General features: G+C 38.1%; 19 protein-coding genes and 4 long non-coding RNA genes across 45 annotated transcripts in view; 12 read left to right on the top strand and 11 right to left on the bottom strand.

The window, feature by feature from the left end:
* Positions 1–1905: 1905 nt before the first annotated feature.
* On the bottom strand, positions 1906–8446 carry LOC125782641 (uncharacterized). Of its 3 annotated transcripts, none has more exons than XR_007425359.1 (5): positions 8102–8446; positions 7451–7484; positions 6883–6947; positions 4288–4611; positions 1906–2087 (listed from the first exon to the last, which is right to left on the bottom strand). It is a non-coding gene; the product is annotated as an uncharacterized LOC125782641 (long non-coding RNA). The 3 variants fall into 3 exon arrangements; XR_007425358.1 differs by having other exon boundaries at positions 4288–4614; XR_007425360.1 differs by having other exon boundaries at positions 1911–2087; positions 4288–4484.
* A 43265-nt stretch (positions 8447–51711) lies between these two features.
* Positions 51712–245143, bottom strand: gbe1b (glucan (1,4-alpha-), branching enzyme 1b). Its single transcript, XM_007236705.4, has 16 exons — positions 244834–245143; positions 218805–218974; positions 213967–214082; positions 201495–201620; positions 200110–200245; positions 187052–187142; positions 182175–182384; positions 160138–160253; positions 158453–158580; positions 155546–155644; positions 137318–137428; positions 134799–134970; positions 113588–113772; positions 103949–104079; positions 77894–78011; positions 51712–55673 (listed from the first exon to the last, which is right to left on the bottom strand). The coding sequence occupies exons 1-16, from the start codon at positions 244929–244931 to the stop codon at positions 55611–55613; spliced, it is 2070 nt and encodes a 689-aa protein (XP_007236767.3). The 5' UTR covers positions 244932–245143; the 3' UTR covers positions 51712–55610.
* Positions 245144–313096: 67953 nt separating this feature from the next.
* cadm2b (cell adhesion molecule 2b) lies at positions 313097–634718 on the top strand. 6 transcript variants are annotated; one of them, XM_007234491.4, is made up of 12 exons: positions 313097–313511; positions 521983–522015; positions 550997–551146; positions 587361–587513; positions 587853–587990; positions 605077–605238; positions 607860–607950; positions 610700–610878; positions 618966–618989; positions 631688–631810; positions 631932–632037; positions 632605–634718. In XM_007234491.4, the coding sequence occupies exons 1-12, from the start codon at positions 313448–313450 to the stop codon at positions 632708–632710; spliced, it is 1329 nt and encodes a 442-aa protein (XP_007234553.1). In that variant the 5' UTR covers positions 313097–313447; the 3' UTR covers positions 632711–634718. The 6 variants fall into 6 exon arrangements, with proteins under 6 accessions (XP_007234553.1, XP_007234557.1, XP_007234555.1 ...); XM_007234495.4 differs by lacking the exon at positions 631932–632037; XM_007234493.4 differs by having other exon boundaries at positions 631932–632736.
* On the top strand, positions 337920–338383 carry LOC125782644 (uncharacterized). The gene is made up of 2 exons (XR_007425365.1): positions 337920–337994; positions 338076–338383. It is a non-coding gene; the product is annotated as an uncharacterized LOC125782644 (long non-coding RNA).
* Positions 408070–660002, bottom strand: bach1a (BTB and CNC homology 1, basic leucine zipper transcription factor 1 a). 3 transcript variants are annotated; one of them, XR_007425357.1, is made up of 6 exons: positions 659480–660001; positions 655201–655455; positions 649832–651190; positions 648159–648365; positions 645043–647871; positions 408070–408100 (listed from the first exon to the last, which is right to left on the bottom strand). XR_007425357.1 is itself a non-coding variant. In XM_007234502.3 (5 exons), the coding sequence occupies exons 2-5, from the start codon at positions 655438–655440 to the stop codon at positions 647503–647505; spliced, it is 2175 nt and encodes a 724-aa protein (XP_007234564.3). In that variant the 5' UTR covers positions 655441–655455; positions 659492–660002; the 3' UTR covers positions 642923–647502. The 3 variants fall into 3 exon arrangements, 2 of the variants coding, with proteins under 2 accessions (XP_007234564.3, XP_007234563.3); XM_007234502.3 differs by lacking the exon at positions 408070–408100 and having other exon boundaries at positions 642923–647871; positions 659492–660002; XM_007234501.3 differs by lacking the exon at positions 408070–408100 and having other exon boundaries at positions 642923–647871.
* Positions 572977–574150, top strand: LOC111196949 (uncharacterized). The gene is made up of 2 exons (XR_007425362.1): positions 572977–573361; positions 573551–574150. It is a non-coding gene; the product is annotated as an uncharacterized LOC111196949 (long non-coding RNA).
* LOC103047626 (TRPM8 channel-associated factor homolog) lies at positions 656836–676800 on the top strand. Of its 5 annotated transcripts, XM_049467319.1 has the most exons (9): positions 656836–656976; positions 660990–661161; positions 663456–664126; positions 664532–665526; positions 666535–666629; positions 666783–666996; positions 668068–668307; positions 668689–669026; positions 676228–676800. In XM_049467319.1, the coding sequence occupies exons 3-9, from the start codon at positions 663510–663512 to the stop codon at positions 676471–676473; spliced, it is 2745 nt and encodes a 914-aa protein (XP_049323276.1). In that variant the 5' UTR covers positions 656836–656976; positions 660990–661161; positions 663456–663509; the 3' UTR covers positions 676474–676800. The 5 variants fall into 5 exon arrangements, with proteins under 5 accessions (XP_049323276.1, XP_007234561.1, XP_049323277.1 ...); XM_007234499.4 differs by lacking the exon at positions 660990–661161; XM_049467320.1 differs by lacking the exon at positions 660990–661161 and having other exon boundaries at positions 663483–664126.
* A 1336-nt stretch (positions 676801–678136) lies between these two features.
* Positions 678137–705733, top strand: mipepa (mitochondrial intermediate peptidase a). The gene is made up of 19 exons (XM_007234504.3): positions 678137–678670; positions 679594–679767; positions 679917–680005; positions 680085–680171; positions 680267–680330; positions 680480–680662; positions 681541–681697; positions 681809–681857; positions 683043–683103; positions 683223–683275; positions 687226–687379; positions 687528–687605; positions 687732–687936; positions 689059–689168; positions 689261–689335; positions 689455–689571; positions 695451–695572; positions 695970–696043; positions 704624–705733. Exons 1-19 carry the CDS (start codon positions 678518–678520, stop codon positions 704722–704724), a joined length of 2106 nt encoding a protein of 701 aa, XP_007234566.3. The 5' UTR covers positions 678137–678517; the 3' UTR covers positions 704725–705733.
* tnfrsf19 (tumor necrosis factor receptor superfamily, member 19) lies at positions 705647–743460 on the bottom strand. 3 transcript variants are annotated; one of them, XM_015601632.3, is made up of 10 exons: positions 742621–743460; positions 741025–741118; positions 740059–740169; positions 726466–726644; positions 724160–724245; positions 712802–712963; positions 712421–712546; positions 711600–711705; positions 710043–710374; positions 705647–707686 (listed from the first exon to the last, which is right to left on the bottom strand). In XM_015601632.3, exons 2-10 carry the CDS (start codon positions 741094–741096, stop codon positions 707682–707684), a joined length of 1179 nt encoding a protein of 392 aa, XP_015457118.2. In that variant the 5' UTR covers positions 741097–741118; positions 742621–743460; the 3' UTR covers positions 705647–707681. The 3 variants fall into 3 exon arrangements, with proteins under 3 accessions (XP_015457118.2, XP_049322826.1, XP_007234565.2); XM_049466869.1 differs by having other exon boundaries at positions 710043–710377; positions 712424–712546; positions 742621–743458; XM_007234503.4 differs by having other exon boundaries at positions 710043–710377; positions 742621–743458.
* A 2124-nt stretch (positions 743461–745584) lies between these two features.
* On the top strand, positions 745585–786842 carry sacs (sacsin molecular chaperone). 3 transcript variants are annotated; one of them, XM_007234505.4, is made up of 11 exons: positions 745585–745772; positions 747219–747601; positions 750923–751073; positions 758310–758400; positions 758550–758635; positions 762005–762116; positions 762404–762550; positions 763692–765174; positions 765256–765347; positions 767196–767222; positions 768619–786842. In XM_007234505.4, the coding sequence occupies exons 2-11, from the start codon at positions 747579–747581 to the stop codon at positions 780177–780179; spliced, it is 13773 nt and encodes a 4590-aa protein (XP_007234567.3). In that variant the 5' UTR covers positions 745585–745772; positions 747219–747578; the 3' UTR covers positions 780180–786842. The 3 variants fall into 3 exon arrangements, with proteins under 3 accessions (XP_007234567.3, XP_007234568.3, XP_049322819.1); XM_007234506.4 differs by lacking the exon at positions 767196–767222; XM_049466862.1 differs by lacking the exon at positions 745585–745772 and having other exon boundaries at positions 747085–747601.
* Positions 786843–787697: 855 nt separating this feature from the next.
* Positions 787698–808962, bottom strand: sgcg (sarcoglycan, gamma). Its single transcript, XM_007234507.4, has 8 exons — positions 808580–808962; positions 803344–803538; positions 802199–802300; positions 798180–798267; positions 797323–797442; positions 792918–792990; positions 790447–790570; positions 787698–789460 (listed from the first exon to the last, which is right to left on the bottom strand). Exons 2-8 carry the CDS (start codon positions 803536–803538, stop codon positions 789284–789286), a joined length of 879 nt encoding a protein of 292 aa, XP_007234569.2. The 5' UTR covers positions 808580–808962; the 3' UTR covers positions 787698–789283.
* Positions 808963–816694: 7732 nt separating this feature from the next.
* Positions 816695–820969, top strand: trappc4 (trafficking protein particle complex subunit 4). Its single transcript, XM_007234508.4, has 5 exons — positions 816695–816918; positions 818278–818452; positions 818930–819033; positions 819323–819449; positions 820451–820969. The coding sequence occupies exons 1-5, from the start codon at positions 816744–816746 to the stop codon at positions 820527–820529; spliced, it is 660 nt and encodes a 219-aa protein (XP_007234570.1). The 5' UTR covers positions 816695–816743; the 3' UTR covers positions 820530–820969.
* Positions 820970–828709: 7740 nt separating this feature from the next.
* On the top strand, positions 828710–879141 carry LOC125782680 (deleted in malignant brain tumors 1 protein-like). Its single transcript, XM_049467437.1, has 22 exons — positions 828710–828770; positions 854547–854583; positions 856577–856885; positions 857012–857314; positions 860014–860313; positions 861689–862003; positions 862105–862419; positions 862756–863079; positions 863262–863582; positions 865560–865619; positions 865864–866172; positions 866532–866585; positions 866678–866842; positions 866972–867061; positions 867768–867830; positions 868391–868453; positions 870365–870673; positions 871093–871395; positions 871492–871782; positions 872654–872956; positions 874124–874364; positions 879129–879141. The coding sequence occupies exons 1-22, from the start codon at positions 828756–828758 to the stop codon at positions 879139–879141; spliced, it is 4503 nt and encodes a 1500-aa protein (XP_049323394.1). The 5' UTR covers positions 828710–828755.
* Positions 879142–887532: 8391 nt separating this feature from the next.
* Positions 887533–893390, top strand: LOC111195080 (uncharacterized). The gene is made up of 7 exons (XM_049466866.1): positions 887533–888670; positions 888969–889149; positions 889283–889466; positions 890416–890513; positions 891475–891570; positions 891671–891741; positions 891978–893390. Exon 7 carries the CDS (start codon positions 892451–892453, stop codon positions 893375–893377), a length of 927 nt encoding a protein of 308 aa, XP_049322823.1. The 5' UTR covers positions 887533–888670; positions 888969–889149; positions 889283–889466; positions 890416–890513; positions 891475–891570; positions 891671–891741; positions 891978–892450; the 3' UTR covers positions 893378–893390.
* Positions 893391–902402: 9012 nt separating this feature from the next.
* Positions 902403–926593, bottom strand: LOC125782579 (deleted in malignant brain tumors 1 protein-like). Of its 4 annotated transcripts, XM_049466980.1 has the most exons (26): positions 925333–926511; positions 924964–925141; positions 924299–924605; positions 923563–923865; positions 923176–923466; positions 922002–922304; positions 920520–920834; positions 920108–920431; positions 919587–919922; positions 917679–917987; positions 917501–917566; positions 917035–917194; positions 916813–916905; positions 912045–912144; positions 911721–911783; positions 908687–908786; positions 908363–908425; positions 908221–908244; positions 908039–908099; positions 907870–907951; positions 905799–905979; positions 905482–905665; positions 904435–904532; positions 903378–903473; positions 903207–903277; positions 902403–902970 (listed from the first exon to the last, which is right to left on the bottom strand). In XM_049466980.1, exons 3-13 carry the CDS (start codon positions 924585–924587, stop codon positions 916896–916898), a joined length of 2706 nt encoding a protein of 901 aa, XP_049322937.1. In that variant the 5' UTR covers positions 924588–924605; positions 924964–925141; positions 925333–926511; the 3' UTR covers positions 902403–902970; positions 903207–903277; positions 903378–903473; positions 904435–904532; positions 905482–905665; positions 905799–905979; positions 907870–907951; positions 908039–908099; positions 908221–908244; positions 908363–908425; positions 908687–908786; positions 911721–911783; positions 912045–912144; positions 916813–916895. The 4 variants fall into 4 exon arrangements, with proteins under 4 accessions (XP_049322937.1, XP_049322939.1, XP_049322936.1 ...); XM_049466982.1 differs by lacking the exons at positions 924964–925141; positions 925333–926511 and adding an exon at positions 926543–926593; XM_049466979.1 differs by lacking the exon at positions 924964–925141.
* Positions 926594–926831: 238 nt separating this feature from the next.
* Positions 926832–939872, bottom strand: LOC125782578 (scavenger receptor cysteine-rich type 1 protein M130-like). Its single transcript, XM_049466978.1, has 14 exons — positions 939613–939872; positions 938144–938452; positions 937713–938015; positions 934711–935010; positions 932997–933311; positions 932581–932895; positions 931922–932245; positions 931419–931739; positions 929365–929436; positions 928824–929132; positions 928411–928464; positions 928153–928317; positions 927934–928023; positions 926832–927227 (listed from the first exon to the last, which is right to left on the bottom strand). Exons 2-14 carry the CDS (start codon positions 938352–938354, stop codon positions 927061–927063), a joined length of 2946 nt encoding a protein of 981 aa, XP_049322935.1. The 5' UTR covers positions 938355–938452; positions 939613–939872; the 3' UTR covers positions 926832–927060.
* Positions 939873–980718: 40846 nt separating this feature from the next.
* Positions 980719–988577, bottom strand: slc37a4a (solute carrier family 37 member 4a). Its single transcript, XM_007260906.4, has 9 exons — positions 988418–988577; positions 986381–986687; positions 985525–985757; positions 984092–984335; positions 983072–983230; positions 982734–982819; positions 981945–982058; positions 981374–981512; positions 980719–981256 (listed from the first exon to the last, which is right to left on the bottom strand). Exons 2-9 carry the CDS (start codon positions 986526–986528, stop codon positions 981090–981092), a joined length of 1290 nt encoding a protein of 429 aa, XP_007260968.2. The 5' UTR covers positions 986529–986687; positions 988418–988577; the 3' UTR covers positions 980719–981089.
* Positions 988578–990307: 1730 nt separating this feature from the next.
* On the top strand, positions 990308–998976 carry calm3a (calmodulin 3a (phosphorylase kinase, delta)). Its single transcript, XM_022664476.2, has 7 exons — positions 990308–990478; positions 994962–994992; positions 995567–995710; positions 995823–995929; positions 997014–997149; positions 997498–997529; positions 998195–998976. Exons 1-6 carry the CDS (start codon positions 990476–990478, stop codon positions 997524–997526), a joined length of 450 nt encoding a protein of 149 aa, XP_022520197.1. The 5' UTR covers positions 990308–990475; the 3' UTR covers positions 997527–997529; positions 998195–998976.
* A 12983-nt stretch (positions 998977–1011959) lies between these two features.
* On the bottom strand, positions 1011960–1073563 carry ptgir (prostaglandin I2 receptor). The gene is made up of 3 exons (XM_007260904.3): positions 1073060–1073563; positions 1066560–1067503; positions 1011960–1017265 (listed from the first exon to the last, which is right to left on the bottom strand). Exons 2-3 carry the CDS (start codon positions 1067394–1067396, stop codon positions 1016987–1016989), a joined length of 1116 nt encoding a protein of 371 aa, XP_007260966.3. The 5' UTR covers positions 1067397–1067503; positions 1073060–1073563; the 3' UTR covers positions 1011960–1016986.
* Positions 1073564–1089847: 16284 nt separating this feature from the next.
* Positions 1089848–1100738, bottom strand: si:dkey-202g17.3 (4F2 cell-surface antigen heavy chain). Its single transcript, XM_015608741.3, has 10 exons — positions 1100650–1100738; positions 1097544–1097931; positions 1095471–1095635; positions 1094338–1094438; positions 1094139–1094216; positions 1093959–1094014; positions 1093263–1093458; positions 1092435–1092542; positions 1092256–1092312; positions 1089848–1091137 (listed from the first exon to the last, which is right to left on the bottom strand). Exons 2-10 carry the CDS (start codon positions 1097920–1097922, stop codon positions 1090778–1090780), a joined length of 1500 nt encoding a protein of 499 aa, XP_015464227.3. The 5' UTR covers positions 1097923–1097931; positions 1100650–1100738; the 3' UTR covers positions 1089848–1090777.
* A 944-nt stretch (positions 1100739–1101682) lies between these two features.
* ppm1na (protein phosphatase, Mg2+/Mn2+ dependent, 1Na (putative)) lies at positions 1101683–1114184 on the bottom strand. Its single transcript, XM_049467364.1, has 6 exons — positions 1111489–1114184; positions 1108402–1108973; positions 1105224–1105341; positions 1104152–1104266; positions 1103991–1104054; positions 1101683–1102817 (listed from the first exon to the last, which is right to left on the bottom strand). Exons 1-6 carry the CDS (start codon positions 1111904–1111906, stop codon positions 1102788–1102790), a joined length of 1317 nt encoding a protein of 438 aa, XP_049323321.1. The 5' UTR covers positions 1111907–1114184; the 3' UTR covers positions 1101683–1102787.
* Positions 1114185–1123510: 9326 nt separating this feature from the next.
* LOC111193737 (uncharacterized) lies at positions 1123511–1126660 on the top strand. Its single transcript, XR_007425380.1, has 4 exons — positions 1123511–1123805; positions 1124782–1124872; positions 1125651–1125784; positions 1125909–1126660. It is a non-coding gene; the product is annotated as an uncharacterized LOC111193737 (long non-coding RNA).
* A 7268-nt stretch (positions 1126661–1133928) lies between these two features.
* Positions 1133929–1153433, top strand: part of rtn2a (reticulon 2a) — a 25226-nt gene continuing 5721 nt past the window's right edge. Inside the window, exons 1-5 of one of the 3 annotated variants that reach the window (XM_007260901.4) lie at positions 1133929–1134116; positions 1137243–1137296; positions 1138527–1139024; positions 1142138–1142323; positions 1152744–1152951. In XM_007260901.4, the coding sequence (XP_007260963.2) occupies positions 1134086–1134116; positions 1137243–1137296; positions 1138527–1139024; positions 1142138–1142323; positions 1152744–1152951 (977 nt within the window). In that variant the 5' untranslated portion in view covers positions 1133929–1134085. Of the gene's footprint in view, positions 1134117–1137242; positions 1137297–1138526; positions 1139025–1142137; positions 1142324–1145089; positions 1145190–1145298; positions 1145406–1152743; positions 1152952–1153433 lie in introns of those variants that run through there. The other 2 variants (XM_022686557.2, XM_022686605.2) reach the window with 2 other exon arrangements.

The following is a 1153433-nucleotide window of genomic DNA, read 5'->3' on the forward strand; positions in this document are numbered from 1 at the left end:
CATTCTATATACACCTTGTAATTTGCTTAATTTGAATAAAACAATTCTAAATAACACAACACTGAAAAAATAAATGTTCTAGTTTTTCTGGACGTTTTGAGCAAAATTAACAGTTCTGATCTACATTATAAATTTAGCAAGACTATAATTACATAGGTAGATAGGTGACACTGACTACCACTCTTCCAGCTACTGATTGCCCACATCTGTTTATCTGTGTATTTATACCCCTCATTTCCCTGCTGAGTATTGCAACAAGTTTTTGTTTTTCATGCTATGCAGTTGCTTTGTTGTTACTGATGGTTTAGTTTTGACTATTGACCCTTTTTTTGTTAATTTACCTTGTCTTAGCCTTTCCTCTGATTTGGATTTACCATGGTCATTTCTCAATCTGCGTTCTTGTCTGTACTTCTATTCTTGTGGACTCTGGGAAACGTCATCAGCTGCAGCCCAAGTACTGTTCCATTCAGAAGTTCGCAGTTAGCCAAGTACACAACAAAGACCAGGGTGTGTTCTTGCTCCACCCTCATTATAGAGGATGCATGGAAGGTGATTTGTGTGGACTTCCTACAGCCCGATAACCCACAATGCACCCTGCAGTAGGAGGAGAAAGTACCTACCTGTAAGTTATACAATTTGAAAATAGTACTGTTATGATGAAATAAAATTAAGTTATTTTTTGGCAAGAATGTCCCAGATAGCAAAAAGCATTCTGGCCGGATCCGGGCCGAGTCTATCACAAGTTCCGCGCCGGATCCGTAAAACGGTTCTGGGCCGGGGTCCAGATGCACAACGGGCCAAAACCGTCACGGATCCGTTTTACGGAGTCAAAAAGATACTGGGCCAGCACCAGTCCAGACCAAGCGTTTCAGGTGTTCCTTTAGACCCAATATGGGCCGGATCCGCGCCGGATCCGCTTACCGTTACACTCGCTGGAACAGGTCCGTTACAGATCTGGACCAGCCCCGGATTAGTTCCGTATTAGCTACGGCCAAGCCACGGCCTCCACGGCCTTTTCACGTTCCCCAGCCTACTTATTAATGATTATAATGACATATTTCAAAATAAAAGTAGTAAAGAAAGAGCACTAAGCTATTTGACTTCTTTTTTACATTGATAAATTAAAAGAGTTTAATACAGTACATTAAATGACAAATGCAATATTTAAATAATATAATAAAAAAACATTAGTTGTAAATGCAATCCTTAATTAGGTTAGCTAAATGAAATACAATAATTATAAATGCAATACTTAATTAAGCTAATTAAATAAAATACCATAACTTATATATGCAATACTTAATTAAGCTAATTAATGAAAGTACCATCAGTTATAAATGCAATACTTAATTAAGCTAATTAAATAAAATACCATCACTTATAAATGCAATACTTAATTAAGCTAATTATATAAAATATCATCACTTATAAATGCAATATTAATTAAGCTAATTATATAAAATATCATCACTTATAAATGCAATATTAATTAAGCTAATTCAATAAAATACCATCACTTATAAATGCAATACTTAAGCTAATTAAATAAAATACCATCACTTATAAATGCAATACTAAATTAAGCTAATTATATAAAATATCATCACTTATAAATGCAATATTAATTAAGCTAATTCAATAAAATACCATCACTTATAAATGCAATACTTAAGCTAATTAAATAAAATACCATCACTTATAAATGCAATACTTAATTAAGCTAATTATACAAAATATCATCACTTATAAATGCAATATTAATTAAGCTAATTCAATAAAATACCATCACTTATAAATGCAATACTTAAGCTAATTAAAATAAAATACCATCACTTATAAATGCAATACTTAAGCTAATTAAATAAAATACCATCAGTTATAAATGAAATACTTAATTAAGCTACTTAAATAAAATTTGATTTCAATTAAACAATTTATAAATCAACAGGCATTAATACAATTATTTTAATAATAAAACCATTTTTAATTCACATAATATAAACATGCAGACACAGACGTTTTTTGCAGCCAGCTGTGCCTCCACTGATGAGAGCATTCTTGGACACTTAACACCACTACAGTGCAGCCTATAAAAAAGACAAAATAAGAAAATATTTTATTTCAGAAACAGCAGAAAAGAAGTGGCTAGAAATGAATATAGCGTACTAAAATGACAAGTGTTTTTCATTTGACCAAATTTCTAAAAGATATATAAATGTCACAGCTGTATTTAATAGGGGCCAGCTAATTTTCATTTATACCATTTCACATAATAAATAATTACCATTTTACTGGAATTATGCACCCAAAATTAAAAGAAAGATAAATAAAAAGTGCACTTATAGCTTTGGGGTGCATTTCCCAAAAGCTTTGTAAGGCTAAGAACTTTGTTAACTCGTACTTAAAATTATATTGTATTTTATTTACAATAGAATATAAGTCAGCGGTTTTTGATAAATGCATTTGTTGTTGCAGTTGTAATTGTGTTTTTGCTAATAAAGCGGCCAGGTGATAAATGTTCAGGTTAACCCTCAAGCCCCCTTCAAATTTTGCACCCTCTGGACACGTTTGTGGTAAAAATGTACAAGCACCTAAAAAATGCTCTTAAATCATTATACATCAATATATATATTTTTTTTACATAAATAAACTTTTTTTTTTCATAAAATCACTTAATCAACTTCCGTTCTACCCAAAACTACCAAACATTAAATAATTTTCAGGATTTTAACCCTTTAAATGACAGTTTAAATATTTTAACTATTGTTGTATTTTGGCAAAAAAAAAAAAAAAAACACAAAAATTATTTTCCACAAAACAAACAGCAGACAAATGAGGCATTGGTGACTATTAGAGTCTTGGACATGTAAAAGATTAGCAACAAAATTGATTTGATTGCATTATTATTTTTTTACGTAGTGCCAGATTTAAATTTTGCACCCTCTGGACACCTTTGTTGCCAAAAATGTACATGCACAAAATCAGCAATAAAATACTCATATACATTTTTTTTGCTATTTTTTCATAAATCACTTAATCAAATCCAGCCCTGATCAAAATGATCAAATATTTAATACATTCCAGGATTTTAACCCTTTAATTGACAGTTTAATTACATTCATGATTAATTATTCATTAAAAACCCCCACAAAAGTTGTACTATTTCTCATATAATAAATATTAGATGTATGGGGCATTGGTAGAATTTTTTTATGTAGTGTCAAATACTCCCTCTGAACACCTTCGTGGCCAAAAATGCCCCATTGACTTCCATTGAAAACACATTTTTTTATCTCACTGTAATTACTGTATAAAATTATCATTTAACAGTTATTTAAATGGTTAAAATCCTGATTTATGAAAAAAAAAGCAAAACAATATTGATGTATAATGATTTAAGAGCAGTTTGTAGGTGTGTGAACATTTTTGCCATGAACATGTCCAGAGAGTGCAAAATGCGTCCAGAGAGTATGAATGACGTGAGAGTAAAAGACATTAGATTTCAAAAATTTAATGAAAAAGCAGGTTTTCTGCAAAAATGCATTCCCCTGGCTGCAACATAGCCAAAACGATCACCAAATGAAAAAAAAGTTGAGTCAGTACATCAGTAGGTGGGCCCATTACATTCTCATTGAAGGCTAATGCATCCAAAATTGATTTAAATGCTATTCTCAGTGGGCCCTGTTTCTTTTCAAAATAGATATTAGTCACCAAGAATGATAACTCTGTCAGAGTTGAGAGCTACTGCAGCTAAAAAATATACTGAATTTCTTAGTGAATTTTGCATATGGTCCTGGAGGACGGTACATAGTTATCAGCAGGAATGAATGTTGGGTTTTGGTGGCAGTAGATGGGCCTGTGACTATAAGGTTAAACAGTTCAAATGACTTAGCTTCAAACTCTGTATTTTGATTTATTCCTATAACTGACGACTACACCACCACCCTGACCAGTCCTGCATGGGTAGATGAAATAGCTAGAACCTGGGGGGAGTGGACTCATTTAGAGCTAAATATCCATCAGTTTTAACCCATGTCTCATAGAGAGTGCATTGTCAATGATAATTTAACCTACAGTAACTGATTTAGGTGCCAGCGATCTTATATTTAACAGCCCCGATTTAATGTGGTTGTTGCTGTAACTCAGAAGGACAGACGAGTTTGTATTAATTCTAATGGAGTTGTTAAAACAGATTTTCCAGCTATTTTGATAACGTGTTTTATTTACACTATTATGAAGAATTGACATACAAATAGTACAAGCAGAAATACCAGCAAACAAACCTACTTGGCTGGTGTGACTGGGTAGAGACAGTCAGTCTCAGCGTAGCACCGCCTCGATGTTCACAGAGAGAAGCCTGTCTCTGTGGAACGGGGCCGGTCGCTCCCGAAAGCTCATCCCCACGTGGAGGGCGATGGTGCCGGGGTTCCTGCTTTGGCAATGCGCCCCAGGGAGCCGCTTGCCGACTACCAGCATGCAAGCATCTGGAAGACATGAAATTGTGCCATTACTCTTAGATACTTTTAAATGAGAGTACCGCCCTTGGTAGTTTCCTCTGTGCTGGGGGAGGCGAGGGCTGAGGACCTCGAACCATTTCGCGGATACCAAATCCTGCTGAGAAAGTTGTAAATTAAATAAATTATTTTTAAAAAATCATAAATTGTGATTTCCGGATTTTTATTATGTCTCTCACGGTGGACATGCACCAAAGATGAAAATTTCAGACCCCTCAATGATTTATAAGTGAGAGAACTTGCAAAGTCGCAGGGTGTTCATTTTCCTCACTGTATATATGTGTGCCTCTAGGTCAGGGGTCCTCAAACTACGGCCCGCGGGCCGCATACGGCCCCCTGCGCTCATTTGACCGGCCCCTTTAGCTCCAACAGCAGTACCTGCTCCCTGGCCCCTCACGCAAGCAGCATTAGCTATACGGGGGGAAAAAACAGTAAAAAAAAAATGACAATTGGCCATCGAGTGTCTCCGTAGACAGATGAAAAAAAACAGAAGGCTATTTCCCACGGTAATCAGACAACATACTACCACTCGCTCTGTGCTGTTCGCATGAGCTCTGAGACTCACATCTGACGGAATGTCGAGGAAAAGAAAATCGACTCTGAGTGCAGGGTATTTAATCAACAGTGGACCTCTGACTACCTTTTTGTGCAATGTAAAGAAAAGGCTGTTTGTCTCATATGCCAGGAGTCAGTCGCCGTGTTTAAGGAATACAACCTGCGCCGCCATTATGAATCGCGCCATAAAGACAAGTTCGGCTGTCTGACGGGGCAGGTGAGGACAGACAAAATAGCAAAACTGAAACATGTGTTGGAGACTCAGCAAAATTCTTTTATAAAGAATTGGAAAGCCGTTCACCGACGGAGAGTTTGTAAAACAGTGCCTGGTGGCGGTTGTCAAGGAGATGTGCCCAGAAAAGGCGGACCTGTTCAGCGCGGTGAGTCTATCCGCACCCACAGTTACACGGAGAGTAGAAGAAATGGGCGACAATTTGCACCTTCAACTGCAAACTCAGACAAAAAGACTTTGCTCCTTTTCACTGGCTCTTGACAAAAGCAACGTATGCGTGACACGGCGCAACTGTTGATTTTCATCCGCGGAACTAATGATAAGTTCGAAGTCACAGAGGAGCTTGCTGGACTACAAAGCATCAAGGGAACGACAACAGGAGAGGACATCTACAGGAAAGTTCACCAAACGGTGGCGGATTTAGATCTGGACTGGGCTAAATTAGTGAGTGTTACCACGGATGGTGCGCTTTGAAGTAAAACTGGGTCTCCTCCTTAAACATGTGAAGGAGAAAAATTTCTGCCATTTTCCCACTACACAGAGTAACAAACATGGAACCTGACATTGACAGTCTTGTCAGCCAGAAGCAGGCTCACAGTTCACATTAACTTATGGAAAAGCACTGTATGAGGTAGGATAATGGAAATTATTACTTAATAAATCATTAAAATGTCTGCATTGTGAATTACACATATAGCATATATTATGCAACCAGTATCACATGATAAATAGTTTTTAATGTTTATTGTTAGTCCGGCCCCCCAGAAGACTGAAGAACAGTGAGCTGGCCCTTTAGTTTAAAAGTTTGAGGACCCCTGCTCTAGGTCAACTCAGTTCCACAGAGTTCCACCATGTACCACCTAACTGCCCACTGATTTTATGCTACAGGTGGTTTCCTGCAGACAACTGGTGATGGTCACGGTCTTAGCAAGTGTGCAGACTCCAAGTCTGTGCATTCTGTAACCCAGTTGTTACTGCACCATACACACACTTATATGGAATTCCCAAGGAAATACAGGATTTACAGGAATTGCAAAGGGAAGGAGTCAACAAAGACGCTCTTTGAACTTTTTGCAAAGCTCTATGGGAAACACTTGAAGAACTGGCTCGTTCTTTTCTCACGTCATGCGTTAGTTTGTTTGTTATTCGCTAAGATTGATCACTTTCAGGAAAAACACCCCTGTCCTATTTAGTGTGTCATGGTGACCATGTGTAATTACAGTGAGTCTGGAGAAATCCTGCAGTAGTTCTCTCCAGCTTAAAAAAAAGCAAAACATTTAAAACTGTTATTTTTAGTTTTCTAGTCAGGAATAGACAACTGATTAGGAATTATTTTAGTTCAAAAGGTGGCAATCATTTAAGATAAAGCAAAGGGATGAAAAGTAATGAAGTATTAGTACTTGGTTACTTTACTCAAGGGTATAGAGTTAGCACGGACACCAATATCCAGTGATTTTTTAAATGGTCCCCGCCAACAATTTGATTTGATAATTTGAACCTCGATCTGATAACGCCTGATGTAATTGTTATTATACGTAACAACACAAATGTTTTAAAAGGAAAGAAATGTATATTTCTTACCTTAACTACTCTATGTATAATGTCACTGCTCAGTGCATCAAGTACTGTTAGGATCCAGGCTGATCCTGCGAGGGGGAGATGCAGCAAGCGCAGACAGAAAACAAAACACAAACTTAAAAGCTATTCTGAACTTCAAAATAACTGTTTCACTCCATTGAGGTGTAATACACTGAATAATATTCCTCTCATGTCTGATCTGACCTCCACGGTGTTGAAACGAGGCTGAGAAAGTTCTGATAGCAGGGCACGCAAATACTTACATAGCCTTGTTTTAACACAGTGGAGCCCAGATCAGACATGAGAGGACTTTTATTCTGTATATTACAGCTCAATGGAGTGGAACACTAATTTTTATGGTTGTAAATTTACTTCTTTAAAAATGTATATAAATTAATCAAGAAAATCTTACAGTGTCCCTTAAAGTTTTTAGTGCAGTGGCACAACAAACAATTAAAATAAGAAAGTGGATAAATGCTACATTAAGAGCTTTTAGTCAAAAGCTTTAAGTCAAAATTAAGACTTTAAGTCAAAATTAATTACAGAACTGCTGGAAAATAGAATTAATTACCTTGTTAGGTGATTTGATGGGTAAATGATTACACCTAAAAAACAAACAAAACAAAATTACATTCAGTATTGTAAGTTAAGCATTTTCTTTTTTTAAATAAAGGCTGAACTTTAACTTACCATACATCAGATTTGCATCAGACTTTATGTATCCAGATTGAGTTATCCAAAAACTTATTTGCAAATAATGAACAAACTAAACTAAATGAGGCAATAAGTTTTGTAAACCTAACTATTAATCACTGTTGCAGCAACCTATACAAGGTGGAGCAGGAAAACGTCTGACGAGCTTTATTATAATTAAGCCCAAACACAACTATTTAAGGTTCTAAGAATAACTAAAGTTGTTTATTTTAATAAAAAAAGGTGTGTTACTCGAGCAAAATGAGTTAACAGCGTTTATTACAGCTAGTTAGCCTGGTTAGCTTAGCTAGTTATACTAGCTAATACTAGCATAACTAACTGGTATCGTTAACTGAAGCTTTTTGTCAATTTTGCCTACAAATTGACAACAATTAACATTAAATACACAAAAAAACAATTGATATTATCCAACATACACGTGATAAATCAACTTTAGCATATACAAGATTAAAAATGAGCAATAAATGTAATTAAATGACGCTGATAGCTAGTTAGCTAGTTAACTCACCTGAAGCGCAGATTCAGCAGATGTCAGTTGGTCCTCGCGCTGAGTTTGAATTTCTCCCGCTCCTGTGCCGCTCCGCCGATGCGGCCCGGATCCGCAAAACGACACTGAACTGACACTGAACTCACATCTGGTATCTGACTCCGTGCCGAAGTCATATGGAAGGCGTGAAATGAGACGGACTGTTATGCGGATTTACCGTCAGTAAAACGGATCTGAACGTGAGTCACAATCATAACCCGAACCCGGAGTGAAGCCGGACCAGATCCACTAAACAGACCTGACTGTAGCGCGGATCTGCCGGAGGTAAAACGGATCCGGATCGGAGTAGTCTGCTATCAGGGTAGTGCTTTAGACTTTAGATATATGGTTTATTTATTAAAAAGGCCACTGTGAAAATGTGCTCCTACATATTCACAACAAGCTTCCTGTGCCCTACATGTAATCAAGTACGCAGCTGTTTCAATTACAGAATAAAAATCTCGCGTCCTACAGAGTATGCACTTGCAACCTGAACTTATCAAATCCGTTCTTACCAAGTACAGGAGCCCAAACCTGTGTATTCCCTATTAAGAAACGGCACATGGGTGTCCCTGTACTGTATGACTTTCCTTTTGGTATGTGGTTTGTTTATGCTGCCATTTTGTTATCGACCCTGCCTGTCCCTCACTATCCTTTTTTGCCTGAAGCTTTTAATAAATGCTGTCTTTGGTATCTGTAAGTGTTTATCTTGTGTCTGGCCTGTGTGACCTTACTCCACTGATTTTTCTTATGTTATAGATTACTTTCCTAATTTGTTTATTAGAACAGTTTTCACTTCTGAAGTCTCAACCATTGATTATAAAGCAAGGAGACAAGGAGATGTGTGTAAAATTGCAAGTGATTTTATCAACATTAATAAACCTTTGCGAATAGCTTTAGCTACAACTTTTATATTTTATAGACAAATATTGAGGTTTATAAAATCTTCATAAGAGAGTAACTGTCCAGACCATAGACTGTATGTAAGTATGGACAGGACGTCCCCATTCATTCTCATTACTGCGTTTTTGAAGCCAAAATATGGCCGAAACGGAAGCTGCCATCTTGCGTGCGCTTGCATTTGGAGCCAGAACTGGCGCGGCAGAGGTGGGAGACGGGGCCCTGTAACTGCCCAAACTCTGCCCTCGCCCTCAATTACTTTTTGTGTTTTACTGTCATTTTCACCAAACAAGTTACTTAACTTAGCTAACCTGAGTTGGCTTACCTAGTTAACTAGTTAGCTAACGTTATGTGCCTAACGCTTTTTCCAAACAAACTGAACAAAGAAATCAGGTGATGCTCAAGCTTTGTGTTTCAGCTTCCTTCCCATCTACAAAAAATCGCCATTTTTGTCACGAAACGTTTTAAAAACCTTCTCAAAGGTGCAGATTTTTGAAAACTCAAATCTGTGATGGGGATTATAACACATGAACAATCCACAGAGGTTTTAATTAATTACATCCAAATGTACAAATAAAATGCATTCGTTACATTGCCAATTTTAATTAGTTTGAAGTTTGTTAGATTGGTTTTTTTTAGCAACAGAAAATATCAATACCGTTTCAACCATCTGAGTAAGCAGTCCGTCTTAAAAACTAATCACTACACCGTTGGGCTAAGGCTCATTGGACAACAGGCTTTAAAACGTCATGTTGACTCCCACCCAGATGCACTGCTTCAATAGTGCAGGCACAGGCATTTTGTACAAAAAAATAACTTATGTTCTGCAATGCATGCCTTCTTCTTATGATGATTGGTAGAGACAATCGAAGGAGGGGCCGGACCTTGTAAGCAACTGTAAATGAATGAACTGGACTTTTAATTTGCACACACCAAGAAACAGCGCTCACTCTAAAATCCCAACAGCTTTATAGAAAAACAAACATCTTAATTATTTTCAGTGTTTGAGTATCTATATTATATGTATACGTTCCATATTTATATTATTTATAATAATCTTCTGATTAGTGGACCTGGACACGCGCATTCCGTGCATTAAAATGCGCGCCGTGTGTAAAAGTGCTTTCCGTGCATAATAATGCGGGTCGTGCGTAAATGGGCATTCCATGCGTGAAAATGCGCGCCGTGCGCAAAAGTGCCTCCTGTGCGTAAAAATGCGCGACGTGCGTAAATGCGCGTTCAGTGCGTGAAAATGCGCGCCGTGCGTAAAAGTGCTTTTCGTGCGTAAAAATCGTGCGATGCGTAAATGCGCATTCCGTGCGTAAATGCGCATTCCGTGCGTAAATGCACATTCCGTGCATAAAAGTGCTTTCGGTGCGTAAATGCGCGCCGTGCGTAAAAGTGCTTTCCATGAGTAAAAACGCGCGCCGTACGTAAATGCGCACTCCGTGTTTGAGTGTAAAACATGGAACAGCGGCTGAAAGCATCAGCAGATCATCTCACACAAAACGCCCCAAAATACAGAGCACGTTTAACCCTCCTGTCGTGTTCACCTCCTGCCCCTTACTTTAGTGTTCCCGGTCAAATTTTACCGGTCAGTTTTAACTGCTCTTAAATTAGCACAGAAATCATTTTTCACCACCACATTTTTTATAATTTTTTTTTAGCTGTGAACAATGTCTCAAAGCAGTGTTTAACCTGAATTTATAGAATTATACATAAGATAACTGCAGTGAAAGTACAAATAGGCACTGAAATTTATTACAAACTGAACATTAAATAATAAATTGAAAACCAAAGACAAAACTCAACATGAAAGTGTGTGTGTGTGTGTGTGTGCGCGCGCATGTGAATTCATGCACATGAGTGGCATGTGACACTCAGGTCAGAGTGGGCCTTGCAAACATAGGCATCACATTTGCAGCACCTCAGGCTTGTTTTGCTGTGGGCACAGAGAGCTTACATGGGTTTTCCCATGTGTACCTGCATATTCCAGGCATATTCCAGATCTTTATTCCATATTTCCCTGTTTTTCCATTTTTGTAGCCTTTTTGTTTGAGAGATATACTCCTGCTAAAATCAACAGACCTATGTAGGCTTGGAGGTCTACCAGGTCGATTTCTCTCCAGGTGTCCCCAAACACACGCTTCCCCTCCAGGTTTGTCATCTCCAGTATAATTCCCTTAATAAACTCTGGTAAAAAGGGTTGGAAGCTGGACTTGATGTCATCCACATGAGATACCAACACATTCCGTGTTGACCCTGGAGTTAGGGACATAACAGACACTTGTCTAGGCTGGGTGAAAATATGATGCATTGTATCATCAGAAAGTTGGTTCACGTGGGAGGATCAGGACATAAGCACAGGAAAGAGAAGTGTACCCGCAAAAGACATTGTTCAATCTGAAGTGTGTGTGAGCGTGTTTGTGATTGTGTCCGTGAGTGAGTGAGTGTGTGCGTGAGTGAGTGTGTGAGTGAGTGAGTGAGTAAGTGAGTTGGGGTGGTGTGTATGGGGATGTTTTGTGTCTGATGAATGAATATATTCTGGATACTCATTCATTTCCTATGGCGGTCACTTTTGACCGGGAACACCACAGGTGTAACAAGGTTGAATAAAACACTCAAAATTCAATGAAAGAGGTAATCATCACTTGTATGTGTTCAAGTGCATAGTGTGGAGGATAGCATAAAGCTTTGAGGTAATCAGATGTAAAACACAATATTTACAAGTGTTTTAATTTGTAAATCGGTCAGATTTGACCCGAACACGACAGGAGGGTTAATATATGTTCAATACAGAACACGTGGTTTATTTTCTGATTAAATCCGTTTTCAGATATCTGGATCATCTGTTTTAATGATAAATAACAAATATGTTTTTGCTTTAAATTTTTCGTTGTGACCCTTCGTGTTTTACAAATGCTTGATTGTTTTTCTACTGAACATGTACTCAACAGAGAACAACATCAAGTGTTACAGTATTGCAGATATAAGTTTTAAAGCTTTTAAACTCCAGATATAAACATTTTAAACATTTTTGCCTGTAATTCCAGCATCAGCTTACTAACCAGTCAGTACACAGTAGCAGTAATACTATTATTTTGTCGTTTTCTGTACAAAAATAAAATGTAAAGGTATTTTTTGCTTTATATCGAAATCATTTATTATACATTTTAAAATTAAAGAAATATCCTAGACAATTAGTTATTTAGTGTTTTTAATTGGAGGGTTTAGCCGTTTAGAGCCATTCACCTCATTAGTTAAGGACTCGCGGGCTCCCTCTAGCGGATAACAGTCATTTTCTGATAAAAAAAAGTATTTTTTGTCCTTTAGTGCGCATGACAGCGCTATACACAGCAGCGAGAGTTCGATACACAAATTCCTCTAAAAATGAAGCAGCTTGGTGAATACAACAGAGAAGGACCACCGTTTTGTTAGTCTGCCCTGGTGTGTGCGTGTGTGTGTGTGTGTGTGTGTGTGTGTGTTTGTGTGTGTGTAATTCTTGATACAAATCGGCGTTTGAGTCTGAGTGAAAAACGTGCCGATTTTGATATTAAACTTGGTGATCCGTTAGCGCCCCCTGCTGGGTTGCTTTGCTCATTGTAGTGCTTACATACTGATATTGTAGAGAGAGATAATCAGCAACCTTGACCACCATGACCTGCAATACCAGACTTTTAACCACCTTACTACCATTTACCAAAATCATAAATTTTTAATTTGTAATTGAGAAAGGATTTATACTGTAATAGGAAACTTAGAAAAGTAGTGAGAGTTTTTCAGTCTAACCTGCTGAAGTTAGTAGCCTCTCTTAGTCCAGCTGTAAAACATTTTCAGACTTTAATATCCCTTAACGATGTTCTTTTCTGGGTGAAGTTAACACAATTATTAACATAATATAAACAATAATCCACACCTGAGGATTCGTTATAGTTTTTGAGATCTGAGCAGTGTTTGCGGCCGCTTGCGTACAGCGAGCGATTTTCTGCATGGAATGCGCGTAATCAGAAGATTGTTATAAATAATATAAATCTGTAACGTATACATATAATATAGATAAACAATAATATATAATCTTCTACTACACATATAGCATATATGTAAAACACATGAGAAGTTAGTTTTAATTAAATAGATTTTAATCTACAATTAAAGATGCATTCATCACGACACAGTACACTAAATCTGAACACACTCCTACAGATCACATAGGTGTCTCCTACACTACTGAGGCACGCGCTCTGTACATTATAACTGAAAGTGCATAACAGAAGGTCATATAACGTTTCTTTTGTTTATGTGCAGCACAGATCCATGTATACATTCTTAAAAAAACATTCTTTTATCCTTTTTACCATTTTTAAATATTTGACATTGAATCGGACAGTAGTTCTTTACATTGTGGCAGTTTCAGTTTCTCACACTAAAATCCTACGATACAGAAAAACAAACATGTTAATTCTTCTCAGGTTTTGAACATCTATATTATATATATCTATAAATGCGCATTCCGTGCGTAAATGCGCATTCCGTGCGTAAAAACGCGCGCCGCGCGTAAATGCGCATTCTGTGCGTAAAAGTACTTTCTGTGCGTAAATGCGCATTCCGTGCGTAAATGCGCATTCCGTGCGTAAATGCGCATTCCGTGCGTAAAAGTACTTTCTGTGCGTAAATGCGCATTCCGTGCGTAAATGCGCATTCCGTGCGTAAAAACGGGCGCCGTGCGTAAATGCGCATTCCGTGCGTAAAAACGCGCGCCGCGCGTAAATGCGCATTCTGTGCGTAAAAGTGCATATCGTGCGTAAATGCGCATTCCGTGCGTAAAAACGCGCGCCGTGCGTAAATGCGCATTTCGTGCGTAAAAGTGCATTCCGTGCGTAAAAGTGCTTTCCGTGCTTAAATGTGCATTCTGTGCGTAAAAATGAGCATTCCATGCTTAAAAATGCGCGCCGTGCACTCACTGCTCACTGCTCATTGCTCACTGTGCGCAAACGACCGCAGCCACTTCTTAAATATTATAAAATTATGACTAATCATCAGGTATAATTTAATAGTTATATATACTGTGCATTTTTACCCCTATTCTGACTCAAAGCAAAATCCATTAAAAAAAAAGCAAAATCTAGTTAACTTCACCCAGAAAAGAACAGCGTTAAGGGATATTTAAGGCTGGAAATTCTGAAAAGCTGGACTGAGGGAGGCTTCTAACTCCAGCAGGTTAGAGAGAAACTCGCACTACCGCGCCTCGTTCAGCGACCACAGCAATTAAGGTGCTTACACACTGCACGCGGTAGGTGCGGCGCGGTACGCTGACCCCCATAGGATTCAATAGTGTCTAGAGCGGTAGAGCGGTGCGTCGCTGCCGCGGAGCAGAGAGGAAAGCGGCGCGTTTCCCCGCCCATAACCACGCCTCCACCGCGCTACCGCTTACCGCGGGCAAAGTTCAACATGGTTCAACTTTGACCTCGCGGCAAGCGGTACCTCGGCAGAAAACGCATGACGTGAACTCACGCGACTAGAGAGAAACTGTAGTCCAAACAACAATAAACGTGCGCGAGAGACTAATAATAGCGATTAGTGAATCCCCTCAGCTGTACATCACTTCCCTACACTCATATAGAGATAACAGGAGGAAGAGAAGAATCAGAGCTTTGTTCTGAGGCTGAGAAACAGATACAGATCCACAGAGGCTGTAGAGACTCAAAACTACAAAACACCGCTCGGAGAGGTGATGGGTTTTAGAAAACTCCGCCTATTATCAGCAGGAGACGCTTGGCGTCAGCAGCAGCCCAACGCAACAACAACTGGCCAGCGTCCAGCTGAGCGGCGGCACAGCGGAATACAGCGCGGTGTACCGCGTTCAGTGTGTAAGAACCTTTACAGAACAGAGAAACCAGTGAGAAGCGCTGCTCTGTTTGAGTGTTGGAGTAAAACATGGCAGAGCGGCTGAGGGAAGCAGCAGCTCATCTCACACAAAACGCCATAAGAATACAGAACAGAACGCGGTCCGAATCTGCTCAATACAGAACACGTAGTTTAGTTTCCAATTACGGGATAAATCTGTTTTCAGATATCTCCTCCATGGAGAAGGCTTTAAAAAGTAAAAAAAAAATCTGCTTTGTGTGAAAGTGAGGCTGATCTTTGTAAATGTGTGAAAGGGGCCCTGAGTGCATTGAGGTGCATGTCCTCTAAAAACGGACCATTTAAATATATATATATATATATATATATATATATATATATATATATATATATATATATATATATATATATATATATATATATATATATATATCTTTTTTACGATAAATATCAAATATGTTGCTGCATATCATTTTTCGGTGTGTCGAACCTCCTGTTCCCATTTCAGATGGTGTTCATGTGACACCATGTAAATACAGCCAAAGAATCTATAGAGAGGAGAATAGCCACTTGAGAATGTGTTCAAGGTTTGTTGAACCACTAGGGGGCGATCCCAAGTGAGTCCAAAATTAACGGGTTCATGTGGAGCAATTAAGCAAAATCTGTTTATAAATGCTTGATCGATTTTATACTGAAAATGTACTCATTTCCTTAAGACATAACAACGTTAAATGTTACAGTAGCGCAGATATAACTTTTAAAGCTTTTAAACTCCAGTTATAAACCTTTTAAATAGTCTTTGACTGTAATTCCAGCATCAGCTCACTAACCAGTCAGTACACAGTAGCAGTAATGCTTTCTGTTGCCCAAAAATAGTTTAGTTTGCTGTACAAAAACTGAAAATGTATTATTATAGAATTATACAGTATACATATTATACAAAGTTAAATAAATACCCTAGATAATTAGTTTGTTATTGTTTTTAGTATGAGGTTTTAACCGTTTAGAGCCATTCATCCTATATTAGAACGCGCGGCTCCCTCTAGCGGTTCAGAGTCATTTTCTGATAAAAAAACAAACAAACAAATAAAGTCCTTTAAAAATGAGCAGCTTGGTGTATCCAACAAAGAAGGGCCACTGTTTTGTTAGTGTTCTGTCCTGCCCTTAATCCAGCCTAGACAGTGTAAAAGTAAAGACAGGAGGCTCCGCTCTCAGATAAGTGTCTTTTACTTCGTCGCCATCTTTTTACTTTCCCCTCCCACGTCCTACATCACACACACGTACACAACATCCCCCTTTTGCTTGAACATAAACTCCCACATAAGATGAGTAACCACCCATAACATTTTTTTTTAACAACAGAAACATATCCCCACAGTGCAGCAATCATAACACCATACTTACAAAATAAAGATTCACATAACATTTACTCCAACAGTTTCTTTTGCTGTCACTTATTATGTTTCCTTTTAAACTCAATGTATTAAACCAGGCCCGTAGCCAGCATTGTTATGGGGGGGATCTTTTTCCCCCAAAAGTGGACTTCATTTGGCTCTCTACTCCAATGCGCCCTAAATACACGAGCACACTTCAAACCTTTTAATTTAGACATATTTTATTCATTATAAGTTTGTTGTGAATCTGTTGTTGCTGTCCTTATTTGTTCATCTGTTGCTCCCCACTGTTAACATAAATTTTATATAAATGTAAGTGTTACTCAAACTTCCTACATCTGTGATGTGACTTCATTGTCTGTCTCTGTTGCTCACCTCAGTTGTCTGTTGCTTTGTTCCATTGTCTCTGTTGCTGCCCTCCATTGTTTGTCTCTGATGTTGCTGTCCTTTATTGTCTATCTCTCTACTATTGACATAAATAGATAAGAATTACTTCACTATCGGTATTGTCATTAAACCTTAAACATGAATTAATAATAATATAAAATGAAGTGTTCTGTCTTATTCAAATCTTCCTACAACTGTGCTGGGTCTTCGTTGCCCCCTCCCTTCAGCTCGCTGAACTCGGCGCCTGATTGGCTGACAGAGCTCATTTGCATACCGTCTGGCATACCGTCTGGTCATTAGATATGCGTGGATTCGTGGAGCGACCAATAATCCGCTTTTAATAACGCGTTAAAGATGATATTGTTTTTTTCTGCCTCAAATTATTTAAAGCACTGTTTGGATATATGTGAGACTTACTGGTGACTGGATTGCGTTTTGTTGAAGGTAAGAGTGTGGGGGAAGCGCTGGAGGGGGTTGGGTGTGTGTCTCGAGTGTCCTGAGGTAACTTAACGTCAAACACAAAGCCAAACACAAGCAGATTTAAACTCTAAACACAGTTCCGTAATCCGGAGAGGCAGACGGTTCGAATGGTGTATAACATGTCCGCATTCGATCAAATATGGACGTACGAAAAACGCAAATATGAAAATAATATTTCATAACTAGGCATATTTCGCCCTAAATGTTTATTTTCTGAAAGGAGATACTACGGTGGCCGAGAAAGCCCAACGCAGTGCAAACTGAAAAGCGCTGCAAAAGCACAAAACCTCTACGGTGGCCGAGAAAGCCCAACGCAGTGCAAATTGAAAAGCGCTGCAAAAGCACAAAACACATCCATCAAAATTACAACACAGGCGCAGCAAATAGAAAAACGCGCTGCAAATAGAAAAACGCGCTGCAAATAGAACCACAACACAACGGAAGTGAGTCACAACACAACGGAATTTTCCCGGGGGACCTTAAAAGATACTGTACCAGCTAAGCTGCGTCTTCAGTAACGTCTCGGACTTCACTATGTGTACAAAGGACAATAAGTGGCAAACAAGGCGTTTTGTGAAGCAGAACTTTTAATAATATGCACACAACCGTGGCAATCACAGGTAATAAACATAACTTACTTTTCAGAAGCTTGTTTGCCACTTATTGTCCTTTGTATACAGCTGGTACAGCATCTTTTAAGGTCCCCCGGGAAAATTCCGTTGTGTTGTGACTCACTTCCGTTGTGTTGTGGTTCTATTTGCAGCGCGTTTTTCTTTTTGCAGCGCGTTTTTCTATTTGCTGCACCTGTGTTGTAATTTTGATGGATGTGTTTTGTGCTTTTGCAGCCCTTTATAATTTGCACTGCGCTGGGCTTTCTCGGCCACCGTAGTACGGTGGCCGAGAAAGCCCAGCGCAGTGCAAATTGAAAAGCGCTGCAAAAGCACAAAACACATCCATCAAAATTACAACACAGGCGCAGCAAATAGAAAAACGCGCTGCAAAAAGAAAAACGCGCTGCAAAAAGAAAAACGCGCTGCAAATAGAACCACAACACAACGGAAGTGAGTCACAACACAACGGAATTTTCCCGGGGGACCTTAAAAGATGCTGTACCAGCTGTATACAAAGGACAATAAGTGGCAAACAAGCTTCTGAAAAGTAAGTTATGTTTATTAAAAGTTCTGCTTCACAAAACGCCTTGTTTGCCACTTATTGTCCTTTGTACACATAGTGAAGTCCGAGACATTACTGAAGACGCAGCTTAGCTGGTACAGTATCTTTTAAGGTCCCCCGGGAAAATTCCGTTGTGTTGTGACTCACTTCCGTTGTGTTGTGGTTCTATTTGCAGCGCGTTTTTCTATTTGCAGCGCGTTTTTGTAGTTGCAGCGCGTTTTTCTATTTGGTGCGCCTGTGTTGTAATTTTGATGGATGTGTTTTGTGCTTTTGCAGCGCTTTTCAATTTGCACTGCGTTGGGCTTTCTCGGCCACCGTAGTTTGTGAGTATCTGCGCTCACACTCTGTAAGACTCCTGCTCACATAACATATCGGGACCATGTTTCCTCTTTGCTCTTGCACCAGCACAGCTCCTATGCCGACTGGACTGGCATCTGCAATCACTTTAGTTGGGGCTTCTTTGTCAAAGTATGCAAGTGTTCCTGCCTCCACAAGCTTTTGTTTCAAATTGTGAAAGGCCTGTTTTTGTTCCGGACCAAATACAAACTTGGTGTCTTTCCTTGTCAGTCTCCTCAGTGGTTCTGCGTTTTCAGGTTCGCGGGTTTCTAGCACTCCTCTGACCCTTTCCCTCGTTGGTCCAATGCCCTTCTTTGACAATAGCATTCCTATAAAAATCAATTTGTCCATATTGAACTGACACTTTTCTCCATTCAATGTCAGACCACAGCTCTGTAATCGCCTGAGAACCGCATGCAACCTCTGGTCATGTGTTTTGTTAGGCCCATGCGCTATAATATCATCTGAGATATTTTGCACTCCTTCAATGCCCACTAGTGCAGCTACAATTTCGTGTTGGTACTGTTCACTTGCCGAAGATACCCCAAAAATCAATCTTTTGTATCTATAGGTGCCACTGTGCACTGCGAAAGTTGTGATCTCTCTTGATTCTGGAGTTAACTCCAGTTGATGGTATCCCCACTTAAGATCTAGCTTGCTGAATACCACTGAGCCATTCATGTCTTGTAACAGCTCATCCACTGTAGGTATTGGGTACCTCCCTCTGATGATGGCGGTGTTTGCCTGTCTCATATCTAGACACAATCTAATGTCCTTATGTGGTTTTGGCACCACTACAACAGGGTTTACCCATGGTGTTGGGCCATCTACTGGTTCAATGATGTCCAAATTGAGAAGCTCTTTGATCTTTTTTTCAACTGCTTCTCTGAGGTGAAATGGAATCCGTCTCATGGTTTGTGCCACTGGTTTGTAGGCTGATCTGTTTTGTGTTTAGCTTACCCACTCCTTTGAACAATGATGGGTATTGCTCTTGCGCTTGAGCTCTTACTTCTGACACTGTGGCAATGTCTAATCCCACTTTTAACACGCCTAGCTTTGTGGCAGTATCTCTCCCCAGCAGAGGTTCACCTTCTCCTTGTATCACAGCAAATTCAGCCTGTGTACTGTGTTTTTTTATTTCCACTTCACATGTGAAAACTCCTTTAACTGAAAGTTCTTTTGATGCATAGGTGTACAGCTTCCTTTCAGTCTTTTCTGAGAAGCATTCTATCTTCTTAGATTTTAACATTTCCCACGTAGCTTCATCCACTATGTTTATTGAGGCACCCGAGTCAATCAGCATTTTCAAGCCGACTCCCCCCACAGAAACGTGTATTTTATTGTCTTCTGTGCCTCCCACAGCAAATGCATATTCTTTAGTTTCCGCTGATTTCACATATTTGACTGCTTCTTTTGTCTTTCTTGATTTTCACATCTTTGCAAAGTGATTTTTTCCATTGCATTTTCTGCAATCTTTTCCTTTTGCTGGACATGCAGGATCTTTTGCGAAATGATCTCTCCGACCACATCTGAAGCACACCTTCTCTTTTTCTGTGTTTGGTTTCTTCCATTGCCTTTGTTGTGGTTTAGGCATCTGCATTACTCTGTTTACAGTTTCTTTCTCCTTGTCGTCTTGTAATGGACGCATGGCGGATAACTGTAACTCAACTCTTTCACATTGTGTTGCTATTTCAAGAGTACGTGAAAGTGTTAATGCCACGCCTTCTTCCAGCAGCTTCCTCTTCACATATTCAGAGCTGCATTTACTCAGCACTGCATCTCTAATTTGGTTGTCTTTATCAGCTGCAAAGTCGCAGTCTTTTGCGGCTTGTCTAAGTCGAGTAGCAAACTGCTGTATTGTCTCACCTTTATTTTGCGACAGGTGGTAGAATGCTTGCCTCGCGAACGCAGTGTTCACTTTGGGTACGAAGTATGAATTCAGCGCCTCCACGGCTTTGTCGTAGTCCGTGGGGTCTCCGGTGTCTTCCAAAGTTGAAAAGATATCTTGTACATCCGTACCCGCATGGTGTAGCAGTAGAGCTCTCCTCCTTTGTTTTGTCGCGTTTGCCGCATTTTCCTCTAGTATCAGCCCTTCCAACGTGGCTGGGTCTTTATAGCACTCAAACTTGGGCACTGCAGCTTCCATCTCACCGCAACTATCTACTTTCCGAGCTAGACCACGTCCTTGAAATTTAATTCCTCGTCGCCATTGTTCTGTCCTGCCCTTAATCCAGCCTAGACAGTGTAAAAGTAAAGACAGGAGGCTCCACTCTCAGATAAGTGTCTTTTACTTCGTCGCCATATTTTTACTTTCCCATCCCACATCCTACATCACACACACGTACAAAACAGTTAGTCTGCCCTGGTGTGTGTGTTTTTTGTTTATTAATTTTTCTTGATACAAATCAGCAACTAAATTTCTATGAAAATGTGGAGTGCACAAAAAGTAAAATGTGCTTCTGGTGGATTTTGACATTAAACTTGGTGATTCGTTAGCGCCCCCTGCTGGACTGGTTTGCTCATGCTAGTGCTTACAAACTGATATGTAGACACAGATAATCAGAAACTCTGGTAGTCACTGTAAAATGCATTCCAAAAAAAATGCATTTTTATTGCTCAGTTTATTACAAAATAGTTTAAAATGACACGTGGAGATGCCAACAGGGACACGTGGACATGCCCAAAATGACACTACGAGATTACCAAAATGATGTATGGAGATGCCCAAAATGACACTTGGAGATGCCTAAAATGACAGTTACAGATGCCCAAAATGACACTTGGAGATGCCCATGAGGACACTTGGAGATGCCCAATAGGACACTTGTAGAAGCCCAAAATGGCTCGTGGAGGTGCCGAAAGGGAAAATTGGAGATGCCCAAAGGGATACTTGGACATGCCCAAAATGACACTTGGAGATGCCCAAAATGACACTTGAAGATGTCCAAAGGGACACTTGGAGATGCCCAAAGGGACACTTGGAGATGCCCAAAAGGACACTTGGAGATGCCCAAAAGGACACTTGGAGATGCACAAAAGGACACTTGGAGATGACCAAAATGACACTTGAAGATGCCCAAAAGAACACTTGGAGATGCCCAAAAGGACACTTGGAGATGCCCATAAGGACACTTGGAGATGCCCAAACTGACACTTGGAGATGCCCAGAAGGACACTTAGAGAAGCCAAAAATGAAACTTGGAGATGCACAAAATGAAACTTGGAGATGCACAAAATGAAACTTGGAGATGCCGAAAAGGACACTTGGAGATGCCCAAAAGGACACTTGGACGTGCCCAAAATGACACTTGGAGATGCCCAAAATGACACTTGGAGATGCTCAAAATGACGCTTGGTGACGTCCAAAATGAAACTTGGAGATGCCCAAAAGGAAACTTGGAAATGCTCAAATTGACTCTTGGAGATGCCAAAAAGGATACTTGGAAATGCAGAAAGGACATTTGGAGATGACCAAAATGACACTTGAAGATGCCCAAAATGACTTGTGGACATGCCCATAAGGACACTTGGAAATACCAAAAAAGGACACTTGGAGATGCCCAAAAGGACACGTGGAGATGCCCAAAATGACAATTGGAGATGTCCAAAAAGACACTTGGAGATGCCCAAAAGGACACATGGAGATGCCCAAAAGGACACTTGGAGATACCCAAAGGTACACTTGGAGATACCCAAAGGGACACTTGGAGATGTCCAAAGGGACACTTGAAGATGCCTAAAGGGACACTTGGAGATGCCCATAAGGACACTTGGAGATGCCCAAAAGGACACTTTAGATGCCCAAAAGGACACTTGGAGATGCCCAAAAGGACACGTGGAGATGCCCAAAAGGACCCTTGGAGATACCCAAAATGACACTTGGAGATGCCCAAAAAGACACTTGAAGATGCCCAAAATGACACTTGGAGATGCCCAAAAGGACACCTGGAGATGCCCAAAATGTCACATAGAGATGCCCAAAAGGACACTTGGAGATGCCCAAAAGGACACGTGGAGATGCCCAAAAGGACACGTGGAGATGCCCAAAATGACACTTGGAGATGTCCAAAAAGACACTTGGAGATGCCCAAAAGGACACTTGGAGATACCCAAAGGGACACTTGGAGATGTCCAAAGGGACACTTGAAGATGCCTAAAGGGACACTTGGAGATGCCCATAAGGACACTTGGAGATGCCCAAAAGGACACTTGAGATGCCCAAAAGGACACCTGAAGATGCCCAAAAGGACACTTGGAGATGCCCAAAAGGACACGTGGAGATGCCCAAAAGGACCCTTGGAGATACCCAAAATGACACTTGGAGATGCCCAAAAAGACACTTGAAGATGCCCAAAATGACACTTGGAGATGCCCATAAGGACACTTGGAGATGCCCAAAAGGACACTTGAGATGTCCAAAAGGACACTTGGAGATGCCCAAAAGGACACATGGAGATGCCCTAAAGGACCCTTGGAGATGCCCAAAATGACACTTGGAGATGCCCAAAAAGACACTTGAAGATGCCCAAAACGACACTTGGAGATGCCCAAAAGGACACCTGGAGATGCCCAAAAGGACACTTGGAGATACCCAAAGGGACACCTGGAGAGTCCCAAAAGGACCCTTGGAGATGCCCAAAATGACACTTGGAGATGTCCAAAGGGACACTTGAAGATGCCCAAAGGGACACTTGGAGATGCCCTTAAGGACACTTGGAGATGCCCAAAAAGACACTTAGAGATGCCCAAAAGGACACTTGAGATGCCCAAAAGGACACTTGAAGATGGCCAAAAGGACACTTGAAGATGCCCAAAGGGACACTTGGAGATGCCCATAAGGACACTTGGAGATGCCCAAAATGACACTTGTAGATTCCCAAAAGGACACTTGGAGATGCCCAAAAGGACACTTGTAGATTCCCAAAAGGACACTTGGAGATGCCCATAAGGACACTTGGAGATGCCCAAAAGGACCCTTGGAGATGCCCAAAATGACACTTGGAGATGCCCAAAAGGACACCTGGAGATTCCCAACGGGACACCTGGAGATTCCCAAAAGGACACTTGGAGATGTCCAAAGGGACACTTGAAGAGGCCCAAAGGGACACTTGGAGATGCCCATAAGGACACTTGAGATGCCCAAAAGGACCCTTGGAGATGCCCAAAATGACACTTGGAGATGCCCAAAAGGACACCTGGAGATTCCCAACGGGACACCTGGAGATTCCCAAAAGGACACTTGGAGATGTCCAAAGGGACACTTGAAGAGGCCCAAAGGGACACTTGGAGATGCCCATAAGGACACTTGAGATGCCCAAAAGGACACTTGGAGATGCCCATAAGGACACTTGAGATGCCCAAAAGGACACTTGGAGATGCCCATAAGGACACTTGGAGATGCCCATTAGGATAATGCCCTGTTTTAGAGGGTGTTCATGTGACACCACGTAAATGCAGCCAAGAAATCTATAAAGAGGGGAATAGCCACTTAAGAATGTGTTCCAGGTCTGTTAGACCACTAGGAAGCGTTCAAAATTATCTGGTTCATACGGATAGGCAAAATCATTGTTTATAAATGCTTGATCGTTTTTATACTGAAAAAGTACTAATTTCCTCAACCCAGAATAGCATCAAATGTTACAGTGGCGCAGATATAACATTAACAGCTTTTAAACTTATACTTCGGTTATAAACCTTTTAAACATTCTTTGACTGTAATTACAATATCAGCTCACTAAGCAGTCAGCATTAACACATTATGATAAAGTTTCTGTTGTCCAAAAATCGTTTTCTGTACAAAAATGAAAATCTAAAGGTATTTTTTTGTTAACTTTATATCGAAATACATCATTATTCTGTCCATAATTAACGAAAAACCCTGGACCAGTAGTTAGTTAGTGTTTTTAAATTGAGGTGTTAGCTGTTTAGCGTCATTCAGCCCATGTATTGAGAATTTGCAGGCTCCTTCTTGCAGTTCAATCATTTTCTTGTAGGACACTAGGACGTTGGAGGGTTAAGGGCTAATGGGCAAACTGTGTTGAGCAGGTGCTGCTGGGAGCTGTTTCAGTAAATTCAAGTCATACTGTGGGGAAAAGACAGGTATTTTGGCTGTTGTAGTGGATGTGCATTAGTTTATATCTACAGCTCTTGTTTTACCACGCCAAAAGGGCAGACATCTCATATGAGGTTATAAAATATTTTTTTTATCTTATTTTTCGTATTAATTATCCAAGTTGCACAAGAAGGCTGGAGTGCTCTTGATTCCTTTCCTCCCTGTGTGCAACGAGGATGTGTGCTGACATCAAGGGACTTGAATATGTTTTCGTTTCTTTACTGTTTTCTGTGTAGTTTTCTTTATTGGTTTCTTTATTTTCCTAATTATAGTTCTCTTTTTTTGCTACTGTTTTTTTGTTTTCCTGGTTATGTTTTTTTTGTTTCTATTGTTTGATTTATAAAAAACTGAAGTTTCTCGTTTTATTTGTCTTGTTTTGTTGATTTAGATTTATATATGTTCTTTTGTGTGTTTCTGAAAGCCTTATGGGTTTATTGTTTTCTGTGGAAGTAACTACTAATATTTAATTAGCTGTTTCTTGTTTTTTTTTTTGTCCAAGTAGTTTGGGCTGCTCTTCATTCTTTTTTCTGTGGTGTCACACAATCACTTTATGATCACTGAAGACGGATTTGTCCTGTAATTGGAAACTAAACCATGTATTCTATATTGAACAGATACAGATACTTCGCGCTCTGTTCTGTATTTTTGGGACGTTTTGTGTGAGATGCTGATGCTCTTATCCGCTCTGCCATGTTTTACTCCATCTCTCAAGCAGAGCAGCGCTATGGTTTTTCTGTTCTGTATTTGCTGTGATCGCTAAACGAGGCGCGGCTGGAGCGAGATATTAGAAAAGTAGTGAGTTTCTTAGTTTAACCTGCTGGAGTTAGTAGCCTTCCTAAGTCCAGCTGTTCAGAATATGCAGCCTTTAATTCCCCTTAACGCTGTTGTTTTCTGGGTGAAGTAAACAAGAATTAGCACTATTGAATTTAAATAAATAATCCACACAGAGGCTGATCTGTTTAAATGTGTGAACGGGGCCCTAAGTGTATTAAAGTGCATGTCCTTTAAAAACGGACCATTTAAAAATATATATTTCTATTATTTTCATTAAATAACAAATATGTTGCTGGATTACATCCTTCGGTGTGTCAAACGTCCTTTTCCCACTTCAGAAGGTGTTCATGTGACATGTAAATGCAGCCAAAGAATCTATAGAGAGGAGAATAGCCACCAATGTGTTCAAGTTGTTGGACCACTAGGGGGCGATCCCGAGTGAGTCCAAAATTAACGGGTTCATATGGAGCAATTAGACAAAATCTGTTTATACTCCTTTACTCAAGACAGAACAACATCAAATGTTACAGTAGCGCAGATATAACTTTTAAAGCTTTTAAACTCCAGTTATAAACCTTTTAAATATTCTTTGACTGTAATTCCAGCATTAGCTCACTAACCAGTCAGTACACAGTAGCAGTAATGCTTTCTGTTGCCCAAAAATAGTTTGCTGTACAAAAACTGTAAATGTGTTTTTTTTTTTGCCTTTTTATCGAAATACATTATTATAGAATTATACCGTATACAAATTATACAAAGTTAAATAAATACATTGGATAATTAGTTTGTTATTGGTTTTAGTAGGATGTTTTAGCCATTTAGCGCCATTCATCATATATATTTAGGACCTGCGGCTCCCTCTAGCTGTTTTCTGAAAGTCATTTTCTGAAAAAAAAAAAAAAAAAAAAAAAAACGACACAGTGCAGTCAAATAAATTCCTATAAAAATAAGGCAGCTTGGTATGTGCAACAGAGTAGGACCACCGTTTTGTTAGTCTGCCCTGGTGTGTGTGTGTGTGTGGTTTTTACATTTTTCTTGATACAAATCAGCTATTAAATTTATATGAAAATGTGTGGTGAGCACACAGTGAAATGTGCCTCTGCAGGATTTTGACATTAAACTTGGTGATTCATTAGCGCCCCCTGCTGGACTGGTTTGCTTATGCTAGTGTTTACATACTGATGTGTAGACAAACAATCAGAAACTCTGAAAATCATTGTAAAATGCATTCCAAAACATTCTGGAGCATTTTGTTTGCTCAGTTTATTGCAAAATAGTTGAAAAATTACTTTTGGAGATTCCCAAAATAACTCGTGGACATATCCATGAAGACACTTGGAGATGCCCAAAGGGACACTTGGAGATGCCCAAAGGGACATTTTCAGATGCCCAAAATGACACTTGGAGATGCCAAAAAGTAGACTTAGAGATGTCCAAAGGGACACTTGGAGATGCCCAAAGGGCAACATGGAGATGTCCAAAGGGACACTTGGAGATGCCCAAAAGGACACTTGGAGATTCCCAAAGGGACACTTGTAGATGCTCCAAATGGACACTTGGAGATGCCCAAAATGATACTTAGACATGCACAAAATGACACTTGGAGATGCCAAAAAGTAGACTTAGAGATGTCCAAAGGGACACTTGGAGATGCCCAAAGGGACATTTGGAGATGTCCAAAGGGACACTTGGAGATGCCCAAAGGGACACTTGGAGATGCCCAAAATGAGACTTAGAGATGTCCAAAGGGACATTTTCAGATGCCCAAAAGGACACTTGGAGATGCCCAAAGGGACACTTGGAGATTCCCAAAGGGACACTTGTAGATGCTCCAAAAGGACACTTGGAGATGCCCAAATGATACTTAGACATGCCCAAAATGACACTTGGAGATGCCAAAAAGTAGACTTAGAGATGTGCAAAGGGACACTTGGAGATGCCCAAAATGACACTTGGAGATGTCCAAAGGGACACTTGGAGATGCCCAAAGGGACACTTGGAGATGACCAAAATGACACTTGGAGATGTCCTAAATGACATTGGACATGCCCAAAATGACTTGTGGACATGAGCATAATGACACTTGGAGATGCCAAAAATGAGACTTAGAGATTTCCAAAGGGACACTTGGAGATGCCCAAAATGACACTTGGAGATGCCCAAAGGGACACTTGGAGATGCCCAAAAGGACACTTGGAGATGCCCAAAATGATACTGAGACATGCCCAAAATGACACTTGGAGATGCCCAAAAGGACACTTGGAGATGCCCAAAATGACACTTGGAGATGCCAAAAAGGAAACTTAGAGATGTCCAAAGGGACATTTTCAGATGCCCAAAGGGACACTTGTAGATGCTCCAAAAGGACACTTGGAGATGCCCAAAATGATACTTAGACATGCCCAAAATGACACTTGGAGTTGCCAAAAAGTAGACTTAGAGATGTCCAAAGGGACACTTGGAGATGCCCAAAATGACAATTGGAGATGCCCAAAGGGACACTTGGAGATGCCCAAAGGGACACTTGGAGATGTCCTAAATGACATTGGACATGCCCAAAATGACTCATGGGCATGACCATAATGACACTTGGAGATGCCATAAAGGAGACTTAGAGATTTCCAAAGGGGCACTTGGAGATGCCCAAAATGACACTTGGAGATGCCAAAAAAGGAGACTTAGAGATGTCCAAAGGGACACTTGGAGATGCACTTGAACTTGCCCAAAATGACTCGTGGACATGACCATAATGACACTTGGAGATGCCAAAAAGGAGACTTAGAGATGTCCAAAGGGACACTGGTTGATTTTGTATTAATTCACCTGTGCCAGTTTGGGCAACTTTTACTGTATGGTTGATTTTATATAAATTTTTATTTATTTAAAATAATGCTTTAAATTAAATTACTGGCCCACACTACAACAACGGTTTTACCACCACTTGAAAGAGAGTGTCCTTGGCTATCATTGCTGCCAGTTTGGGCAACTTTCACTGTATATGTAAAATTATAAAATTTATAACAGGAATCTACGCTGTAAAAGTAATAGAGCCCAAAATGATACACGTGTAGAGTACTACTGATTTTTCTCTGTACCTGGATATTTTGTTTGAATTGATTATATTATTACATTCATACATTTAAATGTAATATGGTCAAACCATTGTTCATCTTCTGTACTACACACCAGTCCAACCATGCATGACAAAAAAACCTTTGGATGAAATTTATGGTGGAAGTAAGTCTGCTAAAAAATCCAGCTCTTTACCTGACAATAAATATTTTACATTGAGTAAAAAGTTATAGTTTATAATTATAGTTATTGTTTTTTTCACTAAACAATTGTTTATAATTTATTATATTATTATTTATTTTGTTGCGGCTATATCAATCGAACGATAAAAAAACATGGAATTTAGGTTGAAAAGGTGACATATGCTATTATTTGCTGTCTGTCCTTCAAGAGAAAAGTGCAGTTTCATTTCCTCCTTTGCCTCAATGATGATATCATAAAAGCCCATTTTTAATTTTATAGGGGGTAAATTGAATGGTGTGACAGCACAGCCGGCCCAATGCATACTCAAATTATGCGGATGCTTAGGGGCCCTAACGCCACCAGGGGGCACACCAAGAGCACGAAGACACCATGATAAAAAAAATACATGTTTTAAAATAACGTTGAATAATACAAATTTTTCTATTAATAATTAATTATATTTTTCAGTTCAAGAATCAAACTGTCAAAATGTACACTGACCACTTTCAACCACCTTATTAACGTCCACACAAAGCATCATTTTACGTTATTGAAAACAGATTTATCCTGTAATTGGAAACTAAACAATGTTATTGAACAGATGCTGAACGCGCTCTCTTCGGTATTTTTAGGGTGTTTTGTGCGAGATGAGGTGCTGCTGCTCTCAGCAGCTCTGCCGTTTTACTCCAACACTGAAATAGAGCAGCTTCTCACTGATCCTTCTGTTCTGTAATTACTGTGGTCGCTGAACGAGGCGCGTCTGGTGCGAGATATTAGAAAAGTAGTGAGAGTTATTTAGTCTAACCGCAAAAACGGACAGGGTTTACATATCCCCTCCTTCCCCAAGCAGTTCAGGCCTCTGAATCTGTCAGGGAATTCTCTCTTCAGTTAAAATAAAAGCCCCAAGTGCTTCAAATGTCTGCTGTGTTGTTAGATGTGCTAGGTTCTTGTATTTCTGGCTAAACTGGGCATTGCAAAATTCAGTCCCTGATTAAAACATAAAAAAATGTTATAAAATGTACTTATTTTTTTTATCAACCGTTTAAACAACATATTATGCCGTAATTATTAAATAAATATCTCGTAATTATGAGAAGTTTTATGTGTGCCTGCCACCACACTACAGCGTTTCTCCGACTTAATGTCGCAGTTAATTGAATTAATAAAATTCTACTTTACACTTGGCTTAATTCACAAGGAAATCTTAGAGTGACAGCATTTTTGATGTGTATGAACCCTAAGGATATGGAGCTATTGGTGTTTTTTTTTTCTTAAAGCATCTATTCTGATGTGGGAACATTAATAGGCATTTTTATGCACTGAAGTGATTTGGAGGTAAATAAATGAGTGTGTACAGATGTAGAGGTGGTCTAGAAGTACATGCATTTTATTCTGACAGGAAAAGTGCGCTTAGTTTTTCGGTATTAACGCTAAAAGGGCGTTGCGCAAATTTCACTCAAACAGTAAAAGGAAGGGTGTGCGTCACTCTCTGTGGTCGTACTGTCCTGATTATGTAAGTATCTGCTGGCTACCATCCTCCGTTCAGAAGTTATTAGAGCCGAAAAGTCGAATATCTAAAATGAAACTAACTTTACCGTGGTCTCTGACACTGTAGTGAGCACTGCGCGCACGTCAGCTCCTCCGCTTGTCCGTGCATAGCCTTATTACTGTTTTATGTGGTTTGTACTGAGGATATATGTTTAATATCTGACGGTATGTGTGTGTGTGTGTGTGTTGGCTCTGCAGCATCAGACAAATGAAACATGATTACTAAATAGAGCAGCAATGAAAGGTTGATAAAAATAAGTCAATTTTATTACATTTTTTTTATGTTTTAAACAAGAACAGAATTTTGCAACGCCCAGTTCAGCCAGAAATACAGGAACCTAGCATATCTAACAACACAGCAGACATTTGAAGCACTTGGGGCTTTTATTTTAACTGGAGAGAGAAATTCCCTAACAGAGTCAGTGGACTGAACTGCTTGAGGAAGGAGGGGATATGTAAATTCTGTCCGTTTTTGCATATGGAACGCCTGGAGGCGTTATGAAAACCCGTGGTGGCGCCTCGCGTTTATTTCAAGGCGTAAAAGTAAGACCTGAAGGCGTTTTGGACTGCGTTTTTGAAGCATTACGCACGCTTTACGCGCCGTCAAACCCAGGCGAATTCTGACCCATAGGGCTTGCCATATGCCGTGCGTAAAAGCGCGCCGTGCGTAAAGGTGCTTGCCGTGCGTAAAAGTGCTTGCCGTGCGTAAAAGCGCGCGCCGTGCATAAAAGTGCTTGCCGTGCGTAAATGCGCATTCCGTGCGTAAAAACGCGCCTTGCTGAAATGAGCATTCTGTGAGTAAAAACGCGCGCCGTGCGTAAAGGTGCTTGCCGTGGGTAAAAGTGCTTGCCCTGCGTAAAAGCGCGCGCCGTGCGTAAAAGTCCTTGCCGTGTGTAAAAGTGTTTGCCGTGCGTAAAAGCCCGCGCCGTGCGTAAATGCGCATTCCGTGCGTAAAAACGCGCGCCGTGCGTAAATGTGCTTGCCGTGCGTAAATGCGCAATCCGTGCGTAAAAACACGCGCCGTGCGTAAATGCGCATTCCGTGCGTAAAAACGCGCCGTGCGTAAAAGTGATTTCTAACGCCCGAAGGCACTGCTTAAATACTAAAAACGATAACTAATCCTTAGGTGTGGATTATTTATTTATATTATATTTGAATACTGTTCATTTACCTCTACTCCGACTCAAAGCAAAAGCCTTTTTTTAAACTGCTAAATCTAGTTAACTTCACCCAGAAAAGAACAGTTAAGGGATAGTAAAGTCTGGAAATTCTGAACAGCTGAACTGAGGGAGGCTACTAACTCCAGCAGGTTAGACTGAGAAACTCTCACTACTTTTCTAATTTCTCTCTCCAGCCGCACCTCGTTCTGCGACCACAGCAATCACAGAACAGAGAAACAGTAAGAAGCGCTGCTCTGTTTGTTTGTTAGAGCGGCTGAGAGCAGCAGCAGCTCATCTCACACAAAACGCCCCAGAAATACAAAATAGAGCGCGTTCAGAGTCTGTTCAATACAGAACACGTGGTTTAGTTTTCAATTATGTGATAAATCTGTTTTCAGATATCTTCTCCTTGAAAACCGTTTTAGAAAAGTTCCATTTCAGTGACAAAAATGCTTCTTTTGTATAAAATGGAGGCTGATCTGTGTAAATGTATGAACGGGGCCTTAGGTACACTGAAGTGCATGTCCTTTAAAAACTGATGATTTAAAAAATATATATTTTTACTTTTTAATAATATATAATGTTGCTGCATTAAATTTTTCGGTGGGTCCAACTTCCTGTTCCCATTTCAGATGGTGTTCATGTGACACCATGTAAATGCAGCCAAGAAATCTATAGAGAGGAGAACAGCCACTTGAGAATGTGTTCAAGGTTTGTTGGACCACTAGGGGGCACTCCCGAGTGAGTCCAAAATTAACGGGTTCATGTGGAGCAATTAAGCAAAATCTGTTTATAAAAGTTTGATCGTTTTTATACTGAAAATGTACTAATTTCCTCAACCCAAAATAACATCAAGTGTTACAGTAGGGCAGATATAACTTTTACAGCTTTTAAACTCCAGTTATAAACCTTTTAAGTATTCTTAGACAGTAATTCCAGCATCAGCTCACTAACCAGTCAGTTAACAGTAGCAGTAATGCTTTCTGTTGCCCAAAAATAGTTTGCTGTACAAAAATGAAAATGTAAATATTTTTTGTTGCATTTTTATTGAAATACATTATACAAGTATACATTATTCACATGAAACAAAATTAAATAAATACCAAGTAGTTTGTTAGTATTTTTAATACAAGATTTTTGCCATTTAGTGCCATAAATCCCATATATTGAAGACTTGTGGCTCCCTCTAGGTGTTCTCAGTCATTTTCTGACACAAAAAAACGACACACAGTACATTCGCACAGTACAACAGTCTTTTTATGGTTATTTGCCTAGTATAATATACACAAACATCAGTTTAACCCCAAGTTCTCCAGTCTTAATCCCTTACTTGCCACACTGCATCAATCCTAAACTTGTCTCTTAAACAGATAATATATTAATATAACCACAATTATATAAGCACATTCATTTGTTCAAAGAAAAGGAAAAAGGTAAACAGTGTATAAATAAATTCACAAATGTTAATCACAGTATAAAAAATATACAGTGAGTCCAAGAAGTATTTGATCCCTTGCTGATTTTCTTTGTTTGCCCACTAATAAAGACACTATCCTTCTGCACTTTTAATGGTAGATATATTCTAACATGGAGAGACAGAATATCAAGACAAAAATCCAGAATATAATTTTAAAGAATATATTTTAATTAATTTGTATTTCAATGAGGAAAATAAGTATTTGATCCCTCTTGCCAAACACACTCAATACTTAGTGGCAAAGCCTTTGTTTGCAAGCACAGCGGTGAGACGTTTGTTGTAGTTAACCACAAGTTTAGCACACACACCAGGGGGAATTTTGGCCCACTCTTCTTTGCAGATCCTCTCTAAATCATGAAGGTTGGTGGGCTGTCGCTTGGCAACTCTGACCTTCAGCTCCCTCCATAGATTTTCGATCGGATTGAGGTCTGGCGACTGGCTGGGCCACTCAATGACCTTAATGTGATTTTTCTTGAGCCAATCCTTTGTTGCCTTTGCTGTATGTTTCGGGTCGTTATCATGTTGGAAGACCCAACCACGGCCCATTTTCAGATCCCTGGCAGAGGGGAGGAGGTTGTCCCTCAGGATTGTGCGGTACATGGCTCCATCCATCTTCCCAGTGATGCGGTGAAGTAGCCCTGTACCCTTGGCAGAGAAACACCCCCAAAACATTATGCTTCCACCTCCATGCTTGACGGTGGGCACAGTGTTCTTGGGGTCATAGGCAGCATTTTTCTTCCTCCACACATGGCGGGTGGAGTTGAGGCCAAAAAGTTCAATTTTGGTCTCGTCTGACCACAAAACCTTCTCCCAATAACTTGGTTCATCTTTCAAATGATCATTGGCATACTTGAGGCGCGCCTCCACATGTGCTCTCTTCAGCAGGGGTACCTTTCGGGCACTGCAGGATGTGAATCCATTGTTGCGCAAAGTGTTGCCAATTGTTTCCTTGCAAACTGTGGTCCCAGCTGCCTTCAGGTCATTTGCTAACTCCTGCCGAGTGGTTGCAGGACGATTTCTGACCGTTCTCAGCATCATTGCCACCCCACGAGGCGAAATCTTCTTTGGAGCACCGGGCCGAGGTCTGTTGATTGTCATGTTATACTCTTTAAACTTTCTGATAATTGCACCAATAGTTGTTACTTTCACATCCAACACCTTACTAATCTTTTTGTAGCCCATTCCAGCTTTGTGAAGGTCAACAATTCTGACTCTGAGGTCCTGTGACAGCTCTTTGGTTTTACCCATGTTGGAGACTTGAAATCTGTGTGATCTGTCTGATTCTGTGGACAGGTGTTTTTCACACAAGTGATTAGTGAGAACAGGTGGCTTCAGGTCAGGTAACAAGTTGATTGGGAGTGTCTAACTGGTCTGTAAAAGCCAGAACTGCTAATGAATACTAAGGGATCAAATACTTATTTCACTCCATGAAATACAAATCAATTAATATATATTCCTTAGATTTATTTTCTGGATTTTCTTTTTAATATTCTGTCTCTCCATGTAAGAATACATCTACCATTAAAAGTATAGAATGATCATGTCTTTATTAGTGGGCCAACGAAGAAAATCAGCAAGGGATCAAATACTTCTTGGACTCACTGTATATCTATATAGGTCAAAACAGGGTACAGGGTACAGACAGTACTTTCTAATAAATTCATCTAAAAGTGAGGCACCTTGGTGATTAGAAGGGAGTGTGTGTGTGGGTGAGTGTGGGCAGCAGCATTTTGTTGTGTGTGTTTTTTTTATTTTATTTTTCTTGATATAAATCTTGATACAAAACTTTTACATCTATTTGAGAATTAGTGGTGAGCAGTGATGTCAGCAACGTGTTACTTAGTAACGCGTTACTCGAATCTGACCCCTTTTTTCAGTAACGAGTAATCTAACGCTACTATTTCCAATCCAGTAATCAGATTAAAGTTACTTATTTAAGTCACTGTGCGTTACTCTCTCTCTCTCTCTCTCCACCTCATCTCCTCCACACACACACACACCGCTCCCTTACCCATTCCCCCTCCGCTCTTCCCCAATCACACGCGTCTCGCTTTCTCCCCTGTCTCTCTCTCTTGCGCTCGGCGTGTCTTTAGTTTCCGCCCGTTTTCGTTTTTCGCCAGTTCTCGGGCTCCTTTATAAAGGCGTTTTTTTGCGGCCGCGTCCCAATTCACTAGCCAGGGCAGCGGTCTGCCACAAATTTGATTGGCAGAGGAGAGCATTTAAAGATTTCACACCACACGTGATTAGAAGTTCACTGTGGCCAGAGCGCACATACCGTAAAGACAAGAAAAGTTCCGGTGCTTTAAATGAACACTGTCAGAATTAAATCCTTCTCAGTAGTTGGGTCCGGTATGGGTCCGTATTGGACAACGTCTGGGTCCGGACCCGGACCGCAGTCTGCAAATATGTGATCCCTGGCCTCGACCATATACACGGTTCTGTTTTATAAAACCACTCCTTGCTGCCCTGCAGAGAACAACAAGTTCAATGTTCAGTTTTAGTGTTAAATATGTCAGGTCAAGAAAGACTTTCTTTATTTTATATATTTTTTATAAAAACAAGTATTTATGTTTAGTAAAATCAAGAAAGACCATATTTTATTTTTTATTAAAAAAATATTTATGTTAAGTTAATTTTTTTTTTTTTTATTAAAAAAACTTATTTTTTTAGGAAATAGTTAAACTTAATAGAGATAAATTGTTGCTGTTAAAAATGCATTTTCCAATAAAGGGAGTATTGGCAAAACTGGTTATAATTTTTATGTTAAGGCGGCGGGAGGTGGTGTCTGCAGCTGCTGAAAGTAACTAATAAAGTAACTTGTAAAGTAACTTAGTTACTTTTAAAATCAAGTAATCCATAAAGTAACTAAGTTACATTTTTAAGGAGTAATCAGTAATCAGTAATCGGATTACTTTTTCAAAGTAACTATACCATCACTGGTGGTGAGCACACAGTGAAATGTGCTTCTGATGGATTTTGATATTAAACTTGGTGAGGCGTTAGCTCCCCCTGCTGGGTTGATTTGCTCATGCTAGTGCTTACAAACTGATATTGTAGAGAGATATAATCAAAAACCTTGACCACCATGACCTGCAATACCAGACTCTCAACCACCTTATTACTGTTCACACAAAATCATTATTTTTGGTCACTGAAAAAGGATTTATCCCCTAATTGGACAAAGACACTTGGAAATACCCAGAAGGAAACTTTGAGATGCCCAAAAGGACATTTGGAGATGCCCAAAGAGACACTTGGAAATACCCAAAAACACACATGGAGATGCCCGGAGGGAAACTTGGAGATGCCCGAAAGGACACTTGGAGATGCCCGAAAGGACACGTGGAGATGCCCGAAAGGACCCTTGAAGATGCCCGAAAGGACACTTGGAGATGCCCGAAATGACACTTGGAGATGCCAGAAAGGACACTTGGAGATGCCCGAAATGACACTTGGAGATGCCCGAAAGGACCCTTGGAGATGCCTGAAAGGACACTTGGAGATGCCCGAAAGGACCCTTGGAGATGCCCGAAAGGACACATGGAGATGCCCAAGATGACACTTGGAGATGCCCGAAAGGACCCTTGGAGATGCCCAAAAGGACCCTTGGAGATGCCCGAAGGGACAGTTGGAAATGCCCAAAATGACACTTGGAGATGCCCGAAAGGACCCTTGGAGATGCCCGAAATGACACTTGGAGATGCCCGAAAGGACACTTGGAGATGCCCGAAAGGACACTTGGAGATGCCCAAAATGACACTTGGAGATGCCCGAAAGGACCCTTGGAGATGCCCAAAAGGACAGTTGGAAATGCCCAAAATGACACTTGGAGATGCCCGAAAGGACCCTTGGAGATGCCCGAAATGACACTTGGAGATGCCCGAAAGGACACTTGGAGATGCCCCAAAGGACACTTGGAGATGCCCAAAATGACACTTGGAGATGCCCGAAAGGACACTTGGAGATGCCCAAAATGACACTTGGAGATGCCCGAAAGGACCCTTGGAGATGCCCGAAAGGACACATGGAGATGCCCGACAGGACACTTGGAGATGCCCGAAAAGACACCTGGAGATGCCCAAAAGGACCCTTGGAGATGCCCGAAGGGACAGTTGGAAATGCCCAAAATGACACTTGGAGATGCCCGAAAGGACCCTTGGAGATGCCCGAAATGACACTTAGAGAGGACACTTGGAGATGCCCGAAAGGACACTTAGAGATGCCCGAAAGGACACTTGGAGATGCCCAAAATGACACTTGGAGATGCCCGAAAGGACACTTGGAGATGCCCAAAATGACACTTGGAGATGCCCGAAAGGACCCTTGGAGATGCCCGAAAGGACACATGGAGATGCCCAAGATGACACTTGGAGATGCCCGAAAGGACACTTGGAGATGCCCGACAGGACACTTGGAGATGCCCGAAAAGACACCTGGAGATGCCCAAAAGGACCCTTGGAGATGCCCGAAGGGACAGTTGGAAATGCCCAAAATGACACTTGGAGATGCCCGAAAGGACCCTTGGAGATGCCCAAAGGGACAGATGGAGACGCCCGAAAGGACACTTGGAGATGCCCGAAAGGACACTTGGAGATGCCCAAAGGGACACTTTCGGATGCCAAAAAAGGACACTTGGAGATTTCCAAAAGGACTTGTGGAGTTGCCCAAAGGGACACTTGGAGATGCCCAAAAGGACACTTAGACATACCCAAAATGACTTGTGGAGATGCCCATAAGGACACTTGGACATGCCCAAAGTGACACTTGGAGATGCCCAAAATAACACTTGGAGATGCCCAAAAAGACACATGGAGATATCCAAAGGGACACTTGGAGATGCCCAAAAGGACACCTGGAGATGCCCAAAAGGACACTTGGAGATGCCCAAAATGACACTTGGAGATGCCCAAAAGGACATTCGGAGATGCCCAAAAGGACATTTGGAGATGCCCAAAAGGACACTTGGAGATGCCCAAAAAGACACTTGGAGATGTCCGAAATAACACTTGGAGATGACCAAAAGGACCCTTGGAGATGCCCAAAAGGACCCTTGGAGATGCCCGAAGGGACAGTTGGAAATGCCCAAAATGACACTTGGAGATACCCAAACGGACAGTTGCAGATGCCCAAAGGGACACTTGGAGATGCCCAAAAGGACACTTGGACATGCCCAGAATGACACTTGGAGATGCCCCAAAGGACACACGGAGATGCCCAAAATGACACTTGGAGATGCCTGAAAGGACACTTGGAGATGCCCGAAAGGACACTTGGAAATGCCCGAAAGGACCCTTGGAGATGCCCAAAGGACCATTGGAGATGCCCGAAATAACACTTGGAGATGCCCAAAGGTACATTTGGAGATGCCCAAAGGGACGTTTGGAGATGCCCAAAATGACACTTGGAGATGCCCGAAAGGACCCTTGGAGATGCCCGAAATAACACTTGGAGATACCCAAGGGGACAGTTGGAAATACCCAAAAACACACCTGGAGATGCCCAGAAGGAAATTTTGAGATGCCCAAAGGGACATTTAGAGATGCCCAAAGGGACACTTGGAATGCCCGACAGGACCCTTGGAGATGCCCGAAATAACACTTAGAGATGCCCGAAAGGACACTTGGAGATGCCCAAAATGACACTTGGAGATGTCCGAAAGGACACTTGGAGATGCCCAAAAGGACCCTTGGAGATTCCCAAAATGACACTTGGAGATGCCCGAAAGGACACTTGGAGATGCCCAAAATGACACTTGGAGATGCCTGAAAGGACACTTAGAGATGCCCGAAAGGACCCTTGGAGATGCCCGAAAGGACCCTTGGAGATACCCAAAGGGCCCTTGGAGATGCCCAAAATGACACTTGGAGATGCCCGAAAGGACACTTGGAGATGCCGAAAGGACCATTGGAGATGCCCAAAATGACACTTGGAGATGCCCGAAAGGACACTTGGAGATGCTCGAAAGGACACTTGGACACGCCAAAAGGAGACTTGGAGATGCCCGAAAGGACACTTGGAGATGCCCGAAAGGACACTTGGAGATGCCCAAAGGGACACTTGGAGATGCCCCAAAGGACACTTGGAGATGCCCAAAATGACACTTGGAGATGCCCGAAAGGACCCTTGGAGATGCCCGAAAGGACCCCTGGAGATGCCCGAAAGGACACTTGGAGATGCCCGAAAGGACCCTTGGAGATGCCCAAAATGACACTTGGAGATGCCCGAAAGAACACTTGGAGATGCCCGAAAGGACACTTGGAGATGCCCGAAAGGACACCTGGAGATGCCCGAAAAGACCCTTGGAGATGCCCGAAAGGACCCCTGGAGATGCCCGAAAGGACCCTTGGAGATGCCCGAAAGGACCCTTGGAGATGCCCAAAGGGACATTTGGAGATGCCCAAAGGGACACTTGGAGATGCCCGAAAGGACACATGGAGATGCCCAAAATGACACTTGGAGATGCCCGAAAGGACCCTTGGAGATGCCCGAAAGGACCCTTGGAGATGCCCGAAAGGACACTTGGAGATGCCCGAAAGGACCCTTGGAGATGCTCGAAAGGACCCCTGGAGATGCCCGAAAGGACACTTGGAGATGCCCGAAAGGACCCTTGGAGATGCCCAAAATGACACTTGGAGATGCCCGAAAGGACCCTTGGAGATGCCCGAAAGAACACTTGGAGATGCCCGAAAGGACACTTGGAGATGCCCGAAAGGACACTTGGAGATGCCCGAAAAGACCCTTGGAGATGCCCGAAAGGACCCCTGGAGATGCCCGAAAGGACACTTGGAGATGCCCGAAAGGACCCTTGGAGATGCCCAAAATGACACTTGGAGATGCCTGAAAGGACCCTTGGAGATGCCCGAAAGAACACTTGGAGATGCCCGAAAGGACACTTGGAGATGCCCGAAAGGACACCTGGAGATGCCCGAAAGGACACTTGGAGATGCCCGAAAGGACCCTTGGAGATGCCCGAAATAACACTTGGAGATACCCAAGGGGACACTTGGAAATAACCAAAAACACACCTGGAGATGCCCAGAAGGAAACTGCCCAAAGGGACATTTGGGGATGCCCGAAAGGACACTTGGAGATGCCCAAAATGACACTTGGAGATGCCGAAAGGACCCTTGGAGATGCCTGAAAGGACACTTGGAGATGCCCGAAAGGACACTTGGAGATGCCCGAAAGGACCTTTGGAGATGCCCAAAAGGACACTTGGAGATGCCCGAAAGGACACTTGGAGATGCCCGAAAGGACACTTGCAGATGTCCGAAAGAACACTTGGAGATGCCCGAAAGGACACTTGGAGATGCCCAAAATGACACTTGGAGATGCCCGAAAGGACCCTTGGAGATGCCCCAAAGGACACTTGGAGATGCCCGAAAGGACACCTGGAGATGCCCGAAAGGACACTTGAAGATGCCCAAAAAGACACTTGGAGATGCCCAAAATGACACTTGGAGATGCCCCAAAGGACACTCGGAGATGCCCAAAATGACACTTGGAGATGCCTGAAAGGACCCTTGGAGATGCCCGAAAGGACCCTTGGAGATGCCCGAAAGGACCCTTGGAGATGCCCGAAAGGACCCTTGGAGATGCCCGAAATATCACTTGGAGATGCCCAAAGGTACGTTTGGAGATGCCCAAAGGGACGTTTGGAGATGCCCAAAATGACACTTGGAGATGCCCGAAATAACACTTGGAGATACCCAAGGGGACACTTGGAAATACCAAAAACACACCTGGAGATGCCCAGAAGGAAACTTTGAGATGCCCAAAGGGACACTTGGAGATGCCCGAAAGGACCCTTGGAGATGCCCGAAATAACACTTAGAGATGCCCAAAAGGACACTTGGAGATGCCCAAAGGACCCTTGGAGATTCCCAAAATGACACTTGGAGATGCCCGAAAGGACACTTGGAGATGCCCGAAAGGACACTTAGAGATGCCCGAAAGGACACTTGGAGATGCCCGAAAGGACACTTGGAGATGCCCGAAAGGACACTTGGAGATGCCGAAAGGACCATTGGAGATGCCCAAAATGACACTTGGAGATGCCCGAAAGGACACTTGGAGATGCTCGAAAGGACACTTGGACACGCCAAAAGGAGACTTGGAGATGCCCGAAAGGACACTTGGAGATGCCCGAAAGGACACTTGGAGATGCCCGAAAGGACACTTGGAGATGCCCCAAAGGACACTTGGAGATGCCCAAAATGACACTTGTAGATGCCCGAAAGGACCCCTGGAGATGCCCGAAAGGACACTTGCAGATGCCCGAAAGGACACTTGGACACGCCAAAAGGAGACTTGGAGATGCCCGAAAGGACACTTGGACACGCCAAAAGGAGATTTGGAGATGCCCGAAAGGACACCTGGACACGCCAAAAGGGATACTTGAAAATAAAAATAGTAGGGTTGCAAAGATCATGTTATTTTCAGTGTTAGTTAAAAGTAGAAGAATGTACAGTATATGTAATTTGTTCTGTGATTGTGATTTGTTGGAGAAGTCACAGGATGTGAGTGTTATTTAAGTGGGGTGCAGTTGAAACGTCCAGTCTCATGACTGCTTTAAAATTCTGCTTTATTTTTTCCTGCTCAGTTTGTAGAAATCTGGTATATGCTGCGTATTATATGGATATCTCTGTATCCTTTCTTCTTTGCAATTATACTTCACGTAGCCTATATCCTGTTGTTATGCATCAGTCTGCATACAGAATCAGAGCTCGACAGGACTCTGATTAGAGGGACCACAAACAGTCTAATGACAACCCTGAAGTAGCTGCAGGCCTTTCCGTCAAAAAACTGCCAATTTGTGTGGGGAGCCATAATGCCACTTGCTGTCCAACTCTGAGCCTGATAAGACGAAAGCTCCAAAAAAAAAACAAGACAAAACCCCACACATTTCTAGGGTTTCTATATAAGGCAGTGTGAACGGACAAATGAATTGGATATTGGAATGCCTGCTCGTTTTAAAAAGTATTAGTATTTTTTTCTGCTTTTGTTTTACGGACTATATGGCGCAACTTATTATAAGGCACAGTTTTTGCACTTACATTTTCTGATCTATTTTCATACATACACACTAAGAAAAGTAAGTACAGATTTGTACTTAAAAGAGTACAAAGCTTGTCGCTGGGGCTGTACCTTATATTGAGGTACAAAAACGTACCTTTCAGTGAAAGTCCTTTTTTGTACCCATGGTTTTTGTGCCAGTGAATATTATAAAGATTACAAACATTATCATCAACTGAATATGGCTCAAAAACTTGATGATCTAAAATTGTCTGGCTTTCAAATAAAAAATGTACAATTAAAGTATATATTGTTTATTAGTACAGTGATACAGAGTACTGAATGTACCTTTTGTCTGATTAAATGGTACAAATTTGTATTTATAGCTGTTAGGAATGACTTTGTACTTCAGAGGGAACAAATCTGACCCTGTAAAGAACAATATTGTACTTTTGAGGGTACAATTATGAAGAGTGTACCTTTGAGTACATATCGTACCTCTGTTTTTTAGAGTGTAAGGTAGAAATATAGATACTAGGGTTCAAAATACTTCGGTGAAAGTTGAAGTATCAACTCAAGCTTTTCACTCAAGTAAAAGTGTAAAAGTACTGTAGATGCCATTAAATGCCATCAAGAATAAAACTTTACCCCATCCCACAGGTGCCTATAGAGCACTACCCCCTCCCCAAAACACATTTTTTTTTCTAAAAGCCATAATGTCTATAATGTTATATTAAAATGTTAATGTTGATAAATTTGGAATGCCGTAGTCTCCCTGTTTCAGTTGCATATACAGCTCTGGAAAAAAAAAAATAGACCACTTCAGTTTCTCAGATTTTGCTATTTATAGGTATATGTTTGCGTAAAATGAACAATGTTGTTTTATTCTATAAACTACAGACAACATTTCTCCCAAATTCCAAATAAAATATTGTCATTTAGAGCATTTATTTGCAGAAAATGACAAATGGCTGAAATAACAAAAAATATTTTTTAGACCTCAAATAATGCAAAGAAAACAAGTTGATATTCATAAAGTTTTAAGAGTTCAGAAATCAATATTTGGTGGAATAACCCTGGTTTTTAATCACAGTTTTCATGCATCTTGGCATTTTCTCCTCCACCAGTCTTACACACTGCTTTTGGATAACTTTATGCCACTCCTGGTGCAAAAATTCAAGCGGTTCAGTTTGGTTTCATGGCTTGTGATCATTCGTCTTCCTCTTGATTATATTCCAGAGATTTTCAATTTGGCAAAATCAAAGAAACTCATCATTTTTAAGTGGTCTCTAATTTTTTCCAGAGCTGTTTGCCCACTAAAAATTGCGACATTTCGCTTAGTTTCTTTTGAGTCTCTGCACTAAATCATCTTCATACTAGACTAGGGCGTGACATATGCAGGTGTGATGGATTATGTATAAACCAATAGGGTGCTGGAATGGTATGTGTTTATACTTCTCATCCAACCAAAATCAGAATAACTCTATCTAGAGGGAGAGACTTATCTGAATAGGGTTTTTTTTGAACGATGAGAAGCCGGAATGAAAACAAGCTGAAATGAAATAGGGTAACAAAGCTATTTTTAAAATGTAAGGAGTAGAAAGTTCAGATAATTGTGTGAAAATGTAAACAGTAGAAGTAAAAATTAGTCTGAAAATAATGACTCCAGTAAAGTATCTACCTAAGAAGGAAAAATAATTGTACTTCAATACTTGACACCTCTGCCTATAGGGCGCCATATAGGTGCTTTCACAATAGGTCAAACTGTATATGATTTAATTTTATCATACGTGGTGCATCATAGGTTTTTGCACACTAGTGGGGCCGCATGTTGTATATTAGGTGCCCTTTTTATTTATTAGCCTCTGCCCTTTAAACAGCCTACCTTACTCTGCCACTGCTGAATGCATTCATTAGAAAGGGCGTCCACAAACATTTGGACAAAAAGTGTTCTGTTGATAAATCAAAACACAGTGTAATTGGATTTCAGTGCTGTGTAGATAACTGCAAGCTCTGCATTGCATTAATAAGAGAAGAGAATCTGTACACAGGCCAACAGAGGGCAGCATGGTATCACAGACAGCGTCTGACTGACTGCTTTATGCAGCGTGAACTTCACTCTACCCTTCATGAAAATGAGGACAAATGCAGCCAGTGTGTGTCCTAGAAAGACCTTAGAAAGAGAGAGAGCGAGCTCAGACAGCGCAACACTTGGTTAACACTACAACACCTGGGGCACTGTGTGTCCTCAGCACATTTGCCTGTTTTATAACTCAAGCATATTGCAAAATAATGTTAATATTCCTTAATGGGTGGAGCATAATCTGCAGCAGCTTGTTTTAACACTGATGAAAGACACAGCTCCAAGGTGAACGACTTCAGATGACGTCAAGGCCTCTCGTTTCATCATGAACTAACCAGAAAAGTCAGTTTCTTTCTTTGATTTTTACATTTTACAGGCAAAAGTCACGGGATAGCTTTATGGAAACTGATCACAACGTATTACCTCAGGGGACGACTTTGAAACTTCTACTTTTGTATACAGTGTATTACAAAAATGAGTACACTCCTCAGATTTCTGCAGATATTTAAGTATATTTTAGTATATTTTATTCATGGGAAAACACTGACAATATGACACTTTGACACAATAAAAATTTAGTCTGTGTGCAGCTTATATAACAGTGTAAATTTATACTTCCCTCCAAATAACTTAATGTATAGGCATTAATGTCCAAACCACCGGCAACAAAAATGAGTACACCCCTAAGAGACTACACCCCTAAATGTTCAAATTGAGCACTGCTTGTCATTTTCCCTTCAAAAGGTCATGTAGTTTTGTAGTACAGCTCTCACACTCTCTCATACTGTTCACGGAAAGTTCCAACATGGCACCTCATGCCAAAGAACTCTCTGAGGATCTTAAAAAGACTAAATGAAGATGGCCAGGGCTACAAGAAGATTGTCAACACCCTGAAAATTAGCTGCAGTACAGTGGCCAAGATCATCCAGTGTTTTAAAAGAGCCGGGTCCACTCAGAACAGACCTCGCATTGGTCGTCCAAAGAAGCTGAGTGCACGTGATCAGCATCACATCCGAATGCTGTCTTTGAAAGATAGGCAGGGGGGTGCTGTCAGCATTGCTGCAGAGATTGAAGAGGTGGGGGTCAGCCTGTCAGTGCTCAGACCGTACGCTGCACACTACATAAAATTGGTCTGCATGACTGTTACCCCAGAAGGTAGCCTCTTCTGAAGTCTGTACACAAGAAAGCCCGCAAATAATTTGCTGAAAGCATGTCAACAAAGGACATGGATTACTGGAACACTGTAAGTTGTGAGTTGTAAGGTGTTTTCTTGTGAGTGAGGCTGAAAACTGGGCAATGTGCTCATAGCAAGGTGACGTGAATTGTTGTATTTACATATGTACTAGGAATACATCTGAAAGAACATGGAGGAGTTTTGTTCTATAGTATGCAGATGCAACATAAATCAGGATCTCATTTGACTAATTCTTTTTTTTTTACATCATTAGGGAATTATCACTCACGGTGGACGGCGTGACAGCAGGGTGGTAATGATCGCCACTGGTTGCATCTGGCAAGACTTGTCCGTGCAGACAAGACAAGCGACTGACAGAAATCACATCCACGTTCAATGCAGGTAGTTGCAGCAATCTTTAGCTTCCATGTGAAATCATGGGACAAAAAACATGGACTAGTTCCTGTCCCATGACTTTTGGCATGTGAGTGTAGATGTTAAATAAAAAAAAATAATAATAATAATAAAAAGTTGTTTAATTGAAAAAATTTCAATTACGTTTTTTGTACTTTTGCAAACACACTTCACAGTTCTTAAGAGTCAAAATAAAATATAATAAAACATTGAAATGGATTTTGTTTCAAAAATAATGTTTTCACATGAAGGAAAAAAGGAAAACAATAAAAAGCAAGAAAGAGTTAAAGAAAAAAGGGGTTAATAAAGGTGGCAAATTGCTAAAACAGTAAAAGAAACATCAAAAGAGACCTTTTATTTGCTTGTTCTTCTATGTTACATTCATAAAAGTTTAAAATTTAAATGTCCAAATGTTTGTAGACACCCCTTCTAATGCATTGATTCAGCTACTTTAAGTTGCACCAGTAGCTACAGCTGACACAGAGCTTCAAATGCACACATATGGCTTGTCTAGTCCCTGTAGAGAAGAAATGCCAATAGATTAGTGATTTCTGGAGTAGATAAACATAATGCATGCTTAATGCACTCAGCACTGAGCTGTGGAGCGGTGGAACTGTGCTCTCTGGAATGATGGTTCTGTTCCATCCAGTACTTTTGAGAAAGTTGTGGAGCTCAAGTCAAGTCAAGTCAAGAGGCTTTTATTGTCATTACATCTGAGTACAGGTACACAGTGTGATGAAATTACGTTCCTCCGGAACCATGGTGCAACATAGAACCACAAGCAATAGACAACATAAAGTGCAGGAGTGACGACAGTGCAACATTAAACATAAAATTATAACACTAAATAACAATAAATACAATAAATACAAAAGACGAGACAATTTAAAGACAGGACAGTGCAGTACCGATACGGTATAATAAAGTGTATAGTGGGGATAAGGTGCAGAGATGTGTGACATACTGTAACATATATAATCACAGCAGTTACTGAGGTAGAGTTTGTAGTTTTTAAGAGTGCAGCAAATAAAGTCATGTCAGCCTCTGTGTGCTGACTGGGTGTGTGTGTGGGTGAAGTTCAGTTCTTTGTGAGTGTAAAGGGGGGGGTGTACAGTTTAGTTTTGTGCGAGTGTGTTGGGTGAGTGGTGGGTGGGGTGGGAGTTCAGTTCTGTCTCTGTGCGTTGAGAAGTCTGACTGCCTGGTGGATGAAGCTGTTGCAGAGTCTAGTAGTGGAGGCTCGGATGCTCCTGTATCTTCTGCCGGACGGCATCAGAGCGAAGAGTCCGTGTGAGGGATGGGTGGGGTCGTCCACAATGCTGATGGCTTTGCGGATGCAGCGTGTGGTGTAGATCTCGGTGATGGAGGGAAGAGAGACTCCGATGATTTTCTCAGCTGTCCGCACTATCCGCTGTAGGGTCTTGCGGTCTGAGGTGTTGCAATTCCCAAACCTGACGGTAATGCAGGTGCTCAGGATGCTTTCTACAGTGCCTCTGTAGAACATGGTGAGGATGGGGTGTGGGAGATGTGCTTTCCTCAGTCTCCGCAGGAAGTAGAGGCGCTGCTGGGCTTTCTTGGTTATGGAGCTGCTGTTGAGGGACCAGGTGAGGTTCTCTGCAATGTGAACACCGAGGAACTTGGTGTTATCCACAATTTCCACAGCAGAGCCGTTGATGTTCAGCGGGTAGTGGACACCTGGAGCTCTCCTGAAGTCAACAACCATCTCCTTGGTTTTATCCACGTTAAGAGATAGGTTGTTGGTTCTGCACCAGTCCGTCAGCCACTGCACCTCCTCTCTGTATGCTGACTCGTCGTTCTTGCTGATGAGGCCAACTACAGTTGTGTCATCAGCGAACTTGATGATGTGGTTTGAGCTGTACTTTGCAGTACAGTCATGAGTCAGCAGAGTGAACAGCAGTGGGCTGAGCACACAGCCCTGGGGGGCGCCGGTGCTCAGTATGGTGGTGCTGGAGGTGTTGTTTCCAATCCTGACTGATTGTGGTCTCTCAGTCAGGAAGTCTAAAACCCAGTTGCAGAGGGAGGAGTTCAGGCCCAGCAAGCTCAGTTTTCCGATCAGATGCTGAGGGATGATGGTGTCGAATGCTGAACTGAAGTCGATGAACAGCATTCGAACATAGCAGTCTTTGTTGTCCAGGTGGGTGAGAGCCAGGTGGAGCTCAGTAGAGATGGCATCGTCTGTTGATCTGTTTGGACGATACGCAAACTACAAGCAGGGGAGGGTGACTTGTAGTTGGTGATGGTCTGGATGCCCTGCCACATGCGCCGAGTGTCAGTAGTGTCCTGGAAGTGGGCGTGGATTTTCTTTGCGTAGGTGCGCTTTGCCTCTCTGATCCCCCGGGAGAGCTTGGCTCTAGCTGTTCGGAGGCCAGCCCTGTCCCCTGACTTAAAGGCCTTGTCTCGGGATCTCAGCAGCACACACACCTCTGCAGTCATCCACGGCTTCTGGTTGGGGCGGGATGTGATGGTTTTGGAGACAGTAACATCCTCAATGCACTTGCTGATGTAGCCAGTCACTGAGTCTGTGTACTCCTCCAGGTTGATGGAGTCATCAGAAGTAGCAGCTTCTCTAAACATGTCCCAGTCAGTGTGCTCAAAACAGTCCTGAAGAGCAGAGATGGCTCCTGGAGGCCAGGTTGTAACTTGCTTCTTCTCTGATTTGGCACGTCTGATGAGCTGTCTGTATGCTGGGATGAGCATGACAGAAATATGATCAGAGTAGCCGTAGTGGGGGCGGGGCTCTGCTCTGTACGAACCGGGAATGTTAGTATACACACAATCGAGCAGGTTAGCTCCACGGGTTGGAAAATCCACATGTTGGTGAAAGCTGCAGCAGAGCCTTCAGATTACTGTGATTGAAATCACCAGCAACAATAAACAGTCCGTCGGGGTGTGAGTTCTGGAGTTTGGAGATAACAGTGTACAGTTCTTGCAGAGCGTTAGCATTAGCACCGTTAGCATTAGCACTGGGTGCTACATACACTGCTATTATGTACACGCTGCTAAGCTCTCTGGGCAGGTAGAATGGCCTGGCTCTGACTACAGCAAACTCCACCAGCGGCGAGCAGTAGCTGGAGATCAGCGCAGCGTTGTTACACCATGCTGTGTTGATGTAAACACACACCCCACCTCCACGTACTTTGCCGGAGAGGCCGGCATCGCGGTCCGCGCGGTAGCTTAGCATGCCGCTCACCTCAATCGCGGAGTCCGGGATGGAGTCCGTTAACCACGTCTCCGTGAAAACGAACACACAGCAGCACACAGAGCTGGAGATAAGGTGGGGTGGTGATCATACAACATCCAGACCTCACAGATGCTCCGGTAATTAAATTAGTATAGTAATGCTCCAAAATCCCTCTGTGGACAGCAGAGACAGTTACTCCAACAAAAGCAGGCCAAACTCTTTACTAATACCTTTGATTTTGGATGTTGTCCTAATACATTTGTCCATATATATCTTTGGAACAAAAATGAAAAAATGAGAGACCACTTAAAATGTTGTTGAGTTTCTTTGATTTTACCAAATTGAAAACCTCTGGAATATAATCAAGAGGAAGATGGATGATCACAACCAGCAAACCAAGCTAAACTGCTTGAATTTTTGCACCAGGAGTAAAGGCATAAAGTTATCCAAAAGCAGTGTGTAAGACTGGTGGACTGGTGATTAAAAACATGGTTATTCCACCAAATATTGGTTTCTGAATTAATCTTTTTTGTGTTTTTTTCAGCCATTTCTCATTTTCTGCACATACATACTTTAAATGACATTTTGTATTTAGACTTTGGGAGAAATGTTGTCTGTAGTTTATGGAATAAAACAACAACAATGTTCATTTTACTCAAACATATACCTATAACTCTAAGAAACTGATTCAGAAACTGAAGTGGTCTCTTAATTTTTTTCCAGAGCTGTATAAAAGACATTTTAAGATTTAAGTTACAGTGACTCAAATATGCTCTATCAAATAGATAAGCAGAAGATAAAGGTTAAATAACCAGTGCTGCTCTGTTTTTTTTTTTTTTTTTTTCATTGCTCCTGTATTAATTCAGTTCAAGCTCTCAGCAGCTCTCATGCAGCCGGTCTGTTTAAACTGTTTTAACTGCTCTACCATATGGTTGGTTTGATCACTTTTTTTTTTTCTAACATGAACAAAATACAGAAACAGATAGATGCAAGACATTCATATTCCACCACCATCCTTTTAATGGTTCGCCATAAGTGCTCCGAATCCCCAGCCTCCCTTTATGTAACACCAAAAGCCTTTCTCTTTTTTTGTCTGCTTTTTTTTTGTTAAATATCTCCCTTTTCAGCTCTTCAAAAGCTTGAGAGGACCACTCTGCATAAATATCCGCCTCATGAACAAGCACTATTGTGAGTCTGAAGGAGGTACGTCTTCGCTTAATCGCACCTTTCATCCCCACCAATGGCATTTTCATTAGTGTTCTCAAATTGAATGTGTTAATAGAAACAGAGGAGTCCACACGAGAGCCGCTGCTACTTTGTTACGGCTGCTCCCTTTTTCTCTAATCAAGTCCGCTCCTTGTCATCAATCACCTCTGTGACTGTGAAGAAGCAGGTATGGAAATCAAGACTGAATGGGGCCAGTTATGTCCTCCATCTCCTCCACAAGGGCACTGATGTGTGGGACAGTAGCACAGGCTTCCTCCTCCTCCTCCTCCTGCTCTCGTTTAGTGCCTTCTTTTATTTGTTTTATGTGTGGTGACGACACATTCTGTATTAAAACAGAGTGAAGCAGTCAGCAATTCAGATGGGTAAAGGAATACTTCTGGAAATATATTAAAAATGATGAGTTTCTTTGATTTTATCAAAACATCTGGAATATAATCAAGAGGAAGATGGATGATCAAAAGCCATCAAACCAAGCTGAACTGCTTGAATATTTTTGCACCAGGAGTGACATAAAATTATTCAAAAGTAGTGTGTAAGACTGGTGGAGGAGAAAATGCCAAGATGCATGGAGACTGTGATTAAAAACCAGGGTTATTCCACCAAATATTGATTTTTGAAACTTTTTTTTTTTTACATTATTTGAGGTCTGAAAGCTCTGCATCTTTTTTGTCATTTCAGCCATTTCTCATTTTCTGCAAATAAATGAAGTATTTGTATTTGGAATTTGAGAGAAATGTTGTCTGTAGTTTATAGAATAAAAAACAATATTAATTTTACTTAAACATATAACTATAAATAGCAAAATCAGAAAAAAACTGATTCAGAAACTCAAAGTGGTCTCTTAAATTTTTTCCCAAAGCTGTATTATCTTATACCTTTATATTAAAAAGGGTGTTGAATCCAGCTCAACCTGATTGTGCCGTATCTACCAAACGGCAGACGTATGGTAGGCTGATATTATCCACTAAAGGTCACTGTGTCTTCTCTCACATGGATTTTTGTTTTGGAGAATTTTTTTTTTCGAAGGGAAGCATATCATGTTTTTTTTCCCCCATTTTTTAGTTTCAGAGGTTTTGAATGGATGGGTGAATTAAGTAACTTCATACACCACAAACTTTGATATAATTTTGTGTTTGTAGTTTTCGTTCTCACTGACCACAATGAGTTATCTCAAACATTTGATAGGACGTGTATATTGTATATCAAAAAAACAAAGAACTTGCATATTAAAATGCATTATTGGCCTGAAAAGAGATTAAAAAAAATCCATTTTTTATTAATTTGTTCTCTAATAAAGTTGTTAATAAAAATTTAAGCCAGTAAAAAACATGGTAATTTTTGTCGGCCTTCTGAGGGCCTGCAGACCACTGGTCTTCATTGTGTAAAATAATCAGGTAGCAGGGCTATCGATGTTTGCACTGGGGTTTGTTTCAATGATTTTCTGCACCAATTCACAGCCATAATCCAATATACCTAATGATTGAAAAGGACACCTTTTTAAAAGCTAAGCTACTGTTTCCACTCTACGTCCTACAAGATCTCGGCGTAATACGAAACACAAATAAACGAGGCTGACAATGACGTTCGGCATGCATAACAATGAGTGACAGGACACAGATCGGTTTGTAGTTTACGCATAATGTTATTTTCCACACAAAACCAGCACTTAATCAGAGTGAGATCTGCTGACACAGTGTATGCGCAGCCACAATCCCTCATCCCTCCAGAGGAAACGTTTGCCATTTCCACTCCGAAGCCTCTATTAAGTTACAATTATTTTTATTTACTTTTAATTAAACCACTTTAATCTTTCACAAACAAAAAGAAAAGTGCACCAAAATAGCTGTGACACATTTCCATCCACATCAGATTGAAAAACAGACTGGGTAAGAATGAGAATAGAAAAAAAAAAAAAAAGAATAACAACAAAGTTATCTCTCTATTAGCTTCTCTAGACGGAGAAACACGAAGAGGCTAATTATTGCTATCTAAGCATCTATTATTTTGTCTTCCTGTGGGCAAATTAGGCTTGTTCAAACCACAAAGCAGAAAGCAAGAGGTGCATCTCTTCATTACGGGGGGCACGAGAAAGTCTGACTGTTTGTTGAAAAGAGCGGGTTTGGGATAATAACTCTAATGTATTTATACACAGACTTCTTCCGCTTTCTCTACAGAGGATTCAAAAGCAGGTCAACGTTATCTTCAAGCAGCTACTCGACATTAATGAGAAAACTCGATTGTTGATGAGGGAAAGCTCCGGCTAGCCCATAAGAGACTAATATTATTATAATGGGACAGTGCGCTGCCCATTTATCACTTATCGTACCGCACAGGTTCATTAAAAGTGAGGAACAAATAGAGCTGCATTAGAAAGAAGGAAGACTTTGCTATACTTTGTGGACACAGCACTTCATTCGGAGAGCTTACTCTAGATGGTTAACGATCTCGTTAACTAGCACTTAATTGGATTAAAAACACTCTTTTTCTAAGGGTTTGAGTGTGTTGTGGTGTTAGGCTTACACTACTTAAAAACATTTGAATGCAAATTGAATGCAACTTAAATTTTTAGGCAAATTACTAAATGACTAAATAACTGAATACTGGCATAGAAGTCATAGAAGGCATCATCTACAGTGGACAGGACAGTACAGTGGTAATGATAGTAACTGGCGGCATCTGAACTAAAATGAACTGATTATTTTGATAAGATTCAAAATAAGTAAAATGATTTGTAAGTAAACTTCATTTCACTACATGTTATATATATTAGAATAAACTTACGCACATCATTTTAGTAGTTAGGAGCACTATTACCATAAGATATTAGAGTTATCATAGAGGTACCGTACACAGCTCTGAAAAAAAATAAAATAATAAGAGACCACTTCAGTTTCTGAATCAGTTCCTCTGATTTTGCTATTTATTGTTGTTTTATTCTATAAACTATGGACAACATTTCTCCAAAATTCCAAATCAAAATGTTGTCATTAAGAGCATTTATTTGCAGAAAATGACAAAGAGCTGAAATAACAAAAAAAAAAAAAAGATGCAGAGCTTTTAGACCTCAAATAGTGCAAAGAAAGTAGTTTTAAGAGTTTAGAGAATTAGATTTGGTGGAATTACCCTGTTTTTATTTCACTAGGGTTTTCATGCATCTTGGCATGTTCTCCTCCACCAGTCTTACACACTGCTTTTGGATAACTTTATGCCACACCTGGTGCAAAAATTCAAGCAGTTCAGCTTGGTTTGCTGGCTTGTGATCATCTATCTTCCTCCTGATTAAATTCCACAGGTTTAATTTGGTAAAATCAAAGAAACTCATCATTTTAAAGTGGTCACTTTTTTCCAGAGCTGTATAAAAATGTGTGCTACAATACGCTTTTAAGGATGCATCATCTTCCATCAAGCTTAGAGTTTGTAAGATTTTGGCTTATTGCTAATGCAAATGCTGAGAATGCAGAAAGAGCCTGACTACACACAGTATCGTATCTTATACACAGTGAAATAGACGTGTTTTTACTAGCGCATCTCAACAAAATTTGAATATCATTGGAAAGATGCTGTATTTCAGTAATTCAGTTCAAAATGTGAAACTCATATTATATAGATGTATTACACACAGGGTGATTTATTTATTTTATTCTTGATTATGATTATGGCTTACAGCCAATAAAAACACAAAAATCAGTGTCTCAGAAATTTTTAATATTATATAAGACCAATTGGTACTTTTGGCAGTGTGGGCAGTTTGCCAAGACCTGCTGGAAAATGAAATCTGCATCTCCATAAAAGTTGTCATCAGAGGGAAGCATGAAGTGCTGTAAGATTTTCCAGGAAAACAGAAACACTGCACAGATTTTGGACTTGATAAAACACTTTTTCATAGTGTGAAGTTTCCACAATAAGTGATGTAATATATGTATATAATATTAGAATTTTGAACTGAGTTAAGTACGAGTTTCAAATTTTGAACTGAGTTACCAAAATAAAGTAACTTCTCAATAATATTCTTATTTTTTGAGATCCACTAGTATGTAGAATGTGGCACTACTAGTATTGAGACATTATCCAGACGAAGCTGCCCTTTCACACTTTTAAAGAGATTTTTTTTCATATCAGACCTACATGAAAATGTTCCACAATGTTTAGGTGCAGCTCTACTCCCACATAGGCTCACTCTAACATTACCTAGACTTTGCTTTAGAGGTCTGGCAGGATAGAATCCAGGTAATGTCTGGTATAACTGATACAAACACAGCTCCTCTGTGTTACTGTGCATGTGTGAAAAGGGTTTATAATACATAATACCCTGAATTGCCTATATTAAAGGTGCATTCATTAATATGCTAAAATGTCCTCTCGCCGTGTAAGATCATGCCTGTTCTCGTCCTATCCCTAATCTATACCCATGAAGACTTTCACGATTATAGAGTGTGTTAACAAGTCTGTTAAGGTGTTAACAAGTCTCCATAGGTTACACTACAAAATAAAGTGGAACACAGTCATCACAGTGCATGTGGTCGGAGATGATTTTTCACACTTACTGAACACACAGATTGACATGCTGGTGAACTAAACAGCTTCAATGTCCTCTAGCGTCACAACGTCACACATTTTTAGTAAATTCATATTCGTATACAGTGAGAATATACAGTATTTAGTAACTAAGCTAATTAGTCATCACACAGTGGACTTGTTTTTTTTTTAAAGGTATGATACTATTTACCTGAAAATATCACACAAACATTCCTAGCTTAATTCTGTTCACTAAGAGGCAAATATCATCACCCTCTCATATTATCACCATCATCATCCCTCCCTTCGTTAAATGTGCTTATGATTTGTTAAAAAAAAAAAAAACAATTGCATTGAATTGACTTGAATTGAAAACAGTCAGCAAATAAATACAAAATATTATAAACAAGATTTCGAGAAAGAATTTCAACGTCACAAGAAAGTGCTTGTGTTTCACAAATTAAATAGAACACAAATCAAATTTCCCATTTTTCCTGTAAATTCCCAGTGTAAATTATTACAACAAATATCAATAAACATTATTATCCTGGTCACTTAAAATATATACCATGGCAATTGAACAGCAATAGGTTTCTATCATGACATATTTAGGTGTGGCTTCTCATTTTAAACAGTTATCACTGAGTAATGTAATCTGCACAGACCTGGTGGTCTTTATTAGGTGAAGAAACACTTGGGATTTGGCACGGAATAAGATTTATAACAAACTACTGGATTCATTACAACTATCTGTGAACACCCAGGGAAGGGAAGTTAGGAATGCTATCCATTACACTGGACACAGCACACCGCAATGTCCTCCCATGTTCAAAATAAACCCAGATAACATTAGGAAATCTCGAACAGCTCATCTCTGGGTGAGGCGGAGGAATGGAGGGAGAGTGTGGAGGTGTCTGGCAGACATGTCTTCGGGAGAGGCCAGCGGAGAGAGAGAGAGGCAGATGTGCGCTGAGTATCAATCTCTCAGTGAATCAATGATGGTGTTTCAGTAGCAGTAATCGATTTCCTCGTTGGCCAGAACAACAGCTGTTCTGCAGGGAATGTAAACCTGAGAGAGGGGGGAAGAGAGAGAGAGAGAGAGAGAGAGAGAGGGAGGGAGAGAGAGGAAAACAGAGTAAGAGCCAAACACTCACTTCTGAGAATAGAAACTACTCTGACAAAATGTTGCAATTTAAAACATGTCGACATTGACGAAAGATGAGAAGATCACAAAGTACGCATAAAAACGGTTAAACCCACCGTTGTACACTTTGTTTACTGACAAAAGATGAACTGAAAAACAAGGAAAAAACACTGGATTCGTGCAGAAAATGACTTAACACTAGTGAAATCTCTACATGTAGCAATAAAGCTTTACCTGACTTTAGCTTTGCTAAAGCTGGCTTGTCACAATAATTATTTTATTGGTTTATTGTATAAATATGTAATATATATTGTACAAAAATTGTGTAATTGGAGCACACAAACTGTCTCTTACATTGTGTCAAAATTACCTGATTTAAATTCTTAATCATTTTTTTTTTTTACATTGACTTCCGTTAAAAGTTAAGCACACAGGTCAATTGTGGATCGCACAGCTGGATTTAGGGCATGTTGGTGTGTCTTTGGTATAGTGAGTAACTCAAAACGCGCAAACGTCATGTTTAATCATAATTTAATCAATTAATCATAAATATGTTTTGGATGTAACATGAAATAAACCAATCAGTTAACCAGTTGTCATTCCTTTTAAGAGCCAGCTGCACTAAGACTTTGGCGTTTTGATATTTTAACAACGCGATGCTTTTACGCGTCTCAACAGATTATACTGACCTGTAAAGTTGTGCCAGCACGTAATTTACGAGAACAACAATGTTATTTTATTCTTTACTCTGTTTATTGTTGATGCAAAAGCTGGATTTGCATCCGTGTGTGTGTGTGTGTGTGTGTAATGAGCGGGGATGTACGCACACCGAAGGTGCGCAGTGTACATGGTGCTCCTGCATGGCTAAGATAGGATTAGGCGGCTGACTGTTGACTGTTGTCAGGGTTTAAATCAGTCAGTAGCTCACCTATATTTCCCGCCATCAAGATAGAAACATTGATAAAAACATACCTGAACATTTACCTGAAAACACCTCACCACACCCATTGGCATAGAGATACAGTATTCCTAAACTCTGACACTATTTTAACAGCGCAGGCACAAGGCGTGAAAATAGACTTCTGACAGGATGCAAGATAGCATCGAGCATCCTGATACCGCTTTTGCAGGGTGTACAATAAGGCCCGTAATATCTCGATCCTGTAAAGTTGCTGTTTCTGAGATATGTTTTTTTAGTGGACAGTGACAATATAGACTTAATATTGCCCATAATGGTTATCTTAACAAAGAAAGCCAATTAACTTAAATGAGTAGGTATATTGGCTAATTTAAAATAGTGGTCTCATTTTATTTGTTTTAGTTTTTAGGATATTTAAAAATGCTACACTAAATACACTAAATATTAGCAACAAACCTACATTCAAATTATACTGTCATTAATATCCAGTCATACATAAAAAAAACATCAGGAAACATTGTATTTTAATAAATTTACATTGCAAGTTAAATTCCCATCAACATTTACTGACCAAATGAACTAAATCTATAATAAGTAATAAGTATTTAAGCTAAGGTGCTTTGGTACTATTACTGTCTGCTCTAAAGGAAAGAGGTCTAAAACAAGTTTGTCATTCTCTGTGTTGATGGAGGGTCTGCATATGAGTAACTGCTAGTCAGAGACAGTAGGTAAGCTTGTAAATTTATTTCAGAGACTGTAATTACTTGGTAAGTTAAAATACTGCTTAAATATAAATAAGTTAGCTTATCTCTAAATGTGTCTATTTATATCCTGATAGGTGAAGCATGTTGGACCATTGCCATTAAATACATTTAAAAATCTCTAATATAATTTCATATATCTTATTTTGCCAGTAATTTACTCAATTTCATGTCACTTATATGACTCACTGAGGCATAAAAGACATATTAATGATTGATTTAAAAATACATTGTGAATTCAAAGGTAAAAAAAGTAAACTTTGTTTTTTTTTATTAGATAATTAATCTCAGATTTCTAGATCTAATATTTCTGCGAGTATCTACATTAATTTAATCAGAAACAACTTTCAATTTCATGCACACTGTAGCCTGTCTACTGCTACATTGTCTATAAAGGAAAGAAAATATCATCAGACCTCTGCTGATATACCAGATATTATTTACACAGTGGATCGATCTCGGCCTTGTCATGACACTGACATAGTAGTGGTGTGTTTTCTGCGCTGGTAAGAGGGTATCAGGTGGAGCAGCATTGTTTACACTGGTTTAACACTTTATAAGACCTTGACGGTGCACAGTTTGAGACTGTAACTTTGTATTTTTTTATGAACAGTTCTTGTTAGCCATTTGCTAATTCTGCGGTCAGTTCCGTTCCGACAGCAGGATCATTCATAGCTGAATATTTTTATCCGATAGAATATTCTTAATTTAGATGTGACCCTGCTTATCACCCCACCTTATCCCCAACGAATGCCACATTTATTGTAATTCTCTACAGGGATTAACAAGATGTGTGTGTTTCAGCAAACATACTGGAAACTTATTTCAGACATACAGCCTTACAATTAAAGGTGCTTTTAGTGATCCCTTTTAGCCCTCCTGTTATGTTCCAGCACAATTTGACCCATTTTAAAGTTTGGAAATCTAGAAAAAATAGACACGTGCCCAGCCATGTGTCCTGCGATGTGACTTTTGCGCATGCGCACTATGCTATGACGATGCTTAAATGATATATCGGGCAGCCCTAGTGGATTTGTACAATGGTTCTGGATTTACTGTTCATCAGTATTGCCACTTAAAATGCAAAGCAATCTTTACACAAAACACTCCTTCTCTTGGATTGTTAAAAAAAAAACAGTTAAATCCTCTTTCATTTTTAAAAGTGTAGTAAATAGAAAAATGTTCAATTTAGTTTATACATCAAGTAAACTATTGGCAGCTTCTCAGTTTCTTTAACAAACACATCAACCTCATTGCTAAAAAAACCCCACAAATATTCATTTTTAAAAGTCTAGTGAATAAATGTCACTCTTTTGGTTCCAACATCAATCATTAAAAGAATTCTGGATTTGGTTAAGAGAACTGCCTGCTGCTCATCAGTCTTACCACTTGACCTGCTAGCAATCCATATAAAAACACATCTTCTAATGTATAGCTCAAAAACCATTTTAAAGAACCGTTAACTTTTTAAAAGTGTACCGAGTACACTTTTCATTGCACTCCTTTTGGTTCTTACATCAAACGTTACAATGGTTCTGCATTTGATTTAGAAAACCATCAGCTGTTCATCAGTATTACCACTTAAAATACTAAGAAATCTTTACAACAAACACTCGGTCAAAGAACCAATTAAAACATCTTTCATTTTTAAAGTGTAGTGAATAGTAAAATATTCCATTTGGTTTATACATCGAGTGACCTATCTGCTGCTTCTCAGTCTCTTTAACAAACAAATCTACCTTACTGCTTAAAAAAAAATTATAATTTAAAGCATGTTAATTTTTTTAAAAGTGTAGTGAATAAACATTTTTTTTTAGCTCTAACATCAATCATTAAAGGGGTTCTAGATTTGGTTGCGAGAACTGCCTGCTGCTCATCAGTCTTACCACTTGACCCGCTAGCAATGTGGGCTTTGTGTGTGTGTTAAAGCAATGTAGCTACTTCCTTGTTCTTTCTTTCTTTCGTTCTGTCAGTGTCGGTTCCTCTCTTTGATAGAGCATGAAACAGACTGAGTGAAACCCCTCATAGCTACTGTTAAGAGTGTAATATCAGCCTGTCTTTCTCCTTCAGGTGGTCTTGCATGCCGTGTTATTTTTCTCTTAGGTCTGCTGTTTCCAGCTGTGTCACTGTAATGATCTGGATAGGAGCAGTCCGACATGTAATACTGCTTTTATTGCTTGAACAAGCTGCACAGTTTCAATTGTTCTGACAGACTGCAAATGTTTTCAATCACTTTTAATTGCATTAAACCAGCTTCCTTTTGACTTTAATACAGGGGGGATACCATGTTGTAGGTTAGGCTGCTTTTGGAGGTTTACAAAGGAAGGTTTACCACCATTTTTGGAGGTAAACTTTCCTCTTTCTACACTGACTGGCCAAAAAAAAAAAAAAGTCACACACTCCAATATTTCGTTGGATGGTCTTTATCTTAGACTTAGAACAGCCTAGTATATTAAGCAGTATAAAATTATTGCCAAAGCACTGTTTTACTGGCACACACTTCTTTGCTTTAACACACCACTAAACAGCAGGTTTAGAATAGTGTGAAGGCTAATGCTAGGTCTAATATATATTTATACTGTATATACGCTTGCCATAGAAGCCCAATAACAACAAATATCTACAATATATAACAAAAAGGAGCTGGCTTTTAATACTAAAGGTAAACATGCACTCACCAAGCACTCTATTAGGATCACTATACCATGCTACACTATAACTGGACAGAGCCTCCCTTTTGTTTCAAAACAGCCTCAATTCCTGGTGGCATGGATTCCACAAGATGTTAGAAACAATTCCTTTGAGATTCTAGTCCATGTTGACAAGATTGGGTCAGACAATTCCTACAGGAATCAGGTCCAATTTCATGCCGCAAATCTCCTGTTCCACATCCCAAAGGTGTTCTATTGGATTTAGATCCGGTTATTGTGAAAGCCTCTGAAGAACAATGAACTCCCTGTCATGTTCACGAAACCCGTATGAGATGTTTTTTCTTTTTTTTTTTTAGGGGAAAGCCATTTCAAGATTGGTAAAAGATGGGTAAGCTATGGCCGTCACTGGATTACTTGAGCATTATAATGATTTAAAAACTGTTATTGTTATGTATAAATGCTACATAATGTTGCTTTAACTGCCAGTAAGGTATATGATACATTCAAATGTTTGTGGACATATCTTCTGAATGAATGGATTCAGTTACTTTAAGTTACACCCACTGACAGCTTGTCTATTTCCTGTAGAAAAATGATTGCCAATAGAATACGAACTTACTGGCATCATGTCTAAGACCAGGCGTGGGTTATAGGGGTATAAAGCCCCCAGTATCAAAAAGGGTAAGGACTAGCACACGCCTCCTCAGATACATGTGAAGTCAGACTCCGCCTCTTTTCAACCTGCTGCAGATGCAGCATTACTGAGTAGCATCACAGCGCACTCAGAGGAAAGAGGTGGTTCTGATATATCAGCTCACAGACGCCTTGTGCTGATCGAAATCACCCTAGGAGTGATGAAGGGGAAAAAGCGCCATCTACCCACCCAGAGAGAGCAAGGCCAGTTGTGCTCTCTCAGGGCTCCGGAAACTGATGGCAAGCTGCATGACTGGGATTTGAACCAGCGACCTCCTGATCATAGTGGCAGTGCTTAGCCTGCTGGACCACCCTGCGCCCCTTCATTCCATACTTTTGGGGAGTTGGGGGGATGTGGTAGGATGGTGATGCTCTAAAATTTTATAGAACATTTTCCCTGGACAGTATAGATAGACACTCCAATCAAATTTAAGATAAGCTCTTATTTAGCACTCTTGATATCAAAAGAAACAATGAATGTGTAGGTGTGCCAATACTTTGTCCATATGATGCATGCATATTGATCAACTGCAGTATTATTGCAGTTATTTTGCAATGAAGATTAGACTGAAACAAGAATAATAAATGCTTAAAATGTAAGAATCACAAAAGAATAAAGAAAACACATGAATTTATGAAAAAATTGTGTCTTTTACACTACATTCTGCTGTCCCATGACCCAATGTCAAACAGGTCATGAAGTGTTATTCTCATGTAAAAGTAGTGAGGTGTTATCTTGTGAGACAAGACTTAACATTGGCCAGTTTGCCCAGTTTGCAAGGTGATGCGAATTATCAGATTTGAAGCAAGGCCTGATACTGGATCAATATGGAAGGAATACATCATAGATGCCATTGCCACTTACAATAGACAGTGCAGTGGGTGGTAATGATTGTGACTCCTAGCACTTGGCTAGAACTCTCCAAGAAAAAGAACAAGAGACTCTATAGCAGTGATCACATCCACATGCATATCCTGCAGCAGGCCATTACAGTGTTCTTCAGCATCCATGGGGCAAAAGGCAAAATTCATGGGACACGATACTAGTTCCTGTTGCAAGACATTTAGCTCGTCAGTGTATTGATGAGGCATGTGCAAAATTATTCTCAGCGCATTTCGGAACTCCGCATTGTTTATAACATTTATAACAACTAACGCGGGAACTTCAGTCCCCACAGCAGCTCTGCAGAAGGCATGCCTCTGCTGGATGAGTCACTCGGGACTGACAACCTGTAATTCTGCTTTAATGCTATTTCAAGAAGGCCTCGTGCATCTCGCAGAGCAGAACTGAATCAGTTAGCATGCTAAACAATGAAGCCAGTGGAGTGGAGTTAACCCTCTGGAGGACGAGCTCCAGCCTTGTGTACGAGCTCCACCTGACTCCGCCCACCCGTGAGCTTTTTCCCTCCTTCAGAGACTTCCTCTGACGCACGCGAGTTAACAGGGAGAAAACACCGGCAAACTGCAGCGTTGACTCCACGGGGGCGAGAGAGGCACGTTTCAACCTCTTTCTCTGTTTCTATTTCTCTCTTTCTTTCTTTCATTCGTTCTTTCCCTCAGTGAAAGCCAGAGAGTTCCCCCACACTCCTCTGAATGTGTTCACTCAGCACACAAACACACACACACATACATATACACACACATACACACAAATACACCCGGGACACAACAACCAGCGCTGCAACACTGACAACACACAGCAGTGACTAATTAAAGCTATTCAGTAGGGAGAGAAACAGAGAGAGAGAGAGTGGGGGGAGCGAGGGTGTGACAGAGCCAAAGAAACACAGGGTGAAAAAGAGGATAGGATAGGATAGAGGGGAATACAGTAAAAAAGGGTGATATAGAGGAGAGATGGACCAGAAAGTGTTAAGAGAAATATGGTAATAGAGAAAAGGGGGAGAACAAATGGAAAGCAAAAGGAGTTGAAAGAGAGGAAAACAGAGAGAGATAAGGAGATATATACACATGTAATATCAGATCTGTGCAGTGATGTCAGTAACGCGTTACTTGGATATCTGACAGTTTTATTCAGTAACGAGTAATTACTAATTCCAATTCAGTAACCAATTTTTTTTTCTTTCTAATTTTTATCCCATTTTTACCAATTGACACGAACAACCCACTAATTAGGACTCCCCCTATCACTAGTGATGCTCCAACACCAGGAGGGTGAAGACTAGCACATGCCTCCTCCGACACGTAAAATCCGCCACAGCCTCATTTGAACTGCTGCTGATGCAGCACAGCGCACTTGGAGGAAAGCGCAGCGACTCGGGTCCAATACATCAGCTCACAGACGCCTTGTGCTGATCAACATCTACCCACCCAAAGAGAGAGCAAGGCCAATTGTGCTCTTTTAGGGTTCCGGTAGGTGATGGCAAGGGACATGAACAGGATTCGAACCGGTCCGAACCGAATCTCCTGATCCTTAGTAAAAAGATTTTGTAGCATCTGGCTGGACGTTTGAAAGGATGGATGAGAAAGACGTTTACAGTCATTGCTTTACTGCTGGAACTGCTGGCCGTAATTACGCCAAAACTACAACTACAACAGGCTAGCGAGCAACAGAACAGTCCCATAGTTGGAGAAAAGCTTCTAGTAAAGTGAGTTTTGGCAAAAAGTAACTTAAAAGTAACTTAGTTACATTTAAAATCAAGTAATCCATAAAGTATCTAAGGTACTTTTTAAGGGGGAATCAGTAATCAATAATCAGATTACTTTTTGAAAGTAACTATCACTATCACTGCATCTGTGCATCACTATTTAAAAGGGAAAACGAATGAAAGAAAGGCAAGGCGAGGAGAAGAAGTTAACAGATGAGGAGGATTGTGCAGAAAGAGATAAAATAGAAAAAAAATAAATGAAAGAGAGAAAGAGAGAGAGAGAGAGAGAGAGAGAGAGAGAGAGATAAAGAGAGAGATACCCGTTCACACCTGCTCAGTTTATCTGTATTGACCATCATGATTATATTCGGATAAGACCAAGCCACATAAAGACCACTTTCAAAAAAGGTCAAAACAAAGAAAAAGTGCAAGAAAGCTAGAGAAAAGAAAAAAAGAGTGGACAGTAAAATGAAAGCAGAAGTAACTAGGTAGGAAGTAAGAGAGAAAGCAGGAAGAGAGAGATTTGGACAGTAGCAGAAGAAATGGGAAGAATGCAAAGGTTAATAAGAGGTGGCTTAGAAAAGACAGACTACTACAAAATAAAAAAAACAAACAGAGTTTAAGGAAAGGTAGGAAAAGATTGAGAGACAGGATGAGAGACAGCACAAGCGCGAGAGCGAATGAGACAAGAAAGAAATAAAGAAACAAGCATTACTAATAAAGAGATAATGAGAAAGAGCACAAGTGAGAGAGAGAAAGAAAGAGTGAGAGACACAAGTGAAAGTAAGATAGAGAGACAAAAAGCAAGAGAGAAAAAGAGAAAGCATAAATTCAAGTGCAAGAGTGAGAGAAAGAGAACAGGCATGAACATATGCGAAAGTGAGTGAGAGTGAAAAAAAAAGGAGAAAGAAAGAGCAAGACAGAGCAAGAGTGTGAGAGCGATTGCAAGAGAGAGAGAGAGAGAGGTAGAGAAAGCGTGAGAGAGAGAGAAAGGAGAGACAGCATGTGCAGGAGAGCGAAAATGAATCGCTGCACCTGGTGAGACAAAAGCTGCCACTGTGCAGGAGCTGCTGTGTGTCAACAGCGTTTATTTTCCAGGGTGGAACAAAACAACAGTGACAAACAGCAAATTAATCAGCAAACAAAAAACAACACAGATCCCTAATGCTATTACTACTGCAGCGTACCGTTCCGCTCCGCACACACGCTGATCAACACATCAAATATTATAAAACACACACTTCACCGTCCGACCGGAATGCGATCGAAACAAGGCCTGAATATGTTCACACACTGTTTACCTTTTTAATGTCAACTGTATCCTACATTCGTTTCAACAGTTTGTGCTCCTCTACTGATGTGCATGCACAACAATCAATGCTTCACTTGAAGTTTAGGTTTCATCTTTGACAGAATCATGGAGCTATCAAAGCAGATTTAGTGGCTGACAGCTGGGCTGATTAGTGAGAATGCATTTGATGTGGCTGAAAAAAGGGCATGTTTTTTTTTCTACTTTGGTTTGCATTCTTGGTTTCGTTAAACCAGTGGTCCCAAACACATCTTATCTGGGGAGTCGTTGGAGGTAGCGTCTAGGATCTCTCGGCTCACCGCGTGTGGGCGTATTCGTGATGTTTTTGAATTCAAATAAAGCAACAGATATAGTCAATCATAAGGTTAAGATTTTTTATTAACTGTAATCTATAGTTCTATAAATCCATACTTTGCCGCTTTCAGCTTCTCTTCTGTGGTTGAAAGGCAGCTTTTCTGTGTGTGTGAGGCTGGTATGTGTGTGAATCAACAGCCTGCTGTTCCCTGATTGGCTGGATGCAGGATTAATTTGAATAAAACTGAGCTCCGCTGAACTTTTTCGCCAGAGGGCAGCGCTGCGTTCAACGCAAACCAGCATGCACCGTGGTATGCAGTGGCTCTCCATTGAAATGAATAGGATGCGATGTGCTAGTGGATGGGAAGAGGGTGCGTCTTTCTTGTGGGCGGGCCGCACTAACACTAAAATTTGATTTCAAGTAGCGGGCCACAAAATATCGTTCTGCGCGCTGCAATTGGCCCAGGGGCAACAAGTTTGAGACCCCTGCTTTAAACAAGTAACTAGGTTGAAAGTAAGAGAGAAAGCAGGAAAAGTGGGAAAAGGAGAATGCAAAGGTTAATAAGAGCAGGCTTTAAAAAGACTGACTAGCACAAAATAAAAACACAAAAAAATGGAAGAGGTAGAGAAAGATTAAGAGACAAGAAGAGAGAGAGAGCAAGAGCGTGAGATTGAGTGAGATTGACAAAGAAAGAAAGAAAAAGAAAGAAAGAAAGGGCGAGAGACAGGGATAGAGAGAGATAGAACAAGTGTGAGAGAAAGACACACCAGAAAAGCAGGAGCACAAGAACTTATGCTTCACATAAAGTTTCAGTTTCACCTTTGACAGGATCATAGGTGCCATCAAAGTTTTAATGCATTTCAGTGAGAATGCATTTGATGTGACTGAAGAAAAAAAAAAAAAACAGTATAATATTTCTCCTTTGGTTTCGTTTCATTTTTGGTTTCTTTAAACACATTTAAACATTTTTAAGCACTAATTTAACATTACCCAAAATATTTAGGCCTATCCGACCACTGAAAACCTTCCTCACTACTGTTGTCCATTTCCCCTTCTATTCATGCCCATTTCCCTTCTCTCAAATCTCTTTTTTCCTCTCCTTGACATACTAGTCAAATGAACTCTGGTCTGGTTCAAATCAAGAGGAGGCAACTACTTTTGTCTTTTGTTTCACATCGAGGCACTTTGTTGTTCACACTACAATTATAATGTGATCGTATGAGGCTCGGATCACCTCAGAATGTGGTTTAAGAGATCGGATTACGATGCGTCCTTATAATCGATGGCGATTATTATTGGATCCCCCTAGGATGCACGTTAATGCCAGGTCTGAACAGAGTCTTAGAGATTCAGAAAGTATACACAGTCCTGGAGTCTGTGAAGAACTTTTCCATTAACGATTTTACCTCATTTCACTCACCTGCTTTGATGTAGGGAGCTGAAGAGATCGATGCGAAAGCCCATGTTCTACCCATCATCACCGTCCTCATCACCGCTCATACAGGGGTGGGCAGCAAGTCAATAAGCAGGTACCTACTGCAGCTAACTCTGCACCAACTCTCCCTACACCACAACTTCTACAGAGACTGTGCGTACTGTTGATAAAGTTCAAACCAGCGCTCGTACAACTCGTGTGGTTTTCCCTTCCCTTCCCTTCCCTTCTTCAATCCGCAGGAAAGTTCAAGTCGCATGTCAATATCTTCAAAATCGACTCAAAGTTGTAAAAGAATGGGGAAGTAGTCCCGGTTCCCACTCAGTAGGTCATGTCAAGCACAAGGTCTCTTTTGTAAGACATACCGAGCCTGGTAGGAGCTTGTATGAAGAGGCGGGGATCACGTGTCGGATGCTTGAAGGCCTCGCTGGGCTCTGGGGTTTGTTTTGCCGTGTAAATATTCAACACAAAAACCCCCAGCTGTGATGTGTGCCGCGCCAAGGATAGTCGAGCATCAGAAAGCCTCTTTACTGTCTCATTCTCAGCACATTAGAGGGGTTTGAAAAGTCTTTGAAAGCCGCAGAACTAGCACCGCGTTGCATAAACAAATCAAAAGAGGGGAAGAGTGGAGGTGGGGTAGAAAGGGGGAGGGGCGCCAGGGTGGAATTTTGGTTCTTATCTCGCGGCATCTCTCGAACTCTTTGATATCTCACATTCAAGGTTTGCGAGCTGCGGCAGAAGCTTCTGGAGGAGAATCAGCAAAGCTTTGGGGTGTGGAGAAACAGAGCGAGCTCAGAGAGTCAAACTCAAACTCAAACAAAGACTGAATTCAAACTCTTCCCTCTTCCTCTGCTTTCTCTTTTTCCCCCCCAAGTTGCTCTGGTTTAAAGGAAGAGCAGGAATACTAGACTCGGGCTTTATGCATAAGAATATACAGTATATACTATTGGGACATTAACTCATTCATAGTTTCTTATGAATTCAAGGGTGTTATAAAAAAAATAGCCAGTTTTTTCAGCCTTTTTTTTCTCAACTAACCAACCCACTCACACTAGGGCTCCCTGTATCAACTGCAATGCTCCTGGCAGGTGCATGCCTCCTCTAATACATGTGAAAGCAGTCACCACCTCTCTTTGATCTACTGCCAACAATGTACGATCATAAGACAGTCACCACAATTGGAGGAAAGCACTAGATCCCCAGCATTGATACAGTACATCAGTTAAAAAATGCCTGTGCCAGTCAGCACCACAATTAGAGGAAAGCACCAGATCCCCAGCTCTAATACATCAGTTAACAGATGCCTGTGCCAGTCAGCACCACAATCAGAGGAAAGCACCAGATCCCCAGCATTGATACATCAGCCAACAGATGCCTGTGCCAGTCAGCACCCCAACTGAAGGAAAGTACTAGATCCCCAGTTCTGATGCAGTACATCAGTTAACAGATGCCTGTGACAGTCAGCACCACAACTGGAGGAAAGCACCAGATCCCCAGCTATGATACATCAGCCAACAGATGCCTGTGCTAGTCAGAACCACAATTGAAGGAAAGCACCTGATCCCCAGCTCTGATACATTACATCAGTTAACAGATGCATGTGCTACCCAGCACCAAAATGGGGGTGATGAGGAACAAAGCTTGAATATTGCTTTTACTTGTGGCTTGGGTTTATGTAATTTTCTAGCAATATTTGGATACTTTCAAACATATAATTTTGGAGTTTTGAAGTTCTGCAAGTGGTTGTTTTTTTAGCTCTGTTTTGCTTTTGAACTATGATGCCTAGGGAAATACTGCGTTAGAGATTCTTATGATCATTTAATAAAAAAAAAAAAAAGAAAAAGAAAAAAAAAACATAGTTAGTGGCCTTTCATTAACTGCATCACTACAGCAGTACATTTCACGAAACACCAGAAAAATAAACATAAAAAAAAAAGCATAGCAGTTCATGGTCACCGTGACCCGTTTTCCTCAGCACATCATCGCCTGAACAATTAGCAGACGGGGAAAACGGCCAGCACATGCAGTTTTATTAACATGATCAATGGCCGGCTCATGACAAATTACTTTCCCAATTACTGGTAAACAAAGTACTGTGTGTGAGTGTGGGCTTTAAGTGAGATTAAGGACCTATGCAGGGTAAAGGTTGGGAGTAAACTAGAGTCAGAAGAGTGGGCTTTAAACAAAACTCAGTTATTGTAAATCCTGAGTGCGCAATTATCCGAAAACTAGACACATAACTTATAGCCCTATGAGCCATAACTAATAAACAGGAACGAGAACGCCTGCAAAACACTGAGGCGGCCATTAGTGAGATAGAGGGAGAGCGCGCGAGAGGATATGAGAGAGAGAATCCGAGTGATTGTGGAACACACACTTCTCCTGCGGGCCTCGCCGCTTCATTAGGCCATGATTAAAGAGATGGCTGTGAGATGTTTATAGGTACAGACCGTAGGAGAACACAAGGAGTCATCTGCGCTCGGGTTCAAAGCACATCAGATCACAGCTGTGCGTGAGGAGGTGCTTCATCATGTGATAAATATTGAGATACTATACATGCATATGTGTAACTCGTAATTTCGTCATTAGGCACAATTTGCAAGCAGCCATTCGGGATGTTCTCGTTTGTAGTGAAAGGAGAACCGGCCAGTCTTTGTTAGTTGATTCCTCGCAGATGATTCATTTGCATCTTTTAATTAACACTTCACCAACCCAACCAACCGGCTTATGCAATTTAGCCTGTTTGTGCTACAATGCAGTCAGGGGTGGACAATATGGGAATACTATTATATTGCACCACGATATTGGTCACAATTAACAGTACTTTCTACAGAATTAAACATTATTAAATGGTTAATGGTTAATCTCTCAACTTTTAATTAATTGCCACTAGTTGAAGTTGAAGAAAATAATTAACTAAACATTCCTAATTTTATTTTGTACTTTAGAGCAAGCTGTACTGTACTCCATCCAGTACAGAACTAATGACACTCTACAATAAAACAAGCTGTTTTTCAGTGTTCTTCAACTACTGGAAATATCTACTATATGCTCTGAAAAGTGCAATGTGTATCACAATAACAATTTATCATGATACTATAAAGCGGATATACAGCTCTGTAAGCAGGCCACTTCAGTTTTTTTTTTTTAATCAGTTTCTCTGATTTTGCTATTTATAGATATATGTTTGAGTAAAATTAACATTGTTTTTTATTCTATACACTACGGACAACATTTCTCCCAAATTTATTTGCAGAAAATGAGAAATGTCAGAAATAACAAAAAAGATGTAGAGCTTTCAGACCTCAAATAATGCAAAGTTCATATTCATAGAGATCAGAAATCAGTATTTGGTGGAATAACCCTGGTTTTTAATCACAGTTTTCATGCATCTTGGCATGTTCTCCTTCACCAGTCTCACACACTGCTTTTGGGTAACTTTATGCTTTACAGTCCTGGTGCAACAATTCAAGCGGTTTTCAATTTGGTAAATTCAAAGAAACTCATAATTTTAAGTGGTCTCTTATTTATATTTACACACACACATATATATATAATAAATAATAAATAAAAAATATATACATTGTGTTTTTTTTACTAAAATATACGATTAAAACACAAAACAGAAAAGCAGAAAAATCAGAAGAAAAAAATTTAAATACATAAAGTGCTATGGCATAGCAGAGAGTGCTATTCCCCTCTCCCAAAAACGTAGTACATATTTCTATACTACATAAGAAAAACTCTAATCTAAATCTAATAATATTAAACATAGCAAATGATTAAAATTGAAAATCAAAAAAAGTGAAAAAAAAAAAAAAAAGAAAAAAAAAAGAATATGTAAAGTGCTATTAAAAAAGGTAGAGCTCCATTTTTCTGACCACTAAATATAGTACATATTTTGTGCAGTACACGTTTGTGCAAATGTAGAACAAACAGTACAACTCTGGGAAACAGAGGGTGCTATATTTGTCTGAGAGGATTTTTGCCTGCGTCTCCCGCCTCGCTCTGAATCCCTCATTCAGCCGGATTCCGTCAGTTTAAGAGTGCGATGCATCAGCCTGCACTACGCCTCCAGACAGTAAATGAGAGTTTATTGTCACTCACTGAGAAGAGGGTGGGGAGCTGATGGAACCATTAAAAGAGAGAAGAAGAAGAAGAAAAAAAAAATGGAGAGAGAAAAAGTCGTCGCCGGCTCGTGTCGACTTTGAAGATGTGGCCCTTAAATAAATCATGGTGAAAAATTGTGTGGGTATAAAAGGGACCCCTTTTTGTCAGTACCTGCCAACAGACACAGTGATTAATTCCCGTCGTACTGAGGCATGCGAGCAAGCAACACGTTGAGAGGAGATGCAGAAATCTGTCTGACAGGAATCTGGAAGCTCCTCGCCCTGATCCGCCCGGCTGTGTCCCGGCGCTGGCTCCTGCCGGCCCCTCGTGGGATTTATATTAGCCAGACTTGTTAAACTACACTTTGCATTTAGCTGAAAACGGGGCGGGAGCGAGATTGTGGTGTTTGAATTAATAAAAAGTCGGGAAGAAAGAAAAAAGAGAATGCATAATTTGGTGGGGGGGCTAACTGATGAAAGCTGTCTTAATACAGTTGAGAATTGCAGCCGAGATAAAAGAAGGCCTGCAGCCTGAGTGGAATAAGTCTTGGCCTAATGCACTTTACGTGAACGCGAGAACACGGTCACGCACTTATTTTTTGCATTTATTCTCACCGAAGTTCAGCACTAGGAAGGAAACATCTGATTTCTCCGGCTTTAAATAACCTGACAATTAAGGCGCTTTAATCTTAGCAGCATCATTAAAAAAAAGTCAGCATAATAAATTCACAGTTACGAACCACAGCAATTTTTTTTCTTTACTTCTAAATCAAAGATCACACCAACGTAAAAATCTAACAGTGTATTATGCTTATCGTATTCTCTGTAAACTCGCAAATAATTATGGCTCTGTTTCTTTTTCTTAATTATATTCCAGAAGTTTTCCTTTTGGTAAAATCAAAGAAACTCATCATTTTTAAGTGGTCTCTTTTTTTTTTCAGAGCTGTATTATTTATCCATAAATGCAGTACATACTCAGATAACACAACAGAAAATATAAAACCAAACGTGAGAGAATATAGTAAACAGAAATAAAATAAAAATGTACATTGTATTTTATTTCTGTTTTCCATATTGTCTCAGTTTTTGTTAAAACTGAAATACACAATTATATAACTAAAATATACAAAACAGATAACTAGAAAAAAAAAACTGGAAAAGAAACAGAAAATAGATAAAGAGAAGGAAAATTTAGAAATATAGAAAGTGCTATGGCATAGCAGAGTGCTATTTCCCCCCTTCACTAAAAGTACATTTTTCCATAGTAAATAAGATCAACAGTTGAGAATTGTTTCGGGAATTCTTTTATTAGTGTTGCAACAGAACAAAAATAAAAACTACAGATTGTAAAATGCTACAGTCCATTAGCGTCAAGGGCATCTGAAGGTGTGTTATATTCAGCCCACACTGTAGATCAATATGTATTGACCCTCCCAGGCTAAGATGGCACTATCAGTTTCAAGTATAAATGCGTTTACTATGATTATTCTGAAACTGAGTACAGAGAGGTATTTCTGTACAGTAACACTCTACACTATTTAGCAACTGTTTACAAGTCATTCACAGCTCTCTGGCAATGTCTAAATTACAAAGTCTTTACATAAAAAGGACTAATACATAGATTTTCTGTAACAATCTCTCATCATCAAAAAAGATACCAAAAAAGGATATGCCTTCAGATATTATGCAAACGTGCTATGTTCCTTATCCTACGATCCCAACCCCTGCCAATTTCTCAAGTTTTATTTCCAAGCCCAGGTTGCTGGGTTTGAAACACAATAGCAGGCAAACACAGGGTGATAAAGCCTCAGAATACCTCTAAAAATCTTCATGACCAGAGGCGCAGTAAAATGTGACTGAATGAATATTGGCAATGTGTTTAACAGATGGAGATAGCTTAGAGCCCAGTAGGACTACAAGATGGAAGCAGAGCTGGCTAATTGCTAATTTTCTCCTTAGAAAAATGCATTAAACATCTGGCCCATGAGGATGTTTGAACTATAATGAACGCTAATGGAAAAAAAATAAACAAATAAAATAAAATGCTTCTCTGGCGAGCTTTGGTTTACTTTCCTCCCCTGTCTCTCTGTCACGTTCGATGTGACATTAGTTTCCAGCTGTTCTCGTTTTCCTGCCCGTTCTTGGGCTACCTATCTCCTTATAAGGGCGTTTTTCCCCGGCCGTGTCCCAATTCACTACCCAGGGCAGCCATAATGTATTGGACCGCGACCCTGACGACAAGGGTTCGATCCCGCATGAGGAACGGTGTGATTATTTATATATTTTTTCCTTTTTTTGGGGTTTACCTGCTTTTAGATCAACTGTTCTACAATTGGGTTCCTCTGGGCTGGAGAGCTACTAGTATGTAGACTTCATTTTTCAAAACAGATTTTTTTTTTTTTTTTGGCCCGCAATGTAATGGCTTGGAAAAAACGACCCCTGCTTTACATTACACTGAAACATTTAATGTAAGACAACTTAATTTTTTTATTCCAAGCCATTTTGGGGCATTTCTATTGGCCTATTGTTCAAATTTTGTATATACTAATTTGCTAATTTAGTTTTTAACACTTATAGTTGGTTTGCTCTGGTCTGAATCAATTAAGGAATTCACTGTTTTGAAATTAAGGGTGGAAAAGAACTCAGGTCTGATTTAGATATAAAAACAACCCTTAAACCGTTTTATTAATGCAAGGACGAAACGTAGAAACCTCTTAGCTGCCCAGATCAATCTCCCGACCAGAACTCCATTAAGCATTAGCAAACACTACTGAAGGCAACACTGAGGGCAGAAAGCACGACCTGAAACAGGCACAAACTGATAATGGCTGCATTAGAGACCTAGCAGAGCATCACTGGGGAACATTAGTACTGTCTAGTCATGTCTGTGGTTGCTGATTTCAGGCAGGGATCGACTAGAAAGCACTGAAAGTTCACACTTAATTCAGGATCACATTAAAAAGTCTGATTGCTTATGGCCCTATGATGTGAAGGAGTAATAAACAGAACTGTGTGGCGGTACAGATGAGAAAGAAAGGTCCTTTAACTAAAAGAACCTGACTGTGGAGAAGTTTAAAGCACATAAATCTGGCCACTTCATTAACTGCCTTCTTGTTTCTACATGTATTGTCCATTTTACCAGCTCCACTGAGAATATAGAAGCACTCTTTAGTTCCATAAGTACAGAGACATGTGTTATTATCCTCCTTTTTCCCTGTTTTTCATTGGTTAGGACCCCATACAAAACAATGCATCAGAAACAGCAGTACTGCTGGAGTTTTTAAACACTGTGTACACTCACTGCCCACACTACTAGACGTGCACAATATAAGCTAATATGTATTAAAAAAGTAGGTAGTTCTTGTCGAAACCTAAGATCTTCTTCACAGCCTCTTTTGTTCTTTATATAGTTTCTTTATAAAGTGTAATAGCATGAAATTGACTCTGTTCATAAATAATGCAAGTAGTCAAGAGGCCCAAGAGCAGCTCAAATATCAATTTCTTCCAATGATACAACATCAAGCCACGGTCATGTGAGCTTTACATGCCTAAAGGATGTTCTGCTTGTTTACTGAATGAGTACCCAATACCAAATAATAATGCCCATAGCTTTTTGATGTTTTCTCACCCCTGTATATTTTTCTGTATTTACTTGATATAGGCTCAGTATTGAGGGTTGTTTAAAATATGGTAGTATGAATGAGACTCACTATCAAAAAACAGCTGTACATCGCCTTGAGGGAATCTCATATTGCAAGATCATGTCAGAACCGACATCAGAAGAAGAACACCACACAGACGCCCTGTCAATCACAGCATCAACACATCCAACATTTCTCATTCCGTATGTCAGCACTCGCTTCACACCAAGAATTCCTCTGGCTATTAAACCAACTGAACTCAAACTAACAAAAATATGTCAATAATGCCCATCTCCTTACGTTCCTCTCCTGCACAGCCATTTACTCGAGCTGGGAGCTGGGAACTGGGAACTCGTCATACTGCTTACGTATGAAATAACGCCATAAACGGCTCGGTCCTCTTAAAAGTCAGCAAAGTAAAAGAGCTTGTTCACTTTTTTTTATAGCTCTATCTAAAGCTTCTGCAGGCCCCAAGGTTAAAAGAGGGGAAGAGAGGAGAGGAGGAGAAAAGAAAAAAAGAAAAAAGAGAAAGAAGAAGGCCTTGAGAACGAGTAGAGACACAGGGGCCGTGCGTCAAAAGCCACAGACTGGAAATGAGGGGTTTAAATTTCACGCTATGCACTTAATTTCAATCAGGCCCCTGGAAATAAAATACACAATGTAAAAAAGCCTTCAACCTCTTCAAGAGGGAAAGGAGGGAGGGAGAGAGAGAAAGAGAGAGAGACAGAGAGAGGAAGAGAGAGAGAGAGAGAGACAGAGACTGTGTGTCTGCTTTATCTGATAGAGGAATATGAATCAGATTAGCTGAGCTATGACTTTCCCCAGACAGTGTTAGACTTGATTCCCATATATTACCACTGTGATAAGGGCTTTATTACAGACGGGGCCTTAAAATAAGATTCTTAAGGGGGTCGCTTTTGCATAAAATTTTATTTCCTGCCTTTATCACAGTCGCCGCAGTTGCTGTTGTTAAACTTTTGGTGACTGGTGCGGTTTTAAGTGCATAATGCCGAGCCAATTTGCACATAAAACAAGTTAGCAAACTTAATCAGTGTTCTGCACTAAAGCACACAACTCCATATTCATGTCACCTCAGAAGCCTCTGTGTCCTCAAATAGGTGAACAATTAATATAATTGCTTGGGCATGCCTGGTCCAAGAAATTATGCACAATCCGAGGCCTTAACTCTAAGCTAGCATGCTAAGTAGCTAGCAAGGGACTTGGCAAACAATGAGTTATGTTTAAATAATCTAAGAATGCAATTATATTATATATATAATTATATAATATAATATAATATTATATAATATATATATAATTATATATACTCATTGGAAACTTGTACGGCCATGTGAGAATTGTGGCTAAAACAGTGTGAAGTTCACTGGAAATCAGTGGTAGTTGTTCTAATTTGGATTGGGATACACGGTTATCAACCTCTTCTACATTAACATGCCACATATCAGGAACTTGTGTCGTGTCCCATGACTTTTGCCATGTCTCATGGCATGGAAGTTACCAGTAAATAACATTGCACTGACCTGAGGAATATGCGTGTAGGGGCTTTTTGCATTAAATGTGAATGTGAATTCGGCCAGAGTCGTTTGTTTGTTTGAATGGACAATTCTAGCCAGACACCACCAGTCATGATCATTTCCACCCACTGCACTGCGCACTGTGGCTGGTAATGCCTTCTACGGCATATTTCTGTTATACACATGATACTGTGGATCGTGTAATATTAATGCCTGCGTATCATATTTTTTGCACTATAAGGTGCACTATCAATGAATGTCTATTTTCTGGTCTATTTTCATACATAAGGCACACTGGATTATTAAGCGCATTTAAAAGGACACTATAAGGAACTTCTAATTCAGCAGGTCTCGCCGCTGGGTGGTGGTGGTGGGGGGTAGCTAACTACGTTAAGTAAAGCTAAGCTATGTAAACAAAACTGTAAACTAAAAAAAGACTTTTCTTTTTGGATGTTAATCTACAAAAAAAAAGATTTCTCTCCTGAAAACTGTTTATTTGGGTGAGTAAACTGCTTTCGTTTATTTACAGTAAGCTTAGATTCACAAATTTCTCCAGCACTAAGGCTGGAGCCTTAGCATTAGCGGCTAACTGCTAGTGGATAGCAACTAAAGCCGCCTGACAGCGCTACACTGAGGAACATATTAGCTAGCGGTTCATCACAGGTAGCTTGTTTTAACACGCAAGCTGCAGTCTGATATACTCACCTTTGAACGGGAAAAAAGAGCTAGCGCAGTTAGCGGCTAATGCTAATGCTACTTCAGCAGTGCTAGCCGGGGTTAGCAGCAGGCTACAGGCCGATAATCCTCACCTTTGAACGGGGAAATAGTGGTTACCGGCTAATGCTTATGCTACTTTAGCCCCGGTGCTGGAGAACTAAACTAAAACTCCTGTATAAAGCTGTACTTCAGCAGAGTGGCTTTTAATGTTGACTCCTGGGTTTATTTATGTGATGTTACAAAAATATATGCCTATAACACACACCATACTCTTTCCTCTGCCACAGTTACTGTACCCACTTGTGCTTAGGTTGCCAGCTATTTAGCATCAGGATCAAAAATGCAGTCCGGGTATCTTTTGGCAGCCACAGCATATTTATAAAGCAACAATAAAAATGTCATTTTCACCAGGGAATGTATCAAAATGAACACAATTCGGTGGGAAAATGCAAACCCATGACAACTATAATTTAGTCTGTCATGTACACAGCACACAGGGGACGGATTGCTTCTGATTGGTCTTCTCCATAGGGGTGGGTAATTGGGGCCAGAGTCTAGCAAAGATTGGTGAATTCCCTGCTGTAACAGATGCACTAAACTGGGCAATTAACTGTTGAGGTGAATCAGATGTATTTGAGCAGGAAATGCAAAAATCAGAACGCACAGGACCAGAATTGCATGACTTATAAAATCCACTTTTTCTTGTTATTTGTGGTATATGCATGCTGCATATGAAACTGTTCAACCTCCAACCTCAATCTCAACCTCCATTGTCTGCAGTAGCTACTAAAAGAAAATATAAAAAAAAAACAAGTCAATCAGGAAAAGCACTGTGTCTACGTCAACCCATCTCGTCAGATAGGAGCTAACAGCGCTAAGAACAGCATGGCAGTTTGTTACTGTGTTATTTGTGCAAATATCACATCTGTGTTATAAGCTTTGCCCAGTAATTCAGAGCTAAGGAACAAATGGTTAGAGTTTGTCTATGGAACACCACCAGCAAAGTACAATTGAGATAGGTAGGTGTATGTTTAAAACAGTTCTGTTTACACTAGTTAAATGTAAAAATCCACTCTTGGGTTTTGTTCCAACTGCCTGGGCGGCTCAGTCAACAAAACACTGGGGTGGATTTTTACTCTCTGGACCTGGACAACCTCCCTCTGTGTGTAACTCTAGGTTTACATAGGATCTCCGGTGGATGTGGCATTTTACAGAGACTCTAAGACCAGGTCAGTGGCTGGACTGCACTTAGTGGGGCATTCCACATGTTGTAAAATAACGTATGACATTGCAAAGACTGTTATTAGTGTAAAAATGTCTTTATTTTAAAACGTCTCTAACTGTTGTCCTCCTTCTGGTGTTTCTGGTGTTCCTTTTGCCATTTAGAGGAAATATGTTTGCATGCATAAATATTTATGAGTGAGAGCTGAAATCCCATCGACTTTATTAGGTAAGGAAGTGAATGTTTTGTGTTTACCTGCATGGAGTTGGCCCGTCCGTTAAATGGGATGGACTCGGTGAAGAACTCTGTGTTGTGGTCCAGTCTGCCGTGGCCTCCGTACTGGACTTCATCAGAGTCTAACTTGATTTTATATCTGTGGCAGAGCTGGGTTAAGGAATTCAAGAGGGAGAGAATCCAGGAAATAAGACATTACAATAAATATGCTGTATTTTACAGTATGATGAGCAGCTATTTTATTACACGCCAAGTAAACCCATGTATACTGTTTATAAAAATGTATGTAGAAAACTATTTCAAATGGATTTCTATTAAGTTTTTCCCTAAACCAATCAAATCCATCCATCCATCCATCCATCCATAGAACACTGTGGCAAAACCCTGGTCAAAATCATTCCTAAAAGGGAATAAATGAGACATATAAAATAAAATATATGACAACTTAAAACATACAAGTATACACATGGATTGGTTGAAATGAATCGATTTCTTTAAAAAAAAACCCCAAACCAACAAAAAAAAAAAACAACTATTGAGGAATGTTCAATATTTACACTAATTGAGAAGTCATCACCCTGCTGTTTTGAATGCAGCGCCGTATAGCACATCAGCAGCTGTGATTATACAGTGCTCCTCGGAGGCAATGATACACACACTGCACATAAACATGCAAACCAAAAACCAATGAGACACCACAGAGCCAATTTCAGGCAGAATTATTTATCCATTTCAATATATTAATAATGTATTCCATCAAAAAACTGTTTCAAACAACACCAAACACACGCGCACAATCTGTCTGTGCTACACTGACTAAATTAAATATTAAAAAAGTAATTGCCTAGACTCATGACCGGAATAAAAAAATCTTTAGCATGGAAAAAAAAAAAATAAGACTATAAAAGAACAAAGTGGGAATGCTTTAGAGAGAACTGCAAATCTGTTTCACAGAGAAACTGATGTTCTTGCAAACTTTCTCCGGCATTGTGCTCAGAACTGAAAGAATCCAGATATACGTCAAAGCTGGCAACACCAGACAGGCTGTCTTAGCTTCAAAGCTGTGTGGAGATAATGCTGAATAAAGCTGACACACTAGATATTGAATTATGAATCATACGCTTAATTATTGTGGGGAAAAAAAATAGTTGATGTGTTTGAAAATATGATGCAGCAGTTTTGGTCTAATCTATTTTTTTACTTTATTTTTAATACCATGATACCTGCTCATAATTGAAGAGTGTATTCTGAATACGGGCAAAATCATGTCTGATTTAAAAAGCCCATGTGTTTTTGATTTTAAACTGCTTGCAGGTTTTTGTGGGGGTTAATGTAACCAAAACTGTTGCAGTTTATTTTGACAAGACCATTTGCCAATCTTTCTAGTTAGACTAGGCTTTAGCTGGCAACTTTTCTTGATCAAAAATTCTGTTTATTTTAAAGGGTTTCGCCATAATAAGTGAATCTGCTTTGGAAACTTCTGTGAGTTTACAGTTTATAGCAACTAAGCTAACCAGAATGCTAATCACTAAGTTAGTCCTTTAGTCTCAAATCCCTCACTGCCACAACCACTGCAGCTACACACATACAGTTTAAACAGTATTTAGAGTATTTCTTTTCTATACTAAAACTAAAACATGCTGCACTATACTGTACAAACCATAGACTGTGTATAGCTGGACTGAGCATCGTCTCTCAAAAGTGAAGCCACCACAGGTCGGGCGCCCCCTGCTGTTCGGTTGCAGAAAGCTGTGTAACCCCACCCATCCCCATAGGTTTCAATGGAAAAACAGACAACTTTCAATCAAGTTTTTTTTTTTCAATCAAGTTTTTTTCTGATATACTGTAATTCTACCTCCATTATTTAAATGCAACAGCTAGTGTAACCTCTGCTTATATTGTCATTTTTTTAATTTCCACAGAAATTTAAAACGTTTTTAAAACGTTATTCAGCTCTATTAAAAAAGGTGTGGTTATTGTAAAAGACCTGGTTAAGGGCGGGACCAATAACTGAACGTCAGCTCCGCTCCTCTCTGCTTTGCAGCCTGTGACCTCGAGGCAGCCCTCAGGGGCGGGGTTATTTAAATGAGTAGGCTGTCTCTCCTCTGGTCTCTACTGCGCACGCTCGGGTATCAGGATCACAAACATGGAAGATTTTAGCTTCATTTTCACTGAATGAATGGGAACGGCGACACAGTGTCCATCTTTTTTTACAGTCTCTGGTACAAACTATCTATATGCTGCTATATATAGTTGTGCCCACTTTTGAATGTTACTGATTTTGGTAACTAAGTTAGTTATATCAATATGATGGACACCCCACATATTACACATATGTTACCTACAGTCCCAATCAAAACATCAGTGGTTTTCTCTGCATTTTCTCTGCATTTTCTCTGCATTTTCTCAGTCAGTTTTATGAGGTAGAGTCACCTGGAATGGTTTTCAGTTAACAGCTTTGCTGCTTTTGTCAAGAGCTAATAACCTGAATTTCTTGCCTCTTAATGTGTTTCAGAGCATCCGTTTTGTTGGTATACAATAAATAGCCCTATTTGAGTGATATTCTAATCCATATTATGGCAAGAACAACTCAACTAAAGAGTTGAGAAATAAAAGCCAGTCTATTTTAAAAATCTCAAGAACTTTTAAAGCATCCTCAAGTGTCATAAAGTCATAAAGACCATCAAAAATGTTATGATGAAACTGGCTCTCATCAGGTCTGCCCCAGAAAAGGAAGACCAAGAGTTAGCTCTGTTGCACAGGATAAGTTAATCAGAGTTACCAGCCTCAGAAACCACAAGTTAACAGCTCTCCACCTAAATGATTTACAGAGTATTTAGGTCTGTTTAACGCTTTTAAGTTACTACACGATTCCTTATGTGTTCCGTCATAGTGTTCAGTATAGATGACTTTAGAATTAATTTACAATGTAGAAAAAAATAAAAACAGTCAATGAGAAGGTTTGACTGGTACTGTGTCTTAGGATTTTAATTCAAAACATGGAATGGAAATTATCAGACAATATCAGTGTGTTTTTTACTGTTCACACTACCACACAGAAAACAGCTCTGGAAATAAATTAAGAGACCACTTCAGTTTCTTTGATTTTGCTATTTATAGACAACATTTCTCCCAAATTCCAAATAAAAATATTGTCATTTAGAGCATTTATTTGCAGAAAATGAGAAATGGCTGAAATAACAAAAATGATGCAGAGCTTTCAGACCTCAAATAATGCAAAGAAAACAAGTTTATATTCATCTTCAAGTTTTTAGAGTTTAGAAATCAGTATTTGGTGGAAGAACTCTGGTTTTTAATGCATCTTGGCATGTTCTCCTCCACCAGTCTTACACACTGCTTTTGGATAACTTTATGCCACTCCTGGTACAAAACTTCAAGAAGTTCAGTTTGGTTTGATGGCTTGTGATCATCCATCTTCCTCTTGATTACTTTCCAGAGGTTTCCAATTTGATAAACCTTTTATTTTTGCTCATGTGTGAACACAGCCTTTAACCAAGACTTCAAAAACACTCAGTAGTCCAGCTTAGTTTCTATATATGGATCGTGCATTTGAAACACACACAAATACTTACTTTATATATAAAAAAAAAAACTTGTTCTGAGCCATATGGTGAGAAATCAATGCTGTTTACATGACTAGATCAGCTACATTTGTGTTCATAACTCTACTCCTGAGACTCGCAGCGGGAAAAAGGATAAGTGCTGAGCTCTGGTGAGTCTCCAGCTCTTTCCCGTCTTTTTTCCTCCCCCTGTTTACCTCCGTCTCTCAGAGGTTTAAACAGTTGTGCATTGTAACAAACATGCAGGCAGGCGTCTAATTGGCTGCTTGAATAATCACCTCCTTTCCCCATGGGCGAGCGCAGGGGTCTTGGTGTGATCCTCAAAAAGCCTCTCTCCCACTCTGCCCCGGAGCTGGAGAGCGCTCGCCTTTTACTGCCTGCTTGTCGGCTTTGATAGCGATGATTAAAAGCGAAGTGTTGCTCTGTGTATTGTTTCAGCAAAGGAGGACAACAGAAGAAGAAAACACGCCCTTCCTTTCTCTCTCGCTCTTTTTCCCTTCACTCCCATCAAGCTCCTGTTTGCACGGAATTGTCTTACTGACAGAGCAAGCATCGCTTGTTTGGATATTTTGGGATATATTGTCAGAGAGAGAGAGAGAGAGAAAGAGAAAGAGAGAGAAAGAGAGATAGAGAGAGAGAGAGAGAGAGAGAGAGAGAGAGAGACTGACTGCTTTTATGGAATATATAATTTGGTATTCATTTGATTTGCTAAGCCAAATATTGCTATAAATACCAATATAGCAAACTCCAGTACTTTCACTATTTCTGCAAGCTGGTACCTCTCATACAGTACCCAGCACTGCAATACACTACACTTAAAGTAAAAGTCAGTAATATATACAAGGGAGTGGGTTGCCAGATTCTAAATAAAAATATTCTCATTTAGAGCATTATTTGCAGAAAATGAGAAATGGCTGAAATAAAAAAAAATGCTGAGCTTTCAGACCGCAAATAATGCAAAGAAAACAAGTTCATAATTATAAAGTTTTAAGAGATTAGAAATCAATATTTGGTGGAATAATCCTGGTTTTTAATCACAGTTTTAATGCACCTTGGCATGTTTTCCTCCACCAGTCTTACACACTGCTTTTGGATAACTTTATGCCACTCCTGGTGCAAAAATTCAAGCAGTTCAGCTTGGTTTGATGGCTTATGATCATCCATCTTCCTCTTGATTATATTCCAAAGGTTTTCAATTTGGTAAAATCAAAGAAACGTATTATTTTTAAGTGATCTCTTTTTTTCCCAAAGCTGTTTACATTTGCAATGTCCAAAATGCGCTCTACTGCACTAGTGGTGGACATTAAGGTTCACTGACCTATGGTATACTGAATATCTGAAATGGAACCTGTGCGTCCATAAGGGGTGCACGCATACCCAGCAATCGCAGAGATGTAAAATTCATCAGACCAGACGACCTTCCTCCATTGTTTTAAGGTTCAATCCAGACACTTGTGTGTGCCAACTCTAGGCAATTCTGACAGTAGAGAGAAGTTAGAGTGCTTTTTTTCAACCTTTTCAACACTTGTGTTGGTAGTTCAGCAGTTATTCAGCTGTGCTGAGCTGTCTGATCCTCGGTGGAGCTGTAGTCAAGTTAGCTGAGCAAACACTAGCTTAGCGAGTGAGCTGCAGATCTAAAACCACGGGAAAGAAACTTTAAATTCAGCGTTCTCTCTCTCTGACAGCAGTTGCTTGAGGCATCCGAGTAATTTTCTTGTAAACATTTATAAGTGAGCTTCAGTCAGACTTGAATTTGTTCTGTAGGGAATAAAATGTTCTCCTGTTAATTTAGCTAATGCTAAACTGCTAAGCTTCTCTCTTCTCTCTCCTGATTTGCAGCAGTAACTGCCAGACTGATGCTTTAACAATTTAACATTTTAACATTTTAAATGATTAATTCTAAAGTTTTCATGTTTACTGAACAGACCCCTAGTCATGCAGGCAACTGCTCTGAATCATGGTCATGTTATTGTGTTTAAATCGCATTACAGAGCCGATTTTAATTACCGTATTTTTCACACTATAAGGCGCACTTCCATCCTTGCATTTTCCCAAAAATTGTCAGTGTGCTTTTTAATCAGGTGTGACTTATATATAAATTTACCAGGTCAGGTTGTAAGGAGCAGTAAAGCCAGGGGTTTCAGTTTAGCTCTCAAACACTGAGGCTGGAGTAGCATTATCATTAGCCGCTAACCGCTATTTCCCTGTTCTGAGGTGAGTATTATCATCCTGTAGCCTGCTGCTAACCCAGGCTAGCACTGCTAGAGCAGCATTGGACTGTAGTCTGTGTGTTTAGCGTGTTAAAATAAGCTATGTGGGACAAACCGCTAGCTAATATTGCCCTGGCTTACCAGAACACTCAGGGTTCCTCAGTGTAGGTCTGTCAGAGGGCATTAGCCGCTAACCGCTAGCGAATAGCCGTTAATGTTAATGCTTCAGCCTTAGTGTTGAATCTAAGCTTACTGTAAATAAACGGAAGTGCTTTGCTCACCCAAATGAACAGTTTTCAGGAGAGAATCTGTAGATTTACATCCAGCACTAGTTCGACTTTAAAAGAAAGTCTTTTTTTATTACAGTTTTGTTTACTTAGCCTAGCTTTACTTAACTTAGTTAGCTACCTCTCCCCCACAACCACCCAGCACCTGCTGAATTTGAAGTTCCTTATACTGTCTCATAAAATGAGCCTTATAATCCACTGCGCATTATAGTGCGAAAAATGCAGTATTGTGTTGTGCTGAGCCAACAATTTGTGCTGCTCCACCTACTTTTTAAGACATATCTGTTATATATTAACTGCGTTGAGCAGATTAACACCGTTTTCACATTGTGTGAAAATATTATCTTAAAAAGGGCCACCAAAATGAACATTAAAAACTTACATTATTACATTTTCTCATAATAAAAGTTGCTTCTTCTCCTGAAAAGTAATTTTTTTTTTTTAAATCCAGGATTTTATTCACTACATTATGTTAATGTATTATGAATTTAGATTATGCAATCAACATGCACACTTTAAGGGGTTTACTTATTCAGTATCTGCACAGGGCTCGGCCCATGTTTGCTAAATCCTTCAAATTTGGCTTACGTGGTTATTCACATTAGGATATTCGCCTTAATAACAAATTATTCAGAGCCTCCAAACTCTTATCTTCTTGTTTTCCTCACTGGCTGTTGGTCGTGGCATTCAGAGCTCCCCATAAATTTTTCACACTTCCTTGGGCGTTTTAGAGAATTCAGTGCTGAAGTTGGTTCTTGCGGCTCTAAAAATCCCTTATTATGCATCCTCATCCTTAAATCCCTCACAGCCGCACCCCCAAGGTCCCCCGGACCACAGTAGGATCACGGTGCTGCCGGGACTTGAACTTGAAATCATTTCTGTGGAGTGTTCCGCTGCACAGCTAAGCAGTGCTTTAGAGTGCCCTGAAAGGATGAATCCTATTTTGAACTTTTTGTGCCATGGGCTTATGTGTGTTAATGTACACAGCATAATATCACTCAATTTCTCTGAATAAGTAATTCTACAGGAATCAGAGATCAATTCTTGATCCATATGGGCAAAATATTGAGATACCTGCTCATTCTTTCATCGTTTCTTTTGAAATGAAGGATAATAAAAAAAAAAACAGTTTATTTAACTTTTGTTGGAGTGTTGATGTGAGGATTTGATTCTGACTGCACTCAGCAACAGAACTGATAGTGGGGACCTGATGCTAAGTGGTGGATGGTGTGGTGCAGTGGATAACACCACTACTTGGTAATGCACTACCACATCATGTGGAAGACTGGGGTTCAATTCCTGATCTGGGTGACTATGCTGTGCTACACCAATAAGAGTCCTTTGGAAAGACTCCTAACTCTAATAATAACTGTAATATAAATAACCCTGTTAATAACTTTGAATGATAGTATCAGCTAAATGCTATAAATGAAAAATAATTGAATAGTAAATTAATGATCACCACTCATCTCATTCACCCCAACTCCCAAACTTATCCCAAAAGTACTGGGTGGAGCACCATCATTCCAAAGAACACCGTTCTGCTACTCTACATCTCAATTCTGTTGTGTTTTTATACCACTCTAGGCGGCACCTAGCATTAGGGATGTTTATCTGCAACAGAGTTCTATTACAACAACCAGACAAGGTGTGTGTATGTGCACAAGTGTATCAGCAATAGGTGTAACTTAATGTAGCTGAATGTGTTAATAAGAATGGATGTCCATAAACATTCAAACTTATAGGCCCCTCTACCCCTTGTTTTTAAAGGGGGAACTAAAGGGGAAGTGGCTGAAATGTTCCTACTAAAAAATGGGACAAACTTTCAAGAACCCAATATGACCCAAAAAATAACACTGCTTTATTACCAGTCAAGTCCTAAATATCAATTATTATCAAATATCAATCAATTATGCAGCATATTTTTTCAGTGCTAAGCAGCTGAAGTTAGCTATTTGCTAGCTTCTTGTTCAAACGTTTCCTTTCCACCTTAAATGCAGCAGCCTCGGTAAGTGCTGCTGCACCAATTAAGCCACTGAGACATACTACTAGTGATTTCTTATGCTTGTTATGATGAAAATGGCCATACATCTTTTAAACTACACAATAAACAGACTCAAAGGCGCTGACATTATGATCAAGAGATCACCGGTTCGAATCCTGTATATGCAGCTTGCTATCGGCTACCGGAGTCCTAAGAGAGCACAATTGGCCTTCCTCTCTCTGGGTGGGTAGATGGTGCTCTCCCCCAAATCACTCCAAAGGGTGATGTCGCTCAGCACAGGGCGTCTGTGAGCTGAAGTATTGAAACCGAGTCCCTGCGCTTTTCTCTGAGCATGTTGTGGTGCTACACAGCAATGCTGCATCAGCAGCAGTTCTAAAAGAGGGGGTGGCTGACTTCACATGTGTCAGAGAAGGCATGTGCTAGTCTTCACCCTCCTGGTGTTAGGGCATTATTAGTGATAGGGGAGTCCTAGTAAGTGGGTTGGGTAATTGGAAGAAAATGGGATAAAAAAAAAACAAAAAACAAACAAAAAAAAAACACTACACATTAAACTATGCTTACATAGTGGCAAAACAGATGGGTAGGGCTAATTTTTAAGTGTAAATATGCAAAAAGAAGTGTGGTGGCCACTTCTGGGGGGCTTTAGGATCAGGACAAGGGTTGATCTGGAGCCTACTCTAGAATTAAGTAACAAAAAAAGACTGGTTGCAAAGCAGGAATACCCAACTAAACAGGGTGTAAATCCATTGCAGAAGGAAAAACTTGCGCCAGTATAGCCAAGTGATAATCGCCCTCACTTAGATTACAATCACTGCTCATCTTCTGTGGAAACCTACACTCAAACACACTCTAAACCAGGGGTCTCCAACCTGCTGTGGGATTGTTACTTACCAGCAGACCCAACATAGCCCCAACCACTAATCAATCTCACCTGATCCAACCAATTACTGTAATTACTGGGAGTGCTTGATCAGTTGAATCAGGTGTGTTAGATTTGGAATGGAGCTGTAACTGCAACCTGCAGGAAAGTAGCTCTCCAGAAACAAAGTTGGAGATCCCTGCTTTAAAGACTACAGTTGTGCAGGTGAACATTCATAATATATACCGTATTTTTCGCATTATAAGGTGCACCATCAATAAATGTCTATTTTCTAGTTTATTTTTAGACAAAGGGTGAACCGGATTATAAGGCACATACTTTTTTAAAGTCAAACAAGCACTGAATGTTAATATAAACAGATTTGTCTCTTGAAAACTGTTTATTTGTGTGAGTAAAGCGCTTCTAATTATTAATAGTAATCTTAAATTTCTAGATTTGCACTAAGCCTAGCCAGACAGAGCTACACCGAGAAACACTGAATGTTACAGTGATTTTCCAGGGCAATATTAGCTGGCGCTGTAAGCAGGCAATGCTAATGCTGCTACAGCAGTGCCAGCTGGGGTTAGGAGGCTATAGGCTACAGGCCAATAATACTCACCTCTGAACGGCAAAAGAGCTAGCGCTTAGTGCGGTTAGCAGCTAATGTTAATAATGCTTCAGTCTCGAGTCTTGGTGCTGGAGAACTAAATTATAGAACTAAACTATAACGCTGTACTTCAGACGTGGCTTTACTTCTCCTAACAACCTGACTGGTAAAATTCATACATAAGGCGCAGTGAATTTTAAGGCACACTGATGATTTTTTGGGAAGTTAAAGGATTTTAAGTGCACCCTTTAGTGCGAAAAATATGGTACATAACGCATCTGTGAGAAAGGAGAAAAATCGATATTGAGGAATGTTAGACTTTCAAATAGTTAAACACTGCTAAAACATTTCTACTGGCGCTTACAGCTAAAAATAATCTACTGTATTTTGTGTGTGTGTGTGTGTGTGTGGTGAGGGGGGTGTGTGCTCTGAAGAGTGACATTTGCTTCTCTCCTCGGGCACTGATTCAATATGCTCAAGTGGCCAAAAAGTGCTGCCGACAAGCACCAACTATAGCCAATGTTGTAGGACATACCACTCAAACTACGGGAGATGTCAGCCAATGACGAACCGACTGTGTCCAAACAGCCGACAGCCCGACTAGGTCTGTCTGTTTTTTTTCCCCTTTACCCCATAAAGTTATTCAGCCAAGAAAAGTGTGCTGCTTTAGCTTACACCCAACAGATTCGTGTTACACGTGCCTAAATCACCTCAACTGTCTTTAACTGTGTTTTGCTTATGTATTTTTTGATACTGCCATGTCATTTATAAAAGCAGACAAATGTACATTTAAAAAACAGACTTGGTGCAACTGTGCGACAGTTTGTTAGCGATAACGATTTTATAGAGTGCATTTTAGGGCCTCTTTTTAGAGATAACAGTATATGAAAGTGTAAGAAGATTACTGAACAGCTCACTAACAGTTTGAGGAAAGTGCATTTATAGGCCTGCAGTTTGTATTGCAAATCTAACAAAGTGAACCATAGTTACCAACGTGTCTTGACTGATTGACAGCAATTAATGATACTGCCAAAGTATTTTTCTAGGTAATTTTTTTTTTGTAGGCAATAAGGAACACATTTATTTAGTATTAAGAGGCAGTATTTAACGTTTAAACATTAAGCATATACAGCTCTGGAAAAAATAACAGACCACTTAATGATGAGTTTCTTTGATTTTTACCAAATTGAAAACCTCTGAAAAATAATTAAGAGGAAGATGGATGATCACAAACCATCAAACCAAACTGAACTGCTTGAATGTTTGCACCAGGTGTAAAGGCATAAAGTTGTCCAAAAGCAGTGTGTAAGACTGGTGGAGGAGAACATGCCAAGATACATGATACAAGATATTCCACCAAATATTGATTATTTCTGAACTCTTAAATCTTTATGAATATGAACTTCTTTTCTTTGCTTTATTTGAGGTCTGAAAGCTCCGCATCTCTTTTTTGTTATTTCAGTCATTTTTCTTTTTCTGCAAATAAATGCTCTAAATGACCATAGTTTTATTTGGAATTTGGGAGAAGTTTGGCTCTCTCAAATTTTACTGGATAAAAAAGCCAGTACTTTGCAATGAGATGGATGTGCATTTAGCTTTATTTTATTAGTCAACAGATCCTCTGGAGGAAGTTCATCTTATTTGAGAAATCACAGTTCCCAGTTTATGACCCAAAGGTGGGGTTACAATGTCAGGTTGAAGTCTGAGAGTGTGAGGTTTTGGAAATCTTGTTCTTTGGTGATACAGAAACTCAAACTCTCCTAAAAGTAGCTGGTCTGACTGACATGCTGCAAAAGGCCTGTGAGACTCATGCTGGGAGATAAGCGGCCAAAATTTCTGACATGTCAAAAATCCATCCGGATGTTCGACTGCTCACTCCAAGCTCGTTTGGGCAGCTAGTAGAGCCTCGCTTCCCCTCTCACACTGTGTGTCAAATGACAGTTGATCAAGCTGAAATTGAAATAAAAACTGGCCAAAGGACGGTATTACAGTGTATGACTGGCTTAACTAGTTTGGGGGTGATGTGCTGCTCTCCAGCATCAACACAATCATATTGTCATATTTGATGTGTACCTCCCCAGACATAAAACTATGTGGCGCATGAAACAGACAGCAGCAGCTCAGCTGTGATTGGTCTGTTGTGCCGCCTGTTCCTGCTTATATATGTCCCTACAGACACACCAATACACAACGACATATGGCAAGTGGTATAATTATCCCTTGAGAATATAGGCAGACTTGTTTGTTTTAGTAACTGGTTAAAAGAGGCCTAAGAAGTGGTGAGTCCACTTGTGATAACACACCATTAAGAAAGTGTTGGTGGCTGACCAAGTTTTTTTTATGGTCTATGGTCAATTAAAAATAATTAAAATGTTAAACTGGAAATTGTACTATTGCTGAAAATTACAATATGTTGTCTGATTTAGTTTGGAAGTGGAAAGGACTGTTTTGAATGTATTTTGTCCTATAAAGGTCCTCAGCTAAAATGGAATTTAAATTGTACAGTTTAAAATACTTTCTTAACAAAAAGTAATAAATACGATTCATTTAGATTAATTAAGATGAATTAATCAGAGCCTGTTTTAAGCCATTGATAGCACAACATACATTTAGCCTATACAAATTATGAAATGTGCTAAAGAAAAGTGTCAAAATAATGAAAACCTGTAGAAAACATATTTGATCTGGAATTACTGGAACTTCCATTATTGTTTTAACTTGCTAGATATTATTTCAAAGGAGGACACAACAGTGCTTAAGGTTTACACTCGTCAATTCAGCGAATCAGACTCTCATTATTAAGCTATGCCAATATTTATACATTTTGACATTCTAGGAGAACTTTATGAGCAATTACATAAAAAAGTATTTACCCCTTACAGATTTATTTTGTTTTTCCATTTTTGTGATGCTGACATTTTACAGATTATGAAAAAAAAACTTTAATATCAGACAAATATAACCTGAGTAAATATAAAAAGCACTTTTTAAATGGTGATTTCATTTATCAAGGAAAAAAAAAAAGATTGACCGAAATGATTTTAAAAGGGCATGGCCAACTCATCCAGAAGGTCACAAGGGACCCAGAACAAAGGGCTACAATCCTCATTTGCTTCAGTTAAGATCAGTGTCAATTAATTAATCATAAGAAAGAGACTGGTTGAAAATGGTATCCATGGGAGAGTTCCAAGGCAAAAATAAATAAATAAATAAATAAAAAATTACCAAAAAACATCCTGTTGATCCCCAGGACTTTAAGTAAATATTACTTGGACTGACGTGACAAAAGTGAAACTATTTGGAAGGTGTGTTTGCCGTTACTGCTGGCGTAACACTAACACATAATTCAGATAAAGAACATCATACTGAACGTAAAACATGGTGGTGGTAGTGTGATGGTCTGGGGCTGGTTTGCTGCTTCAGCACTAGGACAACTTTCTGATTGAGATGCTGTGGATTTAACTTAAACAGGGCTAGATTGGTTTAGATTTTTTTTTCCTTCAATAAATAAAACTATAATTTAACAAGTGATTTTTATATTTACTCAGGTTATCTTTGTATTATATTAAAGTTTGTTTGATATTTAGAAAAATATCAGTATGACACAAAAGCAAAAACGAAAGAAATCTGTAGGGTGCAAATACTCTTTCACACCACTGTATATTCACAGCGGTTATCTTTAAATATGAGAAGAAACAATGATTCTGGATTTTACTTTACACAACAACATACAGATTAATATACTATAATTATTCCACATTTACATGCCGAGTTCAAGAGCATGCTGACCGCAAGACGCGGATACGGTTTTTGCCTCGTCAAGAAATGCCAGACTGGCAACGTTAGCTTCCTCAGACTGATAAAAGCATTAGTGACTGCTGTTAAAGAACATCTGATGCTGCAGCTACAGGGGAGAGAGCCAGATGTGAAGAGGGAAAACGCTGGCTTGCAGAACATCAGCTTTGCTCTCTGTGGATTTACACAGACATGCCAGCTGAGACCCGAAAAACAACTACAATGCTGAGAGTGAGCAAGAGAGGGAGCGTGAGTGCGCGAGAGAGGCGCACGACCCTCGAGATGTACACAAGTCTATGAAATGGAAGCATCCTGCACTAATCAATATCTCGCGTTCCCATTAGCTCAGCTGCATCAGCGTGTCTTCCAGGACTAAAACACCTGCGACGGTGCGCATGCCAGTGTGCGTTCAGGAATTCAAAAGTTTCATTCAGTTATCACTGATGAACGCATCTGTGCTACAGCAGGGGCTCTCCAGCCCAGAACTGGCAGTTCAAGGCTTTTAGCAATTATGTTTTTGTTAGCCCTTACAGATGCACGGCTCTGCAGCCAGACGAGCTGGACATGCCAGACACAGCCACCTGTGAAGCACTGTAGCACTGTAATCAATGAAGCCGTACGGACGGAATAAGGGAAACTTTGGAATTTATATAATTGGGGGAAATTATGTGAAAATGATGAGGAGGTGGCTGGCTATACATACCAGTACACATACATAAAGCTCTGGAAAAAAATAGACCACTTAAAAATGATGAGTTTCTTTGATTTTACCAAATTAAAAACCTCTGGCATACAAGCAAGAGGAAGATGAATGATCACAAGCCATCAAACCAAACTGAACTGCTCGAATGTTTGCACCAGGAGTGTAAAGCATGAAGTTATCCAAAAGCAGTGTGTAAGAGTGTTGGAGGAGAACATGCCAAGATGCATGGAAACTGTGATAAAAAACAGGGTTATTTAACAAAATATTGTATACTGAACTTGTTTTCTTTGCATTATTTGAGGTCTCAAAGCTCCACATCTTTTTTTTTTTTTTTTGAGCCATTTCTCATTTTCTGCAAATAAATGCTCTAAATTACTATTTTTATTTGGAATTTGGGAGAAATGTTGTCTGTAGTTTATAAAATAAAACAATAATGTTCATTTTACTCAAACATATACCTATAAATAGCAAAATCAGAGAAACTGATTCAAAAACTTAATTTCTGTTTTTAATTTCTTAATTTTTTTCAGAGCTGTATATACATGCAATCATATTCCTCATACAAAAAAATAGTTGCTAGAATAGTTGTACCCAGAAGGAACATTTCAAGGGAAATTAAATGTTACTTGGAACAATACATGATAAAAATGTAGACCGATATGGACAAACTTGGTAGCCAGCATTGTGATGGGGGGATCTTTTTCCCCCAAAAGTGGACTTCATTTGGCTCTCTACTCCAATGCGCCCTAAATACACGAGCACACTTCAAACCTTTTAATTTAGACATATTTTATTCATTATAAGTTTGTTGTGAATCTGTTGTTGCTGTCCTTATTTGTTCGTCTGTTGCTCCCCACTGTTAACATAAATTTGATATAAATGTAAGTGTTACTCAAACTTCCTACATCTGTGATGTGACTTCATTGTCTGTCTCTGTTGCTCACCTCAGTTGTCTGTTGCTTTGTTCCATTGTCTCTGTTGCTGCCCTCCATTGTCTGTCTCTGATGTTGCTGTCCTTTATTGTCTATCTCTCTACTATTGACATAAATAGATAAGAATTACTTCATTAGGAACACTATCGGTATGGTCATTAAAACTTAAACATGAATTAATAATAATATAAATTGAAGTGTTCTGTCTTATTAAAATCTTCCTATAACTGTGCTGGGACTTCGTTGCCCCCCCCTTCAGCTCACTGAACTCGGCGCCTGATTGGCTGACAGAGCTCATTTGCATACCGTCTGGTCTGTGAGCGTCTGCTGATTCATTAGATATGCGTGGATTCGTGGAGCGACCAATAATCCGCTTTTAATAACGCGTTAAAGTTGATATTATTTTTTTCTGCCTCAAATTATTTCAAGCACTGTTTGGATATATGTGAGAATTACTGGTGACTGGATTGATGGATTTTCTTAAGTTTGGAGGCGTTTTGAAGGTAAGAGTGTGGGGGAAGCGCTGGAGGGGGTTGGGTGTGTGTCTCGAGTGTCCTGAGGTAAACACAAAGCGAAACACAAGCAGATTTAAACTCTAAACACAGTTCCGTAATCCGGAGAGGCAGACGGTTCGAATGGTGTATAACATCCGCATTCGATCAAATATGGACGTACGAAAAACGTAAATATGAAAATAATATTTCATAACTTTCATAAACCAGGCATATTTCGCCCTAAATGTTTATTTTCTGAAAGGAGATACGCCTAAATAGGCTAGATAACTGAAAAGCTTTAAAATGGCATATTGGGTGTCTACATTGAACCTATAAGTATTCATAAACACAGCCAGATATTAAATATGATAGGGCGTGTTAAGAGGTTAACCCCCTTTTTACACCTCTATACTGTATTTTATATATGGCCTTAGGAGCAACAGGCATGTTGAGAGTAAAATACACCCTAGCTTGATCGTCAAAAAAAATCAACTAAAATCCAGACTTTGGAGTTATCGCAATAATAACAGTAATAATCCGGTGTTACATGTACAATATACTATTGGGCTAAGCCGAGCTCGGCACTTTTAACGCAGGGGAGTTGTAAAGAAATAGAAGCCCTGCACTCAGCAACTTACCGATTTTGAGTCACCAATATTTTGGGACAATGTTACCGCCGTTTTCTTCCATTTTCGCTCTTTGTCTTCTTTTTTACCCATTTTCTCAAGTAACTTTCCCCTGATTCTTATTCTTTCCACAAGCTAAGAACAGAAATGGGGAATTGCCGCCACCTACTGGATTGGTGTAAAACAGTCTGAACAAAATGTGTAAAGAGAAACATTAACAATTTTTCTTACTCGTCACTACTCTGGGGGCAGGCGGGGGGGGGGGATTGGGGTGGCTGAGGGGGGGTTGTGGGGGATGGGGGGGGGGATCGAACGAACCCTTCGATCCCCCCTGGCTACGGGCCTGTATTTATTGAGCTACACCTAGTATAGTGCAGAAGTAGTGTATAATGCATGAATCGTAGAGGCTCTTAACAGTATCCTGTAATTATCTGTCCCATGCAGCTCAAATATTAACACAGTTACAGTAGATTCTGCGGTGGAGGGGTGGAGTGTTGCTATTAAGTCCAATGGAATCTCACACATTTTCAATCAGGGCGACTCGAGCTCTTGAGATGGCAGCAGTATGAGGATTCACATTGTCCTGTTGAGATTGCAAACTGGATTCTGCATTCATAAAAGGTAGGGCCACTATTTGTAGAAACTTTTTAACGTAACGCTGGGCTACAAAGTGCCTGTAATGAAAAAAAAAAAAACTAACAAAAAAAAAAAACAAAACAAAAGGGGATCTGGTATCATATAAAGTTTCGTGACGTATGATGTGACAGCAAACTGCTGTTCCAGGTGCTTAACATGGTGCCTCCACACAAGGATTCGGTGGTCGTCTCCACCAAGACAAAAAGCGGGACTTGTCACGGAAGATGATCATCACTCTATGGCACTTTATGGCATGACTACCTACCAAGATTCATTTCAATATTTCTGATAGAAAAATATTTACAGGTATTCAAATTTTGAAATCTGAATTTTAGTGCTATGTTTGCACAAGCAATGTAGTTTTATGACTTTGTGATATTGTGTTGAGTAGTTCGATTTTGTTCAATATAGGGATATTACTTATATAGGGAGTAAAGAGACCTTTAAGAATCAAACAGGAAAATACATTTCCATCTTAAAAAGGTTTAAGTTTCCAGTGACCAAAAATGTATTTTTCGTGCGAATGGAAGGCCAAAATACAGGCAAAATTATCAGTTTCCTCTGGGTGCATTACAAGTAATGGAAGATTAGATGAAAAGGTAACGAAAGGTCTTGAGTTGTAGCCATGCTGTATTCCACAGATGGTAGTTTTTTTGTTGCTGAAATGGAAGAAGAGTGGAAAGAGATGTCAATTGCTGGGAAGTACTAGCGCAGTGCACCAGCGTCTGAAAATCCACTGGAATCGCCTTCATCTTTGGCTCTGCTCAGTTATGTTTATTCTTGATACCATAAGCCAGCAGCAATGCTATCAACAAAATAGCCTCTTTAAAAAAGGGTGATCATATTCTGACAAGCACAATAGCGTTCAAATATGCTACCCTATATCTGTATGTTATTGGTACTCGGCTTGTACAGGGGTTGGACAATGAAACTGAAAGACCTGGTTTTAGACCACAATAATTTATTGTCCTGACGGACAGTTCTGGTGGAAACAGGAGAGTTGAGGTGCACATTGAATTCTGCCATGATTTGGGCAGCAGTGGATTTATGTTTTTAAATACAATCTGAACAGCACCCGAACATCCCTTTCAGACAGCTTCCTCTTGCGTCCACAGTTAATCCTGTTGCATGTGATTTGTCCTTCTTGGTGGTATGCTGACATTACCCTGGATACCGTGGCTCTTGATGCATCACAAAGACTTGCTGTCTTGGTCACAGATGTGCCAGCAAGACGTGCACCAACAATTTGTCCTCTTTTGAACTCTGGTATGTCACCCTTAATGTTGTGTGCATTGCAATATTTTGAGCAGAACTGTGCTCTTACCCTGCTAATTGAACCTTCACACTCTGCTCTTACTGGTGCAATGTGCAATTAATGAAGATTGTCCAACAGGCTGCTCCAATTTAGCCATGAAACCTCCCACACTAAAATGATAGGTGTTTCAGTATCATTGTCCAACCCCTGTATATGGCTACAAAAAGTGGAGATTTCATCGCTCTACCTTGGGTTGAGGTAATGGAACTGGAATAACATTTAATAATATTGCATATAATCTCAATAGAGCTCAACATCTGTAACTACTGGAATAAAACATTCATATAACACAACCCAATACTGAGTAATGAACTGACTGGATGCAGTGACTCCTATATCTTTTCCCATGCATCTCAACATTCACAATGGCGGATGTTCGTCAAATTGATTACATTGTTATTCATAAAAAAGACAGTGGAACAACTGTTTGCTGTTGTGAGACGTACGTGTTGCTGATTTTTCGCCCGAGGGTCTTGGCTGTTATATATTCAGGGAGGAGCTGCTGATATGGCTGAATTATTCGGAGTGGCGTGCAGGTAAATGTACCTGACAGATAATAAGAGAGGGATGACCCGACACCGCCACAGCAGCCTGCTGCCATGCCGTCCTATCAAAAACACATCAGTCTTGACAGCGAGCGCTTTCATGCCGATACCCAACTGGGAATTACAAGTCTCCAATCAGCTGGACGTACTGAAGCGCCTAAAGAACGCAGCCATTGAGAGAGGAACGAGAAAGAATGAAAGAGAAATACAAAAAATACAAAAAAAAGCGAAGAAGGTCTGAGGGCCAGTCAAAGGCTGGTGTCAACAGAATTTTAATGGCTGGCCTTTAGAGTGGAGCACTTAAACTCAGGGGAAAACACTTTTCTTCTCAAACTTATATTTTTTTCTAAAAGAAGGGAGGAAGTCTGAAGCAAGGAAAGGCAAGGAGTGGGGTTGTGTAAGGTTATACAGTCAGCTAGCTGTGTCTAATTTCCCCAAACCTTCTATTGTTCAGTTGTTACAACTGGAACAAAAAAAATTGACTACACAAAAGTCAAGATTTAAACAAACAAATACTGAATAAACAACAAGGAAAGACAAAGGAATTTAAAAAATAAAACAATACGATGCCAGTCATGAGAGTCTTTAACTGGTCTGTTATCATGGATCCCGCCATCTTGCTACAATCATTACCACCCACTGCCCTGTCTACTGTGGGTGGTAAGATTGTGGAATGTTAAAAGCCCGGACAACTTCAGAAATGCAATATCACTGCAATATCAACTATCCTGATAACTCACACCTCTTTGCCACGAGCATGGCAGCCAGTACTCAGCCTCACTCACGTGATAACACCTCATAACTTAAACAGGTGTACGATTTCCCAAGCTATTCCCTGCGGTAGCCTTTCAGAATCGATTCACATACTGATTTCAGGCATAAATTCAGACAATTCTCAACCTTTTTTTAAAAAATAATTTTATTTCTTAATTTTAATCCCATTTTCTCCCAATTTACACAGCCAATTACCCAACCCACTCATTAGTGATGCCGCAAAACCAGGAGGGTGAAGACTAGCACGTGCCTCCTCCGAAACATGTGATATTAGACTCCGCCTCTTTTTGAGCTGCTGTTAATGTAGCATTGCTGAGTAGCATCACAGCGCGCAAATCGGTTCCGATCCATCAGCTCAAAGACGCCTTGTGCTGATCTACCCACCCAGAGAGAGCAAGGCCAGTTGTGCTCTCCAGGGGCTCCAGTAGCCGATGGCAAGCTGCTTAAACAGGATTCGAACGGCAATCTCCTGATCATGGTGGCAGTGCTAAGCATGACTTCTCTCAACTTTAACATCTTGCCAAACATTCAGTATATTGCCATAGCTTTATTGATCAACTGGTTTAAGCAGTCAAGGTCACTGATGGGAAAAGTCTGAACTTTAACAAAAAAAAATAAATAAAAGTGAAGCTCTAGAAGCTCCTACAAAAAGGGCAATTGGAGTCACTTCAATCAATTCAGGTATAGATTTGACCTGCTCTGCATTCTAAAAAAAAACAACAAAAACATGTTTTTTGGTTGCCGGCCTCAAGAACCAAGTTTAAATAGCTGGAAACCTTTAGAACAGAATTTCTAAAGACTGGTGCCTTCATCAGTGCAGTGAAGCAGCTCACAAGCACCTCCAGCTCTGTTCCTTTCCTAGAAGCTCTATAAAAAAAAACATAACTGCAAGAACACACCATACGATCCAGAAACAAGAAACAACTAACAAGAAACAACAAATCCTAGGATGAGAGCTGCAGGCATCTCTTGCACTTGATACAGACACAGACTATATTAGTCTAGTGTTAAAGAAAATGCAGATAAATGCAGGGAATTATGGGATTATGGGAGAAGTTATCTCAGAAGTTGGATGCACCACAATAAAAAAAATTGGCATAATACTCTCTGGGGAAAAAAAAAAAAAAAAAAAAAAAAAAGAATTACTATTCACTGTACCATTAGGAATTTATAACAGCCATAGCTATTACTAGTGCTGGGCGATACGGGAAAAATCATATATCACGATATGGAAGTTTTTATATCACGATAACAATATATATCATGATATACAACATTTGAGTATGTTTTCAGTTATTCTTCAAAAAATATGACAAAATAATATCATTGCTTACTTACTTATTATATTTATTTATAAATAAACTAACAAACACGAAAACGTATGTAAAAGGGTATTCAAGCTGTAGTTTCATTTCGTTTTAGTTTTTATTAGTTTTAGTTAAGGAGAACATTCCTTTTCAGTTTTCGTTATTTCGTTCGTTTTCGTTAACAATATTACTTGGTTACTTAGCTATATGGTGATTAGCATGCTATAGCTTTATATAAAATAAAAATAGTATTAAAAAACAGATGACTACATCACAGACTATTTCCTGGACCCGGCCTGAGGAAAGTGATGGGAAATCTCGGGTCGGGTCCGGACAGAGAAATAAAAGTCCAAGTGTCCTGCTATTTAAAAGAATGGAAAATTAATAACAATAATAATATAGTTCTGCATACTAGAGTTTAGATTGTCTGCCTGAACCCGAGCCTGACTGACTCGATGCCCGAATTTGGGGCGAGAATTCTCACCGCTTTCCTGACGCGCATCGGGTTCGGCTAAAGAAAATGGTCTGTGACGTGATGTAGAACTATGTTCAATCTAACAAATCACACTGTGATTGTTGTGCTGATCTAAAAGTTACAGCTCATCCACGCATTTAAAACTCCGCAGGTGGATTAATGTCAGCATATAAATCGCGTGCGTTTTCCTACAGGAGAAACCATTTAAACGTGCGGATGGGCTCTCCGCACCCGATTAAAAAATTACACAGTGTCTGTCTGGCTTACAGTAGTTAGATACAGCTATTAAATGAACAAATCAACATTCATTGAAAAGACCAGTAAGAAGTTCTGTATGCTAAATGACAAAGAAGGCTACAAGCTAGAAGCCAACAAGCTAATAACAACATTTAATAAAAACAGAAAAATAGATATGTAATAGGAAAATAACCAACTAAACTAAGCTCAAAATACTAAAAGAAATATAAAACGAATTCTAAAAGAGCAAAATGAAATAGTGAACCCACAGATGTGCATGAATAATTGATGAAATTACTGTAGAAATTATAGGGATCCCCACAATATTTATCGTCATATCGCACAGCACTAGCTACTACAAAATATGAAAAAGCATATTACTAGTATTAGAAAAGACAAAACCTTGCATACATGACCAGCTCCTCATTTTAACTTTGAAACTTAGTGGAGGGAGTATCATATTTATTCTGCATTTTGTGTAATTATAGTCTGAGGCCCTTACAGTCACTGAGAGATAAATGATAGATGGATGAGCTTTATCAGAAAATCATATAGCACAGAATACATGAGGATTCAAAACACATGGAAATAAAGTAAGTTTCTCTGGAAATATTAGAAGATATAGATATTTTTAAGAATAGTCGGAAGGTGATTACAGTTCTTTTACAATGTTGGACCCTTTAAATATGTTTTGTTCCCAATCAAGTCTTTCCCCAATTTGTGTTTTCCCCTTTTCAGCCTTTAAACCTGAAATTTAAACCTCAAATTCATGATTGCATCCATGTTCTCTGCACTGGGGATCCCTTGTAAAAAAAAGTTGTATATTTAAATATAATAATGATGTACTTGAATTTAATGCGTAATAATTAAAATATACTTTTCTCTTTATACTTACATTTTTACCTACTTAATCAGTATTTCAGTATACTTTGTAAAAGTATACTTTATTTGGCTGTGCTAATTTTGTACTGGTGATTTACGTAATAATATTAATATACTTAGTATTATTCTAAAAAACTATGTTTTTTATTTTAAAACTAAAATATTACTAAAAATGTGCCATAAGCCAATATTTCTGCAATAAAAATGTACTTTATTAATAAACATTACTTTTATGTTGCTCAAACAAATTTAAATTGTGATGATGAACCTATTATTTATTAAAACAATAATTTAAAACTTTACTTTAGTTGTGTATAAGTAAAATTACTTTAACAGCTAATGCTTGGAATGAGTTATCTTGCTTTTTTTCCCCAGTTTATGTAAACTCCTAAAAAAGTATGTAATGTTAAATGTGTACATTAATCATGAGTTTAATATGGTTTTAATGTTCAGTTGAACAGCTCACACAAATATACTTAAATTATATTAAATTTATATAATTTCAATTACAAACTTAAGTAAAAATTAGTGGTTTCCAAAATAATATAACTTAAGTACAGACCTATTTCAGCATAATTTAAGTATAGCAGGGATATCTAATTCATAATTTGTCCCAAAAATGCTATGGCATAATCTAAAATAGGTAATTCAAGGAAAACATCCCCCCAAAAAAACATGAACTAAATGTTTTACAGAAGGATGAAGTTCACAATATATCCAAGGCAAGCTCTGCTAGTCCCTACATATCAAGGTTTAGAATCCACACAGAACATTGACTGCTTAAAACAGTAGAATAGTAAAATCTGTTTGTTTTAATTGTGAAGTGTGAGCTATATGGCAAATATAATATCATCATATCTTTTCCAGTAACGAAGACCAAGTTTTATGAGACACTTGTGGAGATGTTGTAAATTGAACTGGTTCAACCAGAAACATACTACATTTTTTTTACACTCTACACTCCACTAAATCTAAATAACCATGCCCAATTGTGCTTTAAAGTACTTAATGTATGAATAATAGGCTCAAAATACATATACAATATAGTAAAACACTGACATATTGCACACAGCCACATCTGTATTATGACACACATGCAAAGCAAATGCCATAATAGGAGCCATTACACATGTAAAAAATCCAGATACTTCCAAAGCATTCCCATATTTATACAGATAAATATCCAGACTCAACAATTCACGATTCACAATACGTGAACTGAATCCGGCCTTACTCACCAGAGCTGGCAGCGCTGGGCCCACCCTTACCCAAAGCTCACAAAATCAGCAGGCACTCCAGAAAGTTCACTTCCAAAACTAGCATCCAGTTCATGGATCTGGGCTGTGAAGTCTGTGAGCCACTCTAGCTGTGGGTAAATGGCCAATATCAGCAGATGCAATCTATCTAGCACCCTCTTCCTTTTTATGGCAGCGACGACGGCCCTTTCCACCTACACATGCACTTTTGAAATCAATCCAAAGACACAAGACTGCATGACTTTGCTGGGAGCCTGGCGCTCTCTAATAGAAGTTTGTGAGTATGTGTGCGCGCGAGTGTGTGTGTGCGCGTGTGTGTGTGTGGGGAAGGCTGAGGTTTAATGAAAAAGCACTCTGGACTCGCTGGGCCGGCCTTGTTTACCTCCTCCGAGTCAGAGTGGCACTTTCATCTGTCTTCTGCTCTAATTGGATCCTCTGCTCCTGCTCGCCTTCACAGAGCAGTGTCACCATGCTCACGGCAGCACGTTTTTACCTTACACACACACACACACACACACACACACACATGCGCGCGCGCATGCATGAATACAAACTCCCCGCAAAGCCCCTTGAATTTCCCAGTGTGTGCGTTTTCTCCTCGCTCTCATAATCACAGCTATTGAACGTGGCCTCTGTGCTCTTCACATTTCCTCCATGTCATTTCAAGCACACATCTCCTTTAAGCCCGAACAGCCAGGGACGCCAGCAAGAGCCGCCGCCACTCAGGGTAAATGCAAATCTGCAGCGCTTCCAGGCAGAATACAGAAAAAGGCACATCAAACTCTTCCCCAGTCCAGAGTTCAAGCTCTTCATAGATGAACCCACAATTGTGGGATTTTTTCCTCAAGGCGTCAACGTTAAACAAATGGCACAGGTCCCCACCAGCAGCACCTGTCGTTTAGGAGTTACGTAAAGACAACTAGTTTACTGTTTAACATCAGTTAAGCTTCCTGCGCTTGTTTTTTATTATCTCGTAAGATCTGTGGGTAAGCTAAGCTAGTCTTAGCTAATCGCTCATTGGCTGCAATAACATCTGCAGTGACTGAATTCACATAGAAATATTCACAAGCTTCACACCTTTGCTATTTAAACGACACAAACGCAAGGTGTGAAAATAGACTGGGTAGGCAGGGAGCAAGATAGCAATGAGTATCGCAACATGCCTTGTATAGGGTGTAAGATAGGGCCTAAAATATTAAAGATATCGTATGGGGGCGCTGAGTGGTTCAGCGGTCTAAAGCGCTGCCACTATGAGCAGGAGGTCGCAGGTTCGATCCTGCAGCTTTGCCATCAAGCTCAGAGGGAGCAAAATTGGCCCTGCTCCCTCCAGGTGGGTAGATGGCGCTCTCTCCCCACATCACTACTACGGTGATGTCTGCAGCACAGAGCGTCTGTGAGCTGAAGTACCGGCACTCGATTTCCTTCGAGCGCACTGGCTGCTCGGCAAAAGAAGCAGTGGCTGGCTTCACATGTATCGGAGGAAGCATGTGCTAGTCTTCACCCTCCTGGTGTGTTGGGGCATTACTAGTGATGGGGGGAGTCCTAACGATGTGGGTTGGGTAATTGGCCGTGTTAATTGGGGAGAAAATAGGAATAATTAGAAAAAAAAAAAAAAAAAAAGATACGGTATTTTTCGCACTATAAGGTGCACCGTATTATAAGGCACACCATCACTAAACGTATATTTTCTGGTCTATTTTCATACATGAGGCACACTGGATTATAAAACGCATTTTGCGACACTAGTAAGGAACAGGGGTGTCGCCATGTTTTCCTTCTAATTTAGCAGGTATAATTTAACAGAGTGCAAGTTTGCACTCTAAAGCTAAGCTAAGTTAAGTAAACAAAACTGTAATTCTTAACAAAAAACTAAAAATTCTTTTAAAGTCAAGCAAGTGCTGGATGTTAATCTACACATATTTCTCTCCTAGAAAAACTGTTTATTTTGGTAAGTAAAGTGCTTAAATTTCCATTTTTTCACTAAGGCTGAGTGTTCCGGTAAGCCAGGGCGATATATCAGCTAGGGGTTCAAACAACGTAGCTTGTTTTAACACGGTAGACATGCAAGCAAGAGTCCCATATACTCACCTTTGAACGGCGAAAGTGCTAGCGCCTAGCGCGGTAAGCGGCTAATGCTAATACAGCTCCAGCAGTGCTAGCTGGGGTTAGCAGCAGGCTACTCAAATGAGCAGAGCAGTCCCTCGCTGTTGGTATGAAAAGCTACTTAGCATTAACAGAGACAACAAATTTCAACATGTTTGGCTGTATTTTAAGGATGCGCTATATGTTGTGGATTATATCTTATTTAATGCTCATATTCCAAAGGTGAAACTAACCTAACCAGAAACCAGCTACAGCAAACCCTGCCATTGGCACCGTACTTCAGAGTTAAGGGGGAAAGGAAAGCAACAAACAAATCAATCAGTGCGTGACTATCAAATCCATCTTCCTGGGAGGCAAAGCATAGATACAGACACAGCACTGTGGTTACCCAGTAAGCGAGCAGCCTGTGAATAAATGCAACACAGGTTATAATTGGGGTAAGGATACTTTCCTGCTGCCTCCACTGCCACTCTGTAGCTGCTGTAGCTGTTCACGGGATGGAAGTTGAAGATGAAAATGACGTTTCCTCTCTCAAAAATGATCACTTTGTCACCCTCGTGTTTCGCAGTGACATAGGCCTGAGACGAGAGAAGAAAAAGAGGACATAAATCAGAACAAAAAACAGCACGCACAGAACACATATGCTTGCATACTGTTGAAAACTGAGGAACAGCGGAAATGTTCTCTGGAGTGATGAATCATGCTTCACCATCTGTCAGTCTGATAGACAAATCTGGGATTGATGGATGCCAGGAGACTGCTAGCTACTGGACTGCATAGTGCTATCTATAAAGTTAGTTAGAGAAAAGATATTAAAGATTTTTGTTTTTAAAAAGTGGGCTGTTTTGTAGGGTTTTGCCTTCACCTCATCCTCCAAATTCAGTACTCAAATAAATTTCAGCTAACTAAGTTAACTAAAGCTAAGCTAAGTAAACAAAACTGTAATAAAAAAAAGACTTTCTTTTAAAGTTAAACGAGTGCTGGATGTTAATCCACACAGATTTCTCTCCTGAAAACATTATTTACAGCAAGCTTAAATTCTCAAATTTCTCCAGCAATAAGGCTGGAGCATTAGCACCGATAATGCTAGTAACCCTGAGTGTTACGGTAACCCAGGGCAATATCAGCTAGTGGTTCTTCCCACATAGCTTGTTTTAACCTGTAAACGTGCAGACTACAGACTGATAATACTCACTTCCGGACAGTGAAAGAGCTAGCGCGGTTAGCTGGTAATGTTAATGCTGCTCCAGCAGCATTGTCACACTGACAATTTTGGGCAAAATTAAAGGACTTTAAGTGCGCCTTGTAGACAGAGCAGCAAAAATGGTTCTTCGTTATCATCTTCTATCATTTGATTATACATTACTTTAATAATCATTTTCCAGCATTCATAAAAAAAAAAAAAAACTAAAAATCATTCAATGTAACAGTGCCATCTGCAGTTGTGGAGTGTATGCGAGCGTTCTGCTAATTCATGAGCTCACAAAGGTTCTTTTTTGCAAATGGCTTGCCAGAAAAAAATATAACGGTCAAAAGACCCATTATAAGAGATTACCACTGCCCTCCAGTACAGTGTCCCACTTAGTCATTGCCCAGAGGTGCAGCAGTGAGCACTCTGACTGGGACGGCTGTAACAGTGGTTCACAGTAAACAGTAGCATTAGCATTGAACATTCTCGTCCACTTACTCATCTTTCTCTTTATTTATGCACATCCATGAAATACTTCTCCCACTTCTGAAATAATAACATATACAGCATTTAGAAGATGCTCTTGTCGAGAGTGACATAAAAAGCACTATTTTCACACCCTGTGTTGCCAGGTATGAAACACTATAGCTGACAAACACAGCACATTGCAGCCTCAGCATCTTTCTTATAAGCCTTATGACCAGAAATGGATTGAAGTGTGAATAAATGCATTTGATAGATGGAGGCAGCTTGGTGCCCAGAAGGACTACAAGACATATACTGAACTAGCTTATTTTCGCATAACCAGGTAAACACTGAGTTTTAGCTAAACTTAGTTTAGCTAATATTATCAAGATAATCTATCACCATCACCAGTAGTAGAGATAGGCATTTTATTATTTTAAGTAACAAGTATTTGAGATAGGTAAAGTGATCCAGACTAGTGCTAGCTAACCTGCATGATTGTAGTACTGTAGGACTGTAGTAGGCAATTTATACAATTGCTATTAGAATATTAGTACATAATATTCCTTTATAAATGTTTTTTACACAACACGTTTTACTTGTTATAGATTAAAGTCTGCTCTTTTGAAATGGTGTGTTTAAATGTTCTAGGTATTTTGGAGTAGAGTAATATAATATGCCGAACATGTATATTCCATGTCAGGAAAGTAAGTGAGGATAGAGTGAGAATAAAATGAGCTTCTGGTCTCAGTGGGATTCAAATAGATAAACAAGTAAATAAAATATAAACACTCGGCTTTGATTTCAGTACAGCCGGCTTAAAATAATCTGGGTCTGATTTTGGAAGTGGGGCCTTTGAGCTTGAAAGATTTAATCTTTGGAGGATTATTCAGTAAATACCACCTTTGATCTGAACACCAGTTTATTCCCCTTATTCAAATCTTAATTTTCAGCTCCCAGTGAACCTGGTGACACAGTGGAAAATGTGTTTACAAAGTACCTTAATGTGCAAAAAAGGAAGAAATTAGGTGGAACCAGGTTTCATATTTGCTAATGTGACTTTGTGCGCTGCTCGTGTGGATCGCAGTATGAGAACTGCACCCAGGAAAATGAATGTGTTTCCAAACTATCCGTATAATTCAGTCTGTGGGCCATTTATTTATTGTCTATGCTGGCATGACATTCTGTGTGTAGTCCGAGTTACTGTCCAGTGACCCTGTTTACACCTCGGCGGGAGAGTGTGTGTGTGATGCTACGGTGGTGTTAACATCCACACAGTGGCCCTTTCAAACCCGCTGTGCCTCATCTTCAAAGCGCCCGGCACACACACCTCGGCCTTTTCAAAATGAGGGTCCCCTGCATGTCATCCCCTCCTCTACATTCAGCCAGACGACCATTCCAAAGCTACTGCCCCCCCCCCCCCCCCCCACAGTGTCGCTTCAGACGACAAAATAAAGGATGGTGCTCTCTGAGGAATTTCTCTGAATATCTAGCCAAGTCCAAACATCCAGGGAGGTGGAGAAGGGAGTGAATTAAGAATCTTGTCAAAACACCCACCCACACACACAGGCTCCAACTACCTGGAAAAGTGTTCCCCATAGACTACATAGCATTGTTTTTGGCTTACTTTAAAAAGTTTTTACTTTTATTTAATATATTTACACTTATAAAGCTTTACAAAAAAATACTGTATTTTCCACACTATGAGGCGTACTTAAAATTGTTTCATTTTCCCTAAAATCGTCAGTGCTCCTTATAATCCAGTGCGCTTTATATATGAATTTTACCAGTCAGGTTGTAAAAGGAGAAGTAAATCCAGCGTTATACATGAGTTTCACTTTAGTTCTTCGGCAGTATTAACTTTAGCCACTAACCACGCTAAACGCTAACAATTTGGCCATTTAGAAATAAGTATTATCAGCCTGTAGCCTGCTTCTAACCCCGGCTAGCACTGCTGGAGCAACATTAACATTAGCCGCTAACCACGCTAAGAGATAGCGCTTTCCCTGTTCAGAAGTGAGTATTATTGGCCTGTAGCCTGCTACTAACCCTGGCTAGTCCTGCTGAAGCAGCGTTAGCATTAGCCGCTAACCACAGCCATAGCTTATTCGCCGTTCAGACGTGAGTATATCGGACTGTAGTCTGCATGTTTACCGTGTTAAAACAAACAACGTTGGACGAACCGCCAGCTAATATCACCCTGGCTTACCGGAACACTCAGGGTTCCTCAGTGCAGTGCTGTCGGGGGCATTAGCAGCTAATCGCTAGCAGCTAATGCTAATGCTAATTTTCTCAGGTAGTTGTGGAAAAATGTGGAAATCTAAGGTTACAGTAAAGCACTTTAGAAGTACCGAGATAAACAGTTTTCAGGAGAAAAATCTGTGTAAATTAACATTCAGCGCTCGTTTGACTTGTAGGAGTCGTCTTGATTATTTTTTTTTGTTTGTTTTGTTAACTTAACTTAGCTTAGCTTTACAAGTCTCGCCACCCAGCATTCGAATATCAGGAATACCACAGCAACTGTTTAACCCACTAGGACTCTATGTTATGGACACTGCATTAAAACCATACTTCTCTTTAGTTATCACTTAAACTACAGTACCTCCTAGTGTAAAAACAATCCCGCTTTGAAACAAGTTTAAGACAAAATACTAAAAAATTCCATTAACTGCAGAATTAAATACTGTGGAAAGCTTTCGGATAACCACATCATAATAAAGTCAGCATTTACTGAATTGGAGATACAACTGTTTGCAAATCAATTTTGTGGGATGTGGTTAGGTGTTTGCTAATGACATTAGAGATGCCTGTGCAAACCTCTCTGTTTATCTAATATCTCTATTTTGCTTGCGATACTAAATCTGAGTAATCTAAATAAATGAGATGGTGTGGTACTGCTAAATGTTTAATTGTACACTGAGATCTTTCAAACAACGTAACCTATTCAGATCAGGACTGATGACAAATCTGCTATAGATAACTTACTGCAGAGAAACCGCAATAACATTAGGAAATTCAGATATTCACTAATGCATTTAAACCCACATTCTATTACTTTCAATATCACTTGAATAAAGTCTCTTTCAATAAGTCTCTGTATAAGACCCTCCTCCTATAATCCCCGACCCCCTGCTTTCACCTCCACCTCTCATATGGCGTATGATTATATTTGAGATAGGGGCTCTTCTTATGTTACCCAGAGTGCTCTGGCTGGGAGGACGCAGGCAGAGGACCTTTATAGTCCTTGTGGTGGTCTTGGCTGCTTTATTGCACATCGCTGCAATGAGCCTTTCCTCCTCTTTACCTGTTATTATTCATGTCACGCTTTGTTGTAACTTTGTTGTTTGCCCGTAAGGACACTGAAATATTGTAAGAATTCATTATTCATTCGTTACAGATTTTGGCACTGAGTCTGCCTATTCAGCTTTATCTACAAACCTATTAAAATAGACAAAAGAGTATAAGCAGATTGCTTTGATGTCAGTGTAGCGGGCTTCAAATAATTGGTTCAAGGCTTAAAATTAGAGTTACAGATTATTATTAATACATTTTCTTTTTTATAAAGCTGCTTCATTTGCACTGAATAATATAAACTCACTGAAAAATATATATATAAAAAAACACACCACTGATTGCTGCCAAACATTGCATGCAGTTACATTATGTCTCAGGCAGATATGTATATATTTACAGGTGTGGCCTGTATATATTAGCCTCCATATTGCAACATCTTCTAGAGCTGCCTGGTTAGCAGTTGTATTGCCAGTTGAACATATATGAGACCAGCTTTGATGCCCGCTTCTGAAACCTACTGTACGAGTGTTTAGGATTTAAAGGCCTAGCTGTAGCATCTGTGGGCAAATCTACTGGTTAAAAATGCCCTTTTAATAACAATAAGCTGATTATAAATCAATAAAAAAATAGGTATATTATCAACAAATGTTGTGATACATCTTTAATCAACAACAATTCTTCTGTTTTTCTCAACAGCATTGTATACAGTAATCGCAAATCACAAATACCTAAAAAAAGGTATGAATTTTACCAATCAGGTCAGTAAGGAGCAGTAAAGCCACTCTGCTATAGTACAGCGTTATACAGGAGTTTCAGTTTAGTTCTCCAGCAGTATTAGCATTAGGTGCTAACCGCACTAAGCGCTAGGTCTTTGGCCGTTCAGAGGTGAGTATTATCGGCCTGTAGCCTGCTGCTAACCCTGGCTAGCACTGCTGGAGCATCATTCGCATTACCCGCTAAGTGCTAACTCCTCCGCTGTTCAGCTGTGACTATATCGGATTGTAGCCTGCGTATATTGTCCTGGTATAAAAGAACACTTGGTGTTCCTCAGTGTAGCGCTGTCGGGCGGTATTAGCCACTAACCATTAGCGGTTAGCCGTTAATGCTAATGCTCCAGCTTTTTGGAAATCAAGAAATCTAACCTTACTGTAAAGAAACAGAAGTGCTTTACTCACTTACAAACAGTTTTCAGGAAAGAAATCTGTGTCGATTAACAACCAGCACTCGTTTGACTTGTCTGACTCGTCTGAAATGTTTTTTTTAAGAATTAAAATTTAGTTTACTTAATTTAGCTTAGCTTTACACCCATTTTCATTACTCGTGTTGCAAAAAAATGTGCCTTATAATCCGGTGCTCCTTTTAGTGTACAAAAGTCGATACTAGCATGTTGAAAGACCCCCAGGGTATTTTTATGTAGTTTTATGTAGGAGTCATGCAGCTTTATAATCACCACTCTAAACTAACATTTTAGCCTATTATTGCATTATTGTGCATTATTACTAGCCTCCACAATCCCCTGACCTAAACCTAACTGCGATGGTGATTTGAGGTGATTTGGAATGAGCTGGAGCTTCACAGCATGAAATAGAAGCAGTAACTATTGTTCAGTACCTCCAGGAACTCATTTAAGACGCTAAGGAGATACCAATAGTGAACAGATCAGTTATCAAAGCTAAATGTAGCTACTCAGAAGAATCTACAAAAAGTACAAAAATGCTGCATATGTACTCCTATCATATGTGACATAATTGTTACACCCAGTGTATAATTTACATAGATTCAAAAGTATTGAAACAATATATATGGGGGTACTTATTTGATCCATCTTGGTAACTGCTGGCATTCTAAAGGCATCACTAACAAACATGTATATCCTGCAGCGGAACATAGAAGAGCTTTCTCGGAAGCTAATAAAATAATCCATAGTCTGCAATGTAAAGTTGTTACAAAAAAAGGTATATGAAACTTCTATGATCTATGATTTTGGAAGAAATGTGTTTGACTGGCTATATTTAACTTCAGTTTTTTATTTATTTATTGACACCACTTAGCAAAACTCTACACTGGAACCGAGACCATGAAGAAGCAGCCATGAATTCCTGCTGATGCACTCAGCAACAGTTACCATCTGCACTCCTGTGAGGTCTCAAGGTCAGCCTGCTCCCCAGATGAAGGTGACGCGGAGTGTAATCTGCACCCGGGATCATACAGGGAAGCAGGAGAGTGTTAGTGAATCAATTACACAGCCCAGCTCTTAATCTGAGCAATTCAGCGCCGCGCCGGCCGTTATGATCCCATTTACTGCAGACTGGGAGAGTGAGCTGTGAGCGGGGAGGCTAAGATGCTCTCTCTCCATCCCTGATACCTTCTCCATGGCTCCGCACCGCTCCAATATGAGTCACCGGGGTGGGAGACGGAACGAGACCTGAATTACTGTACGCAGCGACGCCCAGGGCTTAATGCGCCTCTCTGTATTCTGCGGTGGGTTACGTCGCGAAAGCAACCCGGGTTTCGGCTGCTTAGGGGCCGTTATCGTGCGGCGGAGGAACACGGCAGCAAAATAAATAAAAACAAACGATTGAAATGGTGCCTGCTTTGTCGGGAAGGTATGAAAATGATTCGTTCCAGTGAAACGAATGGAATACTATTATTTGCAGCGATGTCTATGACTGAGCGGCTGGGCTGAAAGGCACAAAAGACAGAGAGAACGAGGCAGAGAGAGAGCTTTATGAAGAGTGCGCGAGAAAGTATTAGTATAATCTTGTCATACACTGCAGTTCAAATGCTTTCAAACACTTTTCACAAGTTCAGAATTCTTGTTTTCAATAAAATCAAATTTCAAAACCAATTGTGCTGCAGAGGTTCTGCTGCAGAGTTCCCCCCCTTTGCCTTGGCGCAGGTTTACACAAGAAATCTCCTAAGGAGCTTCATGAAGCGTCAGCTGGGGAGTTTTTTCTGCTGGCTGCTGTCTTTTTGTTTTGTTTATAGATCAAAAATATATAAAGAAAAAACATTTTGTTTAAGGAGAAAAAAAAAAAAAAACATACACACTAGGAGTGGGCGAAATGGCACTAAAATAATATCATGATATTTCATTGTATTTTCGTGATAACGATATCCATGGCGATATAACAAAAAAACTGAATACAAAAATATATATATTTCAAGAATACACTAACGCAGCAAAATCAAAATGACATTTGTAACAGAAGTCAATGATCCAGAATGTCATGATACTAATAATGCACTCCAAATATCTTCATATATATCCAGGATTAAAGTAAAATAAATGATACTGGACAGATATAATCTGTCTCTAGTAGATGGGAAAGGAGAACAGTGTGAATTTTTGTTTTGCTAAAAACAGCAAAAATTAGTACCTTGATGTGATAATTAGGGGTGGGGGATATTTCAGGGTGTAATATCGTTCACAAATGAATTTCAAAAATGTTAGTGATACTATTGCACATGATACACACATCAAATTCTATTATTTATTCTTCTATTATTTATACCAGTCTAAGAAACTTACGGCTAGAAGAGATGAACGGAATTGTATCAACCAAAAAGCTGAAGCTCAAATTATTAGGGGTGTGACGAGACACTAGTATCACGAGACGAGACGAGACACGATATTGGGTTCACGAGAACAAGGCGAGATGAGATTTAAAAATAAAATTTTAAAGAAATCGTCAAAAATTAAAAATGGCTTGAAAACTAGAGTTTTATTTGACAAAATCATATAACGCAAACTTAACAGACTGGTTTCTCTCACACATTGATTCTATAAGAAATAGAAATAAGAATAAAAAATAAAAATAAAACTTTTCTAGGTCTTATATAGTGCAAACAATAAGTGCAAACCATAACCAGTCATATTAAGCCTATGGTTTGTGTTTTTTTTCCTCCTAAATCTCTTGTAATTTAACTATGCAGAACCATAACCCGTCATATTAAGCCTTTGCTTGAAATGCAAACAGAGACAGAATTTTTTTAATACAGTACAGAGCTAAGGGATTAGTACAACTGCCTATGAAACAGTCATGTGTAGGATTTACTTACAGTATTTATATATGGTTTGTGTCTTGTTGGTCACTCTGTTACCGTTTATTGTTTCCACTGGAGACAAAATGCAGCCAGACATACAACTTAAAAGTAGCAGAAGCATCTTCTATACAAATGCCCGAATTTTCCTCTTCTGTTGAGAGCTGCTCTCACCGCTCAGCCATCATACTCTATCGCTATCGCTACTGGGTTGCCAGATCCCTCTTAAAAAGTACTCACTTGACTGTTTTTTTGCCCCGTTTTTGCCCCGTTGTTTTAATCTTTTAATGCCACGAGATCTTGTCACACCCCTACAAATTATCATTATTTTATTCATCTTCTACTTAAATATTATAAATTTTCTATCAGATTTTTGCCACATGTTGGACTCCTCATTGTTCTATCTGATTATGTGATTTTAGATATACTATTTCAGAACAGGTAATTTACAGTAGTATTAATGCACACTTGTTTATTTGTCATTTTATTTTTATAACTTATTATTCAATTTACTCCCATTAATTTTTGGCCATGGCAAAGCCCTATAAATCTATTTGTACTTTATTTGAACTGTATGTTCTCCTTTAGGGCAGGTCCCCCACTTCTAATCAACAGCCATTCTAACCCACACTCTGTTTGTCACTGTTTGTTTTTTTGTTTTATTTTTTCCATCTCTGTTTTCTCCCATTCACTCCCATTCATTTTCGTACATGCCCAAGCCATAGAGTTTCTTTGTTTCTACAGCCGTCAAACTTACAGTGCTGCAAACAGGGTAATTAACTAATTGAAGTTTTAATCCACAGCCATACTTTTTTAATCCTTCGTGCCTGCCATTCAGCTGCACAATCATTTACAAAATGCTACTAAATAATAAAATAAATAAATAAAATATAAAACTTTTAAATAGTCATGCATTTCAAACTCTTTAAAGCTTAAAAGCCCAAAGCAAAGGCATAAGATAAAACATAAAGGTGTAAAGAAGCTGAGATAAGAGTGTAAAAGAGCTTCAGAGGTATAGCAGAGTGAAAGAGACATAAAGAAAGAAAGAGAGAGAGAGAGAATGCAGAAAGCCGGAGGTGATCGCTCTCTCTCACCGGGGGTGCAGCCAGCCAGCCATATTTGTCCTCGGTGCGGTTCATGTCCCGGTCGAAGAGGTAGAGCTGGCGGTAGCGCAGGTGATCTGTGTCCAACAGGTTGAACTGCCGGCGGGCGTAGTGGTAGCTCTCGTTATTCCCCACGCGGGGGAAGTCTAGCCACTCGGGGTGGCCAAATTCGTTACCTGCAAAAGACCCAGAGGGGAGACGGTGCTCAGGTCACAAGTGCACATCGTGTAGGTGGTGTGTCTGCTCTGAAAAAAGTACAGCTCTGAACTCTAGAAACTTCTCCTCACCAGGGCTTTAGTCTTTATTTATAAGGTGCTTCTGCTTTAAAACCAATCTGACCTATAGATAGAAGTTAGTTCCAATGCTACAGCTTTCCATAAAATACTTTAATTAATTAAATATTGACTTAAACACCAAACAATATAAAAGACCACAATACATTACTGCTACAGAAAGACTAATGTATATGTGCTCCTATCATATGTGCATAAAAGTTACAGACAGTGTTTCCTTTAATGTGTTTCAATGGTACCACAGCATTAGTGCAACTGTTTTTTTTCTGCAGTGTTTAGCTTGTTTCATTTTGTAGTGTAAAATGTTTAAACAATATACAAATAAAACAATGGGTGTCCTGATCTGATGTAGTGAATCATAAATTACTTCATTTAATAACCTCTGGTATTCTTCAATTCAGACACTATAAAAAAGATGGACGCCATGCCGCTGTTCCCATTCATTCAATAGAAATGAAGCCAAAATCTTCTGCCATGTTGGCGATCCGGAAACCCGAGTCTGCGCAGTAGAGACCGGAGGAGGGAGAAAGACTGTGGAGAGACAGCCTACTCATTTAAATAACCCCGCCCCCGAGGGCTGCCTCCACAGTGCTATATACAGTCTATAGTCCCACCTATACAGACATTAGTCCCACTCCGGCTAGGTGTAACCCAGCCCTTTTACAATAACCACACCTTTTTGAATAGAGCTGAATAACATTAAAAAAAAAAACGAATTCTGTTGGGATATAAAAAATTGACAATATAAGCCGAGGTTATCCCGCTATACACAGTCTATGCTTAAGTTATATGCAATTATATCATTACATTCAAATTAAAAATGTCCATTTACCATATTTTTCGCACTATAAGGCGCACCGTATTATAAGGTGCACTATCAATGAATATCTATTTTCTGGTCTATCTATCTATTTATAAATAAAGTGCACTGGATTGTAAGGCACATTAAGCAACAGTAGTAAGGGCGTCTATGTTGAAGGGAGCAAGGATGTCACCATGTTTCCCTTCTAATGGGGAAGCTGGGGTAAGTGCCTAAGAAAAAAACAAGTCCAACAAGTGCTGGATGTTAATCTACACAGATTTCTCTTCTAAAAAAGTTTATTTGGGTGAGTACAGCTCTTCTGTTTATTTACAGTAAGCTTAGAATTCCAGTATTTTGAGCAATGTGAGCTCTAGCCGTGTTTAGCAGCATAGCCAGCCCCGGTTAGCAGCGCTACCCTGTAGGGCTGGGCGATATGCGATATTTCATGGTATTTTCGCAATACTCTTGGCGATGACAAAACACAGAACTTTTTTTTCTTTTTCAAGAATACTCTACTGCAACAAAATGAAAATGAAATTTTAGTATTGCATATGATATGATATGGCGCACCCCTAACTGAGATATTAAAACATACAAGAATTTTATCAGATTTGTAACAGAAATCAATGATCCAGAATGTCATGATCCTAATAATGCACTACAAATATCTCCATATATCAAGGATTAAAATAAAATTAATGACATTGGACGGATATAATCTGCCTCTAGTATTTATATAATAGGAAATGAGAACAGTGTGAATTTTCTTTTTTTGCTAAAAACAGCAAAAAAGTAGTACCCTGATGTGATAATTTGGGGTGGGTGATATGGCACGATATTTCATGGAATTATATTATTCACAATATTCAAAAATATTGACAATATTATTGCGTACGCTACAACCCCGGTTAGTAACATAGTCAGCTACGGTTATCAGTGCTAGTTGGCCCCAGTTAGCAGCGCTAGTCAGCCCTGGTTAGAAATGACTCACACTATGTAAAATTCTAATACACACAAATTGACATTGACACACATCTGCAATTACATAACCTGTATGACTGTAACAAATCTGTACCAATCTGTGCTAATGTGTTACTACACAGTTATTAGAGACTCTTATTATGAAATGGGACTTTACTCTTTCAGCATAAGAGGCATACATTCAGGCGTATCCAAACGTTTGACTAGCACTGTACAACAGCAGTGACTCACTCCCACGGCAGTGTTGCCCTTTTCTCAGCATCAAACTTCAAAGCGCTGATTCAACATGCATCTAAAGTAGAGGGAAGCGTGTGTATCCTCAGAATCTATTCCCACGGCTTTGTGTGATTTGCTTCCATACAAACAAATGAATGCAAAATTAATTCAATGATCTATATTCCAAACATTTTTGACAGGAAAGAGCGAAGCACCAACAGCAGTCCCACAATAAAACCAGAGAAAAGAGAATGAAAAGATTGAATAATAAATTATGAAAGGCGACCTTGTCTGGAAGTTAAGAAAGAGGAATTGAACAGCTTAGCTTCTGACCCACCTTCTGTCTCCTAACTCTGCTTAGTTCTGCTGCGACAACACAAACTGCAACTTCTCTCCTGATTACTGGACTTTTTACTGAGAGGATTCAGGCTTGAGAAGTTTCCTGGCCAATTCTGATGCACCACACTGCTGGATAGCAGCATGGCCAGCTGTTAGATGTTCATCGCTATCTTGGCAGTGAATTGTTAACACAGGGGCATCCCCAATGAGTGTACACTCTGGACATGCAGCATGCACAAACGCATAGCACGTGTCTGTTGGCAGCTATGCAAACTTTTAAATCAACAGTAAAGTTAAACCTTAATATTAACAGTAAAATCAGTTTCCTCTGCTGAGAAGCATTGAACATGTCCAGATAGCTGTGCCCCTAAAATAGCAATGCAAATAGCATGCAAATAGTCAGAGCGCACCTGACTCTAAAACAGAATGAAAAGGGAAACACTGATTGGTTTATTTTACGTTACGCACAGACTTATGATTAATAAAGAGATTTAGTACATGACTTTTTGAACATTTTGAACTGCGCAAGGCATACTTTACCTGTCGTTTCGATAGCAAAGACACGCTGACACTCCCTAAATGAAGCTGTACAGTGCACGATAGACGGCGCGCATATAGATCTACAGATGCACCCATCTATAAGCTGTATACAAGTTCAGCCTCATAAATCGTGGATGATGGATGGGCTGAAATCAAAAACTGTAGGAGCAGATGGAATAATAAAAATAAAGATAAAGAAGATAAAAAAACAACAACAAGAGTGTCATTGCCTACTGCAATCAAACTAATTATACACATTATCCATTACTGGTAAAAAGCAACACTCATACCCATATTTAACTGACTGACTGTCTTAGTGTTTAAAATCCCGTCACATTTATCCCGGCTCTCTAAAACACACAGATCAGGCTTCGTTTTTTAATCCACAGCACCAGCACAATCCCAAGGCAATCCTTCATGAGCCTGACAGAGGTTCCAGAAGTTTCTAGGACATGATGACCTCACCCAGTGAGCTCAGCTTTGGAGGAGATAGAAGAGGGGATAGCAGAGGAGATCACAGGGGAGGAACGGGGGATACATTTGCACGCAGAACGTGAACGGAGGAACAAAAAGAGAAAGAGACGGAGAGAGGAGACAGCCTTGTCAAGCGGAGTGATGAGATAATGAATCCGTCATCAGCTGACAAGACAACATCATAAAACAACAGTTGGGTAATTGAATTCTGAGGGGGCGAAGAGCCGCTTTGACGAGTGAGAGAATGGAGGCAAAAACAATGGCGATGAAGCGCGTTGTTTGTTGAGAGGTAGAGAGAGAGAAAGAGTGAGAGAGTTTGAGAGTGTGAGTAAGAGAGAGAGAGAGTGAGAGAGAGAGAAATATAAAAGCGAGTGACCGGACGAAGTGGAACGGACAGGGAGTGACAGAGCTTTCTAATGAAATACATTAGCTAGCTGTTAAAGAAGCATCAAACAATAAGTGAACTGCGTGCTACGCATACACTGTAACGCATGCTTATGAATTAGCAAGTGGAGAACTGTCAAAAACAGGGAGAGGGGGAAAAAGGGGAGAGGAGTGGGAGAGAGAGAGAAAGAGAGAGAGAGGGATATGGGAAGAGAAAGATAGAGAGAGTGGGTGTAGAATAAGAGTCATGCACAGAAAAAAATGCAGGAGGGAAAGTGAGAAGGAGAAAGAGAGAGGGCAAGATCAAGAAGAATAATGGGTGAGAGAGAGAAAAAGCATGAAAGAGTGAGAGAGATGGAGACCAAAAAGAGGAAGAGAGAGAAACAAGAAAGAACTAAAAACAAGGGTGAGAGAGTGTAGAATGAAAGACATGAGAATATGGAGAATGGTTCAAAACATGAGAATATATGAGGGCGAAAAAGAAAGAAAGAGGGAGAGAGAGGGAGAGAAAGAGTGATAAGGGGAGAGAAAGGTAGAGAGAGCATACAAAAGAGTAAGAGCTATGAAGACAAACGAGAGAGAGAGAGAGAAAGAGAGCTAAACCGTAAGATACGGGACAAGCAAGGACTAAAAACAAAGGGTGAGAGAGAGTGAAAGAGTAAGAGAGAGGAAAAACAGAGTGAGACAGATAGAGAGGGAGAGAGAGAGTAGAATGAGAGACAGGGACAAAGAGGCTAAAAACATGAGAATATAAGAGGGGGAAGAGAAAGACAGAGAGAGAGAGAGAGAGAGAGAGAGAGAAATGGGGAACAGACAAAAAGGGAGAAGAGAGAGAGTAAGAGACATAAAAAGAGATACAGACAGAAATAAAGATGGGGAAAAGGAAATGAATGGGCGAGAATAAGGGAATGAGAGAAAGTGCATGAGAGTGAGAGAGCGAAAGTGCAAGAGAGGTGCTAAAACAATGTATAAGAGAGAGCATTACAAAAAGATAGAGAAAAACGAAGAAAATTGAGAAAAGTGCGTGAAATGGAGAGACAGACAGTGATGAAGAAAAGGAGGGAGAGAGAAAGAGAGAAAGAGAGAGAGATCAAGAGAGAATAAAACCGCAAGAGTGTGAAAGAGAGATCAAGGGAAAGAAAAAATTAGAGGAATAGTATAAGAGAATGAGAGAGATGGGGTGAGAGAAAGTGCATGATCTTCAGAGAGGAAAGAGAAAGAAAGTGAGAGAAACAAGAGCATGAGAGTGTAAAAAGAGAAAGACAAGAGGGTATTTGAGCATGAGAGCAAGAGTGAGAAAGAGGAGTGAGAGAGAGAGAGAAACAAGAGGGCGAGAGAGGGAAAGGAAAAGGAGTGAGGCAAGAGGGTGTGTGAGCATGAAAAAGGAGAAAAAGAGGAGAAAAAGAGAGATGAGGGGGAGAGCATAAGAGGGGAGGAGAAAGAGAATCACATGAGAGAGAGCATGAGTGTATGAGAGAAGGAGAGAGAAAGAGGCAGAAGAGAAACCAGAGAGAAAAGAAAAAGGGGAGGGACAGAATGTATGAGAAAGAGAAAGGTAAAGGTAAGAGCATAATAGTGACAGGAAAAAAGATGTAAGTGAGCAAGAGAAAAACAAAGTGATGAGAGTCCATGAGAAATCCTGAGAACTAGAAAATAGAGAAAAATAGCAGAGCGATACAGAAAGAGCATGATGAAAGATAGAAAGAGAAAGGGTATAAAAGAAAGCTTGATAAAAAAGAATGCACTGTAGTGCTAGAGAACTAGTGAGAGAGGACGGGAGTGAAAAAGAGGCAAGGGACACACAAGAGCATGTGAGCATGAAAGTGAAAAAGAAAGAAGGAGAAAGAGGGAGACGAGAAAGAGAGAAAAAGAGATTCTGAGAGCATAAGGGTGACAGAGAAAGCAAAAAATAGGAGAAAGAGACACTGAATGCAAGAGAAACAAGACTGTGAGAGCATGAGAGTGAAAGAGCAAGAAGGAGAAAGAGGGAGGCGAGAAAGAGAAAAACAAGAGGTTCTGAGAGCATAAAAGTGAAAGCAAAAATAGGAGAAAGAGTCACTAAGTGCAAGAGAAACAACAGTGTGAGAGCATGAGTGTGAAAAAGAAAAAAGGAGAAAAAGGGAGGCGAGAAAGAGAGAAAAACAAGAGGTTCTGAGAGCATAAAAGTGAAAGAGAAAGCTAAACACAGGAGTAAGACAGCGAGTACAAGAGAAACAAGAGGGTGAGAGCGTGAGATTGAAAAAGAAAGAGGGAGAAAAAGCGAGGCGAGAAAGAGAGAAAAACAAGAGGTTCCGAGAGTATAAGAGTGAAAGAGAAAGCAAAACATAGGAGAAAGAGACACTGAATGCAAGAGACACAAAAGTGTGAGAGAATGAGAATGAAAAAAAAGAAAGAAGGAAAAAAGGAAGGCAAGAAAGAGAGATAAACAATGTTTTGTGAGCATAAAAGTGAAAGAGAAAGTGAAAAAAAGGAGAAAGAGACAGTAAGTGCAAGAGAAACAATAGCGTGAGAGCATGAGAGTGAAAGAGCAAGAAGGAGAAAAAGGGAGGCGAGAAAGAGAGAAAAACAAGAGGTTCTGAGAGCATGAGAGTAAAGAAGAAAGAAGGAGGTGAGAAAGAGAGAGCATAAGCGTGAAAGAGAAAGCGAAAAAGAAATAGGAGAACTAGACAGTGAGTGCAAGAGAAACAAGAATTTGAGAGGGTAAGAGGGTGAGAGCGAGAGTGAAGAAGAGAGAAGGGGTGGTGGAAAGAGACAAAAAAACAAGAGCGCGAGAGAGCTAAAAAGAGAAGAAGAGAAAAGAGAAAGAGAGAGACACAGCTGAAAGCAAGAGAGAGAGGGTCTGTGAAAGAAGACCGAAGGAAAGGTAGGAAAGCGTGAGAGAGCAGAGAGAGAGCGCGCGAGAGAGAGAAAGAGTTCCACTAGAAGACAGACGTTTGTTAATCCCTGGATACAGCCTCGATTTGAAATCCTGAAAATATGGAAATGGGGAGATAACCAGGGAATTTGAACAATAACAATCGCAGCAGGTAGTGTATTCCCACTAAGCCTTTGAGGAACACACACATCTCACCATGACGGCAGTGTGCAAACTTCCCAGAGCAGAAAGTAAACCTCGTTTGGTTTGGAGGATGAACTTCTCTCTCACTCTCTCTCTCTTTCTCTCTGTGTTCCCTCCATCTGACTGCAGAGAGTATTCAGGGGTGACCTTTTCCTTGTAGTTTTGTTCAAAGAGTGCGCCGCTCTTGTGCGTGCGAGAGGGTGATATACAACACTAGCGTTCTGTTCAAACAGACTGCAGTTTTCTGAGGTGTAACTTCTGACATACATTCAAATAATCTAATTCTCTTTGTCTCGCGCTACGATCGCGGAGGCGTCTCGAAGAGCTCTCTTCTTCTTTTTCTGCTGACTCCTTTATTCCTTCAGTCTGTACTGCTAGACGATGCCGGTGCTCAATACTGTTTCCAGTCTCCAGAAAGCTCATATTTATAAATAAGGCATGAAGGTTCAGACAGAACTGAAAGCCATTTAAAGGATTTTGGTCAGCGGTGCTTCAAAGCACAGAAAACCTTCACCTGCACAGAGCCCTGACCTCAATGCGGTATTCTGTAGCATAGCCCCTCACAAAGCCTGCCAAGATTTTTCCTGACCGATCCCACCGAGAAAGCTCAAAGAGTGCCGGGAAGCTCCTGTAATGTCATCTCCACACTGAGGCAGAAAGCGTAGTTAGAGGCCAGTGTTTGCTTAGTCAAGGTGAACGGGCTGAAAGTCAAAGTGGGTCGAAAAAAAAAAAAGTCGAACTCGCAGCTGAGAAAGCCTCCCGGCACGCAGCCTCGCTATCCGGAATCAATTTTAACAGAGAGAAGGTGGAGAAACGGATGCTAGAGGTGCGGCGTGAATTTACGAGCGCTTCCTTCGTGCAGATCTTACACACAAGCTGTAAATTGCCACAGCTTAAACTGCCACTTTCTTCTCTCTCATTAAAAAAGACTTCATTTTGTGAGTCGGCGTGCTCTGTGACTAATCGGTGGGTGAACTTGGAAGGGTCCAAGAGTTTTTGAAGAAGAAGAATAAACAAAACATAAACTAAACGCTCTTTTAACCTCTATGTTTATTATATTTATGTATTTTTCAGGAAGACTAGCTCTTTTTTGTCTACTGTATATAGAACCACGTATTCCTAATCTATTCAACCTCACATTTATATTACTTTATGTATCTTATAATAATGCAGAACCTACGATAAACCACTTGCTATCGCTTAAGGACGCTGTGTGGAGTCCCACATGGCTCTATTTTAGGGCCTATGAAATTTAACATTCTGAAGGCAATGTACATATCGTCACTGTCCTATGAAAAACACTTATCTCCATTTTTGCCGATGTTTAGTTTACTACATAATTTGAGCAGACAAACTGTCCCTTACACTGTGCCAAAATTTCTTAACGAACGGACCAATAGAAACTCCTCAAAATGACCTGAAGTAAACTCTTTTTACATTGACTTTCTCTCCTGTAAAGTTTCTGTTTTGGAGAGAAGTGTTTTTTTAATTGGACAGCAACAATATGAGAATGAAGAATTGAGGCCGTAGTACAGGGTTTATATATTTATCGGACCAGACAAAAAAGGTTATTTTAGGGTTCCTCAGAAAGACAGTGTTTTCTACTGCAAAAAAACCCCAAAAACAAATACACTTAACCTTTTGAAACCTATGTTCAGAAGCAGCAGGGAACTACTTGATAACAGTTAAACATGTTTTATTTTGTGGCATCCCACAGGGCTCTATTTTAGGGTCTCTGAAATTACGATGGTAACGTAGATATAAAGGTGAAGAACTGAGGCCTAAGTATAGAGTTAACAGATTATGATGGTAATTTAGTTACAAGGGTGAAGAACTGAGGCCCAAGCACAGAACTCATGGATTTTAGGACCGCAAGGCTCTATTTCAGGGTCTCTGAAATTGTTAATTATGATGGTAATGTAGATATAAGGGTAAATAACTGAGGCCTAAGCATAGAGATCATAGATTATGATGGTAACGTAGATATAAGGGTGAAGAACTGAGGCCCAAGCACAACACTCATGGATTTTAGGACCACAAGGCTCTATTTCAGGGTCTCTGAAATTGTTAATTATAACTGTAATGTATATATAAGGGTGAAGAACTGAGGTCTAAGGAAAGAGTTAATAGATTACTATTTTCTATTTACTATTATTTTCTACATACAGGGTTCACGGAAGCATAAGACCAAACAAAACAAAAAAAAGTTATTTAAGGGTTCCTCAGAAAGCCAGTGTTTTCTACTGTATATAGAACTAAGCACACTTTACCTTTTGAACTCTATGTTTCTAAGTCTGTAACATATCCTGAGGCAGAAACTACGGTGAATTGCTTGGTAACAGCCAGTCATGTATTGTGGCATCCCCCAAGGCTCTATTTTAGGCTCCATGAAGTAGCTAATGATGATGGTAATGCATTTATAAGGAGGAAGAACTAAGCAAGCATGCATGGATTATGGATTTAAGGGACCCAAAATAAACAAATAAATAAGTAAAATTTCATTTTTAAATTAAATATATATTTTAATTAAAAATAAGTTTTAATTTTAAGATTTTATGCATCTTAACTTCTTTGCAACTAATACATTATGGATGTTGTTTGAGGGCAAGGAATTGAATTATGAGACCACAAGCAAGCCTTTAGGCTTTACAGGGCTCAGACACACTCACTCAACACTTCATACAGCCTATATGTGGAAAATAAGCGGCAAAAAATAGCTCTTTTGATTTGGACATTTACATATAGCTGCATATTCATCGCATAGCGGGTTTAGCTCCACCCAGTCATTGAAAGTGAGTTTCACTCCTGACTGCTTTTTGAATGAGGCACAATACAGGGCTGCCTATCAAACGAGAGGTAATTTACATGCATCAGCATTAGCATTCCTGTGGGGCAATGGCGTTATGGACTATCTATGCAATGTCGTGTTCTGAAAACGCATGAAATATTTCTCAGTACACAAATTCAATTAAAATTCTATTTCTGTCGTATATTAGCAGGTACACCTAGTTTCCAACTGAAACCATGTTTCCAGAATAATCAACATCATGCTTGTGACTGAAATGACTTCCTACCCCCTCATTAGTATTGCGCTATACAGACAGAGACTCTTCAGTTTAGTAAGTAGTAGTAGAAACAACTTGAATTTGGTCACTTCTTATCATAAATATGCGTGTGTGGCTTGTGAACTTGCGTTTAAAGCTCTATACACACTACTCACTCTCTTTGCTTATGTTGAATAAAATTATTATTGTGCTGTTATTGTGAAATAATCATTTTTTACAAACATAACCCTCCTATAACCGAACTTCATGAGATACTATGGAAAATTCACAGCATAACTATCACTCACTTAAGTGTATGAACTTATCGCTGCTGTCCACTGGAAAACATGTCTCTATCTTCAAAACAGCAACTTTACGGAAGAGGGATAAACTTTCAATGGAAGTCTGTGTGTAACTTGGTCCAAACCAAGAACAGACACTCGCAGATACCAATCAAACAATTTAGGGAAGGGGAAAGCAAGACAATAGTCAAAAAACACAAAAATTGGTCTATAACAAAGGAAAAAAAAACAATAAAAGGAAATGCATCCTAAACGAGCTAAAAAACTACGAGGAGCTAATAAAACAAAGGGGTATTTATAGTAACAAAGACCAGGTGTGGGCAATCAGAAGCTGGGAGAGCTTGAACGTCATGGTTAGAGACAGGCAGGGTTAGTATCAGAAAGGCAGCAATTGTAAACAACATACCAGAGTGAAAAAGGCAAACACTAGGGCTAGGCACAAAAAGTAGTCTAAATTAAAAAAATAAAAAAATAAAATAAAAATAGGTCGGAAATAAAAAACAAATGATACAGAGGCAGAGCAAGAGGATAGTAAAAAAAAACAAACAAACACGAAAACAGGTCGGTAACACAGGAAAAGAAAATGTAATGGAAAGGCATAATAGAAGAGTTAGAAAACTAGATTCAATATTCGATGAGGACGAATAAAACAGAGGGGTATTTATACTAACACTATCCAGCTTCATTAGCTTCCTCCCTCTGATTTTTAGACCTTGTTTTAAGAAATCTAAGAAATCAGACTATGCTTTTTAAAAGCCTACTAGAATAATCGGATAATAACATTCATCTGATTATGAATTGCATGTGAACGCACTCACTGTCTGTTGTTTAGTAATGAGCATTGAGGACAGAGCACAGTTTGAATCTATTTTATGATTCCGACACACAGAAATATGGCCAACATACTCAATAACTTAATAACAAAAAATAAAAATTCATGTTGGGTACAACCCATTTTTTACCACTGTGTTTAACTGCGCAAAATACGAAAACTCCTGGTGGAACATTTTACAAACAGTGGAACTGCAGAACATCGAAGTTTGTCAGTAATCTGACCAATACTTTTACAGTAACCAGAGTAATTGGATAATGGAAAAACTCTTTTATTCAGGTTTTTGCTTTGCAACCAGCAAATAACCTTACAAAAACAAGGTCACATAAACCTAATGTAAAGGCTCTTTTTTTAAACAAATCAATTAGCAATAAAAAACAAACTTCAAAGAGACGATGAGCCAACTCTCTTATCGGATTCCTTTATCTGATTTTTAAGCCAAACTCTAATCTAATCAGATTTATAAGAGTTAATACTGTTTAAACAACGACTTCAGTAATCATATAACAACTGCAGTAACCTGATTATGAGCATGTATCTAAATGCACTCACTGACTACATAAATCACACAAACGCAATAAGTGGTCTTTAGAGGAGAAATAGAAGAAAAAAAAGAAGATATAGGACTTCCTGGAGTTTGAAGGCGTTCACATAACAGAGGCGTAATTGACAATGCGGCCTATTTCTTGGCTCAAGTTCTTCTCATTACCAAACATCACTGTTGACATTCTGAAGGCAAATCCCAGTAATGAAGTCCATCCCTGCCAATCACTTACAAATGAGGTAAAAACATCTTTAGAAGCTTCTGAAAAGTTACCAAAACTCCTACAAAACAAGTTTTAAAACAGCCTGCAGCTAAGATCATGCCAATTTCCAACCTGGCGCAACAGTTTAAATCAAACGCACGAGAAAAAAGTTATGTAATTAATTCTGTAATCACAAACCAGTCACTGTAGGCACACAGTATTTGGCTGTCCTTGGTGCCACATTGGCAACAAAGTACATGTAGGTAATTAGCACCAGCAAATGCTAGCCTAAAACTTCAAGATAAATGTTAGAAGGGCATCTATTCAGAATGTGAATCTGAACACAGCTTTACGTGTCTATAGTTGGAAAAGGATCTAATAGATATGCGTGGCCTTAGATGAGGAATCCAAACCATTAAAGCTATTTACCCAAGCAAATTTACCCAAGCTTCACAGTGAACAAGAGAGGGATCTATGATAAAGAAAATACATGCCAATGCATGCACTTTTATCATGCTTCATATTACACTGAGCCAACTGTCTTTTGTTGAAAAGAGAAAGCTTTATGAATGGGGGAAAAAAAAAAAAAAAGAGTCTGGCGCCACTAAATGATTGATAATTTCTCAATATTTCTTGTTGGAGGGGGAAGAAATCCTTAACAGCAATTTACATTTCAATTATAGCATTTCCACTGGTGTTGTTTCTGATATGCAAATAGCACTAGGTAATCTATAAGACTGGTCCAAAATCTTTATATTTAAAACCAGTACCTACAACAAATATTTAATGCTATAGTTGACTGGTACACGTACACTATATACAGTCAGTGGCAAAGAATGTATTAAAAGTCATAACTATAACAAATAAATGCCTAGCGTAACATTTAAGCTAACAAATGCACTAGGTTTCTAATGATGATGGGACCCATTTTTCGAGAATTTGTAAAGGGTCTAGGCCTCTCGCTTATCCCAGAGTAACTTAATAGCTTTAATAAAAAAAAAAAAAAAAAAAACTGTCATAAGAATGTGATGATTTTTTTCCTCTTTAATCTATTTTTTTATTTGTTTGTTTATTTATTTATCTTTTAATTTTCCTCTATTACTGTTTTTTCTCTTCCTTTTTTTCTCTTCTCGTTTATTGTTGTCTTGTTAAATAAAATCTTATGCATCTCTGTATAGAATATTATACTATCAGTTTCTGAATCAGTTTCTCAGATTTTGCTATTTAGTATATTTTATATATAAAATAAACACTGTTGTTTTATTCTATAAACTACAGATAACATTTCTCCCAAATTCCAAATAAAAATATTGTCATTTAGAGCATTTATTTGCAGAACATGAGAAACGGCTGTGAAATGGCTTACAGACATCAAATAATGCAAAGAAAACAAGTTCATATTCATGAAGATTTAAAAGATCAGAAATCAATATTTGGTGGAATAACCCTGGTTTTTAATCACAGTTTTCATGCATCTTGGCATGTTCCTCTCCACCAGTCTTACACACTGCTTTTGAATAACTTTATGCCACTGCTGGTGCAAACATTTAAACAGTTCAGCTTGAGTTGATGGCTTGATGAATCTATGAGCACATTGAGATGCAACATCTTCCTGCACACTCACTGTTGTTGTATAGGTTACTGGTAAATAAATGTGCGTTCAGTTCCACTGACACTGGCTCAGCGACAGGAGAGCTGATCTGAAAGGTCTGGCTCCTTTCAGAAAGCCGGATGTATACTTGCCCTGTCCGCCTACTGCTCCAGCGCTAGAGCTGGTGAATCACTCGCTTGCCGGCTGGCTTTTTCCACGTGTGAGGGAGTGTGTTCTAATATCTCACGCTGTCGTTACAGTGCTCGACTGTCTGCAAGCAAACCTGGCCACCACCTCAGATGTGTGGCTTTTAGCTCATGAGGCTCCTCTATTTGCCGGAGAGTAAACAGATGGGTTTCGCAGAGCAGGGGAGCGGCTCAAATTGATTCGCTTGCACAAACAATTTGTTCTTGCTCTGCACTGGTTAAATGACTCCACAGCCATTGATCCATTGACATGACATGTCGGCCTGTATTTACTTCTGTTCACTCTTTTCACCCTGCCTTTTTTTATTGCACGTGTACAAAATGCGCAGAGTGAAAAGCAATAAATATAGTCTCTTGTGGAGCACAGCAGATTTGGAATCCTACTTTTCTTTTCTTTTCTTCGTCAGAAAAACAGCAATCAATGGGCCAAAACAGAGATTCTTTTGGCTTGGTTTCATTCGTGGTAATTACTGCTGAAGACACAATGATCTCTAGATTGAACCTGTGAGGATGAAGGGATAATTATGCTGCTCAGTGCTACTCATGGGATGGTTCAGAAGGCAGGAATACTCCAACTCTTTAATTGTAGGTGTCATAACTGAATCAGGCAGTCACGTACCATGGCAATACATTGGCTGTGCTTCTCTGTGAAAAGAACAGGAAAACTGACTTACACTGATGTCGCTAGTTTATAACACAACATATAAGAGCTAAGAGTTAATCATGTATGGACTGTCAATACTGGCCTGATTGTGGGTTACCAGGTAGATGGGACGGACATTCTAATTCTGAAGTTGTGTTAGCGTTTAACATTCCTCGATCCACACTCTTATCTACAGAGTTATCCACAGTGTGCACCCAGAGAATAAGGAGGCATTACCACCCATACTAGACAGTGCTGTGGGAGGTTAAGTACTTTTAGCATTCAAAGTACATAGCAAACGAAACAACAAGTCCCGTTCTGTGTTTTTTGTAATGTCATTGTATATCAGTATTGACTGTTTAAAAAACTTTAAAAAAAATTGCTGCATTTTATTCATTTTAATGTATTTGCAAGCATTATACGTAGTAATAGATGCTATGTTTCCCTGATATGCCAATCCAGGTGAATTTTACTTTTTTAATTTGATACTGAATGTCCTTTAAAAAAAAAAAGGCTCATGTACACAATATGGACAAAAGTATTGGGACACCTATTATTCATTGCTTCTTGCTCATTTAAAAGTACTATAAAAAAGTGTATTTGGTTTTTGTCCTAAAAGTATTGGATGGAGCATCATCACATTCCATATACTGTATTTTTTTTTTTACACCATAAGGCGCACTAAAAATCCTTTAATTTTCCCAAAAACCATCAGTGCCTTATAATCCGATGCGCCTTTTGTATGAATTTTACCAGTCAGGTTGTAAGGAGCAGTAAAGCCAGCAAAGCTGAAGTACAGCGTTATACAGGAGTTTCAGTTTAGTTCTCCAGCACCGAGGCTGAAGCAGTATTAGCATTAGCCGCTAACTGCGATAAGCACTAACTCTTTTACTATTCAGAAGTGAGTATTATCAGGCTATAACCTGCTGCTAACTCTGGCTAGCACTGCTGGAGCAGCATAAGCATTAGCTGCTAACCACGCTAAAAGCTAGCTCTTTCGCCGTTCAGAGGCGAGCATATTGGACTGTAGTTTGCATGTTTACCGTGTTAAAACAAGCTACATAGGATGAACCGCTAGCTAATATGCCCTGGCTTACTTGAACACTCAGGGTTCTTCAGTGTTGCTCTGCTGGGTGGAATTTACCCTCACTAGCACTAATGCTGCTGCACCCAGCCTTAATGGAAGACTGGAAATCTAAGCTTACTGTAAATAAACAGAAGCGCTTTACTCATCCAAATAAACAGTTTTTAAAAGAGAAATCTGTGTAGAGTAACATCCAATGCTTGTTTTACCTTAAAATATATATATTATTTTTTTAGTTTACTTAGCTTAGCTTTACTTAACCTAGTTCCTTACTAGTGTCATAATGTGTCTTATAATCCAGCGCGCCTTACAGCGCAGAAAATACAGGTACCGTCAGTAGGTCCATGTTTACCTGCTCCAGAGTCCACAGAGCTCTATTATATAAGTAATATACTGTATCTCTTCAAGGACTAGACAAAATGGTATGTGCAATTACACATCACTGTCACCAACAGGTGCAAATTAAAGTAGATGAACTTATTAGAAATGTGGTTCACAAATATTCCCCATACTTGTGCACCTCTTTGTATGACCAGTTTTATAATGTATAAAACACAGTATAAAATACAGAGTGCTGCAGTTAGAGAACAGGTTAAACAACACAGAAAAACTTTATTATAAAGGTCACAAGTCCATAGAACACTCACTAAGGACACACTGCATAACGTTAATTAGAAGGCTTGTGTTCCATCCCCTCACAAATTCCAAATAGCGTTCACCGCTGACTCGTCTCAGCACTGAGCTGCTGGCTGACTTTGGGCTCATGAGGGATTTGGAGAGGCAGATGGTAACAAGCCCAGACATGAAGAAGAACAAACAGAGGCTCGCTAAAGAACACAAAACTCCAGAAAAAAAGAGAGAAAAGAAAGTATTAATACGAAGAAAGGGAAAGTTCCAGTCATTTGGTTAGCGAGAAGGGAGTCTGCACGCTCTGTGTCTGTTTGTCTGTTTGGAAATGTGAATGCTCACTGGTGTGATCAAGCCGACCGGCATTGCTGAACACATGCTGTGGCCGGCGCCCCCACGGTGCGATTTCCTCAACACATCAGTCACATTTCCAAACTTCGGTAAGTGCAAACACCCTCAACTTTTGGATCTTTTTTGTATGGATCAGAGATGGAAAGTAACTACATTTACTCACATTACTGTAATTGAGTAGATTTTATGAGTAATTTGTAATTTTTAAAGTAGTTTTTGAAATAGGTAATTTTACTTTCACTCAAGTACATTTTGACACAAGTAATTTACTTGGCTACATTGGAAAACCCCCCGTTACTGAGTAAAAAATAAATAAAAAATTCTGGGAAAAAAAAAAAAAAAAAAATTGTATGAATAAAAAAAAAAAATTAAGTTTTGTTCTCCATGGCAGCGCAGCTGAACTTCTCCATGCTGTGTTTATTATGGTTAGCGGTAGAGACGCTGTGTGAATCAGCTGTGCAGGCGAGTTATGCTACCCATCGATGTGTGCTTCTTTACTGCACTGCACATGCACTGACCAAATATATATATTTTTTTAATGATTTCATGTTTTTAATGATAATTCCTTAAGTTTTTATTAGGAACATCGGCTTAAATGTAAAAAAACAAAAAACAAAAAAAAACATGTAAATAGCAGTTAAAGCATAGCAATGGCAAGTAAAAAAAATAATAATGAACTGTAAAACTATACAATTATAGTTTATAGTCACCTAAATGACCAAACTTTTGAACAGTAAAGAAAAAAAAAGGATCATAGAAACCTATGCCACTTGTTCTTGAAAATGTTTTATGGGGTGGTCTGAACAAATACTGCCTTAAAGGTCCAAATTATTTAATTGAATAATTATTTAATTTATGATTTGTTGTACTTTTTTACATCAAATAAATAAAAGTAACTATGTAAATTTTACTCAAAGTACATTTTAAATTGAGTACTTTTTTACTTTTACTCGAGTAGATTTTTAGATGGGTACTTTTACTTTTATGTATGTAAGTTTTTAAGTAAATGTAGTTTACTTACTAATTACAATTTTTCAGTACTTTTTCCATCATTCCACCTCTGGTATGGATGATATCTGGCTCCTAAGTGTTTCTCAGCTTCTTGCTACAGAGATGAGACTACAGTGGGATCAGGTGAGCTAATGAGAAGGGTCAACAAGGAGGCACAGAAGAGTCCCTGTACAGGATCTCAAACTGGCCGTTCACCTGATCAGTAGGTGGGGCTAGAACGCCATACAAAGCTGAGCGGAGTTCATCCTGTCCCTGAGCAGAAGAAATGAGAGGCACTCAGTTATATTGACCATGTCATGATAGTAAACTCAGTGGTCAATGTAACGCTAAACAAAGTCCAGCTGGAGTCCAGCAGTGATAGCTGATGCTCTCAACACTTGTAATGTATACTGAATATAAAATGCAACACGCAGCTTTAATGGTACATTTTACTCCAGGGAAAAAGAATGGGAAACACACTTCTTGATTGCTTTACGTGCTCTGCAAATAAGGTGCTATTTTTTCTCAAAGGCATGACTGGAAAACTGATAGAGGGACACAGGAGCAGCCAGGTTCTACGAGACTGTCATAAACAGATTGTATTAATAAAACTACTAATGCTAACTTAACATGCTACCTTTAACAGAGATCTGCTGACACAGATGTGAAAATGCAACAAACACACACAGCTAGTCCCTAGGGGTGGGACAAGACACTGCTCTCACAAGAACAAGGTATATACAGTTCTAGAAAAAAAACTCTAAAATATAATCAAGAGAAAGATGGATGATCTAAAGCCATCAAACCAGGCTGAACTGCTTGAATTGTTGCACCAGGAGTGGCATAAAGTTATCCAAAAGCAGCGTGTAAGACTGGTGGAGGAGAACGTGCCAAGATGCATGAATACTCTAAAAACCAAGGTTATTCCACCAAATATTGATTTCTGAACTCTTAAAACTTTATGAATATGAACTTGTTTTCTTTACATTATTTGAGGTCTGAAAGCTCTGCATCTTTTTTGTTATTTCAGCCATTTCTCATTTTCTGCAAATAAATGCTGTAAATGACAATATTTGTATTTGGAATTTGGGAGAAATGTAATGGCATTTCTTCCAAATTTTAAACTCCTAGTCTCTAGCCACCTTCGGACAGCCTGCCACTGTTTTAGCTCATTTTAGTTTTTTTTTTTTTTATGATCTTTGGTATGTTTTAGGTTTCCTTATTTTTATTTTTTTATTTTTTTAGTTAATTTTTTAGTTTTTAATGTTAGTTTGTTTTAGCTGTTTTATTTCACATTTCTTATTTTCTCACATTTCTTTCTTTTCTTTAAGTTTTTTTATGTATTGCTTATTTATATTTTACTCTTTTATGTGTTTAGTTTTCATTTATTCATCTGTAGTTGAATTTTTATTAGTTCTATTGCCGTTTTATACCTATGATTTTATGATTCCTACTCTTAAATGAATATTTTTCCCTTTTTGTTTTATATCTTAATATTTTTAAAATTATTATCCTTCTTATACATTATTAAAATGTTTTTATTTTATTTTATATTACTTATTTTACTCTTTCTACATTTGTTTTGTTGTTGTTGCTGTCAATCCCTTCCCTATGTAATTGCTCGGCTGCACTGTAAATGAGGGCCACCCTCAATGTACTCCGAGTTTAAATAAAGGTTGATTGAATACTTATGTCCTACTTGTTCTAAGAAACTGCATTTTTTTACAGTCAGCATTGTTGGGTAATTGATTACAATACATGTGGAGTTTGTTTGTTTATATGATGCTGGAATTATTATAGAACATACTGCAACGTTTGCAATAATAATATTAATAAGAAGAATAAATGTAATGAATGGAATAACTTAGACATGCATTAATATCACGGCCCTGACATAGTCAAATCCAGAATGACCTGAATTTACATTACAAATATTAATATTTGGCCATATTACGAATCTCAAGGCAACATCAGGGGCATTATATCCATCTCCTCATTTATTCATTAGCAAATCCATGCAAATGTATGCATTTATTCATCATTCATTTATCATCAAATCCGCGCATGTAAATGAAACTCTGGGTGGAAGTTTCCTCTTTGAAGCAGATCTAAGACCAGCATTACGCACCTCCACCATCTTCATTGCATCATATATGAAAAAATGATGGCGAAGGGAAGATGGCGAAAAAGAAACGGAATTAAACGTTCTGGTAACACTTTACATTAAGTGTTGACTAAGTAACATGAATTAATGCATTAGTTTCCATGAATAATACCTTACAATGCTTAGGTAAAGTTTATTTAATGTTGCTTTTACATTACAAGTGAATCATTTGTTAAGATGAACAATAAACCATATACATTACAATCATATACTTTACTAATGTTAGGTAAACAAGGTAAGAAACAACAACTGCGTTAGTTATTAGTTCCTCTTGTCATTTGCTTGTGTACTGCACTTATGCATACAGTAATCCTTAAATATGTATTTTATTTAAGTAAATATTAGTCTGGATTGTGTTTATGCTTCAGTTCATCATATATATGTGTGAGTTTTTGTTGGAATTTAACTTACATGTATAAATTGTAAATACAAACCATGCTTAACCAATAATGCCTTTTTAAAGCATTATTACATCGATTAAACATTACTGAGCACTTATACACACAGCTCTGTTCAGTAAAATAAATATACCTGATAAAGTAAAGTGAAAATAAAATAATTGTAATCCATGTAGAGATGTACTGTATTTCCAATAGAAGTAAAAATAAGTAAAATATATAATTTTATATTAGTTAACGGACATCAGTAAATAAAACAAGTAACTGGCTACCACTGCATAAGTTTTATCCCATTCAAATATATTTATAGCTAATTTTTAATGAATAATTATTCATTAAATGACTGTATGCAGAGCTGCAGCATATAAGCAAATGACAAGAAGTGCAGTTGTTACTTGTTTACTGAACATTAGTGAACATTATTAATGAAGTGTATGATTTATTGTTTATCTTAACAAATGCTTTACTGCAAACGTTAGTTCGTGAGAATAACATTAATTAATGCTTAAATTATAAGTTCCGTGTTTAAACGTGTTTTAAACAACCAGACTCAGAAACAGCTTCATTCCACAAGCTGTAAGGTTCTTAAACTCCACCTAAACAACACACTGCACTGACACTTTACAAGGACAAAATACTGTTTACAAACACTGTCACCTTAAACCACACTGAGAAACTTTATCTTCTACTGCTCTTTATTCCATTATCTTGCACTCTGGACTTCATGTTGCTGCTACCTGCCTACTCTCGCTATTTATTTTTATTTTTTTTGTGTAATTATGTTTATCTATTTTGTTCTATTCGATTTTTGTGTTATTTTATTTTGCTATCTATTTTATCTATATTATCGATTTTAACAACAGCTCTTGGGTGCAAACTGGATCGTGAGATGAAAATTTCGTTCCACCTCATGTACCACATGTGATGCGAATGACAATAAAATCTCCTTGAATCCTTTAATTAACATTACCTAAGCATTTTTAATGTACTACCTCATGTCTTCCTCATGCTAACTAATGCATTAATTCACGTTAGTTAGTCAACACTTAATGTAAAGTGCTACCAACGTTCTTTCTATCTTTTTTTTTTTTTTTTTTTTAAATGGTCTCATGGTGCCTGCGGAGAGACCGGACTCACCCATGAAGTTGAGGTAGCCCTCCCCTCCCAGGCCGTGCGTGAGCAGCCGGATCATCTTGTGCAGCTGGATGCCCCGATCAATGATGGGGTTCATGGGCATTAGGGTGCTCATGCTGGTGTACATCTCCTTATCCATCAGCCAGAAGGCCAGGGTCTTGTCTCCCACCAGAGCCTGTCAGAAAGTCGCAGGATTATGAGAATTGAACACATACGGTACATTAGCTGTGTGAGTAATGATTATTGAACCGGCTTATGGATGTCAGCCGTCACTGAAGGTGGGCCGGTACTCTGAGGGGCTGCTGGGCTATGCTGTGTGTTGAACATGTTGTCAGACTAACCTGCAGCGTCGCGGAGTTAAGATAAGATAAGCTAAGATCGTGACATGGATTAGGATTAGATTGTGTACAAACACTGAAGGACATGACAGGATGCCACGATGAGGATCTCAGAGCAAGTCACATTCATTGCTTTCATCGCATTCATTCATTCTCAAGAGCTACTAAGCACACAATCACTTGAAATTTATTTTTTTTATTTATTTATTTGTTTTTGTTTTTTGCAACAGCTGTGGATACACAAGAAGTAACCGCAGCGTTTAGGCATTTAAAAAGGGACAACTTTAATACAGTATCTTACAGTGGGGGGGGAAAAAAAAAAAAAAAAAAAAAAAGAGTTCAGGCCACAAGCTAATGCACTAAAAACAAAGAATGCAAAGTGGATTAGCACTAATTAGAATTGTGTGCTAATGTTGATTGGTGCAATTGGAGCTAATTGGTGGCTATAACCTTCTATCCATTGTTACTCATGCCCGTTTTAACTATTCCCCGCTCAGTGTGCGAGTGGTGCAGAGCGAGAATGCTGCAGGGAGCGCAGCGGCATGTTTTTGCCCGAAGCAAAAGAAGCAGTTTTTCAGAAAGTCGGCACGTCAGTGTTCTGCATCACTCCAAGATTGCTCAGATAGCGCCTGACCTGAGGGCCTGTTTATAATACCTCTGGAATGAGTTGCCACTCACTGAGGTTAGCCCCCTCTCACTTTTTGACTTTGAAATCTTGCCTGAAACCTCATTTTTATTTATCGGCTTTTAATTGCAGTTGAATTTTAATTGATAGTTGATAGTTTGATTGTTTATTTAGTTTTAATTGATACCTTACTTATTTATTACTGTACAGCACTTTAGTCAACATTTGTTGTTTAAAATGTGCTTTAGAAATAAAATAAAACTGACATTGACATGGGCATCTCTTGGTCATATCTATTGAGAAACTCCTACATTACACTACGTCTGTATATGTAGATCAATATACATTACCCATATCAGTGTACATTTTTAATCATTTATTGTTCCTGGTATACTTTATCTTACTTCCGAGTAGCATTGTAATCCAACACTTCCTTCTGGGTGCAGCCAAAACAAGCAGAGTGTGTTTAATGCCGATCCAGAATGACAGCGTTGTAAATAGGGTTTTAAAACGGCATCTGAGCATTTTTCAGACCTCCCACCTCTCCAGATTTTAGTTTTTTACAGCCCACTATAAGGGTGTAGACTACAGGTTGAAAACCACAGGCTTAAGGTACAGTTTTTGGGTTGGGTATATGCTTGTCAAATTCATGCATTTTCCCTAAAAACAGAGTGTATTCTCCATGTGACTGCTTGGATTTTTGCACCAGGAGTGGCATAACGTTATCCAAAAGCAGTGTGTAAGACTGGTGGAGGAGAACATGCCAAGATGCATGGAAACTATGACTAATAAGCCTAATAAGCAGGGTTATTCCACCAAATATTGATTTTTGAACTCTTAAAACTTGAACTTGTTTTTTTTTGCATTATTTGAGGTCTGAAAGTTCTGCATCTTGTTTGTTATTTCAGCCATTTCTCATTTTTTGCAAATAAATGCTCTAAATTACAATATTTCTATTTGGAATGTGGGAAAAATGTTGTCTGTAGTTTATAGAATAAATCAACAATGTTAATTTTACTCTTACACTTTAAATCAGAGAAACCGATTCAGAAATGGAAATGGTATCTTAATTTTTTACAGAGTTGTATATACCCACACTACTTAGGGTTAGGATGTCATTGAGTTTAAACTCCCATAATGAGCCTTAATCAATCAGTTGAGCCATTTTCTGTCTTATATTAATTAAAAGAATGAGATTTTATAAAATATTAAGATATCAAAGGTTCACCAACTAGAACACTGCCCACTGTGACATGAGAAAACCAGTAATTTTCCCATGCTGACGCTTCTATGAACTCTCTTGAGCAACCTGTCTCGCTGTTTAGCTCAGGACCCCACAGCCCCCCGGCGATGAGGATGATGAAGAAACAGAAAGAGTTGTTTTAGCTGCTGGGGCTGGAACGTGTACAAACAAGGTGGATGTGTTCATTTCTAATTTCCCCCCTCTCCCCACGAGTCCCTCAACCTGCAGTGACACCAATTTCCATCCTAAATGATGCATTGATTACACATGCTCCTCTCTGGCCTGTGAGCAGAGCGGGGAGTGGAGGTGGAGGTACCTGGTCGTGGCTCTCTGCATACGCAATACAGCTCTCCCCATAGCGCCTGTTCGTCAGAGTGTGCACAATATTCCCCATGTTCCAGTCCTCATCCTTAAACTCCTTCAGGATCTGAGGAGAAAACAACACACACACACACACACACACACACACAGGAATTAAAACACAATGCTGAAAAGAAAGAAAGAAAAAAAGAAACCAAAAATAGAAAAGAAAAAGAAAAAAGTAAAATTAAGAAAGAAAAAGAAAAGGCAAAAAAGAAAAGTAAAGGGGGATGAAGAAAATAGAGAAATAAAAATGGTAAAGTATGATAGAGAAAAAATGACGAAAATTATAAAAAGAGAAAGAAAGAAAGAAAGAACACAAAGAACAGAAAGGCAAAAAGAAATAAATAGATAAAAATGTCAGGTTGAATAATAGAGAAAGACTAAAAACATTTAAAGGACAAAAATTAAGAAGCAAAAGAAAAAAAGGAAAGAAAGAAAGAATGAAAGAAAGAACAAAATTGAGAAATATTACAGAAAGAAAGAAAGAAAGAAAAACAGACAGGAAAAGAAAAAGAAACAGGAAATAGAAAGAAAGACAACAAAAATAAATTAAGAAAGAAAAAGATTAAGGCAAGAAAGAGAAGTAAATGAGAATGAAAGAAATAGAGAAATAACAAATGTACGGTAGGATAGAAGAAAGTGACAAAAATACAAATCAAAGGGAAAGAAAGAAAAAAAGAAAGAAAGAAAAAGAAAGAAAGGCAAGAAAAAAAAAAGAAAACTGTCAGGTAGGATAAAAGAAAACGACTAAAAACATAAGGCTAAAAATTAAGAAGCAAAGGACATAAAGAAAAGAAAGAAAGAAAGAAATATTACATAAAGAAAGACAGGCAAGAAAAATAGAAAGAAACAGAAAAGTAAATGAACGAAAGACAAAATGAAAGAATGAAAGAAATAGAGAAATAAAAAATGTAAAGTATGATAGAAGGAAATGATAAATAATATGAAAAGTGAATGATAAAAAGTAGGAGAAAAATAAGAACAATGAGAAATATAACAGCATAACTATCTGGAGTGTGTCTGGTGTCTGCAGTTCTGCATTTCTTCATTAAATTCGTTTTTTTACTGTAATTCTTTCTGTCATTATTCCAGTCTGATGTGTTGTCAGGTTTAAACAGTCTGAATCTCTGAATCAGTCTGGTTTCAGTGGAGCTGGTATTCATCTCTCACTGTCTGCCTGTAGAACAGCCCTGCTGCAGCTCAGCTCAGTGAAAACGCAGATGAAGGTCAGGGTTTCAGTGAAGAACAGATGAAGAAAGCAATGAAATCTTTTCTGTAAACGATGAATTAAAACATTCCTCTGCTTTACTACAGAGCTGTGGACTGTCTGAACAGAAACACCAAGCTTCTCACTAACTGCTGTCCACAGCAGGGATACAGAAGCCTGCTAGATTCCATCAAAATGACCTGGACCTGATTCAGAGCTGTACTGGAACATGTCTTTCCCTTTTAGATGGGTTTCATTTCAAAAGCATGACATTTACCATGAACAAACAACACAACCACTGAGGTGTGACTGAGAATACCACACGCAGATACTGGACGGCAGCGCAGTCAGTCATTTTCCAAGCGCACCTGGTGCCTCCGTTCCATAGTGTAAATTCCTCAGATCTGAACTGCCGCTGCTGAACTCGAGGAAGCGGGATTTGCATTTAGTAAAAAACAAGATTCAGAGGAGCTGTAAAAAAAAAAAAAAAAAAAGTCCTGCAAGATTTAAAGATGCACCTTTATAACAGTATGTGCAGCTTTCACTACAGCATCACAGGTTTCCAAATGTAACAGACTCTACCATATAAATAGTGTCAATAGCAACCACACTATATAAACTAAAGTATTGGGAAATAAGCTCATTTTTCTTTCAAAATCAGGGGTAGTAAAAATAAATTGTTCCTGCTTTTGTTGGGGAAACTGCCTCTATTGTCCAGGGAATGCTTTCTACTAGATTTAGGAACACTGTGGTCAGGGTCTAATTTTTAGCGACAATCAGTGCATTACTGTCCACCAGTGGTGTGCAGTGAGGCCCTTCTAACCCTTCAGAGAAGGGGTGACAATAAATGCATGTAAATAATTACATAATTTTTAATCAGGAAATATATATATATATATAATAGCTATTGTAAGTGTAAGAATTCATTTTATAAACTAACTAAAATAAAAAACAGCAACTAATTCAAAGCATTAGTCTGTATTTTTTAGTTGCTACAGGACTCTTATCTGACTGACAGCGGTTTTAACCAATCAAAGCTTTTTAAAATGGCTTCTGCCCCCGTGTGTCGGCATGACCCTTCTCCTGATTTTGAGAAGGGTGTAGTAATGAATCTATTAGCAAAGTCGAAGTACAGTCTAACCAATCAGATTCATGATTTTCTCAGCACTGTGCTTAGTCATAAATGGAGCTCATGCTGAATGAATTCAATAGTTAGAGAACTATAATGGAATTGTGACTGCAGATCAGACAGATATTGTGTCATATCATATTAAAAAGTATTTTTAAAGGCTGCCCTTCAATGTGAAAGTAATTCACAATAATAGGCCACCTGACTTGTGAGTTTTTCTGTGTACTTAATGTTTTGGCTGACCTGGCGTACTGTAGACATACAAATGAGTGATCTTTGTTGAACGGTTGTACTTGTAGGCAAATTAAGCATTTATTGTTGGGTCTATTATATTCTTTTTTAGTTTGTAGCTGTATTTGTGGGCTGTTGATGTGTATTAGGCAAGACAGAGAATATGTAGTTATTGTAATATTTATCTATGTGTCGGTCGGCCGGCCGGCGGGAGGGTGGTGGGTGGTTGCAGAGGGGGTACCAACTATATTCACTGCACGCCACTGCTGTCCACAAACATTAGTATTTAATGTGTATCCTGCACTTGAGTACTATCATTAGCTACATTACTTGCCTTTTCAGACCTACTTAAAAACAAACACTGTGTGAAAGCTTTATGTCCCCAAGACTAGAGACATAATTGTAGCTTCCCATCTGCTTGCTGGGTCTCCTCGTTACCTTAATGCTGCCAGCACTGGAAGAGTGAATGTTAGCATGTGTTCCTCTGAGATACACACCGAGTGTCACCTCTGCCAGTAACACACACTGGCAAAGAACCCTTGAAATGTGAACCCTTTAAAACAGTGGTGTCCAAACTTTTTTTGTTGGGGGCCAGAAGGAGAAATATATGTGCAGTCACGGGCTACAGACCCTGTAATAAAACAAATAATGAAATATACCACTTATAACAACACATTTACTTGACTTACTACCTTTATCCATCTTTGACAGTGTTGTGTAAACTAACTTCATTACAGCAACTGATTCCTGACAAATTTTACATACACACTTCCCTCTGAACGAAATGCTCTGCCTTTGCCGTCTATTTTTCATTTCTTTGGAGTTGTCATGGAGTTGTTAAAGTGGCAGTCTGTATTATTTTGTTTCTAAACTGAAAGCAGGAGCATTTCTGACTGGAAAAGGGATAAAATATAGTGTTTAATGGTACCAGTGTGCTGGAACGACCAACCCTGATAAGCCTAACATATTGATTCCAAAAACTGGGGTGTCTGGTCGCTTTTTGCTGGAGTTCTTCTGGCCTCGTCACGCGTCTTTACATACTTACATCAAATGTACAGCCTGTAAAAGAGGATCCAGCTGTTTTACTCTGTGGCATGTTTTCTGCACTACAACTGAGCACTCTCGCCACTTTTACACTCTTTGGCCCATTTTCCGCACTACAACTGCGCACTTTTGCCACTTTTAGACTCTTTGGCCCGTTTTCCGAGCTACAACTGAGCACTCTCACCACTACAATTGCGCACTCTTGTCGCTTTTAGACTCTTTGGCCCGTTTTCCGCGCTACAACTGAGCACTCTCACCACTACAATTGCGCACTCTTGTCGCTTTAAGACTCTTTGGCCCATTTTCCACGCTACAACTAAGCATTCTCGCCGTTTTTAGACTCTTTGGCGTGTTTTCCGTGCTACAACTAAGCACTCGCCGCTTTTAGACTTTTTGGCCCATTTTCCATGCTACAACTAAGCATTCTCGCCGTTTTTAGACTCTTTGGCCCGTTTTCCGAGCTACAACTGAGCACTCTCACCACTACAATTGCGCACTCTTGTCGCTTTTAGACTCTTTGGCCCATTTTCCACGCTACAACTAAGCATTCTCGCCGTTTTTAGACTCTTTGGCGTGTTTTCCGTGCTACAACTAAGCACTCGCCGCTTTTAGACTTTTTGGCCCATTTTCCATGCTACAACTAAGCATTCTCGCCGTTTTTAGACTCTTTGGCCCGTTTTCCGAGCTACAACTGAGCACTCTCACCACTACAATTGCGCACTCTTGTCGCTTTTAGACTCTTTGGCCCGTTTTCCGCGCTACAACTGAGCACTCTCACCACTACAATTGCGCACTCTTGTCGCTTTAAGACTCTTTGGCCCATTTTCCACGCTACAACTAAGCATTCTCGCCGTTTTTAGACTCTTTGGCGCGTTTTCCGTGCTACAACTAAGCACTCGCCGCTTTTAGACTTTTTGGCCCATTTTCCATGCTACAACTAAGCATTCTCGCCGTTTTTAGACTCTTTGGCCCGTTTTCCGAGCTACAACTGAGCACTCTCACCACTACAATTGCGCACTCTTGTCGCTTTTAGACTCTTTGGCCCGTTTTACGCACGACAACTGCGCACTCTCGTCGCTTTAAGACTCTTTGGCCCATTTTCCACGCTACAACTAAGCATTCTCGCCGTTTTTAGACTCTTTGGAGCGTTTTTCGTGCTACAACTAAGCACTCGCCGCTTTTAGACTTTTTGGCCCATTTTCCACGCTACAACTAAGCATTCTCGCCGTTTTTAGACTCTTTGGCGCGTTTTCCATGCTACAACTAAGCATTCTCGCCGTTTTTAGACTCTTTGGCCCGTTTTCCGTGCTACAACTGAGCACTCTCACCGTTTTAACAGTCTTTGGCCCATTTTCCGCACTACAACTACGCACTCTTGACGATTTTAGTCTCTTTGGGCCATTTTCTGACACCTAGCATTCAAACTTTGAATCTCACATTAAAAAGCCTGCTTAATAGTGGGCCAACTTTCATTTTATTTCTAAAATACCTCGCAGGTTTAAGGACTTAAAAATAAAAAATAGATTTCTAATACAACGTGTGATCTGATCAATAGCTACTGTATGCTTCACAACTTACATACAGGTGTGAGCATTTTTGAGCTGTCCCCTGAGATTCTTCAAGCTCCTAATATCACACAAAGTAATCTTTGTCACTTCGAAGGTCTGACTTACTTACACCCCTCAGCCCCTCGAATCTTCAGCCCTGGGCCCTGGCTCAATCACCCAGTCTAAAAGAGGGGGGGAATTGGGGGGGACCTAGTGGTGCATTGACTGACAGCAGCCCAACAGCCCATCAGACTGAAGGAACCTGTGTGTTCACTGTGACTAGGAAGGACAGGTGAGTGACACTCAGGGAAACCTTTTTATTACCCCACAGCAGCATGATCGATGGGAGAGAGATGGAGAAACAGAGAGCAAAAGAACTGCAAATAGACACAACAAAGAGCCCGGCTAAGGTCATCGCTCTGCACCTTCAAGCGTGTACGAGATGGTCCCTCAGGGTCCATTCAGAGGGACACAGAGAGCTCCATGCGTGCTGAGTGGCCGTTTTACCAACATGAACTGTTTAATAAGACGGTCATGAGGACACTGGATGTATTTATAGGAAAAGGTCTTGTATAAGGAGAGGAGAGCATGCACTTTTTCTACATGTAACAGCAGTTTATGAGGGCTTCAAAGGAATCTGTCCGTCATTAACTATTCGCCCTTGAACTTGACCTTATCTGAACGTAATGGATTAGAGCTTTGAATGAATGGGAGCTTCAAATCACCTATTTTAGACAGTAAGTTCCACAGTGTTCACACTGCAGAGAACCTCACCTGGTCCCTCAACACCAGATTCATAGGCAAAAGAGCCCAGCAGCACCTCTATTTCCTGTCCTGTGGAGACTGAAAAAAGCACATACAGCTTTGGAAAAAAAGGAAAAAAGAAACCACTGCAAAATGATCTTGTTTCTCTGTTTTTGCTATTGATAGGTATATGTTTGAGTTAAATGAACATTGTTTTTTTATTCTATTAACTACTGACAACATGTCTCCAAAATCCCCCTAAAAATGTAGAATTTATTTGCAGAAACAGAGAAACAGTCAAATAAAGACTTCAGATAATGCAAAGAAAACAAGTTTATATTAATTTAGAAACAACAATACTAATGTTTTAACTCGGGAAGAGTTCAGAAATCAATATTTGGTGGAAAAACCCTGGTTTTTAATCACAATTTTCATGCATCTTGGCATGTTCTCCACCACCAGTCTTACACACTGCTTTTGGATAACTTTATGCTGCCACTCCTGGTGCAAAAATTCAAGCAGTTTAGCTTGGTTTGATGGCTTGTGACTCTCCATTTTCCATACATTGAGTGCTCTAGCTGTGTGGCATTGTTCACTATCCTGCTGGAAAAAAAACTGTTCTCTGAGTTGGAGAACATTGCCAAAGCAAAAAGAAGCAAGTGTTTGGGTTGAAATTAATCTGACGATAGAATAAAATGGCTGTCATACATGTAGAGATGCTGATTTTTAGAAAACTTTGCAGTGGTCGCTTATTTTTTTTTCAGAGCTGTACACTACCTCCTATCCTAGAGCTGAACAAACCCACAGGTCTTTCTGTCTACATTTCCATTGTGAGAAGACAACTCAACACTGTGGTTCCTAAAGAATGCCTAAGTCATGAAGAAGCTCTGAGAAAAGTATATATAGAAAAACTAGGTATAGATGATTTCGAAGTCTAGTTTAGCAAAGGGAAATGACACCCCCACTTAGTCCTTCAGTCCTACATATATATTTATCTGGCCCTCTTCTGGATCTGCAGGTACCTGTGCACACAGGTGTACACACACACACACACACACACAGTTCCATCCACAGCTCTCTCAGCTCTTAGTAAAAACACACAGCATGAACTGCACATCCCCTCCCTCCTCTTTCAACCATTAACTACAGGATGAACCTTTATCCCACTCCAACTGTGCTAGCCTAGGGCTGTGCTAAAATAAAAAAAATACAGAGAGTTTCAGATTTCTGCTTCTGCACAGGGCCACTGAGGTGCCAATATAGTTTCCGTTAGAGAAGCAGGGCTACGAGTTGAGAGAGCAGACTCTGAGTGAGAGGCCGCTTTCTGGTCCTTTACTGCTGTGCGTTGTATCACTGCTCTTTACATCAGGAGTCGGCAATAGGCCTTTTTTTTTGGGGGGGGGGGGGGGGGGGGGGTTTACCTGCTTTTAAAATTCAACTGTTCTGCCATTGGGTTCAAGAACCCTCTGGGCTGGAGAGCTACTAGTCTGTAGCAATCCATCCTATTACACTTTATTTTCCAAAACATATATATTTTTTTGGTGACCCACCACATAATGGCTTGGAAAATATCTGGCCCGTGGCCAAACTTAATTGCCGCCCCCTGCTCTACGTTTATTTTTGTCTGATCTATTTTTGTCTGATTTTGGTCTGATGGTATTGATGGACAATTAACACGTTTAGGTTCTCAACAATAGCAAAGCAACAATTAATTGTTGATGTTTACGGTAACTTACAGAATTTTCTTTTATAATTATGCGAATCCCTATTTCTAACATTTTTGAGGTGTGTGTCCAAAGGTTCCCAATTCACTTTATACTCTAATTATACACTACTTAGGGGTTCCATCATTTTGTAGTGGTTTTGGCAAATGTTCAGTGCAATGTTTAGTCCTAGACGCAGAAGTATAAATTGTCTTAACAATCCCACAATGCACTGTAATGTACAGTTCCCTTTAAAAGTTTGGACATACTTTCTCCTTCAATGTTTTTATGTTTCTAATTTTTTCCAACATTGTAAATTGTAATACAGAAGTCATCCAGACTATGAAGGAACACATAAAAAAATCATGTAGCAACTTAAAAGTGTTAAACAAACCAACATACTTTGGTTCTTATCTGAGGTGATGTTAACTTGTTAACTAAGGTTGGTAACTCTAACTAACTCTTGGTCTTCCTTTCCTGGGCTGATCCTAATGAAAGCCAGTTTCATCATAATGTTTTTGAAGTTCTTTGACACTGCACTTGAGGATACTTTCATTAAATTAATTCTTGAACTTTTTCAGATTGACTGACCTTCATTTCTTGAAATAATTTCTTTCTTTATTAAGTTGAGTAGTTCTTGACATAATATGGATTAGAACATTATTCAAATAGAGTTATTCACTATATACTAACTCTACCTCTTCATAATTTTACAACTGATGCTTTCAAACACATTAAGAGGCAATAAATTTAAGTCTTGACTTAACTCTTGACAAGTTCAGCACAGCTGTTAACTGAAAGCCTGAATTTCAGGTGACTCTACCTCATAAAGCTGACTGAGAAAATACAGCCAAGATGTGCAAAGCTGTTATCTAAGCAAGTGGTGCTACTTTGAAGAATCTAAAATATAAAACATATTCACTTTTTGTTTGCTAAATAATTTCATGTTTGTTTTTTTTTAAACAATGAAAAATCACTGAATGTAAGGTATGTCTAAAGTTTTGACAGGTACTGTATATGGTAAAAACAATGTACTCAATTGGACATGGACTACCAATAACGCACTGAATCGTTTGGTTGGAGAAGCTTCTGTTTAGATTGCTTTGTGACAGCAGACTGTGTCGTTCACTAACTTGCTGAATTCTGTTCCCTATTCTCAAATTCTGCTTGAATTGAAAGAACAGTAATGCATTTCTGGCAGCTTGTATGCAAAGATTGACTTACATAAGATTACATAAACGTAAATTTTAAGAGGTCAGAGACGACTGCCTTTAAAACATAGAAATCACAAATTAGTTACAAAAAGGGAAAAAAAAAAATCACTCAACTTTGAAACGTCTTGTGTGAAGACCGTGCGTCCCTTCCATCACCATTTTCACAACGCTATTCAGAAAAAAGTGATCCTCTCTCAGTCCTTTCATACATATTAACTGCAAAAACCAACATAATTAGGCCATAATCGATTGGATGGTCTTCAGACCACAATCACAAGGCAATTTGTATATTTAGACGGGTGACAGAACAAAGCGACGCCCTTTCGCGGCTTCTTGTCCTTGGCGGTACACCTCACTCCAGTCCTCGCTCTAATTGTTTCCATTACATTTCAATCTGCTGGAGCTGCGGGAAAGGGCGCTCGGTAAATTAGAGGGCCTTTGTTACATTATCCATTAGAAGCGACAGCATTTTGGAGTCGTAATCAGATACAATCAGGCCAAACTTGTGCGGCATGCCTTATCTGCTTCTTCTATTAGGACTTCTTCATTTCTCGCTGGTGGAGAGATGAACAAGCATTGCCTTGACAGGGACAGAAGTCTGATTAATCAAGCAGGTTAGAGGACAGTGGAGGCTGAGGCGGCGTGCATGTGTCTTTTTGTGTGTGTGTGTGTGTGTGTGTTTGAGTGTGTGTGTGTCAAGGTTATTATCGTAACCGAAAACGAACAAAATGACGAAAACTGAAAGTGAAAAAACTTTTTCGTTAACTGAAACTAATTAAAAGATAAATAAGAATCATAACTAACTGGAACTGTACTGAGAGTTTATGAAACTAACTAAAACAAACTGAAATTACAGATAGAATACCCTTCATTTTCGTGTTTGTTAATTCAGTTTTACAGCAGGCGGAAACTCGCGGCACTTCGCGGTCCGTGACGTAACTTCTTGTTTACAGTGCTCGTACTAGCAGCAACATAATGACAAATAACACTGAGAAAGCTGCAGAAAATTCTGTATGGGATTAAAATGTGAGCATGAGTGAGATAAAAGCATGTGTCCTGTAGTGAACCAGGTGATAGAGTATGTGGAATAAACTCCCTACAGCTATAAGTCAATTTGAGAAGCAGCATAAGAGCGCTAACTGTGAGAACAAGCCTGACTCTCTCTCTCTCTCTCTCTCACTCACACACACACACACACACACTAAAAGTAGTGTATTTCAGAGAGCTGTGTTCACTTTCTGATGTTATATATGTGAAATACAGTATAGTTAGTTTTAAGCTAATATGGTTAAAAAAAAGCTGTATCTGTATCTAGTGCTGGGTGTCCATTTCCTACTTTATTACTGAGTTGACAACTTTGGTGAAAATGAGTCAAGTCTGAGTTTATTGCTTTTCTGAGTTCGTTTATGTGTTTCTCAGATTGAGCCCTCTGATGTGACGTGTGTTTAATGTTCATCTGCGTTTTATTTAGCTATTTTAAGCAGCAGTATTACATATTTGTTTCACTTTAGGCTGCTAGCTTGTGGACTGTTACTGTTGCTTTTGTGGACAGTTGGTTGTTTCACAGTAACTGAATTATTATTTTTTTTTAATGGTTTAATTCTTTTGTTAAGTTTCATTCCATAACACATTTTTTGAATCCTGCACCTCACAAATAACGTATGGAAAATAATTTCTAGAATACTAGAAAACGGACTAAAACTAAGCATTTATAATAAAAAAGTAAGTAAAACTAGCAAACCCACTCTAAAAACAAATTCAAACTAACTGAATTGGAGGATAAAAAATGAAAATGAAATTAAAGTTTTAAACTATTATAGCCTTGGTGTGTGTGTGTGTGTTAGGGATGTCTCCATCTAGTTCAGTGGATTGGAATCATGACTTTCTCAGTGATATTTTAATAGATAAACTTTTTTTTTTAAATAGCTAAGTTATTTTAAGCCTGATCAAGTTTCGATCCTCTGTTTTTACCACTGTGTTTCAGCATAGTGCTATTAGTGCTATTTTTCACATAATTTACATGTCAAAACTGCACACATCCGTCTTTAGTGTTCTACAGTTCTAAACAGAATAACAATAATAACTGTAATAACACAATCAGAGAGAGTGTGTGTGTGCGTGTGTGTGTGTAACAGAAACTCTAGAATTGACTTTACTTGCTCACTTCAGCCCAGTCTAGAGAGAGAGAGAGAGAGAGCGAGAGAGAGTTTATGATGTGTGAGTTTACTGGGCTTCTACAACAGAACAGGGCAGAAAACCTTCTCAAGCTGTGTCAAAACATATCATACACATACTACCTCACAAGAGAATAGCCAGTCACACACACACACACACACACACACACAAGCTGTGGGTATCTGAGTGCACCAGCCCTCAAAGTCTCTCAGTCTCTTTGGTACCGCAACACGGAATGAAATCGATAGCAGTGTCGGATGAAAAGGCCTAAATAAATATTGCATGCTGGGCAACATTGTACGAAAAAGCAAATGTAGAAAAAAGGGGAAAAATGGGGGCTAGCAGCCCAAAAGCTATTCCCCAGAGTGATCCGGAGTCAGTCAAGTGGATGCGTCTGTGCATTGAGAGAGCAGCGAGGAGCCGGGCTAGCGGAGCACAGCCGAGGAAGAGGTCATCCGGGATCAAAGTGAGCCGTGTTGCTCCGTGGAAGTCCAGAGGAAAAAAAAAAAAAGAGCCTTGTACTTCTGCTAGCCTTGGTTAGTAATGCATGCCTTTCCTCCACTGAGACCCCGTGCTCAGCACTTAGAGAAACAGCCGGAGCCTCGGTCACACGATCTGCAACAAATACTGCATTCAGGACACCAGCATACAAGCTCTCCAATCAGAGAGAAACTCTTTTATAATATCCATAAAGATGGAAGCAGAAAAAATATTCAGCATTCAGTGTAATTAGTTCTATAACTGAGCATAAGCTATAATAGGCATCCAAAATAAGTCTTACAATAAAATAATTTTGCATGCTGGGCAATGGTTGGACATTTGGAAGTGATCTGAAGAAACTGTAAGACTCTAAGAACCTGAGATAGCTTCAGCTTTAAGCTAGAAGGCTGTAGCTCCTTCCGTTCTGATGTACAGAGAGAGGATTGAGAAACAAGGAAGAGATCAGGTGTTTGTGGTGGGGGTGTTCAAATACAGGTGAAATCTAATGAAATTTAAAGAAGGAGAAGAAGAAAGTCCTCTTTACGTTACTTAACTAAATTAAAAGCCGAAAAATGCTGTTTGAGAAGAAATAATAGTGCAGAACATGAGAACAGGACCAAGAACAGTCAAAAAGATGATAAAATAACACCTGCAACAAAAGCAATAACTGCAACAGTGGCAACAGTAAGTGCAACAATAACTGCACAGATATCATTAATAACAACAACAGCAGCCAGTATACAGAATATCCACAACAACAACTGCACAAAAATTACAGCAAAAATAACCACAACAACAACCTCAAAACCACTGCAAAAATAACTGCAAATATTTTAGCCACAACAATGGCAACATTAACTGGAACAACAACCACAACAAAAACAGTAACTGTGGCAACACTTACAGCAAGTGCAATGATAATTGCACAAATATCAATAATAATTGCAGCCAAGCCAATAGCTAGAATTACTGCAACAACAACATCTGCAACAATAAATGCAATAACTGCAACAATAACTGCAACAAGAGCAACAGTAAGTGCAACGAAAACTGCACACATATCAATAATGACCGCAATAACAACCGCAACAACTGCATCAACGGCAATGTCAGCAACAATATCCACAACAACAACTGCAACAACAGTATCAATGGTAGCAAATTAGAGCCACAACAACTACAACTACAATAAACCCGATAACAACAATAACTGCAACAATTACATCAACAAATAATACAAATATAACCACGACAACAACAACAACAACTGCCACAACAATCACAACAGTGGCAACAAAAAAAAATCACAACAGCATCAGCAACAACCACAACAACAATACTTGCAGCAACAATAACCCGGAAAAACAACAATAACCTTAACAATAATGAAATTGCAACAAAGGCAGCAATAACAGCAATGGCAACAATTATTTCAAATATGGCAGCAATTGTGCAAACAATGGCACAAAAAATAACATAAGCAGCAAGGCAAATAACTGATTATAAAGCTGAGTTTCCTTGAGTCAAATTGTTTGCATTTCTGTAATGAGTCAGACAATCAAACCTCAGGACTTGATAGCAGTAATGAGAACTCAACTTATGTATAGAATCATGATATATTCTCTCAGCCGTGCTTAATAATAACCACCTTCAAAACAAGACAGCTGTAGAAACTTTGTAAGCTGTGCAGAAAATGCAGAAAATAAGATGAAAACTTTCGAAAAGTTAGAGTAGTTAACTGATGGAGATGTGAATGAGATATGCAGGAATTGGTTAAACCTCAGCTAAACGGTCATTAAAATGAAAAACCACAATCTATGCAAAGCTGGCACTCTGCTATAGTGCTGCTTTAGTGGGGCCAGCAAACAGTAAGCTTAGAAATCCACGTACAATACGATAACAAGGACACTGCAAATCTACTGATCTAAATGACAGGGCAAAAGTCTGTCTGCGTGGCCTTGATGTACAGTAGCACAATGGAAGCCCACCATTTCCTGCCAAGAGCACAAAACTCTTTTAAGGTTTTCATTTTGAAGGCAGAGACTTTTTCTAATTACCCGTCTCCACAAAGGCTCCTTTCAATGTAGAAGAAAAGAAATGCCAAAAACGTGACATGGCAGTTAATTGAGTGGTTTCGGAGTTATTTAAGTAACCATGATCGAATTCTCTGCAGAAAAGGCAGAAGGGGGGCGTCCGAGTAATTTCTTATCAGTGTCAGACACCAACACTCAGATAAATGGTAATTCCGTACTTTACTAAATCCAAGGAATCGTCACAGACACTGACAGATATAAATGATATTGCAGGAATAGTAAAAAAAAAAAAAAAAAAAAAAAAAAAAAAAAAAAAATTGAGAATTAAATAATAAGGTATCTGTTTAACTGTTTTAAAACAGACATGCTCAGATCAAGCTTAAAATATATATATTTATATATACATAATCAGAAAAGGAAACAGACAAAAACAACAATAAAATAATACGACAGCAAATCTACAAATGCAAATGTATGTCAGTGGTCAGGCAGGCTGTCCTGAATATGCATGAAAAAACTAAAACGCCTAAAACGAAATCAATTCGCTGAAGACAAAGTAATTAAACCAAGATTAAAGAAACGCATGACATACATTTAATGAGTCCCATCAAAAAGTAAATAAAAGAATGACTAAATAAATGAAACAAACTGAGCCTGCTATTCAAACCCATCCGAAAAATAAAACAGATGTCTAGATTTCCCCAGAGAGAAAAACAAAAAAACAAAAAGCAAAAAAACAGAGCCACAGTTTGCTTCAGAATCGTAACCAGGACAAACATTTGATAAATGAGACACTTAGCATGACAAGACTTGAACAACCCAGAGCTGACTGTGCTATCCTGAGGGACCTCGCAGAAACGCGGGTACGGTGAGAGCCACCTGCAATGCTGTCAATTACTCCGCCATGAAATGTAGTTTGATCGGAGGTTTTCTGAAATGTTTACTAGGTGTGTATCCCTACACGGCATGGCACACTTACTGTAACAATATGCTGAAAAACACACAAAGTGAAACGAGCACTGGATGTTAATCTACACAGATTTCTCTCCTGAAAACTATTTAAAGCGTTTTTTTTTTTAAGCGTTTCTGTTTATTTACAGTAAGCTTAGATTTCCAGTATTTTGTCTAAGGGTGAGCGCTAGCCGCAGCTAGCAAGCGAATAGCCAGCCACAGTTAGCAGCGCTAGCCAGCTGTTAGCACTAGTAAATGCTGACCTACAGCAGTAGACTGAGGAACCCTGAATGTTCCAGTAACCATGGGCGATATTAGCTAGCAGTTCTCCCACTTAGCTTGCTTTAACGCGATAAATACGCAGTTAAACTACAGTCTAATATACTCACCTCTGAACAGTAAAAGAGTTAGCGCTGCAGTTTGCAACTAATGCTAATGCTGCTTCAGCCTCAGTGCTGGAGAACTAAACTGAAACTCCTGTATAACGCTGCACTTCAGCAGAGTGGCTTTACTGCTCCTTACAACCTGACCGGTAGAATTCATACATAAATAGCGCACTGAAAATTTAACCTTTTTTCCTTGTGTGATCCTTTTTTATTAAAATATATTTAAAATATTTGCAATATAGCATTAGTTGCACATGTTTCACATGTGGTTTTGTAGCACTTAACTCATTTTCTTTGTTAGTTTTACATTGAGATTTTTCTGAAGTTTTTTGAATCAGCCATTTTTGCACATTATCTTTTGAATTCCTGCTACTAGTTGTACTTAACAGTTCTAAAAAGTGCAATTTTTTTAAGCAAATCTGTGCAACAAAGTGATGGGACAATGACCATGCATGGAGTTTCATAAGGGGGCCTGTCTATACAGTATGTGTTAAAAGTTTAGACACACCTTAAATTGTTTTTTTTTTTTTTTTTTTATTAATACAAAATGGATGCACTGTAGATTAATATTAAAGTCTTTTAAACTATGAAGAGAAACATATGGAATTACTTAGTAAACAAAAAAGCATCAATTAAACCAAAATATGCTTTGTATTTTAGATTCCTCACCTCTTGCTTAGATGAATTGTCTGGATTTTTCAGTCAGCTTTATGAGATAATCGTTTGGCATGGCTTTCAGTTAACAGCTGTGCTTAACTTGTCTAAAGATAATTACTTAATTACTTAATTTCTTGCCTCGTCGTGTGTTTGAGAGCATCAGTTGTGTTGTGAAGATTAAATAACTATTCAACTTTGTAAAGAAAAATCCAAAAAATTATTAAACTTTGAAAGTATCCTCAGATACAGTCGAAAAGACCATCAAAAATGTTGATTAATGATGAAACTGGCTCTCATCAGGGCCACCCCAGAAAAGGAAGGCCAAGAGTAAACTCTGTCGCACAGGATAAGTTCATCGGCTTTACCAGCCTCAAGACAATCAGCACTCCAGAATATTTTGGTTTGCTTAATACACTTTTAAGTTTCTATGTAATTCAATATGCGTTCCTTCATAGTCAAGATGACTTCAGTATACATTTACAATGTAGAGAAAAAAAAAAAAAAAAAAAAAAAACACAGACTGGTACTGTATGTGTGACACAATTTAAGCTGCGTGGACAATTGCGGCAGGTACACATCAAGTAATAACCAGGCATTATGAAGCTGCCCTTGATTAACCTCACCCTCAAAAAAACCTCAGAACTATGTCAAAAACCCATTTAGTGGACACAACACAAAAAAATACCTGAAATAAATCTCCACATTAATGTACACAAACTTTAGATTCATTTTTCTTTGATGTTAGATGCATTTTTTGTCTTTGACAGAGACAAAACAGCTATACTGTCTAATCCAGCAGAAACCTTTGCTTAAAGGTGTCCTACAAAAGAAAACTGTATATATATATATCATGTCATAGTGGCATAATGAGAGTCTGGTATATGGAAGTGACTTACCGTGAACCCCAAACACTGTTGCAGTGTAGTTTATTAAATAAACTCAGCACACTATATATAGTAAAATATATGGAAGGAATCAACATGGCAGCTTGTCACACAACCTCGGGTTGCTAACCCTATCCTTACTGACCCTGCTAAAGTGCTGACTGGACACTGAGGGGACCCAGAGCTGACAACAACAGTATTATATGATAAGACTCAGGAAAGATTACAAAAAAATTATTAAATTCTTGTTACAGGTCTAAAAAAAAACCAACACAAAACTAGAAACAGTTTTTTCATTTACCAGAATATAAGGCACATCAATTTTCTAGTCTATTTTTTAATAAATAAGGCGCACCGGATTATAAGGTACACTATATGACACTAGTAAGGAACAGGGATGTTGCCACGCTTTCCTAATTTTCTAATTCAGCTCAAAGTTACTCTACACAGATTTCTTTCCTAAAAACTGTTTATTTGGGTGAGTAAACCGCTTCTATTTATTTACAGTAAGCTTCGATTTACAGATTTCCACTAAGGCTAGGTGCAGCAGCATTAGCATAAATGACCAACCGCTAGTGCTAGCCGGGGTTAGCACTATAAATGTAAATGCTGCAGTAAGACAGGGTAATATTAGCTAGCGGTTTGTCCCACGTAGCTTGTTTTAACACAGTAAACACGCAGGCTACAGTCCAATATACTTGCCTCTGAATGGCGAAAGAGCCAGTGCTTAGCACGGTTAGCGGCTATTGCTAATGCTGCTCCAGCAGTGCTAGCAGGGGTAGGCAGCAGTCTACAGGCCGATAATACTCGCCTCTCAACGGATTATAAGGCGCACTGGCGATTTTAGACTAAATTAAAGTATTTTAAGTGCGCATTACAGTGCGAGAAATAGTCTCCAGTTGATGTGTGTTGACTTGTATTTGCCGCAGTTCGTTCGGTTGTGTACAAAGGCCCTATATTTGATGTTTTTTGGTCAGCGCATTGCACTGTTTTCCTACAGACTCATCCTCACCTCAGATAGAGAGAAATTAAGAGAACAGAGTAGCTCAACTACAAGCTAAAATACTTTGAATCCTGGATCATGCAGTTTGCCATCAGCAGCCAGAGTCTGAGAGAGCACAACTGGGCTTCCTTTTTTTTCTGGGTGAGACGATAGTACTTTCTCCCTAGTCATTTCTAAGCTGATGTCAGTCAGCACAGCCGTCTGTTGGCTGATGTATCAGAGCTGGGTCGCTGCGCTTTCCTCCGAGTGCGCTGGACACCCAGTAATGCTACATCATTGGCAGTTCAAAAAGAGCTGGGGGCATGGGCTAATCTTCACCTTCCTAGTGTTTGGTGTATTTCTAGAGAATGGGTATTCATAATAAGTGGGCTGTGTTACTGACCCTCCAAAATTGGGGAGAAAACAGGATAAAATGAGAAATAAATCCATGTTAAAACACATGCAAGTAAACATAAAAGGCGATATCAAAAGGCTTTATAAATAATTCAGGTCTTGCTTATTTATTTATGATTTAGTCAATAATGTATTATTATAGTGACAGGCCTAATATACACCTTGCTGAGCACTGACTGATCTCCTTGAAACTTAATATAGCCAATAAATGCACTCAATTGCTCTTTTAAATTCTTGAAATAATATGGCATATTACTCTTAAAACTGCTATGTTTTTCATAACTACTTTAATTTATTCTGAAAATAGTATACAGTGAGAAAAAGAAGTGTAGGTGTAAAAGAAGCACAGCATGGAGAGCAAATCATGAGTGCTCTAGTATAGAAAAAAGAAGTGGCTCACCTGGATCCACTTGTCAGGAATAGCCATGGCCAGTCTGTAGTCGAAGCCGCAGCCTCCCTCCTTTATGGGTCGACACAGCGTGGGCATACCAGACACATCCTAAAAAACAAACAAAAATGTATATGAGACCACATTGAGCTGCGGCTATTCACTAATGGAGAAACCATGGAACACTGGTAATCCTTCCCAGGAGTGACCGGCCTACTAAAATTACTCCAAAAGGGCACAAACAACTCATCCAGGAGGTCACTAAAGAACCCACAACAACATTTAAAGAACTGTAGGTCTCATTTGCCTCAGTTATAGTCAGTGTTAATGATTTAATATTAACTGGTGGAAAATGGTCTCCATGGAAGAGTTCCTAGTTAAAAAACACTGCTGACCTAAAATAATGTAACGGCCAAAAAAAAAAAAACATTCTTATGATCCCCAGGAACTTGGGTAAATATTATTTGGACTAATGTGACAAAAGTCATCACAGATGTGACTTTAAAAGACTTGTTGCCAAACACTTTTTTTCCCCCCACACAGGGCTAGATTGGTTTGAATAGTTTTTTTTTTTTAATCCGTTAAATTAATAAAATTATCATTTAAAAAGTGCTCTTTATATTTACTCAGGTTATCTCTGTCTGATATTCAAGTTTGTTTGATAGTCTGAATAATATTAGTACGGCAAAAAAAAGCGAAAACTCAAGAAATCTGTGTGTGGGGGGGGGGCAAGGGGGGGGAATACTTCTTTATGCCACTGTATTTATATATATATATATATATAAATAAAACATTAAATTCCATCAGAACGAGTCTTTTCAGCTCCTTGATGTGCTTTGTGAATAAGGCCAAGGGGGACTTTGATAATTTTTGCAATTATGCTGAAAAATAGTTTTAATTTGACTTATCTTACCTTTATTTAACAACTATTTAATTTGCTGACTCATTCTGATTCATCTCTCTGACATTTTCCCCAAAGTACCAAAGCTCGTGTTTATCTACTTTTACGATTAGTTATTAGTTGCATTTTTCACTGAAGCAGGAAGCAGGAACAGGAGCTGAGGAAGCACCTTTCTCCAGTTTTAAAAGACTCCATTCCAATTCGGGGAAGTTCATAAAAACAAGTGGCAGATTTTATCTAGAGGAGGCACTGTCCACTAATTACAAAAACACAGAGAACATCGAGTCAAATGAGTAAGTGCTTTCATTAATCATGGCTGTAGACAGTAAGACAGTGGCAGTGAGTGCTAATTTAATGTGCTGTGCTCCTTTGACTCCGGAGGTTAATTTCTTCTTTGTGGAGGTAGAAGAAAGTAGCTCTGTTGACACGACAAGGGTTAGTGAACCGAGAACACAAGTATTGTTGGAACTTGGAATGATAGTAGAATTTCTTTTTTCTTTTCATGTGGAGTAATGAGGAGAACAAAACACCACTGCAGAACATCAATGCACTTTCTGCTACTATTATGAGTAATGTGTAAAGGTTTACTACAGTTGGACTAATAATAATAATACCAAAAACATTTTACTCAAACAGAACATAGGAGTGGGACCCTTCAGTTGTATAGATGACTAGTTAACATTTTCCCTCAAAAGGTCTTTTCAGAGATCTCCATAGACCAGAGAGGATTTCTGCCACTTGGACGACAAAGAATTTAAATGACGATTTTCCAAAGGGCCAAAATTTGATACAACCGAGTAGAACAAGCCCTGGTTTGTGTAGAATTTGAAAGCCTTTTCTAGACCTTTCAGATATGGCCTCAATTACAGAACGGTAAGGCAGGCTACTGTCACCATAAACAATAGAAGATAAAAAGGACTGATGTGGCTACTGTAGATTAAATGTAGATTAACTTTTATTTATAAACGAAAATAGAAAATAAAAGAAGGCTGTGTGACACATGCTTGTGAAGGTAAGTCGAATATTGGAAGCGAGGCATAATTAGGCACAACAAATGGAAAGGCAACATTTAATCATGGTTATGTACAGGGAGACATAACTCATATAAGTGACGATGACGACAGGAAGTAGCAAAACTTTTTTTATAATTTTATTTCTATTTTTATCCCGTTTTCTCCCCAATTTACACAGACAAATACCCAACCCACTTATTAGGACTTCCCCATCACTAGTGATACCCCAACACCAGGAGAGTAAGGATCAGCACATGCCTCCTCCGATACATGTGAAGTCAGCCACCACCTCTTTTCAAACTGCTGCTGACGTAGCATTACCGAGTAGCATCACAGCGCACTCTGAGGAAAGCACAGCATATCTGTTCCAATACACCAGCTCACAGACGCCTTGTGCCGATCAACATCACCCATTGGAGTGATGTGGGGAGAGAGCGCCATCTACCCACCCAGAGAGAGCAAAGACAATTATGCTCTCTCAGGGCTCCGGTAGCTGATGGCAAGCTACATGAACAGGATTCAAACCGGCAGTGAAACCAAAAATTAACGTACCAAATGTACACATTGTTTACAAGCTCTGGAAAAACTCAGAGACAGACACTGGACTATATTTCAGATTGCGTGTCCGTGACCGAAAACAGTAAATGCATTACAGAAATGACTGTGAAAGAAACGTTGAAGGAGAGATTATTATTGTTTTCCACAATTAATCACATATCCTCACCGAAGAACGATAATGCTGCAGTTTTTACAAAGGGAAAGATTCCTTTCTAGACAAATATATGCTTTATGCTGATGATTTGAGGCACTCTTGGGTTAAGCTGTACAAACAACAAGGTGCTTAAGTAGTGGAATTTCAAACTGAGAGAAAAATGATTTTCATAAAAACACGTTCATGTCCTTAACTGTTCTAGTTCAGCTCTAGTCCAGACTTTGTTTCAGATTTTCATTTGTAAAAACGCCTTAACTCTTTTGGCAATAACATAATAATAAAAAAGCACCCACCTCTGCTATAGTAATGCAGTCCTCATACAGAGAGTGGAGAATATGGTTGGCTAGCATGAGGTAGACCAGAGAGTCCTCATCAACCTGAAGACCAAAATACTCTGAGTAGTCACCTGAAAATCCTGCACCTGAACAAAAAAACATTAAACGATAAGGTTCAGAACACTGTATTTAGTATCCAACTGTATTTAGAGGTAATTATATAGAATTATATATCTTAAAACATATTCACAGAGCTCTGAGGTCATTATTTCTCTTTTCGCCTTTTTCTAGAAGCTCCCTCTAAGATTTTCTTAAACTCTGCATCTACATGTTTTGCAATTTTGCTGCAAGGTCCTTTAACTACAAATCTATGGGTGGTTAAAAAAAGAAAAGGGGAAAAAAAAGTCTAAACAGCCTATGCTGAACAAGCTCTCTAATTAATTTCTTGCTTGAAAGCACTTCATGTGGAGAGCTTTTTCCCTCTCCTGTATTGCCTCTTGTATGAACTTTATATAAAAATCTGTGTGCGACTGGCCCAGATTCATTAACGTGCCTTTTGTGTCTGCAGTATAGTTGCTTAAATTTATTATAAAACACTGTGTACAAACATATTTATTAAGATTAAATATGAACACATTATTACAAATATAGGGGAATGTTAGTCTCTATATGTTAACCACTATATTATTGTAACAGGTTAAAGAACACATTGTTTTGTTTTAAATGTTTGTTGAATAATTCAGACATTTCAATTACTCATTTAGTCATTTTCATTGAAATATTAAACCATTAAACTGTGTCAGGGAATTTGCTGTCCACTCAGTCATCTAAGGATAACTCCGCCCCTTTAAGAAAGTAGATCATCAGTGACATCACAATTTATTTTCAAGGAACTTAATATTCATCATGAATTCTTTAAAAGTTTGCAGGTGAAATATGTTTTCATTGAATGCTATTTTTTTTTTTTACCAAAATACATGCAAGTGAAAATAAAAGGTGATTAAGCTGGAAAATATATTTTTTGTGTATTCTGAAGTTTTAGGAATATGATGGTCAAATAAATTAATAATCTTAAGCTAAAAGAGACCAAAAAGCTCAGTATTCTGTTAAAGATCCATATACAGTATATATATATATATATATATATATATATATATATATATATATATATACACATATATACAGCTCTGGAACATATAAGAGACCACTTAAAAATGATGAGTTTTTTTGAGTTTACCAAATTAAAAAAGTCTGGAATATAATCAAAAGCAAGATAGATGATCACAAGCCATCAAACCAAGCTGAACTGCTTGAATTTGTGCTCCAGGAGTGGCATAAAGTAATCAAAAAGCAGTGTGCAAGACTGGTGGAGGAGAGCATGCCAAGATACATGAAAACTGTGATTAAATTCCACGGTTATTCCACCAAATATTGATTTCTGAACTTGTTTTTTTTTTTTGCATTATTTGAGGTCTGAAAGCTCTGCATCTTTTTGTTATTTCAGCCATTTCTCATTTTCTGCAAATAAAAAATGATCTAAATAATATTTCTATTTGTTATTGGGAAGAAATAGAATATAGAATAAAAGAATAAAAAAACGTTTATTTTACTCAAACATATACCTATAAATAGCAAAAAAGCATTCCTACTTTAAACATTCAAGTTTTTGTCTGGTTTAATTGAATGTTGCTTCGTAGACATACCCATTCCGTGATGATGGTAGAGCATAGACGTAACCCCATCGAACCTGAAGCCGTCGAACCGGTACTCCTCCATCCACCAACGCAGGTTTGACAACAGAAAACGCAGCACTTCCCAGCTATTTGGAGGAAACACACACACACAAATACATACACATGTACAGGATTACAGTCTGGGAAAAGCGTACTTTCAAAACTCTTCAAAAAATGTTGACATCTCTTGAAACATCAGCTAGTGCACACAAGGTCACGGGATTGCATGAGCAACGGCTGAAATAGCTCTCAAAATGCTTGGCCGTGTAAGGTCAAACAAAATTTCCCACTTGAGACCTGCCGAAAAGGCTAGGTTACCGCAGTCATAGAGAGCCTACTTTTTTTGGGTGGTGACAACTGAGACCCTGTGGTTCCAGATTTCCTGGCACCAAGGCAGTGGAATCAATAGGGCTGACATCATCAAATTCGGCATGTGTATATTATATATCAGTGAGCGTGATCACAGAGTGTACCAGAACGGGAAGTTCAAATGACGGAGATGAATTTAAACAAAGAAAAACCAAAGATACTTGTTATTATGTTATGATACACTGCTTGTTATAAAATCGATATGTATCATATTTTATCCTCAAACAACGATCAGGATGTGTCATCTGATTTTAAGGAAACATGCCAGCTTTAAGCCAAGTTTAAGCACTAGCATCTTTTGAAAGTACCGGTAGTGCTTCAACCAGTAAGTTTTTCTCTTATTTCTGCACCCGGTTTGCCAGGTATGGAACACAATTGTAGGCAACCCAGCATGGAAGAGATGGAATAAAATGCTACGAAACACTGGCAGTGCATAGATTATAGAAGGACATAGCTAAGACGCCAGAAGGACTACAAGACGAGTGTCAAGCTGGCTGATTGTCTCCTAAGCAGGATATTCACTGAGCTTCAGCTAAGGTTTGCTAAAGTCAACTAAGTCATTTATCACAGCCACCAGTTGGAATGGGCATTTTAAGTCATTTCAGCATTTGAGTGCTTTGTATTCATAGTGAGTATTTGAAATGTGGTCCAGACTAGTGCTGGCTAATGTTGTCATATTTTACAACAGGTTATCAGTCATAACAGGGAAGCAGGCGCTGTTTATGGCTGTCTACTACCTAGACAAAAATACATTTTAGAAAATGTACATTTGGCTCAACATTGACTCAATTTAGCTACAAATGTAATTATACCTTCCCCATTTAAAAGTTCCTAAACTCATCTTGCACTTGTTTCTTATATTTTCAGAGTAATCAGTCTAGCAACCCCTGTGAGCTGTATGTCTAGGAAAGATGTTTTTTGCAGTATGAAATTGAAGTAGCTATTTTACACACTTGCTGCCTTGCATTACATTGCAGTGCATAATGTCCCTTTAAGAGACTCTCTTTAATTTATTTCTCTACTGAGAACTGCTACACTGACTTTTGAATGATAAACTGTATTTCTCCCACTATAAGGTGCATTTAAAATCCTTAAATTTTCCCAAAAATTTACAGTGTGCATTATAATCTGGTGAGCCTTATGTATGAATTTTACCAGTCAGGTTGTACGGAGAAGTAAAGCCACTCCGCTGAAGTTCAGCACTATAAAGGAGTTTCAGTGATGTTTCTTCAGCACTGAAGCTGGAGCAGTATTAGCATTAGCCGCTAACCACTCGCTGATATCACCCTGGTTTACCGGAACACTTAGGGTTCCTCAGTGTAGCGATGTGGGCGGCATTTACTAGTGCTAAGTGCTGCTGCTAACTGCTGTTAAAAAAAATATTGGAAATCTAAGCTTACTGTAAATGAATGAAAGCGCTTTACTCACCCAAATGACCAGTTTTTAGGAGAGAAATCTGAGTAGATTTACATCCAGTGCTTGTTTGACTTTTTTGCTTTTTTTTAAGAATCAAAGTTTTGTTTACTCATTTGAGCTTAGCTTAGCTTAGCTTTACAGGTCTCGCCACCCAGTGTCGAGACCTGCTGAATTAGAAGGAAAACATGGCAACACCCCTGTTCCTTACTAGTGTTGCGTTATGCGCCATATAATCTAGTTCGGCTTATGTTGCGAAAAATGCTGTAAATGTTGTTTTTCTTCTGTGGTAGTTAAAACACACTAACTGTAACATCCATGATCTAGTTACAAACTCCCAACAGTGATAGAATTCAAAAAGATCTACACTGGTCACTGCAACTGCCACAGTCCAAACAGTACACATACAGAAACGAATACTAATTTCAGCGAGCTAGATCAGACTTTTATCAAGCACCTCACTCAGCTCCCCAGGACACGAGGCTATGAGCATAAATTAAGCTCTGAGGTAGAAAAAAATATATAAATATATACAGCAGGGGAAAAAAGAAAACCCTCATCCCTAAAGTAGCTCCATATCCTGGGGTGTTTGGATGGTATCTGAAGGCACTTGTGACTAGCCACTTGGAGTTGAGAATCCTCCACACCTTCGCTCTTCTCCAAGAGTAATGGCCATGTTGCCATAGAAACTTGGTTAAAATGCAAGTGCTGGGGTCCTCCAGTGTTCTGTGTAATGCACACAAAACAAGGTAAAGTATCTCAATCATATGAGGGTGGCAAATTAACAGGCCCTTTATGCTACAGCAAGCCTAATGTATTGCACTTGTAAACGGTGACTGTTTTGTCTCAAAGCGCTCTTGTGGGCCGTTTGTTTTGCAGCAGTCTGACAGTTATGGCCTCGGTTGTGCATGAGGGACTGGATTTACCACCAAAAACACCTCTAATCCTGCTTCAGCAAAAAGTTTATACAAAGGAAATGTGAGTGCATGAGTGCTTGGATGAATTCTCCAAGACCCTTCCAATCCCCCTTTCCATTATACTCAAAAGAAACTAAAAGAAAAAAAAAAAAAAAAAAAAAAAACACGACCACAAGTTGGTATGGGGATTTGAAGCCATTTCCACATACATTTAAACACTTTCACATATATACAGGGGTCTAGATGCAGTTATGGAGTTATAAAGGCAGCTATTTGAGATATATTTGAGGTAAAATTATCCAGATCCAGACTATGAAGGAACACATAAGGAATCATGTACTATCCAGTACATGATATACTCTGTGAAGCATTTAGGAGCTCTTTTCTGTGGTGCTGTTAACTTTCGAGGTTGGTAACTTTGATTAACTTATCCTGTGCAACAGAGATAACTCTTGCACTTCCTTTACTGGGGCAGTCCTGATGAGAGCCAGATTTATCAAAATATTTTTGATGGTCTTTGCATCTGCACTTGAGGATCCAAGTTTAAAGAACTTGAGAAAGTTCTTTAAATTTGTTGTATTGACTGACCTTCATTTCTAAGGTATTTTTTCTTGACTTAGTTGAGAAGGTCTTGCCACAATATGGATTAGAACATTACTCTAATAGTAACTGTAGGTTATTCACTGTATACCAACTCTACCTCTTCACAACTTTACAACTGATACCCTCAATTCAAGAAATTGACCATTAAACTACTCCAGGTGACAAACGTATAAAGCTGACTGAGACAATCTAAAGCTGGAGGTGCTATAATAATGATAATTCCATATGTTTCTTTAAAGTTTGGATGAGTTTAAAAATGAATTTAAGGAGTCCAAACCTTTGAGTGGTACTATATATATATATGATATAAACCTAAACTCCGAGTCTACATTGACCCAATTTAGCTACAAACGTTATTAAACCTTACCATGGCAAAAGTTCTTGATCTCATCCTATAGGTTTACTAACCCTTTGAGCTTAATGTGCTTGGATGAATTCTCTATAAACCGGGGGGAGATACTGTAACTCTCTCTAGTGTATTAAAATCAAACTGCTAGACATTTTACATGCTTCCTATAAGTTATTACATTCCCTATACTCCATCTACACTTAGAACTACTGACTGTATCAATGATATACACGCATTATGGATACCATACTATGGCCACTCACAGATTATCCTAAGATCATATTTTAACAAATCATAACGTCATAGCATTCATATTGCAGTATACAGCAGCGTCAAGAAGGCCAGCGGCAAGAAAATGAGAAAATATGGAAATACGGAAGCGTCTTTGCAGTGATCTGACACTTACACCTCGGAATTCGAGGCGATTCAGCATAACTCATGAACCCCCGTCCCACGTGCCGGGCCTGCAGAACCGTTGGCAGATGTCTGATAACATTAATACAAAATGTGGTGCCACAACCTTCATTTCCAGTCATGTGATGCATCAAGCCAACATATTCAGCTTCCTGCTGAGATAAGCAACTACATTCATGTATGCTAAATCGAATATATGGATACAAGTCTCCACTGGGAAGGCACAAATCCCCTCCCCTCCCTCACGTTGCTCTCAGAACTGTTGTGCTTTTGACAATTGGTTCTGCTCTGGGAGTAGAACGGGGCCGGGACAGATTGCGGTTTTCTCCGCTATGGTGAAACCGCTGATGTAGATATCCCCGGTGCACCTTCCGTAAATGAAGGTGTGAACAGGGAGTTAGCGTTCCCTGGGCGCGAGGCCTGAAATGCCCCGATAAGCGTGAGGCTCAAGCGGTCACCGGCCTGCGTGTGATGAATAGATTAGCCTCCGCCTGACACCGCACGCGCGCGACGCCACAAAGAGCCGGCACCCGCTGAGCCCTACTGGGAATGAGTTAATGGCCACCCCGAGCAGCAGTGCCGCCGCAAAACCATACCGGTGCATTTCAGCCTAAAGCACTGCTATTAATCAATACAGTCAATTACTGCCCAGAGCAAGCGGCTCGCTTATGGACCAAGACACCCAGCCGCTGGTGAAGCTTTAAATGGAGAACTCGGCCCGACGTAGGGGAAACGGGGAGTTGAGGTGATGGTTTGTGAAATTATGTGAAGTAACTGACACTGATTGAGAGATAACATAATGAATGGGTCGAGGTTCCACTGTGAAGATGAACAACTTCAGGGAAATATGGAAAGATGATAAAATCCTTTTTTTTGTCATTTGAAAAATGTTTCTGTTGACTCCATTGTAGCCTTTTCTCAAGAGTGTGGATCCTTGTGGAGTTTTAAACATACAACTGTAAGGGTTTGTATAGGGGGGCCACATTTCAACTTTTCAAAATCACTCTCATGATTACACAATGGTACAAATTAGGTTTTTACTGGTTTATATATCTCTTAATGGGTTAGTACCTACATACATCTCAGACTGTCTGACAGAATATGTACCAAATCGTGTGTTAAGATCATCAGGAGCTGCTCTATTGAACATTCCAAAATAAATACAAAAAGACTGGTGATTTTTTTTTTTTACTTTTTAATAATTAATTTTCGTCAGGCATCTAGTGTTACTAGCTTTAAAAGGCAGCTAAAAACCTTCCTGTTTAGCTTAGCTTTCTACTAGTTCTGTTCTGCTTATACTTATGTCATTGCGACGTACTTCATGACATACACTTGTACCCCATTCTTTTTTTATGGGGGAAAAAATCTAATAAAAAAAAAAAACTGTTGCTATACAAAAACATCCGTTCATCCGATCAAAATGCTGTAAACAAAAAAAATAGCACTCAATCAGACCAAACTGCCTGAAAGAGTGTCAGTCTCTCAAAAACAGAACTGCAGAATAAGAATAATAAAAAACAATAAAAAACAATAACTATATAACAATAAATAGATTAATAAATAAACTAGATATAGAGATATATTCCAAATAAAAATGTTAAACATGGTACTATTATTGTAGCAATGACACACACAACCCACATTTGACTCCCTGAGAACTTAAAAAAAAAAAGTATTAAATGAATAAAATGTAATAAAGGAATAAATCTCAAGTCAGAGTTTCTTAAGGGAGCCAAAAATTATTTTCTGCGTTTCGGTATTTAATTTAATCCTGTCTCTCACCGCATATGCCTACGGAACAGGAGACCAGACAAGATTAACTGGAAAATAAAGAAGTATAAATCACGGCTGTGTTCCCCTCACACCCCCCCACAGGTACCAGAACCTGTTCTGCAGTGAAAACATCCCCAAACCAAAACCCCTAACAGGTGAAGTGTAACACAGGCTGCTCCCTAATTAACAGAGGCCCAGCAGGAGCTCATTTGCATCCCCCGTCCCTGAAGTGGCGACTCCAGCCCCGGCTAACCCGGCTGAGCCCGAGTGAGAAATGATTGAAATCCCTGAATCCTCGCCATTACAGTCAACCTGCAGATAAGTACAAATAAATTTACCACCTTGACAGGTCATTTCACAAGAGGCGTAACGGCGAAACGACGGCGCCTGACAGGCTGAGGGATGGCGGGCCGCCGGGCCTTGTGGGGAAACGATGACTGAGGCACCTCATTTCACGCGTCTCTCTCTCTCTCACGACGCCCTCCTGTAGCACGGGCAAAAAGCGCTTCCTCGCTCATTCAATAAGAGACAGGCGTGGCGGATTAATGTTTATTGGTTAAGAGATGAATCACGCTCCGATGAAACGATGTGACATGTGCCATCCCGGTGTCATCTCCGTGTCATAAAGGGCTTCCTGGATGCAGCGTTAAAACTGGCAGAATTAGGATGCTTCCATTGACACCCAGCTGTGTCTCCTGCTGATTTCAGACATTCGTCTCAATAGAAAGTTTATTAAGTCACACTGAGAGGCATTGGGGGAATAGGCAACGCGTGTTAAGATAATGAATGTTCGCGGAAAAAAGAGGCATTTCGTCAAATAGAAAGAGCTGCTTGGGTGCACACACACATGCTACACGGAAATTACCAACACTTGGCATTGGGGATCATTCACTGGCTCAACATAATCCAATATTACTCGCTAGGCATATCAAGCATGTCCCTCGTGGCCATTAAAACACCACCTTCTCCTCTTTTCCTTTGAAGAAATCCAAATGAAATGTAATGCGCAATCCTCCAAAAAAACAAAAAAAACCCTCTGTTTAAATGATAATGAAATAAGTGTGTAAATAAATAAACACGTAAATAAAACCTCCAGCCCAGGCCCAGGTCCTGATCCTATTTGAAGTGGAGGGAAATTTAAATGATGATTGATGAAAAATAAATGCAAATGAACCGCCAATAGAGCCGAGATGAGTGGAGGGGAAAAGTCCTCTGAAGTCACACATCTGAAGTGCTCCGCGCTTGGCAGAGAGCGCAGGATGCTGCCGTGGCCAAGAGGACCCGCGCCTGCCCTTCAGCAGCCGGGAGGAGCCTGCCGGACTCATTTACTCGCCTTCACAAGGTGTCCTTGCGCCGCTTTGAAAAACCCTATTAAGAGGAAGGCCCAGGAAGGCACGTAGCGACCGAGCGGACGCCCTGGGCTAGTTAGCTCGCCGCTACAAGGATGGAATGCTCAAGCGCTAATCCAGAGCCATTTCCATACAAATGTCAGAGAAGGGGACGGCTATTGAAGGGCTCTCGCCGGTAGTCACTGGTCTGTGTTCAAATGTGAATGACTTTTAAATGCACATCATTACTGTCATACAATGATGCATGGTGCACTGTCCAGCACTTCTAGGATGAGTAGAGGAGTTGTAGAGGGGATGAGGTGAGGTGGGGTGGGGTGAGGTGGGGACCTCGCTAATGCTCTTGTTGCTGAATGCTAAATCAAAACCTCACAGCAATGTTCCAAACTCTAGCAAAAATCTTTCTCTGGACTGTAGAGACAGTTACTCCAACAAAAGCAGGACAAACTTGTTACCCTTGATTTCAGAACCAACAAAGATTGAGCAATGTCCGGATACTTTAGTCCAGACCATTTATAAAATATTTACTATTATGATAGTTTATAATAATTTACTTAATATTTATTTATATTAAGACTTGCATTATATTTAAATTTATATTTATAAATTGTATGCATTATATTTAAATTATCCTGCAATAAATGGAAATAACCAATTGTTTCTCTCAATAACACTTGATTTCTGAAAAAGAAAGAATGAGCGGCGTCCCAATACTTTTGTCCATATAATTTACAAAAATTGTAAGTGTGTCAACTAAGCCTTACATTATATATTCAAATTCTCCTCCAACAAATGGAAAATATAAATTTTTGCTCTACTTATTATTGTTCTAACTTGTGTGTTTGGTTGCATAAAAAAGAACATAAGCAATTATTTGGACTAATATATATACAGACTTAAAAAAATATATATATATATATAAAATCCACAATTGTTTTTTTGCCATGCATTACACATTGTCAAAAAACACCCAAAGTATCTTCCAAACTATTAATGGGGGGAAATGGATTAGGGATTAGGCCTGTCACAATAATTGCAATACCGATTTATCGTACAATAAATGAACATGACCTCAATAATTTTTGATAATCGTGATTTCGTCTATTGTGTTTATTTGTTTGTTCAAACATATAACAGTGAACAGTATTTTAGCCAGTTTAAAATAGGTAAAGAAACAAGTATATAATTCCCAAACTAATTATAATAAATGATTATTTCAAGTTTTGCTGTCTTTAAAAAGTGTATAATTACTTTTTTATGATATTCTGTTTTCACTATGTCAGTGGCATTTGATAGTCTTAAAATTACAAAAATATCGTGTATCGCAATAATTTCTGGTACAATATATCATCCACAAAAAATTCTTATCGTGACAGGCCTACCTTGGATGTAGTAAAATGAAATAAAAAATATAACAAATACACACTTATGTCTAATATTGCTTTTAGCCAATGCTTCCAACAGGCTTTCAATGCTTACTATAGGGGCATAGCTTTGTCCATGCAAAGAATAATTAATAAAGAACTTTGAAAATGCACAGGTAGTTTAGTAAAAAAAACAAAAACAAAAAAAAAACCGATAAAATCGTGACCTAAATTATTCTTACTTCATTTCAAGATGGCAGCAACCGGAGAACCATCTTAAGGTACTGTGAGTATAAACAGTCTATTTTGATAAAATATCTGTGCACTTTCAAAGTCATCTCCAACAAAAGCTATCATCTGAGGTGTATAAGGTTTTTTTATGACAGTGACAATGATGCAAAACCTGAAAAAAGACTGAGGGGAAAAAAAAAAAAGAAAAGCTAAGGACATGTCTTTACGCCGATCTCCAAAAATCACAGCTTTACAATAGCAAGGACAAAAAAAAAATCTTCTGAAATCCATTTCCAAAATGCATCAAAGCTACATTGCAGAGTCATAGATAAAACGGTTAAAAGAACCATCAAATCCAAATCAGTACAATAGAATAAGGGTTTTGCCTGCACTCAGCACACCTACAGTGTTTGTGTATTTGCTATTCAGCAGAGACTTGCCTACTCCAAGGGCTTTGTTTGTTTATGTGGAATTTGTGGAGGCAACATGGAGCTTTCAAAGGGCTGAATGAGTTTTCGGTCTGTGGGGACGCTGCATCTTTTCACACACATCTAACTCTCATCCATTAGAATATAAATATGGTGTAGATGCAGCTAAATAAAAAAATGTTACTGAGCTCAGCAAGAGCTTTCATACACTGTAGACCTCGGTGAATAAGAGCAAATCATTCCTATATTAATAATAATAATAAATCTACAGTCCAAATATTGAACTCACTTTATTATGAGGTTAAGCACATACTGGATGATTTTTATTTTAGACTTATTTTCTCTCAATTACAACACCAAATTTTGCGAGGTGTATGGACAAGATACAGATGGCACCAAACAGCCTTTAGAGGACTCTGCAAACACAATAAAACATGTAACTCCTAGATTGTAAGCTGTGCATTTAAGATTCCGTTGCCCCTTTTCTCTTTGCTTTTAACATTATATAACACCTACTGTATGTTAGCAACCTACTTTTAAAAACTCATCTTACGTTTTTATAAAGCTGATGTCTGTAAATTTTTGGGATTTGAGCGATTGCAGGCCCTCTCTGGTGAGAATGTGTAACTGCAACGAGCATGCAGAAGAATCATTTTAAACTGGGCGGGTGTGATGCGGTCTCCTCTCAGAGCGGAAGAATCCGATTCCAGGTTATGTTCATTTAGAGAGAGAGAGAGAGAGCGTGCTCAGTCAGAAACTTCACTTCAACTACACAGTTAGTTTTTTTTTTTTTTTTTTTTATTACTATGAGTGAATGAGCTTCTGATCTCTTAAGTTTCCCCTTTTGAAGTCTCCATTGCTTCACCAGCCGCTCATGTTCAGTAAAACTGAACCGGATCCTCTTTTAGAGGCTGTACGTGTGACGTAAGTATGTAAAGGCGCGTGACGAGGCCAGAAGAACTTCTGGCGAAAAGCGAGCCAACACCCAGTTTTTGGAATTAATATATTAGGCTTAGCAGGGATGGTCGTTTCAGCACACTGGTACCATTAAACATATTTTTTCCCCTTCTGCCTTTAGTTCAGAAACAAAATAATACGGACTGCCACTTTAACCAATTAACCAATTTGTAAAACTGGCATCAAACTACAAGCAAATGTATAATAAATTATAGGAGTATCTTTTTTGCTGGCCTTGGGCTTCCAGACAACAACTATTTATGAACTGAACGCAACGACAAACTGTGTGAGCACCTCTTCAAATTCTGTGAAGGTCAATACAGGCAAGTACAACAACACTGTTATCATAATCCCCCTCAAGGGAGCCCCTCTCACTAGTTGCTGACCACTAGTTGGTATCTACCAAATGAGGGTTAGGAATAACCTACAATCATAAAACCAGACTGGAATATTTATGTCTAGTAGTATCAGGCACGCTAGCTTTTCACTGTCTTTGAAGCATCAGGTGCATCTGTCTAATTCTCAATAACTTGCCTACTTAAGTTAAAATGCTTAAAAAATTATGATAAGCATTTGGGACCCCAAAATGCCCCAAAAAAGAAGTGGGTGGTAATGATTGTGACTGGTGGCGTTTGTCTAGAATTGTCCATGTGAACAGACAAGCAATTACTGCAAAAAACAGTTTCACTATCCTTCTGCACTTTTAATGGTAGATATATTCTAACATGGAGAGACAGAATATCAAGACAAAAATCCAGAATATAATTTTAAAGAATATATTTTAATTAATTTGTATTTCAATGAGGAAAATAAGTATTTGATCCCTCTTGCCAAACACACTCAATACTTAGTGGCAAAGCCTTTGTTTGCAAGCACAGCGGTGAGACGTTTGTTGTAGTTAACCACAAGTTTAGCACACACACCAGGGGGAATTTTGGCCCACTCTTCTTTGCAGATCCTCTCTAAATCATGAAGGTTGGTGGGCTGTCGCTTGGCAACTCTGACCTTCAGCTCCCTCCATAGATTTTCGATCGGATTGAGGTCTGGCGACTGGCTGGGCCACTCCATGACCTTAATGTGATTTTTCTTGAGCCAATCCTTTGTTGCCTTTGCTGTATGTTTAGGGTCGTTATCATGTTGGAAGACCCAACCACGGCCCATTTTCAGATCCCTGGCAGAGGGGAGGAGGTTGTCCCTCAGGATTGTGCCGTACATGGCTCCATCCATCTTCCCAGTGATGCGGTGAAGTAGCCCTGTACCCTTGGCAGAGAAACACTCCCAAAACATTATGCTTCCACCTCCATGCTTGACGGTGGGCACAGTGTTCTTGGGGTCATAGGCAGCATTTTTCTTCCTCCACACATGGCGGGTGGAGTTGAGGCCAAAAAGTTCAATTTTGGTCTCGTCTGACCACAAAACCTTCTCCCAATAACTTGGTTCATCTTTCAAATGATCATTGGCATACTTGAGGCGCGCCTCCACATGTGCTCTCTTCAGCAGGGGTACCTTTCGGGCACTGCAGGATGTGAATCCATTGTTGCGCAAAGTGTTGCCAATTGTTTCCTTGCAAACTGTGGTCCCAGCTGCCTTCAGGTCATTTGCTAACTCCTGCCGAGTGGTTGCAGGACGATTTCTGACCGTTCTCAGCATCATTGCCACCCCACGAGGCGAAATCTTCTTTGGAGCACCGGGCCGAGGTCTGTTGATTGTCATGTTATACTCTTTAAACTTTCTGATAATTGCACCAATAGTTGTTACTTTCACATCCAACACCTTACTAATCTTTTTGTAGCCCATTCCAGCTTTGTGAAGGTCAACAATTCTGACTCTGAGGTCCTGTGACAGCTCTTTGGTTTTACCCATGTTGGAGACTCGAAATCTGTGTGATCTGTCTGATTCTGTGGACAGGTGTTTTTCACACAAGTGATTAGTGAGAACAGGTGGCTTCAGGTCAGGTAACAAGTTTGGGAGTGTCTAACTGGTCTGTAAAAGCCAGAACTGCTAATGAATACTAAGGGATCAAATACTTATTTCACTCCATGAAATACAAATCAATTAATATATATTCCTTAGATTTATTTTCTGGATTTTCTTTTTAATATTCTGTCTCTCCATGTAAGAATACATCTACCATTAAAAGTATAGAATGATCATGTCTTTATTAGTGGGCCAACGAAGAAAATCAGCAAGGGATCAAATACTTCTTGGACTCACTGTATATATATATGTCTGTGTATATATGTTTCAGGATCTCATAATGCTGCGTGAGAACAGAGGTGTGCTATTCATCAAACGTAAGTACTTTTTATCATGAGTTACTGCACCAAAAGTTAATTTTACACCGGAGTTCTCCTATAAGTCAATATGCTGAAAAAATGTGCACCAGTAACCAATATTGGTAATGGGTGTGACTGGTGGTGTTTGTTTAGAATTGTCTATCTAAACAGACAAGCAATTCTTTAGCTTGACATTTTTTCCTGTCCCGTGACTTTTGCCATGCCAGTGTAGCTACAGAAAAACGACAGCCCTATTCATTTCAGGTTCGTATCTGGGATGCTGGTTGGTACACAATAAAATATATATTTTTTAAGCTTTGTACGTCTATCTGCTATTTTGGATGGTGCTGCACATCGTTATGTTATCGTTATACTGTGTGACACGACTCACCCCAGATTCCACTAGCAAATAATTACTGCAGAAGCAGCTGAACAGCCTTCCCCAGACATCATCTTCCCCCCAGTCATTACTCTGTTTGCACCTTTCATCAAATCAAGCTGCTGCAATGGCCTGCTTTAAGCCTCTTTCTTTGAAATACAGAGCAGGTAATTTCCTCAGAGCTTCTCTGTTGATGTTGATGCTGGAAGAGTCTGTTGGCTGTGGCGTGAATCCACCACGCTCAGCAGAAGGTAAATTGCAGCATGATAATTGCGGTGAGTCATACTGATGCTTTGACCCCCTCCCCCCTCCCCTCTCACCATACACAAGTCTAGTCTCTGGTGACAGCATTTACACAGCATCAGGCATTTACGAAGAAGCATTGCAGACTTAAAAAAAGAAAAGAAAAGAAAAACGAGGCAGACAAAAGCTTCTGCCAAGTTTCTGCCAATCCCCCCCTTCCACCCCTTCACACCCCCATCTTTCTTTCTCTCTCCTCCGCTAATGGCAGCCAGCGCCAGCTCCTTCTGATCATCAATATCAAAGTGGCCTGATTAAGCGACGCTGCACCAAAGCCGTAGACTCCTCCGAAAGCTTCCGGCCTCCCTTTCTCAATTAATCGCCTCGGAAAGCAAGCGTAGCAGGAAGCAGCGCAACCCCGAGACGAGACACGTCCAAACAAACAACAGCCTGAAAAAAATAAGATAAAAATAATGAATAAACAAACAAACAAACATAGAAAAAGTGAACTGACAAAAAAACAACAATAACGCCAATAGCACCAGGGCAAATCTTTGGATTTTCTATTCTTTTCTTATATTTCTGTCTTTCTTTTTTTAAACACAAATGACTCTTCAGATGTCTGGCATTCGTGGCATATGTCTGAAGCCCGCCTAATGAGTCCCTCTGAAAACAGGCCAGACTCCATAAGTAATGAAACTCAAGCTAGCCTCTCTCAAACCAGTCCTTCCACCAACCCCCACACTGCCCGAACACTAAACACTGGATAATGTTTTGCCGGCTGCAGCTTGACACACTTGTTAAAGCCGGGTTCAAAAAGGCAGCCAATTCGCACCGTAGCGTCCTGTTGATGCCAAAGCCTCAGATATGGAGAAAAATGAGAGAGACACTTAATTATCGTGAGCCACAACACTGCCAATCAGGGGGGGTTTGGTCCAGGTGCAAGAGGCCGTTAAGGGTCAGAACATTCTGCAGATGGACAGGCTCACCACTACCTATATAGAGCTCTTATCAATACAGACAAAAATAATAATGTGAGAACCTATTCTCCAATGGTTTTCTGTGGAGTGGCATGTGTTGTTATTATGACCCTGAATTATTACGAAGGGTCAAAGCCCTCCAAGCTTAAAGAACGCTTGAACCGCAGACATGCAGACTTAAACAAAAAACAAAATCCCTGACCCACGAGGGCATTCTGAAAGTGAGGGTGAAGTCACTTCACCACTTAAGTCTCTAATATTAGGCTCTTGCACTCCACACCAAGCCCGTTCCTGTGATTATTATTTCTAGGTCTTGTCCCCATTGAGTCACAGAGTAATGAATCAGAATAATGAAATAATTATTATATATTTCACAGCACTACAACTCATCTTACAGGGTCCAGCAGGGCCACGTCCTTGGTGTGTCAATGACGCGGCGCGAGAGCTGAAAGTAACAGAAAGAGACCTGCGGAACTGGATCTCATTATTTCACACTTGCCTCTTGATCAAAACTCTGATCAGTGCATCTGCTCAGAGCTTGCTCCAGAAGCTGTTATTAGCCAGTCAGGAACATCTAAGCCAGTCAAAACTGTATCAGAATTTCAACCATTGAACTGTAACTATTATATTTATATTAATATATTATATTTATATGCATAATAAATGCATTACAGCATTAAGGCAAGTCCAGCACACTAATGTCCACTATATGGACAAAAGTATTGAGAATCATCTCATAAATCCCCTGGGAACCTAAATCTGAGTTCTCTTTCTAATTCTGTTATTTTGCTTCTCCAGGGCATCCAACATAAATGTACAAAGTATGTCTTATACATATAAATTCAAAGGCTGCTGTATTTATGCCGCATTGCTCTTCTCGCAGTGCAGAGGTGGGTCAGATTAATGTCAGCATGTCCCTGGCCAATCACAAGGCCAACGTGACTCCACCCTCTTTTTTTGAGTCTAAGCCACCTGACAGGCTACAGTAAAAGCTAAAGCTAAACTCTACAAGCTAAAGCTAAACCCTAATTGCTAAAGCGAAACATGCAAGGCTAAAGCTAATCCCTGAGAGGCGAAGCTAAAGCTAAACGTGAAGAGATAAGGCAAAATCTGGAGAGCTAAAGCTATACCTGGAGGGCTAGTTTGAGCTAAAGCATAACCTAAGCTAAATTTTAACTAAGAGATTAAAGTAAATCCAGGGAGCTAAAGCTAAACCCAATGAGCTAATGCTAAACCCAATGAGCTAATGCTAAACCCAATGAGCTAAAGTTAAACCTGAAGATGAACCTGGAGAGCTAAATCTAAACCCTGAGCGTAAAGCTAAACCTAAACTAAAGATGGAGAGTTCATACTAAATATAGAGATTTAAACTAAACATGGAGAGTTAAAGCTAAAGCTAAACCCTGAGCAATAAAGCAAAACCAAAAAGCTAAAGCTAAACCCTTTGGTGATATTTGAAGAGGATTGTATCATATTTAATCTGTGTTTCTCTATTTACATTTTGTTGGATGCTTCAATTAACACTCAATTTTAGTAATATACAAAATTAATCAATACATTAAAATGTGTTCCCAGGGGTTTAATTATTGCATTATCTACATAACAGACCACTGTGTACCAGTATGTGTTAAAACTGATATGAAACCAGAAAAGTGTATTTTCTGAAGGAAATGCTTTAGCTTTAAATCCAGCTCTTCAGGAAACATGCAGGGAGATAAACAGATTTGTTTATATACCACTGCTTTAGTACTCTAATATGTGTAATATATCAATTCACCATGTGTAGCACAATCTGTTTACAATTACTACGTGAAATATCACCACGTATTTACTATTTATTTGCCATTTATTTACCCTTCACTCACATGCAATATCACTGCTGACTGCTTACCTACATACTGGGGAGCCATGATTCCTCTAATCTGTGTTTATTAAATTCATATTTTCTAGTGTTTTTCAGGCATTTCTTTGAGCATTTTGATCGTTTGTATTTTTCCTGGCACTTGTTCTGTCCTCTGCACTGCTATATCACTACACATTTATCTGTTTTTTTTCTAACTAAACTCAGCACTAAAAGAACTGTTAGGTATTTTCTGTATTTTGGGTAATGCAATTGCTTTTGTGTAACTACTCAAAATGATCCCCTAAAAAAGAAGGAAAGAAAGTCTACTCAGCAGCCATTGGTTATAAGTCTAATTATACAATTTCTCTCACACACACACATGCACACGCGTGCGCACGCACACACTTAATACAACACTAGGAAGAAGCGCTCAGATTTTCAAAACACATCTTAATTAAGCGCAAGATCCGAGATGACAGCAAAACACCCTCACACCTCTGCCCAATTTGTAAAATTGTGGATTTGAATACAAAAGCAGCTGATCACATCTGTCCTCTGAGATGGAACTAGAAATGAGTGTGACAACAGCAACAATAAACAACTAAATTGCTGTTTGGAGGGTGTGGAAGTAAATCGGAAAACACGTCCATTATTAATAATAAAAGAATAAATAAACTGCAGCGTTAAAAAAATACAACATAATTATCCATTATTCACAAGATCTGGACTAGTAACTAAAGACTGTGCCAGTTCACCACAGTACACCCAATTTACAGAATTAAGCTATTTTTAGGCTATTTTTCTTTTGACTATATATATATATATATATATATATATATATATATATATATATATATATAGAGAGAGAGAGAGAGAGAGAGAGAGAGAGAGAGATAATATCTTTAGTACTAGTCCAGATCTTGTATATATACACACACACTTAATACAACACTAGGAATATATATATATATATATAGTAAGGCACATTAGAAAACACTAGTAAGAATGCATACTTGAATGGAATAAGGTTGTCGCCATGTTTCCCTTCTAATTCAGCAGGTCTTACTGCTGGGGCCACCCAAGTAAACAAAACTGTATTCCTTAATCTAAAAAATAAATAAATAAATAAATATTTTAAAGTCAAACGAGCACTGGATGTTAAACTACACAGATTTCTCTCCTAAAAACTGTTTATTTGGGTGAGTAAAGCGCTTCTATTTATTTACAGTAATTCCAGTATTTTGTCCAAGGGTGAGAACTAGCCGCAGTTACCAAGCTCTTAGCCAGCTCCGGTTAGCAGTGCTAGTCAGCTGTGATTAGCAGCGGTTAGCTGCTAATACCACAGCACCCAGCCTCAACTTATAACGCTGTACTACAGCAGAGTGGCTTTACTGCTCCTTACAACCTGACTGGTAAAATTCATACATAAGGCGCACTTATGATTTTTGGGAAAATTTATAAAGTAATTTATATGCCAAAAAATCCAAAAGATAAGGTATATTTCTTCCTTCATAAAATCACTTATTTCCCCAAAAGATTGCAAAAGTTAAAAGTGATTAATATAACGTTACATGGTTATCAATTGGAAGGGATTAAAATTAATTTGGGTCCAACTTTATAATAAGTAGAGATGGACCGATCAGTGTTTTTGGGGAAGATTCCAATCGCCGATCGTCTTTCACCTCAATCGGTCGATCACCGATACAATAATATATTGTATATATATTGACATCTATTGATATAATAATATAATATTTTAATAAGAACAACAGTAATCCATCGCTCCAGCTAGAGTTTAGATTGGGCAAAAAATCCAGCCTGACTTTGCCCTCCCTCATCAACTGTAATTAAGAGCGCAGACCTGATTTAAAATCCATATTTTTAGTAAGTAACGTTACATCAATTAAACAGAGCTTTAAACTAAATTAACAAATAGTTAATTGCTACTTTAGAAAGAACGAATAATAAACATCACTGTGAAGGCGCTAATCACAGTTTCACCGCAGCGAGGAACGAGGACGTGAACCACTAATCTAACCAGCCTTTACTGATTTCTGCCCCCAATAACCCTTTCAATAACCTCAAATACACTTTAATAGTCTTCAGTAGCCTTCAACAGTCTTACCTGGGGGCCGTGGTGTGTCCACTAAACTCCGTAGTTATAAATATCATGAGGTTAGCAGCGCGCTAACTGACCTGTTTATGACGGAACCCAGCCCCATGTCTCACTGCTTGGGCTGAAATATGAAGTGTAGAGAGCTGTATTATCCGGTTAGTGGGGTTAAAATTTGTAAAACTGTAAAAACGCTGCAGACTGGCTGAGACTGTAGCCCACATGTGTCAAACACAAGGCCCGCGGGCCAAATGTGGCCCGCCACGTCTTTTTATGTGGCCCGCGAGAGCTTGTAAAATCTTAGTGTCTATAATAAATAGGTCAGAAGCGTTCTTTGACCAAAAAATACATTTCCCACAATGCTTGTCGATTGTATTACCCGCAAAGTTACGGCTTACTGCCACTACACGGCAGTGTAGTCATTGATGTGGAAACCCTGCCGGAGGGAAGGTGTAACTTCGCGGGTGGAATTGGAATGTTTATCCCATAATATCCAGAAAAAGAAAAGTTGATGCAGACGGACGGCTGTGCTTCAAGGCGAAAGACCGGTATGCATTTTGTGTTACTGACCAAAATAAACGCTTTTTAGAAGAGATATAAATTATGTGTAAATATTTATAAGACAATAGCTGATAAAATCTGTTTTAATGAGGTTAATAAACATCACTGTGACATCGCTAGTCGCAGTTTCACCTCAGCAAAGGACGAGGAGGTGAATCACTTATCTAACCAGCCTTTACTGATTTCTGCCCCCAATAACCCTTTCAATAACCTCCAATAGCCTTTAATAGTCTCCAGTAGCCTTCAACAGTCTAACCTTGCAGCCGTGGTGTGTTCTAAACTCCGTAGTTATAAACATCCTGAGGTTAGCAGCGCGCTAACTGACCTGTTTATAATGTAATCCGAGCAGTGACTCCGGGATGGCTGCTCTAAACTGCTGCTGTTAGCTGCTTGGGCTGAAAGATGAACTGTAGAGAGCTGTATTATCCGGTTAGTGGGGTTATTTTATTTCATACACAGAAGAACTTAAAATTTTAAAAACGCTCCAGACTGGCTCAGCTGAGTCCTGTAGCCCGTGGCCGGGCTGTAGCTCTGACTCAGTAAAGACTGCGGGCTTGTGCTGCTGCAGCTCCCACTAGTGGTTGGATGAGGAAATGCTAAATCTGTCACAGCTCACAATTTTTGATTTTATATTTATTAAGCCTCTTTTCAGTATCAAACGTTTTGATCAAAGTTAATATAACTTGTATTTTATGTCATTTCTATTCACTTGTATAGTTTGGTTCTTGATTGATGGAGTTTTTGGATTTCATGACAGGATTTATGTTAATAGAGCAACAAGCAAACATTTTTTCCATGCAACTGTAATATTTGATTGAATAAATAATATATTGAGAGTTATTTAACATTAAGGAGTAATTACATTCATTTACATATATTACATTTGGTTACATTTTCTTATATTTATAAGTTACATCTGGCCCTCGGAGGACAGCCAATATGCCAATGTGGCCCTCGGCCAAAATGAGTTTGACACCCCTGCTGTAGCCCGTGGCTGGGCTGTAGCACTGAGTGAGTGAGTGAGTGAGGAGAGCGGGACTTGTTCTGCTGCTGCAGCTCAGACTAGTGGTTGGATGAGGAACTGCAGCTTCTTGTAAGCGAGCAGTTTCACCTTCCATCCACACACAGCTCTGCTTTACTGTTTAACCCTAAACTCCTGAATCAGACCGGCTAAAATCAGAGGAATATCGGCCGATCGCCGATACCGTATTTTGGCTGAAAATCGGCCGATACCGATACACTGCCGATCGATCGTCCCATCTCTAATAATAAGTGTCTCAAATAACTCTGTAGTTAAACATGAGCAATCCATGTATTAACAATAAGGTTACAAATTTACAACAGTTGTACAGATTTTATTTTACAGAGGTTATTTTATTACATGCATCAGCATCAATTTTGACTTGTGTTTACTAGGGCACAGTGTGTGTAAATTTAAAAAATATCATAGTGTAGAATAAGTTGTGTATGCATGTTGAATACTAAAAATCATAATTCAGATTTAATTATGGGAAAATTGACAAAATATTCTTCTTTGTCTTACTGACCTTTAGACACGTATAATTACATAACCTGTACTACATAAACTGTAATTTGCCTGTAGCAGTATTTCACCAGTAGCTGAACCGTTATTATATTGATTGTCAATGTGTAATTACAGTTTTTAGAGACACTTATTATAAAGTTGGACCAAAATAATTCAAAATAACAGCATTTGAAATTCTTTATTAAATCAGAGAATTACTCAAGCTTAATTAGCTCACTTTATGCAGGATAATTATCCAAGAAAAAGTTAATGTAATCTTATAATAACCCTATAGTAAGGATATTAAAATGCGCTGCCTATTATTCTGATGATTTTTAATTTTTGCAGTGTATGCACAGAAAACCTTTGAGGATTTGTCCACTTGAAAAGCCATGAACACCAACGGGACCACTCTCACCAACAGCTCCACTGCCAATGCCTGGCTTTAAAGCCACTTCCCACTGCGCCATTGTTCACAAAACAAAAGACTCTCAGAAAATAAAAAACCCTTTGTTATGATTATTCATAAACAAATCTTTAAAAATGCTTAAAGCAATTTACATGAATATTCCTCCACTTTGGCTAAGCACAAATAAATGCTTGATCATGAGCAAACAAAAGTGCTGATGATGGGAACTAATTATGCAGGCATAATTCTACGCCATGTTATTAATTACAGAGACATGACCTGGGAGCACAGTTCTTACACACACAGAGAGGAAAGGGCTTCAGGAGTTTTAGAAGAAGAAGTGCAACTTAAATGCTGCATGAGTAATTTGCTTAACATTATAGAAAAAAAATAAAGTGGAAAGCAATGGCTTCTTGTAATACCAGCTTTTATTATATGAAAAAAAACTGTTAAGTTACCAAAATAACCTTTAGATACATATTCAGTATCCATCATCAGTCATAATCTGTAAAAAAGGTTACAGGTACTGATATGGGCCCAAACTCCCACAACTCTATCTATGAAAAAAAATGGAAAAAATGGCCACATTAGCATTAAAATGAATGTTTCCTATTCATCCAGTACAGTATAAAATCAAATGTCAGACAAGACTGTATAAGGTAGTTTAAATGTTTGTGAGAAAATTAAATTTGTTTATTTAATTGAATCAGAAAACCCTATCTCAGGCAGATATGTAAAGGATTACATATAAGTGTTGCCTGATTAGATACTAGGTCTTAGATACTATGCCAGAAGAGGGCATAAAGAAAGGGGTTGGCAATGTTTTCCTTCTTATTCAGCAGATGAGACCCGTAAAGCTAAGCTAAGCTAAGTAAACCAAACTGTAATTCATAAAAAAATTAATTAATTAATAATAAAAAAATAAATAAATAATAATAATAATAATAATAATAATAATAATAATAATATATATAAAGTGCTTCTGTTTATGTACAGTAAGCTTAAATTTCCGGTAAACCAGGGCGATATTAGCAGAGGTTCGTCGTACGTAGCTTGTTTTAACATGGTAAACGAATACTCACCTCTGAACGGCAAAAAAGCTAATGCTTAGTGAAGATAGCAGGTAATGCTAATGCTGCTCCATCAGTGCTAGCTGGGGATAGAAGCAGGGTACAGGTCGAAAATACTCACCTGGAGAACTAAACTGAAACTCCTGTACAATGCTGTACTTTAGCCGATTGGCTTTACAACCTGACTGGTAAAATTCATACATAAGGCGCACTAGATTATAAGGCGCACTGACAATTTTTGGAAAAATTAAAGAATGTTTAAGTGCCCCTTATAGTGCAAAAAATACGGTAATGTTGAAATACCTTACAAAAAGGTAGTACATCATTACATTCATACATGACATTTTATTTGTTTCCAACAAATCATACTTGGTGCATTATTACTGTATATTATTATATTTCAAACTTTCAAAGAGTCATGTACAGTACATAGCACCAAGTTCCCACCTGGAGTAGTTGAAGAGTCGGCTGTCCCAGAGCGCGTGCTCTCCTCGTGGGCCGCTGTGGAAGAAGCAGGAGTCAGAGCCATCAAACTTGTTCAGGCCGTCCTCAGTATTTTTAGATGCGTGGCTGTGAACCACGTCTAACAGCACTACGATCCCCATAGAGTGAGCCACGTCAATCAGCTCCTTCAGCTCATCTGGAGTGCCGAAACGACTGGAGGAAAAAGAAGAAGACAAGACTAAGCATAAGATGTTCTGATAACAAAAAAGCTGTACAATAAATAGAACATAATAATATGTGGTCTAGGAACACTGTAATAAGAATATCAACATTACTTCCATTTCCAAAAACAATCTAAACAGGTCTGGAATTTTTGTAAAATAATATGTTGCAGATACAATTCTAATGCTTTACAATAATTATCCTAATTTTAACATAATTAGCTGTAAGGCATCAAATGTTTAGCAGTGCACAGAATAATAAACAGTTAGGTGATTCCAAATTAATTGAGAAGGATGAACAGCACTGAGAGGAAATAAATGTTTTAAATTAAAGAAAAAGCAGTCATATTTTACACATCCTAAACCTGTCCAAAAATACTAGTTTCCTGCATAAGCTCTACTGACACATAATGTAATAAAACTGTGCCAATATGTGAAATAATACACTTTATAAAGTGTGTATTTACTTTTAATCAAGCACAGGATTCATGCACTTGTTTACGCTTGTTCATACCTTTGCTTGCTGCAGTAAAAAAACAAGCTTAATTGTATAAGCTTATTTGCATAAAAGTGACAGAGCCCTTAAATGGCTCATTCTGAAAGGGACTGAAATTAGCAAGAACAGAGCTGGTGAGACCTCTTTATAGCCCTATCTGGAAGGGATTAGTTTCTCAGGGGGACGTCTGTGAAAAATGTTTCACACTTCTACTTCTAGTGATAAAACTCTTGCATCCGGACTGCAATTGAAAAAACAGGAGGACCAGTGAGTTTTTTGGCTTTCTTGGTCATGACATCGCGTTTAGTAGCTCCTCCATTTCCACTCGCTGTTGTGTTTTTATGTGGATCTCTGTGGAAACACGCACCCGAAGTGTAATTACTGTGCGTGTCAGTGGACAAATAGCTATTTTTTTTAAACCCGAGGGGACAAAACTGGATCCGGACGAGACTAAAATTACCAGATGACCACAGAGTTTAGCAAAAAAAAAAAAAAAACTTTAGGTAATTTAGCCTGTAATTTTCTCAGAGGACGTCTGAGGAAAAAAAAAAAACAACACATACATGGTCGTTCCGGATGGGAATTAAATCACAGAGGATCCCCTTTAAAAGAGAAAATTACCCCAGGACCCCATAAGAAACTAATCCCGTCCTGATAGGGCTTAAGTCAGAGTGATTAATGTATTTATAAAGAACTTCATGAACATTGTCTTTTGTATAGCCCATATACCTATTCTAACTTGTGTACAAACAAGTATAATGTGCCCCAGTGGCATGCAGTGAATATAGTGGGTACCCCCTTCTGCAACCACCCAGCAGAGCGGCGGAGAAGGGGTTAGACAGCCATGACCCCGCCCCCGGAGTGAAAATCATGAATCTGATTGGTTAGATTGTCCTATGACTTTGCTAACAGACTCATTACTACACCCTTCAAAAAATCAGGAGAAGGGGCACGCAGTCACAAGAGGGCGGAAGCCATTTTAAAAAGCTTTGATTGGTTAATACCGCTGTCAGTTAGAGTCCTATAGCAATTGAGAAACACAGACTGATGCTTTGAATTAGTTGCTGTTTTTTATATTAGTTAATTTATAAAATAAGTCCATACACTTACAATAACTATATTATATATTTCCTGATAAAATAATATGTAATTATTTACATGCACTTATTGTCACCCCTTCTCTGAAGGGTTAGAAGGGCCTTACTGCACACCACTGATATGCCCCCTTTAACACAGTTGAGACAGAAACCTTTTGTGTCCGCTATGAGAAGATATAATGGATGGGTGTGTATATGTATTTATGTATATGTTATGTAGGTGTTTAGTAACCGGCGCACGTCTGTATGACGCATGCGTGTGCTTTTAGTTTTTCATTTCACACGGTAATCACTTCGCATTTCAGAAAGCCCATTTAAAAACAGCAGCTGTACAAATCAAATCAATGGTAAGGCTGTTTACAATGACATCCTATGGAGGTCGCGTTTTATATTCGAGGCCGTACCCGGCGGGCCAACGCTCCTCGTGGAACAAAGGTCAGGAGGGAGTATATTTTCATCAACAACAACAGCAATCTTTATGTATCCCACTCGTGTAATTGTTCCACGAAGGCTTAACCGTCCTTTGGGCCATCATCACCACATCGCCCCTCTCCTCGCCACCTCTACCCCACCCCTTTCCCTCCCATCCCTGCCAGCAAAGCACGGTGCGCAGTGACAACATTGCCCTCGCACACCGGCATCCAGCCGCCGCACTTTTAAATGGCCACGAGAGATCAATCATGGGTGAAATTACTCTGTATATATTACACTCCGGCTCTGGGCTCTCTCCAGCAGGCGGCTAGCTAAGACGAGCGGAGGAATCAAGAGCATAAATGAAGCATCCCTGCCCGGCCTTTCCTTTATCTAGGAGTTGCGCCGCTCCTCGGGATTAACTCTGAATGTGTTTACAGGCAGATTATCGGGTCCCGTCAGAGGCCCCTCACTTCCATTTAGAGCCACGGCTGTAGAAAGCGTCCCTTTGAGTTAAAGCTAGCACTAATACTGGATTCATACACATTACTGTGCATTTCCTTTATACAGAAATCGATAACCAAGTCTTACAGGTGAATATGGAAATGCTATGTGAATGTTATTGCTGTGTTGCTGTATTGACCTTTGCAATATCAGACAAACGCAGAACACGTACATTTTATTTTTTATTGCTGGTGTTAAAAAAATAATAATAAAAAAATGTACACAGCTCAAATCAACTTACTCTTAAACTGTACCATATTTTCCTCACTATAATGCACACTTAAAATCATTCAATTTTCCCAAAAATTAAAAATAAGTACACCTTTTAATCTGGTGCACCCTATGTACAGCGTTATACAGGATTTTTTTTGTTTAGTTCTCCAGCGCCAAGACTGAAGCAGTATAAGCGTTAGCCGCAAACCAGGCTAAGTGCATTACGCATTACCTGCTAACTGCGCTAGACACTAGCTCTTTCAATATTCAAAGGTAAGTATTATCGACCTTTAGCCTGCTGCTAAGCCCTAGCTCTTTTGCTATTCAGAGGAAAGTACTATATATATATATATCACACTGTAGCCTGTGTGTTTACCATGTTAAAACAAGCTACCTCAGTCTAGAACTGTCAGGTGGCATAACTCTGGCAGTTAGCTGCTAATGCTAATGCTGCTGCACCCAGCCTTAGTAAAAATCTGGAAATCTAAGCTTACTGTAATTAAACAGAAGCGGTATTTACTCACACAAATAAACAGTTTTCAGTAGAGAGATTAGTGTAGAGTAACATCTAGCGCTTGTTTAATATATATATATTTTTACGATTTTTTTTTATTTTTTTTTTTACTTAGCTTAGCTTTTACTTTACCTAGCTTAGCTTTACTTAACCACCCACCACCCAGCGGTGAGACCGGCTGAATTAGAAGAAAAGCATGGCAACACCCCTGTTCCTTACTAGAGTCGCACAATGTGATTTATAATCCGGTGCACCTTATGTATGAAAATAGATCAGAAAATAGACATTTATTGACAGTGCGCTTTATGATCCAGTGCGCCTTAAAGTGCAAAAAATACGATACAGGACAGAAGTCAATGATCCAGAATGTCCTGATACTAATAATGCACTCTACATATCTCCATAAATCCAGGACTGAATATAATGAATGATACTGGACAGATATAATCTGTCTCTAGTAGATATATAATGAGAAATAAGAATAGTGTGAATTTTCTTTTGCTGAAAACTGCAAAAAAAAAAATATATAGTACCCTGATGTGATAATTAGGGGTGGGTGATATGATATGATATGATATGGCACACCCCTAGTGTGAAATTGCACGCCTCCACACATCGATTTATTACATTATATTAAATTATATCATTGGTCTTCTTCATCAAGACAAAATCGAGACTTGTTATTGAAGATGACACACTACATGACAGTCTGGCAGGACTTCCCATGCAGTTTTATTGCTCAGTCAGTTTGTTTCTTCTGAGAGTAATATTAGTGTATTTAAAAAAAAAATTAAATAAAATGTGTAAAATTAAGGTGGTAAACGCCTTTAAAACACAGGAATAATTATTCTAATTATATATAAAATGCGTGGGATGTCTGATGTTTCTGGTTCTGTCTGTCACTGCATTGTATAATAACAAGCTGCTAATTAGCTGGTAAAAAGGGAAGGCAAAATGAGCTAAAGCATTAGCCTATACATTTTTGGTCTGTAGTTGTTGTTTTTTTTTGCCATGCATTTGATTGTAAGACGTATTGTTGTGTTTCTGTTCCTTTATTTATTTATTTACTTACTTATTTTTCTCTCTTTTTCTTTTTTATGTGTGTATACATTATGTGAACCTGAAATAAATAAAACATATAAATACATAATTGCCTTTTTGATGACTTAGCTATTGTGCTCCTGATACAAACAAAACAATTACATATTAACTCTCTAAATCTAGCTACTTTTAGCCTCCAAATTAGATTTAGGACACAGGTGCATTTATGCCATATTCAGCAAGGCCTTTTTTTTACTTTGATAAATTATTTTGGGGGTAATTTTCATAAAATAACTGGACTGCTGCAGTCTGGTGATGTACATAAATAAAAGTGCTATTAAGAAACTGTGGTACAACAAAATGAGAACAATTACAGTACTCACCTGGATGCTGCGAAGAAACTTGTAACTTGGTAGCCAAAGCTTGCGTAATAGGCATGCTCCATAATAGCCATCAGCTGAATACAGTTGTAGCCTGTGTAAAAATGAATAAATGAATTAATAAATTAGCAAATTAATTAAATAAGTGTTTAAATGTGTAGAATGCACACACTCTTCTTATTAAGCACATCTAACGTGTATCTACAGTCCTTCCTAACCATTTTATCTAAAGCCTCCAATATAACTCCATTACTCCAATGACAAGAAAGCCCAGATTTCCTGTGGCTATTTCTGAATAATAAAACATGCTTTAAAATTTTACCAACAGAACTATCATATCTAAATCAGAACTATAAAGTTTACAGCCCTAGGCTAATTTTGGTCAAGCTCACTCTTATTCCTTTTTGTAGCTGATTTTGCTCTCTCCACCCCCTGTCAGTTTCTGCTTTTGCTTTGTCAATGCTTTCCACTGCATGATCACATATACAGAGGGGCTCAGAACTCACGAGAAACCACGAGAGAAATCGCTTCTGTTCCACAGTCTTTTATAATTTAAAACAAATGTACTTTGATTATACATTGAAAGTAAAATCTTTTAGTTTCAGACTTTCACAGAATTTGGCACTAAGCATGCTCTCAAGTTGGCCTTTGGCGAGTAAATCAAATCTACTCTCTCTGAGTTTCAATGAAGGAAAAAAAAAAATAATTAAGATAAATAAATCAAAAATACATTTGACCTCCCCTTTTAAATTGAAGTATTTGCCTTTATGTTGAGCATATATTTGCAGCCGCGCAAATAACATCAAACCATTATGCATGCCATCATATTTGTTTGAATCTGTTGTTGTTCTTTTCCTTTTATTAAAACTACATTATAAATACATCATAATAATGCAATGATTGGCTGGCTGCAGTATGATGTGTAGTCTGATGTGTAGTAACTACAATTTTCTCCTCTAAAACCGTGTTTCCATCTTCAGTGTCTAATTCTAACAGTTAATTTTCCTTGTGCTAATAATGGCACATTTTTTTACTTCCCTACAGAAACAAGTTTTTAGATCAATATTTGAAATAATTATTATTTTATTTTATTTTTAGTTTAAAGAAAGTTATTGTTTTGGATCACAAAATATAGTTGATGGATTACAAAAAAAAACCTTCATGTTTTTCTTCCCTGCAATTAACCAGATCAGACATCTGATCAGAATCAGAATCAGAATTTTATTTGTCAAGTATATTACACATACAATGAGCTTGTCTTGAAGAGACAGACGTGTAACAGAGAAAAAACATAGAACACAGACAGTATTAGACCAAAGGAGATGGGAAACAATCTGCTTAATAAACAGAGAAGCTGAGATCTATGAACAATGTTTGCAATCTATAAGATCATTACCACTTACAGATGTTTAAATACCAAAAGGCAGAAGCTAGTAAAAATCACATTATTCACATATCTTTAAGTATCATGGTATTGCTAGGTATGTTCTTTTTTGTATATAGAATCTGGTGTATATATATGTAGAAGTGTAAAAGCAATTGAATTCTATATACACTTTTCAGTTTAAATAGTATATTGCTGGTATGAACACTTACCAGTGTAAATCGCATCTACAAGCACTATTTGCACAAATAATTCCAAGTTTTAGAAGATTTCAAGTAAAAGATTTGATGGCAGACAACTAAACCAAAAAAAAAAAAAAAAATAAAAAAAAATATATATATATATATATATATATATATATATATATATATATATATATATATATATATATATATATATATATATTTTTTTTTTTTTTTACTTATATAAAGTTAATAAACTTAATTAACAATATTTTTTAAAATGCTTATCTTACTTGATTATATAAGTGGTAGCCTCCAGTTACTGCATTCTGATAAGGGAAATTTTGGCACCAGGAAATCTAAACTAAATGAGTTTCTATTGGTGGTTAGTCACATAATTTATTAGGCGGGATTTTCGCAAACAGACAAGTTGTTGAGAAAGTAGTGCAAACAGACAATTTGAGCACTAGTTTAGCAATCCTTTGGCGAGCTGTCAACCATGCGGCTTGATTTAGTGGGCGTGTCAGTGTGTGTCTTTGCTATCATAACAATGGGAAAAGTATGCTTTGCATGGCTGGAAAAATATTAAAATAGGCTTGTACTAATTCTCTTAATTAACCACGGGTTTGTTTGGGTGTAAGGTGCAATAAACATATTAGTGCGTCACTTGCCATTCCCTTTAAGATCCAGGTGCACTCTGACTTTGGCTAATGGCTATTTCAGGGGAGCAGCTACTTGGACATGTCCAACACTTCTCAGTAGAGGAAACTGCTGTTTTGCTTTTAGTTGTTTGATGTAGAAGTTTGCATAGCTGTGTATAACCACCAGGGGTGTATGCGAGTTGGGCACACACCTATGTTGATAATTCACTTGCTAGATAGCAATGAACGTTCTTTACTGCTGACATCTGCATAGGTTGATTTCAGCCAGTGGCGCACCTGTTTTCCATTGCCAAGATAGCAATACGCCCATTAATGTAAATATATTCACAAGCACTGTTGCTATTTAAACGACTAAGACTGTTGGCGAGGTGTAAGATTGTGAGACACCTAGCAAATAGAACCCTCTGATACGAACATTAATCTGAATTTTACTTACTCCTAGTACTGGTGTAAGAAACTAAAACATGTTGAAGCCCTAAAACAATGGTCAACACAAATGATTCACAACACAAGTTGAGCTAGTTCATTTCTGTACACCTATAATATGAACAGACAAGCAAGACCAGTAGTAGAATCAATTAGACAAGGGGGGAAATTAAATTACTAAAGGGGGGCTCAATTATCTTCACCCAGTGAATGGCTCATATATCACAGTAACATTCTAACCTGCTTCATTAGCATGACCTTCTACTCTGCTCTACAGCTGCCTCTTACCGAGCCTAGCGAACATCAACAAAAGCTCCACACGGCTTCCTCAGCTAGGAGTCCATGTAATTCCCTTGTATGCAGTCTGAAGGGTATTTGAAGGGTATTGAGTGGGCCAAGCACCCATGTGCTCACATGCACTGTGGTTTGTTTTTATCGATGCTGTGGAAGAGTGGGGATGATGAACTGTGCAGCAACAGATAACTGTTTACCAATGTGGTTTGTGGACGTGTTGTTCTGAAACCAGTTTTGTTGTATACAGTATTTTTAGAAGTAATTTTTTACTTACCGCATTTTTTGCAATAAAAGGCGCACCAGGTTATTAGGCACACTATCAATGAATCTATATTTTCTGTGTTCTCAATGTTCATACATAAAGCGCACCGGATTATAAGGCACATTATGCGACACCAGGAAGAAACAGGGGTGTCACCTTTTTTTTCGTTCTAATGCAGCAGGTCTTGCTGCTGTTTGTGGTGGTGGGGTAACTAAAGTAAAGCTAAGGTAAGTAAACAAAACTGTAATTCTAAAAAAACAAACAAAAAAAAAACAAATTTTCTTTTGAAGTCAAACGAGCGCTGGATGTTAATCTACACAGATTTTTCTCTGATTATTTACAGTATTTAAAGCTTAGATTTCCAGATTTTCATAAAGGCTTGGTGCAGCAGCATTACTCATAAGGGCCCACATTTATTAGGACTCTATACCCTGTAACTAGTGATGGCCCACCACCAGGAGGGTAAAGACTAGCACATGCCTCCTCTGATACTAATGCTGATGCAGCACTGCCGTGTAGCATCACAGCTTGCTCGAAGTAAAGTGCAGCGACTCGGTTCCGATACATCAGCTCACAGACGCAAGGCTGTTTGTGCTATCTCTGGTCTCCGTCAGCTGATGGCAAGCTGCATGAACAGGATTCGAACTAGCAATCTCTCTAGCAATCATAGTAGCAGCACTTAGCCACTAGGAGCCCCTAATTTCCAGTACATTGCTTAATAATCTTGCTGATACATCATCAGGCTAAAAAAAAAAAATAGAACTACAGGAAAACTGTAAGATATTGAGAGTTAGTTATTAGATTTAATCCATATTTCAACTTAATAAATAAAAAGCAATCTACTGTACCTTCTAAAACTCAGAACCGACAGTGTTTACATCACTAAATAATCATCTCTGACATGTTAAAAAAGAGTGAGTTACAGGAAGAAATTGGAAAAATGTACATGTTAAATTTTCTTTGTTTTATTTAGATTATTACTGTGCTAAAATTGACAGCACAAACAAAACAAAAAAAAGCCTTTGACAGTGATATGTTTAATATTTGCTTGAAAACAGACGCGCCACTCTTCCGACACCACATCTGTGCCCTCGATCCCTGCGAGTGGCTCTGGCAACTCGTTACTCCTCTTTCTTTCACAACAAACATCCAGTAACCCCATCATCCTCTCGCAACCCCGACAAGCCGCCGTCCCTGTTCGAACCGCTCCACGCCTGACAGGTGAGCTTCCAGAGCTTCAGGAGAAAAGAGGGCAGCTCTTTCGCTGCTGCCATGAGGCCCCGCATCCTGCAGACAGGCTGCGGCCGCTGGGACGCAGGCGCGCACGTGATGACTCGCCGGGTCAGAAACACTCGCGCTCCGCGGCCGAATGTTGACAGGCCTTAGCGAAGAGGAGTTTGAGAGGAAGAAGCACTCTGAGGGAGCTCGCTCGGCTCGCTATTGTTTTTTTGGAGAGGAGAGTGGATTATTTATTTATTTACAGAGATTCTTCACCGCTTCTCACAAAGTTAGAAGTTTTTTTTTCTTTCTTTCTGTTTCGTGATGAGGTGTGACAGCTCTACGGGCTCTGAAGAAGCTTCGCTCGGCTCACGGTTGTACATAAGCTCTCTCTCTCTCCCTCCCTGCCTCCTTCTCCACTTCTCGAGCTCTCTTTCTCTCTCGCGCTTTCTCCCTCTCTCACACACACGCAAGTCTATGTACAGCACTTCTGGAAGTCACCATCATCTTTTTTACAGTTTTTCTCAGGAAATACTGAGAAGCAGTCAGAGAGCGGGTAACTCTGCAAAGACTGCCGGTACAGTAAGTGCCAGTCTGGGACTAAAGAAGCTTTGAATGGATCTTTCAAAGTGATGCCACAGAAGATCCACTTTAGGTTCCGTAAATAATCTACAATTTGAAAGAGATCTGAACCTTAAATTTAGTAATGAACCCTTTAAATTGAGTGAAGGTTCATAATTTATATTATAACGACAGACAGACAGACAGATAGATAGACAGACAGATACTTTATTGATCCCCAAGGGAAAATTCTAGAGTTCTAAATGAAACCTCCCTGGCATGACTTAAAGGAGAATTCCGGTGTAAAATGGACTTTGGCTGTATTAAAATGTGATAAAAAGTACTTACCTTTGTTGAATATTCCACCTCCGTTCTCTCGCAGATCCAGTAATTTGTGAACTTTGCCCAAACGGGTTTTTAGAATAGAAGATATGGGGTATGCTTTGCGCCTGCAGATAAGTTGCTTTTCCACCGTAATTCAGAATTAAAGTAGCTCCACACCTCATTGGTGGAATCCAGAGAGCCCTGGCATTTAAAATGAGGCATTCAGAACTTTAAAACTGCACAAGAAGTTTGTTAAAAGCCACTGTTCACATCCCATAGCGTAGGTAAATCTCTGGGCGCCGCCATCTTAAATTTAATTCACAATAAGTCAACCGCCGAGCACGAATAATAATAATAAACTTTTTGAGCAATGTTTATGTGATTTGTTGTTGGTTCTTTGCATTCTAAAATCAACAGTAAGCAGATATTTTCAGCAACAGCTGTAATTTATGCATTTAATTTTACCTTTTTATAAACTTCTTGTGCATTTTTTAAAGTTCTAAATGCCTTGTTTAACATGTCAGGGCTCTCTAGATTCTACCAATGAAGTGTGGAGCTACTTTGAGCCTGGATAACAATGTAAAAAATTATTTATCTGCAGGTGTTAGGCATGCCCCGTATCATCCATTCTAAAAGCCAGTTTGGGTAAAGTGCACAAAATACTGGATCTCAGAAAGCTGAGGTGGGCTACTCAACAAAGTTTATTACTCTTTATCATGTTTTACAACACTAAAAGCCAATTTCACACTGGAGTTCTCCTTTAATGAACCACTTTCTTGCAACGAGTGTACCACTCATACAGTAACCACTATGCAATACCCAAGCAGCCACCTAAAACCCCACAGCAACCGCACCGAATAGCATCCGGCCAACAATAATGAAAACAATTGTCTAGCAGTTACTTAGGATACAAGAGCAACCTACTGTTTATTGAAACCACAAATAAACCATATAACAACCCCCTATTGATTGCCAGGACTTGGTGATCAGATATGATTTGGATTTTATAATCAGAAGTAATCAGAGAATGATCTTAATATCTTAATATAAGTGTAAACAGAATTTTCTCTGATTGGATTCAGTCTGTCAAAAATAGTTAATAAGCGTAATTAATCCTGTGACTTTCTGTGTTCTCTCTATCTCCCTCATATTTTCTCGCTAAGTGTATGTGTGTGTGTCTGTGTGTGTGTGTAGGTGATACACACAAACCGTCTATTTAGAATAACCAAAAGACACAAATCAGTCAAATTCATGTTGTATTTTACTTTCCCTACAAAGCCTCAGCACAGTTTTGCACAGATATTTCCAGTTCCAGCCGAAATCATGCTTTTAATCCTCTTAAAAGGCCATTTCTAAGCCCAATTAAAGGGTCGAATATTGCTTTTTGTTGTTTTTTGTCAAATTCATGTCGTATTTTACTTTCCCTACAGAGCCGTTATTAACGTGGAGATCAGCCAGTGATTTAAATATAAATGAGATTTCTCATAACGGTCAACACTGGCGTCTGTTTACAGATGAAGTTTTGCTCTTTCCCTAAAAAAGCCAATAAGTTTGCTGGTTGTGCCGAGAGTAGAGGAGGAACAGCATGCTATTGGAGAAAGCTCCACTTAATGTGGCGTCTACGCAAGCGCAGTAGCCTTATCAAGCCTGTTCATGAGTTATTAGATTTGATCAGTGATTTAACTTAAACCGTTTTTGGAAAAGAAAGTATCCAGTTTCCAGTCTCTCCCCATTCATAGAGATTAGAGCCTGGTCATAAGTGGCTGGAGATGACTGACAAAGACAAAGTATAGAGCTCTGTAAAAAAAATTAAGAAACTACAGTTTCTGAATCAGTTTCTCTGATTTTGCTATTTATAGGTATATGTTTGAGTAAAATAAACATTGCTGTTTTATTCTATAAACTATAGACAACATTTCTCCCAAATTCCAAAAAAAAAATTGTAATTTAAAGCATGCAGAGCTTTCCAGACCTTAAATAATGCAAAGAAAACAAGTTCATAATTATAAAGTTTTAAGAGTTCAAAAATTAATACTTGATGGAATAACCCTGTTTCTTAAATCACAGTCTTGATTCTCCTCCACCAGTCTTACATACTGCTTTTGGATAACTTTATGACACTCCTGGTGCAAAATTCAAGCAGTTTAGCTTGGTTTGATGATTGTGATGATTGTGATAATCCATCTTTCTCTTGATTATATTCCAGACGTTTTTAATTTGGTAAAATCAAAAGAAACTCATCATTTTAAGTGGTCTCTTATTTTTTTCCAGAGCTGAATATATTTAGATAAAAGTCTATAAGGACTTAAGATGGGTAGAGTGTTATGAAAGTTGGAAGTTCGATGAAACAGTTTTCTTACACTACAGTCTCGAAGGCCCACTTTTTTTTTTTACTCTGAGGCTGAGGTTTAACTAAACATTTTCTAAAGTCAGAAATCTCTCACCAGAGACACAGTGCAAACAATTAAGATTTAGAAAGGCCTAAAATTCAAATAATTGTGTCCCTTCTGAAAACATTTCAAAAGATGAATCAGACTTAAACAGACGTGTCTGCTGATACTTCTGTTAATTGTTGTGTTTATTCTCAAAGCGGCAAAGCAGCATTTTTTCCACTTTTCCACTTTTGCCAGAGCTATATTAACTAGGGGTGTAAAAATGCTCAGATATGTCGTGATTTAGGGCCTTTTAATGTCTTAATTGTTTGTGCTGTGTCTCTAGCGAGAGATTTCTGACTTTAGAAAGCGTTTGTTTAAACCTCAGCCTGTGTGAAAGAGTGCCTATGAGACTCTGCAGTGTTTGGAACTGTCAAATCAAAGTGAGTGTTCCATCACACTGTGTCTTAAACAAGAAGCTACTGTCTGAAGAAACAAAAATAGAAACATATCACTGCAGGATGACCAGGTAATGTAATAAGGGCTAAACAGTGTATTTGTGCTGCTTTGTGTATTCAGCTTGATGAAGAAACTTTAGACTGACTTTAGAGCATGGAACAGCAACTAGTATCTTGTCCCATGACTTTTGCCATATCCCACTGAAGCTAAAGAACGCTAATCTCACCTGCAGGATATGCATGTGGGGTTTCTGCATTGTCTGTTGGCATGGACAGTTCTGGCCAGATGCTGCAAGTCCCAATTATTACCACCCACTGTGCTGTCCACTGTGGGTAGTAATGTCTTCACTGATATATTCCCAGTGCATGTGACACTGTGAATGGAGGAAAGTTTCGACGCAACTTTCGGAAATGAGAATGTTTCACTGGCTGATTTTTTTTTTTTAGTCTATGATCGAGAAAACACTGGTTCGAATCCCGGTCATGCAGCTTGCCACCAGCTGCCAGAGCCCTAAAAGAGCACAATTGGCTTTGCTCTCTCTGGGTGGGAAGACGGTGCTCTCTCCTCACATCACTACAAAAGATGATGTCAATCAGCATAAGGTGTCTGTGAGCTGATGTATCAGAACCAAGTCGCTGCGCTTTCCTCCGAGCGTGCTGTGTGATGCTACTCCGCAATGCTGCATCAGCAGCAGTTAAAAAAAAGGGGTGGAGCCTGACTTCACATGTGTCGGAGATGGCATGTGCTAGTGTTGTGGCATCACCTGACTAGCAGCTGAATGAGCTGGACAATTGGCCTAGCTAAATTGGGAGAAAATGAAAAAAGTAAATAAATAAAACACAGAACATAAACGTACCACTTTGTAACGTTGCCATTTCTTCTCACAACAGTTAATACATTATGTCCCAAGTAAAGCAAAATGTTTCAGATGTTGTTTTGCCTATTCTTCTAACAAACGCGTCTTAAGTTGTGCAACACTATAGCGTTGTCATGGTCACAATTTTCGTGTCAAAATTCCCCACACACTCTCCACTGGTGACAAGTGAAAACTGCAAACTGCTTTGATTTTTGACATAAGAAGTAGATACACAGTGTTGTAATGTTCTGAGTGAACAGCGCTGTCTCTGTGTCTGAGTGAGTGACAGGCTGCTGCTGCGGCGTGAGAAGCACGAGGGGGAGGGAGCGAGCATAAACAAGAGATTATCATATGGCCTTCACATGGCTGGGCACAAGACTGTAAATTCAGCGGCAGACAGCCTGTCGAATCACAGTCCACCTCAGTTTTGCGCAGATATTTACAGTTATAGCTGAATTCACGCTTTAAATCGCAGAAAAACGCTGTTATTTGCCTTTTAAAAGGCCATTTAAATGCCCGATTATCGTTGTTTTGCTGTTTTCCTCGGGTGTTGATTGCTCGGCTGGATCTAAAGTGCTGACTTAGCTCTCGATTGGTCTGGATCTCTGACGTGAGACAGCGCGTGGTTGGGCAGCATGTGCTTTTAAATTGTCTTGTTAAAAAATAAAATATATTATGTGACTTGCAAAAATAATGCCTCCTCCATGTAATTCCATCAGCTATTGTTGATTAACAGTTGTTGATGCAGAGTTGTCTGAGGGATCAGAGATCATGAGTTAGGCTTTGACTCGCACTGAAATTCCTCCTGATCTTTTAATGATTTAATTATTATGCACTACAGAGGGGTAAATCTCCTCCAATTTTTCTTTAAGGAACTTTTACTACTATTTTTCCTTCACTTGTTTCTTCAACAACTAGAGATCCTATGTCCAGCTTTGCTTCTTCTTTGCTTCTCTGACTTTTGTGGTTTTGTATACTGCTTTGTACCAAATCATGTTTTTTGGGGTCACCTGACTGAAATCACATCAATGTGATAAATGTATTTACATTCTGAAAACTTTGAGGGCTTTGAAATCTCCTACAGGACACTTGGAGAAACTGCCTGTTTTCTCTCTATTTTACTGAATAATTTCAGATCAGTAACAGGAATCAATCCAAATTCTGCAGGTTTGAAAATAGACATAAAAACTAGACAAACATAGTGAATCAAAACATTTGGAGGCCATGAACTAGTTGATTTGTATTCAGGAAAATACTGATTTTTTTTTATTTCTATTAGAATTGCAATTAGAATTTGTAGTAAGGTTTATTATCAAACATGAAACTTTCTAATGTAATGCTTGAATAGAAATCTTCAAAATTTAGGTGTATAATATTAGGCAGAAAATTGACAGAAAATGTTAAGGGGTTTTAACCAGACTAAACAAATATCTTGGGTTAATTGTCAAATACTCCCCCAACTTTTTCCTGATCTGGGGGTTGTATAAAAAAGTATGAAGATAAAAAGGTTTTTTTTTTTTTTTTTTTTTTTTTTGGATTCCTCACACGTATACTCTTAACATTAAGAAAGGGAAAATACTGCAAATTAAAAACACAGGAAAGGCAGTTTTGAAGAAAAACAAACCAAAAAATCCATCAGCATAACAGACTGAGAATCCAAAAATTGCACTTTATCTGCCAAACCACCCCAGCACGCCATCAGACCTTTCTCCCGCAGACGACATGTGCTTGTAAGCAGTCATACCACTCTCGCTCAGCCTTTCTCACTCTCACGCACACAAGCAATTCTACATGCAAGCTCTAACACACAGAAAAGACACTAATGACCACTTTACATGCCAGCGGCAGGCTGGAAACAGGGGGTTGACCTGCAGGAGGGCCTGCAGAAGTGTCTGAGTGCAGAGAGCTGAGAGAGCGCACTGTGAGCAGCTCCTCCACACTTCTAATGCAGGTGACAGCGGCTCATCCTCCGCACGTCAGGTTTGCCAGGTTAAGCACCACTGCCATTCAGGGCCGGGCTGATGGAGAAACACTGGCAGATGGAAAACAACCTTCCCGGCATTGTGTCGGGTGGGGAAGGAGAGAGATTTCTTTCTAAACTAACAAGGAATGTAAAAGTGAAAGAAAAAAAAAAAGAAACTTCAGAGTTCTCCGAGTTGACAGTTTGGGCCTCATCTTTTGAGGGGGTGTAGAGAGCACCAAGCTCACTGCATGTATAAAAATGCAACACAGTTTCCCTATTAAAAAAAAAAAAAATGTAACGGAAGTAAAGGAAATGCTATTTCAAGAAAGTCACTCTATTCCTTTAATGCTTAAAAGTAAAAAAAAAAAAAAAAAGTAGTTTTATCCAATTAAATAGATTTTTATCCTGATCAACAATGACTAGAGATGGAAAGATCTAGAAGCTATGTATGATATGGATACATACATACTGTACGATCCATATTTTGCTAGTTGTAAGATGCTGCAGTTCCTAATTCAACCACTAGATGGCAATTCTCACCACTGCAGAACCTCATCAAAGCCAGTGTAGAATTAAATCCCTCTTACATTTGTAGAATGTGTAAAACTAATGGATTCATCGGTGGGGGAGGAATAAAAAGTTTTAACACCATAAACTGGATACCCCTACTGAGAGTACATTACGCAGCTCAGTACAGTAAGTATCATTACACAGCAGAACAAGCAACCAACCTTAAACTAACTTAGATACAGGAGATAAATAAAGTTGAGTAAAGCTAAGCTAAGTAAATAAAACAGTCATTCTTAAAAATAAATAATAATAAAAACACAGCTCTACAGCGCTACACTGAGGAACCCTAAGTGTTCAGGTAACTCAGGGTACTTTTAACTTGCGGTTAGTCCCACATAGCATGTTTTGATACAGTAAAAGCACAAGCAGCTATGTATTGGTACTGGATGATTTTTAACCCAAATATGCAATTGGCAGATGACACATACTGTATGATCCATATTTTGCTAGTTGTTGCAGTGCTGCATGATGCTGCAGTTCCTAAATCAACCGCTAGATGGTAATTCTGACCTCTGCAGAATCTTTTTAAAAGCCAGTGTAGAAATAAATCCCTGTTCTCTCTGACTCTTACATGTGTAGAATGTGTAAAAGTAAATGTTTTTTTTGGTAGAGGAGGAATGGAGACTTTTAACACCACAAACTGGATACCCCTCTTAAGAGCAAATTACTCAGCTCAGTGCATTGTGTATATGAACACAGCAGACCTAGTAACTAACCTTAAACAGTCTAACTTAGATACAGGAGGTAACTAAGTTAAGTAAAGCTAAGCTAATAATACAAAACAGTAATTCTTAAAAAAAAAAAAAAAAAAAAAAACATTTTCCTCAAACACAGCGCTACAGTGCTACACTGAGAAACCCTGAGTTTTCCAGTAACCCAGGGCACTCCCACATAGCATTTTTTAACACAGTAAACGCACAAGCAGCTATGTATCGGTACTTGCCGATTTTTAACCCAAATATGCAATTGCCAGATGACATGTGCAAAAGTTCACAAGCTGCTTCAGTTTCTAACTCAGCCGCTAGATGGCAATTCTGACCTCTGCAGAACCTTATTAAAGCCAGTGTAGTATAAAACCCTCTTCTCCTCAACTCTTACAGTTGTAGAATGTGTAAAACTAATGTGTCTATTGGTGGAAAAGGAATACATATTTTTAACGGAACAAACTGAATACCCCTATTGAGAGCACATTACTCAGCTCAGTAGAGTGAATATCAGAACACAGCAGAACTAGTAACCAGCCTTGAAATGTCTATTCCTATTAATTACATATTAAACTGCACAGTCACAGTGACACTCAATTAATTTTCAGTTTTTAATAGCTTAAGAGTTCGTTTCAGTTTCACCTCAATATATCAAAGACATGGAAAAGAGTTAAAATTCAGAAATTAATTCACTCACCTAGTATAAAACAAATATGTTATTACTAATTACATATTAGAGAGGAAGGAATTTAAGTCTGTATATATATATATAGGGAAACCATATGGCCTCATTAATATTCAGTGTTAACTGAGAAATGTCTCACCGAGGTCTTTTATTCGAGGCAGTACATTGTGTGTGAAGTTGCTGTAAGATGCCACTTTGCCCTCTGGTGATGCGATGCCAACGTGAGACTCGTAGATCCGTAGGCTGCGGGGCTTCCGTGGGCGAGGATGCTTGTGCTGAAACAGGAAAAGGAAGAGACTCCCTGTGTAGCTCATTCATCTTTTTTAAAAAACTGTATCATAGAGTTTCATACTGGAGCAGGGAGCCAATTCATACAGTAGCCCCTGAGGACTCAGATTCACATGGAGTTTAAATAACAAACAGAATTAATAATAACAATAAATACATTTTAAATGTGATTATTTACTAAATGTTATTTTTTTTGTTTATTTAATTCACATTTTCTAACACAATAATAAACCATGACACAAATCTAACCAGGTTAAAGTTACATTAGACTATATCACATATACACAACTTTGGAAAAAAAAACTGAGACCACTAAAAATGATGAGTTTCATTGATTTTACCAAATTAAAAACCTCTGGAATATAATCAAGAGGAAGATGGATGATCGCAAGCCATCAAACCAGACTAAACTGCTTGAATTTTTGCACAGGAGTGGCATAAAGTTATCCAAAAACAGTATGCAAGACTGGTGGATGAGAACATGCCAAGATGCATGAAAACTGTGGTTAAAAATCAGGGTTATTCCACCAAATATTGATTTCTGAACTCCTAAAACTGAATATACATGAACTTGTTTTCTTTGTATTATTTGAGGTCTGAGAGCTCTGCATCTTTTTTGTTATTTCAGCCATTTCTCAATTTTTTTGCAAATAAATGCTACTTTTATTTGGAATTTGGGAGAAATATTGTCAGTAGTTTATAGAAGAAAACAAGAATGTACATTTTGCTTAATATTTTACTCAAACATATACCTATAAATAGCAAAATCAGAGAAACTGATTTAGAAACTGAAGTGATCTCTGTATATATATATATATATATATATATATATATATATATATATATATATATATAAATATTATGTATGTATTAACATATTAATATATCAGAAATTAAAATGAGATATTGTATTGTATTGTAAATATTGTATTGCCAGCCTATATAAAGATTTTCATTAAGATTGATGTCACATGTAACACACTACCTTATGAACAGGTAGCATACTTTAAACTTTCTGCTATTTAAGCATAGCTTGAACAAATGGATGTCAAAGACAATTAACTGCCTCCCTATAAAAGCTGATCATAAGTGACTTTTTTCATAAATCATTTATAAGCACAGGTGGAAAAGCTTTTGATTATATGGTATTTTTGGGATAAGGACTTATTTATTTTGGCCAAACCATCACTTTGCGAGCTGCAACACACTGAGCACAAGCAACACCCAGTCACTTACCACATACGGCTGAGGAGGGTCCCAGAGCACCCAATCATACACAACAGCCGTGCTGACCTTGTTCACATACGTTGCCCAAGGTGAAATCCGGTATAACCGCTCACCTTCTTTGGTGTGAACCACCACCTGGTGAGGGAGATAAACGATGCAATGTTACAACAAGGACAGTCAGGACGTACACGTGAAGCAGGTATGGGTGAAGGGCATTCAGGACAAACACTGAGCCAGAGAGAGAGAGAGAGAGAGAGAGAGAGAGAGAGAGAGAAATTGGGAACAGTGGAGGGAGAGAGCTCTTGCACACAGAGGAGGCAATTTTATACAACGGGGGTCTTTTGCCCTTCTGCCTGAGCCATATTCTATACAGGCATGCACACACCATCCAATTCTAATATTTAAGAACCAGAAACAGTTAATATATTAAAAATACCAAAAACAGCAAATAAAGAAAAAAACAAATCAGTCAAAACAAATAAAGATAACAGGAAAATTCAGGATATAGTAGATTACTTAATTAAACAAAAAAATAGACGAGTGGAATCACAAGATAAAGGAAATCATAAAGTTTCAAAGAGTTCTGTAGGCATAGCTTTATCAAACCCACAGTAATAAGACTAGTATGTACTGTATATCTTATAGTACTAGTGTGTAGTTTGCAATATGGTCACAACTAAAAGAGATTTTCAGTAAATTATATTTACTGAAAATATAATATACAATATTATATATATAATAGTATATTTTTAAAGTCAATATTTGGTCTTTGATTACGGTATGTTTTGCACGATAAGGCACACTTAAAACCCTTTAATCCTTATGTGTGAATTTTACCAGTCAGGTTATAAAAAGTAGTAAAGCTACTCTGCTGAAATATAGCGTTATAAAAGAGTTTCAGTTTAGTTCTCCAGAAGCTTTAGCTTTAGCTGCTAACTGCGCAACTGCGTTCAGTGGTGAGTATTGTCAGGGTTCCTCAGTGTAGTGCTGTTTATTGGCATTAGCCGCTAAATGCTAGCAGTTTGAGGCTAATGTTAATGCTCCAGCTTTAGTGTAAATCTAAGCTTATAGTAAATAAACAGAAGTGCTTTACTCACCCAAATAGACAGTTTTTAGTAGAGAAATCTGTGTAGATTTACATTCATTGCTCGTTTGACTCGTCTAAAATGTTTTTTTTTTTGTTTTTTTTTAAGAATTTTAACAATTCTGTGTACTTAACTTAACTTAGCTTAGCTTTACCTGTCTCGCCGCCCAGTGGCCAAACCTGCTAATTTAGAAGGAAAACATGGCGACACTCCTGTTCCTTATACTAGTTACTAGTGTGGCATTAAATGCTTTTATAATCCAGTGGACTTTATGTATGAAAATAGACCAAAAAAAGAGACATTTACTGAAAGTGTGCCTTATAATCAGGTGCGCCTTATAGTGCCAAAACTACATTACTTGCTGAAAGGGTTCTTTCCATTGGTTAAACAACTTACGTATATTGTGAGTATTTTATTAATGATACAGTGGAAAGAAAATGTAGAAATTGTAAAATACTGATTTTATTTATTTTATTTTTTTATAATGCTGGAACCCAAAAATGCTTAACAGAGAATTTAAGCAGGTTTTCTGTACAACTTTTACATTCTCACTATAGAGACTCATAAACCCACATATATTATGGATTCTGCATAAAACCAATTAATACCAATTAATACCCATTAATTGCAAATTATTAATGAATTGATAGTGGTTTAAGTGACCACCATTGCCAATTTTAAGTTGTTTTTAGCCTTGTTCGATTACAATATCTACTATGTCATTTAGAAACGGAAGCACAAAAAAAGCACAGGTTGCTTTTTGGTAAGTTTTAAAAGGTAGGGGGGTTAAATATTTGGATCATATAATTCACCCCTCAACACTCTACCAAGGAAAGAATGATCTATTATCACTCTGTGTCCTTCAGAAAATCAGCTTCTGCAGCCTGGAGCATCACAAACAATTATGTCTGGAACTAGAAATCCACCAACAGAGATTCAGTGGAATATAGATGTTGCACAGCACAGCCAGTATGTACCGCTTATGTATATAAATATATTTCACAGTTCTGTCTGCACATATTGACTGTATACTAACACCAGTTCTCATTCTGTGAGTCCTGGCAGGCCAGGCAGGTCTGTGTAAAGCAGTGAAGAGAGAGGAAGGAAATTTGCTTATGTGTGGGTGTGTATATAATCGGATCCTCTGAAGCGCTGACATTTCAAGGTGAGTAGAGATTATGAATTATATTTAAGGAAGATATTTTTCCCTGACCCTGCTTTATGATCAAAATCACCCACAAAAAAAAAGCACATCACTGCATTCACTCAACTCTCAGTATTTTCTTCCTAGCGGAAGCGAGATCTGACCCACACCTTAAAGAGGATGTTAGCTAATGCGCAGCAGACAGATCTCTGGTTTTAAAATGATTTGATCTTCAAGGCTGCAATGGAAGTTATTTATAGGCACGCTAACATTCAGAATGATGTTGTGCACTTAAACACAAAATGGAACAAGGAAGCCTGACTTTAAATAAACAAAAATAAATAAATAATGGTATACCCACTTACACACATTAGGGCCAATACGCTTTGGTGTTTGAGGGGTGTTGTGGTGGGGGGATGTTTGTATTGTAAGATTGGAGCATGAAGAACCTTTTGAAAGGTTTAGGTCTTTAATAAAATCTTGCGTTTGATGTAAAGGTTCTTTACTACTGTAAATGTTCTTCAAATTCCCATTCCCATGCAGTTTACCAAAAGCTGCCAGAGCCCCGAGAGAGCAAATTTGGCCTTGCTCTTTCTGGATGAGTAGATGGCCCTCTCTCTCCACATCACTCATAAGGTGAGCTGATGGATCGAAGCAGAGCCGCTGCGCTTTCCTCCGAGCGCGCCGTAGCGCGTTTGCTACTCGGCAAAGTTATGGAAAGAGGCGGTGATTAACTTCACATATGAGTGAGTGGGTGGGATTATTGGCATAGCTAAATTAAGAAAAAAAAAGCAGAATAAAAACAACATCTCATGTCATTTATACAACCAAAAGTGACATTAAGGGAATACCCATAACCACCATTATGTTAAATACTTTATTCACTTGGGGAGCAGTGAGGGTTAATAGCTTTAACATGCCTGTGCACTAACCACTGAGCCACCACTACTCACTACAGCTTGAAAGACTTGAAATTTACATTTAAGATCAAATGGTTGCAAAATAAGAAAGATAACAGTTAAAAAAATAAGCTAAGTTTTCCCAAAGCAATGAGATCTTTGTATAACAGTAGTCAGTAGATTTCAATAATTTTGTTTAATTTTTAGCTTGGTGTGTGCGTTCCCTGAGGACCTCTACCTCACTCTGCTTCGCTTTGCCTCGCTCTGCCTCCAGTTTCGATATGGCACAGCCTCAAGAGCTCCCTCTGTTGCTGCTTGTCGGTAATGCAATGAGTTTTCTGTTATGGCAGCTCTGTCTATGTGTTTATCATAAAAACGTAAATCTACTAATGAGACCAAAGTTGGGAGGGAGGGAGGGATAAGAAGACTTGTTATAGTGCTGAAGCAGGTTAAATTTCAGTGCTGGTTGTTTGTAACCTCTGGGAGTCAAGCAGTGCAATTCATCAGATATCAAAGCATATCCTGGACCCCCTGCTGTATCTCTGCACCATGTCTTCCAGCAACGTGGGTACCACAGACATGTTCACATACACAGTGAACTCTCTCTAGGAGACAAAAACAACTCTGGCCCGGTTCAAGTTTACAGAAATACAAGAGCATCTAGAGATGGTCAAGTTTCAGGTATGCCTTAACTTTAACTTCTCTTCAAAATACAAAGTTTATTCATCCCGTATCAAAAGAATAACCCTTTGCACCCCTGAATTTGGAATTCAGTTACCTCGAAGTGCACCCATCGCTGACTCAAGCGTTCTGCTGCACACAACACGGCTTGAATAATCCTCACAGAAAAGCGCTGCCAATACGAAATGGGACGCTCTGGAGCAGTTCAACATGAGCCCCTAGCACTGGGCTGTGGAAAAGTAAAACTGCAGGATGTGTGAATAGAGCAGGTAAGTACCTTTGGGATGAGATGAAGTGGTGTCTGTGATCCAGAACTAGTGATCCAATGTTAGTACCCCACTTCACTAATGCTCTAATGCTCTTTTGGCTGAATACAATCTTCAACAGCTAATGTGAAGCCCTCCCAAAAGAGTAAAGGCTAGTACTGCAGTAAAAGTAAGACAATCTCACAAAGAATAGCATTGATTTCAGGTTCAACTTGGGTTTATCAAGTACCTACAAACTTTATTAGACTTTTTCTAAGTAACGTGAAGGCCATATTTGACAGAATAGACAAATGTCACATGTAGTTAGTTAATTGATCAGCACCAGTTCCCTACCTCTCCACAAAGTCACAATACTAAAACCTAGAGACTCAGCAAGGTTAGAGCTGCAATGCTAACAGACACAGCAGCTCGGCTCAGCAGTGGGAGACCGGGTAAGCCATGATGCTAATAACAGGGTTTGTACTGCAATGGCAAAAAAGACAGAGCAGCCAGGCTCAGGGGTATTGAAACATTTTAGCCACAATGCTAACAGCAGGGCTTAGTAGGAATCAAATTGAGATGCTAACAAAAAGAGAAGACGGGCTTGGCAGAGTTTGAAGCAGGTTTTCCAGCTAGGATAGTTCATGTTCGCTGAGGTAAATTAGCCTTAGCATTTGTTTTGTACACTAAAAGACTACCTTCACTAAAAGTCTGCCTTTGTGTAAATACCTAGTGTAGCTTTCAGTGGTTCAATGTATATGGCTGTAATTTATTGTAGTACTGTCAAATACAAAATGCTAACAGCTGGGCTAATCAGGAATCAAATGGAGATGCTAACAGAAACAAAACACACACTTGGCAGGATTTGGAGAGTGGGTTTAACAAGACTTACTTGTGTGGTTTACTCAGTTTACTCAACGTCTTTAAAAACTGTCTGTTTTCCAGCTAAATGACAAGAGCTGTACAGAGTTAGGTTAGTACATGTTTCTGAGGTAAATTAGCATGTGTTTGCTCTCTAAAAGACTAAGTTTGTCTGCCTTTGAGTAAATGTCTAGTATGGCTTTCAGTGGTTAACTGGATTTGGCTTTATTTAATCTCCTAAGACCCAAACTCTTGCATGGTATGCATTTTTTATTTATCTTTGCCATTTCTGCCAAATGGCACCTAATTAGTGATTTTTTTTTTTACATTATGTAGTTTCTAATAATATGTCCACATATGAGGACTTTAGATTCAAATTTCAATAGAACACAATAAAGTCGCTATTAGTAATGATGTGCAAAACATTAAATTTTGTGCTTGAACACAGCAGCATTTTTTGGATGAGTACAAAACAAAAGTAGAAACCGTAGAAACAATTGTGCCCCTTTGAGCAATATGGCTTATTTGAAGTGCTGATTCAACACAAAGACGTAACAAAGTAAAATACATAAACATTTACTGTATTTACTGTTCATTTATTATTATTTCTGAAAAAAAAGAAAACAAAAAGAAACTGTAACATGTTAAACACTTCTGGTACCACTAGTAGGCCTGTCACAATAATATTTTTTGTGGACAATATATAATCCCAGAAATTATTGCGATGAACGATTTTATCATAATTTTAAAACCATTTAAATTCCAATGACAAAATGATAATAGTACAGCATAACAAATCAGTTATACTCTTTTAAATGTAACATTTTAAATAATAATAGTTTAAAAAAATAAAAAAAATCTTCTTCACCTACTGCAGTCCACACTGTTTGTATGGAGTCACATTTATTGAAGCAGTAGTCATTTAGCATGACTGGCTAAAATACTGGTCACTGTTATGTATGTCAACAAACATTCGAATAAACACTATAGAGGAGATCACGATTATCAAATATTATTGAGGTCATGTCCATTTATTGTGCGATAATTCGCTAATGTAATTATTGTGACAGGCCTAACCACTAGGTGACAGAATAATGGCCTCATAAAAGGACACCAGGCCCTTGTAGAGCAATATTTAGTGTTCAGGTTTAGAGGTTTAGACAACCCAAAATGTGATGTCCACACATGTGGACGCCAGGTCCTAGGATGTTAATGTAGTATTGTCAAAATAAAATTCCTCTGCAGAATTTAAATTTTCAATTTCATGAAATTTCTTTTAAAATTTTTACGCAGTGGGGCATTATATTCTGTGAGATTACTGGCTGGTCGCAAAGCAAAAATCCAATTACTGACTTTTCCTATTACCCGATTACCCAAGTTTATCCAAACGTGTTTGTCGGATTACTGACAAACTCTGATTCTGGTTCTTGCAGTAATCAGATTATCAGAATCAGAATGCAGCAACAGAGCACTGGTCCCCGATCATCGTTTATGATTACAGGCACATGTTCACCTTCCAATCAGCCTCTCCAAACAGAAGTAAAAGGAGCGAGCGGGAGCTGGTTTGTGTGCCGTCTGCTGTTGTAATCTAACTTACTTACAGTCCCCCCCTCTTCCGCGCCTGCAGTCATGCACTGTCACGGCACAGTCAGCATGGGAGCACGGATCGATGGCGGAGCATTTCTCACAGCACGAACACACCCGAAGGCGCTCCGTCTTTCTCCCTCTCTGAGGATGGATCATTTGATGGTGCCTTCTCTCAACTACCATAGAGAGGTAATGACTAGCCCATTGTCCCCTGCAGGTGACCCATGGAGCAGTGTCCCACTGGGACACAGTCATTAGCACCATCTCTCTGGAGGTCACGCAACCCCATCGCACTGCAGGCCCCGCACCATTTATACAATTACTGCCAAACCACTGGATGAATGAAGGGAGCCACTGCCAGACAGACTGGCAGAGGGAGCGAGAGTGACAGGGGAAGGTGGAGACTGCTGAAAAGGAAATAATAATGACAAATGCAGGTTTAAATGAATGGACACATATTAGAGAACACACCCAAACACATAGAGAGTACAGTTTAAGTTAGGGAGGCAACGATTAGTCAATATTAGGGCTGCACAATATTGGAACATTTTTACATTGTAAATCTTCTTTCTTCGAATATATTTATCACGATATTCAACAATGCAGGGCCCATGACGTCACCAGTCCTGCCCCCACCCGTGTACTGTCTCGCACCCGGACCAATCACTCCGCGGCAAGCACTCAAAACCCGAGGAAAACATCAAAACAACAGTAACCAGTTCTTTAACCAGGCATTTAAATGGCATTTTAAAAGGTAAATAAGAATTTTTGCGTGAATTCAGCTGTAACTGGAAGTATCTGTGCAAAACTGTGCTGGACTGAGGTGCACGGCTTTCAACACACGCGTTTACGAGCACATGCCCAACCATGTGGATGGAGGTCATGCGGTTACCTCCTGTTTACTTCTGCCCCCTCCCCACCCTCGCTTTAATCGATACATCGTGCAGCCTAGTGTACAGTTCAAGTTAGGGAGGCAACGATTAGTCGATATAATCAACAATGTTGGTTTATTAAATTTGTCGACTACAAATTTCAACGTCAACTAATCTTTAATTTGTAACAGTCCTGCATTACACAAAGTGCTGGGGACATAAGCACAATGGGAGATGGGTAAATGGCTCACTCACACAGTTTAACTCCAAAAGTGCCCAAACAAAACAGATTACATATTTACTTATTAAATATTAGTACTTTCCACAATTAAACAATATCCCAACATTTAAAGCCTTTTAAATGTCATTTTCAGCTGTTTTTCTATCATTTTTAGAGATAATTAATTGCAGCTTTAGTTCAAGTACAGATAAAGTGATTATCAGTTCCAGGCAGTTGGTAGGTGTTGCAACATGGTTGCAATGGTATCTCAGGTGATTTCTATGTTTCCATGTTAAATGGTTGGTAATGTGTTACGAATTGGTTGATATGACAAAAAGAGGATTTCTGTGATGTTGCTATAAAAGGATACTAGGGTATCCTAGGTGGCTTCTATGGTGTTGCAGAGTTGTTAAATGGTTGCTTTAGCATTTTACAGGTTTGCTATGTGGTTGATTCATGGACGCTACTGTAGGTGGTTGCTAGGAACTTGCTATGCCTTTTCAGGTGAATGATAATGTGTTGCAATGTGGTTGTTATGGTTGTGGTGGATATTTGCTGTTGTTTAGAGGATGCTATGGTATCGCAGGTGGATGGTATAACATTTTACGTATTTGGTTTGTTTTGGAGCTGATTAGTGATAGTTAAGTTGTCGCTATGAAATGTCATCAGGTGGTTGCTATGGTGTCCCAGGTGGTCTCTCAGATGCTGTTAGGTGTTTGCTATGTTAAGAGGATGCTTGATGGCAGTTAGGGTAGGGATGCTATATGAGTGATTTTTTTTATTTTTTATGAAACCAAACAAAATGAAACATTTGTCTGAAAGCTAAATACAGAGTACCAAACACATTTTATTACTGGGTTTGATTAATTTATCATCAACTTTATTTTACTTACTCAAAAACACCAAAAGCAAAATATTTGGTCCATCCTGAGCTATTAATGATCATTCATTTTACAACAAAAATGGACAATATGTGTTGCTTAATACAAATCATGTCATTTAGAAACTGTTCGCAAAAATAATTTGGAGTTGGAACAGTATCAGTATCTTAATAACTCTAAATGCAATCAATCAGACAAAATAAAAATATGGAAGAATAATAGAAATTAGTTACCTAAAATTATTTGCAATGTTTATATTAATATACAGTCTAAATAAGAATCCAAATAAGATCTTCAAGCTTGTATATTAAGTATGTCCCAAGAAAACCCTTTTTTATTAAATGCACAGAAAATCTGAATTAGGAAAAGTCTTTTATTATGTAAATGAGCAGTAGAAAACTGCTTCCTGGATCCACAGGCCTGCAAAGGACAGGCTGCAGGAATATCAGCATGCAGCATTGTTCTCCGGGAGGATAATCCAGTTTGCAGCGGCGGTCCGAGTTGGGCCGAGGGGCTAACCAAGGCAGGAGCAGATGCCAGGGTCTGCATCTGCTTCTTATCACCCACTGCCCGACCCAGGCTGACAATAGCAGCCCGGCAGCCAGAAGAGCAGCTTACGCCTGCTGAGCTCCATCTAGCAAAAGAGCCGCCCTCGTGTCATCCATCACACTTCAGCCACCATTACCGCTGTGGTCCGCTTATGGTAGGTGGAGGTATTTAAAGGGACACTTCATCCAAAGCCAAGAACTGACAAATGCCAGTAGGAGCTGGAAGAGGGTGTTAGCTGGTTTCCGTTATTTCATGATCTGTAATTCCTTATTAACAGCATAAGTAATAATTATAACTAACTATAATTAAGTATAATTACTAAATAGATATTTAGCTATGCTTTAATCTTTGCACTTCGCTGTGGACGTCATTAATCTGGAATTGTTGACTTCTCGCTTTCATGGTGGCCAAGAAAGCATGTTAAAGGCCTGGGAAAATGGTATTGATACTCAGATACTCTGAATCTCTGGACCAAGCTCTGTTTACTTTATATTATTATTATCATCATCACCATTATGATCATTATTATTATTATTATTATTATTATTATTATTATTATCGCATCTATTTTCCTTCCAATTGTTCTACAACTTTTATTCTTTGCAGGCGTGAAGGTCACTTTTTCTCATTTTGCTCACTGTGTTGATCTGGCCATTTGAAGGTGGGGTGGGGGGCCATGGGGGGGAAATGTGAGGTAAAATATATGACTGTCTTCTCTTTCTATTCTTTCTATACCTTCCTTCGCCATTTTCTATCCCCCCCCCCCTTTTATGTCCCTGCAATGTACCCTTATAACTCATCCTACCTAAAATGACAAAAAAAAAAAACACTTTGCTCTTACAGGGTTTAGAGCTAACCCTTTACATACCCAAGAAAATATGTAAAATAATAAGCTTAAAGTCCTTGTCTTCCTTGTGTTATACTGAATAGTCACGTTAGAATATAATAAGCCTGCAATTTGAAGGCGTTAAATAAAACAATCCAAAGATAGCACTGTCAAGAAATCATCGGTTCTCCCCCACTGTCTCGATTTCCCACCTACTGTCTACATCTCCCCCATCATGTGACAGTCACCAACCCGGCGAAGTTGTCCGACACTGTTGGACAGCTGAGTGCACTTCTCAGAGATAACACTTCTCAACTCAAATGTTATCCAAGTATAGGACCTAACAGACTCCCATGACTGGACAGCATTGCTGGGGAAAGCTGGGTTACACCATTGTTACCACCAGCCCAATACACCAAAAATAACGTGTTCAGTAACACCTCACTTTTATAGCCGTTTTAATATGATCTGTTGCTATGTCTGTATACTCAGTGTACCTGTTGGTTCACTTGATTTAATTATATTTCAGACAACACTGGTGGAGCCATGATTGGACTTATCTTGATCTACAGTCATCGTCAAAGAAAGAAGAAAGAAAGTAATGTCAGCATACCACCAAGAAGGACGAACCACATCCAACAGGATTAACTGTGGACGAATTAGGAAGCTGTCTGAAAGGGATGTTCGGGTGCTAACCCGGATTGTATCCAAAAAAACATAAAACTACGGCTGCTCAAATCACGGCAGAATTCAATGTGCGCCTCAGCTCTCCAGTTTTCACCAGAATTGTCCGTCGGGACCATAAATTATTGTGGTCTAAAACCAGGTGTTTCAGTTTAATTGTCCAACCCCTGTACTTATTATATATAATATCACTAAACAGATGAAAATTAACTGAACAGGAAAAGTTTTCTTTTTTTGCATTTCTATCAATGCAAAAACAAAGTTAGAACACCCTCACATTTACTACTACTTAAAACACCTGCAATTAGAATCAGGTGCAGCACATCAGCTGCAGATGATTAGAACATGATTAGAGAGGACTCTGGAGTAGCCAGTCTTATTTAATCCTCAGACATTAGTTGGGTTTACTCTTGATTGTTGTAATGAGTGGTGTACCACAAACTCAGAAAGAAGATTTAATAGGAATCAGTTGTCTCAAAACAATTAGAAAGCAGCCATTCCACTGTCTACAAAAATAGTTTTGTGTAAAACAACTCTCAACATGGTTATATCAGGTGTTTCTAGAAAGTGCAGCCCAAGAGCAGACCACACAATGCGCAAAAAAGTCTGTACACTGTGTGAAAGTACAGAAGTACAGCATCTACCATCAGAGAGAAAAGAACTGCACAAGATTGAATTTCAGGGAAGGTGTGCAAGGAGTAACGCTTGCTGTCAAAAACAAAAGAAAAATAAAACCAACCTCAAGATTCATCTGTCCAAATCACAGCCCTCTTTGACAAGATGTTCTTTGGCAAACTTTAGTCTTGTACAGGTTTTCTTTCTTTCTTTTTTCAGTTTTTTTTTATAGTGGGCAGAAAAAGACAGCGGCATCTTGTGAGCGGCAATTTGTCAAACTATATTATATAACAATATAACTATTGTTACAATAATAATAATAATAATAATGTTTTATTCACATTATATACACTGTATACAGTACATATATATGGAAATCCGAAAATCAAACTTGTCACTAATAATATACTTGGCAGTTGGCTCTGAGGACAGACTGGCCTTTTAATGAGCTTAAAGGTCTCCTTTAAGGCCCACAGGCAGAGATAATGCCAGGCAGCGACACCGTCTCGTCAGAGAGGAGCTAACAGTGCTTGGAACAACATGGATGTTCGTTCCTTTGTTATTTGTGCAAATAACACATCAGTGTTATATGCTTTGCCCAGTAATTCAGAACTAAGGAACAAATGGTTAGAATTTGTCTATTGAACACCACCAGCGAAGTACAATATGAGATAAGGAGGCGTGTATATGTCTTAAAAAGTTCTGTTTATACTAGTTACTTAGCTTGCTAGCTATCTTGTGTTAGTCCAAAACCCTGAGGTTTTGTTCCAACAGCTTGGACGGCTCTGCTGCAGCTCAGCCAACAAAACCCAGGGGATTTTTACTTTCTGGACCTGGACTACCCACCTCCGTGTGTTTACATAGGATCTCCGGTGGATTTGGCGTTTTACTGAGACTCTAAATGTATAAAGTAACATATGACATGAAAAAGACTGTTATTAAAAAGTGTGAAAATGTCTTTTTTTTTTTTTACGTTTCTAACCGCTGCCCGTATCGCTGTGCCAATCAGAGGCGATGTGTTTGCATGTATGAATACTCATGAGCAAGAGCAGAAATCCTATCATTGCACCCCGAACACTCCTCCACTGGACTAAAGCAGCATTATACCGGATCACTGGAGCACTTTTTATTTTACAAAAACAGCTCCCATAGCATTCACTTATATTAGAGACTAAAACTAAACATTTTAAAATGAATAAAAAAAGATGGAATAAGACCTTTAAATCAAAGCTGTCTCTGTAATAAAATAGTGTTCAGGTGATGGGCAATATCATACCTAACTTTCCTCTCAGACTGATGTAACTGGTGAAAATACACAAGGTGCCTACTCACCTTCAGTTTGGAATTGTGAGGAACAGCTGGTGTGTTGTCTTCTTTTGGTGGGATGTGCAGCTCCCATTTCCCAAATTCTTTCTTTTGGTATGGATGAGCGAATTTATCCCAGCCATCTATCAAAAGCAAAAAAATAAATAAATAAATAAATAAATATATATATATATATATATATATATATATATATATATATATATATATATATATATATATATATATATATATATATATAATATTAATATCTTAATATTGATATATATTAATATAAAATTTACACCAATAGTTTTCCATTAGGTAATGCAGTACAACAAAGTAAATTCAAGTGTGTTAATTCCAGAAAAATAACTATTAATATTAATTAACTAATATTTTTAATACAAATTATGAATTCTGAGATACACAGTTTACTTTACAATAAATTTCATCTTCAGTTTAGAGAACATTTTAAATACTTAACTCATGTTAATTAGCTATAGACATAACTGCCCTCAGCATAGGCAATACTTCAACACTTTGCTGATCACTGTCAAAAGCATTTACATGGTCTTTGCAAAAAAATCATCTACACGCTAATTTATGCTCAGCATCAAATAGGGATATAAATGAAGTATATATTAGCTGAAGTTGCACTGGTAGTCAGTAATCCATTATGTCATGATATCAACATGCACTCTCTGTGCAACAATGCAGAAAAAGAAATGATAGTGTGGAATGTTTTTTTGACTGAAAACTAACAAAATTAAACAGAAAAGTGGAAAGATTTGAAGGTATTTATTAATTTTGTCACTTTTTTCATTACTGCATACATTAAACAGCCCAAATGATTTTTGACTTGCTTCTCAAAGATAACATCATTGTTTGGTATAAATTATATGGCCCCTTCACCTAATTTTGGTAGCGGAATATTCTGTACATCCCTAATGCTGGGTAAATTCGTCTTTGGAAAATAAGGAAAAAAAGGAATATTCAATTTGTATTGGAGCAGTAAAACGTATTAATTGACATGCAATGTCACTATTGCGAATGCACCCATTGCGATTACTACAGTGAAACAATATATTGTACAGCCCTAGCTGAGTTCAGAAATCAATATTTGGTAGGATATCCCTGGTTTTTATCACTGTTTTAATGCAGCTTAGCATGTTCTCCTCACCAGTCTTACACACTGCTTTTGGATAACTTTATGCCACTGCTGGTGCAAAAATTCAAGCAGTTCAGCTTGGTCTGATAGCTTGTGATCATCCATCTTCCTCCTGATTATATTCCAGAGGTTTTCAATTTGGTAAAATCAAATAATTTTTAAGTGGTCTCTTATTGTGGTTCATCCATACTATATATTATATATATGTTTAGTACTGTGCTGCTGAAACTTTTGCTGATGAAATCTGCAACCCAGACATCACCCGACACAAGCTACATTCCCTGATCCTCCAGGCCTGTAAGCCAGCTATCTCTCAGCTCCAGCTTGCTCTAGGCCTTCAGTCTTGTCTGGGTGAGCTCTGTGGAGCTCCAGCCGTGAGACAGATTTGGCCAGTCTAGAAGGTTTCACTTTCACTGGCCCTGAAAAACTCCCAGGTGTTTTAGTAATATTTTTCAGGTCACTGTCCTGCAGCAAGGTGAAGCCCGTTCACTGTTGCTGAGGTTTTGAGGCATTTGGAGCAGTTACAGGGTTTCTGTGTACTTCAGAATTCATCCTGTTGCTACTGCTGCTGCTGCTGACGGACACATAATCAATACTAAAGTGAACTACTAGTGAGTCTACTGGCAGCCATGCATACCCACGCCACCATGCTTCAGAGAAGAAAGAGTGAAGTGAAAGTTTTTCTGCTACACCACCTCATTTAAAAAATGTCTATAGGACAGATGCCTATATTAAAAACTCCAGTTTCTAAGCAGCCTAAGAATCTGTATTTTTATTTATAGTAAAAAATGTAACATAAAATGATAATACCACCCATTAGGGGAAGAGGGAACGAAGGGTAGAAATTTCATAAAATTTTTTACTGCTCGATATATTTTCATGCATTTACTAAACTACTATTTAAAATGTATTTATTTAACACTGAACATTTTAACATTAAAGTAAACATACCAACAAAGCAAAAAACAGTTTAATTAAAAATATATGGATCATTGTTCAGTATTAATTATATGTTTTTTGTACACTTCAGTTGCTGATTTTTGGTGTAGTTTTTTTCCTTTCCTTTTTTCCTTAAGTTCCTATTTATATTACAGGTTAGATCGGGCCCAAAAAATCCGACCCGACCCAGCCCGAGCCCGTGCACGTTTTGCCCGAGCCCAACCCGACCCGAACCATAAACTTTCATTATGAGCCCGAGCCCGACCCGCCCCATAAACTAGCTGTTTTCGGGCTGTTTCAATGAGCGAAATATGAGAATTATGTTAATTAACACTGTAACATAGAAGCATAGAACTATTATTTAATTAAAATGATTTTTAAGAACAGCTACACACAGTGCTGCAAGTCAAACGCGAAGGAGTTCACGTGCGAGAGAAAGAGAGAGAGAGAGAGACACAGAGTGAGACAGAAAGAGAGAAAGAGACACAGAGATAGAGAGACCGGGAGAGAGAGAGATTTGCGTGTTCTGGTGTGAGCTACTCACAGGTAAAGGTTCTCTTTTATCTCCTCATATTCTAGTCCGATAAATAATTCTGCAGCTCCCTCATTGTTTTCTGTCGTATTTTGAGGCTAGCGCGAGCACTTTCAACTAACACCGCGGACCGCGAGGTGCCGCCGCGCTTGTGCCGAATCCGCTACTGAATCCGACTCCCTGCTAAATCCGACTCCCGCTTCGCGGACAGAATCGGCACAACACCCCCCGCTGTACAACTGCGGGAGTGAAAACAGCGCTTATGAAAAAATTAGTTTAGTTTCACTTTCAGTTTTCGCTATTTGGTTCTTTTTCGTGAACAATAATAACTGGTTACTTAGCAACATTGTGATTATCACACCAGAGCTTTATTTAAGAATAAAAATATAATTAAAAAACGCCTATCTCAAACTATTTTCTGGAGCCCGACCCGACCCAGCCCGAGGAATGTGGTAGTAAATCTCGCCCCGGATTTTGGGTCAGGTCGGGTTCGGGCAGAGAATCTAAGCTCTCATTTATATATGTTGTGGCGAACTAGCCTAAAGGACGGCACACTGGAGACTCTTGCATCTTTTTCTCCGTAGTTTTATTCCTCTCAATCCACATAAAAATAAACCCATACAGCAACAGCCTCGAACGTACGAGAGAACCACTCTCTAGAATTCTCCCTCTCTTCTCCTGATAAACCCTCCCACTCTCTTTATACCCCAGTTCAGAACCCGCCCCTCGCCTGTTCACTCTGAATCACGGTTGGCTGGCACCTGTTCTCTACGTGGCGCCCCCCCCTTAACCCCTAAGATCCCAGTGGCAACGCCACATGTTTAACTCTTATGATGTCAGATGAATGCACAGCAGCATTAGCTGTCATTTTTGCATATACATTCTTTCATATACAAGTCTTTACAAAACTTAAATGCGGAGGATCCATTAATTTTATTAAGGAAAATATATAAAACAGATGCAGAGTCAGGTTAAGGGGCAAAAAACACCAGGACAGCTCATAAGACATTTTTTCTAGCATTATAACTTCCATTGTATAGTTTTGGGCTTGGGAGTGATTAGATATGTGCTTTTATATGTAAGAATGGAATGTATTTTATAATATAGATTTTTCTTTTAAATGTTGCATGTCAAGTTCTTAATATACATAAAAAGTTTTAATAAATATAAGGTTTGTTTCCCAGACAGGAATCAAGTGAAAGAACTTGAAGAAACACAACTGGAATGAACTCTCGCTGTTAGTTTTCTTATTCATAATCTAATTATACAGCACACAAAGTTATCCCAGCAATAACTGAGCGGCTGAATGTACAATATATGTGTAAGAAGAAGTCATACATTTTTAACTTAATGGAGATGTCAAAACTCACAAGTGTAGCTGACATTCTACACTTTTAAACTTTGTACTCATTATTTTGCTTTATGTACAATATACTGTGCAGAAGCTCACAACTAAACGAGCTAAACTTAATCCAATCGAGTTTTTTTTATAAACTGTGATGCTTCAGACAGGAAAGCATTAATCAAACACAAGGCCAAATAATATTTGAGCAATTCAGGCCGGATTTGAACACAGGAAACAGTGAAGAAATATTCTTTATTCTCGCCTTTTCTTTTCTCAGAGACAGAGATCCCTTTATTGAATAAAAAAGAGAAAAGAAGAAGGTTCTCTGTGAAGGCAGACTCTAATTTTATTATATACGCCAGCCAAGACACTCTTGATATCTTTAGTTTTTTTTTTTTCCTCCAGAGGCAGATCTACATAACGTTGTTTTTATCTAGTATTACAAAAAGACTCTAAACTAAAAAGCAATCAACTAAAAAAAATCCATAAAATGCAGATGAAGGTTTATGGCTTTCACTTTCATTACATTCATTCCTGTACTTTATGAATTCTTTACTATATACACTGCACCACTAAAACAGTAATGACCCAAATAAAACAGCACCCAGTCGTTTTTTTACCGTGGCTCTCTCTCTCTGTTAGTGTTGTGCAATTTCAATAATATTATTTTTAGTGCTCTGAAAAGGAGTGCATGGATATACCTTGGGCTATGTTTCAATGAAGGGCGCAGGATATAAAAACAAGGAAATGAGCAGAACTTACAGGACGGAAACTAATTGACGCAATCTCATCAACCGAACAGCAGGACACATTTCAACACAAAGCTGAGAACAGAAAGAAAGAAAAAAAAAAAAAAACAGATAAATAAGACTTGTACATACTGAATTCTCCAGTGAGGAACAGCGCCTCAGCAGCTGGGGCCCACTCTTTAAAGACGAGGCTGTTGTCTGGCTGGCGGTGAGCACCAAAGCTCCAGTAGCTGCGTGTGAACTGATCAAAGCCTCCCTCGGCCTCCTCCAGGAGTGAGAGCTGCTTCTGGAACAAGCCATATCTTCCAAAGAAAGACAAGAGGAGAGATACACATCATGAACCAGAGGTGAGGAGGACAAAACCTCACTATCCTCACCTTCAGAGCCTGAAGTAAAGCTCTGTAAATGCTCTTAAACATTAATATATGACTGATGTCTCTTTAAGAAGAAAAGCACATTATCCATTTGGTGAAAGTTGGATTATGTAATTCAAGGATGCTGAGGGTCATGTATAGTTCAGGAAATCAAAGAAAGACCTTCACAGATATTAAAGGAAAACTACAGTATCTCTGTACATAATCTCTGAAGTATTATTATTTTAACGGATGTCCCAATTCACAATCCAGTGACTCAGGATCTGTAGGCTGATCCAGGCATATTCGGATTAAAATAGCAATCCACTGTGCAATTAACAGACATTAGAGAATATAAGTTCCCCCACGTTATTGCTAAGATGGACGTGCTCTTTTTTGCAGTAAAGTATTAACAGGAGTGTTGAATGCCCTGGGTTTCCATAAACATATTTTAACGAGCCCCAAAAATTATGTTTGTAGCAAAATTAGCAATTTTCTGTCCCTTTTACTTAATTAATTTCTCACTCAGCGCTTCACATATAAGCGTTTACAGATTAGCTTTCAAGTGGTTTTGACTTAGTTTAATCTTAATTTTTTTGACTAAAATGTATAATAGTTTTAGTCACATTTTTGTCTTTTGGTTATTAGTTTTAGTCTAGTTTTAATGTCTTAAATTTTGTCATTTTATTCTCGCCTTGTTTTCGTCATGAAAAATAGGTTGTGAACCAAGATTTTTCGTCATAGTGTTAATTTTGTCAACGAAAACTGTTACAGACCCATCCCAAATTATTCACTACACCCTGCACTGCCCCTCAAAGTCTACTCTCTGATAACAACAACAACATGCAGTGCTACAGCGGTGATATACCTACATGGCACATGACACACAGTTTTTGGGACACACAGTTTTTGGGACACACAGTTTTTGGGACACACAGTTTTTGGGGGACACAGTTTTTGGGGGACACAGTTTTTGGGGGACACAGTTTTTGGGGGACACAGTTTTTGGGGGACACAGTTTTTGGGGGACACAGTTTTTGGGGGACAGTTTTTGGGGGACAGTTTTTGGGGGACACAGTTTTTGGGACATAGGTAAAGGTAAAAGTAAACTATAAACTGGATACTACAAAACTGAAATAAATAGCATTGACACAAATATGCACTGCTGACACATACTGTTTTCCTGTTAAAAAAGCTCCTAGTTGTTTTTATCCTTTTCATTAAGGCAGCAACAATGAAGAATGTCAATCTATTTGAAAACTAAATTTTATAGGAAATGCTTGAAAAAAAATCTTAAAGACAAATCCTATAATTACCATATTTTACGGCTATAAGGCGCAACAAATTATAAGGCACATTTTAAGCGACAATAGTAAGGAACAAGGGTGTCGCCAAGTTTCCTTTCTAATTCAACAAAATTGTAACTCTGTAAAAAAAATAAAAAAATAAAAAATAAGCACTGGATGTTAATCTACACAGATTTCTCTCCTGAAAAATGTTTATTTAGGTGAGTAAATCTCTTCCGATTACTTACAGTAAGATTAGATTTCCAGAATTGTAGTGCGGTTAGCAGCAGTGCTGGTTGTGGTTAGCAGCATTTGGCGCTGGAAACAGTGCTACACTGAGGAACGCTAAATGTTCCAGTAAACCGTGGCTCTATCAGCTAGCAGTTCGTACCATGTAGCTTGTTTTTACACAGTAAACACGCAGACTAAAGATCGATATACCCAGGTCTGAATGGCATAGAAGCTAGCGCTGCGGTTAGCGGCTAATGCTAATACTGCTCCCGCCTCGGTACTGGAGAAACTTAACTGAAACTTCTTTATAATGCTGTACTTCTGCAGAGCTGCTTTACAGCTCCTTACAACCTGACTGGTAAAATTCATACATAAGGTGCACAAGATTATAAGGCACACTGTTACATTTTTTTTTTTTCCCAAAAATTAAGTGCGCCTTATAGTCGAAAAATAGGGTAACTGGTGTGCACCCCGGGTCTTTACATACGCTCCGGGTATTAAATCAGCAGCACGTCTTATCTAAACTAGGGCTTATACAAACACAAATATAAGATTGGTTTTGCAGAATTAAGAGACTTGATTCAGATTGGGTGCAAAAATAACAAAACAAACTAACTAACTATCAAATAAATAAATAAATAATCGGGACATCCCTATTAATAAAAGCTATGCTATGTATTGAGCACCTCAGGCTCTAGTTTTCAACAACACAGTACAGAAGAATCTAAACAACAGGCCTTGCTTAATTTGATATACAACAAAGCAAAAACACTGGGATTGAAAAAACATCAAAACCCCAAAAGCTTTTTTAAAAATCCTCAGAATACCATGTTGATTCTCAGTCAAACAGACACTTCTGACTTTTCTACTCGTATCCAAACAAGCAATTCCGCCCTTACTCTAACACCAGCCACTGCTTTAGAAACACAATCACTCTCAATACACCAAGCCTGAGCTAATGCTCAGTGCTTCTGAAATTAAGAAACAAACAAGCAAATCTATCCATCACTTTCCACCCCCATTACTGCTGGTATAAATTACAGAGCCTTGCTGTGCCAGGGATCAAACAGCTTACTTACTAAGAGCATCAGTCAAAACAGTCAAAGTCTTTACACACCAGGACGTCTTTTATTAATATTACATTAGATAATCTATGATAAAACACTTAATGTCATTTGTTTAACATTCTGAGTCATTGCGTTGACACGGTATAGGGTAAACATGCCTATTAGGCATACCACATTTGAGCTCTAATTACTGAAAGAAAAAAGGAGGACCTTGCTTGATGTCTTAAATAAATAATGTGTTTGCTGCTAAATATTCCCAGCAATTATAAGGCAATCACCAAAAATTATCTGTATCTTCAAGCTAGAAAATAAATCGTAACTTTCAGCGCAAGTCAGTGTGAAAAGATGTTGGTAACACTTAAAAATAAGGGTCACAAATATCAGTATTTGCCACAGTAATAAACATTGTTAATTGTTAAGTAATGTCTCAACCTCTTATGGTCACAGTGCAGTTTGGTACTTTGCTATATTGTGATCATCACACTATAGCTTTTTTTTTTAATTAAAAAGAAGCATTAAAACACATAGGCCTATGTCACGGACCTTTCTCTTGAGTGGACTTGATAGGGCCTGAGGAAAGTGGTGGGAAATCTCTCCCAATCCTAGCCCAATTCAAGTTTGGCTCTGGCAGAGAATCTAAACGCTACATCCATTACATGCATTAAATAAAAAAAGCACTTTTCACTGAAAGCCAAAAACACTCACACATCCCTTTAACTGTCCATACCCAATGAACTCGCAATCATGCAAAAGTTCGCTATGGGAACAACTTACGACCGACAGACCCTGCTAGACCTGCAAAATTAACAAAAATCTGTACTTACAGACGGTCTACGAGCGGAGCTACGCGCGCTAGGCCTGCTAAGATCCGCGGCGTTTCCTGAGCCTGCTAGCCGGAAGCGGTCTCTCCGCAAGCGTTGCGCGAGGAGCCGAAAGCGCGGTAAGAGAGCCGGAGTCCGCACTAAGCTAATGGCTAACTCCAGCCGGCCAGCGGTTCCATCTCTCCTTCTCTCTAACGTTTGCTCCCTGCCGAACAAGATTGACTATCTCCGGCTCCAGCGGACATCCCAGCGCGAGTTCAGAGACTGCTGTGTGTTCGTTTTCACGGAGACGTGGTTAACGGACTCCATCCCGGACTCCGCGATTGAGGTGAGCGGCATGCTAAGCTACCGCGCGGACCGCGACGCCGGCCTCTCGGGCAAAGTACGTGGAGGTGGGGTGTGTGTTTACATCAACACAGCATGGTGTAACAACGCTGCGCTGATCTCCAGCTACTGCTCGCCGCTGGTGGAGTTTGCTGTAGTCAGAGCCAGGCCATTCTACCTGCCCAGAGAGCTTAGCAGCGTCTACATAATAGCAGTGTATGTAGCACCCAGTGCTAATGCTAATGCTAACGGTGCTAATGCTAACGCTCTGCAAGAACTGTACACTGTTATCTCCAAACTCCAGAACTCACACCCCGACGGACTGTTTATTGTTGCTGGTGATTTCAATCACAGTAATCTGAAGGCTATGCTGCCCAGCTTTCACCAACATGTGGATTTTCCAACCCGTGGAGCTAACCTGCTCGATTGTGTGTATACTAACATTCCCGGTTTGTACAGAGCAGAGCCCCGCCCCCACTACGGCTACTCTGATCATATTTCTGTCATGCTCATCCCAGCATACAGACAGCTCATCAGACGTGCCAAATCAGAGAAGAAGCAAGTTACAACCTGGCCTCCAGGAGCCATCTCTGCTCTTCAGGACTGTTTTGAGCACACTGACTGGGACATGTTCAGAGAAGCTGCTACTTCTGATGACTCCATCAACCTGGAGGAGTACACAGACTCAGTGACTGGCTACATCAGCAAGTGCATTGAGGATGTTACTGTCTCCAAAACCATCACATCCCGCCCCAACCAGAAGCCGTGGATGACTGCAGAGGTGCGTGTGCTGCTGAGATCCCGAGACAAGGCCTTTAAGTCAGGGGACAGGGCTGGCCTCCGAACAGCTAGAGCCAAGCTCTCCCGGGGATCAGAGAGGCAAAGCGCACCTACGCAAAGAAAATCCACGCCCACTTCCAGGACACTACTGACACTGCAATCGTGCCGACGTGCTTCAAGACGACCACCATCGTCCCTGTGCCGAAGAAGTCTCAAGTGTCCTGCCTTAATGACTACCGTCCCATTGCACTTACTCCCATCATCATGAAGTGCTTTGAGAAGCTGGTCATTTGGCACATCAAAAACCAGCTCCTGTCCTCACTGGACCCTCTGCAGTTTGCGTATCGTCCAAACAGATCAACAGACGATGCCATCTCTACTGCGCTCCACCTGGCTCTCACCCACCTGGACAACAAAGACTGCTATGTTCGAATGCTGTTCATCGACTTCAGTTCAGCATTCAACACCATCATCCCTCAGCATCTGATAGGAAAACTGAGCTTGCTGGGCCTGAACTCCTCCCTCTGCAACTGGGTTTTAGACTTCCTGACTGAGAGACCACAATCAGTCAGGATTGGAAACAACACCTCCAGCACCACCATACTGAGCACCGCCGCCCCCCAGGGCTGTGTGCTCAGCCCACTGCTGTTCACTCTGCTGACTCATGACTGTACTGCAAAGTACAGCTCAAACCACATCATCAAGTTCGCTGATGACACAACTGTAGTTGGCCTCATCAGCAAGAACGACGAGTCAGCATACAGAGAGGAGGCGCAGTGGCTGACGGACTGGTGCAGAACCAACAACCTATCTCTTAACGTGGATAAAACCAAGGAGATGGTTGTTGACTTCAGGAGAGCTCCAGGTGTCCACCACCCGCTGAACATCAACGGCTCTGCTGTGGAAATTGTGGATAACACCAAGTTCCTCGGTGTTCACATTGCAGAGAACCTCACCTGGTCCCTCAACACCAGCTCCATAACCAAGAAAGCCCAGCAGCGCCTCTACTTCCTGCGGAGACTGAGGAAAGCACATCTCCCACCCCCCATCCTCACCATGTTCTACAGAGGCACTGTAGAAAGCATCCTGAGCACCTGCATTACCTTCTGGTTTGGGAATTGCAACACCTCAGACCGCAAGACCCTACAGCGGATAGTGCGGACAGCTGAGAAAATCATCGGAGTCTCTCTTCCCTCCATCACTGAGATCTACACCACACGCTGCATCCGCAAAGCCACCAGCATTGTGGACGACCCCACCCATCCCTCACACGGACTCTTCGCTCTGATGCCGTCCGGCAGAAGATACAGGAGCATCCAAGCCTCCACTACTAGACTCTGCAACAGCTTCATCCACCAGGCAGTCAGACTTCTCAACGCACAGAGACAGAACTGAACCCCCACCCCACCCACCACTCACCCAACACACTCGCACAAAACTAAACTGTACACCCCCCCCCCTTACACAAAACTAAACTGTACACCCCCCCCTTTACACTCACAAAGAACTGAACTTCACCCACACACACACCCAGTCAGCACACAGAGGCTGACATGACTTTATTTGCTGCACTCTTAAAAACTATAAACTCTACCTCAGTAACTGCTGTGATTATATATGTTCTATATGTTACAGTATGTTACACATCTCTGCACCTTATCTCCACTATACACTTTATTATACCGTATCGGTACTGCACTGTCCTGTCTTTAAATTGTCTCGTCTTTTGTATTTATTGTATTTAGTGTTATAATTTTATGTTTAATGTTGCACTGTCGTCACTCCTGCACTTTATGTTGTCTATTGCTTGTTGTTCTATGTTGCACCATGGTTCCGGAGGAACGTAATTTCATCACACTGTGTACCTGTACTCAGATGTAATGACAATAAAAGCCTCTTGACTCTTGACTCTTATAGTGCGCTTAAAATTCTAGAATTTATTCAAAAATCGTCAGTGTTTCCTATTGTATAAATGTATGCATTTTACCAGCCAGGTTTTAAGCAGCAGTAAAGCCACTCTGCTGAAATGCAGCGTTATACAGGAGCTTCAGTTTAGCTCTCTAGCAGTATTAGCATAAGCCACCAACTGTGCTACGTGCTAGCTCTTTGTCCATCCAGAGGCTGTAGTCTGTTGCTAACCTCAGATTAGCCGCTAATGCTAATGCACCAGCTTTAGTGGAAATCTGGAAGTCTAAGCTTACTGTGAATAAACTGAGGCACTTTACTCACATATAAACAGTTTTCAGGAGAGAAATCTGTGTGGATTAACACTCAGTGCTCATTTGACTTGTTTGAAATGTTTTTTATTTATTTATTAAAAAAAAACACAGTTTTACTTACTTAACTTAGCTTAGCCACTCAGTGGCTAGACCTGCTGAATAAGAAGGAAAACATAGCGACACCCGTGTCTTTCTGCGAAAAATACGGTATTTTAATTCTGACATCACTCTGGAATAGCTGTAATCAATGTATTTTCTGTAAAAATATCTCTCTATAGATTTTGGTAGGATGAACAGCTACGTTTACCCTACATGACCCTTTTAAAGGAAACAGTCAAACTATACTTGCAGCACTTTTTAAACAGACATTTATTTTAGATTTATTTTTTTATTAATGCACTAAGCAGTTTATGATGATGATTTTTTCCTCCATCTAAAGTCTCACACATTTCTCTAAAACTCAATCTGGCCTGACCCTTAGACACAAACCAGCACATGATGCCCAAAGTCATGGTCATTACGAGTAATTCACAGGCAGTGGATCGGGCGAAGGATTTGCTTAGTGGCACCCCATAAAATAGTGTTATTCTCGGCATGTCCACCGGCTTGTGTCCCAGATGATTAGAGTCTGGAGAAGACATCCAAAACTGAATCTCAATCAGCCCGTCAAGGTGACTTCATAGGAAGCTGATTTCCAGCACAGTCATTACCGTAACTCGAACGGCTGCAGAATCAAAACTTGGGCCAACCCGCTTATTAGTAATAATGAGCGCACAACTGAAGCAGGCAGTAGTCGTCCTTGATATCCTAAGATACAATATACAGATCACAAGTTTTTTTGAGTGTGTTTTTCTTCCCACTTCAGGAATAAACATCAATTACAAGTAAAAAAAAAAAAAAAATGTGATTTAATGGTCGGTTTAAAAGTTTCTCTTTATGATTAAACTTGGGGAAAATGCTGCAGGTTGAACACTGAAAACAGGTAGCTTCATGTATAGCTTCACTATAGTTCTGCAGGGCTGTTCAATTGAATAGAGTCTCTAGTACCCTGTTGGGTCACCTCTAGAAGAGATGCAATATGAGATGCAGTTGGGCATGGATGCATCCTGCGGCACATTTGCACATAGATGTTGCAGCCAGGCCTGTAGAACCTGTAAAGCGGGCATCCCAGCAGGTCCATGCTGAATTACCAATAAAACTGCAAAACCGACAGGTCAAGAAAAGGTAGTAGCCTGGCAGAGACATTCTGGCATTGTTGGGATACCTTTGATTTAATTTGTGGACAAGCATTATCCTACTGAAAAATGCATGAAGCTGCAGGATGTACTGCACATAAACGCTGCGCTGTTGGTATCCCTTGTATCACTACTTGGAGCGACTGACTGCTGTATGTGAAGGCTCCCCTACGGTGGCCCAGAAAGGCAAATCACAACAACATGTACAAGGCAAACAAAAAGATGACAGCGCAACTACATTAACAAAACGCAGCAAAAAAAAAAAAAAGATGACCACGCAACTACATAAAAAATGCAGCATTAAGAGAAAGCAAATACATTTGCCACACCGGAAATGCTCCTGGACACTAGAGGGCGCTTTAGATTGTACCAAACGCCAGAAGTTTGTTCACGGGCGTAATTCTAGCCTAACGTAGTATTTTCTACTGAAAAACCTCCACAGCCCACCCCAAAACGCTTACCATTGGCAAGAATTATGCCCATGAACAAACTTCTGTACACTACAAGACATGACTGAATGCAGGACATTTTGCAGAACATTATGTTGTCAATGAGTGTATAAGTGTTTTTTACAAGTACACATTTTTCTGCAACTATATATTTAACTCCAAGTGTATTTAAAGATCACTGAGTACGTCTTCCAAACCGAGGCACTGCACAATACTCAAGGTTGGTAATATAATATAATATAATATAATAAAAAGGGTTATTACTCACAAATTCAGAGATAAAGTATACATACAGTACTCCTAGACATCAGCAAAAAGGGATTGAATTTTCTCTCATACACAAGGTCATGTGTATTTGTATGTGCTTAAATAATGCATTCGAATCATTGCTCCACTACAAAGCCGCAAGAAGAACAGTAGCTTTGATAAGAACAATATACCATTCTGGGATTACAGTCATATGACAAAGTTTGGGCACCTCTATTTATCTTAATCATTTTTAGGTCTAAATATTTGGGTTTTTGCAACAGCCATTTCAGTTTGATATATTTAATAACTGATGGACACAGTAATATTTCAGGATTGAAATGAGGTTTATTGTACTAACAGAAAATGTGCAATATGCATTAAACCAAAATTTGACCGGTGCAAATGTATGGGCACCCTTATCATTTTACTGATTTGAATACTCCTAACTACTTTTTACTGACTTACTGAAGCACAAAATTGGTTTGGTAACCTCATTGAGTTTTGAACTTCATAGCCAGGTGTATCCAATCATGAGAAAAGGTATTTAAGGTGGCCAATTGCAAGTTGTTCTCCTATTTGAATCTCTTCTGAAGAGTGGCATCATGGGCTCATCAAAACAACTCTCAAATGATCTAAAAACAAAGATTGTTCAACATAGTTGTTCAGGGGATTGATGCAAAAAGTTGTCTCAGAGATTTAACCTGTCAGTTTCCACTGTGAGGAACACAGTAAAGAAATGGAAGACCACAGGGACAGTTCTTGTTAAGCCCAGAAGTGGCAGGCCAAGAAAAATATCAGAAAGGCAGAGAAGAAGAATGGTGAGAACAGTCAAGGACAATATGGTCATGGGCTCAATCTTTTTTATTATTATATTTTACATTGCAAATACTGAAGACATCAAAACTATGAAGGAACACATATGCAATTATGAAGTAAACAAAAAAAAATAAACAAGCCAAAATATCTTTTATATAATATTTTATAGATTCTAGATTAGTAGCACCTTTTGCTTTAATACCAACTTTGCCCACTCTTGGCATTATTCTCTCACTCGACTTCAACCTACAACCTAAAATGGTTCTCCAGCTGTCTTAAAGGAGTTCTAGAGGTGCTGGGCTTTTGTTAACTGCTTTTCCTTCACTCTGAATTTTGGGTTTTTTATGCCAGGTCTTTGTGAAGGCACTTATTTTGTCGACTATCTAATTGCAGGTGTTCCTTTATAGCTTTAAAGTCTTTAATATTCATCTACAAGTAATTGTACTAAATACATTGCCTTTCTTTTTGTGCAGTACAGAGTTAGAAAAGAGGCAGTTAAGCGGAACTGTGGAAGCAAGGGAAAGATCTGGACAATGAAAAAAAAAAACAAATACAAGAACTTACACAAAGATAAATTGTGGTGAAATGTAGGCGTGTACTAAATATTTGGGAACTAATTGGTTCATTCTGATTCAGATTAAACAGCATACAGTCTGTTTATGACTTATAACAGGCCTATGAAATATTAGAAACAGAGGATTTATCCTTTTGCTCTTTTTCAGACAAAAATCATACATTTCATATCATACATCAGACATCTACATTTATCCACATGATGTACAAGCCAAAGCCAATTAATTGATAACATTCCCAACACTATTATTATCTACATTATCAACGCAATAAAAAAATCCAAACAGAAGAGTGGGAAAAATGTCCTTCTTACAAAAAAAAAAAAAAGTGTGCAATCTGCGATATCTGCCAAAGGCTATTCAGGCTTTGGCACATGCCACATTTTTGAGCAAGGCAGGTTTGAAAGGGTATCTGCATCAGCAGATGATTGCTCAGAAATGACTTCTGGTCAAGTTCTGCTCCTGAAATGTACACATATGTTCACTCAATTCACCCAACAGGCTTAAGCTAAAAATACAGCAATGGAACGACCCTCAAGATAGTGTCAGGGATTCCCTCAGGGGGAAAAGGTGCAGGCGAGTTGAGGAATATGTTAAAACAGTACAGTACTGGAGGGACCGGCATCCAACTTCCCTAACCTTCTGGTGAAACTTGGCAACCTTCAGGTATTTCATCAAATCCATCTTTAATAGTGTTCACAGCAAGTGACCCAGCACCTGTGGTTCATACAATCTCTCCACTGCTTTAATGCAGACGGGTCTGACAAGCTCTACTCCAATATTACAAATATATATTTTTTCTTTTTTTTTTTTGCCTGGCTAAATCAGGAGTGTTCACTAAAATATTTATCTGATATCTGTAGACAGAGCTTTCTCAGATTTTTTTTTCTCTCAAAAATGCTAATATATATCGATAATTCCATTTCCCTCTTAGGGTGTTTAAATTCAGACCAAACTGAAAAAAGTCTGAAGATTCAAATCAACCAGTTTGTTGCAGCAAACCATGGAGTCCAAACTAGGGGTGGGCAATATTATATCGTATACAATATATTGTGACAGAAATATCAGGATATTAAAAATCCATATCGTGATAATAGGGCTGTTCTGTCTTAAAAGTAGTCTATTATTTACTGTGAAGCTTTAGGTGTATTTATTGTACAAATGTTTTAGCTTGCACTTTATATGCATGCACTAAATATTCTGCTATATTTTTTGCTGCATTATATTATTTTATGCTATATTATTTATTTTGCCACATTATGATTGTTCTGTTATACTATTATACTATATTCCTGAAATATATGAATTATTTTAGTTTTCCTATATCGTCAAGTATATCGTTATCGCAAAAATACCGATACTGAAATATCGTGATATTATTTTAGAGCCATATCGCCCACCCCTAGTCCAAACCAAAGAAATAAAAATTTGTCCAAAAAACAAAAAAACAAAAAAAACAATAGAAGAAGAAAAAGAACAATTTTTTTTCCCAAAATCAGACTCCTCTACTACTGTCATAGATGTGCAAATGCACACACACACTCTTGCTTTCTTTTGGGATGAGTTGGGAAGTTTAGGGGTGAAATAGAGCAGTGATCATCCAACATTTTGACCTCACTAATGCACATTACTCAAATCAAAACCTTATAGCATAACTCCAATATCTAGTAAAACCCCCAATTGAACAATAGAGACAGTTACACCAAAAAAAGTAGAAGGAGAAAATTTATGTAGCTCTGAACAGGAATTCATGGTGTGATATTGCAGAAGCTTATTAAAATGATTCCACAGCGAATGCATACCATAATCAAAGCTAAAGGCAGCCCAACCAAATATTAATGTGTGTGACATTTTTATAGCCAGGCAGTGTATCTATCTGAGTCTAACTGTGTCTGCATCTATCTGTGTTTAAAACACAGACTCTAGGACCAGCAGTCTAAAGCGCTGCCACTATGGTCGGGACATTGCTGGTTGGAACCCTGTTCATATAGGTTGCCATTGGCTACCGGAGCCCTGAGAGAGCACAATTGGCCTTGCTTTCTCTGGGTGGGTAGATAGCACTTCTTTCCCCACATTTCTCTTAGAGTGATGTTGATCAGCACAAGGCGTCTGTGAGCTGATGTATCTGAACCAAGTTGCTGCGCTTTCCTCCGAGCGCGCTGTGATGCTACGCGGCAATGCTGCATCAGCAGCAGTTTGAAAAGAGGCGGTGTCTGACTTCACATGTATCGGAGGAGGCATGTGCTATTCTTCACCCTCCTGCTGTTGGGGCATCACTTGTGAAAGGGGCAGTCCTAATGAGGTAATGGGGGAGAAAATGGGATTAAAATTTGAAATAAAATTATATATATAAAAAAAAAAACACATACTCTTAAAAACTCCACTTTTGGCGTTATTTTACTGACTCACTAAACTGCACTGGATTATGCTGGAAACTCGATTTCAACATCATCAACCTTCTGAGAACACACACAAGTTAATAAACGAGAAACCTTCAGCAGTGAGTCTAAAAACAACACTCAAAGAATGAACAAAAATTCAGGCTGATGAAAATTTAAGCCCTTGGCCGGTTGCCAGCAGTTTGTAAGTATTCGGCTTCACCCCTCTATTATCCGCACAGGTGCTCAGTGCAGGCCTGAGTGAAGAAAACAGCTGGAGGAGATGTACGAGTTCACAGCGGAGAACACAGCCGGGCTGACACAGCCTGCATTCTATTACGGCTGGCATTTTACTACTGTCAGGACCTTGGCATTACTGAGGATTTCCCCTTTTGTACTTCGACACGGTGCCACACTGTAACTCAGTAAGGCCAACTCAGCTTATATGCAAAGGACATGTTGCCATAAATAAAGGAATAAACAGGAAAGCGGGTCAGATATTCACGAAAGAGTCGGGCCAGCCTGTTCTGCATTGTCTAAAAGCGGTCTCCTCTCACAGCTGTGAGGAATATACTGTGGAATATATTTTAGATGGCATTTGTTCAAGCTGCAGACAAAAAGAGCATTAGTTCTACTGCACTCCTCCTAATCCAATATGTACAGAGAACAGATCGCAATCATCACCATAATCAATAAATGCTGTATACTCCAGCTTTGCCTTGGCCTCTGTAACCAAGAGAGGAGACTCTGGAACATTAATGAAATTCACCCCAGCGATGGGGTTGCCAGGTCTCTTTTGAATTAGTCATCAGTAGTCCTGGCACCGTGCTACTCCAGTTAGGCTCAGCATGATTCTCAACAAGCTTGTGGAGTCGGACACTTACATTCATGAGAAATCCTGCTGGTGCTCTGGGGCATCTCGTACCAAGTTTGATCAACCGCTAACTGACACTCGCTGTGGTGCCTGCCTATGTAAAATTATTTATGCTTGGGGTCTTTCATGGGCCAGGCAGGTGCGGGAGGCACGCCTGTGGTTTGCGGGAGCTCATGCTGTGTCAGAGTCAGAAACTACCATGTGCAACCATCCTCTGAAAGGGCCAACAACTCACTCAGGCACTGCTAAACTCAGATTAACCAGTCTGTCTTACACACTCAGCATAAAACACAAAGCTACTACCATCAAAACAGGGCATGCGGTGCATATGTGGTTGCAAGGCTAGGTCAGGCCTGGAGGAACAGGGGAGAGGGAAATATGGATAACCATAACAACATCATGATATGATACTTATAAGGTGGGGAATATAAATCAAATAAAGAGTGCTGAGCAAGGTAGGGCTGAACAAAAAGCTTAAAAAAATAGCAGTGCAAAAATAAAATCGATATATGGAGGATACCTAACAAAAAGATATATATCTAGACAGATACCTCACCACATAGATAGCATGTGCAACAGATATCTAACCTGGACACATACAAACCTAGATAGCTCATTAGATAGATGGATAGATGCATAGATAGATAGCTTGACAGCTTGCCAAATATATAGCTTGATAGATCAGCAGATAAATAGATAGCTTGCCAAATAGATACGGTATCTAGATAGACTGCCAAATAACTACATAGGCATCTCAGAATATAGATAGATAGATAGCTAGCTGCTAAATATCTACCTGTATAACTCGACAGACAGGTGGATCACCAGACAGATTGCCAGGTAGCCCCTCAGACAGAAGGACAGCTTGTCAGATACAGTAGAAACATTGCCAGATAGAGAGAGAGAGCTGGTTAGTAGGGGTGTCACGATCTCGATATTTTATCGAAATCGAATCGAAATGAGGTCACGATCTCGAGTATCGAAGTCAAAAAGAGGATCGACGATCCCTCCCGCGCGCGCTACGCAAATAGCGCAGCGCGCTACGCAAATGGCGCGGCACCAACACAGCGCATCCTATTCATTTAAATAGAGATAGCCACTGCATGAGCGCAGTCGGCGGGAGTGTGATCACTGTTTTTATCTGTCCAACGGGGGAGGGGGGGCGGTGGTTGGGCGCGCAGGTTTTGTATCTGTATCTAACGGAGGGGTGGGTGCGCGCAGGTGAGAGCGTGTGAACTCGCTGAAATGCGTGTGTCAGTGTGACTTGAGAACACTGACTATAGATCACAGTGAGGTGGATTAAAAATATTAAACTTATAATTGACTACACCTGTTGCTTTCCATTGAATTAAAAAAACATCTTTCTCTCAGATAAAGTAAACACAAGCGTGTTTCTGACTAAAATAAAAGCTTTTCAGGAGAGATATAAGTTATGTGTAAATATTTATAAGACAATACCTGACAAAATCTGTTTTAATGACGTTAATAAACATCACTTATCTAACCAGCCTGTACTGATTTCTGCCCCCCAATAATGCTTTCAATAACCTCTAATAGCCTTTAATAGTCTTCAGTAGCCTTTAAAAGACTTACCTGGCGGCCGTGGTGTGTCCACTAAACTCCGTAGTTATAAACATCCTGAGGTTAGCAGCGCGCTAACTGACCTGTTTATAATGTAATCCGAGCAGTGACTCCGTGTCGGCTGTTCTAACGTGCTGCTGTTAGCTGCTTGGGCTGAAAGATGAACTGTAGTGAGCTGTATTATCCGGTTAGTGGGGTTAAAACCTTTATTTGTTTACAGAAACAGTAAAAACGGACTGGCTGAGCTCTGTAGCCCGTGGCTGGGCTTGTGCTGCTGCTGCAGCTCCAACTAGTGGTTGGATGAAGAACTGCAGCTTCATGTAATGAGCAGTTTCACCAGCCATCCACACACAGCTCTGATAAACTGCTTGTTTTAATAGTGCACACTGTTGCTACCAAAAAAAGTCACTAGATGGCATTACCATATATATCTTAATAATAATAATAATAATAATATTTATAATATTTATAATAATAATAATAATAATAATAATAAATATATTATTTAAATTTTATGAGGCATAAATAATAACAAGAAAAAAAAACAAGAAAATCGAGAATCGAATCGAATCGTGACCCTCAAATCGAAAATGAAATCGAATCGAGGATTTAGAGAATCGTGACACCCCTACTGGTTAGCCTTTCAGATAAAGGTAGCTTGCCTGATGGCTAGACAGCTTGCCAGATCAAGATAGATAGCTAGTCAGATAGATATACAGATACAGACCAAAAGGTGGATAAATACCGTATTTTTCACACTATAAGGTGCACTTAAAATCCTTTAATTTTCCCAAAAATCGTCTGTGCGTCTTATAATCAGGTGCAACTTATGTATGAATTTTACCAGTCAGGTTGTAATGAGCAGTAAAGCCACTTTTCTAAAGTACAGCGGTATAGTTCAGTTTTTTAGTTAAGTTCTCCAGCGCCAAGACTTAAGACTGTGGCAGTATTAGCATTGGCTGCTAATTACTCTAAGCGCTAGCTCTTTTGCCATTCAGATGAGAGTATTACTGGCCTGTTGCCTGCTCCTAACTCTGGCTAGCACTGCTGGAGCAGCATTATCATTACCCGCTTACAGCTAGTTAGCTCTTCGTCTTTCAGAGGTGAGTATATCGGACTGTAGCCTTCCTAAAAAAAAAAGCTATGTCGGACTAGCCTTAGTGGAAATCTAAGCTTACTGTAGATAAACTGAAATGCTTTACTCACACAAATGAACAGTTTTTTTCTAGAAAAATATCTGTGTATATTAAAATCCAGCACAGCCTTGTGTTTACTGATCGTGTGCCTTACAATCTGGTGTACCTTATAGAGCGAAAAATTATGGTAATTTGCCAGATTGATAGCTCACCAGTTTGATAAATAGCCAGTGTAATAGATAGCTAGCTTTGTAGCTCAACAGCTTGATAGATTGATAAATGGATAGATACATAGATAGACGTGTTGTTTGTACTATAATATTTGTCCCAAAATTTGTAGCCACTCATGATATTTGCTTTTTTTCTAAAGACGGATGCAAGGCTGCTTGTAATGTTACAGGGTTATAGGTAGTCTATGATTGGCCAAACAATTATTTTGGCACAGGTGTGTTGCTTACTTTCTTTGTAGCTCAAATTAGGTCTCATTAAAACATTTTGTATTGCCAACATTGAGTATTTTGAAACGTGAGCCATTTTATTCATCAGATTTTGATTGGATGGAAAGAAGCTGGCCAGCTGCTAGTCTGCAGTCAACCAGCGAGGAGTGCTTGCCTCCTTCTACACCACACTGGCACCTGCACTGGACGAGGGGGATGAAATGCTGATGGAAGGAGATGAAGGTCTTAATTTCCTATTTATTTAGGCCTGTGCATACAGCCATAAACTGAGGTAACGTCTGACCTTTTGACTCTGTGATTGGTAGTGGTGGTTGGAGTGGGAGGGAAAGCATGCTGCGATATTACTGGTTGCTAATAAAATTCCCTTGCCCCATTTAGAGGTTGGTAAATGTCATTGTACCTTGACCAAATCCAAAACGGTGAAGGAAACAAACAAAATATATATATATATTCTGAATGCTATTACCTAATGGATTGTGTGTGATATGACCAAGCATATAATCTAATAAGGTGGATGAATAAAAAGAGGCTAATAAGAATTAGCCCAAAAACAAAGCATGAAAGGTCAATTTGGTGGTAAATAAATTAAAATCGACCATAGAAAAAATGGATCTTGTTGTTGCAGTGGCAGCTTCAAAACAATAGTTAGGTCAAGTACTAAAGTTAAAGGATCTAGCCAACCTTAGCTGAAGCTGAGGAGAAAATTAGCCTTCATCTTGTAGTCCTTCTGGGTTCCTAAGTTATCTCAATCTGTCAAATGCATTCTCAATATTTACTCTCATTTTTCTTCATCTCTGGTCATGGAACTTGGCTAAAGGCTTAAGCACACTGTAGTCGCCTGCTGTTTCTCTCCATACCTGGCAACCCAGGATGTGGAAACAGGACTGGTGAATGGATGGTGGATGAGAACAGAGGCTAACAGAGGCCTTACTATCTGATGACACATCCTTTTTATGAGGTAGGTCATTTAACACAACCATTAGTAAGGATCAGAATTTTAGATAATTTTAACATTCAATTGTTGCATTTAGACTAGTGGTTCATTTGCAGCCGGGTTATCAATGCAGTGAGTATTTGGGAAAGTGAGAAAGTGATGCAGACTAGTGCTGTCTGTGGTGAGCAATCACTCCCCAGGGTTTTGAAATTGAACTGGGGTAGCTATTGTACATAATTGCCATCATTTAGTACACATTGTTTCTTTCATTTTAGATGCATAGTAGATGCTTAAAGCAAGGTACTGGAAAAAGCTTCATCATTCCAGAGTAGACAGATCTACTGTTTTACAGCAGAACATTGCTGGGGGTTAAATCCTGGCACTGGACAGGATAACCTTAGGCTCATGTAATGCTGCTCCAGAACATCCCATTTTACTGCCAATGCTTTTATACAGGCATTATACCAGCGTGAATGTGCAAACAAATTCCAAAACAAGTTCACTAATTAGATATGGCTGGATAATTCTGAACAGTAAGTGCACTATACTATGGGTACTTGCAGTCTATAACTGGTTTAAACCTATATAATGATATCTTTAACGTGTTCTAACAAAGGCCTTACTTAAACTACAGGATTTTTAAATGTTAAACAAGTATGAAACTCCACACATAGACATTTTTACAGATTTTTCAGCCTTTAATTGTTGATAATTACCAACCCCAACTAATATACTGTTCACTTAAAAATCATTTGTTTAAATACCATATATACACCCTGTATAGCAGGGGTCTGCAAAATGTGCCCAGCAAGCATTAAACAGCTGGCCCGTGAGGTTGTTTGAGCTATAATGAACGATAATGAAAAAATAAAAATAAAATAAAATGCTTCTCTGTTTAGCTTTTGTTTACATATCTCCCCTGTCTCTCTGTCGCGCTCGGCGTGTCTTTAATTTCCACCCATTCTTGTTTTTCGCCCGTTCTTGTGCTCCCTATCTCCTTATAAGGGCGTTTTTTCCGGCCGTGTCCCAATTCCATAATTGGGGCAGCGGTAGTATATTGGACCGCGACCCTGACGACACTGGTTCGGTCCCACATGAGGAGCGGTGTGTTTACTGATTTATTTTTTCCTTTCTTCTTGGTTTTACCTGCTTTGAATTCAAATGTTCTGCAATGGGTTCAACGACCCTCTGGGCTGGAAAGCTACTAGTCTGTAGAACTCCATCCCATTACACTTCATTTTCCAAAACAGATTTTTTTTGTGGCCCGCCACGTAATGGCTTGGAAAATGTCAGGCCCGCGGCCAAACTTAATTGCCAACCCCTGCTGTATAGCTTGATCAGCTCAGCTTTCAGTGGCTGACCGTTATTCAGTCATGAGGTCAAAGTCACATTTCCCACCAGATAATTGTTGGCCACTCCACACTACAGGATACTCAGTCGTAAATGTTAAACAATTCTCATCGTACGATTGGCAATCTTGGCACTCCAGCTGCGATGGGAGAAGATCGGAGGACACTACAAGACACTACAAGATCTAAACACTACAAGATCATCTGGGAATATCATCGCTCACAATCACCCTGAAATTAAGAGACTTTTACAACTCAAAATCAGCCCCAATTATCCTGTACTGTGCGCCAGGCATTTTGTTAGCTTCTTAGTCAGTCTCATTCAATTTATATGCTTCTAAAAATCAGACATGCAACTCATTAAACTTGGACACAACTTGGAAACCTAAAACCTGGAAATCTATGAATATTTGATTTCGGTTTTAACTTTGTATTCCCTCTTGAAGTCAAGCCAAGAAAAAAAAAACTCCAGCTGAGTCTGCTTCCTCTCTTAACTAATGTTAATACATATACTGGAGCATGGTGGACTGGAGTTCACTCATTACACTCAATTACATGTCCTGCAAGCACACACACACCATCCTATTAACTATTCCACTAAGGGAAAAGTTCAAAATTAAATATTCATGGGTAAAAAAAAAAAGCTAGGGCAAAAATACTCTGGCCTGTTTTGGTTCACTTGGCGGTTTGCCAGCCAAGTAAGTCCATTCTGGCTAATCAGGGCATGGAGTCAAATTTTAGACTTTGCTCACAAGCATAAGTTCACCTGGGCCTCTTGTACCTGTGAGCTCACTTCCAGGCATCATTTGCTTTAGGTCCATAAAGGTCAATCATTTAACCTGGAAAGGCCTCATGCGAACTGACTGATAAATAAAACCATGCAACATACCAGAAAATACTAGAAATTCTACAATTATAGATATTTAAGGGTTGTCTACACTCTCACGGTGCTTTTACTACCTTGTTTAGTCCAAGCCAAAATAGCAGGTGTTAAATTTACATAGACTTTGCCCACTCGTAAAAGCCCTGCTTTGCCAATTTCATTGTTGGTGAGAGGCGACACAATTAGACATAATAGAAGAATATGGTATTGTTGATACAAGTATAAGAGTTAACTTTACCTAGCACTCAGCACTATATCTTTACAGGCTTCATTTCTGAAAACATTTTGTCCTTTCAGAAAATTAACTGTGGGGGGAGGCAGGTCGCATTCTCTGCTGCAGTGCTGTTAGCCAATCAGAGGAGATATGTCTGCATGAATATTTATAAGCTAGAGCCCAAATCCTGTCCTTCTTCAGAGACCACTAATGCAGTGACCTACAGCAGGGTTATACAGAAACACCGGGGCACTTGAGATCTTTAAGTGCACAGTCAAAGACACACCCTTCTTTAATAGGCTTCTAAAAGTTGTAATTTATCTACATTAGCATGCCAAAAGGCATTGTATAGCAGTGTAAACATTTTTAATTCAGTGTTACCTCAGGGGCACACTTAATGCAGGAGGTCAAACAGACACATCCCACAAGTCAGTGCTGTCAAGTTCCTTACAGACATAACAAAAGTTGTAGGACATACTAGTTCACATGTTGGTGTATATACATAGATCCATTACCCTTATTAAAGAACCCTCAAAAAAATTTTGATTTAAGAGTACAACACAATCTCACAATGGCATAATCTTTAAAAAAAATCAAATCTCATCTTGTGCCCCAGGAGAGCCGTCCTGAGCAAACACCTGACACTCATTCCATATTCATTAATACAGAAAGACCTGACCTTTAAAACAGCTCCCCAGAGAAAGGGAAAATGAGTAACCTTTCATATTTTTAGGTCCTTCAGAGACCACCTCTCAAGACTTTGATGGTAATTAAAATTATAAAACAGTTTGGTTTTATGCTTACAGGTCTCAGTGGTGGTGACAGCAACGGTCATGGCTTCTAAAACTCTGTGAAAACTCACGCTGTGATCAAAAGGAGTGAATTTCTGTTGGTTACTGTTTGGGTCTATTCAAGGACCACACCAGAGTAGCTATGGGATTACACAAATGCTGATGCCAGTTTAGTTGAAGCAGCAAATATGAGGGATGGATATTAAGGCCCTGCTCATCATTATCATCATCATTATTGCCATTAATGATGAGGGGCATGACCATGATTTCCCATGCGATTTCAACACAGGAATTACAGCATCTAAATAAGATGTGCGTGCAGAGGGTGACTGGCATTACCTTAAAAAATCCCTACGCATTAATATGAAGCTGTTATAAAATATTAAACATGAAACTGTTTGATTACTTAGCATCCAGAAGCCCTGCACATGGAATCCATAATGCCACATCAGATCAGGCGGTAGCAAAGTGCGTGTATCCAGCAGAATTCTGTGCTTAAACATGGAATCTTGCTACATTTGCATTGTATTGTAATTAAATAAAGTATGTGAGTGCTGATTCTATGAATCTGAATAATGCACTTCTGCAAAAGTAGGCAAATGCATGTAGAAAGATTGCAACAATCACAATAAATGCCTTTTGTTTCCTGTGTCTTTACAAAATGGACAAAACAGTGCTACTCTGAGATATGACTTGGTAGTAATATACAATCAGGAGTGTGATGATACGTTGATTAAATAATAATACATGGAATTAACTTAGAATACTGAATTAACTAATATACCAAAAAAATGCTACCTATAAAACATTTGGGTGAACTTTGTGGAACATATTCTAAGAATATTCAGCAATTTTTTAAAAGAGTTACAGAAAGATTAGCCTGTAATCTTTCAGAAGAATGTCCCAGGAAGGACACAAATGAAACATAATCACACTAAAATTACATAATGCAGAAAACATAATAGTAAATAAATGAGGCATAAATAGTTTTTCTAGTTAGAAAACTGGTGTATTTATTATTTATTTATTTATTATTTATTTATTTAAACACATAATAAAACAGTAAATGGAATAAATTTGAATAATCAAATTACGATAGCGATATTCAAAAAGGGAATAATCGATATTGTACATCTTTACAAACAATATGTCTCAGAAGTAGACATTTGCGTCTGCCAGAAACCTGTAAAAAATGATGATCTTCATGTTTTACACTTTCCCTAAACTGAAATACAAGGAGGTTGTTTGAAAATCTGCAAATAAAGTTTCTATTATTTGCAAAAATAAATAAATAAATAAATAAATACACTTTTTAAAAATAAATGTAAAGGAAACAATGGCTTGTGCATCACTTGTGATGTTGGTGCTGTTTGTTTACACATATAAAACTGAAGTTGTTATGTTAGAACTAAATTTATTGATGTATTGATTAATTTATTAATTCCCAATAATAAGAGCAAAAAAAGAGCAAAACGTTACTGGTTTTTAATAAATAATAGGGCTTTTATAAATCTTAGTCCCGATTTCTTGATACTGAGAACTAAGTAAAGCTTGCAAAAACGTTTTTCACAGAATCCAGGACTAATACTGCCAGCAAGTTAACTTCCACAAGCTTCTCCAGAAAAATCTAAGCCAGAAACAAGAATATTCACCTCAGAGATGTGAACTAATGCTAGCTAGTTACAACAGCTCTAATCTTTCACTAGCACCCGAGGGAGTTCACTGAAGCTAATGCTAGCACAGCATGTCAAACAAAGCTAAAGTAAGAGTCTGAAATTCAACAAAACCACATCTGAACCAAACCAGGTAAACAAAAACTAACCACAGGACAGTATAAACATCTCAATAAGCATCTCGGTGCAAAACCAAAAACAGATTCCACACCACACTGTCCTACATTAGCTGAATAGGTAATTAGCTAATGCTAAAAATTGCCTGTAGAAGCAGGAAAGCCTTGAATCAGAACAAAAAGCCAGACACAGATATATGTGTAAATACTGACATACCAGGTAGTACAATGATAATACTCCAGCATGAACAACATCAATACCTCTGTTTTCTGAATTTGGCAGCCCACAAAACCTGACTGATTTTTTTTTTTTTTAAACAGGCACTAAAACAACCAAATGTATGTAAAGAAGTACTGAAAAGGTTAGTGTTAGCTAGTTAGCTTTTCATTATATCTTCCCTTTAAAAGACTGCTTTTTTAAATCATGGTTTTGCAACATTCATATTTTGTCATGTTAATAATAATACTGACATTCAGAGAAACATGTAGCATTGGGGAGGAAAATGTCTGCCTGTTGTTTATGAAAATACAAAAAAAAATGCTAATGCTAATGCTAGCATTTAAAAAATTACAAAAGCTAAATGAGAGCCAAAATAATTTTAGCTTGCAGAACTGTTAGCCTGCATTTAGCATGAATACTGCATTTTCATTGCTTTATGTTGAAAAGAAATTGAACTTTGCTGTCAAACAGCTAAAAACTAAGCTAGCTGGTCAACCAGAAATGACCAAATGGTAGTTGGCTAGCTTGTTAAAAAGTTAACTATTGCTATCTCTTGTCCAGCATTGGGTATGGTTTCTCTGAATGACCAGATGGATTTTTTTTTTTTTTTTTTTTTGGTCCATTCATCAATATATTTAGACCAAATGGGTATAGTTCAAGTTCAAATTATGTAACTTGCTTACTAAACTAAAAATGGACAAATAAAATTACATATATTTGTTTTCACTAAACAGTGACATTATGCTGCTTCAAATCTTCCTCAGAATCTCCTAGTTAAGTTACAATTTTGAAGCTTGTAAGTAGGAGATGGTTTTCAAGTGGTTTTGTTGGTAAACAACAAGTCCCTTTACGTCTGTTACTTGTTTTGTTGCCAGCCAAGGTCAAATATATAAAGTTACTGCAAACAAAACAAACTGACAAAGAGAAACATATTAGCAATATGCAGCATTAGGAGCAATAGGACATTTGTATGTATCATTCATATGGATACAAGTAAACCGTTAAAAAGTGTTTTTAAAACATGCACCCAACAATGTTTTTGGTGGCAATTATCTGCACTTCTCTGGTAAATGCGATATTTCAGACACAACTTTAAGGCAGTCCAGTCCAGTGAAACATGCTGAGTTGGTCTGGAAATGAAGTAACCCTAGCTTGCATCACAAGAGTCAAACTTGGAAGAGGTGCACTTTGTAAAGAGAGAGGACTTGGGCTTAATCCCAAATGGCTCCCTACACCTAGTGCACTGTAGTGGAAGTCATGAGTTTTTAAAATATGTCTTATATGTCTTTTACAACTGAATAGTGCATCATGTGTCTAATTTGTCTAATATGAATATGTGAACACATGGCTAAAATAATAATGGCTCTTTGTTAGACATATAACGTTAATAGAGTTTGTGTTTTGTGTACATAAGCAGTTAACGTTACTGAGCTAGCAACATCACCTCAAGCTATAGTTAGTTAGCTACGTAGCTTAGTGCACTAGGTAGAGTGTAGGGAAGCATTTGCTCTCACTCAGGAAGTTTATTTCATTTTGCAGTAAAGTCATATTTAATATATTTAAGCTGTTAGGACTCTCTATATTTTTGTCTTTTGCCTTGTCAAAATAGCTAGCTTAGCTAATGAACTCCCTTAGCTGGGTAATTTAGTGCACTAGGTAGGGAGTAGAGAAGCATTTGGGATGCAGCCTTTTTTTAACGTTTTTTACGAAAGTTTACGTCCCCTTACCGTTAGAGTCGTATCTAACGTTTAAAACGGTTAGGACTACAGTTTCACCTTTATACTCTTTAAATTGCTAGCTAAGGAGCTGGCAGCATTGGAAGCTAGCTAGTTAGCTCGGAAGTGCACTAGGTAGGGAGTAGAATAGCATTTTGGGATTCAGCCTTGCTCTCAGCACTGAGAAAGTTTACTTCCCCTTATCGTTAGTCATATTTAACGTTTTATATTGTTAGGACTACATCTTTAAACTCTTTACATTGCTAGCTAGCAATTATAGCTATAGCTAGTTAGCCAGCTAACAAATTCAGCTAGTTAGCTAACCTAGGTAAAAGACTGAAGCTGCAGGTAGCTCGGATAGCTAAGCTAGGTTACTGATAACGGCTGTGGGGGGCGTTCATTAGTTTCCCTGCTTGTGGACCCCATTAGTTGATTATATATATATATATATCAGTTTATTATATATATTTATTATATTATATTTATTATATTAATATATATTTATTATATATATTAGTTGATTATATATAACATATATATATATATATATATATATGTTCGTCCTTTCAGCGAACTCAAGGGCAGACCACCTCTCTTCAGCACATATCTGTATGGTGTATTAGATAATTAGTGTAAACATCAGCCAGCTTTTCAGCTTTAGCTAGCTAAGTGTTTAGAAGACATTTAGCAAGGTTAGCTAGGTTAGTTTGCTTGGACATGCTTTTAATTTTCTGTGGACACCTGACAGCACCACCAGCTGCCATATACTAAAGCATGAGAAGTTAGCTAGCAAATATTCAGCCAGTTCCGTTTTTGTTTGTATTTGGGCTGTATTTTGCATTAACAGCTAAAACTTTTGCTTTTTCTGTAAGTGACAGCTCTCACAGAGGGGAGACCAGGGTCGCAGGCTTGCAGGCAGAACGCCAGTGTTCTGTCTATTTGTGCTACCTTGTCATAACGTGCTACCACATTGTATATTCCTAATTAATGCTGTTTAAATTAAATTTCAGGTAGGATGTTCAGATAAACGGAAAACATTATATTAGATAAGGTTCCCGGCAGAAGTAAGACGTGATAGGTTGTGTCGTTAGTTAGCTTTAAAGCATAAATCACAGCATCGGGCTGAATAGAAGGTAGTATTTTTATATAGTTTTTTAATCGCCATATACACTTTGTATTGTAACTTTAAAACAAATTGTAACAGCTCAGATTGTATAATGCAGCCAGTAAAAAAAAAGTAATTATGATAAAAACATAGGAAAACGTTAATACAAAGTTGGTTGACGCATGCGCAGAGTCAGTATGAAGCACATATCGTCGGGTAACACAACTCGACAGAACACCTACGATACTGAGCCTTGTTTCTCAGCTTGTTATAGGGGTATTAAGACCTGGCGACCAAGGCAAGTAAACAAAAGGCGTAAAAGCGCACTGTACCTCCTCTTAAAGTCCTTTTCAAAAGGCTGGAGGTAAGGATCCAGTTGTAGAAGCGAGCTGAGCTCAGGAATGGAAACATTATCCTCAGCTTCTGCCATGTTCGCTCCAGACCGGAGTAATCGAGCGCAGTTCGCGGAGTGAGCAGCAGCAGACAGGCGGGCGCGCTTGAACGCTGCTCTAAATCAGATCCACTAAAGTTGGCAGCGGCTCTTTAAAGCGGGAGGTGGTTAAAGATCATCACGGGTCAGTCGGTTCTCCCTCAGCTCGAATGGCAAAGGGCAGTTTTGGACATGAACGCCTAGCTGAAGCACCTTCTGCTTGCAGCCCTGAAATCAAACTGTTCCTTTAAGATGACCCGAGAACCTTTACACAGAAGGAAGCAGTGAGAATCTGCCCTTGGAAACATGTAGGGGACTCACACAGGGGTCATCACGGGGGCTTTATAAACAGCTTTAGAAAAAATGAAGTGACCACTTCAGTTTCTAACTCAGTTTCTCAGATTTTGTGATTTATAGGTATTTATTTGAGTAAAATGAACATTGTTGTTTTATTTTATAATTCCAAATAAAAATAGTCATTTAGAGCATTTATGCAGAGCTTTTAGACCTCAAATAATGCAAAGAAATCAAGTTCATATTAATAAAGTTTTAAGATTTCAAAAATCAATATTTGGAATAACCCTGGTTTTTAATCACAGTTTTCATGAATCTTGGCATGTTCTCCTCCACCTTCTCCACCAGTCTTACACACTGCTTTTGGATAACTTTATGCCACTCTTGGTGCAGAAATACAAGCAGTTCAGCTTAGTCTGATGGCTTGTGATCATCCATCTTCCCCTTGTTTATATTCCAGAGGTTTTCAATTTGGTAAAATCAAAGAAACTTATCATTTTTAAGTGGTCTTTTTCTTTTCTTCTAGTGCTGTATATAAAGACCTTAAAGAAAAAAAACACACCAATTCTTAGTTTTAGAGTTAATTTTCCAGATTGAACACAAAATTAATGAAGTGTTTTTTTATTATGTAAAAAATCTGCTTTTAACTACTATTTACTAAGTAAAGAAAAACATGCTTTGAGAAGTGAAGGTCAGTCAGTTTAAAAAAAAAATCTAAAACTTTAAATGTATCCTCAAGTGCAGTCATACAATTTCTGTATTGGGTCAAACTCACAATTACAAAGTACTTAGCGATACAAACATTTTGGGAAACGCATCCCTGAAAACGCTTCTCCTCATCCTCTCTGTGTTTGCTTCCTTGGATACAGCTCCTGTTTCTAGCTTTCTCTATCTCTCCAAAATGATATAAAGAGCTGAACATGGGTCTGGGATTTAAATGCCATTAATATTTAAATATGAGATGTGATATTTAGTCAGAAAATAGATAGTCTGATGTGTCTTGTGATGCTATAAATCAAAATTTTAATCAACATTTTCAATTACGTCAACTGATCATTGCAGCCCTACTTAAGATAGTTGATAAGTGAGAACTAGAAGTGTCCACACAGTCATGAGTGCACAATAGGTACTGCAGGGGGCTCAGGACACAGCCCTGGGGGACTCTAGTGCTGACGGTGAATGAGACATATTTTCCTACCCTCCCTGCTTGTGGTATATCTGTCCGGAAGTTGGAGATGCACTGGCACATAAATAAAGCCCAAATCTTGTTTTGAGAGGATCATAGTTTTGAATACTAAGTTGTAGTCAACAAAACAGCATGTTAACATACAGTAATTACCCCATCTAGTGTGGCATAATTAAGTTTTTGATATGAAATGAGTGTGCCCTTCAGAGTGGTTTGGTAGTGTGAAATTGCTAAATTCACATCATTGGTGTGAAATTGTTTAAAAGGATCAATAAACCTTCATGTTAGGGTTTTTATGTAATGTCAATTATGTTAACAACAGGTACAAATTTCCATAACTGATTTATTCACAGTAATGGGTGCCCTTTATGAAGGCAAAACTCTTGTACAAAATTGTGATTCTCATCAAATATTTGTATGTGAAAATTTGGTGATTAAGATTTTAATAAGCCAAGCTTAATGTGTTAAAAAATAAAATGTAGTGAACATGGTGGTCAAAAAATATTCATAAATATTTCAAAATATATACACATTTTAATATATACTTTTTTGTAAAGATGTTAATTTTTTTTTTACTTTAATATACTTAAATATGCATTCATTATTATTATTTGTTTTTTATTATTATTATTATTATTATTATTATTATTATTATTATTATTATTATTATTATTATTATTATTATTATATGGTTTGTTCATTTGTATTATTATTTTTTTAAGGTATTTGTATGCACTGTTATTTGTTACATACTTAAAGTAAATAATAGTGTCTTCATTTATTAATTTAATTTAATTTAATTTATTTTTTTTCCCCTCAATGTTCCTAATTGATAATGTTAATCACATGTCTTAAGGCATTTAATAGCAAACATTAACTCCCTACACATACCACTGTACTTTGAAAGTATTATTAATAAATATTCAGATTTTAGAGTTATTGTACTCTTCAGATGTATAGTTTCTACCACCAGCACTCAGAAAAAAAGACTCATTTTTAAAATTCTTTGTTTTTTTGCAGACACCACAAAAGAGTCAGAAACACAGAGCTAACATCACATCACAGTGCCAGTGTTTCAGGCTAGATTTGTTACAGGATCAGATGGAATTCATTTGTTCTGTTTTCTCTGATATCTGATGCAGCATTTTCTGCTGATATCAGCTCCATACACACACCCACTGATAATGATATGCCATTTCTACTGTGTTCACATCTCAGCAATTGAATTATGCAGAAATTTTGGGTCTGTAAAAGGAAAAAGGGCAGGAAAACAAACACAACACAATGTACTGTCAAAAGTACAAGGACACAATTTTTTTTTCTTATCTACAAACATTTACATGCTCTGTGTTGTGCCTTGTTAAATCAAGTGCCTTGTAAGTTCATCTATAGTCCTTTAATGTCTAAAAAACATGCTTTTGCTGTTTCTGCTCTAGTGATTGTGCCCCTACGAGGTTGAAAATCAGTTCTGCTGTAAAACAGACTGAAATAATGATGGAACACTGAGAATTCCCCCCTTAGTTATTAGGATGGGCTGAGTATAGACATCTCTTTAATAATCATTGAGAGGGACATGTCCTCTTCATTTGCTTTACATAGGAAGAGTTCATTTCCAAAAACAGATACAAACAGATAAAAGAATAGCATTTATCTACCTTTTTACAATTTGCCTTTTCATATGTAAGAAAAATGAAGGGGACATATCCCTCTCACTGATAATTCCATCCCACCCCCAGCCATTAGGAGACCAATCAAATTACGTACCAGTGTTTTCGTCTAAGGGTAGACTATTGGTTGAAATAGGTGTCAATCACTTTTGTGACCCTGGAGAAAGACTATGACCTGTTTGATTGGATTGGATTGATCCAGCGCTCACGTTATTGGTTCAAAAGACGATCACTCAAGAAAAATAGTGGTTTGTGGACCAATAAAAACCACAGAATCTAGAAGAGGACATCCTTAGCTTTGTATTCACGTACAACTTTACGTGAAAATATTACATTGTGTGGTCGCAAGGAGCCTGAGAATATTACGTTGCGGTTGCGCTGAAACTAAACGCATGTGTGTGAGGAGAAGTGAGCGGGCGAATAAAGGACTTTATGGATATTTTATCTGCGGTTCAGTGCTGTATTGTGGATGCTGTGATAGTAAGTGAATTTTCTATAATGTAATATGATGTTATTTTACATACTAATAATATTTTATAAGGCTATTTTGTTGGGGAGGTGTGTTCCCCATGTAAATAATGTGAAAAAACAGGCTTTTTTCAGTTGGAGATTTCTGGCGACTGGTTTCATGTAGATGGTTGTAAATTTGCATGCAGGTATTTAAAGTAGTACTTAAGAATATGATTCAGTTAGTTGGTCGGTGTGTTTAGAATATTTGACGCTTTTAAGCATTCTACTTTACATAGTCAAAACGGGCCCGCCGACGGGCCCGCTAGGGGGCGCTTCTGCAGTGAAAACATTCTGTCCAGGAGGTTGTGAATCATAGAATATTCTGATGTTGTGATTTATGTGAATGTGATTGCGTTTTGTCAGTGTTGGATTGGAAGACCATAAATAGGAAAGTACCACAATGTAATCCATTTATTTTAGCAGAGTAACAGTAATCTGATTACCACTTACTGAAGCAGTAACTGTAACCGATTACAGTTACTCGTAATTTGTAATCTGATTACGTAACGCCGTTACATGAAATCTGTTACTTCCCAACACTGCGCGTGACACACACCAGCACAACACACACTAACACCTCATAACGTTACACCACCACCGTGTCAGTGTTACTCACTGCAGTGCTGAGAATAATGACCCACCACCCAAATAAAACCTGATCTGTCCTGATGGTCCTGACCATTGAAGAACAGGGTGAAAGGAGTATAATAAAGTATGCTGAAAAAAAAAAGGACTAGAGTCTGTAATTATAAAACTACAAAGTGCTTCAAAATTGTCAGTGAAGCTGAAATGATTGTTATTGTGTGTAGAAACACAAACAAAGGTGTATGAACTACATCAATCAAAAGTAAAAACTATCAGGATTCATTTGGACAAGGCCTGCATGATCAGGGAGGTCACTTATGCTCTCTGGAACATCCTAACTTCCCATGTTTTAAAGAGTGTGGGTGTGTGATAAGCTGAGAATATTAAGGAATGGAAGTTTTAAGATGTGCCGGATCATATCTTCATACTATTCTGATGTAATCATAAATCACACGAGCTCCCAGCTGGAATTCAGGCAGTGTTTACATGCACAGATTAGCATATTGCTCTTTGAACCTTTGGCAGTGGTCTTAACCAAACTGAGAGACATTGATCAGGTCAGAGTTTGTGAAAAGCCGCTGAACTGTTATGTAAACGGTCTGACAGATGAAGGTAGCTCTGAAGTTCTGAATAAATAACTTAATTCTGCTAAACTGCCTCTGCTCTTGGCCTACTTTTCCCCATTGCTGCACTTTATGTTCCTAATCTTTCCATTTGGTTCTGTTGTGAAGTATTTGTACAGATGAAGGCAGCATAGCGAATTACAAAATTGTATCAGTTACACAAGAATTAATACTTTAACGTGCTCTTCGGGGGCCGTCGGAAGACCCGTGTTGATCTGCTTTATCTAACATCTGCAGCCGTGTTATCATATCTAAACATTTTTCAAAGCATGAGCATACAAATCCTCCCTCAGCTCCCAGTTCTGATCAGTTTGCAGCACCGCTCGGAAACAGGTCAGTTAGATAGTGAGGGAAACTATATAGTAGAAATCATTTCAAATAGTGAAGAAATAGTTGTGTAGTGCTTAAAGGCAAGGTATCATCTGAATAGCAATAACTAGGTACACTATATGTCCAAATAGTGATTGTGGACACCCCTTATAATGAATGTGTTTGGGTACTTTAAGTTGGACCCATTGCAAAGTTCTAAAATGATGTGCACAGCTTGTGTAGTCCTTATAGAAAAGTGCTGCCCAAAAAATAGAACACTATGCCTCTTCTATGCATCCCCCAGCCTTGAGCTGTAAAATTGTGTTCTCTGGAATAATGGTGCTCTATACAAAGACACGTTTTCACTGCATGGTTACTACACTGTTCAGGTTTTATTGCTGTTTGACAGAGGTGGGAACAAGTAAGTCCCCAAGCCAATATGAGCAAATCATAATTCAAGCCACAAAAGTCTTAACTTTAAGTATTAATCAAGTAATCAAATGAGTCAACGTAATATTTAGCTGAAAAAATGGGTTTTCATCTAATTTTTCAATTCGTAAGTTTTTCATTTCAGCCTTTTGCAAACACAATTTCAAGAAAAATAAAAAGTTGACTCTTCTCTCTCATTTTCAGATTTGTCCATTTTTGTATCTTGTAACACAAATCTGATGGTATAATCAATATAAACTTGCAAAATGAAAAAATAAAAATTATAAAGAGAAGATTATTTTTTTCATTTTTCCTGAAGTTATGATTGTGGGGGGCAGAGATAAAAAAACAAAAATTGGAAAAAATGGATGAAAACTTATTTCTTATACACTGCTCTACATTAAAAAAAAGAAATATTCAGTTTTTCATCCAATTTTCCGTTTTTGCCTCAAACGTTCAGAAAATGAAATTAATAAATCTTACACTAACCCATATGTAACATAATTTCAGTATTAAACACCAGTAAAGTAGTTGATGAGCAGTAAATTAAACTGACATTAATCATGAATCTTTGTAAAGTTTGTATTTATTAAAACTAAAATAAGTTGCATATGAATTTTTAAATTAAATTACATTTACATTTTAAATATTACATTAAATTTATAAAATGCACCCTGTGACTAAAAACATACATAAAATGCAAGAATTCCAGTTCCAAGCTGATCAACAAAGTAAACTTAATGACTTAAAACTTAATAACTTAAACTAATTATATAAATGTCTCCATGAAACTCCATGTTTGCTTCAACTTAATGTATAAATAATCCATTATCACATTTTCACTTTGGTGCTTTATTGTGAGGTGTGCTTCATTCAGATTTTTAATTAATTCATTCATATTTTAAGTAATGAGATACTTGCTCTTATCCTGCTTTTTTGGATTATCTGTCTCTACAATCCAGTGAATACATTCTACTAGATTCTGAAGGACTATTGCGGGCAGAGAATTTGAAGGTATTTGGCCCACAGGACGCTGCCCTCACTGGACACTACCCACAGGATGCTGTTGCTGGAATATTCTCAGTCCAGCAGTGACACTGAGATCTTTAAAAATAACTCCAGCAGCACTGCTGTGTTTGATCCACTCGTACCAGCACAACACACACTAAAACACCACCACCATGCCAGTGTCACTTCAGATCTGAGTATGGCCCACCCATGACCACTGAGTAACAGGGTGAATGAGGGATAATAATGAATGCAGAGAAATAGAAAGATTTCAATCTGTATTGGTTACATAATTATTTAACCATTCATTCTTTATTGAAAATGAATTATGTCAAAAATAGATTTGTTATCAAATTTGTAACTCAAGTCATGTGGCTCCAGTCCACGAGTCCACACTTTTTTTAGCTGATGACAAGAGTGAAAGAGTGACAAGAGTTGCTCAGAGTGAAAACTTGGAACCATGAGCGAGCTAGTACTAAAAAAAGAACCCAGTTCCAGGTATTTTTTCAAATTAGCCTAATGGAAAAGTGTAGTTGAAGTGAGTAATGTGGGTATCGTGCAGTGGAGACGAGCATGTTATTGTCCTTAAAAGCCATCAAATTCTCTACCCACAGCAGTCCTACAAAATCCAGTAGAATGTATTTCCTAAACAGTAGAGATAGATAATCCAAAAAAAGGTCTATATAGTGTATATTGTGCAATGGATTACCAAACAATTATGTCTTATGCGGTTTAAGTATTTTAAATAAAATACATTGCCAGCCTGTAAATGTATAATATAGGTCATTGTGTGGTGTAAAAGGATTAATGTACTTTTTAGAGGTTGTAAATGCTCTCTTAATCAGAATAAAAAAAAAACTCTTTGAATTCGCTTCCTAGTGGAGCGGTCACCTTGACTGGGAAGGGCTCAATAGAATGAACTGCAAATTCAGTCTACAGTCACTGAAATAGCGGCATAATAAAAATGTATTACTCACATAGCTTACGATGTCTCGCTGGTAATGTGATCAAAAGCCAATCTGATTATTGCCAGCTGGGGTCATCTAGACCCATAAAGGTGCAAAAGCATTTAAATATTGTCATTGGAATATTCATGAATATGTAAAGTGAAGGTCAGGGAGCTGCATGGAAAGGTAAATATTTCTACAGTCATTTGCTTTCACAGGTATGATACTGTATGTATGATTCATGAATGAGAAGGTGTTGGATATTTCTGGAATGGTACGGGGTTAGGAAAAGGTCACGGCAAAAACAATTGTATTTTTATGTCTGCCAGACTTGAGCCTGGCTGAGATCCCGTTGTTGCTGTATGCTGGTCTTGAGACTGAAATCTTTACGGATCGTGAATACAGACCTGTCTGAGTCAAAAGAGAGAATGGATCAATACAGATGTGTAAATTAATACTTACAAATCAGTTCAGATCATTTGCTATGGAAATATTGGTCTTATACAGGACTGAACAAAGGTTGTAGGCATTATTTAAAAATATTAATATTGGCAACAAATAAAGCTCTGGAAAAAAACGAAAACCTCTGCAATATAATCAAGAGAAAGGTAGATAATTAAAAGCCATCAAACCAAGCTGAACTGTTTGAATTTTTGCACCAGGAGTGGCATAAGGTTTCCAAAAGCAGTGTGTAGGACTGGTGGAGGAGAACATGCCACAATGCAAGTTATTCCAACAAATATTGATTTCTGAACTCTAAAAACTTTCTATATATATTAACTTTGTTTTATTTGTATTATTTGAGGTCTGAAAGCTCTGCATCTTTTTTGGTATTTTAGCCATTTCTCATATTCTGCAAATGAACACACTAAATGACAATATTTTTATTCGGAATTTGGAAGAAATGTTGTCTGTAGTTTATAAAAAAAAACAACAAACCTATAAAAAGCAAAATCAGAAAAACTTATTCAGAAACTAAAGTAGTCAGAGCTGTATGTAGATTGGCATTTGCTTTGTTATCAGCAGATAAATACATTTTTTTTTTACTACTGTTGATGTCTGGTTTAGCAATCTTGCATTCTGAACTCAGGGCTGGAGATTCTCTCCCAAGTTAAGTAGGAAATTCTAAGTAGGAAATTGAACTTGTGCAGGGGTGATACAGTTAAAATTCCATACTTAGAACTCTTGGAAGAATTCTGACATTAATTAGCCACACGAGGTGTTAAATAATAACTGTCAGGCGGAGCGCATGGTTGCAGGATGTAATTAAACAAATACAGTGATATACAGAATTTTAAATCACTACTTATCATGTTAATGTTATTTGTACTAATTATGATATTAATGTTCTACTAAGCAAGTAAACATTTTCTGCCCACAGTGCAGTTTTCCGCAGCATCTTGTCAAAACTTGTGGAGAGTGTGTTCAGCGCAGTGCTTGCTCAGCCTTGTGCTGAGATGCTTCAAGGAAACACAGGCCTGGTAAGCAGTTTTTAAAACTTCTGCACAGTTCTGTATATATTATAGTATTATATATACCAATCAGCCAAAACATTAACACCACTATTTATTCTACACTCACTGTCCATTTTATCAGCTCCACTGAGCCCTTTATCGTTCGATTGTTGTAATTACAGACTGTAGTTCTGCATCTGTTTCTATGCATACTGTATTGTATTCCATTTGCTTGGATGAGACACAGCAGTGCTGCTGGAGTTTTTAAACATCTCAGTTTTACTACTTTTACTGAGAATAGTCCACCAACCAGAAATATGCAGCCAGCAGTGTTCTTTGGGCAGCGTTTTGTGTTTAATGCTGTAGTGTTGCTAAGTGGTTGGGTTGGCATGGTATCCAAGGTGATTGCTATGATGTTTCTAGGTGGTCTTGTAAAATGGTTATCCTTTCTGTTTGTTATGGTGCCCCTAAAGTGGTTACTAGATAAGTGCTGTAATGTTGCAAGGTGACTGATGTGGTATAAATGGTTTCTATGGAGTTGTTTAGTTCTTGCTAGAAACTTAAATTAGCTTAAACTTAACTTAGAAAGCTAAGTGCTTGGGCATAGAGTGGTCCAGCAGTCTAATGCGCTGCCACTATGAACGGAAGGTCACAGGTTCGAATCCCGTTCATGTTGCTTTGCCTTCAGCTGGCAGCGCCCAGAGGGAGCAAGGCCAATTGGGTAGATGGTCTCTCCACATCACGATCAAAGGTGGTGCCTGGTGGCACGAGGCGTCTGTGAGCGGATGGGACAATTGGATAGCCAAATTGGGAGAAAAAATCTGAAAAAAAAGCTAAGTGCTTTCTAGGACATTTATATGATGATGATGATGATGATGATGATGATGATTATTGCAATGGTGTCTTAGGTAGTTGCTCAGGGATTGACAAGTGGTTGCTGTGGTACTAGTCTAATTTCATCATAGTGACATTTGAAAGGGTGCACAAATGTTTGGACCCCATCCATTCCAAACAGTTAAAAAAAATTATTATATTTAAAATTTTTATCCCATTTTCTCCCCAATTTACAAGGCCAATTTACCCAACCCACTCATTAGGACCCCCCCCCCCCCCCCTCCATCACTAATGATGCCCCAACAACAGGAGGGTGAAGACTAGAACATGCCTCCTCCGATACATGCACATGTGAATTCAGCCACCACCACTTTTCAAACATTGCTGAGTAGCATCACAGTGTAGCTGGTGTCTATACATCAGCTCACAGACACCTTGTGCTGATCGACTTCACCCTTAGGAGTGATGTGGGAAGAGAGCTCCTTTTTCCCACCTAGAGAGATCAAGGCGAATTGTGCTCCCTCAGGACTCCAGCAGCTGATGGCAAGCTGCATGACCCGGATTTAAACCAACAATCTCCCGATCATAGTGACAGCGCCTTTGTCAACTCAGAGCCCCATATGTCAATATTTTGAAACTGTGTTATGAGATGCCTGATAAAAATCCAGTACAATGTTCAACCATTTGCAATTCTCCAAACACATTTATAGATAATGCTGTTAGAAAGCAGATCTTTACAGTATCCCTTTCCAAAAAGTTGTTATTAATTTGGCCTTTGCAAGTTTCATAATTCGACTGCTACATTTTCAGAACTCTTTTTTCCAAAATGACCCCGAACGCTGTGTGTCGTTGGGAGAATGTCAATAATGAATGTGTTTATGCTTTACGTTCTGTGGTTTGTTTAATTAAGCTTAATCAGAGGAACTTTGCACAACTCTGCCTGACACTAATTGCTGTTGATTGAGGAAGCACCAAAAGCCATGGGCAGAAATGAATTGATAATATGGGGCTTCTTTGGTTCTCAGGGGGGGGCCCTTTGCTTTCGGTGCATTAAAGAGTTGAAGTCGGTGAAAAGATCTAAATTTGCAGTTGATGATGAGGAGACTGGTGGGAACGACTGTGTAAACAAAGTCTTATTGCTTTGGGCCAGAGGGAAGCATAGTGAGGGGACTACATGATCAAAATTATAGGCAGTGAGAGAGGCTGCGAAACCGAAACCTACATGTAGCACCGTAAGCCATTAATCAGATTTATAGATTAGATTAGATGAGCTATGGATGTAATATGTACAACATAGTCAACATAACATTTACCTGAATTCCTTGACAATATATAAATGCGCTAAAAAATGATTAATTTTGTGATTTAGACAGATGAGGTAGTATTATTATGTTATGTGTCAAAGCTCTTTCTGTTGGGTCATAAAAAAACATATATCTTTTCTATTGGCCCCTGGCACCATACAGTATATATGCATATTGGGCTTGTCCTTCACCCTTACTTACAATCAGTGTGTTTTCTTCTCTTGGGTGTGCATTTGTACACTGCCTGGCCAAAAAAAAAAAAAGAATAAAAAAAAAATAGTGGAATGGATTTAACTAAGCAAATGATCTGAAGTTCCGAGTTCCTGCAGTTGGTCACGTTTAGGTTCAGCAACAGTATGTGCTGAAAGAATGAGGTCAGCTGACTACCTGAATATACTGAATATAGACCAGGTTATTCCATCAATTAATTTTTTCTTCCCTGATGGCACAGAGCATATTCCAAGATAACAATGCCAGGATTCATGGGGCTGGAATTGGGGAAGAGTGATTCAGGGAGCATGAGATCATCATTTTCACACACGGATTGAGAGTTCACCACAGAGTCCAGACCTTAACCTCACTGAGAATCTTTGGGATGTGCTGGAGAAGGCTTTGTGCAGAGGTCAGACTCTTCCATAATCAATGCTGCTGCAAGATCTTGGTGAAAAATTAATGCAACACTGGATTGAAATAACTCTTGTGACATTTCAGAAGCTTATTGAAACAATGCCACAGTAAATGCATGCTGCAATCAAAGCTAAAAACGGTCCAGCAAAATATTAGAGCGTGTGAACTTTTTTTTGTTAGCCACTTTTCTTTTGGCCTGGCAGTGTATTTTATATATTGGGTAGCTGCAGAATTTTGTGTGGTAATATGAAAATAAAATAGTTTGACCTGTCTGTGACTATAAGTCTAAATTAACTAAAGTTCAGAACACCAATGTTTCAGTTTTGTTGACTTAAAGTTGTAAAAAATATTTTTTTTATAAACCCACTATACTTGAAATATGCAATTGAGTAAATTAACTCTTGGAACCCATTTGATGCAAATTTCGTCCAAAATCGTGCATTGTTATACAGCTTAATTACTCAGGAATGCTGCAACGCAGCAATATGATTCATACATTGTGACAAATGAGAACCCTATTGTTTCTAAAAATAGCATTGACCTAGCGCTGAACTAAGGTGTTTTGAGAAATCTAGAGGTGGGTATAACAAGAAAAATAAATCTGGCTGGTGCTGCTCATGAATTCTGTCACAGTAATAAGCCATGTAAGGAACTATCATCAAAATCCTTATACTTTTAACTAATATACACTCTAATCTAACTATTACTGAAAAGAATCCTCTTGATCTTGAAGTCTGTACATTCAAAAATATGTAAAAAAAAAATAATAATAATAATAGGCAGGCATTGGGTAAAATGTTGATCAAAACATGAGCAATTCCATGAAGCTGGCATTTACATCTCAATGCAGCTCAATGTATTCTGGTATAAAGAAAAATAATAGCATGTGGCTATCTTCTAACATAACTGTGTTATAACTAGTGCTGTCGACGTTAAACGCGCACTGTTAACACACACTGTTAATTTGGGATCAGTAACGCATTACTATTTTTTAAGTTAATTAAGGCACCAAGATTGACCCCTACTTCCACCGTAATCTGCCCCGCCCACGCCCAACACACTGATTTGTTTTCTGCCTGAACAGCACGCTCTTACGATGTCCAGCAGTAACGCTACGGTTCAGACTTCCAGCTCCGACCCGGTTAGAGAGCTTTGTTTGGTTTCTGCTCTCTATTTTTCCCTTTCTCTGTCTCTCTCTCTCCCTCCCTCTCTCTCTTGTTTCTGTGCCAAATAGTGAGCTAGATAGATAGCTTTGCTTATTATAAACAAACTAATAAACTAACAAACAAACGTGATAAACAAACGCTATACTGAAAACCAACCGAAACAAACACGGGTAGGAACACAAAACGCAAAACAAAAACAAACAAAACTAGGATAACTAAACTATGAAATCTAGACAAGGAAAACAAAGAAGACTCAAGAAGACTTAACTAGAAAACAAGAAAACAGGAACCTAACAACAAGCAGCATGAGACACGTAACAAACCTGACAAGACCACGGACAGCAAACAAGGAAGACTTAAAATAAAGGGGCTTTTATACAGGTGGAGGGACCAGGAAAATGGAAACACCTGAGGATCTGTTAAGAGGGGGCGGGGTTACAAATAAATGATGACAGGGTGGGGCTAGGGCAGAGACAGGACAAAAACACAACGGTAGCACATGGCTGGGAACGCATGACAGGAAAACAGAGGGCAGGAGCACATGGGACCAAATGAGAGAAAAACATAAGACAGACATGGGCTAAGGTGTGACACTCACTCTCTCTCTGTGTCTCTCTCGGTCTCTCCCTCCCGCTTTCTCTCTCTGTCTCTCTCGCTCATTTCTTCGCCAAATAGAGAGCTTTAGGGCAGGAGGTAGGACACTCGGACTCGCTCTGGCGGTATTCCACTTTCTTATTCATTAATTCATACATGAACTATACACTCTGTGAATTTAGCCTGAGAGTCTGTTAAAGGGACAGTGTATACATTACTGAATACTGACCGTTACATATTTCCCCCAGGCCATTTATATGGTCTTAAATTAAACTTAAATTAAGTTCGAATTCAGAAATCCTCACAACCAAGCTGAGACATTTACAATCCAATTTATCATGCATTCTTTATTCCAGCACCCTACATTGATTTTACCTCCCCTCAAACATACAAGTATGTACTATTATTTTAATGGACACCACTAATATACATATTGCATTTTACATTTCTTACATTCATTCTTTTATTTACATTTAAATGTCCACTATAAAAAATGGCGTCTAAAGAAAAACAAATGCGATTTAATGCAGTTAATCACAGAATTTTGTTGTGATTAATCAAATTAAATGTTTTAATCAATTGACAACACTTTTTTATAACAAGTGAAAAGGGAACTGACAAAAACAGAGAAAAAAACACTCCAAAAATAGGCTGGGGTTAAAAGGGTTGATTAATCGTGTGAACAAAACCTAGTTGAAAAAACTCAACGTTATTTCTTTAAACTTTACTGAGTCAAATGAATAACTTGACTTAAGTTGAGTCAACCTTTTTTTTTTAGTGTAACTAATATTTAGAAGAGTAAATACTTTTAAAAACGAATCTGAAGACACTCTTGACAAGAAGCTAACTTTGTTGTGATTTGCATTTTCATGAATAACAGGACCTTCCCTGTTCAAAGGCTGCCTTCTGTTGAAAACACTTTGGCTCTTAGCCCAGAGCTGACAGAACCTCATCAACTTACAATGACCAGAGTTCACAGGACTACATCATGGCTGGACAGCGCAGAGGGCCCTCTGTGGGTTAGTGTGGGAACTGGCTTCATAAAATTAGATTTCCACTGGTCTAAACAGACCTGACATGCTCTCTGGAGATTCTCTAAAGAACAGTGAAGCATTTGGTGGAATCACATCAGCATTACATTTAATGATTCAGGAATATCTTGAATATCATATAACACCTGCCATATGTCAGATCAATGCCTGTTCCAGGTTTTATTGACTAGTTTCTGAAAGTAAACTTAGGTTGGATGACCTAATGAGAAACAGCTGTCTATATTGGGAGGGTACATTCATTTAAAATGGTATATTTTTTGTATACATGCCAATGAAATGTCACACTGTTAGGACAGATCAGGCGTAGTTGTTGTCCTGTAACCTAACACCGGCTTCCAGTTACAGCAAGAATCCACAACCAACTTTATATAGCAAAACAAACTGTGTGGCTTATTATTTTTTGTTTGGGGGTTTTAAATTTGTGCCTCTATTTGTCCCAATATGCCATTATATTCTGTTGATTCAGCCCGAGACAGCAACTAGGACTTAGTTTCTGATTCTATGTAATGTTAATACAGACAATATAGCAAGCATGCAATTCCTCAAGAATCCCTAAATCCCTAAAATCCCTAAAAGTGACTTCATCTAGTTTGTGAGCCCATTTATATCTGCTCACTTTATGCAACTAGTATCTGGATTGGATCCTTATAAGATTTTAGCCACATGCATTTACACTTCATAGTCTCTCTGGGATGGATTATGCAAATTTGCTTGTTGCATAGCAATGTACTGGGGTGGGGGGGGGGTGTTCTTTTTATAAAAGTTTCGGAGAGAGGAATTTACACTGCTATAACATGGCTCAAATGTGTCTCAGACCACTTCCTGAATTGATCTGAGTGATCTGATTTCTTCTGTTTTAAATGCTTCTTTGGTGTGGAGTGTTTATACTTGCATTTTAATGTTGCAGATATAATCCTGATACTCATGGCCAGGTGTAAATGGGATCTCTGATGGAGAAAAAAGTAAATAATAAAAATCATCCTCCATTTATTTAATTTCAGTGAAAAATGCCATAATTTTAAATGTTTCAGCATTGTTTTCCTTAATTATGGTTTTTGTTCTATTTAAGAGATGTTCTTCCAAAAACATTTAATAATTCTGAGGTCTGGACTCTGGGGTGGGCAGTCCATTGTTCTGAGAATACCAATTGTTTGTTTCCTTTTCTTCTTTCAATATAAGTTTGAGCAACAGTTTGAGAAGTCTCCTAGAATAAACACCTGTGCGTTTTTCAGGTCTGAAGAGAGCGTGTATGTTGATTTTTATTATCATTTCTCTGAGATAAGAATGTGATTTAGCTCGTTAAGCAGTTTTTGCGGTGCTCATTGCTTTCCTACACCCTGCCAACAGTCCATTTTCACTCCTTATGCCTGCATCATTTAAATAGCATCAGGGCTTCAAAATACAGCTCTGAAAAAAATTAGACCACTTAAAAATTATGATTGTCTTTGATTTTACCAAATTAAAAACTTCTGGAATATAATCTAGATTAAGATGGATGATCACAAGCCATCAAAAAAGCTGAACTGCTTATCTTTTTAGCACCAGGAGGGGCATAAAGTTATCCAAAAGCAGTGTATAAGACTGGTGGAGGAGAACATGCCAAGATGTATGAAAACTGTGATTAAAAAACAGGGTCATTACACCAAATATTGATTTCTGAACTCTTAAAACTTTATGAATATGAATTTGTTTTCTTTGCATTATTTGAGGTCTGAAAGCTCTACATCTCTTTTGTTATTTCAGCCATTTCTCATTTTCTGCAAATAAATGCTCTAAATGACAATTTTTTTTTTGGAATTTGGAAAAAAAATTGGTTCGTAGTTTATAGAATAAAAAAACAATGTTAATGTTTCTCAAACGTATACCTATGAATAGCAAAATCAGAACTGATTCAGAAACTCTTAATTGTTTCCAGAGCTCCGATATATGCTGATTGGTGCTGTGGTCTGAAAAAGCCCTATCCAGACAGGATAAGTTTCTCAGGGGGACGTCTGTGAAAAATATTTCACACTTCTACTCAGTGATAAAACTCTTGCATTCGGACTGGAATTGAAAAAAACAGGAGGACAGGAGTTTTTTGGCTTTCTTGGTCACATGACATTGTGTTCAGTAGCTCCTCCATTTCCACTCGCTGTTGTGTTTATGTGGATTTCCGTGGAAACATGCGCCCAAATGTAATTACGGTGCTTTGCAGTGAACAAATAGCTGTTTTATTAAACACAAGGAGATGGAACTCAGAGATGTGGATCCGGATGGGACTAAAATTACCGGAGGACCATGGAGTTCAGCGAAAAACAGTAAGTGATTCAGCCTGTAAGGAGGACCTTCTCCTTCTGAGAAAAACACATACATGGTCGTTCTGGATGGGATTAAAATCACATAGGACCCCCCCATTAAAGAGAAAATTACCCCAGGACCCTGTGAAAAACTAATCCTGTTCTTTACACATAACTTTGCCTATTTGTAAGAACTTGAAATAAAAAAAAAGTTATCAACATTTACGTTCAAACTGTCTTTTGAGTCATCTTCAGTTCCAGAGGTGAACTCCTTAGAGGCGTCCTGTGTTCTTTTCTTGAACTGCTGGACATTTGTTGTCACTCTAGCAGTGCATTGTGTTTGATGATGACTGGGAATCCCGTATGATGATTTATGTGGCCATTTTCTGGCCAACTAACTCCTGATGCTCTGTGGACACAGGTCAGCTGCTGAGAAGGCCACGGGACTTACCCAGCATGCCCTTTTAGCCATGAGGCTCTGAAGCGTGATGTTTTGACAAGTGGAGAAAAGGATGAACTGGCTGATGCTTGCTGATGTCAGGCTTAAGGTGGTCATTTCTACTTAATGTGGCCTGCCAGCTCCATTTGGGGGATGAGATGAGGATGGATTGTCACTTGCAAAGTGTACATAACTGAGAAATTCAATAATTAACAGGTGTGTCCCAATACTTTTTTTCAATATAGTGTATTTAATTATTTTTGTTCACTTATCAAATGCATCAAATTAATGTGTTTATAAGGGACATATCTGCATATTTGCAGCTATTGTTCTATAATGACAGTTCCCACTGTTCTCACAACAATTTTTCAAATAAAAACATTGGCCAATGTTAGAATCTTAGTGAAAACTATGTTAGGTAAGTTTTAAGAAGTTTTGTATGGTCAGGAGGGTACTGGCTCAAATTTAACATTGATGATTTTAGCATCATTGAGTGTGTTTACATGCACTGCAGTTTACATTACTGCAGTTATCTGATTATTCAAGTAGTTATGTAATTGGCATATCTGATTTTTTTTAGACCAGATTAAGATCTGAAAAAAAAAATCAGGATAAGAAATCTGTTGAAGAGAGTTGGATTTTAAGTCTGTAATCACATTTCTCAGTGCATGTTTGTTCTTAACCAGAGTATTCTCGGATTTCTTTATCTGTGTATGTGTGAAAACAGACTGTAGTACCGAAAATAAGCGAGCAGTGTTTGGACAGAGCACTGATGTCTGTTTGTATGGTGAATTGATGTTTTAATAGCAGCTAAGTGATGCCACCTTGATTAGGAGATTGCTGGTTCGAATCCTGTTCATTTAGCTTGCCATCAGCTTCCGGAACCCTGAGGGAGCACAGTTGGCCTTGCTCTCTCTTGGTGGGTAGATGGTGCTCTCTCTCCCCACATCACTCCACATCACTCCCCACATCACTCCAAAGCACAAGGCGTCTGTGAGCTGATGTATCAGAACGAAGTCGCTATGCTTTCCTCCGAGTGCGCTGTGATGCTACTCAGCAATGCTGCATCAGCAGGAGTTTGAAAAAAGGCGATGGCTGACTTCACATGTTTGGAGGAGGCATGTGCTAGTCTTCACCCTCCTAGTGTTGGAGCATCACTAGTGATAGGGGGCTACCATTGGCTACCAGAACCCTGAGGGAGCATAATTGGCCTTGCTCTCTCTGGGTGGGTAGATGGCGCATTCCCCCCCAACACTCCAAGGGGTGATGTCGATCAGCCCGAGGTGTCTTTACTCTACACTCTTTTGTAAAGTACCAATTTATGATTACATATGTTGCTTATCTTTTTATTTCTTTTGGAACATGCTCTCAATAAGAGGCCTTAAAATACCACCCAAAGCACTGTCCACTGGGGGTGATAATACCCTTTAAGACTTATTACTGGTAAACACGTGACATTGTGGATTGAGGAGTGTTATATCCCTGCACAATATTGGAAAAAAAATGACTGAAAATTCACGTCACCTTGCCATGAACATTGCTGGCCAGTGTTTAGCCTCACTCACAAGATAATACCTCACAACTTAAGCAGGGGTAGGTGTTACCTGGGGCATGTGATCAATTTGCATGCTGCTATCCCCTGACTTTTAGCTTGTGTAGCCCTTTTTGTATTCAAAATATTTCCAGCCCTACTCCGAGTTGTCCAGTGGGCTAAGCGCTGCCACTATAATCAGGAGATTGCTGGTTTGAATCCCATTCATGTAGCTTGCCATCGGCTACCGGAACCTTGAGGAAGCACAATTGGCCTTGCTCTCTCTGGGTGGGTAGATGGCGCTCCTTCCCCACATCACTCCATAGGGTGATGTTGATCAGCACAAGGCGTCTGTGAGCTGATGTATCGCAACCGAGTTCCTCTGAATGCACTGTGATGCTGCTCATCAATGCTACTTCAGTAGTAGTTCCAAAAGAGGCAGTGGCTAATTTCACATGTGTCGGAGGAGACATGTGCTAGTCTTCACCCTCTTGGTGTTGGGGCATCACTAGTGATGGGGGGAGTCCTTGTAAATTGGGGAGAAAATGTGATAAAAAAAAAAAAGATATTTCCAGCCCTAGAGGAAAAACTGAGGAAAGCCAGTACTCAAACCAGGCAAGTCATCATTCTCTGATTGACACCAGACAAGGGCAAAAAGAGCAAGAATTGAGGCAGGCAGTGAGAAAAGTAAAGACAGCTTGGTCGTTTTAGTTGCCTGAGGAACCATTGCCCATGCACAGCCCTGCACACGTGTACCCGTATCTAACTTAGTGTAGTTTCTGACTGATTATAGACAGCTTGTTACGGACTGGCTGTGCGAACATGTTGATTTGCAAAGATGTGGGATAGAGTGTTCTTTACAGCAACAGCTTTTCAAACAGACGTTGCTGCTGATGGGATTGACTGCTCTAAGCTCCTCGGCTTTGACGAAAAAGAGCTTCCTGTTTGTTTATCAGAATAATAAAGCCGTCAGTTCAGCCTCCACACAGACACAGGGAGCCAGACTTATCACTGAACAGGATGAATCACACTGAAGCGCTTCAGCATGGGAGCAGCTGCTTTAAAAGGCCGTTATGATTTTTATCACACGTACCAAAACATGCCATATTCAAAGATAATTATGATTTTATCATACACGCCCTGTAAACATGTAATAATTCGGCTTTGCTCCAATATATCTCCAAAAGAGCAACTGTTTTGAGGAGGGGTAGGGGGAGAAAATCACATTAAGCAGCTTTAGAAAAGCTTTAATATGTCCAGAGGGCTTAAAGGTGGGGGGCTAACTTTTTTTCTAATAACAATTTATACTAATACCTCTACTTAAGATTATTAGCTTTATTCTACTACTGCTACTGCTAATAATAATATAATAATATATATATATACAAGTAGTGATCAAGCTAATCATGAAAACAATCACTCAGTTCTTGATTTGTCAAACTACTACTTTTCCATTGTCATAAAATGTAGTAATATGCAGTAACAATAGTGGATCCCTTTTAGATGGTATAAGAAACTGTATGACTAGTATGATTACTACTAATACTGCTACTACTTTTTGCTATTTTTTCTAGTACTATTACTACCCACTCTATTATCACTACCTCTGATACTACTAATACTAAAACTACTGCTACTACTTTTACTGCGTTTCAAGTACCACTACTACTTAATCTACTATCACTACTTCTGATACTACTACTACTGGCACTACTTCTGATACTACTACTACTGGCACTTTTTCTGATACTACTACTACTACTAATTTAAATACTAAAACTACTGGTACTACTACTACTGCTACTTTTTAGTACTACTCCTACTTCTACCTCTACTATCACTACTTCTGATACTACTACTACTAATACTACTAGTACAGATAATACTACTACTGCTACTACTTTTACTGCATTTCTAGTACCACTACTACTTTCTTTATTACTAATTCCTTACTACTACTACTAATACTACTAGTACTGTTAGTATTACTAATACTGCTACTACTTTTACTGCTTTTATTTTGTTACTACTACTACTAATACTTCTACTAATGTTTTTGTTGCTTTTTTTATTACTTTTTACTTTTACTTCTCTACCGTCGCTACTTCTGATACTACTAATACTACTACTACTACTACTACTGCTACTGCTACTGATACTACTGGTACTACTACTAAAACTACTATTACTTTTACTGCTTTTTCTACTACTACTACTTTCTCTACTGTCACTAATTCTGATACTACTACTGATTCTACTGGTACTACTACTACTACTGCTACTACTTTTACTGCTTTTTCTACTACTACTCCTACTACTTTCCCTACTGTCACTTCTTCTGATTCTACTGTTACTATTATTAAACCTGCTACTACTTTTACTGCTTTTTCTACTACTACTACGTCCTCTACTATCACTACTATATAATTTTATTAGTAATACAAAAATACAACAACAAAAAAAGCCATGACACTACACATTGAGCAACAGGCTGTATGGAATAAAATATAGCAGGGTTAACTTAATGTAAGGCCTCCCATCTCTGAGCTAGTTTCGTGAACAGAAATGGCTGTTTGCTGTTCCACTTCACAGCATCAAAACAACGGGGGCGGCGTGCGTTTCCGCAAAACTCATATCACACATTAACCTCCGATACGCAGTCAAGCATGTCCTTAAATTTCTATCATCAGATTCTAGACCCCGAACACATTCATGGTTTCATGGTGATGGAGCTTACAGCGGCATTTCAAGCTGAGTGCGTATGCCCAAATCTATTGTTCAAGTATTCTAAGTATGTATGGTTCATTTACCAGGCATGAGCACACACACGCGCGCACACGCATGCACACATACGCACACACAGACACTGTGCTCCTCTATAGCATTGCCTGAGCTGAGTGCTCTCTCAGCTCATCCTCAGTCTGCTCACATTCAGAGCTCTGCCTGTGAATCCCATCACATCCACATAATCAAAGGCATTTTTCTGTAGGCCCGGGATGTGCACCCAGCACAGACAAGGTGAAAGCACTGAGGCATGTTTTCTGTTGTGAACAGAATATTCATTATACGAATGATTGTGAGATGGTTTTTGGCTATGTAGGAATACCTCTGGGGATGTTTTGTGATTACCTAGGCCTGCTCGCTTTGCGTGGAGGTCTGGAGCAGGTTGCTGAGGGAAGGGGTCTCTCTTCCGGAATAGTTGAATAGAACACCAGACTCTACAGTTGATTCTGTCACTGTATTTGATGAATGAGAGCATAGGAAACAAGCACATACTGCAGGTCCTTTTTATTTGCAAGTCATTGTGTAACTGCTACTCCAGTTTTCAATTTGAAGCACTCAGATTGGAAGTTATGTTAGGTTTCCTGCTCCATCTACTGTATTAACTGGCTGGCTATTGGCTTTCCATAGCCAACAAATACTGGGTGTGGATGGATGTCCTGCTGAGATCTGCTTAGTGTGAATCAGCATTTTGAAGCTAAAGCTGATGCTGGTAAAAAAAAAAAAATCATACCAAATGATTCCAAATGCCAATGATTTGGGAATCATTTTTACAATGTGCTGTGCAATGTACAGTGAACACATTGCAGAATACATTAGGAACAATTGGGTACAAGCTTTCATTTTCCCTTTGGGAGATTCCGAAGACTATGTTGGCGTAGCTTCTGTTCTTGTAATGAACTTCCAATAATTGGTTCCTCCCAAAGGCAGATGTCTGGGGAGGTCTCCAGTGGCAGAACAAATTTCGTCTCAACTTTTAGTGCCACTTGTCTCATTAAAATAAGCTCATAACAGCAACAGCTTGATTCATCAGGTCCTTCAAAGGCATTTACAAAGCCAGGATAATAGAAAACATAAACGTCCGACATGTATCGCCGCAGATTGAATTCACTCACAGTGCTAAAAGTGCAATCAGAGGTGGATGTGTCACCAGATAACCCGCCACTGTTGGGGATGGAATTAGATGTCAGGGATCGACGTCTGTGAAATACGGCCGCCTACCCATAATTCCCCTGGAAGCGGGGACGGCGCTTTCTGCCGATGTGAGGAGGTTAACGTTGAGCAATAAAGGGAGCTGAGGAGAATGGGAATGAGGCTAATGAGAGGTGATAAGATTCATTCTAGACCTCAATTTCAAGGATGGAGGAGCCAGTTGTCTTGGAGAGGACAGCTGAGAGTGCCATGAGAGGAGGAGTAGGGGTCCTAATGGAAGACATTAGCTGCTGAGAAAGAGTGCGATATCCCTGGAGGTGAAGTGCAATTTCCAATGGATTCTGCTGACATGGTAGGCTCATACCAAGCTTAGGTGACTGAACCCATTTGGTGGAGTTGTTAGTAGAGATTCCTGTACTTACCGCCATTTGTACACTCTACACCCCAGACCTACTCTTGGAGAGCCGGGGAACTGCACACTTTTTTCCCCTAGAACACTCTGTTCAGGCTTGAATGGCTACCAGACCATTAGCTGATGGGTTGAATGTTCTGAAACTGGGGAAAAACACTGAACCATGCAGTATTATGCACATCCATTATGATACAAACTCTTCTGAACTCTTCAGAAACTCTTAAGGCTCCAGAATCCAAAACTGAGCACACTGACACGGAATCTCAGCTTTTACTGGAGCATCCACAGCATGGATGATTACAGTCCAAAAGTTTGAGACTATTAAAATGCTTGTACTTTGCATTCTTTCCTAGTTTTAAATTACCATTACCTTTTAGATCAGCATAAAACTTTGTATTAAAGGTAGAATCTTTGGATCTGTTCTTGTTTTCTCCCTCTTTTTCTTTAAAAACGTAGATGTTTGTACACACAGTCCATGTTAAATAGATTGGATCCAACTAAGAGTTATATAAGAAGAATGTGAGTTTTAATACAAAGGAAACCACTTGTTAGTTTGCTCTACGCTGAATCAGTTAACCAGTCAGCAGTGGCGAGAGACATTGCATTGTCCACCTTTATATGCAGTCACTAAACAACAAATTGTCTGGACCAGAAGCAAGAAAGTAAATACAGGAAGAAGGTCCTATATGCTGGACAAGTGCATATTTTTATCTGGGCAATATGCCAGGTTTAACTACACCTGCAGAATCTTGAATTAGCCATTAAGCCCAAATTTATGAAGAACAACTGATGGTTGCGTTGGCTGGATGCCAGATCATATTCTCAATATAAGCAAACCTCTACAGAGTTTTTTTGGGACTGGGTCTAGACTACTTCTTCCTAGGGGTCTTGGTACAGTTGATTTGGTCCACACCTGAGTGCGGTTACTGTGTTCAGACCTGCCCAACAATTTGCACAAATTTTATTTCTAATTTATATCCTATTTTCTGTCCAATTTACACGGCCAACTACCCAACTCACTTATTAAGACTCCCCCTATCACTAGTGATGCCCCAACACCAGGAGGGTGAAGACCAGCACATGCCTCCTCCGACACATGTGAAGCCAGCCCCCGCTTCTCTTCGAACTGCTGCTGATGCAGCATTGCCGAGTAGCATCACAGCATGCTAGGATAACTACATCTACCCACCCAGAGAGAGCAAGTTCAGTAGCCAATGGCAAGCTACATGAACAGGATTCGAACCGGCGATCTCCTGACCACCCGCAGCCCCACAAGAGGCTGATTTAATTGGAGAAGTACACACATCTCAGACTTTTAATGTGATTTTCACATTTTGAAATAATATGAAAATCACAATATAAAGCTGGTTGAATATGTTGGTCATGCAACTCATTTAGTTTCTTATTTCACTCTCAATATCTCACACACACATATGCCAAAAAAAATAATGCATTAACATTTATGTTAAAAAGGCAGCCTGTACGAGCCAATGCTGGTGCAGCAAGATTTTCACAAAACACAATTACGAATTTCAGGCCGCTAAGCCGCAGCAGCAAAACGGAACTGTTAACACTTGACCCTCTGATGAAGTGGCAAAATTGGTTTCTAGGGAATGGCTTTAGCTTGGAGTAAAGACCAAAAAAGAGAGTGTAAGGATGCCGTTGTGGCTTTTATGTGAGTCAGCACAGGGAAATAAAAATAGTTCCAATGTAATTTCCACTGTGACAGGAAAGAAATCAGTCAAGTTAATATTACATTCCCTCTTTGGGGCCAACTTTGTACATTTCTGACATGTTTCTTTTTTATTCCTCAGAAGTTTTGCCGAGTGTGTGGTGTTTTTCTGAAGAAATATATATCAGTTTCAAGAAGGAACAGGAGAGGAAGTTAGCTGGATATAACATTAATAACCACGCACCTGGAAGAAGAGAATTAAGACAGGGGGAGGGCTAATAAAGTTGTCAGCCAATGAAGGCTTGAGTACAAATTATATCACAGTCATTAACCAACATTAACTTCAAGTGGCATCCAGTTGTTTAATAAGGTGCTCAATTAGTAAAAACAAATGCTTGATAAAATCCAATTGAGCTTCAAGAGTGAAAATCACATGAATATTCCTGGTTCACACACACACACGCTTCATTAACTATTCATCACCTAATCAACCATCTCAGATCCTGAACATTCAAAACATTTGGAGCCTCGTTTTCCTATCAGTGCTCCTCAGTTTTAGTGCACTCAATGAAATTATACTTACATGCTCAATATAGCTTCTAATCCAAGAACTGAACCAGAACCCTTGTGAGAAGTAAATGATCATTTGGTTTGTAGGGAAATCATTAAGAGCTCTGCATATTTCTATATTTCCTCTTTTTTTGTATGACTAGAAATATTCAATATAGATACACTATATTTATTATGACTATGCAGTACTACTGAACTACTGGTTCTCAGCTTTAAAATCCTAGCAAGCAAATTGAAAAGAAAAAAAAAAAAACATACACTAAAACACCGGCATGCCAAAAAGCATCTCATTACTTTTGCCGTGCCTCATGGAAGCTAAAGAACATTGCACTGACCTGTAAGATGTGTATATGGCCTTCTGCTTTGAGTCACTGGCAATTCTATCCACCAACTGTGCTGTCACCTATGGATGGTAATGCTTTCTATGACATACTACTGGTATACTGGTACAGCTCTGGAAAAAAATAAGAGACCACTTAAAAATGATGAGTTTCTTTGATTTTACCAAATTAAAAACCTCTGGAATATAATAAAGAGGAAGATGGATGATCACAAGCCATGAAACCAAACTGAACCGCTTGAATTTTTGCACCAGGAGTGGCATAAAGTTATCCAAAAGCAGTGTGTAAGACTGGTGGAGGAGAACATGCCAAGATGCATGAAAACTGTGATTAAAAAACAGGGTTACTCCACCAAATATTGATTTCTAAACTCTTAAAACTTTATTAATAAGAACTGGTTTTCTTTGCATTATTTGAGATCTGAAAGCTCTGCATCTTTTTTGTTATTTCAGCCATTTCTTATTTTTTGCAAATAAATGCTCTAAATGACAGAATTGTCACAGCTTAGCTTAGCTTTACAGGTCTCGCCACCCAGCGGAGAGACCTGCTGAATTAGAAGGGAAACATGGCGACACTCTTATTCATTACTAGTGTTGCATAACGCCTTATAATCCAGTGCGCCTTGTGTATGAAAATAGACCAGAAAATAGACATTTATTAATAGTGTGCCTTATAACGCTGTGTATATAGTGCAAAAAAATTCAGTAGTATGATTCACTGTTGTTTAATCAAGTAGATTTAGCATGTGGTTTTGTGGGTACTTAATCCAGGATAAAATCACACTGTTACCATTCTACCAGCCAATTCCATTTGACATGATAAAAGCCATTAGACACTATATAGTCCCATGTCCCATCTGTAATATTATTTATTTATTAGCAAACGTGAAAAAGTTAAGAATTAAAATAGAACATAGAAAATAGAACATAAGGATGTGTTGAGTCATTTTGGAAGTGTGCTATTAGTAGACCTTCCCAATTAATATAAATATTTTTTCCCCTCTCTGAACATCCCTGCCTGTTCAACAGATGAGAATCTGGTATCTCAGTGGTGCGTCAGATCCCGGCGATAGAATCGCTGGAGAAATAAGGCTGGACTTTAATGGACTTCACTCCACGTAATGACATCGGTTGATCTACAGCCCAGAACAGAACCACAGGAAGCTGTCTGTTTAGCGATGACACACCTGGCTATTCATAGGCTGAGGAAACAAACTAATTAAGAGATGATTGCCTCTTCTTCATATGACCTGTCTAAGGCTGAAAGCACCGGGAACATGAGACATCTCCCTCTGCTGCACATAGTAATTAAAGTGTTCGAGGAGAAGACCCAGATGTTTAGGAGAACATACAGTTCCATAACTCTCAATACCCAAACCTGAAACACTGCAAACTGAGCTCATTCTTTTCTTCTTCCTCTCTCTCTCTCTCTCTCTCTCTCTCTCTTTCTTTGTTCACCATTCTCATTTTTTTTATCATAAAATTGATCTCACCATCTCTTCCATGTCTTCCCTTTGTCTCTTAATCTACTGTATTTCTCTCTGTCTCTCACTCTGTCACCCCCCCTCTTTCATTAGGTCTCATTTCTACTCCATCTGCCTACTATTCTCTCTCTTTTCCCCTCTCTCTCTCACATTTCCTCAGTTCTGTCCATCTATCTGTCCACTGTCCCAATTCTTTCAATCTGTCTTCTTCTCTCCCACTCTCAGTCTCACTTCTATTCACCTGCCTCTCTCTCTCTCTCTCTCTCTCTTACTTTTGTCTATCTCTCTCTTTATTTATTTTCTTGTCTGGCTATCCCTCTCACACCTTTTCTGTTTGCTCTTTCTCCTGTTTCTTTGACTTCAATCTGTCTCTCTTCATCAGACTCTCTCTCTCTCTCTCTCTTTTTGTTCACCATTCTCATTCTTTTGGTGTAAAATCTGTCTCACCATATCTTCCATGTCTTCCCTTTGTCTCTCAATCTACTGTATTGCTCTCTGTCCCACCTCTATCACTCTTTCACTCCCCCTCTCTCTCTAGGTCTCATTTCTATCCATCTGCCTGCCTTTCTCTCTCTCTCTCTCTCTCTCTCTCTCTCTCCCTCCCTCCCTCTCGCTCTCTCTCTCTCTCCCTCCCTCTCTCTATCTGTTTTCTTCTCTCTCCCACCCTCAGTCTCACTTCTATCCATCTGCCTCTCTCTCTTACATTTGTCCATCTCTGTCTTTCTTTCTTTTCTTGTCTGACTATCTGTCTCACATTTATCCATTTGCTTCTCTTTTTCATTATCTCTTTTTGTCTCACATAATTTCTCTCTCTCTCTCTCACACACTTTTTCAGCCTCACACGTTATCTTCATCTCTATCTCTCCATCTATACATCTTCCTCCCACCTCTCTCTGTCTTACACTCTGTCTCTCAGGCTCTTTCACTCCTTCTCTCAATATACCCATCTCTCCCCTTCTCTCTTTCTGACTGTCTCACATCTCTCTCTTCCATTTTTCTCTCAGTCTCACTTCTATCCATCTTACCACTCTCTTTTTCTTTGTCTTGCTCTCTGAGTCTCAAATCTTTTCCCATCATCTCACTCACATCTTCCCTTCAACTTTGCCTCTCATTTGCTCATTTTGTTTTCACTAACCCTGCATCTCAAGCTTTCGCTCTCCAATCTCTGTTTCTCAATTTCTGTCTCTGTTTTACTCTTATATTATTTCATTATCCCTCTATTGCTCTTTTGCCCATCTATTCATCTCCCTCTCTTATCTTCTCTATGTTTGACTACCTCACTCTCTGCCTCAATCTTCCCTGTCTTTTTGTCTCCATCTTTTACTTTTTCTCACTTTCTGCCACTCTCTCTAACTCTCTTTCTCTCGCTCGCTCTCACTTCCTCTCCTCTCCCTCAGTCCCCAGTAGCCCCCTGCACAAACTTGTTTTTTGGAATATTAGCACAGATGGTGATGAGCCAGTGTTCTCCCACAAGACTCCCATGCTTTGTAATCCACATGACAAGCAGCGGGTCTGTTATATCTGAGGAGACGCTTTTGAGTCAGTAGGTGTGCCGCGTGCTGCTTCGTGGCGGGGGTTGTAATTATTGTCGACAAGAGCAAACACGCGAAACAAAATCAATTTCATAGATTTAATTTCTGCCTGATTAAAAGATACCAGCTGACGTTGACGCTGCAGCATCACTCCCAGCCCAGAATACATTGAATCTATTAAAAGATTACAGCTGCTGATGAGGTACACATTCATTCTCCTCTGACTAATGCCACGACACAATCTCTACAACACAGAGAGAAAATACAGTGCTGAGGTAACAGCAGAACTGGGGATTTGTCTCGTCGTCTTGTGCAAAACAAAAGCTCAGAAGTGTTTGGTTGTGTTTTCGACTTCATGAGGCCGCTGTACAAATTCAAATGCACACAAGTCCATGGAAATATGTTGGCTTTCTGTTGTTTTTATAAATTTGTTGTGGTGTAGGACCCCCCCTCCCCCCCCCCCCCCATTTACAGTACTATACAAATATAAGCTATATGTGCTGTATGTAAAATGTTGCAAAACTGTAATTTCCACCTATTTTCACAATGAGAAACATGATAAGGAAAATTCACATACAAAGAGGACACAAAAATGTATTTATTGCAAAATGCAAAGAAACAGATCACTGTTCTTCAGACCCCTGATCTCGGTCAGGCCAGAGGACCTCATCTACATCAGCTGCAATATTCTCCCTCGCCAAACAGCCTCGCCAAAATGCCTCGCATGGCAAATCCATCTTTGGCAATCATCTGCGTGGATGTCATCACATGCCTCCCCCATTACATGAAGTAGAGCCACACGCTCGTGGGGTCTGCGTTTGTACACTTTCCACCTCCATGCAGAAAAGAATTCCTCTATTGGATTGAGAGATGGGGAATATGGTGGAAGGTGCAGCACAACAAACTGTGGATTTAGAGAACCAATCATTGACCAGAGCTGCCCAGTGGAAACTTACATTATCCCAGATGACAACATAGGAGGGCTGTATCAGTCACATGAGGCCTCTTTTATACTCTGACAAATGATTGAAACGTTCTTCTAATTGAGTTTATATAGCTGCAACTTGTGTGAGACTACTTGGTAATTAGAGTTTTGTATTTGGAGGTCAGTGATTCTCAGGTGAGCAAGGTTTTCTTTATGATGCAGTTTGTGTTTAGTGATTTGCAAAGCTGTGATTTAGAATGATATTTGAGTGAGAACATATAAAATTGTGTTTAGAGTTTAGCAGTTTGGAGTCACAATGTTGACACATGAGCTTCATGTTTTTGGATTTGTGTGCATAGTTCCACATTTTTTGTGTAAACATTTGGGAAAAACTGTAACACAAATGTTGATTAGCCAATCACATCTCAGCAACTCAATGAAAGAAACTAGGCATGTAGACATGGCCAAGACGATCTGTTGCAGTTTAAACCCAGCATCAGAATGGCAAAGAAAGGTGATTAAAGTGACTTTGAACGTCGCATGGTTGTTGGTGCCAGATGGGCTGGTCTGAGTATTTCAGAAATTGATCTACTGATGTACTGGAATTTTCATGCACAACCATCTCTAGGGTTTACAGAGAATTATAAGAAAAAGAGAAAATATCCAGTGAGCTGCAGTTCTGTGGACACAAATGCCTTGTTGATTCCAGAGGTCAGAGAAGAACGGCCAGACTGGTTCAAGCTGATAGAACGATAACTCAACAGTAACTCAAATAATCACTCGTTACAACCGAGGTCTGTAGAAAAGAAGAGCATCTCTGAAAGCACAACTCTGAATGTCCAACCTTGAGGCAGATGGGCTACAGCAGCAGAAGATCACACCAGGTGTCCTGACTCCTGTCAGCTAAGAACAGAAAACTGAGGCTACAGTTCACACAGACTCACCAAAACTGTACAACAGAAAATTGGAAAAACTGGTCTAATGAGTCTCGATTTCTGCTGCAATATTCCGATAGTAGGATCAGAATTTGGCATCAACAAAATAAAAGCATTTATCCATCCTGCCTTGTATCAACGGTTCAGGCTGGGGGTGGTGGTGCGGATATTTTCCTGGCACACTTTGGGCCCATTAGTACCAATTGAGCATCATTGGGTGTCAACACCACAGCCTACCCGAGTATTGTTGCTGACCATGTGCATCCCTTTATGACCACAGTGTTCCCATTGTCTGATGCTACTTCTAGCAGGATAATGCGCCATGTCATAAAGCGCCAATCATCTCAGACTGGTTTCTTGAACACGGCAATGAGTTCACTGAACTCAAATGGCCTCCAGAGTCAACAGATCTCAGTGCAATAGAGCACCTTTGGGATGTGGTGGAACGGGAGATTTGCATCATGGATGTGCAGCCGACAAATCTGCAGCGACTGCGTGATGCTATCATGTCAATATGGACCAGACTCTCTGAGGGATGTTTCCAGTACCTTGTTGAATCTATACCACAAAGGATTAAGGCAGTTCTGAAGGCAAAAGGGGGTCAAACCTGGTACTAGGAAGGCGTACCTTGTATATATGTAATATTTGGTATGTCAAAATGTGGCATGCATTAGAACTAAAACCAAATACTCAAATAATATTCAATGTATTGCAATAAACTGTATGACTAGTCCTCTTTGGCAGACTGTCAATCAGGATATCTGGTTATATTCTTGAAACCAGTTTACCAAAGCTTATTTTTGCTTTTTTTGTTCCATTGGTGGTCGCCACCAGTCGATGGTTAATTGTGCCAATTACAGGATGCACAAGGTCAGCAGCAGTACACAAATAGACTGTGGCGTTCAAGCAAGCAAAGATTGATTAGAATTAACAAGCCAGACCCGAAGTCTTACACCACCTTCACCAGCCGGAATTGCTTGTGTCTATAGATTTATGTTGCTAATGCCAAATTCTGATTCTTCCTTTGTGTGCCTCAACAGAAATTGAGATTCTACATCTCTACAGTCTTTAGCTGTCCAGTATTGATGAGCTTGTGACCACTGCAGCCTCAGCTTTCTGTTCTTGGCTGACACATTGTTGTAGGTTGGATGTGTTGTGCATTCTGAAATGCTTTTCTGCTCACCATAATTCGATGTTTAAGAATGTTTATCTGAGTTGTTTAGACTTTCTGTAAACTCCAAAACAGTTGGGCTTATCTCTCCTGTACACTGTCATTAACAAGATGTTTAATTTAGTGTTTTAAGTAAACTGGTGTGCTGAAATTTTCAGCAGATCAAAGGCTTTTTTTTCTCTGGCACCAACAATCTCTCATTCTGATGGTTGATGAGAACATTACCTAAAGCTTCTGGGTTGTATAATCATGATTTTGAGTGCAATGCCATGATGCCATAAGATAGACTGGTTGGATAATTGCATAAATAAGGATGTGTATGTCCTAATAAAGTAATTAGTGAGTTCTAAGATGGTCAAGATGTTCTATTAATGTTTTATGGAAAAGTAGCTCTATAGGAAAATAAATGTAGAACATTAAGCAGAGATGAAGAGAATATTTGCAACTACCCTGGATGGACATAACAAACATACAGTGTTGCTCTGGTAACAACATACTGTAGGTGTCAGTAACTCACCTTTGAGCATCTAGTGCCTCCAGACTGAGACTCGTTTGCACAAATCCAATTTTAATTGCATTTCAAGCTACTTTCAAATGTGCTTTAGATCTGATTATCTGACTATCAAAAGTATAAGGCGCATTTTAAGCGACAATAGTAAAGAACAAGGGTGTCTTCATGTTTCCTTCTAATTCAGCAGGTCTGGCCACTAAGTAATCAAAATCCTTTCAAAGACAAATGAGCGCAGGATTTTAATCTACACAGATTTCTCTCCTAAAAATGTGGTCGTGTGCATCTCTGGCCACCTCTGAAAGTGATTTGAGTGTTTAAGGATTACGATGCAGCCTTAAAAAAAATCCCAATTGTACCCCATTCCCACATGTGTTTTGTAATGGACACTTAAAATTGGATCAGTAGGGATGCACGATATTGGAAAAATTTTACATTGCAAATGTTCTTTTCTGACGATATACAGGGGTTGGACAATGAAACTGAAACACCTGCCATTTTAGTGTGGGAGGTTTCATGGCTAATTTGGAGCAGCCTGGTGGCCAATCTTCATTAATTGCACATTGCACAAGTAAGAGCAGAGTGTGAAGGTTCAATTAGCAGGGTAAGAGCACAGTTTTGCTCAAAATATTGCAATGCACACAACATTATGGGTGACTTACCAGAGTTCAAAAGAGGACAAATTGACAGAAAGTTTTTGTGATGTATCAAGAGCCACGGTATCCAGGGTAATGTCAGCATACCACCAAAAGGAACAACCACATCCAACAGGATTAACTGTGGATGCAAGAGGAAGCTGTCTGAAAGGGATGTTCGGGTGCTAACCCAGATTGTATCCAAAAAACATAAAACCACGGCTGCCCAAATCACGGCAGAATTCAATGTGCACCTCAACTCTCCTGTTTCCTCCAAAACTGTCCATCGTAACCCGAGGAAAACACCAAAACAACAGTAATCAGGCATTTAAATGGCTTTTTAAAAGGTAAATAAGAGCATTTTTCTGTGATTAAAAGTATGATTTCAGCTGTAACATGTACAAGCACATGCCCAACCATATGGATGGAGACAATGCCTTGTGTTTACTCCTGCCCCTCCCTCATGCTGCCCCTCCCCCCTTGCACTTCTCGTGCAGGCAGCAGCAGCCTGTCACTCAGACACAGAGACAGTGCTGTGTATCTACTTCTTGTGCCAAGAATCAAAACGTTGCAACATGACGTGTTTGGTTTGATTACCTTAAGTGACATCGCACGTCCTGCGATGTGACTATTGCGCATGCGCACATCGCGATGACGATGCTTAAACGGTATATCGTGCAGCCGTACCCTGGAGGCATGTTGATGTCAGATGTGAACAGGACTTTAAGTTACCTTCTAAAATGTAGAAGAAAGAAATCTAGAGCTAAGATCAAGCTACAAACATCTTCTAGTGTTCTTACTTTCTGAGTTTTGCTAAATACGTGCCACATGCACTAACCTAATCTAGCTTAATCCAAGCTTGGCTTCTAATGTCCTTTGCACATGTCCATTGGATGATACAGAAAAAAAAAAGCACAATACTAGAGTTGCCTCAAATTCCATATTTTTCCATCTCCCATGTTCCTTATTAAGTCAGGTCAACTCATAGTGGAAGCTTTGTAGAACAGAACCCTGCAAACCTGTCAGATGGTTCTATAAATTCTACAGGTGCAATAAGCAGGAAAGGTCTTTTGATCTACGAGCCAATAGCTTTAGGCTTGAAGAGAGCAGTGCCGTCAGAAATTACCCTCTGACATTTTATCTGCAGGTATCAATCAGCCGGCAGACACAGTAACCCAACACGTATGGTATTTTCACTGGGCAGAGGGTTTACTGGTTTGTCTGAGCTATGGCTGAAATGTCAGGGCCTAATGTGAGTTATTTTTGGGTCAGAAAAAAACCCAACCCAGCACCTAATGGCAGCACGAGGGGGAGAAATTAGGGTTTGTTGGGTTCCTCAGCATGAATCTGCGAAAAAACAATGTGTGCCCCCTTTTTAATGAAGCTGTGTGAATGTGAATATTCAGAATGGAGGTGACTCAGCTCGGCTGCTTGATTGCTTTTTTGGAAAGGAAACAGTTTTTCAGAAGGTTAATGATGTAATTAAATACTACATTTATTAGTACATTCACTGCATTCTTTCAGCAGACCTAAATTTTTATGTTTTTGAATTCATTTCTGAGCACTCTGACTTCTAAAAGGCTGAAAGCTAATGGATTTTGCACAGAATAGCATGTTTTTTTTTTCTTGTCTGACCTTGTATTATCTATCTACATGTGGAACAAAAGCGATGTTCAGAGTAATCCATAAGCTAGAAGTGCTGCACAATATGTGAGGCATTCCTAATTACTAGATCGTTTGCTGCTCTGGTGGCCTGAATTATGAGTTGCCATCATTTTCACATATTTTAACTCATTTTTTGTCTGTTGGAAATAAAACACAGAATTTCACAGAATAGTCACTTGTGTAAAAGTATTTGGAGATGGATGTGCATGTTTCAGATAGAAGTCAGTCAGCCTGCATTTGATTCTACAGGTAATTATGTTAAATCCAGACTGAAGGGATGATAGCTGGTTTTATTAACATCTGGCAAGCAGTGACAGTGTGTGGCATTTAAGCACTAGCTATGGATGTTCTGTTGGATCATTTATTTGATACAAAAAGACGGAAACAGGCAATAAAATTCTTACTAAAGATACATCGGTAACACTTTATAATAACTTTCATTAATATATTTTTAACTTATGATCAGTAGATGTGAACAAAGCAGCAGTTCATCAGAATCTGAATATTAACAAATGCTTACAAATGACATTATTTATCAGTATGGATATTCATATTAAACATGTTAGCAAATCATCAGCTCATCAGAATTTGAACATTAATAAATTACTGGTAAATCCAAATTTACAAATGTGATAGCAGCTTTTTAGTTTCTTAAAATATGAAAATAACAGTTATTAATCATTAGTTAATGGTATATTAATATTAATGAAATTAGTATAAAGTGTTACAGATAATTTTTTTTTAAACTGCAGACATATGGACATATAAGTTTAAACCTCCTGTTGTTTTAAGTTCAGATGAACTAGGTTTGTGTTTAAGATCACCACCTTGATATAGATGGTTATTCATATTTTACACTGTAATACATATATATTATTACATACTGAAATTCACAAGTTTTTAACTTTTTATTTATTGTGTATGGCATGTGGGGTTTATTTACTTCAGCTAATATAACTTGTTTTTGAGTAAAAAAAAATACTCAGAAAATACACAATGTGTTTTGCAGGAATTTTTGTTTTGAAATCGTTAGAATATTTTTAGTAGTAAAACAAAATATTGCATTTTGTGCTCCTGGTCTAAATTGGCTGGTAGTTTTTAACTAAATATAAAGTATGTTTAATCTAAATTAGTTTACTTAATCAGAAAAATAAATAATAATAAACCTCCTTGGTGCCCTTTGACCCAGCACTGAATTTCTGTTCACTGTAATTATGGATTATGGCTAATTCAAGATTTTGTGCTTCCGCATGAAAAATATTTGATTTTATTTGGACTTAAGTAAGTAAAAGTTTGACAAAAAATATAGTCAAATACCTAAATTATATTTGCATCTCATTTTTAAGCATCTTAAGTAGGGCGTGTATATTTAATTATACCTCTAATGTGACCTGTTGTTATCAAGATTTGGTCATCCAAGGATGAATAAAAATGTAATAAAACACTAAAATGTTTGTGAAATAAAAATGTTAAAATGAATGCCCTGGGTGGACACAGCAATGGAATCGTATGGTATTCCTATTCATTAAATTACCTACATTTTTCAGAGATAAATCTCGAAAATCTGTCACATTTGACCAGAACATAATAGGAGGTTTACTTTTTTTTTTGTTTTGTTTCACGCTTGCTAACGCTTTCATTCACTGTCGTTCCAAACACAAGTGCACAAGTAAGGCTGGAACAGTGTCAGATATACAATGTCCTGAATTCAGAGTAATTGCGTGTGATTTGCTTGTCTCAAAGAGATGCTAAAAATATTTGTGAGAATCACAGGAGTCCCGTGAGAAGTGGGATGTCTGCAGTTGATTTGTAAGCCTTGAATATTTAAATATTTCAGGACCATGGCTAGCAACCCATGCTTTTGATTTATACAGTACACTTTAAAAGCCTGATGCATAAGTAAACTACTATTAGCACTTGGAAAACAAGGTTCTCGCGCTGTTGTATAATTCAGTCTATATCACAGCACTGTCTGCTTGAAGAACGTGGGAAAATAGGCGATCAGATAATGTTACATCTTCTAAAACAAGTGCCGGCAGCTGGCTGATCAAGAGACAGTCAGTGATGGGTGATGGCACGGGCTTGTCACAACATCAGAGTGTCTGTGTGTGCGCGGGCCTAGAGCGAAGTCCGTTCTCTGGCAGTCCTCCAGCACTGGTAGATGGGGTGTGGTGGTGGACATATTGGAGGTGGGGGGGTAAAGGGGGGGTCTGCTGGCACGGGGCCACAGCTCCTGCAGGGGACGGCTCTCTGGAGTGGCTTGTTCTGTGTTCAGTGAGGACATGTTGAAATTCTCACCATACAGAAGAGGTGTGAGGTCCCTCGATGAGTTCAACACCACATCTGTCTCGCTGGCACAAGTTCCAAGATGCAGAAACAACAACAACAACAAAACCAACTTTGTTTTCCGGGTTCGTTCGCTAATTGAATTGACCTATGTGCGTTCAATCAACCGCAGCTGTCGCAAGTTCGGAAAAGCTTTATAGGATATTGGAAAGAGTCCTGTTTATGCAGATGTTATGCAAACTCCACTCAAACATGGATATAGCTAAAAACATGGGGGGCACCAAACCTCTATATACTTAGATAGATATAGCACAATCCCATTTCTAATTTGTACCCCTACTCATTGTTTCTGGATGGAGTGAATTGGGACAACCCTTCCAGAATTTATGGGAAACCCTGGCGTTCCACAATAGATGATGAAGCCGTCTGTTGAACCATTTAAGGTGGAATGAGAAAATTTAGCTATCTACCGAGCATACTACTATAATTTTTTTATGGCCATAAAACATTGAAACAACACATTTAACTATGATAATATAGTGGTTATCATAATTATTAACAAAAAACATTGTGCCCCGATCTTACCAGTGGTTTCTCAAAGTTCTCCATTTACAGAAAAATCTAAAGCAATACGCAACCATAATTACTAATTAAGGCGCGGTAAACTTTTTTAATGAACTTGAACATGAGCAGGTGCCACAAAACCTTTGTCCATATAGTGGAATAGAATTGACAATTAGTGTTCTCCTCCAAGCGTGTTGGGTTACCTAATGGTATTGTGTAAATGACACTGGGTTTTTGATTCAGGACTCTGTCAGAACTTACCCCAGTCATTTGAAAGGTGCTGGGTCCTACGACATCTTGGTTCAATTATAGTGAGAGCTATCAATAATTAAAAATGGGCAAGTGTGAAAATCCTGATTACGTGACAAATCAAACTTCTACAAGTCTATCGTACAGCTCTGGAAAAAAAAAATAAGAGAGCACTTAAAAATGATGAGTTTCTTTGATTTTTACCAAATTGAAGATCTCTGGAATATAATCAAGAGGAAGATGGATGATCATGGATGATTTATTTTTTTGCACCAGGAGTGACATAATGTTTTCCAAAAGCAGTGTGTAAGACTGGTGGAGGAGAACATGCCAAGATGCATGAAAATTGTGGTTAGAAACCAGGGTTATTCCACCAAATATTGATTTCTGAACTCTTAAAATGTTATGAATATGAACTTGTTTTCTTTGCATTATTTGAGGTCTGAAAGCTCTGCATCTTTTTTGTTATTTCAGCCATTTCTCATTTTCTGCAAATAAATGCTCTAAATGACACATTTTTGGGGGGAATTCGGGAGAAATGTTGTCCGTAGTTTATAGAATAAAACAGCAATGTTTATTTTACTCAAACATAAACATAAACCTATATCAAAATCATAGAAACTGATTAAGAAATACACTGAATACAACATAGAGATGTTTAGTTAACAATTTAGCAGAAAAAGGTAATTTACACAACACAAGACAAACAGCTGCTACAGAAGAACACGTTTGTGGACATGGATAGGTCAATTGTCTGTCAGTGTGGGAGCATGGATAGGTCAGTTTGAGCAGATTTCCAGATGCACGGGTTGTGGTGCCTGTACAGATGGTGTAGTTGTTAATGAAAGGATTTACATGTCGGAGGGAGAGAGACGCCTCATATTGTTTTCAGTTTATGAAGCACGTCTGCTCTGTACCTTTTAAGTGTAACTTTAAAGATAAGAGAGAGCTGGAACAAACGGCGCGGTGTTGACTTTGAGAACAGCCGACCCGTCTTACTTGCTGATTCAGTAATTTGCCTAGATCAAGCCCAAGGTGATTTTCTAAAAGTAGCCTTAAAGAAGATCTGCGGTAGACGCCAGGGAGGCGCTCGCATACATACTAATGCGTGTGAGTAAACATCCTCTTCCTCGCACGGAGTAAGCACTTTCGGAGAGGGATGATGAAAGCACGAGACAGACGTTGAACATTTTGAACTTTCGGTCAACACAGCCCGTGATGCAATTTGCACAATTTGAAGAATATTTTTCTCATGCTCTGCTTTCGGAGCATCAGTAGACGGCTTGCGTGCCTCTTCCATTACTTATTTAAATCATTTTATTTCACTTTGATGAGAGCAAAGCTTGTAATTGCATGTACCTCATACCGTCGTATTTCCCTGATTAAAATTTTACACGTCTATAAATAATGCAGTTAATCATGCATAATGCAGGACTCAAACAAAGTGCAGCCCTCGCAAATATGGAAACTTTAAAAAGTATGTTTTCCATTTCATTAAATGGAGAATAATCTCTTGATGTTTCAGAGTGGAACCAAAAACACTGGTGGTATTGCGCGGTTTCGAGTTCTTCTGAAAGCAGTGCTGAGATGCGCGGAGAGGGCACGGCGTCTCTATTAGCGCATCAGAGAATTAAAATGGAAATGAAATCAAAACATTATGGGCTTTTGAAAGCTTGAGACCTTACATGACCACGCTGTCTCGGCCATTGTCGGCGGCAAAAGAGCGCGCCATTCGACAAAGAAACAGGTTTACCTCACTGCATAATGCAAGGCCACAGTACTCCCAGGCTTTGTTACCTGGGATTTATTTCGGAGTAGCTGCTTCAGTCAGTTCAGGGCTGTGCCTGTCATCTGCTCACAATAGAACACCTGGAGGTGCTCACAACAGCTCGCTCAGGAGCAGCTGCACCAGAAGAAGAGCGAGCGAGGCCCGTTCGCAGTCGTCGCAAGACGTGGGAAGGTTAAACTAATCAGGTTTTAAGGGATACGACGATCGGACGGAGAAAAACCTCACGAGCTCCAATTCTGAGGCCAAACAGCATTCTGGCAGATTGTCTTCAATTAGCCCGTTACTTCAATTTGCTCTCGTTTATGAACTTAGCCAAACGCACCGCCGAGCGAAGCTTTGCGTGAGGCGCTGGCCTCTAATCGTGACTAACGCAGATGGCGGTGATAACGGTGGTCAGAATGGTTACCTCTATAGCTGAGGAGATGGGTATCCTGTCTGTCACTACCTTCGCAGAAACCAGGATCATGACAGCAGGACAGCTGAAGATTGGCAGCAGGGAACAGATGGTCAGGAGGAGGAGAGGTGAACAGGGAAACGGCGCTGTGATGCTCACAGCACAGGCAGAAGACGAGAGTACTGATGAGCCGGGGTAAACTTAGAAATTGAGCTAACCCTGTGCACCCTATACACTCACCATACTGTACATTTCATTTGAAATTCCAACCTCGCACTTCCACTCACTGCCCATTCCATCAGCTCCATCATCTCTAAATGGCAACTTTATAGTTGGTTTACAGGGATAAAACGTTAAAATGTTTTAAAATATTTCAATTTGTTTTGTTAGATTTTTTTAAATCATTTCTATTGGTCCATTTATCATAGAAGTTTGTATAAGTTTGTAAGTCGTATGATCAAATGTCAAAGTCGCAAATAATGAATTCATAATTTAGTTTTAAAGTGGCTCAATAAAATGGAAGATTGGCCTCGTTGCGTAAGTAGGATGACCCCTTCCTTTCCCTATTACTGATGTAGGTGTATGATGTATGATGTAGGTCAGTACCCCAAAAAATGCAAAACATTGGTCAATATTATTTGAGAAAAATAAGAGAGCATTTAAAAATTATTGGTTCCTTTGATTCTACCAAATTACCTCTGCAATATAATCAAGAGGAAGATGGATGATCACAAGCCATCAATCCAGGCTGAACTGCTTGAATTATTGTACTAGGAGTGGCATAAAGTTATCCAAAAGCAGTGTGTAAGACTGGTGGAGGAGAAACATGCCAAGATGTATGAAAACTGTGATTAAAAATCAGGGATATTCCACCATATAATGATTTTTGAACTCTTAAAACTTTATGAATAAGAATTTGTTCTTGCATCTTTTTTGTTATTTCAGTCATTTCTCATTTTCTGCAAATAAATGCTCTAAATGACAATATTTGTATTTGGAATGTGGGGGAAATGTTGTCCGTGGTTTATACAATTGTAGTGGATTAACCAGAGGATTTCTTCATTGCTTGGACACAAACACACACTACCCCCACTTTACGGCCTATAAGGAAACTTCGAACCCAGAACACTCTAAAAAAACCTGGGAGTAATCTTTTTTTTCAAACAACCTTAAATTTCAAAATGACATTTACTGACTATTTCTTCACTCAGCCTCGCCCGAGAGCCCTAAATGCGAGTTTAGGGTAAAATTCTGTTTACATTCCTCCAAGTCATAAACCTCGGAGTTAATGTAAACATTTGGAACATTTGCAACACATTTGCAACATTTGCATCACTAGGACGGGACTGCGGACTTAAGAGAGTGTCAAAACTTAATTAATGCCTTGGAAATTGTTAATTCACCAAATGTTGTACCAATTTAGGGGTTTGTGCCTAGTTACTTCTGCAATCACTTAGAAATAAGATTAATGAAATTAAGAGAAATGTTCTAAGCTTGGAAATTCCATTGACCGTTTGTAAGTGAGACTCTCTGCTCTCTGTTCACCAACCTCCCCCACCGTCGTAAATTCCGATGCCAGCCGCTTATCTAAGCATTCAGCAAAGGGGAGGAATTCCTCACTCAGAAGATTTTGCTTAAAATACATATATATTGACTATATAAAAAAGGTGTTTTATAGAATGTTTACTAAATAATGGTATATGTGTCTGGTATATGGTATATGTGTTTGGATGTGTCCTGATTGAATTCTCCTACACATTCAAGTCTGAATCAACAAGGTTTAATTAGCATTTGATAATTTAGCTTTATTTGGTTATCAGTGGTTTAACCATGTATTATCTTTTAAGTGATTTAATTGGGTTTAAATAATAACATGACTCTTGATCTCTTTCTGACAGAGTACCATCCATCGTTGTATTTCTAAGATTATCTTGAATATTACATGTTTGTGGGCAATATATATATATATTACATTTATTGTGATTCAATTGTAAGATTGTTTGTTTCCTGAATTTATCCTCACAAACTGATATGCTGAAAAATGTATTTTGATCCACTGTTTAATGGAGTTTTCTTTTGGTTTGATCTATTAGAAAAATGCTGAAGCATGCTGACCATGTGAGCGAGGGGGAGTTTATGGCCCTTTGTGAATCCCCACCAAAGTTTGAAATTGCTCCTAGACCAATCAAAACACAGACATTTGGGCCACAGGGCCAATCATAGCTCAGGGGCCAAACAGGCCACAGAGACTAATAGTTAAACTGGGCAGACACAGTTCAGTTGCGAGTTTAGAGTTTCCAGTTCAGTTCGGAGGAGTTGGAGGAGAAGCAGTTGGAGTTAGAGAAGGAGTGGAAGAAGATGAGTTGAGGAAAACAGTTAGAGGAGAGAGGTTAGGGAGCCCAGAGATGGAGAAAGGATATACTATTAGTGTAGTCATCTTAAGTTAGTTTTCTTAGACTAGTGCATTTAATCTTCAAGTATATTAATATTAGCTATCCTAGTTTAAATAACTAGGCTATTTTATGATCTACAGAGTTCTCCTGCTTGCCAAGATAGTTAATATAGTTCAGTAAACCAACTAGACCAACCGACGGATCACCGAGAGGGTACGCCAGCCGAGCCAGCTCCAGGGAAGGCCTTCCCTGTGCAGAGACTAGAAGCGGGTGTCGTCCAGGTGCGCCGCTGGCCCACAGAGCACCATCTTTACCCTGCGGATGGGTCCACACCGGACCTTCTAGGGGTGCAGGATGTCAGCCGAACAAGAGGTTTAAACAGCGGACCGAACCGATGGGGACCCCCCTTTGTAGACGTCTCAGAGTAAGGCAGTTTGGGTATTTCTCTCAGCAATTGGTGTTTTGGTTGGTCAAGTCTAGTTTGGTTATTGTTCTTAACTCTCTTCGTAGTATAGATTAATTTTTAGTTATTTGGCGAAAGGGATGATCTTTGTAGGCCGTAAAATATCTTACTTATCTACTTATTTTAGTGTTCTCATTTGATTAGTTTGACCTCATTACATTTAGACCCTTATTTAGAAATATTCACTTAATAGTTCTATTAATCTTTATTCCTTTCATATCAGCATTATAACGTGTTTGTTGTTTATTTCTCATTTATCATTCTACACTATGATTTGATATCTAATGGCTACATTTATGACTTTTTAATGAATTATTTACTCATATATGTGTGATTTAATAAATACTTTTATTTTACAAAACCTGTCATTTCAGTGTGTTTTTCTGGATAACTTGGTTATGAAAATTTCTGTCACCTGTAGAAACCACACCCTGAGATGTCTTGTGTTATTAATTAATTTGATTAATTAATTAATTAATTAATCTAATTAAATTAATTTAATAACTGGCGCCCAATTAAAAATATTTCAACATCTCAATTAGCACCAGGTATTAAACCACTGAGCCGCTACACAATAAAACAACAATGTTCATTTTACCTGAACATATACCTGTAAATAGCAAAATCAGAGAAACTGATTCAGAAACTGAAGTCTCTTTATTTTTCCAGAGATGTATTTTACAACTGACATTATAGCTCTCGTCCACATGTCGTGCAAGTTTTAATAATACACACAACATGTGTGCCATGTACTCAAAGAAGAATTGAGAAAACAGCACAGTAAGTAGATCAAATATCAAAAATATCTTTATTGTTCTTCTGTTGTTGAATGGTTGTCGATAGCCAGTCTCAAATTAAAACAATTAGTTATAAGGTACAAACCATCTAGAAAAGTGCTTTGTCACTGCAAACAAACCAAAACCAAATCAGATTTGATTCAATTGATCCAAATCAAAACTTTCTCTTTTGGTTGTCCCAGATTTTGGTTCTTTTTTTGGTCCTGATTTGTGACCCCATTCACACCTGTAATTATGGTTGGGTCCAAACAGAAAAGTCTGAAAATCTAAACCAAACAAGGTTGGTGTAAAAACGTCCTTAGTACTGGTGAAATTCCAGACTGAAATTATAAAGATTAAGCTGAAGCACATAACTGACCTTATTTCAGAGCTGTAATCAGTTGTATCTAGGAGGCATTCGTATCTCAGCGAGAGTGAAAAAAAAAAAGTAGGGAGACATTTTTAAATAACATCTGCCTTCAAGTCAGTTCTAAATTAGAAAAAAAGTGATTAAGCGTCTCACTAAAGTCAAGAGTGCGTGGGTGTTCTGATTCCTGTGACATATTGCAGCGAGGATTTTTTCTCTCTCATGGAGCGTTCTCTTCTGTCGCATGTTGGGTGACTCCACTGAAAACAGCACAGATGGTAATAGAACTGATCATCAAAACAAAACAGGTTGCAGCATTTCTCCATTAACGCTGTCACTTCAGCAACAGCAGAAGGCTGAGTGGATCCAACCAAAACCGCATTAAAGGGATAACGAGAGATGTGAAGAGTCTAAACATCAAAGTGACTGGAAAAGGTCAGGCGGTAAATCATCCTGGTGTTTTCTGAAATAATCAAAGAAAATAAGTAAACATTAAAATAAGCCAACAGTCATCCATTTCTTACAAGCTATAGAGAGCGCGCTGCTTTTTAGTTGAGTTTTCAAAAAGCTGAAAGCAGTAAGAACTGGTGAGCTGTCAAGACCTGAAGTGTGCACTCTCTTCACACTTCAAAACGTGTCTAAATAAAGACAGGCCAACTTAACGTGAGATATTTACTCATTCTGAAGTGTTTTAGTTTTTTTTTTTTGCATTAACTCGACTTACACTGATCATACAGTTTAAGTGCTTTAAATTTGTGATGTCACAAAAAACAACACATTTGCACACATCAGTCTATTCAGCCAACTGCAGTTTAGCCTTGATCCTTTAAGTAAAAAACAACATTTCAGACCAGACTTTACTGCAGGTACGACACAGGGAAGCCCTTTAGAAAATAATAATTTAGAAACATTTCTGTAAAAAAGTATGTGCCCCCTTATCCCTCTTTTTCGAAAGGCATTTAAATGCTGGTGTTTTGAAAAACAAAATGCACACTAAAAAAAGCCATCTGTCATCTATTTTTACATGTATTTTTACATGATTTGATTGAATTTCAATGACAAAAGCATTAGTGAGGTCGGGATGTTAGATGATCACCACCCCAACCCACCTTGTCCATCCCCAACCCATCCATCCCCAACTCATTCATCCCCACCTCATCCATCCCTAACTCCCCAACCCATTCATCCCCAACCCACCTCATCCATCCTCAACCAACCTCATCCATCCCCAACTCATCCATCCCTAACTCCCCCACCCGTCCATCCCCAACTCATTGATCCACAACTCCCCAACACCATCCATCCACAACTCCTCAACCCATTCATCCCTACCTCATCCATCCCCAACCCACCTCATCCATCCTCAACCAACCTCATCCATCCCTAACTCCTCCACCTGTTCATCCCCAGCTTATTGATCCACAAGTCCCCAACCCATCCTTTCCCAACTCTTCCATCCCCAACTCATCCATCCTCAACTCCCCAACTCATCTATCCCTAACTCCCCAACCCATCCATCCCCAACTCCCCAACCCATCCTTTCCCAACTCATCCATCCCCAACTCATCCATCCTCAACTCCCCAACTCAGTTCACCCCAAGGACTAGACAAGCTGTTTGTGTGCATTTGCATATCTATATCAGCAACTCCACAGATTTCTCATCTGTACCAACAGGAGACAGTTATATAACTTGAGCTGTAATATCCACTGCTTTATTTGTCTAATATAGCAGCGGATATTACTGTCTCTCTGTCTAATATAGTGCACTGACATATTCGAACCAGCATCTGCTTGATCCAACGTATCTGAACACTGGAACCAGCTCTGCAAACGCACGATTCCATATCAGTGAAAGTGCAGAATCATTGTTATCAGTGAAAGTGCAGAATCATTGTTAAAATGCGAAGGAAAAGACTACAAGGAAGAACAGCTGCAGCAGAGCTGTGAGCTGTCATTGGTCCAAAATGCAAATAGTCGGCTATGCTAATGAATCATGGTATTGTTATTGCAGCAAAGAGAGAACATGCACATGCACCCGGGCCAGGAATGGATGGGAAAGTTTGTACGGACAAATCGTCTTGTCATTTCTCGTCCTTAGATCAAAATATTTGCTGTGGCTGCTTGGATCGAGGGGGAGAGAGGGGGTGAGAGAGTGAGTGAGAGAAAGAGAGAGAGAGAAAGGGAGAGTTAAACCCATTGTGGATAATTAAATCAGAAAATCGCTCCATTTTCCATGCAGTGGTCTGTGCGAAAGCCAGCTGCCATGGGCCATCACTAGTGTACGCTAGCGAACATGAAGCGATTGTCCTTCCACATCTACAGTGCCACTAACATCCTCCACCTTCCCTTCATCACTGACCCAGCGGATTCTCCCAGATTTTGCCTGGGATAATTGCACATATCAAAATTCAACTTGTGAGATTAGAGCACCAGCAAGGGAGGCAATTAGTACTGGATGTTAGATTTTTGTATTCTGTCCAAGTCTATCCCACCTCAAGACTGCTCATCACCTCGTCTCTCTGTTGTAATGATAAAAAGGAGGGAAAAATCTGAATCCCACACTTAAAGGCAGAGGATTTCAGATTAACCGTTTTTTACAGTCAAGCTATTAACATAATTCATGCTTTATTATTGTCTGATGTTTTTTTTTTCATGCCCTTTTCATCTCTCTGATTAAAACACACTTCATTATATAACTAGTATTGAAACTGCCAGGATACATACAGATGAAATGAATATGCAGTGTCAGATACAGTGTCAGTACCCATCTCTCAATATATTCAAGTAGAAATCAAAATCAGAATATTTGGGACAGAAAGAAAAATAATATATATATATTAATTATATAAGATTCTGAGCTTTCAGACCTCAAACAATGCAAAGAAAACAAGTTCATACTCATAAAGTTTTAAGAGTCCAAATAGTGGAATAACGCTGGTTTTTAATCCCAGTTATCATGCATCTTGGCATGTTCTCCTCCACCAGTCTTACACACTGCTTTTGGATAACTTTATGCCACTCCTGGTGCAAAAATTCAAGCAGTTCATCCTGGTTTGATGGCTTGTGCTCATTTGGTACAATCAAAGAAACTCATCATTTTTAAGTGGTCTCTTATTTTTTTCCTACATTGTAAATGAATATTGAAGTCATCCAGACTATGAAGGAATGCATAAAGAATTATCTAGTAAACATACACGAGTAAAACCAACCAAAGTACTCATTAGGTGGCTCTTTAACTTGTAATTTCTGAGGCTGGTAACTCTGATAAACTTATCATGTGCAACAGAGGTAACTCTTGGTCTTCCTTTCCTGAGGCAGTCCTGATGAGGGCCAGTTTCATCATAACGTTTTTAATGGTCTTTGTGACTGCACTTGAGGATACTTTCAACCTCTTCACAACTTTACAACTGATGCTCTCAAACACATTAAGAGGCAAGAAATTCAAGTAATTAACTCTTGATAAGTTCAGCACAGCTGTTAACTGAAAGCTGATCAATACTGGTGACTGTACCTCATATAGCTGACTGAGAAAATGCTTTAAGATGTGCAAATCTGTCATCTAAGCAAGAGGTGCTTCTTTGAAAAAGGTAATATATAAAACATATTCAGGTTTGTTTAATAGGTTTTTGTTTACTTAATAATTCCATTTGATTTCCTTCATAGTTTGAGTGACTAATATTAATATACACTGCCTGGCCAAAAAAAAAAAAAAAAGCTACCAAAAAGAAAAGGTCTCAAACTCAAATATTTCTTTGTACCGTTTAGCTTTGATTGCAGCACAAATTCACTGTGGCATTGTTTCGATAAGCTTCTTCAATGTCACAAAATGTATTTATTTATTTATTTATTTTTCACCAAGATCTTGCAGCATTGTTGATGGTAGAGTCTGACCACTGCACAAAGCCTTCTCCAGCACATCCCAAAGATTCTCAATGAGGTTAAGATCTGGACTCTGTGGTGGAGAATCCATGTGTGAAAATGATGATCTCTTTCACAATTCCAGCCCCATGAATCCTTCCATTGTCATCTTGGAATATGTCCGTGGTATCAGGGAAGAGAAAATCCATTGAATCCATATTGAACCTGGTCTATATTCAGTATATTCAGGTAGTCAGCTGACCTCATTCTTTCAGCACATACTGTTGCTGAACCTAGACCTGACCCACTGCAGCAACCCCAGATCATTTGCTTAGTTAAATCCAAGTGGTGACTTTTTTATTTTTTTTTTTATTTTTTTTTTACCATATTTTAAATAATGATAAACCACTGAATTTAAGGCATGGTCAAGTTGATACTTTAAATACAATATGTGTTAGAAGTCTTTACCATGTGGCCACTGGAACATTGCTGTACCAGTTAGGAAATAATAACTCAAAGCAACGTAATTATAAGCTTTAAAGTCAGGTAACCAAGGTAACTTTCTTATTTAAAGCAGCAAAAACTGTCATATTTAATGGTAAAGTAGACATACAATCTCTTTTTTTCTGGAGGTCAGATTTTGGGCATGTAAAAATATGCCTAGTCGAGATTTCCTAATGATAAAAAATGTATGACTATATGAGCTGCTTAGAAGGGATGCAACAACTAATCAACAAGTTGGCAAAGTTGGTTTAATGATGTTTCTGTATCCCAATCATGTGACTTAATGAGGGGAAATGTAGATGATTGAGAGACTGTGGTGCAGAATTCTGTACAGCTCAAAACACAGAGAGCAACACAGAGAGTCGCTGAACTGCTAAACCGATGTGTCACTGTACTGAAGAGTTAAAAATAGCACATTATTCTCTGCTTTTCAGCTCTTTTATAGTTTTGCAAATATTAAAGATGCCCTAGTGAAAAACTGTGCAATCCAGTAGGCTGAATTTTATATTTTATTTTAGAGTGCACTAAGGTATACTTGTATGCTATTTATCAGTGTACGTAATTATCAGTGCACTTAAAGAGAACTACAATTATTATACTTGTACTTATCATAATGTAATTCTACATAAATAGTATAAGGCCTAATTTTAAATGTGTTAACTTCACTTAATTATGTAAAACTCACTCGTAGTCTATTGTACTTGAAATGAAACTAAAATGATTTTTATAAATATTACAGTTGCAACACTATTATACATTGAGTGTATTAGAAATGTAATAGAATTAAGCTGTACATAAAGTATATTTACATCAGAATTAATTTAATTCTAGTTCCTGTTTACCAAAATAACACACATCTAGAGAAACTTTGAAGTGCATAACAAACTTTGCAGAAATCTATCTACACTAAGTATTTAAGAAATAAATATAACTAAGTATTAAGTAGTGTAGTAGTGTAATGTATGTATAAAAATATATATGTATCACTTATAATTTCCACAATGCAATCTTAAAATCTTAATATGTTAATTTGGTATCATTTTAAAATAAGGCTCCTTTCTAAAAGGTTTATGAATAGTTTATAAAGGAGTTTATCAATGGTTATTAATTACGTTTTAAACCACTAAAAAGCAGTTATAACACAAATAGGAAGGGCAACAGTGTGATTCCACATTTTTTTTTACTGTTAGACCTCAGATATTACTATATGCTTATCTTACTTTTTCTTTTCCATCAGTCAGCTTTATCATTTATTTATTAACTTTATTCATTAACTATAATATCATACTATATGATTGAACTGACTTTTTATATTATTTTATTACACATTTAAAAAGTAATTGTCACTGTTGCACTTTATATTTATATGTTGTAAGTGCTTATTAATGTTTTAAAAGTAATTACAACTTAATTTATAACCATTAATATATACCTTTATAAAATATTTATAGACCCTTTATAGTGGAGCCTTATTTTAAAGCAGCACCAGTAATTTTGCTTTGGTAAGAAAACTTTGTGGCCAAAAATATTAAATGATTCATATTAAATGTTTTATATTCTCAGTCTTCAGTTTCAGTCCTCAAGGCTGCTAAGTCTGCTAGTCCAGACAAATATTAATGGTTTTAAAAAGAGATTTAGAGATTCTTTCTAGAGTGGAAACATAAAATGAATTGATGATTTTTTTTCTGAAATCAATCATGGATGTATAGTTTAGTGAATATAATTTGAGTTTATATATACAGAAAGGTAGTCACTTGCAAATATCCACTCTTTGCTACTACAGTATTTAGAATGCTGTGATTAATCTGTGATTAAACTTAGCCTTAAGGTTGTGAATCTGCATTAAGTAGCTTTGCTGTCATTATAGTTACAGTATACGGTATAATAATAATAATAATAATAATAATAATAATAATAATAATAATAATAATAAAATCTTCTCTTTACATGTCCCAGCTTAGAGTGTCAGGATCAGAAATGTGGGTTAAGTGTCTTTCTCAAGGGCCCTGCAGTGTCAGCTTAGCAGACACAGGTATTGAACCCACAAACCCTGTGATCAATAACTCAGTGCTCTTACCACCACTGAGCCACCAATATCCCACATGTCAGGACAATATTGGGCTTTCACTGATTTCTCTGTCCTGTTTTTTTTTTCTAGAATGATTGTACATATAGCTTTAAACATATAGCTTTATAGCTTTAAACATATAGCTTTAAACATATAGCTTTAAACATATAGCTTTAAATATAGCTTTAAAATGGGCACATGTCACCCCACTGCTCATTGAGCTCCATTGGCTACCAGTTGATGCTCGCATCAAATTCAAAACTCTTACAATCGCCCACAAGGTGATGACAGAACAGGCTCCTTCCTACCTGCACTCACTCCTGAAGGCTTACGCTACCTCCCGGCCGCTGCGCTCCTCCAATGAACGTCGCCTCGCTTTGCCAAACACTCACACAAAGCAATCCAGACTGTTCTCATACAGAGTTCCCCAATGGTGGAACAAACTACCTTCTACTACCAGATCAGGAGAATCTCTCACTATCTTTAAGAAACTCCTGAAGACAGAGCTCTTCAAAGAGCACTTACTCTCCTAACACCTCTAACACACTAACTACTTCTAACCCCATTTCCTTCTTCCCCTCCTTCACTTCTCTATCCCTTTATATCCCTTCAACCTCCTTTAAGCCCTATCTAAATGGTTTATCTTAATTCCTATTACTTTTGTACTTGACTTTTGTAAGTCGCTTTGGACAAAAGCGTCTGCCAAATGTAATGTAATGTAATGTAATGTAATGGAATGGAAATCAAACCATAAATTGGTCCATAGATTTATATTTTTGAGGGCTTTTCTAAAATAAACACGAGGTTAGAATCGTACACTTAAACTTATATTATCAATTCAGTTTTCCATCCTCACTCTTCTGTAATGTTAAGTTTTTCAGCGCATTATAACACATGCACAGGGTTCCCGCGGGTCCTTAAAAAGTCTTAAAATGTTACATTAAAATCTAGATAATTAAGGTCTTAAATTGTCTTAAATTTACTGTAAATTTGCTGTAGGTATTAAATTTTTAGATGGTGTTTTAAATGCCGGTGAAAAAGCACATACTATAATTTGTGGCGAGTTATCTTGGAGAAAACTAAGGGTAGCGTAGAGCTAGCTAACATTAGCAGCAAGCTAGCTAACATTCCTGGGGAGGGAACTAAGGGTAGCATAGTGGCGAGCTAGCTAGCATACTAATGTTAGCATCAAGTTACCGTGAAAAGAACTAGAGTTAGCGGAGACCTAGCTAACTTTAGCATCGAGCTGGCTCAAAAAATTTTGATTTCCATTACAATAACTTATTTTTCTACTAAAGAAATTAGGACTACATTTTTGGGCTTTAAATTATATTTATTGAGATCTTTAAAAAAATTGACTTTTTGACTTTTAAAATGGAGCAAGAACCCTGATGCAGTGTTCTCCTTAAGAGTCTGCTCTCTGGCGACGTCAACAGAATCAACCCAAACCGATAAAAAAATAAAAGAAAATAAAAAACTTTGAACATTAAATATTTTTTTTCTAATAAAGATTTATGTTGTATACTCTTTCTCATTCTGCCCCCAGAAAACGATCAGTTCAAAGAACTCCCAGCGGAAACCCAATACCAGCATGACTTTCATGTCCACGATGAATGGATGTAAACTTTGAAGCCCCTCTGTGTATGATAAGATGTTGTGAAGGCATGTACATGGGTGAAAAGTTCACTTCCACAACACATTTTTTTCCTTTTCTTTTCTTTTCTTAAGTCGTAGAGAAACTGAATACAGTACCAACAAACTCTTCCAACTCTTCCATTCAAATCTTTGGGAGTTTTTACCGTGCAGCTTGAGGAAACTCGTGGGACAGAGGCTCACGTTTAATCTTGCGCTGGGAAGAGCAAGGTAGATATGACAGGATGCATTGCCGCTCTGTAGTTTATCGTAATAAAAATATGCATTAGGTTTTGATCAATATCGCACTAACGCCGACAGATGCCTGAAACGAAATGCATTGGGAATGACGGAATGTCATCGGTAGGACGCATCCTCCTGTGATTCACGAGGAGCCTCTTTTGTAAATAGGCCTTTGGGTTTTTCAGACGTTCTCCTAGCTGAGCGCAAAGTCTGTCTCGTGACAAAGCCTTTGAGAGCAGGCCGTCTTGACGTTCCCGTGGCCTCGAAAAACATGACGTGCCGTCAATCCCCAATGCACAAGGGGTTTGTTTGAGCGCTGTCCGGCTGTGTCTGACAAACATGCTACATTATACACCATCCTCTCAGCTAGCCACTGTCACACTTGTCAGCATGGTACAGCTTTTCACCGCAAAAGAACCCTCGAGATTTCTCTCTTTCTCAAGTCCTCCCCCCACAACCCCCTTCTCTCCTTACTGAAAAGCGGCGATTGTCTCGCTCTTCTCTACAGCGAGCAAAGCCTCATTCTCAAGCAGGTGTCTTATTCCTCCGTGTTCCACAAAGCTATACTGTTTCAGCTTACAGCTTTACTGTTGCAACCATTCAGTGGGGCAGTAAATTCAGACGACAAGTCTGCTTTGCTTTTGCAGTTTTAGCATTTTTAGAACTTCAGAAATATAATTGGTATTTCCTTTTTTCTTATATTTTCTGATAGGATTAGAGACACATTTTAAAACATAAAACTTCTTAAGCCCTATCCGGACAGGATTAGTTTCTCTGTTAAAAATATTGGTACCACTTTAAACTAAGACTCCCCTTCTAAAGGATTTATAAATGGTTTATAAATTAGATTATTAAGTATTGTTGATTAGATTGTAAATGCCTCAAAACCATTGATAAGCAGTTACAACACATTAACCGAAAAGGCAACATTGATCTGTTGTTTGCTTAGTCGTTTAATTTAACTGAGTCATTTAATTTATAGTACATAATTAAACATACTTACAAATATATTAATATGACAGGTTTAATGCTGATTGATGGAAAACACAAAGTAAGATCAGTATCTAAAAAGATCACTGTTGTCATTTCTGTCTATGTTGTTATTTATTTATTAACTGCTTATTAATGGGTTTTAAAGTATTTGCAGCCTAATTAATAATCATTAATAATGTCCTTTATAAACTATTCAAAACCCCTTTATAAAGGTAGTCTTATTTTAAAGTGGTACCAAAATATTTCTCACTTCTACTCAGTGATTAAACTGTTGCATCCAAGCTGCAATTGAAAAAACAGGAGAACTGACCAGTGAGTTTTTGAGCTTTCTTAGTCACATGACATCTCGTTGCCACATGATACCAGGTTTTGCACACAGAGCAAAGATGGCGGCGTCTAAGCACTGTAAAAGTTACTGGAGCCGAGAAAAGACACTAACTCTTATTTCAGCAACAATTTGAAAGTACGGTTCACAACCACTTTCATTTTTACTTGCTCCATTGTCTTTACATGGATCTCCGTGGAAACATGTGCCCAAAGTGTAATTACGGTGCGTGACAGTGGACAAATAGCTATTTTATTAAACACGAGGTGACTAAACTTAGACACGTGCGTCCGAACGGGACTAAAAAAATTACAGAATGACCACTCCTGTAATTTTCTCTCAGAGGACGAATGAGAAAAACACATACATTGTCGTTCCGGACAGGAATAAAATCACAGAGGACCCACCATAAAAGAGAAAATTACATGTGGACCGCCTGAGAAACTAATCCCATCCGGACAAGGCTTTAGATTAAGGAATATGGTTATAAAATATGCATTAAGACTTAACAAAAATTCTTCACACAACTTACAGTGAAGCTGCAAGTGATTATTTTACACCATTGTTCCATGTAATGCTTTTTATCAACAATTAGCTGCAAAAATCTGAAAGTAGCAAGCTTTAAATAGATAAACACTGACAGCTATTATACACTGACAGGTATTAAAACAATTAGGGGTCATTATGCAATGCTGATTATGGTATGCTGATGACACTCAGCTAATCCTTTCTTTCCCTCCTTCTGACACAACAGGTTTCACCCTGCATCTCACCTGCTGTCTCACTGATGTCTCTTCATGGATGGCTGCTCATCACCTCATCAGCTCATCAACTCAACCCCAGCAAAACTGACCTACTGTTCATCCCTGCTAAACAACTTAAAGGAAATGTAAATGTAAATTATAATACTGTGCCATTTGGCATCTCATAAATGACTTAAGGTTATTTTTTTATTTTTGAATTACACTTTTAAGACTTCAGTCTACACAGAAATCATATTTTCATTTTTTATTTCTTGTCATACATGCGTCTAAGATCCATCATCCATCATCTCATCATCCTTTTGATTACCAGCCCTACGCATATCCACATAAAAAAACTGAACCGGACCCCACTGCCCAAAGCAGTCTAGATTTCTCTGATTAAACAAGAAAAAACAGCAAGTGAGGTAATCAGACTACAAAACAAATAGATTATTAAGTAAATGTAATGCTGGACATTTTGTTCACAATTTTTTATGTGAATGTTGGTTAAATAATGATATAATATTGATGTCTATCACTATGTCTTATTCTAATTCCGTTGCATAATTGCGACATCTACTCTTACTATAACAGATTATCATTAAAACCCAATTATTACAAAATTTTATAAAGGAAATAAAACTAACATTGGGCCAAATATAGTAGTCTGTTGGTATGGCCCTCTGAAACAGTCTGAGCCCATTGGGAAAATGAATCCCGCCCCCCACCAAATTTAGTGTAAGTATGAAGATAACATGAAAAAAAAAAAGTGAAATTATTATAGTTATTACAAAATATGCAGCAGTTTTTAGTTTGTGAGGTAACTGCCACCAAAGGTTGCTTTCATTAATGGACACATTTAAATAGGTTAATATAATTGAATCTTTAAAACTTTAATAAAATAAATGTAAAAATTAAAAACTAAATACAGGACTTTCTACAAAATAACTTACAGAACATTTAGAACAATTAGATTGGATTATATTATATTATATTAGATTAGATTAGATAAAAAATCCAAAAATGTTATAAAATCATGGGATTCCTGCCACAGTTCTATAAAAAAAGACCAAGAAGTTTGTGATGTGCAAGAAGGAAACCCCTTGCTGTCAAGAGTCTGTTAAGAATCTGTTAATTAGCTAATTTTACTCTGGACTAATTACTTTTTTGTTTTTGTTTGTGCAAAAGTGAAGTTTGTAATGATATAAGAGAAATGATATAAGGCACTCAATACTCTGGGCATGTGCAAGCCTGAACAAATAAATGTGTTTCATCACTTCCTATCTGTTACAGCTCAACACTGTCTGTGAGTGAGATCTGTCATTTTCTGTCATTTAGAGAACTCTCCCATTCTCCCAAACAGAGGACAATGTCAAATTCTACCTCCGTCTATTCTACCAATTCTACCACATGTTTAAAGCATGTTGGGCCTCACAAAATGTTGTAGCAAAAAAAAGTTGTAATAAAAATTGATTGACTGATAAATTGCTAAATAAGAAAATATTGATGAATGTTAGAATATTTGGAACAACTGCACAGAACAATCAGTGAATTTTGTAAATGGCCACAGCAACTTTATTAGAAGCTATTAGGTGTTATGTCATGTAGTTAAAGGAAAGTGAGGTCAGTAGAGTATAGGTGAAGGGAATGGGCTCTATGTATAACCAAAGTTGATAGGAGCAGAGTTCATATTCTTGCTGTATTATATAATCAGTACTTGCTTCAGAACTCCTGATCTTTGTCTTAGGCTATCCTCATTCTGACTGTTTTGTTTAAATTGTTTCTCAATTGTTTCTCAATTCAGATCTGTTCAGGTACCTGTCTGCACTGTTATTTGCAGGTAATCTGATCAGATTTTCTTGAATTGAGTTGCCAGAATCGCCATATTTCTGAAACTGTACAAATGTGGTTCAGATTCGATTAGCAAAAAAATGATGTGGTTTCTGGTAGGAGTGTGCCATATCACATCGTACACAATAATATCGCCAACATTTTTTAATATCATATTATACCCTTAGGCAGAGGCGTGCAGACATAGACATTAGGTGGTGCTAGAGCACCACCAACTCTGCCCTTTATCAACCAAAGTGCCCTTTTGAACCTTTTTTTTAATATTATTAGTATTAAGATTTTACTGAGGCCGGTTTGAAATGATCGTTTGAAAACCTGAGCGATTAAAAAACGAGTGAAAACAGAATGCCCTGAAATCAGCTCGCACACACCCGACCTCTCTCTTCCTCTGTCACGTGACCCCGCACGGTCGCTCGCAAGGCACACTAGATGGGCTGCAGCAGCAGTTCAGTTCAGCGAGTCTTCAGCACAGCACGCACGGCAACAGATAGGCTTCTTCTCCCCCGTATCCCACCAGCCAGGTAACATACACATCAAGTAAAATCCTACCGTTTGCCCTCGAAGCCCAACGTGAAATTATTTTGTTGTGCAGTCAAATGTCTCATTCAGCACCAAACTACTAAGCATCTTTAGCCGACTGGTCACCAGATAAACTAGCCGCTCTAGCCCAAATCAATGATAGATAACATGAGGACGACCACATACAGCCCCGGTTCTGGACTGATTTGCTTGGGGGGTGGGGCAGTAAAATTAAAAGTGCGCTAAAAAGTGCCCTTTTTCCCCCCTGAGCACTTGTCCCCCAAAATGTCTGTGCACGCCACTGCCCTTAAGTATTGTGCCATATCACTCACCCATGATTATCACATCAGGGTACTATTTTTTTTTTTGTCTGTTTTTAGCAAAAGAAAAATTCACACTGTTCTCATTTCCCATTATATACTTATCTACTAGAGACAGATTATATCTGTCCAGTATCATTTATTTTACTTTAAATTCCAATTTCCAATTTATTTGGAAATATTTGGGGTGCATTATTATAATCATGACATTCTGGATCATTGACTTCTGCTATAAATCTAATAAAATTCTTGTATTTTTTTTTATATATCAGTTAGGAGTGTTAGGGCCATATCATATTGTATGTAATAATACAGTTTAATTTAATTTTCATTTAGTTTCAGTAGTGTATTTTTAAAATCATTTTTTTATTCAGTGTTTTGTCATATTGCCAATTGTTATTACAAAAATACTGTGATATTATTTTAAGGCTATATTGTCCACCCCTAGTTTCTGGCTTTCCAGATTATTAAAAGTCAATCTGGATACAATCTAGATAAGCCAACAGGCTGACAGTCTGAGCATACAGGGGTTGGACAATGAAACTGAAACACCTGGTTTTAGACCACAATAATTTATTGTGGCAACGGACAATTCTGGTGGAAACAGGAGAGTTGAGGTGCACATTGAGTTCTGCCGTGATTTGGGCAGCTGTGGTTTTATGTTTTTCGGATACAATCCGGGTTAGCACCCGAACATCCCTTTCAGACGGCTTCCTCTTGCGTCCACAGTTAATCCTGTTGTATGCGGTTCATCCTTCTTGGTGGTATGCTGACATTACCCTGGATACCGTGGCTCTAGATGCATCACAAAGACTTGCTGTCTTGGTCACAGATGCACCAGCAAGACGTGCACCAACAGTATTGTTAATAATGTTGTGTGCATTGCAATATTTTAAGCAAAACTGCGCTCTTACCCTGCTAATTGAACCTTCACACTCTGCTCTTAATGGTGCAGTAATGTGCAATTAATGAAGACTGAACACCAGGCTGCTCCAATTTAGCCATGAAACCTCCCACACTAAAATGAGAGGTGTTTCAGTTTTATTGTCCAACCCTTGTAGCTCTTAGTCTGTTAATTTAACAAACTTTACTCTGGACTTTACATGTTACGTTACATGTTTTTGTTTGTGTAAAAGTGAAGTTTGTAATGATATAAGAGAAACAGGCACTCAATACACTGGGCATGTGCAAGCCTGAACAAATGTGTTTCATCACTTCCAGTCTGTTACAGCTCAACACTGTCTGTGAGTGAGATCTGTCATTTTCTGTCATTTAGAGAACTCTCCCATTCTCCCAAACTGAGGATAATGTCAAATTCTACCTCCGTCTGGTTCTGTCATTAGAATGCAGAATCTGTCCATGTTTCCAGACAGTGCAGTTTAAAGGACAGGTGTGGATCCATATCTGATCAGACTCTGATGGAATTAGGCTCCTCTGGTCCCAAGACAAACAGGATCACACTGTTTACACTGAGCCGACATGTGAACGGTCAAAATCAAGCGGCTTATGTAAACATTTAGAGTAAAGTGGAACATCCAAACAGCTGTTATCACGTGTGCTAGAGCTGCTGCATGCGTTTGCATTGTTAATAAGTAAATATGTGATGTTAATGAGAATGGTTAGTCGATAACCGTGTTTGGATTGTATAGCCTAATTGACAATGCATGGTATAGACTTGGTGGGGGTGGGGTAGGGGTGTTCTGGTATGGGAGTTGCCTGTTTAGCTTGTGTTGGGTGTTGAATTATGTCACAGGAGTTGGACAATGAAACTGAAACACCTGGTTATAGACCATAATAATTGATTGTCCCAATGGACAGTTCTGGTGGAAACAGGAGAGTTGAGGTGCACATTGAATTCTGACGTGATTTGGGTTCAGCCGTAGTTTTATGTTTTTTGGATACAATCCGGGTTAGCACCCGAACATCCCTTACCAAAACCAAAAGCAGTGTGTAAGACTGGTGGAGGAGAACATGCCAAGATGTATGAAAACTGTGATTAAAAACCAGGATTATTCCACCGAATATTAATTTCTGAACTCTTAAAACTTTATAAATATGAACTTGTTTTCTTTGCATTATTTGAGGTCTTGAAAGCTCTGCATCTTTTTTGTAATTTCAGCCATTTCTCATTTTCTGCAAATAAATGCTCTAAATGACAATATTTTTATTTGGAATTTGGGAGAAATGTTATCAGTAGTTTATAGAATAAAAAAAACGATGTTCATATACATATACTGACATACACTTATAAATAGCAAAATCAGAGAAACTGAATCAGAAAGTAATTCAGAAGTGGTCACTCAATTTTTTCCAGAGCTGTATTTTGTTTGGATTAACCATAAAATACTGAATACTGACTGTAAATTCAATTGTGGTAAACTCTAAAATCTTTAGATAACTGTCTTTTAGAAACTTGTGCAATTATTTTAAATCAGTCATTCAACTTCAGAATTAAGTGGAACTCTGCATAAACAAAAGCATTAAAACAGCATTATGTGCAACTTAATATTTCTTGCTTCTGGTTCCATACTGTGGGCAATTGAATTGAAAATTTGAGATTTAATCCACACATCAGGAAAGGCACACATTTCTGGACAAGCTGAGAGATACGTTTGTGTCAATAAAACTGAAAGAAGCATGTGGACTGAGGCACTAGAATAATATAAATGGGTTTTACACAAATACAGCTTTAATTATGCAGTATTTTATAGTCCTTACTAGCAAGTTACATTGTGCAGTTAGCTTTTTGCTGACCCAAGTGTAGGAATGTTACCTACACATTCTAAATTTCCTCTTATTACACACAAAGAGAGCATAAACATTTTGAAGCTGTTAAATTAAGGTAAATATGCTTAATAATCTTGCTTTAAGCACTGTGGCATGACTGAATCAAGTAAGCTAATTTGAATACTTAACCTTTAGCAACATTTTTCAGCATTAATTTTAACATTCCTGTCCTTAAACAGCACCGCTGTCCTGTTTAGCTTTAGGGGAAGCGAGTGAGAATGGTACAGTTTGTTTATTTGACATTTATCTAAATGAGGTTTGCATATTCATGAGATGTGTTTTATGAGACCCATGAATATGCGCTTTGATCAGGGTACAAACACAGCACAAGCACTTACCCAACAGCACCGTAATCTATTATGCGTACAACAGACAGAACAAGAGTGAGATCATTTGTCAAGTTAAGTGCTTAGAGCACGAGACGAGATGAAAACATGCATTTGTGACTGTTAAAGGTGTCCCTAATTTCCAGTGTCCTTAAAAACAAGAGGCAGTTTTTTAATCAGAAAGGAAACCATAAAATGACTCAGAATCTCAAGATGGATGTTTGAACATTTCACATAAATTTGACTATAGAGAACTTCTTGACAGTTATATGGTCTAGAGGACATACTGTCTTCTGTCTTCCTAAGTTGTTGATCACTGGGTTGTGCGTTCGGCACCCAGGTCTAAGCTGTCAGCGATTAAGTTTGTATTATATGTATTATAAGTATATTTTTTATAGTATACTTAAAATGGAAAATGACATATTTTTTAAATTAAAATATGCACTTAAATACATACTAAATCTAGTATTTTGGAACAATTTAGGGCACCTTAAGTATATTTCAGTTGTAATAAAGTGTCACGCACTCGTCCCGCTCTGCCTTCTTTCTCCACTGCTCTGTGTCATTTCTGTGTTTTTGTTTATCAGTTACCATGGGCTCCCGTCTCCCCGTGTGCTCCCCTGTACTTTTCCATTCACATGTATTCTCATCTTGTTTTATTTGTAACTTCGCCCCCCTTGTTACCTTTCCAGGTGTTCGTGGTTTCGCGCGTGTGTGTGTTTCCTGTGTATATATAGTCCTGGTGTTTCAGTGTGTCTTTGTCGGTCTTTGCACCAACCTCTGTTGTTTTTTATCCCGCGTTTTCTTTCCTGTTTCACTAGTTTATTGCCCTTGTTTATTTCTTGTTTATTCCTTGATTAATTCTTGTTTATTTCCTTGCCCCGTTTAGTTTAGTTCAACCTCCCTGTTTGTTCTACTCGTCTCCCCATGCCGCCTCCTCTCCCTGCCTGGTTAAGCATCATGACATTAAGCTATATTTAAACACAACATAAAAACATTAAATTGTGCTTTTGAGAGATTTTTTTTTCGTGCTTAACTTCTGCGAACTTAATTAGATGTGTTTTTTAAGCACCTTTTTAATACACTTGAAGTTTATTGTAAATGTACTACTTTGCATATTGATACACATATCGTTTACACCTTAATGTTACTGGAAAAAAACTACACTAAAGTGCACGTTAAGCTGTATTTAATGCCACTACATGTATTTTTATCAACACGACATTTATTTTAAAGCATGTTGCTTCTGTATTGAAATACAGAGAAAGTATATTTAATGTGTATTTTTTTAAAATAATGTATACTAAATTGAAAATGCACTTTTAGTATTCTTTACCTAATTTGAACCTACTTTTGATACCCTATCTATGGGTGCTGTAATATAGCTGAACATTTGTGCTAAGCTAGAACTTGTGAAGAGTAAAAAAAATATCATACTGATCTTGTTTGCTCTAGATCTTCAGACATTTCATGATTCAAAACGAATCAAAATAGTAGGTGTAAAAGGTGCACAAAACTATGGTCTGCATGAAAGGCTCAAAATTTGTCTGATCAAAAGAGGTGTTCTCTGGTCCAGATCAGCTCAACCATGGTTTGGTTTATTTGTGCTAATGTAGCATTTCCGAGTAGCATCACAGCGCACATTTGGAGGAGAGCGCGGTGACTCAGTTCCGATACATCAGCTCACAGATGCGTTGTGCTGTCACCCTTTGGAGTGATGTGGGGAAAGAGCTCCATCCACCCACCCAGAGAAAGCAAGGCAAATTGTGCTTTCTCAAGGCTCCAGCAGCTGATTGTAAGCTGCATGAGCAGGATTCGAACCTCTGATCTCTGGACCACTCTGTGTCCCCCCCCCCCCCCCCCTAAATATCCATCTTAATGACAAGAATATAGAAGTACCTTAGCAGTAATAGTTACATTCGAGCATTCTGTGTTTGCATTACTGTATATGAAAAGTCTAAAAACAGATCAGGATGAGAAGAAATGATATTCATTTAGTATTCATTTGCCAAACTATTGCAGACACTGTTTAGATTCCAATCCAGCAGGATCTTACAATTGTATACACATGATACACGTGATATTTCTGCTCAGCCACTGAGAAGATTGCAGACGATACAGATATGAAGGTCATATCTAAGAATGGTACTTCACATCAGTGACACTGTGTGTTCCTTACAGTTATAACTTCTATGCAATGGAAATCTCTTGACAAACCAAAGTAATGGATAACTGGATCTGCAAAATGCAACAACAACAAAAAAAAAAATACAGGAGAAGAAAAAACTGTGTATGGAAAACTATGTTAAAAAAGAAAATCAATGTGGAGCATTTGTGTTTGTTCACTTATAAACAATGTATTAGACTAAATAAACCATCTTTATCAAGCAATGCATACATAATCTGATATTTAGATATTTACCATTCTGTAATCTAAAATATTAAGATTTTGTTACTGACTACATTATTAATCATTTTATTTATCATCATTACTAGAATACATTTCTTAAGAGATAGCAAGACTCTGCTTATAAAATAGTATAAAAAACAGCCTATTTGACAAAAGTTAGAGGAGTAAGAAGGTCAATGACAGTGCATGCAGTACCACTGACTTCACTACTTAAAGCAGTGACAGTTTACACTATTCAGTCAGTACATGATAAGAGATTTGACCTTTTCTAACATTTGTTTGAATAATGAATCTTTCCCTCAGTGCAAAAGAGTGCAAGTTATTCATTTTACATTTTGTACATTCATAACGAAACTTGCTGCATGATTAAAATTGTGCTTCTCTACTTTCTAGATCATTTTACGGCCTGCGGGCCATTTGCTATTTGTTTCCTTTTTTGGAGCGGCCCGCGAGGTATTTTATAAATAGAATGAAAGTTGGCCCGCTGTTAAGCAGGTTTTTATAATGTGAGATTCAAAGTTTGAATGCTAGGTGTCAGAAACGGGCCAAAGAGTCTAAAAGCGGGGAGAGTGCGCAGTTATAGCACAAAAAAAACAAAAAACGACCAAACAGTCTAAAAGTGGAGAGGGTGCACGTTTCTAGCGCAAAAAAAAAAAACGGGCCAAAGAGTCTAAAACCGGAGAGTGCGCAGTTTTAGCTCAGAAAAACGGGCCAAAGAGTCTAAAAGCGGAAAGTGCGCAGTTTTAGCGCAGAAAAAGGGCAAATGAGTGTAAAAGTTGCCGTAATTAAGGAGTTTAATATTAAGAGACATCATGAAATGAAACATCAGTTTGAAAAATCTTAGTTTACACAACACTGTCAAAGATAGATAAAGATAGTAAATAAAGTAAAATGGTGTGTAAATTAAAGTAATCAGGAAATGTATTATTTAAAGAGGTATATTTCATTATTTGTTTTATTACAGAGTCTTTGGCCCGTGACTTCAAATATATTTCTCCTTCTGGCCCCCAACAAAAAAAGTTTGGACACCCCTGTTCTAGATGATATCTAAAGAAGCTACAAAGCACACACCTAACACAGCCAGCCAGTAATACACATATCCTTACATGGAAGACATGGAAAAAAGAGCCTCGAGCAATCTTCCTACAGGTTCCAAATAACTGGCATCTCTGTTTAACATTCAGAGCTCATACAAGCAGAATTGCATCTATAACTATTCTTTCTATTTCATTCCTCCTGACTACAAAAGGCAGCGTGAAGGCTGGTGAATAACAAATGCCAGCAGAGTCACAAGAAATGGGACTCACTTGGAGGGAAGCTGTGATATCCCCAGGTAGCTCTGCTGGACTCACTGTGTGCAAAAGCCTCTGTTTCCGTTGAGGAGCAACTCCATTCATGTCAGTGAAACAAACAAATAATTGATCTGTACAAATGTCAGCGGTCAAGTCCACGGAACGCCTCAAAGCCTGGAGCCGAAAAACAAGAAACATTAGTCATCCTGCTGCTTCATAAAGGAAGCCATATTTCAACCCGTCATCCCTCTGTGTATTGAAAGGTTGTCTTGGTTTTAAGGCGGTTATGGTGTCACTATAGTTACATACATGTAGTTACATCGTCTGCCTTCACGAGCATATCCAAAGTCCTGTCCAATGAAAAAAACTTACCTCCAAAACAGCACCTTTACAGAAGAGAGAAAAAAACTTGTAAACTTTCAATGGAAGTCAATGTAAAAAGGGTTTATTTTGGGTCATTGTAAAGAGTTTCTATTGGTCCGTTCATCAAGAAATGTTGGCACAGTGTAAGGGACAGTTTGTCTGTTCAAATTATGTAGTAAACTAAACTAAACTGCCCTTTCTACATATGTGTTATAACTGATTATTAATGATTTTTAAGGCATTTACAACCTAGTTAGTAACCATTAATAAACTAATTGTAAACCATTTATAAACCCTTTATAAAGGTAGTCTTATTTTAAAGTGGTACCGGATTTTAGTGAGCTATGGTTTATTAAAGGTTAAATGTATGACATTGAAACAACGTTTCTATATCAACCTTGATTCACTTTTCAAAATCAACAGTTGATTCAAACGTCGATTCAACCATAACATCTACGTTGATCAATGTTGATTCAATGTTTATTTAACATTAAAAAGCCAGTTGGGATGGTTTAGCACCTTCACACATCTCTGAAATGCTGATTGAATATGTTCCAAATTGTGTCTTAAGATCATCAACTGATAAACTCCTCCAGATTCGCAGTATGAAACTCAAAAAGAGCTTTTTGTTTTTATGCGCCAAAAATCTGAAACACATTACCAATGAATGTTCGTCAAGCAACCCCTTACTGTCTTTAAGAAAAAGCTAAAAACATATCTTTTTACTTTAGCTTTTAATTAGACCTTATTTTTAATTTTCTAGCATTCATTTAGACCTTTTTTATAATTTATATATTTTATTATTTGGTTCTGTTTTTATTTTTTTACCCTATTATTTAATGTCTTGCTTGCTTGTTGTGCTTGTGTGCTATTTATTACTCTCTTTTTTGTGTAAAGCACTTTGAGCTGCATTTTTATGTATGAAAGGTGCTATATAAATAAAGTTTATTATTATTATTATTATTATTATTATTATTATTATTATTATTATTATTATTAATATTATTATTATTATGGTAACACTTTATTTGGATGGTCCATTTTATGGCCTTGTTGATGCTCAACTGACATTCAACTAACACTGAATTAAATGTCCATTAAATTTAACTTAACCCTATGTTGAATGTAAATGATTCAAAATAGAATCTAACCATACACCTAACCTTAACCCTTAATCTACCCTAAAATCTAACCCTACACCTAACCCTAACCTTAACCCTTAATCTACCCTAAAATCTAACCCTACACCTAACCCTAACCTTAACCCTTAATAAACTATAAAATCAAACCGTACACCTAACCCTAACCTTAACCCTTAATCAACCATAAAATCTAACCCTACACCTAACCCTTACCCTAACCTTAACCTAAGCTTAAAATCTAACCCTAAACCCAATCCTAAAATATTAAGATAAGCGTTTGGGTTAGAGTTGAATGTAGGGTTATATTCAATAGAGAATCAGTTACTTTCACCTTTTAATTCATTTGCATTAAATACACATGCAGTTAAATGTTAGTTGAATGTCAGTTGAGCATCAAAGAGGCCATCAAATGGACCATCCAAGTAAAGTGTTACCATTATTATTATTATGAAAATGTCCAAAATCTCTTGGAACTAAGGGGCCAGGCCCAACTTCTGAAAAACAACTTAAAATCATAATCCCCCCTCCACCAAACTTTACACTTGGCACAATGCATTCAGAGAAGTACAGTTCGGCAACTTCCAAACCCAGACTTGTCCACTGGATTTCCAGACAGAGAAATGTTTTACACCAGTGAATCCAAAGCTTTGCATTGCACTTGGTGCATCTACTTGGATGTGGAAACCCATTCCATGAAGCTCTATTCACACTGCTCTTGAGCTAATCTGAAAGCCAGAAAGTTCTGTAATGAGGTCTGTAACGATTGAATCTGCAGAAGTTTGGCGACCTTTGCCTCTGCCTCTGGACTTGTTGCACAGGTGGCATCTTACTATGGTACCACACATGAATTCACTGAGCTTCCTGAAAGTGAACCAATCTTTAATAATGTAATGTTTGTAGAAGCAGTCTGCATGTCTAGGTGCTTGAGTTTTATTCACTTGTAACCCTGAAACCGCTGCATTCAGTGATTTAGATGGGTAAGTGAATACCTTTGGCAAAATAGTGTATATTTAAAGTTAGAAGAAATTAAATTGCTGAGTCAGTAAGTTTGGTTATCTATAGAGTCCTAAGGGTTGGAGTCAATAAGTCAGTATATAGTTATATATAGATTAATAATAGATGGAGTCAGTACGTCCAGTTCTAAATGATGGAGTCAGTGTGCCTGTAGAGTTATAATAGGTGGAATCAGTAAGTCAGCAACGTATTTGTAGTGTGTACTTACAAGCAATGGAATCATTGAACTAGTGTAGCTATCTGTAGAGTTGTGATAGGTGGAATTACTGACTTAATATAATTAGTTTTGAGAGTTGTAATGGGTAGATTCACTACGTCAGTATGGGTACGTCTAGAGTCTATAGTTACAAGTGGTGAAATCAATGAGTCAGTATATTTATCCGTAGTGTTACAAGAGGTTGAGTCAGTGAGTCCATTTGTACAGTATACATTATATGATGTGACATCTATGAAGCTCTATAATGAATGGCGTCATTAAAACAGAACAGTTTTTTTAAAAGTGTCATGAAGGGATTAGTCAGAATAGTGTCTGTAAAGTGTAGTTATAAAAAGTGAGTCATTATAAGGGTCGATTCAGTAAGACTAAGACTCCTTGTCGCTTGCCACTGTGTGTCAATCTGGCAACCCGTGTGATATTTCATCTTGGAAGCAAAGTTTGGGGCAGGAAACTCTATTCATTGTGTAGCCATTTAACATAATTGCTCAAATGTATTACTGATTGTTCCTTTAAAGTCGTTTTTACTCTGGTTGAGTAGTTCTTGACATCATATGGATTAGAACGTTACTCAAGTAAAGCTATACACTGTATACCAACTCTACCTCTTCACAACTTTACAACTGATGCTCTCAAACACATTAAGAGGCAAGACATTCAAGTAATTAACTCTTGACAAGTTCAGCACAGCTGTTAACTGAAAGCTGATCATTTCAGGTGACTCTACCTCATAAAGCAAACTGAGAAAATCCAGCCAATATTTGCAAAGCTGTCATCTAAGCAAGGAGTGCCTATTTTGAAGAATCTAAAAAAGAAAATGTATTCTGGTTTGATTAATCACTGTATTTTATGTTTTTTTACTTCGTAGTTCGGAGGACGACTTTTTAGTATTATTCTACAATGCAGAAAATGTTAAAATTATGAAGAAAAAAAAACCTTTTGAATGCTACTGTATGTGCTACATAACACTCTGGAAAAAATTAATAGACCACTTCAGTTTCTAAATCGTTTTTTCTGATTTTGCTATTTACAGATATATGTTTGAGTATTAAAAATCGTTGTTATATTCTAGAAACTACGGACATTTCTCCCGAATTCTAAATGAAAACATCGTCATTAGAGAATTTATTTGCAGAAAATGAGAAATGGCTGAAATGGCAAAAAAGATGCAGATATTTCAAACCTCAAATAAGGCAAAGAAAACAAGTTATTCATATGTATGAAGTTTAAAGAGTTCGGAAATCAATATTTGGTGGAATAACCCTGGTTTTTAATTACAGTTTTCATCCATCTTGGCGTGTGCTCCTCCACCAGTCTTACACACTGCTTTTGGATAACTTTATGCCTCTCCTGGTGCAAAAATTCAAGCAGTTCAGCTTGGTTTGATGGCTTGTGATCATCTATCTTCCTCTTGATTTTTTTTAATTTGGTAAAATCAAAGAAACTCATACATTTCAAGTGGTCCATCAAAACAAGTGAAAACAAGCAAGCGTGTGTGTTTGAGTGTGTGTGTGTTTATTCCGGTGGTCCTGTCCCGGGGCTGTGAGGGTGTGTGTGTGGGGGGGGGGTGTTGGTTTGGGGGCGCTTTACTATTGGCGAGGGGTCGGTCTTCTTCATGTGCGGAGCGCGCGCGTGGGCGGGACCCGGCTTCGCTGCGCGCTGCGCTATAACGCAGGGCACGGGCGGCTGGCACTGTCGCGCGGAGCGTGTGCGTGCGGTGGTGTGTCTGCCTGTGTGCGCGTTTGTGTGTGCGTGTGTGCGCGTGTGCGCAGACTGTAACGTGCGCGCGCGCGTGCATCGCTAGCTACGTGCTGGTGTGTGTCCGGAGCTCCAGTGACGGCAGCGTGGCCTCCGCTCCGCGCGCCTGACCGACCCCGGGAGGGTGGGAAACGTTTGAGCAGCACCGCGTCCGCGCGCAGACCCCCGTTCCTTTGCTGGATAAGCAGCCCATCGCGAGACGGACGTGCGGGAGCGTGCTCGGCTGAGCCAAGCGAGAAGCAGAAGAAGCAGAAGATGATGATGCTGCAACGGCACTTGCTGCTCGTGCTCTACAGCATCTGCGGGACTGTCATTAAAGGTGAGGGGCTCGTTTGCGTTGCATCGCTTCTTCTTGTTTTTGGGCGTGGTGGGACTTGGGTGGTCTTCATCGGGGGACTGGGGGCTTGCAGAGGTTCGCAGAGGAACGTCCTGGGAGTTGAAGGACTCTCTGTGAAGTGTGAAGAAGTGTTGGGGTATGTAGCTATGGGTGGGACAAGTTCATCATGGTGTTTGTGTGGTTGCGTGTGTTTGTGTGTGTTGGTACACACGGTGAGGCTGGTGGTGCCTGTCTCGAGCGGACGATGACACCGCATATTTGAGTTGGATGGGGGTGGTCTTGCTGCGTGTGCTATAGATACAGTACAGTGTACAGCCCCAGCGTGGGAAGTTCTAGGGGGGCTGCTGGAAGGGGGTAGTAGAATAATGGCTTAGGCTTCTGGAACCCACCTGGAACAAGACCACCTAAAACAAGCTAAAGCACCAAACATTCGATAAATATTCGAATATTCGAGTTTTCCACCGAATAATCTCAAATTGTATTCGAATATTCATTGCATTACTTACTTTTAAACCATTATTTAAATATTCAGTCTATTGCTGCCCCCTCCAGAACTCTGATAACCCTGATAAAAGAGTTGAAATACGCTGAATAAGTTATGCCGATCAATGACGAATTTGTTGTTTGCTAACTTATTGTAAGTCAGATAGTGCTTTGTGATTGGTGATTGGTACATCTGTGGAGATGTTAAAAAGTTTAGTGTACGATAAAAAAAAAGTTTTAAATCATTTTTTAAAAGTTTTTTAAAAAGTTTTTATAATCTCAAAATAAAGACAGCAAAAAACATTTAACATTTAAGCTGCATAATGTATGCAATAGCTTTTTTTAAGTGGCAAAATTAACGAAAAATGTAAAAATAAGTCTTTCCTATTCTCTATTTAATAATGAGCATTTAACCAATTTTATATATTTTTTCAATTTTATATTAAAAAATATATTTTTTTATTTTAAGTGCATCCCAACCCATTTATTATTGTAAACATTATAAGGCTGTAAAATATTTTACAGTAACTTTACTTGACTACAAATCCAGGAAATAACCCGTAAATAAAAAATACAGTAGCTCATGATCCTGTATGCAATTTAAATTTAAACAATTAAAGATTCAATTTAAATAAAAATTGTGCAGCAGTACAATTATGTAAATGGATACAGTAGCCTATATTGCTGTTACTTATATATACATACATACATTACACTAAAGTATTTTTTTACACAACTACATTCAATGCAATAAAACCCAAAAGTGTTTATATATAAGTGAATAATACAGTGCATGTTTAATTACAGTAGATTATATCTGTCTTACAGAGTAAATACATTTTTAATCACAGTTAAAAATTAGTCTATTGTCTATAGTGAAACTATTGGAAACGTATTTACAGCAACTGTGCAGAATGTGTGAAACTGCAAAATACTAATATACACTAATAAATAATAATACACTAATATGTCAAAATATATCTGAATACAGGCTGTTACTATAAATATGTGCTGTAAAAAAATATACAAAATAATTTAAAGTGTGGGATTAAGCTGTTTTACTGCACCAGACTGAGCACTTTTCTTGGAGTTGTTTATTTTTGCTGATCTCACCCCAACACTGTCCCATAATCACCAGCAGCTCGCAGTGAGGAGAGCCAGTTTGGCTGGGTGTCAGTCTCACGGTGTAGCCTGTGTCGTGTCGTTTCATCTGGCATGCTTTTGAAGCCTTCGGGGAGTGGCAGGTTGCAGTTGCAGTTTTCAGCTGCTGTCAATTTGTTAATTCAGCAGCAGCGCGAGAGCGCGAGGCGAAGTTGGCGAGGCAGTGCATCCCGCGCAGGCATCGAGCAGGCATTTGCAGCAGTCTGCATCTTGGGGTCGTCGTAGCACCGAGCAAGCCTGAGACTTCCTCCTCCTGCTTGGGCAGCAGAGCTGAGACTGAGGGAGCTTCAGTGCATGCAGCACCAGTAGCACTATAGGACCTGGCTGTGAAATCTGCTGGCTTTTGTCATCCCCTATAAATGCCTGAGCTGCTACGTGCTGGGAATGTGAAGAGCACAGGTCTGGACTGGTGTTTGTGCAGTATTAGAAGCAGCAAAAGGCACCAGCTCTCTATTTTGGGAATGCAATTAAGCTACAGATGCACTGTAGTCGAGACGGTGCATTTGCCTCATGCATGCATCCTATCCATGCATCCAAGTCCAGGTGCTGTAGCCTAGATTTAAGGTTACAGCCTAATGTGGTCTGTGCAACTCTTCCATTCACACTAGTTCTCAGAATACTCTCTCAGATGGGTCTCCTAGAAGAATAGTCTAGCAGGTTAACAGTATCTAAATGTTAGTTATAGTTGAAGATTCAAAGCAATTCAGTTGATTTTCATTTAATTAAAATAGGCAAAATAGTTTTGACAAACCTTGGCTCATTGGAGGTATGAGGCTGGTCATTTATAGCTTCATCCTCCAGTTTAGATCGAAACAAATGCTTTTGAAGCTAATAGATTTAATAAACTCACTGTTATTCATTTTGACAATGTTTGTAGCTGCAATGTTTGGCTTGTAAGCGCTGCATCGTTGCAAGGTTACCTGTTTGTGGCAGAGTAATACATGGAGAGCTTCGGTTGCAGTGCATTAACAGCTGATAACGGCACTCATAGAACGCTTCTCAGCCAATCACATTGCAGGGTCAGAACTAACTATATATCAGTGTTCCATTTTCTTTAAAAAACCCAGTCAATGTTATGGGCTGTTCCCACTTATCGACTCTTCTTGTTAGGTAAACACAATTGGGAATAATGAAGTCAGCAAAAATGACTGAGGTCAAATAATTATTGTGATAGACCAGTTGAATAATGTTCAGTTCAACCAATCTTTTCAGGCAAGTCTGTTTGCCATCTTTGCAATGCCATTGGACAGTTATCTAAGATCATACAATCATACAAAGTCCAGGCTCCTATCTCTATGAATGAGGAGAAACCAACATAATTAAAATCACTGATTAAATCTAACTGCATTGTCATGAATAGCTGCTTGGCTTGTTATAGCTACTGCACTTGCACAGATCTCCACTTTGAGGGGGTTTAAACAATAGCACACTGCCCCTCCTCCACTTCTGGTTGAACACAACCAGCAAGCTGATTGGCCTATTTTGTTGGAAGGCTGGACTTTATCTGTAAACAGATGCTGAGTTGAGTGATATGAGAACTCCTTTTCGTATTTCAACCAGTGACTGGTTTCTTCATTAATAATGTGTCTGCTATCAATGGATAGTAGGGCTGTACGATGCAGATGTTCTTTTTTGATTATATATATTGCGATATCAAACAATGCATGGCCTGCGACGTCACAAGCCCCCACCCATAGGCTGTCTCGCTTTAGAGAAAAACAACAAAACAACAGTAATAGGCCCTTTAATCAGGCATTTAAATGTTTTTTTAAAGGTAAATAAGAGCTTTTTCTGGGATAAAAAGCGTGAATTCAGCTTAAACTGGAAATATCTGCGCAAAACTGTGCTGGACTGGGGTGCACAGCTTTCGACAGATTTTGCATTTACAAGCACATGCCCAACCATGCGGATGGAGGCCATGTGGTTACCTTGTGTTTACTCTTGCCCCTCCCCATCGGACTCCCCCTCCCCCTCATGCTTCTCAGGCAGCAGCAGCCTAACACTTACACAGACACAGAGACATCGCTGTGTATCTACTTCTTGTGTCAAGAATCAAAACACTGCAAGATGACGTGTTTGATTTAATCGCGTCCTGCGATCGCGATGACGATGCTTAAGCGATATATCGTGCAGCCCGAATGGATCGCAATAGCTTGGCTGACTTGGTCAGTGTTTCACTGTGTAAACCAACTAATGGCTTGTAAATTATTAGAGAGGAATCACCAGAATTGAATCAGAAACATGGTGTCTTTGTATTTTATGGCATTTATAACATATAACAATATAAATGCCAGTTATTAATAAAGCAGATCACCAGTTTTAGCAGGCTGGTTGCTTCTGCCAAGTTCATGTGTCATTGCTGCCTTCATCAGGGCGGTACCCTCGAGGGTGTGTCTGTAGTTGCTTTATTTAGGTGCATAAATAGCGTAAATGTAGCATTTTTACTCTGTATGCCCTGTTCTAACTCTTTCTTAAGGCTTTCTTAAATGTCATAAATTGTATAAATATGCATCTTTTCCAAGGAGAATTAATTGTGAGGTATCTTTAAAAATAGCATAGGAACCACTGCTTTAATTCATGGATATATTTGCATTGGTATAGTTGCAAATGTCTCTCCTGTCTATGAAAGACTTTCTAGTAGATTTTGGAGCATTGCTGTGAAGATTTGATTGTATGCCCATTGTATGCACATTAGATTTGGTGTGAGAAAGTTCATGTTTATCTGCTTTATAAGAGTCCTGTTCTGCTTTCTCTAATGACAGAGTCATATATATGTGTAATTTAAGCATTGAGTGCAGCTTAAACTATCTGAATTAATTAATTATGAGGAATGTCCACAAGTATTTGGACATATATTGTACATTTCACCAAACTGTGTCAAGAAATCGATCTAAATAAGGTGAAAACAAATGGCTGGACTTAGGCCTGTCACAATAAGAATATTTTGTGGACGACATATTGTCCCAGAAATGATTGCGATACACAATATTTTTGTAATTTTAAGACTATAAAAGGCCACTGACATAATGATAAGAGAATAGCATAAAAAGCAATTGTACACTTTTTATAGACAGCAAAAATTGAATTTATAATTTATTATAATTAGTTTATAGTTTAGAAGTATATACTTATTTCTTCACCTACTTTAGTCTGCACTGTGTGTATGGAGTCACAGTTATTGAAGCATGACTGGCTAAAATATTGTTCACTGTTTTATATGTGAACAAACATACAAATAAACACAGTATAGACGATATCACAATTTACAAAAACGATTGAGATCATGTTTATTTATTGTACGATAAATCTATAATGCAATAATTGTGACATTACTGTGCCTAGCTGGAGTGTTTGTATATTCTGTGATGGTGGTCCTGTCCTGCGGCTAGGAAGGATGAGCGGGGGCGCTCTACTCTTGGCAAGATGTCTTTGTGTGTCGAGCGTGATGCTAGGTTTGGTATGTGATGGTAATTGAGCTGGAGGGTATGTTTACAGTCAGTGTATACATACATCACTGGATTAAACCATAAAGCACCATCAAAGCCTTTCTGACAGTAGATATTGTAAATGAATGAGCAGGCAGGGCGGTTCTTTCAAGGCAGCCTGAGGTGATAATAAGGTAGTATACCCTGGAGAGTGTGTCTTCCATAGCTTTATTTAGACAGCGTAATTGTTGTGAATGCACCATGTTCTTTTTTTAGTTGATTCTGCGCATGATATAATGTTTATACCCCAAAGTAAGAAACGTTACTTTCTTATTTTTATTTTATTTTTTATTTTTTGACAAGATTCGGTTGCAAAAAAAAATAGGCCAATAATTCTTCAGCAGCAGCTGCAGCAGACATATTACTCAAACATTAATCACAGTTATCATAAGACCTTCCTTCATATAAGTCTAGTTCACTTACGTCTGCTCATGGTTTCAACTGAATTCTTTCTTTTTTTCATCACCGTCCTCGGCTTCTGCTGCTTTGTAATGCTCGATTTGCTTTCTCTCTTTTTTTTTTTTTAACTGTAATTAAAATGTGTGACTTTTTGGATTGTGCCCTCTCCTTGTATGTCTCTGCCTTTCTACTAACCTTGAGGCACTTTATTGCATTTATCTTTATGGTGTACATCTCTCGGCAAGCTCGCGCTTTATGCCGCGGCTTGTCAGCAATAACTGGCTGTCAATGGCTTTGTCCCTCGTAACTCTTTAATCCCTGAGCATCGCTGACTATGTGATGTAGCTTATTTTCACCCACGCCTGCTGCTCGCTCTGAAGCACAATCCACAGCCCACACGGAGAATTTTCGGGTAGAAGCATGAAGTCTTCTTTCGGCATTCCTGCACTGTCTTTTTCTCCGCGTTGGATTTATTTAAATTAGCATGGCAATCTCTGAATGAACTCCAGTCCCTCAGCTACAGTATACAGTATACACATAAACACACACACATTCCATTTGTCTGTGAGTGAGTGTGTGTGTGCGTGTGTGTGTGTGTATTTGTCCTTTTTGGTGTCTCTTTGTCCTGCTTGATTTTTTATATATATATATTTTATTTGACCTCTCCTTGCTTCACCCGTAAATAGCATGATTTTGCAGTAGAGCCTGACTGATATAAAATGCTTGTGACAAATAACGATATAAGATACATTTTAGAGGTTATAAAATGTTGATAACAAAGAATATCAGCCAATATATTTTATATGTGTACATCATTTTGTCACGCCTGGCACTGTCAGCGCTCTCGTTTCCCCCACACTCAGCTCTATCTGCGATTCTGCACCGCAAGACTACAATACCCAGAACACACCACACAGAGACTCTGGCGATCATGTGGTAATTAAGCTCGCTCAGAACTCTCACTCCTCGCTGAGTATTGTTTGGTTCGTCCTGCATTACAACGCGTTTCTCTGATCTCTATTTTGTTACTCCGTGTATTAACTTTTTTCCGTGTACCCCGACTTCGATTTTTGCCTGCCCTGTTTTTCCGCTCTATCCGTGTTTTTCTGACTATTAGACTGTTTATTCTACTTTGATTTTTGCCTTATCTCTGATATTGCCCTGCCCGTGTTAGACCCCGGGCTGTGTACCCCGTTACGATATGTTTTTCTCTGTATGCATCTGTTTTTCGGTATATACCCTGTTTTGTTTGACTACTCTTTGTACTGCTCCTTTTGCTATTAAACACTGTTGTTTACGTCTGCAATTGTCTGAGTTCTGGTTAAATATGACACATAGGGGTGGGAATCGTTTACTATCTCACGATTCGATTCGATTCCGATTTTGGGGGCCACGATTCGATTCAAAATCGATTTTTGATTCAAAACGATTTGAATTATAAAAATTTCTGCTTCTGGCTTATGAATCTTATTGAAAAAAAACCCTCCATAATATACACTGGTCCTGGAGCAGGTAATGTGTTACAAAAACAATAAAATGTGCAGGAATGTGGGTCCTCAGTGACAGAGGAATCACTGGGATATCACAATGACGTTAATGAACAATAAATAAATAATAAATAACACTGCTTTATTACCAGGCTACTAGCGGTGGTGTATAGGTGACGCTGCTGGGCTGATGTGATGATAGCAGTGGAGCGCTAAAGTTCAGGAGCAGCTGCTGATTAACTAGTTAATTTAAGGTCGTTGTATTTCTTCAGAAAGGGGGCAGGAGGTGGAGAAATTAATTCATATGGTCCATTCCTTAATTCCTCTGTGATGAGGAGCTGAAATTAGCTCTGATTAGCTTATTGTATTTTTCCGTTCCGCCTTAAATGCTGCAGCCCGCTGCCACCTGTAGCGTTATTTAAGGTGGAACTGGAAAGTTAGCTAGTTAGCTAGCTAACAGTTACTGAAACTAACTACTAGCGATCTTTTTTATGCTTGTTATGAAGCATTCTGCCATAAAACATTGAAACTACACGTTAATCTAATGTAATATAGTGCTTGTTCTGCCATCTTACCGGTGATTCTCAAACACCTACGCTCTGTGTGTGTCTGGAAGATCTCCGTTTGAAAGGACAAGCGCTATCCCCAGGGTTGCCAGGTCCAACAAAAATACCCAGCCCAAAATCAGTCTAAAACCCGCCCCTCAGAATCGATTTTGGGACATTTTAAATCGATTCTGAATCGTAGTAAATGAGAATCAAGATTCTTATGTGAATCGATTTTTTGGCACACCTCTAATGACACATGTTTTTTTAACATTTATAATTAAGTACCATCAGGGGCGTAGCAGCAAATTCTGGGCCCTGTACACTCTCAATGTCAGTGGGCCCCTGTCCATGCCAGTACACAATGAACGTGGATTTTCATGGGCCCCTCTTTTTACTCGGGCCCTGGGTAGTCAGGTCCACTTTTCCCCCCACTACCACGCCCATGAGTACCATTAACAAGTTTTAAAAATTACATTGTTAAACGGAAATACAATCTCCAAACATATTGCAGAATAACTGAATTAATATTAAGTCCATTTTTGTTTATCTATTTTCTGTTTATTATCTCCTACTTTTGATATTTCTCATTATTACTCTCCACATGTAAGATTTTTATGTCGATCGAATGTTAAAATCAATCATATAGATACATTTTGTATCCATTTTAGCATATTGTAAAACCTTAACATCAGGGAACAGAGACATCCAAAGCTTTATGAGGAGGATTATACCTTTGCATACAGCTGTTGTTCCTTTTTTTCCATCCAAAGGTCTCTACACCTCCACCAATGTACAGCTCTGTAAAAAAAATAAAAAATAATACTAATAATAAAAATAATAATTATAATAATAATAATAATAATAAGAGAATACTTAAAAATGATGAGTTTCTTTGATTTTACCAAATTGAAAACCTCTAGAATATAATCAAGAGGAAGATAGATGATCACAAGCCACCAAACCAAGCTGAACTGCTTGAATTTTTACACCTGGAGTAAAGGCATAAAGTTATCCAAAAGCAGTGTGTAAGACTGGTGGAGGAGCACATGCCAAGAAAATGCATGAAAACTGTGAATAAAATCCAGGGTTATTCCACCTAATATTGTGCTGTGCACCAGCATAACCCCTTTCTTATGATTAGCAAGTCAAGTCAAGAGTCAAGTCAAGAGGCTTTAGTACAGGTGAGTACAGGTACACAGTGTAATGAAATTACGTACCTCCGGAACCATGGTGCAACATAGAACAACAAGCAATAGACAACATAAAGTGCAGGAGTGACGACGGTGCAACATTAAACATAAAATTATAACAATAAATACAATAAATACAAAGGACGAGACAATTTAAAGACAGGACAGTGCAGTACCGATACGGTATAATAAAGTGTATAGTGAGGATAAGGTGCAGAGATGTGTGACATACTGTAACATATAGAACATATATAATCACAGCAGTTACTGAGGTAGAGTTTATAGTTTTTAAGTGTGCAGCAAATATTGCTGAAGGAATAAAGACATGTCAGTCTCTGGTGCTGAGTGTGTGTGGGTGAAGTTCAGTCTTTGTGTGTGTAAAGGGGGGGTGGGGTGTTCAGTTCAGATTTGGGAGAGTGTGTTGGGTGTGTGGTGGGTGGGGTTCAGTTCTGTCTCTGAGTGTTGAGAAGTCTGACTGCCTGGTGGATGAAGCTGTTGCAGAGTCTAGTAGTGGAGGCTCAGAGTTAGCCTAGTAGCTAGACTGGTGTTATATGGCTCAGCCCAAACCAATTTGTTTGTTTCCTACAAATAGAGCCAGGACTTAGTATGAAGTTGAAAGTTTGTCTAGTGCTCAAACAGAGTGAGGAGGTTGTGAAGCCCCCCAAAAAAACAACATTTTAAACCTGTACTGGATTAAAATAGGTTTTTAGTGACTTTAAAATATCATATTTGCTGGGGCACAGGCAACCCATCTTCATGGTTGACACTATAGCAATGCCAGGGACAACTGTGGTTGGTAGAGCAAGTGATTTACAGTAAGTCTCTGCATATATTTTAAAATTAACTTGGGGCTTATGGTATGCAATTTAGCTTAAACAGTTATACAGTACCAGTCAAAAGTTTGGACACAACTTACATTTAAGTTTTTTTTCTGCTTTCTCTGCATTGTAGAAGAATATTAAAGTCATCCAAATATGAATACAAACATATGGAATTATTAAATGAACAAAAAATACAAAACAAACCAGAATATGTTTTATATTTTAGATTTTTCAAAGTAGCACCTCTTGTTTAGATGACAGCTTTGCAAATATTGGCTGGGTTTTTTTCAGTCAGCTTTATGAGGTAGAGTAACCTGGAATGATCAGCCTTTAGTTAACAGCTGTGCTAAACTTGCTAAGAGTTAATTACTTGAATTTCTTGCCTCTTGATGTGTTTGAGAGCATCATATTATGGCAAAAACTACTAAGTAAAGAAACTAAGTAAAGAAAAAAAACAAGGTCAGTCAAAAAAAATCTCTGAAAAAAAGAACTCTGAAAGTATCTTTTTTAATGCAGTCACAAAGACCATCAAAAAATGTGATGATGGAACTGGCTCTCATCAAGACCCATAGGATAGGAAGACCAAGGGCTACCTCTGTTGCACAGGATTAGTTCATCAGAGTTACCAGCCTCAGAAAGAGTCACCCAAATGCTTCACAGAGTATGTTGGTTTGTTTAACACTTTTCTACTACATGATTCCTTATGTGTTCCTTTATAGTCCTTTATAGTCTGGATAACCTCAGTATTAATTTAGAATTTAGGGGGGAAAATACATTGTATGAGAAGGTGTGTCCTGTAACTTTTGATTGGTACTGTACATATATGTTCAATCTAATATATTGACCAATTCGGTTGTAAGAAAGTTCTTTGCCAAGCTTGTGCAAATCTCTCAACTGTAGCTAAAAATAATTCATTCATGTGTTGGTTTTAGGATTCAGGGTGCAATTATATATATCTGTATTGCTTTTCTTGTACAAAATACCACACACTCTAAAAAACAGAGGTACGATATGAGTACTTTTTTGTACTCAAAGATACACTCTTCGTAATTGTACCTTCAAAGGGACAATATTGGACTTTACAGGGTCAGATTTGTTCCCTCTAAAGTACAAACTCATTCCTAACAGCAATAAGTATAAATTAACCAGCCAAAATGTACATTCAATATTCTGTATCACTGTACTATTAAACAATATATATATTTTTTAATTGCATTAATTGCATTAATAAAATATATTTTATTTGAAAGCCAGATCATTTTGGATCATCAAGTTCTTGACACATATTCAGTTGATGATAATGTTTATAATGTTTATAATCTTTACTGGCACAAAAACCATGAGTACCAAAAAGGACTTTCACTGAAAGGTACTTTTTGTACCTCAATATAAGGTACAGCCCCAGCGACAAGCTTTCTACTCTTTTAAGTACAAATCTGTACTTATTTAACTTAGTGTGCATTTGACCACACTTAACAGCTAAGGTTGAATCAGATTAGCTCTGGTCTCTTGCATTAAATGTCTCTGAAAGTTCTGTATAAGCCATCCAGACTAAATGCACAAAAGGATCATTCCGTGCAACGTGTCTTTTCTCTGAGATTCCTCATGTCTGCTGCTCTTTCTCTACTGAACCGAACAGCATGTCTCTATTGTTTCTAATTGCTGTAAAAAAGCTCAGGGCCTTATGGTACGTTCGGGACCAGACATTTAGGTCAGGGTTTCATCTGCCACTTTCCCCGTCCCTCCTCAGTCCGGCTCCCATCGGACGAGGCTTCTTCCCACCTTAGTTAGTGACTTGCAGAAAGAGACATTTGTAGCAAAGATGTAATGCGCCATACAAATTGGACCTCGGGGACTCAAAGCCCTCCTCAAACGCGACTCTGCTGAGACGCCTCGGGGCCTGGGTAAACGTGAGGACGGATCCTGTGTGTCCTAGACTAGCGCGCCGGCCGCTGGAAGTTAGCGTTGGCTTATTGCCGCGATTCTGATGTGTGAGGTGTGACAGAGGAAGGCGCTTTATTTGCCGCTCAAAGATGCCCCCTCCACCGCTCCGGAGGTTCAGCTTATCCTGGAAGAATGGGCTCTAAGCCTCTGAGTGCTGGCCATGGAGCTAGACTATAAATAATCCAGTAGAGGAAGGAGGCTGCGAGCGCACAGACACCGTGCTTCCCTGCTTTGTGCTAGCTGACAGATCTACATCTACACGGATCCGTCAGAGAGAAGAGCCAAAAAACGACACGATACGAGAGACACACTGGGCAGCAGACGTGAGCTGCTATGCTGACAGATAGCATTTGGGTTGGCTTTTTCCCCCCACAAAGCAGCTTTATTTTGAGGCCGCTCACATGCTTTTACAACCATTAGGCACATCCGGAGCACTTCTGGGCCCCTGTAAGGTGAATGGCCTTAATGTAGCCTACTGTACGTCAGGATATTATCTCATTCACTGGCTCACGGAGGGAAAATCTTTTAAATCTCATTCACCGGCTGAAAGAGCGCAAATCTAGCAATGTGTGAATGGGCACATTAATTCACAAAGGAAATGAATGGCTGCTAAAATGCCATAGAAAACGTTTATTCAGTGCTTAAATAGCTCTCACATGACTTTGGACGGGGAAAAAAATATGCCCACATGCAGTTTTCCACACCCATTTACAACCCTGTAATTTTGTCATTAGAAGAAAACATTTTTACCGATTTTTCTTTTTATGGTGAGCTCCTTACTTAATTCGTTCAATAATATGAGCTCTGCTCTGATTGGCTGCTCTGAAGCAATATATGCTATATTTATGATTTTGGATCTTGTACATATGATGTGATTTCTGTTCAAGAGGAACAGCCTGAGAAAAATGCTTGCTTTTCATTTACTTATTTTTTTTCTGGTAAAGTCTGGTCTTGTAGAAAAATCAGCTGCTCTAAAGCAATGTATGCAACCTTGGGAACTTGGGAATATTTATGACTTTGGATCTTTTGGATCTCCAACATTCCAAAAGGCTATTGAACATTATTCAGAGCTATTTAGAGCATAGCTTACTAGCTTGTGAACACAACATAAATATAATTGATGATAATATCATTCACCACCTTTCAAAGAAGAGGACGTCAAGTGTGTCTATGATCGAAGGCGCTAAATTTAAAATACACCTACTGTAAATTCATCAGGTGGCTGGTAAGTTTGTTAGGTAATATATATGTGTAGGTGCTAATTAAGAAGCACTGGAGCTTCATAAATGAGCCGTTCCTCATTTTTTTTTATATTCTGTGCTGCAGTTGGTTAAAAGGTAATAAATCTAGTCATGTAGGGTTCTCTCTCATAGAGTAAACTATGTAGCAGTGTGTGGAAGTGATGTTTTGCACTCCAGTGTTACAGATGCACAATTGAGGCAACGTAACAAAAACACCATGTTTACCTAAAGTGGTTGTTTCAGATGATCTATGCTGGTCTTTGCTGGTCAAGGTGGTTGAAAAGGTGGTGGAAAATTTGGTCACCCAGATAAAAAGCATAACCAAACGTGGGTAAACTAGCTTTTCAACCAGCTCTTCACCAGAATACTGTTTATTGCATTTGATTTTTTGTTGGTAAACCAGCTTTATTGTTCTTGATTTTGCTGCCTATCTAGCTTGTTACAGTCAATTATGCTTGTCAACATGCTCAGCAAACACATACCTTGAGCTTTTTTTCAGTAGGGTGCACTTGGTGTATGTAAATGTTGGGTTGTAAATGGAAATAAATATTTGTTTTGTTGAAGATACAACCATGTTTGAGATTCAATTAAACTACTATAATCTCCTCATTTAACTATGTCACATAGAATACAATTTCCCATGCTATGCCATCTTTAATGTCATGAGGATTTAGTGATCTTTTTGGTGATAATGTGTACTTTTAAAAATGTGCATTGTTGTGAAGGCTCCTTTCAGAGTGGCGGAATCTGGCATTTTTAGGAAGGACTCTAGAAAGGTTGCACTTTCTTTTATCTTGCCAGCTCTCTTCAGTTTTGTCTCTTCAATTCTTTATTTGTCAGGTCGTGTGAATAAGCAGATGAAGACAGTGTTTTGTTATTCTGATATCTCCATGTTTGCAGTAGCTCTTGAATCAGCACCACTAGCAGCGCTGCAGTTGAAAAGGTATCCATTAAAAGCTGTCGTGGCCCAGAAAACCTTCTAGGAAAACCTACCAGGCCACTCTTTTTTTTTTAGAATGAATGAATTAATGTATTTGAATGTATTTGGCTTTGAAGGGATAGTAGTAAAAGCACATTGATGCTGTTTATTAGCATATTTTTTCCCTCTATAGTATAGTGAATAAACAATGAGGCTGCTCTCTGAGTTCTGTCACTTATTTTGAATAGGTGAATTGTCTAAGGCTGGGGCATTGCACAGATGCTAATCCATCGTTAAAGGATTTTTTTTAAAAGGTACTTTCTCCTTTCTCTGCTTTTTTTTTTTCTTAAAATATTCAGATTTCAAACAGCACTTTGAGTAGCTTTCTTTTCACAAAGACAGTTGGTTCATTTTGTGACTAAGCACAAACGGTTGCACTACCACCATGCATATATCTGGCTTCACTTTGGGTTCCACTTAATGCGATGGAATAGCTCTAATGCATGTCAGTGTATTACAGCTAAATCTCACTTACTGGCTCTCAGAGTGGAGCTTCACCCCACTAGCTGAATAAAATGTCTTTTTTTTTGTCATATCAAGCTTTTATTGATATAAGGTCCTTAGTTGATTTGTATCCATTCAATTCCAAGCTCTGTATAAGATGTGCTGATATTTTGAGTGCGGCCCTGGTCTAGAGATAAAGAGGTACTTTTACTAGAGGTAAAATGAAGGAAAACAGACAATAAAGGACATTTAATTAATTTTTTTCTCTTTAGCTGCAGCCCATGAGTGTGTGGATCAGTACTTTAATTCAGGTAGCAAATGAACGGCAGCATTAAAGGAGGAAATGGAACGGTAAGGGCACAGGAATAGGTCCCGTCTGTTGGAGTCTGACCCAGGTGGCATCCTCCACTGTTTGATGTTAGTGATTAATCCAGAAAATGGCGCAATTAATCTTCCCCTTATAGCTGCAACCATCTCAGCCGAACATAACCGCGTGGCAAGAGGTAGGAATCATGTCTTTGTCTCCGTCAGCTGTAATGAGCTTGTTCACAGCAGATTCAGATGTATGTGCAATTAAAGTAGTGTGCCTGTGAAAGACTTCCTTAATGAAAGGACATATATTGCTTGCTTGAGGAGGCCATAATAACTCCACTGATAAATGGTGCTGTGACATCGTCAGTTAATAAGATCACCTAGCTCTGGGCAAGCAGACGTGATAATTAGCTTCTCCTCAGAGCCCGCAGACATGGAAAAAGACAGCAAGAGAGATAAAGCTTATATTTGACTTTTTTGATGTTTAATTTGATTTTTCCCCTCTCTTAAATGGAGATAAAATGAGGAAGGTTGTTTTCACAGTCACTCAAAATGAGTTGGTCTTCATTTCTTTAAAAAAAAAGAAAAAAGAAAAAAATCTTAGTCATGATTGGAAGAAAGCAAAAAAAAAAAAACCCTTCCTAACCTTTGTGTAGTCTAAAATAATAATAATAAAAAAATAAAGACCATCAATTATGTCTAGCACCACCAAACACTCTTTAAATGATCTATTTTCCAGCTAAAAATGTAATGAGCTGTCTGAGAGGGACTTCAGTTTTAGAGAAAGTGAGTAAAACATTGGCTTTGTTCACATTTCTATGAAAGCTGTACACCATCAGGGTACATGGATTGTCTTTGGGTGATTTTTGACCTTTTGGAAAAGGGGAGTATCCAGAATGTGAAGACATAACAAAGCCTCAGATGTGGCTGACTAGCGTTTCTTTTTGCGTGTGTGTGTGTTTTCTGAAATTACAATACATGACGTGACATTACATATTGTAATTAATGGGACAGGAAGAGTATGGTGTTCCATGACTTTTGGCCCATGAAAGCTAAAGAACAGTACATCTAGGGTATCCTGCTTACTGTGCACATGGATAGCCATGGTTTTTACTATTAACTGCACTGTCCACTGTGGGTGGACATATTTCCAGTGCACACGTAACACTGTGGATTGAGGAGTGTTAAATGAAATGTGTTAAATGAATGTCCCGTCAATATGACATTCACTTTTCTTTGAGCATGCTGGCCAGTGTTCAGTCTCTCTCACAAGATAACACCTCACAACTTAAACAGGTGTGGGCATACCGAAGCTTACCGAACACTGTTACCCCTAATGTAACATTTCATGATAAATAATAGGAGTGTGCCATATCGTATCGTACAAAATAATATCACCAGCATTTTTTTATATCGTGAACTATATTATACCCTGAAATATCGTGCCATATCACCCACCCCTAATTATTACATCAGGAGGAAAATGTACACTGTTCGCATTTCCCATTATAGATCTACTAGAGACAGATTATATCTGTCCAGTATCATTTATTTTACTTAAATCCTGGATACATGGAGATATTTGGAGTGCATTACTAGTATCATGTCAAACTGATTCACTGACTTTTGCTACAACTTCAAATAATTTTTTTTTTATATCTCAGTTAGGTGTGTGCCATATCATATGACGCGCAATAATAAAATGTAATTTTCATTTTGTTGCAGTAATGTATACTTGGAAAAAAAAAAAAATTCAGAGTTTTATTACATCACCAAAAGTATCGTTATCACAAAAATACCATGAAATATTGTGATATTATTTTACGGCCATATCGCCCACCCCTAATCAATTTACGTACTTGCTATCCAGTGACAATACATACAGCTCTTGTCCAGATGATAGTCAACAACCTTAGAATTCAGTTTGAATGCATCTTGAATGCACTCTTTTTGGGCAGAATTGTAGTTCAGTTTGTTGGTTTCCTGGCATGAAATAAACTTTTAGGCACAGTCCACACACTTTTGAAAAAAATTTAGATTAAAACTTTGGGAAGCTATCATAAAAGCATTATGTTTCCTTACTTCATTCATTTCACAACCAGCCTTAATATAGAATTGGAGCACCCAATTGTGTAAAAAATGTAACCGTCTAGCTCAAATTATAAATTGTATGCTGAGGAATTCTAAAGAAGTCCTGTTTTTTCATTATTCACTATACTTTTTGCAAAGCACTAGTTTCACTGGCAGCAGAACCTACAAACTAGTAGCTCTCCAGCCCAGAAGGTTGTTGAACCCAATTGCAGAACAGTTGATCTCAAAGCAGGTAAACCCAAGAAGAAAGGACAAAAAACGTCGTCGGGATCGCGGTACATAACACTATTGCTGCCCCAGCTAGTAAATTGGGACACAGCCGGGAAAAAACGCCCTTATAAGGAGATGAGGAGCCCAAGAACCGGAAGAAAAATGAGAACAGGTGAAATATTAAGTCGGCCGAGTACGACAGAGAGTCAGGGGAGGATTGTAAACAAAAGCTCGCCAGAGAAGCATTTTTTATTTATTTCATGTTTTATTTTTTTCATTATCGTTTATTATAGTTCAAACAACCTCACAGGCCAGATGTTTCATGCTATCCGGCCACATCTGGCCAGCGTGCCGCCTATTGCCGTCCCCTGCCCTATGTCGTAGCCTACACTGTAGCTCGACGCACACCTCCCTGAAAATGTAACTGTAACACCTTGCGTGACACGGTCAGCCACAGCTGATCCGTCGGGCCTCGTGTTCCTGCCCACCTATTCCCGCCTTCATGGTTTAAACTGCAGAGCTGCTGACACACGCACGGAGAAGTATAAACATGTTTCACTTCATAGCGCACTCTCGCTGGATACACGTAGGTTGCGACATAGGATTGACACAGAAGTAATCACCACCACCACCATGCTTAACAGTTTGTGTTTTAGCAACCCAATCCTCTAGAGGGCTTTCCTTTGTCCATGTGGTCAGCTGTGAATTTTAGTCAAACCTGAACCCGTCTCAGAGTGTTTTAGAGCAGGGAATAAAAGGGTATATTTCTTGGATTGCAGCCCTTAACACATGATGATGTACAACTCCAGTTCCAGCAGCTTCTAATTCATAGTAGGCCTGAGCCATTATAGTCCTTGGGTTGTTCCTGACTGTTCTAACAATGCAGAGATATATTTAATAAGGGAAAGTGTGTTGGATATAAATTGTATATAAAGGCATTCCATAGCATTGTTTGTTCCAATGCATCTATAGAGCAAAATTCAACCCAAGACTTGACTGGAAGCTAATGGCATCCAGCTGTCTTTCCTGTTCCAGCTTCCGTTCTCGTCTATATCCTGTTTATGTTCCTCGCTGGTATTCATCTTTATGGAAGACTCTCTGTTGTCTCTTGTAAACTTCAAAAATCGTGCATCCTACCTCCAGCATCTGCCTCGTCCCTTTTTAGTGACACAGTAGGACATCATTATGGTGTCCAATGCGCAGCATGCGTTAGAATTTCAAATTGTGTATTTTTTTCCCCGTAACCAGACTGAAAAACTGCCCATCTATCAATTTGTTCATTCCCTCATCCATTCTGTCCTTCCATCCATCTCTTTTCCCATCTATCCCCCATGTGGCACTCTAAACAAAAATAAGAGCAGTGTACAAAGTGTTGGAAAATGGAATGGAATTGCAAAAAAAATATATAAAAAGAAAAGAAACGTGAAATGGCTTCTCCTGTCTGCTGGTATATCGGGCGAGTTAATTGGCTGTTTACAGAGAGCTACACATTCATATCTGATTGTTGCCATCATATTACTGTCAAGGAAAAAAGACTAGGCCAGAACCCCTGAATTCTTCGCTCATTTAGGGAATCCACACAACACAATACCATCATCTTTAACTTGAACTCAGCTATCTAAATCAGTCCCGTACGCTAGATTAAAAGATGTGCTGCCTAATTGTCTTTTTAATTGCTGTTGAATGAAGGCTTCATAACACTTCCCACTTAAAGCAATCCACTTAAAACATTCACCTCTCTTGCATATAATAAAATAACCTACTTCACTGGACTTTCCTTCTTTTAATTCTGTTTCTTTTCTTTTATTACTACAAGAAATAAAATTGAGCTTGAAAATGAGATTCTCTTGAACAACCCCATGGCTGAAAATACATGTAATACATCAATTAATGATACAAAATAAAAAAAATTAATTAGTTAATCCAACAATCAGATACAATTAAAAAGGTTCACATCCACACACATCCATTCACATCTTCTTTGTGCATATGTTGTACATCTGGAGACCTATCTCACACCTTGAGCAAGGTGCGTTGTGATGCTATTTGCTTTTAGCTATATAACACCTTGCCAACAGTCTGTTTTCACCCCTTGCATCTGTGTCATTTAAATAGCAATGGTGCTTGTGAACATATCTACGCCACGGGGCGCTTGTTACAGAAGTGTTGGACACGTCCATGTAACTGCGCCTTTGAAATAGCAATGTGCCAAAGTCAGAGCACACCTGGCTCTTAAAGGGAATGGCAAGTAAAATGGCCAAACACATCTATGATTAATTAAGAGAATTAGTACATGCCTTTTGTGCGTGTGTGTAAGGTTAATGGCTCATCTGAAGATTGCTAAGTTCTACATTTTCTGGCTATAACAGTACAGGAACTGCTTCCATATGAGGATGATTATGATTACAATATACAAGAATAGTATGAATAAAGGAAGAGTTGACTAGAACTTTCTTCAAGATTTTTTTTGAATGAGAAAAACAATCTAGACTCATGTAAATGGGAGAGAACAAATCTAGAATAAAATTTAGAAGTATGAGTAGAGCATTCTTAAATAATGAGAAAAAAATAATTATTTTCTAGAATAGTGTATAGGAGGATATGTATCAAATAACATTAAAGAGGGAGAATGTTTTTGAGCACTGTGAAGGTGGAGAATTTTCTTGAACAGAATAAGGATAACAGTCTCAAATCATATGAAATGGAGCGAAAATTCAGAATGAGTATGAATGAGAAATATACTGTATGTCAGAGTAGTTTGAATGACATATTTTCTTGCAAAGTGTGAATAAAGGGGAACAGTCTAGAGCTATGTACCTTGTTTTTTGCATTATAAGGTGCACCGGATTATAAGGCTCACTACGAATGAATGTCTATTTTCTGGTCTATTTTCATACAGGTGCACTGGAGTATAAGGTGCATTATGCAACAATAGTAAGGAACAGGGGTGTTGCCATGTTTTCCCTCTAATTCAGCAGTTCTTAATGCTGGGTGGTGGTGATGGGGTAACTAAATTACGTAAAGCTAGGTAAAGAGAACAAAACTGTAATTCTTAAAAAAATATGTATATTTTAAAGTCAATTGAGCTCTGGATGTAAATCTACAGAGAGTAGATTCTCTACTGGAACTATTTATTTGTGTTAGTAAAGCACTTCTGTTTGTTTACAGTAAACTAAGATTTCCAGATTTCCTCTATGGCTGGGTGCAGCAGCATTAGCATTAGCGGCTAACTGCTAGTGCTTGACTTTGAGCTTTTGCATATTGGATTTGTTGGTGTTCCTTGGAAAACAGTTGTTATATACTAAGCTATATACCTTATTTGCACTACTGTTATACGGGTTCTATTTATACTGTCATTCCATCTCAATCACCATCAATATTGCACTATTGTCTTTCGTCTTACTTATGTTTATTGTGTCTTGTTGTTTTGTACATATAGTGTCTCCCACTCTTTTTTATATTATATATCTTATTTCTTTTTACTTATATTTATATATCTATTTCTCCCCCACACTACTGGACCTTGTTTCTGTCTCATGTGTGTTTATTTGTGTCCCTGCTGTATTGTACACATAGTGTCTCCCATTCTTTCTTTTATTATATCTATTATCTGTACCTGCTGTAAAATTGGGAAGGAGAGTAACGTAATTTCAATTCTCTGTATGTCCTGTACATATGCAGTATTGACAATAAAACTACTTGACTTGACTTGACTTGACTTATGTTAGTAAGTTTTAGACGTCGGTGTAAAACAGGGTAAAGAACAGAAGCGCTGGAAGAGCTTAATTGAGAGGCAGTGCAGCTCCCAGAGAAGAGTCCAGTGAGTCTTTTCTGGTGTTTGGGCAGACTTTTTCTTTTTCTTTTGCAGAATGTAATATTTGGCTTCGAATGAAGCTGGGCGCTCGCCTCATTGGCCGTCTACAGTCCTGACCTTTAAACAGTCTCTCTCTCTCTCTCTGTCTCTCTGTCTTTCCCCACACTGAGCGCGCTCTCTCAGCCCATAGACAGCACCCAGACAATGAATCTCATTTACTTTGTGCCATCCTCAGCGCTCTCCCTGCGTTTGAGCGCTCTCTCTCCATCGGCGGAGCCATCAGCACTTGAATCTGCCAATGCCAGCATGCAGAAGCCCGACTGCCTGCTGTTGGAAGGGGTGATAGTGGAGCGAGGAGCTATCCCGCCAACCCAAACGTGAACAGGGCCAATCTGACTGCTCCAGAGACGCTGAATCCCCCTGGTTGGGTTGCCTGTATAGGCTCAGACTCAGCGCTCTGTGCAGAGAGGTACTGCGACTGATGTACAGAGACCTGACGCTATTTTGTAGGCCATCATTTGCATCCAGATGAATAACCTGGGACTAAGCTGTTTTAGTCAATGAGCAAATGAAGGGCAAGTACAGGCCACTACCATAGGGTATATGTTTAACCAGAGGTTCCTAAGCAAGCATGTTTTGTGCTGGATATATGTATATGTATTTACCCTGAATATACACTATGAACCTCTGAGGTCGTTAAGCAGTCAAAATAATCACTTTTTAATCACCAGCATTACTACCTATAATATATGGCTGGCCAATATAGTAAACAATTTTCGCAATATATATTTTTAGAATATATATCTTTATATATGCAATACTGTGCAATTTTTTTAGATACCAAAGCAAATTACGCTAATCCATTTATCTCAGCAATATGAGTGTTTTTACCTGAAAAAAAAAGCACCACGTATAATTTTAACAGATGCAAATAAACATAAATACATAGAGTAAAACGTAAGGATTTCTCATTTTAACTAAGTATGTTATATCCTGTGAGCTGAGCTGAAGAACAAAGTGTAGTTTCTCCAGATTTCTCCTGGATGATTTCCCTCAGCCAGCATGTGTATATTATGTTCAGTTCCGTCAGCAGCTCACCTGATTTACCAAGTTGACCAATCCACCTAACCAGGTGTTGATTAATATTATGAAAACTAGAAATAACTCTATTAATCTCAGAGGAGGAGAGATAAGAAAACAGGGCTGTAAAAGAACTTGTTCTTGAAAATGTTTAATGGGGTTGTCTGAACAAATATTGCCTGAAAGATCCAAATTATTATGTGAAATAATAGTTCATTAAAAACAATTTAATTTATGATTTGTTGTACTTTTTACATCAAATAATTAAAAGTAACTATGTAACTTTTACTCAAAGTAAATTCTAAATTGAGTACGTTTTTACTTTTACTCGAGTAGATTTTTTATATGGGTACTGTTACTTTTACTTGAGTAGAATTTTAGCAAAGTAAAGGTACTTTTACTCAATTACAATTTTTCTATACTTTTTCCACCTCTGTTAATCACAGAGGACCTCTATAAAAGAACAAATTACCCCAAGACCCCCTGAGAAACTATAGGGCTATAGTTAATCTTTCATATAAGGTAAACATTGATTAAATGCATTTGTACTATTTCTATACAGCTCAGGTTATTAATTAGAGAGTAACGATATTAAGTGTATTATTGTTGTTATATAAATAATAATACTAGATTCTCAGTTTTAAAGGAACCTGCATCAAACAATGCTGTTGGTTGGTCATTTTGATCCTTATTCAGATGGCCCTTTCCTATCAAAGCAGACCCTCTCAGCAGAAATCTGGATTGCGAGAGACTATAGGTTTCCCTTTGCTCTGCTGAGCTTAGCTTTCATTGGCACTCGGCGGATGAAGACAGTTATCTGATGTGTGTTTTGTTTCACTATACCCGGCACCCCCAAAGCACAAATTACATCCTCATTAAGACAGTTCAGACACTCCAAACAGTCAAGGAAATAGACTAAATGTCAGTTCTAGCCCAACTGTCAGTCACTTTTATGAGTGCAGTCATTATCCCCAGCGAGAGCCGAGGAAGAGTTACCTTCTATCCATCTATTATGTCAAACAGCAATTAAAAGAGAGACACGGCGCGAGCGTAATATCGGAGCGTCTGATGAGGCCGGTGTGGCAACCGAGTGGAGGCAGATAACACCAGAACAAATTGAAGGCGTAATCAAAGATTAAACAGGAAATGGCGAGGGCCATTTCATATCCAGTGTGTATTACTGTGATACAGGCGTGGAGGAGTGCAGTAATTGATTTCTGTTCTTAAATCACTTGCCGAGACAATTTAATCTAATCAGAGAGGGAGAGGTGGAGGCCTGTGGCAATGAGTTCCGCATCTGGCTGTTGCTGACTTCACAACAGCGAGAGAAAACACAGAGTTCTGCAGACAGTGCTATCACACGTCAAAGGGGTCTGCTCTTTTAACCAATGTGTGATTTTGGAAATGTCCTTTTCCTTGTGCTTTTCTCATTCAAAAGTAAAATGATGTCAGAGTAAGCACACTGAAACCAGTACAAGATTCAACCTATTTCTTAGGGTGACCATATTTGAGTTCAAAAGTTTAGTTAGCAATGTGTAAGATTCACAGTATGTCAATTCCATCTACCAAACTTTCATTATTCAACTATGTAAAAATACTGTTTTTATTGTATGTCTAGAAATACACTGAGTATTATTACAACAATCTCAAAATAAGAAATATTACACAGTAAAAATCCAACAAAAGTTTGAATCACTATATTTTTTAAGATTTTTTAACCCATAGACTGTGTATAGCTGGACAGAGCATCGTCTCTCAAAAGTGAAGCCACCACAGGTCGGGCGCCCCCTGCTGTTCGGTTTCAGAAAGCTGTGTAACCACACCCATCCCCATAGGTTTCAATGGCAAAACAGACAACTTTCAATCACGTTTTTTTTTTCTAATATACTGTAATTCTACCTCCTTATTTAAATGTAACAGCTAGTGTAACCTCTGCTTATATTGTCAAATTTTTATATCCCCACAGAATTAGTTTTTTAAATCTTTATTCGGCTCTATTCAAAAAAGGTGTGGTTATTGTAAAAGGGCTGCTTATGGGTGGGACCAATAACAGACCGTCAGCTCCGCTCCGCCCCGCTCTGCAGTCTGTGACCGCGACGCAGCCCTCAGGGGCGGGGTTATTCAATTGAGGAGGCTGCTCTCCACAGTCTTTCTCCCTCCTCTGGTCTCTACTGCGCAGACTCGGGTATCAGGATCGCCAACATGGCGGAAGATTTTAGCTTCATTTTCATTGAATGAATGGGAACGGAGACACGGCGTCCATCTTTTTTTACAGTCTCTGTTTTAACCTTAATATGGATTTCCTTTCATTCAGTTAAGATAATACATTTGATGAATAACCTCAGACTTAGTTAATTTGTCGAATTGCCTGTTTGTCATTGGTTTTAACTATTCTAAAAACGTCTGTAGCTTTGTTTGGTAAGGGGTAATGTAAAGGTAACATGGAGTAACGTACATTTGTAATATTTGTTTTAAGTAATAGGAATAGGACTGACTTTTTGTAGCACAAGCTAATTGTTTTGACAGTGTACAGTAGATATTTGGTCAGGAAACCACTTCATATATGATTACTGTGGGGGAAAATCAACATTTATTCCATGTATTCCTGATTTACTTCATGTATTCATAATCAATTATACTGATTATTCCTGTTAATCATTCAATATTCATCCTGTTAATCATTCAATCAGTATTTTATCATTGAGTGTTATGTGAACTTATATTCTCTGATAAGGCCATTCATTCAGACTTAAGGGCAAAGATTATAAAAGCAGGGGTCTGCCTGGAGACTAGCGGGTCATAGCAAATGGTGTTTTCTGATTTATGAATTATTCTCTCCTCAAGGAATGAAAATCAGGTTTGCCTGGAAACTGTTTTGTCATAGTAAAATAGAGCTTTCTGATTCATGAATTATTCTCTCCTAAAAAGCTTATCTTCTGGTACGTGCAGTTTCTGTTCCTCTTTTTATATTTGGTAGTGACCTGTTCCAAAACAGATCACGAGGGGATTGCCTCATGTATGCAGGGGGGGACTGTATAAAAATGCCCAGTCGACACAGAAAGGGGCTTTTTTCCGACTTTCCTGACTACTCTCATTCTTCATCCATTGCTTTCGCTTTATTTTTCCTTTTTGCAACTTCAAAATAAAAACCTTCTCTTTTTGGCATCCCGGCTCGTTGACTGTCTTTGTCGATTTCCACGACATTACACACTGCAATAAAATCCACTGGCAGAAATTAGACATGATATATGTATATTTACATATGTATGCTCATGTTAAGCAAAAACATCTACCAATGGATTGAATAATTAGTAGGATTTCTTATCACAAAGTCGCAAAATGAGTTAAGTAAGACTTACATCAAGCAAACATCACAAATTTGTTGGCTAAAATTTGGAGATAAGAGTCATAGTAACTTGACGGGTGACTTTTTTTGCGCTTATTTTGAGTTCAAATGACCAAAAGATAATGGAAAACATTAAGAAAGATTTATTAAGGTCATTGTTTCTAAACAAATAAACAAAACAATCTTACAGTTGCATTGCTTAGTATAACAAAAAAAAAGATTTATTTTATTATAATTAGATATTAGATAATACAGAGAGTGAAACATTTGGGTTTTAGCACATAAAATACGTAAAAAACATAAAACTGTAGTGTTTTTCTGTGTCAGTGTTCAAACATTGGCTGACCTTTTGTGCGTCTATTCAGACGCAGTAAACCTTTTACCTCTCTGCTGCTTAAGTGAGACATTATGTTTCAGAGCCCAACTTTGCAAACAGAGAGGAGGGAAGGAGGGAGACGCACAAACTTTAGTTGATGCATGTTTATATCCTGGTATTGATTTGATCTTTATAAAGGTTCCCACGGGGTGCGTGAGCGGCCTGGGAGAAGAGACAGAATGCTGACGGATTTGCAAGTGAAGGAGGTGGTGGAGGAGCCGGGGGCGGCTGCTGGCTGGGGGAGAGAGAGAGAGAGAGAGAGAGAGAGAGAGAGGTGCTGGGGGATAAAAGCACAGCAACTCCATGTCCTCGTAAAGACGGATCAGCACCGCGAACGAAAGCTGCATACTGATTGTGGGCATGGCAAAGCCCTGAGCCAGGGAGCAAGCAAGATGTGCCGGAGAGAAAAATGCCCTCAAAGCTGCTAAGCTGGAAGAGAGAGGGCGTGAAGGAGAGAGAGAGAGAGAGAGGAGTGAGAGAAAGGTTATGAAGGAGAGAGAGAGAGAGAAAAAGGGATAGACAGAAGGAGAGGTAAAGGGGGAGAGATTGGATACAAAAACAGAGAGAGAACCGCGATAGTGGGTGTAAACGGGCCAGAAAGAAAACGAAAGAGAGAGAGAGAGTGAGGAAAAGAAGGAGAGAGAAAAAGAGAAGAAAAAAAGGAATGAATATATACAGTACATGGAGGAAAGGTGAGAGAGATAGAGAGAGATCAAAAATCTGAAGAGAGAGAGAGGGAAGTGAGAGAGGTTGTAAAGGAGAGATGGAAGAGAGAGAGAGTTAAAGGGGAGTGAGAGAGGTTGTAAAGGGGAAAGATGGAAGAGAGAGAGAGTTAAAGGTGAGGGAGAGAAGTTGTAAAGGGGAAAGAGAGAAAGGTTGTAAAGGTGAGGGGAGCAAGAGAAGGAAAAGGGAGGGAGTTTGTGAAGAGGAGAGAGGGAAGAAAAAATGGGGGTGAGAGAGGTTGTGAAGGAGAGAGAGAAGAGAGAGAAGAAAAAGAAAAATGAATATATACAGTGCACAGAAGAAAAAGTAAGTGAGATAGAGAGAGGTCAAAAATCTGAAGAGAGAGAAACAGGGGTGAAAGTGGTTGTAAAGGGAAGAGATAGAATAGAGAGAGAGTTAAAGGGAAGTGAGAGAGATTGTAAAGGGGGAGAGATGGAAGAGAGGTTGTGAAGGACAGAGGGAAGAGAGAAAGAGGAGTGAGAGCAGTTATGAAGGAGAGATGGAAGAGAGAGAGGTAAAGGGGAGTGAAAGAGGTTATGAAGGAGAGAGGGAAGAGAAAGGGGAGTGAGAGAGGTTATTAAGGAGAGAGGGAAGAGAAAGAGGAAGGGGACTGAGGGAGGTTATGAAGGAGAGAGGGAAGAGAAAGAGAAAGGGGAGTGAGAGAGGTTATGAAGGAGAGAGGGAAGAGAAAGGGGAGTGAGAGAGGTTATGAAAGGGAGAGATGGAGGAGAGAGAAAGGGGAGTGAGAGAGGTTATGAAGGAGAGAGGGAAGAGAAAGAGAAATGAGAGTGAGAGAGGTTGTAAAGTAGAAAGAGGGAAGAAAGAGAGAAGTGAGGGAGAACTGTAGGAGAGGGTGTAAGGGGAAGGAGAGAAATAAAGGACTGAGAGAAAGAGAAGACAGATGGTGAGAGGTAAAGGAGAAAAAGGGGATGACAGAGCAAAGAGAGGAAGGGGTAAAAGGGAAGGAAAGAAAGAAGGAGAGCATGGGAGAAGAAAAAAAGGGGAAGGGGAGCAGAGAGGGGGGGAGAGTGTGTGATAGAAAGAGATAAAGAGAGAGAGAGATAGATAGAATGAGGTCGATTGAGTTGATGTTCATTTCCTTTAGCTCTGTTACTGTCATCATTATTAATCGGAATAATTTGAATGCTTTGCGATGCCCGTCATGCCAATAAAGCTTCACTCAACAGTACCAGCGGAAAAAATGAGAAGCAGCGAGACAGAGGGAGAGAGCGAGAGAGAGAGAGAAAGAAAGAGAGAGCAGAGAGATAAAATGCCAGAGCTGAAGAAAGGCTCCCTTTTCACTACATAAACATAGTTTATTTGCTGCCAAGTATGCAGATAAAGAATGAGCTACTGATCTTTATATCATCAAAACATCTTTCTGTAGTGAGAGTTTGCTGTCTTTCCTGGTAAATTCATGAATTAATTAACTACTTTTGATTTGTTGTTACTGGTACATTTCTTGGGAAATGTGTAGCTGTGGTGTAAGATTCAGGGAAGTGTCCTTGTGACCAGAATACTGCTGGTTTGAGCCCCTGAACCAGCAGGACTCGACTGAAGTGTCCTCGCTGGAGTTATACTCTTTGTTTATGTAAATCATCATGAACTCAGGGACCATGATTAATTTTTCCAGAAATCTAGAAACAAAGCACAAGGAAAAGTAAGTGCAAACTAGCAAGATAACTAACGTTAGCAGCAGGCAAGCTTACTGTAGCAACAAGCTAACTAAAATACTAATGTTATCAGGGAGAGAACTAAAGTTAGCCATGAGCTAGCTAACATTAATGACGAGCTAGCTAACTGTAGCAATGTGCTAACTAAAATTCTAATCTTACCAGGGAGAGAACTAAAGCTAGCAACAAGTTAGCTAATCTTAGCGATGAGCTAGCTAAAATACTAATGTTACCTGGGATAGTACTAAAGCTAGTGACAAGCTAGCTAACCTTAGCCACAAGCTAAATTACACATTGTTACCGGGAAGTGAACTGAAGCTAACGAAGAGATAGCTAACCTTAGTGATAAGCTAGCTAAAATACTAATGCTATCAGTAAGAGAACTACCATGTATTAATGAGCTAGCTAACCTTAGTGATGAGCTGTTTGAGAGCAAATTGTGATTGATTTTTACATTTTAGAATAAAAATTTTATTTTTAAATCTTGTCCCCTTTCTTAAAGAACTTTTTAAAGTTTATTTGGATCCAACTATGCACTCTTTGCAAAAATTATACAAAACTGTTACAGAGTTCATACTCAAATAATGCAAAGAAAACAAGTTTATATTCATAAAGTTTTAAGAGTTCCGAAATCAGTATTTGGTGGAATAGCCCTGTTTTTTTTAATCACAGTTCTCCTCCACCAGTCTTACACTCTGCTTTTGGATAACTTTATGCAACTCCCGGTGCAACAATTTAAGCAGTTCAGCTTGGTTTGATGATTGTGATCATCCATCTTTCTCTTGATTATATTCCAGAGGTTTTCAATTTTGGGCAAATCAAAGAAACTCATAATTTGCCAGTGATCGCTTATTTTTTCAGAGCTGTATAATATATAATTATTCCTGTGCAGTTGGTTTTCATACTTTTAAGGGACACAGTTGGACTGTTGGAATTTTGTCTGACAGTGTGAGGAGTCTGATTTTTATGTCTCACTGTTTTTATCTCTGACTGAAATAAACATAATCTCTTTGGAAAGGTTTCTTCCTTATGAATAGGCTCTTCTAACAACCTTTCATGGAAGATTCATTAAAGTACCTGAAGAGGTTCTTCCACAGTTTTAAATTAAACAACCTTCAAAAGTTTCTTAAGAATCTTGTACTTTTGAAAATTTGAAAATCAAATGATGAATAAATTGTTTTTTATTCATTAGTTCTTAACTTAGAGATATAGTTAGTATATGATAAGAATACATTTTAATTAGCTGAATTTTTTTATTTTTACATGTGAGACATAGATGATGTGTCTCAGCTCATTACTGCAGCTATAATGTGTAAAATGCATAAGTTATATAAGCATAATCATGCAGAACTACAGCTGGCGTCGAGGCTGGAGAACGTTTCACAGACAGCAAAACATGACTGCAAGTGGCGGCGGACGCAGGTTGGGTTCCACTGGACGGCAATTCAAGCTACACTTTCTTTTTCTGAGTACAGCCTCTAAATGAAAAGTAATTTAAAAGTAATAGGAAGGAATCAGGGGACGTGTAATCTTTTAGATTACTTTACTGATTACTGCTCCACTCAGGTAATCAATAGCATGCAGTGGAATGGCTTTTGAAAGACAGCTTCTTAAGCCTGTGTGTGTGTGTGCCTGTGGGCATGTGTGTGTGTGTGTGGTTGTGTGTGTGCGTGTGAGAGAGAGAGAGAGAGAGAGAGAGAGCAAGAGAGATGGAGATTATCTAAGTAATTTAACAGTTCTAGCCACAGATGTTATTCAGCTGGAAATCTGTGTGGTTTTCTAGGTAGTACATAGCTGAAGAAGAGGCAGCGTCTATAATCATGTCTGTGCTGACTGGCCCACGGGTAGAGGAATGCACTCTTTTAAATAAAGGCAAGTGTAATTTGTAAGAAGCTGTAAGAACCACACTTGGTTCATTAAAAAAAAACAAAAAACAAATGAGCAAAGGAACTGATGTAAGACAAATACATAAACAATTAAAACAGAAAAAAATCTACTATTTTAGATCTTTTTTAGATGTACAGCTCTGGACAAAAATTTAAATTGAAAACCTCTGGAATATAATCAAGAGGAAGATGGATGATTACAAGCAACCAAACCAAACTGAAGTGCTTGAGTTTGTGCACCAGGAGTAAAGGCAAAAAGCTATCCAAAAGCAGTGTGTAAGACTGGTGGAGGAGAACATGCCAAGATGCATGAAAACTGTGATAAAAAAACAGGGTTATTCCACCAAATATAGATTTCTGATCATAAACTTGTTTTTTTTTTTGCATTATTTGAGGTCTGAAAGCTCTGCATCTTTTTTTTGTTATTTCAGCCATTTCTAACCTTCTGCAAATAAATGCTCTAAATGACAATATTTGTATTTGGAATTAGGTAGAAATGTTGTCCATAGTTTATAGAATAAAACATCAATGTTTTATTATACATTTTACTCAAATATATACCTATAAATAGCAAAATAAGAGAAACTTATTTCTCAGTTAGACTGTTGCTCCACTCTAGAGCTTTGAAATCATGCACACACTGTATCTATACATCCAAGAAGGAACAGCAAGGTACAAAAAATACTCAGAACTGTCTTTATGTAGTGTAATCAAGTGCGAGGAGGTCAAATCCCAGCAAAAGCAGCCAGTCTGGGGACATAATGTGCTGAGGGAATTGTAACCTACAGCTGTGAATAAACAGTAAATAAATTGAGGGAGAGGAACAGATAAACAGCTAACGCAATAATTTAGTGATTTCAATGGCAGCTTGATTGTTTTTGAGTTGGCTCTCACAGCTGAGTATGAGAAGCCTTTACTCTTTTAAATTTTATCTTAAAAATTTTAAATCCCAAAGGTCTGAAATAAAAACAAATTATGATTTGGATTAAAATGTTTAAACAAGTTTGTTTCATAAATTAAAAGCAGACTAAATTAGGTATTATATATTCAAGTTCATAAGTCATACAGTTTTAGGAGTCCAGAAATCAATATCTGGTGGAAAAACCCTGGTTTTTAATCACAGTTTTCATGCATCTTGGCATGTTCTCCTCCACCAGTCTTACACACTGCTTTTGGATAACTTTATGCCACTCCTGGTGCAAAAATTCTATATATATATATATATATATATATATATATATATATATATATATATATATATATATATATATATATATATATATGGCTTGGAGATGTGCTATTTTAGCTACTTTTAAATAGTGCAAACTGTACTGTAGGCATGGGTGTAATGTAAATTTGCCGAAAACCAGTGCAGTAGTCCATTTTTTGCACTGTCAGAAAATACAGGGATCACAAACTTACCGTATTTTTCGGACTATAAGGCGCACCGTATTATAAGGCGCACGATGAGTGAACGGTCTATTTTTAGTGTTAGTCCATACACAAGGCGCACTGGATTATAAGGCGCACTAAATGAAACTTTATTTATATCAGTAACAATAACTCTGAGCAATAAATCCTTCACAATATCTGTGAAAAATAACTGTACAATCTCAGAACAATAAATCCTTCACAATAGCTGTGAAAAATAAATCCTTCACAATATCTGTGAATAACAACATCTCTGAGCAATAAATCAACAAGCACAGCAAGTAACTTACGTATTACTCCGCGACGCTCCTGACAACGGTAGCCGCAACGCTCCGACAGACCATAATATTATGTTGAAGCACAGCAAGTACGTATTACTCCGCGACGCTCCTGACAACGGTAGCCGCAACGCTCCGACAGACCATAATATTATGTTGAAGCACAGCAAGTACGTATTACTCCGTGACGCTCCTGACAACGGTAGCCGCAACGCTCCGACAGACCATAATATTATGTTGAAGCACAGCAAGTACGTATTACTCCGCGACGCTCCTGACAACGGTAGCCGCAACGCTCCGACAGACCATAATATTATGTTGAAGCACAGCAAGTACGTATTACTCCGCGACGCTCCTGACAACGGTAGCCGCAACGCTCCGACAGACCATAATATTATGTTGAAGCACAGCAAGTACCGCATTACTCCGCGAGGCTTCTGACTATAATAGCGTGTTGTGCCGAATTCGGTGAATAAAACGGTTTTAAAACAGAGGTAAAGATTGGATAAGTTTCATTTCTGGATGAAGTGATTTCCAGCGCTGTTTGGATATAACTGTGGATTACAGGAGACTGGATTGATGGATTCTCTTTAGTCTGGACGCGTTTTGAAGGTAGGACCTGTGGCTGAGCGCGGGTGTGTGTTCGGGGGGTGGCGGCAGTGACCGGAGGTTACCCCAGGACAAAAGGAGAGCCTTTTATTACTGGAAACATGCGCTCTGACGCAGCTCTAATTCATGAAACATACATCCTACAGTAAAAGCACAGTTCTGGAATCCGGAGAGCCAGACGGTTCGAATGGTGTATGACATGACCGCATTCGATGAAATATGGACGAACGATAAACGCAAATATGAGAGTTATGAATTATTAAAATCATAACCAAGGCATATTTCGCCCTAAATGTTTATTTTCTGAAAGGATATTCCGCTAAATAGGCTAAATAGCTCAAAAGCAGAGATTCTAAGCTTTAAAATGGTATATTGGATGTCTATATTGAACCTGTAACTGTTCATAACTATTCAGAAACACAGCCAGTTATGAAATATTAAATATTTCTGGCCCGCCGGTGGGCCAGCGCGTGTTAAGAGGTTAACTTTACTTAGAAGTGGGCGCTAAAAAGAAACAGTTTGTGCTATTACCCCAGAACGGGTGGAAAGGAAAGTTTACCGGCACCTTGTTCTGGCCACGGAGCTACAGTGGAAACTAGCTACCCTGAGCCACAGCCGAGAGGCAGTACGGCAGTCAAAGGTAACCGCGCGCTAGCCCAAGAGGGGGATCTTTTTCTGGCGTGGGTGAGGAATTCGAGGTCAGTAAACACAAGCAAAATCCATACACAAGGCGCACTGCATTATAAGGCGCAATGACGATTTTTGGGAAAAAATAAGTATTTTAAGTGCGCCTTATAGCCCGAAAAATACGGTACTAAAAAACTCTGTAAACTTTATTGTATATTGATTTTTCTAAGGTTACATTTAATTTCCTGAATATACCCTGAGTTAACTTAAATAACACTTTGTAATCAGTTACTTAAAGATTTTATAATGTAGAATAAGTAGATGTCCAGTATTTTACAACTGCAGCTCCACAAAGGCCTTGTTTGTCCTTTTCAAGTATAGTTTTACATGATTGTTTGGCTCTAGATGCTCTGTCCTATTTCCAAATATTTTATGTTCCTGGTAGTAGCTTTATGCTAAACAGAGCATCCTCTCGAAGTATATTATACACACACACACACACACACACACACACACACGCACACACATCCAGATGCTCGGCCATACTTTGCCCTAGCGTTCCAGTTGTGTCAGGGTGTTTTATGTAATCATGGCCGGCTTTCACCATGAAAAACAATGAGCGGAGAAAATAGATTCTCGGCCCTAATTAAGAATACGCGGACAGCCTTATCTACGGTCAGAATGGAGCAGAAACCATGGAAACGGCTGAACGGCGCAGCGCAGCGTGGATGAAGAAGACTAGAACATTATGGCCATGAAGTATCATCAATGACACGTCTGTTCTGCTGCTTTGGTCAAAGTTCACTTTGGAAATGAAGACAGCAAGGCTGAAGCGTAGCTGTCTCAGGCCGGCCGTTATGCAGCAGGAAAGGCTGGATTTGGCAATTAGCGCCTTTCTGCGCGGAGGGGCTTGTCGTGGGGCCTGGGAGACTGATTGGTGCAGTCAGGGGGGAAGACAGGAAGGGGGGTGGGGGGTGTGTGAGAGGATCTCGTTGGGATTGTGTTGTGCCCTTTCTGCGCTGCTTGAACTGAGTTGCCGCTGAAGCATCGCTTTAAAGGCTTAGGAGTTCACCTTTCTCTGCGGGAAGTTCAGGGAAGTGTCAACACATACGAGTGTGTGCATGCACTGAGTGCACTGAAAAAAATTATGAGTAAAATTTACTTAAAAAAAATTCTAATAATTTATGATACATAATATATTATAATTCCTGAAATTTCAATATATTTTGTCAAAACACACATTCAAATATTTACATAATCTCAAAGATTTGTTTTGTAAACAGACCAAGTCTCTAAAAAGAATGTATTATATGCCATCTATGTGTTGAGAAATGTGTTTTAAATTTCAGTAATTATAATATATTATGTATCATAAATGATTTGAGTAATATTGTATAAATTAAGTAATTGTAATTAGGTAAAATTCTGTGCAGAAAGTACATTTTACATTAAAGAAAAGAATCGACTAAAGTTCAGTTCACTTATTTATTCTATGTAACATTTAAGTCTTGAAACCGAGTTGAAGTTACTTAAATTTATCTGAAATGAAATTTACTTAAAAAAAAGCAAATGCAGAAAGTTGCAAAAAAAAAAAAAAAAAAAATCAGTGTGGGTAGAGTGGGTTGGACAATGGGGGGAAGAGAGATGCACACAGTGGAGGGGAAGAAGACACAGGGAACTTCCAGGAATGATATTTAGAATGTTTCTAAATTTGCTTTGTAGGATAATTGCTGTTATTTTTATATATTTCTTTTTCACCTTTTGAGAACGGCAGTTAGCGTTTTGCTTCGTTTGAATAATTTATTGCGGATCAGAAGAAACTAGTTATGGGTCATGTTTCAGAACCTATATGCAAATGAAAGCAGAAATAAAAAACACCGGTTTAGATATACACAGCTCTGGAAAAAAATAAGAGACTTAAAAATGATGAGTTTCTTTGATTTTCCCAAATTGAAAACCTCTGGAATATAATCAAGAGGAAGATGGATGATCACAATCCATCAAACCAAATTGAACTGCTTGAATTTTTGCAACATCAGTGGCATAAAGTTATCCAAAAGCAGTGTGTAAGACTGGTGGAGGAGAACATGCCGGAAAGATGCAGGAAAACAGTTTGAAACTGATTAAAAACCAGGGTTATTCCACCAAATATTGATTTCTGAACTCTTAAATCTTTATGAATATGAACTTGTTTTCTTTGCATTATTTGAGGTCTGAAAGCTCTGCATCTTTTTTTTTTTTGTTATTTCAGCCATTTCTCATTTTATGCTAATAAATGCTCTAAGTAACAATATTTTTATTTGGAATTTGGGAGAAAGGTTGTCCGTAGTTTTATAGAATAAAAAAACTTTTTTTTTTCTTTTAAGTGTGCAACTTTAAAGGAGACAAAATAATCATTGTCAGTGTTCAACTTTTTTTTTCCATTTTGAGAATTTATGTTGGCCAATCTCTGACATGCCAAAAGTCATGAGATAGCAGTATCTAAACTGTTCATTAAGGATTACCTTAGCAGAGTTCTCTTGTTTTACTTTAATGTCATATATTATAAATATTATTGTTGTTAATTTTGTTACATTTAAGTTACATTGTGAGGCTGAAATAGACCACACAGCACTTCTCCTGCTCCAGCTGCCAGCTGGTGTCTTCCTGTCTGTTGGCTAGCATAAAATCCTGGTACTTATCCACGTACATCCTCTGCAGGTGCTGGATTAAACTGGTTTTAATGTACAATGTAACTGTATTTCCACCTTTTAGCATGCTGGCTTTATACAACAATATCTGTCTTGCATTCTGGTGTTTCCAGACTAAAATATCTCCAAACAAATGTCATTTTAGCCATTTCTAGTAGAAATGATCCTGAATTGCTTGAAGATGAAATTGTTTTTTTTACATTAGATTATGATCAAACCAATAGAAAGTTCTCTTTGCTTAAGCTATAATATAGTAGTGCATTTAAATGATCTTACATTCTGTTATGAGGCATCATTGTCTGGGTGGGTAGACTGCACTCTCTTTTGCTCATCACTCCCATTGTGATATTGGCTGACACAGATGTTTGTTGGCTGAGGATTGGATCTGGGGATGCTGTGCTTTCCTCTGAGAGCTGGCTGCCTAGTATGGCTGCATTTTTGGCTTTAACACTAGAAAATATATCAGAGAAGGTATGTGCTTGTGTTTACTTTCCTAGTGTTATTGAAAGCAAGTGGGAGCAGGTGATAGTGTAACGGAGAGGAGGAGGCCGGATGCAACTGCAAGATGGTTTTATTTTCCATACGGCAAAATAAACAAAGAACAAAACACTAGGGAGAAATATAAAGAAAAGGAAACTAAAACAAAACACTATGAAACAGAGGAGAACTAGAAGACTGAAACAAACAAAAAATAACAAACCAAGAAACAAACTACATAAAGCAAACCTGGAACTCTGTAGACTATAACACAGAAGAACATCTAGACATGACTTCACATGACAGCATGAACCAAAAAGCACGACACAGAACAAAGGAGCACATGGGGTATTTATACACAGGCACACACTAGGGACACCTGTGGAGGTAATGAGGGGGGCGGAGTTACAAATGAGACAGGAGGGGTTACAGATGACAAGGCGGGGCTAAGGCGGAGACCAAAACACAGTAGCACATGGCTGGGAAACATGACAGGTAAACAAAACAACAGAACAGAGGACAGGAGCAGGAAGGAACCAAAAAAGGACAGACACAGGCTAAGGTGTAACAGATAGGAGGGTCCTAGTATGTGGGTGAGTTAAATGGCTTGAATAAGAAAGGAGAGAAAATTGGGAATAAAAATGTTTAAAAAATTGCCCTAGATTTAAAATGTTCCTGTAAAGTTTGAGAATCAAATAAAATGGCAAGTAGTGTTGACCTTTATTTTATATGATATCTGAACCAAGATACATTTTTAGACCAAATTTCTCTCATCTCTTAGAATCTCTCATCTCCGCACCTCCGTCCCTCTAACCTTATATTTCTCATCAGCAGATTTTGGTACCTTAAAAAGAGAATGAGATATTCCACCTTGAAATAACACAACCTGCATTTTAGAATTGTTAATAATGACCAATTAATGTTAAAACGAAAAAAATCTGCTCAGATGAGATGCCTCATATTATATTATACCAGAATCTATTTCGTTTTCCTGCACAGATCATCCCTCAGCTTGTGTTTTATACCTGTCCTAATGTCCCTCTCCAGGTTCCTCCGCTGTTGGATAATTGCCGTCAGTCTAACATCTCAGCTCTGCACTCTTGAAGCTCAAGGTCACAAGTCAAATTGCTTCAAATAGAGCCTGAGCAATCTGCTTCCAAATTGAAATGTTCACTTCTGCTGCCGAACTCCTTAAATCTGTTCCTTTGTTCTTGAATAATTGAAAATTTGCTGTGGTTCAGCAGACTAGAAGAAAAAGCGAGAGAGTTCATTCCTCCTTTGCCGCAGACGGTCGTTTCGCCGGGGCCGTCTTTTACAAACTCCGCGTTAGACCCAAGGAAAACTGGAGATGACATCTTAAGGCCACTGAAGTGGTGTCAGGAGCGACAGCGGTGTTTCTCTTTACTTCTGCAGAATAAAAGGAAAGATAATGTGTGGCGTGTGAATGGAATCTCTAGTTGAATCTGTTGCCATTGTCTCCATATTGGCAGAGGAAAAAAAGGTAATTGTAAATTTAAAGTGGGCAGACTTTTCTCGTCACGCTTCAGCGCTCTCTGCACCTGCACCCCCAAATGGTTTGATCCTGAATTGTCTCGTAACTCCGTCTTTCCGGAATTCAGTTTTAAAATGCTGTAATTACTGAAAGACTGGCAGAGGTGCTTGGATGTCATTGAAAAAGCTATAGGAAACAATTCAAATTCTTCTGTTTGTGAGAGTCTATTTATCTCAAGCAGTGTTGAATTGAATCAACACTCTGTGTGATGATGACTATGTTACTAACACTGTACATGCATTATGTTATTGTTTTAGTTATTTAGATATTTAGTTATTGGTTTAGTGCACCTGAAATAAAATCAGTGAGGCTTTAAACAATTTCACCAGGTGATTTGTAACAGGAGAATACAGAATCCAAGCTGACAATGCTACCAGTTAAGAGTAAAATAAGCCTGTAAAGTAATGATGATCACACACTGATGTAGCCCGATTACAAAAACCTATTTTGTCTATATATATATATATACAGCTCTGGACAAAATTAAGAGACCACTTCAGTTTTCTTCAGTTTTTATAGGTATATGTTTGAGTAAACATTGTTGTTTGATTCTATAAACTACAGACAACATTTCCCAACTCCCAAATTCCAAATAAAAACTTTTGAGCATTTATTTGCAAAATAAATGAGAAATGGCTGAAATAACAAAAAAGATGCAGATCTTTCAGACCTCAAATAATGCAAAGAAAACAAGTCCATATTCATAAAGCTTTAAGAGTTAAGAGAAATCAATATTTGGTGGAATAATCCTCGTTTTTAATCACAGTTTTCATGCATCTTGGCATGTTTTCCTCCACCAGTCTTACACACTGCTTTTGGATAACCTTATGCCACCCCTGGTGCAAAAATTCAAGCAGTTCAGCTTGGTCTGATAGCTTGTGATCATCCATCTTCCTCTTGATTATATTCCAGAGGTTTTCAATTTGGTAAAATCAAGGAAACTCATCATTTAAGTGCTCTTGGAAATGTGTTAAAAATCATATCACCTTTAATAACATTTGTGATACATGTATGACAATATGTATTGATATTGAATTATTGGCTAGGCCTACTTTGAAGTTACTGTGGGTTCATTGGAAGATGTGGAACAGATACTCAGAGGGAAAGAGTGGAAAACCCACTTTGAATCTGGTCATTTCGGCTTTACTTTAAACTCAATGATGGCAGTCTGAGACACTTGGCCTGGGAGAAGGGGGTAGATCTAGTTGCAGATTTAAGAACATGGCCAAGATTTTTGCCTTCATTTCTTACCACAGCGTCCTGCAATCTGAATTAATTGTTGCGTGGCTGTGGCTGCGTTAATTGTTAGGTGGCTGAGTTTGTTGTGTAATTCTCAGTCTGAAGAAGTTTTACAGAAAATTAAGCCATTGTCTGTAGTTTGTACGCTTAGTTTTATTGATCTTGTCTGGCTCACTTCTGTTTGAACTGCTGTTCAGTTATGCCGGAGCAGGAGTCAGCCACAAAGTCATACAGTATTTACTCTATGGACCTATCAGAAAAGAATTTTACTTCTGTTTTTTTTTAGTTTTTTTAATTAATTGAATTTTAGGTTAGATTATATTCCTTTAGACTGAATAGTATGTCCAAAAATATCCAGTATCTTCATCTACTTAGTGAACGCATTTAGCTAATTAAAGTACAGATGCAGCAAAGCTGTTCATGAATATCATCATTTTACCATATACTACTTATTGCTGAATAGGTTAGACACAAGCATGTATTGACATGATATAAAAGTTTACTTATAGATAAGAAGTCAGATTGTCAGCATTACTGTAATATATTTAGGCTAATTATGGTATTTTAAAGCTGAGTGAATCTGGGTAAATATCTGGATTTAGTACAGATCTGTAACATTTTTGAATTATTTAGTGTCTACAGTTCTATACATTTCCACAAATAGTTCAATTGGGTCCACTATAAGAGGTAACTGCTGAATACTGTTAAGGAAAAGTGCTTTTGGCCAGTCTGCTATTTTCTTTTGCACATCACATGACTGGAACTCCAGCTGATATCAGATGGTTTACAACTATTAGTTTCTTCTATAAAAGAAAGACTGAAAACTTGGTTATTGAACACACATTTATTCATGTTATAAGTTATGTTTTATATGATATATGATAAGTGTTTTGCTGGACTTAGGTAAATTCAACCTGCCCAGAGAATGCAAATTAAAATTAGCCATTTTTTGTGAACAATTGTTTTTTATTTATCTATATTTTATTTATTTGTCTCTTCCCTCACCCCCAATGTCAGTTTCCTCCCCTGCTCCTGACAGACCCCACCCAGACATTGGAAAATATAGTCACATCTAAAATAAATAAATAAACTAAATATTTGGCTAAATCTGGCACATTTGTTACTATTGTAAAATAATTATGCTGATTAATGCGTCGTATAAAATTAAAGTGCAGCCTTTGCTCACACATGTATTTGATTGCACACAGTATAATTTCTATACCAAAAGCATTACCTATAGAAGATGACACTTTTAACTTTGCATTTTTGCTTGATGATAAGTGCAGCCAATGTGAGGGGGAAATGTGAAACGTGATATTTTATATTTAATTGTTGCTTATCACTACTTGCCCCTGTTCTTCTTTATTCTTGGTGGTGTAGCTACAATGTAAAACTGTTTAAAGCAAAGGTTTAAGCAAATCTGTACTGTACGGATTGCACTGATTCGTGCTCAAACTTACTTGCGTAACCTAGCAATTACTAAAATTTTACTTCAGACTATGCTAAGCGTGAACCCTAACATATATATATATATATATATATATATATATATATATATATATATATATATATATATATATATATATATATAGTTTGGTGATATTTTGGCTTTGGGAAAATAGATTACTAAACCACAAAAAAAAAAAAAAAAAAACAGGTTTTAACCCTCATGTTACGTTCATTATTCAGGAACAGTAATGGTGTTCCCGGGTCAGTTTGATTATCCAAAAGAAACCCCTAAAAATCCTAACAAGCAGTGTAAATATTTCATTATTAACTCCATCACTAATTATTCTATCAATATTTAGTGCAATGGTGTTCCTTACTCCTAACAGGTAATGGTTCTTTTAGGATAAAAAGTTCATAAAAAGTACATGTTCAAACTTGAAAAAAAAGGTTTTACTTCTTTATTACTTTTGAAAGACCAACATATAAAACACAATAGTTTTTAGTTGACATAACATTAAAACGAATCACTGCAATTTTGTTTTATTTATGGTATGCAGGGGGTGGTTGCAAATATGTGAGATGAATCATTTTCACATTATATGTTGATTACACTAATTAAGACAAGTAGTTAAAAATACTTTTAACTATTTTTTATAGATCTTCAAACTCTAAAACGGGTCAATTTAACCCAGAACATAACAGGAGGGTTAAACCTCTAAAACTCTAAATATCTCCTGTCTTTTTAGTCTTATATTTTTAATACAAATTATGCAAACCTTATCACATAAAGATCACATTTATCTATTGATAAAATCAGGAAAGTGCTTAAATAGACAGGGAAATATGGTGATAGAACTAAATGTACTCAGTCTCATGCCCAGATCTGGAAGATATAATTTTTTTCAAGCGTTCTGAAGGAAGTCCCTGGTGATTTATTGAGGTATCTCACTTCCAAGCAGTTGTACAAAAAGTGGCCACTGTTGCGTAAGGCTGGGAGTCCTGCAGGAGTGAGAATGCGCCTGAGAGAAAATCTTTCACCACTCTGCTCTACACTCTCTCTCTCTCTCTCTCTCTCTCTCAGAGAGGACAGCAGCAACAAAAGATGTGCCATCCTGCTGAGTTCCTGTAATCTGGAAGGAGGCTTCGCCTGCATTTCTGCATCAGCCAAGTTTGGATGCCTATATGTGCTTCCTGTAGAGTGCACGGCTATGGGCTTTAAATCCAGCCTATGCTGCTGTTGAATTTGCTCTTATATCTTTCTGTTTCACAGCAGAACTCATCTGTTAAAGGGTTAGGATTTGTTGAATTTTTGAAGCAGGCCTGAAGTCAAAGTCAAGACAGACTGTGTTTCTTCATAGACATATATAACCAAGTCTATAGCCTAGTGTTAAAGCAGAACTCCAGTGTTTAAATGGACTTGGGTTAGTGGGTAGTGAAACAAAATAGTGAGTACAAGCTTTTGTCAAATAGCCCACCTCCGTTCACCCCTAGCATTTCCATAATACAGCGCTTTTAACCAGTGCTCCCAACAGGCTTACAATGCTAGAGATAGGGGCATAGAGTTACCCATCCAAAGAAATGGCTATTTTTAGACTTTATAAAGCTTAAAGTTGCTCCACACTTCATTGGTAGAATTCTGAGATTCTGAGAGTCACTGAGAGTTTTATTCTACTAATGAAGTGTACCCTAGTTAAAAAAGGTAGATTAAAGTATACTAAGCATTATTATGCTATGGTGCACTAAAGTGTTTTTGTAGCCACATTAATAATCATTATACATAAAGAGTGCTAAAATCGAGCAAAAAAATGTTTGTACTTATTAAACTTTAATTGTATAAAAACAGTACAAAAGTCTTACTTAAATTGTGCTAAGTGTACTTAACTGTACTAAAATGGAACTATTTTAAATATACTTAAGTAACATTTAAACATACAGTACTACTTCATGTATGTAACCCCATATTTTAAATTATAATACATTTAATGAGTATTACAACTGTATCACTATTAAACACCGGGTATATCAGAAATGTACTAAAAATTGATGGTAAATATATTTACATTAGATAAATACAGTACATTTGCAAGCTTCCTGTTCCTGTCTTTTGTAAGTAGCACATTTCTAGTATACTTTGTTGGGTATACAAATATATTTTAATATACTGTACAACAATATTTAGCATGTTACAAATTTACTTTAAGTTTTTTTATTTGACAGTTAAATGTGTTATTTAAAACTGTATCCTTCAATTTAGTTATATTTATATTTTCCTAATCATAATTACAGAGCATTGAACTACATTTTAAATGTATTGTACCCAAATATATTTTAGTACATTTTACCAATGTAGTAATTTAATTTAAGTTCTAAAAAGTTACATGAAACATTGTACTTTAAATGAACTACTGTAACAGTTGTTTTTAACACATTTTGCTAAAAATGTTCAAAGGTATATTTTGAAATAAGTATTTTAGAAATATATTGAATTACATTAAACTAAAAGTGTATGTATGAAAGCATACTATTAATGTACTTTAATATATTTTAGGGAAGTACATAAATCTGTTGGTGTATTTACAGAATGATTAGACACTTCTCAATATGTTTTAAGCACTTAAGTATACTTTTTTCTATGCCCCTATCACTGGCATTGTAAGGCTGTTGCGAGCATTAGCTAAAAGTGCTGTATTTGGAAATGCTGAGGTTGAACGGAGATGGGCTATTCAACAAAAATGTGTACTTGTTATCATATTTCAATAGAACCCAAGTCCATTTTACACCGGATTTCTCCTTTAACTCTTGTAGTGGAGAGTTTCAGTTATTTTCAGTGAATTGCTCAACCTCAATAAAGGCATATTGGGATTGATTTAGATTATCAGAGGAATATCTGAAATAAAAGTTGTCCACGTCTTGCCAGTAATAAAACTCTCAAATCTAGACAGTAATAACTAAGCATTAAGCAAAATCATCTCATCTCTCTGGACTCAGCAGAGATAGAAGTGTTGCTAATTCTGTAAAATAATAACGACTCAAAGTATCTCTCCCAAAACAACGTAAGTAGAAGGATATAAAAGTACTTCTAAATTTATCAGCTTCTCTCTGCACAGGAAGTGATGTTTATTTGATTTTGGTGTGCTCTTGTTCTCAGATATAATGATGCAGCTCTACAGTTGAAGGAGTAATCAGCATCAAATTAACAGCAGCTCAACAGAGGTCTAAATTAAACACCAAACTATAATAATTAACCCTCTGGGGACGACAAAGACACTGTTGTGTCAAATGTGGTGTTTCTTAATGTTTCTATGAATAGCATGTGACTCGGATCTGTAATTGGTGGACTTGTACATCTGTCTACATTTTGTGTGAAACTGACAAAAAGACATTTAGGAAATTATTAAGAACTAAATGCGACATAGCTGTTTTCCAGCTAAAAGAAACAAGCTGTTTAGGGCTAGAAATGTAATGTTAGCTAAAGTTACTTAGCCCTAGCATTTGTTTGTTTATCAAAAGACTGGCTGCCTTTCTCCTTTGTGAATTCTATTCACATGTGATTGGAATAGCATTGCTGAAGAAAATTCATTACTACTGAGGTAAATGTGTGACTAGAATAACACTGCTGAGGCAAATGTGTGGGGTCAGAAAAGCACTGCTGAAGAAAGGTCATGATTAGAATAGCACTGCTGAGGTAAATATGTGACTGGAATAGCACTGCTAAAGAAAGTTTATGATTAGAAAAGCACTGCAGAAGTAAGAGTGTGACTACCAATGCTAAAGAAAGTCCATGATTAAAATAGCACTCATGCGATAAAAGGATTGTTCTTAACTAGTTTGTCTCCTGGGATATTTAAACATTGACAATATTTTTTTATATACATTTATAAATTGTATAAAAAATATTTAATTTTTTAATAAATTGCAGTTTTATTAGGACAAACAAAATTAGGCTAGGTTATTTATTCGATGGTTACCAAATGTTCAAAAGTTTAATTATACCCAGTTTCTTTTTTTATTTTTCATTTCAGTTTGTCTCTAATAGAAACATCAAAAAACATCAAATTTGATGCACTGATGCTGATGTGATCATCAATCCCTAAAGACTAATAGCTAAAATTTAGTGGCTATATATAACTTATTATAAAACATTATTATTTAAAAATGTTCAAGTCAAAACAAATCAATTCAATTAAAAGTTGACTATATGAAACTGAATAAATGTAACTAGGTTCTACCCACCTCTGGAACTGAGGAGCTACAGTACTACTCTATACTATTTCAAGCATTTTACATCAATATTAAGAAGTATTGCAGTCTTTGCGAAAAAATGAGCCTGTGTTTGAATTGTAAATTATCTCACTCTGACCAAAAGCTCAGAAAAAGTCTCTCAGTGTTTTTGAATGTGAGACTTTGTTTTTTGTCTTTTTGTTTTTGCAGTCACAAAAGGCTTTAGGCATTTTCACAGCCATTTTTTCCTCAAACAGTGTATGTGTATATCTGGAAAAACAGGGATAGTAGAATTAGAAAATGTATTAGCACAGACACTGATTAATTGGAGTCTTTAGATACACTAATCCTCCATGCAGCATAAAGACATCAAGTCATTAATGAAGGCAAAATTAAAAGCTCGTCTTGGCTACTCATTTTCAGTTCCCCATAGCTCAGGGCAAACTGGTTCCTATGGAGTGCTTTAGTGTCGAGCCAATAGGCCCACTGAAAATGGCACTGCCAGAGAGGAACAGATGGGAGAAGGATGCCTAAAGAGAAGTTTGCTTCAAGCATCTGTTAACTGCCTTTGAACAGCCATACATTTTTTAATGGCTACTGAGAAGGCATCTCTCTTTGATTGATCTTCAGCACACATGCTTGCTTTTGGTCTTTTATTCCTTGACTTAGCGAGTGATTGAAGAGGAACTGTTTCTACAGTGTACTTTGAGTCATACATCCTTAGCTTCAGTTTTTAGCTGACGAGATTGCCAGGACTCGCGGATCTGTAACCGCTCTCCGTTCGGGGGAATTGCTTGTGCACTTCACAAACGCTCCATCACTTTATTTCAGCTCAGGTTTACCCTACCAAAGCAATGCTGCACAGTGATGTTAAGTGGTTGAAATGACTATCACAGGCGTACACAGAATCACTGATCTTAAAGCTGAATTGCAGAGACAGAATCCCAATGTTTCTTGTTTTTTTTTTGTTTTTTGTTTTTTTAGGAAGAAAAACAGTAGAGATGAAAAATAGTTAAAATAGTTATGAGCTTTGACTACAGTCTGAGTCATAGAGAATGGAAAAAGGGGATTAGACAGACGCACCTGTAGGAAAAGTGATAAAGCAGGCCGGTGTTGGTATTTAGGAAATACTGATTTTCTGTCTTTTATTTTAAAGCATGTCTTATATACAGTAGAAGCTGCAGGTTTGATATGCCTGTATTCCACTGAACATTTGTATTCTGGATGGTTTAGTTGCTAACATCCAGCACTTCACTGCTATAACATAGTATATGATCATATACTTTATACAGGTCTGAAGAAAAATTAAGAGACCACTTCAGATTCTGAATCAGTTTCTCTGATTTTGCTATTTACAGGTATATGTTTAAGTAAAATGAACATTGTTGTTTTATTCTATAAACTACGGACAACATTTATCCAAAATTCCAAATAAAAATAAAAATGGCTGAAATAACAAAAATAAAATGCATAGCTTTCAGACCTCAAATTGTAATGTAAAGAAAACATATTCATGAAGTTTTAAGAGTTCAGAAATCAATATTTGATGGAATAACCCTGATTTTTAATCACAGTTTTCATGCAGCTTGGAATATTCTCCTCCACCAGTCTTACACACTGCTTTTAGATAACTTTATGCCACTCCTGGTGCAAATATTCAAGCAGTTCAGCTTGGTTTGATGGCTTGTGATCTTCCATCTTCCTCTTGGTTACATTCCAGAGCTTTTCAAGTTATTAAAATCAAAGAAACTCATAATTTTTAAGAGGTCTCTTATTTTTTTTCCAGAGCTGTATAGATAATATTTAATACATTAAACATTAAGAAACTTTAGATGTGGTTTGTACAAAAATGATATGTTATGTTATGTTATTTTGTGGTCTATAATGTGTGACATATGCAAATTTACACTCAGGGCTTGTGATTTGTTTTCCTTAGAAAAACTAAATTAAAATATTTACCGTATATAGTGCACCTTATAATCCAGGTTGCTTGTAAGGAGCAGTAAAATCGTATATACAGCATTATAAGAGAGTTTCATTGACGATTCTCCAGTGCTGAGGCTGAGTGCAGTGGCTAGCCACATTAGCCGCTAACCACACTTTCGCCATTCAGAGGTGAGTATATCGGACTGTAACCTGTGTGTTTACTGTGTTAAAACAAGCTACGTGGGATGAACCGCTAGCTGAGAGCACCCTAAGTTACCAGAAAACTCAGGGCTCCTCAGTCTTCCACTATCAGACCGCATTTACTAGCGCTGCTAACCAGGGCTGGCTAACGCTGCTAACCGGGGCTTGCTAACGCTGCTAACTGCTGCTAACTGCAGCTAACGCTCACCCTTGGACAAAATGTTGGGATTCTAAGCTTACAGTAAATAAACGAAAGCGCTTTACTCACCCAAATAAACAGTTTTTTAGGAGAGAAATCTGTGTAGTTTAACATCCAGTGCTTGTTTGACTTTAAATGAAAAGGTTTTTTTTAAGAATTACAGTTTTGTTTACTTAGGCGCCCCCTGGCGGTGAGCCCTGCTGAATTAGCAGGGAAACATGGTGAAACCCTTGTTCACTTCATATATGCATTCTTACTCTTACTTCTGTCTCTTAAAATGCACCTTTTGATCTGGTGTGCCTTATATATGAAAATAAACCAGAAAATAGCCGTTCATTAATAGTGCGCCTTATAGTCCAACAAATACAGTATAAAGTAAGCTTTTGCACATTACTTGATTAAATTATAGATTGTTGCTGTTACACAAAACCACTGTATCTTCATTTTTGGCATAATTTAGAGCTGAAATTTGTTGTTAATGTTGTGTTGAAATCTCCTGGAGTAAAAAATTGATTATCTTCATCTTCATCTGTCAAGAGATATTGATTTTTTTGGCAGCACGTGAACATTTTTGTCTTGGAGGAGACGACCAATGAATCCGTGTGTGGATGAACAATCTTTTATCACTTATTACTCCTACAGAAGATCTGGTGTAATGGTGTGTCATGCAGTTTTATACAATACCAGATCACCTTTACTCTATATTACAGGGGATCTCACAGCCCAATTTTTTTTTTTTTTTAATTCCTAAAAACAGTTTCACTACCTTTTTTGATCACACACTCCAGTGCACTATTTCAACAGGACAATGCTCGTCCACAGACTGCTACTATCATAAGAGCTTGCCTGTAGGATGCATCGCCAAACCTATTCATTATTTAAAAATGTGTAGGATGCTATTTGACACACTATCACACTACCTTGCACCCCTATCGTAAAATCTGCAGGAACCGCTTGAGAATATATTAATGCTGCATGGAAATGATGGGTTATCGTAAGACAATCTGACATGCATTAAATTCTATTTCTGTGTGTGTCTGTGTAGCTTAATAAATATTACCCATATCAGTCCATATTATGTCAGTATTATGTATCATGTATTGTTCCTGGTGACTGTTATCTTATGCTATTACTTACAGAATAGCATTGCAATTTCACACTTGTCTCTGGATACAGGTATGTTTTTTTTTTTTAATGAGAGCAGATAAATACTTCTCTAACAAACCTGTCAGTCCTCTGGTGTGCCTGCTCACAAATCATCAACAAAATACAGAAAATAATCGTTTAACTGCTTTTCCCCGTGCTGATCTGTAATGGTGTTTAAGGTTATCTAATCACTTTGGCCTCCTTGATCTAATTTCTGTATCCAAGTAGATATCTAATGCATGCTACAATTTCTGAGCACAGCTGAAGCATGTGCTATACCAGAGAGACATATTAGGAGCCTGTAATATTAGCAGCTTTATTTGTGATTTGCAAAGAGCAGATTTCTGTGAAATGCATTTCGTCAATAATTTGTGATGGAAAATGGTTGTGAATTCCCAGGCCGCATGTCTGGCTCAGTCCACTTCATTTTTTAATTAGTTTCAGAACTGTGCTGCAGCCTGAGCATCAACAAGCTCGAAAATCTTTCTTTTTAAAACCTTTTGAAAAACTTGTTTCCTAAGAGGATTATCTGATGTCTGAACTGTTCTGCCAGAAGGGCTATTTACTCTATGGAATAACAGTACATTTTGTGTTTTTTGTAAGAAGGATATTTGGTTCGCAAGCCAAACACTAAAAGAAGGCTATTGTTCCCACACTTCATGATGCATGGCCTTTGATTCTTAATCCTAAACTGGCATCTGAAGACTCTGCTACTGTCAGTGTATTCAGCTGATTGTTGTGCGAAAAAAGTGATTTTATCTTGCACTCTGGCAGTAACAATTTTATTTTATCAACTGGTGTAATTCTACCATTCTACTTTAATTTAAAGTGTGTTGATACTGTATCCTCACTCATGTGTTATTGGTAAATGTTCTGAGAGACTCTGCATGGGTGCATTAATGTTATTTAGAAGATAATGTATTATTTTTTATGATTATTAATGATCATATTGTATTTTAGTTTGTATCCTAATTTAATGCATAGTAACCGTATATCTAGACTAGATCAAAACTAGATATATCTAGATAGATAAACCTTCCTTTACCATGAATAAAAAATGTACATAAACATGCACAGTCAAAAGTTTTGACACACCTTCTCAGTCAATGTTTTCTATTCTTTTTTATAATTTTTTTCATATTGCAGACATGAAAACAGCTAAAGGACACATAAAGAATTATGTAGCAAAACAGTAAACATAAACCCAACTGAAATGAGTGTTTTGGGATGAGCTGGACCACAGCTGTGTCCAAACTGTTTTTTTTTTTTGTTTGTTTTTTTGCCAGGGGTGGAATGATATCAATTTTTCATGCCTAATACTGTTACGATACTTCAACCTTAAGTATCTGCTGATACTGATATTAATTATATACTTTCCCTCTCCTAAAATAAACTGTTCAAATCGTTAGTTTGAACACACTTTGCTGAACATAGCTATCTAAAAAAAAAAGAGAAAAACATCATGCCCAAAAGCTTATCCATGAAACAAATCCTTAAAGTGTTTAAATTGTAGATTTGTTGGTGAAGCACTTACTATGATTTGCAGTAGTCATTCGTGATTTTTTTTTATTCAGGCTAATTTCCATTTAAATATGTCAGTTTTGGTTTTCCTATACAAGAAATAAATATATAAAATTTACCGTCTCTTTATATAATACATTAGAAAATGTTTGAAAAAGGCCCAAATATAATTTGTGACTTCATATATTTTATGGCATTTAGTTGAGGCTTTTGTCCAGAGGAACTTACAAGTTCATTCATATGACTAATCTGGGTCAGTTTAGTATTAGGAGTCTTGCCCAGGGACTCCATCAGTGTAGCACAACACAGTGTAGTGTTTTTCTGTTATTAGGTATTGGTGTTATTGGTTGTGCAGCATAAACCACCTTAATATACTGCAAATATTTAAAAAATCCATGCTGAAATGAACCCATATTTAAAATGTATCTCAGATACACATACATATTCATCATTTATATTGATTAGTGATGTCTTCAGATGTTCAAATGCAGTTCAGCTGTTTCGGTGGCAGAAGCCAAGAAAACAGTCAGCATGTTGCTGATCTAGCTTGCATACTTGGCACAGTTGAAAGAGGAGACGCCAGTCATGCTTGACAGGGCCAAAACACAGGCGAACATCTAAACAGGAGTTATTTTAACCATGACATGAGCAGTACATGCTGCTGCGTAAATCCCTGCACAGTCCTCCACACCACACGGTTAAGTCTATAGCTGATGTGAAATGAAAGACAGACTGAGGAAAAACTCTCCGTCTCTGATGATACATTTTCACCTTTTGACCTCTCCTCACTTTTGAGTTCTGCCTTCCATCAAAGTGAATTAGAGCCAGGCTCTTTACAGCAGAAGCGAGAGGAGCAGTCAGATACTTCTCAGGCTATTTTAACTCAATTTATTGAATAACAGTCCACTTCTTCTAACTCCATAACTTGTGCAGCGTCTATCAGTGTCCAGATTCAAGCTTTGATGGGCATCCTTTGTCTGTTTTGAAAGGCTGTTGGTCTGCAGCAAGAGTGATTATGCTTGAAAAGAGACTTGACAGACAACCAAGCAGTGTGGGCGTATCTGACAATAGCGCATTGTGATGGTAAACACGCGTAAAATGGTTACGTAACTGGAATTTAATGACAGAATGTAATCAAGTAAATCTAGGCTTTTTTTAATATACATACCTAGTGAAATGTGCTCTTAATGGAGATGGAGAAGCCTCACGCTGGTATGAATTTGAGTATTTGAGTATGAGTAAATGTGACTCATTACTATCCACCTCTGCTTTTTAAAACTCAGCATCGGGAGGGCATTCTTGTTTTTCTCTCTCTCTTCCCTGCCAGAAAACGTATTTGTGCAGCATGCAGCTTCACCTTTTTTTCAACCATTAAGGGAGACAGTAAAATTTCCCCTCATTATTCCTCACTGTTCAGTAAGCAAAAATGTGAATGAGTTGCACCAAAGTCCTCATACGTAAGGTTATTCACATGGTGGCAATCTTGGCAGTGCCCCCAGGCAATTATTTCCAGTCGTACCGAGACCAGTGTCCTATCCGCTGGAATAGGGAATAAGGCCTGTCAACTCAGAACTCAAAGTAAAGATAATGCTTTAAAAATGTATTTAAAGTCACAGGAATTTGAAAAATGTGGCACAAGAACTTTGCGGACAAAAATATGTTAAGCTGCTAGCTATGGTGCATTCATATAACAAGGTTTACTGTATGCAGGACTTCCCTTATTACAGCCATTACTTTTGTTATGTAATGTGTTAGGATAGATCCATTTTATTTATTAAAACACTACTGGTCAAAGTTTTAGAATACCCCCATTTATTAGTTGTCCAGTAGCAGTGCCGTATGGCCCAGAAAAAAGCTGCTTTTGTCAATTATTACTTAATTTTTTCTTTTCACTGAGGTTTAATACAACGTTAAGCTGAGCTAATGGTGTTGTTGCCATGTGGATCAGCCAGACCTCTTCCTGTAACAGTTTTCTCCAGTTTCCAAGAGTGTATGTGTCAGGTTTGTGAAGCAGGAGCAAGGAGAGGATGTGGAGTGATTTTATTTATAAACAAGAAAATAAACAAACAATAAACTGAAACTAAATAAAAAACAACAAGAAACATGGAGGAAACTATAGACTGAGAAAACAAGGAAATATGCAACCTGACAGATGTTAAAAAATAGAAGAACCGACAAAGGTGAATGAAAATACACAGACTATAAATACACAGGGATAAACAGGAAACACCTGAGGACAGGTAACAACCGGTCACTATCATTACTGCCACTGTAAAACTGGTTGGTAATGCTTTCTACGACGCATTCCTTTGACATATGTGGCACTATATATATTGAGGAATGTTAAATGCCCACACAGCATTGGAAATGTAATTCTCCGTTTATCTGGCACCCACTCATATCATGCCTCAATTAAACTTTGATGAGTCTGGTCGCTTTGCAATCAGCATGCTGGCCACTGTTCAGCTTTAATCACAAGATAACTCCTCACAACTTACACAGATGTCGGCATTTCCAAGCCACCCCCTAAGGTAAGAATTCATGACCAGTTTACTTACTGCTACCCCTCGATTCCAATTAAGTGATGTTCTATTGTTTGTTGTAAAGTAAAACTTATATATAAATATTAATAGGTCTCTCTAAACAGAAACATCTGGTGTCGCAAGTGTAATCTGTTATGCTGAAACTGCTGTGTGATGGGGGGGAGTTGAATTCTGGCAGGAAGTCGGAATTTGGCACAACACTGGTGTTGGCTGATGATTACAGCACTAAGTGCGTCATGCATACAGGCAAACAGATGCATGAAATCTGATCTGAGTGTTCACATTCATGTTGCATGGCCACAAACTGAATACATATCCAATGTTTCAAATCTGATTTGAATAGATCGGATGTGACGTGTCCACACAGCCATTAAAATAAAATAAATCAGATTCCATTCATTCTTTAGCCTGGTAAAATGAATATGGCCATGTACAGCTCTGGTAAAAAATAAGAGACCACGTACAAATGATGAGTTTTTTTATTTTACCAAATTAAAAACCTCTGGAATACAATCAAGGGGAAAATGGATGATCATAAGCCAATAAACCAAGCTGAACTGCTTGACGTTTTGCACCAGGAGTGGCATAAAGTTATCCAAAAGCAGTGTGTTAGCCTGGTGGAGGAGAACATGCCAAGATGCATGAAAACTGTGATTCAAAACCAGGGTTATTCCACCAAATACTGATCAGCCATTTCTCATTTTCTGCAAATAAATGCTCTAAATGACCATTTCTTTTTGGAATATAGGAGAAATGTTGTAGTTTATAGAATAAAACAACATAGTTAATTTTAGTCAAACATATGCCTATAAATAGCAAAATTAGAGGAACTGATTCAGAAACTGAAGTGGTCTATTACTTTTTTTCCATAGCTGTACTTTATCCATATACTCTTAAAAAAAAACACCTTTTTAAATCCCAACAGACGAACCTATGAGCGTGTTGTACCTTTTAAATGTCTAAAGAAAATTTAAAAGTTGATGTTCTTCACAAAAACACAGCCCTTTATGGAACCAAAACTAGTTTTTCTGTATCATCACTTAAAGAACCCTTTGAACCGCAAACTTTCCCAGTGGATTTTGGGACATGATTAATTTGGAAAGTAACTCAGAGAGAATAGTTCCTGTACCTCAATAGCACTCTCATTCCACAGGGGGGTTTGGCAGCCCCATGCACATTGTTTTAAGGTTTTCAAAGCAACCTCATGGACTTTTTTTTAAGGTGTTCAAAGCCAGAGCTGGCTATAGATGCTTCCCTAAGGATTAAACCCTGGGCCTTCCATATTCAGTCATCTTATACAGCCTGAGCATAACTAAACAGGAGTAAATTAGACACAGTATTTAATGCTCCATATGTGAGGTGTGTTTTCAGTTTGCTCTCTCAGTGAACCGAGCTCGCATTCACTGTAATTGAGAAGAGTAATTACTGTATGTGGAAACATCTGGAAATTTAGTCAGTGAATATAATGGGATCGACTGGGATTTAAGAATCTCCATATTGCCCTAATATCTGTATAATCCTATTTCAAATACGGCATTCATGTGCTCAGGAGGTTGTGCGTCATCAGATTTATATGCAAACTGTATGATGCTCCAATATATCCTTTCATATGGCAATTTAAATTAAGGGTCTTCAGGGAGTCTAATCTGTCAACCAGAATCTACAGCAAGTGAACTGAGAAGATGCAATTGGGTGTAATAATAAAACCCCAGGTCAGAAAACATAAATATAACAAAATGTAGTATTTTATATTTTTTTACCTTTTTGATTGCAGAGTATTTGGAACTCTATTTATCACTTTGTAATGTTATGCTATTAATCTTTCTTAACACTTGAACATAGTTTTGGCATAGTAAAGTCTAAGCAATGGATTTGATTAAAAAAAAATCGCCTTTCACATTTAATGTAATTTCCTATTGAGAACACCTGAATGTAAGACACACCCACTAATCTAAAGAAATGTTACATATACAGGCTATATTTGAATATAAGCCTCATTTTTATTTAAATAGCCTATGTACACAAATATTGTTACATACCGTGAACAGTGCTGCTGCATGGCTGGTTTAAACAAATACAGTAGCCTACCAGGAAAAGTCATAAGTTATAAAAGTCATAATATTAAAAGAGAAATGTAGACTATTTATTTGCAGTGTTGGGAAGGTTACTTTTAAAATGTAATCCCTTACAGATTACTGATTACATCACTCAAAATGTAATTTGTAACGTAATCAGTTACATTACTTCAAGTGAGTAACGTAATCTGATTACTTTGGATTACTTTAAATATTGTCATTTTTTTAAGCCTGAATGAATGTAACAAATAGATAAACAAATAAAACAGCCTTTTCAATCACTCTAGAAAAATACTTATGAAACCATTTCATCAAACAATTTTATGAAATACTTCTATAAATTGATGATAAAACCATTTAAAACCAAACAATGTAACAACAACTGTAAGCTATCTATTTGCAGGTTTGCCTCCAGTGTAATTTTGACAACAAATTGTGATTTAGTCTTAGTCATAGTCTTGTGACGAAAATAGTATCTAGTTTTAGTCACAATTTAGTCATCTGAAATGTTTTTAGTTTTAGTCGACTTAATGTCATAAGAATATAGTCGACTAAAATTACAGTAAATTTAGTCGACTAAAATGTAAAGGGCGTAAATGTAAATGCTTTTTCATCAGTTCCCTTGAATTATTAACTCTACATGTATATATTGTTAATGTTTGAAAGTGAAATATATTTATATATGATTTAATGTATATTATTATTATTATTATTACTATTATTATTGTAGGTGTGTGACTATACATATTTTACATTTAAAATTTTGCTCTAGAAATCAGGTCATAAAACATCTGAATAGTTAAATTATAGTTTGAACAGAGCTGTAGATGCAAAAACTTTTAAAGGATCTAGTTTTATCTCCAGCACTAACCCAGCACACCTACTGGAGCTACAGTCTATAAATGAGATCAAAAACACACCTTCACACACTGTCCTGTAGAGATGCTCTCAGGATGTACAGAGAGACTTCATGAGTTAAAGTGAGAAACTTATGAGAAAGTGCTGTAAGGAACTTTACACAGACTTTTGGGTTCATAGATTCACTTATTTTATTGTTTTATTTTGGTTATATTATTGAGTTCCTTTCTGACCTGCTGCTGATTTAACACTAGCTATATCTTGCCCACTGTGAGACTAAACAGATGATCTGATCTTAATGAGTGAGTTCTGTATCAGTTCTGTGTTTTAGTGCACTGCCGAGTTAAACACATCAGCTCATGAAATAATACAGTATTAAAACGCGGATCTCTGCATGGAGATCTGTGTGACTCTGGTCTGCAGAAGCTGAAAGATTAGTGGTGTTTTTACCGGTAATGGAGTCGCTCCACGCGGTTTACACGTTATCTTGATTTTCGCGACGTTAAAAGAGAAATATATCGCCTCTCCCCTCTCTCTCTCTCCCTCTCTCCCTGCTGAACTCTGTCGAGTTAACTTCCAGTCGAGCTCCGTATCGACAGTTTAATTCCGCGCGGCGCTGCTGCAGGGGAGGCGGGTACTCCACCTTCGCTAAAGTAGCAGTGATTGGATCTCTTCCTAACTGGTCCCTACCTTTCACAGACCTAAATCAGTTCTGATTGGATTTCGTCCCTGCCAAACATTTTCGTCTCGTTTTTATTCGTTGACCAAAATGTCAGTTAATTTCGTCTCGTTGTGTGAGCATGGAGCCGCTGTGAGCCGCTGCCCCTCCTCCCTGTGTGTGTGTGCAGCGAGACGGGAGGAGGGGCAGACAGTTCCCTGTCATATCAGAGCGTATTCACCGCAAAATGTTATTTGCGTTTTGTCGGTGTTGGATTGGAAGAGCAAAAATAGGAAAGTACCGCAATGTAACCCTTTTATTTTAGAAGAGTAACTGTAATCTGATTACCACTTACTGAAGCAGTAACTGTAACGGATTACAGTTACTTATAATTTGTAATCTGATTACGTAACGCCGTTACATGTAATCCGTTACTTCCCAACACTGTTTATTTGGGGTGCCAGTTTAAGAAGCTTGGAGGAAACAAGGCATTTTATGTTTATGATCTGTTACAGGGCTGCTGTGATTACCATCAGTTACCTGTGTTATGTGTGCAGCATGTGGTTTTGCATTGTCTTGTTGAGAAAGCCATAAATGTCCCTGGAAAAGATTGAAGTCACATTGAAGGAACCATGTGTTGCTGTAAGATCTCAGTGTACATTTCTGCATTAATACTGACACACCCCTTAACATGACAGACCCTGGCATTTGGACTTGTTGCTGATATGGTGTGGAGGGTCTTTTTGTCTTTGGTCTGGAGCTCATAGTATCAATTTCTCCCAAAAATATGTGGAACACTGATTTATCTATATGACTACAACACATGTTTTCACAATATGATGGTGAAATCAAAGATCATCTGCCTTGTGCTTTTATAATAATTCAAGATCACCTGATTGAAATCACATCACTTTTTTTGTTATTACCTACTTTTTACTCATTTAGGTTGCCATGTTCCAACATTTAGAATGGATATACAGCTCTGGAAAAAAAAGACACCACTTCAGTTTCTGAATAAGTTTCTCAAATTTTTTCTCTTCTCTTTTTTTATTCTATAAACTACGGACAACATTTCAACATTTAGAACATTTATTTGCAGAAAATGAAAAATGGCTGAAATAATAAAAAGATGCAGACCTTAAATAATGTACAGTTCATATTCATAAAGTTTTAAGAGTTCAGAAAATAATATTTGGTGGAATAACCCTTTTATGCGTCTTGGCATGTTTTCCTCCACCAGTCTTACACACTGCTTTTGGATAATTCAAGCAGTTCAACAAAATCAAAGAAACTCATAATTTATAAGCGATCTCAATTTTTTTTTCCAGAGCTATATATTCACAAATTCAATGGAGTTGACGAGAAAAAACATGAAATATCTTGGGTTTAAACTGTAATTCTAATAAAATGTCAATGTTTTTTCTTTGTATTTCTATTTTTTTTCTTATTATTTTTTTTTCTTCAAATTTCCATACTGTCCCAACTTTTTTCAGATTTGGGGTTGCTCAGAAAGAAGAGCATGTGTTTCAAGATAACTGAACTATTATTTTCAGAACAGGACAGAAGATCTTAGACTTGGTTTCTTGGTTCACTGTGCACACCATCAACGTTAAAAGAAGCATCAATAATGCATGTTGGGTGTGTGTTCATTTGATTATCCTCTGGGTTCATTTACCCAGTCCTATTAAACAGAGCAAAACAACATAATACCACGAGCCTCTTAACATCTTAACATTAGCTGTGTGTTGTGGTATTACAGTAAATAGCTGTTTGAAAGGTGAAGGGTAGAAAGTGGAGGGTATCTGTGTACTGTATCCCGAATCATGAAGACCAATGATCTGTCAGCTTTAATATGCGTCAGTGTGAAGGCTGGGCTACAGCGGTGAAAAAAGATCATAGCATCAAACATTCATAAGCAAGAAGAACCATATCAGGTTTACCCATTCAAACTATTTTTTTCGTAGCTGCTCAAGTTCTCCAAGATGTACCGACCATAGTACTTTTTTTCTTGCCTCATTTGTCTCCATGCTCTCCAATCAGGATGGCACTAGAAGAGCATGCTTTAAAAAAACACACAAACAAACAAATAAATAAAAGTTATAAACATGATGGATGAGTTGCTCTTCCTGACAAAGAAGGAAACCAAAATATTCCATCTCCCAAATAAATCTCAAAGGAACGTAGACGGATGAAGATGAAAGATGTTTATTTTTGTCTTCACTGTTTCATCAATATTATTTACTGTCACCCCATCACCGTTTTGACAATTGATTCCTTTGTCTTTCAGCCGAATTGCTAGTCACCTGTTAGACGAACCTGAGCGTGCAGAGCCAACCGAATTCCCCGTTGAAGATCCTCAGACCCAGCGCTCATTAACTCCAACTTTCCAAACGCCAACTCTGTGTTAATCTCTAGTCTGGCCATGGCTCTTGGGTTTTTTGTGTCTCATGACTTGAATTTATTTCTTTCTCCCATAAATAATTCAGTGTTTTGCATCGACTAAGTGCCATACGCTGAAGGCTCAGGACCTAAGACCTTGTTGCTTCATGCATGTTAATACAAGTCTAGATTCCACCCATTAGGGGACGGATGCTAAATGGCTGGCGTTTAAAATGGCTCCCTTGGTGAAGACTCTAGTCTATAGACACTCTATAACGCAAGGAAAAATGGAGGATTGACTCAACAGAAGAGATAATGAAATCAGTACAGTATGTATAGGTACACTGTGAGAGAGTGAGCAGGTTTAGTGTATTAACTGTATACTATGTATGTAGACTATATGAAACTACAGTATGTGTTGACTAAAATAACAGTGAATGTTTAGGTATAGAAGTACAGATAGAAAGAGCTATTTATATGTATGCAAAGGTTTAGGCATTAATAGTCCTTGGCCAGAAGTCTAGTCTGCAACTCCTCTAATCTGTATTTCTCAGCCACTACAGCCTGGTAATGCTGTGATTTTCGAGGACGCAGCTGATGTATCCTTCCAAACCTTCATTTTCCCACAGTTATCGGTGCACATTTACCACATATAGAAGGAATAACATTGCAAATCAAAATTACATTTTGGTTTGGATTGGCCATTCTCCAAATGATAGCGGAGGGAGATTTTACGTTAAATTAAAAAGTACAAATGATACATAGTGTCTTTTGTATCGATCTGATGCTATCTACGTCTTAATTCCAGATACTACAGGAGAACTTGTAGATTTTAAGTGGCACACTGATGAATGTCTATAAATCTTTATTGTTCTATTATTTAATACTTAGTATACCACAGTTAGTTCCAACCCTGCAATGTGATTTGCTAAGAGCTGTTGTTATGAGTGCCATTATCAGCCGGTAATGCCCTGTAACTGAAGATTAAATATGTGTACTGTTTTTTTTTGTTGTTTTTTTTTCAATGAGCTGATGTCATTTTTGGCCCAATCCAATTCCGTTCTGTGAGTGCCATTATCAGCCGGTAATGCTCTGTAACCGAAGCTCTCCATGTATTACTTCACCACATACAGGTAACCTAGCAATGATGCAGCGCTTACAAGCCAAACAGCACAGCAGCTACAAACAGAGCAGCAATGGAACTATTTCTATTTTTAACTCGTGAAGTTTTTATAGCCAAACAGATTGTATTTTTTTCGTCCTCTTTAACTCAAAATCTTTTAATAAACAGCAAAATTTAAATAATACACTCGAGGTTTGGCCTGCGGTCTCTCATTTCTATGACCGCAGCACAGCAGTGCCAATATTACATGTTATAGCACTCCATCTTTTGTATTTTTGCTGAAATATGTGTACTGTATTTATTTATTTATTTTTTTTTTTACATGAGCCAATGTCATTTTTGGCTCAATCTCAATAACGACAAGCTATTTATTTGTAGACACCGGTGTCTTCCTGTGAGTCATTTCTGACACACACAGATAAACACTTTCGCTCATGCACACTCCCACTGGTCAACCTGTGGGCAATACCATGTGAACATGTACGTGGCGGTGGCAGCTTGTCGGACGGTGTTGGAGAGATTACAGAATCGTGGCAGGAGGCTCCTTCACTGTCAGGCGTCCGCGGCGAGGTGATCTGGGTGTTGTCATATCTCCCGCATCGGGCTCATCCCCTGACCATCTGCACTCACTCTTCTCCCGTGTGGCCCCGTCCTCCTCCCCCCTGTGACACATGCAGTAATTACAAACACCGAGCCCACTGAGGCCAGTGTGAAGCTCTGAGAGGCACTCGTCTCCGTTACCGCGTCCTTCACGATACCGAGCAGGCTTTTAAAGCTCGCTCCGAGATCGTCCTTCATCAGGCCGGTGCAGTGATTGCAAATGCTTAGGCCATCCGAGGCCATTGGGACGCTCTAACAGGCAGTTATTTCTATTACTGTGTCATTCAGGTTATCCCACACAGGATACTCACGTGGAGCCAGGGGCAAATGCATGCTTTGTCCCCTAAAGCAAACCCTACTGTAGGAGACGCAGTCAACAAAGAGTTAATGTGAAATCAAGAAATGCATTCGTTTGCCCTTATAAATAATATCAACAACCAACAACCAATTTTTATCATAATACTATACTAAATGTAAAATACTGATTGTTATTATTGTAATACTATACCATTCATTTAAATGTACAGTACACATTTATTTTTTGTGTGAAAAATGCATATGAATTCATATTCATACATATGAAGTGCGCAAATAGATAAAATAAGATAAAATAAAATAAGATAATAATTTATTAGTCCCACAGTGAAGAAATGTACTAGTGCATCTGAAAAAAAAATAGAATATTGTTAATACATTACTTAGTTTCAGTTATTTCAAATTCAAAACGTGAAACTCGTAGATTATATAGATTTATTACACACAGAGTGATCTATTTTAAGTGTTTATTTCTTTTATTGTTGATGATTATGTTTACAGCCAATGTATGTTTAAACCCGAAAATCAGTGTCTCAGAAAATTAGAATATTCTATAAGACCAATTAGTACTTTCGGCAGTGTGGGCAGTTTGCCAAGTCCTGCTGGAAAATGAAATCCACATCTTCATAAAGTTTGTCAGCAGTGGGAAGCATGAAGTGCTGTAAGATTTTCTGCTGGTGTTGGTCCACTGTGTTTTATCAAGTTAAAAGTCAGTGCAGTGTTTTCCTGGAAAATCTTACAGCACTTCCTGCTTTATGCTTAATGCATTTTATTTTCCAGCAGGACTTGGCACACTTTGTCCACATTGCCAAAAGTACCAATTGCTCTTAAATAATATTCTAATTTTATGAGACACTGATTTGGGGTTTTTTATTGGCTGTATGCCATAATCATCAACAATAAAACTAATACATGCTTAAAATAGATCACTCTGTGTGTTTAATACATCTATATAATACACTTTCAACTGAATTACTGAAATAAAGTAACTTTTTAACACAATGCACATTTAACAGTACTTAATTAGGTATACAGCAGCTGTTGTAGTTGGAGCTGTATATTAAGTTAAATAGCTTTTTAATTTTTCATTTATTTGACCGGGACTGTGCTCATTAATCAACCCACAAATTAGAGTAAATTAATCAGAGTTAGCTGTAATATGACAAAATAGCCCTAATATGGCAGAAAACAAAAAAATAGATGTGCTGAAGAAAAATGACGATAGTATATGATAAAAACCTTAATAACATTTAGTATTAAAGTATCGGCATTTATTTGTGATGCCAAAAACTCATTGTTATATTGTATGTTTTTTAAATAGCACATATCTTACTGTTTATAAGCAATATATATATATATATATATATATATATATATATATATTGTTTTAGGTGAGACACCATTCTCTTCATCACAAGTCACTGTACCGTTAGAATGGTTCTAAAATAGATATTATTAGGCATAGATGATGCATAGTATTTTTTATGAATCTGGTGCTCTAAATTATCTAAATGTAATTACACGATTACTTAATTAGTCTTATGTATACATTAGGTTTAAATCTGCATTACCTAAATTTTATTTCGGTGTCAGCAGATAGCAACTCTCTGATATTTGATATTTATTGTTTTCAGTGTTGTTGTGTTGGACTAGGAAAACCGAGCTTTATGAAAAATGCTGGCCTATTTACACTTGAATGAAGGATCGGATTTTGTTCACTTTTTTTAAGGAGCTATGAAAAAATTATTCAAGCTCAAAATTATAAGATCAACGATTTTAAAGTAATTATTTCAGTGACATTCAATAACTGTATCATCTAGAGGTCAGCACTAATAAACAGACTGCTGCCTCCCAGTTACATTTTAATCTTGCTGGTGCATTTTAAAAGGGCAGCAGTGGCACTGCGGGTTAGAACTCCACCCCAGGAAGTGGAACATGTCCGGAGCCACAGGGCTTCTGGCTCAAACCCAAGGTGGACACTAGGGATGCTGGCCCTGCACCACAGTGCAGTAAGTTCAAGAGTGCTTCCTCTGACTACCGCTGCTGTGCCCTCGAGCAAGGCACTTAACCCCGACTGGCTTTAGGAGTGCGGCAACATTTCAACCTCCTTTTCCTGCCCGATGACATCAGTGACTTAATAGTTACTGTCTGAACAGTTCTCTCATTTAAAAAAAAATTCTAATTCTATGTTATTTCAAACTATTTTTTTTTTTTTGGCTGAAACATTTGCCTTAAGACTGAATACCTAAAACCAAACATGTTTTTTCACTGTTGATTAAATTGTATAACCTAACTGCACTTTGTCTTGTTTAACCCTTTCAGACTTTCTAAATTATTTTCTGTATAATGCACAGAAAACAAGACTGTATAATATATATAAATGTGTTCTAAATCACATTAAATTAGTAAAAAAAAATAGCTGTTACTTTGCCTCAATGGCTCACTACTGTTTTTCCAGTGCAGTGGGCGGGGCCAAGGTACTGTTTCCCTGGTTTATAAACTTGTTCATTGGCTGGTTCATGGTCTATTCCGATGGACAACAGCTCTCAAACAGTAATATGTTCAACAAAATATTTTAAAATAAAGAAAATACATTATGTCCATAGTAAAGGATGCAGGGTCTGAAAGGGTTAAAAAAAAGTTTACAACCACAAAATAAACTATGTTAAAATATATTAAATTACCATTTTATTATCCGACCAAGCAAACCAACAAAACACAATATATTAAGCTACCCCAGCAGTGCTATTTTAGTCATAAACATATTTCAGCAGTGCTGCATATTATGCCACGGATGAGTGAAATTTATATATAGAAATGGAGCCTAATAGACAAATGCTATGCTGTATAAGGCTATATTCAGTTGCCAAATATTTTCGGTTGCTAAATATTCTCTGTTGCCAAATATTCAGTTGCATCCCTACTCACTTCTTCACACCTGCACACTCAGTGCATTCTCTCATCTTCAGTCATTTTTTTTTTTAAACTCCCCCAATCAACAAACCCAAGTCAGCAGTGCTTTAATGAGGCACGAGCACTCTTGTAGAGCTAAGCACTAACATGGCTGTGGATTAGGGAAGGAGCTCGAGAGGTGCCTTTCTCTTCAGTTATTTATTACCTGTCAGCCCTATTCCGAGTTGTCAGATGAGACGGGCTCATACGAGCCTGCGCTCCGGAAGTGCGGCCGTCCACGAACCCTTCAGAGATCCGCTCCGCCGAAAGCCTGTCAGGCGGCAGAGCCGAAAGAGCCGGCGCGCTCATTAACATAATAAATGAACTGTGACTTATATTGTGTGGGGGATGACTTCCCTTTCGGTAATTAGGCTCTCGGGTTAGAAATACAGTTCCAGGGGTCACCCACCCTTCAACGCTGACAATAGGGGCTGGTGAGTCAACTAATGAGAAATAGCTTGTCTAAGACTGGAACAGATGGGACTGCTATGTGTGAACACTAATATATTACAGATCATTTCAGCCAGGGATTCAGCCGGTGGCGTTCGCTGTATGAAAAGCCCACTAAACTGTCAAAAGTGCCTGAAAAGAAAAACCAAAGCGTTTCAAACTTATTTTGATTTGTGGTGAACAGCAGTTCAGCAGGCTGTGTGATAATGCTTCTGTGGAAAGTAGAGCATTCATTAAACTCCACCATCAAACCATCCAACATGCTTCTATTTGGCCAGTGATGTCGAGCATAAACTATTGTGGCTTGCAAAAGTGTTCATACCCCTTGAACTTTTGCACTTTTTGTCACCTTACAACCACAAATTAAATGTATAGACAAACACAAAGTATTGCATAGGTGTAAAGTGGAACAACAATGATACATGCACTGTAAGCCCGGATAAGTTGAATTTAGTTTTAAAAAATTGAGATAACCGGTTGCCTTAAAAAAGTTAAGTAATGGGTAGTGAAAACTTAAGTTAGCATACCTTAGAACATCAAGTTATTACAACTTAAGGGGAAGTTGATTTAACTTTTATATTTTTGTTATACTGTAGGACCAGATAAGTTGAGTTTACTTGACTTTTTAAGGCAGCCGGTTTGCTCATTTTTTAAGTAATGGGGAATGAAAACTTGAGTTAGCATAAATTAAAACATCAAGTTATTGCAACTAAAGGGGAACTTGATTTATTTCTAAGGTAGCCCAGGGGGAATCACTACACACTGATGGTGGCTTTCAAAATTGTTATCAAATATAAAAATCTGAAAAGTGTGACGTGCAAAAGTATTCAGGTTTTCTCTAAAACCCCTTAATAAAATCCAGTGCAATCGACCGCCTTCAGAAGTCACCCAATTAATGAAAAGAGTTCAGTTGTGTGTAATTTAGTCTCAGTATAAATTGAAACACCTGTTCTGTTCTGGTCTCAGCGGTTTGTTAGAGAACACTAGTGAACAAACAGCAAAAAGAAGACAAAGGAACTCCCCAGACAGCTCAGAGATAAAGTTGTGGAGAAGAAGTTTAAAGCAGGGTTAGGTTCTAAAAACATATCCCAAGCTTTGAGCATCCCCAGGAGCTCTGTTCAATCCAGATCAAGCGAGGAGAGCACTGGTCAGAGAAGCAGACAAGTGGCCGATGGTCACTCTGGAGGAGCTGCAGAAATCCTCAACTCAGGTGGGAGAATCTGTATACAGGACAACTATCATGCACTCATGCACTAAGTCATGCACGCCACAAATATTGATATAGAGGGGCTTAATACTTTTGCACATAACACAGATTTTCATTTGATGTACATTTTGAAAACCACATGTCATTTTTGTTTCACTTCACACATAAATTTGTGAAGTGCATTAGTTATTAATATCATAATAAATTGGATCTGGTGAAAATTCTTACATTTTTATTATATCAATATCCCAGTATATATTTTGTCAGTACTGTGCATCACTAGTGCAAATGCACCCTAGCACTGCTAGTCTAGTCCCTGTAGAGATGTGTTGGCAGGTAAGCAACAGGATCTGTTGGCACCCTGCCTATGCCAGGTGTGGGCTAGAGGGGTATAAAGCCCCCCAGCATTGAGCTGTGTAGCAGCTGAACAGAGTTCTCTGGAATGATGGAGCTCCGTCCAATACATTTTTTTTTTTACAATTCAAATGTTGGAATATTCTTATTTACCAAAGCTTCATTGCTCTGAAAAGGGTTTACATTATCATGATATCAATAGCATAAAATGATCTTATGGTAATACTGTATTGTTTATTGCAAAGAAAATACTTTCACATAGTTTAATTATAGTTTGGTCTTGTGGTGAAATCATACTTCTTTGGCATCAGCGGCCAGAGTCTGAGAGAGCCCAGTTGGTCTTGCTCTCTCTGGGTGGGAAGATGGCGCTTTCTCTCCACATCACTTCTAGAGTGAAGTTGGTCAGCACAAAGTGTCCTCACATTCCTAGTTGGTATTAACAGGGAGAGTGCTAATTGTGGAGAAATGGGATAAAATAAAAATAAATTCTACTAAAAAAAAAAAAAATCTGATATCTGTATCAAAAGGGAAAAAGTTGTAACGGCACATGTGTACTTTTTACTTACTAAACACCAACCAAAAGTTTTTTTTTTCTTTTTTAACATTAATCTAGTTTATCGCAAAATAATATATATTATCTAAACAAAAATTGTTTGTATTGTGACAGGCCAAGTGGTACGATAAATGGTCTTGTGACGCAATCATATGATTTTTTGCCATCAGCGGCCAGAGTCTGAGAGAGCCCAGTCGGTCTTGCTCTCTCTGGGTGGTTAGACGCTGCTAAAAGGGAGAGGGCTAATTATAAAGAAATGTGTATCAGAAAGGAAAAAAGTACTTACTGAACACCGCAAGAGTTTTTTTTCTGCTATTTTTAGTATTAATCTTGTTTATCGCAAAATAATATATCATCTAAACAAAAATTGTTATTGTGACAGGCCTAGTAGTATGATAAATAGTCTTTATGATCTAATGGTCTTTATGGTCAAATAATATCACATTCTATTACAGTTCATGGTTTGGCCTTGTGACGCAATCGTACTTCTTTACCATCAGCGGCCAGAGTCTGAGAGAGCCGAGTTGGGCTTGCTCTCTCTGGGTGGGTAGATGGTTCTTTCTCACCACATCACTTCTAGTGTAATCTGCTAGCTAATATGTCAGGGCTTAGGATTACCCATAGACTGTATATAGCTGGACAGAGCGTTGTCTCTCAAAAGTGAAGCCACCACAGGTCAGGTGCCCCCTGCTGTTCAGTTGCAGAAAGCTGTGTAACCCAACCCATCCCCATAGGTTTCAATGGCAAAACAGACAACTTTCAATCACGTTTTTTTCTAATATACTGTAATTCTACCTCCATTATTTAAATGCAGCAGCTAGTGTAACCTCTGCTTGTATTGTCACATTTTTAAATCCCCACAGAATTCGTTTTTTAAAACGTTATTCAGCTCTATTTAAAAAAGGTGTGGTTATTGTAAAAGGGCTGGGTTACACCTAGCCGGGGTGGGACCAATGACTGTATGGGCGGGACTATAGACTGTGTGAGCTCTGTGAGGCAGCCCTCAGGGGTGGGTTTATTTAAATGAGTAGCTGTCTCTCCACAGTCTTTCTCCCTCCTCTGGTCTCTACTGCGCAGACTCTGGTATCAGGATCGCCAACATGGCGAAAGATTTTGGCTTTTCATTGAATTAATGGGAACAGCGACACGGCGTCCATCTTTTTTACAGTCTCTGGGATTACCCAGTGGTGATGCATCAGTGGCAGTTGGAAAAGAGGTAGTTTATATGTATCAGAGGAGGCATGCGCTAGTCTTTACCCTCCTAGTTACTAGTAATAGGGGGAGTGCTAACTGTAGAGAAATAGAATACAATTAGTAATAAGTAGTAAGTGTTTTTTTTTACTAGGTTCTGTATTAATCTTGTTTATCACAATATAATATATCATCTAAACAACAGAAATATATTGTAACAAGCCTAGTAAAATGATAAATGGTCTTGCAATCCAAAAATTATCACATTATATCATAGTTCATAGTTTGGTCTTGCAATCATGACGCAATCATGATTCTTTGCCATCAGCGGCCAGAGTCTGAGAGAGCCCAGTCAGTCTTGCTCTCTCTGGGTGGTTAGATGGTGCTCTCTCTCTCTTTACATCATTTCTAGTGAGAGATCTGGGGGCTATCCAGTGATGATGCATCAGTGGCAGTTGGAAAAGAGGCGGTTCATGTGTAGGCATGTATGTTATTCACCCTCCTAGTTGAGTGCTAATTGTGGAAAAATGGGATAAAAGTAGAAATATATTATTTTTAAAATAATCTGATATCTGTATCAGAAGAGAAACAAGTTGTAACGGCACATGTTTTCATTTTACTTACTATTTTTGGTATTAATATTGTTTATCGCAATATAATATATCATCTAAACAATTTTTTTCTTAATCATGACAGGCCTAGTAGTATGATAAATGGTCTTGCAAAGCCAATATTATCACATTATATCATAAAGTTCATAGTTTGGTCTTTTTAAAATGACCCATAACTAAATGTAAAGCATAAATGAGTGTGACATATCTGCTGAATCTCTCCAGAGGTGTGTTGGCTTTAATTATAAATCATGTGTGGCGTGCTCTTAAGGGCAGAAATTTTCACATAGTTATATTAAGCTTTAGGCGAGGCCCAGAGAGCTTTAATACCCTTAAATCCTTTCCCTGCCTCTGAAAAGACATTGTCTTCACACAGAGGTAACGACTGCCCTTTGTTACCACAATCAGCGAGCAACTCAACGTGACATTTATGCTGCGCAAATATCTTTCTTTTGGAGAAAAGAAATTAATCTAAGGCGCATAAATCACCAAAACTTTGATAAGCGTGTGCAGGCTGTCATATTGATTTTCCTCCAAACACCCCGGTTCAAAAGCCAGGGGGCTTAGACAATGGCGGTGAGTGAGATTTTGCACCCCTTTAATTAAGATAACATAAATAGAGCAACGCATTTATGGAAGGGGGTCCACTTAAAGTCAGCTCAAGGGTCCGCACTTTCGTTCAAGCGTGATTCCGTAATCAATGCTGAGCTGTGTGAAGTGGTGTCAGCATTATCTGAAGAGTGACGCAAATAAAAGAAGGCATTATTTATTAGGGTTCATTTAGGAAATAGTTTTTTGAAAAGGTTTGTTAACTTAATTTATTGCATTTTGTCAAGTTTATTAATTATATTCGCCTTCTCTACCTTTTTCCGCAGCATTTAGAAAATAGAGCTATTGTCTTTTATACAGCTCTGGAAAAAAATGAAGAGACCACTTCAGTTTCTAAATCAGTTTCTCTGATTTTGTTATTTATATGTATATGTTTAAGTAAAATGGACATTGTTCTTTAATTCTATAAACTACGGACAAGATTTCTCCCAAATTTAAAATAAAAATATTGTTATTTAGAGCATTTAACTATTAATTTGCAGTACATGAGAAATGGCTAAAATAACAAAACAAAAGATGCAGAGCTTTCAGACCTCAAATAATGCAAAGAAAACAAGTTCATATTCATAAAGTTTTAAGAGTTCAGAAATCAATATTTGGTGGAATAACTATGTTTTTTAATCACAGTTTTCATGCATCTCGGCATGTTCTCCTCCACCAGTCTTACACACTGCTTTTAGATAACTTTATGCCACTCCTGGTGCAAAAATTCAAGCAGCTCAGCTTGGTTTGATGGCTTGTGATCATCCATCTTCCTCTTAATTATATTCTATAGGTTTTCAATGTGGTAAAATCAAAGAAACTCATCATTTTTAAGTGGTCTCATTTTTTTTTTCAGAGCTGTATGTATGGGCAGCATCATGTGACTTCGGATGAAGGACCAACACAAACTGTGCAGCTACAGATGAGCTTCTGTCTCTGGCTTTACATCTCCAAGGTGGAGCAGATGGGTAGAAGAGTGTTTAAAAACACCAGCAGCACTGCTGTTTCTGATCCAATCATACCAGCAACTTTGTTATTTCTGTGGGATCCTGATGTTTGAAGGACAGAGACAGGAACACAGTCTGTATTGATAGAACTACAAAGTATCCTATATCCTTAGTGAATCTGGAAAAAAAAAACGTGTGAAGATTGTAAAAGAGTCAGTAACACTCTTTGTTGCCCTCGACACTGATAAATAACACCATTCAACTGAAATTAACAACTCTGTGCTATTATTGTACATTTTAGTACTTTCCCTGCTTTAACACATCTCCTGCACCTCTTAAAAAAGACTTGTTAATGATCTGATTTATTCAATCAGGTGTGTTTGGGTGCTGTAAAAGCTCTAAAAGGTGCTCTAAAAAAGATTCCTTAAGGACCTAAACTGAGAAACACTGGTTTATATACAAGAGTCATCAGCCCAGAGAAGGAAATTATCATTAAGTGTTTTTGGAGCCATTGACTTGATATTCAGATGACCTGCATGTATCGATTACTTAATCAGACTGTAGTTATGTAGCTTACAAATGGCCTGCCGTGTCTGCATGCTCTCAGACTAGAGAATAAATTAGGCTGGGATGCATCTTAGGCATACATAATTACAAGATAAATTTACAAGAGTAAATCCTATATCATGCTTCTAATATGCTATGTATAAGAAATCTCCTCACACAGCCGTGTTACTGATATCCTTACAAGCACTGAAAATAGCCTTACAGAAATAATACATGAGGAAATAGGTATACGAATATTGTAGTTGTCAAGAAGGCCAGTCTGCTTATGCCTGCCATCACTCAAAAATCTATTTCAAACTTTCTAATAACAGATAACATTAGCATTCGTATTAGTTCTGTAGAAGAATGTGGTTTGCAACATCAGAGTTTTAAGAAATTCCATGTCTGGAGATGCATCGTTTATTATACTAAAGATATCTCCTACCCTAAGTAATGTGATTGGCTGAGAGATGTTCTAGGTGTGCCAGTATTGCACTATAATGGCACTCTGATTTTAGTGTTCTTTTATTGTTGATGATTATGGCTTACAGCTAATGAAAAAACAGTGGGCAGTGTGCCAAGTCCTGCTGGAAAATGAAATCTGCATCTCTATAAAAGTTGTCAGCAGAGGGAAGTATAAAGTGCTGTAAGATTTTCCTGGAAAACACTGCACTTTGGAATTGATATAAAACAGTGGACCAGCACCAGCAGATGAGTTGAGCAGCTGCTTGGGGTTTATTCTGTTTTAATTTTCCCTCAATCAGTGATGGTTTGGAGAGTCATGTCATCTGCTGGTGTTGCTCTACTGTGTTGTATTATCAAGTCTAAAGTCAGTATAGCAGTGATTTCCCACAAAAACTTACAGCACTTCACGGTTCTCTCTGCTGACAGTGTTTATGGAAATTTGGATTTCATTTTTCCAGCAGGACTTGGCACACTGCCCACACTGCCAAAAGTACCAATTGGTCTTATATAATATTCTAATTTCTGAGACACTGATTTCTGGGTTTTCATTGGATGTAAGCCTTAATCATAATCAACAATAAAATAAATAAATGCTTACATCACTTAAATCACTCAGTGTGTTAGACATCTATATAATGTATGAGTTTCACATTTTAAACTGAATTACGGAAATAAATTAACTTTTCAATCATATTATATATTTTTTTTAATGCCATAGTAGTTGCTAAGTAGTTGCTTTGGCTTTGCTAGGTGGTTTCTATGATGTGCTACAGTCTAAGATGGACTAGAGCTGGAGAATATCTGCTCTATATATACAGTATATATATATATATATATATATATATATATATATATATATGAAATAAATGGCATTACTCACACAATTACTTTTTTTAATAACGAGTAATCTAACTAATTAATCTGCCTGTAACTATAACGCCATAACCATTTCCCACACCCCGTAACTGCACGTTACTCTAGCCGCTCATTGAACTTTTTTTTACTGGTAACTAGTTACTTTCATAGTGGAGTAACTCAGTTAGTAACTCAGTTACTATTTTGGAGAAGTAACTAGTAACTATAACTAATTACTTTTTCAAAGTAACGTGCCCAACATTGTACACATCTATAAAATGTGCTGATCTTCACCTTATTTTTTTTCTCAGAGATGTTTGATGCACGACGTGTGCTCTCCTAAAATAAAAGCTACTGAACATGGGTATAACTATAGTGTTTTAGCAGAAACGAGATGACACAAGTCTGTGACTGATTACAGTCATTCACACTTTCACATCAATTTTGTAATGTGTCAGTTTTACGGCGAGAAAAAAAAAAAAAAACACTTTTCCACATGGTCTAAATGATGTTTTTGTTAGTAAATGTGTTACATCAAAACACACTGAAGGCAAGAAATGAAATATAAACAAGTAGAGAATTTAAACTGTAGATGTTAGCAGTGTCTCTTAATGTTCCTATAGTACCCAGCATCTAAAACTCCATTTACACCTGATCCCTTCATCTATTCAGTATCAGGATTTAATTAACACATAAAACGACATAGAAATGCAAGTGCAAACAGACCCAAGATGCATTTAAAGCAAATAAGGAAATTTGATCCCTCAAACCACTTTACAAACCAACCACATTTAAGCAACGTTACTGATAGTGTATACTCATCCGTCCGTCCACGACACATTTGACAAACCGAATACCTTCCAGTACAACTGAAACTCCGCCCATGCAGCAGTCGTTGCTGAGTTGTATGTAAAATTGCAAATTTTGAGGCAGCTCCTATCTTCAACACTGCATAGGATGATGCTAAAGAACCAAATAAATGACTGGTTGCAGCTTAAATGAGTGGATCTGCATATCCCGTCCCACACATCAAACAGATTTCAAAATCTTATCCTGATACAGAATCCAGATTCTAGCCACATAAAGTAACCAGGTGTAAATAGGTCTTAAGAATGTGGCTCTAACATACTTGAAAATAATTGGAACAGACTGTTAACCTTATGTGGAGGTTCATTACACTTTCGAAAGGTTTTTTCCCCCACTTGAACGTTTCATTTGCTATTTATTTATTTACTTTTCTCTTATAGAATCTTCTTTTGAACCCAGCGTCGTTCTTCTTCTACGGCGTAGCTCCAAAGAACCCTCGTTGTAGAAGTGCAGATCCCAAGATAACTGAAGCATATCCACAGTTCTTTGTTGCAGTTAATGAGCACTAGAGCCGCAGTTCAACCCCTGATGTTTTTCACAGGTATGAAATAGATTTGCTTGTGGGGAAAAAAAAAAAAAAAAAGCAATCTATTGGTTTTTGCAAAGGTTGAGCGAGCAGGGAATCTTATTCTCAGACTGGGTTGCTGAGTAGATGCTTTACTTTACTTCACGTACATCGATTGCACAGTTGCCTGATCCACGCTCCAAACTCTCTACTCTTGTTGAGGTCGTCACGTGTAATAGGTGCGTTTTTTTGACTTTGCACAATACGAATTGTTTACCTTTGTGTTGCATCCCTTTCTTCAGCTGGAAACAAGTTAGCGCAGTGTCGGCGCTGCAGTGTAGAGCTTCACTACAGCAGTGTATTAAGGTTCACCATAACCAGGCCTGTGAGCCTGTCTGACTTTCTCTGCCACGTGGATAATTACTGTATTAAGGAATCTTGCATACACAGCTACACCAGCCAGACAACCACATTCAACGGTTCAGTGTCTGAAAGATCAGGGCATGTTTTGTTGCAGCATGATATTATTGAGCTTTGTTTTGTGCCTGTGTGAGCTTGTTATGAATGCTTTTTGCTGGTGTTGGAGGCACAGAGGAGATTCATTTTTTCCTAATCTGTTGTGATATTGTGATATTTGATGCCATTTAAACCGCTATTAATAAAGTTAATGAACCTGTGCATCCTGAGTGCTGCTACTCTGCTTGAAGGCCTGTTAGAAATATCTTATTTATCTGAAATAGCTTGTTTAGTATGGTGTATTGTTTTGTCGTCAATGAATGTCAATCACTTGTCTTGTCAGATCAAACATTAAAAAAAGCTCCTGTTTTGATTCTGATTGGAGCCGTGTAAGGGTTAAACCTCAGATCTGCAGGCTGTAGCAGCATTCATTGCTCCTCTCAGGTGTTTTTTTCATTGTGTGCCATTCAGTGTGATGTGTGCCTTCCAGCTCTGCCATGCGTGTAAAGCTGCATCTCATTTGCGACACTTTAAAGCGTTATCATCCTTCACTCTCTGCAGTCGCTCGGCGCGGAGCAATATTGTGTCAGGCAGGTTTTTCAGGTGAGCTCTCTCAGCATAATTACGCCAGGAATGCTCACACCTCAGCATCGTGCTGCAATTAGCTCCCATTTGCATTTTGATTTAATGCATCTAAATGGGCTTATTTGTGGGAATTTTCATGTAAGGCCCTTTTCAATATATCATGCAAATGAGCAAATTACTGCTGAGTTGACATGCACCAAACAACACAAAAAAGCCCCTTCTTAATCTCAGCATGCCCCTGTCAGAGATATTTTCATTAGAGTAACTTATGTTTGTGACTTCAATATGCACACCGTGCACGATTATTTGTGTGGATCCGGAGGCTTCGTAAATAACCACTTCCTTATAAAATGTGGCCCTCGTTGAAAGAAGTGTGGCTGATGGCTGTGTTCCTAAAAGTGATGCTCTGTGCTCTATAGTAAAAAATGTCAGTATAACTAGAGAAAACTGCCACTTTGAACAAATCTATAATGTAGCTACACTTCTAAAATATTAAGGTGCTTGGAATGGTTCTTTGAGGGATGCCATAGAAGAATAACTATAAACACTATAAAGAGCCATGTTTCAAAAAGAAATGTACAAGTGTGGTGACGAGTGGTCCAGCAGGCTCAGTGCTGCCACTCTGATCGGGAGATTGCTTGATCAAATCCCGGTCATGCAGCTTGCCATCAGCAGAGTCCTGAGAGAGCACAATTGGCCTTGCTCTCTCTGGGTGGGTAGATGGCGCTCTCTCCCCTTATTACTCCAAATGGTGATGTAGATCAAAACAAGGCATCTGTGAGCTGAAGTATCAGAACCAAGTCCCTGCACTTTCCTCAGAACCAAGTTCCTGCGCGCTGGCTCCTTGGCATTGCTGCATCAGCCACAGTTCAAAAAAGACTAGCTGAATGGGTAGGACAATCAGCTCAGCTAATTTGGGGCAAAAAATGGAAGAAAAAAAATTAAAATGTTTGAGTGTGAAGAAGCTTCAAATTGATAAAGATCAAGTTTTCTTTTACTAATACAACACTAGTCTTTCATAAGAATAACTAAGATTTCTTATTTGGGATTTGTTCAATTTCTTCAGATTAGAAACACATCATGAATCTGACTAGGGACTTCTTTTCATTAGGTCTCTAATAGACTCTAACAAGATCAGAAGATAATACTTAGGAAGGTGTGATTGGTGACAAAGGCTCCATAGGTCCACCAAAACATTTTTTTGGAGTTCAATTCAATTCAATTCAAATGCAATTCAGGTATCCTCATCCTCGTTATTACACCTTCTACTCTAGGTGACACATGCTGGTGTTCATATGCTAATGAACATTTGGTCTTCCTTTTCCCATAGCCATCCTAAAAGGTATCAAAATAGATGCTAAAAATGGTATTTGGAGTAAAATAAGGTACTAATAATGTGCTAAAATGATTATTTATAGTGGAACACGGAACTAGAAAAGGTGCTAAAATGTTTCTTTGGAGTTAAATAAGGTAGAAAAAGGTGGTAAAATGATTCTTGGGAGTAAAATAAGGTATTGAAATGTGCTAAAATGTTTCTATGGAGTTAAATAAGGTAGAACATGTGGTAAAATGATTCTTTGGAGTAAAATAAGGTTATTGAAAAGGTGCTAGAATGTTTCTTTGGTGTTAAATAAGGTAGGAAATGTGGTAAAAAAAGATTCTTTGGAGTAAAGTAAGGCATTGAAAATGTGTTAAATTATTCTTTGGAGTAAAATACGGTATTGACAAGGTGCTAAAATACTTTTTTGGGGTAAATAAGATACTGAAACTGTTTTAAAATGGTTCTTTTGAGCAATGCAATAGAGAAAACACAGTGTTTCCATCAGAACCCATTAGTGATGGGTTAACGGTAGGTTTTTTATCTGTAGATGTAAATATACAAGACCTTGCAGATAATGTTAGTTTTTTTTTTAGAAACTTAAGCTTCCTGTCATGGCCAGGAAGAGGCAGGGTCAGTAATAGGAGGCTAAAACAGAAAGGCCGAGACAAACCAAAGCAGTGCAGGGTTGGTAAAGGCAAGACAAAACTTGTAGTCTGTAACAAAAAGAGGATCAAATACGGACAAACAGTAGTACGACAATGGGAACGTTAGCCTAAAACAATACTCGGCAATGTGGTGAACAAAAGACTGGGTACTTGTAGTAAGTGTAGAGAACGGTGGTTTGATTGATTGATAGCTTACTAATGAGTAAGGTTGAAAAGGAGGGGGGCAATGTCGGCTAAATCTTGAAATATCAGTCATTCTAGTGTTAAAATGTTTACATTTCAAACTACTCTTACCAGTGAAGGGAAATATGAATAAATAAAAATCATGACAATTGCAGTATTTAACCATACACGGTTCCTTTAAATTAAAAATGCAATATATATATATATATATATATATATATATATATATATATATATATATATTGTTTTTTTTTTTTTTTTACTTTTGCCTTTATTTTGTTTCAGTAATGAGTTGATTTAATTTATTCATTTAATTAAAGTCAAACATCACCCTAACTGAAGACTCTTCTTTCTGTATTTAAGATGTTTTTTTTCCCCCTTTAATCCTGTACAGCCTAAAAGCAGTAAAATAATAAAAGAAAGGAACCACCGTGTGATACTGCTCCCTGTAGCTTCATCCACTCTTTACAGCACAGTCCCGTCTTCTTCTTATTCCTCCGCTGATTCTTCTTTCTTTCCTTCTTTCTTTCACACCCGGAAGAGGAGCGTCTCCGCTCGCAGATGCAGCCTCTCATTTCCATATTGTTTGTATTAGCAGAATGACTCGAAATTAACTTCTAATTAAATCCCTGCAATTCGCACTCCAATGCAAACAGCGTGTGGTTATTTAGTCCTCTCATGCAAGCCGTGATCTTTTTTTGAAACTGATTTAATAGTTGTTTAGTGACATGACTGGCAGGAATGAATGATCCTCTCAGGCCGAGAGGGCTTGAGTGAAATTAATTTACCTTGTGGTGAACATGGAGTGCCTGGGCAAATATCAGCCTTATTTACACAATTTCTTTATAGCGATTAAAAAAAAAGAAAAAAAAAAGAAAGAAGAAGAGCCGCGGAAGAAGCGTCGCAAAATTTAACAAGGGCGGCACCGTACGCACGCTGAGCGTTGTAGTTTAGTTGGGCTGTATTTCGACAGCTGTTGCGATTTGTTGTGTTGTGAATTAATTGAATCATTTATTTAAAGAATGGTTTATTTACTGATTGCTCGTTCATTAGCACTCTTGCAAATTAATATTCGCTGGCTTTCATTCAAAATCTGCACTAATCAGCAGTCAGTGGTGTACCTAGAACTGCCGAACGATGCCTTGTTGGACCATGGGAGCACTTTCCAACATTCGGATATCCCTTTTAAGGTTATTCTGTCTGAGAGTAAAGTAAATACCCGGGTTTCAGAGCAGATGGTTTCATTTGCATGTGTTCATTTAAGCACACATTGATCAGTTATTTATATTACCATTTAAATGCGTTTGACCTTGAGCCTCGACTCCAACTGCCGTCTTTGTGTTCCTTCACACCTTTAATTAGCTAATTATTTCTGACTTCCTTCACAGCCCCTTCCATCATCCGCAGGGTTTTAGCTTTGTGCTCTCATGCCTGTATGGCTAGAGGTGATAATGCTCTTTATTTGTAAATCTCTCATTTCCGCAGTAATTGCTTGCCATAGAATTGAGCACGTTTTCTCTTTCTACAGCTCTCCCAATATTGGCCTGACGTTGTCTAATTTTCTGGAATAACCACACAGTCAAGACCCGGCCGATTTACTCGATTCCCCACACCCTCCTTCACTTCTTAAATGAACTTTATTAGAAATTTCAAGCACATACAAAATTAAGCATCACAACAAGATGAAGACATATATACAATACAGAAGTTCACATGCAATAAAATGTACAATTTACACATACAGTTGGTGTGAAAAGTATTTGCTTCCCCTACTTTTTTTTTTTTGTTTTTGCTTTTTTGTGATACTTATATTTTTCTGAATGTCAAGCAAACTTTAATATCAGACAAATATAACCTGAGTAAATATAAAAAGCACTTTTTAAATGATAAGTGTATGTATTAAAGGAAAAAAAAAAACAATACAGACCAATCTAGCGCTGTGTGAAAAAGTATTTGCCCCCTAAAACGAATAACTTGGTTTTGTCACCCTTAGCGGCAACAACTGCAGTCTCTTTCTTATTATCGAATCATTAACACTGACCTCATTAAATGTTGTTCTGGGTTGTTTTGTGACCTCCTGGATGAGTTGTTTATGCCCTTTTGGAGTAATTTTGGTCGGTTGGTCACTCCTGGGAAGGTTCACCAGTGTTCCATGTTTTCTCCATTAGTGAATAATAGCTCTCACTGTGGTTCTCTGGAGTCCCAAAGCTTTAGAAATGACTTTGTAACCTGTTTCAGAGTGATAGATGATCAATGACTTTGTTTTCTCATCTGTTTTTGAATTTCTTCAGATCAGAGCATCGTGTGTTGCCTTTTGAGATCTTTTAGCTGCTTCATGTTGTCAGACAGATTCTGTTTAAGTGATTTTTTTGGTTCTACAGGTCTGGCGGTAATCAGACCAGGTTGTGGTTAGTATTTAAATTAAACTCAGCTAAGTGTGATTAATCACAGTTAGTTTTTGGGGGTCAAACACTTTTTCACTTTTTCAGACTGGTTTGGATAGTTATTTTTCCTTAATAAGTAAAATCATCATGTAATATCAGGTAATATTTGTGTGATATTAAAGTTTGTTGGATAATCTGAAAAATGTAAGTATGACAAAAATGCTGAATAAAAAGAAATCTGTAAGGGGGCAAATCTTTTTTTACCCCACTGTATACCATACATACCTTCTCGTAATTGCAAAAGGGTCCATGGATGTTTGTTCTTGGTCCTTTTTTTGGTTTCTTTTTGTTAAGTATTTCAGTTCACATACAACCTGTTTAAAAACATATTGAGCAGAGATTTGCATTTGATTTATGATCATTTTGCATCTAAATTTCCACAATTTACAACACAAATTACAAGCCAGTAAAATTCTCTGGTATTTTTTTGGAAGATTTTCATTAAAGACACCATACATATCAGACTTACAATTTATATCTACAGCACATTAAAACCAATTTGCTTCATATTACACCACAGTTCTTTCGCTCTTTTACATTTTAATATGAGTAATAAAGTGTTTAACAGTTTCATCTGCATTGCAATCAGAGAGGGGGCAGACATTTGTAGTGACGTAGCAACTCCATTTCACTGCGCATCTTACAGCTAATCTGCCAACACTTACCAGCTACATTATGTCTCGAATATTCTTAGAGATCTTATTTGATTTTAGATTTTTAACAACAATTTTAGATTCAGTTGATTTTAGATGCTTATATTGGGGAGGTGTTTCATATACCTGTTCATATATTTGGTTATTTTATATTCTTATTTGTGTGTGTTTTTCAATTATTTTTTATGTGTTTGTGTTTATCAATAAAATCCCCATATATCAGTTTATAATCTTTTTTGACCACATCCTTTCATCACCTGTGCATATTGCTTTTCATGCTAATTCTTGTGAGACAATTTTTTTTTCACTCCACCCCCTCCTCCTCTTCATCCTCTTCTCTGGAATGAAGAAGAAAATTGCATCCGCACCGGGGTCTAAGTGGCGAGATGATGAGATCTACCATGTTAATGTTTCCTGGGCTAATTCTGAGAGGTGTACTGAAATAAATACAGTAAAGCTATTTTCTCACACGCTGCCGGCAGACACACATTTTCGCCAGCAGAAAGCGAGGGGGACCGCCGTGTCTAGCGTCTGCGCTGGGAACCGCCTTGAAGACACCAACCCACATTTTATTTAAAGATGTAACATGAGAAGGCCTCATAAATCTGAGCCTCGGAGGTCCGGAGGGAAATGAAAGTAAGACAGTGAGCGGAAGAAGAAGAAGAAGAAGAAGGTTATGATGAAAGAGTGTGAAATAGAGACCTTGCTGTGTGGGATCTGGCTCTGGGCTGGTGCTTACAAAGAATCATACACCAGGAACAATGATCTAGGAGCAGATGTGGGGTGTAGAGTGGAGGAGGCAGGCCTGGATCTCAGATCTCAACTTCCATATTCTGAAAAAAATCACTTTTTAAGCCACAGTATTCAGAACGATCCATGTTACGAGCTGGCAATTGTAGGACCCTATAAAATCTGTTTTCTCAAAGTTTTTCTTAAAATCCCATTTAAATTTTTTTTCCTTATTTTTGTTTTTCTGGATCGCTTGTTTGCCTGTACAGAGTTACAAAGGTATACAAACAACTTCAAAATTGCACTGGATTTATTGCCATTTTATATTGGTTACTAAAAATAACATGTACAAATCTTAAAAAACACAAATTGTGCACATTAGTAAAAAAAATGAGAGACAAATGAACAAAGGTTTGCAGCCAAGTCAAATATCCAAAGCACCCTACATTACATTACATTACATTACATTACATTTGGCAGACGCTTTTGTCCAAAGCGACTTACAATAATGAAGTACAAAAGTAATAGGAATTAAGATAAACCATTTTTAGATAGGGCTTAAAGGAGGTCAAAGGGAAATAAAGGGATAGAGAAGTGAAGGAGGGGAGGAAGGAAATGGGGTTAGAAGTAGTTAGTGTGTTAGAGGTGTTAGGAGAGTAAGTGCTCTTTGAAGAGTTCTGTCTTCAGGAGTTTCTTAAAGATAGCGAGAGATTCTCCTGATCTGGTAGTGGAAGGTAGTTTGTTCCACCATTGGGGAACTCTGTATGAGAACAGTCTGGATTGCTTTGTGTGAGTGTTTGGCAAAGCGAGGCGACGTTCATTGGAGGAGCGCAGCGGCCGGGAGGTAGCGTAAGCCTTCAGGAGTGAGTGCAGGTAGGAAGGAGCCTGTTCTGTCATCACCTTGTAGGCGATTGTAAGAGTTTTGAATTTGATGCGAGCATCAACTGGTAGCCAGTGGAGCTCAATGAGCAGCGGGGTGACATGTGCCCGTTTTGGTTGGAAAAACGGGCACCCTACACAACAGTGTACAATAACACACCTCATTAAATATGTACATATACAGGTGCATCTCAAAAAAATTGACTATCATTGAAAAGTTACATTTCAGTAATTCAGTTCAATTTTTTGAAATATTGACATATATATGGATGTATCTCATACAGAGTGATCTATTTTAAGTGCTTATTTCTTTTATTGTTGATGAATATGGCTTACAGCCAAAAAAACCAAAAGTCAGAATCTCTGGCAGTGTGGGCTGTGTGCCAAGTCCTGCTGGAAAATGAAATCCACATCCCCATGAAAGTTGTCAGCATAGGGAAGCATGAAGTGCTGTAAGATTTTGTGGGAAAACACTGCACTGACTTTGGACTTGATATAACACAGTGGACCGACACCAGCTGATCACATATCTCTTCACATAGTTTTCCCCACATATACACATACACACCTATAACTATCCAATAACACTAACACAGCATCCTCATCTGATCTACTATTATTTCATGAGCTGAAATAAGATGAAGATACGATGTCAGAATGTCAGAATAACTAATTGGAACTTAATAAAGTAAGAAGAGGCATACAGGGTGCTGCGTGCATGCTTTATTTTATTACTGTAATTATTCCAATAAAGCATACCTTATACAGCATGTAAATTTTACTGATGAGTGGATCAATAGAAATGAAATAAATGACTTGGAAAATGTTCTTCCTTTGGAATTTAGGTTGTTTAAGACTTTAGGACTAAGATTGCTCGCATTTCTTTTGGTGAAATGCACATAGCCTGTTGCTTTCACAAAAGAAGCATTTTAGAACCATCAGTCGTTTCACAGTTTTTTTTTTTTTGACATATTCATTCTCTCTCATTCTAGCTTTCTTTGCCATTTTAAAATCATTTTTCTCTGCTAGAACAGTTTGTTCCATTTCTGCGATTTTGCGAATAGCTGAACTGCTGTTTGAACTATTGACTTCACAGAATACTGAGTTCATAAACCCACTGAAACATTACGTATCAACACTTTTCCGTTTCAGAAACAGACACTGGTTCACTGATATTGATAGTGATGAGGAGAAAGACGTTTCACTGGAAGAATGAAGAAGCTTTGAGACTAACTAACGGAGTGAAATGAGTAGTAAAAAAAAAAAAAAAAGAATGACATGATTGGATTTGTCAGTTCATTTGAAATGATGTCGGAAACTAGTCGGTGACTAGCTTTTTTCCCCCTCTCTTTGGTCATGTATTAATATTAATAATTACATTTACTGTGTCCTGAGGCTGTCATGTTTTATTACATCTGAGTTCACCGGCTCCCACAGACATCTGCCACTGTTCAAAGCACTCAACCCAAAGAAACCATCCCATCTGTCTCAGATTCGAGAAGAAGGAAAAAAAAGTGTTATCCTAATGCTTCTTCTGCGGACTGAGTGGGAAATGCTTCCCAGAGCATCTGAACGTCCACTTTTCGCACCCCGTGTCACCAATAGCAGGAGCAGCCTGCGTGCTACAGGCCCTAAAGCCCTACCATCTTATTACCTTTAGGGTATATTACCCTTGAGAATAAGCTTTTAGCGGCGCAGGCAGCTTTTCAATGTGTGTCTCAGTAATAGGTTTATGCAGAATGACAAGGATACTGTGGCTAATGCTTGTAAGCCAAGCGAGAAATGATCCTGAGCTAAAGTAATATAACATATGGAACGTGAAGCAGCATCGGAGCTATTAGCTGCTCCGTCACTATTTAGGCTCTTTCACGATGGTTATGATGCACATGTCTTTTGATGGGGACGGGTTTGCAGCACTCTACTCAGCCACAGCGAATGTGCCGCTAATAGAGGGGTAATTGACCTTGTTCGCAAGGTAAAAAGGTAAAGGAAAGCACAAAGTCATTTGCCTTGATCAACAGCATTAAAAGGTAATGAGGGAGACCTACAGAAGCAAAAAGCAGCAGCTCGGGCTTATTATACTTTGCTTAATGGCATGGAGAGAAAAAAAACCTCAAGTGTTACAAAGCATGGAGAATGAGTTCCTCCGCTCATAGTTAGCAGGGGATCTGGGTCAACTCTTTCCTTTTTCCTCCCTTCCAAGTACTTGACCCCACGACCCCCACGATACCATTTCACATTCAGCTCATTGGGCCTCGGCCCTGGGTCAATAATGCTACACCAATCAGGAGTCTAAAAGGAAGGCATTGTTTTTTTTTTTTTGCAGGTTGAGGGTTCAGCAGTTTGCAGTCGAATCGCAGAATTGATCCAAAAGAAAACAGAAAAAAAAACGACAACCTGTTGGGGTAGAGAGGTTCATTTCGAACAAAAGCTCCAAGACCCCCGAGATTAAAAACACAGAGATTAAAAGCCGGGCACAGCGGCTAAGGGTAATTACAGTACAAAGTGCACCATACAAACGGCACAGGGCTTGTAAAGAAAGCCAGAAAGTAATTGTTGTGTATGAATGTGATTGGTTATAGAGTACTGGTAGCAAGTTCAGGGCATCAGACTCCTTGGTGCTTTTAATTTTGGAAATGCTCTGTTGATTTATTATGTTAGAATGCCTCTCGAATTTCGATTCTGTTTTCCATTCGTCAATTAATGCAATTTCAGAATTATTATAATAGTTAGGCCACTATTACCCTAATAATGTAGTTAGAAACATGGGTCATTTTGGCCCTCAGATAAAAAAAATGATTTATGACTATTTGAATATTAATCATATTTTTATAATCATGATTTATTTCACTTGCATGCGTGTCTCCGCAATGTCATGGCAAGCTGTGGACAAATGTAAAAATTTGGACCTGGTGATCTTATGCTGTCTCAAAGATCCATTTTCATTTTCTAAAATAATTTTATTTACCATGTTTTTTTTTTGTTTTTTTTATTTTTTTATTTTATAAAACATGGCAGGCAAACTAAGCTTTACCTTAAATAAATATGAAGACAGTATGATACATATTAAGTTAAATTAATATTATTATTTGCTGAAGATGCAGCAACATGCAGATCTTCCGTTCAGGGTTATCCCAATAGGACAGTGTGGACATGCAATTCAAGGACACTTTTAAATAGTTTGAAATGCTATGGAAAAAAAATATATATATATATATTTTCAGTTTAACCAGGCAGCGCTGCAGACAAAACCACCCCTACACCACAGAAAACTGTATAAAATGTAGAAAAAGTACTTTTAATTGAACAATTTAACATTGCATTATATTTGTAATAATGATTTATTTAAAGTGTCATATTCTTCGCACTGTAAGATGCACTGTATTATAAGATGCATTTTAAGCAACAGTTATTACTAATTCAGCAGGTCTTGCCGCTGGGTGGTAGTGGTGGGGTAGCTAACTAAGTTAAGTAAAGCTAAGCTAAGTAAACAAATCTGTAGTTCTTAAAAAAAGACTTTTTTTTTAAAGTCAAACGAGCGCTGGATATTAATCTACACAGATTTTATCTCCTGAACACTGTTTATTTGGGTGAGTAAAGTGCCTCTGTTTATTTGTAGTAAGCTTGGAATTACAGATTTCCCCAGCACTAAGGCTGCAGTATTAGCATTAACGGCTAACAATTAGCGCTTAGCGGCTAATGTCGCCTGACAGTGCTACACTGAGGAACCCTGAGTGCTTCAGTAAACCAGGTATTAGCAATATTAGCTAGCGTCCCACGTAGCTTGTTTTAACACGATAAAAACACACAGACTACAGTTTAATATACTCCCCTCTGCTCTAGCAGTGCTAGTCGGGGTTAGCAGCAGGCTACAGTTCGATAATATTCACCTCTAAACGGCTAAAGAGCTAGCAATTAGCGGCTAATGCTACTTCAGCCCTGGTGCTGGAGAGATAAACTGAAACTCCTGTATAATGCTTTACTTCAGTGGAGTGGCTTTACTGCTCCTTAAAACCTAACTGGTAAAATTTGTATATAAAGCGCATTCAGTGGATTTGAACTCGAGCCAATCCTTGCAGTTTTGAACGGATCAGATATTGGCTTTTTAAGCCCAGTTCTGTTCCAAACATTAGTTTTTGTTGTAGCAAAGTGTCCATCCTCTGTGAGTGTGATGGTTTTTGAGTGCTACAGTTCAGGTCACCAGGCTCTTTGGCGTTTCGATGGTGTTGGAAGTGCCCTGTTGCTTTAAAATGTTAGAACGCCCCTCGCTCTTCTTCGCTAGTTTGGGAGCAGGCCTACGTAGGCATGTAGGGCACAGAGGGAGGGCAATGGAGTGTGGCTCGCCTCAACCCTGTCACTTTGATAGAGTGAATACATTGTGAGAGATAATGGAAACTTTCTATTCAGTGAGGAGCGGAATAAAGAGAGCCTTCCCCTCCATTCATCACCATTGATTACTGTAGGCCCTGTGGCTTACACAGAAAGAGAGAGGGAGCGAGAGACAGAGAGAGAGAGAGAGAGAGAGAGAGAGAACTTGGAGTCCACTTACAAACACACACACACACACACACGCACACCCATACATAAAACAAAAATATCCCAAAAACAAAACAGAAAAAGGCAAGCACAGGTCTTCAGCTCAGCGAGAGCTTTCACTTTTTTCACAGCAGCACCATTTTTCCTGTCTTCTGTTCCTGCTGATTCTGTACGGAGCGCCAGATTAATATGTTCCACAGTGTATAAGCAGTTAATAAGGAACCCACAGTGAATGCTTGAAATATGAATGAGAGTTCTCACTCAACATGGTGTCTGTTTACAGACAAAGTACCGTCCTTCAACAAAAACATCCAATCAGCTCGCTGGTAACACTGTGATTGGAGATTAGCACCAGTTCTTGTGGTTGGTGGGTCACCATGTCAGTCAGTCAGTCAGTCACCTATATCAATACTTCTCTATATACCATACCCGCTATAAATATCAGGATTTATAATCACCTTTTGAGTAGTTAACTCAGAGTTTATTTGCAGAAAATGAGAAATGGCTGAAATAACAAAAAAGATGCAGAGCTTTCAGACCTCAAATAATGCAAATAAAAACAAGTTCATATTATAAAGAATTCAGAAATCAATATTTGGTGTAAAAACCCTGGTTTTTATTCTTTTATTTTTATTTTAACACCTTGGCATATTCTCCTCCACCAGTCTTAAACACTGCTTTTGGATAATTTTATGCCACTCCTGGTGCAAAAAATTCAAAGAGTTTCTGCTTGGTTTGAAGGCTTGTGATCATCCAAGTTTCAATTTGGTAAAATCAAAGAAACATTTGATTGAAAACTTTGATTTCATAAGATTAGTTCGAAATAATCACAGTATTTTGCCTTGCTTAGATCAATTTATATTAAATCCACAAAATATATTAAATTTACACAAAGCAACCAAGACTGCTACTACCTTTAAGAAACTCCTGAAGACAGAGCTCTTGAAAGAGCACGTACTCTCCTAACACCTCTAACAAACTAACTACTTCTAATCACATTTCCTTCTTCCCCCTTCTTTCCTCCTCTATTCCACTATTTCTCTTTGGCCTCCTTCAGTTCTTCTATGTTTTCTATGTCATTCTATGTCCTCTATTGCTAGGTGTACATCATTATTTGTGAGTTGCTTTGGATAAAAGTGTCTGCCAAATGTAATATTATAAAATGCAATGTAATATAATCCTTTAAATCACCAGGTTCTTGTCAGTACGCAGCCCTGCTGCCATGTTGTTGTATCAGTAGTAAACTTTTTGGGTCTGTTTGGGTGAGAAATATGCTGTAAAGGTTATGAAATTTTAATGCAGCATTCAGGGCAATAGAACAAGTTCAGTCACAGGAAAGAGGACGCGCTGGAGGACGCGCTGTTCCCCGGGGGGACGTAGGTGTAGTAATCGGCAGGTGCATGTGTGTGCCGGGACTGTTAACAAGGTCACCGAGGAGGGAGATGATGGTCATGGTTGTCATGAATGCAGGGGTGATTGGATGTGCGTATGCATGCACCAATAATCCCCCAACCCCCCAGAACCCCAACACACACACACACACACACACACACACACGCTCTCTCTCTCTCTCTCTCTCTCTCTCTCTCTCTCTCACACACACACACACACACACACACACACATGCACCCTGCACACATGACATTGTGACATTGGGAATCTGCTTGTTTCTGATAACACTCTAGTAGAGATATCTAAATCCATGAATCCACTGCCTCGCCTGTCTTTAGACTGCAGTCTATTCGGACATTTGGTTAATGATAAGAAATGTGCTGGCTGGGTTCCCAGTTTTGCGAATACCAGTCACTTCCTAATTACGTGGAGAAATGTATTTAACAATGAATTGGTATAAATACATATTTGCATGTGCTGGCAAACAGGCCCGATTCCACAAACTCGGCACATGCAGCGCCTCAGGTATTCCTCGTCTTATTCCAGTCTGCAGAAGATGAGGAAATTACTGACTAGCTTCTGAGGTTAACCAGAGTTCACCAAATCACAATAATAATAAAAAAAAAAAAACCCACGGCAGAGTGCGGGAACATATTGCTCTCCATGGAAACCTGTGGCCCAATTAGATCTCTTCACTGCCTCGCAGCTTTACTGAGTCTGGACGATGTGTGCATCCTTCTGCTCCAACACATTAGCACCTGCTCTGTGGCCGCCAGTCGGTGGGGCTCAGACACAGGCCAAACACTGAGCCTGTGTTTAACCCTTATGAATTTATAGATGTTGATTTTATTGTTTTCAGAATCAGAATCGCTTTATTTCGCCAAGGATGTTACACATACAGGGAATTTGGCTTGGTGAGAGGTGTAACAGTTACACTATGAAAGAAGGTACAAAAAACAATAAATGGAATAAGAACATAGTTAAAAGTAACAAAGGAATAAAGAGCACTGAAGAGATAAATGAAATGAAATAAAAAAAAACATTATAGTATCCAAAAAATAGGTTTATGTTAAATATTGTTTAAAGAAATAAGCAAAGTGCATGTGAGCGAATTGTGAATCCAGTCAGAACAGTTTAGTGAGTCAGGTTTGGAGACTAAGAGGTGTCCACTCTGGTTAAGGAGTGCTACAGCTCTGGGGAAGAAGCTGTTAGTGTGTCATGTTGTGCTCTCCTGAAGATGTGTGTAGATCTCCTGAAGATCTAATGTAATAACAGAATCAGTGTAATTTCTAAATCAACTAAACAATAAGACATGTTAATCTTTAAAGGGGACATATTATGCAATACTTTTTCTGTCTGCTGGTTTTACATGCATCGTGCTGTCCATGGCAAGTCAGCAGATGAGAGAGATGTAAGTTCTTTTAAATGAAGAGTTTAGTGTTTTTACTGCAGTTTAGCATTGACTAACTTATTGGTGTTTTGTCATTTACCACAAGCTAACGGTAGCGTGTTGAAAATACTTAGTGTATACATGTCATGGCCATTAATAGCTTATTTGCACAGAAGTGACAGAACCCTTAAACGGGACTGAAACAGGCATGAATAGTGCTGGTGAGATTTCTTCATATGAGTGTGATTTTGTGCAAAGAACTTCATGAACATGTTGTTCTCGATCAATCTCGTCCAAGGCTATACAACCCCATTAGAGCCAGTGTAGGAATCCACTCAACTTGCTGTGCAAGAAGCAGAGTAAAGACTTTTAACAACACCACTAACTGGATACCCCTCTTGAAAGTATACATTGCTCAGCCCAGTGCAGTACATTTCCATATCCTTATCATAAAGCTTTCCATAAAGAAATTTCACAATTATACTGCAGCAACAAAAAAATGTGACAGTTTTGTTTGTCTCAAACATTCAGTGGAAACGTAAAAAAAAATCTGTAAACTTTTTAGTCTATTTTGTAAACTACGGTAACTTACCATGATATTTTTAGAAAGTAACAAAATAAATAATGTGAGAAAATAATCTACCATAAAACTAAAGTGCAGGATAATAAGTGCATGCATATACATACAGTAAACACAGTGAACCTGGGTGTTATGGTTGATGACCAGCTCTCCTTCACGTACCATGTGGCCTCGGTTGCTCGATCCTGCCGCTTCGCGCTTTATAACATCAGGAAAATTAGACAATTTCTGACGCAACAGGCCACCCAACTCCTGGTACAAGCAGTCGTCATCTCACGCCTCGACTACTGCAATGCCCTGCTAACTGGCCTCCCGGCCTGCGTAGTAAAACCACTCCAAATGATCCAGAATGCAGCAGCACGTCTGGTCTTCAACCAACCAAAACGGGCACATGTCACCCCGCTGCTCATTGAGCTCCACTGGCTACCAGTTGATGCTCGCATCAAATTCAAAACTCTTACAATCGCCTACAAGGTGATGACAGAACAGGCTCCTTCCTACCTGCACTCACTCCTGAAGGCTTACGCCAATGGTGGAACAAACTACCTTCTACTACCAGATCAGGAGAATCTCTCGCTATCTTTAAGAAACTCCTGAAGACAGAGCTCTTCAAAGAGCACTTACTCTCCTAACACCTCTAACACACTAACTACTTCTAACCCCATTTCCTTCTTCCCCTCCTTCACTTCTCTATCCCTTTATTTCCCTTCGACCTCCTTTAAGCCCTATCTAAAAATGGGTTATCTAAATTCCTATTACTTTGTACTTCATTATTGTAAGTTGCTTTGGACAAAAGCGTCTGCCAAATGAAATGTAATGTAATGTAATGTAAAAAACATAAGCAATAATACATAAATAAAATGTATACTATATGTATAATGTGTATGATACGATATGGAACATTATTAGTATGCACTTAAAATCTCATCATTTTACAAAAAAATGACAAAATCTTTATCCATATGTGAAATTGACTGACAAAAAACATAAATAAAATTCCACTCCTCAGCGACCCACAGGAGTTCAGCTAGGGCTGGACCACACTGCAGAACATGTGTGTCTGCGTGCTCAGAGACGCACACATATATCTGTTCCCTGGTCAGCGGCAGGAGCTCGCAAGGCGACGTGCCGAGACGAGCCGCATCCGTCATATCGGCCGGCTCTTGCGGCCGCCTCTGGAGCTCGCAAATAAACGGTTGTCAAACACAAACTGCTGCACCATCACGGCTTTGCAGGCACGCGGCGGCTTGTGTTTACTGCTGACTTCTTGCTTTTTTTTTTCCCCCTCCTTTGTGCGCTCGCTAAACAAATGAAGGCAAATTGCGCGCTCAATTTGGAACAGACTTGTCTAGGCTGCAATTTCCGCAGCACTTGCTTTGAAAGATAGCACCCCTTAAGTGCCAAAGAATGGGGTTTCACATGGTACGGACCACTGGGAGGAGTATCTATCGACTTGGTGCAGCTGAACAGCAAGCGAAGTGTGAACGTAACCATTCGTATACAAACTGGCAGCTGTTCCTTATAATATGAATCTTGCTACATATTGTAGCTTACAGAGGTTGGACAATGAAACTGTCGTTTTGAAACACCTGTTATTTTATTGTGGCAGGATTCATGGCTAAATTGGAGCAGCCTGGTGGCCAATCTTCATTAATTGCACATTGCACCAGTAAGAGCAAAGTGTGAAGGTTCAATTAGCAGGGTATGTGATGGGCAGTGCTGCACCACTGGCCACCAGCAGGGGAGCTGGGCAACAGAGGGGAAAAAGAAGTGGCATTGGGTCCCGAAACTCCAAGTCCCAGAATCCCCAGCGGTGATCAGTGGCAACCAGCGACACCTGTGCAGCACTCTATATAAAGCCCAGTCAAACCACTCATTCTCGTCGCACCTTTAAAGAGGGGTGACCGGTAACAGAGGGTGTAAGAAAATAAAATAAAAGAAAGAAAGAAAGAAAGACAGAAGAAAATAAAAGAAAGAAAGAAGAAAAGAAAAGAAAAGAAAAGAAAGTTTCACAAAAAAAAAAAAAAAAAAAAAAAGATCTCAAAAGAAAGTAAAAGTAGAGGTCTGAGCTGTGCTCAGTCCGTTTTGAGTTTGATTGTGTTTTGGTTTGAGTTATTTGAAGCTAAAAAGCTGTGTTTCAGTTGTACATGCCATTTTGTGGCATTTCCTTTGTTCTGTTTCCCGCCTTTTTTTGTGCACCTCTTCAGGGTTTTGTTTTCCACCTATTTTCCAGTTTCCTCTGTGGAAAACCAAACCAAGTTCCACAAGCACACCCTTTTGACACAAACAATATTAAAACATATTTATAAATATCAGAAACAATCGAGTAATCAAGTAATTATAAATATACCTAAGCAAACATATATGACTGAAGATATAAATTATTACATACATCCCAAAACAAACAACCATTTTGCTCTGCACTTGGATCCAACACCACCCTATCCCGTAACAGGGTATGAGCACAGTTTTGCTTAAAATATTGCAATGCACACAACATTATGGGTGACATACCAGTAGGGCTGGACCCGAATATTCGGGTATTCGTTCGTTGAGTAGGTATTCGGTTTTTAATTTTGGTATTCGGATATTCGTTTTTTTTCTCCTTTCCAGAGTTCCACCTCACTCTAACCACTTCTGTTTTAGCGGGTCCCGTCAGAATATCTTGCGCGCGGGACAGAACTGAACTGTTATTGGCTGGAGCGGGAGTTTAATCCAGACGATGCGGGAGCAAGAAAACTGTAATAATTGTAAAAAAAAAAAAAACCTAAAGAAAACTCTCAACGCGCAGGATGGACCGACACACACGCACACACCGATGGTGTTTGGACTGGGGTAAGGAACGGGACCGCACTATTCAGCGCTGCTGTTTTAATAAATATATAAGTAAATTTGAAGCATTAAATGTAGTTTATTTAATTTATATTAGGAACGTGGGGCGGGAGCGGCAGAAATGTGTATGTGGGGGGCGGGCGCGGGATTAAAAGAAGCAATTTTTTTGCGGCGCGGTAACGAGACAGAAACGCGGGAGCGTGGAAGAGTGGGTTTAAAAATCAGTCTCGCGCAGACCTCTATTATACATGATTAAAAAAAAATGCAGGCTCTTCGAAACTGATTTATATAATAAAACGTAAGGGGTAATGTGGCAACAGTAGGGGCTAAATCGGTTACAAAAGCCTGGCCTACAAAAATGATGTCTGAACGAATTTCCTCTTATCTAATATAATTTAAAATGGTTTAAAAATATAAAATAATTTCTAAGCAAACGAAATATTTAATATTGAGCTTATAGCCCAAGTGCAAAAATACAAAATCAGTAATACGGCTATGCCCTGCACAATGCTTAAACCGAAATAGACCAAGTACAATAACGTCATTAACAATGACTTTCCTCTACTCTAATATAATTTAACATGGTTTAAAAATATAAAATAATTTCTAAACAAACGAAATATTTAATATTGAGCTTATAGCCCAAGTGCAAAAATACAAAATCAGTAATATGCCCTGCACAATCCTTTAACCGAAATAGACCAAGTACAGTTTACAATGACTGTCCTCTAATATAATTAACAATGTTTAAGAATATAAAATACTTCCTGAACAAACGTTTTTTTTTTGTTTGTTTTTTTAAGCAAATAGCCTAAGTGTGAAAACACAAACAGCAATTTACTGGGCTGGCTTGCGCAGCGGAGAAACCGTGCAGCAGCCTCCTAGCCTGCTTACGCAGCGGATAAGCCGCGGTGTGGGGCAGCAGAAATTCCGGGATGAAAACACAAAGAAATCTGGGCTAAAAACACAGAAAAATATGGGGTGAAAACACAAAAATATGGGGGATAAAAACACCAAAAATCCGGGGTGAATATGTCTCGTCGGTCAGAGCAAATTGAACATTTTTCAGTGGATTAAAGGGGCCGTGATTTGCTTTTTTTTAATTTATTTTTTTACCTCTTTTTTTAAAAACGAATATTCGAATATTCGCTTCGAATCAGTGCCGAATATCCGGAGCTCAAAAAACGCTATTCGGGCCAGCCCTACATACCAGAGTTCAAAAGAGGACAAATTGTTGGTGCACGTCTTGCTGGCGCATCTGTAACCAAGACAGCAAGTCTTTGTGATGTATCAAGAGCCACGGTATCCAGGGTAATGTCAGCATACCACCAAGAAGGATGAACCACATCCAACAGGATTAACTGTGGACGCAAGAGGAAGCTGTCTGAAAGGGATGTTCGGGTGCTAACCCAGATTTTATCCAAAAAAACATAAAACCACAACACAAAAACCTTGATAATCTTCTGATGTCAGCACAGCACAAGGTCAATGATGCATATGTTTGATGGGCAGAACTGGGACAGAGTTGTGGGCAGCCAAGGCTGACTGATACACAAAGACTATTCTGTCTGTGCTGAATCGGGTTCCTACAACCCTGGCAACTACAACCCTGCAGAATGTAATGTGGCACAAGTCTCTGTGTCCATGCAAATCCTTGTAGACCTTCAAAAGTACCTTCAGTGGAAAGGCAGGAGCAAAGGAAGGCGGGTTCCTGGTTCAATGAGTCTCTAACCACTCTAATTTGTTTAATTGGTTGAATATGTTTGTGCCATTAACCATTAAGTGTAATACACTGGGAAAACAAGTGAAATCTGTGGTGGCATCATCTTACCTAGAATACCCAAAGTATCTGTTAGCAACCATCTTTCTTGTAGAGTTGACACCCTAAGAACCAACATCATTTTAAACATTTACTAAACCGTGTTCCATGTTATTATGCAAGTGATATTTTTCTCAGATTTTCCTATATGGTCAACAAAAGTCATGATCTTTTAAGTGTAATTTTTTTTAAAAACAATTCTCTCAATACAAAAAAACAGTATTAACAAAAACTCAAAATGCCCTGTTTCACATTACTAAGCAGGCCACAGGTTTCAAGCAATATGGGGAAGAAAAATAATCTAGTGAAATAGTGCAAGGTATGAAAACATTAGATATTTCACAAAAACGAAAGTGTGATCAAAGAGGTTTGTGGCTGATTCAGAGCACAGAAGGGTTTGTGCAGATAAAGGCAAAATGAGGAAGATTTCTGCCAGACAAATTCATTGGATTAAGATTACAATTACACTGCCATTACAATCCAGTCTCTCCTGACCTCAACCCTATAGAGAACCTTTGGAGTACCATCAAGCAAAAGATCTATGAGGGTGGAAGGCAGTTTACATCAAAACAGCAGCTCTGGGAGGTTATTCTGACATCCTGCAAATAAATTCAAGCAGAAACACAAGTTAAATGAATCCAAGAATTGTGAAAGTGATATCAAAGAAGGGGTTCTATGTTAACGAGTAACTTGTCCTGTTAAGATGTTTTTGATTGAAATAGCTTTATTTTAGTAAATGACCACATAATACTGCAAATTGCAAAAATGACTATTTGCATTTCTTTACAACCTATAATTTTTTTAAAATTTTATAAAATGTTTTGAAATTCATTCTTAATTGATAATTTAGGAAAATCTGTGGAAAAATGTCACTTGTAAACAAATTTGGTGGTTAAAAATTATAGTGGTTATACAAATTACAGAGCATTTTGTATAAATACAATGTGTTCACTAGAACAAAATACATATATGTATAGGCAAGCCTGTTCACTTAGCTACCAGACTGGTGAAAAACTAAAACACATGTTTCTAATCACTGATAAAATCCAATAAAAAAAAAAAAACTTTAATGAATGGTTTGCTGCATTTGAATCAGTAATGTTAAAAAAAAAAAAAAAAAAGCTTTTTCTGGCTACTGTGCTCACGCAGATGGGTATCACTGGGTATTGCTGACCCTCCTCCGCTCACAGTGTACCCAACAAGCTGACTGTCTCTTTTAGTTGAAGACCTAAACATTATCAATAAATAGAAGCCATGATGAGCATCATAAAAACACAGTCAACACACAGTTTATTGTAATTTGTGGGTAGTAAAAACACTTTTAGATCTATATTGGTATCAGAATACTAACTTTAGCGTTAGCCTTGATACTTATCTTAAAATTTTAAATCAGTAACATCGCTGATATATGGTGAACTGAGGCTTGGAACCTGTTTGGCTCTGACTGTACTAAATGCTTCTCCTTGCTCCACGTATGACCACTAATCACTCTGGCCAGAGAGTGTACCCTGCTGCTGTATCTATTATTAAGCACCGTTGGGGAGATAGCAAAGTGCTTGACTCATCCATGTGACCTTGTTGATTTTGCTGATAAGGCTCATAGCGATTAGCCTCCACTTTCTTCCTTTCCAGTGAAAAAATGTGGCCAGATCCAGATCCTTGGGGTTTTAGGACTTTTTTTTTTAAGTAGCTATAGAATTCCTCACAGCCTTGTCCTTTATGGAAACTTTATGTTAAAGATAGAAATGGCTACTGACTGCACTAGACTGAGTTATGTGCACTCTCAACAGGGGTATCCAGTTATTGAGGTGAAAGTCTTTATTCTGCTTCCTGCACAACATGCTGAGTGGATTTCTACACTGGATTTAATAGGGTTGTGTAGCCTTGCATAATGTTCATATTAAGGTCTAGCAGTTGAATATGGAACTGTAGCTTCCAACTCACAAGATATGGATTATATGATCTGATCAGCTCTTGTGATTTTTAGCCTAAATATGTGATCAACAATCACTAATTAGCGATAATTAATCTGATCCCGACACACAGTCTGTCTATCTTTCTCTCTCTAATTGAGGGGAGGAAATATATGTTTTTGTTATCACATTACAAATTGTTCAATTACCGTATTTTTCACACTATAAGGTGCACTTAAAATACTTTAATTTTCCCAGAAATCATCAGTGCGCCTTTTAATCTGTTGCGCCTTGTGTATGAATTTTATCAGTCATCTTGTAAGGAGCAGTAAAGCCACTCTGCTGAAGTTTAGTGTTATACAGGAGTTTAAACAGTTTAGTTCTCCAGCAGTGTTAGCATTAGCTGCTAACTAAGCTAGCCATCCACAGGTGAGTTTTATCGGCCTGTAGCCTGCTGCTAACCCTGGCTAGCACTGTTGGAGCAGCATTAGCATTACTGTTAGCCGCTAATGCTCCAGCTTTAGTGGAAATCTGGAAATCTAAGTTTACTGTAAATAAACGGATGCGCTTTACTCACCAAAATAAACAGTTTTGGGAGAGAAATCTGTGTAGATTAACATCCAGTGTTTGTTTGACTTTTCTGACTCATTTTTTTAAATGACAGTTTTGTTTACTTAACTTAGCTTAGCTTTACATGTCTCGCTACCCAGCGATGAGACCTCCTGAATTAGTAGGAAAACATGGCGACACCCCTGTGAAAAATATGGTGTATATATAGTGATGAGTGGAAATTTGGTCTTGTTATCACTTCCAGTTCAAGTCCAGTTTGTTGTCTTCAGTTGTCTCAAGTGTCTTGATATCTTTCTTTTGCCATATCGCCCACCCTTACAGTCACACGTTCGTCTTGGTCTATGCCCGTAGGTGTGTGTGTGGGTTTAAAGAAGTCATGCATACAGTACTTTACATCAGAGATATGCTAATAAAACACCACGGTGTGAATGCTTAAGAGTGTAGTGGAGGAAGTGATAGCCTCCCTTCCCAGTGCTAATCAGAATCTCCTGTTAGAGCAGCTTTAAATCAATAATCTGCTTAGTGCCAGAGCAGCCGGCTGCTGCGTGTGATTTGCCGCCGCGCCAACTATTTCGAGCTTACTTGAGTCTGGGTTATGACTAATGATTGAAGGAGGAACGTTCCCAAACATGCAGACATTGCTAATAATAAATGAAAGACAGTGTAGGAGGAAGAAGTTAAAAGTATGCTAATAATGAGTGGCGTGTATTTGAAGACTTTTCCGGCATTGAAATAAATAATGAGCAATCTATTCAGTATTTCTGGTGTGAAAATCACTTTTATTCACTTTGATTTATTTTGATTCTTTGTGGATATTTTGGCTTTTCAGAAACATAATCTGGTATATTGAGATCCAGTGCCCTGAACCAACATGATATCACATAGAACTGTACATATAATTTACAGCAACTGAGCCGATTCTCAGTTGTGAGTCGATGCTTAGAGGAGTTGTCTGTGGTCATGTTTCCAAGAGGTCACGTTTCTAGATGACACCAAATGGCTAATGTGGTGTCATTTCAGCTCTCTCTGACCCCCACATCCCTGATCCAGCTCATCAGGTCATTATTAACCCTTTATAAGCTGGATCATGGCTTCTGAACATCTGAGAAAATTTAACAATTAGTTAAGTAACACGTACTCTATAGCGCTGAACTTTCAATTAATAGTCATATATCGCCACTGTTGGATAAAATCTTTAAAACCATAACTTTACAGGAGATTTTTTTTTTCTATCAGTGTAAGCCAATGTAAAAAAATTTGTTCAGTCTATTTAACATCAAACTTTGAGACAATGTGAAGAGCTGTCAGATTTACATTAACATTGAGAAGTCAAGAACATTAAAAATGGAGATACTAGTTTTTTTGTCCAAAAGTGATGATAAGTATACTCCTCATAAAAAAAATTGTTGGGGGGTGCCGAATAGTCCAGAGGCCTAAACTACTGCTACTATGATCAGGAGATGAGGAGCTAAGGTGTATTCAGGTAGATGTCTTGTGTACTGCTATCTTGGCAAGGGAAAACACAGGTGAGCCACTGACTGAAAGATACCTAGACAATAGTCAACAGTCAGAGGTTCATTGCTATCTTGGCAACGCAGGTGTGCTGAACAGTTTCCTCAACTGAGAAGTGCTGGACACATCCAGGTAGCTGCGCCATTGAAATAGCAATACATCAAAGTCAGGGTGCACCTGGCTTTTAAAGGAAATGACAAGTGACACACTGATTGGTTAATTCCACGTTGGGAACAACATTGCAATCCCAGACTTCCTTCTGGGTGCAGCTATGATGGTAAGTGCAATTGGTGGTAAATCTGTGTAAATGAGTGCATCAATCAGGCTCTGTTTCTTACTGTTATAGAGACCAATTGGAGGCTTAAAATGTTCCACTAGAATCTGATTTGCCAAGTAATCATTGCCGAATTAAAGAGATGTTTTGAGTCAGTGGATTTTTTAATCAAGGGGTAATCAAATAATCATGACAGTCAGTCCTAGATTAATGCAGCCACACTGGCTATAAGGCAGAGCTACGTAACTCATTTAGCAGATGTAGTAAGTCAGGAAAAGCGAAGAGAAGGAAAAGCAGGGACTGGTTCATCTGAGGTATTGCTGTACGCTTAAATGCTGTGATCTAGGTTTATTATAGAACTGCATTGAAATACCGTCCAGGAATTACACCAAAGATCTGCGTTGTATCCTCCTCACTCATGACTCTGCTATATTGATTCACTGTCCTGGTTAAATTTAGCTTCCAGCGCGGACTCTGGAGTCAGAACGCACGGACGTTCTACACAGACAAATTCCCCTTCAGATGTTTTCCGTGCATTGTAATGCTTCCCCTTTCCTATTGATTGGTGCCCAATAAACACCAGTAATATTTCATTGTGAGCGGGCAAGCTCACGGTGGAGAGGAGAGGCGGAAGAAAGACAAATGTCTCCTTCACAGAAGACTTGATTCTGATTATCTGGCTCCCTGCGAAGCAACACGGCGGAGCTACAGTAAGCGGCGGGGAGGCTCGGGAGGAAGCAGGCAAACAATGAGGCGCGGAGCGGGCCACGGAAAGAGGCGTTGGCAGGCGATGGATAGGCACTGGAGGCAGGCAGACAGACTGATAAGGAGAGACGGAGTGAGATGGCAGTCTCTTAGCCTCGCTCACGCTGCTCTGCTTGATTAATCCCTCCCCAGCTACAAACACACACACTCACACACATGCGCATGTTTGTATTCCTATCTATGCAGGGTTTCCCACTGACCTCTGCAGAAACTCATTTCGTGCTAGGAAGGTAGGAAGGTACCAATTTCATTATTTTAACTTAACGCAAGTCATTCGAGAGTTTGGTCTCACTCACTCTAAAGCCTTCAATAGAGCAGCACTCTTAGCAGCTGGTATACTGTAGATAAGATTAGCTTTAGCTGTGAAAGAGCGATACCTGTAACCTTACCTCAACATGTCTCTTTGGTGGAATAACCTGTTTTTTAATCACACTTCTCCACCAGTCTTACACACTGCTTTTGGCTAACTTTGTGAAACTCCTGGTGCAAAAATTCAAGCAGTATAGATTGGTTTGTGATCATTCAACTTTCTTTTGAATATTATGTCTCATTTTTTCCAGAGCTGTAATTGAGATAAAGAAAGGAAAAGAGATGTTAGGTCTAAATCCCGCCCACAGAACTTACGGATAGGACTAGTGAGCTTGCTCTGTTATTCCAAACATTCAAACAAAGCAATCCAGACTGTTCTAATACAGAGTTCCCCAATGGTGGAACAAACTACCTTCCACTACCAGATCAAGAGTGACAGAGCTCTTCAAAGAGCACTAACTCTCCTAACACCTCTAACAAATTAACTACTTATAACTACAATCCCTGCTCTCCCCCTTTTTCTCTTCTATCCCACCATTCCCCTTTAGCCTGCTTTATGCCTTTGAATTTCTGTTTTCTATTGCTCATATACATTATAATTTGTAAGTTGCTTTGGATAAAATCGTCCGCTAAATGCAATGTAATATAATGTAATGTTATCATGAAGCAACAAGCTTCTCTTTCCTCCAATGTGTCTGTAAACTGCATTTTTTTGTTGTTTTTCTGGATGAAAAAATCTGTATAAAAGTCACAAACTGTATACAAATAACAAAAAAGATGGCTACCACCCAACCCTACCCTAGGTATCAACATGTTGATGTTTTCCACCATCCAAAAGACATTTTGTTCCTTTATACCCTTTATAGTTATACCCTTATACCCCCTGAGCGGGTCAACCTGAGTAGGATGGTTTCCCCGGACTGAGTCTTGGTTCCTTCCAAGGTTTCTTCCTCTTAAAGGGAGTTTTTCCTTGACACTGTGTCACCATAAAATTGGCATCTCTGTGGTGCTGCTCATAAGAGGCGTGGACCTGTTTTTCTCTGTAAAGCTGCTTTGAGACAACCTTTGTTGTAAAAAGCGCTATATAAATAAAATTGAATTGACTTAAATTGAATATAGTATACAGCCACATACATCCAATCTGGTCCATATGTGTGTGTTTAGGAGTAAGAGGACCTGTACCAGCAGCTGTGGCAAGTCTTCGTTTAACTGTGTTCGTTCACAGCTGTGCCTAGAAAAAAGGAAAAACAGTTTTATATATAAGACAGGAAAAATCTGTAGGAGTTCACGCACGCGTGAAAGATGGTTGTGCTTATGTGAGGAGGAAGGTAGCACACGCTTGTAATTCGCTGCACATTGTTTATGTACTCGCCAGCTTGTGTCTCATTTGTGTGCATTGCCCCGTAGTGCGGTTCAATCCGCATTAAGTCAGCTAACGTGATGGCGATGGGGTTTTCTTAATATAAGCATAAGTTGTGCTTATTGATTACTCTGCATTCAGGCTGGAGACCTGTTTACGCGTTACGCATCCTTTGTGTTGCTGCCTTCGTGTACGTGCATACAGCAATCACGCACAAAGGCAGATAAACAGCAGGATTTGTGGTCTTTTTTTTCAAACCGGGATGGCAGTCTGAAAAGCCTCAAACGCAAACTGTAATGATTTATGGCTCCATCCAGGGTAACAAAACAGTAAAATTACAGCAGTTATGAGTTCCACCAGTACTGTGTGCTGCTGATAAGTTGTAAATCCATTTGACATGTTTTTTTTTTTTTTCTCCTGAAGACGGACCCATATAACTTTGGCTCAGAAAACCTTGACAATTTTAGAGCATAATGGCTCGCTGTTGCTTCTCTGCCATCATAATTTCTAGCTTAATGTCTGTATCTTGTTTACTAAGTATGTGATCAGACAACTCCCAGACAGATCCATATTTGGATATTTTATAGATGAAAAATAGGAGGTTGTTTGTTGTTTTAAAAGTTGTTTCTGATGAATTTTGCCATTGTAAATGGCAAATAGGTCGGTCAGTTGACATCCCTTCAAAAGTAAAAAAAGAAGGAGGAAAAAGGTTACCAGCACATTCAACCAGTGTTAAAGACTAGCTGTAACTATTCTGGACAGCCAGTCTTAGCAGCGAGTTGCGTTCCCACAGTACCTCCTCTTTTAGGGTGATTCCTGGCGGTCTGAAAATCGTCTCCCATGTTCAACAGTCTTTTTTCAGAGTTCCAGTTTCAGGCCTCGCAATGCATTCTCAGTGGTTGCTGGGAGAGTTTGCACTAGAGTGCTTGCGTAACATGAATCCTGGATGGGTTGGGTTTTCCACTGCTGAGCACTGGAAGTCTGGTTGCTTTGGTTATGCTGCGGTACATTGTTGTACGGTTACGTTTTCTTTTTCCAGGAAGCGTCTTGTAATAATTATGTAAATAAGAATGTAAATACCTGAACTGAACCTACATGAATGAGTGCATGACAAGTTCAAGAACTTTTTTAATTACTGTGTATAATCACATTCTTTTTTAACTCGATCAGGGTTCGCACGGTCATGAAAAACCTTGAAAAGTCGTGGAATTTGAAAATAGCAATTTCCAGAAAAAAATACACAAAGTATTGGAAAAGTCATGGAAATTTGCTCTAAATATTTGTGTTTGAGTTTATCGATGGATAAAATCTATTTTGAGCTAACAAATACGTCGGCTCAGAGTTAATTCAGTAATTTCGCCCTACACAATGAAGCTCTCAGGATCTAACACACATCCAACAGGATTAACTGTGGACACAATAGGAAGCTGTCTGAAAGGGATGTTCGGGTGCTAACCCGGATTGTATCCAAAAAAACATAAAACCACGGCTGATCAAATCACGGCAGAATTCAATGTGCACCTCAACTCTCCTGTTTCCACCAGAACTGTCCGTCGGAGACAATAAATTATTGTGGTCTAAAACCAGGTGTTTCAGTTTCATTGTCAAACCCCTGTATGGTTCAGTTCTGATAGCAGTTCTGATTCTGCACCAGAACCTCTGCCTCTTCTTCTATTGCACCTTCTCACCACCTCTGCTCTTCTCCCTTCCTTCACTCCCCTCTTTTCACTTCTCCTCTTCTTTCTTCCACACTAAAACTATGATGAACTCTTACCTGTCTGCCCCAGATACCCTCTCCTCCTCCCTGCGTCTCCTCCTCCCGTGTGCCACGCCGGTGAGGAGGAACAAGTCGTGTGATTAGCGAGGCAGTCAGGTTTATCCTGGTGGCAGCCTGCTCTCCCCAGATAGGCGCATTAGTGTCACGCACAATGCCTAATGGTGTTTATCATTAGAGGCAGAGCCGGGCCGGGGCCGGAGCCGGGAGAGCGCGAGCTGCGTCTCTGCCAGAATCCAGCGCTGATGAGCCTCTCTCATTTACAGGCTCAGGTAATGACAGAGCCCATTTCCTGTTTCCCCTCCTCATTTGCGGATTACTCGGCAGGTACCTGCTGTATCTCCTCTCCGAGCCATTTTAGCACGGATTTAGCCCCAGGACTTATTGCTTAATGGCAGTACCTTCTTTTAAAAGAGGCTCTTAAAAGGGTTGTTTAAGGCTGGGCTTTTTTCTGTTTTGGATGCAGCAAAAAAAAAGAGAAAAGAAAGAAAGAAAGAAAAATACAAATACATTTTGCTTACTAGGTGGCTCTTTTTGAAAGTTCAGTGTGCTGCTAGGAGAATGCCCTTGTAAAGCCCTAGGTAATTGGTTGTTGGTAATTAACTAGCTGACTGGTGCTGGCTGAATTATTAAGCAATAAGCATGTTTCACTTACAATGTGCTTAATACGCTATATCAAACCAACGGTTGGTAATGTGCTAATTAAATTACTATAAAATTCATTGAATTGATCGCTTATATTTATAGCTTTTACATCGTCACCTTTGGGTACCCATTTTTATTAACACTGACTGCAACGTTAATTGGAATGATGGCCAAAATTGGGACAGGTGCATTTTTTGGAACACCTGCTGAAAGAAAAAAAAGAAGAAAAAAATAGAGGTCTCTGAAGAAGGACAAGATTTGAACGTCTATGTTCTCTATTGCTAAATGGTCTTCCATTATTTGTAAGCCGCTTTGGATAAAATGTAATGGCATCCTCTAAATGTAATGTAATGTAATGTATGAGGCATCTATAAAGCACCATCCAAATAATGTGATATCCAGCATTATTACAACCCTAAAAATCACAGCGAGCTAGAGCCATGCTAGTAATGGAAGCCTATTACATATCCTTGAATGCCGTGTGTTGGTAGAGGACACTGATGGCACAGATATGGCATCTATAAGATAGCATCTGTTTGACTTGACTGAGCGAACGTTGCTCAGAGACCAGAACAGAAGTGTTATTTCTGACTGTCATTGTTCAGCAGCTCTGAGCGGTGGGGATTGTAGAATCTCAAAGAGTAAGAGTTCACTCCCACTGGGGATTTAATGAGATCACACACACACACACACACACACACACATATATATATATTTATACAACTGAGACACTTCACACTATATTTAAGCCCATACGCTGAGCTACTTTAGAATGAAAGAGTCACAGCAGTCACATTTAATGACAATCAGGCCAAACGTTTAAAATCGTCTCGGTGACTAAAGCTGCTCTATACAACTCTTTTATTTATTTTTTTTGCTTAGAAATGAATAGGAAGTACAAAATTGAAGCAACTCTACTGTAAAATGGCCTGTGTTAAATGGCTCTCAACTAAGTCAAATTCACTGCTGCTGTATTAATTAAACTGCTATTTGTCTCTTGTTTATGTGTGTTTGTGTGTGTGGATTGTATATTGCTGTATATTCCATATGACTCTTTTTTTTTAATCAGCTCTTCTTTCCATTGGGCAAATATTTCAAGCTGAATGGACAGTTTTTCATAGGAATGGTCTTTTTTTCAGGCTGTTTTTAGACTATTTATAGTCCGGTTAGATTCGGTTTCACACTGCAGTTTAGTGAGCGAACTAAAGAACTTCACTGCATCCTGTTGTCAACAGTTACATGGGCTGCATCTCGCAATACTTCATATTATATCCCTTGTAAAAGAAAAGTGTATTAAGTATATAGTAAGTATATATTAAGTAAAAGTACCTTGTTTGTTAAGTTTTGCTTTGCAAAGCTCTTTGGGAAACACTTGCAGGACTGGCTTGTTCTTTTCTCACGTCATACCTTAGTTCGTTCGTTATTCGCTAAGATTGACAGTTTTCGGGAAACCCACCCCTGATTCATAAAGCTATATGTTAGCGCTCATCACCACATCAGATTTTGAGAAAAAGTCAAATATATTTATTCAAATTTCTTTTCTTTTTTTTTGCACTCTAAAATGCAACTCACTAATGCTGACTAATGTGGAGGAATGCTGCTACTCAAGATATTTGCGGGTTGTTTTTTGGAATAACATTTTAATATTTTTCTAATGTTGTGTTGAGGTTTTCGTTTTTTTTTATCTTTTGAAATTCCTTAGATTATATTTTTGTTAGTATTTTGGGTTTAGTTTAATTGGTTATTTTCACTGATTATAATCAATGCGTTATGATGCAGTCGCCATGCCATGATCAGACACATCACCAGACCTGACCTGATGCCTTACACACTACTTATACTTGTACTAGTATCTCATTAATCTCATTATTATGCTCATATGAATGCTCACACGAATATGATGACCCCTATTTTTCTTCTTTATAACATTGCAATCCAACTCTTTCTTCTGTTCTCAATCGTTTTTCCAGCTACTCTTTTCTTTTATTTGACGAAGCGTATATTAGGTTAGAAGATCCACAACTAAACCAGCTATATATAAATAAAACCGTCATGTTCAGTGAGAGGCGTCATCTAAATTGGTGTTTTGGGATCTAAAGAGGTTCATAAACTGCAGCCAGTTGAAGATTCAGCTCTGGGGACAGACTGAGGGGGATTCAACCATCAGTGATGTTGTTTATGACAACTTGCTGAGCACCAATTTGCCCTGTGAGTGCCAATTAGCCTGCAATTGAGAGAGAATAGACTGTCACTGGTCAATCCACCTCTATCAGCCATGATGGCTTCATTTAGGCTGCCAAAAGCATTTGTATTTGTGTGTGTGTGCGCAGGCATGCATGTGTATGTCATTGGATGATTGGGCAGATTGCAGTATCCGAAGCAAGATGTGGAACAGACGTCTATTTACTGTTGTTTGTGCAACAAACCTGATATGATATGCATATATTAGAGACATATGCTATACTACGTAGTGCTTCCTCTACAAATACATGGAAATAAAATGGAAATTTGTGTTATTTTCAATTAATTAAGTAATATTTAGATCTGTTTATTTTAGGACAAACTTCATGCAAGTGAACAGCCTCTCCCCCTCTATCTGCTGCCTCTCCCCTTCTATCTGCTGCCTCTCTCTCTTTTGTCTGCTGCCTCTCCTCCTCTGTCTGCTGCCCCTCTCGCCCTCTATCTGCTGCCTCTCTCTCTCTTTTATCTGCTGGCTCTCCTCCTCTGTCTGCTGCCCCTCTCGCCCTCTATCTGCTGCCTCTCTCTCTCTTTTGTCTGCTGGCTCTCCTCCTCTGTCTGCTGCCTCTCACCCTCTGTCTCCTGCCTCCCCCCTCTATCTGCTGCCTCTCCCCCTCTGTCTGCTGCTTCTTCCCCTCTATCTGCTGAATCTCCCCCTCTATCTGCTGCTAATCCCCCTCTATCTACCGCCTCTCCTCCCCTGTCTGCTGCCTCTCTTCTCTTCTGTCTGCTGCCTCTCACCTTTCTGTTTGCTGCCTCTCCCCCATATCTGCTGCCTCTCCCCCTCTGTCTGCTGCTTCTTCCCCTCTATCTGGTGCATCTCCCCCTCTATCTGCTGCTAATCCCCCTCTATCTACCGCCTCTCCTCCCCTGTCTGCTGCCTCTCTTCTGTCTGCTGCCTCTCTCCCTTCTGTCTGCTGCCTCTCCCCTTCTATCTGCTGCCTCTCTTCTCTTCTGTCTGCTGCCTCTCTCCCTTCTGTCTGCTGCCTCTCCCCTTCTATCTGCTGCCTCTCTCCCTTCTGTCTACTGCCTATTTCCCTCTCTTTTTTGCTGCTTCTCTCCTTCTATCTACTACCTCTCTCCCTTCTGCCTGCTGCCTCTCCCCCCTCTATCTGCTGCTTCTCTCCCTCTGCCTGCTGCTTCCTCCCTCTATCTGCTGCATCTCCCCTCTATCTGCTGCTACTCCCCCTCTATCTACCGCTTCTCCTCCCCTGTCTGCTCCCTCTCTTCTCTTCTGTCTGCTGCCTCTCACCTTTCTGTTTGCTGCCTCTCCCCCTCTGTCTGCTCCTTCTCTCGCTCTGTCTGCTGCTTCCTCCCTCTATCTGCTGCCTCTCTCCCTCTATCTGCTGCTAATCCCCCTCTATCTACCGCCTCTCCTCCCCTGTCTGCTGCCTCTCTTCTCTTCTGTCTGCTACCTCTAACCTTTCTGTTTGCTGCCTCTCCCCCTCTGTCTGCTCCTTCTCTCGCTCTGTCTGCTGCTTCCTCCCTCTATCTGCTGCCTCTCTCCCTCTATCTGCTGCTAATCCCCCTCTATCTGCTGCCTCTCTCCCCTTATCTGCTGCTTCTCCCCCTCTATCTACCGCCTCTCCTCCCCTGTCTGCTGCCTCTCTTCCCTTCTATCTGCTGCCTCTTTCCCTCTGTCTGCTGCTTCTCCCCCTCTGTCTGCTGTTTCTTCCTCTCTATCTGCTACATCTCCCCCTCTATCTGCTGCCTATCTCTCTCTGTCTGCTACTTCTCACCCTCTGTCTGCTGCTTCTTCCTCTCTATCTGCTACATCTCCCCCTCTATCTGCTGCCTCTCTCTCTCTGTCTGCTGCTTCTCCCCCTCTGTCTGCTGCTTCTTCCCCTCTATCTGCTACATCTCCCCCTCTATCTGCTGCCTCTCTCTCTCTGTCTGCTGCTTCTCCCCCTCTATCTGCTGCCTCTCCCCCTCTATCTGCTGCCTCTCCCCCTCTATCTGCTGCATCTCCCCCTCTATTTGCTGCCTCTCCTCCCCTGTCTGCTGCCTCTCACCTTTATGTTTGCTGCCTCTCCCCCTCTATCTGCTGCCTCTCTCTCTCTCTTTTGTCTGCTGCCTCTCATCCTCTGTCTGCTGCCTCTCTTCCCTTCTGTCTGCTGCCTCTCCCCTTGTATATACTGCCTCTTTCCCTCTCTTTCTGCTGCTTCTCTCCTTCTATCTGCTACCTCTCTCCCTTCTGCCTGCTGCCTCTGCCCCTTCTGTGTGCTGCCTCTCCTCATCTGTCTTCTGCTTCTCCTCCTCTATCTTCTGCTTCTCCCCATCTATCTACTGCTTCTCCCCCTCTATATGCTGCCTCTCCCTCTCTGTCTGCTGCCTCTCTCCTTCTGTCTGCTGCCTCTTCTCCTCTATTTGCTGCCTCTCACCCTCTATCTGCTGCCTCTCTGTATTCTGTCTGCTGCCTCTCTCCCTTCTATCTGCTGCCTCTCTCTCTCTCTGTCTACTGCCTCTCTAGTTTCTGTCTACTGCCTCTCTCCCTTCTGTCCACTGCCTTTCTACCTTCTGTCTACTGCCTCTTTCCCTTCTGTTGGCTTCTAGAACAGAGAGAGGAGCAACTGTTTACATTTTTCAACGTTATTAGCACCCTCTTTCCCCACTAGTTCAGAGACCTTTGTTTTAAATTTGACAACGTGGTGGGTTATTTCTAGGATAAAAAAAGGATTGAACCACAGCCGAACCTGTAATATATATATATATATATATTGCAATTAGTCAGATCACCAACTAAGCTATTCATGGCTGAATTATTGAGAATGTAAACTTGAATTGATTATTTTAATGGCAAAATCAGCTTGAATAGTGAAATTGAACATGAGTGAAATTGAGTTTAATTAGGTAATCAAATTAAGGTAATCAGGTAATGAGTCTTGCTTGCTCTTGATGTAAAAAGCATGCTTGTATTTCCTGCCATGGTTACTTGCCATGAATTACTGCAGGGCGTTTGTGAAAAAAAAATCCTGTATGCTGTTATTACACATTGACAACATGGGAGAGTGTTTTGAAGCAGACACATTGTCTGAACTGCTATACAAAGGCATGGCTGAGGTATGTGTGTGTGTTATATGTATGTGTGTGTGTGTTATATGTGAACAGTCCATGATCATTGTAGATGTAAATAGAGAGAAAAAGAGAATAACTGCAGAAATATGCAAAGAGCAGTGGAGGCCAGGGAAGAGTAGTAAGACAGCAAACAAACAGACACTCGATAAACAGTCATATTATTGATGCTAACTGCTTTTTTTAACAGGTTAAAGGGAATTAGTACAGTTATTATCATGTCTGATATGAAGTGCCCCCATTCTAGCGAAGGGTAAGCATCTAAAATTCGTCGAAGGAAAAAAAAAGACATGAAATAGGCTCACAGGCATCCGTACAGAAAACGTACCCATGAACCATAATGGTATCAGTTGTCAAGGCCAGTGAACTCTTAGCGCAGAATGTGGGGGCTCTTTTGACCACGGGCTTTTTGAAGCTACAAAGCATTCACCCAGTTTTTTTATTTTTTTTGTGCTCCTAGATATAGATGAGCATCTTCTACAGCAGCCGTAATCATTTTTTCACACTGCATTGTGGTTAGGGGGTTAGGTTATGGAGGTCCACCAGCCTCTTAGCTGCAGCTGTGTGAAAGGTATTGGTGTCCTTTTATACAGAGCAGCATGGGGCATTCCTAAGAAGCTACATATCAAACCGAGTTCATTTCCTTGACTCGCGGCGTGTGGACTACACGCCGAAGCCCGCGGATCTTCCGCCACTCGGTGTGACTATCATTCTGCTCGCCAATCAAAGACGACATGAGGGAAACCACCTACCTGCATTGATGAAAGACACTGAGGCCCGTAGCCTCGTCTATATTAAGCTTTTCACATTCACCTAAAGTCATTTCAGGCCGCTGCTGGCCCACGCACAAAGAGCGATAAGGTCTCCAGCAATTTAGAGCAGGCAGCTTTACCTCAGCGGAGTTGAAGCACTAGATCTCTATCGCCTAAAACTGAACGGTGCACAAATTCGGTAGGACAAGTTATTAGGGGCTGCTGTCTCCACGTCAGGATGCTATAGCCTCGCTTTGTGTGGAAGCTGCAGACTTGCGGACTTTTTTTAATGTGTTTTACATTCAGGACTGTGCAAAAAAATGTAGGCACTTACTAATATATAACTAATTTTATTTTTTATTTTTTGCTCAGAAAACCATTAGTTTAAAAAAAATAAAAAATAAAACAAATAGAAAATAATCATAAAAAAAATAACACTGTCTGCACTAAAACTCATTCAAAGCTCTCCTAATGGAGTCTAGTATTCTTTATAGTTATTTATCATCATATCAGCAGCTGCTTTGGTAAATCAGTTCTTAATGAAATTAAATGATTAAATCATGTGTAATCTCAGGCATTGCTGAGGGAATAAATAATAAATGATAGGTTTTGAGTAATGTGCTTAGGTGGCTAAACCTTTACACTAAAGTACTGTACAAAAAAAGAGAGCACCTTAGTTTCTAAATGACTTTCTCTGATTTTGCTATTTATAGGTATATGTTTGAGTAAAATGAACATTGTTGTTTTATTCTATTCACTATAGACAACATTTCTCCCATATTCCTAATAAAAATATTGAAATTTAGAGCATTTATTTGCAGAAAATGACAAATGTCTGAAAAAAATGCAGAAAAAAGATGCAAAAAAAAAAAAAAATGCAGAAAAAAGATGCAGAGCTTTCAGACCTCAGACCAAACAAATTTTAAGAGTTCAGTATTTAAAATTAATATTGGGTGGAATAACCCTGGTTTTTAATCACAGTTTTTATACATCTTGGCATGTTCTCCTCCACCAGTCTTACACACTGCTTTTGGATAACTTTATGCTGCTTTACTCCTGGTGCACAAATTCAAGCAGTTCAGTTTGGTTTGATGGCTTATGATCATCCATCTTCCTCTTGATTATATTCCAGAGGTTTTCAATTTGGTAAAAGCAGAGAAACTCATCATTTTTAAGTGGTCTCTTATTTTTTTTTCCAGAGCTGTACACTAAATTATTAAAAGTCTTGGGATACCTGCTTAGTTGCATTATTAATCAACCTATTGTTATTGAAACACTGCAGTAAGTAAATCTGGTTGTGCGATCACCACCACCACCCCACCTCATCCATCCTTCATCCAACCGCTCAACTCATCACAAAAGTATATAGTAGATGGAGCACCAGCATTCCACAAAACATAGTTTCACTGCTCCACAGCTCAATACTGGGGGGCTTTTAGCATGTATTAGGCATGATGCCCACAGGTACTCCCAAAGAGTATTCTATTATAGACAAGCTGTATATGTATGTATTTGTATTTTTTTATGTCATAGCAAGCAGGAGCTATTAATGATTAATAAACGATGAATATGATTATTTCTCAAAGCCTAGCAATTTTATATCTAGCACAAAATAATAGGTCAAAATAAAGTATTAGCATTTCAGCTGTTCAATATGAGCGGCACGGTTAGTGCATGATGTAAGCATTAGTTCTTTTTCAAATCCCCCGCCTCATGAGATGATGATGACTTTCCTTTGTAGCTCTTGGTGTAATATACTGTATTCCCTACATATGATGTGGTCTGGATAGTCGGAGTAAATTAGATTAAATGAGACAATAATAGAATTCAATATATTTTATTCTCCTCAGCGGTGGATATTTTAATAGGAGCTGAGACCTTATCAACTCATTAGCCAGATGGGCTGTGCTCCTCAATCTCCAAACAAGGTTTCTAATGGAGAGAATGACCTAATTAGCTCCATTCAGGCCAGTGAAGAGTGAGAAATGAAGGAATTACCATTGTGAGCCTCCATTTAGATATGATAACTATATAAAAGGATGAGCTTCTTATTCATTGCCGAAGTCAGGCTGAACCATTTGCACTTGTGAGCGCTGTTTAACACGAAAAGTTAAGGAGAAATGAATTTCACGAAATTTCACAGCTTGTACAAAAAGCAGGAGGGCTGGAATGTGAAGTAGAGGGTATTTTAGCATCTTATTGGCAGAGAAAAAGATGCTAAAAGCTAAAAGGATGTTAGCTTCTTGGGTACACCAGTTCTAGCGATGGTCTACTTGTGAATCCAGGCTAAAGTTGTAAAAAAGTGAGGTGTTATTTTGGGTGTGAGGTTAAACACTGGCCATCTTTTTATTGTTAATATAGCGAGGATTATCTGAGTTATCTAAGCAAGACCCAATAGGGGGTGCAAAATGGATGAAACATTCCACTTATGAAGATGTGTGCCAGGAATAAATTGCAGAAGGCATTACCACCCCAGTGGACAGAGCAGTGGATGGTAATGATCATGACCTGTGTAATCTGGCTAGAATTGCCAGTGCGATTAGTTAGATGAGTCAGTGCTGCATCTGTTAGCATTAAGAGGATGTGGCAAAGGTCATGGGACATGATAGCAGTTATGATCTTAAGACTTTTTTTTGGCATATCAGTGTATATACTGTATGTGCAGTGAGTGTGTATACAGTCTACAATGTCCTATCACAGACCCCTGCAGACCAAACCCTTGTGAAAAAGGCGTATATATATATATGTAAATTTAATTATAATGTAACTGAATTATATGCAAATAATTAAAGTATACATTTTCTCCTTACACTTACTGTACTTTTTTACTTACTTAATCTGTATTTCAGTATACTTTGAAAAAAAAAGCATACTTTTTTTGGCTGTGCTATTCTTTAACTGGTGATGTCCTTAATAAAAATACCGTATTTTTCGGACTATAAGGTGCACCGTATTATAAGACGCACTATCAAAGAACGCCTATTTTCTGCTATTTTTCCATACATAGGGCGCATCGCATTATAAGGCGCGTTAAGTGACACTAGAAAGGGTGCCTATATCAAAGTGAACAGGGGTGGCGCCATGTTTCCCTTCCCCCACCGGGGGTGGTCGCTTGCCGGTGGAGCGTCTCAGTATACAAATCTAGCTATTTCAAAGTCAAACGAGTGCTGGATATTAATCTACACAGATTCCTCTCCTGAAAACTGTTTATTTGGGTGAGTAACGTGCTTCAGTTTATTTACAGTAAGCTTAGATTTCCAGATGTCCACTAAGGCTTGCTGCACCAGCGTTAGCATAGCTATCCGCTAGCACGCTAGCTAGTCACCTAAACTAGTAAAGTTAACCCAAACTTAAACGACAGCGTTACACTGAGTAATCCTGCGTGTTCTGGTAAGACAGTGAGATATTAGCTAGCGATTCGTCCCCCGTAGCTTGTTTTAACACGGTAAACAAGCAGATTACAGGCTGATAAAACTCACCTCTGAGAGAGTTAGCGCTTAGCATCTAGCTAATGCTAGCCAGGCAAAGCAGCACAGACTTACAGGCCGATAACTCACCTCTGAACGGTGAACGCTTAGCGATTAGCATCTGACTCTAATAATACTGCTCCAGCAGTATTAAAAGTGCTAAATTTAGAAAATACTGATCTCTGAACAGTGAAAAAGCTAGCTAGCTAAGCGGTTAGCATCTAGCTATTGCTGCTCCAGCCTCGGAGCGGCACGGCTCTGCACGGAGTGTGTGTTTACTGCTCCTTACACCTGACGGGTAAAATTTAGATAATACTGATCTCTGAACAGTGAATAAGCTAGCTAATGCTATTTGCTGCTCCAGCCTCGGAGCTGCACGGCTCTGGACTCTGTATAGCACTGAAACTCTGTATAACGCTGCACGGAGTGTGTGTTTACTGCTCCTTACAACCTGACGAGTAAAATTTAGATAATACTGATCTCAGTGAATAAGCTAGCTAGCTTAGCGGTTAGCATCTAGCTAATGCTATTGCTGCTCAGCCTCGGAGCTGCACGGCTCTGGACTCTGTATAGCACTGAAACTCTCTATAACGCTGCACGGAGTGTGTGTTTACTGCTCCTTACAACCTGACGAGTAAAATCCATACAAAAGGCGCACCGTATTATAAGACGCACTGTCAATTTTTGTGAAAATTAAAAGTTTTTAAGTGCGCCTTATAGTCCGAAAAATACGGTATATACTTAATATTATTTTATACAACTGTGATTTTTATGATACAAGGATTTTGCTTAACGTGACCCATAAGCCATGGCCCATATTTCTGCTATAAAACTGTACTCCAGTGAAATTTGCTATCAAAACAATTTTATGTCGCTCAGACAAATTAAAACTGTGCTGATGAACCTTTTCTGTGATAAAACTAGACTTTAAAATTTTACCTTAGCTGTGCATAAGTAAAATAACTTAACCTAACAGCTAATGCTTGCGTTAGATTGGATATCTAGACAGATAACAATTTATGTGATAGTTCATGTATACTTTAATCAGACTTTTAAACAGACTGTTTTTTTTTTTTTTTCACAAGAGAATGATAACTATATTCGATTAAGAGGGTGGTAAAGGCCGCACAGAGGATTGTTAGAGTCAGCCTCCCCAGCACCACGGACATCTACACCTCCAGATGCAGGAAAAGGGCCACCTGCATCAGGAAGGATCCCACCCACCCAGCACACTCACTTTTTGTCCCGCTCTCCTCAGGCCGGAGGCTGCGGAACATCAAGTGCAAAACAACCAGACTGAGAAACAGCTTCATTCCAGAAGCTGTAAGACTCTTAAACTCCACCTAACAACACACTGCACTGATACACAAGGACAATTACTGTTTACAAACACTGACACTTTAAACCTCACTGAGACACTTCATCTTGTACTGCTCTTAATTCACATTATCATGCTGCTATAGCAAACTTGCACTCTGGACTTCATGTTGCTGCTACCTGCCTACTCTCCCTATTTATTTTTTTGTGTATTTATCTTTATCTATTTTGTTCTATTCTATATTTTATTGTGTTCTTTATTTTGTTATCTATTTTATCTATATTATCTATTTTAATATGTGTAAACTGGATCGTGAGATCACAATTTCGTTCCACCTCATGTACCACATGTGATGCGAATGACAATAAAATCTTCTTGAATTCTTGAATCCTTGAACCCTAAATCGATGAGCAGGCACAGAGCCTGATTGTGCAGTACTCTCTGAATTCCAGCAGCATCACCAGTGCTACAGTGTGTTTACTTGAGCCGGGGTATATTTCATCAACTCGTCTCATGGAGAAAAAAAAAAAAAAAGCGAATTCTCTGGTTTGCAGAAAGGGCCATGACAGATTGTGCAAACACTCATGAATTAAGCGTGAGCGGCTCTTTGAAGCTCTTTGCCGTTTGCAGCGCTATCAGTACCCCTTTATTCTGCTTCGCGCCTCTAAACTAAATGATCCAGACGCCAGACATTATTTGAGAGATTAATTTGAGAATAAATTTCATCCTGGCATCACAGCTGCCTGTTTCATGTGAAATATCTTCACTCTTTGTTATGGATATGATTTTCGATGGTTTACCAAGTTTGTTTATTTATTTATTTCCGAATGAGAACCATTTGTTTTGACAGATGCTCGTTCTGGGGCGGCAGCCAAAGCTTGTCTGATTTTCTGGATGTTCACATAAGACCGAGGCTTTAGACTTTGTTGTTTAGACAAACACAATCGTACAGTTGCCAGCTTTCAGGATAATTGTGTGCGCACCAATATATTCTGCTAGGGCTGAATTGTGTGTGAGAGAGGGGGGGAAACAGAGGCAGGAATCTGCAGCGATTATGCACACGGCGCCATAATCCACACTGAATACTCTCAGAGCTCAGAGTTCCCAGAAGAGGGGACTCTGCCACTCATCCTGTTGTAACTACATGGTTTTTTATACATAAACTTACAGAAAGTTAAATCACATGTAAAACCTGTTGAGAAATTGAATTCAACACACAAAAAAAAAACTTTGTGAACGTCACAAAAAAAAAGAAAACCCGTACTCTGTGCTCTTTAGGGGCTTGACTATAAAAACAGCATCAGTGCTTTTCCCTTTGGTCTTTCTCTGGGTTTTGGAGTTCTCAGGGTAAATGTGGGTTAATCCCCGTTTTCTTGTTATTCATTAATCCCTCCATGACCTCTCCAGAGGTCGTAAATTAGCCAGAATTGGGTGCATTAATTGGGAGTGGTATTCATTATCAAACAGGAGAGGTTAGCCAGTCAGAGCCTCTGAGATTTCAAAACTCGTGCCATTTAAAGCCTGCAATTATAGGACTGAGGGTTTTCATTAGTCTTTCATACTACCACATTACGCCTGTTTGTGCAACTACTAAACATAATTAAAGCTGTTGGTTTGATGCCAAAGTTTTCTGTAGTTTAAAAAACCCCAAGCATGAGTTGCTAAACAACAATGCACACAGTGGTCACACAAATAACCACTTGCTTTGTAGTGAGTAATGTTGGTTTGCTATGCATTTATAATTGCAATTACATAATGATGTGATTACGTAATGAGTCACGTTCAGATTCAGTTGTCGTTGCTGTCGAAAGAAAAACAATTATCTCCAAATCAGCAACTTTACAGGAGAGAGAAAAAACCTTGTAAACATTCAATGGAAGTCAATGTAAAAAGAGTTTATTTTAGGTCATTTTGAAGAGTTTCTATTGGTCCATTCATCAAGATATTTTGGCACAGTGTAAGGGACAGTTTGTAAAGTAAAAATCGACAAAAATGAAGATAAGTGTTTTTGGTACCACTTTAAAATAAGACTACCTTTATAAAGGATTTATAAATGGTTTGTAAATTAGAAAATTACTTATTATTATTGATTAGGTTGTAAATGCCTTAAAAAAACATTGATAAACAATTAAAACACATAAATTAAAATTAATTTATGGTAAATAGTTAAACATACTTATAAATATATTAATACGGCAGGTTTAATGCTGATTCATGGAAATCACAAAGTAAAATCAGTATCTAGAAAGATCTGAGGTTTGACTACTTTGCTAATTTTCGGCTCACTGTTGCCACTTCTATTTGTGTTATATATTAACTGCTTATAAATGGGTTTTAATGATTGCAACCTAATTAATATCCATTTATAAACTTCTTTATAAACCACTCATAAACCCTTTATAAAGGTAGTCTTATTTTAAAGTGTTACCATGTTTTTCATTGGCCAGCGATGCTTTGCTCTCTGTATTGAGAGGTTCAAGTTTGCATCTCTGGCTTTTTTTCCATGTTTCAGACAAACTAAAGTGATAAAATGGCAAAGCATGTTGTTTCTCGTCACATAAAAAAAGAAGCTGTACAACAGTACACTCAATTTTCTGTCAGATTCAAAACATTTACCAAATAACACTTTCACTTTATTTGGGTGGTGTATATAACCCACATAGATTACCTGAACAAGAGATGTTCAGATCCAGGGGCGCAGATGGAAATTTTGAACTGGGGGGACCAAGCTGTAAAATTATATATATATATATGCTGCAATAAACTTTAGAATATTGTTATTGTTATATGTTATTGTTTTTTGTTTCTTCATTGCTACAGCCTAGACAAGACCAGGAAGACAATGTTAAACGCAGTGTTTAACGCAGCTCCGCCCTCCGGCTCAACTTTATTCAAATAAATCCGGCCGCCGCACTGTGTCCAGTCCAGCCAATCAGGGAAAAGCAGGCTGCGTCCAGCCAATCAGGGAAAAGCAGGCTGCGTCCAGCCAATGAGGGAAGAGCAGGCTGCGTCCAGCCAATGAAGGAAGAGCAGGCTGCGTCTTCACACACACACACACAAGCCTCTTACACACACACACACAGAACAGGCGCCTTTCAACCACAGAAGAGAAGCTGAAAGCGGCAGAATATGGATTTATAGAGCTATAGGTTACAGTGAGGTTGGTAAAAAAATAAAAATATTAAACTTATGACTGTCTACTTCTGTTGCTTCATTTTAATTCAAAAACGAGCAAGGAGATCCAGCGCAGCGGATTGCGTTGAAAAAAGTGCCAGTGGACACGTACCGTAAGGAGCTGGTAACTGCCTGTGTCTGTAGTCTACAGGCAGTTACCAGCTCCTTAGAACCCCGGACTTGAGAAGGTGCGTTAAATTTACATTGGAACTGGAACACGGAGCTCCGAACAATGTAACCTCTGAACTGAACGCTTCCTAGTTTAAAAACGAGGGCATTGTGGAACACAAAACTCCACAAACGTACAGTTAATTAAATTAAAACCCCAACGTTTATGCTTGTAGATGATAGATTTCGGATGAGGTCACTATAAATCTGGGGGGGACATGTCCCCCCCGTCCCCAGTGCCATCTGCGCCCATGTTCAGATCAACGGTTGATCTTGATCTCTTGAAAGCTCAGTTGATTATCAGTTTTATTTTAATGCCATTATAAGGCTTAAGACCAGGGTTTAGGGTAATTACTTATCCAGTTATGAAAAGTGAATGCAGAAACCGAATGAACCGATATACCGTCCAGCACTAGAGGAAACTGAAAGAGGGAGTGAACTCTAGGACAGTGTTTCCAACTTGGCGACTTTGTCGCTATATTTAGTGACTTTTCAGACACTTTTGTAAAAAAGCGACTAGCGACAAATCTAGTGAGTTTCCGTGGTGTTATTGGAGACTTTTGGTGACTCTGAGATGAACACACTTGCTCTTCAGTCACTGTCTGCAGCGAGCAGCGGGGGCTGCCGTGAGCCCCGCCCACAACACTCACAGTGCAGTCTCTCACAGTCCTTTACACAGACCTTTACCGCTCCACGAACACACTGTAAATAAACTGCGCATGCCCAAAGCCACCGCTGACTGACCACGCCCCATATTCACAAAGCAGGATATAAATATAACTGTGTCTTCAGTGTGACACGAAAAGAAATCACTGAATTTAACTCCCACAGTCTCAGTCAGTCACCTCATTCACCATGTAGCCTGTCAATCACCTGGTCCACAGTGTGTGACTCTTTGTAAAAAGCTAAATATCTATCGAAACCATTGAACAATTTGTCTATAATAGGTTTAAAAATAAAGAAAACTTTAGAAAAAAAGTTTCTTAAGGTGGTGACTGCCTATTTAAAAAGTTGTTCATTTGTTGGAGTTAATTTCATAATTACATTTCAGTGTTTTTTACTCACTTTTTTCTCCCCCACAACATTAATCCTTTACAGCTTTAAAAACATGTATTGGGTGATGACGTCATTTAGCGACTTCTAGCGACTTTTAGGACAGCCAATAGCTACTTTCCTTACTGAGGAGTTGGCAACACTACTCTACACTCTAAAAAACAGAGGTACGATATGAGTACTTTTTTGTACTCAAAGGTACACTCTTCATAATTGTACACTCAAAGGTACAATATTGGTCTTTACAGGGTCAGATTTGTTCCCTCGGAAGTACAAAGTAATTTCTAACAGCAATAAGTACAAATTTGTACCATTTAACCAGCCAAAGGGTACATTCAGTACTCTGTATCACTGTACTAATAAACAATATATATTTTAATTGCACATTTTTTATTTGAAAGCTAGGCGATTTTCGATCATGAAGTTTTTGAGCCATATTTAGTTGATGATAATGTTTATAATCTTTATAATCTTTACTGGCACAAAAACCATGGGTACAAAAAAGGACTTTCACTGAAAGGTACTTTTTTTGTACCTCAATATAAGGTACAGCCCCAGCGACAAGCTTTCTACTCTTTTAAGTACAAATCTGTACTTACTTTTCTTAGTGTGTGGGATCTTTGAGCTGAAGTCTGGGTGGTTTCTGCTTCAAACTAAAAGACCAGAGCCCTTGTAGATCTGGCTGAGTTAAAGAAAGGAAACAGGATATGGTGGTGATGTGTGGAAACTTCGTTTTAGGACATGGAAGGTTCTGATGGGAATTTATAGAGTTAATATTGGGAGGAGGAGCTTCAGGCATGTTCCTCGTCCCAAAATTCAGTTATTTAGCATGAAAAACTGAAACAACACACACAAAAAACACACAACCTCAGCCACGCTCACACGTGACATGATCTTAATAACAACACGCACAATCAGATGAGAAGTTTTTGTGTGTGCATGCGTATGGGGACCTAACAGCCCTTCCCCAGAGTTTCCTATTGTGATTTACAATCTTAATCACTCCTCAGGGAGAAAGACTAAAACTATTACGGTATTAACGCCTTCTATTAGAAGTCATCTGATAATTAAAACAGGTAATTAAAAGTATCTGAAACAAAATAAAATGTGTTGGTGCTTGAAGGAAAATTATTTATTGTTATCAATTTCTTTTGATCACGCTCAGTGGAGAGACAAAACACTTAACATTTAATTATCCCCGGTTATGAATATGCAATGATGAAACTCAGCTTGAGTTAGATAATCAATTTTATAACATCCAGCCAAAAAAAAAAAAAAAGTAAAAAGTAATGAAAATGTAGATCAGGGGCTAATTAATAACAGGGCTTGTATAATCAAAAGCCAAATTACCCTTACATTTTTTTTTAAATAATTAAATAAACACGTCTGTCATTATTTTTGGAACGTCACAAAAATCAACATTTTTCTCTACATTATCAGTTTGTATTAGTTCTGATCTGCCCATTTAAAGTGAAGATACTGTATAAGGAGTATTTTGTGTTGAACTGCATTTTTTGTTACTACGTTCAATAAAACATAGCTAATCATGACCGAGATTAGGGTTAGGTACTGTAAAAAATTTTTTAATTATTATTTTTTTTATACTTGTACCGATACAATACTTTGAATTCGGTATCGATACCCAAATGATACTTTTTTGATACCTTTTTCTAAATTGTAACCAAAAAATAAGCAATCTTGTTGGTACAAAGAACAAAAATCATAGTTTGTGCTTAAATTACAAATATTTAGCTTCATGCATTTCAGCTTTAAAAGTTTTTTTTTTAATATAACCATTATATTTACAACAATGTAATTAAATTATATAAGTGGTGTCAATCAGATAAAAATAAATATCATGATCTGGCTCAGTTTAACTGAACGTGAGCGGCTGGTGGAGCAATGGAGACTTCAGAAGGGGAAACTCAGGCCTCAGCAGCTCATTAACTTGAAGTTCGTGAAGTTAAAGAAGCAAAGGAGTGAAGTTTATGACTTAGCACTCTCTCTCTCTCTCTCTCTCTGTCTCTCTCTCTCGCTTTGACTGAACATAACCTGGAATCGAATTCATCCGCTCTGAAAGGAGACTGCATCACACCCACCCAGTTTAAAATAATTGTTCCGCATGCTCGGTGCAGTTACCCATTCTCACCAGAGAGGACTGATAGTGGGTGTCGGATGAATGGAACATTCCATTTTCGAAGACATGGTGCATAGTGGGTAGTAATGATTGTGACCGGCAGTGTCTGGTTATAACTGTCCGTACGAAAAGACGAGCCAATCTGTCAGAAATTCCACACACTCATATATCCATACACACATCAATGCAATGTTATTTAGCTTCCATGTGACAAGACAAACTGCAGTATTTCCTGTCTCATGACTTTTGCCATGGCTCTGTGTGTGGTATTAAGCTTCAGTATATTATAGTGTGTGTAAAAAAAAAGGTTAATTACAAATTAAGCAATAATAGCTGATATTTCATGGCCTGTTTGATTCTGTATTCACAACTGAGTGCAGCCAGTACATCATAATTAAAATTCAAGTCTGATATATACCAAAGATTGCAAGTTATTACTTCAGTGTCTTGTGATGATTGTCTTAAACTAAAAGTTTGAAGTCTGCCAGGGATCAGGGCTAAACTTTTTTTTCTTTCGCTATGTGGACAAAAGTATTGGGACACCTGCTCATTTATTGTTTCTTCCAAAATCAAACCAAAATCTCTCACTGGAGGTTCTGTATTCTGTATTTTTTATGTTTAATGTTTTGCCTGATTATTTGTACTGTGATCATGTTTCCGTATAGATGCTTTGTGACAATTTTGATAATTTTGATGTTATTAAATAAAAAACAAAAAGTTTATCTTGCTTTTGATCAAATCTAACCAAGCAAAGCTTAGCACTGTTAAGCACTGTTTTTTAGCTTCCATGTGACGAGACAAACTGCAGTATTTTCTGTCCCATGACTATTGGCATTGCTCTGTAAGTGGTATTAAGCTTCAGTACTTCACTTCAGTGTGTGTGAATTGATTTTGCATTACTGTGACATGACTTTTTTTAACTTTGCCATCACTTTTTTTTATCTCTGAAGTGCTCTCTCTCTCTTTTTCTCTCTCTCTCTCTCTCTCTCTCTCTCTTGTTAACGGAACAAGAAATTCAATTAACTCGTTATTTAAGAGATTTAATTTTTTTTTTATTAATGGAATAAATTAACTATGCACTTTTTACATTAAAGCACTTTCTACGTTTTGAGAGCGTGGGTGTATAGGTACAGTGAGGCGAGTGGGTAATTAATGGCTGAAAATATGATATTCTCAGAAATAATTTGCAGGTTTAGTATTGATAACAGCCTACACGTTTGCAAAACCGCGCCTTTATCACTGCAGGACAATTTGAGAGACGTATAAAAGGGCCTGTCAAGGCTTGAACTTGAAGGGCATTTGTATAGATGTTCGCTAATCCGAACCAAAAGTAAGTGTGTGTGTGTGTCTGTATATGTGTGTGTGTGTGCCTAAATGAAAGGCTGAGTGGAACTCTCTGTTTTATTATGCAGATCTGTAGTGTAGGTGTTAATTAATAATCGTGTCTCCGCCGCTCTCTCTTCGTGAGCGCGAGAGGAGGATGGTGCATTTCCGCGTATTTCCTCCCACACTTATCTACCAAAACTACTCTTTTACTTACAACATCTACCCTGTCAATCAAACAGCTACAGTAGGTCCTGATGGTGTTAATTCTTAAGAAAGCATTTTGCATACATTTGCAAAATGTAAATTTGCATTTACATTTCCTCTTTTTTATACAAGGACGTCTACAAGGAAGGTTTTACACATTACACTCGTATTGCACATCCATGTTGCCGTGGTGATTCAGATCCCCTGTATTATTTTCACGGAATTATCTAAAAAAAAAAGGCTTAATTACAAATTAAGCAATAAACGCTAATATTTCATGGTCTGTTTGAGTATGCACAACCGAGTGCACCCAGTACATCATAATTAAAATTCAAGTCTGATATATTCCAGAGATAGATCGCAATATATTACTTCAGTATCTTGTGATGATTGTCTTAAACTGAGATTTTAGAGCTTGCCTTAGATCAGGGCTAAACTTACATATACGCTCTATGGACAGAAGTTTTTCTCATTTATTATTTGTTTTTTTTTCAAAATCAAATTGTATTAAAAACAAAAAAAGTTTATCTAGCATTTGGTCAAACCTTACAAAGCAAAGCTTAGCACTGTTTAAACATTGTCCTGGCAAATATTTACCAGATTATTCAATGTCTCTCAAGTATCAACTTCATTTAACATCAGTAATCCTTGTACTGAGCTTAGTGATGTACTCTTGAAAGGGATATCCGGTTAGTGGTGTTAAAAGTCTAAGTTTGAGTTTGAAATGAAAAAATATGATTATGTATTCAAAATATGCCAAACATTTTATCAGCACATGGAGCAAACATTCAGCACATTCTGCACCAATGAGTGAATCGTGTTGTCTTTTAGCAGTTAAATTGAATTTTGAGTATGCTCAACCAAATGTTTTATCTACGCTTTATATACGCCATATGGACAAAAGTATTGGGACACCTGCTCATTTATTGTTTCTTCCTAAATCAAGGGTATTAAAAACAAAGAGTTTATCTTGCTTTCATTTCAGTAACAGTTTTTACTATCCAGGATGGATTCTACCTGATTTTTATGTGATTGTTTAAACATCACCTTAGTTATCATGGCCCTTAGATAACATTGTCCTGGCTACTATTTACCATATTGTTCAACGTGCATTTTGAAATGTAAACACTTCTCCTCACCTTTTGTGTAAGGGATGGACCAATGTTTTTTGCCGATACCAATCAAGGTCAGGGCTAGATGCCTCATCAAGCTTTCCAGCCAATCTCAGTAATGCATCATCGTGCAGGTCTTCTGTTATGTTTGCACATTGTCTCTCAAGATAAAATGAACTGTACATTATGGAATTAAATTAATTTAATATCACTCTATTGGTAATCACTGTACTGAGCTGAGTGATGTACTCTTGAAAGGGGTATCTGATTATTATTTTATGATGTGAGTGATTTTGAAAAAATGATTAGATATGCCAGGTATGCCAAACTGCCAACATTTTTCTCAGCACATGGAGCGAACATTCAGCACATTCTGCACCAATGAGTGAATCGTATTGCCATTTAGCAGTTGAATAAAGAACTGCTTCAACTTACCACTCTCAAAATTTGATTGCAAGTTATTACTTAAGCGTCTTCTGCTTGTCTTACATTGAGAATTTAGAGCTTGCCAGGGATAAAGGCTACATTTTTATATATGCCATATGGACAAAAGTATTTGGACACCTGCTCATTTATTGTCTCTTTCTTAAATCAAGGGTGTTTAAAACAAAGAGTGCATCTTTCTTTCATTTGAGTAACTGTCTCTACTCTCCAGGATGGATTCTTTTAGTCAATTTTGTAGCATCAGAGATGTCAGGATATTGGATGGGCATCAATTCACCGCATCCCCTATTCCCCAAATCATCCCAAAAGTACTGGATGGAGCATCATCATCATTCCTGAGAACACTGTTCCACTGTTTTACTGCTCCTCAGCTCAATGTTGGAGGGATTTATGTATACGCCTCTATGCATGCTCATGTGACCTGGCCTTATCCAGATCTAATCTTGATACTTAAGATACATTAAATGACCAGGTGTAAAGATACGAGAATCACACTTGGGAATACTCAGGGTGCTTTCACACCTGCCTTGTTTGGTCCGGACTTTCGGACATTTCAGTTTGGTCCGAACCAAAGTAGCAGGTGTGAAAGGGCTGCGAACCACGGTCCGGACCAAAGGACCAGATTTTGGTCCTACCAAGATCTTCTGAAGCATGGTCCGGTTTTTCCTGCAGTGTGAAAGCGCTTTTTTTTTTGGATGGTTCAAACTTTCGGACCAATTACAGGAAGCTGAGCAGGCGTTCCTCAGCAACGGCAGCAGAAGAAGAAAAATAACCAAAAAAGCAGGAAAAATGTGCCGTGGAAGCACATGGGAACATGTGAGAAGTGCCTGAAGTTGCTGCTGCTGGTATAAAAAACACAATAGCAGCACTACTATGGAGACGAAATGAATCTGTTCATTCATTTTATCCTTATCCTGGAAAGGCTTTCCACCGGATGAACCACCCGCTAAATTGTCAACACGCCAGCGTCAGATGCATGTCCTTCTATAACCAATCAGCGCCAAGTTAAGGAAAACGCATCGATACGTAAGTGATGATGAAAGGATGTAGGAGTATCAAACAAAGGTCTTTGGTGCGCTCCCTAAACTGCAGTGTGAAAACAAAGATAAGTGGACCAAATATATACAATGTAGCAAACATGAACACATGAACCTTGGTTCTGACCACAGTCCTGACTTTTAGGTTTGAAAGTACTCTGAGACACATTGAAATGGAGAGAATTTAAGTATGGAGAAATATACAAAGATACGGAAGGAAAACTACCCCTTGTAAACATCTTGAACCAAATTCGCTCCTAACTGTGGATCGCCACTAAATGTATAAAGTTCCAGAAGTTTTTGTGCTTGATTTGAAGAAGCCTTGAACGCAGAACGGGTTGATTTTATCATGTCATTATGCTAATATCCTATTTGTCACTTAATCTTATAGAGATGGAAAAAAAAAAGCTAAGTCCTCCAGATAGAGCAATCTGGCAGGATTAGAGTAAATCCGCTCTCCTCCGTCCCCTGACTCAACAGTGCACTCGGTCGACAGGGACTCCTGATCTCATTAAGACTCTATGATAACTGTTTATGATAACTCATTAGAAGCACAGAGACTCTCTCGGCGGCGTTCGGCTTATTCAGATAGATGCTCATAACATCTGTGTGTTCAGAGAATGGGGATCAGGCTATAATCGATTTAGCATTATTTGGATCAGAGGATACCTTCTCCAGTGGAGGAGGTTTAAGGCTAGGAGAGCGTTTATAAGCTTTGAATGCGTTTCCGTAAATGGGATTCCGCCGAATCCAAGTGGGGGCCACATTCGGTAGCCATGCAGAACGTTGCAGATGGAGGTGCAATTAAAGCGCCTGTGATTTCATCCACTGCTTCGTCAAAGGAGCAAGCCACCGTTTAATTTCTTATAAAACGAGGAGCCATCTGAAAGGTTTATAGCGAGCGGTCTGCATTCGTTTTTATGTTTCAGTGGACCATGAAAGCATTCATCTCTCCAAACTATGTTTTAAATCTGCTGCATGATAGCCGCCTTATTATTCTGCCACCCCTGCTCAACATCTGCAGCTCGACACGCAGCTTAGGTCACGAACGTGTAAAGAGGATTGTGGGATTTGTTGGGCGTCACTGATAGGATTGGATTCTTGATTCTCAGATTTGAGTTTTTAGGAAGGAGCAGACATCATGATGAACTTTAAAACCCTGAGAATAAAACAACAAATGTCTTATTTATTCATATTAATGCCATTGCTGTAATATCAATCTAAGTATGACATAGTCTTTCTCAATAAGAAATGCACAAGACTTTACTTTTTGGAATCAAGATTCAAGTCACTCTGTTGGTAATCACTGTGCTGAGCTGAGTGATGTACTCTTGAAAGGGGTATTTGGTTAGCGATGCCAAAAGTCTTTATTTTATGCTATAAGTAAGTTTGAATTGAAAAATATGATTAGACATACCAAATATGCCAAACAGTTTATCAACACGAGGACCGAATGTTCATCACATTTTGCGCCAATGAGTGAACAATATTGCCATTTTAAAGTTGATTAAAGAACTGCAACCTCTTGTGTGCTGCATCAACTCACAACTCTCAGCATTGATCTATTTATTGATTTAAAAAATCAGCTGATACCAATATCCAATAGACAATTTTTCTGTCTGTCTCTACTATGTATCAGTTTCTGCAGTGCTGCATGCGTGATGATGATTGTTTTATGACAACAAAACAAACATGACTAAAAGACCTTATATATATATTTTTTTTTTTTCTCTACAACCTCATAAAGTCCTTTAAAATACAGGACAAAAAAATAAGAGACCATGTCAGTTTCTGAATCAGTTTCTTTGGTTTTGCTATTTAAAGGTTTATGTTTGAGTAAAATAAACATTATTGTTTTTATCTATAAACTACAGACAATATTTCTTCCAAATTCCAAGTGAAAATAATGTAATTTAGAGCATTTATTTTCAGAAAGTGAGAAATGGCTTAAATAACAAAAAAAAATGCTGAGCTTTCAGACCTTAATTAATGCAAAAATCATAATCATATTTGTTATGTTTGAAGAGTTCAAAATGAATATTTGGTGGAATAACCTTGTGTTTAATTACAGTTTTCATTCATCTTGGCATGTTCTCCTCCACCAGTCTTACACACTGCTTTTGGATAACTTTATGCCAAAATATAAGCAGTTCAGCTTGGTTTGATGGCTTGTGATCATCCATCGTCCTCTTGATTGTATTCCAGAAGTTTTCAATTTTGGTAAAATCAAGGAAAAACATTATTTTTAAGTGCTCTTTTATTTTTTCCCAGAGCTGTAGCTTCAAATATGACATTAAAAGATTTTAGATTTTTTTAGATTTAGATTTTAAGGAAAAAACACATTCTTTAAAAAAGTAGAGTAAACAAGAAAACTGCTTTATTTTAAGTGAATTACTGTTCTTAAATACAGGTTTTAACATTATTATTATTCCAGTTATTCAACAATTAAGAACATGTTGTGATTGGACAGACCCTAGATTGCTTCAGTCCAGTTAGACTATAAAGATCTACAGGATGTCTGACTGTCCTCTTCTAACAGAATCTAATTATTTGAATTCAACTAATAAAACTGAAATGAAACTCCAGGCTCAGTTAAAATGCAAATTTAACATGGCCAAATACCATTTCTAGGTAGGATTTCTCTCGGTAGAATATCTCTCCAGATATTACTGCAATTAAACTGTCCCACACAGACTCTCCCACCCAAGAAGCTGTCAGACAAGCATAGGCCAGTGCAGCGATAAGTGATGGTAGAGATAGCTGAGTCGATGGCTGGGGCAGGAACCGGGACCGGCAAAATGTGCTTTTTCAGCACAAACGTATCCCCAGCTCTCACATAGACACCAGTGATCTACTGGCTCAAAACAAGCAGTTATGGGAAGACCTGTCATAGGCTGTGTGCTGAACTCAATTTATGAATGCCTCTATAGCTCTGGAAGTGTTAAGGTGGTCTGTACATTTACATTCAGGGAAATATAAATGTTATTCTTATAGGAAGTTTTTTTTTTTCTTTCATCTGTTTGCTTATGCATGAGAATTGTTATAGAGAGGTTTTCCAACTTGTATTTATACAAGTAGAGTCTTTCGGAGAACTTCTCCCGTCTTCTTTGTTTCAAATGTTTTATACTGTAGGTCAATAGAATTAAACTTGATATCTAAAATAACAGTTTTTTATTAATTTCCAGTTCCTACATGGAATATCAAAGACTGTAGACGCCCTTTTACACAGTATGATCAGTGCTGTTAGTGTGAAAACAGGGATGGAGGCTGTTATCTTCCAATAATAAGGCCACAGTAATGATGAATAAAACTGAATTTAATTGCTTTTATTAAATAATTTAAGATCATTAAAACTAGAATGGTATCTTTTGGTTAGTGAAGAAGTGAAGAAGTTTTTTTCCAGTTGACACAACATTTGTGTTATTAAGTATTAGAGAAAAAAATCTTGATAGCTACAGTGCCAGTCAAAAGTTTGGACACACCACTTCTCATTCTCATATTTTATTTATTTTTATAATTTATTGAAGATAAAGGAATTATGAAGGAACACATAGATAAATCCGGCTCCACAGAGAGGAGTTGAAGAATCTGATGGCTCTCGGGACAAAGGATCTCCTGAATCTGTCTGTAGAGCAGCTCTTTAGAGGCAGAACCTGCCACAGAAACTGTTCCTATGGTCCTTAAAGATGGTGTGCAGTTAGTGACCATCACCATCCATGATGGAGAGCAGTTTCTCTGCCACCGTAACCACAGAGTCCAGCTCCACACCAACCACAGACCCCCTATGCCTCACCAACTTGTCCAGATGCATCTTTTATGTTTATATTAAAGTTTATCTGCATTTACGCCTGGTTTCTGCCCTTCTGCTCAATGATAGAACCAGACTTATCCGGAATAAAACGTGCAGGTTTAAATATGTCCTTAAAATCATGTTTTTGTCACTTAATTTCAGATAAAGGCACAAAACAAACACACATCAGATTGCTCATATCTCTTAAAAACAGAATATTAATGGAATGAAAAACGAATTTAATTCAATATATAGTTACATAATTCCATTTAAAAAGTTGCAATTATCATGTCACAATAAAACATAATTAGCTGAGTAGTATGGACCTTTTATGTTGGCTCTAAGCCCCCTGGGCCTCAAGACCCTGTTCAGGAAATTAGAAAATACGTTTCTTAGAGTTTTTCTATCCACATGATTTTCTGTCAGCTTTTTTGTTGGTTATCTGAACAACTGCTGCGCTGCTAATGGTGCTGAAACAAGATACAACTACTGCCAACATGGAGGTACCAGAATTAACTGGTAAATAACTCAGAATTTTCCGCATATTTTCTGCTAATTCACACATCGTTACATGTAAAAAACACAAAATTATAACTGAGACTAAATGAAATTGTGTAATATTCAGTTGTAAAACTCTTTTATTTAATGTATTATATAGTTACCCAATTCCGTTTAAAAAGCTGTAATTATCATGTCACAATAAAACATAATTAGCTAAGTACTTTGGACCCTTTTTTGTTGTCTCTGAGCCCCTTGGGCTGTAAGACCCTGTTCAGGAAATCATTGCTGATGTGGATGAGAGAGATTAGGGATGTGTGCAAAGGACAATCCCGCATGTCCTCAGACAATACATCACGTTCCCTCTTTTCCCCCCCTTTTGTTTCTGAAAGCTGCTTTGAACGCGCTAATGCTTTATTAAAATGAGCTTTTGGTCTCGGATCCTCGGAGGTCTGTAAGATTAGATGCTGGAAAAGAAGAAAGGAAGAGATCTGGCTAGCGGTTTCTTAACTCATCATCGGGATGATTTGTCGCATCAGGTGTAAGGGGAAATGCTAGATTGGTCTGTTGCTTTATTGAACGTGTCTGTTTAGAGAGCGGAGGCTAATTAACTCCTCTACAGTGAAATCAGCCAGTCACTTACTTCTGGGAGCGGGCGAGGAGGAATACAGCGCGTGTCGACAATCCTTACTTATAATTAGTGTTGTTTGATAAACGCTCCCTGCTGGTATTTTGTAATGGAATGGAAGATAAACAGAGATGACACATGTGAGAAACCTACTGCTTACATCAAATTACAACTAAATCTGCAGTTATTGACAGAGCTATCAACACTATGGAGCAATCTGATAATAATTATTTCTCTCTCTCTCTCAGCTCATTCAAACGAGCAGAAAAAAAAAACTCTTATTAAATTTACAGGTTTTAAACTTTCTGTTAAGCTGAGCCAATACATTTTTTTTTCAGTGTACTTGGGATGGTACAATATATCGATATATCATATTGGTAACGCTTTCTTTTACAGTACCCTAAGTTCTAGGTATTAACCAGGTAATAGTGAGGTACAAACTCTGAAGTACTAAGTAATTATTTTTGGTAACAAGATGGTAAGTACCAGGAAAGTCTTGCCTAATTACACTGAAATGTCTAGGTATTAACCAGGTAATAGTGAGGTACAAACTCGGAAGTACTAAGTAATTATTTTTGGTAACAAGATGGTAAGTACCAGGAAAGTCTTGCCTAATTACACTGAAATGTCTAGGTATTAACCAGGTAATAGTGAGGTACAAACTCGGAAGTACTAAGTAATTATTTTTGGTAACAAGATGGTAAGTACCAGGAAAGTCTTGTCTAATTACACTGAAATGTCTAGGTATTAACCAGGTAATAGGGAGGTACAAACTCGGAAGTACTAAGTAATTATTTTGGGTAACAAGGTGGTAAGCACCAGGACAGTCTTGCCTAATTACACTGAAATGGAACTAGGTAATAAACAGGTACATGGGTGGTACAAAGTCCAAAGTACTAGGTAATTATGTTGGTTAACAAGATGGTAAGAACCAGACAGTTCAATTTAATTACACTGAAATGTCTCACAGGTTCTAGGTAATAACCAGGTAAGTGTGAGGTACTAACCCCAGTAACATGATGATAAGTACCAATATAGTCTCCTTACCCTGATATACCTCGCAGGTTCTAGGTAATAACCAGGTAAGTGTGAGGTACTAACCCCAGTAACATGATGATAAGTACCAATACTGTTCATTTTAATCAGTCTCTATTTATTTGACTGAGAAATCTCTAAAAATGAATTTAAGGTTTATAGAGTGGAATTCTTCACTAGGAAGACAGCACAGGAATGGAATACTTGGCCATATGTTTAAAGACATTAGAGCATGTTACAAGGTTTAAGGGTGAAAAAGTATACCATAAGAATAAAGTGTTGAATATGTGTATTTACCCCCTTTTTAAACATAATTTGTAGAATAAGGTCTTACATGTTATATATATATATATATATATATATATATATATATATATATATATATATATATATATATATATATATATATATATATTTAACTTATATATATAAATTAAAACTGCTTAAAAATCAGGGTTATTAAAACTACCAAATATTGATTTCTGAAATCTTAAAACATTATTATAGTTGTTTCTAAATTAATATTAACTGCTTTTGTTTGCATTATTTGAGATCTGAAAGCACTAAAGCATCTTTTTCATTATTTTGACCATTTCTCATTTTCTGCTCTAAATTACAATATTTTTATTTAGTATTTGGGAGAAATGTTGTCAGTAGTTTATAGAATAAAATAACAGTGTTCATTTTACTCAAACATGTACCTATACATAGTAAGATCAGAGAAATAGAAAATTTGAAGTGGCTTGGAAGGGTCAAGGGGGCGAAGACAAGCTCCTTCCCGCAAGCTAATAAGTTCAGTAATGCATGCTTGGTTGTGTCAAAAAAGAGATAAATAATATAATATATAGTAATATATATTATAGTAATATATATTCTTTTGGGTTTCTGAATGGGTTTTTGTATGTGAAACGTGAAACATCCAGTCCTGTAGGGGGAGCAGTGCCAGGGGGCGGGCGCTAGGCTGTGGCTTAGGTGAGCAACAGGAGATGGGTCTCAGATTCAGCTGAGAACTCACACTGGGAACACCGTGTCTTCTCTGTATCCAGGTGGGGAAATATGTGGAACTGTGCAAGTATAAATGTTTCCAAAGCACTATAAGAGGGATATTTGAGTGTATATGTTCGTTAAAAGGTTTTGCTGTGTAATATGAGCCGCTATGGTCTTGTGTGTTGGTGGACGCTCAGCATCGGGGAGCATTCACTCCCGCGGCCCGCTAGCCGTGCGCCTGGCCGGCGCTCTTGCCTCTGCCACTAGCATTAGCCACTGCCCCCGCTAACCGCGCGCCTTACCGGCTCCCCGCTGTTATTCCTCTCGCTCTTTCGGTCGCTAACTTCGCTCTATAACAGTGTTTAAGCCTGTAATTATCTCTCGTGTGTTTGCGCTCTAGTTTTAGCTATTTTCGCTCGGTAATTGTGCCCGTGTGTCGCTGTTTCTCAAAGTAGCTCGGGCTAATTTCGCGCCTTCATTCCTATTGTTTCTCTATACATTTACGCTAGCATTAGCAGTCGCTGTTAGTTAAATACATGTTTATTAAAAGTCAAGTCAATTTTATTCTCTTTTTAAGAGCCAGTTTGGCCTTGTTAAAGTAAATATAGAGCCTCTGCCAACCACAATAATGAGTTATTACAGCTAGATAAGCTACAGTTTAAGGTTTCTCTAAGTAATCATGTTTTTATACACTTTGTTCAAGTTTTATACTTTGGTCAATTCTATACACTCTATGCAGATACAAATATTAGAAACTCTGCTTAAAATGAGATTTAAAAGCACTAAGATGTAGTTAGTGTGCTCAGTAAAAGTTAAAGGTGTTTTTGGTAATGTAGTGTGTTAATATGAAAGAAGTTTGAGTATTGGTATATGTATGCATATGTAAATGTATTAATATAGAGTAGTATTTTTATATTCATATATATATATATATATTTTTTTTGTGTGTGTGTAGAAACAGTATTAAGAGGGTTTGCTGATTAAAAAGTAAAGGTAATATGTACTGTGATATACAGAGTTTTGTTAACTGAAAAAAAGTAAAAAAAGGATTCTCTGTGAATGTATGTAAAATGCAGATGAGATGCAATGTGTATGTGAAACTGCAAAAGAAAGAGAAAAGAGACCAAAGTAAAAGTGGTTTAGTTTGTGTATGTTGTTAAATAAAGAGATTAAGCTGAGAACTCACTGGAAACACCGTCTCACTGTGTCTTCTCTGTATCCTGTATTCAGCTGATCTAGGCCCTGCTCACCCGGGGTCGCAAACTGTTATAGCCTAACCCACGCCTGGGGAGTGTAACAGTTAAGTGTTTTTACATGGTACTTACAGTAGGATGTTCTACAGAGGGTTATTTGTTGAACTACATGGTAAGAACTGAGTAAAACCAGAGAAATAAGCTCTGCTTTCTTTTACAGTCCTTTTACTCCTTTATTAAGCAGAAAGTTCTGTTAGTTACACAGTGTTTTACATGGTACTTACAGAAGGATGTTCTACAGAGGGTTATTTGTTGAACTACATGGTAAGAACTGAGTAAAACCAGAGAAATAAGCTCTGCTTTCTTTTACAGTCCTTTTACTCCTTTATTAAGCAGAAAGTTCTGTTAGTTACACAGTGTTTTACATGGTACTTACAGAAGGATGTTCTACAGAGGGTTATTTGTTGAACTACATGGTAAGAACTCAGTAAAGAGAAATAAGCTATTTCTTCTCTGTTATCAGGTATTGACCTTTTATTTTTAAATCAAATAAATAGAGACTGATTAAAATGAACAGTATTGGTACTTATCATCATGTTACTTGGGTTAGTACCTCACACTTACCTGGTTATTACCTAGAACCTGTGAGACATTTCAGTGTAATTAAATTGAACTGTCCTTGTTCTTACCATCTTGTTAACCAACATAATTACCTAGTACTTTAGAGTTTGTACCACCCATGTACCTGTTTATTACCTAGTTCCATTTCAGTGTAATTAGGCAAGACTGTCCTGGTGCTTACCATCTTGTTACCCAAAATAATTACTTAGTACTTCCGAGTTTGTACCTCACTATTACCTGGTTAATACCTAGACATTTCAGTGTAATTAGGCAAGACTTTCCTGGTACTTACCATCTCGTTACCAAAAATAATTACTTAGTACTTCAGAGTTTGTACCTCACTATTACCTGGTTAATACCTAGAACTTAGGGTACTGTAAAAGAAAGCGTTACCCATATTTTTATTATATCGTTTCATATCGATATGTAGCATCAAATACCTCCATGTTTGCAGTAGTTGTATCTTGTTTCAGCACCATTAGCAGCAACACAGTTGTTCAGGTAACCAGCAAAAGCTGTCAGAAAATCATGCCCCCCCCCCCAGAAAACCTACCAGATCACTCAATTTTTAGAAAGATTGAACTTGGTTTCCACTCAGAATGAACACTGCTTTCAATTTAAGAGAAAAAGGAAATCTTACAGCTTTACTCTATATATCAAATCTACCACTATTGACAAGCACTGGACCAAGGTTTACCGCTAAAGTAGGTAGAAAAATTGTCAGAATGTTAGAATGGTGCTCTCTGAAATGTACTTAAAGTGTGTGTGAACTACAGTGTGTGTAGTAAATTGTATAGATGTTCTTGTATGCAGTTTTGAAGTTAAACTGCCGCAGATTGCTCTGAACATGTGGGCTTTGAGTAGATGACTTTATCTTCCTTGAGTAATTAGCTTAGCCAAACACATTCTTCCACCTGTAGCAGGAGAGGAGATATGAAGGTCATCACGCCGCCGGCTCATTCTATGCCGCTAACCTTCTTTTCCCCCTGCGTGAGCTGAGCTATTCACTTCAGAATGGCGCCGCTAACTTCAGCCGGCTGATAAGTCACAGAGCAGCCGAGCGGAGGGTGGATTTATATTCAGACATGCATCTGCTTTTGAAGTTGCGAGGAGTTGGAATTGAATTTTTTTCCCCCTCTCTCTCACTCGCCCCGTTCTCAAGCAAAGGTTACGATCCCAGGTTCACTGAGTTATCTGCTTTGTTTTGCTTTGAAACTCTGAATCAGCAGGAATATGCAGTGCACTGAGTTTAAAGATCTGAGAGAAGTGTGCTACTTTACTGCTAGTTTGTGTAGAAGCACAAGCACACTCACAAATACAGTACATACAGTAGAGGGCTTCCGGATATATGGAGAAACTTATTTGAGAAGATAGCTCGAGAAGTCCTCAGATGATTTGTGCAGCAGGTCACGAAAACCCTTCATATTATCCTGAAGGGTTTATTATCTGCATCTACAGGGGTTGGAAAATGAAACTGAAACATCTGTCATTTTAGTGTGGGAGGTTTCATGGTGGCCAATCTTCATTAATTGCACATTGCACCAGTAAGAGGTTCAATTAGCAGGGTAAGAGCACACTTTTGCTCAAAATATTGCAGTGCACACAACATTATGGGTGACATACCAGAGTTCAAAAGAGGATACATTGTTGGCGCACGTCTTGCTGGCACATCTGTGACCAAGACAGCAAGTCTTTGTGATGTATCAAGAGCCACGGTGTCCAGGGTAATGTTAGCATACCACCAAGAAGGACGAAGCACATCCAACAGGATTAACTGTGGACGCAGGAGGTAGCTGTCTGAAAGGGATGTTCATTAAAACCATGGCTGCCCAAATCATGGCAGAATTCAATGTGCACCTTAACTCTCCTGTTTCCACCAGAACTGTCCGTCGGGTAAATAAATTATTGTGGTCTAAGTTTTGATTGTCCAACCGCTGTAATATACCGTAAAAAAGGAAAAACAGTAATGTAGATTGCAAAGACTGATACTGGATATTAATTTAACCAGCAAAACCAATAAAATCCAAGTCACTAAAAACTCAAAGCGAGTGGACAATGTTTCGGACACTCCTACACACGTTTACACTGAAGTGGCAGCATACCTCTCATTAGAGTAGAGTCCATGTTGTCTCAGCCACCTAGGAGTCCATGTACCTGTTTTCATTTTTAGTGGAATTCTTTTTACGGCACAACAGGGCTGGGTGTGGGTACCACCACTGATTTTTCAGTTCAGTTCGATTCTGATTCACAAGGTCCCAATTCGATTCAATATTTCAGTTACAATTAAAAATGTAGTTTTAATTTGAAATGTTGTAATTATACAAGAAACACTCAAAATTCCATTATTAAAATATTAGTGGTTATATTTTATAGACTTAACATAACAGTTACACTCTTTTTTTAGATCAGTTAATGTATTAAATTGCGACACCGTGCTTTACATCTCTATACAGGTTTGGAATGACCACTTTATTCACATGTTTACGTGTGGGTAAAACATACTGTAGCTTAACGTGGTTCCAGAACATTAATAAGGCTTTGGAATCCATTGTTTTTAACAATGCAGTATTGACATAAATACCGACATTTTAGTCACATAAAACACAAACATAGCATGCTTCATACATTTCTTATTTATTTGCAAATAATTTGCATCTATGTGATAGAACTGTCCCTTTTCTTGCTAACCAAGAGTTAAAAAATGATCTGTTTCTTTCATTTAAGCAATAATATATGTGAGGGATATGTGCTATAATGTGTAATATTGGCACTGCTGTGCTGGGGTCATAGGCAGAAGGTCAGCAGTGCCAATATTAAAAGTTATAGCACAGATCTCGAGTGTATTATTGCTTAATTATACCACAGTTCTATTATCGTTGTTTATTAAAAGATTTTGAGTTAAACAGGATGAGAAAATATGATCTGTTTGGTTATAAACACTCCGCGAGTTAAAATAGTTCCATTGCTGCTTTGCTTGTAGCTGCGCTCTAAGCACTGCATTGTTGCTAATTTAGCGTGTGGCCCTTACTTTCAGGCATTTTAGTCAAAACTGTGGAAATCTAAGCTTACAATAAATAAATGCTAGAGCTGTACTCGCCCAAATAAACTTTTTTTAGGAGAGAAATCTGTGTAGATTAAAAACCCTATATTAACTGCTGCAAAATATATACTCTTAAGTTTTTATTTTAATAATAGCAACTCTTAACCTGATACTGTTGGCTGATAATCTGTGTAATAATGCGTATTTTTGAATCGCTGGGCATATTTATTTATATAGAAACTCCTATTGGAGACATAGCGTTTCTGCACTGTACCAATGGGATCTAGCACCTCCCAGTGGTGTATAATGACATAATGGCATTTGGTTTGTATTTGGTTTGTAAGCGCTGCATCGTTGCTAGGTTTCCTGTATGTGGCAGAGTAATACATGGAGAGCTTCGGTTACAGTGCATTACCGGCTGATAATGTCAACTAACTGTGGTATAATAACTGTAACTGTAACTGTGGTATAATAAAGTATATGTAAATGGGAAATTCTACACTTCATAATGCTACCAGCCAGCAGAAGTGCTAATCCTGTTTTACATTTATTGGAACAGACCAAAGGAAACATTAGAAACGTTTCAGGTGTAGATAGTATTGGGTTAATACTTTTCACCTCAACAGTTAGAGGACAACAGTGAAGCACTTTGGAGATTCAGGGATGTGTGTGACAGTGCAGGCAGATAAATGTGGGCCAAACACGTTCGACTACAGGACAGAGGTGGTCTTTAGCAGATCTCTCCGGCTCCATCACACACTGTGCCTCTTCATGCAGCTGATGACAGAGACAGAGTGTGTGTAAGAGCTCAGGAGAGAGGCAGACAGACGAGTGGAAGGCTGCGGATATGGATCGAGCCGCTACGGTCACTCACTCTTGCATGCTGTGGACAGAGTCTGTACCCAGCAAAACTCTCCAGAGTGCTGACCCCGAGCCCTGCTGTTAATCTTCTCGCATCATGATGCAGACAGGCATCCCACCTCGTCTCTTCATCTCTGCCACATTATACTGTATCTTCTTAGCGGCTTCTGGTGTTCCATCCTAACAGTGATACTACATCACTGAGTAGCTGAAAGTGGGGCATTTAGAGAACTACACAAATCTCTGACCACACACTCTTTTCTGCTGCTTTGTGATTCAAAAACCTAAATGCACTAAAGACTTTGTTTTATGCAGTTTTTGTGCTGCTGTTTTTTTTTTCTTGTATTGTACATGCATAGAGAACTGTGTGTAACTGAGGATATGGAAGGATACATCAGTTGCGCCCTGGAAATCACTGCATTCTCTGCATTCTCAGCTAGAACATGAAGACTAATTAAATTTCTTGTTGCTTTAAAAGTCGCCATTTGATCACCATCTCATGCTGCTTTTTGTTTTAGGGAGATGGGGTTCTATTTTTTTGGCTGGTTTTTGGCTAGTTGCAAAGCCTGACTTAAGTAAACTTAGTTTTTACTGTAAATCCTTTCATTTTCCCACAAATTAACATTGCGCCTTATAATCTGGTGCACCTTATGTAATATGAATTTTAACAGTCAGGTTGTAAGGAGCATTAAAACCACTCTGCTATTGTTTAGCGCTATAAAGGAGTTTCAGTGAAGTTTCTTGAGGCTGGAGCAGTGTTAGCATTAGCCGCTAACCGCATCACTAGCTCTTTTTTGAATTAGGGGTGAGTATATCAGACTGTAGCCTGCGTTTACCATGTTACAACAATCTATGTTGGACAAACCGCTAGCTGATAGTGCCCAGGGGTATTGGAACACTCAGGGTACCTCGGTCTAGCGCTGTCGGGCAGCATTTACTAGCACTAAGCACTGCTAACCGTGGCTAGCACTACTGCTAACTGCACTAAAACACTGGAAATCTAAGCTTACTGTAAATAAATGGAAGCACTTTACTCACACAAAAAAACAGTTTTCATGCGAGAAATCTGTGTGGGTTAACATCCAGCGCTAATTTGACTGTTTATTTTTTTTTTTTAAGAATAACCTGCTAAATTAGAAGGTAAAACATGGTGACACCCTTGTTCCTTACTATTGTGGTTTAATATGCGCCTTATAATCCAGTCTGATATGTAATCCGTAAAATACGGTACTGACAAACTTTGCTATTCTGAAGTAATTGGATAATAGAATGCATTTTTTCACATTGTGATGCCGGTCTGCACAGGCATAGCTGATGTATCAGAGCTGGGTTGCTGCACTTTCCTCTAAGTGCACAGGCTACCCAGTAATGCTGCATTAAAAGCTATTTGAAAAGAGGTGGTGGCTGACTTCACATGTATCAGAGGAGGCATGCTCAGGTCTTTATGCTCCTAGTGTTGGGATTGGCATTATTATTTGTAGAAGGAGTCCTAATAAGTAGATGGAGTAGTTGGCCTTCCAAATTGGGGAGAAAATTGAAAACAAATTGGAAATATTTTTTAATGAAACATAATCTGCTCATTTTTGGACAATAATTTATACGTTCTCACAGCATTGTAACAATTTGGAAATTCTAAAGGCCTACAGTACATACCATCTCAGATCCACTATGCTCAATCATAAGGCCACTCTTCAGCTGTGGATGAAGGTGGCAGGAGAAAGGCAAACCGCCGAAGAGCTCTGCTGTTTGGAAACATTTCAAATTACACCCTGACAAGTCAAAAGCAGTGTGCCAAATATGTGATCTGAACCCCGTGTGCCATGCAGCGGGCCGGCAGCACGAGGAGAAGAGGAAACAGAGAAACTGTGTCGTGCCACCACATGAAAACGAGCAGACTGCAGGAGATTTCAGTGCTGATACAGCCTTAATCCACTGATGAGGAGAAAGAACAGCACCATGTAGGCATTGTGAAGAAAGAGATGGAGCAGAACTTGACCGAAGTCCAGCCTGGCCTACTGGCTTGGTAGAAGTTGCAGCCAAGCAATGCTTATTTGTTTTGGCTACTTCAGATGCATCCAAACCTGAAACTTCATGTTAACAATAAAACCTAGCTAAATAAACTCATCTTGTCATCTTGACACACAGAATGAAGTGGATGTAGTGTATCCCAAAGTCAAATTAAGATTGATTGCCATTTTTTTGTAAAAATGTATTCATTCAATTTAATATGTGCTGTCCTGCTATTATAATGCTATTAACTATGCTGTCTTGTTCTTGTTATTTACAGTGGTGGAGTGATATAAAACTTTTGTTAAAGATAATTAAATGTGTTGTTTTTTTCTACCTTTTTTATAATTAATATTCAAACAAAACTTCAAATATTCGCTTTTGATCAGTGCAAAAGGTCCAAAGCCCAGAAAAAGAATTCAGGCCAGCCGTGTTAAAGATATAGTGCAAATTGGACCCTGTAAGACCTGATAGATCTTAGATAAGCATCATCACACACTAGTTATTGTCCATTTACAATGGGAGAATTATCTGAGGTAATTAAGTACCTGACCTCATACTCTCTGTGCTTGTAAAACTCTCCTCCATACACACACTGTCCAGTCACATCACCTCACACACAATCAGATTTTTTTGGCAAATACAGTATACAAACATTGTATTTTTCGCACTATAAGGTGCACTTAAAATCCTTTAATTTTCCCAGAAATTGTCAGTGCACCTTTTAATCCAGTGTGCCTTACGGTTTACCAGAATTTTCCCAGTCAGGTTGTAAGGAGCAGTAAAGCTACTCCGTTGAAGTGCAGTGTTATACAGGACTTTCAGTTTAGTTCTCCAGCACAGAGGCTAAAGCAGCATTAGCATTAGCCGCTAACATTAGAGCTAAGCGCTGACTCTTTCTACGCGCAGAGTCAACTATATAGGACTGTAGCCTTCTACTAACCCAGGCTAGCCCTGCTGGAGTAGCATTAGCATTAACCACTAGCCACACTAAGCTCTAGCTCTTTCATCATTCAGAGGTCAGTATATCAGACAGTAGTCTGCTCATTTACCGTGTTAAAAAAAAGCTATGTAGGGCGAACCTCTACTTAATATCGCCCTGGCTTACTGGAGCACTCAGGGTTCCTCAGTGTAGCTCTGTCAGGTGGCTTTTAGTAGTGCTAACTGCAGCTAATGCTGCTGCACCCAGCCTTAGTGGAAATCTGGAAATCTAAGCTTACTGTAAATAAACAGAAGCATTTTACTCACCCAGATAAACAGTTTTTAGGAGAGAAATCTGTGTAGATTAGCATCCATTTTTCAAGAATTACAGATTTGTTTACTTAACTTACATTACTTAACTTATGTGCACCTTATAGTGTGGAAAATATGTGTTCCTGACAGTGTAAAACAAACAGCAACTTGTTTTGACTGAAAACTTGATTAGGGACTGACTTTTTCCACATTAATAGATAATACTGAATTCAATAGAGTACAGTTATTAACATTGCCTGTAAATGAAGCATGTACATTAATTTATATTAAATTTAGTTGTTGATTACGATGCAGTTGAATTGAGTAGGAATATAACAAGGTTCAGACAATTCTATATCTACTGTATTCACTGGTAAATAAATATCTTGTGTGTTAATGCGGTCTCTGGTGTAGGCTGAACAGGTTGCTAATTTTCTGTATATATTTGCGTCAGTATGTAAATGTGAATCGTTATCATAACAGGAATGGATATTAATGTAGATGCTCATTTGCTGGTATGGATATAAAGTGCTGTGCTATTTGTTTTATAGTGAGCACGGTGTCATGTTGTTTATATTAGTAAAGTAACGACCTGCTTTTTGACACATTGTCAAGGCCGGCTTGTTCGCTCACAGAACCAAAGCGGAAGGAACACGCTGGTATTTATAGCAGCTCCAAATTACATTTCTTTTTCATTCCCGGTGGAAATTCGTCATGCATTACCCCTGCAGTCAAATCATAAAGTTCTCCATGTCTACAATTCTGCTTATTGTATTGTCTCTGCATTAAACTTGCTTTCTTGTCTTGTGGTTGGTATAAAATGAAAGTGTGTATATCCACTATGGGGCAGTTTTTTGGGGGGCGGACAGGGATTTAACTTAGACGTAGACTTTATTTTATTTATTTATTTTTTTTTCATTAGCAGATGAACCATTCAGAACGCTGTGTAGTCCAAGACTTGGCTTAATATCAATTAATCAATCAATCAACCTTTATTTAAACTCAGTGTACACTGAGGGTGGCCCCCATTTACAATGTAGCTGAGCAATTACATAGGGAAGGTATTGACAAAAAATTGTGAATAAAATAAATAAATAATAATAAAAAACAGCATTTTAATAAGATATAATATGTTATAAAAAATATAAAACAAAAAAGAATTTAAGACGAATAAAATGCAACTACAGAACCTCTGTTACTATTTTTAAGAAAAAGCTGAAAACATATCTTTTTACATTAGCTTTAAATTAGTGTCAGGCTGGGGTGCAGGGTAGACGAGGAGAACACAGGTGAGTGAAAAAACACAGGTAGAACACAGGGTCACGGGTCACGTGGGACAACACAGGCACGAGGACAGACAGGAAACAGGGCCAGGACCTTACAATTAGACCTTTTTCTCATCTTTCTAGCTTTCAATTAGATCCTTCTTATTATTTATTTATTATAATTTTTTTTATTATTTGGTTCTGATTTTATTATTACCTTTTTATTACCTTATTTTAAAATTTTCAAGCATTTAATCAGATCTTACTTGTTCAGGTCTGGTTTTGATTGTATTATTATTCTATCATAATTTTCATTTATTTGTTTTTGAGTATTACATTTTATTAGTGTTCATTTTAATGGACTTTTTTAAAAATGTCTTACTTGCTTGTTGTGCTTTCTTTCTCTCTATGTGCAGCACTTTAAGATGAATATTTATGCATAAAAGGTGCTATATAAATAAGGTTTATTGTTAAAATATTTGTAAAATATTATTATTATTATTATTATTATTATTATTATTATTATTATTATTATTATTATTATTATTGTAAGCCATAATCATCAACAATAAATAAATAACCTCTTAAAATAAATAATTCTGTGTACACAGTTTCACATTTTAAACTGAATTACCTACTGAAATAAATTAACTTTTCAATGATATTAATTGAATTTTTAATGCACTAGTATATTCTGAGCTCCCAAATGCTTTAATTTTTAATACTGCATGCAATCAATTCATTACAGAAAAGCTTTAATCTGTTAGAGACAGTAGAGACAGTAGTAACTTCAACAAAAGAAACGAGAAACAATGATTGAGCAAGTGTTTCAGTAGTTGTGTAATGTATACTATACAGGTGTACTGTATTACTGCACACAAAGGTTTCTAATTATATGCACAGGATCTGTCTCCACTCAGATAATGTAGAGGAGTGTGCCGTTTTTTCCCTTTCCCGCTCTTAAGGCAATATTAAATGCATTTCATTCTCTCCTAACCTCTCTGAACTGAACGCTTTTTCAATTCACCCTTTGGAGTAGAAGTTTAAATGTGCCCACGAGGCACGCTGGTATATATAAACTTGCAGAGGGAGAAGCCCTGGCGTGCTCTGCGAGTGGAGAAATTAGGAGGCAAAGGGCAGCGGGAAATATTGGACACCTCATTCTCTTTGTAATTGTGTCAAGTCACAAGGCTGCATAAGATAATGACAGCTGGCGGTGAAGTAAGGAAAGCTCAAGGCTGGAGTAACCTATGGAGAGATACGGGAAGCGGTGGCTCAGAGTCGCCCTGGAGCGCCCGATATCCTCCGCCGGTTTTAACCGACTTCACAGTTGGAGAAACTTACCAAATTAGCACGCGGCTCGGCCTCGGAGATGTGACCACACGGAGGCTGAGTTACTGCCCAAGCCTTGTTTGGGATCTGCCGTAAACTTCCATATCGTCGCTGTCCTATGAAAAACACTTCTCCATTTCTGTCGATTTTTAGTTTAATACATCATTTGAACAGACTAACTGTTCCTTACACTGTGCCACAATTTCTTGATAACCTGACCAATAGAAACTCTTCTAAATGACCTGAAATATTTTTTTTTTTACATTGACTTCCAGAAAATCGAAGTTTTGACCCCACTAACCGGATAATACCACTCTCTACAGTTCAGCTTTCAGCACAATCAGTGAGTCACGGAGCTAGTTAGCTCACAGGCTAACAACAGCAGCTAACAACAACAGCATATATATTATTAGTTATACATATTTATATATATTAACAGTAAATATGTAAATAAGCTATTTTAAGCAGTAAGCTGACTCTGAAGAACAGGCTGTGAGGCAGCTGATGTTAGGATGCTCATTCCTGTGGTATTGACACATAAATATAAAAATTGTGGTGTCTTATAAATATTTACACATAACTTATATGTCAGTAATGCTCTTTTTTTGCTATCAGCATAAATGACCAGTGTTTGCTTAGGCGTGGATGTAATTAGGGGAACCTGTGCCAGGTTTGCCTGGCGCCTGTGTGGCATTAATGTGGCATTTGGCCCCGCCCAGGATCGGTATCGGCAATCTGCCGATCGCGACGAAAGATGATCAGCGATGGAAATCGGTCCCAAAACACTGATCGGTCCATCTCTACTGCCATACTGTACGTTCCGCTCCTGTGTGATCTGCATTCATGTGCTACATGTTCAACAAAAGCCTTGATCGAGTACGACTGAGCACCCTCCAACATAAAATCATCTATTTTAGCTTGCATTTTGTGTGGCATTAAAAATGCATAAGACATTACCGTTGAGCCGTTCGCGCCTCGTCTGCTGCTCCTCACACCCTCGGAGAGAGAAGCAGCCCGCGGTATTTAGATGCCTGCTATTGCCAAGATGAAAAGGTAGCCATTAAGCTTTAATGGAGAATGGCGTTTGATTTCTTTTTTGCTCAACAAAGTGTAATGGTCCATTAACAATAACACATCACAATTTCAGCGAGTAATGATTAGGGCCATCTGTGTCTCTCCCAGTCAGTTTACTGTGGCAGACGACTGTTAGGACAAGCTACTGCAAATGCACATGAATGGGTCGGATCAGGATTCACTCTGTATGTTGTAAAATGGGCATTAGCACGTGTTCAGAGGTGCAGAACTCACATATTTGTGCATCTACTGCACGAAATGCAGGGAACTTTCATGTTCTGTTCTGTTTTTTTTTTCTGACATCTCTCTGATCTGTCCATGTGTTTATTTCCCCTCCTCTGCACGCGCGCTGTGTTTATTCTGTGTCTCCACGTTTATCCCTGTTGTTTACCTGGCCGTTTGTTTCTCCGCCCCCTTGTTACCAGGTCCCAGGTGTTTCCCGTCCGTGTGTATTTATTGCCCCCCTTGTTCCATTGTTGCTCGTGCGTTTTTTTTACGCCTTATTTATGTTATGTCTTCTTCCTGCTCCCTACCTGACTGATGGTAGGACGTTCAACCACGGACAAATGACAATGGAACAACAGGGACAATAAATTAACGCTGTCCTATGAAAAACACTTATCTCCGTTTTTGTTGATTTTTAGTTTACTACATAATTTGAACAGACAAACTGTCCCTTACACTATGCCAAAATTTCTTAATAAACAGACCAATACAAACTCTTCCAAATGACCTGAAGTAAACTCTTTTTACATTGACTTCCATTGAAAGTTTACAGGGTTTTGTCTCTCTCCTGTGAAGTTGCTGTTTTGGACACAAGTGTTTTTCATTGGACAGCAACGAAATACACACAGACATGGAAATAGGAAATAGGAAACACCTGGGACCAGGTAATAAGTGGCCGGAGCTGCAAACGAACAGGTGAGCAACAGAGGCAGAGATACAGGATAAACACAGGGCATGTCCAGAGTAAGGTAAATAAACACATGGACAGACCAGAGAGACACAAAAAAAAAAACGGACAAGAACGTGCATTTCACTGGCATTAAGACATAACTACAAATGTCTTTTCTTGACCTTTAGTATGTGCAAAAAAAACTCACTGTTTAATATTTCAGATATAAACCCAAATCACAATAAAGACTCTCCCCAGATCCCTGTAATAAAAAGCTATGAAAGTCATTCTAGTAAAGATTAGGGTCATAGAGGATAATTGCATCCATTTTTATACATGTATCTCACCTTCTGTGCATTCATAAGTGTGATATGGCAGCATTAGCAGTAGAGAGGCGCATTCATATTCCTGCATTGTTAAAGGGCCAGTGACCAATTATTTTCTTAGGTATATTTTTTCCTTGATGCCCACTTTTGGTATTTGTGTGGTTATGTAAAATCCAGATTTTCCTTTTTTTTCAAACCATAAACACAGTATTGAAAGTAGTGCAAGTTTAAGTTTATGTGGCTTCCATACTATATTATTATGTGCGTTATTATAAAACCAAAAAAAAAAAAAAAAAAAAAAACCACAAAGTTTGGTTTGCTTACAGATTGACAGACTCAGACTAGGTTCACACTGCTGGTTTAGTTGCCAGCCCATGGCCAATCAATTTCTGGGTTCATCTGCTTCAAGAAAATCCATTCTATTGGCAGTACCTCTTTGTGTGTTTGCACATTCATGTCAGCAATGTGTGCAAGTTAAAAGGGAAAAAAAACCCTCTGTGTGCTTTTTTTCCACTTGGGTCTCGCTGCTCCTTTTAATCCATCTATCTGTTTTATGTGAATCAGTTGAAAGACTTTGGTGTCAGGAATTATTTGCTTCTATGAGCCGTTAGTTTGGCTGTCTCCCTTATTGTGATGTCACCATAAGCAAATGTGCATAGAACCATCTTGGCACCACCCCACATTACCCGTCAACCTCCTCTTGGTTGAGAACATTGGACTGTACAGACCAGGATTAGTCAGCAGACTTCGTCTGAGGGAGGAATCTGTACTTTCAAATAATAACAGTAGAGTTTATTGTTTATATCACAGTTGAGCATGACCTAGCTTTTTGGTGTTTTACCATTTAGTACAAGCTAACACTGATGTTTGTTAAATGCTGAGCATATGCATATATAGTGGGCAGCAACAGATTATTTTTTGCATAAAAGTGACAAGTACGGTGGCCGAGAAAGTCCAACGCAGTGCAAATTGAAAAGCGCTGCAAAAGCACAAAACACATCTATCAAAATTACAACACAGGCGCTGCAAATAGAAAAACGCGCTGCAAATAGAAAAACACGCTGCAAATAGAACCACAACACAACGGAAGTGAGTCACAACACAACGGAATTTTCCCGGGGGACCTTAAAAGATACTGTACCAGCTAAGCTGCGTCTTCAGTAACGTCTCGGACTTCACTATGTGTACAAAGGACAATAAGTGGCAAACAAGGCGTTTTGTGAAGCAGAACTTTTAGGTCCCCCGGGAAAATTCCGTTGTGTTGTGACTCACTTCCGTTGTGTTGTGGTTCTATTTGCAGCGCGTTTTTCTATTTGCAGCGCGTTTTTCTATTTGCAGCACGTTTTTCTATTTGCAGCGCGTTTTTCTTTTTGCAGCGCGTTTTTCTTTTTGCAGCGCGTTTTTCTATTTGCAGCGCGTTTTTCTTTTTGCAGCGCGTTTTTCTATTTGCAGCACGTTTTTCTATTTGCAGCGCGTTTTTCTATTTGCAGCGCGTTTTTCTTTTTGCAGCGCGTTTTTCTATTTGCTGCGCCTGTGTTGTAATTTTGATGGATGTGTTTTGTGCTTTTGCAGCGCTTTTCAATTTGCACTGCGCTGGGCTTTCTCGGCCACCGTAGACAAGAGCCCAGAATGACTCATTCTGAACGGGACTGAAACTGGCAAGAATGGAGCTGGTGAGATCTCTTTATATGTGAGTGATTTTGTGCAAAGAACTAACTAACCTAATCTAACCTGTGTAAAAAGATATCCCCTTTACAGTAAAGTAAAATAAATTAAAATAATTAAGTAAAGTAGCCCAATTCATTACTCCATAATGGTATAATGGTATCCACTAATATTTAGGCATATAGTGAATGTTTCTCTAGTCTTTTTACTAGTTAATTTATACTATAACATACATATTTACAGTTTATGTTCAAGCAAGTTCAGTAAATTAAACAGCAATTTGTAAGGACATACTCAGAAATATATGCTATAAATGATCCACTAACTATAAATATGAGTTATATAAGAATATACAGTAAGTACTGTGAATGAATCTCCTGCGTAAGCCATGTTTCAGAGCGGGGAAGTGGAGCGTAAGCCGTGTATGGGCTGGGCCAAGCTGCCTTTGCTGTTTAAGAGGTTTTAAATGAACCTAACAGGAAGTTTTAAAATGTGACGTCCTCGAAATTCAATCACAACTTTGCTCACAGCTCAGTGCACCTGTTACTAAGTGTTACTTTTAAGGAATTTTGTGGCGTGCTTAGGCTCAATGTAGAGGAAATAAGTTTGCGATGGATGACTTTAAACCTCTCTCGCCGGGCTACAGGGACCTTGCCTTGGCGGCAGCCGCTCTCCGAGTGATTTTTAATCAGGGAGTATGACAAATGCTAAACTGGTTCCTCTTCTCCTCTGTCACTGATGGCCTGCAGGCTCTCTCATCTCCCCCAGTGAGCCTCCGTGAAGGAGAGAGAGGCACAGCCATTACAGCAAGCTCTGCAGCAGTCTTATCAGCTCCCCTCGACTTCCCCTGCCTCTCCGACTCACCTGCCAAAGGGCTGTGGAACAGGGAGATTCCAGCCCAAGGCGAGAATATATAAAAAAAAAAAACACCCACTTTAAAAAAAAAAAACACTAGCTAGTGGCCATCAGAGCTGTCATCCATCTTTATCACGGACGGATCAGGCCTGACTGAGAAAGCTAATGCGTAAGAATGACTCTTTTGGCAACTCTGCATAGGCTTGACTTTCTTTGCATAAGCTGTGCATTAAAAAAACGTCCTTACCATGGGAAACCAATTTCCTCTATTTTTTAAAGAGTTAAAAGTGTCTGATGTAGTAGTGTGTAAACACGGCTAAAGGTTCAAAAGGTGCATTTCACTCCATTTATTAAAGCTAATCTACGTAAGCGGCTTATTTTAAATGCACTGATTTAATGATGTCACTAAAAAAAACAAAAAAACGAACGAACACCTTCTAGCGTAGCCAGCCTGGGTTGCAGTTCGAACAAGCCACGAGACAGGACAGCCAATCAGAGCAGAGGTCATTTGAATATCACCTTAACAACCACTATTATGCAGTTTCTCTTGTCTAAGCTAATGCAAACCATCTTCTCTTTCCTGGATCACAGCATTTAAACATGTGTAATTGTCAGACCCTTGGTTTAAAATGTATTAAATAATTTGTTTAAAGTGTTCACAGTGTTCACGATGGCTACATTTACAGAGGAGGTAAAAAACACAAAAAATCCCCAAATAAATATGATCTTTGTCATCATATGTGACACAGCTTACCATTTGTGTGAACAGCAACCTGATATTTTTAATAATTTAAATTTTCATTTCTGCTTTGATATGTGGTTTTGAAATCCAGTACATATCCAATTCGCAACAAAGCAACTCAATGTGAACATAATAATGAATGAGCAAGTGTCCCAATACTTTTGTCAGTATAGTGTATATATTAAATTATATTATTAAATTCTACAGATATGTAAACTCCAGATTTAGGCTTCCTGATTTATTTATTTTTTTCCCATTTTCTCCCAATTGTCCCCCCATCACTAGTGATGCCACAACACAAGTAGAGTGAAGACTAGCACATGCCTCCTCCGACACATGTGAAATCATCCACCGCCTCTTTATTAACTGCTACTGAAAGGAAAGCGCAGCAGCTTGGTTCCGATACATCAGCTCACAGACGCCCAAAGCCAATTGTGCTCTCTCTAGGGTCCGGCAACTGATGGCAAGCTGCACGACCGGGATTCAAACCAGCAATCTCCCGATCATGGTGGCAACGCTTTAGACCGCTGGACCACTCAATGTCCCTGATTGCAGATATTTTGAGCAAAAAATAGATACAGAGGCAGAGAGCATCATTGACACCATCATAAAATGTATAATTCATAGTTTGTACTGCATAAAATTTGTTTTATGTACTGTATTAAAGGGAGGTAATATAAAAATATACTGTAAGCTAATGAAAAACGTTATTATACACAATATCCTGAGCATATTAAGAGCATATTGTGCATATTATCAGTGCGTTTGAATGTCACTATTGTTTCATTTCTTGCCAAGAATGCCTTTTTTGTGGTAAAGTATTCCCAGTGATTATTTCTAGTGATGGTTACTAACGCCTTTATTTTTTTTTTAGTAATGAGTAATCTAACTAATTACTGTAACTATAACGCCGTTACCATTTCTGACACCCCGTTACTGCACGTTACTTTAGCCGCTCAATAATCATTTTTTCTACTTCGCGCATAGAGAGAAAGGCGCAAGTGTGTGTGTGTGTGTGCGTTGTGTGTGTGAGTCACAAGGGAGGGGAGGATGAGATAACCGCCTAAGCAATGATTGTTGTCTTTGCTGTCGTGCACTCTATTCATCTGGCTTATGAAACACGCTCTGAGAAGGTGGGGGCCGGAGGGTGGGAGTCACGGGGGCGAGTAACACAAAAGTAACGCAATAGTTACTTTTACTAGTAACTAATTACTTTTATAGCGAAGTAACTCAGTTAGTAACTTTTTGGGAGAGGTAACTAGTAACTATAACTAATTACTTTTTCAAAGTAACGCGCCCAACACTGAATATTACAATATATATTATGTATTGCAGAGAATTTTTACATTCAACTAGGATTTCAGTTGCACTTAATTTACACTTAACATTTAGTTTAATGTTAGTTGAGCATCTACAAAGCATAAAGTAAGGTGTTACCAAATAATGTGCTACAGTATTTTTTTTAGTGTTGTATCGACCAGTGAAATATATATATACTGTACCATAAACTCAACCAAAGCCTTTTCACTTTTACGGAAAAAAGTCCTCATTCGATCGTTTGTCAGTTCAGGGTATGAGGTCTTTGGAATCTGACCCTGTATCAGTGTCAGGGTGAATATGAGGCATGTGTCTCTCTTCTCAAGGCTCGCTGTCTGATTCAATCACTCACCCGCCTCTCTCTCCTTCACTCCGAGTCTTACCGAAGTGGACAGTGACAGAAACCTCGGCGCACCAAGGCCACACAGAGGTGAGCTTTAAAAAAAGGAATCCATGCCGAGGCTCAAGGTCGGAAAAGCTTGGGAACTCCTTCACTTCCCCTGTGGAATGAGCTGAGAGAGGGGCTGGAGGATGGTGGCTGGAGGACGGTTGGTGTGGAGAGTGTGAGAGTGTGAGAGCGTGAGGAGGCATATTCTCCTGTGGGTTTTGCGGGGTTCCGAAAGGCAGCAGGATAATCGCAGTGCTGCTGTCATAGTCGTCATGTTGGGCAGCTCTAGCAGTCAAATAACCGGCATGTCAGACATTATATTATTGTGACAGATTTGACACAGTGGACTGACTGAGCTGGGAATTGGTGTTTGCTAAATGCTGTGGCGCTGACTCTGGGCTAAATAATTGGCTTACTCTCTGAGTGTGTGTCTCGGTGTGAATCTCCTCAGCTGAGTAAATGTTTAAAGGGGTTACGGTGGACCGCAGTGGAGAGCTGGAAGAATTGTGCAGAGCTTTTTCTTCGTGTAATTGAAAGAATGTGTTCTATATTTGCAGGGCAGCTTTTCGTCCAGCGCTTTCCTTTATGTACACTAAAAGCACTTGAACAAAGACTGAAAAATATCAGTCAGTGAAAGCCTGGCTGCGCTGCTAGTGAATCGGTACTGCCGCTTTTTCCCCCCCTGCTCTACTCCCTGGCCCCTATTGCAGTAATCAATCCAACTACCCAAACTAATGTTGAGTAAAATCAACTTTGACAGATTTGCTGACTGTCATAATTAAAAGCCCCCCAACACACCCCAGCAGCCTCCAGGCCAGATAAACTGTAGGTTGTGTACGATGAGCTTGGTCAGTGCCACGCTGCGCTGTGTGAAATAATGCTCCTGGCTGTTGGCGCTGGCCTCCGCAGCCACTCATCACACAGCAAGACCCTATGGGCTACAGACTGCCACTGGGCACGGCACATTATGCCAGCAGGAGATTTGGTTCCAATGAGATATAGACAGATGTCATATGTCCAAGCTCATCTTTGAAGGTTTATAAATTTAAATGCATCACAGTGATAAGTGATGATTATGTAGGCAGTATATGATTACAAATAAAACAGATTCCAATCTAATAGCCTGACTGGATTTAACAAGGCTTGTTTTAATGATGTGATCGAAACTGTAGCTTGTCAGCTATGAATTATGAATTAAAATGTCATTATGGTCTACACAGATATCGGTAATAGGTTTAAATTGTACTTCCAGGCCATAAAAGTTCTGCTTTTTTTTTTTTTACAGAAAACACAATATAGAACCGCCAATCATAAAATGGAGAGCGCAATGAAAATAAAAATAAACAATCAGCCCACTTTCCATCACTAGTGTCTTCATTTCAGCAGTTAGATTTCCATATGCTTATATGGGCACATTTTTTATTTCCCAGAGAAATCAGTTTTTAAAATATTATTATATCACAGTTAGTTCTGACCCTGCAATGTGATTGGCTGAGAGGCAGGCGTTCTATGAGTGCCGTTATCAGCCGGTAATGCACTTTAAACGAAGCTCTCCATGTATTTCTCCGCCACATACATGTAACCTATAGCAACGATGCAGCGCTTACAAGCCAAACAGTGCAGCTCAAACAGGGGGAGTGTTTGTTACCAAACAGATCGTACTTTCTCGTACTCTTTAACACAAAATGACCTACGGCCGCGGCACAGCAGTGCCAATATTACGCATTATAGCACAAACCTTGAGTGCATTATTGCTTAATTCTGCATTATCTTTAGAAGGTGAGGTTACACTGGAAAAAGAAGTGATTGACAGCCTTGATAGGAGCAGACTAACTGCATAAATGGAGTAGCTGTGTTGTAGTCATAAGTTAGTCACATTAACAGACATCCTGCAGTCTTTTAAGTCCATTGTTACTGTAAAATTGTAAAATCTAATCAATGTCATTTTTATAATTCGTTATTAGCCAGCCAACTAATATTAGTGTAGTTAGAGATGCATGATTCCAGTAAGATTTATTTTCTTGTCTGGATTAAGTTCAAATAATTAAGTTACAAAAAAAATACTATATATTTTTTATTCTTTTAATCGTCATGAGTGCTGACTGTTGCTGACTCTCTTGCAGCATCTTAGGGGTAAAATAGAAGGACAATAGTAGCTTTTATTTTATTTGTCTTAACCACAAACAGAGCTAAGCTCTGCTACTGTGATAATGAAAAGGTAATTCATAATTCAATTCATAATAAAATACATAAAAAATTTGATTTCCTTTAGGCTGTGCTGTAAACTCAATGAAGGCAGTCTGAGACACACTTTCTCTGGGAGGAGGGGCAGGTCTACAAATGAATAGGCATGTCTAGCTCTGCCTCTGGTCTCTAGGTTGCATTTTTGACAACATGGCAGTCGATTCTTGTCTTTAAAGACTAGACCGGAAGTGAATGGAGTAACAGTGTCCATGTTTTTCTACAGTCTTTGTCAGAGATGGAAGGAAATGAAAGGGAATTGTAATGTAAAAACCTGACGCTTGATTTACTCAACAGCACATTGTTGGGGTTTTGAGGATGTTTTTCTGTTGCAGTCGGTGAGAATATGAGACAGCAGCTAACAGTAAGTGTGAAGCAGTCACGGGCGAAGAGATACTCAGATATTATTTGGAGATGAATGTTTTGCTGTGCTATTTATCTTAGAGTGAAGTTAATCTCTGGGATTTGGCTGACCAGTGCTTTTGTCTGAGAGAAAGAGCGAGAGAAAGAGTTTCCAGACTGAGGATGAAGTATTGCAGCGGGCCCTAGAGATTTGAAGCGGCTCTTCATAAAAGCAGAGGATATGAGAAATGTAGGAGGAATGTGGGCTAAAGAAAGTGAGGCGTTTGTGTGTGGAGACCTGAGAATTATACGGCTATGTGTTGGGTATGCTTCCTTGTGGCTCTGCCATGAGGGTAAGTAATGTACACCTTGACACCTCGCTGCAAATGTGTGCATATTTATCTTATTTTGGAAAGCTGTTATCGCTAGAATAAAATAATTGCAGTTCATGAGTTACATACTGCATGTCTCTATATACCACTATATAGAGACCACTTAAAAATTTAAAAAAGTTTCTTTGATTTTACCAAAATGAAAACCTCTGGAATATAATCAAGAGGAAGACGGATGATCACAAGCCATCAAATCAAACTGAACTGCTTGAAGTTTTGCACCAGGAGTAAAGGCATTAAAAGTTATCCAAAAGCAGTGTGTAAGACTGGTGGAGGAGAACATGCCAAGATGCATGAAAACTGTGATTAAAAACCAGGGTTATTCTACCAAATATTGATTTCAGCCATTTCTCATTTTCTGTTAATCAATGCTCTAAATGACAATGTTTTTATTTGGAATTTGAGAGAAATGTTGTCTGTAGTTTATAGAATAAAACAACAATGGTCATTTTACTCAAATATATACCTATAAATAGCAAATTTGAATTTTTTTATGATTAACCATCCGGCCTCTAAATTCACAATTTAATATATTTAGAAAAAATATATATTTAAGTAAAATGGAATTCAAAAGAAAAGTGAGAAGAAATCTAAATATTTATTTATTCGGAACACTGAAGTGTTCTCTTATTTTTGTTCAATGCTGTATATATACAGTACACTTCTGCTGTGCTGTAGAATTCCTGTAGGATACTGTAGGTATATATTTCTTTGCAAGCATAGATAATAGTGCCAAGTATATGAAGCTCTGGTAATTACCTGAGGCAATTCTTGCCTTCCATATTTGTGTAATGATGCCATTGTAATTATATAGCAATTTATTCTTCCTGACCTTCTGACAGATCTGCTTATTTCTGCACTTGAACTCTTCGCATTCTGAGCGTGTGTGCAATTTTATTTCCTCTGAGAGTGTATTTAAAAGTTAAAACTGTGATTTTATATCATTGAACCCCTTTTCACCTCACTTACCACCAATCCTCGTCTCAGACAGCCCAGGCCTTTCACCGCTTGTGGTTATAGCATGTTGGTAAATTTATACCCCATGGTATACATGAACAGTAGCCGGCAAAGGGAAAAGCAAAAAAAAAAAAAACGTGTGGGTTTTTTTTTTCTTCCTCCTTCCAGCTCTCGTCCTTTTCCTCCCTCCCTTCCTTCCTTCCTCCCTCCCTCCCTCCCTCCTTCTCTTCTTCCGTCCCTTAGCCCAGAACTGTGACAAGCTATGATGAATTACCTCATTATTCTAGTTCACTTGTTCGTTTCTCCGCTTTTGTAATTTCCCAGATTGATCCACATGCACTTGTGCCCACAATACTTCTGTTTTATTCATTCCGCAGCTCCTCTGCCATACATACAATGCCGCTGTCGTCTGGGCTAACATGTGGCACGAGCAGGCATGGATCTGCTCCAGCTCTGGACGCACGGCTTATCCCAAAACGAGCGCCACAAAGCGGCCGAGTCCAAATGAACTTCCACGCGCTGTCAAAACTGAAGAAACCAGGCTCTTGCTGCTATCACTCATAATATAATTCCTATCCTTCACAGGTCAGCGTGTGATAATTGGTCCTTCACTAGACCAGGTAATTTAAGAGTCTGGTTTGTTACCCCACATTATGAAGTGGCCCACCTTGTTCCCCGTCCCAGATTGCTTCCATTTGAGCCAGAACCCACCTCAGGTTTGGGGCGGCACAGGCAGTTCTAATGGGTTTCACCCCGCTGCTTCCCACCGGCCATTGATCATCTAAGTACAAGGTTCATTGACTCTGCAATGAGTCTTTCTTTTTCCTTTTTTTTTTCAGAGTTTAGTCCACTATATTATATGTAGCCCCTTTTTTCTTTACTTTTCAAAGCATTACAAAGCAATATTTCCTTCAATTAAAGAGACTCATTTAGTCATATAACTCCAGTGATCACAACAGGATCTTACACTTTTCTAGCATCCCCAAATCAGCAAAAAATAAATGGTTGATGACTGGTTGAGTGATTTAACGGAATCCCTTGTTTACACAGGGTTAAGTTCAGTGAGATGGAGTTTGGGACTGTGGGGTTTAACGTCACTCCCACTTTCATTATCTCTAGCTATTAGAGCTGAACAGCGCAGGGAATACACTAATATTGTGATACTTTTGCAATTTAAAAAAGCCAATATTTGAATATGTGCCCATATAAACTATTCCCAAATTGAGGTGATTATCACAGTAGCACTGAACATTTCAACTTTTTTTTTTAGAGGGTGAATTATGGGAATAGTCAAGGAAATGATGGGTAGGTCTGCACATGAATATGAATAAAATACTACGTTTCAGTTATACTTATTTGCAGCGACAATAAAGCTTCCAGATATAATATTGATCTTCTGATAAGACCTGATGAAAGATGCTGTGCTGTGGTCTGTCTCCTGAAATAAGTTCAATTTAGCCTGGAGACATACTTACTGTTTGATCATGCATTCACATAGACAACTAAACACATCAGAAATGCTACTGCTCACATGAATGTTGAATTTGCTTGAAAAAAATTGAGCAAACCGGATGCCTGAAAAAAGTTAAGTAATGGGAAATGAAAACTTCATGTTATTCATGTTATCATGTTATTACTACTATGTTGTTACTACTACTATTACTAAAAGGGAAGCTGATTTAATATTTTTTAATGTTTGTTATACCAATTAATTTGCCCAAAAGTTCTACTTAGTATCTTGTGTTCCGAAAAAATAAATATTTATTTTCTTTTGAATTCCATATATATTTTATAAATATTCACAGTGTAAGACTGGTAATTGTAAATTTAGAGGCCGGATGATTAATCATAATATATGATCTACAAGTTTACCAGTGGTAGCCCCGGGGGGAATGACTACACACTGATGTTGAGTGTCAGAAACTGGAGTACCACACACAGCCATCTTTAAACATTTTATATGATGCAGTATTGCACAATTACAGGGGCAATTTGGAGAAAATGAAGGATGTAAGAAAGTAGTGGATAGCTTGATAGGTAGCTTGTTGTCATGCTAACCAGCCACGCTAACCAGCCACGCTAACCAGCCAAGCTAACCATGCTCGAACAGTCTCGAACACACCCACAAGAGAAAAACATGGGGTGACACACGAGACGACTTGTAGCCTGCCAGAGGAGCTTTGTTTATGATTGAGATTTAAAAAAAAAAGAAAAAAAGTAATTATATTGAAATTAAAGCATTTACGATGGTAGAAAATCCATCCTGTCAGCACTAATATCCAATGTGTTAGAGCCTATTGGATTACTAATTGCTAGAATTCCTCTGTTGGGAAGATCTTGTGGGTTATCAGGGTTTGAGTGAGGTCTGATAGTGGGTGTTTGTCCCTGAGATCAGACAAACAACTCTTAGCTTTAGTAGGACATGGCAAAAGTCATTAAACATGATGCTAGTTCCTATTCCATGATTCTGCCATGTCAGTGCAGTGTAGGATATTTCTTGGTAACTGGCTAATCAGCAAATCACCCTCTACTTTATACAAATAAATTTTGGATTGTGTAAATGGTACCTAGAGATAGCTAGAGAACATCATGATTTCAGGAAGATCATGTGTGTGGTTTACGGTTCAGTTTTTATGCTTATATAATTTCCTGTTTCTGTTTATGACGTGCTCGTGTGGATGTGCACATTGTGCGTATTGGTGTGATGCTTTGTAACAGGATGTTTAGTAGTGTATTCATCATAATTGGAGATGCCATATGGCAGAGCTTCATCCGAATCCAACGTGGGAAGACATATTGGCGTCCAAATGTGACTGCACATTCCATCACGAGAAGGATAGTGAAAAAAAAAAGAAAAAGAAAATCACTGAAAACCTCTAAAGCAGTGCTGGTGTAGCTCTTCTGTATTCTGTGTTTAGCTGCATCTGCTTGCTGTTGTAAATGTTTCTCTCCATGGGAGGATTAATTAACTGGTGCCACCCAAACAATGATTCGACTCCACCGTTTTGCCCTGAAGGTTATGATGAAATAATGTACTGTATTTAAGAAAGTGCTACTTTGACGACGTTGCGTCACGTTTTCCGCTTGTTTTGTCTTTCCTGAAACGATCGGGTTCACGCAAGCCTAAAAGCCCGGAAGTGTGCTGTTGCACGTGTTGCTGTGTGAAAACGCAAGAGAAACATTCATCAGCTTTTGCTAAACTTGGAAAAAAAAGATTTCTTCATATTTAGCAGGTTGTCGTACAGAAAATCACATTTTTACAGAGCGCTCTAACAAACTGTCACCACAGGCGGTCATATTCGCAGAAGCAGGAGAGTATTGTCTGGAAAAAAACCCACTTAGGTTTTAGTTGAAATGCAGTGTTTTGAGTCTTTGAGATCAGATTTAGCAGGTTTGGAGCTGGAGGCTGAGTCGTGAGGTGACTGATAGCTCAATAAGGCGTGTAAAGAGCAAGGCTGGTGTTGTGCCTCTTAAGGGCCCAATCAGGATCTGTCTGAAAGATGTCTCTGGGTTGGTAAATGAATGTACTGAACTGTACCTTTTTTAGCGGGTGTAGTTTGTAGCAGATAAAAACTGCTTTCTTTCTGATTTACTGTAGTTTAAAAAGTGCAGGATGCTAATTGAGTAATTCATGCTTCGCCCACAACAAGGGTTTTTAGTTTTTTTGTTTGATGAGAGGGTGGACAAGCTTTACAAAAAAGCTTACAAAAAAGTATAAAATCTAGTAACCCACTTCCATTATGATTTAAAAACCTTTTTAATGTTGCTGTGGTTGATCAGATCATAAACAGACACAGCAAACTAGAGGGGATATAGATTAGCATGGAAATTGGCTTAATTCATCTAAATGCTACTAATATACATTGATTAATGAATGAATGAATGTTGCATGATTATAAAACACCTTTTTAGACACACAAGGTCACTTTACAATCACATTAGACATGCACATTTTACACTAAAGCACACAAGCACTCATCCACACACACCGGTGAGAAGTGGCAGCCAATCAAGCACAGCATACTCTCAACCGGAAACGACCTCCACTAAACTGGAGGCATTGACAATATATGTATCTGCGCATATCAGTACTCACACATATAAACACATACACACACACACATCAGGGCAATTTAGAGTATCTAATTTACCTGGTCTCCATGTTTTGTTTTGTTTTTTTGAGGAAAACCCAAGCAGACACAAAGCAAAGGAAACTTCAACTAGACAGGGATTTGAACCCAGCACCCCAGCACTGGAAGGTGAACATGCTAACCACTAAGCCACTGTGCCATCTGAGCAATTTAGAGTATCCAATTTACCTGATCTCCATGTTTTTGGACTGTAGGACAAACTCAGAGTGCCTGAAGGAAACCCAAGCAGAAGATGGAAACTTCACCTAGAAAGGGACTTCAACCCAGATTCCAGTACTGGAAGCTGAACGTGCTAACCACTAAGCCACAGTGCCATTTGGGCATTTTAGAGTATTTAAAATGCCCAAATGGCACTGTGGCTTAGTGGTTAGCACATTCAGCTTCCAGTACTGGAATCTGGGTCCCTGGGTCGACCAGAGTCCCTGGTCGAAAACCAAGCAAACCCAAGGCAAACATTGAACTTCAACTTCACCCAAATAGGGCCTTGAACCCAGCACCCCAGGACTGGAAGGGGAACATGCTAACCACTAAGCCACTATACCATCTGGGCAATTTAATGTATCCAATTCACCTGATCTATGTTTTCTTTTAACTGTGGGATGAAACCAGAGTCATAGGAAGAAACCCAAGCAGACACAAGGAGAACATGGAAACTTCACCCAGATAGGGATTTGAACCCAGCACCCCAGTGCTGGACGGTGAATGTGCTAACCACTAAGCCGCTATACCATCTGGGCAATTTAGTGTATCCAGTTCATCTGATCTAATTTTTTTTTAACTTTGGGATGAAACCAGAGTCATAGGAAGAAACCCAAGCAGACACAAGGAGAACATGGAAACTTCACACAGATAGGGACTCATTTAGGCAATTTAGAGTATCCAATTTACTGTAGGATGAAATCAAAGTCCCTGGAGGAAACCCAAGCAGACACAAGCAGAACACGGAAACTTTACCCAGATAGGGACTTGAACCAAACACCCCAGTGCTGGAAGATGAGCATGCTTACCACTAAGCCAACAGTGCCATCTTGGCAACTTAAAGTATTCAATTTATCTGATCTCAATGTTTTTGCACTGTGGAACAAAATCAGAGTCTTGAACCCAGCGGGACTTGAACCCAGCACCCCAGCACTAGGAGGTGAACATGCTAACTACTAAGCCATTGTGCTACATAATAAGATTGAGCTTGTGATGTGGTGAGTGATTAGAGTATTGGGGAAGGGAAGAGCCTGTGTCATAATTGCAAAATTTAGACTGACTGAACTGACCAATTATATATGATTTAATTTACTTTTTTGCAAAATTCAGCAAATGTTTCCTCACAGTTTGATAGTTATCAAGTCTGTTTGCAAGCCGGTGAAATAAGTCTGGTGATGTACTGAGCCCTGATGCTGTAAATAGTAAATGAAGTGACTTAGAACGAGAAACACAACACTGTTTCAACCAATCAACAATGTAAAGGCACAGTCATATCTGAACACGGGTGAGGAGTTTAGATGGTGGAGATACCTCAGAATGTTGAAAGGCATAAAGTTGAGGAAGGATGTTGCTCTATTCCTGATCGATAAGTGGGTTTTACAGAAGTAGGTCAGTTAGTTTTGTCCTATTTGCGAATGTTTGTGATGGATAATCACAACTGGATGCTAAGCCACAGCGATTGTAGCAACAGAGGTAGTTTGCTACCTCACAGCGTGCATGAATCTGGGGTGTGGAGCATCTTAAGAAGCACTGACGAGAGCGTGTGTTTTCAGGTAAAAGAACAATAGTCATTGTCCAGAATCACACATGGCACCTTTAATATTTATATATTTTAGATGCATATAGGATTTAAATCTAAACAGTGTGTGTACCAATTTTACTTTTACAGTAAATAACATCATAATCTGTCTATAATAGGGGAAATGGCATCACTGGCATTATCATTGTTGGCCAGAATGCTGCTACTGCACTATAAAACTTTGGTGAAGCTGCAGGAGTCCTCTCACAAAAACTGTATAACACTGTATAACCCAGTCCTGTAAACATTTCATCAGTCTTTCAATCTGTTTCTCTCTGGCTGTCAACAAATTTTAATTTACAGTATAACTGTTCATGAGATGGAGGTCAAAGTAAGATTTGTATTTACAACTGTTGTAAAAATCAACGACTCTCCACAACTGAAGGGGGAAACCAAGAACAAATCACAACAATTTTTTGGATAATGTTGCTTTAATTACACACGCAAAATAATTGCATTTTGACAAAAAGCTTTAACTAGTCCCTATTATACATATAAAATGTATAATAGGAAATATAATAGGGATATAATACAATAGGGACTAAAATTACACTGCTGAGGTAAATTTTAAATTTGAATAGGACTATAAAGTTACATTTATGGCTAAAATTACACCGCTGAGGTAAATTTATAATTAAAATAGCACTATCGAGGTACATTTATGGCTGAAACTACCCTGCTGAAGTAAATTTATGATTTAAATAACACTATTAAAGGTACTTTTATGGCTGAAAATGCACTGCTGATGTAAATTTATAATTATAATAACACTACAAGGGTGGATAATGTTGCTTTAATTACACACGCAAAATAATTGCATTTTGACAAAAAGCTGTAACTAGTCCCTATTATACATATAAAATGTATAATAGGAAATAGAATAGGGATATAATATAATAGGGACTAAAATTGCATTACTGAGGTAAATTTAAAATTTTAACAGCACTACAAAGGTACATTTATGACTAAAAGTGCACTGCTGAGGTAAATTTGTGATTAGAATAGCACTATCGAGGTACACTTATGGCTGAAAATGGACTGGTGAGGTAAATGTATAATTTTAATAGGACTACTAGGGTACATTTTTTTACTAGAATTGCACTGCTGAAATAAATTCAGGATTAGAATAGCACTACTGAGGCTATTATACTGTCTATTGTTGGTATGTCTGATATGAGATAAAAATGAGTTGAAAATCAACGACTTTCCACAACTGAAGGGGGAGCTCAAGAGCAAATCATTACAGTTTTTGCGTAAAGCTGCTTTAATTAACTGTAACTAGTCCCTGTGTGTGTGTAGACCTTGTGTTACTCTGAAATGAAGTGATGTTCTTTTGCTCTTTTATTGAAACAGCAGGTACGAAATAAAATTTGTATACATTATTTTCTTTTTTCTCTCATGTTAATTTCTCTCTTTGTCTCTTTCTCTATCTTTTTTGTCTATAGGTAAGCCAATTTCCTGTTTATAGAGACCTGCATCCCGAAACAAGGTATGTGTCTGTGTCTCGACCAGAAAGGACATCTCGTTCTGTCTCGGCTATTATCCGAATAATGGAAAGAGAAGGTACAGGAACTGCTATTTTATCGAACGCTGTAATGTGCCTTTGGGCGAACTGGCTTTCACTTAGAACGTGAAAATAGAAACAAGCAGCATTCTGCCAGCTTTCAGAGTCAAAATCTCATAATGTTCTGCGTGTGCAGACGCTTTATGTAAGCCGCATTTATTGCTGAGACATTTGGAGCGGTGATGGGTTTTTATCACATTGTCTCCGCGTTCGGCTCAAAAACGCAGACTCACGTGCCTCCCCCTTTCGAACGCCCACGCGGTTTTAATGGAAAAGTTGTCCTGGCTTGCTGTGATGCTCCTTACTTCTCTTCGCGGCCTGTGCGAAGCAGAAGCAGTCGTCTGGGTTGCAGAGGTGCCGTTTAGCCAGCCCAGTGGTGTCAGAAATAATAGTGGGTGTAGGTGCCGGCGAGAAAAAGTGCAACGAGTGCATTTTTCCTGCGGGCTGAGAGCAGAATAATGAACTACATACACCATGTTTCCCCTGGGACCATAATTTTGGTGCGCCCACCTGCCAGCGTCTGATGTGCTTTCTGTCCGCCACAGCAAAGAACATGAGTTATTTTGCTCTGCTCCCATTGTCAGAACTAATTTGACATTATGCATACTGCCTTTTTCCGCCCAGGCCCGGAGTTTGGAGAAGTTGCAGCTCCACTTTTCCTTTCGCAGCGAATAAGCAGCCACTACTCACAGAGATATTAGCTAGAAGAGGATTTTTGAGTAATAGATGAAATTGTATATTTCTGAGCTATAAGAGAGAACATTATACTCCCTGGGCTTGAGCTGAAAATAGATAGCAGCTTTTTGAGCTACCTTTGCTTGAAAGCGAAGATGAGACGTGGAATTCTAGCCATTTCCGAGTGAGTGAGTCATTTCATTCTCGCAGTGCAGAGCTCAGCTCCTAATATAAGCTTTAATGGAGGTAATGCCCATTTACTGTGTACATCTGCCTATACTTTTCCACAGTATGCACTTTCAAATGAGGCTGTTCCAGGCTGTAGGATCAAGACGCGATGGCCACGTGTTCTCGTCTAAAGCTGTCCGCCCTGCCAGAGCTTTTACACGCCGAATGTCATAAAAGTAACTTTCGCTTTGAGGCGTTTTTGCTCCTCGCTTACCGTCCCGCTCATCCCCGCTAATCGCTCGCCATGTCGTCACCTGAAAAACACATTAGCCGTTACCTTGCGTTATGAGCACGCTGGTAATGCTAGCCTGGATTAGGAGTGTTGTTTAGCATGTCAACAAATCAGGCCTCTCCCAACTGCATGAAGTGTCATTAGAATAATTCAGTGTAATTAGTCTTTTTAATCACTGCAGCAGCCGCAGTGGCCCAGTGTTTCCTCTGAAAGATAAATAGTGTTTACCCGCCTGGAAATAACCTGCTTACACTCCTCTATATTGTACATTTTAAATGCCATGCTTGATTGGGTTTATGACTTGTGCTGCGCTGCCGAAGAGATTCAGCAGCAGTTGATAGATTGTGGATAGTTTCAGAGTTTCTGAAAGTTTTTCTTTGTAAAGTCTCCGTAAGCAGGTGGCTTATGCTTTTTTTATGGCTTATTTATCCATATTACTTGGATTGGGGTGATTTTGGGTTGATTTTAGGTTGGTTTATTCAACCAACATACTGTAAATAGGTCATATTTCATTTTTTATATGTCAGCAACACACAAATAACTAGAGATGCACCGAATATTTGGCAACCAGGAATGCACTTTTAGTGTTCCACCAAATTAATTTAAAGACTGAATAATGTATGCTTAGAATAGCACTACTGAGGTACATTTATGTCTAAAATTGCACTTCTGAGGTTAATTTAAAATTTATACAGAAAAATAGCACTACTAAGGTACATTTATGACTAAAATTACACTGAGAAGGTAAATTTATAATTAGAATAACACTACTAAGGTACATTTTTGACTAAAAAGGCACTGCTGAGGTAAATTAATAATTATAATAGTACTACACAGGTATATTTATGACTAAAATTACACTGAGTAGGTACATTTATAATTAGAATAATTATTGCGATCTAACGACTAAGGTACATTTATGACTAAAACTACACTGCTGAGGTCAATATATATATATATATATATATATATATATATATATGTAGAATACCACTATAATTGTACATTTATAACTAAAATTACACTGCTGATGTAAATTCATACATAGAATAGCACTACAAAAGGTACATTTATGACTAAATTTACACTGCTGGCGTAAATTTATCATTAGAATAGCACAGCTAAAGTACATTTAGAACTAATATATTTTAGAATATAATATACATTTACAATTAGGTTAGCACTACCAGGGTTCATTTATGACTACAATTACAATGTGACGGTAAATTTATAGTTAGAATAGCACTACTAAGGCGGCGCATTTATGACTAAAATGTCACTGCTGAGGTCAATTCATTGAGGTACATTTAAGAGTGAAAATGCACTGCTGATGTAAATGTAGTATTATATTAGCACTACTCAGGTACATTCGTGACTAGAATTACACTGCTGAGGTAAATTTATGTTTAGAATAGCACTACTGAGCTAAATACATTTCGGAGGAAAATTGCAATGGTGAGGTCTCTCTAGCATGCTAACTAACTAAATATGTGACTAGAACAGCACTGCTAAAATAAATTCATGATTAGAATAGCAATGCTCAAGCAGTTATACTGTCTATTGTGGGTATGTCTGATATGGTATATTAAAAAAAATATATATATATTTAATGTTAAATAAATAGGTTTAAATGACCAAATATTTCTTTATGCTCAGCATTCCTACAAATAATGGTATTAATGTACTTCTCATATTATTGTAGAGCCTCATACTACAGCATACGTCCTTCAGTACTGCAGGTGCAGTCAGCAGCAGGAGGCTCAGCCCACAGTGAGCGGTCATCACTCAGTCCTGTGTTTGCTCAGAAATGACCCCAACCTGATAAAAGCTGCTCAATATTTAAACCTTCATTTACATTCTTTAATGGCCTCCGGAGTCACAGCCAAGTCCTGACCACTGAGCGACCATCACCCTGATGATGAAGCGGCCCCGGTTTTAGATATGGTAAACGCTCAACTCTGTCATCTGCAGGTTAGATTTAACTCCGCCTGTGGGGGGAAAGGCCTGCAAATTAGAACTGCACTTTAAATACTTCATGAACCTCTGCAAAGGGCCACTCTGACGAAATTACACAAAAAAAATCACCAAAGATGAATCTTTTAATCTTCGTAAACAGGCCGGTGACTCACTAGTCTCATATGAATATGGTAAAAAACGTCCTTCCTAATAATGACTATTGAAAATGTGAATATTAATATACAGGGGTTGGAGAATGAAACTGAAACACCTGTCATTTTAGTGTGGGAGGTTTCATGGCTAAATTGGAGCAGCCTGGTGGCCAATCTTCATTAATTGCACATTGCACAAGTAAGAGCAGAGTATGAAGGTTAGCATGTCAATTAGCAGGGTATGAGCACAGTTTTGCTCAAATTATTGCAATGCACAAAACATTATGGGTGACATATCAGAGTTTAATAGAGGACAAATTGTTGGTGCACGATGTCTTGCTGGTGCATCTGTGACCAAGACAGCAAGTCTTTGTGGTGTATCAAGAGCCACGGTATCCAGGGTAATGTCAGCATACCACCAAGAAGGACCAACCACATCCAACAGGATTAACTGTGGACGCAAGAGGAAGCTGTCTGAAAGGGATGTTCGGGGGCTAACACGGATTGTATCCGAAAAACATAAAAACACGGCTGCCCAAATCACGGCAGAATTCTCTCCTGTTTCCGGCGAGACAATAAATTATTTTGGTCTAAATCCAGGTGTTTCAGTTTTATTGTCTAACCCCTGTATATATACTTATATAAGCTCTTTGGGGCTGTTGCTTGTAGGATGACTGTCTGGATTATCTTTTTGTTAGCTGACTCAGTAAGTTAATGCCATTGGGTGAATGCAGAGGAAGGCAGATAGCTACAGATATCTGTTTTGGTGAGCATCCCTGTAATTTGGATTTTAAATCTCTCTCACAGCATGCTGTTTGAAGTGCTGACCGCACACTCATAAATAAACATAATTTTGTTGCAGGTATTAACACAGCTTCCTGTAGTCACTAACCACATTTTTTTTTTTTTTTGCAAAGTTCAACATTTTTTGGGGAAACTGAAAAACAAAGCCATTAGCTTTTGCCTCTTGATGTTTTTCAGTTTCAGGTACACGGCGGTCTGCATGCTTATTTTCACTGACTTTAAAAAACAAACAAATATTATTTTTTTCCACAACCAATGTGATTGACGTTAGCACTATAGCACTCAGATTGTGGATAGTTTCAGAGTTTCTGAAAGTTTTTCTTTGTAAAGTCTCCGTAAGCAGGTGGCTTTTGTTTTTTTAAGGCTTATTTATCCATATTACTTGGATTGGAGTGATTTTGGGTTGATTTTGGGTTGGTTTATTCAACCAACATACTGTAAATAGGTCATATTTTATTTGTATAAGTGAGCAACACACAAATAATTAGAGATGCACTGAATATTTGGCAACCAGGAAAGCACTTTTAGTGTTCCACCAAATTCATTTAAAGACTGAATAATGTATGCTTAGAATAGCACTACTGAGGTACATTTATGTCTAAAATTGCACTTATGAGGTAAATGTATAATTTATACAGAAAAATAGCACTACTAAGGTACATTTATGACTAAAATTACACTTCTGAGGTACTGTTATAATTAGAAAATCACTCATTCTAGCTTGTGAAAAAAAATGTTTTTTAGCCTCTAAAAAAGATTGGTTTATTATATTACCTCAAGGTACACTTTAGGGAACATCCACAACTGTAGTGTAGAGTTGGGGGGTGTTATCTTATGAGTGAGGTTGAACACCAGGTTGGCGGGTGTGCTGATGGCACGGTGACGTGAATTATCAGTTGGAGCAAGGGCTGATATGAGTACCAGGTGGATGTGAGGTCATTTTCAAACCTGTAGTTGGTTTCTTTGGTCCAGATCAGTTGATAAGTTCATTTACTTGGTGCGTTTTCTCCCTCTGTTTGGTTTGGTTTGGTTTGGTTTGGTTTCACACCGGCATAAACCTAAACACACCAAAATATGCACCAATAAACCACGCAAGCACATTATCTGCTCTGATTGGTCAAAACTGCCTGGCGCACGAACTAGTAAGTAAATATTCTGTGTTCCAGCGCATATATACAGCTCTGGAAAAAATACAGAAACCACTTAGAAATGATGAATTTCTTTGATTTTACCAAATTGAAAACCTCTGGAATAACATCAAGAGGAAGATGGATGATCGCAAGCCATTAAACCAAGCTGAACTGCTTGATTGTTTGCACCAGGAGTATAAAGTTATAAAGTTATCCAAAAGCAGTGTGTAAGACTGGTGGAGTACAACATGCCAAGATGCATGAAAACTGTGATTAAATACCAGTGTTATTCCACCAAATATTGATTAAATGAACTCTTAAAAATATATATACATGAATACAACTTGTTTTCTTTGCATTATTTGAGGTCTTAAAGCTCTGCATCTTTTTTGTTGTTTTAGCCTTTTTATTTTCTGCAAATAAATGCTCTAAATGACAATATTTTATTTGGAATTTAGAAGAAATGTTGACCGTAGTTTATAGAATATAAATAGCAAAATCAGAGAAACTGATTTAGAAACTGAAGTAGTCTTTTAATTTGTCCAGAGCTGTTTGTGTTGGCATTAGGTGTGAATTGAGGAAGCTGCATATATTCTTTCACATACATTTAAAATACAGTATAGTGTATATGCACATATATTCTAAAGAAATGCAGAGATTTGTCAGGATATTATGGCTAAGAGAGGCTGTGCTACAGAGTTATATATACTATAACAAGAAAACACTAGTATCATGCTGCAGTGCTCATTTAAGGCCTTACATGATCTCAATGATTAAATTACAGTCTGAATTTCATATTCTAGGAATTTGTAAATATTGCTGGCCTCAAAATAGGCTTTGTTACTTCGTGGAAGCATCTCGAGCCCTATAGCCCTTGCTGACAGGCTGTTGTCCTGTATTAGACTTGGTTCATTGCCATGGACTCCATGTTTATTTCCTTTTGAATATAATAGCAGGCCTTTCAGTGTATGATATTCAAACATGTGCATGTCCTCTGGTGAATTACTTATTCCATATTCATATTTGCATTCATATTCAAAGCAAATCTGATGAATGTGACCCCTTTTGTCATGCTTCTGTTGTATTCTACATGTATTCTACTTGTGTGGATATAATAATGCCGAGAAATGATTGCAATAAGCAATATTATTGTCATTTTAAGACCTGTTTATGTGCAGGATATAATTATATATATGATAGCATAGTCACATTATAATTGAACAACTATCTCAAATAAATTAAACATAAAGACAAAAGATTAAACTTTAATATCAGACAAAGATAACCTGAGTAAACATAAAAATCAGTTTTTTAATAACGATTTAATTCCAAACTATTTTGGCCCTATGTAAAAAAAAGTCATTGCTCACATTGAATTAACTGTGATTAAGCACAGATTTTGGAAAGCTAGGTTTAAAGGAAAACTCCAGTATAAAATGGGCATACTTTGCCCCGATAAATCTTTCCAAATTATGGCCTGTGTCACCCAGTCTGAAGGGTATTTGGACAAACTGTTAAAATTTCTGTATCTCGGAACGCTGTGGGAGAACGAAGGTGTGCTATTCATCAAAGGTAAATACTTTTTATCATGTTTTACTACACCAAAGTCAGTTTTACGCCGTAGTTTTCCTTTAATTTCAATAGCCACAACCAGGTCTGACAACATGAAGCAGCTAAAAGATCTCAAAAAGCAGCACATTATGCCCTGATATAAAGATCAAATTCAAAAACAGATGAGAAAACAAAGTCATTGATCATCTATAAGTTTGGAAAAGGTTACATTAAGTCATTTCGAAAGCTTTAGAACTTTAGATAACAGAAGGTGAAGATAACATGAAGACAACATGGAACACTGACGAACCTTCCCAGGAGTGACCGGCCTGCCAAAATTCCTCCAAAAGGGCATGGACCACTCATCCATGAGGTCATAAAAAAAAAACCCAGAACAACATCTAGAACAACAGGGCTCATCCACCCCATTTAAGCTCAGTGTTCCTGATTTAAGGTTTAATAATAAAAAAGAGACTGGTCAAAAATGGTATTCATGGGTAAGTTGAAAACCACTGCTGACCAAAAAGTACACAAAGGCCCATCTAAATGTTTGCTAATAAACATCTTGATGATACCTAGGACTCATTGTCTGTTATCGCAAAAGCTTGATTGCAGTTGTTGCAGCTAAGAGTGGCACAATGAAGTTATTAGGTTATTATACACTTATTAAAATGTCTGTTAATCTGAAAAATGTAAGTATGATATAAAAAAAATCAAAAACAAAAGAAATCTGTAGGGGGCAAATACTTTTCCACAGCCCTGTAAGTTGAACCTGAATAGAAAACAAAAGAGGCAATGTTTAATTATTTATTTATATATTTATTTATTTTATTAACAATTTTATTTTATAGAATATTTTATATTAATTTTTTTTCCCATTTTCTCCCCAATTTACATGGCCAATTACCCAACCCACTCATTAGGACTCCCCCTATCACTAGAGATGCCCCAACACCAGGAGGGTGAAGACTAGCACATGCCTCCTCCGATACATATGAAGTTTGACACCGCCTTTTTTGAACATTGCTGAGTAGCATCACAGTGCACTCAGAAGAAAGCGCAGCGACTCGGTTCCGATACATCAGCTCACAGATGCCTTGTGCTGATCGACATCACCCTTTGGAGTGATGTGGGGAGAGAGCTGATGGCAAGCTACATGAACAGAATTCGAACCGGTGATCTAATGATCATAGTGGCAGGGCTTTCAGGCCGCTGGACCACTTGGAGCCCCATAATAGGCAATAACAAGGTCAGCAAAATTGTTTTATTATTATGTTCATATATTGTATGATAAGTTGCTAAGATAATTATTACGACAGGACTAATAAACATACAGGGGTTGGACAATGAAACTGAAACCCCTATCATTTTAGTGTGGGAGGATCCATGGCTAAATTGGAGCAGCCTGGTGACCAATCTTCATTAATTGCACATTGCACCAGTAAGAGCAGAGTGTGAAGGTTCAATTAGCAGGGTAAGAGCGCAGTTTTGCTCAAAATATTGCAATGCACACAACATTATGGGTGACATACCAGAGTTCAAAAGAGGACAAATTGTTGGTGCACGTCTTGTTGGTGCATCTGTGACCAAGACAGCAAGTCTTTGTGATGTATCAAGAGCCACGGTATCCAGGGTAATGTCAGCTTACCACCAAAAAGGACGAACCACATCCAACGGGATTAACTGTGGATGCAAGAGGAAGCTGTCTGAAAGGGATGTTTGGGTGATAACCCGGATTGTATCCGAAAAACATAAAACCACGGCTCAACTCTCCTGTTTCCACCAGAACTGTTTGTCAGGACAATTAATTATTGTGATCTAAAACCAGGTGTTTTAGTTTCATTGTCCAACCCCAGTATATTTTTACCCTTTCCCTACCAATTTCTTGAAAAAACAAATCTTTACTTTTATTCTGGGTGCATTGTGTCTCTTGAGCGGCTTCTGAAAATGGTAGGCTTGCGCATGATAGCACCCTTGTGCTGCAGTATCCAGCATAGCTATGGATTGTGGGGATTCAAGTGGAAATAACCTCTCATCCTGTGGCTGGCCATTCTTGTGTGTCGAATGAGGTATGAAGAGTTGCCCTCAGCAAAACCTTTCTTCAAGTGTCAGCTGTGACCTGTAAGTTTAAGTAAAACCAGAGCAGACCTCCTCACAGTTTTTGTTCCTTTAAAAAAAGCGCTTCACAAAATGCATGTTTTTTATATCAAAGATGCAGCTGCAGTTTTTAGATCTACTGGTTAGATGATTGAAGCTGTTCTGACCTTACTGTACTGTACATGAATGGTACCATTCACTATCCATACATCTGTGTTCACTGAAGGCTAACAGTTAGAATATTGAAGAAAGGAATAAATAAAATGTGTGAGAATATTCTCGGACTGTGAGAGTAGGAGAGAACAGATACTGGCATGAATGTTTTAAGGTTAGAAACACACTTTATAGCCATTGTTCAACAGTATAGCCTCAGTGCTGAGGAGCAACTGGAGCTCAGCTAAGAATGTTGAATATAATATAGAACAGTGTGAGAGCAGGGAGTAAACTGTAACATCTCATAGAGTTAAAGGCTATATAAGCTACTATAAGCCTATATAATAGGGTAGAGATGGGAGGGTGGGATAGTGCAGTATAGGTAGAATAGGAAAGTATAAGGTGTATAGGGTAGTGTAGCATAGTATAGGGAGTATTTATTACTGGTTAGTGTGTGTTAGTTTACAGGTATTTCTTGTTATTGGTTGGTGTTTGTTAGTATTTTGGGTGTTTGTTAGTATTTGTTGTTGGGTAGTGTTTGTTAGTGTTATTTATGTGGTAGTGTTTATTAGTGTTAGTTATGTGGTGATGTTTGTTAATAGTTATTATGTGGTACTGTTTGCTAATGGTAGTGCTTGTTAGTATTTTTATTGGGTAGTGTTTGTTAGTGTTATTTATGTGGTAGTGTTTGTTAGTATTTGTTATTGGGTAGTGTTTGTTAGTGTCAGTTATGTGGTGGTGTTTGTTAATGATACTGTTTGTTAATATTTGTTATTGGGTAGTGTTTGTTAGTGTTAGTTATGTGGTAGTGTTTGTTAATAGTTGTTATGTGGTAGTGTTTGTTAATAGTTGTTATGTGGTAGTGTTTGTTATTGGATAGTGTTTGTTATTGGTTAGTGTTTGTTAGTGTTATTTATGTGGTAGTGTTTGTTAATAGTTGTTATGTGGTAGTGTTTGTTATTGGGTAGTGTTTGTTAATATTTGTTATTGGGTAGTGTTTGTTATTGGGTAGTGTTTGTTAGTGTTATTTATGTGGTAGTGTTTGTTATTGGATAGTATTTGTTATTGGTTAGTGTTTGTTAGTGTTAGTTATGTGGTAGTGTTTGATAATAGTTGTTATGTGGTAGTGTTTGTTATTGGGTAGTGTTTGTTATTGGGTAGTGTTTGTTATTGGGTAGTGTTTGTTAATATTTGTTACTGGGTAGTGTGTTATGTGGTGGTGTTTGTTACTAGTTGTTATGTGGTGGTGTTTGTTAATAGTTGTTATGTGATGGTGTTTGTTAATGGTAGTGTTTGTTAGTGTTAGTTGTGTGGTGGTGTTTGTTAAAGGTAGTGTTTGTTAGTATGTGTTTTTTTTAGTGTTATTGATGTGGTGGTGTTTGTTACCGGTAGTGTTTGTTAATAGTTGTTATGTGATGGTGTTTGTTAATGGTAGTGTTTGCTAGTATGTGTTTTTTTTAGTGTTATTGATGTGGTGGTGTTTGTTACCGGTAGTGTTTGTTAATAGTTGTTATGTGATGGTGTTTGTTAGTGTCAGTTATGTGGCGGTGTTTGTTAATGATAGTGTTTGTTGGGTTGGTGAGCTCTGACCTCATTGGTAAAGGTTTCTCAGTGTACAGCTTGTGGTACACTGGCTCTGAGGCTGGGAGCATTTATTTGTTTTGGATGGGTCGTCTCACGCCGGACTGATGCCTCACGGAGATCATTTCAGGCATGTTTTGGGAAAGCAGTGGCGCTTAATCTCTCCCGGCAGTCAACTCTACACAATCAATCTCAGAAGAGAAAGAAACAACACTTTGTCCATCATGTCTGCCATCTGACGGACATGTCCTTATTCTCCCTCACTGGCTGTTTCTCTCCTTCCTTCCTTCCCTCTCCAGCTTCCCAGCTGTCCGTACACCTGCAGGGTTACATATATAACTAGCAGCTCTCCTGCATTTTAATCTCCAGAATGCAGCTACGCGTTTCCAGTGGCGACACAATGTAGCAGCACTTTATTCAATTATATAGTAGCATTTAAATTTTAATTAATGAGGAATTTATCTATTGGAACACGGATCATTTGGAGATTTCCCATTTACGCATCCCATTTACATATTCATTGCATTAGCAATCTTTAAACCATGCACAATAATTACATCGCATATCAATTAGCCTGGTTTATTTCCTACCACACACGCAAAAATCCCCGTATTAAATAAATACTGACTGTATGTCTTCTACCTTAATCATATTTGGTATTTAGACCAATCCTCAGGAGGGATTATTAAATCTGGGTCATCAAATAAAAGCAAGCGATGAATAAATCAATGAAATAATTGAGCGTGGAGGGCAGTGTAGCTGGCCTACAAGGACAGCCGAACTGACAGGGCACATCAGACAGAAGCTGGTGTTTTTCTGTCTGCATGGATCATGAGCAAATCTGATGATTGTTAGTCTTGTGGGGGGAGGTATCGCCGAGCCTGCCGTGGCTATCAGTTTAGACAGCTCCAAATTACACGTTGTACAGCAAGCTGTGAAGCGAGTGAAAGAGACACTGGTTTTGAGGGAAAATATGTTTGGCTGTGAAAGAAAACCCACAGCAAGCCAAAGTTGCTGATCTGCACTTAGTACGCGAGTGGAATCGGCCCCAGTTAAGAGTCATATTTCCTTTTTTCCTCCTGACAGAATGCTGGGAAATAAATCCATTGTAAACAATATGCCCAGAGAGACCTATTAGTTTGATTGATCATAAACAAAGAGAGAGCTCTCCCTCCCCCTTTTTCTCGCTCTCTCTCTTTCTTTCTCTCTGTCAGTCTCTCTCTCTCTTTTCACACTTTAAAATGCATCTTGTTAGTAACAGTATTAATATTACCTTCCTGACAGTTTAACCCCATTCACAAGATAAAGCTGTGACTAGGGGTTTACACAAACCCATAACCCATGGACATGAAACTCATGGCAACATTGGGCATTTTTATTGTGTTTTTGGGCTTTTCTGATACAATTTTGCAGATATGTGTATACATAACTTACTATTATTATTAATTTAGTCATGCTGGAAGTTACAAAATGTTTTAATGCTCATTTAAATTCTCCTATGAAAGTATGAAAGTGAATACATCTGTTTTTATCAATTTATAACATTTTGCGAACTATAAGGCTCACTGTATTATATGGTGCACTATTGCGGTCTATTTTCACACATTTTAAGCAACAATAGTAAGGGACAAGGGTGTCACAATGTTACTCTGCTAATGGGGAAGCTGAGGGAAGTGCCAGTGTAAACAAATCCGTAATTCTTTAAAAAAAAAAGCTTTCAAGGTCAAATGATCACTGGATGTTAATCTCTCTTAAAAAAACGCTTAGTTGGGTGAGTAAAGCGCTCCTTTTTTTTACAGTAAGCTTAGATTTCCAATATTTTCAACAGCACAGTTAGCGGCAGCGCTAGCCACGGTTTGCAGCGCTTAACACTAGTAAATTCCACCTGTTGGAACTACACTGAGGAACCCTGAGTGTTCTGGTAACCAGGGTGCTATCAGCTAGCGATTTGTCCCACATAGCTTATTTTAACACAGGAAACACACAGACTAGTCTGATATACTCACCTAGCACTCACCTAGCACTTAGCGCAGTTAGCAGCTAATGCTAATGCTGCTCCAGCCTAGAGAAACTTTATCGAAACTCCTGTATAACGCTGCACTTCAGCAGAGTGGCTTTACTGCTCCTTACAACCTGACTGGTAGAATTCATACATAAGGTGCACCTGATTATAAGACGCTGACGATTTTTGGGAAAATGAAAGGATTTTGAATGCGCATTATAGTGCAAAAAATACGATAACCTCCACTGCCCACATACCACTATGTGTCCCTTATGTTGGCAGTATTAGCATTAGCCACTAATCACTGTGCTAGTTCTGTCGCCGTTTAGAGATGGTTATCGCTGCTGCTGCCTCCAACGCTGCTGCTAACCATGCTAAAATACTGAACATCTAAGTTTACTGTGAGAAAACAGAATCCCTTTACTCACCCATATATATATATATATATATATATATATATATATATATATATATATATATATATATATTTAGTTTACTTAGGCACCCCCAGTGGCGAGACCTGCTTGAATTAGAAGGAAAACATGGCGACACCCTTGTTTCTTACTATTGTTGCTTAAAATGCAATTTATAATCCAGTGCACTTTATGTATGAACTGGACTACAAAATTGACGTTCGTGGATAGTGCACCTAACAGTGCGCCTTATAGTCTGTCAAATCAGGTATTGAAATAAATAAAAAAATAAATGGAATACATTAAACAGCCACAATAACACAATAACATAAGAAACAAAGCTTCATTGAACTTGAATAGACTTGAAGAGCTATGACTGACGGATATGTAGAACTGTTTGACTTTCCTCCGGCTCCACATCACCCCATTACATCGCCATCTCCATTTACTACAGAGGAAAGAGTCTGAATAAGTGTCGACAGGTGATGATAGGTCTGTGCCCAGTGAAGAATTACAACCAATTCAGCCAATCAAACACAGAGCATTATGGGAGAAAATGGTACACTGCCGGCCCGAGATCAAAATTGAGGGGGGAAAAAAGAAGTAAAGGTGAGAAAACTTTCCTATATTTCTCCATTACAGGTTTAGGTGGTTGAAACCTGGCTGCTCCTCTAATGATGTCAGCCATTAGGTGATTTACCAATTAGTGGAAAAGTTTCGACAGGTCTGAGGCTGTCCCTGTAGAGCGGCTGGAGGGGAGAGAGGGAGTCCATTAGCTCTGGCTGAAACGGTGGCATCATTTCGACCTATCTTTGATGCCCTTTGTCTGACCTTGGCAAAGTCAAGTAAATAAAGATGTTGCTACCGTCGAATCTACCGGAGTTAAAAGAGTCAAGAAGTAGATTCCGAGTTCCTCTAAACACTCCACTCACACACTAATTCTGCAAGGTGGAGATCAAAGTTTATGTCATTGTAATGTTCGAATACAGTGCCAGTCAAACATTTGGATACACCCTAAATTCAGTGTTTCTTTCCATAAAAAAAAAACTCTGCATGGTAGATTAATACTAAAGTCATCCAAACTATGAAGAAAATTGTATGAAATGATTTAATAAACAAAAAGTGGCTGAACAAACCAGAATATGATTTATATTTTAAGTTCTTCAAAGTAGCATCTTTTGCTTAAATGACAGCTTTGCACATTTTAGGGCATTATCTCAGTCAGCTTTATGAGGTAGAGTCACCTAAAATGGGTTTCAGTTAACAGCTGTGCTGTAAAGAGGTAGAGTTACAGGTATACAGTAAATAGTTCTATTTAAGTAATGTTCTAATCCATATTATGTCAAGAACTACTCAACTAAATAAAGAAACAGTGTTTATGACCTTACTAACCTGCAGAAGTAAGATTCTATTGATGTAGGTTCTCTTGTATTATGATTCACACATAGGTGTCTGTAGTGCCTGTGGATACACCATTTATCACAAAAAAATAAAATATAATCACTAAGCCAATTTATTAATTAACTAACGTGAGTTGGGGACATTCATACCAACTTGACAGGACAGGGGGGACAAACAAGACTACAGTTACAATAGCTGGTGAGTGGCATGAATACTTGAGCCTATGCAAAAAAAATAATCACAAATAAACCATTTCTTCATTCATTGAAGGCATTTAAAACAATAACTGATTTCTCTCACTGGTAAAATGACTGCACTTACTCTATTAGTGTACAAAGTATTGTGCATTCACTCGTGAGTCGTGACCCCTTTACCACATTGGTTCAGTGTAAATATATATGTACCCTTAGGAATATATGATGTATATAAATTCTGCACCAGTCTGAATCACTAAGCAAATAACATACATTTTCGTTAACTGACAGGTCCTGAATGCTGTGTGCTGAAATGGAATTACACGGTGACACCAGTAGCATTAGATCATATAAAAGATATATGGATCACCCAGCTATAAAAAAAAAAACTCCAACCCCAAGCAATGTGAGAGTGTTGTGGTTGTGCTCTTTTACCAAAAACACTAGATGTGTTTAATTTCTTCCTCTAATTTGATTCTTTCCAGTACTGTATGTGCTCCCACGACTGAGGTTGATATTCTCCTGATGTTCTAGACGTTCTCGACGCTCTGTCTTGTGGTCATTCTCCATGGAGAGTGCGAGATGGAGCCGAGCACTTTGCTGAACCGGAGCTTCGGTGACAGATGAGCTGTTTGTTCTTGGCTGAGCATATCTGTTCAAATCTGGGGGAAAAGCGTCAGATTACCTGTGATGGATGGCGTTGGCTTTGTGCTGCTATCGCAGTCGAGCCATCACCCGGCTCTGCTGTAGTACACTGAATGTAAAGGTATGCACTTTACGACACAGAAATGCATCTCGGCCTGGGGGACAAGTGGTTGGCTGGAAGCCACTCTCTGCTTATTGGCAACAACGCATTCCTCCACACAGTCAATATTGTAAATACATTTTGCATCCTGAGTATGACTGCTTGTGCCATATGTTAAAATCGCTAATTAAGCCCCGAAATATGCAGGCCTAAAGGGACCGAGCGAGAAATTGCGCCATTCGTCCTAATTTGCTTTTCGTTTTGTTCTTGTTTATTGGATAAAAGTGTAGTTCTGTTGTGTTCTCCTACAGCTCCTAAAGCTTTTCTGTTTCCTCTTTCAGAAATCAGCCATGTTTTCTTGTGGTTCCTTTAAAGCAAGACAAATGAAAAAAATTAACACAAAGTTTGTTTTGAATAGAGACATACAAATATGCACTTAAAGGAACAGTATGTAGAACAACTGTAGAACAGCCAAGGAGCTATTCTCACATAATGCTGCTCTAATACAGGTTTAGTTTTTATTGTATAGGAGGTATATTTTATAGGAGCAGAGATGAGGAATAGTAAGTAAAATACAATGACAGACAGAGAGAGAGAAAGAGAGGAAAACGAGACAGCAAAAAAAGAAGAAAACAAAAAAAGGAATAGAGACAGAGAGAGCTAGTAGAAAATATTGAGAAAAATCTCTGCCTGTGTGCCCTGCTCTTTCTCTATCTCCTTGAATAAGAAAAAGAGAGAAGAGGGAAAGAGCAAGCAAGAAGGGGAAAGAGCTGAGCAATGAAAAGAAAAAGAGCAAGAAAGACAGAAGGGTCAAACAGAGATGTGGAAAAGCAAAAAAATGGAAAAAGAGAGAAAATGTGGAGCGGAAAAGAGTGGGAGAGTGCTAGAAAAATAGAGAGAGAAAACAAGAAAGACAGAAAAAACATGCAGACAAATGTGAAAGAGCAAAAAAGAGAGAAATGAAACAGAGAGAGAAAGGAAAAGCAAGACAAATGAATAGACGGCTAGTAGAAGATGGGAAAGATGGGAACACATAAAGGGAGATAGAAAGAGAGCAAGAAAGACAGACAGGCAGAGAGAGAGAGAGTAAGAAAAATGCAGAGACAGAAAAAGAAGAAATATAAAGGGAGAAAGAGTATGCTAGAGTGGAAAAGAGCTGAGTGGTGAAAAGATAAAGAACAAGAAAAACAGAAGGAGCAGACAGAAATATGGAAGAGCAAAAAAAAGATGGAAAAAGAGATAAAAATGTGGAGCAGTAGAGAGGGGGATAGAGCTAGAAAGATAGAGAGAGAAAACAAGAAAGACAGAAAAAGCATGCAGACATATGGAAGTGCTAAAAAAAGAGAGATATGAGACAGAGAGATATATGGAGAGAGGAACAAAGAGCAAGAGAAATGGATAGAGAGCTAGTAGGAAAGATGGAGAGACTTAAAGTGAGATGGAAAGGGAGCAAGAAAGACAGAAGGAGCAAAAAAAACATATGGAAGAGCAAAGAAAGATGAAAAAAGAGAGAAAATGTGAAGCAGGAAAGACTGAGAAAGCGCTAGAAAGATAGAGAGAGAAAACAAGACAGGAAGAAAAAAAAAAGCAGACAATTGTAGAAGAGCAAAATTGACATGACACAGAGGGACAGATATAGCGAGAGAAATGAAGAGCAAGAGAAATGAAGAGAGGGCTAGTAGGAAAGAGGGAGAGAAATATTGAGAAATATGAAAGGAGGAACTAGAAAGACTGAGAAAAAGATAGTAAGAAAGATGGAGAGGAGCAAAAGAAGGGGAGAGTGAGAAAGCTGAAAGAAGCAGAAAAAGATGGGGAAGAGCTGGGAGGACTGAAGAAAGAAAAAATTCAGAAGATGCAGACAGAAAAAGAGGATGTGGAAGAGCAAAAAAAGGGAAATAGAGAGAAAAGGGATGAAGCCAGAAAGAGTGGGAAAGAGCTGGAAAGATGGAGAGAAAAAAGAGATTGATAGGGAATGATAGAGAGGAAAAATGTGGAAAAGCAAAACAGAGGGAAAGGAGACAGATGGATGGATGGAGAGAACAAGAAAGAGCAAGAGAGTGGCAAAGAGCTTGAAGAAAGGAGAAAGAGAGAGAGAAATAGCAAGAAAGATGGAAGGGGCAAAGAGATGTAAAAAAAATCAAGAAAAGAGAAAGATACAGAGAGAAAAAGAGAGCAACAATACAGAAGCAGTAAATTAGAGAGGGAAGAAGAAGAAGGAAAGAGCAGAAGAGAGAGCAAGAAAGTGAAACAAGTAAGGAACAACAGAGATAAGAAGAGAGACAGAAAATGAATGTATGTAGAGACAGAGATAGAGTTAGAGAGAGAGAAGCACAGAGAAAGGGACAGAGAGAGAGAAATAGCAAGGGAGAGAGAGAGAGACAGGGGACAGGGGGGATGAATAGGCCGTGAGAAAGAGATGAATAGGCCGAGCAGCAGAATTGTAAAGGTGTTTATATTGAATGAAATGAAGAGCTAATTATGAAGAGCAGATAGCCGCCGTTAGCTCTCAGTTGAAGGGTATCAGAATGGCAGCGAGCTCGGCTGCTGGAGGAGCCGCATTGTTTTCAGCTGTGAGGATCCAGGGGGTTTAAAAGAGCCCCCCAGACTTCCCTGCATGGCGGCTGCAGGCTGCAGGAAGGAGGAGCGGGAGTCTGTGTACGTTCAGAGGCAGCATCTCATTTCAGGCCCCACTCGGCAAGCACTTGGCTTAACTCTCCCATGGCCCTGTGCCTGGCTCCACTAATGGGGTAGCAGCCCAAGACTACAGCGCACATATGGAGAGGTGCAAACGACAAACGGAAAAGAGGAAGCCTGTCCTCCATCCGCAGAATAACAGGAGGAATCACTCTGCCTGCAGCTAATGAAGAGCCTGGGCTGGAGGTTTTTTCATGTGTTACATGCGTATGACCGTACAGCACAGGCGTGAGGTATGGCATGAGTACATATGTGAGACCGGATGCAGTAATGGTGGGTTTATTAGCACAGGTTATGGAAATCCTGCCATCAAAAGGACAATACATGAATAAAAACTGAGAAAAAGAGAGAGATGGAGATTTAGAGAGTTTGGAAGGAGTATATGTATCCAGAGAAAGCTTTACACTGTTCTAACAAGGGCCAGGAGAGAGTGGCAGTTATAAATAATTTAATTAAAACAAAAAGATAAACAAAAGCAAATCCAAAAGCAAACAAAAAGTTGAAAAACCATATAAAAATAAAAAATAAACAAGGCAACACAAACTAAGCTACAAAGAAAAGACAGACAATAAAAACTAGACTAAACAAAACTAAGAAGACTAAACAGATAACAAATATTTCAAAGAAAAAAAGAAACATATAACATGCAGTACAAAAACCCTACAGATCTGACAGAAGCGCTCAAAGCATACAAAAGGGTAAACGGCATACATGGCACACAAAGATTCCACAACGAACACTCAATCAAAGGGGCTTATATACACAATGATGGTGAGGAACACCTGGGGAAGGAAACGAGAGGGTGGGATAAGAAACAAGACACAAGGTGACAACACTAATGGCAGGACAACAAAACAGGCTGAAATACAGGACAGGAAAAGAAAGAACAAAAAAAAAGGACACACAAGATATAACAACATATATTCATATATGTGGTTCATTCAAACTAATACAGACAAAAATAAGCTTAAAACAGTCATGTACGAATGTAATATAACATAAAAGTTTGTTTATAGTGTACTTAAATGACAGAATAAATTTTAATAGGTTAACATGGATATCAATATTATAATATTAAATAAAAAAAACAATGATGGATCATTACAATAAATCATGTTATTAATTAACAGTTAATAAATTGATCTTTGACCAAGCAAACTGCTCTCCAACACATTTTGACAAATTGCTTTTCACACTAACATTTCAAAACTTGTAGGATATCAGTAGCACTGCACAATGTTGGGAAAAAAATGTTTTATGTGAAATTTATTACAATAATAACAAAACAAAATGGAATTTTTACTTTGTTTTAACATTTTATTTAAGTAAATGATCCAACATGCCCTATGCATATCCAAAATTGTGTAATACTTGAACATGTTTAGATTGTGACATGTTTAGATTGCCATATCAATGCTGAAACAGAGCATTTCTCATTAAAAAAAATATTTTACATTGAAAATGTATACAATATGAGTTAAAACTGTACAGCAAAAAGGAATGTTTAGCTAATATAGCTTGAAGTTTCAATATAAATCAGTTAATCATATATTTTTGGTATTTGATTTTCTTTTATAATGTTATAAATAATAAATTAATCAATATCAGTATTTTGTTGCAGTTTTTATGAAAAGCAGTAAACCAGTGGGTTAACTGTGGTAAAACCATAGTAAGGTACAGTGCTCATAAATTTGGACAGACCTTCATATTCAATTTTTACATTGTAGATTAATATTAAAGCCATGAAAACAATTAAAGGACACATACGGAATTATTATGTAGTAAACAAAAAAAGTGTATTCTAGGTGATTCTACCTTATTCAGCCACTGAGAAAATACCAAGAGCAAATTTGTCATCAAAAGCAAATGTCGATATATATTGCAGCAAAAAAAAATTGAGATCCTTTTCCATTTATCCATATCCATATCATAAAGTGACTTGAATACATAGTTACTATTTAATGTTTAATTAACTATCAGTTACATACAGATATATATTTTAACTACATTAAAATAAAACTGCTAAACTTGCTAAATTTGGACACGTTTATTTAAACTTGTGTTTTAACCTTAACCAGGTCTAGTTAGCTGTCTTAAATGACTAACATGATTTGTTTTATTTAGTTTTTCAGAATAACATATTCATGTGTGAATAATTTGATTAGTAAGTGTAACTGGTCTCCCTGCGATAGTCTTTAATCTTTTAAAAGCATATATGACCTGAGAGGAAGCAGCCGTCTTCAAAAGGAAAAGCACATATGCCTCCATTAATCCACTTCTCTGTCTACTGCTCATACAAATGAAGTGAGAAGTTGCGACGCCTCCCATCTTGAGCCCTGATCATAACATGTAATGGCTCGGCCAGGTGCTGGAGTGGCACTGGCCCTGTCGGACAGGTGGCCGCGAGGAGGAGGATGACTTGGAGCTCCATTAATGAGAGCACTGCCAACTGGACTCCCATCTGCTGGCATGCTAAGTGCTTGGAGCCATTAAAAAGCAGCCTATTCGCACATTCGGCTGGAGGAACAAGGGCTCAGTGACTGTCCCCTTCAGGCCACTCAGTGCAGCAGGGCTTGGGAAAGGGCAGTCTGGCATTAGGGATATAACCGAGGAGGAGCTGATGAGCTTTATTGGGTCCACAGCAAAAAAAAAAAAAAAAACTGGACTGAAGCAGCTACTGCAGACCTGAGTGCTGCAGGAGAGGAGAATGATGTCTTTGAATCTTAAATACAGTCAATATATTGAATAAGTCTCATCATCACACTGCTTACTGCTGCAGGAATAGTGACAGATTATTCTATCTATCTATTTTTAGGCAATTTGATTGTTTTTTTATTATTGAATATTATTATTTAGCATTAAAATGTACAGACATACAGTACTGTGCAAAGGCTTTAGGCACCTAAGCAAATTACGCTAATCCATTTATCTCAGCAATATGAGTGTTTTTGCCTGAAAAAGAGTCACATATATGATTTGAACGGATGCAAATAAACATAAATACAGTAAATTATAACTAATAATAATAATAATAATAAATCAATTTTATATAGCGCTTTTCTTGGTACTCAAAGCCGCTTTACAGAAAATTTCACATGCACACGTACAATATGCACATGTGTCAATGTTCATATGCAAACTTGAAAAAGGTGGTTTTGAGATGACGTTTGAAGGAGTGCAGGGACTCAGAGTTTCGAATGGTAAGGGGGAGGGAGTTCCATAGGGTGGGGGCAGCGACGGCAAAGGCCCTGTCCCCACGGGTCCGGTATTTGGTGGAGGTAGTTTGGGTGAGGAGGTTAGCGTCAGCAGAGCGGAGTTGACGGGCGGGGGAGTGGCGGTGAAGGAGGTCAGACAGGTATGGGGGGGCAAGGTTGTTAAGGGCTTTATAGGTGATAAGGAGGATCTTGAAATGTATGCGTTGTTTTATGGGAAGCCAATGGAGTTGACGGAGGACAGGGGTAATGTGCTGTCTAATGGGGGTGCGGGTGAGCAATCGAGCAGCAGAGTTCTGGACATATTGGAGTTTTTGAAGAGCAGTAGAGGGGAGACCATACAGGATGCTATTGCAGTAGTCGAGTCTGGAGGTGATAAAGGCATGAATTAATGTCTCTGCAGCAGGAGTGGGAAGAGTGGGTCGCAGGCGTGCAATATTACGTAAGTGAAAGAAGGATGTTTTAACTATGTGGTTGATGTGTGATTTGAAGGAGAGTGTAGGGTCCAAATAGATTCCAAGGTTTCTGACAAGTGGGGAAGGAGTGACAGAGTGACCGTCAATACAGAGAGTGAAATTTTGACAGGTGGAGAGGCTGGATTTTGGACCAAAGATAATAATCTCCGTTTTATTACTGTTTAGTTTGAGAAAATTATGGTTCATCCAGTCTTTGATATCCATGAGGCAGCAAGTGAGGGTGGAGAGGATGGCAGGGGAGATGGTTTTAGTGGTGATGTAAAGCTGGATATCATCAGCGTAACAGTGGAATTTTAGCCCATGGCGGCGGATGATATGTCCAAGAGGAAGCATGTACAGAATGAAGAGAATGGGGCCCAAAACTGAACCTTGAGGAACACCGTGTAGAACAGGGGTAGTGTGGGATTTGTGTTGATTGATGGTGATGTAATGGAATCTGTCAGACAGATAGGATTTGAACCAGGAGAGGGCGGTGTTGGTGATGCCGATGGATTCTAGACGGTTTAGAAGAATGGAGTGATTTACCGTATCGAAGGCAGCACTGAGGTCAAGGAGGAGGAGGATGGTGAGAGAACCAGAATCAGAGGAAAGCAGGAGAACTAGAGGCTATATATATATATATATATATATATATATATATATATATATATATATATATATATATATATATATATTAATTAACCAATTATTTTCCTTACAATTAAAAGCCTTTTTGGCAAGAGTTACACAATTTTATTCACACACACGAATAAAACACTTGTTGCATAGACCTCATGGTGTTTCACATTGGAGCTGAGGCAGTGCAGCTAGTGATTTAGCTAGCTAGCTCCTAGCCAGTCTCCCCTGATCAGTTTCCGAACTATAGAACCATTAAGAATAATGTAAGAACAGAACAACAATCCAATACGCTTATTAATTATACATTTTTGTTCCATAAACAGTGTTTTTTAACAGTTTTATACTTGAAAGGGGGAGAAAAAAGATCAGCCCACACGGAGAAATAATAGTTTTCTCACTCTTGTATTGAACCGAATGAGGACTAACCGTGAGGGTGCTCCCCCTACTGGACGGTTCAGACAATCATCTACAGCCTGAGCTTAGATATCCAGAACTGGTTCAGATTAATCTTCACAAATTTTAAAAAGATTTAGAGCTGATAAAACTATCAGCGACATTAATTTCCACTAAAACATATTATTTTCCTCAAAATTTACCATCAAACCGTGACAACAACAACAAAGAAATCTCATGTCAAAATAAAAGTGTCCTCAAAAGAAATTAAATCATTTTAACTGCTTCAGATTGAATGATTTAAACAATTAAACACATATGAACTTAATTTTAATTATTTTATGATTTAATTACTAAATTAATTTCTTATTTTTAATTATTTATAGTATTTTCAACCTACTACGTAAACATACAGGTCTATTCATTTTACACTGTTGGTACAGAGTACAAACATGTCATTTTTGAAAAATATTGTAAATATTGTAAAAAAAAAAAAAAAAAAAAAACTTTCAAATCAAGAAAATAGTGAGACATATTTCACTTATTTTCATTCCTGGCCTATCCATCAGATGTTATGGTAGATATTTATTAAAATGAATGCACCTTGCTCAAGAAGACCAATGAATCTCTTTATTTTCAGTAATGAACCACCACCCCCCCCTCCGGCCTGTGTTGGTAAACCGCTGTGCTACAACGGATGGATTGCAGCCGAGCTATATTTTATGAGTCAGGCCAAAGGCAGCTAAATAGCGGGGGGCTTCTGTTGACCTTGAGCCAGTGTCCCCATTCCCTATATCTCGGTTTGCACCATACGGTTAGCCTTGCCATCGCTCGATAATTTATTGGAGGAATGTAATTGATGACTTGCAACAGGGAGGCACTCGGGAAAGAGGCTGGGTGTGAAGTTGCAATGCAATATCCCTATAAAAAAGTCTGCCCAACGTAAAAGTGACAAACACTATCTGAGACAGTATTCGCTTTTATACATGCTTTTTATGTTCTAAATCAATCCTGCAGGCTGTGTAAGGACCTCCGCCATATAAAATTGCAGGTCTTTCTACACAAAGAGGCTGGAGTAAACAGAAAGTTGTTTGCCCTTGTTTGGAGTATAGATCTGCTGTTTGGAGCCGGAGAGTCGGTGGGCACCGAGAGTAAATTACTGAGCTGGAAATTGAGTTATTGGGAATCGCCCTGTCAACAGGGGGGTTAGCGAAACGTGCAGTTGCCTTGGATTTGTAGGCCCTAGTTAAGTGATTGCAGAGCGTGTGAACCCATGGGCTGCGTGATGTCAGAGGGGGACTGAGTCTCCCGACACTGAGATGCAAAGCGAGGCTTGTGGGGATTTTCACACGCTGTCTGTCTGTTGGCTCTCCTGCAGACAGAGCGTTTTCTGATCGGCGTGTTGAGCATGCTCAGTGTGCTCAGTGTATTGCATATTACAGTCCAGCTTTCCTTAACACGTATAAAACAATAAATCCACATTGTTTTATCCGTTCAAAACATTAATAAAGACAAGCAATGCTTCTGCATATATGACAGTGACAGAACTAAAAAAAACATTGGATGCTTAAACAGATCTGTGCTTGGTTAAAAATATTCTATTTATGACAAGTTAAAGAATTTAATGGCTTGTGATTATTCATCTTCCTCTTGATTATATTACACAAGTTTTCAAATTTGGTAAAATCAAAGAAACTCATCATTTTTAAGTGGTCTCTCATTTTTTTTCCAGAGCTGTATTTCTCCACTTATACTTTTAATTTAATTTTTTTTTTCACTAATGTTTGGGTATTTTATTTACTTCCATACAACCTTGGTATTTCCAGTCAGAAATGACTTGATTAGACTGAATGAAACTTATTTTTGGAGTTGGATTTAAAACTCTGTTTAAAAAGAATATTCTGATTTTGGATGGATGTGGTTGGACGAGAATGCAGTGGCCACGTTTTTGTGTGTGTGAGTGTGTGTGTGTGTGTGTGTGTGTGTGTGTGTGTGGCAGCATACTGAACATGCTACCGTTAACACTTTATTGCTTAATTAACACACTACATACAACAGGCTGAATTAACAACCTCAAGGGGATTTTATGGTGGTAAATTGAACAATTTATTAATGGCGCTACTTAAGTCATGATAAACCTGAGTTAGTCAGAGGTGTCAAGTAACTAAGTACAAATACTTTAATACCTTGGTTAATTATACTTTACTATAGTAATTATTTTTCAGACCTTTTTTTACTTCTACTCCCTATTTTCACATAATTATCTGATTTTTCTACTCCTTAAATTTTAAAAATAGCCTTGTTTTTAAGCTAGTGGTTCACCCTATTTGTTTATATCTAAGCTTTTTCCCTTAATTGCATGTATTCGCTACATTACTTTTACTTTTATACTTTAAGTAGTTTTGAAAGCAGTACTTGTACTCTTTTACTTGAGTAAAAAGCTTGAGTTTAAACCCTAGTACTTGGATTTTTAGCTCTAAAAGGTGCACCTGATTAAAAGGCACACTATTCATAAATGTGTGTTTTGTGGTCTGTTTCCATGCATAAGGCGCACCGGATTATAAGGCGCATATTATGCGACACCAGTAACCAGTAGTAGGAACATGTCGGCATGTTTTCCTTCTAAATTCAGCAAGGATTTTAAGTGCACCTTATAGTGTGAAAAATATAGTATTTGTACTTCTACCTGAGTAATGAATGTACAGTAAATACTTTTAACACCTTTGGAGTACAGAACTGTGAGGTTCATATGATGGTGAGGACCGAACCCTGACTTTTGGTACTCCTACCCCCCTAGTGTTGACTGCTTTTTGTCTCTTTGTTTTGGGGTTTTTCTTGGAGTTAATATATGCCTCACTTGGCTTGCTTGTTAAGGCCCATTCGATATTCAGAATCCTATGAGTCACAGAGGAAATTGGGTTGTAAAAACCAGAACGGCTGACCTCATCTTTTTTAGCTTAGACACTAATTGGGGTAGCACAAGCACCGTGGCCAAAACTGACTACCTCTTGTACAGATAATGACCGCCTGTCACCTGCTGCTGCAAGATCTATACTCATGGTGGAAGGGATTTTCCAGTGAGATGCATTCAGAGAGCTGGAATTTGTCCAGGCTTTGTTTTTATTATTAGGCATGATCAGATAGTTAGAAGTGTACAGTTTGTCTGCAGGAGCACAAAGAGCTGTTGTCCGGCTGGGCTCTGCTCCCTAAAGGCGCTTTTCTCTTTTCATTCACAGTCTTGTATCTTTTTGCTGAAAATAGCTCATCCTTTAGAAAGAAAACAGAACTTGACCCAGCTCATTTTTGCTCTGCTGCTGCCTCTCAGAGGGATCTATCCTGGAAGCTTCTTCATGTGGGGTCAGCAGTGTATGCTAAGAGCATATATCAGATTTGTGCGGTGACATACTGTAGCTGAATGTCTGCTCAGTTTTCCCTTAGAGAATGACTTTCTACTGCATCTCTTATGAAAATAAATACACTGTATTTTTGTTATACTTACATTTTCAACATTATCAAACTAGTGCTGGGCGATTTTCACAATTAATTTGATCGAATTACATTTTCTCCCCAATTTACACGGCCAATTACCCAACCCACTCATTAGGACTCCCCCTATCACTTGTGATGCCCCAACACACCAGGAGGGTGAAGACTAACACATGCCTCCTCCGATACATGTGAAGTCAGCCACGCTTCTTTTCGAGCTGCTGCTGATGCAGCATTACCGAGTAGCAGCAGGCACGCTTGGAGGAAAGCACAGCGACTCGGTTCCGATACATCAGCTCACAGATGCCCTGTGATGTGGACATCACCCTGTAGTGATGTGGGGAAAGAGCGCCATCTACCCATCCGGAGGGAGCAGGGCCAATTGTGCTCCCTCTAAGCATTGGCAGCTTCATGGCAAAGCTGCATGAGAGGAGGTTTGCATTCCCTTAATGCGATTTTTAAAATGGTAATCGCGATTTTTCATCTTAACATACAGACATGGTATGGTCTGCACTATGGTCACCCCAAAGAAGAGATTTAAGTGAAACCAAAATAAAAGTAAACATAGTTTTGAACCATTTCTTTGTCATTTGTAATTTGAAATTTAATAGGAGGAAAAAAATCGAATCGAAATCGAAAATCGTTTTTGTTTTTGTTTTTTTGTAAAATAATTGCGATTTTTTTTTGGCCATAATCGCCCAGCTCTATATCAAACATACTTTTTGAAAAGCTGTAGAATCAAGAAATCACTTAAATAGAACCTGTCTGACAACATGAAGCAGCGAAAAGATCTCAAAAAGCAGCACATGATGTCCTAATCTAAAGAAATTCAAAAAGGTAATATAAGAAAATGAGTCAATGATCATCTATCAGTCTATCTATCTATAGTGAGGTCTGATACTAGGTGCCAGGATGATGGAGCATTCCGTTTCTGCTGTTCTGCAGGCATTGATCATTCGTTGGTCCACAGTGTGAGGTGTGTATTAGAAATATACAGTCTGTCATGGAAGGCATTACCCCCCACAGTGGACAGAGCAGTGGGTGGTAATGATTGTGACTGGTGGTGTCTGGCTAGAACTGTCCTTGCAAACATGTAGACAAACATGTAGACTCTGGCAGAAATCACGTCTACATTCATGGAGGCCCAACATGGTCTAATCCCAAAGGGCAGTGGGGTATTCATTAGCTTCTGTGGGACATGGCAAAAGTCATGGGACACAATGCTAGTTTCATGTCCATTGGTCTTTGGTATTTCACTGTAAATTAAATATCAGTTCATGGCAAATGTAAAGCTGTTGAGCTTTTTATTGTACAATTTGATGTTCTATTGTCCTTTCCAGGGGTGTTCCTGCTTTGTGCCCAATAATTAGAGTAGGCTTCCAGCATAAAACCAAAAATAATAATAAAAAAAAGGAAGAGTCTGTCTAAATGTCTGTATCAGTAGAGTACATCAAAATGACGGTTAATTAAGTTTTGCTGCTGGTGTTTTATTGCAGTTCTAATCATATCCACCTGATTCGTTCATGCTCATGGTACTGCTTATTAATAAACTGAATCAGATGTGCTATTTTTGTTAATTTAAATGGGTTTTTAAATTATTAAAAACTGGTCAAGTAAGAGATTGTTGTCAACAAAGAGACATAAGCCCTACTAATATAAGCTTTTGCAAACAGATGGAGAAAAACTACCTACTGCAGATGTGAAAATGTAAAAAATCATAAAAAGAAAGAAACCACATTGAATATGAAGAGGTGTGTCCAAACGTTTGACAGGTACTGTAGTTCCAGCCCATAGCAATCCTGTTTTCTTGTGCATGGTAGTACTATAAATGAATGCAATAATGGCTGGCTAAAAGCACCACCTCTCTTAAAGTCTGTTAACTGGGCAAAATGTGTTTGTGTATTTTGTATAGGTAGGTGTAGCAGTCAACACTCTCTCATCAAGAGGTACACTACCCTAATGTTGCATCTGAGAGCCTTTTTGTAAAACAATGAAAAAAAAAAAAACGTGTTCGTTTTCTAGTGGTAGAACCCAATGCTTAATCAGATCATACATACAATTCTATATACAGCTCTGGAAAAAATTAAGAGACTCTTCATTTTCTGAATCAGTTTCTCTGATTTCTGCTATTTATAGGTATATATTTTAGTAAAATGAACATTGTTGTTTTATTCTCTAAACTACAGACAATATTTCTCCCAAATTCCAAATAAATATAATGTCATTTAGAGCATTTGTTTGCAGAAAATGAGAAATGGCTGAAATAACAAAAATATGCAGAGCTTTCAGACCTCAAATAATACAAAGAAAACAAGTTCTTATTCAAGTTAAAGGAACCCTGGTTTTTAATCACAGTTTTCATGCATCTTGGCATGTTCTCCTCCACCAGTCTTACACACTGCTTTTAGATAACTTTATGCCACTCCTGGTGCAAAAAATCAAGCAGTTCAGCTTGGTTTGATGGCTTTTGATCATCCAACTTTCTCTTGATTATTTTCCAGAGGTTTTCAATTTGGTAAAATCAAAGAAACTCATCATTTTTAAGTGGTCTCTTTTTTCCAGAGCTGTATATGCATGCAAGTTTTGCAGTTAATTTTAGTTTTATTTTCAGTACCAACTGACCTATTATCTAGAGTAATTTCCCCCAGGTTATACTGTAGGTGCTGGTTTAGGTAGACTGCTCTAGGCAGTATTGTTCGTTAATTTAATACATGTAAATGGATTAGGTGCGTGAGGCAGTGTTACATTACAGCTGCCGCTCCTCTGGGTATACAGTGTCTCTGGGGAGGAGGAGCCCATTGATACTATTTCCATTTTAACTAGAAGGAGCAGATCCTCACACTTTCTCTTTGAAGCAGATCAAATGAAACTGGATAAAATAGAATATGGGAATGCTATATATAGAACAATATCAATCATTAAATGACAGATCATAAGAAACAAAAAAAAACAGATTTCTTTGTGTTGGGATTAGTGGATTTATAGCTTCACACGGCCAGCTGCTACCAGGACAGTGTCTATTAATCCAGGACTATTCAGGAATGTGCCTGCTGTAAACAGTTCAATCCATCATGCAGTAATAACATAACTGTTCACATTACTAATTGCATTTTATTTTGGGTTTTGTCTGAGCTTATATTTACTCCCCTGTTTTATGAAAGCATTTTTTTTTAAAATGCTGCAATGATTAGTGAGCCCCTGCTGTGCGGTAGAAATCAACCCACTTATTAGGCAATAGTTCCGTAGGCTGTTCCCTTTTTATCACGGTGTATTTACTGCACAAACTGAGCCACTTGTTTAAATGGGTCATTAGATAACAAAGCATTTCACTCAAAGAGCTCACTGATGAATGGTCTCATTAAAAATCTAAAATCTAAAAGTTTGAGTTGACTGTCTGTAGCATCACAATATAGACCAGCCATAACATTAGCACCACTGACTGTGGGAAGGGAAAATATTGATCTGTCAAGGGGTGAGATTTACTACAAGTTATTAAGTAACAAGTGAATAGTCAGTTCTTAAATGTGATAAAAGTGTCAAAAGCAGGAAAAATGGGAAAGCGTCAGAATCTGAGACACTTTAACAAGAGTTAGATAGATAGATAGATAGATAGAAAGATAGATAGATAGATTGATAGCCATATACTTTCTTGCATGTTGCTCCATGTTTTCCTTGTCTCCACCCATGTCTTCAGTGCTCCCACCTGTGTTCATTTTTAACTCCGCCCCCTCGTTAATTTTCCCCAGGTGTTTCTTGTCTACTTCCATATATACAGCCTCTTTATTTCTGTGTTCCCCGGTTGGTTTTTGTACTTTTTTACATCGGTTAGGTTGCTCGTTCCATGTCTTAGTTCATTTCTTGTTTTTGTTAGTTAGTCCTGTTTGTTTATTAATCCTGTTTTTTGCTTATTTCTTTGGTTTATTTCTGTTTAAAAAAATAATTTGAGTGGCCTGAATGAAAAAGTGGTAAGTCTTGTAATCAGAATAAAATGTTTTTTTTTTGTTTTTGTTTTTCAGTTTAATTTAGTAGAATATCATATTTAAGTCTAACCTTACACACCTTACCAAGTTTCAATGTTGTGGTATCAGATACAAAATTGTATCAGGTTACAATCCATATAGTAGTCACATGAAACAACCTAGTGTAAGGAAGTCTGAATGTGGCATGAGTCGGACGTGTGAGGAATTACGTATGCAGTGTTTATAATGCTAATTAGTAGCAAAGGTGTAAAAAATAATTACATTCATTACTTATAGATACTAGGGTTTAAAATACTTCTGTAAAAGTATAAATCCAGGTTTTTTATTCCAGTAAAAGTGCAAAAGTACTACGTACAAAACTACTTAAACTATAAAAGTAAAAGTAGTGTAAGGAAAATGAAAAATGCTATGCTAAGTACAGAAGCTTAGGCCGTGCCACAGGAGCCTATAGAGCACCACCCTCTTCCACAAAACACATTTTTCAAAAAAAAAAGCCATAATGACGATAAAGTTATATTAAAATGTTAATGTTGATAAATTTGGGATCTTTTACACATTATTTCAAACTATATATTTTATAAGCTTTCAAAAAAAGCCCATTAAGTGCACATTTAGTTCAATTACAAGTCTTGCTTATACTAGAGAAGCGTGCTTGTGTTCTGTGTGTTTACGCATGTGTGGGGTGTCACACTCTGATTGCACAGCAACTCTGCATATCTTTGATTGCAGTGCAGACTCCACATCTTGCTGGGACTCGCTGGGCTGTGTCATTAAGACCTAGGCTGTAAAAAAAAACAAAAAAACTGAAAATCAGGATCAGACGTCTGTCGTCTGGAGCCGTCGGCCGCAGACTCAAGGTGACTGAGAGCCCGCAGTCTTTAGAGTGTCCGTTTGGTGTCAGCGCATGCTGCTCGCTGGCTTTAGAGCAGGTGGTGGATCTGTGTGGTGCAGCAGGTAAGGCTAAAAGCCTCCGAGCTAGAAAGGTCACAGTGTACATGGATGAAAAAGCATTTAGGGCACAGCCTTCTAGAAGGTCACGATGACACGAGACAAATTGAGCCAGAGGATCAGAAAACACCGGACTGTACGAAAGGGCCGTGTGCTCTCAGTGTGTGGGTACAAAAAAGGTGAAAGAAAGTGAAAGAATTTTAGATGAAGACAACATATTTTCACTGTCAAAAATGCCCAAAAATCAATTTTCCCGCTTTTTTGTCATTTTAAAATGCTTTAAAAACTTGTTACACTGCATGGACTAATGGAACAATTGAAATGACAGCGTATATGTTAAAAGAAAAAGCCATTACAAAGCTACAATTTAAAATCTTTTATTGAACTAACATTTTTAACAGCATACATACCACAAATATATAATTAATAACAGGCGTATTCCGCCGAAACAGTGCCATTTCTGTCCCCAGGAAATTACATGTTTAAATGTGCACACAAAAAAACTTTAAAATACATTTTATTATTAAGCACAGTGTATTGCACATAGACCAATTTGCAAAAGTAATATATGTAATTAAAACCTATTTAGAACGCTGAAGAACTAGCATTTGTTACCTGTCCGTACTTTCTAACTATAAACTTTACTATGAAATATACACATTTTAGTTGTGTCTCTGGGTTTCACTTACTTCTGTTACTGTAACACATTACCCAATCTGAACAATCTGGAACATTCTACAAATCACATCTACAACAGGAAGTGACATCAGCTGGTTCTTCTGAAGATCATGGTAAGACCAATTTTAAGTCCCTTCATTAGTTTTTCTGTATATTTGATCTTATTGTAACTGTGACTGAAGAGGTCAGTCTCAACACTTATTCCTGTTACCTAAATTAATTCTTAGATCTTATTTATTTAATTTATTTATTTTTAACACTTAAAGTTTGGGAAAATCACTAGAATGTACTCAGTGTCCTCATATTATTAGCATAGCCGCTATTTAGCAATTTTTTTCATGTTTTTGCTAGTTCTATACTAAAAACTCATTCCTGTTACTCAAACCATAAAACGTAAGAGGAATGAGTGCCAGTAACAGGAATGAGTGCCATTAAAAGGAGTGATATTTTTTTGTCATAAATATCAGTTATTTAAACATGTAGTCAACCATTTTTTTTTTTAAATAAAGACTTTCTTGAGAGAAAATCAAAGGAATTTCTGGACTTGCTTGTAAACATGCTTTTTAAATGTCACCATCTTTGGCTTACAAACCTTGTAAAAAATAAAAAAAGTAAAGCTGCCTGAATTTGACCAGTACATGTTTTGAATAGTTAAATACATGTGTTATTAGATTTAGAGATTTAAAAACTACGGTTGATTTGGAAGAGTTACAACAAACAAGTTCCTTAGAAGTTTAAAATAAAGTTAAAATAAACTTTATTTTAGTGTGGCAGTTGTTCTTTATGCTTAATGGATTCATAAAAATGTTCCAAAGTGACGTATTGGCATTAAATATTTACATAGACTTCCATTAAAAAGTTAAGACTGGGGTTCCTTCTCCTGTAAAGATACTATTTTGTAGGATTGGCTATATTTTCTTCTTGTGTCAGAATGACAGAATATGCTACAGATGCTACAGGCTATGTGCAGGAATTTGCTGGGAAATGGGTATTTCTTTCTAAATCCAATCTTTACTATTTGACAGATCTCCTTCACATGTGTTGATGAGCAGCTGTCTGCTCGGAGCACTTCATCACGGCGGTTATTAAGACACAAATGAGTCCGAGATTATTTTAATTGCGTCAGTTTTTTTTTTCCTCCCCTCGATCTGGCTGTGCTTGATGAAGATCAATTATACTTTGCCATCACAGGGGTAACACTGTGGAGATCATTAGTGCGGTAGTCATCTCCATATTAAATCCTTCTCAGGTAAGGTTTTTAATTAAGTAGACAGTCATGTGCGTGTACATAACTCAATGGGGAGTGGTGTAATACCCCTCTCCTCTAATTTACTTTGCGCCGCGCGTCGAGGGGCTGTTTTATTTGTGTACAGGCACGCAGTCACCAATGTCATCGGTGTTGTGGGCATAAGTCAGGGGTGAGTATGAGGTGCTGTGTTGACAGGTCGTCTTTCCACCGGGGAGATGTCAGATAAGGACTGGAGAAGGTTGAATCCTCCATCACCATTACCATTCCCTCTCTCTCTCTCTCTCTCTTTCTCTGTATCTCTCTCTCTCTCTCTCTTTCTCTGAGTGTCTGTATCTCTCTCTCTCTCTTTCTCACTCTCATCTGCATGCTGGGTGCCACAGGGATGCATGGAAAGGGACAAGGAGCTTAATGTCAAAGTAATTTTCGCTACTCCAGCCGCATACTGAATAATGTGTAGTGTCTAGGCAACGGCTGGCCGGACAGTGTTTAGGCCTAGGAGGGCGCACCTGCTGAAAGTGCTGCTCTGCATTGCAGGATTAAGCACTATAATTGGTATTCAAGTTCAGGTCTCTGCGCTGCCACTCTGCTACCACGGCTGGAGGTCTGGTGGATGTAGTTGACCTATTCGTGCTCCGCCCACAACTGAGCGCAATTCCTAACAGGCTTTAGGTTGGACAGCCTTTACTGAATAATGGGCAACACTTCATTCTGTCAAAAGTGAAAATGTCATTTATTTTTAGTAAAATACCTGGATTATTATAGCATTGCAGGTACATTTTTGTCTCCCATATAAACACATTTTTGATCATTGTAACACATGTTGTCATTTTCAGTTTCAGGACAGGCATGATGAGATGAGTTTAATGAACAAAACAAAACAAAAAAGGGGTAATCCAAAAACGTGGACAAAAACAGAAATGAGATCGAAATACAAAAAGTGTAATTCACAGAATGATACACAAAACGATAAGAATGGGCTACATAAACGCTTTGTATAGATGGATGGATGCAAATCTAATACTCGGCTAGGTGTGAGTAAAGCTCAGGGGTATATACAGTGCTAGGCACAGGTGAAGTCAATAATCAGGTGATTGTGGTCCAGGGGCATGCTAAGAACTGAAGTCCTATTCAAGCTGAGTGCAATACCTAACAGGCTTTAGGGAAATGGGCAACATTTCATTCTGTCAAAAGTAAAAATGGAATTTATTTTTAGTAAAATACCTGGATTATTATAGCATTCCAAGTATATTTTTGTCTCCCATATAAACACATTATTGATAATAATTCTAATTACATTATTACCTGCTATTCATAATGCTTTGTTTATTTTTTAGACACACGTTATACTCAAAGTGACACATTATTAACATCGTGTCTAAATTTTACATAAAACAGTTATGCCTAATTTTCAGTTTCAGGACAGGAATGATGAGATAGAGTAACAAGAAAACAAAAAATGTGGTCAAAAACAGGCAGGGTCGAAACACGGCAAGACAAAAATTAGATCAAAACACAAAAAGGGTAATACACAGACCCATAAGAATGGGCTAGATAAACGCTTTGTAGAGACGGACGGAACCGAATCTAAAACTCGGCTAGGTGTGAGTGAAGTTCAGGGGTATATACAGTGCTAGACACAGGTGAACTCAATAATCAGGTGATTGTGGTCTGGGACCTGTCATGTGATCAGTCATGTGTTTATTTTTGGAGTAAGAGTCCAGGCATGCTGAAAACTGGAGTTCTTTGACAATTGTGTCAGAGGCCATGTAGCAGTGCCAGAACTGACAGATGTGACAGCTTAGTATATTAACAATATATTACTGTATTAAAAAATTAGTTGTATAGAATAATGTGTAATTTTAGTATTTAAAAAATATATTTTATGTTTGCCCCAATATTCTGGTCAATTCTGGTTGTTATTGTAAAATTGCATAAACTCACTGTCATTATTGTCACTTTCTTTGGCAGGAAACATGTATTTATAAGATATACTAATCTCATCATTTTACAAAATCATATGAGTCACATCAGAATAATATTAAGCATATCATCTTACAACAAATACATTTAGTTTCAACATGGTTACATTTCCAAAAATCTTCAGATATACATAAATATGCCCTTCACAGACACACAAACACACCAATCAGATATAAAATTGGTCCTTTTCCAAGTCGGCAAACAGCGGATTTCACTCATTGTCCAAACAGATCTGACTGGTTGTTATTTAGAACACACAGTTTCTCCAAATGCAATACAAATGTATTTCTTTATGCCATATCATATGCTGAGACTGGGTGGGTTCCACATTTGTAGCATTTTTTGTTGTTGATGTTTTTTCTTTGTTTGCAATAACCATAAAAAGAATAGAAAACAATAAGCTGCTGTTTGTGTTTCTCCACCGGCACTGAGGCGTGAGCTGTTCCCAAAATAGCGCAGAATGGATTGGATTTTCAGTTCTCTTTTGACAGGCAGTTAAATTCTCTGGTCCAAAATGTCTGTAATTTGCTACATGCCCAAATTGAATATAATAACGCGCCTTCAGTTACGCTACACCTGTTGTATAAGAGAAACTTGCAGGCTGATCTTGTGTTGCTTCGTTTTAAAGAGGTTTATTGTGTTTATTGTGTATCACGTCTCTTAATTTATCTGTTTTAGATTTGATTGGCTCAGACATATTTAGTGTACCCTAAATTTGACCATCATTGATCATGGATCTAAATCTTTTCACAATGACTGTTGAGTTATGTTTCGGCTACCTTGACAGTTCACATTCATAAATGTAAGTGAGAGGCGCCGAGTGGTCCAGCGCTCTAAAGCGCTGCCGCTATGATTGGGAGATGGCTGGTTCGAATCCTGGTCATGTAGCTTGCCATCAGCTACTGGTGCCCTGAGAGAGCAGCATCGACCTTGTTCACTCTGGGTGGTTATAGTAGATGGAGCTCTTTCCCCTCATCACTCCAAAGGGTGATGTCGATCAGCATAAGGCGTCTGTGAGCTGATGTATCGGAAGTGACATATAGCTACTGAGCATTCTGAGCGCATCATTAAAAGACAGTGTGTAAATTTGTGCTTCTTCATCTGACCTTATTTACAGAAGTACAGAGTAGGAGTGCTGGGTTAGGGCTGGAGATAAAACTGGCTCATTTTAAAAGTGTATTTATAGCTTCTAAAGTTGTGTTCCAACCATTTGACCATTCAAATGCTTTAATTAACCCCTTAACATGCCAGCATTTATTTCTAATTTCTGCCTTATATTATACACATATTACACTTCATCTTGAGGATTTCTCTTAAAGCATTAGGTATAAAGGTTTCATGTTTGATAAGAACATTACTAAAAATCTTAGCTGTAATTGTAATAGAACATATTGACAAATAGTAGATTTGTCAACTGTCTAAACATAATGAATAAAAATGATAAAATTGGCACTTTCCTGAGCTTTTAACATTTTAAAACCAATATTTTCCAAAATACAAATTAATCTTTTTTATATCCTCCAGACTTTTCATGTTGTGTCTATTTTCAATCATGGAGAATTTGGGGTTGATTCCTCTCAAAACTGATCTAGAATTATTTGTAGAGTACAGAGTGAACATACAGCTTCTCCAACAGTCCTGTAGGAGAATCTCTCCAAAGCTCTCAAAGTTTCAGAATATACAGTGAATAACTTATTTTACTGAAGAGATAAAGGGTTTTGTATCACCTACACCTGTAGCCTGTATACAGGACAAGGTCTGTCAATGCTTTTCGCTCCATATAACTAAAACTGACTTTTAGAACTGATGTTTAGAACAAATCCAAAGGTATGAAATGAAATTAGTTCAAATATGAAATGAAACTAGTTCAAATACAAGGTATGAAATTGTTATTGTGTCATTTATGTTATGCTCTTTATTAAAATAAGGAGTCAATATCAGGAGTTTGTTCTTTAATAAATATATTACAGATTACATTTTGGATCAATATTTAGAATATTCTCTATTTTGGGGTTAGGACATTGCTAAATTTAAAATCCACATAGTGTCAGCATCAGGATATGATGTCCTGCATGCTTCAGTCAGGGCAGCTGTAGTCTTGGGGTAGAGCCCCTGTTTTTTACAGCCATGAAAGTTTTTTTGGTTTGACATTTAGCAAAATTTTCCTGCAGTTTAAAAATGATCTTTAAATCTTTCTGTGGTTCTTTATGCAGCTGGAGAATAAGAGAGCGAGGGAAAGACAGAGTGGAATAAAATACAGATTAACAACATGCCATTTTCCTCTTTAACGCGTTTTCTTTTTTACTCAGCCTCACTATGTGCTTCAGAGTAATTTCTTTACAATGCTATATAATTTTCTCCTCCGGAGATCACAAAAGAGCCACGGAGGTATTTTACAAATGCGCGAATGTCCTTTGAATGTGATTCACTTATAATCACCTAAATGTGATTGAGCTTTATCCTCCGATTTACTTTCACCCGCCGCTCTCGTCACTTTTAACCTCGCTCCCCTGCTTCTCTGCTCACGCGGGAGAAAAGTGTTAGAATATGAAGTGTTAAGCGTTCCCCTGTGGAAGTCTCGAGTGTTTATACGGCTATTCTCTCTTGTTTTGTGCATTGTGTTCAATTGTCACTCTAAATGGCCTGCGGCATTGCCCATTACTTACAGCTCATTCTTCATTAATAATCCAGGGGTGCTGAAATATTAATACGGCAGCGGCCACAGGTGAGGAGGAGTGTGTGGAGGGTGACACTGAGCAGACTGTCACCTCACCGAGCGGGTTGAGGCCATTGGTTGGATTAGTTGCAAGGAACTGTATTCATTTAAAAGGCTTCTTCTGTCCAATTAGGCTGAGTTAAGAAGTTAATGCTGTATGTTAATATACTGCCAACTGGCAACATTAACTCCAGTATGCTGTTGCTGGCTGGTCTAGCACAGTGGCTTTCACTGCTACTGCTACTGCTCAACATGGCAGATTGGGGTTCAATTCCCCACCTGGCATGCACTCCAGGCTCTTCCATTAAAGATCTTTGGGCAGGAATACCTCTGTGTCATCAGAAAATACTTCAGAATTCTCTGGACAGAATTACAGTTTTGTTTACTTAAGTGCTACTAGCTGGGCTCAACAGGGGTGGACCTGGTTTGCCAACAGCAAGACTTTGAAGTTTTGGAGCAGGATAGCCGTGATGCTAACAACTGGCCTTTGCAGCTTTGAAGCTGCAGTGCTAACAGACACATCAGCAGCACCTAGACTCAAGCTTAAAGCAAGTTTAACCCTTTAAATCCTAGGCTGTTTTAGTGTGTTTTATCTTCATTTTTGTCAGTTCCTCTTTCAGGTCTTATAACACAGTAATTACATCAGACAGCCACATGCTATGAGCTCTTTTACTCCAGAAGCCATACGGATGCTTAAAAATAGAATCATTTAAAATGTAAAAGCAAGTAAATAAAAACTATATATAGTAGTGCGCAGCATACCTAGCTTTAGTTTAAGTAAAGCAGGTAGTTTCACACTTTTTCTGTGGACACTTTTGAGTCATTTACTGATATTATTTATATTAGTTTGAAACATCATATATATATATATATACTGTATGTTTGAAGCATTAAAGGTTAATAATATTGGTTGGGGAAGGAGAGCTCACTTTTTGCAGGTGTTTTTTTTATGGGTTTCTAGTAGATGCTTAACCGCACTGGAATATCATTTCTATTTTTAGAAAGTGTATGGTCCACCCTTTCTAACCTTATATGGATTATGTTTATGTGTGAAGGGATTCCTGAGTAATTAAGCTGAGAACACAAGGTGCGATTTTGTATGTGAAATCCATCTGTAGGGTTCTAAGGGTTAAAGCAGACAAGCGTGATGCGGGAGGTAGAACTTAATACAAAGCATCTGTTTTTAACTAGGATGCTGGTGCTCTTAGTTATGCTATGCTGTGCGGCATCCACTTGCAGAAAAGGCATAGTGAAATTTTATTTATAACAAGGCAGTGTTTCTGAAACCCACACATACATACAAAACAATATCCTGAAATAGTTAGAAGTTATATCTGTCTGAACAAGATATTTCCTAGCCCTGTATCTTACACTGCCTACCTCAGCTTTTCCTAATGACCATGATGGAGAGAGACTCCTCTTTTAAGGGTCTCTGAGAGAACAGCGCACAGCTGACTCCTTAAGCGCAGCATCTCTGGGGAAGCATTTAAGGTACTGCAACTTTGCAAAACACATTTTTTTTAAAGAGTAGAGGATGAATAGGAGGGAGCTTTTCATGTGAGCACCTTTACTGCATTTAGTATTACCTGTGTTACCATTCCATAAAGTCAGTCTCCCTCTACAGTGAACGAGTGCCACTTTATTGCATCTGTCCACATTCTACCTGCACTTCTTGACACTTTGTTAGTTTATAGTGACGGACTGTGGCAGATCTGTTTTTGCACAGTCTATCCGCCACCTTCTACACCATCCATCATTGGAAAGGGACTGACTGCCATAAGACCACCGCTGACCAGATATTATATTATTCGAGGGGTGCACCATTCTCAGCACAGCGACGACAGCAGCCAGGTTTCCATCAAGCGGCCATATTGAGTACAAGCATATATGGGCAATTGCTGTGTCGTTTCCGTCTCCTGCTCTGTGCAAGATAGTAAAACTCTCTCCATCATGTCTGTGAAACAGTTCATTCATTGAGACATTTGAGCTTTGTGAGGTTTGTGGTTTTGTTTTTTTAATGGCTGTGTTTTATATAGTAAGTAAATGTGCAAAAACAGAACATATTGAGTACGAGCATATATGGGCAATTGCTGAGTCGTTTCCGTCTTTTCCTCTGTGCAAGAGAATAAAACTCTGTCCATTATGTCTGTAAAACTGTTTATTTGAGACATGTGAGCTTTGTGAGTTTTTTTTTACATGTCTGTGTTTTATATAGTAAGTAAATGTGCAAAAACTGAACACACGGCTTGTGAATGGAATAACTCAGGAAAGACAGACACAGACACCGTCTGTTCCTTTTTACTGTCTGCTTTCACCTTTATGATTTAATTTATATAAAGTACATTGATATAAAATACAGTACCAGTGAATAGTTTTGACACACCTTCATATTCAATTCGATTTTCATTTCTCTATTGAATTTATGAAAACAATTGAGGCACACATATAGAATTATGTAGTAAACAGTAAAAAAAGTTATTAATTAGGTTGTTAATGCCTTAAAAATCAGTAATAATCAGTTATAACACATACATAGAAATGTACGTAGACCCGTTGTTTGCCAAATAGAGAACCCACAGACACATAACTAATTATTAATGATTTTTAAGGCATTTACAACCTAATTTGTAACCATTAATAAACTAATTGTAAACCATTTATAAACCCTTTATAGGGTAGTCTTATTTTAAAGTGGTACCAAAAAAAAAAGAAAGGGTTAGGCCACCACAATCCCCTCACCTAAACCTGATAAACTCAGATGGTGATTTGAGGTGATTTGGAATAAGCTGGAGCTTCACTTTTGTTCAGCACCTCCAGGAACTCCTTCAAGATGCTGAGAAATCAATTTCAGGTGACTGAGATAAAAAATATCAAGAGTGTGCAGATCTGTCCTCAAGGCTAAATGTGGATCTAAGGATCTAAAGTATAAAACATATTTTGGTTTGTTTAACTAATCTTCTTGACTAAATAATAAAAAAAAAAACAATGAATGAGAAAAGGTATATCCTAAATTTTGACTGGTACTGTCTCTTTTAATGGGTTGGTGCTAGGAATGAGTGAAATTGTAACCATGATCAATGAATTATCTTGTACTGAAGTTCTTTAATCTTAGAATTGAATTTGAGCATTGAGCATTGACTGTAGATATGATTTCTGCCGTTTTTTTACAGTAAGCTTAGATTTCCAATATTTTCAACAGCACGGTTAGCAGCAGCGCTAGCCATGGTTAGCAGCAGTGCTAGCCACGGTAAGCAGCAGCGCTAGCCACGGTTAGCAGCGCTTAATGCTAGTTAATGCCTCCTGACAGAGCTACACTGAGGAACCCTGAGTGTTCCGGTAAGCCAGGGCGCTATAAGCTAGCGGTTCATCCCACATCGTACTGAACGATGAAAGAGCTAATGCTATGGTTAGCGGCTAATACTAATACTGCTCCAGCCTTAGTGCTGGAGAAACTTCACTGACCTGACTGGTAAAATTTATACATAAGGGGCACCAGATAATAAGGCACACTGTCGATTTTTGAGAAAACTAAAAAACATAAAAGCATCTTATTGTGCAAAAAATACAATTATATATTGGACACCTCAAATATTTACATCAGTATTTATTTGGCAAAAAATGTTTATTCAGTTTGTATAAATATGCTTAAAAATACATGTCTGAAAACCTATTTCCTAACATAACAGAGGTATTGCAGAGTGTATTGCTCTGGTATGACTGTCTCACGGCACAGCAGCGTTGGTAGGATCTTTATCACCTCTGTGTCACTGCTGTTTTGACTGCTAACTAAAAATACCCAGCCAGCAGTGATCCTGTGGTCAGAAGAGCTAGAGGATGACTAACTCAAACTGTGCCTGGAAAAGAGTATTAATCACTAACCACATGCGCACCTGCAGGCTGTCTTTTTTAGGAAATTGCATCAAATAAAGTGGTCAGCGGTGTCACACTAACTACGCTAACACGCCGCAAAAACACTGACATAGCTCTACCATTTCAATATTCAGCTGCACTGAGAGCAGTACAGTCTAATTGGATGGTTTACCAGAGGAGGACGATGATGATGACAACGTTGTCTTAGCAACAGATGGACCACTGTTAATTGCAAATTCCAAACCTAAAATAAAAAAGTGCACCTGTATTGTAAATATTGTAGATGTATGTGATGAAATGACTAATAAATGTATGTACCAGGCAGGTGTACTTCATATTTGGAGCAGTTCTCGACCAACGTTCCAGCTTGTACAACTAATTAAATAAACGTGTTCCAGAACCTGGAAAAGTCTGTTTCCAGCTTAAGCCAAAGAATGATATAAAGCAAACATGGTGAGACCCTGAAGAGCATGCCATATATTCTGCTTGTTCTAGGTTCTAAAGTTCTAAGAAGTTCTCAAGTTTTAAGATGAAATCTTTTAGTCAAAAAAGAACTGGATAAATTCAGAGTGGTTCTTAAATCTACATCTTTAAGTTGTAGATGCACAGGAAATTCTGTTTTCTGAGAGTTAATATCAACTCATTTTAAGTATAAGACCATTATATAAAACCAATTGATACTTTTGGCAGTGTGGGCACTGTGCCAAGTCCTGCTGGAAAATGAAATCTCCATCTCCAAAAAGATTTTCCAGGAAAACACTGCACTGACTTTGGACTGTGTGTTTCTCTACTCTTCCTCCAGACTCTGGTCCCTTGATTTCCAAAAGAAATGCAAAATTTACTGATGATCAGTGATGGTTTGGAGAGTCATGTCATCAGCTGGTGTTGATCCACTGTGTTATAACAAGTCAAAATTCAGTGCAGTGTTTACAGCACTTCATGCTTCCCTCTGCTGTCAACTTTTATGGCGATGTGAATTTCATTTTCCAGCAGGACTTGCCACACTGCCCACACTGCCAAAAGTACCAATTGGTCTTATATAATATTCTAATTTTCTGAAACACAGATTTTTGGGCTTTTCATTGGCTGTAAGCCATATTCATCAACAATAAAAGAAACAAAAGCTTAAAATAGATCACTCTGTGTGTTATACATCTATATATGAATCTCACATTTTGAACTGAATCCCTGAAATAAAGTAACTTGTTTGAGATGCACTAGTATATGGGAAATTCAATTTCTAAAACGTCAGGTGTCATGTATGTACAAGGAATACATTGTAAAAGGCATTACCACCCTCGGTGGACAGTGCAGTGGTAATGGTGTAATTGTATTGTAAGAGGCAGTTTCTGGTTAGAATTGTCCATTCTAGGAACAAAATGTCTCCTACACTCCTCAATGCAGAAGGCCTCACATGTAGACATAACCCGCAGGTCATGGCAAAAGTCATGGGACTCTATAATTGATTTTTTTTGGACATGCCAATACGGCAGTATGAATAAAAAGTTCAGGTACAGTCATTAATATTGGTTAATAATCCATTTCTGTTTATAAATCTCAAGAAATACAGCACACAATAATGGTACTCTTCATAAACACAGACCCACGCTTTTTTTTTTTTATTTTACCCCAAAACACACACTTATATATAGAGTGTGTATCCAGAATATGATGAGTTGCTTTCTGACAAGGGGTCAGCTGAAGGCAGTGTGCCCGCGGGACTGAAGCAGTTTGGCAGGGTGAGCGAGGACGGGGCCGGCCGCCCGCTGACTTCACTGCGGGGAGAACGTGAGGCCGCCTCGTTCTTGTGCGGTGGAGGACAAACCCTTTCTCATGGTTGGTTAGACTAATCACCATGGGGACCTGCTCCCTCCCTTCTACCCCACAGGCAGGTATCAGAACAGGAAAGAGAGAAAGAGAGAGAGACAGTCAGAAAGACAGATAGACAGAAAGACAGACAAACCGACCGACCAGGGTGTGCCATAGAGCACTTGAGGCTCAGGACCCTCCGGGACTGCAGCCTAATTGCCATTCTCCTCAAAGCATAGCATTTTAATGCCTTTTTTAAGGACAGTCAGGCATGGAGGACATCCCTCACAGAGTTGAGCGCATAATAGAAGGCTCCCGGTGAAGAAATGTGCATGTTGTTTTGATTACTTTCACACTGATAGAGCTCTCTGGGATGAAAGAACGCAAATGAAATTTGAAGCACGCTCTGTATTTACAGTAAAATGTTCCCGTAAAGGGTCGCATTATAGTTACGGAAATATTAAGCAAACCCTTACCAAGCAGATTAACTTCTCTCTTTCTTGGAAAACCATACCATTTCCTTTTTTTTTAATTCCACACAGCTGGAGAAGAACAATCCAAAAGGGGAAATTGATAGAAACAGTGTTAATGCAGAACAAATACAGTTCGATTAAGAGTATTTGCGCTCTAGTGAATGGTGAGAGCCATTGGTATTCGTCTCAGGAATTGGCAAACATTCTCTGCCCACAGCAAGGAGAATCTTATCATGGAGTCCTGACTGTGTCAACACTATTAGATTCCGACACCTCGCATAGAGTCAGAGATTAATAACTTCCATGTAAAGGGGAAAATGGGAAGGGCGAAGGTACGGGAGCGATTAACGAGTGTCAAAAACAATGAGTCTCCCATTAAACCGAGCACCGGTGCACCTTCGCACAGTGGACGCACAGAGAAATACGAGCTCGGTTTGGCCCACAGGCTCAGATCTGATCTATTTTTATTCAAAGATATTCGGCCTTCCGAAGCTATCCTTGAAGAAGGCCTCAGTAGCAAGAGCAGAAAGACATCACATCAATAATGTTCTATTACATGTGTGTAGTGCTCCACTAAATCATTGTATGGCTGTTCAAAGAGAATGTCATAGCAGAAAGCAACGTATGAATGAGATGCCTTGGTGAAATTATACTGTATGTGTGCAAAATACAGGAATCAGAAGTTTCCTAATAAATAAACCAATAAGTACAATTTATTCATCACTCACATATACACACAAAAAAAACTCTTTAAAGGTCTCATTCCATCGTTTTTTCATTTATTTTAAAATCTAGTCTAGTTGTGGTCTCTAGTATTAATGAATGCCATGTGAGAATTTTTTTTGTGGGGAAAAAATTGCTCTGGTGTTTCTATTTAGCCGTGCTTTAGATCACTGAATTAGAATTCTCTATAGAAAGACCTTAAGAAAGGTTTTAGCTCTTGCTCATGAATGTTCATACATGCAAACATATCACCTCTGATTGGCTAACAGCACTGCAGCAGAGAACGCGACCTGCTGCCTTCCCCTCCACCCCTTTACAGCTCTAAAACTCAAAGGACAAAATGTTTTCAGAGATACAGCCTTAGTTAAGCCTTAGTTATAGTTAAGCCTTAAATTTTGCTTAACGTCAGACTCTCAGCGTCACTCAGCGTCGAACAGCCCTGTGGCTGAGAAGCGTTATCAATGCAGCGTAAACTATAACCTTAGACTTCGTGATCCCAGAGTCTGCTTTATTTCATAAAATCTAATGCGAACAGCGCCTGCTTTGACTGGTGTTCTGTTGAGTTAAGCTGCCTTGTCAAACCGTGCTTCCCTAGTGTATATTTAAGGTCTCTGCAAAATTCGGAATCAACCGGAGATCCGATTTAAACCTACAGTTACTTACACAAGATACCTAACGCTAACTAGCTGCTGTAAACAGAGCTGTAAGCTCCACCTCGGATCAGGACCGCCTGTGAGCCAAGATGGGCGATACCATGAACTTACTGGTGGACGTAGACACCTAACTTCTCTCTGATCAACTCGTATTTCTGAGGATTTCGTATTTATGTATTTTGTATTGTCTCAGAGAGACCTATAGTATTTTATCAGGAACAAGAAAAAGTGGATTTTAGCGAAAGGACACCTTTAACACCACATTGACAAGGCATGGGATAGTATAACAGTATGTAAACTAATATGAAGTGTTACCTCAATGGGACCAGCTTGGGAACATCTACACAGTGTATAAGTATTAGTGAGGTGATAGCTTGTGAGTGAGGTCGAACATTAGCCAGCATGCTCGTGGCAAGTTGACATGAATTATAAGTTTTAAGAGTTTGAGAAATGCCTGATAGCAGGTGCCAGAAAATGTGAGTGAGTTGAGAGAGTTGATTAACTGTGTCAACCTTATTTCTTTCATCTATATTACAGTTTCTATTCTCTTCTATTCTTTTCAGAAGACTTGCTTCCACTTTTCCCAGAAATCCACAGAGAGATTCCTCCACAACTCCAACGTTCAGACTTAAGAGTTGAAACTTTGAAACATTGTCTGCTCCTTACCACCCAAGTAATCCCAAATACATTAAATAGGTTTGAGGTCTGGACTCCAGGGTGGTCAGTCCGTTGTTCTTAAAAAAAAAAAAAAAATCAGCAGCTTCAGCAGTTTAGTTTGCAAAGTTATGAAAAAAGTTTTCTTTTCTCAGAAAGAGCTTCATGATTAACTGCACATTCTGTAGATTCGAACCCAGAGTCCTGTGTCGTCTTCTGTCAGTGGAAGGGTGGATAGAAAAAAAAACTTGTGGATTTTAATGCTGATTATATGATGAATAGTTATGAAATACTATAATATGAAAGTTTTTGGAACATTTTTCCACTTTTACATTACTCATCATTGGTCTTTATGTGAGGGGATAACCTAAAAAAGTAATTTATTATTGTCCTCAGAAATATCCTTAGAAATACAATTGATTTACTATTGTTTTTTTAACATTATTATTAATTTACATTAAGCAAAGTCAGTTGACATCAGACATTTTTACAGTACTGTATAAACTAACATGCCAAAAGTCATGGGATAGCAGTATGCAAATTGTTACTCGATGGATGTCAGTGTATATGTCAGCAGTCCCAGGAAAAGAGCTTTGAAAATGAGAATCCCTGTGTAAAAGAAAAATGCATTGGGTATTATTTCAAAGTATACATTGAAAAGTACATACTATTATCATTACAATTAATACTTAGGTAAATACATACTAAATGTACTATTTGGGAACAACTAACAGCAACTTAAGTATATTTCAATTGTAGTTAAACTATATATTTAAAAACAGCATAAAAGCATTAGGTTGTGCTTTTTTCGCATAACTTCGGCAAATTAAATATAATTAAGTTTGTGTTTCTTAAGCATCATTTTTAATTCACTTGAAGTATATTGTAAATGTACTACTTTGCATTTTGATGCACATGTTGTGAACACATTAATGCTACTGGAAAAAAGAAAAGCTACACTAAAATGCACTTTAATCAGTATTTAATGCCACTACATTTATTTGCTTAAAAATACATTTGATGGACATGCAGAAAAAATATATTTAAAGGAGAACTCTGGTGTAAAATGGTCTTTTGGTGTAAACTTTATAAAGAGTACTTACCTTTTTTGAATAGCACACCTCCGATCTCCCGCAGCGTTCTAAGATCCAGTAATTTTGTGCTTTTTTTTTCAGCATTCTTTACAACGACCACTAGCTTTATGGTATGTAAATAGTGTTTTTTTTTTAAAGCTTCTTGTGCATTTTTAAAGTTATTAAAGTTTTTCATTTTTAAATATGTCCCAAGGCGGCCAATGTAAAGAGGGCTGGGCAAAAAGTACAAAATAACTGGATCTCAGAAAGATGTGGGAAAAGAGAGGTGTGCTATTCAACAAAAGGTAGTACTCTTTATGATGTTTTACTACACCAAAATTCAATTTTACACCAGAATTCCTCTTAAATGTGTATTTTCATAAAGTGAATTGAATAGAAAATGTACTTTTAGTATTCTTTACCTAATTTGAACATTCTTTTAATACTTTTAAGTATACTTCCTTTTCACAAGGGTTAATCTAGTATATTAAACTTGTTGCAGATTATGACGGTAAATGTATTACAGATTATAAATATATACAATACTTACAGTCTACTGTATTGGTTATTTGGTCTTTTTTTGAGCTAAGCTACATTGTCTTCAGATAAAACCTTTAGTTAATATGACAAGTCAGGTGCTTGTGAGAATTGTGTATGTGTAAATCTCATGTGAAGCGAGCATGCATTGGTATAATTATGATGCAGTGTTGTTTTTTTATACAAGGCTTTTATATGAATATCTGTTTTGTCAAAGTTTCCGAAAAGTCCTTGGCGCTAGATAAAAGACACTACTGTACTTTTTTCCTTTGTCACATTCCTGAGCAACGCGCACAAAAAACTTTAGCGGTGTCATTTCAGTCATTAGCCTCACCTCATCCTTTGATGTTCCGTGTTCACATTGACTCTGAAAGGTTGAACTTAATTATTCAGGCAGGCTTTGCAAAGAGATCTATACAGATGGCAGATGCTGTAAAATATCACCATTATGCTCCTCATCAAGCCAGCGTATATGGCAGAAATGCATGCAAAGCAGACGGTTCGGCATAATGAAAGGACAGGCCATATGCATTCACAACACAGGCTCCCTCCGAACTGCCTGACAGGAGGAGAGAACACGGCATCAAGAAACAGCACTCAAAAGTGAACAGGGCTAGATTAAAGGAATGTCTCTCCAGGATAGCATGTTCTGCCGTTATAGCCTGCCTAACCTATTGTGTTTTTTCTCTCTCTCCCCTTTCTCTCTCTCTCTCTCTCTCTCTCTCTCTTTCCTCTCTCTCTCTCTCCAGTTTCAGAGGCGGCGACAAAAAACAAAGCAAAAGGTGAGTTGTCTTCTCTGTCTTTGCATCCTGATGATTTATGTTGAACACTCCCCCCTTATAAACAATACTCCGATCGGGCTCCTCTTATCTCCCAAAGGAGCCGGGATGCATTTACATAGTATCTGCCTGCGGGAAGGCAAAGCAGGGATGTTTGATAAATTGGCCTGGGGAATATCCATTATGAACCAAATCAGCTCTGTACACTTTTCTTAGCGCTACAACTAGCCTGCTGGTGTAGCCGCCTGCGCGAGGAGAAGGATGGCACTTTTGGATTCCAGGCGGGGGACGATGTGAGTTGTTGATGTGTTTTGCAATCTTTTAGGGGCGAAAATCAGTTTGGAGGGCCGCTAACAGGCTTGTTATTCTGTCTCTTTCTCTCGGTTTAGTCATCACAAACTCCTACTACAGGTTGTGCCCACATCCAATCTAAAAGTCTGACTAATGTTTTGAGTTGTGGCTTAATTACGTTGCTGCCATGCAGATTCCCGAACACAACTCCTGAACTGTTGTGTGCTCAAGAATGAAATCTCCGGTGTTGAATTAACTGACAGTGTTTGCTTCAGCCTGTATTAAATTGTTGTTAAATAGATTCCCAATAAATAAATGGGCTTGTTTACATGGATAACCCAATTTCCGGATAAACCACAGTTAAAAAACTTGAATTGATTGGACATACACAAATCCCTGTGTATAAAAAAAGGTCTCACAGCTGACAATGTATATCAAAACAAAAAATAGACGAACGATGAGGAGGGAGGAAGTACCTGTAGGGCTCAGTGACAAGATCCTGTGCAGCCACAGATCTGGAGAAGCTACACTGAAAGGTCTCAAGAGTGAAGTGGTCTCCATTATGCTTAAATGGAGGAAGAAGAAGAAGCTGGGAAGAAAAACAGGATTCAGAGAGCTGAAGTAATTGTTGGAGATGGTAAGGCCTTGGTTAGAGAGGTGACCAAGAACCCAATGGTCACTCTGTGTCAGCCCTGTCACTGACTGTCAGCATGACCTGGACTAAATAGTTCACACTGTAAATACAGCATTTCTCAGAATGCACCAGTCTCTAACCTCCCGGACAAGCTGGATCACATGGTGATTCAGCGTTCCGGCTCACCTGACTTTTCCAAATGTCATTTCCTGTTTCCCCTTTTATACATACCCCCTGTTTCTGCCCCACTTTGCCAAGTATTGCACCTTTATCTTGCGTTTCTTTTGTGTTTTGTTATTTTGACTATTCTTTTGCCTTGCCGATCTGTCTCTGTTTTGTATCTAATGTTTATGACCTTTTTTGCCTTTTCTTTCTGTTATGTTAAAACTTGCTGCCCTATTTTGATAATTACCATGCCTTTCCCATGCCTTTCTCTCGCCTGGCCCGCATGGCATTCTGGCTGAAATCCAAAGATCCTGTGTGCAGATGGGAAAAACTTCCAGAAGGTCAAGGGCAACCACCATGGCAGCGCTACACCAATCTTAAAAGTTTACAAACTTTAAAATGTAATAGATGTTTATATTACTATTTTTGTACATACAAATCCTTAATAAAACATGAATTCCAAATGTAATATGTAAGAAGTGGGGAGAAAAGTCTTGGTGGGTGCAGATTGACTGTTAGTAAAGCACAGGAAACAGAGTGAGTTTACATCAGAAAAAAATGTGCTGAGATCTTGTGTGATGGAACAGGTGAAATGAGTTGTGACAGACTGTGCACTGGTACACTGTGCTACTGGCTGTTTAGCAGCCTGATGGCCTGGGGGAAGAAGCTGTCTCTGAACCAGCTGGTTCTGGTATTCATGCTTCTGTACCTCCTGCCACTGGGCATCAGTGAGAACCGGCAGTGGCTTGGGTGGGTGAAGTGCTTTTTAATCCTCCTGGATTTCCTCAAACAGCATGTGGTGTATAAATCAAGAAAGTTTGGAAGCTATACTCCTTTTTTCACATTGAAGCCCTTAATTCACGCTGAAGTTGGGAGTCATGATTTTGCCCAGACCTTTTTTGTTAGTTCTAGACTGGAAGGTTTTTGACAACAGAGCTTTTAGAGTTGTAGAGTGCCAATCTGAAGCTTTGTGGACAGCACCTGCCCTATTTTAAGCCTTTTTTTTAGGAAGTCTTTTTTGATATTGACTTTCCATTAAAATGAACCCTATTACTTATAATCACTGTTTTTTGTCTTGGCTCATGAAAATTGTAATATAGATTTTGACATTAGAATCAGAATAGCAGTAGGTAAACCACTAAGATAAGCCACTCTCCTCCACCAAATGGAAAGCAGCTGTCCCAGTTCTTTTAAACAGGGTCGTGCCTCCTTTAAGAGCAAGTGACACCATGTGTGTGCAGAACAAACCTCTACACACACTAGGGGTCAGCGATATGGCCTTAAAATAATATCACAATATTTCAATATAACGATACTCTATTTGCAATAACGATACTCTTGGTGATATGACAAAACACTGAATTAAAAAAAATATATTTCAAGAATACACTACTGCAACAAAATAAAAATTAAACTTTATTATTGCATACGATATGATATGGCACATCCCTAACTGTGAGATTAAAAAAACAGAATGTCGTGTTACTAATAATGCACTCCAAATATCTCCATATATCCAGGATTAAAGTAAAATAAATGATACTGGGCAGATATAATCTATATATAGTAGATATCTATATATCTTAGTCTCTAGTAGATATATAATGGAAAATGAGAACAGTGTGATTTAAAAACAGCAAAAAGTAGTGCCCTGGTGTGATAATTAGGGGTGGGTGATATGGCATAATATTTCAGGCTATAACATACACAAACAAATAATTATGAAATGTGGGGACACCTCCCCTTCAGATTTAAAGGTGGCAATGCCCATGACTGTGACCAAATCTGCTTCTGTTTATGTTTCATTTTTAAAAATTTTCTTGTGAATGTCTATCAGGAGCATGATGGAAAATAATTTAAAAATAAATCTTGTTGCAGTTTTGTAATTAATGACCTTCAAGTTGCCATAAGTGGAGCTACTGTACCTCAAAAAAATGCAGTATTTGTACAGTATTAAATTCAAAGAAATAATAATTATGTTTTAGATTTGAATTGCGTCTGGTTTTGATACATGAAACTAAAGTATTATGTGGACCTTGAGGGGAAAGAAACTTAAACACAGACATTCTGAAAGATATGGGCCCTTTACATCAACACAGAAGCATTTTAGTCTAGATATTAGCCTGCTTATCTGCACTGAGGGAACAGTGGCAGTTTAGAAAGAGCCTCTCTACAGCCTCTATTCATATAGTAGTCACATATACCCCACTGCTTTCAGCAAATTCCACTTCACGCTGTTCTAGGCATATGAAAGCAGTTGCAGATAAGTTGAGTGGAATTGAGCACAACAGAAGGTCATCCTCAGCAACACAAAGACTCTTTCAACTTTATTTTGCACCATGCGGTCCCGTAAATAATAAATCTTTGTTTTTCGGCACAACATGGGGAGGAATTGTTTGTATTGTTTGAGTGATTCTGAGCTAAGACGCACTCCTGTATATACTTTGTGTATTTGAATAAGGACAGGCTTCGGCTGCCGGCCTGAATTTAATAGCTTGATCAGTACGCCGCGTGTTTTACTATTTATTTCAGGAAAATGAATGTAGTCTGTGGTATGAGGAAAGTAGATGGGTATATTGTCTCATTCGGTCTTTCCCTGACCCTCTCTCTTCTCTCTCGCTCTCTCTCTTACTCTCTCCTTCTCCATTTCTCTCTGCCTTCCATTCCCACTCCTATAATCAACCTATATGATGAACCCTAACCCACTGTGTTCTGCCTTTGATGTTGGAGTATCGCCAGCGCAGACCCCGGAGTACCTCTAGGCTGTAAACCATCAAACTTATAAATAACTTACAGGCAGGAGACACTGTCCATTATCATTTTTCTCCATCCAATACTGTTCTATAGAAAATCCATATCTCAGGTAATGGGAAAAAAAACAGACACACACACACCAGGGATCGTTGGCGTGGAGCATGGGTCGTCTCCATTTTCTATTGGACAGGATCTGTACTCTCTATTCAAACCTGATACAAGCATATATATATATATATATATATATATATATATGTACCTATATCTGTATTTGGCAATGGAATTACTGTTACTCCATTTTGGGGCATTTTTTTGGCACACATGATATGCCTTCCACTCAGTGAATCCACAAAAGAGAGAAAGTGTGTGAAGCCTGGCACCTTTAACTCCCCCTAAAAGGCTTTTAGCACTGGCCCAAACTGCACTTTTGGGAAGTGTGTCTGGGTCTGGCTGCATTTTGTGGGGGCGTCTAGAGTGCTTTTAAACCGCTGAGCTATTACAGTTCAGTTGCATGTCATTGCTGTGTCTAGGCACCCTCTCTTTAAAGGGGAGAAAAAGGCACTCAAGGGCTTTATGCTAAGAGAGGTGGGAAATTCATTCCCTGTTCCGCTGACTCTCACCACCCATGGCGATAATTTAGCCAGGAGGACAGTGAACAGCCTTGGTGTAAAAAAAAAAAAAGTGTGTGTGTGTGTGTGTGTGTGTGTTTGTGTGGCTGTGTGTTTGTACATCAGCTTCTTCAGCTTCAGTTCTGCATCACCAAGGTGTGAGCAAGCACAAAGCACTGAGTGGAATCTGATGGTTCATCTGCAAGCAACAGCTGATACCCAGCCCTACGTTACAGGGATTACAGGTCATATGATCCGATGTGGGGCTGCACGATATTGGAAAAAAAAACAGACATTGCAATTTTTTTTTCAACGATATATGTTGCAATATTAAACAATGCAGAGCCTGCGACTGTCTCGCATCAGAGATCTGGACTGACGAGAGCTGAGTCAGCGCTTTAGAGTCAGCCGATCACTCAAAACCTGAAGAAAACAGCAAAGCAACAAAAACTACCCGGACTATAATAATTCAGACATGGCAAATTGCAATAATGAATTTCAGGAAGGTAACCCCAGACCTGGACTTCCCAGGCCCAATCCCATTTCACTCCTTGGGGGCCTATGAGAGGGCCTTGTATGAGAGGGACCTGTACAAACCCATAACTTTACTTTCTCCGTTCTTGCATTCAGATTCCCACATAATATTTCTAAACCCATTAGATCATTTAACATACTTCACACTAAGTTTAATAATAATGCACTTTAAAATCATCATCAAGTTGTCACGTTCTTCTCAAGAGCAGTTGTGTTTGCCAAGATGCTCAATCCATAATGACCAGAACGTGCTTTTAATTAAATATCCTTTAATTATCTGAGTGTGCAAGGCCTGTAAAACATAGTCAATATAATTTTATATATAATAATTTTATATACAATATAATTTTTTCCAGGATGTTACAAACGAAAACTCTTTAATGTTTAAGTAAAAACAGATTTCTTCAAAGTAATGTCAATTAAATAAAGTAATAAAAAACTGTAAGTAAGTCACAGAATATCTCCTTTAGTTTAAACCAGTTTAGTTAAAACTGTAATTAGGAAATGCAATAATTAAGCAAAACGTTATGCATAAACTAAACAAAATATTCTTATATTATTCTGCTTACATGTAAGTATACTACTACTATATGAAAATGCATAAAATGTTCACAAGGAATGGACAAGAGTAATTATCATGCATTTTATGGTATTTTTTTTAATCTCTATTCTAAAATAGTGATAAATAGCCTTCGATATGTAAACATTTTGATGGCTGTATAGAAGGCAAAATCAGTATGTTAAATCAGTATGCTTTACATTATCTCACCTTAAAACTGTAATTGAGGGCTCTGAGTGGTCCATGGCCTGAGACACTGCCATTATGATCAAGAGATCACCGGTTTGAATCCTGGTTATGCAGCTTGCCATCAGCTGCCGGAGCCCTGAGAGAGCACAATTGGCCTTGCTCTCTTTGGGTGGGTAGATGACGCATTTTTGCCTTTAATCACTCCAAAGGGTTGCTATGATGTTGCTCCGCATAAGGCGTCTGTGAGCTGATGTATCGGAACCGAGTCGCTGCGCTTTTCTCCGAGTGCCCTGTGACGCTACTTGTCAATACTGCATCAGCAGGAGTTGGAAAAGAGGCGGCGACTGACTATGCGTGTATCGGAGGAGGCATGTGCTAGTCTTCACCCTTCTGGTGTTGGGGCATCACTAGTGATAAGGGGAGTCCTAATGAGTGGGACCTTGTAAATTTTGGAGCAAATGGAATAAAAATTTTAAATAATCCTAAAAAAACTGTAATTGATTATGACACATTGTTCGAATATGTTTGTGTCTGGGGGAAAAAAAAATCCGGATTAAGTGAGTTAATTGTACTTTTGATTTATCATCCACACTTCCTTTGGTCCACACAGTGCCCAGAGATAGCATTATATTTATTTATTTATTATTGAGTTTCGCTATCTAGTAATATAAAAGATGGCTTTCTATAAGGGGTAGTAGGGTTTGTCAGGTCGGCCCCAGATATACTGAATAATATATGAGAATTCATTAAAACGATCCCCTATTGGATTATCATTTTGCCTGCTATGTGCCCGATGTGGAAGGTTGCTTTGTGTGTTCTGAATGTTTAATTAGGGTGATGTAAAGTATGCTAAAGTAAGATGATAAAGGTGATCGCTCTGACGCCGGGCTCATGTGGGCCCTGTCAAGCCCAGATGAATCAAGCGCATTTTTGACAAGTCATTAAGTTGAATTGATTTATTCTACAGTAGTCATAAGCAACAGTAATGGAGTCTTGGCTTTTATATAATTACCTATGGATTTTCTCATATCTGCTCAAATTGAATTTCAAACGCCTGTCACAAAGTGGGAGATAGTAAACAGAACAGGCGCCGCAATATTATGTGTGAAGTGTTTTTCTTCAAGTTATGATCTTATTGCGGTATCCTGCCATTGTGCCCGTGTGATCTATGATGATCATATACCAAATCCATCTTAACTGTAGCCCATTGTGAAAGCTGGCTAGGGCTGCCTCCACTTTTATCACCTTTAAAACGACTGCAAAATGCAAACCGCAGAAAAAAACAGGCCCCCAGTATGTGTGATACAGAGTGTGCCAACCGGACGGCGATGGGTCAGGCACAAGAGAACCATTAGAGACAAGCACTTAATTCACTTCTATTCATTTTAGGGTAATTTATATCCAAAAATAAGGGTAACTCTGCGCTGTTTTGTTCGTGTCTATGGAGTCCGTCACTGAATACAGAGCAGAAGCTTGTTAATATTATGAAGCAGTAATCATAATGATAATGATTTATCATTATAATCATCATAATATCTGTGTAAACAATGGTATATCCCAATTCGACTTTCATTAAAGTCATTTTTAGCATCTACTCATTTCAATGAAGTTTCTGTTCACACAATGTTCCCAGGTAAACTACAGCTGTGGAAAAAAAATAAGAGACCGCTCAGTTTCTGAATCAGTTTCTCTGATTTTGTTATTTATAGGTATATGTTTGAGTAAAATAACCATTGTTGTTTTATTATATAAACCACGTTCAACATTTCTCCCAAATTCTAAATAAAAATATTGTCATTTACAGCATTTATTTGCAGAAAATGAGAAATGGATGAAAAAACTAAAAGAAAGATGTAGAGCTTTTTGACCTCAAATAATGCAGAGAAAACAAGTTCATATTCATAAAGTTTTAAAAGTTCAGAAATGAATATTTGATAACCCTGTTTTTTTTATCTCAGTTTTCATGCATCTTGGCATGTTCTCCTCCACCAGTCTTACACACTGCTTTTGGATAACTTTACTTTTAGGATAGTTTAGATCCAAAAATAAGGGCAACTCTGCGCTGTTTTGTTCGCGTCTATAGTCTGCCATTAAACACACATAAATGGCAGTAATGTTTGGAGCAGAAGCCTAATTTAAGTTAATATTATAAAGCAGTAACGATAATAATAATGATTATTATTATTATAATCTTCATAATCATCATCATATCTGTGTAAACAATGGTATATCACAATTGTACTTTCATTAAAGTCCTTTTTTAGCATCTAGTCATTTCAAAGAAGTTTCTGTTTTCCTCTTTTTACACACTGTGTGATCAGGTAAATGCAGAACACATGCCAAAATGAAATGCATTTCACTCCACTTGATCTCTTTAAAAAAAAAAAATAACAATACACAGGATACACTGCTTGTGTTCCATTGTGTGGCGCTGTGATTGTTCAAAAGAAAATCACTATGCACAGGATTGCATTTCGTTTAGGAGCAGCACGGAATTCGTGCCAAAATGAGATGTAATCACTGTCCAATCAGAACCTACTTTCAGTACTGACTACTGAAATTGGGGGTCTATAAGGTGTGTTTGCTGACAGTTCTTTGTAATGTGCTGACAGTTTATCAGTCCCTACATGTGTTAGTGATAATCAGAGATGTATAGTAAAGAAGTAGAACTACTTTAATACAGCATTAAGTACTAGAGTATTGTATTAGTACTGGAGTATTAACTGTTGCCCTCATTTCACTTTTACTTTATTACATATTTAAATACATGTAATACAAAGTCTGTGACACAAACAGTACAACAGTATGACCACAAGCTAACACCCTAGTAGCACCCTAGTAATATCTGCTTTGTGTTGGTCCTGTAGAGTCCTGAACATTGAAAAAGTGAAGAACATGTGATAGAAAAGAGTGATAGAATCTTAATAAAGCAGGTAAGAAAATGTAAGGACCACAGGGCCACGGTATTATAGAACTACAAAGTGCTCCTACATGCTAAAAAGAATGGAAAAACTATCTGATCTGTGTCAGTTATGGCTGATAAATATATAAACATATATGAAGTTTCTCTATTTCCTGGAATGAAGTCCTAGAAGCAGAGCTCTCACAGATGTAGTACATAATAAAGGCTAGAAGATCCCTTGTGGATAACAACAATAATACAAAAAAGACGCACACACACACACACACACAAAAACTCTGCACACATATATGCACATGCACATACGTCGATACACCCACGTAATTAATGAACAAACTCAGCCAAAGGACTTGAAAGAATTCCAATTCCGATTCATGAGCAGAAACCTGAAACTTATTGACAGCTTGTTATCACGTCTACTACACATTTCTCGCTGTCTCTCACAGTAGGTGCAAACATTTTAGCGCAGAAGAGCTTTTTTTTTTTTACACACGTGCGCACGAGCATTTCTCACAAATGACTTCGAGTTCGATTGATTTTTGACACAGTTTACCGAGAGGGCGATGTCCTGCTGCTGTTGCAAAAGCGTTTGATTAACAGAAAATAAAATAAAATGCCTGGTGCTGATGCTTGATCCCAGTTCACCAGCAGAAAAGAGAGAAAGAGAGAGAGAAAGAAAGAAAGAAAGAAAGAAAGAAAGAAAGAAAGAAAGAAAAAAAAAACGAAAGCACAGAAAGGAACATAGCCGACCGACCGCAGCGCAAAGTTGACAAGCTAATTATTAATCACTGCAAATGCAGCAACATGACACTTTTTAATTAATTGGCTGACTATGTGTGGCCTATTTGCCAACATGTTTGGGGAGCAAGTCTTCCAGTGTGGGAAAGGATGTGTTATATTTAATTAGGACTGGAGGCTTCTCTTAGCGCGGGCCCGGAGTGGGACGGCGGGGGCTAGCGCCCTCCCCTGGGACGGGGAGATGGCGTCATTTTTCAGGTCACATTCGCAGACAATTGCAAATGTCTAGCTAAATTGGTAAGCTCATCTAGAACAACCAGTGGGCTCGCTCGCTCGTCCTGCGACAGCGCCATAGTAGCGCGTTTCTCATTTTTCACCGGCAAGGTGTCTGCGTTAGGATTTAATTAAAGCTGCGTCCTCCCTCTTTCCCAGCCTCAGCAGTGACTTAGGAAGAGATCTGAGGATTGCATCAACGCTTACTCGTTTTCAGGTCATGTCAGGGAAACGTTGTGTGAGTAACTGTTAGTGAAAACTGTAAGGAGAATTTACAGTTACTTCTTTTTTATTTAATTTCGTTTGTTTTCAGAACTATTTTGCTGAAAAAGTGTGTAAATATTGGCTCTACCAATAAAGAGCTACAGGTAAACAAAAAATGTTGCTAGTATTGACCCACGCCCTTGACTGAACAGATATGAAGAAGAATTAATTAAATATGAATTAATTAAATATTAGTTATAAATATATTTGCTTCTGATAACACTTATGCAGTGGTAGCCAGTTACTTGTTTTATTTACTGATGTCAGTTAGCTCCACTATGTAGGATTGAGATTTTGTGCTCGTGGGCTCCCCCTACAGTTGCAGAGTGTAATAAATGTTTCAGGCGGATTAGTTTCTCTTTCTCGTTTTCTGGCTTTCACAGACATATTCGGTCTCTTTCCAGCTTCTGCCAGAGTGTCTGTATGTTAGTTTGTAAAGAATGAACCAGTATTCCTTGTAGAACTGTTAGAACTAAAGGTCGGAAAGCAGGTCGCAGTTCTCGCGAGCGTTGGTCGCGGCCGTCTCGGAAAACTTAGAGTCTGATTTGAGCTCAGAGGAGCTCCGGCACAGACACGAGAGCACCGCTATTCCTCCTATTACACCTCAATGCAGCGCTGCAGTGAGTTTCAAGATGTAATTTTACTTCTAAACTAGTGCAGCTTTAACTAATATAATATTGTATATTTTACATTTTTACTCTTCTATTGGAAATACAGTACATCTCTACATGGATTTGAATTATTTTAATTTCACTTTACATTAGGTATATTTATTTTACTGAACAGACCTGTTTGTATAAGTGCTTAGTAACGTTTAACAGATGTTAATAATGCTTAAAAAAGGCATTATTGGTTAATCGTGATGTATTTTTTTATATTTACTTAAATATAAATATTTAAGAATTACCATATGCAGAACTGCAGAACACAAGCAAATGACAAGAAGATAAACTAATGCAATTGTTACTTGTTTACCTAACATTAGTAAAGTATATGATAGTAAAGTATATTATTTATTGTTCATCTTAACAAATGATTCACTTGTAATGTGAAAGTAACATTAATTAATGCTGTAGTTCCGTGTTTATTTAACATTACCTAAGCACTGTTAGTGTATTACCTCATGTCTTATTAATAATAACTAATGCATTCATTCATGTTAGTTGGTCAACACTTAAGGTAAAGTGTTACCGAGCTGCATGTAGGCTATTTTTGTATGACTTTTTTTTTGTATGCGCAGTATGACTGTAATATAATATATCTGTCACTCATAAAAGAAAAAAGCATTGGTGCGACAGTTTAAAAAAAAAAAAAACAGACCCTGCCTGCAGTGCGTGTTATATAATGACATCAGTCAACCGATTTGACTGGTAGAAGAAAAGGTCTTTTCTGTAAGTATGGAACTGTTTTAGCGCTTGAATGGAAACCCGCCTCAGTAACAGGCTTGTGGACTAACAGTCTTTTCTTCTTGACTGCTTGGCTCTATTCATTGTTAGAGGGCATTGTCTTTAAACATGTATTTTTTTGTTTTAGGTGAAACTAGTTTTCACACAGTTAAATTGTTAAGGTGTGGCGGAATAAAATTTGTAATTAACTACTTCATACAGTAATCACTATGATTAGTACAGTAGCTAATCAGGGCTTTGTCTGTCTTAATAAAAAGCTAAATAATAGCAATTCAGCTTTTTTTTTTTTTTTTTAAGTTTTTGAAGGCTTAAAATACTGTACGCACACTACCAGTTAAAAGTTTAAGACCCCCTTATTGTTTTTGACTTCATTTTTGCCATTTAAGCTCCTCAGGTCCAGTCAATAACCAGAAATGACATAAAATCCAGTGTATAAAACTTTGCTGTAAACTTCCAGGGCAGGGGTGTTCAAACTTTTTTTGTTGGGGGTCACGGACCAAAGACTCTGTAATAAAACAAATAATGAAATATACCACTTTAAATAATACTTTTTTTCCTGATTATTTTCATTTACACACCATTTTACATTACTTACTATCTTTATCTTTGACAGTGTTGTGTAAACTAAGATTTTTCAAATTGATGTTTAATTTCATGATGTCTCTTAATATTAAACTCCTTAATTACGCAACTTTTAGACTCTTTGGCCCGTTTTTCTGTGCTAGAAATGCGCACCCTCTCCGCTTTTAGACTCTTTGGCCCGTTTTTCTGCGCTAGAAATGCGCACTCCCTCCGCTTTTAGACTCTTTGGCCCGTTTTTCTGCGCTAGAGACACGCACTCTCTCCGCTTTTAGACTCGTTTGGCCCGTTTTTTTGAGCTAGAAATGTGCACCCTCTCCGCTTTTAGACTCTTTGCCCCGTTTTTCTGCGCTAGAAATGCGCACCCTCTCCGCTTTTAGACTCTTTGCCCCATTTTTCTGCGCTAGAAATGCGCACTCTCTCCGCTTTTAGACTCTTTGGCCCGTTTCTGACACCTAGCGTTCAAACTTTGAATCTCACATTATAAAAACCTGCTTAACAGCGGGCCAACTTTCATTCTATTTCTAAAATACCTCGCGGGCCGCTCCAAAAAAGGAAACGGGCCGTAGTTTGGACACTCCTGTTCCAGGGCCTTTAAGGGGGAAAAATGCATTGTAAAAAAAATAATCATATTGTTTAAAAAAGAGTGGGTACTTTTAGGCAAACAGTCATTGGTTACCATTGGTTAGCTTTGGAAATGGATTAAAAAAATGTCATTTACAAATTTACAAAGCCTTTGTCTGTAGTAAAGCAGTAGTTTTCCTTTTCTGTCTCTGTACATACTTTATTATCCTCCTTTTACCCTGTTCTTCAATGGTGTGGACCCCACAGGACCTTCACAGAGCAGCTGTTACCTGAGGGGTGGGTCATTCACGCTGTGGTGTTGAGTGACAGAGATATTATTTACATAATAAAACATCTATAACACTAAAAGAACTCAGTAAATAAACTAAAGCTTTGGCTGAACCTATATATGAAACTTATATACAGCTCTGGAAAAAAATAGGAGATCCCTTATGAGTTTCTTTGATTTTACCAAATAAAAAAAAAATCTCTGGAATATCATCAAGAGGAAGATGGATGATCAAAGCCATCAAACCAAGCTGAACTGCTTAAAAAATTTTATGCACCAGGAGTGGCATAAAGTTATCCAAAAGCAGTGTGTACGACTGGTGGAGGAGAACATGCCAAGATGCATGAAAACTTTGATTAAAACCAGGGTTATTGCAACAAATATTGATTTCTGAACTATTAAAATTTGAAACATGAATATGAACTTGTTTTCTGTGCATTATTTGAGGTCTGAAAGCTCTGCATCTTATTTTAGCCATTTCTCATTTTCTGCAAATACAGTAAATGCTCTAAATGGCAATATTTCTATTTTGGAATTTGAGAGAAATGTTGTCCGTAGTTTATAGAATCAAACAACAATGTGCATTTCACTCAAACATTTACCTATAAATAGCAAAATCAGAGAAACTGATTCAGAAACTGAAGTTTTTCAGAGCTGTACATATTCACTGGTCACATGTAACAAATAGTGGTGAAAGATAACACAGGTAGTGACTGATAAACTAATGACAGCTGATTACAATGTCAAACTGTCAGACAAGAAAAAAAGATTGTTGTGTTACACCACTATATGCTGTTTTTTTTTGTTTTGTTTTTTAATCTTGACTAATGGACCTTTTTTTTTATAATGGAAGTAAAACATGGCAGTTTACAACGGCCTCCCCTCCATGTGGTGTGATGTTTAGAAAAATAGCTATCTGAGCAGAGTGTTATTCCTTTAGCTCGTTTTCTTCTTCATCCACTCGGCTCTTCTTCTTCTTCCTCTGACTCCGGATCAGCTGTAATTGGTAGCACGGCCTAATTAGAGCTAGTCATGTTCGTCTGGGAGCCGCTGCTACTGCAGCTGGGTGGCAAATTGACACATAATCCCAACCACGGCGGACTTCGATCCGAGCTAGCGACTGTCTCCCTTCTCTACTGGGAGGGGAGGGGAAGTAGCCAAAGTGTGTGTGTGTGTGTGTGTGTGTGTGTGTGTGTGTGTGTGTGTGTGTGTGTGTGTATGTGTGTATGTGTGCGTGTGAGAAAGTAAGGGTGCATAGGGGACGTCCAAGCCCAGCCTAATCACCCAGCCTCAGTGGATTCAGCTCTGTCTTACTCCACATTTGTTCTCCTTGTGTTGCTGAGAAGTCCCCTAATTGCACTCTGGCTGCATCTCTCCTCTCGCGCTTTCTCTTTTTTGTTCTCCTTAAGCCGCCGTATGACTTCAGAGTGAAGCTCCGTCACCACTGAGCTAATGAAAATGCAGTTTCAATCGTTTTATTGTAGCCTAAAAAAACGGCACAACCGCTGCTTCCTTACCTTAGTACTGTGCTCAGCATAAGCATCTTTCTCTATTATATACTTTACATGTAACAAGCTAGGTGGACGATAACCAGGATGATCATTCCTGGAGGTCATGTACGTATGAACGTCTGTGGGATTACCACAGAGTTAATCCTCTGTTTTGACACTTTCCAAAAGGCAGCGGACCCTCATTCCAGGCTCCCCCCGAGCGTGTGCTATTGTTCCGCTCTCCTGAAGGTGACATTAGCCCTCCTTCCGAAATGGATCACGTGCTACGTACGTGTTGCGGCGACCGCGGCGGCTACGTTTCTCCTCATTAGTCCGAGGCTCTATTGGAGGTGTAAAGGTGCGGAAGCCACAGGCTCAGAGGTTTGAGCTTTAAATAGTCAGTCCTGCAGTCTGGGAGAGCGGCGCTGAGGGGCAGAATCAGATCAAGGCCGAATTAAATTGAGTCTCACTTTCAAAGTGTCCACTTGCTGTTTCTCCTAAATGAAAATGGAAAAAGATGCGTGATTATTATTATTGAACTCCCAGGCAGACAACATCAAGCACCAGCCACTGACTCACCTCCTGCCCTAATAGCTTCAAATGGCTTCCGTCTAATTGTAGGCGCACTGATTCCATTACAGGTTAGAGGATTTGGCTCTAGCAGTAGCTGAGGACGTTTTGAAGACATTCTTTATAATTTTATTTCTAATTTTTTCCCATTTTCTCCCCAATATACACGACTAATCACCCAACCCACTCACTAGTGATGCCCCAACACCAGAAGGGTGAAGACTAGCACATGCCTCCTCCAATACATGTGAATGATGCAGCATTGCCGAGTAGCATCACACAGCACTCGGAGGAAAGCGCAGCGACTCGGTTCCTGATACATCAGCTCACAGATGCCTCGTGCTGCACTTTGGAGTGATGTGTGGAGAGAGCGCCATCTACCCACCCAGAGAAAGCAAGGCCAATTGTGCTCTCTCAGGGCTCCAGTAGCCGATGGCAAGCTACATAATCAGGATTCGAACCTGCAATCTCCTGATCATAGTGGCAGCGCTTCATTGTGCCATGTCATTCCTCCATGTATTCATGGAAATCTGTTTAACCCCATAAACCACATGCTTTTCTGAAGTATAACCATGTGTATGTATGTATTAGTGCCATCCAGCAATTCAAAGCATTAATCCAATGAATGACAAGCTCTGTGATTAATGAATCTAAATGTATAGCAAATGTACACTTTATGAATATGAACTTGTTTTCTTTGCATTATTTGAGGTCTGAAAGCTCTGCATCTTTTTTGTTTATTTGACCATCTTTCAATTATTGCAAATAAATGCTCTAAATGACAGTATTTTTATTTGGAATTTGGGAGAAATGTTGTCTGTAGTTTATAGAATAAAACAACAATGTTCATTTTAATCAAACATATAGCTATAAATAGCAACATCAGAGAAACTGATTCAGAAACTAAAGTGGTCTCTGATTTTTTTTTTCCAGAGCTGTATGTCCAAGCCAAGACCCATTTAGGAACAATTATGTTCACAGTTCAATTCATTAAGTAAAGGACATCAGTCACCACTCAATATCTATATTCAGAAAAAATATTTAAAATCACGTAACATTTACGAAAATAATAATAATTCAGTACAGTGACTTTATATCAATCAGTAGTTGTAACACTGTAATATATCTGTTTATATAGGATTGAATGTGATGGGATTTGCACTGTTAGGTCAGGAGCAGTGTGACTTGCCTTTGCCCTGATACTTGCTGCGACTAATAAATGGAATTTCACTGCATCAGTTAAGAATGACAGATATCGACATTACAGCAGAAGGGAGAGTATTAGACTGCTGGAAGCTTAGCCTGGCTGCCGAACTCTTTATCACACAGCTATGAGATTGTACAGGGTGAGACTGGGCAGCGTTCCTAGCAGAACATGATGGTGTGTCACATAAGCTGGAAACGGAGAATAGATTATTGTCTTACTAAGATTATGTGTAGGCTTCTATTTGCTCAAGACAGGGCATTCAGCTGGACTGCAAATCTAGGTCACTGATCACATAATACATTTGTCTGGAAGTAACCAAGCCTTTTCTCAATTTCCTGTTTGGCTCAGAATTAAGTGTTGGAGTGTTTTTCTGTGGTACTGAGTGACTGACTGAGTCAGCACTATTGTTGTGCGTGTTCTTCCTTTACTACAGCTCTATTAAAACATTAAACCTTTTAACAACAGCATTATAACCATCACAGCTTCTGGATAATTGCAATAGTGTACATACAGTACACACATTTTGTGACCAAAACTCTCCTATAAGAATTCATTAAAAAGTGTCTGTTAACGACCAAATGATCTTATTCCATCGTTTTTTCATTCATTTTAAAATGTCTTGTTGTGGCCTCTAGTATGAATGAATCCCATGTGAGCCTTTTTTTTTGTGAAAAGAAGTGCTCCGGTGTTTCTGTATAGCACTGCTTTAATATACCGAATTAGTGGTCTCTGAAAAATAACAGGATTTCGGTTCTTGCTCATGAATAGTCATACATGCAAACATACATATCGCCTCTGATTGGCTAACAGCACTGCAGCAAAGAACACAACCTGCTTTCCCCAACCCCCACAGTTAATTTAAGGTCTCTGGAAAATGCAGAATCAACCGGAGATCCAATTTAAACGCTTACAAGCCGGTGTAAACATCACTGTTAGCTCTTTAGCTGACGAGACAGTGTCGGCTCTGCTGCAGCCTGGATTTAGATCTGTCTGTGGGCGGTCCCGAGCCAAGGTGGGCGAGGCCATGAACTCATGGGTTGACATAGACACCTAACATCTCTTTGATCAACTTGTTTTTCTGAACATTTTCTTTTACAAGCTACTGCAGACTGTTGAAACTGAAGAAGAGTTTCATGTGCAGCATGCATATATGATATATGGTAAACTGTGTGTTGTTAAATGTGGTAAAGAGGAGTTAAACATTTCAGGAAAGAAAAGAAAATGCCTATTTTTATCTATTCGCCCCAGACATTTACACCCTGTGCTGTATAAAAGCAAGACTCTGGTTAATTAGCCAAGACAACCACTCTCCCAATAAAGCACTGGCCTATGCCATTGATATGCAGGTCAGGTGTTTCTAGAATATGCAGGTCAGGATCTTTTTACCTGATGTGGCACATGGGGATTTCAGTCTTTCACCCTGTGGTTCTTATCTGAGATACCAAAACTGGCTTTACGTATATGTGTCCTCACATTTTTAAATAGCTTGTTTAAGTAGACCACTATTTGAATCCTCAGCAAGACATAAAAACAATATTATTTCCAGTAAGAACAATTATTATATGATTATACTTGGTTTCAAACAGCAGATCTAGTTTAGACTAACATTCACTAATTAAGAACAATACCAGAGCCACATTTATTATTTTATATTCACTATATCTCAATCTATGAACAGTGTTTTAAATCTTTTTTCTCTAGACTGGCTAATTCTTTCTCCTACTAGCACTAGTATATTGTCCCATGACTTTTGCTGTGTTCTACAGAAGCCAAGGAACGCTGCACTGACCTGAAGGATAAGCCTGTGGGACCTCCTGCATTGAATGTGGCACGTAGAGTTCTGCCAGAGTCGCTTGTGGGTTCACACGGACAATTCTGGCCAGATGCATCCGCTCATGATCATTACCGCCCATGGTGGACAGCGCTGTGGGTGGTAATGATCATGACAGGCTTCATATTCCCAGTACACATGTGACACTGTGGATCAAGGAATGTTAAATACCTTTACAACTTTAGACAAATTAAATCTCTCTTTCATCTGGCACCTACTATCAGTCCTTGCTCAAACTCACATCAAATTACATCACCTCGTCACGAGAATGCAGCCCAGTGTGCAGCCTCACTCACAAGAGAACACCTCACAACTTTAAATACAGCTCTTTAAATACCACCTAAAAATTATGAGTTTCTTTGATTTTACCAAATTGAAAACCTCTGGAAGGAAGATGAATGATCACAAGCCATCAAACCAAGCTGAATTGCTTGGTTTTTGCACCAGCAGTGGCATTAAGTTATCCAAAAGCAGTGTGTAAGACTGGTGGAGAAGAAAACATGCCAAGATGCATTAAAACTGTGATTAAAAACCAGGGTTATTCCACCAAATATTGATTTCTGAACTCTTAAAACTTTATGAATATGAACTTGTTTTCTTTGCATTACTTGAGGTCTGAAAGCTCTGCATCTTTTTTGCTATTTCAGCTATTTTCCTTTTTGGCAAATAAATGCTGTAAATGACAATATTTTTATCTAGAATTTGGGCGAAATGTTGTCTGTGGTTTATAGAATAAAACAACAACGTTCATTTTACTCAAAAATATACCTATAAATAGCAAAATCAGAGAAACTGATTCAGAAACTGAAGTGGTCTCTTCATTTTTTTCTAGAGCTGTATGTTATTTCACTTTCACATTATCAGAGTGAGTATATATTTTTTAATCATGAAATGATGAACTATATTTATTAAGATTATTACAGCAGCTGCAGAAAATCGATAATTGGCCACCAAGCTATTTAAACCTCTGTTTAAACCCTTTGACCTCACTAGATGTGACAACATACTGTACATCAGCCAATTACCTAACCAATCAGAATCAGTTATTTATAGAGCACCAAGTGGTGTTCTGCTTGACTTTTGCTTCAGCAACATTTTCACATTTTTCATGTCCGCGTCTTTCTGATGACTTGCTAGCGTGCTAATTATCTGTTGTGTGTAGGTAGCCTCACCACAGATGCTATAAAAAAGATCTCGTTCCTATGGCATTAGTGTTGATTCACTTTGTTGAGCCATTACCTGTGGGTGTATTCTGTGCTGACTGTAATGACATTTTCAGTGATTTTTTATTTAAGATTATTTCGGATTAGTAAAGTTATTAAAGTGATTATACTTATTTACTCTCTGATTTATTTTGGCTTGTTACTTTCTGAAGCTGGATATCTCTCTGCTGCTTAACACAACATTAATACTCTCTTAATTTAATTATTTATACTGTTTTATTAGACATAGGGATGAAGGATGTAAAACTTATTGTAAAAAAAATAATGTACTGTACCAGTCAAAAGTTTGCACACACCTTAAATTCAATATATATATTTTTTTATTATTTAAAAATGTTTTGCATTGTAGATTTAAGAAATCACCTCTTGCTTAGATGACAGCTTTGCACATCTTGGCTGGAATGTCTCTGACAGCTTGATGAGGAAGAGTCACCTGGAATGATCAGCTTTCAGTTAACAGCTGTGCTGAACTTATCAAGAGTTAATTACTTGAATTTCTTGCCTATTAATAATGTGTTTGAGAGCATCAGTTGTAAAGTTATGAAGAGGTAGAGTTACAGGTTTACAGTGAAAATCTCTATTTGAGTAATGTTCTAATCCATATTATGGCCATCTATAAGTAAAGAAAAAAGTTCTTTAAGAAATGAAGCTCAGTCAATACGAAAATTTTTGACTATTAAAGAAAGAGAAAAGAAAGTAAGTGCAGTCACAAAGGCCATTAAAAATGTTATGATGAAAGCGGCTCTCATCAGGACCACCTCAGGAAAGGAAGACCAAGAGTTACCACCAACTAAACTGCAGTGTGAAACCAAAACTAACCAAACCAAAAACACACAATATAACAAAGACATAAACCAAGGTTAAGATTGTGGTCCAGGCTTTCTGGTGTGAAAATGCCCTAAAATGAAAGAATGTATGTAGCTTGCCATCAGCTGTCAGAGCCCTGAGAGAGCACAATTGGCTTTGCTCTCTCTGGGTAGATGGCGCTCTCTCCCCTCATCACTCCAAATGGTGATGTCGATCAGCACAAGTCGTCTGTGAGCTGATGTATCAGAACCGAGTTGCTGCGCTTTCCTCAGAGTGCGCTGTGATGCTACTCGGCAATGCTGCATCGGCAGCAGTTTGAAAAGGGGCGGTGGTTGAATTCACATGTATTGGAGGAGGCATGTGCTAGTCTTCACCCTCCTGGTGTTGGGGCATCACTAGTGATAGGGAGAGTAGAGAGTAGAGAGGGAGAGTGTTTGGAATAGCTAAATTAAGGAGAAAAGCGGGATAAAACAAAAAAATGACAAAATGTCAATTCGTCAAAAATGCTCAAATAATGCAAAGAAAACAAGTTTATATTCATAAAGTTTTAAGAGTTCAGAAATCAATATTTGGTGGAATAACATTCTTCTTGGCACATGCATCTTGGCGTGTTCTCCTCCACCAGTCTTACACACTGCTTTACCCAATATTACATTGCTAATAGAATGTTTTCTGCCGAGCAGTTTCAAATCATACAAATTTCAAATCATTTATAAGGATATACAAGGATATAACCTGAGAGTGCATAAAAAGAACAGTTTTGACTCGACTGTCCCAGTGCTTACGGAGCACTGGACTGTATCTCAGCGTTATATCATGAAGTCAACATGTCTTCACAGCGTCTGCTGAGCAGAAAGGAGCAGAAATCAGGGGCTGAAAGAATGAGCCATGCAGCCCCAAAGCTTTTTTCTGTTTCAGCTGACTGAGCCACATAATGGAAATCTAGGCCTTGATGAATGGCCAGAAGGCAGTGGAGCAAACCATGGTAGAATAAACTGTAGGCTGCAGGCACAACCAAAAAGCTAACAAATAAACTGCAAAGCACTCAGAGGGAAAAGGTCTCATCTCAATTCATTACCCACCGATATCACCTCCCATTTTCAATCTGGACTGATGTGCAGTCTTTACCCACTATATTAAAGTTTACAACACAACTCACAGCAATGATGTTGTGTGTGTTTGTTTGTATGTGATTGTGTGTGTGTGAATGTGGGTGTAGGTATAAGTATACTTGTGTATTAAACTGAATATTTATTTTTAGGTGTCGTGATGGAGACAGTATTGCTCTTGACCAGATCTGTAGTGATTCTCAGAGCTGCCTGAAGATAGCAAAATAGATTCTGATCGCAGTCTATTTCAAATTGCTTCTTCTGAGGATAAAACAGTGTCTATATTCTGATATGTCTCTTGAAAGCTAAAGAATTCTGCATTGCTTTGTTGGTGTGGTGCAGTGGAGTGAGCTACCATGTGGGGGACTGGGGTTCAATTCCAGGTCTGGGTAACCTACCCACTATGCTGTGCTCCACCTATTAGAGTCCTTGGGAAAGACTCCTAACACTATATTGGCTCTTCGTCTTTAACAGGAATAACTTGTAAGTCGCTCTAGATAAAAAAAAAACAGCTAAATGCCGTAAGATGCTAATGTAAAATATAAATGCGCAGTAACGCTTTATAATACAGCCTGTGTTTTACAGGGTAAGTTCTCTTTACTTACGGTGTAACTTCTCCTGATGAACCAGTCGTTCAAAATACCTACCGGGTCCTACAGGTACTTTTGTCACACCATAGCCTGTGTCTGTCTAGTGTTTTTTCCTTTTTGGGTCCTTCCTGCTCCTGCCCTCTGTGCTTTTTGTTTAACCTCGTCCTGTTACTGTCTGGATCTCATTTGAAACAAAAAGCACGACAGGGAACAAAGGGAGCACATGGGGTATATATACTCAGGCAAACATAAGGGACACCTGTGGAAGCTATTAGGGGGCGGGGTTACAAATGAGACAAGAGGTTACAACATTAATGGCTAGGGCGGGGCTGGGGCGGAGACAGAAGAATAAGCAAAACAATGCCATGTGCTCAAAAAAGCACATGGCTAGGAACACAAGACAGGAAAACAGAGGGCAGGAACAGGAAGGACCCAAGAAAGACACAGGCTAAGGTATGACACTTTAACTGTATGTATAAATAAACTACAACAAGCGTGTAACCAGTGTAGTAACAACTAGGTAACTTTCTGAAACTTACCTTACCTACTTTTCCAACACTTATGGTGTAACTGTTCTCTATGTATCAGTATATATACAAAATACTATATATATATATATAATATGGGGTCCTACTCGTACTTAAATGTAGGTACAAATAAAGCACAGGAGAACCTGCAATTTCCCTAAACTTGCTGTGCAATTTTCATATAAAATAATATATAATTATTTTGCCCTTTGTTTATGGCAGTTATAAAGGCTTTATTCCAAACACTCTAAGGAATCATTATTATTCTAATCATTTTATGAGTTTGAAAAAGAAGATGAGAATTTGATCTATGCTTTTAAAAGGGTGGAGCAGCTAAAAATATTTTTAATGTCAAGACTAAAATACAATAATATTTATATATCTTCAATAACACAATCAGGAATGCTGAGATTTTAAAGAAAATGTATTCATTAATACACAGAAACCACACAGTTTTATATTAATGCTTAATAAACCCACACCTCACCTGATTTTTACTGTTCTTGCGCTGTAAGTACACAGTACTTACCCTCTAAAACACAGGCTGTATTATAAAGCGTTACCAAATGCGCTCCTGTCCACTGTGGGTGGTAATGCCTACTATAACATATTCATTCCCATTATACCAGTTACACTGTGGATTGAGGAATGTTAAATGCCCACACAACTTTAGAAAGTTCTACTAGGAGACTCTATTGCTATATCACTAACAGTGTTTTTCGACCAATCACCAGCTTCCACCTTAAAAGTCTTTAAAAGAATGTGACTTTACACACTGTCTTTGCTGCTTTCAGATGCCAACATTATGTTGTTAAATTATAGATTATAAAATATTCCTTCTTGCATTCTTGCAGTCTAAAAAAAAAATGTATGTTTATTCGCATTACCTTATCATGAATGCACTAGCTAGTAGGGGTGGGCGATATGGCTCTAAAATAATATCACGATATTTCAGGATATTTTTGCAATAACTATATACTTGGCGATATAGAAAAAACTAAAATAATTCATTAATTTCAGGAATATAGTATAATAGTATAACAGAATAATCATAATGTGGCAAAATTAATAATATAGCATAAAATAATATAATGTAGCAAATAATATTGCAGAATATTTAGTGCATGCATATAAACTGCAAACTAAAACAATTATACAATAAATACACCTAAAGCTTCAGAGTATTTAATAGACTACTTTTAAGAAAGAACAGCCCTATTATCACGATATGGATTTTTAATATCATGATATTTCCGTGTCACGATATATTGTATACGATATAATATTGCCCACCCCTACTAGCTAGTGCAGTATTCAGTCTCGCTCACAAGATTACACCTCACAAATTGTACTGTATAAGGGTATCTCGGTGTTCCCAAGCCACCCCCTGAGGTAACACTTCATCCCGTGACTTTTGGCACTTCAGTAAAGCGTAGGTAAAATTTTGTTATATTGGTAGAATGCAGACCTGAGCAGAGTACGAAATACAGCCATCAACTTTTATCCAGTATGAAGTCATCATAGATCTACTGATAGCCCTTCAGAACGCGTAAGTCAACTGAGCAAGTGTACGCTTTTTTATTTTTTTCCTACTAACCACTTATGAGTGAAGCCCGAGGAATGAAAGGCGCGCTTATCTGATCAGTTTCCTTTTCATGCTAGCTCCAAGGCTCCAAGTCAGCAGAAGATTAAATGGGATCTAATGTGAGAGGTAAAATGATTTTGATTTCTGTGTGATTGGTATGTCTGTCAGCCTTCGTTTTTTTTGGGGCCAAGGAAAATTAAAGTTCAGTATTTGTGAAGTGCCCTCATGCTGTGGTAATGAGAGGGAAGATGAATTATCTTTCAGGCGAGGTTTCATTTTGGCATTAATGTGCACACATGCATGCGCTTACACACACACACACACACACACACACACATACATCACTGATATATGCACAGTCTTATTCAAAGAGTTATGTGTTTTTAAAGACAATTATTGAAATGTTTTGTTGGCTTCTAATAAAAAATAAATTCAAATCTATTATGGGAAAACAGTATAGAGATTAGTTCTTTTAGGGGTGCCGAGTGGTCCAGCGGTCTAAAGCACTGCCACTATGATCTGGAGATCGCTTGTTCGAATCCTGGTCATGCAGCTTGCCATCAGCTGCCGGAACCCTGAGAGAGCACAATTGGCCTTGCTCTCTCTTTCCCCTCATCACTGTATCAGACAAAAAAAACTAAGCTCCAATTGCGAAAGCTGGAACCATTGGACAAGTGAAAATTATTGTGGGCACAGAATTTGTCAGGTTTTTTTTCTGCCTCTGTGTCAAATCAGACACAAAACACAACATTTTCAGCAAATCCTTTGGTACTGTTACTTTATTAAAATAAATAAATAAATAAAATATAAATAAATAAAGTTTTGGAACCCTACAGACTTAGTAACACCCCCTTTGGCAAAAATCACAAATTGCACATGCTGATTGTAACAGCTTAAAAGTGTTTTTTACCCCCCACTTTTCATTGCAAAAAGCCTCTAGTTCTGAGATATTCTTAGATCGTTTTGCTGCACAGCTTGTTTTAAGATCTGTTCGCAATTTTAGAGATTATACAGATTATTAGATCACGTAACTGTGATTAGCTCCTATTCAGGAAGCTTTAGTTTGTGTATTTTTAGGTAGTCCATGTTGGTTTTGATAATATGATAAAATATTATCCTGTTATGAAAGCCATTCTACTTTTAGCTTCAGCTATTTGTAATTTGCATCCAGTATCCAGCTGCAATTTTGTAGAATATTTTTTTTCTCCCAACCTTGCAGTATTGCAAACACAACCCGAATGCATGATTCATTCACCCCCATGTTTCACAGTTGGCAAGGTGTTCTTTTTGTGAAATGCAGCTGCTACAGCCCTTGTTTCAAATACTTCTCTTTAGCATGCTTTCATACAGATGATGATGTTTGTGGAACAGTTCACCACCACTTTTGACTCTTTGAACATTTGGCAGAGTTTATTGAGTTTTTCAGAGGCCTTTCAGCATACAAGCAGTTTTCAGTCATGCATTTCTCATCTTGACCTCCACAGTTCCCCTGAACTGTCAAAAAGTTTGTCGTGATTGATAAGGTGATCAAACTTTTCATGTGAGAGAGGCGAAGAAGGAGAGAGAAATAAAAAGAAAGAGAGAGTAAGAGAAAGGCCCTATCGTACACCCTGTGCAATGCTTGTTGCGATGCTTGTTGCTATCTTACACCGCGTCAACAGTCTATTTTTACACTTTGAGCCTGCACTATTAATATAGCATCAGAGTTTAGAAATATATGATGGGCGTGGTGGTCTGGAAGTGACGTGAGTTCACGTAATTTTCTGGTGTGTTTGTATCTTGGAAACAGGAAAAACACTGGTGCGCTACTGACTGATTTAAACCCTGACAACAGTCAACAATCAGACTCCCAATCCTATCTTACCTATGCAGGACCAGGAGTGCTGTGCATGTTGCATTCTCCCGGTCCAAGTACATCCCTGCTCCTGTACTGCACACACACACACACACACACACACACACACACACACACAGGGACATGGTGCACTGTGCAAAAATAAAGAATAAAATAACATTGCTTTTCCCTTAAATAAGCTGCTGACTTACCTTCACAGCATGAACATTCAGGTCAGTATCATCTACTAAGATGCCCAAAAGCCCCACACAGTTAATTGATTGATTAATTAAGAGAACTACTTCATGCTAGGGCTGCACACTATATCGTTTAAGCATCGTCATCGCGATGAGCACATGCACAATAGTCACATCACAGGACATTAAAGGTCACTTAAGGCAATTAAATCCAGCATGTTATGTTGCAACGCTTTGATTCTTGACACAAGAAGTAGATACACAGGAGGGGGGCTGGTGACATCATGAGCCCTACATTGTTTAATATTTTTGTAATTTTTTTTTCAATATCGTGCAGCTATAGTTTTGGTCTACTGCACATTTTGAGACATTCAAGGAGTATTTTTTGTGCCTTAACGATACGAAATGCCGACACAACATGCCCTAAATCACACTGTGCAATACACAATTGACTTGTGCACTATAGCTCGCTAAAATAGGGCCCAAAGAGTTTGAATAGAGAAATGCACAGCCATGTTTTATGGACGTACAGTACAGGCCAAAAGTTTGGACACACCTTCTCTTTTTTAATGCGTTTTCTTTATTTTCATGACTATTATTTACATTGTAGATTCTCACTGAAGCATCAAAACTATGAATGAACACATGTGGAGTTTTATGTACTTAACAAAAAAGGTGAAATAACTGAAAAATATATATACAGTTGTGGTCAAAAGTTTACATACACTTGTAAAAAAACATAATGTTATGGCTGTCTTGAGTTTTCAATAAGTTCTACAACTCTTATTTTTCTGTGATAGAGTGATCGGAACACATACATGTTTGTCACAAAAAACAGTCATAAAATTTGGTTCTTTCATAAATTTATTATGGGTCTGCTGAAAATGTCACCAAATCTGCTGGGTCAAAAATATACATACAGCAACAAAATTTGTCAATTTTGGTGATGTAGCGAGTTGTGTCAATCAAATTAGCTTCATGTCATGGCCTCTTCACTTCTTGTAAGTGATTCTGATTGACTACAGCTGTTGACTTCTCATGAGCCCATTTAAATAGGGCTCATTTGACCCAGTGATTAGACTCAGCTACAAAAGCTACAATGGGAAAGTCAAAGGAACTCAGTGTGGATCTGAAAAAGCGGATTATTGACTTGAACAAGTCAGGGAAGTCACTTGGAGCCATTTCAAAGCAGCTACAGGTCCCAAGAGCAACTGTGCAGACAATTATACGCAAGTATAAAGTGCATGGAACAGTTGTGTCACTTCCACGATCAGGAAGAAAACGCAAGCTATCACATGCTGCCGAGAGGAGATTGGTCAGGATGGTCAAGAGTCAACCAAGAATCACCAAGAAGCAGGTCTGCAAGGATTTGGAAGCTGATGGAACACAGGTGTCAGTCTCCACAGTCAAGCGTGTTTTACATCGCCATGGACTGAGAGGCTGCCGTGCAAGAAAGAAGCCCTTGCTCCAGAAAAGGCACCTTAAGACTCGGCTGAAGTTTGCTGCTGATCACATGGACAAAGATAAAACCTTCTGGAGGAAAGTTCTCTGGTCAGACGAAACAAAAATTGAGCTGTTTGGCCACAACACCCAGCAATATGTTTGGAGGAGAAAAGGTGAGGCCTTTAATCCCAGGAACACCATGCCTACTGTCAAGCATGGTGGTGGTAGTATTATGCTCTGGGGATGTTTTGCTGCCAGTGGAACTGGTTCTTTGCAGAAAGTAAATGGGATAATGAAGAAGGAGGATTACCTCCAAATTCTGCAGGAAAACTTAAAACCATCAGTCCGAAGGTTGGGTCTTGGGCGCAGTTGGGTGTTCCAACAAGACAATGACCCAAAACACACATCAAAAGTGGTAAAGGAATGGCTAAACCAGGCTAGAATTAAGGTTTTAGAATGGCCTTCCCAAAGTCCTGACTTAAACCCCATTGAGAACATGTGGACAGTGCTAAAGAAACGGGTTCATGCAAGAAAACCATCACATTTAGCTGAACTGCACCAATTCTGTCAAGAAGAGTGGTCAAACATTCGACCTGAAGCTTGCCAGGAGCTTGTGGATGGCTACCAAAAGCGCCTAGTTGCCGTGAAAATGGCCAAGGGACATGTAACCAAATACTAATGTTGCTGTATGTATATTTTTGACCCAGCAGATTTGGTGACATTTTCAGCAGACCCATAATAAATTTATGAAAGAACCAAATTTTATGACTGTTTTTTGTGACAAACATGTATGTGTTCCGATCACTCTATCACAGAAAAATAAGAGTTGTAGAACTTATTGAAAACTCAAGACAGCCATAACATTATGTTTTTTTACAAGTGTATGTAAACTTTTGACCACAACTGTATATATGTATATATTCTAGTTTCTTCAAAATAGCCACCCTTTGCTCTGACTACTGCTTTGCACACTCTTGGCATCATTCTCTCAATGAGCTTCAAGAGGTGAAGAGTCACCTGAAATGGTTTTCCAACAGTCTTGAAGGAAGGAGTTCCCAGAGGTGTTAAGTAGCATTTGTTGCCCCTTTGCCTTCTTCACTCTGTCCTCCAGCTCACCCCAAACCATCAGGATTGGGTTCAGGTCAGGTGACTGTGAAGGCCAGGTCATTTTTTGTTGAGTACATAAAACTCCACATGTGTATATAGTTTCGATGTCTTCAGTGAGAATCTACAATGTAAATAGTCCAAACTTTTGACCTGTACTGTATTTTTTGCTTTTCTTCCCATTAAGGGAACAGTTTGACTGACACTAAGGAAATGGAGTCTCACTGACTGAGACACTGACTTACAAATCCAGTGATCTTCACTTACTGTATGACCAGTGTGTCATTTCCCTCCATCCCCAAGATACTTCTGTGCACTAGAAGTCATCTTCAGGCTCTCATAGTGCTGCAGCTCACAATGAACCAGTCTCAAGTGCACAGCTGAGCACGGTTCAGTGCTAGATGGTCTGACTCATTCCTGACCGTCCCCTCTCAGGCTGCACCACAAGAGCAGACTGCGTACTGCGCCTGGTGTCTTCAGTGTTTAAGCCCGGAGCGTCACTTACTAACCACTTTGCCTTCCTCACCACAGGGAGCCCGGATGACGATCATTTACTCTAAGTCTAATTTGCTGAGCTACATTTAATGGAAGATTCCAGCAGGATTATAGACTATAAAATGTAAGTTATTAGATGCGCTGTATGTCAGCTGTCAGCGCGGTTAATTTATGACCCCTCCCTCTTTCCCTCATCCCGCTGCAGGCAGCCAGGGGCAGTTTCCCATCACCCAGAATGTGACGGTAGTGGAGGGCAGCACGGCCAACATGACCTGCCGTGTGGATTACAATGATAACACCTCCCTCCAGTGGTCAAACCCTGCACAGCAGACGCTCTTCTTCGGGGACAAGAAAGGTCAGTGGGGCCGGGCTGCTTTGAAAGCCTTTCTATTGTGGGTGTTGTTGAGTTGGTGATCATTGAGTCTGTGTATTACAGGTCTGTGTCTAATACTATGTACAGCTCTGGAAAAAATTAAGAGATCATTTTAGTTTCTGAATCAGATTTTGCTATTTATAGGTATATGTTTGAGTAAAATGAACATTATTGTTTTATTCTATAAACTACTGTAAACAACATATATCCCAAATTCCCTCCAAAAATATTGCTGTTTATTTGCAGAAAATGAGAAATCGCTAAAATGACAAAAAAGGAGCAGAGCTTTCAGACTTCAACTAATACAAAGAAAACAAGTTCATATTTATTAAGTTTTAAGGTGGTGGAATAAACCTGGTTTTAATCACAGTTTTCATGCTTCTTGGCATGTTCTCCTCCACCAGTCTTACACACTGCTTTTGGTTTTGATAACTTTATGCCACTCCTGGTGCAAAAATTCAAGCAGTTCAGCTTGGTTTGATGGCTTGTGATTATCCTTCTTCCTCTTGATTATATTCCAGAGGTTTTCAATTTGGTAAAATCAAAGAAACTCATCATTTTTAAGTGGTCTCATTTTTTTTTTCCAAGAGCTGTATATGCACTGTGTTAAAATGTTCAACTGCCACACTTACACTCACAACCACACAAACACATTGACCATATAGAAGGACCTGTAGTTAATGTAGTTCTATATTTTTCTATATATTTTTTATATAGTTTAATATATAAGTTTTTCTTTTTTTTTAAGTATACGTTTTTCTGCATCTTTTTTTATTTTTCACCCTCTTTTTTAATGGTCAGGATCTCAGAGGACACAGGACCACCACGGATCAGCTGTTATTTGTTTGGTGGGTCATTCTCAGCACTGTCAGTGACACTAATATGGTGGCGGTGTGTTAGTGAGTGTTACATTGGTATGAGTGGATCAGAAACAGCAGTGCTGCTGGACTTTTTAAACACAGTGTCCACTTACTGTCCATTATATTAGACCCTCCTTCCCAGCTGTTCCACCTTGTACTGTGGAAGTAAAGTTCAGGGGCCCCTCTCCCTATTGGGCCCTGGGTAGTCAGGTCCACTTTATTTCCCCCCACTACCACGCCCCTGGTAATTAATGGAATTACTAAGGAAGAAAAAATAATAGAGAAAATAATATAATAAATGCATAAATAAAACCAAACGTTCCTTTTATACGTTACTTTTGTAGTTATTGGTGAGTTTGAATTTAAAGATAAATTAAATACATTTATTCATTTAAATTTTTTTGATGTTGCTCCTTTTTTGCTTAACTTTTTACAACATGCTCCAAAATGACTCTGAAATATAATATATATGTACAGTACAGTAAGGCACAGTGTCCTCTACATAGCACAGTGTGAATCAAAGTGAATTGTCTGGTATAAGTGTGCTTACTGTCAGAGCACAGAGCGCTCGCTACCCGTAGGATTTATGTTGTCACGTACAGTATGTCATCATGTTTGCCTCATAAGCTGTCCGTGTCTGGCCTTTCCTGAGATTGATCCCGCTCTCCTTCATGATACGTGCGGCTTTGTCGCACGGAGCCGAGTCTATAGCGACACCTGGCACAGGTTTTTTAACGAAGCTGAGCGCAGCAACTCTGTAGCTGTGAATGTCGGATGGCGTTCAGCAGGAAAGCCAGTGTATTTCAGGCTTCTCTCTCTCTCTCTCTCTCTCTCTCTCTCTCTCTGTGTTTCAGTGCACATTTAATTCACGCAGGTAAGCAGGTAGCTTTTCAGTGTTTTTGGAGAAGGTTGGGCTCTAGCTGGGCTGCTCTGTCAGAATCCGAGCTGTTTCTCTGCTGAAAAAGAGCAGCTTCATTAGCCTGCTACAGGGTGCAGCACAAACACTGACATTTAAGGCTTTGTGCAAGTGAGTGTGTGTGTGACTGTGAAAATGATTTCTCACATTTGGAAGCGTGTATCGCCTCTCTCCTGCGCTCAGATCTTTGTTCCGCCATGGGAAATATACGATTCTCACCGCATCCCCCTTTGGTAGAGTAGTGACAAGGGGCGCGTATTGGCAAAGTCTGCAGCTTTCAAATACCACTGTTTCTCTACTTTGCTTTTTGCAAAGGAAGCAGCTTCTGCAGTCTGTCGAGTTTTCTGACTTTTTTTTTAATCTAAAGCTAAAATATGGATGAGCCTAACTGCGCGTGGACTAAGAATTCACCTCAGCCTTTATTAATAAGAATTTACAGAAGCCAGTTCATCTGCAAAGTCTGAAAAGGTCTGGAAAAGTCTGGAAAAGCTGCAAATGACTGAGTTTAAGATTGGAACAGGTTTTGTTTGGCTTCTAACTCATAAAATGAATTTAAAAGGAATCTGCAGTCAGTCATAGAAGTTCCAGAAGTCATAGAATGGCAGTATGTGAGTCATGTGATCATGAAGTGTTACGTCTAAACACTGGCCAGCATGCTTATGGCAAGGTGACATGAATTATTAGAGTTTAAGTGAGGCCTGAAAGTGGGTGTTATAAGAAATATGATGTAGAAGGCATTACCACCCACAGTGGACAGCACAGTGAGTGGTAATGATCGTGACTGGTGGCATCTGGCTCGAACTGTCCTTGCGAGCTATCAAGCAACTCTGGCAGAAATCACATTCATATTCAATGCTTGAGGCCACAAACATATACAGCTATGGAAAAAAATTAAAAAACACTTCATTTTCTGTTTGAGTAAAATGAACATTGTTGTTTTATTCTATAAACTACATTTATTGAACAACATTTCTTCCAAATTTCAAATTAAAATATTGTCCTTTAAAGCATTTAGTTGCAGAAAATGAGACAAGGATAAAATAACAAAAAAGATGCAGAGCTTTTACACCTCTAGAATAATGCAAAGAAAACAAGTTCATATTCATAAAGTTTTAAGAGTTCAGAAATCAATATTTAGTGGAATAACCCTGTTTTTCAATCACAGTTTTCATGCATCTTGGCATGTTCTCCTCCACCAGTCTTACACACTGCTTTTGGATAACTTCATGCTACACTTGGTGCAAAAATTCAAGCAGTTCAGCTTGGTTTGATGGCTTGTGATCATCCATCTTTCTCTTGATTATATTTTTCCAGAGCTGTATTTCACAGGTCAGGGTTCATTAGCTTTCATAGGACATGACAAAAGTCATGGGACGTAATACTAGTTCCTGTCCTGTGACATGTCTTGCATGTCATTGTAGAACTGTTAAATGATGTGGATGTTCTAAAAATATTTGAACCATATTCAATGCAATAGGCCCTACATTCATATCACACAAGTTATGGAACATGGCAAAAGTCTTGGAATAAGAATTAGTATGGTATCCCATGACTTTTGGCATGTCAGTACATATCACCCTGGTTCCCTTCAATTCTTTATATAAAAAATCCTATTAATGTTTCCTGACAAGAAGTCACATAATCACACAGATGCCTGAAGAACTTTATTAGATGGTCTCTTTAATACATCATTATTCTTCATTACAGTTACCAGGAGCTGTGCTGGCAGTGGTGTAAGCTTGTGTTCTGTCCACAGCTTGAGACTTAATGCTTTGTTCACACTCTGCGCTCACACTCGGGACGTTAGCATGATACTTTCACTGGTAACGTTCGGGATTCGCGCAATTCCTACAAGCAACCCGTGAACGGAATTTCACTGGGGAGCGCAGGTCCATACCGGCCATGACAGTCCAAATAAAAAAGGAAGCGACGTCCTCAGTGTGAGGAGCCAACAGCTCTTTGTTTCTGAATCTTGTACAAAACCCACTGCCGCAACTGTTTTCTCTTGCCGAAACTCAAAACCTTTGAGGCTTCTGCCACTTCTTCCCAGGATCACATCCAAAACAAAGCCCAATGGCATTTTCACTCACAAAGCTACACTAAAAAAGCCCAACTGTGAAAAAACAAGGCTGCACAAATGTTCCTGTAGCTGTAATGTAATGTAGATATCACTGAATTACCCAGTATTATAATGTATCGGCTTCTTTTTACCCCTCCTGTTGACCTCTTCTAGAAGTTGTGCTAGGTCTCACACAGATAAACTGCCACATTACCTCCAGATGGTGTTTATTATAAACCCCTTGTGGTTTTAAAATTTGTGGTTTTAAACGTCCCATTGTAAAGTTGCTACATGTGATTCTGTCAATTCCCTCCAATTCCCTCTCACTCTCATGTTCGTCATCTCCGGGATACTAAATTTGGTTCAGCTGCTACTCATTTACTCATGTATATAAACCCGTCTGTTTGTCATGTATTTTTCGAAGTACTTTAACTGTTTTCCAGCAAAATACTGAGCGTTTACTTTTTGTTTGTGCTTGTGTTTGCTTTATTTTTTTTTTACCACATTTTTGCCTAGCCCTTCTGCTCTGTTTGCATCTGTGATTTTCTGGTTTATTAAAAGCTGCTTTTGGCTAATGGTTTCGTTTCCGTGATTTTTTTTGTGATTCAGCTCTGATGTTTTGGCTCATTCTCTCTCTCTCTTGTGCCCTGTAATAAAGCCTCAGTTTGTTTTTTTAACGCGAGCATCTGACTCACGTCTGTAGCATTACAAATACCACATACACACTACTACTACACACTAGCTCAGTGTTCTCTTTATGCCACATGGCCTTTTGTCTTTTGATTGGGAACCTTTTAGTGGTCATGGTTTGCCTACGACACACCTGATCAGCAACAGATGGTCCCAAATTACACGATTTTTCACCACGAGGAACCCACAGCAAGTTTGTTGACTTCCCAAAGTCAGAAAATATACCTAAGAAATGATACAATGCCATGCACAAGACATCATTTTTACTAAGAGTATAAAATAAGATATCAGAATCAAGTGAAAGAAATCAAGAAATGACTGTGTGCTGATTTGCAGTGAAAACAGAGAAGGAAAAGAAAAGATAATTGGATGAGAAATAACTTCAGATTTAGATCCCGTCCACACAAATCCAGATATTTTTTTAAAAATCTGAGGTTTTTGTCTCCATTTTTAAAAATATCTTCGTCCAGACGAGCAGCTTTTTCAGAAATTTCCCCGTCCACACGGAAACGCCATCCCATTCAAAAAGGCTAAAATAAACAGGGATTCTCTAGATATTCGGAAGATTTCCAAGCTACTCCTCAGCTACAACTACATCATTTTCAAATTTGTCCCACCAGGTTCTTGTATGTCCAGGCCTTGTCCAGAATCTTCATTCGCAGTAAAGTTTGTACCTCCAGACAGGAGGATCGGAAAAAACTGCATTTCAGTAAGGTTACCTCCGCTGTGCTTTAAATTAAGCTTTGGACATGTCAATAATCCACAAATCGCAGAGAGAACAGAAACAGTTTCTGTTTCAGGCTCATTCTGAACAGGCTAAGCTTGCTGTGTGACATCAGCGTTTTCGTAAAGCTTCGTTTTCCCCGTCCCCGTTCAGAAATCTCCACCTTGGAAGGCATTTTCGAAAAGATTTACTGTCTGGCCCAGATATTACACCTGATAGATGTTGAGACCTGAGGCTTTTGTTTGCAAGCTCCAAGAACAGTTGACAACTCATAAATGAGAGCTAAATGGTGTAGTGTGAACCTAGGGCGTAGATGGAATTATGAAATAACAGAATTTGAATGGAAGAATATGAAGGAATATAAACTGAACTGAACAGTCTCAGTCTGTTGTCCTATAAATCCGGTTTCTACCTTTTTTTTGCAACCACCTACCACCCTGTCACAATCCTTACAATTCCATATCTACAGTAGCATTCCTCGCTCCAACTATCAAAGTGGGTTTGGCCTTTTACCTCAAAGCAGAAGTTCCCCCACACCACCACCACCAGTCCCATATTATCACTTGCTTATAGCATGACCCAAACTCTGGCTGAATGATAATTTTATACATAGCCTCTTTTCCGCGCTCTCAAAGCTCCAGCAAGGTATGATGGGTCTAATCGATGCTGAGCTGAGCTCCGTCTTCACTTGTTCTTGGCACACTTTTCTCTTCTCGCACCAGAGGAACTGAGCTCGCAAGGCTTTTTCCTCGTCTTTGTATTTTTAAGCATCCAGATGTGAGATGTTGGCACAGCCAGCGCGTTAGCTGTGGGGGACAGCGAGGCGGAGTCCAAGAGGATTCAAAACTCGCACTGGCACGCACTGGAGGGGACGGGCGACCTGGCAAAACTTCCAGACTCTTTCGACGCGAGCCTCGCCTTGGCAGCTGACGCGTACTTTCTTATTCTTTGTAGACACGAGGACAGATTTGCTGCTGTTAAGCCGAAGTCAAATCTGGACCGACTGTGATCTATACCACTGAGGCGCAGCGAAGCGCCGACCGTGCCAAAGACTGATTGAGACAACTGTGCTTTTTGGTGGTGGAATATGAGGGTAATTAAATGGACAGTAGAGGAGAGTAGCGGCGGCGTGCAGCACGTATTGATGTGCTATAAGACACATGGGGACAAAGAGATGCCATTTGTTGTGCTGGCAGAATCACAAGCCTACAGGCTTCAGAAACACACAGCCTGCTGTGGCTGTCTTTTAGAGACTTATTCTGTCACGCACTTTGGAGTTGGAGTTGTTCAGAGTTTAGTTTAGACGCGTTTAGCCTTCTTTATCCCTGATCATTTAGCCCTGATCACACCGTGGCCAAAACACCACATAATTCCTTCGAAGATATCCTTGATACAGCCCTGAGGATTTTTCACATCCCGCAAATTCTAGTGATTTCCTTAAAATAGAAAAATGCACCAGTTGAGCCGCACTGCTTAGTATCAAGGCCTAGGAGTGCAGATTGAAATCTAAAGGGATGAAATACAATCACTGCTGCTTTAGCGCATCCCTAGTCCACAAAACACCGTGTGGTAAATAATGTAAATTGCATCGTTTAAAGCCGCGCTCTCCGAGGGACCAAAGCATCTTTGTCAGCAGCCGGCTGGAGTGGTGAACCGCTCCTGAGGGAACGCTGCCCGATAACAGAGTCCACTCTCAGAAAGAGGGAGCAGAGATAGAGAAAGAGAGAGAGAGAGAACGAAAGCAAGAAGGACAAAATGGCCACAATTAGGCCTGTGGATTGAACCTGAACGATCAGCGCTTTGAAGTGGTCTCAAGGCTGCATGGTCTGGTCTCGAGTGACCTGAACCTCCTGTACCTCCTGTATTCGTGTGCACGGAGCTACACAATTCTAGCTCCAATATAACTCTGTATCTTTGTATCTCAGCTCAATTCATCATAAAAACAAGAATTATACATTTTGTCATTGATGATTTACAAACAAATACGTGCCAAATAAAAGCTGTTTGCCTCGAGTAGTGAGCTCCATATTTTTCAGATATTGAAAGAGCATAGATGGGCCCAAAAAAAAAAAAACAGGCACGATCGTGCCTGATTTAAACCCAACATTTTTTTTAGTAGAACATTAAAACTGAGCTTTTTAAAAACATTTTCAGGCTGTTTGAATAAGCGAAATCCGTTCAGAATGATGATAATTAACATTGCAACACTGAAGAAGCATAGACCTATTATTTAGAAGAAATGTTTATTAAGAACTGATCTCCCCATCTACTCTAATATAATTAACAAAGTTTTAGAATATAAAACACTTTCTGTACAAACTTTTTTTCAATTTTAAACATATAGCATATACAGGGGTTGGAAAATAAAACTAAAACACCTGGTCTAAGGTTTTAGACCACAACACAGACAGTTCTGGTGGAAACAGGAGAGTTGAGGTGCACATTGAATTCTGTCGTAATTTGATCAGCCGTGGTTTTATGTTTTTTGGATACAATCCAGGTTAGCACCCAAACATCCCTTTCAGACAGCTTCCTCTTACAGCGTCCACAGTTAATCCTGTTGGATGTGGTTGGTTCTTCTTGGTGGTATGCTGACATTACCCTGGATACCGTGGCTCTTGATACATCACAAAGACAACAATTTGTCCTCTTTTGAACTCTGGTATGTCACCCATAGTGTTGTGTGCATTGCAATATTTTGAGCAAAACTGTGCTCTTACCCTGCTAATTGAACCTTCACACTCTGCTCTTACTGGTGCAATGTGCAATTAATGAGGATTGGCCACCAGGCTGCTCCAATTTAGCCATGAAACCTCCCACACTAAAATGACAGGTGTTTCAGTTTCATTGTCCAACTCCTGTAGTAAAAAACACATAAAACAACAATAAGGCTATGCACGGACAAGCAGAAGAGCTCACGTGTGCGTACTGCTCCCTATGCAGTTATAACATTCTTACTTGTGCAACCTTTTTTTAAACACAGTTTAATTTGTTACTTTACTATATTGTGACTTTCACGACATAGGTTTATATACAATAAAAATAACATTTTTAAAAAAAATCTACAAAACCAAACAAACAAAAATAAACAAAATGCTACTGCGCACACGCATTTATAGCAATGTAATTTAGTTATACTGTACTCTGCCTGTACTCTCTAAAACAACCCACTAGAAACCCAGAAATTATATTGTAAGTTCCAGAAAAGATTAAAATAAGCCTGCATCCTTCGCTGCCACCCTGTCACACTGTTAATAAGAATATAATTAAAATTAGTGAAAGGCCCATTAAGGTGGCAGCTATTTGTGCCTATTATTAATATCAACAATTAGTAGATGCATTACCATTCTCAGCTTTTTTTTTTCTCATTCATTTCATCCATTTGCTTATTTTTCGCATTCAACACATTAGTTAATCTCGAATGGAGCACATATTAGTAAGCAGCCTGCTATTGAATCCCCCGTCATAATTACATTTCTGCCTAGTGCTCCTGGAGCATGACATCATCGCATATCAACATCCATAGGTGCCATAATAGGACTGGCACAGAGTGCGAGGCTGAAGTGAATAATCGGCTCAGGTCATATTTGCTGTTTTGCAGTCTAAATTTGCATCTGTTTAAAAGCGTACAGACTGATTCTGCTGTGAATGGCTACAGTGGGGGGGGGGGAGAGTTTATGTACTAACTCAATCCAGCACACACAGTTTATCTAGTGAAAGAGGTCAGAAATTAGGGAAAAGTGGGGCTTTGATTGGTCCAGGCAAACAGCTAAATTAAGGAAAAAATGTGATACAATTGGGAATAAATTAGAAAAAAAATAAAATTGTTAATTAAGTTTCATTTTTTAGCTAAACAGATGCCAGACACAGCTGCCTAATGGCTCTAGTATTAATACTAGACATCAATTAAGTTTTGGTTATATAACACCATGATCCAGAACCAACCACAAGATTAATGTATAACAGTGTGAGAATTAAATATATTGTGGATGCTCATTTTATGAAGATGTTGTTTTTTTTCCACTATAATTTACAACTAAGCATTCCCAATTTTTATTAATATGACCTTGGCATTATTCATTGTAGGACTGTTCATTTTTTTAGATTTTGGTTAATTAGCAAAGGTATTTCATGACACTGAAGTGTAATGTCATGACCTACGTTTAATGAAATAACGTCTACTGATTGTTGTTGGTGAGCTGGATTTACTACAGCAACCAGAAGTACAGTTTGTGCTGTTTTCTATTATATGAATGTAAGAAAATTAATTTTACTTTCTGTTCTCTTCCAGATTATGAGTTTTATATGTTAAAAAGTGGAAAATGAAGACACAATTAAAATTATACATTTGTGACAGCCATATACAGCTCTGGAAACAAATAAGAGATCACCTAAAATTATGAGTTTCTTTGATTTTACCAAATCAAAACATCTAGAATATAATCAAGAGGAAGATGGATGATCAAAGGCCATCAAAACAAGCTGAACTGCTTGAATTTTTGCACCAGGAGTGGTGTAAACTTATCCAAAAGCAGTGTGTAAGACTGGCGGAGGAGAAAATGCCAAGATGCATGAAAACTGTGTGTGTTTGGGGGCCTTCAGCATTGAATATGGATTCTTGCTCGTTTTTCACATGCAAAATTTTAACCAGATGCTGACGGTTACGATCATGACCACCCACTGCACTGTCCACTGTGGATGGAACTGCCTTTTATCATGTATTTCTGATACACACATGACACTGTGGAGCGTAGGATATTAAATGCCACCACAATGTCAGACATGAAATATCCCATTCGTCTGGTACCCAATATCTATCTGGCCTTGTTTGAACTCTGATAATTCACACTTTTTCACGCCCTTCTATAAAGAAGCTGGCCAGTGCTCAGTCTTCAGATTTAATACTTTGACTGCAGACAGTAGAAAATGAAAATGACTCACTCGGTGAGTGAATATTGATTCTGGTGTTAAATAACTGGAAAGCTCCGGGCAGATTATGCCAACAGAGAGAGAGGAGGGGCAGAACAATGCCAGCTTTAATTGGACAGTGCTGATAGTCAGTTTTAAGGCCATGCTCTGTAAAGTACATTTTAAAAATGTGTTTTATTCATTTATATGTTACTATACTATAACTGTGCTAATACAGCCCTGGAAATAAAATAAAGAGACTATTTCAGTTTCAGAATCAGTTTCTCCGATTTTGCCATGTATAGGTTTTTGTTTGAATGGAAATTAATTAAATTAAATTTTTGTTTTATTCTATAAACTACAGACAACATTTCTTTCAAATACCAAATAAAAATATTGTCATTTAGAGCATTAATTTGCAGAAAATGAGAAATGGCTGAAATAACAAAAAAGATGCAGAGCTTTTAGACTTGCAATAGTCTTGCAAATGCAAGTATTTAATTTCATTTATTAAACAGAAATAAACCAAAATAAAAAAAACAATAGAGGATTAATAAACAAACATGGTAAATAGAAGAAACACAGAATTCACTAAGACTGAAAACAAAGAAAAAACTACAACCTAACACACGTACAGTAAAACACACAAAAACCAACAAAGCACACTGAACAAAGGGGCTATAAATGCATGCGGGGGGAACAGGGACAGGAAACAAGAAACACCTGGGTACAGGTAACGAGGGGGTGGAGTTATAAAATGAACACAGGTGAAAACACTAAAGACTGAGGCGGAAATACGGGAGGAATACTCAGGGCCATGTGTAAGTGAGCCCGTGGGGAAAGAACCACAGGGGAGAGCCTGAAAAACACAGCAACAGACAGGAGAGAACATTTCAGTTTAATGCTTATTAATCAGTATTAAAAGTGAGAGAATTGTACCCAAAATAACCTAACAGGATTAACAGGATTGCTCCCTATTCACACCTGAGACCTTGTAATACTAATGAGTCACATGAGTCACATGACAAAAATTGCTAATTTGGCACAATTTTCACATAGGGGTGTACACACTTTTGTAGACATTAATGGCTGTGTGTTGAGTTTTGAGGACACAGATAACTTATACAAAAGTCATACAAGCTGTATACTGAGTACTTTACATTGTATCAGAGTGTTATATCTCCAGTGCTGTCTCATGAAATATATAAGACCTATAAGGGGTGTATTCACTTTTTTGAGATACTGTATATCATTGTCTGCTTTGATCCAAACCAAAAAAACACTAAGAGCAAAAACTAATGTTCCATTTTCTTTCTTTTCTGAAAATTGCCATTCATTCATCGACCCATTCATCAATCCATCCACCAGAGAGCTGAACCAAGAACTTAAGTTGCTCAATAAACAATGCGGTTAGCCCATTCTTTTTCCAGCCTTGTTGGAACATTTAGTTTAGTGGAGCTACAGCGGTCTAGCAGGCCTCAAGGTGAACATAAATACATGCCCCCTTGAGCGAGAGAACTGGCAGCAATCGACTGCAGTAGCTGTTGTTTCATCAAGCTGAATGCATGGAGAATTGGCACAGCAGTACCTCGAGTGCCTGCCTGAGAAAAGTGGAGAAAAAGAGAAAAAAGATATGCATACGTAGTGTTTACACCAAATCTGCTATAACTTTAGAACCACAGGTAAGAGGCCATGTGAATAACATTGATTATCTCATTACAATGGCACCTGATACGCACACATCATCTAAGAAATAGTTTCACCCAGAAGGAAGTTTATCATTGCAGTGCTATTCAGAAGAAAGATAAAGGTTTCCAGAAAAAATATCTGGTTCAAATAATTGACCGAAAGTAAGCAACCTATATACATATTTTGAGCTATACATACAGAAGTAGTGTATCGGGCACATGCATTTCAGGGCATCATCATTTTAGATGTTTTAATAGAGTAGTAGAGGTTCCTAATGGTGTCCTTTGATGATTCATCCCAGCAGCTGGAATTCTCATGTATCCCACATAAAAACCTCTGGAATATAATCAAGAGGAAGATGGATGATCACAAGCCATCAAACCAAACTGAACTGCTTGAATTTTTGCACCAGGAGTGCAGGCATAAAGTTATCCAAAAGCAGTGTGTAAGACTGGTGGAGGAGAACATGCCAAGACGCACGAAAACTGTGATTAAAAACCAGGGTTACTCCACCAAATATTGATTATTTCTGAACTCTTAAAACTTTATGTATATGAACTTGTTTTTTTTGCATTATTTGAGGTCTGAAAGCTCTGCATCTTTTTTTGTTATTTCAGCCATTTCTCATTTTCTGCAAATAAATGCTCTAAATGACAATATTTTTATTTGGAATTCGGGAGAAATGTTCTCCGTAGTTTATAGAATAAAACAACAATGTTCATTTTACTCAAACAGATACCTATAAATAGCAAAATCAGAGAAACTGATTCAGAAACTGAAGTGGTCTCTTCATTTTTTCCAGAGCTGTAGTTGGCACCAAAGAAATGGGTAAAAATAGTAGTAGTAATGGCATGATGACTGGGTCAGAACATCTCCATAAACCTCAGGCAGGTCTTGTGTCGTTGTTTATGGTATCCAGTGATATAATTCCAGCCAAAATATCTCCAAAAAAAGAACAACCTGTGAACCACCAACAGGGTCATGGACTTCCATCAATAAAGATCCCACCTCACAGCTTGCTGGACTTAATATGACTTAATTAAAGGGTCTGCTGCTAAAGTCTTGGTGCCAACACTTTCACAGGTCTTTTTGAGTCCATGCCTCAAATGGTCCAAGCTGTTTTGGCATGCAGGGACCAACACGATTTTAATCAATATAACGCATGATTTCTTTAGGTGTTAAAATGAAATAAACTGTGGAGGAAGCTGCTAGACTGCTTTTTTTGTAAGTGGGAAATCTTTGTCTCACAATAAACCATCAGAATACCATTGTTTCAATACTGCCGTCATCATGACAGTTTAAACAGGACATAAGAATATAAGATGAGTCAGCTGTCTCCCACCACTATGTGGAATAGACATGTCATTATGAGTCTCACTTGTACAGGCCGGGGATCTGAATGTGTGAACAGAGTGGGATATAAAGCTATTGGTGTTGTTGGTGTTGATGTTGTCAACTTATTTGGGCAGCTGTGTCCAATAGTGTGTTTTTTTTTTTTTTTGTGGAAGTTTGGATGATTCAAAAGAGAAAATGGCAAACCGTATGAAAGAGTATAGATTGTAGTCAGGGTATAGCTTCTCTGTCTGCTCAAACTGAATTTCAAACAGCCCAAAAGGAATTATTGTTACTCCTCTGAAAGGCTTCACAGCAAACAGCACATCAATTTGAAAAAAGTCAGTCAGGAACAGAAGCTGGGATATGCAGTCCCAGTCCATGTCACAGTGGAATATAAAGCATATACGGAAACATTTCCCTTTCCAACATTTAAATCATCGTTTTGTGAAATGTCAGAGAGGATGTGTATGATTTTCCTCTGGCTGGCGCTGGCTTCTTCTCAGTGCCCTCCATTTTCACTTTTCAGTATGAAAGAGTTGACATTTACCATCATGTTAGGAGATTTAACATTTTTATAATTTCGACACGCTTGCCTTAGGCACACACACACTTTTTCTTGCAGTCACTTCAGGCACATTTGCTCCATTGTACTGAGATCAGAGAAGATAACTGAGCTGATTGGGTTCATTCTCTCATGCACAGCAAAAAAAAAAAAAAAAAGATATCTTGGCCAGGGAAATTCAAGTCTATATTTAACTTTCTTTCATAAACTGTTGCCTGTTTCAAGTGTGCAGAGGATTTTTTTTTTGAGTAATTTAAGATGTACTATGATGTGTAATTTTGCATAGATAGTAAGAACTTTGACCTTGGTTGTGGTGAATGCTCAGATACATTTTTACAATCCTGTGTTTTAACAATCCTGTTATTTTTGCTTTAGAATTTTTTAACAACCTGTAAAAAAAAAGAATAAAAAAGATTAATTTCTAATTTGCTCCCAAGTTTAGCTAAGCACCCATTCAGCTCTTCTCAGCTGTATATCCACATCACTAGTGATGCCACAACACAAGTAGAGTGAAGACTAGCACATGCCTCCTCCCACTACATTTGATGTGAAGTCAGTCACCACCTCTTTTTGAACTGCTGCTGGTGCTGCATTGCCGAGTAGCATCAGAGAAAAGTGCAGTGACTCGGTTTTGATACATCAGCTCACAGATGCCTTGTGCTGATCGACATCACCCTAGGAGTGATGTGGGGAGAGAGTGCCATCTACCCACCTAGAGAGAGCAAGACCAATTGTGCTCTCTCAGGGCTCCGGCAGCTGATGGCAAACTGCACGACCGGGATTCGACACAACAATATCCTGGACATGGTGGCAGTGCTTTAGACCGCTGGACCACTCGGCACCCTAAACAATAGCTTTTAACAACAGCATTTTAACTACAGTACTTTTAGAGTCTTACCAGATAATGTTGATGTCCTATCTCTTCTTCTGGCTCATCACACACTGTACTAGTCGAACAACACTCTGTTTGAGAGAACTCTGGTAGTGCAAAGGTTGGTTTACATCATCGATGCAATGCATGGATTATGACGTTAATGCATCTGTGGGCGCTGTGGGAAACATGTGGGCGGGAACACAAGGCTCAGCAGACCAATTACAGCCGCTGATGTCTGCGCTGCACAACGTTTAGTTACATTTCTTTGAGCACATTAGGGTTTTGACATAAGTCACGGTGTAGGTTATGCAGTGACATGCAGGGTATGTGTATGCTATGTTGCAGGGAATCCAGCCACAAATAGGTTCAATGCAGAAGTATAAATTGGCTTTTAGCCATTAGCATAGCACCTGGCTAGCACCTAGCTAGCTTCTTTACTTTCCCTCACTTGCTCTTCCCAGCCAGTCTTGGGAAAAAAAAATAAAATAAGTTAGATGTCAGTGGTTAAAAATTGGCTAACATGGGGCACCGAGTGGTCCAGCGGTCTAATGCGCTGCCACTATGAGCGGGAGGTCGCAGGTTCGAACCCCCGCTCATGCAGCTTTGCCATCAGTTGCCGGTGCTTAGAGGGAGCTCTGCGGGTGGGTAGATAGCGCTCTCTCCCCATCACACTTAAGGTGGCGCTGGGCGGCACGAGGCGTCTGTGAGTGGATGAATCTGAACCTGGCTGCTGTGCTTTCCGCTGAGCGCGCTAGCTGCTCAGGCAATGATTCATCAGCAGCAGCTCGAAAAAAGGGGTCATTGGCTTCACACGTGTCGGAGGAGGCGTGTGCTTGTCCGCATCCTCCAAGGGTCACGGGTGTCACCGGTGATGGGTACGCACAAAGGGGTGGGACAATTGGATATCCAAAATGGGGAAAAATCAGAAATAAAATTATTTTAAAAAATTGGCTAACATGATGAAATATACTTAATTCTGTAGAGATTTCATGCTTTTTTCATGAAAATCAAACAGCAGCACACATTTACTTAAAACATAGAATTGACTGCATTTAAGGTGATTTTATTTACAACTAGTGTATAATACAGTATGTGCAGTGGCATGGTGACTAAGCAGTCTGGAGTTACTGTGGTTAGTGTTCTTCTTTAGACTGGCATTCTGGCCTTATGGAGAAAAATCGCAGAGCACTACATAAACAACCTTCATCACTGTTACTGTTACTGTTACTGAGCAGCTGCATCACTGCTGGTTACACCACCCGCAGCATCCGCAAAGCAACCAGCATTGTGAATGACCCCACTCATCCCTCACACGAACTGTTCTCCCTCCTGCCTTCGGGAAGAAGGTACCGCAGCATCCGGTCCAGCACGACCAGATTCTGCAACAGCTTCTACCCCCAAGCCATCAGACTCCTTAACTGCAGAGACTGAACTGATGGTTTTTCTGTACATGTACACACACTCTTACCCCACTTACCCCAGAAAATGGAAAGCACTAAAAACCCTACTACCTCACTGGACTCTATTGCACACTGTGTAATAGAGTAATTACTACCTCACCTGGTCCTTTTTGCACACTGCAAAATTTGCACACTGTCTTGTTATTTATTATTCTTTGTCTGTATGGTGTTGTATTGTCTGTCTGCACTTTTGTACTGTTGCACTTATTGTTCTGTCTACACTGTGTTTATGTGCACCATGGTCCTTGGAGGAACGTTGTTTCGTTTCACTGTGTACTCTGTATATAGCTGAAATGACAATAAAAACCACTTTGACTTGACTTTGACTTGTACAGCCACAGAGAAAAAAAAAGACAGAGTTAGTGGGAGAAAGAGAGAGAGAAAGAGAGAGAGATGAGTAGATCACTCTCCTTTCACTGCCATGTCGCCTTCCGGCCTCGCTATCTCTTGTGTGGGAGAGGCTACACCTACGCGTTGGCTAAATCTGACAACAGCCCACTCAGCAAAGTGCCAGTTTCCGTGTGGAGAGTCAGGAGGTGTGTGTATGTGTGTGTGTGTGAATGTGTGTGTACCTTCCTGTGGAGGTGTTCTTCCTTGTTAAAACCTGTGCTAAAGCTGCCTAGCTACGAGCTACTTTGCTAACACTGCTCAGCGGATGGAGACACAGATAGAGTGGACCCAGTTCAGGCCCACTCCATTGTTATGCATTATGTATGAGTGGCTTATCCGTGTACTGCGGCGTCTGCACTCGTCTGCCCGTGACATGGCGCGGTCCACCACTGTGGTGAACGTAGCACAAAAGCGCACACATCCATCTTACCTTAAGGCCATTAGGGGGCTTGAGCGCTGAAGGAAGAACCATGATGATGAGTTACCACCGCAGAAAAAAAATCAATGCACGCCATATGTCTCCCTTAGTGCTCCACTGTTAATGCACAGCCGGCTTATGATTCATCACGGCCGCGAAAAACAAATTAGAACGTAGCACGGCTCAATGTGATTTACCCGTTCGTCTGTTTCCTGTGTCCTGTTTGTGGCAAAACAACACCTGCAAAACATTCTTGAGATCCATTTTGCTCTTCCTAATGAGAGATGTAATCCCTCTTTACTGCTATGTGTAATAGGTGTTGAATAATTGATGAGCAATTTTAAGATGAAATATGAGCCTGATCATGGAAATGACGACGTTGTAAACGCAGATGAATATGCCGTTCTAAACTAGTCTTGGGGTTCTCATATGGAGCTTTAATTGAGGATGGCCGAGCTCGCCACGAGTGAGGTCGGGTCAAGATCCGTTCCTTTAAAAAACGTATCTGGAGCGTTGATGCCACCAATTCTTGACATTCATTAGGGGCATTCAGCTCAAACTGCAAAAGGTCAAATGCAGAGTGGGCGCTTAATTGGCCCAGGGCAATCAAAATGTTGTTATCTTCTAAATTACTGCATTAATGGACTCGTTAAATTGTTCATTAGTCAAGGAGATTCGGAATGGCACGGAGGGTGCATTAGATTTTATGAGCGAAAATTCCATTAGCACGCGCCACAACAATAAACACACAATAGCCTATTTAGGGGAGCGGGCTCGAGTGCATTTGCATCCCGCTTTAACGGTAATGTACCTGGATCAACTGTTCCTCCCGCATCACCTCCGCTTAGCATCAGCATTTGTCAGGGGACTCATCTCCATGTGCACTTCCTTGTATTAGCACTGGACTGGAAAGGAGTACCTGAGGAGCAGCATACCTCCTCCTGCCCCCTAATGACTGTGCTACACTGTATAACGTCAAGGTTACCACGATGGATATCAGTGTTAATTTGTGTAGACCGTGTCTGCAGTGTATAATAGGTTGTATCATTTGTACAATGCTAAACTCATCTCATATATTAAAAAAAAAACATATTGTGATTTATTATTGCTATGAAACAATGAGGCATCACCTTATAACAATATATGGCAATCTAGGATGCTATTGGTCCCAGCAAAACAGCTCTGACCTATGAAAACATGGACTTCACAAGACCTGTGAAGATTCTTCTGAGGTACACCAAGGTTCAGTGTCCCAGACAGGAAGTAGACTAGTCGTATGTAATGTATTTTCTTTATTTTTTTTTACTTTCAATGAAAAATCTCTGTTTAAAATGCTGTGTAGTCCCAGACTAGGCTTAAACCCTGTTTGATAAACTCTAAAGACTCAAAATGAACAAAAATGGGAGCAGGCTACACTGGGACACCTCTTAAAATTTGAATTCAGCTCTTTCATTCACTCTCATTGTCATAGATGTACAGTGTCACACCTTAACCTGTGTCTGTCCTGTGTTTTTTCCTCTTTTGGTTCTATGCGCTTCTGCCCTCTGTTTTCCTGTCTGTGTTCACAGCCATGTGCTTTTCTTAAGCACATGGCATTGTTTTGTTATTGTCCTGTTTCCGCCCTAGCCCCGACCTAGCCATTAGTGTTGTCACCTTGTGTCTTGTTTGTAACCCCGCCCCTCTCGTTTTCCTGGCCCAGGTGTTCATCACCCTCCTTGTGTATTTAAGCCCCTCTGTTTCAGTGTTCAGTATGGAGTCTTTTGTGTGCTACCTTGCTGTGTATGTGTTAGGTTGGTTTTTTTGGTTCTAGTATTACTGGTTTCTTAGTTTTGATTATTCTTTGATGTCATCTTTGTTATTTTAGTAGTGATGGCAAAAGTGGGGCTTTTGGGAGATCGAATCAAATGAACCAATTGATTCGGAAAATGATTCGATCTTGTGAGACGTTCGAATCATCACACGCCACAGTGACATCTAGTGGGCAACCAGGGCCTAAATCCACAACTTTTTCTTAACAGAAACAGAAGTGATGTGTTTTTTTATGAAAAATTAAAGAAATATTCCCCCATAGCATGTAGTGTCCCTAAATGAATTTGAGTCATGAAAACATCATTTTGCAGAGAACAGGGTTGTTTTAATGATGTCATTAAGATGTATTTTTCATTATGATACACAGTCAGTGGATTTATATAGCTGACATTATTCATTTTACATTGCAATGTAGGGAAATGCTTGTGTAATACTTTATGTATTAAACATTACAAGTAATCAGTTGTTTTTATTAATAAACAGGATCTGATCCACAGTGCTTGGACTGCTGGGTTGCTGGAATTGAGAGATTTTTTTTTTGTTAATTGAAACAAATGAGGAAAGACGGCAGAGTGTCTGAGCCAGTAATCCATAGGGTCTTCTTTTCCTCTGGGCAGATATGAGACCAAGCATTCTGATCTCAGACCAGCTGCTTGAACTGAAGCGTGGACTAAAACGCGCAAAAAGATTCTAAACGTTTCGAAACTGCGTGACGTAACGAAACCCGTTTTAGGAACAGTCACGTGGCTTTCCTCTTTTGATACGGACTTCGAAACAGTGTTTCGGAACACCGTGATTCAAATGAATCGATTCAGCTCGATTCCGCGTTTCGAGTTTGACATCACTATATTTTAGTTATTTCAGTCTTGTATTCTATAGTGATGGGAATTTTCAGCTCTATTTTGAGATGCGGCTCTTATGGCTCTTCTTACTGTGGAGAGCCGGCTCTTTCGTCTCCCAAACGGCTCCCCATATATAATTTTTACATTAATTAATTAATTAATTAATTAATTAATAGCTTAAACCTAATTTTATAATATTTATAATATTTATTATTTTGTTTCATTATTGACATTTTTAAGCACTTGTGATGACTAAAAACACTGCATAACAAAGTGGACAATTTTTTTCTTCAGTGTTTCCCCGTCACGTGATTGAAAGCTGCCTGTGATTGGTCAGATGTGTGGAGCACACGCTTGACATGCGGACAGTGGAGACAATAAGGCAGTTGGTGAGGAGTGAGGGCAAAAAACTGTCGGCTCTGTGGTGCTTGCAGAGCACAACGACAGTGAGGCGGAGGGACAGCGAGATACTGAAGGAAAAAAACGGCTCCCAAAAAGGATCTTAAAACGGCTCCCATCGTGGAGCCGGTTCCAATCGTTCACTTCAAAGAGCCGGCTCTTAGAGCTGGATCGTTCGCGAATGACACATCACTAGTATTCTTGTTTCTGAGTGTTTGCTTTCTGTTTTATTTGCTGTAGTTTTTATGTTTAATATTATTAAGGTTAATATCTGCACTTACGTCCATCCTCTCCACCTTCCTACGTGACATGCAGTCTGCCTTTACAAACATCAGTGAATGAACTCCAGCGTGGTACTGTAATAGACCTCCACTGTTGCAACAAGTCAGCTGGTGAAATAACTTCCCTTCTAGATATTCCACCATCAGCTGTGAGGTGTATTATTAACGTAAAGTTACAGAATGTGGTCTCTGAGTGCAGAGGAGAAAAGTGCAGAGAGGTTTGTCATAAAACTTTTATTGGTATTATTTATTTTGGTATTCTTTGGTATTCTGAAGCAGATTGACCAGCTTAGATCTTGACCATTATAGGATATGGATTTGATGGTTTATTTGGTCTACAAGAATGATCAACCTGACAAAAGTAGATAATCAGCATGACCAGAATCACTAAGCTTTTTGAGCAGCATGTCCAAAAAGACCAAGCTTGCTGACAAATATGAGCAGGAAGACCAAGCTAGTTGACCAGCATGACCCCCGTTACCAAGCTGTTTGACCATCATGACCACTGTTATCAAGCTACTTGACCAGCATGACCAGCAAGATCAAGCTAGTTGACCCTCATGACCACCATTATCAAGCTGTTTGACCATCATGACCACTATTACCAAGCTGGTTGACCAGCAAGATCAAACAAGTTGACCATCAATAAGCACTATTTCCAAGCTACTTGACCAACATGACCAGTAAGATCAAACTTGTTGAATATCATGACCACCATTGCCAAGCTAGTTGACCAGCAAGATCAAGCTGGTTGACCATCATGACCACCATTACCAAGCTAGTTGACCAGCATAACAAGAGTTACTAAGCTGGTTGACCATCATGACCACCATTACTAAACTTATTGACCAGCATGAGCAGCAAGATCATGCTAGTTGACCATCATGACCACCATTACCAAGCTAGTTGACCAGCATAACAAGCGTTACCAAGCTGGTTGACCATCATGACCACCATTACTAAACTTATTGACCAGCATGAGCAGCAAGATCTAAGCTAGTTGACCGTCATGACCACCATTACCAAGCTAGTTGACCATAATGACCACTATTACCAAGCTAGTTGACCAGCATGACCAGCAAGATCAAACAAGTTGACCAACATAAGCACCATTTCCTAGCTACTTGACCAACATGACCAGTAAGATCAAACTTGTTGAATATCATGACCACCATTGCCAAGCTAGTTGACCAGCAAGATCAAGCTGGTTGACCATCATGACCACCATTACCAAGCTAGTTGACCAGCATAACAAGAGTTACTAAGCTGGTTGACCATCATGACCACCATTACTAAACTTATTGACCAGCATGAGCAGCAAGATCATGCTAGTTGACCATCATGACCACCATTACCAAGCTAGTTGACCAGCATAACAAGCGTTACCAAGCTGGTTGACCATCATGACCACCATTACTAAACTTATTGACCAGCATGAGCAGCAAGATCTAAGCTAGTTGACCGTCATGACCACCATTACCAAGCTAGTTGACCATAATGACCACTATTACCAAGCTAGTTGACCAGCATGACCAGCAAGATCAAACAAGTTGACCAACATAAGCACCATTTCCAAGCTACTTGATCAACATGTAGCCCTGTTTAATTTTCAAGTTATGTAAATTAAGAAAATCCTAAAAACAAGTTCATTTTTATTTGTATAAAAGTTTTTGTGCTCACTCACGGTAGTTAATAAATAATTGTGTTTACTCATGTTAAAAAACTTCTGTTAAAATATATATATATTTTTGGAGCAAGATAATTGGTTATTTTTCCTGTCAGTCAGAACTCTTGAGAAGTGGGTGGAGCTAGCAGCTGCGTTGTGAGCAGCAGGGGGGCAGCAGGAGAGAGAGAGAAGGAGAGAGAACTAAGCAGAGTCAGCCATGCAGCACAGGAGCTGTTTGTGCTCAATATAAGTCCAAAATGTGGCTAACGGCCAGTTTAAACCACTTGTGTGACTTTCTGTGACATCTTTGATGAGGTAAATTGGGATTTGTTCACATTTATATAAGATTTGTCCAATTAGTAACTCTTTACACTCTATTGTTTGTAAGCTAGTCAAAATGGTGTGTGTTTGCTAACTCAGTAACACTGAATATGATCTGTAGCTGCTTTTGTGCTTGAAATATGGTTAAACCCTGCCTAGCTAAGCTTAATTATGTGAATACAGGACACGGACAGTGTTTCTGACGAGCCCAGTGAGCTACATAGAGCTTGGGAGCTGACGAGGAAGCTGTTTCATGACTTCTTGGCTGTTCCACCATTCCATGAGCATCGCTCTCACCCTAAACTTCTACTAGACTGCCTAAACTACATCTTCACTGATTCTACGTTGTCCTGCTTTCACCAGACACCCAGAACATTCTCTAGAGAGGTCGTGAGTACTGAGTGTGCACAAACAAATATTTTATTTTGCTTACTTTAAGTAAGTGAAGCGGCTATTAAAGTTTTGAGCCTCAACGTACCCAAGCCACGACTCAGGCCTGCAACTTTTTGTTTCTTTTATTTTTCTATTACTTTTCTGAGTGTGTGTGAGTGTGCGTGTGTGGGCCCACAAGTTAGGTATTTCTTTGTTTATTTGTTCAGAGCTGTTATTTACAATTTTTTGGATAATATTTTGGGTAACTAAATTGTTAATAATCTGCAACACAATAATTCTAATATCATTTCATTTGTAATTTAAAACTGTGATACCTGACTTTCCAAAATTCATACAATAATCTGAGTAAAAGAAAGGTAGCTAAGCATTAAAACTCATTTTTTTGGTTAATAGAGTGTTCATTTCAGTAAGTACTGGTTATTTATTTATTTATATTTCTTTATTTTCCTTTTTTGAATAATCTCTATTAAAATAGGCTGAGTGTGTGAAACGGAGAGATTTCTAAAAAATAGAGTATACTAAGTCTACTTATTTTGTTTATACAAAATTTGAAATGCATTAGTCTGTACCAATAATCATTGGGACCCAGGGCCCTGCCTTTAATACATAAGTGGTTAGGCAGGGTGTTACAAACATGACCAGTAAGATCAAACTTGATGAATATCATGACCACCATTGCCAAGCTAGTTGACCAGCAAGATCAATCTGGTTGACCATCATGACCACCATTACCAAGCTAGTTGACCAGCATAACAAGCGTTACCAAGCTGGTTGACCATCATGACCACCATTACCAAACTTATTGACCAGCATGAGCAGCAAGATCAAGCTAGTTGACCATCATGACCACCATTACCAAGCTAGTTGACCAGCAATACCAGCAAGATCAAGCTGGTTGACCATCATGACCACCATTACTAAACTTATTGACCAGCATAACAAGTGTTACCAAGCTGGTTGACCATCATGACCACCATTACTAAACTTATTGACCAGCATGAGCAGCAAGATCAAGCTAGTTGACCATCATGACCACCATTACCAAGCTAGTTGACCAGCATAACAAGCGTTACCAAGCTAGTTGACCATCATGACCACCATTACCAAGCTAGTTGACCATAATGACCACAATTACCAAGCTAGTTGACCAGCATGACCGGCAAGATCAAACTGGTTGACCATCATAGCCACTGTTACCAAACCTTTTGACTAGATTGACCAAGAATGAGAAATTGTTGCTGTCCGCCAAAATTCAAAATTTACAAGAAAAATATTCTTATATCTTTCAATATGTCAGTTTAAAAATATCGAATTGCCGCTATTTTTCAGCATTTTTATTGGTCCATTCATCGTTAAACTTTCACATGAAGTTGACATGCTATCTCAAAAACTAAAATCAGCAGAATCAACATGCTAATTAAGACCTGGAAAACCAGCTAGCTTGTCCAACAAAGTCCAGCTTAGACCATCTAAACTGGCTACCAACAAAAGCTGATACTAAGCTGGATCTTTTAGCAGGATGTTAAAACAAAAATCCATGACTATAAATTGTAAAATAACTGTAGTAACAAGTCTGCTTGACTAGTCTAGTCATCAGCAGCGAATGCCTGTGTTTATAAATGAACATCAACAAATTGCGTTCCCCAGGCTGTGAAGCGTGGAACAGCTTTGAGGATAAACCTGCTGAGATTAGTTCTATAAACAGAAAGCCGAATTTCGGTCTCTGTTTATTCCAGTGGCAGTTACTTGATTAGTCAGCAGCAAATGAGTGGAAGATGGCTTTTCTCCACGTTTGGTATTGAGAAGCACTAAACCTCCATGCAGCCTTGACTCTCTTCTCGCATTAACAGTAAATGCACATTTTAAAGCTTGCTACCTTACACGGAGCTAAATTGATTCCTAATGGACTCATTACAGCATTAACAGACAAATAAAATGTTAAGTGCTGTGTGACATTTTAAAAAGTCTTCTGGTAAACAGCATTAACTCCGCTGTTAAGAAAATCTTAATTCAATGAGCTTCTTTGATTAATGAGGTGGTAGATTAAAAGAAAGACTGTTAAATCTGACATTTAAGTTGGTTGCGAATGAGCAACAAGACGTATTCATTGAACGTAAGCTGTATAAGATACCCACAGGAATTTGTCATTAGCGAGATTAGACATTTCAACTTGAAGGTGGCTGGATCTGAGGTCTTTAAGATTAAAGGCAGTGAATAAAACATTTCGATACTGCTTTCAAACTGTTGTTGTGTTATTAGCATCCTTTGCCAGCATAGTATGCATTGGAGAAGAGTTTAAAAACACTTTGAGCAGTTGGAAGAGTTTGAAAGGAATTGCATAGTAGGGTTTTGGGAAGGGGGATGGTCTTATCTACCTATTGCATGCCAAACTTGTTGCGCTGATATTACCAGAACATGCAATCCTACAGGATGAGCATTCCTACAGGACAATGCTCGTCCACATACTGCTGCCAGCTCAAGACCTTGCCTTGAGAACACAAACACTAAGCCCAATTGAAAATATGTGGGATGCTGTTGGACCCGCTAATGACACACTACCTCTACCCACTGGTGAACTTAAAGGGGGTGCAGTGGGGGCAACCACCCCTGCCTTAGTGACTCCATGCCATTAATTGCCCTCTGTACTGTCAAAAAAAGTGTCAAAGGGTGCTTTTCCACTGGCATGGTGCCGGTGCTGGTGCCAAGCTCTCGAACAGACATCGGTGTAATTCTGGCCCCACTATCTTGCTGGTCTGGAACCAGTGAACCTGTGATGTAAGCGGCCAAAGGGCAGGGCGTTTAGGCGTCACAAAGGCGTGCAAAGTTGTTTACCAATCTTATCGCCATTTTCAGCTATAAATGCAGCAGAAGCAGCTAAAACACGCCCACATTCACATACACAGAGAATAACTCCTTAAAGAGGTGGAAACACGGGCCAGTCTTTAAAAGATTTGCAGGTTTGCAGGTCCACAAGAACCAGCACTAGCACTTTGTTGGTGGAAAAGAGGTAAAAGTGCCCTGCTTGTGCCATTCTTGTAGGGAAAAATCTTATCGAGTCAATAAATCAATAGATTATGATGCCTTTAGATGTATAATGAATCATTTGATAATGTGAAAAAATGTAGAAAAAAATAGAAAACAGTCCTTTTAAGTGCCTTCTATGAAATTCTCAATGACAGTGTTCCAAAGGGTGCTGGGGGTAGGCAGTGCTGTATTAGGGTTCTCCTCCAGGTGAGAGAACATGATAAAATGCTTAGTTAGGTGCTCCTTTAATAGAGAAGTGCCCCACAAGTGATTGGATTAAATTTGATGTGGTGCCCTATAGGTGCCATCACAATGATGATACAAGACCTTGTACCTCTCTGTTTTGCCCTTCAAACAGCCAACACTTCACCACAGCACACCACTGCGGGAATAAACAAGCTGCATGTTTTATTATAGAACACCATTAGGAACCTCTACAACTCCAATGTCAAGATGTTGGCATGTTGCGTTACACATGCATTACATCTTACACACTTCCTTGTAACCTTTATCTTCCTTCCGAATAGCATTGCAAACGGACACTTCCACCTGGATACAACTATTTTCTAAAGGATGAGTGTGTATTAAGTCTAGTCCTTGACTAAATCGCAGTGACAACAGAAAATCACTATAAGAAAATCTTTTTAGTCTATGATTATCCTTAATCCGAGACTGGGAAACCGACCCTTGAAGATGTCAATTATTCTATTTTTCCACAGTATTTTTACTTCAGCCCAGTTGCCAGTTAGATGCTGGATTTTTTCTTGCAGCACTTATTCTCAAGAGATTTGCAGCATAACCATTTCAAAGAAGTTCTTTTCAGATGTTTCATTTGTGCCGTCCACTTGTCATTTGCATTCTCCACTTTTTCAGTATTTACAAGCCTCACAGTCACACATCTCAGCAAGTAATTTTTTAGCAACCCCAAAGACAGGGCTTCTCTTTGCTACATCAAGAGCTTTGTACATCACATTGGCTCTGTACTTCATTCACTGCAGCTTCAGGCATGTAATTCTCAGCTGGACATTGATGGAAAGCTATTTTTTTAACCTTCAGAATGAATGATAATCAGTGTGTATATACTGTACAACACGAGGAACACAGCAAAACCATACAATGTGGATTTAAATGTTTGGACTTTTATAATTACATTTACTTATTTTGCTTTGTTTCCTTTGTTTTAAAATATTATTGTAATTTATTAGAGTGCCCTAACCTTGAATCTTGTATACATTTACATATAGGGCTGCACAGGTTTGGGTCGTAACATATTACACATAACTGTATAATGCGTAGGATGCCGCTAATTGTTGCAGTTACAGGACAAAAATAAGTAGTTCTATTAGTTATATATCCCTAATCTAGATCAATCAAATCGCATCTTTATGTTCTTCATTGTGTTTATTAGTTTAGATTTTTCAAAGTAGCACCTCTTGCTTAGATGACAGCTGTGCACATCTTGGTGGCACTTTCTGTCAGTTTTACAGCTGTGCTGTTAATTCCTTGAATTTCTTGCCTCTTAATGTGTTTGAGAGCATCAGTTGTAAAGTTGTGAAGAGGTAGAGTTGGTGAGAGGCAGTGAATAGCTTTATTTAAGTAACATTCTAATCCATATTATGGCAATAACTACTCAAAGAAGTAAAGATAAAAAGGTCAGTCAATCAGAAAAATAATCAGAAAAAGAACTTTGAAAGTATCCTGAAGCGCAGTTGCAAAGACCATCAAAACATTATGATGAAACTGGCTCTCATCAGGACAGCTCCAGGAAAGGCAGACCTAGAGTTACTTCTGTTGCACTGGATAAGTTCATCAGAGTAACCAGCCTCAGAAACCGCAAGTAAACAGCACTCCAGATAAGAGCCACCTGAATGCTGCACAGAGTATTTCAGTTCGTTTAACACTTTTAAATTAATACATGATTCCTAATGTGTTCCTTCATAGTCTGGATAACTTAAGAATTAATTTACAATGCATCAGATAAATAAATAAATGAATAAATAAACAAAAGCATTAAATGAGAAGTGTCCAAACTTTTTAAGTATAGACGGGTGAAGCCAATCTAGAATTCAGGTGATCTGGACCTGAGCAGAGTCACATGATCAGTGCAATGAGGGGTGCAAGAGGCCAGGGGATTCTGGGAAATGGAGTCCATGAGTGTAATTTTTGTTCAATGGTGCGACACTGTCCCATTTTGTTACGAGCCCCTTGTAAGATGGTGGCTGGGGTATGAGAGGTACAAGTTAGGCAGTAACATTATGAGTGTGTGTTGATAAATGGAAGTGAGGAGACAGACAAGTTGAATTCCTTTGAGCTTTTTACTCAGAAAAAGGTTTTCTTTTACAAATCAGCAGTACTTAAAACATACCAGTTGTTTAAAAGCCATGTGTAACAGTACAGATTTGTTTAAAGAAGTTAAAACTCAAAAACCAACCTTCTGGGTGGACCATGGATGGTGCCAAAGGAAAGATATAAAGAAAAACAACTTAACTACCTAACCAACAAAATAACCTAACAAAAATATACAAACGTGGCACCCACCCCTTACCTAGTGTGTCTATACAAGGTTTTACCTACTGTGATGTAATGTATAGGCGCCTTTCCTTGCCTGTCCATGCCAGGGTGGTTAGAGAAAACAGAACTGAATAAAAAGAGACAGCTGCAGATAAGAACACATGAGGCTAAAACTCAGGCTAAACAAACAGAGGCAAACAGCATAATCCTTAACAGAGTTTCAGTATACTCTAACAGTCAGTCTCAGTATGAAAAACTACATAGTACCACAAAGCCTCTCACAAACACAAAAGGATCTTCCATTAGTCCACACGTGGAGGTATTTAAACAGGAAGCACCACCCCTTCCTGGTGAGCCACTCCTCCCATTGGTGGATCTGGTCAGCTGATCCTCAGCATGTCTCCCATTGGCTGGCAGAACTCTGGACAGTGCAGGATAGGAGTAGAGTAGAAAGAAGAAAACAAAATAGAAAGAAAACAAAACACAAAAAAGATATACGTGATCTTGTGGCACGTAACACATATAAATTAATCAAAAGACTCCAATTTAAAGAAAAAATGAAGGGTAAGAAAATAATGCTTGGATTTGCGTTGTCTTTCTTTCTGATGCTAAATGATGTGCATTTGTGTTTCTAGGGAATATTTTAGTAATCCAAATAGCCAAAAAATAAGAAATTTAAATGCAACTAAAAGTAATTAGATTACATTAGTTTAAAGGGATAGTTCGGTATTTTTGACATGAGTCTGTATGGCATCATCATAACCAGTGTCGTGCATCCACACTGACTTACCCCCCACAGCGTCCTGTGAGCCGAGTTCTTGTCCAGTTTAGGTCAAAGCGAAAGTAGTCCGGCATGTTTGCTGGGGTCAGGAAAATAACTCCTTTTTCTTCCCAAAGCAGTACGTGTTCAAAAGAGTGATTTATTTACATCACAAAAAACTAACCCTGCAAAAGTCACGCCTCGTAAATCACTTGGGTCCTACTTTCTCTCATTTCGTATCAGTGCGCGTCATTCTGACAGCGAGCTGCGCACGCGTCAACTTGTTCTGTGTTTTGGCAGTGCTTAGCAGCTGTGTTCAGACTAGCAACGCAAACGAGCTAACTTTAGGGAGAAGTCTATTGGCTTTTATAAGCTTTGTAAACACATATATATATATAGCTAGGTGTGTGTGTGTGTGTGTGTGTTAAAATGGTGCGGACTTGTGACTATCCAGGCTGTAGCAACAAAGATGTGGCTGATTCTCCGCAGAGTTTTCATCGTTTTCCTGTGACTGATGTTGCTCTGAGGAAACTTTGGGTACTAGCGCTGGGCATCCATGTGGACACAAAAGTGGAAAAAATAAAAAAGCTTCGTGTTTGCAGTGCGCACTTCAGCGATGATGACTTTTTATCCACATGTCCTGGACAACGACAGAGGAAGAAACGGATTCTGAAGAAATCTGCTGTCCCTGCACCCCAGGTAAATAAAACTGTAGCCTACCAATGTTCTCTACAGCATTCGCTCATAGCGTAAAAAAGTTCTCAACACACCAGCATTCAGGAGTGCAGGGAAGTCACTGTTGTTTGTGATGCAAGCAGCTGCCCCGCTGACATCCTCATCAATGGATAGGTCTTGCATCTCGGGCATAAGTAAGTCCCACTCGTGGCAACAGTAGCATTCCACCTCGGTCTGCATTATTTCGCACTTGAAACAAGTGCACCAGGATTTGTCGGCCACCCTGGGTATCGCAGCTCCAGCAGTGGCTCCAGTTTCATCTTCCACCACTTCTCTGTCCACCCTCTCTCTTTCTGCCCGATCTAATTCCATTTGGCGAAGTTCAACATCTGTATACTCGGGTTCATAAAGATATCCCCGTGGCTCTGAGCGGTGATCAATGTTTTCCTCGTCACTCTCGTAGTCAGACATGTTCTCGAGGCGAGAAGTAAACAAAGCGACCCAAACACGTAGGCTAGCTGTCAGGTTGCAGCGCTGCGCGCATTGATATGGAACGAGAGAAAGTAGGACCCAAGTGATTTACGAGGCGTGACTTTTGCAGGGTTAGTTTTTTGTGATGTAAATAAATCACTCTTTTGAACACGTACTGCTTTGGGAAGAAAAAGGAGTTATTTTCCTGACCCCAGCAAACATGCCGGACTACTTTCGCTTTGACCTAAACTGGACAAGAACTCGGCTCACAGGACGCTGTGGGGGGTAAGTCAGTGTGGATGCACGACACTGGTTATGATGATGCCATACAGACTCATGTCAAAAATACCGAACTATCCCTTTAAGTCAGTAATCCATCAGATTATGTTACAATTACGTTTTTAACAGGTAATTTTTAAAGTAACCCTTTCAGCCCTGTTCCTGCAGATATCTGAAGCTATCCACCAGAGTGTTACATGTCTTGCCACCAGAATACACTCTGTGTAAAGACAGAGCGCGCATTCAGAGCATGACCTAAATGTGTCTCATCTTGAGGTTTGATATAGCAAACAAGCTTGATGAACAAACGTAAATGTTCAGCGGGAAGGAAAGAAACAAAGCCTCTGAGAATCATCTTTGAAGAGAAGATGATCTTTTATTCTTCTATCATAACTGCTGCCCCTGAGCATCTCCAGTGTTTTTTTTTTTTTCTGAAACTAAAGCTTACCCTAGAATTTGACCAATATGTCAGATATAGCTTGGTGGCTATTTTTACTCTGATTCAGAAAAACCTTTCTGTCACATACGTACAATTTAGACAATTTGGAAAAGCTCCCCCCCCCATTTTAGCCGTACACCTGCTTTAGGGAATCTCTTTTAACCTGTGATCAGCAGCCACCTGCGGGAGAGTGCTTATTGGCCCTAAGCGCTCCTCGGTAATGGCTTCCTGTCCGCAGCAAGAACAATAGGCTTGGATTCCTGTAATCATCATTTCCTCCACAGATACTTACCATCCACAGGCGGCAGTTAAAGCAGTCTAATTGCACAGAGTGAAGCACTTGGCTTCTGCGAGCGCATCGATGCCAAGACCAATACACCAGCTGCAGATCAGATGCTAACACGCCACCGGCCTCTCGTTCTCCCTGTTTTTAAGGAGTTTGATTGCATTTGGAGAAGACACTGGACCCGAATGTTGCTGCTGAGGACAGGATGGTCTGATTTGTGATTTGGACGGAATTGTGCAGATCTACGGTTTGAGAAAAAATCAACTATATTCCATGCATTTGCAACCACATTGCATAGCTTAAAAAAGGCCAGTGTTTAACCTTCAAAATCACAAGAGACCACCTCGTGACTTATACAGGTGTGTTCATTCCCCAGCTGTCCCCTGAGGTAAAACTTCATTAGAGGTGTCAAGTGAGATAGTACAAATATTTTGTTACCTTACCGTATGTTTCGCACTATAAGGCGCACCGGATTATAAGGGCGCACTATCAATAAATGTCTATTTTCTGGTCTATTTTCATACAGAAGGGGTGCACTGGATGATGAGGCTCATTTTAAGAGACACTATAAGGAACTTCTAATTCAGCAGGTCTTAACGCTGGGTGGTGGTGGAGAGGTAGCTAAAGCTAAGCTAAGTAGAAACAACAATTGTGCCCCTTTGAGCAGTACGGCACATTTGAAGTGCTGCTTCAACACTTACTGTATTTACTGTTCATTTAAATGTCTGAACTGTAATCGAAACTGTAACGTGTTCAACTCTTCTGCCACCACTAGGTGACAGTTAAATGGCCTCATCAGAGGACTCCAGGCCTTTGTAGAGCAAATGTCAGTGTTGTGGTCTAGACAACCCAAAATGCAATGTCCACACATGTGGACGCCAGGTACAAGGAGGTTAAGTAGTTTTGAAAGCAGTACTTTTACACTTTTACTTGAGTGAAAAGCTTGAGTTGATACTTAAACTTCTACAGAAGTATTTAAAAAATGTTCCTATTATCTATACTAGTATTTATACGTTCCATACTGCCCACCCATGATATCCGGCATGTGGTTGTACTGTATGTTGGCATCTGTGGTTTATCAGCATTAGGTGCTAGTTTTACTATTCTGCATGCTCAGTTCCCGAGGGAGTGCTGGGACGTCCACAGCTCTGATATGAAATGGCCAGGACCTTCATCAGAAGACCGACAGTGTGAGAGAGAAAAAGAAAGAGAGAGAGAGAGGTAGAGCACGCAAGGTCAAACACTGTGGATTTATGCTCCTCTCTAAGTGGTGTAAGCCCACAGCCGAAATCAGAGGGGCGTCAGATACCAACCGTTTCATCTTGTTGACTTCTCTAAGCTCCTGGAAAAAAAAATAGCTTTGTCGGGCACTGGCATTTTACTGAGATTGTGACAGATCGCGGCTAAGTCTGGGCATCTGGCTGGATTTCGATCCTTCAACTTGGAAGGAGGGGGTGGTGGTGGTGGTGCTGGTGCCGTTTTTTATTTTATTTATTTTTTCTTGCCAGCTCCTGCTGGCCTGGGTGGAATTGATAACAGTTGTCTTTAGGGTTATTCAAACCTTTGTGCGTCTTAGTCCGTCAATGGATTTACGCAAACCTCGTGAGCTTAACCTCATTGTGTCAGAGGAAGATACTGCACACAAATCCCACTTCAAGTGACATTTAGTGATGCGTATTTAAAGTCCACTTAACGTTGCGAGTTCTGACAGGAAGCGGTATTTACTGTACCTCTCTGGCTGACCGAAAAACCTTTCGTTCGACTATGCTAATTATCGCTGCGTGGGCACGCCACACGCTTGTGTCACATTTCCCTCTATTTATTTCTTTATCTTCTGCAGAGGCCCCGTGCCCAGCATCCTGTCGTAGTGAGACTTGAATGAAAAATGCAGTGTTTTCCACTCTCCTTCTTCCACATTTCCGCTGCCAGCAGCACAAACAGCGACTTGGGCCTCGGCTCGCTCGCCTAGGCTTATCACCAACTTTGTGATGTTCCATATGCACACACGTGTGTATGTGTGTGCGGAAGATTTCCGGAAACAACAAGGGACGGGCACGCTCTCATCCGCCTCCTCGTCTCTCTGTGTCTGAGGGAGATAGAAGGATGTGGGGCAGTGGAAGTGTGTCATCTGGTCCAAAGCTTTGATGGCATGTGTCTCTGTGGGGCTTCGCTGCAGCTCTATCTTCAGGCTTGTGTGCAGTGCGAGCTCAGACCTGATCACCTTGCTTCTGCTCCTGCCAAAAGCCCCAAAAGAGCGTTTGCTGTCTCACACACACACACACACACACACACACCCAACAAACCCCCCTCCTCACACACACATATTTTATTGTTTATGTATAAGGCTCATAAAAATACATTAGGTTCAAACATCCAATTACAATTTTGTAAAAAAAAAATAAAAAAAAAGAGTTGTTACAATCTTAAGGGAATAGAGATGTTTGTAAAGCAGAAATCTTATGAAATAATTAGATAGATAGATAGATAGATGGATGGATGGATGGATGGATGGATGGATGGATGGATGGATGGATGGATGGATGGATGGATGGATGGATGGATGGATGGATGGATGGATGGATGGATGGATGGATGGATGGATGGATGGATGGATGGATGGATGGATGGATACACAATATAATAAGAAACATATTTAAACCTAAATTAAAACACAGAACAATAGAAAATATATAAGACTATAAAAACTTACTTACTTACATACTAAATTGGAGAGTGATGTTAAAAATGCAAGATCAATGTGTGTGTTTAAAAAAATATGAAATAGTATAATGTCTATAATGTGTAACTATATAAACTGTTGTTTGAGAAGGATTTGATGTTTTTGGTTAAGTTTGTTTTTGTTTAGTTTTTTGGGGGGAAAATTACTATTGTTCTAAATTATTTTTGGGATAAAAGGGGCAGATATTCTAAGTTTTTTTCTTCTTTCTGCTGCCTTTCATTTTATTTGTGATTTGTATTTTTTTCTTCTGTATAGGAAATTAATTTTGTTTATAATGAAATACTAATGAAAATAATGAAAAAGAAATTAATAAATCTTCTAAAAAAACAAAAACATACACACACATAGACGCATTCACAGTCTTAGGCCATAGCAAAGCTGGTGGTTTAATTTGGCCTTCAGAAACCCTCTATGATCTGTAAAGCTCTGTTGTTTTCAAACAAATGTTTCACATTTTTGCTCATTTAAGGCTTTTTTCATGGATCACGCTTCTTCACGTCTTCTTCGGTTGATACGCCGCTGTACGCTCAGGCAGATATACGAACATCTCTGCTCTGAGATATCCTCAGCTCTGGAGCATCTGCGCGGACTTCAAAGACTCAGCGGATGTCAGCGTGGTCTCACTTAAACAAAGCTGCGCTGGGAAATTCAATACGTTTCATGGGATGATGTCTCAATGAGCAAGCGCCGAAGTCTGCTGGGAGCTTGAAATGAAGTTATAAGAAATTGCGGGTTATTGAATTAAGAGCTCGTCGTCTTTTTGTCTGAGCAGACAATGATGCTTCAGAATACGAAAGAGTGAGGTGGCAGGTTCCAGCTGCTCTATTGGTGTATCGCTAAGACGTCTGAGCAGCATATGCCCCCTGATGATGATTACTGTTATACTGTATGTATAACTGAATGGCTTGCTGAATGGCTTGCAAAAGCTTCTGTCTTTACAATAATGGGAGAAAGATACAAGACCGTATGAAGCAATTTTACCACTCCTGTGTATTTCTCCACAGGGTACGCAGTTATTTGACATCAACAATACATGCTGTGCTTATTTTGTAATTAGCAGGCTGTATTTGTAAACTATGGTAATTATTACGATTAACACTAATCCCCATCTCTTCGCCTCATCTCCTTTATTTTTATAAATCTACTTCAACTGTCCAATTGTTTTTATTGAATATTTTATTATGCCTAGACATTACATTGCTGTTCAATTATTTTGAATTATAAATCTCATAACATAATGCATTTGTCACGCCTGGCACCGAAGCCACTCCTGTCCCTCCCACACTCAGCTCTACCTGCAGTCTCCAGTCTCAAGACTCTATACAATCACGATCACATGACACTGGACATGGCACTTTCAGGAAGCCATTCACCTGAATATTGATTTCACCTGTTACACTCACTATATATACACCTTCACTTCTCACACTCCTTGCTGAGTATTGACAGTTTATCCTCATACAACTTGTTTTTCCCTGCCTTCCCTGCTTACTCTCTTGTATCCGACCTTGTTTTTGTATTTACTTGATATTTGCCTTGTATTTTAATTCTGTGTGTTTCTAATATTGTGGTTGTCTTTAAACATGCTGACAGTATTATAACACCAATCCACTTGGTGCAAGTCATTACACTGGCACATCTACTAGTTACACCACTGGAGTTAACAGCAATATTAATGTAGGTAAATATTAAATTCAAGTTATACTACAATGACTAAAATAGACCCGTGCACAACCCAGATAGGGCTCATGTTTAACTCCTCCTAGTCCCATCCTATGTGGGACCAATATGGATTCCTTTATTGTTGATACTGGGGCCTTAACATGCTGCTACTTTACTTTACTGTAACTTTACTGTACTGTACTTTAGTGAAGTGGGCAGGATATTGTACTCATGGGAAATGTGTAACATGGTGAAATCAGCATATTTGCTTGAAATCATTTGATATAACTCCACAACCTTAGTCCACATGCTTCTTTTACTTTTACATATCTGTAGGGATCACTCGGCTTGTCCAGAAATGCTTGTGTAAAGCATATCTTTAATGGGTTGTTCAACATGCATTTTAGTCTCTACGATGAGCCCAGGAGCAAGACATTTTTCAGCTTTAAAGTTTTAAACGTTTCCAATGTAAAATGTGACGTTATCGAAACAATGACACATTTGATACCATACTTGCACATTAAAATAAAAAAACAAAATGGTATATAACCTATTTTAACAGTTTACATGCATACAGAAGAAAATATGAGAAAATAGAACTGTCCCACTCAGTCACAGTTCCTGCACCTTTATGTTGTGTTTTCTTTTGACATTTGTGTGTGACTGTTGGTGTGTATGTGTGTGAATGGCTAGCCTATTCATAATCCTCTATCAATACGATTGATTAACATTTGTTGTGTTTGTCTGTTGCAGCACTGAGGGATAACCGGATCGAGCTGGTCCGAGCTTCGTGGAAGGAGTTGACCATCAGCATCAGTGAAGTGACTCTGTCAGATGAGGGACAGTATACGTGTTCACTCTTCACCATGCCCGTCAAGACCTCCAAGGCCTTCCTCACAGTGCTGGGTAAATGTTCTCATAGATCACACTCCTCCTCCTCATCAATCCGCTTCGGTAAGGTCAGCCCGGCCCTGACGGAGCTAAGGGCAGCTGATGTAAGCCGCACTTTGGCAGCACAGGGACAGATGCAAATGAGGGAGAGTATTTCAAGTTGGTTGATGGAGCCCCCGTTTGGCTTGCGGAGGCTGTATTTTTAATACTGAGCTATTATTAGCATAACGCTAGAACGAAGTATAATCCAGTGCCAGTACCTCCATATAGTAGCGTCTATCCCGGGAGCCACAATAAATTGAACCATTGCCAGAAATCTGTGAATTTAATAATCTCTCCCTCTTTTTCTTTTAGGAGTACCAGAGAAGCCAGAAATTATTGGCTTCTCGAGACCTGCTGTGGAAGGTGAGGATGTCACACTTACATGCATAACGACTGGGAGCAAACCAGCTGCTGATATCCGATGGTTCAGGAATGACAAGGAGGTGCAAGGTAGGTAAACCTGGATATATGGAGATGTGCATAAATGTGTTGGACAGGCTTTTTCCCAATTCAAAATCCCAATTAGCTTTGCTATGTGTGGGTGAGCATTATCCTGCTTTAAAAAATGACTACTAGAAGTGACTGACTGTCGTATGCGATGGCTCTCCAGATTATCATGCCAGCAGTTGGAAAAACAAATAGGTATAGCAAACAACAATCTCTCAACAGGAGGTACGTTGCCCTAAAGTAGTCTCTAAGGCAGCAGGGGAAGCACTTTTACGCCTTTTGTTGCAAAACCCAGAGCCCTATTTTAGCAAACTACAGGGCCATCTCAAAAAACCTTTGAAAGGTTACTTTATTTTAGTAATTCAGAATGTTAAACTCATATATTATATAGATGTATTACACACATAGTGATCTATTTTAAGCGTTTATTTATTTTATTGTTGATGATTTTGGCTTACAGCCAATGAAAACCCTTAGAAATTTAGAATATTATATAAGACCAATTGATACTTTTGGCAGTGTGGGCAGTTTGCTATGTCCTGCTGGAAAATAAAATCCGCATTTCAAACACTGCAAGTACCAATTGGTCTTATATAATATTAAAATTTTCTGATACACTGATTTTTGGGTTTCATTGGCTGTAACTCACTCTGTGTGTAATACATCTATATAATATATGAGTTTCACATTTAAACTGAATTACTGAAATAAAAAAGTAACTTTTCAAAGATATTCAAATTTTTTGAGATGGCCCTGTATAGTGCACCAGTCAATTGCAGATCGTGCAGCTGGATATAGGGCGTGTCGGTGTGTCTTTGGTATCGTGAGGGCGCAAAAAATGAGCCAGCAGCTCATTTAAGAAAACAGCAATATTATTTTATTCTTTATTTGGTTTATTCTAGAGGTAAACGTTGGGTTTGCCTTCTGCAGTGTGTATGTGTGTGTGTTTAACAAGTGGGGGTGCGCACAGCGCCCCTGGCACACCTATAGGACTGGACTCTGATGATTGACTGTTGTCTAGGTTAATTTCAACCAGTGGTGCAACTGTGATTTCTGCTGCCAAAGTCGCAACACGCCAGAAATTTATCTTAACACACCTCATTTCCAGACTACCATGTTCATCAGTGTAGATTTATTTTCCCCATCTCAGACGCTATTTTAATGTTGCGGGCACAAGGTGTAAAATTAAGACTGTTGACTGGGTGTAAGGTAGCAAAGAGCATCGTGACGCACCTTGCATAGGGTGTACTATAGTGCCCCCAGTGTCTAATCAGTGCACACCAGCCCGGCAATATGGTTGTATTTTTTTTTCTTATCACCACTATTGGTCATTAGGTCAAGTATAATTTTTTTTTATTTATTTGTTCTATAATTCATGAAGAACATTGCAACACTTACAGTACAGAAGAATGCATTTGAGAAGTGGTGTATGAATAAGCCACTTCAGCTCTTGTTACATCATCCCCTGCCTTAGTTTTTCTTTTCTTTTTTATATACCAGAGTTCTACACTCCTCCTGGAGGTCTGCAGCACTGCACGGTTTACATTTATTAATTTATCAGACGCTCATATCCACAGCAAATGGCAATTACATGGACTGTCCCTCTGGAGAAACTTGGGGTTAAGTGCCTGGCTTAAGGACACAATGGCAGTGGCAGTATGTTATCAGCTGGTATTATGGCCGTGACTTCTTGATTCATAAGCAAATTTTCAGGCCGCTTGGGTACTCCAGTCTAACTCGCTGTGCACGAGTGCTCCAGAGTTCATATTTATGAAGATTCTCAGCGTGAGAGTGCTGACCTGCACAACACCTGTGCTGAATACCTGTGATGAATATACGCTCACTGAGCACTTGATTAGAAACACTATAATATATATGTGAGTAGAGCCTCCTTTCTGCTACTACTCTCAAAAAATATATTTAATAATATTTAGCATCAGCTTTTCATGGAATAGATTCTGCAAGATGTTGGCAGCATTCCTGCACAGTAAATGTTTGGAGTAAATGTCAGGAAATGTGGAGTTAAACAAAATGTGTGAGAGTGTTAGATTGTGCGAGTTTATTCTCCAACTTAAACTACAAGTCGATTTGGGGAGAACTCTTTGGCGGTGTAGTATTTCAGAGTTTATTCCAAGGTGTTGAGGAACGTGACTGAATTTTCTAATGGGCGTGTCCTTCAATCCTAGCTTACCATCAGTGTGTAGTCTTGCCCACCAGGGCTACCTTCCATGGGGTATCTCATGATATTTTATATAATGGTTGTTTAACAGAGTTAAAAAGCCAACTCCCAGATAAAAGTTACTTTAACTCTGTTAAAGATTGTATTCGATGGTCACGCATATACACTTAAAATGAGTTGATATTAACTTTGAGTTTATTCGAAAAAACAGAATTTGCTGTGCGTGAGATTCTGGTCCATGTTTATATGTTAAAAAATGTAAATGTGTCATGAAATGAAGCTTAAGTGTGTCTACATGTTCATGCTGCTGATATCCCATTTCACCACAGCCAAGAGATGTTCTGGTCTGGTGCACCAGTGAAGCCTCCTAAGGAATAGTGAAGTCACTGAAGTTCAGGAAACCAGTTTAAGATGGCTTATGCCATTATGTGTGCTATAATACTGGGATTAATCGGTAGCGGATGGTAGATGCTCTAAATTGTGGCCATGAAGGGATGCACACGGTCAGCAACAATACTGATATAGCCTGTTATGACTGGTCTAGTGGTGAAGGAAAATATATAGGGGATGGAAAGAATAGGGTAAAAAGAGGGGGGGGGACAAAACACACACTAGACAAGGCTCAAAAAAGTTATTTTTTTTTTATTTACAACTATTTACAAACAAAAGAAAAAAGGCATCTCTCCAAAGGATGAGCAGGGTCAAAACAACAAACAAAACCCACATGTACCGAATATAACCACATAAAAAGCAAACAAGCCTAATCCTAAGTCCCTAACGAACCACAAACAGGAGAACATATATTTTTATAAAGCAAATGGCACTTACCCCTTTCTGGTACAAACACAGTGAACAAGAACCTCACACCCAAATCAAAAGCTAACAACTTAACAAACCCCACACAGGCAAAACCACACACAGGCAAAACCACAAAGCAGTAGCTAGCTCACTCTCTCTCAGCTTTCTCTCAGTCAATCCAGCCTCTGGATGGCAGTTCCCCCCCCCTTTTTATTCACCTCCATGCAGAGCAGTAGACAGGACAGCACCACCTAGGGACATGGAGGTATACAAAGACAGAGGACAAAACACAGGAGACAATGGCACTGCCATTACAGTCTGTGATTAAATAAATATTCCGTTGAGGATTGATTTTTGACCCAAGAACACATGTGCCAAGAAAATATTTTTTTACACTTTTACACAACTAAGCAAATGAAATGTATTTATACAGTGCTTTTAAACGCCAAAGCAACAGCGATATGGAAAAAATCTCAAAATTGGAGGAACCCAGGTGCCGAATGGTCTAAAGCGCTGCCACTCAGCTTGCCCCCAGCTGTCAGAGACCTGAGAGAGCATAATTGGCATTGCTCTCTCTCTTGGTGGGTAGATGGTGCTATTTTCCCTTTTCATTTCTAGAGTGATGTCTATTAGCACAAGGCATCTGGGAGCTGATGTATCGGAACCGGGTCGCTGCGCTTTCCTCCGAGCTCACTGTGATACTACTTGGCAATGCTAAATCAGCAGTGTTGTGGCATCACTTTATATACAGCTGAGTAGCTGCTGAATGGGTGAAACAATTGGGAGAAAAATGGGAGAAAAAAAAAAAAAAAAACCTGGAGGAACCAAAGCTCGTAAGGACAAGAATCAATACAATGTCAGTATACAACCACATACGTCGGTTAATTAGATATACTGATATAATCATCATAGTGTGGGTGACCCTGTGCCCACTGCAACCTCAGCTTTATGTTCTTGGCTGATAGAAGTGAAATCCAATGTGGTTTTCTGTTGTTATGATCCTTGGTCCCCTTAGGTTTTCATGCATTGTGCATTCTAAAGTCTACATTTGTGCAGAGATACTACATCCTTTTTGCCATCCATTGAACTGCCCCTTACTGGATGTATTTTCATTTATTGGATTTTTAGTGAAAGTCCCAGGAGATCAGCCATTACAGAATCAATTCCCCACACTCAAAATCACTGAGATCATATTGCTCTGATTGTTGGTGTAAAAAGTACTGTACCTAAAACATCTGGCCTATATCTGCAATATTTTATACATTGTACTCCCACCACACAATTGGCTAATTATGTAAAGAAAGAGCAAGAATTTGAAGACACTGTATGATTGAATACCCTGTAATTCAATTTCATTAATGTCAAACTTGCAAAACTTACAAATACCAGGTTTTCTTATAACAGCAGAAAACAGCTTTTCTGTCACAGTCTAATGAGGGCCCATTTTCCCATAAGCAGCTTACTTTTAAGATCTCATTGTGATGCTCGTTCGACCATCTAAGAATTATCATCTTTAAGATGCTTTTGGGGAACAGCGTACAGTTTCATTGCTTTATACCTTAAATCAGAAATCGACAGCAAAGCTTCAACACTTAGTACAGGTTGTTCATTTAAACTGACCCTGAACACACAACAAACAGCAGTGAATGGAGCCAATACCAGTACATTTGAAAGCTTTTAAAGTATGTTTCATGAGCTGTTTTACTGTCTGTGTAGCTTCAGGGTCAGTCTATGAGATTATGAGGCAAAATTACATTACTATAAAGTTTAGGAGACTTGCTGGACATTATTTTTACTTTAACAGACATATCCAACCACCCACAGAGCCATCATATGCACAAAAAGGTGCACTAAATAAGTTTTTTTTTTTTTTAAAGAAAGGCCATAGAAAAACCACTTTCACTTATCATTCCAAGTTTTTTTTTTTCTTATCAATCCAAAAAAGTTTAAAGATTTTAGAACATCCAAACTTTTTCAAGGTTCTACACTGACATGCCAGATACCGTGGGACAGTAACTAGTATCAAGTCCCATGATTTTTGCCATGTCCCATTGAAGCGGAAGAACCCTGACCTGTGAGATACAGTATATGCATGTCTGGTCACTTTCAGACAGTTCGGGTCATCATTATTACCATGCACTGCACTGTCCACTGTAGGTGGTAATGCCTTCATGTTGACATATACTTTTGGGACAATTAAAGTATTTTAAGTGCGCCTTATAGTGCAAAAAATACAGTATGTGTGTGACCTCAAACCATCCCCTAAAGTAGCACTCCATAATCAATGTATATACTGCTATCACATGACTTTGACATGTCAGTGTTTTCCAGTTTAAGCCATCTTACTTGAGCCTTTAGGTGCCTTAATTCTCTAAGTGTATTCTTAGAAATGGCTGAGCATATTGCAACAGGTAATAGTGTTTTAGAGCTTTACACAAGGTTTAACAGACTAGTTATGACTTATTTTCACCTGAACAGGCAAATCCCTCCTGCGTAAAGTCTTAGATATGGATACATTTGGCACAGACACTTGAATACTGGAATAAGCAGGCTAACAGTCATTTTACAGCAGATAATAGTCATTTGGTGTATTACGCTAAAGGTTAACAGACAAGCTGGGAATTATTTCCACCTGGAGAGGCAAATCCACCCAGATTATACCCACAAAGCTGGCTAAATATGGTCTCAACATGTCATGTGAGTTGGCAAACTATCAAGCTTCAGCGGATAATAGTATTTAATAGCGTTTTGGTGCATTAGTTTACAGTATATCAGAGTTTTTTGCCACTTTAACTGGCACATGCACCTAGAATATGGTATAAATGTATTAAAGTCTTTAAAATAAAGGCACTAAAAATTATTCTTTGGAGTAGTGTAGGAGTCTCTTTTGTTTACTCTAAAGAAAACTCTGGGTATTTGAAAAAATACAGTCATGGTCAAAGTGGGTGCAAAAATAGCTGACTTTCTGAAACAGAATTGCAATTGCAAAGATATTCATGTGGAAAATTTGGAAGGTTACCAGAAACAATACATTGTTCATAATTTAAACTAATTTGCTCATATTGTAAGGATCGGTCAGATTTAGTGAGCTGCAAATACAGAACTAGTGTGTATCGCATGTGTAACACAACATGCCAGACGTCTCAGCATGGAGTTGTAGAGGTTCCTAATAGTGTCCAGTGATATTTCATCCAGCCAGTCCATGCAGCTTGAATATTTACGCAGCTCCTGCAGATTTTGACGCTGGGGTGAAGAGTTGATGGCCCTGGAGCCCTGGATAGCTCACTGGAGTGAATTAACTTCAGAAAAGGAAGTAGGAATGGTTGCAGAACTTTATTAACGTAACTTTGGGCTGTCAAAGCGTTTTTAATGCAGACCAATGCGTTGATTTTGGCGCTGACCATGGATGCCTCCACACAACAGAAACAGTTGATTCCTTAAAGGTTTAACTTTTTTTTTTTTGATGATTATGATGATGTACAGTTGTGGTCAAAAGTTTACATACACTTGTAAAAAAACATAATGTTATGGCTGTCTTGAGTTTTCAATAAGTTCTACAACTCTTATTTTTCTGTGATAGAGTGATCGGAACACATACATGTTTGTCACAAAAAACAGTCATAAAATTTGGTTCTTTCATAAATTTATTATGGGTCTGCTGAAAATGTCACCAAATCTGCTGGGTCAAAAATATACATACAGCAACAAAATTTGTCAATTTTGGTGATGTAGCGAGTTGTGTCAATCAAATTAGCTTCATGTCATGGCCTCTTCACTTCTTGTAAGTGATTCTGATTGACTACAGCTGTTGACTTCTCATGAGCCCATTTAAATAGGGCTCATTTGACCCAGTGATTAGACTCAGCTACAAAAGCTACAATGGGAAAGTCAAAGGAACTCAGTGTGGATCTGAAAAAGCGAATTATTGACTTGAACAAGTCAGGGAAGTCACTTGGAGCCATTTCAAAGCAGCTACAGGTCCCAAGAGCAACTGTGCAGACAATTATACGCAAGTATAAAGTGCATGGAACAGTTGTGTCACTGCCACGATCAGGAAGAAAACGCAAGCTATCACATGCTGCCGAGAGGAGATTGGTCAGGATGGTCAAGAGTCAACCAAGAATCACCAAGAAGCAGGTCTGCAAGGATTTGGAAGCTGATGGAACACAGGTGTCAGTCTCCACAGTCAAGCGTGTTTTACATCGCCATGGACTGAGAGGCTGCCGTGCAAGAAAGAAGCCCTTGCTCCAGAAAAGGCACCTTAAGACTCGGCTGAAGTTTGCTGCTGATCACATGGACAAAGATAAAACCTTCTGGAGGAAAGTTCTCTGGTCAGACGAAACAAAAATTGAGCTGTTTGGCCACAACACCCAGCAATATGTTTGGAGGAGAAAAGGTGAGGCCTTTAATCCCAGGAACACCATGCCTACTGTCAAGCATGGTGGTGGTAGTATTATGCTCTGGGGATGTTTTGCTGCCAGTGGAACTGGTTCTTTGCAGAAAGTAAATGGGATAATGAAGAAGGAGGATTACCTCCAAATTCTGCAGGAAAACTTAAAACCATCAGCCCGAAGGTTGGGTCTTGGGTGCAGTTGGGTGTTCCAACAAGACAATGACCCAAAACACACATCAAAAGTGGTAAAGGAATGGCTAAACCAGGCTAGAATTAAGGTTTTAGAATGGCCTTCCCAAAGTGCTGACTTAAACCCCATTGAGAACATGTGGACAGTGCTAAAGAAACGGGTTCATGCAAGAAAACCATCACATTTAGCTGAACTGCACCAATTCTGTCAAGAAGAGTGGTCAAACATTCGACCTGAAGCTTGCCAGGAGCTTGTGGATGGCTACCAAAAGCGCCTAGTTGCCGTGAAAATGGCCAAGGGACATGTAACCAAATACTAATGTTGCTGTATGTATATTTTTGACCCAGCAGATTTGGTGACATTTTCAGCAGACCCATAATAAATTTATGAAAGAACCAAATTTTATGACTGTTTTTTGTGACAAACAAGTATGTGTTCCGATCACTCTATCACAGAAAAATAAGAGTTGTAGAACTTATTGAAAACTCAAGACAGCCATAACATTATGTTTTTTTACAAGTGTATGTAAACTTTTGACCACAACTGTATGTATTTTGGTAAGCTAAAGAATGCTGCTCTGATCTGTGGGATATGTGTGTGGGACCTCCTTCATTAAAGTTGGATGTGATTTCTGCCAAAATTGATTGTCTGTTTGCATGGACAGTTCTAGCCAGATGCCAACGGCCATGTTAATTTCTACTCACTGTGTTGTCCACTGTGGGTGGCAATGCCTTCTATGATAGTGCGCCTTAAACTCCGGTGGTCTTATGTATGAATTTTACCAGTCAGGTTGTAAGGAGCAGTAAAGCCACTCTGCTGAAATGCAGTCCTATATAGGAGTTTCAGTAAAGTTTTTCTAGGCTGAAGCAGTATAAGCATTAGCCGCTAACCACAGCGCTAGCTCTTTGACTTTGGAAAAAAAATGTTTTTTCAAGATTTACAGTTTTGCAATCCCAGCGGCAAAAGCCGCTTAATTAAAAGAGAAACATTACAGTAAGCTTAGATTTCCACTAAAGCTGGGTGCAGCAGAATTAGCATTAGTGGCTAAACACTAGCACTAGTTGTGGTAAACACTAGTAAACGCCATCCAGCAGATCCGCTACACTGAGGAACCCTGTGGGTTCTGGTAAGCCAGGGGGATATTAGCTAGCGGTTTGTCCAGCGTAGCTTTTTTTTACACGGCAAACACGCAGGCTACAGTCCAATATACTCACCTCTGAACCTAAGAGTTAGCGCTTAGTGTGGTCAGCGGCTAATGCTAATACTGCTCCAGTCTCAGTGCTGGAGAACTAAACTGAACTTCAGTGGAGTGGCGTTACTGTTCTATTGTAGTGCGAAAATTACAGTACAGTACAGCAAATACATTTGATTTGATTTATACAGAATATAGCATTTAGGGTATTAATAAAACTATATTGGAGTAATTGACGCAAAAAATGGTTGCTTTGGATTAAAATATATATTCTTAAATGGAATCAAAATAGGGATTTCTCTGACATTGCTTCACATAACCCTTTTTGCTAACTTTTTTTGTTGTTGTTGTTAAGAGTGCACCTCTCCCATTTCTTTTTTTTTTCTGATAGAACAGCAGTGATTGATGGCCTGAGACTGAGATAGCGTCCCTGGCTCAGAGATGGCATTCACGTAGCACGCAGTAAAAGGCCAGCTCTGCACTGCTGCGCCACTTTCCATCCTGCCTCTCTGTCATTCACTCCTTTTCAAAGGAAACTCTCTCTCTGATCAGGTCTCGTGTAGAGGAGTGGATCTGCTCTGCGGGACCAGCGTCAAAGCCTAAGCAGAATATATATATATATATATATATATATATATATATATATACCCGGCATTGAGGGATTGAGAAAGCCTGCGTTTGGAGAATAGAAGTGAAGTACTGTATATTGTGACACACAGTTAGATATCTTAGATGCCGACCTTGATTAAACTTCTGATGCAGGATGTGGAAGCAACTTTTTGAAACTTCTTCTCCCCCCCCTCACACACATACAGTACCTCAGGATGGATCCCCAGAGGCTATGTCCCAAGGGGAGGAATACTTGTTTAGATAAGCAGTTTTTGCCGTGTTTTAATGTCAGCTGCGCCGGTTTTAACTTGCTCATTATGCGAGTTATTTCTGCAGGGTGATACGCCCGTGCTTAATTAAAACGGTTACGTGAAATAAGTCATCAAGGCAGCTTTTTTTTAACTCTTTGATAAGGAAGTCATGGAGCATTTCTCATCTGTCATCTGATCTAGCTCATAAAGGTGGGTGGTGATGTCGTAACGGAGGACAATCTTGAAGATCTTCAGAGGAAAATGATCTGAAAATAGAAAGTGGGAAAGAGGTCTGCTGTGGAGGTGGGGTGCAAAAAATTGCAGCTTGTGTTTCATTCTGTTCCACAGTTGCTCCACAGCACAGTGTGTAAACAACATGGCATTAAATTAGTACATCCACAAGATTAATGAATGTAGGAAATATCAGTCATGGTTAGCAGTTTGTTGACAGAATAAATCAAGTCTGATACATTAATGTAGGCGCTATAAACATGTGTAGTTTTCTGTAATGCATCATTGCAATATTTTCATGTATAAAAGCTTTCCTAATAAAAAAACATGTACAAAGTATCAAAACATACACACTAAGACCTACTTAAGAATATTAAATTTGTGGAAAAAAAGTATTTATTATTATTAGTTATTTGAAACTTGCCTGTCAAGTCATGGGATAGAAATGAATACATTAATCATACAGTATGTTACCTCAGCAAACGCCAACACCTATAAAAGTTGTGAGGTGTTCTTTTGTTAGTGAGCTCACAACATGGCAAGCTTACACCCTGCGCAAAGCGCATCACAATGCTCATTGCTATCTTACCCCCCCCCCCATCAACAGTCCATTTTCACGCCTTAAGTCTGCATCTGCGTTTAAATAGCGACAGAATTATCAATATATCTATGGTGATGGATGTGGTGGTAAATTTCTGACATCTTGCTATTTTGGGAACGGAAAACACAGGTGCCACTGGTTGAAAACAACCTAGACAAACGTCAACATTCAGAGGTCCATTGTTACCATGGCAACAACATGCTGTTCTCGTTTAAAAATGTTTATAAATTACCTGCTTGTGCACCTACATAGTGTGAACGGACAGGTCAGTTTCCTCTGCTGAGAAGCGCAAAAGCTTTGCGCCGTTAAAATAGCAATCCACCAAAGTCAGAGCGCATCTGACTCTTAAGGGAAATGTCAAGTTATACTTGATCCTAATTAAGTGATTCATTATGAGAATTAATACATGCCTTTTGCACGTTTTGTGCCAATTTTATTTTTACTTTACTGTACATACTGCTATCCCATGACTTTTTATATATATATCATTGCTGTCCAATGAAAAACATGTATTTCCAAAACATCAACCTTCTTAATATTCAATGCAAGTCAATGTAAAAAGAGATTATTGCAGGTCAATTTGGAGAATTTCTATTTGTCTATTCATCAAGAAATTTTGACACAGTGTAAATGAGAGTTCAAATTTTGTAGTAAACAAAAAATCTGACAAAAATGGAGATACTTGTTTTTCTTTGGATGGCAACAATATGTACAGTACATACCAGTACAAATGGTAATGTCCTCTTTAAATTATTATACATTATATTGAGTTAAGTGTATATTCATCATTTAAAGATTATTGTTCTTCGGGGTTCATAAACTTTTTTATCCAGTACATTTTAATGGTTTTTTATAACTTTTCTGTGCTTTCTTGGCATTTAATCATGACTAAACGATTTTTAAAACATCAGTGCAGTCATGGAAAATAAAACCAAAAATCAACCAAAATTATAATTAAAATGTATATAATATAGTGGGCTTTAAATTAATCTGATTAAAATATTGACACACAATGTTTAATAATAAAATGTGTGTCAGATCCTGAGAGCTCCATTGTGTAGGCCTAAATTACTGAATTAACTCTGAGCTGATGTATTTGTTAGCTCAAAATAGATTTTCTCCGTCGATAAACTGATCTACAAAGATTTGTAGACCAAAGTCACATGACTTTTTTTAACAACTTTTTCGGTATCCAGGCCTGGAAATTGCTATTTTCAAATTACATGACTTTTCCAGGTTTTTCATGACCGTACAAACCCTGTTCTTAGTAGATCTGCTTATTATTTATCACTGCAACCCTCAGTAATGAATAATAACACTGTTTTTAACTAATATTGACAGCCTTCAACTCAGACTCTAACTTTGTGACAGTGAATCAATAGACATGGCCACCCTGCTGTGAACTGCCCGCTCGGAGTCAGACTTGGCCGCCTCTTATTTACAGACACTTATCTAGACGGGAAAGATGTCAAGAGTGTGGAGGCAAAAAAAAAAGACGGCAATAAAATCAATATTTTGTTATATGGCAAAGACACGATTTGGATGACAATTTCAAGGACAGCAGGGAGTTAAGTTTGCTTTTATGGTGTGGGAGTGAGGGAGCGAGGGAGTGAGAGAGATCCTCATCCATATTAGCCGGCCAGGCCATGCATGTATTGTGTGTGTGCTGTGTGGTGCGCAGCGAATTGCCTGGAGCTGATCCTCCAGGGCACTGTTTTCACTCAGCCGTTCATGATTTTGCTGAGCCATGGCTTTCATGGTTAGTGGATAGGAGCATCTCTGGAGTAAACCCAGGACACTGCCTGCGCATCGTTGTCCTGTTTTAGTGCCCCTCGTCTAGTCGGGGATTGGCGCCGGCGCTTTACGCTCTCTGAATAACGCTTTCTTTTTCTTCACTTAGACTAACTTTTTCTTTCATTTCCACCAACTTTAAGAATGGATTCCGGCTCATCGAGGGAAATAAGAAATGTTCCTCTGGAGCTTTGAAATGTATTAGGCTCAGACCCAGTCGGTTTATGGAATTGCAGAAGTTGCCGCTCTGTTGCGCAGACGGACTAAAATAGAGGAATGGAGCAGTGCTTCCCAAGCCGGCCTCCAGCATGTTGTGGTGTTTTCCCTGCTCTAAAACACCTGATCCCACTATTCAGTTAATTAACCTGACCGAGCTTCACCCACAGATGCCTTCTTCAGTAGCAGCAGCTGCTGTTGTGAGGTTGGACAAGGTTTACAGAATGTTAACAAAAAACCCATTCAACCCAATGGGAATTTGGAACACACTTTGAGTTTCCAGTTTAACATCCTACTGAAGTGAGCTGGAGTGTGTTGTTGTAGCTAATCGGCAGTAGGCAGGGGTATCACTGGGGACTCTTACAAACCTTTTTCTCTCTGGCTTTTTCTGAAAAGTTGTTTTTGGTTGGCACTCTGTAGTTGTGTATTGTGAGACACGCTGGCTTTTGTTGCTTTACTAAGAAAATATTCAACCATATGTGTCTCAAATGTGTGTACGGATATTATAATACAGTGTACCATATTATAAGGCGCATTTTAAGCTACAATAGTAAGAAACACGGCTGTCACTATATTTCCCTTCTAATTATAGCAGGTCTCCCTGCTGGGGGTGGTTGGGGCCCCTAAGTCATACCTGTCAAGTCTCCCGTTTTGGCCGGGAAACTACCGTATTTTACTCCTCTTTCCTGCCGTCCTCCCGTATTAGTATTTTCCCGTAAATTTCCCGTATTATATTAAGATTAAAAAATATATATTATTGAGGAGACAGGGCACTGACCGCTCTGTGTCTCTTAACCAATCGTGGAGCCGGTTCAAGGAGAAAGTCCCGCCTTTCAGGAGAAACAGCCAATCAGCTTGCAAAGGAGGGTCAGCGTGGGGAAGCCCCCCGTCGCTGTGAGTTCAGGCAGCTAGTCGGAGCTGCTGATGTTAAAACATATCTGGATATACAGCGCTTTTTCTAAAAGAAAGGTAACGGTAGGCTAATCATGTAAACTGTGATGAGATTTTTCTGATAGCTGCTTAAAAATACTCGTCTCCGAAATAAAACACACAGATTAAACCTTTTAAAAAAAAAAATTAAAAAAATTACAGCTTGTGACTCAGTTTAACTAGAAATGTGGAGAGGACCGAAATTAACTGAACTGATCAGTAGTGTTCAAAAGAAAAAAGTATTATTTAAAAATTATTAATTGTGTAGGCCACTTAGGACTAATTTTTACTGATGGAATATGTGTGGTCCATTGCCTTTTAGTAAAAGCTCATAATACTATTTTTAGGTCACCTACAGTCATTTTGCAGAATTTGTGCCCCCTTTGTTCAATTTTAAATCTATTAAATAAATAAAAAAATATATAATATAAAAGAGTGCATTTAAAGGCAAAAAAGACATGAAATCTTAACTTTTTTTAAATATCTAGAAAAGGGTTTTTAATTTGGCTGTATTAAAAGAATGACATATGTAGGAATGTCCACAACATTTCAGATTCTGATAATCTAATTGTAATGTGTAAGTGGTTCACATGTGGTTATTTTAGATTTTTTGTAAACCTGCCTTAAAATGTAAGAGATACTGAACCTTCGTTGGGCTGGTGGGACGACTTTAAGCGGACGGAGGAAAATATCCCTTATTTTTAAATCTAAAACTTGACAGGTATGCCCTAAGTAAACAAAAAAACAAACATTTCAAACAAGCACTGGGTGTTAATCTACACGGATTTCTCTCCTGAAAACTCTTTATTTGGGTGAGTAAAGTGCTACTGTTTATTTACTGTAAGCTTAGAATTCCACAGATTTAGCACAGTTAGCAGCAGCACTAGCTGCAGTTAGCAGTGGTTAGTAGCGCTTAGCGCTAGTAAAAGCTTCTGGACAGAGCTACACTGAGGAACCCTGAGTGTTCCGGTAAGCCAGGGTGCTATCAACTAGCGGTTCAACCCACATAGCTTGTTTTAACACAGTAAACACTCAGGCTATAGTCTGATATACTCCCCTCTGAACAGCAAAAGGGCTAGCACTGCGGTTAGCAGCTAATGCTAATGCCACTGCCCTCAGCCTCAACGCTAGAGAAACTTCACTAAAACTCCTGTATAGTGCTCTACTTTAGCAGAGTGTTTTTACTGCTCCTTACAACCTGACTGGTAAAATTCATACACAAGGTGCACCGAATTTTAAGGCACAATGTCGATTTTTAGGAAAATTAAAGGATATTAATTCAGAGTGCGCCTCACAGTGCAAACAAATACAGTAATAAGGGGTTTAATGGTACACAATGGTGTCACGGTTCAGTTTACACCTCTGAACAGCTAAACAGCTAGCGCTTAGCGAGGTGAGCAGCTAATGCTAACACTGCTCCAGTCTCAGTGCTGGAGAACTAAACTGATGTTTATGTTTTTTTTATAACGCTGTACTTCACCGGAGTGGCTTTACTGATCCTTACAACCTTACTGGTAAAATTTATACATAAGGTGCAACGTATTAAAATGCACACTGACAATTTTTGGGAAAAATAAAGAATTTTAAAGGTAAACTCCAGTGTAAAATGGACTTTTGGTGTTGTAAAACATGATAAAAAGTACTTACCTTTGATGAATAGCACACCTCCATTCTCTCACAGCGTTCCGAGATCCAGATATTTTTAAAGTTTATCCAAAAACCCTTTATACTGGGTGACACAGGGCATAATTAGCCCGATAAATAGCTTTTTCCACTGTTATAAAAGTAGCTCCACATCTTTTTAAGTTATTAATGCCTAGTTTAAAAAAAAAAGCTATTTATTTTATTTGGAAAAGGCTATTTATTGGGGCAAATTATGCCCCATGTCACCCAGTCTGAAGGGTGTTTGGACAAACTGTTAAAATTTCTGGATCTCAGATCCCTATGGGAGAATGGAGGTGTGCTATTCATCAAAGATAAGTACTTTGTATCATGTTTTACTACACCAAAAGTCCATTTTGCACCGGAGTTCACCTTAAAGTGCATATTATAGTGTGAAAAGTACAGTACAAACAGTTGGACTTGTCCAAATGTTACTGGAGAACTCTGGTCTTATGTTTCACATTTTACAGCTGGGGGTTATTGTACCTCTTTAACCAAGACTTGGCATTGGGCTTGATGGACTAGATAGGATGGCTGATCCGGAGCATCACATTCTATCCGCAGTGCTATTCTGCGTAGATTATATATACCTGCATTTATTTAAATTGTATTTCTGTTTTGTTTTCATTTCATTATTTTACATAATATAAATTATTAATTCCATTTAATAGTTTGTTTATTAGCTTGAACTTAATTTTGCTTATATTTATTTTTATATATTTATTGCCAACTCCATGTGGATTTATCATTGCAAATGAGGGTGAACTTCGGTTAAAAAGGCATAAAGTGAAGAAGGATAAAAGATAAAAATGCCTCAGTATAAATTTTTCAAATCAAACAAAAACTTTTCTTTTTTAATTAGACACAAACTGGTTTGGGGGCTGCACATTTCCATTGCTTCCATGGCTTTCAGTGGGAACTGTCATTACTCTGTTCAGCAGGAAAAGTGCTAAAATATGCATGACAGTAGTACTCCAGGAGGAGAACTGGGAACCACTGGAGCAGCAAAATCAATGTGGATCCCAGGCTAATGATCCGATGATGTCATACCTGTCAAGTTTTGGACTTAAAAATAAGGGATTTTTTCCGCCGCCCCAACAGCCCAACCGAGGGCTTGTGCTTATATATATATATATATATATATATATATATGAAATTGAAGGGTGCACAAATTTACAAGAAGGACATGGATCAGATATATTCCATAAGTAAATAATAGTCCTAAGGGGCCTACACAATTACTAATCTTTCATTAATACTTCTTTCTATTGTTCAGTCCACTCCTGATCAGTTCAGTTAATTTCAGCCCTCTTCACATTTTCTCTCTCTCCAGCTCAACCATCTCTTCTACCCCTTCTAAATAATACATTACACCACAATACTTGAGATTTAAACAAATTCTAACAAACCCTAAAACTAGCCCTGAACAAATAGAGTTTGGAAATTATAGTTATTGGCTGATCAGGCACATAAGGGCATATATATATATATGTAGATTTTTCTCAAACCCTGAATATCTATCTAGCTAATTCTAAAGTTAAGCTAACTGAGTCACAAGCTGGATTTTATTAAACACACAATGGGTTTAATTTATGTTTTGATTCAGAGAAGAGTCTTTTTAACCAGCTATCAGAAACAATCTCATCACAGTTTACATGGTTAGTTACCTTTCTTTTAGAAAAATCTCCGTATATCCAGATTAGTTTTAACGACAGCTGCTCCGACTAGCTGCCTGAACTCACAGCGAGGGGAGGGGCGGGGCTTCCCCCACACTAAACAGCTCTCCGCAAAACCAGCAAGCTGATTGGCTGTTTCTCCTGAAAGGCGGGACTTTCTCCTTGAACCGGAACCACGATTGGTTAAGAGACACACAGCGGTCAGTGCATTGTCGCCTGTGGCCTATATATTTTTTTATTTAGTATAATACGGGAAATTTACGGGAAAATACTAATACGGGAGGACGGCGGGAAAGAGGAGTAAAATACGGTAGTTTCCCTGCCAAAACGGGAGACTTGACAGGTATGGATGATGTGTGTGTTGTGGCAGGTGTGAAGGAGGTGAACGCCACTGGGAGGTCATTCACAGTGAGGAGCGCTGTGCACCTCCGGGTGGACAGGAAGGACGACGGAGCGGCGTACACCTGCAGCGTGGAGCACGTAGCTCTGAACTCAACTCCTCACCAAGTCACAGAGGTGCTGGAGGTCCACTGTGAGTAATACAGGGCATGCAGCTGAGCTTGCAGGAGCCCCCATGTCCCAAATCTTTGTCTGAGCTTCTGGATGAGTAATGTTTTCACATCTGAAGTAAAGGGGGCAATCGTGCCAACAAGAGTTTTAACAGTAGCATAAATCATCACACCTCAGCAGAAGATTTATTCATGTTTATATAAGAGAGTAATTAGGCAAAATGTGGCGCCAGGTGGAAAATTAGCAGGGCTGATGATGTTTAATGTGAAGCAGTAGAATCTTCTAAAGTTTCGCATCTTAAGTCTTAAGTTGTGAAGAAAATATTTTTAGCTTAATGTTAATGTGCTTCCTGTTTTTAAATGGTGCTTGAAAATTTGTGAACCCTTTAGAATTCGATATTTCTGCATAAATTTGACGTAAACTTCAGCCTAAAAGTCAAATCAAACAAATTAGATAAAAATATCAGACATGGTCTTTTTTTGTTTTAAATGCATCTCTGTGGGTGTCAAAAGTAGTTTACAGTAGCAGATAGCTTGAGTCAGATGTTAACAATCAATGGAATTACAACTCAACAGTGTTTCAAAGTGTTTTGTATAAAGAACAGCAATCTATCAAAGCAAAGTCTGATCTTCACAACATTTTTATTGTTTATTGAAGTGATTTGTGGTATGGATAAATAAGAAGTCTGAGAAGAAGAAGTTTATAAGTTGTTAATGCTTATCAGGCTGGAAAATCCACCCATCCACACACTATTTGAACAGATTGTGTACAAATAGAGAAAATTCAATAACATTACTACCCTCCCCAGGACTGGTCCACCAACAGTGATCCATGTGTAATAGTCTGTGAGGTCACAAAGGACCACCAGTTAACATCTAACCAACTAAAGGCTTTTTCACACACAGCAAAGAAGGCTATTGGAACAATGTTCTGTGGACAGATAAGACCAAAAATATATTTTTAGTTTAAACGAGAAGCTTTATCTATTGAAAAAAACACTGTATTCCAATGTAAAAAAAAAAAAAAAAACCTTATCCCATCTGTGGAACACAATAGTGATAGTATCACAGTTTGGGCTCGTTTTGCTGCATCTGGGCCTGAATAACTTTTCCTCATTGATGGAACAATGAATTCTGAATAAAACCAGCACAATATATAGGAAAATGTACTGATATCTGTCCATGAACTGAATCTCAAGAGAAAATGGGCCATGCAGCCAGACAATGACCCTATATGCACATAAGTTGGTAAAAAAAAAAAAATCATGTTTTGGATTTTTTTTTTACTAAACCTTTGTGAAAGAATCTGAAGCAATTAGTTCATTGGAGAAAACCTACCAACATAACAGAGCTGAAGTGGTTTTGTATGAAGGAATGGACTAAAATCCCTGATGCAGAGTTTCCAAAAATGTTTAGTTGCTGTTATTTATGCACAAGTGGATCACATCAGATTCTGAACGCTGTGGTTTACATACCTTTTATGACTCAAAGATTTTCCTCATTAAGTAAATGGCCAAGTCTAGTCATTTGTTTCATTTGTTTGATTTGGATCTCCTTATTTACTTTTTTATCGACTTTTAGCACTTTAGGATGTTTGAGTTCAATTTTATGGAGAAATCTAAAAAATTCTAAAGGATTCCCAAAATTTCAAGCACTACTGTAGGCCTACCCTAGTGAAAAAAGTAGATTAAAGTATTCTAAGCATTATTATGCTATAGTGCACTAAAGTGTACTTGTAGACACATTATTAATCAGTATATTTAAATAGTGCTAAAATGATATTAGTGCTACAACCTTTTTGTACTTTAATTGTATAAAAATAGTACAAAAGTCTTACTTAAATTGCGCTAAGTGTAATTAACTGTACTAAAATGCAACTATTTTAAATATACTTAAGTATCATTTAAACATACTACTTCTTGTATGTAACCCCATATTTTAAACATGCTAACAGTAAAATTATAATACAGTTAATGAGTATTACAACTGTATCACTATTTATTATACATCAGATATATTAGAAATGTGCTTAGAATTGATGTTAAATATATATTTACATTACAGTACAAATTTGCTTTTTGTTCCTGTCTTTTGTAAGTAGCACACTTCTAGAATACTTTGTTGAGTATAAAAATATATTTTAATAGACTGTACTACAATTTTTAGCGTGTTTCAAATTTACTTTATTATTATTATTATTTTTTTTTTAATAAGTAGTAGTCATTTAATTTACTTTCTAAAAGTTACATGATAAATTGTACTTTAAGTATACTACTGTAACAGTTGGTTTTAACACTCTTTGCTAAAAATGTACAGAAGTATATTTGGAAATAAATATTTTAGAAGTATATTGAGTTACATTGAACTAAAAGTGTACTTCATAGTAGTCTATTTATTTGAAATGCACTATATTGTACTTTTAAATAAGTATGATCAAAGTTTACTTTAAAAAAATTGATGAAATAATAATAATAATTGAAATATATTTTAGGTAAGTACATAAATCTGTACTTAAACACTTATGTTTATGTACACAATATGTTTTAAGTACAATTAAGTATATATATATTTTTTTCACCAAGGTATATTTGACTAATCTAAGGCTTAGATTCTGTTTTGCTAACTGACTCTCTTTTTCACACAGACGCTCCTAAGGTAGAGATTGTACACTCTTTAATAGTGCCACAGGAAGGACAGTACTTCAAACTGGAGTGTGTATCCAAAGGCAACCCCTTGTAAGTCACTCATTCCTTCTTTTCTCCAATTAAACAAGAATCAAACTATTCACTCTAAATTTTCAATTTAATGAATACATAAAGTATATGAAAAGCCGAATGATCCAGATAACAATGAAGACCTTTGCTTTGTCGTATAAAAAAAGACCTGCAACTATAAATCAGATCTTGGTATTTAGAAGAGTTTTAGTGTGTGGGGTAATTACAGAGAGACATAGTTTATTAGATAAGTTGAATTCTGTGACCTTTCCAAAAGATGTAGGCCTGAGTTTGGTAAGAACTCTCCCACGGAGTGATAATAAAGTGAGAAACTATAACTTTTGCTAAAACTATAATTATAAAACCTAACCAAGCTTTTAACCCAAAGATAAATAGTCATAAATATATCCTGTATTTGTGCTTTGTTCTTTCTCAGTTCAAAATCTGTGAATTTCAGTTCATGGAGTTGCTTAGGCTCATTTTTCTCTGTGTGAGATAAACTTGCCATACAAAAAATAGTCAAATAGTCATATGTTTTATAGCTTTTTTAAAAATGATTACAGTAATCAGTTTAAATATTCAAAGTTATATGAACTGAATGATTTATACCTATAAACCTTATAGTTGTCATTGTGAAATGTGGGAGTGTAAGTGTTGTGTACCAAGTGGTGTCCTTAAATGGACAGGCACCATATTCATAAGCAAAAGTTTGGACAGCCCTGGTAAAATGCTTATTTCAGTCAATTGAAAGAAGTTGATCTTGAACTGAAAATATTATTTGTAATCAGTAACTAAGGCTACGATATCCTGCCTTTCTAACATAAATATAATGTTTTCTGCAAATGGTACAGCACAGAGTCTAATCATAAGCTGAGTTTAATATACTTTGGAAAAAATATACCGTATTTTTCGGACTATAAGGCGCACTTAAAAACTTTTAATTTTCACAAAAATTGACAGTGCGTCTTATAATACGGTGCGCCTTTTGTATGGATTTTACTCGTCAGGTTGTAAGGAGCAGTAAACACACACTCCGTGCAGCGTTATAGAGAGTTTCAGTGCTATACAGAGTCCAGAGCCGTGCAGCTCCGAGGCTGAGCAGCAATAGCATTAGCTAGATGCTAACCGCTAAGCTAGCTAGCTTATTCACTGAGATCAGTATTATCTAAATTTTACTCGTCAGGTTGTAAGGAGCAGTAAACACACACTCCGTGCAGCGTTATACAGAGTTTCAGTGCTATACAGAGTCCAGAGCCGTGCAGCTCCGAGGCTGGAGCAGCAAATAGCATTAGCTAGCTTATTCACTGTTCAGAGATCAGTATTATCTAAATTTTACCCGTCAGGTGTAAGGAGCAGTAAACACACACTCCGTGCAGAGCCGTGCCGCTCCGAGGCTGGAGCAGCAATAGCTAGATGCTAACCGCTTAGCTAGCTAGCTTTTTCACTGTTCAGAGATCAGTATTTTCTAAATTTAGTACTTTTAATACTGCTGGAGCAGTATTATTAGAGTTAGATGCTAATCGCTAAGCGTTCACCGTTCAGAGGTGAGTTATCGGCCTGTAAGTCTGTGCTGCTTTGCCTGGCTAGCATTAGCTAGATGCTAAGCGCTAACTCTCTCAGAGGTGAGTTTTATCAGCCTGTAATCTGCTTGTTTACCGTGTTAAAACAAGCTACGGGGGACGAATCGCTAGCTAATATCTCACTGTCTTACCAGAACACGCAGGATTACTCAGTGTAACGCTGTCGTTTAAGTTTGGGTTAACTTTACTAGTTTAGGTGACTAGCTAGCGTGCTAGCGGATAGCTATGCTAACGCTGGTGCAGCAAGCCTTAGTGGACATCTGGAAATCTAAGCTTACTGTAAATAAACTGAAGCACGTTACTCACCCAAATAAACAGTTTTCAGGAGAGGAATCTGTGTAGATTAATATCCAGCACTCGTTTGACTTTGAAATAGCTAGATTTGTATACTGAGACGCTCCACCGGCAAGCGACCACCCCCGGTGGGGGAAGGGAAACATGGCGCCACCCCTGTTCACTTTGATATAGGCACCCTTTCTAGTGTCACTTAACGCGCCTTATAATGCGATGCGCCCTATGTATGGAAAAATAGCAGAAAATAGGCGTTCTTTGATAGTGCGTCTTATAATACGGTGCGCCTTATAGTCCGAAAAATACGGTACAGCTCTGGAAACAAATAAGAGACCACTTCAGTTTCTGAATCAGTTTCTCTGACTTTGCTATTAATAGGTACATGTTTGAGTAAAATGAACATTAGAGATTTATTCTATAAACTACGGACAACATTCCTCCCAAATTCCAAATGAAAATATTGTCCTTTAGAGCATTTATTTGCAGAAAATGAGAAATGGCCGAAATAACATAAAAGATGCAGAGCTTTTAGCCCTCAAATAATGCAAAGAAAGTTTTAAGAGTTCAGAAATCCATATTTGGTGGAATAATCCTGGTTTTTAATCCCAGTTTTCATGCATCTTGGCATGTTCTCCTCCACCAGTCTTACACACTGCTTTTGGATAACTTTATGCCACACCTGGTGCAAAATTCAAGCATTTCTACTTGGTTTTATGGCTTGTGATCATCAATCTTCCTCTTATTTTTTTCCAGAACTGTATGACTATAACGGGTGCAACCCTTAAAATGATGCAGACAAATAAAAAATCTCTTCTTAAATGTTGTATATTAAAAGGATCTAAGCTGTGAAGAAGTGTGCCGGTCTGGAGAAAACGTTTAACATGCCTTTTTACATACAGGCCTGAACCAGTGGTATGGACAAAAGACGGTGGGGAGCTTCCTGACGTTGAGCGAATGATCGTGGAGGGCAGAGAATTAATCATCACAACACTCAATAAAACAGACAATGGCACGTATCGCTGCGAGGCCAGCAACCACCTTGGGACCAACAGCGACGAATATGTGCTGTTTGTATACGGTGAGTTATTATTACAGTAGCATACAGTTATTGTTATTTTTATCACACTGGCTTACAACACTGTTACAGCATTGCTTTCTATTTGTAGTTGTGTGTTTTCACCTGATTTCTCAACCAGCATCGTTTTTAGCATTCTGCTGCGTGCCTGGGTCACAGGCTCAGTCTTTCAATCAACCAGTGAACACACACACACACCACACACACACATACACACACACACATAAGCAGCACAAATGCACACGCACAGACATACACACTCACACATACCCACACACATCTGCCCATGGCCATAACTCACCGTGGCCCAGTTTACCTTTATTTTTGTGTGTTATAAGGAAACAGGCGGAAAGTGCTGTTGGCTGCAGTATTTAATGGTGGGGTTGCAAGCGAAGCTGGAGGAGAGATAAGTTGATGCTCAGATGCAGAGAGAGAGAAAGAGAGAACGAAAGAAAGATAGAGAGAGAAAACACATAATTAAGGCTTCACTACAAATACAGATAACATTTGTCAAGATAAAACAGGAAAGTAGGTGTGGAATATGAGGCATGGAAATAGATTTCTCAGCGTGGATTTTCATCAACCCAAACAGGCCGGGGTCAGTCCATCGGAGGGCACCGATTATGCGTGCTCATGCAAAGATGAAACAATGACTTGCGATTCGTCTACGCTCTACTTTTCCTATTCCCTTTTTTTCTTCCCCAAGGTGATAATTCTCTGTGAACTGTATAGTGCGGTGCGATTTTCCCTCACTTACTTGTTGTTCTTTGAATAGTTGGAGGCAAAATAGCGAGCGATAGCTGGAGGATCAGCCAAATGACAAAAGTACAAGCTGCTCCTGCCTCAACACCCTGAATCTAGGCTAGACATTAGGCTAAATCTGTGCTATTTTTACTGTTTCAGCAGCCCTGCATGTCTCTGTTTTCCCTTTCAAAGTCAGGCAAAACCTTAGGCCATTTGACTCATATTTAACAGCCGTTTTCACCCAGCGAGGGTTTTAAAAATGTCCAAGCTGATGGAATTGATGAGACTTGCGGCATACATCTCCGAATCCAGTTCAGCTCTGAATGATGACACCACATTACCAACCATCTAACGTTTTACTGCTTTGATGGAATGTCTTTAGCACACCCCCATTTCATTTTCTGAGAAAATACATCAATTTCACGACGAACAATCCCTGGCAGCAGTAAAAATGTACGGCAGAAGGCAGTTAAAAGGAACGGGAGAGACGAGGGAGAACGGCCGCTGTTGCTAAATCTGGCCAAAAACGTGAGACAAGGTTATTTTCGCTAATTGCGAACAGCATGCCCGTGAATGTTCTGACATGGCAGTTAAAAAAATTCACCCTCGCCTTCATCAAACATAAACATAACGTCACATCATGTAATCAGGCAACATCACATCCATTCTCAGTCTGCTCTCTCAGGTGTAGACACACAGAACGAGAGAGCAAGGAAGGGAAAGTGTGTGAGAGAAAGAGAGAGAGAGAGACTCGCTCACATTACTCATTACCTTTTGCTTCTAATTTATCTGAATGTCTCGCTGCGCCCCAGTGATATTTATCAAGTCCTCTCTCTCTCTCTCTCTCCATTGGAGTCGTCCAGCCTGAGCCTTGAATGAAGCTAATTTGCTAATGGCATGACTGCCAGGAGGCAATAAATGTCAGCTGAAGTCACCCAGGCACTATTCATCTCCATTTAGCATCGTCACTTCCATTCATTAATGTATCCGCTGATAGGTTAACATTATGATCAGGCCATACACGCTGGAGCTTACTGAACAGGAAATGAACAAAGGGGCCCAAGATATAAATATTTTAAAACTTCTAAAAACCCAGACCACTAAAAGCAGTATACACAACCGGTTCTTGGCACAGCTTGAACCCTTGATTAAAGGCATGCATACATGTTTTAAACCAACAAAATTCAATAAGAATGTTGAATGTTAATCATAAAACTGAAAAATGATTGATAAAAAATATATTATTTCTGGCTCAAATAAATCTTATCTTGCTTTAAACTCCCTTTAGTCATTGTCCAATACTTAATAAAAGATCCAAAGTACTGTAATGTCTTAAAATGTACAAATGTACAAAATGTTGGTGGTGTGGTGCAGTAGATAACACCACCGCATTCCAGTGAGCTACCACATAATGTGGGAGACTGGGGTTCAATTCCCAATCTGGTTAACTATACTGATCTACACCAAAAAGAGTCCTTGGGCAAGACTCTACACTACATTGGCCCACCTCTACAATAGGGAATAACCTTGTAAGTCACTCTGGATAAGCTGTTTATGTAATGTAATATAATTATTCTGTTTCTGTATTTGTTTTTTTGGGATATCGTAACCTTCCTAAAATGACTTTATTGCCTAAATTATCTACTCACAAATTTTTGTTACATTTTTTTGTAAATTAAGTAAAGCAAAAACAACATTTCAGACGAGTCAGACAAGTCAAACAAACACTGGATGTAAATCTACACAGATTTCTCTCCTAAAAAACTGCTTATTTGGGTGAGTAAAGCTCTTCCATTTATTTAGTAAACTTGTGCTCAGCTAAGGTTAGCAGCTAATGCTAATGCTGCTTTAGCAGTGTAATCCAAAATTAGAATCAGGCTACAGGCTGATAATACTCACCTCTGAACAGCCAAAGAGCTAGTGCTTTGCGTGGTTAGCAGCTAATGCTAATACTGCTGGAGAACTAAACTGAAACTCTCTGTTTAAACTAAACTGAAATCCTGTTTTTATAACGCTGTACTTCAGCAGAGTGGCTTTACTGCTCCTTACAACCTGACTGGTAAAATTTATACACAAGGCGCACTGATGACTTTTGAGAAAATTAAAGTATTTTACTTGCATTTTATAGTGCAAAAAATGTGATAGTGTAGTGAGAATAAATAATAAATTTAGGCTATATATTATATAATGTACATTATATAATGTTATATCTATTTTTTTTATTGTATATTATTAGAAAACATAAGAGTCTGGCCATGGTCTTGTATCAGTCTCAGCCACTCTTGGTCCTGGTCTTCTTCTTGATAGTTTCGCTCGGCTCTAGAAGACTACAAAACTATTTAACTACTTAATTTTAGTTATTGCTTATTACATATTAATAATAATATTTTAAGTCTAACACATCTGAATATGTACATTTTTGCACTGTTTTAAGTGCCACTGGTTGCAGTTGCAGCCATTTACAACAATAATATATGGTGATTATAATTTTAAAGTTCTGTGAAAAGTGGTAAATGTGCAAGATTAACTGTTCAGCATTGTGAAATCCTGCCAGCGGGAAAGTCTAAAGCAAACCAACTTGACTTATGGCCAAAAGCCTCGTGTGGCAGGTACCTGATGTAATAATAGTGAGAGAAAGAAAATTGGGTCTCAGTGTTCTGAACAAAAAGTAATATGACATGATGCATCATTTTGTTCGCTATTTGTTCTGAAGAATCCTTTAACCCACTTTATCTGCTCCCAACTGGTCAATATTTCAGTCAGCCTGTGCATAGACTTCCATTATGTCTGGGTGATGAAAGCTATTAATTGCTTGTGTGCTTTCTCCGGCATTGTAGGGCTTAGATTACCGTAATATGGTTAAAAGGGGATGTTAGGTAAATTGAATATATAACACAGGAACAGTAGTGATTAAATGTTAAATAGTTAACAGTGAATAAAGCCTTACTTATGACAGTGCAGTACATAGTAATAAATTAATCAGTTAACCAGTTTAAGTTAACCAAACTAGGATTGTTTAAAAAGCATAGGTGGACAAAAATATACAAAAGGGGCCCTATGTTTTTAATACATAAGCACCAGACTATAAGTAATAATCACACTCTTTTTTTTATTGCAAAGGCAAACATATAGGGTCACTCATTAAAACACATTATCAATCTTGTTTTAGAGAGCACACCATCATACAGTAATTTATTGCAAGAAATGTATTGCACTTAGACATCTCCCATGTGAAGGGCCACAGCCATTTTTGCAGCCACTTCAGAGGGCACTTTTGCGACATTGTTTCAACCGTGGGGAAACGAGAGGGGGCAGTTGTCCTCCCTGCCCCCATTGAGTCAGTCACCAGTGATGAGGTGGACTGTGGCCAAAACCAGTCAAAACTAAGCATCTGTTTGAGGATAAGCTTAATAAGAAACTGAACTTTTTCTTAATGGTTTGATATATAAATGGATTTTTTTAGAATTAAATTGCATTTTTTTAATGTTGTTCTTCTGTATGTAATTTGACTTGAAAAGCAGCCATGCTGCTCCATTAGCTGTACGAGCAGGTGTGCAGCCCTGGCTCCGCGCTGTTGCTGTGAGTGTTGTCATATAAAGCGAACCTTACTGCGAGTTGCACGTTGCCGAGTGTCTGCCCAGCCTAATCTCCCTGCGGCTGCTCCACTCTTCAGACTCCGCTCCAACTTTTAAGTCAGCAGCATCAGCGTTTACTGTCCCCGGGGGAAGAACACAGCGCAACAGTTTCTTTCTGCCGTAAAATATTTATCACTTGCTTTCCTCAATCAGCATGTGCTCCGTTGCTCTACAAACCTCTTCTAATTAGACTGTGGAGAGTCTAAAAGGAGTTTTGTTTATTTGCCCAGAAAGCCGTGCAAACAGCCATGAAATTGTCTACTTTTTTTTTTTTAATAAAAATGCGCTCTCGCTGCCAGACTTTTACGCCGAGAAAAAGGCAAGACAAAAGAAGTGTGACCCAAAAAGCAAATTTTCACCAAACAATGAACAAAAAAAAAAAATGAAATTCCCATTTTTGTTAATAAGTCCCAGATATTTAGAGAGCTAATTATGTATTAGCAATCAATGCAGAGGGAATGGTAAGGAAAGGAAGAGCACCTGAGGACTGCGCCCCACTGAGAGCCGTCTTAACAGCCTTCGTTTGAAGTGCAGGTCCAGGAAGCTTGTTTACATCCGTTCTTATTACTAATGAAGGAGCTGGGCACGGATCCCTCTCTGGGAGGGGAAGGAGAGGGAGAGAGAGGGAGGAATATTACTGTTTTAAGTGAACGTATGCATCGGGGAGCGCATGCTGGTGTAGAGGCGAGGCTGAGAGGTTTCAAATCAAACGACGAGTGTGGATTTGAAGCCTCAGGAGAGACACACAGCCTGCAGCTCAAACGGGCCCGGATCAGGCGCATTGTGTTTGAATCACTGCAGGGATGTGCTTTCTCATTTCTCTGTCTCTCTGTCACACACATACACACACACACACACACACCACACTGTCTGTCTCTCTGTCTGCTGTCACTTTTCATCACCTCAGCCTTTTAACATCACACCTTTTTTTTGGATTGTACAAATTGGGCTGAAAGGTTTTTAGTGCTGCAGTCCTAAAAGCTACAATGGCTTAAATTCTGCTCATCAGTCTGGGCTAAAGGTAACAGGTAAGAGCTAGCTGTGAAGGGATCGTATCAGCTAAAGCCAAAATGTTCCTCTGTTTTTAGTTTTTTTCCAAATAAAACAAGTTTGGTGTACTGTGTAAAGGTATTGGTGACAATACAATACAAGAATCCTTAACTCTAGTTTTGCTCTAGTTTATACAATTTCTGAATACTTTTTCAAGAACCCAATATCAATATTACTCATTAATAAAAAAAAATCACAAGTACCGTATTTTTCGCACTATAAGGTGCAATTAAAATCCTTTAATTTTCCCAAAAATCGTCAGTGCGCCTTACGTAGGAGTAGCATTAGCATTAGCTGCTAACCAATATTTCCCCATTCAGAGATGAGTATTTTCAGCCTGTACGCTGCTGCTAACCCCGGCTACCACTGCTGGAGCAGCATTAGTGTTACCCGTTAACTGTGCTAGCTCTTTTGCTGTTCAGAGGTGAGTATAAGTGACTGTAGGTAGGGGTTAGCTGCTAATGCTCCAGCCTGCTGGAGAAATTCGTGAATCTAAGCTTACTATAAATAAATGGAAGTGCTTTACTTAACCAAATAAACAGTTTTCAGAAGAGAAATCTGTGTAGATTAACATTCAGCCCTCGTTTGACTTTAAAAGAAAGTCTTTTTTTATTGCTGTTTTGTTTACTTAGCTTAGCTTTACTTAACTAAATTAACATCCCTAATTGAGTCAAGGACACATTGTCTACATTGTCTAGTTTATAAATGTTAATTCATGTATCATTTTCTCAGCACTCTCCACATATTCATCCCATAGTAGTTTAACTCTGTCCATTCACATTGAAGTTATATGGTGTGTTTTTCTGTCTGGAAGTTTATTTATTTATTTTTTGAATAAGATAAAACATGGCATACAGTCAAAGGTCACAGTAACAAGTAGATCCTGTTTAATAGTTAATAAGTTGGTCAAATTAATTGTGATATTAGCATATTAAACCTCCCCCACACACCACAAAACACACCACAATACTAAATACAACACCAACATCAGTAGAGTTGTACACCAGTTTTAGTAATGTGTTCTTTTATACTGTGTTAAGTAAGAATAATTCCAAATGTTGTCAAATGTTTTGGCATTTTTCTATATATAATATAAGTATATACTGAGATGCCAAATGTAATGGGATATGGCACTAGAATTGTGTCCAATGTTACTTGCCATGGCCTTCTGCATTGAACATGAATTATATTCACTGTGCTGTCCACTGTGGGTGGTAATGCCACATGCGGTTCTGATCTGAGGGATGTTAAAAATTCATGCACAACTCAGCACATGAAACATCCCTTCCATCTGTCACTCATCAGACCCCAGGTATGGGTATTCCCAAACCACCCCCCAGAGGCCTTGTGATTAATTCACATACTCCTAACCCATGACGTTTAACATGTCAGAACTGTACAGAAAGTACAGAGAGAAAATAGTCTTGAATTAAAAGCTGATTCCTAAATTTCTAAATGAAAGGTTTGAAAAGTCACACTAGCAGTAAATACAGTTGATATTTGATGGGGTTTGTGTGAGTTTGGCTTGTGCTGCATTTCATGTGTATATAATCAGAACTATAAACAGTAATACCATTAGTGAATTTTGAATATTAGTTGGAGAAATCAAAGCTTTTATTAAAAAGTGTATTAGTGAATATACAGCTCTGGAAAAAATGAAGAGACCACTTAAGTTTCTGTATCAGTTTCTCTAATTTTGCTATTTATAGGTATATGTTTGAGTAAAATGAACATTGTAGATTTATTCTATGAATTACGGACAACATTTCTCCCAAATTTTAATTAAAAATATTGTCATTTAGAGCTTTTATTTGCAGAAAATGAGAAATGGCTGAAATAACAAAAAATGCAGAGCTTTCAAACCTCAAATAAAGCAAAGAAAACAAGTTCATATTCATAAAGTTTTAAGAGCTCAGAAATCAATATTTGGTGTAATAACCCTGGTGTTTAATCACAGTTTTCATGCATTTTGGCATGTTCTCCTCCACCAGTCTTACAAACTGCTTTTGGATAACTTTATGTTCCTCTTGGTGCAAAAATTCAAGCAGTTCAGCTTGATTTGATGGCTTGTGATTGTCCATCTACCTTTCGATTATATTCCAGATGTTTTTAATTTGGTAAAATCAAAGCGGTCTCTTATTTTTTCCAGAGCTGTATATTATAAAAAAATGCCATAATAATACATAAAACTAAAGCAATTCTTACTTCAGATCCAATAGATTTTGTTATTATTATATTTGCTATTTATTGGTTTATTCTGTGGAAGGAAATGCTTCAACTGACAAAACTCATATTTCACAAGACACACCTTGCACAATACAGCAGATAAGTGTGTAATGTTGTGTAGGGTCTTCAGTGTTCTGTACTGTCCCAGTCTCTCCTGTGTTCTATGATTCTCTGAAAGCATGCTAATATCTACCGTCCTCATTAACAGTCTTCAGTTTGTGTGTATGTATGTGTGTGTGTGTCTGTGTGAGTGTGAGAGAGAGTAAGAGAGAGTTTATGTGTGTGTGTGTGTGTGTGTGTGTGTGTGTGTGTGTGTGTGTGTGTGTGTGTGTGTGTGTGTGTGTGTGTGTGTGGCCACTGTTTCGATTGATTTTCGTGATCTCCTCACCCACGTCTTCCCTTGCTGCCCTTCTCTGTCTGCATCCATGGCAACAGCCAAAGACTTACCAGGTACCACAGGTAAATATGCCCTCCTCCAGTGCTGACATCATCATTTTGAGACAGGGCGGCTGCAGTGTGGTTGGTTTGCAGAGTGGCCAGCAGGGCGACGGTCACTCCGCCTCTTCATAGCATGAGCTTGGGGTTCATTGCCTTGCATGGGAGCACTGGGTGACGTATGGACAGGCCGTGGTGCACCATTCCAGTCACACCCACGGGAGGCCTGTAAAAGCAGTTAATCACCTGCCCTGACACACCGAGAGACCTCCATTTATTACTGCCTGACCAGTAGAAAAATACAGGGAATAATATAGCATGACCTGAAATGAACGTAAGACTGCTTTAACGATTGAGAACCTCTTGTTGTATGTTTTATTGGAAATGAAAAGAAGTGTTTTTGCTCTGCAGCCTATTTGGTCATATTTCTTAGATTTTACATGCATGGGTGAAATACACTGAGTTGCTGCTTTTATTGCTGTTTGAGTGATGGCCTGTTTCTCAGCACAGCAGAAACAGACACTGACATAAGGCTAGAGTTATATTTATAACTAATACAAGTTAAGAAAAGCTGTCCAAGTAAAAACTTTAAGCCAACGGGAGCCCCGGGGTCAGGAACTGTAAGAACTGTCCAATAAAAGACAAGATAAGACAAGACTCATTTCCCTAAAAGCCTTTATGACTAAACAAACTTCTGTCATTTCAACTCAAGGGTCGTACAATCCAAACTTTAGCTTTTACATAAATATTTTTTTATTCATGCAGTATAAACCCAGATAACAGAGAATGTTTTAAAAACATTTAGCAATGTTTTCAGAAATGTTCTGAAAATGTGTGATGTAATAATGATTTGCCTCACAATGTAATTGAACGTTTCTCACATAACCTTCCTAATCTAGACGAATACTAAGCAAAAAAGTGACGTGGCAGAAATGTTACCATAACGTGTAAAAACAATAAATAAGTATTTTCTAAGAACATGAACATATAGAAAACTTCATGGATTGAACATTCTAAGAATGTTAGCTGGAAAGTAATAATAGTAAAAAAATGCAATAGAAAGTAAGTTGTTATGAATAAAATACACAATTTAGACATTTCAGTATTTCAGTCAATTTAGTAAGTCTGAAAGACAATAATTTGATTATACAGTGAGTCAATTTTTTTTATTTCAGAAATAATATAAAAGGTGACAATGTTCAAGACATAGGCTAAAAGATATGCCATTTCTCTTTTCGTTTCGCTTTTTGATTATTTCTATTTAATTATTCTTATCCCATTTTCTCCCCAGTTTACATAGCCAATTACCCAACCCACTCATTAGGACTCCCCTTACTACTAGAGATATCCTAACACTAGGAGGGTGAAGACTAGCACATGCCTTCTCTGATATTTGTAAAGTCAGCCATCGACTATTTTTGAACTGCTGCTGATGCAGCATTGCCAAGTAGCATTACAGAGTGCTCATTGGAAAGCCTAGCGACTCGGATCTGATACATCAGCTCACAGGTGTTTTGTGCTAATCGACATCACCCTAGGAGTGATGTGGGGAGAGAGTGCCATCTACCCACCTAGAGAGAGCAAGGCCAATTGTGCTCTCTCAGGGCTCCGGTAATCGATGGCAAGCTACATGAACAGGATTTGAAACTGGCAATATCTTTATTATAGTGGCAGCACTTAGCCGGCTGGACCACTCTTGTGACTTTTAACAAAGTAAAGCTTTTGGACATTTCAGAATATTTAGTCCATTTTCTTTCACTGATACAAAACTATTGATTTGCTTATACATACAAGCATTGATGCAGATCCAGATAAATCCCAAAAAGACACATATGGTAACATATGGTAACCCCAGTTAGTATAACGGCCATTAATTGTACACAGTCTGATATAACAAGACAACATAACACAAGAAAGTTTCCCATTTTCACTTGTACTGGTAACAAAGGGGGTGTGACCTCTGCTGTGAACACGCATACACACTAGTGAGCACACGTGTCTGGGGCAGTGGGCAGCCATCACTGCAGTACCTGGTGAGCAGTGAGGTTTAATGGCGGCAGCCATGAACCTAAATATTGAACCCACAGCCCTGTCATCAAGAGCCTGATGCTCTAGTCACTAGTTCCATATACAGTAAGTGTAACCGCTGTGCTGATAGTGGTCCATCACCAAAAACAATATCTTGTCAGTGCTGGTCCTGGGTGCTGTTTTTCCACTTGAATAAATAAACTGGCAACTCTGTGTATTTACTATTGATCCCTGAAACAACATAATAATAATGTAGAGTATCTGTCCAGTGATTGATCCCATAGCGTCCCCTAGATTGGTTCCACTTTCCACACAAAACATGAGCCCAAAGATGAAAGATGTTTTTTTTTTTTTTTTTTTTGTCTTTTCGGTCAAATGGCTTGAAATGGCTTGAGTAGGAACAAGCACAGGAGCTCCAGCATGTTCCCATGTCATCGTCGTGTGCATGGCGCCGTTCTTGAACGAGTGATTGTGTCACCGCTCTGTGAAACGTATGTTTTTTTTTTCTTGTTTTGTTGATGTCTCTCTGTAGCCATGTGTTCCACCACGTTTCTCTGTGCTTTATGTCTCACGCTGTGACGAGTTCTCTTGTTTATTCTGAGCTAAGATTCCATTTTGCCGTTGTAGGCGCCGCTATCCCATGGGGGAATTAATTTTAATAATTAGCCACAGTAATTTGTTTTTAGAATCTAATCACATTGCAGACACCCACACCATATTCTCCAGAGAGTATTCACGTCTGCGCTCAAGCGATTGCAGATTATAATGGTAGCGGTTTTAGAAATAATGAAATGGTTTCAGAAAAAGTGAAATAATTATCATTATTATTACTTCTTAGTGTGAATGGCAGTGAATTAATATTTCTTTTTGGTAGGGTATGTTAAGATATAGTTAGGACTTTAACTAAAACTGGTTTTCTTAAGAAAGTTGTTTATTTAAATATCCTAATATGTTTGACCTTGGGTAATGTCAAGATTCATCAGTTCACCAGAATGTTCCTTCAATAAACAGCTCTGGAAAAAAATAAGAGGCCACTTTAGTTTCTGAATCAGTTTCTGCAGACACCATTTCTCCCAAATTTTAAATAAACATTTTATTTATTTACATTTATTTGCAGAAAATGTTCAGAAATCAATATTTAGTGGAATAACCCTGGTTTTCATGCATCTTGGCATGTTCTCCTCCACCAGTCTTACACACTGCTTTTGGATAACTTTGTGCTCTCCTGGTGCAAAAATTCAAGCAGTTCAGCTTGGTTTGATGGCTTGTGATCATCCATCTTCCTCTTGATTAAATTCCAGAGATTTTCAAATGGGTAAAATCAAAGAAACTCATAATTTTCAAGTGGTCTCTTATTTTATCCAGAGCTGTATTTTTTTTTTTTACCTTTCTTAAGCTTTTAAAATTGTTTTAATTTCAGTCTTTTACACAAATGTTTGGGTATTTTATTTACTTCTATACATTTTTGGTGTATGACTGGATTAGACTGAATGACACGTATTATAAGTTAATTAAATGCACAGCCCAGTAAAGAAAAATATTACAAAACCTCCTTGTTTTTACACTCATTGTGCATTCCTTCGTCAGTGATCAGTGGTCACATGATGCTGCCCACAGGACGCTATTGGCTGAATATTTCAGGGTGGTGGACTATTTTGAGTCCAGTAGTGACGCTGAGCTGTTTAAAAACACCAGCAGCACTGCTGCTCCTGATCCACCACTCATACCAGCACAACACACACTAACACATCATGCACCACCGCCATGCTAATCAGTGCTAATCACTGCAGTGCTGTGAATAAACGACCCACCACCCACATAAACACACACAGCTGCTCTATGGTGGTTTTCTCTCCTGTGGGCTCCTGACCATTGAAGAACAGGCTGAAAGGAGGATAGTATGCAGAGTACGCAGAGAAACACATTACACTTTTTAAAGGGTTATTAATACTAACAGTTACTGATTTTACTTTTACTATTAAACCCTATTGGACTTTATCTCCACAAGCAATAGCTTTTAATCACAGTCTGGTTCTTTGTGTGTTCTTTCCCTCAAGATATTGAAGATATTGTACGTGGGGATGAGTGTGTGTAGGTGTTAAGAAGAGTAGATTTTTTTTCTGATTTGGCTTTTCACCCAAACAGCCCACTTATGTTTTGAAAGCGCTGAAAAGATACGCACAAGGACAAAGCAGCACTGTGTGCACAGTTTCACACTCCGCGTCCCATTTCCTTTTGTTTTTTTTTTTTGCACACAAAACGAGAAAGTGTTAGAAATACGCATGTACATGTTCTTAGTTATTCAAGCATGCTATTATGTAGCTTAAAAAATAATGTGTGTGTTTTTGCATTAAATATGGATGCACGTTTTCCTGTATGGAAGCATATGTTCCTTACAGCTGAAAGCACAGTTATTAACCCAGGGCTGGTGAGCATGTGTGTGTGATATATCTGAAACACACGAGGGAATAAGAAGACTGGCTTTGTTAAAAAAGGCAACACACGGTGAAACTGGAGAAACACATCACTGCTCCCTCCCTGGCTTTACCACAATAAATTCACAGGAAGCAATAATGAATACTGTCAATACCGTTTCTACCAAGGGATATGCAAAAACTCCCATTTCTGAATAACAATCCAAGCCAACTACAAAGCTCCAAAAAAGAAAATAGAACAAGGAGAACGGCTGAATAATAGAGAAGCCTATTAGGAGACTGGAATAGGTTTGGATTCCTCTTATTTACTGTAACTGGAAACGTAGGATATGTATTCTCAGTTTCAGCTCAATGCTGGGAGCTTTTTCCATGTATCACGAGACGAATCAGGGGGTTGAATGAATGCTTATGAGCCTCGCAGCTCTGTAACTCGCTCTGTAACTGAAGAACAGTTTGAGATGAGAAGCATATTAAATTACAGAGTGTAAACTCTCTGCTATAACGAAGGCTTTGCTCTGTTCTTTTGTAGTACTACCCTCTTTATTTGTCTCTTTAACTATTGTCTAGACTGTATTATGTACAGAGTCCTTGAAGGAACAGGATGTTTTGTTTATATAAAAAATAATGCTCACCAGATACTACATGGCCTGTCTAGCCACCTGGATTTAACTAAGCAGATGATCTGGGGATGCTGCAGTGTGTCAGGTCTAGGTTCAGAAACAGTATGTGCTGAAAGAATGGGGTCAGCTGATAATACTGAATATACAACAGGTTATTCCATCAATGACAATGCCAGGATTCAATGGTTTAGGGAGCATGAGATCATCATTTTCACACATGGATTGTTCACCACAGAGTCCAGATCTTAACCTCATTGAGAATCTGTGGGATGTGCTGGAGAAGACTTTGTGCAGTGGTCAAACTCTACCATCATCAATGCTGCTGCAAGATCTTCGAGAAAAAATAATCCAACACTGGATTGAAATAAATTACAATATACATTAAATCATTAAAAATTAAATCATTGACATTAAAGAAGCTTACTAAAACAATTCCACAGTAAATGCATGCTGCAATCAAAGCTAAAGACGGTCCAACAAAATATTAGAGTGTGTGACCTTTTTTGAGGCTCCCATGTTGCCACTCTTCAGAGAAGATGCAAAGAGGGGAAAAATTGCAATTGGCCACCTTAACCCTTTCTCATAATTGGACTCACCTGTGTATGTAGGTCAAGGGTCAATGAGCTTACCAAACAAATTTTTTTGTTTTAATAATTAGTGTAATAAAACGACAAGGGCACCCAAATGTATTTACCTGCCTAATTTTGTTTAAAGTGTTATTGCACACTTTCTGTAAATCCTATAAACTTTTAAAAATTAAACATTTCACTTCTCAAATATCACTGTGCTTTTCTGCTATATGGTAAATTTAATAAAAATGATTTATAATAAAATGATTTATAAAGTATGAAGTACATGAAGTAAAATCATGAAAATATCTGGGGTGTCCAAATTTTTTTCATACCGCAGTATTGGGACACCTGCTTAATCAGTGTTTCTTCTGAAATCAAAGGTACTAAACAGATTATCCTGCATTTGATTTGTTGGATTAACTCACTCTGCTGTCCAGTGTGAGCATTTGATTGAATTCATTGATTCAAGAGTTTTAGGCCAGAATGTTGGATGATCACCATCTCACATCATCCCTAACTTCCCAACTCGGCTCCAAATCCCAAAAGTACTGGATGGAGCACCATCTTTCCGGAGAACACAGTTCTGCTGCTCCACTGCTCAATACTGAGGGCTTTATACTGTACATCTCTAACCCACACCTGGCATTAGGCATGGTGCCAATAGGTTCATGTTTATCTGAGTTTTATTCTACTGGCAGAGCTTCTCTTTCTGTACAGGGACTACAGAAACATTTCACCATATATTGCCAATATCAGCTGAAATATCAGAAAGAAATCTGTTCCTGGATCTAAAACTTCAACAATCCACCTGTAACAGGGTTTCGAAAGCAGATACTGAACATTCGAAGACATTTATGGGTCAGAAATTCAAAGCTTCTCACACTATAAGAAATAAATGACATATGAAACTGCAGCCCATTGCCCTATTTTGGGTGATTCAACTGGCAGAATAGCTTTAATCATGAATGTAAGCAAAACTGTAGCAACATACAGTGCCTGCCACCCTATTTTGATTGGTTATCCTATTAAAAGTGACACATGACGAGTGGAGCTTTTCGGCTAAAATTGGGCATTTTTCAGCTTGATTCATGAGGATTTGCAGTGAGAAAATGCAGGACATGGTAAAACAGCTGGAGCCTTCAGAGTGTAAGTGTAGCCTTTAGAGAAGAAATCAGAACAGAGCAGCCCATATAGAACAAGCTTCGTCAGGCTGCTGGTTAGACAAAAGGTTTTTGCTCTGGTTCTAGCAGTATATACATTCATTTTAAAGTGTTCCTCAGAAGACACTTTGGGAATGCCAACACCTTTATAAGTTGTGAGATGTTATCTTGTTACTGAGGTTAAACACTGGCCAGCATTTTTTTTCCAAAGTCAAACGAGCTCTGGATGTAAATCTACACAAAAAAACGTTTATTTGGGTGAGTAAAGTGCTTCTGTTTACTTACAGTAAGCTTAGTTTACTTAAGTAAGTACAGTAAAACAGTAGACTCCAACAGTTACTTCAACAAAAGCAGGATACACTCCTTTTTAATACCGTATTAAAAAGTGCACTGATGATTTTTAAGGAAAGTTGAAGGATTATAAGTGCGCCTTATAGTCTGAAAAATACGGTACTTTAATTTGCACCCATTGTTGCAGACACAGATGTGCAAATGCACAAACACACACACAGCATAGTTAGCCCCTGTGCAAAGTATTGCCAAAATATCCAAACTCTCTGTAGCTGTGTTCTCAGCAATGATGGTTTTCTACCAGTACTTTAGGGAAGACTTGATGAATTGGAGATAAAGTGGGAACCTTACTAATGCCTAATGCTCTTCTCAATGAATGCAATCAAATTCTGACTCAAAAATCTGGACAGTAGAGACAGTTATCCAACAAAAGCAGGATTAGCTCTTTTTCAATACCAGTTTCCAAAAAAAAAAAAAACAAGTGTCCCTATACTTTTGTCCATATAATGCAATATTAATTCATCCTATACAATCGGGATTCAGCCAGAAATGTTGCATAATCAACATAAAGCTCTGGAAAAAAATAAGAGACCACTTAAAAATGATGATTTTCTTTGATTTTACCAAATTAAAAACCTCTGGAATTTAATCAAGAGGAAGATGGATGATTACAAGCCATCAATTTTTGCACCAGGAGTCGCATAAAGTTACCCAAAAGCAGTGTGTAAGACTGGTGGAGGAAAACATGCTAAGATTCATGAACTCTTAAAACTTTATGAATATGAACTTATTTTCTTTGGATTATTTGAGATCTGAAAGCTCTGCGTCATTTTTTGTTATTTCAGCCATTTCTCATTTTCTGCAAATAAACGCAAAAAATGACAATATTTTTATTTTATTTTATAAATAGCAAAACTGGTTCAGAAACTGAATTGCTCTCTTAATTGCTTCCAGAGCTGCAGTTAGCCAAACGTGGCATCCAGTCCACATCTTTAGGATGCCTTAAAACATCGTTAAATCTAAACACAGTGTTAATTGAAGCAAATGGGTTGATTTAGATGTTAAAAATGGGCCTGCAGAAGTCGTTTTTCTGCACATCTCTCAGGGTCACTTTGCCAAGCGCAGCAGCAGCAGAACCCATTCATCACAGTGAACTAATGAGAGCATGCTAGCAGTGCAATAAAGACACATAGTTACAGTTTACATGGCCACATAAGCACTGAAACAGCACACCCAGGGTTGCAGAGGGCCAAAGGTGCGACAACTCTGTCCCCACGTCAACCAGCAGCCCTTTCTCTCCACAGCCTCGCAGGGTGGGGGTTAAGCCAAACATGACAGGCGGCGAGCGCGCTAGTAGCCTGACGCTTCACGGGAGGCTGCTGCAGGGAGGGGAAAGTCATTATTCTAGGTGGCGATTACTCAGTGGAGTTCCAGAGATGGCCGAGTTCACCCTCATCTGCGCTTGCTCGCTCGCTCAAAGTTAAACCCCAGAGACAAATCGGCCCTCCGCCACCTCAGACATTTTTAAAGTTGGTCATATTTTGTCAAGGGCTGAGTCACTTTGGTCCTTGCAGTGCAGAGGAGCGTGATGCTGCTGTATGAATTCTAAGTTGCAGTGCAGTTTTTTTCAGCAGGAATAGTTAAGAGAGTAGTTACAGTGAAGTGAGCATGGTGTATCAGCAGTTTTAAGTGCACTTTAAATTAATAAATGCATTTAAATTAGTGCTGCTGACGGTAACACGTTAATGTATGCGACTCATCTGGAAACTGAATGTGTTAAAGAATATTTTTTGTGATTAATCACAGAACTGTCTCAGTAACTGTCTGAATGTGAAGGAGGAGCCAGCTGAATCCATTACTACAGAAAAAAAAATAAGATACAAATATCTGAACCTTATAGAGAATTATTCCTTTTTATATAACTTTTTCATATTTTGCATTAAAATTGCTGAGTTTTTTTTTTTTATTAAACTGGTACTTGAACATAGTTTAGAAAGATACTGTTCAAGAAAGGCGTAGGAGTGGGTTTGACATTGTGGGGGCACATTTACTAAAATTAATCCATTTTTATTATTATTATACATATTCTCCACTCTTGAAAAAAAAACTCAATAGCGTTGGGTCCTGTGGTTTCAAGTTTTTCTACTAAAGGCACTTCTTACGATGGGGTCCTTTTATTAAAAAGAATGTAACTTTACGTTTCATAGAGATTTTTGGCAGCAGTTAATATATAAATGTTAGATAACCCAAACCCTCCTAGCCTGTTAGCAGAACAAGACATTATCCTAAAGTCGTTTTTATTGCAGTATATTGATATTGTTGTGATTCATTGCTCTTATCTCACCACTGACCTCACGTGTAAAGCAGGTGGTGTGACGAATTCAGCATCCCCGCCAGGAAAAGCACCCCCTCTAGGGAGAGCGTACGCACTGTCTTCTTAATAAAAGCAGAGATAATTGCTTTAACTAAGCTTACTTTGAAACATGCTCCCGAGAGGGGGTGCTTTTCATGGCAGGGGTGCAGATTTCGGCGCATTTTCAAAATAAAAGTTTCTTTTAATTTAATTTCTGCTTTTTTTGCACCTATTTCTGATCATCCCCTTGGTTCCTACGCCAATGCTATTTAATAAAATCTCTTTTTGTTGATTTTACATTAAATATCTTTTATTAAAAGTGTCAAGAGTTAATCACAGCAAATGAATGAGTTTTTAATCGACCGATGGCCCTAATTTAAATTATTAATATATTTTTTTCGTAACTTAGGATTGTATTTGTAGTACAAACTAAAGTATGCACACAAGAATATTCACTTGTTTCAACATAAATCAGAAATAAGATTTTACAACTAATCACATATTACTATAGTTACATATAAATAATTACAAAATACTGTATAGCCATCCCACAACAGTAGCAATATCAATGTAGCAATTAACCTTTACATTTAACCCATTCATAGCAGTAAACAAACACACATTATGAATACTGAATAGTGAATACAGTGGTGGGCAGCCACCTCAGCACCCAAGAAAAAAATGGCTATTAGCTGTCCTGCTAATGGCACCTCAGCCTTGCCAGTCCTGGGGATCAAACCGGCAAACTGTTTCAAAGCCCCCCTTTCAATATTTTTTGCCTTTAATTGATAAAACAACAAAAACAATCCTACTACTATCACTTATACTGTACCAATAGAACAATAATAATCGTAAATAACAGTACATTTCATTATATCACATTATAATGATATGCATATAGCATATTAGCAATGCAGTTTTCAAAACCTGTCCATAGGATCAACCTTTTCCTTGTTCGCTCTGGTGACATTACAGAAAAGGCACCTTATACTTTTTTTTTTTTTTTTTTTACAGCTATCTGTAATAATATCATCATGAAAGACAGAATTGAAAGGGTGAAAATGGTACATTAACTGAGTAGGGCAAGATTCAACAGCAGCACTCCACAGTAATGTCCATTACCTGGCACTTTCCCATTTTCCAGTTGGTGCGAGACTATATCAGGGGCTCATTTTGCTTTCAAATGATGTACAGCTTCAGAAATGTCAGCCTTAAAAGCAAAAAAAGACAACTAAGTAAAATCCTGCACTCATCACTCAATAAATAACTTAACAATATGACAGTATAATTAAACAATAATTGGCTTAATCGTGCCTACAAGCGCAGCACAGCAGTGCCAATATTACACGTTATAGCATAAACCTTGAATGTATTATTGCGATTATACTACAGATCCACTATCGCTGTTTATTAACAGAGTTTGAGTTAAAGAGGACGAGAACATTTGTTAATCTGTTTGGTTATAAACACTTTGTGACTTAAAATAGTTCCATTGCTGCTCTGTTTGTTGCTGCTGTGCTGTTTGGTTTGTAAGCACTGCATCGATGATAGGTTACCTGTATGTGGCGGAGTAATACATGAAGAGCTTCGGTTACAGTGCATTACCGGCTGATAACGGCACTCATAGAACACCTCTCAGCCAATCACATTGCAGGGTCAGAACTATCTGTTGTATAATCTATAATAAAATAATATCAATGTTGGTTATTTTACTGCATTTCTTAATTATCAGAAGTCATAGCTGGAATGGTTCTGTTTGTATTCAGATAATTGTAGACTTTTCAGATTTTCCAAAATAATATTATAGTTATCTATAGAATGTATCAATGCTTTATAGTCAATCCAATCAAAATATTGGAGGTTAGCACTACTGTAGCAATAGCAGTTGATAATAATGCATCATATGATATTCTGCACATACATACAACATGAAATCATGCCCACAGATGATTTAATGAGACATCTAGAGAGATATATAGATAGATTGAACTGTATAATTACTACTGCTTTCACTACTGTTAATGTACTTTGGGATGGTGAGGCTTTCCAAACTTTGTTGGGGGCATTCTAGCACAAATTTCATACTTGGAACTTTTAAAAATTAAAAGATCCTTTTTTACATGGAACGCAGCATTATATGTACTAGGGGTGGGCGATATGGCCCTACAGTAATATCACGATATTTCATGGTATTTTCTGAATAACGATACTCTTGGCGATATGACAAAACACTGAATAAAAAAAAGATATATATATTTAAAGAATACACTACTGCAACAAAAGAAAAAGGAAAATGTATTAATGCATACGATATAATATGACCCAAACACCCCTAAAAGAGATACAAAAAAATTCAAGATTTTTTATTAGATTTGTAACAAAAGCCAATAATCTAGACTGTCATGATACTAATGATGCACTCCATATATCTCCATATATCCAGGATTAAAGTAAAATAAATGATACTAGACAGATATAATCTCTCTAGTCTCTAGTAGATATATAATGGGAAATGAGAACACTGAATTTGTGGGTAATATGGCCCTAAAATAATATCACGATATTTCATGGTATTTTCACAATAACGATACCTTTTGGCGATATGACTAAACACAATATTTTAGGGTTTAATATAATTCACAATATTCAAGATATTAAAAAATGTTAGCGATATTATTGCGTGGAATATGATATGCACACCCCTAATATGTACTATCATGCTACAACGTTGACTCCTCAAGCATGCTTGAGGATTGTACAAAAAAAAAAAAAAACAGTAAATCTTGAACAGTGATCTTGAAGTCTGATCCCTTAAGTCTTGTGCTGAAGATTTCTGCATGCACTTTTTTTCACGTCTAAAGATGACCATTCTTCATCATACAGTTTCATATGTGAAATACATTAACAAGTCTGTTTTTTTTTTAGAAGTTTCGTTTTTCTGTTAAAATTGAAGGCAGTAATATTAAAAAAAAAGAGGGGATATGCTTTTGTTAATGTGATAATGTAATAATGTTCGTAATAAACTGATACAAAGCATGACTAAAAAGTGATCCATAATGAATTATTTAATTTTATTTATCTATGTAAGTAAAGTGCAAAAATGAAGGATTTTCTGCAGCACACTGATATGCAACGCTACATACAGTATGCTATAGATGTTGAGGAGGTTGTGTGGGCCTGCCACTGCTGCTGAATATAAATAACACTGTGTTGTTTTAAGTGTGAAAACTGATGCCACACTCTTCTTCCTTCTTGTTGGCCAGATCCCAACGCGCTGACTCAGCAAGGCCCCGACCACGCGCTGATCGGCGGAGTGGTGGCTGTGGTGGTCTTCATCACCCTGTGCTTCATCATCGTCCTGGGCCGCTATCTGGCCAGACATAAAGGTAGGCCTTGGCTCGTGGCTCCGCGGCTCTCACCTATAGTGTAGAGAGTGTGCTAAATGCTTGAACATTGTCCACTGCTGTTCCTTATGTGTCTGTGACCTATGTGGGACTGTGTGGACAGGGACATACTTAACCAATGAGGCCAAAGGAGCAGAGGACGCCCCTGACGCAGACACTGCCATCATCAATGCGGAGGGGAACCACGCACATGCAGAGGAAAAGAAAGAGTACTTCATTTAGCACCTCTGTTTCTTTTGTTCTGTTCAGTATACTGTAACGGCAACACTGCTAGCCTGCCGGGGGGAGGGTGCTAGGTCACTCGGCGCAAGCTCGGCATGGCTATTTTCTCCGTGTCTCCCTCCACAAACCTCCTAAAGGAGCTCATTTGAAGCCTGTAGATCCTCACTCAAATTCGACCCCCAGACACCAGAAAGTGTTGCCGTTTTGTAATGCCAATCTAATCGACAGATATAAAAAAAAGAGAGGGAAAAAAAAGATAAGAATAATAGATGTTGAGTTTGTAACTGTAACACCAGGTCCATTTAGGCTCAAAATCGCATAAGTCTCCTTCCACCCCCACCCACCACCTGCCCCGTCCCCGCCCCCTGCCCCGCCCCCTGCCCTACCGCCCTACCATCCCCTCCCAAAAAATTGAGTTTGTTTGAGTTACCAAGTGCCAAAATATACAGACACCTTCTGTGTTCGTTGTTGTGCTTTTTCAACTTATTCTAATTTTCCCATTGAATACTGCTTTCCTTACCACCCTCACTGTGCCTGTTATATACCTTTTGCAGATATTACCAGGGAGCGGCAAGAAATGTGGTTCATCTCAAGTCGGAAAACCTTGGCTTTGCCAATAATTACGCTTTAAGGGAAGAATATGTGCGATGCATAATGTGAATATTTATTGTTTGTCAATTATTTTATTTCTTTCTTTGATTTTATTATTTTTATTTTTTTCAATGATCCATTGTGAAAGTGGTTGTTCTCTGAAGTGTACTCCATAACAAGAATGTTGTATAAAGACAAAAGAACGGACATGGATATTTATGTAATATACCATATAGATACCAAAAAAAAATAATAATAAAAAAATTGACAATATACAATATAAAAAAAAAGTGGAGAAAAACAATTGAAAGCACAATTGACGATTGTTCCTGACCTAATGGAACTCACATACACTGGTTATTACTGTTCATATCTGTCTGTATAGTCTTGCACTGTTTATATCTGGCCCTGATTCTTTTCTTTTTAATGTCTAAAGATGTTGTTTAGAACATATAAGCACAAAGTCATTGTTAAATGTCATTGGCTTAGACAGTCTCAGGATGAAAAAAAAATGGAGCCTAATTGTTTTTGATTTTGGATTCATTTTAATTCATTTTAATTAATGAACGAAGTGGTTTCCTCCATCTGTACTGTTGGACCATCTGAACTGGACATTCGTTCAACATGTGAAGATTAAGATGGGCTCATTTCCACACTGCAGTTCCATTACTCAGTATTTATTTTACTGATTGTCCCCTCGCTAATATTGCTGTAAATTACTTTGCTGAAGTGATTATTGGTGGAAAATATTGTTAAAATATGGGATTCCATATATGAACATTTGTATATTAGTCAATATAGAGCAGGCCTTCTGGACACAGGTTAAGCCTACTCTTGGATTCGTTAAATTATGGGAAATAATCAGACTGGGTAAACTGGTTTACTCAAGGACTTAATCACTTAATCTGTGTCCTGAAAATCGTCTCGTAGTAATTTAAAGTGTTCCATACTTTTATAATTACACTCACATTCTCATAAGTAACGAATATAATTCTGTTTTGTCTTTTTTATTATTTGTTTTTAGCACAAAGCATGTATATAATGTGAATAATTCAGTATTTAGTCATTTGTTTATTTAATTGAATTTGAAACCTTCATTGTTCTTCTTCTTGTTCTTTTGCGCACATTTCATGTTTGTACGTCTCCTTTAGCTTCACATCACGGCTTAATACTTTTGGGAAAACTGATGGACAAATACAATGTATTATTATGATTATGATTATTATCAGTGTGCTTTTATAAGCTTGTGAGTAGGATGAGTTTTTTTTTTCTTTTCTTTTTCATGAGAAGTTCAGAACAATCACCATTATTGCCTTTGTGTTTGCAACAAAACATATAACCCCCGAAGCACTGCTGAATCGGGCAGTTTTTAAAACATGTTTCCAATGTTCATACTTTACCCCACTATTTATAACTTCAGATAGAGTTTAGACATTTTGTAAGAACCATTAATTTTCATTTGCTCTTCTTTTTTTTTTTGGCTATATGAGAAAAAAGTTTGCTTTTACAGTATTAAATATCCATTTTCCAGACTATGCCTCTGTAAGACAAAAAAAAATGGAAAAGATCTCAGAGAGTAAAATATGCACAAACATGGATCTGCTCTCCCTTCTTCACTTAGAAAAAGATCAGATGAATTGAGGAATGGCTGTAATTTTACTACAGCTTGATTGTACTCATCATCATTTGCTGCCACAGCGAGAATAGTTCGCTCTTGTGCGCTGAGTCAGTTTGGTTTATTGCTTCCATCTAGTGGAGAAACATCTAATGGCAGTACGCTCTGCACACTACAGATCAAACATCTGCACCAGCAAAGGAGCTTTATTTTGAGTGATACAATGAAAAAAAAATCATGATTATATAATGTGAGTGTGAATGTGAGGTTTGCTTAATTTTAAAACTCTTTACCAGTTTAAAAGTTCTTCATACTCTTTTAAGATCTTTTACAGTAATAGTTGGAAACTGTTGGTCCAATATCATGATAAGGGTTAATGAGGGTCATTTTCTGAACTTCTTGCTTGACACAGATTGGATTTGTGTTCTCATGTGTTTATAAAGGAGAATAATTTAATTTGAATACTTAGTTAAATTGACTAAATTGACTATTCTTATCAGTGTATGGTTGTTGGTAACACCCAGGGATGCTGAGCACCCAATGAGTCATTCTGACATCATTTTGGACCATCAGTAAAATTCCGACAGGCGAGACAGGCTGAGTGGATTCAGAATTAGAATTTTAGATTGTTAGAATTAATGCGTTGGATTAAATTTTGTATTAAATTATAAAATGTTCATCCATCAAACATTTGATGTAAATCAAAAGTTTACCCATTAAAACAAAAACAATGAATTCTAATCTTCAGTTCCCGTTAGGGGTGGGCGATAAGGCCCTAAAATTATATCACAATATTTCATGGTATTTTCACGATAACGATACTCTTAGCGATATGACTGAATTAAAAAAATATATTTCAAAAATACACTTCTGCATCAAAATGAAAATGATATTGTATTATTGCATACGATATGATACGGCACACCCCTAACTGAGATATTGAAAAAATACAAGAATTTTATCAGATTTGTTACAGAAGTCAATGATTCATAATGCCATGATACTAATAATGCACTCCATATATCTTCATATATCCAGGATTAAAGTAAAATAATAATAAAAAAAAGATATAATCTGTCCAGTAGTCTCTAGTAGATATGTATATAATGGGAAATGAGAACAGTGTTCATTTTTCTTTTACTAAAAAAAGTGAAAAAATAAATAAAATAAAAAAAAGTATAATATGGTTCACAATATTCAAAAATGTTGGCGATATTATTTAATAATATATTATTTATATTATTAAATATAAAAATAGTTAGCCAAAAAAAGACTGTACGCTGTGCCATTAGCTGCAGCATTTTTACTGTTCAACATAAAATTTGCATTCAGCCAAAGAACATTACTGCTCTCAGTCAACATCTCAAATTCGAAAAAGAACAATGACACTACTGAGCATGCGCACAACAGGGACATATTCCTGGAACTTTTTGGACCAAAATGAAAATACAGGGAAAAATCCAGCATGTCTCTACTTGCATAGATGACTTTAAAGTTCCCTGAGGGATGCTAAGGTGGGTTTTAACCAACGTAGCACAATTAACCTAGGCTACGTTCACATTACAAGCCACATTGCTCAAATCCGATTTTTGGCTCGGATTGGTGGTTTACATTCACAAATGTAAGTGACCTTTATCTGTGTGTAATGTGAATCTGCCTGAAATGTGAACAAGCCTCACATGCTCACGTGTCCCACCCATTCAGCTTCTAGTCATCTGTATATCCCCCTATCACTAGTGATGCCACAACCCAAGGAGGGTGAAGACTAGCACATGCCTCCTCCAAAACATGTGAATTCAGCCACCACCCCTTTTTTGAACTGCTGCTAATGCAGCATTGCCGAGTAGCATCACAGCGTGCTCGGAGGAAAGCGCAGAGACTCGGTCCCGATACATCAGCTCACAGACGCCTTGTGCTGATCGACATCCCCCTTTGAAGTGATGAGGGGAAAGAGCGCCATCTACACACCCAGAGAGAGCAAGGCCGATTGTGATTCGACCCAGCGATCTCCCATTCATAGTGGCCGCGCTTAGCCCGCTGGACCACTTAGCGCCCCTACCCTTCATTTCTAAAGAAACAATAAATGGGTAGAAGTTCCAAAACTTTTTTTTTTCATACACTGTATGAACTTACGAACTTCAGTATTTCTTTATAGAGGCTTTTAATTCCTGCTATAGCACAGCGCTCATTAACATTACCTGCACAAACTCCACAGATAAACAAAGTAGTCACCCTGAAGAACTTCTCCAACTTCTCCAGCACAAAACCTGCAGAGTAAGGAAAACAACACAGCGCTTTTCATCCCTCCGGAACTTTTTTACATTTCTGAAATAAAATGTCCTTTGCTTTCAAAAACGCTCTCAGGTTTGTGAGGACCTGCCACCAGCATCCACTGAAGCACAAGCAGCGCTCTGACGTTCGCCTCACAAGTGAGAGGTATCCGGGGAAATGTAAGAAGAATGTTATTTGGAAGATCTGATAAAAGGAGTCAACTCCCGAACCTCAGACTGTGCCGTGTCTTTCGGCGTGGGCGGATTAAGGAGTAAAATAATAATAATAATCTCAAGAAAAGTGTGAAAGAAGAATTTATATCTAAAGTAGCATTCATAATACCTTCTCAATCTGTTATGGTAGTAACCCTATAAAGAACTTTCAGGACACCAAAATAATGGTTATTAAGCTTAATAAAGCCAGAAGTAGACATTTATGAATGATTCGTGAGCTTAATAACTACGCAATTGGATGTCTGATATGAGAAAGCACTAATAATTGATGTTTTAGTTCTATTAGTTACCTGTATCCACATATTATTAGAGTGTAACTGGGTTGTAGATGAGTCACTGCCAGGTTTAAGTTTACTGCTGTGTTAATACACAATAATGCACCAAGCAGTGTTCCATAGATAATCAAAAGGAAACTCTTGGTCATATTTACATAGTTACACACACATTAAGTATAATTAGAGCATGTGTAAGGCAAAACATGCCTGATATCTCAGCATGGAGTTGTAGAGGTTCCTAATGCCGTTCTCCCAAGTTGTTTTTCTTAGTGGGAAACTTGAAGATCATTTAAATACTGAAAAGGAACTTGATGTGAATTATTGCCATGAAGCACTGATACTTTAATTTTAATATATACATGCTTAACAGTACATCACAAGTCTGAATGTCCTGATCACAACAAGCATGTTTGGTTTTCAACATTTTGATTTAGATTTTTACTCATATTTAGAACAATTTCATGCATTTCATTGGACCTTACATGCTAACTAGATCATGATTGGTACAAACAACCTCTAAATCATGAGACATTTTGTCTACCAGTGAGCTACAAAATAGCACTTTTTTGTGCACTTTTGAACATTTAGAATTTGGATATTAATCTTTGAAATTAATACATGCCTCCAAACTCAAATCCTGTCCAGATCATAGACACACAAATTAAAGCATATAGCCACAGGATCTCACAAGCAGCAATTTTTTTTTTTTTATGTTGTGGTTGGTTTTACTCCTATATAGGGATATTTTTGTTACTTGGACTTACATGCTGTGGAGACCTGAACCAGCAACTTCTAAATCTCAATTAGGATCACACATTAGCTTTATGTTATTTTTTTTTTTAAATATTAGATTTTAAACTTTACAATTAACAAATACACAAGTAATTTCTTAAGACTTGAACCCTGCCTGTTCTGATAACCATCCTATGGTTTAAACAATTGAACATCTTACAAGCTGCCTCACAAAATGTCTTTTTTTGACATATGAGGATTGGTATTACTCATATTTATAGTAGGTATACTGAAATTCCTCGGGCGTACATGTTGCAGAGTATGGTACAAGAACTAAAGACCACGTAACCATAAGCAGAGCATCTACCAGAGCTCAAATTTGTGCTTTACAAAGAATTCATCTTAAAAAAGTCTCTCTTTAGACCTGAACTCTGACAAGCCTGATTATAGACCCTGAGTCAGAGCTTCTCAGAAGGAGCATTGTTTTCCTCACATTGTCCTACATGTAGTGGAGGTTCTGGTCAGTAACTGAACCAATAACCTCTTAATCATGGGGCATCGCAACTGTACCAGTGAGCCAATGTACAGGTTTCACAGTAGCTATATGTAATTTTTTAATATTTATATCTCAGATTTTAGCATGCCCACGACTCTCTCTCTCTGACTTAGGCTACGTTCACATTACCAGGCCGAAGTGACTCAAATCTGATTTTTTTGCTCAATGTGGCTCAGATCTGATTTTTTCGTGGCTATGTGAATGTGCCAAATCCATTTTTTTTATTCAATTAGAATCACTTTCATTTTTGCTTTTACGCATGGGCTACATGCTTCTTTTTCGTACCAACACATCTCTTGGTGCAACTGTGCCCATATAAATGCAAAAACAGCAAAAGCAAACCACCTGGCCTTTTTTCTCCTCCTCGACCTGAGCATGTACTTCAGACCAGCTGTTTACTTTCCACTCCAGCAAAAGATGCTCCACATATGAGCTGCTAACACATCCATTTCCCTTTATAAAGCTATGAGTCGTCTCTCAAATACGAAATTTATTTTGTTGTTGGTGAAGAAGGCGACATTTCTACATGTATCAATGTACGCATGTGAGGCATTAATGTTATTCAGAGAAATGAATGGCATGCTCAACACATTTGCAGCGCAGAGTCAGCCAGTCTACCACAGCCTACTCGTGCAATTTAGTCTTAATGTAGCTGCTGGACTTTTTTTCTGCCCCCAATCGCGCTGCTCATTATAGACTTTTGAACAGAAAGATAAATAACTAATCTAAAAAAAGAGTTGATTATGCATGGCAGAGGCAAATGGATGAGATCACCTTGACAGGCCAAGTAAAGAAAGAGGCAGGAATCCCACAAGCGCCGGCAGCCCACACAGCAATTACAAATTTAAAGATAAGTGATTGAGTTTTTAATAGTGTTTCGAACCCAGTTAGTTTAAACTTAATTGGGAACAATCAACTGACTTTGATGAGAAAGCAATTAAATCACATCGCCAACGCGGAAAGAATGTACTGGGGAGTTGTTGAAGTTGTTTAACAATTGAAAGTGTTTTATTGTTATGATAAAATGCTGAAAGGGCAGATAAAATATGCTGATTTGCTGCCAAAAGTAGCTACAGTACATGCCCTACTCTACTGCAGCAGCGTAAAAGCTTCAAAAAGTTTACTTCTCAGATGTGCTGTATGTGTGTGGGTAATGCTTCCTGCCCTGAATGTGGATGTGATTTCTGCACTTGTTTGTCCGGTTGTGCAGATAATTTAAAACAGGGGTAGAGTGGTGGAAAAGCACCCTAAGGTACCCTCTAGAGATGCAAAAGGTTTCTACGGTGCCAATTTGTAGGACACAAAAGTGATGGAGTGGCCACTAGGATGCCTCTTTTTGCAGTGCATTATGATGTGCCCTATATATCAAGAAATGGCCTTCGTAGATGACACTCCTACCAGACAATGTCCCAAAGGGTGCCCTTTCCAGCTAAGGAAATTGAACACAGTGCTACAAAACGTTCTTATACAGGTGAGAGAACATAATAAAGTGCCCGGTCAAGGTTAGGTGCTCCTCTAATGAAGAATGTCCATATTGACATGATAGCATCACGCAGTTGCTGCAGATTTGTCGGCTGCACATCCATGATGCGAATCTCTCGTTCCACCACATCCCAAAGGTGCTCTATTGGATTGAGGTCTGGTGACTGTGGAGGCCATTCAAGTTCAGTGAACTCACTGTTGTGTTCAAGAAACCAGTCTGAGATGATTGGCGCTTCATGACATGGTGCATTATCCTGCTGGAAGTAGCATCAGAAGATGGTTAACACTGTGGTCATAAAGGAATGGACATGGTCCTACTCAGGTAGGCTGTGGTGTTGACACCCAATGATGCTCAATTGGTACTAATGGGCCCAAAGTGTGCCAGGAAAATATCCCCCACACCATTTCAGCACCAGCACCACCAGCCTGAACTGTTGATACAAAGCAGGATGGATGCATGCTTTCATGTTGTTGATGCCAAATTCTGACCCTACCATCCGAATATCGCAGCAGAAATCATCAGAGACTCATCAGACCAGGTAACGTTTTTTCAATCTTCTATTGTCCAGTTTTGGTGAGCCTATGTGAATTGTAGCCTCAGTTTTCTGTTCTTAGCTGACAGGAGTCAGGGCACCCGGTGTGGTCTTCTGCTGCTGTAGCCCATCCACCTCAAGGTTTGATGTGTTGTGCATTCAGAGATGCTCTTCTCTTCTGCAGACCTCGGTTGTAACGAGTGATTTTTTGAGTTACTGTTGAGTTATCATTCTATTAGCTGAAACCAGTCTGGCCGTTCTTCTCTATCCTCAACATCAACAAGGCATTTGTGTCCACAGAACTGTATCCGCTCACTGGATATTTTCTCTTTCTCTGATCATTCTCTGTAAACCCAAGAGATGGTTGTGCGTGAAAATCACAGTAGATCAGCAGTTTCTGAAATACTCAGATACTCTGTCCACTCGAGCCACTGTATGGCTTTGTCAGTTTAATTAGCTGCCCATACAGTTTACTTTAATGAAGGACTAATAAACTAGGTGCCGTAGGGTAACAGTATCTTCTCCACTTGCCTAAGCAGAACTCAAAAAAAGACTGATAAATATTTTGTGACATTATAAAAACCCTTGCCTTCACAGCAGGAGCTCTCTCTATAAACCCACAGCAAAAGCAAAGAAGCTCTAAGAGAAGTCAGAGAATATTTGTAACACTGTCAGAGTCTTGTTAAAAACAAATCATGCGAGTTGGGAGGAAAACCATGTGAGCGCCAGAAAAGCAAAAGAATTTGATGAAATCCCTGTGTTCACAAACCCTGCTATGACTAACTCAATTAGACTTATACACACTTGAATAGAGTAAACTCACTTAGCAGAGGCTGAGAAAAGAGAGGTTCTGCTTTTATGATTAAATTAAACTAAAGGTTTGACATAAAAATCCCCTAGAACGAACAGAAGGTTTCCACACTACCAATAAAAAAAATATACAGACTTCTGCAGAATTTGAAATCAGCTTGAGGCAAAAACTGATGGTGGTAATACTTTTCTACACTTTGAGACAAAATAAAAAAATAACATACCAAGGAGGTCTTGGAATCGAATCGAATCGAATTTTGTATGTAAATGATTACAATACTAGAGAAAAACTATACATTTATTGTACAAACCTATACAATTGAAAGGAGACTTTAGTACCATTTTGGGCCATTTAAAGTCTTAAAATATTAGTTACATTTAGGCACGGAGCCATACAGGTTCTGTATGGCATCATCAAGACCCTGAACAGTCGTAGGTTGCCAAAGCTGGCTCCCAAGCTCTTTTTATAAATGCTCAATTAGCAACAAATCTGGAAACTGGGCAAAAAGTGTTCAAGAGAAACTCTGAGTGGTCCAGCGGGCTAAACGCTGCCACTATGATCAGGAGATCACCGGTTTGAATCCTGTTCATGTAGCTTACCATCGGCTGCCAGAGCCCTGAGAGAGCACATGTATCAGAGGAGGCTTGTGTCTTCACCCTCCTGGTGTTGGGGCACCACTAGTACTAATGAGTGGGTTGGGTAATCGAGCATGTAAATTGGGGAGAAAATAGGAAAATATATCTATATCTATATATATGTAATCATTTACATATCTGCCCGAGACTTACCTGCATCCCCAGTTTTCTGCATTGTTTGTAATTAACCAACATTTTCTATTCAGAAATACACAGGAGTTTACAATACTGTAAGGAAATTCATAGCAGCCGAAAAAGTGCAGCAAAATATAACTGGACAAGGTTTTTTTCCATAATTAAAGTGCACTTACAAGGTTCTGCTCTAATACAAAATTTAAATGAAAGCAGAGCCTGCATAAAACACATCTCCATTAGGACATAGTATAATATTAAAGTGCTCTTCAGTCTGTTTCAATAAGTGCTTAAATTTTAGTACAACCTTCCAGTCTCTTAAGGTGAAAAAAAAATAGATAAATAAAGTAGTACACTCCTTAAGTGCTTAACACACAGTGCATGCCCCTTACAAATAAGCCCTGCAGAGTGAATAAAACCACTTATACTATAACTACATACTGTGTCAATATTAAATACTTGCAGTAAGTAAAATTACAGGTAGTCCTGAAGCAGCCATGCCACTGTTTTTGCAATTTCTAATTTCTTTACAATACAATAATTAAGAAAAGCAAAAGAAGCTTTACACTTCATACTTTTACCTATTTTTTCTAGATCTTCAAACTTTAAAACGGGTCAATTTGATCTGTAACATAACAAGAGGGTTAAACATAAATTCTGAGAAATTGCATATGTTATGCATACACATTAGATTAAATAGTTTAAGATGTGTTCACACTACAAGCTTCATTATTAAAGGGGAGTCAGAATCTCACTAGTAGCCATAATTTGGCATATTCCTTCACAAGTGTTGATGACTAAGTGCACTAAGTACATGCATTCAAGAAAACAAAGCATGAAATCTGTTCTGACAGTTTTCGTTCAAGTCGAATGCCCCTGAATTACCGTAGATATGTATTCGAGCTAGGACCACATATGAAAGTACCAGTAGGTCAAATCTGATTTAAAACGATAATAAAAAAAATATCAGACCAGTGTCTCATTAGGGGGGAAAAATGAAAAATAATTGTTTTTGTATTTATTTATTTCATTTTAATATCAGTAAGAATCAACATAAAAATGACATTTTACTCGGGGCACCAGCACCCTGAAATACTGAAGAACAATACAGGTGGTGTGTGTGTGTGTCCATACACAAGGTACACAGGTACAAGGTAATCTGAAATCTGCAAAATTACAAACAATAAAACAAAAATGTGTAAAACAATGTTTGCCGCCCAGCAGCCCTTTTTTCATTAAGTTGTGTTCTAACATTGATTCCAAAAATGTGGCTTATAGTCTGGCCCAAAACTGCTTTTTCCCTATTATTTACTAATCAAAACATTGCCAATTTAACTTTTTTTGCAATCAAAACCATTAGATGAAATATTCTGTTTTTCTGACATAAAAACTTTGATTTCTAGACATCTCTGTTTCTTTTTTTTTTTAAAGGAATGCTAACACCAATTACCGCTGTGCATTTACAATTTACTTTTTAAAATAAAGAATGCATATTTAATAGTGGTGTCACATCTATGTTGAATTTAATATGGAAGTAGACCAATCACGATAATAATAATAATAATAATAATAATAATATCGGCTTATCGTACAATATAGGCTACAGACACAAACTTATATGGTTCATTATATGTTTTTTTTTCTAATGAGATTCTGTAAACTTGAAAGAGCTGCTATGTGGACTCATGTTTACCTAAAATTCCTATTCCATTTCCGATGTTGAAATTATCTTAAAAACACAATGAAATTTACTCCTATGCACGTGGCCTGTGTTTATCCCGTGTCTCCGCCACCGTTTGCTCACCTGTTCGCTTGTAGCCCTGCCCCCCTTGTTAGGAAGGTAAATAAACACAGGGACAGACTAGAGAGATGCAAAACCGGATGAAAACGTGACGGAAGCCAGAGGGCGGAACAAGAGGGCGGAGCTACAAACAAACAGGTGAGGAACAGGGGCAGAGACCCCCCCCAACCCCCCAAAAAAAACATTGATCCAATTAACATTTTTGTCATTCACAAACATTTTCATTCAATGAATATAACCAACAATTGGTGTTTCAATAGTATACATTGGAATTTCATTCCAATTAACATTAAGTGTTAAAATAATAGACTTAAAAACACTGGATGGAAATGTATCTACACACAGAAACACATTTAACACACAATAATTTGTGCCATGGTTAGCTTCGAGGTTCTGTTTCTAACCCTCAAAAAAAGAACACATTCATTTCAGAACCTGACTCAAGCCATATGCAAGTATTAATTAATCTGCAAAAAATATGCATCATATTCAATAAACAAATGCTACAATTTAAGCGCCATTTTTGGCAGAAGTTTGTGCTACACTTGAATGAAGCTGCATTTATGCTGACTGTTATTATAGCAGAGAAAATCATCATACACTGAGCATAATCTAGAGAGTAATGCAGTTAAAGTACACATAAATATGCTAAAATTGCTAAACTGGCAGGCAGACTCTTACATAATTAAGAACCCTTCCTTACCTGTAAAAGGTTTTGGTCATGCACATCTTGCAAAAAAAGCTAACAAGCATCAAGCAAATGTGAGTATTTAAAGTCTAAGAAAGATTCAGTATGAAATGTGTAGTAACTGTGCAAATTTAAGTATGTACATTTATTCATAAACATTATGAAAGGTGCTCTGAATTAAAGATTAAACTGTACTCAGAATTATACAGCTGAAACATTTGCTCCCTTTAGGGGTGGGCAGTACTCCCTTAAGTATCTATCATGGCATAACTTTGAATTAAATATTACATAAAAACAAGTTATGAAGATTTACTACAAATCAGGCAGGAATCAGCTACATCTAGCCATGTGTCAAAACACTAATAGGGCAGTAAAAATACAGTAACATGTAATTTATTATTTTCAGAAATGTTTCTGATATCTTATGAACTAGTATGACCAAAGTTTGGTTCATGCCTCTTCTGGATGCCCTCAATAACACCAGCACTGATTTAATATAATAATGTGTAACTGAGCATATACAGATTTTTAATTCTAATATTAAAAAGTTCCCACGGTTTTCCCTTAGTATTACCATATTTTTCACACTATAAGACGCACTTCAGCAATCATCAGTGCGCCTTTTAATCTGTTGCACATTATGAATTTTACCAGTCAGGTATTAAGGAGCAGTAAAGCCACTCTGCTGAAATACAGCGTTATACAGGAGTTTCAGTTTAGTTCTCCAGGTGTATTAGCATTAGCTGCTAACCGCACAAAGAGCTAGCTCTTTGGACGTCCAGTGGTGAGTATTAACAGCCTGTAGCCTCCTGCTAACCCTTGCTAGCACTGCTGGTGCAGCATTAGCATTAGCTGCTAACCACAGCACTAGCTCTTTTGCTGTTCAGAGGTGTATATCGGACTGTAGTGTGTGTGTTTACTGTATTAAAACAAGCTACGTGGGACAAACCGCTAGCTAATATCTAGCTAATATCTCCCTGGAAAACACACAGGTTCCTCAGTGTAGCTCTGTCGGGTGGCATTAGCTGCTAACGCTAGTGCTCCAGTTTTAGTGGAAATCTAATAATCTAAGCTTACTGTAAATAAACAGAAGCGCTTTACTCACCCAAATTAACAGTTTTCAGGAGAGTAATCTGTGTAGATTAACACCAGTGCTCATTTGACATCTGAAATGTTTTTTTTTATTTACTTAACTTAGCTTTATTGAATTTAGAAGAAAAACATGGCGACACTCTGTTCCTACAACTAGTTACTGGTTAATAGTGCTGCATAAAATGCGACTTATAATCCGGTGCGCCTTATGTATTAAAATAGACCAGAAAATAAACATTTATTGATAGTGTGCCTTATAATCCGGTACACCTTATAGTGCGAAAAACATGGTATTATGTCTCCAAAATAGGAAATTTACAGAAGGAAAAACGTTTTGAACCCAAAAAGAAATGCAATATTCATTGTAGTAAAAAAAAAAGTCTTCCTCGTACTTTGAAGCATTTCTGTTGGTTCATTTATAATGATTTTTACATAATTAGGTTTACAAAGTGTAAAAAAAAGTAGATACAAGGGTTTGGTTGAACAAAATCTCAAATTAGTTGTACATTGGGTCCAGTATATAAGTATATGTTAATATTATGTGGGAGAAATCTCAGTTGACTCATCTGACTGTGCTGTCTGAGAAAAAAAAGCCATTATTAAGTGCAGTCTGCCTGATCATTAGTTCTATAATTGCTATTATCCACTCTATTACTTTCATAATTCATTAACATTTTATGCAGGAACTGTTCTGACCATTCTACTGTAGGTCTTCTGTGTCCATCAGTTTCTGCAGACTAATGGAGCCTACCAGCACATTTATACTGAAACTCATGCAGCAATGTTCTGATTGACGTCCCCTTCCCCAAACAGCCAATTTGTCCAAAATGTTATGACGGTATGGCTTAAGGCACTGGGTGCACTTGCAGAGGCTCCTTTGTAACCTGAGCAGTGTATCCTATTTTTACTGCAGCGGAATCAAGTTTTACTTTCCACCAACAAGCTGGGATAGCTGATATCTGCCTTTGCAATATATTGATCAATGCATTATTTAGGAATGTTTCACTTAGAGAGTCTAGAGTTTAAGAGAGATCTTTTTTTTAAGTAAACCTGATTATAATAAATTTGTATGTCAGGATACACATGAGAAATTGAGCAAAGAACTGCATGGGTTTTCAGATGAAAAAGGACCATCTCTGTGTACCCTAAGTCCTATGATAGTAAATAGTACTGTAACTGCTTGTAGCTGCACAACATGTAAACCATTACATTAAAATGTATTTGACCTTCAGAGAAACTACTGTAACTGTAACATGAGTTTTAGATTTGGTGGAAATACATGGAATTTTAATAAATACACTCATTGTCAAAAGAAATATTTGCACCAAGAAGTAATCATCCGACAGTAATGAGCCATGGTGGGTTGGAGAGTCTTGCTTTCGTCTCAGTAGAGACCCCTAATGTCTGGTTCACACTAAACGACTTTTGAGGTCATTGTGCTGTTCACACTATACGACCAATCCTTCAGATTTTTTTTTTCATATGGAACTCACTTGCAGGCCTCCTCTAGAGTTTAAAACTGATATATGGGGGGAAACAGCATATAAACAGCATGCGTTTTGGACCTATAGTTCTCTCTTTCTTTGTGATCCCATTGGCTGTAAGTAGTTAATGCTCTTGACACACAGTCGCCGACTGGGTCAGATATTTAGCATGCCAAACATCTGCAAAGTGTCTGCGACTCTTCACAATCACTTGGCAACGGCTTGGCAAGTTTGTTTCAATAGTTTATACTATGCAGCAATTTTTTGGAATCATTTCTTTGAAAATAAGTGTACAGTATATATTTTCAAACGACACCCCCGATTGTTAGGTAGCAAATGCTTGCAGTAATAATCAGTTCATTGAGATTAAATCCAAGTATAATATAAAATGTGAAAATTATTTTCCACTTACACATATAATTGTACTATTATATACAAATGGCAGACTTGTGCTCTACCATAACCACGCTCACAGATACAGTATGTTCCTCTGCCGTTTCCACACGGACCTGCCTTCTGGATTACGGGACGTGAGGTTCTGTAACGTCGCTCTGTGTATCATCTTGAAAGAGTGTAGAAGTAGGTTTAATTCCTGCTCTGTTTCCTAGGGGACAGTCATTTGGAGATTGTCCAGTGACACTAGCTTCAAGGCAGGTGTCTGGAAGGTTGTCCTGGTCAGACGCAGCCAAGCCAGGACAAGCCATGGGGGTGAGGGGCAGTGAGGTGGGGCAATCTGAGGAGAGGTACCTGGCTAAGATGGTGAGCTGCTCCGGCTGTGCTAACGCCTCGGGGCACGCAATCTGGCACAGTCCCGAGACAGACTGCCGCACTTCCTCCATGTTCTGCTTCAGTTGGCTACGCTCCTGCAGCAACTTCTCCTTCTGTGTCCTCTGATTAATATAAAACCAGACAGAAACACATAACTGATTTGTTTCTCCATCATACAACTTTTACATTACTTTTAATCGAGATGACAACTTTTGAATTGCAAGTAATCTCTACTAAATCCTTCTTTTGCTGGTGAAAAAAGTAAAATATAATTTATTTTATTGGATAAGGTGAATGAATGAAGCAACAATTATCAAGAACAATTGATCAATAACTGGACCTGAACTTTTAAACTAACTACAAAGTGCTGTATCAACAATATCCAGAATAAAACAATTCAGAAGCGCACCAGTTTCTTGATGTCCCCCTCCAGCCTGTAGATGCAGTCTAGTTTTCTTTTGCGGCATCGCTGAGCAGCCATACGGTTTTTGCTGCGACGTCTAACGTCTTGCACAAACTCCAGCTGCTCTGCGGTCAGCCGCTGCTCCTTCAGCATCTGCAGGAAAGCACGCCTGCTCATGCCTGGAATCTGCTCAACAGGGAATGGCAGTTCTACCTAGGGTAACAAAGAATCAGAGCAAAAAGTTCCATAAACTGTACAACAATCATGATCACAATAATTATTAATATGATTATAACCTTAAAGTTATTAATGCCTCATTTTAAATGTCAGGGCTCTTTAGATTCTACCAGTGAGGTGTGGAGCTACTTTGAGCCTGGATAACAGTATAAAAAGCTATGTATCTGCAGGGGCAAGAATATGCCCCGTATCACCAAGTCCAAAGGGTGTTTGGACAAATGTAATAAAATTGCTGGATCTCAGAAAGCTGCGGGTGAGCGGAGGTGAGCTATTCAACAAAGGTTATATTCAGGTAAAGGTTAGTAAACACTTTATCATGTTTTACAACACCCAAATCAATTTCACACTGGAGTTCTGCTTTAACTATGTTTTTTGTTTAGTAGTGATTTTTTTGTCTATGTTTTATTAATGATCTGGACCTTAAAAGACAAGGATTTTAATCCACCAGATATATAAAAGGTACACAACTCAATTGTGTATCCGATTACTGCTGCTTGTGTAGTGATTGTGTATGTGGCTTTTAATGCAACTAAATGCATTTTACTGTCATTTTGGGACACTGCTATTGGTCCAATCATCATTAAATGTCTGAACTAAACCAACAACACTTTTAGATATGTTTCTTGGGAATTAAATAAATATTATTATATAAAAGTATAATACATAATTATAATAAAAGTAGAAACTGAACGATCAGTAGTTTTGGGTGTGATACCAATCTTGGGCTGGGCCAAATGCCATATTAATGCAATACAGACGCCAGGCAATTTTGGCACAGATTCTCCTAATTACGACCACGTTCAAGCAAAAACTGGTCATATACACTGACTTTAAATAAACAGAAGAGTTTTAATCATCGAAATAATTGGATTTCAGGAGAAATATAAATGTGTAAATAGGTTACATTTTATAATTATGTTTGTTTAATTAGACACCAATACCGCAGGGACAGGTATCCAAATGGGACTCTGTAAAAAAGCGAAATCCAGGGAAAGTAAACAACGAGAAACTAAATTAGCTAATTAATGTAGATTTAGAGCTTCCCAGCATCTAGGTTGGCTGATACAAAAAACAATGGCTAGGTCGTTCTATTCTGTAACCGCTCAATGCAAAATGTGATTGACGGCTAAGAACAAAGTTTTAATTGGTTGATGCAGAACATGATTGATGTTTTTTATTTCTCAAGTCCTCTCCCATTTAGGTCTCCAGTCTGCAGTATTACGCTTCGCATCGGCTAAATCAGAGCAATAACGTCTGAAACCTATACAAAGCCAATTGATCTTCCAGTCTCTAGAACATGGTATGCTGTTGCACTTTGTAACCCTGGCATGCTGTTGCAAAGTAACCCTAGAATTTAGGATCTCTGGAAATGTGAGTTTTGACACGTTATACTAAGTTCTACTTAGTTATTTTTTTTAATGATTGTTAAAATATTGGCTCACCTCATACACTTGCTCACCAAGATCCGCACAGTCTCCATCTGTGTCGCATTCAGAATTCTCGCCAGAGATTATAGGAGACACACAGGAACTTTCTCTGCTCTCTTCTTTGGACAGACTGTCACCTCCTGAGGGTTGTCCATCTTTGGAGCTTAGGTCTCTGAGGAAAGGGCAGTCATCAGGGGCGGCACCTAAGTCCAGGTGCTTGAGCCAGTGGAAGTCGGCACCATTCCCTACAGCTGCCTGCTCCATCGACTCCAGAGGCTCTGCCAAAGAAGAGCTTAAATCTGGCCAAAAACCTTTCGCCAGATGCTCTGCCACCTCCCTCTCTACTGTGCTCCTTTCTGTGGACCCGCCACTAGGTGCTGGATCAGGGAATATTTGCTCATCCGAGTCAAAGGTCTGCGGGGCCTCGGAGTTAATGCTCTCTAGGTTAGTCACTGACGCAATGCTGTCCAAAACTTCACTGGTCTCTGTGGGGCTTAGAGGACGCAACTGGCTGCATTCTGCTGATGGTTCCAGAACCCTTATGGGCTGGTTAAATTGACCTTCAGTTAAATCTGGCATGGTTACAGGTTCAGTGCCAGATGTTTCACCAGGAACATCAAGTGCAACATCCATTGACAGTCCATTCTGGAACGCTTCTCCCATCTCCAAAATGTCCCCATCACAGCCCGCTGTGGCAGGATGCACATTTTCACTGTTACTGGTGCAAGTTACTGAAAGAAACGGACAGACCACTCCGGCCGGTACTGAGGAAGACAGTGGTAACTGAGGCCCGCAGTTCTGTAAACACAGTTCTGTTCTGTCCTGGCCAGAAGCAGTCTGGAATGAGACTGAGGGTACATTTAAGGGTAGATCTTCATTAGAGGAAACAGTCTGGCATTCTTCAGGACACTGTGCACTTGGCACAATAGGTTCTGTATCAACCCCAGAAACCTGCAGCACCCTGTCTGTTTCAGTCTGCACAGTAGATACCACCTCAACCTCAGGAACCTGAGGCACACAGTCTGTTTCAGTCTGCACACTAGGTACCGTCTCAACCTCAGGAACCAGCGCTACATTTTCTGTTTCAGTATTAGTGTGATGCTCACTGGTAGTACTGCAGTCTCCACTGGCAGCTGAGGGTTTCTCATGGCAGGCTTTGCTCTTGTTGCTGTTTTTGCTCTTCCTCTTGGCTTCCTGAGTGTTTCCGCTGCCATCAGAGAACTTGGGGATGAGGAACTCGAAGCAGGCTTTGTCAAGATTGTGAAATCCCAACAGCTCGGCACATCTGTGAATCTCCAGAATGTTGTCTTTGGTGAAGTGAAGTTTTGCAGTGTAGGCAAACTGCAGCAAAGGCACAAAGCCTTCTACAGTGACCTGGGGGTATACAGAAAATTAGTATTAATAATCACATTATATACACTACCAGTCAAAGGTTTTATTTTTCCTGTAGCAGTTCTGTATGGCCCAGACAAGCTGCCTTTTTTAATTTATCATCTTAGCAATGACTTTACTAAGATGACTTTACTAATTATTACTGCACTCCTTCACTTCTCAGATTCTCTCTAATTCCTTTAATTCCTTCATTACCTCTAATTCTTCTCTTTATTGCTAAAACTGAGACTTAGTCCAATGTAAAGCTGAGCTAAAGGTGTTGCCATTTGGGTCAGCCAGACCTGAATCTTCCTGAATATTTCCGGTTATTGACCTGAAGAGCTCACATGGCAAAAAAAGGGCGGAAAAATGCTGATGTTCTAAAAATGTTCACCGGTATTGTATATATTAAATGTGTAAAAATGAATAGCAAATTACTATTGTAGTCAAATTAAGTCAACCTGTAGCTGGTTATATGAACTTCCTGCTACTATATAGTCTTATGCAAAGGTTTGAGCACTACTGGCCAAATGGCACATTTTGTCTTTTTAACTGAAAACAGTAAACGATGCCTCTAGTTTTTTGCTTTTCTATTTACCAAATGTGGTATCTGATGCATGGAACTTGATCTTGGGTCTTACATCAATTGATAAAAGAAATAAACAGAAAAATCAAATTTCCCAAATTGAAATCTTTAAAAACTCAAATTCTTTAAACTTCATCAACCATCGGCTCCTTTAAGCAACTGTCTAAAGCCAGGAAAATCAAAGTAATACTGTAGGTCCTTACTTGTAGATATTTCTATTGTGTGGAGTGCTATTGGGAAATGACAGTTCAGGGGGACTGTGTAGGTCAAGATAAGATCTTTGGAAGAAAAAGGAAGACTTGCTCTTCATACATCAAATCAAAACTATGTGAAAGTTTAGCTAAGTGAAGAGGGTAGTGCAATGTTCCGGTGTGCAGCATTGTTTGCATAATCATAATCTTTATGAAGGAGTTATAAAAAGGAAACTTCAACTGCAAGTATGCTACAGAACCTATTGGGAAGCCAGATGAGTTTCGGATACAAGTGCTCTGCACTAATTAAATACAAGCAATAATCAGCAATGGTATGCTTGGAGAACAAAGGAACTGCATTTCCTCAAATAAACACCTTGTCTGTCTTTGAACATTGCACCACCCATTGCATCCATCATGATTTGGGACTGTGTTGCCATAAGCGCCATTGGAAATATTGCACAGGTTGAGCAAGGAATACATTTTATCTATAGCCCTAACTGGGCGAGGGGGGCAGATGTGTGTAAAAAATATTTCACTCTTCTACTCAGTGATAAAACTCTGGTATCCGGACTGCAGCTGAAAAAACAGGAGAACCAATGAGTTTTTAGGCTTTTGTGGTCACGACATCACGTTCAGTAGCTCCTCCATTTCAACTCACTGTTGTGTTTACATGGATCTCCATGGAAACACACACCCAAAGTGTAATTACGGTGCATGGCAGTGGACAAATAGCTATTTTATTAAACTTGAGGTGACTTAACACAGAGATGTGCGTCCGGACGAGACTAAAATAAAACACAGTAATGATTTCTAAATATTAGTTTATATGTAAATATGGATATCTAACAGTAGTCCATTAAGTGTTGTGTTAACCTCAACCTCTAGATAGAAGTGAATTTAATCCTACTGTTCAGGGGTGGGTTTCCCGAAAGCTTCGTAATGCTAAGAACTTCGTTAACTCGTACTTAAGATTGATCGTTAATTAAAGAGTGTTTCCCAAACCCGTGCGTAACTAAAGTACTGCGTAAACTCGCTCGCAGATTAACGAGTGCCCTGACCCACTCGTTATTTTTAGAGAGCTTCTTTAGGGGATCTCTACTTGCAGTTCAGCACCTTAAACACCAGGGACCGCCAATTTTAAGGGAGAAAAATGTTCATTTCCGTGGTTGAAGCAATTATATTATATTACTATTATATTATATTATATTATATTATATTACATTATATTATATTATAATATTCCCCGTGTCTGCGGGTGCTCCGGTTTCCTCCCACAGTCCAAAGACCTAATTGGATGTCGGATAAAAATTAAAAACTGACCCTTAGGTGTGAGTGTGTGAGTGGATGTGTCTGTGTGTCTGTCTGTGTCTGTCTGCCCTGCGACGGATTGGCGGCCTTTCCAGGGTGTATAGCCGGCTGGTATAGACTCCAGCCCCCCCGCGACCCTAAACGGATAAAGCGGTTGACGATGAGTGAGTAAGTGAGTGAATGAGTTATATTATATTATATTATATTATATTATATTATATTATATTATATTATATTATATTATATTGCCATATAATGCCATATATAATGCCAATTTGTCTGTGGCTTGTAGTCTAACTGGGCAAACCCATTATTAAAATCCAGATTCCTGCAGATGATGCTCACGGTCTAAGCAAAGCTGCAAAGTCACCAAGTCCGTGGATTCTGTAATCAGGCTGTTACTGTGGAATACACGCAAATATACACAATTCCCACCAGACCGGGAATTACAGCACAACATTATATATTTCCATGCTATTGGGAAAATTCCTGGTACTGTAGGTCCGGTGCAGGGGACGCCTGCGGTGTCTTTAATCACACCTACGCGTATTGTAAAGGGTATCGGTGAATGTGCAGGTAATATTTAATATTATTCCTTAATCAGGTGATTCTAACCAACATTGTGGCCGTTCATCTGGGCAAACTCTGGGGTGTGTCAGCTCACAAATATATAAATACCAGTCAAAAGTTGGACACGTCTCATTCAATGTTTTTTTTTTTTTTTTTTTTTACATTGTGGATTAATATTAAAACCATGAAAACTATTAATTGACGCATATGGAATTATCTAGTAAACAAAAAGGTGCATGGCCTTAACAATCCCCTGACCTAAACCCAACTGAGATGGTGATTTGGATGAGCATACTCATGTTGGTATAATATATATAACATACGTATATGTATTATTATATTATTTTAATATTTTTTATATATTATATTTTTTATATTATTATTAATAATTATAATAATAAATTAATATTACTCGCCAAATTACTATTAATAATATTAGTATAATATATATTAATATAATATATATATATGTATATATATTAACAATAATAGTTTTAAAAAAGTAAAAAAGTTTATTTTTTTTAATAGATTAGATTTTCGAGTATTTATTTAGTCATATGTATCTTTAGGAGTATTTTATTAATGCCAAAGTACATCCTTTTGTAATTTAAATTTCAGAATATGTATAATATTGATGATTACAACACATTTCTACGTTTTTAGGGTGTAATAGTGAATAAATACTGCATATTGGCAATGTTGAATCGATATTTGTGGATCGATTGAGTGCGCTGTTTTTGGGGAGGAGTCAACAAAGACGTTCTTTAACCTCGTTCGTTAATTTTCGCGTTGCGAAGCTCTTTGGGAAACACTCGCAGAACTGGCTCGTTCTTTACTCACGTCATTCGTTAGTTCGTTCGTTATTCGCTAAGATTGATCGTTTTCGGGAAACCCACCCCAGATTTTATAAATATTATAATGATTTTATATTTAACAGTTTTCCTAAATTTTGATTTAGACAATATATCACCATGTTTACATTTTTGCAATACATTGCCATGTATTTAATCATAACTCGTGTATCATAATATGTATTGTACCGTCAAGTTCTTGCCCTTGCATATATTTAATACAAAGCCTGATGCTGTAAGGTTCTCAAATCTTTTGCCACACTGATGATTTTGCTTTTGATTTCTTTATTAAAAAATGGAATAACATATTAAGATTTCCAGAAAAAAATGTGTTTTATGTTTGATCAATTACAGATAACTGTAACACAAGCTGTGCTTACTATTTTTAAATTTAAAAAATAAAACTAAATGTGTTATTTGGCCAAGGCTGCACATTTTTGGCCAAGGCTTTCCTTATGATATCATAAGCTACATTATATCCTGTAATAAAACATTAAGCATTACTTCATCAGGTAGATTGATGACCAAGTTCCAGCCCGTGTTGTTTTGGAGCCTGGTGTAAAAATAGTTGCTGCAGCATGCCAGTACGGAGCGGTGCGCTCGAAAGCTCCTGCACTCCACTTCTACGGTCACATCACAGAGGACGTCCTTCTGTCTCTGTTCATCCAGGGAGCGGAGGACATGCACACTGTGTACGGCTGACTGGAAGGTGAACACCGACGTCCGGGGGCCATCCACAGACATGATGGTGAATTTTAGCTACAGAACAACAAAAGAGGAACAGACACAGATGAGCAGAAGGGTGGATCCAGTGAAGAGGAATTGCTTATATGTCATCTGATCATGACATTATAAGTTTGACTATTTTAAGATGTGACTGAAAGGCAGAAAGTAGTGGAAGTAAAAGGAGGATTGCAAACAGAGTCATGTTTAACAATGTGAAAGGACATCCCAAAACAAAAATAACAGCAGAGTGGGAACAAAGTTTCCCAGGGAACACCTACATACAGAACAGAACTTCTGAAACATTGTGCTCTGAACAGATAAACATTGCAGACAAATGAATCTAATTATTATGCGTGGGTATTCACCTTGCACACCTTCCAATATAATGAACTGCTCAATTGTTTGCTCTTCTTGTTTTTCTGGTGGTAGATGCTGTACTCTGATAACAGCTATGGTGAGAGCGACCTGTAGGTCGCATGAGGACATTTAGAAATGTTGGAGACAGCTTTACACTACATCTTATGGTCTTCAATTATGGGCTGAGGAGTCTGGCTCTTCTTCATAGTGCATTGTTGTGTGATTTATAATCACATCTATGTCTGAAATCATTTTTTCCAAACTAAAACCATAATTTTAAAAGTTAAAATACGCATTTCTGTTACTGGCATTCACTCCTGTTATTATTATTTATGTTTTTGTAATTAACAGGACTGAAAGAAACAGGAATGAGTTTTTAGCATAGAATTAACATGAAAAATATAAAAGATGTAAGATGTTTCAGATGGGATCATGTTTTACTGTAACATGACTGAGTGAAACACAGGGACACAACTAAAATGTATTTTGACTTTTAAAATTATGGTTTTAGTATGGAAAAAATTATTTAAGACATAGATGGGATTATAAGTCACACAACAATGCATTATATTACATGGTAAAGTTTATAAAGTTATTTTTTTCAGTGTTCTAAGTAGTTTTTACTACTTGTAATACATGTAATTTCCTGGGGGCAGAAATGGCACCAATTCGGCAAAATCTGCCTAAAATAAATTAATTTTTAATGGGCAATTAAGCAGCTGATACAGGGCACCTAGTGCATCCCAAATTCTTCAACATTAACATTTTAATATTAACATTGTAGCCATTATGGCTTTTAGATTTTTTTTTATTTTTTATTTTTGCAAACCCTGGTATCGATACTTCTACCTGAGGAAAAAATGGGAATACACCTTAGTAAATAAAGAGTTTTAAGTGAGTTCATATGACTGTATCTGTTCATAGTGGTACACAGCTGGCTTCTGTAACCAAAAAAGAAAAGGTTCCACAAAGGATACGATTTAGGGCCATTATACTGTAAGTTAAACTGCTCTTTTGTCCAACTCTGCCACGCCTTTGGCAGCAGTAATTCAGCGTGACCTTTTGACTGTGTTGTGCAGGCTGTACCTGTGCAGTGCCAAGCTTCCATTATATCTTATTTTTGCACATAAGGCAAAATCCTCCCAGAGTCAAGTCAAAGCTTTATCAGAGTGGATTAAAGCTCGGAATCGACAGCAGGTAAGATAAAACACACAGTGACAGAGCTAGAATAGGCTAGCTACAACTTTAGTTACACTGTTTACACTGACAGCTTTCTGACTAGGCCTTCACATTTAGCTTAGCTAGCGCCAAGTTAGCCTGTTATGAAAACACCGCATACTGTCGTATCAAGCTACTAAACAGTCAGTGTCAATAAAAACACACCACTCTTATAGTGACTTTTAATGCTATATTAACTTCATATTATCTGTTTATACGGTGTATTAGAGTAGTACGGATGATTCAGAGACGCAGCAAAAGAATCTGTAGGGAGGAGAACTCCCACTTGAGAATTACTTTAGGATTTGTTCGGCCACCATACAGCGCTCTTGAGTGAGACCAAAATAATGAGTTCATTCGGAGGAATTGAGGAAAGTGATAGTTTAGAAATGTTTGGTCATTTTTATATTGAATGTACAAGAATGCACTAATGTATTAACTGTTTCAGTATGTTTTTAAAGCTCTTCAATGTTCTGTCGATTTATGCTACCCATTGAAATGTGCTTCTTTACGGCAACATTTTTTCATGTTTTTCATGATAATTCCTTAAGGGTTTTCGAGAGCATTAAACAACCTGCTTGAATGTTTATAATTGCTGTAAATAGCAGTTAAAAATAGCAATGGCAAGTAACAAAATGACAATGAACTATACAACTAAAATTCGGTTTATAATCACGCATATGGCCTTAACTTTTTAACTTTAAAAGTTAAGTTACCTGATACTGAGATTTAGCCTAACCACATATCATACCTAGGCTCCTGCTGAGACTATTTTCTAATATGGTGTCTAATATAGTGCTTTTTTGGCATGTTTTAAAAAATATATTACAAGGGTAGCCCTGTTTGACATGGTAGCACAACTCGACAGAACATAAACTATTAACTTAACTGCCTTTTAAACGTACGCCAGCGTCAACTCACTATCCACTCAGCAGTAACGTTACACATTAGCAGTAATGCTAGCCAATCTGTTGAAAAAAAATCGTTTCCTGTAGAAAATTTAAAATATTCAGGTGCTGTGTTTGCTTTTTAGTAAAAATCGTCTTTAAAGTGTCTAAAACAAAAGAAATGTCCTGAAAAAGTAGTTAATTACTATTTTAATTTTAGTATTTAGCCGTTTAGCTCCCTTGAGCTCCATTTATTGAGGACTCGTTTGCGGGCGCCCTCTAGCGGTCGGCAATTATTTTCTGATATAAGTGGGTGAGCTCGCCATAAAACAACTGTGGCGCAGCCACACAGCATACTGTTAGAGTAGCAAATGAGAAGCTAGTTTTAATTAATAAGAAAATAAGCTAATGCATACTTACTGGTTGTGTAAGATAGCTAGTTAACTAACCGAGTGGCGCTGTCTATTAGCTATCTCTTTTGTTTTATAGCGTTAGATAGGTTAGCTAACGTTAGCTTTGTGTGGGATAAAATGTTTATGCTTTTTTCTATTTAATCTGTAATTGGTTTTAAAGTAACTGCAATATACAGGAAAATAGCACATTAATCAGTCTCAACAAACAAATATAAAACATTTGTTGGTAGCACACGAAAGATAATGAGCACCAATGTTACAAGCACTAAGCAAATATTCTATGAAATAAATAAAATAAGAAACATAGGAAATATTTATAAGAAATATTACACAGCTACAAGTCAGTCAGATTTAGATATTCTACTGCCTTGTCCCACATTTTATAGTATAATTTATATTTTGGGTTAAAAGAATAGGACAAAAAGTCTATTGCTCCCAGGCCGTGGGTGTATAAACATCTGTGTCCAGCGGTTTTCTAGAACAATGTTTCCCAACCCTGTAGGGGTTCAATGCCCTGAACTTTTAAATGCCTCTCCAGGTTTATTAACTCAATAATGGACTATGTATCGCTATTTAACTCAATAATGGACTCTTATTGAACTGATTAGTTGGATCAGGTGTGTTAGGTATGTGGTGGCTGAGAACCTGGGAGAAACCTTTCTAGAGAGAACAGCTGGACAGATGTTCTGGCACCCATAGATAGATGGTCATTCATAGGCTGTATGGGTTGTTTTATACCATAAACGAAGCTGACGTCCCACAGAATACTGAGAAATACATAACCTAGCTATCGGGACAAGGATAGTAAGCTAGCTATTAGTGGTAAATAATAAGAGCTGATGTGTTGTTTAGTCTTATGAACGTCAACACAAGAGCTTCATATGTAACTTAGCTAACTAGCTAATGCTTTGTTTAATTAGCTTAAAATGTGGTTAGGTAGCGTTGAATGGCTCGAAACCAATCTGAGAATAATTGTTCAACCTGTACAGAGTCTGTGCTGGTCCATGTAACCTAGCTAAACTCTCCGGGTCCATATCTAGGTTACCTAACTAGCCTAGGTTAGCTGACGTTAGCTAAAGGAGCTAACTAACACAAGCCCTCAAAACAACATTACAGTCAGCTAACCAGCTCTGAATTATAACACTATATAACAATGCTGAAGTAAAAATAGCAAGAACTAACCTGACATATCACCTGAACTGGGAAAAGTCATGTAGTTTAAGTCCTAGACTGTCCATTTTAACATGTGGAGGGTGTTTAGAACTGCTGGAGAAAAGCAGGCTACTGAAAGAAGTTGCGACAGCGGCTCATGTGACTCTTTTTACAGGAGACGTCGCCCAGGCGGCGCGCATGCGCAGTAATGATGGAAATTCAGGCCCCTTTTTGGGTGAATGAAGCTAAACTGCTAAAAACTCAATGAAACATTAATTATGTGTTAGACTATGTATTGTTGCAGTCTTTATTGTTTTTATAGTTTACAAGCTTTGTTTAAATAGTGACAGTAATGGTTGTTGTATGAGATAAAGCTGTATAAATGTAGGAGGTGAAAGAACACACAAATCTTAATCTTAGTTCAATCATTGATGCCTTTGTAAACAACATTAATGCTGTTACTTATATAATTTCTAATAACAATATTTGTATATAATCAAATGCTTATTTATTTAAGTAATTCAATTCAAATTGTGAAAGGCATGCATTATATCAGTCCATTAAACACTATTTCAACCATTTATTTATTTTATTGTTGATTTTAGGGCTTACAGCTAATGAAAACCTAAAAGTCAGTGTTATATTGTATAAGACCAATTTAAATTTTCTTAAATGTTCTGAAAAGTATGTACAGTACATGCACTCATTTCACTTTTCAATTACATGCACCTGTATGTATGTATGTATGTATGTGTGTATGTATGTATGTTTTGACACACCTTCTCATTCTGTGTTTTTCTTTATTTCTTTATTGAATTTATTTTCTACAATGTAGATTAATATTAAAGTCATGAAAACAGTTAAGGGACACATATGGAATTACATAGTATGTAGTGTTACGAAGTGTTTGATCTTCACAATCCCCTGATCAACTGAGATGGTGATTTGGGATGAGCTGAAGCTACACAGCATGAAGAAAAACTGGATACTATTGTTCAGCACCTATAGAAACTCATGTAAGATGCTGAGAAAACTATTTCAGGTGACTCTACCTCATGAAGACCCTAAGGCCCCGTCCATAAGAAGCCGGTTGTTTTTTTTTAAACTGAGATTTTTTTCTGATTTGGGGTTATGTGTAGTATTATATTTTAAATGCAGTGCATTTTTTGTTTACGTTGTACAGTCTGAATCAGACTGAAAAGATCAAGTCTCTTCATGCCTGATGATAGGGTGTGGTATCTATTCTATCTTTATTGTTTTGAATAAATTATATGAAAAAAAAAACGCTTTCACAACACAAGATTAAACTGACTAAAAAACAGGAGTAAAAGTAAACTATATACACACAAATATCATTGTAATGGGAATGTGAGTATAGTTTTGCTCTACATATAGAAATTAAACAGATATAGTTGCATGTCTTATGTACTTACAGTGGCTTGCAGTACTTATGTATGTACAGTGGCTTGCAGTACTTATGTACAGTGGCTTGCAAAAGTATTCATACCCCCTAAACTTTTTACATTTTGTCACCTTGCAGCCACATCCACAATCCTAAAAGGAAACCTGTCGAGGCTGCAAAAGACTTGAGACAAGGACGGAGATTCACCTTCCAGCAGGACAAAGAAGAATGGGCAAAAGTCCCAGTCTCTAGATGCGCAAAGCTGGTAGAGAATATCCTAAAAGACTTGAAGCTGTAATAGCAATAACAGGTGGCTCTACTAAGTTGTGCATGTCACAATTTTCAGATTTTTATTTTAATTAAATTTTTAATAATCAAGTTTCATTTCCGTTCCACTTCACAATTATGCACTACTTTGTGTTGGTCTATCACTTTTAATCTCAATAAAACACATTTCCTTTGTGGTTGTAAGGTGACAAAATTATGCCAGCCATTATATGTGATTAGTTTCCTATTAAGATCATTTTAACATGCTTTTATTGTTAGTCTGATAACTATTCACAATTTAAAATGATCAATATTTTTAGCAAATGATTGATATGTGAGCTTTTTTTAGGGAGGGACTCAGTTTGCTCAAGCAAAGGATAACAGGTGTGAGTTCTTTAAATAACGGCTTTATTTAAGTCACATGAGCAACACATTTTCTCTGTACACTATATGGAGGCGTGCCAGGGACAAAAGCATGCCAATATGTGATGTCATCTGTCTGCAGTTCATAATGTGCAGCTTATCTCTGAAGTAGCTCTCTATTTACCATGGATTTAAAGTGAAACTGGATGTACTGGTTCATTTGTTGCCCAGTTTTGTTTGACCACCAAATATTTACCATCAATCAGTGAATTACCCCTCCAGCATTGTGACACACAGGCCTGTGCAAAATTGATTCAATGGGTGTAGTCACAGTCTTAAAGGGATGTTCAGCTGAGACTGTATAATTAGTTCCAATATTGAACTCATTCTTTTTTAAGACAAGCAGAACCAGAATGTTTACACTGATAATTGTCTTAAGAAATACAACCAATAAAACTTTTACTTGCTTACACTGTAAAAATAAAGTTATAATTTGTGAATATAGATAATTTACAGAAGTTTGATTTCAGTTTTCATGGAAAAACTCGCATACTGACAAATGTCTTGCTTTTGTCAGTATTTCTATTACACCTTCAAGGGAGTAGCTGTAAAACTACCTTGTCGACAGTTGTTTCCCGCACCCCACCCAGCCTCTAAGAGAACAAATACCAGGCTGTCCGGTTACGCCCACTTTTTTACCCCTCCAGAACTAGTCTTATTAAAGCTGTCAAGTTACAAAGCCTCACACAACCTCACACTGTTCAGGGAGAGGCTGTCTCTATTCTGTAAGGCTTTAATTTATCTACAGGTAAGTTTATTCATCACAACATCTTAAATTATGTCAAGAATAGTATTTAATAACATATACATTAGGCTTAGGGCTGGACAATATTGTCAAAATGTTCTATCATTATGTTTAAAGCTGCAGTCCTTGAGATTTTGTCTTTTTAACTAAAAAAACAAAGTGCAAGACAAGACACAAGGTGCATGGACAAGGATTACAATAGATAGCAGACAATAAATAGAATGAATGCAATAAACGCAAGTATGTACATGGTGCAACTATTACTCACTGTATAAAATGTGTAGATAAGTGAATAGAAGTGCTGAGGTATAGTGTGTAGAAGTAGACTAGTGTAAACCACATCTCATCATGTAAACAAAATGAACAGTGCAAGTCAATTATAATTATTATTATAAATGATGCCTTAGAAATATTATAAAAAAGAATAATATTGCTTATTTCTTATCATATCAATAATATACTATTTAGGCATATCAGGGATACCATCAGTACTTCAAGAACACTGGTCCAACTGCATATTTAATTAAAAAGAGCTTAATTAGTGCAGATTAATGGATGAATTGGATGAACTGCAGTATATGTTAAATAAAAGTCACTATACTCAGTATGTATGTGTTTTTCTCAGACGTCCTCTAAGAAAATGACAGGCTGAATTACCTACAGTTTTTAGCTGAACTCTGTGGTCCTCCGGTAATTTTAGTGACGTCTGGACTGACATCTCTGAGTTTTGTCAAGTCAGGTTTAATAAAATAGCTATTTTTTCCAATGCCACTCATTGTAATTACACTTTGGGCACACGTTTCCACTGAGATCCACGTAGACACAACAGCGAGTGGAAATGGAGGAGCTACTGAACATAATGTCATGTGGCTGAGAAAGCAAAATAAACTCCTGATTTTTTCAATTGCAGTCCAGATGCAAGAGTTTTATCACTGAGTAGAAGTGTGAAATATTTTTCACAGATGCCCCCCTGAGAAACTAATTCTGTCTGGATAGGAATATAGTGTATGTAAGTGTATGTGTGTGTGGTCTATTGGGTGCAGGGCTGGTTGTATTTGGGGCCATGCTGGTCCAAAACCAGTGATGAACACTTATAATTTCACTCTTAAAGATCCTTGATATAAAAACCTTGATGTGAAAGCTATGAATGTTCCTTGTTCTTTTTGCAGTTCAACAACAATTTGAAATTTTTTCAGTCTGGTAAGAGACATCTCGAAACCACAATGGAACGGCAGAGTGACTACTACGCTCTGATGTGTGGCCTCCAGGAGCTCGATTTCCAGGGGAAAGCAGTACCCAGTGACCTTGTGTTAACAGGTGAACACGCTTTCCCTCTCTCTATGAACCCCAGAGGCCAGGTCCTAATGGCTGCATCCCGCTATGGCCAGGGTCGTCTAGTGGTGTTGGGACATGAGGAGTATTTAACACGCTTCCCAGGCCTGGTGGAGAATATTTTGGCTTGGCTCATGCCCGTTTGTGCTGACAGCATCACAGTAGGCATCCAGAAGAGTCTCCATTCACTTGCCAGCAACCTGTGCTATTCCTCCATGAAAACCAAGGTGGATGACTTCCAGAGTGGGTTTGCGGTCTTCGTCTCTGATGCCTACAGCGTGGATGCAAATGCTAAAGACTTGGTGGCCTTTCTCAAAGCTGGAGGAGGCTTGCTGATCGCTGGCCAAGCCTGGAGCTGGGCTAAAGCCAACCCAGGACAGAACACGTTACTCAGCTTCCCTGGGAATAAGGTTTGCAGCGTGGCTGGGATCTACTTCTCGGAACATCCAGGGGAACTTGGCAAATTTCCGGTGCCCATGCAGATTCCTTCTAGCTGGCTAGCGGTGTCGTAAGTACAGCACCAGTGTGATTCTTTTTTTGCCATTTTTTGGTGATTCCTGTAATTGTTTTACATTATTGTACAACTCCTTCGACCTTTATTTGATTGCAGACAGTATAAACACATTTTTTCCATGATCAATTATATTTAATTTGTTAATATACATTCATTCTTGCATTTTAAGCCAGAAGCACTTTCCAAAAAAGTTGGGACGGTAAAACATTCACCAATTCACAATGTTGCCAATCCTCACAATTCTCACAACGCTTTAAAGGTGTTTGTGCGCAGAGGAAACCAAGTGCTTTAAGCATGTCTTAAGGTGTGCAAAGACATGTAGGAATGGATGGATATTTACAAATGAGATGAAACTCTGCACTTAATTTTTTGGTGTTTCTTTTCTTTTTTTATCACCAGAATTGGAAAGGATTTCAAAGATGACCTGAAAGCCCTGCTAAAAGGTGTTTCCGAGTTTGACATTCAAGGAGGTGCTATAGCATCTGAGGTGATGGCACATGGACCGCTAGCTTTTCCCATTGGGCTTACCTCCGGTGGTAGAGCATTCATTGCCGGGGCCTACCATGGCCAGGGAAGGGTAATCGTGACCACTCATGAAGGCTACATGGGTCGTGATGCGCTGTCCACTTTCTGGATCAACGCAATCCGTTGGCTTGACGAAGGCCGTAACGGGGTTATTGGTGTCTCGCCCAACCTTAAAGATGCCCATAGGATTCTGAGCCAATCTGGGCTGAATTGTCAGTTCACTGGCTTAAGGGACGATCTAAGCGTCTTCGTCTGCACGTCCTACAGTGACGCTCAAAGCCAAGAGATCCAGGAATTTGTGGCTGAAGGTGGAGGCCTCCTGATTGGAGGTCATGCCTGGTACTGGGCCCAGTGCAATCCTAACCGCAATGTGATGACAGAGTGCCCTGCAAACCATATCCTCAGTAAGATGGGCCTGTGTATTATGGGATCCACCTTGGAGTCAGGATTGTATCCAGCCCAACAGGTGACAGCAGAGGGGACCCCACAAGCCTACCACTTCCGTGACTTGCTGCAGCGCTTTGCTGGACACGTGACTAAGGGCCAGGAACTGACCGATCAAGATCACGAGTGCCTAAAGAAGCTCAGACATGACTGTGAAAACTACCTCAGAATGCAGGCTCACGACTCCGCGTCCTACACATCGGTGGTGAATCTGCTTACTGACATGGTGAAAGAGGCAGGAGTTCCGCAGGTGTGTAATTCCTGTCCTATTGAAAGTGCCAAGGACAAGCTGCTCCTTCATGTGGGGTCTGAGGTCTACAAGGTCTGCCAGAACCCTGATGCACTTCTGCCGTTCATCATCACAGACATACCCAACTTACCCTCTGTGTCCAATGCAAGGATCCGCGTCAGTGCAAACACGGGTGGTAGGGATTTTCTTTTTTTCTCAAGAGACATAGGGACATTTAGGAAAAGTGGGACGTCAGGTTAAATTGGATAGCTTACTGAGTGGCAGCAATTCAAATGTAACCATGATGAATTATTCCCACAATGGATCTTGTCATTTAGAATTATGGCCTCCAAATTATATCATGACATTTTGGGGTATTTTTGCAATAAACATATTCTTGGCAACATAACAAAACACTGAATAAATATTGGATGCATGTTAATTTTATTAAATGCATGTTAAATTTGTATTTATTATGAATATAACAGTTTCAAACATTCAGAACCAAAAAAAAATAGAAACAAAAGAAAATCTGCATATGTATGTTTTGTCAGTAACCTTCCAAAACTTATGCACAGGTAACCAAAACTGATGTTTCATCATTATGGCAGTGCATTATAACAATTATAATTATAATACTTTTATAATACTATAACACTCACTCTCCATACTCCAGTCACATTTGCATCACCCGCAAAAAAAAAAAAATCAGAATTTCTTGCACATAAATACTTAAAAAAAAAAAATTACTTGCAGTTTTACGTGCAGTTTTGCATTTTGAGTTTCTATAATATATTTCCACATTGAGAAAAAAATATATACCTACACATACATTTATATTGTTAATTATCATCTCATTCCCATTAACCCAATATTGTGTCTTGTCAAATGGGTTGAGTCTTCTCATATATTTCTTTAAAGCTTCACAGTAAACAGCAAAACTAATAGAAAATAGACTGCTTTCAAGACAGAGTACTGCTGTTTTCATGGTATTTTTAGCCACTTTCTTTAGCCAAGTTATACTTATATTATCACGAAAAATATAATATGACACACCCCTAGTGAGAATATTATTATAATTCAAAGTCTTTATTTATCTGTCCCGCTTTGGCTTAGTTTACCTTACAAAAATCTTGACTTGAGTTTTGACTTAAATATGTAGCATGAGGCACACTAAAACCTGCCCACAATTCTATGCTTGCAGATGGTGAGGAATGGATAAGCACAGGTCTGTATCTTTCTCCTGGAATGAGGACCTTCGTTGCCGTGCCTGCAGAGATCATGGACAAAGGTTGGCAGGTAATTAATTTAGATTATTATTTAGATTATTGTTTATAGTAAAAGGAATACTTTTATTAACAGTTAATATATTTGTAGTTTACACTAAATTTACACTAAATTAAAGTTACACATAATGCTCATGCTAATATTATTAATATTACATGTCATCAGCTGCAGATTGGCTGTCAGACGGATCACTTAGGTCATGCAGATGTTCTAAGACGGGCTCCTGTGGTGCATGAACGCTTCGCTTTGGATAAAGACATGCTGCAGGTTTGGAATCTGTGGGGAGGTCTCATATACCTGATCGCTCCACCCAAATGCAAACTGGACGGGGTGGAGGTCATCGTCCAGACGGCCATAAAAGCTCCATACTACAAGTCTGGTAAATCCAGTTAACATGTATTTACTGAATACAAACGTTTACTATGTGCAGTCTTGGACTAAACTTAGACCATTAAATTTGCAATTTCCAAGTTCAGTCTTTGACTTAACCTGAAGGAAAGAAACTGGATCATACATAATGTTTTGAAATAAAACTAACAAATTAATAGTTTTTTACTATTTGTGGTATTACCAGATAGCATATTTAAGCATTAACTTAAGCATATTAAGCACTCTAACAAAGACTTAACTAGCAAGGTTTATAAATGCTAAATCAATTTCAAGACACAAGATAGAACTCAACCGCATAGAGGTGTCATTTCCACACAATTAATTACATTGGTTTCTTTTTTTCTAATTTTCCTTGTTCTAGTTTTAGTATAGCTGTGGGTGGGGCTTGTGGAGCATCAGCATTGTTCTGTTATTTTGTCTATTTTTCTGTTTGCCTAAAAGTGCTTGGGTGTTAATATTAAAAAAAATTATAAAATAGTTTATTATTTATAGACTGTTATTTAATAGACCTTAAAAGAGATACACCAATAACTTTAATATGGCTTTCGTTACAAAACTAAATATTTTAAATAGTTCCAAAAATATATAATATAAAAATTAAAATATATAAATGGACCTAAAATACTAAAAATGTAAGTATTCAAAGAGATATTTCTCAAATGTTCTTTTGCACCAATTAGACACAGGTTTAATATGAAATTACAACATGTTATTATTGAAGTCATTGGAGGCATTAAAGTATTTAAGTAGCTATTCCCTTCGTTCTCCTATTAATAAATACAGCATTAATATATTTAAAAGGGCTATAGTTACTCATAATGCAAGGAGCAGCAGCAGAAGCTCCAGGAGTTCTGTTCTCATGTTTCTCCAGAACAGAGTGTTTGGGGCCACAGAGCCGAGTTTCTGTCACTCCAGTGTGTTAGCTTGTTATGCTAACTGGCTAGCGTTAGCTAGCGAGCTCTGCTAGTATGCTTCGGCGGTGCTGTTCTACGCAGTATGTAACAAATGCAGGTATCGGTTGTAAATAAATTGTGAACAACTGGCATATTGTCTTTTTCAGGAGAGACCAGTGTGGCGAATTGGATGAATGAAATCCGCAATGCCCCAGCGCCGTGGGCTGAGCTGGAGTTTGAGAATATCATCATCACCCTGCAGTCAGAGGTGATACGGCAGCTGGATCGGCCTGATGAAGTGGCAGCTCTCTGGGACTCGATCATGAGGGGTATCGCTGATTTGGCTGCAGGACCTGCCAAGTTCCCACGCAAGGAGCGCTTTGTGGCCGATGTTCAGATCTCTCATGGTTTGTATTGATAGAGTTTAGATGTGTGATAAAAAGACAAGTTTACCCTTATATTACATTATCTTTTATTTTAATTTTTATTTAGTTAGTGTGATTGAAGTATGCAATTACATGTATTACACCATCTTAAATCCAAAAATATAATATTCCATATTATTCCATAACATAATTTAATGTTTTTATAGTGCATTTTGTTTTTTGTTTTTGTTTACTTGAGCATAAAAATATCTTAAAGTATTGTAATGCTATTTTTTGATTTCTTTAATTTGCCCTATCAACACTTTTACTTTTACTTTTTTTATCATAGTAAAAAATTACTGCCAAGCTATGCCAAAAATTCATTTTTAGCAACATTTAACATTTAAATGTGTCTTCATACAGGGTTCATGCATGCTGGGTATCCCATTATGATTCTCTCCTGCTCGGCTCCAGAGCTGGTAAACCCTGAATCAGCGCGAAAGTTTGGCATTTGGGGAGCCATCCATGAGTTAGGCCATAACCAGCAGCGCTGGGCCTGGGAGTTCCCTCCCAATACCACCGAGTGCACCTGTAACCTGTGGTCAGTGTATGTGCATGAGGAGGTGCTGGGGGTGAACAGGGCAAGCGCTCATGAGAACATGAGCCCAGAGAGGAGGTGGGGCCGAGCTCAGAGTTACGCCATGGGGGGCAGACAGCTGGACCAGTGGAGCATGTGGACAGCACTGGAGACGTATATGCAGGTACACAAGATTTTATTGAATGTAATTTAATATTAGGTGTAGTATTTGAAGAGCTAAAGTTACAATATCTGCTTTAAATTATTTTTGCTCAAACTAATTGAAATGAAAAGTGAAAAGTGGTGACATGTATTAAATGGACATTATTCTGGATTTGTTTTAGTATATTTTTTTTGTAAATTCTCATTCACAATTACATATGCATTTTGTATATTTTTTTAAGAAAACAAAATGCTCTACTATGACCCCAAATTTTATATACTATATTTACTTTAAATATTTATTCTCATAAACTAAGTTGTATCTGTAACGCCAGGTAGTGAGGAGTGACGCAAGCCGAGTAAAATAAGCAAACAGGTTTATTAACAGGCAGTATAACAAAAAACAGTAAAGCCAGGCAAACAAAGATGTCACCGAAAACCAAAGACGTAGTCGAAAGTACAGTCCGAGTTCGTAGTCGAGTATCAGTCCAACCATGCAATAAATCCAATAAGGGCAAGACAAAAGACATAAACCAATAATCCAAAAAGAGAGTCGTAACCATAAAGCCAAAACGAGAAACGATAGGAGAACGCTTAGTATGCAACATCAGTTAACAATACCTCGCGGTGTTTGTTTACATACTGCGGACTTAAATACCGGAGCTAGATGGGTATGAACCGGAACTAACTCAGAACACAGGTGAATCAGAGCGTCGGAGCGAAATGTGATTGGGTGAAGTAGAACGGATACTGTTGGTGTCATAATCAACGGGAATCTGGGAAATGGAGTCCGGTAGTGTGGAAGGAGAACGAGGCGGCGTGACAGTTCCCCCCTCCAAAGAGTCCGAAGGAGCCGAAGGACGAGGACGATGCAAGGAAACCACCTCCTCCCCCCCAGTGGCGTCCTGGACAGGCAATGCAGAAGCAGAATCGGAACGGACGGGAACCCTGGACCTTGGACGACCTCTCCTGGAGCCGCGGACGGAACTGGAAGAAAGGGCAGAAACTGAACCATGACGTCTACTCCGTCGAGGAACCGGAGACCTCTTCCTGGGGCGACCTCTGGGGCGTGGAGCCGGACGAGACGGATGAGACCGATGAAAGTCCTCCACCATTAGAGGGTCCAGAACATCCCTCACTGGCACCCAGCTCCTTTCCTCAGGTCCGTAACCCCTCCAGTCCACCAGGTACTCCAGGGCTCCCCCTCTCCGTCTGGAGTCCAGCAGTCGTTCTACCGCATAGACTGGATCACCATCCACAGCCACCGAAGAAGGAGGAGGCGACCCAAGCGACGTCTCATCCAACGGACCAGGGATAACCGGCTTTAACAAAGATACATGAAACGAAGGACAAACACGGTAATGAGGAGGCAAATCAAGACGGTAGGTGACTTCATTAATTCTCTTAATAATCTTAAAAGGTCCAATGTACTTAGCTGAAAGTTTTTTATGTGAATCTGGTTGCCGGAAATCCCTGGTTGACAGCCAAACCCGATCTCCAGGAGAATAGAGGGGGGCCTCGCGACGTAGGCGATCAGCCTGTCTTTTCTGTCGCTGTAATACTGCCTCAATACGCCTGTGAGTCTCCTCCCACACTTCCTCGCTCCGACGCATCCAATCGTCAACTGCAGGAATGTTGGAGGGTTCAGCTGACCAGGGCATGATGGGTGGCTGATAGCCTAAAAAACACTGAAAAGGAGTCAATTTCGTGGTGGAACTGATCAAAGAATTCTGAGCTAGTTCGCCCCAAGGAAGGAATTTAGCCCAATCGTGAATGTTGTTAGAACAATATATCCTCAAAAATTTACCTAGCTCCTGATTCATTCGTTCACATTGGCCGTTACTTTGAGGATGGTAGCCAGAGGATAAACTAACAGAAATACCTAATCTATTCATAAAGGCTGACCAGACTTGAGAAATGAATTGAGGACCGCGGTCGGAAACAATATCTTCAGGGATACCAAACACACAAAAAACATGATTAAACAAAGCTTCAGCAGTTTCTAAGGCAATGGGCATTTTACAAAAAGGAATGAATCTAACACCGCGAGAGAATCGATCTATGACTGTCATGATCACTGTCTGACCCATAGATTCAGGGAGGTCTGTAACAAAATCAACTGCAAGATGGGACCAGGGCCGAGCAGGTACGGGCAATGGCACTAATTTGCCAGCGGGGAGAGTACGAGGAGTTTTACACTGAGCACAAATAGTACAAGAAGCAACAAAGTCATGAATGTCCGAGCGCATGTTTTCCCACCAAAATTGATTCTCCAATAATGCATGTGTTCGAGTCTCACCAGGATGTCCTGAAGTGAGAGAAGTGTGGGCCCATGTGATAAGTCTATCTCTACACTGGTCAGGTACATAGGTCTTATCTGAGGGACACTGTGCAGGGGGCTGTGAAGTGGAGTTAATCCGATCAATCTCTTCTGAGATCTCCCATCGGATGGGAGCTACCACAATGCCTGGTTTCAGAATAGTAGAGGGTTCAGAGCTTTCTAAATTCTCGTCCTCGTAAATTCTAGAGAGAGCATCTGCCTTGGTGTTTCTGGAACCTGGTCGATAAGTGATAACGAAATCAAAACGTGCAAAGAAAACAGACCAACGAGCCTGACGTGAGTTTAAACATTTCATGGATCTTAAATACTCCAAATTTTGTGGTCAGTGATTACTACAAAGGGATGTAATGATCCCTCCAACCAATGTCTCCACTCCTCTAAAGCTAGCTTAATAGCCAAAAGTTCACGATCGCCAATGCCATAATTACGTTCAGCTGGGGAGAGCTTATGGGAGAAATAAGCCACCGGGTGCATCTTACTGGGGGAACCGAAATGTTGGGAGAGTACAGCTCCAACCCCTACACTGGACGCATCAACTTCGACTACGAAAGGTTCCTTAGGCTCGGGATGTTTCAATAAAGGGGCCGTAATAAACACTTCCTTGAGAGAAGAGAAAGCAACAGATGCTTCTTCTGACCAGACCAATTTTCGGGCATTACCTTTTAGCAAGTTTGTAAGTGGGGCAGCTACTGAACTATAATTACGTATAAATCTACGATAAAAGTTAGCAAAACCCAGAAATCTCTGTAATTCCTTGACTGATTTGGGAAGAGGCCAATTAGCAACAGCTTGAACCTTCCTATCATCCATAGTTATACCAGTAGTACTGATCACATATCCTAAAAAGGAAATGGTAGACATATGAAATTCGCATTTTTCTGCTTTGACGAAAAGCTGATTCTGAAGTAATCGAGTAAGCACAGCACGTACATGAGAGACATGAGTATGTAGATCAGGTGAGTAAATAAGGATATCGTCAATATATACTATGACAAATCGTCCTAACATATCACGGAGTACATCATTAATGAAGGATTGAAACACGGAAGGGGCATTCTTGAGACCAAAAGGCATAACTAAATATTCATAGTGCCCCCTGGTGGTAGAAAAGGCAGTTTTCCACTCATCACCCTCTCTGATTCTTACCAAATTATAGGCACTACGTAGGTCTAACTTAGTGAATAAGGAGGCTCCACGTAATTGTTCAAGAGCCACCGGAACTAGAGGCAGTGGGTACGGATATGTCTTGGTAACAGCATTGAGTTGGCGATAATCGATACAGGGGCGAAGACCTCCATCCTTCTTCTTAACAAAGAAGAAGGATGCGGCCACGGGAGAGGTGGAAGGACGAATAAACCCCTGAGCTAGAGCTTCCTGAACGTACTCCTCCATAGCGCATTCCTCAACCTGAGTTAATGGGTAAATGCGTGATTTAGGAGGTATCTGATTATTAATAAGTTCAATAGCACAGTCATAAGAACGATGTGGGGGAAGTTGAGTAGCACGAGATTTGCTAAATACTTCAGATAAATCTGCATAATCGGAAGGAATATGTGTAAGTGATTCCTGACCTGGGCTCTCTACCGTAGTAGCCTGAATCAACAATTTAGGACCAGTAATACAGTGATCATGACAGTAAGGAGACCAAGAAATGATTTCACAATTAGACCAAGAAATCAGAGGGTTGTGTTTCTTCAACCAAGGAAGTCCTAAAATAATCTGATAGCTAGTGTCCTTCATTACAAAAAACCTGGTCTCCTCAGAATGCAGGGCGCTGACTTTCAGTTTGACTGGTGTGGTGATGTGGGATACGGCTCCTTGTCCTACTGGGGTCCCATCCACCGCAGACAGCCTCATTGGATTCTCCAGGCACTCGAACTGGATCTGGAGACTTCTGGCCAGCTGCTCATTAATAAAGTTCCCCTCAGCACCGGAATCAATCAGAGCTGGAAAAACACAGGAAGAGGACTGGCAGAACAGAATAACAGATATAATAAATGATCGTGAAAACATGTCAGAGCTTAGTCGGCTTACCCTCTTAGCGTGTGGAACCCCCTCCACACGCTTTCCCGAGTCAGAAGCAGGTGGCTCATATGGACGGTCCGGGTTGCCATGGTAACCATGGGATTGCCCACCGTTGGACGAGCCTGACGACTGTTTTCGCTGAACTCGGGGAGGGCAGCTCCGACACTCGCGTAACATGTGCCCCGCTCTTCCACAGTAGAAGCATAATCCAGCCTGAAGTCGTCGCCTCTTTTCTTCACTCGATAAACGGGTAGCATCCACTTGCATGGGTTCTTCCTCCCTGAAAGTGGGCCGAGGAGTAAATCCAGATGCACGGGGCGTAGCGAGATGAGGAGTAGGGATACCAGCTCTACGACCAGGTAAAGAGCTTTGTTTAAGCTGATCCAGTCTAATGGCTAGCGAGATTAGTTCATCAAGGGGTAATCCATCGTCCTTGCATGCTAATTCGGATAACACATCAGCCCTGAGTCCGTTACGAAACATCACTCGTAGCGCCGGTTCATTCCAACCACTACCAGCAGCCAGAGTGCGAAATTCCAGAGCATAATCAGAAACAGACCGATTTCCCTGACGTAACTGGACTAATAACTCCCCCTGAGATTGTCCGTGATGAGGGTGATCAAAAACCAGCTTAAACTCACTGAGAAAGTGTTCGTAGGTGCTATGCTCAATGCTAGGCCAGATAGCAGTGGCCCAATCCAAAGCTCTACCGGTGAGGCGCGATATAAAAAATGAAATACGCGCTGCATCGACGCTCACAAGAGAATTGGCAAAAAATAGCGACATTTGCAAAAGGAAACCTCTGCACAAATCCGGAGAGCCATCATATTTATCGGGTTTGCTTACCGGAAAAGCCGCCGCCGAAGGATAGCTGGGAGCGCTAGCTGGAGAGCTAACAGAGGCCTGGTTAGCGGAGGCTAAGCTAGCTGGCGTGGCTACTCTCAGCTGAGCAAGCTGATTAGCAATATCTTGGAGGCTCGTAGTGATCCGAGCTAACTGAGAGTGCTGCTCAGACTGCTGAGTAGTAAGAGTGGTAATGGTGTTAGCAAGGCTCTCGAACAACTGGCTATGCTGTTCGAGAACCCTCCCCTGGTTACCGACTGCCTGTTGAAGATTATTTAATTCGGCCATCACTAGCGGCGAGGTATTATGTAACGCCAGGTAGTGAGGAGTGACGCAAGCCGAGTAAAATAAGCAAACAGGTTTATTAACAGGCAGTATAACAAAAAACAGTAAAGCCAGGCAAACAAAGATGTCACCGAAAACCAAAGACGTAGTCGAAAGTACAGTCCGAGTTCGTAGTCGAGTATCAGTCCAACCATGCAATAAATCCAATAAGGGCAAGACAAAAGACATAAACCAATAATCCAAAAAGAGAGTCGAAACCATAAAGCCAAAACGAGAAACGATAGGAGAACGCTTAGTATGCAACATCAGTTAACAATACCTCGCGGTGTTTGTTTACATACTGCGGACTTAAATACCGGAGCTAGATGGGTATGAACCGGAACTAACTCAGAACACAGGTGAATCAGAGCGTCGGAGCGAAATGTGATTGGGTGAAGTAGAACGGATACTGTTGGTGTCATAATCAACGGGAATCTGGGAAATGGAGTCCGGTAGTGTGGAAGGAGAACGAGGCGGCGTGACAGTATCTAAATTTTTGCTGTTGTTTTTTATTATTTTATTTTTTGCTAAAATGCACCACATGATTGATGGTAAAGTTGACATTTTGAAGATTTTTTGAGTGATAGCAGTGAACAAAAAAAAGGTGATATGCTACTAATATTTCAATCAATCCATCATTTAACCTTTATTTTGACTTGGAAGTACATTGAGGGCAACCCTCATGTGGAGCCGAGCATTTACAACTACAGGGATTGACATGACAAAGAAAATAATAACTACATTTAATAATTAAAAAATAACAGTTAGTAAAAAATAATAATTAATAATAATAATAATAATAATAATAATAATAATAATAATAATAATATTTAAATAAACAAATAAAAAAGTAAAAAAAAAAAGCAATAATACAAAGTTATTAAAACATAAACATTTAAATAATGAAAAATATTAAAAGGAAATAAAGAACTAAGAGAAGAATTAAAATAAGAAATAAAAGTTAAGAATAAATAGAATTAAGTAAAATATTTATATTTATAATAAATTATTTCATACGCAAAGTTAAGTGATTTGATTGATTCATCTTCAAATTTATCTTTAGGCAAACACAAACACAGAGACACAGAGAAATATTTATCACTTTAGCATCAATATCAGAATGTGTAATAGTCACGTCATTTATATGATTATATACCAATATCTACATAATAGCATTTATTTTACTCCAGTCAGTAACACAGAGGTTTAATTATTAATTCTGTGTTGGGTCATTGACTTATATAAAAATTAGAGAGCACTTAAAATGACGAGTTTCTTTGATTTTAAAAAATTGAAAACCTCTGGAATATAATCAAGAGGAAGATAGATGATCACAAGTCATAAAACAAAGCTGAACTGTTTGGATTTTTGCACCAGGAGTGGCATAAAGTTATCCAAAAGCAGTGTGTAAGACTGGTGGAGGAGAACATGCCAAGATGCAAAAAAACTGTGATTAAAAACCAGGGTTATTCCACCAAATATTGATTTCTGAACTTTTAAAAATATGAATATTAACTTGTTTTCTTTGCATGGTTTTATTTCTTTTTATTTGGAATCTGGGAAAAGTGTTATCTGTAGTTTATAGAATAAAACAACAATGTTTATTTTACTCAAACATATACCTATAAATAGCAAAACTTATTTTTCTTTATCTTAACATTATCTACGCTTGATTTTTCTTTTTTTCCAGTTGCAGGACAGGTTTGGCTGGGATGCCTTCAAGAAAGTATTCACTGCCTACCACACCATAAATAATGTGCCGGGTGATAACAATGGCAAGATGAACCTGTACGCTGAAACATTCTCCAAGGTGGTAAACATGAACCTGGCTCCATTCTTCAAAGCCTGGGGTTGGCCCATCCAGCCCAGCACTGAAGACGCGCTCTCTAGTCTGCCTGTGTGGAGTGACCATCCCATGGCCCAGTATGACTGTTAGAGTACTGTGTGAGGCAGTGTGGAAAGCACCATTTTGGCTATGCTAGCTTATAGGTCACTAACAGTTCCTGGTGCTTACCTGTTGGTTTGTGATTATTTATCTATGCAAGAAACATCCATATTGATTTACTTTTATTTATTTTCAGTTATCTATACTGACATGAAGTGTAAGTATATCATTATTATTATATATATGAGGGTATTATAATCAGGTTAGATCAAATTTTAAATATCATACACTGTAATCTGATGTCTTAACAGTTTATGAGATGCTTGCTGTTTTATTCATGTTGTTTGCAAATAAAAAAAACTGCATGAAATCTGAAAAGATCCTGCTGAACTGAATTCTATAAATATGTTTCAATTATTTTTAATGTCTAAATAATAACATTTGGAGTTATGGATTTATTCAGATACACCTTTCACATATTTTATATTCTCTCTTTCTTTGTCAGAATAATGAGTTGTTAACGTTCAGGTACATTAATGTCAGCAAAATTACATTATTTTGATTTGATCAGACATTTGTACAGAGCCCTTGAAATAAAGTTGTAAATAATATTCAGAAACATAAACTGTTCCCTTAATTAAACAATATGTTCGATCAGTTTAAAAAACAGACTCCTTAATTTTTTTGAAATAGTTCAAATCAATTAACAAAATGAATTTTTAAGTTTTCAGCAAGATTTAATTATTTTTTTTTAAGTCAGGTGTGTTAAGCAGGTTATTTAAACTAATATTTTGTATTAATTGGCAGAGAAATAAGTTACAACCAAGGACATGTCACAAGTAGATCATTAGTTTACAGTAACAGCTTAAATATTAAAAAAGTTAAATATTATATATATATATATATATATATATATATATATATATATATATATATTAAAGGTTTGGACACAGCTCTGGAAAAATAAGAGACCACTTCAGTTTCTGAATCAGTTTATAGGTACTTATAGGTATGTGTTAAATGAACATTGTTGTTTTATTCTATAAACTACAGACAACAAATGTTCTCCCAAATTCCAAATAAAAAGATTGTCATTTAGAGCATTTATTTGCAGAAAATGAGAAATGGCTGAAATAAGTTTTACGTGGCCTCTTGTTGTTGTTTTTCCAGAGCTGTATAAACTGTAGATTGGAATTCTTTTTACATATTTCATTTCATGGGTGACCCATAAAATGTACCCAATATATAAGGTAAATGAGTAGATTAAACACATAGCAGATGTCCTTATTACAGTCCTTCTAATAAAACAATATATTAAAAACATATATATTTTTTACATTATTTTTCATTACTATTTGTTTTACACTATTGTTTTTCTCAATTTAACTGTCTGGTCTGTCAATAGTTAGTAGATTTAAATATTTTTAAGTAATATGGCCCCTTTCCAAAATTAATTTCCAAAATAAATTTGTGTTATGAAAAGTTTAGCAAAAGTTTTTATTTACTTTTTTAAATTACTTTTTACACTAAATGAAAAGGTGTGTCCAAACTTTTGACTGGTACTGTACCAATCTATATACACTGTAAACACGGTTAAATTAACTTAAAAATACTAAGACAATTTGTGCGAAGATTTATTAGGCTACCCTCAGAAAGCGAAGAGCGGTAGGTAGGGGGCGATATTGACCGGTACAGTGTTTTTATTCTCTGTTGAGTGTCTGTAGAAGAAGAGACTGAGTGGAGGTGGTGTGCTGTGGGTCAGCTGGGGTACAGTAGCTGTTTTCTCCTGAATAACCTTTATCAGCATAACAGCGGTCAGCGACACTCAGCTGTGATAATGACCTGAGAGAGCTCACTGTGGAGATATTAGTGTACTAGTGTACAGGAGCTGATCTGCGCCTCACTTTGTGTGTGAGTGTGTGTGTTTTCACGAGTGTAACATGTGTAAGTGTGTAGCTGTAGAGCCAAGCCCCGCGTGCAGTGTTATCATTAGTGCAGTCAGGGTCCAGTGAATCAGCTCGGTTATATACATTTGTTAGCTGCTTAGCGGATATTAGTTAGCCGGTGTGGTTGGGGGGCTGTGAGGGTCTCGGTCATGTCTGTGTATAACCCGCTGTTGTTGAGGCTGCTGAGGGTGAGGAGCAGAGCAGTCCTCAGGCTGGGGAGGAAGGTCACCACCTGGTCACCTGTCGGAGCTGCGTTTAACGCACAGGCGGTCCGGAGGCCCGAGCTCTTCAACAAGAACGTGGTAGGTAACCGGTTACATCCGCTTATATTAATTAACACGTTACCTTTGGAAACGTAACTAGCGTTAGTTTAGAGTTGCATACACATTCATAATGTTGTCACAACGTTGTCCAAAGGTTACACTGTTTATTTTATTTGTTGGCATTGCCACAGCCTCATTATAAGCTATAGCTAACGTCGCCTCTTGTTCATAAAGTTGCAGATGTAGCACAAAACACAACATAACCTTTATATTCAGGCAAATTTTATAAAGCACATTTTATACAGCAAATTCTACTAGTCAGCACACACAAAATATGCTCATACTCATGAGCCACTAACTCCTGTTTACTACAGCTTTTAGCTTCATGTTTACATTTTTAATTCCACCTTAAAATGGCTCAAATTTAGTCTGTAGTACATATTAAATGCTTATGTTAAAAAAAAATTTGAAACAGAAATTACAAACCATCCACAATAAAACTACACCTGAATTCATATGTGAATGTTCTGTCCCACCCTAAAACCTAAAGACGTTCAGTTTAAAGCCCTTAAACTGGGGACCCCTCGGGGACCACCCTATTAATGCTGCAAACATCAGCATAAATACAGATATTCTTTTAACTGTGGTAAATGTGGGTGTTTAAAAAAGGTTCTTATACTTATATTGTAATATCAGTAAATGTTAGTGTTAGCATTCCTCAATCATACAGTATGTATGTGGTCCTCACAAGGCAGTCCAACTAATAATTACTGAACAGAAAGATAAAACAGAGCAGATACATTAAGGGTATATAGAGCTAGTTTTTTTTTTATATATATATACACTTTTACTTTGGTCACTTTGTAGCAGGTTCTTTTTTTGTGATATAGTGTTCCTTCCAGGGATCTATACAATCTGTCAGTTTAATTCCATTCTCTCGTTTTTGTTGGATTGTCTTATAGGGCCTGTTTGGTGTCCCTGAGCTGAGCTCCACAGAGGGGTTTGAGGTGGTCCAGAAGAGAGCTCTACAGGAGACTGAGCAGCTCGTGGAGAAAGCCTGCAGTACTCCGCCTGGTGCTGTGACTGTGGAGACCTTTGACAAGCTGTCTGACAGTTTATGCAGAGTGGCTGATCTGGTAATGCTTTCTAACTGATTGTGATGTCCAGTCAAGTGTGAAAACCAAAAAAATGGAAATGAATTCTTAGCTAAAACAGACCAGTTGACCCCATCCCTTTCTGTTCTGATGGGATATAATTTGTTTTTTAAATATTCTGTTGTTTTTAGGCAGACTTCATCAAGGTGGCCCATCCAGATCCACAGTATCGAGAAGCAGCAGAGAAGACGTGCATAAATATTGGCACTACAGTGGAGAAGTATGTCTGATTTTCTCAGATTTCTGCTTTTAAGTGAATTACACTGTTTTTGAGAACTTCTAATCTATTTGTATTACAGGCTCAACACAAATGTTGAGTTATGTAAGAGTTTAAAGGACCTCCTGGACAATAAAGAGCTCATGGCCAAGCTTGATCCAGAAACAAGGTGTGTCTTATATCCTTGTCATTTAAAATTTACTACAGATTTCTCTTACTGGTTTTTGAACTGTAATGCGTATTGCTGCTTTATTTTCGTTGCAGGAGAGTGGCTGAGCTGTTCATGTTTGACTTTGAGATAAGTGGAATCCACCTGGATAAAAAACAGGTCAGATATCTTCTGTTCGGTTTAATTCTAGTTATATTTAGTGTTATTTCATGCTATAAATAATTTGATAATCAGAATATACCAAAAACCTGTTACACCATTTTCTCAAATGCGTTTTTGTGATTCTAAATTTTCCTTTTTTATTATAGAGGAAGGAGGCCGTCAACTTAAATGTTCAACTCTTGGATCTGAATAATCAGTTCTTAATGGGCTGCCATATGCCCAACAGAATAGATAAAAAAGCTCTGCCTAAACACATTCACCAGCACTTTACCAATGAAGGGAGTTATATTCAGATTGGAGGATTACATGCTGATGCACCTGATGATATGGTAAGTTCTATATCTTACCATCTTACCTTATCTGTATTTATACCACTTTGTTGTCATTTTATTGTCTCTAGGGAGTCCTTAGAGACACTATAAGGTAGTCCAGTTTGTTCAGTCCAAGCTCACAACTCCTGGTGACAATCTGTCTGGGGGTCACTAAGCCCCAGCTTAAGAACCACACTGTAAATTAATTTAAAGGACCATTAAGGATTATATTTTCTGTAGTTTAAGCACTGCCAACTTTTCATCAGCAAGAGCTTCAGCCAGTATTTTCTTATTTAAACTGTGTGGTACATCACAGAAAGTCTTTGTGGTTTGTGGCCTCTGAATCTACCCACTGCCATTTCCCCAAGTCCCATTTCCACACCCAGGTTGCCAGGTATAGACAATAGCACCCAAACAGTGTGCTGCAGCCATGGAAAAAAGGGTGAGCTGGCTATTTTTTTTTTTTGCCGATCAGGTAATCATTGAGCTTTAAGTAAAGTTGATAACCATAAGTAGGTAATTTATGACTACTACTAGGGTAGTAGGGAATAGAAAATTTTGGGAATTGAAACATATAATTGTACTGATCAGCTACAGAGTAAGACTTGTTGTCACTTGCCACTGTGTGTTAATCTGGCAACCCGAGTGAACTTTGAGTCTGGAGAGGAGTGGGTGGTGCAGAAAACTCTATCCAGTGTTTGGAAATAGGTCATCTGTAGCCTTATTACACACTCTCCTTTAGTACTGATTGTTCTTTTAATTAATAAATTAGTAGTTTATAAAAAGTTAATTTATCCCATCCTACAGTATAATGTCTAAACAACTCTCTATTGTAAATTTGCCATTTGTATGTGTATTTCTTATACCATGAGACATTGTATTGTCTATCTTTTCAGGTTCGAGAAATTGCCTATAGGATTTTTCTGTATCCAAATGAAGAAATGATGGGCACCCTTGAAGAACTGCTGTCATGTAGAAATAAACTGGCTAAGCTGGTTGGTTATGAGTCTTTTGCACACAGAGCATTAAAAGGAACCATGGCTAAAAGCCCAGGTGAACTATTATTATTATTCTTGAGAATTATCCTTTATATAATTTTAAAAGGGTTTGGTAGAACTATGGGTTGTAGAACCACGGTTTTAAACATCTTCTCTCCCCTCACAGACACTGTGATGAACTTCCTACAGCTTCTGACAGACAAACTCAAAGACAGGTACAGTTTCACCTCAACTCTTAACATGTGTATACAGATACTGTATATTGTATTAACCACATAATACAGTTATTTATTATATATGTAACTTTTATAGGAGAAGAATAAACAGGGAATAGCATTACACTGTGATTTCTTTTCCCAACAAGTATGTATAAATCATACTGCAAATTGAGAAAATCTTCCATTTCCCCCTCCCTCACAATCCTACCCAAACATACATAAAATGAAAAAGCTAAAATATCTATTGAAAAGAAAAATAAATAAATATCAATAATTATGAAAAAATAAATAAAAATGACTGTAAAAAAAGTAATGCACTACATCTATTAAAACCACAAACCAAATTTTTTTTCTAGCTACAGAGATGTTGTAACTTAATTAGGAATAATGTGTTCAGGCCTTAAAGAAGTTGTGGGGCATCCAGGAGATTAAATGATAGATGTTAGAAATAAAAGTTAGAAAATGATCCCTTTCTTCATGGAATAACTTTTTCATTCACTGTGTATTTAATTTTTTGTAAATGTAGATATCATATATAATTATATATTTCAACCAAAGATTAAAAGAGAGGAAAGAGAAGGAAAACTTTGCTTCCAGAATAAGAAAATGGGACGTAAAACAAATGGGATGTAAAAAAAAAATCAACATTTAGAGAACCAAAAAATGTTATCAATAATCATTGCTCTATTTGTTTACTAGCAATTGATGAGAAACAAATTAAAAATTCGCTGCCAGAAGCATAATTTTGTTTTTAACTGTTACATAAATATTTCTATTTGTCAGACCTTACATCCTAATTGTGCCATTCATAGCTCAATGGTAAAAAAAAGTATAAATATGTATAAGAGCATACTTTATAATAATACATTGACTGACTTTTTACAGCATATGTATTTAAATAAAAAAAATATGTACATTAAAAAATAGCCAAAAGGAGGCAAGGCGAGGCTTCCACTTTGGATGACATTTACTCTTATATTCCACTAGGTGGCATTATACACTAACTATAATCCACAATGCAGGTTTACATTTCCATTCAATTAGAAGCTCATGTCATCAGCATTAAAATAAAAACTTTAGCCACTCTTTGTGAATAAGTGAAGAGTGGAAACTCCTGCTATAAGCTCACAGCTCTCAGTGTGTTATTGTTGTAGTAATTGATCCACTGTCTCTATTCTTCAGAACTGAAAAAGACTTTGAAATGATGAAAGATATGAAGACTAAATTCAATCCCAGAAATCCAGTAAGCACATTCCAACTATCACCACATTACATATACCTTAAAGTTAAGTGAAAGCAGCAGAAAAAGTTGATTATATCTCTATATAAAATAATTCAGTTAGTCCTGTCTCTTTTCTGTAGACTGTAATGCCATGGGACCACCCATTCCTGAGTGGGGTTATACGTGCTGAGAGGTGAGTTCAGATACATTTGATTACTTAATTCACATCATGTAGCAAAATATACCACACAGTAAGGGTGTGCTAATCATATCATTTGTCATCATTGTCATATCATTATTTGAAACGATAAAAATAGATATAAAAGCAGTGTTTTGTGTTGAAAGCAGAAGTAGTTTGAATTTGTTATTGTTTGTGCTATTAACTGTAAAGCTTTAAGCCTATATGGAAATTGATATGGATATTTTTTAATGTTTTCAATTAGGCCCGTCTCAATAATTACATTGTTGACTTAATTTGTCATACAGTATATCATTGCTGTCCAATGAAAACCAAGTTTACTACATAATTTAAACAGAAAAAATGCCCCTTGCACTTTGGCAAACTTTCTTGATGAACAGACCAAAAGAAATACTTCTAATGACCTGAAATAAACTCTTTTTAAATTGACTTTCATTGAAAGTTTAGAAGTTTTTTTTCTCTCTCCTCTAAAGTTGCTGTTTTGGACACACTTGTTTTTCATTGGACAGTGACAATGTGGACATTACCTATTTTCTGCTCAATATTGTCCATTAAAATTCCAAATAAATATATTGACAATCTTTAGAGCATGTATTTGCAGAATAAATGAGAGCAGTGAGAAATGAGATTTGGCTAAGCTTTTAGGCCTCAAATAATGCAAGAAAACAAGTTCACATTCATAAAGTATTAAGAGTTCAGAAATCAATATTTGTTGGAAAAAACCTGGTTTTTAATCACAGTTTTCATGCATATTCGCATTATCTCCTCCACCAGTCTTGCACACTGCTCTTGGATCATTTTATGCCACACCTGGTGCAAAAATTCAAGCAGTTCAGCTCACCTTTTTTAAGCGGTCTCTTATTTATTTCCAGAGCTGTACATATGGTAATGAATATTGTGATACAATATTTTTACCATATCACTCAGTTTTAGTTTCAAATAAAAATTGATTGATGTTTTATAAAATAACTAAACCAAATTCACTGAATTCAACAAGTCTATCCAGTCTCAGCTGAGTCCAGACACAGTCACGCTCCTGTGATCTTTCCGCTGAAGATTCCTCCCTGTTCAGCAGCGCAGGCCGTGGCTGAAGCCTTTTGTTTGAAGTTTGGCTCGTGGAATTAGGACTGCTCAGTCTTGCTTGTCTCCAGTTTATTAATGAACTATGCTCTGACTCCAGCGTTCAGCTCTTCAGCAGAGTCTGAGCTGCACTGGCAGACATGTTAAAGGGCTTTTATTACAGGCATTCCTGCTCTTGGGGGACCTCAGAGCTGTTTCCAACACTGGTCTTTTGGCAGCAGTTCTGTCTGAATAAGGGAGGAAAGGAAGTGCTCTTTAGTTGTTAAGACCGGGCTTTTCTTTTTTGCTGCTATTAGATGGGACTGAGACGTTTCCCAAACATTTATAAGCTGTCCTTAGCTTAGGGTTCAAGCGGTATTTTTTAGTTTTTATGGGTTTGTTTTGGGCTGTAGTCATTCTCTTCGGGTATTTTTTTGAAGTGTTTTAGTGCGTTTAGTAATACACAGGGATAATGGAGGGAAAAAGATGTAGTTATTAGTTTTTATAGGCTATCTAAAAGTTATTAAAATCCTTTTTATGTGTTTTTGAAGCCACTATTTGCACTATTTTGGTTCGGTATAACTATAGTATATTATTGTATTAAAAATGCTATTCCACATATTCCAGTACTGTGTGAACTCTATTGAGATCAGAGGTTCAGGATGTTTTTTTCCCAGTTATCTTAATCTGAAGTGCTTAAAGAACTGGGGATTTTACCAGTTTTCATGGCTGCTTACAAGCTTGATAACCTGCCTCAAGACTCTACAGCAGGACAAGCATGACTTACTCATGTGCTACCAAACAAAAAGAACAGCAGAGGACTTGTTTTCAGTATTCTGTCATTTCCCCACAGTCTCCTCTTTATTCCACTCTGTAGCTCAAAATGATTGTAGACTTTTGGGATTAAAAAGGTTGTTTGACATTTTCGTCTTTAATTTCGGGTACATGCTTAAGCAACAATACACTCAAGATTCATGTATATCAGCACAGCAGTGCCAATGTTACACATTTATAGCACAAACCTTAAGGATACTATTGTATTATTATACCACAGTTCCAATTGTTCCATTGCTGCTCTGTTTGTAGCTGCGCTGTTTGGCTTGTAAGTGCTGCATCATTGCATTGTTACCTGTAGTAATACGTGGAGAGCTTCGGTTACAGTGCATTACCGGCTGATAACTCATAGAACGCCTCTCAGCCAATCACATTGCAGGGTTGGAATTACTTGGGTTTCATAAATTACATACTGCAAATTTCTGTAAATCTTCCAACATTCTGCTAATCAAACATTTCATTTAATTTACTTGTCCAATTTTATTGAAATATTTAAGGGCTTTATATACTTTACATCTGCTTGGAGAAAAGTCAAAACATCTTTAACTCTGTTTTAACTCTGTAGTTTCAGATTAATGGTAGGATTTTGACTTGGCCATTTCATTTTTAACAATTCGTTAGTAGAACATCTTTTGTGCTTAGGGTCATTGTCTTGCTGCATTACCCATGTTCTTTTGAAATATAAGAAACAGTCTTGTCCTTTTTTTTTATCCCAAAATAACTTTTCTACTATGATTGCATTGATTTTCAGGATCTGAAGCCCCACACTTCTCTTCTTTACTTTACTTTTCTTATTGTATATTGTGTATGTTTGGAGAAAGGAAACACTGCATTCCAGCTTAAGAACCTTAAGAATCTGTGAAACGTGGTGGTGGCAGCATCATGGTTTGAGACAGTTTTGCTGTCATTAGGGACTGATGAATTCTGAATTATAACACCAAAGGGGAGGTGAAAAATGTCAAAACTAGGGCTGCAGCTATCGATTATTTTAGTAATCGAGTACTCTACTGAAAAATCGATTCGATTAATCGAGTAATCGGATAAAACATATTTGTCTTCTTAAAGAGTAATTAAAAATACACAAAAAAAACAAGACATTATATTTCACAACATACATTTCCAAACTGCAAACACAAATAGAAATAAAGGAATAATAATAATTTAATAGTTACTACTTTAATAAATTAAGTTAAATTATTTTCTATATTATTAACTATAGGGAATTAATCAATAAAAAAGGCATTAACATTTGCATTATGTTGTGCATCTCAGTTTCTGAACAGCAGAGATGTTGCCAGTTCCTCTCACCAAGCTGGTGACATGTATTTGTTTATAAACTCCTCAGCACTGTGTTCATTTACATAAAGCCTGTATTAAGTCCAGAATTGTCTGTTTTTATAAACTAACCACACATTAGACAGTATTAATAATAGTCAGCGCTTCAGCGCTATCGTTATGTTATTAAGGTACATTAATGTTATTCTCATTGATTTGTTATGAGTTATATTAACCTTCTCTCGGCTCCACCGCTAACGTGTCCTCTGCTGAGTCGCAGCATTAAAACGTGCTGTTGTGGGAGGCAGGAGCGAATACACGCTGTCCAGCCTAAAATACTCCATTATTATTGTCCTTTTTCCACGCAAGTTGTCACTCTTTTCCCCGCGCCGCATCAAAATTCTCTCTTCTCAACTAAAACCCTCGCCGCCTGCTCCTTCTTCCTGCGCGCGGGTGGCTGAGCGCGTTGTCACATTAAAAGCGCGAATTACTGCGCGCTGCGTTTTTTAATTAAATAAACGATTACTCGAGGCACCGAATATTACTCGATCATTTTTTTAAATCGAGTAACTCTAATAACTCGAGTAATCGTTTCACCCCTAGTCAAAACAAAGCATGATTGTCTCTGTTCTGAATCTCAAGAGAACATGGGTCATGCAGCAAGACAATGACCCTAAGTAAACAAATCATTCTACCAAAAATGGTTAAAGATGAACAATTTTAATGTTTTGTTTTTTTTGTGCCATCATGTTCAGTTATATGGCTGTTTGTTGCAGGTTTAACATTGAGCCAAGTCTCTACAGTCCTTACTTCTCTCTTGGAGCCTGTATGGAGGGTCTGAACAGTCTGTTCACGCAGCTCTTCGGTGTGTCACTTCTGTCCGAACAGCCCAGTGCAGGAGAGGTGTGGAACGAGGACGTACGCAAGCTGGTAAGACATGGAACAGTGAACAGCCTGGACAGTTTAATTATAGACTGCTGGAATCAGGAGGACTGCACAGAGGATTGAATGTACAGTTTGAGTTTCCTGTTTGTTTATACTGCTCTCTGATATCTGCCATTTTGACTTATATCCTCAGGCAGTCATCCACGAAACAGAAGGACTGATGGGATACATCTACTGTGACTTCTTCTATAGACCTGATAAACCTCATCAGGTTAAAAAAAAAAAAGACCATACTCTCTTGTATGGTTGAATGTTATCAACTTCTTGCAAAGCTTTGACAGAGTCTGTATTCTGCTCATATGAAGCTTAGATCATCCTTCTTGTTTCCTGTGTATAGGACTGCCATTTCACTATCCGTGGAGGGCGCCTCCTGGACGATGGTCAGTACCAGCTGCCTGTAGTTGTGCTGATGCTGAACCTCCCTTCTCCAACCCGAAGTGCCCCCACGCTCCTCACACCAGCTATGATGGAGAACCTGTTCCATGAGATGGGCCATGCCATGCACTCAATGCTTGGGCGCACTCGCTATCAGCATGTGACTGGTAATTTATCCATGGAAGTGATCACACACAATATTGGCCAGTAGAAACACACACTCAGAGCAATGGCCAGGGGTTAGGTGTCTTGTTTAATGCTGTTTCACCTTTGAATGTTAAAGGTCTCATTCCATTGTTTTTTCTTTCATTTTAAAATGTCTAATTGTGGTCTCTAGAATTAATGAATGCCATGTGAGCTGTTTTTTTTGTGGGAAAAGAAAAGTGCTCATATGATCCGGTATAAGTCTGCTTTAGTCTGGTGGAGCGTGTGTGGGGGAGAAACGATTGTTTTTTGGCTCGTGCTCATGAATATTCATACATGCAAACATACCGCCTCTGGCTAACAGCACTGCGAGGCAGGGAGACGGACAACAGTTAGAAACAGTTTAAAATAAAGACATTTTTACACTAAGAACCTTCTTTGCTATGTCATATGTTACTTTACAACAAGTGTAATGCTCGCTAAGTGCAGTTCAACCACTGACCTAGACTTAGAGTCTCTGTAAAACGCCAAATCCATCGGCGATCCTATGTAAACCTGTATCAGAACTTTTTTTAAACATACACCTACCTATCTCAGTTGTACTTCGCTGGTGGTGTTCCATGGACAAATTCTAATCATTTGTTCCTTAGCTTTGAATTACTGGGCAAAGCATACTGATGTATTATTTGCACAAATAACACAGGAACAAGCTGCCATGCTGTTCATAGCGCTGTTTGTTCCTATCTGACGAGACTGCATTGCTGCTCGGCTTCAGCTCTGCCTGTGGGAGGTCGCGAGCCAAGGTGGCAAGGCCATGAATATTAATTCACGGGTTGACGTAGACAAGGGTGCTTTTCCTGATCGACTCGTTTTACTGTTTTTTTTCGTTTACTAACTATGTAGAAGAGTTCTACCTCAATTAAATAATCTTAAGTGAATAATCGTAAAAAAAGCTTTTTACCAACAAATAAAATATTGACACAATTAAATAAAATGCTTTGATTTGGACATGTCTAAATGAAAGTCTATCTCTTTCTGAATTTTTACGTCCTAAGCTTTTATTCATAAGCAACTGATGTAGTCATGCAGGTAATTAGTAATTCAATCCTAAAAAAAAAAGTGTTTTCTTTTTTCTGCTTCTGAAGGAACAAGGTGTGCTACTGATTTTGCAGAAGTGCCTTCAATTTTAATGGAGTACTTTGCTGCTGATTATCGGGTCATCAACCAGTTTGCTCGTCACTATCAGACAGGACAGGTAATAAAAATTATCTTAGTGCTCATGCACTAACAGATGTTTTTGTTGGTGTTTAACAGACAGGTAACAGATAACCCTGTGATTTATTCCAGCCTTTACCTCAGAGCATGGTAGCTCGACTCTGTGAGTCCAAGAAGGTGTGCGGTGCTGCTGATACTCAACTTCAGGTACTCCTCGCCCTCATATAACAGTATCATAGTAATACATGTTGGTGATGTTTTGACTTTTGACTGAATTCTGACTGTTTGACTGATTGACTGACTGACTGTTCCTCTCTCTGGTACAGATTTTCTATGCAATTTTGGATCAGGTTTATCATGGTAAACCTCAAAGCCGATCAACAACAGATATCTTGATGGATATGCAACAGAAATACTATGGGTTGCCTTATGTTCCTAACACAGTAAGTACTCATGAGCTGAAGGAAGCCATTTTGTTTAATAGCTACACCTAGTCTAGTCTCAGAATCATGTATTTTTGTGGACTATTGTTTAGTTTGAAGTAAACACAACAATCAACCCTGTATAATTATGTAAAATATTCATATTTTATTTTGTGAAATTCCAAAAAAGAAAATAATTCAGTGAACCTGCATCAAACTGGAATTGATCATTTTATCTTGTTCAGGGCTGTTTCATGGCATTTGGGGGCCCCAAGCAAAATTGACCCCACAATGTGAAGGATAGGGAGGAGTTTTGGATACTGCTGAACATGTTCCAGTCTGGTTACATGCTGCTGACATGCTGTCAGTAACTAGTGGTAGGGGGCGCCTTAGGGGGGATTGTTGTACCTTTCTGCATTGACCTTTACAGAATTTAAGCGGCCTCTCGCACAGTTTGTTGTTGCGTTCAGTTCATTACCAGTCATTGTCTGGGGGCTTGAGGTTTGCCTGTCCAGTTGCAATGGGACTGGGAATGGGATGGTCATATTCTTGCTCATTTCCCTGACTTCTGCATCATCATTTGCCATGTTTGTATTTCCCTTTTGTAAACACTGGGAAAGGCTTTGTGCTAGATTAGCAACATGTATTACAGTAAGCAGCAGATTTGTTCTGCTTCACAGATACCATATGCTGTGTTTTACCACATCAGAGAATAGCACTGTATAGGGCTTAAAGGGCTTTTTATACTAAGAGAGATTGTAAATTATTGGGGAACATTTTAAACATTTTTATAATTGTATCACTTTTACAAGTACCATATTTTCCGCAATATAAGGCACACTTAAAATCCTTTAATTTTCCCAAAAGTCATCAGTGTGCCTTATGAATGCGCGCTTACGGTGTTAAAATAAGCTACATGAGAAGAACTGCTAGCTAATATCACCCTGGCTTACCGGAACACTAAGGGTTACTTAATGTATCGTTGTCGGCCAGCATTAGCTGCTAACCACATTAGTTACCTGCTAATGCTGATGCTTCAGCCTTAGTGCTTAGTAAATTTGGGAATCTAATCTAAGCTTACTGTAAATAAATGGAAGCGTTTTATTCACCCAATTAAACAGTTTTCAGGAGAGAAATCTGTGTAGATTAACATCCAGCCCTCGTTTGACTTTAAGTCCTTTTTTTTTTTTTTTAACAGTTTTGTTTACTTAGCTTAGCTTTACAGAACTTTGTTAGCTACCACCTACCACCTTCTTTATTGTGTCTCTTAAAATGCACCTTATAATCCAGTGGGTCATATGTATGAAATTAGGCCAGAAGATAGAGGTTAATTGATAATGTGCCTTATAATATGGTGCACCTTATAGCGCTAAATATATGGGAAGTTTTAGTTATTAAAGTCCTATCAATGCATTTATCCAACATAAAAATTAATTGGTGAAGCTAAAAAGCAGTGACAACACATCCTTTCATGGTGGCAGTGGTCTGAAATATTGCGATCCGTTAAACTAAATGAATGTTTGGATTTGTCTCTGATGTCGTTAATAACAGCTTACAGGGTTCTGTTCTACTTCACAAAAAGCACATCAGGCGTGAGAGCTAGTCGATACGGGTCTTTTTACTCCTCACACAGTGGTTTTATATTTAATATATAGGCACACTGGCATTTATGGGATTAAAACCTCTCTCTCTCGCTCCTGATGTTCAGGGGCCTGTATGAAATAACAAAGCAGAGGTGTACTTTGAATGAACACTCCCTGAGGGAAATAATTGAACCTCTTCTTTCAGGAGCCATTTAAAGGATGAAAAGAAGAGAAAATGTTTCTTGCAGCTCCTCGGCAGCAGCTGGGGGCTAAAATCCGAGATGGCTGTTTGGGGGCCAGGGCGATCTCTAAAACACACATTTTGATTTCTGATTTTTAAACCATTTGTCCTGCTCTGTAATTGCGCACCTCCATGGGGAATCTGACCTCTCCGGCACTAAATATTTCCCTTTAATTGCTCCAGCCACAATGTCTTTAACATCCCTTTAAATCACTGCTCCCTCCCTTTTTATGTTTTAACTTCCTCCCAGGGGAACGCAGCTAATAGTACGTCTGTCTTTCCTGCTTAAAGCATATTTCCACAGCTATAAAAGAGATACTCTAACATTTTCACTCCGCTGATGGATATAACCTCCTTGTGCTTTCACCATTTACTTTAATGGTACTCTCTTTTTATGTATGATTCATTGTTGATGAGTACACACAGATTAAATGCTTTTATTTCACTGCATACTTTCTCATGATAAGAACAGAAAAGGGACCTTTAATTAAGCAGGCAGTAAAGAAAAGCTAATAAACTGCACAGCCAGCTGGACTAAAGTCATATGAAGCTTTGTATAGTAATATATTTAGAAAAAATGCCTGGTAGACATAATAATGATGGATCAAAAAACAAAACAAAAAAAAAAAACTTTTTTTTTACACACTGTAGCCAAATAGACAAAAAAAGTATTATTATTTATTTATTTATTGATCCATCATTATGTCTACCTTTTTCTAAGTAAAAAAATCAATTTATTATTTTTTTATAATTAAATATTCAGATATTATAATTAGAAAAATAAATAAATACTTATTATTTCTTGACAAAGTCTAAATTGTTATGTTTCTAGAATAGGGACAAATAATTATCTGCTAATACAATAATACACTTTTAGAAGAAAATCATGTAAAACAAGTAAAAAAATAAGTTTATTATTAATTAAGTTAAATCTTATATTTAGTACAGTAATCTGAACATATTTTTCACATTCAGACTCAACTTAAAAGGATTGTAATGGCTAAAATGTGATCTACATCTTCAAACATGCATTTTTAGACAAGCTGAAAGATACAGAACCAGCATCTGAAGTAAAAGAAGCATGTGAACTGAGGAAGTTGAGTATATAACTGGATTTACACAAATAATGAAGCATTAGATATTCTCCTGGTGGGTTATGTGCAGCACTTTTACAGTGCAGTAGCAGCATTCTGACCCCTTTTCAATGCAGAATTTTTACATAATGTTGCTTTAGGTTTATATTTTGAGGAAAAACTAAAATAATTATCAGCTATAGCGTTTAATTTTGACGTATTCATTTTGAACTACAGGTGTGAGGCCGATTTAGCTAACATTTAATTCAGATTCATACCCCACCAATTAGCATTACGCACCTATGTACCAATATTTAAAAGGGGGTAAGTTAGCTAGCTTAGTTAAGTAAAGCTTTGTAAACAAAACTAATTTAAAAAAAAACTTTTTTAAGTCAAACGAGCGCTGAATGTTAATCTACAAATCTACATTTCTCTCCTGAAAACTCTTTATTTGGGTGAGTAAAGCTCCTCTGTTTATTCACAGTACCGTAAGTTAGATTGCCGAATTTCTCAGCTAAAGCGCTACACTGAGAAACCCCAAGTGTTCCGGTAAGCTGGTAGCTTGTTTGAACACGGTAACACATTTAGACTACAGTGCGATATACTCGTCTCTGAACAATGAAAGAGCTAACGCGGTTAGGAGGTAATGCTAATGCTGCTTCACCGGTGCTAGTTGGGGTTAAGAGCAGGCTACAGGCTGATAATATTCACCTCTGAACAAGGAACTAGCGGTTAGCGGCTAATGCTACTCCAGGCTCCGTACTGGAGAAACGTCACTGAAACTCCTGTATAACGCTGTGCTTCAGCAGAGTGGTTTTACTGCTACTTACGACCAGACTGGTAAAATTCATACATAAGAATTGGATTATTAAACACACTGACGATTTTGGGGAAAATTAAAGAATTTTAATTGCACCTTGTAGTGCGAAAAATACGGCATATAAACTTGCTTAACACATTTATCTAACGTAATTTTCTTGCTGACTCCTGCTACTACTGTGTAACGTTATATCTTTATAATATACTTGTGTCCCTTTTTATAGATAACTGCTCTTATCAAGTGACTCTTAAACATGCTTTGGCTTAGATTCGGGATAAGGCCAAAACCTTTGCCAAACTATTCCGTTTTTAATATACTTATATTAGTCAGAGTATAAGGAGTCCTCCAAATCAAGTTGTTGGGGATTGTGGCCTTCACTAATGTTCTGCTTTCACACATCAGGCCCAGCTCTTTGAGTGCTGTTTAGGTTTATGAAAGCCATTATATGCCAGATGGGAGTCGTCAGCCTGACACTCCACAGCTTACGCATGTTTTTTGCACAGCTTCAGCGCTCACTCTCCCACCACTGTTTGAATAAGCCCAGCCTTTTCAAACAACCTGTTAGTGTCCAGCGTTTAACCCTCGACATGCTCTGCTAAACTTTGATGGAGCTGCTCGTCAGGGTTCTGTTGCTCCAGGTGAATAAATGTAGTAATCTGGTTTAATCAGGAATAAAATTCTTTGTTAGGCTGTTTACAGTCAGATAAGTTTCGTGTGTGTGTGTATATAGTGTTCTGTGCCTGGGAGCGTATAGATTTTGTTTTGTAATATTATAGCAGCATACCATTAAACATTGTTCTCCACAGACAGGATTACATGCACTGTTGTTCAGCAGGGTAATGAAGGTCTAAGCATGTCTTCATCTCTCAGCGACGCTTTTGAACTGCTAAGCCCTTAAAACCATAATTGGGATATCACTGGGCCAAAATATTACTCTACCCTCAGCACTCGGAATGAAGCAAAACATTACTGCTCTCCTGGGTTTATTCTTCAGATAGGTGGATCTGGTGTGAAAGGGTTTTGTGATACTGTAAACATTAGAAATACTTACAGGTATTGCTACTGTCGTAAAGGGAGGCTTGTGTAAACAGGAATGAGGAGAATCACATGACATGAAATGTAAATTCTTATTATGGTTTTAACTTTTTTAATCTGACGATTGTTCTTTACATTACATTAAATTTTGAATTTCCTGATTAATTGACTAATGGAATTGCTCCAAAATGACTTTTCATTAAGTTTTAAAGTTGATATAAAAGCTTTTGCTTTACAACAATAAAATGTTTAAACCTCAAAGGTCAATTCCATCAGTTTGTCAAAATATAAAGGATGGTTTGAGATGGTAGAGGAATTTTATTTTATATTTAAAATATTTGTGGGAAGTTGAGTTCATGACTACACAAAGCTATTTTTACATTATTGATAATAGCAGACCTGTAAATGAATATAGGCATGTCCCCATCACATTTTTTTAAATTTAATTTAGAGTCCTGATCCAGTACTTTGACAGTGCTTTAAAAAAAAAAAAGAAAGAACACACCAAAGTTGTCCCCTAAGGTTTATAATTCACTTTTTAATAATTGTTACTGAAACGGTGATGGATAGACACAGAGACAGACAGACAGACACGCACTTTAGTGATCCCAGAGGGAAATTCTGAAAGTGGTATCAAAACATACCATTTTATCACAAAATAAGCAAGTACTAAATATCCATATAAATGATTTCCATTTAAATATGCATTTTCTACATAGACGAACTAGAAAATGTTTATAAAAACAAATATTTTTTTTATTTCTAATATTTTTTCCATTTTCTTCCCATCTTACACAGCCTATATAAATTGTTGGGGCATCAATAGTAATTATTGGATCGCCGGTTCGAATCCTGTTCATGTAGCTTGCCATCAGCTGCCGAAGCACTAAGAGAGCACAATTGGCCTCTGTGCTCAAGATAATTTTTAATATGGTGGCAAATTCCTAGTTCCCAATGTGTCTAGTTTAGTTTTGATTAGCTACATAATATCTAATCAACATAGAATTTAAAACTAGTAATGTAATGAAAAATCATCCAATTTTGTTGTTTGATTGAGTGAGATGTGGAAATGTGAAGCATGATTAGATCAGTTGGTTGGTGGACAGTCAAACATTTTACTTTTTTATTGTTTTGTTTTCTCTTTACAGGCATGGCAGCTGAGATTCAGTCACCTCATAGGCTATGGAGCGAAGTACTACTCTTACCTGATGTCTAGAGCTGTGGCCTCCATGGTGTGGAGGCAGTGTTTCCACAAGGACCCCTTGAACAGGTGTGAATCTGTGTTTAAGTGTGAAAAATGTGGTTTGTCTTCATGTTTGTGAAGGAACTCTTAATATCTAAGCTACGGTCGTTTGAGTCGCGGCACTGAATGCAAAATCAGCATGAAAATCTTCCCACATAGCAGAAACACCCTCACACCAGTCAGAGCAGAAAACCCCAGCGTGGCTGTTTTGGATTCGCCCCCATTACCTCTGAATTGGCCTCTTTGTATTCTGCTATATTGTGTAGTCACTTAACACCTGGCTTTGTTAGGCATGTGTGTTTTCGACACGCTGTTCTGAGCAGCTTGGCCTGTACATGAGGCCAGGCTGTGCTGGTGGTGCTGGTGATGAAGGCTGTGTAATAATAATGTGTGTGTGTGTGTGTGTGTGCTGGTTATATCTCAGGGAAAATGGAGAACGCTACAGGAGAGAGATGCTGGCCCATGGGGGAGGAAAGGAGCCTATGCTGATGGTGGAAGGTAAGTTCACATTTAGGTCTGAGACGCTGAGCCACTCAGCAGGGAGACACAACAAGGACATGCATTTGAGTCACTCAAGCCATACTTTGGAGATTTGTCATTTAGTTTTGGAGGCAGTTCCCTGCTCAGGGGTTATACAGGACATTCAGGGTCATGATCATTTGGATTGAAACATTATAGATGGAGTTATTTATTATTTATTTAGATGGAGTCAAGATTTAAGAATAGGCAACTAAACAAAGCTTCTCAGTGTTTCTTGTTTTAGGTGCGCTATCATTTCTGTGATGCAGAGAACGTTAAATTCAGACAAATAATGGATCTGCACAAAGTAGAATTACTACCAGAAAATGAAAGCGATCCTCGTCAGACCCTGTTTACCTTTGTTTTAGAACACAGTTTAGTGAAAGATCTCACATTAATGGTAACTGCGTACTAATTGTTTGTACTGTTATTGATTTACTAAATTAATTAACATTCCAGTAAATCTACAGCTCTGGAAAAAAGTAAGAGACCACTTTAAAATTATACATTTATTTGATTTTATCAAATTGAAAACCTCTGAAATATAATCAAGAGGAAAATGGATGATCGCTAGCCATCAAACCAAGCTAAACTGCTTGAATTTTTGCACCATGAGTAACAAGGTTATCCAAAAGCAGTGACTGGTGGAGGAGAACATGCCTAGATGTATAATAACTGAATAAAAACCAGGATTATTCCACCAAATATTGATTTCTGAACTCTTAAAACTTCTTTTATTTAAGGTCTAAAAGCTCTACATCATTTTTGTTATTTCAGCCATTTCTCATTTTACTGCAAGTAAATGCTCTAAATGACAATATTTTTTATTTTATTTTTATTTTATTTAAGTGCATCCCTATTTTATACATCTGTTTTGTGGCTGCAAATCAGCCTTCATTTGTTGTTCCACTCACTTTTAAATAGTGCGCGCAAAGGTACACATGGAGAAACTGCTACATTAGGTTATAGATGAATGGATGGGCATTTTCTGCAAGTAAACCATTCATTTATTTAGTTATATTTTAGTAATCAATACAATATAATTTTATTAAGGATAATATAGTTGTGCTAATGTTTTTGTAAAATTGTAGGTGAGTTTTAAGGTATTAAGGTAGGATTGTTGGGTGGAATAATACAAAGGACATACCTAATGTTTTTTTTATCTTTAAGTTAGACATGAAAACATTTTATATATATATATATATATATATATATATATATATATATATATATATATATATATATATATATATATATATATATATATATATATATATATATATCTGTAGATTACCAAATTACTGCTATAATCAATAGTGACAGCTCTTGTGTAAATCAGGTGGTTTCCAGTCATTCTAGACAGTGTGCTTACAAATACACCACAAGCTCCCTTGGTTCTTAAGCAATAAAAGTATTATGACTTTAACATGATTCACTTTTGGCAAGTGCAGTAGACATAAAACAGTAGCCATGTCATTTATTTCTCTTTTATTAGTCATAAAATATTAGTTTTCCTACTTGTGGTCTTAGATGTGGTCATAGATGTGATCAAGAAGCTAAAGTTACTTCAACCCAGTTTAATTGTCTTTGACCCTGTTATTTATCGACAAATTGATTTTAAGTAAAAAATACAGACATTTCTCAGGTATTTTGCAGTTTGCACTGGATATTATGTGAATCTCATAGTGCAAAATACAGGTCTGGAAAAAATAAGAGACCTCTTCAGTTTCTGAATCAGTTTCTCTGATTTTGCTATTCATATGTATATGTTTGAGTAAAGTTAACATTGTGGTTTTATTCTATAAACTACGGACAACATTACTCCCAAATTCAAAATAAAAATAGTGTAGTGTTTAGAGCATTTATTTGCAGAAAATGAGAAATGGCTGAAATAACGAAAGAGATGCAGAGCTTTCAGACCTCAAATAATGCAAAAAAAACAAGTTTTATATCTATAAAGTTTTAATAGTTCAGAAATCTGTATTTGGTGGAATAACCCTGGCTTTTAATCACAGTTTTCATGCATCTTGGCATGTTCTCCTCCACCAGTCTTACATACTGCTCTTGAATAACTTTATGCCACTCTTGGTGCAAAAAAAAAAAAAAATCAAGCAGTTCAGCTTGATTTGATGGCTTGTGATCGTCCATCTTCCTCTTGATTATATTCCAGAGGTTTTCAATTTGGTAAAATAAAAAAAAAAAAGCCATAATTTTTGGTCTCTTATTTTATTTTTTTCTAGAACTGTATTTTACCTCATAGTGTACCCCTTATATCACCACCCTTTTTCATGTTGAGGACCAAAATGTGCATACAAGTCTTTCTCACGCTATTCTAGAGCCTCAACCTTTAGCAAACCCATTTACAACAATACAGAACCTAAGCCTAAACATGTCCCTGAAGCGCTCTGACTGTTTCTCGTACGCTGCTGGCCTGTACAGGGGGCTTCAGTTTCACCCTGCCTCACTGAGCCTGGTTTCCACTGTGGTTAGACTGCAATCAGAGCCACCCTAGAGAGACTGCTGAGCAGCTCTGCACCAATTCCTGAACTGGCTTCCAGGCCATCGACGCTCAGAAGTACAAGCCGGCCAGATTAGACGGCGGCTCAGGGAGAGAAAAGCGATCGACTGACGGCCGTGCTGACTGAAGGCTATGTTCTACAGCCACAGGCAGCACAGAGATGCCTTTCATCAGGCCAGACTAGGATAACAATGGAATGCCCAGACTCCGGAGTTAGGTTATATGCTGGTAATGTAGTGTACAGATGGTTTATATACTTGTGGTGTTCACAAATGCTTTGAGGTGGGTTATATATATACAAGTATGCTGATGGGGCAGTTCTGTGCTATAGGATCTGCGCATTATGAGTGCATTAACATCTGTAAATCCTTTCCAAAAGCACGTCTGATTTGCATGTACCTAGTTGTGAACTCGATCACACCCACCCTTTTTTCCTTTCAGTCATTTGAGGCTTGTTTGCCTCTGAAGCGTAATTACAGAGACTATGATGAAGTAGTTTGCCTTCAGGTTGAACATGAGGTTATTGCTTACAACTCTTGACATGTTTCAGATGGTTAAAAAAGTGGTTTTCGGCCGAAGGGAGGTAGGTGTTGCTTACGTATGTATGCGCAAGATAGTCATTTTAAGAGGTTAAGAATCAATACAAAGGCCACAGGAAATTGCTTAGTTCAAAGACATTTACAGGGTTCACGTTACTTAACATAAATTAGAGTTTAAAAACTCTGCCCAAGCCTGAGCCCAACTCAATGCCATGCCGAGATGTAAGCGTCTGTTTTTTTTTTATTCTATTTATATTATATATACATATAAAGCAATGGCGTGATTATCACAATATAGCAAAGTAACAAATCAAACTGTGTTTAAACAAAAAAAAAGTTCCACTTGTCCACATTACGCACTTGACTTGCAGCGCTGTGTGTAGCTGTTCTTAATAAACATTTTTCTTAAATATTAGGTCTATGCTTCTTTAGTGTTGCAATGTTATTTAACATCATTCGGAACAGATTTTGCTCACTCAAACAGACGGAATTTTTTTTTTCTAAAAAAAATTAAAAAAAAAAAAACTCAGTTTTAACAGTCTACTTAGGAAAAAAAGTTTGCTTGGATTGATTTAAATCGTGCTCTGGCTCATATTGACAGTTAATGGGGCAGACCATTTCGGGTTGGATTTTTTTGGTCCTAATCTAAGCTCTAACGTTTCAAATGTTCTAATTCTCAGTGTCCTGACATGACCAGATTTGCTATCTGTGCTAGCTAGCTTACTACCTTACCATCTAATATATTTATTCTAAAATCAGAGGGTCTTTTAATGTAAATGTTTCATAATATTTTTGTAATATTTCACAAAAAAAATCTATTTACTTAAAAACACAGAATTACACACAAACACACAAACACAATGTATTTAGAAAAAAACTCTTTTACACACTTGCAATTGCACGTGTGTAAAAATCTCTCCAATGCCCCAATCCCTAATACTTTCAGACTGTTGCTTTAACCTTTGGTCCTTAATCCTGAGCTTAGCACAGTTAGCAGCTAATGCTAGTACTGCTCCAGCCTCATTGCTGGAGAACTAAACTGAAACTCCTCTATAACTCTGTACTTCAGCAGAGCGACTTAACTTCTCCTTACACCAGATTATAAGGCGCACTGACGTTTTTGGGAAATTGAAAGGATTTTAGGTGTGCCTTATAGAACGAAAATATCTTTTAAGCTATGCTGTAAATTTTTAATAAATGATCTGAGATACTTGGCCTGGGGAAAATGGATTGGCCTGCCAGATTATGAGTTGGCACGTCTGGCTCCGCCTCTTCTCTCAACCACACAGACTCTGGTTGCAAATTTGTCCATGGTTTTGGCTTCATTTGATTTTATTTCTATAGAACAGGTGGAAATAGAACTGCAGCGTCCAGGTTGTCCTTAAGTCGTTGGTTTAACACAGCAAAAAAAAAAAAAAAAAAAAGCACCTTCAGAACATGTTGCTTCAAGTTATTGGCAGTTAACTGTTGCTTTGAGAGCTTTGTGTATGAGAAACACCACCTGTTGGAGCTTAATAGCATGTTGAATGACCAGGTCATCACTCTTTGTGGCGGTGAAATCTCTCTGTGGAGAGTACCTTTAATCAAAACCTGCCTTTTATGTGATTCACACATTCAAAGCAGGACAAACGTAGTCCTCCTGCATGTTATACCATGCCTGACTGTGCCCAGCTAACCCACAGTCTAGGCTTCGCAAAACCTCAAGGTGTGGCAGATGCTGCAGGAGTGATACAGAGCCGTTTCATGGGGATTAATGGAGGAGAGCTGGGTCGACACACTTTGATGTCAATGTATTGTGAGATTACGCCCCAAGAGTCATCATTAAGCTCTGAGCTGTCGAGCTTTGGACCAATCACAGAGATAGGGATCTTCCTCCTTGGCCTGTAAATAAATAAATACTGGGAGAGTGTAGGAAGCTTCTGCCAAATTATGGTTGGAAATGATGCAGCTAGCCTGCTCTGTGATCAACCAGACATCATTTTGGCTGTGTATTGGTAGAAACACTATTAAAACCCTTCTAAAAAAAAAAAAAGTCTGCAAATAAAGTTATGTTTGTCTGGGGGAATCCTGGATGTCTGTCGCAGTATATGTTCTACAGCAGAACAGTGTCTGTGTGTGTGTCATTTTTAGGATTAAATCAGTCTTTAATAGGAAATTTGTGTCTAAAACTAGAGGGCAGAATCTGTTTGGGGCTTTGGCTGCATATCTGCTGTGGAGTATGGTCAGGAAATTGCAGTTATTATAGAAAGTGATGATGACGCAGGAGGCAGCAGGCCTCTGAATACAGGTCAGTTAATCCAGATCCACTCTCAGATTAACACGAGTGCTCAACACTGCACTGATTCTTCTTCTTTTCTTCTTCTCTTAATTTTTCTTCTTCCTTCCTAATTCGGCTTCTTTTCCATTATTCATTTTCATGTTCATTTTCCTTTTCATTTTTCCTTTTTTTTCAATATTTGTTCTCCTTTTTATAATTTTTTTTATTTTTTACCTTCTATTTGACCTCTTTCTCCTTTTTTCCTCCTCCCAGTTTTCTAATTTGTATTGCCTTATTTTTTGTTCTCTTCCTTCTCCTCCCTTTCTTTATTATCCTTCTCCTTTTTATATCCTTTTTTCTTCTTCTTTGATATTTTATCTTTCTTCTCCTTCTCTTTCATCCTTTCTTTCTCTCCTCTTTTGTATATACCCTTTTTGTCTCATCCTCCATCTTTTTCTCCTCCTATTTTTCTTCTTTCCATTCATTGAAGCACTTATTTTTATCCTCTGTCTTCTTGTCTTTTTGTACCTTTTCTATTCTCCTCCCCTTTTTATTCTCCTCCTTCTTTTCTTGTTCTCCTGCTTTTTGTTTTACTTCCTTTACTTGTTAATGTAATTTGATTCATCCTCTATCTTTTTCTGTTCCTATTTCTCCTTGTTCCCATTCCTAGTACATCTTTTTATCCTTCTTCTTCCTGTCTTTTAAAATGTTTTGTACCATTTCTTTTGTTCACTTGCTTCTATTTTTCCTCCCCTTCTTTGTTCTCCTCCTCTTTTTGTAGTTCATCTGCTTCTTGTTTTATATTGTATTTTCCTTATTTATTTTTCTCCTCATTCTTCTTTTTCTCATTTTCTTCTTCTTTCCCTTTCTCCCCCATATACAAGTTTATGTAATTTTTTCTCATCCTTCATCTTTTTCTCCTCTTATTTTTCTTTGTTTTCATTCCTTTCCCCACTTCTTCTTCTCTCTCCTCATCCTTTTTGCTCTTCTCACTTTTCTCCTGCTTTTTCTTTTTCTCATCTTTCACCTTCTCCTTCACATTTTATCTCTCTCTCTCTCTCTCTCTCTCTCTCTCTCTCTCTCTCTCTCTCTCTCTCTCTCTCTATCTTGTCCCCAGTTTTTAGCAACTTGTAGTTTGAACACCTTATTGAACTCAATAATAACATGATTTATAACCTGTGTTATCAGTACAGCAGTATTGCAGTGCGATGACGAAACGTTATGTGTGTGTGTGCGTGCGTGCGTGCGTGCGCGCGTGTGTGTGTCTCAGTCAGTCGCCCCAGGGTAAGGTGTGACCGAAGTCGACACTATTGAACTGCTACACAAGCCTGTCTGTAGGTTTCTACATCACACCAGTACTCTTATTGCTTAGAAACTGTCTCTAATATTATAAACAATTTCTTTATTGGAATAAATATTTTCACTTTAAATGTACCTTAATGTTGGAAAGCTGTGCCTATTTATGCTACTTTGGACACAAACCATTTTCATAAGATGCTTAATATAATCTATTCCATCTCTTTCTGTCAGACTGAGATGTTTGCTGTCCTCACATGCCTCGACGCTCCAGTATGAATATGTATGTCAGGCAGTCTGATATGGATGAGTGTACAGCTAAACCGGTCTCTAAGCGTCTGTGAACGAGTCTGAACCCACACTATTGCGGTTTATTCTTTTTGTTCTTTTTATGGTAGTGATTCTTTATAATAGCTAGTTATTGTTTGTGTTTTTAACAGTCTGTTTCTCTGCATGTGGGCTCAGTGTGTGTGTGTGTATGTGTGTGTGGAGGTGACCCATGCAGGAAAGAGGGGGTGGGGAGGAGGGCCTATTTACATTGGCAACACTACAAGGGGAAATGAGCTGACTTCAAAGCGTGAGAGCAGTGGAATTGTAAAAGGAGTGCACACATGGTTCAGGAGGCAACACACACCGACTCTGAAACACGGAGAATCTCCCAGCTCGCCAGTGAGGGGGCAGGTTAGCAGGTGTGTGTGAGAGAAAGAGAGAGAGCGAGAAGAGAAAATTCACTTATTGAATCTAGTGCTGGATCCAGGGTGGTAGATTGAGAAAACACAAGAGACTTTTTCATATACTTTTTCATTTGTCCTGTTGTACAGAATAATTAAGTGAAATATGTTCTGGAGTATTATTATAGATGACATTTAAAAGAATTGAATTGTAGTATTAGGATTTTTTTTTGTCACTTTTGTAGTTTCTAATAGGAGATTATAATGCTGCACTGACCTTTCGTGTAGGGTAGGAGTTTCACCTATTTGAAAGCCTCTGGAATATAATCAAGAAGAATATGGACGATCACAAGCCATCAAGCCAAGCTAAACTGTGTGGCATAAAGTTATCCAAAATTAGTCTGTAAGACTGGTGGAGGAGAACATACCCAGATTCATGAAAACTGTAATTAAAAGCCAGGGTTATTCCATCAAATATTGATTTCTGAACTCTTAAAACATTATGAATATGAACTTGTTTTCTTTGCATTATTTGAGATCTGAAAGCTCTGAATCTTTTTTTGTTATTTTATCCATTTTTCATTTTCTGCAAATAAATGCTCTAAATGACAATATTTTTATTTGGAATTTGGGAGAAATGTTGTCCGTAGTTTATAGAATAAAACAACTATTTTTATTTTACTCAAACATATACTTATAAATAGCAAAATCAGAAACTGAAGCAGTGTCTTATTTTTTCCAGAGCTGTATATCGTATCAATACTTGGCATCAAATATAAATATTATTATTGAAACAAAGATGCTCTATACTCTCTAAGACTTGCCCTAAAGTTTTATGAGTTTAGAATCAATATTAGGTGGAATAACCCTGGTTTTTAATCACAGTTTTCATGCATCTTGGCATGTTCTCCTCCACCAGTCTTACAAACTGCTTTTGTATAACTTTATGCCACTCCTGGTGCAAAAATTCAGTCTTCATTTTCATTTGTTCATGGCCTTCTGCTGTTGTAGCTATTTATTTATGAATAATGTGTATACAAATCTATAAAAGATAATAACTTCATTGGGAACTTTTTTTTTTTTTTTTTTTTTTTTACTTGGTTTGTTTTCAAAATGGAGTTTTTGTTGCATGGTTGTGGCTTAGTTTCTTCTTAGTAATTCCACAATTAACAACCCACAATTCTCATTTTTTTTATTTTTTTTAACTTAACAATCTTTGAAGGGCTTAATATTAGCTATTAATATCAGATATTTCTAATTCTCCCCTTTTTTTTGCAGGCATGTTGCAGAAAAGGCCATCCACAGAAGATTTTGTTGATGCCTTGGTCTCTGACCTCGATCCAGACTTTGAGACATTCATCATGGACTCGGAAGGCTAAAGGGGAAAGTCTTAAATCCACCATCTTCTGAAGGGAAAGATTAGTCCTGTTAGTCACTCTTGAATTCTATCATCTGCTTTGTAATGAACTTCCCACCTTAATCCTTAATTATTTTGGTTTACTGGAATATTCTTTTATCATATTTCATTCCAGATGCTGTCAATCATCCAACTTTATATCTAAATTATCTTTTTTTTTTAAGTGTACAACAGGAGATGCTTTTGGGCATGTGTTTACAGAGGGAGATGTTCTGGTGATGGTTTGAGTCCAGAGTGTTGTAGCAACATTAGCTTAGCATCTGCTATTTTAAACTACAAAAGCAAACTTAAGATATTCAGACATGTCTTGGCCGATCGACTGCATCTTGGAGTGAACTGTGATGAATCATTTTTGCCAAACTATTTCTTTAACAAACAAGGGAGTCTAACAAGTGGAATCAGGTGCTGTAGTATGTGGTTGGAACAGCTACAGGCTATGTGCATGAGGACATGAGGACATTTTTGTATTCTATTAATTTATGGATAACCTGTGTACAAGTCTTGAACTGAGATTTATAGATTCTTTTTCTTACCAATTCTTTTTATAGAATGAGTTTTTGCAATCAACCATGTTATGCAGTTTGTTTTTGAAGCTCAAAGCACTGTTTTTTTTGTTTTTTGTTTTTTTAAGGAGCATTCCACAATTCACAATTCTAATCCGTGTTTAATATCCGTCCTCAAGGTCCAAGACTCCTGCATCCTTTTACCCAAAAGCCACTAAGACATGTTAACACAAATTCCGTGCAAGCTTGTTTTTTTTCCAGCTACAGAGTACCTGTGGAATGTTGGATAAATTCCTCCAAACTGTCTTGATGGTTAGGAAGTGCACACATCATGGATTTTATATGGAACACTTCTGTGAAGAATTTCCTGGCGACTTCCGTAAAAAAAAAAAAAACTATACTCTGTAATTTGTTAAGTTTTTAATTATTGTTTATTGACTTAAAGAATAAAAAAAAAAGTTCCAGCTACTTGTTTCAGGAATACTGTATGAATTTTGTTGAATTACAAAATGTGGCCTTTTGTATTGTTTCATATGGTTTATTTACAAATATGTAAAGCAATAAAATTCAAGAACAAAGAACCAAGTGCTCATCAAGCATAATAATTCGGAGAAGTGAGTGGTCATGGACTATCTACATTATAAAAAATATTGTCCTTCTATTTCCTATATTACAATATCTACAAAGCAACAAACAAGAAACCACATATGTGCATCGTGATTTACCTAGACTGTAAATGTACACTCTCAAAAACACTGTTGCACCCAGAAGAAATTAAACTTTGTGGGTAGTCATGCCAGACTGGACTCATCCACATACTGCTGCTGTCTCAAGAGCATGCCTCAAAACCTACGTTCACATTACCAGGCTGAAGTGACTCTCATCTGACTTTTTTGCTCAATGTGGCTCAGATCTGATTTTTTCATGTTTCTATGAACATGCTAAAATCCTCTTCTTTTTTTTTAATCAGATTAAAGTCACTTTCATATGTTGTCCTAAATCAGATACGTATTCGATCCATGGAAATGCGACATGAATGTAAACAGTCAAATTAAAATGTATCTTGTTGCTTTTATGCATGCGCTATATGCTTCTCTCTCATACACACACATCTCTTGGTGCAGCTGTGCAGCTATAGCTGCAAAAACAGCAAATGCAATCCGCCTGGCCTTTTTTCACCTCCAGGTGAGCTAACCAACATACTAACGTTAGCGGTGAGCTAGCTAATATTATCAGCAAGCTAGCTTATATATTTTAACATTAGCAACAAGTTAGCTAAGTTACCAGGGAAAGAACTAAGCTTAAAAAAAGAGGAAATGGAAAACTTTAAGTTTAGATTAATACATTATTTTCTAGCAAAGAAATTATGACTACATTTTTGGATCTTAAATTATATTCATTGAAGTCTTAAAAAGGTCTTGAAAAGCATTAAATTTGACTTAAAATTTGGTGCAAGAACCCTGTGGGCTTAAGACCACTCCAGCAAAAGATGCTCCAAATATGAGCTGCTAGCGCATCCATGTCCCTTCATGAAGCTACGAGTCATCTCTCAAATCTGACGTTTTTTTGTTTGTGAAGAAAGCAACATTTATACACATATCAATGTGCATGTGAGGCGTTTCAGGGACGGGTTTGTTTACACAACACACAAATACAGGTCACTTAACATTTGTGAATGTAAACCATCAATCATCCAGCCAAATCGGATCTGAGCAAAAAAAAAATCGGATTTGAGCAATGTGACTTGTAATGTGAACGTAGCCAAAGACAGTAGTAGAATAGTATTAAATAGTATTAAAATCTGACACTTTCTTCTGTATGCAACTATTTTTGCAACTCTTTCTTTGTGGATGAGTGTACATAGACCATACTGCATCAAAACAATTATTATACAAATATTGTTACCAAAAGAAAAGTACCTGTGTTCTAATGATAATGAAGGTAGGAATACACAATAAGAGCATTTGAGCCTATCAGTACAGGTATCTTCAAACTACTTTCTTCACAAACGCTGCTGCAGTAATGTGCATTTCTCTCTTTCCCCCCCTCTCATATCACAAGTTCTCTGCTTTGCTTTGCTCACAAAGTAAGGAACTCCAGAACTCCTTAACTCCAGTTCATCTTCATTGCCGGATCTGGCACTCTGTACAGGTGTCTGCCATCTCAACACTGCATTGCACAAGCTTTTCACTCCGTCTGCTTTACTGTTTTTTACAGATCATGCTTATGTTTATTTACAGAGTCTGTTCTGATTTGTGTAGGATAACCGGGGGCCGCCGGCTGCCGGGAGGTAACGGCACGTCACCTGCTTTCAGAGCGCGCGTGTGGCCTCCTGTAATCTGAGCCGGGATCTTCCTCAGGGCTTTTCACTTCCAGAGCCGTTCTTCAGGGCAGACACGAGTTAGATAAGGCCAGGTCATCCTAGACAGGGAGAGAGGAGGCCCGTGGAGAACAATGGGGATCACTTGTTAACAAAAGTACCACTTAAGTCAGGCAAACATGCAGTTTTCAACCAATAAATGCTTGTTTAAATTGTCCTGGCAGTGTCTACATGTATCCTTTTGCATGAAGCATCAAGACATTAACACAGATGATTAATCCAGCTTTCTCTTTTTACAGAGCCTGGAAATGCTTTAGCAGTTCTATTTTGTGATGTAAAAACAATGTGATTTTGTTTTGTAATTGTGATTTAATACAGTTAATTTTTAAGAAATTGACAGCATTAATATAAATATTATTCTGTTTTGTCAACCGAACATTGATTATTTTATTAATATTTAAATATGTGTTTTATTAATAAAAAGAAGAAGGAAAAAGTAACCGATCATTATTTGTTACAGAATATTATTGTAAATAATGAGAACTGACATTACTAATCTGTATATATTTCTTGATTTTGGTTAAAATAATAAAATTTTAATACTGACATGAATAATATGAATACCACAGAAAAACTGTCCTTAATGTCCACTACGGACATCTATAACATCAATATTCTAAAAAAGATTGAAATAACATTATAAAACTGAAATATTAGAATGCCTGTGTTTGAAAATCATTTTATATTGCAAAATATGTATTGATATTGCATTAGTGTCCAGCCCTAAATCACCACTTGGTGTACTGGAATACTGATACTGAATGCTTTTAAGACGAGGGAAAAAAAGAGACCACTTTAAAAATAATGAGTTTCTTTGATTTTACCAAATTGAAAACCTCTGCAATATATTTAAGAGGAAGATGGATGATCACAAGCCATCAAACCAAACTGAACTGCTTGAATTTGTGCACCAGGAGTGGCATTAAGTTACCCAAAAGCAGTGTGTAAGACTGATGGAGGAGAACATGCCAAGATGAATGAAAACTGTGATTAAAAACCAGGGTTATTCCACCAAATATTGATTTCTAAACTCTTAAAACTTCATGAATATGCATTATTTGAGGTCAGAAAGTTCTGCATCTTTTTTGTTATTTCAGCCATTTCTTATTTTCTGCAAATAAATGCTCTAAATGACAATATTTTATTTGGAATTTGGGAGAAATGTTGTCTGTAATTTGTAGAATGAAACAACAATGTTCATTTTACTCAAACATATTCCTATATAAAGCAAAATCAGAGAAACTGATTCAGAAACTGAAACGGTCTCTTAATTTTTTCCAGAGCTGTATATATATTTATATAAGTATTGCAATTATGTTTGCAGTACTGCATTGATTCCAACCACACAGTATAAATGTATAATTTATGGTTTACAAGCAAAGATTGTTGGCAAGACTAGTTCATATCAAGCCCAAACCTTGCTTGAGATTCCACTGTTCTTACTAGATACAAAAATCAACTCTTATGCAGATTTGCTTATGCTTATGGTAGTGTTTTTGTTCTATCACATTTTCTATAAAAAAAGCTAAATAAATCACAGTATACTGCAATATATTGCAATAAGCAAGGTAATCATAACCCCTGCACCGTGATACATCTTATATTGCCAGGTTCTTGCAAATGCATAGCCCTATTTGACACCAGGAGGGTGTTTATTATGATATAAATGTTCTTCTGTGTTGTGGAAGGAAACTAAATAATCTGTTCTTTTGATGTTCAGCTTTCAGCTTTTCACCAATGGTGCTTTGTTGAGATTTTATGTGTTTCCTGACATTCTCTGGCATTGATATTAGGTACTTGTGCATTAATTTAGCCTCAAACAGACAGCCTGACTGTGTTAATATGGCAAACACTTAATTATACTACTATTTACAAAAAGGACTCTATTACACTTATACGACAAAATCATGGTACAGGTATTTGTATTGTGTGCCATGACATTTGCCCCATCATTTTAGATAAGAGCACTACATTTATCTGATAATAGTGTGTTTGGGGTCTCGTGAATCCTGCCAGAGTTACTTATCTGTACAATTCTATGTCATAATCAATACCACCCACTGCTCTTTCCACTGTGGGTGGTAATGCCTTCTACGACGCATTCTTGTGGACCGAAGAATGTTAAATGTCCATGTAATTTTGGAAACTGTATGTCCTATCCATTTAACACCCTCTATCAGGCTTCGCTCAAAATTGCTTGATGGTCCATGTTGCCTTGCCACGAGCACACTGGCCGGTACTCAGCCTCACTCACAAGATAACTAATCAACTTCCTACAGGTTTGGGCTTTCCCAAGCTGTGCCCTAAGGTAACACTTAATATTTAATTTTCATACTGCATGTCAGTGTATAGAGACTTATAATACTCAATAGAATTATTCATAAACTCTGTCTTTACCTTCCATTGTAGACAGGTGTTGCTGTGACAGGAGCGAGGTATCTGACAAGCTGTCTTCATCTTGTCGAACATCTGAAGTGGGTTTAGTGGAGACAGAATGTGAGCAGTCTTCCTCTTGTTCGTTCTCTTCCTCCTCATCATCCTCCTCCTCTGAAGAAGAAGAGTTGTTGCTCGTTTTGGGCGGTGAGGGTCGTTTTGGGCAGCCAGAGTGAGGGTGTGTCCTGTATGCAGTATTGTCCATGAGTGGCCATGCCTCTGAGAACTCCACAGGAAGAGGTTCTGGAGTCTGTTCCAGATCACCTTGGCTGCTCCCCACTGTTGGGTGTACATGTCTGCTGCAGAAACCAGAAACATAGTTTAAAAAGTGTCTCCTTCTGCTCATGAAAACAAATGTACAAGAAATTATTGTGAGTCTTATGATATAATGCCAAATTCTGACTGTATGCAGTAGAAGTCAAGAGTTTGGACATAACTTAAGTTAGATGAATACTAAAGTCATCCAAAATATGAAGAAAATCATGTGGAATTATCATAAAAAAATCATGTGGAAAAAAGTGTTAAACAAACAGATTAGATTTAGATTCTTCAAAGTAACACACCTCTTGCTTAGATGACAACTTAGTTCATTTCAGTCAGCTTTATAAGGTCAAGAGTTGAGAAATTTAATTTCAGGGCTCCAAGTGGTCCAGCGGGCTAAGCGCTGCTACTATGATCAGTAGATCGCCAGTTTAATTCCTATTTATGTAGCTTGCCATCAGCTGTCGGAGCCCTGAGAGAGCACAATTGGCCTTGCTTTCTCTGGGTAGGAAGATGGCGCTCTTTCCCCACATCACTTGTCTGATGTATCAGATGTATCAGAACCGAGTCGCTGCGCTTTCCTCCGAGTGCGCTGTGATGCTACTCAGCAATGCTGCATCAGCAGCAGCTTGAAAAGAAATGGTGAATGAATTCACATATATCAGAGGGGGCATGTGCTAGTCTTCACCCTCCTGGTGTTGGGGCATCACTAGTAATATGGGGAGTTCTAATGAATGGGTTGGGTAATTGGCAGTGGACAGAAAATGGGAAGAAAATTAGAAATAAAATTATTTTAAAAAAGTAGTAAAGTTGGGATTGTATTCAGTGAACAGACCTATTTGAGCATCCCTGATAAGAGACACCTAAATGCTTTACAGAGTATTTTGGTTTGTTTAACAATTTTCAGTTTACTTCATTGTTTCTTAGATGTTTCTCCATATTCTGGATGACTTTAGCATTCATTTACAGTGTAGGACAAATAAATCAAAAGAACAACATTGAAAGAGATGATGTGTCTAAAAAATTGACTAGTACTGTCTATGTTTTACACTTGTCCATTGCAATCATAATGGCTGTGTCGCACAGAATGTTGCTACCTCAGTGCTTTGCTGCCTGTGCTGAATCATATGCCAGTACATTAGAAGACAGCATTGTGGCGAGGGTCTTATAGGGATATAAAGTGAGTCAACTTTATTTCAGACATGACTGGATGCCTTCATGCCTCAAAATGTTTGCAGGGTCTAGTACTTCTCCTCTTACCTGATATTGAGACTGCTTTGAGATTGAAATGAGCTGTTGTCTTGACCTTGTTCCTGACTACATGTGTCTTCACAGCCCAGAGAGGGAATCAGGGGCACAGGACCGGCTAAACAACAACAATAAGGTAAAAACAATATTATATTATTACTAGGGCTGTGAATCTTTGGGACTCCCACAATTCGATTCAGAATTGATTCTTGGGGTCACGAACACATTTTTTTCGGATTCTTTCAAATCTTTTTCTTCATCCTCCATACTTTAGCGGCGCAACAACAAACATCGTAACACAACACTACACACCCTTCTGTAGCCTAATAGGGAGAGGCAGTAAGAGCAAAAAACTTTCCATGTCCTGTTGCTGCTGTCTCGCGACACTCACCTACTGTCCCGCGGAGCTCAGCTACTGTCCCGAGAAGCATCTCGCAGTGCTTTTTAACTGTTTTGCGGAGCATTTCAACTGTTTTGCGGAGCATTTCAACTGTCTCGCGGAGCATTTCAAATGTTACCGTATTTTTCACACTATAAGGCACACCAGATTATGAGACACACTATCAATAAACGTCTAATTTCTGGTCTATGTTTATACATAAAGCGGACTGGATTATAAATCCCATTTTAAGAGACACTATAAGGAACTTCTAATTCATCAGGTCCCGCCGCTGGGTGGTGGTGGTAGTGGTGGTGTGGGGGTACCTAATTAAGTAAAGTAAAGCTAAGCTAATAAAAACTGTAATAAAAAAGACTTTCTTTTAAAGTCAAACAAGTGCTGGATGTTAATCTACACAGATTTCTCTCCTGTAAACTGTAAAGCGCAAACTCACCACAAGTTTGCCCAGGCATGTGATGGCAGTGACAGCAGGGCTGATGGGAAAACTCAAGAACTCGCCGTCGATCCAAGCAAGACAGCTCTGCTCCAGCAAAGGGGCCATCCTGGGATCGTAAGGATGCTGCAACATATCATTAACAAGAGTTATTTATTTAACTGGGTCTAAAATAAATAGAGATCAAAGATATGAGGCGGTTTCTCAGACTAGTACACAGCATTTTCAATCGAGATTTTTCAATTCAAGGAAAAACACAGTCCACAGCTTGGCTTAATCCCTGTCCGGGAAACTGAAGATTAGGACAAAGAATTTATTTCTTTGGAGGTAAATGGAAGTGGAGAAATGTAGAAAATCTCAGTGTGAGTTAAGGATAATTACCAGGTTTTTTCTCCAGGAGCTGTCTCTTGCAGTAGATGACACAAAGGATGAGCAGAGCGAGTAAAACCGTGGCCAGGGCGCTGCAGATGACCGCAGCAAGGGCCATGTCTCTGGGGCTGGTCACTGTGGCGGGGATGGGCACCAGATTCACACGACCGCTACCTGAACATACAAGAGAGAAAAAAACTCTTAAACTTAAAATCTTAAAAAAGAACAATGTACACAGAATATTAGATCATTTAATTATATTTATTATTATTATATAGGCATATTAGTTGGGTTTGAAGCTTTATCTTTTAAACGTGTGTAATTTGAGGCTCATTTATCGCGCTGGAACACGGACGCACGGATGGTGGTTTAGCAGTTAGCTTGCTAGCGATTAGCTTGTTAGTGTTTAGCTTGTTAGCGGTTGCTTGTTAAAGGTTAGCTTGTTATTGATTAGCTTGATAGTGTTTAGCCTGGTAGGTGTTAGCTTGTTAGTAATTAGCTTGTTAGTGTTTAGCCTGTAAGTGGTTAGCTTGTTAGTTGTTAGCGGTTGGCTTGTTAGTGTTTAGTCTCTTAGCTTGCTAGTTGTTAGCAGTTAGCTTGCTAGTTGTTTGCGGTTGTCTTGTTAGAGATTAGCTTGTTATCGAGTAGCTTGTTAGTGTTTAGCCTGGTAGCAGTTAGCTTGTTAGTGATTAGCTTGCTAGTGTTTAACCTGTTAGCTGTTATTTTGTTAGTTGGTAGAAGTTTTCTTGTTAGCGATTAGCTTGTTAGTGTTTAGCCTGTTAGTGGTTAGCTTTTTAGTGTTTAGTCTGTTAGCAGTTAGCTTGCTAGTTGTTTGCAGTTGTCTTGTTGGATATTAGCTTGTTATTGAGTAGCTTGTTAGTGTTTAGACTGGTAGCAGTTAGCTTGTTAGTGATTAGCTTGCTAGTGTTCAACCTGTTAGCGGTTATTTTGTTAGTTGGTAGAAGTTTTCTTGTTAGCGATTAGCTTGTTAATGATTAGCTTGTTAGTGTTTAGCCTGTTAGTGGTTAGCATTTTAGTGTTTAGCCTGTTAGCAGTTAGCTTGTTAGCAATTAGCTTTTTAGTGTTTAGCCTGTTGGCAGTTATTGTGTTAATTGTTAGTTGTGTTAACTTGTCAATGTTTAGCCTGTTAGCTATTAACCTCGCTTGTTAGTTGTCAGCAGTTAACCTGTTAGTGGTTAGTCTGTTAGCTAACGTTATCTAGTTATCTAACTAACTAGCTAACTAACTAACATGTTCTCTCAGAGTTTTTATCATCAGTTCTCAGGTTAATTAGTTGAAAAACAGCTGTACTGAGCTATGTGTCAGTAATAGACACTAGCTAAGCATGTGAGCTTTCTGCTCTCTGTCCATCCATCTAACCCATGGTGCATAAAATGATAGTGATATAAGTGTCTGTCCAGGAGCTTCACAACTCCAGCCATGAAAGTTGAATGGAAACAGCAAAGTTCAAAGCAAGAATGCCCTCAGGCTCGGGGGGAGGGGGGCTGGGGGAACATTCTCAGGCTGCCGATGAGTTTTCACCCCTAACCCCAGGGCAGTCGGGCCTTTACATGCCAGTCTGACGACTCTGTTATTAAGTGTCTGATCAAGGTTGGGAGCAGGCAGGGCTGGCCGTTTGAGGCAGAGAGAGGGAATGTACAGAGAACCTGAGAAAACAGCTGCTGCTAACTAATTCACCCCCTGCTATGCCTTTATGTGCTAAAACCAACCATTTCTCCCAGACCTATATACCCCATTAGTCTAAAATTTGGGTAGCAACATCTGGATTAAACAAGCACCCCTTTGGCAGTAAATCTTTTTTAAGCAGGAAGGATCATTTATAGTCATATTTTTCCTTAATATACTCCAGAAAAGCTTTAAAATAAAGATTTCACTGTACTGAATGGCTTCTGTGGGTCGTGCATCACAACACATTGGTTTTTCCTTTAATCGGGGGCTGACACAAGAGGAAATAGCTGTGTGTTTATCAGTGCTAGACAATTAGTGTCCGTCGCTTGAGAAGGCGACTCGGAAATCTGTTTGCTACTTTGCTGCAGTAGAGAGAACATCTTGACCTGTTTCTTGAGATGCCTAATCAAGAACCAACTTCCTCAACACTGATGTTTTTATCACGTTCACTGACAGCAATAAAATTAGGAAAATTAGAAAAAAGGCTCATCCAACAACATTCTGTAAGTACACGATAAGAAAGTAACTAATGAGAGTGTGATATTTATACGATTAAAATTCAATTGATCTGATTACATTTCATTACTTCGATTCTCAACTATGTAATGGTTTCCCATCCTCAGAATCTACATCTATATTTAAAAGCTAAAATCCACTGGCATTAAAATGTATTATTTACTAAGAATATGGCTCTTAAAAAATACACTTGCTCATTCGATCATATATAGCTCTGGAAAAAATTAGGAGACCAATTTAGTTTCTGAATCAGTTTCTCTGATTTTGCTATTAATAGGTATATGTTTGACTAAAATAAACATTGTAGTTTTATTCTATAAACTACGGACATTTCTCCCAAATTCCAATTTTAAAGCAATTATTTTTAGAAAAAGAAAAATGGCTGAAATAACAAAAAAGATGCAGAGTCCAGAAATCAATATTTGGTGGAAAAACCCTGTTTTTTAAATCACAGTTTTAATGCATCTTGGCATGTTCTCCTCCACCAGTCTTACACACTGCTTTTGGATAACTTTATGCCACTTCTGGTACAAACATTCAAGCAGTTCAGCTTGGTTTGATGGCTTGTGATCATCCATCTTCCTCTTGACTATATTCCAGAGGTTTTCAATTTGGTAAAATCAAATCAAAACTCATCATTTTTGAGTGTATAATGGAACTGTAATATAATCACAATAATACATTTGAGTTTTTTGCCACAACATGTAATATTGGCACTGCAAGACGAGTGCTGTAGATCAGCTCAGCAGTGCCAATATTACACATTATAGTACAAACCTTTGTGTATCATTGCTTAATTATAAAACTACAAAGTGCTCCTATAGGCTCTGTCGAAAGCCTTCTCCACTGATGCTGTTTTTATCATCTTCCGATGTCATTCTAAGGCAGATGTGTTCTCAGCAGCTGTCCTGTTTAAGTGTCCTCCTAATGCTCTCTTCAGTGGAGACCTCGTTTTCGATGCTCTGTACACATTAAAATCAGCTGGATGTTTTTGTAGCTTTGCACACCTGCAGTTTACACAGTCAGCTCTTCATTTCTCACAGACTTTTGATGTGCCCTTTCAGAATGTGTTCATGTGAGAAACTGATAAGTGGAGATTCGCGCCACTTCAAAATATGGCCTCCTTTTCATGTGGCGTTTCCATCATTTTATCCGGCCTCTGTGTTTTAGAACACAAACAATGCAGTTTATAGAGAGAGATAAGGTGCTTTGAAGCTGCTTTGTGTAAAAAGTATTATTGCCATCTAATGAAGTTAAATATGAACCAATTATTTATCTAAGGCCTGTTTCAATGGAGGCACGCAAGCATTCTGTGTTTGTTCTGCAGCACATTAATCACTGAGTAAATTTGGGCTTGGCCCTTCCAGATTCAAGCACTCTTAGTGAGACAATGTAAACAGTACGTGATCCCTTCAAAATAATATCATGTGGAAACAATATATTTTTGAAAAGAGGAATCAAAGGCATAATCTGTAAGCTTCTTTTCATGATGAGAAAAATGACTTGAAAGAGTTTAAAGTGCCTCGCTGACCTATGTCACTAAATGTGGCGATTTATGATTCCTGAAATTATTTAGATTCCAGTAAGCTGTAGTAACAATATCTGTAATAATTTAAAGTCGCTTTTATTTTCTATTACTTACACAGTACTGTATTTTTTGGACTATTAGGCGCACTTAAAATCCTTTAATTTTCCCCAAAAGCCTCAGTGCATCTTTTAATCCAGTGTGCCTTATTTATGAATTTTACCAGTCAGGTTGTAAGAAGCAGTAAAACCACTCCGCAGCGTTATACAGGAGTTTCAGTTTAGTTCTCCAGCACCGGGGCTGGGGTAGCATTAGCAGCTAACCGCTATTTCCCCCGTTCAGAGGTGAGTATTATCGGGCTGTAGCCTGCTGCTAACCCCATCTAGCACTATTGAAGCAGCATTAGCATTACCCGCTAACCACGCTAGCTGTTTTGCCATTCAGAGGGGAGTATTATCGACCTGTAGTCTGCGTGTTTACCGTGTTAAAACAAGCTACGTGGGACAAACCACTAGCTAATATCACCCTGTCTTACCGGAAACTCAGGGTTCATTAGTGTAGTGCTGTTGGGCGGCGTCAACCACTAACTGCTAGCAGTTAGCTACTGATGCTAATGCTCTAGCATTAGTGCTTGAGGAATTTGTGAATCCAAGCTTACTGTAAGTAAACGGAAGTGCTTTACTTCCTTTTCAGGAGAGAAATCTGTGTAAATTAACATCCAGTGCTTGTTTGAATTTAAAGGAAAATGTTTTTTTTTTTTGTTTTTTTTTTTTTTTTCTTTATTGCTATTAACACACATTGACAGGCAATTAACATTGTGTAACAAAATCTCCTTGAGATTGGGCTTTACTTAACACATATTATATACAAATAGAATCAAAGAAATATATCCATCTTTACCTTCTCTTCATTCATATCTACGCATTGATACATGTTTACCTATACATACCTACAAAACATATATACATACATACCTGCATACATACATTCCTACATATCCACCTATATACCGACAAAAATGTTTTTTTATTATTAAAGTTTTGTTTACTTAGCATAGCTTTACTTAACTTAGTTAGCAAACAAATAAAAGAATGTATAATCTTCACAATATAAGAAAACCAAACGCATCAAAACATAAGAAATGCTAGAAGACATGAAAAAACACTTATATCTCACTCCTTCACTGCCATTATAATTCCTAGCCTGTTAGCGGCCTCCCTCTACCCAATCTGCTGTGCCTCAGTGCCAGCAAATCTGCCCCAGCTGTGCTTTCTGCCCCTGCACCCCCCACCCACCCCTACAAACCCAAAGCGTTCCCTCAGTTATCAGCGCCCCACAGCTGCAGCAAACACAGACAAAAGCTGGCCCATTGAAGAGATCTCACCTGCTGATCTTATCAGCCGCCCCCAATGCCAACACACTGCTCCTTTTGAAATCTGCGCTGTGCTTGCTGACTTTGGAGAATGCCAAAACTTAAACACACACACTTGAGGCTGACAGAACCAGGAGCCAGGCAGTGGGAATGAGTAAGAGCTAATCTAATGCTAATCCCTACCAACATCCAAATCATGGTATCTGAAGTACTCCTGATAAACTGTAAAACACTTTTTATATGGTAGCCATATACATTAAAAAGTCTTAGTCAATCTAGATCTTGTTCTATTTTTGTGCCATTTGAAAAATATTTTGTATTTGCTGAATATGAATATCACCAATATAAATGGCTTGTTCTTCTTTTTAGGTTCTAATTCAAATATTTCATAAAAGCATTAATTTGTTATTTGGTATGTTTTCAAATAAAAAATAGGACATAATGGACAATGCACTGTTTTAGTTCATTGCAAAGAGTATGAACCCAAATACATTGATATTTTATGTTATTGTAACTATGACTGAGGAGGTCAATCTCAACACTCTGTCATGTTACCTAAATTAATTTTTAGATGATATTTGTTTATTTTTGAAATACAAATTTGGGGGAAATTACTAGAATTTCTGAATCAGTTTCTCTGATTTTGCTATTTATAGGTTTAGGTTTGAGTAAAATGAACATTGTTGTTTTATTCTATAAACTACGGACAACATTTCTCCCAAAATCCAAATAAAAATATTGTCATTTAGAGCATTTATTTGCAGAAAATAATAAATGGCTGAAATAACAAAAAATATGCAAAGCTTTTATACCTCAAATAATGCAAAGAAAACAAGTTCATATTCATAGTTAATAGTTAAGAGTTCAGAAATCAATACTTGGTGGAATAACCCTGGTTTTCACTCACAGTTTTCATGCATCTTGGCATGTTCTCTTCCACCAGTCTTACACACTGCTTTTGGATAACTTTATGCCACTCCTGGTGCAAAATTTCAAGCAGATCAGCTTGGTTTGGTGGCTTGTGATTGTTCATCTTCCTCTTGATTATATTCCAGATGTTTTCAATTTGGTAAAATCAAAGAAACTCATCATTTTTAACTGGTCTCTTTTTTTTTCCAAAGCTGTATATGTTTATATACGTATTTTTTTTCATTATATTTTAGTACTAAAAGGAAACACTTAACAGCCATAATAGCTACGGTAGATGAAGTTCCTGGCAGAGAGTTCACACATTTCACAGAGTTAAGAGCATCACTGACCCTTAAGTAAAGCTCTATTAAGAATGAGAGCATGTTAAAGCCTCCATGAAACATTAATGTCCGCCTGCTGTAGACAATTTGAATGTGCCAAAAACGTATCAAATATGAACAAATATGGAAGAGTTTCCAACCATGACAGCGCTTCCCGTTCCTTGCTCAGAGCAGCTCTCCGCTGCACAGTAGAACAGCGTTCATGCTCTAATACACCTGATTGAACTCAGTTATCAAGCCTTTCATGAGCAAAATCGGGTGTGTTAGAGCATGAAGAGCGCTAACCTCTTCCACCGAGGAGAGTTTTAGAAATGAGACATCCTACCTGTTGCCTGAATTCAACAGATACAGTATAGGCAAAGAATTTATTTGATTTATTTTCATTTGCAATATTTACTGCGTTTGTTCAGCAATAATAAATCAAAGTAACTCACACTTATACTGTTTGTTGACTTTGCAGGACTGTACTATTCCTCTATTATGGTACGTTTGCTTTAGTAATTATGTTTGCAGCGTAAAAAATAGCATGAGCAACCACCCATCAAGCTTTTACTTTCAACCACCTAGAAACACCATAGCAACTTCTAGAGATACCATAGCAACCCCTTTGCCACACCTTAGCAACCACCTGGAAAACCAGACGAACACCCTAGCACCTTACCGTAGGATACCGCAGCAATCAATAAGCAACACCGTCGCAACTGCCTGGAAAGCAGAAGCCACCAACTGGCAACACCATATTAACCACCTGGAAAACAACAGCATCTACCTATCAACTACACAATACACTCAATACCATGGCGACCTCCCTAGACACCTTAGCAACCACCTAGCAACCACATATTACTAAAAGCAACCTCTTCAAATACCAAGACAACCATTTAGCCACACCATAGCAACCAAATCTTTTATATTTGTTTACAGAATCAAAAAGGTTCTTTTGGTTCTACGGAATCACTCAAATAATCATTTTGCATCATTGTTTTTAGCAGTGTATTTTAAATTTAGCAACTTAAATAATTTTTATAGTGACCAAAACCTATAAACTATTTGTGAAACAGTGGAATAAAGTTATCCAAAAGCAGTGTGTAAGACTGGTGGAGGAGAACATGCCAAGATGCACGAAAACTGTGATTAAAAACCAGGATTATTCCACCAAATATTCATTTCTGAACTCTTAAAACTTTATGAATATGAACTTGTTTTCTGTTGCATTATTTGAGGTCTGAAAGCTCTGTATCTTTTTTGTTATTTCAGCCATTTCTCAAATACTAAGAAAGCAGTGCATATCCCGTGAGCTAGTCTGAAGAATAAATTTAGGTCCAGATTTCTCCTGTATGCTTCTGGTCATTGCTCCAATGGATGTGTTCAAATCCATCACCAGCTCACCTGATTTAAGCATAGATTAAGCACTGACTCACCAAACATGCTGTTGATATAATAATAATAAATATACATAATACTATTATAGATGTTATTATGAATTTATTGTAATGGGAGTGTTTCTGAGCAAAAAAGCACTTACTGGCCAGAAAAGGCTTTAAAATTGTCATTTTAACAGGTGTCTAAAACGTTTGCACAGTAATGTATATAAATCAGATTTTCCTGTTATCCACACCGATAATGTATTCTTCATTACTTCCACCTATTATCAACTCAGTCACCCTGGTCTCATGTGACCGTTTCATAAACTGGCTAAACATCAGTTCAAATGCTTAGACAGGACAGCTGGAGAGAAGCCCTGCCAAATATTTAGAGTTCTCCCATGACAAGAAGAGACAACAGCAGATGAATTACATTAAACCGGCCAGAGGAATCCATAAAACGCCTCTCTCTCCCCCCTCTGCTCAAACAACAGGGGTTCAGATTTATGGTCTTCTCTGAGGGCCGGCCTCCTCGCACAGCTGTGGGCTAGCCCCAGGCCAGCGCTCGGCTATTAAAACCACTCGGCCTTTAAGTTTTCACCACCCTCCGTCAGATAGCAGAGATGAAGAGGAATGAACAAGGCCTTTTCAAACCTTCTCAATGGGTTCTGAGGAGAATGCGGCTTTAAACACAAGGTACAAAAGAATTTTCTGTCTTCGGTAGAGGTGGAGATTAAAACGAGACATTGAAGACAGAAGAAAAGCTGATATTGAATGGAAATAAATTTGAGAGAAAAAAATAGAACTATGAGTCAATAACACACAATAAAAGAGGAAATCACTGTCCTTGTTATATTTTAGGATTGACAATTATTTTAATAAAGAAATATCAAATGTTAATCATCAATTACGTACAACAGAGATGGAATTAGTTCTGACATGATGTATAGAGTACAGAGAATGTAAATGTGTAGCTATAACAGCAGATCTGATTATAACAGCCTTTTAAAAAGGAGAAAGTCAGAAGGTAACATAGACATGAGGGCACTCTAAAATACTGGCATCCATCCATTTACGTATTGTGGATATATCAGTATATTACTGGACAGTCCTGTAAGGTTGCTTTGTAACAACATTAGTTATAACAACAATTATATATTAGTCTCCCAGCTATCTAAGATAAAATCTTGTATGACTGTTTTTCTCAAAGAGTCTACAAAGCATTGAAGGTTTTTAGAGGTTCCATTTTCTTTTAGAAGTTTTGGAATCTGTTTCTGTTAACTTAAATAAATATACTATTTAATATCTAATGCTGAAGAAAGCTGAGAAAGTCAGATCTCATAAAATGTGTACATATATGAATAAAGTGCACCCCAAATTTGACACATGAAGAAATGTCATACATATATTATGATTCACAAGGAGCTCTGGTGGTGCGGGTTTGCCAAAAACTCGAAACACAGCCTGCTAAGTACTTGAAGAAGAATTGAGAAAAAAGCAACTCCTGATTAAGACTACGGATGTACAGCTAAAGTATGTTATTTTTACACTTTACGATTTTTAGAATCTGGAGATTTATGACACTGTAAATGAACACAGGGATTTGTCCATTTATAGACCTGTCAGGTGAGGATGTGTAATTGCACAGAGCATGTGAAAAATCTGTGCTTTTGAGTATATTGTTTTGTTAATTTTGTTAATTTATGAAATAGAGAGAAAATACATATGGCAAACCTACCAGTTTCGTGCCAGGAGACTGGTACCATTATTTTGAATATTTTGTCGCTCCAAACTCAAGTTTAAAAAAAAAAAAATCTTACAGATTGCTGCTTTAAATATCCAATAAAAATTAAACCATTGTTTTTTTTTACAAAGTTGTGATACAAGCTTATTCATGCTAACTAAAGATAATGGACAATATTATGGTCAGCAAAAATTATTGAGGCTAAGTCCATATAATGTAATTACTATGACAGGCCTAACTATGCAGTACACCTATTATGTAGTCTTTCCATGCATCTGACAAAGGCCTGCTAAACCTGGTGTAAAACGTCCCTCTCACACTGCCAAAATCTTCACAAGAAGCAGCTGCTCGCTCTGCAGCCTTTAGGAAGTCACACTCGATTATGAGAAGTCTTAAGTTAGCACTGCTCTGCCGTATGTTAAGCGCCTAAAGACAGAATGTTCCACAGCGCTACTCAGTCGAGGGTAAAATGAGACTCATTAGCTGTGCGGCCTGCCAAAAATAGCATGGGAAATGAACAGACAGAGTTTAACAACTGTGTATTTTTGTTTTTTTGTAACAGGTATAGAACTGCCCATTCAGAAAAAAACCTCAAGACATGAACTCAGACTGAAGTGTTTGGCTCAGGCTCAACATTTGACAGACAGCTGAGCTCTTAACCACTACAGTAAGGGTTTAATTAGTGCTGGACAATATGGCAAAAAATAATATCACAGTAAATTTCTTAGAACAATATAATGCCGATATTGATAGAGGGCTCAGAGTGGTCCAGCAGGCTAAGCGCTGCCACCATGATCAGGAGCTCGCCGGTTCGAATCCTGTTCATGTAGCTTTCCATCGGGTACCAGAGCCCTGAGACAGCACAATTGGCCTTGCCTCTGGGTGTGTAGATGGCGCTCTCTCCCCACATCAATCCAAAGGGTGATGTTGATCAGCACAAGGCTTCTGTGAGCTGATGTATCAGAACCGAGTTGCTGCGCTTTCCTCCAAGCACAATGCTACAGCAGCAGCAGTTTAAAAAGAGGCGACTGAGAGGTGACTGACTTCACATGTATCTGAGGAGGCTTGTGCTAGACTCCACCTTCCTGTTGGGGCATTACTAATGATAGGGAGACCTAATTGGTTGGGTAATTGGTTGTGTAAATTGGGGAGAAAATGGGAAAAAATAGAAATACAATTATATAAATGCAGTAAATAAATAAATGACAGATGCTGTGAATTAGGGATAAACATAAAAAAAGGAATAAAAATGAACAAAATGAAAAACTTGCCAGACGCCATATTTTAACAATTTTGCCACTTTTTTCTCCACGGCATAAAGTAAATAAATAAATTATATAAAATAAATAAAAGCTGTTTAGCTGCAATTTGATTGTGTCTAAAGAAAGCCATTGTTCAGTATATATTATCTGTACTTTTTACTTATTCAGGCAAAATTTAGGTGCATCCCCACATTAAATAATGCATATTAGAATACTAGAAATGTGTTTAAATCTCTATTTAAACATTTTGAAACATAATACATAAACACGTGAGCTTAATTTGAATTATACGATTATATAAACATGCAGTAAAAATCCATTTGGAAAATGAAGAAGGGAATGTCTAGCGCAGACCTAGTTCTGCTATGATTAACAATCACGCTGGCAGGCCTCAAATCAATTTTCCTGAATGTCTTGGCTTGTAAAATAAGGCATTTATTTGGTTGTAAAAAGCTGCTGGCTGAACCAGTAAGACTGAATGAACAGGATATTTCCCTCGCTCCACATAAAAACATACCATATTCCTTGACGGTTTATGTTTTGGGACACTGGGACAATTATTTGTTCAGTTGGACGATACCACGAGTCGAGCTTCATCCAAAACAGCTGAGATATTTATACATTTTTAATTCACAGGAGAGTACTCACAGTGAGGCTCATAAGGCGGTGGAGGATCTCCGCATGGTATGCACTCCATGTCTTGGAATCCACTTAGCTTCGTCTTTCTGTAAAACCTGCAGCACAAAAGCACAGATACAGGATGTTTAGACTCACTGAGTGAGAAAGCATTAGAAATGCTATTTAATAAAATTAAATCAGTAAATGATGATCAAAAGTGTTATCTTAAAAAAAAAAACAGATAATTTGCTGCAGCAATGTGGACAAAAAGCAGGTTCTGAAAATCTGCCCTAAGCTGTGTCTAACCCACTGTGCCAAAGCACTTAATTAGGGGTAATCAAAAGTAATTAAGTGACTTAACTAGTAAGAATAAGCCGCTGCTTTAGGGCGGCCGACTGGTAACACTTGCACCACGATGAACCACTTATGAGAAAAGCTGCTCTTCAAAGGATCAGACATGTTTCAGCATTAGGAGCATGCCCGGGCTTTTCCTCTTCTCTAGTGTCTGTTTCCCTGACCTTTACATTACCAGCAGGAGCCTCCTTTCATTTATTTACCTTTTTTCTGAAGACTTTACTGCTAAAAGAGCTTAAGAGTTCCTAGAGGTTCCCATATTGATCTAGGTTTGGGTGTATGGTTCCAAAAAAAAAGTAGTATAGAATTTGTATTTTATGTTGAGATTCTTTATTCGATACCTCTGAACCATAGACATACTACTTAATGAAGGAATAAAAGAATACATATCTCACATATTTTATGTATCACAAACATAACTATAGTAAATGCATTACTTGGATATAAATTTTTCTATGAACATTTTCCACACTCCCTCAAAAGTAAACCATGAGTGACCATGCCTTTAAGTTATTTCTTTTATGTACACCTTCAAAATCCCAGTTTTATATAAGTGTGAAAAACACTGAAGGTCAATGTGATATGATTTTATTCCAACACATCAACAAATTCTATTGTTAGGTCTGTTGTTCTATTGGTACATCATGAAAATTATAGAATAAAACATTCAATTCTGATTACCTGTCATATATTATGCTTAATTTGAAAAGCAGTCTATGCTGAAATATGTCCTTTATCTAATGGCTAATCTACTATACTCTGAGTAGTTGGATATACAGCTCTGGAAGAAAATAAGAGACCACTTAAAATTATGAGTTTCTTTAATTTTACCAAATTGAAAAGCTCTGGAATATAATCAAGAGAAAGCTCGATGATCACAAGCCATCAAACCAAACTGAACTGCTTGAATTTTTGCACCAGGAGTGGCCTAAAGTTATCCAAAAGCAGTGTGTAAGACTGGTGGAGGAGAACATGCCAAGATGCATTAAAACTGTGATTAAAAACCAGGGTTTTTCCACCAAATATTGATTTCTGAACTTTTAAAACTATATGAACTTGTTCTCTTTGCATTATTGATGCAAAGAAATGAGCCATTTCTCATCTTTTGCAAATCAATGCTTTACATGACAATATTTCTATTTGGAATTTTGGGAGAAATGTGGGAGAGCTGTTTGTAAATGCATTTTTATTATTATTATTATTATTATTATTATTATTATTATTATTATTATTATTATTATTAACATAATAACTGATTTTGCAGCCTATTTTCCATGTCTGGACTAGGTGGTGAAACACCCATTTTGTAGGTTTAACCATGTTTACATATTAATCCTCTTACTTGAACTCTTACTTTTATAGATCTTTTACTCTAAAAGCTTATTTTTGCTGTGACAACTATACATTATTTTAAAGTGAAAGAGCGTACTTTTTTATGACAAGAATATGAAAATAAAGTGTTGTCCTACACACTTACATTGGCAAATCTCTTTTAGATATATTGACAGAATTGTATCCACATTGGGATGTCTGAGGTGTGTCTGCAGGTTTTTATTAGAAGCACCGGCACACCTGATTCCACTTGTTTAATGAGTTGGCCTGTCTTTGAAAAACATGTGCTTCTTTGGCTCGAATGAAAACCTGGTATAAGGTTTAAGGACATGATAAAAAACAAAAATAACGTTAAAGCATCTGCCAAAAAACATCTGCCATCTGTGAAGCATGGGGATAAATGTACCATGTATCATGTTGTGGGGTTGTATTGCTGCCAGAGGCAATGGCAAAGGTGAAAGGAATGAGCAAATCCTGGATAAAGTCTGAAGCTGAATAGACGATGAAGAAAAGTGTTTGGGAAATTGAAACGTAGGCCCACATACAGGCCTGTAGGGTTTACATTTTTATTAAAATGTTCCAAAAGCAGTTTTTCATGGCAGATTTTACCACTTTTATTTGTTTAAGGCTGTTGGCTCGGACGGACTCACCCCGGCAGGCAGTCGCCGCACACGGCGTTGCTGGTGCTGGAGCAGTTGGCCTTCTGGAAGCGGTTGAGGAGGGCGCAGTCGAGGCAGGGCTTGCACTTCTGTGGGCCGCGGTCCTCTTTGAAGCGGCTGGCTCTGCAGGGCACACACCGGGCATCCTCTCCATAGCCGAAGCCACATTCCTGCAGGGATTAACGGAAGATATCCCACCGGTGAGGCAGGCAGAGGAGGTGGGGGAGGAGGGGAGGGGGCGAGCTGGGGGCTGGGGGAGCTAAAGAAAAGTGCCAATGTGGACTAACAAGAGTCGACAATGAAATAATGATCCCGGTGTGTGTGAGATCCCCCCAGCAAACAAAGGCTGGCCTTCTTTTCAGACTCCATCTTACACCGCCAATAATCTCCCTGACTCTCACAGGATCAATGGGCAGTCTTCCGCTCCGGGCCACTAAAGGGCTTGGCATTAGAATGAGAAAGGCCCACAGGGACGCCTATTGTTGGTTTATTACTGGTTTATTGTGGAGTTTTTATCCTTCTGCTTTTCTTTTTTTCCATTATTTTTTGGTCTTGCCTTTATTGGTTTGAGGGAAAGTGTGTTTAAGAGTGAGAGGATTTATAAACTGAGGAGCACAGGACTGTTAGTTTATGGATCAAAGGTGACATTAGCATGTTTAAGAAAATCTTTCCTTCAAAAGTGAATCATAATGTTGGAGACGTGTGATCTTCTTGTAATAGCATACCTTCTACAGCCATTCTAAATCCATTTTCATGGAACTATTTAAAATCCCAAAACCTTTCCAGCTTGTGGAAATACCAACTCGACCCATAGTTTTATGTTTCTTACAGAGTCTGAAAACATCATTTTCATGTATTCAAAAGTATTCAATGTCTGACTGGAAAATCTAATTAAAATCATATTTAAATTCGTATTTTTCATATTGAAAAATTAGCTTAAATTATTTAGATGCAAGAATTGTGTGAATAATACAAGTACAGAAAAAAATACCTTTTATCGACTATCATATCATAAATAGTTTAAACCATTTAAACTATTAACAGAGTTCATAGTTCACGATAACAAAAGCTCTATCCGGACAGGATTAGTTTCTCAGGGGGACGTTTGTGAAAAATATTTTACATTTCTACTCAGTGATAAAACTCTTGCATCCGGACTGCAATTAAAAAAACAGAAGCACTAGTGAGTTTTTTTACTTTCTCGATCGCGAACGTCTGAGAAAAACACATACATGGTCATTCCGTATTGGAATAAAATCACAGTGGACCCCCTATAAAAGAGAATATTACTCCAGGCCCCAATGAGAAACCTGTCCAGATAGGGCTAAAGCTGATATTTTCCTTTGTTTTTTGCTGTAGCTCCATGTGCTAACCTCAACATAGGTCCCACACACCCAGAATATCATGGATTATTAACATACTATTGTTTTTTAATTGAATAAGAAATTGAGTGCAAATCACATCAATATATTTGACAAATAATTTAGATACTCTTAGTTTATCCTTAAAATTTAGTACAAAATATTTAGAGTATAAAGTATGAAATATCTCACTTTCACTACTTGGTGCTGAGAACATGTTTTTGCTTAGCAAATTACCCTGCAGTTTTAAAGAAGCAGGTGTCAACAACTACTTTTGAACTACAGACAATCGAACTACTGAAATTTCATATTGTGCAAAAAATAAATATTCAGAAAGCACAAATTAGTTATTTATTAGTCTATTTTTTATTATGTTCATTAAAAAAATATGTGGTGAAAACAGTCAATAACCATGAACTCAGGCTGACTTGGGCTACATTTACATTACCAAGCTATAGTGTGGCTCTGATCAGATTTTTTAAACTTTTTTTGAGTCTAATTTAATTCTTAAGACTATTTTAAGACCTAAATAAATATAATTTAAATGTAGTTAAAATTTCTTTAGTTCTCTCTCCAGTAATGTTAGCTAACTTTCCGCTGACATTAGTATGTTAGCTAACTCACCACTAATGTTAGCTAACTCTCCGCTAACCTTCTATCCCTGGTAATGTTAGCTAGCTCGTTTAAGCTAGCTCGTTTAAGCTAGCAAAAATTAGTTTGTTAACAAGCTTGCTGCTAACGTTAGTATGTTAGCTAACTTACCACTAATGTTAGCTAGCTTTCCACTAACCTTACTTCTATCCCTGGTAACGTTAGCTAGCTTGCCCCTAAAGTTAGTATGTTAGCTAGCTTTACACTAACCTTACTCCTATCCCTGGTAATGTTAGCTAGCTCGATTTAGCTAGCTAAAGTTAGTATGTTAGCTATAGCTTGCCCCTAAAGTTAGTATGTTAGCTAGCTTGCTGCTAAAAGTTAATATGTTAGCTAACTCACCGCTAATGTTAGCTAGCTCTCTGATAACCTTAGTTCTCTCCCCAGATTAGATGTTTACGGTGGGCCACTGTGTTTTCCCACCGGCATTAAACACATCCTCTGATAATGTAAAACTTACAGCAAATTTACTGTAAATTTAAGGCATTAAGACATTTTAAAACGTTTTACGGACCTGTGGGAACCCTGCCCTAGTCTTGGCACTTTTGTACAAATAGTGTACGTCTCAATAATAGGAAAAACACTCAAAACTAAAACAATGAAAACAACAACAAAAGCATGTCTATGAAAAAGAGTGTAAACGTCAGGAGAAGTCCTGGTGGGAATTTCAGAGAATTCCCACCAGCCGTGAACAATAGGAGACACCACCCAAGGCTCTGTTCCCAAACCAGAGCCACGTTTCCTTCTGCCATAGAGCATCCAGTGATTACATGGGATCATTTACACTAAACACAAACACACACTCTCTCTCTCACACACACACAAAGATGCACATAATAGCTGCTGAAAAACAACATTGATACGCTCATAGCAAACACCACAATATCCATAACAACCTGAGTAAACACTAAATCTTGTCAACAACAATTCCAGTCATCACAGATCCATGTTTCAAATAAACCAGGACAAATTGCATTTGCTGCGACTGCTTTTGTAAATGTTCTCTCGACTTTAATGTTTCTCCATTCTGGGCACAACCTTAAGAAACATAATGTAACTAAACATCTCCAGACTCCAAAGTCTAAACACACGTCTTAAGTGCCTCTTAATTGGACTCACTCGAAACAGTTTGTATCCCGTCCATTTCACTAAACAATACATCAGCCTTTCCATCTATTCCTAAAAGCCATCTGAATAGACTCACAGTCTGCACAGATCAGCCCGGACAGCCTATTTTACAACAACTTCAAACGTGGCTCAGTCAATCAGATTTTAGGAAAATGGATCTACTAAGTTTATACCCTGCACTCTTTGAACAGATATGTCTATATTTGCTGTGTATAAAACAAAAATGTGTTGCTACATGAAAACCATATGTACAATTAGAAAGATATATAAAAGTCTAAATCCAGCTAAATCCAGTAGAAAAAAACAATATCAATCTGAAATTGAAACTATATACACTATAGGGCTGCAACAATTAGTCGATATAATCTACAATGTTGATTATATAAATTTATTGACTACAAATTTCATTGTCGGCTAATCGTTCATTTGTAACAGTACCACATTACACAAAGTGCTGGAGACAGAAGCACAATGGGAGATAGGTAAATGGCTCACTCACACAGTTTACACTTAACTTAGTCTCCAAAAGTGTCCAACCACAACAGATTACACATGTATTCACTAAATATTAGTACTTTCCATGTTTAAACATCATCTACACATTTAAATGCCTTTTAAATCTCACAATTAGATGTTTCTATCGTTTTTTTTATAGATGGAGGATATGGCAGAAATAATCGGTGACTAATCGACTAATTGAAAAATAATCATTAGATTAGTTGCCCAACCAAAATAATCATTATTGTCACTAAATATCACAAAAAATATCACTACTTTCCATATTTAAACAACATCTAGACATTTAAATGCTTTTTATATCTCATGTTCAGCTATTTCTATTTTTAGAGATAGAGGACATGGCAGAAATAATCGTTGACTAATCGACTATCGTTGACTAATCGAATAATATAATCATCAGATTAGTCGGCTACCAAAATAACCATTAGTTGCAGCCCTAATACACTATATTGATAATTTTGTGTCATGTTTGTCAGCAGTGGGTCCTTATCACAAATTTAACAAATGTAAATGTGGTGCTAGTGGAGAAAGGCCCTAAAGGAAATAATTGTGTTTAGTGGATTGCCATGTCAGTCAACTGTAAAGCTTTAAAAGTTGCAACGGAAATAAAGAGAAACTGTGCTTTTTAAGACCAGCAGATGTGGACAGACTTCCACGTTCCAGCAAGACAAAAAATAAATGATACACAAAAACCACTGATAACATCATGGCCGTAGAAAACTACCAACGATGGACGGACCATTTTTAGTTGATATAAAGCATTGGGGTGGTTCTGAGTGTGTAATGTGGGCTTGTAAACTTACAGCTTTCTAAAATAAAACTAAAACTACACTAAAACACTATTTATTAGAACGTGCTATATAATGTGTAATTTTCCCCTCATCCCACCTAGGGTTGCAGCGGTAACCGGTTTCACGGTATACCATGGTATTAAAATGCACAGTTATCATACCGTGTGTGTTTGCTTATTACCGGTAACGCAAGCCAGCGGAGAAACTCACCCGCGCATGCGCAACTCTGCTCCGCTTCAGCTGCTCAGCACACAGCGGTGAGAACAGCAGAAAGTGCATCAGACTAAACAAATGTCCGTCCGTCTAAAAAAAGGCTAAACTAAAATCAGCAGTGTGGGACTATTTCAGAGACCCGCCGAACGCACCCGAGGATGGTTATCCGATTTGTAATCAATGTGGCCGTAAAGTCACAGCTAAAGGTGGACATACGCCAAACCTGTTCTCCCATCTCCGAGAACACCACCCCGCCGTGCAGCGCAAAGTATGTGTTTAGTTTATAATTTTAATCTGAACATAAATAAAACCTCTTTGTAGTCGTGCACAACCCATGCGGTAAGCGCTCGCAAAAGCGCTGAGTTATCCGAAATTTGGGCACGCAGGTACAGGCGTGAAGTGCGTGCTACGATGGATTCACGTGTCCGTGTAAAGGTCCTGGCCGGACTGGATGTGAAAGACGCCATTCATTTACATGCGTTAATTTTCACATTCTGACGTGCCTGTTTTTCATATGTTAAAACCAGACTCGCTGTGAAAGCCTTAAAATAGAAATCTCTATTGTGAGGATCATGTCAGAAATAAATCCCCTCTTTCTGCAGTATCTGGTTCTATACCAACTTGGCAGTAAAACGGACGTTTACAACAGTTGTTGATCAGACACTGACCCAGGCTCAGTTTATCAGATATAAAATAATTTAAACTTAAATTATTTAATTTTGTGTGTGTATGTGTGTGTATATATATATATATATATATATTTTTTTTTTTTTTATATACACCCTTAATGACCTTAAGAGTAGTGGAAAAACCTGGTTTCCTTCACCTAATGGTGTACAGTTTATTTTTTTTAAGGAGACATTATCTATATAGTTGTTCCAGGTTTCTACAATAAATAGTTAATTGAACAAAAAAACCTTTGTTGTAATTTCTTTAAGGGTCAGTTTAATAATATATGTAACAAATTGTGATACCGTGATAACCGTGATACCGCGGTATTTTCTGAGACGGTTATCATACCGTGAAAATCTCATACCGTTGCAACCCTAATCCCACCACAATCATTGCATTTGTCTCCCCAAGACAAATTGCTTCAAGAAGCCCCCTGCTCTGTGCTGTAGTCTGAAGCGTCTGGTTTTGTCAGTGCATCGGCAGATCTCGACTGAAGGTGGGTAGGTCGTGTTCTCACGAGTCCTCCTCATGCGCTCACACAAACCACAAACCTCAGTCTTTTTCCGTAACCTTTGAAATAATATCTCTCTTCCCTAAGAACCACATTAGAAGCGTTGCAGAGAGCAGCATATCTGGGAGGAAAACGAGAGGACCTCTGTGGTATGACATCATTCGGTAGCATTGTCTGGTCCAGCTGCCCCTTCTCCGGTGAGAGTACACTAACCACACGGCACCCCACGGCATTCCCACCGCACTCGCTGGGCTCATATATCATTAACTTGAAGGTCAGCTTCAAACAGTGGCCTTCTCTCTACACCCGGATACTGTTTCTCATTCTGGACACACACGTACAGTACACACACTCACACACACACACACAGGGCTCTCTGAATGTGGGCACGAATATCAGGCCTGTCTGATAGAGTCAGTGACGGGAACTCACGCCAGCGCAACAGGAATCAGGCATTTTTCAGCTTCTGTGGCCTTATTCAGAGAAGCCTGATTTGGCCTGCATGCTCTCTCTGCTTGGACCGGCCCAAGAGAGCACACAGGACGGGGAGGAGGGGTGGAAATGGGGGGGGAGTTGGTGGGTTTGGAGCAGACAGGCAGCTGTTGCTGCCTGCATGTCCCATATAAGGCCCTTCTCTCCAACTGGGCACAGCGGCCAACGGTGGAAGCAGGGAGGGAGGGCTGGACAACAAAGAGAGAGAGAGAGAAAGAGGAAATAAAAGAAGCATGGCCTGGCTCTGCTTGTAGGCATGGTGCCATCACTGGGGAGATAATCAGCAGCAGGGCTGGCTGGCTGGAGGGAGGGCGAAACCCAAGCAGAACTTTTTTTTTTTTTTTTTACTCTTTTTTTGCCTCTTTATGCAGCAGCGATGAGAAGAGATTTGGACAGTTCGTTGGCCTCAGAATCAGGAGCTGTGTGTAGGATTCTTAGATGTGGCCAGGATATATTAGACGTGGCCATAGGGCCAGTCTTTGATCAGGGGATGTGAACTCATTGGATGAACAGTTACAGAAACAGCTGTTAAACTGTCAGCCGCAAAAAAATGCCTTTTGAGTGGGTAAACAGAGCAGCCTTTCGAGCCCAGCTGCTCGAATATCTACGCTTTGTACTGTGTAAAAAAGACACAGATCAAGCATATGACCAATGTGACAACCTCCTTATTTCTAGATCCTTTTTTAATTTGTCAGCACTGAGTACATAGATGCACTTCTATAGATGTTATATAATTACAGGCTCTAGTCCTGGTTTCTCTGCATACTTTATTATCCTCCTTTCACCTTGCCCCGGATTCCACCACAGTGCAGGTATTATTTGGATGGTGGCATTGTGGTGGTGGTGCGTTAATATGTGTTAGTACCTGTTGTGGTGTGATTGGATCAGACACAGCAGAGCTGCTGGAGTCTTTAAACGTAAATGTGATACATGTGGTTGAATTGTTGTTTATGTTTTAGTGTGTAACAGCTGTTTTAGTGTGCAAGCTGAACTGCTTGAATTTTTGCACCAGGAGTGGCATAAAGTTAACGCAGTGTGTAAGACTGGTGGAGGAGAACATGCCAAGATTAATGAAAACTATGATTAAAAACCAGGGTTATTCCACCAAATAATAATTTCTGAACTCTTAAATCTTAAAAATATATTGTTTTCTTTGCATTAATTGAGGTCTGAAAGCTCTACATCTTTTTTTGTTATTTCAGCCATTTCTCATGTTCCGCAAATAAATCCTCTAAATGACAATAATTTTATTTGGAATTTGGGAAAAATGTTGTCCATAGTTTATAGAATAAAAAACAATCTTTTTTTTACTCAAACATATACCTATAAATAGCAAAATCAGAAAAACTGATTTAAAAACTCAAGTGGTCTCTTAAATTTTTTCCAAAGGTGTATGTGCGTTTAACAGTTTAACAATTTATTTGTATGGATTTTTTAACAGTAATGAACTTTTAATTCTTAAGAATATTCAGACATTCAAATATTAAATAGAATAAAACCACAATTTGTAAACTGAACATTCTGGCCATTCACATAAATGTGCTCTTCTTGCTAAGAAAAGTATCATATAGTGAGATATTAAGGTCAGCACATATGACCGTGCACAAATCTGTATATTGAACAATAAGTTGACAATGTTATCATCATTACAGGCCTATATCTTATATAAATACAATAAAATCAAATAAAACCAGTGATTTATTGGTGACATACCAACTCGTTGACTCACCAATTCCTTGATGAATAAAATAATTGAGGTTGGGCAAATACATTGAACAATAAGTCGACAAAGTTTACTAGTTTTGGTAAAAGCTGTGTTTATGTATTCCATGTCTGAACCCTATAAATTTGAAGAATTATTGTTTCAGCAGAGTTGAAGTCCAGAAAAACTTCACTGTGGTGTAATTTCCTGCAGAAACTTGTTAGCTGAATGTATTATGTCTTAAGCTGTTATTAAGGAAAAGCACTGTTTTGAGAAACACAAGATTTAAAGGTAGTTTCTCATTTTCTAAAGACCGACTTTGATAAGCCTTAAATTGTGTTTACATGAACCACAGACTATGATTATGAAAAGTCTGTTTCCAGCAAACGCTACTCCTATCAAATATCGGTTCAACATTTTAGGGACACATTCATAACACATTATAATGGAATCATAAGGCATATAAAAGTTCAGAAAACTGCATTACATATACATATATATATATATATATATATATATATATATATATATATATATATATAGCCATTAGGGGTGTCCCATGTCGTAATATCGCCAGCATTTTTGAATATTGTAAAATATTGTGCCCTATCACCCACCCCTTATTATCACATCAGGGTACTACTTGCACACACTGTTCTCATTTCCCATTATATATCTACTAGAGACAGATTTGATCTGTGCAGCATCATTAATTTGACTTTAATCCTGGATATATGGAGATATTTGGAGTGCATTATTAGTATCATGACAATCTGGATCATTGACGTCTTTTAAAAATTGGATTTGAAAATTCATTTTTAATTTTTCAATATCTCAGTTAGGGGTGTGCCATATCATTTTGTATGCAAGAATAAAATATAATTTTCATTTTGTTGCAGTAGTGTATTCTCGAAATATATATATATAAATATATATATTAATTCAGTGTTTGTCATATCGCCAAGAGTATTTATTGATATCATGAAAATACCATGAAACATTGTTATTTTAGAGCCATATCGGCCACCCCTAATAGCCATGTTCATCATGCATTACAATCATAATGCATCATAAGCTGTACTTATATTTAGTTTTAATAGATTTGTCTTGTTTACCTTTTTTGCCTCACTTAATTTTAACCTCACAGATAAAGCATATGATGTCTTATAGTGTGGTTAGGATATCATATCTATTTCTCTATTTGTCTATTATCTACTCCTATTGTACAAATCTGTAACCTTACTTTGCGCATACAGAAACATGTTATAATGCATTATAAATGACTATAAACTATTATTATATTCAAGATAAGTCAATAATGTAAGAGTGATTCAAAGTAATAACAGCTTTATGATCACAGCACATTCATCATGTACGATAAGCATGGCTATAATATGTTATGCACTTATAGCCATATAAACGATGCATTATAACCATTATAAAAATCTTATAGACATTACATTAGTATAAATTGTTACCGAAATATTATTTATCTTTCTTTAAAGTTTTGTTTTTGTATAATAAGAGCACTGTTCAGTTATACTGTATGTATAAATGAAATAATGAAATGCAGTGACTTCAACCCAGCCCTGCATGCGCTGTGAGGCCTTCACACACACACACACACACACACACACTTTCCAGCCAAAAGCTTGTCTGGCATATACAGCACCTATCAACTCACAACAATCTTGTCTCAGAGTGCTCTCCAAACCTGCACCCACAAAAGACGCTCCTCTGCTATCTCCAGATCAGCTCTGAGTGAAGATGCCAAGCAAAACAGTGAGGAAGTGGGGAGATAGAGGAGAGAAGCTGGGTGAAGCACGAGCATGTTCAGACACACAGGCGTTATAAAGGACTCTCAGGCCCCAGAGAATTCTCAACCTGCTTCAATTACTCCAAACCCCAAAGTCACTGCACACACACCTTCCCCGGGAACGGAGCTGCAGGGGGGGACTTTGATGCAGATGTGAAGCTTATACTATCATAATTCTGATGTCCAGCTGGAAAAATGAGACACCCAACGGCGTGCAGACTGATGAAAGAGGGATTACGTTATGGAAACGCTTCTTATCTATTAAATGAGAAAAAAAATAAGTTAATTACGAAAGCTATACTTCGTCAGGTCACACAAATGAAAGGAGAAATGTTTATGATGGCTGTTATGATTTAACATTTCTAATCACAACATCTGAATAGGGGCGAGTTTGATGAAATGCAGACGGAGAAGGAGTTCATCCAAAGGTTAGTCTGGTTGGAACTTAGATGCCTGCTTTCACAACCGGATGAGAATAATGCAACAAGTGTTGGACATATCTTTATAAAATAATCTGACGTTCAAATCAGAGATTAGAAAGAAAGAAAAGGACATGCATGGGGAAAGATATGTGAGGGGTTTTATAGTTTAGAGAAACGTTGGTTTTACAGCAAAGAATCATACCTACAACTTTTTTTTTTTTTTTACCATTTTTACCATTTTTCTCTTATTTTCCCAATGAATGAGCCAATAGAAAGACTCCAAAATGACTAAAAGAGACAAAATCATTATACCTTGACTTCTATTGACCATCAAGAACAATAAAATTGAGTTTTATTGTAATTACAGAGAAAATATCGACTTTAATGAGCTTTCACAGTTCTATTGGGCCAGGTAAAGATAAAGTTTTCTAACTTGTTCAAACAAGATTATGGTGCTCCTTTAAGAGCAGTGACAAAAACGCTTACATATCCAAAACGGCAACTTTACAGGAAAACAAAACCTTTTATAACTTTTAATGAAAGCATTTCTATTGGTTTATTCATTAAACAATTCTGACACAATGTAAAAAATAACTGTCAGTATTAAAACATGTCAAAAGTAGTAGGAACTATTTATAATGTGGGCTTTAACACATGTAGACATGGGTTCTAGCTTTACATAAAAGTCTAGGCATATGAATCAAATTAAATCAGACTTTTTTTCTTCCAATTTCGATTCAGTGGTTTTTGCCAGTATCGGACCAATTTCGATATTGAGTATCGAATCAGGACATCCCTATTCTGAACCATCCAAGATCCAGTCCTGTCTCTTACATTCAACATTACTTACACTGTAAACAGATGAGTTATAAGTCTTACTATAGATCTAAATCTAAATTTGTAGGCGGCCAGTTTGCCTACTGTTCCACAGTAGAACTCCAAATCATTTATTTGCAGCATTGCCATAAACAATAAAAGAAACTGCCGCAGACGTTCCAGTAGGATAAATAATAGCCAATAACTGACTAAGACCTAAGGGCTTCTCTCCATAATTGACCAAAATTAGAATCTGCTGGTGCTGCACTACCAATAAATGCATATTTCTATGTGCCAAGTATATAAAAGTGCACGTGCACTTCTGTTCCCTCATTTACTCAATCTGCCTGTGCCTCGCTTACGAGTGTGCGTTCAGTTTTACACCTAAATCACATCACAAGTCTCTTTTAATTTCCACAGAGAGGAATATGAAACAAGGCTTCCAAAACAAACACCAAACAACGGAACCTACCGAACAAACGAGGGTCAGGCGAAACGGGCGGAACTGTTTCAAACCTGGCCAACACTCTACAAAGGACGGCGATGTTTTATCCTCTCTCTCTCTCTCTCTCTCTTCAAGGAGGAAGCAATAAATAATTGAGCAGGACAGGCTATTCAAAACACTGGCATCCCCTCTTTATATGCCGACTCCAAAGCTGCACTTTTCCACAGGCCTGTTTGATAAGGAACTCTTTCATAAACCTTGAGTACGTTTCGTAAACCTCGAGATGTTAATGGGGAATTCACTGAATTCCTCTTTCCCCGGCCTGGATTTTATGACCACTCTGGCTCAGACGCTCCCAGTTCCAGGATTACACGTGTTTACACTTGGTTTAAGCATTTCCCCAAACCTGTGAAGAATAACGTTTTGCTCGAGTGTAGCGTAAGTGGTATCACAGCACCTTTTTTTTCCGCTTATCTGTAATATGCATGGCAGGGTTAGGCACGGATTAATGCTTTTAATTAAGGCTAGGTATGTTTTTTAAATTGTAAATGACCAATTGGCTTTGAGGAACATTTTATTTTCCTTTTTTCTAAAGAGATAAGAGATAAAGAGATAAAAACTCTACAAATCTACTGTATGTTTTTGTAAAGTAAATTAACGGGGAAAAATACGTCATTAATGTTAAATGTTTTACTTCAATTTTTGATCCAGTGATTTTGGCCAGTATCAGATCTGTACTTATACTGAGTATCGGAGAACCACACCCCTATCCTTAACCATCAAAAATCGTCAGGATTAGTTTTGGATCAATGCTTTTCACTCTTGATTGTTTTTTGTGTTTTTTACAAATGATAAATGGACTTTTGGCTTTAATAAACGCTTACATTTTTGCATTTTTTTAAAGCATTAGACACTTATTCGGACTTTTCTACCCTTTTCTGACGAAAAAAGACATTTAGGCCAAAAAAATTCTACAAATCTACTGTTTGTTTTTGCAATGTATATTAACGGGGAAAAAACAATCCATGTTAGATTGTATTGTTTTACTCCGATATTTGATCTGATTTTTAATTTTGGCCAGTATCCCAACAATACTGAGTATCATATCACCACACTCCTACCTTAGCCTAACTATACAAAATCTACATGATTTAGCATGGATTAATGCTTTTAACTCTGGATTGGTATATTTTTAAATGGTTAAAGGTCATTTGGCTTTGTAAAGTTAGTACATTCTTTTTTTTAGCATTTTTAAATACATTAAGCAATTAAAAATAGTTTTATTTGAAGATAAAGACAGTGATACTAGACAAAAAAACTAAAAAGCTCAATGAATTTACAGAAAATAAGCATCTAATTCAATACTTTTACTTTTTGTACTTGTAACGTAAATGAACTTGGGGGAAAAATCATATTGGATTATACTTTTTGATAAATTTTTTTCAGTATTTGTGGCTAGTATCAGAATAATACCGATAGTGAACATGGGAGTGAGACACCCCTATCCTAAAAAGCTCATATGCTTTTTAGAAAGTGTTAAATTTCTAGCATTTTGGAAATAATTATGCACTTAAAAAAACATTTCTGTGTTTTTCTGAAGACACAAGACGTTTAAAAACAAAGGAATCTCAACAGATATTTTTTTAAATATTAAAAACAAACATTGTATGTCTTATTTATACTGTTTGTATTTGTAAAGTTAATTAATTGGGACAAAATTATTCCTGAGACACAGTCTGCTGTCATATAAAATGATTTACCTTTAATTTTTTTTAAAGAGACAAGCTGCTCTTTTTATTCTGTCATTTCATTTATGATGAAAGGGCCAAAAGAAACAGCCCAAAACCACTTGAAACTAAATATGATTACTTTACAATGATGGCTTCAATTAAAAGTGAAGAACATTTTGGTCTCCCCCTATAAAGTTACAGTTTTGGAGATACATGCTTTTGTTTTGACGACAGATTTGTTGGTTGACTGTCTGGTTCACTGATGATGCCCTAAGCTGTGGCGCAGAACAAAACCTAGAGAAGAACAGCCCAAACCTTTGATAGCTCTTGTCCTGCGTCACACTGCCTGCAGGCCATACAGTTCCCAAACTGGTCCTTGTACTCCTGTTCCCTGCATTCCTGTCTCTCCTCTGCCACTATGGCAACCTGAGAGGGACAGAAAACGTGATCTCTATAGATAAGAATTCCAGCATTTCATCACAGCTTATGAAGGCCAGGATAAATCCTGAGGGAACACTGCAGTGCTGACACTAAGCCCTGCTCCCTGAAGGCCAGATTACTGTATAGTTACAGACTGTATTAAAACATTTCACTATGCACTTAAACTGCTATAACTGTAAACAATATTTACTGTAGATCAACTGTTTAATATTACTTATTTAATATAAATACAGCTCTGGAAAAAAAATAAGAGACTACTTAAAAATGAGTTTCTTTGATTTTACCAAATTGAAAACCTCTGGAATATAATCAAGAGAAAAATGGATGATCACAAGCCATCAAACCAAACTGAACTGCTTGAATTTTTGCACCAGGAGTGGCATAAAGTTATCCAAAAGCAGTGTGTAAGACTGGTAGAGGAGATCTCTTTTCAAGATGCATAAAAACCAGAGTTATTCCACCAAATATTGACATCTGAACTATTGAGGTCTGAAAGCTCTGCATCTTTTTTGTTGTTTCAGCCATTTCTCATTTTCTGCGAAGAAATGCTCTAAATGACAATATTTTTATTTGGAATTTGGGAGAAATGTCCATAGTTTTAAGAATAAACAACAGTGTTCATTTTACTGAAACATATACCTATAAATAGGAAAATCAAAGAAAATGATTCAGAAACTGAAACGGTCTCTCATTCTTTTCCAGAGCTATATAAATGATTTAACGGAAACAATGAAAAGAAAGTTATAAGAACATTACAAGAGCAACATTTAGGTTTTCCTGGTCTGTTATTTCAACATATGCATGCAAATGAGAGCTTTATGAGCTTAAAATGAAACATACTAGAAATAAATGCAGGAAAAATGTCTTCAGGACAGAATGCCAGGTGGACCTTTGTGGCCGCTGCGCCATCATGGAGGTCTCCCAGATGTTCACTCTGAAATAAAAGCCAAAAAAGTAGGATTAGAAATTTTACACAACCTAAACAATCCAGTAAACCAAGCACACTTATACTGTAAATTCCAATGCCCAAAAAAAACATTTTTTATACTAGAGGAAGCTACAAGTATAGAATATACAGTATTAATTAGGAGTGGGTAATATGGCAAAATGTTACATCACAATTTTTTAAAACAAAATCATGATACATGATGTTTATGACAGTATTTTGACACAGACAAAACAACTTAGTAGCAACAGATTCTTAAAACTGCTATGCACATACTGAATTCCACACAATACAATGAAACAAGACAAATGTTTAAACTGTCTGTAAAGAAATGTGATGTTCAAAAGTGTCCAGTATTCTACACTGACGGTGTTCATGATATGCTCAGAAAAGTATATTAAAGTGTATCACGATAAAATATGGTCATGTTGCCCATCCCTATTACTATAATAAAAAGCATTTACTGCAAAAGAAACTTCAACTTTATAGGATAAAAAAAAAGGTCAATACAAAAAAAAATATTTTATATTATTAATTAATTGATGTATTATCTTTATTTAACCAAAATGAACATTGAAAAACATAAAAAATAGAGCATATATAGTGTTACCATGTATGTTTAAAAAAGCAACATGAGAAGTGAGTAAATAACTTTCAATAATGGCAAAAAGATGTAAAATAATTTATTCCTAGTTATTTTATAGCATTTCTTATGTAATACTGTTTTGGTAATCTGGTAATTTATGGTAGAAAGATAGTGGAAATATAAGAAAAGTGTGAATTGTCTTGACAATGCTAATATATAGATTATATATAGACTAGACTATATAACTAGATTTATATAACATGAACATTAAAGTATACAGCTCTGAAAAAAAATAAGAGACCACACCAGTTTCTCAGATTTTGCTATGTATAGGTATATGTAAAATAATCATTGTTGTTTTATTCTATAAACTACAGACATTTCCCCCACATTCCAAATATAAATATTGCCAATTAGAGCATTTATTTGCAGAAAATGAGAAATGGCTGAAATAACAAAAAAGATACAGAGCTTTTAGACCTCAAATAATAATGCAAAGAAAACACGTTCATATTCATAAAGTTTTAAGAGTTCTGAAATCAATATTTGGTGCGATAAACTGGGAGTTTAATCACAGTTTTCATGCATCTTGGCATGCTTTCCTCAACCAGTCTTATACACTGATTTTGGATAACTTTATGCCACATCTGGTGCAAAAAATTCAAGCAGTTCAGCTTGGTTTGATGGCTTGTGATCATCCATCTTCCTCTTGATTATATTCCAGAGGTTTTTAATTCGGTAAAATCAAAGAAACTCGTCATTTTTAAGAGGTCTCTTTTTTACATAGCTATGCTTTAAGCATCACATTTACCTTCAACACAAAAAAACAAAACTGATCTGAAATCAGTGCAGATGTGCTGCTGATCTTCTTTCTCCCACATCATCAAATGATCTCCTGTCTTACCAGCAGTGACTTGGTCCTGAAGGTGATCAGAAGAAGTCTAGGCTGCTCCAGCAGGTTCCTCTTCACCTCCTTCTCTCCTGCATTCCTCCTCCTCCTCTACTGCTGCTGCTGCTGCTTCTGTCTCTCCTCTGCTTCCAGCTCAGGATCAGAGCTCAGATCAAAAGCAGCAGGAGCGCAGAGGAGCTCGGGTAATCTGATCTGTGATCAGCACGCAGGACACATCAAAGCTTCAGCCGGGGATCCACAAACCACACGTACAACACCGTGCAGCTCCACTCAGCACTTCAGCTTCTCCACCCGGCACTGCGCGCACGGCGGCTTCAGTTCATGACATCAGGGTGATTCGCTCGGTTCGGTTCGGTTCGGCTCGGCTCGGTCTGATGGTGGATCAGAGCTCGGCACACTCGGATAGTTTATTTCAGCGCCTCACGGACGCGCTCTGAATTTATTTCCAACCCGTTTCCAACTAAAGCCCCGCCCATGCGCTGGATTGGCCAATAGGGCATCACTTCTGCAATTATCGTGCTACTATTGGCTAGCAAGTTTTCGCGTTCTGAGCTAGGATTGGTTAGAAGTTCACTGGAGGCGGGAAAGCTGTGTTCCATAGTTCCAAAACAGGTGGAAAAGAAAATCTAGCCGTATAGATTACGCGACGTCACTCATACCGCTGTCTGATTGGTCGCGCCGGTCGTATGCAAATGAGGTGAAGGGAAATCCTGCACGTTGGGTAGTAAGTAAATAAAAACAAAGAAAAATGAAACAATTAAATTCAATTAAAAAAATAACCCCACAACCTATTTTACAGTACCTTTACTATGAATTAAATAAAAATATGTAGTATTATATTGTGATTAAATATGTAAAAAATCCATAATGTATGTTAGCTGTGGAGTATTACAATTCACACACAGGTCTGGAAAAAAACTTAAGAGACCATTTCAGTTTTTGAATCAGTGTCTCTGATTGTTGTTTTATTCTATAAATTACGGACAACAAAAATTTCAAATAAAAATATTGTCATTTACAGCATTTATTTGCAGAAAATGAGAAATGGTCAAAATAATGAAAAAGGTACAGAGCTTTTAGACATCAAATAATGCAAAGAAAACAAGTTCATATGCATAACGTTCAGAAATCAATATTTGGTGGAATAACCCTGGTTTTTAATCACAGTTTTCATTTATCTTGGCATATTCTCCTCCACCAGTCTTACACACTGCTTTTGGTTAACTTTATACCACTCTTGGTGCAAAACTCCAAGCAGTTCAGCTTGGTTTGATGGCTTGTGATAATCCATCTTTCTCTTGATTGTATTCCAAAGGTTTCGTAAAATCTAAGAAACTCATAATTTTTAAGTGGTCTCTAATGTTTAGAACTGTATGTTAAATAATGAATGTGTCTGAGGAAAACATATGAAAAAAAGGAATTATTTTTATTTATTTATTATTTTCAATGTTATAATTATTACAGACACAATAATAATATAATACTAAGAAATGTATAATGGTACTGCAACAATTGCAGACAATTGTTAACTGTATATCAACAAATAATTGTTGATAATCTGAACAAAAGCTTGATCAATATTTCAGTATCTATATTATATTTTAGGTTTTACATTTCAGTTGACCATTAGCTGCTTACTGCTTTACTATTTGCACTTATTATATAACATATGTAAATCTACGGATTTTTTTTATTCTAGAGTACATTTTATGGTAAATTCAGAAGGATTTAGTCCCACTGTCTAAATTAAATACATATTTATTTACTCGGCCACTCGCTGTTTTCAGTCCTACAGCATTGTGATTAGAATGAAAATGCTGCCCTCTACTGGTCAACAGACACACTTCTTTAATATCAGCTAGCGTGTGTCTTCACCCCAATGTCTTGTGCGTTATTTGTAACACCTTAGATTTTGAGGCAGGATGCAAATGCAAGAGGGTTTTAATAGAAGCCGTATAGAACTTTAACATACTTACAAACACTTCTAGAAAGATTACAATAACAAACTGCAAAGCACTAACTAGACAAGAAAATACTAACAAATCCAGAAGTCAAAGAACCATACACCTTCTCATTCCCATTTTTTTCTACATAGTACTTGAATAGCAAAGTCAGCCAGACTATGAAGGAACACATAAGAAATCGTGTAGTGTCTTAAAAGTGTTAAACAAAACAAAATACTCTGTAGAGCATTTTGGTGGCTCTTATCTGGGGTGCTGTTAACTTGCTATTTACTTGCTGTCTGTGGCTGGTAACTCTGCTAAACTTATCCTGTGGTAACAACAGAGGTAACTCTTGCTCTCTTTTTTCTGGGCTGTTTCTGATGAGAGCCAGTTTCATCATAAAGGGTTTGAGGGTCTTTCTGACTGTAGTTTTTTTTTTTTTTTTTCAGATTGACTGACCTTCATTTCTTAAAGTTATTTTTTTTTCTTTACTAAGTTGAGTAGTTCTTGGCATTATATGGATTAGAACATTACTCAGATAGGGCTATTTACTGTATACCATCTCAACCTCTTCACAACTTTACAACTGATGCTCACAAACACATTAAGAGGCAAGAAATTAAGAACAAATTAATTCTTGACAAGTTCAGCACAGCTGTTCACTGCAAGCCATTTCAGGTGACTCTTCCACATAAATCTGACTGAAAAAAATGTATGTTAATATATTTTGGCTTGTTTCACACTTTTTTGTTTAGTAAATCATTCCATATGTTTTTATTCATAGTTTGGATTACTTTATTATTTATCTACACATTTTAAAATCATAACTGGTACTGCATATAAACTGATATTTTCTGCTCTTCTGAATGACACTGAGGTGATACACTCTTCCCAACACCACACCATCTGGACCCCTAGGCTACCCTGTCTCTTTAAGAGGACACTGTGGTGCTGAGATGCAGAGAGAGGAAGGGATGGGACTCGTGCTCTGAGCGCGAGCTGAGGGAATCCCAGGTGTCCCGCATGCTCACAGCATTCACACTGTGCTCCTGCTTACACCACTAGCTCAGCAACCCACCAACCCAGAGCAGCCAACTTGTGCTAGCCAGGCTTATTGTATGGACGCGTGTTTCTGCATGGAATCATAAAGCGAGCTCTGCTGCTGTGTGTGCTGCTCATCTCTCTCCTCTCTGAGAGGCTGGGGTGAGTAAGCGCTCATCTATCGACTTACTGCGGCAGTGCTGGAAGAGAATGGGGCTTTATACAGTAGAGTGCATGACCTGCATCCTCCACCTTTCTCCATCCATATCTGCAGTGTATCTGTTGAGGCTGGATACAGATAATCTGCTGTTTAGAATTAATAAAATTATGCTGTAGCGACATACGACAGAAACTCACTAGTTGGGAGGATAATTATGTGTTTTTTGGCGCAAGCCGGTGCTGAGAGTCCTTGACTGAGGTTGCGTGACGTCATCGGGGGATACTGCGCCACAAATGCCTTAAAATCATCAGTTATAGAAAGTGTGAAATGATGGACATTTATCATGGTAATGCTTTATAATGGTATTGATTTGTAGTGTTACAGTTGTTACATATAAATTCTAAGTATAATTATATATAGGCTATAGTGCCAGTCATACATGGTATGTTATTATTACGTGGTAGGGTTGACTTTACAAGCCAATAATAATCCTCTTAAAACACATGCATACAATTGTATTAGGAAACATAGGAACTGTTGCAGATGTATTGTACCTAGTGGTGGGTTTAATCAAATGCAGTCGTGATTTTCTTTTTAAAATAGTTTTTTTTATTATTATTTGCATTTATTTCTTTTTTTTTTTTTTCATAAGACGAACCAGCTAATGAAGTTCATTAAAATTAGCATAAAATCTATGTCAAATTCAAACATTATTTTTTTTAAAAGAAAAACAATAGCTGATAATGTCCACAAAATACATAAGTGTAATAAATATATAAAAAAAGATATATAACAATCAGATAGAAATACTGGATTTAATTATAAAAAATAGGTAATAATATTTATTTAAAAAGGTTCACAAAAAATAAATGTATATATGTATTTATAATAATGAACAAAAATACATCTGAACTTCACATACAAATACAGTTTTTTTTTTACTTTTTTAACGTTTTTTTATTGTTATTTTTTTATTATTTTTATTAGTTATTTTATTTTTGTCTTATTTTCTAAGAAAAACGATATGTCCACACAATAAACAAATATTTAACTGTAATCTTGTATTATATTAGAAAATAATGTTAAATATGTTTACAAAAATAAATTAGTATATATAGCAAATAAAATATATCTGTGAACTACAAATACTTGCTAATAATGAGCAAATAATATTATAAATAAAGATTTTTATTCTTAAGAAATTATGCTATAATAATATAATAATATAGTAGAATATAAAAAAATAATAATAAATAAATAGATAAATGTCACCTTCAACTACAAATCCCAACATGCAGCGCGGCCTCGTGCAGGCAAAGCCGCAGCTACAGCAGCAACACTCTGCTACATTAGACTGTTAGAAACGCCTCGTTTTAGAGGGATTTATCCCTGAGGAAGCTAATTAACTCTCTCTTTGTCCCTCAGCTAACTCTGTTTTTCTCCTACAGGACGGGAGCAGCGCGGCAGAGCGGCTGACTTTGAGTAAAATCTGAGAAACGCAGGGCAGAGAAACTCAATCCCGGGGCGGTTGGCTGCAGCCCGTTAGACTGCATTGAGCTCCCTCGGTATAGGAGGAGGAGGCGGGTCCAGGAGGAAAACACGGCTAAATAAAGCCTATTACAGCAGCATCATGGGCTGATCCTAAAGCTGCTGCCGGAATGAAGCGAAAAGAAGCGAGAATGAAGACCAAAGTGGAGATTTCGAGAAGATACCGGTGAAGAGAGCTGAACCGCAGTGTGAAACAGACAGACTGCAGCTGTGTGAATGTGTACGGAGAAGATACATAAGGAGAAACTGGCTGGAAAGAGATGGCAGCCAATCACGAGCCGTGGTAAGCAAGATACTTATCTATCTATCTACACGTGGTTTTATACAGAGGATGAAGTCATGATGATTTAATGCCAAGTGTCTGAGATGGGCTACATGATGTTTGGGACCTTGCCATTAAAGGACCAGTATGTATTATATTGTCTATGTATATAAACTAAGGAAGTGAGGAGGAATGTGTTATCAGATGTTTAGAAAACTTGCTATGTTTAAGCTCTTGTATCTTTTGACAGCAGTGCCTTAGCTGCTATGTTCCTCTCAAAAATGTCTCAGCCCTAGTTTCACTCCCCAGTTTGCCAGGTATGGAATATGATAGCAGACAAACACAGGGTGCAGACACAGCATTAGATGCTACACATCCTCAAAAGTGGGTAGATACCCAAAAAACAGCTTTAGCTTTGATTGCGACATGCATTCGTTGTTGCATTGTTTCGATAAGCTTCTGAAATGTCACAAGATTTATTTCAATCCAGTGTTGCATTCATTTTTAACCAAGATCTTGCAGCAGCATTGATGATGGTAGAGTCTGACCGCTGCACAAAGTCTTCTCCAGCACATCCCAAAGATTCTCAATTCCGTTAAGTTCTGGACTCTGTGGTGAACAATCCATGTGTGAAAATGATGATCTCATGTTCCCTGAACCACTCTTTCACAATTCCAGCCCCATGAATCCTGACATTGTCAGCTTGGAATATGCTCGTGCCATCAGGGAAGAAAAAATCCATTAATGGAATAACCTGGTCTATATTCAGTATATTCAGGTAGTCAGCTGACCTCATTCTTTCAGCACATACTGTTGCTGAACCTAAACCTGACCAACTGCAACAACCCCAGATCTTTTGCGAAGTTAAATTCAGGTGGCCAGGCAGTGTATTGTATTTACAATGCATTTGATAGATGGAGATAGCTTAGACCCCAGAAGGACTACAAGATTAATGCTGAGCGGGCTAATATTCTCCAAGTAAACAGGTAAATACTGAGCTTCAGCTAAGGCTATCTAGGTCACACTAATAGGGATGGACATTCTTTGAAGATTTGAGTGCGTATCCATATTCATGCATGTTTTTTTCCTTTGTAGCAGCCGGTGTGACAGAAACTGAAAGTTTTACATTATTGAATTTGTTCTATAATGACATGCTATAAACACTTTATACTGTATTATAGTTGTATAAAAAAAGCAAAAAGAAAAGTAACTGTTAAGCATACATCCTGTAATGGTGATTTAGTGGCTTATTTGAACTTTAATGTTTGACCTTTTGTAATAAACAGCAGACATGATTGTTGATGTGGTCTCTGTGCATCCTAAGAAAACCCCTCCCTTGCAGAAGCACTGTACTGTTCGGATGTTCCCCGTTGCCCCTCTTTGAGGGGTCTTCTGCTAGACCACTTTGCATATTAAGACAATCTATTATTGTGTTTGAACAAATAAAAGACCCCCAGACCCCTTCTTGTAACTAAACAAAGGAGACATGCCTTGCATGTTGAGGAGACTACTCTAATAGCCTCCAGGATAATCTGATTTGTGTAACAGAGCTAATGTCATAGTGGCAGCCATAAATATTTATTAAGCTTCTTCCAGAACATTTAGTTGATGGTGTTCCATCAGTCAAGGGGTGGAACATGAAGTGGTTTCTGTGCAGTTTTTATCTCAGCAGAAATACGAAATGTCATGGGGAATTTACTTTTTTCTATACAAAAGGTATTTGTATATGTATAAAACTATGTAATTAGCATGCATTAGATTTGAATACATTTGCCAGTGAATTGAGAAATTGTGTTAATTGTTCTATTATAAATGATTCACAGTTACTATCACAGCATTCCAAATAGCACTGTGAAGGCTAGTTTTGTGATTTTGCTCAAATGCTATGAAAGCAAAGAACTACTTTGGCCCATTTGGGTGTTATCTTAATTGAATAAGTACTATGCACACATATGTGCATACTTATATGTTTATTAATCAGTTCTATTTGACAACTCTGCTCGTCTATTTGGGATTTGAATGATACTTAAAGCATATTACTGCATCTGTATTCAAAAAACAATGAGAAAACAGTATGTAAAATTATATGTAAAATGTAAAGTATTACACAGGGGATGGCTTGAGAACACTCACACTTGTATAAGTTGTGAGTTGTTATCTTGTGAGTAAGGCTGAACACTGGTCAGTGTGGTAATTGCAAGACAAGCTTAATTCATCATAGTTTGAACAAGGCCTGACCGTGGTGGCCAGTTATGTTTTCATTTTAGAAGGCATTACCACCCACAGTGGACAGCACAGTGGGACACTTTTAATGAGACAAGGCAGAAGTTATAGGACAGGGATTAGTATCATGTCCTATTACTTTGTCGATTGCATGCCGATAAATAAATATGCCTTTTTGTTAAAGAAACATTTTTGTAGTAAGGTTGTGCGAGTATGAAAAACGTCAATACATTAAGTAAAGGTTCATTAAATCGTACACACTCTGTTACCAGAATAGTTTATATGAACGAAAAAGTGGTTCTTACACTGCATCTCGTAGCTCCTTTATTTATGAGACTGTACTGTTCCCTTTTTTTTTAGATTTCAAATGACAAACTATTGACTATTGACATATTTAGACACCAAGGCGGTAAAAATGTTCTCTGTTTTGAAATGGGCTAGTCCCCATTGAAGCACTTTATTTTAGAGGAACATCTAAAAGTAGTTCATCTTGGTCAATCTACACTCAAACACTCTACTGCCCTAGAATTAGAAAGATGCTGCTAATGACACAAGTGTGTGCTATTTCAGAGGTTTTTGCATGATTTCTCAGAGGATTGACTCTGATTCATTCTCTATTCCCATCTGATTTATAATTCAGGTGTTTTCTGCTGATACAGAGAGCTGCTTTTGAATCGGTTCCATCTGAACTTGGCACTAACAATCCAATTGTCTCTGCAGAGCTGATCATTCAGCATCCTGACCTCACCAACACTCTTTTTGCTAAATGCAGTTCAGTTCTCACAGCATTGCTTCTGAATGTAGTAGCAAGCCTCCCCTCGAGAAAAGCAGAATAAAGTCTTTTTAATACTGTTGATTTTCGAAGAAGCAATAAATGTCTTAATTTTAGCTGTTTTGGTCTTTTTGACATGATTCAAATCTGGCAGTTGTTTATTACATTCTATCAGATATCTCAATCCCCAAAGATTTGCAAGAAAATCTTTTTATATCAACTTACATTGAAAATTGAGATGTTTTTTCTTCTCTCTCAGTAAAGTTGGCAGATTTTTTCATGACAGTTATCATATGTAAACTAATAATCTGGGCAGTGATCTACAGTATCTGTCTTCATGCTTTCAGGTTGCTGTTGGTCACAGTCAGTCATGACTACCTTGGCTGTAGGGTCTTTCAAGTCCCTTGGTCTTCAACGGTCCAGCACATCAAGCTGCTCGTCTACGAAGAAACACACTTCCCTGTGTGTGAGCAGCGGCTGCTTCACAATGGAAAAGTGGTGAGTAAGGATAGACGATGAAATTATAGTTGTATGTGTTACACCACAAAAGAATGAGAATGAGCTAACTATGTTTTTCTCTAAATAATATCTCTAATATTAGCCATGTCATGGGAGTGATGTGTGTAAATTGACCATAAAGTGTTACCTGAGGGGATGGCTTAGGAATACCAACACCTGTATGCATTGTAAGGTGTTATCTTGTGAGTTGCTAGGTGACATGAATTCTTTATATTTATACTTTTTATTGGGTGCCAGATAGATGGTACATTTAAACTCCTTAATCCACAGTGTCACGTCTGGAGTGGGTGGTATGGATTGAGACCGGCTGCGTCTGGTTAGAAAGTGCAATGTATTTCAGTTTCCATGAGACCTGATACTGGTTCCTGTCCCATGACATATGGCATAACAGAGTATGACAAAACACACAGCATGTCTAATATACAGCTCTGGAAAAGTTCCTTTGATTTTACCAAATTGAAAACAGCTGGAATATAATCAAGAGGAAGATGGATGATCACAAGACATCAAACCAAGCTGAACTGCTTGAATATTTGCACCAGGAGTGACATAAAGTTATCCAAAAGCAGTGTGTAAGACTGGTGGAGGAGAACATGCCAAGATGCATGAAAACTGTCATTTAAAAAAACAGGGCTATTACACCAACTATTGATTTCTGAACCTTTAAAACTTTATGAACATGAACTTGTTTTCTTTGTATTATTTGAGGTTTGAAAGCTCTGCATCTTTTTTATTATTTCAGTCATTTTTCTTTTTTTTCCAAATAAATGCTCTAAATGACTATTTTATTTGGAATTTAGGAGAAATGTTGTCTGTAGTTCATAGAATAAAACAACAATGTTCGTTTACTCAAACATTTACCTATAAATAGCAAAATCAGAGAAACTGATTCAGAAAATGAAGTGGTCTGTCTTTTTTCCAGAGCTGTATAAAAGAATATTTCAATAGACTATATGCAGTACTTGCTCTTGCCCATCATATAACACCTACCAGTTTGACATATTTGTTAGAGATAATTACCATCTCTTAGATTGTTGTTTCCCAAATTAGACAAGTCACCCCAGAGTGGCCTCTCCATGTGACCTTAATCAGCACTGAAATATTTGGGCGTATAATCCAGTATAACAAAGTGATTTAGAGGCTGAGCTGCGGCCAGGCTGGTTAGAATGTGGCCCATTGTGTGTGTTATCTGTACTCAGTCCAGGCTAAGAACTCATGACATGCAGATTTGCGCTTCTCTCTTCTCTGTTTAGCACAGCACATGCAGGCATGTACAGGCCTTTCTGCTAGCAGCACCTCTGTCTATCACACTTTACAAACATCTCACACACACCAGTAAATATCTCACTTGCATACTGGATAGTAGTTGTAACAGGAGACCCATCTCAGACAACATGAGTGTAAATGTTTTGGAAGCTTTAATAGTAATTCAGAGCTGGATGGGTCTGAGCTAAACTGTATGAGGCTTGAACTCAAGTAATATAAATAATATAATTGTAGGAAAACTGTTATTAGCTGTGTTCCAAAGCATAGGCTATAGCTAAGGTAGAGTGGGTCTTCTGTATGCCCTTTGTGTTGTTTGTGTGCAGAAAACTTTCTGGGGAACTGAAAACTAGAAAGGATACATCAGTTGCGCCGCAAAACCCCTTAAAATGTTGGGTGAATTCCTTGGCTGTATACGAAGGGTCCTTCATTTCAAAATAGCCTTCTATGACGTCAACTGAAAAATGAAGCCTGCCTTTCTGCAGCCCAGGCTTTAAAACACAGCTAATAAGTTTCCAAAATTAAATTACTTACTATATTACAGTATGTTCAATTGTAACCCTTGTATTGCAATTCACATCATATCTCCAAGTTCTTGCTCCAGTTTCAGCTAATTCATTGAGCCTTCTCTTCATGTTAGCCCCTCTGTGAGCCTGTTATTGGCATAAACAAAGCAGAGCTATGACCTGTTCTCTCTAAACAGTGCACTCATTGATTCTAGTGGTGTTTTTGCCCATGCGGAAGACAAAAACACAAGAAGTCATTAGTTGTTCTAATTCTCCCAAGACATCTGCCCATAATGATCAAGAGTCAGGTTTTGTTTGGTGTTAAATACATATTAGTTCTTTTTGTCCTAAACTTGAGTGTACAGACGTTAAAACGTTTAAGAAGAAATTCCTACATTTCTTTAAAATCATAGTTTTCCCAAAGATACCACCAGTAGTTACTTGTTTTAGATTTGTGCAAATTGCAAGGACAATGAGATCCTTCATTGTAAGAGTAAAGCTGTGAATAGGCCTGGGCGATACTGTAAAGCTATTGTTTCCTTTTCATTTAGTTTAGTATCCTTAGTATATCAATTGTATATCTGCTGAGATTTCATCTGACATGTTCTTTATGTAAAGATGTACAATCTCGGTTATCCCATTTTGTAAAATCTCATTAAAACAGTAATTTGATTAATCAAATTAATTCCATTAACCTCCCAGCCCTAGCTGTGAAAAAACATACAATGAATCTGATGTAGACTTCTTGTTTGGACTTTTCACCAAAACAGATTCCTTAAGAAGATATTCCTGAATGAGACCCATTGTTTTAAAAAATCTGAAATATTGTATATTAATAGCAATGTATTAATAAAAATAATTTGTAGGAATTTATAAATAAAATTATTTTTTAGCATAGAAATAAGTTATAACATGTGACCTGTATTGAAATATTGAATAAAACATCAAAATGTATAATATGCAAAGAGTTTCCAAGTTTCATAAATTCTTGTACGATCTGGTTTCTTTAGATACATTAAATCAGGTCAAAACAAGTTATATGGAACATTGTGTAAACCCTTTTTTGTAAGGCTTTTAATGGTTTAAAAGCAAAAAATATACTTATAAAAGGAGCTACATTTATCTCCAGCACTAACCCACACACGTATATTTTGTAAATAAAGTTAAATGAACAATCACAGATTCACACACTGTCCTGAAATGCTCTTAGGGTGATCAGTGTATTTCACTTAGAGACTTCATGAATCAAAAGGAGAAACATTTTTGAGGAACTTTGATTTTAAAGAGTCTGTGACACATACGTCACCACGGGCTCTTTTTTAATGAATACATATATAAATATTAGGGGTGTGTAATATTGTATCGTACGCAATAATATAGCCGACATTTTTAAATATTGTAAACAATATTATACCCTAATATCGTGCCATATCACCCAACCTTACATATCACCTAACCCTAATCAGTGTACTACTTTTTACTGTTTTTAGCAAAAGAAAAATTCACGCTGTTCTTATTTCCCATTATACATCTACTAGAGACAGATTATATCTGTCCAGTATAATTTATTTTTCCTTAATCCTGGATATATGGAGATATTTGGAGTGCATTATTAGTATTGTGATATTCTGAATCTTTGACTTTTGTTATAAATATGATAAAATTCTTGTATTTTTTCTCAGTTAAGGGTGTGCCGTATCCTATTGTATGCAATAATAACATTTAATTTTCATTGTGTTCCAGTAGTGTATTCTTGAAATATTGTTTTTTATTTAATGTTTTGTAATTTCGCCATATTATGATATTATTTTAGGGCATATTGCCTGATAAATAATGCATTTTATAGCAATGATCTGCTGTCAGTCATTTCAGACGCGTCTTCATTTTGTTCCACCTGCTGGAGGAGCTTTTCTGCATACTTTAGTGAGCTGGTTCACAAGTTTAGACGTGACTCAGTAACCTCACTTGTCTTAGAACATGCATTTTTGAGTATCATAAGTATGTAGAAGTATGTTATAGGAAAAACTGATTATCCATGTGATTATAAAAACGTTTATTTTGTTGTTATTCTCCGCTGATTGGAATGTGATTGAATAATAATAATGGTGATAAAGTAATGAGACTTTACAGTGTAATTATGGCTAAAATTTGCTTAGAAAACTTTACAAAATGAACTCTTGACCTAAAGGCCCAGAGCTGAATTGAAGTGATTTTCTGACTCCGTGGCCTGACTACTGTACACGCCTGGCCCTAAAGGGCTGAATGAAAAGAGCAGGTGGGCGAGTGCTCAGCTAGCCTACATATGCAAGTACAGAAAATAGTCTCAGGCGGTGTTATCTACTGATCTCGGTCCAGTCATCCAGGGTATCCCCGGGGACTGAGGTTCCATTCACTCTTTTTAAGCTTGATCACGAAAGAGCTTCAAAAGAGCAAGTCAAAGTTTATTTTTCACTCTGTAGAGTCTTCTGCCTGAGTAACAATGTTAGATAATAAAAATAGTTACATCAGATGTTGGCATTAGTCCAGCGTCTGTAATAAGCTTGGGAATTTGATGCTTTTGGTTATAATTGCTGGAGATGCTGTGACAAGTTGGGCATCCCATCATGCATTCCTGACAGTGTTAGAAAGAGTCAGATGTGTCAAATAAAGATAAACTGTTTAACCCATAGAAAACCTGGGTGTGTATCACTTACGGCAATCACTTACGGTAATACAAGCATGCTGTAATATGATATTATTTATTTCACATGATTTTTTTACCTATCGCAGCCTCTCCTAATTCTCTTATCTTTCTGCTTCTTGCTGTTGCACATAGAGGAGTGACCCATAAACTTGTTTTTATCTCTCTTATTTTTAATCTTTCCTCACTATTCTCACCTTTGGTTTTAAAACACTTGCCGCATTATTCGCACTATAGGGCGCACCTAAAATCCTTTGATTTTCCCAAAAGTCTGCCTTGTGTGCCTTATGTATGAATTTTACCAGTCAGGTTGTAAGAAGCAGTAAAGCCACTCTGCTGAAGCCCAGCATTATACAGGAGTTTCAGTGACGTTTCACCAGCACTGAGGCTACAGCAGCATTAGCCACTAATCATGCTAACAGAGCAGCATTAGCCTTAGCTGCTAGCCACGCTAAGCGCTAGCTATTTTGCCGTCAGAGGTGAGTATTATTATCCTGTAGCCTGCTGCTCATCCCGGCTAGCACTGCTGGAGCAGCTTAAGCCACTAACTGTGCTAAGCGCAAGCTCTTTCACCATTCAGAGGTGACTGTATCGGCCTGTAGCCTGCATATTAAATATATGTGCAATAAAATATCACAATACTTTATGTCAAAACATGATTTTTTTTAATTAATTGCAAGAATATACTACTGCAACCAAATTAAAAAATGTTTTATTTAGTATAAACATAAGAGTTTCATACAATCAGCAAAAACAACATGCAAAACATTTTGCTTATTTCCTAAATATAAACTTGTAAAAACCTGATTTTGTTCAAATAAATCAATTATAATAGTGTAACGACATGGTGTAACAAAATGTTACAAAATAAAATAATCAACCACAAAACAAAAATCTACCACAGAACTAAAGTACACCATATTAATTACATGCATATAAACTGCAAACAGACTATTAAAAGAAAAAAAAAAACGTAAATAACAAAACAATTGAAAAATAGACTGCTTTCAAGAACATCACGATATCACAATGAGGAGTTTCTTTTTTTGTGTAAATTATATACCACTAAGATGAGGCCAATACAGCACTGCTTAAATATGTGTGTTGTTTTCCATGTTGTACTGTACTATACTATATATTGAACCATGAGGTAAAAACCCCTGTGCAGAAAGTAACCTGACGTAATGTGTTCTGTTACACCCCACAGAGTATGTTAGTACTTGATCTGAGTGCAGAGGCTTAAGGTTATAATGCACTGTCGTTTGAACTGTGTTGTATTACAGAGTTGTATGTTTTTGCTGACATTTATTCTTGTAAAGGCATAGCTTAGGTGTGATGCTGCTAATCGGAGCTTGCTAGCACTGCTAACCGCGGCCGGGTAGCACTGCTAACCGCAGCTGGGTAGCACTGCTAACTGGGCTGGCTAGCGCTGCTTAACGGGGCTAGCGTTCACCCTGGAATTCTAAGCTTATTGTAAATAAACAGAAGCATTTTACTCACCCAAACACAGTTTTTAGGAGAGAAATCTGTGTAGATTAATATCCAGTGCTTGTTTGACTATAGAAAAAGTTTTTTTAAATAATTACTTGCTTAATTGTACTTAAACGCTTCCTTCAGCTTCCCCATTAGAAGGGAAACATGGTGACACTACTATTCAAAAAATTATAACCTAGATACATTGAACATCTTGCTTTTTTAAACAAGTAGTTACTACATACAAAACAATGCAATTATTTATTACAAATATTAATAAGCAATTTTTTTAGGTATCCCAGCAGAAATACCAAAAAGCACAATACATTTGCTGTTCTAGTTATGAATTTATTTCAGCAGTGCTACTCTAGTCATCCATTTAGTTAATTACTTCATTATATCTCAGTAGTGCTATCCTAATTGTGAATTTACTTTAGAATTTAATTTACTTTAGAGGATATATTTTCGGTTGTCAAATGTTCAGTGCATCCTTAATTTTTTAAGAACATGTATTGTTACTGTTAGGATGCAACTGATGAGTGTGGTAATCAATTAGAGTGGAGGGTCTGATTATATGCTTTTGCTTGCTAGCTTAATCAGGCTGCAGCTGCAAGAGGCAGAATATGCTGAGCGCAGTGGGTGAGTTAGCAGAATCTGGCGCTTTCACCTTGGACAGTCAAAGGCAGCAGGATTCGAGCTGGCCCAGTTCCAGGATCTGTGCAGAAAAAGGAGAGAGGCTGTATATCCCAGTGATTCATGGGATAATTGAAAATGCTCTCCAGCTTCTTGACTTGTCAAACAGGGTTTAAAGATGTGCATTATAAAGAATGATACTGATGTATGAAGAAAGAAAACGCTAAGAAGACACTAATCACATAATCTAGAGCTCATGTTTGTGCGACTACTGTATTTACCGTGGGTCTGCTTACTACTATATCTGCAGACAAGTGAAAAAAGCCTTAGGTGTTTAGAATGTTTAAAATGGCCTGTAGATGTCTTCATAACAGTCTCTTAAATCAGTTGCAGGGGGACTGAGATTGATTGTAACCATGTATTGTTATAAAACAGACACTGACTTCTCTTTTGTATTTTGATAATCTAAATCCAAGCATTCATAATCAACATAATCTGCTAATCTAAATCACATAAACAGCTAATCTTAATCTAAGCATTCATAATCCAAACATTGGCATGATAGAGAGCTTTACCATACAGATTGCTGTACTGTTGGTATGGTACAGTTATGCTAATATTATGCTATTAAAATCCCTTTTTCCTTTTCTTCTTCTGTAGATTAATGACAGAGTTGAAGTTGGATCTTTGGTACCGCACGGGAGTCGTGAAATATTCATGACGCTGCACGGCCGAGGCCTGAGAGGGGGAGGTAAGAATATTAAAGATCCCATGGACAATAAATATGCCTGTTTGCAGACTTACTCACATTTCAATTAAAGATGAAGTATTTATTCTCCAAAACTATAATTGTAACAGTCTAATTAAGAATGTTGCTACAAGTGTTATACTCTGTTACAGGGAGGTTTGGACAGACTACTCCACCTTTAGTGGAGTTCCTGAAGGACATTTTACGTAGATATCCAGAGGGTGGACAAATACTGAAAGTAAGTGTTGTAATTAATGTATCATAAGTTAAAATATATATTTCAGTTTTACAAATTACTTAATAAAGCAGCCTTATGGACAGCATAAAGCAGTCCCGAGAAGCTTTTATAAATATATTTGCCAGTCAGTTTGCAAAGACTGGGAATATAATTGAATATATACTAGGGGTGGGTATCATCACTGATTTCCCAGTTCGATTCGATTCCGATTCACAAGGTCTCGATTCGATTTTCAAATCGATTTTCGATTCGATTCGATTCTCGATTCAACATCGATTAATTTAGGGAAATTTCAGTTACCATAAAAATTGTAGTTTGAATATGAAATGTAATTATACAAGGAACACTCAAATTTCATTATTAAAATATTAGTTTATATTATGAACACTCACTTATGAACTGTATATCCTTACATATAAATGTTACCAGAGCTTCAGATATTTTTTTAGCACGAGGAGAACTTGAAGGTAGTTTCATCGCAAATGCTTTCTCTAGTGGAGTTTGTGTGGGTTCTGCCGTTTTCTGAGTATCAGGATGGTGTCGCGTTAGATGATTTCTCAGATTTGTGGTATTTCCACAATATTTCAGCTCCTTGTTGCACAGTTTACACACAGCTTTGCTTTTATCCAGCTCTTCCCTACCGCCATAGCTTCTGAATCCAAAATGCAACCACACGTCTGCCTTCAGGTTCTTGGGCGCCTGCACTCCTGCTTCAGCCATGCTTAACTGATCACCCCAGCCAGAGCGCGCTGCTCGGAAAAAAAGGATGGTCTCGCGAGATCTACGCGAGACGTTAAAGCTACGCATACACGGGGAAAAGGGGCTAGTTATAAAGATCGATCTCGGGTTTATATAAATCGATATCGGATCATTCAAATGAGGATCGATTTAAATCGAATAATCGATTTTTTTAACACACCCCTAATATATACTATATTTATACTAGAAACTTTACTTATAGACCAAAGGAAGGTTGTTGTTCATACACTATATGAATCCATCTAGTTGCTTTAAGTTGTTGAGAAGTATTGCCAATAGAACTATATGAGGCAGGTACAAATAAACCTATTGGCATCATGCCTAAAGCCAGGCATGGGGTAAAGGGGTATAAAGCCTTACAGCATTGAGCTGGGCAGGTGCAATCAAATCATTATAGCAATGGTTGAGAAGGCCTTCTCTAGACAGTAAGGACAGATACTCCAATAAAAGCAGGATAATATAATAATAGAAGAGAAGACTAAGAGAAGAGTTTCTTTGATTTAACCAAATTGAAAACCTCTGGAATATAATTGAGAGGAAGATAGATGATCACAAGCCATCAAACCAAGCTGAACTGCTTGACTTTTTGCACCAGAAGTGGCATGAAGCAGTGTGTGAGACTGGTGGAGGAGAACATGCCAAGATGCATGAAAACTGTGATTAAAAACCAGGGTTATTCCACTAAATATTGATTTCTGAACTTTTAAATTATTATGAATATGAGCTTGTTTTCTTTGCATTATTTGTTTTTATTTGGAATTTGGGAGAAATGCTCTCTGTAGTTTATAAAATAAAACAACAATGTTCATTTTGTTCAATCATATACCTATAAATAGCAAAATCAGAGACACTGATTCAGAAACAAAAGGAGTCTCTTCATTTTTTCCAGAGATGTATTTTTAATACCCTTGAATTCATTAGTAATAATGAATAGGCAGGTATCCCAATATTGTTATAATGTATGCCAAATTTGTATAGACAGGCTTTGCTGACAGTATATGTGTCACATCTGGTGCTGTTAGCTCCTCTGTTTCTCACGCACCCAGCTCTGACAGAGGTTCTCAGTCTAACAACTACATTACCCAGAACGCACCACCCGCTGACACGCACACACCTAGTCACACGTCACCTCACCTGCTCCAACCAGGAAGCCCCGAATATTAGTCTGGCACTATTTAAGGACACCTCTCACACACTTCTGTGCCGGGTATTGTTGGATTTTCCTCATTACTAAGCGTTACTATCTTTTGTCTCTGTTATCTTCGTGTATGACCTTGTTTTGTTTTTCTCGACGCCGATTTTTGGATTATCTCTGATTGTGGATTTTTTTGTGTATGACCTGGACTGTTTCACGTTTGTTCGATTTTGGATTACCTCTGATGTTGGCCTGCTTGTGTTTGAACTCTGGACTGTCTCTCACTCATGGTATGGTTATTCCTACGTTGCTTCTGTTTTTCGGTGCTCTAACTCTGTTTGTACGACTACCCTTTTTTCTGCCTGCTATTTTAATAAACAACCCGTTTTACTGCATCTGCCAGTGATGTGCTGGATCCGACTCTTTTGGCTGAATTTCATGCTCGTCATCCGGGCAAACCTGCTCCTAGACCCCGTGGGCGTCCCAAGCGCTCACTTTCCTCGTCGGTTCCGGTTCGTCGGGGTTCCCAGCTCCGCAACCCCCGCCTGTCCGGCACCTCTGTGGCTACTCCTGTTCCTCCCGCCGGTACTCCCTGTCCGTCGGGTGGGCGTCGTCGTGGTCGTCCTCGTTCCGTTCCCGTTCCGACTCCCTCGGGGGGAGGTACTGTCACATCTGGTGCTGTTAGCTCCTCTGTTTCTCACGCACCCAGCTCTGACAGAGGTTCTCAGTCTAACAACTACATTACCCAGAACGCACCACCCGCTGACACGCACACACCTAGTCACACGTCACCTCACCTGCTCCAACCAGGAAGCCCCGAATATTAGTCTGGCACTATTTAAGGACACCTCTCACACACTTCTGTGCCGGGTATTGTTGGATTTTCCTCATTACTAAGCGTTACTATCTTTTGTCTCTGTTATCTTCGTGTATGACCTTGTTTTGTTTTTCTCGACGCCGATTTTTGGATTATCTCTGATTGTGGATTTTTTTGTGTATGACCTGGACTGTTTCACGTTTGTTCGATTTTGGATTACCTCTGATGTTGGCCTGCTTGTGTTTGAACTCTGGACTGTCTCTCACTCATGGTATGGTTATTCCTATGTTGCTTCTGTTTTTCGGTGCTCTAACTCTGTTTGTACGACTACCCTTTTTTCTGCCTGCTATTTTAATAAACAACCCGTTTTACTGCATCTGCGAGTGTCTGTATTCTGTGCACACCATGACAATATGTTTCTAATATCTAAACTTAGCAAGGTCTTTCTGTCTGAAAAGTCTTTGGAACAGTAATGTTACAAAATGTGTGAAATGCAAATGAAGAAATGAGAGGCTATGCTCAGGGTTTTGCATAGATGCACAAAATGGAAAGTTGTTAAGGGAGGACTACATTAAGTATTTTTTGCTTTAGTGCTGCAAATTATTTCCCTCACTGGACAAATTCCCATACACTAAAAGAAGTTGTCTTTCTGTTATAGGAGCTGATTCAGAATGCAGAGGATGCAGGTGCGACAGAAGTTCGGTTTGTGTATGATGAGACTGAATATGGGGTGGAGTCACTGTGGTCTCAAGATATGGTCCAGTATCAAGGTAAAATGTATAGATATAAATATATCATGCTGGAAAAAATTATTCCTTATTTAAAAGTAAAAATGAATAGTAAGGGTTCATATATATATATATATATATATATATATATATATATATATATATATATATATATATATATATATATATATATATATATATATATATATATATTTTTTTTTTTTTTTTTTTTTTTTTGTTATTTAAGAAGATGAACCCTTACGATTCATGTTTACTCGTACACAGCATCAGTGATATTGTAACTGAAAATGTTATTATATCTTTGCCAGGAACTGCCTTGTATGTGTACAACGATGCAGTTTTCACAAAGGAGGACTGGAATGGGATTCAGGAGATTGCAAGGAGTAGGAAAAGAGAGGACCCTTTAAAAGTTGGGCGATTTGGTATTGGATTCAACTCTGTTTACCACATAACAGGTAATAGATGAAATCTATCTATGTTCATTGTGTAAAAAAAACTAATAATTTGAATGTTATCTCTTTATTGTCTTTTATGTCAGACAAACATTTATAGTAATTTTGTTGATTATTGGATAGGGGTTTGCATGCTCTAAAACTGCCTTATTATAGTGCTGGAATATTAATTGACTTAATTTAATTAATCTAGTTAGTTTTAATGCATTTTTGTTTTCCATGTCTCCACAAATTAATCAACCAATTACCAAACCCACTCATTAGAACTCCCCCTAGAACTAGTAATGCCCCAACACCAGCAGGGGGAAGACTAGCACATGCCTCCTCCGATACATGTGAAGTCAGCCACCGCTTCTTTTCCAACTGCTGCTGATGCAGTTTTGCTAAGTAGCATCATAGTGCACTCTGAGGAAAGTGCAGCGACTCGGTTCCGATATATCAGCTCACAGACGTCTCATGCTGAGCGACATCACCCTTTGGAGTGATTTGGGGAGAGCGCCATCTACCAAGTTGTGCTCTCAGGGCTCCGGTAGCCGATGGCAAGCTACATGACCAAGATTCGAACCGGCGATTATCATAGTGGCAGCGCTTCGCCCACTGGACCACTGTCAAAACTTTCTGTCAAGAAACCTGTAAATAGTTCTTCATATTATACACTTTCTGTTAACTTAAATATAAGGAGGTTATTTTACACTGTAGTTAATATAAAAATATTTGTAAGGTAGAAAGAAGCTGCTTACTATTATTACAAAAATGTAACTTTTGTTGTTAGATTGATTTCATGTTCGAGTTTTATTTGCTTACACAGTTTTGACTCCCTTAAAAAAAAGAAAATCAAGAATCGCTCATACATTTAAAGAACATAGAGATTTAACTTTTTTACAATATTGCCCAGCCGTACCTCATTAGCACCGACCAGTCACCTGCTTTGTCACATGGTATATTTGTATTTTGTATTTGTAATTTTGTCTGCCACAGCAAGGCAAACATTGTTCCTCTACGAAGCTATATTGAAATCCTAACATTAGAGTTTGGACAACCTTGGTGCTCATCATGGTAATCAACATCTAAGAAGACAAGATCATCTAGTAATGTGTCTCAATAAAACCACATGTAATTGTCTTTTTTGTGTATCTCATTTCAGATGTTCCAAGCATATTCAGTGGGGATCAAATTGGTATGCTGGACCCTCATCAGATGCTTTTTGGAGTTCACGAGTCTGGTCAGTGCTGGAACTTGAAGTCTGACTCAAAGGAAATAATGGAGCTTCATGACCAGTTTGCTCCATTTTTTGGCCTGTGTGGCAGCTCGGAAGACACCGTTAAAGAGGGCAACTTTCCAGGAACGCTTTTTCGCTTTCCCCTCCGCATGAAACCTTCTCAGCTGAGCAGCAACATCTACAATAAAGAGAAAGTTCTGGAGCTGTTTGAGTCCTTTAAGGCGGATGCAGACACGGTGCTGCTGTTCTTGAAGAGTGTGCAGAAGGTCTCTCTGCATGTGCGCGAGTCAGACGGTACTGAAAGGATGCTATTCCAGGTCACAGCAGGCGAGAATGCAGAGAACAAGCTGGAGAGGCCCAACTCGCTGAAAACGCTGGGCTTGGCCATTGACAGCTACAGCAATGGAGTTCCAAGTGATTCGGTCACCTGTGCCACGTACCAGCTGACCATTGAGGTACAGGATGAAACTGCCAAGGAGACCCAGACGACCACGTGGCTGGTTTGCAATGGCATTGGTGGCCGAGGCATGTGTGGTGAACTGGACTCCTTAGCTGATGATCTGAAGTTCATCCCAACGATTGGCATAGCTTTGCCATTGACTCTTCTCGACGAGGATAATGGTGCGGCATCTAGCTTTTCGGGTCGGGCCTTCTGTTTCCTTCCGCTGCCCTTGGGAGAGGAAAGTATGACAGGGCTACCAGTGCATGTAAGCGGCTTCTTTGGCTTGACCGACAACCGCAGGAGCATCAAATGGCGGGAAGTGGACCAGTGGAGGGACTCAGCAGCTCTTTGGAATGAACTCCTAATCGTAACAGTCATCCCAAGGGCTTACTACACACTCATCATGGAGACAATTAGACGCGTTCAGAACAAGAAGGACCAAGATTTCCCTCTCTCACCGGGAGGCATTTATAGAGCCTGGCCTGATCCCAACAAGATACGTCCACACTGGAGACCAATTCTTGAGCCCCTGTTCCATGACTTGCTCCAGCAGCCAGTCATCTACTCACTCAGTAGCACTTGGGTCCAAGTAGACGACACTGTGTTTTCAGAGCTTGACTCCACAAAGGCCAGTACAGAGACTGTGATCACATACCTCCAGAGCTCAGGGATGACAGTGGCCAAAGTACTAGACACCATTGCAGCAGTTCTGAATACATTTGTCTCCAAACCGGACAGCATAAAGAAAGTGACACCTTCTTTTGTACGACAGACTCTGAGGAAAACTAGGCACAAAGGGCCCCCCCAGGAGAAACTGCTCCTGCTCGAGTTTATCCTCAGCGATGCGTGCTACAGTGACCTCATTGGACTAGAGCTGCTGCCTTTGCAAAATGAGACTTTTGTTGCTTTTTCCTCCTCAGTGAGTGACAAGGATGCTGTGTATATTGCCTCTGAAGAGTATCCAAGGTATGCTGTTAATCTGTTGAGATCACAGCAGATTATGTGGATATTATATAAAATAACGAGTATACTTAATTTCCTCTATAGGTTCCTCTATCCAGGTTTGGAAGGAAGATTCATACTGGAAAGCATTGCCCCCCATGTCATGAACAGCCTGAAAGAAGCAGCAAAAAGCAGAGGTAAATATATGTATACTTCACATATATTTGTAAACAAATAAATACATGATAAATACATAAATAATGAATAATATTGTCTACTAATTTAACCAAGGTCTAAGTAACAGTGTGTACTAGTGTAAAAAGCTTTTGTTCCTAGTTTTGTCATGTCCATTCACCATGACACAATTTAAAGAACAACTGCCAGATTCAAATGATGTAAAAATGAAATGCAACAAAAATGGAGAAACAAGGTATTTGCTTAATTGTAGGCCTGTCATCATACTGATTTTTGTGTGGACGATATAATGTCCTGGAAAAATATCGATAAAATATATATTTTTTCATTTTAAGACTATTATAAGCCACTAATATAATGATACAGCTCTGGAAAAAAATAAGAGACCACTTATTTTATGAGTTTCTTTGATTTTACCGAATTGAAAACCTCGGAATATATTCAAGAGGAAGCTGGATGATAACAAGCCATCAAACCAATCTGAACTGCTTGCACCAGGACTGTCATAAAGTCGTCAAAAAGCAGTGTGTAAGACTGGTGGAGGTGAATGGTGTTAAATCATGTCAGCTGGTGATAGAATTGAATAAATATATGTGTGTAATGGGGGTGAACTTTTTCAACCAAGCTTTGTTCTTCAAACTTGCTTTTTTTGCTGTATCTCTATTAGATTGCATCTTTTCTGTTTTGTTCTTAATATTTTTGAGTTAAGACACTAACTAAGATACCTTAGACTTATGGTACTGTATATGCAAACCTAGTAACATCACATACATCATTTAATTACAGCAGTGAACTTAATTGCATTTACTTTTCCCATAGCCAGGTGGATACTGAGGTCTGTGAGTGCACTGGTAATGTAATATGCTTGCAGGGGATATCTGACATTGCATTTACCACGCTCAGACTCATTCTGTGTCAGGCCTAAACCTGACTATGTGAAATAGGGAGTGGCATGTCAGAGAATTATGTGCATTTATGAGTTTACAAACCTTGCCACTCAGTTTACATTACAACACACTGTATGTCCATTTCCTCAGAATTGTTTAATTAGATTTAGATGGTTTGAGTAGAAATTAAAGTATTATTTAATACTAAAAAAATATATATGTTTCTGATCTGATCTGAACAACCTAATTGTAGCTGAAGGATCTCATCATTTTAGTGTATGGTAGTTAAATGTGAGTAACTGGGTGTGTGTATAGGCCAAGAAAAAATGGGCCCATTATGAAGACATGAATAAATTAATAGGTACAGGATATTGCCATTTTTCTGGATTATGTCACATGTGAGCATACAGCTCTGGAAAAAAATGAGAACACTTCAGTTTCTGAATCAGTTCATCTGATTTTGCTATTTATAGGTATATGTTTAAGTAAAAAGATCATTGTGGGTTTATTCTATAAACTACGAACAACATTTCTCCCAAATTACAATAAACATATTGTCATTTAGAGCATTTATTTGCAGAAAATGAGAAATGGCTGAAATAACAAATAAGATGCAGAGCTTTCAGACCTTAAATAATGCAAAGAAAACAAGTTCATATTCATAAAATTTAAGAGTTCAGAAATTAATATTTGGTGGAATAAACCTGATTTTTATCACAGTTTTTATGCATAAAAACTCCACCAGTCTTACACACTGCTTTTGGATCGTCCATCTTCCTCTAGATTATATTCCAGAAATTTTCAATTTTGTAAAATCAGAAAAACTCATCAATTTTAAATGGTCTTTTATTTTTTTCCAGAGCTGTAGTTATGCCATGTGCAGTACATACTATGTTGGAGTTATTTGTAGGTCTATAACTAATTGTCTTTCATCTTGATCCTGGTTTTGAATTTGAATCCCAGTTCAGCAGTATCTTTGGGGTTGTTCAGGTAAGTAATCTGTGTGTTGTGCCTGTAGAGCTGGAGAAGGCCTTCTACACTTTAAAGGATCATAATCTATATTTCAATAATCTATATTTGCAATGCTAAATATTCTAAACTAACATGTTTTGTATTTCTGACGAACTGGAATGCCAAAATACTAACTGAATTTTGAATGTAATGATCATGAATAATTATCCATCCTCCCAATATCTGTGATATGATAATCAATAATGACAATAATATAGCAGGTTTTCTATACACTGTAAATTTTATACACAAGAAAACACATTTTATAATAAATCTAATTATATATATATGTAGTATGGCCAAAATGTTAAATGGTTTGTGAACTATTTTGTGTGTTTACAGCATGCAAAGCATGTCAGTAAAGCAGTCTGTTGTGCTCTTTCTTATGCTGTGGATGTTACAGATATCCACAATATTTTTTATATCATGTGATCTGCATTTTTGTGCTGTGATTGTAACTTTTTTAAATATGGGGTGTACTTATCTATAGCCCCGTTCACACATGCATTGTAACCTAGACATTTTCCGGACGTTGCCTGAGGAAGCTGTATGTGTGACCATAAAAGTCTGTATCATACATTACCAAATCCAGGTGTTAACAGAAGGTCATTTTTCAGAGATTTACACCTAAACTGCCTTTTATATTTCTTGTACAAGAACACGTCTGACATGGAAAATCTCCAGCTGCACTACACTACATGTGTGAAAGGGAAGCTTTGGATAATGTACGGACCTGATTCTCCGGACATTTTCCATAGTTGATGTGTGAAAACGCCTTATGATTTAAAATCATCGTAAATTATATATATATATACTATTTTAACTTTAATTGAACTTTAAAGTAAAGGAGGCATTGCATGTACAGTTTATACTCTTATATAACCTTTATATAGGGATGCACCGAGTATTTGGCCAAAAATGAATAAGCGACATAAAGAATAAGTGACAGGCTCACTGTCCTCACCCCTAATTTATGAGTAAAATTGCATTTTTATAGTCAATGTTGGACTAGATTACCAGTAATGAGGTCACTTTATGATTTTTCATTTCGGTACATCCCTTGTTTTAATACATTTAGATAATATTGCAGTATACATTTTCAAATGCTTCCTCTACTTTTACAGATCCTTGCAATTTGTGCTATACAATTTTATAAATACCTAATTGAAGAATGATTAAATAATTCAAATATAGGTTTATAATGTCTAAATGTGTAAAAATAATAATTGATTTAAGCCTATATGTGATATTTGATTGAGAAAATGAAATTAATATCAAGCAGTACTAGAATCAGTCTGTTACAAATGCAGTGTTTTAAATATGGAACATATGTGTGGAATTATATTACATTTTTGTTGTTGTTTTTTTTTTCCAGGAAGGCCCTGCACTCAGGTTCAAGTCTTAACCCCCGAGCGATCAGCACGCCTCATTAAAGAAATCCTCACAACAGCTTGGCCTTCTAGAGAGTTTGCTGTTCAGTGGAACCCTGGCGATCAAGAGATGAAGCATCCGTCAGCATCCTGGATCAGAATGGTTTGGAAACATCTCTACATCAATTTTCCCGATGACCTAAGTACCTTTGAAGACATGCCTTTGATTCCCAATGTGCCACTGAATGACTGTGTTGAATCGTTGAACCTTTTGCGCCTCAAGACTCCATCCCCCATCGTTACTGTGAGTGAAGAGGAGGGCTCTCTGTCTGAGGTCCTGCTTGAAGTCATAAAAAAGGTTGGAGAAGTTGTCTTAAAAACACTGGATCCATGTTTGCAGCATCCACTCCTGAAAAATTACATCCATCGGCTGTCTCCAAGCACACTACTGCAAATCATGGACCGGATCTCGCCCCAGAGACTAGTTAGTCAAGTATCATCACTCTCCGTCAAACAGAAGACTGCCCTCAGAAGCTTCTTAGCTGGTCTTAGTGATGTCACCGAGAAGGAGAAACGTGTAATCCAAGATCTTCCCATATTTGTGAAGGTGGGGCAGCATTCAGAGAAAGGCACTCCATCCTATACCTTTTTGAAGGGAGCGAGAGCGTTGCACCATACTGCAAAGCATCCTCCAGATGTCAAGTTGTCCATCAACATTGTCGACAGCAGTGATGAGGCCACAATTCGTCTGATTGGACTGTTAAACGTGGAGCAGGTCAAAAGCACTGAATGTCTGAAGGTGATTGTTCAGGACATTGAGTCCAAAGGGTTCTACACGAAAGAAGAAGTGAAAAGGATCATGCTCTGGGCACTTACTCATTTTTCATTTTTGAAGAATGAAAATAAAGCAGTGGTCACTTGGCTTTCCTCCCTAAAGTTCATATATTCCTCCTCAGGAAAACCCTTTGCACCAACAGACTTTTTCGATCCTGAACTGGAGATACTGCAGAATCTCTTCTACATGGAAGAAAAGTCCAGATTTCCACCAGACACCTACATATCATCTCCTGATGTTCTTCATTCACTTAGGCAGTTAGGGCTCAAGAATGAAGTCCAACTTACTGAAAAAGATGTACTTCAGGTTGCCCAGAAAATCGAAGAATTACAGGGAAGTCCTAAGCCAGAATGGGAGTCACTTCTGAAGAAGGCAAAAACCCTTCTTACAATTCTGAACAAACAAACAAAATTGGTTAAGTCTGCAGAAGCTCAGGCATTGCTACAGAACTTGAAATGGGTACCAGTCTGCAAAGACAGACCTTTGAATTACCCCAAGTCTCTTGCCTGGAAGGGAGACTCATGTAATATTTCATCCCTGTCTGAAATGTGCGATATATCCCATGCAGTGCTGGTTGGTTCTTCTGTAGCACTTGTGGAACGAACATCTGCTGGAATGAAAAAAGCCCTGAAGTTATCCATGGATCCTCAAGTCGACCAAGTGCTTCAGCATTTAAAAGCAGTAAATGACTGGCACAGATCTCAAGCATTCACCACAGAGGATTGGTATCAATTCCAGCAGATCCTTTTTGAAATCTACGAGTTCATGCAAGTTCATTTAGCAAATGCAAGAGAAGCAGTGAAGTCTCTGTCCTTTGACTGGGTATGGACTGGAAAAACATTTGCATCTCCCTCCCAAACTGTCTTGAAGCCTATACCAGACCTGGATCTACAGCCATACCTGTACTCCTTACCAAAGACTATCGCAAAATTCCACAAATTGTTCAAATTCTGTGGTTCAATTGAGGAAGTTGTTCCCAGCCATGTGTTCGAAGTGGTTAAAACAGTTAAAGAAAGAAGTGAAGATGAAATGTCCAAAGAAGAGAGCAAGCATAGTCTCCTGCTGTTGATAAACATCTTACGATGGATTTACAGCAGTCAGATAACAGTGGATGTTGACATGCATGTGCCAATTTTTTGCTACAAAGATCCAAGCAAATTAGTCATGAAGCCAATTCATGAGTGCACTTATTGTGACATCAAAGTTGATGACTTGATTGACCTGCTTGACGATACCTCAGAGCCCATCATACTCGTACATGATGACATTCCCATGAAAACTGCAGAATGGTTAAGAGTACCTTGTTTGAGCACAAGGCTCATTAACCCAGAGAACCTCGGCTTTGAACAGTCTGGGCAGAGAGAACCTCTAACTGTGAGAATCAAGAATATTCTTGAGGAATATCCATCTGTTGCAGATATCTTCAAAGAGCTTCTGCAGAATGCTGATGATGCAAATGCTACTGAATGCAGTTTTCTGATTGACATGAGAAAGAATTTGGATCTACGAGAAAACCTTCTGGACCCTGGGATGATTGTTTGCCATGGCCCTTCTTTGTGGTCCTTCAACAATTCAGTTTTCTCTGACACAGACTTCCTTAACATAACCCGACTCGGTGGATCGATGAAAAGATGTGAAGCAGACAAAGTCGGCAAATTTGGGTTAGGTTTCAACTCTGTTTATCATGTGACCGACATACCCATTATCATGAGCAGAGAGTTTATGATCATGTTCGATCCCAACATCAATCACATCAGCAAGCACATCAGGGACAAATCCAATCCAGGCATTAAAATCAACTGGAGTAAACAGCAGAAACGACTGAGGAAGTTTCCTAACCAGTTTAGACCCTTTATTAATGTCTTCAACTGTCAGCTTCCTCTGTCACAAGAGTCCCCATACAAATACGATGGAACTCTCTTCAGGCTTCCATTCAGAACAGAGCAAGAAGCAGCAGTTAGTGAAATTAGCGGTATCTACTACAACACCACAGATATCTATTCACTAGTTGATGAATTCAGCATCTGTGGCCACCGGCTAATTCTTTTCACACAGCATGTTGGAACAATGGTCCTGAAGTATTTGAAATCTGAGGAATCAAATCCTGCTGCTGCACAAGATGTAGTCACAATTAACAAAAGTGTGTGGTCTTCCAAAGCAACATATGGTCCCCTCAGCATTCTGAAATCTGCAGCCAAAGTCATGAAGAAAGTGGCAGCCACCAACAGAGTACCAGCTGATGTTCCTAAGTCTGGTTGCATTATCCGCATTGTCGTAGAAGAGTACCACAATGTATTCAGGCGAATTCTTGATCTGCAGTCCCCCCTTTTCAGAGGTTCTGAAGAGGATCCATCTTCATACTTTGAGATGGCAGCTAAAGGCTCACAAACCCAAAAGAGACTTAATGATGATATGCCTCAGAAGGGTGTTGAAAACACAAACTGGCTGATCTGTTCATGTATGGATGTGACTGAAGCTTTGAAGTTCTCCCTGAATGACAGTGGAAAGCGACTAGGACTGGTGCCTTGTGGCGGTGTAGCAGTTCTGCTCTCGGAAGAAGAAAATCGAAAATGGACAGTGAAAACAAGCACCAGTCCAATTGGAGAAGTCTTCTGCTACTTACCTCTCAGAATCAAAACTGGACTGCCTGTTCACATCAATGGATGCTTTGCAGTTACATCAAATCGTAAAGAAATCTGGAAAACAGATACCAAAGGAGAATGGAACTCCATTTTCATGAGACACGTCATTGTCCAGGCATACTTGGCTGCACTTAGCACTCTACGAACAATGTCAGAAAATGGGGAACTCCTCGACTACAACTACTACGCAGCCTGGCCTGACCCTGGTCTTGTACATGACGACTTCAATTTGATTTGCCAAGGCGTATATCAAGAAATTGCCAAAGGAGGAGACAATGACAATGCCAGAGTCTTTTCAGATGGCAAAACTTGGGTGTCAATCAAGTATGTCAGGTTTTTGGATGACTCCTTGCTCTGCAGACCGGATGTAGGACCTGCTGCTTTCAAAATCTTCATGAAATACCTCAAGAAATGTGGCTCCCAAGATCTCTGTGCTGTTGAGCTGCCTGATTGGGTCAAAGAAGGCTTTGATGATGCTGGCTGTAAAGGGAAACTGATGGAGAACACACTTACAGAAAGACAGTTCTTCTCAGATGTGTTTTTCCCAAACATACAAGACATAGACAAGGACCTCCGTGACCCCCTGATGTACTATGTCCTCAATGAAAAATTGGAGGACTTTGCATCTATACTAAGACAGACTCCATGTATTCCATGCTCAGGTACTTCTGACAGACTTGTTCTGCCATCTCGACTCATACATCCAGAGGGTAGAGTTGCCAGACTGTACAACAGTGAAGATGGTCGCTTCCCTGAAGGAAGTTTAAAAGACTATTTGAACCCAGTGTGCTTAGTGAAGTTGGTACAGTTGGGTATGGTAAAAGATGACCTCTCGTGGGAAGACTTGACTGAAAGGGCAGAGTCTGTAATGGCACTCAATGAAACAGACCATGTAGCTGCATGCCACAGGAGCAGTATACTGCTTAGCCTTATTGATGAAAAGCTGAAAATGACAGACCCAAGAGGAAATGGTTATGTTGAAAAATTGCAAGAGATCAAGTTCCTACCATTCTTGACCAAGCCTGCAGGCTTTTCACTCCCTTGGCATGGGAATAATTTTCCTCAGTCCACAATTTTCTCTGCAACAGAACTTTTCACAACAGAACATCAGGACACTGTGTGTTTAATGAAGCCAATCCTAAATGAGAGCTCTCCATCTTTTAAAGGTTGTGGCCCTATCTCTCTAGCTGTGAAAGACTTCCTTGGGCTAATTAAAAAGCCAGCTGTTGGGTTAGTCATAAGCCAACTAAAAGAACTCTCCAAATCATTTGATGGTGTCACACTGTACCAAGAAAACATAACAAATGCGTGCTACAAATACTTACATGAAGAGATGATGCACTCCAATACTGCAAAAGATGAAATTACGGAGGAGCTGAAAACCTTCTGCTCAATTTTAGTGGAAAACACTTACGTGAATCCATCCAAAGTGGCATTTTACTTAAATTTTGATGCAGCTCCGTATCTTTACCAGCTTCCTAACAAGTATAGGAACAGCTGTCGTGAGCTCTTTGAAACCGTGGGGGTTCAACCAAGCTTCACAGTTGAAAATTTTGCATCTGTCCTAGAAATGCTTAAGAGTGAATGTGGGAGAAGATGTCTTACTGAGGATAACTTCCAGCTTAGTCGCAGAATCATCAGTGAAGGAATATGGAGTTTGATTCGAGACAAAACTCAGGAGTTCTGCCAAAGCAACTATGGACAGATACTTTTGCCTGACAGCAATCTCACTTTGCAGCCATCTAAGTCACTCTGCTATAATGACTGCCCATGGATTAAGGTCAGAGATTCAACTGTAAAATATTGTCATGCAGATATCCCAAGAGAAGTCGCGGTGAAATTGGGCGCTGTTCCTAAACGCCACAAAGCTTTGGAAAGGTATGCTTCCAATGTCTGTTTCACCACTCTTGGAAGTGAATTTGGGCAAAAGGAGAAACTAACCAGCAGAATCAAGAGTATCCTCAATGCTTATCCATCAGAGAAGGAAATGCTGAAAGAACTCCTTCAGAATGCAGACGATGCCAAAGCAACAGAGATATACTTTGTCTTTGATTCTAGAATCCATCCAACTGACAGGATATTTGATGACAAGTGGGTGCCAATGCAGGGTCCATCACTCTGTGTGTACAACAATCAGCCGTTTACAGAAGATGATATTAGAGGGATTCAGAATCTTGGCAGAGGAACTAAAGAGGCAAATCCTGGCAAAACTGGTCAGTATGGTATAGGATTCAACTCAGTGTATCACATAACAGACTGTCCATCTTTCATCTCAAATAATGACATTCTATGTATCTTTGATCCACATGCACGTTACGCACCTGGAGCAACATCTGTCAGCCCAGGAAGAATGTTCAGAGACTTGGATTCTGATTTCAGGTCCCAATTTTCGGATGTCCTGAACTTGTATCTAGGGAATTGCTTCAAGCTGGAACGCTGCACAATGTTTCGCTTTCCCTTACGCACTGTAGAAATGGCAAAGATTTCTGAGATCAGTTCGGTACCTGCTTCAGACAGGATGGTCCAAAATCTCCTAGATAAACTACGAGCTGATGGTGCAGAGCTGCTTATGTTTTTGAACCACATGGAGAAAATTTCAATATGTGAAATAGAACATGGCACAGGCGAACTAAAAACACTGTACTCCGTGACTGCAAAAATCACGGATGGTGATCGTCTGAAACGCAAGCAGTTTCATGCTTCTGTAGTGGACAGTGTGACCAAGAAAAAACAGCTGATGCAAATCCCAGTACAGCAAATTACGTACACCATGGACATTGAAGATTCAGATGGGAATTTAACAAACTGGATGGTGTGCAACAGATCTGGCTTCTCTGACATGGAAAAGGTGTCCAAGAGTGTAATTTCAGCTCACAAAAATGAGGACATAACACTCTTCCCTCGAGGAGGTGTAGCAGCATGCACAAGCCACAACTACAAAAAAGCTCATAGAGCATTCTGCTTTCTTCCCCTTTCTCTGGAGACTGGCCTGCCTTTTCACGTGAATGGGCATTTTGCCTTAGATTCTGCCAGAAGGAACCTGTGGAGGGATGACAATGGAGTTGGAGTAAGAAGCGACTGGAACAATAACCTGATGATGGCATTAATAGCACCTGCTTACGTGGAACTGCTGGTTCAGTTGAAACGTAAATTCTTTCCAGGGCCAGACCCCACTATGACAATTCTTCAGGGTACACCAATCCATGTTGTCAAAGACATCCTGAGAAAATTCTTGTTTTTCTTCCCTGTGAACAGACTTGACATTCAGCCAGACTGGTACTGCTTGGTAAAGGCAATCTATCAGTGCATCAATTTGGATCTGAAAAGACTCCTCCCTGTTGTCAGAGCGCCACACATAGACAACACTGATATGCATTCAGCAGTGTACATCTCTTGGGTGAACACGTCCACTTCAACTAAGAGCCGAGCATTTTTTGACAACCTGTTGCAGGATGAGCTGCAGCACCTTAAAAACACAGAATACAACATTTCCACACGCAAATCTGTGGCAGAAAATGTCTACAGACTAAAGGCCATGCTTTTGGATGTTGGCTTTAACTTAATCCACAGTTGTGATGAAACGTCCAGCCTTTACTTCTGCCTAGAAGATGCAGGGATTCCAGTCAGCTATGTGACGCCAGAAGATGTCAGAAAATTCCTGCTGACATTTCAATCACCAGACGCATCATGCCAAGTTGGGAAGCTGCCCTGTCGACTGCAGCAGTCTAACTTCAAACTCTTCCACAGCCTGAAGCTCCTAGTGGACTACTGCTTTAAAGACATAGAAGAGGATGATATCAAAATAGAGGGTCTACCACTGCTCTTGACAATGGACAACATTTTGCAAGTTTTTGACTCTAAACGGCCAAAATTTCTGACCAATCATCATGATCTCATCTCCTCCAGGAAAGAGCTGTTCATGCACACCTTGTACATGAGATACAGCAACATCCTATTCAAAGCAGGTGTTGCAAAGGTTTTTGACATCAGTAGTTTTGGAGATTTATTGGGATCAGTTCTCCCTCGAGAGTACAGAACAAGAACCTCTGTGAAGTGGAGAGAAAACTATGCTAGTGAATCCTGGCTGAAAAGTGCATGGCACTTCATCAGTGAGAACATTGGCATCAAAGATGACCAGACAGAGATGAAGCCCAAATTTGAGACCGTTCTGGACATCCTTAAAGATTGGGCTCTGATACCAGGGATCAAGTTTATGGTGTCCAGCAACAAGTTAGTTGTACCAGAGTACGATGTTTTGCTACCCCTGAGTCTTATGTATGCTGCCATTTTCCCCAATGGGCAGAATGACAAAGTCTTCCACACCCTAACGAAAGCAGGGTGCTTTCAGATGGCTGTAAACAAAATTTGCGCCAAAGAGAATCCCATTGTGCCTCTGCTGGCCCAGCAGGCTGCAAATATAGAAAATCCTTCCAGCATTTTGAGAGCCCTTGAATACATGATCCAGACAACAGCTTTCAAGGCAGTTAACCTGACAGACAAAGACTTTGAAGCACTTCTGTTATACTTTAACTCTAATTTGGCCAGCCTAAGCCAAGATGATGTACAAAGTCTAAAATTGCTCCCATGTTACAGAACTGTCAATGGCCGGCATATAAGCATTGCAAACTATGGAGCTTGCTACATTTTGATCAAAAGCATTCCCTCCATTGACATGGAAAAATGGGCAAACACCACATCTTCAGCTTTTCTAGCTGACAATCCACAGCTCAAGGAATTGTACGCCTTCCTTGGGTGCACCCCTGTTGATGATCTGGACGTCTACCTAAAGCATCTTCTTCCAAAGTTTGACATTTTGTCACATGATGGAAAAATCCAGCATCTCATCTATCTAAAGGAGAGGTTACTGGCACTGGAAGAGTCCAGTGACATAAAGGATCAACTCTACGAAAAACTGGAAGGTCTGTCATTTATTTACGACGCAACAAGCAGACTAAAACCTGCCAAAGCCTTCTATGACCAAACTGAGAAAGTATTTGAAGTGATGCTTCCACCAAAATCCTTCATCCCTCCAGATTTCTTCAGGAAAATTGAGCAAATGTTAAAACCAAAAAACGGAACTGCATTCTTACCATCATGGATTACATTCCTACGCAAAATAGGTTTAAAATATGTTGTGTCTCAACAGCAAGTCCTACAGTTTGCAAAAGAGGTCAGCATCAAAGCTCAAACTGAGAACTGGTCCAATGGAAAAGTCCAGACAATTGTTGATGTGCTCCTAAATCACATTTTCAATGAGAGGGCAGATCTTTTTGAGGGAGGATTCCTCAAAGAACTTTCCATGATACCATTCCTGTGTCCAGAGCGAGCTCCACCAGAACTTGTCAGACTTCATCCTCAACATCAGGAAGTGAATGACACACTTCCTCTGATTCGTTTCAGTGGGTCCCAGGTTAACCCAAAATTTAAACAGACAGATATCATGCAGTTACTTTGGACATCCTGTCCAATTTTACCAGAGAAGGCCACTCCAGGAAGCATAAAAGACCAAGAGGGAAGCACAGTTACAGGACAGGAACAGCTTGACCAGGTTTTGGCTCTGTTGAATGTCAATATGGACCCCCCTCTGGAAAAGGTCATTAGCAATTGCAAAAACATCTGCAGCGTCACAAATGTGGATGATGACACAGTCAAAACAAGAAGCAAAGTCTTGAGGAGCGCATATGAGTTCCTGAATGCAGATAAACGGGAATTCCGTTATCAGTTACGGGGAGTAGCATTTGTTATGGTTGAGGATGGCTGGAAACTTCTGAAACCAGAGGAAGTTGTTATAAATCTGGACAATGAATCAGACTTCAAGCCATATTTGTACAAACTTCCACTTGAACTTGGCACCTTTCACCAGTTGTTCAAAGTATTAGGAACTGAGGATGTTGTTTCGACCAAACAGTATGTTGAAGTATTGTTTCGCATATACAGAAGCTCAGAAGGCAAACAGCTGGACCCAAATGAAATGAGAACAGTGAAGAGGGCAGTGTCTGGGCTCTTCAAAAGTCTTCAGAATGAACCAGTACAAATCCGCAAAGACCTTGAATCCCTCAGAGATTTAACCTTTTACTTGCCAAGTCACGATGGTCGACTTGCCAAGTCAAACACGTTGGTCTTTGATGATGCACCACATTACAAGAGCAGAATCCAGGGCAATGTTGGAGTCCAAATGCTTGTTGATATGAGCCAATGCTATCTGGGCAAAGACCATGCCTTTCACACTAAGCTCATTATGCTGCTTCCTCAGAAACTAAGGCCTCGACTTTTGAGCAGTATCTTGGAGGAACAACTGGATGAAGAATCTCAGAAGATGTGTCAGTTTGGAGCTCTTTGCTCACTTCAGGGACGCCTTCAGCTATTACTTTCCTCTGAGCAGTTCATCACAGGACTAATACGGATCATGAAGCACGAGAACGATAATGCGTACATGGTCAATGAGGAAAAAGCAATACGGCTGTGCAAAGCTTTATGTGAGGGTTTGAAGGTGTCCTGCTTCGAGAAGCTACAGACCACATTGCGAGTCAAAGGCTGTAGTCCCATTCCACATAGCCGGAGTGAAACTCTGGCCTTTCTAAAAAGGTACGGCACCTCAGTCATCCACCTATACATACAACATTCTGATAGTAAGGACATTAATTTTCTGCTTGCCCTTGCGATGACCCTAAAGTCTGCAACAGACAATCTGATCTCTGACACTTCCTATCTTATTGCCATGCTGGGCTGCAATGACATCTACAGAATCACAGAAAAGCTGGACAATCTTGGTGTTAAGTATGACTCAACTGAGCCCTCAAAGCTTGAACTTCCCCTTCCTGGGACACCTATTCCTGCAGAGATACATCATATTCTTTTAATGGACCCTTTGAATGTATTCTATCCCGGAGAGTATGTTGGCTACCTAGTTGACTCGGAGGGAGGAGACTTTTTAGGGTCTTATCAGCCAACCTACACTTATGCCATCATAGTTCAAGAAGTAGAGAGAGAAGAGGACGGCAACCCAAGCTTTCTTGGGAAATACTACCAAATTGACATTGGATATAGCGAATACAAAATTGTGAGCTCCCTTGATCTGTATAAATTTTCTAGACAAGACGAGAGCACCCATATTCGAGATGGTGTCCCAACTACTCCTACAAGCCCATCAGAGAGTCGCTCCTCAGGCCCCAGGCTGGTACCGCCGATTTTCCCTGACAAGGAAAAGCACATAACTCCTCCTCCAAAGGCATCTCCGAAGAAGATCAAGCTTAACGCATTACCGGAAATTCTAAAAGAAGTGACATCTGTTGTGGAACAGGCTTGGAAACTTGCTGAAACCGAGCGAAAGAAGATCATAAGACGGTTATATCTCAAGTGGCATCCAGACAAAAATGCAGAAAACCTTGATATTGCCACAGAGGTTTTTAAGCACTTACAGAAAGAAATCAGCAGGATGGAGAAGCAAGCACAGGCAGAGCAGGCTGCAGAAAGAGCTTCAAGAAGAACTTTCTCTGCATCTTCCACTCGCTTTCAGTCAGAGAAGTTCTCTTATCAAAGATTTTACACATCATGGAACCAAGAAGCAACAAGCCATAAGTCGGAGAGGCAACATTTTCGAGAGCAGTTCACCAGCTATGCAGGAACGTCACATTCTAGCCGATTCTTTGTGCCACCATCCTTCAAGTCTGTGGGCAATCCTGTGGAGGCTCGAAGGTGGCTGCGGCAGGCAAGAGCCAACTTTTCAGCTGCACGAAATGACCTTCACAAAAATGCCAACGAGTGGGTGTGCTTTAAGTGCTATCTTGCCACCAAATTAGCATTAATAGCTGCTGACTATGCAGTTAGAGGCAAGTCAGACAAAGACGTGAAGCCCACAGCACTGGCCCAGAAGGTGGAAGAGTACGGCACTCAGCTCACTGGGCTGGCTAAAGATGTTCACATCTTGGAAGGTTATGGCGTTGACAGCCTCAGAACTCGCTATCCCGACCTGTTGCCTTTTCCACAGATTCCTAATGATCGGTACACTTCTGAAGTGGCCATGAGGGTCATGGAATGTACAGCTCGGATTATTATCAAACTAGAGACATTTGTACAGCAGAAAATATGAGTAGGTAGAAAAAAATCAGGGATTGGATCAAGAAAAGCCTTTGCATTACAAAAACAAAACAGCGGCCATGTGCAATATGAACACCGAACATTATGAATACTGTACAATGCAGGGGTTATTAGAAGCAACAGTATGCATCCAGCGGGAAGCTTATGCACATTATCATCAAAGGTGCTGAGGCCCATGCTTATTGCATATGTTTGCCCAAACATGTTCAAACAAATGCTGCCTGAGCCTGAAGATATTTCTGTGTGTAACCCTTTACTTTAACAAAAGGGTTTTTTTGACATGCAAGTGTAAATAAAAGCTACTAGGCATAGCAATATAATTTTTTTCTTTTTAAACCAAAGTTTGTTTATGTTCACCCTGTACAAAACCGATACGAATGTGCTGCTTTTTTACTTCATCTTTTATAGGAAAGTATTTTTCTTCACACGGTCAGCCATTTGACTGTATTGTAATTAGCATGCATTTGCACTGCACTTTTGAGTCAGGAGCGCTTGTGTGACTGCTGAGATTTGGTAGAGTGGAGACTATTGTAGACTAAACACTGGTACGATTACAGTAAGAAAAAGTAACCTGATTTAGTTTGATGCTGCGTTCCATTTAATGTCAGAATTCCTAGTGGGAAAGTACCTGGCAGAGGAGATAGTGGTCACCTTGTGTGGTGCTCAGCCATTGCTTTTCGGTTGTGCTGACTCCTGTAAATTTCCCAAATGTAGTCCCAACTTCATAAATCCTCTCTCTTTTTAGTTTTTACAAAAAATATTTTAAAAACTATTGGGGCTTAGCGGTTAGAGCCCGGTAATCTGCCACTTATTGGCCCTTGAGTAAGGCCCTTAACCTCAACAGCTCCCAAGGCGCTGCACCGATGGCTGCCCAGCCTTCCGGGCATTTGTGTTCACTGCACTGTACAGAGGCCATTTTCCATCTGTGCTTACAGTACAAATATGGTTGACTTGTTTTGGCAGGAGAGCCAAACATCTCCGCTAAAGTAAAGCACTAGTATTATACAGTTTATCAGCACTTCCATCTATTTATCCATTTATTTACTTTCATCTCATTAAGTCAGTCGTACACACAGTTCTGTCCAGTTTCTATCTATAGCCATGTTCCCATGTTATTGCTAACCGAGCTAACCTGCGACTATGCTAACAATGCTAACCTGGGACATAAAACTGTAAATAAAACACGTTATTTCATGCTCCTACATCTGAATTCTAAGGTAAATGGAACGCAGCATAAAATGTCTGGGAATTATGTGTGCTTATGTGTCTTGTGGTGTTGGTGTGAAAGTTGTGTGACAAAAGAATCACTGTATTACGCAAAAAATATATAAACATGATATACTGTACTATTGAGCAGGCGCAAGGTTCCTCGCGACATACAGGAGCTCAGTATTGAAGTTTCAGTTCGTGAAAAAGACCAGTAAAGTGCATCCTTCAGTGCAGTATCTTTTCATTGGGTATTTTATTTCTTTGTGTAGCCTGTGGAAATTGTTTTTTTTTATCATCTGTATCTCCAATGCACAGTAGGGCTGTTTGAGCACATTCAATTTAACATGCAAAAAACACGCTATATACAGTACACTGATCAGCCATAACATTAGCACCACTGACTATAACAGAGGTGAAGTGATTATCTGGTGGCATCCAGTGATTAGCTAAAAGTGGTCCAATGCAGTGGACCAGAAACGGGATCATGGGCCCCTAAAGTTTTTGATGGTATCCATGGAGGCCCCATTTTACAATTAAAATGATTTATTAAAGGATCTGTTGCTTCATGCCTGTTTGGGTCATATAACCAACAATAGTTGGTGGCATATAACACTAATGTTATGGCTGATCTCTGTATGCTGTATATGCACAGACAGGTCCATAAGTATTTGAAGATTTGGAGTGGAGATGAATGAGGTAGTGGAGATTTGTAGACTTAAATAGCATTATCTATGTTTTTAATTACAGTCATTTTACAGGCCCAAAAACAAGTGAACAGACCTTTTTTGTAGTCAGTGACCGTCTTATGTCTGGCATCCATGTAAATCAAACTGACAGATTTTCTTTCAAAATGTCATATTTACTGATGTAAACACATTACAAACCTTTGAACTAAAGTGTATTTGGGTTGTGATTGTTTGAGTTCAGGATAATTTGTCCATTTCTAAAATAGTTTCACTGAGTAAGCTGTGGAAAAAGTGTGCTCAAAAATATCACCAAAAAGCACATAAAATGTCAACTGGGCTGCAGGTCAAAATATCAATGTTAGCAGGGCCAGACCCAGCTTTACAGAAAACTACAGCTCTTACACTGCATGTGCTACCATTTTAACTTTCCCCAAAAACATTAAAAACATTATGAATTCGTAGATATTTCTTCTTTAAACACAACTGCAAAGTAGAGCTTAGATTCTCTGCCCAAACCCGACCTGACTCAAGAAAATAGTCTGTGATGTAGGCGTCTGTTTTTAAATGCTATATTTATTTTTTATTAGAGATGAGATGATCGATCGGCAGTGTATCGGTATCGGCCGATTTTCAGCCAAAATACGGTGTTTGATTTTAGCCGATCTGCTTCAGGAGTTTTAGGGTTAAGCAGAAAAGCAGTGCTGTGTGTGGATGGCCAGTGAAACTGCTCGCTTACAGGAAGCTGCAGCTCCTCATCCAACCACTAGTCGGAGCTGCAGCAGCAGCACAAGCCCCGCTCAGTCAGTCACTCAGTCAGTGCTACAGCCCAGCCACGGGCTACAGAGACAGCTCAGCCAGTCTGGAGCGTTTTTTACAGTTTTCTAAAGTTCATCTGTGTAGGAAATAAAAGTTTTAATCCCACTAACCGGATAATACTGCTCTCTACAGTTAATCTTTATTACAGTTAACCGGCTATTACTCACACGATCAATGCCTCTTTAACATCTGGTGTGTTCCCGACTGCTTTTAAACAAGCACAGGTCACACCACTGCTTAAAAAGCCTTCTCTCAACCCCGCCCAGGTTGATAACTACAGACCGGTCTCACTACTGCCTTTTCTTTCTAAAACATTAGAAAGAGCAGCTCTCAATCAAGTCTCTGGCTTCCTCACCCAAAATGACCTCCTGGACCAGAACCAATCTGGTTTCAAGAAAGGGCACTCTACTGAGAAGGCTCTGTTGTCTGTGACAGAAGCGTTAAAAACTGCTAGAGCTGCAGGACAGTCCTCAGTGCTCATTCTGCTGGACCTCTCGGCCGCATTTGACACAGTCAACCATGACTTCCTCCTAACTATACTCTCGAACATGGGGATCTCAGACAATGCGCTGTCATGGTTCAGATCGTACCACACTGGGCGCTCGTTCAGGGTGTCATGGCAAGGACGGCTGTCCCCAGCCCACTCGTTACCCACTGGGGTTCCCCAGGGTTCGGTACTGGGACCTCTTCTCTTCTCAATATACACCACCTCTCTAGGTCGGGTTATCCGCACACATGGTTTTTCCTACCACTGCTTTGCTGACGACACTCAGCTATACCTGTCGTTCTCACCAGATGATCACTCAATCTCTGCATGAATATCACAGTGTCTCTCAGACATATCCGCATGGATGAAGGAACATCACCTCCAACTAAACCTCTCAAAGACTGAACTTCTGGTCATACCAGCAAAACCTTCTATTCAACACAACTTTGCCATAACCATCGACTCTCTCTCTCTCTCACCGACAAAGGTTGCTAGGAACCTGGGTGTCATGGTTGATGACCAGCTTCTCTTCACGCACCATGTGGCCTCAGTTGCTCGATCCTGCCGCTTTGCGCTTTACAACATCGGAAAAATTCGACCGTTTCTGACGCAACAGGCCACCCAACTCCTGGTACAAGCTGTGGTAATCTCACGCCTCGACTACTGCAATGCCGTACTAACTGGCCTCCCGGCCTGTGTAGTAAAACCACTACAGATGATTCAGAATGCAGCAGCACGTTTGGTCTTCAACCAACCAAAATGGGCACATGTCACTCCGCTGCTCATTGAGCTCCACTGGCTACCAGTTGATGCTCGCATCAAATTCAAAACTCTTACAATCGCCTACAAGGTGATGACAGTACAGGCTCCTTCCTACCTGCACTCGCTCCTGAAGGCTTACGCTACCTCCCGGCCGCTGCGCTCCTCCAATGAACGTCGCCTCGCTTTGCCAAACACTCACACAAAGCAATCCAGACTGTTCTCATACAGAGTTCCCCAATGGTGGAACAAACTACCTTCCACTACCAGATCAGGAGAATCTCTCGCTATCTTTAAGAGACTCCTGAAGACAGAGCTCTTCAAAGAGCACTTACTCTCCTAACACCTCTAACACACTAACTACTTCTAACCTCATCTCCTTCTTCCTCTTCTCTACTCCTCTATCCCATTATTTCCCTCTGACCTCCTTAAGGCCCTATCTATAGATGCTTTATTTTTAACTTCTATTATTTTTGTACTTAACCTCTTCTATTATTTGCACTTCAATATTGTAAGTCGCTTTGGACAAAAGCGTCTGCCAAATGTAATGTAATGTAATCTTTCAGCCCAAGCAGCTAAAAGCAGCAGTTTAGAGCAGCCGTCACGGAGTCACTGCTCGGATTACATTAAAAACAGGTCAGTTAGCGCGCTGCTAACCTCAGGATGTTTATAACTAGGGATTTTAGTGGACACGGCCGCCAGGTTAGACTGTTGAAGGCTACTGAAGACTATTAAAGTCTATTGGAGGTTATTGAAAGGGTTATTGGGGGCAGAAATCAGTAAAGGCTGGTTAGATAAGTGATTCACTTCCTCGTCCTTTGCTGTGGTGAAACTGTAAATAGCGCTGTCACAGTGATCTTTATTAACGTCATTAAAACAGATTTTGTCAGGTATTGTCTTATAAATATTTACACATAACTTATATCTCTCCTGAAAAGCATTTATTTTGGTCAGTAACACTCTTGTGTTTATTTACTAGCAGCGTAAATTACCATTGTTTGCCTAGGCGTGGATGTAATTAGGGGAAACTGTACCAGGTTTGTCTGGCACCTGTGTGGCATTAATGTGGCGTTTGGCCCCGCCCAATATCGATATCGGCGATCGGCCCGATCCAGATGAAAGACGATCGGCGATGGGAATCGGCCCCAAAAAACTGATCGGTCCATCTCTAATTTTTATATAAAGCTATGGCGTGATATTCACAATATAGTAAAGTAACACATCAAACTGTTTAAAAAACGCAAGTTGCACAAGTTAGAATATTACCTGACTTGTAGCGCAGTGCGTAGCCTTATTGTTTTGTGTGTTGCACTTAGGCTATATGATTAAAATAAAAAAAACAGTTTCTTCCTATAGTTATTTATATTCTAAAGCATTGTTAATTTTATTAGAGTAGACAGGGAGATTGGTTCTTAAAAGTTTTTCTTAAATAATAGGTTTATGCTTTTTAAATGTTGCAATATCAATGAACATCATTCTGAACAGATTTCTCTCATTCAAACGGCCCGAAAATGTTTTTAAAAAGCTTACTCTACTTACTAAAAAATGTCGAGTTAAAATCGGGCCCGGGTTCACAATGACAGTTAATGGGGCGGGGCAGGCTGATCTAAGCTCTACTGCAAAGTAAGAAATGAGACCAACGTGTGTCAAAAGGTTAATGAAAAAAGGGCCACACTGTAATTCATTTTGAGCCTATGAAAATAATTCTTATACAGTTAATGCAGATAATGACTTTTGTTAACTGTTAATAATTAAAAGCTAACGGTCCTCACAGCTTGATTACTTTGTTTCTAATTAAACATTGAGGTGGTATACAAAAGTGATGTAACTACAAATACTTATGGACCTGACTGTATATACTTACTACAAAACACGACAGATGATCACTCATCATATTTCAGGTTCATTTTCAAATACAAATTATAATTTTCAGTCAAAATGTGACATCTGTTTGCTGTAGCCTCGGCCTGATGTGCCACCATCTGGTTAATCTGGGAAACGGCAACAATTAATTATTAGAAGAAATCCAGTCTTTTCATGTCTGAGGAACATAATTACATAATCATATGGTGCTCAGTGTCCCTTAAAGACTATGTCCATCCTTAATATCTGCTGGTCTCCTGCACTCCTAGTATATGTGGAAAATATTTAACAGGGGCTGTGGTTAGAGAGTTTTTTACTTCATACATTGCAGCTGCCACAAAAATGGGGTTTCAACATTTAGTAACTTTGCCACCCACTGCTGTGCAATAGTGGGGAAAACCTCAAAATTGAGGAGGAGTTACAGTGAATTTTCAACCTCAGCCCCAGCTCTGTAGTCAGGGCTGGATTAGCAAAGGCATGGATAAACTACATAAAATGGCTTTTGTTGAACACATTACTTGTTTTAACAAAATGCAACAAGGAGCATGACTATGAAACTGTATGTAGCTTTTTTTGTATTGTTCAGTGAAAGATAATGACTAATTGTAAAACACTGGCTACAGCATTCTTTTTCTTGAATCATGATCTGTACATCTTCTTTTTATTGAAGCGTTACTTTTTTATGTTCAGACCTATTTCATGTTCTACTGCAGCTCTGTATCTCTGAAACCACTGCAAATATTGCTTGGGACATTTTCTGCAGATCCTGGTTGACCTATATCTCTTGTTAACGTCAACAGTGCCATAGATCAAAATAAATTCCCAGAATACTGTTTGTGTGTGTCTCTCATGCAGTTTTGTGTGAAAAGATTGACAACACTTTTCTTTTATAAATCAACAGAAGAGAACATTTACTGTTTTAAACCTGTAGATCGCAAAATTGTATAATGTTATTGTTGTAAAATGTTTTACCGACCTCATTTTGCTACATGGATATCAGGTATGTTAATAACCTCATAAATGTTATACTGAACAGTGTAAAAAATATTGTATCTTGCTTTGCTTGTGGAAGAAAACTAATATAAAAAATATAGTGTCCATTTCTAGTCACAGACTAGTCATAGACTGTATTTTCCTTTTTAATGGAACTTTTCTATTCAAAATGCAGTGTAGTCCAAATAGGCTTAATACATGTTTGGAAAACCAGCCCATAGGGAACTAGTAGAAGGTCTAATGTATAAGAATGAAAATATTTCAAGTTATACATACTGTAAAGACTGATTTTTTTTTTAATATACAGTAGTTCCACATGTAGTTCATTCAGGATTCAAACCAGCCCATTTAACAATCTTTTACAATAACTATTCTGACTGTAGCAACCCCAACTGAATATAAAATGATAAAAGGACAGCTGCTCACATCTAACATCAATGACAAATCAATGAAAAAGTTGGACACAAAACAACCTGTTTATTTATAAGAAATTGTATCAAAATTAATCATATTATTTTTTTTGTACGTAGACCCAAACAACTGTCATTAAAATAGGACAGCCTTAGCCTAACTAGAAGATGTGAAATCATAGTCTGAGACTTTTTTTTACTTATCACCATATTAGCAAACACATGCAGCAACACAATCTTTTCTGATTTATTCTGCAGTAAAAGATTAAAAAGCCAGATTAAAGACAAAAAAAATCCCATTTTAATAACACATATACAAACACCACTCAATACATGTCTTATTGAACTTGAAAATGACTTTATAAAACACAGTTTCTTAATATTAATATTAACCTAAGTGACAAAACCACGACAAAGACCAGGCAGGGTGTTTCGGAAATCAGTCTCTCAGGCTTTTAGCGTCACTTGGACATGCAGATCTGGCCTCAGAAATCTTTAAAATCAACTAATTCAAATAACAGCCAATAACACCAAACTCCAGATACATATACTCTTATAAATATAGACATGTCTGAGGTGTGGCTATGTTTGTTAAAGTTGGTCAATATTTAACCTCTATCAACGAATAACCATATATCAAAATTTTCTAAGATACATTAACATTATTATTTTTTTACATTTAAAAAAAACATTAAAATTTGTGGCTTGTATTTATTAATTCATGAAGGCACTTAAAATGAAATATCACCACAGTAAAATAACAGAAAATAACTGATTTCTCCCAAAAGGAAGAAATTGTTAATATATGGTTACTCATTGCAACGGCCAATTTATTGAGGAATTGCTTGACCCTGCTCAGTTTACCTGCAATTTTGCCATAAAACATGGCTTTAGACTGATGCCTATTAATATTTATTAAATAAAGCTCAGATTTAAAGCAATATTTTAACACCCACTGAACAATATCCACAATGTGAGACAAACATGCTGTTAAAAAAGCAACCTTTGCAAAAAGAGCACAAATAACATGGCACAAAAAGTAAAGAAATGTGTGTTTGGTAGATTATTTCTTTGTCCATATAACAGGGGATGTCAAAGACAGGCCGCAAAGTGGGCATCCCACAAAGACGACACCCAAAGAAGATCGTCAAACAACAAATGAGTCGATGGCAGAAGAAGCTGTTTGGCATTGGCTGAGTGAATTCTGCAAAATTCTCATGGGTTCAACCCACAAACTCAGCTCTGCTGCTCATCCCACAAATGCATGTTTCTTACACACACAAATTTGCTTACGTTTTGTGCTAAATTTATTTCTTTATCTACGGATGGATATATATTTTTTTATCCTTATGAGACACACTGATTTTACCACCAACACAGACATTTCTTACAGATGACTTGTTTAAACTGATGTCTATAAAAAGGACGACACTTTTACTACTGGATTATCTCTGTAACAGCACTTACATTTACTACACAAATGTTGCTTATTGCACCTTAAAATCATCATATTGCATAGGATGTACGCTGTTAACCAGCCCCTTTTTGCCCAGCCTAATTTGGTTTTAAAAAAAGGTAAAAAAAAGAAAAAGAAGAAAAATAAATATCCCAAAAGAGAATGACAGACACCAGCGGTGCTGCAAAGACTTGCATTACTGAGATTAATGCAGAAAGATTTGTACATAATGTACATAATGCACTCATGGTAAACGCTGCCTCCCACCTGAGAACAAACGATGTGCTTCTTCTCTCTTCCCTGTTTAAATGTGTGAAAAAAAAATTACTATTTTCCAACACTTGACTATTCTGTAACAAATGTCAAGAGGTCCACCTTCTCATCTCATATTCCTTCAGTTCCTTTGAAAACAGGCCTTCAGCATTCTTGGCTTTCGTTGCAGGTGGAGAACACACCGGCTTTGGAGAGGAACAGCTTTCCGCTGGGGCACACGCAAACCTCGTACATGTCGTATAGTCCCTGAGAGTCGCCTGAAGTTCTAGCTATGCCCTTGAATAAGTTAGGCAGCCGAACAGATTCAGCATCTAAAACCACCTGTAGCAGAAAACAGAAGAATGCAAGTGGCATTAAAATGATACAAAACTAAAACATTACAAAACTGTTCAATAAAAGTGTTCTGTATATTATACAGTACCAGTCAAATGTTTTGACACACCTCTTCTCATTTAATGTTTTTTTTTTTTTTTTTTTTTTACATATAGAAGTTATACAGGAACACATGCGGAACTATTTTGTAGACAGTGTTAAACAAACCAAAATATGTTTTATACTTTACATTCTTCTAAGTAGCCACATTTAGCTTCTGTGACAGATGTGCACACTCTTGGTATTTTAATGATAATGCTGCTGCACCCAGCCTTAGTACTAGAGAAACTTCACTGAAAACTCACCCTTAGACAAAAATATTGGAAATTTAAGCTTACTGTTAATAAACAGAAGCGCATTACTCACATAAATAAACAGTTTTCAGGAGAAAAATATGCCTAGATTAACATCCAGTGCTTGTTTAACTTTATGAGAAAATGTTTTTTTGTTTTTTTCTTAAGAATTACAATTTTGTTTACATAGGCACTTCCCCCAGCTTCCACATTAGAAGCGAAACATGGCGACACCCTCACTTCGATGTAGGCATCCCTACTAGTGTTGCTTTATGCACCTTATTGATAATCCAGTGCGCATTATAGTTAAAAAAAAATACAGTATGTATCTCCACACGTGTTCATTAAGTGTTTTCAAGTCTTTAATATTATTTTACAATGTAGAAAATAAATTGAATAAAGAGAAAAAAATTCATGAGAAGGTGTGTCCAAACTTTTAACTGGTACTAAACACAGGTGCAGGCATTCCCGGACAATTTCCTGTGGTAACACTTCATGGCCGGGTTACATACTGTCCCATGACTTTTGGTATGGCAATAAAACATGATAATTATTGAAGATATGGTGTACACTTTGAAATTCTTAATGTAATTGTGATAATATAACAATCCACATAGTAGCATTTTGTGGCTATAAACTTACAAGACCCTCGGTTGAGTGCAAAATAACATCCAGGCTCGCTTGGGCTTCTACATTTCCTGACGAGGCCTTGACATGAACTCCTCTAGGGGCTTCCATACTCAAACTGCGGGTTGGAGACTCCAGCCTTACAGAAGGAATAGATCTCACATTAATTATCAGACACAAGATGGCAGCACAACACAACTGTACTTAAAACACATTAAAACACAGTAAACACATGCCGTATACACTTGCTAATAATTCATCTTAATAGATAACAGTAATGCATACAGTGTCAAACCGAACAACTATGTCTGTTGTCTCTTAAGGCCCCGTCCACACGAACCCGGGTATTTTAAAAAAGTTTTTTTTGTCTCCGTTTTGGCCATCCGTCCACACGAAAACGGCGTTTTCGGTCACTAAAAACACCTTTCAAGGTGGAGAGCAGAGCCGTGTGGATGGGTGAAAACTGACCTTTCTGGAAACGCTGACGTCACACAGCGAGTCTGCGCATGTCTGCTTTTTGTTTATATTAGCTTAGAGATCTGGAGGGGACTCTTTTCGGCGCAACACCAGCAAACTCCAGCCTTACTCCAGCTGATCCAACTAATGAACTAATTGCCCTCGCTGACCCAACAGCGCGGAATTACCAAGAACCAGCTTTAAACGCTGTAACAAGTTTTACCAGTGTAGCTGAGACCAGTGATATTGGCGTGTTGTCTATTCTACACGCTACTCTATCTGCTCTATCGGTATGAGCTTTAATTTTACTGGGCCAACACCACCCTGGATACCGACAGACCAGCTGCACCAGCAAACTCAAAATACATTCATCATTTACCGTTACTGGAGCTCCTCATCCAGCCTGTTTAACAGTTACTCCCCAACCTCTCTGGATTTTAGATGCTGATTAAGTTTATTATGCAGTGAAAAAATAAGATGTTTGGTGTTTGTGGCACGTTGTTTTTCTTAAGCTATGTAAAGATTCGTCCTTATAACCGGTTTCAGTGGAAAGAAATCCACATTAAGCATTTTTACGTTTACGGGTCTTTAAACTACAGTGGTATGAAAAAGTTTGGGCACCCCGATAATTTTATGATTTTTCTTTTATAAATCATTGGTTGTTTGTGAATTGGTTGTGAATCAGCAATTTCAGTAAAATATATCACATAGCAGACAAACACAGTGATATTTGAGAAGTGAAAGGAAGTTTATAGTATTAAAAATAAAATATTACATAAAAATTACATCAATATTTAGTAGATCCTCCTTTTTCAGAAATAACAGCTTCTAAACGCTTCCTATAGCTTCCAACGAGAGTCTGGCCTCATTCCAACTGATCTCCAGCAGCAGCTTTTTATTAAGGTCAATATCATCCTTAATAAACACTTTTGCAAATATAGAGGAATATTAAGTCTTACTTAATAAGATAATAATAATAATAATAATTGTGAAACACTGTCTTCTCCTGTGCATTACTGTTGACTCTGCTGATCCCCAAGGTGTGTGTATATAAATTTTTGAATTGGGTTAAGGGAGTTTTCCAGATTCTCTTGGCTGTCAACCTGGGAAACTTGTTCAGGTTCAGCAATAAATATCATTTAATATTCCCTAATCTAATGCTGTTCGTCATGTCATGGTAAAATACCAAGGTAAATAAAATATTTGTATAAAATCAAAAGGTAACCGAACAGTAAAATTCTAAATGTTTGCAACTCTAGGTTAACGATTTCATCAAATGCCAAGTTTTGCTTAAAATTGTCCATCCTGCAAAGAGAGGACTGGTCTAACAAGCAGCAAGAGGCCAATGCTTACTCTGGACACGCTGCAGCAGAAGAAAAATGTTATTGAAAGACATAAATGCCATTTGCAGCTTACTAAATCTAGATGGACACATGCCTAATAGGAAGTTAACAGTGAAAATATTTAGCTGGAGTCTAAAGTCCAGCTTAAGAGATGCCAAACGTAATCTAGTAATGCCCAATATTGGTAATTAAAACACCTTAGTATGCTGGAGCACTAAATTACTTCTTTTGCCAAAAGAAGGTCTCCATCACGCAGCAGGTGATGACTGATTAAAGCCCTGGAAAAACAACTCAACCCCTCAGCAAATAGTCTTTAAATAATCTTTCCTATGAAGCTGTGGAGATTATCAGAACTAAAATTAATCCTGTACATTTATACAGTACCTGTCAAAAGTTTGGACATTTACCTCTTCTCATTCATGTGTTTTCTTTATTTAAGATTTTTTTTCCATTTTAAATCTAATATTGAAGACAAAGCTATACAAAAACTTCATATTATAGAATATATTATCCATAAGATTTTTCTAAGTAGCCACATTTAGCTTTGAATACAAAGTTATAATGCTTTTAATATTAATCTACAAAGTAGAAAATAAATTAAATAAAGAAATAAAAAAAAAACATTGAGAAGTTGTGTCCAGACTTTTTAGCCAGTAGGTATAATCCAGAATCACCTGTCCCACTCACCTAAGGTCTTTCAGAGGTTCTGCCTTGACCTGAGGCGTTTCAACAGAGTGCTCGAATAGAGCACCTTCATCGCCTAAACATAAAAAAAGAAAAAGCTGTTGATTAAGTAAACAAAACTGTAATTCTTAAAAATAACATTTTCTTTTAAAGTCAAACGAACGATGTAAATCTACACAGATTTCTCTCCTGAAAAACTGGTCATTTGGGTGAGTAAAGTGCTTTCACTTTTTTACAGTAAGCTTAGATTTGCAGGTTTCCACTAAAGCTAGCCACAGTTAGCGGCTAATGCTGCCCAACAGCACTGAACTGAGAAACCCTAAGTGTGTCAATAAGACAGGGCGATATAAGCTAGCGGTTCATCCCAAGTAGCTTGTTTTAACAAACAAAACGTGCTTGCTACAGTCTACCTCTGAACAGCAAAAGAGCTAGCTCTTAACACGGTTAGCGAGTCTCAGTGCTGGAGAACTAAACTGAAACTCCTGTATAACGCTGCACTTCAACTGAGTGGCTTTACTGTTCCTTAATACCTAACTGGTAAAATTCATACATAAAGCGCACTGGATTAGAATTAAGGCTCACTAACCATTTTTGGGAAAATTAAAGGATTTTAAATGTGCCTAAAGTGTGAAAAAGGTTACATACTGTACACAATATACATAAACATCTCCAAACACCCAAAAAAAGTAAATAACAAAATAGTGTAAGTTTTATAATTTAGTGTCTGTAATACTAATTACTATATGTTATCTTCAATTATTTTAAGATAGAAGTCTAATGCCAGAAGATCTAAGAGATTAGGTGAGGGAATAGGCGTGAAGAACCTTGCAGTGCCAAATTTAATGGAACAGTAATTACCCAGCTAACAGGGAACATTATAAAAATGTTTACCAACATTTTGAAAAGATTCCAAGATGTTTAGCTTGTAAAGTTACAAAATAATGTGACGTGATAAAGATTTGCATCAAAAAGTTATTAGACTGTTTCTAACAGTATGTTTCCAGCTAGATAAATACTAACATTATGGTAATGTTACAAGTAACATTTCCAAAACTAAAAATGAGGACACTGACACAAGTGATGTTGCAGAGACATTAGCAGAGGTTAAATAAAAATGTTGTAAGAAAATCTCGAAAACTTGACAGATGAAACATTTTAAGAATGTCAAATGTAACAATCAGAAAATAAGTTCTAATAACCAAAAATTGTTAGCTGGGTGCCAATGTATCTAATGATTTTATGTCCTGTGGAAGTATGTCCTATGGAAGTAATAGAACTGGGTAATGTGAGCAGATAAATGCTAAAATCAGTTTTGAATATACTGGACGCCAATGAAGAGAAAGTTAGACTGACATCCAAATATTTGTGGACAACCTTTCCAACACCCACATTCAGCTACTTTCATTCAAACATTGCTGACACAGATTTGCAAATGCACATAAACACAGCTTCTCTATTCCCTGTAGAGAAGTACTACCAAATGTTAGGTCTCTCTGGAAGAGATATACAGAAACCTGGGCTAAAGGGATATGAAGCCCCTCAGCAAATGCAAGGTCTAATATCAGATCATGTTAGAGATAGCTTTACACTCTGCTCTTACAGTCCTGTTCTTCATTTTCCACGGTTAATGGCTCAGACTTGAGCACTAAACTACTTTAAACCACTAAAATAACTCCTTTAATGTAGCAGCTGTAATGGTATATCTTAGGTTAATAAATGATGTCTGCAGTAATGTACACTTTATGGTGTATAAAACATAGACATGCTGAAGGGTTTCTCCAGCAGTTTCATTTACGCAGTTGAAAGAAGAAGCTAGGTACCTCAAGGCTGTTTGGATGGTATTGATGTATAATGCAGTGCCACAGCATGTCATGAAATATCAGATGGGTATAGTCAAGGCCTGCAGCTTTTGGAAATAAACACACACCAAAAGTTTATTGTCCAGGATGTGAACATGATTCATGATAGAGAAGTTTATTTAAGAATATTGTACTATTTTATCATTTAAAGCCATTTATACACTCAAAAAGGGCTTTGAGAAGCTGGTGGTTTTATATAATGCTCATGAATACATGAATACATGCAAACATATCACCTCTGATTGACTAACAGCACTGTGACACCAGGAGGCAGTGAGACGGACAACAGTCCACAGGGGTGGATTTTTACTTTCTGGAACTGGACTACTCACCTCTGCTTACACAAGATAACTAGCTAGCTAAGTAACTAGTGTAAACAGAACTGTTTTAAACATACACACCTACCTATCTCAACTGCTCTAAATTACTGGGCAAACACTGATGTGTTATTTGCACAAATAACACACGAAAAAACTGCCATAATGTATCTAGCACTGTTAGCTCACTGTCTGACGAAGACGGTGTCGCTGCTCGGCTTCAGCGTTGCCTGTGGGCAGTCACGAGGCCATGAATACTAATTCACAATTCTGAATATTATTTTTATTAGCTACTGCAGACAATAGAGGCTAAGGAAGGAGGACACCTTTAAGTATTTATTTGTAATCTATATTATGTTTTACTACTATGTGTAGATTTATCGCTTTTCATGCATCTTGGCATGTTGTCCTCCACCAGTCTTGCACACTGCTTTTGGATAACTTTATGCCATTCCTGGTGCTAAAATGCAAGCAATTCAGCTTGGTTCGATGGCTTGTGACCATCCATCTTCCTCTTGATTATATTCTAGAGGTTTTTAATTTGGTAAAATAAAAAATAAAAAACTCATCATTTTTAAGTGGTCTTTATTTTTTAAGGCTGTATATACAGTTCCAATCAAAAGTTTGGACACACCTTAAATTCTGTGTTTTTTCATTATTTTAAAATGTTCTGCATTGGAGACAAATAATAAAACACAACATAACATATTCTAAAGGTTCTTCTCAAACAGCATTAGCCAGGTTCAAACTCTTCTTTATGGAGATTCTGTGTCAATGAGTTCAGTGCTAGCCCTCTCCTGAAGAGCAGGAGGCCTAAAGAGTAACGCCATCTTGACAAGACCACCAACAGGCACCATGTATGACTAATTATGGCCTACAGTTAGGGGGCCCGTCTGCTCAAAATGAACAGAGTAGAAGGTGGCAAGGAGAACAGAAGGTCTGTGAATGTGGGCACTGTAATGAAGCAATTTTGAAAATGAATGTGATTGAAATAATTATTATTATTCTTATAATAATGAAAAATGCTAATAATGAAAGGGGTTAATTAGTGCCCAATGATGATTTAATTACTAAAAAATTACTTATAATTCAAATTCTACAGAAATTCCAGAACTATACTTATACTGACAAGCCAAAAGTCATGGAATTGCAGTAGGTTCAGGATGACCATGAAGTGTTACCCTAGGGGACACTGTATAAGTTGGGAGGTGTTATCTAGTGAGTGAATCTAAACACTGATAAGTGTGCTCATGGCAAGGTGTGGTGAAGTGGATTATCAGAGAACGAGGCCTGTTAGTGGGTGTATTAATTATGTGGTTGTTTAAAATTCCTCGATCCACAGTGTCATGTGCGTCCTGGGTGTACATCATAAAAAATATATTTTACAGTATTATCACAGTGGACAGAGCCTGTAGCTTTGATTGCGGCACACATTCGCTGTGGCAATTTCTCAATTAGCTTCTGCAATGTCACAAGATTTGTTTCAATCTAGTGTTGCATTAATTTTTCACCAAGATCTTACATGACCACTGCACAAAGCCTTTTTCAGCACATCCCAAAGATTCTGAAAGAGGTTAAGTTCTGGACTCTGTGCCAGTAAATTTATGTGTAAAAATGATGATCTCATGTTCCCTGAACCACTTTTTCACAATGAATCCTGGAATTGTGATCTTGGAATATGGCTGTGCCGTCAGGGAAGAAAAAATTAATTGATGGAATAACCTGGTCTATATTTAGATTATTCAGGTAGTCAGCTGACCTCATTCTTTCAGCACATACTGTTGCTGAACCTAAACCTGACCAACTGCAGCAACCCCACATAATTTTTATCAGATAAATCCAGGTGGCAACTTTTTTTTTTTTTTGAATATTGCGAATGATATTAAACCCTGAAATATGAAATATCACTCATCCCTAATTATCATATCAGGGTGAGACTTTTTTTGCTGTTTTTAGCAAAAGAAAAATTCACACTGTTCTTGTTTTCCATTAAATATCTACTACAGACAGATTATATCTGTCCAGTTTCATTAATTTTACTGCAGCACTGGATATATGGAAATATATGGAGTGCATTATTAGTATTGTGCAGTAGTGTATTCTTGAAAAAAAAAGAATTCAGTGTTTTACTAAATCGTCAAGAGTATCGTTATCGCAAAAATACCATGAAATATTGTGATATTATTTTAGGTCCATATCGCCCACCCCTAATGTATATTCATTCTTTTTTACCTGTAACTCTGAGCTTTCCAGTTCCCACAACAGCTTCTTTCGCATCCGCATAGAAGACGGTCTTATCAGTGTTTGAGCTGACATTCAAATGCTGACCAAAAGCTTGGGCATGTCCTGGACCTGAGAGACAAACCACGCAAAACAGTAAGGAGAGCATTATTAGTAAGAATCATTCACAGCTGAATATAACTGTACAATAGAGAACAATACAAATTTGTATTTGATGTTGTGTAACGTCAATCAAAAGTACTTAATGTTTGACCGTGGCTTTGTCTTTCGAAGTAGTGAAGAATTCTCTGGCCAAGAACTTCAGCTAGAGTCACCTCAGGCCAAGGCAGTCATTAGAATATTCCACAATGGGCCATTGACACTGACTGTATATTACCAATCATAATACATTATTGTCCAGGGTAACCATTTCATTAATTAAGTCATTTGTCCCTCATCTAATTACAGGCCGTCTGTCTGTCTGAGCAGGTGTACTCATATTCAGCTCTCTCAGCTTAAGGGCTCTCAGTCTCATAAACGGGCCAATCTGAAGCTAATGGGCAGAGCTCAGGATAGAGTTATGGAGAATCTGAATGGTGACCAGTGGCAAAATATGAAATAGGAGACAAGCCAAGAACATTCTTCAATGTGAATAAAGTTCAGGCTTGAGAAGATTTTTAGCAGGAGTGACATTGCAACAAGATACGAGTGTGTTCCAGCAGTGCCACAAGAACACACACGGCAGCTCTGTGAAATGAAGATGGGGGGGTGGGGGGGTATGGTGGGGAGCATGGAGGGAAATGTGAGAGAGATGTACTGTAGGTATGCTGCTTATGGCGCCAGAGTGAAAGCGTGAGACACTTACGTACCTACAGACACACTTCCGGTTACATCACCGTTCGCATTGCGGGCATTGAGAGTCACATTATCAGTCGAGTGCACAAGCAGAGCTGAGTCCTGTAAAAAAATATATAAATAAATAAAATAAAAGAACAGAAGATTTGTACATTTACTGTACATTTGAGGAACCTTAAATGGTCCACAGTGTGGAAAACTAAACAGCATAACATAGCATGTAAACATTATGCTTTGTAATGACAGTATGAACCCAATATAGATTTTATGATTATATGTTTTGTCTGGTAAACTTCATTCCTGTAGTTCAGGCCAGCAACACATTTGCAATAAACACACACACACACACACATATATTTGAATAGAGGCAATGTAAGGGTGCTTACGAGGATAAAAAAAATTCAAACAGGTCATATTAACAGGTCAGTAACTGACTGTAATTATGAGTTGGTATATATCCAGTATCTACACAATGAATATTTGAGGAAATGAAATGTTTTAATATTTAAATGTTGAAATGTTTCTCTAAGAAAGGCTAAAAAAGGATTTACATATTTCTTCCTCCACAATTCATAGTATTGTTATATCATAATATCAGTCTGTAAGGAGCAAGGGCACAAGCCAAAGCTGAATACTCATGATTTCTGATCCCTCAGGCAGCACTGCCTCAAGAACCATTCAACAATAGCTGATGAACCACATAAGCAAGATATGAATTACTTTGGCAAACTTTTTTTTTTTTTTTTTTTTTACAAAAAAAGCAAAAAGTTTACAAATGCCTCTCAAAAGTTTACATGTCCATAACCTTCATCCACACATTTTTTCAACAAGACGATGCAAAAACCACATGCTGCAAACACTACAAAGTCATGGCTGTGGAAGAAGAGCTTATGTTCATATGCGAGTGTATAAGCAGCTGGACTGGCCTATTAGAGAATGTGTAAAGAATTTTGAAACTAAAAATGCAATGACAACCCATTTACACCATAAGATGCATTTGCAGGAAGAATTAGAACAAAACAATTTCTAAAACTCCACATTGTTTGGTATCATCGTTTTATATGTAGAAAGTATGGCAACATTACAAAGTGGCCTTATTTTGGATTGTGTTGCAGGCCCGAGATGCAGGATTGGTTGTATGTGAAATGAAATGAAGTTAACCAGGCAAAACATGAAACATCTTGGCTTTATACCATCTATGATTTACATTGTATGAACCCAATACTGTATTTTTACTTGAAAAAGCACACACACACACACACACACACACAGTCACTTTTCAGATTTTGGATTATTGGTTGTGGGGCATCACAAAAAGGAAATTAATACAGCTCTGGAAAAAAAATAAGAGACCACTTTAAAATGATGAGATTCTTTGATTTTACCTAATTGAAAACCTTTGGAATATAATAAAGAGGAAGATGGATGATAACAAACAAAAACCAAGCTGAACTGCTTGAATTTTTGCCAAAAAGTGTCAAAAAGTTATCCAAGAGCAGTGTGTAAGACTGATGGAGGAGAACCTGCCAAGATGCATGAAAACTGTGCTTAAAAACAGGGTTATTCCACCAAATATTGATTTCTGAACTATTATGATATATAATATATGCTTGTTTTTTTTTTGCATTATTTGAGATCTGAAAGCTCTGCGTCTTTTTGTTATTTTAGCCATTTCTCATTTTCTGCAAATAAATGCTCCAAATTACAATATTTTTATTTGGAATTTGGAAACAATCTTTTACGTAGTTTATAGAATAAAACAACAATGTTCAGTTTACTCAAACATAAACCTATAAATAGCAAAATCAGATAAACTGATTCAGAAACTGAAGTGGTCTCTAATTTTTTTACAGAGCTGTATAATTTACCTACCAGTCTATATAGGCTGGAAATGATCATTATTATATATAGACCCAACAAACCTTGTAAGGTGGTTCATAGGGAAACAGTATGGAACTAGAAATCAGTTACACTTACACATGAAGTGAAGAAATGAACTAATATAAGTTAGTACAAAGATTCATTCGATTTATAGTTCAATTGTTCTTGTTCCCAAAAGGCAGGTCCCTCCATTTTTAATTAAGTGCTTAAAATGTGGCCAAAATCCTCTAAAAAACAAAACATGCTCAACACAACCACTGCATGCAAACCACAGCAGCTACAGTAAATGTTCCCAGCTGCTACAAGTCATGAACTGTTTGCCAAGGCAGCTGATGTGAGAAGAGGGAGAGGAAGAGAGGGAGAGTTAAATGCTCTAATGTTACAGATTGATCTAGTCTTCATTCTGAGCTGTAAAGGCTGGCATGTTTAACATCGCTACTCCACATATTCTGTAACCAAACTCTGAAGGGTTCAGCTCTCACCCTCATATACATTAAATATATCTGATGCCTCAACAAAAATCCTGGCTTTAATCAGGGAAAGTGGGCAATTGTGGAAATTACCAGTAAAACATCAAAAGTCAACCAAAAGTACTGCAAAAGTTAATTAAAGAAATAAATAACTCACAAACCAACAAACTACAACATAATTAAATTCAGTGGAGATCTTATGTACAGGGACCGTGGTGGCTCTGGCTCAGCGAGAGTTCCAGGCTATTGATGACAGGACTGTGAGTTTGATACCCAGGTTAACTAAGCTGCCTCTGGTGGGCCCTTAAGCACTCTGGGCTGCCCACCACCTCTCCAGCTTTATGTTCTTACCACTATATTTATTTACTTGTGTATGTTTTTAGCTCACTGCCACTGATTAGTGGTTAAATGCTTAGGTTGAATCTAAAGGCATTACTAACTCTAATGGACAGCACAGTGGCTAGTAATGATCGTGAGTGGCAGCTTCTGGCAAGAAGTATACAGACAAGCGACTTAAAATCAGATCTTGCACAAGCACATCCCACAGGCCAGAGTAGCATGCTTTAGCTTCCACAGGACATGGCAAAAGATATGCATGTAAGTGTATAGTTCTTTTCAGATGAAAATTAATCTGAAATTCAAAGCATTAAAATAGGCTTTAATCTGCTAAAAAGAAAAACTTCCAACTAAAAAGAAAAAAACTGATAAAAAAAATCATAGAAAATGGGACAAATAATATTAATTAAGAATAAAGTATTATGTAAAGTAGAAATGTAAAATTAATAAAAAGTTACACTGATCAGGAATAAAATAAAGAAATAAAAAATAGAATAAAATACATAGTAAAAGTATATTAAAAGGAAACTGAAAAAGGAAGATATTTTAGGTTAAATAATTCTATTAGAAAAAAAAAAACTTTTGACAGTCATTTTTAAATCAACATAAAAACACACAGGTAGCGGATGTGAAGTCTCTAAAGTGTGTTCATAATTCTAATAGTTATTTTAATCTACTATGTTAGAAGTGATTTAATTCGCCTATTCATATTTTCTAATCAACTTCTCTGTTATCAAATAAACAATGCAGAGTTTTTTTACTTAAAGCAGCAGCACTTAAGATTTGTATTATTATAAATGAAAAAACATGCTGTGTGGTAGGTCCCGGAGCCCTTTTCCTGGTGAAAACAACTTTTACTTGCTGCCTGAGCTACCACAGTGCTGCTAATGGTGCTCATATAAGATGGAGTCTTTATTTGGATATTCATGCAATGTTAAGACAAAGAAACACAGAACTAGAACTGAAGACCTCTGGCAAGATAGAAGAGAGGAGGAAGGAATTTTTAGAATGTTCTGAGCAATTATACATTCCCATCAAAAGCTCACAGACTGTCACTTTAAGGATTTATAAAACATTGTGCAGCAAAAACCTTGCAAAATAGTGTGTTAATCAGTCTCTAAGAACCACCTAAAACCCTGCATTACCATCATAGAAATTCTTACCGGCCATTGCTGATTCTCTATGCATCAAGAATTGATGAAATTATGTTATTTATTTAAAAATAAAGTAATGAAGTTTAATAGAGTAACCATGACAGCCCCGCTGTGCAGTTAGGATATAAATGTGTCCGGCACATGCTTTACACACGGGTAAAGAGTGAGACAGTGGGTGGGTGGGCTGCATACCTCTCTGGAGTCGATCTCATGGGCATAGATTGGGAAAAGGAATTCAGACTCGCCCTCCAACCTCACCCCATCTGCTGTGACCTGGAGGTATCCCATACCTTCCTACAGACAGAAAAGAACATCACTGTCACTCTCTATCATCACAGTAAGAGAGGTCTTATATATGGTTGTCAGTTTTGTCAGTGTAAATGAATGAGCTACTGAGCTCTGAGTTTCCCCTTCTGAAGTCTCCATTGCTCCACCAGCTGCTCGCGTTGAGTCAAACTGAGCTAAATCCTTTTTTAGAGGCTGTACGTGTGAAGTAAGTACGTAAAGACGCATGATGTGGCCAGAAGAACTTCTGCCGAAAAGCGACCCGACACCCCAGTTTTTATAAAAATAAATTAATGAGGCTTAGCAGGGATAGTTGTTCCAGCACACTGGTACCATTAATCACAATATTTTATCCCTTTTCCACTCAGAAATGTTTCTCCTTTCAGTTTAGAAACTAAATTATATGGACTGCCAGTTTGCGGTTTCTGAGGCTGATGAACTTTTCTGGGGTAGTCCTGATGAGAGCCAGTTTTATCACATATTCCGGTTTGTTTAACAATCTTTGGTTAAGTAAACAATAACATATGTTTTTCTTTATAGTTCAGATGACTTTCGTCTTAATCCACAATGCAGAACACCGGATCATAATGAAATGATACTATATTTAAGGTGTGTTCAAACTTTTGACAGATACTGTAATACACTGTGTCTCATTCAAAGCTAAAACATTCCTCATTATTCATGAAATTCACAAAATTGATATAGAAGCAAATGGGCAGGATTAAGCTGTAGACCAAATTAATGTAAATATGCAATAAATAAATAAATAAATATAAAAAAAAATGTTCACACATTAAATCAAGCTCTTATTTCAGAAAAGTGAAATCATGAGTCATGAGACCGACCCTTTTCCATTAATGTAATTAAAAAATGTATTTAAATTTGTCAGCATGAAATATCCACACAGCTGGCATTTTCTAATGCTGTAAGTGAATGCATGAATAGATTAATGAATTAATCAATTAAAATATGATGTCACAGCAACAACACGCTGTTGTAGATCAGCCTTTAGATCAGTGAAGCTATATTACAGTACATTATCAATCTCTCACCGCATTGAACCACATCACTCTCATGATCCAGATGGTGAGGCCAAGGTTCACTATCAGAATGATGATGAGCAGCAGGACAAACAGATAAAGGCATCGCTTCCTCCAGCCATAGATCCCAATCTTATAGATGTAGTCCAACACTGCTGCTGGAGCACCAGATTCTTCTGTAGACGTGATATACTGTTCACGCACCATCTGCACAACAACATGAAAGAACACATTAGACTAAATGTAGCCTTATATTATTATTAGAATAATTATATATCTTTTTACCTTTTAACAGATAATACAAATAATAAATGCACAGTTATAAAAATTAAGAAGTTACAAAGTGGCCCCTGGGTTTAAGGGGTAAATTCTGAATTATAGAATGAAGGTGTAAAAGCTAGATTCAACAGATTTGTAATTAGTCAGGCAAGACACCATTAAGGAAGTTAGTGCTTACAAAAAAACATTGCTGCAAACTTAGTTTGCAAAAGTGCACATTGAAACTTCACAATGGAACTGGCGAAATGATTTGTAGACAGCTGACAGTGTTGTTAATAGCCAAATCTGAACATAGACATAGGTGGTCAGGTTGAACATGCCTGTAGACCACCAAAACCATCAAACCCAAACAGAACATACCATATATGTTTCAGGAGCTAAACTGGTCAACCAGCCAAATTGATTTAATTCATAACCAATTGTATGCATAAACACACAGCAAATAGAATGTTTCATCACAATTTCACATTTCTTAAATTGCTTCTGCTCATCCGAGGCAGTTTTTATTATCTGTTGTTATGTAATCTTAACTAGAAAGCCACATTTCTCTTGCGAAAGCAACAGCTGTTTTATCAGTCTTCCTTCAGAACATAAACAGCCTCTCTAGCAGCTCAGCATCTGCATGTGGACTCTTCTTAGTCATCCAAGAGTGGAGATGTTTCAGAGAGAACGATAAACGCTGTCGAATCAGTGTGAATAAAAACAGCCCGTTTCCGGTTGTTCTAGCCAACATAGGAAACCAAGCACTCTGGCCTTGTGGATACAGAATTCTCTCCTAAGCAGAATTCCCCTTAGTATCTGTCACACATGCCTCTAATACCCATGTAAAGTGATTAATATACTCTACATTATGCTTACATTACACTTACACAGAAAAGTTCCACAAGGAATGGATTCACTGTTATAAATAATCTTTACTTCAGGTCTTTTTGGAGAATTTATTCATTAATAAATGTTGGTTATGTAGTAAACTAAAAATCTACAAAAATGGGGCTCAGAGTGATCAGAAACTGATCAGGAGATCGCCCGTTCGAATCCTGTTCATGTTGCTTGCCATCAGCTACCGGAGCCCTCTCTGGGTGGGTAGATGGCACTCTCTCCCCACATCACTCCAAAGGGTGATGCCGCTCAACGCAAGGCGTCTGTGAGCTGATGTATCGGAACCGAGTCGCTGCGCTTTCCTCCGAGTGCGCTGTGAGGCTACACGGCAATGCTGCATCAGCAGCAGCTCAAAAAGTGGCGGTGGCTGACTTTACATGTATCTGAGGAGGCATGTGCTAGTTTTCACCCTCCTGGTGTTGGGGCATCACTAGTGATAGGGGAAGTACTATAGATTGGGTTGGGTAATGGGTTGGCTGTGTCTACAAAAATGGAGATACTTGTTTTTCACTGGATAGCGATAATATGATGCTACTGCTAAAGGGATGACACCTTTCTTTTAAGGACCTTTTTGTCCAAACCAGTGTGAAAGGTGCCTCAGACCAAAGTCTGGACCAAAGAACCAAAATTCGATCCAGCTTACAGAGTTGGTCTCTGCCCAGAACAAACTGGTTTTGTTTATTTAAAGTGTGAACATTCTTTTCGGTTGGTTTGGATTTTTGGACCAATCACAGGAAGTTGAAGCATGCAACTGTGACTCATAAAACCACAGAAGAACACAAAGTACCAGCGAAGAAGTCAAAATTAGCCATGGGAGCAAAGGGGAAGATTATGACTGAATGTACAATAAGCATGTTCATTTGTCAAAATCAAAATAGTCTGAAGCTCTGCGCCTGATTTTGTGGATTCTGGTAAAAATGGCTTTAAATAGCAGTACAGGGGTAATAATAAAAGCATTTACTGGTAGCTGGTCGTTGATGGTGAGGGTGGTTGAAAAGCTGGTCAACATTAAACATATCCTTGTGCTAATAAGTTAGTTGGTCAACCAGCTCTTGACCAGCTTAGTGTATGTTGCATTTTATTTTGGGTATGCTTATTCATGTTGGCCATGCTGGCTGACCAGTTTGGTAAGGTCAATCATACTTGTAGACCAGCTAAACCACCAATCTCAAATACAAAAACATACCGTATTATACAGACTATAAGGATTATACTGGATTATAAGGCACAAGGGTTCTCTCCTGAAAACTAAGTATATGGTGTGAGTAAAGTAAAGTAAACGCTCCTATTTATTTACAGTAAGCTTAGATTTCCAAAATGTTCAACAGCCTGCTTTTAGCAGCAGTTTAACCACCTTGACCAGCTTGGGCTGGCTAGAGGACCAAATTAATTTATTAATTCATATTTCCTGTAAAACAGATCCTGCTGAATTAAATATACACTAATGTCAGATGCATGTCCCTCGACAAATGACAGTAGATTCTATATTTAGCCTATATGAACTGGAGGGTGAACTAAAAGAGTCTGATTTCACATGATATGGTCCCTTTTAAAAATTCCAGTGGTCAAAAATCTGAGCTGTATAAAAACAGTGCATTCAGTCATCATTAAGCATCATTAGTCTAAGGTCGTAAATACGTTTATCATCTTGTAAATGGAAAAACAGTTTCGGGCAGATCCCACAAGCTTCCACTTCCAAATTCCAAACCAAACCCATGGTAACGTATCCAAACAGCTTTTGGTTTTGGACTTTGCGGCATGATTCTCACTTTTTCCTATAACTTCCTTCTGCAGGCCTGAACAGAAGGATACGCCCCTTGCATGCGGCAGCAGATCCAAAAAAAAAAATGCACTGAATGAAATCATGAAACATGAAGAAACGTTTAATGAGAATCTTGTGAGAATAGCTTGTAAAAGTTCTAAACAATTCTCTGTTCCACATTAAAAGCTGGCTTAGCCAACTTAGCCAAGTACTGCTATTGCTACTGCTACTACTACTATCCTTCTAGTTCCCTCTCTCACTCCCTCACTCACACTCTCACTCTCTCTGGACCCTTTTCCATTAACCCCCCTACTGATGTGCTCTCCCTTTCTCCTTCCTTCCATCTTAGCCAGCTGCCAAGACAAGAAATTACAACAGCGCACTACATGCTGTCTTCCCAGACCGCTGGGGCCTGACATTAATTGAGATTCCAGACTCCTTGTGGCGTCAAAGCTTGACCTGATCAAATACCAGGAGAGCTTGTGGGGCTTTCATTGGCTTGATATTACTCTGGTCCGTATGGAGTTGCTGGAGGATACACTGTTATGAGAAGGGGGTGAAACAGCACTCGGAGGAGTTCAGAGAAGTGCCGGTAGAGTGGAGCGAAGCGGAGAGGAGGGTAAACGAAAAGCTCCGGGAAGTTTTCCCCCTCTTGGGCTAATCATGCTGTCTGCATAACTCCAGTGCGCCGTAATGCCTCAACCTCGCTATAAATAGGCCCTGGGTCTGTGCTCCTAATTTTAACAGGGAGCTGGGGGGTGGGAGAACACTGGAAAACCTGTTTACAATATTGGACATAGAGATAAACAAACATATACAAGACTTATAACACTGACGCATCATGAACTGTACATTTACAGTTTAACAGCCCTCTTACAGTGTTACAGCACTCTGTCCTTCACTTTAACTCATAAGGTCCCTGACAGGAAGTGACATATACTGATCATACTGAGAGCATCACAGGACAGTGTATGAATGTGTGATCGGGTGACCTCATTAACAAAATGTTGGTGTGCTCAGTTCGTGCTTGAGAAATAAACAGATAATTTCAAAAGCACATTTATCAATATAAGGCGATGTGTTACAGTATGATTTTAACCATATATTACAGAAGTCATGTGAAAATGTTATAGTAATATGTTATTATATTATTCAGAACTAGGTCTGTGCTCTTATTTGTTAATCAGAATCTCTTTTTGTATGGCAGCAATGTGAAATCCTATCCAGACTTCGACCAATAAAGGTTTTAACAGTAAAAGCTTCCTGTCCACTGTTTTTTTCTTGTAAACAGACTTAAGACCAGTATACTGTTAGAATATAGGGTACTGTATGGGTTAATTTTTGAAAACTTGTGTACCCTAAAAAGTACAAGATGGTTCTTCAGGTCCTTGATTGTCCCTTAAAAGTAAGGAAAACCAAATGCAAAGGACTATAATACAAATAATGCCCTTTAACTAAGAGTACTAAAGGCATTTCCTGAGGAAACAGCCCCAGTGACAGGAGGGGTCCCACACTAGTGACAGTTTTGTACAAGAGTGTTGATTAAGAGTGGTTATTAAGTCTTTAGTCCCAAGTCAAGCCACATAATGTGACATTTTAACCCTTTCAGTTTTAGCAGTAAAATGTTCTTGTGCACTGTTTGGATCTGATAATTTATACCTACAAACACACAAACAAATATTACTCTGGAAAAAGTAGGGATAAGCACATGCAAAGAACTCTAGTACAAATATGTCCCTTAACTAAGGGTCCCGAATACATTACCCTTGAGGGTACCACCCCAGTGACAGGAGGGGACCCACCCTAGTGACACAGAGTGTATTATTTACCAGTTATTGAGGCTTTAGTTCCAAGTCACACCACATTATGTGACAGATATGAACAACCCCTTTTTAACCCCTTCAGTCTTAGGAGTAAAATGTTCCTGTCTACTGTTTGGATCTAATACTTTACCTACAGTTTTTACCTACAAACACAAAGAAATATTACTCTGGAAACAGACCAAAAAACAGTATAATATCAGAATAAATAGTACAGTATTGTCATTTAGGTCCAAATATGTACATTAAAAGTTGGACTAAGCACATGCAAAGAACTGCCCTTAACTAAGGGTCCCAAAGACATTACCCTTGAGGGTACCACCCTAGTGTCAGGAGGGTTCCCACCCAAGTGTCAGTTTTGTACCATTTTTTTCACAGAGTGTATTATTTATTAGTTATTGAGTCTTTAGTCCCAAGTCAAGCCACATAATTTGGCAATACAACATACATACAGTTGTATAAGACAGTATAAAAACAGTATAAAGAAACAGTAGACTTGCTTACTTACCCTTGCACTCTTGCTGCTGGGCTGTGCACTGACACACAGCCCACCCCTCGTCTGCAGCCAGCAGTGGAAACGCAGCTTCTGTGTGGCTGCAGCGTCGGCAGCAGTACCACTGGAGTGCTTGTGCTCGTCCGTCCGTCAAGCCCTCAACAGCTGCCTCTCATAAATCTGATCCCGGATCAGCCCCAGCTCATGGTCTTGAGGAGCGAACCAACTTTCTTCCCCCTATACACACACACACACACCACCACACTGATACACATATCCAATAAACCCCCTTTACAACTGTACACTAACCCATAGTTTGATGAAAATATTAGAAAGATGTGTTCTCTCGGACACTCAAAGCAAAAAAAAGGAGAAAAAATGAAAAGTACAGCTATGAAGAGATATCTGCTGCTGTACTGTCTCTCTTTCTCTCTCTCTTTCACTCACACACACACACCCGTGACTCACTCTCAAAGCACGAGTTCTGCTTCAGCAACTGAAAAGTTAGGGCTTCTCTAATAAGCTGGTGTAGCACTGACTGGGCTTTCGGACAGAGTTCGAGATCGAGTTGGTGGACTGGTGGGCAAAAAGGCGAGCCCACCATGAGAGTGGGACTGGGAGAATGACAGGTCGTTCTAAATGCAGAGGGAATATTAATAGAAGCTCTGGGAGGGGTGCTGGTGCTAGTAGTGGGAGCAATAATAGTCACTCCAGGCTAGTTGTTATGTACAGGCTGCCCTGGTGCTGGCTTAGAGTCATGTGGTTTCTGAGTGCAGGAATAAACATGTATGTATGCCGTCACATGTGACAGAGCGGGTCTCAATATTATATTAAATCATAAATAGACATGCTACTCTGAGATTAATTTTTATTCCTAGGGCTGTGTATTAGCAGGAATCTGGCGATATGATATGTATCATGATACAGGGTTTTTAGGTTTTATTGTGTTGGGATGTGCTGTTTTACTGTAAGCAAGAGACCACAACAGTTTCTGAATCAGTTTCTCTGATTTACTATTCATAGCAATATCTTTGAGTAAAAATGAAAATGAACATTGTTGTTTTATTCTATAAACCATTGACAATATTTCTCCCAAATTGCAAATAAAAATATTGTAATTTAGAGAATTTCTTTGCAGACAATGAGAAATGGCTGAAATAACAAAAAATATGCAAAAGAGAAGCAAACTTTTCAAAAGTTTTAAGAGTTAAGAAATCAGTATTTGGTGGAATAACTAAATGATTTTTAATCACAGTTTTTATGCATCTTGGCATGTTCTCCTCCACCAGTCTTACACACTGCTTTTGGATAATTTTATGCCGCTCCTGGTGCAAACACTCAAGCAGTTTAGCTTGGTTTGATGGCTTGTGATCATCCATCTTCCTCTTGATTATATTTTAGAGGTTTTCAATTTGGTAAAATCAAAGAAACTCATTATTTTTAAGTGGTCTATTAGTTTTTTTTCCAGAGCTGTACATTCTGAAAACTAAACCAATATTTACAAATAAACCACTAATTTAAGAATATCTGTTTGAAAGAATCAATAAAGTATTGCAAAATATAATTTCCTATACAGTGATATATTGATATTTCCATGCTCCTCTCTTGCTGTATTAGAGAGTATAGAAGCAGTATATAGAAACAGTAGACCTGCATAATACTGGACAACACACACTTTACATGGAAAAAAATTGTCAGCAAATAGAATGTTCATTGATGAGACTCATAATGCATGTTGAGAAACTCAAATGCAACACATTTCAGTCATTAAAATCCTTACAAAAAGAGGAAATCTCACACAGCCGAAGGCACATAAAATGTGGAAGCTTATATGTAGTCTGACCCCTAGACTTGGTTGAGTTTTTAATAACATGATGGCAGCAGGAAAGTCTGCACATCTGTCAAAGACAGCAGTCATAGAGTGCAACCTGGGGAGCTTTTTACAGTCAAGCTGGAGGTGGTGCTGCGCAATGACAAGTGGAACAGCTGACGGCATCCATCAACAGCTGACCCCGTACCCTTTCCTCACCACATGCCACAAGCAGCGGGCCTGGAGGCTGCAGGGACAATAGAGGGTCTCGGCTCGAGCTGTAGTTTTCTTTTTATTGTCTATAAGTCACAAAGACAGAGCCTGAAGCTCCCTGAAATTCATCAACAACCACCAGAGGCCTGTAGCTAAAGCCAACAGATACAACAACTGCATTGTTAATGAGGACCCGTTTAGAGCTGGTGAGAGAATGTGTCCTCTAAGGTTTCACCCAAAAGTCTAAAGAAGTAGGACACAGTGTTGCCATACGGTGTCGCACAACTCCAATTCATTATTAGGGCGACTTCTGACATCTGCTACTAGAGCATATCGGCACTCTTAAAACAAAAGTGGGGTGGTTATTCTGGGGCCAAAAATACATGGGTCTCTATCATTTTTTACATAATTTGAACACAGCTATTGTTTTTTTGCATTGTGTGACAATTTCAGGATGGATGGACCAATACAAATATGTCTAAATATTTGTGGACAATCCATCTGCACTTACTGCTGGCACAGATGTACAAACACACGTCTATCAATAAAATAGGACTTTCTAAAACATGAACCTGTTGGCACCATGCCCAGTGCCAAGCATAATCTAGAGGGGTTTAAATCCCTCAGCATTGAGCTGTGGAGCAGTGGAACCCTGTTCACTGTTGTCAAAGAATGCAATCAAATCCTCACAGCAATACTTCAAAATTTAGTAAAAAAGTGTTCCTAGGTAGTTGCTATGGTATCCAAGAAGGCTGCTATGTTGTTGCTTCAGTGTTGCGGTTGCTACAGTGTTCTAAAGTGGTTGCTTAGCGGTTGCTATTCTGTTTCTGGGTAGTTGCCGTGGTATCCCAATATATTTTCTATGATTTGCAATGCACAACAATAATTATACAACAAAAAGGATACAAGGGACTGATCTGACAATGATATTAGTCTAATTAGTCTAATTACTCAAGTATAATGATTGTTTTATGCTTTCTTCCTAAGCACACACATTGGGGTCCAAAAAGGTTATAATTGAACCACAGAAAGTAAATAAGGAAATTGTAGTTTTACAACAAGAAGCTTAGAATATTTTTTTTGTGCATTTTTGGCAGATTGGCTTACTACAAATGTATATGTCTGCGTGAAACCTATACGTCATAGCCTATGCATATCCTCCACAAAGCTGCATAACCAATGCCGTAGCGCAATGCAAAAGCTGCGATTGGTCCGCCAATTCTCGTGTTCCCACCCACACCTTCCCACCCTATTGGTTTAAACTAAAGAGTGACACAGAGTCACGGATGCATGAACGCAGAAGTATAAACACACCCTGCTGCGTAGGGCACTCACACAGGCTAGGCAATTACTCCAGACACCACAGACACCAACAATAATAAAGTGAAATAACAGCTGAAATGCAAATATCACACCAGGCAGGGCTATCTAAAACGATTTTGTTGCTTAAATCATCTCAAGCTAAATAAACATGGCATCCTGCTGAATTACTTAAAGCTGGCTTATGCTTCATTAGACGAGAGAGTGTTGATGTTAAGTAAACACAACACGTGAAATGATGTGCAAGTGCATCTGCAGAAAAGTGCTTCCCATGAGGGAGGGATCAGGTCTGCTACAGAGGAGCAGCTCTGCATAACAACCCAGATCTGACCAGAAACCAAACAGCCCTTAATGGAGTTAACATCACACCAGCAGTAGCCACAATCAACTGCAATACACTCTGCTGAAAAATGAACAGATTATTGAGGCTGGGCAGGAGGACATGAACTTTTACCTCCCACAAGTAAATTTAATTTTGTGTTAAATAGGTGTATGAAGCTAAAATTTAGCAAACAAAGACTGTTTATCAAAATTAGTCATTTTTACAAAGAAAATCCAATTCCTTAATTTTTAAATCTTCTCTGTATGATGAAATGGCAGCACTTATTCAGTGTGGTAAATCAGAGAAGAGAGACTGAACTGTGCATTAGCATTAATTAGTTCTTTAAAATTGACAACACTTCTAATTTTGTGTATTTTCTATTCCAAAAACCTAAAACATAAGGAGAAGCCAGTATCATTACTTAATTATTTTATGAATTGATCTTCAAAGGAAACAACAACAAAAAAGTTTTTGAGCAACATTAATGGGGAGAGGGGCTTCTATCATTGCATATCTGAGCTTAAATTATACTACTGCACTATGTAACTTTGGTGGAGCTGAACCAAAATCTTTTAATGAAAACTGTACAATGCTGTGCAACCTACTGTATGTCTTATTTGAGTAAAATTCTCATGCTTCTATTGGTACTAATATGTACCAACAATTGGTCATGAATACAGGACCTTTATTTCAAATGATGAAACTGTATGCTTTTGTTTCTGTGTCTTTAAGCTGTGAATGGATTTTTATTTAAAAAGCAGATGTGGTGCAGCTGTCCCTACACTGGCTGGAACATCTGGAAATGGGTAATTCGATCCATGGTGATGCCACAGCCAATAGTGGAAGGGAGTCCCAGAGAGCATAACTGCCCTCACTTGCTCTCTCTTGGGGTTGGCAGGATGACCCTTCCTCGCTCTCATCACTCATCAGAGTGATGCTAGCCAGTGGTGGCTGTGTGTAAGCTAGATGCAACAGAATCTGCAATATCGCTTTAGTCCATGCCACTTCAGCTAACTAATTATGTATATATAATGCATTGGTGGAAAAAAGAGAAAAAAGAAAAGGAAAAGAAAACTCATTAAAATTTAAACCAGGCTTTTTAAATTTAGATTTAGCTTACTTTCCATACCATATGTGAACCATATGGAATTGGCTGTGAATGCTATATTTTGAAACTTTAACAATGTGGACCCTTAAGAAGATACATTTATGTTTTAAATTATACAAGTTTTGTTGAGTTGTTTTCAGCTTTTCAGCAGCTGCCTGATGTTCACTTTTGGTATTGCGAGTATAGATCACATCTGCTTTGTACTTAACTGTCACGCCTGGCGCTGAAAACGCACCTATCTCCCCCACACTCAGCTCTACCTGCGATTTCCAGTCACCCGAATATGACATTATCTGTACAAACTTGACCATGGATGAAGGAGGAACAAGCAACAAAAATTAAGCAATTAAGACTGGTCACCTTATTTACACTCAATACACACCAAAATAGTGTGACAGCAATGCTTTGGGCAGAACAGATACGATAGTAATACTGCTTTAAATAAATGAATAAATAATGAATGCATCCTTTTGAATAATGCCTTACCTTTTCAGAGTAGCTCCAGGAATGCTGCCCTTGCTAGCAAACCTCTCATCCTCAGCCTCTCAGACACAACCGCAGGAGTGATGAGCTTGTAGTTAGGCCTCTTCATAGAGCTTATCATAAGTGGTCTTGTCAAAGATCACCAAACTGTTGAGCTTGTCTCTGAATTTCCCCTTGGACCACTTCTATGATTCAGACAGCAAGAGAGAAAATTATTGATCGTCAGAAACAGAATGCACTCAGAGGTTCAGGGCAATCTTCTGCTGGATTTAAATAAAGCAATAAATAAACAAACCTTTTTTGCTTCGTCCCTAGCGTTGTTAACTGCATCCTTCACTTTTTTTTTTTTACTTTTCAGCATGATTCATGTTATCTTATCTGTGGCTGCATTTACAAATACATCAACCGAATGACAGAGCATAAGAGCTATAAAACAACTGTATCAGGGATATCAGTATTGGCAGACTTTTTTTTAATATACACTGACATGCCCAAAGTCATGGGATAGCAGTATGTAAGTGGATCATGACCTTTTTTACCTTAGAGGATGGCTTGAGTACACTCACACCTGTATAAGTTGTGAGGTGAACGTGAAGGTGATGCAAATTAACGGAGCACTGCTGTGTGTTAATGCGTGTCAAGCATTAATGCTACTGTGTGTCTTAGTCTTAGTTGACTGGTAGTGGTTGGCAAGCTGATGATGGAGTTATGACCAAATAATTTTTAACAAGTTCTACAACTATAGTAGAAAAGCTTAAAAGATATGCCTGTGGCACTGAAACATTTGATGTTCTTGATGTTGAGAAGTTTTGAAAAAAAAATATAAAAATGAAAACATATGCATGAAAATTATCATGAGAATTATCAGTAAAAAACTACAGCTACATGAAAAACATTGAAATACAGTAAGGAAAATACAAAAATTACAACAATCCATGATGTACATATTAAAAACACCTAAAAGTGACTACTGTCTGCAAACTAATGCTCATGGAAAACATAGTTTTTGAACAATTCAGTGACTACAAGTTTTTATCAGTCACGTTTTTAACATGATTAGGATAATACTGTAACTGTAGGTTATATAATCACACCTCATTGAAACATTTTATTGGTCTGATATTACCAGAGAATCGCTAATAGAAAGGACCCACTTAAGAATTGCTTTAGGGTTTGTCGGCCCACCAGATTGCGCTCCCAAGTGAATCCAAAATCAATGGCTTCATATAGAGCAACTGAGCAAAATCATGGTTTATAAATGTTTGATTATTTTTATACTGAAAATGTACTCATTTTCTCAACATAGATCAAAATCAAATATTTCAGTAACGCCAAGATAATTTTTAAATATTTAAAACTCCAGTTAAAAAACAACATGCTCGTTGTTTATAAAGCTAGAGCTACTTTACATTTAGTTTATTTCTATTTTTTTTAACTGAATTGAAGATATAAGTGGCACTCCTGCTTGATGAATTAATAACTTTAGACTATATAGTTCATTAATCTAAAAACTCAGGCATATTTTTCAGTTTGTCAACAGTTAAGGGGAGGTTTTGGGTCCCTTAAAGGGAACAGACGATAAAGGGACTTTATGCAACCCTCTAAAAGAAAACCCTTGAGGCAAAGTGGAGCCAGAAGAGGAGCAGCAGAGGTGGAAGGCGAGGCCGTGTAACTGCCCAAACCCCGCCCACATGTCTGAGACCCCCTCCACCGGTTCGGGGACGAGCACAGCCAGCGCGTCAATCACCACATCGCCACACCCCTTTAAATATTACGAAATAACACCTATAAAACGCAGTAAACACAAATAAATGGGGGTTATTAACATAGGAGGGTGGGTTGCAGGATGTACAGAACCCAACTTCCAAAAAAATTAATGGATGTGTAATTTTAGGTTAAATATTCCGTCACCTCCCATTCAAGTGAATAGAAATAGGCAGGGTTACAAGTTGTACTGCAGCCAGCCACCAGAGGGCGTTAGAGACCTAGGGTCTTTACTTTTTAACCGCTGTCGAGCTGTGTGTCTGTTTTTTTTTAAACATTTACAATAGTTTTTCTACAAACAATATTCACATTTCAAAATATCCATATACATCCTTCTACATATAGTACATGTAGAGGTAGGTAGTGTGTGCAGTATGCTGTATGCAGTACTTTCCAATAAACAAACAAAAAAAAAACAACAAAAAAAAGAAAAATGAAGCAACAAAAACACTATAAGAGTTCTTGCATAAAGCATGCTTAATGAGATATAATGTGTGACAAACTAAATGAAAAAAGGTCTCTGTCTGATATTACAGATAGCGTTGTAAAAATATATACATTTACATATGTATGTTTATTAACTAAGCTCTTATTGTCTGTATTTTCTTTTAACTTATTTATGTATATTATTTAAGATGTACTGAAAATATTACAATCACGCCTTTACATAAAAAAATAATAATCCTGATTCTAGCAACACTATACAAGTGTGGCGTACGCTTTTCTGTCACAATAAAGGTCCCTCTTAAAAACGAGTAGAATAATTTTGGGTCTATAAATAGAAAATTTAAAAAAGGTAAAAAAAAAAACGATTGTAAAGGCTTATTAAAATTATGATATTATCAGCTCATGTAAATAAAAGCAGAAATTGTTACATTGTTCCATTATAATATTATCCAAAACGTTTTCCTGTCAAAATAAACGTCCCCCTTAAATTAAAATTGTTTTGAGTCTATAAATTAAATACTAGAAACTAGTTTAGTAGTATATAGAGTTCAATTAATCATTAATTAAAATATTTTTGAAACTCATAAAAACGTATAAAAAACGTAATATATATATATATATAAATTAAGAAACTAAAGATTGTTCCTGATATTTTCTTTGACAGAGAGTCACGTGATGAAGCTCCAGGTCAGCTGCTCAGCGCAGGGCAAAGATGGCGATATTCAGTGTGTATGTTGTTAACAAGGCTGGGGGGCTCATTTACCAGTACGATAACTATGTTCCCAGAACAGAAGTGGAGAAAACCTTCAGCTTCCCTTTAGATATTGTGTTAAAGATTCACGACGAGAAGGTGATCGTGTCGTTCGGACAGCGCGACGGGATCCGAGGTGGGTGATCTTCCTGTGTTAGTGTAGCCTGTAGATCACGGCTCGTTTTTATACAGATTATTATAGCTAACGCTACATATTAGCGTCCTGCTTTCTGTATTGCTGGTAAACTCGGGTTTGTTACATTGATATAGTATAGCTACACAGTTTTGTACATGTATTTTCTGATTGATAGCTAATGTTTTGAATTGAGTGGCGGATGGATACTGAATGATCAATAATTTATATCCTGAGGTTTCTTTTTTGTAAGAAACTGTCTGCATATGAAATATCGGTAACAGTTATTTTGTTTATGCAATAAAGTACATATCTGTATTTTTCACAAGCTTTATTCTCTTGGTAAAAAGCTGCAAAATTAATGCCAGTAGTCGGGAACTACTTTTCCTTCCACCCTCCTTTCCTGGCAATGCTACTACTCCTCCTCATACAAAGACAATCACAGATAACCACATCGAAAATAGAGTGAATGAAGTGTATTAATGTATCTGTGCATGATACCAATAATGCACTCCAAATATCTCCATATATTTAAGATTAAAGTAAAATAATGATACTGGACAGATATTAAATAAACAGCTCTGGGGGAAAAAAATAAGGGACCACTTAAGTTTCTGAATCAGTTTCTCTGATTTTGCTATTTATAGGTATATGTTATATATATGTTATATTAAGTAAAATTAACATTGTTGTTTTATTCTATAAACTATGGACAACATTTCTCCTAAATTCCAAATAAAAAATATTTCCATTTTGAGCAATTTTTTTGCAGAAAATTAAAAGTGGCTGAAATAACAAAAAAGTGCAAACTTTTAGACCTTAAATAATGCAAATAAAACATATTTATAAAGTTTTAAGAGTTTAGGAATCAATATTTGGTGGAATAACCCTGTTTTTTTATGACAGCTTTCATGCATTTTGGCATGTTCTCCTCCACCACTCTTACACACAGCTTTTAAATAACTTTATGCCACCTTAACTTTATGGTTTGATGGCTTGTGATCATCCATTTTCCTCTTGATTATATTCCAGAGCTTTTCAGTTTGGTAAAATCAAAGAAACTCAGAATTTTTAAGTGGTCTCTTACTTTTTTCCATAGCTGTATAATTACTATTTTTATGTTATTTTATGTTGTATATATTGTGTTCTTTCTTTTTACTAAGTGGGATAATGCACCCAAGATTTTCACTCATCTGTATACCTGTAGTAACTTATGTAATGTGACCATAAATCTATTTGATTAGATTTATCAAGCATATTATTCTTGGTATCTGATTGGAAACACATTGCTTGTCCCTATTAAAAAGCTTGCAATATCTTACTTATGCTTTTTCCTGTTTCTGTTTCTCTACTTCGGTGCAGTTGGTCATGCTGTTCTTTCTATTAATGGAGTTGATGTGAACGGCAAATACACAGCAGAGGGGAAGGAGATACTGGAATACTTGAAGGACCCCTCAAACTATCCGGTGTCTATACGCTTTGGCCGAGCACGGCTGAGCTCAAATGAGAAACTGATGCTGGCTTCAATGTTTCACTCGTAAGTATAGATGTAGACTTGGAATTGTTGTTAAATTCCTGCCTTTCCCCCAACAAATTTTACTCCAGAGCCTGAACAGAAGGATGGAAAAGGGATGGATGGATTAATTAACTGTTATTGAGTCACTGGTGTATTGTGATTAAACACTTTCTTTTTTTATAGACATCTAGCTCATCCAGCATTGGGTTCTTATGTACCATCATTAGCTCTGGATAACTAACATCTCTCAACTCATCTCTTATGAGTTTATCATTGCAGAGAAAGCAATTCCACACCACATAGTGTTATAGCAACCCGGAAAATTTAGAAACAATCCATGCTTAATATTTGATTCATAATTATGACTTATTATGATTTTATCATCCATTTACTATTACCCCCTTGCTACCCCCTTACTATTACCCCCTAATTGGGATCAAACTGCTATGTCTTACAAAACTTAATATAACTCTTGTTTTTTTTTTTTTTTTGTCTTAGGCTGTTTGCTATTGGTTCACAACTGTCACCAGAAGCTGGCAGTTCAGGAATTGAAATGCTGGAAACAGATATGTTTAAACTACATTGCTTTCAGACACTCACAGGTAAACACATTTTCACTTAATATAATGTCTATATTGTCGCTGTCGAGTGAAAAACAAGTATCTCCAATTTTGTTGATTTTTAGTGTGCTACATATTATGAACATCAACTGTCCTTCACACTTTGTCAAAGGGTTTTGATCAATGTATCAATAGAAATGCTACAAAACAACCTGACTTAAACTATTTTTACTTTGACTTCCATTGAAAGTTAACCCAGTTTATCTCTCCTATGAAGTTGTTGTTTTGGAGATCATTATGGTTCAATTTTGTTTCTATCAAACTTTCTTAGGTATCAAATTCATTGTCCTGGCAGATCCTCGGCAGTCTGGCATTGATGCACTTTTGAGAAAGATCTATGAAATCTATTCAGACTTCGCTTTGAAGAATCCCTTCTACTCTCTGGAGATGCCCATCAGGTTAGTGGGGCTCTTATACATTAAAAGTGTTGATTTTGTTAACAACTTTTTGTTTATTAAGATCAGATGAGTAGTTGGGCCATCAGTAGAAACAGTAGATGATGGTGTAAAACAAATTGACTCAATATAGCATAAACAAAGTAGTATAGCTACAGGAAGATAATGTATGTAATTACGCTAAAACAATATTTGATTATGGGAGGAAAAAAAAAACAAATATGATTGAAATGAAGAAGCCTTTTACAAAAACTTTCTGATATGATCAATAATAATTGACAACACATTACTGGATTTACCTGAAGCTCCCTGGAGTCTGGTGTATGATCGTTCATGAATTGTAATTGACAGAGTATTGAAAATTCAAGTTTGGAATAATGGAAGAGTGGGGTTAAACAAATGATTGGTAAAACCAAAATCCAGCATTACTTTAGATACAGCCTAAGAATTTTCTCTCTGAGCAATAATAATAATAACTTATAATGTAAAAAGCTATATGTACAATAAATATGATATTCTATTTAAAGTCATTCAATCTTTTAATAAAAAATATGTAACCTTTGGAAGACATACATTTTACATGTAAATTTGTTTTGTGCAGAGGATTTGTTCATGTAATTTGAGTGCCTGGAGAACATTCATCTAATTAGCTGTCCGAAAAAGTTTAGTTCAGCCTACGAATGTGTCTTTTACACCCAAACATAGTCTGACTAAACAAAACATTGGACGTTGGACATGGACAAAATGCTAATGTTTTTGAAAATTGCATTTATATGTTCTAATGTATCGTCAATGTACTTATTTAACTAAACATTTGATTGCAGAGAGATAGAAAATTCTATTAATTGGATGATGTGCAGTAAAAACTAAATAAGTATCACTGTGCTATGCATAAAATAGTATTTAAATAGCAGTTTAAATTAATCAGTTTTACCAAATAGCACAGCTTATTTTCACCCATTTAAACCTGGGACTTTAATGAATATTCTTTTTTTTCCTTTCAGATGTGAACTATTTGACCAGAATCTAAAGAGCGCCCTGGAAATAGCAGAGAAGGCTGGAACATTTGGACCAGGCTCCTGAACTCAAATAAATGGTTTATACTTGGTTATGGAGTAAAACATGAACTTTATTATGTTGAAGAAACACCTGTATATATGGATATGTTGCTGGTGTGTGGATTTTTCTAAGCCATGTTACAAAAACAAGGAATCATCAGCTTGAAACCTTTGGAAACATGGATGAAGCCGTGCTGCATTTATGTGGAAGTCTGTGTTTATCTCACTGTTATTGACTTGTCTTTACCTGCTGGACCCTGACATTTTGTTAGAATGGTAAAAATAAATGTATGTACAATATGATTTAACAGCCCAGTTCACAGCTCTAATGACAGCATGTAATGGCATTAAAATATGTTAATAAAATTATAGTAAACATATCAAATATCAAAACCTTTTAGCCTTTATTGCACAAATTAATGAATCCAAGCTGAAATTAAAATAAAAAACAGCAGTGTGTAACAACCTTATTGTATGTATTGTAAATTTGTAAATGTATTGTAAATAACATTTTTTCTTTGTATTACACATCAACATTTACAGATTGATCATAACAAAATAAAGAGGTAGGATCATGGTTCAAAGTTCTGTAAAGCCTGGAGTAATTAGACTTCTACTCTGTATAAAATAGTAAAATAGACTTTAGTGTTTAGTATCAGCATTTGATATACTTTGTATAGTAATTAATACATCTTTGAAATAATTACATTGTTACATTATAATTATACTGCAGGAATATTACAGCTCTCCACACAAAAGCTGTATATGTTTAAGACAGTACTAAAAGGAAAGGAATGATATTTCTTCATTCATAAAAAGAAAAACAAATACATACCACATAGTATTAATTAAACACCATTAACATTTTGGTTTTAATGCATATTCTTTGTTGTTGTTCGTTTAAAAACTTTACCAGAGAAATGTATTTAGATGCATTTTTTATGCTGTTGTAACAAAACCTTGCCAAAAACTAAAAATACTTTTTCTTTATTGTAAGTTGGTGCAACTAATTTTGTAGCATTCTGGGATATTTTGATTGATCCATTCATAAACACTATTTTTCAAAAAGAAAAAAACGACTATTCTTGACAAATCTCATGGCCTCAAACCAGTATGAGTTTTCCATTTAAAGGTGCCATGGCCTTACTATAATCTTAATTATTTGGTGATGGTACTATATACCATCACGGATGATATAGTGCAGACCATACAATGTATGTAAGGATGGACAGAACGACAGGGGCTGAAAAGTGAAGACACTACGTCTCTTACGCCCTCTGGTGGCTGGCTGCAGTACAACTTTTAACCACGCCTATTTTCATTCAACTGAAAGAGAGATGGCGGAATCTTTCATCTAAAATTTAAGATTTTTTTTTAGAAGTTGAGTTCTGTACATTCTGCGAGCCCCCCTCCTGTGTTAATAACCCCCAGTGTTTTTCTTTACAGTTAATACGTTTTATAGGAGTTATTCTGTGATATTTAAAGGGGTGTGGCGATGTGGTGATTGACAGCTGAGGGCAAGTTGATTGACAGGTCGCCTGAGAGCGTGAACGCGCACCGCCGCTGTGGCTCAGTCGCGGAGCTCACAGTCAGATCTTTCTGACATTCGGATTTAATTAAATAATATTAATACTAATAATAATAATACTAACAATACTACTACTACTACTAATAATACTTGTATGTGTCACTCACTTAATAGCAGGGCATTATAATGTGTCATTTCAAAATAAAGGCCCTTTAAATTGTAACATTTATGTAATTTTACACAATGTTTAGACTGTTATTAAAAGAAATCTGTCTGATATCACAGTTCAATTTCAGATAGTCCTGATAGTACACTACTTGTATGTGTCACTCACTTAAAATCAGAACATTTTGATGCGTCATTTCAAAATAAAGGCCCTTTAAATTATAACAATATTTTATTTCAACACAATGTTTAGACTGTTATTAAAAGAAATCTGTCTGATATCACAGTTCAATTTCATATAGTCCTGATAGTACACTACTTGTATGTTTCACTCACTTAATATCAGAAGATTTTGATGTGTCATTTCAAAATAAAGGCCCTTTAAATTATAACATTTATGTAATTTTACACAATATTTAGACTGTTCTTAAAATAAATCTGTCTGATATCACAGTTCAATTTCATATAGTCCTGATAGTACACTACTTGTATGTGTCACTCACTTAAAATCAGAACATTTTGATGTGTCATTTCAAAATAAAGGCCCTTTAAATTGTAACAATATTTTATTTCAACACAATGTTTAGACTGTTATTAAAATGAATCTGTCTGATATCACAGGTCAATTTCATAAAGTCCTGATAGTGCACTACTTGTAAGTTTCACTCACTTAAAATCAGAACATTTTGATGTGTCATTTCAAAATAAAGGCCCTTTAAATTGTAACAATATTTTATTTCAACACAATGTTTAGACTGTTATTAAAAGAAATCTGTCTGATATCACAGGTCAATTTCATATAGTCCTGATAGTACACTACTTATATGTTTCACTCACTTAAAATCAGAACATTTTGATGTGTCATTTCAAAATAAAGGCCCTTTAAATTATAACATTTATGTAATTTTACACAATGTTTAGACTGTTATTAAAAGAAATCTGTCTGATATCACAGTTCAATTTCAGATAGTCCTGATAGTACACAACTTGTATGTGTCACTCACTTAAAATCAGAACATTTTGATGTGTCATTTCAAAATAAAGGCCCTTTAAATTATATCAATATTTTATTTCAACACAATGTTTAGACTGTTATTAAAAGGAATCTGTCTGATATCACAGGTCAATTTCATAAAGTCCTGATAGTACACAACGTGTATGTTTCACTCAATTAATATCAGAACATTTTGATGTGTCATTTCAAAATAAGGGCCATTTAAATTGTAACATTTATGTAATTTTACACAATGTTTAGACTGTTATTAAAATAAATCTGTCTGATATCACAGTTCAATTTCAGATAGTCCTGATAGTACACTACTTGTATGTGTCACTCACTTAAAATCAGAACATTTTGATGTGTCATTTCAAAATAAAAGCCCTTTAAATTATAACAATATTTTATTTCAACACAATGTTTAGACTGTTATTAAAAGGAATCTGTCTGATATCACAGGTTAATTTCATATAGTCCTGATAGTACACTACTTGTATGTTTCAATCACTTAATATCAGAACATTTTGATGTGTCATTTCAAAATAAAGGCCCTTTAAATTATAACATTTATGTAATTTTACACAATGTTTAGACTGTTCTTAAAATAAATGTGTGATATCACAGTTCAATTTCATATAGTCCTGATAGTACACTACTTGTATGTGTCACTCACTTAATAACAGAACATTTTGATGTGTCATTTCAAAATAAGGGCCATTTAAATTGTAACAATATTTTATTTCAACACAATGTTTAGACTGTTATTAAAATGAATCTGTCTGATATCACAGGTCAATTTCATATAGTCCTGATAGTACACTACTTGCATGTTTCACTCACTTAAAATCAGAACATTTTGATGTGTCATTTCAAAATAAAGGCCCTTTAAATTATAACATTTATGTAATTTTACACAATGTTTAGACTGTTATTAAAAGAAATCTGTCTGATATCACAGTTCAATTTCAGATAGTCCTGATAGTACAGAACTTGCATGTGTCACTCACTTAAAATCAGAACATTTTGATGTGTCATTTCAAAATAAAGGCCCTTTAAATTATAACAATATTTTATTTCAACACAATGTTTAGACTGTTATTAAAAGGAATCTGTCTGATATCACAGGTCAATTTCATATAGTCCTGATAGTACACAACGTGTATGTTTCACTCAATTAATATCAGAACATTTTGATGTGTCATTTCAAAATAAGGGCCATTTAAATTTTAACATTTATGTAATTTTACACAATGTTTAGACTGTTATTAAAATAAATCTGTCTGATATCACAGTTCAATTTCAGATAGTCCTGATAGTACACTACTTGTATGTGTCACTCACTTAAAATCAGAACATTTTGATGTGTCATTTCAAAATAAAGGCCCTTTAAATTATAACAATATTTTATTTCAACACAATGTTTAGACTGTTATTAAAAGGAATCTGTCTGATATCACAGGTTAATTTCATATAGTCCTGATAGTACACTACTTGTATGTTTCAATCACTTAATATCAGAACATTTTGATGTGTCATTTCAAAATAAAGGCCCTTTAAATTATAACATTTATGTAATTTTACACAATGTTTAGACTGTTCTTAAAATAAATGTGTGATATCACAGTTCAATTTCATATAGTCCTGATAGTACACTACTTGTATGTGTCACTCACTTAATAACAGAACATTTTGATGTCATTTCAAAATAAAGGCCCTTTAAATTGTAACATTTATGTAATTTTACACAATGTTTAGACTGTTCTTAAAATAAATCTGTGTGATATCACAGTTCAATTTCATATAGTCCTGATAGTACACTACTTGTATGTTTCACTCACTTAAAATCAGAACATTTTGATGTGTCATTTCAAAATAAGGGCCATTTAAATTGTAACATTTATGTAATTTTACACAATGTTTAGACTGTTATTAAAAGAAATCTGTCTGATATCACATGTCAATTTCAGATAGTCCTGATAGGACACTACTTGTATGTTTCACTCAATTACTATCAGAACATTTTGATGTGTCATTTTAAAATAAAAGCCCTTTAAATTGTAACATTTATGTAATTTTACACAATGTTTAGACTGTTATTAAAAGAAATCTGTCTGATATCACAGTTCAATTTCATATAGTCCTGATAGTACACTACTTGTATGTTTCACTCACTTAAAATCAGAACATTTTGATGTGTCATTTCAAAATAAGGGCCATTTAAACTGTAACATTTATGTAATTTTACACAATGTTTAGACTGTTCTTAAAATAAATGTGTGATATCACAGTTCAATTTCATATAGTCCTGATAGTACACTACTTGTATGTGTCACTCACTTAATATCAGAACATTTTTATGTGTCATTTCAAAATAAGGGCCCTTTAAATTATAACAATCTTTTATTTTACCACTAGGTTTAGACAGTTATTAAAAGAAATCTGTCTGATATCACAGGTCAATATCATATAGTCCTGATAGTACACTACTTGTATGTGTCACTCACTTAAAATCAGAACATTTTCATGAGTCATTTCAAAATAAAGGCCTTTTAAATTATAACAATATTTTTATTTTAACACAAGTTTTGACTGTTATTAAAATGAATCTGTGTGATATCACAGGTCAATTTCATATTTCATTTCATAATTTAAAGGGCCCTTATTTTGAAATGACACATCAAAATGTTCTGATTTTAAGTGAGTGAAACATACAAGTAGTGTACTATCAGGACTATATGAAATTGACCTGTGATATCAGACAGAATCCTTTTAATAACAGTCTAAACATTGTGTTGAAATAAAATATTGTTATAATTTAAATGGCCCTTATTTTGAAATAACACATAAAAAAATTTGATATTAAGTGAGTGAAACATACAAGTAGTGTACTATCAGGGCTATATGAAATTGACCTGTGATATCAGACAGATTTATTTTAAGAACAGTCTAAACATTGTGTAAAATTACATAAATGTTACGATTTAAAGGGCCTTTATTTTGAAATGACACATCAAAATGTTCTGATAGTAATTGAGTGAAACATACAAGTAGTGTACTATCAGGACTATATGAAATTGAACTGTGATATCAGACAGATTCCTTTTAATAACAGTCTAAACATTGTGTTGAAATAAAATATTGTTATAATTTAAAGGGCCTTTATTTTGAAATGACACATCAAAATGTTCTGATTTTAAGTGAGTGAAACATACAAGTGGTGTACTATCAGGGCTATATAAAATTGAGCTGTGATATCAGACAGATTTTTTAAATAAGAGTCTAAACATTGTGTTGAAAAAAAATATTTTTTTAATTTAAAGGGCTTTTATTTTAAAATGACACATCAAAATGTTCAATTGGTGTACTATCAGGACTATATGAAATTGACCTGTGATATCAGACAGATTTCTTTTAATAACAGTCTAAACATTGTGTAAAACTACATAAATGTTAAAATTTAAAGGGCTTTTATTTTAAAATGACACATCAAAATGTTCTGATAGTAATTGAGTGAAACATACAAGTAGTGTACTATCAGGACTATATGAAATTGAACTGTGATATCAGACAGATTTATTTTAAGAACAGTCTAAACATTGTGTAAAATTACATAAATGTTACAATTTAAAGGGCTTTTATTTTAAAATGACACATGAAAATGTTCTGATAGTAATTGAGTGACACATACAAGTAGTGTACTATCAGGACTATATGAAATTGAACTGTGATATCAGACAGATTTATTTTAAGAACAGTCTAAATATTGTGTAAAATTACATAAATGTTATAATTTAAAGGGCCTTTATTTTGAAATGACACATCAAAATCTTCTGATATTAAGTGAGTGAAACATACAAGTAGTGTATTATCAGGACTATATGAAATTGACCCGTGATATCAGACAGATTTCTTTTAATAACAGTCTAAACATTGTGTTGAAATAATATATTGTTATAATTTAAAGGGCTTTTATTTTAAAATGACACATGAAAATGTTCTGATAGTAATTGAGTGACACATACAAGTAGTGTACTATCAGGACTATCTGAAATTGACCTGTGATATCAGACAGATTTCTTTTAAGAACAGACTAAATATTGTGTAAAATTCCATAAATGTTACAATTTAAAGGGCCTTTATTTTAAAATGACACATCAAAATGTTCTGATAGTAATTGAGTGAAACATACAAGTAGTGTACTATCAGGACTATATGAAATTGCACTGTGATATCAGACAGATTTCTTTTAATAACAGTCTAAACATTGTGTTGAAATAAAATATTGTTATAATTTAAAGGGCTTTTATTTTAAAATGACACATGAAAATGTTCTGATAGTAATTGAGTGAAACATACAAGTAGTGTACTATCAGGACTATCTGAAATTGACCTGTGATATCAGACAGATTTCTTTTAATAACAGTCTAAACATTGTGTAAAATTACATAAATGTTACAATTTAAAGGGCTTTTATTTTAAAATGACACATGAAAATGTTCTGATAGTAATTGAGTGACACATACAAGTAGTGTACTATCAGGACTATCTGAAATTGACCTGTGATATCAGACAGATTTCTTTTAAGAACAGTCTAAATATTGTGTAAAATTACATAAATGTTATAATTTAAAGGGCCTTTATTTTAAAATGACACATCAAAATGTTCTGATAGTAATTGAGTGAAACATACAAGTAGTGTACTATCAGGACTATCTGAAATTGACATGTGATATCAGACAGATTTCTTTTAATAACAGTCTAAACATTGTGTAAAATTACATAAATGTTACAATTTAAATGGCCCTTACTTTGAAATGACACATCAAAATGTTCTGTTATTAAATGAGTGAAACATACAAGTAGTGTACTATCAGGACTATATGAAATTGAACTGTGATATCAGACAGATTTCTTTTAATAACAGTCTAAACATTGTGTAAAATTACATAAATGTTACAATTTAAATGGCCCTTATTTTGAAATGACACATCAAAATGTTCTGATTTTAAGTGAGTGAAACATACAAGTGGTGTACTATCAGGGCTATATGAAATTGACCTGTGATATCAGACAGATTTCTTTTAATAACAGTCTAAACATTGTGTAAAATTACATAAATGTTACAATTTAAAGGGCCTTTATTTTGAAATGACACATTATAATGCCCTGCTATTAAGTGAGTGACACATACAAGTATTATTAGTAGTAGTAGTAGTATTGTTAGTATTATTATTATTAGTATTATTATTATTTAATTAACATAATTGTTATAATTTACAGGGCTTTTATTTTGTGTACTACCAGGACTACATGAAATTGACATGTGATATCAGACATAACATGTGATATTATGTGGATTCCTTTTAATACCACTCCACAGCATTATGTCGTGATATTAAGGGGGGACTTTTATTTTGAAATGTGTTCCTTCTCACGCTTGCCGCAATGTTCAGTGTATGCGCGCTCTAAGAAACAGCGTGGGGGCTAGTTTGACCAAGCGTTTTGAAGTGGGGGCTTGACCGCAGTAGAATATCTACCGCTCTGGCTTTAGTGATAATGTGATGTGGGTTTGGTTGGTGAGTATGGTTTGTAACATTTTTAGAATTGTAACGATGCAGCACATAAAACAATTATTAAAGTTAAAGTATTAAACTCACTGAAAATATATTGTGGCGTCTGTGTGTGTGTGTGTGTGTGCCAGCTTGTAGTGTGCCTGTGGGGGCGGGTTATGGTAATCCGGGGCCAGCGGAGCATTATGGGGGTATGTTTTGGGTGGGTTAAGGGGACCTACCATCTCTGTGCTGGATAGCTGGGTTGGTGGCCTCAGGGCTGTTTGTGCTGTGTTGGCAGTTGGGTTTCGCTCTCTTAGCCTTGTTAAAGGCTGTAAGTGAGTGGCAAGCCAGTTAAATAAAGAGCTGTTGAGTACTTGCAATGAGTCTCACGAGTCCTCCTTCCTCTTCCACGCCACATTTGGTGTCAGAAGCGGCCCTGCTGGATGATATGGAGATGCTGGCAGGGGAAATCGAACGGCTGAAGATGTTATTGGCGGACCAGCGGACGAGGGGCAAGACTCACCAGCGGAGTGGGCCCAGACCTGACGGCACCAGCAGGCTGTCCGAAGGTCGAGCCCGCGGAACGGATGGCGCGAGGACGGCGGCGCCAGCTCCCAGAGTGGACGGCGCGATGGCGTCAGCGCCGGCTCGCGGAGCGGATGGCGTGGAATCGGTGGCGCCGGCTCCCAGAGTGGACGGCACGCTGACGGCGAGCTTGACGGCTCATCCCCGCCTGTCATTCTATGACGGCAGCGCTGACTGGACGGCTTTCGAAGCCCAGCTGGAGATCGTGGCGGGCCGTGCGGGCTGGACGGATGCTGAGACGGCGGCCAACCTCTGTCTGGCGCTGCAGGGAGACGCACTGAGAGTGCTGATCGAGCTCCCCGCGGAGTGCCGCTGCGAGCTGTCTGACTTGACGCGGGCGCTGAGAACCCGTTTCAGCCGTCAACCTTCCGAGGCGGCCGCCAAAATGCTAGTGGCGGACCGGCGCCGGCAGCGGGGAGAGACTTTGGGCGTGCTGGCGTCTGAGATGGTTCTGCTAACCCGCCAAGCGTATCCGGCATTTCCGCGAGCGGCTCAGAGAAGTCTCGCGCTGGATAATTTCCTGCGCGCCCTAGAGCCAGGCGAGCTGCGCAAACATGTGAGACTGGCCGACCCACAGACCCTGGAGGCCGCGGTGGAGGTGGCTGAGCGGCCCGAACTCATCCTGTCCTGCCATCCGGAACCGTGGGGGGCGTCGCCCGGAGCCCATGATCCACCGAGATGGAGGCGGAGCCGGCCCGAGGCACAACTGGAGTGCTGGCATTGGGGGGGCGTGGTCACAAGCGAGCGCAGTGCGGCCGGTCGGGAAACGGAGCCGGGACCACCAAGTGAGGGTTACGGTGGCCCCAGGGATTCTAGGCTTACCCTCGGAACCTGATCAAGGAGCTGTCGGACCCGGCGGCTATTTTCTGAAGTGCACGCTGAATGGAGTGGTGGTGGACGCGCTGGTGGACACGGGCTCGTCAGTCTCGCTGATAAAGCCTGAGCTCGCGAGGGATGTGGCAGGCGAGTTTGGGGTGGACTGCAGCCGGCGCATCGCTCTCTCTTCGGCCACCGGAGATCCTATCGCTCTCCTGGGAATAACGGAGCTGACTGTTGATGTTGGCAAGGGCCCCTTTCAGCAGGAGTTCTGGGTTGGGCACATCAACGATCCGTGCATTCTGGGCAAGGACCTGCTCGCACGCGTTGGAGCCGTCATTGATTGTGCACGGGGCTCGGTGCTGGTGACTGGACTCCCCGTAGAGGAACATGACGAGTGCGGGGTAAGTGAGCCGTTGGGGGGGGATGCGTGTGATTCGGTGCACGTCATGTTCGAGGGTCCGTTAGATGAGGGGTTAATTATCGATCCGATTGAAGAGATGCTGGAGCGCAGTTGTGTGGGCTTATCAGAGCTCCAACAACTGCGCTTACGAGACCTGATTGAGCGTTTTCGCGCTAGCTTCGCTGTGTCTGAGCGCGAGTGTACTAGGACTAACCTCGCGTTTCATTCTATAAACACAGGCGACGCCCAGCCCATCAGGCTGAGACCGCACCGTCTGGCATTTGCGAAACGCGTGGCGGCTGAGCAGTTAGTCCGTGATATGGCGAGTGCGGGCGTTATTGAGCCTTCGAGCAGCCCAAGGTCGGCCCCGGTGGTCCTTGCAAAAAAGAAGGACGGGAACTGGCGTTTTTGTGTTGATTATCGCCGACTTAACGCCGTCACGAAGCTCGACTCTTATCCGCTTCCCAGGATCGACGATACGCTAGATCAGCTATCGGGCTCAGCCTGGTTCAGCTCGCTAGATTTGAGGAGCGGGTATTGGCAGGTGCCCCTAGCTGAAGGGGATAGGGAGAAAACCGCTTTCTCGCTTGGCTCGGCTCTATGGCATTTCACGGTGCTCCCGTTTGGGTTGTGTAACTCGCCGGCTACTTTCGAGCGTCTTATGGAGCGCGTGTTAAGCGGGATCCCGCGTTCGTGCTGCGTTGTTTACCTGGATGACGTCATGGCGCACGGGACCGACTTCGACTCCGCGCTCTCTCACCTCGAGGTGGTGCTCCGCGCGATTCAGGCGGCTAACCTGAAGCTCAACCCGGCGAAGTGTAACTTGCTGAGGCAGCGCGTGAATTTTCTGGGCCATGTAGTGAGCGGTGCTGGTGTGGAAACCGACCCTAAAAAGACGGAGGCTGTCCGTGACTGGCCTGTCCCACGTAACGCGAAAATGGTTCGTAGTTTTGTGGGGCTCGCGTCGTATTACAGGCGGTTTATCAGGGGGTTCGCGGACGTGGCGGCGCCGCTTCCCAATTTAACTAGACCGGGTGTGACATTCCGTTGGTCTGACGAGGCGGAGCAAGCGTTCGAGGAGCTAAAAAGCCGTCTATGCAATGCTCCCGTTCTAGCGTATCCGAATATGTCGGAGAGCTTCATTGTGGATACGGATGCGAGCGACCGTGGCCTCGGAGCGGTTCTATCACAGGTTCAGGATGGCTCAGAGCGCGTAATAGCATACTATAGTCGCCGCCTAGACAAGGCGGAGCGTAACTATTGCGTGACGCGCCGGGAGCTACTCGCGGTGGTCGAGGGCCTTAAGCATTTCCGACCGTATGTGTATGGGGTCCCGTTTCTGCTGCGCACCGACCACGCCTCGCTTCAGTGGCTCATGCGTTTCCGCGAGCCCGAGGGCCAGCTCGCGCGCTGGATATCTAGACTCCAGGAGTTTAGCTTCGAGGTTGTGCACCGGCCGGGCCGTAGCCATGGTAACGCGGACGCTTTGTCGCGCCGGCCGTGTGTGGCCATGGACTGTAAGCATTGCGCTCGTGCAGAGGAGAAATCCGCTGAGACTGCTCATTGCGCTGCAGTCTCAGCGGATGTGACCGGCGGTGTAGTGGTGGCCCAGGTGTCCGTGGAACAGATCCGAGATGCGCAACGGGCGGATCGCGACTTAATGTGGGCCGTACACGCGCTCGAGGCGAATGTCACGCCGTCGTGGGAGGAGGTGGTGCCGTTGGGTCCGGTCGCTAAAGCGCTGCGCTCCAACTGGGCTAGCTTTAGCTTGTCTGATGGCGTGCTGTGTCATACCTGGGAGGATCCGGCGAACGGGCAGCGCGTGTTTCAGGTGGTGATACCGCGGGCGCTTAGGGATTCGGTCCTACGGGGAGTCCATGGGTTGCCTGGGGCTGGGCACTTTGGCGTTACCAAAACCCTGAAGCGCCTGAGACAACGTTTCTATTGGCCTGGGTGCAGGGCTGATGTGGAGCTCTTTGTGCACTGCTGTGACGTGTGCGCCGCCAAGAAAGGCCCCGCGAGGGCGCCCCGCGCCCCACTTCACCCCTATCAGTGCAGCGGCCCGATGGAGCGGGTGGCCGTGGATGTGTTGGGCCCCTTCCCGGTGACGGACTCTGGGAACCGCTACGTCTTGGTGGCGATGGACTATTTTACAAAGTGGCCGGAGGCCTACGCGGTGCCGGACCAGGGGGCGGTCACTACCGCGGATGTCCTGGTGCGGGAGTTCTTCTGCCGATTCGGGGTTCCGGAGGAGCTGCATAGCGACCAGGGGAGGAACTTCGAGTCGGAGGTCATGGCGGGGGTCTACCGCATCTTGGGCATTCATAAAACCAGGACGACGCCCCTTCATCCGCAGAGTGACGGCCATGGTGTCGAGCAAAGGCCAGCGTGACTGGGACAAACATCTGCCGGTCGTGCTGCTGGCCTGCCGCTCGGCCGTGCAGGAGACGACAGGATTCACGCTGGCCATGCTTATGTTTGGTCGCGAGCTGAGGACGCCGGTGGCTCTGGCTTTCGGGGCGCCTCCTGATAGGGGCGAGCACGCTACGGACGCGCCCACTTTCGTTTCGCGTCTTCTGTCCTCACTGGATTTAGCGCACGGGCTCGCGCGCTCGAACCAGTCTGCTGCCGGATGGAAGCAGAAACGCGCGTATGATACGCGCTGCTTTGGGGAGCCTTTATCTGTGGGGGCGAGGGTTTGGCTGTACAACCCTCAGCGTAAGAAAGGACTGTGCCTGAAGCTTCAGTCGGCATGGGTGGGTCCGTGCTTGGTGCTGTCCAGACTTGGGGAGGTGGTGTACAGGATCCGGTGGGGCAGACGCAGAATGATAGTGCACCGCGATCGGTTGGCCCCTTACCGTCCTAAACTGTTGGCCACCCGCCCGCCTTAATGACTTTGTGTGTGACTAATTGTGAAAAAAAAAAAGTGTTTTGTTGTTCAAAGGGTTTATGTTGGGTTTGTGGGGTCGCCGGGACGGCTGACCCTTGAGGGGGGGGCTATGTGGCATCTGTGTGTGTGTGTGTGTGTGTGCCAGCTTGTAGTGTGCCTGTGGGGGCGGGTTATGGTAATCCGGGGCCAGCGGGGCATTATGGGGGTATGTTTTGGGTGGGTTAAGGGGACCTACCATCTCTGTGCTGGATAGCTGGGTTGGTGGCCTCAGGGCTGTTTGTGCTGTGTTGGGTTTCGCTCTCCTAGCCTTGTTAAAGGCTGTAAGTGAGTGGCAAGCCAGTTAAATAAAGAGCTATTGAGTACTTGCAATGAGTCTCACGAGTCCTCCTTCCTCTTCCACGCCACAATATAATAAAGTAAAAGTGGAAGTAGGAGAAAGTTAATACTCCAGTAGAGACAGATACAGCATTTTAGCATTTAGGTAAAGTAGTTCTACTTGGTTACTGTACATCTCTGCCTAGAGCCGTTTATAGAATCTGCCGACTCCCTTCAAAAAACTATAAGGCGTTTATAAACTATGATTTTTATGATATTGCTTCATTGCTTCATATAAACCCATTCATTTTAGACCTTCAAGTGGGTACCTTATTCTCCTCACAAGAGATACTTATGTTCTTGTGACAAAACATGCTTTTGGAGAGCAGCCAGATGAGTCAGCGAATTGTGGGCCTCATTTATACGTTTTTAATCTTGATTTAAGTATTAATATGCGTGAGGAAGGTTTTTACGCATGTACCTGCAGTTCCGTGCTTTAACACATGATGTCACTAATTCCCGCTCCCTCTGCAATCTTCTGAAGGGATACGCGTGCCTCAAATCTAGATTAAATGTACGCCCGTTTTTTACGCCATATATATTTTTTATAAATCACTGTTCTTGCGTGTGAGGTTGCGCACGCACGTTTCAGCCCTGTTTTATTGCGTACGCACCCTCTCACGCAAGAACAGTGTTTTAACCCTTGTGTGGTGTTCGGGTCTGTGGGACCCGTTTACATTTTTTATCAAAGGAAAAATGACACCATCAAATACTAGCTGCGGTCCAATCTGAAGGGAGCTGCTTAGGTAGTCATTGCCTTCAAAGGCAGCTCCCTCGTTCGGCAGCATTTTCACCCATAAGGGATCTTATAAGGCAGCGCGTTCGGGACACGCAGCTACTATTTCTAACTCAAACTTATTGGCTTTGGGTCATTTTCTGTGAAGAACATATATCAGAACACATTTTTGATGAACACCCCCCCTACACATTTAAATTACATACAGGATGTTCGGGTCTACTGGACCCGGGGCTAATAAAGGTGTTTACTCTGTTCTCCTCCTGTCTGGGTGTGTAGTTTGTGTGTGTTTTGTTTCTGCCCCTGTTGTTCCTGTACCAGCTTGTAATATTGTTGAAGAATTAAATGGATACCTGTCAGAAATTGAATGCTCTTTTGCCCAAAAAATGAGCCACCATGCATAGCTGCCCAGTTTGATAAGAATGCGACTAGGATTGGCGGATGGCAGTTTCCCCGGACATCAAGTCTTTTTTTTTTTAGCTTTTTATCCCAGATTCCATCCTAAACATTATTCTGAATTGCACTTATTTAGAGGGAAGGCCTGTTTTTAGAGAAAAATGGAACGGAGTTGGACCTATTCCATAATTTTGCAGAATTTAAAACATTAAAATGCAGCGGGTCCACCAGACCCATGAACACTGTCTGAGTAACAAAAATATGAACACCATACAAGGGTTAAACGAGCGTACATTTAAGCAAGGTTTGAGGCACGCGTATCCCTTCAGAAGATTGCAGAGAGAGCGGGAATTAGTGACATCAGAGAGGGGGTTGGATCTTTGCCTGACGGGAGACGGGTGGCAGTGGTGGGTCTTCGTGACGTCACCCGCCAGCCACTTTTTCATCGACCCGGCAGTGTCAGGCACGTACCTGGCAGTACTAAAAACTGTCAGGGAGCTAGCTGACAGTATGCCGGCACTACTAAAAACTGTCAGGTAGCTTCCTGACAGTACGCCGGCACTACTAAAAACTGTCAGGTAGCTTCCTGACAGTACGCCGGCACTACTAAAAACTGTCAGGTAGCTTCCTGACAGTACGTCGGCACTACTAAAAACTGTCAGGGGGCTTGCTGACAGTATGCCAGCAGTATTAAAAACTGTCAGGGGGCTTGCTGACAGTACGCCGGCAGTATTAAAAACTGTCAGGGAGCTTCCTGACAGTATGCCGGCACTACTAAAAACTGTCAGGGAGCTTCCTGACAGTATGCCAGCAGTATTAAAAACTGTCAGGGGGCTAGCTGACAGTACGCCGGCACTACTAAAAACTGTCAGGGGGCTAGCTGACAGTACACCGGCAGTTTTAAAAACTGTCATGGAGCTTGCTGACAGTAAGACCGGAGTCAAGCTATCCACGCTTCGGAAATTCTCAGTCAAGTCATCCGGGCTTTAAATTTAGATTCACGTATACGTGCGATTTTACGGTAAACAGCAGCGCAGGCGGAGAGCACACTTAAAAAACACAGAGAACGGGAGACCGACACGTTTCAGTCTATTATATTAATTCAGACATACATTAAGCCCAGAAACAAGAAAAAATGGGTTAAAATAACTCACCTCACTGTATATTTTGTGCAGTACATTATCTATTTGATATAATATCCCATCAGTGTTTAAGAGAGAGAGAAAGAGAGAGTTTTATATTAATATTACTTTTTTCAATCCATGCTTCAAATTAAATTTCTCATGAGTTTCCCATAATGCCAAAACAGTTCCACTGTTAGCATTTGATGCCAAAACATAGGCTATCTGTTGGTGAGGACCACTAAAGGACTGTATGTGCAGGTTCTAATGATGGGATGTGTGTTGTATGGGGGGTGTCGGTCAGAACACCATGAAGCAGTTGTCTCCTTTTCGTTTCTTTATTAAACTTCACACTTCAATTACATGTGCAAGAGTCTCAGTGGTGTGTGGTTTGGTTGGAATACACGCACACAACTCCTCACATGCTATTCTCTTGAGGCTGTGATCTAGCCAACCTGAAGTGGTAACTTGCCTGAAGCAACAGAGTAAAACTAAACAGCAGTAGAACTAGACCAAACTGCACGTGAAGGGGGCGGGGCTAAGATTCAATGCCAGAGTCTTTCTTACAGCCGCCCCCGAATTGCTGAGGCAATTCGCTCAAGAGAAAGACTCAGAATGGTTTCAGGTGGACGATGGATGATCTCCATTGCTGTCGGAAGGGCAGGAAGGCAGACGAGCCGGGCCACTGGATGGGTGTAGACTTGGCCCTTTACCTGGACGTCTGCTGACCGCACCCGTCCATCTGCACTCCGATGAGCTGTGATGACCTTCCCAATAGGCCAGCTCGCTCTTGGTAGCTGTGGGTCTACCAATAAGACCACTGCGCCCACAGCGAGGTCCTCTGTAGTATCGTTCCACTTATGGCGACACTGTAGAGTGGGCAGATAATTGCGTATAAATCTTGCCCAGAATCGGTCAGCCATGACTTGACAATGCCTCCACCTCTTCCGCGTCAAACCTTTGTCCATTGGGTACACCACCTGTGGCAACGCACCATCGGGCCGCCCCATCAGAAGGACATTAGGCGTCACAGGGTCTTCATCAGCAATACTAGACGAGGTGTAGCCCAAAGGCTTAGTGTTCAGGATGGCCTCAACTTCTAGTAGAACTGTACGAAGCACTTCCTCGGACACTGACTGTGCTCCTATCACGGTGTATAGAGCATACTTTGCCGATCTAATCTCCCGCTCCCAAACCCCACCGAAATGTGGGGATGCAGGAGGGTTGAAATGGAAGGCAATCTTCTGCTTTGCCAGGATCTTCTGCAGTTCTGGAGTCATGCTTGCAAAGGACTCGCGTAATTCCTTCGCTCCGGCCTTGAAATTGGTACCTTGATCTGAGTAGACCTCTGCAGGGGTCCCTCTGCGAGCGATGAACCTTCTGAGAGCCATAAGATAGGAGTCCACGTCAATACTGGGTAAGAGGTCAAAGTGCACAGCACGGGTAGTGAGGCATCTAAAGATAATGCCCCACCTCTTTTCTGTTCGGCGGCCAATCTTGATCTGGAATGGCCCGAAGCAGTCAACACCAGTTGAATAGAACGGTGGCTGGAAGAGCCTTAGTCGAGCTGCAGGTAGGTCGGACATTTTCGGCACTACTGGACGAGCTTTCTATCGGCGGCATTCTTGGCACTGGTGCTGTATGCGTCGGATGGCCTTTCTCCCACGCAGAACCCAGAAGGTGCGCCTCATCTCTGCAAATACGCGCTCAGGCCCTGGATGACATAAGCGGGAATCATAATCCTGAATCAGGAGCTTAGTAGCTGGATGGGATGGATCTAAGACGATTGGATGGATGGTGCTGGGATCCAGCGCCTCTGCTTGTCGCAGTCGTCCTCCCACTTTGATAATTCCGACTTTGGCATCCAGCTCAGGCGAAAGGGTAAGCAGCCGACTGCTCCTCTGGACAGGTTTGCCAGCCCGAAGAAGGCGTAGCTCCTCGGGGAAACAGTCCTGTTGCATTTGCTTGATGATCAGCGTCTCCGCCTGCTGGTAGTCAGACGCAGTTGGGACTAAAGATGGGGCAGCCGCCCCATTAAGCCCCTGGATAGTGGAGTCAACCAGGTCCATCCAGCAGGAGTACTGCCTAGCAGTGGTGACGCTGGATGGTTCAACTGTGGACGTCAGGCCACAGAAGGTAGACTTACAGTACTCTGCTGAGTCTGGCTCAGGCACTGTGTCAGGCCTCACTGGCCACTCCTCTGGGCCCTTCAGGAGGAAAGGTTGCCCTTGAGACCAACGGTTTGACTGGGCCAACTCTCCCAGAGTCTTGCCTCTGGTGATGTCGTCCGCGGGATTCAGGGCAGAGTCTACGTAGTGCCAGCAACTGGAGTCAGTAAGCTCTTGGATTTCGGACACGCGAGTGCCCACAAACACTTTAAAACGACATGACTTAGATTGGAGCCACGTCAACACTGTGGTTGAGTCGGTCCACAGAACGATGCTGTCGATGTGCAGCGTGAGCTCTTTCGCTAGCAAGCTGGCTAGTTGTGCTCCAGTGAGGGCTCCGCAGAGCTCCAGTCTTGGCATCGAGGTCTGCCGGCGGGGAGCGACTCTGGATCTGGCCACAAGGAAGGACAGGTGGACTCTCCCTCCGATGTCCTCTGACCGTAGGTATGCGACCGATCCATAAGCCCTCTCGGACGCGTCAGTGAAGATGTGGATCTGTCTTGCATGAGCGTTGGCTTGAGCTGTGACGTAGGGACGAGGCAAGGATATCTGTGGTAGTAGCTGAAGCTCTGCTTCCCAGTCTTTCCATTCTTGCTGTAAATCCTCAGGGAGAAGTGGATCATCCCAGTGGCGTTATTTATCCCAGAGACGCTGGACAAGCACTTTAGCACGCGTTGTGTAGGGCAGAATATACCCCAGGGGGTCATACTGTCGAGCAAGGACCTTGTACACGTTGCGCATCGTTAGTGTGCCGTACTCTAGGGGCCGGTGCTTGTAACCGGTGCCACGTAAGGCCGAGGGCCGATTCTGGATGGCTGGTGTCACCGTGCGATAGCCAATGCTCAAGGCTGCTGGACTGGGCCTCCTTTGGGAGGTGACTGATGGCACATGGGACATTGCTCGCCCACTGGCGAAGTTCAAACCCACCAGTGGCAAGAAGTCCACAGAGCTTGTCCACTCCCTGGCCTCTTCGGCAGTGGGAACACTCTGTAGGCAATTATCAACGTAGAAGCACTTGCCACTCGTACACGTCTGGGGGATCTTCTCGCTTCATGTCTCTCCATACGAACCTGAGAAGAGGTCTGCCCTCCGGCAAGAGCCTAACTTGGTGAAACATGCTGCGTACATCACCGCTGATTGCTACTGCGCTCTGTCTGAAGCGCAGCAGGACGCCAAGAAGCGAGGCACCCAGTGTAGGTCCAGGCAGTAGTGCTTCATTCAGGTTTAGTCCACGGAACTGGTACGAGCAATTAAACACTATGCGATTCTTCTCGTTGTGTTGTACCAGATGGTGGGGAATGAACCAGGATTCACCCTCCGTCGAGAGGTCAGGGCCTAGTTTCTTCACTGATCCTGCTTTGACCAGCTTACTGATCTCCTCGCAGTATGCCTCCGCCTGCTGTGGATCTCTGGCCAGCCTCTTCTCTGTGTTCCTCAGACTGGGCATAACCGCCTCCTTGGTGGCCTGAAAGAGGGGCATTTGGCGCTTCCGAAGCAGGGGGGTGGCATAGCGTACGATGCCCTCGATTTCCACTCTGGTTGTCCTTGCTTCCAACAGAGCCACGGCCTCCGGGTCTTCCTTAGACCGAGTGACGACTTTGTCGCTACGGAATGGCAGCACATCCATCTGCCACAACTTCTGAACATTAGTCATCAGCTCCGTGGTCTGTGGAGAAATTGTGGTTAAGAGGCACTGCTGTTCTGGTAGAGTCTGTTAGACTAGCCTAGTGGGGCCTTGCAGGGTCCATCCAAGTCGGGTGTGGATAGCCGCAGGCCCCCTGGGTGGTCCCAATCTCACTGGCTCAATCGGTGTGAGTAAGTGAGGGTGGTCAGCACCTATGAGTACGAGGGGCTTAACCCGGGTAAACTGCTCAAGAGGTAGACCTACCAGATGCTTGTACTTCTTTTGAAGGGATGTGACTGGGTAGGAGCGCTCAGCGAGATTAAGGTGTGGTGATGTGAAGGCATGTGTGACTTTGAAGCTCCTCTTATGCTGACCAGCTGGAGATAGGTGGAAGGAAACACAGGCTCCTCTGAGCACCTGGACATCCTGTCTTATGGTGCGAAGATTGAGTTCTTCTGTAGAGCCCTCTATCCCCAGCTGTCTGGCGGCCTCTGGCAGGAGCATTGTGCGCTCCGAGCCGTCATCTAAAACGGCATATGTCACCAGATTCCGATTGCGATACCAAAGCACCACTTTGATGACCTTCAACAGGACCCTAGAGGACTCTGATGGGCGGTCTAGGTAGAGAACATCTGTGGTTGAGCTGTCTGCGCTGCTCCCATCCTTGGGAGGCTCATCAGTGTCTCTCTTGTTGACCTCATGAAGGACCTTTAAGTGTTTGCCTTGACACACCTCACACAGCTTCTTTAAATCACACTGAGCAGCCTGGTGGTTCCTTGCACAGCGCCAGCATCGCTTGTTTCCTTTAATCCACGCAGTCACTTGTTCCTTTGTGAGCTTTTGAATGGCTTGGCACCTATTCAGGAAATGCTCAGAGCTCTCACAGTACGGGCAATATGACTTAGCTTTGCCTTTTTTCTGTGGCGGCACATGCGGCCTAGGGGGGTCAGTGAGGGGGGATCCCTCGGCTCCATGTAACACTGACATAGCTGATCGATTCTTCTTCTTCTCAACTCTTGAGCCAGACTGCCCCTGATATCTGCTCTCTGGCTGGACCTCAGTGTCTTGGCACCAGGACTCATATCTTAGCCACTCTGCTAGATCGATCAAAGAGTACGTGGCTTCTGGCTTCCGTATCATGGCACGGCGGAAGTCAGCTCTCATTTCAGATGGGAGCTTTGTAAGTAGACGAGCAACGTGTGTGCCACATCTGAGCTTCACCTCTCCTTCAGGCCCCAGGTTCTGGAGCATGCCAACGAGAGACTGGACTCGTAGAGCAAACTTCTCGAAGGCTGCAATGTCTCCACGCTTCACCTCCGGTGCCTCCATAACAGCAGCTATTATCTTGAGAACCACATGGCGGGGCTGGCCGAATTTCTCATCCAACGCTGCCATGGTGTCTGAGTATGGAGTAGGCAAATTTAGGTAAGAATCAGCTATCAAGGATTCAAGGATTCAAGGAGATTTTATTGTCATTCGCATCTTATGTGGTACATGAGGTGGAACGAAATTGTGATCTCACGATCCAGTTTACACCCAGGAGCTGTTATTAAATAGATATATAGATAAAAGTACAATAAAGGAATACAATAAAAATAGAATATACAAAATAGTTAAAGATAAATACCCCAAATGAAATAAATAGAAAGAGTAGACAGGTTGCAACAACAAGTCCAGAGTGCAAATGTGCTATAGCAGCATGAAATGAATTAGAGCAGTAGAAAATAAAGTTTCTCAGTGCGGGTAAAGTGACCGTGTTTGTGCAGTAATTGTCCTTGTGTGTCAGTGCAGCTTGTTGTTAAGTGGAGTTTAAGAGTCTTACAGCTTCCGGAATGAAGCTGTTTCTCAGTCTGGTTGTTTTGCACTTGATGCTCCGCAGCCTCCGTCCTGAGGGAAGCGGGACAAAAAGTGCATGTGCTGGGTGGGTGGGATCCTTCCTGATGCAGGTGGCCCTCTTCCTGCATCTGGAGGTGTAGATGTCCATGGTGCTGGGGAAGCTGACTCCAACAATCCTCTGTGCAGCCTTCACCACCCTCTGCAGAGCTTTCCTGTCTGCAGCAGAGCAGCTTCCATGCCACACGTTGATGCTGGAGCACACGACGCTCTCCACCACACATCTGTAGAAGGAGGTGAGGACTGCGCTCCCGAGTCCAGCTCGTCTCAGCCTCCTGAGGAAGTAGAGCCGCTGATGTGCCTTCCTGACCAGAGTGGAGGTGTTGTTGCTCCAGGTGAGGTTGCTGCTCAGGTGCACCCCTAAGTACCTGTAGCTGTCGACCACTTCCACCGCAGATCCTCCAATGTGCAGGGGGAGGTGGGCATGCTGGCCTCTTCTGAAGTCCACAATCATCTCCTTCGTCTTCTTTACGTTGATGCAGAGGTTGTTCTCTCTGCACCAACCCTCCAGCCTGTAGCTGGACTCATCTCTGTTTGTGATGCATCCAACCACTGCTGTGTCGTCTGCAAACTTCACAATATGACAGCCTGGATGGAGAGGTGAGCAGTCATATGTGAGCAGTGTGAACAGGAGGGGGCTCAGCACACAGCCCTGAGGGGAGCCAGTGCTGAGGATTATAGTGGGGGAGGAGATGTTGTGAATTCTCACAGACTGCGGCCTGTTGGTCAGGAAGTCTAGGACCCAGTTGCACAGCGAAGAGCTCAGTCCTAGTGAGGAGAGTTTATTTATCAGGGTCTGTGGAATCATGGTGTTGAAAGCGGATGTGAAGTCCACAAAGAGCATACGGACGTAGGAATCCTTCTGCTCCAGGTGGGTGAGGGCAGTGTGGACCACGGAGGAGATGGCATCCTCTGTGGATCGGTTCTTCCTGTATGCATACTGGTGTGGATCCACAGTGACGTTGATGGTGGCTTTGATGTGGGTCTGAACCAGTCTTTCAAAGCACTTTGTGACTATCGGAGTGAGGGCCACTGGCCGGTAGTCATTCAGACCTGTCACTGCGGAGCTCTTGGGGACTGGGATGATGGTGGCGGTCTTCAGGCAAGTGGGGACAGCTGCCTGGATGAGGGATGCGTTGAAAATGTCGGCCAGGACGTCCGAGAGCTGGTCTGCGCAGTCTCTTAGCACCCGTCCGGGGATGTTGTCCGGGCCAGCAGCTTTTCGGGGGTTGATCCTTCTCAGCGTTCTCCTTACTTCTGCTGGTGTCACGCTGAGGGGCTCCTCTCCTGGTGAGTGTGGGAGTCTGGTGCTGGGGGGGGTGTCAGGATTCTCAAAGCGGGCGTAGAACTTGTTGAGAGCCTCAGGCAGGGATGGGTCTTTGGAGCTTTGTGCAGCGTTGGATTTGTAGTCCGTGATGCACTTGATGCCCCTCCACATGCTCTGTGGATCCTGGGAGGAAAAGTGTCCCTGGATTTTCTGAGCATATGCAGCTTTTGCCCTCTTAACTCCAACAGTCAGCTCTCTTCTAGCCCTTCTGAGTTCGTCTGGGTCTCCAGACCTGAAGGCAGCATCCCTGGCTTTCAACAGAGAACGCACCTCTGCGTTCAGCCAGGGCTTCTGGTTGGGGTAGCAAGTCACAGTCTTGGTGGTAGTGACATCCTCAGTGCACTTGCTGATGTACCCAAGAACAGCAGATGTGTATTCCTCCAGATCCAGCTCCCCCTCACACTCAGCAGCATCCCTGAAGACCTGCCAGTCTGTGCAGCCGAAGCAGTCCTGCAGCACAGCGTCGCCGTCACTGGGCCACACAGTGATGGTCTTCTGTGTGGGTTTGGAGCGTCGCAGCGGGGGGTGGTATGCGGGGACCAGCATGATGGAGATGTGGTCTGAAAGCCCGAGGTGGGGGCCCGGGAATGCCCTGTAAGCGTCTTTCACGGAGGAATAAACGCGGTCTAGCGTATTATTACCTCGCGTTGGGATGTTCACGTGTTGGTAAAACCTCGGCAGCGTGTTCTTCAGTTCTACGTGGTTAAAATCCCCCGCTACCACGTAGAACGCGTCCGGATGCTTGTTCTGAAGCGAGCTCCTTCAGCGCGTTGTTAGCATTAGCATCCGGTGCTATGTAAACAGCAAACAGGCCTCTTCAAGTTTCAAGTGGTCGATAAGGACCTGATATTTAAAGAGCTCTGTGCTGTCTTCAGGTAGCAAATTCTCTAGACTTATCTTAAGTCTTGCGTACTCCACCGGATCTCTACTCTTGAAAATTGGAATTTTCGGCTTGGGTCCCCTATACACCTTCTCCCCAAACGCAGATGATACAAAAGACTGCTGGGCACCCAAATGTGGAGATGATTGGCCTGCTCGTGGGCTAGGCGATGAACTGGAGTGTTGGCCAGGTCCATATCGGGCTCTGAAGTTTGAGGGACTGAAGACTGGGGAAGGCGTAGGCGTTCCCATGGTTGGCGGTAGCGGAGCAGCTGCGGGCCTGCTTGGGCCCAGAGAAATAGCCTGTTTGCTGGGTGGAAGGCGAGCTAGCCATTGGCGTTGATCTTGAGGCAGCACTCTGCTTCAGTAGCTGTAGCTCATTCATCATTCTGTCTATTGCTGAGACCATTTGACCTTCATCGTAGCCTTCTGACTGTGGTGGCCATGGTGTGGGAGGGGGTGGCCAGTCACTGTAGTCCTCTCCTTCTCTGTCTGTGGCACGTGGTGCTGGAGGTGGAGGAGGGGGTAGATCTGGCCACTCTTCCTGTCGATGCTCTGCTTGAGCATTACTGAGGGTTGTCACTCTCTCTGTAAGCGACTTCACTTTTCTAAAAACATCTTTAAGTTCAGCCATACTGTCTAGTATATGCTGATGAGATAGCTGAAGTTTCATGTTCTCAATGCGAATCTCCTGTAGTACAGCTCTGCATGCATTGAATGAGTCACTGCTCACATCATACTCAGCGCTGGATGGACGGGGCATCCCAGGCCGTTCACGCCGCCTCTCATGTCCTATGGCATGCAAGTGGGGATGTTCGTCCTCTTGTTCGCCGAGGGATGAATCCCACTGGACTTGGCGCCTGGGATATGAGGTGTAAGGGCGTGTGGTGGGTGTCATCTCGACTGCTCCCTCCATGTTGGATGTCCACTCCCTCCCTGGTGAGTGCATCTGCATCGCTGTCGGTCCACTGAGATGTTGCCTATAGCTGGCTGCATCAAGCTCATAATCTCCAAGGTAGGCAGGGAGACGGGTCTGCCGCTTAGGACGAACTGCTTCACTGCTTTGTTGCATCTTGATCCCAAATCAACACAGAATCCGGCTCGAAGGACCTCAATGTTGGTGAGGACCACTAAAGGACTGTATGTTCAGGTTCTAATGATGGGATGTGTGTTGTATGGGGGGTGTCGGTCAGAACACCATGAAGCAGTTGTCTCCTTTTCATTTCTTTATTAAACTTCACACTTCAATTAAATGTGCAAGAGTCTCAGTGGTGTGTGGTTTGGTTGGAATACACGCACACAACTCATGCTATTCTCTTGAGGCTGTGATCTAGCCAACCTGAAGTGGTAACTTGCCTGAAGCAACAGAGTAAAACTAAACAGCAGTAGAACTAGACCAAACTGCACGTGAAGGGGGCGGGGCTAAGATTCAATGCCAGAGTCTTTCTTACACTATCACCTCTGCAAGTTTGGGCAAATTTCACTGTATTGTTTATATTATTATTATTATTATTATTATTATTATTATTATTATTATTTTATTAATGTTAAAATTTAATTTCTCATGATCTCGACAATTTGAAAGAGTCTGTCCTAAGCTATGACTCCTGCAAGTTTGGGAAAAATTCACTGTATTGTTTATTTTATATTATTTATTTATTTTTATTATTCATGCTTAAAATTAAATTTCTCATGATTTTTCCATAATGCCAAAACAGGTCCACTTCCATATGAAAGAGTCCATCCTAGGTTAGCTCCTTGACAGTTTTTAAAACTGCCGGCGTACTGTCAGCAGGCTCCCTGACAGTTTTTAAAACTGCCGGCTTACTGTCAGCAAGCTCCCTGACAGTTTTTAATACTGCCGGCGTACTGTCAGCTAGTCCCCTGACAGTTTTTAATACTGCCGGCGTACTGTCAGGAAGCTCCCTGACAGTTTTTAATAGTGCCGGCATACTGTCAGGAAGCTACCTGACAGTTTTTAGTAGTGCCGGCATACTGTCAGGAAGCTACCTGACAGTTTTTTTTTTTTGTACTTTATTTTTATTGTCACTTTAAAAGAACAAGCAGGCATACTCTACACCAGATAATTCCAAAAAATTAAAAAGAGAGAGGTTACATAACATCTACCTTCAGTCCTCATAATCTACATTATTAAGAAAAAGGTCCCATTTCCTCCACAGTCCGTACATTCTTACTTTCTGCAGTCTCAAGGTTAGGGTCATACATTCCATTTGCTGAATCTCTTTAACTATTTCCATCCAGTGGATTATTGTTGGGGGTGCCACTTGAAGCCACATCCTTGTGATAGCTTTTTTGCTGGCAACTGTGAGAATTCTGAATAAGTATTTGTCCTTCTCTCGCCAGTCATCTGGGATAAAACCCAGGTAAAGAGAGGTAAAGTTATGTGGTATGTCCAACTCTAAAACTGTGGAAACTGCATCCCTGACCTCTCTCCAATAAGGGGTTATCACTGGGCAGGACCAGAAAATGTGCGTATGGCCAGCATTTTTTTCACCACAGTTTCTCCAGCAAGCTGGGCTTCTCTTTGTTTGCTTCCAGGTTTGTTTGGGGGATATGAAAAAACGGATAATAGATTTCCAACCAAATTCCCTCCATGACCTCAAGCCCGTAGCCAGGGGGAATCGAAGGGTTCGTTCGAACCCCCCCCCATCCCCCCCTCAGCCACCCCAACACCCCTCCTGCCCCCAGAGTAGTGACGAGTAAGAAAAATTGTTAATGTTTCTCTTTACACATTTTGTTCAGACTGTTTTACACCAATCCAGTAGGTGGCGGCAATTCCCCCATTTCTGTTCTTAGCTTGTGGAAAGAATAAGAATCAGGGGAAAGTTACTTGACAAAATGGGTAAAAAAGAAGACAAGGAGCGAAAACGGAAGAAAACGGCGGTAACATTGTCCCAAAACATTGGTGACTTGTTAAAAAAAAAGGCCCAAAATCGGTAAGCTGCTGAGTGCAGGGCTTCTATTTCTTTACAACTCCCCTGCATTAACAGTGCCGGGCTCGGCTAAGCCCAATAGTATAATTGTACATGTAACACCGGATTATTACTGTTATTATTGTGATAACTCTAAAGTCTGGATTTTAGTTGATTTTTAAGAAATGTAGGTTAAGTGACAATAACATTCAGTCACTCACTTTGCAATGCTGACGATCAAGCTAGGGTGTATTTTACTCTCAACATGCCTGTTGCTCCTAAGGCCATATATAAAATACAGTATAGAGGTGTAAAAAGGGGGTTAACCTCTTAACACGCCCTGGCCCGCCGGCGGGCCAGAAAAATATCATATTTAATATCTGTCTGTGTTTATGAATACTTTTAGGTTCAATATAGACACCCAATATGCCATTTTAAAGCTTTTCAGTTATCTAGCCTATTTAACCGTATCTCCTTTCAGAAAATAAACATTTAGGGCGAAATATGCCTAGTTATGAAATATTTTCATATTTGCGTTTTTCGTACGTCCATATTTGATCGAATGCGGACATGTTATACACCGAACCGTCTGCCTCTCCGGATTACGGAACTGTGTTTAGACTTTAAATCTGCTTGTGTTTCGCTTTGTGTTTAACGTTAAGTTACCTCAGGACACTCGAGACACACACCCAACCCCCTCCAGCGCTTCCCCCACACTCTTACCTTCAAAACGCAATCCAGTCACCAGTAATTCTCACATATATCCAAACAGTGCTTTAAATAATTTGAGGCAGAAAAAAACAATATCAACTTTAACGCGTTATTAAAAGCGGATTATTGGTCGATCCACGAATCCACGCATATCTAATGACCAGACGGTATGCAAATGAGCTCTGTCAGCCAATCAGGCGCCGAGTTCAGCGAGCTGAAGGGGGGGGGGGGGGGGGGAGGGGGCAACGAAGTCCCAGCACAGTTGTAGGAAGATTTGAATAAGACAGAACACTTCAATTTATATTATTATTAATTCATGTTTAAGTTTTAATGACAATACCGATAGTGAAGTAATTCTTATCTATTTATGTCAATAGTAGAGAGATAGACAATAAAGGACAGCAACATCAGAGACAAACAATGGAGGGCAGCAACAGAGACAATGGAACAAAGCAACAGACAACTGAGATGAGCAACAGAGACAGACAATGAAGTCACATCACAGATGTAGGAAGTTTGAGTAACACTTACATTTATATAAAATTTATGTTAACAGTAGGGAGCAACAGATGAACAAATAAGGACAGCAACAACAGATTCACAACAAACTTATAATAAATAAAATATGTCTAAATTAAAAGGTTTGAAGTGTGCTCGTGTATTTAGGGGGCATTGGAGTAGAGAGCCAAATGAAGTCCATTTTGGGGGAAAAAGATCCCCCCCATAACAATGCTGGCTACGGGCCTGGACCTTGCCAATGTTGTTCTAGGTTGGGAATTGCAAATCTTTCCCCATTCCTCCTCTGTAATGTTCATTTCAAGTTCTTTTTCCCAGCGTTTTTTAATATAGCTGGTTGAAGTTTTCATGGAAGACAAGATAGCCCCATATATTTTAGCAATCATTCTGTCCAGATTTCCTTTTTTATAAACATCAACAAAAATCTTTACCAAAGGTGACACATCCTTATCTAACTTTCGAACTTCTGTTGCAAAGTAACTTCTAATCTGTAAATACCTGAAGAAGTCTTGTTTTTCCAAATTAAATTCTAATTTTAAGTCTTCAAAGCATTTTAAAGTATCCTTCTGCATCATAACGCATAATGATGTAATACCTTTAGTAGCCCAATGCTTAAATCTTTCATCTTGCTGGGCAGGTTTAAAATGTATGTCATATCCTGGCCAAGAAAGCCTTTTTATGTCTCTATGTAGTTTATATTTAATTATCATATCTGACCAAATCTTAAGTGGGACCCCAACCCATTGACTCTGTTGTTGTTCTAAAGATTTTATCATGTTTATACTACTCAGAACTGATTGCAGTGGAAAACCTAGTGAATCGGTCTCAATGTCTTTCCATTTGGCCTTATATATAGGGCTACACCAGCATACTATAAATCTCAACTGGGCGGCTACAAAATAATTCTTTAAGATAGGTAAGGCCATTCCTCCACTATCCTTTGGAAGTTGTAGAGTTGCATATTTGACCCTAGATTTTTTCACATTCCAGATAAATGTGGCAATTTGCTTATCCCACCTTTTAAATTGGCATTCTGGAATTTCTACTGGTAGAGATTGAAAGAGATACAGTAACCTTGGCAGAATATTCATCTTAACCGCCTCAATTCTACTACTGAGATCCAAGGGTAACAAGGACCATCTACTCAAATCCTCTTTTATTTTAGCAATAATGGGGGTATAATTTATTTTTTATATATCTCCTAAGTCTTTTGGTAAATTAATTCCTAAATATCTAATTTGTGAGGAAGTCCAACTAAAATTAAATTTGGATTGGTAGATTTGTGTTAATGTACAATTATATAATAGAGCTTGAGTTTTATGCTCATTGATAACATAACCTGAACAGGATCCAAAATATTTTAGAAAATCCATAAGAATTGGTATGCTAATTTCTGGGTCCTGCAAGAACAGAAGTACATCATCTGCATACATACATATTTTATGTTCCACCTTACCTATATGAATTCCCCTCAGATCTTTATTCTGTCTTATTGCTTGGGCCAGAGGTTCAATGTATAAGGCAAATAGTGAAGGGGATACAACACATCCCTGGCGTGCGCCTCTTTCTAACTGAAGTCTTTTTGAGAAATGGCCATTAATCTTAACTATAGCAGAGGGCGATGAATACAGAGTTTGAATGCTTTTTAGACTTGCCTCATTGAATCCAAATTTCTCTAAAACTTGATAAAGATAGTCCCACCCAACTGAGTCAAATGCCTTTTCAGCATCAAGGCTAAGTACCACAGCCTTTAACTTCCTTTGATTAATAGAGTCTAAAATATGCAATGACCTTCTTATGTTGTCCTGTGCTTGTCTATTTTGTATGAAACCCGACTGATCATTATCTATTAAATCTGGTAATATTCTTTGCAGCCTTTTGGCTAAAATAGAAGCGTATAATTTATAATCTACGTTTAAGACCGAAATCGGTCTATAGTTGGCTACATCTATTTTATCCTTACCTTCCTTCGGTATTACAGATATCATTGCCTCATTCCATGAGGGAGGGGATTCTGCTTTTTCTAGGACCCAATTGAAGCATCTAAGTAACAGAGGAGTTAATTGTTCTTTAAAAGTTTTATACCACTCCGAGGGGAAACCATCTGTTCCAGATGATTTATTACCTTTCAGATTACTAATAGCCTCTAAAAGTTCCTCAGGTGAGATTTCTGATGTTAAAAAAGAATTTTGTTCTTCGTCAATAGTTGGAAGGTCTATAGAGTCCAGGAAACTCCTCATCTTATCAATGCCTGCATTCTCTGGTTGGGTATATAATTTCTGATAATATCGCTCAAATGCCATTAAAATCTCTTCAGGTTTAGACGTTATTTTCTTTGTTATTGGTTCTTTTATCTTTAATATATTATTTAATGACTGTTGTTTCCTGAGTTTCCAGGCCAACATTTTAGTAGCTTTTGGACCCTGCTCATAATATCTTTGCCTGGTAAATCTGTACTTTTTTTCAATCTCATCCTCGTAAATTTGATTAATTTCTTGTCTTACTTTTTTTTAGAGTAATTTAGAATCTTTGGTTTGACTATGTTCCCTTTCCAAATGTTTTAATGTAGTTTGCAGTTCATTCATTTTAGCCAATCTCAGCTTTTTTATTGTTGACATCCTCATTATTATTTTTCCTCTGAGCACAGGCTTTGCAGCATCCCATAATATTGTGGGTGAGACCTCCCCACTATCATTTTGCTCCAAATATACTTCTATCTCATCCTTAATAAATGATATAAATGATGATTCATTTAATATGCCTACATTCAGTCGCCATAGATGATTTTTAGCTGGGCTGTCAAGAGAAAGTGTAAGGTAAATTGGACTATGGTCCGACAAGTCCCTCTGACCTATTGTACATCCTTTAACCCTCCATCTATCCACACCAAACATAAAAAAATAGTCCAATCTGGAGTATTCCTGATATCGTGTAGAGTAAAATGTATAATCTCTTTTTGAATAATTGACATCTCGCCATATATCTATCAGTCCTAGCTCTTGGGTTATTTTCCTAATCCTCGACATTTTCAATGGCTTACTCCTCTGTTTATTTGTACTATCAAGTTTCTGATTTAATGTTACTTTGAAGTCCCCCGCACATACTAGTATTCCTGATGCCTCAGTAGCGATCAAGTTGAATACTCTGCCATATAAGGCCCACTGTTCATCTGGAGGAGCATATACATTACCAAGGGTTACCTCATTATTGTCAATTTTTCCTTTTACCATAACATATCGCCCTTCTTTATCTTTGGATACCGAAATACATTCAAAATTGACCGAGTTTGAAATTAACGTTGCCACTCCCCGTCTGCCTTGCTTAAAGGAAGAGAAAAAGGTATTTCTATAACCAAATTTTTTAAATTTTTCATGTTCACTATCAATTAAATGTGTCTCATTAAATGTGTCTCTTGGATCATAATTACATCAATCTTTTCCTTCTTCATTTTAGCTAATATTTTTGCTCTCTTTATGGGACTGTTTAAACCATTAACATTTATTGATATTATCTTAAGTTGACGATGCATGTCCTCTAAAAATAAGAATCAAATATTTAAAGTTACCTGTGAAAAGTGCCATGAACAGAACATTTTTAAATTCAAACAAAATCTGAAAAGTAAATACACAAAACAATGAGATTTCCAATGTCAACTGACCATCGTGGTCTCTTGCCTCTGAGAGAGAAGTCCACAGAAAGGACCCCCTACAAGAGTGGTTGTGTAGGAAAAACACTCCTACAAGCTAACCAATGTTAAGAAACTCCCCAAACGACGACTTAGTATATCAAAATAAATACCAGGATTAAGCGTTAAACTTTGTACTTCTGCAGAAAACCTTTTACGGCTTATGACGGAATCTTAGTTGAGTATTTAACACTTAATTATCATGTGGGTCCCGTCGGAAGCCTCTCAATTTTTCTCGAATAGTTGCTTCATGCAGGTCGTGGTTACCCTGCTGTACTCCTTGCTGGTGTACTGAACGGTGCTGTGACTTTTTCCCGTCCACAGTGGACCAGGGGAGAAGCTTTTCAAGTTTATTTTGTAAAGACTGAGGCTGTGTTTTTACCCGGTAACCCGACTGTTTTCCAGGTCTTTTGCCGCTTCGTCTGCACTTTCGTATGTGGTCGCCCCATCTTCCCAGAAAACCCTCATACGTGCGGGGAAAGGAGTCTGAAAACGGATCCCCTTCCCTTTCAGCGCTTTTCTAATAAGGGTGTATTCTTGCCTTTTCTTTAAGACCTCCTTGGCGTAATCATGGTCGAAATATATGCGTTGGTTCTGATAGTGGAGTGGTTTTCTCCATGCTTCCCTCAGAACTCTTTCTTTCACTGTGTACTGGAGAAACCCGACCACGATTGATCTCGGAGGGGCACTTTGGGGCGGCCTTGGCGCTAAAGCCTGGTGAGCTCTCTGGATACCTAGCGGGGTCTCAGCTCCCTCCAGCAGCGTCGACAGGAACTCCTCCAGAAAAGCCTGTACAGAGGAACCTTCAGCCCCCTCCGGTATTCCAGATATGCGGATGTTATTTCGCCTCGAAAATCCCTCCAGCTCAGTTAGCCTGCTCTGTAGGACTCTCTGCTCTTTTAGCGCATGTAGCAATGCTTCTTTAGCCGCTACGTTCCATGTCTCGGCTTCGCCAATATGTTGTTCCGCCTTGGATATTCTCGCGGAGGCTTCCTGGATTGCCTCCGTGGTCTCATTTAACTTCTGAGAGATATCCTTCTGTATTTCCAGCAGTTCCGCTCGCATATCTTTCTTGAGTTCATCTCTGAAGACGGTGAGTGCTTCACGAAGTTCACTGCTAATCACCTCCTTCATCATTCCCCTTAAGGGCTCCTCTGTTAGCTGCTGCGCGCTAGCTCCCACCTTAGCCTTCTCCTCCATCCAAGTATTTGTGTCTTCACTCACCGTCTTAGGATTTTGCTTCGAGGTGCTCTTTCCTTTATTTCCCCCCGACATTTTGCACGTTTACTCTTCTCTTTTTTCTTCGCTTAATTTCTATATTTCAGGGGGGAAAAACACCCGTCGCTTGGGAGCTCTTTCTTTATGCTGCCATCTTAGATCCCGCCCGACCGGAAACCCCCTACCTGACAGTTTTTAAAACTGCCGGCATACTGTCAGCAAGCCCCCTGACAGTTTTTAGTAGTGCCGGCGTACTTTCAGGAAGCTACCTGACAGTTTTTAAAACTGCCGGCGTACTGTCAGCAGGCTCCCTGACAGTTTTTGAAACTGCCGGCTTACTGTCAGCAAGCTCCCTGACAGTTTTTAATACTGCCGGCGTACTGTCAGCTAGTCCCCTGACAGTTTTTAATAGTGCCGGCGTACTGTCAGGAAGCTCCCTGACAGTTTTTAATACTGCCGTTGTACTGTCAGGAAGCTCCCTGACAGTTTTTAATACTGCCGGCGTACTGTCAGCTAGTCCCCTGACAGTTTTTAGTAGTGCCGGCATACTGTCAGGAAGCTACCTGACAGTTTTTAAAACTGCCGGCATACTGTCAGCAAGCCCCCTGACAGTTTTTAGTAGTGCCGGCGTACTGTCAGGAAGCTACCTGACAGTTTTTAATACTGCCGGCGTACTGTCAGCAAGCCCCCTGACAGTTTTTAAAACTGCCGGCGTACTGTCAGGAAGCCCCCTGTCAGTTTTTAGTACTGCCGGGTACGTGCCTGGCACTGCCGGGTCGATGAAAAAGTGGCTGGCGGGTGACGTCACGCAGACCCACCACTGCCGCCCGTCTCCCGGCAGGCAAAGATCCAACCCCAACTGTTTGGACATTTAACTATGACCACAACTTGGAGGACAATATGCAGTTAAACATTTGATCTTCGGACTAGGTAACTTTTTTTGGACGTTATGGTGACAGGTGCAGGAAATTGACATTATTAAAGAATACATATCATTTTTTATTTATAATATATCAACATCATTGTTATAAATATTGTTAATCAGTATGAATATAGACTATTTGATTAAGCGTCATTTATTAATAATTATTTATTATTAATTATTTAGTAGATTATATTTTTGTATCTATTTAATTAATTAACGAATTTAGGTATTTATGTATGTATTTTTCTATTTGAAAATGCAATCTGTGCGGAAAATTGTTAGGTTGATTTTAACCAGTCAACACCACTCTGATTTGCTGAGACCGCACTGATCACAACCATAGATTGTATATAAGTATAGACAGCACGACAGGGGTTGAAAAGTGAAGCCACAACGTCTCTTACGCCCTCTGGTGGCTGGTTTCAGTACAGCTTTTAACCCTAAAGCCTATTTCCATTCAACTGAATGAAAGATGACGGAATTTTAATCTAAAATTACACATCCAGGATTTTTTTGGAAAGTTGATTTCTGTACATTCTGCAAGCCCCACTCCTTTGTTAATAACCCCAGTGTTTTTTTTTTTTTTTTTTTTTTTACAGTACCCTCAGGAAAACTTTCTCTCCAGTTTTTTTTTTGGTAAGTGGATCATTTCTCTCCATCAGTTCATTAGTATTCATACTGTAGATCCATGCGGTTCTTGACTCACTTTCCAACTCGCGTTTTAGGTTTCCAAACCAAAGATTTATTTCTTTACAAAATAATACACAAGAAAACTGAACAAAAAACGATTAAAATGCTTATAAACAGAAAACTAGGTACTTATATTCATGTTCCTAATTCCTAAATCCTAAAACTGCGGTCAGAAAAGGTGAGGCTCCTTTGGCTTTTTACTGCTTGTCTTGTTTTTTTCTCCTGCCCAAAAAACACTGTAATTATCCGAATCTAACCTGCTACAGGTGCCTAGTGGTAACACACATTTCTAATGCCGTTACTGTTATACTAATACTGTCCCTTACACATACTTCGTTCTTCTCCATAATTTTAGTATTTACGTTAGGTTTTGAACCTAGCCTTAGGTACTTAACGATAGTTAACTAGGTTAGCCAACTCAGGTTAGCTAAGTAAAGTAACTAAACTTGTTTGGTGAAAATTACGTGGAGTGGGCGGGGTTTGAGCAGTCACACGGCCCCGCCCCCCGCCTCCCACCTCTGTCACGCCAGTTCTGGCTCCAATTTGCCTCTACACTGCCTCTGCAAGCGCAGGCAAGATGGCAGCTTCCATTTCGGCCATATTTTGGCTTTAAAACGCCTTAATGAGAGTAAATGGGGACCGTCCAGTCCATACTTTTATACAGTCTATAATCACAACCCAAACTCCACAACGCGCCAAGCAGCACATTTTTAGTTGCTGCGGAAGCACAGCTCATTTAGGCTCAGCTCAGCTCACCTCAGGACTTGTTGTGCTACTAAGATATAAGGTAAGTTCGACCAGGTCCTTTATTTTATGATCATGTATGTGTTTGTAGTGTCTTACACCACCTGCACGTGCTGGCCTTGCCTCTCTTTCTAGGTAGTTAGCTAACGTTAGTTGTCTAAGGATAGCTAAACATTGCCATAGTTTAAATGTAATATGAATTGCATTTGAAAATGAGCAGATTTTTAAAACTTGTCTTATGAATAAGCTAATTTGAAATAGTTTTTTTGTGGGAAAAACCTAGATAAAATAGCTTAATGACGAAGTGTGAGAAAATTAAAACAGCACAATATTTTTCCTCAGGTGTAAGCTTAGCGCTGTTAGCTTAGCATTAGCTCAGTGTTCGTGTGAAGAATAAAGTTAACGTTATATGTAAATTTCATATAAATAAGCCAACTTGTTGTTGAAATTGTTTTGTTAAAATACTGCACATATTTCTGGTCAGGTGTTAAAAGTGTATCCCCGCATTATATTAGCATTAGAAGTAACGTTAAGTAACTTACATGTAAATATTATGTAAATACGCCAATTTTAAATAGTTTGTTGTTGGAAAAATTCAATAAAAAAGCCTAGCGATTAAAAAAAACTTGCAAGATTAAAACTGCACATATTTCTCGTCTAGAGTTAAATGAATGTGTATTCCCACCATTAGCTTAGCATCAGCATGAAGAATGTAAATATTATATAACGTTAAATAAGCCAACTTTAAATAGTTTGCTATTGGAAAAACTTAATTAAAATAGCCTAGGGGTGAGACAAGGTCTGGAAAGATTAAAACAGCGGAATATTTCCAGTCCAGAGTTAACTGTGTTTTTGTAAAAGTGTATGGCTCCCCCGCTGCAAAAAGCCTGCAGTGTGTGGAGCGGTAGAGCTTAGATCGGGCCCAAAAATCCAGCCCGACCCGGACAAATCCATGCACTTTCTGCCCGAGCCAGACCCGACCTGAGCCATAAACTGTCCTTCTGAACCCGAGCCATTTTTTAGTAATTAGAGCGTTAAAATTGAGCTATTTAAAACATTTTCGGGCTGTTTGAATTAGCGAAATCTGTTAAGAATTATGTTAAATAACCTTGCGACGCTGAAGAAGCATAGACCTATTATTATTTCTTTTTTTTTATTCGCTTCTTTCTTTCTTTATTCCTTGTCTGTTGTACAGGCAGTGTGAGGTTGGTGGATGGTGGCAGTCGCTGTGCTGGGAGAGTGGAGGTTCTTCATAGAGGGCAGTGGGGAACAGTGTGTGGTGATGACTGGGATATGAGTGATGCTGCAGTGGTGTGTAGAGAGCTGGGCTGTGGAGAAGCTGTAGATGCACTGGGCAAATCTCATTTTGGATCAGGATCAGGACCAATCTGGATGGATGATGTGGACTGTAGTGGATCAGAGTCTAGACTGAAGAACTGTAGATCACCAGTATGGGGTAAACATGGCTGCAATGAAACCCACAATTCTGGAGTCATCTGTTCAGGCAAGCTACACTATGTTCATATAATATGTGCACTGTATTGAATAGTTACATTGTGTCTGTGCTGTCTGACTTTCATTTATTAAATCCTGTTGTTATCTCATTGTTTATGCTCTTGTGATATTTTAGGAGCCAGGCTGGTTTTAGGTTCTCGCTGCTCTGAGAGAGTGGAGGTTCTTCATGGAGAGAGCTGGGTCACAGTGTGTGATGCTGACTTTGACCAGCAGGGTGCAGAGGTTGTGTGTCGAGAGCTCGGCTGTGGTTCTCCTGTGAAGGTTCTGGGAGCAGCTGCGTTTGGTAGAGGGGAGGGTCAGGTGTGGTCAGAGGTGCTTCAGTGTAGAGGAAACAAATCTCAGACTCACTTCTGTCCAAAATCATCTTCACTCAAACACAACTGCTCCCATGATAATGATGTGGGACTGGTGTGTGCAGGTAAGAACTGCATTCAGCACAATGAGCCTGTGACTTCATCTATTCCTACTTAGACAGCCCTCTGTCTCAGTAGCTCAGCCCTGTGCTCCATTACCTGTTTGCCATTAAGACCTGGTGAAATTAAATATTTGTGACTTATTATATTGTTTGTTTGGGGTGAGGGTGTTATGTTTGTGCAGCAGTACTGTTCTGGCATTTGTTTTTTAGTGGATAATAGTGTAATAAAGTGTAGGGGATCTGTGTTTGTCTAGAATACCTTGCAGTGCGAGTTTTAAAACATTAAAAACACAGCTAGCAGAAACTTCCTGGTGGATAGCACTAATTATAAACACAATAGACTTTGGACAAATGTAATGAGTTTCTCTAGTCTAACAGACACAAGAGACTGTTGTTTTGGAGCTAATTTGTGGATTTTTGGAGCTGCAGTAACACATTATACAAAATGGCTACAGCAACATGTATCCATGTGAATCACATGTAATATTCTGGGTTGGAGTGGAAGAGACTTAGAATACTTGTACTGGCAGCACATAGTTTAAAAGCAAGAATGGTGAATTAAGAATGTGTCTACTGTTCTGTTCCTCCAGTCCATTAAGCAGGTAACAAGACTGGTGGAGGTCATATAGTATCTGGAAAATAACTGCTCACAGGATTGCCAACAAATTAAAAGTCTATGTGTATCTTTTTTATTTTTGTTATTTTGAAACTGTAAAGGGAAAAAATATTAAAAATGCTAAATAGACGTGTCCACTTCAATGTTATGTGTTCTAAACATTAGGTCATTTTTATTTCCTTCTGTAGTCACAATAATATACATTTTGATTAGGGGTGTCCTATGCTGGAGTTATCTGTTCAGGTAAAACACTGTAAACAGGGACTGTACATTATCTGCCATGTAGGCAAAGTGTACAGCACATATGATTTTTCTTTTTAACCCACCCTAAATCCTTGTTGATTGCCAAGGTAAATTGGTATGTTTAAACTGAGCAATCACCAAACTGTGCTGTACACTGGAATTCTCAACCAACAATTAATTTACTGATTTTTTTTTTTTTTTTACTGATTTCATAATTTTGCTGATCCATATTAATTTGTTTAATGTAATTCATAGCTTTACTGAACTTATTTTGAATCCTTATACTCTCTTTAGTTTTTTCCAATGCATTTATGAATCATTCATTGTGCAATATTTAGCATCATCATGCTTAATCATTTATCATTACTGATAAATAAGCTTTCTTTTTTCATGGTGATTTTTAGGAGTCCTGCTGGTTAATGGCTCTCGCTGCTCTGGGAGAGTGGAGGTTCTTCATGGTGAGAGCTGGTTCACAGTGTGTGATGCTGACTTTAACCAGCAGGATGCAGAGGTTGTGTGTCGGGAGCTGGGCTGTGGTTCTCCTGTGGAGATTCTGGGAGCAGCTGCTTTTGGTGGAGGGGAGGGTCCGGTGTGGTCAGAGGAGCTTCAGTGTAGAGGATGCAGTGCAGTGGTAAGAGCTGCATGTTTGTGATTAATGTCATTAAGATTAGCTCAATGTTTATGTAAACTTTTTGTAATTCTGTCAAAAATGCAAATGTCTTGCTATTATTTCAGTTTTCAGCCACAATTCTACTTTACATCATTTATAGTGGTGAAAATACATGTTTTTTTCCATTCTTTCTCAATGTCTTGGTCTGTCTTACTCACTGTTGTACAGGCAGTGTGAGGTTGGTAGATGGTGACAGTCGCTGTGCTGGGAGAGTGGAGGTTCTTTATAGAGGACAGTGGGGATCAGTGTGTGGTAATAACTGGGATATGAGAGATGCTGCAGTGGTGCGTAGAGAGCTGGGCTGTGGAGAAGCTGTAGATACATATCATGAGTCTTACTTTGGATCAGGATCAGGACCAATCTGGATGGATAATGTGCACTGCAGTGGCTCTGAGTCTACACTGAGGAACTGTGAATCAGCAGGATGGGGTAAACATAACTGTGATCATTCTAAAGATGCTGGAGTCATCTGTTCAGGTAAATTGTATCAGTAAATTATTTTATGTTCCCTTCTGTTAACTAGGAACTGGAAACTGTTCATAATATATCATACATGTAAAACAAAGTCTTGTAAGTGGTGGGAAAGGACCCATTTTAGAGGCTTAGGGTCCATTTAAGCGTAGTAGTACTGTTTGTAAGGAAACAGATAGCGTTCATTTAGTCAACTTTGCCACTGAAGGTTAAATGCCATATCTCTTTTGACCATTCTTGCTGTGTTAATGTCAGAGATTCAATGACATGGAAAGACATTTTCATGTTGAAGCAGTGACTCACATATGTTTAAATTCAGCTTTATGTTCACAATTTTTAGGAGTCCGGGTGGTTGGTGGTTCTCACTGTTCTGGGAGAGTGGAGGTTCTTCATGGAGAGAGCTCGGTCACAGTGTGTGATGCTGACTTTAACCAGCAGGATGCAGAGGTTGTGTGTCGAGAGCTGGGCTGTGGTTCTCTTGTGGAGGTTCTGGGTGTGGTCAGAGAAGCTTCAGTGTAGAGGAACTGAATCTCAGATTCACTTCTGTCCAAAATCATCTTCACTCAAACACAACTGCTCCCATGATAATGATGTGGGACTGGTGTGTGCAGGTAAGTGTTTTTCAAAAAAATGTTTCCCATTTTTACTCTTACTAGTTCATAATTCGGTAAATTTTTCTTGTTCTTATTTTCTCTTACACAGACAGTGTGAGGTTGGCGGATGGTGGCAGTCGCTGTGCTGGAAGAGCAGAGGTTTTTCACAGAGGACAGTGGGGAACAATTTGTGGTGCTGGTGCAAATTTCATAGCTGGTTTTGTCATGTGTAAAGAGTTGGGCTGTGGAGAGCCGTTTAGGACTGATACAGCTGTTCCAGGATGTGCACCGATCTGGATGAGTCATGTGAAGTGTACTGGATCAGAGTCTACACTGAAACACTGTGGATCATTAGGGTGGGGTGAACACAGCTGTAATCATAATATGGATATTGAGCTTACCTGTTCAGGTATGTTTTAATTAGACAAAAACTGTAATACGTACGTATTACATGTATTACATTTGTGAACTTTCTGAGAATGTTTCGACACATCATAGACAAAATCAAATCAGAGATCATATGATGGAATGTCACTGTTTTGTATACCTATTCCGTATTAAATATTCTATTACATAGTAAATTCTGACAGTTACAGCTAATGTGAGAAGCAGTGATGTTTTTTTTAACATTTGCTTTGACTTTTATTTAATTGCTGAAAATATTAACCCAAGATATTGTCTAGTCAGTTTCATTTTGTTTGATAAAATTTAATTTAATAAAAAAGGGTCTGCAGTACTGATTTGCTAGAGCACAACATTTGTTTTCGAAATTATAACCTGAATGAAACAAAATGCATTAGTCCTTTCCACTTCCAGACAACTTCTCAAACACTTTATGTGCCAAAACAAAACCAGTCAACACACTGTAATTAGAAACATAGTGCCATTTCCAGCTTAACAATTTAGTGCTGGACGATATGACAAAACTTATGTCAAAATATATTAATTTTAGTCGATGTGTTATCGTTTTGATATAAATGTGTACAGCTCAACTGAACAACTTCCTGATGTGTACATTATCACACACTGAGATTGCCAGACTATGGTATTCTATACCACTCTGCTGTTTCGCTTTAAAAAAATCAGTCAGTAAAGATGCTGTAAATACTGTACATATCTTAAAAAAAATGTTATAAATTGATGCTCCTTTATTCGTATGCAAATTACAAAAAATGTCACACATGCCAGATATTCTAGGCTACTCTAAAATAGTTAACATTTTTACATTTATTATTACAATAACAGCTTAAATGCTTTGCTGTGTAATAATAAAATATACCAGCCCTGCTTAAAATGATTAAAAATAATATGCAAATATGGACAGAATTTAGATATTTAATTATATTTTGACCAACAAAAAAGGTCAGAATAAAAAAAATGTTTGTTTTTTTATTGTTTTTCTATAAATCTTTTGTTATGATTTTCAAAATGGCGGATTAGCCACTATGGCTATTTGGCGATGCCAACTGTTTTCCTAGCTAAATTAATCTGTATTATTAACATGGATGAATTGGATAGATTATGTGGTTTGATATGATCTGTGAACTGGGATCTAGCGTCGGAGGTCAGAGGGCACAAAGTAGGGTAATTAATGAGCAGTATTTTTGTTATTTGTGTTCATTTTTTTATTCATTAATGAAGTGAACATGTTAATTTGACAACTCTAGTATTTTTTCATCTCATTACTAGCCTTCTGTTTTGTTTAGCATTTGTCTATTATACAAGTCTTTATTTAATCTGATTGTGAGAGAGAGAGAGATTTAACATTTTTGCATTACACACAGATCACAGGACATCCAGACTTGCTGATGGTCCTCATGTTTGCTCTGGGAGAGTGGAGGTTTTTCATGGAGCGTCTTGGTTCACAGTGTGTGATGCTGACTTTGACCAGCAGGATGCAGAGGTTGTGTGTCGAGAGCTGGGCTGTGGTTCTCCTGTGGAGGTTCTGGGAGCAGCTGCTTTTGGTAAAGGGAAGGGTCAGGTGTGGTCAGAGGAGCTTCAGTGTAGAGGAGATGAATCTGAGATTACTCTCTGTCCAATAACCTCTTCACACAAATACAACTGCTCTCATGGTAATGATGTGGGACTTGTATGTTCAGGTACAGTATAATATGTGATATTATCGTCTAACATTTCTTTATATAATATACAGTATAGGAGAGAACTTGCTCTTTTACGAGTCTCTTGGTTGTAAATTCAGGTCATACTCAGGCTCGGCTGATGAACGGCTCAGACTCCTGTTCTGGTCGAGTGGAGCTCCAGTACCTCAGTGAGTGGGGTACAGTGTGTGATGTAAGCTGGGATATGAGCGCTTCCAGTGTCCTCTGTGCTCAGCTGAAGTGTGGGAGTGCTGTGGCTGTGTTGTGGTCAGACTGGTTTGGGGAGGGGAGTGGCCGGATCTGGGCGGATGTGTTTGATTTTCAGGGGAACGAAACACACCTGTTAAAGTGTCCCATTTCATCATGGAGTCGAACTGCATGCTCTCATAAACAGGATGTTGGACTCATCTGCAGTGGTGAGCTTTTAAGAATCTTAAACATTCTTATCAATGGGCTGTAAAGTGATTTTAGGAGGAAGTGCCCTTATAATGTTCTTATATATATATATTTTTTTTACTTCACTTCAATTCATTTACTAATGTATCTCAGTTTTGAACATGTATATACATTTCCATAGACAATTTTGATTTCTGAAAATCAATTTCTAATTTTGCTCCATATATAGCTCAGCTAATGCAGCAGTACCTGTAAAAAAACAATGTGTTTAATTTCTAAATCTGATTTATTTCAATTGCTGTAAAAACAATCTTATTAAGCCTGTAAAATCTAAAATATATTTGTGGTACTTTCAGGTTCTTCTCTGGCGTCTCATGAGGGAGGAGTGCGGTTGTCTGGAGGGATGGAGTGTGAGGGGGAGGTAGAGGTTTTCTTCAGGCAGGACTGGAGGAGAGTTCTGCTGGACTCCTGGAGTGAGTCTGAGGCCTCTGTGGTCTGCAGACAGCTGGGCTGTGGTTCTGTACTCAACACCTCCAGCTCCTCTTCATCCAGTCCTGAACACAGCTACATGTGTGTGACGGGTTTCAACTGCTCTGGGAGTGAAGCTCATCTGAGGAACTGCAGCAGCTCACAAGCAGTTAACTGCAGCTCCACGGAACAGCTCTACATCACCTGCTCTGGTACATTTAATTCAAATTATTTGGAGTTGTAGTGAATAATGCCTGTTGTTAGGGGGCAATTGTTTTATTTTGTTTTATTGTAAGGGTTATTATAATTATTATGAATCTGAAATGAACCAATCATCATGTGACTACGGGTGAACTAAGAAATCATACTTTGAACTGGTTTCTCTTAATTTTAGGCTACAGCTTCATCAGGCTGGTTGGTTCTGGGGGAGACTGTGCTGGAAGGCTGGAGGTTTTCCACAGTGGATCATGGGGGACAGTGAGTGATGAATTGTGGGATATTGAGGATGCGCAGGTGGTCTGCAGACAGCTGCAGTGTGGAGTCGCCCTCAGTGCTCCAGTACCAGTACCAGCCCGGTTTGGATCTGGAACTGGACCCATATGGCTGAATGAGGTGGAGTGTGAGGGGAACGAGGCGTCTCTGTGGAACTGCAGATATCAGCTGTGTGGAGAGGATGAATGTGGACACAAGGATGATGTAGGAGTCGTCTGCTCAGGTACAGTGTGCTGATTGCTGGTGTTCTTACATTGAACACTTCACCTGTCAGACCTCTAAATTTTCTCTTCAGTGCTGAAAGTGAGACTTAGTTAAACTGTTAAAATAAGACTTGTTAAACCAATCTAAAGTTGTTGCCATGTGGGTCAGCCAGACCTCTTCCTGTACCTTTTTTTTCTTGTTTTTTTGAATGTGTCAGAATGTATCTAAAGGGCAAACTAAATTGTTTCAAATTGATCTGTATTTTGGTGTCTTTTTTTTAGGTATTATGATAAAAGTGCAGTTTACTACAAAGTCAGCAGTAGAGTGCAGTAACACATTCTCTTCTAACTTTACTACAGACTAAGACTTAATTTATTCTTATTTTTGTGCCAATTTCCAAAGCTTTCTTTAAAACAAATATATTCAGGTTTTTTTTTTTTTTTTTTGTTTTTTTTTACAATATACACTTTTTTGGGATCCTTTTCTGTTTAAAGGCCCTGGCACTGCTAACTTTTGTACCATTTGAGCACACTGGATTTTGTACCATTTCAGGTTATTAACTGGGCTGGAGAGCTTAAAAAAATGGCAAAAAATGGGGGTGTTCTAAAACTTTTAACTAATAGTGTAGATTCATTAAGTTTGTTTTAAACTACATGAAAACTCCAGGGTCTAACATAAAGCATTTTCTCTCATCAGAGTATAAAGAGATCAGACTGACTGAGGGCTGTGAGGGGAATCTGGAGGTGTTCTATAATGGACCCTGGGGGAATGTGTGTAACAATGGGATGGATGTAGAAACAATGGGTCTCATCTGTCGGGAGCTGAACTGTGGAAGATTTAAGACTGAGAGAGCTACCAAAGCACGAGTGGAATCAGCTCCTAACTGGCTGGATGATGTAAAATGTAGGAAACATGACTCTGTTTCACTGTCCATCTTCATCCTGGAGTCAGAACAATTGTGATAGAAGCAGTGAGGTGACTCACATTACCTGCTCCGGTATGTTGTTTTTCTTTGTAGTAGATGAGCATGAGTAAAACAGTTTTTCATGGAAAGTTGTGTTGAAAGAAAGTGTTGTGGTGACCGGATCACCCTCACTTTTCCTCATCCTCTTTCCCTGTGTAAGTGTATACAACCTGAGTAAATATAAAATAATTTTTAAATAATCATTTTATTTATTAAGGGAAAAAAAATATCCAAACACCCCCTAAAAAATAAAATGTGATTAATTACACTTTTTGGATAGATGAGTATTCAGTTTCACTTAACTCAACCAGGCCTGATTACTGCCAGACCTGTAGAATCAAGAAATTCTTTAAATTCCTTTATTCCTGATCATTTAAAATGAGCTTTTTTTATGTTTACTCGGGTTATCTTTGTCTGATGTTAAAGTTTTTTTTAATAATCAGAAAAATATCAGTATATCTGTAGGGGGCAAATACTTCTTCATGGCAATGTATGTGTGCAGGATTGCTTGAGATTTTTTGGGACTACAAGCTACACCTTGCTGTGCTTTTTACACTCATCTGGTCATGCTGGGAACACATTTTAATAAAAAGTGTAAAGTGTATCAGAAAAAATTACATTTGTGAGTGAAATAATAAGATATATTACATTGAATTACATTACATTTGGCAGATGCTTTTGTCCAAAGTGACTTACAATAATGGTGTACATTTACTAATAGGAGCCTGTTCTGTCCGAAAATCGCACTGAAAAATTGTTTTTGTCATTGCTGGAATAGTTCGGTGGGGTTAGAGAAAAAGAGCAGTCTGGTGCAGCTTGAAGTTTCCTGTGTGCCCTGTTAGAATGCCTGGTGTTATTTGAAAATCAGCACAACCAGACTGACTTTTAATTCTGTGCGTTGGTGTGAAATGAGGGGGTTTGCCGCTCAATTGAAACTCTCAATTGTTATTGCTGAGATCATTATTTTAGTAATGAGTTTAGTAGTATTGATTTGATTTTTGTAGTATTTATAGCATGTGTCTCCATTTCTAGGAGAGAAGAAACAGCTTGCATTTGAAAACCTTCAAAAATTCTTCTTATTTCCAAACCAGGGTCAGTGCTCAAGTACGAATATTTGACTACCACTCCATTCACTACTTGAATAAGTATACATATTAATCAGATTTGTTCGTGCCTACATTCTAACTTGTTTTGTCAAATAATTCTAAACTTCCCTTTTCATCAGTTGATCTTTGATTTCAGTGAAAACTGATTAAATAAAAACACTAATGCAGTTTGCTGTAGTTTTGTTATAAAAATGTAATATTATTCATGTGTCTGTTCATGTGTGATGTAGATTACATGCCTATTAGGTTGAGAGGAGGAGAGGAAATCTGTTCTGGGAGGTTGGAGGTGTATCATAATGCTGAGTGGGGGTCTATATGTGCTGATCTGTGGGACATCAGGGATGCTCAGGTGGTCTGCAGGCAGCTGGGTTGTGGGCCGGCGCTGAGTGCTAATAGAAGAGCTGTTGATGGTTCTGGTGGAGGAACTATCTGGATGAACAGAGTGAAGTGTAGAGGGAATGAGATTCACCTGTGGGACTGTCCTCATTCCCTGAAGATCCACACTGGCTGCTCCCACAGTGCTGGAGTCACCTGTGCAGGTGTGCGAGAACGTTTTTTAATCTAGTATTAACTTCTCTTAAGATAACTATGGTTATGTTAAGCAGTGTACTCTGTATTTCAGTCAGGTTCAATATTATTATTATTGTGCTCCTCTGACCTGTAAAAGGGAGAATAGCATTTATATTATGGCTGATTTAGGCTCACAACACTGATAAATACACTAAGTAACATTGGCAGACAATAATGCAACAATATTACCATATCAGCCATATACTTATTTTGTTTCAAAGACAATAAACACAAAAACAATAAATACCATATCTAAATAATGCTGCTCTAATCTCTTTCTCCTTCTGTAACCTCTTTTTCTTGACCATTTTTATGATATTTCTTTCAGACATATTTGTCACATTACCTTTTTCATCTGAAACAACTACAACTTACACCACAGGTACTCTTTTAATTAGTTCCTTTGTGTGATTTTTTTTTAAGTTTAAACAACACTATGCAGTGTTCAACAGTGTTTTTATTCTGTGTTTTCAGTACCAGCACAGCTAACAGAGAAAAAGACAGTCCCTCCTTCAAAAAATCCATCATCTAATTTTCCATACATCTATCCAGTGTCTCTCCTGGTTCTGGGATCTGTGCTCTTCCTGGCCTTAGTGCTTCTGGTTGTGCTGTTTTATCAGAACAGAGTGCTCAGGAGAGGTAGGGAGATTTAGAGATCATCTAAAATCCACTTTCTGTACTTTCTATAATCATCATTAGTCCTTCAATCTGTCATCAGTCTTCTCTTCTACTGAACTGACTCCATGTTTCTTTCTTTCTCTCTCACAGTGATTTCTAAGGCGAGGAGGAAGACTCTGCTTGAGGCAGTCTATGAAGAGATTAACCATAAATGTGTCACTAACAGATATACTAAAAGAGGTAAATTATATGTAGAGAGTTTCACTGAAGGCAGTCTTCTCACAGTATGTAAAGTGGATCTAAGGTCAGATATCAAATAGCAATTCTGAGTGTTTAAATGACTATAAATGAAAAAACTACATGCAGTAAATCAATTGTAGCATTGTTACCTTATCTTACAGGTTCAAAATAATGTGTTACTCCACTGACTATAATAGGAAGAATTACATATCTGTTACTATCAATTCAGGCCTGTACTGCTGTTAAAAAGCAGAGGAAAGGGATGGGGTTTGTTAGCCAACTTTCCCATTTCACCTTAAATGGTGCAAGAGACAGCAGAGGCTGCATCATTTAAGGCGGAACAGAACAATTAAATAAAATGAAAGCTAATCCAAGCTCCCCATAACAGGAATTAAGAAATTGACAATTGTTCCTTAATCACCAACCTTTCTGAAGACATACAATGCCATAAAATTAGCTAGGTTACTGAACCTTAGTGCTTCTGATGACGTATCTGGTGCATGAAGTGTTGTCCCAATTCTTATGGGGAGGATTTCACCCTTTACACTCAAAGAATGGTTGGGGTAAGTGGTAGGGCCATGGGGTGAAATGGGATTTGGCTTAAAGCCTCATCTCATTTTCAGACTTACAAATACATTTTTTTGCTGTAGATTTTGATTAAATAATTGAACTTTGGCATTCTGACTGTTCTGATCTCCTTTAACAGGAAGTTTTATCTCTGAAGATCAGCATTCAGGATATGAGGACGTAGATGAGGAGCTTCTCTCAGGTAAGTTGACATATACTGAATGTGTGTTAGAATTTTTAATGCAGAAGAAAAAACATATATATATATTTTTGTTTTATAGAAAAAAGTTCCATGCAATATGTGTAGGGTTCTGAAGTGTTTTAGCAGTTAGCATCAGGCTTCAGGCCGATAAGACTCACCCCTGAACGGGAAAATAGTGAGCGTGGTTAGCGGGTAATGCTAATGCTAAATTCAATTTATCTTTGACTACTCCAGTATATCCATGTCTGGCACAAGTTAAAAACAATGTCTTGCCTACTGTACAGTTTGTAATAGTGATTTTAGGATTGGCCAGGGGTAACTATAGGATTGCAAAAGGCATGTTGAGGTGAGTTAATATCCTTTGGTGTGTGGGAGTTTTTTTTTTTTTTTTTTTAAAGGGACACACTTTGATTTGTCAACCAGTTCTGATCGCAGAGGGCGACAGTACCAATACATTGAAAACCCCTTAGTATTTTAAAAGTTTGAGTCTTTGAGTAACAGTGTCTTGCTGCCATCATCCTGATGCTGCTGTGCTGCAATGCATTTTTTAATTTTTACAGAAAACTATGGCGAGGTCTATGATGATATCATACCTGCTGAAGAGAGCCCACACATTACAACAGGTTTGGATATTTTAATACGTACGATTTATTGTGGACACATGGTAAACATGCAAATTATATTTGCTTTTCACCTTAATCAAAAATATATCTATATATGTCTGTGCAGCATACATTATTATGGTTTTCTATATTATGATAATAAAGTGTGATTTTTTTCACACCTATAAAGAATGTGTCTTCTTTTTTTTTTTTCATTTTTAAAAGCACACTGAGCAACATGTTTCAGTTAATTAATGCATTTCATACTGTTTTAGATAAATAAATTAATCATTACAGAGAGAATAAAGGTTTTCTCAACCACCCTTGTGGTCCCATGGGCTCACAAGTTCCTGGCAGCGCCAGAGTCGGCCCGTTTCTCATTATAGATTAAGCAAGTTTGGACTCTTGTACTTTGTCAGAACGAACTTGGTAAGTTTGGCTCACGAGTGCATACTCCAGAGAACAGGACTTTTATTTTGTAATTGGAACTGCTGTGATCAGTAGAGTAGTAGGTGCATCCTTAGATGCATTTCCACAAACATACCCTACACCCGCCTCACAGGGCAGACAAACCGTCTTTGTTTGGTCCATCGCTCACCAGCCTTGCTGTAGTTCACAGGGAACCCACAATATTCCCACACTTAATCAGAGTTTCTGTAATCAGGATTAAAACTAGTTTTATATACTCTGTAAAAGCAAGAGAAACACAAAAAAGTTGTTTGTATGTGTAGTTAAAAGAAACTGTGACTTATCTTCATGGTGGATGTTATGTGTTTGGATCTGCTGTCTGCAGGTGCAGCTTTAATGCTGTATTTTGTGTGTTTACTCTCTCTGAAGTTTGTCTCCAGAAGGTAGCTGACTTTGTACCTTCCTTTGCCCATAGACACACACACAGACACAGACACAAGGAGGTGGAGCTGTGTTAATTAGTGCTGACGCTTTTTAAAAATATGGCGAAATGAAAAAAAAGCTTCTTCTGATTTGTCACTGAAAATGTTTGATAATTTCCTCTCCTCTTTCTAATAAGGTCATAGTGAGTGTGATTGGCGGCTGTGGGGAATCTCTCTCTCTCTCTCTCTCTCTCTCTCTCTCTCTCTCTCTCTCTCTCTCTGTCTGTCTCTCAGGTTCTTGAGTCTTATCTGGCTGAGTAGAGGTAAAGCTTGTTCTGCTGCTGAGTTGAGCAGTGTGTGTGCAAGAGATGGACATCCGAGTTTTACTCATTTTTCTATTGTCCACTGTCACTCTCGTCACATCTGGTAAGTATAATATACTGGTAAAAAAAAAAAAAAATATATATATATATATATATATATATATATATATATATATATAATATATACAGCATATTTAAACTAACTTTTTGGACGGTATGTATACTGGCCTCTTTTTCTGTTAGGATGTTGTTGGAAAGGCAGTGAATGGTATAAATTCCTTTATCCTCGAAGAACTTAACTACTTTCTCCACATCGGGCCGGGGATTGTCATGCACCGTGAGAAACCACGGACTCACTGCGCCAGCGTAGGGTCTTACAATGGGTTCAAGGATTTCATCTCAATACCTAAGAGCAGGCAGGGTACTGTTGTCTAACCTGTAGAGGCCTGGGCATCTACAGGCCTCCCCAGACCATCACTGATCCCCCACCAAACCAGACATGCTGAATGATGTTGCATAAAGTGGCATTTAATTGAAAAGTATATATTTACTTTTTGATCTTACATTCATGTGATTTACACTTTGCTATCATCCAGTCAGCCCATTTTAGTATTGCTATAGTACAAATTAGTGAACTGATTTCTTATGATCTCTAAATGGGAGCTTTTGATGTCCATGATTTGGTTTAAATGTATTTCAGCCTTGTTTGAGTATTATTATTTGAGTATAAGTGTAATTATTCTCTGATTATCAGTGTGTTTGTTTTTTTCTCCACACAGACAGTGTGAGGTTGGTGGATGGTGGGAGCCGCTGTGCTGGGAGAGTGGAAGTTCTTCATAGAGGACATTGGGGAACAGTGTGTGATGATTACTGGGATATGAGAGATGCTGCAGTGGTGTGTAGAGAGCTGGGCTGTGGGGAAGCCATAGATGCACCACGGAGAGCTCGCTTTGGATCAGGATCAGGACCGATCTGGGTGGAATATGCTAACTGTGCTGGATCAGAGTCTTCACTGAAGAACTGTAGGTCGTATGATTGGGGTAGACAGAGATGTAATCATGATGAAGACGCTGGTGCTGTTTGTGCAGGTAAGATGCAAAAAAATAAAACATATTACACAGAGATGTAAACAAATGTGATGAGGCCTGTGTTGGAATGTACTGAATTAATTAAACAACTGTTAGTTGTTTTATATACACCCCTGTAAAAAAACTTCTTTGTAACATGAAAAGTTTAAGCCTGAACCTAAATTCACTTTCATACACTTAATAAATGGATTATTACAGAGGTGGTTTTGAATGCTTTGGTTTAGAATTAGCAACTAAGAAATAATATATATATATTTATTTAAAATCCTTGTATTTCAGTTAATGAAAAGTGCAAAATATAAAAATCACTGCCCCATATTATTTAATTCCCTTCTATTCAAATTAACCTCCCAGCCCTCCCAATGCTGTGTGTTAATATTAACGTACATGTTCTCTTTGCTCTTATAAACACATTGTAGAAGTCAGATTGGTGGGCAGATCTCGCTGCTCAGGGAGAGTGGAGGTTCTTCATGGAGAGAGCTGGGTCACAGTGTGTGATGCTGACTTTGACCAGCAGGATGCAGAGGTTGTGTGTCGAGAGCTGGGCTGTGGTTCTCCTGTGGAGGTTCTGGGAGCAGCTGCTTTTGGTAGAGGGGAGGGTCAGGTGTGTTTAGAGGAGCTTCAGTGTAGAGGCAGCGAATCACAGATTCACTTCTGTCCAAAATCATCTTCACTCAAACACAACTGCTCCCATGATAATGATGTGGGACTGGTGTGTGCTGGTAAGAGCTAAATGGCTTATGTATTAATTTTGAGATTCAGTCTGATTTTTCAGATTTCTACATCTTTTCCTCTCTCTTTCTCTCTCTGTTGTACAGACAGTGTGAGGTTGGTGGATGGTGGCCATCGCTGTGCTGGGAGAGTGGAGGTTTTTTATAACAGAACATGGAGATCAGTGTGTGGTAAAAACTGGGATATAAGAGATGCTGCAGTGGTGTGTAGTGAGCTGGGCTGTGCGGAGGCTGTATTTAAAAATGTTCAGTTTGGACCAAGATCAGCCTGGATGGATGATGCGAACTGTAGTGGATCAGAGTCTTCAGTGAAGCACTGTAGATCAGCTGGATGGGTGGAACAAATTTGTAATCGACTTGCTGGAGTCATCTGTTCAGGTGAGCTCTCCTAAATCTTAAAATACTTGTCGTTGGAATGTATATCAGTTGTGCACAATTTATTTATTATAGCATTTCTTCCTAATCTGCCATAATCATGACCTACTTTCACCTATATTAACCCACTTTTATTTGGTTAAGACCACTAGGTCAGTCACTGTTTGCTCAATCTCAGACCTGGTTTTGCATTTAAAAAATAATGTGGCAAATTACTGTATAGAAGAAAACTATAAGCTGTAATAAACCTAGTTAACACATAATACAGCCTGTGTTTTAGAGCTTAAGTTCCCATAACTTACAGTGTGATTTCTCTGTATGAACTAGCACATACAAAATACTTACCGGGTCTTACTAGTACTTAAATGTAGGTAATAACTTGATATACTAAGTCAAATTATTAAAAAAGCAAATTATTATATGGAGATGAAAAGTGATTTTCACTATAAGACAATACTTAATTATAGAAAGACTATTGCTGTAGGCATGATGGAGAAATACATTTTTGAAATCTTTCCTTTCTGGTAGAAAATAATGGATTTCCATGCAGAAGTCCCATTCACAAAGAAACAGGCGTTAATATTTTTTAGTTAATTACAGTTACACCTTAGTTCAGTGGTACATGGCCAGAGTTTTTATCTTTATATATTTTAAGCAGTTAATTAGTACATTTGTTTGTGTTTAGTGCTTAAACTGTTAATTGACTTCATGTGTAAGCCCACACTGCAGTTTTTCACTGTCATCAGTTCTTCACTAATATTAGTTTCATCGGTCCTACAGTAGAACCCTGTGGAACTTCTTAAGGTTTCCAAGTACTTAATGCTGTGTGTTAATGTTAATGTACATGTTCTCTTTCTCTTATAAACTAATTTAGGGGTCAGATTGGTGGGCAGATCTCGCTGCTCTGGGAGAGTGGAGGTTCTTCATGGAGAGAGCTGGGTCACAGTGTGTGATGCTGACTTTGACCAGCAGGATGCAGAGGTTGTGTGTCGAGAGCTGGGCTGTGGTTCTCTTGTGGAGGTTCTGGGAGCAGCTGCTTTTGGTAGAGGGGAGGGTCAGGTGTGGTCAGAGGAGCTTCAGTGTAGAGGAAACGAATCTCAGATTCACTTCTGTCCAAAATCATCTTCACTCAAACACAACTGCTCCCATGATAATGATGTGGGACTGGCATGTTGTGGTAGGTATTTCACTTCCTTTTGTCAATTTCACACAAAACACTGACAAAAACACACATCCACCAAATTCAGATAACAGACAGGTGACGGAGACACAAATCCACCAGTTTGATTGATTTCTGTATTGCACAATATTATGAAAAAAGATATTAAGACATTAAAATATTAAGAAACCTTTAATTTGATTTGTCATTTATGTCCTTGAGGGCTAACCAGACTTTTTAAGTTTACAAGGAGTGCTGCAGAGAAGTCAAAAAGCAAAAAGTTTTATACATATGAAAAAATGTTTAGACTTTGACTATGTCGAATTGTTTTTGGTGACCATTTTAAAAGAAACTTACAAAGTCTTATTTTTTTTATCTAAAACTACAAGTATGTTTTTTTTTTATTTTTTTTATGTCTACCATTGATTTACAGGCAGTGTGAGGAATAATACATTATTTCATTTAGACTAAGATGAGTAATATTTAAGGAACTACACATACAGTGTGTAATGCAACATATCAGATGTGTGGCATTCCTAATGTGCTTTCACTAATGTGATTTTGCGATGTGGTAGAGTGCTGATCGTGGGTCCAACAGTATCCAGCACTTTTTAGTGGATTAGTTGATTGACCTGTCAATGTGTTTAGCCATGGCATAGCACATCTTTCTTCTGACTAGCCTTGTAATCTGATGCTTTCTTCTGGGTGCAGTGTTTTTTGATGATCAATGCACACAAATACTATACTGTAGGTGACAAGCGAAGACTTGTTGGTGGTCCTCACGCATGCTCTGGGAGAGTAGAGAAGCTTCATCGGAATTCTTGGCTTCCAGTGTGTGATGCTGACTTTAACCAGCAGGATGCAGAGGTTGTGTGCAGCTGGGAGCTGGGCTGTGGTTCTCCTGTGGAGGTTCTGGGAGCAGCTGCTTTTGGTAGAGCAGAGGGTCAGATGTGGTCAGAGGAGCTTCAGTGTAGAGGAAACGAATCTCATATGTACCTCTGCCAGACATCTCCTTCCTTGATACCCAACTGCTCTCACAACAAGGATGTGGGACTAAGATGTTTGTATGTTTGTAAAAGATTTAGATTAGTACTAAACTGTGAGCAATTAGTTTGTAATTACTGTATTTTTTTTTATTATTGTATTGTATTATTGTTGCCTACTATTTTTCCTCTGTAAATTCAGGTCACACTCAGGCTCGGCTGATGAACGGCTCAGACTCCTGTTCTGGTCGAGTGGAGCTCCAGTACCTCAGTGAGTGGGGTACAGTGTGTGATGTAAGCTGGGATATGAGAGCTGCCAGTGTCCTCTGTGCTCAGCTGAAGTGTGGGAGTTCTGTGGCCGTGTTGGGGTCAGACTGGTTTGGGGAGGGGAGTGGCCGGATCTGGGCTGGTGTGTTTGATTGTCAGGGAAACGAAACACACCTGTTAAAAGGTCCCATTTCATCATGGAGTCGAACTGCATGCTCTCATGAACAGGATGCTGGAGTTATCTGTAGTGGTGAGATCTTACAGTTGCAGTATAATAAATAACTGAAAGTTTATTACTCCCTCATTTTAAGCCAAGTAATATATTTTTTTCTCTTCAGGTTCTTCTCTGGCGTCTCATGAGGGAGGAGTGCGGTTGTCTGGAGGGATGGAGTGTGAGGGGGAGGTAGAGGTTTTCTTCAGGCAGGACTGGAGGAGAGTTCTGCTGGACTCCTGGAGTGAGTCTGAGGCCTCTGTTTTCTGCAGACAGCTGGGCTGTGGTTCTGTACTCAACACCTCCAGCTCCTCTTCATCCAGTCCTGAACACAGCTACATGTGTGTGACGGGTTTCAACTGCTCTGGGAGTGAAGCTCATCTGAGGAACTGCAGCAGCTCACAAGCAGTTAACTGCAGCTCCACAGTACAGCTCTACATCACCTGCTCTGGTAAGCATTGCACAGTTAATAAATGTATAATTTTATTTGTATGTATGATAACATGCAAAAGTGCCTCTATTATCCATATTTTTGAACATTTGAGAATAATTATTTGGCAAATATGAGTACATATACACAACACATATCTTGTGAAAGGAGTTTGAAAACATCTTTTGTATTTGTGTAAATTTTAGGTACATCTAACACAGTCCACAGCTCCATCAGGCTGGTTGGTTCTGGGGGAGACTGTGCTGGAAGGCTGGAGGTTTTCCACAGTGGATCATGGGGGACAGTGAGTGATGAATTGTGGGATATTGAGGATGCGCAGGTGGTCTGCAGACAGCTGCAGTGTGGAGTGGCCCTCAGTGCTCCAGTACCAGTACCAGCCCGGTTTGGATCTGGAACTGGACCCATTTGGCTGAATGAGGTGGAGTGTGAGGGGAACGAGGCGTCTCTGTGGAACTGCAGATATCAGCTGTGTGGAGAGGATGAATGTGGACACAAGGATGATGTAGGAGTCGTGTGCTCAGGTACTTCGTATCTTGAATTGCTCAGTTTGTAATGATCTTGTAATCAAGTACCAATGCCCTATCTATGTAGAACTGGAGGTACATTTTGAATAATTAAAGAAGAAACTTTTGCACGTTTAAATCAATGTGCACAACTAGCTAGCTATCTTTCTCCCGCCAGAGTATAAAGAGATCAGACTGACTGAGGGCTGTGAGGGGAATCTGGAGGTGTACTATAATGGAACCTGGGAGAATGTGTGTGTAAATGGGATGACTGATGAAACGGCAAAATTGATCTGTCGAGAGCTGAACTGTGGAAGAACTGGCAGTGAGTCTTGGTCTAAAGCAAGAGTGGAATCAGCTCCTAACTGGCTGGATAATGTAAAATGTAGGAAACATGACTCCACTGTCCATCTTCTTCCTGGGGGGAGAACAGGTGTGATAATCGCAATGAGGTTGCTTGCATTACCTGCTCAGGTAGGCAGATATGATGAGGTGTTAAAGACTTTAAAGAATGCCAGAACTAATGTAGTTTGTAATTGGAATTTCATAATATTTGATTTTTTTGTCCTACCACAGAGAATGGAAATACACTAGATTTGACAAATTGGCTGTGTGATTCATCTCCTCATGAGAGACCGTGCTTTCACTAATAAGCAATTCTTGTCTTTGCTCGCACTGTTTTATTTGTAGTTTGCATATTTTTTTGCACTTTAACATATTTTAGATAACACTTCTACAGTGATATTTTTAACAAAGGTTTAGAGAGGGATTCTGGGTAATGGAGTCCATCAGAGTGTCTATGTAAGTCTGAGGAATTCAGGTGTAGACAGGACAGGTGTGGTGGATGGGGGTGGGTAATATGGCCCTAAAACAATATCACGATGTTTTATGGCATTTATCGCGATAACAGTACTCTTGGTGATATGACAAAACACTGAATTAAAGATATTATTTTAAAAATACACTACTGAAACAAAATAAAAATTAAATTCTGTTTTTGCATATGATATGGCACCCCCCCAAACTACGATATAAAAAAATACAAGACTTTTTATCAGATGGTAACAGACATCAGTGATCAAGAAAGTCATGATACTATTAATGCACTCTATATAATCTATATAATTAATAATAAAGTAAAATGAATAATATTGGACAGATAAAAACAGCAACCCCAGTGGTGCCCTGCAGTGGTAATTAGGGGTGGGTGATATGGCACGATATTTCAGGGTATAGTATCGTTTTTTGCGTTTGATACGATATGGCACAGCCCTAGTGGTGGAAATAACAGGTGTAACAGACAGCTTGCTGAAGACAGACAAACTACACTCTATTAGAAGCAATATCTTATTAAAAAAAAATATTAGTTTAAAAAAATCAACTGTTTCAACTAAAATGGTAAAACAAGGTAAGTGCTTTTTTTTTTCACTATGGCTACTTCTGTTTTTTTTTCTCCTGCTCTCTTCTGCTTGTATATATTTTTCATCTTACAATGCTTTTTTGTGGTTTACCACATCTCTATAAGAACATATTTCATCATACAGTATATACGACTGTTGTAAATGTTTGTAAGACTTTGATGGATAATCATTTTTTTCCCTCTGTGGTGTGTTTGTAGAGCACATTCCTCTGAGGCTGAGGGGAGGAGTAGGAAGCTGTTCTGGATGGCTGCAGGTGTATCATAATAAAACATGGGGGTCTGTATGTGGTGACCTCTGGGACATCAGGGATGCTCAGGTGATCTGCAGGCAGCTGGGTTGTGGGCTGGCGCTGAGTGCTAATAGAAGAGCTGTTGATGGTTCTGGTGGAGGAACTATCTGGATGAACAGAGTGAAGTGTAGAGGGAATGAGATTCACCTGTGGGACTGTCCTCATTCCCTGAAGAACCACACTGACTGCTCCCACAGTGCTGGAGTCACTTGTGGAGGTCAGAGGAACAGACACAACTGAATATATTTGCCTCCTAACTGTTACAGAAACTTTACACATGCTTGAGAAAAATACTTACATCACATTGTTATTTTATGCTCACTCACTAGGCTTCCTGTATCATACTTTGCCTTTAAATAATAAAAGAGGACAGATGGGACATTTTGTCTTGCAAGGTCAGGGACCACTTTTCTCCATTGTAAACAAGCTTGATAGCAACTTCGGTAACTATTGTTGATCATAATGTTGGTCACACACATTTGGTTTCCATCATTTAATAATTGTAATGTTTTTGGGAAGGATAGAAAGTAACAATAGTGAGAGTCTGTATGTGCTTTGCACCAGTCTGTCTAGATCATTCTGTGTTTATAGACATTTCATATGTCATCTTCCATAATATTTATCACAAAATTATTCACATCCAATAAAAGGACTGTGTTCATGTATAAATTGTCTATACATTTTGTATATTTGTTTTTTAGATTCTCAACCACAGACGAGAAGAATCATACTTCCACCAGCTGTTCCCTCCATCTATCCAGTGTCTCTCCTGGTTCTGGGATATGTGCTCTTCCTGGCCTTAGTGCTTCTGGTTGTGCTGTTTTATCAGAACAGAGTGCTCAGGAGAGGTAGGGGGATTCAGAGATCATCTACAATCCACTTTCTGTACTTTCTCTAATCATCATTAGTACTTCAATCTGTCATCAGTCTTCTCTTCTACTGAACTGACTACATGTTTCTCTCTGTCTCTCTCACAGTGATCTCTAAGAGGAGGAAGACTTCAGCTGAGCCTGTCTATGAGAAGATTGACACCAGGCTCATCCCTAAAAGAATTACTGTCTCAACTGAAAGTAAGAGTAAAATGTTTTTTTTTTCTCTCAAAGCAGAAATGTCTGGTCTTTACAGAAATAATGTAGCAGTTAATCAAATACTTGTCAGATAACTCTCTTTTCATATTGTTATATTTTAGTGTTTAAATATTTAGTGTTTTTTTTTGTAGATTTTCTTCCTTTGTTAATAAATTACACCAATTTATCTATCTTTTCTTCCCACTGAATAATGTTCTGAATAATGTATCTTCTCATTCAATAAAATGTATTTATAAAAGCTATTGGATAAAAAAACTTGTAACAATAATTTTAGTTTGCTTTTTATTGTTCTATGTATTGCTCTTTTATTGCAACTTTAATATTCACTATCATAGGGCACTACCAGTATTTTCAGTTTCCAGTAGAGGGCAATGTTAGACTTTTAGACCCTGTGGATGTTTAGTTTCTGTAACAGTAATGCAAGATGATTGACAGGGATTATTTTATTGTTTGTGCATGGAGTTTCTGTAGGTTCACATGTGCTGTAGGTACCAAATGTGTAGCACCTCAAACTATCAAAATATGTTACTGTGCCTGTTTACTTTTTTGAGACCAGAAAGTTATTTCTGTGGCGAGAGGTCATGAGATCTTGGGGAAAAGGGAAAAGAAAGAAGAAAAAAAGGAAGAAATAGGGAGACACTTAAATCAGGCCCTCAAACCCACATTTACATTTTTTGTAACAAATAAATAGAAAACACAGACACAAGCAATAACAATGAAAAAAAAAACACTTATTTAGAAAGCAATTTACAAAGCTTTGATCTGCTCTCCCTCTCCTCTCCTCCTCTTTACATCCTGGAAGCCTCCTTCTGCTGATCTTCCTCTTTCGGGTGGGGATGGAGACGGTGGAGAGGCAAGTGCTGCTGCTTGAGCTCCAGGACACTGAAGATGCTGGGTCTTCGGGGACTGGGCCTGAATTTACAGAAGAGAAAGATCTGTAGATTTACTTTCACATAGTTACTATATTCCTGTAATAGTTTATCCAAATAAGAAGATCTACAGTTCTCCATATTTCATACATTTGTCTCATTAACATACACTGCTTTTAGCTTGTATGGGATCCTGGGCAAACCCCTGATTCAGCACTTCTCTCATACCATTTTATACACTGCCTGTATTTGTAATTAATGTACTAAACTAGAAATGTCAAAAAAGTAACCAAATAAATAACTTTACTGCAGGATACACACTATAATGATGAAATAATAGAATTAGTAAAACAACTATTTTTTTTAAACAAGCAAGCCTGGATGAAAATGTTCAGAACAGAGAATTAAGAATGACAAGTATTTAAAATTAAGTACAGATACAGTCCAGCATTCATTCTGACAGGTGACTTTAATTTAGTTTTAGTCTTTTGTTTGTCACACTTTAGTCATTTAGTCAACAAAACATTTTAGCCTAGTCTAGTCAAATAAAAAGTATGTATTACATTTATGGTTTTACTGTTTTAGATGTGTATTATTTATTGCTAATATTTATTAAAACACCAGCTTTTAAGTTTTGTTTCATTTAAATTAAGCACAAGCTATTTAAAACAAGGTGTATGTATGGACATATTGACAATTTAAAGAACAACTCCCAGGTTCAGATGATGCAAAAATGAAAGACAACCAAAACTGAGATAAAATGGCAATACTGCTAATTGACATTCTTAAAACTACATTTCATTTTAACAGTTTCTCAACTAGAATCTCTCCTTTACTCACAGCTAAATTGGTGTACTCTCATTATATATATGTATATGATGTATATGTGTGTGTGTGTGTATATAATAAAATAGCATTTTAAAATCTAAGAACTTGCTGACAAATATGATTCATCTTTATTCTGAAGTGCTCAGAATAGCAGAGGACTGACAGCTTAGGTACCATACTAATGCATACATAACTACATAGGTAGTTAGTTATCTATATTGTAATAAGTTGTTCACAGTCATTACATTGCAAAAAACTAAATCTTAGCAAGTGAAATTATCTAAATTTAAGGCAATAAATCTTATTTTCTTCTCTGATAAGACTTTTTGTCTTACTAAGCATGGTGTAAGTGTTAGATTAGTTTGCTTATTTTAGGGATAATTATCTTAATCATTCTTACTTAGAATTTGTACCTTATTTTAAGTAATTTGACCTTAAATTAAGCACAATTAAGCAGCAATCAAGTTATTCTGATTCTTGTGTCCATAAACAGTGACTTTTTTGCTTGATTTAGGTGTTACTTCACTCATTTTGAGACTTTGCCATTGCTTTTTTGTAAGAAATCTTACTAAGAAAATTTTGCTTACCCGATTGGCAGATTTGTTTAGTGTAAACTGCACTGTGAAGTTTTAAATTAAGGGATGAAATTAGTCCCCCTGTGTTAAAAAAAAGCTTCTTTTACCCGGTGAAAATAGTCACACTTCCATTACATTATGCTAACATTACTTTGTTTTAAAGCAACTGACCTATAAAGATAGTGAGCCAAATTTAGGTCGAGCCAAGTTTATGAAACTACACACTTTTACTGCAGTACAGATTTACACTCTCTACTAAATAATCCATCTCAAAAGCAGAAAAAACGTACTTTATACTGGGAGGCTATATCGTTAAATATAGGGAGTATAGGGAATGTTTTCTTCTGATTTTGAGCTGGACTTTTTAGCAGGGTCAACATTACTGGCTTTCAGGAGCCTAATCTTTAAATTCTTAACAATTAGCTATATTGTAGCGAAGCTGCTTTTATATTCTGTTCACTGTGAATTCACTGTTCTGTTCTGTGCTGGGCTTGTGATTGGGGTAGGGGGAGGGGCAGAGCAGGAAAGTGTGTGTGTGTGTGAAGGGAGAGAGAGAGAGAGAGAGAGAGGGAGAGAGAAGAGCTGCCCGTGAGTTTGTGCTGAGAGTGAGAGCTAGAGTTAACCAGTTAGCACTAGCCTTTTGTTATTTTTCGTAGTGATGGGCATAACAGGTCTTTTAGATGAACTGAACCATTAGAATAAGTTCACTAAAAAGATGGGAGACGGAAAGGTCTCCCGTTTTTTTTTTTACAAGTGTTACAAATATTGAAATATGTAACTAAATGTTGGGTTTATTATACGATATCGTATAATAAACCCAACATTTAGTTACATATTTCAATATTTGTTATTTATATATATTTTACAACACTTGTAAAAAAAAAAACGGGAGACTTTTCTTATTATGTTATTTGTAATGTGATTTATATATATATAAATCACATTACAAATAACATAATACAAAAAATAAGTATGAACTTCTGCAACATAGATATTACATTAAGAGCAAAATTAACTTAAAAAAAATTACATTCAGAAGAAAGTATCAACTTCAATGTGCAATCAAATTTAAAATAAATAGCGTAACTGTAGTGCAAAACAAAAGGTCAAGAAACTAAAATAAATACATATAAATAAAACAAAAAGACACATCCATACGCTCACTGTTGTGGGTGCAGAACAAATTAAATCCAAACAGGATCATCATGATAACGGTGGCCTTATGCCCTTTACTTCAGAAACTTTGTCTATTGGTTATGAATATGCTTGTTATACAACTATTATTACTAATAGTAATAATATTATAAAAAAATAACCACGATAACAATATACGTTATTATTACTATTACCAGGCCTCAACCTTGTTTTTCTTTCTCGAGAGCGCCAGCCCTGATAACAGTTCAGTGAGTGACCGAATCACTGAGTGAACGAGAGCACCAGCCCTGGTAACAGTTCAGTGAGTGAAGGAATCACTGAGCATTGAGCAAGTTTCCTCGCAATGAGAGTCTCCGCCACCAGATTCGCCGGTGATTCAGTGATTCACAGACCACACAGCAGTTCCCCTGCCGGCCTGTGGGGTCGCTGCTGAGCTTAACTACTGAACTGAGAAATTAACGAATCAGATGGGGAAGTGATTGGATTCAGTTCGTTCACTCAAATGATTCGTTCATTCGAACGAATCGTTCATGAACGACACAACACTAATTTTTCGGCGTGGTTTCGGCCTACAGCAACCTGTGTTCTAAGTTAAGTCAATAAAGCGACTTAAACTGCCTACTCGGTCCTTCTTTCAGAGTCCAGGCGGACGCTACAATATATTTAAAACCCCTTCAGTCCAGTAACAGCTGTGTTTATTTGTTTTTTAAAGTCACTGGTTAGCACTGGTTGATCTCAGTTCATAATATTGCAGCAAATATCCAGCACAACAAACCCAGCTTTAAACCCAAACCATCGCTGTATAAACAGAGACAGAGGAGAAGTTTTCTTTCAGAAACAGCGAGGGTTACCTGCGTGTTTACTAATCCGTTACTCGTTCGTGCTGGCGTTAAGATCATTTGCACGTTAGGTGGATTTACAGGGCTAACGTGTATTTATCTTATTAATCTTTAGTGATAGCAGGTAAAATCTTGGCAATGAAAGCTATATGAGTCTCGTGGCTCGAGTTTATGGGGCGTTTGGGGACAGTAGAACCAAAACAGCTTAGCTATGTAAGTTAGTTTGCTAACTTACGGAGCTACTTCATGACGCAGATTAGTCCATTCATCATTAAATTATCATACAGTGCAAATAACAAATGCTGTGTTCAGATGATGTGGTAAACTATTCATCTACATGTTGTTCTTTCTTAGCTATTCATGTGATTTTTCTCTATCATTAACAGGGTGGTGAGCTTCCTGAGGGCTTTGAGGATAGTTATCCTGGTGCGTGTCTTTCGTCTGGCCTCTCAGAAGAAAGATCTGGAGAAGGTCACTACAAGAAAGGTGAGGATCTAAATGGGTGCTGGCCATCATTCTTTTATTTTAATTAAATTATATCAATTATTCATATAGATTCTAATGAAATGTTAAACTTAATTACAGTTTGATTATTTCATCATGATTCAGAGAGAATTAAATAAAAAAATTAAACATTTTGATGTATTTAGAAATAGGTTGGAAAATTATTAAAATCCATCAAAACCTTTTAAAATATACCCAAGTTACTGTTTGTATGCTGATTTGTGGCATTTGTGAATCTTGCAGGTATCTGAGAACAAAAGGCGGTAACAAAAAGGATGGATTTGATTTGGATCTCACCTATGTCAGGTTGGGATGCTTTACCTAATTATGTAATCTTATTTGAATCTAGATTTTCTGCTTATGGTTTGGGATCCAATAGTTAATAATGTTTGTTGCCATGTCTTTTCCCTCACCTGGAAAGCAGGCACTCTACAGAAATCCCATAAAAGTAAGCTTAACAATTAAGAAAATAAAATAAAACTGAAAAGTCTGTAGAAGGCAATTATTTTAGCTGAATTATTGATTTAAACAGATTTTTATGTAACAATGTTACAATTTGCTGTATTTAGGAAGCTGCCATATTTCTGGACACAAAGCATCCCGATCATTACAGAGTTTACAATCTCTGCAGTAAGTTAGATCATATAATATTATATTATATTGCTGGAGACACTCAATAAATGAGTGGTGCTGAGCATAGCTTTGGTCTTGTTTCAGGTCAAAAAGGCTACGATCCACTGTTCTTCCATTACAGAGTGCAACGAGTGATGATTGACGACAACAGTGACTTTTTTGCTTGATTTAGGTGTTACTTCACTCATTTTGAGACTTTGCCATTGCTTTTTTGTAAGAAATCTTACTAAGAAAATTTTGCTTACCCGATTGGCAGATTTGTTTAGTGTAAACTGCACTGTGAAGTTTTAAATTAAGGGATGAAATTAGTCCCCCTGTGTTAAAAAAAAGCTTCTTTTACCCGGTGAAAATAGTCACACTTCCATTACATTATGCTAACATTACTTTGTTTTAAAGCAACTGACCTATAAAGATAGTGAGCCAAATTTAGGTCGAGCCAAGTTTATGAAACTACACACTTTTACTGCAGTACAGATTTACACTCTCTACTAAATAATCCATCTCAAAAGCAGAAAAAACGTACTTTATACTGGGAGGCTATATCGTTAAATATAGGGAGTATAGGGAATGTTTTCTTCTGATTTTGAGCTGGACTTTTTAGCAGGGTCAACATTACTGGCTTTCAGGAGCCTAATCTTTAAATTCTTAACAATTAGCTATATTGTAGCGAAGCTGCTTTTATATTCTGTTCACTGTGAATTCACTGTTCTGTTCTGTGCTGGGCTTGTGATTGGGGTAGGGGGAGGGGCAGAGCAGGAAAGTGTGTGTGTGTGAAGGGAGAGAGAGAGAGAGAGAGAGAGAGAGAGAGAAGAGCTGCCTGTGAGTTTGTGCTGAGAGTGAGAGCTAGAGTTAACCAGTTAGCACTAGCCTTTTGTTATTTTTCGTAGTGATGGGCATAACAGGTCTTTTAGATGAACTGAACCATTAGAATAAGTTCACTAAAAAGATGGGAGACGGAAAGGTCTCCCGTTTTTTTTTTTTACAAGTGTTACAAATATTGAAATATGTAACTAAATGTTGGGTTTATTATACGATATCGTATAATAAACCCAACATTTAGTTACATATTTCAATATTTGTTATTTATATATATTTTACAACACTTGTAAAAAAAACGGGAGACTTTTCTTATTATGTTATTTGTAATGTGATTTATATATATATAAATCACATTACAAATAACATAATACAAAAAATAAGTATGAACTTCTGCAACATAGATATTACATTAAGAGCAAAATTAACTTAAAAAAAATTACATTCAGAAGAAAGTATCAACTTCAATGTGCAATCAAATTAAAATAAATAGCGTAACTGTAGTGCAAAACAAAAGGTCAAGAAACTAAAATAAATACATATAAATAAAACAAAGACACATCCATACGCTCACTGTTGTGGGTGCAGAACAAATTAAATCCAAACAGGATCATCATGATAACGGTGGCCTTATGCCCTTTACTTCAGAAACTTTGTCTATTGGTTATGAATATGCTTGTTATACAACTATTATTACTAATAGTAATAATATTATAAAAAAAATAACCACGATAACAGTATACGTTATTATTACTATTACCAGGCCTCAACCTTGTTTTTCTTTCTCGAGAGCGCCAGCCCTGATAACAGTTCAGTGAGTGACCGAATCACTGAGTGAACGAGAGCACCAGCCCTGGTAACAGTTCAGTGAGTGAAGGAATCACTGAGCATTGAGCAAGTTTCCTCGCAATTAGAGTCTCCGCCACCAGATTCGCCGGTGATTCAGTGATTCACAGACCACACAGCAGTTCCCCTGCCGGCCTGTGGGGTCGCTGCTGAGCTTAACTACTGAACTGAGAAATTAACGAATCAGATGGGGAAGTGATTGGATTCAGTTCGTTCACTCAAATGATTCGTTCATTCGAACGAATCGTTCATGAACGACACAACACTAATTTTTCGGCGTGGTTTCGGCCTACAGCAACCTGTGTTCTAAGTTAAGTCAATAAAGCGACTTAAACTGCCTACTCGGTCCTTCTTTCAGAGTCCAGGCGGACGCTACAATATATTTAAAACCCCTTCAGTCCAGTAACAGCTGTGTTTATTTGTTTTTTAAAGTCACTGGTTAGCACTGGTTGATCTCAGTTCATAATATTGCAGCAAATATCCAGCACAACAAACCCAGCTTTAAACCCAAACCATCGCTGTATAAACAGAGACAGAGGAGAAGTTTTCTTTCAGAAACAGCGAGGGTTACCTGCGTGTTTACTAATCCGTTACTCGTTCGTGCTGGCGTTAAGATCATTTGCACGTTAGGTGGATTTACAGGGCTAACGTGTATTTATCTTATTAATCTTTAGTGATAGCAGGTAAAATCTTGGCAATGAAAGCTATATGAGTCTCGTGGCTCGAGTTTATGGGGCGTTTGGGGACAGTAGAACCAAAACAGCTTAGCTATGTAAGTTAGTTTGCTAACTTACGGAGCTACTTCATGACGCAGATTAGTCCATTCATCATTAAATTATCATACAGTGCAAAGAACAAATGCTGTGTTCAGATGATGTGGTAAACTATTCATCTACATGTTGTTCTTTCTTAGCTATTCATGTGATTTTTCTCTATCATTAACAGGGTGGTGAGCTTCCTGAGGGCTTTGAGGATAGTTATCCTGGTGCGTGTCTTTCGTCTGGCCTCTCAGAAGAAAGATCTGGAGAAGGTCACTACAAGAAAGGTGAGGATCTAAATGGGTGCTGGCCATCATTCTTTTATTTTAATTAAATTATATCAATTATTCATATAGATTCTAATGAAATGTTAAACTTAATTACAGTTTGATTATTTCATCATGATTCAGAGAGAATTAAATAAAAAAATTAAACATTTTGATGTATTTAGAAATAGGTTGGAAAATTATTAAAATCCATCAAAACCTTTTAAAATATACCCAAGTTACTGTTTGTATGCTGATTTGTGGCATTTGTGAATCTTGCAGGTATCTGAGAACAAAAGGCGGTAACAAAAAGGATGGATTTGATTTGGATCTCACCTATGTCAGGTTGGGATGCTTTACCTAATTATGTAATCTTATTTGAATCTAGATTTTCTGCTTATGGTTTGGGATCCAATAGTTAATAATGTTTGTTGCCATGTCTTTTCCCTCACCTGGAAAGCAGGCACTCTACAGAAATCCCATAAAAGTAAGCTTAACAATTAAGAAAATAAAATAAAACTGAAAAGTCTGTAGAAGGCAATTATTTTAGCTGAATTATTGATTTAAACAGATTTTTATGTAACAATGTTACAATTTGCTGTATTTAGGAAGCTGCCATATTTCTGGACACAAAGCATCCCGATCATTACAGAGTTTACAATCTCTGCAGTAAGTTAGATCATATAATATTATATTATATTGCTGGAGACACTCAATAAATGAGTGGTGCTGAGCATAGCTTTGGTCTTGTTTCAGGTCAAAAAGGCTACGATCCACTGTTCTTCCATTACAGAGTGCAACGAGTGATGATTGACGACCATAACGTACCGTCATTAGAGTAAGTAATGAGCAGCACTTTACTCAAATGCTTCTTCTGCCGTTAACGTTGTGTTCCATTTAGCTTTTATGTTGGATGTTAGAGCTGGGAATAACTTCACACCTGAGTCGACAGCGTTCTGTTAAAATAACTGTACAAAATATGTCGAAAAAATGTCTTACCCTATAAGTGAAACTTGCACCTGTACATAACTAGCTATTATTGAGGTGTATATGAAGCACTGTGGAACAGGGTCATGAAAAACCTGGAAAAGTCAAGGAACTTGAAAATAGTCATTTTCAGGCCTGGATATGTTTTGGAAACAAACAAAAAAAAAAACAAAGTCAAAGTCAAATTTACTCTTTGTGATCTTTGTGTTTCCATTTATTGACTCTGTTTATCGACTCCGTTTATCGACTCTGTTTATCGACTGAGAAAAGCTATTTAAAAAATAATTTGAAAACTTGATTGGAGTTTCAGATGGAATATAACTGTAAATTCACAGAGAAAAATCTAGGTGTTTAGGCTGTAATTAAGCTCTTGCTCTCTTCCACTCTTTGGGAAGCATATTGGTTATATATGCAAGTAAATTACCAGTAATGGTGACAAGAAGGCAACATTTAAACAGATGCATTTAAAAGCTGTTAAAAAATAAAGAATCTACACAATATAGACACAACCTAAACATATTCCATGACAGCCAGATATATGCCAAATTAGTTTATTTAAAAATTGATTCTGTTCAAAGTTTTAAACAGAAGATTCTATATCATGTTTGATGAAAGTGTGAAATACTGTTTACAGGTTAAACATTAGAAATGTTTATCAGTGTTTGAAATGGGCCTGAGCTGATTAATACATCAGTGCAGAGTGAAGTAATTTAGCCCTACATTATGGAGCGCTCAGAATTTGACACATTTTATTATTGAAGATTGTGTCTTAGCATTGCTTAAATAAATGTTTTTTTTTAATTATTTAAATATATTTAATGTAAATATAGGCCTACTATAATCAGTTTTGATATACATTCTTGTCTACTCTGATGTTTTAAACACGCTACGGTCATTAAAATGTGCTGCGAAAGCATAGAAAAGGCACAGAAAATAATTTAAATTTATAGGTTAACACTATTTGTAATCTACATGTGTATACATATTTTACCCTTGTTTTCTTTTTTTCCAGAGGGAATTATAAAATAAGCTAAAGACTTTCATGTTTACTACAACTTAATTATTAATCATGTACCAGTGTTTTATAGCAAATGTAACCAAAAAATGTCCCACATTATATGTCCCAGGTTATAATTTTTTGCATTGTCAGCGATACCAGACGCACATTCACACACACAATGGAAACATGAACAGCTAGACGTGCTAATGAAACGTAAAATACTACTGCTTTTACTACTGTTGATGTTTGGTGCAGCCATCTTGTGTTCTGAACTTGTGGGTTTATTCCAGTTGAAATGTTCTACTTAGAACTTGGAAATTTCCAGTTCTGAATTCCTACTTCAGATGGAATGCAGTATAAGGATTCACATTAGAGCTCGACCCAACCTGCCCCATACACTGTCATTTTGAGCCAAAGCCCGAATTAAACCTGACCTTTTTTGAGTAAGTAGAGCATTAAAACTGAGCTTTTAAAAAACATTTTCGTTCTGTTTAGAATGAGTGAAGAATGAATAAGACCTATTATTTAAGAAAAATATTATTAATTATTAGGAACAGATCTCCAAAAGATTATAACATGAACAATGCAAACAATGATCCAAAGGCCTAAACATTAGGCTACAACAATGTCTGAATGACTTTCCTCTAATCTAGTATAATATAACATGGTTTAAGAAAAGAAAATAAATTCTTTTATAATTTTATTTATATTTTTTTCCCATTTTCTCCCCAATTTACACAGCCAACCCACTCGTTAGGACTCCCCCTATCACTAGTAATGCCCCAACACACCAGGAGGATGAAGACTAGCACACTCTTTCTCTGATACATGTGAAGTCAGCCACCGCTTCTTTTCGAGCTGCTGCTGATGCAGCATTGCCAAGCAGCCAGCACATTTGGAGGAAAGCGCAGCGGCAGGTGAAGTGCGTAATATGGACAGTGTGCACTTTGCACTTGTGCAACTTTTTTTTAAAAACAGTTTGATTTGTTTCTGCTATATTTTGATTCATAGCTTTATATAAAATGAAAATAACTTACAACTATTATTTTCTTTAGCCGAGGAACCTGAGGAAAGTGGTGGGAAATCTCGAGCCAGGTCAGACCTTGGGTTGGGTTTGGGCAGAGAACCTAAGCTCTTATTCACATATTGAACTTTGTGTTATTGTGTTCTCAGTGACATGTTGAACTACACTGCCAGTTTGAGGGAATGTCATTGCCATCCACTGCAAAGGAGGCAAAGGTGATGCTGAAGTTTTCACTGATTTAAAGACATCATCAATGTTTTCTATATGTATTTGATTTGATTTTTAGGTTAACCCATCACCATAGTTGTTCAGCTGAATGTCTAAAGCCATATCCAAACTGGATTCACTTATTCATTTTAGCTGAGGAGGTTTTTTTTTCACGGGTACGATGGTGTGTACATGGTTGATTGACAGCGTTTAGTTTGAGAGTGCGCAGGTACTGTATTTCTCCTGAGGTGAGGTGAATGTGTATGTATATATTCAGTGTGTCAGAACTGCTCCTTTAGTTTCTGCTGTGCTCAGTTGAAGACTGAGACCAAGTAGTTAAACATACAGCTCTGGGGAAAAAAATGGTTTTCATGCATCTTGGCATGTTCTCCTCCACCAGTCTTACACACTGCTTTTGGATAAGTTTATGCCATTCCTGGTGCAAAAATTCAAGCAGTTCAGTTTGGTTTGATGGCTTGAGATTATCCATCTTCCTCTTGATTATATTCCAGAGGTTTTCAATGAGATTTTTAAGTGGTTTCTTTTTTTCCCAGAGCTGTATGTCTGCACTCTCCTACAAAAGTATTGAAACACTGAGGCCAATTGATTTTTTTTTTCTTCTGCTCTAGTGAAAACATTTTGGTGTAACAAAAATATAATTTAAAGATAAATATTGAAGACAAATTGGTAAGTTCGGACAAAAGCTGAATTGTTGACCTTTTGTCTCCTATTCATCTTTTAATGTCAAACCCAATTTGTTTTCAGTCTAAAGCAGAAATAAAGAAATGAGACTGACTTATCAAGTACTTTTGGGGGGCAGTGTATGTTTAGGGGCTGTTTCCTGTGTAGTTCCAATTAAAATCTGCAGTCAGTCTGCTCCTTTCAGAGTGACTGCACTGTTATGTGTATTGGTTATGTAATTTAATGCTCCTGGGCATTGCTGTGTTTGTTGTGCAGGTGTGGGAAAGGGCAATGGCAGTGATCTGAAGGTGCGGATCATAGTGAAAAGAGAGCAGGTGTTCCAGTGTGTCTGTGCCACGCAGACGAACTGTAGGGTAAGCTAACTTTTAAAGGTTTTCTACAGTATAAAACTGTATTTACTTCCTCATAGTCAAATGACAAGAGTAGTTTCAGTACAAAAAAGTGAAAAACTGTGAACCTTAAACACAGTGGTTTCCTAATTAAAACCAGAGCTATATGGCATATCCAGAACAGACATGTGAAGTGGGCTAATCCCACAACCCCTAAATGATTTAGTAGTTTAGGGTGATTTCACACCTACTTTTTTTATTTGTCAAAATAAACTGTTCATATTTACGTGTAGTGCTGTTTGTTTGGACATGGATGAGTACAGTAATCACAACTGCAATGAGACTGCTGAGAACTGTTGGTCTGAACTCTGAATTGGTTGGTTTGTGATGAGAACATGATCTGACCTTGATCCAACCCATCTGTCAAGCATACTCAGTTTTAAGATGTGGAGTCAGTCAAATGAACACATGCCACCTCTGCTGTTGTTCCATGTTAAACTGCACAGAAATCTGTTTACTTTCTTGCTCCCAGCCAAGACAGCTCTGACCAACAACCAAAGAGATTACAAAGATTGTTGTGACTCATTTTGGTGAGCTTGAATTTTATCCTCTGTTAAAACAACAAACCATGAGGGAAATGCTCCAAGAGAATCAATTAATTACCTGACTTGGACCAGAGCAAACAAACTATAGTGTGAAAAACAGCCTTACATACACTATTAAAAGATTTTGTACATACATACACTAGTGAAAGCGTTTGTGAATCGGTATCATCTTAACCCCAAATCATATTTTAAATATGTACTAAAGAACAACTTTTAAATATTCAATAAGCTCATAATATTGAACCTTTAAAGACAGTAGCAGCCCACTAAAACATAAATCACATTGTCATTGTTGGGAAAGGTCTTTCAGATGTTTGTCTTATGTTCCTTTGTGTTTATTTTACTGTTCGCTCATATACTGTGTTCTCATATTTTACCAGCTGTTCCCAGATACTGAAAACAATGCCGTGGTGATCAGCTTTCAGGAAGGGCCAGTGGTTTGTGGTGATGTTAAGGTCATGTTTGAATCCAGGGCTGTAAGTTCCCAATCTATTGTAACGTAAGAATGATTTTATGGACATCGTTTTTTCCAGTTGTTTGGCAAAATGTTTTTTCTCTATTGTTCTCTATGCCCAGGGTCTTCCAAAGGGGTATGAGGACTATCCTTTCTATTTCTGGTTCAACACTTCATTTGTAGAGAACAACAGGTGAGGTTTTTGCTGTCCATTGTCCTCAGAAGCAGACACTGGCTTTGTTTACCTACCAGACCACTCTGGTTTTAGATTTTATATATAAAAATGCCAGGCCACTTAATTCATTAATTAGAATATTTTGATATTTTGTCCCCTCTCAGTTTAGTAAACATTACTGCTTTCAATGTAAAAGGAAAAATCATATGGACTGCTGCTTGAATGCAATCTATAATGCTTTGGTCCCAAAACAGGCTCTATCTGTCAAGGGAGGAACTGGACAACCCACGTAAGTCCAAAACCTGGGACATCTACAAGGAGGCTCCCTGCTCTGCTCCCTGCTCTGCTCCCTGCTCTGCTCCCTGCTCTGCTCCCTGCTCTGCTCCCTGCTCTGCTCCCTGCTCTGCTCCCTGCTCTGCTCCCTGCTCTGCTCTCTACTACTCTGGTCTGCTGCTGTGCTGGTTTGCTGCTGTGCTGCTCTGCTGCTGAAAGCTTGCTGTAATCTTCAGCTTCTACACTTTTCTCTGTTTTCTTCTCTTTTACTCTCTTCACACTTACTAATCCACTTTTAGTCTGCTTCCTCTTTGCTCTACACACCTATTAATCCACTCTCAGTCTACTTTTATAGACTTTTTCCTCAGGTTTGCTGGATTAGCTGTTTGCTGCTGCAGTTTGTTTGTGTAAGTTTCTAATTTCAACTGAAACAAGGTGAGTGCTTTTTTTCTCCATGGCTTCTGCTCAGGTTTACACCTGTTTAGAGTGTGGCATGTATAGCTTAGATCCCTTATCCACCGATACTGGTAACAATAGTGGTATTTGTACTAAGTGTGAGATAGTTAGCTCCTTGGTGGATAAGGTGAATAAGTTAGAGCTGCACGTCCGGGGTTTAATAAGGGATAGACAGCAGGATTCACTGTTAGCAGCCCCGGGTGTCTCAGGGAGAGTTAGTACCCCCTTGACTCCGGCCTTAGAGCCCTCACAGCGGGGCGAATGGGTAACGTCTCGGCGGCATAGTCGAAAGGCTAAGGCTAATGCTACCGCAAAGGCCACAGCCAGCCCACCTGAACACCACGCTCCCCCAGTTCACGTGTCAAACAGGTTTGCCCCGCTCAGTGAAGCACCAACTGAGGAGCCTGTTAAAGGTACTCTGGTGATAGGAGACTCTATCGTCCGACACGTGAAATTAGCTACTCCTTTAGGGGCACCAGCGGCAACAGTTACTTGTTTACCGGGAGCCAGAGCACCGGACATTAGTGGCAACCTTAGGTTAGGGAATAGGAGATATTCGAGGGTAGTAATTCATGTAGGGGCCAATGATATTCGTCTGCGGCAGTCTGAAGTAACTAAGGCTAATATTAAAGAGGTGATTAAACAGGCCCAGACGCTGTCCGAGGAGGTAATCTGCTCTGGCCCCATCCCAATGAGGCGTGGTGATGAAGCTTACAGCAGGCTTTCTTCGCTGAACCGCTGGATGTCCAAGTGGTGTGCAGAAAATCATGTGGGCTTTATAGATAACTGGCTACACTTTGAGGGCAAGCCTGGTCTTTTAGGTAGGGATGGTGTCCACCCCACGCGGGAGGGTGCTGCCTTACTTTCATGCAGCATAGCTCATAGTCTTTTAGTTAGTCTGCAGAGTAGTATTAGAAGCTGCTGACAATCCAGAGCCGGGACCAGGCCGCAGACAGAGAGGCTTAACCGACCGTCTGCGAGCTGCAAAGAGACGTTACCTAGATACCAATGTATTCAGACTGTGTCTGTCCCCCGAGTCAAACAAAAACATCAAAAAACTAAAACAGTAAATCTAAATAACTTAACTTATATTAAACAATCATATCCAGACTGTAGTACTAACATTTCAAGCCTAAAGATTGGTTTACTTAATATTAGATCTCTAAATTCAAAAGCAGTTCTGGTGAATGAAATGATAACTGATCAGAAATTCGATGTTCTGTGTCTGACAGAAACCTGGATTAGGCCAAATGAATATGTAGCATTAAATGAAGCCACCCCTGCAGGCTATAATTATATACACAATCCAAGATTGTCCGGTAGAGGAGGTGGGGTCTGCATACTTTTCCAAAGTACCTTAGTTAGCAATCAGAAACACTATGAAAATTTTACTTCTTTTGAGCTTCTTTACACCAGTATAATTAATCCAGTTACAAAAAAGAATGCATTTTCTTTAATTAACATCTACAGACCACCAGGGCCCTATTTAGAATTTTTAAAAGAATTTAGTGATTTTGTCACAGACTTAGCAGTAAGTAATGATAAAGTGATTATAGTTGGAGACTTCAACATTCATTTCGAAAAATTGGATGATCCATTAAAAAAGGCATTCACATCGATTTTAGACTCAGTTGGTATTATTCAAAATATAACAGGACCTACTCATTACTGTAATCATACTCTGGATTTAGTTTTGACCCTGGGTGTGAGCATAGATAACCCGAATATTCGTTCTCAAACCTCCGCAATTTCAGATCATTACCTTATTTCATTTAAATTACATCTTAGTCATAATATACGTACATCCCCTAGCTACTCTGTAAAACGTTCAATTACGCCTTTTACAGCCCAACAATTTACAGATAAGCTTCCAGACTTATCAACTCTAATGTACTCTCCTATAGACCCAGTAGAACTAGACAAACTAACCGAAGGTTTAGAAAATACCTTTCGCTCTACTTTAGATGTTGTAGCTCCCCTTAAACACAAAATAGAGAGACAGAAAAAGCTCGCACCGTGGTACAATGATCAAACTCGTACCTTAAAGCAGTTAGTACGAAATTTAGAGCGTAAATATCGATCAACTAAACTGGAAGTGTTTCACTCTGCGTGGAAAGACAGTCTTGTTAAATATAGAAAAGAACTTAATAAAGCCCGCTCAGCATATCTGGCCTCACAGATCGAGATAAATAAAAATAATCCTAGAGTTCTCTTTAGTGTTATTTCCAAATTAACTAAAAACCAGGCAGGTACTGAACCTCAGATTCCAGCCATTTACACCAGCAACGATTTTATGGACTTCTTCAATAGTAAAATTGAAAACATTCGGGATAAAATTAAACAGATAAATATTACATCCTCTCTGTCATCTGGTCTGGCTGATCTAGAACAAAACCCTGTTACTGAAGTTAGGTTGGAAGTCTTTAACCCACTTCCACAGCTAGAACTAGAGAAAATTATCTCCTCTTCAAACAGCACAACCTGCACACTTGATGCTGTTCCCACAAAATTATTAAAACAGGTACTGCCAGATATAATTAAACCTCTGTTAATGATAGTAAACTCGTCGCTCGCCCTGGGCCATGTACCCAAAGCCTTTAAAACAGCTGTAATTAAACCTCTGATCAAGAAACCAAATCTTGATCCTAGTGTACTGTCTAACTATAGACCTATTTCAAACTTACCGTTTATTTCTAAGATTTTAGAAAAAGCTGTAGCCCAACAACTTTGCTCTTACCTGCAAAGAAACCAGATCTATGAAAAATTTCAATCTGGATTTAGGCCTTATCATAGCACTGAGACAGCTTTAGTTAGAATAACAAACGATCTACTTATAGCCGCCGACCAAGGCTGTGTTTCCTTACTCGTACTTCTCGATCTGAGCGCAGCCTTTGATACAATAGATCATACTATCCTTTTAGAAAGACTAGAGAACATGGTCGGTGTAACCGGAACTGCCTTAGCATGGTTTAAATCGTACTTAACCGATCGCTATCATTTTGTTAGGATAAATGATATGTCTTCCAGTTATACCAAGGTAAGATATGGAATTCCACAAGGCTCTATATTAGGACCGTTATTATTTACATTATATATGCTCCCACTGGGCAAAGTTATTAGAAAACACAATGTGAATTTTCATTGTTATGCGGATGACACGCAGCTCTTCATATCAGCCAAACCTGATGACAGAGTGAGATTAAAGAAAATCGAGGATTGTGTAGAAGATGTAAAATCATGGATGTCGCACAACTTCCTCCTATTAAATAGTGATAAAACAGAAGTTCTCCTATTAGGCCCCAAAGCTGCTAGAAATAAATTATCAGACTTAATGCTAAATCTGGCTGACTTCTCAGCCACCCCTGGTTCAGCAGCTAAAAACCTTGGAGTTATCATAGATTCAGATCTAGCATTCGATAAACACATATCTAATGTTACTAGAACAGCTTTTCTACACCTCCGTAACATCGCCAAGCTAAGAAATGCCCTATCACTGCATGACGCAGAAAAATTAGTACATGCCTTTATTACCTCAAGGCTAGATTATTGTAATGCGCTACTGTCTGGATGTTCCGGCAGTAACTTAAATAAACTTCAGCTAGTTCAAAATGCTGCAGCCAGGGTCCTTACTAAAACGAGAAAATTTGACCATATTAGTCCAGTACTATCAGCACTGCACTGGCTTCCAGTCAAATTCCGCATAGACTATAAAATTCTCCTGTTAACGTATAAAGCCCTACACGGACTCGCTCCTGAGTATTTACAAGACCTCATCTCCTGTTATGAACCACCGCGATTACTCAGATCTCAGGGTGCTGGTTTATTAATAGTGCCTAAAATTCAGAGGAGCTCTGCAGGAGGAAGAGCTTTCTCTTATAAAGCGCCTCAACTCTGGAATAATCTCCCCGAATATGTTCGGGACTCAGACACAGTCTCAATCTTTAAGTCTAGACTGAAAACTTACTTGTTTAGTTTAGCTTTTGGTAATTAATGTTTTTCCCTTTAGATAAGGCTGCAGATTCAGGGGTTCATGGACAGAGGAAATTGTGGTAAACTGAGATGCTGGTGCTGTTGTTCTCCCACTGCACACGGTCACTCAGGTTTGTGGACGGTGGAGTGGGTGGATGCTGGTGTTTCAGGGTGCCTCCATGTCTATGTTACCTTCTGGCTCTCTGCCTTTAGTTAGGCTGTTTTATTCAGTTCTGCCGGAGTCATTTGCCACACTCTGATAATGTTTTAATATTCTCAGTTTTGCATAAATCCAGTCAAAACTAATTCCATCTCTCTGCCTTCCTCCGAGTTACTGACTGCCCACCTGTCTGACCCGATACCGATGTTGGACCCTCAGGCTCTCGCGTCTCCTGTCCGGCCAGACTGATGGAAGTTTCTGAAGTCAGCTCTTCTCCACCACCACCACAGATCAGCTGCTCATCGACCATCTTACTCTCCACTACAGATTACATCCAAGCCATTAGTGGCGCTATTACACTCCTGAGTACATAAAACCTATATAGATGTATAAAAGACTTTTTAAATTTCTATTTAAAAGCCGTTTGACCAGTGGTAGGATGGTCCCCCCTTTAATGTGAGTCTTGGTCCTCCCAAGGTTTCTTCCTCCTCCTGCAGCTCTGAGGGAGTTTTTCCTTGCCTCCGCGCTCACTGGGGGTTCTGTATTCTGTATTTTCTATGTTTAATGTTTTGCCTGATTCTTTGTCCTGTAATCATGTTTCTGTAAAGCTGCTTTGTGCCAACACCTGTTGTAAAAAGCGCTATACAAATAAATTTGATTTGATTTGATTTGAAGGAGGACTTTGGTGTGACCGTGTCTTTCAGTGACCCTGCACTTATGTAGCAGACGACACTTGCTTGTGTATCTCAACTAAAACCCTTAAGCCCTGCACAAGGTCTAAATCTTTGCTCTAATGTAGGTTTCACACACTTATAAAAGGTGAGTGATGTTTAGGGATTGGATTCAGGCATATTGTGCCCCTAAAGCTATAGCTATAGCTATATAACCTCAACTTTATGTCCATCCCCCATCTTCACTGTAAGAGCTTTTTACTGAGCCGTGCATACATCACAATATTATGCATTTGTTTGTCAAATGTTTTTTTGTCTTTAAATGAAGACAAATGTTTGTGTCAGTTTAGCATATTATGGTTCCAAAATGTAAAACTTACTCTTTAAGCTTGAGTGTACATCAAATAAAGCAATAGAGGCTGCCACTGTGAAATGGTCAATGGTTATGTGTGCAGAAACTTTTTTTTGTAGTACACATGTATTGAAATAAATACTAATGTCTCTGTAACACTTGTCTGTCTCTTTTTTGAATTAACAACTGATCTGGGTTGCTGAATTTCTGCAATTGTTTTTAAGGATAGATCTGAGTGACTTGTTTTTTTAGAAGTAAAAAGTCTGGTCTTACAGGTGGGCATGCAACTCTAAACTCTTTAGAATCAGCAGTTTTAGAGGTGACCTTTTTCAGAAGCGCTGTCAGTGCCATTCTCATATAAAAGGCTTAAAATCAAATCTCAAATGTGCAGCTTTTATAATAGTAAATAAAATAATGTACTATGTAATTGTGTAGAACACAAACTGTATAAACACAAAATTTTATTCTAGAATTGATATACACTATCTGCTGCTGTCAGTATCAAAAATCAGAGGGAAAATATTAAACTGGGGATTCACAAAAATGCTTTTTCTTAAGTTTATACTTAACTTAAGAGGTCTTTTTATTTTATTTTATTATTTTATTTTATTTTTATTTTATTTTATTTTATTTTATACATTTCAGTGCTTGGTTTGACTCTGTTTTTTTATTTTCCTAATGTTTTACAGCCTTTTTTGCCCAATTATAAACACTCTTCTTGTAAAAGTTATCCAGACATAGGTTTAAAAAAAAACAAAACAAAAAAAAAAACAGTTGAACTATAAAGTATTGAAAGACTAAAATACTAAAAGCCAGTAATGTTAGCCCTGCTTTATTTGTCTCACTATCTTTATATATCAGTTGCTTTAAACATTATAATGTTAAGCATAATTTTATTTATAAATTTAAATAGAACAAAACATAAATGTTGTTTTAATAAACGTTAGCAATAAATAATCTCAAAATAACACATCTAAAATACAGCAGACTAATAGTTTAAACCATTAAACCCAGCCTTTCATTGAGCTGAGAGAAAATTAAGTGTGCTGTTCAATTTCCAACGTTAAGAAATGGGTTAGACAAGCTATACTAATGCACCGTCCATCATCTCAGCAGCAGTTCAGCTGTGACTTTTGGAAGAAACCAAAGTCAATGGAAAAGAGGGGGTAGGGGGGGGGTGGCTTGAGGGTGTCTGAGATTTAATATAACAATATTATTTTAATATAACTGTTCATAGTTAATTAAAATACTTACTCTGAATTACATAAGAGTTCTAGTAAAATATAAAATAAAATATAAAAATATATATAAACATTTCGGGGCACCGTAGCCCCCACACCTAGTTTTGAATGGTCGTGTCTCCCTTGATTCAGTCAGTAACAACAAGAGAGTCGCCCTTTTCTTCGGGATCTTCAGGGAGTTTGCAGGAGGTGTAATTTATGGGGAACAATCATTAATGTTGGGTTAAATAATCTAGTGTTTTTTCACTCTGGTGCTGCAGGTCCGCTGCGCTGCTCTTATTGTGTTTCCCCTTTACTCTGTTTTCATTAAAAGCCCCTCAGTCTTAAAACAGCGGCAGTAAAACAGGCGGAGCGGTGGGCCTTCAGCAGCAGTAGTGATAACCCTGCTGGATTAGAGTGAAGCAGCGCGAAGGGAGCTCTTTCAGTCCCGGTGAGTAATTTAGCTAGCTGGCTGTTTAAGCTCTCGGTGAAGCGCGGTCTTATTATAATACTAAACTACAGCGTGGTGAGACTATTTAAACTGAAGCGTGTTAATGGCGAATAACGCTGTAAGATAGCTATGGTGCAAACCGAGCTACGGTGGAGCTGGCTAAGCTAATTAGCTTAGCCAGCTCCACCGTAGCTCGCTAGCCTTAGCTTCAGTTAGCCCGATTACCTGCAGCAGCTGCTCGTTCAGAAAAAAAGAAAAAACACAACCAGCGCTGTTTAAGAGCTGCTCTACGAGCTTCTCTCCCAGCATAGGGTGTGTTTTTCTCAATCAGCAGCTGCTTTTAAACCACGCTGTAGTTTAGTAATAAGATCGCGCTTCACCGAGAGCTGAAACGGCCAGTTAAATTACCTAACAGGACTGAAAGAGCTCCGGTCTAATTCGGTCTAAATAAACCAAAACACCTTTGGTTTATTTAGATTTAAGTTAGCAGTTTGTTCTCTTTAGACAAAAAACGAAAAGAAGAATAAAATAATAAAAAAAATGAAAAAAAAAAATAAATAATAAATAAAATAATAATAATAAAATAAGGGGGGCGCAGTCTGCGCATGCGCCAGATTTTGCGGCCGCGCGTGCGCAATAGACCGACTTTTTTTGCGGTCTTCTGCGCATGCGCGGCCGCAAAATCTGGCGCATGCGCAGAAGACCGCAAAAAAAAAATCGGTCTTCTGCGCATGCGCGGCCGCAAAATCTGGCGCATGCGCAGAAGACCGCAAAAAGTCGGTCTTCTGCGCATGCGCGGCCGCAAAATCTGGCGCATGCGCAGAAGACCGCAAAAAAGTCGGTCTTCTGCGCATGCGCGGCCGCAAAATCTGGCGCATGCGCAGAAGACCGACTTTTTTGCGGTCTTCTGCGCATGCGCCAGATTTTGTGGCCGCGCATGCGCAGAAGACCGCAAAAAAGTCGGTCTTCTGCGCATGCGCGGCCGCAAAATCTGGCGCATGCGCAGACTGCGCCCCCCTTATTTTATTATTATTATTTTATTTATTATTTATTTTTTTTTTTTTTCATTTTTTTTTTTTATTTTATTCTTCTTTTCGTTTTTTGTCTAAAGAGAACAAACTGCTAACTTAAATCTAAATAAACCAAAGGTGTTTTGGTTTATTTAGACCGAATTAGACCGGAGCTCTTTCAGTCCTGTTAGGTAATTTAACTGGCTGTTTCAGCTCTCGGTGAAGCGCGATCTTATTACTAAACTACAGCGTGGTTTAAAAGCAGCTGCTGATTGAGAAAAACACACCCTATGCTGGGAGAGAAGCTCGTAGAGCAGCTCTTAAACAGCGCTGGTTGTGTTTTTTCTTTTTTTCTGAACGAGCAGCTGCTGCAGGTAATCGGGCTAACTGAAGCTAAGGCTAGCGAGCTACGGTGGAGCTGGCTAAGCTAATTAGCTTAGCCAGCTCCACCGTAGCTCGGTTTGCACCATAGCTATCTTACAGCGTTATTCGCCATTAACATGCTTCAGTTTAAATAGTCTCACCACGCTGTAGTTTAGTATTATAATAAGACCGCGCTTCACCGAGAGCTTAAACAGCCAGCTAGCTAAATTACTCACCGGGACTGAAAGAGCTCCCTTCGCGCTGCTTCAACTCTAATCCAGCAGGGTTATCACTACTGCTGCTGAAGGCCCACCGCTCCGCCTGTTTTACTGCCGCTGTTTTAAGACTGAGGGGCTTTTAATGAAAACAGAGTAAAGGGGAAACACAATAAGAGCAGCGCAGCGGACCTTCAGCACCAGAGTGAAAAAACACTAGATTATTTAACCCAACATTAATGATTGTTCCCCATAAATTACACCTCCTGCAAACTCCCTGAAGATCCCGAAGAAAAGGGCGACTCTCTTGTTGTTACTGACTGAATCAAGGGAGACACGACCATTCAAAACTAGGTGTGGGGGCTACGGTGCCCCGAAATGTTTATATATATTTTTTTATTTTATATTATATTTTACTAGAACTCTTATGTAATTCAGAGTAAGTATTTTAATTAACTATGAACAGTTATATTAAAATAATATTGTTATATTAAATCTCAGACACCCTCAAGCCACCCCCCCCCTACCCCCTCTTTTCCATCGACTTTGGTTTCTTCCAAAAGTCACAGCTGAACTGCTGCTGAGATGATGGACGGTGCATTAGTATAGCTTGTCTAACCCATTTCTTAACGTTGGAAATTGAACAGCACACTTAATTTTCTCTCAGCTCAATGAAAGGCTGGGTTTAATGGTTTAAACTATTAGTCTGCTGTATTTTAGATGTGTTATTTTGAGATTATTTATTGCTAACGTTTATTAAAACAACATTTATGTTTTGTTCTATTTAAATTTATAAATAAAATTATGCTTAACATTATAATGTTTAAAGCAACTGATATATAAAGATAGTGAGACAAATAAAGCAGGGCTAACATTACTGGCTTTTAGTATTTTAGTCTTTCAATACTTTATAGTTCAACTGTTTTTTTTTTTGTTTTGTTTTTTTTTTTAAACCTATGTCTGGATAACTTTTACAAGAAGAGTGTTTATAATTGGGCAAAAAAGGCTGTAAAACATTAGGAAAATAAAAAAACAGAGTCAAACCAAGCACTGAAATGTATAAAATAAAATAAAATAAAATAAAAATAAAATAAAATAATAAAATAAAATAAAAAGACCTCTTAAGTTAAGTATAAACTTAAGAAAAAGCATTTTTGTGAATCCCCAGTTTAATATTTTCCCTCTGATTTTTGATACTGACAGCAGCAGATAGTGTATATCAATTCTAGAATAAAATTTTGTGTTTATACAGTTTGTGTTCTACACAATTACATAGTACATTATTTTATTTACTATTATAAAAGCTGCACATTTGAGATTTGATTTTAAGCCTTTTATATGAGAATGGCACTGACAGCGCTTCTGAAAAAGGTCACCTCTAAAACTGCTGATTCTAAAGAGTTTAGAGTTGCATGCCCACCTGTAAGACCAGACTTTTTACTTCTAAAAAAACAAGTCACTCAGATCTATCCTTAAAAACAATTGCAGAAATTCAGCAACCCAGATCAGTTGTTAATTCAAAAAAGAGACAGACAAGTGTTACAGAGACATTAGTATTTATTTCAATACATGTGTACTACAAAAAAAAGTTTCTGCACACATAACCATTGACCATTTCACAGTGGCAGCCTCTATTGCTTTATTTGATGTACACTCAAGCTTAAAGAGTAAGTTTTACATTTTGGAACCATAATATGCTAAACTGACACAAACATTTGTCTTCATTTAAAGACAAAAAAACATTTGACAAACAAATGCATAATATTGTGATGTATGCACGGCTCAGTAAAAAGCTCTTACAGTGAAGATGGGGGATGGACATAAAGTTGAGGTTATATAGCTATAGCTATAGCTTTAGGGGCACAATATGCCTGAATCCAATCCCTAAACATCACTCACCTTTTATAAGTGTGTGAAACCTACATTAGAGCAAAGATTTAGACCTTGTGCAGGGCTTAAGGGTTTTAGTTGAGATACACAAGCAAGTGTCGTCTGCTACATAAGTGCAGGGTCACTGAAAGACACGGTCACACCAAAGTCCTCCTTGTAGATGTCCCAGGTTTTGGACTTACGTGGGTTGTCCAGTTCCTCCCTTGACAGATAGAGCCTGTTTTGGGACCAAAGCATTATAGATTGCATTCAAGCAGCAGTCCATATGATTTTTCCTTTTACATTGAAAGCAGTAATGTTTACTAAACTGAGAGGGGACAAAATATCAAAATATTCTAATTAATGAATTAAGTGGCCTGGCATTTTTATATATAAAATCTAAAACCAGAGTGGTCTGGTAGGTAAACAAAGCCAGTGTCTGCTTCTGAGGACAATGGACAGCAAAAACCTCACCTGTTGTTCTCTACAAATGAAGTGTTGAACCAGAAATAGAAAGGATAGTCCTCATACCCCTTTGGAAGACCCTGGGCATAGAGAACAATAGAGAAAAAACATTTTGCCAAACAACTGGAAAAAACGATGTCCATAAAATCATTCTTACGTTACAATAGATTGGGAACTTACAGCCCTGGATTCAAACATGACCTTAACATCACCACAAACCACTGGCCCTTCCTGAAAGCTGATCACCACGGCATTGTTTTCAGTATCTGGGAACAGCTGGTAAAATATGAGAACACAGTATATGAGCGAACAGTAAAATAAACACAAAGGAACATAAGACAAACATCTGAAAGACCTTTCCCAACAATGACAATGTGATTTATGTTTTAGTGGGCTGCTACTGTCTTTAAAGGTTCAATATTATGAGCTTATTGAATATTTAAAAGTTGTTCTTTAGTACATATTTAAAATATGATTTGGGGTTAAGATGATACCGATTCACAAACGCTTTCACTAGTGTATGTATGTACAAAATCTTTTAATAGTGTATGTAAGGCTGTTTTTCACACTATAGTTTGTTTGCTCTGGTCCAAGTCAGGTAATTAATTGATTCTCTTGGAGCATTTCCCTCATGGTTTGTTGTTTTAACAGAGGATAAAATTCAAGCTCACCAAAATGAGTCACAACAATCTTTGTAATCTCTTTGGTTGTTGGTCAGAGCTGTCTTGGCTGGGAGCAAGAAAGTAAACAGATTTCTGTGCAGTTTAACATGGAACAACAGCAGAGGTGGCATGTGTTCATTTGACTGACTCCACATCTTAAAACTGAGTATGCTTGACAGATGGGTTGGATCAAGGTCAGATCATGTTCTCATCACAAACCAACCAATTCAGAGTTCAGACCAACAGTTCTCAGCAGTCTCATTGCAGTTGTGATTACTGTACTCATCCATGTCCAAACAAACAGCACTACACGTAAATATGAACAGTTTATTTTGACAAATAAAAAAAGTAGGTGTGAAATCACCCTAAACTACTAAATCATTTAGGGGTTGTGGGATTAGCCCACTTCACATGTCTGTTCTGGATATGCCATATAGCTCTGGTTTTAATTAGGAAACCACTGTGTTTAAGGTTCACAGTTTTTCACTTTTTTGTACTGAAACTACTCTTGTCATTTGACTATGAGGAAGTAAATACAGTTTTATACTGTAGAAAACCTTTAAAAGTTAGCTTACCCTACAGTTCGTCTGCGTGGCACAGACACACTGGAACACCTGCTCTCTTTTCACTATGATCCGCACCTTCAGATCACTGCCATTGCCCTTTCCCACACCTGCACAACAAACACAGCAATGCCCAGGAGCATTAAATTACATAACCAATACACATAACAGTGCAGTCACTCTGAAAGGAGCAGACTGACTGCAGATTTTAATTGGAACTACACAGGAAACAGCCCCTAAACATACACTGCCCCCCAAAAGTACTTGATAAGTCAGTCTCATTTCTTTATTTCTGCTTTAGACTGAAAACAAATTGGGTTTGACATTAAAAGATGAATAGGAGACAAAAGGTCAACAATTCAGCTTTTGTCCGAACTTACCAATTTGTCTTCAATATTTATCTTTAAATTATATTTTTGTTACACCAAAATGTTTTCACTAGAGCAGAAGAAAAAAAAAATCAATTGGCCTCAGTGTTTCAATACTTTTGTAGGAGAGTGCAGACATACAGCTCTGGGAAAAAAAGAAACCACTTAAAAATCTCATTGAAAACCTCTGGAATATAATCAAGAGGAAGATGGATAATCTCAAGCCATCAAACCAAACTGAACTGCTTGAATTTTTGCACCAGGAATGGCATAAACTTATCCAAAAGCAGTGTGTAAGACTGGTGGAGGAGAACATGCCAAGATGCATGAAAACCATTTTTTTCCCCAGAGCTGTATGTTTAACTACTTGGTCTCAGTCTTCAACTGAGCACAGCAGAAACTAAAGGAGCAGTTCTGACACACTGAATATATACATACACATTCACCTCACCTCAGGAGAAATACAGTACCTGCGCACTCTCAAACTAAACGCTGTCAATCAACCATGTACACACCATCGTACCCGTGAAAAAAAAACCTCCTCAGCTAAAATGAATAAGTGAATCCAGTTTGGATATGGCTTTAGACATTCAGCTGAACAACTATGGTGATGGGTTAACCTAAAAATCAAATCAAATACATATAGAAAACATTGATGATGTCTTTAAATCAGTGAAAACTTCAGCATCACCTTTGCCTCCTTTGCAGTGGATGGCAATGACATTCCCTCAAACTGGCAGTGTAGTTCAACATGTCACTGAGAACACAATAACACAAAGTTCAATATGTGAATAAGAGCTTAGGTTCTCTGCCCAAACCCAACCCAAGGTCTGACCTGGCTCGAGATTTCCCACCACTTTCCTCAGGTTCCTCGGCTAAAGAAAATAATAGTTGTAAGTTATTTTCATTTTATATAAAGCTATGAATCAAAATATAGCAGAAACAAATCAAACTGTTTTTAAAAAAAAGTTGCACAAGTGCAAAGTGCACACTGTCCATATTACGCACTTCACCTGCCGCTGCGCTTTCCTCCAAATGTGCTGGCTGCTTGGCAATGCTGCATCAGCAGCAGCTCGAAAAGAAGCGGTGGCTGACTTCACATGTATCAGAGAAAGAGTGTGCTAGTCTTCATCCTCCTGGTGTGTTGGGGCATTACTAGTGATAGGGGGAGTCCTAACGAGTGGGTTGGCTGTGTAAATTGGGGAGAAAATGGGAAAAAAATATAAATAAAATTATAAAAGAATTTATTTTCTTTTCTTAAACCATGTTATATTATACTAGATTAGAGGAAAGTCATTCAGACATTGTTGTAGCCTAATGTTTAGGCCTTTGGATCATTGTTTGCATTGTTCATGTTATAATCTTTTGGAGATCTGTTCCTAATAATTAATAATATTTTTCTTAAATAATAGGTCTTATTCATTCTTCACTCATTCTAAACAGAACGAAAATGTTTTTTAAAAGCTCAGTTTTAATGCTCTACTTACTCAAAAAAGGTCAGGTTTAATTCGGGCTTTGGCTCAAAATGACAGTGTATGGGGCAGGTTGGGTCGAGCTCTAATGTGAATCCTTATACTGCATTCCATCTGAAGTAGGAATTCAGAACTGGAAATTTCCAAGTTCTAAGTAGAACATTTCAACTGGAATAAACCCACAAGTTCAGAACACAAGATGGCTGCACCAAACATCAACAGTAGTAAAAGCAGTAGTATTTTACGTTTCATTAGCACGTCTAGCTGTTCATGTTTCCATTGTGTGTGTGAATGTGCGTCTGGTATCGCTGACAATGCAAAAAATTATAACCTGGGACATATAATGTGGGACATTTTTTGGTTACATTTGCTATAAAACACTGGTACATGATTAATAATTAAGTTGTAGTAAACATGAAAGTCTTTAGCTTATTTTATAATTCCCTCTGGAAAAAAAGAAAACAAGGGTAAAATATGTATACACATGTAGATTACAAATAGTGTTAACCTATAAATTTAAATTATTTTCTGTGCCTTTTCTATGCTTTCGCAGCACATTTTAATGACCGTAGCGTGTTTAAAACATCAGAGTAGACAAGAATGTATATCAAAACTGATTATAGTAGGCCTATATTTACATTAAATATATTTAAATAATTAAAAAAAAACATTTATTTAAGCAATGCTAAGACACAATCTTCAATAATAAAATGTGTCAAATTCTGAGCGCTCCATAATGTAGGGCTAAATTACTTCACTCTGCACTGATGTATTAATCAGCTCAGGCCCATTTCAAACACTGATAAACATTTCTAATGTTTAACCTGTAAACAGTATTTCACACTTTCATCAAACATGATATAGAATCTTCTGTTTAAAACTTTGAACAGAATCAATTTTTAAATAAACTAATTTGGCATATATCTGGCTGTCATGGAATATGTTTAGGTTGTGTCTATATTGTGTAGATTCTTTATTTTTTAACAGCTTTTAAATGCATCTGTTTAAATGTTGCCTTCTTGTCACCATTACTGGTAATTTACTTGCATATATAACCAATATGCTTCCCAAAGAGTGGAAGAGAGCAAGAGCTTAATTACAGCCTAAACACCTAGATTTTTCTCTGTGAATTTACAGTTATATTCCATCTGAAACTCCAATCAAGTTATCAAATTATTTTTTAAATAGCTTTTCTCAGTCGATAAACAGAGTCGATAAACGGAGTCGATAAACAGAGTCAATAAATGGAAACACAAAGATCACAAAGAGTAAATTTGACTTTGACTTTGTTTTTTTTTTTGTTTGTTTCCAAAACATATCCAGGCCTGAAAATGACTATTTTCAAGTTCCTTGACTTTTCCAGGTTTTTCATGACCCTGTTCCACAGTGCTTCATATACACCTCAATAATAGCTAGTTATGTACAGGTGCAAGTTTCACTTATAGGGTAAGACATTTTTTCGACATATTTTGTACAGTTATTTTAACAGAACGCTGTCGACTCAGGTGTGAAGTTATTCCCAGCTCTAACATCCAACATAAAAGCTAAATGGAACACAACGTTAACGGCAGAAGAAGCATTTGAGTAAAGTGCTGCTCATTACTTACTCTAATGACGGTACGTTATGGTCGTCAATCATCACTCGTTGCACTCTGTAATGGAAGAACAGTGGATCGTAGCCTTTTTGACCTGAAACAAGACCAAAGCTATGCTCAGCACCACTCATTTATTGAGTGTCTCCAGCAATATAATATAATATTATATGATCTAACTTACTGCAGAGATTGTAAACTCTGTAATGATCGGGATGCTTTGTGTCCAGAAATATGGCAGCTTCCTAAATACAGCAAATTGTAACATTGTTACATAAAAATCTGTTTAAATCAATAATTCAGCTAAAATAATTGCCTTCTACAGACTTTTCAGTTTTATTTTATTTTCTTAATTGTTAAGCTTACTTTTATGGGATTTCTGTAGAGTGCCTGCTTTCCAGGTGAGGGAAAAGACATGGCAACAAACATTATTAACTATTGGATCCCAAACCATAAGCAGAAAATCTAGATTCAAATAAGATTACATAATTAGGTAAAGCATCCCAACCTGACATAGGTGAGATCCAAATCAAATCCATCCTTTTTGTTACCGCCTTTTGTTCTCAGATACCTGCAAGATTCACAAATGCCACAAATCAGCATACAAACAGTAACTTGGGTATATTTTAAAAGGTTTTGATGGATTTTAATAATTTTCCAACCTATTTCTAAATACATCAAAATGTTTAATTTTTTTATTTAATTCTCTCTGAATCATGATGAAATAATCAAACTGTAATTAAGTTTAACATTTCATTAGAATCTATATGAATAATTGATATAATTTAATTAAAATAAAAGAATGATGGCCAGCACCCATTTAGATCCTCACCTTTCTTGTAGTGACCTTCTCCAGATCTTTCTTCTGAGAGGCCAGACGAAAGACACGCACCAGGATAACTATCCTCAAAGCCCTCAGGAAGCTCACCACCCTGTTAATGATAGAGAAAAATCACATGAATAGCTAAGAAAGAACAACATGTAGATGAATAGTTTACCACATCATCTGAACACAGCATTTGTTCTTTGCACTGTATGATAATTTAATGATGAATGGACTAATCTGCGTCATGAAGTAGCTCCGTAAGTTAGCAAACTAACTTACATAGCTAAGCTGTTTTGGTTCTACTGTCCCCAAACGCCCCATAAACTCGAGCCACGAGACTCATATAGCTTTCATTGCCAAGATTTTACCTGCTATCACTAAAGATTAATAAGATAAATACACGTTAGCCCTGTAAATCCACCTAACGTGCAAATGATCTTAACGCCAGCACGAACGAGTAACGGATTAGTAAACACGCAGGTAACCCTCGCTGTTTCTGAAAGAAAACTTCTCCTCTGTCTCTGTTTATACAGCGATGGTTTGGGTTTAAAGCTGGGTTTGTTGTGCTGGATATTTGCTGCAATATTATGAACTGAGATCAACCAGTGCTAACCAGTGACTTTAAAAAACAAATAAACACAGCTGTTACTGGACTGAAGGGGTTTTAAATATATTGTAGCGTCCGCCTGGACTCTGAAAGAAGGACCGAGTAGGCAGTTTAAGTCGCTTTATTGACTTAACTTAGAACACAGGTTGCTGTAGGCCGAAACCACGCCGAAAAATTAGTGTTGTGTCGTTCATGAACGATTCGTTCGAATGAACGAATCATTTGAGTGAACGAACTGAATCCAATCACTTCCCCATCTGATTCGTTAATTTCTCAGTTCAGTAGTTAAGCTCAGCAGCGACCCCACAGGCCGGCAGGGGAACTGCTGTGTGGTCTGTGAATCACTGAATCACCGGCGAATCTGGTGGCGGAGACTCTAATTGCGAGGAAACTTGCTCAATGCTCAGTGATTCCTTCACTCACTGAACTGTTACCAGGGCTGGTGCTCTCGTTCACTCAGTGATTCGGTCACTCACTGAACTGTTATCAGGGCTGGCGCTCTCGAGAAAGAAAAACAAGGTTGAGGCCTGGTAATAGTAATAATAACGTATACTGTTATCGTGGTTATTTTTTTTATAATATTATTACTATTAGTAATAATAGTTGTATAACAAGCATATTCATAACCAATAGACAAAGTTTCTGAAGTAAAGGGCATAAGGCCACCGTTATCATGATGATCCTGTTTGGATTTAATTTGTTCTGCACCCACAACAGTGAGCGTATGGATGTGTCTTTGTTTTATTTATATGTATTTATTTTAGTTTCTTGACCTTTTGTTTTGCACTACAGTTACGCTATTTATTTTAATTTGATTGCACATTGAAGTTGATACTTTCTTCTGAATGTAATTTTTTTTAAGTTAATTTTGCTCTTAATGTAATATCTATGTTGCAGAAGTTCATACTTATTTTTTGTATTATGTTATTTGTAATGTGATTTATATATATATAAATCACATTACAAATAACATAATAAGAAAAGTCTCCCGTTTTTTTTACAAGTGTTGTAAAATATATATAAATAACAAATATTGAAATATGTAACTAAATGTTGGGTTTATTATACGATATCGTATAATAAACCCAACATTTAGTTACATATTTCAATATTTGTAACACTTGTAAAAAAAAAAAACGGGAGACCTTTCCGTCTCCCATCTTTTTAGTGAACTTATTCTAATGGTTCAGTTCATCTAAAAGACCTGTTATGCCCATCACTACGAAAAATAACAAAAGGCTAGTGCTAACTGGTTAACTCTAGCTCTCACTCTCAGCACAAACTCACAGGCAGCTCTTCTCTCTCTCTCTCTCTCTCTCTCTCTCTCTCCCTTCACACACACACACTTTCCTGCTCTGCCCCTCCCCCTACCCCAATCACAAGCCCAGCACAGAACAGAACAGTGAATTCACAGTGAACAGAATATAAAAGCAGCTTCGCTACAATATAGCTAATTGTTAAGAATTTAAAGATTAGGCTCCTGAAAGCCAGTAATGTTGACCCTGCTAAAAAGTCCAGCTCAAAATCAGAAGAAAACATTCCCTATACTCCCTATATTTAACGATATAGCCTCCCAGTATAAAGTACGTTTTTTCTGCTTTTGAGATGGATTATTTAGTAGAGAGTGTAAATCTGTACTGCAGTAAAAGTGTGTAGTTTCATAAACTTGGCTCGACCTAAATTTGGCTCACTATCTTTATAGGTCAGTTGCTTTAAAACAAAGTAATGTTAGCATAATGTAATGGAAGTGTGACTATTTTCACCGGGTAAAAGAAGCTTTTTTTTAACACAGGGGGACTAATTTCATCCCTTAATTTAAAACTTCACAGTGCAGTTTACACTAAACAAATCTGCCAATCGGGTAAGCAAAATTTTCTTAGTAAGATTTCTTACAAAAAAGCAATGGCAAAGTCTCAAAATGAGTGAAGTAACACCTAAATCAAGCAAAAAAGTCACTGTTGTCGTCAATCATCACTCGTTGCACTCTGTAATGGAAGAACAGTGGATCGTAGCCTTTTTGACCTGAAACAAGACCAAAGCTATGCTCAGCACCACTCATTTATTGAGTGTCTCCAGCAATATAATATAATATTATATGATCTAACTTACTGCAGAGATTGTAAACTCTGTAATGATCGGGATGCTTTGTGTCCAGAAATATGGCAGCTTCCTAAATACAGCAAATTGTAACATTGTTACATAAAAATCTGTTTAAATCAATAATTCAGCTAAAATAATTGCCTTCTACAGACTTTTCAGTTTTATTTTATTTTCTTAATTGTTAAGCTTACTTTTATGGGATTTCTGTAGAGTGCCTGCTTTCCAGGTGAGGGAAAAGACATGGCAACAAACATTATTAACTATTGGATCCCAAACCATAAGCAGAAAATCTAGATTCAAATAAGATTACATAATTAGGTAAAGCATCCCAACCTGACATAGGTGAGATCCAAATCAAATCCATCCTTTTTGTTACCGCCTTTTGTTCTCAGATACCTGCAAGATTCACAAATGCCACAAATCAGCATACAAACAGTAACTTGGGTATATTTTAAAAGGTTTTGATGGATTTTAATAATTTTCCAACCTATTTCTAAATACATCAAAATGTTTAATTTTTTTATTTAATTCTCTCTGAATCATGATGAAATAATCAAACTGTAATTAAGTTTAACATTTCATTAGAATCTATATGAATAATTGATATAATTTAATTAAAATAAAAGAATGATGGCCAGCACCCATTTAGATCCTCACCTTTCTTGTAGTGACCTTCTCCAGATCTTTCTTCTGAGAGGCCAGACGAAAGACACGCACCAGGATAACTATCCTCAAAGCCCTCAGGAAGCTCACCACCCTGTTAATGATAGAGAAAAATCACATGAATAGCTAAGAAAGAACAACATGTAGATGAATAGTTTACCACATCATCTGAACACAGCATTTGTTCTTTGCACTGTATGATAATTTAATGATGAATGGACTAATCTGCGTCATGAAGTAGCTCCGTAAGTTAGCAAACTAACTTACATAGCTAAGCTGTTTTGGTTCTACTGTCCCCAAACGCCCCATAAACTCGAGCCACGAGACTCATATAGCTTTCATTGCCAAGATTTTACCTGCTATCACTAAAGATTAATAAGATAAATACACGTTAGCCCTGTAAATCCACCTAACGTGCAAATGATCTTAACGCCAGCACGAACGAGTAACGGATTAGTAAACACGCAGGTAACCCTCGCTGTTTCTGAAAGAAAACTTCTCCTCTGTCTCTGTTTATACAGCGATGGTTTGGGTTTAAAGCTGGGTTTGTTGTGCTGGATATTTGCTGCAATATTATGAACTGAGATCAACCAGTGCTAACCAGTGACTTTAAAAAACAAATAAACACAGCTGTTACTGGACTGAAGGGGTTTTAAATATATTGTAGCGTCCGCCTGGACTCTGAAAGAAGGACCGAGTAGGCAGTTTAAGTCGCTTTATTGACTCAACTTAGAACACAGGTTGCTGTAGGCCGAAACCACGCCGAAAAATTAGTGTTGTGTCGTTCATGAACGATTCGTTCGAATGAACGAATCATTTGAGTGAACGAACTGAATCCAATCACTTCCCCATCTGATTCGTTAATTTCTCAGTTCAGTAGTTAAGCTCAGCAGCGACCCCACAGGCCGGCAGGGGAACTGCTGTGTGGTCTGTGAATCACTGAATCACCGGCGAATCTGGTGGCGGAGACTCTCATTGCGAGGAAACTTGCTCAATGCTCAGTGATTCCTTCACTCACTGAACTGTTACCAGGGCTGGTGCTCTCGTTCACTCAGTGATTCGGTCACTCACTGAACTGTTATCAGGGCTGGCGCTCTCGAGAAAGAAAAACAAGGTTGAGGCCTGGTAATAGTAATAATAACGTATATTGTTATCGTGGTTATTTTTTTATAATATTATTACTATTAGTAATAATAGTTGTATAACAAGCATATTCATAACCAATAGACAAAGTTTCTGAAGTAAAGGGCATAAGGCCACCGTTATCATAATGATCCTGTTTGGATTTAATTTGTTCTGCACCCACAACAGTGAGCGTATGGATGTGTCTTTTTGTTTTATTTATATGTATTTATTTTAGTTTCTTGACCTTTTGTTTTGCACTACAGTTACGCTATTTATTTTAAATTTGATTGCACATTGAAGTTGATACTTTCTTCTGAATGTAATTTTTTTTAAGTTAATTTTGCTCTTAATGTAATATCTATGTTGCAGAAGTTCATACTTATTTTTTGTATTATGTTATTTGTAATGTGATTTATATATATATAAATCACATTACAAATAACATAATAAGAAAAGTCTCCCGTTTTTTTTTTTACAAGTGTTGTAAAATATATATAAATAACAAATATTGAAATATGTAACTAAATGTTGGGTTTATTATACGATATCGTATAATAAACCCAACATTTAGTTACATATTTCAATATTTGTAACACTTGTAAAAAAAAAAACGGGAGACCTTTCCGTCTCCCATCTTTTTAGTGAACTTATTCTAATGGTTCAGTTCATCTAAAAGACCTGTTATGCCCATCACTACGAAAAATAACAAAAGGCTAGTGCTAACTGGTTAACTCTAGCTCTCACTCTCAGCACAAACTCACGGGCAGCTCTTCTCTCTCCCTCTCTCTCTCTCTCTCTCTCTCCCTTCACACACACACACACTTTCCTGCTCTGCCCCTCCCCCTACCCCAATCACAAGCCCAGCACAGAACAGAACAGTGAATTCACAGTGAACAGAATATAAAAGCAGCTTCGCTACAATATAGCTAATTGTTAAGAATTTAAAGATTAGGCTCCTGAAAGCCAGTAATGTTGACCCTGCTAAAAAGTCCAGCTCAAAATCAGAAGAAAACATTCCCTATACTCCCTATATTTAACGATATAGCCTCCCAGTATAAAGTACGTTTTTTCTGCTTTTGAGATGGATTATTTAGTAGAGAGTGTAAATATGTACTGCAGTAAAAGTGTGTAGTTTCATAAACTTGGCTCGACCTAAATTTGGCTCACTATCTTTATAGGTCAGTTGCTTTAAAACAAAGTAATGTTAGCATAATGTAATGGAAGTGTGACTATTTTCACCGGGTAAAAGAAGCTTTTTTTTAACACAGGGGGACTAATTTCATCCCTTAATTTAAAACTTCACAGTGCAGTTTACACTAAACAAATCTGCCAATCGGGTAAGCAAAATTTTCTTAGTAAGATTTCTTACAAAAAAGCAATGGCAAAGTCTCAAAATGAGTGAAGTAACACCTAAATCAAGCAAAAAAGTCACTGTTTATGGACACAAGAATCAGAATAACTTGATTGCTGCTTAATTGTGCTTAATTTAAGGTCAAATTACTTAAAATAAGGTACAAATTCTAAGTAAGAATGATTAAGATAATTATCCCTAAAATAAGCAAACTAATCTAACACTTACACCATGCTTAGTAAGACAAAAAGTCTTATCAGAGAAGAAAATAAGATTTATTGCCTTAAATTTAGATAATTTCACTTGCTAAGATTTAGTTTTTTGCAATGTAATGACTGTGAACAACTTATTACAATATAGATAACTAACTACCTATGTAGTTATGTATGCATTAGTATGGTACCTAAGCTGTCAGTCCTCTGCTATTCTGAGCACTTCAGAATAAAGATGAATCATATTTGTCAGCAAGTTCTTAGATTTTAAAATGCTATTTTATTATATACACACACACACACATATACATCATATACATATATATAATGAGAGTACACCAATTTAGCTGTGAGTAAAGGAGAGATTCTAGTTGAGAAACTGTTAAAATGAAATGTAGTTTTAAGAATGTCAATTAGCAGTATTGCCATTTTATCTCAGTTTTGGTTGTCTTTCATTTTTGCATCATCTGAACCTGGGAGTTGTTCTTTAAATTGTCAATATGTCCATACATACACCTTGTTTTAAATAGCTTGTGCTTAATTTAAATGAAACAAAACTTAAAAGCTGGTGTTTTAATAAATATTAGCAATAAATAATACACATCTAAAACAGTAAAACCATAAATGTAATACATACTTTTTATTTGACTAGACTAGGCTAAAATGTTTTGTTGACTAAATGACTAAAGTGTGACAAACAAAAGACTAAAACTAAATTAAAGTCACCTGTCAGAATGAATGCTGGACTGTATCTGTACTTAATTTTAAATACTTGTCATTCTTAATTCTCTGTTCTGAACATTTTCATCCAGGCTTGCTTGTTTAAAAAAAATAGTTGTTTTACTAATTCTATTATTTCATCATTATAGTGTGTATCCTGCAGTAAAGTTATTTATTTGGTTACTTTTTTGACATTTCTAGTTTAGTACATTAATTACAAATACAGGCAGTGTATAAAATGGTATGAGAGAAGTGCTGAATCAGGGGTTTGCCCAGGATCCCATACAAGCTAAAAGCAGTGTATGTTAATGAGACAAATGTATGAAATATGGAGAACTGTAGATCTTCTTATTTGGATAAACTATTACAGGAATATAGTAACTATGTGAAAGTAAATCTACAGATCTTTCTCTTCTGTAAATTCAGGCCCAGTCCCCGAAGACCCAGCATCTTCAGTGTCCTGGAGCTCAAGCAGCAGCACTTGCCTCTCCACCGTCTCCATCCCCACCCGAAAGAGGAAGATCAGCAGAAGGAGGCTTCCAGGATGTAAAGAGGAGGAGAGGAGAGGGAGAGCAGATCAAAGCTTTGTAAATTGCTTTCTAAATAAGTGTTTTTTTTCATTGCTTTTGCTTGTGTCTGTGTTTTCTATTTATTTGTTACAAAAAATGTAAATGTGGGTTTGAGGGCCTGATTTAAGTGTCTCCCTATTTCTTCCTTTTTTTCTTCTTTCTTTTCCCTTTTCCCCAAGATCTCATGACCTCTCGCCACAGAAATAACTTTCTGGTCTCAAAAAAGTAAACAGGCACAGTAACATATTTTGATAGTTTGAGGTGCTACACATTTGGTACCTACAGCACATGTGAACCTACAGAAACTCCATGCACAAACAATAAAATAATCCCTGTCAATCATCTTGCATTACTGTTACAGAAACTAAACATCCACAGGGTCTAAAAGTCTAACATTGCCCTCTACTGGAAACTGAAAATACTGGTAGTGCCCTATGATAGTGAATATTAAAGTTGCAATAAAAGAGCAATACATAGAACAATAAAAAGCAAACTAAAATTATTGTTACAAGTTTTTTTATCCAATAGCTTTTATAAATACATTTTATTGAATGAGAAGATACATTATTCAGAACATTATTCAGTGGGAAGAAAAGATAGATAAATTGGTGTAATTTATTAACAAAGGAAGAAAATCTACAAAAAAAAACACTAAATATTTAAACACTAAAATATAACAATATGAAAAGAGAGTTATCTGACAAGTATTTGATTAACTGCTACATTATTTCTGTAAAGACCAGACATTTCTGCTTTGAGAGAAAAAAAAAACATTTTACTCTTACTTTCAGTTGAGACAGTAATTCTTTTAGGGATGAGCCTGGTGTCAATCTTCTCATAGACAGGCTCAGCTGAAGTCTTCCTCCTCTTAGAGATCACTGTGAGAGAGACAGAGAGAAACATGTAGTCAGTTCAGTAGAAGAGAAGACTGATGACAGATTGAAGTACTAATGATGATTAGAGAAAGTACAGAAAGTGGATTGTAGATGATCTCTGAATCCCCCTACCTCTCCTGAGCACTCTGTTCTGATAAAACAGCACAACCAGAAGCACTAAGGCCAGGAAAGAGCACATATCCCAGAACCAGGAGAGACACTGGATAGATGGAGGGAACAGCTGGTGGAGGAGTTTGTGGAAGTATGATTCTTCTCGTCTGTGGTTGAGAATCTAAAAAACAAATATACAAAATGTATAGACAATTTATACATGAACACAGTCCTTTTATTGGATGTGAACAATTTTGTGATAAATATTATGGAAGATGACATATGAAATGTCTATAAACACAGAATGATCTAGACAGACTGGTGCAAAGCACATACAGACTCTCACTATTGTTACTTTCTATCCTTCCCAAAAACATTACAATTATTAAATGATGGAAACCAAATGTGTGTGACCAACATTATGATCAACAATAGTTACCGAAGTTGCTATCAAGCTTGTTTACAATGGAGAAAAGTGGTCCCTGACCTTGCAAGACAAAATGTCCCATCTGTCCTCTTTTATTATTTAAAGGCAAAGTATGATACAGGAAGCCTAGTGAGTGAGCATAAAATAACAATGTGATGTAAGTATTTTTGTCAAGCATGTGTAAAGTTTCTGTAACAGTTAGGAGGCAAATATATTCAGTTGTGTCTGTTCCTCTGACCTCCACAAGTGACTCCAGCACTGTGGGAGCAGTCAGTGTGGTTCTTCAGGGAATGAGGACAGTCCCACAGGTGAATCTCATTCCCTCTACACTTCACTCTGTTCATCCAGATAGTTCCTCCACCAGAACCATCAACAGCTCTTCTATTAGCACTCAGCGCCAGCCCACAACCCAGCTGCCTGCAGATCACCTGAGCATCCCTGATGTCCCAGAGGTCACCACATACAGACCCCCATGTTTTATTATGATACACCTGCAGCCATCCAGAACAGCTTCCTACTCCTCCCCTCAGCCTCAGAGGAATGTGCTCTACAAACACACCACAGAGGGAAAAAAATGATTATCCATCAAAGTCTTACAAACATTTACAACAGTCGTATATACTGTATGATGAAATATGTTCTTATAGAGATGTGGTAAACCACAAAAAAGCATTGTAAGATGAAAAATATATACAAGCAGAAGAGAGCAGGAGAAAAAAAAACAGAAGTAGCCATAGTGAAAAAAAAAAGCACTTACCTTGTTTTACCATTTTAGTTGAAACAGTTGATTTTTTTAAACTAATATTTTTTTTAAATAAGATATTGCTTCTAATAGAGTGTAGTTTGTCTGTCTTCAGCAAGCTGTCTGTTACACCTGTTATTTCCACCACTAGGGCTGTGCCATATCGTATCAAACGCAAAAAACGATACTATACCCTGAAATATCGTGCCATATCACCCACCCCTAATTACCACTGCAGGGCACCACTGGGGTTGCTGTTTTTATCTGTCCAATATTATTCATTTTACTTTATTATTAATTATATAGATTATATAGAGTGCATTAATAGTATCATGACTTTCTTGATCACTGATGTCTGTTACCATCTGATAAAAAGTCTTGTATTTTTTATATCGTAGTTTGGGGGGGTGCCATATCATATGCAAAAACAGAATTTAATTTTTATTTTGTTTCAGTAGTGTATTTTTAAAATAATATCTTTAATTCAGTGTTTTGTCATATCACCAAGAGTACTGTTATCGCGATAAATGCCATAAAACATCGTGATATTGTTTTAGGGCCATATTACCCACCCCCATCCACCACACCTGTCCTGTCTACACCTGAATTCCTCAGACTTACATAGACACTCTGATGGACTCCATTACCCAGAATCCCTCTCTAAACCTTTGTTAAAAATATCACTGTAGAAGTGTTATCTAAAATATGTTAAAGTGCAAAAAAATATGCAAACTACAAATAAAACAGTGCGAGCAAAGACAAGAATTGCTTATTAGTGAAAGCACGGTCTCTCATGAGGAGATGAATCACACAGCCAATTTGTCAAATCTAGTGTATTTCCATTCTCTGTGGTAGGACAAAAAAATCAAATATTATGAAATTCCAATTACAAACTACATTAGTTCTGGCATTCTTTAAAGTCTTTAACACCTCATCATATCTGCCTACCTGAGCAGGTAATGCAAGCAACCTCATTGCGATTATCACACCTGTTCTCCCCCCAGGAAGAAGATGGACAGTGGAGTCATGTTTCCTACATTTTACATTATCCAGCCAGTTAGGAGCTGATTCCACTCTTGCTTTAGACCAAGACTCACTGCCAGTTCTTCCACAGTTCAGCTCTCGACAGATCAATTTTGCCGTTTCATCAGTCATCCCATTTACACACACATTCTCCCAGGTTCCATTATAGTACACCTCCAGATTCCCCTCACAGCCCTCAGTCAGTCTGATCTCTTTATACTCTGGCGGGAGAAAGATAGCTAGCTAGTTATGCACATTGATTTAAACGTGCAAAAGTTTCTTCTTTAATTATTCAAAATGTACCTCCAGTTCTACATAGATAGGGCATTGGTACTTGATTACAAGATCATTACAAACTGAGCAATTCAAGATACGAAGTACCTGAGCACACGACTCCTACATCATCCTTGTGTCCACATTCATCCTCTCCACACAGCTGATATCTGCAGTTCCACAGAGACGCCTCGTTCCCCTCACACTCCACCTCATTCAGCCAAATGGGTCCAGTTCCAGATCCAAACCGGGCTGGTACTGGTACTGGAGCACTGAGGGCGACTCCACACTGCAGCTGTCTGCAGACCACCTGCGCATCCTCAATATCCCACAATTCATCACTCACTGTCCCCCATGATCCACTGTGGAAAACCTCCAGCCTTCCAGCACAGTCTCCCCCAGAACCAACCAGCCTGATGGAGCTGTGGACTGTGTTAGATGTACCTAAAATTTACACAAATACAAAAGATGTTTTCAAACTCCTTTCACAAGATATGTGTTGTGTATATGTACTCATATTTGCCAAATAATTATTCTCAAATGTTCAAAAATATGGATAATAGAGGCACTTTTGCATGTTATCATACATACAAATAAAATTATACATTTATTAACTGTGCAATGCTTACCAGAGCAGGTGATGTAGAGCTGTACTGTGGAGCTGCAGTTAACTGCTTGTGAGCTGCTGCAGTTCCTCAGATGAGCTTCACTCCCAGAGCAGTTGAAACCCGTCACACACATGTAGCTGTGTTCAGGACTGGATGAAGAGGAGCTGGAGGTGTTGAGTACAGAACCACAGCCCAGCTGTCTGCAGAAAACAGAGGCCTCAGACTCACTCCAGGAGTCCAGCAGAACTCTCCTCCAGTCCTGCCTGAAGAAAACCTCTACCTCCCCCTCACACTCCATCCCTCCAGACAACCGCACTCCTCCCTCATGAGACGCCAGAGAAGAACCTGAAGAGAAAAAAATATATTACTTGGCTTAAAATGAGGGAGTAATAAACTTTCAGTTATTTATTATACTGCAACTGTAAGATCTCACCACTACAGATAACTCCAGCATCCTGTTCATGAGAGCATGCAGTTCGACTCCATGATGAAATGGGACATTTTAACAGGTGTGTTTCGTTTCCCTGACAATCAAACACACCAGCCCAGATCCGGCCACTCCCCTCCCCAAACCAGTCTGACCCCAACACGGCCACAGAACTCCCACACTTCAGCTGAGCACAGAGGACACTGGCAGCTCTCATATCCCAGCTTACATCACACACTGTACCCCACTCACTGAGGTACTGGAGCTCCACTCGACCAGAACAGGAGTCTGAGCCGTTCATCAGCCGAGCCTGAGTGTGACCTGAATTTACAGAGGAAAAATAGTAGGCAACAATAATACAATACAATAATAAAAAAAAAATACAGTAATTACAAACTAATTGCTCACAGTTTAGTACTAATCTAAATCTTTTACAAACATACAAACATCTTAGTCCCACATCCTTGTTGTGAGAGCAGTTGGGTATCAAGGAAGGAGATGTCTGGCAGAGGTACATATGAGATTCGTTTCCTCTACACTGAAGCTCCTCTGACCACATCTGACCCTCTGCTCTACCAAAAGCAGCTGCTCCCAGAACCTCCACAGGAGAACCACAGCCCAGCTCCCAGCTGCACACAACCTCTGCATCCTGCTGGTTAAAGTCAGCATCACACACTGGAAGCCAAGAATTCCGATGAAGCTTCTCTACTCTCCCAGAGCATGCGTGAGGACCACCAACAAGTCTTCGCTTGTCACCTACAGTATAGTATTTGTGTACATTGATCATCAAAAAACACTGCACCCAGAAGAAAGCATCAGATTACAAGGCTAGTCAGAAGAAAGATGTGCTATGCCATGGCTAAACACATTGACAGGTCAATCAACTAATCCACTAAAAAGTGCTGGATACTGTTGGACCCACGATCAGCACTCTACCACATCGCAAAATCACATTAGTGAAAGCACATTAGGAATGCCACACATCTGATATGTTGCATTACACACTGTATGTGTAGTTCCTTAAATATTACTCATCTTAGTCTAAATGAAATAATGTATTATTCCTCACACTGCCTGTAAATCAATGGTAGACATAAAAAAAAAAAAAAAAAACATACTTGTAGTTTTAGATAAAAAAAATAAGACTTTGTAAGTTTCTTTTAAAATGGTCACCAAAAACAATTCGACATAGTCAAAGTCTAAACATTTTTTCATATGTATAAAACTTTTTGCTTTTTGACTTCTCTGCAGCACTCCTTGTAAACTTAAAAAGTCTGGTTAGCCCTCAAGGACATAAATGACAAATCAAATTAAAGGTTTCTTAATATTTTAATGTCTTAATATCTTTTTTCATAATATTGTGCAATACAGAAATCAATCAAACTGGTGGATTTGTGTCTCCGTCACCTGTCTGTTATCTGAATTTGGTGGATGTGTGTTTTTGTCAGTGTTTTGTGTGAAATTGACAAAAGGAAGTGAAATACCTACCACAACATGCCAGTCCCACATCATTATCATGGGAGCAGTTGTGTTTGAGTGAAGATGATTTTGGACAGAAGTGAATCTGAGATTCGTTTCCTCTACACTGAAGCTCCTCTGACCACACCTGACCCTCCCCTCTACCAAAAGCAGCTGCTCCCAGAACCTCCACAAGAGAACCACAGCCCAGCTCTCGACACACAACCTCTGCATCCTGCTGGTCAAAGTCAGCATCACACACTGTGACCCAGCTCTCTCCATGAAGAACCTCCACTCTCCCAGAGGAGCGAGATCTGCCCACCAATCTGACCCCTAAATTAGTTTATAAGAGAAAGAGAACATGTACATTAACATTAACACACAGCATTAAGTACTTGGAAACCTTAAGAAGTTCCACAGGGTTCTACTGTAGGACCGATGAAACTAATATTAGTGAAGAACTGATGACAGTGAAAAACTGCAGTGTGGGCTTACACATGAAGTCAATTAACAGTTTAAGCACTAAACACAAACAAATGTACTAATTAACTGCTTAAAATATATAAAGATAAAAACTCTGGCCATGTACCACTGAACTAAGGTGTAACTGTAATTAACTAAAAAATATTAACGCCTGTTTCTTTGTGAATGGGACTTCTGCATGGAAATCCATTATTTTCTACCAGAAAGGAAAGATTTCAAAAATGTATTTCTCCATCATGCCTACAGCAATAGTCTTTCTATAATTAAGTATTGTCTTATAGTGAAAATCACTTTTCATCTCCATATAATAATTTGCTTTTTTAATAATTTGACTTAGTATATCAAGTTATTACCTACATTTAAGTACTAGTAAGACCCGGTAAGTATTTTGTATGTGCTAGTTCATACAGAGAAATCACACTGTAAGTTATGGGAACTTAAGCTCTAAAACACAGGCTGTATTATGTGTTAACTAGGTTTATTACAGCTTATAGTTTTCTTCTATACAGTAATTTGCCACATTATTTTTTAAATGCAAAACCAGGTCTGAGATTGAGCAAACAGTGACTGACCTAGTGGTCTTAACCAAATAAAAGTGGGTTAATATAGGTGAAAGTAGGTCATGATTATGGCAGATTAGGAAGAAATGCTATAATAAATAAATTGTGCACAACTGATATACATTCCAACGACAAGTATTTTAAGATTTAGGAGAGCTCACCTGAACAGATGACTCCAGCAAGTCGATTACAAATTTGTTCCACCCATCCAGCTGATCTACAGTGCTTCACTGAAGACTCTGATCCACTACAGTTCGCATCATCCATCCAGGCTGATCTTGGTCCAAACTGAACATTTTTAAATACAGCCTCCGCACAGCCCAGCTCACTACACACCACTGCAGCATCTCTTATATCCCAGTTTTTACCACACACTGATCTCCATGTTCTGTTATAAAAAACCTCCACTCTCCCAGCACAGCGATGGCCACCATCCACCAACCTCACACTGTCTGTACAACAGAGAGAGAAAGAGAGAGGAAAAGATGTAGAAATCTGAAAAATCAGACTGAATCTCAAAATTAATACATAAGCCATTTAGCTCTTACCAGCACACACCAGTCCCACATCATTATCATGGGAGCAGTTGTGTTTGAGTGAAGATGATTTTGGACAGAAGTGAATCTGTGATTCGCTGCCTCTACACTGAAGCTCCTCTAAACACACCTGACCCTCCCCTCTACCAAAAGCAGCTGCTCCCAGAACCTCCACAGGAGAACCACAGCCCAGCTCTCGACACACAACCTCTGCATCCTGCTGGTCAAAGTCAGCATCACACACTGTGACCCAGCTCTCTCCATGAAGAACCTCCACTCTCCCTGAGCAGCGAGATCTGCCCACCAATCTGACTTCTACAATGTGTTTATAAGAGCAAAGAGAACATGTACGTTAATATTAACACACAGCATTGGGAGGGCTGGGAGGTTAATTTGAATAGAAGGGAATTAAATAATATGGGGCAGTGATTTTTATATTTTGCACTTTTCATTAACTGAAATACAAGGATTTTAAATAAATATATATATATATATATATATATATTATTTCTTAGTTGCTAATTCTAAACCAAAGCATTCAAAACCACCTCTGTAATAATCCATTTATTAAGTGTATGAAAGTGAATTTAGGTTCAGGCTTAAACTTTTCATGTTACAAAGAAGTTTTTTTACAGGGGTGTATATAAAACAACTAACAGTTGTTTAATTAATTCAGTACATTCCAACACAGGCCTCATCACATTTGTTTACATCTCTGTGTAATATGTTTTATTTTTTTGCATCTTACCTGCACAAACAGCACCAGCGTCTTCATCATGATTACATCTCTGTCTACCCCAATCATACGACCTACAGTTCTTCAGTGAAGACTCTGATCCAGCACAGTTAGCATATTCCACCCAGATCGGTCCTGATCCTGATCCAAAGCGAGCTCTCCGTGGTGCATCTATGGCTTCCCCACAGCCCAGCTCTCTACACACCACTGCAGCATCTCTCATATCCCAGTAATCATCACACTGTTCCCCAATGTCCTCTATGAAGAACTTCCACTCTCCCAGCACAGCGGCTCCCACCATCCACCAACCTCACACTGTCTGTGTGGAGAAAAAAACAAACACACTGATAATCAGAGAATAATTACACTTATACTCAAATAATAATACTCAAACAAGGCTGAAATACATTTAAACCAAATCATGGACATCAAAAGCTCCCATTTAGAGATCATAAGAAATCAGTTCACTAATTTGTACTATAGCAATACTAAAATGGGCTGACTGGATGATAGCAAAGTGTAAATCACATGAATGTAAGATCAAAAAGTAAATATATACTTTTCAATTAAATGCCACTTTATGCAACATCATTCAGCATGTCTGGTTTGGTGGGGGATCAGTGATGGTCTGGGGAGGCCTGTAGATGCCCAGGCCTCTACAGGTTAGACAACAGTACCCTGCCTGCTCTTAGGTATTGAGATGAAATCCTTGAACCCATTGTAAGACCCTACGCTGGCGCAGTGAGTCCGTGGTTTCTCACGGTGCATGACAATCCCCGGCCCGATGTGGAGAAAGTAGTTAAGTTCTTCGAGGATAAAGGAATTTATACCATTCACTGCCTTTCCAACAACATCCTAACAGAAAAAGAGGCCAGTATACATACAGTCCACAAAGTTAGTTTAAATATGCTGTACATTATATATATATATATATATATATATATATATATATATATATATATATATATATATATATATATATATATATATATATATATATATATATATATTTTTTTTTTTTTTTTTTACCAGTATATTATACTTACCAGATGTGACGAGAGTGACAGTGGTCAATAGAAAAACTCGGATGTCCATCTCTTGCACACACACTGCTCAACTCAGCAGCAGAACAAGCTTTACCTCTACTCAGCCAGATAAGACTCAAGAACCTGAGAGACAGACAGAGAGAGAGAGAGAGAGAGAGAGAGAGAGAGAGAGATTCCCCACAGCCGCCAATCACACTCACTATGACCTTATTAGAAAGAGGAGAGGAAATTATCAAACATTTTCAGTGACAAATCAGAAGAAGCTTTTTTTTCATTTCGCCATATTTTTAAAAAGCGTCAGCACTAATTAACACAGCTCCACCTCCTTGTGTCTGTGTCTGTGTGTGTGTCTATGGGCAAAGGAAGGTACAAAGTCAGCTACCTTCTGGAGACAAACTTCAGAGAGAGTAAACACACAAAATACAGCATTAAAGCTGCACCTGCAGACAGCAGATCCAAACACATAACATCCACCATGAAGATAAGTCACAGTTTCTTTTAACTACACATACAAACAACTTTTTTGTGTTTCTCATGCTTTTACAGAGTATATAAAACTAGTTTTAATCCTGATTACAGAAACTCTGATTAAGTGTGGGAATATTGTGGGTTCCCTGTGAACTACAGCAAGGCTGGTGAGCGATGGACCAAACAAAGACGGTTTGTCTGCCCTGTGAGGCGGGTGTAGGGTATGTTTGTGGAAATGCATCTAAGGATGCACCTACTACTCTACTGATCACAGCAGTTCCAATTACAAAATAAAAGTCCTGTTCTCTGGAGTATGCACTCGTGAGCCAAACTTACCAAGTTCGTTCTGACAAAGTACAAGAGTCCAAACTTGCTTAATCTATAATGAGAAACGGGCCGACTCTGGCGCTGCCAGGAACTTGTGAGCCCATGGGACCACAAGGGTGGTTGAGAAAACCTTTATTCTCTCTGTAATGATTAATTTATTTATCTAAAACAGTATGAAATGCATTAATTAACTGAAACATGTTGCTCAGTGTGCTTTTAAAAATGAAAAAAAAAAGAAGACACATTCTTTATAGGTGTGAAAAAAATCACACTTTATTATCATAATATAGAAAACCATAATAATGTATGCTGCACAGACATATATAGATATATTTTTGATTAAGGTGAAAAGCAAATATAATTTGCATGTTTACCATGTGTCCACAATAAATCGTACGTATTAAAATATCCAAACCTGTTGTAATGTGTGGGCTCTCTTCAGCAGGTATGATATCATCATAGACCTTGCCATAGTTTTCTGTAAAAATTAAAAAATGCATTGCAGCACAGCAGCATCAGGATGATGGCAGCAAGACACTGTTACTCAAAGACTCAAACTTTTAAAATACTAAGGGGTTTTCAATGTATTGGTACTGTCGCCCTCTGCGATCAGAACTGGTTGACAAATCAAAGTGTGTCCCTTTAAAAAAAAAAAAAAAAAAACTCCCACACACCAAAGGATATTAACTCACCTCAACATGCCTTTTGCAATCCTATAGTTACCCCTGGCCAATCCTAAAATCACTATTACAAACTGTACAGTAGGCAAGACATTGTTTTTAACTTGTGCCAGACATGGATATACTGGAGTAGTCAAAGATAAATTGAATTTAGCATTAGCATTACCCGCTAACCACGCTCACTATTTTCCCGTTCAGGGGTGAGTCTTATCGGCCTGAAGCCTGATGCTAACTGCTAAAACACTTCAGAACCCTACACATATTGCATGGAACTTTTTTCTATAAAACAAAAAATATATATATGTTTTTTCTTCTGCATTAAAAATTCTAACACACATTCAGTATATGTCAACTTACCTGAGAGAAGCTCCTCATCTACGTCCTCATATCCTGAATGCTGATCTTCAGAGATAAAACTTCCTGTTAAAGGAGATCAGAACAGTCAGAATACCAAAGTTCAATTATTTAATCAAAATCTACAGCAAAAAAATGTATTTGTAAGTCTGAAAATGAGATGAGGCTTTAAGCCAAATCCCATTTCACCCCATGGCCCTACCACTTACCCCAACCATTCTTTGAGTGTAAAGGGTGAAATCCTCCCCATAAGAATTGGGACAACACTTCATGCACCAGATACGTCATCAGAAGCACTAAGGTTCAGTAACCTAGCTAATTTTATGGCATTGTATGTCTTCAGAAAGGTTGGTGATTAAGGAACAATTGTCAATTTCTTAATTCCTGTTATGGGGAGCTTGGATTAGCTTTCATTTTATTTAATTGTTCTGTTCCGCCTTAAATGATGCAGCCTCTGCTGTCTCTTGCACCATTTAAGGTGAAATGGGAAAGTTGGCTAACAAACCCCATCCCTTTCCTCTGCTTTTTAACAGCAGTACAGGCCTGAATTGATAGTAACAGATATGTAATTCTTCCTATTATAGTCAGTGGAGTAACACATTATTTTGAACCTGTAAGATAAGGTAACAATGCTACAATTGATTTACTGCATGTAGTTTTTTCATTTATAGTCATTTAAACACTCAGAATTGCTATTTGATATCTGACCTTAGATCCACTTTACATACTGTGAGAAGACTGCCTTCAGTGAAACTCTCTACATATAATTTACCTCTTTTAGTATATCTGTTAGTGACACATTTATGGTTAATCTCTTCATAGACTGCCTCAAGCAGAGTCTTCCTCCTCGCCTTAGAAATCACTGTGAGAGAGAAAGAAAGAAACATGGAGTCAGTTCAGTAGAAGAGAAGACTGATGACAGATTGAAGGACTAATGATGATTATAGAAAGTACAGAAAGTGGATTTTAGATTATCTCTAAATCTCCCTACCTCTCCTGAGCACTCTGTTCTGATAAAACAGCACAACCAGAAGCACTAAGGCCAGGAAGAGCACAGATCCCAGAACCAGGAGAGACACTGGATAGATGTATGGAAAATTAGATGATGGATTTTTTGAAGGAGGGACTGTCTTTTTCTCTGTTAGCTGTGCTGGTACTGAAAACACAGAATAAAAACACTGTTGAACACTGCATAGTGTTGTTTAAACTTAAAAAAAAAATCACACAAAGGAACTAATTAAAAGAGTACCTGTGGTGTAAGTTGTAGTTGTTTCAGATGAAAAAGGTAATGTGACAAATATGTCTGAAAGAAATATCATAAAAATGGTCAAGAAAAAGAGGTTACAGAAGGAGAAAGAGATTAGAGCAGCATTATTTAGATATGGTATTTATTGTTTTTGTGTTTATTGTCTTTGAAACAAAATAAGTATATGGCTGATATGGTAATATTGTTGCATTATTGTCTGCCAATGTTACTTAGTGTATTTATCAGTGTTGTGAGCCTAAATCAGCCATAATATAAATACTATTCTCCCTTTTACAGGTCAGAGGAGCACAATAATAATAATATTGAACCTGACTGAAATACAGAGTACACTGCTTAACATAACCATAGTTATCTTAAGAGAAGTTAATACTAGATTAAAAAACGTTCTCGCACACCTGCACAGGTGACTCCAGCACTGTGGGAGCAGCCAGTGTGGATCTTCAGGGAATGAGGACAGTCCCACAGGTGAATCTCATTCCCTCTACACTTCACTCTGTTCATCCAGATAGTTCCTCCACCAGAACCATCAACAGCTCTTCTATTAGCACTCAGCGCCGGCCCACAACCCAGCTGCCTGCAGACCACCTGAGCATCCCTGATGTCCCACAGATCAGCACATATAGACCCCCACTCAGCATTATGATACACCTCCAACCTCCCAGAACAGATTTCCTCTCCTCCTCTCAACCTAATAGGCATGTAATCTACATCACACATGAACAGACACATGAATAATATTACATTTTTATAACAAAACTACAGCAAACTGCATTAGTGTTTTTATTTAATCAGTTTTCACTGAAATCAAAGATCAACTGATGAAAAGGGAAGTTTAGAATTATTTGACAAAACAAGTTAGAATGTAGGCACGAACAAATCTGATTAATATGTATACTTATTCAAGTAGTGAATGGAGTGGTAGTCAAATATTCGTACTTGAGCACTGACCCTGGTTTGGAAATAAGAAGAATTTTTGAAGGTTTTCAAATGCAAGCTGTTTCTTCTCTCCTAGAAATGGAGACACATGCTATAAATACTACAAAAATCAAATCAATACTACTAAACTCATTACTAAAATAATGATCTCAGCAATAACAATTGAGAGTTTCAATTGAGCGGCAAACCCCCTCATTTCACACCAACGCACAGAATTAAAAGTCAGTCTGGTTGTGCTGATTTTCAAATAACACCAGGCATTCTAACAGGGCACACAGGAAACTTCAAGCTGCACCAGACTGCTCTTTTTCTCTAACCCCACCGAACTATTCCAGCAATGACAAAAACAATTTTTCAGTGCGATTTTCGGACAGAACAGGCTCCTATTAGTAAATGTACACCATTATTGTAAGTCACTTTGGACAAAAGCATCTGCCAAATGTAATGTAATTCAATGTAATATATCTTATTATTTCACTCACAAATGTAATTTTTTCTGATACACTTTACACTTTTTATTAAAATGTGTTCCCAGCATGACCAGATGAGTGTAAAAAGCACAGCAAGGTGTAGCTTGTAGTCCCAAAAAATCTCAAGCAATCCTGCACACATACATTGCCATGAAGAAGTATTTGCCCCCTACAGATATACTGATATTTTTCTGATTATTAAAAAAAACTTTAACATCAGACAAAGATAACCCGAGTAAACATAAAAAAAGCTCATTTTAAATGATCAGGAATAAAGGAATTTAAAGAATTTCTTGATTCTACAGGTCTGGCAGTAATCAGGCCTGGTTGAGTTAAGTGAAACTGAATACTCATCTATCCAAAAAGTGTAATTAATCACATTTTATTTTTTAGGGGGTGTTTGGATATTTTTTTTCCCTTAATAAATAAAATGATTATTTAAAAATTATTTTATATTTACTCAGGTTGTATACACTTACACAGGGAAAGAGGATGAGGAAAAGTGAGGGTGATCCGGTCACCACAACACTTTCTTTCAACACAACTTTCCATGAAAAACTGTTTTACTCATGCTCATCTACTACAAAGAAAAACAACATACCGGAGCAGGTAATGTGAGTCACCTCACTGCTTCTATCACAATTGTTCTGACTCCAGGATGAAGATGGACAGTGAAACAGAGTCATGTTTCCTACATTTTACATCATCCAGCCAGTTAGGAGCTGATTCCACTCGTGCTTTGGTAGCTCTCTCAGTCTTAAATCTTCCACAGTTCAGCTCCCGACAGATGAGACCCATTGTTTCTACATCCATCCCATTGTTACACACATTCCCCCAGGGTCCATTATAGAACACCTCCAGATTCCCCTCACAGCCCTCAGTCAGTCTGATCTCTTTATACTCTGATGAGAGAAAATGCTTTATGTTAGACCCTGGAGTTTTCATGTAGTTTAAAACAAACTTAATGAATCTACACTATTAGTTAAAAGTTTTAGAACACCCCCATTTTTTGCCATTTTTTTAAGCTCTCCAGCCCAGTTAATAACCTGAAATGGTACAAAATCCAGTGTGCTCAAATGGTACAAAAGTTAGCAGTGCCAGGGCCTTTAAACAGAAAAGGATCCCAAAAAAGTGTATATTGTAAAAAAAAAAAAAAAAAAAAAAAAAAAAAAAAAACCTGAATATATTTGTTTTAAAGAAAGCTTTGGAAATTGGCACAAAAATAAGAATAAATTAAGTCTTAGTCTGTAGTAAAGTTAGAAGAGAATGTGTTACTGCACTCTACTGCTGACTTTGTAGTAAACTGCACTTTTATCATAATACCTAAAAAAAGACACCAAAATACAGATCAATTTGAAACAATTTAGTTTGCCCTTTAGATACATTCTGACACATTCAAAAAAACAAGAAAAAAAAGGTACAGGAAGAGGTCTGGCTGACCCACATGGCAACAACTTTAGATTGGTTTAACAAGTCTTATTTTAACAGTTTAACTAAGTCTCACTTTCAGCACTGAAGAGAAAATTTAGAGGTCTGACAGGTGAAGTGTTCAATGTAAGAACACCAGCAATCAGCACACTGTACCTGAGCAGACGACTCCTACATCATCCTTGTGTCCACATTCATCCTCTCCACACAGCTGATATCTGCAGTTCCACAGAGACGCCTCGTTCCCCTCACACTCCACCTCATTCAGCCATATGGGTCCAGTTCCAGATCCAAACCGGGCTGGTACTGGTACTGGAGCACTGAGGGCGACTCCACACTGCAGCTGTCTGCAGACCACCTGCGCATCCTCAATATCCCACAATTCATCACTCACTGTCCCCCATGATCCACTGTGGAAAACCTCCAGCCTTCCAGCACAGTCTCCCCCAGAACCAACCAGCCTGATGAAGCTGTAGCCTAAAATTAAGAGAAACCAGTTCAAAGTATGATTTCTTAGTTCACCCGTAGTCACATGATGATTGGTTCATTTCAGATTCATAATAATTATAATAACCCTTACAATAAAACAAAATAAAACAATTGCCCCCTAACAACAGGCATTATTCACTACAACTCCAAATAATTTGAATTAAATGTACCAGAGCAGGTGATGTAGAGCTGTTCCGTGGAGCTGCAGTTAACTGCTTGTGAGCTGCTGCAGTTCCTCAGATGAGCTTCACTCCCAGAGCAGTTGAAACCCGTCACACACATGTAGCTGTGTTCAGGACTGGATGAAGAGGAGCTGGAGGTGTTGAGTACAGAACCACAGCCCAGCTGTCTGCAGACCACAGAGGCCTCAGACTCACTCCAGGAGTCCAGCAGAACTCTCCTCCAGTCCTGCCTGAAGAAAACCTCTACCTCCCCCTCACACTCCATCCCTCCAGACAACCGCACTCCTCCCTCATGAGACGCCAGAGAAGAACCTGAAAGTACCACAAATATATTTTAGATTTTACAGGCTTAATAAGATTGTTTTTACAGCACTTGAAATAAATCAGATTTAGAAATTAAACACATTGTTTTTTTACAGGTACTGCTGCATTAGCTGAGCTATATATGGAGCAAAATTAGAAATTGATTTTCAGAAATCAAAATTGTCTATGGAAATGTATATACATGTTCAAAACTGAGATACATTAGTAAATGAATTGAAGTGAAGTAAAAAAAAATATATATATAAGAACATTATAAGGGCACTTCCTCCTAAAATCACTTTACAGCCCATTGATAAGAATGTTTAAGATTCTTAAAAGCTCACCACTGCAGATGAGTCCAACATCCTGTTTATGAGAGCATGCAGTTCGACTCCATGATGAAATGGGACACTTTAACAGGTGTGTTTCGTTCCCCTGAAAATCAAACACATCCGCCCAGATCCGGCCACTCCCCTCCCCAAACCAGTCTGACCACAACACAGCCACAGCACTCCCACACTTCAGCTGAGCACAGAGGACACTGGAAGCGCTCATATCCCAGCTTACATCACACACTGTACCCCACTCACTGAGGTACTGGAGCTCCACTCGACCAGAACAGGAGTCTGAGCCGTTCATCAGCCGAGCCTGAGTATGACCTGAATTTACAACCAAGAGACTCGTAAAAGAGCAAGTTCTCTCCTATACTGTATATTATATAAAGAAATGTTAGACGATAATATCACATATTATACTGTACCTGAACATACAAGTCCCACATCATTACCATGAGAGCAGTTGTATTTGTGTGAAGAGGTTATTGGACAGAGAGTAATCTCAGATTCATCTCCTCTACACTGAAGCTCCTCTGACCACACCTGACCCTTCCCTTTACCAAAAGCAGCTGCTCCCAGAACCTCCACAGGAGAACCACAGCCCAGCTCTCGACACACAACCTCTGCATCCTGCTGGTCAAAGTCAGCATCACACACTGTGAACCAAGACGCTCCATGAAAAACCTCCACTCTCCCAGAGCAAACATGAGGACCATCAGCAAGTCTGGATGTCCTGTGATCTGTGTGTAATGCAAAAATGTTAAATCTCTCTCTCTCTCACAATCAGATTAAATAAAGACTTGTATAATAGACAAATGCTAAACAAAACAGAAGGCTAGTAATGAGATGAAAAAATACTAGAGTTGTCAAATTAACATGTTCACTTCATTAATGAATAAAAAAATGAACACAAATAACAAAAATACTGCTCATTAATTACCCTACTTTGTGCCCTCTGACCTCCGACGCTAGATCCCAGTTCACAGATCATATCAAACCACATAATCTATCCAATTCATCCATGTTAATAATACAGATTAATTTAGCTAGGAAAACAGTTGGCATCGCCAAATAGCCATAGTGGCTAATCCGCCATTTTGAAAATCATAACAAAAGATTTATAGAAAAACAATAAAAAAACAAACATTTTTTTTATTCTGACCTTTTTTGTTGGTCAAAATATAATTAAATATCTAAATTCTGTCCATATTTGATATCTTAATTCTGTCCATATTTGCATATTATTTTTAATCATTTTAAGCAGGGCTGGTATATTTTATTATTACACAGCAAAGCATTTAAGCTGTTATTGTAATAATAAATGTAAAAATGTTAACTATTTTAGAGTAGCCTAGAATATCTGGCATGTGTGACATTTTTTGTAATTTGCATACGAATAAAGGAGCATCAATTTATAACATTTTTTTTAAGATATGTACAGTATTTACAGCATCTTTACTGACTGATTTTTTTTAAGCGAAACAGCAGAGTGGTATAGAATACCATAGTCTGGCAATCTCAGTGTGTGATAATGTACACATCAGGAAGTTGTTCAGTTGAGCTGTACACATTTATATCAAAACGATAACACATCGACTAAAATTAATATATTTTGACATAAGTTTTGTCATATCGTCCAGCACTAAATTGTTAAGCTGGAAATGGCACTATGTTTCTAATTACAGTGTGTTGACTGGTTTTGTTTTGGCACATAAAGTGTTTGAGAAGTTGTCTGGAAGTGGAAAGGACTAATGCATTTTGTTTCATTCAGGTTATAATTTCGAAAACAAATGTTGTGCTCTAGCAAATCAGTACTGCAGACCCTTTTTTATTAAATTAAATTTTATCAAACAAAATGAAACTGACTAGACAATATCTTGGGTTAATATTTTCAGCAATTAAATAAAAGTCAAAGCAAATGTTAAAAAAAACATCACTGCTTCTCACATTAGCTGTAACTGTCAGAATTTACTATGTAATAGAATATTTAATACGGAATAGGTATACAAAACAGTGACATTCCATCATATGATCTCTGATTTGATTTTGTCTATGATGTGTCGAAACATTCTCAGAAAGTTCACAAATGTAATACATGTAATACGTACGTATTACAGTTTTTGTCTAATTAAAACATACCTGAACAGGTAAGCTCAATATCCATATTATGATTACAGCTGTGTTCACCCCACCCTAATGATCCACAGTGTTTCAGTGTAGACTCTGATCCAGTACACTTCACATGACTCATCCAGATCGGTGCAGATCCTGGAACAGCTGCATCAGTCCTAAACGGCTCTCCACAGCCCAACTCTTTACACATGACAAAACCAGCTATGAAATTTGCACCAGCACCACAAATTGTTCCCCACTGTCCTCTGTGAAAAACCTCTGCTCTTCCAGCACAGCGACTGCCACCATCCGCCAACCTCACACTGTCTGTGTAAGAGAAAATAAGAACAAGAAAAATTTACCGAATTATGAACTAGTAAGAGTAAAAATGGGAAACATTTTTTTGAAAAACACTTACCTGCACACACCAGTCCCACATCATTATCATGGGAGCAGTTGTGTTTGAGTGAAGATGATTTTGGACAGAAGTGAATCTGAGATTGAGTTCCTCTACACTGAAGCTTCTCTGACCACACCCAGAACCTCCACAAGAGAACCACAGCCCAGCTCTCGACACACAACCTCTGCATCCTGCTGGTTAAAGTCAGCATCACACACTGTGACCCAGCTCTCTCCATGAAGAACCTCCACTCTCCCAGAACAGTGAGAACCACCAACCACCCGGACTCCTAAAAATTGTGAACATAAAGCTGAATTTAAACATATGTGAGTCACTGCTTCAACATGAAAATGTCTTTCCATGTCATTGAATCTCTGACATTAACACAGCAAGAATGGTCAAAAGAGATATGGCATTTAACCTTCAGTGGAAAAGTTGACTAAATGAACGCTATCCGTTTCCTTACAAACAGTACTACTACGCTTAAATGGACCCTAAGCCTCTAAAATGGGTCCTTTCCCACCACTTACAAGACTTTGTTTTACATGTATGATATATTATGAACAGTTTCCAGTTCCTAGTTAACAGAAGGGAACATAAAATAATTTACTGATACAATTTACCTGAACAGATGACTCCAGCATCTTTAGAATGATCACAGTTATGTTTACCCCATCCTGCTGATTCACAGTTCCTCAGTGTAGACTCAGAGCCACTGCAGTGCACATTATCCATCCAGATTGGTCCTGATCCTGATCCAAAGTAAGACTCATGATATGTATCTACAGCTTCTCCACAGCCCAGCTCTCTACACACCACTGCAGCATCTCTCATATCCCAGTTATTACCACACACTGATCCCCACTGTCCTCTATAAAGAACCTCCACTCTCCCAGCACAGCGACTGTCACAATCTACCAACCTCACACTGCCTGTACAACAGTGAGTAAGACAGACCAAGACATTGAGAAAGAATGGAAAAAAAACATGTATTTTCACCACTATAAATGATGTAAAGTAGAATTGTGGCTGAAAACTGAAATAATAGCAAGACATTTGCATTTTTGACAGAATTACAAAAAGTTTACATAAACATTGAGCTAATCTAAATGACATTAATCACAAACATGCAGCTCTTACCACTGCACTGCATCCTCTACACTGAAGCTCCTCTGACCACACCGGACCCTCCCCTCTACCAAAAGCAGCTGCTCCCAGAATCTCCACAGGAGAACCACAGCCCAGCTCCCGACACACAACCTCTGCATCCTGCTGGTTAAAGTCAGCATCACACACTGTGAACCAGCTCTCACCATGAAGAACCTCCACTCTCCCAGAGCAGCGAGAGCCATTAACCAGCAGGACTCCTAAAAATCACCATGAAAAAAAGAAAGCTTATTTATCAGTAATGATAAATGATTAAGCATGATGATGCTAAATATTGCACAATGAACGATTCATAAATGCATTGGAAAAAACTAAAGAGAGTATAAGGATTCAAAATAAGTTCAGTAAAGCTATGAATTACATTAAACAAATTAATATGGATCAGCAAAATTATGAAATCAGTAAAAAAAAAAAAAAAAATCAGTAAATTAATTGTTGGTTGAGAATTCCAGTGTACAGCACAGTTTGGTGATTGCTCAGTTTAAACATACCAATTTACCTTGGCAATCAACAAGGATTTAGGGTGGGTTAAAAAGAAAAATCATATGTGCTGTACACTTTGCCTACATGGCAGATAATGTACAGTCCCTGTTTACAGTGTTTTACCTGAACAGATAACTCCAGCATAGGACACCCCTAATCAAAATGTATATTATTGTGACTACAGAAGGAAATAAAAATGACCTAATGTTTAGAACACATAACATTGAAGTGGACACGTCTATTTAGCATTTTTAATATTTTTTCCCTTTACAGTTTCAAAATAACAAAAATAAAAAAGATACACATAGACTTTTAATTTGTTGGCAATCCTGTGAGCAGTTATTTTCCAGATACTATATGACCTCCACCAGTCTTGTTACCTGCTTAATGGACTGGAGGAACAGAACAGTAGACACATACTTAATTCACCATTCTTGCTTTTAAACTATGTGCTGCCAGTACAAGTATTCTAAGTCTCTTCCACTCCAACCCAGAATATTACATGTGATTCACATGGATACATGTTGCTGTAGCCATTTTGTATAATGTGTTACTGCAGCTCCAAAAATCCACAAATTAGCTCCAAAACAACAGTCTCTTGTGTCTGTTAGACTAGAGAAACTCATTACATTTGTCCAAAGTCTATTGTGTTTATAATTAGTGCTATCCACCAGGAAGTTTCTGCTAGCTGTGTTTTTAATGTTTTTAAACTCGCACTGCAAGGTATTCTAGACAAACACAGATCCCCTACACTTTATTACACTATTATCCACTAAAAAACAAATGCCAGAACAGTAATGCTGCACAAACATAACACCCTCACCCCAAACAAACTATATAATAAGTCACAAATATTTAATTTCACCAGGTCTTAATGGCAAACAGGTAATGGAGCACAGGGCTGAGCTACTGAGACAGAGGGCTGTCTAAATAGGAATAGATGAAGTCACAGGCTCATTGTGCTGAATGCAGTTCTTACCTGCACACACCAGTCCCACATCATTATCATGGGAGCAGTTGTGTTTGAGTGAAGATGATTTTGGACAGAAGTGAGTCTGAGATTTGTTTCCTCTACACTGAAGCACCTCTGACCACACCTGACCCTCCCCTCTACCAAACGCAGCTGCTCCCAGAACCTTCACAGGAGAACCACAGCCGAGCTCTCGACACACAACCTCTGCACCCTGCTGGTCAAAGTCAGCATCACACACTGTGACCCAGCTCTCTCCATGAAGAACCTCCACTCTCTCAGAGCAGCGAGAACCTAAAACCAGCCTGGCTCCTAAAATATCACAAGAGCATAAACAATGAGATAACAACAGGATTTAATAAATGAAAGTCAGACAGCACAGACACACAATGTAACTATTCAATACAGTGCACATATTATATGAACATAGTGTAGCTTGCCTGAACAGATGACTCCAGAATTGTGGGTTTCATTGCAGTCATGTTTACCCCATACTGGTGATCTACAGTTCTTCAGTCTAGACTCTGATCCACTACAGTCCACATCATCCATCCAGATTGGTCCTGATCCTGATCCAAAATGAGATTTGCCCAGTGCATCTACAGCTTCTCCACAGCCCAGCTCTCTACACACCACTGCAGCATCACTCATATCCCAGTCATCACCACACACTGTTCCCCACTGCCCTCTATGAAGAACCTCCACTCTCCCAGCACAGCGACTGCCACCATCCACCAACCTCACACTGCCTGTACAACAGACAAGGAATAAAGAAAGAAAGAAAGAAGCGAATAAAAAAAAAGAAATAATAATAGGTCTATGCTTCTTCAGCGTCGCAAGGTTATTTAACATAATTCTTAACAGATTTCGCTAATTCAAACAGCCCGAAAATGTTTTAAATAGCTCAATTTTAACGCTCTAATTACTAAAAAATGGCTCGGGTTCAGAAGGACAGTTTATGGCTCAGGTCGGGTCTGGCTCGGGCAGAAAGTGCATGGATTTGGGCCGGGTCGGGCTGGATTTTTGGGCCCGATCTAAGCTCTACCGCTCCACACACTGCAGGCTTTTTGCAGCGGGGGAGCCATACACTTTTACAAAAACACAGTTAACTCTGGACTGGAAATATTCCGCTGTTTTAATCTTTCCAGACCTAGTCTCACCCCTAGGCTATTTTAATTAAGTTTTTCCAATAGCAAACTATTTAAAGTTGGCTTATTTAACGTTATATAATATTTACATTCTTCATGCTGATGCTAAGCTAATGGTGGGAATACACATTCATTGAACTCTAGACGAGAAATATGTGCAGTTTTAATCTTGCAAGTTTTTTTTTTTAATCGCTAGGCTTTTTTATTGAATTTTTCCAACAACAAACTATTTAAAATTGGCGTATTTACATAATATTTACATGTAAGTTACTTAACGTTACTTCTAATGCTAATATAATGCGGGGATACACTTTTAACACCTGACCAGAAATATGTGCAGTATTTTAACAAAACAATTTCAACAACAAGTTGGCTTATTTATATGAAATTTACATATAACGTTAACTTTATTCTTCACACGAACACTGAGCTAATGCTAAGCTAACAGCGCTAAGCTTACACCTGAGGAAAAATATTGTGCTGTTTTAATTTTCTCACACTTCGTCATTAAGCTATTTTATCTAGGTTTTTCCCACAAAAAAACTATTTCAAATTAGCTTATTCATAAGACAAGTTTTAAAAATCTGCTCATTTTCAAATGCAATTCATATTACATTTAAACTATGGCAATGTTTAGCTATCCTTAGACAACTAACGTTAGCTAACTACCTAGAAAGAGAGGCAAGGCCAGCACGTGCAGGTGGTGTAAGACACTACAAACACATACATGATCATAAAATAAAGGACCTGGTCGAACTTACCTTATATCTTAGTAGCACAACAAGTCCTGAGGTGAGCTGAGCTGAGCCTAAATGAGCTGTGCTTCCGCAGCAACTAAAAATGTGCTGCTTGGCGCGTTGTGGAGTTTGGGTTGTGATTATAGACTGTATAAAAGTATGGACTGGACGGTCCCCATTTACTCTCATTAAGGCGTTTTAAAGCCAAAATATGGCCGAAATGGAAGCTGCCATCTTGCCTGCGCTTGCAGAGGCAGTGTAGAGGCAAATTGGAGCCAGAACTGGCGTGACAGAGGTGGGAGGCGGGGGGCGGGGCCGTGTGACTGCTCAAACCCCGCCCACTCCACGTAATTTTCACCAAACAAGTTTAGTTACTTTACTTAGCTAACCTGAGTTGGCTAACCTAGTTAACTATCGTTAAGTACCTAATGCTAGGTTCAAAACCTAACGTAAATACTAAAATTATGGAGAAGAAAGAAGTATGTGTAAGGGACAGTATTAGTATAACAGTAACGGCATTAGAAATGTGTGTTACCACTAGGCACCTGTAGCAGGTTAGATTCGGATAATTACAGTGTTTTTTGGGCAGGAGAAAAAAACAAGACAAGCAGTAAAAAGCCAAAGGAGCCTCACCTTTTCTGACCGCAGTTTTAGGATTTAGGAATTAGGAACATGAATATAAGTACCTAGTTTTCTGTTTATAAGCATTTTAATCGTTTTTTGTTCAGTTTTCTTGTGTATTATTTTGTAAAGAAATAAATCTTTGGTTTGGAAACCTAAAACGCGAGTTGGAAAGTGAGTCAAGAACCGCATGGATCTACAGTATGAATACTAATGAACTGATGGAGAGAAATGATCCACTTACCAAAAAAAAAAAATGGAGAGAAAGTTTTCCTGAGGGTACTGTAAAAAAAAAATAAAAAAATATAGCCGCAAGCGGCGATTTACGGGGTTCGAGCGTTACAGGCAAAGAGACCCCTGGAGGCCAGTTAGGCTTAAAACATGTTGCCGGTTGACCGGCATCGCCAAACTGGATGAGGATGACCAGCATGACCGTGAAGACCAAGCTAGATTACCAGCATGACTAATCTGGATGACAAACTTGTTGACCATATTGACCAAGCTGGAAGACCATAATGACCAAACTGGATGACCAGCATGGCAAAGGTGGTTGGCCAGTATGACCAAGCTGGAAGACCACCATTACTATGAGGACAAAGCTGAATGACCAGCAGGACCATAATGACCAATGTGAATGGCCAGCATGACCAAGCTGGATGGCCAGCATAACCAAGCTGGGTGACCAGCGTGACCATAAAGACCATAATGGCAATGCTAGATGAGTGGTGTGAGTAAACTAGTAGAAAAGCATTGATAAATTGAGCTGTAGTGTTCATCAGGTTTTATGTGGTGTCTTACTGCACTCTAGTGGGCATTTGGTGAAACAAATTCAGTTCTTAAATTGAAAAAACACAAGGCATAAAAAGGGCATATAAATAACCCGTATATAGTATATAAGTTTTGACCTGATTAACATTCCGCCTGTTAAAAGCTTGCTGGAATGTGATTGGCTAATAGTGACCACAAAAGTGTCCATATCAAATTTTTATTTGGTGTACCATTAGTGCATGGGCCATAGATGATAATTGGCTAGGATGACCTTGATAGCTTGTATGTTTCTAGAGAAACAGCTATCGAGCATTGGCCCCGCCCCCTGGGGGGGTGTATGTCTACTTGAACTGACAGGGTATCTGAGAATCATGTAATGATCAAAGGACTGAAGTGGTATTAGTGTCAGGTTAAGCATTCAAAAGTTATAAGTGTTAAAGACATTTTACTGCACCATGGTAGAACTCATTTGCATATGGTGGCCATATTGTTTATAAATGTAAAGATTTTTTTAATAATTATTGAGGAGTAAGCTCTGCTGAACTGTTTGACACCAAACATGTCATGATTGGTCAAGGATCCAAGGACAAGATCTCAAAAGTAGGTTTTGCATATTATGCAAATTTAAAAAAAAATTAAGTGGGTGGAGCATAAACAAGAATGACACAGGCGGCTGACCAGCATGAACAAGAAGGATAAATATGTTCAATTAAGAAAGACAAGCAAGATTGAATAAGTTCAGCAGAGCTTTAATTTAGAATAATTCACCTGTAGCTGTTTCACCAAATGACCACCAGAGCGCAGCAAGAGACCACATATAACCTGCTGGAAATCTATCACTCTATCAGAAAGACAGAACATTCCCTATCAGTGTGTTTCTATTTATTAAAAAGAGAAGAAAAGTCCGATTGGGCTCCAAATTGGTACTCATGATACTCATGATACTCATGATCAAGTGGTCTGTATATACATGTATGTAAATTTGTGTGTTGATAGGGTCAAAGGTTCCTGACTTCTGTCCATTTAGGCTTGAAAAAAGCGATAATACAGGCTTGAGGCCTACAAAATCGCTGTAGTTTTCCAGCCGTTGTAGAGGCAAAACATGTCCGATTTGGCTGAAAATTTGCAATCAAGATCAGATTATCAGTCTATATATGTGTATAAATTTGTGTGTTGATAGGGTGAAAGGTTCCTGTGTTCTGTCCATTTAGGTTGGAAAATAGCGATAAATAGAATAAATTGAAAATAGTTATTTTTTCACTGTAGAGCCTACTGAAGACTTATTTGGCTCATACTTGGCACATGTACTTCAAATGTCATTGTTAATTAGTAGCTTCAACAGTTTTGGCATGTTTTAAACTTTGACAGAGTTTTGGCCAAATAACTCTGAAAAGGCTTTCACGTACATGTTTGATCAAGGTTTATGGGCCTCAAATAGTTAAAATGTCAAGATTTTTTTGATAATTATTTACCTACAGGGTCTCAAGATTGCATCAAGACCAAATTTGTTTTGATTGATTAAGGACTTAAAGACAAGTTCGAAAAGAGCAATTTTTACTCTTTTGGCCACTGATGAAAATCTTTGCATTTTTGGTAAACATATGTAATTACAAAGTTGTAAAGGCTACAGCAAAGTATACAACTAAAAAAGTATAACAAGCCTAGGCCACTTGTACCTTTAGATATAACTGATTTTCTGCTTTAGCGCCCCCTTGAGGCCAATCAACGCCATATTTTAATGGATGATAGAAGGCCCTGAGATACATGTAGGGTATAAGTATCGTCCTGATTGGTCATTGTTTAGCTTGTCAAAAGCTTGCTGGAATCTGATTGGCTAATAACGATTGCAAAAATTTGCATATCAAAATTTCCTTCTGTAAAACATTAGGACATAGGCCATAGATGATACATGCCAAAGGAGAGCTTCATAGCTTGTACGGTTCCTGAGAAACAGATTTTTAGCTTTGGCTCTGCCCCCTGGGGGCGTATGTCTACACAGATTGACGGGCTACCTCAGAATCATGTTGGCATCAAAGTTGTAAAGTGGCATTAGTGTAGGTTTAAGCATTCAAAAGTTACAGCTGTTAGAGTAAATTTGGGTGTGCCACGGTAAGAGTAATTTGCATATGGCGGCCATACTGTTTACAAATTTCAAAATTTTTTCGATAATTATTGAGGATGGGACTCTGCTGAGTTGTTTGCCACCAAATATGACAGGATTGGTCAATGACCCTAGGACAAGTTCTCAAAAGTAGGTTTTGCATATTATGCTAAATAGCAAAAAATCTAAGTGGGCGGAGCTTAGTGGTTCTATTGACCTTTTTGATTTGCCATTAACCAAGGAATCATATAATGCAAGAAGTTTTGCTCTAGCTATCAGGGCGTGGGAGTTACGAGGCCAAACGCGTTGACCTTCGCCATAGCGCCCCCTTGAGGCTGATCGGGCTCATCTTTTGAATCTGAGTAGCGGTGAGAAGTACTACCATATGACCAAGTCTCAGCCCTGTAGGCCTTACGGTTTCTTCTGCCCAATCACTTCTATGGCAGAAAAAGAATAAGAACTATAATAATAATAATCAGAACAATTACAATAGGGTTTCTAGCACTACGTGCTCGAACCCCTAAAAAACACTGGGGTTATTAACAAAGGAGTGGGGCTTGCAGAATGTACAGAAATCAACTTTCCAAAAAAATCCTGGATGTGTAATTTTAGATTAAATTCCGTCATCTTTCATTCAGTTGAATGGAAATAGGCTTTAGGGTTAAAAGCTGTACTGAAACCAGCCACCAGAGGGCGTAAGAGACGTTGTGGCTTCACTTTTCAACCCCTGTCGTGCTGTCTATACTTATATACAATCTATGGTTGTGATCAGTGCGGTCTCAGCAAATCAGAGTGGTGTTGACTGGTTAAAATCAACCTAACAATTTTCCGCACAGATTGCATTTTCAAATAGAAAAATACATACATAAATACCTAAATTCGTTAATTAATTAAATAGATACAAAAATATAATCTACTAAATAATTAATAATAAATAATTATTAATAAATGATGCTTAATCAAATAGTCTATATTCATACTGATTAACAATATTTATAACAATGATGTTGATATATTATAAATAAAAAATGATATGTATTCTTTAATAATTTCCTTCACCTGTCACCATAACGTCCAAAAAAAGTTACCTAGTCCGAAGATCAAATGTTTAACTGCATATTGTCCTCCAAGTTGTGGTCATAGTTAAATGTCCAAACAGTTGGGGTTGGATCTTTGCCTGCCGGGAGACGGGCGGCAGTGGTGGGTCTGCGTGACGTCACCCGCCAGCCACTTTTTCATCGACCCGGCAGTGCCAGGCACGTACCCGGCAGTACTAAAAACTGACAGGGGGCTTCCTGACAGTACGCCGGCAGTTTTAAAAACTGTCAGGGGGCTTGCTGACAGTACGCCGGCAGTATTAAAAACTGTCAGGGAGCTTCCTGACAGTACGCCGGCACTACTAAAAACTGTCAGGGGGCTAGCTGACAGTACGCCGGCAGTATTAAAAACTGTCAGGTAGCTTCCTGAAAGTACGCCGGCACTACTAAAAACTGTCAGGGGGCTTGCTGACAGTATGCCGGCAGTTTTAAAAACTGTCAGGTAGCTTCCTGACAGTATGCCGGCACTACTAAAAACTGTCAGGGGACTAGCTGACAGTACGCCGGCAGTATTAAAAACTGTCAGGGAGCTTCCTGACAGTACGACGGCAGTATTAAAAACTGTCAGGGAGCTTCCTGACAGTACGCCGGCACTATTAAAAACTGTCAGGGGACTAGCTGACAGTACGCCGGCAGTATTAAAAACTGTCAGGGAGCTTGCTGACAGTAAGCCGGCAGTTTCAAAAACTGTCAGGGAGCCTGCTGACAGTACGCCGGCAGTTTTAAAAACTGTCAGGTAGCTTCCTGAAAGTACGCCAGCACTACTAAAAACTGTCAGGGGGCTTGCTGACAGTATGCCGGCAGTTTTAAAAACTGTCAGGTAGGGGGTTTCCGGTCGGGCGGGATCTAAGATGGCAGCATAAAGACAGAGCTCCCAAGCGACGGGTGTTTTTCCCCCCTGAAATATAGAAATTAAGCGAAGAAAAAAGAGAAGAGTAAACGTGCAAAATATCGGGGGGAAATAAAGGAAAGAGCACCTCGAAGCAAAATCCTAAGACGGTGAGTGAAGACACAAATACTCGGATGGAGGAGAAGGCTAAGGTGGGAGCTAGCGCGCAGCAGCTAACAGAGGAGCCCTTAAGGGGAATGATGAAGGAGGTGGTTAGCAGTGAACTTCGTGAAGCACTCACCGTCTTCAGAGATGAACTCAAGAAAGATATGCGAGCGGAACTGCTGGAAATACAGAAGGATATCTCTCAGAAGTTAAATGAGACCACGGAGGCAATCCAGGAAGCCTCCGCGAGAATATCCAAGGCGGAACAACGTATTGGCGAAGCCGAGACATGGAACGTAGCGGCTAAAGAAGCATTGCTACATGCGCTAAAAGAGCAGAGAGTCCTACAGAGCAGGCTAACTGAGCTGGAGGGATTTTCGAGGCGAAATAACATCCGCATATCTGGAATACCGGAGGGGGCTGAAGGTTCCTCTGTACAGGCTTTTCTGGAGGAGTTCCTGTCGACGCTGCTGGAGGGAGCTGAGACCCCGCTAGGTATCCAGAGAGCTCACCAGGCTTTAGCGCCAAGGCCGCCCCAAAGTGCCCCTCCGAGATCAATCGTGGTCGGGTTTCTCCAGTACACAGTGAAAGAAAGAGTTCTGAGGGAAGCATGGAGAAAACCACTCCACTATCAGAACCAACGCATATATTTCGACCATGATTACGCCAAGGAGGTCTTAAAGAAAAGGCAAGAATACACCCTTATTAGAAAAGCACTGAAAGGGAAGGGGATCCGTTTTCAGACTCCTTTCCCCGCACGTATGAGGGTTTTCTGGGAAGATGGGGCGACCACATACGAAAGTGCAGACGAAGCGGCAAAAGACCTGGAAAACAGTCGGGTTACCGGGTAAAAACACAGCCTCAGTCTTTACAAAATAAACTTGAAAAGCTTCTCCCCTGGTCCACTGTGGACGGGAAAAAGTCACAGCACCGTTCAGTACACCAGCAAGGAGTACAGCAGGGTAACCACGACCTGCATGAAGCAACTATTCGAGAAAAATTGAGAGGCTTCCGACGGGACCCACATGATAATTAAGTGTTAAATACTCAACTAAGATTCCGTCATAAGCCGTAAAAGGTTTTCTGCAGAAGTACAAAGTTTAACGCTTAATCCTGGTATTTATTTTGATATACTAAGTCGTCGTTTGGGGAGTTTCTTAACATTGGTTAGCTTGTAAGAGTGTTTTTCCTACACAACCACTCTTGTAGGGGGTCCTTTCTGTGGACTTCTCTCTCAGAGGCAAGAGACCACGATGGTCAGTTGACATTGGAAATCTCATTGTTTTGTGTATTTACTTTTCAGATTTTGTTTGAATTTAAAAATGTTCTGTTCATGGCACTTTTCGCAGGTAACTTTAAATATTTGATTCTTATTTTTAGAGGACATGCATCGTCAACTTAAGATAATATCAATAAATGTTAATGGTTTAAACAGTCCCATAAAGAGAGCAAAAATATTAGCTAAAATGAAGAAGGAAAAGATTGATGTAATTATGATCCAAGAGACACATTTAATGAGACACATTTAATTGATAGTGAACATGAAAAATTTAAAAAAATTGGTTATAGAAATACCTTTTTCTCTTCCTTTAAGCAAGGCAGACGGGGAGTGGCAACGTTAATTTCAAACTTGGTCAATTTTGAATGCATTTCGGTATCCAAAGATAAAGAAGGGCGATACGTTATGGTAAAAGGAAAAATTGACAATAATGAGGTAACCCTTTGTAATGTATATGCTCCTCCAGATGAACAGTGGGCCTTATATGGCAGAGTATTCAACTTGATCGCTATTGAGGCATCAGGAATACTAGTATGTGCGGGGGACTTCAATGTAACATTAAATCCGAAACTTGATAGTACAAATAAACAGAGGAGTAAGCCATTGAAAATGTCGAGGATTAGGAAAATAACCCAAGAGCTAGGACTGATAGATATATGGCGAGATGTCAATTATTCAAAAAGAGATTATACATTTTACTCTACACGATATCAGGAATACTCCAGATTGGACTATTTTTTTTATGTTTGGTGTGGATAGATGGAGGGTTAAAGGATGTACAATAGGTCAGAGGGACTTGTCGGACCATAGTCCAATTTACCTTACACTTTCTCTTGACAGCCCAGCTAAAAATCATCTATGGCGACTGAATGTAGGCATATTAAATGAATCATCATTTATATCATTTATTAAGGATGAGATAGAAGTATATTTGGAGCAAAATGATAGTGGGGAGGTCTCACCCACAATATTATGGGATGCTGCAAAGCCTGTGCTCAGAGGAAAAATAATAATGAGGATGTCAACAATAAAAAAGCTGAGATTGGCTAAAATGAATGAACTGCAAACTACATTAAAACATTTGGAAAGGGAACATAGTCAAACCAAAGATTCTAAATTACTCCTGGAAGTAAAAAGTAAGACAAGAAATTAATCAAATTTACGAGGATGAGATTGAAAAAAAGTACAGATTTACCAGGCAAAGATATTATGAGCAGGGTCCAAAAGCTACTAAAATGTTGGCCTGGAAACTCAGGAAACAACAGTCATTAAATAATATATTAAAGATAAAAGAACCAATAACAAAGAAAATAACGTCTAAACCTGAAGAGATTTTAATGGCATTTGAGCGATATTATCAGAAATTATATACCCAACCAGAGAATGCAGGCATTGATAAGATGAGGAGTTTCCTGGACTCTATAGACCTTCCAACTATTGACGAAGAACAAAATTCTTTTTTAACATCAGAAATCTCACCTGAGGAACTTTTAGAGGCTATTAGTAATCTGAAAGGTAATAAATCATCTGGAACAGATGGTTTCCCCTCGGAGTGGTATAAAACTTTTAAAGAACAATTAACTCCTCTGTTACTTAGATGCTTCAATTGGGTCCTAGAAAAAGCAGAATCCCCTCCCTCATGGAATGAGGCAATGATATCTGTAATACCGAAGGAAGGTAAGGATAAAATAGATGTAGCCAACTATAGACCGATTTCGGTCTTAAACATAGATTATAAATTATACGCTTCTATTTTAGCCAAAAGGCTGCAAAGAATATTACCAGATTTAATAGATAATGATCAGTCGGGTTTCATACAAAATAGACAAGCACAGGACAACATAAGAAGGTCATTGCATATTTTAGACTCTATTAATCAAAGGAAGTTAAAGGCTGTGGTACTTAGCCTTGATGCTGAAAAGGCATTTGACTCAGTTGGGTGGGACTATCTTTATCAAGTTTTAGAGAAATTTGGATTCAATGAGGCAAGTCTAAAAAGCATTCAAACTCTGTATTCATCGCCCTCTGCTATAGTTAAGATTAATGGCCATTTCTCAAAAAGACTTCAGTTAGAAAGAGGCGCACGCCAGGGATGTGTTGTATCCCCTTCACTATTTGCCTTATACATTGAACCTCTGGCCCAAGCAATAAGACAGAATAAAGATCTGAGGGGAATTCATATAGGTAAGGTGGAACATAAAATATGTATGTATGCAGATGATGTACTTCTGTTCTTGCAGGACCCAGAAATTAGCATACCAATTCTTATGGATTTTCTAAAATATTTTGGATCCTGTTCAGGTTATGTTATCAATGAGCATAAAACTCAAGCTCTATTATATAATTGTACATTAACACAAATCTACCAATCCAAATTTAATTTTAGTTGGACTTCCTCACAAATTAGATATTTAGGAATTAATTTACCAAAAGACTTAGGAGATATATATAAAATAAATTATACCCCCATTATTGCTAAAATAAAAGAGGATTTGAGTAGATGGTCCTTGTTACCCTTGGATCTCAGTAGTAGAACTGAGGCGGTTAAGATGAATATTCTGCCAAGGTTACTGTATCTCTTTCAATCTCTACCAGTAGAAATTCCAGAATGCCAATTTAAAAGGTGGGATAAGCAAATTGCCACATTTATCTGGAATGCGAAAAAATCTAGGGTCAAATATGCAACTCTACAACTTCCAAAGGATAGTGGAGGAATGGCCTCACCTATCTTAAAGAATTATTTTGTAGCCGCCCAGCTGAGATTTATAGTATGCTGGTGTAGCCCTATATATAAGGCCAAATGGAAAGACATTGAGACCGATTCACTAGGTTTTCCACTGCAATCAGTTCTGAGTAGTATAAACATGATAAAATCTTTAGAACAACAACAGAGTCAATGGGTTGGGGTCCCACTTAAGATTTGGTCAGATATGATAATTAAATATAAACTACATAGAGACATAAAAAGGCTTTCTTGGCCAGGATATGACATACATTTTAAACCTGCCCAGCAAGATGAAAGATTTAAGCATTGGGCTACTAAAGGTATTACATCATTATGCGTTATGATGCAGAAGGATACTTTAAAATGCTTTGAAGACTTAAAATTAGAATTTAATTTGGAAAAACAAGACTTCTTCAGGTATTTACAGATTAGAAGTTACTTTGCAACAGAAGTTCGAAAGTTAGATAAGGATGTGTCACCTTTGGTAAAGATTTTTGTTGATGTTTATAAAAAAGGAAATCTGGACAGAATGATTGCTAAAATATATGGGGCTATCTTGTCTTCCATGAAAACTTCAACCAGCTATATTAAAAAACACTGGGAAAAAGAACTTGAAATGAACATTACAGAGGAGGAATGGGGAAAGATTTGCAATTCCCAACCTAGAACAACATTGGCAAGGTCATGGAGGGAATTTGGTTGGAAATCTATTATCCGTTTTTTTATATCCCCCAAACAAACCTGGAAGCAAACAAAGAGAAGCCCAGCTTGCTGGAGAAACTGTGGTGAAAAAAATGCTGGCCATACGCACATTTTCTGGTCCTGCCCAGTGATAACCCCTTATTGGAGAGAGGTCAGGGATGCAGTTTCCACAGTTTTAGAGTTGGACATACCACATAACTTTACCTCTCTTTACCTGGGTTTTATCCCAGATGACTGGCGAGAGAAGGACAAATACTTATTCAGAATTCTCACAGTTGCCAGCAAAAAAGCTATCACAAGGACGTGGCTTCAAGTGGCACCCTCAACAATAATCCACTGGATGGAAATAGTTAAAGAGATTCAGCAAATGGAATGTATGACCCTAACCTTGATACTGCAGAAAGTAAGAATGTACGGACTGTGGAGGAAATGGGACCTTTTTCTTAATAATGTAGATTATGAGGACTGAAGGTAGATGTTATGTAACCTCTCTATTTTTAATTTTTTGGAATTATCTGGTGTAGAGTATGCCTGCTTGTTCTTTTAAAGTGACAATAAAAATAAAGTACAAAAAAAAAAAACTGTCAGGTAGCTTCCTGACAGTATGCCGGCACTACTAAAAACTGTCAGGGGACTAGCTGACAGTACGCCGGCAGTATTAAAAACTGTCAGGGAGCTTCCTGACAGTACGCCGGCAGTATTAAAAACTGTCAGGGAGCTTCCTGATAGTACGCCGGCACTATTAAAAACTGTCAGGGAGCTTGCTGACAGTAAGCCGGCAGTTTTAAAAACTGTCAGGGAGCCTGCTGACAGTACGCCGGCAGTTTTAAAAACTGTCAAGGAGCTAACCTAGGATGGACTCTTTCATATGGAAGTGGACCTGTTTTGGCATTATGGAAAAATCATGAGAAATTTAATTTTAAGCATGAATAATAAAAATAAATAAATAATATAAAATAAACAATACAGTGAATTTTTCCCAAACTTGCAGGAGTCATAGCTTAGGACAGACTCTTTCAAATTGTAGAGATCATGAGAAATTAAATTTTAAACATGAATAAAATAATAATAATAATATAAACAATACAGTGAAATTTGCCCAAACTTGCAGAGGTGATAGTGTAAGAAAGACTCTGGCATTGAATCTTGGCCCCGCCCCCTTCACGTGCAGTTTGGTCTAGTTCTACTGCTGTTTAGTTTTACTCTGTTGCTTCAGGCAAGTTACCACTTCAGGTTGGCTAGATCACAGCCTCAAGAGAATAGCATGTGAGGAGTTGTGTGCGTGTATTCCAACCAAACCACACACCACTGAGACTCTTGCACATGTAATTGAAGTGTGAAGTTTAATAAAGAAACAAAAAGGAGACAACTGCTTCATGGTGTTCTGACCGACACCCCCCATACAACACACATCCCATCATTAGAACCTGCACATACAGTCCTTTAGTGGTCCTCACCAACAGATAGCCTATGTTTTGGCATCAAATGCTAACAGTGGAACTGTTTTGGCATTATGGGAAACTCATGAGAAATTTAATTTGAAGCATGGATTGAAAAAAGTAATATTAATATAAAACTCTCTCTTTCTCTCTCTTTTAAACACTGATGGGATATTATATCAAATAGATAATGTACTGCACAAAATATACAGTGAGGTGAGTTATTTTAATCCATTTTTTCTCGTTTCTGGGCTTAATGTATGTCTGAATTAATATAATAGACTGAAACGTGTCGGTCTCCCGTTCTCTGTGTTTTTTAAGTGTGCTCTCCGCCTGCGCTGCTGTTTACCGTAAAATCGCACGTATACGTGAATCTAAATTTAAAGCCCGGATGACCATGACAGTTTTTAAAACTGCCGGCGTACTGTCAGCTAGCCCCCTGACAGTTTTTAGTAGTGCCGGCGTACTGTCAGCTAGCCCCCTGACAGTTTTTAATACTGCTGGCATACTGTCAGGAAGCTCCCTGACAGTTTTTAGTAGTGCCGGCATACTGTCAGGAAGCTCCCTGACCGTTTTTAATACTGCCGGCGTACTGTCAGCAAGCCCCCTGACAGTTTTTAATACTGCTGGCATACTGTCAGCAAGCCCCCTGACAGTTTTTAGTAGTGCCGATGTACTGTCAGGAAGCTACCTGACAGTTTTTAGTAGTGCCGGCGTACTGTCAGGAAGCTACCTGACAGTTTTTAGTAGTGCCGGCGTACTGTCAGCAAGCCCCCTGACAGTTTTTAATACTGCTGGCATACTGTCAGCAAGCCCCCTGACAGTTTTTAGTAGTGCCGATGTACTGTCAGGAAGCTACCTGACAGTTTTTAGTAGTGCCGGCGTACTGTCAGGAAGCTACCTGACAGTTTTTAGTAGTGCCGGCGTACTGTCAGGAAGCTACCTGACAGTTTTTAGTAGTGCCGGCGTACTGTCAGGAAGCTACCTGACAGTTTTTAGTAGTGCCGGCGTACTGTCAGGAAGCTACCTGACAGTTTTTAGTAGTGCCGGCATACTGTCAGCTAGCTCCCTGACAGTTTTTAGTACTGCCGGGTACGTGCCTGACACTGCCGGGTCGATGAAAAAGTGGCTGGCGGGTGACGTCACGAAGACCCACCACTGCCGCCCGTCTCCCGTCAGGCAAAGATCCAACCCCCTCTCTGATGTCACTAATTCCCGCTCTCTCTGCAATTTTCTGAAGGGATACGCGTGCCTCAAACCTTGCTTAAATGTACGCTCGTTTAACCCTTGTATGGTGTTCATATTTTTGTTAATCAGACAGTGTTCATGGGTCTGGTGGACCCGCTGCATTTTAATGTTTTAAATTCTGCAAAATTATGGAATAGGTCCAACTCCGTTCCATTTTTCTCTAAAAACAGGCCTTCCCTCTAAATAAGTGCAATTCAGAATAATGTTTAGGATGGAATCTGGGATAAAAAGCTAAAAAAAAAAGACTTGATGTCCTGTACCGGGGAAACTGCCATCCGCCAATCCTAGTCGCATTCTTGTCACACTGGGCAGCTATGCATGGTGGCTCATTTTTTGGGCAAAAGAGCATTCAATTTCTGACAGGTATCCATTTAATTCTTCAACAATATTACAAGCTGGTACAGGAACAACAGGGGCAGAAACAAAACACACACAAACTACACACCCAGACAGGAGGAGAACAGAGTAAACACCTTTATTAGCCCCGGGTCCAGTAGACCCGAACATCCTGTATGTAATTTAAATGTGTAGGGGGGGTGTTCATCAAAAATGTGTTCTGATATATGTTCTTCACAGAAAATGACCCAAAGCCAGTAAGTTTGAGTTAGAAATAGTAGCTGCGTGTCCCGAACGCACTGCCTTATAAGATCCCTTATGGGTGAAAATGCTGCCGAACGAGGGAGCTGCCTTTGAAGGCAATGACTACCTAGGCAGCTCCCTTCAGATTGGACCGCAGCTAGTATTTGATGGTATCATTTTTCCTTTGATAAAAAATGTAAACGGGTCCCACAGACCCGAACACCACACAAGGGTTAAAACACTGTTCTTGCGTGAGAGGGTGCGTACGCATTAAAACAGGGCTGAAATGTGCGTGCGCAACCTCTCACGCAAGAACAGTGATTTATAAAAAATATATATGGCGTAAAAAACGGGCGTACATTTAATCTAGATTTGAGGCACGCGTATCCCTTCAGAAGATTGCAGAGGGAGCGGGAATTAGTGACATCATGTGTAAAGTAACCAAGTAGAACTTTACCTAAATGCTAAAATGCTGTATCTGTCTCTACTGGAGTATTAACTTTCTCCTACTTCCACTTTTACTTTATTATATATTTTCAGTGAGTTTAATACTTTAACTTTAATAATTGTTTTATGTGCTGCATCGTTACAATTCAAAAAATGTTACAAACCATACTCACCAACCAAACCCACATCACATTATCACTAAAGCCAGAGCGGTAGATATTCTACTGCGGTCAAGCCCCCACTTCAAAACGCTTGGTCAAACTAGCCCCCACGCTGTTTCATAGAGCGCGCATACACTGAACATTGCGGCAAGCGTGAGAAGGAACACATTTCAAAATAAAAGTCCCCCCCTTAATATCACGACATAATGCTGTGGAGTGGTATTAAAAGGAATCCACATAATATCACATGTTATGTCTGATATCACATGTCAATTTCATGTAGTCCTGGTAGTACACAAAATAAAAGCCCTGTAAATTATAACAATTATGTTAATTAAATAATAATAATACTAATAATAATAATACTAACAATACTACTACTACTAATAATAATACTTGTATGTGTCACTCACTTAATAGCAGGGCATTATAATGTGTCATTTCAAAATAAAGGCCCTTTAAATTGTAACATTTATGTAATTTTACACAATGTTTAGACTGTTATTAAAAGAAATCTGTCTGATATCACAGTTCAATTTCAGATAGTCCTGATAGTACACTACTTGTATGTTTCACTCAATTACTATCAGAACATTTTGATGTGTCATTTCAAAATAAAGGCCCTTTAAATTATAACAATATTTTATTTCAACACAATGTTTAGACTGTTATTAAAATGAATCTGTCTGATATCACAGGACAATTTCATATAGTCCTGATAGTACACTACTTGTATGTTTCACTCTTTTAATAACAGAACATTTTGATGTGTCATTTTAAAATAAAAGCCCTTTAAATTGTAACATTTATGTAATTTTACACAATGTTTAGACTGTTATTAAAAGAAATCTGTCTGATATCACAGTTCAATTTCATATAGTCCTGATAGTACACTGCTTGTATGTGTCACTCACTTAAAATCAGAACATTTTGATGTGTCATTTCAAAATAAGGGCCATTTAAATTGTAACATTTATGTAATTTTACACAATGTTTAGACTGTTATTAAAAGAAATCTGTCTGATATCACAGTTCAATTTCAGATAGTCCTGATAGTACACTACTTGTATGTTTCACTCAATTACTATCAGAACATTTTGATGTGTCATTTTAAAATAAAAGCCCTTTAAATTGTAACATTTATGTAATTTTACACAATGTTTAGACTGTTATTAAAATAAATCTGTCTGATATCACAGTTCAATTTCAGATAGTCCTGATAGTACACTACTTGTATGTTTCACTCAATTACTATCAGAACATTTTGATGTGTCATTTTAAAATAAAAGCCCTTTAAATTGTAACATTTATGTAATTTTACACAATGTTTAGACTGTTATTAAAAGAAATCTGTCTGATATCACAGTTCAATTTCAGATAGTCCTGATAGTACACTACTTGTATGTGTCACTCATTTAATAACAGAACATTTTGATGTGTCATTTTAAAATAAAAGCCCTTTAAATTGTAACATTTATGTAATTTTACACAATGTTTAGATTGTTATTAAAAGAAATCTGTCTGATATCACAGGTCAATTTCATATAGTCCTGATAGTACACTACTTGTATGTTTCACTCACTTAAAATCAGAACATTTTCATGTGTCATTTCAAAATAAGGGCCATTTAAATTGTAACATTTATGTAATTTTACACAATGTTTAGACTGTTATTAAAAGAAATGTCTGATATCACAGTTCAATTTCATATAGTCCTGATAGTACACTACTTGTATGTTTCACTCACTTAAAATCAGAACATTTTGATGTGTCATTTCAAAATAAGGGCCATTTAAATTGTAACATTTATGTAATTTTACACAATGTTTAGACTGTTATTAAAAGAAATCTGTCTGATATCACAGGTCAATTTCAGATAGTACTGATAGTACACTACTTGTATGTTTCACTCAATTACTATTAGAACATTTTGATGTGTCATTTTAAAATAAAGGCCCTTTAAATTATAACATTTATGTAATTTTACACAATATTTAGACTGTTCTTAAAATAAATCTGTGTGATATCACAGTTCAATTTCATATAGTCCTGATAGTACATTACTTGTATGTGTCACTCACTTAATAACAGAACATTTTTATGTGTCATTTCAAAATAAAGGCCCTTTAAATTGTAACATTTATGTAATTTTACACAATGTTTAGACTGTTATTAAAATAAATCTGTCTGATATCACAGTTCAATTTCATATAGTCCTGATAGTACACTACTTGTATGTTTCACTCACTTAAAATCAGAACATTTGATGTGTCATTTCAAAATAAGGGCCATTTAAATTGTAACATTTATGTAATTTTACACAATGTTTAGACTGTTATTAAAAGAAATCTGTCTGATATCACAGTTCAATTTCAGATAGTCCTGATAGTACACTACTTGTATGTTTCACTCAATTACTATAAGAACATTTTGATGTGTCATTTTAAAATAAAAGCCCTTTAAATTGTAACATTTATGTAATTTTACACAATGTTTAGACTGTTATTAAAAGAAATCTGTCTGATATCACAGTTCAATTTCATATAGTCCTGATAGTACACTACTTGTGTGTGTCACTCATTTAATAACAGAACATTTTGATGTGTCATTTCAAAATAAAGGCCCTTTAAATTGTAACATTTATGTAATTTTACACAATGTTTAGACTGTTATTAAAAGAAATCTGTCTGATATCACAGTTCAATTTCAGATAGTCCTGATAGTACACTACTTGTATGTTTCACTCAATTACTATCAGAACATTTTGATGTGTCATTTCAAAATAAAGGCCCTTTAAATTATAACAATATTTTATTTCAACACAATGTTTAGACTGTTATTAAAATGAATCTGTCTGATACCACAGGTCAATTTCATATAGTCCTGATAGTACACTACTTGTATGTTTCACTCATTTAATAACAGAACATTTTGATGTGTCATTTTAAAATAAAAGCCCTTTAAATTGTAACATTTATGTAATTTTACACAATGTTTAGACTGTTATTAAAAGAAATCTGTCTGATATCACAGTTCAATTTCATATAGTCCTGATAGTACACTGCTTGTATGTGTCACTCACTTAAAATCAGAACATTTTGATGTGTCATTTCAAAATAAGGGCCATTTAAATTGTAACATTTATGTAATTTTACACAATGTTTAGACTGTTATTAAAAGAAATCTGTCTGATATCACAGTTCAATTTCAGATAGTCCTGATAGTACACTACTTGTATGTTTCACTCAATTACTATCAGAACATTTTGATGTGTCATTTTAAAATAAAAGCCCTTTAAATTGTAACATTTATGTAATTTTACACAATGTTTAGACTGTTATTAAAATAAATCTGTCTGATATCACAGTTCAATTTCAGATAGTCCTGATAGTACACTACTTGTATGTTTCACTCAATTACTATCAGAACATTTTGATGTGTCATTTTAAAATAAAAGCCCTTTAAATTGTAACATTTATGTAATTTTACACAATGTTTAGACTGTTATTAAAAGAAATCTGTCTGATATCACAGTTCAATTTCAGATAGTCCTGATAGTACACTACTTGTATGTGTCACTCATTTAATAACAGAACATTTTGATGTGTCATTTTAAAATAAAAGCCCTTTAAATTGTAACATTTATGTAATTTTACACAATGTTTAGATTGTTATTAAAAGAAATCTGTCTGATATCACAGGTCAATTTCATATAGTCCTGATAGTACACTACTTGTATGTTTCACTCACTTAAAATCAGAACATTTTCATGTGTCATTTCAAAATAAGGGCCATTTAAATTGTAACATTTATGTAATTTTACACAATGTTTAGACTGTTATTAAAAGAAATGTCTGATATCACAGTTCAATTTCATATAGTCCTGATAGTACACTACTTGTATGTTTCACTCACTTAAAATCAGAACATTTTGATGTGTCATTTCAAAATAAGGGCCATTTAAATTGTAACATTTATGTAATTTTACACAATGTTTAGACTGTTATTAAAAGAAATCTGTCTGATATCACAGGTCAATTTCAGATAGTACTGATAGTACACTACTTGTATGTTTCACTCAATTACTATTAGAACATTTTGATGTGTCATTTTAAAATAAAGGCCCTTTAAATTATAACATTTATGTAATTTTACACAATATTTAGACTGTTCTTAAAATAAATCTGTGTGATATCACAGTTCAATTTCATATAGTCCTGATAGTACATTACTTGTATGTGTCACTCACTTAATAACAGAACATTTTTATGTGTCATTTCAAAATAAAGGCCCTTTAAATTGTAACATTTATGTAATTTTACACAATGTTTAGACTGTTATTAAAATAAATCTGTCTGATGTCACAGTTCAATTTCATATAGTCCTGATAGTACACTACTTGTATGTTTCACTCACTTAAAATCAGAACATTTGATGTGTCATTTCAAAATAAGGGCCATTTAAATTGTAACATTTATGTAATTTTACACAATGTTTAGACTGTTATTAAAAGAAATCTGTCTGATATCACAGTTCAATTTCAGATAGTCCTGATAGTACACTACTTGTATGTTTCACTCAATTACTATAAGAACATTTTGATGTGTCATTTTAAAATAAAAGCCCTTAAAATTGTAACATTTATGTAATTTTACACAATGTTTAGACTGTTATTAAAAGAAATCTGTCTGATATCACAGTTCAATTTCATATAGTCCTGATAGTACACTACTTGTGTGTGTCACTCATTTAATAACAGAACATTTTGATGTGTCATTTCAAAATAAAGGCCCTTTAAATTGTAACATTTATGTAATTTTACACAATGTTTAGACTGTTATTAAAAGAAATCTGTCTGATATCACAGTTCAATTTCAGATAGTCCTGATAGTACACTACTTGTATGTTTCACTCAATTACTATCAGAACATTTTGATGTGTCATTTCAAAATAAAGGCCCTTTAAATTATAACAATATTTTATTTCAACACAATGTTTAGACTGTTATTAAAATGAATCTGTCTGATACCACAGGTCAATTTCATATAGTCCTGATAGTACACTACTTGTATGTTTCACTCATTTAATAACAGAACATTTTGATGTGTCATTTTAAAATAAAAGCCCTTTAAATTGTAACATTTATGTAATTTTACACAATGTTTAGACTGTTATTAAAAGAAATCTGTCTGATATCACAGTTCAATTTCATATAGTCCTGATAGTACACTGCTTGTATGTGTCACTCACTTAAAATCAGAACATTTTGATGTGTCATTTCAAAATAAGGGCCATTTAAATTGTAACATTTATGTAATTTTACACAATGTTTAGACTGTTATTAAAAGAAATCTGTCTGATATCACAGTTCAATTTCAGATAGTCCTGATAGTACACTACTTGTATGTTTCACTCAATTACTATCAGAACATTTTGATGTGTCATTTTAAAATAAAAGCCCTTTAAATTGTAACATTTATGTAATTTTACACAATGTTTAGACTGTTATTAAAAGAAATCTGTCTGATATCACAGTTCAACTTCATATAGTCCTGATAGTACACTACTTGTATGTGTCACTCATTTAATAACAGAACATTTTGATGTGTCATTTTAAAATAAAAGCCCTTTAAATTGTAACATTTATGTAATTTTACACAATGTTTAGACTGTTATTAAAAGAAATCTGTCTGATATCACAGGTCAATTTCATATAGTCCTGATAGTACACTACTTGTATGTTTCACTCACTTAAAATCAGAACATTTTCATGTGTCATTTCAAAATAAGGGCCATTTAAATTGTAACATTTATGTAGGTTTACACAATGTTTAGACTGTTATTAAAAGAAATCTGTCTGATATCACAGTTCAATTTCATATAGTCCTGATAGTACACTACTTGTATGTTTCACTCACTTAAAATCAGAACATTTTGATGTGTCATTTCAAAATAAGGGCCATTTAAATTGTAACATTTATGTAATTTTACACAATGTTTAGACTGTTATTAAAAGAAATCTGTCTGATATCACAGGTCAATTTCAGATAGTCCTGATAGTACACTACTTGTATGTTTCACTCAATTACTATTAGAACATTTTGATGTGTCATTTTAAAATAAAGGCCCTTTAAATTATAACATTTATGAAATTTTACACAATATTTAGACTGTTCTTAAAATAAATCTGTCTGATATCACAGTTCAATTTCATATAGTCCTGATAGTACACTACTTGTATGTGTCACTCACTTAATAACAGAACATTTGATGTGTCATTTCAAAATAAAGGCCCTTTAAATTGTAACATTTATGTAATTTTACACAATGTTTAGACTGTTATTAAAAGAAATCTGTCTGATATCACAGTTCAATTTCATATAGTCCTGATAGTACACTACTTGTATGTTTCACTCAATTACTATCAGAACATTTTCATGTGTCATTTTAAAATAAAGGCCCTTTAAATTATAACATTTATGAAATTTTACACAATATTTAGACTGTTCTTAAAATAAATCTGTCTGATATCACAGTTCAATTTCATATAGTCCTGATAGTACACTACTTGTATGTGTCACTCACTTAATAACAGAACATTTGATGTGTCATTTCAAAATAAAGGCCCTTTAAATTGTAACATTTATGTAATTTTACACAATGTTTAGACTGGTATTAAAAGAAATCTGTCTGATATCACAGTTCAATTTCATATCGTCCTGATAGTACACTACTTGTATGTTTCACTCACTTAAAATCAGAACATTTTGATGTGTCATTTCAAAATAAGGGCCATTTAAATTGTAACATTTATGTAATTTTACACAATGTTTAGACTGTTATTAAAAGAAATCTGTCTGATATCACAGGTCAATTTCAGATAGTCCTGATAGTACACTACTTGTATGTTTCACTCAATTACTATTAGAACATTTTGATGTGTCATTTTAAAATAAAAGCCCTTTAAATTGTAACATTTATGTAATTTTACACAATGTTTAGACTGTTATTAAAAGAAATCTGTCTGATATCACAGTTCAATTTCATATAGTCCTGATAGTACACTACTTGTATGTGTCACTCCTTTAATAACAGAACATTTTGATGTGTCATTTTAAAATAAAAGCCCTTTAAATTGTAACATTTATGTAATTTTACACAATGTTTAGACTGTTATTAAAAGAAATCTGTCTGATATCACATGTCAATTTCATATAGTCCTGATAGTACACTACTTGTATGTTTCACTCAATTACTATCAGAACATTTTGATGTGTCATTTAAAAATAAAGGCCCTTTAAATTATAACAATATTTTATTTCAACACAATGTTTAGACTGTTATTAAAAGAAATCTGTCTGATATCACAGGTCAATTTCATATAGTCCTGATAGTACACTACTTGTATGTTTCACTCACTTAAAATCTGAACATTTTCATGTGTCATTTCAAAATAAGGGCCATTTAAATTGTAACATTTATGTAATTTTACACAATGTTTAGACTGTTATTAAAAGAAATCTGTCTGATATCACCGGTCAATTTCAGATAGTCCTGATAGTACACTACTTGTATGTTTCACTCAATTACTATCAGAACATTTTGATGTGTCATTTTAAAATAAAAGCCCTTAAAATTGTAACATTTATGTAATTTTACACAATGTTTAGACTGTTATTAAAAGAAATCTGTCTGATATCACAGTTCAATTTCATATAGTCCTGATAGTACACTACTTGTGTGTGTCACTCATTTAATAACAGAACATTTTGATGTGTCATTTCAAAATAAAGGCCCTTTAAATTGTAACATTTATGTAATTTTACACAATGTTTAGACTGTTATTAAAAGAAATCTGTCTGATATCACAGTTCAATTTCAGATAGTCCTGATAGTACACTACTTGTATGTTTCACTCAATTACTATCAGAACATTTTGATGTGTCATTTCAAAATAAAGGCCCTTTAAATTATAACAATATTTTATTTCAACACAATGTTTAGACTGTTATTAAAATGAATCTGTCTGATACCACAGGTCAATTTCATATAGTCCTGATAGTACACTACTTGTATGTTTCACTCATTTAATAACAGAACATTTTGATGTGTCATTTTAAAATAAAAGCCCTTTAAATTGTAACATTTATGTAATTTTACACAATGTTTAGACTGTTATTAAAAGAAATCTGTCTGATATCACAGTTCAATTTCATATAGTCCTGATAGTACACTGCTTGTATGTGTCACTCACTTAAAATCAGAACATTTTGATGTGTCATTTCAAAATAAGGGCCATTTAAATTGTAACATTTATGTAATTTTACACAATGTTTAGACTGTTATTAAAAGAAATCTGTCTGATATCACAGTTCAATTTCAGATAGTCCTGATAGTACACTACTTGTATGTTTCACTCAATTACTATCAGAACATTTTGATGTGTCATTTTAAAATAAAAGCCCTTTAAATTGTAACATTTATGTAATTTTACACAATGTTTAGACTGTTATTAAAAGAAATCTGTCTGATATCACAGTTCAACTTCATATAGTCCTGATAGTACACTACTTGTATGTGTCACTCATTTAATAACAGAACATTTTGATGTGTCATTTTAAAATAAAAGCCCTTTAAATTGTAACATTTATGTAATTTTACACAATGTTTAGACTGTTATTAAAAGAAATCTGTCTGATATCACAGGTCAATTTCATATAGTCCTGATAGTACACTACTTGTATGTTTCACTCACTTAAAATCAGAACATTTTCATGTGTCATTTCAAAATAAGGGCCATTTAAATTGTAACATTTATGTAGGTTTACACAATGTTTAGACTGTTATTAAAAGAAATCTGTCTGATATCACAGTTCAATTTCATATAGTCCTGATAGTACACTACTTGTATGTTTCACTCACTTAAAATCAGAACATTTTGATGTGTCATTTCAAAATAAGGGCCATTTAAATTGTAACATTTATGTAATTTTACACAATGTTTAGACTGTTATTAAAAGAAATCTGTCTGATATCACAGGTCAATTTCAGATAGTCCTGATAGTACACTACTTGTATGTTTCACTCAATTACTATTAGAACATTTTGATGTGTCATTTTAAAATAAAGGCCCTTTAAATTATAACATTTATGAAATTTTACACAATATTTAGACTGTTCTTAAAATAAATCTGTCTGATATCACAGTTCAATTTCATATAGTCCTGATAGTACACTACTTGTATGTGTCACTCACTTAATAACAGAACATTTGATGTGTCATTTCAAAATAAAGGCCCTTTAAATTGTAACATTTATGTAATTTTACACAATGTTTAGACTGTTATTAAAAGAAATCTGTCTGATATCACAGTTCAATTTCATATAGTCCTGATAGTACACTACTTGTATGTTTCACTCAATTACTATCAGAACATTTTCATGTGTCATTTTAAAATAAAGGCCCTTTAAATTATAACATTTATGAAATTTTACACAATATTTAGACTGTTCTTAAAATAAATCTGTCTGATATCACAGTTCAATTTCATATAGTCCTGATAGTACACTACTTGTATGTGTCACTCACTTAATAACAGAACATTTGATGTGTCATTTCAAAATAAAGGCCCTTTAAATTGTAACATTTATGTAATTTTACACAATGTTTAGACTGGTATTAAAAGAAATCTGTCTGATATCACAGTTCAATTTCATATCGTCCTGATAGTACACTACTTGTATGTTTCACTCACTTAAAATCAGAACATTTTGATGTGTCATTTCAAAATAAGGGCCATTTAAATTGTAACATTTATGTAATTTTACACAATGTTTAGACTGTTATTAAAAGAAATCTGTCTGATATCACAGGTCAATTTCAGATAGTCCTGATAGTACACTACTTGTATGTTTCACTCAATTACTATTAGAACATTTTGATGTGTCATTTTAAAATAAAAGCCCTTTAAATTGTAACATTTATGTAATTTTACACAATGTTTAGACTGTTATTAAAAGAAATCTGTCTGATATCACAGTTCAATTTCATATAGTCCTGATAGTACACTACTTGTATGTGTCACTCCTTTAATAACAGAACATTTTGATGTGTCATTTTAAAATAAAAGCCCTTTAAATTGTAACATTTATGTAATTTTACACAATGTTTAGACTGTTATTAAAAGAAATCTGTCTGATATCACATGTCAATTTCATATAGTCCTGATAGTACACTACTTGTATGTTTCACTCAATTACTATCAGAACATTTTGATGTGTCATTTAAAAATAAAGGCCCTTTAAATTATAACAATATTTTATTTCAACACAATGTTTAGACTGTTATTAAAAGAAATCTGTCTGATATCACAGGTCAATTTCATATAGTCCTGATAGTACACTACTTGTATGTTTCACTCACTTAAAATCTGAACATTTTCATGTGTCATTTCAAAATAAGGGCCATTTAAATTGTAACATTTATGTAATTTTACACAATGTTTAGACTGTTATTAAAAGAAATCTGTCTGATATCACCGGTCAATTTCAGATAGTCCTGATAGTACACTACTTGTATGTTTCACTCAATTACTATCAGAACATTTTGATGTGTCATTTTAAAATAAAGGCCCTTTAAATTATAACATTTATGTAATTTTACACAATATTTAGACTGTTCTTAAAATAAATCTGTCTGATATCACAGTTCAATTTCATATAGTCCTGATAGTACACTACTTGTATGTGTCACTCACTTAATAACAGAACGTTTTGATGTGTCATTTCAAAATAAAGGCCCTTTAAATTGTAACATTTATGTAATTTTACACAATGTTTAGACTGTTATTAAAAGAAATCTGTCTGATATCACAGTTCAATTTCAGATAGTCCTGATAGTACACTACTTGTATGTTTCACTCACTTACTATAAGAACATTTTGATGTGTCATTTTAAAATAAAAGCCCTTTAAATTGTAACATTTATGTAATTTTACACAATGTTTAGACTGTTATTAAAAGAAATCTGTCTGATATCACAGTTCAATTTCATATAGTCCTGATAGTACACTACTTGTATGTGGCACTCATTTAATAACAGAACATTTTGATGTGTCATTTCAAAATAAAGGCCCTTTAAATTGTAACATTTATGTAATTTTACACAATGTTTAGACTGTTATTAAAAGAAATCTGTCTGATATCACAGTTCAATTTCAGATAGTCCTGATAGTATACTACTTGTATGTTTCACTCAATTACTATCAGAACATTTTGATGTGTCATTTCAAAATAAAGGCCCTTTAAATTATAACAATATTTTATTTCAACACAATGTTTAGACTGTTATTTAAATGAATCTGTCTAATATCACAGGTCAATTTCATATAGTCCTGATAGTACACTACTTGTATGTTTCACTCACTTAAAATCAGAACATTTTCATGTGTCATTTCAAAATAAGGGCCATTTAAATTGTAACATTTATGTAATTTTACACAATGTTTAGACTGTTATTAAAAGAAATCTATCTGATATCACAGTTTAATTTCATATAGTCCTGATAGTACACTACTTGTATGTGTCACTCATTTAATAACAGAACATTTTGATGTGTCATTTCAAAATAAGGGCCCTTTAAATTGTAACATTTATGTAATTTTACACAATGTTTAGACTGTTATTAAAAGAAATCTGTCTGATATCACCGGTCATTTTCAGATAGTCCTGATAGTACACTACTTGTATGTTTCACTCAATTACTATCAGAACATTTTGATGTGTCATTTCAAAATAAAGGCCCTTTAAATTATAACAATATTTTATTTCAACACAATGTTTAGACTGTTATTAAAATGAATCTGTCTGATATCACAGGTCAATTTCATATAGTCCTGATAGTACACTACTTGTATGTGTCACTCATTTAATAACAGAACATTTTGATGTGTCATTTCAAAATAAAGGCCCTTTAAATTGTAACATTTATGTAATTTTACACAATGTTTAGACTGTTATTAAAAGAAATCTGTCTGATATCACAGTTCAATTTCATATAGTCCTGATAGTACACTACTTGTATGTTTCACTCACTTAAAATCAGAACATTTTGATGTGTCATTTCAAAATAAGGGCCATTTAAATTGTAACATTTATGTAATTTTACACAATGTTTAGACTGTTATTAAAAGAAATCTGTCTGATATCACAGGTCAATTTCAGATAGTCCTGATAGTACACTACTTGTATGTTTCACTCAATTACTATTAGAACATTTTGATGTGTCATTTTAAAATAAAAGCCCTTTAAATTGTAACATTTATGTAATTTTACACAATGTTTAGACTGTTATTAAAAGAAATCTGTCTGATATCACAGTTCAATTTCATATAGTCCTGATAGTACACTACTTGTATGTGTCACTCCTTTAATAACAGAACATTTTGATGTGTCATTTTAAAATAAAAGCCCTTTAAATTGTAACATTTATGTAATTTTACACAATGTTTAGACTGTTATTAAAAGAAATCTGTCTGATATCACATGTCAATTTCATATAGTCCTGATAGTACACTACTTGTATGTTTCACTCAATTACTATCAGAACATTTTGATGTGTCATTTAAAAATAAAGGCCCTTTAAATTATAACAATATTTTATTTCAACACAATGTTTAGACTGTTATTAAAAGAAATCTGTCTGATATCACAGGTCAATTTCATATAGTCCTGATAGTACACTACTTGTATGTTTCACTCACTTAAAATCTGAACATTTTCATGTGTCATTTCAAAATAAGGGCCATTTAAATTGTAACATTTATGTAATTTTACACAATGTTTAGACTGTTATTAAAAGAAATCTGTCTGATATCACCGGTCAATTTCAGATAGTCCTGATAGTACACTACTTGTATGTTTCACTCAATTACTATCAGAACATTTTGATGTGTCATTTTAAAATAAAGGCCCTTTAAATTATAACATTTATGTAATTTTACACAATATTTAGACTGTTCTTAAAATAAATCTGTCTGATATCACAGTTCAATTTCATATAGTCCTGATAGTACACTACTTGTATGTGTCACTCACTTAATAACAGAACGTTTTGATGTGTCATTTCAAAATAAAGGCCCTTTAAATTGTAACATTTATGTAATTTTACACAATGTTTAGACTGTTATTAAAAGAAATCTGTCTGATATCACAGTTCAATTTCAGATAGTCCTGATAGTACACTACTTGTATGTTTCACTCACTTACTATAAGAACATTTTGATGTGTCATTTTAAAATAAAAGCCCTTTAAATTGTAACATTTATGTAATTTTACACAATGTTTAGACTGTTATTAAAAGAAATCTGTCTGATATCACAGTTCAATTTCATATAGTCCTGATAGTACACTACTTGTATGTGGCACTCATTTAATAACAGAACATTTTGATGTGTCATTTCAAAATAAAGGCCCTTTAAATTGTAACATTTATGTAATTTTACACAATGTTTAGACTGTTATTAAAAGAAATCTGTCTGATATCACAGTTCAATTTCAGATAGTCCTGATAGTATACTACTTGTATGTTTCACTCAATTACTATCAGAACATTTTGATGTGTCATTTCAAAATAAAGGCCCTTTAAATTATAACAATATTTTATTTCAACACAATGTTTAGACTGTTATTTAAATGAATCTGTCTAATATCACAGGTCAATTTCATATAGTCCTGATAGTACACTACTTGTATGTTTCACTCACTTAAAATCAGAACATTTTCATGTGTCATTTCAAAATAAGGGCCATTTAAATTGTAACATTTATGTAATTTTACACAATGTTTAGACTGTTATTAAAAGAAATCTATCTGATATCACAGTTTAATTTCATATAGTCCTGATAGTACACTACTTGTATGTGTCACTCATTTAATAACAGAACATTTTGATGTGTCATTTCAAAATAAGGGCCCTTTAAATTGTAACATTTATGTAATTTTACACAATGTTTAGACTGTTATTAAAAGAAATCTGTCTGATATCACCGGTCATTTTCAGATAGTCCTGATAGTACACTACTTGTATGTTTCACTCAATTACTATCAGAACATTTTGATGTGTCATTTCAAAATAAAGGCCCTTTAAATTATAACAATATTTTATTTCAACACAATGTTTAGACTGTTATTAAAATGAATCTGTCTGATATCACAGGTCAATTTCATATAGTCCTGATAGTACACTACTTGTATGTGTCACTCATTTAATAACAGAACATTTTGATGTGTCATTTCAAAATAAAGGCCCTTTAAATTGTAACATTTATGTAATTTTACACAATGTTTAGACTGTTATTAAAAGAAATCTGTCTGATATCACAGTTCAATTTCATATAGTCCTGATAGTACACTACTTGTATGTTTCACTCACTTAAAATCAGAACATTTTGATGTGTCATTTCAAAATAAGGGCCATTTAAATTGTAACATTTATGTAATTTTACACAATGTTTAGACTGTTATTAAAAGAAATCTGTCTGATATCACAGGTCAATTTCAGATAGTCCTGATAGTACACTACTTGTATGTTTCACTCAATTACTATCAGAACATTTTGATGTGTCATTTTAAAATAAAAGCCCTTTAAATTGTAACATTTATGTAATTTTACACAATGTTTAGACTGTTATTAAAAGGAATCTGTCTGATATCATAGGTCAATTTCATATAGTCCTGATAGTACACTACTTGTATGTTTCACTCAATTACTATCAGAACATTTTGATGTGTCATTTTAAAATAAAAGCCCTTTAAATTGTAACATTTATGTAATTTTACACAATGTTTAGACTGTTATTAAAAGAAATCTGTCTGATATCACAGTTCAATTTCATATAGTCCTGATAGTACACTACTTGTATGTTTCACTCAATTACTATCAGAACATTTTGATGTGTCATTTCAAAATAAAGGCCCTTTAAATTATAACAATATTTTATTTCAACACAATGTTTAGACTGTTATTAAAATGAATCTGTCTGATATCACAGGTCAATTTCATATAGTCCTGATAGTACACTACTTGTATGTTTCACTCACTTAAAATCAGAACATTTTGATGTGTCATTTCAAAATAAGGGCCATTTAAATTGTAACATTTATGTAATTTTACACAATGTTTAGACTGTTATTAAAAGAAATCTGTCTGATATCACAGTTCAATTTCAGATAGTCCTGATAGTACACTACTTGTATGTTTCACTCAATTACTATCAGAACATTTTGATGTGTCATTTTAAAATAAAAGCCCTTTAAATTGTAACATTTATGTAATTTTACACAATGTTTAGACTGTTATTAAAATAAATCTGTCTGATATCACAGTTCAATTTCAGATAGTCCTGATAGTACACTACTTGTATGTTTCACTCAATTACTATCAGAACATTTTGATGTGTCATTTTAAAATAAAAGCCCTTTAAATTGTAACATTTATGTAATTTTACACAATGTTTAGACTGTTATTAAAAGAAATCTGTCTGATATCACAGTTCAATTTCATATAGTCCTGATAGTACACTACTTGTATGTGTCACTCATTTAATAACAGAACATTTTGATGTGTCATTTTAAAATAAAAGCCCTTTAAATTGTAACATTTATGTAATTTTACACAATGTTTAGACTGTTATTAAAAGAAATCTGTCTGATATCTCAGTTCAATTTCATATAGTCCTGATAGTACACTACTTGTATGTGTCACTCATTTAATAACAGAACATTTTGATGTGTCATTTCAAAATAAGGGCCGTTTAAATTGTAACATTTATGTAATTTTACACAATGTTTAGACTGTTATTAAAAGAAATCTGTCTGATATCACAGTTCAATTTCAGATAGTCCTGATAGTACACTACTTGTATGTTTCACTCAATTACTATCAGAACATTTTGATGTGTCATTTCAAAATAAAGGCCCTTTAAATTATAACAATATTTTATTTCAACACAATGTTTAGACTGTTATTAAAAGAAATCTGTCTGATATCACAGGTAAATTTCATATAGTCCTGATAGTACACTACTTGTATGTTTCACTCACTTAAAATCAGAACATTTTCATGTGTCATATCAAAATAAGGGCCATTTAAATTGTAACATTTATGTAATTTTACACAATGTTTAGACTGTTATTAAAAGAAATCTGTCTGATATCACAGTTCAATTACAGATAGTCCTGATAGTACACTACTTGTATGTTTCACTCAATTACTATCAGAACATTTTGATGTGTCATTTCAAAATAAAGGCCCTTTAAATTATAACAATATTTTATTTCAACACAATGTTTAGACTGTTATTAAAAGAAATCTGTCTGATATCACAGTTCAATTACAGATAGTCCTGATAGTACACTACTTGTATGTTTCACTCAATTACTATCAGAACATTTTGATGTGTCATTTTAAAATAAGGGCCATTTAAATTGTAACATTTATGTAATTTTACACAATGTTTAGACTGTTATTAAAAGAAATCTGTCTGATATCACAGTTCAATTTCATATAGTCCTGATAGTACACTACTTGTATGTGTCACTCAATTACTATCAGAACATTTTCATGTGTCATTTTAAAATAAAAGCCCTTTAAATTGTAACATTTATGTAATTTTACACAATGTTTAGACTGTTATTAAAAGAAATCTGTCTGATATCACAGTTCAATTTCATATAGTCCTGATAGTACACTACTTGTATGTGTCACTCATTTAATAACAGAACATTTTGATGTGTGATTTTAAAATAAAAGCCCTTTAAATTGTAACATTTATGTAATTTTACACAATGTTTAGACTGTTATTAAAAGAAATCTGTCTGATATCTCAGTTCAATTTCATATAGTCCTGATAGTACACTACTTGTATGTGTCACTCATTTAATAACAGAACATTTTGATGTGTCATTTCAAAATAAAGGCCCTTTAAATTATAACAATATTTTATTTCAACACAATGTTTAGACTGTTATTAAAATGAATCTGTCTGATATCACAGGTCAATTTCATATAGTCCTGATAGTACACTACTTGTATGTTTCACTCACTTAAAATCAGAACATTTTCATGAGTCATTTCAAAATAAGGGCCATTTAAATTGTAACATTTATGTAATTTTACACAATGTTTAGACTGTTATTAAAAGAAATCTGTCTGATATCACAGTTCAATTTCATATAGTCCTGATAGTACACTACTTGTATGTTTCACTCCCTTAAAATCAGAACATTTTGATGTGTCATTTCAAAATAAGGGCCATTTAAATTGTAACATTTATGTAATTTTACACAATGTTTAGACTGTTATTAAAAGAAATCTGTCTGATATCACCGGTCAATTTCAGATAGTCCTGATAGTACACTACTTGTATGTTTCACTCAATTACTATCAGAACATTTTGATGTGTCATTATAAAATACAAGCCCTTTAAATTGTAACATTTATGTAATTTTACACAATGTTTAGACTGTTATTAAAATAAATCTGTCTGATATCACAGTTCAATTTCATATAGTCCTGATAGAACACTACTTGTATGTTTCACTCAATTAAAATAAGAACATTTTGATGTGTCATTTCAAAATAAGGGCCATTTAAATTGTAACATTTATGTAATTTTACCCAATGTTTAGGCTGTTATTAAAAGAAATCTGTCTGATATCACAGTTCAATTTCATATAGTCCTGATAGTACACTACTTGTATGTTTCACTCACTTAAAATCAGAACATTTTGATGTGTCATTTCAAAATAAGGGCCCTTTAAATTGTAACATTTATGTAATTTTACACAATGTTTAGACTGTTATTAAAAGAAATCTGTCTGATATCACAGTTCAATTTCATATAGTCCTGATAGTACACTACTTGTATGTTTCACTCAATTACTATCAGAACATTTTGATGTGTCATTTTAAAATAAAAGCCCTTTAAATGGTAACATTTATGTAATTTTACACAATGTTTAGACTGTTATTAAAAGGAATCTGTCTGATATCACAGTTCAATTTCAGATAGTCCTGATAGTACACTACTTGTATGCATCACTCACTTAAAATCAGAACATTTTGATGTGTCATTTCAAAATAAAGGCCCTTTAAATTATAACAATATTTTATTTCAACACAATGTTTAGACTGTTATTAAAAGGAATCTGTCTGATATCACAGGTCAATTTCATATTGTCCTGATAGCACACTACTTGTATGTGTCACTCACTTAATATCAGAACATTTTGATGTGTCATTTCAAAATAAAGGCCCTTTAAATTATAAAAATATTTTATTTCAACACAATGTTTAGACTGTTATTAAAAGGAATCTGTCTGATATCACAGGTCAATTTCATATTGTCCTGATAGCACACTACTTGTATGCTTCACTCACTTAAAATCAGAACATTTTGATGTGTCATTTCAAAATAAAGGCCCTTTAAATTATAATATTTATGTAATTTTACACAATGTTTAGACTGTTATTAAAAGAAATCTGTCTGATATCACAGTTCAATTTCAGATAGTCCTGATAGTACACTACTTGTATGTGTCACTCACTTAATATCAGAACATTTTGATGTGTCATTTCAAAATAAAGGCCCTTTAAATTATAAAAATATTTTATTTCAACACAATGTTTAGACTGTTATTAAAAGAAATCTGTCTGATATCACAGTTCAATTTCAGATAGTCCTGATAGTACACTACTTGTATGTTTCACTCAATTACTATCAGAACATTTTGATGTGTCATTTTAAAATAAAAGCCCTTTAAATTGTAACATTTATGTAATTTTACACAATGTTTAGACTGTTATTAAAAGGAATCTGTCTGATATCACAGTTCAATTTCATATAGTCCTGATAGTACACTACTTGTATGTTTCACTCAATTACTATCAGAACATTTTGATGTGTCATTTTAAAATAAAAGCCCTTTAAATTGTAACATTTATGTAATTTTACACAATGTTTAGACTGTTATTAAAAGAAATCTGTCTGATATCACAGTTCAATTTCAGATAGTCCTGATAGTACACTACTTGTATGCGTCACTCACTTAAAATCAGAACATTTTGATGTGTCATTTCAAAATAAAGGCCCTTTAAATTATAACAATATTTTATTTCAACACAATGTTTAGACTGTTATTAAAAGGAATCTGTCTGATATCACAGGTCAATTTCATATTGTCCTGATAGCACACTACTTGTATGTGTCACTCACTTAATATCAGAACATTTTGATGTGTCATTTCAAAATAAAGGCCCTTTAAATTATAAAAATATTTTATTTCAACACAATGTTTAGACTGTTATTAAAAGGAATCTGTCTGATATCACAGGTCAATTTCATATTGTCCTGATAGCACACTACTTGTATGCTTCACTCACTTAAAATCAGAACATTTTGATGTGTCATTTCAAAATAAAGGCCCTTTAAATTATAATATTTATGTAATTTTACACAATGTTTAGACTGTTATTAAAAGAAATCTGTCTGATATCACAGTTCAATTTCAGATAGTCCTGATAGTACACTACTTGTATGTGTCACTCACTTAATATCAGAACATTTTGATGTCATTTCAAAATAAAGGCCCTTTAAATTATAAAAATATTTTATTTCAACACAATGTTTAGACTGTTATTAAAAGAAATCTGTCTGATATCACAGTTCAATTTCAGATAGTCCTGATAGTACACTACTTGTATGTTTCACTCAATTACTATCAGAACATTTTGATGTGTCATTTTAAAATAAAAGCCCTTTAAATTGTAACATTTATGTAATTTTACACAATGTTTAGACTGTTATTAAAAGGAATCTGTCTGATATCACAGTTCAATTTCATATAGTCCTGATAGTACACTACTTGTATGTTTCACTCAATTACTATCAGAACATTTTGATGTGTCATTTTAAAATAAAAGCCCTTTAAATTGTAACATTTATGTAATTTAACACAATGTTTAGACTGTTATTAAAAGAAATCTGTCTGATATCACAGTTCAATTTCAGATAGTCCTGATAGTACACTACTTGTATGCGTCACTCACTTAAAATCAGAACATTTTGATGTGTCATTTCAAAATAAAGGCCCTTTAAATTATAACAATATTTTATTTCAACACAATGTTTAGACTGTTATTAAAAGGAATCTGTCTGATATCACAGGTCAATTTCATATAGTCCTGATAGCACACTACTTGTATGCTTCACTCACATAAAATCAGAACATGTTGATGTGTCATTTCAAAATAAAGGCCCTTTAAATTATAATATTTATGTAATTTTACACAATGTTTAGACTGTTATTAAAAGAAATCTGTCTGATATCACAGTTCAATTTCAGATAGTCCTGATAGTACACTACTTGTATGTGTCACTCACTTAATATCAGAACATTTTGATGTGTCATTTCAAAATAAAGGCCCTTTAAATTATAAAAATATTTTATTTCAACACAATGTTTAGACTGTTATTAAAAGAAATCTGTCTGATATCACAGTTCAATTGCAGATAGTCCTGATAGTACACTACTTGTGTGTTTCACTCAATTACTATCAGAACATTTTGATGTGTCATTTTAAAATAAAAGCCCTTTAAATTGTAACATTTATGTAATTTTACACAATGTTTAGACTGTTATTAAAAGAAAGCTGTCTGATATCACAGTTCAATTTCATATAGTCCTGATAGTACACTACTTGTATGTGTCACTCACTTAATAACAGAACATTTTGATGTGTCATTTCAAAATAAATGCCCTTTAAATTATAACATTTATGTAATTTTACACAATGTTTAGACTGTTATTAAAAGGAATCTGTCTGATATCACAGTTCAATTTCATATCGTCCTGATAGTACACTACTTGTATGTGTCACTCAATTACTATAAGAACATTTTGATGTGTCATTTTAAAATAAAAGCCCTTTAAATTGTAACATTTATGTAATTTTACACAATGTTTAGACTGTTATTAAAAGAAATCTGTCTGATATCACAGTTCAATTTCAGATAGTCCTGATAGTACACTACTTGTATGCGTCACTCACTTAAAATCAGAACATTTTGATGTGTCATTTCAAAATAAAGGCCCTTTAAATTATAACAATATTTTATTTCAACACAATGTTTAGACTGTTATTAAAAGAAATCTGTCTGATATCACAGGTCAATTTCATATAGTCCTGATAGCACACTACTTGTATGCTTCACTCACTTAAAATCAGAACATTTTGATGTGTCATTTCAAAATAAAGGCCCTTTAAATTATAATATTTATGTAATTTTACACAATGTTTAGACTGTTATTAAAAGAAATCTGTCTGATATCACAGTTCAATTTCAGATATTCCTGATAGTACACTACTTGTATGTGTCACTCACTTAATATCAGAACATTTTGATGTGTCATTTCAAAATAAAGGCCCTTTAAATTATAAAAATATTTTATTTCAACACAATGTTTAGACTGTTATTAAAAGAAATCTGTCTGATATCACAGTTCAATTTCAGATAGTCCTGATAGTACACTACTTGTATGTTTCACTCAATTACTATCAGAACATTTTGATGTGTTATTTTAAAATAAAAGCCCTTTAAATTGTAACATTTATGTAATTTTACACAATGTTTAGACTGTTATTAAAAGAAAGCTGTCTGATATCACAGTTCAATTTCATATAGTCCTGATAGTACACTACTTGTATGTGTCACTCACTTAATAACAGAACATTTTGATGTGTCATTTCAAAATAAATGCCCTTTAAATTATAACATTTATGTAATTTTACACAATGTTTAGACTGTTATTAAAAGGAATCTGTCTGATATCACAGTTCAATTTCATATAGTCCTGATAGTACACTACTTGTATGTTTCACTCAATTACTATCAGAACATTTTGATGTGTCATTTTAAAATAAAAGCCCTTTAAATTGTAACATTTATGTAATTTTACACAATGTTTAGACTGTTATTAAAAGAAATCTGTCTGATATCACAGTTCAATTTCAGATAGTCCTGATAGTACACTACTTGTATGCGTCACTCACTTAAAATCAGAACATTTTGATGTGTCATTTCAAAATAAAGGCCCTTTAAATTATAACAATATTTTATTTCAACACAATGTTTAGACTGTTATTAAAAGGAATCTGTCTGATATCACAGGTCAATTTCATATAGTCCTGATAGCACACTACTTGTATGCTTCACTCACTTAAAATCAGAACATTTTGATGTGTCATTTCAAAATAAAGGCCCTTTAAATTATAATATTTATGTAATTTTACACAATGTTTAGACTGTTATTAAAAGAAATCTGTCTGATATCGCAGTTCAATTTCAGATAGTCCTGATAGTACACTACTTGTATGTGTCACTCACTTAATATCAGAACATTTTGATGTGTCATTTCAAAATAAAGGCCCTTTAAATTATAAAAATATTTTATTTCAACACAATGTTTAGACTGTTATTAAAAGAAATCTGTCTGATATCACAGTTCAATTTCAGATAGTCCTGATAGTACACTACTTGTATGTTTCACTCAATTACTATCAGAACATTTTGATGTGTCATTTTAAAATAAAAGCCCTTTAAATTGTAACATTTATGTAATTTTACACAATGTTTAGACTGTTATTAAAAGAAATCTGTCTGATATCACAGTTCAATTTCAGATAGTCCTGATAGTACACTACTTGTATGTTTCACTCACTTAAAATCAGAACATTTTGATGTGTCATTTCAAAATAAGGGCCCTTTAAATTGTAACATTTATGTAATTTTACACAATGTTTAGACTGTTATTAAAAGGAATCTGTCTGATATCACAGGTCAATTTCATATAGTCCTGATAGTACACTACTTGTATGTTTCACTCAATTACTATCAGAACATTTTGATGTGTCATTTCAAAATAAAGGCCCTTTAAATTATAACAATATTTTATTTCAACACAATGTTTAGACTGTTCTTAAAATAAATCTGTCTGATATCACAGTTCAATTTCATATAGTCCTGATAGTACACTACTTGTTTGTTTCACTCACTTAAAATCAGAACATTTTGATGTGTCATTTCAAAATAAGGGCCATTTAAATTGTAACATTTATGTAATTTTACACAATGTTTAGACTGTTATTAAAAGAAATCTGTCTGATATCACAGTTCAATTTCATATAGTCCTGATAGTACACTACTTGTATGTTTCACTCACTTAAAATCAGAACATTTTGATGTGTCATTTCAAAATAAGGGCCATTTAAATTGTAACATTTATGTAATTTTACACAATGTTTAGACTGTTATTAAAAGGAATCTGTCTGATATCACAGGTCAATTTCATATAGTCCTGATAGTACACTACTTGTATGTTTCACTCAATTACTATCAGAACATTTTGATGTGTCATTTCAAAATAAAGGCCCTTTAAATTATAACAATATTTTATTTCAACACAATGTTTAGACTGTTATTAAAATGAATCTGTCTGATATCACAGTTCAATTTCATATAGTCCTCATAGTACACTACTTGTATGTTTCACTCACTTAAAATCAGAACATTTTCATGTGTCATTTCAAAATAAGGGCCATTTAAATTGTAACATTTATGTAATTTTACACAATGTTTAGAGTGTTATTAAAAGAAATCTGTCTGATATCACAGTTCAATTTCATATAGTCCTGATAGTACACTACTTGTATGTTTCACTCACTTAAAATCAGAACATTTTGATGTGTCATTTCAAAATAAGGGCCATTTAAATTGTAACATTTATGTAATTTTACACAATGTTTAGACTGTTATTAAAAGAAATCTGTCTGATATCACCGGTCAATTTCAGATAGTCCTGATAGTACACTACTTGTATGTTTCACTCACTTAATATCAGAACATTTTGACGTGTCATTTCAAAATAAAGGCCCTTTAAATTATAAAAATATTTTATTTCAACACAATGTTTAGACTGTTATTAAAAAAACTCTGTCTGATATCACAGGTCAATTTCATATAGTCCTGATAGTACACTACTTGTATGTTTCACTCAATTACTATCAGAACATTTTGATGTGTCATTTCAAAATAAGGGCCGTTTAAATTGTAACATTTATGTAATTTTACACAATGTTTAGACTGTTATTAAAAGAAATCTGTCTGATATCACAGCTCAATTTTATATAGCCCTGATAGTACATCACTTGTATCTTTCACTCACTTAAAATCAGAACATTTTGATTTGTCATTTCAAAATAAGGGCCATTTAAATTGTAACATTTATGTAATTTTACACAATGTTTAGACTGTTATTAAAAGAAATCTGTCTGATATCACAGTTCAATTTCATATAGTCCTGATAGTACACTACTTGTATGTTTCACTCACTTAAAATCAGAACATTTTGATGTGTCATTTCAAAATAAAGGCCCTTTAAATCATAAAAACATTTTATTTCAACACAATGTTTAGACTGTTATTAAAAAAAATCTGTCTGATATCACAGGTCAATTTCATATAGTCCTGATAGTACACAAATTGTATATTTCACTTAATTACTATCAGAACATTTTGATGTGTCATTTTAAAATAAAAGCCCTTTAAATTATAAAAATATTTTATTTCAACACAATGTTTAGACTGTTATTAAAAAAATCTGTCTGATATCACAGCTCAATTTTATATAGCCCTGATAGTACACCACTTGAATGTTTCACGCACTTAAAATCAGAACATTTTGATGTGTCATTTCAAAATAAAGGCCCTTTAAATTATAACAATATTTTATTTCAACACAATGTTTAGACTGTTATTAAAAGGAATCTGTCTGATATCACAGTTCAATTTCATATAGTCCTGATAGTACACTACTTGTATGTTTCACTCAATTACTATCAGAACATTTTGATGTGTCATTTCAAAATAAAGGCCCTTTAAATTGTAACATTTATGTAATTTTACACAATGTTTAGACTGTTATTAAAAGGAATCTGTCTGATATCACAGGTCAATTTCATATAGTCCTGATAGTACACTACTTGTATGTTTCACTCACTTAATATCAGAACATTTTGATGTGTCATTTCAAAATAAAGGCCCTTTAAATCATGAAATGAAATATGAAATTGACCTGTGATATCACACAGATTCATTTTAATAACAGTCAAAACTTTTGTTAAAATAAAAATATTGTTATAATTTAAACGGCCTTTATTTTGAAATGACACATCAAAATGTTCTGTTATTAAGTGAGTGACACATACAAGTAGTGTACTATCAGGACTATATGATATTGACCTGTGATATCAGACAGATTTATTTTAATAACAGTCTAAACATTGTGTTGAAATAAAATATTGTTATAATTTAAAGGGCCTTTATTTTAAAATGACACATCAAAATGTTCTGATAGTAATTGAGTGAAACATACAAGTAGTGTACTATCAGGACTATATGAAATTGACCTGTGATATCAGACAGATTTATTTTAATAACAGTCTAAACGTTGTGTTGAAATAAAATATTGTTATAATTTAAAGGGCCTTTATTTTGAAATGACACATCAAATTGTTCTGATTTTAAGTGAGTGACACATACAAGTAGTGTACTATCAGGACTATCTGAAATTGAACTGTGATATCAGACAGATTTCTTTTAATAACAGTCTAAACATTGTGTTGAAATAAAATATTGTTATAATTTAAAGGGCCTTTATTTTGAAATGACACATCAAAATGTTCTGATTTTAAGTGAGTGACACATACAAGTAGTGTACTATCAGGACTATCTGAAATTGAACTGTGATATCAGACAGATTTCTTTTAATAACAGTCTAAACATTGTGTAAAATTACATAAATGTTACAATTTAAATGGCCCTTATTTTGAAATGACACATCAAAATGTTCTGATATTAGTTGAGTGAAACATACAAGTTGTGTCCTATCAGAACTATATGAAATTGACCTGTGAAATCAGACAGATTTATTTTAATAACAGTCTAAACATTGTGTTGAAATAAAATATTTTTATAATTTAAAGGGCCTTTATTTTGAAATGACACATCAAAATGTTCTGATTTTAAGTGAGTGACACATACAAGTAGTGTACTATCAAGACTATCTGAAATTGAACTGTGATATCAGACAGATTTCTTTTAATAACAGTCTAAACATTGTGTAAAATTACATAAATGTTACAATTTAAAGGGCTTTTATTTTGAAATGACACATTATAATGCCCTGCTATTAAGTGAGTGACACATACAAGTTTTATTATTAGTAGTAGTATTATTAGTATTATTATTATTTAATTAACATAATTGTTATAATTTACAGGGCTTTTATTTTGTGTACTACCAGGACTACATGAAATTGACATGTGATATCAGACATAACATGTGATATCATGTGGATTCCTTTTAATACCACTCCATAGCATAATGTCGTGATATTAAGGGGGGGACTTTTATTTTGAAATGTGTTCTTTCTCACGCTTGCCGAAATGTTCAGTGTATGCGCGCTCTAAGAAACAGCGTGGGGGCTAGTTTGACCAAGCGTTTTGAAGTGGGGGCTGGCTTGACCGCAGTCTAATTTCAGTATCTAGATTAGGTTTTTAACCTAGCGTTAGGTACTTAACGCCAGCTAACTAGGTTAGCCAACTCAGGTTAGCTAAGTTAAGTAACTTGTTTGGTGAAAATGACGGTGGTGAAACGGAAAGAGTGATTGAGGCCGAGGGCGGGGTTTGGGCAGTTACACGGCCCTGTTTCCCATATGTGCCGCTCCATTTCTGAGTCCAATTTGCCTCTACTGCGCAAGCGCACGCAAGATGACGTCCTGTCCATACTTATATACAGTCTATAGTGCAGACAAGCTTATGAGACACTTGTGATTAACCTTCCTGTATATAGTTCCTGTCACCCAAATTTCTTTTATTAATGGCACTTTTACATCAGAAGAAAAAAAATCATAACTTCCAATGGAAGTCAATGGAAAAAGATTATTTTGGAACATTTCTATTGGTCCATTCACAATAAAATCATGGCAAAAAGAGAAAAGATGTACATCTTTGACTTACAGCAGTTGAGTCTAAGTTACAAGCAGTTCTGAATTTGTTTTCCCAGTGGTAACAAACTGAGAAATGACAGCTTCAATACACATTTCTTGAGGTTCCATATTATTAAATACAGCATTGAATGTAGAGTTGATTTTAAAGAGAACGCGTTCCAACCTTTGTTTATAGAAAATAAGAGCAGTGGAGTCTCTGCTTTGTTCTGTGTGCTCAATCAGTCTTCTTTAGAGGGCATCCCATCTTGGTTTGAATGTTACGTAAAAGAAAGAAGCCAATGGTTGTAATAATACAAGTCACTTCTGCTACCCAGAATGCACTGTCCCAGCCATAGTGTTTTGCAATGGTGCTGAATGGTAACCCAGACAGGAAACCTCCAACTGACGAAAAACAAAAGACATGCTTGTTACTGAAGTGATCATATCATGTCATTGTATTTAGTATAAAAGTATAATGCACTAAAAGTATTTTGTGACCGTGACTTTACTAGATCTTACCATTTGCCATTAAGGCAACAATAGCATGTGAAGTCCCACAGTAGTTAGAGGGAGCGCTCTCGTTGGCGATGACTCCAAACAGAGCAATTGGTCCATAAGAGGAGAAGCCAAAAACAGCACCAAGAGAGAGGATCCAAACCTAAAGAGGTTGTACTTTTTAATATAACATGTTTTACTTTAACGTTTCATGTTGGCTGTATTTTAAATACACTATATAAAAAGTATTTGAACACCTGCCAAGAAGAATTAGAATCTATGAGCTTGTAGGATGTAAAAGGTAGCTATAATTTTGTCACTGCACTGAAATATCTACAATTAATACCAAGGTTTCAAACTCAGAGAAAATGTGTATATTTTATATTTAGTAACAGAGATTTTTTTTTTACCTGTAGAAAAACAACAGATGTTTCCCCAACAGTCCACAACCTTGTTCAGTGCATTATTATAATAAAAAAAAACGGTGTAAATTCCTTTAATTGTTAGGAATGGACTTTTTTCTACTCCTTCCTACTTTTTTGTATAACAGCAACAGTACATTTTTGTTCAAATGACTGAAAGGCTCTGCACTCACATTTGAGCTTTCCTGTGTAACAGTTGTTCGGAAGAGGTACATAGAGACACACATCCCTGCCATCATGGAGAGCAGGAGGCCGTGACGGGGGTTACCGTATGCACGCAGTCCTTGCTGTAAAAAAATAAAATGAACATTTTACTGCAAAGTATTCATGCTGTCGTTAATTATAATGAATTTATCTCAGGGTGTAATATGCAAGCACTTCTTTGAATTTCACTATTGACCAATGAGAGCCCTGAAAGCAGTAATTGGAGGAGGAGCCTTCCCTTTAAAACCAGGGAGCTGAGGTCTCTAGAATGGATGAATGGATTTTAAAGCTACTATGACTACTCTTTTCTAGTATTTTATCTCATATTGATCTCTCTTGTGTTGGGGGTGTGCTTATGGTCGGCAAATTGTCAGCACACTCCAAACTGTCTTACAGAAGAGGCTTGGTTGTTTGACCCTCCTTGGGTTTCAAACAGGGATGGGAGCTGCAACACATTTAACACCATGCAGGACTCATTAGGCTAGAGAGCAGGCGTCACCCACATGCTTTTAAATATGATCTAGGGACATTTAAAACACTTGCTTTTTGTTTTATTAATTTTTTTTTAGGGAAGTGTGATCTTGTTCCCATTTTAATTTCTTTGATGCCATTCAGTGTCTGCTTCTCTTTGTGTGGTACTACCTAGCACAGGACATTGTACTGCATGTCTATGTGTAGATTTAATAGCTCTTCTACTAACTAAAAAGCACTTATGCTAGTACTTCACTTTTGAAGTTGGTGTTTAGGTATAAACTCACCCGTGCCACAGCCCTGTCTGACAGGTATCCAGCTGCTAAACTTCCCAGAAGCCCTCCAATCTCCAAAGCACTCATGTAAGAACTACCTGTGGGTAAAAAGTCAGTGCCATTCACAAACAGTAACTGTAGTGACTGTATGAAGCTTTGAACTGCTTTACTAAGTCAAAATATGTTATAACTGGATGTCACATAGTGAAATGTAAAGTACAGCTGGCCCAAAAAACTTTTAATGGCAAATTTATTCCTAAGTCATTTGACATTCACATAATTTTAACATGTAAATGGTTAAGAAAAGGCCTTTTTTATTTATTTTTGGTTAACATAGAGGAATACACTACCCATCAGTGCTGACTGGCCCTTGTCCTGGATAAGGAATAGCTGTCCCCAGTCTGTGCAAGCAGTCTTGACCCCAAATACCACCAGGTAGCCTAGCGACAGTACCCACAGATAAGGGGACAGGAGGAACTCTTTCAGTGTGCTGTCATCCCTGCTGGACCCTGAAATTTAGATGCAGGAGATTAAGGAGGGTTTGTTTTTAAGGGATTTAAACAGTAACTTGCTGAATTGCAGCCAAACTCACTACAGGGTAACAAAAACAAGGTCTAGAACATTTGGCTTTGTGGTTATGATTGTCTCAAGGACTGTTTTTCACAGTGATGGCCGACCAAATCAATGTCACAAGTGAGGAATAAATCGATAGCTTAAGAAAAATCATTTGCAATACATTAACAAAGACCTATTCCTTGTATTTGACATTGAAAAAAGGTGAATTTCAATAAGTGGTTAAAAGGCATATGTTCCTAAACTTCTTTTTACATCACTGTAACAGCCAGTGGACTAACTTTGTTCTGTTGATACCCTTTCTGCCCATGCTTATCTCACGTGAGGGGCACAATAGTACAGACTCCAGTACGACACTGTGTGAGTGTCCTTGCACACTAAAGAACATGAATCAGCATGTACACACACCTTTGCCCGATGGTTGAGTCCAAGAGTTCACACTTGCAAGATCAGGCCTTTTTTCTCTTGGAGAACAGGCACAAAGAAAGTACAAAGAGCTTATAGAATATGTACTTTAGAAAGTAAAGCACATCATGTCTACGATTATAGCTGTGAGCATGCACAGTATTTGGGCAGTATGGGTTAAAACTACATGTTAAAAAAGGAGTATCCGGAAAAGGTCATGCTCTTATCAATTTCTTACTCCTGACTGCTTGTAAAGATTAGCAGTGACCTACATCAGTGAGAACTATGCAGGTTATCTGGGACAATGCTCAATGCAAACAAAACACAGTAACATATTCCACATGACCCTGGTGACTTTTCACCATTGAAATGTGAGGCAAACATGCTCCTACCTGCTTTGCCCTTCTTTGCACCAGCATCAATATTGCGGAGACCGACATCACTTGGCTCATTACGGATCACCAGCAGGCAGAAGACGGACATGACCACGCAGGTCATTCCAGAGACGGACAGTGTTGACCTCCAGCTGTAGCTCTGAGCCAGGAGGGTGGCGATAATTGGACCCAGTCCTCCAGCCAAGTTCATACTACAGGATAGGACTGACCACCAGGTCCCAAACTGAGATGGTTCAAACCACTAAAAGGAAGAATGCAGCATATAGAATTATATAAATTATATAAATTAAATAATACAGGCATACATATATATATTTGCCACATTGACACTGCCAGTAAAATGTTTGAACACACCTTCTCATTCTCATCTCATTTATATCTTTTTCTATCTTAAAAAAATTATAAATTAAAGCCGAGGTAATACAGACTATGAAGGAACACAAAAAGAATCATTAAACTTGTGTTAAAAAGTGTTAAACTAAAATACTCTCCGAGAAATTTAGGTGGCTAAATTCTTATGCAACTTTTGGGAACTCTTGTTCTTCTTTTCCTGGGGCTGGTCCTGATGAGAGCTAGTTTCATCATAAGATATTTGATGTTTTTTGCGACTGTACTTGGGAATACTTTCATCAAAGTTCTTAATTAAATTGAATTGTTCCTTATTTCTTAAAGTCATTGGTGGCTAGCTTAAATCAACTCTCAGTTAAAGTTTATCCCCATTTAATTATTTCAGGAAGGAAAGGAGTGCTTTAAACACAGTTACACAAAGTTGGATAACTTTGCAAACTCTTTCTGTATGTTTAGCTAACTACCTAACATGTCCTTTTTACATGATTAGGATGTGTGTAATTTGCCTTACTCACTCAAAAATTACTCTGTTTCATCGTTAACTTGCACTAGGCACTGAACTTTGTTTTTTAACCTTTTTAAAGGCACATATCCATATAGCTGGATATAACTTAAACACAACCAAATTTTAATATTCGTATTTATATGAATGTGGAAAAAGTTCTTTACCCTCTTCTAATCAAGAGAAGGCTTTGCTCAGAAACAACTTAGTCCAGCACGAAAGTAAACAGCTTAGCGTTGCATATATTCCATGATTAGCATTCCAGCATTCAAAATGCATCTTATGCTGTGTTTCTCTGATGCGGAGACATGCTACTGAAAATTGCAGATGCACAGCAGTGGTAAAATGTGTAACAATTATTATTTTACAATGCATTATATTGTATAGGAAATGTCACACTGGTCACAAGTTCACACACTAGATAAAACACATGCATGGTTCTTAGTCTTGTGATCAACTGTACATTAAAATCATATGCCTGTAAGACCTTTCAAACAAAAATGAATTGAATGGCATTGAATGACATTGGGAACTCCAACTATTTGTTCCCTTTATCCAAGCATGAGGGTGACCTCCATACCTTTCGCAATACTTTCCCACATGGGGGCCACCCCAGGCCCTGGCCGAGTCCATTCAGAAACCAGAGGGCAGAGAACGCAGCCACAGTGGAGGACCACGAGAACAGCACGTTGATGCCACCCACCATGAAGAGGCCAATGGAGAAAAGCCATCTTGCACTTATCTGATCGGAGAGCACCCCACTAATGAACTTGCTGATAGCATAGGCCAGTGACTGGCTGCTGGTGATAAGACCTACAGTGCACAAAGATGAAACAAGAAATCTTCAGCGTGTGGAAAATTTCATTATATTTCACAACAGGATATGAGAAAATAGTTCTCATATCATCTGTCATTTCAAGTTGGCTTAACTTACTGACCCACAACAAGGTTTTCTGTTTTATTTTTAAAGTGAGTAGAAGTACATCAAATTTGAGCAACAAATGTGAAACCTTAGAAGGCGAAACAACTTTAATACTAGGCCTGTCACGAAAACTGATTATTTTTCTAGAAGATATATTGTGTGACAGAAATTATTGTGATAAAAGAAATTGTCATTTTAAGACCATTTTACGCCACTAATATAAAATAATAGAATAATAATGCACTTACTTCCTATTAGAGAACTTATTCACTCATGTTCATGTTCATTCACTCATTCATTCATGTTAAAAGGACTCTCCTTATAAAATGATTGAAGTTATGTCCATATTTTATACAATAAGTCGTTCCATAATTATCATTAATGTGACAGGCCTATCTAATACATGTTTAAATTTCCAACTTGGGGTAGTCGGGGTAGCTACAGAAAAGCTACATGCATTCAAAGTATTAACACACTTTTAATATTAAATGATTATTAAATAAGCACATCTTACCCAAGTCGTCCTTATCCAACTTGATCTCCTGCATTAAGGAAGGCATCACAAAGGAAAATGTCTTCCTGTTGAAGTAATACAATGTGTAGCCCACAAACATGGCAAGAAAAATAGTGGTCCGATAGTAGCCATATCCAGACTTCGCCATGGTTCTGCCAGATTATCCACAGATACTGACAAATACTGAGTCCTCAAGCCAGTTTCCAGCAAAACACTGAGTTGGTGCTCAGCTCGAGCAGTACGGAGATATGAACTTTGCATCAGGATCCGCTGAGCAGCACAGAACCAGCAGGATGAGGAGAAAATGCTGTAATCAATAATGAGGTTAATGGTCAACCTGGAGGTGTTTTCTGTCTTACTGCTGCTTTCAAAGAAGCAGTACACTGATTAGGAACACACTGTACTATCACGTGAACATTGATTAGAAGTGAAAAACAAGCTTTAATCTTCTAGTTTCTGTACAGTCCTCTTTGTTACATCTCAAACCAATGAAAATGCATGTTATCCCACTTTTGCTGCTGCTGTAAACTTCAGTATAGGATGTAATTAAAGATAAACCTAATTTCAAGAGATTAATGATTGACTCTAAGGTCCAGTCTGGTTTCCAGCCTAGCCACATGATTGGTCTGGGGGAGTGAAAGAGAGGAAGATAACAAGAATGACAGGATTTAGGTTATTGGCTGGCTTCAAAGTTTGGGTACTAGATCACTGTGATTAAATCCCATATATAGAGCTCTTTTGAAGGTTATACCAGTGACTGAGCTCAATAGTTTAAGAGTTCAATAGCATTAGGTGAATTATGCCTTCTTGATCACTAACTCATTTAATTATTCATTCAAACACTGGCTTTCATTTCTTGCATTTAGTCTAAATTCTAAAAGCAGAGTAACTGGAAAACAGGAATAATCAAATGCACATAACTGACGAAGGGTGGGTGGTACAACAGTAATATAGAAAATATTATTATATTATATTATTATTATATTATTTCATAAATATGACGTGTCTGTGCAGTTAAGAAGGGATCATCTATAGTGTACAACCCAGATGGGGCCCATGTTAAACCCCTCCTGGTTCCATCACTGACCCTGATTGGCATCCATATGTGAGAGAAACATGGAACCAATTGACAAAACCTACTGCACACTCTTTGTATTGCTTGGCCTCTTTTAGAACTGCTGCAGATGCAGCATTGCTGAGTAGCATCAAAGCACGCTCTGAGGAAAGCACAGCAACTCAGTTCAGATACAACAGCTCACAGATGCCTTGTGCTGAGCAACATCACCCTTTGGAGTGATGTGGGGAGAGAGCGCCGTCTACCCACCCAGAGAGAGCAAGCCAAATAATGCTCTCTCAGGGCTCCATTAGCTGATGGCAAGCTACAGGAACAGGATTTGGACTGGCGATCTTTTATATTAATCTACAATGTAGAAAATAAATGAAATTTAATATATTGAAATAAAACATAAACTTTGAATGAGAAGGTGTGTCCAAATGTTTGACTTGTGCTGTATTTTTTTGGTGCAGAACAAAAACAAAACCAGACAAATTGTAAAAAATGGTCAAAAAGCAAAATTGAAGTGTATTAAAATGGGCAATTTTTGGCAGAATAATTATCTAGAATTAAATTATGCTAAATGTTACATGTACATATTTAAAACAGGGGGACTTCCTATAAATCTAACAGAAAGCTACATTTATTAAAAGCATTTATTTTACTCCTTTTATTACATTATTTCCTTGTATAATTTATTAGCATCTCAATCAGGACCAGTCTTCCAGCAGCAGGTCTCAGTCACTGCTGCTGCACTTCATACGTGGCAGGGCAGCTAAAGGTCAGAGCGGCGCTTCATCTGCGCAGCCTGTCAACACTAGCTGCTGGAAGTAAATCAGTCACTGTGGCGCTACACACACATTATCAGAGATTTATCAGAGGTTTAATACGCTGAATTCCTCGTAGAGAATACTGGGATTTAGTAAGCGCACGGGTAAGTTTAGGATGCGAAAACTTCCGTGAAGAGAAAGTTAGTTATTTACCTAAAAGACGGATCTGCTCTGGAGAAACATCATCAGCTCCTAAAACTCCTCTTCCACCCCTGACGGACTGCAGGATCCATATCTCAGTCAAGGTTTTTAATTCTGGCTGCATGAATCCAAATGACAGAACAGCAGATCAAAGTGTTTTAACGATGTTGTTGGTCTCGCCTATTTTCCAGTGACCAGGTGCACGTTGGGTAATGTAGTTCGTTGCTGTCATTCACTGCAACAATGCTGAAGTAATACGGTTGTGCAATTCTGTGTTCTGAAGTATTATGAACCATTGTTTAGCAGTTAATTAGGTCTTCCAAGCTATCAATAAAATATTTTTTTTATTAACATAAAATATCACAATGTATTTTCTGTATCTCTGAAGTATCTCTGAAGTGAAAACAGCTGTACGTTCGTTTTATTTTCTTGTGTTTATTTAGCAAACTTATTGAGCACGATATCATTGGTCTTCTTTATGACTTTTTATATGTTAATTCATATTAATGGAACAATGGTATCATTTCTTTTGGTAAATACAAGTTCTTGTAAAATTTAGGATATCATAAAGCTTATAGCCCTGCTGGGAAAAGGCCAGAATTACCTCCAGTAAACCTAACAATTGACTGTTTAATCTTCTAAGGCTGCCAATACTTTTTCTCTGTTAAATGTTAATGCTATAGGTATAATATACTGTATATTTATTTTTGTATTCCTTTTCTCAGTCTCTACTGAGAATGTTTTCTATATCTTGTAATCTCAAGCGCCATCTAGAAGGGTGTAAATCCCCCCAGCACTGAGCTTTGAATCAGTGTAACCCTTATTTCAAAAGAAACACATGTTAAGCAGGTGTTTGTAAACTTTTGGACATCTAATCTTCCTTTAATGCTCTGGCCTTTACTTGATAATCCAATTTCAGCCAGCAGGTGGAGTCATGCCTCGTTGGTTTAGTTTAGCCCTGTTTTTATTCATTTCCAAAAACAACACAATAAAAAGAAGCACCCCAATATAAATTAAAACAAACAACCATAAAACAAACTAAACGAAATACTTTTGTTGACAACACTCCTTCATATACTATATAGTGGACATAGTTTTTTGTTGCTAAGAAAATTAATGCTAAGAAATTAATAAATAAATCAGCAAGAAATACATTTAAAAAAGAGATAACCTTTACTAAAATAAAATTTGTGCAGATAATACTTCTCGAAGAGGATAATCAGATTCAACATGAAGTTGACAGAAGTTACATTACAGTTAAAACGACAAACATCTTTACAATTTATATTTACCCTGTAACACACTTTACTTTAAAATAGATAGATCTTTCACAACTTCATCAAATATATTGTCTTTTGGATGTTTGGAGCAAAATGAACAGTTCTGATCTACATCTGTTTTTTATCTGTATATATATTTAGCGAGATCTTAATTATATAAGTAGATATTTTGCAGATTTTTTACTCTGTAGTACTCTGACTTTATTATAAATACAAAACTTATGGAAGTGACATACTATTTCTGTAAAACGAGAATTACAATATAATATGTTTTGTTCTAAAATACTTTTTTAAAATTTTTTGAACAGTTTTTATTATTGAAGTCTCGACTAATTATATAAAGCAAAATTTTAAACCAGAAGACGTCTGTAACATTGCATATGAGATTCCATCGGCATTAATACACTTTTAGGAATAGCTTTATATACATTGTACTCTTTATATTTTATTGGAAACATTTGTTTATTGACAATCTATAAGAGAGTAATACTTGTCCAGATTCGTCCAAAAAAATCAGCAACGTAATATAAATATGTTTTAGCCCTGATGTGCAGTGCTGGAAAGTGTGTGATGGGATCTGGTGAATAGTGTCCCTCCGCGGATGATCTAGTGCAGGAGCGCCCCCCGCCCTCCCCGCTCACTTTCAGCTCCAGGATTTCGCACCAAACGCTGCTCTGATTCAGTCAGTGAACGATAGCGGCTGATATCTCCTGCGAAGCCAAAGACCGAGCACAGTACACGGGCTAACCTTCGTACTCCAAGCGGGTTCTCTGTAATTCGGTGAAGTAAAATGGTGAGTATGGAGGATAAACCCAATGTTTGTGGGTGTGCTGTCTGCAGGAAGACTCAGACAGCAGGGTTAGCCTAAGCTAAGCTAAGCTAGCTAAAACCTGAATAACCACTTAGCTAGCGCTAACTAGCTTAGCCTGAACAGCGTTTATGGCGGGTATCGACGGTAGTGTTAGGCTCTGACGGAAACATCATTGAGATAGGTAGCTAACTAGATAACAACCTCACTAATGTTCCCAAAAGCTATTGAATATTATAAAATAGCAATGTCTAGACTAGCTAGCTAAGCTAGTTAGTCGGCTAACGTCCACGATAGCTAGTCAGTTAGCCAGCCATCTGCACAAATATGGATGTCAACCGTTACCTCCTAATACGAGCGGGGTCTTTTTTAGCAGCTGGCTTTTCTGTCAGAAAAGAACATTGATTAAACGTTATTTTGGTTTTCATTAACTGCATTTTGAATGTCTATGTGTGAGAACAACCTTAATTTAACATTGGCTCGTGTACTAATCGGTTAGTGTTGAGATTTTTCTATAAACGTTTATTTTAAGGCTTTAAATGGTTGGGGATTTTATTTTATTGTTTATTATTTATTATTAATTTGGAGTTCATTTTGCCTACAAAACTGAGTGTAGAAGGCGTGTAGAAGGCCCCCAACCATATTTTTATTATTGTTATAGTTTTTTTTTATTAAGAGTCTACACTACAAGAACACATTGCACCTATAGTACAGTACAGTACAGTATAATACAATGTAAATATAATGTAAGTAAAGTTTAATACAAGCAGTCTATTATGTTAAACGTTTATATGTAATAGAGATGGAAAAAGGAACGTTGATTCAACATGCTTTTGCTTTTCGGGTTGTAAACGACAGGTTAACATTAACTAACTACAGGCAGGTGTGTTTGAAGGATGCTTATCTAGTGTTCATATTCATGTTTAATGTGAGTTTATGTAGTGTAACGCTATGATTTCCTTCAGGAGGAAGGGAGTGAGTGAGGGAGAAAGCGTTGGTTAATTGCAGGTGGTCTAAAAATAACTTGGCCAGTCGGTTGGCTGGCAAACCTAACGTAGGGCATCGTAAACCAAGCGCAGTGCTGCAATTCATAAACTTCTGGAAATTTTCAGCACTCTGTTTGACGATTCAAAAATCCAAAGACAATTCAGTATCTTTACTAGTAATAATTTCAGATTTACAGGTCTATGCAGACAATTTGATTTGACATTTTACCTGAACCACATATCCTTAATGTAGTAAAAATCCACTTACCGTTATTTATAATTTCATTAAAAGTCCAGATGAACATCCAGAGTCCATGATTTGTATGTTTTTTGCTATTTGTTTGGTTTCTAAGAATTTTATAGGAATGTACTACTACAGTTTTTGTACAGTTAGTAATATCTTTAATTATTACAATGAAAGTGCAGAAACAGTTAAAGAAGCAAAAAAGGCAGACAGACAGATCCTTTATAAATAGAGACTGTGTTTAATCCATTGGAGAAAACAAGTGGGCTTCTGCCACCTCCATTGTGTATTTTTGAACTGACAATACAAACATGCCAAAAACTGTTGTTGTTGGTTGCTCAGAAAATTTACAAGATTGGAAACTTTGATTTCAAAGTATTTCATTAGTCAAAAATTCAAAAACGAGTTTCAGTTTTTAGAATCTTTACCACTAAAAACCTGGGCTGAGCTGTCATTTTGGATACAACATCTTGCCATGCTGCTAGGGCTGCAAATAATGATTAATATGGTAGTCAACTAATCTACTAACCTATTTTTTTGTTTTGATTAAATAACAATTTTGCCATGCCCTCTGTCTCTGCTTCCTGTGGGTCTGGCTTCTGTCGCTAGCTTTCTCTATTGCTTTAAAACAATAAGTACAGCTGCACTTGTGATTTAAGTGCCCAGAAAACATTTAAATATGAATTGTTCTGATATCAATGAGAAAATACATGACCTGTTGTGTCTGTCACTTTTGGTGACCAATTACTCGTGTTTGCTTTTTTCTCCTGCACTAAATGTATGTGAGTCAGGAAGTTTATAATCAGAATTGTTCATTATGACGACTAATTGTTGCAGCCCTGCAAACATCCACCATATAGCTGACGAGGTTGTGGCTCATTAGTAAACATGAGTAAAGTCAAATGTTTTTTTCTCACTGGCTTGAATTGTATCTGTGACAATTTCACATAGATCTGAGGTCTGCTGGCAAACAACGCTAGCTGGCAGCAGACAAAGTCTACATACTGCTGCCATCCACCCTCCGTCCCCCCCCCTCCCTCTCTTCCTCCTCCTCCTCTTCCTTCTTCTTCCCCCTGCATTGAACCAAATCATCGTCTGTGCTGCAGCACCCTGACACTGGATCTGCAGTAGTTCTGTGACAGCCTGCTGCTGCCTAAGCCCATTGAAATTTACCGTAGGCTTTTACTTGATTTTGGAGAATTGCTGCAAATATTTGATTGCATTCAGTGACAAGAGTGTTTGTGAAGTTGGCTGTTGAATGATCACCCCTCAACTCCTCAGCACATCCCAAAAGTACTGGATGGAGCCACATTATTCCAGAGAGCCTGCAGCACAGCTCATTGTCAGGGCAATTTTAAGTACCCTTCTAGTCCATGCTTTTCTGTAGGCATTGAGCCAATAATTTCATGTTCATCTGCATTAGTCGATTTTATTATATTATCTCATCTCTATTTTTTCTACTAGGACCAGATAAGCTGTCTTTGTGCATTTGCATATCTGTGTCAGCAATAAATATACCTTCAAATTTGGATATATAGTGTGTCGACTGTGTGCATTTATGGAAATTGTTGACATGTGACATGTGTTGAAAAGCCTTCTGTAAGGGGCTCATTTAATATTTAAAAGGACATGTCTGGAGTCATGTCTTTTCTTCTTCATTGTTGTTAGAGGGCCTGCTTAAAATTACTATTGCAGAGAAGTGTTTTTACCACATCTATTACTGCTCTTGCTGTAAACACAATCTCCTTTGTGTGCCACACTTCAAGTGCATGAGGCTTATTTGCTTCCTGCAGGATCAGAGTCAGGACAAGTGTGTTTACCCAAACAAGGAGCCTGTCTTCATTGATTAGAACTGATTTCTTGTAAATATTGTAGTAAGATTTGTCTTCTGTACATGTTGGTAACAGCGTGTCACTCTTCTAGGCGGATTTGCTCCTGAGATTGCTTCTCAAAATCAACAACTGTATGTCTAGCCATCTCCTGTGTATGCAGTGGGCCCACCCTGTAGTAATGTAAACATGATAATTGCCATCCGCAGGGTGCCTGAGAGCTTGCAGGCTGTATCTGCAGTATGCAATGCTCCACATTGAAATGCAACTCTGAAGTCTTGAGGACTGTTGTTGCATGACAAACATTTGTTCCTGCCCGCTCCACTTGCTCTGGAATTGCTGCAGTCATTAGAAATGCTGTTTAAGGCCTTTGACCAGAGCCTGACTTGTGTAAAGGGAGGGATTCATCTTGTTAGGTCATGTAGGGCTTCGCAATATGACAGCATTCTTTTTTTTTTCAGTATATTTTAGCAAAACAATTAATCAAACAATAATTGAAAAACATACTTTTGTGTGTTTTCAGTCCACCCCATCCAGTCTGCAACATGGAGATTTTATTTATTAAGCAAACTGCAATTTAAGCAGCTTGTAATAAAGGAAAATGCTGTGATGGTGATTTGTGGTCATTTCACATAGATATTCTTATAGTCACTCCATTTTCTTTCGCACAAGCTGGTAATTCTTGGGGCGTATTTTTTTTTTTTTTTGTGGTCTATTTATTTAAGGATTTTGGTTCATATTCACCCTTGGTTTGATTAATTTGTCATTCGGTTAGATTTGATGTTGACAAATATTAATTTATTAATTAAAAATTATTAATATCTTTTACTTACCTTTGTTCCATTTATTCATTGAAGTTGGAAGTACTTAAATGTCCGTAAATCTGGAAAATCGGAATGTTAAACTTTGATCGTGTACACTTGGTAAACTATGTTTTTGCCTTCTCCTTACAAGAAAATGTATAACATAAAATATGTAAAAAATAATAAAATAAATAATAATAATAATAAAAATATGTTGGCTAAACTATAGTTTGTAAACAGGAAATTGGAATTTAATTAAGAGACATATCTAATTGGACTGCATCTAATTGTGTAAGCTCTAAACAAGGAAATGTAGAAAAGGTTTTGTTTGAAACAAAAAGTGTTAAGCACAGACTGAATCCACACTGTTTAAGCAACTGGTTAATGAACTCGTAGAGAGGTGCAGTCATTTTATGTGTGCTACATTGGTGACCCTCTTAGTAGCACTCTCTAATTATACCCGCCGTGGCTATTTCAGGCTGAGAAGAATTTATACATGTCCTTCATTGCACTCTCTAAGTCAGAGGTGTGTGTGAGTGCTCCACAACTGGATTGTGGTAGTGACACTGTTTTGAGGTTCTCTCTTTCTCTTTGTGTCTGTTGCAGGCAGACCAGCTGACCGAAGAACAAATTGCTGGTAAGTGGATATTGTCAGCAGTAATCACACACTGAAAAAACATTGTTAGTATCCAAAATTCAATGATTCTTCCAGTGACACCCACACACTAGTGTTGGGGAACATACCTGGCCATCTCAGGCTTACCTTCACTATAACCATCACACAGATTCAACTACAAAGAACAAAATAAAGGTTTACCATCATTTGTTTTAGAATAGAGTTTGGCATCTGTCTTTTAACTAACTATTTATTTAAACAGGGCATCCATACATCAGCATCATTTGTCATGTTAAATGAAAACATATTTTTTTATCTGCAGTACCTAGATATATAAATACTATAACATGTACATGACGGAATGCCTTAACTAGGTGTCATGCCTTAATCTCATCTGTGCATTGAACATGTAAACACAGTGATGCATGCCTGAAGGGGTGGGCAACAGTTTAAACATTTTAATTTCATATATATTTTCTGTCAAAATATTGGTAACAAAAGCATTTATTATTGCTCATCTATTCAAATCACTTTTCCCTCATATCCTCCTTTTGGCATTGGCACTAATGGCACTGTTAATTCTTCTATCCAACAGAGTTCAAGGAGGCCTTTTCCCTCTTTGATAAAGATGGAGACGGCACCATCACGACCAAAGAGCTGGGGACTGTGATGCGCTCACTGGGACAGAACCCCACAGAGGCTGAGCTGCAGGACATGATAAATGAAGTGGATGCTGATGGTGAGACTTATTTTGGAGGTTTAGACCTTAAAAGCAAATAAAAATGTGCTTTGTGGATCACTTTGTTTTTACTTTATTATTTGCTGTAGTAAAACAAAGAATGTGTCTCCAGGTAATGGAACAATAGATTTCCCTGAGTTTCTGACCATGATGGCCAGGAAGATGAAGGATACAGACAGTGAAGAGGAAATCCGAGAAGCATTCCGAGTCTTTGACAAGGTGAGGAAACACCATGCAGCGTTATTAGCTGCGAAAGCTGTTTTGTTTCTGTACCCATCAGTTTAGATTGCATTAACTTTCCAACATTTACTGAGCCTCTTTAAATGAACAGATCTTGTTTCATGTTGGGTGTTTGGATGAACAAATATAAGAACATATATTTGTTGAAGTCATACACTTATCATCAACCTGAAGCTGGTTAAACTATTTCCATAAATGATTTATTGATTTATTAAAATGTCAATGGATAAGTAAAGATGAAAATGGTGCTATTAGACTGTTAACTATGTATTGAATTAAAAGTAATGAGTCTTTAAAAGACTCATTAAAAGTCAAAGGTTTTCTGTTTTTTTTTGCATAATTCTCTGTTAATGAAAACCAAGTACTCCAAGTAACCAATTTAATCAATAATAAACTGTGTTTTTTTTTCATACAATTTACATAAAATTATATTGTTATTATTAATACATGGTCCAGGGTCAGGCCGAAAAAAAATGTGAGAGTTGGCTTTCTCCCAAAACCTGCTGCAATGGTCAAACTCTGGCCACTGTAGAGTTGCAGTAGCACCAATGTATATCTTAATTAATAAAAATGTCAATGTCAATCTTCCTTATCTGTTGTGTAGTAAAAAATAACAACCCCCACACCTAATTGACTTGGAAATCTCAATTGCACACTCCTCATCCCTAACACGTGTCTAGACAAGCACAAACCTGTGTTGTTTTAGGACATGTCAAAGGGGCGGAGCTCCAAATGTCTCTCTTAAGGTCCCTGGAACCAATCACAAACCCTAAGTAGCAGACAGACTAATTTGCGGTGTGCCATTTTTGATATTTAAGGTGATGTTTATTCTATATTGTGACCCACAGAATTGCTCATAACCTTTTGTCATGGCTTTTTGTCTTGTGATGTAAATGAAACGCACAGATGTCAAAGCACACACCTTTTTTTTTTTGTTACCATCAACATTTGCGATAATTGTCTAAAAATTGTAGCCTTAATTTTCCATCTTCTTAAGAATGGTGTTGACTGCAGTTTGATTTTGACCAGAATGTTTAAATTCTGTCTTTATTCCACTTCACAGGATGGAAATGGTTACATCAGTGCAGCTGAGCTGCGTCACGTCATGACTAACCTGGGTGAGAAGTTGACAGACGAGGAAGTGGACGAGATGATTCGAGAAGCTGATATCGATGGTGACGGCCAAGTGAATTACGAAGGTATGCTATCACAGATTTCTGTCTTATCAGACAACACTGGGGGTAATTGCAAGTGTTCTGGGTACAGATTGAAGATAAGTTAATTTGGTTATATGCTTGCATTTGGCAGCAGCCATTGCTGAAGGGTTAAATATAAAATCTCCTGTAATTCACAACAGGCATAGAGTGGGGCTGGGGTAATACTGCAGTTCTTTTTGAAGTTATGTAAATGATAAATATTTAAAACATGCTGAAAGGCAGCATTTGGTAGGGGAGTGTACATCTCAAGTAGAACTCTTGTGGGTTTAAACTTTTAATGTGCAGTAATCATTCAGTTCCTAAACTCTTCTGCATTTCTGTTCCTTTCAGAATTCGTGCAAATGATGACTGCAAAGTGAAAGGTGTACATCTTTCTTTCACACTCTTCTTACATTGCTTGTCCTACTAAGATCACTCTGTCTTTAGAAAAAAAAATACAATCAGAAGTTTACTTCAGGTAATATTAAGAATTTGAATTTCCGCAGATTCCAACCAAAATAGAACTAAAGTGTAATTTGCAGAGTAGTCCCAGCAGATGTGAATGGACCAAGCATAACTGCATGAGCCATTTCGGAGCCAGTAACTCCAGATCTGCCACAATTTGAGGACAGGGCGGCACACAAGTCGAAAATGAGTTGAAGTCCACGTGTAAGATGGCAGTACTTTCCATGTGGTGAATGTTTCTCATCCAAAAAAATGGAAGAACAAAAAAAAAAAAAGAAAAAAAAACACTTTAAACCAAATTAAATGTTGTAGTTGTTCTAAGGGTCAAAGTGCTGCATTTAATTAGAGAGAACAATAATTGCATGTGCCCTTTGTGGTGAAATCATGCTTTAACTCTCTAACTCAGCTCCTCCGTTTCAAATTTAACGTTTGAAAGGTAACACAGCCACATGTTTATATACACAGATACTGTATTATAAATTATAACGTACTTAAACATTTACAGAACATGTGTCACTGAAGTTTAAAGGAATTTCCTTGTTGGCCAGTGATGAGATTTGACAGGTTAACTTTTATCATGAAGGGGTGATGTTCCTGTGTGTGCACGGGCTGCAGTCTTTACTGAGGCACTGAAATTTACTGAAAAGTCCATGGACTGAAGAGCTGGATATTGGTGGAGTTATCCCGATGGGGCGACTGGAAAAGATTAAATCGTCAATGCTATTCTCAGTGTTAAGCTTTTTAAGTGTATTGTTCTTCACTGTTAACGTCTGGTGAACTTTGCATCGCCTGTTATCTAGCATGACCTGTGACTTTGTTTTAACATGGTTTTGAGATGTGCCATATAATCTTCAGCTTCCAATCTTCACACAAGACAACTTCTTAGAAATCTAGAATGTCTATACAGTGGATGAATATATATACACACAGTGTACGGTCTGCACTTTGGTGTAAAAATATATGTTCAGTTACAGACTGGGATGTTGCTGCTCCTTTTATGAGTCATTTGTCTCTTGCTCTTGTGGTTTCGTCAGAGCCTCTTGTTAAGTGCTCCATATCTCATCTGCGCTTTGCTTGCAGTATAACAGAAAATAAATGTTACCGAGATCAGATTCAGAGGGACAGTGATTATTCTGAAGACGTGTTTGTTTGGGTTACTGAAAAAAATATTGGTGATCTCACTGTTGTGAACAATGGCGGTGCAGAGTTTTACTGTTAAGAACGGTCCTTTTAATGACTTTTGGTCAGTTGTAGAAAATGAAGGGCGTAGTTGGCTCAAGGACTGCTCATGATGTGAAAAGTGTATGAATAATATGTGCAGTATATATATATAAATGTTTTCCAATAAAAATAAATATACATTTATGCTCGCATTCATGTTTTGATTGTTGTGTTTTTTTTTTTTTTGGCATAGTTTTCTGTACAGATTTTAATTGTTTTTCCCTGCTGTGCAGTCTTTGCCCATCGTTAGGAGTTAGGTTTGTTTGCTCCAAGTGCAAATCAGTTAACAAGTTGGTAAACTTGGAGCGTTTTGCTCTTGTTTGGTCTGTTTTCACACAAAAGAGATCTAAATGCAACAAAATGTGGCACAGTAAACCATGTGAGAACATTCTCTTATTGATCAGACCTGTCTGTACAGGAGCCGAACATTAAATACAGCTCTGGAAGCATTTAGAGATCAGTTTCTCTGATTTTGCTATTTATAGGTGTATGATTGGGTAAAATGAACATTGTTGTTTTATTCTATAAACTACAGACAACATTTCTCCCAAATTCCAAATAAAAATATTATGTATAGCATTTATTTGCAGAAAATGAGAAATGGCTGGAAAAAAAAAATATGCAAAGCTTTCTGACCTCAAATTTTAATTACAGTTTTCATGCATCTTGGCATGTTCTCCTCCACCAGTCTTACACACTGCTTTTGGATAACTTTATGCCACTCCTGGTGCAAAAAATCAAGCAGTTCAGCTTGGTTTGATGGCTTGTGATCATCCATCTTCCTCTTGATTATATTCCAGAGGTTTTAAATTTGGTAAAATCAAAGAAATCTATTATTTTATGTCCTCTTTAATTTTTAGCTGTATTCCATGAATCTCTACTATATTTGGATTGTAATGGATAGAGCTGTTATGTAAGGTTAGTAGGGTCTAGCTTTTTTTTTCTTAAAAAATAATTGTTGTGAGAAATTCATTTGACCCCCTTACTATTAACCTAATGGCTTGGATTAACAGTAGAGAGGACCTCATTTAATCTTTGTAGCAGGTCGTTTAAAGAACACTATATTGACAAAAGGAATGTGTTGGATTTCCAGCTCATTTTTGCTTTATGAAATCAAGAGTACACTACTGTAAATGAAAAGTTTTCTCCTAGATTGTGGAGCATTGATTTAAGGATTTGGTTGCATTCACTCACAAGAGCAATGTGGAGGTCAGGATGCTGGATGTCATCTCATTCCCCTTTTATTTCAGAAGTATTGGATTAGGCACTAGCACTTTTAATTCTGCACAGCTCAATGATACTGGCAGACTTATTACCTCTCTCTTACACCGAACATCACCATGGTGCCTAATAAACCTACTGGAAGAGTCCTATTCTATCAACAATACTTATTTACACTTGACACACATTAACAAAAGATAAAACATTTTTAATATACCTTTTCTTTTATTGATATTTGAAAAAGAGGGTTTTACAAACATTTGTAGACATGTAACAGTCTTCCAGGGCTTTCTTACCCCTCACCCTACCTCAAACATCTCATACAATATAAAAAATAAAATATAATATAATTTATTAATAGACTACAGGGTGATTACCTGGTTCTTTATTCTTTAATCATTAAAATGGCCTCTGACCCTTATATACAAAACATAAGGTGTTGCTCTGTTTTGTCCTAGCAGAAGATCATTCTAAATGAACAATATCTAGAAGCTATAGTAAACATTGTTTAAGGGAGAGCCTGTGTGGTGAGATCTATTTTGGCAATAATTATTTTTTTTGCTACCGTCATGCAACCACAGTGTCACACTTATCTGGACACTAGGATTATCATTTAATAATATCAGAACTGAGTCTCTAGAGGAATCCGGAGATTAATAAGATTCATTTAAAAAAGTATCAAAACTGAGTGTATAAGACAAGATGAGAAATTCCTCACATCTGTACTGAATTTCCTGTCAGTCTGGAACCCAGAAAACATTAATACATATGTTCTGGGATTGTACCAATGTACAGAGCCATTTTAGGTTAGTTACTAAAACCACATGGCTCTGTACATTGGTACAATCCCAGAACATATGTATTAATGTTTTCCGGGTTCTAGGCTGACAGGAAATTCAGTACAGATGTGAGGAATTTCTCATCTTGTCTTATACACTCAGTTTTGATACTTTTTTAAATGAATTAGTTGGTGGTTGTGGTTTTTAATTGAGAGAAGGGTGCAACTTAACATAGCTGAATGCATTTATTTAAAAAAAAAAAAAATGCTGTCCACAAACATTTGGACAAGTGATTTGAAACCAAGTGATGCCTTTTAATTAGGACAGAATACAAATGACATGGTAATTTTATGTCATAAAAGGAAAACCTAGGTTCTGGGTAAAACATTTAATTGGATGGTCCATTATAGATGCTCAAATAACATTCAACCTAATGTATATTAAATACAACTAAACCCTTGGTTGAATGTAAATAAGTCTATGTAGAACTTAACCTACACCTAACTATAACCTTATGTCTAACTTCAACAATGAATCAAACTTAAACTTTAACCCTGACCTAAACCTGTGTGTTAAACTGTCTGTAAACTTTGGGTTAGTTAGTTGTAGGGCTACATTCAGTTGAGAATCATTTACCTTCACCTTAGAGTTCAGTTAAGTGTTATGTAAATGCAAATTGAGGCATCCATAATTACCAAGTTCTGAACTAATTATGGCCACTGTATTCTCCATAGTTGCATAATTCTGCATGACTGTCATAATTCAAATATTTGTAAGTAATGCAGGCATTCCTGAGCGCTTATAGATTTTTCCACTAGGGGGTGCTACTCTATCATCTATAATAGAGCATCAACTCCTCTGACTTTTATTTATAGGAGCGAGGCAAATGCCAGACATCTGTAAACTATATAAACATGTATATTTATAATTGGATACAGGTGGCTGACAAATTAATGTAAAAATCCTCTGAATAAATAGATTAGAATAGAAATGCATACATTCAGGTGGTTCCAGACAGGTGTACTGCATGATGTAATAAAGCAGTTTCCCTCGCACCATGCTGTGTGTCCTGTATAAAAACATTCTGAGCAGACCCAGCTGACTTTGATTTTGTATCATGTTGCTGCCTACTGATTCAATAGAAATACTCAACTTCGGATCTTTGGGAAAGACAATAAGCAGGGTTGGAAAGTGTGCTCAAAGTGCACATCAAGTGGCTGATGTTTCTTCATTAAGTGTGAAATGCAGAAGAGTAACTGGTTCTTCAGGAGGCTGAGGCCCTATTCACAGACAGCTAGATGTTTAAAAAAACTGCCCTAAGTTATGCTCTTCTCACTGCAATGCTCCACAATGTAGTACAAGGCCTTTCCTGGGACACATATTGGTACACAGAGTGTATAATGAATAAGAATTATTAAATAGTACTCACACAAAAAAACACCCCCAGTCAACCCTAAATCACCCAACCAACTGAACTGAAATTAGTGTCTATATTAGGTATTGATCAGTGCTAAAGCTGGACAATGATGGTGATATTTTGCATTGTTTTACATTTTCTTATTGTATGTGTAAAAACACTGACCTAACTGTCCTTTCCATTACAGATAGTATAAAAAGCCTGTTTAAATAGGATAATGTGCATGAAGGAGTACTTGAATACAAGAATCTGTATTTATTACTATTTGTGTATTTTGTTTTGTTGATGCATTGTGTATCATGTATAGCGATCTAATATTTTTATCATCTTTACTCAGATAACAGTAATCTAGATACCAACAAAATCCAGATTCCAGATTTCTCAAAACTGGATTTTTTTTAAAGCACATACAATACAGTCAATATTTTGGACACAACTCTTCTCAATGTTTTCTTCCTTTTTATGATTTTCTTTTTTACATTGTAAATGTAATATTTAACAGAAAAATAAAGGAGCACATGGAATTATTTTGTAAACAAAAAGTGCTAAAAATACTTTTGATTCTGCTAAGCTGTCACATTTATCTTTGAGGGCAGATCTGAAAACTCTTGGTATTTTAATCTTAATGTCTTCATGAGGGAGACACTGAGATACCTGGAATAGTTTTCTTTGCGTCTTGAAGGAACTCCTGGAGGTGCTGAACAATAGGTGCTGATTTTTCTTTCAGCTTCAGCTCATCCTAAATAACCATCTAAGGTTAATCAGGTTTAGATCAGGGGATTGTGGATGCCCAAAAAAAACAACCACTTCTAGCCAGATGCCACTCGTTGCACTGTCCACTGTGGGTGGAAATGTTTTTATGATGGATATTCATGGCACATGACACTCTGGATTGAGGAATGGTAAATGCCTGAACAGTTCCAATGAAATTGAAATTTCCCGTTCATCTGGCCTTGCTCAATTCACATCACTGAAACATTTTAACAGAAAACTGGAAAGTTTTTTTCAGAATATATAAGCTAGTCCAACAGGCAAGGTTCGTATTATTTTTTTCTTAATTGAAAGCAAAAGCATTTCAATGTGAAGGGGCAAAATATTGTGTTTAATAATAACAGTGTGCTGGAAGGACCATCCCTGCTAAGCCTAAATATATTCAGTCTATTTCACACTTACAGCCTCCAAAAGGGGATCCGGCTAAGTTTTACTGAATGCGAGCAGCTGGTGGAGCAATGGAGACTTCAGAAGGGGAAACTCAGCTCAGTAGCTCATTCACTCATAGTAAAAACAAAGTTTGTAGTTAAAGTAAGGTTTGACTAATTGTGCTTTATCTCTCTCTCTGAACATAACCTGGAATTGGATTCATCCGCTCTGAAAGGAGACCACATCACACCCACACAGTTTAAAATGATTCTTCTGCATGCTCGGTGCAATTACCCCTTCTCACCAGAGAGGGCCCTAAATCCCAAAACTTAAGACATCAGCTTTAATTTCTAATGTTGAAAATGCTGAAGGACCAGAAAAAAAAAATTCTATTTAAGTTGTTGTAGAAAGCCTTTGGGACCAGTGTTCACCAAACACATTCCATTCAGCCACGGATTCTTAAATGTCTAGACTTGAGTTTTCTAACAAAATAAGAAAATGTTGATTTATAGTGTTTAAATTAATTCTGTAGACGTGTATTTAGTATTGAAGACTCCATACACACGCTGGTATAGTGTAACCTTAAACACATGGTTTTACGCCAGATACAGCATGTCAGATGAGTCAGAAAGTGCATGTTCATATATGACTGAAGGTCAGGTTTCACACTAAAAGAAATGCTGGGAAATTCATTCAAAGCCGTCTGCAATTGAGACGAAAACACATTGTTGGCCATGTTCGGCCCCTCTCAATACAGGCAATGATAGCAGGACGTCATGGAAAAACAGTGGAGGTTGGTCTTCAGTCTTAAAACAAAATGCTTCTGCTTTGACCGTGACCCATACAAGCTTCAAATAGCTGATTGCTCTGCGTGTTTATTGACCTAATGGCAAATGGAGGAGAAAATAAGCGCTTTTTCACGTATACAGCAAAAGGGAGGGGGAGAGCGAGCAAAACTGGCCGTAAGACACGGAGTATGTTAAAGTTTGAGACAAATCAAAGTCCAGAATTACTGGTAGTAATCATGGAAACATTGTTTGTTAAATAAGAGTCTGAAGTAGTGTGTAAAGTGACAATATGTACCATGCATTCCCTAGTTCCATGTATAGAAACCAACCTGAAAACCAGACTACACTGCTATGCAATAAGTCTGGTATACATATTTCTAGTGGAGTCACTTCTCTGTTCATAAAGACAATTCTAGCTAGACACTGCACACGCAGAGCCATTTTCTGCAAATATATATCCAAGTGTGACTATTGTGATAAAAAAAAAAAACACACTTTAGACAGACATTTTGGTTGAAACAAGCTTTATTAATTTGTTGATTTAACATCTTCTGGCTTTCAAGTTTAACCACCAACAAAATGACCGTGAATCCTGCAGAAAAACAATTAAACTATAATTAGAATTAGTAAAACTCTCTGAATATTTAGATTTTTTATTGGCCAGAACTTTGTTCACAGGTACTCTCAACAAACCATTTTAACAAATTTAATAATCTAAGAATCAAGGAAAACATACTTATCTGGGGTCGTTTGTTCTGGAGGGATGCCATCCACGTCTTTATTCAGCAAAGAACCCATTGTGTTTGCTTGGGGGGACTTTTATTGACAGGTTTCCCTCCAAAATAGCAGGAGGTGACATCACAACACTTCCTGTTTGGTGCTATTTAAGGCCTGTAGAGAAGCAAGGTTTTGATTGCGAGATGATTGAGCCTAAGTAAATGGTTTGGTTTGGAGTTGGTTTGAGACGTGACATACAAGTAGGACATTTGTTATTGTTATTGTTATTGTTATTGTTATTGTTATTGTTATTGTTATTGTTATTGTTATTGTTATTGTTATAATAATTATTAATATTATAAATTAAGTTTATTAAGTATTTTTTGATACTGGAAAATGACTTGCATTTTTTTTTTTTTGTTTTCTACTGGACTGCCTGAAATCCTGGCATATTCACTCCCTCTGACACTCTCTATCAGGCCTTGCTCCAACTCACAAGTTCACTGTACCTTGCCATGTTCATGCTGACCACTGTTCAGCCTCACAAGTTAATACCTTTTATGATCTATACAGGTGTGAGTGTTTCCAAGCGGTCCCCTAGAGTAACACTTCATGATTTTTACATGGCATGCCAGTGTATTAACAGGTCTAAACTGTATAAAAAAACATTTCCAACATCATTACGCCACATCCTGAATCAGTAGGTGAACATGGTGAGGAGATATAGAGGAAATTCATGTGACATCACTGCGATGGAAAAAAGACAGACTGAGTGACAGCTTCAGCGTTCAGGGCTGTAAAAGAGCTGTTATGTGATTAAAACAAACAAATATAAAAATATTTTTACAAACTGCAGAAACGTGCATGCTTCCATGCATTGTATAGTGGAGTGGTTCTTAATCCTGGGCATTGGGTCTTTAATATGTGCAGTTCTGAAAAAAACATTAGAGAGCACTTAAAAATTATGAATTTCTTTGATTTTACCAAATTGAAAACCTCTGGAATATAATCAAGAGGAAGATGGATGATCACAAGCCATCAAACCTGAACCTGAACCTGAACTGCTTGAATTTTTGCACCAGAAGTGGCATAAAGTTATCCAAAAGCAGTGTGTAAGACTGGTGGAGGAAAACATGCAAAGATGCATGAAAACTGTGATTAAACTGAAAAAAATAAAAATCAGCTTGATTTCTGGACTGAATATGAACTTTTGTTTCCATTATTTGAGGTCTGAAAGCTCTGCATCTTTTTTGTTATTTCAGCCGTTTCTCATTTTCTGCAAATAAATGCTCTTAATGACAATATTTTTATTTGAAATTTGGGAGAAATGTTGTCCGTAGGTTATAGAATAAAACAACATTGTTCATTTTTTTTCACACATATACCTATAAATAGTAAAATCAGAGAAATCAGACCTAGAAACTGAAGTGGTCTCCTAATTTGTTCCTCCTGCTTTGTCTTCTTAGAAAGGAAGCGGTCAATAAATTTACTTTTATCATGCTGTTTTCTTTTTGGACTTGTTGCTCCAGATTATTCAGCTCATTTACAGTAAAAAGAGTGATTCAGCATGCAAAAAACATGAATATGATGCACACAACATGACATCAGATTTCCTCATCTACCTCCCCGCTGTTCCTCCGCCTCCAGTAATTTCTCTGGGGTGTTTGTAAAATTCTGCACATCACATTATTGTATGATGAATTACTTTTTGTGTGACTTTGAGTAACTTGATCAGGGCTTTCAGAAAAGCAGCGTACCAAAGAGAATGTGGAGAGCCTTTGTAACAAGAATAGCATGCATGCAAACATCTGGTATATAACATTAATGCAGTGCTTCTCAGTTGCGGTCTTGGTGATCTCATGCTCTGCATGTGTTTGGGTTTATCCAGCACACCAGCTAATAAAGGGCATGTTAATTAGTTTACATACTCAGAATATTTCCTCACTTCTTTGTAAATAAGCGTTTAATTACTTTAACATTTGTTGCCGTATAAAAACCTAGAAGTGACCCTCAAATCCAGATGCTGCATAAGTGGAAACTGAGCTGCAGTATCAGCCCGTTCTGAACTCGGAATTGTTTTTGTGATGTGATGAAAAGCAACACATTTTCTATTATATGCCGATTAAGCCTACAGCAGATTAGCTGGTCATGGAGTCTTTTCACACGGCCTTTGTTTTGTTGTCTTAAAGGCAAAGTGACAAATCCATCCTGTTAAAAGGTACATATCATTAGAAAGTGCCTGACAAATGGCATTAATTAAAATAAAGGAGTTTGCAGTGTAAAGCACTATCCGGACGGGATTAGTTTCTCAGGGGGTCTGTCTGTGAAAAATATTTTTAAAACACTTCCACTCAGTAGGGGTCTAACGGTACGTGTATCCTTTCCGAACCGTCACAGTACCGCGGTCACGGTTCGTGTGAACGCATGCAGAATACATGGTACAGCCTATAGAAGACCCTCTCTCCCTCTCCCTCCCTTCCCCTATCTCTCTTAGTTAAAGTAATGCTGTAGTTTTTGTTCTTAATAAAGCACCACAATCATGATCATTGTTTGTTCCATCAAGATCCAAAAGATGGAGTCTCTCATGATGACTGTTGGAGCTATTTATGTTTCTTTAAAAATTTGGTTTATATTGACACTTTCCACTTGGGGGCGCTGCCAATGTTTATAGGTGAATGTATAGTAGAGTGCGGGGAAGAGTTGGGGAGGAAGTCAACAGTATTTTGATCGCACGGTGAACGCTATTGGTGTGTGTGTAAAGCGGGACATTTAAAGATCATGAACGCTGGAACTACTGCTGGAATATATACTGCTGATGTAAGACCAATAAATGGATTGGTATACCCAACGTTTTAAAGGTATGGACTTTGTTATAATACCCGCTACAGCGAGTCAAAGTCGCTATCGCCAGCTCTTCTTCTGATTGTGGTGGCTTAGGTTATTTTAGTTTGTTTTGTTTAAAAGGTCACTACAATAACAGTAGGAGAGAACCCTGGTTTCAAGCATTTAATAAAAGTGCTAAAGCCCCGTTCCAACATTCCATCCCAAAAAACAAAACATGGTTATAATGAAGATTCATTGTTATTATGAAGTTAATAAAGGTAAGGCTATACAGAATGCCCAGCCTCTCTATCTTTTCCACCAACTGTACCAGAAACATACCAAACTGTGGGGTTTATACCAAGGTGTGAACCGAACCGTGAATTTTCTGTACCGTAACACCCCTACTACTAGTGATAAAACTCTTGCATCTGGACTGCAATTGAAAAAACAGGAGGACCAGTGAGTATTTTGGCTTTCTCAGTCACATGACATCACGTTCAGTAGCTCCTCCATTTCCACTCGCTGTTGTGTCGACGTGCATCTCCATTTAAAAAAACGTGCGGCCAAAGTGTAATTACGGTGCATAGCAGTTGACAAACAGCTATTTTATTAAGTGTAAGGTGATAAAACTCAGAGATGTGCATCCAGCCAGGACTAAAATTACCGGAGGACCACAGTGTTTAGCCTGTAATTTTCTCAAAGGACGTCTGAGAAAAACACATACATGGTCATTCTGGATGAGAATAAAATCACAGAGGACCCCACATAAAAAAGAAAATGAACCCAGGACCCCTGAGAAACTAATCCCGTACAGATAGGGCTTAAGGCTTGAGAAGTTCCAGTATGTATATTAGTGTTTTATCCCATACAATCCATATATGGAAGCAGCGCCATTAAAGAAAATATTTTTAATTCTGTTTGGGTTAAGGCACAAGACACAGCTCATGTCACCGCCTACTCAGCCTACCACAGTTTAGCCTTAGCTATTTAAAATTTTAGTTCTCAAGAACCAATTTTTGGTCTCATCTGCATGTATTCTGATCATTTTATTTATTTATTTACATTTTTGTGAGTGTTTTGACCTCCCATCCACATTAAGTAATTTATTGGCTTTTGAAAATGTTTCTCAAGGTGAAGATTTTGTTAAACATCTTTGTAAAGACCTCTCCGGATGGGATTAATTTCTCAGTGGGTAATTTTCTCTTTTATGGGGGGTCCTCTGTGATTTTATTTGCGTCTGGAACAACCATGTATGTGTTTTTTTTAGACATCCTCTGAGAAAATTACAGGCTGAATTACCTACTGTGTTTTTCGCTGAACTCCAAGGTCCTCTGGCGGATGCACATCTCTGAGTTACATCACCTTACATTTAATAAAATAGTTATTTGTCCACTGCCACACACCCTAATTACACTTTGGGCGCGCGTTTCCACAGAGATCCAGATAAAAACACAACAGTTAGTGGAAATGGAGGAGCTCCTGAACGTGATGTCATGTGACTAAAAAAAGCCTAAAAACTCACTGGTCCTGCCGTTTTTTTTTTTTTTTTCAATTGCAGTCCGGATGCAAACGTTTTACGAGTAGAAGTGTGAAATATTTTTCAGAGACGTTCCCCTGAGAAACTAATCCCGTTTAGTCCCGAGGGTTTAAGAGTAAAGGACCAGTGCTTGAAAACTCTGATATAGAGCCTAGTTCTGTTTCAGATTACAAATTATTTCCAGAATAGAAAATCACAACACTCAATAAATCATGCAGTACTGAAGTCAGAGAGACACTGGAACATGTGGAACATGACTAGTTTCTCAAAGACAGATTGACGTCTACTCCAGACCTCATACTCGTACGATCGTCTTTATCCGTTACGCAGACAACGATGATGCACATGGTCCTTATAAACATTCACAGATTGTGGACCCCATGTTCCTAATGATGCCAGTATTTGATATGGACAGCAGAGATAATTGAATTGCCCTGACTCATGGAAATGAATGATTTGTGTTAGTTAATGGCCTGCAATGCCACGGTAGAGCCCTGTTCAAACTAGATGAGATGCCCTCAAGTTCATTTTGCTCTCTTCTTTGATCTGATGACCAGAACTACTGAACATTGTTCAACATAGGTTGTGACATTGAGTGACCAAGATTTATTGACAGGATGTCCAATGCCAACATCATTTTGATGTAGAATAGTTAGTTTTAAGTTGTGATGTTAGGTAATCAAAATGCCAGGGCTTACTCCTAACATTGAACTGTAAAGCACTAGAACTGTGTTCCCTGGAATGATGGTGCTTCAGCAGAATATCTAGTAGAAAGCCTTGGTCAGTTGAAAGCGTTCCTTCAACAAAAGCTGGAAGTCTTTCAATGCCCTTGAGTTCATATATATATATCAGATCTGCCCCAAGAGATCAAGGCCAGTTGTGGGCTCCAGCAGCTGATGGCAAGCTACATGACCAGCATTTGAACCACCGATCTCCTGATCATAGTGGCAGTGCCATAGTCCGCTGCCACCAAGAGCCCCCCATCTATTGAATATTTAACATTTGAGAAAATGCTGATCTTCCCCTTTAATAAGAACTTGTAGTCAAACCACATGCGTTGAGTTATGCAGCTTCATATCTTCAGTTTCTCATAAGGTGAACATGTGCAGAACTGCATACCGTCACGCCTGCGTTTGAGCTGAGCACACATATCTCAGATTGTGGGAGGCATAACTGTCTACATTTCCTGTTTTTACCATGTGTTTACTTTCCGTCAGTGCAGGCCAATCCTCAGGCACTTATAATGATCACCATGCCACCATGCCTGAGAGCACTGATCCATTCTACTGTTATTCAGCAGACCATGTAACTGATGCCCCCGAACCCACATGCCTCCCGATCACTGACAGTGAAAGCTGCTGGAAGGTGCCAGCGCACAATTTGCAATCATTTGCAACTCTGTGGAGCATGTCTGCCTGCTTTGTTTGTGTCTCTTTGACTTTGATTTAGAAAAATAGGATTAAGTACAGACATAATTGTCTGGGTCTGTTCTGGATTAGAAATAAAAACATGTCAGGGAGGCACTTCTGATGGAATGAGAGGCAGATTTATGTACAAATACACAAAATTATATTAAATTATTATGAACATCTTCTGCTTTCTACACTAACTGTTCATTTTATCATCCCCACTAAAGTGTATTGGAGTACTTTCTAGTTATAGACTTAAGCCCTTTCCAGATGGAATTAGTTTTTCAGGGGGTCCTGGGATGATTTTCTCTTTTATGGGGGTGATTTTAATAAATAATTTATTCTGTGATTTTATTTCCTTGCGGAAAGACAATATATGTGTTTTTCTCAGACGTTTCCGCTGAACTACGTGGTCCTCTGGTAATTTTCGCCCCGTCTTGCACATCTCTGAGTTTCATCACCTCTTGTTTAATAAAATAGCTATTTGTCCACTGCTACACACCGTTCGTACACTTTGAATAATTACACCCCATTGAGAATCTTTGGGATTTGCTGGAAAAGACTTTGTGCAGAGGTCAGACTATAACATCTACAATGCAAGATCTTAATGAAAAATGAATGCAACACTGGATTGAAATACATTTTTGACATTGCAGAAGCTTACTAAAACAATGCCACAGCGAATGTGTGACCTTTTTTTGTTTGTTTTTTTTGGCCAGGCATTACATTTTCTCTCCTTATCTAATTTTCTGCAATAATTCCAAATTTGTATTTTTAATTAAATCAAAGAAAAGACTAAATGCAAATCTGTTTTATTCACCTGACCTTAACAATTTAAACATAATAACTACAAGACTAAAAACCTTTAGTCTATTTAACTCAAGTTACATAACATAAAATCTTAAGGCAACCAGTTTTCTCAAACAATTTAAGTAAATTCAACTTCTTATCCATCCAGGCTCACAGTATACAGTGACAAGACAAACTGAAGGAGTGTCCACATTACATTTGGACATATAGTGCAGTTCTTACCAATAGCATGTTTTATAATAAAGAGAGCACAAATTAGATTTAGTCTACTGTGTGTGAAACATTAGTGTGTTAAGTTATGAAACCTCAGAAAAACAAAATATGGTTAATGTAGCGTCTCACGAACATGTTTTGAAGTGTCGTGATGCTACACTGGTGCCAAATTGTTTTTCTTTCTGAATCCATAAGAAAACCCAGTGAAACTGTTTTCAGCTTTAACAGCATATGATGCGTGTTGTGTATTCTCTTTAGACCAGAGCAAACATGTGTTTTTAAGAACGTTTATTTAGATATCTATACAGCTCTCTGTAAACAGGCAAACAGAATCTCTCTCTCTCTCTCTCTCTCTTTCAACACTGCATGAAAAACTCCAATATATACACGAACCAAGCCAAGTGCAGATCAGCATGAGAACAGCTTTATACGCCACTGCACCCAAACCACACTTAAACCATGTTCACACATACAGGCACACAAACACAGAGTTACCACATCGAACCCCAGCGAACATTTCTCTCACCAACTCATCTCGTTCTTATATATTCTTCTTCTAGCAGATACATTTACATCTACAGTGGGGAAGACAGAGTGAGTCACAATCAAACAAGAGATGTTGTAGATACTGAGTCCAATATTTGGCATAAATGTTAGTGAAGGATTGATTGTTATGTGTTGTGTAACACTGTACTGTACATTTAAGTATTACACATGTAGACTTCACTGTAAAGCGCACTAACCTTTCTGTTTGTTTTAAAAAAAGGAATGGTGGCCGTCTGTAAACTCTCTCCGCTGTCGATATCAGTGCCTACCGCTTCTTCAAGAACAGTATATACACAAGCATCCGTCCACAGTGATAGCGAGCACATTCCAATACGACCGACCATATATGGACGGTTAAGGTCCTGCTATCTGTGAATCCAATTAGACATTTGTTTTACACGCTTGCAGGACAGTTTAGAAAGCAGCCATGTGGAAAGTTTACTGTGGGCTTGTTTTTTTTTTTTTTTTGGTATAGCTGGAATCTGAATTGGAAATATCCCATGAGCTGAAAAGCAAAGGTTAGAACCATGGCTGACGTTTCTTTAGAAACACCACAGAAATGATTGGGAAGAGCTGCTGAACAATAAACAGGATTGATACCACATGTTGCACAATATCGTCTTTCTTCTTTGTCACATTATACATACAAACATTGAACCACACGGACCAACTGATAGGGTAACGGAAAGTGCACGCTTGTTTGTCTGGGTTGCCAGACTTTTTTTTAAAGAATTTTTATGCTTTAACCATGTATTTCCACGGAAGAAATGCTAATCAAAATCACATACAACAGAAAAAAAAAACACTGTAGTTCAATAGCAGCATTTTTTAAAAGTTTGAAATGACACGATTGTTGTACAGAGTGTGAAACTAAGATGCAGATCGATTCAGTCCCTTTATTAAAGTGAGGTGTTATTATACATCTTGGCTTCTGAGGGCTGATGGATGGCTGCCCTCTTGTAAAGCTTCAAATATATTCAGACCCTGGTCAATACTGTATTAACTTTTATCTTTTAACCAGATACATCAATCAGCCAAAACATTAGTACCAAATGGACTCCTTCCCTGCTAAAAAAAAACCCAGCTCAAGACCGGCTGGTCATCCAGAAAAAAAAAAAAACTATGCTGGTAGGCTATAGGGCTGCAACGATAAGTCGATATAATCGACAATGCCAATTCTTTAAAATTGTCGACTACAAATTTGATTGCCAACTAATCGTTCATTTGTAACAGTACCGCATTAAACAAAGTGCTGGAGACAGAAGCGCAATGGGAGATAAGTAAGTGTCTCACTCACACAGTTTACACTCAACTTAGTCTGTCTCCAAAAGTGCCCAAACACAACAGATTACATATTTGTTTTCCACGTTTAAACAACATCTTGACTTTTAAATCTCATGTTTAGCTGTTTTCCTATTGTTTTTAGAGATGGAGGTCATGGCAGAAATAATCGTTGACTAATCGACTAATCGGAAAAATAATCATCAGATTAGTCAACTACCAAAATAATCATTAGTTGCGGCCCTAGTAGGCTAGCTTGTTAACTAGCTCTTGACTAGCGTAGAGTATTCTTCCTGGTTGACCAGATGGTCTTGTGCTGGATTTTTTTTTTTCAGGGTTGTTGCTGCCACAACACATCTAATTATGCTGTGGTGTTCTGGTGTGGTATCCGATACCAAGACATTAGCAGATGATCCTATAAAAAGTCCTATAAAAAGTTAAGTGTAAGGTCAGGCCTTCATGCATCGCATCAATGAGCCTTGGGTGCCCATAACCCAGTTACTTATAATCTAGTTGTCTTTTCTTGAACCTCTTATAGTAGGTACTGGCAAACCAGCTGCATAAAAAAAAAAAATAATAAGACCTGCCTGATGTTTGACAATAAAAGCCTCTTAAATTATGAGACAAGTATTTTTAATAATTGTTTTTAAATTATTAATGGTTAACCTATTAAAAGTGCTAATGTAATGGCTGATCAGTTATTTACCAGTAATATCATTGGAAAGGGTTAAATGTGACCCTTAAAAGTCAGAAATCTGAAATGTGAGTAAAGTTAAGCCAGCTTTTTACATTCTTGAGACCTCATACAATTGGAAAAGCTCTAAAGCCTTTATTAATATTATTATTATTAATATTATTATTGGGAAATACATTGAAGTCTACATCACAGCCAGAAAAAGTGCAAATTTAGTTCAGTATAAATCAGTATAACTGTATGTAGCAATTGTACCTTCAAAATCATTTTGATGAAACATGTAATAGGGAGGCTATACACTGACTGTAATAGGGAGAATGGTAGGTAGAATCTTCTGAACTTAATGAAGGAGCTGTTTATCAGTCATGCTGAAAGGACTTTTAATAACAATAAATATCATCATGTGCATCCCAGTAAAATACTACTTAATAAATGCATGTGTGATGGTCACGGAATCCAAGCATTACTGGTAGTCTAAAAATGACTAAGTTCATCAGATACAGATACGTAAATTCTGGAAATGGACTGATACAGCATGATAAAGACTCTATTTACACCTCATCACTTCATGCGTCTTGAGTATCAGATACAAACCTTATCACTCAAACCACTTCAGAAGCTGATCTTAGACATGTTTAAAGGTGTTTTCACATCGGAAATCCGGACCAGGGTCTGCACTGAGGTTCATGTTACATTGTGTATATTTGGCTATAGTGAGCGGACTACAGAAATGTACTGTTTTTACTATGTCTTCATCAGCTACGTCTCCATGGGCTGCATCTCTCTATACTTATATGCATTAAAACCTGAGAGGGAGTACTATAAAGTGTTATATTACACAATATAGCACAAACCTCGAGTGTATTATTACGATTATACCACAGTTCCATTATCACTGTTTACTGAAAGATTTTGAGATAAAGAGGACAAGAAAATATGATCTGTTCGGTTATAAACTCTCCGTGAGTTCCATTGCTGCTCTGTTTGTAGCTGCGCTGTTTGGCTTGTAAGCGCTGCACCATTGCTAGGCTACCTGTATGTGGTGGAGTAATACATGTAGAGCTTCAGTTACAGTGCATTACCGGCTTATAATGGCACTCATAGAATGCCTCTCAGCCAATCACATTGCAGGGTCAGAACTAATTGTGGTATAATTCATATTAATTGCTTTGTAGAATGTTAGTTTGATCTACTGTTACAGTAAATAAATGAATTCCCAGTCTAGGTGTTTGCTTTCTTCACCAACAACAAAAAACATCATATTTGATGTAAATGTATGTGGCTATAATGATAATAATCCATTTCCTAATCACATGAAGTGACCAGGTGTAAACGAGATCAAAGAGATGGCAATAGGACTTGCCTTTGCAGTGAAGGTGGAGAAGTGTACAGAACCACTTGAACACAATTTATTAAAAAATAACAAAGTCGTCATCAGTCCTTGTGTTTGGCAAGAGCGGGCTGAGTAGTGCGTCACTGCTCTAAAAGAGAATGTGAAAACCTATTAAGTTTAAATAATAATTTCACTTAATGTGACCTGCAGGATTAGCATCTTTTGTTTCCATTTTCCTTGTATTAAAGGTCTAGTAATATTGTAAATGGACATTTCTTGATTAATTATAATATTAAATATACTGTACAATATAGTATAACTATTAACAATGGCGATCAGTCTTTGATCTTGATCTTTAGAGTGCATTCTGTCAGGTACTGACTATACATCACCTGCTTTCCACATGCTGTTGAAACAGTCCTACAATATGTGAGCTGTGGACAACAGACCATAGTTTATTTTACAGTGTAAACACTAATAGTTCTGTTTTAAAGCTTTGACGTAATGTTCAGTGCTCACACTGCAAACAAGATTAATATATCTGGCTAAATTTGACTCGTAACTGCCTCATGAATCAAATATTAATTCTTTAGTCCTTACACAGTTTTGGTTGTTGTGTTGATGTAAAATATTTATTAATATACAACTCTGGAAAAAAATTAGACCACTTAAAATTTCTTTGATTTTACCAAATTGAAAACCTCTGGAATATAATCAAGAGGAAGATGAGTGATCACAAGTCCTCAAACCAAGCTGAACCGCTTGAATTTTTTAACCAGGAGTGGCATAAAGTTATTCAAAAGCAGTGTGTAAGACTGGTGGAGGAGAACATGCCAAGATGCATGAAAACTGTGAGTGAAAACCAGGGTTATTCCACCAAATATTGATTTCTGAACTCTTTAAATCTGCATATTTTTTGTTATTTTAGCCATCTCTCATTTTCTGCAAATAAATGCTCTAAAATGACAATATTTTTATTTGGAATTTGGGTGAAATGTTGTCCATAGTTTATAGAATAAAACAACAATGTTCATTTTACTCAAACATAAACCTATAAATAGCAAAATCAGATAAACTGATTCAGAAACTGAAGTGGTCTCTTCATTTTATCCAGAGCTGTATATTTATGTAGAAATGATGTGGAAAAGCACATTGGAATCAGACGAATTCTATGCTTCACTTTGTCGTCAGTGCCGTCAGCATGATTTACATGCTAAGGTGTGTACAAATATTCACACATTTTGACAAAACTTATTATAATATGTACACTCATTTACATTCGTTCCTTTGTACAGTATATAGTCTGTGGTACTGTACAGCCCTGTGTATCCCTTTCACACCCTGTAGCTCCTGGACTTCAATGTTCCTCAGCTTTTCGTGCTTCCTTAGTGCATCAGAATAGTATTCCCCGAATAAAGGATAGTTTCTACTCCACATCAGCGGTCCTTACTGGGGAAAGCTGCAGTATATCTTGCTCTGAAGAGCTGAGGGGTCTATAGGAACTCCGCTCTGCAGGGGAAATGACAGGGCGCTGTGGGGCGTGGCCTTTACCGCCGCCTTCCCGAAGCGGCAGCGGAAGAATGCACGAACGTTATGGAAGACGGACTTGCGGAAGATGATAAAGATCCAAGGATCCACTACAGGGTTGAAAGCGGAGAATCGAAAGGCCAGGAGATTCTGCTGGTCGTTTCCCACTGGACTGATCGCATTGACAAAGCCAAATATCTGAAAGAGAGAAAAAGAAAAATTACAGTTTTAGCTGGGGGTAAATAATCAGACTATGTTATAAAATAATTCAAATAAGTCTGCATGTTATTTGGCCATATCCACACGAATCTGGAAATCTGAGGTGGTGATTTTTGAAAACTCTGCTACCAGCGTAGCCGTGTGGACGGAGAAAAAAAAGCTTTCTGAAAAAGCTGAAGTCACCCAGCGAGTCTAAGCATACCAGTTTTTTATTTACATTAGCTTAGCCTGTTCAGAATGAGCATGAAACGTGGACAGCGCCTGGATTGGTTCTGTTCTCTCTGTGATTCACCGATAAATAACATTTCTACAGCCTAATTTAATGTTACTCTCACATCACTTAACACAGCGGAGGCACCAAAATGCGTTTTTTGCATGCTTGCAGTTTTTTCCGATACTCCTGTCCGGAGGTATAAACCTTACCGCAAATGTACCTGAAAGAAAAAGCACATAGTGGGACAATTTGAAGTGAAAAATTAAGTAATTGTTGCTGCAAAATGCGAGAAACTTCTGAATGTCTAGAGAATCCCATGTTTTTTTTTTAGCGTTTTTGAGGTTCGTGTGGACGGGTCAGGGTTTAGAATCCAAGATGGCTGCAATGCACATCAACTACAGTAGGAGCAGTAGTGTTATACTGTTTATTAGCACTTCTATCTATTAGTGTCTGTTCATCTTCTATCTGGGGACATGTTCCCATGTGATTTGGATGCTAAAAATACTGCATAATGCAATGCGAAACATATCTTTGTTAGATTTGCCATCATACACCAGAATACAATATTTGATATTCTACATGTATTCTTCACATCTTCCTCATTGTGATAATTAAGCTGCTGGCTCATATCCACATTATTTTTATGTATTGCATTACTGCCGCATGATTGGCTGGTTAGATATGAGTGGGCGTACAGTTTTTCCTAACAAATTGCTCATTGAATCTACAAGGTTCTGGATGACAGCAAATGGTCAAACATGTCTTAATGCACATAATGTACATGTGGCAGGTGAAAGAGCAGACAATACAATGCAGTAATACAACATGCTGGGCCAGTTCGGCCATGTAACCGATACCACAGCATGCCTATTGAGAGTTAAACACACTAAAAAGACAGGTCTTTAGATCTGAGTTTTGGAAGTCAGTGTAAAATGTATTTCAGGTAATTTGGAGCATTTCTATTGTTATGTTTATCAAAAAAAAATAATAATAATAATAATAAATCAGACAATATTATACAAAATTAAAAATATAAACTGCCAGAATAAAATGATGTCAAAAAGTGAAAATAATAAACAAAGTTTTTTTTTTTCCAGGTGCTGGTTGAGCAGTTCCACTCTTGACCAGCACAGCATATGATTTGATGATTTGATGGTTTGGCTGCTCTATCAATGTGACCAAGGTGGTTGACCAGTTTGATAGACTCGCATAGTAAACAACTGCTTCTGACCTGAACTTGCTAAAAGCACTTGACTATACTGGAGTAAAGTGTGCTTTGTAAAGTAAAGTGTGCTTTGTAAAGTGTGATTTGTATGGTTGTTGTGCAGTTTATCATTAGCTTACATGTAGCAACATTCATATGTTGACTCTCAAACTATTTTGTAATTCTAAGAAAAACATACATAAAACAAAGTCTATAGTGTCCTAACTGCTTTATAAATAGATTACTTAATGCTTATGAATGTGTTATAAATCCTATATCCTATACACTAAGTTAAATAAGTACAGATTTGTACTTAAAAGAGTACAAAGCTTGTTGCTGGGGCTGTACCTTATATTGAGGTACATAAAAGTACCTTTCAGTGAAAGTCCTTTTTTGTACCCATGGTTTTTGTGCCAGTAAAGATTATAAAGATTATAAACATTATTATCATCAATATGGCACAAAAACGTGATGATCCAAAATTGTCTGGCTTTTAAATTAAAAATGTGCAATTTAAATATATATTGTTTATTAGTACATTGATTCAGAATACTGAATGTATCTTTTGTCTGGTTATATGGTACAAATTTGTACTTATTGTTGTTAGGAATGACTTTGTACTTTAGAGGGAACAAATCAGACCATGTAAAGACCAATATTGTACCATTGAGGGTACAATTATGAAGAGTGTACTCTTTTACTCTTGAGTAAAAAAAAGTACTCATATCGTACCTCTGTTTTTTAGAGTGTACATATTGCTGTATTGCTGCTGTATGATTGGCTGATTAGATAACTACCACTGTGGGTGTACAGGTCTTCCTAACAAGTTGCTTGCCCAGTGTACACAGTTCGAGATTACAGCAAATAGTTAAACATGTCTTAATGTACATAATGTACATCTAGGAGCTGAAAAAACAGGAGATACAAGGTCTGTTCTTGACAGCAATGATATATTTGTTTGTAAGGAAGGAAAATCCTGTTAATGACGTTAAAGGTCAACACACGCACCAAACATCTGTCCTTGTTAAGATGATTGGCTCTTTAGCTGCGTATTTCCTGCAATAAACGTTGGACAGATCAGGACAGTAATTATGCTTGTGTCCTGGCTTAAATCTTTAGCACTGTGGTGTAGAGGAGGGTGTATTGCTGGGATCTGGTGTAAAACGAATAAACAGCATGAAATTAACGTCAGGGAGAAGCTCAGTACAGATGTGCCTCCAAAACAAAGGGTTTCAAAATATTTCCCATTTCATCATATGATACAGCATGTCAAGCGTAGGCTGTAAAGAGAAAAAAAAGGGAACATGTCACTGAGGCTAAACAGCAGCAATTAGTCTGTGTGTGAAGCGTGCTTTTCTGGATTGCGACACGGCCAAGGTTGGGAAAGTCATTTGTTTGCGACAAGATGGCTGGTTTCAAATCCCAATCCAAACGTAATCTTTCATTCACAGCCAACTCTGTGAAGGAAAATAAACGGGGGATGGAGGATCGCACTAAATCAATAGAAAAACTGAAGAGGAGCTGTACAGTGAAAGCTCTGAGAACTGTTGTTCTGTCCTGCTTTTCTATAACATGTGTTCATTAAAGCGTTTCAATGAGCATCTGGAGGATAGTAAAAGTTGTTTGGGCAGCAGTGTTCTACAAATAAATGAAGAAAGAACAGATAGCATTATTTACGGCCATTCAATATACCAGATTAAATGAGATCTGATCTCAAAAAAAAAAAAAAAAGCTTTTACTAAGCTCCAACTTCAGTTCTAAAAACTAAGCCAAAATCTGGAAAAGTATAACATGCTTGTATTTCACTATGTCTAGACTACTGCAAATTATGAAAGTCATGGTCATGTCCCATGCCAAGTCCTAAGGAAGCTAGACAATGCTGCAATGAACTACAATATGTGTGTGTGAGATGTTGGAGGTGATTTTGATTTAGTTATTAATAAGTTTTAGTCTAATTTTAATCCACGAAAACTAAAAATATTTTAGTCTACTTTAAGTCAATTAAATTTCTTAAATAATTCGTTTTAATTATGCCATGCATTTGTATGGTTTTACTATTTTAGGTGTGTTATTATAATGACATTATTTGTTTCTTTAATGTTTTAAAACAAGTTTTAGGTTTTGTTACATTTAAATTAAGCTTACAATACAATGTAAGTGTAAAAATTTAAAGCAACAGAGCTATAAGATAGCGAGACATATAAAGCCTGTACAGATTTATACAGACATAAACATTACTTGCTTTAAAGGTCTCCTTCCGCTAAAATCCACTTTTTTGTTCTTTGTGAAATACTATAGGTTTCTCTGAGTTGTATATTCATGCTGCACCTGAAACTGTTCTTTAAATTTTATTGTCTGCAGTAGCTAGAAAAACGAGTCGAGGCTGCAGTAGAGCCGACACTGTCTCGCCAGCTAAAGAGCTTACAGCTCTGTTTACACCAGCTAGTTAGTGTTAGCTATCTTGTGTAAGTAACTGTAGGTTTAAATCGGATCTCCGGTTGATTCTGCATTTTACTTACCTGGCACTCAGTTCTATATCTTTACAACTAAGCCTGTGTCTCTGAAAAGCTGTAAATTTAACTGTGGGGGAAGGCAGGTAGACGTTCTCTGTTGCAGTGCTGTTAGCCAATCAGAGGCAATGGGTTTGCATGTATGAATATTAATGAGCAAGAGCCTAAATCCTGACTTTCCTTAAAGACCAGTAATTCAGCTGGTGAGTAACTATGGTTAGCTGTGAATGTACTTTGCTGCACAGCTTATGCAGTCTTCAGCACAAACAATACAGCAACAAACCTCTATCTGTTAACAACAAATCATTGTGGAATTAATAGAGACAGGAGAATTTGTATACAGGTTTGGGCAGCCCCAAGATTCCATAGGCATAGTGTTATAGGCCATTATTAGCTTGACCTTAGGGTGGCCTGGAATTATGGGTTTTAACCATCCTGGGTTCTTTTTCTGTGATCAGATTTGATAGTTTGGTATGTTCCCCTGGTTTATGAGTTCCTCTAGGTTTCCCCTCACCTACCAGACACACATGGTTTATGAATTTGCTATGCTAAATTTCCCTTTATGAGACTGAATGGTGTGTCTGGTACCCTGTGATAGACCGTTGCCCTTGCCAGGGGGTATTCCTGCCCAATGATTCCGGGAAGACTCTGGAAGAAGAAGATGGATTAATACCTATTTTGTTCGTCAATTAGAACAAAATGCAGCCGCAAGGTTACTTACAGGCACTGAGAAACAGGATCACATCATTCCAGTTTAAACCTATTGTACTGGCTGCCTCCCTGTCCATTACTGGATCCAGTTTAAGATACACTTCATTGATTTTAAAGTTCTTAATGGGTTGTTCCCGTCCAAGACTGCTGACTTGCTTCACCCCTATTCCCCTATTCTGACTACTCTATGACCTCTGTTGACACTAAAGAGTGTTCATGTTTTGTTGCTTGAAGGCAGTATAACAGTAAATATTATCATCAATTTTAAAATAACAGCTTCAAAATCATGTTTATGCTCCACTGACTGTAATAGGGAGAGTATTTCAGCTAATGATGTTACTTCAGGCTCAGGCTTTTGATACTGCAATATGTATTTCTGGTGAAGCTGGGACCATAATGCTCATGAGTATGTTGTTCTCTGCGTAACTTGAGTCGTATTTGTGTAATATCATTTAATATTACTGTACTGCCTCAGGCTTCTTTTATGTTTAAATGATGCGTCTGTATTTCTCAGCTTGTTAAGAAATGCATGTTTTTGTGGCTCAGAGCATTAATTTCCTTTCCTGACTATAGGGGAAGTCTATAGGCAAGAAATGCCATTTGCCACATAATACTGCTTTAATTCATTACTTAAATCACACTTATATCACACTGTAAACCCATACGTTGATTGAACTCAAAGGATTTTACATAAAATTAGATATTTCTAAACAATACTCAACTATTTGGAGTTAGTTGAACATTTGTGGGCACATATACATTCAAACTGAGATCTTTTAGTTGAACCAGCTTATAATAACTGAGTTTAGTCTGTTGCCATTAACAGCTTCTTTTCCATTGGCTTCTGTCACAATCTATTTGCATACTGGGTGTGTCCTACACTCACCAAAGTTCCCCATTACTTAAAACTTTTGAGCAAACCGGCTGCCTTAAAAAGGTAAGTAAACTCAACTTATCTGTTCTTACAGTGCACACAATAAGATTTTACATTCCTAATAATACTATATTGTATTATATTTATATTCTGTACAGCTCTTTGATCAACTGCCTCTGTTCTAAACGTGTCCACTGCTGGCAGTAATATGTATTATATTAATAATATTAATATCAAATACTACATATTTCTAGTAAATAATAATTGGAAGGCTGCACTTTTGGCTTTTTGCTTTTTTTGGCTTTTGCAATGTATACAATAAACTAATCGTCAGTGATTTCTTGAGTGTCTGTTTCTCACAATACAACACAGGCAGACATCCAAATCCACACACATCCAACACACCATGTCCATTGCAGTGGATGCAGGGTCTGAAAGGGTTAAACAGGGCAAGAGTTTCTCATCTGCTCTTTATTATCCGGAAGATATTAATAGAAACATTGAGGAACATTGAATTTGATGTGCTGGTGTGTTAATGGGAATAAAAATTGATTTTTGAACTTTCAAATAAACCGAACAATCCAGGCGTAAACTTTGCAATTGTACTTGTTTTGTTTTGTAACTGTACTTACTGTAATTAATGAACAAGCCGCATTTCAACAGTTTATTCTACTGTAATCTGAATGATAAATGTGTAATAAAATGGATCAGGGCCCGCTCAGACAGACACACACTGGCCAAGAGTCGTCTCAGTGGCTGTGAAATTCGTCTTCTCATATGTGGCACAGTGGATGCTTCCATAAATCTGCTCTAGAGAGGTTGGGGACACTTTAGACCACACTGAATTTCAAATAATCTCGTCTCACAGGAGGTCAGTGTCTGGACACCAGCCGAACCGGTGGTGACAGAGGGCCTCTGGCTTTCTTCGTTGTTTGTGGGATGGGTGGACGGATGGGGTCATGATTATCTTGTCCCGACTGCAGCACCTGTGCCTGCGGTTGTTTTTGTGTATCCAAACAGAGAAGCGATTCATCAAGACCCTTCAGGACTCGGCTTGGACGTGGGCAGCGGGAGCTGCTACCGCTCTGTGTGTTTAGAGGAGGCGCGTGCAGCTGCCTGCACACTATGCTTTGGCCTGATGTCATTGTTTTAGTGGCAGAAGACACCGGCCGATAAAACATAACACTGAAACCTGATATTTCAGCAGAGTTTACTGGAAACCTTTGCACAGCCAGGATCACGCTGAAGACCGACCAGTCTACTCTGCACTCGACAACCTCTCAGCACTGAAAATGCAGTTCTTTTGGGTGTGGGTCATTATTAACATAGCTCACAAGATGTGTCATGTTCTGACAAGCTGCCGGAGACTACAGTTCACATAATGACAAAGAACTGTGCAGCAGCAGTATTGTCATTAGCATCAAATTAACCCTGTTTTAGATCAAGTTTCTGACTTAGAAATGCCTCAGCCTTGGCAGATAGAAGGTGTAGTTATTGTCAGCAGAAACAATAGCAGAGTGAAATTTGATATTAATTAGGGCTGTCAATATTAACACGTTAATGCATGCATTTAATCTGGAAACTTTAGCGTGTTAATTTTTTATGCAAATTAATCTGTGGTAAAATTGACACAGCAGCACACACACAGACATGTTTCCTTCCTCTTCTCAAGTTGTTAGAAGGTGTAGAATATGGAGCTACATCAGTGTTTATTTTCTCCATTAAAGCTCTCAGTAAAACTTAACTCACATTACAATATTTAAAAAGCATCAAAACTACCCTGAGATATTAAAATACAGTAAAACTACCCTGAGATATTATAATATTGTATAAAAAAGGATCTAGTCTGCCAGGTGTAAAAATATCACATTTAATATCACATATCACATTTACCAACATTTAAAAAAATGTAATCATGATATAGTCTCAGAATATTGTTGTGATTAATAGAATCATTTTCTATGGGATGGCACCAATAATACAAATCTAAGTGTTTCTAACACTGATTTTTTTATTCACATTTAAATACCCAAAGTTATTCATGATTAATCACAAAATTCTATTATGATTAGTTTGATTAATATTTTAAATCAACTGATATCAATATTAAGTATGTAATTACATTTTATATTAAGCTTCCTTGTAGGTCTTTGAAAGAAGCAGAGAAAATGATAATAGTGATAAATGTAAAACTGATACCAAATGTGTACATAATTACTGTAAATGAAGAAATATTTTGTTATATTATTGTTATTCCTTTGATTAAACGTTATTGTATTGCATGATTTTGCCATATTTTTGTCAATTGTTTACACTTAATCAAGCAAAAAATGTATAACATGTAAAAACTCAATAACGCATGTAATTAGACAAAACAAAATATCAGGTCAAGGGACATGGGACTAATACTGTGTCCCATGACTTTTGCCATGTTCATGAAAGCTAAAGAACACTGCACTGACCTGTAGGATATACAGGTATATCTGTGGTTTCCTGCATACATGTTGATGTGATTTCTGCCACCTGTCATCATTAATAAATCCAATGTGAATCGAGGAATGCTAAATATCCAGAAAACTGTGGACATGGAATGTCATATCCATCTGGCACCCACTTCCAGTGTTTAGCCTCACTCATAAGATAACACCTCACATACTCAAGCCATTCCCTGAGGTAACATTTGACTTTTGGCATATCAGAATATTTCCTTAAGTTTATCCCAGGAAACATTTAAGAAACTTTACTTTTAAGAATTTACAGCACTAAAGTTTAATTTCTACCTTTTTGTTTGACTATGGTTTAAATATTGGTGCACTGCTATGGACTGATGAAGTAATTTATCTTTTAAAGAACATCTTCTGCCACTGAGTGGAAAATGTGTCCTTATCATACCCATTATACCCACAGAGGGCAACAGCAATTTACATCAGCTGTAAGTGATTTTAATGAGAGTGTCACTGAGGTGTCATACCATCCAGATTAAGTGCCGCCCATACTCCTCAGTCTAAGTGTGAGTGGCCTGGTACCACCGCGTCTGCACGACTTCACAAGACGCAGGGATCGTCTTCGTCAAACGTTGTCAAAACAACTACACCAAACATGCCCCACCGCATTCCCCTGCCTGTCCTGCAGGCCTCATATGGTCCTCAAGGAGTAGCTCTTTATCCTGCGGCGGACTGCAAATCAAGTCCCGACAGGGCTGCCTGGGTACAAACTGTAGGACCTTCACTATCACTTTTCACCAAAAGCTGAAACTGCAAAATGTATTAACAGAGGCACCATGGCTCAAAATACACAAAGCCCCAAACCACATCCTGGAATGGCACGCGTTTGAATTCGAAAGTACTTGGAAAGGAAGCAAAAGAAGATAAACAGTGGCCCCTGAGATGATCTATTTTTGAGTTAACTTAAATTAGTTGAGTTAACTTTTTAAATTTCACGTCTCAGTTTGGTTAACAATGCATATTGAGTAAACAAGATGCAGCTGAAAAAGCTGAAATATTTGATGATACAAGATGTTTAGTTTGTGGCTCTTCCATTTTAATTTGTTTCGTGTTTATTACCATTTGTAGGTTAGAACATCTTCTATCACTTATCATCTGCACAACTGGGTTTTTGGATTTTTGAGAATAGAGAGGTGGTTTGCCATTGTTAGAATTTAAACTTAGAATCTCCTTACAGTTGATAAGCAGCAGTTAGATTGTAGGACCACTCTAAAGCTGTAAAAATACACTACATAAATTCACAGTTCTGAGTAAGTTCACCTTCTTATCAGTTTGTGATTTTAAGTCAGTCTGTGTTTATATTTTATATAGTTTACATACACAGACATGATAGCTGACAATGCAGATATGAGTTGCTTGCATTATCACTTAATTGCATTCTCCACTGTGATTGGTGAAGACTTCTATGACTTATTCCTGGTACAGATGTGACACGGTGGATTGAGGAATAATAAATGCTCACACAACTTCAAAAACATCCATTCATTTCTGCATAAGACTTTGACAACAACTACAAACCTGTTCCTCCAGAATTATCTGACAGTTTTTAGTTCCAACCCTGGGATAACACACTTTGTTCAAGATGAGATGTTTTTAAAGGCCCTGCGTAGCTGGATTAGGTGTGTTCATGTTAGGTGTCATGAAGTAAATGGTCTAAACTGCTCTTCAGGAGCAGGGTTGGGCATGCAGAATTAGTTGGTGGCACCTGGTGCATTCCTTCCCTAATATTCAGTTTATTTGGTAGCAGTGTCATTGATAGGATGTGATGACCTCATTTTACTGGTATTTGGGAATCCTCGAAAGCATGTGAAACATTGTTAAACATTCATGCCAAATCTGATTAACATTTAATCCTCCAAGGACCTGGAGTACACTATATAGCTCCGGAAAAAAAGTAAGAGCAAAAAATAATATTGTTGTTTTATTCTATAAACTACAGACAACATTTTTCCTAAATTCCAAATAAAAATATTGTTATTTAGAGCATTTATTTGCAGAAAACGAGAAATAGCTGAAATAACAAAAAGGATGCAGAGCTTTCAGACCTCATATAATGCAAAGAAAACAAGTTCATATTCATAAAGTTTTAAGGGTTCAGAAATCAATATTACGTGGAATAAACCTGGTTTTTAATAACAGTTGTCATGCATCTAGGCATGTTCCCCTCCACCAGTCTTACACACTGCTTTTGGATAACTTTATGCCACTCCTGGTGCAAAAATTCAAGCAGTTCAGCTTGGTTTGATGGCTTGTGATCATTCATCTTCCTCTTGACTATATTCCAGAGGTTTTCAATTTGTTAAAATAAAAAAAAAAACTCATAATTTTTAAGTGGTCTTATTTTCCAGAGCTGTATGTAGAAACTTTTGTGGACACCTCAGTTTGGACACCAATGCATTCAGTTACTTTATATACTTTATAGTAAGTTGCAACTATTGCTGACATAGCTGTTTAAGGGCAAGTTCACAGCTTGTCTAGTTCCTGCAGTGAAATATTTCAAATAATAGAATAGGACTTCATGTTGCAGATAAACATAAACCAACCTACTGACACTATGCCTAATCACAGGCCTGGACTACAGAGGTATACATCTCTAAAATGATCACTTGTGCTCAATCCATCATTTTTGGGATGAGTTGGGGATAAAGTGGGGTGGTGATCATCCAACACAGTCCTCAGAATCCTCACAGCAACACCCCCAAAATTTAGTATAAAGCCTTCCCTGTACAATAGAGACAGTTTCAGTACTCCAACCAACAGATGAACATCTCTTTTTAATACAGTTGATTTCTGAAGAAAGAATGAATGAGCAGATGTCCCAATAATTTTGTTCATATAGTGTATGTAGACTACATTTCAGCTTCTCATGCTCATAATGAAATCATTCACTAGTTTCTTAGGATTTCCTAGAATAACAGCAGTGACTGGGCAATAGGCCACAGTGTTAAGTCAATAAATCATAGTCCTAAGCCTTAAGGAGTAAAAACACTATATTATGTTGTACAAACAAATCTCAAGCAAGGATGAGTAGGCCGTAAACCTCAAGAAAAACTTCCTGTTTTCATGTTTTAGAACATGACCCATTTTCCAGATCAGGTTGGTTGAATTGCCTAATCTACTGACTAAAGGTTGGAGGGTTGGAGGGTTACAATATTACGGTGAGTCAGAAAAGCACAAGTCGAGCACTTTTTTGAGGCCAACAGCTTGTATGTATGAGTTGGTGTAGGCTGTCATCAGCAGCCCACAGACAGTAAGCGTGGGTGGTGATTCGTTTGGCAATGTCAGGGGCCTGGTATGTGTTGTGGTCAGAAGGTATTTACTTGAAGTATGACACTGTTTTCCCATTTTTCCTGTCAAAAAATTGTTTTTATTGTACAGTGTAATCTCAGACAGATCATATTACCCATAGCACTCACACCATATCATACTATACTGTGTCAAACACAGGAAAATTTGTGTTCTTTTAAGTTGTTTGCTGGCTTGCTCACTCGTGGCTCTGAGCCAGATTTCAGTTGGTTGTTTTGTTTTGTTTTTTGTTTAAAACGCTGTATAAATAAACCTAAACTTTTACTATTACTACAGTCTGTTATGGCACGCAACATACTTCTTGTTTTTCTATGAACAATAGCCTTAACAAGGAGAGTTGTGAAGGGAGCTGTGAGGAGAGATGGCCTCAGGTGCTAGGCTAACTGTCAGGTCTTTTGTCTGTCTGCTTCTCATGTCTGTGTTATTCTCAGGTCTGTGTTTCATTCCCAGTGTTTTTCCACTCACCTGTGTTCATTTGTAGCTCCGCCCCTTCGTCCCAGGTGTTTCCTGTTTCCTGTGTGTGTGTGCACCTCTATTTAAGGTCCGTGTTCCATTTCCCCGGTGTCGATCCTTGTACGTTTATTGTCTGTCAGTGCTCCATGTTTTCCCCAGTTTCCTCAGTCCTGTTTTTGGTAAATCCCTGTGTATTTTGTATTTGTTTTCGTTAATAAATCCCATTTTGTTTGCATTTGCGTCCGCCTCCGCGTCCTCCCTGCACCCGCACCTGACACTAACAGCTTATAATACCAGAATTTTTTACAAATTCAACAAAAAAATCTAAATAATTTAAATTTCTGGGTCTAAAATACAGGTCTAAAAACAAGGCCGGGCTTGGATAGGCTTAGCTAGGCTACTCACATATTGAGGCTAAATTTTTTTTTGATGAGTTTTGGGTTAATAACATCAGAACGGTAAAATCAGCTCTAAGGATGGTCAGACCATCCATAGATTCAGTAATTTCCAGTCACCCATGCCAGCTGATAAAAGAATAAGCATTGCTTTATGCAATCTGAACACTTATGTGGAGTATAACGCAGTATAAATAAGTGTTAACAGAGGGTATTTTGAGTCCCAAAATGAAATTGGCCAATATTCCTTAAACACAGATACACATGAGAGCTGATCATGTGATAACAGTTCACATTTTACATAGTGTACTTATTTCATTTTGTTATGGACTACAGAAGGTACAAAAAGTAGATGTGAAGATGAACACTGTATTGCATTCCTTTGTGCATTTAGATAAAGAGAAATTTTGTCAGTCTGGCAGTTTTTTTAACCATATCTAACCTAAAAATCATCCAATGCTACCTGTAAAATGGGTCTAATTATCATCACTCAAAAATATGATGTGATCCAAACTGTAAGTTTTGCTATAAGCTTATCTAGTCTCCTACAGCTGAAATTTTGAAATAATCGAATAGTGATTTTTAGGCCAGCACTGAATGTTGCTTATGTCTAAATCTGCCAATGTCAGAAGAAAAATGCCACACACCAACCTAATTTTTTTCTGTCCAACAATAAAAGCTGACACCTGATTCTACCCCAAACACACACACATTTACTTCCGCTGCCAACCATCAGAAGCTTCACTTCCTACCACAGCTTTTTAATCAATCTTCATTAAAGCTATTACTCTCTGTTCTGCCCTGACATCACACTCTTACCGGCAACGTCTAATGAGTCCATAAACACATGTGTCCCCATCACTTCACGTCTCACATAACTCATACCTTACAATATATCACATCTCAATACAATACAATACAAATGCTCCAAATATTTAAAAAGGAATTGTGTTTTATGGACATCAATGATGGAAAAGAAAAAAGACTGGGGGGGAAAAAATGTAAAATAATTCACTGACATAAGTGTGCAGTACATTTTGTTGTATATACTGTACCTTTCAGTGCTTTGTGTAATATGTGCAATAAATTGTGTAGTATATACAGTACATACTGTATCATATGCATTTGCCTAAGTTTTGTAATGTATACAGTAATTCTTGGATTGCATGCAGTACTTTTGTGGTTGCAGTATTGTTTTAAAATGCATATACAGTACTTTTTGTAATGTGTGCAATACTTTCTGTAGCATATCTAGTATTATTTGTATTCTGAAATGACTGAATTCCAAAGTTACTAAAATAAGTGAAAAGACAGGATAATGTATACTATATCTAGTTTATTTTAGGTCAAATTTCAATGTTTACTGTAAAGTTAGGATTTTTTTCTGCAGCGATGGCAGGGCCACTCAAAACATCTGCCTCCTTCCCCACCCCCTGGTGGCACTGTATATTAGAGTGCTGCTGTAAACAGAGCCAGCAAGCTGTGAGGTGGAGGAGCTGGCAGTTAGGGCCAACAAACGGCAGGTTTAAGTTCATTTTCACCGTTTCCTCATGAACATAAACTAAGTAGTAATCTTAGTATCTGTTTAGTACCTCTTCACAAGCTGGTTGTCTTCCAGCTGAAATATCTGTATCAAAAAATAGCTTTTTTGCCATTTTCGCCAAAATATTTTTGGTTGCCAAATATTTGATGCAGTGATTGTATAATTGCTGCCCATAATCAGCATGATCAGCTTGAAGCATGGTGTAACAGTAACAGATTTGTTTATGAATGTTTTCATGATTGTTATTAACACTTTAGAAGAGTATTGTGAACATTATTAATAGGTATATGTCTGAGTAAAATTAATATTGTTGTTTTATTCTATGAACTACAGACAATATTTCTTTGAAACTTCAAATAAAAATATTGTCATTTGGAGCATTTAAAATAATACAAAGAAAGTTTTAAGAGTTCAGAAATCAATATTTGGTGCAATTACCTTGTTTTTTAATCACAGTTTTCATGCATCTTGGCATGTTCTCCTCCACCAGTCTTACACACTGCTTTTGGATAACTTTATGTCACTCCTGGTGCAAAAATTCAAGCAGTTCAGCTTGGTTTGATGGCTTGTGATCATCCATCTTCCTCCTGATTATATTCCAGAGGTTTCTATTTTGGTAAAATCAAGGAAAAACATCATAATTAATTGGTCTCTTATTTTTTTCCAGAGCCGTATATGTATACGTATAAATTCCTGTTATGTCAAGCTCTCAGACATCCTCTCTCTTTAAGACATTCCTATGCAGAGAATCTGCTCACTACACGGAATATAAAATTACATACGAAGAGGCTTATAACATCATTCATCAATACTCTGTTCTACGAAACCCAACAGGGCTTTGGTTACTGATGGGATAATGTGGTGCAGGGGCTTGTTTGTAACGAGTAGAAAAAAGCCATCAATCAATAACACTTCAGTCCCAAAGCCTCATGGAGGATTCATTACATTAGTCTGGTCTGGAAGTGTACCCTGCTAATGCTACCAGGTCTATGTATCCTGACGCCACTGTATTCCCTGTGTTCAGTACATTATTAATGGACAGGATGGGCTCGATGTGATCCTATGGATCTGACCAGTCATCTAACTCCAGAATGAAAACAGAGAATAGGAACTGTTAGGAATTAGCTCTTGACGTCATTGCCTGTCCAGACTTCACTAAACTGATGAAGCTCTAAAGTTAGCACAGCATTAGCTCAGTGTTAGCTTATAAAAATGAAGGTCATCACTGACACAAATGAATGTGGATAAATGTACTGTGCTGGTATGATAATGATGTTAGAATCCACTGCCAAGTTGTGCCCGGAATTCCAAGAGCAGTTAGTGGGGTTAACAACAGGCTATCTGATACAGAATTAGCACTCTTCTCATAGACTGATCTGCTTCTGGTCTCTAACTTCAATAAAATAAGAGGATGTGAAAATACCGTCTTAGTTTCTGCAACAGCTGCACAATCACAAAGGCGCTGTATCTGAAGTGTTTTAGCTTGTGTGAGTTACGGCTGAAAAGAAGAATCTGGGCCAGGAGTTTGAAGGGACTCCAGAGTGAGAAAGCAATTATAAGCAAATGAAAACCAGAAACATGAATATCTGAATTGCCATAATGACGATGACGGACAGCAAATCATGTTGGACTCAGCACTTAGTGAAAATTTGATCTATTTTAGAAAATGAAAAATGAAAAAGTTCAACTATCCAGACAAAGGTATCTGAGAAATTACCACAAACATATACAGTAGGCTAGGGCTGGACAATATAGACAAAACACCAGTATTGTGATTTTACTGATACAAAAATAAACAATGGTGACTGTGATTGATCACAACAGAGAGCATGATATATTATGTTATTGGTCAAAGAGATTATGATCACCAGATATTCTCAGGATTTGGTGCCCTTTAACCCTCTGATGCATGAATTTTATTTTATTTTGAAGAAAAAAAAATAAGCACTGCTGTAAAAGAGGTCTGACTGCATAATGTCACTGTTTAAACTGAAAATGTAATTTAATTCTTCAATATATTTCTTTATATATTGATGCACATATACATATTTTATCTTAAATCATTTTTAAATATAAATATGTTAAAACATCTTATCAATTACTGGTATTGTGCCCTATGTGGCTCTGGTTCCTAAAAAGACAATTTCCAGAAATAATGTCAATCCAAAGAATAATATATAAATATAAACAGCTCTGAAAAAAATTAGACTACTTAAAAATTATGAATTTCTTTGATTTTACCAAATTGAAAACCTCCAGAATGTAATCAAGAGGAAGATGGATGATCACAAAGCCTTAAAACCAAGCTGAACTTCTTAATTTTTTGCACCAGGAATAGCATAAAGTTATCCAAAAGCAGTGTGTAAGACTGGTGGAGGAGAACATGACAAGATGCATGAAACCTATGAATAAAAATAAGGGTTATTCCACGCAATATTTATTTCTGAACTCAGGACAATTAAAAAGACTCTCTGACCAAGCAAGCATCAAGCACACATACCCTGAGACAGTTCTCAGGAAAAAAAAAACAAAACAAAAATGATATCACTGCAAAGCAACTCATATAAACACTGATCAACTCAGTGCCCGTAAATTACTAGGTGAGCTCACTGCTCACTGTTTTATCCAAAACACTCTGTCTCTCACCCTCTCTGGCACATACGGTGGGTTTTTCCACTTCATTACTGTAAGTGTTAATAACCGCCCCCAGCCCACCCCCCTCCGTCTTTCGAATTTGAAAACACTGCTTGAATCTGGGATTATGGCACAGTACAGTTCAGTGAATCTGGTACAATTCGTTCTTCACATAGTTTAGATTTATGACACAGAAAAGGCTACAGTCCAACAAGTATAGATTGAATACACTTCCAGTCATTGCCGTGTAAATTAATTCAGTCAAGCACTGATATGCTTGGGTTCAGGCCAGACTCAGTTTAGTGAAATGGACTAAAAAAACATTTTAGAACATTCCTTCACTGTACTGATACACTATACAGTGTATTTCTTTTCTCTGTACTGTGTTTTTTCGTTGCTGCTTTGTCTATATATTAGCATCAGAAACAGTGGAAAGAATCAGAGCTGTCATAAGTTAATTATTCTGTCTTAATGGACTGTGTGCTCAATGCTGATTAACTATCAGCAGACATTCAGTGTGCTGCAACTAAGGCTACGTTCATATAACCGATAAAGTGGTCCGCTATCATCTTATTTTCTTACCAAATCCAAATTGAGCCCTATATCCAATATTTGTTTGAAAAAAAAAAAACAAGCATTTTTTCACATGAACTTTCAGTTTCATCATGTCCAGTATCACAGAAGCTTTAGGAGTTCCAGTGGCTGATAGCTGTGCTTATCACAGAGAATGTATTTGAGCTCATTGTTTCAAAAGGCACATTATTTGGTCTCTTTAAACTTGTTTCCTTTAAAAGGAAGCTGATGATTCCATCCATTACAGTCTTCACTAAAATACTGCTGACCACATTTTTGTATCTGGGTTTCAACACAGCTATCATGTGTCAGAAATCAACATCAGAGGAATGCTACTGGGGCACTTTTGTACTTTAACTGTATTTAACGTCTTCCCTAAAGGCACAAGGTACAATACCTGTCAAAAGTTTAGACACCTTCATATTCAAAGTATTTACTTATTTCTTTATTTAATTTATTTTGTACATTGTAGATTAATATTAAATACATGAAAGGATACATATGGAGTTATGTAGTAAACACGATCCCCTGAGCTAAACCCAACTGAGATGGGTGCACAGCATGAAGGAAAAGAAGCAACTAACTACTCTACCTCATGAAGCCACTGAGAAAAATACCAAGAGAGTGCAAATCTGTCCTCAAAGCTAAATGTGGCTACTTAGAAGAATCTAAAATGTAAAACAAATAATGGTTTGTTTATAAAAAAATTGCCAGGTTCATTGTTTTCCCACCAAATGGGCTTGTTTGAAAATCTAGTTGCAAGTAACATTTTACTAGTTGCGGGACGCGTTTTTTTGGGCTACTTTTATTACAGCGGCCGCCAAAAAACAAAAAAAAATTGTTTTTGCCTTGGATCTTAAGTCCTACAAATGTGTACAAGATGATACTAAAATCAATCTACCTTGGATTGATTACAACAACAAGAGAGAACATAACGACATAAGGGAGAAAAGCGTGAAAAGGAGAGAGAGAGATAGAGAGATCACAATGTAACCAGAAATCACAAGGCAATGAATAAAAATGTTTAAGAGGAGAGAAGAGAGCTGAGGGGGCAAGTACAGTTTTATATACCAGTCAAGAACATTTAACAGTAACATAATTAGCAAAAACACTGACTTGTACTTACTCGTTTCTGTTCTTGCCCCTCCTGAACTCTCTTCTCTCTTCTTTAATATATTTTTTTTAATCACCTGGTGATTTCTGGTTTCATTGTGATTTCTTAGTTTTTTGTGACCTTTTTGTTTTTTTGGCAGCCGCAGTCAATTTTAAAAGTAGAACAAAAAAACCCTCACCTGTGACTGTTTTTTTAAACAATTCAAATTTGGCAGAAATCCGCATACCTGGCAACTCTGAGAACAGAAATGAGAAAGTAAAAGTCAGTTTTTTTTTTTTTTTTTTTTTACTAATTATGTTTCTATTAAATGTTCTTGACTGGAATATAAACCTGTTATAAAAGAACTAATAAAACACTAATGTTACAGTATTATACAGTACAGACCAAAAGTTTGGACACACCTTCTCATTTAATGCATTTTCTTTATTTTCATGACTATTTACATTGTAGATTCTCACTGAAGGCATCAAAACTATGAATGAACACGTGGAGTTTTATGTACTTAACAAAAAATGACCTGACCTCCACAGTCACCGGACCTGAACCCAATCCAGATGGTTTGGGGTGAGCTGGACCACAGAGTGAAGGCAAAGGGGCAACAAGTGCTAAACACCTCTGGGAACTCCTTCAACACTGTTGGAAAACCATTTCAGGTGACTCTTCGCCTCTTGAAGCTCATTGAGAGAATGCCAAGAGTGTGCAAAGCAGTAATCAGAGCAAAGAGTGGCTATTTTGAGGAAACTAGAATATAATTTTTTTTTTCAGTTATTTCACCTTTTTTCGGTAAGTACATAACTCCACATGCTCCACATACTTATGACATACTTAAGATATTAGACTTAGATAAATAGCAATACTGATAATAAGTCCCTCATAAACAAAATACTAAGTCGTACACTTAAAGCTTTTTTTTTTTTTTTTTTGCTATTTGCTTCAAACGTGTGACAGACAGACATTTTGGGCTAGTTTAAGTTTCTGAAGGGCAGGTTTTAGACTGACTTTGTGCTGGATATTTTTGTTGGACCTGGCAACACTGACTGCATGTGTTCCTGTAAAATAGTCATAAAAAAAAGAAAACGCATTAAATTAAAAGAGGTGTTTCCAAACTTACATACTGTATGCTCCTCACATTTAAACGGAGGGGATTAGTTAGGTGGTGTAATGAACATGTCAATGCTGACCCAAGATACACCCAGCCTCTTCCTGGCACTGATGCACAAATGACCCTTTAAGGCAGAGGAGACCGCTCAGCATTAGTCCGTGTCGTGGTGCTGGCTCGTAATCAAATGCAATCTAGAGCCTGCAATATGCATGACTCAGAGCCTGCGCCAGTCACCAAAAAACTCCCTGCATGCTTTCCAAGAAAGTGGAAGTGCTGTAGACATGTTCCACAATTCTCTGACAGAGAATATCTGAAGAAATTGAACTTAACATTACTAAAACCTGCAACAAAAACTGTCACCCACTGAGCTGACAACCACACCCCTCAGTATGCCAACCACAAAACATGCTAGAGCAACTAAACTCTGCATTGCTTATGATGAGCAATGACATACTGCAAAGACAAAATCAACAACAGTAAGACCCTAGTGGCGATATGATAAACACCTACATTTTTATTAATTTCAAGAGTATATTTGTTAGTCCTGATGCTACTAAACTACACAAAGACTGGACTTCCCTTACTCTGCTGATCATGTGAAGTGACGCCGTTCCCGCTCTCCCGGTTAATGATTGTTTTCACCTGGCTGGTCTAGTATAAAAACTAATTTTTACCTTACCCTTTCATTTTGTTTGTTTCCATTGCTGACCTACTTTTGTATTTTTGACTATTCTTATCTACTAGATTTTTCATGTATGACCCTCTTTTGCGTTACTACGCCCTGATATGTTGTTTATATTTGCTGCCTTACTTGTACTGACCCTGCCTTTCCATTACTACTCCTGTAAGCCTAGCCAAAATGTAGTTGTAATGTAACCAAACAAATGCAAAACGAAAGTGCTTAATATTTAGTGTATGTATGTAAATTGCAAACAAACATATAAAAGTAAATACAGTAAATAGCAAAACACAAACAAAATAGACTGCTTTTAAGTATATTGCAATATCACAATATGGAGTTTTTAATTGCATAAAAAATGCTATATTATCGTGGCTGATATGATTTAACACACCCCTAGACCAAATCCTATTTTGGTTTTGTCTACTGAATGAAACCCTCCAACAAATCCCCAGCATACCATGCCTATACAATGACATTCCAAAACTTATAGGACAGGACGTATTACTGTGTCCCAGAAGAATGCTGCACTGATCTGTGGGATATGTGTGTGTTTACTACTGCACTGAATGTGAATATGACTGATTTCTTGCAGAGTCACTTGTCTGTCTGCATGGACAATTCTAGCCAGATGCAGCTGGTCCCGATCATTACCACCCACTGCGCTGTTTGTTATTAGTGGTAATGCCTTTAGCAATGTTTTCCTGGTACACACAAGTGACACTATGGCTTACGGAATGTTAAATCTTCTTTAAACTTTGGAAATGGAAGTAGTTGCTTTGGTAAATCTAGTAAAACATGCTTTAGTTAAACATAAAACCCCTTTTTAAAGCTACTGATGAAGATGAAGCTACCAAACAAATAAACTAAACAGAGTTCAATTCTTGCCATTGATTTCTGTATGATTCCACAGATTACACAACAGCAGCACAAGGACAGGACCGGATCAGTGCTGAGTCCAGGCTCCACCTGGGAATCTCCTAATTGGAGAAAGATGTCAGGCTGAAAGGACCACAGGGACAGGGCGGACATAGAGATGAAGGGAAATTGATTCAAACACCAGGAACGCCAACTGGGTCTGGAATAGAGCTAAACCTGATCCACTAAAATACAGCAAAGCCGGTTTGTTCTGCAGTTCAGTATTGCACGTACCCTGTCACTTTGTGTTTACCGTGCAGGAAGAGATTGTAAAACCAAATACATATTGCTTTCATAATACAGTCAGTCAGAATTAAATAACCTCGGATGCCTTCATGAAAAGCAGCTGATCTCCAGGATTTATTTTAGCAGTTCAGGGAATCGGTCAAGTATTCAACATTCTAAAATGAACAGCTGCTCATTCGGATTCATGACGAATTCTCCTCACTCCTTTATTTGCGTTGGCAGTGACATAAAAAGTTATAAATGGAAAAGGGGAAGGTTTCCACACATTGCAGCGTGAAGGATTAAATCCTGGGTAAACATAGGAGAGCCAAAGCAGCTGCTCAACCAATCAAGTGTTTGAAAACGTAAAACAAGGTTTCACTTGCACACAAAACCCAAAGATTAATCTTATTTTTTTATATGCTCTCATTATTTAGTTCAAATGTACACAAGAATGAATAAATGAAGAACTGGCACTGAATATTTGTTTGAACGTTTGCAAAGAGGTAGTACGTTAAGTGCAGTCCGATGTCCCAGCAAATTTATACTGTGGTCAGTTAGCTAATAAGACCAGGTCAGGTCCACGTTTCGGCTTTCAGTGTGAGTGGTGCAAGAATAGGTTTGGTGTTGCCATTGTGTCTGCAGTTTGCCAAAGCAGCTGTTGAGAGGCTATATGAATTTTACATTTTTTTTAAATGAATATCTCTTTTCCTTTTTAGTACTGAGCAAAAGTCAGAGAGAGAACTCCTAATTTATTTAAATTACAGTCAAAATCTTTTTTTTTTACCCAAACTTCTTCCCTATTTAGCTTAGTGACCCTCCCATTCAGTAGGACTCTCCCTATCTCTTGCAATGCTCCTGTCTCTAGGAAGGTATGAACAAGCACAAGCCTCCTCCGATACACTTGAAGTCAGCCACCACCTCTTTTTAAACTTCCGGCAATGCATTTGGAGCAAAGCATCGGATCCCCAGCTCTGATCTGCTTGTACTGTCTGCATCACAATAGCAGTAATGAGGGAAGAGAACAGCATCAACCCATCCAGAGAGAGCATGGTCAATTGTACTCTCTCAGGCTCCGGCTGCTGATGCCGAAGCAGCATGCCCCGTGACTGCGAACTTGCAAACCTTAAGCTGTAGATGTAGCGCCTTAGCCTAGTCACTTGGAGTCCTCAGTAAAAGTATGCTAAGTGAAAAAATAGACAAAAGACTCAACTGAATATTATATCAAAAAGATAATTTTAACACCTGCACTCTTTAGTGTGGTTCGTTTTCCCCCCTGGTGTGACTTGTTTGTGCAGGTGTGAATACAGTGATCACACTTAGATGTAGACCAAAACAACAAGAACACCAAAACAACACCAATACCCTTGAGAAGAGGTGGTCTTGGACCAATCATTAATGAACTCTGGAGTGGTTTGTTTATGGTGAGAATGTGATCTGACCCCGAGCCATCCCAGCTATCCATTGCATGATGCAAATTTGTGCTGAATGGCAAATTCAGCATTCTGAATTTGTGTAGTTTAACCTGGTTGCTACAACTATGAAAAAGTTAAATATCTCAGAAATTTGCACTAGTCCAGAACACAGGACTTTCTTCCTGTATTTGCTTTCCTGCTGCCAGCCCAGACAGCTCTGAGAATTAAAAAGAGTTTATTCAATGGTAACAGTTTTGAAAATGTATCTGTGTTTATATTTGGACAGGAAATTAAATAATATTTATAATAATCATAAAGTAATAATAAAATAAATATGGGGTCATCTCTGACTTTTGTTTAATACAGTATGATTCCATTAAAATGCCAAGAAGGTGTTTACATTCTTGAATAAATCCACATTATGACTTACTATGAAATAAAGAGAGTTGATATACATTTATTCCGGCAGGCAAATGTAATGTAATGTCTCTTTGATTTTTGGTGCACAAAATTGAACCAGAATTGAGCGGAATTGTATTTGCTGATGGAGCGAGTAAACCGAACGTGTATATGTAGATGACCTGTTCAGATATGAACAGAAACACCAGCAAAGCACAGATTAACATCAGAGACATCCTAAATATAGCAAGCTGGCAGAATTGCTTTTAGTCACGCAGGTGCCAGTGCAGAAACGTGATCAGAAGTAGCTGCTCTAGTTCGCATTGCGTGAGGCTTTACAGGTCTGAGGAAAATGGGCCAACTGACAAACTAAATGCAGATGTTCTACCATCCTATAGTGACCAGCATTCTCTTCTATGTGGTGGTGTGCTGGAGAGGCAGCATGAGGAGAAGAGATGCAACGAGACTGGACAAGCTGGTCAATCAAATATTAACTAGAATAAGTAGAATTAGAATGATGAATAATGATATACAATACAGCTCTGGAAAAAAAATTAAGTCACCACTTCAGTTTCTGAATGAGTTTCTCTGATTTTGCTATTTATAGGTATATGTTTGTGTAAAATGAACATTGTTGTTTTATTCCATGAATTACGAACAACATTTCTCCCAAATTCCAAATAAAAATATTATAATTTAAAGTATTTATTTGCAGAAAATTAGAAATGGCACTGAATGAAATGACAAAAAAGACGCAGAGTTTTCAAACCTTAAATAATGCAAAGAAAACAAGTCCATATTCATAAAGTTTTAAGAGCTCAGAAATCAATATTTGGTGTAATAACCCTGGTTTTTGATCACAGTTTTAATCCATCTTGGCGTGTTCTCCTCCACCAGTCTTACACACTGCTTTTGGATAACTTTATGCCACTTCTGGTACAAAAATTCAAGCAGTTCAGTTTGGTTTGATGGCTTGTGATCATCCATCTTCCTCTTGATTATCTTCCAGAGGTTTTTAATTTGGTTAAATCAAAGAGACTAATTTTTGGTGATCTGATCTTGATCTTTAACTGTTTCTGGGTTTAAAAGACAGAGCTCTGCAGTAAGAATGTTATCACGTCTTTAAAGGTCAAACAGGTTTATGAGCTGACTGACTAGTCAATTCAAGGGCTTCCTTATGTAGTGGTCACAGTGGTCATAATTCATAGGTGTAGATTATGGTAACTGTGTTATAATCATAAGGGAATGAGATGTGCGTGCCTAATTCATTAAAATGCATATGTTTTACAAATAAATGTTTTATTAATAAATCTGGAAATCCCATTTTACTTGTAATTTGTGACAAGTGTGTTTTAGTCTGTTAGTCTGGTTACTCTGTTTGGGTTCAAGTCTCTATCTGGGTCCCTATTTGAGTTTCCATGTTTGTCTTGTGTCTGCTTGGCTGGTTTCTTCAGGTTTTCTCCCACACTCTAAAAATCGAATCCTATAAATTGCTCTGGTGTTTATTTGTGGGGTAAGTACAGTGTTGGGAAGTAACGGATTACATGTAACGGCGTTACGTAATCAGATTACAAATTATAAGTAACTGTAATACGTTACAGTTACTGCTTCAGTAAGTGGTAATCAGATTACAGTTACTCTGCTAAAATAAAAGGGTTACATTGCGGTACTTTCCTATTTTTGCTCTTCCAATCCAACACTGACAAAACGCAAATAACATTTTGCGGTGAAATCGCGCTCTGATATGACAGGGAACTGTCTGCCCCTCCTCCCGTCTCGCTGCACATACACACACAGGGAGGAGGGGCAGACAGCGGTTCCGCACACACAACGAGACGAAATTAACTGACATTTTGGTCAACGAATAAAAACGAGACGAAAATGTTTGGCAGGGACGAAATCCAATCAGAACAGAGTTAGTTCTGTGAAAGGTAGGGACCAGTTAGGAAGAGATCCAATCACTGCTATTTTAGCGAAGGTAGAGAGGCGGGATAAGCGGGGTAGTCATCCAGTCAGTACCCGCCTCTCCTGCAGTAGCGCCGCGCGCTCAGTTACAAACCCGGGAATTAACCTGTCGTTACGGAGCTCGACTGGAAGTTAACTCGACAGTGTTCAGCAGGGAGAGAGAGAGGGGCGATATAGTTCTCCTTTGACGTCGCGAAAAACAAGATAACGTGTAAACAGAGACTCCATCTCCGGTAAAAACACCACTAATCTTTCAGCTTCTGCAGAACAGAGTCACTCAGATCTCCATGCAGAGATCCGCGTTTTAATGCTGATGTTATTTCATGAGCTGATGGGGTGTTTAACTCGGCAGTGCACTAAAACACAGAACTGATACAGAACTCACTCATTAAGATCAGATCATCTGTTTAGTCTCACAGTGGGAAAGATATAGCTAGTGTTAAAGCAGGAACAGGTCAGAAAGGAACTCAATAATATAACCAAAATAAAACGAATCTATGAACCCAAAAGTCTGTGTAAAGTTCCTTACAGCACTTTCTCATGAGTTTCTCACTTTAACTCATGAAGTCTCTCAGTACATCCTGAGAGCATCTCTACAGGACAGTGTGTGAATGTTTGTTTTGATCTCATTTATAGACTGTAGCTCCAGTAGATGTGCTGGGTTAGTGCTGGAGATAAAACTAGATCCTTTAAAAGTTGTTTTTGCATCTACAACGCTGTTCAAACTATAATTTAACTATTCAGATGTTTTATGACCTGATTTCTAGAGCAAAATTTTAAATGTAACATATGTACATTTAACCTACAATAATAATAATATAAATTAAATCATATATAAATATATTTCACATTCAAACATTAACAATATTACTCAATTGGTTATTAAACGTTTCATTTCGTATAAGTGTATAGTTAATAATTCTAGGAAACTGATGAAAAAGCATTTACATTTACACCCTTTACATTTTAGTCGACTAAATTTACTGTAATTTTAGTAGATTATATTCTTATGACATTAAGTCGACTAAAACTAAAAACATTTCAGATGACTAAATTTTGACTAAAACTAAATACTATTTTCGTCACAAGACTATGACTAAGACTAAATCAAAATTTGTTTTCAAAATTAACACTGGTGGCAAACCTGCAAATAGATAGCTTACAGTTGTTGTTACATTGTTTGGTTTTAAATGGTTTTATCATCAATTTATAGAAGTGTTTCATAAAATTGTTTGATGAAATAATGATGAAATAAGTATTTTTATAGAGTGATTGAAAAGGCTGTTTTATTTGTTTATCCATTTGTTAACTGGAAAGAAAAATAAAATAATAATATGCGATATGTGGTTGCTACATTCATTCAGGCTTAAAAAAATTACAATATTTAAAGTAATCCAAAGTAATCAGATTACGTTACTCACTTGAAGTAATGTAACTGATTACGTTACAAATTACATTTTGAGTCATGTAATCAGTAATCTGTAAGGGATTACATTTTAAAAGTAACCTTCCCAACACTGGGTAAGTATGTGTGTGTATGACAGTATACTCAGATATGGATTGGCACTCTGTGCTGGGTCAGTGCCATAGTGGCCAATGCAATCCCCAGGTTGGGTGGTTATTTCGGGTTCAGAGTACGCTGTATGCAGTTGGCTGCCGTGAGTGTAAAATAACTGTGTGAAGAATGTAATTGTAAAAGCGTCCTTGGGTGTCTAGAAAGTCTCCATATATGTGTATCTTCATTCATTTATACAGTAATTTAGTCATGTTTTAATGAGGGTTTAATGAATAAGGAATGCCCAGAAATTGCATTTTTTATACCGGTGAATAACACTGTTTGCTAATCCTAGTGAACTAAAGGTTCAGGCTCAGAGAACTTGCAGCAAACAGGTGGACCGATATAGCTTCGGATCATGGTGTTCTGGAGACAAGCTCTAATAAAAATCCTGACTGAAAAGCCAAATAATTAGTGATCCAGGCCTACATCTGTTTAACGAATTCTGTACCTCACACAAGACACGAGACTCCTTATACAAAGAACTGAAAAACACCCGCAGCAGTTCAGTGACAAAGCTTGAGGGTGAAAATGGAAGATTTCTCATGGCCAAAAATCAGAAAACACATAAAATCTAAAAGAAGAGGTCAACAAACTTCTCAAGCTCAAACCACATCTTCCTCAAGGGCCTTTTTTAGAAGCAATGTTTCCAATTAAATGACCAAATTTCACATTGAATTATCTGACCTCTGTATGGACATAGCATAAGCTGAGCATGTGAGTGGAAATATTTGGTTCTGTTCCAGAGGTACGTTTTTATAAGTACCCTCCACTTTCCAGATGACTACCCATGAATCTTAATGAAGTATCTGGAAAATAAATACAATAGGGAACAAAGACTACGGGCTGTGAAACAAAACAGAATTGCAGTGCCCTAAATCACAAACTTACACTGCTATAACAAGTAATCATGGTTGTATATTGCACAGTTTGATTTATTGTGCATCTTATCCCTCAGTGTTTGAGATATCAGCACAGTTCACATCTCATTACAGTGACCTGAAAAAAAATCCCATAGCATCTACCAAGCAACATTGTATCACCCATTTACCAACTATTCAATACCCCCAATTTTGAGCAACCCTTTTCATAATACCTACATTTTTCAGATTAACAAACACATTTTAATATCAGACAAATATAATGGGAGTAAGTGTAAAAATAATTTTTGTAAATGATAATTTCATCTATTAAAGGAAAAAACCTTTCAAACCAACCTGTATTTGCCCCCTATACCTAATAACTTGGTTGTGCCACCCTAGGCAGCAACAAGTGCAATCAAACATTTGCAATAACTGGTATCCTCTCTGTGGAGGGATTTTGCCCCACTCGTCTTTGCAGAATTGTTGTAATTCCGCCACATTACCTCAACTAGACTTTAACTAGGCCTCTCCAAAAACTTCATTTTGTTTTTTTTTGAGCCATTCAGAGGTGGACATGCTTATGTGCTTCGGATCCTTGTCCTGCTGCAGAACCCAAGTACACCTAAGCTTAACATCACAAACTGATGGGCGGACATTCTTTTTCATGATTTTCTGTTAGTTAATTGTACGCCAGATGTGTCTGTTTTTGGACACAAAAACTGTGTGTTTTTGTGTCCAAAAACACACCAGCAACTTTTGTCTCATCAGTCCACAGAATATTTTCCCAGGCCTGGGGATCATTAAGATCTTTGTTGGCAAATGTGAGATGGGCTTTTGTGTTCTTTTTGGTCAGCAGTGTTTTTTTCCTTGGAACTCTCCAATGGATACCATTTTTGCTCAGTCTCTTTCTTTTCATTTATTATTCAATTATTACCACTGACCTTAACTGAGGCAGGTGCAGTTCTTTAGATGTAATCCTGGGTTCTTTTGGGATCTCCTGGATGAGTTGCCCATGCCCTTTTAAAGCAATTTTAGTAGGCCGGTCACTCCTGGGAAGGGTCACATGTGTTACATGTTTTCTCCAGTTGTGAATAGTAGCTCACACTGTGGCTCAATGCAATATCAAGGCTTTAATTTTTTTTTTCCCAGACTGACAGACGTCAATGACTTTGTCGTTTGTTTTCTCATCTGTTTTTGAATTTCTTCATTTTATGGCATAATGTGTTGCTTTTTGAGATCTTTCACCCTGCTTCATTTTTTTTCCTACAGGTTTTATCTAAGTGATTTCTTGATTCTACAGGTCTGGCAGTAATCAGGCCTGGTTGTGGTTAGTAGTGAAATTAATCTCAGCTGTTCAAAAACTATGGTTAATCACAGTTAATTCATGAGGGGACAATTACTTTTTTACACAGGGCCAGGTTGGTTTGGATAGCTTTTTTCTCTTAATAAATGAAATCATAATTTAAAAACAGTTATCTTTGTCTGATATTAAAGTTTGTTGTATAATCTAAGAAAATGTAAATATGACAAAAAAGAAACAAAAGCAAAAACTAAAGAAATATGTAAGGGCCAAATACTTTCTAAACATTACTTTTTTTTTACACAAAACTCCAGTAAATGCTATAAAATACAACAGCCATTACGAATTATACGTCATTCAAATTAAAACATCATTCCAAGCAATAAACCTTCATATAAAAAGGGGATCTAAGTGTCATCTGCACAATTTAGCACTTCCATAATACGCAGAGCAATAAAAAATGAGAACACGTTCCATTGTGGGTGCAGCCCTTAGATGACACCGTTCATGTCTTTATGTGCTTAACTCATTCATCATTTAACAAGGGTACTATTTCAGAGAAGAAGGGCAAATATTCCTTTGTCGTCAGAGACAAACGTCTCTATTGTGTGAGCAGGAGAAGGCAGAATCAGCTGACACTAGGAAGGACACACCTCTGGATAGGATTTACCACATCTAGATCCTGCCTGGCTTCAAGATGAAACATCTCCACAGCAGCTTTTAATCAACACAGTATAACACGCAGTGTAAACTGAGCTGAACACTTGACAGCTTGGATAACATTTCTGTAATAATTCTCAAGGAATTTTAGTAACTGTGGTCTGGTGGCCAGAAACAAAAAATTGGACATAACAAGGTTTCCTAAATTGCAGCCTAAATGTTAGTGTTTTAGAGGTTTGACATTCAAAAACGAACACAGCTGTTTTAGGTCAGGATGTTCCCATTACATCATCAGCAAAAACAACATGTGCAGGGAATCCTTTCTCACCTGGTGGAGACCCTATTTCTTTTAGGAATGAGTGTATGGCATATCCTTCCCACATTACTCCTAGTGTGACGTTGGTCAGCAAAGATGTCTGTTAGCTGTTGTATCACAGTATAATGTTAATGTTAGCTGTTGTTCATTTCAGGAGTTAGCATGCTCGCTGCTTACACTCAGAAAAGTAATTGATTTTAGTCAGATGAGCTCAACTTACTGGCCAGTATGACTTAATAAAATTAGCTTAGAGAAACTTCAACCTAAAAACTTGCTACCATGAAACGGAAAATGAATGAAAAATGAAAAAAAACTTTTAGTATATTACACATGCACCATGACTTGTTCATCACTATTGCTTTATAGATATTTTTCCCACAGGCTCCTTGAACCATATATTTGCATATTAGGCGTGTCCTCCCCCTTACTTAACATCTTTTTGTCACCCAAAGCTACCATCTACTGGATGTGCAATAGTATGTTATTACTGTTATAATATTATACTGGGTAGCTGCCAATATTTATACAGCTCTGGAAAAAATTAAAAGACCACTTCAGTTTCTGAATCAGTTTCTCTGATAATTATAGGTATATGTTTGAGTAAAATGAACAGACAACATTTCTCCCAAATTCCAAATAAAAATATTGTCATTTAGAGCATTTATTTGCAGAAAATTAGAAATGGGTGAAATAAAAAAGACGCAGAGTTTTCAGACCTCAAATAAGGCAAAGAAAACAAGTTCATATTCATAAAGTTTTAAAAGTTTAGAAATCAATATTTGGTGGAATAACCCTTTTTTTAAATCACAGTTTTCCTGAATCCTGGCATGTTCTGCTTCACCAGTCTTGCACAGTGCTTTTGGTTAACTTTATGCCACTCCTGGTGCAAAAATTCAAGCAGTTCAACTTGTTTTGATGGCTTGTGATCATTCATCTTCCTCTTAATTACATTCTTTAGGTTTTCAATTTGGTAAAATCAAAGAAACTCATTTTTAAATGTTCTATTACATTTTCCCAGAGCTGTATATTGAGTAGCTGCCAATCTGTATGGAGGTGTAACATGAAGGAGGATAATGGAAAGCTGGTGTCTCCTTATCTAAAAAAACAAAACGAAATATGTTGTTCCTACATTGATCTTAACATTGACCCAATAAAGAGTGGGGTTAGCTATAGGCTAAAAAAGCCATTTAAATTCTAAATAAAACTTTATTTTCTCATAATACAGCTACAGTTGTGCTTTCTAAAATATTTTTTGCTGACCACAGTTGTACAGAGTCATTACTTGAGTTACTGTAGCCTTTCTGTCAGCTCCAACCGGTCTGGCTGTTTTCTGCTGACCCCTCTCATTAACAAGGTGTGTCCATCCACTCGCCAATTTTGTTCTCTTAACTGCACCATTCTGACTGTCGAGACTGTTGTGCTGAAAATCCCTGGATATCAGCAGTTCTAGAAACACACAAACCAACCTGCCTGGCACCAACAATAAAATGACTAAGTTCACAGCACTTCCCTATTCGAATAATTGATCTGAACATCTATCTATCTAAACCTGTTGACCCCTATCTAGTGTTTTTTTGTGCACTACAGTGTCAACATACAATTGGCAGTTAAATGAATGCGTAGGTGTACTTTTAAAAAAAAAGTACCTGATGAGTGCAATCAGTAATTGTAAATCTATAAACTGCACCCATATGGTAGGTGTGCCAGATAAAATTGACAGTGAGTGTATGTACAAGGCGGGCATCTATTAAATATAGAAGGTACTGTATGTTCTAAACTGCCAGTTAGGTGAAAGGTGCACGTACAACTGTACATGTACACACACGGTTCACTTCATCCACATTTAATCTCTACCTTCTGGCATGTTTATTGACATTTTGTGACTACAAATGCAAATTATTTCCAGATTATTAATGAGAAGATATATTAAAATGTTCACTGGCTATGAGTTGCAGACAAACATTTGATATGGCTTCTAAAATAGAACTTAAAACAGCATGAATTATACTGCACACTTCAGTTTTTCATAAGAAATAGCCCATTGTAATTTATATATGTCTTGAGTAATAATGGCTGGTCCTCCGTAACTCAGTGAGAGGTCAGGAACTAGTCTATTAACTATTAATCTTGGCATGGACACGAGCTATGTTATCTACAGCAGCAGGCAGACTAGAAAAGCCATGTTTTAAATGGTGGACTCAAGCTTGAATGTTTTACTATTATGGCTAGGAATGTTCTGGACTACTCTATAAATCAAAAAAAGTTTCTGTGTAATTATAGATATTTGTCAGAAATCCAGTTAACTGTGCCTGGTGTTTTCCTCATGGATGTGAGAAAAACTGACCTGTGATGCTTTACATGGAATGAGCAGCACTAAGCAGCATTAAGAATCAATAAACTATATTCCAGACTCTATTCTGTCTAAAGCTATAGAACCACTAAAAAAACACAGTTATTAACATTATCAACCAGAGAATTCAGATTCTCTAGTTAGCTCTAAGTCTTGGTGATCCATCGTGTAATCATGAGTTCTGGGTCCAGTGGGTTTTGTTTGCTGTTAAGAAGTTACATGGTTTAATTTAGGGTTCTGAGGTCAAGTGAGGTCCAGTAATTTATAACTGGGATTACACAATTCTTTGTAGCATGTGTAACTGCTATAAAAAAGAGTGTTTCACAGGAACTAGCCACATTTTACATCCACGATGTTAGCTGTATTTGTGGAAGCCACTGAACCACAGGCCAAAACCATGACTGTTATTCACTGCTTTGTGATAAAACTAATTCATTTGTTAATCTTTGCATGAATTTGTTTTAAAATGTGATTTAATGATGCTGTAAAATGATTGTATTTAAGATTTATATAAGATTTTAAGTTAATATTTACTTGAGGTGACAGTCTCTCAGAGGGCACGCATTATAGCACAGATTTAGCCCTGTAACAAAAACACACATTTTTATTGTTAGTTAATGTTTTGCAATGTTTTTGTGGTTAACAAGATGAAGAGATTATCCTTGGTTTTGGCTTTTTGTAGTCTTAACATAAAGAATTAAGCCAATACGTTTCATTCTGATGTTTTTTAGCTTCAGCTGAGGTAGTCTTTTTTTTTAAGGGAACAGGTGCTGGAGAATAGAGATGATTAGAACTAGTCGGCTAGTTCAATTCTTTAGCCTAGCATGGTTTCCAAGTGCTTATATTGCATGCAGAGTTTTAGTTTTACAAGGTCCAGCAGAACTATTGGTTGTGACAGTTGGGTCAGCTAAAAAAAAAATCACTATAGTAAGTGGTATGAGCATCCTAAATACACTGACATACATGTACCTGGGACCTGTATGAGTTGTAAGAATATGTCATAAATGACATTATCATCCAGAGTGGGCAGCTCAGTGGGTGGTAATAACTGTGACCATCTGCATCTGACTAGAATCTGTGCAAACTGATAAGTGACTCAAATGACAAGCGACAGAAATCCCCTTCAATCCGATTTAATGTAGGAGACCCCACACACATATCCCACAGTTCATTCTAGTATTCTCTAGCTTGTCCATGAGACTTGACAAAGGTTATAGGACATGATACTAGTTCCATGTTCCATAACTTTTGTCCCACATCTTAACACAGCATAGCACAGCATTTTGTTTTTTTGCACATGTAAATGTAATTACACAATCTGTTCCTTAATGATTTATTATTGATTGTGACTAGTGTCTGGCTAGAATTGTCAGTGTAAACAGACAAGTGACTGCATATATAACGTAGGAGGCCCCACACACACCCAAATACCTCTATATAACTTTCACTGGAAGTCAGTGTAAAAAGATATTATTCCACTGCATTTTGAACATTTCGTTTGGTCCATTTATCAGGATCAGTTTGGCACAATGTACAAATCAAATGACATTCTGCCATAAAGTGAAAAATGGCAAGAATATAGATTAGAAAAGGTTTTTGCATTCTCTCCTTATAAATAACAACTCGTTGACCTTACATACTCCTTTAATGGAAATATGATCAGACAAAAACTATAAACTTTGTCTTCTATTGTACAATTACCCATTGTACTCTTGAGCTGATTTTTATCTGAGATCCTTGGTGCTTAGTGTTATACTCAAGGGTAACTCTCACAAACTCTAATCGCTTCCAAGTAAAACACTTCATTCCAGTGACACGGTCAGCCAAAAACTACACAACACTAATAGCATGTATATTCAGGCCCAAGAGAGGTAGATGCTTTTGGGTCATTTATCATATTTTCAATTGACTATGTCCTTGGAAATAATTGAAAACACGCAACTCGCTTTTTTAGCACTGGGGTATTTTTTATGAACTTCCAAGCAGAGAGGAAATGAAGACATGTTCCAGAGTTCAGTTCTTTAAAGTGACTGTGCATCATCATTTCACTGAATGATCACTGGTTACGTTACAGTATATTTTTTATTTACTTAGCTTACATAACTTACATTAGCATCACCTGTTTTTCAACCCCATTTCTAAATAAGTTGAAATGTTGTGTAAAGTTTAAATAAATGTTATAAAAAAAGCAATGCAAACTTCAGACATTTATTGTATTTATAATAAAACATACAACAAGATAAAACTTTAATTTGCATTTGTAGATTCTGGAAGGGTTTCTGAGCTCATGCAGTGATTTCCAGAACAGAATCGATTTAATGCAGTACTGCCTGAAGAAGCGCTTTACTCACCCAAAAAATATTTTTTAGGAGAGAAATCGATATAGATTAACATCCAGTGCGTGTTTGATTTTAATTTTTACTTAGCTTAGCTTTACTTAACTTTTTAGCTACCCCCAGACCACCACCCAGCGGTGAGATCTGCTGAATTAGAAGTTCCTTATAGTGTCTCTTAAAATGTGCCTTATAAACCGGTGTGCCTTATGTACAAAAATAGACCAGAAAATAGAAGTTAATTAACAGTGCCCCTTATAATGCGGCGTATAAAATACGTTAAGTGAAAAGACTGACTAATTTATATATAACAATTGTATATCTGATTATGTGATTTGCCAAAAAAATAATTTAGGCAACTTAATTTATGTGATGGTGAAAATGTGGCAAAATTCATTAAAAAATAATAATAATTAAACCAAAAATAAATAAATAGATTTTCAAATTTATATTGAACAATTGTATATTTTCTGATGTGATTTGCAAAAAAAAATATTTTGGCTACTTGATGGTGAAAATGTGGCAAAATGAATTCAAAGCAAACATCACAAAAAAAATTGCCACAAAATATTGTCCAAAAAAATCTCTCTAGGAGATTATTATTATACAATTCTTATTATTATTATGCATTCTGTATTCATTTATATGCATGTAAATTTACAGAGCATCTTAACTTTTGGAATTGGGGTTGTATTATGTAACTTTATCACTTCAGATGTGTCACAAACACTCTAACCAGATATTAAACAAATATCAGTGTATTATTCAGATGCTCTACAGCGCTTTCTCTCTGTCCAATGGGCTTAAACAACAAAGAGAATGGGCTTACCAGCTCACTCATCAGACACATTAATCTCCCGTATCTGATGAATGAGGAGCTGCAGCAACTGACTAACACAAATGCTTGGTTGTGTGTACATCCGGACAAACCGCATGCAGCTGTGTCATCACTGCGGCTCTGGGAAACACATCATTTTTCAACACGCTCTCTCGCCAAAAAACTAACACAACAAAAATGTCCAAGTCACGAACAGGAAGACTTCCTGTGAAGCAGGAAATATCTCTTCATGTCTCTTCGTCGTTCTTTGATGTAATGAATATCGTTGCTGGATCAAAATCCCATTAATTTTGTGGGTGTTGTTGTATTTCTTTTCTATATATGCCAGCTGGGCCTATGCCATTATTAGGGATTTATTCTGAGACAAAACAAAACATTTTTAAAGGAACAGTCCAACATAGAGATGGACAAAAAATTTAATCCAATATATACTGTGACGGAAAATGTTCTAATAAATGTAATTAAAACACAATGTTTTAATATATGGGCCATTTTCAAATTAAGCTTTTTTTTTTCTTTTTTTTCAACTCTGAATCTAAAAACACATGTATTTAACTATTCAAAACATGTACTTGTCAATCTCTTTATATAGCTTTATATAATTTTTTACAATGTTTCTAAGATGGTTACAAAACTGTGACATTTAAAAAGCATCTTTAAAGCTCACCTTCCGTCGTTTTTTCTTTCATTTTAAAATGTCTAGTTGTGGTCTCTAGTATGAATGAATGACATGTGAGCCGTTTTTGTAAAAAAAAAGTGCTCAGGTGTCTCTGTATAGCTCTTTTTTAATGGACTGTTTTAGGGGTGTGTCCAAAATGACCGGATTCCAGCTTTGCTCATGAATATTCATACATGCAAACAGCATGCAAATATCTCTCCTCTGATTGGCTAGGAGCACTGCGACGCCCCTCCACCGCTCTGCCGCTCACTGCCTCCCACCTCCTAACTGATGAGCGGTGATGTTGCGTCGCTTCAGCTCCGCCTCTGGGAGTTTCTCGAGCCAAGGTGGGCTGGTCTGTGAGTTTCTGCCTACGTAGGCAGAAAGATAATTCCAAATTCACCCGTTTTTCGGAGGGGGGGAGGGGGGATTTCTTTGCTTAGCTCCTGCAGACAATGGGGGCTGCAAAACAGTTTAATGTGCAGGTGTACACATTCAACTCGGAGAGACCTACTGTATTCCACAAAAAACAAGAAAAATTGGATTTTCGCGGAAGGTGAGCTTTAAAAACAAGTCTGTATGTTTAAATAATTAATATTTATGACAAAAAAAATCACTCCTGTTACTGGCACTCATTCCTGTTACTTATTATGTTTTGAGTAACAGGAATGAAAGTAACAGGAATGAGTTTTTTAGCATAGAATGAACAATAGCTAAATGGCAAAATCAAAAAGAACATGAGGACACTGAGCACGTTTTAGCGATTTTCCAAAAAATTGTATTTTAAAAATAAACAAATAACATCTAAGAATTAGTAACAATTAAGTAACAGGAATACGTGTTGAGATTGACCTCCTCAGTCATACTTACAATAAGATCAAATATAGAGAAAAACTTAATTTTGGTCTTCCTGTGGTCTTTTGAAGAACCAACTGATGTAACTTCCTGTTGTAGGCATAGAATGTTCCAGATTTTTTAGATTAGGTAATGTGTTGCAGTAATGGAATGAGTGAAACACAACTAAAATGTGTATTTTAACTTTAAAATTATGGATTTATAATAAAAATATATATATTTTTTAAAAACATAGATGGGATTTGGAGTCACACAACAATGCAAAAAAAAATGACATCTCTGAAGCATTTTATTGATTATATTTCATGGTAAAGTTTATAGTTAGAGAATGGGGACAGGTAACAAATGCTATTTTTTATTTTTATTTTAATTACATATCTCACTTTTGCAATTATCTCAATGTACAAGATACTATGCTTAAAACAATGTAATAATAATGTAGAATATGCCATATGTTATTCACAGCATCTGTCATTGACTTGTTTATTACAGGGAGAATTGCATGAAGAGGGAAATTCGTTTTTTAGAAGTCTGTAGGTACAGACATTCACTGTGAATATATTCTAAACTGTCTCAATTGTTTATTTACTCATATGATGAATTTAGTGTTTAAAATAAACTAAAAAAAAACAATAGACTATAATAGCTTATTTTAATCATAAGTACATGCATGCTCATTATTCCATAAACCCATCTCTGTGGTGCTGCTCATAAGAGGCGTGGACCTGTTTTTCCTGTAAAGCGGCTTTGTGACAACCTTTGTTGTAAAAAGCGCTATATAAATAAAATTGAATTGAATTGAATATGATGGCTCGACATGCAGTATGTTACAGTAACTCAGGCAGCAATTAATATTCAGATCATTAATCATATGCTGTATTACTTCTAATGATTTTACTGAATACACCCCTGTGACTTTCTTAATGTGGTGGAATCCAGTAAAGGGACCCAAACACAATGATTTTCTGATTAATAGTTTATAATAGAAAACACGTGAACGAAAACACGAAGAGTCAAATATTCATATTAAACAGCCAAATCTGATGTGATCTGAGTTGTGTGCAGTCCTGTTGATGAGAGTAAGAAAATACCAACTCATTGCTTTCCATTTACATTTCACCTTTTGTTCCATAAGGTGATATACCAAAAATATACTGGTAAATTATTAAATCCACAAACATCACTATAATTCCTCTACCCAAACCCAAACTGCCTCTCCCTCCAGAACTAAGCTCATCACCATTGATGACCCAACCTTCTGGATAATTGTGCATGGGCATAAGAGCATGGGCATAAGAGCTACAAGACAACCAGGTGACGTGTGAGTGCACCCACTTGACAAAAAGTCATGAACTTTCAGAGCAAACACTCCTGGGACTGGAAAAAAGAGCTTCTAAGAAAAAAAAATCCCCTAAATTCGGTGTAAAATATCCACCCTCAGATTTTCACTAGGCAGGAAACTTAACAGCCAAAACATGTTCAGAATATCAAATATACCCCAAAAGCTGCAACTCAATATTCTTTGAAGGTGGGAAAGCCTGATAAGAGATTGCATGTAATCTTTTACCTTGAATAGGTTCATTTTTTTCTGCTCTATGTTTTGTTTTACTTTTTTCTCCTGGGTGTTTTCTCTGTTCACAATACTTTTTTCCACAATAGTCAACAACTACACAGATAATCTATAAATAATTTAATATCTTGTTTAGTTTGGAACATGAGTCATGCTAGATTATTTCCAGCTTTGAGTTTACACAGGTCTGCCAGGTTATGCACACTAATTTTAGGCATACTGATTGATAAAACATTTATCCACTTTCAAAACAAACCCATTGCTAAGAAAAGGTTACATATTATATTAGACACAACACAACAGAGGGAGAGCCGCTGCTGTGATTTAAACCACAACCATTTTATAATCAACTGAAGCGTGTCGAATGGCAGGTTCAATATATAACATAATATATAATATAACTTTATGCTTTTATGTGGAAGATATTTAGTGAAAGGTCAGATGTTATAAACAAATGTGTTCTTCCCTCTCTTTCATAACGTATCTAATAATCTTTTCTAATCGTGGTCCATGTATGTCCAAATTGTCAGCTTTAAAGGAAAAGGTAACAATTTGTAACCTTTAATGGGAGCTAATGTAAAAACAATGTTTTTAAACCATTCTGGGACATTTCTATTAGTAATTTTATCATGAAATATTATTATTAAAAATTATTTGAATTATTATTGGAAGATTCAAATTGAAAAATGACAAGCATTACCCTAGAAGGTTTTGAGTCATTGTGACGATATTGTCACTGTCCAATGAAAAATATAAAATAAAACTTTATTTTAAATATGTTAGCATGTGGTCTACAATATCAACCTCTAACTTAATTGTAACAAATGTTGTGAAACGCTTTTCACATCACTTTACACATATTAAAACACCAATAAACCATCACTATCATATAAAAATAAATAATAAAAATAGCTGTTATTTTTATATTAAAAGACAAAAAAGTACATGAAACACAAAATATGATTTTATCCAAGTTTCTTAAGCAAGTCTTGTTTTTTTTTTAATAATGAAGAATGTAGTCTAGTCTAATGCTCTCATACAAACTTTTAATTATTTATAATTTAGATCACTTGTTAGTTTTGTCCTGTCCGATATTTTACTTTAAATCAAAAGTCAAAAGTCAAAAGGGCCTAAATATCATATTTATTTATTCAGTGATGTGTTCAACAGTTCTTTAGGAAGCTGTGCACTACATACATCTGTTCAGATATGGAGCGCTGGCATTTTAGTGAAACCAAATTGATTGGTAGTAATTACTTCTGTATGAACAAAGTCGGCTGGATCTCTTGTACAAACACTGATTATCTTACTGGTGCAAAGCAAATAGCAATGGCATTTCCATTGCTATTGGATTGCACAGGAACTTTTCTTTTTTTTTAAACAGTGCACTAAAAATAAAAATAATCAAGATAAAAAACCTGATTCAATGATAATTTATTTAACTGGCAGGTCTTTTATGGTAATCGTTCTCAGTGGTTTTGTTGCATCCCTATTTCTTCCATTCATTTGCGTTCTTCTGACCTTAGCTAAATCTGCCCTAGTGTACAGTTAGCCAAGAATAATGTGTGTGGAGTGGATGAACGATGTACTAAAACCATATACTATTCCCTGTGGAAATGAGGGGAAAACTGAGCTCATTGATTCAGTGTTTCTATAATGGAAATGGGCTCGAGTTGGTCAAAGCTAAAAAGCTCTCCTCAGAAACAAGAGGCTGTTGGACAAAATTAGGCAGAAACACGATTCCGAGGCTGTTGGGATAATAAGTACCTGTATTTATTAAGGGGCTTAAGGATGTAACAGTGGAGTAATAAGTTTCAGAGTCAGCTCAAACTAAAACTAAGTCCTTATACTTGCCTATAAGGACTTAGTTTTAGTTCACTTGCCGGCCGTCTTCAAAACACACAGACCTGCCTTCTATTAGTTTAAATAGGGAGAGACCAAAATACTGAAAAATAGATTACCATTTCAGAAACGTATTTTAAATTACTGATAAATTCTGATAAAAACATCATGAATAGATTAGAGTTTATACTTAATAATTCAATGAAAACATTTATATTTTTGGTAGGTTATAGCTACTGCGCAGATGCAGATCTCCACAATGAAGGGGAGAGATCTCATACACTGATCCTCCACCACTATTGGCTGTTTTTGCTGAAAGGCGGGACTTTATCCCTCAACTGGTAAATACTCGTAAATAAGGTTTCCGGCTTAAAGTAACTGACTAACCACAACTATTTATAATATACAGCTCTGGAAAAAATAAAAGAACACCTAATAATTATTTCTTTGATTTTACCAAAAAGAAAACCTCTGGAATATAATTAAGTAGAATATGGATGATCCCAGGCCATCAACCATGATGAACTGTTTAAATTTTTGCACCAGTAGTGGCATAAAGTTATCCAAATCAGCGTGTAAGACTGGTGGAGGAGAACATGACAAGACGCATGAAAATGGATAAAAACTCTATCTATATTCTTATGAATATGAACTTGTTTTATTTTAGGTCTGAAAGCATCTTCTTTGTCCTTTCAGCAAATAATTGCTCTAAATGACAAAAATTTTATTTAGACTTTGGGAGAAATGTTGTCCGTAGTTTTTACAATAAAACAACAAAAATAGCAAAATTAGAGAAACTGATTCAGAAATTGAAGTGGTCTCTTAATCTTTTCCAGTGCTGTAGAAAAAAACACAAAAAAACAACCACAGCATCAATAAGCAGAGAAACCCAGGTGAGTCACACATAAATTTCCTCCTGCTCCCAGATCTCAACAATGCAGAAGTATCACAGTTCAGTAAGAGTCAAGGCTAATGTCTGATTTGCGTTTGTTGAGCAAACAGTGTTACAGCAGTCGAGCTGTAAATTAAGCTCAGATGACAAATGTTCAAGGCTGCAATAAAACACCTGTAGGAGAGAGATCTCAGCGATTCTCTGCTGTAATGGAGGAACTGCTGTTTGAGTTCATTTCAGCGAATAAATAGATGCGTGAAAAGGTTGTAAAAGGTGCTGATAAAACGACACAGCCATTTCTCAGAGTGCATTATGAACAGACACGGACACTGCTGCCAGCAGCTTCTGACTGATTCACAGGTTTAACCTTGGTTACAGGTTTTAGTGCCGGTAACAGAAGCATGGGTCAAACAAGCTAACGGTGGATGTATAGACTGAGACTGCAAGCAATAACACATTTGAGTTTAATCTGATGAAAAGTTACTCCTGATACTTTTTCTTATTTTCTCTGATTAATATAAATGGAAAAAAGTTCAAGCGTGTCTGAAAATAACTTTTTCATTTAACATTTACATCATAGTAAATGAAATCAGTATCTCTATATGCAATAAATGTGTAACAAAATCTTTTTTTACCATATTTACAACTTTGTAGACCGAACTGCAATGTCCTTCTGGCCCTATCTTACTCCCTCCATTGCAATATTGCAGTATTGCAATGCTCATTGCTATCTTACACCCCGGCCAATCTTAGAAGTATTTTCACACCTTCTATCTGCATCTTTTCAACAGCAAAGACGCTTATGAATTTATCTGCACTAATGGGTGTGGTGGTCTGGAAGTGAGGTGTGTTCAGATTTTTGGCTTATTGCTACCTTGTCAATGAAAAACACCAGTGGTGCACGACTGACTGAAAGCAACCTAAGCAGATGACAACAGTCAGACGTGCATTTCCCTCTTGGCAGTGAACTGTCAACACAGGTGCATCTTCATTGCACATACACCCCCGCTTGTTACACACACACACACACACACGGACATGCAGCAAGAAATAAACCAATAGCATGTGCCTGTTGGCAGCTATGAAAGCTTTTACATACACAACAAAATAAAACAGCATTATTCTAGTGTTTGCTAATTCACTAGCAGGTCCTCTTTTTTCCTCTTGGACACATCTAGGTAGCTGTGTGATTAAACCAACAATTAGCCAGAGTCAGAGTGCACTTGACTCAAGGTGTACTTTTCCCGTTGTTATGATAGCAAAGGCTTACTGACACACCCTATATCAAGCTGTGTTAATTATTGGTAAGATTAATCAATAATTCATGTTTTTTTTACAGTGATAAATCTACTTTATAATATACATTTTTATTCTACAAGCCCTTTATAAATAAATATTAGCATGATTCATTCTGATAAAAAAATGACAGGGTTATAAATTTGTCTGTAAAGCTGCACATTCGCATTTTCTTTATAAGAGTGTATTAATTATACGTAAAAGAATGACTTTAAGCAACCAATACATTAATTCTCTCGTGCATTTTAGCATTGTACAATAGTTTGACACATCACCCATACCTACACAGTTTGTAAATACATAATTGCATTTGAAGGCTAATATGTTTTAAAGGCTATATAATTTTACTTCTAAATAAACATAAATTAGTCTCCCTATTGTTCCTCAAAATGCTTCTCAAATTTACTATCCATTAAACTAATTCAAACACTAACATTAACACTTCCTCTTCACACAATAAAAGTTAGTGTTTTGTTGGCAACACTTTAAAAAGTTGAGGAAGAAGATGAACTGATCTGACCTTATTTACACGATAAATTTTTCTTATGCAAGATCTGATCATTACGCAAAAAGTCGGCATTTGCGAAACTGCTACAGCAGAACTTTTTAGACAAGCATGTGAGAGGGAAAGGGTGTTTCTGTAGTTCCTCTTATTATAGCTGAACACACTGCTTCGCTCAGCCCACAACACACAGCTATTATCTACTTTACTTCCTTTTTTCTTTTCGAATTTTATTTGTGAATACAGAGAAATAGCTAATATTATTGCAATTTAGTTAATTTGTGAAGAATTCATAATAATTTAATAGTAATAGTAAGTTTATATGTATAATATATGTGTAGCCTCTAATGACTAGTTTAGAAGTCAACCTAGAACTCGAAATAATAATCTGCTGATTTTATTTTTTTTTTCATTCTTTAAATTCTGTTACAATGCATGATTTATTGCACCTTGGCAGCGAACGTTTTAGGGCCTTAAGCCAATTTTGCAGGAGGTTTTAATAGTTTGATAAATGTTATTTCACCTAAACACTACATTGTATGACTAACTAAATTCCTACAGTTCCAAAGTAATATTATATACAAACACATATTTACACATCTGTCTTATCTAAAAAAAAAAAACGCTGGAATATATTTATCAAAAACAGAGGCAGTGCAGGTCATATTTGGGTTATAGACTGCTGACTGTAAATAGATGCTTCTATTATTGGATCCACTGTAATATACTGTAAATTTTTTGCAATACAGGGCACAGTCACATCGCTCAAGGCTTACTATGGACGTGCTACAACAGAGTAACATTAAAAGCAAGGCCGACTATAGCTATGGGCAATAGTTATTTTCATTATGATGACTGGTAGACAACCAAAGGAGGGATGGGGCCTCAGAGCCAACTGCCAATCACAGGAATACTAAAGAACATGACATTTTAGGATTAAACATATCCTAGGAGACGTTATATATGATGTTATATATGGAGGAATATATAGATTATACACTATATTTATGATAGACAGTATCTCACAAAAGTGATTACACCCCTCATATCTTATGTGTATATCTTATTATCTTTTAATGATGTAGTACTAAAGATATGACACTCTGAAGCAATATAATTGAATGTAATTGCTTTATTTAATAGAAACTAGACATATCTCACTAGATTGAATATGAAAAATGTAATGCTAGTATTTATGAATAATTTATTTGTTTTATAAGGCATGATGCTTCAGGGTGAAGTACATCTCAGTACTGAATCTGAAGAAATGCTGCCACATGTGTGTGTTCTGGTGTGTCTAAAGGGGATACTGTACGCTGCTGAGACAACTATTTACTTATATCTCACTATAAATACAGTCTGTCTCCAGAGCAAAGGAGTTTCCAAGTACTGCTATTGTTAGCTCCCGCCATTGACATGTCTCTCTTCCTTGTGTGCTTGTCTCTGTTTCTCTCTCACTCCTTTTAGTCCATAAGTGTCACTTATCAAACAATAGCAGAGCTGAGCTAACCTGGAGGGCATTTCCATACCGTTAGGCTGTCCTAACAGGAAAGACAGGTATAGACAGAGAACACAGAGAGAAAACACCCCACTCCTGGGACAGGGAACTGTGTATGGGCAATGCTTCATAAAATTTTGTTCAATAGACTATTCTACAGGCACTGAACGTATATACATACAGTACATATACAGTAAGAACAATAAGTAAAACCAGTGACTTCAATTTAGATAACTGAGGCTACGTTCACATTACCAGCTCGAAAAGACACAAATCAGATTTTTTGCTCAATGTGATTTTTTTATTGCTGTGTGAACATGCCAAATCCGATTTTCTCAAATCAGTTTTTAGTCACTTTCATAAGTTGTCCTAAATTGGATACGTATCCGATCCATGGACATGCAACATAAATGTGAACGATCAAATCAGCTGCGAACACATTAATGTCACATTTTTAAAGCTACGAGTCGTCTCTTAAATATGACGGTTTTTTATTGTTGGTAAACAAGGCAACAGTTATACACGTATCAATGTGCGCATGTGACAAATTTAGGGACAGATTCGTTCACATTACACACAGATACAGCTCACTTACATTTATGAATGTGAACCATCAAGATAGCCAAATCCAATCTGCGCAAAAAAAAATCAGATTTGAGCATGAATGTGGCTTGAGTAATGTGAACGTAGCCTAAAAGTAGATAGTGGGCTTCTAATGTGCTTTACTACATAGATTTAATGTTAAAATAGTAGAAAAAAACGTAATATATATATGTAAAGGCTAGAGATGCACACATTCAATTTGCATATGAAGACCCATACATGTCAAACAAAAACCTTCAAAAATCTTGTAGAATCTCCAAAAATGGCACATTTACAAAAAAATAGTGATATACTGATGAACAAAAAATTAATTTCAAAGTAATTCATTGCAAAACTATTTTATTCTGAGTGCATTTGGGATATTTATATTGGTTTATGCTTTATAAAATTTTGACACAATGTAAAGAACAATGACTTACACAGACTTACACACGCATTCCTTCTAATTAGTCATTTGGGACCGCAGTATCTATATTGATCATAAAGTTTTGCCTCAGGGAATGTCTTGGTAACGCCCACACATCTGTTAGCTGTGAGGTGATAAGTCTGTGTATAATCTGCATAGAAAAGCATTGGCAATAAATTGCGAAGCTCTGGATCCACATGCAACATATGAGCACCATAACATCACCATGAATAATGTGTTTCAAAACTAATCATCAAACAGCACTCGCTGAACTCACTTGCTGAATTTAATGAAACTGTTTCCGCAACATCTACTGCAATGCCTTTCAGAACAGCAGGGGCTGTTATTTCAGTCCGTGCACAAATGGGTCTGTAAAAGTGTGAGTAGATAGATGTATGAAGATAAACAGTGAGGTTAGCAGAGGGGTAGCGTGTGTGAGAGATAATAGCAGACCTCACTGAATCTCACGCCTCATATCTATGAAATATCAATCTTGAGAGCAGCCCATTTAAAACCACCACAAGCTTTCTAAATGTTTGCATACACAAGAAACAGGCCATTTCCTCTGTGTGAGGGGTTGTGTTTAAAAGCTTCAGCACTGGTAAAGAGCATTAAATGTTAGACTATTTTCAGCGTAGCCACAGCAAACATACTTGTTAGGTATAGGGTCTTTTCATGCTCTTATGGTAATTTACTTACTGTTTATTTACAACATTAATTGTTAGGTTTAGGAATTTTTCAGGTTTGTGTATTGTTGGAAAATAAAGCTGATGGTATGGTAAAAGGCTACAGCAACACAAATTGTTTGATATAAGAGTAGGAGTAGGCGATATATTGAGTTTTTAAGAAACATTAATATATATATATATATATATTTAGATGAGTTCAGCTTTCTCTTCTCCTAATTTGTCTCTGCACAACTTATCCTTGCCCCGCCTCTCTCCCTCACTAAACACAACTTTCCCCTCCCTCTTGAAAGGCTTCACCAATGAGTCCTATAGGCAGTGATAGCATGGAGATGGACAAAGACATGACAGAACATCTAGAAGAGGAGCTTGTTAGTAAAAAGGACACAAATGGCTCAATTATTTGGAGATGGTTCGAGTTTAAAGTGTTATATTTACAGTGGGGCCTTTGCGGTGCAGGAAACCCACAGACCAATCGCATGCATGTAAATATCACCAAATATGCTCCTCACTCAATCAGATCCGTGCAGAATCAGTAATATGGCATGCACACAGGAAAGAGATGAATAGAGAGCTCATTCAGATGGCATGTTCTATAAAAATAGACAGTTTAACACCAACAAGTGTCCTGTTCTGAGACCACACAGCAGCAGCATGAAGAGTCACAACTGCACTGAACACTGATCTTTAGAGCTGACTCGCCCACTCAAACCTGAATAGAGGGCTCACCAATTAGCTCCTCCATATGGGTATGAGATTAGACCTGACAATATTTCAGATCAGATTTATAGAAAATTATAAATTCTTAAACTGCACATTTTTTAAATTTACTTATTTACTTTTTCTTAAACTTGAGCATTTTAGATGCACTTTTTCCCCAAAGCAGTATTTTTTTTATGTGTCTCTTCTTTTTAGGCTGCTTAAACTGGAAAATAAAACATTTATTTAAAGAATCCATTTATAAAATGCTACTAGAACTACTAGGCTACTCTAATACACCGGATACGGCACTGGATGATGAACGTGCCTGTGTAAAATTTGGAGCTTTGTTTCAGAAATGTAGGATGTGATGAAAATGATTTAAATATTGACATATTGAGCCATTCAATGAAAAAATATCAATATATTATATTTATCCACATTGCCCAGCCCTATGTAGGATCTTGTCATTTTCATGTAGTTAAATTTGATTGAGTTGGAGATTACAGTATAGGAGAAGGAAATGGGTTGGGCTCTATGTGTAACCCCAGATTTTAGCTGTAGATTTTTGTCATCTTCCTGTATCATGTTTGTGTATTTTAAATATTTTTATGTATATTAGGCAATTCTATATCTAGATTTGGTCTGCGTGATATTGGAGAGAAGGGTACATTGAAACATTTAGTTTTTCTGTGATAAAAACTGCAAAATTTAAAATATAGAAATATTTCTATGATTTCTCCAGACATCAACAATCCAGCATATCCTGAAATTAAAAAATTGCACTCTATACTGAATAGTTAGTAAAAAATAAATGATATTGGGCCAATATAATCTGCCTCTGGTAGATGTGTCATGAGAAATGAGACATAAGTATAATAAGAATCTTTTTTTTGCAAGTATTTCCATTGCTTGATATTACAAGTGCTGTGACTACTGCATGTGTGCATATTGCAGTGACAATGCTGAAACTGTATATTGTGCAGTCTTGGTCTAGGCTTCTGAGGTTAGGGACTCTATCCTGTTGTCAGTCGTGGGTGCAGAAACTCCCTTCATTTATCTGATCTTCAGTCGGAAATCAAATAAAGGAGGACGTTCTAAGAAATACACTGGTCTGAATGTATGCAAAGCAGCCGTTTGTCTTCCCGGAAAATCCTAGCCTGCTTTCCTCCTGTGTTCCTTGAATTTCAGGATGTTTCTTCACAAAGATCCTTATGAAACCAGTACTGTTCCTGGACCAGTTTATAGTTTAGTCCAACAAAAAAAAAATACACAAACCGAAAGATACACATAGAAAAAAAACTGTCCTGACATTAGTGCTGCATTCCTCAGATACAGTTTATAAACACAGGCTCAGAACTGCCACCTGGCTCAGGCAAAGCTCAACTGGTCTAATCTAGTCCTCCATTGCTGTCATAATGAAACTTCTGCCCTTTCAGTCAGGCCAACAAAAAAAAGCTAGAAGAACATGGCAGGTGGTTAAACTGACTATTCAAATAGTTGCTGATGTTATGCAAGACCTCATGAGGACGTGACACACCCACCTCCAACTCCAATGCAGACACTTTAAACTCAGAGAGATCAAGCTATGTAAGACTTACAGTGCGAGTCATGCAGCTTTTTGAGTGGTAGTACAAAGAGTATGGACGAGGTTTTTGTTCTTGACTGAAAAGGTATGGTTTGACTGACTGACTGATTGTGGCTTGAAATTGTTATTGGCAAACCCTCTCTAGAGAGCAAAGGCATCTTAAGCACTCGCCAGACTAAACAACTCACAACTGTGAACAATTTACCATCACTTCAAATCAAGTTTCTGATAAAGACCTTCATAATTACATTTTATAGCCAAAAGGAATTTCAGCAACATTAATGCTTAATACCGTGGGACGGGAATACGTAATATGAAAGAAAATGTTGCTGGAGTATTCGGAGCTCTGCTAACACCGGTTTTGGTAAATTTTGGTGCCGTCACATACAAAGTTAAAAACTTTTTAGTTCATGAACTTGTAGCATTATTTGTGTTTTTTTATTGACAGTTTGCAACAACAATATCTCTACACACGTCACACTTCACATTAAGGGCAATATTTGTGTTAAGTAAATAATGTGTTTTAGCTACCATTATGCTGCTAAAGAAAATAAGAACTGAATAGATTCTAATTTGAGTGCATATATAAATGAATCTATACAGTATATATAAAACTCTAAGTTTTTTCAATCTGGCAATAATTAGATTTCTGCTTTGCAACCAGTCAATAATATCACAGAATGATAAGGTATTAACCTCAGATTTCCAGCTCATTTAAAAAACAAGGATCCTTTTACCTTCAAATATGAATTTTTGAATTTTGTGGTTTATAAAAGTATACAATGCTACTTTTCTGCCCTCCTGTCTTATTCAGTTACGCTTGTGCGCATATGCAAACTAAGAAATACGCAAGAAATCACAGAAAGAGTATACATGTTCTGAGAAATCTGATTACTGAGCTAAAATCCATTTTTTTCATAATTTTTCTTTTTGAATTTGATTTCTATCTCTTATTCCAAGTTTATATAACTACTGGAATATTTAGATTACTGCCAAAATCTGTACTGCAAATAAAGGGGCCATTTAAGGGGTGGACATTTGTTAAGAAACAGTAATTGCAGGTTAATTAACTCATTATTTTATTTTAATTATATTTGCCCTTTTTATTCACTGAAGATATTGACTGAACTTATTTTTGACTCTAATCACTAATCTGGTTCTAATGATCCTCAGAAATTCTAAATAAATTACCCAGAGTGTGCTCCAGACTGGATCATGTACTCACAGTGAGCGGCAGAGAGCAGATAACGAAGATGACGGTCATGCAGGCCAGCAACACCAGATGATCCATCTCCTCCTCACCCTGACCGAACCAGGTGCTCAGCCTTCTCTTCCGTCCAGCAGAGATCACCGAACCTCGGCGTGTCATGTGGCTGCGATGCATGCGGCACAGGCTGACGATGACGGAGCCGTTGCACATGAAGACAATGGCGATGAGCAAAGCCATGAGCAAGGCGTACGACAGCGAGAAGGACAGCGTCCGGAGCTCCTCTTCCCTGCTCTCACCCTCTGCTTCCATCTTGATGAAGCACCACGTGCCGGGGCAGTACTGCTTGTGCCGTCCAAAGCCGAAGAAGGGCAGCAGGCAGAAGGCGCAGGTGAAGAGGTATATGAGGACGAGCACGGCCTTGGCGAAGCTGCGGCGCACGTGCTTAGAGTAGAAGTACGGGTGGCTGATGGCCAGGCATCGCTCCACAGCCATGGTGCACAGTATCAACATAGAGGCCAGGCCGAAGAAGGTCATGGCGAAGGCAAAAAGTCCACACAGCCACGTGTCTCCTCCCGTCAGACCCACCAGAGAGGTGTTGTGGGCGTAGCAGACGAATACCGGCGGGCTGAGCAAGCACGTACCTGCCAGGTCCGTCAGAGCCAGTCCCGTCACCAGGATGCAGAAGACAGAGGATTTCGCTCTGCGTTCTTTTTGCCGAACAACAAGGATGGCCAGAGCCATTAGATTGCCCACCACCGCACTCAGAAACATAATGGCACTCACCACCAGGTTCATTGGGTTCTTGTCTACAGAGATTTGAGTGATATTCTCACAGGTGTTGTTATGGAGCATTTTTAGGTTGTCCTTCCCCCTGATCCCAGCAGCAGGGACAGGGCAAAGGCTGTGTAGACCAGTGTGTTAAAACTGCCTTGTGTATCTTTGTTGAATCAGCAGAAACACTGTAAAACAGAGAAGGGTCAAAAAGTTACTGTTACCCAATTTCTTAAACAATTATTTACATTTAGATGCATCTTAAAAGTCTTTGAGATTATTTACTGCAGAAGAATATTTTTAAGCAATAATACACAAGTGGAAGTGCTATAATGTGCAATATTGGCACTGCTGTGCTGCGGTCATAGGCACGAGGCCTACACGTTATAGCACAATCCTTCAGTGCATTATTGCGATTATACCACAGTTATATCCATTATCGCTGTTTATTGACAGATTTTGAGTTAAATAGGATAAGAAAATAAGAAATATTTGGTTATAAACACTCAGCAAGTTAAAATAGTTCCATTGCTGCTCTGTTTTTAGCTGTGCTGTTTGGCTTGTAAGCGCTGTATCGTTGCTAGGATACCTGTATGTGGTAAAGTAATACATGGAGAGCTTTCGTTACAGTAGATTACCAGCTGATAACAGCACTCATAGAAAGCCTCTCAGCCAATCACATTGCAGTGTCAGAACTAACTGTAGTATAATGTTACATTATTTATCCCTTCGAAAATCTAGGACTTATAATGTCTTTGGATGCAAAAACCTTATAAAATAAGGGTTCTATTTTTTTAATCAAGGTAAATTAAATGGTTCTTTCAGTGACACCACAGATAAATGTGTTTGAAGGACATCAAACCCAACTCCAGTTTAAATGCGATTCTGGCTACAATCGTCCCAAGTCGTATAAGACAACACTCCAGTTAACAGTTAAGAACCCGTTACTGTTTTCAATAATATTTGCATTAGGGCTGTATGATCAATCATATTTTAATCTCAAAATGAGTTTTTCCAGATAAATGCATTGAAAGTATCCAAGAATGCCTTGAATATTAGCAAACTCAAATTGAGTGAATCTCAGTGGGTTTGTCCTTCTGTCAAACCTGTAAAGAATTATTTTATGTGGCAGTGATTTTAAAATGTTTACACTTTTCATTAACTGAAATACAAGCGTTTAATATTGCACCGTGTTTAATATAAAAGCTGCATTCAGGATTGAAGGGGGACTGTCTACTATTCATAAAAAAAACTAAAGAAAATAAAATGACATGTAAAGGAATCAATAGCATGCACATCACTTTAAATGGTACTGTTTCCAATGAAAAACTGAAGTTGTTATGTAAGAACTAAAAATCTAAATCATAATCAAGAATGGCTCATATATTTGAAAATTTTTGGGATAATTGGGATTTTTTTTTTTTACAGTATCTTTCAGCCCAACAATGTGCGCGCACACACACACACACACAACTACTTTTTTGCCTGGGAGTTTAAATTAATCTTAATTCATAGAGTTTCACACCAATACCGCAATATTAAATAGCACTATCAAACTATTTTTTTTTTTTATCCTATTCCAGGTTTGGGAAACTGTGGTTTGAAGTTGCGGGTGTCCAACACACATGATGGTGATTTTCTGCTTTTAACACACAAACTAAACCTAGTAGTAGGGGTGGGCGATATGGCTCTAAAATAATATCACGATATTTCAGGATATTTTTGCGATAAAGATATACTTGGCGATACAGGAAAACAAAAAATTAATTAATTAATTTCACGAATATAGTATGATAGTATAAAAGTATAATCATAATGTGGCAAAATAATTAAAATAGCATAAAATAATATAATGCAGCAAAAAATATTGCAGAATATTTAGTGCATGCATATAAACTGCAAACTAAAACAATTATACAATAAATACACTTAAAGCTTCACAGTAAATAATAGACTACTTTTAAGACAGAACAGCCCTATTATCACGATATGGATTTTTAATATCATGATATTTCTGTCTCACGATATAATGTATACGATATAATATTGCCCACCCCTACCTAGTAGTGAACTGAATCAGGTGTGTTTGAGTAAGAAAATCATTAAATGGTGTCTTCTGTTCTATACACATCACAAACAAATATTATTTTTTATAAAATGTATTTTCTTAAAAAGAACCATTCACTGCCCTTCAGGGAACCAAAAGTGGTTCTTTTATTGCGTCACAAAAAGAACTCCTCTTGGCACAGTTGAGAGTTAATGTCCTTCACCAGGAGTGTTGATGCCCTTTATTACTGCAATTGTTTTATATTCAGGTTAGATAAGGGCTATGTAAATACTACACGAGACTGTCCCTGACATGCTTTGCATTTTGATCTGTTCGATTTTTATTGACATTCTGTGGAATAGAGACATGCTGAAAAAAGTACATACATACATACATACATACTTAGATACTGTTTCATTTTCAGGTCTCCACTGAATTAAATAGTATTCTGTAATTTACTCTGTGCATCACTAATATGGAAATTTAGTTTATTACAGTATATTATACAGTATAATAGTATAGTTAATGTTAGTATAATGACATTTCTGGCAACCATTCCTATGAATCCTGTATTAATAATGCATTATGTATCTATTTATAAATCCATTATGTATCATACATACTGTAATACATATGTTTGTCAAATTTCGTATAATATCAATTTACTAAACATTGTACACACTAATAAAAGTCATTATGAAACATGATGAACCTTAAGAAGTGACGTGTACCCTTTAATTTGTAATGCATGTCCCTTTAAGTACTTAAGAATTATTATACTAGCTTAAGATATACATTATGAATACAAGATTCATAGAAAGTGTTAACAAATTTAATTTAGCAGGTTTTGTACTAAAAACTAACTAGTAAAAAGACACTCTTTAAGCATGTTTATATTCTGCTTGTTTATAACTTTAATTATTAACATTTTTAACCTAAAATAACTCTTTTGTTAGTTGTTTGCAGTATGTTACTACAGTGTTCCTAAATGAAGATCTCAGGATTAGTCAGAAAGATTAATCATAATGACTAAGCTTAAAGCTTTCTTACTATACTAAGTTAAATTAAACTAATAACCCAGGAAGATGCTTTCAAAAGCAGTAATATTGACTAAAATATGTGCCTACTGTGTGTATGAATTTGAAATAAGTTGGCTTAGATCTGTGTAACTGTAGCTGTGTCCACAACAGCACATTTTTGCATTTAGAACTAGATTTGTATGCCTTTGTGGAAGACTTACTTTAAACATGTAACATAATACAGATTATTTTAGTGTCCTAAGGCAGTTCCTGTCCACAGAACTTCTGTTTTCACTAATTAGGCTAATCTGGTTTAGGTCTATGTAAATTGTAGCCTGTTTATCTTTGTTGAATAAAGCTGAGATAATTATGCTTTCTTCTGTTAAGTGTGACAACTAATACTATTTATTGCAGAGGCAATAGTTTTATTTTGTCACTAACTCTAACTTATCTCTTGTTATATTGTAATCTATAGAACTAGAATTCATACTCATCATTTTTTGGATCCTTGTGGAATACAGTTGACTGGATTTTGCTTGCTTGCATTAAGCATGTCTCACATAACGTTAGTTAGGTATGTCACGGCAATGTCAACAATGCTTCTGTTTTTTTTTATCTAACTGGATTAATATGGCTTTGGTCTATGTATATTATACCCTATGGAAAGCATTTTCATACAGCTCTGGAAAAAAAAAGAGATCACTTAAAAAAAGATGAGTTTCTTTGATTTTACCAAATTGAAAACCTCTGGAAGCCATCAAACCAAGCTGAACTGATTGAATTTTTGCACCTGGAGTGGCACAAATTTATCCAGAAGAAGCAGAATGTTAGACTGGTGGAGGAGAAAAGGCCAAAATGCATGGTCTCTCAATTTTTTCAAGAGCTGTATTTTATATTTATACTTAAAATTCTGACAACTCTGTGGAATAAGCATGTTTTGTTTATGTTGTGTCTAATGAGGTTAGCTAAGGTTTATGTAAATAATAGCCTGTGAAAAACAGCCCTGTTTTTGCATTTAGATGCTTTAGATATGACTTGACTAAAATGCTTCCTAGCATTAAGCATGTCACAAAAATCTGATTATGTCAGTGCCCTAAGGCGTGAGTGTGTCAACAAAGGGTATATGACCTAACTTGGGTCATTGTAAATTGCAGCCCATAGAAACAGTGGAGACATGCATTAATGTGTTTGTAAGTGCAATTTGTATGTGGTTGTGGACTAAAGTCTAAGGATCTATGTAATTTTTAATCTGTAGAAACAGGACTGCATGTCTGCATGTGGTTATATTTATACTTTGCTTGTACATATTTAAAGAGTATAGCTGACTAAAAGCTTCTTCCTTACATAAAGAAAGTCACACGAAACTGTTCACGCCACTATCACAAGATGTCCATAATATTTTCTTAATGCTTTTATAACAGGCATTTATGCATTTATATGTATTTTTTTCAATTCTATGTGTAATAAATCTGACTACAACCTGCATCCTTACATTAAGAATGCCACACAAAACTGCTCATTTGTTTTAAATAGCTAATTTAACCTAGCCTGGGTCTATGTTAATATTAGCCTATGACAACAATGGATTTGGAAATGTATCCATTTATGCTATAAGGTTGACTAAAATTTCCTTACAGGATGAATGTCACACAAAAATGATGATTAATCAGTTCCTGTACATTGTAACCTATGATAGCGGTATGTCTCTTTGAGATAAAGTTAATAATAAACTTAAATAAAGTTAATAAAGACTAAAAACTAATTTGTTTTATAAGTCATGTCACATAAAACTGATTATTTCAAAGTCTTAAGGCACTTGTATGTCAAGTTTGCTGTTTTTTAATGGATATATTAGTGGAAACAGACATTTATGCATTTGTATCTAAATTTGTACATATTTTACAGATAAAAACTGACTGAAATACCTTCATTACTTCAATTATTCTGCATGAAACTAACTGCTTTAATATACTGAAGCACTTTTATAGCATTTCATTCCCAATTTAGGGTGTTTTGAGGTTAACCCTGTCAATGACAGTTTGGTGAATAATGAGAATAATGAGATGTCCCTTTTTTATAATAGCACTTATTCCTTGTAAAATTTTAATTTGAAAATACTTACAATTGAGTTTGAATGTAAACAGACTGATTGTTCCATTTTTATGCATTAACATTATGATTTTATTAGGATTTTAATTACATAGAATTTGACATACATGTACCTCATATAATCAATCATTTGTACATTTATATCTATATCTTTGTATGTCTCTTTGTAATAAAGTTAATAATAAAGTTGTCTTAAGGTAATATCTTTAAATGCAAACATTTAGTGGAAACAGGCGTTTACGCGTTTGTATGTATAATTTGTAAGTTACAAATTTAAGAATTGAAATTGCTTCTTTACAACAAGTATGTAACATAAAACTAAGTGCTTCAATGTCCTAAGTCACATTTATATCCTCAGTGCTTTTGTTTGTAGGTCGACAGTATGTAAATGTCAGCTTGTGTCGGTAGCAGGACATTTGCATGTGTCTGTGTGATTTTTTTAAATATAAATATGTTTTTTCTTCCACAGAAGTGAACTTTTAAGATGGTATCGCTTCAGTATCAGTATTAGTCTAAACGCAGAGAAACCGAGAGTGAAGTTGAGATATTTTTCTTCTAAACACACGAACCTGTCTGAGGAAATTCCATCTCCAGCAGCAGCAGCAGCAGCAGCATTAGACCGGTTACCGACCAGCCGCGTCTCCCAGGCGCTCAGGACAACAGACCCCCCTGTAGATACTCCTCCTCAACAACAACACTGCAGCTACTAAACTCAGAGAAACAGCGGCTGAAGCAGGTAAAGATGGTGAAGGAGGTTCACTGTGGAGTAATTCACTCCAGTCCTCTCTTCCTCCTCAGACAGACAGACACTTCGTCTCCTCAGCTGGGTTTAGTCCAGATTCAGTGACAGACAGGAGCTTCCTAACTTTTCTCTCTCTCTTTCTCTTTCTGTCTGCCTCTCTCTCTCTTTCTCTTTCTGTCTGCCCCTCTCTCTCTCTCTCTCTCTCTCTCTCTCTCTCTCTCTCTCTCCCCCGGCTGAAGGTAAGAACCCTCACGCGGTTGATTACGAGAAATCTGCGGGTGCAGCAGCCCACGCGCTCTGCTGCTGCTGCTCGAGTGACGCGCGGACTCGTGTAGAGCAGCTGTGAGGAACAGGGAGGAGATACAGCTGAGGATGTAGCTGTGTGTCACTCAATTAAAATACCGCTCTGGAAAAAAATAAGAGACCACTTCAGTTTTTAAATTAGATTCTCTGATTTTGCTATTTATTGGTATACTTTGTTTGAGTAAAATGAATATTGTTGTTTTATTCTATAAACTACGGACAACATTTCTCCCAAATTACAAATATAAATATTGTAATTTAGAGCATTTACGTTTATATTCATATAGAGTTCAGAAATCAATATTTGGTGGAATAACCCTGGTTTTGTTGGCTTGTTTTTCAATTTGTTAAAATCAAAGAAACTCTTATTTTTTTCCAGAGCTGTATATAGCTAAAAAGCTTCTTCAGCCTCAGACACCACAGATCACACCTGTGATAGAAAGTCCAAACTCTTACTTTGGACTCTTACTTTTACTGCTACTGAGTGATATTAAAGTGATATCAAAGTAAAAAAAAAAACCCATAGTATTAAAATTTTATAAAATCTGATATTTGACACCTTAGACAGGAAATCCCAATCATTATCAAGTCTTTCTTTCCAGTAGGACCCTAATAATGAGATGACTCTTATTTACGATCTTTTATTTATTAATTCCCATTTTTATTCATTTACAGTACAACTTTATTAGTCAATGTCCGTAATGTAAATTCTACATACTATTAAACAAACATTTACCTTATATTTAGTCTTATCATAAAAATCATGTATACAAAATGATAACTGGGCTTAATCAAATCAAATCAAGTTTATTTATATAGCACTTTTTACAACTCCTTCAGAGCTGGAGAGGAAATAAACATTGGGAAGAACCAAGGCGTACATGTACTTTGTACTATCACATGTACTATCAAATGTATTATCAAGGCTATTATATGAGGGGGACCCATCCTCCTCTGGTCAGACAACTTAAAAATTAATGGTAAAATGTCATTATACATCCAGATAGGTCTAATATATTCAGGTGAATAGCCTATTCAGGTGAATAACTTCCTATTTCGAGTTAATATAAACTCTGATATAATCGTTTGGGAAATCAGTACTAAACTTAGCATTATAAAAGGATTAATTTTAATATGGGTCTATGCATAGTATGGGTATTTATTTCTTATGTTTACAAAACTTATATTAGGTATGTCCTGTAAATTATACATACAGTTCAACAAACATTTCCAAGAATTATTCCTAATATAAACTTGTGGGCCTCCCAATGTAACAGGGCTGATTGTGACAGAATGTGAATTTTGTAGCTAATAGAAGCCATAATTCCATATTTAGCTAAGACAGTAGCACCACATGGTATTTTGCACCTGGTATTTTTTCAGCATTGCTGTTTATTGCTGGACAAAAAAGTGACACTTGCTATAATTTGCAGTGTGCCCTTAAAAAGACATGTGCAGTGTAACTTCCTCAGTGATGATATCACAGGAACAGTGTGACTTAAAGAGCACCTTATTTAGTGAATCACTATACAGTCTTTAATTACAGATCTCTGTTATTCAGTTTTTATTAGTAGAAACTCTTGTTTCAGAGACGAGCTATACATTATAATGTTTACTATGAAAAGCTTTAGTTACAAGTATCTACAATATTTTTTCTTAGTAGAAGTAGAAATTGTACTATGATGAAGCTATCTCCACTGTAATTCTAACATATAACAATTATTTTAGCCTAAAAGAAAGGCTTTTTAGCCTAAAATGATACAGGCAATAAAAGTCTTAATTTGGCCTGGTAGAAACTCTCATTTCTGATACCAGCTATAAAATATTTACTAGTAATAATAATAGATCTACATATCTTTAAAGCCTCTCTAACTATTTAAATTACCAAGTCAACATGTCCTTAATGTAATATTGACTAGTCACATGTTACCATTGATTTACATTGGATTTCACTCTCTCTAATCTTTGTCATTGTAAAAATACTGTGCATTTTAACCCACAAAAGTACTTTTCATTCTTTTGACTGTTTATCGTGTTTATAAGATTTCAGACTACACAAAAAAAAAATTCCCAATGAAATCAATTTTAAACTATTTAACTTAAAATGAGTATTTGAGGAAAACATGCTTGAGTTATAGTTCAATATTTCAATTGTTTTTGGTGACTTTGCTCTGTTTCAAATATAGAATTAAAATACAAAAAATATTTTAATTAACGTGGTATTTTATCATGACAGGATGGATATACGGTGGCCGAGAAAGCCCAGCGCAGTGCAAATTGAAAAGCGCTGCAAAAGCACAAAACACATCCATCAAAATTACAACACAGGCGCAGCAAATAGAAAAACGCGCTGCAAATAGAACCACAACACAACGGAAGTGAGTCACAACACAACGGAATTTTCCCGGGGGACCTTAAAAGATGCTGTACCAGCTGTATACAAAGGACAATAAGTGGCAAACAAGACAATATGAGAAATATTAAGTGAAATTAATATAATTATTATTTGCTGAGAGTTGTGATATAATCGATGTCAAAGGTTTCTTTATTAAAGGGTCAGTTATCCCAAAATGAAAGGATGGAAAGGTAATTCTAGGGCATTTAAATATCTTGATATATAATATCTTGATTATTATATATGTCTAAATTATAATAAAAAAAATTCTAAAGCACAAATATCATGTAATATTAATATTGGCCCATATGTCCAGGTGTGAATCTCTATAATGTGATTATAGATATCCATAATCTAAGAAAACAAATATTATTATTGATATGTAAAATTACAGTTTATAATAGTATATTAGTAATTAGTAGTTAATTTAGTAAAACTGGCCAAATGTAAATTAGTTCAAGTTACATTGAAAGCATTATCATAAAAAACAGAACATTTTATGAAAGACTACATGGAACTGGGTAAATGTGACTCAAGAATTTCCATTAAATCACAGCAACTGGGCTGTTTCATCCTCTCATTTTAGGAGCTTCATCAGTTCAAATTAACACTGGAACATTTAGCAACTATTGATGTGTCCTCCAAAATTGTACCATATTAACTCAACTTGTATTGATTTACTGCAACTCGACAGGCCTCTAATCAGAACTTCATACAACCAATAAAGTTAACTTATGAAAGTTGAATGCTTAAATGTTGTTCATTTGCCACAAGAGATTCCTATTTGCCGAACAGCATTTCTTGGAAGAGACCTAGGCCTTTCCACAAGGGGTGCTTATATTAATAATAGGACACATCATTCGGTAGTGCAATTGTGAAGGTCTACTGGGGTTCTGTTGTATCTTCTAGTGTTGCACGTATGATTGAGCTTGCCTACCTTCATGTATGGCCTGTCATAATAATAAAAACATCTTACAATCGTTTTTTGCTGACCTTCATATTAGTCATTGTATTTACTTATTGAGAAGATTACATCAACCTTTTGAGACCCGGACTTTTGCTGGGTGCGCATATTTTATATCACTTAGCTATTTGGGATTAAACATATAAAGTATAAAACTAAACTTTGTCTTTGTACAGAAAACTGTTTTTGCATTAGTAGTTTACTTTAACTTTTAAAATGATCCTTGCCATTTGGGATCAGAAGGACCAAATTAGTCCAAACACAAAATTTTAGCTTTCTACAGTAAGTATATAAACTAGTTTCAAACATAAAATAGAATAAGAGTTTTTACCTGGCTCATGTTTTTGTCTGGACTGGCTGTAGAAACTATTGACTGGGATTCCTGCCTATTTGTTTTCAATCAATTGAGTGTAATGTTATCATGTGACCAGTAGACCACTAGTCCAGGCAGTGTCTCCATATTTTTTATATTTTAAATATTTTTAAAAATATTTCTTTTTCTTTTTTACCAAGGACACCTTTACAGATATGTTTTCTCTTCTAGTTACAATACCCGAATATCCTTATTAATTAAAAGTTAATTAGTTTTTTTTTAAGGTGTAAATATATATAATATGATATTATAGTATTGACTTTTATACATGGAATGAAATCGTTAGAAAGTGACAACATATATCATGCAAAAAAAATCGTCATCATGACAGGACTACTTCTCAGACCCTTATCAACTTTATCTGTCAGTGGACTTATTATGAACATTTCTGGTTCACCACAACATGTAAAGAGCAATGTGGCCTTTTAGACAGGAAATAGCCCTCCTCCTTAATTGTGAGGCTCTTTAATGGCTATGTTATCAGCACTTTCCAAACACTTACACATGGTTCTGGTTACAGGAAAAATGGATGGGCTTATTTCTTGTTTGCTAGTCCAAGCGTCAGATGGCATTTAGAAGTCGCCTCTGTTGATAAAGAAGGAAATGATCTTGTGAAAAGTGCTCAGATGCCACTTGCACTAGTAAGTAGTGCTTCCAGTGAGGGTGACTGTTATCGTCCTTATCTTGCTTGTCTCTAAAAACCTGTCCAGTCATATAAGGGGCATTATAAATCAACAGTGAAGTTCCCCTTTGCTTTAGTTGTTGCTGAGAACCATGTGATGCAGAAGAAGCTGCAGCTAAAAGGTTAGCTCTTGGTCCACAGACCATCTCTGTGCTATAGTTGGCTGTGTCTATTTCCCCTTATTTAGTCATCATACCATGTTTAATTCCAACCCCCTCAGAGTAAAGGGAGCACATCTGCTGTGGTTATCAAATGCGGCTAAGGGCCTGACTCAGATCCAGGTGTAGTTTGAATTTGAATATTGCGCTCCAGGGGTATTTCTTCATGTTTTGGCTGGAATTCAAGTTTATCATATCCCTATCATTCTTATTCATCAGTCTGCAGGGACATCCCTGTGGTTTCTTTCAGAAGACAACAGCACGTGGACCCTGTAGAGATCTTGTTTTTTTTTAGGCCGTGAATATCTTAGTATGCCTTGCCTTAGAAGAACTAATACAGTAATGATACTTCAACAAAAGTATTGAGGGAACTGCTTGCGTTTCTTCCAAAATCAAGAGAATTAAAAATGAAGTTCATCCTGTTTTTGTTTGAATAGCTGTCTCTACTGTCCAGGGAGGCTTACTATACATGGAGTAAAGCATTGCTGTAAGGATTTGCTTGTATTCAGTGCCAGGTTTTTAGTTTGTGAGGTCAAGGTGTTGTTTGAGTGTACTGGAGGGAGCACCATCTTTCCAGACAACACAGTTTCACTGCTCCACAGATTAATGCTGGGTGCTTAACCCTTGTAGTAGCCAACCCTTGGCATTAGGCATGGTGCCAAAATGTTCATGTTTCATATTTTTCATATTATTTATATACTTCATTATATAGACAAACGTTTTCGAACACCTGCTTATTATTCATTTAATCCTGCTTTTGTTGAAGTAACTGTTTCTTTAGTCCAGGGAAGCTTCTCTACTACATTTTGGAGTACAGCGTTGCTGTGAGGATGATCACCACCCCACTTGATTTTCTGATTTCTTCAGGAATTAAGGGTATCAAGTTTATCCTGCTCTTGTTAGAGTATTTGTTGCTACCGTCAAGGCTTTGTACTAGATCATTTCTGTGAGGATTTAACTGCTTTCAGCAACAAAAGGGTTAGATAGTAAAGCCAACATATGTTGGATGACCACTTTCAATTCTGGGTGTTTATAATACCTTTCTTGCCCATCCTTGGCACTAGACATAGTGGCAAAATTTTCATGATGCTTTTGTTGTAGTAAGTAGTTCAGGGAAGCTTTTCCACTAGATTTTGGAGTGCAGCATTGCTCTGAGCATGTTCAGTATTAGGAGTATTAAAAAGAGTTTATCCTGCTTTTGTTGGAGTAACTGTCTCTACTGACTAGAGTTTGAAGCACAGGATTGCTGTCAGGAACAAGAGATTAGTTAGTGAAGTCAACATTCTACCCCCAATAACCACCCGAAATTATATGATGGAGCACCATTATTCCTTCCAGGAAACACTCAATACTGGAGGCTTTATACCCCCATACAGCCATTGCCTGGCATCAGACATGGTGCCAATATGTTCATCTTTATAAGCAGAATTCAGATACTTTACTACATGGACAAAAAGTTTAGACATCTGCTCCAGTACTGGATGCAGCACCATCCTTCCATTAGGAAGGGTTTATACCATTATATTCCACCACTGGCCTTAGGCACGGTGCCAACAGGTTCATGTTTATCTGTTCTAGAGACTAATGCTATTCACAGTACTTTTCCACAGGGACTAGACAAGCTTTTGTTTGCATTTCGACGTCAGTGTCAGCAGTTGAATGCATTGATTAAAATGGATGTCCATGAACATTTGGACATACAGTGTAGTCTAGCTCCTCTACAATGTGATTGTGTTCTCCAAATGGAGAAAAAGGTGCTGATTAATGTGGCCTTTCACTGGAGAATATCATGAATGGTTTATAGCTGCGTAGCCCAACAACCAAAACAGAGTGGTGATTTTAAATAAACAGCACAGTAGCAGGCGGCGCATTGTGCTCCATGTGTCTGGCTCCTGCCTGGAGAGAAGAATCCTGACAAACCAAATAAATACTGCAATGGGTTCAAAGTGTACAGATTGAAGTGGCTCTTACCGTTGTGTAGTTTTCGAAAATATAGATGTTCCTAAAGGTTTTTCTTGCATATGTTTATCAGAGGCAGATGTTCCTTTTGTCTGTGTTCTATCTGGCAGGTGCATGTTAAAAGGATTCAACTCTAAATAGTGAACAGTCATAGTGCCTACCAACAAGATTGTTTATGTTGGTTTGGAGCCTTTTTTATTAATTGTTCTTCTTGGATTGTCTCTTCTGGAGTGGGAATCTTTTCCAGGATTGCCAGGTATGAAAAACAATAGCAGACAAACACATTATTCTGTAGCCTTGGTATCCTCCTAAAAAGCTTCATTATCAGAGACTAGCAATGTGATTGATAAAGTAATTGCATTCAGCCAGGAGCCCAGAAGGACTACAAGACAGGTGCAGAGTTGGCTACATTTTTCTGAAGAGGTAAGTATTGCGCTTCAGCTAAGGTTCAAGTGCTCACAGCTGCGTAGCTCAGCATAAAAAGCTAGATAGATACTGTAGGTAAAGTGAACCAGACTAGTTCTGGCTAACAATGTCATGCTACAACATCCTATTGTCAATTATATTGTATATATATTGTCAGTCACAATGGAGGAGAACAAATGCATATGTTAGAAACCAAACACCTGACTCTATATTGACTAAATTTCACTATAAATCTGATTATATGCTGCAAATGCAACAGTTCCTGAACTCATCTCACGCTTGTTTGTAGATGTTCCATGTCTTTAACCTTGCAACCCTCTCCGTTGTTTCGAAATTGGACTGCAGTAGCCATTTGCTTGCTGTCATTTTGTACATATTGTTCCTTTAAGCATCTCAGCCTCAGATTGATGTTGCAGACAGACCCTTTAATTTCACTGTATCCAAAGGCAATGGCTGACCCCATGTCAATCCTTTTACCCAACAGTGCTTAGTCTAATTAAAAGTTGTGTCTTTTTGAAGTATGTAATTTCTGGACAGTCATTAATCTTAAAAATTGCCTAAACTAATTCTTCTGGAAAAAAACAGTGGAAAGCCTGCTGGAATGTTAATTGTATTCAGGTCAGATTCCAATGTTTTTACATGATTGCTGGTCTGAACTGTTTTGAACTCAAAACTACCATTGCAATGTTTTGTAATTGTGGATATTCCGGCGTTATTAGATTTATGGTAGATATAATCTGACACAGCCTCAGTTACGCCAGTCGCCCTAACAGTTTATGGACAGGAAGCGTGAATTTTGAAACATATGAACCTTCGTTTGCCAGACTGGTGACAGATAGGAAAAACTATTAACCGCTAACACAGAAAGATTTATGTTAAGGTAGCGCCAAATCTACAACACCTCATATTTTGAGACTGACTGCCAGTAATGATTTGAAGGAGCACTGGTATGCAAGCCTTGCTTTCCAGTCAACATTGAACCTCACACACACACTCAGCGTTTGGCATGAAAACTGCATTGGAAACTTCACAGTCGGGAAATGTTTTCGTCTTAAGTGTCCATCAAGGCACAACATGCGCAGCTATAACTCTAAAATGGAAAGAGGTCATATCAGCTACTAAATGCCTCTGCTTACTAAAAGTCAAGGGAAGAGGATGGAGAAGTGAAACTTAATACTTCAGCTTGATGCATTGTGGTGTGCATAATTCTGTAAGAGGAAAGTGACAGTTTGAGCAAAACCTCATGGACTGGGTTGCTTTTTAAGGTGTTGTGGCATTGAGCATGTGTTTTTTGTGCATGTGTCGCTGTGTCTGACCTTAATTACTGTTCTGCATAAACTTCAACTAAAAGTATATACTCAAGTGTTCAGAGAAGATTTAGGAAGAACTAGCAGAAGAAAACATGGCCGTCTCTCTATGGCCTCTTTTTCACTGCAGGGAAAAGCACTAAATGGTATCTAAGGCCATGTGGTACCGTACCAGTTATATTTTCTTTTTCCTTTTAGTGTTTTGATAAATCAGGACCAGGAAGGGCAAAGCATCTTGTAATAATTAAGATACAGTTGCTGTGGTCGGATGTGTTCAGGCTCTCATCTCTGGTTTTTTATTATTATTTTTTTTTTTTGCATTCTAACTTGCAATGAGTGATCTTGTCTGGCATCATCTTCCACTTCCCAAGTTTATTTACCAAGAACGATTTAAGTTCCCAGGTGTGTTCTTGTTCCTTGTTGATAAACAAAAAAATAGCCAGCATTCTTTTTTTTTTTTTTTTTTTAAATAAGCACTGATTTAATAGGAAGAAGACTCTAATCAGACCCACAGTTGTAGCTGAGCTACTTTCTGGTCTATTTTCATACATAAGGCACACTTGATTATAAGGTGCATTTTGTGACACTAGTAAGGAACAGGGATGTTGCCATGTTATCCTTCTAGTTCAGCAGGTCTTGCTGCTGGGTGGTGAGACCTGTAAAGCTAAGCTAAGTAAAATAAACAAAACGGTAATTCTTAAAAAAAAAACATTTTCTTTTAAAGTCAAACGAGTGCTGGATGTTAATCTACACAGATTTCTCAATGAAAACTGTTTATTTGGGTGAGTAAAGCATATATTTCCATATTTTCAATAAGGCCACCAAGTCACCTCTTGATTAGAGGACAGCTTTGCACACCTTAGCATTTTCTCAGTCAGCTTTATGAGGTAGTTACTTGGAATGGCTTTAAGTTCACAGTTGTGTTAAAGTTAGCTGGGCTCATAGTACAGTATCGTGCAGTAGCAAGTACTCAGCTCATCTCTACAGTTGCCCTTCTGTTTTTGTGTTTTTCCTATTTAGATTTTACAGAGTAACTTATCAAATATGTTCTTAGTAAGAACACAAGTCATTCTTTACTTTCTTAACATTGAGAAACACTTAATAACTCTAAGAAAGATTATCACTTATCAAGAAACCCAAATGTTATAGCTGTAAATTAGTCAAACACATTGTGCACAAACCACAGACACACTGTCTGATTACTAACCTTGGCACAGGCACGAACAGGCCTGTGTGTATCACTGCTTAAGGCTATGCTGTGTGAAAAAGTAAAGCTGGAGAAAATGAACCACTCCACTTTGTGTAAACAGCAGTATATACTATTGTGCTGACAATGCATTATAGATCTGCCATCTGATTTCTTTCATATTCAAAACAGTAAATGTTTAAAATTACTGTATACTGGATGAGTTCTAAAGCCATTGATCACCTATAACCCAGCTGAGAGTATGTGCTTAGCTAGGTAAAGACTTATTATGACTCATAGCTAAAATGAATCATGTGCAGTAACCGCAGCTAATAAAAACTTAATAAGCAATGTAGTAATAGGAGTGTGACTCTGTTAGGAAAAGGGTTTGCTAGAATAATAAGGTCCAGTATAGTCACTTTAATTTTCATTTGTAAAAATAACTGGGATCATTTGCTTCCTGTAACCATAAAGAAATTTCTTACAGTAGTGTAGACCACTCTTCTGTTTGACCATAGCATTTCCTTTCATTGAAATGTCAACAGGTAGACACTGATGCACCCTGAGCCTGAACAGCTTAGTAGCTGAGTAGAACAGCTTAAATGTCTTTGGAATTTGATTAGAATTCCAAATTCCTTAAAAGTAGATGAAGAATCCTCCAGCACTAAATAACAGCACTGATGGTTGTTATTAGGGCTGCACTATATATTGTTTAAGCATCGTCATTGAGATGTCCGCATGCGCAATAGTCACATCTAAAGACATGCAATGTCATTTATACCAATTAAGTCAAACACGTTGCAACGTTTTAATTCTTGACACAAGAAGTAGATACACAGCGCTGTCTCTGTGTCTGTGTAAGTGACAGGCTGCTGCTGCCTGAGAAACGCGAGGGAGAGGGGGAGTGGGAGCACAAGGGAGGGGCAGGAGTAAACACGAGGTAACCTCATGCTTGTAAAACGCACGTGTTAAAAGCATCTGTGCACCTCAGTTTAGCACAGTTTTGCGCAACTATTTCCAATTACAGCTGAATTCACGCTTTTAATCCCAGAAAAACGCTCTTATTTACCTTTTAAAAGCTATTTAAATGCCTAATTAAAAGGCCGATTACTGTTGTTTTGCTGTTTTCCTAAGGTTTTTAGGTGCTCTGCACTGACGCGAGACAGCCCACGGGTGGGGGCGGGGCTATTGATGTCATCGACCCTGCATTGTTTAACATTGCGATACATATCGCCGAAAAAAGAACATTTGCAATAGATATCTTCTCCATACAAACTCTGGAAATTGACTTAAGAGCCCTGAAACACACCACCCTTCACCAGTGAAAGAGTCATGGAATGTGAATATATTAATATATATCAAATACAATGCTATGTAATTGAATTTCTCTAGTGGTTTGCATTTCACAGAAATGTGGTGAGATATAATTGTGGTTTCCTTTAGGTAAATACTGAATTACAGTCAATAATGCACTAAATTAATGTAGCGTGGCATTTGTTATTTAAATGCAATTAAGGCTCATTAACTCTGATTGCAGCCTTGTCTGGGCAAGTAGATTTAAACTGGATTTCTTTTAGGAAATTAGGGAGACATTTGTGTGGAGTCAGACAAGTGTGAATACAATAAAAGGGCTGTACACACAATAAACAATACAAGGTTTGTAAATGCTTTGTACAGACAGATAGAACCAAATCTACTTCTCGTTGGGGAGTGAGAGAAGTGCAGGGGTATACATAATAATTGAAACAGATGAAATCAATACTCAGGTGACTGTGGCCTTGTCTGGTCTTGATTATGAAGTATAAATAAGTAGTATATGTACTGTAGATAAATGTTGAAGTTGAGGATACTCAAATATGGACACTATAGGGTATAGGACAGTGTTATCCCACAATGTAATGCCCAATGGAAAGGAAGGATCTACACATGTCTGGAATCAGACCAAAATAGTATTAGATTTACAGGAAAACAGGGAAACACTTAGAACTTGAGCAGTTAACATGGTTTTCATTTGGTTTGCATGATATGTTTGCAGATTTACGCTGACATGCTAGATTTTATAAGGAAATTAGAGAGATATTTGTCTATAGATGAAGATTTAAACCATATTGGTTCACAGATCAAGTACAGATTTGAGCTCAGGTTTAAAGTCTTTCCTTTATTACTTAAATTAGTTAAATATGTATAGAGAATGAATTTCACACTTAAATGAAAAAATAAAAAAAAGCAATCATATCCTGCCTGTATTCTTGTGGGCATGCATATCCACATGGAAATAGGTTTGTTTGTAATGATTTTTCCTTCCTTAAAATCCTTTTGTGTGGTATTTCATTAGAAATGAATAGGAGTGATCACATACACTGCAGGATAATTCAAACCGTCCTTCTTTCCAGCCACTCAGCTGTTGGTGAAATGTGGGTGGAATCCGTCTGAGGACTGTCTAGAGAGCTGAGAGACTGACTCAAATCTGATCTCTTGGTGGTTTCCCAGCGAGAGTTTTCCATTTTCCTCAGAGTTTGCAATGGTGTGATTATAATTAATACAACCACATCTGGCTAGTGTCTTCATTGTGGGGCCCACTGAGTTATCAGAGTTTGAGTGAGACACTGATATACACTGACATTGATATAATACTTCCCAGTAGGCACCTCTTGCTTAGACGACAGCTTTGCACATCTTGGCTGGATTTTCTCAGTCAGCTTTATGAGGTTGAGTCACCTGGAATGATCAGCTTTTAGTTAACAGTTGTGTCTGCCTCTTAATGTGTTTAAGAGCATCAGTTGTAAAGTTGTGAAGAGGTAGAGTGTATACAGTGAATAGCCCTATTTGAGTAATGTTCTAATCCATGACTAGAACAACTCAAATAATTAAAGAAAACAATACTTTAAGAATTAAAGGTCAGTCAATCAAAAATATTTCAAGAACTTTTAAAGTATCCTCAAGTGTAGTCGACCAAGTGCAAAGATCATCAAAAACGTTATGATGAACCTGGCTCTCATCAGGAGCCCAGGAAAGGAAGACCAAAAGTTACTTTGGTTGCACAAGATAATAAATTCATTATAGTTACCAGCCTTCTCTTACCATTTCTTTTTAATCTGAATGACTTCAGTATTAGTTCACAATGTAGGAATAAAATATAATAAAAATTTTAACTGCTACTATATAACGAAAGGTCAGTGCAGCTTTGCCTTCATTGGTACGTGGCAAAAGTCATGGCATGTAAATATAATTTATAAAATCTTTATATTGATGTATGAGACTTCTTTAGATTTTAGACTTTAGTAATATACTGTAAGTATTCTATGATACTTTATATAAAATTATGTAGATATACAGTAGAAGTCCTGTTGTAATCTGTTGTAATCCTCTAATACTGCAGATCATTCTGGTAAAGATACAGATCAAACAAGATTTTAGAGAAATTAGCTGTAATTTGCAGAGCATACTGTAAAAATGACAGGACTTTCTTATGCCTTGAACAGGATCCTTTTCAATATTGCATTAAAACCCATTCTGGAGTTGCTGTATTTTTCGCACAATAAGGTGCACTTACAATCCTTTAATTTTTCTCTAAATCATCAGTGCACCTTATAACTCGGTGCACCTTATGTATGAATTATCCCGTCAGGTTGTAAGGGCCTCTCCTCTGAAGTACAGCGTTTTACAGGAGCTTTAGTGAAGTTTTTCTCCAGCACCAAGGCAGGAGAAGTATTAGCATAAGCTGCTAACTATGCTAAGCACTTGCTCTTTTGTCATTCAGAGGTGAGTATATTGGACTGCATCCTGCATGTTTACTGTGTTAAAACAAACTTCCTGGGACAAACGCTGGCATTTACTAGTGCTAAGCACTGCTGTTCGCAGCTAGTGCTGTTGCTAACCGTGGTATTGAAAATATTGGAAATCTTAGCTTACTGTAAATAAACTGAAATGCTTTACTCCCCCAAATAAACAGTTTTCAGGAAAATCTGTGAAGATTACTGTGCAACACTCTTATTCCTTACTATTGTCGCAAAAAATGTGCCTTATAATCCGGTGCGTCTTATGTATGAAAATAAAACCAGAAAATACACATTCATTAATAGTGCGCTTTATAAAACGGTGTGCCTTATGGTCTGTAAAGTTTTTGTTGAAGGTGCTAAATCCAACATTATAAACATTTTTTGTTCTCTGTTCTTTATGTTTATAGCTGGTTAGGCTGTGTGCCTGTAAGTCCTGCCTTGTGGAAATATAGGCCCTTCCCCAAGGAGACAAGACAGTGACCGCTCATACTGCACTGGGCATGCAAGATTGCAGAGTGCAGGACATATTACTACTTCAAAAATGTATATAAAAAAAAAACTCCAATACTTCATGGATCAATTAATCTCTGAATATGTTGAAACTATTGAACGTTTGAAAGCTTAATTTGGAGCAGGATAGCCATTATGCTAAAAGCCAGGCTCTGCAGGGTTGGAGTGGGAACAGGATACATGAGATGCTGGTGTTAAAAAAAATCAGTGTTACTTTAATTAGTTTTGCATCAAAGATCAGTTCCTTTAATATATTGTTCCATCCACCATGGTGGTGTTGTGTTGGGTTTAGATCTAACACATCTGTGGGTAGTTCTTTGTCCTGTAATCATGTTTCTGTAAAGCTGCTTTGTGCCAACACCTGTTGTAAAAAGCGCTATACAAATAAATTTGATTTGATGATTTGATTAGTGGTGGCTCAGTGGATAGAATACGAGGTTATTGATAAAAGGGTTGTGGGTTTGAAATACAGGTTTGTCATGCTGCCAATAAGCAAGGCCCATAACCTTGTTTGCTTGCTGATCTGTGTGTATGTACTGTATGTGGGATGGGTTAAAAGGGGAAGTCATAATCTATTTGTGTCCAACTTAAATGGTGACTGTGGTTGTCTTTGTCTGTTTTAGTGTCACACAGTAAAATATACAGGGTAATACAGAATATGTGCTTGTAATTTTGAGTAACAGTAAGGATTCTACTGTCAGTGGTATTGGGGATATAGGCTTATAACCACAGGGTTATTCTGTAAATAGGAACTACATTGGTGACATAGTAACATTACAGAAATTGCAGACATGTTTACAGTGCACTTGTGTAGAATGTTTCATTGAGTTATAATGATTCTCCAAAAGCTATCTATCTAGAGCATTTACATTGGGTGACAGTAGTGTTGTAGTACTCGAGTCTGGTCTCTGTCTCAAAAGAAGAAACATTCAGCCGAATGTAAATTCTGCTACATTTTTAATAACAGAGACCTCAGGAACCACGACAATTTTTTCCAAACATTAAGAAAAAAAGGAGAGATAAGTACAAACTAGTGAGATAATTAATGTTAGTAGCAAACTAGCATAATAATGTTTTTAGGTAGAGCACTGACCATAGCGACGAGCTAGCTAACACACTAATGTTACCGTGGAAAGAACTAAAGCTAGTGACAAGCTAGCTAACCTAAGAGAACTAAAGGTAGAAAGGTAGCAGGAGCTAGCTAAATTTATTGTCAAGTTAGATAAAATTCTAATGTTACCGGGGCGAGAACTAAAGCTAGTAATGAGCTAGCTAATCTTAGCAACAAGTTAGCTAACCTGAGCGACAAGTTCGCTAAAATACTTATGTTTATTGGGGAGAGAACTAAAGCTAGTGACGAGCTAGCTAATCTTAGCAACAAGCCAGCTAACCTAAATGACGAGCTAGCTAAAATACTTATGTTTATTGGGGAGAGAACTAAAGCTAGTGACGAGCTAGCTAATCTTAGCAACAAGCCAGCTAACCTAAATGACGAGCTAGCTAAAATACTTATGTTTATTGGGGAGAGAACTAAAGCTAGTGGCGAGCTAGCGTAAACTTAGCAACAAGATAGCTAACCTTAGCGATGAGCTGTTTGAGGGCAAATAGTGTTTTAAATATTGTTTTTTTTTTTTTTTTACATTTTATAATAAAAATCAATAGAATTTGACTCTTCAGTTGACTTTATGTGGTTACTTCTGATTAAGTTTTAGAAGAGACACAGATTAAGCATAATTTTAAAAAATAGAGAAGATAATTTAATGTTTTTATTTTTAAATCTTAATCTGGTCTTGACTCGACCTCGACTACTAAAAAGTCTTGGTCTTGACTCGGATTTGACATGTCCCGGTCTTGGTCTCAAGCGATCTTGACTACAACACTAGGTGACAGTCCTCTTTAAAATGTCCTTCACACTCACAAATGTCTTTTAAACAGGATTCATTACAGGATTTTCTTCTGTCCTTTAGAGGGATTTTAGTGTTTTTTTTTACTTTGTTGGGTCTAGGCACTGGATAACAGTAGAGAAAGACATTGTCTGACGTGTGAGAAAACCTAACTGATCATTCCTTAAAATGGTACAAATAGAGAAACATGAGAAAATGAAACAGAGAGTGTGAGAGAGAAATATATTCTTTCATTTTCCTAGTTTCTACAGCATCTGAAATAATCCCCTGAAAAAAGAAAGTGATGCATTCTTAATTATGATCCTGATGCAATGTGAAATTACAGAGCATGCCACAAACCACAGAATCCTGTTTATCCCAGATTCTCCTCTTCCGTTCTGGTTTTTGAGGTTATGGCTGAGGGTTTTGCAAAACAGCTACATGATGAATTCACAGTTTGCCATTTTGACATGCCATTCCTGGGCTGAGTTCAGTAGTTATAGTATAGCGCCATCATGTGGTTAAGAATCAAAAGTGACAGATGTGATGTTCAGAAGCAAACATGTAATTGAATCATAATTTATTTTATTTAAATTCACAATAACTGCATGATTACAAAGGTTATCATTTTTTTCATGATGTTTTTAACGAACAAAATAGTTTATATTTTTTATATAATAACAAGAGATATTTTTGGTATATTGATAACACTTTATTGGAACACATGACACATGCATAAGACCTGAATCACATTTCAGTCAACTATTTAGAACTCAAACACATAGAGAATAATTTTTAAATTAGAAATATAGCAGGGATATTAAAATACCATGAATTAAATCATAAGAATGATACATAAAAACAGAACATTAATTTAAAAAAGGGTAAATGAATAAAAAACAGTACAACAATTATAATAAATATTAAGAGTAAATACAATTACTAAGGGAACATTTAAATTATAAAAAAACAATAAAATAAATAAAATATGCTTACCAAAAGAAAATGAAAGATCACAAAATAATAAATTAGTCAATTACAATTAATAAAAATAGATTTTAAAAAAATTAATAAAAGTGGTGCAGGCTTAGAGGAGGTGGTTAGAAATTAAGTGTTTAAAATGGTTACGTGACATTATTTGCAAATTTATCTAAAACAGTTTATTTCACACATTTGTTCCATTTTTAGCAGTATAGTTATAGGACTTTCCAGTTAAGGACTGTATTAATTCAGTTAGAAATGACAAATACAGGTTACACTAAACTGCTGAAACAATAACATGTAAAGACACCTTTTATAGCCCTGCATTGCATAACATTCACTGGTTGAACACGTCTATTAGAGTAACACCTAACTGGACATACAGCACCACATCCCATTTACTCTATTGTGAAGAGCATCCTTTAGGACATTTTCTAGTAGGGCTGAAATAGTGAAGCCCTTTTTTTTTTACAATGGTCCACCCATAAATGGCCACTAGCTCCTTTCATTGTATGAAATCAAATCCTCACAGAAATGCTCAAACATCTAGTAGAGACAGTTACTCCCACAAAAGCAATACAAACAAATGTGCAGGTGTCCCAATACTTTTGTTAAATACATTTTTGATCACACATCATCTCAGTATTCGCTACGTGCCTCAAACAGTTTAATAACAATGGCTTCCTGTGGCTGGAGCTTTATGGAGTGAAGGAATACAGCACCAGCACGGTCCAGACCTGTACTGGTCACGTACACTCCCTCTTCAGGAAGACTGCCAGCCCAGTCCGGGTCCAGACTGTGCGTCTCTGAACCCAGGTTAAACAACACCAGAAAATGACTACAGCCCCAGGAGCGCAGGAAGGCCAGAGGGGGTGTGGCTGTGGAGTTTGTGTAGGCAGAGCTGTTGAATGGGAGAAAGGTGAAGGTGCCATACAGAAGAGCTTCTTCACGGAAACGAGCGCGGATCAGCGAATGGAAGAGCCAAGTGGAGCGCTTCGACTGCAGCAGATTTTGATAAAGATACAAAGACAGAGAAAAAAGGGAGGGGTCTTCAGATCAGGACTGGAAACTAGATTTAAGTCTTTGTTTTAATTATGCTGTTTATTTTGCCGTCTAGTGGCCTGAAGGCCCATTCAGCAGCACTGAGGAGAGTTCTCAGAAGGTAAGCTGAAGAATATATATTTACAGTCTGCAGTGTGGAACTATTTTAGCACGTTCACCACACTATAAAACACTTATTTCACATACAGTAAGTATATGAAAACAAAAAAACAATAGATATCATTCCAGAGTTTCTGCTACAACTACTAATCCTACTACACAAACACACATACACACAAATTAAAGTGATTTGACTGCAGTGTTTTAAAGAGCCACTAAACCCTAAACCTAATTTTTCCATTAATATTAATATGAAATTAATTCTAATGAAACTAGTTGAACTAATGAAACATACCAGTCCTGCTTAATTTTTTAACATTTGCTAACCTAATTTCCACCTCTGCAGCGCCCTCACTGGTTTAACTGTGCTATACGCGAGGGTGATAAGTCTATTTACTTTGGCACGCAGACAGATAACAATATGCAGATCAGTCAATCAATAATATCGCCCCACCTGCTGACGTCCAACAAACTGAATCTCACTGCGTTCAGGGGCACACTGCTGCTGCTGCAGCTCAGCCAATCAGCTCTACTTCCTGTCCTGCCTCTAAACCCATACAGCATCCAATGCCCCGCCCAAACTACCACTCCCATTTTTTTTGGCTTTTTTAAATTTGAGGCAAAAAAGGGTAGAGTCAGCAAAAATCTTCCTTTAAAGAAACTTGGAGCTGATTGGTCAGATAAACTAGTCCGGAATTTATAATTACATTAACTATTAGGAAAAAAAGGTGATTTGTCTTTAGTATCCATCAGTCGGATAGGAATGACATCAGTTGGTTCCAACTGTTAAAACTTGCATAATCAAACTGGGGCAAAAAAACAGATCAGGTCATCCCTATTTCACAGGAAAAGGTCATACAATGTCAAGTTTCATATTTTGATCAATGTTCAATATTTCTTTGCTCAGCTAAACCCCTCAAGCCACTATATAAAGTAAATTCTAAATATTTGCTTACCTTTACTGCTGGATCTTGATGCTCTCTGTCCTTTGTCGACTCATATTCAGATATATTCTAAACACAAAAACAGTACATTAATAACACGAAGTTTGTATTGATTTACTGTATAATATCATAATTTACTTGTAGTGATGTACTGATAGCACACTAAGAGCTAATTAAAGCTGTGTGCTTACCACAGACTGGCTGATCTCATCACCATATCTGATTACAGGAGTTCCCGGCAGGGTCATCATCAGGACCATCAGGACTTTCTGCAGCTGACAGGATACTCGTCCATCCACCTGCAGCAACAACACCACTATTACTACTATAACATTACTATTTATGCTACTATATTTTGTCACCTCAGCTTTATTTAATTTATTAATATACATTATTTCCTGCATTGTTGCACTGCCTTTTTATGTCTGGTTCGATTCTAATGCATACAGTGATACGTGTATATTTGCAGGTATTTATAGATTTTCTTTTGTATATATTCTTGCATTCTTACATTGTAATAGTGAGATATTTTTATCTATAGTTGACGATATTATTTATATTAAATATATTGTAATTTTAGTTATTGTTAATAATTATATTGTGTAGTTTATTCATGCCTCATTGTAATAAGGGAGACATATGTATCTATAGTTGAGGGTACGTCTATATTGTGCAGTGCCTCTACTCTGGTACTTTTTATACTGTATCACTTTGTAATGCTGCCCTTCCTTTACACAACATTTAAAAGACTGTTTGGCAGTCTAAAAAGATCTAGAATACTGATTCACTTGGCCACAATATATGGTCCGTCACAGATGCATCCAAGCCCAAAGAAGTCAACACTACTTTTAGACATGGTTAACATAACATTATTGATTTTTTTTGTTTGCTTTACCAAATTACTAGCCTTACATTTACCCTAAGCGTTTTTGGATTGGGAAGGACCACACTCATTGAAATGGAAATGGTATGGGTCTATTTATTTACTTGTTAGTTTGTTTATTTATTTATCAGCTTACTGTCCAACTAGGCCATTCTCCCTGTAGGGTCTTCAGTGTGGTCTCCATAACTTCTGTAAGCTCAGCTGCAGATAACGGAGAAGAGGACTGAGGAAGCAGAGACTTTAAGACCAGATCCACCAGAGAGCTGTTCACAGTGGGCTTGGACATGTTGAGTGCTGGAGAAGAATCACTTATCTCCTTCACCATCACAATCCTACAAGCATAATACACACACACACACACACACACAAACTTACTTACATAAGTCTACAGACAGTGACAGTGACAGACACTGACTTGTGGACTTGTTACTGATAACAGTGTGGATGATCATTTTAATCTTTGGTTTGGGGCACTAGGCATCCATTTCTTTCTAATAAGATCTAGAATCACTGTAGTGATTCGATCAGCTGCCAGGTTCCAAGAACTTTTACTGAACTGGGAAAATCTGGTTTTAGTTACAGTGCACCAGCGAGGTGGAATTCTCTACAGGAAACCCTACAATTCAGCTCACTGGTGTCACTAAATCATTTTAAACTTTAACTATCTGACCACCTTCAGACAGCCTGTACCTGTTTTACTTAATCATATTTATTTTTAACTTTTATTTTTTATTTTAGTTCTTTTCTAAGTTTTGTATTTCCTTTATTTCTTTCAGTCTATTATTCACTGTAATATAGTACAATACTTGAGGCCTAAAATGTTGTACAGTACCTTTGATTGTAGTCTGTGCTGAACTCTTTAACCAGTTCTCTCCACTTTGTCAATGTCTGTGAATTAAACATATTTAACACATTTCATTCAATTTTTCCATTACCATTGCTAATTTTCTTTATTTCTTCCCTCTTATTAGTAGCAAGTATATCCCTACACCAGTGCATCCTGAACTTCTACCTTCTCAGAAAAAGTGTGGTCTGTTTCGCAGATTTCAAATCCTGACACACCTCTCTCCAGCCAATATCTTAATGAGTCCTGCACGAGAAATTGGACATCAATGGTCATTCATAGAAAATGTGTAATAGCATGTGCAATAATATAAACCACAAATCAACATGTAAAAAACATGATAAGTATAATTGAATGCATAGTTTACCTGAACATAACCAGAGCCACCTGCCAGGATAACGGTTTCATTACTGAACTGAGGCTCACTGGACAGATCGAGATCACAGAGGTCCAGAATCACTCTCACACCTGAATTATACAAGAGAAGCTCACTAAATATCGAATCACTGGATATTACACTGCATAATGTAAAAGCTAGTGGCAAAAACTAGTTGAACTAGTTGACTAGAGTTAGAAATAGGGGTAGAACTCCTCGCACAAAGTGTTAATTATAGTGAATACAGCTCTGCACTCTGCAAGTTCTGTTTTAATGCTGTAAGTACAACACTACATCAAGAATATTGTATGTAATGCAAATATTGTAAGGTAAAGTAACATTTATTGTCAGCATACTTGCAGAGTACAAAAAAATCATTATAATTGCATATCCCAGCTCTACAAAAAAAAAGTCTTAATCATCTATATTTCAGCATTTCTAAAACATATTTTAACATTTTAAAGCACAGTTTCTATAATGAATTTAACAAAAATACAACATAACACACAGTTTAAAATGTACCAAATGTAACACCATTGTAAATTTTATATTGTTTTTGTTTATTGAATTATACAAAATAAGCATTAGCTGTGTTCTGATATTAAATAAATATTTTTGTTGAAAATTTAAAAAATCTACAATTACTTGACCAGTAATTTGTCCAGGTCTGCACAAATATTTGCATTCAACATTACCAATAAGTTGTTCTTAATGTTCGATCAAATTACATTGCTGTCATTATATTCAATATATGATGGGCACTCTAAACAGCAATATGCATATTTGAAGTGTATTTAATGGAAAGGTAGTGTGTGACAATAGAAAACCTTTCCAGTAAAGTATTATGGGATAATAATAAATAAAAAAATAGAATAAACTTTAATTTACACAAGTAACAGACAGAATGCCTGCTTCAGGCCTATTTACTGAAATGTCCATACGGTCATATACAAATCAGTCAAGTGCAGAGCTCAACAGCGCCATCTTCTGCATCTCAGAGCCAACTGAAACTTATTAACGTTACAGTGAAAGAAACTCAGCAAAACAACAGAGTATTTATACACCCAAGAGTGATGATTAAATTCTCTTTTACCAATCAAACCTGTTCAGGCAGGTAGATCTACCTGCTCTGTTGCTGTCCGTGATGAGCTGGTGGAACTGGGGTAAGGTGCCGAGCTGCTGGTTATTCTCAGTCAGGTTGGTTGGGGAGGATTTGTTCATGAACATGCCCTCCAGAATCATCACCCCAACTCCAAGAGACTGGAGATAGAGGAGCCTGTCAGATACCTCTGAATAAGAGTAATAGACAATTATTACTATTATGTGAAATGTAACATTTCACCACTAATATAATTGTTTTTTTTTTATTATTATAAGGCTTGTTAGGCAATAATAACTTGTAAATTATTATTTTTAATGATTTAAAAACATCACATGAAATTCATGAAATGAATGTCACGGGTGACAAACTAAATAATGTTTGTTAATTATAAAGGTGACTTCCATTTAAGGGGACTTATATTTTGTTGGGCTGCAGCAGTAAAGAGGCTCAATTACTGGAACAGAAATGTGGGACAGCTGTGACTTGTGGCGTTTGAGCGGAACTATTTAATAGGATCGAAACAGCCCATAAAGAGAGGGGACGTGTTGATTAAGGGACGCCGCACGCGGACGCTGCTCGGGGCTCACAAACACACGCTAGTGGAGGAGCGGCGCGAGGCGCTGACTGAACTGGGAGTCGAGTCGGCTGCTGGTTGAATCAGTGATCGGGAAGGTGGATCGGTGAGGCTGTACGGACTGTGGGAAGGGGGCTGCTTTCTGTTTATGCGAGCGTGTCCCCTGTGTCTGTCGCAGCCATAGACTGTATATAGCGCAGCGGGCTGGGAAACCACGTGGACCTGCTGGCGGGTGTGAGAACGTGAAAGACTCTTCTTGCTGTGGCGTTGTTTATTGCATTTGTACATTTATTGGGACTGGTTTAATTTTCAGCTAAATTCCAATCATTTAAATCAGTGACTGTTTTTTTTTTCTGTTTTTCAGTAATGAAGCCGACCAAGAACGTTTGGTAGACTTTTATTTTATCCCCCTCTTTGAACTGATACCAAGATTATTTATTTTTTATTCAATAAACAATTGTGAAACGTTTATACTCCTGTGCATTACTGTTAACTCTGCTGATCCCCAAGGTGTATTTAAATATTCTTTTAATTGAATTAAGGGATTTTTTTGGACGATTTAGGGCCCTCTATGGTGAGAATAGGTAATTGCACCGATCATGCGGAAGAATAATTTTAAACGGGGCGGGTGTGATACGGTCAATTTTCAGAGCGGAGGAATACAATTCCAGGTTATGTTCAGTCAGAAACTGCTGAGGGAAGTTTCTTTAGAGGATGTAAGATTTATTATACGGGCCATTCCACCAAATGGGTGCCACTTTATAACACCTAAATCACACAATGTATGACTGTGTGCTTTTAACAGGCTAAATAACCATTATCACATAAAGGCAGAAGCAAAGTATGAAATATTAAAAGAAAGTCACAAAAAATAAAGATCTCAAAGAAAAGCAAAAAGAAGAGATCTTAAAAGAAAGCATAAGTCTCACAAAAGTAGGTTAAGATATCTTAAAAGCCACACAAAAGAAAGGTAACAGAAGGAAGCAAAGAAAAAAAAGCAAAGATCTCCTTACATTCAGGTAGTAAGGCCACACTGTTCAAATGCTATAGCAGAAGAGCAGCTATACAGCTCTAATCCATAGCTATAACAATTTAGATTTGTTTTATGTAAACTTTGAAATTTGGACACAATTTGGGTGTGCATGTGTTTTGTTAACTAGAGTCGTGTGACTGTCTGACTGTCCACTTGTCAAGAGATAGGAGATTATAAGTAGAGATGTATAAAGTACTAGAGATCCTGTAAAAGTGAATTAAAAAGTACTAAACCTGCACCTGAGAATAAACTGTAAAACAAACTGAGGGGAAGAAACAAAGCAAAAAAAAAAAAGTAATATTTTAGTAATTTAAGCTTAAAATAAATTCTGTCAGTTAGTTTTGAGTTTAAAGGTTAAAACCCCACAAACTACAAAATGTTGATTTTATAAGCTATTATAATTGCCATACTATAAGCAAAACTAATGAAGTAGCTGTTCTGTTCTGATTGCTTCATGCCATAATGTATTCAGGCCAGTAGCTACTCACTGCTTATAGCACTGGACTCAGTGTTATTTACGTCCAGGAACAGGACTGGCTGCAGCCGGTAGAAGAGCTTATTCTGCCACCAGTGCAGTGGAGTGGCCACAGGCCGAGGGCTCTGAACGATCACCACAATCGCAGCCCCCAGCATGGCCAGCCATGCCACCCAGAACAGCAGCACCAGCCGAGAGCGGAACCTCTTCCAGCCTGGACCTCCAGCAGCGGCCTCCAGCTGTTCTCGGGTCATGGGCTTCCAGGCTTTCAGATCTGGTTCAAGGTCAGATGGGATGAGCAGAGGAAGGGTCTCTGAACCCCCCAGACTGCCTGACAGCCCCGGACCCACCATACTGCCGTAGCCTGGGTCTCCCTCCACCTTCAGAGGCATTTTGACTCACTAACATACAGAAACATGCAGACAGATAATGAGCAATTTTAAATGGAAATCTTCTTCTTCTTAGTACAATGTTAGTCTACATTTTATCTAATCATTTATTTACATTATACTGAAATTATTTAAGTTGTATTGCATTACCATAAACCTTAAGTAAATTGTTTCCTCAAATAATTTAAGTAAATTCTACTTGTCCAGGCATAAAATGTAGTAGTAGTAGCAGTAGTAGTAGTAATATTATGGCATGTTCCATTCCTATTAGGAGAATTAGGATGCAGTAAACTAAATATATGTTAAATAAAAGATTTTTTTAAAAATGTAATAAACTAAAGAATGACCTAAAACAAATTACAGGTGCTGGTCAACGAATTAGAATAATTTGAAATAGTGCAATCATGAAATTCTTTGAATGCATTTTTGTGCAGAAAGCAAATCAGGTGTTCACCGCACCTGTCCTACTCGTTAGACTAATCACAGAACTCGTTACCTGGAAAAAAATTGCTCAGCTGAGCTTTCCAAAAGGCCCATTTAGGCCATTTAACTGTGACACTGTTGTTTTATTGAATTAGAATAATGGAGAAACCGTTTCATTGAATTAGAATAAATGCTCGAATTTTTGTTTTCTGTGAAGAGTGTTCACTGTGCAGTATAAAGTCAGGGTTGAGTAGAATTTCTAAGTTGTAAACTCAATCATGGGTAAGCAGCGCGACCTCTCAACCGGAATAGTGGCTCAAATTCAAGCCCTTCGCCAACAAGGCTTGACCCAAACTAAAATTGCTGAGCAGCTCGGCATCAGCCAGTCTTCCGTCTGCAAAGCTCTCAAGAAAAACTGCAGCAAGCGCACCAACTGTTCCGGCGTCCGAAAAACTTCTGTTCGCGACAACAAGCAGCTGAGAAAGATCGCAGTCAGCAACCGGTTCAAGTCCACTTCCGAGCTCACCGACTTGTGGAACAAGCAGACCGGCGCTGACGTCTCCAGATCAACCACTTACCGTCGTCTGCGCGAACTCGGCTTCAAATCTCGCGTTCCAGCAGTAAAACCGATGCTGAACAAGAAACAAATGGAGAAACGGCTGAAGTGGGCCAAAGAACACGGCGAGTGGACTGCTGAAGACTGGCAGAAAGTGGTCTTCAGTGACGAATCACGCTTCTGCATCTCCTTCGGTGACTGAGGTCCTCGTGTCTGGCGTCGTGGTGGCGAAACCTACAACCACGAGTGCGTGAAAAGATCCGTCAAGTTTCCCCAGAGCGTTATGGTCTGGGGATGCATGTCCGCTCGAGGTGTAGGGAAACTCTGCTTCCTCAAGAAGACTGTCAATGCTGCCGTATATCAAGATGTTCTGGAAACGTTCCTGATTCCGACTGTTGAGGAACAGTTCGGCGAAGAAGACTTCATATTTCAACAGGATCTTGCACCGGCTCATGCGGCAAAGTCGACCAAAGATTGGTTCACTAAAAAACAGCTTGAAGTTTTGGCATGGCCGGCCAACTCGCCTGACCTCAATGTCATTGAAAACCTTTGGGCCATCGTCAAGCGGAAAATTCGCGACAGACAGCCTACTACGCTGGACCAACTGAAGCAGAACATCGCCACTGCCTGGGAAACTTGCGACAAGCTGGTCAAATCGATGCCGCGGAGACTTAAGGCAGTCATACAAGCCAAGGGGGCAGCCACAAAATACCGAGAAAGTGATGATTGTAATTATAATAAAAATTATTCTAATTCAATGAAACGGTTTCTCCTTTATTCTAATTCAATAAAACAACAGTGTCACAGTTAAATGGCCTAAATGGGCCTTTTGGAAAGCTCAGCTGAGCAAATTTTTTTCCAGGTAACGAGTTCTGTGATTAGTCTAACGAGTAGGACAGGTGCGGTGAACACCTGATTTGCTTTCTGCACAAAAAATGCATTCAAAGAATTTCATGATTGCACTATTTCAAATAATTCTAATTCGTTGATCAGCACCTGTACTGAGGAACAGTAATCAACTGAATTCTGTTTACAACAGCAGTGTTCTTATGTAAATTTCATGATGACTCAATAAAAAAAATGTTTCAAAATTTATTTTTTTTTGGATAGGGAAATCACACCAATTGATTCACAGTTTTTTTCAGAATGTTTTTTAGTGACAGTAAACATTTAAAAAATCCAACGTTTTCCAGTGTTGAAAATGAATAAGAACATGTTCTATACAAAATATTTCTCAAACAATGTTCAATATTTAAAACAATAAAAAATAAAGTTTTACCTCAAAAGTAAGCAAATACAATTATAGATGTATTGCTTAAAATAGTAAACTTGAAAACAAGATATGTTTAAACATTAGTGTTGGTAGTATTATTCTTATTAACTTATTATTTGAAGTATAAGGATCTCACAATTGTTGGTGGCTACATTGCAGCATAAATGTAAAATAGTGAATGTTTATTTATAGTATTTAAATAAAAATGCATTTTTAAAGAATTTTAATACAATGCCAGATGCTTTATTTATAAGAAAACATCCAATCAAGTGAATACAAAGTATAAATAAAATATTCTTATATAACTTATATAACTAAATAACTGTTCTTGTTGTATTATAATTTAATATATTAGTACATATTCACATAAATTCTACTGAATATTCTGTATGTATTTTAAACACTAAACAGGATCATAGTCCATTGATAGATAATATCATGTGATGCTTTATCTAAATAATCATAAAATAAAGATTACCTCTTTTAGTAGAAAGTCTCTGTGAGAGCAGTGTCCTGTTGGTTGATGCTTCTTCTGAACCAGATGTCACTGTGTGTTCAGTGTGGCTGTGTGTGTTTTTGTTTTCTACCTACATTTAATAAAAATGAAGAAAAGGGCCCCCAAAGACTTGACAGAGTAATTAGTACAGAGGTGGTAGAACATTCTACACTTCAGTAACACATTCTGCTCATACTACAAACTGAAGCTCGGCGTACTGGCCTTCTAGCAGTCTTCAAGGCCTGTATTTATTGTATAGTAGTCCTATCTTTACTTTCAAAGCTATACCTTCACATAGTACCTGAAGGCTAGTTTCTTAAATTCGCAACAGGTAACATTCAATGATGTTGAGGCCTGAACTCTGGGATAGTGATTAAACTATTGTTCTAAGAGCATTATAGCAGCCTTAATGTGACTAAATTTAGGGGTGGTTGGCCTACAAGTTCATTGTTGTTTGAAAAGTGGACTAATTAGGGAAGGTTATCTTATTCCAGTCTTCTACGCTCCAATCCTAATGGTCGTTCGCAAACTTCAGACTGGCTCTTCTTTGCTTCTTATTAATAAAGAGCTTTTTTATATGACTTAAGCCCTGTCTCTACAATCCGGTTTTAAATTGATATTTCTGTGCACTTCACCCTAGCTGCCATTTGCCATTATTTTTGTAGGTCACTTGATGTCATCCTGCGGTTGCTGAATGAATTACAAAAGTTCAAAAAATTAGAGATCAATATTCAGACTTGAACCCCATTGAAAACCTCTGCAATGTAATCAAGAGGAAGACGGATGGCCAAAAGCCATTCAACTAGGTCACACCGCTTGAATGTTTGCAGCAGAAACGGAATAAGGTCACCCAAAAGCAGTGTAAAAAACTGGTGGAGGAGAACATGCCAAGGTGCATGAAAGCAGTGAATAAAAATCAGGGTTCTTCTACGAAATATTGATTTCCGAACCAGTATTGTTGTTTTTTTTTGCATTATTTATTTATTGTTTCTTTTACCACCGTCTGTAAAGAAATGCTCTACATGACAATTTTTTTATTTTATTTTGTAGACATGTCAGTAGTTTATAGTATAAAACAACATTAGCAGCATTAGCTTGAGACTATAAATGAATGGGTGGATGGCCTATAAGTTTCTATCATTTAATAAAACAAAATCTATGAAAGCATGAGCGTTTCACCACAGAAAAAAGTTATTTTATTAACAATACATTTTTGCTTTTTGTCAATCGTTCAATACACTACAAGCTTAATATGCATTAGCAAAAGTTGACATACATAACAAAGTACATAGACATAGAAAGTATTTGTACATAAAGAGATTTTGTTCTACTTTGTTTAGAAATATTTTCTCTGCGCTCAGGTTTAATGGCTCTGGAGTAACAAAATGCCTATAAACATACTGATTGGAGGTACAGCTTTTAAGATGAATAAATCAAGAAACTGGGCAGCATTTTTTGTTGTATTTAGCCTCTTAACTGAGGTCATGTTTGATTGGCAGGCACATGTTCTATGAGAACACACTTTAGAGCAGTCCCCAGTCCCCAAAACACATCATCTATGCTTTCTGTTTCTCTTTTCTTTTAACTGCAGATTCTCTACCATAACTGACACTTCAGTAGCAGCAGGCCTCTGAAATAACTACCTGTTAGATCCTCAGCAAGGCAGCTCTTTCAAAAAGAGTCAAATACAACAAATGATCCCCCTACCCTTGATGCATAAACTGCTGATAGCAGCTTCCTTTTTATAAAATGCCAGCTACAAGTATATTCGTCAATAATTTATGATCATTTAATAGGCATTGTATGAAATTAATATTATTGCAGTTAAAAATATACAAAAACAAAATCACCCACAGAAAATTTGCCATTTTATGACAAACAAAACAAAATAAATATATTTTTTATCATTATTTTCATTTCACAGTCCTTTAGAGTCTCTTTTTTTGGACTTGACAGAGACTATGTTCCCATGATGTCTTTAACTCCACCTACCTTTCTATTGTTTACATTATTACAGTAAAAAAGAGCAGTTAACTGCAGATGGCAGCTCTTGTCAGGCACTCGCTGTCCCTTATCTTCAGTCCAGTCCGGGTTCAGTACCGTTTTCTGGTGGTACTCTTTCAGTTGGAATCCTCTGAGCCACCAATATCCTGAAACACACACAGTCAAATGAAAGTGAAATTCTAGTTCTACTCCTACTTTTTGCCATGCCCCACAGTCACTTGTCTGCACTTGTTTGCATGGACAATTCTAGCCAGATGCTGCCTGTCACGATCATTACCACTCACTGTGCTGTCTACTAGGGGAGGTAATGCCTTCTATGATGTATTCCTGGTATACATGTCACTTTGTACATACTGATATGCCATGGGTTTTGACATTCAGTGTAATTATTGCTGACATTCTTTTTTCCCTACTTTGTAATTCTGAAGTCATCCAGACTATGAAGGAACACTAACTCTAATGAATGTATCTTATGCAACAGAGGAGACTCTTGGTCTTCCTGTCCTGATAAGAGCCAGTTTCATCATAAAGTTTTTTGATGGTTGTGTGTGTGACTTTCAAAAGAATTCTGGATTTTTTTTTGCAATGCCTGACTTTCATTTCTTAAAGTTATTTCTTTTCTTTACTTAGTTCAGTAGTTCTTGTCATAATATGGATAAGAACATTACTCAACTGGTGCTCTCAAGAGGACAACAAATTCATTAAATTACATAAAAACTCTTGTCGAGGCACAGCTGTTCACTAAAAGAAAATGTCAAGATGTGAAAGCTGTCATCTCAGCAAAAGGTGATACTTTGAAGTGGCTAATATATACAACATATTCAGGTTTGTTTAACACTTTTCGTTTACTAAATCGTTCCATACGTGTAATAATGAAATAATGGAAAAAAAAAACATTGAACTTTTGTCTGGTACTGTATATGAAATTAATCAGTGTCAAGATCTTTTAGATTTTTTAAAATTATTTTTTGGGAATTTCCTTTCATTCTTTTTTTATATTTTTAACTGTCCTTCCTTCTAGAGAAGTCAAATCACCATCTTTAATGTCTCTATAAGCTTTATCACACACAAAGATCTAACACATAAATTCTGTATGCATTTATGGTGAAGAGGTACATGTACATCCTTTAAAGGAACTATGTTTAGATTTACGTTTACATATTTCAGATTAACATATTAATTAAATATAAATCCAGGGATCTGTGTAGACTTATTAATAAGAATGAAATATCTTTCTCTGCACCAAATTATTTTATTTTCAACCACACAGGATTATCACTTATGCTGAGGTTTTGTTTGAAATACAAGTGAACACATACCATGGGCTCAACAGTTCTGCAGGCTGCTGCATACTTCTGATACGCAGCAATTACGCAGTCTCTCCTTTAAAACACAGAAAAAACATGATTAGAAATGATTTTTTCCTCTAGATTATGTTGAACAATATCAAGCAGTGAACAGAAACATTCCTGTCACTCACTTGCTTGTGACGCCTCCCCCTGGTGGAAGTCCAGGGACATTCTCTGAGGCCAGAAACTTCATCACATACAGCAGATCAGGATCCTCACCCTTAGACCTGATCACCTGAATGATTTCTGTTTACAGGGTAATGAGGAGACATTTAGAATAGAATAAACGTTACAAAATTCACACGCACCCATTTATTACAAAACATATATTCAGAGGTGGAAAATAATGAATTACATTTACTCAAATTACTGTAATTCAGTAGATTTTATGAGTAATTTGTAAATTTTAAGTAGTTTTTAAAATATTTTAAATAAACTTTTACTCAAGTACATTTTGACACAAGTAATTTACTTCACAACATTGGAAAACTCCCCGTTACTGAGTAAATAATTAAATGCTGGAGAAAAAAACTTATTGTCTGAAAAAAAAAAGAAATAGAGTTTTGTTCTCTATGCAGCTGAACTTTTCCCAGCAGTGTTTATTACGGTTAGCAGAAGAGAATCAGCTGTGCTCAGGGGAACCGGTGTTCTGTCGAGTTATGCTACCCATCGATATGTGCTTCTTTACGGCACTGCGCATTTTTTTATGTTTTCATGTTTTTCATGATAATTCCTTGAGATTTTATTGGAAACATTAAACAATCTGCTTAAATGTAAAAAAACCAAACATGTAAATAGCAGTTAAAGCTTAGCAATGGCAAGCTAAAAAATAATAATGAACTGTAAAACTATAAAAATACATATACAGTTTATAATCACCATTTATAAGACCATAACTTTTTAAGAGTAAAGTAACTTTTTGACATCAAATTATTAAAAGTAACTATGTAACTTTTACTTAAAGTAATTTTTAAATTGAGTACTTTTTTACTTTTACTCGAGTAGCTTTATAGATGGGTATTTTTACTTTTACTTGAGTAGAATTTTAACAAAGTAAAGGTACTTTTACGTCATTACAATTGTTCAGTACTTTTTCCACCTATGCATATATTACACCCATATTTAAACATACATTTAAGCTTTGAGATTCTGATATATGATCTATTAAATGTGATTTTGCAGCATCTTGAATGAGAAACTTACCATCTACTTTGAGATCTAGACGACGTTCGAGGTCCGCCTCTTGTTGCAGTGCCTCAGGAGTGACCTGGGGGGCGCCACTGAAGCAGATGATGATGATGCTCATGTTGTCCAGGCTTCCCTGCAAGTTATTAGTAAAGATTAGGTTTATGACAACAGTGGTCTGCCATTGCCATGAGCAATAAGCTCCTATGGAATTTGAATGACCAGGTATTGATCATGTTATGTATTTATTTTATATTATAAAAGTAAAATGATATAATATTTTCAAAGTAATATCTATATTCTCAGGGGTGTCCAAACTACGGCCCGTGGGCCATTTGCAGCCCGTTTACTTTTTTGGAGCGGCCCGCGAGGTATTTTAGAAATAGAATGAAAGTTGGCCCGCTGTTAAGCAGGTTTTTATAATGTGAGATTTTCAAGTTTAAAAGAGTCGGAGAGGAGAGGGTGCGCAGTTTTAGCGCAAAAAGGGGCAAATGAGTCTAAAAGTTGCCGTAATTAAGGAGTTTAATATTAAGAGACATCATGAAATTAAACATCAATTTGAAAAATCTTAGTTTAGACAACACTGTCAATGATAAAGTTAGTAAGTAAAGTAAAATGGTGTGTAAATTAAAGTAATCAGGAAAATGTATTATTTAAAGTGGTATATTTCATTATTTGTTTTATTACAGAGTCTTTGGCCCGTGACTTCAAATATATTTCTCCTTCTGGCCCCCAACAAAAAAAGTTTGGACACCCCTGTATATTCTGATGTAACCAGGTCTTGAGTAAATCAATAAAAAAAATCCTGCAATCTAAAAAAAAAGCAGTGACAATACCAAATAATTAATAGAGAACGATTTTGTGCTTTGTTGCTATATCTGCATAAACGCTGGGAAGTAAAAATGTTTAGTGTTATATATTAAATATTTATTCATTGTTGGTGTATAATTTCTGCGTCTTTAAAATTCATGACAAACATACTTTTAGCGTATTTAATTTCCACCTTAACAACTAAGATTTAATGTTTTTTATAGTTTTTATTGTCTTGCTTTTTATCTTGTGTCTTGTTTAGTGTCCTTGCACTTTTGTTTCTTTATATGTCATTTAATTGTTACTGCATTGGAGATCTAGTCTCACAGTGTTACGCTGTAATGTGGAAGCCTGTTTATGTATGCTGAATTAAATAAGTTACTGTTAATTAATTAATATGGAAAGAGTGACAAAATTAATATATTCAACCTTTGGCCAAATGTTTCACTTTGTTTTGTTTCGGTGCATCTCAAATTTATATATTCTATGTAGATAATAAATTACGAATTAATTATGAATGTGATGTGTTTTCATTAAATAGTACAACATTACAACGAGCATATTAATTAAACGTGAGGGGAAATGATTCATATGTTATACAAGTGTTAACAGAGGATTAGCCGAAGCTGAGAAATGTAAGCTACAGAATTCCCTCAGGCTTTACAATCCCAGACTCCTCTATCTAAATCCCATCTCTCTCACACACTCCTCCCTCTCTATCACTTAATCCTGCTATTTACAGGACTGGAGGACCTGCTTCAGGAACAGGTCACGCTGCAGGTCGCAGGTTCTCATCTAATCTTCCTTATGTCAGCATATGAGTAAGAGCTGTTATGTAATATTATATACGATATAATGCTGTGTATCATGCCAAAACACGAGAGCCTCTATCTAGACTAATAAATAAATAAATAAACAAATAAATTACACATATTATAATTATGAATTTTGAATTTCTATATATGTATATATATATATTTTTTCTTTTTCCTATTGGGCATATTTTGACTAGATAGACCTTTATTCAGTTAATAAACAGTGAGGGTAGTGGCATTCATATGAACAACAAGAAAACAATGCATAATACTAAGGGAATTTAGAAATTTTAGATTTGCTATCAATTAAGAGAACACATCAAAAGATACTTTTAGTTAGGTTGCACAACACGTATTAAACAATTTAGCACTAAATAGTTTACAACATTGAACTGATTGTCGCTAAATAATTTAATGATTGTATAACTGATTGTGTAATCAGTTTAATGTAATTATGTAAGCTTTAATTAGTTGCTGTAACATTTAAGTACAACGTAATGCAATTTAAAGTGCCAGTCTTTAAATTATTTTGTTTCTAAACTATAAGCAGAACCATTTCTGAGGGGAGAAGGGACAAAATATTGTGTTTAATGGTACCAGTGAGCTGGAACGACCACCCATGCTAAGCCTAATATAAAATATATATTTTTATATAAAATATATTCCTTCTAAAAACTGGGGTGACTGAACATAACCTGGAATCAAAATCATCCCCTCTGAAAGGAGACCGCATCAAACCCGCCCAGTTTAAAATGATTCTTCCGCATGCTCGGTGCAGTTACCCATTCTCACTAGAGAGGGCACTAAATCCAAAAACTTCATACATCAGCTTTAAAATCATTCTCTATTCTGTCTAGATTACAGATTACTATTCTGAAACACGTGGCAATTTTAATAAATACAGAACTAACTGTATATTGTTTTCCTTTTAGCTTTATTTCTGTATTTTGATTATTTTCTTTATTATTTAAATCCTTTGGAGTTGCATAAAGAAGCATGTTTATTTGTATTCTGAATCAAATGTGATAAACAACATATACTATTCATACAACGTTATGAATGGTAGTGTGTATCCACATGATTTGAAACAATGAATTAGTAAACATAATCTGTGTTTGTCAGATTCAAACTAAAAACTCCCATTGGCACCCTCACACTATTGGCCCCATGTCTAATGTCAGGCATTGACTAGAGGGGTAAATAAAGCCCCCCAGCAATCAAACTGTACAGCAGTAAAGCTGTGTTCTCTGGAATGATGGTACTAGAATCAATACTTTTAGGATTAGTTGATTAGTTAACCTCTAACATCCTGCCTTTACTGATATTCTGGTTGCTGAATGCACTAATTCCTTGCAGTAATGATCTAAACTCTAGTAGAAGGGTTTCCCGGACAGTTTTTACACCAACAAAAGCAAGAAAAAACTTATTTAGTACCCTTGAATTCTTTAGAAATTAATGAACGAGCAGGAGTTCCAATACTTTTGTCCATGTAGTGCATGTGGGCCTACTCTAATCTATGGCCCAAGACTGAAAGCCCATGCTGCTGCTGTTGCTGCTGCAGGAACACTAACCTTATAGAGGCAGAGGTCTATGACCTGAGTGCAGACATCCCTCAGATCATCACAGACCTGCAGACGGTTCCGCACAAACGCACACAGCTCTTCATTACTGATAGCATCCCAAACCCCATCGCAGGCCACCACCAGGAACTCGTCCTGCGGGGAACGCTCCAGCTCGTACACCTCCGGCTCCGGAGACACCAGCTGCTCCGTCTGCGTCCTCCACTCCACCTCCTTGAAGGCGAAGTCCCCAAGGGCTCGGGACACAGCCAGGGAGCCATTGACCCGCTGCAGCGTGACCGACCCTCCCGCGTTCTGGATGCGCTCCTTCTCCCGAGGGTTGCAGGGCTTGTGGTCCTCTGTGTGGAAGACCACCTGGCTGTCGCGGCACAGGAAGGTCCGGGAGTCGCCACAGTTGATGAAGTAGATGTTGTTCGGGGAGATAATGACGGAAGCCGCCGTGGAGCCACTTCGATCCCAGCCTTCGCTCTGGGACAGGTTGTGCATGTGGCGGTCAATAGCCAAGAAGCCATCCCGGATGCCTTCCTTCACCTGCTCCATATTCTCTTCTGCAGTTATGGCCCCTGGTGAAGAAGACAGATGCTTGTCAGAATTATACGAAATGTCACAGAGGCATTTTTGGAAAAATGGAGTCTACATTCCAGCAAATATCTGGAGTTGCATGATGTAGTATTTCAGAGTTTATTTGCAAGAAACTTGCAAATGGTGTTGATTCACCTTCAGTGCTTGGTTGCAATTTGAATCAACAATTTGCACCTACTTGTTTGGATAGAATTCATCCTATAGTGGGACTAAATACACTGCAAAAAATCGACTGGCAAAAATAAGAGACCACTTCATTTTCTGAATCAGTTTCTCTGATTTTGATATTTATAGGTATATGTTTGGGTGAAATTAACATTGTTGTTTTATACTATAAACTACAGACAACATTTCTCCCAAATTAATAAAATATATATAGTCATTAATGAGAAATGGCTGAAATAACAAAAAAGATGCAGAGCTTTCAGACCTCAAATAATACAAAGAAAACAATTTCATATTCATAAAGTTTTAAGAGTTCAGAAATCAATATTTGGTGGAAAATCCCTGGTTATTAAGCACAGTTTTCATGAATCTTGGCATGTTCTTCTCCACCGGTCTTACACACTGCTTTAGGATAACTTTATGCTACTCCTGGTGCAAAAATTCAAACAGTAGAGCTTGGTTTGTTGGCTTATGATCATCCATCTTCCTCTTGATTATATTTTCAATTTGGTAAAATCAAAGTAACTCATTATTTTTAAGTGGTCTCTTATTTTTTTCTAAAGCTGTATGTGAATTGAGGCAGTATGTTTGTATTAAGCAAAAGCAATTCTTAAAGACAAAATGAGTGAAATAAGACTTAAATCAAGCAAAAAATACAGATTTATTGGCTTAAATTTGGACACAAGAATCATGATAACTTGACAGATGACTTTTTTGCTTATTAAGTGAGATCATTTAAGGTTGCTGTTCCTAAAATAAACAAAATAATAATAAAAAATTGTTCATTGCATTGAAATTAGATAATTTCACTTGTTTGGTTAGTTTTACTTTTTTGCAGTGTATTAGAAAAAAATAAACAGCTGAAACACACCAAAAAGTTAAGGTCTACCTAACATGTCCTAACAAGTTCAGTTTTAACTGTTGAAAAGAGTTAAAAGATCAAATCGCAGAAGAGTGTTACTTTAATTTTGCCCAATTCAATGAACACACATATATAGCCTCAAAATGTGTGTCTTGAACACAGATAAAGCTTCTGCATTCCTCATATCCATACCCTATGTTGCAATGTCAAATATATGCATCGTGCTCCATGGGAAAAAAAAACATTAAGTGTCATTGACCTGTCCTTTAGGTTATTTTTGCCCTTCCACTGAATTGTTGTGGTTCTCTTGGCACAAATACCAAGGGCGTTGCACCAACAGGGTATAAGGTGATTCCTTTTTGGACAGGAACGGAGTAAGGATTATCAATTCCAATCCTAGTGCAGCTTTTCTGCTCAACCAAACCTCATTCAAGTCATCAGTTGATTAGCATTGGCTTATTTGGTGTGTTTGAGATTAACTCAGGGACTCAAATTGATTAGTCTTGGACAATAGTCTGGATCCTTAGTTCCAAGGTCATGGGTGGGCAATGGAGGGGGCAGAGTTTGCTGGTTGCTTTGCTGTAAGAGACATGCTACAGTTGCCAATTACCAGGTGAGTTGTATTAGATGTGTTTGAGCAGGAAATGCAAATAGAGTGTGTGAGAATCGCATCCCTGTTTGATGTTAAATTCTTAGTTTCTGGATAATTTCAATCAAACCCCATAGCACAAAAAATGACCAGAGGCTAGAGAACAGTTAAAAACTAGGAAAAGTGTGAGAAACATGGGATAAAAACTAACAAACCAATAAGAGAGAGGGTCAGTATAGCTGTGAATTAGGAGTACACGCAGATAAGTTGCACTGGGGCAAATAAAAGTGTAGGAATTAAGCCTTAATGAAGATAAATGTGAATGAATGCAATAAACAAAGGACAAAAAAATGAGAAATGTGGAACAGTTTAGCTGTGAACTACAGCTCAATTCCATGCCCTGATAAAGTATATAATGTCGCTGTCCAATCAAAAACACTCATCTCCAAAACAGCAGCTTCACAGGAGAGAGAAAAAACTTTGTAAACTTTCAATGGAAGTCAATGTAAATAATTAGCACAGTGTAAGGGACACTTGGTCTGTTCAAATTATGTAGTCAATTAAAATTATTTAAAGTATTTTTCATAGGACAGCGGCGATAAGGGCATTTGGTGGCTGTTGGAGCACAGAAAGCGGCCCTTTGGCTTCGGCATGTGTAAAAATGATTGAAAATGGGAGTAATGATGAATGGATATAAAAATGACAAAAATGACAATAAATATGTTTTTGAAAGCCTGCCCTTGTATCTGTGGAGCAGAAGTAGAAGTTTATACAAAAACCTATAAATCGTAGGCTACAAAATGGTCATAAACATTTCAATCATTTTACTACATACAACTGTTTGTGAAAGATGCACCCATAAACATAAAACAGTACATACCTGTAGCCAGTATATGATCCAGCAGATGTGTGGAGCAGTACTGAGCCACGGTGGTTCCTGCATGTCCATCAAACACTGCAAAGTAGCTCCAGTCTGGGTGCCCCTCAGACATCTCAGGCATGCAGGTATGTGTGTCCTCCATCTGGGCACGCCAGCCCTGCATGCTGGCCATGGCGTAGCTTACACCGTACTTCGAGTCCCCCTCTGCCGTCCCTTTCTGCAGGACAGGCCTCTCCAGGTATGGGCTGATGATCTCCTCTACATCATCGCTTTCATCCTCGGATTCAGAGTCCTCACCGTCCCTCTTTTCCCTCTGGCCTCCCTTAAAGAAGAAAGTCACCATCTTTTCAGTCTCCCTGACCAACTGCTGTAGAAATGAGGGAACCGTCCCTGTGCTGGCTCGTCTTGCCATCCTCATGGTCCCCTGGATTCTTTGCCTGAACCTTCTGCTGGTCCCCCGCTCCCTCAGTTGGCTTCTTCTGGACTTTCGCTTGGATCCGGAGCTCCTGAAATTTGATTTTGCAGCTGTGTAAAAATGTGATGCTTATAATTTATCTGTTCAAATGGATACTATTAATAATGCAATGCACACTACAGATCACACTATGCTTTGGTCCCTGCAGAGTGCATAAGCTGCTATGCTCCTGGTTCGTTTTGGTAGATTTGTCTCGAGCAGAACAGCCCGAACTTGTACAGCTTACCTTAGGTTTCTCCCAAGCCTTGCAGTCATTGGCCAGGCTATTTGTGTTTACTCATCCCTGAAAGCACTCACCCCCGTGTGCTCTCCAGACTCGCTCTCCCGCCCGCTGTTTTACACTCCTTATAATCCCTTTCACTGTAAGGAGCTTGGATTAGTTCACGTTCCTGCAAAGACATTATGAACAGGTCAGCATTTTATGATGTACCAAGGCATCTGGTGAAGGGGAATATACTGTATGTACTTAGGTCTTAGGTCAGATTGTAGATGCATTTTCCATTGCAGCGTTCTTAGACGGATTTGTTTGTGATGCACCACATGGATTGCCATTCATCTCACCTGAGTCATCACAGAATATATCAGAGTACTACACCTTTTGGCCCTCCTAGCTTATAAAAAATGACTTAAGATGTTTAAATCTTTTGATTTTTATCTGATATAAACAGAGAAATCAGATTTTACAGCTTAATCACAGTTTATTTTCACTTGCCATGCATGCATTTGCCCTGTTATGGCAAGCAGAGGCCGTTCTTTAATTAGGCAAACCTAGGCATTTGCCTAGGGCCTCGACCAAATCTGTCCCCCATAGGGGCCCCCAAATCTGACCATCCCAGCTACAGTAAATACACCAAAAACAATGTTAATTTGTTACTTATGTAAAGTAAAGAAAAAAAATATTTCTATAAAAAAAAACAGAAATATCAGTAGAATACCGAATTAATGTCTAAATACTAATTGTCCAAACACACATACCCCCCTCCGTTGCTTGCATTGAACTAGTCCATAATATGATGACGTAGCAATGTGCAACACGACGTGACTTCAAACCAAAACAGCGGGAACTGTATGCGACTACAGTGAGAGCTGTTACAATGAAAATGAAGCGGAGTTATGAAAGTGGTTCTGCTAAACGAAAGAAACGGGCAGAGAGCAAAAGAATCGCAGATGCACTGCCAAAATTGACCTCCTTTTTTACACCTCCTGGACCGATCAGTGTTTTTGGTGGCCGTCTTTCACCACGATCGGCCGATCGCCAATACCGATATTGGGCGGGGCCAAATGCCACATTAATGCCACACAGGTACCAGACAAACCTGGTACAGATTCCCCTAATTACATCCACGCCTAGGCAAACACTGGTAATTTACGCTGCTAGTAAATACACACAAGAGTGTTACTGACCAAAATAAACGCTTTTTAGAAGAGATATAAGTTATGTGTAAATATTTATAAGACAATACCTGACAAAATCTGTTTTAATGACGTTAATAAATATCACTGTGACAGCGCTATTCACAGTTTCACGGCAGCAAAGGACGAGGATGTGAAACACTTATCTAACCAGCCTTTACTGATTTCTGCCCCCAATACCCTTTCAATAACCTCCAATAGCCTTTAATAGTCTTCAGTAGCCTTCAACAGTCTTACCTGGCTTCCCACTAAACTCCGTAGTTATAAACATCATGAGGTTAGCAGCGCGCTAACTGACCTGTTTTTAATGTAATCCGAGCAGTGACTCTGTGACGGCTGCTCTAAACTGCTGCTGTTAGCTGCTTGGGCTGAAAGATGAACTGTAGAGAGCTGTATTATCCGTTTAGTGGGGTTAAAACCTTTATTTCCTACACAGATGAACTAAAAAACGCTCCAGACTGGTTGAGCTGTCTCTGTAGCCCGTGGCTGTAGCTCTGACTGAGTAAAGACAGCGGGGCTTGTGCTGCTGCAGCTAGTGGTTGGATGAGGAACTGCAGCTTCCTGTAAGCGAGCAGGTTCACCGGTCTCACCAGTTTTATCCACACACAGCACTGCCTTACTGCTTAACCCTAAACTCCTGAATCAGATCGGCTAAAATCAGAAGAAAATCGGCCGATACCGATACACTGCCGATCGATCGTTCCAGCTCTAGTTATTTGGTTTATGTGTGTGTTTTAAGAATGAGGGCCCCTTGTTTATATTTTGCCTAGGGCCCCAAAATGGCTAGATCCGCCCCTGATGGCAAGCTGCCCGACAGTGTGGACAACTCCAGCTAATAGGGAAAAGTATAAGAAAGTTTATAATTTTTCTGTACAATTACAGAAACACTGTTCCAGGACATAATAATAATGGTTTGCATCACAATGTTATTAGAAAGTTTCTCACATAACATTTCCAGCTAGATAAATACTAACGTTATGTTAAAAGTAACATTCCCAAAACTAAACATTTAAACACTGACACAAGTGACGTTGCAGCGACGTTATCAGAACGTTTAAAAAATAAATAAATAAATAAATAAATAAACATTCTTGACAGCTTGACAGACTGAATAATCCAAGAATGTTAACTCTAATATTCAGAAAATGGTCTACTAACCAAAAAATGTTAGCTGGAATGACAGGGTGGACAGTTTTAGCAAAAATTGGACATGGTTGACCTAGTGCAGCAAATATTTAGAATTATTCAGGCTGACCTTGTTCTCTTCTATGCATTTTGATTTTGTAAACTTGTTTTAATTACTCTTTAATATGATATATAATTAGTAAATGTCAAAATATTAATTGCTGAACATGCTGCATGTGTCTTTAGTCCCTTAAAACTAAAACTGATAGAAAAATAAGGGGTTATAATGTGCAACAGAGGTAACTCTTCCTTTCTTCCTTTCCTGAGATGATCTTGATGAGAGCCAGTTACTGCACTTGAGGACACTTTCAAAGTTCTTGAAATGTTTCGGATTGATTGATTTTGGATTTACTTTCGTAAGGTAATTTTTTACTTTTACTTAGTTGAGTAGTTTTTGCCATAATATGGATTAGAACATTACTCATATATGACTATTCACTGTATACCTATTACTCTACCTCTTCACTACTTTACAACTGATGCTCTCAAACACATTAAGAGGCAAAACATTCAAGTAATTAATTCTTGACAAGTTCAGCACAGCTGTTAACTGAAAGCTGATCATTCCAGGTGACTCTACCTCATAAAGCTGACTGAGAAAATCCAGCCAAAAAGCAAATCTGTCATCTAAGCATCTAATATAAAACAAAACAAAATATAAACATATTTTGGTTTGTTTATGAATTAAAAACGTATTTCTTATTTTTTTTCTGTAGTTTAATCTACACTGACTGGCACTGAATATCTTCAATAAATTGTGTTATTTTGTCACATCCTGGTCTCGTCTCCTGTCTGTGTGTCTTCCCCACGTGACCTGTGCTCCCCACCTGTTTCTCATTTGTTGCTCCGCCCCTTCCCCAGGTGTTTCTAATTATAGTGTGTTTCCTGTTTCTTTAAATAGCCCTCCTCTGCCACTTTGTCTCCGCCGGTCTTTGCACCTTCACCTGTCGTTTGTCTCTCTCAGTGTTTAATAGCTTTTCTCAGTGTTTCCTTGTTCTCTCTTAGCCTTGGTTCCTTGTTTATTTCTTGTTTTCTCGTTTATATTTTATTTCCTTGTTTATTTCTAGTTTCTTGTTTTATTTCTTGTTCCCTAGCTCCCTGTATATACCCTGCTTGTGTTGATTCCTAGTTTATTCCTTGTATATATATTCCCTGTTTGTTTATTTATTATCTCTAGTTGGTTTAGTTTAGGTTCTTTGATTTGTTATTGGTTATTTGTGTATCTTTGTTTCATGTTACTTGTTCCTTGTTTTCTTGTTATTTATTTATTAAATTATTATTTATTTTCACCCTACCTGCACTTGTGTCCGCCTCCTCGTCTCCCTGCCTGGGTATTCCTGACAGAAAGACCGACCTTCAACATGGATACAGCAGGTTCTGCCTGGACTGGCACCAGGATGGCGATTCGCCGTACTCCAGGCGGGATCCCGGCGCAGGAAAACTCGAGGCCTCATGGACGCCGCAGGCCTCGGGGTAAGCGTTCTAAGGGGTCCCGCCAGCTGGAAGAAGACCCCTTTTCCGGGGAGGATTTTCTTGGGGGTGGCGATGAGGGTTGGTGCTATGAGCCTCGGTGCCTCCGTGTACCCGAGGCTCAAGGAGCGGGACCCGTGGGACTTTCTCGGGTGCGCTCCCAGCAGCTCCGAGGACGAAGAGGAGCTCTACCCCGCACCAGTCTGAGCTCCTTTACCGTTCCCCCCAGGGGCGGTGCTCTACCCGGCTCTCGGCCGCACAGCTCCAGAGGCCGTCCCGACTCGTGTCCATCAGCCTCCCAAGGCGCGCTCCGTACCGGCGCCTCCAAAGCTAGCTCCTCCGGCTGCCAAGACTCTGTCCTCACTGGCGCTTCCAGAGCTAGCTTCTCCAGTGGCTAAGGCGCTAGCATCCCCGGCGCCTCTCAAGCTAGCGTCTTCAGCGGCTAAGCCACGCTCCGTGACTTCTGTGACGGCTGTGAAACCGCGCCCCGAGATCCCCGCGGTAGCAGCCGAACCTCGCCCCGTGTTCCTCGCGGTAGCTGCCGAACCGTGCCCCGTGATTTCCGCGGTAGCAGCCGAGCCACGCTACAGGACCTCCTACCCAGCGAGCCAGCCGCGGCCAGAGACTTTCTCCAAGCTTGACTCAGCCGGAGAAAGTAAAGATCCAGTCCGGGTTTTTGCGGCAACCGCAGCCTTGAGCCCCACAGCTGCAGCGCCAGCCCTTCAGGCTGAGGAGCTGGCTTTCATGGCGGCTGCAGAGCTGGATTCCGCCGCGGCAACCCAGCCGTGCTTTGGGACTATCTCCGCGGCCACTCAGCCGCGCTCTGGAACTCTCTCCGCGCCGGACTTTACCGGCGGCCCCGCGCTGTCTACTTCTACAGACTTTGCCAGCAAAGCTGCAGATCCAGTCCGGGTTTTTGATCTTCCCGCGGTCTCAAGCCCCGCTGCTGCTCTCTACGCGCCCAGCTCTGAAATTATCTCAGCTGCTGAGCCACGCCCCCGGACTCCTGCCGTGTCTGCAGAAGCTGCTCCAGCCTCCGTCTCTGCTGAAGCTGCTCCAGCCTCCGTCTCTGCTGAAGCTGCTCCAGCCTCCGTGTCTGCTCCAGCTGTTCAAGCCTCCGTGTCTGCTCCCGCTGCCCGAGTCGCCGCGCCGCCAGCACCAGCTCCCGCTGCCCGAGTCGCCACCCCACCGGTTCCTGCTCCCAGAACTTTGTTTGGCTCCAGGGCCCCAGGACCCAGGCAGGCACAGAGGCCCCCGGACTTAAACTCCAGAACTGTGCCCAGGCTGGCTCCTTGGACTTCCCCACAGACTTTTGCCAGTCCTGGGCACCCACCCATGTTTTTGGTCCCTGTGTCTCTCCCTGTTTTGGTCCCCGTGTCTGTTTGTTCCGGTTCCTGTCCCTGGTGGTTTCTCCTTTCCTGTACCAGTCACAGTGTTTGTTTCTGTCCCTGTTAATGTCCTCGTCCCTGTTCCCATGTCTAGTCCCGTCCAGTCTCCGTCTCCTGTCCAGTTCCCCGTCCAGTCTCCGTCTCCTGTCCAGTTCCCCGTCCAGTCTCCGTCTCCTGTCCAGTTCCCCGTCCAGTCTCCGTCTCCTGTCCAGTTCCCCGTCCAGTCTCCGTCTCCTGTCCAGTTCCCCGTCCAGTCTCCGTCTCCTGTCCAGTCTCCGTCTCCTGTCCAGTTCCCCGTCCAGTCTCCGTCTCCTGTCCAGTTCCCCGTCCAGTCTCCGTCTCCCGTTCAGTCTCTGTCCTCTGTCCTGTCTCCGTTTCAGTCCCCGGTCTCGACTCCTGTTTTCCCCGGCCTCTCCCTGCCGCCAGCCCCCGGGGTTCGTTTTTACGCGCCTCGGGAGCTGCGCGTTTAGGGGGAGGCTTCTGTCACATCCTGGTCTCGTCTCGTGTCTGTGTGTCTTCCCCACGTGACCTGTGCTCCCCTGTGTCTCCCGTCTCAGTACTTTTCCACCTGTTTCTCATTTGTTGCTCCGCCCCTTCCCCAGGTGTTTCTAATTATAGTGTGTTTCCTGTTTCTTTAAATAGCCCTCCTCTGCCACTTTGTCTCCGTCGGTCTTTGTTTTCTCGTTTATAGTTTATTTCCTTGTTTATTTCTAGTTTCTTGTTTTATTTCTTGTTCCCTAGCTCCCTGTATATACCCTGCTTGTGTTGATTCCTAGTTTATTCCTTGTATATATATTCCCTGTTTGTTTATTTATTATCTCTAGTTGGTTTAGTTTAGGTTCTTTGATTTGTTATTGGTTATTTGTGTATCTTTGTTTCATGTTACTTGTTCCTTGTTTTCTTGTTATTTATTTATTAAATTATTATTTATTTTCACCCTACCTGCACTTGTGTCCGCTTTCCTCGTCTCCCTGCCTGGGTCTCCGTGACATTTAACCTCATAAAATAGTTATTCAGATTAAAATATGTTATTACACAGTGTTTGTATGAAATATGCAATATGCTGTGGGGGGGCTTTTGGTGCTCTGCATATTTTGCCATCCAAAAACAATGTTACCATAAATTAAATGGAGACAGATCAAGAACTAGTATCATAAAGAAAATTGCCACTTTAAAAGGGAAGCCCTCTTCCCTTTGAACCACCCATAGGCTAATCAATTGGCTCTGCCATTTCTTGCTATCGCGTGATTGGCTGTCCTCGCTGTTACTCCATCTTTGCTAATTGCCAGGAATCCATGTTCATCTGCCACTGTTAAGTTGTTTGACATATTGGCTGTTTGTTCTGCTCATAGACTATAAGTATGGACAGGGCGACAGCGGTTGAAAAGTGAAGTCACTACGTCTCTTACGCCCTCTGGTGGCTGGCTCCAGTACAACTTTTAGCCCCACCCATTTCTATTCATTTGAATGGAAGATTACGTAATTTTTTAAATCTAAAATTACCCATCCAGTATTTTTTTTTTGGAAGTTAGGTTCTGTACAGCATTCTGCAAGCCCCCTCCTGTGTTAATAAACCCCAGTGTTTCTTCTTTACAGTTAATGTGTTTTATAGGAGTTATCGTGGCGATTTATAGGAGTTATCGTGGCTGTGCACGTCCCCAATACGGGTGGAGGGGGTCTCAGTCATGTGGGCGGGGTTTGGGCAGTTACACGGCCTTGCCTCCCACCTCTGCTGCTCCATTGAATACACAATATGTGAGTTATAATATTAAAAGATTATAAGAATTGGGGAAAAAATTCAAAATCAAACCAAAAGGTAAAATTAAAGTGTTTGTTTTGCATATTTGAATGAAACTAGACATATCCTAGGCAGTGATGTCAGTAACTTAGTACTTAGTAACGCGTTACTCTAATCTGACTTTTTTTCAGTAACGAGTAATCTAACGCGTTACTATTTCCAATGCAGTAATCAGATTAAAGTTACTTATCCAAGTCACTGTGCGTTACTCTCTCTCTCTCTCTCTCTCTCTCTCTCTCCACCTCACACACACACACACACATCGCGTAATCCATAAAGTAAAGTAAAGTTTTTTTTAAGGAGTAATCAGTAATCGGATTACTTTTTCAAAGTAACTATACCATCACTGCTCTAGGCTGTGTCATATATGCTTATCAGTTTAACCATCTATTGTTTCCTGGGCTTGTAGAGCTGATGTCATGTAGGATTTTCTGGTATGAGAGAGGCAGTCAGACAGCTTGTCTTTATTAAAGCTTTTCTGAATTTGTTTTTTTTCCGTTATGATCAACAGGAAGCCAGGTATGCGTATGAAATTATTCGCTGGTTTAAAGAGGAGCAGACCCTCAGAGTTTGTTTACAGCAAGGCGAGAGTCGAGTTGCCCCCTGGTTTCATGGTGAGTTCAAAGTGTGGGCCATTCTGTGAGCTTTAATCCAAGAAAAATCTCTCTCTCTCTGTCTAAGTGTTCTGCTTATAATTACTGGGTTTGTTATTATTATTATTTCAAAGGATTAATGCTATTTCTTTATATTTGTTTGCAATATTACTAACATAATAAATAATTATCTTACAGTCAATAAATTGAAATACGTGATTAAACGTTTTTGATTTGAGCTCTTTCTCTTTGTACACAGGTATTATTACTCGTGAGGAGGCGGAGGATTTGCTGAAGTCAGGCAGCGCTGGAAGCTTCCTGGTCCGTGTTAGCGAGAGGATCTTTGGATATGTTCTTTCTTACAGAACATAGTCTATGACTCCTGCAAGTTTGGGCAAATTTCACTGTATTGTTTATTTTATATTAATTGTTTTTTTTTATTCATGTTTAAAATTAAATTTCTCATGATTTTCCCATAATGCCAAAACAGGTCCAGTACCATTTGAAAGAGTCTGTCCTAGGCTATCACCTCTGCAAGTTTGGGCAAATTTCATGCTTAAAATTAAATTTCTCATGATTTTCCTATAATGCCAAAACAGGTCCATGACCATTTGAAAGAGTCTGTCCTAGACTATGACTCCTGTAAGTTTGGGCAAATTTCACTGTATTGTTTATTTTATATTAATTTTTTATTTTTTTTTTTACTCATGCTTAAAATTAAATTTCTCATGATTTTCCCATAATGCCAAAACAGGTTGATGACCATTTGAAAGAGTACAACATAGGCTATCACCTCTGCAAGTTTGGGCAAATTTTACTGTATTGATTATTTTATAATAAATTTTTTTTTATTTATGCTTAAAATATATTTTTTTCATGATTTTCCCATAATGCCAAAACAGATCCATGACCGTTTGAAAGAGTCTGTCCTAGGCTATGACAAGTTGTACTGTTTTGTTTATTTTATCTTATCTTCATTTTGTTATATTGTATTTTTATTGTATTATTTTATTTTGTTGTCTTACTTTATTTATATATCTATTTTAACAACAGCTCTTGGGTGTAAACTGAATCGTGAGATCACAATTTCGTTCCACCTCATGAACCACATGTGATACGAATGACAGTAAAATCTCCTTGAATCCTTGAAAACAGGTCCAGTACCTGTAAAATAAACAATACAGTGAAATTTGCCCAAACGTGCAGGAGTCATAGCCTTGGACAGACTCTTTCAAATGGTAGTGGAACTGTTTTGGCATTATGGGAAAATCATGAGAAATTTAATTTTAAGCCTGAATAAACAATTATAAAATTAATATAAAATAAACAATACAGTGAAATTTGCCCAAACTTGCAGGAGTCATAGCCTATGTTTTACTCTTTCAAATTGTAGTGGAACTGTTTTGGCATTATAAGAAAATCATGAGAAATGTAATTTTAAACATGAATAAAATAATAATAATAATAATAATAATAATAATAATAATAATAATATAAAATAAACAATACAGTGAAATATGCCCAAACTTGCAGAGGTGATAGCCTAGGACAGACTCTTTCAAATGGTAGTGGACCTGTTTTGGCATTATGGGAAAATCATGAGAAATTGAATTTTAAGCATGATTAAAAAAAATACAAAAATGAATATAAAATAAACAATACAGTGAAATTTGCCCAAACTTGCAGGAGTCATCGGCTAGAACATACTCTCTCAAATGGTAGTGGACCTGTTTTGGCATTATGGGAAAATCATGAGAAATTGAATTTTAAGCATGATAAAAAAAATACAAAAATGAATATAAAATAAACAATACAGTGCAATTTACCCGAATTTGCAGAGGTAATAGTCTAGGATGGACTCTTTTAAGAGGTACTGGATCTGTTTTGGCCTTTTGGGAAACTCATGAGAAATTTAATTTGAAGCATGGATTGAAAAAGTAATATTAATATAAAACTCTCTCTCTCTCTCTCTCTCTTAAAAACCGATGGGATTGTTATGGTATTATATCAAATAGATAATGTACTGCACTAAATCTACAGTGAGGTGAGTTATTTTAATCCGTTTTCTTCTCGTTTCTGGGCTTAATGTATGTCTGAATTAATATAACCGACTGAAACGTGTCTGTCTCTCTCTGTGTTTTTTAGCGTGCTCTCCTCCTGCGCGTCTGTTTACCGTAAAATCGCGCGTATACGCGCGGATAGCTTGACTCCGGTAAAACACCAGCATAGATATACTCCTTAATAACTGCCCACATCTTCCCCAAGGTACACAATAAGACACTTCAGCAGACACAGCCGGCCCATCGGGAATCCTCACGAATCTCCCGATTAGCCACTCCGGGCCTGGACACACTGACAAAGTTGTAATTAACTGATTTCCAATTTCCAGTCTTCATTATTCATCTTTTAATAATGCTTTTTCCGCCCAATTCCTTTGGAGGGGAGTGCAGACATATGTTCTCAGTCTTCAAACTGATTGGGCATAAAAAAGGCCACTGCAAATTTCATATTTCTTTATTTGTGGATTTCATGCATCTGTTTGCCAGTATTCATGCCCTTAGTGCTGTCATTATCAGCCAGCATTGGCAGAGCAGCCAAAAAAATATTGAGAGCATGTGTGCTGTTTGACAAAAAGGTTAATTTATATAAAATAAAAAAAAAAACACTTGAGGCTTGTAGTGTAAAGACAGCCACTGACACTGGTGATTTTTTTTTTTAGATTTTATATAACATTTTATTATTTTATTGTTTATTCTATTATAATTCTGGTCTAAGTGATTCCTCAATGGCCAGTGAGTTTATTTAACTGCGATTGAGTGAATACAGCCCAAACCCAAGGTGTGTTAACAACAGTTTTTTTAGTCCGGTGTTCTGTCGAATTTTGCTACCCATCGATACATGCTTCCCAAAGGTACTGCGCATGCGCCGACCTACACAATTTAATTCTTTCTCGTGTTTTATGTATAATTAATCTGGTTTAGGGGGTGTTATGTGCATTAAACAACCTGGACGCACTATCATTGCACAGAGCTGCATTGCACAGGTTGAGCTAACTGTAGCTAGTTAGCTCAACCGGCTAAGCTAATTAGCTACAGTTAGCTCGATTACCTGCAGCAGCGCCTGCTTGTTCAGAAACAAAACAAACACCCAGCGCCGTTTAAGAGCTGATTCACGACCTTCTCTCCCAGCACAGGGTGTGTTTTCTCAATCAGCAGCAGCTTTTAAACCACGCTGTAGTTCAGTAATAAGATCGCGTTTCACCGAGAGCTGAAACAGCCAGTTAGCTAACGGTAGTTAAAATACCTAACAGGCCTGAGAGTTCCTCTCGGTACTCCGGTCTAATTCGGCAGGGTTTTTGTAGATATTTAATTTCTGAATCTTATTAATACTGAATTAAAGTATGGTAATCTGGCTAATGTTAAAAAGTCAACTAGCTTTTTAACAAAACACTTTTAGTTAATTTATACCTAATTTTAGCGGTGTGTTCCCACAAGACGAATAAAAAATAAATAAAATAAAAAAAGGGGGGGCCGTCTGCGCATGCGCGAATATTAGCGGGCGTCTGCGCATTTGCTGCAAATATTCGCGCATGCGCAGACGCCGCAAATATTCGTGTTTTGGTAAAAAGCTAGTTGACTTTTTAACACTAGCCAGATTACCATACTTTAATTCAGTATTAATAAGATTCAGAAATTAAATATCTACAAAAACCCTACCGAGAGGAGCTCTCAGGCCTGTTAGGTATTTTAACTACCGTTAGCTAACTGGCTGTTTCAGCTCTCGGTGAAACGCGATCTTATTACTGAACTACAGCGTGGTTTAAAAGCTGCTGCTGATTGAGAAAAACACACCCTGTGCTGGGAGAGAAGGTCGTGAATCAGCTCTTAAACGGCGCTGGGTGTTTGTTTTGTTTCTGAACAAGCAGGTGACGCTGCAACTGGATTTTATAAAGATATGAGAAAAGAATGCTTTCGTCGTGGATTTAACATGAAAAGGTAAGCTGCTGTTATGTTCTGATCTGTGCAGGCAGTTTATGCACTTAACGTAACTCCGTTAGACAACTAACTTAAAGAGCTAGCGTTTGTTGTGTCTCCGGCTTAGTTTTCTGCAGTCCATGATTTATTAGCTAAGGTGTTTCGTTTATTTTGACCCCAAACAGCAGCATTCACTGCATTTTGCATACTATTAACTAACCGCGTGAATCCACTGTACGTGCAAGTTAGCGTTAACTTCATCACGAACGAGTAACGGATTAGTAAACACACTCTTTTTTTAATCCTCACAGTTTCTGTCAGAAAACACTGAAAGAAAACTTCTCCTCTGTCTCTGTTTATACAGCGACGGTTTGGGTTTAAAGCTGGGTTTGTTGTGCTGGATATTTGGTTAGGAGCAGGAGATTTTATAAGATGTGTGGCTGCATAATTGTGAACTGAGATCGCGGTCTGTGAAGTTACACCCGCAGCTAACCAGTGACTTTAAAAAACAAATAAACACAGCTGTTACTGGACTTTATGGGTTTTAAAAAATGAGTTAATTACTTTTAAAAGACTAGGCTACTAATGTTGGCCCTGCTGAGTCCAGCTGATCATCCAGAAATAAACATTACCTATGCTGGTCAAAAGCTATTTAAAGAGCTAACCTCCCAGGGTGTGTTTTTTTTTTTTTTTTTTTGGTTTTGAGCATTTTTTAAGGAGGGAGTGTACGTCTGTGCTGCAGTAGAAGAGTGTAATTTTAGAAAAGTTGCTGTATTTGTCTCACTGTCTTAGATAGTATAGACTTTAAACATGTTACTAAAAATTAACACTGGACCGTGTTTTTAAATACTTGCCATTCTGGATGTCCTGAACATTTTCATGCATATTTTTTATGTCGGTTAGTTTTATTTATATAAAGTAAGACCTGTAGATCTACTTTATTGGATAAATTGATACAGCTACCATGAACGGTTTTGTTTCTGTTCTGTAAAATCAGGCCCAGTTCCAAAAGACACAACATCCTCAGTGTCCTGGAGCTCCAGCTGAAGCACTGGCCACTCCACCTTCTCCATCCCCACCCAAAAGAGGTTGATGAATATATGTTAATACATTAATAGCTTAATATTATTACTCTATTTGTTCTTATTACTGACTTACCGAGGGAACTAATTAAGGGACGGAAACACACAGAGAAATGTGTTGGCAGTGCTGTTGCTAATTGTACTGAGTGTCTGCAGTGTACTGGGAGGATTGTGCTGGGTGCTTATTGTTTCTCAGGTGGTAAATCATGTTTGTTGTTGAATGTGCATTTTTTTTCCCTTCCCATCTTGTAAAATCCTGCCTTTGCAGTCCACTTTAAAATATTTCCAAACAGAGAGGTGTAATACGCTCTTTCGATCTTACAGCTGCTGCTCACACTGCTAATAAATAAAAAACAAACCCAGTTGATTTTATCGGCGCGCCAGTACCCAAACCCGGCTGACTAAAACTTTCAATCGTAACCACCTTACACTTAACGATTGAGATGACACGACCGCAACTCAACTGCAGCTCGACTCTAGCCAGACTCTCGTGATTTTATCCTGACTCTGAAATTTGTCTGCAACTGTGAAATCATTGGAAAATCGTTAGGTACCTGAACACTCTTCTCTCTTCACCCTTAATATAGCAGCTACCCACTGAATAACTGTTAGCCTGTTCTATAGCGACTGTAATTTCCTTCTGTCTGTTTCTTACACTCTGTAGGTACTTATATATATTTTTTTATTGAACGTGGCAGCGTGCCGACAGTCACAAGTATTGCAAATTTTGGGATAAATTTCAGCCAATTTAACTTTACTAGAATGTGCTCTGTGTACTCTGCAGGTACTTCTAAGGCAGCTAGTTGAAGGCGTGATTGAGGTCCATGCCAGAGGGGTTCTGCACTGTGACCTCAAGACATAGAACATCCTGGTTCAGATGTACAGTTAGGAACCACGCCTTCATCTTCTGTTCTTCTGGTATGGGTTTTCAGTGAACACTACAGGCAGAGAACTGTCTTCGTAGAAGCTACCATTACTGAATAGAGATTCAGGTCAAAAACATTCCTTAACGCTCAGTCACTGTCTCTAATTTACTTTTCAGGACCTTCCTCATGAGTGGTTTACCCATGAGGCCAAATCCTCCACAGTGTTGCAGATAGGAATCATCCTGCTGTGTGTGAGAGGTGACCCTTCAACACCAGCACGGAGATCACCTCAAAGAAGTCTCAGATCATCTCTCCACCATCTGCTCTATGACCCCTGGCTAAGTATACACCACGACACAGCCACCACATCAGGCACACCTCAGTCAGGTACCATATAAAACAATAATGATAATAATTTTTAAAAATCTATATTTTCAATCTCTAGTTTAGAGAGTTCTCTAGTAGAGCTGGGCGATTAATCGATTTTATCGATAAATTCGAATTTATAGTTAAGGACAATGTGTTTTTATGAAAATCGATTTTCTCTGAGTTTTCTTTTTCACCACAGACGCTCCTCTGTGGGCACAGAGTGAGCTTAGCTAGCTCCCTCCATACCTCCCTCCCTCCAGCGCGCGCACCCCCCGCCCCTCCCTCACTCCCTCCCTCCCTCCCTTGCACGCACAAACACACACGCACACAAACACACATACACAAAACACATGACGGCGGAGCTTAAGAGCAACTAGCTCCGTGATCTGGAGTTGGTTCGGTTTTGCGGCGTCGGACGTAGACCAAACAGGTCCTCGCTGTAAGGTGAACCAATTTATCACTATACCTTAAACAGAACCATGTAGCGGAGTGGGAGAAGTGCTGCTACCATAGGAATGAACGCAGCAGCAGCACCAGTTCACCATTCAACGTTAAACAAGGAACTGTCCCTGGCACATCTTCCAACCGTGTACCAGGTTTTGTATGCACTACAAGTTAAGATGTTTTGCATATTCATGAGAAAAGATCTCATTTTATAGAACACTGGCACTTATTTAAATGCTTTGTTTTGCAATTCTAGCCCAATAGGGAAAAGTATTTACTTAAGAGCATATAAATTGTACTTGTTTTCTATTGTCTACTTTGTAAGTTTTATCAAAAAAGGGCACCATTTTATTTATTTCTATTTGTTTTTAATGGTCTGTTTATTTATTTATTTATTTATTTTTTAAGTTTGAGGGTGCATTGTGTCAGTACCTAAACTATGTTGGAGAAAGCTTTCTAAAAGTCACTAGATGTTCTCACTGTTTACAATAGTTTTTTTTTTGCTTGTTTCTGGTTGCACTTTAACCACAAATGGAACATTTTAAGTGAAAACAAATTAAATAAGAACTAGTTTTTAACCATTTCTTTATCATCTTTAGTTTGATTTTTAGTAGGGGGAAAAAATCGATTTAAATCGAAAATTGGATTAAAAAAAAAAATCTAAGATTTTTTTTTCGGCCATATCGCCCAGCTCTATACTCTAGTTTTAGAGGGTTTTTTTTTATAAAACACACCTAAGGAAAATAGCAGGTATTAATAAAGCTATTGATTCCATACTTTTAAAAAGGTAATGATTTTCTTTAACTATATAAATGTTTTAATCGTTTTGTGTATTGTATGCTTTTAATTGCTTCCTGTTTTGTGTTTGTGTTCATGTACTTAAGGCTTTAATCCTTTTATCTTGATATTGTTTATCTTTTAATGTTTATTAATTACTTAACTGTATTTATCTTTATGTAGTATACTGTTAGTGTTTTAATCCATACACTTTTTGTATATATTTCTTTTATTGCTTAGTTACTTGCTTTATTAATGGTTATTGTATTGGTGTTTTAGTCTTATTTTGGGCTTATATTCATTAAAAACATTTTAACGTTTGTCTTTTAGTGCTTTAATCAATTAATATTGTACTTACCTTTTACTATTTTACTATTAATCTTTCTGTACTTAATTATACATTATTTTTTATTTATTTTTTTATAAAATTAAAGGCGGGTTTATTAATTGTATGTCTTTATACAGGATTTTATATTTGCATTGTATATATTTTTGTTTCATTTAATGTTTATGCTCTTTGTCTTTTTCAGATTTTTACATTTTTAATTTGTGTATTGACCCAAGGAGTATGGGTTCCTCTCAAGGTTTCTATCTCTCTTTCTGAGAGAATTTTCTTTGCCGCTGTCTCCTTTGTGCTTACTCAAAAGAGGTTTGGACACTTTTTTTTTTTTAACTGTTCTTAATTTTGTATGTTTCTTAACTTTGTCAATAAATGTTTTTTTATTGCTATCACTTTTGTCTGTTTATTTGATCACACTATCGCTAAGTTTCTTGAAATGTGTTTATGGAAAAAAATAATTTTAATATTTTATTAAATGTGGATTTGATGCCCACATTCAACCACTTTTTAACACTTCAACTAAACACTGAAAGAATAAATCAGAAATTATTGATTTATTATTAATGTAATGAACAGAGTTGTTCTGAAGTTAAAAGCTGATTATCCCAGGTGTCTCATATTCCCAAATATGATAAGGTGGATAAGGTCATGTCAGCTCCAAGGACAATTTCAGTTTTGTATTTCAGTGAAAGTTATTCCTTTAATTGAATTTATATAAATAATGTATCTGGTAATATGCAAAGGCTCTCAGTGTTGTTACACCTTTTTGTTATACTTAAAACCAAAGTGTAATTTTCAACAACTCTATGTGATGTTTGACCACTTAGGAATTACACTGACATTACTTCTACAAGTCATGGGATAGTAGGTTTGAGGCTGATCATGAAGTGTTACATCAATGTATTGGCCAGTAATTTATTATTGAAGGTTATTCATTCAAATTTATTGTGACTGGTGGTCTGCCTACAATTGTCTGTGCAACTCTGAGAAATATCTATATACAACTTTTAAAACGATTAAAGCTTTGGGATTTACATGTGCAAAATTAAGCCCTGCATACAGAAATATACTGATAACTTTCTGATGCTTTAAAAAATAAGAATCAAAGGAATCAAATTCCAAAAGATAAGCATTAGCATTTCAGAAGTACTGTCCGAGGTCAGCATACACACTAGAAAAACAGAGAAAAAAAATAAGTTCTTACAGTCTGCTTGTCTTACCAGGTTCCATGAGACACTGCAGTATCCCTTTATTCATCCAATAACATAAATTATACATTAATAAAACATCTGTTTTATTAGAAATACTTGTTCAAATTACAAATTAGCACCCACAACTCCACAGAGGTTGGAGGACCATAATTTAATATAATTATATATTTAAGTTACATGATTTTGAGCATATTACTACATTATTTTGCCTTTCAAAAAATGCCAAGTGAGCAAATCAAATCTAAAACTTTTTTTTTGTTCCCCCTCTGCATGTGATACATAGAGATCAGTAACATCTTTCAGTAAAAATGGTCTGTAAAAACAATATGAAATTTGAAAAGGAAAAAAATACAAGCTACAAAAAATGTAACTTTCAAAATAAATTCATGGTGATCACTTGATTATGACAGAAATGGACACCTGCTAAAACCACATACCTATCCTTTTGGTTTGAGGTAAATCTGTCTACCACAAACCAAAATATACAATTACAGTAGAGGAATCCTGCTTTAAGATATTTGGCCTCAGATGCATCAGTAGCACTTTACAATTAATTTACATTGTTTAACCATACTTATGTTAGAATGCCTCAACTAATTATTATTATGACACTAGTTAAGATATTAATTCCTACAAAATGTTAAAACTGATATCGCAATTCATCTTTATTTACAACATTCTTAAGCATTACAATTTAGAAATGTTAAATAATATTTACCACTTAATTACCACTTAATGTTTATTACAGTCGTAAGTACTGTTATTTTTTACCCTGATTGTAAAGAGTTACAGATGCATCAGTAGCTGGGTAGAACAATATGAATATGACTGCTGTCTAAATAAATTAAAAAGGCATTTTTTTTACGGCAGCCTCACGCTGACACAGGGTCCCAAGCAGTGATGTTAGTAACGCGTTACTCTAATCTGACTCTTTTTTCAGTAACGAGTAATCTAACGCGTTACTATTTCCAATGCAGTAATCAGATTAAAGTTACTTATCCAAGTCACTGTGCGTTACTCTCGCTCTCTCTCTCTCTCCACCTCACACACACACACACACACCGCGTTCCCTTCCCCATCCCCCTCCGCTCTCCCCCAATCACACGCATCTCGCTTTCTCCCCTGTCTCTCTCTCTCTCGCGCTCGGCGTGTTTTTAGTTTCCGCCCATTCTCGTTTTTCCGCCAGTTCTCGGGCTCCCTATCTCTTTATAAAGGCGGGTTTTCCCGGCCACGTCCCAATTCACTAGCCAGGGCAGCGGTCTGCACAGATCTGATTGGCAGAGGAGAGCGTTTGAAGATTTTACACCACACGTGATTGGTCTGTGAGTTTCCCATGCCGCAGAGTGCGTATACCGTAAAGACAAGAAAAGTTCTGACGCTTTAAATGAACACTGTCAAAATTAAATCCTTCTCAGTAGTTTATCGGTTAGGGTCCGCATTGGACAACGTCTGGGTCCGGACCCGGACCGCAGTCTGCATATATGTGATCCCTGGCCTCGACCATATACACAGTTTTGTTTTATAAAACCACTCCTTGCTGCCCTGCAGAGAACAACAGGTTCAATATTCAGTTTTACAGTGTTAAATATGTCAGGTCAAGAAAGACTTTCTTTATTTTATATATTTTTTTATAAAAACAAGTATTTATGTTAAGTGAAATCAAGAAAGACCATATTTTATTTTTTATAAAAAAAATTATTTATGTTAAGTTAATTCAAGAGAAATGGTCTTTTAATTTTATAAAAATAAATAGTTCAACTTTAAATGTCTAGAGATAAATTGTTGCTGTTAAAAATGCATTTTGCAATAAAGGGAGTATTGGCAAAACTGGTTATAATGTTTATGTTAAGGCGGCGGGACGTGGTGTGTGCAGCTGCTTAAAGTAACTAATAAAGTAACTTGTAAAGTAACTTAGTTACTTTTAAAATCAAGTAATCCATAAAGTAACTAAGTTACTTTTTAAAGGAGTAATCAGTAATCGGATTACTTTTTCAAAGTAACTATACCATCACTGCTCCTAGGCATTTTCCCAGTAATTAGAGGACCTAACAAGTATAAAAAATAAATTTAGTTTTTGTGCAGGAAGACATTTTTGTAAAACACAATGTCCTCATATGAGGACAGTAGTTTATTTTAAAATTTAAAAAAAATGATCTCTGCCAATTGGGATCGGAAGTCCAAAAAAAAAGTCCAAAAACAGAGTTGTGGCTTTCTACAGTAAATAATTAAACTAGTTTCAAACATAAAATTGGATGAAATTTTTTATCTCACGTTTCTGTCCGGACTGGCTGTAGAAACTTTTGACTTGGATTCCCGACAATCTGTTTTCAACTGATTGTAATGTTGTCATGTGACCACTAGATGGTACAGGCAGTGTCTCCATATGAGGCCAAAGGGGCAATTTATTAAAAATATTAAGTATCATGATGCAGAGAAGCAGAAATGTAATGTCCCTGTGTGAAGACACTGGGTCTCAAGAGGTTGAATATAAATACTTTTATATAATATAATTCTGTAGCTCTGTAGACCTTTGGCATTCTAGCTGTCAATTTGTGAAGGTAATGTGAAGAGAGCTGAGATCCGGTGACTGAGCTCGTCGCTCTAGTTTGGTCAGAAGACCAGCTGACTGCTTCTTCTCAAAATAGTTCCTGCACCGTTTGCTGGTGTGTTTTGTTGCAGGTTGTTGCCCTGTTGTAGGATAAAAAATGGTTTCAATGAAATCATGCCATTAAGAGGGTCTGGCACAGTTTTGGCATCACAATCTGCAATGTTAGACTTCTTTTTTTATGATCCCTTTTACACAGTGCTATAATGAACTTAGGTGCCATTTGACACAGGCGAATTAACATTAATTTAGTAATTAATTTATCACTGTAAATAGACTGTAAATAGACTGACATGGTTTGTGGCATTGCCCTAGATGTGTTTGTGTAAGAGGATTTGCGAGTTCATTTCTGATAGTTGCCTAAGCTAGCTTTGGTTAAGGCTGCACTGATTAATTAAGCACTGATTAATTTCAGAAGCAATTTTGAAATTAATAATGATTAATAATAAAAATTCCTGAAGAAATGATATTAATTATTAATGCCATTATTTCCCCCTTACAGATTTTTTTTGTTTTTGCTTTTTTGTCATACTCATATATTTGTTTTAATTATCAAACAAGATTTAATTATCAGACCAAGATAAGCCTTGTAAATACAAAAAGCATTTTTAAAAAGCATGATAATTTCATTTATAAAGGGAAAAAAACAACCTGGCACTAGGTGAAAAAATGATTGATCAACTATCAGTCTGGACAAGGTTACAAAGTTATTTCTAAAGCTATGGAACTCCAGAAGATCAAAGTGAGAGCTATTATTCACAAATGGAGATCATACGAAACAGTGTTGAATCTTTCCAGAAGTGACCGATCTACTGAAATTACTCCAAAAGGGCATGGACATCTCATTCAGGTGTTACCTGTCCCCAGGTGTTTCCTGTTTCCTCCATGTGTATTTAGGCCCTGTGTTTTAGTATCCAGGGTCTTTCTTCCGTCAGGTGCAGCGAAGATGGGATGCGGAGGGTGGACGCAATTGCGAGACATATTTATTGAAAACAAAACAAAACAAAGAAAACAAATAAACAATCAATAAACCAAAAGTAAACCAACAAGGAGAACCAGAGTACACCTAAAGCCCTGTGTCCTGACTGCAACTAAAAAAAACAGGAGGACCAATTCGTTTTTTTTAGATTTCTTGGTCATGACATCGCACTCAGAAGCTCCTCCATTCCGAAGCTCCACTCACTGTTGTGTTTATGTGGATCTTTGTGGAAACGCAACATTTTTTATTAAACGTGAGGTGGCGAAAATCAAAGATGTGAGTCCGGACGGGATTAAAATTACCAGACGACCACGGAGTTCAGCAAAAAATAGTAGGTAATTCAGTCTGTAATTTCCTTAGGGAACATCTGAGAAAAACACACGACAAGAAATGGTTGTTCTGGATGGGAATAAAATCACAGATGACCCCCGATAAAAGAGAAATTACCCCAGGACCACCTTAGAAACTAATCCAGTCTGGATAGGGCTTTAGATTGAAAATGAACATAGGGGAACACAGGGGCTTATATGGAGGGAACAGGAAACAGGAAACCCCTGGAGAAGGTAACAAGGGGGCGGAGCTACAAATGAACGCAGATGAAAACACTAAGGCAGAGACATGGGAGGAACACCTGCAGGGGAAAGGTAAACAAATAATTTGTTGTGAAGTTTCACTTCATTTTTTAGCAGTTTTAACTTAAAGTAAGCAATGCTCAAGTTATTCTGATTCTTGTGTCCAAATTCAAGCTAAAAGATCAGTCATTTTTTTTTATTTAAGTCTTTTTTAGACTTTGCGATTTCTTTGCTGTGAATTGTGTACGGTATATTAATGTCTGTACATGTGGATCTGTAAAATTCCACTGTGAATTATGAAAGGCAAATTCCAGCCACTACAGCTTGGCTGGCGGACCATGTGACCGCTCTCAATTTGCTTTATGCAGTGAGCTCTGGCTCTGCAGGCCGCTGACAGGACATAAAAGCTCCTGCAGCCTGAGAGGAGCCCTGCGCGGCCAGCCTGTATACGAGGAGAACAGCCCGGTATTGAACTGTTTCACCGCACACATGAGGAGGATGCTGAGCGTATTTAATGGAGAAGCAGCTGGAGAGAATGAAACGGGCATTACTGTACGCATGAATGGACAGAAAGGAGGGATTCACAGCTCATTCCCATCAACAGGATGACAGGGCTCCCTCTAGGTTGCCTCTGCTAGAGCCTGCAGTATCTCTGTGGACAGAGAGAGGGAGGCAGGGATGAAGGGAGGGAGGGAGGGAGGGAGGGAGGAAGGGAGGGAGGGATAGAGTGCTAGGGAAATAGGAAGGGAAGGAGGCAGGCTGGGAGGGGCTGAGTGTGGAGAGAAAGGAGGGAGGAAAGGGAGGGTGTGCACAGACAGAAAGCAAGGGAGCAAGAGAGATAGAGAGAGAGGGAGAGAGAGGGAGAGGCAGCGGTGCACTATAGGAGGGGTGGAAGGAGGGGGTACAGAATGCCAGAGAATGTGAGGGAGCCAGGAAGAGGAGAAGGGAGAGATCCAGCGGAGGAGTGAGACCACCAGGAAGGAAGAGAGAGAGAGAGGAGGGGAGGGGTGTCCAGACTGGACGGACTGGACAGGCCCAGCAGTGCCTTGATGGAGCATGGGTCAGGTTATAGGATTCTCTCATTGCAGTGAGTAGCTCCTTTTGTTTCCTCAACCAGCAGCATCCCCCATTCTTTCCTCCCTCTCTCTCTCCATCTCTTTATCCCTTCATCTCTTTCATTGTACATATTATGTATGATCTATTCTCTGTTTTATAATGTGTACTTTGTAATAAATCCTTTGATCTGTGAAGATATCTAAGCTGAGATGTGTTCACTCCTTTGTTTTTGTGCTCCTCTATTCTGCTGATGCTGCAATGCTAATGTATAGTCTATTTCAGCCACCACCTGTATACACATGTGATTGCTAGTATTTGTGCTAGTGCATCAGTATTTAAATAAGGGGGCAGCTGTCAGTTTGAAATGGTTTAACAATAGAATGGGTGGCGTGTTGATCCAGCATTGCCTTCAGAAGTTGCCCTCGTGTATATTAACACAGAGTTGTGCATACAGATAGGCCTATGTGTTTTGTGCATTTGTGCATTTGTGTAATCAATGATCAATACATTTGTATTTTTTTTTAGATATTATACCCGTATATTTACAGGGGGTTCGCTATTTAATCAATATCTATATTTACAGCTCTGGAAAAAAATAATAGACCACTTAAAAATGAGTTTCTTTGATTTTACCAAATTGAAAACCTCTAAAATATAATCAAGAGGAAGATGGATAATCACAACCATCAAACTAAGCTGAGCTGCTTGAAATGTTGCTCCCAGGAGTGGCATAAAGTTATCCAAAAGCAGTGTATAAGACTGGTGGAGGAGAACATGACAAGATGCATGAAAACTGTGATTAAAAAGCAGGGTTACTCCACTAAATATTGATTTCTGAACTCTTAAAACTTTATGAATATGAATTTGTCTTCTTTGCATTATTTGAGGTCTGAAAGCTCTGCATCTTTTTTTTGTCAGACATTTCTCATTTTCTGCAAATAAATGCTCTAAATGACAATATTTTTCTTTGGAATTTGAGAGGAATGTTTTCAGTAGTTTATAGAATAAAACAACAATATTAATTTTACTCAAACATATACCTATAAGTAGCAAAATCAGAGAAACTGATTAAAAAACTGAAGTGGTCTTCTAATTTTTTTTCAGAGCTGTATAATTCAATGGTTGAGATTGGTTGGGTGTGAGATGTTATGTAGTAGAGACACATGGTGCTGACAGTTTACTGTATCAGTACACATATACATATAGAGAACATATACATTACAATTGTAAAATAGTTGTAGACTGTATTGATGGTTGAGTGAGTCAGACACCTGCAGATAAAAAAAAAACCATGAGGTTTATTAGAAAAGGTGCAACCTAAAAGAAAATCACATAAACCCAGTACAAGTAAATAGCAGAGACAGCAGAGAAATCCCAAGTGAGGGGATTCGAAAAAAGAGGGCAGACTTATCCAAAAGACAAAACCAATCCTCACAGTAAAGGTCATCAAAAAAAAAGTATATAACAAAATGTAACAATGTAACAAACAGAATCAATGTAACAACAAACAAAGACTGGTTTAAAGACTTAAAGAGGAACAGGTGAAAGTAAACAGTACTCAGGCGACTGTGAGCAGATGACTTTAAGTTCTGATTTGTTGATGGAGTCTCAAGTATTAAGCATCAAGTAAACAACCAATGCTCACTGATGCGATCCATGAAGGCCCCGCCTCACAACTACCAGATACTGTACCACAGGAGGCCTTTCAAGGTTTTGTCAAGTTTAACATACACCTCAACATATATAAAGTGGGTTTCCGAAAGCAAAAGTGAAAAAGAGCCGCGTAACTGACGTGTGTTTTCAGATAATCCACAAGAATCCACAAGAATCCACGCTTCAACTCTGACTTTTATTCAGCGTAAACTTCCATCTGAATATTCTAATTCAGTCCACAGCACAAGGACACGATCAGAAAACCATGCGTCTCCCCGGCTTAACGAAAAACTACCCCGATTCAGGCATATGACATGCTATATCACCTGACTTTAGCCAGAGTTCAAGGCCAAGTACTTAAAATAAATCTATTGCTGTGAACATAAAATTAATATACATTTAAAAATAAAGCATTTAATTAAAATAATCTAAAGCCATTTAGGAGGCATTTGGCTCCTACAATATAAATGCCTATATATGTAAAGGCAAAAGAAACAACTGCCATTTGCCTTTATAATGCTGCATTTTGACAACTCTGGTTTATTTCATACACAGATAGTGTGGTTGGGAGCTGTTAATGTTTTCTTACTGTAGTGTGGAGTCTGCAGGATGTAGGATGTATAATCGAATATTCAAAGTGAGCTCTTATCTGCTAAGCTGGGCTCTCTTAGCACCTGATGTACAGTTCCTGTTATTGTTATATGATTCTGACCAGTCGAGAAAGTTGCCTGCTAAGTACAAGTAGAACCTTCCAATTGGCTTAATTAGTGTGTTTTGAGTCCATTTTTTCTGTTATGCGGAATATGACATGCACTCTATGGTATAGCAATATTTTTGGGCATGAATATTTGTATTTAATATGAGTATTTATTTTGCTTTTGCTGGAGTTACTATCTCTACTTTCTCTAATGTGTGTTTTCTACTACATTTCGGAGCTATGCTGTGAGGATTTGATTGCATTCAGTGACAAGAACCTTAGTGAGGGCTGGATGTTGAAAGGATGATCACTGCCTTACACCATCACCAACTCCCTCTCAACTCCCTCTCAAATCCAAAAAGTACTTGATTTAGCCCCATCATTCCAGAGAACAGTTCCACCGTTACACACCTTAATACTGGGGGAATTCAATCCATTATAACTCACATCACGGTGCCAATAGTTTCATGTTTATCTGCTCCAGACAGTCCTATTCAACTGACAGTACTCTGACAGTTCTCTACATGGACTAGGCAAGCTGTGTGTGTTCATCTGTGTGCACATTTATGTCAGCAATTGAAGTAGCTGCATTCCTTTTATTCGTGTACTTTAATTCACCAGTAAGTGGGGAGGGTATTTTATTTTACAGCATCTGCTTCATGGTCCAATTTCATATTCAAATGGATCTGCCCTGGCTGGATATGCCTCGGCCTTTGCCAAAGTAATTTAGAGAGGAGAGCTGTATGCTAATGCTTGTGTGCTGGTGGACTGGATGTAAACAGCTTCTGTTTTTTTTTTTTTTTTCAGAGGAGTTTGGCTCTGTGTCCTCAACACCTGACTCCACTCCTCCTTGTACAGATGGTAAGACCTGCTTTGCACTATATGTTCCATAGTTTCATAAAAGTAGCATATTCCTGGCGCAACTGGAAAAAAAAAAAAGTTTTCATGTGTTGACTCCATAATCCCTATCTGGACAGGATTAGTTTCTCAGGGGGTCCTGGGATATTTTCCTCTTTTATGGGGGGTCCTCTGTAATTTTATTATGGTCCGCATGCACATCTCTTAGTTTCGTCACCTTGCATTTAATAAAATAGCTATTTGTCCATTGCTATGTGCCATAATTACATTTTGGATGTGCATTTCCACGGAAATCCATGTAAACACAACAGCGAGTGGAAATGGAGGAGCTACTGAACGCGATGTCATGTGACCGAGAAAGCCAAAAAACTCAGTGGTCCTCCTGTTCCCCTAAGAAACTAATTCCGTCCGGACAGAGCTATAAAGTGACATGCCACAAAACAATAGGACAGGAACTAGTATTGTGTCAACTGTCTGTTTGCAAGGACAATTCTAGCCAGACACCACCGCTCACAATCATTACCACCCATTATGCTGTCTGCTGTGGGTGATAATGCCTTCTATGAGGTGTTCCTGGTTTAGCCGTGTAGCCGCGTAGCCTATTCAGCAGCCTGTGCTGTAGCCTGAGATGCACCTGTAGTTACAGAAAGATAACTATGCGTTGTGCAATGCTGACAGCAGCTGTGATTGGTCCACTGAGCCTTGAGTTATAAACTTCCCATTCCTGCTTTTACAGTTTAAGCTGCAAAGCAACATAGACACACAAACACAAAAGTATAAACACACACAGTGACTCTGGTTTCCTTGACAGAAAAGTATAAATCCTGTTTGGAATTTAGAGGAAAGTATGGGAAAATACCTTGAATAGACAGTAGCTGTGTGTTAAAATGCAGCTTCAATAGGCAATAGGTGGGGTGAATTTAGTTTCCGCCCGTTCTTCTTTGGCCTCCCATCTCCTTATAAGGCCGTTTTTTCCCGGCAGTGTCTTAATAAACTAGCCGAGGCAGCGATAGTGTATTGGGCCGCGACCCTGATAACATGGGTTCAATCCCACGTGAGGAGCAGTGTGTTTATTTATTTATATTTTGCCTGCTTTGAGATCAATTGCAATTGAGTTCAACAACACTCTGGGCTGGAGAGCTACTAGTCTGTAGCACTCCATCCCATTACATTACATTTATGCAATTCCTCATAAAGATATGACTGTCAGCTAATTCCACGCTTTTTTCTAAGGTGGCAACGAGGAGTCCGACTTTCCGGAGCTGATAACAGCGCGGGAGTGGTCTGAGGACGACGAAGGCCCTGAGGATGATGATGGTGGTCTCAGCAGCCCCTCTATATGGGGGACCCCACGCCAGAACTCCTTTGAGCTCACATTCTCCTACATCGCCTTCTCCGATGGAGAGGGTTCATCACGCAGAGACTCGGGCCGGCGCAGGACAGGGGGCAGGGGGAGGCGGGGCTCACTGCAAAGAGTGGACACTTTGGAAACACTCTTACCTCCAGAGTCCCCCACTGCCGTGTGGGACCCACATACCTTTCTGAGTGGAGATGGGGAGCAGGAAGTGGAGCAGGCTGGGGAGCATTCAGAACTGTCCCAGAACATCCAGAGGACTCTAGAAAACCCCATTCAAGATACATCAGACACTCCTGATAAAGACACGACAACAGCGGGAGAAGAGGAGGAAATCTCAGGGAGCCACTCACACTGCGTTACAGAGAGTTTTGAAAGTAAGAAATTTTATAAAAATATAAATCTTTGAGAATATAATTTGTCAGATCTTTCAGAGATATGAAAGCAGTTTTCCAGACAGGAAATAAGCCTAGCATTGGACTGCATGGCTATTTGAGGCGAGATTTTCCATTAATAGTCCTTGTCTGGGACACATATCTATTCCACGACTTTAGCCTTTCAGTAAATATTTATTTAATCACACTAAGGCCAATCCCTATTTCTCTTTTATATCCTTACCCCTTTTTTTGAGTGTAACCCTTCCCCTATGGAACAGAGTTACACAAGGAAGGGGTTAAAATCCTCCCTCTGGATCTCTGAGTGGTCCAGTGGGCTAAGCGCTGCCATTATGACCAGGAGATCGCTGGTTCGATTCCTGTTCATGTAGCTTGCCATCAGCTACCGGAGCCCTGAGAGAGCACATCTCTTCCAAGGATGTTGTTGATTAGCACTAGACATCTGTAAGCTGATGTATAGGAACTAAGTCTCTGCGCTTTCCTCCAAGTGCGCTGTGATGCTACTCAGCAATGCTGCATCAGAGGGAGCATGTGTTAGTCTTCACCCTCCTGGTGATAGGTGGAGGCCTATTGAGTGGGTGGGTAATTGGCCTTGTAAATTGGGAAGAAAAAGGGATAAAATTTAGAAATAAAATGATTAAAAAAAAATTTAATCTCCCTAAGAATTGGGACAACCCTTAAAGCATCTGATATAGATATTTAACAGTAGGGCACTAAAGTTCAGCAACCTAACTGCTGGTAAACTAGCTTTATGGCATCGTATGTCTTCAGAAAGGGGGCAGGTGGTGCAAATAATTCATTAATTCCTCTGCAATGGGGAGCTAACATTAGCTTTTATTTTTCTGTTCCACCTTAAATGCTGCAGCCTCTGTCATCGGTTGCACCATTTACGCTGGAACGGGAAAGTTAGCTTGCTGCCATCTTGCCAGTGATTTTCATATTTGTCTGTTTTTAATTGTGCCTCTGAGAAATCTCTGTTTAAAGGGGCATGTAGACCTAACATGTCCCCCTCCAGCCTAAAAAGAATCAGAACACCCTATCCCTAGACGTGCACACACAAAACAGAGGGGGTAGGACTAACTGGTAGGACCAAGGGGTGAAATGCAATTGGGTCTAACTTACTTAGCTAAGTAATATAATTATTTCAAATACAAACAAAATCAGTAAAATTATAGTTTAAATAGATGTAATAACAGATGACATGATCATAAATTGGTTTGGATCCAATTCAAGACTGGATACGAAAGGGTCTCAAATCTGATTTGAAAAGACTGAATTTAACATGTCAGAAGAGACCTTAAAAAAAGTTCTGTGTAATATTAAAGCAAAAAAAAAAAATGAATGAAAATAATAATACCATTCCTCAGTTATGTTTGGTAGACTACTAGCATGGTCCTGATGAGAGCCAGTTTCATCACTTTTCATTATAAGGTTTTTGATGGTCTTTGCGACTGCACTTGAGTTTTTTTTTTCTTTTATTTCTTAAAGTATTTTTTTATTAAGTAGTTCTTGCTATAAAATTTGATTAAATTAGAACATTCCTCAATGAAATTCCTCAATAATTCCAGGTGACTCTACCTCATAAAGCTGACTGAGAAAATGCAGCCAATATATGCAAAGCTGTCATCTAAGCAAGAGATGGCAATTTACTTAACATTTTTTTGTTTACTAAATAACTTAATGTTTTCTTTATAGTTTGGATAAGTTTACTATTAATCTACTATGCAGATTTTTTTAAATAAAGAAAAACATCTGAATTTAAGGTGTGTCCTAACTTTCGCTTGGTACTCTATGTATGAGGAAACATTGAGGGAGCTGTCCAATGCTTTATGAGCATGCTACGACATGATTCACAGGTATGACAGTGTAAGACTAACACAATGACATCGTGATCTGACTCAGATGCTTCCCATCTTATCTAGCCAACCTTCAGGCAGACAGAAAACCTACAGTTGTAATTACAGTCAGACACTGTGGAATGACTGAAAACTGTGAGTTGACAGAAAATTACTTTTTAAATTCTCTTGTTGTAGCTTGCTTTGTATTTTCATCAGCCATGTGTACATATGCCCCATTGTCAGACGCCAATTTGTTTAAGCTAAGCTTAGCATGGTATGTTGCTAACTTGCCAAAGGCTCACAGCTTAACCTTCCTGGGTGAAACTCCCACATGTGAAATTTGGTTCAACTGGACTATAATCTATTTACAGATCTACAGACAGTTATAGGAGTTTTATATGCACTGTTAAATAGCAGTTATGTGAATCTGAGTGCATGAAACCTTTTAGTGGCTTCCAGATTCCACAGAACATGGCGAAAGTCATGGGCCACAACACTAGTTCCTGTCCAATGACTTTTGGTCTGTAAGTGTGTTGTATAACAATAGGTTAGGCATAAGGTAGTCTATTTGTTACCATATCCTTTCTCTAGAGTAGGAAATTTCAGATACCACTTTAAAATAAGGCTCCCTTATAAAGGGTTTGTAAATAGTTTATAAGGGAGTTTAATAATAGTTATTTATTAAGTCATTAATTATTAATAAGCAGGTACAACACATAAAATATAACAGTGGCCTGCTGCGTACTAAATAGAGTGTTTCCGTATTCATTTATATTGTTAAACCTCAGATCTTACTAAATGCTTTTCTTTGGGTTTTTTTTTATCAGTCAGCATTAACATTTCTGTTAATAACTTTATTAATTTAACTATAATAACATATTAAACAACTAAACTGACATTCTATATGACTTTATTAGATGTTAAAAAGTCATTGTCACTGTTGCTTTTTCTATTCATGTGTTGTAAGTGCTTATTAAGTTTTTTAAATATTTACAACTTAATTTATTACTATTAAAAACTCCTTTATGAACTATTCATAAACCCTATATAAAGGAGCCTTATTTTAAAGTGCTACCATATTTCACATTAAAACAACCCGAGTTACACTACAATGACCAAATTTTATATATATTTTATATTTTAGCTGGTGCAAGCTGCTGAAAGCCCTTTCTAAGACACTGCCTGTAGATATACAGCTGCCTTAAGGAACTTTAAGGAGACTCGCTTAAGTAATTCTATCTTGTGTTAACTGCACAGTTCAACAGCTCCATGGATCAGAGCTCCCTGTCACCACAGAAACCACGGCCACATCGCAGGCTGAGGACAGGACACGCCTCTCACTTGCTCCAATTGGTCAAAACACTCAGGAAGAGCTGACCCGAGAACGATGGATTTCTACTCTCGACCTATCAGAGGGCCAGACCATCCACATCCATATAGCAGGTGAGTCTGCAGATTGGCTGGTATCTTTCCTGAAAGTTTTTTACAGGCTTATCATATCCAGAGTGTTTTCAGGTACGGCACAATTAAATGTAAGACTTTTTAGTTCCTCTCAGAGACAAAAGTATCACAATAATAAAATGGAAAAATGCACTCAACACCCATATTTTGAGTGTACAGATTTTACAGTAAGCTTTTGCTTACAATATTTCAAACCAACAATTAATTATTAGTTTTGCACGAACAAAATTTAAACTTTCGTACACTAATAATACTAATAGTAAATTGGAGGTATCCAAACGTTTTTTTTTTTTTACACATTCCCATGTCTGCAGTACTGTCTCCTCTACCTTACTACAAGTAATGAACTGAGAATTTGCAAATTGACAAACACAAGGTTTGTCAAAAAATAAAATGAATGTAAGGCATTTTAAGACAAAGGACTTTTTTATAGCTAAATCAATTCAAGGATTTTTATAAAATTAAAGCTTGAATTAACCTACTGTTTTTCGCTTAACTCTGTTTCCTCCGGTAATTTTAAACACATCTCTGTTTTTCGTCACCCTGCATTTAATAAAATAGCTATTTGTCCACTGCCACAGGCCGTAATTACACTTTGCGCATCCGCTTTCATGAAGATCCACATAAACACAACAGCGAGTGAAAATGGAGGAGCTACTGAACGCAATGTCATGTGACAAAGAAAGCCTAAAAACTCACTGGTCCTCCTGTTTTTTTTTTTTCAATTTCAGTCTGGATGCAAGAGTTTTATTACTGAGTAGAAGTGTGAAATATTTTTCACAGATGTCCCCCTAAGAAACTAATCCTGTCCGGATAGGGTTTTAGATACACAATTAAGACCAGTTCTGCAATAACAAAAAGGCAAAAAGAAGACCAGAATTAAACTTACAGATTTTGGAGCAAACTTGTTATTTCTTTATTTCTCATACCAATATTTCAAACAAACATAAATTAATTCAACATTCGGTTTATCAAACTCAATTCCATTAAATTTACATGTAGCAAATCCTAGAATACCATCTAAAAGTAATGAACATACAACTAAATAGCATCCCTCACAGCCAATAATACCAAATTAGGAAGTTTAATTTAATTTAAAGTTTTAATTTAATTTTAAAAAGGAACTGTGCAAAAAAAACAACAACAATGGGCAATAGATTTATTTCATTTCTCACAGTAAGAATACTGATGAAGGATTAATTCAAGTTTACTGATCTCTATTAGACAGCTGATGAGAGGTAATCTTAGTACTCTGAGATGCTTGATAAATGAGGCCAATTGTATTTACTGTCAGTGGAATTTAGGGCATTTGGGAGGAGGATGTGAAACATTTTAAAACAAATTAAGCCCTTTTTTTGTAGAAATAAATGAAGTTAAGAACTGTTAAGACTTTACATATTCAAAGACCCCCTGATGTGGTGGTCTTGTTGGTGATATAAACAAATAGATTACTATTTAAAAAAATCCAGGCCTCTAAAGGCTAATCAGGCAGTACAGTAAGCGTCTTCCCTCCACTCTCCAGTGTTCATGGTTTAACATGGAAAGTCTCATGTTGTCTCCATGGCTACTCTCCCCAGGGTTCTCAGTGTAATGGTGTAATCATGCTAAGTGGGCTGTCTGCTAGTACGACTCCTCTCACCCACACAGATGAGTTAATTATATACATTAATATGTACATTCCAGGTTGCAGATCCAGCATGGTGGCTGTGTTCAGCCAGAACAAAGCTGGAGTTAGAGCAGGAAGACTGACTGAATGAGACAAGTAGAGTGAAGTAGAGTAATCATGATAATTACATTATGAACTTATTGCACAATTCACAGACATGACCTCAGTATTGCCCAGTGTTTTTATTAATTTTGCCATTGTTTTTGCTTTTTCTTTTGAGAAAAACCTTGTTTTTAACCATTTATCCATGACCATGTGTCACATTTTAAATTATGTCAGTTTACATATATACATATTTATATTATTATTATAATTTATTTTTTTTACTATGTTTGATTTTGTCAACCACCCTCTAGCAGTACCAACGCACTCCACTGGGTGCCCACAACTTATAAACGCTGTTCTATTCTGTATTTTTAATATGAGAACCATGTATTTCATTAATTTAAGGAGTTTATTCATGCTGGTAGCTAAAAATACTATATATTTCGTTCCTGTCCAATAAAAAAACAAGTATCTCCAAAACAGCAACTTTACAGAAGAGAGAAAAAAACATCTAAACTTTCAATGGAAGTCAATGAAAAAAGAGTTTATTTCAGGTCATTTTGAAGTATTTCTATTTGCCCGATCATCAAGAAATTTTGGCACAGTGTAAGGGACAGTTTGTCTGTTCACATTGTGTAGTAAATTAAAAATCGACAAAAATGTAGATACATTTTACAACAAATGAAAAAGGCAACTTGAGTTAAAAATATATCATGAAATTGCGCCTTGGTTAGCATTTAGTTAATGTTAACTGAAATAGTTAGCATTCTCATATCAAAGGCCTTTAAATATCTTTATTTATTTATATATTTATATATATATATATAGCCTAATGCAAATAACATCATTACTGAATGACAGTAAGATGACTGTAAGATCTTTTTTCATAATTTTTATAGATTGTTTTTAACTAAGTGTGTATGTCCCCCTCTTGCGTCCGACTGTGACTGGTCCTTCTGTCTTCTTTGTTGGGGGCGGGTACAATTGATCAGTGTTATTTTTGACCAGTGGGCAGGGAGGGGGGCTGTTGACAGGGCAGGCCAAAAACAGCTGCAGGGTCCTGGGGCAGAGCAGGGGGACAGAGATAGGCTCAGGAGAGGGCTCACCCTCAGGCAGCTAGCAGGATGGCCAGTAAAGGTGAGGAGCGTGAAAATCTGTGAAAGGACAGCTAAGCCCCCTCCGTGGGGTGCGTCGTCGCAGAAGGAAATGTGATCTTTAGGTGGGAGTATTTGTAACTTAGAGGGTGGGCAGCCTGGACAGCCTGGAGCTGTTGAGTGGCTTCACTTCTCTAGTGACAGGAGCTGGGCTCTGGGTGGTCGCTCCACTGTAGAGGTGCAGTGGTTCAGGAGGAGGGTCAGTCTCTTTTTTTGCTTTTATTATGGATTAGGTTGGTTGGGTTGACGTGTGTTGGTTGGTTGGTTGCTGGTTCTGGCTGTTTTGAATTTGAGTTATTGAATGAGTGTCTGAATGAATTTACACCTTAGAGATTGTATGTATTGTAATGTATATGGATCCAATATATTCAAAATATTAAAATATTCCTCTTTAGTGTGTGAGTGCAGGCTTGTGGTGTTGTAAGTGTTAAGCTCTGCATTTGTGCAATTTTAATGCTTATGTCCTTAATGTTGATCATTCTGTAAATATAATAATATCTCAAGCACAAAGCTCAAAGCTAGCTTAGTATGTGGTCTAATGTGCTATACTTGTTTTTTCTAGTTTTTTTACCTACTTATCAAAAACGATTTGACCCTGGTTTCTGTTTTACAGCATAAAAGATGAGTTACTGTCATCTAAACACAGCCGTAACATGGAAAACACAGCTGTTTGCTAATAATAGGATATAAACATAGAACATAAGCTGGTCGTTGAAAAGTGAATGGCAACCCGCAGACTTACAGAGTTCAGTCTGTGGATACAAGTCCTGTAATAAAGTGATTATTATACTTTAACAGTGATTAATGTTGTAAAATACAAGAAAGTGCAACATTCTAATATTGATTTTGACATCCCTGCTGAAAAATCCATTTCCGTTTAAGAGCAGCTTTTGCTGGTATCTGGTTTCAGATGGCCTAAGCTGGTCTTTGATGGTCCAGCTGAAAACATACCCTATGGTAAACTAGCTCTTGATAAGCATTGTGAATGTAGCTTTCAATTTTGGTCATGCTGATGGTCTTTTTGGTCATGCCGGTGTTCCTGTTATGTTATTGAACCAGCTTGGTAATTGATTGATAAGTTTGGTCAGATTGATTATATTTGTCGCTAGACCAGCTAAACCACTGCTAAGAGCGAGCTAAGCTAAACAACCAGCTAAAACATTTACATGTATTTATTAACTAAAAGCACAGTAATAACCCATGCTGTGTAGCAGACTTACATAAAAAAGTTTTTGCTCAAAAATTATTGTGATGCAGCACTGACTGTAATATGACGAACTGTCACATTCAAGTCAGATCCCAGCTGCTGCACCATGTAACTTTGGTGAAGCTGCATCTCTTGCAAGAAATGAGTAATGCTGCACATTATTGTTGGGCCATTTTTTTATGATTAATTTGGTTAATTCGAATTTTAGTTTCAAAATAGAGTAATTGTGATTTTACATACAGACATTTTATATTTTTAATCTAAAATATCTGAAAGCGCTTCTCATTTCAGAAGTGTTTATCCATCTTACCTTGGTTACTGGCGCCTCCCACAGACCAGCACGGGCATATATTTTCTCATTTTTAATTTTTTTATCACTGTTTCAGAACTTTCGTCACAAACACCCAGTGGGATAAAGCATATATTTAGCTAGAAATAAATCCTACTGTTTCTAAAAAAAAACTGCAGCATCATCGCTCTCTGGTGAGGAACAAAACGTTTTTTTACAAGAATTTTTTTTTTTGTCCATAATCACCCAGCACTACTGCATATACCATATAATCACACCGAAAAATAATTTGATATCATTCTCCCACCTCAGTTCTCATGTTTCTTTTAGGTCAGATGCAGAGTGTAACGCCACAGACGGGAGTCAGACGCTCGCGGTAAAAACAAAACGAGGCTTTATTATAAAGCACGTAAGCAGATAGCGTAGTCAGATAACAGGCGTGGGTCAAAGCCAGAAAAACAATCAACCAAAACATCAGAGCCGAATCACAAACCGAAAACGAAACCATAAACCAGAAGCAGAGTTCAAATAACCAGAAAATCACAATACAAACAGAACAAAAGGATAAGGCAATAACGTAGTCGAAAAGAACAAGAAAGGGTCATACACGGGAAATACAGACAGGAAAATAACGCTCAGTATATCGCTGGTGAACAGGGAAAATACCTCGCAACACGCGAGACAAACAGACTGATATTTATACTAAAACTAAATTACAAACACCTGAACACAGTCTAAAATTCCGGTGACGTAGAACGCCTGAGTGAGCCGCGGTTGGCTGAGTCCGAGCGCGTGGTGTTGACAGGTGCATGCTGGGAGGTGTAGTTCCGGACCGGGGATTGTCCATAGAAGGGAACGGCAGAGTCAGGGAAAGGAACTACAGAGTCTGTGGCAGGCGTGACACAGAGTTTTAGAACATGATTATTTTTTTGTCGTCTAAGTCTTCTCTTCGCTGCTAAAACTGATATTTAGTCCAATTTTAAGCTGAGCTAAAGGCGTTGTTGCCATGTGCCATGTGTTGCCAGAATTTTTCCTGTACCAGTTGTCTCCAGTTTTCAAGAGCATTTTGAAGGTATAGAAAACTACAAGTACTCACCACTCTCTGGCTTCATCTGTCATTTCTCTAAAGGAAGGTTCTGTGTCTTTTTCCAGTTTTTATAATAAAAGTATGAATGTGATGTGTGTAAGTGTGTAAATGCTGCAGTAGAGAGTATAGTAACATGATCTGTTCCAGCACTGCTTTAGTACAGACAAAGACTTTATAATTGACATGTCTTTAAAACTATTTTTAAAGCTCTTTTTTCCAAGTTTATTTGCTTTCTTTTTTAAACAATATCATTTTTTTTCAGTTACAATATCATATATATTTTTTTAACAATACCGCATTAGCATTAAATGCTAACCTCGCTAAGAGCAAGCTCTTTTGCCGTTCAGAAGTATTATCGGACGTAGCCTACTGCTAACCCTGGCTAGCACTGCTGGAGCAGTATTAGCATTAGCCGCTAATTATGGTAAGCGCTAGCACTTGTGCCATTCAGAGTTGAGTATTATCAGCCCGTAGCCAGCTGCTTACCCCTGCTGGAGCAGTATTAGCATTAGCCACGCTAAATGCTAGCTCTTTTGATGTTCAGAGGTGAGTATATTATACTGTAGTCTATGAAAATAGACCAGAAAATGGATGTTTATTGATAGTGCCTTATAATCTGATGCGCCTTATATTACGAAAAATACGGTACCAAAGTTACTTTTTTCAGTCATTAGTTTTTCTTAAAGGCAAACTTTTTGTACACTGGATTTTGTGCATTGTCTTGTTATTGACTGGACGTCAATAAGTAAGTGCTGCCAACAAAGTATGCAGAGAAACAGATCTGGTTTATGGTAAATAGGGCATAAAAAATAAAAAAGACCAGTGTTAATATTATGTCAAATCAGAGTAAATTATGAGATCTCATAAAAAACATGATCATTCTTTTTAATCTAGTTTTATGCATACCTTTATGTTGATGCTGCCCCCTCTCTGGCCTCCCCTAAATTGTCAGACCAAATCTGCAACACTGCTATCAGTATCAACTTTCCAAACACTTTAGCCGCTACGCACAGACCAGCTGTTATTACAGCGACAACAAAAGCTTTGGAATAATGACTGAAACGTGTGTGTTTACCAAGCTTTCCATGAATGTCCTCGCAGCTAATCCCGGAACAGCTCAGACAGAGTTCAGCTATACTTGATTGGGGTTTAATGTGGAGATGTACGCAGATAAAGCCCAGCGGTCTCAGCGGGTGCTGACTAAAGTTAGCCACATGAAGTAAGCCTGCACAGCCACCTGTCTCTGACAACAGCCAGGTGTGTGCCAAGTCAGTGTCTTACAGTAGCTCAGAGCTATAAATGGCCCACCTGCTGCTGCGCCCAGTCACTAATGTTTGAAGGCCAGGCATGAATGGAATTAGTAGTGAGGTAATTGTAAATAGATTAGCAGCATGCCGTCTATTGCCTTTATCTCAGAGACGGAGGGGGCTGAGGCCATTCATAATGGGAACTGATGTTGTTTATCTTTCTGTTGCTCTTTCTATGTTGAAAGATAAAGAATTTAAGATCTCTTTTGAGTATGTCCTGAGCTTTTTCCTCAAGGAATCTTTCAAAACTTCTAACTGGCTACATCAGTTGAGCTAATTTGCCCATTGTCGTGACTTTTTTTGGAAGATTAGACTTTTATAAGGTTTGGTGTAGGGGTAGGAGATATGGCCCTAAAATAATATTACGATATTTCATGGTATAATCGCGAATAACAATACTCTTGGCGATATGACAAAAAAATAAAAAATACACAACTGCAACAAAACAAAATTTACATTTTATCATTGTATACGATATGATACAGCACACACCTAACTAAGATGTAAAAAAAATACAAGACTTTTAGCAGATTTCTAACAGAAGTCAATGATCCAGATTGTCATGATACTAATAATGCACTCCATATATCTCCATATATCCAGGGTTAAAGTAAAATAAGTGATACTGGACAAATATAATCTGTCTCTAGTAGATATTTAATTGTAAATGAGAAATGTGTGAATTTTTCTTTTGCTTAAACAGCAAAAAAGTAGGACCCTGATGTGATGATTAGGGGTGAGTGTTATGGCACAATATTTCAGGGTATAATATCGTTCATGATATTCAAAAATGTTGGCGATATTATCGTGTACGATATGATATGGCACACCCCTAGTTGGGTGTGTAACTAATTTAATGTCAAATGGTTTTTATGTGCTGTCTTCTGCTGTCTTCTCCACACATATCCAGAGGTGTTTTGCTAACATACTGTATTCTGCGTCCAAAAATTACGTAAAACCTGAATTATTGTCAGTGCTTCATTTAAACATTCTGATAAATCAAAACATAGTTTTCTTTGGTGAATCTAAACAATATATACTCTATATCACTATTCTTTTGTGCCAGAATATTACTGTTAGCACTGTCCTGGGTTAGAAATGTTATTAAATCCAATTGATAATAATGAATTTTACAGTATGCTTTGCATCCAAACATTATAAAACATGTCCACAGAGAGAGGTTGGACAGTACGGTGGGTACGATTTAATAATTGTACCATACTACTGCTATGCTGTACTGTTGTTGATGTGCAGTGCAGCCATCTTGGATTCTAAACTCAGGAATGGTGAGGCCTTTCTGACTTTTTAAGTTTTCAACTTAGAAATTCTAATATCCAACTTATTTTTTACTTTTATTTTTTACTCTCTGTTTCTCTATCCGCACAAATCTAAATCATGCAATCGTGCCAACCCATAAGGCAGCATTAAAGGTTCAAAAATTTTAATGTTTAAAATTTTAACTCCTAAAATAGACCTAAATGCAACACTTGTAGACAACACTTGTGGACAGGAGGCCAAAATGCAACCAAAACACTTCCATTAATAAGCTACCATTAAAAAATGCTTCCATATATATGTGGAAACACAGGGTCAGTGTGAGTCTCCAGTGATATATCTGTGGCTGGGAGTCCATAAAAGCTCTTTCTTGACCGTGCATACAGTATATCCACCTAATTCAACACAGTTACCAGCACAAGTTTAATATGCTTTTGAGACACTAAATCTGAGAGGGCAAAGACCTCAGTCAAGGGGGAAACCTCAACTGAAACCTCAGCCAAGTTTGATCAGATACACAGAGAATTAGTGGTGTTTTTACTGTACTACAGCAAGAAACAGGAAAGAAGTGCTACCTTTCTTCATTTCACTCCAGATCATACGTTGTACTTTCATCCACTCTCAAGTAAATATTTTGTCAGATATTTTAATAGTAAAAAAAAAAATAATTTTGAATTACTCATAAAATCTGCACTTGCGCAGATCACCATATTCACAGAGGCCTTTCCTCACTAGCGCTCTGCACGTGATGTAAACAGTAAGATGACTTTTTGCTGAAGGGTGGGATTTTATCTGTAAACAGACACTATGCTGAGCAATACAAGAACTCTTCACATACTATTCACACTTTAACCTGCAATCAGTGGTGTTGTTACTGAATTTCTTCTGAAGCTCTGGCTTCATATGGCTTCTGTGTTGCTGTGTCATTTTATATTTATCATAATGAAAGTCTGAATGTGCTTCGTGTTGTGTAAATGCTGCAAGGCTTTGGAAATTGTCATTATCTTTATTTCCATTGCTACCTACCAGATGTGAGCTGTTAACCAATGAATAAATGAATAAATACATTATGATATATAATCAATATATAATTTTTGTCAGGTTTTGTTACAATATATTTTTACTATTTAATTTTTTATATTTATATACAGCTCTGGAAAACAATAAGAGGCCTCTTAAAATTATGAGTTTCTTTGATTTTACCAAATTGAAAATATATATTCCTCTTGAATATAATCAAAAGGAAGATGGATGATCACAAACCATCAAACCAAGCTGAACTGCTTGAATGTTTGCACCAGGAGTGGCGTAAAGCTATCCAAAAGCAGTGTGTAAGACTGGTGGAGGAGAACATGCCAAGATGCATGAAAACTGTGATTAAAACCAGGGTTATTCCACCAAATATTGATTTCTGAACTCTTAAAACTTTATGAATATGAACTTGCTTTCTTTGTATTATTTGAGGTCTGAAAGCTCAGCATCTTTTTTGTTATTTTAGCCATTTCTCTTTTTCTGAAAATGCTCTAAATAATTTTTTTTTTTAGAATGTGGGAGAAATTTTGTCCGTAGTTTATAGAATAAAACAACATTGTTCATTTTACTCAAACATAAACCTATAAATAGTAAAATCAGAGAAACTGATTCAGAAACTGAAGTGGTCCCTTCACTTGTTCCAGAGCGGTATATTATATATTTATTATAGTTTACTGAAAAACTTTGTACACTGACTGGACCTGAAAATAATAAATGGCAAAATAAAAGGAAAAAAAATAATTTGTAACACCAAAAAACACTGTATATTTATCACTGACTGAAAATCAGACTATTTTCACACAAACAACCCTTTTGGAATTAAATCATATGCAGTAACAATATTGTGCTGCAGGTATGATATCACAATATGGTCATTTTTAATATCATGTATAAAGTAGTTTTAAATAGATCAATATTTACAATGTACTGTCCAGCCCTAATGGATAGTCAGTGAAGTCAGTTGACTGGAAAAGATACAGTATGTCATAGTGTGGATGCCATTTGTCTTTCTTCATTCACTTCATCATTGAGGAAACACTGTGGAATGGCTTTTAGTTCTGACTCTCTGAAACAGGCGGCATGAAGAGTGGGTGGATGTAGAGTTGAGTAGTGTCAGCAGGTGTTTTAAGTCACTACGGCTAAATTCTGCATTTCCCTCCCTTCCTTCACAGCCTATATTTAGCCCTGTCTAGTCCAATAGCTTGCCCTCAGCTTCCCTCACAGACCACTGAGCTCTCTGCTGCAGCACCAGCATTTTCAGCCATGCAGTGCATTACCCAAGTCCTTAACACACTGAGCAAAACTGATAACATCCATTTATTCTGTCTCTCTCTCTGCAGTTATGGACCTGATCTACTGGAAGGACATGGAGCGGACGGGCATGGTCTTCACCGGGTTGGTGGTGGGCCTGCTCTCCCTCTTCCAGCTCAGCATCATCACAGTGGTCTCCACTCTTTCACTGGCCATCATGTGCTTCACCATCTCTGTGCGAATCTACTGCAAACTGCTGCACTCCCTGCAGCTCAGAGATGGTGCACATCCCTTCAAGTGAGCATAATGTCTCCACTCATCACATCTCTCTTCTTCTCTTCTCCTTTCTTATCATTTTTCATCATTATATTATAATTTCCATTTAATTTATTACCTATTTCCATTTCTATTCTCATTTAATCTCTTCTCTTCTACTCCTCATGCCATTTCTTGCTGTCTCCACTCTTCTCCTTCCTTTTCATCTCCTCTCCTATTATCTACTTTTCTTTTTTCTTTCCTTCTTTTCTTTTTTCTTTCTCCTGTCTCAGCTCTTGTTTTATCTTGTGTCTTGTCTTTTCTTCTCATCTTATTACCACATCTCCTTCTCTCCTTTTTTCTTTTCTTTATCTTCTCTCTTCTCATATTTCTATTATATCTTATTTCTTTTTATTTGGTTTCTTTTCATGTATTCTTTTTTCTTTGTATCTCCTCCCATCTCATTTACTTTTTTCATTTCTTCACTTATAAATGTCCTTTATTCTTGTCTCCTCTCTTTTAGT

The sequence above is a fragment of the Astyanax mexicanus genome, chromosome 18 (genome assembly GCF_023375975.1).
Source record: "Astyanax mexicanus isolate ESR-SI-001 chromosome 18, AstMex3_surface, whole genome shotgun sequence".
In the NCBI taxonomy this organism is placed as follows: Eukaryota; Metazoa; Chordata; class Actinopteri; order Characiformes; family Acestrorhamphidae; genus Astyanax; species Astyanax mexicanus.

Coding starts and splice junctions, on each gene's coding strand:
- gbe1b (XM_007236705.4), bottom strand. CDS start 244,931: ATGGCAGAAGCTGAGGATAATGTTTCCATTCCTGAGCTCAGCTCGCTT. Junction 201,621..213,966: donor CTCACAATTCCAAACTGAAG/GTGAGTAGGCAC, acceptor CTCCCTCACCAG/GTGGTGGTTCACACCAAAGA. Junction 182,385..187,051: donor AGTTTCTTCGCAGCATCCAG/GTGAGTACTGTA, acceptor TTTTTCCTCCAG/TCGTTTCGGCACTCCAGATG.
- cadm2b (XM_007234491.4), top strand. CDS start 313,448: ATGATGATGCTGCAACGGCACTTGCTGCTCGTGCTCTACAGCATCTGC. Junction 618,990..631,687: donor AGACTTACCAGGTACCACAG/GTAAATATGCCC, acceptor CTTGTTGGCCAG/ATCCCAACGCGCTGACTCAG. Junction 632,038..632,604: donor CATGCAGAGGAAAAGAAAGA/GTACTTCATTTA, acceptor TACCTTTTGCAG/ATATTACCAGGGAGCGGCAA.
- bach1a (XM_007234502.3), bottom strand. CDS start 655,440: ATGTCTGTGGATGGCCCCCGGACGTCGGTGTTCACCTTCCAGTCAGCC. Junction 651,191..655,200: donor TCATCAATCTACCTGATGAA/GTAATGCTTAAT, acceptor GTATACCCCCAG/GTCACTGTAGAAGGCTTTGT. Junction 648,366..649,831: donor TTGGTGAGCAAGTGTATGAG/GTGAGCCAATAT, acceptor TTGTTACCCTAG/GTAGAACTGCCATTCCCTGT.
- LOC103047626 (XM_049467317.1), top strand. CDS start 662,041: ATGTCTTGCTTTTGTCAGTATTTCTATTACACCTTCAAGGGAGTAGCT. Junction 662,290..663,455: donor AGGCTTTAATTTATCTACAG/GTAAGTTTATTC, acceptor TTCTTTTTGCAG/TTCAACAACAATTTGAAATT. Junction 665,527..666,534: donor CGTCAGTGCAAACACGGGTG/GTAGGGATTTTC, acceptor CTATGCTTGCAG/ATGGTGAGGAATGGATAAGC.
- mipepa (XM_007234504.3), top strand. CDS start 678,518: ATGTCTGTGTATAACCCGCTGTTGTTGAGGCTGCTGAGGGTGAGGAGC. Junction 687,606..687,731: donor GACCTGATAAACCTCATCAG/GTTAAAAAAAAA, acceptor TCCTGTGTATAG/GACTGCCATTTCACTATCCG. Junction 689,169..689,260: donor GTCACTATCAGACAGGACAG/GTAATAAAAATT, acceptor GATTTATTCCAG/CCTTTACCTCAGAGCATGGT.
- tnfrsf19 (XM_007234503.4), bottom strand. CDS start 741,096: ATGATGGCGCAGCGGCCACAAAGGTCCACCTGGCATTCTGTCCTGAAG. Junction 726,645..740,058: donor CAGGACAAGAGCTATCAAAG/GTTTGGGCTGTT, acceptor TAATCCCTGCAG/GAATGTGGCTTCGGCTATGG. Junction 712,964..724,159: donor ACCGCCTTATGAGCCTCACT/GTGAGTACTCTC, acceptor TTGTATGTTCAG/GTAGCGGTCGTGTGAATCTG.
- sacs (XM_007234505.4), top strand. CDS start 747,579: ATGGCAGCCAATCACGAGCCGTG. Junction 758,401..758,549: donor CCGAGGCCTGAGAGGGGGAG/GTAAGAATATTA, acceptor ACTCTGTTACAG/GGAGGTTTGGACAGACTACT. Junction 762,551..763,691: donor CTCTGTTTACCACATAACAG/GTAATAGATGAA, acceptor ATCTCATTTCAG/ATGTTCCAAGCATATTCAGT.
- sgcg (XM_007234507.4), bottom strand. CDS start 803,538: ATGGTGCGTGAACAGTATATCACGTCTACAGAAGAATCTGGTGCTCCA. Junction 798,268..802,198: donor ATGAGATCGACTCCAGAGAG/GTATGCAGCCCA, acceptor ATTTTTTTACAG/GACTCAGCTCTGCTTGTGCA. Junction 797,443..798,179: donor AACCGGAAGTGTGTCTGTAG/GTACGTAAGTGT, acceptor TTTGTCTCTCAG/GTCCAGGACATGCCCAAGCT.
- trappc4 (XM_007234508.4), top strand. CDS start 816,744: ATGGCGATATTCAGTGTGTATGTTGTTAACAAGGCTGGGGGGCTCATT. Junction 818,453..818,929: donor CTGGCTTCAATGTTTCACTC/GTAAGTATAGAT, acceptor TTTTTGTCTTAG/GCTGTTTGCTATTGGTTCAC. Junction 819,034..819,322: donor TTGCTTTCAGACACTCACAG/GTAAACACATTT, acceptor AAACTTTCTTAG/GTATCAAATTCATTGTCCTG.
- LOC125782680 (XM_049467437.1), top strand. Junction 854,584..856,576: donor TCTCTCCAGTTTTTTTTTTG/GTAAGTGGATCA, acceptor TCTGTTGTACAG/GCAGTGTGAGGTTGGTGGAT. Junction 871,396..871,491: donor TGTGGGACTGGTGTGTGCTG/GTAAGAGCTAAA, acceptor TCTGTTGTACAG/ACAGTGTGAGGTTGGTGGAT.
- LOC111195080 (XM_049466866.1), top strand. CDS start 892,451: ATGGCTTCTGCTCAGGTTTACACCTGTTTAGAGTGTGGCATGTATAGC.
- LOC125782579 (XM_049466982.1), bottom strand. CDS start 924,587: ATGGTGGGAGCCGCTGTGCTGGGAGAGTGGAAGTTCTTCATAGAGGAC. Junction 923,866..924,298: donor CGCTGGTGCTGTTTGTGCAG/GTAAGATGCAAA, acceptor AACACATTGTAG/AAGTCAGATTGGTGGGCAGA. Junction 919,923..920,107: donor GCTCTACATCACCTGCTCTG/GTAAGCATTGCA, acceptor TGTAAATTTTAG/GTACATCTAACACAGTCCAC.
- LOC125782578 (XM_049466978.1), bottom strand. CDS start 938,354: ATGAGTGATGCTGCAGTGGTGTGTAGAGAGCTGGGCTGTGGAGAAGCT. Junction 938,016..938,143: donor TTCTGGAGTCATCTGTTCAG/GCAAGCTACACT, acceptor GTGATATTTTAG/GAGCCAGGCTGGTTTTAGGT. Junction 927,228..927,933: donor TAACAGATATACTAAAAGAG/GTAAATTATATG, acceptor CTCCTTTAACAG/GAAGTTTTATCTCTGAAGAT.
- slc37a4a (XM_007260906.4), bottom strand. CDS start 986,528: ATGGCGAAGTCTGGATATGGCTACTATCGGACCACTATTTTTCTTGCC. Junction 982,820..983,071: donor GGGCCAGTCAGCACTGATGG/GTAGTGTATTCC, acceptor TTTTACCCACAG/GTAGTTCTTACATGAGTGCT. Junction 981,513..981,944: donor TTACACAGGAAAGCTCAAAT/GTGAGTGCAGAG, acceptor CAACCTCTTTAG/GTTTGGATCCTCTCTCTTGG.
- calm3a (XM_022664476.2), top strand. Junction 994,993..995,566: donor GACCGAAGAACAAATTGCTG/GTAAGTGGATAT, acceptor TCTATCCAACAG/AGTTCAAGGAGGCCTTTTCC. Junction 995,930..997,013: donor CATTCCGAGTCTTTGACAAG/GTGAGGAAACAC, acceptor TCCACTTCACAG/GATGGAAATGGTTACATCAG.
- ptgir (XM_007260904.3), bottom strand. CDS start 1,067,396: ATGCTCCATAACAACACCTGTGAGAATATCACTCAAATCTCTGTAGAC. Junction 1,017,266..1,066,559: donor TCTGCTCTCTGCCGCTCACT/GTGAGTACATGA, acceptor TCTCTCTTTCAG/ATATTTGGCTTTGTCAATGC.
- si:dkey-202g17.3 (XM_015608741.3), bottom strand. CDS start 1,097,922: ATGCCTCTGAAGGTGGAGGGAGACCCAGGCTACGGCAGTATGGTGGGT. Junction 1,095,636..1,097,543: donor TGAGTCCAGTGCTATAAGCA/GTGAGTAGCTAC, acceptor ACTCTTATTCAG/AGGTATCTGACAGGCTCCTC. Junction 1,091,138..1,092,255: donor ATCAAGATCCAGCAGTAAAG/GTAAGCAAATAT, acceptor AATCTGCTGCAG/TCGAAGCGCTCCACTTGGCT.
- ppm1na (XM_049467364.1), bottom strand. CDS start 1,111,906: ATGAGGATGGCAAGACGAGCCAGCACAGGGACGGTTCCCTCATTTCTA. Junction 1,108,974..1,111,488: donor GGATCATATACTGGCTACAG/GTATGTACTGTT, acceptor CTTCTTCACCAG/GGGCCATAACTGCAGAAGAG. Junction 1,105,342..1,108,401: donor TAGACCTCTGCCTCTATAAG/GTTAGTGTTCCT, acceptor AATAACTTGCAG/GGAAGCCTGGACAACATGAG.